The sequence below is a fragment of the Anomaloglossus baeobatrachus genome, chromosome 1, assembly GCF_048569485.1.
Source record: "Anomaloglossus baeobatrachus isolate aAnoBae1 chromosome 1, aAnoBae1.hap1, whole genome shotgun sequence".
In the NCBI taxonomy this organism is placed as follows: Eukaryota; Metazoa; Chordata; class Amphibia; order Anura; family Aromobatidae; genus Anomaloglossus; species Anomaloglossus baeobatrachus.
The window spans coordinates 640,214,067-641,367,499 of NC_134353.1; the positions used below are offsets into that span (position 1 = coordinate 640,214,067).

General features: G+C 46.4%; 5 protein-coding genes, 1 pseudogene and 2 gene segments (V, D, J or C); 3 read left to right on the forward strand and 5 right to left on the reverse strand.

Moving 5' to 3' along the window:
• Positions 1-5,306: 5,306 nt before the first annotated feature.
• On the reverse strand, positions 5,307-54,492 carry ABHD4 (abhydrolase domain containing 4, N-acyl phospholipase B). 2 transcript variants are annotated; one of them, XM_075319501.1, is made up of 8 exons: positions 54,357-54,454; positions 47,548-47,629; positions 43,452-43,540; positions 39,304-39,676; positions 36,081-36,235; positions 30,999-31,110; positions 30,730-30,916; positions 5,307-7,663 (listed from the first exon to the last, which is right to left on the reverse strand). In XM_075319501.1, the coding sequence occupies exons 3-8, from the start codon at positions 43,489-43,491 to the stop codon at positions 7,574-7,576; spliced, it is 957 nt and encodes a 318-aa protein (XP_075175616.1). In that variant the 5' UTR covers positions 43,492-43,540; positions 47,548-47,629; positions 54,357-54,454; the 3' UTR covers positions 5,307-7,573. The 2 variants fall into 2 exon arrangements, with proteins under 2 accessions (XP_075175616.1, XP_075175608.1); XM_075319493.1 differs by lacking the exon at positions 47,548-47,629 and having other exon boundaries at positions 54,357-54,492.
• Positions 54,493-90,263: 35,771 nt separating this feature from the next.
• DAD1 (defender against cell death 1) lies at positions 90,264-99,294 on the forward strand. The gene is made up of 3 exons (XM_075341031.1): positions 90,264-90,533; positions 92,141-92,297; positions 99,113-99,294. The coding sequence occupies exons 1-2, from the start codon at positions 90,323-90,325 to the stop codon at positions 92,269-92,271; spliced, it is 342 nt and encodes a 113-aa protein (XP_075197146.1). The 5' UTR covers positions 90,264-90,322; the 3' UTR covers positions 92,272-92,297; positions 99,113-99,294.
• A 22,481-nt stretch (positions 99,295-121,775) lies between these two features.
• On the reverse strand, positions 121,776-835,430 carry LOC142296919 (M1-specific T cell receptor alpha chain-like). Its single transcript, XM_075341045.1, has 7 exons — positions 835,370-835,430; positions 834,906-835,195; positions 157,290-157,353; positions 127,940-128,224; positions 127,541-127,594; positions 123,967-124,074; positions 121,776-122,123 (listed from the first exon to the last, which is right to left on the reverse strand). Exons 1-6 carry the CDS (start codon positions 835,428-835,430, stop codon positions 123,968-123,970), a joined length of 861 nt encoding a protein of 286 aa, XP_075197160.1. The 3' UTR covers positions 121,776-122,123; position 123,967.
• Positions 366,019-368,028, reverse strand: LOC142303425 (uncharacterized; annotated as a pseudogene).
• Positions 520,693-613,864, forward strand: LOC142303431 (BDNF/NT-3 growth factors receptor-like). Its single transcript, XM_075344773.1, has 11 exons — positions 520,693-520,901; positions 538,045-538,119; positions 541,923-541,994; positions 544,540-544,608; positions 548,645-548,796; positions 560,839-560,975; positions 561,065-561,197; positions 564,636-564,935; positions 604,481-604,519; positions 607,287-607,375; positions 613,654-613,864. Exons 1-11 carry the CDS (start codon positions 520,693-520,695, stop codon positions 613,744-613,746), a joined length of 1,368 nt encoding a protein of 455 aa, XP_075200888.1. The 3' UTR covers positions 613,747-613,864.
• Positions 835,431-1,007,492: 172,062 nt separating the features above from the next.
• On the forward strand, positions 1,007,493-1,034,895 carry LOC142296925 (uncharacterized). Its single transcript, XM_075341058.1, has 2 exons — positions 1,007,493-1,007,622; positions 1,033,818-1,034,895. Exons 1-2 carry the CDS (start codon positions 1,007,609-1,007,611, stop codon positions 1,034,776-1,034,778), a joined length of 975 nt encoding a protein of 324 aa, XP_075197173.1. The 5' UTR covers positions 1,007,493-1,007,608; the 3' UTR covers positions 1,034,779-1,034,895.
• A 20,562-nt stretch (positions 1,034,896-1,055,457) lies between these two features.
• Positions 1,055,458-1,056,065, reverse strand: LOC142243982 (T cell receptor alpha variable 26-2-like). The segment is given in 2 exon segments: positions 1,055,458-1,055,816; positions 1,056,005-1,056,065. Coding segments are annotated over 2 exon segments (420 nt in total).
• Positions 1,056,066-1,122,282: 66,217 nt separating this feature from the next.
• Positions 1,122,283-1,122,964, reverse strand: LOC142244064 (T cell receptor alpha variable 21-like). The segment is given in 2 exon segments: positions 1,122,283-1,122,608; positions 1,122,877-1,122,964. Coding segments are annotated over 2 exon segments (414 nt in total).
• Positions 1,122,965-1,153,433: the final 30,469 nt, after the last annotated feature.

Genomic DNA, 1,153,433 nt, shown 5'->3' on the forward strand with positions numbered 1-1,153,433 from the left:
CTTGAAAGTAAAAGGGAGTTCATATGGGCGCCCCAGCCCGTCTGACTGGCATCGGTTTTGAGCGTGACGGAGGGCGAACAGTCCCACAGAACGCCCAGTTGAAGATTTTTCCTGCACATCCACCATCTGAGACCTTGAATGACCTGAGGGGTCAAGGAAATCTTGCAATGGAGGGACCAGCAGGACCCCACAGTGTAAGACAGGATCAGCTTTTGGAGTGGCCTGGAGTGAAATTGACTCCAGCGAACACATTGGATGCAGGAAGTCATCATGCCCAGGATGCTCATGGCCTCTCTGACGGAGCACTGTTTTTTTTGGCCGAAGGTCCGGATTTTCGACCTGATGTCAACTACTTTTTGAGATGGCAAAAAGGATGTTCGCGCATCGGAGTCCAGAAGAATGCCCAGAAACACCTTTCTCGTCTCCGCCCTGAGATTGGACTTCTGATCGTTTATGATCCAGCCGAGGGACGTCAGCAGAGTCAAGGTGGTGGCGATCATCCGGGAGAGCTCCTCCGGGGAATCCGCCAACAGCAGAAGGTCGTCCAAGTAAGGGACGATGGACACGTTGGATCTTCGCAGGTGCGCCACAACTTCCATCATTATCTTCGTGAACACCCTGGGAGCAGAAGAGAGACCAAATGGAAGGCACCGGAAATGGAAATGGTACATTACTCCGTCCCTCTCTAACGCAAACCTCAGGTATTTCTGGTAGTGTGGGTGAATGGCTATGTGGTAGTATACGTTTTTCAGATCTACCGTGGCCATGACGGAATAAGTGTTGAGAAGAGGGATGGTGGATTTTATTGATTCCATCCGGAATCTTGTACCGGACCCACCGATTGAGGGGCTTCAAATTTATGATCTTCCGGAATTCTCCGGAGGGATTGGGAACAATGAATAGGGAAGAATAGTGGCCCTGGAACTGTTCTGAGATCGGAACCGGGAGGACTGCTCCGGTGTGTAGTAAGGTATCCACATCCGACCATAGGCGGTTGGCAAGGGACTGCGACTGCGGTTTCGTCAGGAGGAATCTGGTTGGGGGGTCCCTGAAATTTCTATCCGTAGACCTTCCCCCACCATTTGAAGGACCCATGGATTGGAGGTTATCTGTTGCCAGGTGCCCAAAAACTGGCTGAGCCCCCCCCGATAATGGCGTCAGGATCTATCCTGTTTCCTGCGGGGTTCGAAGTGGGGTTGCCTATGTGGGCCGCCCTTATGGAAACCCCACCTGCCCGTCTTACCTCTACCCTTATAGTCCTGCCTAGTGGGCCGGAACCTCCGGGAGGGAAGGGAAAGTGGGGGTCTAACCTCCGGGAAACCGCCCTTTTTATCGGAAGCCTTTTCTAAAAATTTCATCTAGAGCAGGACCGAACACCCGGGCACCTGAAAAAGGGAGGGAGCACAGCTTATATTTGGACGCTCCGTCACCAGACCAGGTTTTCAACCATATGGCCCTGCGGGCAGAATTAGTAAGGGCCTCATTCCTGGCAGAAAAACACACAGACTCAGCAGAAGCATCTGCCATGAATCCTGTTGCCAGCTTTAGCATAGGAAGGGATTCCAAGATGGCGTCTCTAGGGACATCATCCCGAACCTGAGTTTCCAGGTCCAATAACCAACGGGACATAGACCGAGCCACGGAAGTAGCGGCAATGTTGGCCTTAATGGTGGCTGCAGAAGCCTCCCAAGCTTTTTTAAGAAGGCCATCAGCCTTCCTATCCATGGGGTCCCGGAGACCCGAGGAGTCCTCAAACGGAATTGACGTCTTCCGTGCGACTTTTGCCACGGGAACATCAATTTTGGGAACATCCATTCCTTGATGTCGTCGGGTTCAAACGGCAGTCTGGCTTTGAAGTCCCTGGGAACAAGCAGTCTTTTCTCCGCCTCCTCCCACTCGGCCAGAATCATGGCACGCACATGGTGATTTACTGGAAAGACCCTGTGGCGCTGAGACCGGAGCCCCCCAAACATTTCATCCTGTATGGTCCGTGGCTTTTCCGTATCCTCCACCATCATAGTTCTCCGTACGGCACGGAGTAACTCATCCGTGTCGCCTGCGGAAAATAAGTAACGCTGCTCTTCTTCAGGCAGGGGACCCAGGACCTCATCTTCCCCTGGGGAGTCGGAGTTCCTGGACATCTCATCTTCCTCTGAGGACTCTAACAGATGGCGTGGGGCGTTTTTGTGCAGGAGGCGCCGGGGGCTCTGGTGGGGGGACGTGACTTGCAACGACAGCCTGAACCTCCTCCAGTATCATAGACCTCATGTCCGACAGGAGGGTAGTCTGCTCTTCAGAGATCAGTTTCGTAATACAGGTCTCGCAGAGCTTTTTAACACAGGTGTCAGGGAGTTTAACATCACACACCGCACAACGTTTAACTTTAGTGGTACATTTCTTTTTGGGGATGGTGCCAGAACCCACAGAAGAACCTCCACCCTGCAAAAAAGAACAAGGCTCAGACAAGTCTCTCGACTACAGGGCAATGAAACCCTGAAGGGCTGACACTTCCAGAGACCTGGGCATCCTTAGGGGTTTTAGTGTCCGATTCCTTTTCAGCCATCACAGGCAGTGCTGGAGTGCAGCCTAACTAAACACAATGTACCACACCCCTACCCTTCCAGGTTTTTATTACCTGAGTGAAGGGGCCAGGTCGCAGTCCTGCCGTCCGAGTTCCGTTTTGAAATTCGTGCCAATTTCCCGGGGCCGCACTAACCCGGAAACCGGAAGTGCGGCGTCCACGCATGCGCCGGCGTTCTCCACGCTGTGCCCGGAAGTCTCGCGTGGCTGGAGGCAGGAGGCAGAGTGCCCTCCCCTCGGAGGGAAGCGGCAGGTGCCGGGAGCTGCAGCTCGACCGGCGTGGCTGAGGGACCTCGGACACCGAGGTGTCGGTCTGGGGCGTCTTGACAGGCCAGAAGGAGAGAGAGCGGAGCCCCCCCTCGATCCACCTGGACCCCGTACATCCCGGTAAGTTCCTACGTCCGTCCTGTACAGGGACAGGAAAAACACTCGAGAGGTGGGGAGGGGTTTTTAACCTCTTGTGTTCCTGTCCCTGTAGAGGGCGGAGGAAGCAACTCCTATGGTGCGGTCATGTGCTCCTGGAAATGGGAAAGTTTTAAGTGGTATGTAGGAAATGAAATTTCTATAAAACTAACAAATATCACTTGACCACATAACATATAACCAAACACATAACCAAACCTTATGGTGTGCTGTTCCTTTTAAATAGAATTAGTTGCTTCTGTGGAAACAATTTATCCTTTCTATATATTTCTTAATAGTATCGTAAAGAGGAAAAATGTAGTCTCTTAAAATTTTGTGACAGGAGCTGTGTAATCATAAAATTAAATGTGAGAAGTTTCTGCCCCCCCCCCCCCCCCTAAACTGTGGAAAAATTCAATGGCACAATCCATGGAAATTCATCACAAGGTAGGTGCACAGGATAGTTCTCTCCATCCAAGAAAAAAAAAAAAGTCTAATTCTGCTGATCAGACTGAGGGGAAATCAGGGATAAAAGGGGACCCTCGGCTTTCTGACGTCACTCCCTGAGGACGCGTTAGTGAAACGCGCGTTGGAGTGCGTGATGGGGGAACAGGATCACACTCTGGCTCTAAACATGACAGCAGGTACCGTATTTTTCGGACTATAAGACGCACCGGACCATAAGACGTACCCTTGTTTTAGAGGAAGAAAATAGGAAAATAAAATTTTAAGCAAAAAATGTGGTCATGACACACTTATGGGGCGAGGATCTGCTGCCGACACGGTTATGGGGTAATGTCCTGCTCATATACTCCCCAGCCTGCTCATATACTCCCCATGCTGCTCATATACTCCCCAGCCTGCTCATATACTCCCCATGCTGCTCATATACTCCCCAGCCTGCTCATAATATACCCCTATCCTGCTCATATACTCCCATCATCCTGGTGTATGGCCGCATCCTGTGGCACATAAAAAAAAAAAATAAACGTTCATACTCACCTTACCTCACCTCATTCCCTGCAGCACCACTCCTCTTACCGTCTATGACAACGGCAGCGCCGCTGAGTGGAGCCGTCCCCATTCCCCTGCAGCAATCTCCTCCTGTCTGTGCCGGTGGCTGCGTGTGGACACATGCGCACAGCGATGACGTCATCGCTGTGCGCGCCGCTAGTCTCCACGCAAGTCAGCTGACCGGAGGAGATAGGAGGAGATCGTGATGCTGCAGGGGAACGGTGAGTAATGTGTACTGATTCACTGCCCCTCGCACTGATGATGATGTGCGGGGGGCAGTGAATAAAGCAGCACATGATCACTCCAAGCTGCAGTTGCCAGGGGTGATCATGCGGGCCGGCTGTTTATCCCTCGCCCATCACCCTGCCCACCTGTCAGTGCCGGCTTCAGCACTGAGAGATGATGGGCGGGAGGATGGGCGTGCATATTAAATGAGCGGGTCCACGTGGTCATGGCAGGCTGCTACAGCCTGCTCGTGCTCCCGATGACCCGCTCCACCGCAGTAACCTCATTCCCCGCAGTCCTACATTCAGACCATAAGACGCACCCCCCACTTTCCCCCAACATTTAGGGGGAAAAAAGTGCGTCTTATGGTCCGAAAAATACAGTAATTTCTAGGGATTCTCCTTTTACGGCCCCTGCCTTTTTACTTTGCAGTCTTAATAGTTCAGCAATATTGGCAGTGATTTTTGGACTGATGGCGGTATGTGGCTTTTTGTTGAGGAGATTTAAGATTTTTTAATCATATATTTTCTCCCTACTGCCTAAAGAATATATATTTATTGGGGTCATGAGTGTGACCTGTTGCTTTGCCATATGTTTTTATGGTTTTAACATGTCTTATGTGTAATTGTTTTTAAATTAATTTCTGGTGCTATCAATAATGTAATTTATATATTTATTGTTGTGCGTTTTCTGGGACTTTTTGGGTTAATCTGATCAGGGTGGGCTCAATTTTTCTCAGAGGTGGAGAAAAAAAAAATTCTCCATTATATCAGTCTGTGAAAAATCTGACTGTACTTGGATGTTATTAGGGTGCGGTCCGATGTTTCCCAAAGACCCGTAGACTTGCATTGCCAATTTTAATCCAACACACCCCAGATTTTTTTTTTCTTGGATCAATTGGTCTGATGAAAAAAAAAGAAACAAAAAAGTGCACAGCCCCATAGAATAACAAAGATACAAGTACCGTATGTGAAAATCCACAGATAGGAAGCTCAATACGGTTTATTCCCTATGTGAATAAATGCACACAAATCATTCCAGCAGTCATGTATCGTTTGTGTACTTATATTAAAGAACGCATTACATACAATTACAAGTACTTTATTGGAATACATATTAATAGAAAGTTAACAAAACTGTACAATGCACCATGAGAATTGTATTGTTATCACAAATGAGTAATACCAATAGCACATGTAGATTGTATCATGAGTAAAAGATCGCTTTACCACTGGCTTTGTACTGCGTACAGTAATACCAAAAACTGCAGTATATATCAAAATAGCAAAGTAATAGAAATTATTTACTTACAACCTATTAAGTGCTTATTTCAACTCTGATTAAAAGTTATCAACTAACTACTTATATATATTTCTTCTTAGTGGTTATCCATTTCGCAACCAGGCACAAATTCTGCAGGAAAACTGCCAAGATTTCTAGGGACAAGAATCAAGTCGATTGCTATTGGCTAATATTGTCCATAAGGGTGCTGCAACATGGCAAAAATACAGGTTTTGCTGGAAACAACTTTTAGGCTAATTTTGCACGTGTTTCGTGGTTCATACGGACTGGTCACAGGTCTCCTGAGCCAAACTTGAAGGCTTACTATATGAGGCTGTTGAGCTCAGGTGAGGAGACCCGCCACCAGTCTATGCATTGTGGTCCGTACTCTGACTACGGAAGTGTGAAACCGGACTTAAGTTCCAGAATTTCATCCACAGACTTGATTGCCCTTATAGGACAGATCCAAGGCATTTTATAAGAGATATCTATAGCTATTGCTCCCACCATGGCTTTATCATACATCTAATGGAACAAGGTCACTGACACATTCTGTCAGCTAATAAACCATACTAGTCGGAGAAAAGTGTCATAGCAAAGTACCTGTGCAGAAGTAGCAACAGCACTCAGCATTTTCAATATTCAAGGCACTTCGGAGTAATGCAATGCCCTGAGATGGTGAGACAGTATGGGCGCAAGATTGCTACATAATAGGAGGTAGGTAGGCCAAATGCTATGGCTAGGGGAACAATTTTATACACCCTTTTTGGGAATAAACTTTAACAGTAAATGATCAGTATAGCTATACATGTAAGGGTAAATATGGTCCCCATCAATGCAATAACACACGAGAGGTGATCACTTATGGACAAAACTATTGTATTAAAAGGAGTTATCCGGTTGTACTCGGAAAACCCCTATTTCACAACCCCCCTCCCTGTAAAATAATACTTTACTCACTTGCACCGCTGTTTCAACTGTGTTGGCATTGGCTCTCCCCAAAGCTTGTGGGGCATTATGGCACATGATCCCTATGGCCAATCAGCACTGGCATCACTCTCCCCTCCATCTTATGTAATAGCCATCTGGAGTAAATGAACACTGCAGGCTGTCCTTCACTTCCTCTAGCTGTCTGAATTAGTCTGAAAGAGGGGAACTCAAGCCCCTGCTGATAAGCCGCAGAGATCACATGACAATGTCACACAATCCCTGGGAGAACCAATGCTGACACTGTTTGAATGGCACTAGCACCACAGGTAAGTATAGGTGTCATATGTAGGGGGAAATCTAGGGATTAAAAAGGTGTTGTCTGAGAAGGGAACAAGCCTTTTAATTGAAATTACATTAGCTTCTGTTTTAAGATGTATAGCTAAACTAGTCAGGGCCCCGTCTGCAGCTGGAGGGCAATGGAAGGGGTTTGATTTTAGCTGGCGAACTTCAAAAGCTAAAGGAAAAGCAAGATTGGAAATTGCAAAAACTGGCATACTGAACTCACAAACACACACATTATACTTGGCAAACAGTGACAATAAATGGCACAATATCCATCTTTAACATTGATTTGTACAATTAATTATACCTAAAAAGAGGTAGTTCTATCAACATTCATGGCGAGACCCTCAGGTTAGGGAACAGCCTTTTACATACAGTACAAATCCTTCATTCGTGAGCCATTGTGCTTCATTTAGTAACTTGGTCAAAACTAGGATTATCTGCGAAAAATCAGCATCTTTAAAAACCATTACATTTAGTGCTTTAAGTGCAAAAAATGGCAAATAACAATAGCACTATATATTTTATCTTTTTGCCTTACATCAGTAGTGAGGATTTGGATTTCCATTCAGGAAGAAATTTTCAAAAAGACCAGCTCTCTTAAGACAAAATCGGACATAGAGTTTGGTGAATGTCACCAAAAATGGGTGCTGAAGGATAGGGGACATCACTATTGCACTGTAAGAAGACTCGTCTATCCATTCTGCCAGTCTCAAGCAGAGAGGTCAGCGTACGGTCTGTCTACATGGTACATGATTTTGTGCACACCAGACAGATTTCTTCTTTCATCAGAGTAATCTCAATCAACCGCATCACAAATCTCCTCAACCATGGTATTAAAGACTCCCGGCTGGTCTGCGTACACATGATGAGAGGCGCCTCTGATGGCCTAGGGAGAAGAGAGAATTACAGGGGAGTTAGAAAGAATTCAATGTGGAAGAAAGAATTAAGTGAAATGTATATATCACTCTTTATTAACACATTCTAGATCAGCCTAGCCTCATCCCCTACAAACGGCTATTATGCAATAGAATTATTACTAGGAGTTTCTAATGATAAGGTAGCGGGTACACAGACTTTCTGCCGCACCAATCGCCCATTTTACCCATCATGCTACAGTTGAAGACCATGTTATGAGGGCATATCCCAATAAATGAGCCATATGGTAGATACTCCGCCAGCACACTTGCGCTGGCGGAATATATGCACCACTCGTAGTAGAATACAACAAAGGAGAACAATCGAGTGTATATGCAAAAAAATAGTTTATTAAAGAAAAGACACACGCAAACAGTAGTGAGGCAAAAAATTAAAGTTAAAAACAACTACCACTGTGTCAAGGGGGGCATACAATATGATGAAAAGATACAATATCTAGGCCGCCAGTAGCCGTGGGAGAGGTGAACAAATGTAAAGTCCCCGATAGTCGTGGGAGAGTAGGCGGTCACAGGGGAATGGTATCATAACCAGCAAATTTGGTAATACATAGCCGTGGGAGAGAGGAATGCGAGTTATGATATCAGCCTCTTGTCGTGGGAGAGGAGAACTGATCAAATTTAATAGAAAGGATAATGATAATATTAATAGTAGCTCACCGGTCGGGGTAGGTATAGACCACCGGCACCTTATTCAACTGAAAATCCCATTGCGTGAATTATAACATATATGTTAGTCAGTGCGGGAGGAATCTAGTCGTGACCCAGGCGTAAAAATAAAAGCATTCACATCGTACCCAACAGCCACAAAACACCAAAAATGCCTGTACTGATCAATACTGTAAAAAAGGGATACCATACATCTTTTTTGTGAACATGATGTCCAACAAAGAAGAAAACCTGCGGTGCAGATGCATACTAGCGGTTTTCACAATATCATATCAAGTATGGTATAAGAATGTATATCCAAAAATAAGCTACTGGCATCAGGCATTGTGATACCAATGTGATATGACTGAAAGAATGTGTGATTAGATAGGAATCAAATCATAATCATAAGATAGGAGTGATCCCAGATATTATTTGATCCATCAATAATTCAGTATCAAAGAAGATGTCCTTTGGAGGGCCAAAATGATGACCAAGGAATACATGTCTTGAAGCAGTTGAAGATAAAGGAAGTAACATTTACAGTTCCACTTACAGGAAACTTGTGGTTAGCTTAAAGACAGTTTTAAGGATGAAATTTACGGCTCATTGCAATATTTCACTAACACTGGTCAAACTGTGGTCAGCCAGTTGTCAACTGGCAGGATGTGCAGGAAATGTGCAGGAAGCTGCCGTTACCTACAACATTTTGTGGTCAAGTTACATGAACATGACTCAGCTGTCACATGCTGGTGACCATTTAGACACAACCTACAATGTTTTCCTATAAAAAATACACCAGACTCACTTAATGGTAGGGAAATACCTTCCAGGACATTGAAGTGTACATACGCACTGTTCCTGTGATGCCATGCCATGTTGATTCCTTATCATTAACTCGAGTCCCTCCGATGTGAAAGGATTGCTACAACATAACGGTAATGTTGATGCATATTTCTGTTATTGTATAAGTTTCTATGACTATAGTTCTTATGCCTATGTACCATTGACTATATATATTCATGTGCAATTAAAATAAATAGTATCTTGCTATAAAGAATATTAGTATTCGTGCCTGATTAGGATATCAGTGAGCGCTTCGTAAGTACGGGCTTTCAAGCCCCCTTTTTAGTAGAATTTAGCAAGACATAAATTGGCGTAGTCGGCAGGATTACTTCTATAAGAAGTAATTAACGAATTTTTGTAATTTAGAAGTTAAAAACATATATTTGGCCAGATATTTTTTCAATCTTTTTGCATATAGTGTCAAAATGTTCAGAAAACGTAAGGATAATGTTAAGGAGATTGTTGTGGAGATCCCGAGCTGGATTGAGGCTGCCTACAATCTTATAGCACATGAATTGGTCAATTGTGGATTGGCAGAACAATGGCAGAATAAGCTTAAGGGTTGTGTACCTACTGATGTTGTGAATGTACTCAGTGGTGCCCCTGTGAAAACAGGTGATGTAGTGTCTTGTGGATTGGTAGAACAATGGCAGGACAAGCTTAAGGGTTGTGAAGCTACTGATGTTGTGAATGTACTCAGTGGTGCCCCTGTGAAAACAGGTGATGTAGTGTCTTGTGGATTGGCAGAACAATGGCAGGACAAGCTTAAGGGTAGTGAAGCTACTGATGTTGTGAATGTACTCAGTGGTGCCCCTGTGAAAGCAGGTGATGTAGTGTCTTGTGGATTGGCAGAACAATGGCAGGACAAGCTTATGGGTAGTGAAGCTACTGATGTTGTGAATGTATTCGGTAGTGTCCCTGTGAAAACAGGTGATGTAGTGTCTTTAGCACGGCGCAAACAATGGCAGGACAAGCTTATGGGTAGTGAAGCTACTGATGTTGTGAATGTATTCGGTAGTGTCCCTGTGAAAACAGGTGATGTAGTGTCTTTAGGACGGCGCATCTGGATTTTGGCAAGTGCATATAGTGTAATGCATGAGCGTAATCTAAAGATGCAGAAGAAAAGTTCCCAGATGGAACAAAAGATGATAGAATCAGGTTGCCTGAAAACAGTTCTGGAATGTAATACCAGACTGTTGAAGGATAAATTGGAACATTATCATAATGTGGCACAAAAAGCTGCCATAAAAATTGCTCAAAATAAGTACAAGAAAAGAAGAGGAAAAGTAAATAAAACCAAAGTACATAAAAGTATCGTCTCAGCTTCTATAAACTGGGATCCTGATACTTGGGATGGGGATGTGTGGGATTCATCTTCATCATCTGATGAGGAGGATTACCATAAAGGGAAGATTCAGGCTAATCCCGTAAGGAGGCGCCTAGAGAGGACAGAGAATGAGATCATCCGGGAACATGTCCGGGATGGTCAGGGGAATCTGCAATATGACGAAGATGGTAATGCCATCATAAATGAGAGAACGATTCCTCATGTAAAAAATCGAGTAACCATTGAAGATTACTCTCAAGGAGAAGTTGATAGCATTTTAACACAGTTTAGACAAAAACCAGGAGAAGGAGAAATTCCCTGGTTGGTTAGGGTGCACGATCTCGGAGGAGGTGGAGTGCACTTTGACGCTGGAGACTTGGCAAAATTTGTCACCATGTCTCAGGACCCAGTAATTCAGAGATCAATAAAAAATTATTTTGTTGATCATAATGAGCATGGTACTCAAAACTTAATCGTGATCTTAGCCCATGCTTTTCTGGACAAATATCCATCAGAAGCAGACTTTCCTATCAATGATAAACCTTGGTATACCTTAAAAGATGGTATGGAAAGGCTGAAGGAAGAAGCAATGAGGAATGCTCTTCCTCTTTTGGGAATGGATGATGATTATCTCCAGTACCCATTAACAGCCAGCATAAGAAATAGGCTGGTTAAACATGCTCCTCCAGCATACAAAACAGTTATTTTAACCTTAACTGTAGCGCTGACTGGAGAATCAATCGGTGTAGTTCTAGGGAGGATGAGGGAGTTACAGGATATGGGACAGTGGGATAAACCATCCCCTAGAGGCCATGTTGGTAACAGTAAGCTAAACAATCCTGATTGGAAAGCGAAATCAGTAGGGAAGGCCCCACGAGTGTCTCGCAAAAACATGTTCCAGGCTTTGCTTAAAGCCGGGATCAATAAGGAAAGGATTGATGGAAAGGAGACAGGAGAATTATGGAAGTTGTACAAACAGAAAGTTCTATCCACAAAGAAAGTGACCCCTACAAATGTGGAAGGGGGTTCAAAAACCCCCAAGGTAAAGAAATCAGAAGGAAAAGGGGAAAACCCCCCAAAGAAAGTGTCTTGGGAAGATTTTCAGTCAGTTTATCCATTGGAAGAACTGGCTGCAGCCGTGGCCACAAAGGTCACGGAAGGAAGGGCTAATACACAGACTGAAGTCTGTGTAAATGAAAGTTCAGAAGGAAGTGATTTACCATAGGTAGCCAGCCAAGCCCCCCTATTGATAAAAAGGGACGAACGTCCCTACGTCAATCTTAGCATACATGTTCAAAGAGTCCCAGCTTTGATTGACACGGGGGTGGAGGCTACTTTAATTCATGGAAACCCAGAAAAAATAAAAAGACCTAGAGTAAAAATTGCTGGACTAGGTGGTGAAGTGATCACTGGGGTTCAGACACAGGTAGCTTTGAAGATAGGTAATTTACCTATCAAGCAGTATACGGTGCTGGTAGTACCTATACCAGAATATATTTTGGGAATTGATGTCCTAAAATGGATGACTCTTAATCTAACCAAAGGAAAATTCTCATTTGGGGTTATGTCTTGTCATAAGGAAATGCAGATCTCACATTATATCAATGATATAATGATACAAGGACAGGATGAGCAAAGTGTGAAAGATCAATTGACAAAACTGGTTGCTCATATGAGGAGTAAAGGATGGGAAATCAATGATGCTAAGGTTCAAGGACCGTCTCAGGTGGTAACATGTCTAGGGATTCAGTGGAACAAGGGGCACAGAGAGACCTTGCCCAATGCCAGACAGAAAATTATTAATTTTCCAGTCCCTAAATCCAAACAGGAGACTCAGTCTTATATTGGATTGTTTGATTTTTGGAGACAACATATCCCTCATTTGGGACAAATGTTGGCTCATTTATACAAAGTAACGAGGAAAAAATATGAGTTCCACTGGGGAGAGGAACAGCAAAATGTGTTTGAGATGGTCAGGGAAGTGTGGCAAGACATTGAAGGGATTATTCAATCTACCAAGACCACTGTATTTCATGTCGATGCTCATGTCCCTACTAACTCACTTGAACGTTTGTTTAATTCAGAAGCAGATAAAGCAGCAGCCATCAGACAAGTCAGTCCAACAGTTGACAAGGCAAGGTACAGCTGTTTGGGCACACCAGAAAGAGCGACACCTTATTCAGCAGGTTTAGACCTCAGTACATTGGAAACTGTCGTGGTACCCCCAGGTAAGGTAAAACCAATTTCAACAGGATTGGGTTGCCAGATACCAAAGGATCATTATGGTCAAATAGCCACTCCTAGTTTAGTGTTAAAAGGAGCCATAGTGGTGGGAGGGGTAATAGAGGCAGATCATCAGGGAGAAATCAAGGTACTGATGCTAAATTTTGGAAATGAACCTTTGATATTGATGAAACACCAGAGGGTGGCTCAGATGTTGATTATCCCAATAAACTTGTCTGAAATAAGAGAAGGAACTACCCCAGCAGAATTAACAATACGGGGTACTAAAGGTTTTGGATCCTCTAATATTACAAATGTAGGAGCAAAAATATGGATTCAAAACCTCCAAGGACCGCCCTCAGAGGCAGAGGTAATAGCGGTCGGAAAAGATCGTACTCTCCTGATGAGACCAGGAGTGGAGAAGTGGGAATATCTCCCACAAGAAAAATGACAAGAATAATAGTGTATCTTTATTTGCAGATGGTGTTGTAAATAAGCGGAATCCATGGTATCGGTTACTGGGAAGAGCTCGATAGTGATGAGATGGAGAACTTCCTGTGTTTGATGTTTGCCTCTCTGGTCGTTGGATGAACAAGTCTACATCAGGAGGAACCTATGGCGAATAAATTTCTGATGCACCATCACATTTTCAACACACAGATTGCTGGATCTGTACACATTCTTCGGTTACACCCACCAGTATCCCTTATCTGGATGTCCCGGTATCGATGGAGGAAATCTTAAAGTAGAAAAGTTGTTCTGATCATCTTGCTGATAAAGACACTCGAAGTGTTCGTCTATAGAATACTACAGTACCCATTTCCATAGTGGGATGGATCAATCTTCCATGGTGGCAAGGCAATTTGAATGCAACAGTCACCAATTTGCAATATCTGGCTTTTAAGGGAGGAATTTGGGTACTAAGATATAAGACTGGACTGACTAACCTGGGATTCATCCCTATGGGGAATATAAAAATAAGTTTTGGGACAGCTATAAATATTGTAGATGCTTTTAAACCCAGCTTAGTGGAAAGGACAATTCATGATATGTTATGGCCTTATGCCAATATGTTCATAAATGGGACTAGTGAAACTTCTAGTAACATATCGGGAAATGTAATGTGTAATGATTCCTTTGAATATCGAGCAAATGCCAAAACACATGATGTTCAAGGGAGCTTTTCAGATAATATTGCTTTTAGTTTTAATATACTGTACAAAAGTAGTGAAAGTGATTATATTTGTGATTCAACGTTTATCCAAACAAACCAAGAAATCAAAATCTGTGGCAAAGTCAATGTTAGTGTCCTATTAAAAGTGATATTTCTTGGTCATGGTATGGTATATTCCGAGTGATCTTCTTCTAGTGGAATACTGATGATGGAAAATAATCCCTGGGATCAAGGACCGATTGTGATACCAATGTGATATGACTGAAAGAATGTCTGATTAGATAGGAATCAAATCATAATCATAAGATAGGAGTGATCCCAGATATTATTTGATCCATCAATAATTCAGTATCAAAGAAGATGTCCTTTGGAGGGCCAAAATGATGACCAAGGAATACATGTCTTGAAGCAGTTGAAGATAAAGGAAGTAACATTTACAGTTCCACTTACAGGAAACTTGTGGTTAGCTTAAAGACAGTTTTAAGGATGAAATTTACGGCTCATTGCAATATTTCACTAACACTGGTCAAACTGTGGTCAGCCAGTTGTCAACTGGCAGGATGTGCAGGAAATGTGCAGGAAGCTGCCGTTACCTACAACATTTTGTGGTCAAGTTACATGAACATGACTCAGCTGTCACATGCTGGTGACCATTTAGACACAACCTACAATGTTTTCCTATAAAAAATACACCAGACTCACTTAATGGTAGGGAAATACCTTCCAGGACATTGAAGTGTACATACGCACTGTTCCTGTGATGCCATGCCATGTTGATTCCTTATCATTAACTCGAGTCCCTCCGATGTGAAAGGATTGCTACAACATAACGGTAATGTTGATGCATATTTCTGTTATTGTATAAGTTTCTATGACTATAGTTCTTATGCCTATGTACCATTGACTATATATATTCATGTGCTATTAAAATAAATAGTATCTTGCTATAAAGAATATTAGTATTCGTGCCTGATTAGGATATCAGTGAGCGCTTCGTAAGTACGGGCTTTCAAGCCCCCTTTTTAGTAGAATTTAGCAAGACAGGCATATAAAAAATTCATCACATAATGCACATACCCAGATAAAGAGAGAAGGGGATCACCACCAACGCGCGTTTCGCGAGGTGTTGTTGCTTCTTCAAGGAGGAGACCCTACTGGCAATGTAAGCCTGCTGGATATAAATAGCCTAATAAAGGAGTCTAATCCCTGCCAGGTCTCGGTTCCCCAGAAAGGAAGTATGAGAGAGGGCGGGTCAAATGATCTATCTGTGATCTGATAGGTCCGTAGCCAACTACGGGCGGGTGTCAATCATACAGCAAGAGGAACGATCGATCTGTCCAGAACAAGTAAATCTCCACTAATTTCATCCATCTAGTGAATCAAAATGTGCACCTGCAATAGGAGTCATTCTAAGGGACATACCTCTATATATTCAAAAGGCAGAAACCACTGAAATGAAAGAGCGGTGTTATGCATGGAGATCCAGGAAGTCCCAGCACACGGAACGTCACGCCCACCAGCCTGACTGGAGACGGGCACGCGACGCCATGGACGCGTAACCATGGCGATCACGCGCTCCAACCCCGCCATAGGCTGATGGGGGAAAGGACGCCGCAGATGGGAACACCCCCGGAAATCCCGCCCAACAAACAACGCTGCATGATGACACACGCCACGTAAAGCCATGCCATTGGACACTTCGGTCAGATTGATTACAAAGCCATATATAATAATGGGGAAATTTATGGCCATGAATGAGTGTCACAATCAGAAGATATTAGTGAATGTTTATAGCCATAATGTAGAAACTTGATGGGCCGGGACTTGCGCGCACATGAGAAAAAAGGCGAGATACAAATATACGTCCCATGCCATCTGGCCGGTCCCAACACCCAACGCGACACACCATGGAGTACAGGTGCGTCGCCCCTGGCACGCGTAACCAGAGGGCAAAGCACAAGCATCCGCAGTGAGCCCCCCTGCGTCCCTTGTCCCTTTGCCCCGCTGTTGAAGACTTCACCAAATTGGTGACGGATGAGTTTAAACAAATTAATACCAGGAGATAGGGGGATAATTTAACTCATAAACAAAGATCTGCTCTTATTGAATTGAGTAATGACAAGAATATTGTTATTAAACCAGCGGACAAGGGGGGGAATATTGTGATCTGGGCAGTGGAGAATTACGAAAAGGAAGTCTTTCGTCAACTTCGTGATAAGAACACCTATTTGAAGTTGTCTTTCAACCCGTTGCAGCGATTTTCTTTGGAGCTTAATATAATCCTGGAGGCGGCATATGCGAGAAGGGCATTATTGATAAAAAAATGATGGAGGGGCTCTCCACTAAATATCCTAAGGTACCTACTTTTTATCTCCTACCTAAGATCCATAAAGATGCCCTCAGCCCCCCGGGACGTCCTATCATGTCCGGCATAGAGGGCTTATGTGACCCAATATGTAAATTTATTGACTACCATCTTAAAACTATTGTGGTAACCTTGCCCTCTTCTCTTCGTGACACGACGGATGTCCTGAGGAGAGTTGATGGCATCTTTATGGATGATGACATGCTGATTGTTACAGCAGATGTGGAGAGCCTCTACACATGTATATCACATTCTGATGGTCTAAGAGCGGTCCGCCTGTTTCTCGAGATGGGCGGTCGGGATGGCGAGTTGAACCTATTTATCCTTGAGCTGCTTCACTTTGCCCTTACACATAATTTTTTTATTTTTAAGGATGTTTTTTATTTACAGCAACGCGGCACTGCCATGGGGGCGGCCTGTGCCCCGGCGTATGCCAATCTCTTCCTCGGAATGTGGGAGAGGTTGGTGTTTGGCGACGGGGGCATCGGTGCCAGCTCCCATGTGCAGTGCTGGCTTCGATATGTTGATGATGTGTTGTTTTTTTGGCAGGGCACAGTGGAGCAGCTTGATGATTTTATGGGTCAACTAAATAAAAATGATTTGAACATCAGGCTGACGTACAAACACAGCAGCAGGTGCATTGACTTCCTTGACATCAATATTGAGGTGGACTCATCTTGTATTCAGACCAGCATGTATTGTAAGTCCACCTCGGTCAATGCCCTGCTGCATGCGTCTTCAGCCCATACTCCTGCTACTATATGCGCCATCCCGACCGGCCAATTCTTGAGGGTGAGGTGGATCTGCTCTACGGATCATTCTTTTGAAAAACAGGCCATGGAACTCAAACGCCGCTTCCAGGATCGCGGGTATAGTAACCGCTGCATCAAACGTGGTTACTTGCGTGCTAAAAAGACTCCTCGCACGGGATTGCTCCACTATAATAAAAAACAACAACAACCGCTGACTGACCTCCCCATTCGTTTTATAGGGACGTTTAATAATCAATGGCAAACGATGAGGGACATCCTTAGTAGACACTGGCTTGTGCTATGCACAGATCTCATCCTGACAGATATTCTCCCTTCAGGCCCCCTTATGACCGCCCGACGCTCCAAAAATCTCCGCGACATCCTGGTTAGGAGCCATCATGTACCTCCACTGTCCAATCCCTTTGGCTCCCGTGGTCCGACATGGATGTTTTCCTTGTGGACAATGTGTAGCAAGTCCAAACATCCTCCGTGCCACGACTTTTTCTTCATCTGATGGGACACGGACACTGAGCATACGGCATAATATCACATGTACCACCACACATGTGATTTATTATGCCACCTGTCCGTGCTCTCTGGTATACATAGGGCTCACCTCACGCGAGCTGCGTGTACGTTCCAGGGAGCACGTTCAGGATATCCGTGCCGCCTTGGGGGTTGATGACGTGAGTCTCCTGAAAACATTACCGCGGCATTTCAGGAGATTTCACGGTTGTGACCCCTCAGGACTCATGATTAGAGGCATTGATGTTGCCCGTGGGGGGTCCCGAGGTGGTGACCTAAAGAAAAGACTGGCTCAGGTGGAAGCTCGTTGGATCACCACTCTTGGGACTCTTACACCCCGCGGCTTAAATGAGAACATCAGCTTTGTCTCTTTCTTGTAGGGGCATAGATTCCATGTATATTTCTATTTTCCTTTTTATCATCTGGTCTTTTATTTATCTCTTGTTTTTAACCTTGTGGATTGATCTTATCTACCTCTAGTCAATTGGGTTTACCTGGCATGTACATTGCTTGTTTACCTGCTGGATTTCTTATATTGTGTTATTTATCTTTTTATTTAGCATTGTTCTTCACCTGTCCTGACATCTTATCGGTTCCCTGGATATGGAGTCCTTCTATAGTGATTTCATGTCATTTCAGCAATCAAGATCATTGGCCCTGAAAATCATGGACGTTTCTATTATGGACTATTATTTCATTTCATTTTGTATTATTATTATTTTTTTATTCTTTGAACCTTAGTATAAGTGTCATATATTGTGTATCATCTGGGTAGACTGATGGGTCTCAGCCTGCGTGCGCGTGTACCGAAATAATATCCCTGATTTCTCTATTTAGGGATGTTTGTGGTTATATCTATCATTCATTCATCGGATATTGGTACATATATTATGGGGACCCTTGCTTTCCATTAAGTGAATAGTTATTATCTAATTTCTTTTGCCAATGTGGCGTCCCTCTGCCCTTTGTTGGCTCACTGTGGATGCTTTGCCCTCTGGTTACGCGTGCCAGGGGCGACGCACCTGTACTCCATGGTGTGTCGCGTTGGGTGTTGGGACCGGCCAGCTGGCATGGGACGTATATTTGTATCTCGCCTTTTTTCTCATGTGCGCGCAAGTCGCGGCCCATCAAGTTTCTACATTATGGCTATAAACATTCACTAATACCTTCTGATTGTGACACTCATTCATGGCCATCAGATTTCCCCATTATTATATATTGCTTTGTAATCAATCTGACCGAAGTGTCCAATGGCATGGCTTTACGTGGCGTGTGTCATCATGCAGCGTTGTTTGTTGGGTGGGATTTCCAGGGGTGTTCCCATCCGCGGCGTCCTTGCCCCAGTCAGCCTATGGCGGGGGTTGGAGCGCGTGATCGCCATGGTTACGCGTCCATGGCGTCGCGTGCCCGTCTCCAGTCAGGCTGGGGGGGTGGGACGTTCCGTGTGCTGGGACTTCGTGCATAACACCGCTCTTTCATTTCAGTGGTTTCTGCCTTTTTAATATATAGAGGTATGTCCCTTAGAATGACTCCTATTGCAGGTGCACATTTTGATTCACTAGATGGATGAACTAGTGGAGATTTACTTGTTCTGGACAGATCGATCGTTCCTCTTGCTGTATGATTGACACACGCCCGTAGTTGGCTACGGACCTATCAGATCACAGATAGATCATTTGACTCGCCCTCTCACATACTTCCTCTCTGGGGAACCGAGACCTGGCAGGGATTAGACTCCTTTATTAGGCTATTTATATCCAGCAGGCTTACATTGCCAGTAGGGTCTCCTCCTTGAAGAAGCAACAACACCTCGCGAAACGCGCGTTGGTGGTGATCCCCTTCTCTCTTTATCTGGGTATGTGCATTATGTGATGATTTTTTTATATGCCTGATGCCAGTAGCTTATTTTTGGATATACGTTCTTATACCATACTTGATATGATATTGTGAAAACCGCGACTAGTATGCATCTGCACCGCAGGTTTTCTTCTTTGTTGGACATCATGTTCACAAAAAAGATGTATAGTATCCATTTTTTACAGTATTGATCAGTACAGGCATTTTTGGTGTTTTGTGGCTGTTGGGTACGATGTGAATGGTTTTATTTTTACGCCTGGGTCACGACTAGATTCCTCCCGGCACAGACTAACATATATGTTATAATTCACGCAATGGGATTTTCAGTTGAATAAGGTGCCGGTGGTCTATACCTACCCCGACCGGTGAGCTACTATTAATATTATCATTATCCTTTCTATTAAATTTGATCAGTTCTCCTCTCCCACGACTAGAGGATGATATAACTCGCATTCCTCTCTCCCATGGCTATATATTACCAAATTTGCTGGTTATGATACCATTCCCGTGACCGCCTACTCTCTCACGACTATCAGGGACTTTACATTTGTTCACCTCTCCCACGGCTACTGGCGGCCTAGATATTGTATCTTTTCATCATATTGTATGCCCCCCTTGACACAGTGGTAGTTGTTTTTAACTTTAATTTTTTGCCTCACTACTGTTTTGCGTGTGTCTTTTCTTTAATAAACTATTTTTTTGCATATACACTCGATTGTTCTCCTTTGTTGTACTGTTGAAGACCATAGCAATACACTGAGAGGCGTGCAACCTTTAGCATGCAAGGGGTGTGGGCGTCCTTGTTCCTTACCAGGAGGCAGCATTACATCATTGGTTCGGTAAATATTTCGCTACTATGTACACCTTTAATTGTACTCTGCCTTTTTTGAGGTGTTTTTCTCCACTTACTTCTGCCTCCTGCATTTAATGAAATCCATTGCGGTGGTCTGGGTGAACTGCACTGGCTATTACGGAGATAGGTATTTGTGCTTCTGCAGCCTGCTCTTAGCTGCAGTTTAGAGCTCTTTTGCCTCTAATCTTAGCATGTGTGTATATGTGATTTGAATAATATGTGCATACTTGTATTTGCATTATATATGCTATTGGATTGCAATATCTCCTGTTAGTTCACCCACGCCATGGTATGGTTTTACATGGTATTATACGACTATATGTGTGATTATGTTATTTTGTGACGCCCCTTTTTCAGTCACAGTGTGCCTTTTAAACATATATGTAATGTTCAAAAACTTTTTATAATACATGAATAAAAATTGTTTTTATGACCTGTTGTTCGGTTAATTTTCTTTGGTGATTTAACCTTTAGGGTATGTGCGCACGTTGCTTTTTACCTGCTTTTTACCTGCTTTTTTGCTGCTTTTTCTTCTGCGCTGTTTAATGCCAAAATGGATGTGTTCTTCTATTCAAGCAAAGTCTATGGGAATTTGGGTTTCTTGTTCACACTATGTTGTTCAAAATGCTGCCTTTTTGTGGCAGAACTTTGGTCAAAAACTCAGCTTTTCAAAGAAGCAACATGTCAATTGTTTTTGCCATTTGGGTTTTGCACTGCAAAGCTGAGTTTTTGACCAAAGTTCTGCCACAAAAAGGCAGCATTTTGAACAACATAGTGTGAACAAGAAACCCAAATTCCCATAGACTTTGCTTGAATAGAAGAACACATCCATTTTGGCATTAAACAGCGCAGAAGAAAAAGCAGCAAAAAAGCAGGTAAAAAGCAGGTAAAAAGCAACGTGCGCACATACCCTTAGCATGGCAGCTGATAAAAGCTGAAGTGTATTAATTTGCAAATTCAAAAACGCTTTTTATTTCTGCCTTTAAAATTTGAGATTTTTTTTTACAGTCTATGTTTCACTAAAACGTCATGAACATTTGCGCAAAAAATTCAGGCATGCAAAAAATAAATAAATAAATAAATAAAAAATAAATAATTTACTCCTGAGAAACTGGAGTGCATTTGCACAAAAAAAGTAGATTTTTTAAAAGTCGTGACTGATGAGATACGAAAAACCTCAAACCCTGCCCACAAAGATGAATATCATATTTAACATAAAAATATACACAAAAACATAAAACAGACACTTAAAGAGGTTAAAAGAAAAAAAAAAAAACAAAGCTGCCTGCATCATGTGATAGAGGAGAACTGATCTGGTAGAAGCATAAGTCAATTATTAACCCTTTCATGCCAGAGCCCATTTTCACCTTTCTGCCTAGTGTCCTGCACCTTCCTGCCCAGGTAAAGGTTACAATTCTGACCAGTGTATGTGGTAAGAACTCTGGAACGTTTCAATAATTCTCCACTTATTGGAGGTTGTTTTTTTCGTGACACATTGTACTTCATGTTAGTGGTATATTTTGGAGTATATAACTTGCGTTTATTTATAGAAAATATCGAACATGTGACAAAAAAAGTAAAAAAAGGTGAAAATATTGCAGTTTTCAAACTTTGGATTTTTATGCCCTTACACCAGAGTTATACCATACAAAAAAACATTTACCATTTCTACTTTACATTATCATCATTTTTTAAATAATTTTTTTTTATACCCAAAAGCGACACCATTCTAAAAACTGCACCCCTCAAACTGCTCAAAACCCCATCCAAGAAGTTAATTAATCCATTAGATGCCTGACAAAAACTAAAGCAATGTGGAAGGAAATAAATGAACATTTTAATTTTTCCCACAAAAATTACTTTCGCTCCAAATTTTTCATTTTAACAAGGGTAACAGGTGAAAATGCACCATACAATTTGTTGTACAATTTTTGCTGAGTACACAGATACCTTATATGTGGTGGAAAACTACTGTTTGGGCTTATAGCATGGCTCGGAAGGGAAAGAGCACTATTAGACTTTTGAAGCACAAAACTGTTTGGAATAGATAGTGATTGCCATGATGCATTTGCAGAGCCCCTGATGTTACTAAACAGTGGAACCCTCCCCCACAATTGACCCCATTTAGGAGACTAAACCCATTAAGGAATATATCTGGAGATGTGATGAGAGTCTTCAACCCACAGGTGCTTCACAGAATTTTATAACGTTGTGCCATGAAAATGAATTAATTTTTCACACAAAAGAAGGGAATTTTGTTTACTTACCGTAAATTCCTTTTCTTCTAGCTCCAATTGGGAGACCCAGACAGTGGGTGTATAGCTACTGCCCTCTGGAGGCCGCACAAAGAACTACACTTAAAAGTGTAAGGCCCCTCCCCTTCTGGCTATACACCCTCCCGTAGGAGTACAGATTCCTCAGTTTTAGTACCAAAGCAAGAAGGAGGAAAGCCAATAACAGTTTCAAAAACAAATTCAATCCGATAACATGATCGGAGAACTTAAGAAACAACATGAACAACATGTGCACCCGAAAAACGAAACCCTAAGAACAAATAGGGCGGGTGCTGGGTCTCCCAATTGGAGCTAGAAGAAAAGGAATTTACGGTAAGTAAACAAAATTCCCTTCTTTTTCGCTCCTAATTGGGAGACCCAGACAGTGGGACGTCCAAAAGCAGTCCCTGGGTGGGTAAAAAGATACCACATGAACGGGCTGTCAAACAGCCTCTTCCTACAGGTGGGCCACCGCCGCCTGAAGGACCTGTCTACCTAGGCTGGCATCTGCCGAAGCGTAGGTATGCACTTGATAGTGTTTGGTAAACGTGTGCAGACTCGACCAGGTAGCCGCTTGGCACACTTGCTGAGCCGTAGCCTGATGCCGCAATGCCCAGGACGCACCCACGGCTCTGGTAGAATGGGCCTTCAGTCCAGATGGAATCGGAAGCCCAGCAGAACGGTATGTGTGAAGAATTGGTTCCTTGATCCACCGCGCCAGGGTGGATTTGGAAGCTTGCGATCCCTTATGCTGACCAGCGACTAGGACAAAGAGCGCATCAGAACGGCGTAGAGCCGCCGTGCGAGAAATGTAAATCCTGAGTGCTCTCACCAGGTCCAACAGATGTAAACCCTTTTCAAATTGGTGAACTGGATGCGGACACAAAGATGGTAAAGTGATATCCTGATTGAGATGAAAGGAAGAAACCACCTTGGGAGAAAACTCTGGAATTGGACGCAGTACTACCTTGTCTTGGTGAAACACCAGGAAGGGAGATTTGCAAGATAACGCCGCTAGCTCGGACACTCTTCGAAGAGACGTGACCGCCACAAGAAAAACTACCTTTTGTGAAAGCCGAGAAAGGGGAACCTCTTTCAAAGGCTCGAAAGGCGGCTTCTGGAGAGCAATGAGAACCTTGTTCAGATCCCAGGGTTCCAATGGCCGTCTGTAAGGAGGAACGATATGACAAACTCCTTGGAGAAACGTGCGTACTTTAGAAAGCTGTGCCAAGCGCTTCTGAAAGAATACGGATAGCGCGGAGACTTGACCCTTAAGAGAGCTAAGCGACAAACCTTTTTCCAACCCAGACTGCAGGAAGGAAAGAAAAGTTGGCAATGCAAATGGCCAGGGAGAAAACCCTTGAGCCACGCACCACGCTAAGAATATCTTCCACGTTCTGTGATAGATCTTAGCTGAGGATGGTTTTCTAGCCTGTCTCATTGTGGCAACAACTTCATGAGATAAACCTGAGGCCGCTAGGATCCAGGACTCAATGGCCACACAGTCAGGTTCAGGGCCGCAGAATTCAGATGGAAAAACGGCCCTTGAGACAGCAAATCTGGACGGTCTGGTAGTGTCCACGGTTGGCCTACCGTGAGATGCCACAGATCCGGGTACCACGACCTTCTTGGCCAATCTGGAGCGACGAGTATGGCTCGATGGCAGTCGGACCTGATTTTCCGGAGAACTCTGGGTAACAATGCTAGAGGTGGGAACACATAGGGGAGTCGGAATTGCGACCAATCCTGAACCAAGGCGTCTGCCGCCAGTGCTCGGTGATCGTGAGACCGTGCCATGAAAACTGGGACCTTGTTGTTGTGTCGTGACGCCATCAGATCGACGTCCGGCGTCCCCCAGCGGCAACAGATCTGCTGAAACACGTCCGGGTGAAGGGACCATTCTCCTGCGTCCATGCCCTGGCGACTGAGAAAGTCTGCTTCCCAGTTTTCCACGCCTGGGATGTGAACTGCGGATATGGTGGACGCTCTGCTTTCCACCCACGTCAAAATCCGTTGGACTTCTTGAAAGGCTTGGCGACTGCGTGTTCCCCCTTGGTGGTTGATGTACGCCACCGCCGTGGAATTGTCCGACTGAATCCGAATCTGTTTGCCTTCCAGCCATTGTTGGAAGGCTCGCAGGGCAAGATAGATTGCTCTGATTTCCAGAACATTGATCTGCAGGGAGGACTCTTCCAGAGTCCACATCCCCTGAGCCCTGTGGTGGAGATACACCGCTCCCCACCCTGATAGGCTCGCATCCGTCGTGACCACTGCCCAGGACGGGGGAAGGAACGACTTTCCCTGTGACAATGAGGTGGGGAGAAGCCACCAACGCAGAGAGTCCTTGGCAGTCTGAGAGAGGGAGACAGTCCTGTCGAGGGACGTCGATTTCCCGTCCCATTGGCGTAGAATGTCCCATTGTAGAGAGCGCAGATGAAACTGCGCGAACGGGACTGCCTCCATTGCTGCTACCATCTTTCCTAGGAAATGCATGAGGCGCCTCAGTGAGTGCGACTGGCTCTGAAGGAGAGATTGCACTCCAGTCCGCAGCGAGCACTGCTTGTCCAGTGGAAGCTTCACTATCGCTGAGAGAGTATGAAACTCCATGCCAAGATAAGTCAGAGATTGGGTCGGGGTTAGATGAGACTTTGGAAAGTTGATAATCCACCCGAAACTCTGGAGGGTGTCTAGTGCCACCTTCAGACTGTGTTGGCATGCCTCTTGAGAGGGTGCCTTTATAAGCAGGTCGTCTAGATACGGGATGACCGAGTGACCCTGCGAGTGCAGAACAGCTACTACTGCTGCCATGACCTTGGTGAAGACCCGGGGGGCTGTTGCCAGACCGAAAGGTAACGCCACGAACTGCAGGTGTTCGTCGTGTATGACGAAGCGTAGGAAACGCTGATGCTCTGGTGCGATCGGCACGTGGAGATACGCATCTTTGATATCTATTGATGCTAGAAAATCTCCTTGAGACATTGAGGCTATGACGGAGCGTAGGGATTCCATCCGGAACCTCCTGACTTTTACGTGTCTGTTGAGCAACTTTAGATCCAGGATGGGCCGATACGATCCGTCCTTTTTTGGGACCACAAACAGATTGGAGTAAAAACCGTGACCTTGTTCCTGAAGAGGGACGGAGGTCACCACTCCTTCCGCTTTTAGAGCGGCCACCGCCTGCAACAGAGCATCGGCTCGGTCTGGTGGGGGAGAAGTTCTGAAGAAACGAGTTGGCGGACGAGAACTGAACTCTATCCTGTACCCGTGAGACAGAATATCCCTCACCCAACGGTCTTTGACGTGTGACAGCCAGATGTCGCCAAAGTGGGAAAGCCTCCCACCGACCGCGGGTGTGGGAATCGGAGACCTCAAGTCAGGAGGACGCCGTTTTGGCAACGGTTCCTCCGGCTGCCCTTTTTGGGCGTGACTGAGACCTCCAAGAATCTGAGCGTCTCTGGTCCTTTTGAGTCTTTTTTGACGATGCGAATTGGGACCTGCCCGGTCCTCGAAAGGACCGATAACCAGACTGACCCTTCCTCTGTTGGGGTCTGTTTTGTCTGTGTTGCGGTAAGGATGAGTCCTTACCCTTGGAGTGTTTGATGATTTCATCCAAACGCTCTCCAAACAATCGGTCACGAGAAAAAGGCAAATTGGTTAAGCACTTCTTGGAATGAGAATCTGCTTTCCAATGTCTCAACCACAGGGCCCTACGCAAAACAACGGAGTTGGCTGACGCCACTGCCGTGCGGCTTGTAGCGTCAAGAACAGCATTAATCGCGTACGACGCGAATGCCGCCATTTGCGAGGTCAATGGTGCTACCTGCGGGGCAAATGCACGTGTGACTGAGTCGACTCGCGCAAGCCCGGCTGAGATAGCTTGGAGTGCCCATACGGCCGCAAAAGAAGGCGCTAATGACGCTCCAATCGCTTCATAGATGGATTTCAGCCAGAGCTCCATCTGCCTGTCAGTGGCATCTTTAAGTGCCGCTCCATCTTCAACTGCAACCAAGGATCTAGCTGCAAGCCTGGAAATTGGAGGATCCACTTTTGGACACTGGGTCCAACCCTTGACCACCTCAGGGGGAAAAGGATAGCGTGTATCTTTAAGCCGTTTAGGAAAACGCCTTTCAGGATAAGCGTGGGGTTTCTGGATTGCGTCTCTAAAGTCAGCGTGGTCCAGAAAAGTGCTTAAAGTACGCTTAGGGTATCTGAAATGGATTCTCTCGTGCTGCGAAGCTGACTCCTCCACAAGAGGAGCTGGTGGGGAAATATTTAACATCTTATTGATGTTAAATATAAGATCATTAACTATGGCGTCACCCTCTGGTGTATCTAGATTGAGAGCGGTCCCAGGATCAGAATCCTGATCAGTTACGTCCGCCTCATCACCCATAGATTCATCTCGCTGGGATCCTGACCATTGAGATGAATGTGAAGGCCCGTCATAGCGAGCCCGCTTAGGCTGCCCGGGGCCATCGTCCGAGTCAGAGTCTTCACCCTGAGGTGTATATGCCCGTCCCGGAGCTTGGAGCTGAGGGGGACCAGGGGGCAATGATTGCACAGTGTCCGTGGCCTGAAGTACAGGCCTAGCTCGCAATGTGTCAAGAATTTGTGACATAGTGAGAGACATTCTGTCAGCAAAAGCTGCAAACTCAGTGCCTGTCACCTGGACAGCATTCACAGGTGGTACACCCTGGGTCACGTCCAGCAGAGGCCCCGGCTGTGCAAGCGCCGCAGGGGCCGAGCACTGCACACAATGGGGGTCCGTGGAGCCTGCCGGTAGAAAAGTCCCACATGCGGTGCAGGAAGCATATAATGTCTGTGCCTTGGCACCCTTGCGTTTTGCGGACGACATGCTGCTGGCTCTCTGAATGTGAGAGAGTCTATAGCCAAAGGGCGACCAGCGCTATGTAATACCAAGTATTTGTAGCAACAAAATACTAAGAATAATACTGGCACAAGAGGGGGCTTACCGCCCGCTGAAGAGCGGGTAAGAGGCTGCAGATTCCTTGTCTGGGTCTCCCCGGCTCCCCTCTGCAGCTCAGCGTGTCAGCAGGAATGGCTGCCGGCGTCTGTGGAGAGGGGCGGTCCGTGGGAGTTCCCAAACAAAAGTGCGGGAAACAGTGTCCCCTCTGTGCCTACTGTGAGGGCTGGAGTATGTAAAAACGACTCCAGCCCTCAGCGCTGATGCACTGGCCAGCGTCCCGCCCCTCTCCTGACTGGCAGGTCTGGGGGCGGGAACGAACGGGAGCAGGCCGCAAAAGCCGGGGACTCGAGTTATCAGCGCGGCCGCCGTAAAAGCGCGGGCCGCGCTGAAGTCCCCGGCGCACCACAAGTGCCAGCCGCGCCGCAGTCCCAGCGGCCGGCATGACCGATTTCTAGATGTGGCCAGCGTCCCGCCCCTCTCCTGACTGGCAGGTCCGGGGGCGGGAACGAACGGAAGCAGGCCGCAAAAGCCGGGGACTCGAGTTATCAGCGCGGCCGCCGTAAAAGCGCGGGCCGCGCTGAAGTCCCCGGCGCACCACAAGTGCCAGCCGCGCCGCAGTCCCAGCGGCCGGCGCGACCAATTCCTGGAAGTGTGCCTGCTTCAGCTAAGCTGAATGAGGCCATGGCACAAGCGCCGTAGCGCTGATGTCCCCCGGCGCACTACAACACCCAGCATGCTGCGGTGTGAGCGCCAAATGCACGGGGACACAGAGTACCTTGAGGATGCAGGGCCATGTCCCTGATGTACTCCGCTCCATCCAGCATCTTCTCCAGGGGCTGTAGATGGAGCCCGGTCTCAGTGCCTGGAGACCAGTAAATCCCACTTCACCCAGAGCCCTGTAAAAAGGGATGGGGAAGGAATCAGCATGTGGGCTCCTGCCGCCGTACCCGCAATGGGTACCTCAACCTTACAAACACCTCCGACATACAGTGGGGTGAGAAGGGAGCATGCTGGGAGCCCTGTTTATGGGCCCTCTTTTCTTCCATCCGACATAGTCAGCAGCTGCTGCTGACTAAAAACAATGGAGCTATGCGTGCGTGTCTGACCTCCTTGCGCACAAAGCTAAAACTGAGGAATCTGTACTCCTACGGGAGGGTGTATAGCCAGAAGGGGAGGGGCCTTACACTTTTAAGTGTAGTTCTTTGTGCGGCCTCCAGAGGGCAGTAGCTATACACCCACTGTCTGGGTCTCCCAATTAGGAGCGAAAAAGAAATATTCCTTTCCCCCAAATTTTTCATTTTCACAACGGTAACAGGAGAAAATGACTGTTACAATTTGTTGTGCAATTTCTCCTTAGTACGACAATGCACCATATGTGAGAAAACTACTGTTTGGGTACACAACAGGGCTTGGATGGGAAGGAATTTAGCAACACCACTTTGGCTTTAATAGTTTGTGAAAATCATGTCATTTGAAAAACCCCTGCGATGCCAAAACAGCAGAAACCCCCACAAGTGACCCCATTTTGTAAATGACACCTCTTGAGGAATTCTTCTAGAGGAGTATTTTTAACCCTCAGATGACAGAATTTTATAATTTTGGGCTGATTAATTTAAAATTATAATTTTTTCTTAAAAAATGTTGCTTTGGCCCCAAGTCTATAATTTTCAGAAAGAGTAATAGGAGAAATCAAACAATACAATTTGTTATGCAATTTCTCCTGAGTGTGATAATACTCCAAATGTGGTTGAAAACTATGTTTTAGGAACAGGGCGAAGCTCAGAAGGAGCACCATATTAGGGGTCAGACTTTCGTGGAATGGTTTGCAGGTGCCATGTCACATTGGCAGAGCCCCCGACATGCCAGAACAGCAGAGCGCCCTCATAAGTGACCCCATTTTACAAACTACACCACTCAATGAATTCATATAGGGTTGCAGTGTACAAATTAAAACCACAGGTGATTCACACAATTTTATACCATTGGGCAGGAAAGAAAGAATAATTACATTTTAACTAGTTTGTTGTGCAATTCCTCCAAAATACACCAGTACCCCACATGTGGTTAGAAATTGCTTTTCAGGCACAGTACTAAGCTCAGAAGTGAAAGAACGCCAAATTATAGTGCTTAAATGGGTAGCAGGTGCCATGTCACATTGGCATAGCCCCTGAGGTGCTTGTTTTGGATAAGATGGTGTTTTTAGCTATACCATTTCTCTTAACATTCCATTTTTCGATTACATTTTATTCCCTTTCTTTTGGGTTGTATGATCAAAAAACATAAGGTTTTCTGCCAAATTTTAATGTATTTTATTATGCTATTCACTGAAGCGGTTAAATAATATGACAGTTTTATGGATATGGTCGCCATACACATGGCAATATCAAATGTGTATTTTTTTTCTTTTTACATAATAGTGTTATATCAATAAATACATATTTTTCATTTTGTGATATATTTTTTAAATATATATTTACAATTTTTTTTTTTATTTTTTTCTATGGGACTTTAACTTTAATTATTCTGATGACTCAAACATTGCGATGAACAAGCATTGCAATGCATGTGACCTGTCAGCTTTACACTAGCAGAACACCTGTTAGACCTGGTTTCTGGTTGGGTCTAACAGGCCACCGTACCTGGCAGGCCCATAGGTCATCATTTGACCTCTGACTGCCATGACAATCCTCTGTTTATTGTGATCACCTTGTAAGGTTTCCGGAGGGGTGAGAGAAGGCGCAATCTTCTTACAAATGTCTAAATGATTGCTATTGATTGTGGTATCTAGAAGATAACAGCCAGGAATATCATCATCGGGATCTGAGACAATCAGATCTTAATGATGTTGCCTGTCAGAGTTAGCATGCTGCACTAGAATCCTGGTGCTCTCAGGATTCAGGGGGTCCTGAGCTCTACAAAACTGCTGACCATAAAGAAACGTCGGTGCGGCACAAAGCTCAGCAAACATAAGCGGTCAGGAACAGGTTAAGTTGACCCTTACCAAATTATTAAATGATATTGCCAAGTCATGTTTAAGAAACTAAATTATAACAAGTTGACCACATAAAAGAAGCAGATTTGTAACTGTGTACCAAAAAAACAAAACTCGTGTGACTTTTATTATTGAACCTCTAATGGTGAATATTCACCCACGGACAATCTACCAACTGCTATGAGCTCATTACTTCGTAACGCTTAAGTACAGCTTAAAACATGGGTGGATAACTTATCAGTTTCAAGTAACTCTTACCAAAGTGTTCACGTAGGAGTCTGGTCGGAGTATTTTGGCCTTTTCACCTGTATTTTGATCAATCCAGGTCTCCGCTCCATAGATAAATGTGATTGGAAGATCCTTTGGAATTAAGTGGAGACGGGACATCATTGGGCGCTTGGCCCAGCCAAACCTTTCCATCATGGTTTTAAAGGCACTCTCACCACTATCGGAAATATAAAGGGATGAGTTGAACAAAAGATACAATAGCAAGAAAGATTACTAAACCCATATGGTGACCACGATACCTTGGAGTTTGGGCATTGCAGTGGTAAATATATTCCATGATTGTGTCATCATCAAAAAACTCTTCAAATTTCCTCTTCAGATCTGGACGAAATCTCTGCACGAGTCTGGGGCCTAGTGGAACACAGATTTAAAGTTATTGCAACTTCAGCAAAAATAGAAACTGAACAACAAATCGCTTTGTTAGGCTGTGTGCGCACTAGAAAATGGACTTTTCTTAAGAAAAATCCGCACCCTCTGGCAGAATACCGACCTGTGGCAAAAACCGCGGTAAAACCACACCCACTTTTTTGCCACGGTTTTTCCGCGGGTTAATCCCTGAGTTTTTTTTATCATTATCTATGGCAAAAAAATGCAGGTACAGAAGTGACATGCTCATTAATTCCGCGGGTAAATCCGCACAGTGTGCGCACAGCATTTTTTTATACCCATAGGTTTTGCTGGGGAATGAGTGCAGAAATGTTAGACACATTTTCTGCAGCAAATCCGCTGTAAATCTGCAGCGTGCGCACATAGCCTTAAGGCATGAAGGTAGAAAAGTCTGAAATGCAATATGGTGCATTCATGACAAATACAAGGAAACCCCATCTCTTTGGCTGATGGGACGCCTGGGATCACCAAGTTCTCACAGCGCTGGAGACTGGAGGTGGTCACTTTGGATTCTCTTTCTTTTACAGAATTGTTCCCCACTGATTGCAGAAACAAGACCCTTAAAATGAGCCATCTCACTGGACAGAGAAGACAAGCAGAATGCCCCTTATTTCTTGTTATCTCACTCCCACCAATCATATGGCTTTGGCAAATACTGGAAATACATCACAGTTCATCTTTCAAGTCCTGCAGTTACAGTATCTAATATATAAAGCTGTGGCTGTGTGTGTGTGTGTGCGTGTGTGTGTGTGTGTGTGTGTGTGTGTGTGTGTGTGTGTGTGTGTGTGTGATTGGCATCTGCACCGTCACCGCTACAGCCACAAAATTTTGCACACTCACACGTCTGGACCCCGAGAGCGTCATAGGCTATGTTGTGAGGCGAAATTTTAACCCTGCGCGTTCCAATTTACCAATCAATTTGGCCCCTTGGTACATATTGGGGAAAAAGTGAAAAGAAAAAGTGTATCCGCACCGTCGCATTTACAATTACGAAATTTTGCACAGACACCTCATGTGACCCAGGGAATGTCGTAGACTATGTTTTTGACAGGAAAATTTAACCCCGCACTTTACAGTTACTCTCCAAAAAACATGCCTCCATTAAAGTAAATGGAGCCTGGAACTACAGGTTATTAGTAGGAGCTGTGATTGGTTGCTATAGGAACAAAAGACATTCATAGTATAAGAAGCTTATATGTGAGGTAATAAGATGTAGGTGGGGGGAAAGGGACAGAGACAGGCGGGGACAGAGACAGGCGGGGACACAGACAGGCGGGGACACAGACAGGCGGGGACACAGACAGGCGGGGACACAGACAGGCGGGGACACAGACAGGCGGGGACACAGACAGGCGGGGACACAGACAGGCGGGGACACAGACAGGCGGGGACACAGACAGGCGGGGACACAGACAGGCGGGGACACAGACAGGCGGGGACACAGACAGGCGGGGACACAGACAGGCGGGGACACAGACAGGCGGGGACACAGACAGGCGGGGACACAGACAGGCGGGGACACAGACAGGCGGGGACACAGACAGGCGGGGACACAGACAGGCGGGGACACAGACAGGCGGGGACACAGACAGGCGGGGACACAGACAGGCGGGGACACAGACAGGCGGGGACACAGACAGGCGGGGACACAGACAGGCGGGGACACAGACAGGCGGGGACACAGACAGGCGGGGACACAGACAGGCGGGGACACAGACAGGCGGGGACACAGACAGGCGGGGACACAGACAGGCGGGGACACAGACAGGCGGAGCACATTACTTGGCCAATTTAGTTAAATCTGTGTAATATCTGTGGTGTTGAAATATATGTTGTCAAATGCTTCTATTAGCTTAGTTTTTGCCTTTTAATAATTACATTTCTATCTGTTTTGTGTGCAGAATACATTTTTGTTAATACATTCTATTTTGTTAACAGCAGTTATTAACACGGGCGAAGCCGGGTAATACAGCTAGTATAAAATATAAGGATTAAGATCATGACCATGTATGTATATTTTTAACCAATCAACGCCCATCAGGGGTATAAGTGTGTGTCAATAGACTATCACTACAGTACATATAGTATATTCTTCTATCACACTTTTTTTTTTTTTTCTATGTACGTACGTACGTACATACATACATACATACATACATACATATATTGTGGAGATATCTATTTTAGCAGTCCTTTATTTGAATATTTATTGATCTATATTTATACTGTATTTATATAGTGACCTAGATACCGGTTTCATATTTAATTATCCTTAATCATACACTGTGTTTTATGTTGCGGTGTTGACCCCATCTTGGCGTTGTCATTTCTCTTTGCTATAAAAAATTGTTTTTAATCATGATCTAATAAAATATGTATTATTTATCTAATTTTGCTTTGGGTTATTACTTGTGTATCCATGTATGTATATGTAGTAGTTTTTTTTCTACAAAATGTACAGATTCTCCATATGGATTTTTGTTAGTAGGGAAACTTAAGGGCTATGCGCACATGTTGCATTTTCTTTGCAGTTCTTTTGATGTCTAAATGTAAAATTAAGCACATTTTTAAAGTCTTCATTAATTTTTTTTTTCTTCTTCCATGTGTCTGCAAGTCCATTACTTATGTAGCTGATTTACCAAATGTGAATCAATTAACTACTCACAGACCTCGCATCCATAAATCATAATTGTCTACGTATAAGGTGTGGATAGCCTCTTAGCCCCTTCATGCCTTTGACGTACATCAAATGTTGTGGTCCCTGCCTTTGGTGCAGGCTCGCATGCAGAGCCTGCATCTTTATCGGCACATGATGGCAGATTTAATCAGCGAACACGTGCCTTTAACTGTTGTGCGTAAAGCTGAGCTGTCTAAGGCTACTTTCACACATCCGGTTTGAGCACTGCGACTCAATCCGGCTGTGAAAACTATGCAACGGATGCGGCGAAAACACCGCATCCGTTGCATAAGTTTTTACATGCAGCCCGTCCGTTTTTTTCCGGTTGCGGCATGCTACTGAGCATGCGCAGTGGAAAAAACCGCATGCGGCGACCGGGTGCGGTTTTTTCCGCATCGTGCCACATCCGGCCTCCATAGGTATGCATTGAAAAATGCGCCGCAGCGGCCGGATGCGGCGCGATGCGGTGTTTTTTGCCGGAGCAAAAAACGTTGCAGGGAACGTTCGATCCGGCCGCGGCATCGGCTAAATCTGCCGCATGCGGCAAAAACCGGACCGAACGCAAGCCCCTGCGGCACAATACGGCACTAATGTAAGTCTATGCAAAAAAAAACGCAACCGGCGTTACAAAAGCCGGTTGCGGTTTTTCTGCAGAACGCCGTATTGTGCCGCAGAGCAAAAATCCGGATGTGTGAAAGTAGCCTAACACGGACATTTAATACAAGCCAACAGGAAGGCACATCATTACATGCACCCAACAGTGTGTGATGTGATCCCGGGGCGCCGATGGGTTGTCATGACAATGAGGGGTCTGCGAATGATTTTAGCTAAACATAGTAAAAGGGACTAACAAATACAGGAAAAAAAAAGAAGTTCAAATCACAACGCCTTTTGTCCCAAGAAAAAGAAAACAATCAAAAATTTCATATTTGGTATCGCTTTTGTAAAAATCCGATCTAACAAAATATAAAATAAAGAAAAAAAAAAAAGCCAGAATTATGGAGGTTTTTTTGCCAGCCGCAACATTGCAATAAAATACAGTAAGAGGTGATCAAAACATTGCATCTACCCAAAAATGGCATCAGTAAAAACGTTAGCTCAGGGTGCAAAAAATAAGCCCTTATACAGGACCATATCCTGAAAATGAAAACTGTTATGGGTCTCAAAAAATGCCTACAGAAGCAAAAAAAAAAAAAAACTATACGTTTGGTATCTCTGTAATTGTACTGACCTGGAGAGTTATACTGCAAAGTAAATTTTACAATATAGTGAAACATGGTAAGGCTAGTTTGGCACTTGCGTTGTGCGGCATCCGTCGCATTGCGTTGTGTGACGGATGTAACGAATGTGCCATGTAGTGGCACAACTGATGCGACGGATCCTGCAAAACAACGGAATCCGTTGTAGCTTTTTTTCCAGCAATTTACTCAACTGAGCATGCGCAGTTGTGTAAAGACGGATCAGTCACAGGAATCCGTCAAATGACGGATTCCGCCACTATAGGCTTCCATTATAAAAATGATGGACGCCGACTGAATCCAGCACATTGCGTTTTTTGATGCTCTGTGAAGCGCAGAAAAATGCTACATGCTGCGTTCTTTCCGCTCGGCGGATGCAACGCAGCTTCGGCCGGCAGATACAATGCAAGGCCATCCGTCGCAATGCGTCACCAATACAAGTCAATGGGAAATAGCGCACATCAGTTAACTGATTGAGCTGTTTCCCAAAGCGGCGGACTGTGATGGCTGTCAAACAACGCAAGTGTGAAAGTACCCTAAATAAAAACCCCTAAAAAACATTGTGGAATTGTACTTTTTTGCATTTTCAAAACACTTGGATTTATTTTTTTTCCTGGTTTCTGGTGCATCACACGATAAACAACTTGTCCTACAAAAAACAAGTCCTCATGCTAGTGAACGTTAATATAAAAGGAAAAAAAAAAAAAAGTTATAGCTCCTGGAAGAAGGAGAGGGAAAAACAAAAGCACAAAAACAGAAAATTGCTCTACTATGAGGGGGTTAATAATAATAATAATAATAAGCAAAATAGCTCCCCTCCAGAAGGAATAACTACTATTGTTAAGTTAATTTCAGATGCCAGCCCCAAAACCTACCTAAGATTACCAACAAAACCATTGTCTTAGCCATTGTCTTCGGACATGATACAAGACTACTTTGCAGTGTAACACAAGTTTCTTTTTAATTCTTATCAACATCTATTTTGGTCATCAGGAATATGAAACACAACGTGCACTCACCCCAAGGTCCGGCTGCTCTGACAACTGCCAAAGGATTGGATCGCCCAAGCACGGCTGCCAGAGCCTTCACCCAGGCTGGCGGAGAACGCACTTCATTGGGGTCTGTCGGTATATCAGGGAAGCCCCAGGGATCAACAAGAATCAGATGCTTCACTCTGAAGAATAATACAGACAGAATTAGTGCACTGGAAAGAAAGACGGTCGCATGGACGAACGTGACTAACACAATATTACTGTAGCGAACAATAAAAAAAAACAATTTATGCAATAGATGAAAGGAAATAATCAAGTAGACTTTCCTCCTTCAGGACAACTTAAAGGGGTTGTCAGGTACTTTAATACTGAAAGCCTATTCTTAGGATAGGTCATCAATACCTGAACGGTGGGTGGCATGACACCCGTCACCCCTGCCGATCAGCTGATCCCGAAGCTGGCCGGTGGGATCTGTTGCAGAGCTGCAGAGTTCCATCAATTGTATAGTAGCCACGGCCGGGTAGTGAGCATCTGCCCCACTTCAAGTAAATAGGAGTGGATCTGCAGTACCCCGCCACAGTCACTATTCAGTTGGCAGATCTATTCTTTACAGCTCCGTTGCTGATCACATCCAGCCGGCATTGGGAACAGCCGATCACCTGGTGTGCCAGGTATTGCACCCCCACCGATCTGGTATTGATCTAAGGATAGACCATCAATATTAGAGTACCGTTCAATCCCACTAATTTAGCACCATTTTATCAAGAGGTGCACAGAACTATCTGGTCCTGGTTGTTACACTTCCACTTTAACCAGCTTTTCTGTCACAGCAGATCAATAAATAAAGGGTCTCGTGAAGCTACCGATATGAACCCGTCTGACAGTTCAAGCACAGTTCTGGACACATGATGACACCGAAAACACCGACCAGTGTCAATCACAAGTCAGAAGCGGGGCTGCACTACCCGGGACTAGAGGGGTTAGCCATAGATTAGAGCACCTTTGATAATTCAGACATGCTAAGTAAAATAAAGTTATACCTTAGACATATTTAAGACCATTTTCCACTGGAAATCTAATTTTAATGTTATAAAACTATTTATAGAAAAACTTACAAATATATATATTTATATATACAGTACTTCCATAAAAATAATTAACCAAACAAGTATAGGAAATTATGAAAGCAAAAATTTACAAAGAGGGCAAAGCGCAGATACATAACTAATGGGTGAGGGGTGGGGGGGTCAGAACCCCCTTCAGACCCAAATCTCTCTCACTGATATCACCATAGGCATTCCAGTCTTCATTCCTATGAGGAAACATGCCGGAATATTTTTCTAGAGGTCTCAACACAATAAGTGGTAAGAAGCTGTCATAACAGACTGTCATAGGTAAAAGCAGACTCCTTGACACATTACTTAAAGAGTAATTGTTGGGTTTTTTTTTTCATAAATCAATAGTACAAATTGTAGAAAATAAGAAACTTTCTAATATATATCAGAGAAATTTCCTTTCTCCCCAGGAGTATTATTTAATTTGCTAAATTCCCAATTCAAGGATAAAATCGGTATTCAGTGAAGACAATTTTTTACATTACTTAGATAGGAGATGAAAGTTGGTGCTCATAAAGCTCTATGGAGAACTGTAATTGTTTCAGGAAAATGACTGCCTGTCTCTAGCTCCTCCCTCCTCCACTGAGTTTTAAAAGCACCAACTGTCATCTCTCTCAATAATGGGAAAGTCTGTCTTTACAAAATACAGATATTACCCCTAATCTGAGAGTGAAAATAACAATCCTGGAGGAGAGAGAAGCAGATTTGTCTTATAAAAATAAGGAACTTTGTATTATATCTTATGTGTAGTATTGATTTATGACTTTAGTTGATGAAAATTAACAATTTCAAATCAAACTGATAGTTGAAGTGAAATGTAAAAAATGAACAAACGTTTTGGCCTGCCGATCACAGACTGTAATAGCTTTATATTAGGCAGCGATATCTGAAGTTTTAATTGAAAACTCATACAAAAGATCTTTCTTCCATGAGCAACCTTTCACAAAAAGATATTCCTGAAAAATCATTATTAAATTGTCTTTGCTCATGTACGGCCAGGTAGAAGCACAACAGCAAATATGGCCTTACATGTGTATGGCTGTGTTCACCAGATGATTGTTAAGTGTATGAGCACCTATGGACCCAGCAGCTTGGTCACAAGACCTTCATACTGCTGATCATACTCAATCATCTGTGGGGGCATTACTCTTTATTACCATAAAAACTCAGTGCTATAGAATAAAAGCCCTTACTGGTGGTCAATAAAAGAGAGGGGGGGGGTTGTTCAAACATATTTAAGTTCCCTAAGGGGTACTTCACACACAGCGAGATCGCTACTGAGATCGCTGCTGAGTCATGTTTTTTGTGACCTCATTAGCGATCTCGCTGTGTGTGACACTGAGCAGCGATCTGGCCCCTGCTGTGAGATCGCTGCTCGTTACACACAGCCCTGGTTCGTTTTTTTATTGTTGCTCCCGCTGATAAGCACACATCGCTGTGTGTGACAGCGAGAGAGCAACAATCCTGAATGTGCAGGGATGCGTCTGACAGCCTGCGTCTGACAGGTGTGTCTGACAGCCTGCGGTAAGCTGTAACCAAGGTAAACATCGGGTAACCAAGGTGGTTACCCGATATTTACCTTCGTTACCAGCCTCCGCAGCTCTCACGCTGCCAGTGCCGGCTCCTGCTCCATGCACACGCTAAGTTAAGCGGTGTGAGCTGGTAACTAAGGTAAACATCGGGTAACCATACCCGATGTTTACCTTAGTTACCAGTGTCCGCAGCTTCCAGACGCCGGCTCTGTGCAAGCACAGCGTCGCTTGCACGTCGCTGCTGGCTGGAGGCTGGTCACTGGTCGCTGGTGAGATCTGCCTGTTTGACAGCTCACCAGCGACCATGTAGCGATGCAGCAGCGATCCTGACCAGGTCAGATCGCTGGTCGGATCGCTGCTGCATCGCTAAAGTGTGAAGGTACCCTTAGACTCACAACTAGAGATCACATGGACAATGCACAGAAGAACACTATTGCCAATAGGTTGTATTCACCCTCACTACAAATGTAAAACAGACAGACTTTAGCTTTGGTATCCCTATAAATACGGTTGGATTCCATTGACGTGTTGTGATCAATATGACCAATCTATAAAGCGTATAACTAGATTAGTATATTCAGCAATGACAAGTAGTTCTCTCACCTCTGAGGGTATTTCATGGAATAGGACGTAGCTAAGAATCCCCCTAAACTGTGACCCAGAAGAATCATGTCCTTGATCCCCATTTCCTGCCTCCATTGCTCAATGGAGAAAACAAATTGCTCTTCTGCTCCCTCTGGATCACCAGGAAAGCTTGGGCGGGAGCTGCGACCAAATCCCAACAAATCAAAAGCGTGAAGGGTTCGACCAGTACTCAGAGGGTCTATGTTCTGAATCCAGAGTCCCACTCCTCCACCAAATCCATGAACCATCACCAGTGGAGTCTTGTCACGGAGCTCAGGGCTTACAGTCAGCGTCCATATCTTATTCTGATCCGGCAGAGAGATATAGCGAGCAGAAAATCTGTTCCGGATACCTAAGTGAGAATAAGTACATGAATAGTGGATTTAAGAGTAAAAGAATCAAGGGCACCACTTTCCCAAATAGGTTTTCCCTTTACAGAAAGGCTGAGAAGAAGGTAAAGCAGTTAAAAGACCCTTTCAATCTCAGGATCTTGGGGCCAGGGTCAGACTGGGGTGTGAGGGGCCTACCAGGAAAATTGCCTCTAGGGGCCCACAATATAACTACTGTAAACGTTTTTATTACTTGATCATTTCTGGCTTCTGTCAGTATAACGTGAGCCTATTAGCAAACTGCACAGTGCGCAGAAGAGCCCTGTCCTGTGCCTGCAGATAGCACAGGGTTTCTTATAGCCTCTTATTTATTGTAGTTAATAATGGAATCTATTATTTACAATCAGTCGCAGTTTTTCTTACACACGGACAATTCCTTGTCCTAGGAAAACCCAGAGTCCATCAGCCAAATAATATTCAAAGAGAAGCAAAATGTTGTCCAGCATCTTCATATGGAAACGTTTACTAAAATTAATCCACCGATGCCGCTATCTATCCACCATATAGGGAAATCCCCTGTAAAGGTGAGTGCCCAGCCATCCCCGATCAGTGTTTGCAGCATGTTGGCTGTAGCATGGTTCAGCTGCATCCAAAACGCTGCGTTGTAAGTACAAGAACAGTGGAGGGATTTCTCGAAATCCCGTGCCCAATGTGATTCTTTTTTCCGCAGCAAACACTGACCTGCGGATCTTCTTTCTAGACCGCAGCATGTCAATTGTTTGCTGCGTAATCGCATGCTCCTCCACTTAGGGAGAACACAAGCGAAAGACCGCAGCACATTGAAGCCTGATTGTAGGTACTGACAGCTGCGGTCTCCTGCGGAGGAGACGCGCGGCCCCGCAGGTCAGGACCCGCTGCGGGGAGTCCTGATCGTGGGCACATACCCTAAGAGTCAGTATGTGGAGGTGGGAAGCATTACCACCCAATGCACTTTTCCATTTGGAGACTCTGGTGAATATGTCTTCACTATAGTTTCCAAACTACTGTTACATGTTGGATAAACCCTTCACTAGTCCTGTGTATTCTGACAATATTGCCCTATGGGCAGATCAGGCTTTTTTTTTTTTTTTTACATATACAGTATTTATACTGAAGCTCCTCCTGTACTATCATCACATATCGAGGCCCCCTGAAGAGTAATTACATATAGCCTAAGATAATGACACTGACACTGGGGGTACAGGATAATGACACTGGGGGGGTACAGGATAAACACACCGGGGGGGTACAGGATAATGACACTGGGGGTACAGGATAATGACACTGGGGGTACAGGATAATGACACTGGGGGTACAGGATAATGACACTGGGGGTACAGGATAATGACACTGGGGGTACAGGATAATGACACTGGGGGTACAGGATAATGACACTGGGGGTAGCAATGGGCCCCCCAGCCTTGTGTACTGTAGCAAAGGGCCCCCCAGCCTTGTGTACTGTAGCAAAGGGCCCCCCAGCCTTGTGTACTGTAGCAAAGGGCCCTCCAGCCTTGTGTACTGTAGCAAAGGGCCCTCCAGCCTTGTGTACTGTAGCAAAGGGCCCCCCAGCCTTGTGTACTGTAGCAAAGGGCCCCCCAGCCTTGTGTACTGTAGCAAAGGGCCCCCCAGCCTTGTGTACTGTAGCAAAGGGCCCCCCAGCCTTGTGTACTGTAGCAAAGGGCCTCCCTTCTTTTCCCTTATTATGCCATTGTTCACACACACACACACACACACACACACACACACACACACACACACAGTAATATAGCAATATACCAAGGTAGTCCACAGTAATCACAACAAATTAGCTGGACCAGTTAAGGAGCTTAGGAAAATTCATATATTTAAAACATAACTTTTAATTCATATAAGAGTAAAAGTGAACAGAAATTCACTAGTGAGAATTAAAACCAGAGGTGCCAATAGTCCGATCATTTGGACCATATCAGGCTAATAGGGCACATACATAGTCCCAGAAGTACGGTCTGCCTCAGCTTGCTCCAGGTGAAGTGAATTAAATCTGGCAATTTTGAAGTGGGTCTGGATACACGCCAAAGTGCGTGACCTGGGCATTGGTGGACTGTTGCGCTATGGTGACACCTAACAATAGCCCGTTCTGACACATCACTTGGACTCCCCTGATGATCTATATTTGAAACGTTGGGAGTGGGAATACCTATCTATATGCCTGATACGGGTTTCCTGGCATGTATGGGATCTGATGTGCTGATTGACAGCCACCCTCATGAGCAATTACCCTGCTTTTATGCCCGCTATTAATCTCTGGACCTGGTAAGACCGTTCCCATATGACGTGGGATTTATTTATGGTGTCATATAGGTACCAGTATAACTGCCTGTGACACACCGGTGAATACCTCCCCTCAAACGGGGCTTTGATTTGAATATATTTTTGGTGTGCACATTATTTCTACCTCAGCTGGCTGCACTGTAGAGAGTTTGAGTGATTTAATTCACTTCACCTGGAGCAAGCTGAGGCAGACCGTACTTCTGGGCCTATGTATGTGCCCTATTAGCCTGATATGGTCCAAATGATCGGACTATTGGCACACACACACACACACACACACACACACACACACACACACACACACACACACACACACACACACACACACACACACACACACACACACACACACACACACACACACACACACACACACTCCGTTCCTGCGCTGTCCTTACCTTACCAGTCCGCAAGCTCATGGACCCCTCCATGATCTCGTCCGGTGCACAGAGCCGCCGCCGCAGGATGCCATCGTGGATTTACTGCAGTTAAATGCTTTGCGGCACCGTAAAGCATTTACCTGCAGTAAAGCAATGAAGTCAGCCTGCAGCAGCGGCTTCGTGCACCGGACGGATCACCGAGGGGTCTGTGTCTTGCGGTCTGGAGCACCGCGGGAACAGAGGAGAACAGGTGAGAATGATTTTTGTTTTCCTTCGGCTCCTGAGCGCTTACCTGCAGACCTGCACGTCCTCTCCTCTACTGCTCCGGCGGCAGTGTGATGACGGCCGCTGTGTCGGTGCAGGGCTGAGCAGCTCCTCCGCCTCAGCCCTGACACCGGCTGCACTGTTCACATGTACGTGCGTCTGAAAGATGCACATACACTTGAATAGTGCGCAGTCTCCAGGTCTGTACACCGGATATGTACTGGCCTGGGACTTCCGCAGTGCAGGACCTACGGTGAGTCACATGACTGTCTGACGTCACCGCAGGTCCTTCTGCACCCGCAAAAACTGCAGCGACAGTACAGAACTTGTGCTATCACTGCAGTATGTGTTTGAAAGGCTGGGGGGCCCTCAGAGCGTAGTGGGGGGGGGGGCATCAGAGCGTGGGGGCCCTGCCCAGTCTGCCGCACATAACGCCGGCCCTGAAAAACCGGCGGCCCCGCGGCGCTGTACCCCGGCGGGCCAGACCGACCCTGCTTGGGGCCATCTCAGTCAGGATGTCACTTCATAATAAATGTGACATTTCATGCAAATTTTAACAAATGGTTTCATAATCTGATGATACCCGTTGATATGATGCCGTATGACGACCACCCAAAATTGCATTATAATGTCTTCTACAGATGAGGTCTTCCCCATCAATATGGTCAATATGATTATTATAAAGATGGAACAGGGAATCTGGTCTGGGTAAGAGTTGTCTCTCTTTTGGAGAGTTTTTACTGCATAAGCTTATCAGTTATTAACACTTTTAAGGGCATAAGTTCTACTGATATTTGCGCCTTACACTGAAGAATCCTGGACTCCACAGCTTTTAACTGAGACATGGAGGTGGGGCACCAAGATGGGATCCAGCCAGTCAACCAACTCTGAGACCTAAGACAAAAAATGGAAAATAAGACAAAGGTAGAACTTGTTAAAAAATTGGTTTTGCCGAAACAGATCAACAAGTACATTTCCTTTACATGATACATTCCTGATGGTAAATTCCAGGTGTGCACTAAAAAAAAAAAACAGCAAAAAATTATCCTACCTGTCGAGGTCCACATTCTTGTCCATAGTACCTTGTATTAAAGGGAATCAACCAGCGGGATTTTCATATATACAGCAAAGCCAGTGATATACTGGTACTAGGATGCTGAATGTAAGCATAGCTTTTGTGCAGAGAGTGGATGTTTTATTTCAGAAATATGTGCACGGAAAGTTCCAGCAATGCACTGCTATTTGATTGACAGGTGCAGGAATAGATAAATTCCTAACCCACATATTCCCGCCCCTGTTGCACCTGTCAGTCAAATAGCAGTGCATTGCTGGAAATTTACATTCACATATTTCTGAAATAAAACATCCAATTTCAGAAAAGCTATGCTTACATTCAGCATCCTAGTGCCAGTCCACCACTGTCTTTACTTTATATATGAAAATTCTGATGGTTGGTTCCCTTTGAGTCATTTATCATGATGGTATTTTAACCCTTAGCACTCTTCTTTTGAACCATCTTCCAAGCAGATTTATGGTTGAACTGTGATGTGGTCAGAAGATAGCTTGTATTGATGGTAATTTTGAAGTGTGATATGTGCGGAAATACAAAGTCTGTAGAAGTCAAACGTGCCAAGATTTTTAATGAATACCTATTGCAGAAATGATTTTTTGGAAAAAAACAAAAAAAAAAAAAAAAAAAAAAATAGGTGTATTTTCGTAAAAAGAATTGCCCTCAAAACCTCCACATTCTTTAAGCCATTTCACTAGTTAGAAGGGCTGCCCTTATATAAGGAAAATAAGGAATAATGGTTTCTCTTTGCTTCCAGAAACACAGCGAATCATGTCCACAGGCTCTGCCTGGCGCTTCAACTTGGCTGTAACCTGTAACCTATCCTAACTTGATTAAAGCTCATGACACCCTGCCTTTAATGTCTGGTGTTCACACACAATTTACCTTTCCATTCACTTAAAATGGCTACACACCTTAGACAGGTGTCGGCTAGTGTTGAGCAAGTAGTTAACTATTCGTACTCGCTATGCTGTTAGTGAGTACTGTCTGCAACTCGCATATTAGTTGCGAGTAGCGGGCGCAATGTAAGTCAATGGGAAATATTCACTAAGTAGCGAGTAACCCGAAAGCCATACTTTTTTGTGCGAATAGTATGGCTTTCGGGTTACTCGGTACTTAGCAAGTATTTCCCACTGACTTACAATGCGCCTGCTAGTCGTAAAAAAATGTGCGAATAGCAGACAGTACTCGCTAACAGAGAGTACGAATAGTTAACTACTCACTCAACACTACTCTCGGCTCATTTGGCCAACAACTATTTTTCCAAACCCGCATACACATGAACACTCATCTCAGTTGAGCATGCCTGTGTTCAGGGGGAATAAGAGGGGAATAAGCCTTTACTAGACACCTCTGGCAGCAAATTATCTCTCATAAGCAAAAAAAAGGACTGGGCATGTAGAAATACAGTATGCCTGGCCTTTCCTTCTCTCCACGGACAGAATTTATGTAATACCAGCTGTAGTACCCGGGCGTTGCCCGGGATAGTAACTGTCTCTCTGTCTCTCTCCCAGTCTGTCTGTGTGTCGCTGTCTGTCTGTTTCTATCTCTCTGTCTGTATTTGTATCAGTCTGCCCTTGTCTGTCTCTTTGCCCTTGTCTGTCTGTCTCTGTCTCTCTTTATCAGTCTCACCACTGACATCATATTACCTCACACATAAGCTTCTTATACTAACAGTTTATTTTGTTCCTATAGCAACCACTGACAGTTGCTATTAATAGCTTGTAGCTCCCACCTCCATTCAGTTTAATGGAAGCAGGATTTTGGAGAGTAACTGTAAATCACGGGGCTACATTTTCCCATCAAAACATAGTCTATGACGTTCCCTGAGTCACATGGGGCGTCTGTGCAAAATTTTGTGATTGTAAATGTGACGGTGCAGATTCCTTTAGCGGACATACAAACATACACTGAGCTTTATATATTAAACTAGAAGGTGGCCCGATTCTACGCATCGGGTATTCTAGAATTTACGTATTGTTTAGTTAATGTATGATTTTTGTTATATATATAGATGTTGTTGTGTGTAGTTACCAAGTGTTTGTGTAGGGCGCTGTACATGTTCTGGGTGTTGTCTGGGTGTGGCGGGGGGTGAGAGCGGTGTTGTTTGTGTGTTGCGTTGTGTGTGTTGCGTTGTTTGTGGAGCGCTGTGTGTCTGTAGCATTGTGTGTGTGTTGCGTGGTTTGTGTGTGTTTTGGGGGGAGGTATGTTTTGTGCAGTGTGTGTGTTGCGCGGAATGTGCGTATATTTATGTATGCCGCGGTGTTTGTGTGTTGGGTGTTGTGTGTGTGCAGCGTTGTCTGTGTGTGTGGGTGTCTGTGTAGGGCGGTGTTTGTGTTTCCCAGTGTGTGTGTGTTGTGCAGTGCGCGTGTGTGTGTGTGTTGGGGGGAGGTGTGCACCTCCCATCGTGCTCCATCCTCCATGCTGCGCACCCCCCATCGTGCTCCATCCCCCAAGCTGCGCACCCCCCATCGTGTTCCATCCCCTAAGCTGCGCACCCCCCATCGTGCTCCATCCCCCATGCTGCGCACCCCCCATCGTGCTCCATCCCCCATGCTGCGCATTCCCCATCGTGCTCCATCTCCCATGCTGCGCACTCCCAAACGTGCTCCATCCGCCATGCTGCGCACTCCCAAACAGTGCTCCATCCCCCATGCTGCGCACCCCCCATAGTGCTCTATCCCCCATGCTGGCCGCAGCATCAGCCTCTGTGCCCGCAGCATCAGCCTCTCTGCCCGCAGCATCAGCCTCTCTGCCCGCAGCATCAGCCTCTCTGCCCGCAGCATCAGCCTCTCTGCCCGCAGCATCAGCCTCTCTGCCCGCAGCATCAGCCTCTCTGCCCGCAGCATCAGCCTCTCTGCCCGCAGCATCAGCCTCTCTGCCCGCAGCATCAGCCTCTCTCCTCACAGCCTACCCCAGCCTCAGCCTCCCCCAACATCAGCCTCTCTTCTCTCAGCCTCCCCCCTCCCAGCCTTCCCCAGGATCAGCCTCTCTCCTCCCAGCCTCCTCCAGCACGCCGTGCTCCTCTGCCGCCACTCACAGATCCGATCGTATACACTCACACTCACCCACCCGATCGCATACACTCACGCATACACACATTGACGATATTACACATAGGCGCTCATACTCACAACATCCGGAGATACCACATGCTTCCGGCCATGTGATCCTCCGGCAGGTCCTGAAAGCTCACAGCACAGTACCGCCGCCGAGAAGCAAGCGATATCCCAGGATGTTGTGAGTGTGTGGATGTGATGTGTGTGTGAGGTGTGTGTGAGAGTGAGTGTGATCTGATGTGTGTGTGTGTACTCACCTGGGGCTCCGTGTCAGTTGGGGGAATGCGTGCGGGGGCGGGGACAGAGCGAGCGTGCATTGCGTGAGGGGGGCGGGGCCTGCAGAGAGCCGGGGCGAGAGGCCAATCCGTGTGGGGGGGCGGGGCCATGGCGAGCCCAGCGGCCAATCAGCTTTGTGTCACCGTAAGGACACAATTTTGGAGCAAGACAGACAGACAGACAGACAGACAGACAGACAGACAGACAGACAGACAGACAGACAGACAGACAGACAGACAGACAGACAGACAGACAGAATAAGGCAATTATATATATAGATATGAGGCCACTTTTACACAACCAAAGAAGATTGTATGCGGAGTGCTTGATCTCAAGGCTCTAGACCAGCGTGCACATCTCTGAATATTAATCCTAGGCCCTAGTGTGCACATCTCAAAAGAATCCTAGGCCCTAGATCAGCGTGCACATCTCAGAAATTAATCCTAGGCCCTAGATCAGCGTGCACATCCCAGAATATTAATCCTGCTATTAAGTACCTTGCTTTACCCAGCCCAACTGCACACAGATATTCAGGAAGTGAGAGAATAAGATTGATGCCATGAACCTAGTCAAAGGCACCTGAAAGAAAAGGAGAGGAAAGAAATGTGAATATAATGAAATTGTGAAAGTGATCCCATTACTTCCACCCCCAATTCATAGCAGCACGGTCAAAGAAAAAAGCTGGAGGAGCCACAGTGCTCAATGAAGCTTATACTATCCTTTATTATAGCAAACGATATGGTTGCATTCCCATTAAATATCTTTGTATAAATACCCCACTTCTTAATGTGGCCTATTGGTGAAATCCAAGGAAGAATTCAGAAGGAAATGTCTACGACTGACATTCAAAGGAATGGGGGCTACGAAATTACATTTACATTCTGCAGAAAAATAAAACTCATTCACATGTATGGGACAGATACAAAATCATATACACTGTATGTCGGTGGCTAACCAAAGTGTGTCAATTCACCCTTAGGCCTTATTCAGAAATCATATTTCCTCATTAGCATGCATACATGACTTGGTCATTCAAAAGTCCGTGTCCATCGGTCAGGACACGGACTTAAACTCACAGACTAACTGTGGCTCCTACGACCAAAGCGCGACAACTTCATATATTTCTATCAGGATGTTGTACTCATAGAAACGCTGTTCCCCACTTGTACAAATCTGACATTGCATCACCAGCACAGCCGCGCACACTTCTGACAGGAGCGTGCATGTATTTCTATGTACATGCACGCTCATACTCGGAGTGCGGCAGGCTGTGCTGGCTGATGTCATGTCAGACTCGCACGAGTCTGACATCGCATCACTGGTACAGCCACACACACTTCTGAAAGGAGCGTGGATGTGTTTCTATGTACATGCACGCTCATGTTCAGAGAGCAGCAGGCCGTGTCGGGTGATGTCATGCCAGACTTGTACGAGTCGGACATCGCATAACCGGCACAGCCGCCCACCCTGACAGGAGCGTGCATGTGTTTCTGTCTACATGCACGCTTACCATACTAACCCGCAGATACTTGCACTGCTTTCCCTGCCCTCCGGCCGTCCTGGCGCCTGTGATTGGTTGCAGTCAGCTGACAAGCTGCCCCTCAGGGTGGGGCGCGTCTAGCTGTGGTGGGCGGGCAAAACAGTGACTATTGAATTGTCAACTCTGGAAGGGAAAAGCGTGACTCGGAAGGAGTTTGCCTCCATGACACATCCTAGATGAGTATACTGCGCGCGCTCCTACCCCGTATCCCTTCCATCAACATTTTTAACCTCTGGATTCTGGTCCCCATCGATTTATATGGGCACCGAATTCCGGAGCGAATCGGTTTTTTTTTTTTAATTGATTTTTAATCCGCCAGTCCCAGTTTTTTGCCAATCCGATCAGCTCTAATTTTGAATAAGGAAGGCTATCACTCAATTTTGCAATGCCATGCCATACCCTGTGGACAGCGCTTGATTGGAGACAATTTCATCCTACAACAGGACAATGACCCAAAGCACACCTCCAAATTATGCATGAACTATTTAGGGAAGAAGCAGGCAGCTGGTATTCTATCTGTAATGGAGTGGCAGCCCAGTCACCAGATCTCAACCCTATTGAGCTGTTGTGGGAGCAGCTTGACCGTATGGTACACAAAAAGTGCCCATCAAGCCAATCCAACTTGTGGGAGGGGCTTCTGGAAGCATGGGGTGAAATATCTCCAGATTACCTCCGCAAATTAACAGCTAGAATGCCAAAGGTCTGCAAAGCTGTAACTGCTGCAAAGGAACATTCTGTGCCGAAAGCAAAGTTTGAAGGAGAAAATTATTATTTCAAGTAAAAATCATTATTTTTAACCTCGTCAATGTTTGGAATATATTTTCTATTCATTATGCAACTCCTTTGATAAATAAAAGTATGATTTTTCATGGAAAAGACAAAATTGTCTGGGTGACCCCAAACTTTTGAACTGTAGTGTAGGTAATCTAAATACTGCAATATCAAAAATTCAACACATACTCATCATGGGGAAGTAGCCTAAGGGTATGTGCCTACAATCAGGACCCACTGCATCCTGGATTCTCCTGTTCTCCTCCACAGGAGAACGCAACTGCCCGTGTTCACAATCAGGGTTCGGGGCGCTGCAGTCTCTCGCTTGTGTTCTTACTAAGGCCGTTTTCACACATTCGGCTTTTCTTCACTTTTTCGGATCCGGCGCGCTCCCGTACAGTGTATACAGTACAATGGCCGCGCTGCAATTTCCTGGTCACATGCTCCGATCACATGACTGCACGTGACCGGAGCTTGTTCCGCGGCCATTGTACTGTATACACTGTACGGAAGCGCGCCGGATCCGACAAAGTGAAGAAAGGCGGATGCTTGAAAGTGGCCTAATGAGGACGCTTGCGACTTTGCAGCAAAGAATTGACATGCTGCGGGCTCTTCACGCACAGTGGGCCCGGAATGTCTACAAATCAAATCCACTATGCTTGTACTGTACATCGCAGCGTTTTGGACGAAAACACTGCAAAAACTGATTGTGGGCACGCAGCCTCAGACAACGTATACACATTGAGTCTTTGGTGGGTTTTTTTACCTCAGTATTTGTACCAAAACCAGGAGTGGAAAAATCAGAGGAAAAGTATAATAGAAACACGGGCCCCACTGCTGTATTTATTACCCACTGCTAATTTTGACTTACAAATCCTGAGGTAAATAAAAGGGCTGTGGAAAAGAAAGTGCAATAGGGTCTTACCCAGGTGATGGAAAGGTGAAAACAAGTGTTACACTCACCTATAATTGTTGTGCCAGTCACAACCACTATGCACACATATAGGAATCCAAGTCCGGCAGCAGTCCCAAATTTGGCTGATAAAAGAGGATAAACGGGAAACGGGTTGTAAATCCGCACCAAGGACTCAGAAGATTCAACGGAGATTTATACTTCTTTTATTGGCATGCACATGTCTACGCGTTTCAGGAGTCACAGCTCCCTTCGTCAGGACAGCAAGCAAGGATGATGTTCCTTGCTTGCTGTCCTGACGAAGGGAGCTGTGACTCCTGAAACGCGTAGACATGTGCATGCCAATAAAAGAAGTATAAATCTCCGTTGAATCTTCTGAGTCCTTGGTGCGGATTTACAACCCGTTTCCCGTTTATCCTCAACAAATCCTGAGGTAAGAAACTCAAAAACACTTAGTGTGTGCATGTAGCCATAGGGTATTGAGAATTGCGGCCTACTACGATGTAAAATGGCACATTTTTATAATGGCTGGCTCAATGTTTGCACTCTGTGTGTGGATCTAACCAAAATAGCCAAAATAAAAAAAATGTTCATACATACAAAACATTGCAAATCCTTTGAAGAGTTGAATGCTTAACATAAAATGTGCTAAATTAAAGAGAATCTGTCACCAGGTCTTTGATTCCCTATCTGAGAGCAGCATAATACAGAGACAGAGATCCTGATTCCAGCGATGTGTCACTTTACTGAGCTACAGATGTAGCCATTATACAGAGTTCCTGAATATGCTGGACTACCTGGCAGCAGGCCAAGTAGTCCTCTACTGCTGATTAAACAGTGATTTTATCAAAACTACACTTATCAGCCCAGTTAATGACACACTGCTGGAATCAGGATCTCTCCCCTACGTCATGGTGCTCTCAGATTAGGGGGTAAAAACCTGGTGACAGATTCCTTTTAAAAACGGTCAATCATTTGCGGGGCGTGATCATAGCTGGAGCTTATTATGCACCGAGGGGGACTGAAGCCGGCCTCTGACTGAAAGCCTCGGGCTGGCAGGAGGAATAATGATAATTTCTTTCAATAGCACGACTTTCATTGCCGCAGAACACTATTCACCTGCAGAATAACCCAATTCTGCATGTTAATAGCATTTGCAGACACGATATTTTAAGAAAGAGTGCCAGGATAATTATTAGGGATAACTGAATACCTCAAATATTCGGCTTTGTGAATATTTGCAAAATAGGTCGCCGCTATTCGACTATTCGTGAATATTCGATGCGCTATGCAAGTCTATGGGAAACCCGATTAACAACTATTCGGGCTTCCCATAGACTTACATTGTGCATCGAATAATCGCATAGCAGCGACCTATTCGTCGGATATTTGCGAAGCCGAATATTTGAGGTATTTGATCACTCCAAAGACATACAGATAGGGACTCTAGATTGTGAGCCCCAATGGGGACAGTGTTGCCAATGTATGTAAAGCGCTGTGGAATTAATAGCGCTATATAAATGAATAAAATTATTATTATCATCCCTAATAATTATTTGTCCTTTGTGCCTAGTACTAGGTGTACTTACCCCAGTAACGCACTGGCTATATCCTGTTCCTTGATTATAATAACCAGTCACCTAGTATCAGCCGGTGACATGCTGAGTCACTAATAACATACTTGTGTAGTCGTCCTCCTAACCCCAGCACCTGCTCATAAGGAGAGCGCACATACTTGTCCTGTAATGCTTGCTTTATGGCTGTATTCATTATTGTTATATAACATTTTCTCAGCTGTCAAGGTTTTTTTTTTTAACTGTATTTGTTCTGATTCTTAAGGAATTGACTAATTGTCTGCTCTTTTTATAATGTTACTTTAATATGGATGAAAATAAAACCCATATGCACGTGTGCACAATGCAAACACAGAATCCATCCCACTGACTTCTATGGACTAAAACCAGTACTAATATCATGGAAACATGCTATCTATTGAAGGGAAAGGTCAAGGGCAAAAAAAGTGTGCATAAAGACAAAAATGGGAATAAATCTGATCTGTAGAGGTCCAACCGCTGTGGTCTCCCAGAAATCCTAAGAACAGGGGCTAACTAGAGGTGGTCAATCATGCGCACGTCCATTCCATTCACTCTTGATGAGAGCGCCGCACTCAGTCGGTCTTCGGCCCCCACATTAGAATAAAGAACAGCGCACATGAGCAACTTCCGCTCCATTAAGCCCAGGTTCCCGGGATCGCTGGGGACACAACAGTGAGTGAGCTTCTCCACCAAAAAATCAGCAGGCTTGCACTAATTTTGTCCTGTAAAAATAAGGATGCAGTGACAGACTTCATTATAATCAATGGGATTCATTGGCCGTTGCTTGTCTGTGATAGATCTGGTACTTTCATTCATATTTTTGTTCAGCTCCTATTGGTCGACTACATTTAGAAGTGAGGTATTTTGTGAAACTCAATCCAAATGAAGGTGCAACGCCGTAAGACTGCAACACCATATGGAACCACCCCAAATTATGTTGCAACGTTTGTCATTTATTCCCACATAATTGAGAATTAGGTCATACTGTCCAAACCTGACAGTTTAAAGGGGCCGTCCACATGGGACAATCTTGCTCTGATAGCAGGGTGCGGGACGTCTGCAGTGCCATCACATCCAGGGGCTGACAGAGTAAAAGGTTGACCACTTGGGACAATCTTGCTCTGATCGAAGGGTGCAGATCTGCAGTGCTATCACATCTCGGGGGTGACTGAGACTAAAGGGGCCGTCCCTTTGGACAATCTTGCTCTGATGGTGTTGCAGACAACCTGCATCCTGCTGTCAGAGCAAGATTGTCCAAAGTGGACAGCCCCTTTAATCTCAGTCAGCCCCGAGATGTGATGGCACTGCAGACCTGTACCCTTCGATCAGAGCAAGATTGTCCCAAGTGGTCAGCCCCTTTACTCTGTCACCCCTGGGATGTGATGGCGCTGCAGATGTCCCGCACCCTGCTATCACATATCAGAACTGACAGAGTAAAGGGGCCGTCCACTTGGAACAATCTTGGTCTGATAAGACAGCTGCAAGTCACCAGCAGCGCCATCATACAGTAAAGGGGTCATCCACTTGGGACAATTTTGCTCTAATTGCAGGGTGCAGATTGTCTGCAGCGCCATCACATCCTGAAGCGGTCCATGTAACCAGACACTGTTATGCTGTCCTCATAAGCAGTGCACTGTGGGGAAGAGTTGTCCTGGTAGTAACAATTCAAAAGCAAAAAGCACTATCCCCCTCCCCTAACCCTTCTTTGGAATTTTGTGCCCCAAAAGCATTTCTAGGGCTAAAGGTCCGTGACTCCATAGATCCTGTCATACAGCGGTGAGGATAGCAGGGTGGGGGCGACACTACCAGTGAGGATGGAGTGTCCGGAGGTGGCTCCCCTCCACCAGTGCCAGCCTATAGACTGACCAGTCAGCCTCCTATGCAGGGGGCACAATGCTGGCACTGCTCTGTGGGGAGGAGGATTGGGTCACTGGGATTAGGGGAGTAGTATCACTACTGGGCTAGGGGGCAGAATACTTGCCTCGCCCGGAGTGCTGGCACCCCACTGATTCCACTCTGGTTATTAGGTGGAATAGGGCATGGTGTAGTCCACCCTGGCGGATCCCTGCGGTGTGATTGTGCCAGGGGTGCTACACCAGGGAGTCCTCTGGACAGACAACTTATGCCAGTGTCAGAGATCTAAGGCCTGTGTGGTTCCTATTAACCCCATACTGCCCGGCTGCTATAGGTGCCGTGCTGAGGAGCTGTCAATCATTTCATGCCCTAAATAGGATTCTAGCAATCAGGAAAGATAGAGCGACCCAAGTCCATAATGCTGGCTGTAACCAGGGAGTGTACTGAAGGCCAGAACGGGCAGATCAAGCTGTCACCACAGCCCCGAGTGACGGCAGCCTCCCCTGTGCATGCTGGGAGTTGTAGTTTCCCAGCAATCAGACATCAGCCACCTGTAGCTGCTGCCATAATGAAGGCCCAGCCGTCCGGCCGTCTATGGTGGCGACCTCCGGCCTCCGTTACTGCAGCACTCACCGCTCCTCCAGCTGCTCGGCCATCACAGGCTCGTTCTCCTGAAGTCCGGGCATCATACGACCGCTCCTCACCGGAGACAAGGTTCTGACTGCGGAGGGCGGAACCTGAACGGCGGATGGCAGGACGGGGGCGGAGCTACCAGTGAGGATGGTGTGTCCCGGACGTGGCCCCGCCCACCCCATGGCAGGTTACCGTTGTCCGTATTGTAATGAGCAGGACTGGGCGGGGCCAACCCTGCCTGAGGAGGACCAGGGAGGAGAGAGTTACACAACTTGTCGGGGCGGTTGTGTTGTTTCTGCGCTTTGCGTCATTGCCCGATCCTGCTGTGTCATGGTGAGGGGGACCTTCTTTTTTGACCACCTGACGCATATTGGGCTTTGCGGCACTTGTTTTAGCGCTCAGCAGACCCTTGTGCACACATTTAGTATTTCGTCAGTTTTTACCTCAGTATCTGTAGCCAAAATCAGAGTGGCACAATCGGAGGAAAGTATAATAGAAACATGGACACCACTTCTGTATTTATCACCCACTCCTGGTTTTGCCTACACATTCTGAGGTAAAAAAAAACTCACCAAATACTCGTGAGCAGTGGCCTTACAGATACTGAGGTAAAAAACTCACCAAATACTCGTGAGCAGTGGCCTTACAGATCCTGAGGTAAAAAACTCACCAAATACTCGTGAGCAGTGGCCTTAGGCTGCTTTCACACATCCAATTTTTCCTGTGCGGCACAATCCAGCGCTTTGCAGAAAAACCGCAATCATTTTTTTTTGCCGCCGGTTGCGGGTTTTTTTGCATAGACTAACATTAGTGCCGTATTGTGCTGCATGGGCTTGCGTTCGGTCCGATTTAGCCGATGCGGCGGCCGGATGGAACGTTGCCTGGCATGTTTTTTTGTCCGGGAAAAAAAAAATCGCATTGCGCCGCATCCGGCCGATGCGGCGCGATTTGCAATGCATGCCTATGGATGCCGCATGCGGCGTCCTGCTGCAAACACCGCATCCGGCCGCCGCATGCGTTTTTTTTTCACTTCGTATGCTCAGTAGCCTGTGGCAAAAACCGGACGGGCCGCATGTCAAAAACTTATGCAAAGGATGCGGTTTTGTCGCCGCATCCGTTGCATAGGTTTTAGAGCCGGATTGGCCGGCTCTGCTAAAACCGGAGGTGTGAAAGCAACCTTAGGCTCTGTGCGCACTAGACCATTTTACCCGCGGATTTACCCGCGGAAATTTCTTGAGAAATGTCTGCAATCTTTGTGCAGACGTTTCCCAGCAATTTCTATGAAAAAAAAAAATAGCTGTGCGCACTTGTGCGGATTTTTCTCAAGAAATTTCCTTGAGAAGAATTTCTCAAGAAACTTTCTTGAGAAAATGAACATGTCCATTATTTCCGCAGGTACCCTGCGGATTTCGGCAGTACAGCCTGCAAAAATCTGCAGGGAACCACCCACGGGAAAATCGCGGCAAATCCGCATGCGGATTTGGTGCGGATTTTTTCCGGAGGTCCGGAAATCTTTCACTCCCAGAAGTTTCTCAAGAAATTTTCTTGAGAAACTTCACATTTCTAGTGCGCACATAGCCTTACAGATACTGAGGTAAAAAACTCACCAAATACTCGTGTGCACGTGGCCTTACAAATACTGAGGTAAAAAACGCACCAAAGACTGAATGTGTGCACGTGGCCTAGCCCCTTAACGGCTGCCAATACGCCTTTTTAACAGCAGCAGTTAAGGGGTCTTATTCCTCAGCGCCTCTTTTTAACGGCGCTCAGCAATAAGGGTATAGCGCTCCCCAGTGTCGGAAAATCTCTGGGGTTTCAGCTAGTGGGGGTAGTCGAGACTCTGGAGATCACGATCTGGGCCTTTTTTTTGGTCCGCCGATCACGTAATTGCCAATATTAAGTGAACATCGGCAATCACGATAACTAAGAAGTAAATCACCTTTTAAAACAATTTCTCTCATTTGCCATTATCAAACATGTCAGATGAGAGAGAAGTCCTCCCTTGGCTTCCCACCATCTCCTCTGTTCTAAATGGTGGGTGCATGTGCTGTGCACCCGCCGAAATCTGCCTCCTTCACTGAGCAATATCAGATACCAATCTCAATGGTTCCTGACATTTGATCACTGTGATAGACCCCATAGACCACTAGTGCTGCTAGTGAAAAACAGAAATCACTGTGTCACCCACCTAGTTAGAATATATTTTTTTATTTCATGTCTCCCTTTCTTGCTTAAGGTGGCTTTACACGCTACGATTTCACTACAGCGATCTCGTTGGGGTCACGGAATCTGTGACGCACATCCGGCCGCTGTAGCGATCTCGTTGTGTGTGACTCCTATGAACGATTTTGAATCATCGCAAAAACTTTCAAAATCGCTCATTGGTGACATGCCCCCCTCCTCCCAATTATCGTTGCTGATATTTGGGCGATGTAGTTCGCCGTTCTTGCGGCAGCACACATAGCTCCGTGTGACCCCGCAGGAATGAGGAACCTCACTTTACCTGCGGCCGCCAGCAATAAGGAAGGAAGGAGGTGGGCGGGATGTTACGTCCCGCTCATCTCCGCCCCTCCGCTTTGATTGGGCGGCCGCTTAGTGACATCGCTGTGACACCGAACGGACCGCCCCCTTAGAAAGGAGGCGGTTCGCCGGTCACAGCGACGTCGCTATGCAGGTAAGTACGTGTGATGGGGGTGCGCGATTTTGTGCGCGACAGGCAGCGATATGCCCGTCTCGCACAAACGATGGGGGCGGGTCGCACGCTAGCGATATCGGTACCGATATCGCAGCGTGTAAAGCCCGCTTTAGGCTAGGGTTAGGGCTTGGTCTAGTTTTAGGAATGGGGGCTGAAACAGAAAATATTTAAAAAAAAAAATAGTGTTAGCTTGGCTTTAGATTTTTTATTTAGATGGGAACATAAAGTATAATGGCAAATGACTCAGAGAATGTTCCCCACGGAGCAGGTGTACACTCAGCTTGCCTTCGGCAGTTTTGGGTCGGATATGGAATCAGTCTCTGAGATAGAACTGTTTCAGACAGCGATAGCTCGCCGTCATCCACGGGATCCCACAGCCCAACGGTAGCGGAGTCAGTCGTCACTGCTGAAACTTAAGCGGCAGGGCTAAGTACTACTGTTTCCCCTCCTCTCTGGTTTCCCGACCAATACTTTTCCCCTCAAATTACCCCATTTTTTAAGAATCCATGGTATAAACCTAGAATTCACCAATTTTAACCACTTTAAGTTTTTCCAAATTTTTGTTACCCCAGAAGTCCTTATTAGTCCAAACTAATTTATATAACCGTCAATTTATATCCCAAAATCCCACATCCATCCACTCCCAATTCTGAATCCCCATAAATGTCCCTAAAATAAGAACATTTATGAGCATTACCCTAAACATGGGTTAGTCAAAAAAGCCAGTCTCCGCTCCTACTAGGCAACAAAAACTGTTCACAGGATCCCTGTATTTGCAGCTGGCATAGGCCAATCCCGATATGAGACCCTTTTGAAATTCCTCCAATTTAGCGATAATTCCCAAGCCCCTTCCCCCCCAAGAAATGATCCAAACTATGATTGGATAAATAAATTGAGACCTAAGTTCCCTCCTAAAAGATTATTTTCTAAATTCCTATACAGTGGAACCTTGGTTTACGAGAACAATCTGTTCTGGGAGTGTGCTTGTAAACTAAGTTACTCGTCTAGCAAAGCAAAATTTCCCATAGGAAATAATGCAAGCTCAGACAATTCTTTCCACAACTTGTGCAATGTCCCATCCTGGTCCGCTACTGTGGCATTCCACACACGCACAAACACACACATTATTCTCACCTTACCTTCCGTTCCCTCACCGGCCTCCTGGTTCTTGTAGTCCGCCGGTACAGGATGTGTATCGGGTATCCATCGCGACCGATGCCGGAGCTTCCTCTGCCTCTGATTGGTCAGCGCGCTGCCTTTGAGATGCGGCTGACAGGAGACGTTCCTCCATCGTCGCGATGGTTACCCAATACACATCCTGTACTGGCGAACTACAAGAACAAGGAGGCCGGCGAGGGAACGGAAGGTAAGGTGAGAATAATGTGTGTGTGTGTGCGTGTCTTTGTGCGGACTGCAAGAGCGGGTCAGAGCGTGGTGAAAATACGGAATCGGAAGTGTGTGCGGTGAGAATTTGCTCGTACAGCAAAGCTTGCTCGTAAACTGAGTTTCAAATTTACAGCAAGCTTTGCTCGTATAGCAAAATACTCGCAAACCAAGTTACTCATTAACCGAGGTTCCACTGTATTCCTGAACAAAATGTTGCCGTTGACGAGTGTGAGTTTCAAGGGCCGTCTGTCATTTTGGCAATTTATCTCCTCCAAGTTCGCAACATATGGCATCAAATTATACAAAATGTGCGAATGCACAAGCGGGTACATATGCACCTTTCTCATTTATGAAGGTAGGGCCTGCCAAATCAACACTCCAAAATGGCCTCAGAATATTGACATCCCAGGTAAAATTGTCTGGGAGCTAATGATCCCATTTTTTAGAGAAGGTTTACCACATGTACATCGACAATTACTAATGAAGTATCCCCCTATACAAATTCTTTCACGCTGCAAATACAGTAAGAAAAAAAAAAACTAGTAGGTTTTCCATCACAATTCGTGTCAAGACATTTAGAGAAGGGAGCGTCAATCTCGCTGGCAAGTGACAAACTACTTGCAGTGAAGTGGAATGACAGGAAGGACGTCTAAATGCTGACTATTCTGCATGCGGGCACTAGCAAGATGGTAAGGGACAGGTACGCCACCAGGACCAGAAACTGCTCTGCCTAACAAACTACAATAAATTTATAGGTGGCATTGACCTGTCAGACCAGGTCCTTCAATCATATCTGCTAAAGTGTAAGACCAGGATCTGGTACAAAAAGGTAACAATCTACCTCCTACAGAGTGCTACCTATTTGTCCTGTTAAAAAATCCCAAGGAGCACTCACATTTCTCCATTAACAGAAGAAAATTGTTGAGTGCCTAATATTTGACTCAACGGCACAGGAGGCAGCCTTTGAGTCAGAGGATGTCCGGAGACTGAGCGCCATTTTATTTGCTCTGTCCCTCCTTCTCTTACCAAAAAGTATTCCCCAAAAAAATGCAATATTTGTAGGAAGCACAACAGGAGTGTTTCCCGCTACTATTGCACCATGTACCCATCCCAACCAGGCCTCTGTATCTCCCTGTTTTGAAACTTACCTCACATCTCACAATTATTAAATTGGCATGAATTACACCAAATTGTGTGGTAGGGTCTTTTATTTCTTTCCAATAATTTACTTTTATATCTTCTGTATAGTGGGCCCCAGTAGAGAGTACTTTTTATGGGACAAGTAAAAAAAGATATTTTCATCAGTAAAACACATTTTACCCCATTTCACAATTTCAGGACTTGATCACTCGCATACCAAACTATTATTATTCGGACAAATTCTCATCCACATGCCCTTGTTTGCACTCCAGAATTTAAACCCCACAAATGTTTTTGAAAGGTCTGATCTTTGGGCAATTTTCAAAAACTTAATCACTTACATAAAGTTTTGTCACCATTTTAGGCTATGTGCGCACGTCGCGTAAAAACATGCAGTTACGCTGTGCTTTGTAGCGCAGCGTAACTGCATGCGTCCTGCGTCCCCTGCACAGTCTATGGAGACTGTGCAGGGGCCGTGCGCACGTGGCGTTTAAGAGCGCAGCGCTTCGGCTACTGCCGAAGCGCTGCGCAAAAAGAAGTGACATGTCACTTCTTTCCTGCGCTTTGCCGGCAGCTCCTGCACGGTCTATGGCAGGAGCTGCAGGCAGAGCGCATGGAATCGGCGCTCACTACGGACATTTCTGCAGCGATCTAAAGCGCACATGTGCTCTTCAGATCGCTGCAGAAATTTCTGCAGGGCTTGTACGCAACGTGCGCACATAGCCTTACAGTTTAAACCAGAAGTTTACATACACTATTTAAAAAGATACATATGCATGTTTTTCTCACTATCGAACATGAAATCAGAATAAACCTATCCTGGCTTTGGTCAATTAAGATTACCAAAATTATTTATATTTGTCAAATGCCAGAACAGTGAGAGAGAATGTTTTAAGGCATTTTTATTACTTTTTGCAAAGTCAAAAGGTTACATACACTAAAGGGAGCTTTACACGTTGCGACATCGGTAACGATATATCGTCTGAGTCACGTCGTTAGTGACGCACATCTGGCGCCGTTGCCGACATCGCAGCGAGTAAATCCTAGAAGTGACAATCACCGATCGCAAAAACGTCAAAAATCGTTGATCGGTGACACGTCGCTACTTTCCATAATATCGTTACTGCTACAGGTACGATGTTGTTTGTCGTTCCTGCAGCACCACACATCTCTATGTGTGACACCGCAGGAACGACAAACAACTCCTTACCTGCGTCCACCGGCAATGTGGAAGGAAGCAGGTGGGCGGGATGTTATGTCCCACTCATCTCCGCTTCTATTGGCCGGCCGCTTAGTGACGTGTTGACGTCGCGGTGATGCCGAATGCACCTCCCCTTGAAGGAGGGATTGTTCGGCTGTCACAGCAACGTCGCCGACCAGGTATGTGTGTGTGAAGCTGCCGTAGCGATAATGTTCGCTACGGCAGCGTTCACCAGATATCGCATGTACGACGGGGGAGGGTGCTATCGCGCTCGACATCGCTAGCAATTGCTAGCGATGTCGCAGCGTGTAAAGCCCGCTTAAGAGTAGTATGCCTTTAAACAATATGGAACATATGATGATGTCATATCTTTGGAAGCTTCTGATATGTTTATTGGCAACATCTGAGTTAATTAGAGACACATCTGTAGATGTACGTTAGTGTTCAGGGCTCAAACTCAAACTTTTCATAGAAGTCCATGTGTGAGTTTTGAGTTCGGGTGCTGTTTAGAAGCTTGTTGAAAGGCTGTAGTGCAGCCAATCAACAACTTTTTTTGGCCTGTACGTCGCCATGAAAAAAGATCACCAAAGGACATAATCAAAAATAAATTCACAGAAAAAAACTTACCAGAAATAAAGCCACCAGCCAAAAAAATGGTCAAATAATGGCAAAAGCACATGCAAGATGCATACGGCCCCCCATGATAAAGGTTGGAATTTCACAGGTGCACAATGCCTATAATACAACCACCCACAGCCTAATATGTCAGTGTCCAGGCAAAGCCTATTGATCACGCCCTTCTATTAGATCAGGCGGGCTGCCCAGCACCTAAAAGGTGCACTAGCACAGTGGACAGAAATCCCAGGGGACCGGCTGCATCCTGCAGAATTGTGCGATAATAAAATGATAAAAATGATAATAATAGTGAGGTATTGGTCATATTTTGGCCAGAATATATAAGCTTGTAACCCATACGTCAAGGGTCCCCACGCTTACGAGTCCCTAACTACATCAAAAAAGCTCACCAATTGAACAATACCTCAGCTCTGGCAAAAGTTAAGAGACGACTGCACAGTTTTATACAAATCAGCTTCTCTACATGTCTGACAGCCATTCCATTCCAGTGTCAGTTGAATTCCAACCAGAGTACACCTGATTCTACTTAAAGAGAACCTGTCACTAGAATTTTCGCTATGAAACTAAGGCTATGTGAGCACGTTGCGTAAATACATGCAGTTACGCTGCGCTTTGTAGCACAGCGTAACTGCATGCGTCCTGCGTCCCCTGCACAGTCTATGGAGATTGTGCAGGGGCCGTGCGCACGTGGCGTCTTAGAGCGCAGCGCTTCGGCTGCTGCCCGAAGCGCTGCGTTCAAGAAGTGACATGTCACTTCTTCCGTGTGCTTTGCCGGCAGCTCCTGCTCTGTCTATGGCAGGAGCTGCAGGCAGAGCGCATGGAATCGGCTTTTTTTTTTTCTCTACGGACATTTTCTGCAGCGATTTGAAGCGCACGTGTGCTCTTCAGATCACTGCAGAAATTTCTGCAGGGCTAGCACGCAACGTGCACACATAGCCTAAAATAATCCCCTTCTGCAGCTCCTGGGCTGCATTCTAGAAAGGTTCATCTTGCTACTGGTCCCCCATTCAGACCTAAATAAACACTTTATAAAATCTTACCTTTTGCTATGCTAATGAGATTTCTAGACCACGGGGGCGAGTTGTATTGCGTCCGTTATTCCCTCTCCTGCCGTTGTTCGACGTCCCCCAGTGTTGATTGACATAGATGAGGCCGCCGTCCACATCTTCCACAGTGCTCCTGAAGTCTCGCGCATGCCCAGTGGCACTATCGCTGGACACCACTTTTCAAATCGCGAGCGTCGGTGATCTTATTGCGCATGTGCGAGATTATGGGTGGCTACTTGGATAACGCTAGTGATGACAATGTCATCACCAGCGTCATCCAAGTACCCGCCCATAATCTCGCGCCTGCGCAATAAGATCACCGGCGGTGGCGATTTGAACAGTGCTCAGTCCAGCGATAGTGACACTGGGCATGCGTGAGACTTCAGGAGCAGGGCCGGCTCCAGGTTTTTGTGGGCCCCGAGCGGAAGAGTCCCAGTGGGCCCCATTCACACACAGACACACACATACAGAGATACGTACTGTGAGACTGTGACCGGGGTTATCTATGACGGCCGGTATGTCTCGCCCCGGTTGTGCTCACTCCATGATAGGAAGTAACTCCATTCCAGGGTTAATGCTGTTTCCCTACAGGCTTAAGGAAGGGTTAAAAGGAAACAGGAACGAGGGCAGGTGTGCCGGGTGTGAGGGAGTGATCACATCTCCCTGAGTTCTCTGCCGGAAAGGCACATATGTACTATTGTGGACTTTTTTTCTTTGGATAATAAACCGTGTGCTGTGAACCTTGGTGCCTGGATCCCGTGTCTTCTGCAGCGCAGCCGACGACGCTACCTCACATATGGTGGAGAATCGGCGGGCATGACAGCCGGTGAGGTGTAGCATCCATCCCTGGTGACCCAGCTGCGCATGTCCTGGATTCGAGCGGCTATACTACAGCCCAAACCCGGCGACGCCATGGAGGACATACTAAAGCATTTGGCTCAGGCTAATGCACAGCAGCAACAGACCAATGCACACCTGCTCCAATCCTTGCAAGTGCAGGAAAAAAAACTCCAAGAACAGATGGATCAAGCCAATGCACGTCAGCAGCAATCCTTGCAAATGCAGGACAAAAGGCACCAAGAACAGATGGATCAGGCCAATGCACGTCAGCAGCAAGCCTTGCAATTGCAGGAAAAAAGGCACCAAGAACAGATGGTTCTCCTGGCCAAGTCGATCCGTGCCGGACCGGCAGCAACAACCCCGGAACCGGGTGACGACAGCAGCGTCCGGAAAGCGGTGAGACAAGCGTTGCAAAAGATGACCCCGGGTGATGATGTGGAAGCGTTCCTGGCGGTGTTTGAGCGGGTGGCCGAGCGGGAAAAGCTGCCGACCCCGCAGTGGGCTGAGGTGTTGTCGCCCTATCTGACGGGGGAACCCCAAAAAGCGTACCTGGACCTCTGTACCGAGGACGCTATTGACTATGTGACCCTGAAAGCCGAAATACTGGCTCGGTTGGGGGTGAATACCTATGTACGGGCTCAGCGGGTAAATCAGTGGTTCTATGAGGAAGCCAAACCCGTACGCTCCCAGGCCTATGACTTGTTGCATCTTGTAAAAAAGTGGTTGCAGCCTGACACTCTGAGCCCGGTGCAAATGGTGGAAAGGGTAGTAGGGGATCGTTTTGTGCGCACTTTACCCGTCACCGTTCAACGGTGGGTCGGACAGGGTGACCCGAGTACCCTGGACCAATTAGTGTCCCTGGTAGAGCGGCATGTGGCTACGCAGGACTTGATACGGGACACTGAGACTTTGCGTACCGCCCGTCGGTCCGGCCCCTCCAAGCCTAGGGCCAAGGACCCACCGCTGACACCGGTGCGGGAGTCCGCTACCGTCCCGTCTGAGGCCGCACCCTCCGTCCTTGAGGTCCGGAAAACTATGTACCCTAAACGACAACTCGTCAAGGGGGTGTCCTTCCCTATTAGATGTTGGCGGTGCCAGCGGGTGGGACATATGGAAGCCCAGTGTCCACTCACCACGGAGCCCATGGATTGTGGGGTTACCCGGCGGGGTTCAATGTATGCTCAGGTGGTGTGTACCGCTGACCTGGTCTACCCAGAGACTGAGCCCCACTTGTGCCAAATACAGGTGAATGGATGTCCGGTTACAGGCTTGTTGGATTCCGGAAGCTTAGTGACCTTTGTACGATCAACCCTAAGGGCTAAAGTAAAGGCCACAGGACGTACCGTGGGGGTGGTTTGCATACATGGGGACCGCCGAGACTATCCCACGGGGATAGTCACCATCACAGCACCTTGCGGTCAGGTGCAACATGAGGTGGGACTTATTAATACTCTTCCCTATGATGTGATCCTAGGAAGGGATCTGCCCTATTTTTGGACTTTATGGAAGGGACCTCCTAAGTCCCCTCAGATATTGGTCAGTCCGGGACCTGAGCCCTACAATCCTGAATCCGGGACGCCTGCCGTAGGGGTCCCCATGATAGGGACAGGATGTGAACCTGATAGGTCGCCCCTAGAGGTATTGGCAGGAGAGGCTGAGACGGTCGAGCCCATCCCGGAGTTGGAGGCGTCCCCGGATACGTTTGGGACAGCCCAACTCCAGGACCCTACATTAATACATGCCCGGAGTCGGGTGACAGTAGTTGACGGGGTGGCACAGCTGCCTGGTGCCCAGGTAAGATACCCCCATTTCGCTCTTAAGCAGGATTTACTCTACCGGGTAGATGAAATACGGGGCGTAGGGGTAGAGCAGTTGGTGGTGCCCCCGCCGTATCGCCGGTGGGTCCTCGACTTGGCTCATAAACACCTGATGAGTGGTCACCTAGGGGTCAAGAAAACGCAGGAGCGAATATTGCAAAGGTTCTATTGGCCCGGGGTCTTTGGGGAGGTAAAACGGTTCTGCGAAACCTGCCCGGAGTGTCAGCTTACCGCACCCCTGACCCACTTTCGCAGTCCGTTGGTACCGTTACCCATTATAGAAGTCCCTTTTGAACGGATAGGGATGGATCTGGTGGGGCCCCTCGTAAAGTCTGCTCGAGGGCACCAGCATATCCTAGTGATCGTTGACTATGCCACCCGGTATCCAGAGGCGATACCCCTCAGACATACTGCAGCAAAGCTTATAGCTCGGGAGTTGTTTGCGGTGTTCTGCCGGGTGGGGTTGCCCAAGGAGATCCTTACGGATCAGGGGACCCCATTCATGTCTAAAGTGACCAAAGAGCTATGCCGGCTACTCCAGATCAAGCAGTTGCGTACGTCTGTGTATCATCCTCAGACTGATGGTTTAGTGGAACGATTCAATAAAACCCTGAAAACCATGCTCAAAAGGGTGATTTCCAAAGACGGGAAAGACTGGGATATGATGCTTCCCTATTTGATGTTTGCCATACGAGAGGTGCCACAGGCATCCACGGGGTTTTCGCCTTTTGAATTGTTATACGGGCGACATCCCCGGGGATTGTTGGACCTGGCAAAAGAAACCTGGGAGCAGGAGCCCACCCCCCATAAAAGTGTGATTGAACACATTTTAGGAATGCAGAACCGCATAAGCGCGGTCATGCCAATTGTGAAGGAGCATTTACAGGAGGCTCAGGCCGCGCAAAGCGGCCGCTACAATAGACAAGCCACCGTGCGGACCTTTAAACCCGGGGATCGGGTGTTGGTATTGATCCCCACGGCGGAGAGTAAATTCCTGGCTCAGTGGCAAGGCCCCTACGAGATAAAGGAAAGAATCGGGGTGGTCAACTATAAGGTATTGCAGCCCGGTAGGCGGAAACCTGAACAAATATACCATGTTAACCTATTAAAACCTTGGCAGGAACGGGAAAGCCTGATGGTTGATTTTCCCCCATCTCCCTCCTCTTCGGGTCGTTCAAACCCGGCTCCAGCAACCTCCGGAGAGGACGAACCGGAAGTAAGGATTGGAGAAGCCCTCACCAAGCAACAGAGGCGAGAGGCCAGACGGCTGGTTCAGCAGAACCCCGATGTCTTCTCCGAGTTGCCGGGTAGGACCAGTCTGATACGACATGACATTGTCACCGAGCCTCACCTGAAGGTACGCCTGAAGTCATACCGGGTGCCGGAGGTTCGAAGACAAGCCATATCAGAGGAAGTGAAGACAATGCTACGCCTGGGGGTCATCGAAAAATCCCGGAGTGAATGGGCTAGTCCTATTGTCCTAATACCAAAACCCGATGGCTCCTTAAGGTTCTGCAATGACTTTAGGAGATTGAACGAAATATCCAAGTTCGATCTATACCCCATGCCCCGGGTGGATGAGCTGATTGATAGGCTGGGACAGGCGCGATATTTTACCACGCTCGACCTGACCAAGGGGTACTGGCAGGTGCCACTGACGGAGTCCGCCAAGGAGAAAACCGCTTTTGTTACGCCGGAGGGTCTCTTCCACTATGTTGTCTTGCCTTTTGGGTTACATGGCGCTCCGGCCACGTTCCAGAGGTTGATGGACTTAGTGCTGGAACCCCACCAGGCGTATGCATCAGCGTACCTTGATGACATCATTATTTACAGCTCCGATTGGCAGACCCACTTGGAACAGGTACAAGCGGTGGTGGACGCGCTTCGAACAGCCCGATTGACAGCCAATCCCAAGAAATGTGCGTTGGGACTCACGGAAGCCCGCTACTTGGGCTACGTAATAGGCCAAGGAGTGATTAAGCCCCAAATTAACAAGGTTGAGGCGATCCAGAAGTGGCCTAGACCCCTGACCACGAAGCAGGTTAGGGCCTTCCTGGGTATCGTGGGGTACTACAGGAGGTTTGTAAAGGATTTTGCGGGACTATCAGCCCCATTGACGGACCTTCTCAAAGGCAAGAAGTCCGTCATGGTGCGCTGGACTCCGCAGGCCGAGGACTCCTTCCGGGCCCTGAAGGGGGTCCTGTGCGGACAGCCCGTTCTTGTAAACCCTGATTTCCGGAAGGAGTTCATAGTACAGACTGACGCCTCGGAGGTCGGCCTGGGGGCAGTGCTGTCTCAGGTGGTTCAGGGGGAGGAACACCCCGTCACCTTCTTAAGTAGGAAGCTCACCCCTCCCGAGCGGAATTATAGCGTAGTGGAGAAGGAGTGCCTGGCGATTAAGTGGGCCTTGGAGTCCCTACGCTATTACCTGCTGGGACGTCAGTTTCGCTTGGTGACGGATCACTCTCCACTGGTCTGGATGAGGTCCGCCAAGGAACGGAATGCCCGGGTTACCCGGTGGTTCCTTTCTCTGCAGAACTTCCGGTTTACGGTTGAACACCGGGCCGGTAGGTTGCAGGGCAACGCCGATGCCTTGTCCCGCGGCCCGTGTTTGATGGCAGGAGTTCAACCCCGCTCGCTTGAACTGAGGGGGGGTATGTGAGACTGTGACCGGGGTTATCTATGACGGCCAGTATGTCTCGCCCCGGTTGTGCTCACTCCATGATAGGAAGTAACTCCATTCCAGGGTTAATGCTGTTTCCCTACAGGCTTAAGGAAGGGTTAAAAGGAAACAGGAACGAGGGCAGGTGTGCCGGGTGTGAGGGAGTGATCACATCTCCCTGAGTTCTCTGCCGGAAAGGCACATATGTACTATTGTGGACTTTTTTTCTTTGGATAATAAACCGTGTGCTGTGAACCTTGGTGCCTGGATCCCGTGTCTTCTGCAGCGCAGCCGACGACGCTACCTCACAGTACACATACATATTTAAAGACAAACTCACAAAAATACATATAACAGACAAATCTATAGTCATATACACTGACATATATATAGATACACATCATATATGCATAAAGACAGACACACACAGCTCTGCTGCATACATACAGACACACACAGCTCTGCTGCATACATACAGACACACACAGCTCTGCTGCATACAGACACACACACAGCTCTGCTGCATACAGACACACACACAGCTCTGCTGCATACAGAGACACACACTGCTCTGCTGCATACAGAGACACACACAGCTCTGCTGCATGCATACATACAGACACACACTGCTCTGCTGCATGCATACATACGGACTCACACTGCTCTGCTGCATACATACAGACACACACAGCTCTGCTGCATACATACAGACACACCAGCTCTGCTGCATGCATACATACATACACACACATCTCTGCTGCATACATACAGACACATACTGTTCTGCTGTATACATACAGACACACACACTGCTCTGCTGGATACATACAGACACATACTGCTCTGCTGCATACATACAGACACACAGCTCTGCTGCATATATACAGACACACACAGCTCTGCTACATACAGACACAAACAGCTCTGCTGCATGCATACACACACAGCTCTGCTGCATACATACAGACACATACTGCTCTGCTGTATACAGACAGACACACACACACTGCTGTGCTGGATACACATACATGCAGACACACACACACACACACACTGCTCTGCTGCATACATATAAACAGACACACACACTGCTCTGATGGATACATACAGACACACGCGCGGCTCTACGGGGCCTACACGCACGGCTCTGCGGGGCCCACACGTATATATCATATCATATGGAGTTACCATATTTGTAAGTCTTCAATATGCAAATCTGGAATTTTTGGTGGATACTGATATTTTCTGTGTTTTTCACAGCTTCCAGTAAAAATAAAATGGATTATAGAGCCCGTGAGAAAATGTGGCTCTCCAAGATGAAGTATTTAGTGACAAACCAACATTAAATGTAACCGAAGGCAATGGAGATATGCAAAATATGATCTATAGGCTCAAGGAGCTATTGCACAAGAGAACCAGGATATGGTGGAACAGAGCGTTCCTTGACAAATATCTGGAGAGAAGTTTGATTCCACGTGGTTTAAGAGGTTACAGGTATGTGTGCTCCATTATGGTTCTGCTTTTAACTTTATCTAGGAGGCCGCATGGCACATGAAATACATAATATAGGTTAGGACCCCCCTATTGAGATTTGCCGTGACGTTGGTAGGGGTGGCTCAAAGAATTGATCAATTATTTGCTAAAAATCTCAATTTATATTATAATACAGTTCAAATAAATCTATCAATTTGCACTTTTTATATGATGCATGCCATTTTCAGATCGTGCTGGCTCCTCTCTCTCTCTCTGTTTGGTTGTAGTTATGCTACAAATGTCTGGTGGCTGGTCACCACCATGCTATGCACGCCTGATCTTGGTTTGCAATGTATTCCTCCTGTTGGTAGCTGTTCACATTCAGTTGTCTCACCCTTTCCACAGGCATTGCTAATTAAGCACCATACTTGGATCTGGTCCGCCTTTATCAATGGTTGCTGTCTGGCACTGGGAGGGTCAGTTCTGATATAGTCCTGGTATGTGTAGAGCTTGCTCCACATGCTGGGACCTGGGCTGGCCTCTATCCACAATTGCCTCTTTTGCAACATAGAAGCGGTTATATACAGGTATGTGTGCTCCATTATGGTTCTGCTTTTAACTTTATCTAGGAGGCCGCATGGCACATGAAATACATAATATAGGTTAGGACCCCCCTATTGAGATTTGCCGTGACGTTGGCAGGGGTGGCTCAAAGAATTGATCAATTATTTGCTAAAAATCTCAATTTATATTATAGTACAGTTGGAATAAATCTGTGAATTTGCACTTTTTTATATGATGCATGCTATTTTCAGATCTTGCTGGCTCCCCTGTCAAATCTGGAATTTTTGGTGGATACTGATATTTTCTGTGTTTTTCACAGCTTCCAGTAAAAATAAAATGGATTATAGAGCCCGTGACAAAATGTGGCTCTCCAAGATGAATGAAGTATTTAGTGACGAACCAACATTAAATGTAACTGAAGGCAATGGAGATATGCAAAATATGATCTATAGGCTCAAGGAGCTATTGCATAAGAGAACCAGGATATGGTGGAACATAGCGTTCCTTGACAAATATCTGGAGAGAAGTTTGATACCACGTGGTTTAAGAGTGCAGGTATTCCCATCATTTGACGTCCCAGACGAGACATTTAGGAGCAAGTGGGAGGAAGCAGCAACCACCTGCTCAAAGAGCTTTTTAGAGTTATTAATTCAGTTGAACAAACATTAAGTGATATGGATACTGAGATAGAAGCATTACAAAACAATTTACAGGAAAATTTGTCCAGTGAAGCTCATACAAAAATGGATAATGAGATTGATGAGGAATTTCAAAAGTGGGAGGAGGTATGTGAGACCAAGACGAAGAAATTTCAGAGAGACATGACCGATCGAAATCAAAATAATATCTATAGGTGGCAGAGAAGACACAGAGGTGGAGGCAAGGATGCTAGATCCAGATCTAATTCCATGGCGTCTTCTGTTTCAACTGATGATACATCTGTTAGATATCCTGGTATGGGGAGTAGCATGAACCTCAGATCGACTGGGAGAAGGCAGAATTATCAAAATAAATCAACAACCTGGAAAGGGCACAGAAACAAAAATAGCTCTAATAAATTACAGGTAATTAATCTGCCTGGGCACCAACTAACATCAACTCAGAGGGAGCTATTGGAGAGGGGATTGACGTTCGCTCCCACTAATTCTTTTAATTTATTTTCAGTGATTAAAGACGTCAATCTCTTCTCAGGAAAACTGATTCTGAAAAAGCTCCATCAGAAGAAAAATGATGATCAGACAGATGCAGAAGACGCCTTGGAAAATGATGCATTGAGAAATCTCAATAATCTTTTGGATGAACAGGAAAGAATGCCACAAGGTAACTTTCCCAAGCATCTATATCCTAGGTTAACTACATTCCCTCCCTTAACATGCCCGGTAGTGGAGATTTTTACTGAAATGGTCATTAATGACCTTAAAGGCCATAATGACCACCCAGCGTAAAATAGATAACCTTACCAGGGCAGAACACAGTGCACTTACTGAACTGCAGTCATTTGATGATATCGTAATTAAACCAGCAGATAAGGGGGGAATGTAGTATTATGCCCTAAGGAAATATATGAGAGAGAAGCTTACAGAAAATTACGTGATAAAACAACATACAGTAAATTACCTAGAGATCCTAAAATATCCTTCTCAGCAGAATTAGATACCATTTTATATGATGCCTTCATGCAAGGAGTTATCCCTAAAAAAATTTATGACGGCTTGATTGTCAAGTTTCCTAAAACACCTACCATATACTTTACCCTGAAAATACATAAGAATGCTTCTGAGCCACCAGGTAGACCTATAGTGTCAGGATTGGAGGGCCTCAGTAACCCAGTCTGTAAGTTCATTGACTTTTATTTAAAACCTTTGGCTGAGGCTCTCCCATCTTACGTTAGAGACACTACTGATGTGTTAACCCGTATCGATAGAATCCATCTTGAACCAGATATGTACCTAGTAACCATAGACGTCGAGTCTCTATACACTTGCATTAATCATGCACAAGGTGTGGAGGCGGTCCGCTTTTTCCTCAGGTCGAGCAGTTGGGATGGCCAAATTTGTGAGTTAGTCATAGAGCTGCTGGAGTTCATCCTCACACAATTTTTTCGTCTTTAAGGAGCAGTACTATTTACAGAACCGAGGTACTGCAATGGGGGCAGCCTGTGCGCCTTCGTTTGCAAACCTATTCCTAGGGTACTGGGAAAGGGATTTGTGGGGGAGGAGGGTGCACAGGCTGCGGACCATATTCCCTTGTGGATAAGATATATTGACAACATACTTTTCATCTGGCAAGGGAGTGAGGATGACCTTCAGCAGTTCATGAAGCGACTTAATGGTAATGACTATAATATTAAACTCACATATGCATGCAGTCGGGAGGCTGTGGATTTCCTTGACATCAAGATAGAAGTGGATATGGACCATCAATTACAGAACTGATGTGTTTAGGAAGTCTCCTGCTGTTAATTCCCTTCTGCATGCAAAATCTAATCATCCTATGGCTACCATAAAAGCCATCCCAATGGGGCAGTTCCTGAGGGTGAAGCAGATCTGCTCCACTAGAGACAAATTTGAGAGCCAAGCAGATGACTTGAGGGGAAGATTCCAAGTGCGTGGATAAAGTAATAAATGCATAAAGAATGGTTACAATAGAGCCAAAAAATCCAAGCGGGAATCTCTTCTTCAACCATCCAGCAGACCAGATGATGTTGATTGTGGAGTCAGATTTATTACTACCTATAGTTCACAATCTGACGCTATTAGAAACATTTAAAACACTGGCCTGTCTTGAAAACTGAACCTATCATCAAAATATATCTCTCTGACCACCCTATGATCACCTATAAAAGAAGTAAAAATCTCAAGGACCTACTGGTTAGTAGTTTGTATACTCCAAAACCGAGCACACCATTTGGGAACTATACACCCGTGAGAGGGTGCTTCCCATGTGGTGAATGCCTATCATGTGCCAACATATGTAGGTCCAAAACTTTTAAGTCAGCTGGTGGAGTCAGAGAATATGATATTCGCCAGTATATCACCTGTTCCACCACACAGGTGGTATACCACGTGACATGTGCATGCGATCGCATCTATATTGGCCTGATGTCTTGGCAGTTGAGAATAAGAGTTAGGGAACATGTACGTGACATCATTGCAGCTAAGTCGGTTATGAATCTGGATGAGCTCAAGACTTTGCCCCGTCATTTTAAACTTAAACATGGGAGTGATCCTCGGACATTGAAAGTTAGGGGTATTGAGCACGTCCAGACTGGAATTCGTGGTAGCAATATTAAAAAAACTTTTGCTGCAGGGGGAATGTAGGTGGATTACCATGTTGGGGACAACAACTCCCCATGGACTTAACGAGGCTAACTCATTTGCATGTTTCTTATAGCTAATGTATTGAAGGACTCATTCCGTATTAAGACATAGTAGACATCCTGGTTCTCTATGTGCTCTGGCTTCCTTTTTAGTGCTCTATATATTAGATAAATTGTATAATTATTGATTACACTCCTTGCCTAAGGTTTTGGTTTTTAATCAGTTTTTTTGTCTTTTATTCTGTTTTTAGTGTTGCACTTTTTTATCACATTTCACGGTGTGTTATTCCTCATGAGAATGGACATCTCACCTGCTCAAGAATTGGACCCAGTATAACATATGATGCATCCTAGTTACTGTTATGTCATCTTCATATGAATTATGTATGTAATTGTCAGCACTGCTTACTGTGTTATGTCATCCCCATATGAATTATGTATGTAGTTGCTAGCATATGCAGTTCATTGCTGAATCCATCCTTAATGACTAATCTATGATGTATAGCTGTATTAATGCATACATAATGGATATTAGTATATATCTCAATATTATTTACTTATAAGATATGCACATTCTTACTGTTTTTCATATACCTTCTGATTATGCATTGCTTGGCACTAATACATATGGTGACCGTGCAGTGCGCCTGCTGCTGATCTCCGCTGCTGCTCTGGCCTGCACCGCTGTCTATGGGAGCCGCGCGTGTGTACTGGCTGTAACACGATGTTCAGCCACTGCGCATGCGCTCGCTTCAGTGACGAGCGGTGAGTCTGGGGCAGCGCTAGACGTCAGCGCGCATGCGCCGATGATACACGGCCACTGGAGCAACAGGGTGAAGGTGCAGATATATAAGGGGGTATTAAACTGATTACAACAGCCCCCCTGATGAAGCAGGAACAAGTGAAATACGCATAGGGGATAGGGCTGAATGATCTTATGTACAACTGTTTATGCCATGGGTAATTACTAAGATGATTATTTGATTCCTTCCTATAGTGGGGAGTCTGGGTCTATGATGACTATAATATTGTGAACGGCTGCTACACTGCCTTGCAATTTGCACTCATCTTGATGCACGTTATATGCACTTTACTTACCTAACTGCTGCTATTTGCATGATTTGCACAGGAATAAGATAATTTATTTAATTTAGCAAAGGGCTAGTGCAATAGCTATGATTTACTTCTATGGATAAGAGTGCTGCTTTTGTATTGCATATGACTGGTGGTTTTTAGTTGGTTACATAGAGTTGGTGCTATTTATGATCGAGATATATCCATTGTGAGGCAGTGACAGGGGTAATATTTGAAGACCGCTATGTGTCCCCCAGAATGTGTCTGGAAACCCTCTGAGTTTGCTATAGCTATTACTGGGAGTATAGCACAAAGGGTAACAGGGAGACAGATCCCTCCTCCCAGTCCAGGTTTTGTAGCAATCCTCATGTCCGGCATTTTCATTTAAACTCATGCAGAGCACAGCAGGGTGTGTCTCAGTTGAGAGCCAGGCTTGGTGAAGCTAACACATGCGGTGTGAGCTGGGCTGGCTCTGTGTGGAGTGAACACAGGCCAAGAGTGTCAGCCTAGGAGAACCTTATACAGATCCCTGCGGTTATCGGGGTCCTAAGGTAACAAGACTTTTTGATGCAAAGAATTTGTCTATATGCACCGGCTATGATCCGGAAGAGACTTTGACTGTGGGAAATTGGATCTATTTATGCTGCAACAATAAATAGACTGTTGGTGTGAACACGCTGCTGCCTCACTGCCTCACGTTTTTGCCCAAACAACGCTGCTACCTCACACCATTTGAATAAATAGTGATCCATTTATCACAAATGTGGGGAGAGATGGGAATTTTCCAATACAATATATTAAACTTTGGTCTGTCTATTTAGACGTATTGTGGATATAGGGTAGATAACCTTGAATATATATAGCTTTCAGCAGCTGTGACACTCAGGCATAATTAACATGCTCTGCATTTGGAAGTGCTGCAGTGTAAAGCACTAACTAGCTCAGTTCTACATACTCCTCACACTAAGTGGTGTTGTATAGATATAATAAGTCTGCACAATGGTACAACCGTTTGTACATGTCTATGATGCAGTATAATTTTTATATATCTTCATAAATTTATACAGACTAACATATGCATTTTTATCATGTATGTCATTCAGTCATACATGTTTTTTGTTTGTTCACTATCACAAATCACTTTTTTTTTTCTTTTTAAGATAATTAATAAAATGTAATTGTTTTATGCGCAATTGCGCCTTGTTCTTCTTGTAAGCTATATCATATATTATTAGTTATATCATATATATATTATTATATTAATATTATATTATATATATTATATTTAATATATATTATAATATATATTATATATAATATATTATATATATTATTAGCTATATCATATATATATTTGTAAGTGTTCAATATGCAAATCCTGAATTTTTGGTGGATTCTGCTGGATACATGCAGACAGACACTCACAGCTCTGCTGGATACATGCAGACAGACACACACACAGCTCTGCTGCATACATACAGACACACACAGCTCTGCTGCATACATACAGACAGACACAGCTCTGCTGCATACAAACACAGACACACACAGCTCTGCTGCATGCAACGACACACACAGCTCTGCTGCATGCATACATACACACACTGCTCTGTTGCATACATAAAGACAAACACACACAGCTCTGCTGCATACATACAGACAGACACACACAGCTCTGCTGCATACATACACACACAGCTCTGCTGCATACATAAAGACAGACACACACGGCTTTACTGCATACATACAGACACACAGCTCTGCTGCATACATACAGACACACACAGCTCTGCTGCATACAGACAGACACACACAGCTCTGCTGCATACATACAGACACACACAGCTCTGCTGCATACATACAGACACACACAGCTCTGCTGTATACATACAGACACACACAGCTCTGCTACATACATACAGACACACACAGCTCTGCTGCATACAGACAGGCACACATAGCTCTGGTGCATACATACAGACAGACACACACAGCTCTGCTGCATACATACAGACAGACACACACAGCTCTGCTGCATACATACAGACACATACTGCTCTGCTGTATACGTACATACACACTGCTCTGCTGGATACACATACATACATGCAGACACACACACACACTGCTCTGCTGCATACACATACATACAGGCACACACACACAGCTCTGCTGCATACATACAGACACATACTGCTCTGCTGTATGCATACAGACAGACACACACTGCTCTACTGGATACACATGCAGACACACACACACTGCTCTGCTGCATACATACAGACACATATTGCTCTGCTGCATACATATAGACAGACACACACACTGCTCTGCTGGATACATACATACAGACAGACACACACACGCGCGGCTCTGCAGGGGGGAATACATCTCAGTTGGGGGGAGCCCATACAGCTCACCGGGTCCCATAAATCAGGGGGCAGGGAGGGCACACACAGATCGGGGGGGTTGGGAGGGGTGTAGCACATACTGGTCGGTCACGGAGGAGAGAAGCCCTGGAGGGAAGTGCTGTGCTGGGGGTCACTGGATGGCACTGCGCCTCCTTCATCTATGGGACTGAGCAGGACGCCGGGCGGTAGCTCCGCCCACAGATGAAGTTCAAACTGGAAGACACAGCCAACGCTGTGGTCTGCACGCCTTAAAGGGACGTCAGCCACAGATTCCTGCCGAGGACTGCGGTCCCCGGAACTCGGCCCAGGGGCAGCAGAACTGACGAGGCCGAGTGGGCCCCAACGACTCTCCAGAGACCCGGCATTTGCCCGGGTATGCCGGGTGCTGACGCCGGCCGTGTTCAGGAGCACTGTGGAAGATGTGGGCGGCGGCCTCATCTATGTCAATCAACACTGGGGGACGGCGAACAGCGGCAGGAGAGGGAATAACGGACGCAATACAGCCCGCCCCCGTGGCCTGGAAATCTCATTAGCTTAGCAAAAGGTAAGATTTTATAAAGTGTTTTATTTAGGTCTGAAAGGGGGGGCCAGTAGGAAGATGAGCCTTTCTAGAATGCAGCCCAGGAGCTGCAGAAGGGGATTCTTTTAGTTTCATAGTGAAAATTCTAGTAACAGGTTCCCTTTAATGTGCTTCTGATTAGGTGATCACCTGAACCAAATCTTATTTAACGAGGGTAAGTATAAAAAACACTGCTGTGGTCTTCACAATCATCTTGCAATAGGACAGACTGGATGGCAAAACAAGTGCTAGTAATATCCCAAAAGTAATAGGAATGAAAAAATAACTTTTAACCATGCCAAATAAATTGAAAAGTCTTGAATGAGAAAAAGAAGGGCTCAATTCTGGCTTTACTAGCAGAGAGATACAGTGAGTGTCATGTTGCCTCCATACTTAAAATTTCTAAGACGGCAGCCCAATACAACAAGGTCAAGCAGCAGACATTGGGGACAACAAAGCTTCAGACCGGCAGAGTGCAAAAGCGACTCTCCACTGACCGGGATAACCATCATCTTATTCAAATGTCACTCAGCAACCGCAGGATGACATCAAGTGACCTACAAAAGGAATGGCAGCTGGGGTGAAGTGCATGGCAAGAACAGTTCATAACAAGCTCCTAGATGCAGGCCTCCAGTCATGTAAAGCTAAAAAAAAGCCTTTCATCAATGAGAGGCAAAGGAGAGCCAGGCTGAAGTTTGCCAAAGACCATAAGGATTGGACCATAGAGGACTGGAGTAAGGTAATGTTCTCTGATAAGTCTAATTTTCAGCTTTGCCCAACACCTGATCGTCTAATGATTAGACTGAGACCTGGAGAGGCATACAAGCCACAGTGTCTTGCACCCACTGTGAAATTTGGTGGAGGATCGGTGATGATCTCGGGATTCTTCAGCAAAGCTGTAATTGGGCAGATTAAACTTTGCAAAGTATGTATGAATCAAGCTGCTCACAAGCTTATCCTGGAAAAAAAGTTGCTTCCTTCTGCTCAGGCAATGTTCCCCAACTCTGAGGACTGTTTTTTACAGCAGGACAATGTGCCATGCCACACAGCTAGGTCAATCAATGTGTGAAGGACCACCACATCAAAACCCTGTCATGGCCAACCCAATCTCCAGACCTGAACCCCATTAAAAAATTCTGGAAAGTAATAAAGAGGAAGATGGATAGTCATAAGCCATGGAACAAAGAAGAACTGCTTACATTTTTGCACCAGGAGTAGCATAAGCTCGCCCAAAAGCAGTGTGAAAGACTGGTGAAAAGCATGCCAAGACACATGAAAGCTGTGATTAAAAATCATGGTTATTCCACAAAATATTGATTTCTGAACTCTTCCTGAGGTAAAACATTAGTATTGTTTCTAAATTATTATGAATTTGTTTTCTTTGCATTATTTGAGGTCTGAAAGCAATGCATTGTTTTATTTTGACCATTTCTCATTTTCAGAAAATAAATACAAAATGTATTGCTTGGAAATTCAGAGACGTTGTCAGAAGTTTATAGAATAAAAGAACAATTTACATTTTACTCAAAAATATACCCATAAAGAAAAAAATCAGAAAAACTGAAAATTTTGCAGTGTTCTCTTAATTTTTTTGCAAGAGCTGTATATCTTATACCATGGTTAAGGCTTTGGCCAAAATGTGTTGGTTTTTGTCCTCCCCTCATGATTTCATGTTTTCATGTCTAACTTCCTGGCGATTTTAACGGAGCGAATAAATGTGAAGTTTTACCATATACGTCTACATGGCCCATTTCAAGTTAGTGAAGAGAAGTTGTTCTCTCGCTGTGAGGACATAGGGATATATTCCGATCTATTAAGCCATATTCCAATAGCCGCCATCTTGTCAAGGTACAACCATATCTCGTTGTGTGTGACTGGGCCTTAAGGCCTAAGGAGGCTTCAAATCAGTATGCTAATTAAACTTGAAAAAATTGTCTGTGGTGTGACAAAAAACAAACTCCTATGAAATGGACATTAGATGAGCTGTTTAGGCCTGGGAACAGTAAGGGAAAGGAAGACCCCCCTCTGTGACGCTGCAGAGAAGTGACAAACTAATTAGAGGCGTCCTGTACAACTGAGACAGAGGGGAGCCAGGAATAAATGTTTAATATCTCATAAGCCGTGCTTCCTATAAACATGTCAAGCAGAAATATCGCATCCAGGCATCCCGATGATTCTAGCACATATTTTATATAGGTGTGGGACCTCTGTAAGTATCCCAAACTTGATATTGTCCAGTGGGGTACCAGCAGACTAATCATGTGTCCTATCATTGTGAAGATAAAATCATAACTGTAAATATGAAAGCATTGTCGTCCACCTACGACATTCCCAGGCAAAGTTATGGCCAATAATCACTTTGGGATATTGTTTCAGACCCAGGACAGGGGTGGGGCACTGCTCCCCTGCGAGGTCACTAGGTAGGAGGGGACATGGATGGTAGCCAGTTTGATAAAGACAGTGTGGACATTTTTGGCTTGTCTTTACTCGGGGGTCGTGTGTACTATACACATGGGAGAAAGTCCTGGTCGAATGGCACCCCCCTGTAGCCAGACGAATAAGGTAATTGATACAACTGAGATCTGTTTGTGACCCCGTCTTATCTGTAACTGTACTCTGACCTATACACATATATATACAGTTAGGTCCAGAAATATTTGGACAGTGACACAAGTTTTGTTATTTTAGCTGTTTACAAAAACATGTTCAGAAATACAATTATATATATAATATGGGCTGAAAGTGCACACTCCCAGCTGCAATATGAGAGTTTTCACATCCAAATCGGAGAAAGGGTTTAGGAATCACAGCTCTGTAATCCATAGCCTCCTCTTTTTCAAGAGACCAAAAGTAATTGGACAAGGGACTCTAAGGGCTGCAATTAACTCTGAAGGCATCTCCCTCGTTAACCTGTAATCAATGAAGTAGTTAAAAGGTCTGGGGTTGATTACAGGTGTGTGGTTTTGCATTTGGAAGTTGTTGCTGTGACCAGACAACATGCGGTCTAAGGAACTCTCAATTGAGGTGAAGCAGAACATCCTGAGGCTGAAAAAAAAGAAAAATTCCATCAGAGAGATAGCAGACATGCTTGGAGTAGCAAAATCAACAGTCGGGTACATTCTGAGATAAAAGGAATTGACTGGTGAGCTTGGGAACTCAAACAGGCCTGGGCGTCCACGGATGACAACAGTGGTGGATGATCGCCGCATACTTTCTTTGGTGAAGAAAAACCCGTTCACAACATCAACTGAAGTCCAGAACACTCTCAGTGAAGTAGGTGTATCTGTCTCTAAGTCAACAGTAAAGAGAAGACTCCATGAAAGTAAATACAAAGGGTTCACATCTAGATGCAAACCATTCATCAATTCCAAAAATAGACAGGCCAGAGTTAAATTTGCTGAAAAACACCTCATGAAGCCAGCTCAGTTCTGGAAAAGTATTCTATGGACAGATGAGACCAAGATCAACCTGTACCAGAATGATGGGAAGAAAAAAGTTTGGAGAAGAAAGGGAACGGCACATGATCCAAGGCACACCACATCCTCTGTAAAACATGGTGGAGGAAACGTGATGGCATGGGCATGCATGGCTTTCAATGGCACTGGGTCACTTGTGTTTATTGATGACATAACAGCAGACAAGAGTAGCCGGATGAATTCTGAAGTGTACCGGGATATACTTTCAGCCCAGATTCAGCCAAATGCCGCAAAGTTGATCGGACGGCGCTTCATAGTACAGATGGACAATGACCCCAAGCATACAGCCAAAGCTACCCAGGAGTTCATGAGTGCAAAAAAGTGGAACATTCTGCAATGGCCAAGTCAATCACCAGATCTTAACCCAATTGAGCATGCATTTCACTTGCTCAAATCCAGACTTAAGACGGAAAGATCCACAAACAAGCAAGACCTGAAGGCTGCGGCTGTAAAGGCCTGGCAAAGCATTAAGAAGGAGGAAACCCAGCGTTTGGTGATGTCCATGGGTTCCAGACTTAAGGCAGTGATTGCCTCCAAAGGATTCGCAACAAAATATTGAAAATAAAAATATTTTGTTTGGGTTTGGTTTATTTGTCCAATTACTTTTGACCTCCTAAAATGTGGAGTGTTTGTAAAGAAATGTGTACAATTCCTACAATTTCTATCAGATATTTTTGTTCAAACCTTCAAATTAAACGTTACAATCTGCACTTGAATTCTGTTGTAGAGATTTCATTTCAAATCCAATGTGGTGGCATGCAGAGCCCAACTCGCGAAAATTGTGTCACTGTCCAAATATTTCTGGACCTAACTGTATATATATATATATATATATATATATATATATATATATATATATTATATATATATATATATATATATATTTCTGTAAATTCCATATTGTATATATTGTAGTATCTAGTGCGCTTTTATGGCGATTAAAAATGTATAATTTAATCTTGGGCTGTTCTGTTATCTTGATCCTGAATCCCACGTCTGTGGGCTCGGCTTAATAGTTATTGTAATCGATTGGTGGCAGCGAGTTTATGCCAAGGATCATTGTGGGGCAACCAGTGAGATCTGGTAGGATTAGATATATTCCGCCCGCGGAGTCAGGGGAATATATACCTTACTCTCACTGGGAACCCTTCAATCATCGGCATAGTAGAATAGCGGCCTCTTTGCTTATTGTCGGGCAATTCCATAATCGGCCTGACTATAAGTGGGGCGCTAGAGAGCGAGTCACGTGCTCGGTCTGTCGGGTGGTGGAAAGGGGGGCTGTAACTTCCTCTCCCCCCCCCCTTTTCGTGACACTCGCCTTAAAATAATTAGGTCAGAGTATACTCTCACTGTGATTGGTGGTTTGTTTAGTGGAGTTATATATGAGCTCAGCTCCATCAGAAAAGTACTGATTCACCATTGTAGTTGGTGCTGTGTGTGTATATATATATATATATAATATATATATATATATACTAGAAGGTGGCCCGATTCTACGCATCGGGTATTCTAGAATTTACGTATTGTGTAGTTCATGTATGATTTTTGTTATATATATATATATATATAGAGATGTTGTTGTGTGTAGTTACCAAGTGTTTGTGTAGGCGCTGTACATGTTCTGGGTGTTGTCTGGGTGTGACGGGGGGTGAGAGCGGTGTTGTATGTGTGTTGCGTGTGTTGCGTTGTTTGTGGAGCGCTGTGTGTCTGTAGCGTTGTGTGTGTGTGTTGCGCGGTTTGTGTGTGTGTGTGGTGTGTTTTGGGGGGAGGTATGTTTTGTGCAATGTGTGTGTTGTGCGGTATGTGCGTATATTTGTGTGTGCTGCGGTGTTTGTGTGTTGCGTGTTGTGTGTGTGCAGCATTGTCTGTGTGTGTGGGTGTCTGTGTAGGGCAGTTGTTTGTGGTTCCCAGTGTGTGTGTGTGTGTGTGTGGTGTGTTGTGCAGTGCACGCGCGTGTGTGTGTGTGTGTGTGTGTGTGTGTGTGTGTGTGTGTGTGTGTGCATCAGCCTCTCTTCTCTCAGCCTACCTCTCCCAGCCTCCCTCCTCCCAGCCTCCCTCAGCATCAGCCTCCCTCTCCCAGCCTCCCCAAGCATCAGCCTCCACCAGCATCAGCCTCTCTCCTTCCAGCCTCCCCCAGCATCAGCCTCCGACAGCATCAGCCTCCCTCTCCCAGCCTTCCCCAGGATCAGCCTCTCTCCTCCCAGCCTCCGTCCTCCCAGCCTTCCCCAGCATCAGCTTTCCCCTCCCAGCCTCCCTCAGCATCAGCCTTCCCCAGCATTAGCCTCTCTCCTCCCAGCCTCAGCCTCTCTCCTTCCAGCCTCCCCCAGCATCAGCCTCTCTCCTTCCAGCTTCCCTCAGCATCAGCCTCCCCTTCCCAGCCTTCCCCAGGATCAGCCTCTCTCCTCCCAGCCTCCTTCCTCCCAGCCTCCCCCTCCCAGCCTCCCTCAGCATCAGCCTTCCGCTCCCAGTCTCCCCCAGCATCAGCCTCCCCATGCATCAGCCTCCACCAGCATCAGCCTCTCTCCTTCCAGCCTCCCCCAGCATCAGCCTCCCCTTCCCAGCCTTCCCCAGGATCAGCCTCTCTCCTCCCAGCCTCCTTCCTCCCAGCCTCCCTCAGCATCAGCCTTCCGCTCCCAGTCTCCCCCAGCATCAGCCTCCCCAAGCATCAGCCTCCACCAGCATCAGCCTCTCTCCTTCCATCCTCCCCCAGCATCAGCCTCTCTCCTTCCAGCCTCCCTCAGCATCAGCCTCCCGTTCCCAGCCTTCCCCAGGATCAGCCTCTCTCCTCCCAGCCTCCTTCCTCCCAGCCTCCCTCAGCATCATCCTTCCCCTCCCAGTCTCCCCCAGCATCAGCCTCCCCAAGCATCAGCCTCCACCAGCATTAGCCTCTCTCCTTCCAGCCTCCCCCAGCATCAGCCTCCCCAAGCATCAGCCTCCACCAGCATCAGCCTCCCTCGTCCCAGCCTCCCCCTCCCAGCCTCCCCCAGCATCAGCCTCTCTCCTCCCAGCCTTCCCCATGATCAGCCTCTCTGCTCCCAGCCTCTTCCAGCACGCCGTGCTCCTCTGCCGACACTCACACACCCGATCGCATCCACTCACACACACCCGATCGCATCCACTCACACACACCCGATCGCATACACTCACACACACCCGATCGCATACACTCACACACACAGACACTGACGATATCGCACATACGCGCTTATACTCACAACATCCGGGGATATCACATGCTTCTGGCCATGTGATCCTCCCGCAGGTCCTGGAAGCTCACAACAGCACAGTATCGCCGCCGAGAAGCAAGCGATATCCCAGGATGTTGTGAGTATGTGGATGCGATGTGTGTGTGAGAGTGAGTGTGATCTGATTTGTGTGTATGTGTGTGTGTGTGTGTGTGTGTGTGTGTGTATGTGTCTGTATTTTCCGCCGCTGCAGGACCTTGATGTGTGGATGCGATGTGATGTGTGTGTTAGGTGTGTATGAGAGTGAGTGTGAGCCGGTGTACACTGGTAACTATGATACACATCGGGTAACTAAGGGACCTTAGTTACCCGATGTGTATAATGGTTACCAGCTTTCACGGCCTCCGTCAAGATGCCAGCATCGCAAGGTTATGTGTGGCGCTGCTGGGATCCTGACGGAGCCGGTGTAGAAGCAAGCGATATCCCAGGATGTTGTGAGTGTGTGGATGTGATGTGTGAGAGTGAGTGTGAGAGTGAGTGTGATCTGATGTGTGTGTGTACTCACCTGGGAGTCGCGGCTCCGTGTCAGTTGGGCCAGAGCGAGCGTGCATTGCGTGAGGGGGGCGGGGCCTGCAGAGAGCCGGGGCGAGAGGCCAATCCGTGTGGGGGGGCGGGGCCATGGCGAGCCCAGCGGCCAATCAGCTTTGTGTCACCGTAAGGACACAATTTCGGAGCATGACAGACAGACAGACAGACAGACAGACAGACAGAATAAGGCAATTATATATATAGATATATATATATATTAGTATACACACACACATACATATATATATCTGAAAGAAAAAAGGTTTTGACCACTGTAAATTTATTACCTAAACATAAGTCATGTATGAGGGAGCGGAGTCAGGGAAATTGAAGAGTCAGAGTCAACACCTCCATTCTGGTCCCCTCAGCTCTGAGCTGTCCTATGGTGGAGCTGGATGAGGTAATCCTCCCTCCAGCACCTCCATTCTGGTCCCCTCAGCTCTGAACTGTCTATGGTGGAGCTGAACGGCGGGATTTTCCCTCCGGCACCTCTATTCTGGTCTCTTGAGCACTGAACTGTCTGGGGTGGAGCTGCGTTGGGAGATCCTTCCTCCCGAATCTTCATTCTGGTCCCCTCAGCTATCCTATGGTGGAGCTGTATGAGGAGATCCTCCCACCAGCACCTCCATTCTGGTCCCCTGAACTCTGAACTGTCTATGATGGAGCTGTATGGGGGGTTCTTCCCTCCAGCACCTCTATTCTGGTCCCCTCAGCTCTAAGCTGTCCTATTAGTGATGTGTCGTTCGCGAACGAGCCGATTCTTTGAGCCGGCTCTTTGAAGTGAACGATATGAGCCGAATCATCAAAGTGAACGAGCCATAAAGAGCCGCTTTTTTTTTTTTTTTCTCTGCTTCAGGGGGAAGCAGGAGATAAGGAGAAGAGTAAAGTAAACACAAGCTCTGGGCAGGAGCTGACACTTAAAGCTATACACACATAGTGGTTCTTCCTTAGTTCAGTGGGCACAATTGAGTACCAGGGAATGATGTGCTAGGGTTAAGTTTTCTGACCTCGGCTGGCACATATGGTAATGTGTAGGAGGAGAGGGGCTCAGCTTGTTTGCTGATAACAATGATCATCTTCTCTAGGTATTAGTCAGGGTTCAGGACCACTACAGTAAAGACCTGACCAGTTGTTGGGTAAGTAATAGCATTTTAGACCAAACATATGTAAAGAAGTGTATACAGCTTCAATCATTGTATAGAATTAGTAATAGAAGTCAGCACTTATTGTCCAGTGTGTGCACAGAACAGATGACCCCTGACATGTTCATTTAACCCTGTAAGGTTTTCTTTCTGGCATAAAAAAGAGAAAATCATTGATAATAAACCATGTCTCCATTCCTTCAATGTTTAGTGGAAGCTGCTGTGTGTGTGTGTGTGTCTGTGTGCGTATATGTGTGTGTGTGTCTGTGCATGTGTGTGTGTGTTATTTTTTTTGTGACCACAATTGATATTTTTTTACTAGTTTGGTGACTACATACAACATATTCATTAGCCTCTATATGCATGTGTCTGTGGCGTTGTGGTGTCACAATTCTCGCAGTTAAGACTTTTTTTCTATTTCTGTTAACAAATCCTGGTGTTTTTAGATGTAAATAGATCTGCCATCTGCACACAACCTCTATACATTTGTTTTATGTGCAATACTACCTCAATGACATTTATTGTTACTTAACTGGTAAAAAAGGTGGTATGTAACTAGTGTTGCATTGCCATATTGTGTTCCACTTGCTGGGATTTGTAGTGCTGTGCACCACCAGCAGAAGTTGTACCCATGCTATGTTAGCATTTAAACATTTCTGTTCCAGGTTGTGTTGAAATAAACTGATTTTGCTATTCAGTATCCTATGCTTCCATATGTTGGTGTGCGTACAGTATGTGTGTACAATGTGTGTGTGTATGTGTGTCCTTTGTGTTCAGTATGTACAGTGTGTGTGTTGCACATATAGTGACAGGCAGCACAGTAACTGCAACTCGCCTTTATTTTCAGGAATTATAATCTTTTGTAGGAGCGACACATATCAGAGCACTGACTAATGTAGAAAGGACATGTACAAAAAACACCACATAAAAGAGGAGCGAGGGCCCTGTCCAGAAGAGCTGACAATCTGAGGAAACGGAAACAATAATGCTAAAAACTGTTTTTACTGCTTCACTAGATACATACAAGGGTAGAATGAGGTTCCCAATGTACAGGGGAGGTTCTGTATCATCACAAGGTGTAGCAGAGGGGTTTTTTTTAAAAAAAGAGCCGTTTTTTGAGCCGAAAGAGCCGATTCTTTTTGGTGAGCCGAGCCGAATGAGCCGGCTCATCAAAAAGAGCCGGACTGCCCATCACTATGTCCTATGGTCGAGCTGTATGAGATGCTCCCTCCAGCACCTCTATTCTGCTTCCCTCAGCTCTGACCTGTCCTATGGGGAAGCTGTATATGGGAGATCCTCCCTCCAGCACATCCATTCTGGTCCCCTCATTGCACTGAGCTGTCCTATGGCGAAGCTGTATGGGGAGATTCTCCCTCCAGCACCTCTATTCTGGTTCCTTCAGCTCTGAGCTCTTCTATGGTGAAGCTGTATATGGCAGATCCTCCCTCCAGTATATGCATTCTGTTTCCCTCAGCTCTGAGCTGTCCTATGGTGAAGCTGTATATAGCAGATCCTTCCTCCAGCACCTCTATCTGGTTCCCTCAGCTCTGACCTGTCCTATAGTGGAGCTGTATGGGGAGATCCTCCCTCCAGCACCTCTATTCTGGTTCCTTCAGCTCTGAGCTCTTCTATGGTGAAGCTGTATATGGCAGATCCTCCCTCCAGTAAATGCATTCTGTTTCCCTCAGCTCTGAGCTGTCCTATGGTGAAGCTGTATATAGCAGATCCTTCCTCCAGCACCTCTATCTGGTTCCCTCAGCTCTGACCTGTGCTATGGTGGAGCTGTATGGGGAGATCCTCCCACCAGCACCTCCATTCTGGTCCCCTGAACTGTCTATGATGGAGCTGTATGGGGGGGTTCTTCCCTCCAGCACCTCTATTCTGGTCCCGTCAGCTCTAAGCTGTCCTATGGTCGAGCTGTATGAGATGCTCCCTCCAGCACCTCTATTCTGCTTCCCTCAGCTCTGACCTGTCCTATGGGGAAGCTGTATATGGCAGATCCTCCCACCAGCACCTCCATTCTGGTCCCCTCATTGCACTGAGCTGTCCTATGGCGGAGCAGTATGGGGAGATTCTCCCTCCAGCACCTCTATTCTGCTTCCCTCAGCTCTGACCTGTCCTATGGGGAAGCTGTATATGGCAGATCCTCCCTCCAGCACATCCATTCTGGTCCCCTCATTGCACTGAGCTGTCCTATGGCGGAGCAGTATGGGGAGATTCTCCCTCCAGCACCTCTATTCTGGTTCCTTCAGCTCTGAGCTCTTCTATGAAGCTGTATATGGCAGATCCTCCCTCCAGTATATGCATTCTGTTTCCCTCAGCTCTGAGCTGTCCTATGGTGAAGCTGTATATAGCAGATCCTTCCTCAAGCACCTCTATTTCGTTCCCTCAGCTCTGACCTGCCCTATAGTGGAGCTGTATGGGGAGATCCTCCCTCCAGCACCTCTATTCTGCTTCCCTCAGCTCTGAGCTCTTCTATGGTGAAGCTATATATGGCAGATCCTCCCTCTAGTATATGCATTCTGGTTCCCTCAGCTCTGAGCTGTCTATGGCGGAGCTGTATATGGCAGATCCTCCCTCCAGCACCTCTCATCTGCTGCCCTCAGCTCTGAGCTGTCTATGGTGGAGCTGTAAGGGGAGATCCTTCCTCCAGCACCTCTATTCTGGTTCCCTCAGCTCTGACCTGTCCTATGGCGGAGCTGTATATGGCAGATCCTCCCTTCAGCACCTCTATTCTGGTTCCATCAGCTCTGAGCTGTCCTATGGTGGAGCTGTATATGGCAGATCCTCCCTCCAGCACCTCTAATCTGGTGCCCTCAGCTCTGAGCTGTCCTAGGGTGGAGCTGTATGGGGAGATCGTCCCTCCAGCACCTCTATTCTGGTTCCCTCAGCTCTGAGCTGTCTATGGTGGAGCTGTAAGGGGAGATCCTTCCTCCAGCACCTCTATTCTGGTTCCCTCTGCTCTGAGCTGTCCTATGATGAAGCTGTATATAGCAGATCCTTCCTCCAGCACCTCTATTCTGGTTCCCTCAGCTCTGAGCTGTCCTATGGCGGAGCTGTATATGGCAGATCCTCCCACCAGCACCTCTATTCTGGTTCCCTCAGCTCTGAGCTGTCTATGGTGGAGCTGTAAGGGGAAGATCCTTCCTCCAGCACCTCTATTCTGGTTCCCTCAGCTCTGAGCTGTCCTATGGCGGAGCTGTATATGGCAGATCCTCCCTCCAGCACCTCTATTCTGGTTCCCTCAGCTCTGAGCTCTTCTATGGTGGAGCTGTATGGGTAGATCCTCCCTCCAGCACCTCTATACTGGTTCCCTCAGCTCTGAGCTGTCCTATGTTGGAGCTGTATGGGCAGATCCATCCTCCAGCACCTCTATTCTGGTTCCCTCAGCTCTGAGCTGTCTATGGTGGAGCTGTATATTGCAGATCCTGCCTCCAGCACCTCTATTCTGGTTCCCTCAGCTCTGAGCTGTGCTATGGCGGAGCTGTATATGGCAGATCCTCCCTCCAGCACCTCTATACTGGTTCCCTCAGCTCTGAGCTGTCCTATGTTGGAGCTGTATATGGCAGATCCTCCCTCCAGCACCTCTATTCTGGTTCCCTCAGCTCTGAGCTGTCCTATGTTGGAGCTGTATATGGCAGATCCTCCCTCCAGCACCTCTATTCTGGTTCCCTCAGCTCTGAGCTGTCATATGGCAGAGCTGTATATGGCAGATCCTCCCTCCAGCACCTCTATTCTGCTTCCCTCAGCTCTGAGCTGTCCTATGGCGGAGCTGTATGGGCAGATCCTCCCTCCAGCACATCCATTCTGGTTCCCTCAGCTCTGAGCTGTCTATGGTGGAGCTGTAAGGGGAGATCCTTCCTCCAGCACCTCTATTCTGGTTCCCTCAGCTCTGAGCTGTCCTATGGCGGAGCTGTATATGGCAGATCCTTCCTCCAGCACCTCTATTCTGGTTCCCTCAGCTCTGAGCTGTCCTATGGGGAAGCTGTATATGGCAGACCCTCCCTACAGCACCTCTATTCTGGTTCCCTCAGCTCTGAGCTGTCCTATGTTGGAGCTGTATATGGCAGATCCTCCCTCCAGCACCTCTATTCTGGTTCCCTCAGCTCTGAGCTGTCCTATGGGGAAGCTGTATATGGCAGACCCTCCCTACAGCACCTCTATTCTGGTTCCCTCAGCTCTGAGCTGTCCTATGGCAGAGCTGTATATGGCAGATCCTCCCTCCAGCACCTCTATTCTGCTTCCCTCAGCTCTGAGCTGTCCTATGGCGGAGCTGTATGGGGAGATCGTCCCTCCAGCACCTCTATTCTGGTTCCCTCAGCTCTGAGCTGTGCTATGGTGGAGCTGTATATGGCAGATCCATCCTCCAGCACCTCTATTCTGGTTCCCTCAGCTCTGAGCTGTCCTATGGTGGAGCTGTATATGGCAGATCCATCCTCCAGCACCTCTATTCTGGTTCCCTCAGCTCTGAGCTGTCCTATGGTGGAGCTGTATATGGCAGATCCATCCTCCAGCACCTCTATTCTGGTTCCCTCAGCTCTGAGCTGTCCTATGGTGGAGCTGTAAGGGAAATCCTGCCTCCAGACCCTCCACTCTAGACGGCGACGCAGGCCTGGTGTCACGTGTTTCCCTCACCTGACAGCTTGCTGCTCCCTCCCGGCCAGTAGTGATGACGTCACCCCCTCTGTCGCTCCGCCACGTCTCTTTGCAGCGCTGTTTCCGGCGGAAGCTTCCGGCTCCGTTGCTGCAGACATGTCGGTGTCGGTTGTGTCCGTGGTGTCCCGCTTCCTGGAGGAGTATGTCAGCTCCACTCCTCAGCGGCTCAAGCTGCTGGACGCCTACCTGCTGTACATCCTGCTGACCGGGGCCATGCAGTTCCTGTACTGCCTGCTGGTGGGCACCTTCCCCTTCAACTCCTTCCTGTCCGGCTTCACCTCCTGCGTGGGCTCCTTCATCCTAGGCGGTAAGAGTGTGCTGGGCAGTGTGCCCTCCATTCTCCCTATGGGGTCCTGCAGGTGTCTGATTTCCCATTGCAGGGGTGGTCGCAGTGTACGGGAGCGGTATATGACAGCTGTCTCATCCATTCCCTATGCTGGAGATGGGTGAGCGCTGTACTGCAGCCCTGGTGAGAATGAGCGGAGTGTGGTGCACTGCAGGACCTCCGCACCCTAGGTCTGGGGATCCATGGTGGTCACAGGGGTCAGACCCCCCCCAATCTTCGTGTTGGCACTGATCATACACTGAGGGGATGACCTCTCTCAGGGCTACCATATAGAAGGGATGAATCGCATGCAGAAAGGAGGACATACAAAGTAGCTCATTTATGGTGCTCCCTCCCTATGTACCCTGAGAAATGGCTCCAGGGTGGGGTGCGTGCTGTGCAGCCGTGTCAGGGACTCGTATGATGTTACATTGCAAAATGTTAGATGGGGTAGGCAGCAAATAAGGGGGTCCTGTAGAATCTCATACAACTCTTAACAGGGGTTTCTCATCTTCCGCAGTGCATTGCTCCTTTTTACTGGGGGGCGGTGTGCTCCTGAACATTGTGAGCTAGGGCCAGTAGTATGGTTGCACCACTGATTTGAACTGTGTGTGTTCCCTTACTGCAAGCAGAGGCAGCGTCACTGCTGCAGCATCAGAGGGGTGCTTGTTAGCACTGTTCTGCTCACTTTGAAGGACAGTCCCAGATTTTAGGCTGCAGATGTGGCTGGCTACCATTCATGAAGATAAGCCAACCATTATGATGAATAATGATAACTGAACACTACCATGCTTTGTTCTCGATATGAGCAGATTGGACGCTGCGACTAGTTCAACTCAAGTACCAAGTATAATGGAAGTCAATGGGAAACCGGAGCATTTTTCCTTAAAATCTTCCAGAAAAATGAGTTCCCCATTACCTTCCATTATACTCAAGTAGAACCCGTTTAAGTGTCCGACCTGCTCGTATCGAGTACCAAGCTTGGTAATGCTCGCTCCTCACTAATGAAGAGTCAAAGTACAGAGCAAAGGGAGTGCAGTGATTCTGATGTGGGGACTACAGTCTCCACTGGTGTATTGTGAGCAATCATAGACCTGTAAGGAAGATAAGATCACAGCCCAGGCCTTTACATGATAAGTCATTCTGTGTTCTCAATGTTTTCCTAAAAATACCTACAAAGGTGTTTTCTCATATGAATGAATAACAATGCCATAAACCGAGGAGGTACCACTGCTGTTTGCCCCTTGATTGGGTCCATTATCTGGATGAGCACAATCATTTACATCTTGTAGGCGTAGGGTAGGACAGGACACTGATGGTAAAGTCCTGGTACACCTCCAGGGCCACAGTTAGGTTTCATTAAATTCTATCCATCAGGGCCTATGTTTGGGTGTATGATGAAGACTGAATCCTTACAAAATTCAGAGCTCGCTGCATATTTGTAGATGCTTGTGTGGATTTTGTTCATGAATTTCAACCTATACAACGCTTTGTCGAAAATGTGTTGCAGAAATTTTCTGTGGCTTGTGAAAATAGCATGATGCATTTTACGGTATAATTTAGGTATTAATGTCTTGTTTTTCCTGCAGTGTGCTTAAGGATCCAGATCAACCCCCAGAATAAAGGAGACTTCCTGGGCATCTCTCCAGAAAGGGCTTTTGCAGACTTTCTTTTTGCAAACACCATCCTGCACCTAGTTGTCATTAACTTTGTTGGATGAGTTTCCTTTCTTCATTGTGTCTTGAGGTTGGTATATTGCATATATGCGCCTGACAATTATAATGCCTTTAATTCAACCACAATTCACTGACTACTTACCAATTTCAAATGTACTATCTGATTTAACCCCTTACCGGCCTATGATGTACATTTACGTCATATGCCGGTTGTTTGACTTTGATGTAGTGTTAGAAACAGAGCTGCATCTCTGCCAGCAGATGCTGGCTGATTAGCACAGCCATCATCTGCCTCTTACAGCCACATGAGGAGCAGAGCTGCACCTGTTGGCTGTCAACTGCTGATGTCAATCTCTAAAAATGACATTTACAGCACACTGGTGGGCATCCATTTGCAGGTTCACGGGGCGCTAATGAGTTGTCATGACAGATAGGAGTCTGCTGAAAACCCCATTGCCTGTCTTGACTGTACTCCTGTGAAAGACAGCCAATAGCTGGCGTTCATAGAAGACTGAGGTTTTTGCTATATACAGCAATACTGTGGTATTCCAGTGTATAGCACGAGAGATCAGACAGTCACAGGTTCAAGTACAGTAAGGGGGCAAACACAATAAAAAAATAAATACAAATCGCTCCACTTTTCCTCTATTAACCGCTTCACGACCGGCCGTTTTTTGTTTTTTTTTTTCGTTTTTTTTTAGCTTTTCGGGGTTTTTTTCGCCATTCGTCTTCCGAGAGACGTAACTTTTTTATTTTTCAGTCAATATGGTCATGTGAGGGCTCATTTTTTGAGCTGTAATTTTAAATAAAACCGTAAGTTTTACCTTATAGTGTACTGTAAAACTGCTAAGAAATTCCAAATGTGGAAAAATTGCAAAAAAAAGCGCGATAGCACTATTGTTTTTTAGATATTTTATTCACTGTGTTCACTATATGGTAAAACTGATGTGTGGGTGTGATGCATGGTCGGTGCGAGTTCATAGACGTCAAACATGTATAGGTTTACTTTTATATAAGGGGTTAAAAAAAAATCAGAAGTTTGTCCGAAAAAAGTAGTTCATGTTTTACGCCATATTCCGTGACTCATAGCGTTCTTATTTTTCGGGATGTATCGCTAAATGATGGCTTATTTTTTGCGTCTCAGGCTGCCGTTTTTAAGGGTACCATATTTGTGTAGATGCTACGTTTTGATCGCCTGTTATTGCATTTTGCACAAACTTTGTGGGGACCAAAATACGTAATTTTGTCGTTTGGAATTTTTTTGTCGCTACGCCGTTTACTGATCAAATTGATTTTATATTTTGATAGATCGGGCGTTTCTGAACGCGACGATACCAAATATATGTATTTTTTTTTTTTTTAACCCAAACGTGTTTTTTTTTTTTTATTTTAACACTTTAATTTTCAATGTGGCAAAAGGGGGGTGATTTGAACATTTGGCTTTTATTTTTTTAACTTTTTTTTTATTTTACTAGTCCCCCTAGGGGGCTATATGGATCAACAATCCGATCGCTTTGCCATATCTACTGATCACAGCTATACAGCTGTAATCAGCAGATATGCTTATTTTCTGCCTCACCCAGCTCTGGGCTGGGTGAAACCGAAAGTAATTCATGTGAGCTACAGAAGTCATCACATGACCCTGTGCTTCCATGACAACCACCGGAAGTCACGTGATCACGTCACGTGACTTCCGGTATCGGGCAGAAAGTAAATGTTTACCACAATCGCGATTATAATGGCACTGTCACATATTGACGGCGCCATTTAAGGGGTTAAACGGCACGAGCCTTTGACGTCAGCGCTCTGGGTGCGGCAGTTCCTCCCTTGTCGTCATGGTTAGCCGATACACAGCCCTTGCTAGGGAACAGCAAGTCTTAGGAGACCGGCGATGGAACGGAAGGTAAGGTGAGCATATAATGTGTGAGTTTGTGCATGTGTGGAATGGCACAACCGGGGACCAGGATGGGACATTTAACAAGTTGTGGAAGGAATTGTCTGCATTGCAATGATTTCCTATGGGAAATCTTGCTTTGCTGAACGAGTAACCTGGTTAACAAGCACATTCCCAGAACGGAGATAGATAGATATATAGATATAGATATATATATCTCTTTTTAATTTTTTTTTCACCACTTAGATAAAAGTAAACCTATATATATTTGGTGTCTATGAACTTGCACTGACCTGGGGCATCATACTGACACATCGGTTTTACAATATAGTTAGCACTATAAATAAAAGACACAAAAAAACATTGTGGAATTGCCTTTTCTTGCAAATTCGCTACATTTAGAATTTTTTTTCCAGTTTTCCAGTATAATATGTGGCAGATTGAATGATGTCTTTCAAAAGTACAACTTGTCCTGCAAATAACAAGCCCTCATACGTTAATATTGATGGGAAAAATAAAAAGGTTGTGGCTCGTGAAAGAAGGGTAGGGAAAAACGGAAAATCAGCAGGGGGTGAAGGGGCTAAAGGGAACTTGACACCTGCCCTAAGCCCCAAAAACTGGCACTGTGTATAGCAACCTTTCCCTGCATGCTAACAAGCCCCATTATGTGGCCTAGTGATTGCTGAATTAATATAGAATCATCTTTCAACTGCACTCGTGCTCTGCTAATTAGTGGTCGACTAGTTGGGATGGGAGGTGGATTTTTACTAATCTTCCCTTAATCATGTAAGCACACCCCTGTGGACGTGAGTGACATGACAATTGCAATCCCTCTGCAGATATTGCGCACACAGGCAATGCTCTCCCTCCCTGAAATGCCCAATGTGGCCGGGTGTCTGTCCCTGGCTTCATTAGTGCTCTGCACATGCCCACAGTGGCAGGATGTTTGCCGCACTCTCTGACAAGGCGGGAGAACATTCCATGCTTGCAGAGGGCTGGTGGTGACCACTTCACTCGGCCCACAGGGGTGGGCTTACCTAAGAGGGAGGATTAGGCCTGTGATATTATTGACCCCCTTACTATTCCAATACTGCATTGCGCAGTGTAAGCGCAGCTTCATAGTTAATTCTATATTAATTGAGCAAAGACTGAGCCACATAAAGGGGCTTGTTAGAATGCAGTAAATGGTGGCGGTTTGGGGAGCCTAGGGCTGCTTCAGGTTCCCTTTAAAGGGAACCTGTTACTAGATTTGGCCGCTATAAGCTGCAGCCACCACAAGTAAGCCCTTATACATAGAGTTGTAGAATACTTTATATAAAAACCGAGGTCTCTCTGGGAAAGGAGCACAATGGAGGACTCTGTATGACGTACAATGCCAGGTCAGTATAATAAAGCTGTTTTTTTTACATTATATACAGCGGCCTGGGCTCTTATTTACAGTATTCTAGAATGCTGTATATTAGATCTCACTGGTGGTGGCCGCAGCTTGTAGGGGACAAGTCTGGTGACAGGTTCCCTATAAGGTACGTGCACACGGGCTGTATACAACATGCATTACAGTAGTAGTGTCCTGTATGAGATCTTAAGGCACATGGCCTAATGTCTGAATCAAATGTCTTAGTTTTTTTAAGAGATGTTTTTCACACACTACAAACATGTTCATTATAATCTATGGAGCTGTTCATGTGTGTGTTTATTTTTTGTTTTTTTTCTTTGTGAATTCCCCCCCCCCTCCCCCCAAAAAAAACCAATCCCATGAAGACGTGTCTGTTGTTGGCCTAGTCACGTATCAAAATTAACCAAACAGTCCTATGGATCTTTGGAAATCACAGACCGCACAGATATAGAATATAGTCATCTAGTTGTAATTTCTTTTTACATGGTTATATTGGGCTGAAAAGAAACCCTGTAGATCTACCGAGTTCTATTTTTCTCCAGCAGTTATTGTCTATCACTAGATTATCTATAATCCATAATGCCACTTGTTGTGAGAAAAGTATCCAGCTGTTTTTTACACGCTGCTATAGTATCTGCCATTACTACCTCTCGCACCACAGTCTGACTGCTCTAACTGTAAAGAACCCTTTCTTATTTAGCTACCAGAATCACCTTGTTTCCACTCGCAGTGTATGTCCCCTGGTCCCTTGTAAAACCTTTGCAAGGAATAAGTCATATGCCAGGTTTTTCATATTTTATTTTACTCACTTGCTACTTTACAGACATGATCATTACTGTCCTCATTGGAGCTCACAATGTAAATTCCCTATCAATCTGACTTAGGGATAAACAGGAGAAGCAGGTGGAAGCCCACACAAACACAGGGAGAACATACAAACTCCTTGCAGATGTTGTCCTTAGTGGGATTTAAACTCAGGACACCAGTGCTGCGAGACTGAAGTGCTAACCACGAAGCCACCATGCCGGCATATAAATGAGAACTCGTATAAGGCTATGTTCACACACTGCGTTTTTTACCTGCGTTTCTGGTCCGTTTTTGCTGCAGAAATTTCTTGAGAAATTCTTGTAATCTTTCTGCAGACATTCCCCAGCAAAACCTATGGCAAAAAAAATTAGCTGTGCACACACTGCGTTTTTTTTTCTTAAGAAAATTCTTTCAGTAGATTTTCTTAAGAAAAAGAATGAGCATGTCACTTCTTTTCTGCAGCTAACTGCGTTATTTGCCATAGATAATTGGCACAATAACGCAGGGAGCAACCAGCGGAAAAAACGCACCGAAAACGCGGCAAAAACGCAGGTGCGTTTTTGGTGCGTTTTTTAACGCAGGTGCACTAATCCTTCACTCTTAAGAAATTTCTTAAGAATAATCATTTTTCTAGTGTGAACATAGCCTTACACTTCTTTTTCTAAGCTAAACAAGCCCAACTTTTTCAACCTCTCATCATATGGGAGGCCTCCATTCCTTGCAATAATATAGTTACCCGCCTTTGAACTGACTATAACGTCTGAATATCCTTTATAAATTGTGGAGCCCAAACATCCCATATTCTAGATGTGGACTTACAAGTGATTTATAGATGCGTAACAAAACGTTGGGATCACAGGATCTAATCTCTCTTTTTATACACCCTAAAATCTTCCTTACCTTTGCAGCTGCTCCCTGACATTGAGTGCTGCTGCTCAGCTTAGGCTATGTGCGCACATTGCGCAAATACATGCAGTTACGCTGCGCTTTGTAGCGCAGCGTAACTGCATGCGTCCTGCGTCCCCTGCAGTCTATGGAGATTGTGCAGGGGCCGTGCGCACGTGGCGTTTTAGAGCGCAGCGCTTCGGCTACTGCCGAAGCGCTGCGTTCTAAGAAGTGACATGTCACTTCTTCCGTGCGCTTTGCTGGCAGCTCCTGCTCTGTCTATGGGAGGAGCTGCAGGCAGAGCGCATGGAATCGGCTTCACTACGGACATTTCTGCAGCGATTTAAAGCGCACATGTGCTCTTCAGATCGCTGCAGAAATTTCTGCAGTGAACTGTACGCAATGTGCGCACATAGCCTTACTTGTAACCAGAATATCCAAGTCCCTCTGTTCTGTAATCCCGAGCTTCCATTTACGGTTTACTCCAGCCTGCTGCTGTACTAGATTTAGCCAGTAGAGGGCGACATTTCTCTACTTTGCAGTCCATGTTTGCCTTTTGAGCACAGCTCAGTGAAATAAACCTTCATCTCTCCAGCACTCTGCCTCCCAGATAACCTAGGACAATTTACAGAACAGTTTAACTAGCTACCAGGATTACTGTAGAGATAAAAATATAGCGCATATGAGAAGCACCCGTGGAGTGATTTCTGTATATTTATATTATAGAATTGCTCACCTGGTTAGGTTGTGCGCCCTCGCACAACCCCGGTGTTAGATGTATAATTCCTCTGGGGGATGAGAGACTGTCTCAGCTGGCGTTATCCATTGTTCTGCTGGGTGGATCCAGGTTTGTTGCCGCTGCTGGCTTCAGATTGACCGACTTTTTGAATCCTGGAGCTCTGTGCGGACCTGTGTCCTCCCGCTGTAAGTTCAAATGATCTGATGGATTCTATTACTCACAGCAGCTCTACCCGGATTCCCTTATGGGAGTAGGCATATAGAAAAAAGATTCCGGTCTTTGTGAGCGGTAGTAATAATCTTTGGTCTTTGATCTTTTAAGAAATTTGGCTTTATTATTAATAACATAAAGCTCTTGTATTAACACAACGCGTTTCAGCAAGATACACTTGCCATCCTCAGGTGTACACCTGAGGATGGCAAGTGTATCTTGCTGAAACACGTTGTGTTAATACAAGAGCTTTATGTTATTAATAATAAAGCCAAATTTCTTAAAAGATCAAAGACCAAAGATCTATTACTAGCGCCCACAAAGACCGGAATCTTTTTTTCTATATAGCTACCAGGATTGACCTTAAAGCGTTTGACTCTTGGTAACCAGCAGTGGCCACTACAGAAACGACAACACTGCTGTGTTCCAGCAGCAACCAAGAACTTCCACGTAGCACTGGTAACAGCTGATCAACCGGTGTGTCGGCTGTTGCTTCGATTTAGCAGATATTGATGGCCTATGCTAAGGGTAGACCATCAGTAAAACAAGTAAAGTACTGGAAAAAACCTTTTAAGGTGGCTACGCACATTGACTGCACCTGCCAGAATCGGCAGATGACCTAGTGTACATGGAGGCCACCTGACTCTACACATGACATCTGTAGGAAAGGTATAATTGAGCAGGTTGGTTTGTTTTTTTCCCCCCTTGTTCCCCATTGAAATAGACCAGCAACTGTGGCAGCTCCGGACATACATGTCTATCGGACGGTCAGGAAAAATAAATGTTTGCCAGCCAACAAGCGTTTGTTCTTTAGCTGTTAAATATTTTTGACCGCTTTTATTAAAGGGAATGGTACAAAATATTACGTGTTTTTCTGCAATGCCACAAAATAACAAAATGATGTTCTTTAACCCAGTGACATGTAACTCATCGTGATATTTTTTTATTTTCTAGATCTGTTGTCTCATCGGGATCAACACATTTTACACACTGCTGGACATTGGGATTATATTTTATTTTTTATTTTTTTGTGACCCCCCCACCCCCCCAATACTATGTTGCCTCCCCAAGAACATTACTTGGAGCCTCAGTCTGTGATTCTAAATGACATAGTCAATAAATCTGTGACTTTCTTACATTGTTGTCCTGTTTTTGCTACACTGTGTACATAGTCCTACAGCTGATGTGCGTTTGTACCTTGGCTACTGGTCGTCATTTCTTCTGAAAAGGAAAGGACATAGTCGTTTACTAGAATGCTTTATACAGTATGTCCACCCATATCCTGTCCACCGCCATTAACTTGAGAACGGCGGCAGCTATAGGCATAGAAGTGGTTTATAGGTATAGTAAAGTAGCCATGTGCTACGCAATGAAACCGCCTATAGCGCCACCTAGTTAGCATTTTTATCTCGCAAACGAGATGGAGAAAAAAAAGTGAATTAAAAAAAAGTCAGGATATGGGTGGACACACTGTATACTGCTTTGGATAACCCTAGAAATATTGGCTAATATATGTCCTCACTATGGTTAACAAAGCAGCAGCCTCCTGGCAAGGAAGTGGTCAGGCAAGTATATTGGATTTTTTACACTTTAAACCCATGTCCAGAACAATCTTGTATGATCTTACCGTATGACGTTACCACAGGCCTAAAGAGGGACACAGATCATGATTTTTTTTCTTTTGTATTTACATTTGAGGAAGATTAAAAAAACTTTTTTGTGTATTACTGCTGCACTGTACTATTGACTAGGATATGTACATTCAATAGGCACAATAAAACACACATTTCTTTGCAGAATATGTCACTCGAGAAAGTCAAATTGTGCATCTTACTCTGAGCCTTAGGTTATGTTCTCATTGACTTTTTTTTATAAAACCTCTCCAAATCCTCATTAAAAAAATCTTTGTTTTTACTCAAATAACTCAATAAAAATACCATGTTAATAACCCATAAAACCCCATTTCTATGTTTTGTTTTGGGGGTTTTCGGTACTTGAGTGACTTTTGGCATTTTCTCCAATTTCATCCGAAATGAAGTAGCTGGGACTAGTGTTGAGTGAGTAGTTAACTATTCGTACTCGCTCTACTGTTAGTGAGTACTGTCCACTCCTCGCATATCCATTACGAGTAGTGGGCGCAATTTAAGTCAATGGGAAGTACTTGCTAAGTAGCGAGTAACCTGAAAGCCGTACTTTTCGTGCAAGTAGCGAATAGTACGGCTTTCAGATTACTCACTACTTAGCGAGTATTTCCCATTGAGTTACATTGCGTCTGCTACTCGTAACAAATGAGTAGTAGACAGTGCTCGCTATCAGCATAGCGAGTACGAATAGTTAGCTACCCACTCAACACTAGCTGGGACGGGATGTGGCTAACGGGATGTGGCTACACCCACCTGACAAATTCTACAAAACTGCTGGTGGTAAGTGCTAGTCCATTCAGAAGCATGGCGCTGAGAAAATGCAGCAAATTCATTACCTGGTGTATGCCTGTTAAAGAACCATTCTAGCGTTTTGTTGTATTTCACCGCTGGCTGGAGTGGTGCCTTAAATCTAAGGCTCCTGACCCCCCCACCCCCCCTTCCCCCGGTCTTATACTTACCCTCCGGCAGCTTTATCTTTTTTCTGAATCGCTCCAGTTCCTTGGCGCCATCTTGTGCCCTTAACTTCTGGCTGGCCAGTCAGTTACGTAATGAGCTCTCAATGCAAGTTTTTGTAAGAGCCAGAACAAGGCTCTCATAGAGTTGTATTGAGTTGTGACCTCTGGCACGCGCCATGAAACACTGAAGACAGTTCAGAGCAATGGTTATAGAAGGTGAAGCCGGTGGAATGTAGGTAAGAGGCATGTCACAAAAGTTAGATTTAAAACACCACTTCTGTGCTGAAATAAAAAGAACATTCTGGAGTGCTGCATTAAAGATTTCTGCACATCATACTTCAAAGAGTGCTCCTACGTTAAGACTTGGGTGGACACTTATGGAGTAGAATGGATCTATTCACACATAAAAATCATGGATCCAAGAGTGAGATGCATGTGACTGAGCATTAACTATTCTGATATGATTTTCCAGTTGAGAATTGGCCATTAAAGTTTATTGGATTCCTGGCGACAGATACAAATCGGAGGTCCTCTTATTTGCTTTCATTTTCCATCCATGTCTCATGGCTCTGTTGCTTAGTGATAAACGTATGGATTCCTTAAGAGAAGAAAGCCTTGATGGATAGGTTATATCAGTTTACCATGGAGGTTAAAGGGAACCTGTCGTGGAGAAATGATATTAACCTGCAGATATGGGGTTATTCTGCACGTTACTGTCATTGTGAGCTGGCTTGCGTCTGCACATTGAGCTCCCTGCCAGGAGGAAATTAACTTTAATCCTCCCAGCAGCGTTCCGATTTCAGCCACAGGGGTGGCGCAGGTTCAGTCACCGCTCTGAGTATGGAGAGTGGTGTCTGTAACTGTGCCACCTGCGCTGACTGACAGCCTCCTCTGTCAGTCAATGCTGGGGGGAGTGGACACAGTCACAGCTCCCCATACACAGAGCGGTGACTGACTCCGTGCCGCCCCCATGACCGGAACACTACCGGGAGTATTCAAATTCATTTCTTCTCGGAACCGGGGTTTAATGTGCAGAGCAGTGTCAGAATGCTATTAACCTGCAGATTATATCTGCAGGTTAATAGCATTTTTCCATGTGACAGATTCCCTTTAAGGGAAGAGCCTACTTGGATCAGTACAACAAGGATCCTCAATAAGCCTGGGTGCATGGACCTCTAAAACGGCACCATACAGCTTTATTCAGAGGATCCTCCAAATGAGGCCAATTTCATGTGAGGATAGTACGAGTGCATGTCTGCTAATGCAGTACGGCTTCAAATTCCTGCCTTACAGGAGGTCGAATTTCTCAACTAGTACCATGGTTTCTTGTCAGACTATGAGTTTGGGTGATCAGACCATTGGTTGGGCTGGGACTTGCTGCCGCAAAATGGGCTCAGAAATTCAGCCGACACTAAAGGCTGCTTTACACCAGGCAATCTATCGTGCGATAGATTGTCGGGGTCACGGTTTTTGTGACGCACATCCGGCATCGCTGGCGATGCCGGCCTGTGTGACACCTCCTAGCGACGCAGTATCGCTCACAAATCGTGAGTCGGGTACTGCTCGTTAGGTTCCATAATATCGTTTACTTTAGTTGACCATCGTTTCTGTGGTAGCACACGTCACTCCGTGTGACACCACGGGAACGATGAGCAGCTCACCTGCCTCCCGCGGCCGCCGCCGTCTCTATGTGGAAGGAAGGAGGTGGGCGGGATGTTTACGTCCCGCTCATCTCCGCCCCTCCGCTTCTATTGGCCGGCGCCCGTGTGACGTCGCTGTGACGCCGAACATCTCTCCCACTCCAGGAAGTGGACGTTCGCCGCCCACAGCGAGGTCGCACGAGAGGTAAGTATGTGTGACGGGGTTTACTAACTTTGTGCGACACAGGCAGCGATTTGCCCGTGACGCAAAAAGGACGGGGGCGGGTACGATCGATTGTGAAATCGCACAATCGGTCGTACCGTGTAAAGCAGGCTTAATGGGTGATTTGGTCCATTCACACAAGTTTTTCTGTCCATGTGCTGCCAGTTTAGGATAGTGGAAACATTACTGATCCTGTCTTGAATGTGGTGGTGCGCATGTTCGATCTCCTCTCCATTGTCTATATAACTTCTAGCAAAAGCTGAGTACAGTCCTCCATTTCCCATATGGACAGTCCCAGAAAATGAGGGCGTTCCAGCATATGCCCCTTCTCTCTCTTCAAGTTGAAGATTTGCAGAACTGGACCCCCGGCAATCAGTAGATTATCCCCTTTGTAATGGCTAACTTGTATGGGTCTGCGTACTGTCCATTCTCTTAATTGCTGGTGGGGGTCCTTTATTCAAGGAGCAAGGATATCTGGATGTTCACAATTCATGAAATACTCGGTGCTTGTTCTGTTCTGATCCTTTTTGTAGCATCAGATTCTGTCCTTCAAGTGTACAGAAATGGGGGAAAAAAACTAGGAAAAATAATTCATCTGTGTACTAGCTGGTTTTCACAGATCCTTTTTTATGTGATACATAATTTCTAGAAACTAGCTAATAAATTCGAGTGGAATTGAATTCTGCTTGCATCTTACAAGAATCCACATTAACAAAAATCCGTTTTTTGTATTTTGCGTCCGTGCAGGTTCAGCAAAATGTCTGGATGTGTGAACCATAAAGGACTATTAAAATGTTGGAAAAAAAATCCTCGTATTTACCGGCCAGGGTTGCCAACCTAACGTTTTATTATGTTCTGGACAACTCATTAAAAAAAAAATCAGACACTACATTGGAATATCATAATAAATTATTCTGATTATAATAGATACACATCTAAAACCCATAAATCTGCCCATGCATTCACTGTGAACTGTAAAATGATAATTACATTAAAATAATATGTATAGGTGTCTTCATCCTCAAAAAAAATCACGCCTTAAATTTTTTTCTCCGAACACTGTCCTGGAATTTCTGGCCAATTAACAACCCAGTTGTATACATCGGTGCGGAGAGATGTGTGCTGCAATATAGATAGCCCTCTGACAGCCCCTGGCGATTGTGCTGTATATTAATATCGTCTCCTGATGAACAACAATTAACAAATGGGGAGAAACGCGTCGAGGCTTTGTTACTTTTTCTTATTTGGCTGAGGACCATGGTGAACCTGGGTATCATTATAAGAGAGAGAGAATACTACTGAAGAGCTCTTTTGACCCAAATACGTCTCAGATAAGTGATTTTTGTTTCCTCTAGTTTAAATGGTATATTAAGCCCTATAAGCCCTACTTGATAAGAAGGGAGGTCAGGGTTATCATAGAAGGGAAAGCCGCCGAGGAATGGGGGCACCACTTTACCTTTAGGGTGCGTGTAACGTATGTTATATCTCCATTGGTAGGTAAAGCGAGACTGAGGGTCATTTAGATATTGTCCCTTCGGTGATTTTGTCAAATTGATGCTCTGACAAAAAAAAATTAATACTTGTTGCCTTTGATAGAAATAACTTATTGTGGCTGTCCCATGGTCCAGGGATTTTTCTGTGTTATTGTTCACGATGTGGGATTTTTTAAATTTTAATAAGATTAAATAAATGTGTTTTTATGTATATTAATTGAGGTAGCTTTTGAGAGAAAAAACTGGATGTACTACCTTTTGTGAATTTGAATTCAAGTTTGGTTAACAATTAGTAACCCAGCCTTCTGCTCCTCAACCTGTCCTGTCACATTTTCAGATCCTCAGCGCAAGTACCGACATCCCCATCACACTAAACCAGGATGAGCCCAGGAGTGAAATCCCTATCTAGTGCAGAACCTTCTCGGGCCTTATCAGAGCCGGACGTCCCAGCCTAGTGTGAGAGGTAGCGCTAGAATATGCAGTGAGTACTGGATAGGTGGCGGTGAGGAGCAGAGCAGCTGGAGAGATGAATGTAAGGATTTACATTATTTTTTTTTTAACATTAATATTAATAATATATATATATTATTTTTTTTTTTACATTTTCCATTTCTTATGCTCTTGGGTCTAGAGACAGCATAACATAATAAGGGACATTACATTTCAGAGAGTAACTTCTGCGCAAACAGGCAAATTTGAACTTTGCATGATCCACACATCTTTAATAATTTCCTTTATTTCTAAAGGTGGTTGTGAAACTGAGATCCTGAAACAGAGTGCAAAAAAAAAAATAATGAAATGACAGCTCTCCAACCTAGATGCACACTTATGGCATTATGTAGGCTGATAAAACCCAATTTGTACTGTACTTTTCATCATGCAGTTCCCTTTCAGACGCATAGGTGGCAGTGTTGTCCACTACTTTTTTGCTCTGGCAGGTGTCCTTTACCATAAACCACAGCTTGAGAAAGCCAACAGCTAAAAATATTCCTTCCCTTAGTGTTAACCCTATCATCACCTTAGACAAAATGTAGCTTTATAATGTGACAGATTATGTCACGTGCAATGTCCGGGATCTCAGCACTTTCACCACAGGTCACCTTGTCCCTATGACTTTTTCATGCCTCCTGCTTACTGAAGATGCAGGTCTGACTGACTCGTTCAGCTCTCTACTTAAATGAATACATTAATTGCAGGTATATTCACCAGACGAGTCATCGTCATGGTGATTGTGGCGCATGTAACATTACAGTATAGCATTGTTTTAGGTTTTCACCTCATTATGCTCAGCCTAACCGCACATACGTCATGGCACACTTCTCAGCCCTTGTGGTTGCCCACCTGCCTCGTGTGCTCGCCTATGATGTTGCATCCTGTTGATCAGATCTGACTGTTTAGTCTGTATTTCTAAATCTGCAACTTTCAAGAGGATGTGGCCGACAAATTGAGAGAGGCTTCAAAGGCGGCCTAGTTTTGTCATGGAGCAGTTGCCTGAAAAATGGGTCGGTCTTGTGCACCTGCATAACGCCCCTACGAAACCGCCAATCTTGACCTATTTTATATTTTTAAGCAGTGGAAACTAGGAAGAGTCTAAGCGGAAAGTTCTACGTCATTGAGCGGACATGGGCGCTCAACGCACCGGATATCTATATGCAATGAGCTTCAAAAAACAAAGCTTATGTGTAAAAATGTTTTAACCACATTTAAGACTAAGGCTGAAACAATTGTATTCATAGGGTACAGCTCACAAATGTAAAATAATGCATTTCTTCCTTATACACATGGCCAATATGTCCTTTGTGTGCTGTTACAGTGCTTCATGCTATGACCTGTGTGTATTAGATGATGTTACCACATCTGATCACTTCATCCTTATTTGTTATTTTATACCATTATATGTCTTCACGGACCCTATGTTTAATGTTGGATTTACCCTTTAACTTATCATGCAGTTTGATAATTGTGAATGCCAGTAGACATTTCTAGCCTGCATACAATTAATGTGACTCACTGTAAAGGTGGCTTTACACACTGCAACATCGCAAACGACATCGCTGTAACGTCACCGGTTTTGTGACGTTATAGCGACCTCCCCAGCGACATTGCAGTGTGTGAAACACATCAGCGACCCGGCCCCTGCTGTGAAGTTGTGATCGCTACAAATCGTTCAGGACCATTCTTTGGTCCTTTCTTTCCCACTGTGCAGCAAAGTTTTAGTATGTAAAGGGAACTTTACAGCGACTTCGTTAGCGACTTCCCTTTCAAAAAGCTGCTTTACAACGTCCCCAATGACTAGCTAGGTCGTTCTGCAGGTCCGGATCGCTGTTGCGTCGTTGGCCAGGTTTGCCTGTTTGACAGCTCACCAGAGACTTTGTAGCGATCCCGGCCAGGTTGGGATCGCTGGTGGGATCGCTAGAAAGTTTCAGTGTGTAAAGGGGCCTTAAAGATCTAGCTACCTTCTCTCACGGATATAATTTCCTCATCCAACTTTGCCATCAAAACTGGTCTATTGGTACAAATATAGAATAGTCAATAAGCTCTAAACCAGTGGGGGTCCGGCCGCTGAAACCAGTTCTACAGCAAACCTATAGAGAATGAATAGGAAACACACTGATGGTTTGTGCACATGCTCCAGTCTGGCTATTGATGAAGGTCTCAGCTCTTGGACCTCTATCTTATGATTAGGTGATAATGCCTTTTAACCAGAAAACCCTTTTATCTAATGTTCGCAAAGTTCCTGTCATCCAGTTATCATCCCTATCCATATTGATACTGTATATAAGAACATTTCATCTTTACCAAAACATACTTTATGGATGTCCTGATTGCTATCCTTTTGTTAAATTAGTAGGAAACTCTTATATAAAATATTAACATGCTAATGAATACGCAACGTTACACGATGATCTCACTCACCTCTCCACTGCTATCGCGTCAGACGGGGTTTTCGGCTCAGTGCGCATGACCCCGGAGTTTCGGTCATGGATACTACTTCAGTTTGAAGCCTGAACACGTACACTTGGCTTCATAGTGCGCATGACCCAACTGCTCGTGGTTCTGGGTGCATATTTGACCTGACCGGTTCCCTTTAAGTTAGGCCAGCTCACATGTTCGTGTACAGTGCTTGGATCTCTATAATCATCCTATAACTTAGCTCAGATCAGGCGGTCCAGCTGGATATTGTAATCAGACCTATGAAGCCGGTCTAAGTCCAAATTCAGACGTTTGCATATCACGGACCAGGTAGAATGGACTTGCTGCTGGTCTACTGACTTCAACTAGTCAGGAGACACACAATTAGTGCGTACATCGCAGCCCATATTTAGACCATGATATACAAACATCTGAATTGGGCCTTAAACTTTGTTTAAAAAAAAAATTGTAATTTGTTGCAGTCCTTGTTCTTTTAGCTTACTAGACACTAGTACATTCCGTAGAGCTTACCAATCTAATGTGCGCATTACTAAATTGTTGGTTAACATAAAATGAAAATGTATTTCTATGGAAAAAAGAAAGGCCTCTCTCATCTTTTTAAGTGGGAGAACTTGCACAGTTGGTGGCTGACTAAATATTTTTTCCCCTCACTATATATATATATATATATATTTAGGTCCATAAATATTTGGACAGTGACACAAGTTTTGTTATTTTAGCTGTTTACAAAAACATGTTCAGAAATACAATTATATATATATATATATATATATATATATATATATATATATATATATATATATATATATAATATGGGCTGAAAGTGCACACTCCCAGCTGCAATATGAGAGTTTTCACATCCAAATCGGAGAAAGGGTTTAGGAATCATACCTCTGTAATGCATAGCCTCCTCTTTTTAAAGGGACCAAAAGTAATTGGACAAGGGACTCTAAGGGCTGCAATTAACTCTGAAGGCGTCTCCCTTGTTAACCTGTAATCAATGAAGTAGTTAAAAGGTCTGGGGTTGATTATAGGTGTGTGGTTTTGCATTTGGAAGCTGTTGCTGTGACCAGACAACATGCGGTCTAAGGAACTCTCGATTGAGGTGAAGCAGAACATCCTGAGGCTGAAAAAAAAGAAAAAATCCATCAGAGAGATAGCAGACATGCTTGGAGTAGCAAAATCAACAGCCGGGTACATTCTGAGAAAAAAGGAATTGACTGGTGAGCTTGGGAACTCAAAAAGGCCTGGGCGTCCACGGATGACAACAGTGGTGGATGATCGCCGCATACTTTCTTTGGTGAAGAAGAACCCGTTCACAACATCAACTGAAGTCCAGAACACTCTCAGTGAAGTAGGTGTATCTGTCTCTAAGACAACAGTAAAGAGAAGACTCCATGAAAGTAAAAACAAAGGGTTCACATCTAGATGCAAACCATTCATCAATTCCAAAAATAGACAGGCCAGAGTTAAATTTGCTGAAAAACACCTCATGAAGCCAGCTCAGTTCTGGAAAAGTATTCTATGGACAGATAAGACAAAGATCAACCTGTACCAGAATGATGGGAAGAAAAAAGTTTGGAGAAGAAAGGGAACGGCACATGATCCAAGGCACACCACATCCTCTGTAAAACATGGTGGAGGCAACGTGATGGCATGGGCATGCATGGCTTTCAATGGCACTGGGTCACTTGTATTTATTGATGACATAACAGCAGACAAGAGTAGCCGGATGAATTCTGAAGTGTACCGGGATATACTTTCAGCCCAGATTCAGCCAAATGCCGCAAAGTTGATCAGACGGCGCTTCATAGTACAGATGGACAATGACCCCAAGCATACAGCCAAAGCTACCCAGGAGTTCATGAGTGCAAAAAAGTGGAACATTCTGCAATGGCCAAGTCAATCACCAGATCTTAACCCAATTGAGCATGCATTTCACTTGCTCAAATCCAGACTTAAGACGGAAAGACCCACAAACAAGCAAGACCTGAAGGCTGCGGCTGTAAAGGCCTGGCAAAGCATTAAGAAGGAGGAAACCCAGCGTTTGGTGATGTCCATGGGTTCCAGACTTAAGGCAGTGATTGCCTCCAAAGGATTCGCAACAAAATATTGAAAATAATATTTTGTTTGGGTTTGGTTTATTTGTCCAATTACTTTTGACCTCCTAAAATGTGGAGTGTTTGTAAAGAAATGTGTACAATTCCTACAATTTCTATCAGATATTTTTGATCAAACCTTCAAATTAAACGTTACAATCTGCACTTGAATTCTGTTGTAGAGGTTTCATTTCAAATCTAATGTGGGGGCATGCAGAGCCCAACTCGCGAAAATTGTCACTGTCCAAATATTTCTGGACCTAACTGTATGTATATGTATATATATATATATATATATATATATATATATGTATATATATTCTCAATCACAGGAATGGCTGGGTGAATATACATCACAGGGGAGGGTTGGGAGGAATATGCATGACTGGCAAGGCTGGGGTGAATAGCCATCACAGTAGACATTGGGGGCATATACATCACTAGGGAATCTGGGGGCATAAACACCACTATATTTATCTCTGAAGGCAAAGACATAGTTGGGGAAGCATACTCATCGCTGGTGGTATATGCTGCACTGGGAGAGCACATACATCACTGGGGGTATACACATCTCAGGGAGGCACAGACACCCATTGGGAAGCTGGAAGGGCACAGGCAGCTCTGGGGCGGCTGAAAGAGCACAGGCAGTCCTGGGGACACTGGAGAGGCACAGGCAGTCCTGGGGATGCTGTAGAGGCACAGGCAGCCCTGGGGACACTGGAGGGGCACAGGCAGCCCTGGGGAAGCTGGACGGGCACAGGCAGCCCTGGGGTGGCTAGAGGGGAACAGGCAGCCTTGGATGGGCACAGCAGGCCTGGGGAGGCTGGAGGGGCACATACAGGCATGGGGAGGTTGGTGGGGCATATGTAGCACCCCTGAAGCCATTAGAAGCTACAAGGAAGTGCATCCTGTCAAGATGCAGGGCCTACCCCCTGGGACCCAGAAGACGAGTGCCAGTAACACCAAAACGTTAAATATAATCCCTATTCCTCCCCCCCCACAGAAACTGGTGATGGGCTAGGGTTGGACCCAATGGATGGCCATTTAGGGGTGGAACCGATCCAGTCCACTAGACGACAACCAGGGAGGCGGGGTCAGACAGTCAGTAAGTGGAAGTTAAAGGAGACGGACGTAAGAGTACTGACGGGTGAGTGTAACAGTGACCTGTCAGGCGAAGGTGTGTGGTTGCCAAGGGAGTACTCTCGGAACCATAGCATCGACGGGGTACAGAGCCCTAGGTCAGGAAAACGCTCCAGGCAGACCTCATAAAATCTGCACGGTGAGGGGACCATCCAGGACCTCACCGACCTAAGGCTGTGTCTGCACTTTCCTTTTTACCTGCTTTTTACCTGCTTTTTTGCTGCTTTTTCAACTGCAGCGTTTTAATGCCAAAATGGATGTGTTCTGCTTTTCAAGCAAAGTTTGGGCAAAAACTCTGCTTTGCAGTTCAAAACGCAAATGGCAAAAACAATTGACATGTTGCTTCTTTAAAAAGCAGAGTTTTTGCCCAAATTTCTGCCACAAAAAGGCAGCATTTTGAACAGCATAGTGCGGGCAAGAAACCCAAATTCCCATAGACTTTGCTTGAAAAGCAGACCACATCCATTTTGGCATTAAAACGCTGCAGTTGAAAAAGCAGCAAAAAAGCAGGTAAAAAGCAAAGTGGGGACACAGCCTAAGAGTTCGGGGCACAGTAACGACGGGAGTACCTGGGAACGATACAGAGATCTGGCCCAACAGGGTTTAAGTTACCTGCAATACGGACTAAAGGCGACTTTACACGCTACGATATCGTTAATGTTTTATCGTCGGGGTCACATTGTTAGTGACGCACATCTGGCGTCATTAACGATATTGCAGCGTATGATACTTACCAGCGACCTCAAAAATGGTGAAAATCGTTCACCATGGAGAGGTCGTCCCAAAACCAAAAATCGGTAATGGTTGATTATCGATGTGGTTCGTCGCTCCTGCGGCAGCACACATCGCTGTGTGTGACACCGCAGGAGCGAGGAACGTCTCCTTACCTGCCGCCGGCCGCAATGCGGAAGGAAGAGGGTGGGCGGGATGTTATGTCCCGCTCATCTCCGGCCCTCCGCTTTGATTGGCCGGCTGCTTAGTGACGTTGCGGTGACGTCGCTGTGATGCCGAACGTCCCTCCCCCTTGAGGGAGGGATTGTTCGGCAGTCACGGCGACGACGACGACCAGGTAAGTGCGTGTGACGCTGCCGTAGCGATAATGTTCGCTGCGGCACCGATCACACGAAATCGCATGCACGACGGGGGCGGGTGCTTTTGCGTACGGTATCACTAGCAATTGCTAGCATTATCGTAGCGTGTAAAGCCCGCTTAAGACTGAAAGACAACCAGGAGGGGACCCCCAGACGCTCCAAGCCACGGGGACCCACGAACCAGAGACAGGTGCAGGGGAAAGAAGATACCAGGTCACCACACCGGCACTGGAACTAAGGGGACCAGTGGTGAGGACCAGCTTTCGCCGGGTTGCCAGCCATAACAACGCTGTCAGTTAAGAAACCAGTTACACTGCAATCCCCTTGTGTGGCCTACCTTCGTTCCGTGCTTGAACCATCATCTATCCTCTGGGGCCTGGCCCTACTTGCAGAGAGATCAACATCCAGGCTGCCATTAACATCAGCCCCAGCAGCGAGAAACTGCATCGGCGCTCCATCTAAATAGCCGCAACCCGCAAGTGGCGTCACACCAAAAACTTTCTTATTATTCCCCTGTACATAACCCCTTTTAAGCGACCCCCAGGGTCATGGAACTGGGTAACGGCCACCCAGTGAACTGTCCCAGTAAATATACTGCCCGGGACCAAGTACCCTAAAGCCCTGGGGTACGTCACACACACAGGCTTGGGAACACTGGAGGGGTACAGGCAGGCCTGGGGAGGCTGGAGGGGCACAGGCAGGCCTGGGGAGGCTGGAGGGGCACAGGCAGCCCTGGAATGGCACAGACAGGCCTGCGGAGGCTGGAGGGGCACAGGCAGGCCTGGGGAGGCTGGAAGGGCACAGAAAGGCCTGGGGAGGCTGTAGGGGCACAGACAGGCCTGGGGAGGCTGTAGGGACACAGACAGGCCTGGGGAGGCTGTAGGGACACAGACAGGCCTGGGGAGGCTGTAGGGACACAGACAGGCCTGGGGAGGCTGTAGGGTCACAGACAGGCCTGGGGATGCTGTAGGGGCACAGGCAGGCCTGGGGATGCTGTAGGGGCACAGGCAGGCCTGGGGATGCTGTAGGGGCACAGGCAGGCCTGGGGATGCTGTAGGGGCACAGGCAGGCCTGGGGATGCTGTAGGGGCACAGGCAGGCCTGGGGATGCTGTAGGGGCACAGAAAGGCCTGGGGAAGCTGGAGGGGCACAGGTATCCCTTGTGATACTGGAGGTGCAAAGACAGGCCTGTGGAGGCTGGGAGGCACAGATAGCCTTGGAGATGCTGGAGGGGCATTCAGAGGCACAAACAAACCTGGGATATGCTGTGGTAGCCGCTCCTCTCCTTTGGGACAAGAGCGCATTGCGCGCTTACCCCCCCACAAAGTAGGTCCTTGCTCTGGCATTGGCCAGTGTGAGGACATAACCCTGTAAGGAGCACATACCTTCTAGGCTCAACCGTGTATGAATCGCAATGTGCGGTCCCACGGGCCAGAGGTTCTCCACCCCTGGATTAAAGTCTACCGAACCCACTGATGTTGGTGGGATAGGAGTAAAATATATTGTGCATGGAGGCAGTTTGAATTTAATACCCAGGAGCATAATGATCGATGTTGTAGAGGGCACAACCACCACCTTCAGCTGGATGTTCGTCTCACGCACAAGATTAAAACACTGATTTCACATTTCTGCTGGCAACTTTCCATCACCATTGGGTCAATTGTAAATCAGCCTTACATAATGAATGCAGCACTGCAATTAGTTAATAGGTTAATAGTAATAAATACTGCTGTCAGGTTCCCTTTAACATGTCTAACATCTTATTGGCTGTATCAAATCACGTGACCTCATCCCTACGTATGATGTGGTTTTCTATGGATGTATTCAAGATGTATGGAAAGCTGTGATTTTTTTTTTTGTTTTTGGTAATATATCGTATCGTGTTGTTTGATTTCTGCAGGTTTTTAAGCACTTTCATACTATTTTTCTATAGTTTTACTATAAGAAAGGTAAATACTTTTATTGTCAAAAATGACAAAATTATTCTAGGAATGATATTGGCTAACCAGAAAAATTATATTTGCAGGCTCTCAGAGCACAAATGCTCCTTTTTCAGGCAGGTTTACAAAATTTGTTACATTGGGGTATGTTCCATTTTTATGCTGTACAATACAAAATTATGTAGTGGTACCGAAAGAGCCTTTGTGCTATGAAAACCTGCAAATATAAATTTTCTGGTTAGCCAATAAAGGTATTATTTCTAGAATACTTTTGTTATTTTTTGGTCATAAAATCAATACCACCATATAATACCACCATATAATTTTATATTGTACATCAGTACTATGAGAGATAAAGTAATGAAGTAAGTTCTTGTCAGTTACCCCAGGATCACTAAGTTAATAGTATAGTTAGGTGGGAATTTCTACTATATATTGTACTAGCAAAATACCTGCAGCTTGGTTCGCGGAAAATGATATGTTAAACTGTTGGTTACGCTTGCTAAAGTTATGTTTTCAGTTTCACTCTGAAGTTGACATCTTCAGGCTTTAAAATGTGTTTCCTCAACTCTTATTTTTTGTTAGTTTGGCGTTATCAGTTGTATATTTTTACAAATTTGTTGTAACACTGAAGCGAGCAAAATATACTTTTTGAGCAAATTTTTATTAAACAATAAAATTTACTCTCTTTTCATAAACACATTAAAAAATTAAGAGAGAGACAGCATAGTGCAACCCTTCACCCCCCTACCCAGAGTGTAACCTGTGAGTGGTTAATGGACAGAAGAGTATGATTGGTTGTATGATTGAGTAAGGTAAACGTTTTTCATCAGGTGCATACATGAACAAGCAACATAAAGTTGACCATGTGAAAAATTTGGGCTATCCAAATAATGGCGACTACTTTAACCCCTTAACGACCGCGGGCAGTAACATGACATCCTAAATGTCATAATGTTACTGCCCGCGGTCCTCCGGCGGCAGCATGCCACGATGTAAAATGATTGAAATTAATACATCAAGTTGTCAAATATTTCATAGTAAGACATATACGTTCATAGTTCTGTTCATGTTGGAGGGCATAGGTTATTAATAAAGTTTATAAGGGATAAATATGCCCATATTGAATATACTTGAGTGATGAGCATGGAGGGATATATTTGAATCCTTCCCGAAGCTTTCCGAAGTTTCCAGAAGGTTACGTAATATGGAACTATATTCAACTGTGTTACACTAGAATGCCCTATATGGTCTGAACAGCTGGTATATAATGCACGATGGAGGGGGCTACTGGTCGCTCCCCACATTGCCTGCTGTGAGAAGACTCGAGGCTACAAAGATGAAGACACGCTAAGAGAAGACACCCCCTGCCTTGCCACTCAGGACCCAAAGAAAGATGGGTAAAGACTTCCCATTGATCATTATGGACTAAATGAACTCTTTGCGTAAGCTTTCAACGTATATTATTTTTCCTTTCTGTAACTGAACCCTGACAACCATTTTTAAATAGATAAAATACATTTATTTTTTACATTTTTGAGGTCTTTTCATTCATGCGCCTTTACGTATTTGAAGGAAAATATATTTAAGAGTATATTTTTTTAACACACGATCGGCGCACATCTCAGCTGATTTTCACAGCTGAGATGTGTGCCTGCTAGGCACGAGCAGAATTGTTATCTGCTCGTGCCGATTAACCCCTTAAATGGCGCTGTCAATATGTGACAGCGCCATTATAAGCGCGATCGCGGTAAACTTTTACTTACCGCCCGATACCGGAAGTCACGTGGCGCGATCACGTGACTTCCGATAGTTGTCATGGTAGCACAGTGTCATGTGATGACTCCTGTACTACACATGACTTGCATCACTTTCACTGTGCCCGCTGCACAGTGAAAAAGAAAGAGAGCGTATCTGCTGTTTACAGCTGTATAGCTGTGATCAGCAGATAATGCAGAGCGATCGGAATGCTGATCGCAATAGCCCCCTAGGGGGACTAGTAAAATAAAAAAAAAAAGTTAAAAAAAAGTTTTAAAAAGTTAAAAAAAAACAAAAAAACCTAAAAGTTCAACTCACCCCCCATTCGCCCCATTGAAAATTAAAGGGTTAAAAAAATAAAAAATATACACACTTTTGGTATCGCCGCGTTCAGAAACGCCCGATCTATCAAAATATAAAATCAGTTAATCTGGTCAGTATACGGCATAGCGGCAAAAAAATTCCAAACGCCAAAACAACGTTTTTGTGTCGCCACAACTTTTGCGCAAAATGCAATAAGAGGCTATCAAAACTATGCATCTGCGCAAAAATGGTACCGTTAAAAACGTCAGCTCGAGACGCAAAAAATAAGCAGTCACTGAGCCATAGATCCCGAAAAATGAGAACGCTACGGGTCACGGAATATGGCGTAAAACGTGTGCCACTTTTTCGTCCGATTTTTTTTTAACCCCTTATATAAAAGTACACCTTTACATGTTTGGTGTCTACGAACTCACACTGACCTGAGGCATCACACCCACACATCAGTTTTACCATATAGTGAACACAGTGAATAAAATATCTCAAAAAACATAGTGCTATCGAACTTTTTTGCAATTTTTCTGCATTTGGAATTTTTTTGCCGTTTTCCAGTACACTATATGGTAAAACTGATGGTTTCATTTAAAAGCTCGTTCCGCAAAAAATGAGCCCTCACATGACCATATTGACTGAAAAATAAAAAAGTTACGTCTCTCAGAAAAAGAATGGCGAAAAAAAAAACGGAAAGCGAAAAATCGGCCGGTCGTGAAAGGGTTAAGTGATTGACCTTGAGCTTTGTTTATAGGTATAGTAAGTGCAAGTTGGATTTGGATGTGCAGACCGGTACCAGCACGTCATAGGTGGTGTCTGTCCCTTTAATCAGAGCTCACGCAGCGAGCCTCCGAGTTTCCCCTCACATGTTGGCTGATCTGATCAGCTGACATGTACAGATAACAGGCCAGGTGTATCGGTGATCCTTCCACTCCTGTTAACTAGGTAAATCTTGCTGTCGATTTTTGACAAATGGATTTAATGAGCGCTGACGGCGGAACACACCATTCACCACCTCCATCGGTGGCCACATGACATGAAGGGTTGTCATAACAGCCAGGGGTCACCTAATGACCGCTGTCACTGTCATGACGAGTTCACAATAGATCAGCATTTCTGCTGGTCAGACGACATCAGCTTAAAGTTTCCTAAAGGTACTAGTAAAAACAATAAAAAGTGTAGAAAAAGTTTTAAAAAAATATGAAAAAAATAAAAAAAACAAAAGTTCTAATCAAATTCCTTCTGCGCCATTGAAAATAAAACAATTAAAAAAATACACATATTTGGTATCACTGCAGAGCTCGATCTATCAAAACATAAAATAAAGTAATCTTATCGGTAAAGGGCTTAACGAGAAAAAAATCAAAATGCCAGATGTAAGTTTTTTCGGTAGCAGCAACATTGCAATAAAAGGCAATCAAAACATGTCAGCTCAGGAAGCAAAAAATAAGCCATCACACAGCCCCAGATCTGGAAAAATGAGAACGTTACCAGTGTCAGAAAATGGTGACAAAACCTTAAATTTATAAAAAACTATATATGTGTGGAATCTATGAACTTGTACTGACCCGAGGAATCAGACTGCAAGGCAAATTTCACCATAAAGTCAACATAGTAAATACAAAACCTCAAAAACAATTGTGGAATAGCACTTTTTTTTTTACAATCACCACACTTGGAATTTTTTTCCTTTCTCCAGTACAATATGTGGCAGAATGAATGGAGTCATTCAAAAGTACAACTCGTCCCGAAAACCACAAACCGTCATTTAAACAGAGGTTGTACGGTCATCTGTCTGGGATGATTTAGTGAATCCTGCTTTGAGAAGGGGGTTGGACTAGATGACCCAGGAGGTCCATTCCAACTCTACCATTCTATGATTCTATTATTCATATGGGTATATTGATGGAAAATATAAAAAGTTGCAGTTCTTGAAAAATGGAAAATTGCTGGGTGGTGAAGGGGTTAAAGTGAGCCTATGTCATGGTATTACAAGAGGCTCCAAAGAATTCTGGAACTCCGATGGGTGCATTGCGGCTTGTTGACTATCTAAAGGTGGTGTCACACACAACGACAACGACGTCGCTGCTACGTCACCATTTTCTGTGACGTTGCAGCGACGTCCCGTCGCTATCGCTGTGTGTGACATCCAGCAACGAGCTGGCCCCTGCTGTGAGGTCGCCGCTCGTTGCTGAATGTCCAGCTTCATTTTTTGGTCGTCGCTCTCCCGCTGTGACGCACAGATCGCTGTGTGTGACAGCGAGAGAGCGACGAAATGAAGCGAGCTGGGAGCAGGAGCCGGCATCTGGCAGCTGCGGTAAGCTGTAACCAAGGTAAACATCGGGTAACCAAGGTGGTTACCCGATATTTACATTCGTTACCAGCCTCCGCCGCTCTCACGGTGCCAGTGCCGGCTCCTGCTCTCTGCACATGTAGCTGCAGTACACATCGTGTAATTAACCCGATGTGTACTGTAGCTAGGAGAGTAGGGAGCCAGCGCTAAGCAGTGTGCGCGGCTCCCTGCTCTCTGCACATGTAGCTGCAGGACACATCGTGTAATTAACCCGATGTGTACTGTAGCTAGGAGAGCAAGGAGCCAGCGCTCAGTGTGCGCGGCTCCCTGCTCTCTGCACATGTTGCAGCACTGTCGTTATGATCGCTGCTTCGGCTGCTGTTTGACAGCTAAGCAGCGATCATAACAGCGACTTACAAGGTCGCTGCTACGTCACAGAAAATGGTGACGTAACAGCCACGTCGTTGTCGCTGTCGTTTAGTGTGACCCCAGCTTAAGACTGAATGAATGAACATGTATGAGGTCACTGGAATGGGCAGTCTCCCCTGTGTTTATAGATTTATGGAGCTGACACTGTTGTTTTTTTTAGGCACTAGGATTGTGCTTTCACAAAGCCACTGATAGTTGTTAAAATCGTTATAAATAGGAAAACTTTGCTAATAACTTCCAGTACCGAGGACGTCATTTTGTAAAAGTCTTTCGGCACAGAAATTAAGACAGTAGTGGAACCTTTTGTTTCTGTGGCATAGTAGGTGGCTTGTAAATTTGTTCGCAGTAGTTTTTCACATCAAGTGAACTTGCATATTAATACTCAGAATTGGCTTCAGAATATGTCTCCATAGATAAGATTTTAAACAGACATTCAGCTCGTCTGCTGGTGTAAAGTACAATTGCCTTCATTAAGCGATTGGATCCCGCAGATCTTTCAAGGTGCAATCGTGGGCCTCAACCACTTTCTTGTGTCCCATAGTACATTCGTCCCAAACAATCCCTTGATTCAGCCTGTCTCATCTGATTCTCCCGAAGATGACCTTCCCAGGGTTCAGATGTTTCAGCTGCCTTTTCACCTCATCTCTAGAACAACTATTAAGAGGAGACTTTGTGCAGCAGGCCTTCTTGGTAAAATAGCTGCTAAGAAACCACTGCTAAGGAAAGACAACAAGCAGAAGAGACTTGTTTAGGCTAAAGAACACAAGGATTGGACATTAGACCAGTGGAAATCTGTGCTTTGGTCTATTGAGTCCAAATCTGAGATCTTTGGATCTAACCTCCGTGTCTTTGTAGAAAAGGTAAATGGATGGACTCTACATGCCTGGTTTCCACCGTGAAGCATGGAGGAGGAGGTGTGATGGTGTGGGGGTGCTTTGCTGCTGACACTGTTGGGGACTTATTCAAAATTGAAGGCATACAGAACCAGCATGCCGACCACAGCATCTTGCAGCAGCATGCTAGTCCATCCGGTTTCTGTTTAGTTGGACCATAATTTATTTTTCAACAGGACATTGACCCCAAACACACCTCCAGCCTGTGTAAGGGCTATTTGACTAAGAAGGAGAGTGATGGGGTGCTATGCCTGATGACCTGCTCTCCACAGTCATCAGACCTGAACCCACTCGAGATGGTTTGGGGTGAGCTGGACCGCAGAGTGAAGGCAAAAGGGCCAACAAGTACTAAGTATTTCTGGAAACTCCTTCAAGACTGTTGGAAAACCATTTCCGGTGACTACCTCTTGAAGCTCATCAAGAGAATGCCAAGACTGTGCAAAGTAGTAATGAAAGCAAAAGGTGGCTACTTTGAAGAACCTAGAATATAAGACATATTTTCAGTTGTTACACACATATTTAAGTATTTCATTCCACATGTTTTAATTCATAGTTTTGATGCCTTCAATGTGAATCTACAATTTTTAGAGTCATGCAAATAAATAAAACTCTTTGAATGAGGAGGTGTGTCCAAACGTTTGGTCTGTACTGTATATATATATATATATATATATATATATAGAGAGAGAGAGAGAGAGAGAGAGAGAGAAAGAGAGAGAGAGAAAGAGAGAGAGAGAGGAAAATGTGTGTCCTGAAGGATCTCAAATCTCAGTTATGAAGACTGCCTCACAGTCAGACTGTTCTAATTGTCCAAAACTGGTTTTGTATTCAACGGGCTACACACACATATTTTCTGCTTTTTGTATACTGTATATTGATTTATATTTTATCTGGAGAAGTTCTGAACATGTTTGATTTATGGTCAGCATGTATATGAATTGTGGATCAAATTAACCATGATTATAAACTTCTATTTTTATTTTTTTATTATGTTTTCTATACTCATTTGCTATAGTGCTATGGAATTGGACATTTATTTTCATACCTAGTATGCCCCAGAAAAAGTCAACACGTTTAAACCCGGGGTGAGGCTAGAGAGTTGTGTGTCGACTTTACACTAAGTGATTTGATGTTTTTACCTTTAAGCACCTTTAAAAACCTTTATTGATAATATAGCAGTCCGATGCTACTCTATGTGTTCTATATCTTCAAGGTAACCTGCTTAGGTCAACTGTATGTAAAATACATTTTTTTTTGTATAGTACAGTGGGGTTGTTTCTCCAGTATATATACACATCTTCAGACTCTTCATGAATTAGTTTCAGTACAAAATTTGGGAATTCCAGTGAGAGGCTGACTCAGTTATATATGTTCTCTGACCTCATTTACACTTATCATTTGATTAGTAATTTGTATGAAAAAAAAAACTTAAGCCAAAATCAGGAGTGGATTCAAGTAACTGTAAAGTATGTTTCTGTTATATTTTCTGTGTGTCTAGGATCCATTTCTGGCTTGGCCTTACAATAAAATATTAAACTGATCAAATATTGATTTGTTTTAGCAGTAAAGGAACCTGTCACTAGATTCATATTACCCATGTTTTGAACCTGGTGGCACGACTTGCTACAAACCCCCCCCCCCCCCCCCGACATTTCAGTGAAAGCATGAGAAGCCATCCAGGAGACTATAGGGAGAGATCTGACTAGTCCAGTATAAATATGGGAGAGAAATGTCAATCAATGACAGCAGGCTGGGAAGATGCCAGCCGGGGGAGACGCCATACTAGTCAGATATCTCCCTATTGTCCCCAGTCAGCGTTTCTGAATCCTCATGGCACTCTAGAGGGAATCATACCTGGCTTCAATTCCGTAGCCAGATGATTTTGCTGCCCATGTTGAGTAGCATAAATCTTGTCATAGGTTCCTCTTGGTATAAGAATTAAAATACTGATTAAAACATGGATAAACATGACATTAGTTAACTACCATTGTTTCGTATGTCATAAAAGGGTGTTGCAGCTATAACCTAGATGAATGGACACCCACCACTTGTCTTTAACTGTCTTCGTCAGAGTCATAGACTTTGAATACAGTGGTAGGGCACAACCACCACTCCATATGAACCCTTCTAGGAATGGTCTTGCAACTGGGAAAGAATATGGAATTTGATACCCACAATCAGTCAGGGTCCCTCTAATAGTTATCACTTATAGATAGAGATGCGCCAGCCAGTGAAAGCTCACCAGGTTCAACCGGGCTTTAGAAAAAGTTCATTTTGGGACCCCAACTTGACTTGAACTTGATCCCAGAGCCCAAACCCCTTTAGTAGTAACTAATTGGGCAGTTCGGCTCTCCACCCACATACAGCCAGCCACAAACAGAAGATTTCCCGAGAGGGAGTGCAGGGGGCTTTTTTTTTGTTATACGCAGCATCCAAAAACACAGTTTTTACCCCCAGTGAAATTCTTTCAGAGACTGCAAGCAGATCCCACTGGGCTGATCACCGAACATACCAGAGTACTCCGATGCTCTATCTAGTGGTTTACATACTTACAGTACCTGAACAGAAGTCGAACGCTGAGGTTTTTTTTTTAAAAGTCCATGTTCAGTACAAACCCCGAACTTTACAGTCCAGATTCACTCATCTATACCTATAAACCGGATCATTTGTAATATCCAGAATACCCTTTAGATCCATTTCTGTATCATAGAGTAAATAATATGTATGTGTACTTGAAGAATTGATAACACTTTCTTTTTCAATAAATTCTTTAATAAAAATTTTGTGATATAGTGTACATCATGTAGAAGCCACATTTATGATACAAGTGTACAGTATAGACATAACATTCATATGAAGACTAGAACATGGTAAGTACTGGTAACAGTGCATATATAGATAAGTAGTACATATATGAAGTTTAACTGAATATAGTGGGTTATATCATTTTTTCCTGTTTTAATAATTTCAAACCATCCTAAAATTCATGGTACAATATACAATCAGTAATGAGCACACTATAATTACATATATACATCTTCAGAGCGATAGTAAGGACTTAAATTCTTTCAAATATCCAAGGCTCAGATGATATTGTTGTTTTGAGCCCAGGTGATGAATTCCTGTGGATGGAGAATAAGAGATGATTAGTCGTGTGCTATTTCCCCACGTGTAGTACAGTTTGTAGTGTGAACATGGCTTTAAGCATTAGGAAAACTTGACCATTCTGCTTTTTTGGGCTTTAGAGATGTAAATCTGCACAACTTAAACCATTATTCTCATGGTAAAAAGAGATGGTAGATCCTAGCACGGCAGCTGTCATATGCCTTAGACCTGTTTCACACGTCAGTGATTCTGGTACGTTTGTGCTTTTTTTTAAAAGTACCAGAATCACTGACATACGCAGACCCATTAAAATGAATGGGTCTGCTCACACATCAGCGATTTTTCACTGCACGTGTCTCCATGCGGCGTACCCGCGTGTCCGTGATTGCCGCACGGAGACATGTCCATTTTTTTCTGGCATCACTGATGTCCCACGGACCACGCAGTGGTGTGGTCCGTGAAACACGTGCCAAAAAAAAACCGTGCTTTTAAAATAAAAATCATTTTTACTCACCCGGCTCCAGCGATGTCCTCTGCAGCCCGTGCAGCTTGTTGCTTCTGAGCCGGCTCATTACTGTCGCGCATATTCATGATGCACGACACAGCCGACCCGGAAGCAGCTGCTGCAGGGGTCAGCGCCGGCCGGATGCTGCACCGTGGGAGCGATCAGCACCAAGGAGAGCGGGAGCGCGCACAGGTGAGTTAATCTCTAAGTGCAATCACGGGCCACGGAGGGACATGTGCGTGTTTTTACGCCAGTGAAAAACTTCAGTGTTTTTCACTGACGTGTGAAACGGGCCTTAAGACTACTTTACACACTACGATATCGGTCCCGATATCGCTAGTGTGGGTACCCGCCCCCATCTGTTGCGCGACACGGGCATATCGCTGCCCGTGCCGCACATCATCGCCCACAGCCGTCACACATACTTACCTGTCCGGCGACGTCGCTGTGACCGGCGAACCGCCTCCTTTCTAAGGGGGCAGTCCGTGCGGCGTCACAGCGATGTCACTGAAACGTCACTGAACCGCCGCCCAATAGCAGCGGAGGGGCGGAGATGAGCGGGACGTAACATCCCGCCCACCTCCTTCCTTCCGCATAGCGGCCGGGAGGCAGGTAAGGGGAGCTTCCTCGTTCCTGCGGCGTCACACGCAGCGATGTGTGCTGCTGCAGGAACGAGGAACAACCTCGTTACTGCTGCAGTAACGAGATTTGAGAATGGACCCCCGTGTCGCCGATTAGCGATTTTGCACGTTTTTGCAACGATGCAAAATCGCTTATCGGTGTCACACGCAACGGCATCGCTAATGCGGCCAGATGTGCGTCACGAATTCCGTGACCCCAACGACTCCGCATTAACGATGTCGTAGCGTGTAAAGCCCGCTTTAGTGACAGTCAAGGTAAGATTTTCCCATCGAAAACTAGCTTTTGAAAACAAGCATATATGGCGGCCTAACAATCAGTTATTGATGCAGTAATTGGGTTCAGTTGAACCTGCTGCCTTAAAAATACTATTTTTTGTTATTAAAATTGCATTTAGTTGATAGATTCGTTTTACAGTAACTATTCATAGGTACTTGGAAAACAGATCCTTTCATTTCTTTTCTATGTTGAAGCCTTAGATTCGGTGCACACCAGTACAGTGTATACAATACAATGGCAGCGCTGCAACTTCCGGGTCACATGCTCCGGTCACATAACAGCATGTGACCGGCGTTTGTTGCGCTGCCATTGTACTGTTTACACTGTACTGACGTGCACCGAATGTGGCAAACCGGCGAAAAGCCGGACGTGTGAAATCGGCCTTAGAGGATAAGTAAAAAAAATATAGATTAGCAGCTTAAAGAAATGTCACCCACCTTATGAGGACCAAAGTCGCAAGGTTATTATTAGATTGACTATAACAGCTTTGGCAGTCAGCATCCTCAGCCCAAAGACTGACAGCGACAACATGTTCAATCCTGGGTCTGTGAAGAAGTAAAGCACAGATATTAGGAAAGCATTGTCAGTTACTTTTAATTATTTACAATCAGCCTAAAAAAAATACTGTATCTAAGATATTCTAATTACACGCATCTAAGATATTCTAATTACACGCTTAGTTGTACTCAATGCTGTAATAACTCCAGCAATGATATATTTGATATCTTTTGTGTAGTCATGCTTTATATTTACAAGAATATGACATCTAGATCATAGTTCACATTGGTGGCGTTGTCAGTTTAGCGGGAGCCATGATCGACAGGACAGATCCAGTGGCCTAACTAGAAACTCATTAGCCCCAATGCAAAATCTCTAATAGGACCCACAACCATCAAGGATCTGTTATAGTATTGGTCTTCACAATGGGTTAATGGGACCTGTTGAGTTTTCCCTAAGCTCCAGATTCAGGGTGCAACTGCAACCCCTACACCTTGGACAGATCCTATTGACTTTCTGTTTATGGTACTGCATACAATACTGGAGAATGCTGGGCAGAAAGAATACTGGAAGTTGTATAACAGGGAAAACCAAAGATGGGGGGCACCAGCTATGAAATAGGGATCAGCCATATGCATACCATGATAGCTATAACAAGGAGAGGGGGGCACCAGCTATGAAATAGGGGTCATCCATATGCATACCATGATATTTATAACAAGGAGAGGGGGGCACAAGCTATGAAATAGGGGTCAGCCATATGCATACCATGATAGCTATAAAAAGGAGAGGGGGGCACCAGCTATGAAATATTGGTTAGCCATATGCATACCATGATAGCTATAACAAGGAGAGGGGGGCACCAGCTATGAAATATTGGTTAGCAATATGCATACCATGATAGCTATAACAAGGAGAGGGGGGCACCAGCTATGAAATAGGGGTCAGCCATATGCATACCATGATAGCTATAACAAGGAGAGGGGGGCACCAGCTATGAAATAGGGGTCAGCCATATGCATACCATGATAGCTATAACAAGGAGAGGGGGGCACCAGCTATGAAATAGGGGTCAGCCATATGCATACCATGATAGCTATAACAAGGAGAGGGGGCCACCAGCTATGAAATAGGGGTCAGCCATATGCATACCATGATAGCTATAAGAAGGAGAGGGGGCCACCAGCTATGAAATGGGGGTCAGCCATATGCATACCATGATAGCTATAACAAGGAGAGGGGGCCACCAGCTATGAAATAGGGGTCAGCCATATGCATACCATGATAGCTATAAGGAGAGGGGGCCACCAGCTATGAAATGGGGGTCAGCCATATGCATACCATGATAGCTATAACAAGGAGAGGGGGGCACCAGCTATGAAATAGGGGTCAGCCATATGCATACCATGATAGCTATAACAAGGAGAGGGGGGCACCAGCTATGAAATAGGGGTCAGCCATATGCATACCATGATAGCTATAACAAGGAGAGGGGGGCACCAGCTATGAAATAGGGGTCAGCCATATGCATACCATGATAGCTATAACAAGGAGAGGGGGGCACCAGCTATGAAATAGGGGTCAGCCATATGCATACCATGATAGCTATAACAAGGAGAGGGGGGCACCAGCTATGAAATAGGGGTCGGCCATGTGCATACCATGATAGCTATAACAAGGAGAGGGGGGCACCAGCTATGAAATAGGGATCAGCCATGTGCATACCATGATAGCTATAAGAAGGAGAGGGGGCCACCAGCTATGAAATGGGGGTCAGCCATATGCATACCATGATAGCTATAACAAGGAGAGGGGGCACCAGCTATGAAATAGGGGTCAGCCATATGCATACCATGATAGCTATAACAAGGAGAGGGGGGCACCAGCTATGAAATAGGGGTCGGCCATGTGCATACCATGATAGCTATAACAAGGAGAGGGGGGCACCAGCTATGAAATAGGGGTCAGCCATATGCATACCATGATAGCTATAACAAGGAGAGGGGGCACCGGCAATGAAATAGGGTTCAGCCATATGCATACCATGATAGCTATAACAAGGAGAGGGGGCCACCAGCTATGAAATAGGGGTCAGCCATATGCATACCATGATAGCTATAACAAGGAGAGGGGGGCACCAGCTATGAAATAGGGGTCAGCCATATGCATACCATGATAGCTTTAACAAGGAGAGGGGGGCACCAACTATGAAATAGGGACCAGCCATATGCATACCATGATAGCTATAACAAGGAAAAAGAAAAGAGTATGCAAAAAAAGAGAGGATCACAAATTAAATAGAAAAAAAATAAATGCTTTAGCCAAAAATCATACAGAATGCAAAAAAATACAAAAAAATCGGGGATCATCAATTAAATACAAAAAAAGTTTATTAATGAAAACATACATAACATTTTATTAACAAGTTTATTAATGAAAACATACATAACGTTTTTTTGGCTGAAGCATTCATTAAAAAACTTTCTTGTATTTATTTAATTGGTGATCCCCTATTTTTTGCATTCTGTATTGTTTTTTGGGCTGAAGCATTCATTATTTTTTGTATTTCATTATTGGTGATCCCTTATTTTTCACATTCTCTTTTCTATTGCCTTGATATGGTTAGCCATGAGAACGCTCTGCAATGTGTGTACATGAGGACTAAAGACCCCGTCACACGCAATGACGTATTTAACGATATATTGCCGGTGTCACGGATTCCGTGACGCACATCCGGCATAGTTAGCGGCGGCGTTGCGTGTGACACCAACGAGCGACCGTTAACAATGGAAAATACTCACCAAATTGTCCATCGTTGACATGTCGTTCATTTTCAAAAAAACGTTGATTGTTAATGAGGACGCCGGTTGTTCGTCGTTCCCGAGGCAGCACACGTCACTATGTGTGACATTCCGGGAACGACGAACAACAGCTTACCTGCGGCCGCCGGCAATGAGGAAGGAAGGAGGTGGGCGGGATGTTACAGCCGCTCATCCCCGTTCCTCCGCTTCTATTGGGCGTCTGCTTAGTGACGCTGCTGTGACGCCGCACGAACCGCCCCCTTAGAAAGGAGGCGGTTCGCCGGCAACAGCGACGTCGCTAGGCAGATAAGTCCGTGTGACGGCTCCTAACAATTTTGTGCGCCACGGGCAGCGATTTGCCCGTGACGCACAAACGACGGGGGTGGGTGCTTTCACCAGCTATATTGCTAGCGATATCGCTGCGTGTCAAGCCCCCTTAACACTATTTCTGGCCATGTGATGACTTGTCTCCCGCATTTTTAGCAGTTTTCCCCTGGCTCTAGAAGTTTCAGCAGTTTCTTTGCTCCTTTCTGCTTTTTCTCCCTACAGCTTCCCTACTTCATACACTTCTATAGGGAGAAGGTGTAAATTGATGCCTCAGTGCTGACAAATTTATAGACACTTGTATTGTTAATTTTGGAAAAATATAAAAATGCAGCAATTATGTAAGTTAGTATGAAATGCAGCCACAGGATATTTGTTGGAAACTTACTTGTGCGGAAACGAGCACTGATTGTTAGAGATGAACAAGTAGTGTCTGTTTCATCTGAAAAATAAATGAGTAAATTGTGGTTACTAACGTAGTTATTCAAGAACTAAAATCATGTAAAAGTATATCTGTCCCTAATCATTAATATTATTATATGTGTAATAGAAGTAAGAAACCTACATTTATTTTATAACTGATGTAGCTATAGATGATTGATTCTAATGTTCGGTGCAGTCCTACTTTGTATGCTAAAGTGAAGGCCATAATAGGTTAATTATCAATATTACATACAACGGGATGGACTAAAATCATTCTCTAATCTGATTGATACATGTATTTATAAACAATAGATCAACATATGATAAATAGCAATTCTTTTATGTACAAACATATGTAATATACCTATTATGTTCTTTTCCTGCGGGACATCCTTCCCATTATACTTCACGTTACAGGACAGGTCCTTGGAGGGATTTTCATTGTCCCATATGACGGCGCTGTATCTCCACACATCATTGCTGGACTTATCCAGGGCAGATTTCTCATTCAGATTTATCAGCTTCTCATCTACAGACAATGTTCTGTTTGGTGTTGGGAAATCGGTGACCAGACAAACTGAGCTCGGGAGATCTGCGGCTGGATTGTCTGACTTCAGCTGATACACAGAAGGGATTGTGCGCTTTGTCCCTAAAAGAAAAAACAGGATAGAGGTTAATTGTTTATTCTGTGGTTACATGTACAAATATAATTTATATATTTGGTTGGTACAGTATCATGTTAATCAGTAAGTAAAACATCTCTCCACATATAATAGGAATTGAGACACTTGAGTACAGTACAGAAGAGGATTTTAACAGTCCTCAACATCTTTACATTGGAAATATATGTGGATGCTAAACTGTGTAGCTATTTTTGATCAGTGGAAAATTAATTGTATTATTATTACCCTGATAGAGAACGGTCCTAAATGGAGGAACCACTTTCTGTTAACTGGAAACAACCTATTGTACTTCACACAGTGTCTACAAGAATCAGACCTATTAATAACATACATAAATATATATTATATATTACACTATCTATTAATACAAAATATTTCTGCACCTATGAGTAACGGACAGACTTACTGAGACTGACGGACAGAAAAGTTCCTCTTCCAAATGTCAGTTTTCTGACACCATCATTATCACACTGGTGAACTTCCTTACACTATGGTTTGGCCACTGTGTAACATTTACGGATTGCTGAACAGCGCTTCACTACACAAGTAGCATTACATTATACAGGTCAATGGCTCAAAAAATATCTATATATCTATCCTTTAGACAAAACAAAAACCAGGAAAATTGTGGTTTACTCCGCTCTGCTGTACAAAGAATCACTCCAACTAATAAAAGCAATGGTGATTGTTTATTCTACGCGTTTCGAAGAGATATCCCCTCTTCTTCCTCAAGAAAATCCACCGATAAAAACTGTTTTTAAAAATTGTTTTTATCGGTGGATTTTCCTGAGGAAGAACAGGGGATATCTCTTCGAAACGCGTAGAATAAACCATTACCATTGCTTAAATTATTTGGAGTGATTCTTTGTACAGCAGCATGGAGTATACCCCAATTATCCTGGTTTTTGTTTTGCTTCTGCCTTTGGCACGTGGGATTGGCTGCAGCTGTTTTATGTCTCTATACTGGTTGTGAGTCTCACAACCTTTCCAGGTGAGCGGTTTTCCTATTAAAAAGTCACAATATTTTACACTGGTAAGACCCTATTGTGCTCCTTATATCCACAGCTTTTCCTATCCTTTGGACAGACTTTGCACTCTATTCCCCACCTTACCCATTAGCCTCATGTGATTTTTAACTTCCATGTCACTCACTGACGTTATATGAAGGATCCCAAACAGATGCAGTGTAGAGTAGGAGCCAGCAATTACAATGGCCATTCTAATATACCAAACGCCTCTAAAAAATGTTATGAGTCTTTTTTAGTTTGCCATTACAGTGTGCAACTATTATTCATTATGAACAAATACGCAGTTGTTCAGACTTCTGCAAGTGCTGCCAGTCTTTTTTTTATTTATCTATCTATCTATCTATCTATCTATCTATCTATCTATCTATCTATCTACGTATCCATCTATGTATCCATCTACACATCTATGTATCCATCCATCTATTTATCTATCTATCTATGTATCTATCTATATATCCATCTATCTATCTATGTATCCATCTACATATCTATCTATCTATCTATCTATCTATCTATCTATATATCCATCTACACATCTATGTATCCATCCACCTATTTATTTATCTATCTATCCATGTATCCATCGATATATCTATCTATCCATATACATATCCATCCATCTATTTATCTACGTATCCATCTACACATCTATGAATCCATCCATCTATTTATTTATCTATCTATCCATCTATATATCTATCTATCCATCTACATATCCATCTACTGTACATATCTATCCATCTATCTATCTATCCATTTTTCCAGCTATCCACCCATCCATCTATCCATCCATCTATCCATCCATCTGCCTCTATCTCTCCATCCGAATTTATATATGGCATATTTGTAAAAAAAAAAGTAATAATGTATATATATATATCCTACTTGCCAGGCTTATCCACATCTGTATAACAAGCTGTGTGCATTTGTCTTATTGTATTACCACCAATGATATTCCTTTTACTCTGTTTCCAAGGAAATATAATTTACTTAAAGGGGTTGTCTGGAAATTAAAATAAAAAACAGCTATAGGACAAATTTTGAAAAATCCCTGTCAATTCATTTAAGAAAACTAAAAGAAAAAAACTTCCCAAAATAATTTCAAGAATGTAAAAAAAATCTATTTTATTTTAAAATTGTCATGACTAATGTTGATGTTGCAGGGTCAAACTCACCAAGTGCCATCAATAGTCGTGTTCCTTGTCCAAATATGACTTTACCATAATTAGTATTTGCACTCTGGTTTACAGCTTGGCAAGAACACCCAGATATATGGATAGAGTAAATACCTTCAGATAATAATATGTACTGCTAGCTACAGAATGGTGAACAAGATTCTTTTCCTATTTCTAGTAAACTAATTTTTTCAGCCCTTCATTTGTTATGTATTCAATCAATTTTATCATTTGTGTTTAACCCATATCTACTTATACTAATGAAGCTTCATCAAAGCTATGTTCCTCGTTGAAACATTTAGTATTGGAGCAAAACAAGATTTTTCAATGAAAAATGAAGCTATGTGGACAAATGTGTTCCCATGGTAGCATATTATAAACAAACTGCCTAGTCAGATCTTATAATTCTATTGCCTTGCCTCATTGCCATTTTTGCTAAAGTATCCAAGAAAGTAGTGGAGATATTTCTAAGGTCTCCAATAGTTTATGGCCTTGTCTGGGATGTTTGAAGAATGAACTAACAGTTGGAATTGGTTTTCTTCCATACATATCCTGCTGTTAGCATGGGTTTTTTTAAGTAATCCAAACAAGGCCTTTCATAGAGTAAGTAAAAGTGAGTTGAAGTTTAGCTGAGCTATGTAATACATGTATTTTACAGAAAACATTCTCCACTACCATGTTGTTCCTCCACAGTTAGTGCATGCATAATCATACATGTACTCTATGGCTCCCGTACACCAATGGATGTGAACAGAGCGGAGTCCACGCATGCACTCTATCGTTCCAGGCACTTGGGACTTTGAGACCCCAGTTCTCAGGACCAGTGTCAATTCAAGAGGTTGGACCACACTGCTCATATATTTATCCCACATCCATTAGACAGGTAATACATTTTGTTTGATAACGTCTTATGGGTGAGAAAATCTGATTTATTGAAGTTAGCATTTTTCTTAATACTCATATTTTGTTAACTTATTATGAAATTTATCATCTGTCGATACATGTTTAATAAATGAAGAAGTCAAAATCTAGGGAAAAAAAATTAATAGTCAAAAATTTGAAGTAAAAAAAAATAACTTTCCATTTTTTGAGTATTACCTACTTATTGTGCAAATAATACTCCTTTTTATCTGAAGCACTCACCAGACTTAACCAAAACTTTTGTACCAGATCCAAAAATAAGTTTACCATATCCAACACCAGTATGCACAGTGGTAAACACGTGTGCAATAAGACATCCCCTGATAGTACAGTCAAGTAGCTCTATTTTCAAGATAACATACCGGATTGGAATTGAATTTTTGCTGCAGGTTCAAAATGGAGATTGTGGTTGAACTTGCAATATTTTTGTGCAAAATGTTGTGACTTATGATGTTTTTACACCTGTCTTAGCCAGCTCCACCAATTTTTTGACGTGTGGATGAAGCTCAGTTGGAACAAGATGCAACCAAATGAACCCAACAAATTCATCATCATTTACACATGGGGTCCCTAACCTTGAGAGCCACATTCAGCTCTGAGAGAGTGTCATGAGCCACATTCAGCTCTGAGAGAATGTTGCAAGACACATTCAGCTCTGAGAGAGAAATGCAAACAACATTCAGCTCGAGAGAAGGTTTCAAGCCACGTTCAGCTCTGAGAGAGTGTTTCAAGCCACATTCAGCTCTGAGAGAGGGTTTCAAGCCACATGCAGCTCTGAGAGAAGGTCGTGAGCTACATGCAGCTCTGAGAGAGGGTCACAAGCCACATTTAGCTCTTACCTCCATTCAGATCTGCACTTCTAAGCGGGGCCACTCACAAATGTTACCGTCTGGAGACCTGCTCTGCATAGCTGTTTACAAGACCTAGTGCAAATGCACATAGCTGACAGATATCCGCTAACTACACATCATGGGCCTGTAAGCTACATGTGGCTCCCGAGTCACAGGTTTTGTTTTGGACCCCTAATTACACATAAACAAGGCGTACATTCCGACAAAAATGTTTGTCAACCTCTGGTCAGCGTACATGTCTGGCTATGGTACATGGCAGATGAAAGATTCACCAAATTCATTAAAGAGCTCATGTCTCATATTAAATTTGCTTCATCTTCCATCATCTTCCTTAAAATAAATCGGGGCCTGATTGTCTAATGTGGTGATGGGATTTGGTTGTAGAAGAAAAATATATATTGAAAATATAAAAAATAAAAAATAAAAAGAGAAAAAAACATGGTTGGATTGTGTGGATTATTCTAATCAATCTTAATCTATTATTCTAATATTCTGTATTATCCTTAAAATATACAAACAAATTCACTGGTAAATTCTGGAGAGCAACTCACCTGGATTTACCCAAAGTTTAGTCCCTTTTCCAAATATAAGTTTGTCATTAACGTTATCACAGTGATGCACAGTACAGCAAGAATAGTTTATGTAGCCACATACAGTAGCGGTAACTTCAAAGGCCTCCATACGTACAACTACTGACTGATTGAGTTCTATTATTCTATGTATATATCAAGAGAATAATAATAGAACAATTCCATTTCCCCTGTAATTTTAGTCCTTTCAGCTCCATATTCAAAGTCAGTTTAATTAAAAAAAAAAGCCCACAGAAGTTCCACCTTCATTAAGATGTGTATAAATTGACTGTCTAAATGAATCAGGGCCTAAATATCTAATTAAATATAGTTATTGTGATTAATATGGTTGTAAAAGAATATATAGAAAGAATGTAGAAAAAATAGAAAACTGTTGGTTTAAGTTGTAGAGTATGTTCTAATCCTTCTGAAACTATTGTATTCATTTTCTGTATTGTCCTAAAAACATGCAAAATATAAATAATCATTGGGAAATACTAGAGGCCTCTCACCTGGATTTACCCAAAGTTTAGTCCCTTTTCCAAATATAAGTTTGTCATTCACATTATCACAGTGACTCGCAGTACAGCAAGAACGGTTTATGTACCACATGGTTGTCACTTCAGAAGCCAACATACACCTAGCTGTGATTGATTACCAATTATTTCTAATATTACAATTATTCATCATAAATTTCATAGTGCTTAAAAAAATATCCTTTCTTCCACTTTTATTTTGGGATTTATTTGTATCTTTTTATTCTAAATTAGTTTGCTCAGCTTCATATTTAAATCAGTTTAGTAAAAACAAAAAAAAGGAAACTAAAAAATTGTACTACTACCGACTGCACCACAAAAAGTGTAAAAAATATTTTGTGACGGTTTGTTTTTTGTGCAATGTGTTAAATGTGTTAAAACTTGATAAGATTTTTGGCTACATTTTGGGGCACATACAACATTTTCGTTCAATTCTTTTGTAAGACAAGATGAACAAAAAATGATGTAGGCATTTTTATGGCATTTCATGTGTGAGTGAAGTAACATCATTTTATTAATCAGGATGTCTTGCACCAAGTGAACTGGTGGACTCTTGTTGCCAGTTATTTGGCCGTGACATCACTATATTGTACTATTATTTATATTTGCAGAACTGGCTCACCTAATATGATGTGATAGTGCAGTGTTATAGTATAATGGTATTTTCCTACATATTTTAAATTCTCCATCAGACAGCATATATTAGACTGTGTTCTCCCTTAGAAAAGTTCAGTACTTCTAGGGAGTAGCTTACCAGGAAATTATCAAAATAACAACATGACTATACACAGTTCAGTTATATAAGTCTTATAATAGTCAAACATAATGTTTAACATTATATGTATTATATGTTTAAATATGGGCGTGTGTGTGTGTGTGTATATATACCGTATTTTTCGCTTTATAAGACGCACTTTTGTTCCCCCAAATTTTGGGGGAAAGTAGGGGGTGCGTCTTATAATCCGAATATACGGGGGGGGGTGTATATATATATATATACACACACTACAGAGTCCAGGGGAGGTGCGGGCAGCTCTGGAGCTCTGCTGGGGATCTTGTGAAAGCTGGGAGCAGCAGACTTTGATCTCCTGCACCCGCTCATATAATATGCACAGCTGCTGTCCACCACCATGGTGCTGAAAGTGCACCGCGGCGATAGGCTGGGGCAGCAGTGTATATTATATCTGCCTGCCCCTTCTTTGATTGCACATGCCCCCTCCCCCGTGTTAGCTATGTCCCCTATGCTGCTGCAAACAGTAAAATAATAAACTTTTTACTCACCTCCTCCAGCGTGTCTGCCAGGCCTCCCTCCTGCTGCTGTGATAAGGCACAAGAGATTTCACTCTGCCGTGCCGATCACATGACCGGCCGAGAACCAGGAAATGCAGGAGGCCGGAGATCAACCCCGAGGAGGGGGACACAGACAGGACAATGCTGGAGAAGGTAAGGAAAGTTTATTTTCCTAAAAGCAGCAGCATGGGGCGATATATAACACAGGGAGCTGTGTGCCAGCAATAGTGGGCCATGTGCCGCTACATGGGGCCGTGTGCCGCCACATGGGGCCATGTGCCAGCAATAGTGGGCCGTGTGCCGCCACATGGGGCCATGTGCCAGCAATAGTGGGCCGTGTGCAGCCACATGGGGCCGTGTGCCGCCACATGGGGCCGTGTGCCGCCACATGGGGCCGTGTGCCGCCACATGGGGCCGTGTGCCGCCACATGGGGCCATGTGCCAGCAATAGTGGGCTGTGTGCAGCCACATGGGGCCATGTGCCGCCACATGGGGCCATGTGCCAGCAATAGTGGGCTGTGTGCAGCCACATGGGGCCGTGTGCCACCACATGGGGCCATGTGCCGCCACATGGGGCCATGTGCCAGCAATAGTGGGCTGTGTGCAGCCACATGGGGCCGTGTGCAGCCACATGGGGCCGTGTGCCGCCACATGGGGCCGTGTGCCGCCACATGGGGCCGTGTGCCGCCACATGGGGCCGGGTGCCGCCACATGGGGCCGTGTGCCGCCACATGGGGCCGGGTGCCGCCACATGGGCCATGTGCCAGCAATAGTGGGCTGTGTGCAGCCACATGGGGCCGTGTGCCGCCACATGGGGCCATGTGCCAGCAATAGTGGGCCGTGTGCCGCCACATGGGGCCATGTGCCAGCAATAGTGGGCCGTGTGCAGCCACATGGGGCCGTGTGCCGCCACATGGGGCCGTGTGCCGCCACATGGGGCCGGGTGCCGCCACATGGGGCCATGTGCCAGCAATAGTGGGCTGTGTGCAGCCACATGGGGCCATGTGCCGCCACATGGGGCCATGTGCCAGCAATAGTGGGCTGTGTGCAGCCACATGGGGCCGTGTGCCACCACATGGGGCCATGTGCCGCCACATGGGGCCATGTGCCAGCAATAGTGGGCTGTGTGCAGCCACATGGGGCCGTGTGCAGCCACATGGGGCCGTGTGCCGCCACATGGGGCCGTGTGCCGCCACATGGGGCCGTGTGCCGCCACATGGGGCCGGGTGCCGCCACATGGGGCCATGTGCCAGCAATAGTGGGCTGTGTGCAGCCACATGGGGCCGTGTGCCGCCACATGGGGCCATGTGCCAGCAATAGTGGGCTGTGTGCAGCCACATGGGGCCGTGTGCAGCCACATGGGGCCGTGTGCAGCCACATGGGGCCATGTGCCAGCAATAGTGGGCCGTGTGCAGCCACATGAGGCCATGTGCCAGCAATAGTGGGCCATGTGCCGCCACATGGGGCCGTGTGCCGCCACATGGGGCCGTGTGCCGCCACATGGAGCCATGTGCCAGCAATAGTGGGCCGTGTGCAGCCACATGGGGCCGTGTGCCGCCACATGGGGCCGTGTGCCGCCACATGGGGCCATGTGCCAGCAATAGTGGGCCGTGTGCAGCCACATGGGGCCGTGTGCAGCCACATGGGGCCGTGTGCAGCCACATGGGGCCGTGTGCAGCCACATGGGGCCGTGTGCAGCCACATGGGGCCGTGTGCAGCCACATGGGGCCGTGTGCAGCCACATGGGGCCGTGTGCAGCCACATGGGGCCGTGTGCAGCCACATGGGGCCGTGTGCAGCCACATGGGGCCGTGTGCAGCCACATGGGGCCGTGTGCCGCCACAGTGGGCCGTGTGCCGCCACAGTGGGCCGTGTGCCGCCACAGTGGGCCGTGTGCCGCCACAGTGGGCCGTGTGCCAGCCACAGTGGGCTGTGTGCCAGCCATAGAGGATGTGTGCCAGGCATAGGGGACATGTGGCATCACTGGGCCATATCCAGATTCAGAGGGCTAATTTTAGGATGGGGGGGGCTATGAGGGACATATACCCTATATGATTTGTCAGACGGACACTGGCATTATAAGACGGACCCCATTTATTAAAAAATTCTCTATTCCTTCACCAAATTTGGGGGTGCGTCTTATAATCAGGTGCGTCTTATAAAGCGAAAAATACGGTATATATATATATATATATATATATATATATATATATATACACACACATGTATACATAGACTTATAGTACGGATATTCTATTGATTAAAAATTGACCACTTTTCCAGACATCCCAACTTACTTGGTGTGACCTTTAGTTGTGTTCCAGTAACAAATCTCAGCTTGGTACCTGCTTCCACACCAGTTCACACCATTGCAAATACAATTCAATAATCATACATGCAGTTGTTGGTATGTGTTTTTTTCAGCCAGGGCCCAAAGTGTCTTCAAATTAAATCGATTATACAATTATCACTCTGATCAACCATGATCAGAGTGTCAGCTTAGTGTGATCTGAATCTTTCAGGTGAGGAAAAGATGAAGAACAAAACTTCTTCATCCTCTCCATTCTGTGAGTTTGCGGAAATGTCATCCGATTGCAAGCCAATGATTTAGACTTGAATTGGTATGCGCCATCCGAAAAACACTGCCAATGACAGCATGTTGCCCTTTTTTCCCCATGTCAAATGGGTATGAGAAAAAAAGGGCTCATCGGCACTGGACTATAGTACAACATTGTAGAGTGTGCAATTCGATAAAATATCGCCCGATGTATACACTTGTGTGAACTAACCCTAAAGGAAAGTCTAATACTAGTCTTGTTGGTATCTACTACAACATAACGCTGTTTTAAACACTATACAAGGTTTGCTTTGCAGCAAGTTTGATGCCCACTTCATACTAGACAAACTGTAATGTCTAATCTGATCTTGATCTATAGTATTTATCAGTTGTAGTTAATAAGTATTTTTTGTGAAATTGTTAGAAAAAAAATAATTTTAATGGATTCTAATTTACATACACACATTGGTAGGGCTGTATTGTAATTCTATCAATGTGTGCTACACTTTTTCATTAATTTGATCTGTCATTAAAACAATAGCATAAATAATTCTAAAATTAAAAAATATCATATTTAATATAAATGATTTTGGGTCATACACTGTAATACTCACTAAGTAACACAGTTAGAGAAGTTCCATGTGCAAATATCAGTTTTCTACCAGCAAATTCACACAGTGATAGTTTCCCTTTCATTTTCTGTATACAGTTAAATGTTTCACTTAACAGATGGGTTGGCCAGTATCTAAGTATAGTCTATATTGGACTTACTAGCAGCAAATATTATCTTGTTTGATATTCCTCATTTGCCCTATAACCTTACATCATTGCAAAATTAAATGTTCTAATACATGATTTAAGACAAACATCATCCATAATTTTAAACTGCAAATTCTGTCTCCAAGACTTTTCCTGTGCTGCATCTGTTCTCTAGAATGCACTTCCCCAGATTATTCTGTTAATTCCCAATGTCTACAGTCTTATGCATCCCCTAAAATCACATTTTTTTAGACAGGCCTAACACTCCATTCTGCTAATCTAACTTTTCCCAGTTCCTCTCTTCCTACATTTCTCCTCAGAATTTCCTCCTTTCTTTCATCAGTTTTCTCCGCACTTCATGCACTCACTAGAACTTTATTTCTCTACATATACAAATACTGGCTGGGGATTGGTTTATGCACCTGTAAACGTGTAACCCTATTTATTATCCGATTGAATTTTGCTGCAGGTTTAAAATAACGACTGAGGCCCCAATTCATCAAGCAGTTTTTGCCAGAATTTTGACATAACACAGCTTGAAATGTTGATAAATTTGCGCAAACGTTTTGTAATTTTTGGTGTCTTGGCCAGCTCTACCTTCTTTTCTAAAAGTGGGTGGAGTTCAGATGGGATGTGCCATTGACAACTAATCCCAAAAAATATATAATAATTTACACAAATTTCATAAATTTACACAATTTGGTTGTAATTTACACAAAGTTTGATAAACGTGTACACCAGTTCTTGGCTGCTGTACATGCCTGATGGTAGATATAACAGGTGACAGACATGGCAGGTGATAGACATGCCAAGTTCATTAAAGATTTTATGAATTTGTGGCATCTTACACCGGCACTCCCTTCATTAATAGTGGTATACAAAACACCAGTCTTGATTCTGGGCCTGAATGTCTAATTAAACATAATTGTGGTGATGATATTTGGTTGTAGAAGAAAAACCTATAACTGAAAATGTACAAAAATATAGATAAAAGAGAAAAACGGTTCCTTGTAGGGTATAATCTAAACAACCTCAATCTAATATCTTAATATTCTGGGGGGTATTTAAAATATGCAAACACTTAACATTTCTACAGGCCAACTCTTCTTTTTAAGCACTAATTGCACTTTGCCCTTAGATGTGAGCACCTTTCATATCTGTTGTTAGGGCAAGGCAGGGCAGGTGAGGGACAGTCTTCGGAGAGTGGGGGCGCCATATCGTTTATTTTTAGGGTGCCGGCCTCTGCGTAAGGTACTGGACAGGAGGAAGATATATTCTTGGGGTGCGACCTTAACCCTCCTCCCTTTTGCTGTGCACTAGTCATTTGTGTGTATTTTTGGATGTTTTTAAAAAAATTTGATAGAATAAAGTTGATGATTTTAATAATTATTATAATATTTAGTTCATGCAACATTTCCCCTTGATTATAATTATTGGCCAACTCACCTGGATGTACCCAAAGTTTAGTCCCTCTTCCAAATATAAGTTTGTTAACATTATCACAGTGACGCGCTGTACAGCAAGAATACTTTATGTGGCCACATACAGTAGTGGTACTCTCAAAGGCCTCCATAATTACAACTATTTCTGAGTGATTATACATTATATCTATTATGGTGGTTATATATATTATCAAGAGTATAAAGAAAAAACTATAATTTTGTAATTATTTATCTTATTAGTCTTTCAGCTCCATATTCAAAATTAGTTTTATAAAAAAAATGTACTAAAATTGAAACATGCGCAAAATTAAAAGTGGCTCACACTTCTTAATACATTAGGCACTTTTATTTTAATGCTGGATTCATTAAGGCTGGCATGTAAAACTCCAGTCTAAATGAATAAGGACCTGAATGTCTAACTAAATTCTATTTCTACCAAGGTTTTCATTGTAGCGATAGATTCAGATGTAAAAAAAATATCTAACTGAAAATATGCAAAAATATATATAAATAGGGGTAATGTGCTTGGATTGCAGTGTGTATTCTTATCCTATCAATCTGAATCCACTATCTTAATATTCTGTATTACCCATAAAATATACAATTAAAAAAATTGGAAAATTCTAGACACCACTCACCTGGATTAACCCAAAGTTTAGTCCCTTTTCCAAATATTAGTTTGGCATTAAGATTATCACAGTGACTCGCAGTACAGCAAGAATGGTTTAAGGGCCACATACAGTAGTCGTAACACAGACCTCCATATTTATAGCTACTAATTTCCATAGTATATGAATAGTATAAAAATAGTTCTATCTTCCTGTTTGTTTGTTTTTTCAATCTTTTAATTAATTTATTTGTCGTTTTCACTCCATTTTTGCTTCATATTCAAATTTAGTTTAATAATAAAAAAAACAGCTGGACCATACAGTGCAAGCACTTTTTTAGCTTTTGTGTCCCCCTCACTTTCTTATAGATTATTAGCTTGGGATCAGGGTCCTCTCTCTTGTTTCAATTGAAGAATTAAGTGTTGCTGAGTAATGTCTGACATTGTTTGTACAAGTTCCCTCTGATTTGTAAAAGGCTGCAGAATATGTTGGAGCTAAAGAAGTGCAATTAATACTATTATTATTAGTAGTAGTAGTATTATTAGTATTATTATTATTACAATTATTATTATTATTATTGTGTTGACTAAATGTTTTCTACTTGCCAAAACTGATCTTCTATGACTACTAGTGATGAGCAAGCACTAACATGCTCGGGTGCTCGGTAATCGCAACAAGTAGTTGGATACTTTAATGGGCGCAACTCGTGTATCTAGTATAATGGGCGTCAATAGGGACCTCAAGCATTTTACCAGAAGATTTTGCTTGCGTTCCCCATTGACCTTCATTATACTCGATACACGAGTTGCACCCTTCTGAGCATCCAACTGCTTGTTACGAGTACTGCGCACCCAAGCATGATAGTGCTCGCTCATCATTAATAACTACAATTTACCAACATTGTAATTATTACTCATTTTTGACTTACTAAATGTATGATTGAGCACATTATGGAGCAATGAAATTAATGTGAATATGACCTATACAATTATTAACCTATATTGGGAGATCGTAATTTTAAATCAGGTACCCAAAAATAGCATTATCTCATATGTGTACTGTACATAAGAATCACATCATAATATTAATGTGCACTCACCAATATTCACTATTAACTTGGTTCCTTTTCCAAATATAAGTTTCCTACCAGTATCACACAGTGATACAACAGAGGTATAAAACATACACAGCTGAAACCTCAATTTCTTTTTTTTTTAATTTAAGTGTATATGAAATTGGATTATAAAGAACTCTGAAAGTGGCTAATCGAAACTCCATTTCTCCATTTTGCTTTAAGTAAAGGGATTTATTGGCTTTATCCCTGAAGGTGTTTTCCAATAAAGTGATGGTATATAACTAGACATGCCATCACTTACTGATCTGTGGGGGTCCTCAGAGGGAACAATCAAGATCATTGTCTCAAGACTGCTGCACCTTTCGATGTTTTTCTTGCACAGGGATACTACAGGTTACTCCTTGTCTAATTAACTAGGACACAACCCTATACACTTGAACAGAATAGCCATTCTCCTCCCATCATCCCTCTTTGTTTTGGAAATGATAGGTTTGACCCCGCCTAACTCTAGTGTAATGGAATTCTATCTGTCAAAGACGGCTTGATTATCAATTCAATTTCTTGGACTGTACGGCATTATACTATAAAAGCAAAGATAAACTAATTCCCAAGATTAAAAACATTTTCTGTAAATGTCTATGGGTTGTGTAATGTTATACTCACTGTGCAGCACAATTAGAGTTGTTCCAGACCCAAATATGAGTTTTCTTGCATTATAGTCACACAGTGATTTGTTCCCTTACATTGAACACTATATGAATAAAGGTTCACTATATACAGCTAGTACGTACCATAGCAGAATCTATAGCACACTTACTTTGTGTCACAAATAATTGTGTTCTGGTACCAAATATGAGCTTTTTGGATGCTCCCCAATTTACACAATAGTTTACACCTTTGCAAATATACATAACTAAAGGTGCCCACACATGTAACATGGCTGTAGGCTGAAAGCTCACTTAGCTGGCAGCTTTTTCTCTACATTATATGAACGTTTGGTTTGGGATTGAGGAGAAAGCTTCTGCCAGAAACCTATGGTGGTGGTTTATATCCCATAAGAACAATAACATCAGGCTACCTGGGCCTTCTCTCCCCGACATCATCTGTTTGAGGAGTCGTGAGGACTGTAATCACATTAGATGGTTGTCTTCTCACTACGAAATTGACAGGTATGGCCAACTTTAATCTGTGTGTTGGCCTTTACCTCTGACCAGTTGGTTTATAGCTGCCAAAATTGATATCAAACTACTTTTGCCAATAGGTTTTACTTTACTCTATTAAAACATTAATGAATATCTATTCCTAGTTATGGTTTGATGTCTTTTTATGTCTTTTGTCTTTTTTTACTATTAATTTGGTTCCAAATTTACCCTTTCTAAGATTATCAAAGGTGATATACCATATAAAAAACCTGGCTAAACATAGAATAGATCAGTATGCGTGAACTAATAAAGATATGAAGGAAAAATAAATATATTTAGTGCTAAGGAATGATCTCAATTAAACCAATAAAGTAAAACAACAGTATAATGCATTATAATTTGAGTTGTCCAAAGTTATAATCTCAATACAATTCTCTCTACTGTTTACACTTTATCTTCATTAAACTCTATAATCATTCTACAAGTTTTCTGATGCCTCAAAACGTGACTCATTATTGGGACTTATTCTTGGTTGCTGTTATTTCATGATCTTAAATGATCCTTATTTAAATTATTATTATTACTTATGTATTGATTTTATTGTTTGTAATCAAACAATAAAAGTATTTCTAAAAAAAGAAATGTAAAAAAAAACATGGCAAATTATCACTTATCATAAGAGAATATAATATTAGGTATAAGTATTAGTGTACACTTACCAATATTTACTATTAACTTAGTCCCTTTTCCAAAAGTCAGCTTGTTAAGATTATTACACAGTGATATAGTGCAGGGCAATAACAGACGCACTCACCATATGTATACACTCATACACACATATTTCTCCGAGGGAAAAAAGGACTTCAGTCAAAGTGAAAGCAGCACTCATCACTATAAATATATGAAACTGTTTAAAAATTAAATTTGATTTATTTTACTTTAGCTTTATCTATTTTTTTTACCTATTTATATATAATCTTATTATATCAGACGGGAACAGTGAGATAATCCCAAAGATCTCGGATTATATTGTCAGATAGGGGAGAACTCATTCTGTGGCTGATTATAGTGAACTATGAACTATGAGAACATTTAGATTTTTTTTCTTCAAATGGTTAAATTGATACTATTTGTCTAGTTTGTTTTACATATTTATATTCTGGAACAATCATTAAAATATATTACTTAATCCCATTTTTACACTTCGAATGACTAGTAGGGTTAGCAATGATTGACTTACTGGGAATGACATTCACTTTGTTTCCTGAGCCAAATGATATCTTCCAACCAGCAGTTTCTCACACTGAGAAGGCTCATTACATTAACCTTACATGACAGAACTAGAATGTGTAAAATATGCTATATACCTATACAAGGGAGTGGGAATAATTGAGCCCATTGCACTGCGTTAGCAATAATTATCACAATTTTTTGGGGTTTCATACACTGCGGACACAAATAGATAAGGGCCCTGATGCAAGAACAGTATATGGGCCCATAACTAATCAAAATGTACAATTCAACCTGTTTTGGTAGTAGAAATGGGCCCCCAACATCTTGTACCAATGACATGCCCAACCCTGGTTGCAAATATGGAGCCTGAGAATGGGCAGACGTTTTACTGCCCATGACTGTAAATGAGGTATCTTCATGGCATTGAACATTTTGTGTAATATTGTTCTATCTTAAGGCTACTTTCCCTTTCTCATATCTCATTTACTCTCAGACCCCATATATGCAACCTGAAAACTGTTATAAGTTTTGCTAAAGGGGTACAATGGGCTCCATATTTCCCATTCCCTTGAAACGACATAGGGATCAGCTTCATAATTTAGTAATTGGAATGTTTATTGTTTCCAGTTCTTTCATTCAATATAAAAACTTGCTATTACCCCACCTCTGGCCTGATTATCACCCATCATTTAGTATTAGTATGCATTTGATTATTCTTAGTAAAAAACATTCTAAAACCAAAACTAATTCATTATTATTTGCTTTTTCCACATATCACAATGTGTAATAACTGTGATACTTACTAGGTGACACAATTAGGGTAGTTCCTGATCCAAATAGAAGTTTACTGGTGCTATAGTCACACAATGATATGTTCCCTTTCAATAAACTACAGCTTTTCATTTGCAATATCTTATACCAGGACATCAGTAAAGTTAGATTAGGATCATTATTGACCTATTATACATGTGCATAATTGCAGCACATTCCTGATGGCTGGTGTGATCAGGAGGCAGTTTTACTGTAGACTTAAATTATAAGTCCATTATATCCATTTATTTATATGTAGTTAACCTCTGTCCATACTATGTTCTATTGATGGTCTTATAGAGCAAACACTAAACATTTCCTAAATGTAATGAATGTATTGTTCTTTATATTTATATGTATTGTATTCTTTATATTACTTTATATACAGTATATTATTGCTTTACTGTGTAATATTTATATAATTGCTATGTATGCATACTGTACATTCAAAACATATATGGCATTCCAAAAGCTTTAAATATATGTTAAATTTATAAAATATATGATATATATTTTATGTAAATGTGTGTGTGTATATATATATATATATATATATATCCACATACACGTGTGTGCTATATACTGTATGTATATGCATATATATATATATATATATATAAATATATATACACATTTTTATATATATATATATATATATATATGAAACACCACTTTGTGAGGGGGTATAATTAAAAACTAACCAAGCCGCTCGACCAGGGCTGGTAGTCCTGTCTTGGCTGAGAATTTACTATAAAATTATTAGCTTGGTGCCAGGCAGTCACATTCATGGTGTATGTACAGTAGACATGGCTGCCTGCATAGGATATAGTAGTAATCCTAATGTGTTTTTTTTTCAATGGTTTAATGAAGAAAAAAAAAACCACGTGTTTTCTTTGCATTCTGTTTGCAATATAATACTGTATTATATACTCACCTAATTTCACTACTAATTGGGTTCCATGACCAAATGTAAATTTCCCAGCATTATTATTACCACACTGATACACAATCTTACAAGAACATTAGATGCAGCCTGACTGACGAGCTTTATGGGGTACTCGCATTCATTAGACCTGGTCTCTTATAAGTTGATACTTTGAATCAATGTAAATTAATTTACCAATGCAATAAAACCATTTTCTCATGTCGCGTATACTAGTCACACAGAGATATAGATAGGATGATGCTGGATATCACAGCAATGGTTTTAGTTATATACGTATATATCACAACTTACTGGGTTTGACATTTAACTTGGTGCCTGATCCAAAAATCATCTTCTGTCCAAAGTTATTTGCACCATGACACATTTCATTACAACAACCCAGCGCCACATCCTGCACCCACATTCTCACAGTAGCCATATTACAAGTCATGCTCGCTTTGTTAGCCATAGAGATCACAGTTGTAATATGGACTCCTGCTGATGATCGATTTTGCTAAGTTCTTTATAATATTCTATTTTTCTAGAACATAAGTGTTACGGAGGTGGAAATCTAATAATGTGTCTTTGACTTATTCCCACATAGAGAGCCATTGAGGATGACTCCATATTATCGAGGAGCTTTAGCCATAGACTGGGGTCTATAATCTATAATATGAAAACTATCCTTGTCAACTGATGGAAATGTATCAGCTTTAAAAAAAAACACAGTAGAATATAGATGTCTGAGCCAAGTCTGACTGTGACCATATCGTATATATATATATATATATATATAATATTATCCTTCCTTAGCTTATAATATTCCTAATCAGAAACAAAAATACTCACTGGGCGTCACAGTCACAATGGTTCCCTTGCCGAATATCAGTTTATTACCAGCGAAATTAGCACACTGAAACATTTCCTGACGAAAACCTTTGTGTAAAGTTACATCCTGCAGATCATTTACACCTGTCAGGATTTATATTCTTCATTTATTGTATCAAACTATAAAGTACTGACTAAAAGTTTGGGTAGGGGAGGTATTTAATGGATATGTGCAGCATTATCTGAACAATTATCAGTTTTACAAATTGAGACCCTAGTGAACCCTAAAATAAGAGCGGGTCACTTGTCCGTTCATATCAGCTTCATTCAAGAGGAACATTTACCCTTCATTTCACTGATTGGCTGAGGGTCTCAGCATCTGGACCCCAAAGATACTGTATCCAGATATGTAAATAGGAAATTGGAACATTTAACTTAAAGTCAGGCTCCACACTTAAGGCATTTGCAACATTATATTAAGGAGATGAATTACCAGCAATTCCCTAAAAATATCTATTAAAGGAAAATGATATATTTTTCTATCATGGTAGCCAGGAGATTGAGAATTAATCTAATTTGAGAGTCCTCAGTTGTTGATACCTTTTAATAGCTAATTGAAAAGATGGTAAAAAATAGCAAGCTATATAACTAAATTTAATAACGATAAATTCAGGATACATGACTTAATCATATTTTTGGAATTCCCAAAATAATAAATTAGGAGAATAAATGCAAAGGTTAATGAGAAATGATTTATGAACAGATCAACATCACATTTATCACATCCTTATTATTTACTGTATGAGCAGAGCAAGTGCTTTAAGCCCTACTCCTACATGTTCATTGTAATGATAGATACTTTAGTGATTTGTTACTTACTGGGCAGCACAGTGATTTTAGTACCAGCTCCAAAGATAATTTTCCAGCCAGCATCATTCATACAACCAGTAACCTCTCTACATAAACTCAGGATCAGGATGCATGAACAGTGCACATGGTACGGGGGCTGCACCCATATCAAAAGCACAAAATCTATCTACACACAGTAAAAATGGCAGCACTCCAGGAATAGTCATTGGAATTGTTTATTCACCCATATTAATGTATTTTTATATGCATGAATAATTATCGCCACTATTCCCAGAGGGTCAATGTGTATGCACTAAGACCATTGATCAGGGTCATTTTTGCTGGCTGCTTGAACTGTTACTATTTGCCAAAGCATTGCTGCTTCCTATCTATCCTTCTGTATATCCATCCATCTACCCTTCTGTCTATCATCAATCCATCTATTCTTCTGTCCATCTATCTATCCTTCTGTCTATCCATCCATCTATCCATCTATACTCCTGTCTATTCATCCATCCTCCTGTCTATTCATCCATCCATCCATCTATCCTTCTGTCTATCCATCCATCTACCCTTCTGTTTATCCATTCATCTATCCTATCATCCATCCATCTATTCTTCTGTCCATCCATCCATCCATCTATTCTTCTGTCTATCCTTCCATCCATCTATCCTTCTGTCTATTCATCTATCGATTGATCCATCCATCCATCCAGCCATCCATCCATCCATCCATCCATCTATCCATCCATCCTTCTGTCTATCCGTCTATATATCCTTCTATCTATCTATCTTAGTAATCCATTCATCTATGGCAATAAAAAAATATGTAAAATATAATAATTTTAGTTATAATACAGCCAGAATTACAAATAAATCCAGGTATTAAAGTACTGAAGTACAAATGCACAATGCAACTAGTACTTTTCTTTTTTTATCCCAACTGTCTTCAACAACCTCTTAAAATGTGTGTAAATCATTACTGAAAACAGCCAGTTTTCTACTTTTTTTACTGTACACAATTGTTCTCTTTCTCATGAAAATGTTCAGTAGCAGTGTATTGCATGAGTACCACTTATACATAGTATATAGCACTGACCTAAAACAGGAGCGGTATATAGAAGAGCTAAATATTGTCATAGTGGATTAAGACTGTTTTCACTATTCATTACAGCCAAAGAGAGAGTTATATTTATTTTTTTACTGTTCTCATCTAACTACACTAAAGTTTTTTATACACTTTGATAGCTTGAAAACGGGTTGTGATATTCGTGTATTCCAGTAGAAATACTTTTATACTGTTATACATCCAATTGTCTGTGTGGGGACATTTTTAAGGATCCCATAAAACTAAATTCTGAATGTTTCTGTACTGTATATATTCTGCCCATTATAATGGTTACTTTTGGGTACTTGTAAAACACTTACCAGGATTAACCAAGAGTTTTGTACCAGAACCAAATACAAGTTTTCCATATCCTCCATCATCACAGTGGTGCACTGTCATACACTATGTACCCTATCTACCATACACTGTCATACACTATGTACCCTAGCTACCATACACTGTCATACAATATGTACCCTATCTAACATACACTGTCATATAATATGTGCCCTATCTACCATACACTGTCATACAATATGTGCCCTATCTACCATACACTGTCATACAATATGTGCCTTATCTACCATACACTGTCATACAATATGTGCCCTATGTACTATACACTGTCATACAATATGTGCCCTGTGTACCATACATTGTCATACATTATGTGTCCAGGAGAGGAATGACACTAGTATAAGGTCCAATCAAAGAAAGGCCACCTTGCTGCGGTTGATAGGCATACAAGAATTGGTCAATTATTGGGCAAAGAATTTTCATTTTTCTAACTATATTGCATATATCATTAATGCAGTTTAAACTTCATATATTCTATGTTTGCATATGCCTTGACCCTTTGTGTTTTGCATAGTTTTAGCAGTTAGCATTTGTTCACACTTGCTATATTTGGATATGCAGTTTGGATTTTTTTGCTTTAAATATGGCCATAGTTTTGTTGATATAATTAAATTACATTTACATTTTACATTTATAATTAAATTACATTTACTTGTCGCTAACTCCTCTGTAGATGAACATGGGATTTAGACCCCTTGACCAACATCAAATATTCACATTGATATTCTGTGTGTGTCATTTATGACTAATAGAAATCTGGTATGTGAGGATAGTCAATGGCATAATTAAATAGGGCTCATCAGGGCATGTGCCCTGGGTGCTAAGTGCCAGAGAGCAGAAACATGTCCATATATCTTGGCCCAGGGTGAATATATATGTCAGGCTAGGACAGAAAATCAAACTTTTGCGATGAGTGTAAAGGCCCCATGGATATTCGAATAATTTGGCAGAATTTCTAGAAGAGTATTAGACATAATCTTATAAGCAAAATACAGGTAACCAGTGGCCCTGGAAGTCTTCAGGGATTACTAGAATCTCTAGAAATAAATGCATTTTAGCACAGGTTCTACATACAAATTAATTATAGCTCTACATATAAATACTTCTTTAAAAATGTTACCAACAGAAGTAACTTGCAATTTTAATGGGAAATCTCTCGTTTCACATATCTGCATTATAGAGTGACTGCCGCATGGTAAGTTAAGAAAATTCCATGTAAATTAGTGCTAGTGTAAAAATCCATTTTCAAGCATTAATGATAGACTGCATATTATTGGCAGACTTTTACATTTATTGTAACATTTTTTTACTTACTAGGCAGGACAGTTAGTTTGGTTCCTTTGCCAAAGGTTAACTTCCAGCCGCCAGCATTAGCACAGTCAGACACACCACTACCTAAACCCCATTCTATTACTAGGACTTAACTTAGGTGGCATGTAGTTATGAGTGAGCACTACCATGCTCCGGTGCTAGGGTCTCATAACCAGCAGTCGACCTGTCGGATGGTCACGACTTGAGTAACTGAGTGTAATGGAAGTCAATGTGAAATGCCAGCATTCTTCTGGAAGATTTTTAGGAAAAATACTCAAGTTCCCCCATTGACTTCCATTATACTTGGTACACGAGTCAATCCATCCAAGCGTCCAACTACTCGTTACGAGACCATAGCATGGTAGTGCTCACACATCACTAGTGGCATGACCTTTCATCAATTACATTTTTCATTATATCACTGTACATAATTTGTTGAACATATATAGAGAAAGAGAGCAGACTAGTATTAATTGGCAGGTGAACACCTTAAGTGGAATAACAAAGACCCCATAAATAAATAACCAAGCAAAAAAGGAGGGCAGCGCTCCAATATTAATGTGCATGTGCAAAAGAGAAGGACTCTTTATTAGCCCATTAAGTGCAACTCAATGTTTCAGCTCATACTACACATTGAGCCTTATATTGTTTAAATCTATATATTCTTTTGTGTTTTTGTATGCAATAGGTATTCTATATAAAACAATATATTGGTGTGTGGATTTTTATGAAGATAATACTCCTATCTTATAGGTTAAGAATAGTAAAGTTGGGCAGAGTTATAATTCCTCATATGTTCACCATAATATAAAGACAATCACAATACAGATCTATACCTCAATAATACCATATAAAAAAAAATCACTTACTTGGCCGAACTATTAGCCGAGTCCCTCCTCCAAATATCAGTTTATCTAAGCCTCCGGTATAAGCACAGCCATACATACCAGTACACAAACCTGCTGCCTCCTGAGCTCCCTATACTATCTATGCCACCACCAGTCTAGATTTATATGTTTACTGATGGACAGTGGAATTATTTTATAGATATAAATTAAGTATATGTTATTTTTTTCATTATATCACTATATACCTAGTTATGGTTACTAGAATTTCCATTTTCTAGAAATTCAAGGGTCAATGAACATAGAGGAAGGAGGAAAATGGCTATTTAAAAGTAATTTCATTCAGTTTTGGAATAATTGCCAAAATTACAATAAACTATGGGTTCTAGATATGATATTATAAAACAGTGAGTAATATCAATACCAAAACGGCCACAACTTTATATAATAATGCCATTACAGAAATTGATTCAGCTATTACCCAACCTTGTTAGGGGTAATGAATGGTTAATGCTGATTTCAGACATCTGTCTTTCACAGTAAAGATTGACCGCCGGTCTCCTCACCCAAATTTAACAGCCTCAATATATATGAAGATGTTCAGTTTGGGTCAGGAGAACGGCGGCCAGTCTATATATTGTGGTCTGTACTTGGACCATGAAACATGGATGTGTGAATCCAGTCTGATTCCTATTATGGATTTTTAAACTATGAGAATGTTTCTGCCAATCTTGTGATTACAGTTGGTTAAATGGGTATGGTTATGGGTGAAGGTGTATTAAAGGTATTTTTAAAATGTGCCTAAAGTGTCTCATCTTTCTGCCAACAGCAGCTTAGAGTAAAATACAAGCTTAAAAACAGAACTAAAAAGCATCGCTATAAGGCCTGATTCAGCCGGTCATATTTCACAAGTCCGTGTATGGACCAGACTTCTCTTATCCCAAACTTATAGCCCTATATATGCCTATAAGGCTGTAAGTTGGGTCTGTCCATGCATTGTGGTTCATATATGGACTATATGGCCTCAAATGCTAAATAAAATCATGGATCCATCAATGTGCAACATTTCATCATTTTGTTGGAAAATAAACTCTAAAAACTACCAGAAAATAAGTCTGATACAGAAAAAGTTGACCATTTTAGATTTGAAGAAGGATGAAAGATTACCCCAATAACTGAATATTAGGATGAATATACCTATGTGTTATTCCTATGTATGGATAAAAAGTAATGATGCTATGAACTTACTGGGATTAACAATTACTTGTGTTCCTTTTCCAAATATGAGCTTCCTGCTGCCCCCAGTATAAGCACAATAATAAAGACCATTACACAAACCATAGTGATCCTGTGCCCCCAGCTTTCACTGGTGTGTCCTAAGCCTACACAAGGGTCCACACAGCTATTTCCCCTACAAATGCTTTCCATTAATCACTGTAAGCCTACAAAGTAGAAAAAAAGCTCTGTTTTTTAGAAAATATAGAAAAGCTTTATAATTTATTGTTCAAAATATTTAACACATATAGAAATAGGTGAGAGAAACTCAGACAAAACTTGAGCTACCCAAAGAACACTAATCTAAATCTAGAGTAATGTAGGTGTCAGATATCAAGAGATATACATCTGCACATGGAGTTCACATACAGTCACCATCTCCGATGAATAGTCCTATCTCCAATATAAAGTCTGTATTTTGGGAGATAGCAATCGTATATGAGCGCTAGTCCTTTTTGTAGGTTTATATTACTGTCATCAAGCACCACGTACCTACTTTAAACACATTATATGAAGAGAGCAATCACTGGAGAAGGACATCATGGTAGGAAGGATAGAAGGAACAAGGTGAAGAAGACCAGCAACCCGATGTCTTGATACAATCAAAATAATGGCGGAGAAAACCCTGGTGCACTTATCTATACTTACACAAGATCAATCTTCCTACAGAGCATTCATCCATCAAGTCATCATGGCTCGAGATCAAGCTGAAGGCCATTAAATAAGAATATGTACTTTAAGCTAATATACTTTACCCTAAGACCTCTTTATTGCTTATTGGCCACAAGGGTTAAAAATATGACAAATCCTAACAACCCTAGTCCTAAGGTCTATCTATGCTGCAGGATTATCATGAATGAGTTTTCCTAGGAGCCATAGTTTCATGATAGTCATGCAGTCTAGATAGGCTGCCGATTAATTGATGAAGGAGTAAAATGCTCATTTGTCGGGTAAAATTATCTTTTACGCTTGCAAAAGCTAATAGTTTTTTGGCAGATCATCAGGTGTAAACAGGACTCTCACTGGCAAGAGGAAAAGCAAGCTTTGGGGGCTGAGCCATCTATTTCACATCTACTACAGATCATTCAGTGCTCACCAGAGTTGCAGTCGGCCGGTATAAACAGGCAATTAAATGACCACTGATTAACAAACAAGTTGATGAGCTGTAGTCGATTAATGCCACATGTCAGCTAGTGTAAACAGGCACCACTCTCAACTGAGAGGAGTACGCCATGGTATCCAACTGCCTGGGATCCAAAATGATATAATGTAACAGTGTAGATAAAATGTAATAGAATTAGAAAGGTTAGTGCTGCTGATTATACTCTGAGAGGATTGTGTACAATCTCATATGTAGCAAATCTCAAGCTGTGAGATGCTTTAGATCTATACTAGATTTTAGCTCCGTTTTAATTAATTTACTGCAACCAGAGAAATTCTGCAATTATATAATTTAGTTACAAAAAAGGTAAGATAAAAAACTACCGTAATTTATATTTTAATAGCATAAATATACCCATAAATAATATTTGTAGACAATCACACTGTCCGCGGCTTCTGATACCCTGGCTTAAGATGAGTCGTTCAAGGACTCCTTAAGACTTACTTGGATGAACTGACAACCGTGTGCCTTGTCCAAAAATCAGCTTCCTGGCTCCAGTATCATCACAGTAATATACTCTACTACATATACCCCTGTACGACCTGCCTTCCTCCAGCACAATCCAGAACTGGAGGAACCGAATATGTGCAGAGTGCCCATGATAATAGAATCAATGCCTTTATGTGACCGGACTGTACAGTCTATAGATCATACCAGGGCTCATTATTCTGGAACTATCAACCACAATGCACTTTTTTGCCCATTATATTCTTATTCCAGTCTATGTTATAAAATGCAGAATACTTACTGGGATGAACAGACAGAACAGTGCCTTGTCCAAACACCAGTCTGTAACCTCCACCGCCAGAAGCACACCGTGAGGGGTCCTTTAACAAATACTGAACCTCTCCTACTGACTTGTAATGCCTGCATCAATACGTATATGTACAGTATATATATATATATATATATATATATATATATATATATATATATATATATATATACACTTACACGTACACTGTATGGTGAGCTCAATTTGTCATTAGGTTTCACAATAAAAACTGCACACATTACATATTAAATGAATTGCTTGGATCAGATGAGTTCTATAAAAATTAGCATTTTCATGGCTAATAGTATTTTAATATTACAACCATTATGACAAGTATTTATAAAGTAAGTACCCGAGTCTCATCAGGTGATTTAATAATGAATGTGTACAATTTGGGTTGTGAAATCTGGTGACAGATCCACATTAATGTCCATTCATTTACATTTATTTGGGAAAGTATTATAAAGCAATGTTGGTCTTACACATATGGCATAGTAAGGGCATTAGGGGTCATTTATAAAGATGGATGTACCCAACTGAAATGGGCTCTCACACACTAATTAGTGCCAGGGTTGCTGTAGTCTCTAACTTTTCATTCATAGTGTATTGGGGAATATATAGTATATCATATCACTTGTTATTGTTCATTGCCACTTATCTAAGAACAACATGTACAGATAACATTTAATAAATTAGCTGAAAAAGTAATTTGTGTCAGTAAATGTGTCAGTAAATCATCATATGTCGGATGGTCATATTGACAAATGTAGATGATAAGTATAGATATGTCAGGGCAGAGACATATTCCAAAGTGATAACTTATTATTGATAACTTATAATATTATAATGTATAATATTTGTATGATGTGATATAATGTAGCATACTCACTGGGATTGACAGTAAGAACGGTTCCTTGTCCAAAAATCATCTTATTCCCACTGCCATAATTACACAGTGCATAGCCCTTTAACAAATACTGCACTGCAGTCAGGAGCCACATTTACTCCGTATTAGTATTTTCACAGATTATTGGCTTGTAGGTATATAATAACAAAATGCTTCTCTTTATTTTCTAATGTAAAAAATATTGACTGCAATAGACCTTGTTTATTAATGCAATTATGAGTTTTCTGGTGTACGTCTACTAAAATGATTGCCATTCAGACTTAAAGGGTTTGTAGCAAGATTGGAAGTTATCCCCTAGCTATAAGATAATAGCCAACTTCCTGATCCCTGGAGGTCTGACCGATGGGCTATCTATGATGGTCTCACAGGAAATGAATGGAGCAGAAGTGCACATGCTCGACCTCCGATTCATTCAGATCAAGCTCTCCATAATGTTATCCCCTACTTATAGGATAAGAACCAACTTCCTAATCGTTGGGGGTCTGACCGATGGGCTATCTCCTATAGTCTCCATGAGAATGGATGGGGTGGAGGTGCGCATGCTCGACCTCAGCTTTATTCAGATTGAGCTCTCCATAACTTTATGCCCTTCCCAAAGGATAAAAGACAACTTCCTAATCGCTGGGTAGCTTACTGATGGGATATCTCTGATGGTCTCAGTGGGAATGAATGGGGCGAAGGTGCACATGGACGACCTCAGCTTCATTCAGATTGAGCTCTCCAAACTTTATGCCCTACCTATAGGATAAGAGCCAACTCCCTAATCACTGGGTAACTGACTGATGGGCTATCTCTGATGGTCTCACTGAGAATGGATGGGGTAGAGGTGCACATCCTCGACCTCAGCTTCATTCATAACTGAGGACCTGGAATCAATGGGGATGCAAGCATTCAGACCCCAAGTGATTAGAAAGTTATTCTTCATCCCGTGGATAGCGGATAACTTCCAATCTTGGAAGAATCCCTTTAGCTACTATTTCATATGAGGTTTATAAATAGTTTCTATTAGTTGTCACAAACATGTACAGTACATACACATGATTACTATATTGTGCATTATTTCAGCTTATAGGTCAGACCATGACATTAATTAATGGTTACATATGAAACAAATAACAAGTACAGCATGGAGGAGCTGAATTTGTTCTAAGTCCAACTATAAATACTCCATTTGTATGTTTAATTTTATGTTCTAGGGCATTTTACTATCTATTACATACACTCAAGCGCTGTATAATAAAATGTAGAATACGTACTGGGATTTACAGTGAGAATCGAGCCTTTTCCAAACACCAGTCTGTTTCCTGCACCACCATAATCACACAGTGTGTAGCCCTTTAACAAATACTGCTTATCCAGCACAAGTCCCAATAGTTATAATTAAGGGCTATTTAGTATTAATTCTCGGTCATACACATGAAACTGGGACAGCTTCTTTGGCCATTGCAAGTAATGCGATTCAGTCTGAAAGTCTTATGTATCGAGCTCATGTGACTATGATGTGCGGAGTGTTAATGACTGTGGAGAAGACTACACTGGAGACACATGGAAATGTATTTAACCTAAATTGCTTATATAAATGGCTACAAACTTTATATAGAACCAATGGTTGGCTGTGTCTTCTCCTTCTACGCATATGTCCAACATATGCCAACATGCTGTTATATAATGGATTGGGGTCTGTACGAACAAATATGTAATTCCTGTTTCTCCATGCAAAATCTGTAAGAAGTCTGCTTCATACCAAGACATCATCTTTCCCCTTGTCCCTGAATAAGATCTCATATGATAATACACATATTGGCAGGGAATCGCCTCCTCTAGATCTATTATTTGTAGCTCTGTAGTTAGTTCCCACATTATCCACATCACCTATTTTACGCTGCTCTGACCATATTGTATATATCTCTGCTCTTGGTTACTGTGTTATATACTGTGAAGTGGTAGGAAATTGTGCTGAATAAGTAATCAATAATAAAAATAATAATAATGATAATAATAATAATCTAATATAGATTCTGTTAACAGTATTTTTGCAAAAGAAAACTGCTACAATTGATGTAAATGAGACTTCACCTGGTTTAACTACTAATCTGGTTCCACTTCCGAAAACCAACTTGTTGCCAACATTACACCGTATTACAGCTGGGTACAAAAACATTCATTTGTAGGTGTCTACTAAGGCTCTGTGCACACATTAAGTATTTCATGTGGAAACTTTTCCATCTGCTGGCAGAAAAAGTGTTGCCTATAGGTGCTTTTCAATGCAATTTACAATGTTTTTGATGCGTTTTTAATGTGTTTTTGATGCAGATTTTTCCCCCATTTATTAGTATGGGACTAGGAAATCCTTCAGGTTTTGTGACAAATCTGCACTGTGTACACAGACCCTTTCTTAAGTCTCTATCCATTCACTAGCTCACCGTCCTAATATGTGACATTACATGGAATGTTGTAAAACAGTATGGTTTGTGCTGTTATAACTACTTTTTCTACCAATTTACAAGTGTCAAGTATATACATATAATAATATACCATTTATGTATATATAGTGCATTTCTTAATTATGGCTAACATAATGAAAACGATAACTGCAGCTGAATACAGCTATTTTTTACACGTATTCAGGAGTAAATAGGTTATATATATATATATATATATATATATTTATAAATAATTAATTAAATAACTTACGTGGAGTCACATGCACCTGAGTTCCGGAGCCAAACACAAGCTTTCCCCAGCCGGATCCACTAGTCTCACATCCTCAGATCCCTTTACATAAAACCCTATCATCGCTCTATATGGCTCCAGATGTCTGTGCTGTATCATGTACCACTGGTAGTTGTTAGCATATTGTGCTCTGTGAGCCTAAATTGAAGTTTTTATAATAATACTAGCTGTACTACCCGGCTTCGCCCGGGTTAATAACAGCTGTTAACAAAATAGAATGTATTAACAAAAATGTATTCTGCACACAAAAAACACAAAACAAATAGATATAAATATAATTATGTCTGTCTCCCCCTCTGCATATATCTCTCTGTCTCTCTCTCTATCTCTTTGTCTGTCTGTCTCTTTCCCTGTCTTTCTCTGTCTGTCTCTTTCTCCGTCTGTCTCAATCTCTTTCCCTGTCTGTCTATCTATCTCTATCACTTTCCCTGTTGGTCTCTTTCCCTGTCCCTCTGTTTCCCTGTCTGTCCCTTTCCCTCTCTTTCCCTGTCTGTCTCTTTCCCTCTGTCTCTTTCCCTGTGTCTGTCTCTTTACCTGTCTTTGTCTGTCTCTTACCCTTTCTGTCTCTTTCCCTCTCTTTCCCTGTCTGTCTCTTTCCCTGTCAGTCTGTCTCTTTGTCTGTGTCTGTCTCTTTGTGTCTGTCTCTTACCCTGTCTATGTCTGTTTCTTACCCTGTCTGTGTCTGCCTCTTTCCCTGTCTGTGTCTGTCTCTTTCCCTGGCTGCATTGTGACACGCCAACATTCCATTTAAGGGAGTGGCTGCGCATTCTTCTGAAGTTCTGGTTGCACTGTGGCTCCCAGCTCCATTCGCTTTAATGGAGGCAGTTTTTTTGGTGAATAACTGTAAAGCGCGGGGATTAAAATTTCCCCTCAAAACATAGCCTATGACGCTCTCGGGGTCCAAAAGTGTGAGTGTGCAAAATTTTGTGGCTGTAGCTGTGACGGTGCAGATGCCAATCCCGGACATACATACATACACACACATACACATACATACACACATTCAGCTTTATATATTAGATTTCCACTATTTCAAATAAAGTTCCAAGTGGAATACCTAATCACTTATACTGAACTGTATCATCTATAAATCTTGGGATCCAAAAATCACTGAATCAGAGATTAAATTCCCATTAAACTGAACCTTTACTTCAAATATTTAAAATAAGAGACAGATGAGGCTATAGTCCCACTGAGGACCTTTATATCCCATTCTCCTTCTTTATAGGACAAGCTTTTATAAATAAAATACCATGAGAACTGAATAAAAATCCCTCTCCAATCCCAGGGAACTGACTATACAATCAGAATGGCCACAATATACACTTAATAATGCAAATTTGATGGGTAAAAGCTGTATATGAACACCTTTAGGGGGACATACAGTATAGTGGTATAATATGATACTACATTCAATAAACAGCTATTGGTATATATCGGAGCTGAATATATCACTTGGTAAAGATAAAATGTAAAATTGCTGGAATTGTCATACCACTAAATGACAAACTCAGCTCTGTTTAAATATTCTTCATTAGAAAATTGCAGTAAAATGAATATATTAGTTTTAGATGTTATGTACAGGAACTCAATATCCAGATGGTAACTCAACACATAGTAAATGTATGGCCAGTTTCCTATAGCCGCTTTATAGGACCCATGTAACAACTGCAGCACTTAGGCACCTAGTGTGCTACTCATCAAAAATTGCTATATACAGAACCCCTATAGTAATTTAAGGGTTTGTGCATACAGCATCATCTTTCTCAGGTGAATTCTACCTGGAACCTATCTGTAAAAGTGCTAAAAACAACCAAAGAGGATGATCATATGCATAGAAATATCAGAGTGACTTGCTGTGCACATGTTCATTCTTTTGCAATGTAGAGATTGGACTACAATGCTCAAACTGGCCGGCAGGTCAGCTGCATAGAAATAGATGAAGCTGTCACAAACAGGAGGACAGCAGCCAGTCTAAGCATTGTGGTCTGGTCTCAGTTCGATTTACATGGTCTTCTGAATGCACCCTAAGATCGGACCACATAGCTCGGACTTGCCGGCGGGTCTCCCACCCCAACAGGCCAGCTACATAGTAATATCTGAAGCTGTTATACTTTGGTCCGGAGAGCCGCAGCCAGTCAATGTATTGCAGTCCAATCTCAGTCCAATTTATATGGTCGTCCGAATGTACCCGTAGTACAATGAAATGCAAAATTCATGTGTTTACCTTACAAAGTATAAAAAATTATCCCTCAAAAAAAAATTTTTTTTACAATACTTACTGGGCTGAACAGTCAGTCTGGTGCCTTCACCAAAGATGTATTTCCAGCTGCCAGTATTAGCACAGTCAGAAAAGCCACTACATAAACTGCTGAGAAAAACTGCTCACAATACAAGGGTGCAGGCCGACTGCAGTATCCTCGCTTTATTTTTTTTTAAAAAAGTAGAATTATATTACACACATAGGTGTATGATATTTCCAATAGTTGGCCAGGAGTACTCAGTAAAATCTACCCAAGGTGCTAAGACTTTGTAATATTTCCAAAGTAGCAAGACCCCAAGAGCAGAGCTCAGGATTTGGCCACTACAGGAGCCATAGTGTACGTTTCCACATATGGACCCATATGGTTCGATATCATGCATGATATCTGTTAAATAAGGGGGTTAAACTCATACCTAAAAAAGTGGGCTCTTATAAAACAAAAGTTCACTGCACATTTTATATATATATATATATATATATATATATATATATATATTTATATGTATATATATATATATATATATATATATCTACAGTATATCTATCTAGAGATAGATAGAGAGATAGATAGATACATAGATATGTACACACACATACATGTTATTTCTACATACAAACAACTTACTTGGCTGAACAGTTACTCTGGTCCCTGCACCAAATATCATCTTGTAGTTTCCTTGATAAGCACAGTGCTACATGTAACTACAAGATTGTATCTGCTGTCTTAGCTAAGTAATTGCATATGTATGTACAAAGAAAAAATGTTTTGGTACCGTGTTAGCCAGTTGAAAAATAATTGCTCTCAGTGAGAGAAACAAAAATATATATATTCTTGTAGTTGTGATACTTTTTAATGGCTAACTAAAATAAAATAAAATTTTGTTTCAAAGCAAGCTTTTGAGACTCCTTAGGTCTCTTCATCAGGCATGATATGACAAAATATCTGAAGAAACACACTTATATATACACAAACAGGGCAGAGGGATAGCATAATAAAAGGACATTTAAGTAAACAAACACTGAGCTTAGAGAGTGAATCCTTAATTAGCTTGGATTAGTGGTGTGGTGTGAAAGTTTTAGTGTCCCAATATCCATGTAGGATATTGGGACAACATTTTTGTGCTTCATGACACAACATAAACCACATGAAAGTTGTCATATTAAAAGGCAACTTCAGATCATAGTAGGGTCTGGGAATACAAATTAATTACAATGTTTAACTCTATTCACACAGGACTCATCTTGTCAGGAGGATTTATGACCCACTACAAAATCTGAGGGGTCGGCTTCAGAGACAATGAGGGCACAGGCCTCTGATCCTACATGGATATTGTGAGACTAAAGGCCCCGTCACACTAAGCAACATCGCTAGCAACATTGCTGCTAACGAACAACTTTTGTGACGTTGCTAGCGATGTTGCTGTGTGTGACATCCAGCAACAACCTGGCCCCTGCTGTGAGGTCGTTGGTTGTTGCTGAATGTCCTGGGCCATTTTTTAGTTGTTGCTGTCCCGCTGTGAAGCACAGATCGCTGTGTGTGACAGCGAGACAGCAACAACTAAATGTGCAGGCAGCAGGAGCCGGCTTCTGCGGAGGCTGGTAACCAATGTAAACATCGGGTAACCAAGAAGCCCTGTCCTTGGTTACCCGATATTTACCTTTGATACCAGCCTCCGCCGCTCTCACTGCCTGTGCTGCCGGCTCCTGCTCTGTGCACACATGTAGCTGCAGCACACATCGGGTTAATTAACCCGATGTGTGCTGTAACTAGGAGAGCAAGGAGCCAGCGCTAAGCAGTGTGCGCTGCTCCCTGCTCTGTGCACATTTAGCTGCAGCACACATCGGGAAATTAACCCCATGTGTGCTGTAACTAGGAGAGCAAGGAGCCAGCGCTAAGCGGTGTGCGCTGCTCCCTGCTCTGTGCACATGTAGCTACAGCACACATCGGGAAATTAACCCCATGTGTGCTGTAACTATAAGAGCAAGGAGCCAGCGCTAAGCAGTGTGCGCTGCTCCCTGCTCTGTGCACATGTAGCTGCAGCACACATCGTGTAATTAACCTGATGTGTGCTGTAACTACGAGAGCAGGGAGCCAGCGCTCAGTGTGCGCTGCTCCCTGCTCTCTGCACGTGTAGCTCCGTGCGGTGGTTACCAAGGTAAATATCGGGTTGGTTACCCGATATTTACCTTAGTTACCAAGCGCAGCAGCTTCCACGCGGCGCTGGGGGCTGGTCACTGGTTGCTGGTGAGCTCACCAGCAACTTGTGTAGCGACGCTCCAGCGATCCCTGCCAGGTCAGGTTGCTGGTGGGATCGCTGGAGCGTTGCAGTGTGACATCTCACCAGCAACCTCCTAGCAACTTACCAGCGATCCCTATCGTTGTTGGGATCGCTGGTAAGTTGCTTAGTGTGACTGGACCTTAAAACTTTCACACGACTAATCAAAGCTAATTAAGGAATCACTCTCTAAGCTCAGTGTTTGTTTATTTAAATGTCGTTTTATGATGCCATCCCTCTTCTCTGTTTGTGTATATATTTGTGTTTTTTCAGATATTTTATCATACCATGCCTGATGAAGAGACCTAAGGAGTCTTGGAAGCTTGCTTTGTAACACCATTTTATTTTATTTTAGTTAGCCATTGAAAGGTATCACAACTACAAAATTATAATTTTGTTTCTCTCACTGAGAGCAATCAATTATGTATGTATGTACACACACACACACACACACACACACACACATCTGGCTTGGTTAGGTAAATAAAGCTGTATTTGGCCATTTTAGGGACTCATCATAAATTTGGCAATGACTTTGGTTATGAAAAGCAAATGTCTGCTGACTGCTCATGTTGGATGTTCTCAGACGAGCAATGGCGGACATTATTTGGTTTGTATAGGTTCAGAGGTATATATTCACCACTCTGTAGCCTAAGCATTTTGCATGTTATACTATCTAGAGCCTTTGGAGCTTGATCCACAACTAAACAATCAGTAAATGGATAATATGTCGCGGTCTTAGATTTCTTCTTAAATATCTGAATGAATAATAATGAACTCCATGGACTCATATAACACACAGAAGGATAATTCATCAATGATGCTTATTATATTGGGAATACAGGGCTCGATTCAGTATTGCTTATACAATTGTGCCCATTTTTTTCTATTCTTTTTCTATTTTTTAATTTTCCAACAAATTCTTCTTCCGAGTTGAGCCTAGTTTGTAGTCTATTTTCTAGTTGTCTGTTTTTTCCTCTATTCACCATCATGGGCATGGATTTTTTATCCACACATGTATAGTAAAAAAATGCTTTAGCACATTGCATGCATATTGTCCACAGCGGACGTGCACCTGTTTAGTTATTTAGTACTGGAGGACTACGACTTTTTAATATTTTGGCTCTAATGTACTTCGGGTTGGAGGGATTTTGTCTATTCATCAGAATTGTTTGCTCAAATGTTACAGCTGCATGCGACATTTTACCGACTTTTATGCTATAAAACCATGCAAAAAATATATAAGACAAAAAAAAGAGCATTTTTATTTTGCGCCAAATTCATCACCCATTTTTGAAGAATTTTTCACTAACAACTGCAATAAACACCACTAGGCAAAAATGAAAATTGACTTAAACCCCCACAAAACACGAATCGGGCCTTAATGTTTTGTCTATAACTTTTTTCAATTATTAGTTGTTGGTCTGGGAAAATAATATATTTCTAATAGTTCTTATTTTCTGAAGCTTTGATAAGTGTGAAATAAGAAGTGTAACCATATTCTCAATTGATATTAATCTTATAGTTTCCATCCCCAGGCCACATCAGATTGACATATTACTATTCTTAGTCTTTATCAAGTGCGTTTTTGTTCCCTTTCAGTACTTGATGAGAATTATTGGTCCGTTAGAATAGTAATAATAATAATAATATTTTAAGGAACATTATTCATACATTATGTTGTACTTACTTGGGGTAACAATTAGTTTTGTCCCTTGTCCAAAGATAAGTTTCCCATAGCTGCCTCCAGTAGCACAATGACATGAGGCTTTACACTATACCACGGCCATTTCTATACTCAGTGATTTTATATCTGTTCTACAACCACAACCCAATATATGTATGGCCAAAAGACCTGACCCCTGATATCAGCTCATAGGGTTAAAATAAAAAAAAGTAAATATCCACTTATTGATCAAAATTTCCACTGTATATATTTCTATATATTCTTGTACAGGTATACATATGCAATAAAAATATATAAGGAGGAAGTTTTATTACCCATATGGTCCCAGCACTAAATAAATAATCCATTAATCATCCACTGAGCACTGGAGAACTTACTTGGCTGAACAGTTAATCTGGTCCCTACTCCAAAGATCAGCTTGTCGCTTCCTCCATAAGCACAGTGCTACATGTACCTACAAGAATATATTTGCGGATGCTCTAGGCCTTGGCCAAGTCAATTTACGATCAGCTAGAGATGGCTCTATACATATAACCACTGGGATGTATTCACATTGACTAAATTTAAGCAATTTAACAGGTAAAAAGTTTCTATACAATCTATCAAATTTATTTTTTTGTTATTTATTTAACCCAGTGACATAAGAATTATTGCGATAAAAATTAAATTATTACTGTTATTTAAAACTCATACTTTATGTAAAATAATATAGTAAAAATCTAATTAGGTCAACAATAAAGTGCAATGGACTGGAAGGAAACCTATTTTACTTTTTTGTCACATTGCTTAAAGTTAGTTGAAGAGCAAATCACAATTGTAAGCATGATACATACATATATATATATATATATATATATATATATATATATATATTTATATATTTTATATACACGTCACCATATTGTGTACAATATTGAATTTAGAATTGCCATGTACTCATGTACTATGACTTCCCTAATGCAGTAAATTAAATTATAAAGTCAGTAGAATTATTCGTTACAAAACTTACTTGGTCGCACATCAAGTTTGGTCCCTTTTCCAAATATCAGTTTATTGAAGCCAGTATTAGAACACTGTGCTTCATGGCATTACATAAAATCTAAAGGAAGGTGCCCACTACACAACTACACAGGAACTCAGTGCATTGAGCTCCACCATGAGAACATTAAACACTTAACATATACTCCATCTATCCATCTATCTATCTATCTATCTATCTATCTCTGTCTATCTATCTCTCTATACAGAACTACAAAGTTGAAACTAGATCATCGGCAGAACACAATCTCAAAGAGTTGGGATTGTACTGTTAGAAAAATGATATTTTCTACACTCCTGGATGAAATACATTGTAATTTGAATGCATTCATTCATTATGATGCTTTTATCTTTTTAGTTTTTTGTAGCTTATTTGATGATTTAGAAATTGGTTCTGCACAGACATCTTCTAAATAACTCATTGCCTATAATCTTCAATGACCCCACCACCTTGCGGAGCTGTCGCCCCACCACCGTGCGGAGCTGCCGCCCCACCACCTTGCGGAGCTGCTGCCCCACCACCCTGCGGAGCTGCCACCCCACCACCCTGCGGAGCTGCCGCCCCACCACCCTGCGGAGCTGCCTCCCCACCACCGTGCGGAGCTGCCAACCTACCTACACCCCACCTACTGTCTCCTCCCCAAAATCCTTTAGAATGTAAGCCCGCAAGGGCAGGGCCCTCTTCCCTCTGTACTAGTCTGTCTATTGTAACTTGTAGATGTACTCTGTATGTATCCCCCTCTCATGTACAGCACCATGGAATCAATGGTGCTCTATAAATAAATAATAATAATAATAATTAACTCTATAATAATTATGTGTCCTGACGTCCTAATGCAGTAATTAGTTCCTACTTTTCCTTTAATAACTCATATATGCAATGATCACTGTACACCAATAGGGTGAAAAATCGGAATCTGTCATTCTAACTGTTTTTTTTATATATATATCAATGTTGTTGGCAATCGATACTAAACCTCAGAGTAACTACTAACAGTAACAGTGTGTGGAGTGGACTATAGTGCAATAGTATTATTGTACTATTGTGTCATCACTCGTCTTCCCTTATATACATATTATTCAGTGCATTATGGGTCCTATAATAAAACACATGACCAGCTATGTAACTTCTATACTTACTTGGTGTAACTGTTAACCTTGTCCCACTTCCAAAAATGAGTTTGACATTATCGTTACACAGTGTTTCATCTCATAGCAAAAAGCTGTGATAGTACACAGGATACAGAGAAAGACATAACTAGTGTGAAATACCCGGGTACCATCTGTAAGATAACCCCAGTATTTATTATGCCCACATATAACCATATACCCATGTAATTAGGAATGATTTTATATAGCCTCATAAATGTCATATGTATAACATCACTATAAATGGTCCCATTGACATTCATCCATTCTTTATATGCGATAATAGATAGACTATAGATACATAGAAGCCTTATTTTCACTAGAAACTGCAGCAGATATGGAGATGCTGGGGATGGAAAATACATAGCAGAATTAATTTATGCTCCTCATTGTCTTCTCAGTCTTTGGATGTCATTTCTTCAAATCTCAGAAAACCTGGATGGAAAATGTGTTGTATATCTAACCTGTATCTAACCTTAAAGTGGTCTTTCCTACAAACAAAGTTGATTTTAATCAATAAATCTTATAATAATAATAATTTTCACAATTTCATGTGTTTAAAAAAATGATTCTGTGTTGAGATAATCTTATACTGTATGTATGCCCCTGTTATGTACTGTGTAATGGCCGTGTCTGACCGTACAGGAACATGGACTGATCATACCACATCTCCTGGGCAGGGGAGGAATCAAAAAGTATACAGACATTACAGCATGGAATCACAAATTATCCTTTCTTTGAGGTAAAACATTTTTAAAAACAGGCAGTGAAATGTTTTACCTCACAAAAAGAATACGCTGTGATCCTGTGCTGTAATATTTGTATACTATCTTTTTCTTCCTCCCCAGCTGAGGAGCTGTGGTATGATCAGACCATGTCTCTATACGGTCAGACACGGCCATTACACAGTACATAGCAGGAATATAGCACAGGAAAAAAAATGTAAACACATCCAATTGTGGAAATTATTCTTATTCCAAGATCTTTTGATTAAAATGAACTTTGTTTGTGGGAAAACCCCTTTAATTGAAAACTGTTTGGAATTCTGACTTCTCACGTGTCCAATATATAGCACAAGAGAGAGAGAGAGGAACTAGAAAATGAACAATCACAAGCTAGTACAAATACTAATTTGGTGCCGGAACACAGGTTGTTACCCAACAATCTATTCATTTATTTATATGGAAATATAAAAAAAAACAACCGCACTAAATGCTAAATTCCAAAGCCAAAGTGAATATTTATTGGCCAATGTGAACAGCGCTTCAATTGAACTGATAACTAACACTTAATAAAGGCTCATTTGAGCAAAGTGTTACCATCTATTCACATGGGACAATAAATATTCACCCTGTCTTTGACCCTAACTCTTTTACACATACAGCACAAACGCAGCGTGAGTTCTCCGTAGAGACTTGCCATGTACCCCTTAAAGTAGACTTACCACCGGTTAATAACCTTAGCTTTAAATGACCATTTATACTGCAATTTGGGTGGTCATCCGTAAGAATATGCACTGTATATATGGTTTGTGTGACATCTGCCCAACTCGGACGTCTTACTGTCATATAGTTTATACACATAACATAACTGAGAAAATATTTTAAATATCTTACGTGGCAAAACAGATAATTTGGTTCCTTGCCCGAATATGAGCTTGTAGTTGTTTGTATTACACATCGCTTCACCTCTTAACATAAACCCCTCAGTGCCCCAGATGACGTCCATGAGCAGTGTGCACTGAGGCCACATTTACTCCACACAGTACACACTTTTTATATGTCTGTAGTGACTACACCATAGAGAAATCATTGGATTATTGCAATGCTTCAAAAATACTTTACTAACATCTAATGGATATTGATTTTAAGCACAATAACTGGATACATTTGGTTTTCCAAGCATCTGCATTTATCACCTATACAAAAGAATGGAAAGGGGTCAACTGGGGTCTCCCCATCCAAAAAATGGCACATTTATGAGGTGTACATGTGGACATATTTTAAAGGATACGTCACAGTATGTTAAATATACCATAGTGTCATCTCTCCTTTCAGGTGGTAATCCACCACCAGGCATCTAATATGATCATCTACTGTTAGCAGTGTGCATAATTACGAGTTATAATTAACTAATATATTAGGAAATGGACTACATGGGCTCTGGGGCTTAGCTGGTCTCTAAAAAGCTAATATTGACTGAATTAGCACAAGGAGATAATGTTATTAATGTACAGTATATGTGCAGTAAATGTGCAGTCCACATTTTCCATATTTGTATAATGAAGATCTTTCATCAACATTATTGTGAAGAGATTTGTGACATAATTTCCATATAAAACTTTTGTACCAATGAAATCTTCGATATTTTCACTTACTTGGAAGAACATTCAATTTAGTTCCAGCACCAAATGTAAGCTTGTTATACCCCGTAGAAGCACAGTGTTATCTCACCAGTCAAAAACACTATCACCCTACCTGCTAAGACCAAAAGTAGGGTTTGGGAATGTAAATAACTCCAGTATCTAGGGTTTCAAAAACACAGTTCCAGAACCATGGTACACCTGGGTTGGGCTAAAAAAATTACATTTAAGGATTGCTACTCATGTCCAAAATAGATTTTTGGGAGGGTTGTACCTATCCATTGGATTTTGCCTCCTTCTGGCCAGGGTCCCCTAGGCAATGTCTTTATACTGAGAGCAATTTTTTTACCAACTTGATAACTTAGTGATCACTTTAGCTCCCACTGTGCCTTAAAATTGGGCTATGCTGAATCCAATATTACTAAAGCAGCGGTCAATTACTAGCAGCACCTCTCTATTCACTATAACCAAGTACACCTCTCAGATATGTCCAGATGACTCACGGCCAAGGAATAGAGAGGTAGTGTGCAAGCTCTCTTGGAATCTTTGAGGGTCCTAGTAGTTGGACCCCCAGTGATCAGCAAGTTATCAACTATCTTCTATACAGGTAATAATATAGTAATTTGGCATAAACCATCTAAATAATATTCTTAATCATTCCTGATACAAATTAAGGGAACCATTCTTATAAATGTATAAAGTAATTAGCATAATACAAGTGGTTAATTTTTTTACTGATAATACACATCAATCATCATCAAGGCTCTGGAGTAATGAGGTATGGAAAGGTTTTGAAGACTTACTTGGCATCACGTTAAGTTTGGTGCCTCTTCCAAATGTAAGTTTATCATATCCTGACCCTGCACAGTGATCAAAAGCTTTCCAAAAACTACAGAAAGTCAGAGCCACTATCATAGAAAACAAAGCTTCACACTCGGGGTCCTTCATATCACAGGTATTACCCAAGTACATTCACAATACTCATCTGTCCACAACAGAAACGCCCAATCTAAAGACTGATCAATTACTTTACTGGGATCTGTATAGGTGAGTGTATGAATAAATTACCCTTAGATGGTTTATAATACATACGTGGAGTTACTGTGAGTCGGGTTCCTGCTCCAAAGATCACCTTATTTGTATTTCCTAGACACAGTGACACATAGCCTTACAATAAAGAGACCGGAGGAGCCAACACTCATCATACAGATGGTCTGTGTGTCTGCAAGAGGACACCTAACATTTCTGACAATTCTTGTATAAAATAACACCCTTTTACCACCTACTATGCATTAGTAGAAAATGGACATGCATACTGAACTAGGACTTCTGCAGATAGTTATTATTGATCATTTCTTGGATTGGTTTTGATATTCGTATGACCAGAACTTTGTGAGATTCTGCTAGAACAGTGTTTCTCAACTCCAGTCCTCAAGACCCATCAACAGATCTGTTTTCAGGTTTTCCTCAATATTAGACAAGGAATAATTCCATCACCTGTGCAACATTAATGAAAGCCTGAAAACCTGATGGAGGGAAACCTGAAAACATGATCTGTTGGTGAGTCCTGAGGACTGGAGTTGAGAAACACTGTGCTAGAAGGACATATTCTGTGTCCTAAGAATTGAGATGTAGTTTTTACATATGAGCATAAACCTATGTTGAGAAGTCTATCTGTATGCATATATGTGTAGGGTTTTCATCATGATACATATGTGGGGTTACTACAACATTGCAAAATACTGACCCCAGACACCAAATCATTTACCAACTATTACTGGTAAGGGACCAGTTACTTTATAGTGATTCATTCTAAACATTGTAATCTTTATGTAAAACTTGCATATTACAAATGTCTAGCTATCTTATATCTATTAATTAAAAATGGTGACACTCCCACTTTAAAAAAGTGGAAAAAGTAGGATTTATTCAAAACCCCTGTACACAATGTCTCAGGTGTGGCGACAAGCCTTTTTCAAGTCTTTTTTTATTTTTCTTGAAAAGGCTTAGTGCCAGATCCGATAGATTGTGTTCATGGGCTTGGAATAAATACATTTTTTTTCCACTTTTCTAAAAGATAACTGCTGTCATGTTTTACTCTATAGATATAGTCCATTGGTCAAGACTCTGTGGCTCAGAGATGGACAGACCATTAGTGCAGCTGCATAGGGGCCCAGGAGGTAAGGGGAGAGGGGGGACCTCTAAGATCTAAGCATGAGAAATTGTACATTATGATGAGTTATTGGACTGCAAAGGGTTCATATATTGTTTCTGAACAGGGGCTCTATTCTGTCTGTGTTTATCACTGCCTCGGCTTGCACCTACACTTTATTTCATTGGTGCTGTTTTATCTTTTTTTGGACATCTATCTATTCATTCTTCCTATATTATATTGATCTATCTACCTACCTATCTAATATCTATCTAACTACTCATATATCTAAATTTATATTATATATTTGTCTGTCGGCAGAGAAGACCTTGGTGGATCTAACCAGGCTTGCACAAAACCGATCTTCCTACAGAGCGTTCTTCCATCAAGTAGCCATGGCTCGAGATCGAGTGGAAGGCTGTGAAATATATAATTTGACAGTCTACCCTAACTATCTACCTATTTATCTATGTATCTAATATCTATCCATCTGTCTATCTATCTATCCATCTATCTATGTATCAAATATGTATGTATCTATCTATGCATCTAATATCTATCTATATGTCTATCTATCTAATTGTATGAATTTAGATTAAAATGATACGTCCTACCTAGATATTGAAATAAAATAACTTTCTCTAGTAAATATTGTAGTATTTTTAAACACTTGTCCTATATCTAGGGCACATGAAACGTCAGACCTAAACCACTATATCTACAAAATCTTTTTGTTAGAAAACATAAAGACATTTTAAGGTGCACATTGCTTTTTACCTGATATTTTCTAGTGGATATAAGATAAAGAACTAAGATAGATACTTGTAGAAGTAAACCACGTCATCCACAAACTGTATAACACATAAACTTACATTGTACAACCTGCAGTTTTTATCCCACTCCCAAAATTGGACTAAGGCTAAGTTCACTTGTCCAGTAATCAATAATTAGAATGGATCAAGCTGCAATCGGTTGGCAAAAAACCTGTGCAAACACTCCCTTTATGTCTGTTTTTGAATAACTGATTTCACCTGGATCTGTTTTTTTTAACATTGGAGTCTATGGAAAACTGGTCAGTTAACGGATCACTATTTAGCCATCTGTTTTCCTTTCACTTGTAAAAGATCCGTTTGTTCCTCACTGAAATCCTGTAATAGATCAGTTTTCCATAGACTTCCATGTTAAAAAAACAGATCCTGCAAAAATTAATGTTTCAAAACGGACAAAAAAAAGTTGTGTTTGTAAAAATTATTTGACAACGGATTTCTGCTGGATCCATTATAATGGATGATTACTGGATTTGTGAACTCAGCCTTATATTGTCACTATGACATTATTTCATGCCCCACCAAAAGACTGATGGTATACAGCTTATTGTCACCGTGCTATCATTCATTAAATACACATGAAGTATAATATTCAGTGATGCTCAATTGTTATAGAAATGTTAGTACTTACTGGGTATGACAGACAGTAGCGTTCCAGAGCCGAATGTGAGCTTATATCCACTCCCACTACCCACAGTGATATCCTGATGGGCAAAAACTCTATACTATCTATCTAGATTTTTTTCCCCTGGATATATACAGAGTATCTAAGAAACTTGACAACAAGCTAGTTAGAAATATTGGTCATATCTATTATAAAAGCTTTGTCTTTATTCAGTGTTATTTCGTAAACAAAATTCTTTCTTTGTTTCTTAAGAAAGTTATCAGACTTAAATACTTACTAGGAATCACTGTCACTTGTGTGCCTGCTCCAAAGACGTACTTGTTGTAGTTATTATCACAGTAAAAGGAACCTCAGCAAAAACCTACAGCTGCCAAAGTATGTGGGTCGCCCATAATACTAGACAACAAGCACGGAGTAGATCTGTCCAAACTCACACTCTACACATCCGTCCATCCATCCATCCATCCATCCATCGAATATTCACACCAAGAATGAAATTACTAAATTGTTCTATTCTAACAGGATCCTAGCTGATAAATAGCAAATAATGATGTTTAAAGCAAATTGGGAGGAATATCTTGAGAGGAATTGTAAGGCAGATTTTCTGCTTTGCCATGATTTGCTTTAAATTAATCAAAATGTTGGAAGATGTTTAATAAATGTGATGCATCTTTACACAGAAATCTTGTCTTGAGATTTGTCTCCACATTTTTTGCCCATGATACAGGGAGAACTGTGACCTTACACTTCATTTATCTGGTTTATCCCTTGTAAAGCTAATTATGCTTAAAATCTGGGGCTTTAACAAATCAACCCTTTGTATTTACCCATCAGTAATCTACCAATAACAGTCTTACAAGAAACAGAGCCTCACTTACTTGGTGACACAGTGACCTTTGTTCCTGCCCCGAAAATCAGCTTATTGGCACCAGACATAGTCACAGTGCTCAGCGTCATTACAAAAAGTATCACACCTGTCCCTCAGCTGTGCTCCTCCATAGCACACAATGTCTTCTCTAGGAATTACCCATCTTATCTCTATTATAATAAGCTATTAATGCTTCCTATTACTAAACTTGTCACTTATCTCAGTATTATACAATTATTTATGGCCATGCAATGAGATGTGCTTCTAATATGGTAGAACATACACAGGGTCGGTAATAGTATTTTGTGCTGACTTTTACATGGTCTTAAGGCCCCGTCACACTAAGCAACATCGCTAGCAACATCGCTGCTAACGAACAACTTTTGTGACGTTGCTAGCGATGTTGCTGTGTGTGACATCCAGCAACAACCTGGCCCCTGCTGTGAGGTCGTTGGTTGTTGCTGAATGTCCTGGGCCATTTTTTAGTTGTTGCTGTCCCGCTGTGAAGCACAGATCGCTGTGTGTGACAGCGAGACAGCAACAACTAAATGTGCAGGCAGCAGGAGCCGGCTTCTGCGGAGGCTGGTAACCAATGTAAACATCGGGTAACCAAGAAGCCCTGTCCTTGGTTACCCGATATTTACCTTTGTTACCAGCCTCCACCGCTCTCACTGTCAGTGCCGGCTCCTGCTCTGTGCACATGTAGCTGCAGCACACATCGGGTTAATTAACCCGATGTGTGCTGTAACTAGGAGAGCAGGGAGCCAGCGCTAAGCATTGTGCGCTGCTCCCTGCTCTGTGCACATGTAGCTGCAGCACACATCGGGTTAATGAACCCGATGTGTGCTGTAACTAGGAGAGCAAGGAGCCAGCGCTAAGCATTGTGCGCTGCTCCCTGCTCTGTGCACATTTAGCTGCAGCACACATCGGGTTAATTAACCCGATGTGTGCTGTAACTAGGAGAGCAAGGAGCCAGCGCTAAGCATTGTGCGCTGCTCCCTGCTCTGTGCACATTTAGCTGGGAGCCAGCGCTCAGTGTGCGCTGCTCCCTGCTCTCTGCACGTGTAGCTGCGTGCGGTGGTAACCAAGGTAAATATCGGGTTGGTTACCCGATATTTACCTTAGTTACCAAGCGCAGCATCTTCCACGCGGCGCTGGGGGCATGTCACTGGTTGCTGGTGAGCTCACCAGCAACTTGTGTAGCGACGCTCCAGCGATCCCTGCCAGGTCAGGTTGCTGGTGGGATCGCTGGAGCGTTGCAGTGTGACATCTCACCAGCAACCTCCTAGCAACTTACCAGCGATCCCTATCGTTGTTGGGATCGCTGGTAAGTTGCTTAGTGTGACTGGACCTTAAGGCTGAAGGAATAATGATCAATCACTATTTGCATTTCCATTTTCTTTGGTGGACAGGTGTTATTAGTGCATAGTCTAGGAAAGCTGAGTGATCATAGGCAATAACCAGGACTTTGTATACATTTCTATACATTTCATTCAGTGTATTACCCATAGTAAAAGTGTAGTGGAAAAAAATGTTTTCTAGTGGATTAGTTCTCTGAAACATAGGGACATATACATATAAAAAAAATAGTTTTCTATCTATCTATCTACCTATCTATCATCTTTCTATCTATTCATCTATCTATATCTATCTATCCCTCTATATATCCCTCTATCTATCCATCTATCTAGCTCTCTCTCTATCTATCTATGCATCTATCTATCTATCTATCCTTCTATCTATCTATCTATCTATCTATCTACCTACCTATCTATCTATCTATCTATCCCTCTAGCTATCTATCTATCTACCTATCTATCTATCTATCTATCTATCTATCCCTCTATCTATCTATCTATCTATCTATCCCTCTATCTATCGATCTATCTATCTATCTATCTATCTATCTATCTATCTATTTATCTATCTATCTTATTAATCAAACATTTAAGGAATATTTATATGAAGAATAAGAAAATGTGTTTTTATATGCAAACAGAATCTAGATGCTAAAAATAATGAGCCTTTAGGCTATGTTCACAGAGTGCATTTTTAATTGCGTTTTTGGTGCGTTTTTGAGGTCACAAAGATGCTCCTAAATGCATGCGTTTCCTTCTCCCAGCAAAGTCTATGAAATTTCTATTATGTCTACACTGAGCATCTTTTTTTGGCTGCATCTTGGCTGCATTCTGAAAGATGCAGCATGTCAATTCTTTTTGCATTTTTCTAGTATTTTTGAGCCCTTCCAGTCAATAGATTTGACTTAAAAAAATGTATTAGGCAAAATGCGGTAAAAACGCGTCAAAAATGCAAGCAGTTTTGATGCATTTGTCTCGTGGGTGCATTTTTTGTGCGTTTTTGGGGCCAAAAATGCTGCATCTTTGTCGTTAGAAAAGATGCACTGTGTGAACATAGCCTAAGATAAATTATGGAGACTTTATCTTACAAGGAACTGCAGACGTCCGTTTTCCTTGTGGCTGCTTTGCTGTTATTTGCCCCAAGTTTATCAATATGGTGCAATATCTTTGATAAAACAGGGGCATCTTACATATAACACTTCTATCTAGAGATGTTTCTCCATCTTTTCTGCCCCCACTGGAGGGAGAACTGTGACCTGACACTTCATCAGCCTAATTACACAGCCAGCTATGCTCACAAAATCTGCACATTTTTGACAGGACCAAACAGCAAAATGTATTAATAAATTCATCCTTTGTAGTTTTACCATTATAGTCTACATATAACTACACAAGAAACAATGAGCTGCACTTACTTGGTGACACAATGACCTTTGTCCCTGTCCCGAATATCAGCTTAGTGGCACTAGATGTAGTCACAGTGCTGAGCGCCATTACAAAAACTGTCACACTCAGTTGCGCTCCTCCATAGCACACAATGTCTTCTCTAGGAATTGTCGATCTTACCACTATTATAAGCTATTACTGTTTCCTATTACTGTAGTTGTCACTGATCTCTGTATTCAGTATTAGATTCAGTAGAGGCTTTTCATGCAATGTTTAGATATAGTAATGGGGTAAAAACATACAGGGAGTGACAAAGCTGAGATCCTTCTCCGAATGTCAGCTTTCCCCAGTTACCAGAGGCTGTACATTATCTCCCAGCTTTACATTATCTTTCCCTTAAGGATTACTCTCATCTCTAAAGGCCCCGTCACACTAAGCAACATCGCTAGCAACATCGCTGGTAACGAACAACTTTTGTGACGTTGCTAGCGATGTTGCTGTGTGTGACATCCAGCAACAACCTGGCCCCTGCTGTGAGGTCGTTGGTTGTTGCTGAATGTCCTGGGCCATTTTTTAGTTGTTGCTGTCCCGCTGTGAAGCACAGATCGCTGTGTGTGACAGCGAGACAGCAACAACTAATGTGCAGTGTGCAGGGAGCCAGCTTCTGCTGAGGCTGGTAACCAATGTAAACATCGGGTAACCAAGAAGCCCTGTCCTTGGTTACCCGATATTTACCTTTGATACCAGCCTCCTCCGCTCTCACTGTCAGTGCCGGCTCCTGCTCTGTGCACATGTAGCTGCAGGACACATCAGGTAATTAACCCGATGTGTGCTGTAACTAGGAGAGCAAGGAGCCAGCACTAAGCAGTGTGCGCTGCTCCCTGCTCTGTGCACATTTAGCTGCAGCACACATCAGGTAATTAACCCGATGTGTGCTGTAACTAGGAGAGCAAGGAGCCAGCGCTAAGCATTGTGCGCTGCTCCCTGCTCTGTGCACATTTAGCTGCAGCACACATCGGGTTAATTAACCTGATGTGTGCTGTAACTAGGAGACTGGGGGCTGGTCACTGGTTGCTGGTGAGCTCACCAGCAACTCGTGTAGCCACGCTCCAGCGATCCCTGCCAGGTCAGGTTGCTGGTGGGATCGCTGGAGCGTCGCAGTGTGACAGCTCACCAGCAACCTCCTAGCAACTTACCAGCGATCCCTATCGTTGTTGGGATCGCTGGTAAGTTGCTTAGTGTGACTTGACCTTAAAGCTGGGGTCACACTAAACGACAGCGACAACGACGTCGCTGTTACGTCACCATTTTCTGTGACGTAGCAGCGACCTTGTAAGTCGCTGTTATGATCGCTGCTTAGCTGTCAAACACAGCAGCTGAAGCAGCGATCATGACACGCGTCGCTGTGCTGCAACATGTGCAGAGAGCAGGGAGCCGCGCACACTGAGCACTGGCTCCCTGCTCTCCTAGCTACAGTACACATTGGGTTAATTACACGATGTGTACTGCAGCTACATGTGCAGAGAGCAGGAGCCGGCGCTGGCAGCGTGAGAGCGGCGGAGGCTGGTAACGAAGGTAAATATCGGGTAACCACCTTGGTTACCCGATGTTTACCTTGGTTACAGCTTACCGCAGCTGCCAGATGCCGGCTCCTGCTCCCTGCTCGCTTCATTTTGTCGCTCTCTCGCTGTCACACACAACGATCTGTGCGTCACAGCGGGAGAGCGACGACCAAAAAATGAAGCTGGACGTTCAGCAACGAGCGGTGACCTCACAGCAGGGGCCAGCTCGTTGCTGGATGTCACACACAGCGACAGCGACGGGACGTCGCTGCAACGTCACAGAAAATGGTGACATAGCAGCGACGTCGTTGTCACTGTGTGTGACACCACCTTAAGATCCTATCCCAATATATAGTAGGTGTAATAATAATATATTAGCAAATACCTTCAATTAGAAATGTAGTAGAGTTCTCCTGATTCACTGTCTCTTACCTCATGTTCAAGGATTTGCAATACCTTAGGTAACCATGGTTATAACCACTAGCAACTAAGTGTCAAGTAGCCAAAAACTTTGATTAGGTCTGACCCTCAGCGTTAAACTCACAACTCAGCACTTGGGGTGCTGTAGCAGAAGGGCTGAAGATAACCATGTCCCCCAGTGGGGGTAGTAGTCTGGACGGTGTGAGTGGCAGCTGTACCCTGCATGGGAAAGTCAGAGCAGGGGATGACGGTTCCTCGAGGTGCTTCCTAAGACCCAGTTGCCAGGAGAGTGTGCGGCCAGAAAATTGCAAGAAGTAGCGAAAACTAAAGGGAACCCCACTCGAGTCAGAAGCGGCGCCCTCAGGGTGTGGGATAAAGATGATGTCGATGTAAAGAAGTTACCAAGTAAAGTTGCAAAGTTTAAAAAGAAACACCCTGTGTCCAAGTTTTTTATACTGGAGTGGTGACCGGGGCTCAAGGGGCTAATGTCCGGCTGTGCTGGGGCCTAGTAGTCTCTGTGAAGATGACTATCATGGCCACCTCTAGCCATCCCAACAGAATTGCAGGACCTTAGGTATACATGGTTATGACCACTAGCAACCAACTAACTGTGACTATATGCTTGGTCACAACCATTGATACCTAAGGTCCTCCAATTCCCTGAACATGAATAAGAAGAGCTATACTACATTTCTAATTGGAGATATTTGCTAATATTATTATTATTACACCTACTATATATTAGGATAGGATCTTGGAGATGGGAATACTCCTTGAACTCCATGTTTTATAAAGTTCACCGTTATAACTGCGGCTTCTTAAAAAGTCACATTTCATAGATCTGGCTTAAACTCTTTGCATAGTTAACCACACCAACTTTCCCGACTAATGTTTAAGAGTGTGATATACTAGCAAAAAGTCACACATTTTTGCACAAAAGTAAATGGTCTACAAAATTTGCAACTTTTTAATGTCCTAAAACTCGCACAAATTCATTAACATACCCTCTATTTATCTTTAAAGTCTACCAATATTAATCCTACAAGAAATAAATCCACTTACTTGGTGACACAATGACCTTTGTCCCTGCCCCAAATATCAGCTTATTGACACCAGAAGTAGTCACAGTGCTCGGCGTCATTACAAAAAGTGTCACACTGAGCTGTGCATAGCACACAATGGACTCTTTTGCCTATACCCATCTAACTGCTTTAATAATAAGCCAAGTACTTTTATCTCTTATTACCAGGGTAGTCACTAATCTCAGTACATATAGTCATTAATTACATTTATATTTCATGGAAGCTTTTCATGCTACATTCACATATATTAGCACTTACTGGGAGTAACATACAGCCGCGTGCCTGCTCCGAATGTCAGCTTTCCCCAGCTACCTGAAGTTGCACACTAGCTCATAGCTTTACAATATCTTTCACTCAACTCTATCATAAATGGAATATAGGCAACATTGTAATATATATATCCCATTGTATATAGCTACATGTCTTACACTGCGTATGGGGAAATACTTGCGCAGGTTTCTTAGTGTATTTACACAGTAATAAAGTTCATATTTTTTCCAGCTTTTGTTAAAAAAAAGGAGAGGAATAGTTCAGAAAGCACATAATTTGAGAAAAATCTGCCACTCTTTTCTACTATTATAGATGGTGGAAACAAACATAATCCAGCCGTGTCTGTGATTGCCAGACAGCTATAAATATGGCTACCGTAATAGCCACTCCAATTACCAGATCCCAGGGGTTGCCTGGCCTTTATGGTTTAACCCATGTACAGAGATCTGCATAGGAGCCCTGGGTTGGCATCATAAAGTAGACTGCTGGCCGGTGGTGCAAGCTGACGGGACATATCAAAACCAGAAGCGCAAACAAAGTACAAAATCAGAATACACAAAAAGAATAGATATTAAATGGGCTGAGGTCAGAACAAAAACTAGAAACAGGTTAAACAGAAGCTTAGAAGAAAAAGCAAACCAGAGCATGGACTAACTATATATGGGAGCTCCTAGTAGCTGGGAGTTTCAATAGGGTGTGGTACTGCCAATTGCCCAAAGCAGGGAGCTAATTACTCCAGCTGCCAGACTGGGCAGAAATACAGCTCCCAACAAATCTAGTCTCAGTGGCTGGATAAAGCCAGCGCCCACTATGGTTTTTGGAACTGACATCTTCTCCACCACCATCACCACCCGCAGAATGAATATAATGGCACCAGGTGACAAAAGCAGACTTTGAAGAAGCGGGTCCAGGAGGAGATGTGACACAATACTAATATTTTACAGTTGTAACTGATTCCTTACAAAAATACATGACATCTTAATGTCGGTTTATTGTTAATACATAACTAATACAAATCTTGCAGTTTTACTTACTCGGAGTAACAAGTATCTTAGTCCCGCTGCCAAATGTCAGTCTATAGCCACTATTAGTAGCACAGTGCTTCAAGGCTTTACCAATAGCTATGTATATGACATACAGTATGGGGACATGTCAGGAAACACCGAGGGTATGTCAGGTAAACTACAGAAGTATAGAAGATTGTCTGGAAGTGGAACGTTACCCTACTAATGATAATAATCCCCTTATAAAGCAAATGTCTGATATCAAGATCGTTTATTGGGATTTTTATATTTTCCACCAGAAAACATAATTAGAATAAGTAAAAAGTACTTTTTTTATATAATTTAGTCAAGGAATAAACAATTATTTATATTATACCATATAAATATGACATTCGCAAACAATTTTCAGACTTAAGGTCGTCACTATCAATGCCATGTAGACAGTAAGTTCTTCAAAGGTTTGTTTTTAGGTATTTTTTTCCCTAAAGCTTACTTACTGTATAGTAAAAAAAAAAATTCTAATGTTTATCTCAGTTTCTCACGATTTACAAGGTCTAAATTTACCGTCAGTGAATATAAACAATTCTGCTTTCCAGAGATATAATTCTGATGACTGTACACAGCAGGTAAAAAACTCATCTGCTGAATCCCCATTGTATGGCTAGCTACACTCGCAAAACTCGGCCACGAAAAGGCAAAATGCATTAAAAAAAATTAACCCTTTATGTTTTACCATTACAAGAAACAGTCAGATCCACTTACTTGGTGACACAATAACTTTTGTCCCTGTTCCGAATATCAGTTTCTTGGCACCAGACACAACCACAGTGCTCGGCGTCATTACAAAAAGTGTCACACCTGTCCCTCAGCCGCGCTCCTCCACAGCACACAACTATCTCTCTGGCAATTATCCATCTTACCAATATTAGAAAAAGACGGGTTTTGCTATTTTTTACTACTAGGGTTTTCACTACTCTGTACATTTGTTACATGAATTACTTTTATATTCAATGGAAGCTTTTCATGCTACATTTCAATACATTTCCAGAAAGACAAACTTATCGAGGGCATATAAGTCTGGGGCACGCTTTAATGTGAGACGATGCTGCTGGCTACTACTGGTTACCATTATATTTTGTGGAATTTTACAGCTGTTGCCAAGTCCTAATAAAAATAATTGATAAATCTAGGGTATGTGCACACAAAGTATTTGGTGCAGAAATGTATGCAGAATTTCTGTATCTCTTGGCAGAAAAAACGCAGCGGTAAAAACATACATTTTTCCGCGCTTTTGAAGAGTATGCAATCCATTTTCACCTCCCGTTTTTGGTGCAGATTTCCATTAATATGAGTAAACTCTGCAGCAAAACACTGAAATAATTGACATCCATAAGATTAAAATCTGGACCAAATCTGCAATGAGAAAATACTCAATGTGTGCATGAGACTTGAGGATTCTCATTCACTTTGCAGGGATCAGGAAACCCTTTAGGTTTTGTGACAAATCTGCACTGAAAAATGCATGAAAAAGTGACAAATCTCCAACGAGTGCACACGGCCTTAATGTCTGTTGTTATTACATATTTAGTACATTTCTGGTAGTTATACTTACTGGGAGTCACTAGTAACTTAGTCCCGCTGCCAAATGTCAGTTTGTAGCTACCAGTAGTAGTAGCACAGTGCTTCAAGGTTATACAAATAGCTATGTATGTGACATATAGTACGGGGACATGTAAGGATACAAACCAAGGGTACATCAGTGTAAATTACTGAACTATAGAAGAGTATGTACATTTACATTATCAATTATAAGAATCCCATTTTAGGGCGGATGTTAGATATCTAGCACATCCATTATTGGGATATTTCTATTTTCTACCAAAGAACAGTAGTATAATAATAGTCTCTATACCCTGGGTGCAAATATACAAAACAAAGGAATTCAAAGGGGTTCATGTAAAGTGTGGAAAACAAGTATTTGGTACGCTGCTGATTTTGCAAGTTTGCTCACCTACAAAGAATGGAGAGGTCTGTGATTTTTATCGTAGGTACACTTCAACTGTGACAGACAGAAGCCCCCCCCCCAAAAAAAAAAAATCCAGAAAATCACATTGTGTGATTTGAATATAATTATTTTGCATTTTATTGAATTAAATATTTGATACAATAGAAAAATAGAACTTAATATTTGGTACAGAAACCTTTGTTTGCAATTACAGAGGTCAGATGCTTCCTGTAGTTGTCGACCAAGTTTGCACACACTGCAGCAGGGATTTTGGTCCACTCCTCCATACAGATCTTCTCCAGATTTTTCAGTTTTTGGGGCTGTCACTGGGCAACATTGAGTTTCAACTCCCTACAAAGATTTTCTATTGGGTTCAGGTCTTGAGACTGGTTAGGCCACTTCAGAACCTTATAATGCTTCTAATGGAGCCAATCCTTAGTTGCCCTGGCTGTGTGTGTTTGGTCGTTGTTATGTTGGAAGACTCAGGCATGACCCATCTAATATGCTCTTACTGAGGGAAGGAATTTGTTGGCCAAAATACCGCGATACATGATCCCATCCATCCGTCCTTCAAGACAGTGAAGTCATTCTGTTCCCTTTACAAAAAAGCACCCCAAATGTATGATGTTCCCAACCCCATGCTTCACAGTTGGAACGGTGTTCTTGGGGTGCCTTCTTCTTCCTCCAAACATGGCGAGTGGAGTTGATACCAAAAAGTTCAATTTTTATCTCGTCTGACCACATGACCTTCTCACATACCTCCTCTGGATCATCCAGATGGTCATTGGTGAACTTCCAACAAGCCTGGACATGTTCTAGCGTGAGCGAGTAACCCTATGTGCCATGCAGGATTTTAATCCATGACAGCGTAGTGTGTTACTAACAGTAATCTTTGAGGTCTCTTCAGGTCATTGACCAGGTCTTCCAATGTAGTTCTGATCTGATTCCTGACCTTTCTCAGAATCATCCTTATCCCATAACATGAGATCTTGCATGGAGCCGCAGACCGAGCAAGATTTGCAAGTTTGACAGACATCTTGTGTTTTTCCATTTTCTCAACATTTATCAAAATGTTACAAGATCTTGATCTGATAAAGCCGGGGCATCTTACATATAACCCTTCTATCTAGAGATGTTTCTCCATCTTTTCTGCCCCCACTGGAGGGAGAACTGTGACCTGACACTTCATCAGCCTAATTATACAGCCAGCTTTGCTCACAAAATCTGCACATTTTTGACAGGACCAAACAGCAAAATGTATTAATAAATTCATCCTTTGTAGTTTTACCATTATAGTCTACATATAACTACACAAGAAACAATGAGCTGCACTTACTTGGTGACACAATGACCTTTGTCCCTGTCCCGAATATCAGCTTATTGACACTAGATGTAGTCACAGTGCTGAGCGCCATTACAAAAACTGTCACACCTGTCCCTCAGCCGTGCTCCTCCATAGCACATAATGTCTTCCCTAGCAATTACCCATGTTACTGCTGTTATAAAACTCCAGGTTTTTCTACTTTTTGTTACTTGGGTTTTCACTAATCTCAGAAAATACATTCCTTAATTACCTTTAAAGGGTTATTGCAATTCCCAAGATCCTATCGCAATATGTAGTAGGTGTAATGATAATTTTAGCAAATACCTCCAATTAGAAATGTAGTACTTTACTCCTGATTAGCTATGTCACTTACCTCATGAGCAGAGCATTACAGCTTAGGTATCCATGGTTATGATCATATAGTATATGGTCATATAGTTACAGTTAGTTAGTTGATTGTGGTCATAACCATGCATACTAAGCTGTAATGTCCTGCACATGAGGTAGGAGACATGGCTATATCAGGCAGGAGAACGACTACATTTGCTAATATTATTATTACACCTACTACATACTGGGATAGGATCATGGAGATGGGAGTAGCCATTTAATTTCAATAGAAAATAATTTTAATACGTTTACAGAAAGACAAACTTACCGGGAGTAACATAGAGCTGGGTTCCTCCTCCGAATGTCAGCTTTGCCCGGTTACCAGAATTACACATCATCTCACAGCTTTACAATATCCTTTAATCAACTCTGTCATAACTGGAAGATTTTATTTATTCAGCCCCATGAGTTTTCCACAAGCATTGTCCTATATATGCCACTGTACATAGCTGTGTCTTACACTATGTACGGGGCACACTAGGGCAGGTTTATTAATGTATTTATACAATAGTAATAAAGTCCCCATTGACTCTTTCCAACTTTTGTTAGAAAAAGCAAAAGGAGAGGGGTACATCAGAGGGCAAATGAATATGACATTTTTTTATGATGATAAATGGTGGAAACCAAAACTAGATTTTTTTTACTGTTTCAAAATTTATCAAGAAGGCATAAAAGTCTGGGGCACGCTTCACCGTGAGACGATGCCGCCGGCACTGCGCATACAATCCTGCAGTATCGGGGAACCTCACATATTGGGTTCTGGATATTATTATTATATTTTGGGGCAGTATTTTCTAACAAAAAACACATATTTTGATATTTTTAATGCCTGCTTTTTGATATTACATAAGGAGAACTTTTCTTACAGTTATACTTACTGGGAGTCACTAGTAACTTAGTCCCGCTGCCAAATGTCAGTCTGTAGCCACCACCGGTAGTAGCACAGTGCTTCAGGGCTTATCAAATAGCTATGTATGTGAGACATATGGTATGGGGACATGAAAGGAAGCACACCGAGGGTATTTCAGTGTAAGTTACAGAAGTATAGATTATCTACATTTGTATTATAAATGATGAGAATCCCATTTTAGGGCAGATATCAGATATCTAGTGCATCAATTATTGGCATATTTCTACTTTCTACCACAGAAGAAGTAAATGAAAACACATTTCTCATAATTTAGTAACCTATTGATAGAATCCTAAAAAGAAAATCCTATACCAGAAAAATATGCCATTTGCTATGAAATAATTTTTAGAATCACTAATAAATCCATATGGACAGCCAAACAGCCGACTATAAAACATGCTGCAATAAAATAAATATTCTCTACACCCAGGGTGCAAATACTGCAAAATGACTGCAAATATACAAAGATATTCTTAGACTAATATATATATATCTATATATATAATTGCCTTATTCTGTCTGTCTGTCTGTCTGTCTGTCTGTCTGTCTATCTGTCTGTCTATCTGTCTGTCTGTCATGCTCCGAAATTGTGTCCTTACGGTGACACAAAGCTGATTGGCCGCTGGGCTCGCCATGGCCCCGCCCCCCCACACGGATTGGCCTCTCGCCCCGGCTCTCTGCAGGCCCCGCCCCCTCACGCAATGCACGCTCGCTCTGGCCCAACTGACAGGGAGCTCCGATTCCCAGGTGAGTACACACACACATCAGATCACACTCACTCTCACACTCACTCTCACACATCACAACATGCTGGGATATCGCTTGCTTCTACACCGGCTCCGTCAGGATCCCGGCAGCGCCAGACATAACCTTGCGATGCTGGGATCTTGACGGAGGCCGTGAAAGCTGGTAACAATTATAAACATCGGGTAACTAAGGTCCCTTAGTTACCCGATGTGTATCATAGTTACCAGTGTACACCGGCTCACACTCACTCTCACACACACCTCACACACACATCGCATCCACACATCAAGGTCCTGCAGCTGCGGAACATACACACACATAACAGCACACACACACACACACACACACAAATCAGATCACACTCACACACACCTCACACATCACATCGCATCCACATACTCACAACATCCTGGGATATCGCTTGCTTCTCGGCGGCGATACTGTGCAGTTGTGAGCTTCCAGGACCTGCCGGGGGATCACATGGCCAGAAGCATGTGATATCCCCGGATGTTGTGAGTATCAGCGCGTATGTGCAATATCGTCAGTGTGTGTGTCTTTGTGTGTGAGTGTATGCGATCGGGTGTGTGTGAGTGGATGCGATCGGGTGTGTGTGAGTGGATGCGATCGGGTGTGTGTGAGTGGATGCGATCGGGTGTGTGTGAGTGGATGCGATCGGGTGTGTGTGAGTGGATGCGATCGGGTGTGTGTGAGTGGATGCGATCGGGTGGGTGTGTGTGGGTGTGTGTGAGTGGATGCGATCGGATCTGTGAGTGTCGGCAGAGGAGCACGGCGTGCTGGAGGAGGCTGAGAGGACAGAGGCTGATCCTGGGGAAGGCTGGGATGGGGAGGCTGATGCTGGAGACGGAGAGGCTGATGCTGGGGACAGAGAAGCTGATGCTGAGGACAGAGAGGCTGATGCTGGGGACAGAGAAGCTGATGCTGGAGACAGAGAGGCTGATGCTGCGGGAGGCTGATGCTGGGGACAGAGAGGCTGATGCTGGAGACAGAGAGGCTGATGCTGGGGACAGAGAAGCTGATGCTGGGGACAGAGAGGCTGATGCTGGGGACAGAGAGGCTGATGCTGGAGACAGAGAGGCTGATGCTGGGGACAGAGAGGCTGATGCTGGGGACAGAGAGGCTGATGCTGGGGACAGAGAGGCTGATGCTGGGGACAGAGAGGCTGATGCTGGGGACAGAGAGGCTGATGCTGGGGACAGAGAGGCTGATGCTGGCGACAGAGAGGCTGATGCTGGGGACAGAGAGGCTGATGCTGGGGACAGAGAGGCTGATGCTGGAGACAGAGAGGCTGATGCTGGAGACAGAGAGGCTGATGCTGGAGACAGAGAGGCTGATGCTGGGGACAGAGAGGCTGATGCTGGGAGGAGAGAGGCTGATGCTGCAGGTAGAGAGGCTGATGCTGGCGCAGCATGGCGGATGGAGCACCTTTGGGAGTGCGCAGCATGGCGGATGGAGCACGTTTGGGAGTGCGCAGCATGGCGGATGGAGCACGTTTGGGAGTGCGCAGCATGGCGGATGGAGCACGTTTGGGAGTGCGCAGCATGGCGGATGGAGCACGTTTGGGAGTGCGCAGCATGGCGGATGGAGCACGTTTGGAAATGCGCAGCATGGCGGATGGAGCACGTTTGGGAGTGCGCAGCATGGGGGATGCAGCACGATGGGGAGTGCGGAGTATGGCGGATGGAGCACGTTTGGGAGTGCGCAGCATGGAGGATGCAGCACGATGGGGAGTGCGGAGTATGGCGGATGGAGCACGTTTGGGAGTGCGCAGCATGGCGGATGGACCACGTTTGGGAGTGCGCAGCATGGCGGATGGAGCACGTTTGGGAGTGCGCAGCATGGGAGATGGAGCACGATGGGGAGTGCGCAGCATGGCGGATGGAGCACGTTTGGGAGTGCGCAGCATGGGGGATGGAGCACGATGGGGAGTGCGCAGCATGGCGGATGGAGCACGTTTGGGAGTGCGCAGCATGGCGGATGGAGCACGTTTGGGAGTGCGCAGCATGGCGAATGGAGCACGTTTGGGAGTGCGCAGGATGGGAGATGGAGCACGATGGGGGGTGCGCAGCATAGGGGATGGAGCACGTTTGGGAGTGCGCAGCATGGCGGATGGAGCACGTTTGGGAGTGCGCAGCATGGGGGATAGAGCACGTTTGGGAGTGCGCAGCATGGCGGATGGAGCACGTTTGGGAGTGCGCAGCATGGGAGATGGAGCACGATGGGGAGTGCGCAGCATGGCGGATGGAGCACGTTTGGGAGTGCGCAGCATGGGGGATGGAGCACGATGGGGAGTGCGCTGCATGGCGGATGGAGCACGTTTGGGAGTGCGCAGCATGGCGGATGGAGCACGTTTGGGAGTGCGCAGGATGGGAGATGGAGCACGATGGGGGGTGCGCAGCATACGGGATGGAGCACGATGGGGAGTGCGCTGCATGGGGGATGGAGCACGATGGGAAGTGCACACCTCCCCCCAACACACACACATGCGCGCGCGCACTGCACAACACACCACACCACACACACACACACTGGGAACCACAAACAACTGCCCTACACAGACACCCACACACACAGACAACGCTGCACACACAAATATACGCACATACCGCACAACACGCACATTGCACAAAACATACCTCCCCCCAAAACACACCACACACACACAAACCGCGCAACACACACACAACGCTACAGACACACAGCGCTCCACAAACAACGCAACACACAAACAACACCGCTCTCACCCCCCGCCACACCCAGACAACATCCAGAACATGTACAGCCCCTACACAAACACTTGGTAACTACACACAACATCTATATATATATATATATATATATATATATAACAAAAATCATACATGAACTACACAATACGTAAATTCTAGAATACCCGATGCGTAGAATCGGGCCACCTTCTAGTATATATATATATATATATATATATATGTATAGTTAGCTCTCATTGAATACTATAAAGTTCTACAACTTTGTAATAATATTCTATGCACAAGATCTATATTTCATGTCAGTGAATATAATCAATTCTGTTTTTATTAAGAGGTAAAAATACTTGTTTCATGAATGTACAGGATATTTCTAGATTACTTAGATTCTTATTGGTTTTCATTGTTATTCTGCTTGAAGTTAAAATAAAGAATCCACATTTTAAATGGATTATTTTAAAATTATTTTTGGCCGTTACTATTTTTGGTGGTACTAGTATGGTGGCTCGGTAATAGTAATTTGCGATGAATGTTACATGGCCTTAGGCTGGTAGATTAATGATCATTCACTATTTGTATTTCCATTGCCTATGACAAAAAGGTGTTAATAGTTCACCATGTTTTTTCTTTTTTTTGAGGAATATTCACACCAAGAATTAAATTACTGAGTTGTTCTACTCTAACAGAACCCTAGTTGATAAAAAAGAAATAATGAGACTTAAGAAGTCAGTTTTGATTGCGATTACTTTGCCGTTATTTGCTTCAAATTTATCAAAATGTTGCAAGAAGTTTGATAAATGTGATGCTGTATATATATATATATATATATATATATATGTATATATATATATATATGTCTATAAAAGTTTTTGCACCTTTGATGCCTTAACTAGATTGCGACTTGTGACCGTACACTTCATAAATCTAATTGTACAGCCTATTACTGTATGTTCACAAAATCTGAGAGTTTCTGATTGCAGAAAACTGGTAAAATGGATTAATAAATGGATAAATGAATTCAACCTTTGTAGTCATCATCAGTTCATCCATCAAGTCGCCATGGCTCGAGATTGGGCTAAAGGCCGTTAAAAAAAAATACAAAAAAAGTTACCGATATCTTACAAGAAACAAGCAGCTCCACTTACTTGGTGACACAATGACCTTTGTTCCATTCCCAAATACCAGCTTATTGGCACCATAGGCACAGTGCTCAGCGTCATTACAAAAAGTGTCACACCTGTCCCTCAACTGTGCTCCTCTGTAGCACACAACGTCTTCTCTAAAATGAAATGTCCATCTTACCACTATTATAAAAGTTAAATAGTACTATAATTGTCACTAATCTCAGTATTTACTATTCCCTATCAGATTCAGTGAAGGCTTTTCCTGTTACATTTACAAAATTCTTACAGAAATAAACTTACTGGGAGTGACATAAAGCTGGGATCCTCCGTAAGTCAACTTTCCCCAATTACTAGAGGACATCATCTCACAGCTCTACATTATCTTTCACTTAACTCTGTCATAATTGATCCAAGTACATGAGATTTCTACAGGCATTGTCATATACACCCTAATAGAATGTGCCTTGTATATAGCGATATGTGGTTACACTGTATATGGGACACACTGGGTCAAGTTAATTAATATATTTACTCAATAATAATAAAAAAGTCTTATGATTATTTCCAACTTTTCTAGAATGTTTATGAGCAGAACTTGAGAGTTTTACTGAGTGTAATTTATTCTGCCAATTTTTTCTATAAGAAATAGAGAAATTCGACACTGGATCCAATCTGCCTTCATTTTCTACCTGCAAATTATCAATAGGACATAACAGTTTGGTTTGAGCTTCACAGATAAAAGATGCTGGCACAGTGCTCATATGGTGCCGCAGCATTACGTTATCTCATATATTGTGTTTTGTATATTATTACTACATATTTAATATTTCTGAAAAATTTTACAGTTGTGTCTAATTCCTCACACAAATAAATGACATTTTAATGTCTGATTTCAATACATAAGTAGTAGTGATGAGCGAACACTACCATGCTAGGGTGCTCGGTACTGTTAACGAGCAGTTGGACGCTTGACCGGGCACAACTCGTGTACCGAGTATGATGGATGTCAATGGGTAACTCAAGCATTGTTCTGGAACATCTTCCAGAAAATTGCTTGAGTTCCCCATTGACTTCCTTTATACTTCCTCGGACTTGCTGTCCGAGTGTCGAAATGCTGGTCATGAGTAACGAACACCCGAGCATGGTAGTGCTCGCTCATCACTAATAACTAGTACTCTTCTTGCTGTTATACTTACTTGGAGAAACTAGTATCTTAGTTCCGCTGCCAAAAGTAAGTCTGTATGTACCAGTAGTATGCACAGTGCTTCAAGGCTTATCAAATAGCTATGTGTGAGACATACAGTATGGGGACATGTAAGAAAACAAACCAAGGGTATTTTATTTATCTATATCTATCTGATTGTCATTTTGAAAATATACAGTAGAATCACTTACTTGGGGTCACATCTACTTTGGTTCCCTTCCCAAATATGAGCTTGTCATATCCTGATGTAACACAGTGCTCTGAAGCTTTTCATAAACTCTCTCACAGAAAAGCTCATGTCTTCTCCACTTCACAATCCATGCACTATACTGACAAATACCCCTAGTTCTAAAATATTTCACTACAACTCATGAAAACAGGCCACGATATACAGTTACATTGGAAAACGTTTTATGTCCATAAAGTTAAAAACAGACATCAAGTTGAGAAAATATAGAATAAAGAATCTCAGTCCAGAGCAGTGTTTCCCCAATGGAGTCCTCAGGGCCCCCAACAGGTCACGTTTTCAGGATTTCTTTATATTGCACAGGTGAGGGAAAATGTGGCAATTTATGATGCCTTGATAATGATTCTATCACAATTTCAATGCTAAGGAAATCCTGAAGACATGACCTGTTGGGACCCCTGAGGACTGGAGTTTGGGAAACACTGATCCTCAGGATGGAAAAACAGAGCAAATTGTGCAGTATTAACCAATCTAGACATGTTACCGTAATTCCTTTTTGAAGTTAACCTGATATTTCCATTCTCTCTTTGTATCCCCAGGATCATGCTATGGATCTATTGGTGTATAAATGCTCTTTTTTATAGCTTAACTTTAGACCTGGATCCTCTAAAATGCTACTTACTAGGTGAGACAGATAAAGCTGTTCCTCTGCCAAATGTGAGCTTATTGCCAAATCCAGATGCACACAGTGAAATTTCCACTATCAAAAACCTCATCTCACAAAGAAACTATCACGAGCAAGAGCATGGAGTATGAAAACAATATTGTGATGTAAAAGGGATTAATAAATAATATACTGTCAAGTCTTAGAAAATAATTGTAATGAAACAAGATTCTCCTCTAATGTCTTAAATACAATTCAAAGAACATGTCTGTGTTACCACCACATCTGGCAGACATACCCAGTACACTAAACTAATGGACCTTAACCGGTCTCTTTCCATTGATTACACAACTACAACTCCCAGCAGATCGATAGGTTGGGGAACACTGCATTATACAATACCCAATAACAATTAGGCCTTATAGTCTTTTTTTTTTTTATTTGGATATTGTTGCAATTTTTTTCATTATACACATTATATAATACTACCAGAGAACACTGCCTATTATAAAGCATCTATGTTATAAAAAGAGAATACACAATACTATTGCTCCATTATAACTGTACCTGAGACTGTCTCAGGGTGGTAAAAATATACAATTTGGTTATAATATGTGATTGTTGGGCAAGATTTGTGTCAAGTTAAGCAGATTGGAATGGTATATAGGTAAAAGCCCACTGGACATTGGTCCATAAGGGTGCCACTGCCTACACAAACAGCATTCTTAGGAAAAACACCATTCTGGGTCTTCAGTTGTTCTAAATTATAGCTCCCAACATGTTCTACCAGATATTTAACGGTGAGAATCGTCATTTAGAAGGTGCTGGACACATACAAGGCAGAATATGCTGCTGCTTCCAGTACACAATCATACAAAGCATGTGTATATGGAATAAGCTCTTCTTTATAGACTGCATGAAATACAAATAAATGATAACAAGAGGATTGACACATAATGTGCACAGCAGGTCTCTATGTTACTGCTATCATATAGTATCAAACCAGTGTCATACACTTACTTGGAGAAACTTTGAGATTTGTTCCTTGACCAAAGATCACTTTACGAGCGTCATTACCACAGTGATTGAGGTCATTGCGAAAACGTAAACATTATGAGTATCATGTATATAAATGGGAAATCTACACTTAGGAATAAGCATGTATCTTAAAAGAGTTAACTAGTGCAGAAAAGACATTTCAAACTATCCTGTTAGAGTATTAGGAGAAAGATGGAATCACCAGTTGTAGATTTTAATATATTATCAGCAATAACTGAGCAGATGCAAAATACATTGTTTTGAAGACCTGGCAACTGTAAAATACCACTTTAGAGCTGTAGGATAAGTAACCATTTGTAGCCTTGCACCCCCCCCCCCCACAAGTTATAGCTGATCAGTAGAGGTCTGTTAACAAGAGGGAATTGTCCCAAGTGGACATCTTTTACATTAAATCAATACAAGTCTCCATTAGTTACTAACACTGAGTAACTCTCAGCTCAGAATACATTCACACACTGCACCAAGACATGAAAATCTACATGCAGTTGATCACCTATTCAATTTTTATTTTTTCTTACAGCATGTGTTTTGTGTTATGTTGATCATACCACATATTCTGGGCAGGGGAGGAAGGGAAAAGTATACAGACATTACAGCATGAGATGGCAAATAATTCTCTTTCTTTTTTTTTAAAATAGAACATTTTTTTAAAAATAGACAGGGAAATGTTTTACCTCACATAAAGAATCAGCTCTGATCCTGTGCAGTAATGTCTTTATACTCTTTTGCTTCCTCTCCTGCCCAGGAACTGTGGTATGATCAGATTGTGTACGGTCAGACGCAGTCATTACACAATATATAGCAGGGACACCTATATAAGATTATATTAGCACAGGGACATTTTTTTTTAAACATCCAATTTTGGAAATTATTATTTCGAGATCTATGGATTAAAACAATTTTTTTGTGGAAAAACCCCTTTAATAGCTAATATTTTGACCATGTTAAGGATTCTGTACTAATTATATAACCAAGAAGTTCTACAATTTTCTGTTATACATCAAGTAAGCGTTATATATAATATATATATATATAATATATATATATATATAATATATATATATATATATAATACCTCTTTTTTATATTTTTTTATGTTTATATTTCTTCTACATGTAAGAGAAATGCACAAAACAGTTTTATATTAAATTATAAAAACGCTATAACTTATAAGCACTGTGTCTATTTCTACTTGTAATACTTACTAGGTGTGACAGACAAGACTGTTCCTCCACCAAATGTTAGTTTATTGCCAGCTCCAAGTCCACACAGTGACATCTCCTGCACCAAAAACTACCTATCCCTCCACCTCATCTCACCTAGTGATTATTTACAGCATGAAATATAGACATCTATATACCCATATGGTAAAAAAAAATATATGAGTAAAATGATATACTTATTGGACATGACATTTACACGTAAAATGAAAATACAATTTTCTACTAAATTTTAGGTAATACCATGACAATAATAGCAGATATGTTTAACTTTATCTCTGGGCTGCTGATATGTAATTGTGATAGCCAAAATTACCAGACTCAGTAAAGTTATGGAGCAGAAAGATATACAGCGCCATTGCTTATAATACAGCACAGAAATGCAGTTATACTAAATATTCTGCAACCTAAATAACCACAAGGACATTTAATTATTCATGATATATATATATATATATATATATATATATATATATATATGTCATTGCATAACACACAAGTACTTACGAGGTATAACAGATACTCGAGTCCCTGATCCAAATATATACTTGTTGTTGTTATTATCACAGTGAAACAAACCATAGCAATAACCCCTCAGTGTGTGCAACATCAAAGGATAGTGTGCAAGCGGTGCCACTTAGCACCCATATACAACTGACTTGGGTGGGCATTTTACACTATTATTGGATATGTACTGCCTTGGACTTAGAACTTGTCCTCATTGAGACATTCTGATGCTCCAAATGGAAACATATAATTTGGTAGCAGTTGGCCATATCAAATGAGTAAGATACATCACTATCTGTTTTTTTTTTAAATATATAACGAACTATAAACAGAATTTTTAAAACTTTTATTTTGGAACCTCATCAGATATAACAATCTGGTGCTTTTGTCTCTGATAGACCAAGATAAGGCCAAGCCATCTCCATGTGTCTTGGAAAGTACAAAATTAATCAATAGTACTGCTATGGACACATAGGAATACCAACAGACGGAAAGGGAAACTCAATGTTTCTGCTGCCGCAAATGTTCCCCTGGTTCCTCTACAGATTAGTACTCCAACTGCTTAGACTTTAGTGGCCCTTGCACAGACTGGAATATCCCTTTCAGCAGGACCAGGAGTTGACAAGTCGGACCTTGTTTCCTGATCGGCCTTCGAGTTGTATCGTGTACCTCCTGAGGAACCCCAAGAATCACGATAGAGCAAGCAAACAGAAAAACAAAACTCAAAAGTGAGGTAACACAAAATATCTGCACAGGTGGAAGAAGATGAAATAATAAATACTAACAAAGAAGACTTCCAACAAACCTAACCAAATATGCTGAAGATTGAAGCAGGTAAGACAAAACAGATTGCTCAGTACACGTTCATACTGGTCTCTGTCCAACAGGTAAACCTTAGTAGTTGGGTTGAAACTCCTTATAGTATATATAGCAACACCCAAAAGGGATTGGGCAGAGACAATGAGCAATAGGACAAGTGATTATTGAGCACCATAAGAAAGAAGCAAATGTGAACGTAAATAAGAATTCAGCAGCCAGACAGGAATCGACAAAGCCATCACTGAACAAGGAGGGAATCAGATTACAGAGCAAAAAGGTGACTGGATCAAACCCCAAGTCATAACAAACACTAGTAGAACAAAGATTGACACTGCTAGAGTAAGGAGTGCTTTGTTTCTAAACCCTTCTATGAATACTGACTGACCATCTGAGTCCAACTAATAACTAGGGGGCGCGCACTGAGGTGGACAACCATATATTTTGAGGAACACTGCAGTAGAAAAAACAACTGTGTGGACTAGCGCTAAGACTATGCTCACATTTCCGCAAGAAGCTCCACTGAGTTCATGTACACAGTGATAGTTTACTTGTCAATATTACACACGCCATGCCAGAAGACCTACTATAAAAACTGTGGCTCCTGTTATTACATCTTCTTCATGGCTGCTCCTTGATTCAAACCAGTGACCTTTTTGCTTGGGAATCAATCTAATAACACACTGAGATATTAGGAAATGTGGGAACAGGTTGTAATTTGTAATATACCACCAGGAGAAAAACAATAATAATGCAGTGTCATGACAAGAATCTGCATAACTAATAAAGAGATAGATAGATAAATAGATACAGGGATAGATAGATAGATAGATAAATAGATAGAGGGATAGATAGATAGATAGATAGATACATAGATAGAGGGATAGAGGGAATAGATAGATTGAGGGATAGATAGATAGACAGATAGATAGAGGGATAGATAGATGATAGATAGAGGGATAGATAGATGATAGATAGATAGATACAAGATAGATTGATTTATTTACTCACTTGAATTCACAACAACTTTGGTTCCTTGCCCAAAGACGAGCTTTGCATAGTTGTTAGAGCACTGTGCTTCCCCCCTTTACATAAAGTTGACCTTTACATGTAGGAAAAAATGCCCATAATGCTATATCTGTATCACATTTAGCTTTACCTTTCTATACACTGGTAATGGTTATTACTTTGTATTATTGTGTGTCCTGGTAATTCTGTGACAAATGGTAGAACAGGTGTATGGCTTCCTTGACATCTGCATTTGTTATTTCCATTGTTCAGCTTTGTCATAGGAGCAGAACAAGTAAGATATTAGCATTGTCTGATTACATGATGAAAATCAGAGGTGTAAAACAGACTCCATGGATGAGAGAGATAGATAGATAGATGATAGATAGATGGATAGATAGATAGATAGAGGGATAGATAGAGGGATAGATAGATAGATAGAGGGATAGATAGATAGATAGATAGATAGAGGGATAGATGGATAGATAGATAGATAGATAGATAGATAGATAGATAGATAGATAAAAAGATAGATAGATACAGAGATAAATGGATAGAGAGATAGATGCATAGAGAGATAGATAGATAGATGGATAGAGAGCTAGATAGATAAACAGAGCCGTGATCCAATAAAGTCTACTTACTTGGTGTTACATATACTCTGGTCCCGCTCCCATATATAACTTTCTGTGCCGTACCATACACTGTGATATACTCGGTTACAATAACGTAGCCTAGACTAAATACCATTCTGCGGTGACACTTCTTACTAGATATTACATTACAATTTCAAAATTTCAAATTTGGTTATTGACATTTAACTCATCATTAGTTTTTGGGATACGTTTCTGTAGGATGACACTGTATATGTGCACCATTTGATTAGTTACTTGATTATTAATATTGACTGTGTCCTAACCTACTGTATATGTAAAAACACTTGTTAGCTTGTATCTTCAGACCTTGTGTGTCATTTTCACAGCTTTTAATTGTATTAGTTATTACTTATTAGTACTCTATTTTTTTTTTGTTTCATTCACTTCTACAATAAACTTAATATCACAATAATATCGCAACATCTCAAAAATGTATTTATTAATCTCATCTTATATAAGTGAATGAAATATTCCTGAAGTATCATTATCATAACCAGCGGTGTCCCCCTCCTGAATATGAGCTAGTTACAAATCTCATCCAACCAGTAACCTAATACAAAGGTAATTATTGCTATGACAGATTATTTCTCTTAAGGCCCCTTTTTAAAATTCATTCTATAAAATGTGAACTCAATCTCCACCCTTATAGTTGACACTTACTTGGGGCCACAGAGACTCTCGTCCCACTTCCAAATATTCGCTTCTCAGTAGACCCATACACAGTGATTTTCCTGCTTACAATAACCTAGCCTCATATAAAGTCATAGAAAGTTGCTTATGAGTAAGGACCTAATATTTGAGGTCCAAAACGCGTAAAGTTTCATGATCTCCTTATATTTTTAATGTTACCTTTTGGATTTTAATGGATTTTCAGTAAATTGATTTCTAATATTAAAAACGTTTTTCATGGTTGCAGGATTTCTACATGTTTCTTGTGATCACTTACTCAATATTCCATGGGAACTCTGCCCTGGAACCTTTCGGGCATCCTCCTATATGAGCTACCTTTTTGGCAATGTGATAAGCTGAAAGTTTTTTCCTTCTATTTGGTATCTCTACTATGGTTCCTTCATCATGGCTTTATATGTGACTCGGAGCTGTAATACAGCCTTGTGGAGGACTCCTATATGTGGGGATATTTCTCAATTTTACATTCCCAAATCAAGATTATGAGAAAAGAATTAAGTCTAGATGCAGATGATTGTGGAATTTTACAGTGTAAATATGACCATGTAACTTATTCATGTTCCAAATCTTTTTTCTATAGTTCATGTAAAAAATATATTTTGTATCAAAATATTAATTTTTGGTGTTGCAAAAAAAGGTAATGATAAAATGTGTTTTTTTCCACAGTGTAATATATAAGAGATACAGTAACCATTAATTAATTAATTAACTAATAAAAATGACCCGTGTTATTAATACTTTGATTATTTGGCTCAAAGTTATTCATTTGGAGTATAAACCCTTACTTACTATGTACAACTGTTAGCATTGTGCCTCCTCCAAAAATCAGCCTTCCTCCACTTCCATCATTCACAGTGAAATATCTCATCACAAAAACTACAATGACTTATTTTGGTTCAAGCTCAATTAAAAGTTAAATTACAATATATGACACTTACTGGGTCCAATAACTAAAAGAGATCCAATGCCATATATCAACCACCAAAACACCAAAAAAGCACCATAGTACAGAGAAATCGGACAAATAGAGCCCTAAATTTACGGTTGTTGCTTGGCTATTATATTATTTATTTTTATATATATATATATATATATATATATATATATATACATTATCATACACAAAGCCTATGAATATTATTGTTAGTATGCCACTGTATTATATTACTTCACACACAAATGGTGGTGACTTACTTGGTAATACAAATAGTCTAGTTCCAATTCCAAATATCAGTTTGTCAGCCCCACTATACACAGTGATTGGCCTTCATACAATAACACAGTCTACATTGTGTGACGTGTTGACTAGTAAAAGTATAAAAAAGCATGATCATTTATATACTCAGCATGATAAAGTGTAATCATTTGTCCTATGGCTAAAATAAAATGTATCCAGCAACACATATATATATATATATATATATATATATATATATATATATATATATATATATATATATATATATATATATAGTGGCATGAGATACTAATATATATTATATGTACGTATATACAGTGAGTACGGAAAGTATTCAATAATACCCCTTTAAATTTTTCACTCTTTGTTACATTGCAGCCATTTGGTGAATTCAAAAAGTTCATTTTTTTCCTCATTAATGTACACTCTACACCCCATCTTGACAGAAAAAAACAGAAATGTAGAAAATTTTGCAAATTTATTAAACAGGTAAAACTAAAATATCATAAGGTCATAAGTATTCAGACACTCATATTTAAGTCACATGTTGTCCATTTCCTTGTGATCCTCCTTGAGATGGTTGTACTCCTTTATTAGAGTCCAGCTGGGTTTAATTAAACGGATAGTATATGATTTTGGAAAGGCACACACCTGTCTATATAATACCTCACAGCTCAGTACATGTCAGACCAAATGAGAATCATGAGGTCAAAGGAACTGCCCAAGGAGCTCGGAGACAGAATTGTGGCAAGGTACAGATCTGGCCAAGGTTACAAAATAATTTCTGCAATACTCCAGGCTCCTAAGAGCACAGTGGCCTCCATAATCCTTACATGTGGCTAAATACTTTCTGTACCCACTGTATATAAATATATATACACATATATATTATGCACATATATGACATGGGTTACTATTACTAATATACAGTGTTGGACCGAGCTGCCAAGGGACGACCAGTAACAGTGACTCTGTGGGCCCAGCGTTCAGCTAGCCTCACTCACACATTTATAATGCACTGGGTAGTTTGTTGAGTGAAAAAGATACTGCTTATTTTCTATACATAGTGAATAATGTAATGGGGCCAAATGGCTCACTCCAGCACAGGAGCCCACCAGAGAATTCCCCTATGGGCCAGTCCAACACTGCTAATATATATATATATATATATATATATATATATATATATATATATATATATATATATATATAAAAATTGTCATGTGGTTATAGATATAGGTAACATATTTACAAGGCCTTCCTAGATGATACTTACTATATAATATCGTTAGTTTTGTTCCTTGGCCAAATATCAGCTTTCTATCATTCGTGCCATACACAATGATACATGCTACCACAAAAACTCCACTGGGGTTGGTCTGTTACCATTGCAATGGGCTCTACACTTGAGGGAGCACATAGTATACATTTATATGATACAGTTTGTGTAGCAGTAGTTTGGTCTTGAAACAGTAGGTTTAATAATCTGGGTAGTATTTTCTTACTGAAACATGTGTATCCCTCACAGACTATGCAGGATTATATATTGATGCTGTATGCTGTCCTTATAGTAGTCCTGCCCAACATCCCAGGCTCAAGACCACATTTCAGCTCTATGTACAACATGAAGTTTCTCCATTAAGGCTACCTATTTAATGTATGATGAGATTCTTGGTGCTTATCTCGGCATCCAGCTCACATATATGAGCCCACAGCCTATTTCCTACACAATGATTCAGTCCTGTTATAATATTAGGAGCACGTGCTGTAACACACGGCCTGGCTAATGCTTCTTATTACATCACTATGCATAGATACAATGACAGCCTCCAGAAACTGGGAATATAAAGTCTGCATGGAGCAATACGAATACTATAAGATGGTATCATTCATATGACTGTAGTAGTATTAGTAACCTCTTGGCTTGTTATTTATCCATACTGCATCTGATGGGCAGTTCTTTAGAATTTTCAAAAGACTATGTAATCCCCATGTAACCACTGGAATATATTTACTTGTACTATATAATTTTATATTTGACAATGTCACAAAAATAATGTTCAGCTATAGAATAGAGCGGGGAATAAAGACTGGGATGGCGTTATCCAAACTTGGCCTTACACATTTAACATCCATATGATATCTTTAGTATTTTCTGCTATAGTCTATCTCTGGCCTTTTTTCTATCATCTTTGCCAAGAAAAACTAATATTCCTAGTGAAAAGGACAATTTAACTGTTTAATTGTATAAAAGAAGAGAAGCATAGTTTAGTTGATCGCTGGCGTGAATACTTATAAATGTCCAGTAATGCACAGTAAAGTGTAACAAATAAAGCAAAATAAGACATTTAAAATGGGTTAAGAGTCAGACACCAGATGGATCAATCTCTAGCCACTATTTTGGCACTTGCAACTTATTTATGACAAATAACCATCGCAACCTTTTTCTTTCTATTTTTTTCCCATATTAGGCTATGTGCGCACTAGAAAATGGACTTTTCTTAAGAAAAATCAGCACCCTCTAGCACAATACCACATCCGTGTTTTTGCCGCGTTTTGACATGTTTTTGCCGCGGTTTTGCCGCGGGTTGGTCCCTGCGTATTTTTAACATTGTCTATGGCAAAAACCGCAGGTACCTGCAGAAAAGAAGTCACATGCACATTAATTCAGCAGCGGGAATTCTGTGGGTAAATTCACGGGTATAAAAAAATGCAGTGTGTGCACAGCATTTTTTTATACCCAAAGGTTTTGCTGGGGAATGACTGCAGAAATGTTAGACACATTTTCTGCAGAAAATCTGCAGTAAAATCCGTGGTAATATCCACAGCATGCGCACATAGCCTTATATTTGCTTGTGTATCTGTATAGCCACATTGCATACATGTTTAATAATGTTTGGTCTATTCCCATTATGTCTCGGTAGAACAAATAAAACCATTTCGCACTATCTGGCAATGGGCTGCAGCCAGTACAGTGTGGTATTATGTTACACTATATTCCTCAATCAGCATGTGCCATGTTGATGGATATATATGGTTACATACTGGCATAATAAGAAAACGTATAAATCTACTTGTTTAGTGTGATATATATATTACATGATGTTCAGACAGAACTTCTGCCCTCTCTATAAGATACTTAATATGCTACATCAATGGAAATCTTCAAGTGGAAGCTGGATAAACATATAGCTGGGATGATTTAAGAAAACTTCACTCATAGGGGGTTGGACCCGATGGCCCTTGAGGTCCCTTCCAACTCTACCATTCTATGATATTAGTATAAAATGCAAATAAAGTAACATTGTATGTATGGTCCCAATAATCACTCCTATACATACCTGATGACACTTCCACCAGATACTGATAACCTGATGTAACTCATGGCCAGAAGTGCATTACCCAGAGATCTTGTGTGATTATCCTACCTAGAGACTTTAATGGTCTCCAAGCAGTTAGTAAGCCCTGAATATTATGTATCACTATCTTAATAAAGCACTAAGAAACTTTATTTTTGTAGGTTAAATGCACTTCAATTGCTCTTACATAAACACTATAAAAAATATAGGATGCCATACATCTAAACCAGAAGTGACAGTAGCCATTATACGAACTTACTTGTTACGGTGATACTTACAGTCAGATCCATGAAGAACGTGTCATGCAGCTCACTGTGACAGCTCTCATCCAAATACAAAGTGCTTACGAAAGTTCGGTGCACAGGTGATTACCCACAGGCACATAAAAGGATATGACTGACCTATTTTCCCATTCCATAAATCTGGGACAGTAATACTCTATTTTCACCACCAGGGGGCGGGTAAATAGACTACAGCAGTAATTTCTAAAAGAATGACCTGAAACTACTGTATGTGTGCGCTTGTGGTCTGTTAGGAGTTTTTCCCTTGTGCTGAACCCCTTATTCCACCTCTGCATTCAAATGCCCAGTAAAATTGGATCAGATATTAGAATGATTTTTCTTATTCTGATGAATCTGGTACATAAAGTAATTTCAAATGTTATTAACCGTTTGTTTTTATGTTTAAGAAAATGTATCTCTTACATTATGACACCGAGCTTAGTGCTAGCTGGAGATAAGTGTTAACTACTGAAAAGTCATAGACATATTCTATACATTAAAAATCCTAAACAAGAAAACACACGAAAGCAGGATTGGAAAATGTAGATCCCTAAGGCTATGTGCCCACGCTGCGGATTTTGCGCGGATTTTGCCGCGGATTTGCCGCGGATTTACCGCGGATTTTCCGAAAATCTGCAGCAGCGGCACTTCCCAGCCATTTCTATTGCATTTTGGAAATGCTGTGTCCATGCTGCGGATTTTTCCGCGGCGGATTTGCCGCGGATTTTGATCCGGAAAAATCTGCAGCATGTCAATTATTGTTGCGGATTTTAGTGCGGATTTTGGCTTTAGAATTGGGAAAAAAAAAATCCGCACCAAAATCCGCGGTAAATCCGCGGCAAAAAAAGGTGCGGATTTGCCGCGAAAGTCGCGGATTTTCATGAAGAAAAATCCGCAGGTACATTCTACCGTGGACACATAGCCTAAGAATGCTGGAGTCGCTGTCAGCAGCAGGAACCGCTCCAGCATCACTGGCACCAGATGTTCGGACAATAGTACTAACAAATGCAGGTCACAATTGGCTTCCTTTATCTCTGGCAAGCGTATTATTGGGATGGAATAGGAGGACATTAGAGAATAAATGGCTCATCACTCATCTCAGTCACAACAGGATGATGTTACCTCTCTCAGTGACACCATTATTATTATTATTATTATTATTATTATTATTATAGCGCCATTTATTCCATGGCACTTTACAAGTGAAAGAGGGTATACGTACAACAATCATTAACAGTACAAAACAGACTAATATAGGAGGAGAGAGGACCCTGCCCGCGAGGGCTCACAGTCTACAGGGAGTGGGTGATGGTACAATAGGTGAGGACAGAGCTGGTTGCGCAGTGGTGTACTGGACTGAGGGTTATTGTAGGTTGTAGGCTTACACCATCAGTTTTATTCACTGTTCAGCAGAGAACAGTATGTGTGAAGAGGGATCATTTTTGCAGAGGTGTATCTAGGCTTTCCAGCACCTGGGGCAAGAATTCAGTTTGGCGCCCCCCCACCAAGCATTTTGGGTGGTCGTCATGTGACCAATCACTCATATGTGATTTGCACACTTACAGTCATGTGGTAATGAGCTTCTCTTAATAATAATATCAATGTTCAATGAGAAATGTAGAAAGAAAAGCTAATTGCCACATGCAAGTTTGAAAATCACATATGAGTGGAGTGGCCATATGGTGACCAGCGAGCAGAGCTGAATTGTGACAGTGGGTATATTACACGCTGTTAGAACTGAGGACACAACACTGGTTAATTTTATGATTAATGGAGTTGTCCAGATTTGAGATGAAAGTCTGCAGCGACTCTATTTGAGACTTCAGGCTTCTTAATTCTTGAAATGCATGCTCTGCACACTTTTAGGATTCTCCGGTGCCAGTGACAGAGTGGACGATCATGTGAGCACAAGTATGAGATTTGTATACTTCTGGCCACATTCTGATTTGATGTGTACGACCTCAGTCAATTCATTTTCATTGAGCATGTCTGTTCAGCACATGGCCAAGTCTATGTAAATCGCATACTTGAAGCTTCGCTTCGTAACCTCCCACTCTCACCAGTGGCACCAGAGAATCCTGACAGTGTGCAGTGTACGCATGGTGAGAATTCAGAATGCTGCAGTCACATAGAGAGACACACAGAGTGATTGCAGACTCATCACAAACTTTGAAAACTCCTTTAATGCTCCTAACAACATAACTAAAAACATAGTAACCCTTAACTTGTCAGATGGCACAAGACTTTATTAAAGAGATCGTCCACTACTTTAACATTGATTTCCTTTCCTTAGGGTAGGTCACATATGTCTGATTGGTCAGGGTCTGGCACCTGGCACCCCCACCAATTGCCTGTTCTAGGTGTTGTGCCGGTGGTGGCAGGTGGCCGGAAGTGATCAGTTCCGGAACTGCTCCGTCTTCTGATAGTAGCATAAGCCTTATATTAAAATCAATGAGGTGGATGTGCAGTACTCAGCTGCGGACACGATAAGAGGACAGAGCAGATCCAGAGATAAGCATTTCCAGCCACCTACACCAAGAACAGCTGATCAGCAGGGGTTCCATTGCGCTCAAATCAGAAGCAATGCACAAGTGGGACCAAGGCCTAATGATGGTACATAGTCAGTATCAAAAATAAACATTTCCATTCAGGTACCTTATAGATAACATTGTCTCTGAGTCGTTTATATTCTTGATCTTGTCCTGACGCCATGATGACTTTTCACATTTACTTCTCGTCTCTACATATTTCCATCTTCTCCAATCTTCTGCAGCACATCCCAGCACGATGCCCCTAAAAATAGCAAATACTTCTATTTAATATATAATATATGTGTGCTTTAATATGGTTCTGCTTTTAATTTAATTAGTTAGCCGTATAGCACTTTGAAAATATAAATATAGAGTAGGACCCCCCTATAGAGATTTGCCTTGAAGTTGGCAGGGGCGGCTCAAATTATTGATCAATCATTTGCTAAAAATCTCAATTTGCATTATAGTACAGTTGGAATAATTGTGAATTTGCACTAAAAAAATTTTTTTTTTGCATGCCATTCTCAAGCAGTGCTGGCTCTCCACCTCTTTGACGTACTTTTATTTAAAAATATCTTCCCTACACTGTGCCCCAGAATAAATAATAGCCCCTCACTGTATTTTCTGCACAAAATATGACGTACACACTGTCCCTCTTTTGCTACATGCCCTCCACACTCCCTCTCCTTCCTATACTGAGCCTACTCTTCACACTGTCCTTTACACTGTGTCACCTTATACTGCCCAGTCTTTATACTGTGCTCTCTCATCACACACCCCTCCTCGCTGTTGCCCCTGTGACGCCCTGGACATCCAGGGGTCACAGGTCACTACACACACTACATACACCCCCACCCCAGTAAGGTACCAAAAGTCAACCAAAGACCTGATTGCCTCCCTCAGAGTCAGACAGGCACACCAGGTGGGTGGAGTCAGGCGGATAGACACGCCCTCCGAGGAGTCTACTGGCCTGAGGCAGGAAAACACAAGGAGATCGAGATTGAGAGAAATCAAGTTAGGAGAGAGGAGTGAGTGGAGCATAGTTCTGCGCGGGGCCTGGGTTGGAGCCTAGGACCCCCGATCAGTCATGCATCCATTAGGTACGACAGTCCCGGGACCCTACCCGGCTCATCCCGAATTGCCCTGGTGCAGTGGCAATTGGGGTAATAACGGGATTAATCATGACAAGCGTCTCCCGAGACACCTTCCATGATTAACCTGTAAGTGAAAGTAAAGAAACACACATAACGAAAAATCCTTTATTTGGAATAAAAGACAAAAAACACCTCATTTACCTCTTTATTAATCCCCAAACAAAAATCCAAGTCCAAAGTAATCCACACGACACTGTCAGCTCTGCTACATGAAGATGACAGGAAGCACCATAGAACATGAGCGCTTTGTGTCCTCTCCACGCAGCACCTGAAGTGAGCCGCTCTGTCACCGGAGACTTCACTCTGCATTGCAGAGGTCAAGATAACCAAATCTTCCTATGTTTATCATTAGAGACAGTGGCTCAATGGTTAGAGCTACTGGCATGGGGAGCATTCCTTCACGAGTTTAAGTCCCGGCCGCCCCGGTAAAGAATTTAATTTATTTTTAATTTTATATTATAACTATTATTTATTTATAATTTCATTTAATTTAATTATGCACTGAGGGAAGGAGCCGGACATCAGCTGTGAGCCGCGGGCCACACCTCTAAAATCGGAGCAGTTCACAGAATGAGGCTGCATTGCTCTCTCCTCTCTCTCTTCTCTCTCTCTCCTCTCTCTCTTCTCTTGCTCTTCTCTCTCCCCTCTCTCTCATCTCTCTCTCTGTCTCTCTTTTTCTCTTTTTTTCTCTTTCTCTCTCTTTCTCTCTCTCTTTTTCTCTCTTTTTTTCTCTCTCTCTCTTTTTCTCTCTTTTTCTCTCTTTCTCCCTCTCTCTCATCTCTCTTCTGTCTCTTCTCTCTCTCTCCTCTCTCTTCTCTCTCTTCTCTCCTCTTCTCTCTCTCTTCTCTCTCCTCTCTCTCTTCTCTCCCTCTCCCCTCTCTTCTCTCTCTCTTCTTTCCTCTTCTCTCTCCTCTCTCTTCTCTCTCTTTTCTCTCTCTCTCCCTCTCTCTTCTCTCTCCTTTCTCTTCTCTCTCCTCTCTCTTCTCTCTCGTCTCTTTCTCTCTTCTCTCTCTCTTCTCTCTCTCTTCTCTATCTCTTCTCTCTCCTCTTCTCTCCTCTTCTCTCTCTCTTCTCTCTCCTCTCTCTCTCCTCTCTCTTCTCTCCTCTTCTCTCCTCTTCTCTCTCTTCTCTCTCCTCTCTCTCTCTTCTCTCTCTCTCCCTCTTTCTCTTCTCTTTTTTCTCTTTTCTCTCTCTTTTCTCTCTCCCTCTCTCTATTCTCTTTTCTCTCTCTCTTTTCTCTCTCTCAGACCTGGCGATGATCAGCTGATGCGGTCACCTGACGGAATCAGCTGACACTAAAAGTCGAGCGGTGAGGCCGGCTTTTTACTGCCCAGCCGGCTAAACTATCAGCTGCTGCTGTCAGACAGGAGTCTGCACAGAAGTGTGTTTTTACAATCAGCTGCAGTGTCATGTGATTCAGGCTCTTGAACCTGACATCATCTGATCGCTTTGCCTTCCAGCAAACCGATCAGATGATATTGGATCCGGATTGGACGGCGCGGGACCCTTGACCCAGGATTACTGCGGAGGGGGGTTCTTTATTTCAATAAAGATGGAGTCACTAATTGTGTTGTGTTTTATTTCTAATAAAAATATTTTTCTGTCTTGTGTTTTTTTTTTATCTCTACTAGAAATTCAAGGTGGCCATGTCTAATATTGGCTTGACACCATGAATTTCGGGCTTAGGGCCAGTTGATAATATACAGCAAGCCCTAACCCTATTATTAGCCAGCGAGCCACCCATCACCAGGGCAGCTGGAAGAGTTGGTTACAGCGCCAGAAGATGGCACTTCTATGAAAGCGCCATTTTTGGGTGCGGCTGCGGACTGCAATTCGCAGCAGGGGTGCCCAGAAAGCTTGGGCACCCTGAGCTGCGGATTCCAATCCCCAGCTGCCTAGTTGCACCTGGCTGGACACAAAAATTTGACGAAACCCATGGCATTTTTTTTTTTTAATTCATGAAATAATTAAAAAAAAAAGGGCTCCCCTATATTTTTGGTTCCCAGCCGGGTACAAATAGGCAGCTGGGGGTTGGGGGCAGCCTGTAGCTGCCTGCTGTACCTGGCTAGCATACAAAAACATGGCGAAGCCCACGTAATTTTTTGGGGGGGGCAAAAAACTCCTGCATACAGTCATGGATGGAGTATGCTGAGCCTTGTAGTTCTGCAGCTGCTGTCTGCTGTCTGTCTGTATGCAGGAGAGCAGATAGCAGCTGCAGGACTACAAGGCTCAGCATGCTGCATCCAGGACTGTATGCTGGAGGGAGAGACAGGGGGAGCAGAACTACAAGGCTCAGTATGCTCCATTCACTACTGTATGCAGGAGAGCAGACAGCAGCTGCAGAACTACAAGGCTCAGCATCCTCCATCCAGGACTGTATACAGGAGTTTTTTGCCCCCCCCAAAAAATGACGTGGGCTTCGCCATATTTTTGTATGCTAGCCAGGTACAGCAGGCAGGTACGGCTGCCCCCAACCCCCATCTGCCAATTTGTACCCGGCTGAGAACCAAAAATCTAAGGAAGCCCTTTTTTTTAATTATTTCACGAATCTCATGAAATGCAAAAAAAAACTACATGGGCTTCACCCCATTTTTGTGTCCAGCCAAGTACAACTAGGCAGCTGGGGATTGGAATCCGCAGCACAGATTGGCCCGAGCTTTCTGGGCCCCTCTGCTACGAATGGCAGTCCGCAGCCGCCCCAGAAAATGGCGCTTTCATAGAAGCGCCATCATCTGGCGCTGTATCCAACTCTTCCAGCTGCCCTGAAGCCGGGTGGCTCGCTGGGTAATAATGGGTTAATACTAGCTTTGTTTTACTAGCTAGTATTAAGCCAGATATTCTTAATGTCAGGCAAGTTTGACCCGGCTATTAAGAATCTCCAATAAAGGGTTAAAAAAAAGACACCACACAGAGAAAAAATGCTTTAATAAAAATAAATGCACAGACACATTAGAGACTCCATGTTTATTACTCCCTCTCAACCCTCCACGATCCTGGTCTTCTGTCTTCTTTCTCTTTCAACCCATGCAGCTCTGCTACATCAGACAGCATTGCATGGGAGGAAGAAGCTGCTGCTCCCGTGCAGTCTAATCACTCAGTGAGTGAGCAGAGACTGCGGGCTGTAAGCGATGACATCACCGCTGACAGGCGGGTTACTATAGCAACGGTGATCTCCATTATTCACCGGCTGTGGCATCGAGTCCTTGCATGTTGGCTGACTCTGTAAAGCATGTCGACATGCATGAACAGGGAGTCGACCATGTGCCAGAGCATTTCGCCGGTACACAGAGATGTTCAAACGAGCACCGTGTACCGGAGAGATGCACTGACAGGACCTAGCATGACGTCTAGCCATATGACCAGTATATAGCCAATGAGATAATAGACACGTGACTGGTCACATGCTATTTTGATGTCACGGAAGGTCCTATCATCAGTGCTGGTAACCCGGAGGGTGCAGCGATGATCGGAAGGGAAAGCGGAGGGAGACAGAGTGCAGGACGTGTCGCGGGGACCTATAAGTTTAATGACAATGTTTATTAACTGTATGTGTATATGTATAATGTGTTTTTATGTGTTTGTGTTTGCCTGCCATTGTTTTCAATGGGGTTCGAAGGGGATCGTTAAACGTTCGCCGAACAGAGCCGCCGTCTGACGAACCGAACCGAACTCGAACACTAGGCGGGTGGCTCAACACTATTCATGATCTGTAAACTATCATGGGCTGAACACAACATATGTTCTATCTAATTTGTGTTGTCTGCAGCTGCATTTCTTTTCCTAGTCCATAGCTAGCTAAAATCAGTAATTCAACGAGGAAGGAGGGGTACTGAGGGGAGGGGGGGGGGGGTCACATCCAAACGTCAAAAGATCACTACCCTCTATGGAAGAAAAAGACTTCAGACTTTGTCAAGGTAAATAGGAATACTGGTTCAAACATTTTCTACAGCTAAAAAAAATATATCACATTTTGTTTAGTTAGGAAATGCATTACAATACCAGAACACTCACTATGAATCAAGTCAAGACACTGTCTATACACATAACCATTCCTATAGACTACTAAATACACATACTGTATATGCACGCATGCAAAGAATCCCAGATAGTTTTAGCTTAAATATCTAAACTAACCTCCAAAACCTGAATGAGGAAAGGTTTCCTGAAAAAGGAGAGTACATGTAAGACAAAGACTTGCCTACCGCTGTTTCTTTGGACTCTCTATGTTCAAAAAATGTCTTCTTTTTTTCAGTTCTATTAGGATTTCTGAATATCCCATGGATGAGCTACCAAACTGTTGAAGTAATTCTTTCTCCTATTCCAATTTTCTTGAATTCATTGTACAGCGTCAGTGAGAAATATAGGCTTAGAGGATTGCAAATAGTAGAATAAATAACTGCATAGTAAGTAAAGACACTCCCAGCATCCACCAAGCTAAGCTACATCCCTTGAACAAGTCTTTGTTCCAAAAGTGAAATCCCATGCAGAACATTTTGGCTTGAAGACATTAACTCCTTCCTTACTTAACAGTTTCGTTCTGAGGATGTTCTCAGAACAAGACTCCATAGGTCACCCCTGGCCAGCAACAAGCCCGGAATATCTCACGCTCCATTCCTTGAGTTGCATAATTATTCTTTGAAAGTGGAAAGCACATTTATAAACACATTTATAAGCCATAACATAAATGACCCAGATGGGAGTAACTTTGGGTATAATTTATTTTCTAGCTTAAAATGTTTTTGCAATTGGGTTTCTTTAAAAATTTTGCATTATTTTTTCTGGGTTTGCATTATCTATTGCTGGCTGCAAAATGAGTTAATTGATAATCCATCAATCAGCTCGCTATGATGGTTTGACAGGGATTTTGTAATTCATATCTGTCTAATTGAGCTCTTCTCAGCTGATTTATGGCTATAGACCACATCAAAGTCTAATATGCCGGGAAACACTCTGTAAAAGGCAAATGGTGCGAAATGTTTAATGAAACCTAAGTGCAAAATGCTTTTTATCCAAAATTGCATGCATTTAAGTAAAAAAAGTGCCCCCAGGAATAGTCATTTGTTGTCATTGTGAATAAAAATTCAGCATCATAATCTAAAGCCATTTTAAACTAAAAATTAGGGACTTTCACTAAATTGCTTGAGGTTGGCAAAAGGAGAGAGGAAGCCTGTGCCGATGGGAATTGCAACTGTTGTTCTGCACTTTCTTTTCCCAATTAATTTATAGCAAAAAAGTGCAGACAGATTGCTTTTAAAAATATCCTTTATAGTGAAAGCAGCCAAACAAAATTCTAGAGATCAAAGTTTTCAGCAGTAACCGCATCAATGGTTTTCAAGAAAATTAAAAGTCAGCTCTACACATGGCAGTATTAATTAGTTAAGTGCTAGTGCCATCTTATGGTACATCCTGGTACCAGACTGGGAAATGTAGTAACTGTAATTAGTTATTGATTACACATACATAATATCACTGCATACATCTGATGTACATTTGTGTTTCATACAGGACATATTAGTAGAGCAAAATGCAACGTGTGTAGGTGGGAATCGACGTACAAATCCAATACATGACACTAATAATTTTGAACACATGAATTCATAAAATATTGTACAAACATTTCCATAAATACTGTGAAAAGAATATTTAATCAAATTAGGCACACAATTTTTTTTTGCTAATTACAATTATGTAATTTCTCCGTCTGTGAGTATGCACTCATTCCTATGCTCCAACTGCTTCTAAACTATTGGCTTGGAACACGATCAACCTTATTTAAGACATGAATTTCCACTTCTAGGTTTTGATCATCAAACCATTGACCAAGCAAGCAATCACCATTTGCGTAACACAATTTTCAAAAATTGAATGAGAAATTTTTTGCTTTCCTAAATTATTTCATACACAAGCATTTTTTACACAAAGTTCAGTTGCTCATTTGATTAAGATTACACAACTATTGTGAATGATAAATCATTATCATTATAAAATAACATATTATAGGTAAGTGTACATGTGTCTTCAATTAGAGGAAAAATGTCTGGCTGGATAACAGCTGATCATCAGGAGTACTTATAGACATTCACTAGTTATCTTAGTTCTATTATTTGATATCATATTGGGGACAACTTACATTTCTTATTACAGTATGTGCCCTAAAGTATTGGATGTTCTTTCCCAAATTCTGATCTTTCCAATCACTCAATCCCTCTCTATCATGAACAAGATATTCACTGTGTGACAATAAATATTCCAAGCAACATTTTTTTTAAATGGTTTTAGTTTATGTAAAATATAAAAGAAGCAATTCTCACCTGTCCGATCTCCTAACCCTCCTGTTCTAGACTGATTTCCTGCCAGTCTCTGTTTATGGCTGTAGCGAACATATCCCAGGAAAAGAACATGTGATCGCAACTACCAAACTATGGCTGAGGCAGGTCATTAGTGTGGTCAGTAATTGGCTTAGTAGTCATTTTTTTGTAATGCGACCAGTAAATATCGACAACTGAGGCACATGGCAACATCACAACCGAAAATGGGTATGTTATATATTTCTTCTCTCTTTTTTTTTTAATCCTATTGTAAGGAGATGGACATACTGCCCTGTTCCCACACCAATAACGTTATGGTTGTGTAATGTAATGTATAATGTGTAGTGTGAATTGTGTTATATGTTTTGTCAGACAATAGGGCAAGAGACAATTAAATGTTGGGACAGTGAGGAGGGACTAATGCAAAGGGACAGTGATGGTTCCCATAGAATGTTAGACATGGTCCAGCATGTGACAGATTAATGAAGGAATGGGCTAGCCCCGGGCTGCACATGGCTCATCATCCCTGCTGCCAGTCATCAACCAGTTTTGTTTACTTTTATTCTTCACACCATTCTGACAGCCATGGCCTTCCTTTTTCTCCTTTGTGGGTACTACTCTTTGTTCTGTCCCGCACTAATTCGAACCTCGTCCACAATACTACGGTTTCTGCACCTCCTCCCTAATAACGCACACCTTTGTCCACTTCTGGGCGCCAATGGAGAGACAACTCTCTAAGACCGCCAGGCTAGGCTCTGGATCTCCAGAGGTTATTTCAGAGTTACCTGACTGGCCCTAGCACCAGGTCACGTTGAACACACTTCTCGACTGACTTCCTTTGGCACACCCTCTCCTCACCATAAACCCTGTCATCTGTCACACCTTCCTTTTACTACTTTAACCCTATTTTATCTTATATCTCTTCTAAAATTCACTCAACCACCGTCTAGCCCAACTGCTAGATGTCAGCATTTGGGTAACCTGATAAACAGTTTTAACTCTGCTACATCCTAAACCTATTCTTCTCTAAAACACTTAAATATCAACACATACATTTATAATGTTCAACTGTAAATTGTAAATACATAAGAAATAGCACAGTTACATCATGGGTACATTGCCAACCTATTACACTAAGACCTAGTTCGTAAACAAGGCTGCATAACATGGGTGTCTCTGAAGTAGTGGAGACTGGAGCCATAGATATTGAGATTCTGAAGTACTGAGAGGTGACCGAGTTGCAGAGTTATTAATTGCAGGCGAGTCAGAGGAATGGCTGAAGACTAAGTGACTGAGTAGCTACGAGTCATAAGACGGCCTAGCATCATGGCCATAAGCAGCTTCAACTCTTAAAACTAATGGAATAGAACATGTGACGAAGTGGATGCCTCAAGCAGAATCTCCATAGACGTCAGCCATATTTGCACTATATACAAGGAAACAGGATGTGGAACCACAAGAGGAAAGGAATGACTTTCACGAACTGTACTGTGATGTTGCGCTGGGTGGTGGTGAAGCTAGCAGGACTAGTGAAGGCAGGTGTTAAATAAAGAAACAGTTTAAAGAACTGGTGGTCTCCTTCAGTGAACTGGTTAAAATCTGGTCCTGGGCAATTGTAGCCATCGGCATCATGCGGCATACAAAGACATATCACCTCTGTAGCATAAGTCCACACACCGAACCAGGACCCCCTCTTTCATGTAGCATGAGGGTGCTATAGACAACTACCTAGTGCACAGCTACCGCCCTGCACCAATTTACATTAAATTGAGCTATGTGTAAACATAAATTTTAAAAAAGTGTACTATTTATTTAAGATGTTTATCAGTGGGCACTGGAGGTTCTAAAGCAGAAGGTTACAAGGAATAAAAAATATAGATATTTTTTAAACCCTCTTTTCTGCCTCTCATTGGGCTTTATAGTAAAATGGGAGGAGGGTGTTTACAATGCGTTGCTTGCAGCGAGCAACATAGCAGGAAGAGAAACGGAAGGAACAAAAGAATATTACTCTTAGTGGCACTAATCCCACTTTTCAAATTCTTTTTTCAATACAGGATATGCAGGTAAAATGAATGGAATGATTCTACCAGCTGGCCAACATCATTTTGCATGTAAGCGCACTTTTTCAAGGTCTTGTGAAATTGAAAATGTTTGGACTATTGTTTGAGCTGAGCACTGTCACTATCCGTAGGGAGTTGCGCCACCTCAGTTCACCCTGGGTGGTTCTGTGAAATCTCAGCTCAAGACCTATGGCAGTCATGGCGAACCTTTTACAGGCCGAGTGCCCAAACTGTAGCCCTAAACCCAATTTTTTTTCCGAAGTGCCAACCAATCCTATTATATAAAGAATTGATTTTAATCTTACCTTTGCCGTCTTCTCTTCAGCAGGGGGCATCACGCTCATGCATGCTTACCACACATTGGAGCTGAACCCCTGCCCTTTCCAGACACAGCAGTTGGATTGATCTTTCTGGAAAAAATTGCAGCATATTAGACAGAGATTTTAGCATGGAATGCAATCAGATGTCACCCTGTAATCCACATCTACATTTCAAAGTCTGAACATCTTGAAATCCCATAAAGACGTCCGAGTGGCTCCCCTCCCCATCATTGTGTAGTTCTGCCCCCCTTCCTCGGCCACTTCCTGGTAAACCTGTCCCCGATCCTGATATATATTTCCTGCATTCTGGTATATTTGTCCCCATCACGGCCCCATCCTGGTAAATGTCCTCCATCCTGGTAAATGTTACCCATTCTGGCATGTTCCCCCATGCTGGTAAATGTACCCCATCCTGACATATTGCCCGTCCTTGTAAATGTTCCCCCATCCCGGCATGTACCCCATTCCTGGTAAATGTTCCCAAAACTGGTTAATTTACCCCATCCAGGTAAATGTACCCTATCGTGGCATGTTTCCTCCATCCTGGCATGCATGTTTCCTCCATCCTGGCATGCATGTTTCCTCCATCCTGGCATGTATGTTTCCTCCATCCTGGCATGTATGTTTCCTCCATTCTGGCATGCATGTTTCCTCCATCCTGGCATGCATGTTTCCCCATCCTGGCATGCATGTTTCCCCATCCTGGCATACATGTTTCCTCCATCCTGGCATGCATGTTTCCTCCATCCTGGCATGTATGTTTCCTCCATCCTGGCATGTATGTTTCCTCCATCCTGGCATGCATGTTTCCTCCATCCTGGCATGCATGTTTCCTCCCATCCTGGCATGCATGTTTCCCCCATCCTGGCATGCATGTTTCCCCATCCTGGCATGTATGTTTCCTCCATCCTGGCATGTATGTTTACTCCATCCTGGCATGCATGCTTCCTCCATCCTGGCATGCATGTTTCCTCCCATCCTGGCATGCATGTTTCCCCCATCCTGGCATGCATGTTTCCCCATCCTGGCATGCATGTTTCCCCCCCCATCCTGGCATGCATGTTTTCCCCATCCTGCCATGCATGTTTCCCCATCCTGGCATGCATGTTTCCTCCATCCTGGCATGTATTTTTCCCCATCCTGCCATGCATGTTTCCCCATCCTGCCATGCATGTTTCCCCATCCTGGCATGCATGTTTCCCCATCCTGCCATGCATGTTTCCCCATCCTGCCATGCATGTTTCCCCATCCTGGCATGCATGTTTCCCCATCCTGGCATGCATGTTTCCCCATCCTGGCATGCATGTTTCCCCCCCATCCTGGCATGCATGTTTTCCCCATCCTGGCATGCATGTTTCCCCATCCTGGCATGCATGTCCCCCCCCCATCCTGGCATGCATGTTCCCCCACCCCATGCTGCCATGTGCGTTCCCCCACCCCACGCTGGCATGTGCGTTCCCCCACCCCACGCTGCCATGTGCGTTCCCTCACCCACGCTGCCATGTGCGTTCCCCCACCCCCACCCCACGCTGCCATGTGCGTTCCCCCACCCCCACCACACGCTGCCATGTGGGTTCCCCCACCCCACGCTGCCATGTGCGTTCCCCCACCCCCACCCCACGCTGCCATGTGCGTTCCCCCTCTCCCACCCCACGCTGCCATGTGCGTTCCCCCTCTCCCACCCCACGCTGCCATGTGCGGTCCCCCTCTCCCACCCCACGCTGGCATGTGCGTTCCCCCTCTCCCACCCCACACTGCCATGTGCGTTCCCACTCTCCCACCCCACGCTTCCATATGCGTTCCCCACCCCATGCTGGCGCTGCTGCACATGAGTTATAAAAAAAAAAAAAAGCAACACACAACTTACCTTCCTGCACCCGCTCCACCGCTGCACGCTGCTCAGTTCCCACGCGGCCAGCAGACGGCGCTGGCGCCGCTCTCTGATGCTCCGTCTCCTAGGCAACACACCTGCAGCCTGGGGGAGGAGGAGTGTCAGAGCGGAGGAGAAATGTCTCCTCCGCTCCAACACAGATTTGATCTGCCGGTGCGACTGCACTAGCAGACCAAAACTGCAGGATCGGGCGACAGCACGCGTGCCAACAGAATGGGCTCAGCGTGCCCCTGGTGGCACGCGTGCCATAGGTTCGCCATCACTGACCTATGGGATAATTTACCAGACTTGCTCATAATCCAGGGAGTATGTGCCACCTAATCTCACTCCCTGCAGGGATAACTGCCAACCATGTACACTCGTTATATTGATAAGTGCCATTTCGGCTCATTCCCTAAGGAAGTTCATTGCCACTTCAGCCCGTTCCTTAGGGAAGTTTTTTTCCACCTCTGCCTGTACCCTATGGGAAAATGTACCAGCTCAGGGGGCACTTTATTTTTTATTTCACAATTCATATATAACCATTAAAATATACATACAGTACAGACCAAAAGTTTGGACACACCTCATCTCTAGAACAACTGTTAAGAGGAGACTTTGTGCAGCAGGCCTTCATGGTAAAATACCTGCTAGGAAACCACTGCTAAGCACAGGCAACAAGCAGAAGAGACTTGTTTGGGCTAAAGAACACAAGGAATGGACATTAGACCAGTTGAAATCTGTGCATTGGTCTGATGAGTCCAAATTTGAGATCTTTGGATCCAACCACCGTGTCTTTGTACAAAAGGTGAACAGATGGACTCTACATGGCTGGTTCCCACCGTGAAGCATGGAGGAGATGTGATGGTGTGCTTTGCTGGTGACACTGTTGGGGATTTATTCAAAATTGAAAGCATACAGAACCAGCATGCCTACCACAGCATCTTGCAGCGGCGTACTATTCCATCCGGTTTGCGTTTAGTTGGACCATCATTTATTTTTCAACAGGACAACAGGACAATGACCCCAAACACAGCTCCAGGCTGTGTAAGGGCTATTTGACTAAGAAGGAGAGTGATGGGGTGCTACGTCAGATGACCTGGTCTCCACATTCACCAGACCTGTACCCAATCGAGATCGTTTGGGGTGAGCTGGACCGCAGAGTGAAAACAAAAGGGCCAACAAGTGCTAATCATCTCTGGGAACTCCTTCAAGACTGTTGGAAAACCATTTCCGGTGACTACCTCTTGAAGCTCATCAAGAGCATGACAAGAATGTGGAAAGCAGTAATCAAAGCAAAAGGTGGCTACTTTGAAGAACCTAGAATATAAGACATATTTTCAGTTGTTTCACACTTTTTTAAGTATTTCATTCCACATGTTTTAATTCATAGTTTTGATGCCTTCAATGTGAATCTACGATTTTCAGAGTCCTGAAAATAAAGAAAAATCTTTGAATGAGAAGGTGTGTCCAAACTTTTGGTCTGTACTGTATATTCTATCCCTGTCTAGACACATTAATTAATTCACAGCTTTTATTGAAGTCATGTCCTCTACCATGGTAGGTTACAACCTCATGGAGATGACATCACTGAGCCATACCTGTAAAACCTGATGTAGAGCACAACAGAGAGCAACAGATTGAGGTGAAGAAAGACAAACCCTGAATACCCAGGGCAAGAGAGTAACAACATCGCTGTGATGAACAGACTGTCCTGACTTCCACTGAGAACACAGATGAAGTTGGGACATACCCTTGAACTTGTGGGAGAGTCCTGCTGGATTTGGGAAGTATGAGAGAATGGTGCATTTAATGAATACAAAAAAATCAGCACTTTTGAGTTGCATACAGGTTCAATTTAACAAGTGTTAATAAACTAGTTAACACAACTTAAATCATTAAATAGAGCAGAGTGTCAGAAAAATCATGAACAGTATTCACAGTCCAACAACAATCATTTATTACACAACCTGAATTGAATATATAGTGGCATGTAAAAGTTTTGGCACCCATCGTCAAAAAAACTGTTGTGAACAGTTAAGCAACTTGAAGATGCAGTGATCTCTAAAAGGTATAAAGTTAAAGATGAAACATTTCCTTTGTATTTTACGCAAAGAATAATATATTTTATATTTGAACATTTATAAAAAGGAAAATGGGTTGATGCAAAAGTTTGGCACTCTTGGAGATTTGTGTGCGCAGATAACTTTTATTCAATGATTATCGGATCAAAACGTGGAAGCTTTAGACAAAATGTTTTAGCTATATCATTCACACAGCCAGCCCATAAGTGGCACAACCATTAGATGTGCCAATCCTGGTGCTTTGCCTCGGCTCTTCCTATTGTCCTTTGGCAGTGGCAAATGGGGTAATATATGGGGTTGATGGCAGCTGTGAATTGCCAGCTGGCATCAAGCCCTGGTATTAGTAATGGGTAGGCATTTATCAGACACCCCCATTTCTAATCCAGTAGTTGTAAATGGTCAAAATTAAAAATTATACAGATGCATCTCAATAAATTAGAACATCATCAAAAAGTTAATTTACTTCAGTAATGCAATACAAAAAGGGAAACGCATATATTATATAGAGTCATTACAAACAGAGTGATCTATTTCAAGTGTTTATTTCTGTTAATGTTGATGATTATGGCTTACAGCCAATGAAAACCCAAAAGTCATTATCTCAGAAAATTAGAATAATTACCACAAAACACTTGCAAAGCCTTCCTCAGGGGCACTTTGCACACTGCGACATCGCAGGCCGATGCTGCGATGCCGAGTGCGATAGTCCCCGCCCCCGTCGCAGCAGCGATATGTGGTGATAGCTGGCGTAGCGAAAATTATCGCTACGCCAGCTTCACACACACACTCACCTGCCGTGCGACGTCCCTGTGGCCGGCGACCCGCCTCCTTGTTAAGGAGGCGGGTCGTGCGGCGTCACTGCGACGTCACACGGCAGGCGGCCAATCGGATCGGAGGGGCGGAGATGAGCAGGATGTAAACATCCTGCCCACCTCCTTCCTTCCGCATATCCTACGGAAGCCACGGTGACGCCGGTAGGAGATGTTCCTCGCTCCTGCGGCTTCACACACAGCGATGTGTGTTGCCGCAGGAGCGAGGAACAACATCGGACCGTCGCGTCAGCGTAATTATGAATTACGCCGACGCTGCACCGATGATACGATTACGACGCTTTTGCGCTCGTTAATCGTATCATCTAGGTTTTACACACTGCGATGTCGCATGCGATGCCGGATGTGCGTCACTTTCAATTTGACCCCACCGACATCGCACCTGCGATGTCGCAGTGTGCAAAGTGCCCCGAAGTGTTTAAAATGGTCCCTTAGAATGGTTCAGTATGCTACACAATCATGGGGAAGACTGCTGACTTGACAGATGTCCAGAAGGCAGTCATTGACACACTACACAAGGAGGATAAACCACAAAATGTAATTGCTAAAGAAGCTGGCTGTTCACAGAGTGAGCATATTAATGGAAAGCTGTGTTGAAGGAAAAAGTGTGGTAGAAAAAGGTGCACAAGCAACCGGGATAACAGCAGCCTTGATAGGATTGTTAAGAAAAGGCCATTCAAAAATTTGCAGGAGATTCACAAGAAGTGAACTGCTGCTGGAGTTAGTGCTTCAAGAGCCACCACACACAGACATATGCAGGACATGTGCTATAACTGTCGCAATCCTTGTGTCAAGCCACTCATGACCAATAGACAATGCAAGAAGCGTCGTACCTGGGCCAAGGAGAAAAAGAACTAGACTGTTACTCAGTGGTCCAAGGTGTTGTTTTCAGATGAAAGTAAGTTTTGCATTTCATTTGGAAATCAAAGTCCCAGAGTCTGGAGGAAGAGTGGAGAGGCCTCAATCCAAGCTGCTTGAGGTCTAGTGTGAAGTTTCCACAATCAGTGCTAGTTTGGGGAGCCATGTCATCTGCTGGTGTAGGCCCACTGTGTTTTATCAAGACCAAAGTCAGCACAGCTGTTTACCAGGAAATTTTAGAGAACTTTATGCTTCCCTCTGCCAACAAGCTTTTTAGAGATGGAAATTTCATTTTCCAGCAGGATTTGACACCTGTCCACACTGCCAAGGGTACCAATACCTGGTTTAATAGCCGCAGTATCAGTTTGTTTGATTGGCCAGGAAACCCGCCTAATGTAAACCCAATAGAGAATCTATAGAGAGATGTGATGCCCTGGACTAGCCAGGTAGTCACAAACATACCAACATACACACCCCCACCCTAGGCAGTTACAACAGTCAGACAAAAACCCTTGTTGCCTCCCTCCAGGGTCTGATGTCCACACCAGGTGGGGCGGAGCCAGGCGGTTGGCCCCACCCACTGAGGAGTTCACAGGCCTGGAGGCGGGAAAAGTGTCAGATAGAGTTTGGAGGTGAAAGTGAGAGGAGTAAACACTTGAGGTGTCTGGGTCGGAGCCCAGGCACTGACAGCAAGGTTGGCAGATGGTGGTGGCCATCTGCAGGAGTTGGTGGAACTCTACAGAGCCATAAGGACCGTGGTCGGGTGTCGGCCCGCCGGTACCGAACCGGGGAACGGAGTGAAGCTAAGCACACAGGCAGGGCCATCGGACCCTGACCAGACTTGGAGCCGCCGTCAATAGTCAAATCCGAAAGTGACAGGAACCCCCGGGGTTCCCTAACAACCAAGTCTCGATTGAAGGCAACCGCTCACACCGTGAGGATATACAGCCACCGCCACAGGGTAGAGATCCAAGGGCCAGCGCCTGCGGGCAAAACGGGCTCTTATGGCACCTATATACGCCGGGGAGCGGACTACCGGTGGGCAACCACAGGAGTCAGAACATTTCTAAAAGGTGCAGGGAAAGACAGCCACCATCAGCCGTCCAGGGAGAGCACAACATCAACACTGCAGCCGGCTGCGGGACCCGTCCATCCAGCCGTTTTGGTTTACCAGAGACTTTGTCAGTGATTGTCTGAGTGAGTACACCAGTGCCGTCCGGCACCGCGCTGCGCTGTCACTGCAACCCTGCACCCCAGCCATCCGGCCTCCCTTTTACACCACCGGGCCCCGGGATCACCAAACTCCCCTACCCACGGAGGGGACAACATCTCAGCTGCACCCCACCATCTTTCCCGGGATCCCCGTTACCAGCAGCGGTGGTGCCCTCATCACCACGTCCCGTGGGTGGCGTCATGAACAATCTCCCTAACCAAACCACCCCTTTTCACTCACGGGCGAGGAGCGCTGCTCGAGTCCCCGGGTCCGGTCCACCGCTCGAGCCACCGAGCAGCAGCAGCAGAAGCCCCGGACCCGAGCGTGGTGAGCGCGTCCCCTCCGCCCGCGACTAGAGACACCAGACCCAACAATGCAGATGAGCTGAAGGCTGCTATCAAAGCAACCTGGGCTTCCATAATGCCTCAGCAGTGCCACAGGCTGATAACATCCATGTCACGCTGCATTGATGCAGTAATTCATGCAAAAGGAGCCCTGACCAAGTATTGAGTGCATTTACTGAATATACTTAGGAAGCCAACATTTCTGAGTTTAAAATAATTTTTTTAGTTGGTCTTATATAATATTTTAATTTTCTGAGATATTGACTTTTGGGTTTTCATTAGCTGTAAGCCATAATCATCAACATTAACAGAAATAAACACTTGAAATAGATCACTGTGTGTAATGACCCTATATAATATGTGTATTTTGTATTGAATTACTGAAATAAATTAACTTTTTGATGATATAATTTATTGAAATGAACTTGTATATTTCATTGTTTTGCAGAGGTAAAATGAGCAGATGTGCTCTGCTCTATTGTTCAATATTGGTATGAGTGCAGTGCGATTTTTTTTTTTTACACAAATGTGTCTGAATTTCAAGATTCTATCTTTTTCTGAGATTTTTTTCATGTCTGGATGTACTTACCATTGCATATGCTACGACACATTATATATTACAGGTTGACATCTAACTAGTCAAAATTAAGAAAGTTATGCAGATGTGTGAATTTGGCATTAATCTTGTAGATGACCACTGTATATACTGTGTAGACATATAACCAGGGTTATGCCTATAGGGAGGGCAGGTATAGAATTTGCACATGTATCATGCTGCTCTGGGAGGCTCAAATGCCCTTCTGTCACACAGGGGTGGCGCCCCTGAGGCTTCAGTCACCACAGGGTACTGGATCTCACTTAAGGTGCAGTTCTTATCCCGAGTAATGAAGAGGTTAATCTCTGGTGTTTAGCACTTTTTAAACATTCACACAAACACCCAGTTAGTAAACCAGTCAGTTACACAACACAGGAAGTCAGCCAGCCTGGGAAATTCCCAGTTACCAGGGCAATGACCTGGGAGTTGGGGCAGCACTGGAGAAGTTACAGAACACACAGGAAATCACTTCAGAATTGTCTGGGACACAGAAGAACACTGTCGTTGGAGAGAGTTATTAAGAGCTTCTCCAGCTAGGACCAGCCCGACTGGAAAAGGCAGGAGACGTCCGGGTGAGCTGGAGAGACAGAGGAGAAACACGGTTGCTGACGGGAAAGCTTCATTGCTCCCTTGGCACTGGCACTAATCAGAGTGCAGAGCCATACGTCAGGTTGGACTACCATAATCTTTGGGACGGGGGTATTGTACATCTCCCTGGCCACTACAGTTCCTGGAGTACAGTGCTACATAGGGTCTGGAGTCGTGATATAAGTCCTGCGGCACTTGCATATGGGACAAGAGTTAATTTTACAAGAACTGTGTTCCCCAAGTAGCTTCAGGCCACGGGGATCCAACACCAAGCGCAAGGAGGAAGGTCTCTCAGTTCACAGCACCAGCATTAACCTTGGACTTACCCGGAATCGGCTGGGGCCCATCACGGCGGTGACCAGTGCTCTGGGTGCAGCACCAGAACTGTGAGTAAATAGATCTTGACCCGCACCTGCTGCCTCAGTCTATCATTACCATCGCCCTGCGCTCCCACGCCAACGGCCAACTATCATCCCCATCATCCTCCCCAGGCCCGCTCCACCTGTGGGGAGCAGAATCACCTTTACTGCGACATCCAACCGCCTTGGAGGACAGCGACAGAAGCGGTGGCTATTCCCTGGCCGCGTATCGGAGGTGGCGTCACAAGACAAACCCCCCTCCGTGGACATCTCAGGGTCACGAAACTGGGCAAGGCCACCCGTGATTTCCCCTGACCCTCACCAGCCCGGTGATGAGTATCTTCTCTGACCCCGTGGGGTGCCACACAGAATTGTACTGTTTTTGATAGCACACATATTCAACATATCAGCACCCCCTCACAAAGTATGATGCACACATTGTGATTCCCCAGAGTGCTCTCCCCCTTACCACACTATGATTCCCCCACAGTGCACAGCTCCAGTATAGCACCCCCCATGCCATCCTAACAGTGCACTGGGAAAATAAACAGAAAAACTCATTGTTGTGTAGCCTCACATAGGAGGCATGGTGAAGTGACATCATTGTGCCTGCTGAGACAACACTCGGATAAGCTGAATGGAGGCACAGCTCCCTGCTCCACTACTGTATTTCACTGTATCTGTGTATGCAAGTTGCATATATAGTTGAATTCAGGACATATTGATGACGTCCCTGAAGGGTGATAGAGCATACTAAATTCTGGAAATGTCCCAATGGATTTGTAAGAGTTGAGAGGTAGGGTCACCAAGCCTGTGACCCTCAAAATAGAGTAATGTCTGAACAGCGCTATTTCATGCCTAATTACGGCTGAAGCGCCCCCCCCATGGGGCAAGCATTATTTCCTGGACTATCACTCCCTGATTCAGTCACACTACAGGTGTAGATGCAGCAGTCTTATCTGGGTCTCCCAAAGTCTCCTCTGCCATATAAGAAGATGATAGTATTGTGACAGAATTTGCAGCATTTCTCAGTTTCCTTTTTTACAGATCTTTTTTTAATTTTGAATATTTTTGGCATATAGTTTTTATTTGAAATATATTAGTTATTTATTGTAAGATAAGGCGTTGTTCACATAATAATCAAGTTTTGGATTTCACATTTAGGCTGCGTTGACACTGGAATATAACATGGCTGAGTGCTATATGATGTTTCACCGGATTACTTTCGGCCCAGTGTCAGGTTATTATGGGGCCATGCCTATCAGTGCATTTTATTTCATGCTGATTCTGCATGAGAAAAATTTGCAGCATGTGTAGCACCCACAGGGCAGGTGGTTGAAATACTCATCCCCGGGCCGGTGATGTTGGGTCTGGGATGTCATGGGTGGCTCTGCCCGGCTTCGTGGCCCCGAGGCGTACAGTAAAAGGGGAATGGAGGAATGGTAGTATGGGATGATGGGGATAGTTGTTTGTCTCGTGACGCCACCTGTAGTCGCAGTAAGGGTTTGTTTACTCCCCACAGCTGGAGCAAGCCCCGGGGAGGATGATGAGCAGATGTAACAGCCGTTGTCGTCGAAGTGCAGGGCGACAGCTATGGCAATAAAAGGCTGAGACAGTTGCTGAAGGTCCAGGTCTTTTTACTCACAGTTCAAGTGCAGCCTCAGGGTACCGGTCTCTGCCGTGATGAGCCCCAGCTGATCCCGGATAATTTTGAGGTCACCACCGGTCTGTGTGTCCTTTCTGGTGGATGAAATGTGGAACAGGCTGCGGGTGTTTCCTGCACTTGCCGCAGGCCCTGGAATCCCGAGTAGCAGTAGAGAACCTGGGCTGAGCTGCCTGCTCCAAGCCATGGGTCCTGTGGTGCTCACAGAAGTAGGTAGAGGGAATATGCCTTGACCGAAGTCCCGATTATGCTACTCGCCCCAAGCTGTGCCTGGGGCTTACTGACTATGTTTGAAGATGCTCCTTCATTTTTACCAAGTGGTGCCCGCCCCCCAGGTGGTTGTCCTAGTGACCGCTAAAGTCCCATGTCTCGTTATGGCCAACCCCCTATCTACTCCAGGCCAACCCCCCGGTGGGAAAGCACCTGACTGTGTGTGGTTGTGAATGTGAGAAACACCAGCAATTAACCTCTTCCTTACCCAAGATGAGTACCGCACCTTAAGTGTAGTGCAGTACCCTGTGGTGACTGAAGCCTCAGGGGCGCCACATTCCCCCACGGCAAATGGCAGCACTCTCGGGCTGCAACCAAAGAAAGTTAATACACCACAATTTTTGGTAGGCATAAAGAAAAAAAACATATAACAATGTTCCTTTTATGGGAGATACCGGTACTTCAAACATTTCAAGTCAGCAGAATAATCAATTGCAACATATTTTTTAGAAACATCAACATTTGCATCAGGAAACAGTTACTCCTTCTTGGCTGCTGTACGGGTATCAAAAGTTTCCTTGAGTTTAGCCAAATTGTCCTTTGCCACTCTTTTATTGGTCTCCAGCCAGGACTTGACTTCTCACTGGGCTATCCCAGTCAATTGGCCGATAAGGACGCTGGCTTTCTGATCCTCTGTCATAGGGTACACCTGGAATAAACTGTACAGTCTTTCCTTAAAGTCAGCCAGGGTATATGCCTCGCAGGAATACTGTGATAGCCAGGTAGCTCCGGGAAGGTAAGGCACGGTAAATGGTAGCACTGGAGTTGGGGTTAATGCTCCAGCTCCAGCAACAGGGACGGTTTGATCTCTTTCCTAACTGGACATGCCTTGACCAGTGATTTCACACTCTGTATTAGAGGCACGGGGTGTCCTGCTCGTTTCCGGCAGTGGGGCTCTCCTTTGCGCTCTTTCTGGGCTCCACCCATGCTTTCACGCTCTTTTTGGGTTCCGCCCCTGATGGCATGCCCTTTCTTTTCCCATGTGGAATGGTTAATAGTGACTGTCCTTTCCAAGAAACAAGGTTCAACACAGTTAAGGCACACAGTACCCAATGTTGCGGGCACGTTATCCTGTTCGTGACGCCAGTTGGAGCACCCACGAGGCAGGGGGGTTGAAACACTCATCTCCGGGCCAGTGATGTCAGGTCTGGGGTGTCACGGGTGGCCCTCCTTGGCTTCATGGCCCCGAGGCGTATAATAAAAGGGGGAATGGAGGAATGGTAGTAGGGGATGATGAGGATAGTTGTTTGTCTCGAGACGCCATCTGTTGTATGTGGCCAGGGATTAGTCGCTGCTGCGGGTGATGTCCTCCGGGGCTGATGGTGTTGCAGCAAGGGTGGTTCTGTTCCCCACAGGTGGAGCGGGCCCCAGGGAGGATGATGATGGGATGTAACGGCCGTTGACGCCAAAGCGTGGGAGGCTGAAACAGCTGCTGCGGGTCTTTTTACTCACAGTTCAAGTGCAGCCTAAGGGTACCACTCTCTGCTGTGATGGGCCCCAGCCGATCCTGGATAATGTGGAGGTCACCGCCGGTGTTTCCATTGTGTGTCCTTTCTGGTCGGGGGTATTTCCTGCACTCGCCGCAGGCCGTGGAATCCCTGGCAGCTGTAGAGAACCCAGGCTGAGCTGCCTGCTCCAATCCGTGGGTCCTGTGGTGCTCCCAGAAGTGTGAAGGTAGAAAGAATATGCCTTGACCGAAGTCCCAACTGTGCTCCTCACCCCAATCTGTGCCCGGGGCTAACTGACTATGTGTGAAGATGCTCCTTCCTTTTCCCCAAGTGGTGCCCGCTCTCCAGGTGGTTGTCCTAGTGACCAGGAAAGTCCCATGTTTCGTGATGGCCACTCCCCTATCTGCCCCAGGCCAAACCCCCGATGGGAAAGCACCTGACTGTGTGTGGTTGTGAATGTGAGAAACACCAGCAATTAACTTCTTCCTTACCAGGAATGAGTACCGCACCTTAAGTGTGGTGCAGTACCCTGTGGCAACTGAAGCCTCAGGCGCGCCACACATGCTGTGAGTGGCAGCTTATATCATGGGCTCCCATTTAAGTCTATGGCCACTTGTAAAACAGACTGCACTCTGATGTTATTACACTGACACAGAAAATGGAGACAATGGAGAAATTAAGTTCTCTCTCTTCTCAGGACCTATAATACAATTATCTCATATGAGAGAGAATTGGATTACAGTAATCTGACACTCAGATCAAACTCTGATCAGAGTGTCATTACTATAATCAATCTGATTCTCTTAGAATAGAGAATGATCGCTTGTGCGAGTGGAAAACTCTAAAGCATGTGCCAAGCTGATTAATAATATGCCTCTTTGACGCCCCCGGACTAGTCAAGTCGTCACAGGGTACTGCACGCTCTTTATCTCCTGGTTCAGGACTCAAACCCCCATGGTTCTGGGTTCCCAACTTGCAGTACTGCCTCTACTAGCATCTAAAAATCCTAATCACACTTCGCACCACACCCTGTCAGGCACACCAGTGGGCTGCTAAGCTAGAATAGGGCCGCCTACCTAGGGGTCAGGCAGGGAGGTGGGAGGTGACAAGTCAGTTGAGTGGTAGCCCTCGAGCAGTGAGGAGCTCGAGGAAGCTGGGAGTTAGAGCTCCCAGGGGAAAAGCAGATTGGGGTTGCAGACGGTGGTCTGGCCCTAGGGGAGTTGGAGACCCGGTCACGGGATATGGGGACTGGGTGCTGGCTTAGTTGAGGAGGATGGTCGGCAGCTGCAGTCCAATAGCCGGTCTGGGGCCGAAAACACGTCGGGGTACTGGACCCTAGATCGGGGAGAGGCTTCAAGCAACCCGGCAATTAACCTGCGGAGGACAGGGCCTTGATGGATTGTTCCCACGAAGCTCAGAGATCGGGGGCACTAGCGCAATGAAGGGGATAGGGCTTTCCAAGCAAAGCAGCCCACTAAAATCCCAAGCGTGAGCTCTTGAGAGCAAGCTCCTCTGCTACCCATATTAGGGAGCGGGACCCGTAAAGCTCCAAGCTTACGGGCCACCTGGACACTCTAAAATTCTGTGCACGGAGGCAGGCCACGGATCACCAGGCAGTACTGCAGGGGACCGGCTCCGGACGAGCTCCCCCAAGAGGGCAGCGGTACCCAGAGACTTGGTTTACCACGTTGTCAGCGTCTACTTTCCTTTTGAGTGAGTACCTGATCAGCCCCTGCTACCAGTGAGCCTGCACTCCCCCTGCAATCCATCCCAGCATCCAGGGTCCCGGGGCCTTTCCCTACCTGTAAAGCGTAAAGTCAGCTAGCTACCCCACTCCATCACCCCGGGTACTCCCAACAGCAGCGGCGGTACTCCCTATTACCGCACACCACTGGCATCACAAACTATCTAACTCCCCTGTAAAAAACCCCCATCACATTTCGGAGTGACCCCAAGCCCCCGGGTCCGGAGACCCTCGATCCACAAGTAGTGACACCCGGATCCGAGCGGTTCGACCTCTTCTGGGGCGGGACTCGTCCGAGACACCTCCCACCTCCATGGTACTGTCGCGGGCGGAGGAGGGGACGCCGCTCTCTCCCACTGCTCGGGTCCGGCTGTCGCGGCTGCTGCGGCCTGCTGCTGCTCAGTGGCTCGAGCGATGGGCCGGATCCCGGGGACTCGAGCGGCGCTCCTCGCCCGTGAGTGAAAGGGGGTTGGTTTTTGGGATAGTTTATTGTCCGTGACGCCACCCACGGTTGTGGTGATTGTATGGACACCACCGCTGCTCTGTGTGGGAATCCCGGGAGCGGTGACAGGGAGCAGCAGAGTTGTTAGTTCTCCCCTCCGTGGGTAGGGGGTGGTTGTCCCGGGGCCCAGTGAAGAGGTGGGGGACGCTGGATGGCAGGGCTGGTGCAGGGCTTGGTGGGGTGCAGGGACGCGGGGGCAGCGCTGTGCCTTGCGGCACTGTGGTACTCACTCAGCCTGAGACAGGGACACAGTTCTCGGTAAAACACACGGCTGGAAAGACGGTTCCCACGGACGGCTGCAGTTGCTTTTCCCCAGTAGTTGACGGTGACGGTCCCTTTTCCTGCACCTAAGATGATGATGGTAGCGATGGGTTCCCACCGGTAACCCGCTCCCCGACTTGGTTATGGGCCGGAGGAGCCCTACTTTGCCCGCAGGCGCTGGCCCTGAGAAACTGGTGCCCTGGCGGTGGCGGTGTCTCTCTCTAACGGTTGGACTGTTGCCTTCAATCGGGACTTGGTTGTTGGGAGACACAGAGGTCCCCTTCACTGACGGATTTGGCAAATTCACGGCGACTCCTAGCCTTGCCGGGATCCGAAAGGCCCCTGCCAATGGTGCTGACTGCTCTTTGTATACCGCTCCGGTACCGCCGGGCCACCACCCGTCCACGGTCCTTCCGGCAACCTCCAAGCAGCCTCTCCTGCAGACAGTCACCGCCGTCTGCTGACCTTGCTGTTCTCAGTCCGGGGCACACACCCGGACCACTTCAGGCTTTCTTAACTGTTCCTTTTTCAGTCACTACTCTCACTTAGTCTTCCACTTTAACTCCTTTCTCATGCTCCTCTACCACTTCCTTCTCCTTCCTCCTCCCTAGCTGTTCTGCCTGGTTTCCCCGCCTCCAGGGCTGTGAACTCCTCGGTGGGCGGAGCCAACCGCCTGGCCCACCCCCTGGTGTGGACATCAGCCCCTGGAGGAAGGCAACAAGGATTTTTGGTTAGCTTTGATGTTCCTATCTGGGGTGTAGGGTGTGGTGGTGTTATGACCTGTGACCCCTGGCTTGCCCAGGGCGTCACATTCCCCCTTAGTAAAATGCAGACCGTCCGCGGGCTGCCCGTCCAACACCGGTTTTATTTTCTGAAAAGATATAAAACATGAACATGTAGAAAAACATCATCCCACATCGGGAGGTACGGTACTTAAACGTTACGGAACATTAAAACGGTTGCGGCTGCCGCTCTCTCCTATCCAAGTAACCTGGCCCTGATGCTGCCCCTAAAACCCAGGCAGCACCCCTTGACCCCAGTCCTGAACCAGTTACCCGAGCGGGATCTGTCCTTCCCCTCCAGAGGGTAGCCACCGGTTCCCGTGGTGGCTAGGCCCCAGCCTGCTCCACTGCGGGCCCTCCCTCCAACCTGCCTCTCCGGAGGCGGTAACGGTTAGCTGCAACAAACACATGTTATTTACAAGCCACTAAGTTTGTGGTTGCCCTGCAAGTTCACGGGCTTGTCCATAGAGAGTTCCCTATGCAACTTGATGGTCCCCACGGGGACAACGGTGCCGGCAACGGCCGGTTTCAATCACGGTAGACAATCAGGTTACTGTTCAGTAATCACTTATCATTTTCTCATAGCTTTCAACTTGTAAACACACAGACTGGTGGTCCCAACGGGGACGGTGCAACGGTGCTCCGCTGCCATTACTCAGATTCTTCTGCTGAGGCGGACCCATCCCCTGCCACCAGCATATCAAACATGCACTGACATGCCTGCTGTGACAGGGGTGCCCGGTATCCATTTCCACCGGTGCGTGGGGTGTAGAAAACCACTGGATCTCCTTCATAGCGGGCACGCTCACTTGCCCCCTCAAACTCAGCAGTGAACTCGTCGCCGGGGTCGGAGCCACCATCCACTATTCCTGCGTCAGGCGGGTTGCCGCCAGCTGCCGCAGCTTCCCGGCCTCCAGCATCCAGCACATCAGATTCTTCTGCAGTAGCACGGGGCAGCAGGTCAGGCGAGTTTACACTGAGGCGCCCCATAAGTAACGGCAAGGGTGATGCATAGGTCGAGACTAGGCCGGGCCCCTCAGCCGCAGCGGCCGGTCCTGGTAGGACATAGGGACGTGGGTCACCAGTCGGTTCGGTTACATCTGTTCCCCTCCCGTACATCGGGGCAGTTGCAATCAGCATCTCCACCTCGGTCCACTGTTCCATCATCCTGAAGATCTGATCCTGCTGACGTTGGTGGAATTGAATCACCCGGGCTTTCATCCATGCCACGGTCCTGAGCTCGGGGGCTGGCACAATCACTGCCGGAGCTTCTGGCACATTTTCATTAAAGGGCCGCGGTTCCAGCGGTTCCCCTGGGAACGATTCGGGGACGTCCTGAGTGTCTGCAGCCGGTTGGTCCGCCGGGGCGGATTGGCAAGGTATCGCTACCGGTTGGGTAGGTAATGGGCCTAGTGGTGGGGCAACAGCAGCTAACGCGGGAAGCGGGGCGAGAGGCAGGGTGAGCGGAGGCAGGCTGGGCCCCTCAGCTTCAATGGCCGATCCCTCAGGAATACAGGGGCGTGGGTCTCTTACCCGCTCCTCCAAATCCTCTTCCACCTCGCGTCTCCGCATAGCAGCCACCACGTCCGCCATGTCGGTCTCCCACTCCTCCAGGAGGAGTTGCATGTGGGCCTGCAGACGGTTACTCAGCGGGACGGTCCGGTCCCTCAACCACGTCGCCGTGCCGGGCGCGGGGGCTTCCTCGTTGGGAGTTGGGATGTACATCTTGGCAATCGTGCCTTCCAGGAACCCAGTATTGCTGCAGAGTCCTGGCATCTCTGCCTTTATAGCCGCAGCTACATGCGACCAGTCGCCATTTCGTCCCCCTTAGCCTCTTTCCGGCCCCTCCTCTATTGGGGCGGGGTTTTGGCCTTCGCGCCTCCGCTACTCGAGAAGACGCTCGAGCGGGAACTTTTCGCGCCAAAGATGGCGACTTCTGAAATTTTCCGGCCGGACACCTCCGGCGGTCACAAGGCGCACCTCTACCCAACGGTAGAGCGGTAAGATCCTGTTCGTGATGCCAAGTTGTCGCGGGCGGAGGAGGGGACGCCGCGCTCTCCCACTGCTCGGGTCCGGCTGCCGCGGCTGCTGCGGCCTGCTGCTGCTCGGTGGCTCGAGCGATGGGCCGGATCCCGGGGACTCGAGCGGCGCTCCTCGCCCGTGAGTGAAAGGGGGTTGGTTTTTGGGATAGTTTATTGTCCGTGACGCCACCCACGGTTGTGGTGATTGTATGGACACCACCGCTGCTGTGTGTGGGAATCCCGGGAGCGGTGACAGGGAGCAGCAGAGTTGTTAGTTCTCCCCTCCGTGGGTAGGGGGTGGTTGTCCCGGGGCCCAGTGATGAGGTGGGGGACGCTGGATGGCAGGGCTGGTGCAGGGCTTGGTGGGGTGCAGGGACGCGGGGGCAGCGCTGTGCCTTGCGGCACTCTGGTACTCACTCAGCCTGAGACAGGGACACAGTTCTCGGTAAAACACACGGCTGGAAAGACGGTTCCCACGGACGGCTGCAGTTGCTTTTCCCCAGTAGTTGACGGTGACGGTCCCTTTTCCTGCACCTAAGATGATGATGGTAGCGATGGGTTCCCACCGGTAACCCGCTCCCCGACTTGGTTTTAGGCCGGAGGAGCCCTACTTTGCCCGCAGGCGCTGGCCCTGAGAAACTGGTGCCCTGGCGGTGGCGGTGTCTCTCTCTAACGGTTGGACTGTTGCCTTCAATCGGGACTTGGTTGTTGGGAGACACAGAGGTCCCCTTCACTGACGGATTTGGCAAATTCACGGCGACTCCTAGCCTTGCCGAGATCCGAAAGGCCCCTGCCAATGGTGCTGACTGCTCTTTGTATACCGCTTCGGTACCGCCGGGCCACCACCCGTCCACGGTCCTTCCGGCAACCTCCAAGCAGCCTCTCCTGCAGACAGTCACCGCCGTCTGCTGACCTTGCTGTTCTCAGTCCGGGGCACACACCCGGACCACTTCAGGCTTTCTTAACTGTTCCTTTTTCAGTCACTACTCTCACTTAGTCTTCCACTTTAACTCCTTTCTCATGCTCCTCTACCACTTCCTTCTCCTTCCTCCTCCCTAGCTGTTCTGCCTGGTTTCCCCGCCTCCAGGGCTGTGAACTCCTCGGTGGGCGGAGCCAACCACCTGGCCCACCCCCTGGTGTGGACATCAGCCCCTGGAGGAAGGCAACAAGGATTTTTGGTTAGCTTTGATGTTCCTATCTGGGGTGTAGGGTGTGGTGGTGTTATGACCTGTGACCCCTGGCTTGCCCAGGGCGTCACATTCCCCCTGAGTAAAATGCAGACCGTCCGCGGGCTGCCCGTTTAACACCGGTTTTATTTTCTGAAAAGATATAAAACATGAACATGTAGAAAAACATCATCCCACATCGGGAGGTATGGTACTTAAACGTTACGGAACATTAAAACGGTTGCGGCTGCCGCTCTCTCCTATCCAAGTAACCTGGCCCTGATGCTGCCCCTAAAACCCAGGCAGCACCCCTTGACCCCAGTCCTGAACCAGTTACCCGAGCGGGATCTGTCCTTCCCCTCCAGAGGGTAGCCACCGGTTCCCGTGGTGGCTAGGCCCCAGCCTGCTCCACTGCGGGCCCTCCCTCCAACCTGCCTCTCCGGAGGCGGTAACGGTTAGCTGCAACAAACACATGTTATTTACAAGCCACTAAGTTTGTGGTTGCCCTGAAAGTTCACGGGCTTGTCTATAGAGAGTTCCCTATGCAACTTGATGGTCCCCACGGGGACAACGGTGCCGGCAACGGCCGGTTTCAATCACGGTAGACAATCAGGTTACTGTTCGGTAATCACTTATCATTTTCTCATAGCTTTCAACTTGTAAACACACAGACTGGTGGTCCCAACGGGGACGGTGCAACGGTGCTCCGCTGCCATTACTCAGATTCTTCTGCTGAGGCGGACCCATCCCCTGCCACCAGCATATCAAACATGCACTGACATGCCTGCTGTGACAGGGGTGCCCGGTATCCATTTCCACCGGTGCGTGGGGTGTAGAAAACCACTGGATCTCCTTCATAGCGGGCACGCTCACTTGCCCCCTCAAACTCAGCAGTGAACTCGTCGCCGGGGTCGGAGCCACCATCCACTATTCCTGCGTCAGGCGGGTTGCCGCCAGCTGCCGCAGCTTCCCGGCCTCCAGCATCCAGCACATCAGATTCTTCTGCAGTAGCACGGGGCAGCAGGTCAGGCGAGTTTACACTGAGGCGCCCCATAAGTAACGGCAAGGGTGATGCATAGGTCGAGACTAGGCCGGGCCCCTCAGCCGCAGCGGCCGGTCCTGGTAGGACATAGGGACGTGGGTCACCAGTCGGTTCGGTTACATCTGTTCCCCTCCCGTACATCGGGGCAGTTGCAATCAGCATCTCCACCTCGGTCCACTGTTCCATCATCCTGAAGATCTGATCCTGCTGACGTTGGTGGAATTGAATCACCCGGGCTTTCATCCATGCCACGGTCCCGAGCTCGGGGGCTGGCACAATCACTGCCGGAGCTTCTGGCACATTTTCATTAAAGGGCCGCGGTTCCAGCGGTTCTCCCGGGAACGATTCGTGGACGTCCTGAGTGTCTGCAGCCGGTTGGTCCGCCGGGGCGGATTGGCAAGGTATCGCTACCGGTTGGGTAGGTAGCGGGCCTAGTGGTGGGGCAGCAGCAGCTAACGCGGGAAGCGGGGCGAGAGGCAGGGTGAGCGGAGGCAGGCTGGGCCCCTCAGCTTCAATGGCCGATCCCTCAGGAATACAGGGGCGTGGGTCTCTTACCCGCTCCTCCAAATCCTCTTCCACCTCGCGTCTCCGCATAGCAGCCACCACGTCCGCCATGTCGGTCTCCCACTCCTCCAGGAGGAGTTGCATGTGGGCCTGCAGACGGTTACTCAGCGGGACGGTCCGGTCCCTCAACCACGTCGCCGTGCCGGGCGCGGGGGCTTCCTCGTTGGGAGTTGGGATGTACATCTTGGCAATCGTGCCTTCCAGGAACCCAGTATTGCTGCAGAGTCCTGGCGTCTCTGCCTTTATAGCCGCGGCTACATGCGACCAGTCGCCATTTCGTCCCCCTTAGCCTCTTTCCGGCCCCTCCTCTATCGGGGCGGGGTTTTGGCCTTCGTGCCTCCGCTACTCGAGAAGACGCTCGAGCGGGAACTTTTCGCGCCAAAGATGGCGACTTCTGAAATTTTCCGGCCGGACACCTCCGGCGGTCACAAGGCGCACCTCTACCCAACGGCAGAGCGGTAAGATCCTGTTCGTGATGCCAAGTTGTCGCAGGCGGAGGAGGGGACGCCGCGCTCTCCCACTGCTCGGGTCCGGCTGCCGCGGCTGCTGCGGCCTGCTGCTGCTCGGTGGCTCGAGCGATGGGCCGGATCCCGGGGACTCGAGCGGCGCTCCTCGCCCGTGAGTGAAAGGGGGTTGGTTTTTGGGATAGTTTATTGTCCGTGACGCCACTCACGGTTGTGGTGATTGTATGGACACCACCGCTGCTCTGTGTGGGAATCCCGGGAGCGGTGACAGGGAGCAGCAGAGTTGTTAGTTCTCCCCTCCGTGGGTAGGGGGTGGTTGTCCCGGGGCCCAGTGATGAGGTGGGGGACGCTGGATGGCATGGCTGGTGCAGGGCTTGGTGGGGTGCAGGGACGCGGGGGCAGCACTGTGCCTTGCGGCACTGTGGTACTCACTCAGCCTGAGACAGGGACACAGTTCTCGGTAAAACACACGGCTGGAAAGACGGTTCCCACGGACGGCTGCAGTTGCTTTTCCCCAGTAGTTGACGGTGACGGTCCCTTTTCCTGCACCTAAGATGATGATGGTAGCGATGGGTTCCCACCGGTAACCCGCTCCCCGACTTGGTTATGGGCCGGAGGAGCCCTACTTTGCCCGCAGGCGCTGGCCCTGAGAAACTGGTGCCCTGGCGGTGGCGGTGTCTCTCTCTAACGGTTGGACTGTTGCCTTCAATCGGGACTTGGTTGTTGGGAGACCCAGAGGTCCCCTTCACTGACGGATTTGGCAAATTCACGGCGACTCCTAGCCTTGCCGGGATCCGAAAGGCCCCTGCCAATGGTGCTGACTGCTCTTTGTATACCGCTTCGGTACCGCCGGGCCACCACCCGTCCACGGTCCTTCCGGCAACCTCCAAGCAGCCTCTCCTGCAGACAGTCACCGCCGTCTGCTGACCTTGCTGTTCTCAGTCCGGGGCACACACCCGGACCACTTCAGGCTTTCTTAACTGTTCCTTTTTCAGTCACTACTCTCACTTAGTCTTCCACTTTAACTCCTTTCTCAAGCTCCTCTACCACTTCCTTCTCCTTCATCCTCCCTAGCTGTTCTGCCTGGTTTCCCCGCCTCCAGGGCTGTGAACTCCTCGGTGGGCGGAGCCAACTGCCTTGCCCACCCCCTGGTGTGGACATCAGCCCCTGGAGGAAGGCAACAAGGATTTTTGGTTAGCTTTGATGTTCTTATCTGGGGTGTAGGGTGTGGTGGTGTTATGACCTGTGACCCCTGGCTTGCCCAGGGCGTCACAGTACAAGTGTGCATATGTGACGCCCCTGACTATCAGGTCGTCATAGGGTACTGCACAAACTGCCCTTCCGTGCTGTATTCCATCTCCCTCTTGGTTCTGGGTCCCTATCTTAATAGTGTTGCCTCCAGCAGCAAATCAAATCCTAGATAAACCCTGCACCACACTCACCAGGCACACCAGTGGTTGGCTTGAGTGGAATAGAGTCGCCCACCTGGGGGGTCAGGGAGAGCAGGTGAGGAGTGTCAGTCAGTCAGTAGAGGAGAGTGGAGTTGAGAGGGTGAGAGAGAGGAAGTCGAGAGTGGTGGTTCCTGGACAAGCTATCTAGGTTGCAGACGGTGGTCTGGGCCTAAAGGAGTTGGACCCCCGGTCGCAGGGGATTGTGGCAAGGTGCCTGGACCTGTCGAGGAGGACAGCCGGCAGCCTAGCACTGTCACTTGTCCAGGACTGAAGACACGACGGGGTACACGGACCCTAGGTCGGGGAGTAGCTTTGGGCAACCCAACAATTCACCTGAGGAGAACGAAGCCTTTATGATCTGTTCCCACCCGCTCCAGAATCGGGGCACTAACGCAACGAGGGGGATAGGACTTTCCAACCCAAAACGGTCCAGAAAATCCCAAGCGTGAGCCCTGAGAGCAAGCTCCCACACTTAGCCACAGTGGGAAGTGGGGCCCGGCAAGTTCCATACTACTGGGCCACCAAGTTGAAATTAAACTTAGTACCAGGAGGCAGGTCACGAATCACCAGGCAACACTATAGGGGACGGGACCCGGACGAGCTCCCCTCAGCGGCAGTGGTACCCAGAGAATTGGTTTACCCAGTTGTCAGTGTCTGCTTATGAACTAAGTGAGTATGAGAGTGACCCCTGCACCACACGGCACCCTACACCGAGTCCCGGGGCATCCCCCTACCCATGGAGGGCTACGACACCTTGCTGCCCCACTTCATCACCCCGGGTACTCCCAACAGCAGCGGCGGGACTCCCAAATTACCGTACACCACGGGTGGCGTCACAAACTATACCTCAACTCCCCTGTAAATACCCCCTTTCATTTGAGTGGCCGCACGACCCCGGGTCCGGAGACCCTCGAACAACAGCGAACCCAGATCCGAGCAGCTCGGCTGCTCCCACGGGGGCAGCACACATACATATTTTTGTTATAGCTCACAGCATAGGAAACTACGGTGACTATGCTCTTTGACATCCATTGGATCTGATGCATTCTCTGGATTAGTTCGGCATTTGTATGCAGCGAACATGTGCAATAAAGAGACATCCCAGCGTCTTACTAAGTGCGACACGGGTCAGTGGTAGTTTTATCATGAGCCTTAGGGGTACTTTGCACGCTGCGACATCGCAGGCCGATGCTGCGATGCCGAGCGCGATAGTACCCGCCCCCGTTGCAGCAGCGATATCATTGTGATAGCTGCCGTAGCGAACATTATCGCTACGGCAGCTTCACATGGACTCACCTGTCCTGCGACCGTCGCTCTGGCCGGCGACCCGCCTCCTTGTTTAGGGGGCGGGTCGTGCGGCGTCATAGCGACGTCACACGCCAGGCGGCCAATCGGAGCGGAGGGGCGGAGATGAGTGGGATGTAAACATCCCGCCCATCTCCTTCCTTCCGCATATCCTACGGAAGCCGCAGTGACGCCGGTAGGAGATGTTCCTCGCTCCTGCGGCTTCACACACAGCGATGTGTGCTGCCGCAGGAGCGAGGAACAACATCGGACTGTCGCGTCAGCGTAATCATGGATTACGCCGACGCTGCACCGATGATACGATTACGACGCTTTTGCGCTCGTTAATCGTATCATCGAGCCTTTACACACTACGATGTCGCATGCGATGCCGGAAGTGCGTCATTTTCAATTTGACCCCACCGACATCGCACCTGCGATGTCGTAGTGTGCAAAGCCCGCCTTAGACCTTAGACCTTCATGTGAGTTTTTTTTATAGAGTTTTTAAATACGGTGCTTCTAAAATCTCCTGCATTTTTTATATAAAAGATTTTGCAGGTTTTGTTTAAAGGTCTATTAAAATAGTGAATGTGCCTTCAGTAATCTTATCATAAAAACCCCAATGAAGTCCTACAAACAAAAAAACTTGTTGTAGGAATTCTCACAGCTTATTATAGGCTGTAAAATAAAATCTGGTGGAGATGTGGCCAAGCTCTGATTGAAAACAAGATGAAAGAAGGGCAGTGAGCCCCATAGGGGTGAATGGACCCCATGACGATCGGGAGGGTGCAAGGTTAGGAAAGGGTTAATAGGTTTGCATGGGATGGGGGATGTGTGGGAGTACAGGATTGGTAGTAGGGAGCTGTAAGGGGATTGGGGGGGAGCAAGGAAGGGGTGGGGTGTTGGGAGAGGTATAAGAGAGGGGGGTGTGCTGTTTACCTCCCCTTTCGTCGATAGATCTTTGTGTCCCAGGACGTAGTGCTGCTGCTGCTTCCTGCCATGGCTGCCCTTGCTGAACTCCTGGAGATGGTGCGGGGGGCATCCGAGGTCGTGGGAGTGGATGCCCTGAGGCAGCAGCTGGCAGCGGTCTGTGGGGCTGGAGCGGCGCCGCCTGCTGTTCCAGCGCCCGGGCCGTGGCTACGTGCTCGGCGGGCGCGACCGCCGGAGCGCTACTCCCCCAGCTGGAGGGGGAGAATCAGATCAAGGAGCCCCTGCGGGGACCCTCCGGAGCAGCGGCGGAGCCCTCCAACTAACCTAGGGGAGCAGCCGGCCACCGGGAGGAATCCGCGACGGAGATCCCGTGGGTCGGGGGTGGGCGGAGCCTCTGCGAGGCCCACTTCCGGTCCGCGGCCTGCGCAGCACCAGACCGGAGCATGGATGACGGCAGCCCCCAGTGATGTGCCGGCTGGGGGTGGCGCTCGGCGTGCCGGATTGCCGGAGGAGACTCCCTGCAGGCCGCAGGGGAGAGCAACAGGACGGGGGACGGGAGCGGATGTGAGCGGCGAGGTCAGGAGATCGGAGGAGGGGTACGGTGGCCCGCAGGCACAGAGGAGATCGGTAGTCACGGTCCCCCCCGGCGAGGAGCGTGCTGGGGGTGGGTCCCGGCGAGGAGCAAGCTGGGCACGGCCTTCCGGCAGTCGGCAGGGAGGGAGCCCACTGAGGACGACAGGAGAAGGGGCGGCGCAGCAGGATATCACGATTACAGCGGGAAGAGACGGCGGCAGGGCGCCACGGCGGGAGAAAAGGAAGAGGTCAAGCAGGAGTCGCCCGGACGAGCGGGGTGCGGTGACCGTGGGGGTCGACGGCCGCCAGGTGCGGGCTGTCCCCTCGCTGGTCCCCCCTGAGGATTTCGGCAGCGCATCGGACTCCAGCGAGGAAGAAGGAGCAGCGGCAGGTCGGACGGAGCGGCAGCTGGAAGATCGTGGCACGGCTGTTCCGGCGTCGACTCAACGGCAGCCTGGTGAGCAGACAACAGAAATGTTACATGCTGTGGGTAGCGCGGGCGAGGGCGGGGGTTCCGTCGCGGGACGCGTTGCGCTGGGGGCGAGTGCGGTCGGGCAGTCTGGTTTACCGGGTCCAGAGTTTTGGGGGCAGCTTTTGGGGGTGTTGCAGGGGTTGTCTGCGGAACGGGGTAGTCGGACTGGGCCTGGGGCTCCGGTGGGGGCGTGGGTGGGCCCCACGGAAGTGGTGCGGACAGAAGCGCCGGTGCGCGATGTTGCGGCGGGGGACACGACCTCGGCAGCAGGTACGGGACAGGAGGCTGGTGGGGCGGCTTCCGTGGGTGCGAGTAAGGAGGCGGAAAAGGAAAAAGAAAAGGAGGATGAGGTAGTGCGTTTGGATGATAGGGCACGGAGTGAAATTTATGTGTGCTTTGAAGGGCAGTTAGGGGTTCATTTAAAAAAGGAGGTGAGGGAAAAGATTTGGAAGGGGGAGTATGTGGAAATTTTTTCCCTGCTTCCCTTGGAAAAGTTTAATTTGGATAAGGTGAAACCTAGTGATACAAAAAAGGAGAAGGAGGATGAGGAAAAACGGCGGTATAGGTTGATCCCGAGGACGTTTACTAACTGGCTACAGGCCTTTGCTATCTTAGCCAGTGTGATCGGGGAAAAGGAGCCGGAGCATTGTTCCGCCCTATTTGGATATATGGACGCGATAGGGGAAGCGTATAGAGTATACGCCGGTTTGGGGTGGTTGAGATATGATGAGCAGTTCCGGCAGCGGAAGGCTCTGCGGCCGGGAGTCCAGTGGGGCCACAAGGATATTTCTTTGTGGATGCGGTTAATGACGGCGCCGGCTCAGCCCTTTCGAGGGGGTGCCGGGAGCCCGGGTGCGAGTGGCGGGTCCTCGGCTGGACAGAAAAAGGGAGCTTGTTGGCAGTATAACGAGGGACAGTGTAAGTTCGGGGCCTCTTGTCGGTTCAGACACGAGTGTTCCGGATGTGGAGGGTCCCACCCTCTGGCCAGGTGCTTCAAGAAAGGCAAAGGAAAGGCGGGGGAGGGGTCTGGAAAAAGGGAGGACGCCAGTGAGGGTAGAGGCGATGCTTCCCTATTTAAGTAGATACCCGGATGTGCGGGCGGCGGAGTTGTTGGAACGTGGTTTTACAGAGGGCTTTCGGATTCCGTTTGAATCTGAGGCGCCGGTGTTTCGCCCGGGAAACTTGCGGTCCGCAAAAGAACATCCGGCGGTGGTGAAGGAAAAGCTGCAGAAGGAGGTGGAGTTGGGGAGGATGGCGGGCCCATTCCAGGACCCGCCATTCTCTAATTTACGGATTTCCCCCCTTGGGGTGGTACCTAAGAAGGAGCCGAACAAATTTCGGCTCATTCATCATTTATCTTATCCGGCGGGATTGTCGGTGAATGATGGGATATCACCGGAATTGTCGGCGGTATGTTATGTATCGTTCGATAGGGCCTTGGAGCTGGTAAGGGTAGCGGGGCGGGGGGCCCTGATGGCAAAGGCGGATGTGGAAGCAGCTTTTCGTTTACTCCCGGTGCATCCAGAGAGCTTTCATCTCTTAGGGTGTATGTGGGATGGTGAATACTATGTGGATCGTTGCCTGCCGATGGGCTGTTCCATTTCGTGTGCTTATTTTGAGGCATTCAGTACGTTTGTGGAATGGGTAGTCAAGGAGGTGGCAGGAGTCCATTCGGTGATTCACTATTTGGATGATTTCTTCTTTTGGACTATTTGGACTATTTCTTCTTTTGCGTGGGTCCGGCGGGCTCTTCGGTTTGCTCCTTGTTGTTGTTTACGTTAGAGCGGATCGCGCGGAGCCTGGGTATTCCGTTGGCAAAAGACAAAACAGAAGGGCCGGTGACGGTATTATGTTTCTTAGGTATCGAAATTGATACACTGGCAATGGAATGCCGGTTGCCGGAGGGAAAGCTGTTGGATTTGAAGGCGTCGGTGCGGTTCTTGTCTCAGGCCAAGAAGGTGCGGTTGCGGGAGTTGCAGTCAGTGCTCGGAAAATTGAATTTCGCTTGTCGCATTATGCCGATGGGGCGGATATTTAATAGGAGACTGGCGAGCGCAACCGCAGGGGTAAAAGCTCCAAATCACTTTGTCAGAGTGACAAAAATGATGAAAGGGGATTTGTTGGTGTGGGAGGAGTTCTTGGACCGGTACAACGGTCGGACCCTTTGGATGAGCGAGGCGGTGTCCAATAGCCAGCTGGAATTGTACACGGATGCGGCTGGGGCGACAGGTTTTGGAGCAATTTTTCAAACGCGCTGGTGTGTGGGAAAGTGGCCGCGGCGGTGGGTGGAAGCAGGTTTGGTGAGGAATTTGGCGCTGTTGGAATTGTTTCCCATTATTGTGGCGGTGGAGTTGTGGGGCCCTGTTTTTGCTGGAAGAAGGGTTTGCATGCATTGTGACAACATGGCGGTGGTGCATTCCATCAACGCACTGTCGGCAAAATCCCCGCCGGTTGTGGGGTATTTAAGGCATCTAGTGTTGCGTTGTTTGGAGTTAAACATTTGCGTGGTGGCTCGGCATGTGCCTGGGATTCGCAACGAGGTGGCTGATGCGCTATCACGGTTTCAGTTTTGCAGGTTCAGGAAGCTGGTGCCGGAAGCGGACGCGGAGGGGGAACCTTGCCCGAACTGGCTGTGGGACCTGGCATCGGTGTAGCTTTTGAGGGAATTCGGAGATCGGTGTCTGAGGCTACTTGGTGCCGATATCAGGCGGTGTGGCAGGAATGGGCAGAGTTGGAAAGTAGGGAGTTCATGGAGTCGGGTTACCAGGGTCGAGTGTTGGGGGTACTGATGTTAATAAGTGGGGATTTTTCGGAAGGCAGGTCTGTTTCGGTGATTGGTTGCAAGTTGGCGGCGTTGGCCTTTTTGTTCCAGATGCAAGGGGTTCGGGACGCGACTAAGGATTTTCTGGTGCGACAGGCGATGAAGGGTTTTCGAAAAGGGGCTCAGTCGCGTGACTGTAGGCGGCCGGTGTCATTGCCATTGTTGGTGCGTTTGGTGGGGTGTTTAGGGGAGTTGTGTTCGTCTCCTTATGAGCGGGTGTTGTTCTCGGTAGCTTTTGTACTGGCGTTTTTTGGGGCCTTTCGTATTGGCGAATTGGTCAGCCCGACTAAGCAAGCGATGGGTGGTTTGCTGTTGGGTGATGTGATGCTGGGGGAGGATAGAGTGGAATGTCGGCTTCGTTTTTCTAAGACGGATCAGAGGGGCCGGGGGCGCTTAGTAGTGTTGTACGCTTTACCGGGGCACCAGTTGTGCCCAGTGTTACATGTGTCAGAGTTTTTAAAGGTGCGCGGCGGTTACCCTGGTGTTTTTCTTAGACATACGGACGGATTGGCTTTGTCGCGGTATCAATTCAATGCGGTGCTGAAGATGGCTCTAGCAAGGGTGGGGGAGGAGCCACGTGAGTACGGGTCTCACTCCTTCCGGATTGGGGCGGCAACGGAGGCCGCCAGGTGGGGTTTGAGTGAGGATTGTATCCGGCGGATTGGGAGGTGGGAGTCTTCCAGGTTCCGTTTGTACATTAGGCCTCACTTGGTCAGGTGATGGTCAGGGGTGGGGGATTCAAGGTTGGTGTTAGATGCCGATTTGTGGGCAATTTCTTGTGCTGTTGCTGTTTTTATTCGTGGTCTTTGTATTTTATAGGTCCATGCCTTGTGTGGATCCTCGGGCACTCCTATGTGTATTGGGGAGCGTTACGGGCGGATGTGCGGCGTGACGATCGGCAGCTCGGAGTGTCGGTGTCGGAAGCTCGAGTAAAGTGGCTCGGAATTCGGGGCATGACCTGGGGTAGGGTGCGCCCTGAGGTGGCTTATTATAGCCGTATGGATCGTGTCCCTGATGTGTTAATTTTGCATGTGGGAGGGAACGATTTGGGAGTAAGGTCGGCGAGGGAATTGAAAAGGGATATAAAGCTGGACCTGTTACATTTGTGGAGGGCGTTCCCGGGCATAGTTATCGTTTGGTCGGACATTATAGCTCGGACGCAGTGGCGTTTTGGGAGGTCGGTGGACCGTATTAATAGGGCTCGGAGCAAGCTGAACCGGGCTATTGGCAGGTTTGTGGCGAGAAATGGTGGGTTGGTGGTGCGGCATAGAGAATTGGAGGAGTCCACGGAGCAGTATCTAAGGAGAGATGGGGTTCACCTGACTGATGTGGGTCTGGATTTATGGATGTTGGGTTTGAGGGATGGCCTAGAGCAAGCACTGGGGGTGTGGGGGGCCCGGGCCAAGTAAGGGTGTCACTTGGCCGGCCTGTGGCGGGGTGATAGGTCCGTCTGAGAGGTTGGGAGTACCGACAGTCGGCTTGTTGGTACGAAGTCGCTCAAGGGGAGTGGCTTCGGAGTGGATGGGAACTTGTGGGCAGAGGTCCCGCAGGTTCTGGGTAGGGGTAATTAACGATGGAACGTTGTTACCCCTCACCTCGGGCCGGGTGGTCATGGCCGAGGTGGTCCTCTGGGCCGGTTTGGAGGTTACGGCCGGGGGGTTAGGAATGATGGTTTGCCTCTCGGACGGATCTATCGGTGTTTCTGGTTATACGGGTATATATGTATAAGGTTAAGTTTAACAATTGAGTGGCATGTTGGGCCACAAGTTTGGTATACATATATACGGTAAAATAAAACTGTGGCCATTCCTGCAATAAAGTCGTGGTTCTCGTCTTCATTTAGGTAGATATGGTACGGGGGGTGTGTTTTACAGGATAACCTGCTTATCCCTTATAGATGCGTCAAGAAGGGCAGTGAGCCCCATAGGGGTGAATGGACCCCATGACGATCGGGAGGGTGCAAGGTTAGGAAAGGGTTAATAGGTTTGCATGGGATGGGGGATGTGTGGGAGTACAGGATTGGTAGTAGGGAGCTGTAAGGGGATTGGGGGGGAGCAAGGAAGGGGTGGGGTGTTGGGAGAGGTATAAGAGAGGGGGGTGTGCTGTTTACCTCCCCTTTCGTCGATAGATCTTTGTGTCCCACCCGCCCGCCCTGATATATAATTATATGTATATGTTCAAAAAAAAAATGATAAAAAAAAAAAAATAATAAAAAAAAATAAAAAGGTGAAAAGGTGATGGTTTTCAAAAAAAAAAAAAAAAAAAAAAAAAAAAGAGGAATAAAGGAGAATACAAGGTTGAGTTGCTAATTTATTGTTGTCACAGCGGGGTGATAGGTCCGTCTGAGAGGTTGGGAGTACCGACAGTCGGCTTGTTGGTACGAAGTCGCTCAAGGGGAGTGGCTTCGGAGTGGATGGGAACTTGTGGGCGGAGGTCCCGCAGGTTCTGGGTAGGGGTAATTAACGATGGAACGTTGTTACCCCTCACCTCGGGCCGGGTGGTCACGGCCGAGGTGGTCCTCTGGGCCGGTTTGGAGGTTACGGCCGGGGGGTTAGGAATGATGGTTTGCCTCTCGGACGGATCTATCGGTGTTTCTGGTTATACTGGTATATATGTATAAGGTTAAGTTTAACAATTGAGTGGCATGTTGGGCCACAAGTTTGGTATACATATATACGGTAAAATAAAACTGTGGCCATTCCTGCAATAAAGTCGTGGTTCTCGTCTTCATTTAGGTAGATATGGTACGGGGGGTGTGTTTTACAGGATAACCTGCTTATCCCTTATAGATGCGTCAAGACACAGAATGAAAGTCTTATGAAAAAGATGCATCTCTCCAGATGAGAATGTATGCCATAAGATTTATGTTATCTCTGATCTTTTTATTTCGTGAGAATTGTATAGGAGAGGAAGCGTTACCGAGGAAGTGGTGGAGATATGTGACGGGGGAGCTGTTAGCGTCAGTCACTGTGTCACTGACAGCATGAAAGCTCTATAGATGTCTATCAGTTACTCCAGCAAGACGTACACTCTGGAGATTCTTTTTAAGGGTTAATTAATTTTATCAGATTTAAATATGTTATAAAATCCATAATCCTGAGAATAATGGCTTCTGGGTCCTGTTCTTTGTATTAGAGATGTATTAGTTGGTATGACCTTAGTCCACAGACCGTGGCTATATTCCATGGCCACCGGACGGGTGTCCCCAAAACTGCCTTTTATCTGCAGAATCCCTGGCATCTATTCTTATTTTTATGCCTGGAGCAGCAAAATTCATGTGTCATGCCACAATGATTATGTTGTATCAGAGTTACAAATCAGAAAAGGTATCGGGGATTCTGGCAGGTATAAGGCATATTGAGAGGCTTCTGTGACGCCCTGGCCTATCAGGTCGTCACAGGGTATTGTACAATCTGCCCTTCTGTACAATATCCACCTCCTGCTTGGTTACGGGTCCCTAACCTTTGGTGTTGCCAAGAACAATCAAAATCCTAGGAACACTCTGCACCACACCCACCAGATACACCAGTGGATGGCCTGAGTGGAATAGGGTCGCCCACTTGGGGGATTGGTTAAGGGGAGGTCAGGAATTTCAGGAGAAGGCCAGTGCAGTGTTGGAGTTGAAAGTGAGAGGAGGTTAGGAGCTGGGCTCCTTGCAACTACTAGGTGACAGACGTTGGTCTGGGCCTCGTAGGAGCTGGACCCTGGTCACAGGGGATCGTGACAAGGGGCATGGACTGTCGAGGAGGACAGCCTGCGGCCTTGTGCCATCACTGTGCAGGGGCCAGGGCACGACAGGGTACGTGGACATTAGGTCAGGGAGTAGCTTCAAGCGTGCTGACAATTTGCCTGATGAGGACGGAGCCTTCAAGATCCATTCTCCACCCGCTCCAAAATCGGGGTCCTAGCGCAACGAGGGGGATAGGACTTTCCCACTACACGGTCCAGAAAATCCCAAGCGTGAACCCTGAGAGCAAGCTCACCCATACTGGTGAGCTGGACCCGACCAGTTTTATACTCAAGGGACCAACCAGAAAACTAGGTGCCAAGGTAAAAGTCACAGACTAACAGGCAACACCAACGGGCATAGGATCCAGGCATGCTCCCTCCCAGCAGCAGCGGTGTCAAGAACTTTGGTTTACCACAGTTGTCGGTGTCAGCGTTACTGGACTGAGTGAGTACACAAGTGACCCTTATTGTCCCAACGGCACCTCCCCGTCACCATCACCGAGTCCTGGGGCATTCCCCCCTACCCGTGGTCTGTTCACAAAGGGTTCTTCAGAGCCCCATTTTTGGGATCAATGGAGGGCCCAAGAGTAAGACCCTCTGCGATTTGGAAGTTATCCCTATGCTGTAGATACCATAGACCTTCTAAACTTGGCCTTTAACTTCTTTAATATTCCATAGATTTTATTTAGTGGAAATCTTCTTGTGCAGCTCAATTCTTCATCATAATTATAGAGCAATAAATATAGGAGGTAGAAAATCTTACCCATGCAGCTCTAAGCCCCAGAGTAAAGCCCGCTTTACACGCTACAATATATCTTATGATGTATCGGCGGGGTCACGTCATAAGTGACGCACATCCGACATCGTAAGGTACATTGTAGTGTGTGACAGGTACGTGCGATTGCGATTGAACGTTAAAACGTTCATCGCATGCACATCGTTCAATTCCTAAAAATTGAATGTCAGATTGTTCATCGTACCCAGGGCAGCAAACATCGCTGTGTGTGACACCCCGGGAACGATGAACAGATCTTATTTGTGTCCTGCGGCTCCCGGCCAGCAATGCGGAAGGAAGGAGGTGGGCGGGATGCTTACGTCCCGCTCATCTCCGCCCCTCCGCTTCTATTGGCTGGCTGCCGCGTGACGTCGATGTGACGCCGAACGTCCCTCCCACTCCAGGAAGTGGACGTTCGCCGCCCACATCGAGGTCGTATGGACGGGTAAGTACGTGTGACGGGGGTTAATCGTTTGTTCGGCGCATTCAACAAATTGAACGTGCTGCACATACGATGGGGGCGGTTACGATCGCATACGATATCGTATGCGAAATCGTAACATGTAAAGCAGGCTTTAAGGCCCTGTCACACACACAGATAAATCTGTGGTAGATCTGTGGTAGATCTGTGGTAGATCTGTGGTAGATCTGTGGTAGATCTGTGGTAGATCTGTGGTAGATCTGTGGTAGATCTGTGGTAGATCTGTGGTAGATCTGTGGTAGATCTGTAGTTGCAGTGAAATTGTGGACAATCAGTGCCAGGTTTGTGGCTGTGTACAAATGGAACAATATGTCTATGATTTCACTGCAACCACAGATCTGCCAAAGATTTATCTCTGTGTGTGACGGGTCCTTTAGACTCATTGTTTGCCATTTATCTTTACAGTGAATCTGTCACCAGATTTAACTTTTTTTCACTAATTTTTTTTTTCAATAAATGGCCAATTAGTCCAATATTTAATATGGACCGGAAGCCCTTTATCTCCATTCAGCTGTCAGACATAATATTACAGCACAGTTCTGTCTGTTACCAGAGCACTCATAATCCATCGCTCTCTAGCAACAGGGGTCCAGCAGGAATCAGAACTTTCTTTGCTAAAGTACATTTAAAGAAATTGTCCACTACCAGGACAATCTCTTCTAACTCCCAGTGTTTCCACCATTTAAAATAAATAAGCCTATGCTTATCTCCTATGGTGGTGCCATTCTAGCAATATCTGGGCTCAATGAGTTAATCAACAGGATGTGAGAGCCGTAGCTGCTGTTCACCTCCTGTTGATTGTTCCTACCTCCGAAGACAGATGCTCATGATGATTGGGCACAGAGCTTGTGTGACATCACAACTAGAGTTGAGCGCGGTTCTAGGTTCGAGGTTCTCCAGCTCTAGGCTCGAGTGATTTTGGGGCCTGTTCTAGATCGAACTAGAACTCGAGCTTTTTCCAAAAGCTCGATAGTTCTAGAAACGTTCGACAATAGTTCTAGCAGCAAAAAAACAGCTAATTCCTAGCTGGCTTTCCGCTGTAATAGTGTAAGTCACTCTGTGACTCACACTATTATGAAATTTCAGTGTATAGTGGGCGTGAACAGCGCCTTCAGATCACTGCTGTTTGTATAATGGCGATCGCCATTTTTTTTTTTTTTCCTTGTCATCCTTCCCTAAGCGCGCGCGTCTTGTGGGGCGGGCCAGCATGTCAGCCAATCCCAGACACACACACAGCTAAGTGGACTTTTAGCCAGAGAAGCAACGGCATGTGTGATAGGATGTCCATGTCACATGTCCCTGCATTATAAAAACGGACATTTTCCTCCAGCACGCCATTATCTGCCTTCTGCGTCCTTGGTGTCAGACATCACTGGCGCAGCGCCGTCCTTTGTCCTATCGCCGATACTGCTGTATGCGCTCCATACACAGCGCTGGACAGCTTAGGGATAGCACTTTCTATAAGTCCTTTTAAGGGCTCGTACCGGCAGGGTCAGAGCCATAGGTGACAGGTCCTGAAAACAGAGACAGCGTCTGTGTAGCTAAGGTCAGGGATTTCGTCGCTGCATTTCCCCATTAGGAGGGAATAGAAAGGCAGGCTTCCATTCCTCTACCCAGAGCCCCACAACCCTGGCACTGTACCCTCCTGTCCTCTGCACACTCCAACTCATTATAACTAAGCCATTATACTAGCAAACACTGAGTGTACCTAGTGTCATCCTAAACGTGGCTATTGGACTTTTGTCTAGTCCCACTAGTGCAAAGACATTTGCAGCACGTCTGCCTGCAGTGCACACTCCAACTCATTATAACTAAGCCATTATACTAGCAAACACTCAGTGTACCTAGTAGCATCCTAAACGTGGCTATTGGACTTTTGTCTAGTCACACTAGTGCAAAGACATTTGCAGCACGTCTGCCTGCATTGCACACTCCCACTCTTTATAACTAATCCATTATACTAGCAAACACTCAGTGTACCTAGTGGCATCCTAAACGTGGCTATTGGACTTTTGTCTAGTCACACTAGTACAAAGACATTTGCAACACGTCTGTCTGCATTGCACACTCCAACTCATTATAACTAAGCCATTATACTAGCAAACACTCAGTGTACCTAGTGGCATCCTAAACGTGGCTATTGGACTTTTGCCTAGTCCCACTAGTGCCAAGACATTTGCAGCACGTCTGTCTGCATTGCACACTCCAACTCATTATAACTAAGCCATTATACTAGCAAACACTCAGTGTACCTAGTGGCATCCTAAACGTGGCTATTGGACTTTTGTCTAGTCACACTAGTGCAAAGACATTTGCTGCACGTCTGCCTGCATTGCACACTCCAACTCATTATAACTAAGCTATTATACTAGCAAACACTCAGTGTACCTAGTGGCATCCTAAACGTGGCTATTGGACTTTTGTCTAGTCCCACTAGTGCAAAGACATTTGCAGCACGTCTGCCTGCATTGCACACTCCAACTCATTATAACTAAGCCATTATACTAGCAAACACTCAGTGTACCTAGTGGCATCCTAAACGTGGCTATTGGACTTTTGTCTAGTCACACTAGTGCAAAGACATTTGCAGCACGTCTGCCTGCATTGCACACTCCAACTCATTATAACTAAGCCATTATACTAGCAAACACTCAGTGTACCTAGTGGCATCCTAAACGTGGCTATTGGACTTTTGTCTAGTCCCACTAGTGCAAAGATATTTGCAGCACCTCTGCCTGCATTGCACACTCCAACTCATTATAACTAAGCCATTATACTAGCAAACACTCAGTGTACCTAGTGGCATCCTAAACGTGGCTATTGGACTTTTGTCTAGTCCCACTAGTGCAAAGATATTTGCAGCACGTCTGCCTGCATTGCACACTCCAACTCATTATAACTAAGCCATTATACTAGCAAACACTCAGTGTACCTAGTGGCATCCTAAACGTGGCTATTGGACTTTTGTCTAGTCACACTAGTGCAAAGACATTTGCAGCACGTCTGCCTGCATTGCACACTCCAACTCATTATAACTAAGCCATTATACTAGCAATTTATGCTGCCAGTTTAAGGGCCATAGTTGCATTGTCAGGGATATTTATTCTTTATTATTCTGCTGTTAATAAAGCTAGACCACCGCTGCAATCTACACCACCTCTCAATTTTTACTACCACATTTTCAGTGCACAATCTTGTCGCAATCAACATGAGTGGCAAAATGACAGATGCTGGTGGAAAGGGGAAGAGGCGTGGTGGAAAAGGAAAAAAAGGTTTTGTCCGTGGGGAAGGTGGCAAAGCTCCATTATCATCTGCTGAAGATAGACCATCTACCAGCAAAAGTAAGATGTCTACTACTTACCGTGGACAATCCGATGTGCTCCCTTTTTTACGGACACGAACAACAGGAACAAAGGTAGATGATGGCCAAAAAAGGAAAATGCTTGAATGGATCTCAAGTGGTCCAACAAGTGCCCTCTCAGCCACTTCAAGTACCGCATCCAAAAAACACCAGTCCTCTGAGTTGTCATCCCAATCAAACTTGCTTTCTCCCAGCTCTGAAGTCTCCATCAGCCCTGCACAGTATGGTGGAACTGAGATGGCTGAGTCTGCAGAGCTGTTCAGTCACACTATAGCCTGGGAATCAGAGGTCTGCTCCCAAGCTACAGTGAGTACAGAACATGAAATGGTCTGCAGTGATGCCCAGAACCTTTGTGACTCTGATTCAGGCCGTGAGGACCAAGTTTCTGAGCATAATGTTGACCCTTTGTCACAAACTGTAACACCTGTGGTTATAGACAATGAGGAACATACTGATGAAGATGAGACACAGATACCCGATTGGGATGACAACTTAAATATTCGGTCAGGGCAAGAAGAGGCTCGGTCTGAGGGGGAGGGGAGTGCAAACACAACAATTGATGATGAAGTTCTAGATCCCACCTACTGTCAACCCACAGTCAGGCACTCGAGGAGGTCAACAGAGGTGGTGGAGGAGGATGCAACTGATGACGAAGTTACCTTCCGCCTTCCTGGACAGAGTCAGAGTACTGGTAGCACGTCTACAACTGCATCCTCAGCCACCACTCTGCCTCTGAGCACTAGTCGGGGTGGATCAACAGGTCGCATGGCCTCTAAGCCTTGCCTAGCCTGGTCCTTTTTTGACATAGCAAAAGATCGCCCAAATTATATGATCTGTAAAATTTATCATGGTTCTATTAGTAGAGGTCAAAACCTCAGCAGTTTGACAACTTCTTCCATGAATCGTCACATGAATAAATATCATATGTCCCGGTGGGAAGCTCACCTTGCTGCAATGCGGCCTAGCGGAGCGAACCATCCACCGCCTGGCCCTTCCAGTGCATCCGCGCGCTCTTCATCTTCTAGGACTGTGGGGACAGCTGTCACACCTGTTTTTCCACGCACAACTTCCACCACTGTAACCGCAACAGGCACTTTGCTTGGTAGGTCGTCAGTTGGTTTGGAAGGGGAAATAAGTGAGTGTGTACAGCTCTCTCAGACATCGATAGCACCAACGTTGGATGAAGGCAACATCATGTCTCCGCCTGCACTTTCCTCACAAACCTGCATTTTTCCAAGGACACCCTACTCAACACCGTCTACACACAGCAGCCAGATCTCTGTCCCTCAGATGTGGTCAAATAAAAGGCCACTTCCTGCGACCCATGACAAAGCTAAGAGGTTGACTCTATCCCTCTGTAAGCTCTTGGCTACCGAAATGCTGCCTTTCCGCCTGGTGGACACACAGGATTTTAGAGACCTTATGTCTGTCGCTGTGCCCCAGTACCAGATGCCTAGTCGCCACTACTTCTCTAAGAAAGGTGTGCCCGCGCTACACCAGCATGTCGCACACAACATCACCGTTTCCTTGAGAAACTCTGTGTGTGAACGGGTGCATTTCACCACCGATACTTGGACCAGTAGGCATGGACAGGGACGTTACATGTCGCTGACTGGGCACTGGGTAACTATGGTGATAGATGATGAAGGGTCTGCTGCACAAGTCTTGCCGTCCCCACGACTTGTGTGTCAATCCTCTGTCTGTCCAAGTTCCGCCACTGCTTCTGCCTCCTCCACCTCATCTGGGTCCTCCACCTCTGCCCCAAGCCTGCCTGGTCAGGCCACCAGCGTTCTCACTGCGCAGAAGGAATCAAGCACGCCTCATTTTTATGCTGGCAGCAGAGCGCAACGGCATCAGGCGGTCTTTAGCTTGACATGTCTTGGTAATAAGAGTCACACAGCTGAGGAGTTGTGGTCAGCTCTGCGGTCCGAGTTTAATAAATGGTTGTCTCCGCTCAACCTGCAGCCTGGTAAGGCCGTGTGCGACAATGCTGCAAACCTGGGTGCGGCCATTCGCCTGGGCAAGGTGACACACGTGCCTTGTATGGCTCACGTGTTGAACCTTGTTGTCCAGCAATTTTTAACACACTATCCCGGCCTAGATGGCCTTCTGAACAGGGCACGAAAACTGTCTGCTCACTTCCGCCGTTCAAGCGCCGCAGCTGAGCGACTTGCATCGCTCCAGAAGTCTTTCGGCCTGCCGGTTCATCGCCTGAAATGCGATGTGGCGACACGCTGGAATTCAACTCTCCATATGTTACAGCGACTGTGGCAGCACCGCCGAGCCCTGGTGCAACACGTCATGACGTATAGCCTGGGCCAACGAGATGCAGAGGTGGGGCAGATCACCCTGATGGAGTGGTCTCAGATCAAGGATCTATGCACCCTTCTGCACAGTTTCGACATGGCGACGAATATGTTTAGCGCTGACAATGCCATTATCAGCATGACATTTCCAGTCATTTACATGCTGGAGCACACGCTAAACACTATTCGGAGTCAGGGGGTGGGACAACAGGAAGGGGAGGAACTACAGGAGGATTCATATGCGCAAGGGACAACAACATTACCAAGGTCCAGACGCTCATCATCACCAACGCGGCAGGCATGGGACCATGGGGGACAGGGATCAACAAGGGCGCATGGTAGCAGGCTAAATGTTGAGGAAGGTGCAGGACAACATGAAGAAATGGAGGATGAACTGTCCATGGACATGGAAGACTCAGCGGATGAGGGAGACCTTGGTCAAATTTCTGTTGAAAGAGGTTGGGGGGAGATGTCAGAGGAAGAAAGAACGGTTAGCACCTCTATGCCACAAATACAGCGTGGACTTGGTCCGCATGGCTGCGCAAGACACATGAGTGCCTTCTTGTTGCACTACCTCCAACATAACCCTTGTATTGTCAAAATTAGAAGTGATGATGACTACTGGATTGCCACACTATTAGATCCCCGGTACAAGTCCAAATTTTGTGACATAATTCCAGCCATAGAAAGGGACGCACGTATGCAGGAGTATCAGCAGAAGCTGTTACTTGATCTTAGCTCGGCTTTTCCACCAAACAACCGTGCAGGTGCAGGGAGTGATTCTCCCAGTTGTAACTTGCCAAACATGGGACGGTCTCGTCATCTTCAACAGTCTACCCGTACCAGTAGCACCGTATCTGGTGCTGGTAACAGCAATTTTATGGAATCTTTTCATAATTTTTTTAGACCCTCCTTTGCAAGGCCACCAGAGACAACAAGTCTGACACATAGTCAACGGCTGGAGAGGATGATACAGGAGTATCTCCAAATGAACATCGATGCCATGACTTTGCAAATGGAGCCTTGCTCATTTTGGGCTTCAAATCTAGAAAAATGGCCACAGCTATCCAGTTACGCCTTGGAGATTTTGTCGTGTCCAGCTGCCAGCGTTGTCTCTGAACGTGTCTTCAGTGCTGCTGGGTGTGTGCTGACAGATAAGTGCACGTGTCTGTCCAGTGACAATGTGGACAGACTGACGTTCATCAAAATGAACAAGTCATGGATCCAGAAGGAATTTACTACCCCTGTGTCATCCTGGGGAGAGTAAATGCTTGTGGATTTGGAATGTGCTTGATGCAAATCAAAACATCCTGTTTGCAACTATGGCACAAGTGCTGCCACTGAATGGGTGGGTGTGTGTGGGGCACAATTTTTGGAAAAAAAGGGAGACTCCACTTGGAGTAACCCTTGCTTACATTGTTTTTTAAAAGGCGCCAAGATGAACAAGTCATGGTTCAGCAAAGACTTTGCTACCTACCCCGGTGTCATCCTGGGGACGGTTAAGTATGGCGTATTTTTGAATGTGCTTGATGCAAATCTAGCTGTGAAGTGTACAACTAGGGCACAAGTGCTGCCACTGAATGGGTGGGTGTGTGTGGGGCACAATTTTTGGAAAAAAGGGAGACTCCGCTTGGAGTAACCCTTGCTTACATTGTTTTTTAAAAGGAGCCAAGATGAACAAGTCATGGTTCTGCAAAGACTTTGCTACCTACCCCAGTGTCATCCTGGGGACGGTTAAGAATAGCGTATTTTTGAATGTGTTTGATGCAAATCAAAACATCCTGTTTGACACTAGGGCACAAGTGCTGCCACTGCATGGGTGGGTGTGTGTGGGGCACAATTTTTGGAAAAAAAGGGAGACTCCGCTTGGAGTAACCCTTGCTTGCTGTGTTTTTTAAAAATGATCCAAGATGAAAAGAGCTGGGATCAGGAAAGACTTTGCTACCTACCCCGGTGTCATCCTGGGGACAGTTAATTATGGCGTATTTTTGAATGTGCTTGATGCAAATCAAAACATCCTGTTTGCAACTATGGCACAAGTGCTGCCACTGAGTGGGTGGGTGTGTGTGGGGCACAATTTTTGGAAAAAAAGGGAGACTCCGCTTGGAGTAACCCTTGCTTACATTGTTTTTTAAAAGGAGCCAAGATGAACAAGTCATGGTTCAGCAAAGACTTTGCTACCTACCCCGGTGTCATCCTGGGGACGGTTTAGAATGGCGTATTTTTGAATGTGCTTGATGCAAATCAAAACATCCTGTTTGCAACTATGGCACAAGTGCTGCCACTGAATGGGTGGGTGTGTGTGGGGCACAATTTTTGGGAAAAAAGGGAGACTCCGCTTGGAGTAACCCTTCCTTGCTGTGTTTTTTAAAAGGAGCCAAGATGAACAAGTCATGGTTCAGCAAAGACTTTTACCTACCCCGGTGTCATCCTGGGGACAGTTAAGAATGGCGTATTTTTGAATGTGCTTGATCCAAATTAGCTGTGAAGTGTACAACTGGGGCACAACTGCTGCCACTGAAGGGGTGGGTGTGTGTGGGGCCCAATTTTTGGAAAAAAGGGAGACTCCGCTTGGAGTAACCCTTGCTTGATGTGTTTTTTAAAAGGAGCCAAGATGAACAGAGCTGGGATCAGGAAAGACTTTGCTACCTACCCCGGTGTCATCCTGGGGACGGTTAAGAATGGCGTATTTTTGAATGTGCTCGATGCAAATCTAGCTGTGAAGTGTACAACTGGGGCACAACTGCTGCCACTGAAGGGGTGGGTGTGTGTGGGGCCCAATTTTTGGAAAAAAGGGAGACTCCGCTTGGAGTAACCCTTGCTTGCTGTGTTTTTTAAAAGGAGCCAAGATGAACAGAGCTGGGATCAGGAAAGACTTTGCTACCTACCCCGGTGTCATCCTGGGGACGGTTAATTATGGCGTATTTTTGAATGTGCTTGATGCAAATCTAGCTGTGAAGTGTACAACTGGGGCACAACTGCTGCCACTGAAGGGGTGGGTGTGTGTGGGGCCCAATTTTTGGAAAAAAGGGAGACTCCGCTTGGAGTCACCTTGCGGTGTTTTACATGATTTTAGAAGGGCGTGCCATGCCTATATCTGTGTCTCCTCTTTTTCCTTGTCCTGCTCTTTTGTTTTCGCATGAGTATATGTCCTTGTCACTTTCCCATGTGTCTGTGTTGTGTTGTGAGTTGTTTGTCACCTTTTGGACACCTTTGAGGGTGTTTTCTAGGTGTTTTTTATGTGTTTGTGAATGCCTGCCATTGTTTCCTATGCAGTTCGAGTTCGGTTCGCCGAACGTTCGACGAACCGAACTCGAACGGGAGCTCCGTTCCGCGAACCGACCTCGAGCCGAACCGGGACCGGTTCGCTCATCTCTAATCACAACCTCATGTGAGCCCTGGGAATGCGAGCCCAAACATTGCTAAAACAGCGCCATCACTGGAGGTGAGTATAAGCTTTTTCATTTTAAATGGGGGAAACATTTGGAATAAGAAGGGAGATACTGCCCTAGTAGTGGACAACCAGTTTAATTAATTGGAGCCAAAATGGAGAGGGATAATTGATTCATGCTGCCTGAACTATGGACAGCATGACTCAGGGACCAGTTCCAGCATTATAATAGCCATGGTTTATGCTGAAATGTTTCAGAGAGAACATACTTTGAACAAGGAGTTGGGAACAAGGTGACTAAGTGGACTAGTCAGGGCAGTGGGTCCCTACAGTTATGCCCTATCCAGCTTTTCTTCACTTACAGGTGTCTCCCTATGTTTGTTGGTAACTCGTTTCATGCACCCTGTTCAAAATATGTTGTCTCCAAAATGCCACAGGATTTCAGGATCAGACGTCTCTATGCAGCAACCAGAAGACGACTGTCATACAACTGAAAATGAACCACAGAAACAGCACATTGCTCAATAGACATGAGTGAGAGTTATGGAAATAGATTTAGGTATGTATACAGTGTTCCTGTAATTTCATAATCACATGTATATAAGTCTTTTTGAGAGAGGTATATTATACTACCTTGAGGGTAGTGTTTCTGATTTTCCCAAGTCCCTAGCAATGGTCCTGTAAATGCCGTTATATCCTACCATCGGAACAAACTGATATATTGACTCTATTTTTAGTACAATACTTCAGCACTTGGGGCTTCAGTTTTGTCTCAGATCACCTTCTGCCTAAAACCAGTCCATTTTTCTTGCTCTTTGTATCAGTCAAATTAATGGAAATTACAGTCATATGAAAAAGTTTGGGCACCCCTATTAATGTTAACCTTTTTTCTTTATAACAATATGGGTTTTTGAAACAACTATTTCAGTTTCATATATCTAATAACTGATGGACTCAGTAATATTTCTGGATTGAAATGAGGTTTATTGTACTAACAGAAAATGTGCAATCCGCATTTAAACAAAATTTGATCGGTTCAAAAGTATGGGCACCTCAACATAAAAGTGACATTAATATTTTGTAGATCCTCCTTTTGCAAAAATAACAGCCTCTAGTCGCTTCCTGTAGCTTTTAATGAGTTCCTGGATCCTGGATGAAGGTATATTTGACCATTCCTGTTTACAAAACAATTTCAGTTCACTTAAGTTTGATGGTCGCCGAGCATAGACAGCACGCTTCAAATCATCCCACAGATGTTCAATGATATTCAGGTCTGGGGACTGGGATGGCCATTCCAGAACATTGTAATTGTTCCTCTGCATGAATGCCTGAGTACATTTGGAGCGGTGTTTTGGATCATTGTCTTGCTGAAATATCCATCCCCTGCGTAACTTCAACTTCGTCACTGATTCTTGCACATTCTTGTCAAGAATCTGCTGATACTGAGTTGAATCCATGTGACCCTCAACTTTAACAAGATTCCCTGTGCCGGCATTGGCCACACAGCCCCAAAGCATGATGGAACCTCCACCAAATTTTACTGTGGGTAGCAAGTGCTTTTCTTGGAATGCCGTGTTTTTTTGCCTCCATGCATAACGCCTTTTTGTATGACCAAACAACTCAATCTTTGTTTCATCAGTCCACAGGACCTTCTTCCAAAATGTAACTGGCTTGTCCAAATGTGCTTTTGCATACCTCAGGCGACTCTGTTTGTGGCGTGCTTGCAGAAACGGCTTCTTTCGCATCACTCTCCCATACAGCTACTCCATGTGTAAAGTGCGCTGTATTGTTGACCGTTGCACATTGACACCATCTGCAGCAAGCTGATGCTGCAGGTCTTTGGAGGTGGTCTGTGGATTGTCCTTGACTGTTCTCACCATTCTTCTTCTGTGCCTTTCTGATATTTTTCTTGGCCTGCCACTTCTGGGCTTAAAAAGAACTGTACCTGTGTTCTTCCATTTCCTTACTATGTTCCTCACAGTGGAAACTGACAATTTAAATCTCTGAGACAACTTTTTGTATCCTCCCCTGAACAACTATGTTGACTAATCTTTGTTTTCAGATCATTTGAGAGTTGTTTTGAGGAGCCCATGATGCCACTCTTCATAGGAGATTCAAATAGGAGACCAACTTGCAAGTGGCCACCTTAAATACCTTTTCTCATGATTGGATAAACCTGCTTATGAAGTTCAAAGCTCAATGAGGTTACAAAACCAATTTAGTGCTTAAGTAAGTCAGTAAAAAGTAGTTAGGAGTGTTGAAATCAAGAAATTGATAAGGGTGCCCATACTTTTGCACTGGTCAAATTTTGTTTAAATGCGGATTGCACATTTTCTGTTAGTACCATAAACCTCATTTCAATCCAGAAATATTACTCAGTCCATCAGTTATTAGATATATGAAACTGAAATAGCTGTTGCAAAAACCCAAATTGTTATAAAGAAAAAAGGTTAACATTAATAGGAGTGCCCAAACTTTTTCATATGACTGTATGTACCTTGTGAGCTAAAGCTAAAAATATGTCAATCTTTGTCAAATACAAACTGTTGTTTTAATTTTGTACTTTTTATATATTTTTTTTGTATATTTGTTTCCCATTCATTAGGAGATGTATGTACTCGGGAGCCTTTTTAATAGGAAAAGGTCAGTTAAAATATCTTCAATAAAAAAATAATGAGTTATAGTAAATCTCCAGAGCACATTGCAAAATAAATCATGTCAAAAAGTGTTACAATTTTATTCTGAATTTCTCTATAAAATAGGGTGAGATCTCATCCAGTTATGTGACAGGTGAGCTATGGGCTTTATTCACTGTGTCACTCACAGCACAGAAATATAGGGCAGAATCAGTCAGTTCAGCTTGAGTTTTCCTCATGTGGTACGATTCATCGCTTTTCTCATGTTTCGCTGTAAATCCATTGTGCTCTTCTCTTCCCAAAACTTGTAATAGAACAACCGGAGCTTTCCCAGGACGCTGCACGTACCAGAAAAGATTTGGGTAGCCAGAAACTTTATAAGTGCATTCCAGGAATACGGGATCTCCTTGAAGGACCAGCTGAGGAGCTGATGTCTGGTGTATGGACTGTGCATTATTTTTCACTGCTAATATAAAGAATGATTTAGTTTTTATCAGAAATTATATTTATAGAGAATAAGATAGGATAACATATATATATATCTATATAGATATATAGTCACAGTACCATTAATGAGTGTAACATTACAATATTCCTATAATTACATCTTGTTATACATTATATATTGTGCTGCTTATATTCCAGGTAATGTATAGAAAGGACCATACCCACGAGAAGTATCACGGAGAGGCTAAATTCAGTGGTGACCTCCATGCTTCAGTTATTTGATCTTCTACTGTGTTTTATGTCTATAGGTTTTGTAAGTGGAGCAGGTGAGGTTAGAGCTTTATCTGTGTTTTATGTATTCAGTATCACTTCCTGTCTTCTCCTCCTACCGACTAAAATGCTTAAGTCTAAAACTATGTACTATACTAAAAATGTGCAGTCTTACAATTCCTCTGATGGCACCAGAGGCGTATGATATTGGTAGCACCATCTAGGCCAATGCTGAAGGGGGGGGGGCCGTCGGTGCCGCTTTAAGCTGGATGTGCGTCTGAGGATATTACATTGGATATGTTACAATTGATCTACAGTACTGTGAAAATGAATCAAGACAAAGCAAAAAAACACATTTTTTAATATTTAATAATACAATGTTATAATACACTGCTACATACCAATTTTAGTAAGAAGTACCGTCTTTTTCGGACTATAAGATGCACTTTTTTCCCCCAAATGTTGGGGGAAAGTGGGGGGTGCATCTTATAGTCTGAATGTAGGGCTGCGGGGAATGAGGGTGGTGCAGTGGAGTGGAGCGGCACGAGCAGGCTGTAGCAGCGCCTGCTGTGACCACGTGGGCCCGCTCATTTCATATGCACGCCCATCTTCCTGCCCATCATCTCTCAGCGCTGAAGCCAGCGCCCACAGGTGGGCGGGATAATGGGCGGGGGGTGCATGTATAGTAAATAGCTGCCCTGCGTGATCATCCCTGGCAACTACAGCCTGGAGTGATCATGTGCGGCTGTATTCACTGCCCCCCACGTATCATCATCAGAGCGGGGGGCAGTGAATAAGTACGGTGTACTCACCCTGCAGCATCGCGATGTCCTCCTGACTGCCGGCCGCTGATATGTGTAGAGAGCAGTGAGCACAGCGATGACGTCATCCCTGTGCGCACCACTAGTTTCCACACACATCAGCGGGCCGGCAGACAGGAAGTCATCGCGATGCTGCAGGGGAACGGCTCCACACAGGTCAGCGGTGCTGCTGCAAACACAGAGAGGAAGATGATCGATGCTGCAGGGAGTGAGGAAAGGTGAGTATAAACATTTATTTTTTTTCTGTGCCATAGGATACAGGCCATATAGCAGGATGAGGGCATATACCAGGATGGGGGTATATTATGAGCAGTATGGGGGTATATAGCAGGATGGGGGTATATTATGAGCAGGATAGGTTATATAGCAGGATGAGGGCATATATTAGGATGGGGGCATATTATGAGTAGGATGGGGTATATAGCAGGATGGGGTACATTTTGAGCAGGATGGGGGTATACTATGAGAAGGATGGGGGTATATAGCAGGATGGGGGTTATATATCAGGATAAGGTATATAGCAGGCTGGAAGTATATAGCAGGATGGGGTATATAGCAGGATGGGGGTATTTAGCAGGATAAGGGTATATAGCAAGATGGGGGTATTTAGCAGGATAAGGGTATATAGCAGGATGGGGGTATATATCAGGATGGTGGAATATAACAGGATGGGGGCTATACCAGGATGGGAGTATTTATCAGGATGGGGGTATTTATCAGGATGGGAGCTATACCAGGATGAGGGACATATATACAAGCATGGGGATCATATACACGGCAGGAGGATCATTACCAGGATGGGGTATCTTAGTAGAGAATTTGGGGACATTACCCCCATAACAGTGTCAGCAGCAGATCCTCGCCCCATAAAAGTTTGTCATGACCACATGTTTTGCTAAAAATTTTATTTTCCTATTTTCCTCCTCTAAAACCAGGGTGCGTCTTATAGTCCGAAAAATACGGTATGTCCTACTTTAGCAGCTATGAGATTTTTCAATGTGTTTTGGCATTGATTCTACCAAGTTGTTGCATACATTCTTCAATTCTTCATCATGGAACCACACTTGTATGGCGCTGTTTATCATGCGTTCTTTGGCTGTACAGTCCATTTTGCCAAGACGTCTCTTCACAATGCTCCACAAATTTTCTATAGGATTTAAGTCTGGTGAATTGCCAGGCCAGTCCAGCACTTTTACTTTATATTCCTCCAGGAATTTCTTCACACACTTGGAATTGTGGCATGGAGCAAAATCTTGTTGGAATGTCCCTTCAAATTTACGCATGAATGGCACAATAAAACATTTTAAAACGTCTATGTATTTGGATGAATTCATCATACCATCAACAGGAAATAAGCTCCCTGTACCATCAGCTGTAAAAAAGCCCCAAAACATCTGTTTTTGAGGGTGTTTTACAGTTTGTTGAATATGATCAGCTAGCAATGGTTCATTTTTGCTTCTTCTAACAACACTTGCTTTGTACCCTTGAACAAAATGATATGTTTCATCACTGAAAATTACCTTTTTCCACTGGCTAGTTGTCCAAGATTTATATTTTTTTTGCCCATGCGAGTCGTTTTGCCTTCATTGGAGATGTTAGAAGTTGATTCTTTACTGGCTTTGTTGCCCTCCGACTAACTTCCAGAAGCCTGCGCCGTACAGTCAAATTGCTAATATCAATACCTGCAGCGAACAAGTCTCTTTGGAGGTCTTTACTTGTTTTTCTTGCATTAATTTTACTGTTTCTGATGTGTTTTATCAGTTCTTGGTGTCGTTTTCCTTTTTCTTCCATATTTCCCTTTTCAAAGGAGTTAAAACTGCTTTGAATCACTGACTGGTAACAAACTTACGATTTTACTTAAAAAATGCTTTGTTCCAATTAATTTGCACAGCACTGTAGTTTTTTATATCATAGGAAATACCTGTATTTGTGGAGATAAATGTTTTACATGATTGCAAGAAATGCACTGATTGTGTCCGCAACCGTAAAAGCCTGTACAGGAAAGCCAAGTTCCATTAATCTTTGATTTTTGGCTAGTAATCACACTAGGTGAGAGTATGTTAGAAAGGCTTAATGCCGGTTTGGCCACAAAATTAATTTGATACTTATTGAGGAATGTATTGAGAGTTTTATCCTGATATAGTAAAGGTAAATATTTTTTAATGATTTAAATTATTTCATTATATTGCGGAGAGAAAGTGGTAGTAAACGTAACATTATTGTGATTTTTATTTGTCTGTTTGTTTTTACATTCGAATAAATCCGCTCTGTTTATATTGTTGACTATTGTTTCTGCTCTATTGAGGCACCAGTCTGGGTAGCCTCTATGTTTTAATTTGATCAGTGTTTTTTTTAGATTCAAAAGGGAGTAGATTGGATCTGGAACAATTTTGTTTGACCCTAATTAGTTCTCCTAAAGGAATGTTTTTTACAGTATGTGGAGGATGACAGGAGTCAGCTTGTAAAATGGAATTACAATCTGTGTCTTTCTTATAAGGATGTATTTCTATATTGTTAGAAGTTCCTGTCAAAGTAACATCCAAATAATTAATTTTGTTAGGGTGGGTAAAAAAAGTGAATTTTAAGTTAAAAGAGTTTTGATTCAAATAATCCACAAAACGTTGCACCTGTTCAGAGTTACCCTTCCATATTAGAAGTAGATCGTCAATATACCGTGTAAAAAAAGATGATATTATCAGAAAAGACGTTATTGTGATTGAATATATAAAGCTCCTTAAAAATAGCTACTACAATGTTGCTAGCAAGGGGGAAAATTTACCCCAATACTAACACCACATCTCTGTAAGAACTATGCCTTATCGAATGAGAAATAATTATGGGTCAGCAGAAAGTTTACAGCAGAAATAATAAATTCTTGAATGTTCATAGGATAAGAACTGTGTCTCAAAAGGAATTGCTGAATACAGTCAATGGCCACGTAATGCGGTATTGAAGGAAAGAGACTGATGATTTCACACGTTATCCAAATGTAATCTTGTTGGCAAGTGATGAAATTTAAATTGTTGATGAGTGCTTTGGTATCTCTCAGAAATCCTTGAAGATCTTTAACCAGAGGCTGTAGAAAAAAAATCAATCCAGGCCCTTAATTTTTTGACTAGAGAGCTGATACCCAAGATGATTTGTCTGAAAGGGGGGGAGGAGTCCCTTTGGGGATTTTGGGGAGGGCATGATATATAGGTATGATGGGGTGAACCACCTTTAGATATTCGTATATTTGTTGTGTATATACCCCTTAAGTAAGACCTTCCTCCAAAAGTTTGTCAATTTTCTACTTAAAGAGACTAGTAGGATCCCCTTTCAGATGTATATAGGTATTTTTATATTCCAAGATTATTTTATTAATTTTAAAATACAATGAAGAATCCAAAATTACAATTCACACCCCTTTGTCAGCCTCTCTAATAACCAGGTCTGTATTTGACCTAAGATTTTTTTTAAAGCCATTATTTCTTGTGGACTAAAGCCTGCTTTACTCGGTACGATCTATCGTGCAATTTCACGATCGACCGCCCCCGCCCCGTCGTTTGTGCGTCCCGGGCAATTAGTTGCCCGTGGCGCACAAAGTCGTTAACCCCCGTCACACGCACTTACCTGCTGTGCGACGTCGCTGTGGGCGGTGAACATCCTCTTCCTAAAGGGGGAGGGACATTCTGAGTCACAGCGACGTCACACAGCGACCGGCCAATAGAAGCGGAGGGGCGGAGATGAGCGGGACATAAACATCCCGCCCACCTCCTTCCTTCCGCATAGCTGGCGGGTGCCGCGGGACGGAGGTAAGCTGCTGTTCATCGTTTCCGGGGTGTCACACGGAGCGGCGTGTGCTACCCCAGGAACGATGAGCAACCGGCGCCATTTTAATTAAACGAGATTATGAAACCGAGCAACGAGTTCACGACTCACGATTTTTGAGCGATACTGCGTCGCTCGGAGGTGTCACACATCCCGACATCGCAAGCGATGCTGGATGTGCGTCACAAAAACCGTGACCCCGACGATCTATCGCACGATAGATCATCTTGTGTAAAGCAGCCTTTAGATTATTTTGTTTCTCATTGTTTGCACTTTCCATGTGAATGAGTTCTGCTTCGATTTTTTTCTTGGCAAATATCCAGATTAGAGGGCCCGGAAAACAATATAAACACAGCAGATTTATTCAAATGTAAAAACAAACAGAAGTAAAAATCACAATAATGTTACGTTTACTACCACTTTCACTCTGCAATATAATGAAATAATTAAAATCATTAAAAAGTATTTACCTTTACTATATCAGGATAAAACTCTCAATACATTCCTCAATAAGTATCAAATTAATTTTGTGGCCAAATTAAGCCTTTCTAATATACTCTCGCCTAGTGTGATTACTAGCCAAAAATCTAAGATTAATGGGACTTGGCTTTCATGTACAGGCTTTTATGGTTGTGTCGCGGGCGGGGAGGAGGGTGTCAGCACACCGCGCTCACCCCTTCTGCTCGGGTCCGGCAGTTGCTCCTGGTGGCTCGAGCTGCGGGCCGGATCCCGGGGTGTCTCGAGCGACACTCCTCGCCCGTGAGTGAAAGGGGGGTGTTTGTTGGGATTATAGTTCGTGACGCCACCCACGGTTGTGGTGATGGCACCACCGCTGCTCAGTGTGGGGGTCCCGGGGATGGTGATTGGAGCAGCCAGGTGTTGTGTTGCCCCTCCGTGGGTAGGGGTTGGTGATCCCGGGGCCCGGTGAAGAGATGTAAAGTGTAGGGCCTGGAGGGCGCAGGGACGCGGGGGCAGCGCTGGATGCAGCGGTGGATGCAGCGGTGGCCGCGGGTAACCTCAGTGACAGCTCAGCTGATCGCTATACTCACCTCATTAGCTGCGTGGAGGTGACCGGAGCGGCGGTGTATTCTGCAGCTCCTGTCACCTGAATGTAGCAGAGCTGGACGCGACGCTGGAGGACCGTGGATTAGGCCGGACAAGGAAGGTTTGTCGGGGTTAATAAATTGGTAATGAGGGACTTTGTTAGTGTTTTTTATTTCTAATAAAGGATTTTTCGGGTGTGTGTTTTTTAACTGTAATTTACAGATTAATCATGGAAGGAATCTCGGGGAGACGCCTGACATGATTAATCTAGGATTTAGTGGCAGCTATGGGCTGCCATTAACTTATTATTACCCCGATTTGCCAACGCACTAGGGTAAATCGGGAAGAGCCGGGTACAGTCCCAGATCTGTCGCATATAATGTATGCGGCAATTCTGGGCGGCTGCTGACTGATATTGTTAGGGTGGGGGGCTCCCCATAATGTGGAGCTCCCCATCCTGAGAATACCAGCCTTCAGCCGTATGGCTTTATCTGGCTGGTATTAAAATTGGGGGGACCGCACGCCGGTTTTTTTAATTATTTATTTATTTATTTTACTGCACAGTATAGACACGCCCACCGGCTGCTGTGATTGGGTGCAGTGAGACACCTGTCACTCAGCGTGGGGGCGTGTCTCACTGCAACCAATCATAGGCGCCTGTGGGCGGGGATAGCAGGAAATATGAGATGGCTGTGTGCAGAGCACAGCGCGCCCGCCGGTATAAAGGCTCGGTCACGCTGTGCAGGCCGGCCAATCACTGCAATTCCACAACTAACAGGGCTGTGGCATTGCAGTGGTCTGCCAGCCAATCCCTGCATGAGGGCTGGCTCTCAAAAGAGCGCCAACATGCAGGGATGAAGACCACGAGTACAGCACGAGTATTGCAAAATTACTCGGTCCCCGCCGAGTAGCCCGAGTACAGTGATACTCGTGCGAGTACCGAGTAGTAACAAGCATACTCGCTCATCACTACCCAGCAGCAATCCAGTGGCTGACTTAAATAACTGGATATGGGGGGAGATAAAGAATATGAGCTCTACCCCAGGTCTTATTGATGTAAACCTGACCCTGCATAGGGAATTTCCACTATAGGAACCAACACTCATAACATTCATTAAAGTAGGACTAAGTAAAGGTTATTTGGGAGAAGTGTGTATTCGGGGACAGATGTCCTACTCCTGCACATATAATATCCTTTTCTAGTATATAGAAGAGAGTCTAAATTGACTTCTTCCCCAGTCGTTCTGGGACATCTAGAACATCATTATACTAGCCTACAAATATATACAGTCATATGAAAACGTTTGGGCACCCCTATTAACGTTAACCTTTTTTCTTTATAACAATTTGGGTTTTTGCAACAGCTATTTCAGTATCATATATCTAATAACTGATGGACTGAGTAATATTTCTGGATTGAAATGAGGTTTTTTGTACTAACAGAAAATGTGCAATCCGCATTTAAACAAAATTTGACCGGTACAAAAGTATGGCCACCCTTATCAATTTCTTTCTTGGCAGCGAGATGTAAGTGGTTAAAAGTTGCAGGTGGAAGCGATTCCACTCGTAACTTGCAGGCACATATGTCAGCTGATATGAGCACGGATCGCCGCAATCTGCCCACGGCAGGGGGCAGGGATTAACCTCACACGATCCATGACAGATATATCCATCATGGGTCGTGAAGGGGTTAAATTACTTTACTTTTGTGATTATAAAAATATATAAATACTAAAAAAATATATAAACACTCTTGCATATCAATTTAAAATACACAAAAACATATAAAAAATTATTGGTATATAGCTTGTGGTTTTCCACTAAGTTGGTTTCCATTTTCCTGAATAAAAGCAATCTTTTGGATAATTATCCTTGATATTGTAAAACATGTTTACAGTTTTGTAATGTTTGTGTAGTTTTTAGCAATATATCTCTGTCTTTTTATATTTTCTACCAGATTTTTCCTTGTGTACAACTTTGATTTTGCGTATACCCCTCATACAATTAACGCTAATTAGCACAAGTTTCCCTATGACATACTTTGCATTTGCTTTGAATAACCTCTATCTTGAGATATCATGCAATCCATGATTAAGACCGCAAGTTTGAAATGTGCAGGTAGTCCTCACGTTTTTTTTTGTGTGTTCCCCCTATGTGTGTTTCACTTTTTTACTGACTAAATAAAACTTCAAGATTTTAATATTAATAGTATCCTGTTATTCAAGAGTTGCTGGAATTTTTTTCTCTTTTGTCTTTGTTGATTTCCGCCCAGGCCAGGGCATATTCCAAGCGCTGGCGGTGGATCCAGGAGTAAGAGGGGTGAGCTGAAATATTCTTTTTACTGTTTATTATATATATACCAGGAAGGGGCCCAGGATGAGGGACATATATACCTGAAAGGGGTCCATGATGGGGCACATTAGTACAGGATGGGGAACATTTTATATAATGGGAGGTGCAACATATATTTTTATAGAATACAGAAAGGCCTATTCATCTGCTCTACATGCAGAGAGGGCCCATGAAACTCTAGTTATGCCACAGGATGGCACCAAAAGTTTTAGTCCAACTTCTTGTCAGTTATTTTTATACACTAAACCACTACAATTGGATGATAAATGGTGGTGACTAGTGATGAGCAAGCATACTTGACACTGCTCAATAATCAATCTAGCATCGGGGGCTTGGACACTCTCGTTATTAAGCTAAGTATCACTGGTGCTCAAGCGCCATGTGTGAGTACCTGCCCTGAATGTCTAGACATCCGCAAAACCCCACATAATTTTTTTTCATGTATTTATTAACAAGTACAGTATGCTACACATGCAAGGCAATAATTATATATCTTATGGATATATAGGTGCTATACTTCTTAATATCTAGGATATACTCGTTAATAAAAAAATAATTGAATGGAAAAAAATGACACCCCCCTATTTTGATGACAGGTAAAGCAGAAAGCTGCATGCTAGTATTATCAGGCTGGGAAGGCCCATGGTTATTTGGCCCTTTCCAGCCTGAAAAATCAGTCCACAGCCTCCCGAGAATTGGCACATCCATTAGATGCATCAATTCTGGCACTTTGCTAGGCTCTTTCTGATTTCACTGCGGCGGTTGCAATTGGGGTAATATTTAATGGGGTTGAACTCAGCTGTGTAATGTTAACTGGCATCAAACTCAGGGGTTAGTAATATAGGAGTGTTTATCAGTTACCACTAATAATAACCCAGTAATCCTCCCCCAAAAAAGACAAACACAAAAAAAATTATTTATTTCAATAAAGATTCCCCAACACTATATATTGTTCTCCAATTCCTTATAAAAAATGTTCCCACAAACGTCTGTCGTAGTCCACGACCCCAAAATGTGCCTCCGGCAACTGTGAATAGTCGTAATGTATAGTCATTCACAGTGATGATAATTCTCATCAGAGTCCCTGGCTCAATGCACTCTTCATATTCTGGTGGAGTTTTTTACAATGTTATTCTAAACATGATAATGTCAAGATTTCATCTAGTTATGTGACAGGTGAGCTATGGGCTTTATTCTCTGTGTCACTCACAGCACAGAAATATAGAGCAGAATCAGTCAGTTCAGCTTGAGTTTTCCTCATGTGGTACGATTCATCACTCTTCTCATGTTTTGCTGTAAATCCATTGTGCTCTTCTGTTCCCATGCCTAATAGAAGAACCGGAGCTTTACCAGGACGCTGCACGTACCAGAAAAGATAAGGATAGACAGAGACTTTATAAGTACATTCCAGGAATACAGGATCTCCTTGGAGGACCATTTGAGGAGCTGATGTCTGCTGTGTGGATTGTGCATTAATTTCAACTGTTAATAGAAAAGGTGAATTGTGTTATATTCTTACCAGATGATACATTTTATATACACTATATATATGTCTATATATCTATAGAGAGAGATTCATAGATAGGATTATATAAAATATATCGTTATTGCAACAAAATAATGATTAGAATAATGTTTAGAAAGGACCATACCTAGTAGAAGTATCACGGAGAGGATAAAAGCAGTGGGGACTTCCATGGTTTAGTATCTGATCAGGTGAGGTTAGAGATTTATCTGAGTTTTATGTATTCAGTATCTCTTCCTGTCTTCCCCTCCTACCAACCAAAATGCTCCACTTTTATTCTATACACTGTATAAGAGATGTACAAAGTCTTACAATACCTCTGGTGGCACCAAATGTTTTGAATAACCCCTTGCCAGTTATTTTTATGGAAAAAAAACACTGAAATACGATGATGAATTGTGGTGACCATGAGAAGAATGACACATAGGAATGAGATCATGGAGATGTAGTGTTTTGTAATTTACTGTGTAGTGCCCCAAAGTTGTGGATTACATTAATGTGTGGCTTTACAGTGAGTGAAATAAGTTTTGAACATGTCACCAATTATATTTCTAAAGGTGCTATTGACATGAATTTTTCACCAGATGTCGGTAACAATGCATCCAATCCACACAGGCAAAGAAATTAACATAGATGTCCATAAATCAAAGAGGTTTTCCGCTACTAATTTAACCTCTTATCATATGACCTAACTTTTCCTATTAATAATTTAAGTGTGACGCCCTGGACTAGCCAGGTAGTCACAGGTAGACCCCCTGCACAAACACCAGCCCCTAAAAAAGTGTCAGCAGCCAACCTACAAACCCTGAGTCACCCCTCTCAGGTCTTGACGTACACCAGGGGACGGAGCCAGGCGGTTGGCCATGCCCACCAAAGAGTTCGGATAGCCTGAGGCGGGAAAACAGAGCAGATTAGTTTTGGAGATTAAAGAGAGCAGAGTGTCCCGTTAGGAAGAGAGAGGAACAGTTGAGGATAGGAGTGAAAAAGGAGTAAACATCTACCAGGGGTCTGGGTCGGAGCCTGGACACCCCGAGACCAGGAGGCAGATGGTGGTGGCCGCCTGCAGGAGCCGGGAAGACGGCTGATGGAACCGTAAGGGACCGGGACAGGGTAGTGGCCTGCCAGTACCGACCCGGGGAACCAACTGGAAACCGGAGCACAAGGAGGGGTACTCAGACCCAGAACGAGGCCCAGAAGCCACTGGTCCACGTCGAATTCACTGATTGAGGTCTGGACCTTAGGTCCTTTCCCATCCCAAGACCCGAAAGATGGCACCAGCCCACTGAGGGGGATAGAAAGCTACCGCACAGGCAGAGAGATCCCACGGGCCACCACCTGCGGGCAAACGGGTTCCCCGATACACATCAAGCCGGGGAGCGGACTACCGTTGCTGAAGCATAGGCAGTCAAGTTCTACAAACAGGTGCAGGAGAAAGGCGGAAACCACCAACCCGAGTAAGGGGCAAAGCGCAGCTGGCTGCGGGCACCGACCACCATCCTTTTGGTTTACTAGAGACTCCGGTGTATCTGTCATAGTGAGTACAACAGTGCCCTCGGGCCACGCACCGCACCGCAGCAACACGCCCGCACCTCGCAACCACTGGGCCCCGGGACCATCACCCCCTGCCCACAGAGGGGTTAACACCAGGCTGCATAACACCGTCCCTGGGAGCCTAGTTAACGGCAGCGGTGGTGTCCACATTCACCACAACCCGTGGGTGGCGTCACAAACTTAAATCCCTAAAACACCACGGCCCCGGCCGTGAACCTCCCCACCGAAATCCCTACACGTAGCACCAACTACCCCCTTCAGAGTGACTTGACCCCCGGTTCTGGAGGCGCTCGAGCCTCCCACCAGAAACGAGCCAGGATCCTAGCGGTTCAGCAGGCAGCCGAGCGCGGGGCGGTACATAAGCCTATGTCTGTGTGGCTGCTTTACTACTCTGTTGTGATTCTGGCTCTGCTACGTCTAATCTGGTTACTGGAATTGGACACACTGAGCAGGGCACATCACTCGTAGGGATGGGTCTACCTCTCAGTGAGTGACAGCAGTCTGAGCACACATGCTCAGATTAGACGTCTCGCTTCTCTGCTTCCATCCTGTAGATGCTTTGGAGCGCTGTCGCTCCAGCTGTCAATGGGAATGTCAATTTGGTGGCCGTTACCCAGTTCCGTGCCCTGGGCCCTTTTTGTAAAGGGGAATATTTACAGGGGATTAGAATAATGTTCACACGTGACGCCACTTGCGCTGTTGCGCCTATGTAGATGGAGCCGCTGCTGCACAATGTCCACTACTGGGGCTGGTGTTAAAGGCAGCCTAGATGGTAGGCCCTCCACAAGCAGGGCCGGGCCCCAGAGGGTAGGTGATGTGACCGGTGTCGGAAGAAAGTAGTTCACACAAGAGTTCAATGCAACTGGGTTTTTACTCACTTTTACTGGTGGTAACTGGTTACCCGAGCCCGGCTGGTTTCACCTCCAAGTTCCCTTAGTCCCAGTGCCAGATTAGTAATCTGGTGCCTTTTTCCCCTGCACCTGTCTCTGGTTGGTGGGTCGCCGTGGCGTAGAGAAACTTGGGGTCCCCGTCCTTTGGTTTTTGCACTGCTGTTCGCCTCACGGTAGCGTGAACCCTGTGGGGTTGGAGTCTCTGGTCCTGTCCCCGGTTCTCCCGTTGCTACTGAGTCTTTGGATTTTTAGAGTCAGCAAGGTACTTGATGGTCCCCTCGCTGTGCAGGTGTTATCAGGTCTGCCTGAAGCTTATGCCTGCCTTAGGGTCCTGTACCCTGTCGGTGCGTAGTTCCGAGAGTTCTCCAGCGTACTCCGCCGGCAACTATGCTCCTGGGCACCAGGTTAATGCTCACTCCCGACAGTCCATCCCTTCACATCCACCTTCACTCCTAGACTCACTTTCCACTCTCTATCTCTCTCACTGTCTTCTCTTCATTTCCTCTGTCTCTGCTAGACTGACTACTGTCTTCCTCTGTCCACAGTCCGCCCCTCCCACCTGGTCATCTAGTGGACTGGACTGGCTCCACCTCTAGGTGGCCATCCATTGGTCTGACCCTAGCTCGGTACAATTGTATGGGGGATTGTTGGGAAAAACCTGGGATTTTGTGAAGTGTTTGTGTGATACCCGCACTTGGTTTCCGGGTCCCTAGGGGGTAGGCCCTGCATCCTGGTGAGGATGCAGAACCTTGTAGCTCCCTGATGGCTTCAGAGGCACTGCAAATGCTTTTCCAAAACTGTGCTGGCTTCTTTAGATGTTTTTAATCTGGCTTTTCTATTTTTAAGGCTGATTAATGGTTTTCACCTTGTGGTGAACCCTCTGTATTTGCTCTCATGAAGTCTTCTCTTTATGTAGACTTATATAGTTCCTCACCTACTTCTTTGAGAATGTTCTTCACTTGGGTGGATGTTGTGAAAGGGTTTTTCTTCACTATGGAAAGGATTCTGTGATCAATCACCACTGTTGTCTTCTGTGGACCTCCAGGACTTTTTAAAGTTCCAAAGTAGAGATGGGTCTAGCAGGAGAGCTGAAGTCTAAATCGGAGATGGAGACCCTTAGGGGACTTGAACATGACAACCACATTGTTATTAAACCCTCTGATCAGGGTGGCAATATAGTTGTCATGGATGTGGAGAACTATGTGGGGATGTGTTCGGACCTACTAAGTGACCGCACGGGGTATGAGAGACTTCAATCGAACCCACTAGGTGTGTACCATGAAGAACTAAGAAACATTCTGGATGAAGGCTATCAACTCAGGCGATCAATAAGGCTGAATAGGATTTTTTTGTATCAAAAAGATGCAGTTATGGACACTTTTTACTGCCTCCCTAAGGTACACAAGGGTCTACACACGCTGAGGCATCATAACGGAAATTGATAGTCTAACTGAAAACTGTGTGATTTATCTGGACAAAATCCTGAAACCTTTTGTGATAACTTTCCAATCATTCGTAAAGGATACACCTGATCTTCTTCGTAAATTAGACGGTTTGTCGGTGCAGACTGGGACGTTCTTGGGCAATATAGACGTGGAAGCCCTGTATTCATCCATACCACACTCCAAAGGTTTGGAAGCGGTGGAATATTTCTTGAAAACTCGGGGCCGATAATATCAGGAGCATAACAGATTTGTCCTAAAACTGTTGGACTTTTGCCTGAGGAGGAACACCTTTACTTTTGATGGTCGGGTCTACCACCAGCTCAGGGGCACAGCAATTGGGATCCCATGTGCTCCCGCATATGCTAATTTGCTCTTGGGCTGGTGGGACGAGGCACATCTTCAGGGGAGAAGTGGATGATGTTACATGTAAATTTGAGGTCTGGGCTCTGGGATAGAGTTGTCAGACTGTGGCAGGCCTTGATTGTAATGATATTGACCTTAAGTTTACTTATGTTATTGAGGAGAGGTTGTTACTAGGGATGAGCGAATGTATTCACCACTATTCGGTATCCGACGGATAATGGGGTATTCGATGTATTCGCTATCCGACGGCTAATATGGTATTCGCTCCGATACTTTAATTTTCATTTCTGCCTTCCTGGCACCTTTTTCCAGCCAATGAACACATCTGATGGTGCTTGCTCTCACAGTAACGCCGCAGCCATCTTTGTTGAGATGTTACTGAGATTGGCTTGGCCGCACAGCGTCATAGGGGCTATATAAGCCAGTGCCCATTTTGGTCAGTCGGTCTCTCCCTCTCTCTTTCTTACTCACTGATCACAGGCGCGGCGCTGCACGGCTGTCACACTGTGGCGGGTTTTCCAGCTTTTGAAAATGCCAGCCGCTCATTATTCCATCTTGTATTCCCTGCTTCCCCCGCCCACTGGCTCCTATGATTGGTTGCAGTCAGACACGCCCCCACGCTGAGTGACAGCTGTCTCACTGCAACCAATCACAGCCGCCGGTGGGCGGGTCAATATTGTGTAGTAAAATAAATAAATAAATAATTTAAAACAACGTGCGGCCCCCCCCAAATGATACCCAGCCGAGGTAAGCACACAGCAGCTGGCCGGTATTGTCAGGCTGGGGAGGGCGAGGGACATTTTACGGCCCCCTCTCACAGCCGAGAATATTAGCCTGCTGCTAAAGTGGGAATGTCGCATCTATTAGATGAGACAGTCCCAGTGTGTCACCGGCTCTTCCCGATTGCCGTGATGCGGTGGCAATCAGGGTAATAAGAAGTTAATAGCAACCCATAGCTGCCACTAAAGGCCTCTTTACTTGCTGCGATAGCGTTACCGATATTGCTAGCGTGCGTATCTGCCCCCATCGTTTGTGCGTCACGGGCACATTGCTGCCCGTGGTGCACAAAATCGCCCGCCACACTACTTACCTGACTAGCGACATTGCTGTGACCGGCGAACTGCCTCGTTTCTAAGGGGGCGGTTCATTCGGCATCACAGCGGCGTCACTAAGCGACCGCCCAGTAGAAGTGGAGGGGCTGAGATGAGTGGGACGTAACATCTCGCCCACCCCTTCCTTCCTCATTGCCGGCGGCCACAGGTAAGGTGAGGTTCCTCGTTCCTGCTGTGTCACACACAGCGATGTGTGCTGCCGCAGGAACGACGAACAACATTGTACAAGCAGCAGCAACGATAATTGGGAATAGGGGAGCATGTCAATGATTCACGATTTTGAACGATGGTGCAACCTTTTTCGATCGCATGAAAGTGTCATACGCAACGACATCGCTAAAGCGGCCGGATGTGCGTCACAAATTCCGTGACCCCATCGAGATCGCTTGAGCGATGTCATAGCGTGTAAAGCGGCCTTTAGTCCAAGATCAGTAATGGCAGCGTCTATGACATGCCATCACTAATCTGTAAGTAAAGTAAATAAACACAACACCGAAAAATCCTTTGTTTGAACTAAAACACCAAAAAGCCCCTCTGTCACCACTTTATTAACCCCCCCAAATATCCAGGTCCGGTATAATCCACACTCATTCAGCGATGTCTGTGAGCGAGTGCTTAATGCAGACTCACTCCAAGAACGATGCTGCAGGGGTAACTCCAGGTCATTTCTCACGGTCGGTGATGTCAATGCATTACCGCTCGCGAGAACTTCAGTGCTACCGTAAAGCACAACTCAGAGTGACGTCACTGACCGGCAGAGACCCTGCGAGAACTCAGATCCAAGCTCTCACAGGGTCACTGCACCATCACAAATACTGTTGGGGGGAAACACATACATCAAAAATAAAAGCTGTAATATCATCTATCTATATATCCATCTATCCATCTATCGGATGGAGAGAGGGATGGATGGAGGGAGGGATGGATGGAGAGAGGGAGGGATGGATGGAGAGAGGGAGGGATGGATGGATGGATGGAGAGTGGGATGATGGATGGAGAGAGGGATGGATGGAGAGAAGGATGGAGAGATGGATGGATGGATGGAGAGAGGGATGGATGGGTGGAGAGAGGGATGGAGAGAGGGATGGATGGAGAGAGGGATGGATGGATGGAAAGAGGGATGGATGGATGGAAAGAGGGATGGATGGATGGAGAGAGGGATGGATGGATGCATGGAGAGAGGGATGGATGGATGGATGGATGGAGAGAGGGATAGATGGAGAGAGGGATAGTGGATGGATGGAGAGAAGGATGGATGGATGAATGGATGGATGGATGGAGAGAGGGATGGATGGAGAGAGGGATGGATGGATGAATGGAGAGAGAGATGGGTGGATGGAGAGAGATGGATGGATGGAGAGAGAGAGAGATGGATGGAGAGAGAGATGCATGGATGGAGGGAGGAATGGATGGATGGAGAGAGGAATGGATGGATGGAGAGAGGGATGTATAAAAAGGATAGATGGATAGATAGATAGATAGATAGGCAGACTGATGTCAAACACATATATAATGTCCCACCTCCCTGCATATTCTAAGCTGGCACCCTTTAGTAACTTTCATGTGGCACTAAAGGGTGCTTAGCCTATTTAGCCAAAAAAATAAATAATTGAAAAAAAAAGCGACGTGGAGTCCCCCCCATTTTTGATAGCCAGCTAGAGTAAAGCAGATGGCTGCAGCCTGTAGACCACAGCTGGCAGCTTTATGTTGGTTGGGGATCCAATTTGGAGGGCGCCCAGGCTCTTTTTTATAATTATTTATAAATAAATAATTAAAAGAAAAATGTGGGATTCCCCCAATTGGTTCACTAGCCAAGGTAAAGCGGACAGCTGTGGTCTGGTATTCTCAGGGTGGGAAGGTCTATAGTTATTGGCCCATCCCAGCCTAAAAATAGCAGGCCGCAGCCGCCCCAGAAGTGGCGCATCCATTAGATGCACCAATCCTGGCGCTTCGCCCCAGCTCATCCCGTTGACCTGGTGCAGTGCGAATGGGGCAATAATCCGGGTCTATACCAGATGTGTAATGCCACCTGACATCAAGCCCAGCAGTTTGTGATGTCATGGTATCTATCAGATACCTGACATCACGAACTGTCAGTAATAAAAATAGAAAAAAAAATAGACAACAAAAAAAAAAATTTGAAAAATCACTCCCCAACACATTCCCTCTTTCACCAATTTATTGTAAAGAAAAAAAATCCCCTATAATCCATTTTGGAACTCCCACGACAACTCTGGACCTTCTAGAATATGGGGGGCATGCTCAGGGAATGTATCCCCCATTTTCTAGGAGTGCAGACCTTCCATGTGAGGAATGTGGGTGCAAAGAATCTGCACCTACTTTCCCCGGGTCCACATCAGCAGTGTCCCTGCAGCCAGCACAGCTCTCAATGAACACAGGAAGCTGAGCTCAGCTGACAGCCGCTCTCTGCGCATGCGCCCAGCGTTTATTGTGAAGGAGGAGGGAGCGCGGGGGATCAACGCTGCAAAAAGGTAAAGACACCGGGGGAACACGGGAAACACTGGGGAGTATAGTGGGTATCTTAGCTGGACCCGGGGAGGAGTTTTCTGTTGCATGTGTCATGGCACATGCGATAAAAATCAGAGGAAGATGGTAAATGCGGGCAATGCATTGGTGTGCGCCGTGGCATCTTGGATGAATCAGGAGGGGGCAGAAATGCAGTGAGGCACCTTCTACAGGCTGTGCCCATACTGTTTCTGCCTTTTCCCATCCATTTCTGCCTGTTCCTCAGTCACCACAGGTCACCGACAGGTCCAAAATGAAATTGTTCTGGTTTCCCATAGACTTACATTGGCAAAGCGAATAATAGGGTATTTGATCATCCCTAATGATGAAGTTTACGCACGTCAGGAGGAATTTTGATCCATTCTTCTTTGCAGATCATCTCTAAATAATTAAGATTTTGAGGCTGTTGCTTGGCAACTCGGAACTTCAGCTCCCTCCTTAAGTTTGGGATTAAGGTTTGGAGACTGGCTAGGCCACTCCATGACCTTAATGTGCTTCTTTTTGAGCCACTCCTTTGTTGCCTTGGCTGTATGTCTTGGGTCATTGTTGTGCTGGAAGACACAGCCATGATCAATTTTTAATGTCCTGGCAGAGGGAAGGAGGTTGTCACTCAGGCTTTTACGATACATGGCTCCATGCATTATCCCATTGATGCCATGAAGTAGTCCTGTGCCCTTAGCAGAGAAAAACTTAGGGTGTGGTGCTGATCATGGATCCAAAAGGTCGGTGCAGGTTTCATCATCCACAACCACATACACAAATGGGTTGCCCCTTCCCCACTGGGGACCGGGCTGGGGTTGAGTATAAAAGGGGTTTCCAACAGTGTGGCATTTACAGGATGTCATCACAACCGGGGCCCCAATCCACTAGCTCAGGACCTGGGAAAGGGGGAGGAGCGGCCACCAGGGGGAGTTAGGAGTCACACACACAGCTTACAGTTTTCAGGAAGGAGTTCTCCAGCAGGGACCAGCGCTGTTCAGGGTGCAGCACCCTAGGGAGGTGTTATTCCAGGCTGCATCACCAGATTCTGCTGGACTGAGAAGTTCCATGCTTCCAAAGCCAGGTGGCATATAGGACTCCCGGGCCTCGATCATGGTCAGACTCAAGGGGATCCCCCCTACTGGCATAGGGGAACAGTACTCTACCTAGTACAGAAGGGACTCTAAGTGCTTCAAGCCACAGGGACCCGCACTAAAAGTGCAAAGAGGAATGGCCACAGACTACCAGACCGGTTCTGACCTTCCGCGGATCCGGGATCGACTTGAGCCCATCACGGCAGTGACCAGTGTGAATGGGCTGGCAGCTAAAGTTGTGAGTAAACTACACCCTGAACCTGCAGAGACTGTGTTTGCTCATCTTTACTGGCGCCGCCGCCCAGCGCTTAGGCACAAACGATCATTATAACCCTCATCATCCACCCGGGGCCCGCTCTGCCTGTGGGGAGCAACAACATCCCGGCTGCCATAACACCTGCCATGGCAAGTGGCAGCTACTCCCTGGCCGCATACCACAGGTGGCGTCACAACAAATTTTTCCCAATACCCCGCTTCCCTCACCATTTACTGTACACCTCGGGGCAACGGAACTGGGCAAGGCCACCCTGCGACAACTCCTGACGCAACCCAAAACGGCCCGGCGACGAGTAGATTAACCACCTGCCCCGTGGGTTGCTACATTTACACCTCTGTGTTTTTACCCGGACCGTGTGTCCTCGTGAAACAACTGCATATCTGAGTCACATCGACACAAGTCAATTTTTTTCCAGCAGCATGGGTCAAATACAGACTAGAGATGAGCAAGCCTCTGAAGGCTCGAGTTCGGTTCAGTTTGTCGAACGGAGGCCCCGTTCGAGTTCGGTTCTCTCGAGCCCCATTGAAAACAATGGGAGGCAAACACATAAAACACATTATACATGTACACATACAGTTAATAAACATTGCCATAACACTTACAGGTCACCGCGACGCGTACTGCACTCTGTCTCCTGCCGCTTTTCCTTCCGATAATCGCTGCATCCTCCCGGCAACCAGCACTGATGATAGGACCTTCTGTGACGTCAAAATAGCCATGTGACCAGTCAGGTGTCTATTATCTCATTGGCTACAGACTGGTCACATGACTATGACGTCATGCCAGGTCCTGTCACTGCATCTCTCCGGTAAGGCTAGTTTCACACTTGCATTGTTTTGACGCAAACGGAATCCGTCACTAATGTAGTACAGTTCATTTATTTACATTTGAAGCGCGTTACTATGGCGCGAGTGTGTGTCATGCAGTACCCGCTTGTGTCCACACGATGTCGTACTTCCACGGTAAATAAATGAACTGTACTGTATTTGTAACGGAGCCCAAATCCGTTAAAATAGCGCAAATGTGAAACGGCCCTAAGCGGTGCTCGTTTGAGCATGTCCTTTTACCAGCGAGATGCTCTAGCACATGATTGGCTTCCCCGTCCATGGATGTCGGCACTCTTTACAGAGTCAGCCCACCTGCAGGGACTAGCTGTCACAGCCGGTAAAAAGCAGCACTGGGAATCACGTGATCGGAGCACCGTTGCTATGGTAACCCGTCTGTCAGCGGTGACGTCACCGCTTACAGCCGGCAGCCTCTGGTCACACACTGAGTGATTACTGCACGGAGCAGCAGCGTCTTCTTCCCATGCAGTGCTGTCTGATGTAGCAGAGCTGCATGAGTTTAAGGGGAAAGAAGACAGAAGAGCAGGATCGTGGAGAGGTGAGAGGGAGTAATAAACATGGAGTCTCTAATGTGTCTGTGTATTTATTTCTATTAAAGTATTTCTTCTCTATGTGGTGTATTTTTTTTAACCCTTGATTGGAGATTAATGGCCGGGTCAAACTTGCCTGACATTAAAGGGGGCTTTACATGCTGCGATCTCGCTAGCGAGATTGCAAGCGATGGTACCCGCGCCCGTCGGTTGAGCGACATGGGCATATCGCTGCCCGTGTCGCACAACCTCGCTTGCCCCCTTCACACAGACTTACCTGCCCAGCGAGGTTGCTCTGGCCGGCGACCCGCCTCCTTTCTAAAGGGGCGGGTCGTGCATCGTCACAGCGACATCACACGGCAGGCGGCCAATAGAAGCGGAGGGGCGGAGATGAGCGGGATATAAACATCCCGTCCACCCCCTTCCTTCCGCATAGCTGGTGAAGGCAGGTAAGGAGATGTTCCTCACTCCTGCGGAGTCACACATTGCGATGTGTGCTGCCGCAGGAACGAGGAACAACATCGCTAATGAGAGGTAAACGATTTTTTATTTTAGGACAACCTCTCCGCGGCAAATGATTTTTGCTGCTTTTGCGATCGTTTTAGGTTGCACATAACTGTTACACGCTACGATATCGTTAATGACGCCAGATGTGCGTCACAAACAACGTGACCCCGACGATAAAACATTAACGATATCGTAGTGTGTAAAGCCCCCTTAAGAATCTCTGACTTAATACTAGCTAGTAAAACAAAACTAGTATTAACCCTTATTACCCAGCAAGCCACCCGGCTTCAGGGCTGCTGGAAGAGTTGGTTACAGCGCCAGATGATGACGCTTCTATTAAAGCGCCATTTTCTGTGGCGGCTGTGGACTGCAATTCGCAGCAAAGGCACCCAGAAAGCTCGGGCTAACCTGTGCTGCGGATTCCAATCCCCAGCTGCCTAGTTGTACCCGGCTGGACACAAAAATGGGGCGAAGCCCACGTCGTTTTTTTTTTTTAATTATTTCATGAAATTCATGAAATAATTAAAAAAAGTTCTTCCCTATATTTTTAGTTCCCAGCCGGGTACAAATAGGCAGCTGGGGGTTGGGGGCAGCCCGTACCTGCCTGCTGTACATGGCTACCATACAAAAATATTGGGAAGCCGACGTCATTTTTTTTTTTTTTTTAGTTTTTTGGCAAAAAAAATAAAAATTGCTTCCCTGGATTTTCCATTGCCAGTGAAGGTAACACCATGCAATGGGGGGTTAGCAGCCAGTAGCTGCTTGGATTACCCTTAGCTAGCAATACAAAAAATGCAGCGGGAGCCCATATAAATTTTATTTTAATTATTTATTCAAATAACTAAAAAAATGGGCTTCCCTGTATTTTGATTGCCTGACATCACAGTACTGTAAAAATAAATCATTAAAAAAAATGACGTAGTGCTCCGCGGTATTTTTGATTCTCAGCGCAGATAAAGCAGACAGCTACGTTGCCACCCCCATCTGCCTGGCGATACCTTGGCTGGCAATCAAAATACAGGGAAGCCCATTAATTTTTTTTATTTAAAAAATACTTAAACAAAAAATGACGTGGGGTCCTCCCATTTTTGATAGCCAGCTAGGGTAAAGCAGATGGCTGTAGCCTGAAAACCACAGCTGGCATCTTTACCGTGGTTGGTGATCCAATGTGGAGGTCACCCCAGGCTCTTTTTTATAATTATTTTATAAATAATAATAATTACAAAAAAAAAGTAGGGTCCCCCCCAATTTGAATCACCAGCCAAGGTAAAGCGGACAGCTGTGGTCTGGTATTCTCAGGGTGGGAAGGTCCATAGTTATTGGCCCTTCACAGCCTAAAAATAGCAGGCCACAGGCGCCCCAGAAGTGGCGCATCCACTAGATGCGCCAATCCTGGTGCTTCACCCCAGCTCATCCTGTGCCCTGGTGCAGTGACAAACGGGGTAATAAATGGGGTTGATACTAGCTGTAAGGTCACCTGACATCAAGCCCAGCAGTTTGTGATGTCACGGCGTCTATCAGATACCTGACATCACAAACTGTCAGTACTAACAAAAAAAATAGACAAAAAAAAATTTATTTGAAAAAACACTCTCCAAAACATTCCCTCTTTCAACAATTTATTGTAAGGAAAAAAAAATAAGGGGGTCCCATGACGACTCTGGACCGTCTAGAATATGAGGGGACACGCTGAGGGAATGTATCCCCCATTTTCTAGGAGTGCAGACCCTCCATGTGAGGAGTGTGGGTGCAATAAATCTGCACCCACTCTCCCCGGATCCACAGCAGCAGAGTCCATGTCGTAACTGTTGCTACCAAAGCTGCAATGCCCTGCTCATGAGGTTAGGGCATGCCTAATCAGGAGAACTATTCTACATTTCCAAATATTGGTATTTGCTGATATTATTGCTATTCCACCTACTATATATTGGGGATAGATTCTTGGAGATGGAATACCCCTTTAAGTCCAGTTATCCAGCTGAATGAATACTAAACAACAGAGCTCGATATTTAGACATGTTTTCTTGTGGCGTATAACGGACCCTCATGTTTGTTAGTCGTTCAGCAGGGCAACTATAAAATCAAATACCTCCATTTGGAAATGTAGTAAAGCTCTCCTGATCAACTATGTTCCTTACCTCATAAGCAGGGCATTGCAGTAGCTTACAGATTCATGGTTACCGCCACTCACTGTGTCTGAACACAGGAAGCTGAGCCGACAGCCGCTCTGTGCATGCGGCAGGGTCTATTGTGAAGGAGGGTATATAGGTAAGGCTGGTTAACCTTAGTGAGATCAACAGCCAGCACTGAGGAGCACCATCACGTGTTTTCTCAACGCAGTGATTCTAGAGTAATGCCCCCTGGGAAATATACAAAACAAGGAAGCCGCCGAGACACCATCACATGTTTCTCAACGCTGGCAGGTAACTAGCCAGGTCTTTCACCGGGAAGGAACAACCACGGGAAGGGCAGTCTCCAGTCACGGAAACCACCTATGCCAAAACATGGTATCCATCCACAGACAGCTGTTTCGGGGTATTTGCCCCTCATCAGTGTGGAGTAGGAAACTGGCTAGTCTTCTACTAGGCATTGCTCCCACTAGCCAGTTTAATACTCCACACTGATGAGGGGCAAATACCCCGAAACAGCTGTCTGTGGATGGATACCATGTTTTGGCATAGGTGGTGTTCCTTCCCGGTGGAAGACCTGGCTAGTTACCTGCCAGCGTTGAGAAACATGTGATGGTGTCTTCGCGGCTTCCTTGTTATGCATATTGTGAAGGAGGGGGCCGCGGGGGATCAATGGTGCACAGGTACCGTGGGACAATGGGGAACACCGGTGGGGTTATAATGGGTGACTTGGCAGGGCCTGGGGAGGAGTTTTCTTTCGCATGTGTCATGGCACATGCTACAGAAATCAGAGAAATAGGGTGAATGCGGCTGGCGCGCTGCTGTGCGTGCGGCCATCTTGGATTTCCGGGAGGGGGTCGGGGGGGCACTTTGGCGACACCGGGGGACCGGGGAGGAGATTTGTCTCCCATCTGACATGCTTGTTCATGCCAGATGGGAGTTAAATAACTTTTTACCGACGCTGTCATTTACTGTAACGTGATCATCAGAATACGGTGTATACCGGTGATCACGTGAGCGGGGACAGGAAAAACCGGCCTGAATCATTATCTCCAGGGTCTCAGCTACCCCCTGAAACCCCGGAGATTTTCTGACGCTTGGGGGCGCTATTCACTTATTTCTGCCTGCTGTTTATAAACGGCAGATCAGAATAAAGCTACATTCACACGACCGATCCGTTTCTGCGGTCCGCAAAAAATGGTCCGTTTTTTTCATGGATGCATCCGTGTGGCATCCGTTTCTGTTCCATATACGGTCCGTATGTCATCCGTTTGTCATCCGTGTGCCTTCCATTTTTTTGCGTACTGCAAAAAAACTGAAGGAGGGAAAATACATAAATTTACCCAGGATCCATAGCTTCAACCTACATGAGGCGGTCACATGTTCACTCCAGTGCCATTTTCTACTGCTTTTCACAGCGTAGAGCGCTCTGGTGATTTTCCTGTGCTTGTACACTTCATATTAGTCTTTTCTGTCATTATAATGGCAGAAAGACACATAATGCAGAGGTGTATCTAGGCTTTCTGGCACCCGGGGCAAGAATCCTGTTTAGCACCCCCACCCCGCGGTTTAGGTAGTCGTCATGTGGCCGCTCATTCATATATGATTTGCACATTTAGTTATGTGCAGACGAGCTGCTCTTCCTAAGGCCTAGCATACACAGGGAGAAAAAAAAGCGGAGCGAGTGGAATGTGATAAAATCGCATTCTACTTGGACTAATATTACTGTATGTGCCCGCTCCCATAAGCAATTGTTTTCTCAGCCCTAATCAAACCGAGAAAACAGTCGCAGTATGCTGTGAGTGTAATGCGAGCCTGTTTCACTCGCACCCATACAAGTCTATGGGGCGAGAGAAACATCGCACTACAGTCGCGTTACACCAGTGTACCGCGACTACTGTGCGAATCTCACATCAGCCAGCAATAGAGGAGTGAGGGCGAAAAATTCCAGCACTCCCCTGCGCAGCGCTGGCCCTCCCCACTGCAGCTGTTGTCTGATAGCACGATCGGACCACAGTCGCATGACCCTCGGCTCCCGCTGTGCTGTGAGCGTAAGCCTAGTGTCATGCAAGGACTCGCAGTAATCCTCGGGTGGCTTCAGCTTAAAGGGTGCTTTACATGCTGTGACATCGCTAGCGATAATTAGCGATGTCGTGCGTGATAGCACCCGTCCACGTCGCTGTTTCGTCATGGGGGTGATCGCTGCCATAGCGAACAATATTGCTATGGCAGCGTCACACGCACATACCTGCTTAGCGACGTCGCTGGAGACACCAAACAATGTCTCCTTTAAGGGGGAGGTTCGTTCGGCGTCACAGCGGCGTCACTAACCCAATAGCAGATGAGGGGCGGAGCTGAGCAGCTGGAACATGCCGCCCACCTTCTTCCTTCCTTATTGCCGGTGGACGCAGGTAAGGAGATGTTCGTCATTCCTGCGGTGTCACACATAGCGATGTATGATGCCGCAGGAACGACAAACAACTAGCGGCATGCACCACCAACGATATTATGAAAAGGAGCGACGTGTCAACAATCAACGATTTTTGACGTTTTTGCGATCGTTGATCGTCGCTCCTTTTAGTCACACACAACGATATCGCTAACGTCGACGGATGTGCGTCACGAACATCGTGACCCCGACGATATATCGTTAGCAATATCGTTGTTTATAAAGTACCCTTTACTCTCTCAATCTTCACTGAAAAACAGAAGTAGAAAGAGACGCTAATTGTCACGTGACTAAATATGAGACTTGCATATGAGTGGTGCGGCAATGTGATGACTGCTGGAAACAGAGAGTGGAGCTGAATCCTGACAGTGGAGTATATTTAACGGTGTTAACATTGGGCTATAAAGCTTAATTTTAATATTTTATGATGAAAGTATGCAGTCACTCTAGGTGACTGCAGGCTTCTGAATCCTCACAAAGCATGCTCTGCACACTTTTAGGATTCTCCCATGCCAGTGGTAAGAGTGGAGGATCATGTGAGCACAATTATGCCAAGTACTGTGTAAGACCTGTTAACATTTAAATATATACCGTGTTTTTCCAAAAATAAGACCTCCCCCAAAAATAAGCCCTAGCAGGGATTTTCAGCATTTTCGGAGAAAGGCTTAAATATAAGCCCTCCCCCGAAAATAAGCCCTAGCCACGGATCAATAATGAAGTGTCCGTGCAGCTAAAAAAGATACAGATACTGCAGGACACTTCATTATACACAGCGGCACCCTGCAATCACTCACCCGACACTGAGAGGCAGGACCTGTAGCTATCACACACCCGCACACATCAACTCTCTCACACACATACACACACAATCAGATCTCACACACACAAACATCGGATCGCACAAACAGTCAGATCGCACACATAATCAGATCGCACACACAAACATCGGATCACACGTAAACATCAAATCACACACACACAAACATCGGATCACACACACATCGGATCGCATACACACTCACCTCATCCAGCGACACTGATCTCTTCTCGCCGCAGAATCCTGGGAGGCAGTGCAGTGGAGCGCAATGAACAGGACCTGCGGCCGGACATGTGACTTGCTCTCATTCCCTGCGGCCGTAAGTGCTGGATGTGATGTGATGTGATGTGTGTGTGTGTGTGTGTGTGTGTGTGATCTGCTGTGTGTCAGCAATCGGCTGTGTGTGTGTCTGCGATCGGCTGTGTTTTTCTGCGATCGGCTGTGTTTTTCTGCGATCGGCTGTGTGTGTCTGCGTTCGGCTGTGTGTATCTGTGATCGGCTGTGTGTGCCTGTGATCGGATGTGTGTATCTGTGATCGGCTGTGTGTGCCTGCGATCGGATGTGTGTATCTGTGATCGGCTGTGTGTGCCTGTGATCGGATGTGTGTATCTGTGATCAGCTGTGTGTGCCTGTGATCGGATGTGTGTATCTGTGATCGGCTGTGTGTGCCTGTGATCGGATGTGTGTAACTGTGATCGGCTGTGTGTGCCTGCGATCGAATGTGTTTATCTGTGATTGGCTGTGTGTGCCTGTGATCGGATGTGTGTATCTGTGATCGGCTGTGTGTGCCTGCGATCGAATGTGTTTATCTGTGAGCGGCTGTGTGTGCCTGCGATCGGATGTGTGTATCTGTGATCGGCTGTGTGTGCCTGTGATCGGATGTGTGTATCTGTGATCGGCTGTGTGTGCCTGCGATCGAATGTGTTTATCTGTGATCGGCTGTGTGTGCCTGCGATCGGATGTGTGTATCTGTGATAGGCTGTGTGTGCCTGCGATCGGATGTGTTTGATCTGCTGTGTGTGTGATCTGCTGTGTGTGTGATCTGCTGTGTGTGTGTGCCTATGACCGGATGTGTGTATCTGTGATCGGCTGTGTGTATCTGTGATCGGATGTGTGTATGTGTGATCGGATGTGTGTATCTGTGATCGGCTGTGTGTATCTGTGATCGGATGTGTGTATGTGTCATCGGCTGTGTGTGCCTGCGATCTGCTGTGTGTGATCTGCTGTGTATATCTGCGAACTGCTGTGTGTGTGATCTGCTGTGTGTGTGTGTGTGTTTGTGTGTGTGATCTGCTGTGTTTGTGTGTGTGATCTGCTGTGTGTGTCAGCTAGCAGCAGGGTAGGACGGCATGCAGCACCGACTGGAGATCACAGGGAGGACCTGGGGGCCACGCAGACGTCCTGGTCTGGTGAGTATGAGTCTCCTGGGAAGTGGGGGGGTCTGCTTTTTTGGGGGATAAACTTACCCCCAACTGTGTTTCTCTAAGAATAAGACATCCTCCAAAAATAAGCCCTAGTGCTTTTTTGGGGGGCAAAAAATATATAAGACAATGTCTTATTTTTGGAAAAACATGGTAGGTTAGAAGACTGTGGACTTTTCATTGTGTTATGCTGCCACCTGCTGTCAAAACAAAGAACAGCGGGCACAAAGCCCCTGATGCTCCGACTGACTTGGTACAGTCCTGGAGAAGGATGTGATGAAAGGAGGAGTGTGTCTACGTGGGGGCTGTTTGCTGAAAGGAGGGTGCTCGGCTGTGCTGTAAAATAGAAGGCCGCAGTCTGCCCTGCTTAACAAGGTCCAAGTACCTGAGAGTGTTGCGTGGCGTCTCCCCAAGACACAGATCCAAAGAGGCTGGATGCGGAGCGAGGAGCCAGACAGCATGGGCAAGTTACAGATCCGGGACAAAGACTGAACTTTAGAGATGTCTACCGGCGGAATACGGGCCCCAACGGTGACGAAGTATCCCACGCTAAAACTGGCAGTTAAGTGTGCACACTACTTTTAGTTTTAGCTTCGCACCCTTGACAAACTAGTCAAAGTAGTTGTATGTATATTACATTATATTTACTGCTGTGCACCTTCCCGCTTCTCTCCCCCTCCTTTCCCGCACTTTTCCCCCACTTGTGTTGTGCAATACGTTATTAAATTTGCATTGGTTAATCCCCGTGGTTCCGTGCAGTCCTTGCGTATCCCGTCACCTGCTGGTTATTACATTTGGCGTAGCCGGCAGGATACGCAGGCTGGTACGGAACAATGGATGGACAGGGGTTGTCGCTGATGGGGGTGTCGATGATGGAGGTGTTCTAATACAACCTGATGGGGGAATACCAGCAAGGCAACTGTCCCTGGGGGCTATGCTGACCCATATACCAAAATTTACTGGCAACAATGTACCTCTCCATGACTGGGCGCAGAGAGTGAGGGGCATGTTGAGAGTAGCAGGAGTGACTGCAGAAAATCAAGGGGAGATACTGTTGATTTCCCTTGAAGGCCATGCTCAAGAGACTATTTTATTGCGCCCTGAGAGTGAACGAAAGATGTTAGAGCAGGTGGTGAAGATTCTTGAGAGAGTGTTTGGTGGGAAACGAGAAGCAGGAGATTTACAGGTGCAACTGTTCTACAGGCTGCAGGGTGAAGAAGAAGGTCTGCCACAGTATGCAAATGCACTCCAGAGAATAATGAGACAAATGCTTAAAGCAGAGCCAGAGCTAGCACTAACCCCTGGTTACGCTGACCGTACCCTACGAGATCAATTCCTCCGTGAGTTACATAACCCCAAGATCAAAGGTGCCCTCCGTGAACGGCTCAGGGTAGAAAAAAAACTAACTTTCCAGGAAATATTGGAAGAAGCAGTCTCCCGCGCACAAACTGAAAATTGCGACCCGCAGAACGCCTGGGGAGAAGTTTGTACGCATAGGGTAGTCCCGGGTGAGAGAAACCAGGAACCGAGCCAACTTGAGGCTAAAGTGGATCAGTTACAAGAGACTGTTACTGCTCTACAAGAGTTGCTGAAGAATATGCAAGCCCCGGCGTCAGAAGTAAGAATGACAGCACCGCGGCCAAATACCCACACGCATTCCTATCGAGAAGAGAGGGGAGAGATCGAGCAGAGACGATCGAGACCCGCTGGGGAGTGCCAGTGTTGGAACTGTGGAAATCGGGACTATTTATTCCGACACTGTCCGGAGAGGAAGACGTCTCAAGAAAGACCGCCGTTAAACTAGTGCCTCCCTCCATAGGTGGGCACATGGCGGGGAGACCAACTGAGCTTAGAGAAAACCAACGCCCTGAAGATATAGCAGCCAGTATGCCAACGATCACGGCCGAATTTGAAGGGAAAGAAGTAAGATGACTGATGGATACTGGGTCCCAAGTGACCACCATGCAAGAACAGTTCTTCTACCAACATTTTGGACAAACTGTATTCACTGACTAAGGGGCACATATCAAACTGAGGGCTGCAAACAATTTTCCCATTACGGTTGTAGGGGTCGTGTGGATGAACATACGTGCCTGTGGCCAGAACTTAGGCAAAAAAGGGATTGTGTTAACGGAGGGCCGGTATGACAGAGAGGTGCCGGCTATCATGGGCATGAACGTCCTGAAAGAATTAGACCAGTTGCTCTTCAACAAGGAGAGCTGTGATTACTGGAAGACGACTGTTGCTAACAGGCCCGCCCAAAAGGTCTTCCAACACCTTATCCGTGCCCGAGGACTGTGGAGGAATGGTGGGAGCCGCTACCCTGTGGGGAGGGTTCGAGTCCCAAGACAGATAATTACTCTACCTCCAAATCGTGAGACAGTCCTCTCCTTGCCAGTCGGGGCCCACCGTACACTTGAGGGGATGGAGGTGTTGGTGGAGCCTTACCATGGTGAAGAGAACGGAGATGAACCGTTGGTGGCTCGCACTTTAGCAACAATAAGAAATGGAGGAGTCCCTTTCCATTGCGTGAACACCGGTGAACAGGCCTACACCTTGACCTCGGGAGTTGTTCTGGCCCATGTCTACCTGGCGCCTGAAGAGGTGGCGAACGCAGAATTGATTGAATTGCAGCCCATGGCAGGGGAAGCCTGGACTTGGGCTGCTTCTATGGAAAGAAAAGAGAAACCCACTGATCAGTGGAACAGTCGCGTCATTTTAAGGCAGATGGGAGTGGACCTGAGCCCCTTCGCTTCGGAGCAAGCCCAAGCCATAGAAGGCTTTATTTGGGAGAATCAAGCCATGTTCTCCCGTCACGCAGAAGATTTCGGCTGTACTGACAAGATTCAGCACGAAATACCCATGGGAGATGCCCCACCGATCAGGGAAAGGTACAGACAAATACACCCAAATACTACCAAAAGGTGAAAGAGCTTTTGCCGCAGATGCTGAAGAGTGGGGTGATAAAAGAAAGTCAGAGTCCATGGGCTGCCCCAATCGTGCTGGTCAAGAAAAAGGATGGGTCTACCCGCTTCTGTGTTGACTACCGCAAGCTTAATGGATGCACGGTTCGTGATTCCTACCCTCTGCCCTGGATAGAGGAGTCCCTGTCAGCGCTGGGAAAGGCACGTTACTTCTCCTCCCTCGATCTAGCCAGCAGATATTGGCAGGTCTCTGTGGCAGAGAAAGACAAGGTCAAGACCGCATTTTTTGTACCCATGGGACTCTTCGAGTTCAATCGCATGCTGTTTGGACTAAATAATGCCCCAGGAACTTTTCAGCGCCTCATGGAAAGTTGTCTTGGAGACATGAACTTCAAGGCCACGTTGATTTACCTGGACGACATAGTAGTGTATCCTGCAACCTTCGAGAAACATCTAGAAAACCTGGGCCAAGTGTTTCAGCAGTTACGGGCCCATGGGCTTAAACTGAAACCAAAAAAATGCCGGATCTTTCAGAAAGAGATTGAATATCTCGGACACAAGGTGTCGGAAGCCGGCGTACAGCCATCCGATGGGAAAGTGAGAGCAGTGCTACATTGCCCACACCCAGCACAGTGCGGGAGGTTCGAGCTTTCCAGGGAATAGCCGGATATTACCGTCGCTTTATCAAAGATTTCGCGAAGGAGGCAGAACCTTTGCACGAGCTGCTCCGAGGGACTGCGAAAGGACCAAAAGCACAGAAAATTTGCTGGGGACCAAGACAAGCAGAAGCCTTACATCGATTGAAAGATTGAAAGCGTCCTTGGTTAGCGCCCCTGTGCTTGCCTATGCAGACTATAACCTCCCCTTTCGGTTGTATACAGACGTGAGCCTCTACGGCCTGGGTGCAGTACTGGCCCAGGTACAGAACAGTACTGAACAGGTGATTGCATATGGAAGTCGGACGTTGCGAGAAGCCGAGCACAACCCTGAGAATTACAGTTCCTTTCGGCTGGAATTACTGGCACTAGTATGGGCAGTAACCGAAAGTTTCTCGGAATATCTCACGGGAGCTCAAATTGAAGTCTATACGGATAATAACCCCCTGGCTCACATCTCCACCGCCAAACTGGGAGCAATGGAACAAAGGTGGCTGGCACGACTCTCCAGATACAATTATCATGTGCAATACCGTTTCAAGCATGAAAATCAGAATGCGGATGCCCTTTCTCGTGTTACCACCAAAGCCGCAGTGGGGGAGAGAGATGAACAGTTGGAGGAAGACGAAATTCCGGACATCAGTAAATTCACCGCTCAAGTGGTAGAGGCTCATATGCAGGAAATTACGTCGGGCACGACATCACGCCTGTTTGGCCAAACCAGAGAGGAATGGATGAAAATCCAGTCATCTGACCCAGAACTGCTTCAAGTGAAAGAGTTGGTGATCCAGCAGCGCAAGCCTAGAAAGGAAATACGGCCCACGCTGTCGCACGTGGCCCTCCAGATTCTCAGCCAGTGGAATAAGCTGTCGGTGCAAGAAGGGATGCTGTATCGGAAGGTTCACCTAGCTACAGAGTTGGAAATAGGGTGGCAAGTAGTGATCCCCCAGAAGATGGCAGTACCATTGGCCCGAGAGGCGCATGAGAAGGGAGCCCATTTCGGACCAGACAAGACTTACCAGTGGTTGCAAAGAATAGTATACTGTCCTCAGATGCTTCGGACAGTAGAAAAGGCCTGTAAACTGTGCCGTTACTGTGAGTTAAGTAAGGCTCCCCCACAGCCAGCACCAGTACAGACTATTGTAACCAAAGAGCCGTTGGAAGCACTCATGATCGATTATCTGAAGATTGGCCACTCCCACCGGGGCTATCAGTTCTGCCTTGTGATGACAGATCACTTCTTCGAATTTGCGGTGGTGACGCCCACCAGAGATCAGACGGCTGAATCAGCTGCTCGAGCCATCAGTGATGACTTTATCCAGGTGTACGGCTGCCCCAAAAGAATACATTGCTGTAAAATAGAAGTCCGCTGTGTGCCCTGCTTAAAGAGGTCCAAGTACCTGAGAGTGTTGCGTAGCGTCTCCCCAAAACACAGATCCAAAGAGGCTGGGTGTGGAGCGAGGAGCCAGACAGCACGGGCAAGTTACAGATCCGGTACAAAGACTGAACTTTAGAGGTGTCTGCTGGCAGAATACGGGCCCCAACGGTGACGAGGTATCCCACACTAAAACCGGCAGTTAAGTGTGCACACTACTTTTAGTTAGGAACAGATAGGAAAAGACTCTGCACTGTGTTATACAAGTAAAGTAACAAGGACCCTGCGCTTTTTGCTTAATAAGGATTTTTGTGTTTTGCTTTTGGAGGACAATCTGAGGCTTCACACCCTTGACAAACTAGTCAAAGTAGTTGTATGTATATTACATTATATTTACTGCTGTGCACCTTCCCGCTTCTCTCCACCTCCTTTCCCGCGCTTTCCCCCCACTTGTGTTGAGCAATACGTTATTAAATTTGCATTGGTTAATCCCCGTGGTTCCGTGCAGTCCTTGCGTATCCCGTCACCTGCTGGTTATTACAACTGCACATCCACCTCATTGATTAGCATAGGAACAGATCTACAGTACCTGGCTGCGGCCACTATCAGAAGACAGAGCAGATCTGGAAGTGAGCCTTCTAGCCGTCTGCTACTGCCGTCGATATTTAAAGGGAACCTGTCAGGTGCGATATGCACCAGAACCACGGGCAGTTCTGGGTGCATATTGCTAATCCCTGCCTAACCGTCCCTGTAAACACTAGCATAGATGAAGGGATCAATAGAAAAAGTATTTCTAAAGATGTTTATCGTATGCGCACTTAGCCGAAATCCAGCGTTGGGCGGCAACAGCAGCGGAGAGGTGAGTGACATCATCCTCTAATGCTTTGTATTCATTAGCATGGTAGCACACCCACAGAGGCCCACAGGGGTGTATTAACATGCTAATGAGGCTGACTAGCAAGGGAAGTAACGTCCTTAGGAGTAGTCCACTCTCTCATTAGCATACAATATAAGATCTTTACAAATACGTTTGCTATAGATCTCTTTATCTATGCTAGTGTATAGAGATGAACGAACCGATCGCGGTTCGGCTCGAGCTCGGTTCACCGAACCAAGGTCTGGTTCGAGTTTGGTTCGGCGAACCACTCGAACCCATAGGAAACAATGGGAGGCAATCACAAACACATAAAAACGCATTATAAATGTACACATACAGTTAATAAACATTGCCATAACACTTACCTGTCCCCGGGATACGTCCTGCACTCTGTCTCCTGCCGCTATTCCTCCCGATAATCGCTGCGTTCTTCTGTTAACCAGCAGTGATACAGGACCTACGTGACATCATCAAAATAGCATGTGACCAGTCACGTGTCTGTTATCTCATTGGCTACAGACTGGTCACATGACTATGACGCCTCATGCTAGAACCTGTCATTGCATTTCTCTGTTACATGGTGCACGTTTGTGTATCGCCGTGTACCGGTGACATGCTCTAGCACACGGTCGACTCCACGCTCTGCTTCCCCGTTCCCTTAGGGTACCGTCACACTAAGGGACGCTCCAGCAATCCCACCAGCAACCTGACCTGGCAGGGATCGCTGGAACGTCGCTACACGGGTTGCTGGTGAGCTGTCACACAGGCAGATCTCCCCAGCAAGCAGTGACCAGCCCCCAGCCAGCAGCACGCGTGGAAGTGATGCTGCACTTGGTAACTAAGGTAAATATCGGGTAACCAACCCGATACCTACCTTGGTTACCAGCGCACACCGCTTAGCGCTGGCTCCCTGCACTCCTAGCCAGAGTACACATCGGGTTAATGTAACCCGATGTGTAGTCTGGCTATGTGTGCAGGGAGCAGGGAGCCGGCACTGACAGCATGAGAGCGGCGGACGCTGGTAACTACGGTAAACATCGGGTAACCAAGGAAAGGGCTTCTTGGTTACCTGATGTTTACCGTAGTTACCAGCGTCTGCAGAAGCCGGCTTCTGACCGGCTGACACAGCCGGTCAATAACGGAGATCACCGTTGCCATAGCAGTGACGGGGACGTCCCGCTACCAGCATGCAGCGGCACTGGAATCACGTAATCGGAGCAGCGTTGCTATGGCAACCCGTGCCACCGCTTACAGCCGGGAGCCTGTGGTCACTCTCACAAGAGTGATTTCTGCACGGAGCACAGCATCTTCCCCCATGCAGCTGTGCTGTCTGATGGAGCAGACAGAGCTGCATGTGTTGAAGGGGAAAGAAGACAGAAGAGCATGGATCGTGGAGGGGTGACAGAGGGTAATAAACATGGAGTCTCTAAGTGTGTCTGTGTATTTATTTCTATTAAAGTATTTTTTTTTCTGTGTGGTGTTTTTTTTTAACCCTTTATTGGAGATCCTTAATGGCCGGGTCAAACGTGCCTGACATTAAGAATCTCTGGCTTAATACTAGCTAGTAAAACAAAGCCAGTATTAGGTCATGATTACCCAACAAGCCACCCAGCTCCAGGGCTGTTGGAAAAGTTGGATACAGCGCCAGATGATGGCGCTTCTATGAGAGCACCATTTTCTGGGGCGGCTGCGGACTGCTATTCGCAGCAGAGGGGCCCAGAAACCTCGGGCTAACCTGTGCTGTGGATTCCAATCCCCAGCTGCCTAGTTGTACCCGGCTGGACACAAAAATGGGGCGAAGCCTAAGGCCTTTTTGGTTTTTTTTTTAATTATTTCATAAAATTCAAGAATTAAGTAAAAAATATTAAATTAAATTAAATAAATATATTTTTAGTTCCCAGCCGGGTACAAATAGGCAGCTGGGGGTTGGGGGCAGCCCGTACCTGCCTGCTGTACCTGGCTAGCATACAAAAATATGGCGAAGGGCACGTAATTTTTTTGTAGTTTTTTGGCATAAAAAATGCTTCCCTGCATTTTCCATTGCCAGTGAAGGTATCACCAAGCAGTGGGGGTTAGCAGCCAGTAGCTGCTTGGATTACCCTTAGCTAGCAATACAAAAAATGCAGCGGGAGCTCATATATATTTTTTTTAATTATTTATTTAAATAACTAAAAACAAAAAGCGCTTCCCTGTATTTTGATTGCCTGACATGACATTGCTATAAAAATAAATCTTTAAAAAAAATGACATAGCGCTCTGTGGTATTTTTGATTCTCAGCGCAGATAAAGCAGACAGCTACGGGTTGCCACCCCCATCTGCCTGGCGTTACCTTGGCTGGCAATCAAAATACAGGGAAGCCCATTAATTTTTTCTATTTAAAAAATAGTTAAAAAAAAATGACGTTGGGTCCCCGCATTTTGATAGCCAGCTAGGGTAAAGCAGACAGCTGTAGCCTGAAAACTACAGCTGGCAGCCCGTGGTTGAGGATCCAATGTGGAGGTCACCCCAGGCTCTTTTTTTATAATTATTTTATAAATATTAATAATTACAAATAAAAAGTAGGGTCCCCCCCAAATTGGATCACCAGCCAAGGTAAAGCGGACAGCTGTGGTCTGGTATTCTCAGGGTTTGAAGGTCCATAGTTATTGGGCCTACACAGCCTAAAAATAGCAGGCCGCAGGCACCCCAGACGTGGCGCATCCACTAGATGCGCCAATCCTGGCGCCTCATCCCAGCTCAACCCGTGCCCTGGTGCAGTGGCAAACGGGGTAATAAATGGGGTTGATACTAGCTGTAAAGTCACCTGACATCAAGCCCAGCAGTTTGTGATGTCATGGCGTCTATCAGATACTCGACATCATAAACTGTCAGTACTAACAAAAAAAATCGACAAAAAAAATTTATTTGAAAAAACACTCCCCAAAACATTCCCTCTTTCACCAATTTATTGTAAGAAAAAAAATAAGGGGGGTCCCACGATGACCGTCTAGAATATGGGGGGAGACACTCAGGGAACGTATCCCCCATTTTCTAGGAGTGCAGACCCTCCATGTGAGGAGTGTGGGTGCAATGAATCTGCACTCACTCTCCCCGGGTCAACAGCAGCAGACTCCCTGTCGTAACGGTTGCTACCAAAGCTGCAATGCCCTGCTCATGAAGTAAGGGCATGCCTAATCAGGAGAACTAATCTAAATTTCCAAATATTGGTATTTGCTGATATTATTGCTATTCCACCTACCATATATTGGGGATAGGATCTTGGAGATGGAATACCCCTTTAAGTCCAGTTATCCAGCTGAATGAATACTAAACTACAAAGCTCGCTATTTAGATGTGTTTTCTTGTGGTGTATAACGGACTCTCATGTTTGGTTCCGGTTTGGTTTGTTCCGGAAAAAACGGCCTAAATCATGATCTCCAGGGTCTCAGCTACCCCCTGAAAGCCCGGAGATTTTCTGATGCTGGGGGGCACTATTCACTTATTTCTGCCTGCTGTTTATAAACGGCAGATCAGAATAAGGCTACATTCACACGACCGATCTGTTTTTGCGGTCCTTAAAAAAATGGTTTGTTTTTTTTACGGGTGCATCCGTGTGGCATCCGTTTCTGTTCCATATACGGTCCGTATGTCATCCGTGTGCCTTCCGTTTGTTTGCAAAAAAACTGAAGGAGGGAAAATACATAAATTTACCCAGGATCTGTGATGCCCTGGACCCCCAGGGGTCACAGGTAACAACACACAACACCACACACACCCCCACTCCAGTGAGGCACCAGCAGCCAACAAGTCCTGACCGCCTCCCTCAGGTCTAGCCAGGCACACCAGGTGGGCGGAGCCAGGCAGATAGGCACGCCCTCCGAGAAGTCTGCTGGCCTGAGGCAGGGAAAGGACAAGTGAGTCGAGTGGGGAGAGGAGTAGTGAGAGGAGTAAAAGTGACGAGCTGAGAGTCAGGGGCCTAGGACGGAGCCTATGGTCAGGCAGGCAGATGGTGGTGGCCGTCTGCAGGAGTCCGGTCAGGGACTGAACTGTGGAACCGTAGGGATCGAGAAGAGGGTGGTGACCCTTCGGACCCGAACCGGGGAGCTAACAAGTCAACCGGACAACCAGGCAGGGTACTCAGACCTCGTTCTAGCCCAGATGCAACCGGGCTCAGACAAATCTACTGATTGCGGTCTGGACCTCAGGGGTTCATTTCCACCCAAAGTCCCGATAGACGGCAACAGCCCACCGATTCCGGATAAGAGCCAACGCCGAGGGCCAGAGATCCAAAGGGCCAGAGCCTGCGGGCAAAAGGGCTCCTCCGGTACCCAAAAGCCAGGGAGCGGACTACCGTTGCTGAAGCATAGGAGTCACTATAGCAAATTTAAAGGTGCAGGAGAAAGGCGACATCACCAACCTCACTGGGGACACACGCAGCCGGCTGCGGGCACCGATCTACACCGAACTTGGTTTACCATTGACTCTGTGTGGTTTAATCGTGAGTACACCAGTGCCATCAGGCACAGCGCCGCAAGTGAGCCCCTGCGTCCTGCAACCCCTCGCTCCTGCCACCTGCCACCTGGCCCCGGGACCAACAAACCCCCAACCCACGGAGGGGTCAACACCTAGCTGCGACCCACCACCGACCCCGGATGAGCCCCCGCACCCTCACCGCAGCGGTGGTGCCCATCACCTCACCACGACCTGTGGGTGGCGTCACGAACTGTTACCGGTCACCGCGGCTCTGGCCGTGAAACCGGTCCACCCCAAACCAAACAACCAAACCCCCCCCCTTTCCAGAGCGACGTGGCCCCCGGTCCGGAGGCGCTCGAGCCACCGACAACCCGAGCCCGGATCCGAGCGGCTCGGCGGAGAGCAGCCGAGCCCCCAGGGCGGTACAGATCCATAGCTTCAACCTACATGAGGCGGTCACATGTTCACTCCAGTGCCATTTTCTACTGCTTTTCACAGCGTAGAGTGCTCTGGTGATTTTCTTGTGCTTGTACACTTCATATCAGTCTTTTCTGTCATTATAATGGCAGAAAGACACATAATGTCCCACTCTCCTGCATTTTGTAATTTTGCACCCTTTGGTGCCTTTCATGTGGCACTAAGGGGTGCTTAGCCTTGTACTTAGCCAAAAAAATGAAAAAAAAATGATGTGGTGTTCCCCCTATTTTTGTAGCCATCTAGGGTAAAGCAGACGGCTGCAGCCTGCAGACCACAGCTGGCAGCTTCACCTTGGGTGGTAATCCAAAACTGAGGGCACCCCACGCTGTTATTTTAAATTAAATAAATAAATTTAAAAAAAAAACACGTGGGGGTCCCCCCAAAATTGGATCACCAGCCAAGGTAAAGCAGACAGCTGGGGTCTGATATTCTCAGACTAGGGAGGTCCATGGTTATTGGACTCTCCCCAGCCTAAAAATAGCAGGCCGCAGCCGCCCCAGAATTTGCGCATCCTTTAGATGCGCCAATCCTGGTGCTTCGCCCCAGCTCATGACGTGCCCTGCTGCGGTGGCAAACGGGGTAATATATGGGGTTAATACCAGATGTGTAACGTCACCTGGCATCAAGCCCTGGGATTAGTGATGTCACGTGTCTATCAGATACCCGACATCACTAACCCAGTCAGTAATAAAAAAAAATAGACGACAAACACATTTTTATTTGAAAAAACACTCCCCAACACATTCCCTCTTTAACCAATTTATTAGAAAGAAAAACAAATCCAGGTCTGCTGTAATCCAATCGGTTCCCATGACGATCCACACTGTCCCAGTCAATGAAGAGCAGGATGTTCCCCATTGGCTGGGAGAGCAATGCAGTGACCTGAGCTAACATCAATGGGTCAGCCCAGGTCACTGCAGGGGATGACAATTGCTGCTGTCAGGAATGAGGTACATTACCTGCGCTGATCTCCTGCACTGCTGACAGCACCTGTCACTGACTTCAATGACCTTCACAGCCAAGTATCGCGAGCGGCCTGTGACGTCACCACTAGTCACAGTCTCGGGTTGGAAGCGAGAGAAGGTGATGTGACAAGCGGCGGCCATGGAGGACAGTGACAGCGCTGAGGTCGGGAGAGCGGGACTTCATCACCGCAGGTAAGCCAAGCGGGGCAATGTGTACAGAGTGACAGGTGGGCGGAGCCTAGCGGGACCATGTGTGCAGAGTGTCAGGTGGGCGGAGCCTAGCAGGGTAATATGTGCAGAGTGCCAGGTGGGCGGAGCCTAGCGGGGCCATGTGTGCAGAGTGCCAGGTGGGCGGAGCCTAGCGGGGCCATGTGTGCTGGTGGCGGAGTGCAAAGTGGGTGGAGCCTAACGGGGCCATGTGTGCAGAGTGCCAGGTGGGCGGAGCCTAGCGGGGCCATGTGTGCGGGCGGCTGAGTGCGAAGTGGGTGGAGCCTAGCGGGGCCATGTGGTGCTGAGGACGTCAGTGTCGTGGACTGCATGGCTGGGGACAGGTGAGTGTGAGTGTCTGTGTGCGTGTGTGTGTACAAGCCGCGTGCAGGAGGGGGCGGAGCGAGCTGAGCGGGGAAGTGTCGGCTCCCTGCACACGTAACCAGGGTAAATATCGAGTTACTAACCAAAGCGCTTTGTTTGGATACCCGATGTTTATCTTGGTTACCAGCTTCTGGCAGCGATGGCTCCCTGCACACTGTAGCTGTAAAAAGCCCTGCTTTTGCTGCTAGAACTGTTCTCGAACGTAACTCGAACTGTCGAGCTTTTAGAAAAAAGCTCGAGTTCTAGTTCGATCTAGAACACCCTCCAAAATCACTCGAACCGCGAACTGGAGAACCGCGAACCGCACTCAACTCTACTAGTGTATACATGGAGGGATTAGCAATATGCACCCAGAACTGCTCGTGGTCCTGGATGCATATTGCACCTGACAGGTTCCCTTAAAAACAGCCAATTGGCAAAAGTGCCAGGTGCCGGACCCCGGCCGATCAGACACACTGGCCATATACCACACACAGCCATGATACACTGACTGTATACCGCACACAGCCTTGATACACTGACCGTATACTACACACAGCCATGATACACTGACCGTATACTACACACAGCCATGACACACTGACCGTATACTACACACAGCCATGACACACTGACCGTATACTACACACAGCCATGACACAGTGACCGTATACTGCACACAGTCTTGACACACTGGTCATATTGTATACTGCACACGACACACACTGGCCAAATACAGTACACATGCATTGGATATCCTGTATGCCATACACAGCACTCACACTGTGTACACAGCACTCACACACGCGACACGCTGTATACAGCACTCACACCCTGTACACAGCACTCACATGCGACATGCTGTATAAAGCACTCACATATCATATACAGCACTCATATATCGTATACAGCACTCACATATCGTATACAGCACTCACACACGCAACATGCTGTATACAGCACTAACATACTGTATACAGCACTCACACGCCGTACACAGCACACACACGTGACACGCTGTGTACAGCACTCACACCCTGTACAAATCACTCGCATGCAACACGCTGTATAGAGCACTCACATATCGTATACAGCACTTACATATCGTATACAGCACTCACACATGCGACATGCTGTATACAGCACTCACATACTGTATACAGCACTCACACGCCGTAAACAGCACTCACATGCGACACGCTGTATACAGCACTCACATACTGTATACAGCACTCACAACCGGTATACAGCATTCATACATGCCGTACACAGCACTCACATCCTGTATACAGCATTCACACACGCCATATACAGCACTCACACAAGCTATACACAGCACTCACATTCTGTATACAGCACTGACACCCCGTATACAGCACTCACACCTTCTATACAGCACTCACACCTTCTATACAGCACTCACACCTTCTATACAGCACTCACACCTTGTATACAGCACTCACACCTTGTATACAACACTCACACCTTCTATACAGCACTCACACCTTCTATACAGCACTCACACCTTTTATACAGCACTCACACCTTTTATACAGCACTCACACCTTCTATACAGCACTCACACTTTCTATACAGCACTCCCACACTGGACTTATACAGCACACATACACTGAACATTGAAGTCACTAATACAGTACATTAGATGCAGTCAGAGCCAGAAATATTTGGACAGTGACACAAGTTTTGTTATTTTAGCTGTTTACAAAAACATGTTCAGAAATACAATTATATATATACATATATATAATATGGGCTGAAAGTGCACACTCCCAGCTGCAATATGAGAGTTTTCACATCCAAGTCGGAGAAAGGGTTTAGGAATCATAACTCTGTAATGCATAGCCTCCTCTTTTTCAAGGGACCAAAAGTAATTGGACAAGGGACTCTAAGGGCTACAATTAACTCTGAAGGCGTCTCCCTCGTTAACCTGTAATCAATGAAGTAGTTAAAAGGTCTGGGGTTGATTACAGGTGTGTGGTTTTGTATTTGGAAGCTGTTGCTGTGACCAGACAACATGCGCTCTAAGGAACTCTCAATTGAGGTGAAGCAGAACATCCTGAGGCTGAAAAAAAAGAAAAAATCCATCAGAGAGATAGCAGACATGCTTGGAGTAGCAAAATAAACAGTCGGGTACATTCTGAGAAAAAAGGAATTGACTGGTGAGCTTGGGAACTCAAAAAGGCCTGGGCATCCACGGATGACAACAGTGGTGGATGATCGCCGCATACTTTCTTTGGTGAAGAAGAACCCGTTCACAACATCAACTGAAGTCCAGAACACTCTCAGTGAAGTAGGTGTATCTGTCTCTAAGTCAACAGTAAAGAGAAGACTCCATGAAAGTAAATACAAAGGGTTCACATCTAGATGCAAACCATTCATCAATTCCAAAAATAGACAGGCCAGAGTTAAATTTGCTGAAAAACACCTCAGGAAGCCAGCTCAGTTCTGGAAAAGTATTCTATGGACAGATGAGACAAAGATCAACCTGTACCAGAATGATGGGAAGAAAAAAGTTTGGAGAAGAAAGGGAACGGCACATGATCCAAGGCACACCACATCCTCTGTAAAACATGGTGGAGGCAACGTGATGGCATGGGCATGCATGGCTTTCAATGGCACTGGGTCACTTGTGTTTATTGATGACATAACAGCAGACAAGAGTAGCCGGATGAATTCTGAAGTGTACCGGGATATACTTTCAACCCAGATTCAGCCAAATGCCGCAAAGTTGATCGGACGGCGCTTCATAGTACAGATGGACAATGACCCCAAGCATACAGCCAAAGCTACCCAGGAGTTCATGAGTGCAAAAAAGTGGAACATTCTGCAATGGCCAAGTCAATCACCAGATCTTAACCCAATTAAGCATGCATTTCACTTGCTCTAATCCAGACTTAAGACGGAAAGACCCACAAACAAGCAAGACCTGAAGGCTGCGGCTGTAAAGGCCTGGCAAAGCATTAAGAAGGAGGAAACCCAGCATTTGGTGATGTCCATGGGTTCCAGACTTAAGGCAGTGATTGCCTCCAAAGGATTTGCAACAAAATATTGAAAATAAAAATATTTTGTTTGGGTTTGGTTTATTTGTCCAATTACTTTTGACCTCCTAAAATGTGGACTGTTTGTAAAGAAATGTGTACAATTCCTACAATTTCTATCAGATATTTTTGTTCAAACCTTCAAATTAAATGTTACAATCTGCACTTGAATTCTGTTGTAGAGGTTTCATTTCAAATCCAATGTGGTGGCATGCAGAGCCCAACTCGCGAAAATTGTGTCACTGTCCAAATATTTCTGGACCTAACTGTATATGGTGATATATATTAGACATAAACATACAGCTCAGATATAAATACCTGCTGCTTAGTTGCTCAGTGCAGCACAATTTCCTGCCTAACGCCCTCCTCCTGTAAGATGGAGGCAGCAGCCAGACACTAAGGGATTAATATGTGGCCAATCAGCGCTGGTTTCATTCTCCTCTTCTGTCTCCTCTGCGGTGCTAGAGCCGAGCACACAGGCCTGAGTGCACAGGACGGGAGGGTGAGAGGCTGTGCGCATGGTACTATGTAGCACTGACGTGCGGTCCCCTCCCCCATCACTCTGCAATCTGACAGGAGATGTGCAGGAGCCAGAAGCAGGGGGAGATCCCCCCTAGTGATGTCTGCCGACCGGCGCCCTGTGTCACTGCACAGGTTGCACGAAGCTACCGCTGCCAGCCATTCAAATGATCACAGGGACCCGCACGCCACACTTTCTGACTCCGGCTGTCAGCTTGACGGCTGGATTCAGAGAATAGCCGGGTCCCACTACAGAGGGCGGTAACACACAGCCGCCGGGGAGACTCCCGGAGCGCTGCATCAGGCAGCCTGACAACGCCCCCCTGACAGCTGCGCCTGGGGCAGATGCCCCGCCAGCCCCGCCTAGATACTCCTCTGCATAATGTCCCACTCTCCTGCATTTTGTAATTTTGCACCCTTTGGTGCCTTTCATGTGGCACTAAGGTATGCTTAGCCTTGTATTTAGCCAAAAAAATAAATACATTTAAAAAAAAAAATGACGTGGGGTTCCTCCTATTTTTGATAGCCAGCTAGGGTAAAGCAGACGGCTGCAGCCTTCAGACCACAGCTGGCAGCTTCACCAAAACTGAGGGCACCCCACGCTGTTATTTTAAATTATATAAATAATTAAAAAAAAAACCAACACGTGGGGGTCCCCCCAAAATTGGATCACCAGCCAAGGTAAAGCAGACAGTTGGGGTCTGATATTCTCAGACTAGGGAGGTCCATGGTTATTGGACTCTCTCCAGCCTAAAAATAGCAGGCCACAGCTATGCGCTAATCCTGGTGCTTCGCCCCAGCTCAGCCCGTTGCCCTGGTGCGGTGGCAAACAGGGTAATATATGGGGTTAATACCAGATGTGTAATGTCAAGTGACATCAAGCCCTGGGGTTCGTGATGTCAGGCGTCTATCAGATACCCGACATCACCAACCCAGTCAGTAGTAAAAAAAAAATAGACGACAAATACATTTTTATTTGAAAGAACACTCCCCAAAACATTCCCTCTTTCACCAATTTATTAGAAAGAAAAACAAATTCTGGTCTGGTGTAATCCAAGGGGGTCCCATGACGATCCATACCATAGTCAATGTCCCAGTCTATGAAGAACAGAATGTTCCATATTGGCTGGGAGAGCAATGCAGTGACCTGAGCTAACATCAATAGGTCAGCCCAGGTCACGGCAGGGCATGACAAATGCTGCTGTCAGGAGGTTAGCAAGGTACATTACCTGCAGTGATCGCTGCACTCCTGATAGCAGAGCTGTCACTGCAGGGCATGACAAGTGCTGCTGTCAGGAGGATAACGAGGTACATTACCTGCGGTGATCGCTGCACTCCTGATAACAGAGCTGTCACTGAGTTCAATGACCGCTGCCTTCACAACCAAGTATCGCGAGCGGCCGTGTCTCGGGTCGGCAGCGAGAGGATATGTGACAAGCGACGGCCATGGAGGACAGTGACAGCGCTGAAATCGGGAGGGCAGGACTTCATCACCGCAGGTGAGGAACTTCACTAACCTCCTGACGGCAGCGCTTGTCATCCCCGCGACTGCTGTCACTGCAGTGTGGGCAGCTGCGGACACCGTACAGTGCAGGCAGCTGTGGACACTGCAGTGCAGGCAGCTGCGGACAGGCGGACACTGCAGTGTGGGCAGCTGCGGACACCGTACAGTGCGGGCAGCTGGGGACACTGATGAGCGGGCAGCCGCGGGGCTGGGGCTGGAGCGGGACACAGACTGCAGCAGCATCCGACGGAAATCACACGGAAGTGCTTCTGTGTGGCTTTCGAGGATTTTTGCACACGTAGCCAGGGTAAACATCGGGTTACTAAGCAAAGCTCTTTGCTTGGATACCCGATATTTACCCTGGTTACCAGCTTACCGCAGGCTGCCAGCGATGGCTCCCTGCACACATAGCAGTAAAAAGCCATGCTTTTGGTGGTCGAACCGTTCTAGAATGTAACTCGAACTGTCGAGCTTTTAGCAAAAAGCTCGAGTTCGTCAAACGTCTCCAACACCCCCAAAATCACTCGAACATGAAATTGGCGAACCTCGAGCCTCGAACATCGCTCATCTCCAATACAGGCATCTCACATATGGCATCCATATGACACACATACTGGATGGAAAAAAATGAATATTACTGTAATAAATGTTTTTATGTGTAAAAGATATGTAAAGCTTGCAAAATGATAGATAGTTAGATTCTAGATAGAAGCTAACACACTACTGTGTGACTCACAGCAGTGATCTGGGCTGACCTCATGAGGTCATCTCAGTTCACTGCAGTGGTTCTCACAGCAGTGTGTGAGCCTGCAGTGGCTGTTTTCCCAGCCAATGAGGAACCATCTGTTTTTTTAATTATTTAATCACTTTCTCTTTTTATGTTTTTCAGGTTTGCTTTTGGGGAACATTGGGAGACATTGCTATGGATTATGGCTGCCTTTTTTAGTAGATAAATTGGTGAACGAAGGCTGTAGTGGGGGGGGGGTTTGTTCAAATATTTTTTTTTGCCATTTTACACTACTGGATTAGTAATGAGTTGTCTAATAGATGCCCACCCATTACTAATACCAGGGCTTGATGCTAGCTGGCAATTCACAGCTGGCATAAACCCCAAATATTACCCCCTTTTCCACCGGACCGGGGAAACAGGAAGAGCCGAGTACAGTGCCAGATTTGGAACCACCTCTGGGGTAACTGCTGGCTGATATTTTTAGGCTGGGAAAGGCCAAATAACTATGTCACTTCCCACCTTAAACATATCAGCCCCCAGTTGTCTGCTGTCCCTTGGCTGGTTTTAAAAATACAGTTAAGAAACAGCAAATAGTTGAGGGTTGCCACCTGTAGTTGCTATATCTGTGCTAGTTATAAAAATTAGGAGGAACCCCACTTTTGTTTTTTTGTTAATTATTTATTAAAGGCCGCTTTACACGCTACGACATCGCTAAAGCGATGTCGTTGGGGGTCATGGAATTTATGACGCACATCCAGCTGTGTTAGCGATGTCGTTGCGTGGGACACTTATGAGCGATTTTGAATCGTCACAAAAACGTTCAAAATCGCTAATCGGTGACATGCCCCCTATTCTCGATTATCGTTGCTGCTGCAGGTACGATGTTGTTCGTCGTTCCTGTGGCATCACACATCGCTATGTCTGACACCGCAGGAACGAGGAACCTCACCTTACCTGCGTCCACCGGCAATTAGGAAGTAAGGAGGTGGGCAGGATGTTATGCTCCTCTCATCTCCGCCCCTCCGCTTCTATTGGGCGGCCGCTTAGTGACGTTGCTATGACGCCAAACGAACCGCCCCCTTAGAAAGGAGGATGTTCGCCGGTCACAGTGACGTCGCAAGGCAGGTAAGTAGTGTAACGGGTCCGCGCGATTTTGTGCGCCACGGGCAGCGATTTGCCCGTGACGCACAAACGATGGGGGCGGGTACGCACGCTAGCGATATCGGTAACGATATCGCACCGTGTAAAGTGGCCTTTACTCTGCTAAATAGCTGTACAAGCTATCAAGCTATCTCTCTGTATATCTATTATCTATCTATCTAGCATTTATGTATCATTTTTGTGGATTTGCACATCTTTTTCACATAAATAAACATTAATTTCAGTATCATACATTTTTTTCCGGCATCAGTCACAAGAATGTCACACGGATCACAAATGGACGTTTCACATGGACATAGAGATGTCATATTGATGACACATGGAAGCACGGATGGCAGCATGTGCTTTTTTTTACACAGATGTGTGTAGGAGGCCTAAGACAGGTTTCCTTTTAAATTACTCATAATTTGTCATAAATTGACCAGTATCACAAAAGTAAATAACTAGATCAGTGGAATGTTTTGCATTTGAAGCTACCCACCGAGAACAGAAAACAAAGAGTGTAATCTATTTCAACTGCTCTAAAAAATAATGTGCAATATTTTTTAATAGACAGTAACAAAAAATCCCAAACATTTAAAAGAAAACAAGGCAAAAATTATTCATAAGCAAGCAAATATTTTCGGGGTGATTTTTTTCTAATCCAATCTGCATATCTCTATATAACAGGGCTATGTTACACATCCAGTTATGTGACAGGTGAGCTATGGGCTTTATTCACTGTGGCACTCACAGTACAGAAATATAGAGCAGAATCAGTCAGTTCAGCTTGACTTTTCCTCATGTGGTACGATTCATCACTTTTCTCATGTTTCGCTGTAAATCCATTGTGCTCTTCTCCTCCTAAACCTTGTAATAGAAGAACCGGAGCTTTCCCAGGATACTGCACGTACCAGAAAAGATACGGATAGCCAGAAACTTTATAAGTACATTCCAGGAATACAGGATCTCCTTGGAGGACCAGCTGAGGAGCTGATGTCTGGTGTATGGACTGTGCATTATTTTCTCCTGTAAATATAGAGGTTCCTTTAGATCAAACAATATTAGTAATGTATAACGAATGAGATATTGTGATAATAAGCATTAATGGCTTTGCTATTTATTCACATTTTCTGTTGTACTGCTTATGCTCGAGGTAGACAGGACCATACCTACTAGAAGTATCACGGAGAGGATAAATGCAGTGGTGACTTCCATGCTTCAGTTATCTGATCTTCTACTGTGTTTTATGTGTATAGTTTTTGCAAGTGGAGCAGGTGAGGTTAGAGATCTATCTGTGTTTTATGCATTCAGTATCACTTCCTATCTACCCCTCCTACCAACCAAAATGTTCCACTCCTATTTAGAGATATGATTGATGTTTAGTTTTGACTATAAACTATTGCCAAGTTTTTATTTTGACTTGACATTTGAAAAAAGCCTTGGGGATTTTATTTCCCTTTTTTGTCAATTTGGCAATCCGAGTTACATCTCAGAGGCCAAGTCTCTGAGGAGGGGCCCATAGCCAGATTGGCCCTATTATAATACAAAGAGATGGTGGTACCGCGGGATGAGGCAGGGGATGCAGGGATGACTTCCTACAGCCCAGATGGTGCCTCTGTGTGTGGTTGTTATCAGTGTGGGATGTGGTCTGTTGTCCTTGTGAGGCGTTTAATGTCGTATGTAGGGCAATACAAGGAAAAAAATTGTGCGGGACACTTTTTCTACTCTTTTTTTCTCATACACATACCTAATATAATATAATAATACCTAAACATAACTAATAGATTGTTTATCATGTGACCTGTCATATTACATGTAATCTCATGCCATCGTGTGGGGTAATAATTTTGCATATAACATGACCAGGGTGCACAATCTGGCTGAATTGCCCAGGGCCCTATGTAGCCATGGCTAGTATTCCCATTATTACCCCACATTTACTGTCACAGAGTTTCATTCCAGTTTAAATTGTTTCTGGTACAGATTTGTTGTACAATAAATTTACTAACAATGTTTAGAATTGTTTTAAAATCTATTGTATATTGTAGTGATTGGTAATTACAGGTTTTCCTTCACAATGACAAAAGAAAACATTATTTCAAACATTTTTGCGTGGTTTCATGATAAAAAGGTATGGCCCTAGGTGTCACACCCAAAAGAAGGCAGTTTTGTATTTCAGGACCCTCTCCATTAGATAGTCTTGTTGGCTTATCTAAAGGCTGCTTTACACACAACAATATCTCTAGTGATCTCGTTAGCGATGTGATGCCCAGATCGTTGTTACGATTTGCCGAGATTGCTCATAGGTCGTTTTGTAGTGGTCACCTGTACACATCTCACAAAGGACGCTACATCTTTCAGCGATATATTGTTTGATCAAGGCGGTCGTGTGGATGTTGTTCGTCGTTGGCAGGTGTCAAACGTAGCAATATGTCTGCTGCGTTCCAAACGACGAACAATATTTTGAAACTGAACGACGTGTCAACGATCAACGATTTTCACCCTATTTGCGATCGTTCAGAGTCGCACGTAGGTGTCACAAGCAAAGACGTCACTAACGATGACGGAAGTGCATCACGAAAACTGTGACCCCGACGACATATCGTCAGATAAATCGTAGCATGTAAAGCGGCCTTAAAGGGCGTTTTTATAGGCAGAGTCAGATGGGCAATATTTATGGCATATTTGGCACCAATCACCTGCTGAATAGTAATTCCTGTTGCAAAGAAGTTTAAAAATTGTAATAGATCTGAAGAGAGAGCTTGATGGAATGTCTGGAGGTAGTGGTGCCATTGATATATCCTCCAGATAGAGGGTTAGTAGAGAGCAAATCACTCTGAACCCCAAGGACCAGCCTGTAAGAGATACAGTACAATGACTGTGATAGGTACTCCTAAGGACCTGAGGTACAAAGTTACATTTTGATTATTAGAAACAAAGAGCAGTTAAGGAGTCACAACACTTATGATAGAAAGTCAAGAAGAGGAGGGAAAGCTAACACCATCTGTCCTGGCTCCATTGCAGACTCCCCCACTTGACTCCTGCTCTGGCTAAGCCCTTCTTCTCCTTTGCACATTTGAATATATAGTAACTAAGAACACACCTCTCAGGTCACTCTCCCAGAACTTAGGCTCCTTTCACATTGCGTTTCAGGGGCTCCATCGGGGCATCCGTCTGAAATCCCACCCCTCCCCCCACAAAACGTGTTCTGGGCGTATGCGCCAATAGGGCCTTTGAGTATAATGGAGCAGACAGAGCAAGCGTATGCTCTGTCTTGCACCATTTTCGGGTGTATATGCATTTGCAGGCGGACATCTGAACATAGTCTGCTACGTCTGGGCATCCGCCTGCAGAAAGATAGACCTGAAAATGGTGCAAGAGAGAGCATATGTGTCGCCCAGGGATAGGGGGTACTCAGATCCGGGCCAAGGGGTCACTTCTGTAGGTATCACGGTGGCGTGACCCGGTCTGTGATCCCAGGCTCCACAACCAAAAAGGGGGATTATGTACAGGGGAATTTGTAAGTCTATGATCCGTGACGCCACCCGTGGTGTGCGGTGAGGTAATGGAGCACCGCCACTGCCGGTCAAAGGATCCCGGGGATAGTGATGGGCAGCAAGCTGGTGATTTTCCCTCCACGGTAGGGTGTTGATGTCCTGGGACTCCGGTGTATTGGATTGGTGAGTGACAGGTGCAGTCCACGGCTTGGACCGGGTGGTGCAGGAGTACTCACAGTATAAGGCAATAACTGACATGAGTCCAGGAATTAACCAAGTTGCTGGTAACTATTGCCCATGGATGCTGTGAGGATGGGTCCCACACCCGTGTGTGTAATTCAGGTGCTCTTCTCCTGCCTGAGGTCTGTGTCTGCTTCATACACAGGTCCGGACTGGGTCCCGACAGTCGGCACCGGGGGAGCACTACCCTCTGCCGGTCCACTTTGGGTCCCACAAGTGGCGGGCCTATTCCTGGGGCCCTTACTGCCACTTTTCCTAGCTCCACACAGGAGCTGCTTCCAGACTTCTCTCCTCCTGCAGACTAACTTCAGCTCAAACTCTGCTCTGCCCTTCCTAAGCTCCTATCGCCCCCTGACATTTTCCTGGGGAGGGGATGAGTAGGGCCTGATTGGCTGGTGTGTATCTGTGTGGGAAACTTCCCAAGAGAGAGTGAGATCTGCACCAAAAAGATGGATGCAGACCTCTGTGACACCCTGGTTTTGCACACATACGCTTGCTCTGTCTGCTCCATTATACTCAATAGCCCTGTCGGCGCATACGTCCGAAACACGTTTTGTGGGGGGAGGGGCGGGATTTCGGATGTATGCCCCGACGGAGCCACTGAAACGCAATGTGAAAGGAGTTTTATACTGTATGTGGGCTCAGCCAGCATTATGCCTCCTGAGTATTCAGGTAGCTGGCATGCAAACCATCACTTCAAATAACTCCATTGCTATTCCACTTTGCCGAACATCATTATTGTTTGATTACCAGATTTACTCAACTCTTCTACATTACCAGGCTGTACTAGATGATTACTATTAGTCAGATGACATTGTCAGCTACATTATGGGACTCTTTTACATATTTACAGGAAGTCACCTGATATTCTTTACTGTACAACATAGCCAGGCTCACGTACTTTGCTACCATTAGGCACCTGACTCACACAATTTTACTGCATCAACATGCTCTGTTACATCATCTCAGTGAGTCTCCTAACCAACACAGCCCAATATTGCTGGCCAGTGCCATAGCGGCAATGTGACACTATCCAGGCACTAAGTCACCCTAGGGCTGTGCAGCAGTTAATGTAGTTTGTTTTAGGCTGAGGAAACCAGTCCATGTGTATGAAGCTATCACTGTTAAGCTGGGGTCACACATAACGACAACGACAACGACGTTGCTGCAACGTCACCATATTCTGTGACGTAGCAGCGACCATAGATGATCGTTAGTAAGCTGTCAAACATGTTATAAAAAGCAGCGACGGAGCAGCGATCATAGCGACGTCGACGGTCGTTGTGTGGTTTCAGACGTAGCGTAGCGTCCCTGCTGCGGTGTCAAACACAAGGATTATCAGCTTATCAGCATGGTGCAGCGGGATAGCAGCGATCAAAAAATGACCTGGAGCATTCAGGAGCGAGCAACGATTTCGCAGCAGGGGTCTGATCGTTGTTATGTGTCACACACAGCGACGTCGCTGTTGAGGTCGCTGCAACGTCACATAATATGGTGACGTTGCAGCGACGTCGTTGTCGTTGTCGTTATGTGTGACACCAGCTTTAGAATAGGGTAAAGATTAGAATTGGGCAGAAGAGAGCAGAGAACCACTCTACCATCAGGCGTTATTACGGGGCATGCCATTTCCATCCATAACCCCCTCATTTATAATCATAATGATACAGTAACTTTCAATTCCACACTATGTAAAATAGCTGCAGATGGTGTACCCAAATGTAAAGCCTGTTATAAAACAGCACATGAGACACAGTTATGTGCCAGGTGATGGCCAGGTTTTCTTCACTGTGTCACTTATCGCACAGGAATAGAGACCAGAGTCACTCAGTTTAGCTCGATCTTTTCTCAAGTGAAATGAAGCTGTCTTCTGTTCATACTCGGCTGAAAATCCGCTGTTCTCTTTCTGTCCCAAGTTATTTACAAGCAGTAGAGGACTTTTTCCTGGATGCTGGACGTACCAAAAAAGATACGGAGAGCCGGAATATGTGTATGTACATTCCAAGAATACAGGAGCTCCTCGGAGGACAAGCTGAGGAGCCGAAGTCTGGTTTACAGACTGTGCATTAATTTTCCCTGCAAAAATAAAGACTTCAATATAAAGAAAAAGAAAAATATGAGTGGCTAAATAATCATGGTTTTTTATTCACTTCAACTAGTGTACCTTTATTAAACCAGAAAATCTGCATAAATGGTATAATGAAATACATACCTATTACAAGTATACAAAGGAGAATTATTCTGAAGATAACATCCATGATCTGTTCCTTGACTAATCTTTATTGTCAAATGTAAAGTCAAACGTTCTGTATTTCAGGTCTTATCATCTGGGGCAATGATATCCTGTCTACTACGCCCTCCTCCTCCAAAAATTGTCACAATTTTAAAGTGCTCCTTTGTTAGATCTTAGCTAAGGTGACAGCATATAATGCATTTTCCAGTGCAGGCAAAACCATTATGTAAAAGCTACCCATGAGTTAATTATATTAATTTTACTGCAGTTTCTAGTGTTTGTATTCAAAAGATAAAATAATTTTTGAAAAATATAAAATAAATCAACAAATCGTTAAAGGGAATCTGTCACCAGATTGTTGCCACCTAATCTGACAGCAGCATAATGTAGGGGCAGAAATACTGATTCCAGTGATGTGTCACTTACTGGGCTGCTTAGTGTAGTTTTGATAAAATCACTGATTAGTCAACAGTAGATTATCATTAGAGGACTACTTGGCATGCTGCCAGGTAGTCCAGCATATTCATGAGCTCTGTATAACTGCTAGATCTGCAGCACAGAAAGCATTGATTTTATCAAAATGACAGCAAACAGCTCAGTAAGTGACACATCGCTGGAATTAGGGTCTCTGTTTCTAAATTTGCTGTTCTGACATGAGGCAGCAAAAGCCTGGTAACAGATTCCATTTAAGTGGACTTCAGTGCTATACTCAGCTAAGATGAGTAAGGCCAGATAAGGGCTAAAGGCCTAAAAGGAGGCTGCCATGCTCAAATCCTGAATAAGTGGTGCCGTGGTTAAGTAAAAGCGGGGTTAAAATAAAGAGTAAATTGATTTCTAGAGTTTCTAGAGGACGGGATTATAGTGATAAAAAGATGGGAAAATGAAGAGGGGGAAGCAATTTTATTTGGGCATTGAGTGCAAGACGTTTTTCCCACTCTCTGATAATGATGGGCCAATTCTAAACAGTGAATCGTGTTGTTGCAGTAGGAAGTTGTCTGAATGGTTGAGTAGACTGTGTCATGATGTGACTGTAGGATAGTGAGGGAAATGGGCTCCTATGCTGTCCCTCACGCTAGGGGTCTCTAGGCTATTCCTAACCTCATGGTTACCCATAATGGTGAAGAGGCCTAAGTCTTGTGCCTGGCTATGCTCCTGACCAGAACTAATCTGATTTTACACTCCCACCAATGAAGGAAGGGGCAGGAGTGAGATGGAAACACAGAAAAAGACAGACAGGGGAAAACCAAAACTCTGACACACTGCGAAGTCACAGGAACAAACAATGCGAGACTCAGGAGAAAATAAGAGCAGGAAGGTAACAACAAAAAAGACAACAAAGGTTAACTCCACAACTGCACACAGTAGCAAGTACTACAACCACCAGTTAGTCTGGATCACAATACCTCACCAGAACAGCTAAGATAAACTAAAGCTGGCATTGAAAGAAGGAAATAATCAGCATATATAGGAGGGGAGCAGCTCCCTTACAACATGTGATCAAAGGAGAATAACAAGCAGACCAGCAGCGATTAAATCTTGCTAAACTGAGTATGAACTACCAATCTGTTGGTCGACACTCAAGTCTGCCTGCGCTGATCATAGACATCAGAGAAGTTATCAGGCCGATTGTAAGAATTTTTGGTCTGAACAGATCTCGGCGCCGCCATGACAGTTGTCGATGTTTATAGAAGCCTACATGTGACAGACTCATAGAGGTTAATAATTGGCTTCAATGGATGTGTTGTATTACAGCTAAAAGTAGTAATTGTTAATAACAGCAACTTATGGCAGTTGAGTAGGGGTCCTGGGAATTTGTCAAAATGCATGATTTACTGTTTTGGTGTTTTATAAAGAGATCCTTTGAGTACTTAAACCCCTCGGATGTGGTAATCGACTTGGATCTGGCAGTAGTCTGCAGGATTGGTGTGACTTCAACCCAAAGTTGATTCCACCTAAGACCTGGGGTCCATGAACTACAGGTAAATTAATGGAAGGTTTGTCAGACTACTGCCAAGTCTATGTAGATCCAGGATCTCCCGCACTTGCCTCAGTTTATGTTGGAGGATATTTTACTATTGGGTTGTTGCGGCCTCATTTGGGTTGAGACTCTTAAGTTATGCAAATTGTTTAACAAATGGCTCTTATGGTCAATAAAATCCAGCCATGGTATGGTGCATTTATTGGGGACTGGTATTGTTTTGTTATATAACATGAGAAACCAGTTGATAATCTTCAAGTAATGCCTCTGACTAGTCAATTCTAACCTTTGTGTAGGCTGGTATTGTTGAAAAGAGTAATGTGGTATCCATTGCTCATGCTAAAGTCAAGTGAATGGCTCATGTAGATGTGACGCCCTGGGCAAGCCAGGGGTCACAGGTCACAACACCACCACACCCCACACTCCAGGTAGGCACATCACAGCTAAACTACAAATCCTTGTTGCCTTCCTCCAGAGGCTGATCATTCACACCAGGGGGTGGGCCAAGCGGTTGGCTCCGCCCACCAAGGAGATCACAGTTCTGGAGGCGGGAGAAACCAGGCAGTTAAGCCCAGGCAGGGCAAGAGTAAACAGCAAGTGAAAGTGAGGAAAGTAGAAAAGTGGAAAAGGAGGAAAGCAAGTGAGGTGACAAGAAGGAAGGAAAGCCTGAAGGGTCCAGCTTTGTGTAGGGCCAGAACAGCAAGGTCAGCGACGGCGGTGACTGTCTGGAGGGTGACCGTTTGGAAGTTCCTGGAAGGACCCCGTTGGCTGTGTGCCCGGTGGTCTGGAGCAGTGTTCCGAAGGACAGTCAGCACCAGGGCAGGGGCCTCTCGGACCCCGGCAAGGCTAGGAGTCGCCAAATTTGCCGAATCCGTCAGTGAAGGGGACGTAGATCCCCCAGCAACCAAGTCCCGATTGAAGGCAACAGCTCAACCTGAAGCAGAGAGACACCGCCACCGCCAAGGCACCAGTTTCTCAGGGCCAGTGCCTGCGGGCAAAGTGTAGAGCTCCTCCGGCCCAGATTGTAGTCGGGGAGCGGGTAACCGGAGGGAATCCACCGCTACCACAAGTCAACCATAGGTGCAAGGAAGAGGGACATCACCGTCAACTACCGGGAGTGCAGGTGCAGCCGTCTGTGGGACCGTCCTACCAGCCGTTTGGTTTACCGTACAAACTGTGTCCGTGTCTCAGGCTGAGTGAGTACCACAGTGCCGCAAGGCACAGCGCTGCCCCCGCGTCCCTGCGCCCACCAGGCCCCGCACCTCACAACCCATCACCGGGCCCCGGGATCACCAACCCCTACCCACGGAGGGGCAACACAACACCTGGCTGCTCCCCATCACCATCCCCGGGATCCCCATCCAGAGCAGCGGTGGTGCAATCACCACAACCGTGGGTGGCGTCACGAACTATAACAATCCCCACACCCAACAAACCCCTTTCACTCACGGGCGAGGAGTGCCGCTCGAGAAACCCCCGGGATCCGGCCTACGGCTCGAGCCACCACTGAGCAGCGGCCGCCGGACCCGAGCAGAAGGGGGCGAGCGCGGTGTGCTGACACCCTCCTCCCCGCCCGCGACAACTTGGCGTCACGAACAGGATCTTACCGCTCTGCCGTCTGGTAGAGGTGCGCCTTGTTACCGCCGGAGGTATCCGGCAGAAAAATTGCAGAAGCCGCCATCTTTGGCGCGAAAAGTTCCCGCTCGAGCGTCTTCTCGAGCAGTAGAGGCGCGAAGGCCAAGACCCCGCCCCGAGAGAGGAGGGGCCGGAAAGAGCTAAGGGGGACGCGATGGCGGCTGGCCGCATGTAGCTGCAGCTATAGAAGCAGGGACGCCAGGACCCTGCGGCCATTGACTGGTTCCTGGAAGAGGCCGCTGCTAAAGATGCTGAGTCCGACCAACAACACTGTGGTCCCCGCGCCCGGCATGGCGGCGTGGGTGGAAGTCCGGACCACCCAGCTAAGCAGCCGTCTGCAGGTCCGCATGCAGCTCCTCCTGGAGGAGTGGGAGGCCGACATGGTGGAAGCGGTGGCTGCTATGCGGAGATGCGAGGTGGAGGAAGATTTGGAGGAACGGGTAAGAGACCCACGTCCCTGTATTCCCGAGGGATCGGCCACTGCGGCTGAGGGGCCCGACCTACACCCGTTCACCCTGCTGCCTCTCCCGCTACCCGCGTTAGCTGCTGCTGCCCCGCCACTAGGCCCGCTACCACCACCACCGGTAGTGGTACCCTGCCAATCCGCCCCGGCGGACCGACCTGCAGCAGAAGCTCATGACCACCCTGAACCGCTTCTATGGAAGAAGCCAAAGGCTGAGCCCGTCAGCAAAGATGCACCGGAGGCACGGCGGGGATGCAGCTGCCAGGAGGCAGAGGAGGCCATGTCACAGCGGGGTCCCTCATTACTGAAGGTGCCGGTCGTAGCCGACACGGAGGGACTCTGGCTGGGTCCGTCCCCCGCACACGCTGAACCGGAGCAAACAGAAAGTACTCCCGGCTGGGAGCGGCGGCAACAGCAGCTGCGCAGGGAGATCGATGCCCGAGAGGGGTGTAGAGCGGATGTGCATGCCCGCATGAATATGGAAGAAGATCGCCTGCAGCGAGCTACCATTGGGGTCCAGAGCGGTGCACCGTGTGAAGGTGGCACTAGAGCCCCACGAGTGAGAATGGACTGTTAAGCCGCAAAAGGCAGCGGCACAGTCCCCGTTGGGACCACCACTTTGTTTGAAAGTTTGAAAGATGATAAGTGAAATTACCAAAGAAGTTACCTGATTTGCTTTGTGATTGAACCGGCTGGAGCCGGCACCGTTGTCCCCGTGGGGACCGTTTAAAAATGCATGGGAACTATCCATGGACAAGCCCGTGAACTTGCAGGGCAACCACAGACGTTAGTGGCTTGTAAATATGTTGGTTACCGTTACCGTTTTCCGCAATGCCGCCTCCGGAGAGGCAGGTTGGAGGAAGGGCCCTCAGCAGAGCAGGCTGGGGCCCAGCCACCAAAGGAACCGGTGGCTACCCTCTGGAGGGAAGGACAGATCCCGCTCGGGTGCCGTGTGCTGGACTGTGGGTCAAGGGGTGCTGCCTAGGTTTTAGGGGCAGCATCAGGGCCAGGTTACTTGGGTGGGAGAGAGCGGAAACCGTAACCGTAAACCGTTGCAACGTTTAAGAAATGTGCCTCCCGTCTTGGGAAGAGTTATTAAAAATGTTATATGTTGATTTTCCAAATGTTATCTTTTTCAGAAAAATAAAACCGGTGTAGGACGGCAGCCCGCGGACGGTCTGCATTTTGCTAAGGGGGAATGTGACGCCCTGGGCAAGCCAGGGGTCACAGGTCACAACACCACCACACCCCACACTCCAGGTAGGCACATCACAGCTAAACTACAAATCCTTGTTGCCTTCCTCCAGAGGCTGATGATTCACACCAGGGGGTGGGCCAGGCGGTTGGCTCCGCCCACCAAGGAGATCACAGTTCTGGAGGCGGGAGAAACCAGGCAGTTAAGCCCAGGCAGGGCAAGAGTAAACAGCAAGTGAAAGTGAGGAAAGTAGAAAAGTGGAAAAGGAGGAAAGCAAGTGAGGTGACAAGAAGGAAGGAAAGCCTGAAGGGTCCAGCTTTGTGTAGGGCCAGAACAGCAAGGTCAGCGACGGCGGTGACTGTCTGGAGGGGGACCGTTTGGAAGTTCCTGGAAGGACCCCGTTGGCTGTGTGCCCGGTGGTCTGGAGCAGTGTTCCAAAGGACAGTCAGCACCAGGGCAGGGGCCTCTCGGACCTCGGCAAGGCTAGGAGTCGCCAAATTTGCCGAATCCGTCAGTGAAGGGGACGTAGATCCCCCAGCAACCAAGTCCCGATTGAAGGCAACAGCTCAACCTGAAGCAGAGAGACACCGCCACCGCCAAGGCACCAGTTTCTCAGGGCCAGCGCCTGCGGGCAAAGTGTAGAGCTCCTCCGGCCCAGATTGTAGTTGGGGAGCGGGTAACCGGAGGGAATCCACCGCTACCACAAGTCAACCATAGGTGCAAGGAAGAGGGACATCACCGTCAACTACCGGGAGTGCAGGTGCAGCCGTCTGTGGGACCGTCCTACCAGCCGTTTGGTTTACCGTACAAACTGTGTCCGTGTCTCAGGCTGAGTGAGTACCACAGTGCCGCAAGGCACAGCGCTGCCCCCGCGTCCCTGCGCCCACCAGGCCCCGCACCTCACAACCCATCACCGGGCCCCGGGATCACCAACCCCTACCCACGGAGGGGCAACACAACACCTGGCTGCTCCCCATCACCATCCCCGGGATCCCCATCCAGAGCAGCGGTGGTGCAATCACCACAACCGTGGGTGGCGTCACGAACTATAACAATCCCCACACCCAACAAACTTCTTTCACTCACGGGCGAGGAGTGCCGCTCGAGAAACCCCCGGGATCCGGCCTACGGCTCGAGCCACCACTGAGCAGCGGCCGCCGGACCCGAGCAGAAGGGGGCGAGCGCGGTGTGCTGACACCCTCCTCCCCGCCCGCGACATAGATAACACTCAAATGTGTAAAGGTTGGTGGCCACAAGGATGCCAATTTTAAGGGTCATGTTGTTCATTAGTAGATGGCAGAAAAACACCACAGCACTGATATCATATCTGAAGTTTGGTGGACATTTGATAACACAAATACGTTAGTAGTAAGTTCTCTTTTATTTTTTAATTAGGACAATATCAAAGTATAGTTTTATTTACATTGAGAGCAATATTAAGCTTCTGGTCTTTGCATGAGTAATGTAACCACCAAACATTTTTGATTTTTGATTTTTCACTTGTTACTGTCTGTAATCCTTCCTTTTGACAAGAACACATTTACTCAACCACACTCTTTCATACTAAAGGATTGATAAACAAATAGCATTTAAGACATGATCCATTTTTAAAACCGTGACTTGCAGTCAGGAGAGATTTTTGTCTGTGTTAGGACAACTGGCAATCATCTTCAAATATTTCCCTGGATTAACACTGAAGTATCATACTTTGAGAATAATGTACTATGCTAACTTTTGGCTCTACAGTATAAGGTCTCTGTCTCAGCATTGAATTCACATGTAGAAGAAATTTCTGTGACTATCCCACAAATATGTAACTATTGAACTGTGTTAATTAGTAGATAACATTTTTTTAGATATTAGTAATCACTAGAGATGAGCGAATCTTTTGAAATTCAAAACAATCATTCAGTAGGATCAACCCTTCTAAGCCGTCTATATGAGCATGCAGGTCATAGGAAGCTGAATAAACTGATAACTGATCTCCTATCTGATGTCTTATTCCAGAGAAGTCCACATTTGTCTTAATATATAAATGAGCTGTTAATATCTATGGTTCCGACATAGATATCCCCGAGAATCTGCATCTAGAGCTTATTTTAAATGAAAGGGGGGTTACCAGTGTGAGACATGTAGTTCAAGAGAGCAAACTGTCAGTGATTACATGTCTCACCCGGTAATGCCCTTTTTCATTTAACATAAGCCCTGGAGGAAGATTCTCCGGGAGATCTATGTATGGTCCATAGATCTTGACAGCTCATTTACGTATTAAGAAAAATGGGGATAACTCTGGAATAATACATCGGATCACAGATATGGAAGGTATAATTTCATTCAACTTTCTATGACCTACATCAGAGGCATATCTGCAGGAGGCGGGGGGGGCAGTTTTCCCAGCTGCACCCAGCAACAGGATGTCATCAGCCTATCGAATATAGAGCTGTATCCACAGCAGCTGAATTTTATAGTCCTTGGCAGTGGGAGTCGATCATTCTCTGAGTCGTCTGTCAAGTTAACAGCTGGCCCAGAGAAATTGCAGCATGCTGGGACTCAGTGATCAATTGTACTTGAGACTTTCAGGTGAGAGTACAATTGAACCCCTGATCACCGACACACTGACATAGGTCAGGGCGATGTTAGCAGCATGATCAGGTCAACTGATCACACTGCTGACATCACTCCTTAGCACCGCACAGACAGCAGAAGTTTGGTGTGGTGCTCCAGTGGAGCTTAAGACATCAAGTATTTATTGTAATTAGGGGAAGAGGGGAGGACATTTGAGTGCACAGTATAGCGAGAGAGGGCGGTGGAAATCTATACGGACACAGTATGGTATGGGGAGTGAGGGGGAGTAGTGTATGTGGACACAGAATAGGGAGCAAATGAGGAGAAAAAATTGAGGACACAGTATGGGGAGTGAGGTTCAGATGCATGCGGACAAATTATGGGAAACTATATGCTCCGAACCTTTAAGAGGTTACCTCAGAGTTCCCTGACTGGCTCCTGACACTGTGCCACATCTTTACTCCTCAAACCCTTCTGCAGAACTGGTACCTCAGCTCTCTCTGTAACCATAAAGTGACTCCCTGCTCAACACTAGTTCCACCTCCAGTGAGCTGTACTTGGCATTTTCTTTTTCTGTTACTAACAAAGCCTGTCTACATAATATTCCTAAACTGTTACCTCATACTACAGCCTACTTACCATTCTCCACTCTTCTATATCTGTTAAAACCTATGTCCTACTCTAAATCTTATATAACTAACTAGAGTTGAGCGCGGTTCGTGGTTCGAGGTTCTCCAGTTCGCGGCTCGAGTGATTTTGGGGGCTGTTCTAGATAGAACTAGAACTCGAGCTTTTTGCTAAAGCTCGATAGTTCTAGATACGTTCGAAAACGGTTCTAGCAGCAAAAAGACCAGCTAATTCCTAGCTGGCTTTCCGCTGTAATAGTGTAAGTCACTCTGTGACTCACACTATTATGAAATTTCAGTGTATAGTGTGCGGGAACAGCGCATTCAGATCACTGCTGTATGGATAATGGCGATCGCCATTTTTTTTTTTTTTCTTTGTCTTCCTTCCCTAAGCGCGCGCGTGTAGTGGGGCGGGCCAGCATGTCAGCCAATCCCATACACACACACAGCTAAGTGGACTTTTAGCCAGAGAAGCAACGGCATGTGTGATAGGATGTCCATGTCACATGTCCCTGCATTATAAAACCGGACATTTTCCTCCAGCACGCCATTATCTGCCTTCTGCGTCCTTGGTGTCAGTCATCACTGGCGCAGCTCCTATCGCCGATACTGCTGTGTACGCTCCATACACAGCGCTGTACAGCATAGGGATAGCACTTTCTATCAGTCCTTTTAAGGGCTCATACCGGCAGGGTCAGAGCCATAGGTGACAGGTCCGTGAAAACAGAGTTTAACAGCTACACAAGATGACAGCGTCTGTGTAGCTAAGGTCAGGGATTTCCTCGCTGCATTTCCCCATTAGGAGGGATAGAAAGGCAGGCTTCCTTTCCTCTACCCAGAGACCCACAACCCTGCCACTGTACCCTCCTGCCCTTTGCACGCTCAAACTCATTGTTACTAAGCCATTATACTAGCAAACACTGAGTGAACTTAGTGGAATCCTAAACGTGGCTATTGGACTTCTGTATTGTCCCACAAGTGCAAAGATATTTGCAGCACCTCTGCCTGCATTGCACACTCAAACTCATTGTTACTAAGCCATTATACTAGCAAACACTGAGTGAACTTAGTGGCATCCTAAACGTGGCTATTGGACTTCTGTATAGTCCCACTAGTGCAAAGATATTTGCAGCACGTCTGCCTGCATTGCACACTCAAACTCATTGTTACTAAGCCATTATACTAGCAAAAACTGCTGCAACTTTGTGGCATACAAAAAGTGGCTGTTGTACTCCATTTGTGCCCCACAGGTGCCAAGCTATTTACAGCACCTCTGCATGACACCCTCCTGCTCTGTTTTTAAAAGCTATAATAATAGCAAAAACTGCTGCAACTTAGTGGCATACAAAAAGTGGATGTTGTACTCCATTTGTGCCTCACAGGTGCCAAGCTATTTACAGCACCTCTGCATGACACCCTCCTGCTCTGTTTTTAAAACCTATAATAATAGCAAAAACTGCTGCAACTTAGTGGCATACAAAAAGTGGCTGTTGTACTCCATTTGTGCCCCACAGGTGCCAAGCTATTTACAGCACCTCTGCATGACACCCTCCTGCTCTGTTTTTAAAAGCTATATTAATAGCAAAAACTGCTGCAACTTAGTGGCATACAAAAAGTGGCTGTTGTACTCCATTTGTGCCCCACAGGTGCCAAGCTATTTACAGCACCTCTGCATGACACCCTCCTGCTCTGTTTTTAAAAGCTATAATAATAGCAAAAACTGCTGCAACTTAGTGGCATACAAAAAGTGGCTGTTGTACTCCATTTGTGCCCCACAGGTGCCAAGCTATTTACAGCACCTCTGCATGACACCCTCCTGCTCTGTTTTTAAAAGCTATAATAATAGCAAAAACTGCTGCAACTTAGTGGCATACAAAAAGTGGCTGTTGTACTCCATTTGTGCCCCACAGGTGCCAAGCTATTTACAGCACCTCTGCATGACACCCTCCTGCTCTGTTTTTAAAAGCTATAATAATAGCAAAAACTGCTGCAACTTAGTGGCATACAAAAAGTGGCTGTTGTACTCCATTTGTGCCCCACAGGTGCCAACATCTGACTCCGAATAATGCATACAGTGTGCTCCATCTTGTAGATGACCAGAATTGTCACGCTGAGAATGGCATCGCCAGTGCTAAAGATATTCGTCGATATTTGTAAACTGTGTAGAAGGGTGCATAGGTCCTTGATCTGACACCACTCCAGCAGCGTGATCTGCACCACCTCTGGATCAAGTTAGCCCAGGGTATACGTCATACCGTATTTCAGCAGGGCTCTGCGGTGCTGCCACAGATGCTGAAACATGTGCAGATTCAAATTCCTGTGAGTCGGAACATCGCATTTCAGGCGTTTAACCGCCAGACCCTAAGACTTCAGGAGCGATGAAAGTTGTTGAGCTGCTGGGTGCGAAGGATGAAAGTGAGCACATAGCAGCGTGCACAAGGCCATGTAGGCCAGGATGGTATTTTAAAAATTGCTGGAGAATCAGATTCAACACGTGAGCCATACAAGGCACGTGTGTCACATTGCCCTGAAGAAGGGTCGCAGACTGGTTTGCATCATTGTCGCACCCGACCTTCCCTGGCTGCTGGTTGAGTGGAGACAACCATTGATGAAACTCGGTCTCACTCTCCAGAGCTAACCGTCCACAATTCCTCAGAGGTGTCTCACATTTCCCCTACATTTCAAAGTAAACATTTGAATGCCTGCTGCCAGCATAGCAAGGAGGTGTGTGGGATTCCTTGGGCGCAGTTACAAGGAAGGGTGGACTGACTACACAGGGTTTGGGCCGAGGTGGAGTACCCACACGAGGTTGAGGAGGCAGAAGCAGTGGAGGAACTTGTACATACAGAGGAAGGATTGACACACAAGTCGTGGGGACGGCAAGACTTGTACAGCAAACCCTTCTCCATCTCTCACCATAGTTACCCAGTGCCCAGTCAGCAACATGTAACTCCCCTGTCCATGGTTACTGGTCCAAGTATCGGTGGTGAAATGCACCCTGTCACACACAGAGTTTCTCAAGGAATCGGTGAGGTTGTGTGCGACCTGCTGTGGTAGCGCGGGCATGCCTTTCTTGGAGAAGGAGTGACGACTGGCCATCGGCTCTTGGGGCACTGCAATGGGCATAAGGTCTCGAAAATCCTCGGTCTCAAAAGGGTGTAAAGGCAGCCTTTCTGTTGCCAACAAGTTGCAGATGATGAAACTCAACCTCTTAGGCATGTCATGCCCTTTGAAAAATCATGTAAAACACAGCGAGGGGACTCCAACCACAGTCTCCCTCGTTGCCACTAATTGGGCCACACACACCCCACTTGACTGGCATCACTTGATCCCCCTTTTCAAAATGAAACAGATGCTTTGCATGAAGCATTCTCAAAAATACGCGTGCCTTTCGCCTCCCCTGGATGACCCAGGGGAAGAAAAGTCCTCTGAGAGCCATGATTTGTTCATTTTGGTTGTTTTAGAAACACAGCGAGGGGACTCCAACCACAGTCTCCCTCGTTTCCACTAATTGGGCCACACACACCCCACTTGACTGGCATCACTTGATCCCCCTTTTCAAAATGAAACAGATGCTTTGCATGAAGCACTCTCAAAAATACGCGTGCCTTTCGCCTCCCCTGGATGACCCAGGGGAAGAAAAGTCCTCTGAGAGCCATGACTTGTTCATCTTGGTTCTTTTTTCAAAAGCGAGGGGACTCCAACCACAGTCTCCCTCGTTTCCACTAATTGGGTCACACACACCCCACTTGACTGGCATCACTTGATCCCCCTTTTCAAAATGAAACAGATGCTTTGCATGAAGCACTCTCAAAAATACGCGTGCCTTTCGCCTCCCCTGGATGACCCAGGGGAAGAAAAGTCCTCTGAGAGCCATGACTTGTTCATCTTGGTTCTTTTTTCAAAAGTGAGGGGACTCCAACCACAGTCTCCCTCGTTTCCACTAATTGGGCCACACACACCCCACTTGACTGGCATCACTTGATCCCCCTTTTCAAAATGTAACAGATGCTTTGCATGAAGCACTCTCAAAAATACGCGTGCCTTTCACCTCCCCTGGATGACCCAGGGGAAGAAAAGTCCTCTGAGAGCCATGACTTTTTCATCTTGGTTCATTTTTCAAAAGCGAGGGGACTCCAACCACAGTCTCCCTCGTTTCAACTAATTGGGCCACACACACCCCACTTGACTGGCATCACTTGATCCCCCTTTTCAAAATGTAACAGATGCTTTGCATGAAGCACTCTCAAAAATACGCGTGCCTTTCGCCTCCCCTGGATGACCCAGGGGAAGAAAAGTCCTCTGAGAGCCATGATTTGTTCATTTTGGTTCTTTTAGAAACACAGCGAGGGGACTCCAACCACAGTCTCCCTCGTTTCCACTAATTGGGCCACACACACCCCACTTGACTGGCATCACTTGATCCCCCTTTCCAAAATGAAACAGATGCTTTGCATGAAGCACTCTCAAAAATACACGTGCCTTTCGCCTCCCCTGGATGACCCAGGGGAAGAAAAGTCCTCTGAGAGCCATGACTTGTTCATCTTGGTTCTTTTTTCAAAAGCGAGGGGACTCCAACCACAGTCTCCCTCGTTTCCACTAATTGGGTCACACACACCCCACTTGACTGGCATCACTTGATCCCCCTTTTCAAAATGAAACAGATGCTTTGCATGAAGCACTCTCAAAAATACGCATGCCTTTCGCCTCCCCTGGATGACCCAGGGGAAGAAAAGTCCTCTGAGAGCCATGACTTGTTCATCTTGGTTCTTTTTTCAAAAGCGAGGGGACTCCAACCACAGTCTCCCTCGTTTCCACTAATTGGGCCACACACACCCCACTTGACTGGCATCACTTGATCCCCCTTTTCAAAATGTAACAGATGCTTTGCATGAAGCACTCTCAAAAATACGCGTGCCTTTCGCCTCCCCTGGATGACCCAGGGGAAGAAAAGTCCTCTGAGAGCCATGACTTGTTCATCTTGGTTCTTTTTTCAAAAGCGAGGGGACTCCAACCACAGTCTCCCTCGTTTCAACTAATTGGGCCACACACACCCCACTTGACTGGCATCACTTGATCCCCCTTTTCAAAATGTAACAGATGCTTTGCATGAAGCACTCTCAAAAATACGCGTGCCTTTCGCCTCCCCTGGATGACCCAGGGGAAGAAAAGTCCTCTGAGAGCCATGATTTGTTCATTTTAGTTCTTTTAGAAACACAGCGAGGGGACTCCAACCACAGTCTCCCTCATTTCCACTAATTGGGCCACACACACCCCACTTGACTGGCATCACTTGATCCCCCTTTTCAAAATGAAACAGATGCTTTGCATGAAGCACTCTCAAAAATACGCGTGCCTTTCGCCTCCCCTGGATGACCCAGGGGAAGAAAAGTTCTCTGAGAGCCATGACTTGTTCATCTTGGTTCTTTTTTCAAAAGCGAGGGAACTCCAACCACAGTCTCCCTCGTTTCCACTAATTGGGCCACACACACCCCACTTGACTGGCATCACTTGATCCCCCTTTTCAAAATGTAACAGATGCTTTGCATGAAGCACTCTCAAAAATACGCGTGCCTTTCGCCTCCCCTGGTTGACCCAGGGGAAGAAAAGTCCTCTGAGAGCCATGTCCACATTGTCAGTGGACAGACACGTGTGCTTATCTGCCAGCAGACCCCCAGCAGCACTGAAGACAGGTTCCGAGAGAACGCTGGCTGCAGGACACGACAAGATCCCCAAGGCGTACGTGGCAAGCTCAGGCAATTTATCCTGATTGGAAGCCTAAAATGAGCAGGGCTCAAGTTGCACAATAATGGCATCGACGTTTCCTTGCATATACTCATATATCTGTGTGTCCTCCTCTTTTTCCTTGTCCAGCTCTTTTGTTTTCGCATGAGTATATGTCCTTGTCACTTTCCCATGTGTTTGTGTTGTGAGTTGTTTGTCACCTTTTGGACACCTTTGAGGGTGTTTTCTAGGTGTTTTTATGTGTTTGTGAATGCCTGCCATTGTTTTCTATGCGGTTCGAGCTCGGTTCGTCGAACATTCGACGAACCGAACTCGAACGAGACCTCCGTTCGACGAACCAAACTCGAGCCGAACCACGACCGGTTCGCTCATCTCTATAACTAACACACTTCACCATACATTGCTAAACACATTTACAGCAAATATATTATAATTTAAATACCCATACATTTTACATTGTAGGGGCTCGAACACCCCTAAAGTAGCATAAGTACACACTTAAATCTTAAGTGTGTAATATACTTAATGTCAGGATTCAGCTTAACTTGTTAGTTCCAGAAGTCATCATATGACTACTCAACTCATATCTGATTTTCAGCAGCAGTACTCAATGTCAAGCAGCAGCTGCAAAAGCAAACAAGATTTTAGGGTGCATAAAAAGAGAGATTAGATCCTGTGATCCCATTGTATTGCTACCCCTCTATAAATCACTTGTAAGGCCACATCTGGAACATGGGATCCAGTTTTGGGCTCCACATTTTAAAAAGGGCATTCAGAAGTTAGAGTCAGTTTAAAGGCAGGTAACTAGACTACTACAAGGAATGGAAGGCCTCCCATATGATGAGCGCTTGGAAAAGTTGGGCTTACTTGGCATAGAAAAAGAAATCTCAGAAAATATCTCACTTATATGTATAAATACATGTGTGGTCAATATAAAATAAATGGTACATGACTTATTCCTTCCAAAGACAATACTAAGGACCAGGACAACTTACTATGGGTGTAACTAAGGCGATTCCGGCAGCTAAATAGGAAAGGGTTCTATACGAATAGATCAGTCAGACTGTGGAATTTCCTACACAAGAGGTAGTAATGGCAGATACTATAACAGCTTTTATAAAAGGTCTGGATGATTTCCTCAGTACACATAAGATTGTGGGTTATAAATAATTTAGTGACAAAAATGTATCATGGTGAAGAAAGGTTGACCTTCATGGACCTAGGTCTTTTTTTCAACCTATGTAACTGTGTAACTATGATTGTCTTTGCAATATCTTAATTATGGGAAAACCCATTATGGGGAAACTCATCTGGCCATGCCCAGGTTCATGTGGGCCTTCTCTGAGTGTTGCAGTCTTCTGTAATGTGGAGAATTGCTGCAGTCGTGTTTGACGATTCATTCAAACCAAAACCCAAATTGTTCAAATTCAAGTCAAATAAATTTACTCACCTCCCGTCATCTTTTTTTCAGTTTGCCATTAAAATGCATTAACCACTGAAGACTCTCAACTTTTGTGACCATCTTATTCATTTGAGTGAGGTGTGCAGAAACCCATGTCACCAATATATCCTCATGCAGATGTTTGTAACAAATCTGACACATGTGAATTCACTCAAAAGATAGTTCAAAAGATATGATTTTATGTAATGTTCTTCAGTAGCATAAGGTAAAATAAGTGTGTAATTTTTTGTTCCTTAATTTATCACCAAGTTTAGTCTTGAAATCATCATATCTCATCTATTTTACTATTAATAGTATAATTCATAATCACCCAATAGGGCAATTAAGGGGTTATCTCAGTAAGACAACGCATATTAATAAGAGGACAACCAAGTGACCAGATCTTAAGCTGAAATTGTCAACAAAGGCACTGTTAAGGCTATGTGTCCACGTTGCTTTTTACCTACTTTTTACCTGCTTTTTTGCTGCTTTTTCAACTGCAGCGTTTAATGCCGAAATGGTTGTGTTATGCTTTTCAAGCAAAGTCTATGGGAATTTGGGTTTCTTGTCCGCACTATGCAGTTCAAACTGCAGCCTTTTTCTGGCAGAACTTTGGTCAAAAACTCAGCTTTGCAGTGCAAAACCCAAATGGCAAAAACAATTGACATGTCAATTGTTTTTGCCATTTGCATTTTGAACTGCAAAGCAGAGTTTTTGCCCAAATTTCTGCCAGAAAAAGGCTGCAGCTTGAACTGCATAGTGCGGACAAGAAACCCAAATTCCCATAGACTTTGCTTGAAAAGCAGAACACATCCATTTTGGCATTAAACGCTGCAGTTGAAAAAGCAGCAAAAAAGCAGGTAAAAAGCAGGTAAAAAGCAACGTGGACACATAGCCTAAAGGGGCGTTCAGCTGCAGCGCAGCCCGGTGTTCTTCCTCTGCACCCCATCCACCACTTTAGTACAATACAGTAACAAGTAGAGTTGAGCGCGGTTCGCAGTTCGAGGTTCTCCAGTTCGCGGCTCGAGTGATTTTGGGGCTGTTCTAGATCGAACTAGAACTCGAGCTTTTTTGCTAAAGCTCGATAGTTCTAGATACGTTCGAGAACGGTTCTAGCAGCAAAAAAAACAGCTAATTCCTAGCTGGCTTTCCGCTGTAATAGTGTAAGTCACTCTGTGACTCACACTATTATGACATTTCAGTGTATAGTGTGCGTGAACAGCGCCTTCAGATCACTGCTGTATGGATAATGGCGATCGCCATTTTTTTTTTTTTTTCCTTGTCTTCCTTCCCTAAGCGCGCGCGTGTAGTGGGGCGGGCCAGCATGTCAGCCAATCCCAGACACACAGACAGCTAAGTGGACTTTTAGCCAGAGAAGCAATGGCATGTGTGATAGGATGTCTATGTCACATGTCCCTGCATTATAAAACCGGACATTTTCCTCCAGCACGCCATTATCTGCCTTCTGCGTCCTTGGTGTCAGACATCACTGGCGCAGCTCCGTCCTGAGTCTTATCGCCGATACTGCTGTATACGCTCCATACACAGCGCTGGACAGCTTAGGGATAGCACTTTCTATCAGTCTTTTTAAGGGCTCATACCGGCAGGGTCAGAGCCATAGGTGACAGAGTTTAAAACAGAGTTTAACAGCTACACAAGATGACAGCGTCTGTGTAGCTAAGGTCAGGGATTTCCTCACTGCATTTCCCCATTAGGAGGGATAGAAAAGCAGGCTTCCTTTCCTCTACCCAGAGACCCAGAACCCTGCCACTGTACCCTCCTGCCCTTTGCACACTCAAACTCATTGTTACTAAGCCATTATACTAGCAAACACTGAGTGAACCTAGTGGCATCCTAAACGTGGCTGTTGGACTGCTGTATTGCCCCAGTAGTGCAAAGATATTTGCAGCACATCTGCCTGCATTGCACACTAAAACTCATTGTTACTAAGCCATTATACTAGCAAACACTGAGTGAACTCAGTGGCATCCTAATCGTGGCTGTTGGACTGCTGTATTGCCCCAGTAGTGCAAAGATATTTGCAGCACGTCTGCCTGCATTGCACACTCAAACTCATTGTTACTAAGCCATTATACTAGCAAACACTGAGTGAACTTAGTGGCATCCTAAACGTGGCTATTGGACTTCTGTATAGTCCCACTAGTGCAAAGATATTTGCAGTGTCGCGGGCGGAGGAGGGGACGCCGCGCTCTCCCACTGCTGCTCGGGTCTGGCTGCCGCGGCTGCTGCGGCCTGCTGCTGCTCGGTGGCTCGAGCGGTGGGCCGGATCCCGGGGACTCTAGCGGCGCTCTTCGCCTGTGAGTGAAAGGGGGTTGTTTTTGGGTGTGGGGGTTGTTTATTGTCCGTGACGCCACCCACGGTTGTGGTGATTTGTTAGCACCACCGCTGCTCCGTATGGGGTTCCCGGGAAGGATGGTATGGAGCAGCCAGTTGTTGTGTTGCCCCTCCGTGGGTAGGGGTTGGTGATCCCGGGGCCCAGTGAAGAGGTGGGGGATGCAGGGACGCGGAGGCAGCGCTGTGCCTTGCGGCACTGTGGTACTCACTCAGCCTGAGACATTGACACAGTTTTTCGGTAAACCACACGGCTGGAAAGACGGTTCCCACGGACGGCTGCACTTGCTTTCCCAGTAGGTGACGGTGATGTCCCTTTGACCTGCACCCTATGTTTTGTTGTTGGTAGCGATGGGTTCCCACCGGTAACCCGCTCCCCGACTTGGATATGTGCCGGAGGAGCCCTACTTTGCCCGCAGGCGCTGGCCCTGAGAGACTGGTGCCCTGGCAGTGGCGGTGTCTCTCCGTTATGGTCAGACTGTTGCCTTCAATCGGGACTTGGCTGTTTGGAGACAGACGTCCCCTTCACTGGCGGATTTGGCAAATTATGGCGACTCCTAGTCTTGCCGGGGTCCGAGAGGCCCCTGCCCTGGTGCTGACTGTTCTTCGTATACTGCTCCAGACCACCGGGCCACTACCCGTCCACGGTCCTTCCAGCAACCTCCGAGCAGTCCCCCTCCAGACTGTCACCGCCGTTGCTGACCTTGCTGACTCTGTCCTGCACACAGCTGGACTACTTCAGGCATTACTACTCTTACTCTCTCTCTTTTCTTCCTTGCTCCACTACTACTTCACTTTTACTTCACTTAGCTCCTCTACCACTCCACTGTTTACTCCTTCTTGTCCAAACCCTATCTGCCTGGTTTCTCCCACCTCCAGGGCTGTGTACTCCTCGGTGGGCAGAGCCAACCGCCTTGCCCACCCCCTGGTGTGAACATCAGCCCCTGGAGGAAGGCAACAAGGATTTTAGTAGCTTTGGTGTTCCTAACTGGGATGTAGGGTGTGGTGGTGTGATGACCTGTGACCCCTGGCTTGCCCAGGGCGTCACATTCCCCCTTAGCAAAATGCAGACCGTCCGCGGGCTGCCCGTCCAACACCGGTTTTATTTTCTGTAAAGTATAAAAAGGTAAACGGTAACATTTTAATGCATAACATCATCCCACAACGGGAGGCACATTTCTTAAACGTTACTAAACGGTTTTACGAGTACGGTTTCCGCTCTCTCCCACCCAAGCAACCTGGCCCTGATGCTGCCCCTAAAGCCCAGGCAGCACCCCTTGACCCAAGTCCAGCACAAGTTACCCAAGCGGGATCTGTCCTTCCCCTCCAGAGGGTAGCCACCGGTTCCTGTGGTGGCTGGGCCCCAGCCTGCTCTGCTGAGGGCCCTCCCTCCAACCTGCCTCTCCGGAGGCGGCAACTGCGGAAAACGGTACGGTAAAACAACATATTTACAAGCCACTTAACGTTTGTGGTTGCCCTGCAAGTTCACGGGCTTGTCCATGGATAGTTCCCATGCTAACGTTTCAAACGGTCCCCACGGGGACAACGGTGCCGGCAACGGCCGGTTCAATCACTGTTAATCAGGTGAAGTACACGGTAATCATTTTCCATTTTCATCTTCTGTAAACTTTTTGAACTTAAACTCACATACAACAACACTCTGGTGGTCCCAACGGGGACTGGACAACGGTGCTCCGCTGCCCTTACTCCGGACTTTCAGCTTCATCCGAGGGAGGGGGTGCAGGACTCACTCTGCTCTCCTGGCTGCCCCGTAGTTTGGCATCTAGGGCAAACCACCCCCTCTCTCCACAGTGCCGGGTATACGGCACAATATCCCCCGGCATTAGATCACGGCCGGGGTGCTCTTCAGGCAGGTGGGCATTCACATCCCGCCGGGCTACAAACACTTCGGCCTCCAGGCCCGGTTCATAAATAAACCCGTAGCCCCGGCGGACATCAAACCGCCTCACCTGCCCCTCGTACAGCGGACCCCGGACACGGAACGTGGCCTGGCGGAGATTCTCCTTCTCCCTTATCGCTCGGGCCACCAGCTCGGCCTTCTTCCTCTCTCTCTCTCCGATCTCCAGGTCCAGCGGTACCAGCTCCCTGTCCCAATACGGTGCTGCTGCGAGCTCCGGCGCACGGGTCGGGCCCCGCGGGACAACCTGGACGTTGCCCACTGTCAGGAATCTGGGAGGCGGGTCCCGCGGTGTCTTGGCCTTGGGCGCTGCCTTACAGCTACAACCCGGCGCTACCTCAGCCGAGGTGTGGGGGATGGGCACAGGGGCTTTCCGCGGCTTGGCCTTCAGCTCGGAACGGGTCATCAGCTCCGGCTCGGGGAACTTCTCAGGGGCTGCCTCCGGTGCAGACTTCGGGGCCTTCCACGGCAACACCTCCGGCTTGCTACGGGCTCCGGCTACAGGTCGGCCCGCCGGGGCGGGCATGCTGGGTATCGCTACCGGTTGCGGTGGCAGCGGGCCTAGTGGCGGGGTCACGGCCTCCGAGACGGGTGGCGAGGGAGGTAACGGGGGGAGAGGGCTTGGACCGGGTCCCTCAGCTGCAGCGACCGGTCCCTCAGGGACATAGGGGCGTGGGTCACTCACCCTCCCTTCCTCCGCCTCCTCCTCGCGTCTCCGCACGGTGGCTATAACGTCCGCCATGTCGGTCTCCCACTCCTCCATGAGGAGCTGCATCTTGACCTGCAGCCTTAGGTAGAGCTGCGCGGTCCGGATTTCCACCCACGCTGCGGTTCCCGGCACGGGGGCCACGGTGTTTCGGGACGGCATCCACATAGTGACTTCTTCCAGGAACGGGGTGACTGCAGAGTCCTGGCGTCCCTGCTTTTATAGCCGCTCTCACATGCAGCCAGCCGCCATCGCGTCCCCCTTAGCTTCTTTCCGGCCACTCCTCTTTTGGGGCAGAGTTTTGGCCTTCGCGCCTCTGCTACTCGAGAAGACGCTCGAGCGGGAACTTTTCGCGCCAAAGATGGCGACTTCTGGAAATTTTCAGCCGGATACCTCCGGCGGTCACAAGGCGCACCTCTACCCAACGGCAGAGCGGTAAGATCCTGTTCGTGACGCCAAGTTGTCGCGGGCGGAGGAGGGGATGCCGCGCTCTCCCACTGCTGCTCGGGTCCGGCTGCCGCGGCTGCTGCGACCTGCTGCTGCTCGGTGGCTCGAGCGGTGGGCCGGATCCCGGGGACTCTAGCAGCGCTCCTCGCCCGTGAGTGAAAGGGGGTTGTTTTTGGGTGTGGGGGTTGTTTATTGTCCGTGACGCCACCCACGGTTGTGGTGATTTGTTAGCACCACCGCTGCTCCGTATGGGGTTCCCGGGAAGGATGGTATGGAGCAGCCAGTTGTTGTGTTGCCCCTCCGTGGGTAGGGGTTGGTGATCCCGGGGCCCAGTGAAGAGGTGGGGGATGCAGGGACGCGGGGGCAGCGCTGTGCCTTGCGGCACTGTGGTACTCACTCAGCCTGAGACGTTGACACAGTTTTTCGGTAAACCACACGGCTGGAAAGACGGTTCCCACGGACGGCTGCACTTGCTTTCCCAGTAGGTGACGGTGATGTCCCTTTGACCTGCACCCTATGTTTTGTTGTTGGTAGCGATGGGTTCCCACCGGTAACCCGCTCCCCGACTTGGATATGTGCCGGAGGAGCCCTACTTTGCCCACAGGCGCTGGCCCTGAGAGACTGGTGCCCTGGCGGTGGCGGTGTCTCTCCGTTACGGTCGGACTGTTGCCTTCAATCGGGACTTGGCTGTTTGGAGACAGACGTCCCCTTCACTGGCGGATTTGGCAAATTATGGCGACTCCTAGTCTTGCCGGGGTCCGAGAGGCCCCTGCCCTGGTGCTGACTGTTCTTCGTATACTGCTCCAGACCGCCGGGCCACTACCCGTCCACGGTCCTTCCAGCAACCTCCGAGCAGTCCCCCTCCAGACTGTCACCGCCGTTGCTGACCTTGCTGACTCTGTCCTGCACACAGCTGGACTACTTCAGGCGTTACTACTCTTACTCTGTCTCTTTTCTTCCTTGCTCCACTACAACTTCACTTTTACTTCACTTAGCTCCTCTACCACTCCACTGTTTACTCCTTCTTGTCCAAACCCTATCTGCCTGGTTTCTCCCACCTCCAGGGCTGTGTACTCCTCGGTGGGCGGAGCCAACCACCTGGCCCACCCCCTGGTGTGAACATCAGCCCCTGGAGGAAGGCAACAAGGATTTTAGTAGCTTTGGTGTTCCTAACTGGGATGTAGGGTGTGGTGGTGTGATGACCTGTGACCCCTGGCTTGCCCAGGCCGTCACAGCAGCACCTCTCCCTGCATTGCACACTCAAACTCATTGTTACTAAGCCATTATACTAGCAAACACTGAGTGAACTTAGTGGCATCCTAAACGTGGCTATTGGACTTCTGTATAGTCCCACTAGTGCAAAGATATTTGCAGCACGTCTGCCTGCATTGCACACTCAAACTCATTTTTACTAAGCCATTATACTAGCAAACATTGAGTGAACTTAGTGGCATCCTAAACGTGGCTGTTGGACATCTGTATCGTCCCACAAGTGCAAAGATATTTGCAGCACCTCTGCCTGCATTGCACACTCAAACTCATTGTTACTAAGCCATTATACTAGCAAACACTGAGTGAACTTAGTGGCATCATAAAAGTGGCTGTTGGACTTCTATATCATCCCACAAGTGCAAAGATATTTGCAGCACCTCTGCCTGCATTGCACACTCAAACTCATTGTTACTAAGCCATTATACTAGCAAACACTGAGTGAACTTAGTGGCATCATAAAAGTGGCAGTTGGACTTCTGTATCGTCCCACAAGTGCAAAGATATTTCCAGCACCTCTGCCTGCATTGCACACTCAAACTCATTGTTACTAAACCATTATACTAGCAAACACTGAGTGAACTTAGTGGCATCCTAAACGTGGCTGTTGGACTTCTGTATCGTCTCACAAGTGCAAAGATATTTGCAGCACGTCTGCCTGAATTGCACACTCAAACTCATTGTTACTAAGCCAATTATACTACCAAACACTGAGTGAACTTAGTGGCATCATAAAAGTGGCTGTTGGACTTCTGTATCGTCCCACAAGTGCAAAGATATTTGCAGCACCTCTGCCTGCATTGCACACTCCAACTCATTGTTACTAAGCCATTATACTAGCAATTTATGCTGCCAGTTTAAAGGCCGTAGTTGCCTTGTCAGGGATAATTATTCTTTATTATTCTGCTGTTAATAAAGCTAGACCACTGCTGCAATCTACACCACCTCTCAATTTTTACTACCATATTTTAAGTGCACAATCTTGTCGCAATCAACATGAGTGGCAAAATGACAGATGCTGGTGGAAAGGGGAAGAGGCGTGTTGGAAAAGGAAAAAAAGGGTTTGTCCGTGGGGAAGGTGGCAAAGCTCCATTAACATCTGCTGAAGATAGACCATCTACCAGCAAAAGTAAGATGTCTACTACTTACTGTGGACAATCCGATGTGCTCCCTTTTTTACGGACACGAACAACAGGAACAAAGGTAGATGATGGTCAAAAAAGGAAAATGCTTGAATGGATCTCAAGTGGTCCAACAAGTGCCCTCTCAGCCACCTCAACTACCGCATCCAAAAAACACCAGTCCTCTGAGTTGTCATCCCAATCAAACTTGCTTTCTCCCAGCTCTGAAGTCTCCATCAGCCCTGCACAGTATGGTGGAAGTGAGATGGCTGAGTCTGCAGAGCTGTTCAGTCACACTATAGCCTGGGAATCAGAGGTCTGCTCCCAAGCTACAGTGAGTACAGAACAGGAAATGGTCTGCAGTGATGCCCAGAACCTTTGTGACTCTGATTCAGGCCATGAGGACCAAGTTTCTGAGCATAATGTTGACCCTTTGTCACAAACTGTAACACCTGTGGTTATAGACAATGAGGAACATACTGATGACGATGAGACGCAGATACCAGATTGGGATGACAACTTAAATATTCGGTCAGGGCAAGAAGAGGCTCGGTCTGAGGGTGAGGGGAGTGCAAACACAACAATTGATGAGGAAGTTCTAGATCCCACCTACTGTCAACCCACAGTCAGACACTCGAGGAGGTCAACGGAGGCGGTGGAGGAGGATGCAACTGACGACGAAGTTACCTTGCGCCTTCCTGGACAGAGTCGGAGCACTGGTAGCACGTCTAGAACTGCATCATCAGCCACCACTCTGCCTCTGAGCACTAGTCGGGGGGGCTCAGCAGGTTGCATGCCCTCTAAGCCTTGCCTAGCCTGGTCCTTTTTTGACATAGAAAAAGATCGCCTAATTTATGTGATGTGTAAAATTTGTCGAGATTCTGTTAGTAGAGGTCAAAACCTCAGCAGTTTGACAACTTCTTCCATGAATCGTCACATGAATAAATATCATAGGTCCCAGTGGGAAGCTCACCGTGCTGCAATGCGGCCTAGCGGAGCGAACCATCCACCGCCTGCCCCTTCCAGTGCATCCGCACGCTCTTCATCTTCTAGGACTGTGGGGACAGCTGTCACACCTGGTTTTCCACGCACAACTTCCACCACTGTAACCGCAACAGGCAGTTTGCTTGGTAGGTCGTCAGTTGGTTTGGAAGGGGAAACAAGTGCGTGTGTACAGCTCTCTCAGACATCGATAGCACCAACGTTGGATGAAGGCAACATCATGTCTCCGACTGCACTTTCCTCACAAAGCTGCATTTTTCCAGGGACACCCTACTCAACACCGTCTACACACAGCAGCCAGATCTCTGTCCCTCAGATGTGGACAAATAAAAGGCCATTTCCTGCGACCCATGACAAAGCTAAGAGGTTGACTTTATCCCTCTGTAAGCTCTTGGCTAACGAAACGCTGCCTTTCCGCCTGGTGGACACACAGGATTTTAGAGACCTTATGTCTGTCGCTGTGCCCCAGTACCAGATGCCCAGTCGCCACTACTTCTCTAAGAAAGGTGTGCCCGCGCTACACCAGCATGTCGCACACAACATCACCGCTTCCTTGAGAAACTCTGTGTGTGAACGGGTACATTTTACCACCGATACTTGGACCAGTAAGCATGGACAGGGACGTTACATGTCGCTGACTGGGCACTGGGTAACTATGGTGATAGATGGTGAAGGGTCTGCTGCACAAGTCTTGCCGTCCCCACGACTTGTGTGTCAATCCTCTGTCTGTCCAAGTTCCGCCACTGCTTCTGCCTCCTCCACCTCATCTGGGTCCTCCACCTCCGCCCCAAGCCTGCCTGGTCAGGCCACCAGCGTTCTCACTGCGCAGAAGGAATCACACACCCCTCATTACTATGCTGGCAGCAGAGCGCAACGTCATCAGGCGGTCTTTAGCTTGACATGTCTTGGGAATAAGAGTCACACAGCTGAGAAGTTGTGGTCAGCTCTGCGGTCCGAGTTTAATAAATGGTTGTCTCCACTCAACCTGCAGCGACAATGCTGCAAACCTGGGTGCGGCCCTTCGCCTGGGCAAGGTGACACACGTACCTTGTATGGCTCACTTGTTGAACCTTGTTGTCCAGCAATTTTTAACACACTATCCCGGCCTAGATGGCCTTCTGACCAGGGCACGAAAACTGTCTGCTCACTTCCGCCGTTCAAGCGCCGCAGCTGAGCGACTTGCATCGCTCCAGAAGTCTTTCGGCCTGCCGGTTCATCGCCTGAAATGCGATGTGCCGACACGCTGGAATTCGACTCTCCACATGTTACAGCGACTGTGGCAGCACCGCCGAGCCCTGGCGCAATACGTCATGACGTATAGCCTGGGCCAACGAGATGCAGAGGTGGGGCAGATCACCCTGATGGAGTGGTCACAGATCAAGGACCTATGCACCCTTCTGCACAGTTTCGACATGGCGACGAATATGTTTAGCGCTGACAATGCCATTATCAGCATGACAATTCCAGTCATTTACATGCTGGAGCACACGCTAAACACTATTCGGAGTCAGGGGGTGGGACAACAGGAAGGGGAGGAACTACAGGAGGATTCATATGTGCAAGAGACAACAACATCACCAAGGTGCAGACGTTCATCATCACCAAGGCGGCAGGCATGGGACCATGGGGGACAGGGATCAACAAGGGCGCATGGTAGCAGGCGAAATGTTGAGGAAGGTGCAGGAGAACATGAAGAAATGGAGGACGAACTGTCCATGGACATGGAAGACTCAGCGGATGAGGGAGACCTTGGTCAAATTTCAGTTGAAAGAGGTTGGGGGGAGATGTCAGAGGAAGAAAGAACGGTTAGCACCTCTATGCCACAAACACAGCGAGGACTTGGTCCGCATGGCTGCGCAAGACACATGAGTGCTTTCTTGCTGCACTACCTCCAACATGACCCTCGTATTGTCAAAATTAGAAGTGATGATGACTACTGGCTTGCCACACTATTAGATCCCCGGTACAAGTCCAAATTTTGTGACATAATTCCAGCCTTAGAAAGGGACGCACGTATGCAGGAGTATCAGCAGAAGCTTTTACTCGATCTTAGCTCGGCTTTTCCACCAAACAACCGTGCAGGTGCAGGGAGTGAATCTCCCAGTTGTAACTTGACAAACATGGGACGGTCTCGTCATCTTCAACAGTCTACCCGTACCAGTAGGACTGTATCTGGTGCTGGTAACAGCAATTTTATGGAATCTTTTCATATTTTTTTTAGACCCTCCTTTGCAAGGCCAACAGAGACAACAAGTCTAACACATAGTCAACGGCTGGAGAGGATGATACAGGAGTATCTCCAAATGAACATCGATGCCATTACTTTGCAAATGGAGCCTTGCTCATTTTGGGCTTCAAATCTTGAAAAATGGCCAGATCTCTCCACTTACACCTTGGAGATTTTGTCGTGTCCAGCTGCCAGCGTTGTCTCTGAACGTGTCTTCCGTGCTGCTGGGTGTGTGCTGACAGATAAGCGCACGCGTCTGTCCAGTGACAATGTGGACAGACTAACGTTCATCAAAATGAACAAGTCATGGATCCACAAGGAATTTACTACCCCTGTGTCATCCTGGGGAGAGTAAATGCTTGTGGATTTGGAATGTGCTTGATGCAAATCAAAACATCCTGTTTGCAACTAGGGCACAAGTGCTGCCACTGATGGGGTGTCTGTGTGGCCCAAATTTTTGAAAAAAGGGAGAGTCCACTTGGAGTAACCCTTGCTTGCTGTGTTTTTTCAAAATGATCCAAGATGAACAGAGCTGGGATCAGGAAAGACTTTGCAACCTACCCCGGAGTCATCCTGGGGACGGTTAAGAATGGCGTATTTTTGAATGTGCTTGATGCAAATCTAGCTGTGAAGTGTACAACTAGGGCACAAGTGCTGCCACTGAATGGGTGGGTGTGTGTGGGGCACAATTTTTGGAAAAAAAGGGAGACTCCGCTTGGAGTAACCCTTACTTGCATTGTTTTTAAAAATGATCCAAGATGAACAGAGCTGGGATCAGGAAAAACTTTGCTACCTACCCCGGTGTCATCCTGGGGACATTTAATTATGGCGTATTTTTGAATGTGCTTGATGTAAATCAAAACATCCTGTTTGCAACTAGGGCACAAGTGCTGCCACTGATGGGGTGTCTGTGTGGCCCAATTTTTTGAAAAAAGGGAGACTCCGCTTGGAGTAACCCTTGCTTGCTGTGTTTTTTAAAAATGATCCAAGATGAACAGAGCTGGGATCAGGAAAGACTTTGCTACCTACCCCGGTGTCATCCTGGGGACGGTTAAGAATGGCGTATTTTTGAATGTGCTTGATGCAAATCTAGCTGTGAAGTGTACAACTAGGGCACAAGTGCTGCCACTGAATGGGTGGGTGTGTGTGGGGCACAATTTTTGGAAAAAAAAGGGAGACTCCGCTTGGAGTAACCCTTGATTGCTGTGTTTTTTTAAAAGGAGCCAAGATGAACAAGTCATGGTTTAGCAAATACTTTGCTACCTACCCCGGTGTCATCCTGGGGACGGTTAAGTATGGCGTATTTTTGAATGTGCTTGATGCAAATCTAGCTGTGAAGTGTACACCTGGGGCACAAGTGCTGCCACTGAAGGGGTGGGTGTCTGTGTGGCCCAATTTTTGGAAAAAAGGGAGACTCCGCTTGGAGTCACCTTGCGGTGTTTTACATGATTTTAGATGGGCGTGCCATGCCTATATCTGTGTCTCGTCCTCTTTTTCCTCGTTACGCTCTTTTGTTTTCGCATGAGAATTTGTTCTTGTCACTTTCCCATGTGTTTGTGTTGTGTTGTGAGTTGTTTTTCACCTTTTGGACACCTTTGAGGGTGTTTTCTAGGTGTTTTTATGTGTTTGTGATTGCCTGCCATTGTTTCCTATGCGGTTCGAGTTCAGTTCGACGAACCGAACTCAAACGAGACCTCCGTTCGGCGAACCGACCTCGAGCCGAACCGCGACCGGTTCGCTCATCTCTAGTAACAAGCATTTTTTTTCTTCATGTGTCACAAGCACTGACACTGTTACAGGTTCTTTCAACCAAACATCTTTACTTGTCAACTTCAAAAACAGTTTTTGATCTCGCCTGAGGCAGGTCCCTGAAGGGGTTACCATTAGCAACGGATAATTCAAACATTTTGCCAGCCGACCACTTTCCTGGTGGGGGCTACACCATTATGGGGGTAGTTTTATATTGTGCCTTTCCATTTAGTTCACAGTTGACATAGTCCTGAGCCTTGGATACCCCCTTGGATGTCCTAATCAGGTATTCTTCCATTGTCATCGTGAAATCTTTACCAGGCAATATTAACTTCTTCTGTCGGTAAATAGTTATTATTAATAATATAAAAGTATTACAACTTACAAAGTTATTGACCTTTCCTTTCTTAGTCCATCCTAAGTGATATCATGACTTTGTGCTGTAGTCATGATATTAAGGGTGTAGACATGTCAATAAAGACCATGGCCGGCAGCCAAGAGACAGCACTGGTCTGGGAGGGAGGGGGAAGCTGATCTTGATATTGTTAAACAGAGCAAGCCTTTGGACTTTAAATAAGTTAAAGGAAGAAAAGCATTTACACCCCACCTGACAATAACTACAGGGAAATATAAGGTCAAAATGATCCCCTGGCGTGTCACAGATACTTGTGCTTACATTACATTTTTTTGATATTGCTCATAGTTTTAGCAATTAAATTCCTTATATTATGATGTTAAATTTAATTGTCAACGTAAAGATTGTATCAAGCTCTTTCTGCCATCCTGTGTTTGCTCAAAATATTACATCTCGTCGCAGTCACTAAGTCACCATTATCTGTATCAGAAAGCAGTGTGCCATCTGCTATCGTTGTGGTGTAGTCTTCCATTTATACATCTTGAGGAGTTTTTAATGTAGCAACTTAGTTTAGTGGCATTAAAGACACCTACATTTTTTAAATAATTGGCAGCATGACTTGGTTTAAGTATGATGAGCAATTCCTTCAAAAATATATGGATCACAAGAATTGGAAATGGGGTGATCAGGACGTTGACTTACCGCTTAGCCTTATCTTCACTAAGAGGTCACTGCCTTCTTTTAATCAGAGTACTTCATCTTCCAGTATTGGTGCTATATTTAAAGGTGTCTTCTTTGCATTTAATGAATCTTCTTGTAAGTGGCTAAAATTGTAGGTATAAGCATGACTGCTCCTTGTATTGCGATAATCACCCATTTTTTTGCATTTCTAAAATGGCTATCAGTTTTGGTCATCCTTAGCTAAGTTCTAGGGACTAAGTTAAAAAAATACCAGACGTCAGTGAAATGGCAAAGAATGTTGCCTTTTCTAAAAGCGTTCCCAGACAAGGAGATGTCAGAAGTGGTGTATAGGGGACTTTTTTAAAGGTTTTATATTCCTCCTCTTACAGAAGAAGGTTGTATTTCAGTAGAAATTTTGAAACGTTAAAGACGATCCAAAAGTTGTCTGAGATAAACTATTTAAGGGACTGGAAAACTGCAGGATTGCTGGTCCTTTTGATTGTCCACCTTTTGAGAATTTCAGGAGTAGTTCAAAGAAAGAAAGAGGTTCTTTTTAAAATGACAGTGTAGATAAGACTCTTGTTTTTTTGGTTTGCCTCTAGCTGATAAAAAAAAAAGTTTTCTTCTCTTCGTCTATTGAATTGAATTACTGGGTATCGAGATTGATTCTTTGGCCATAGAATTTAGTATTCCCATTACTAAACTTAGCATAGCTATCGACTGCCATGCTGAACTCATTGTGCCTGCCCTCGTTGGATTGCAGACGTTACTTAGTTTGAGGTATGGCAAGTACCAGCGTGAGAGGCTGGCTGGGAATTCCCGGTTCCATTGACCCTCTACTAAGCTTGACAGAATTTTAGTCTTGATTGGTACATTCATTTGGTTAGAGGCATATCTAGGGGGGGTCTGGTGGGGCATGTGCCCTGGGTGCAACTGTCAGGGGGCGCCGTCGAGCCACCTGATGTAATGCTCTGAGAGATTCCCCAGCGGCTGCACTCTGCCGCCCCTGTACTGAGAGCCAGCTATTCTCTGAGTTCGACTGTCAAGATGACAGCCGGACTCAGAGAAAGTGTGGCGCGCAGCTCCTTGTGATCAATTGTACTTGTGCCTTTCAGACGGGTGTACAATTAAATCCTGACCGACAGCACTTCCGGGTCAGGGCGACATCAGCAGTGTGACTAGGTCAGCTGATCACACTGCTGATGTCACTTATCAGCGCTGCAGAGATGGCAAGCAGCAGACAGACACCAAAGAAGAACAAGAGAGGGTGAGGGGGAAGTATATATGGACACAGTATGGGGGGAGGGTCAAGGAAGAAATGTATATGCGACCACAGTATAGTATAGGGGGAGGATGATGGAAGGAATGTATATGCGACCACAGTGTGGGAGGAGAGGGAGAGGAGTAATGTATATACGGCCACAGTATAAGGGGTGGGGGAGGGGAGGAATGTATATGCAACCACAGTATGGGGGGAGGAGAGGAATGTGTCAGAAGGTCTCCGAGCACATTCTGGGGGAAACAGCAACCTTAATATATGACACCTGTCACTGCCTCACAGTAATTTGAGGGAATTTCTTCTGTTCTAGCACTTAAGGGTTCTGCAAATGGAATCCACAAACTATTCTAGAAAAATTGTGCTCTAAAGATCAAATGGCGTTCATTCTCTCCTGAGTCCTGTGGTGCAGCCAAACAGTATTGTACATGTGGGGTATTGCAACTTTCAAAAAAAAATTGTGTAACACATAATTGCACTTTTCTTACCTATTCCCCTTGGGAAAATTGTAAATCTATGGTTAAAACAACATATTAATAATATAAATGTAATTATTTTTTGTTCACCGCCCAATACTATTACATTTTGTGACACAAAGTGTAGTGTTAATATGCTCACTGCACCCCCGATGAATTTATTGAGAGGTTTAAATTGTGAAATAAGGTCACTTTTGGGTGGTTTCTGCTATGACAACTCAGGGGCTCTGCCAATGTGACATTGCACAAGCAAACCATTCCAACTAAATGTGAACTCAAATTTGGTGCTCCATCCTGCTACACTTTGTACTGTGCCTCAAAAGTGGTTTTCGACCACATATGGGATATTGGCGAACTCAGTAGAAATTGCACAACAAATTGTATGGTTCATTATCACCTGTTACCCTATTAAATTTGAAAATTTGGGGTTAAAGCACCATTTTTGTGGTTAAAAATGTATTATTTCATTTTCACAGCTCAACGTTATAAAATTCTGTGAAGACCTGGGGGTTCAAGTTGCTCACCAAACATCTATATACATTCCTTGAGGGGTATAGTTTCCAAAATGGGGTTACTTTCGGGGGAGCTCCATTGTTTTGGCACCTCAGGGGCTTCATACGGCACCTGCAAACAATTCCAACTAAATCTAAACTCAAATATGGCAAATAAAAGATTTGGGATTAAAGCAACATTTTTGTGCTAACAAAAAATTATTCAGAAATAAAGAAAAAAGTTCAGCTCACCGAGTTGCTGTTCACCGCTGTCTTTGTGGACCTAGCGCAGGGAAAGCTTGGCAGCCAATTATACGATATAGGAAAGAATGGTGTATGCAATTATGGAGGGTGTGTGCCCCACCATTTAGGAAACCGACATTCTTTCCTCACTTGAACATGAGTAAGACTATGTGTCAAAACGCGTAGTTCTGTGCGGTCTCCATATCTGTATCCCTTGTATATTTTTCCTGACCGCTTTATACTCTATGGATTTTATTGGATTTCACAAATAAACATTGATGATTTTAAAGTCTACATTCTGAGGACTGCGCTGGACTTCTTTCCTATAACAAAAAATTATTGTTTCATTTTCACGGTTCGACGTTATCGAATTCTGTGAAGCACCTGGAGCTTGAAGGTGCTCACCAAACATCAAGATAAATTTCTTGAAGGGTCTTTTTTTCAAAATGCGGTCACTTGTAGGGGAGGTCCACTATCTGGGCACATTAGGGTCTTTCCAAACGTGACATGGCATTCGCTATCGATTCTAGCCAATTTAGAGTTAAAAAAGTCAAATGACGCTCCTTCCCTTCTAAGCTCTGCCGTGCACCCAAACAGTAGATTTCCAACACATATGAGACATCGTTGTACTCAGGAGAAATTATGCAGCACATTGTATGGTGCACTTTCACTGTTACCCTAGTGAGAATGGAAGATTTGAAGTTAAAGCAACATTTTTGTTTTAGTAATGTATTTTTTTATTTTCACGTCTCAACATTATAAGTTCTGTGAAGCACCTGGAGGTTCAAAGTTCTCACCAAACATCTAGATAAATTCCTTGAGGGGGTCTACTTTCCAAAATGGGGTCACTTTACCATTTAGGCCCATCAGGGACTTTTCAAATGCAACATGGCATCCACTAATGATTCCAGACAATTTTGCGTTCAAAAATTCAACTTACGCTCCTTCCCTTCCTAATCCTACCATGCTCTCAAACAGTAGATTTCCACCACATATGGGGTATCGTTGCACAACAATTTTTATGATATTTTTTTTCTGTTATCCTTGTAAAAATGAAAGATTTGGGGTTAAAGCAACATTTTTATGGTAAAAATGTATTTTTTATTTCTACGGCTCAACCTTATAAAATTCTGTGAAGCACCTCGGGGTTTAAGGTGCTCACCAAACATCTAGATGAATTCCTTGAGGGGTGGGGTCACTTTTGTGGAAGCTCCACTGTTTAGCTGTAACTCCCGTACTGGAGTCCCTGCACTGACCTGCCCCTCCCTCGCAGAGGCAACACTGGCACACTCAACTTCTCAGCCATGCTGCTCTGCCCCTGGGCCATGTTGCTGTCCGCCAGGGTCTGCACATGCCGCACAGGCCTTTAGGGTGTGCGTATGGACACGCCTTTTTCTTACAGAGCCAGTATGCTCTAACCTGGAAGCACCTCTCTGCCTATTACTGAAAGGCATCAAGTATTTACAGCACTTTCCCCTTAAAGTAGGTGCCTGGGTAATCTGTTCCTAGCATTGCTTGTTGTCAGGTCCCTTACTGGTGTTGCTGCTGTTTAGTATTGTGCTAATACTGTTCTGTGGTACAATACCTGATGTATCTGCCAATTCTGTTTATATTTTGTCTGCAAAGTCTGCTATACCGGCCGTTGTTGCATCATACCATATTGGTGTAGTCTGTAATACTGGCCGCTGCAGCATCTTACACTACTGTTAAGTCTGCTATACCGGCCGCTGTTGCACCAACCATAGCAGTGATTGTTCATGCCCAAAACCATGGGGCCAGCTGTCACAGCAGCAGCCTTCCCAAGGAGCACCTGGTCTCACACCTGCAATGCAACACTCTCACTATTAGAGGCTCTGGTGAAAACCTGGTGTGGTTCCTTAGATAAGGCCCTTTGGGTTTTCTGTGTGCTGTGTCCCAGTGGGTCTGCTACTTGATCACACTTGCAAGCATCACATTAGGCATAGGAGGGGCTCTCCCAAAGTGACATGGCGTCCACTATCTATTCCAATCAACTTTGCACTCTAAAATTTAAATGGCACTCCTTTCCTTTCGAGCCCTGCCGTACGCCCAAATAGTAGAGTTGCACCACATATGGGGTATTGATGTGATGCCCCTGGACTATAAGGTCGTCACAGGGTATTACACATATCTACCCTCCCGTGCAGTATCCACCTCCCTCTTGGTTATGGGTCCCTAACTATTGGTGTTGCCTCCAACAGCAAATCAAATCCTAGATACACCCTGCACCACACCCACCAGACACACCAGTGGACAGCTTGAGTGGAATAGCATTTCCCACCTAGGGGGTCAGGGAGGGGAGGTGAGGAGTGTGGTCAGTTAGTCAGTAGCCAGTAGAGAGTCTGGAAGTAGCCCTCGAGCTGTGTGGAGCTCTGAGGAGGTCGGGAGCTGTGACTCCTGTAAGAAAGCTGTCTAGGTTGCAAACGGTGGTCTGGGCCAAGAGGAGTCAGACCCCCGGTCACAGGGGATCGTGGCAAGGGGCTCGGATCTGTCGAGCAGGACAGCCGGCAGCCTTGCACCATCACCAGTCCGGACTGAGGCACGACTTGGACCCTAGGTCAGGGAGTAGCTTCAGGCAACCCGATAATTTACCCATGGAGAACGGAGCCTTCAAGATCTGTTCACAACCACTCCAGAATCAGGGCATTAGCGCAACAAGGGGGATAGGACTTTCCATTCAAAACAGTCAAGAACATCTCAAGCGTAAGCCCTGAGAGCAAGCTCCCACTCTTAGCCATAGTTGGGAGCAGGACCCAGCAGGTTTCACACTACTGGGACCACCAGAAAAGTAAACTTAGTGCCAGGAGGGAGGTCACGGATCACCAGGCAGCACCATTGGGGACGGGACCCGAACTAGCTCCCCTCAGCGGCCGGTTGTCGGTGTCTGCTTAATGGACTGAGGGAGTACGAAAGTGATCCCTGCATCCCACGGCCATACCCCACACCGAGTCCTGAGGCATTCTCTCCTACCCGTGGAGGGTTACAACACCTGGCTGCCCCCCGTCACCACCCCGGGTACTCCCCAATGGCAGCGGCGGTATTTTCCTCAGTTACCACGCACCACGGGTGGCGTCACAAACTCTATAATCCCCTGTAAATACCCGCTTTATTTGAGTGGCCGCACGACCCACGGGTCCAGAGACCCTCGAGCCACTGAGAACCCAGATCCGAGCAGCCCGGCTGCTTCCACGGGGGCGGCACATTGGCATACTCAGAAGGAATTACACAACAAATTGTAACCTGCAATTTCTCTTATTCTTGTGAAAAGGAAAAATTTGGGGCCAAAGTAACATTTTTGTGGGAAAAAGTAAAATTTAAATGTTTTTGTTCCACATTGCTTTAGTTACTGTGAAGCACCTAAAGGTATAATAAACTTCTTGGATGTGATTTTTGAGTACTTTAGTGGGGTCAGTTTTTAGAATGGTGTCACTTTTGGGTATTTTATGTCACCTAGACCTCTCAAAGTCACTTCACATGTGATGTGGTCCCTATAAAGAATGGTTTTGGAAATTTTGTTGGAGAAATGTGAAATTGCTGATAAACTTTGAACCCTTCTAACTTCCTAACAAAAAATGATGTTTAAAAAATTGTGCTGATGTAAAGTAGACATGTGGGAAATGTTATTTATTAACTGTTTTCTGTGACATAACTCTCTGGTTTAAGGTCATAAAAATTCAACGTTTGATTGCAAAATTTTCTTTATTTTCACAAATACAGGAAAATTATCATCCTATATTTACCACTATCACGAAGCACAATATGTCACGAAAATATTCTCAGAATCACTAAGATCCGTTGGACGGTTCCAGTGCTATTACATCAGAAAATGACACTGGTTAGAATTGAAAAAAATGACCTGGTCATGAAGGTGAAAACAGGCTGGGTGGTAAAAGGGTTAAACGTTTGCATGGGATTGCATGTACTTGACATTTAGTCGTTGTAAAGCAAAGTCATATGACAATGAAGTGGAAATCGTTATGTGCCAAGTGACAGGTGGAGCTTGTTCACTGTGTCTCTCACTGCACAGAAGTAGACACCACCGTCAGTGACTTCTACGTTCTCCTTCTTCAGGTGGAAACCTTTATTAACATTGTCTTCTATCACTGAAAATCCTTTGTGGGTTTTTTGTGTCAGGTCGTTGACCAGCATGAATGGAGCTTTTCCTGGGTGCTGCATATACCAGGCTGGATAAGCAGTGCCAGATACTTTATATGTACATTCCAGAAGTATTGACCGTCCGGAGTGGACAACCTGCTGTGCCGACATCTGGGTTACAGTTTGTGAATTACCTTTTCCTGTGGAGAGAATATCAGTATAACAATCATCTAAATAGTATTTTTCATATATTTACATTCTGAAAAATGCAAATTCAATATAAATAAAGTAGACATTATACAATATATGGCATACCGATAAGAAATGTCCCCGTAACAAAGATGACGACGGAGATATACATGGTTTCTCTGACTGCACATTTATACATCTTGTGTATATATGAGGGTAGGTGAAAGAACTGAGAAGAAATAATGAGAATGAGAAGAAATACTGTGAAGAGCTCTTATCACCTGAGCGAATCTATGTCATTTCCTGAACAAAGGAAGTGTCTGAACAAGACTATGATCTCACTCTCAGCATTTTCACAAAGCCTAATGTTTAGATAGCTGTCAGCTTTCTATTTTTATGTCTGAGGATATTAATACAGGATATCTACTAAATGGGCCAAACACAGGTTTATCTTTTAAAATTGCACTTTGTAGAATATAAGTGAACTCAGCTCCCATCCCTTTTTCCCCTGTACCCTGAATAAAGCTGGTCATTCCAATGAGATAGCTGTGTGCAATTCATTTAGCAGATAACTATTGTTCCTGACCCTGCCATACACATCAGCGCTTGGCTGAACATTCATATATTTTTAACGAAGAGAGAGAAGAAAGCAAAAGGATCGTTGCATTGAGGTTCTAAGTTCCTCTTCCTTCTCTCCTTTCTCCCACATAATCTGTAGGGGAAGAGTCAGGATTGGATTTGACCACCTTTCATCTAAAATGTATAGGGGCCAAATAGTATTTTTATAATATCATTGAAGGTATAAAGTGTCGGGGGCCAGCTTCCCCGTCTCGGGGGCTGCTCGGGCGCGCTCGGATCTGGTGCCTTCTCCTCGGTGGCTCGAGCGGGCCGGATCCGGGGCTCGAGCAGTGCTCCTCGCCCACGAGTGAAAAGGGGGTGGAATTTGGATTTGGGATATATATACAGAGTTCGTGACGCCACCCACAGGTTGTGGTGATGGTGGGCACTACCGAAGCTGGTGACGGGGTTCCCGGGAGCGATGGCGGGGAGCAGCTAGGTGTTAACCCCTCCGTGGGTAGGGCGGTTAATCCCGGGGCCCGGTAGGAGGTTTGGCTTCCCGTAGGATGGAGTTCGCAGGGTTGCAGTGCAGCGTAGCGTGGTGCCGGATGGCACTGGTGTACTCACTCAGACACAGATGGATAAAGTCTCTGGTAAACCAAACGGCTGGATGGACGGAAGCCCGAAGCCGGCTGCGGTGTTCTCCCTGGATGGATTGATGGTGGCTGTCGTTTCCCTGCACCCGTGTTTTGTGTCTTGACTCCAATGCCTGGGCACTGGGAGTCTGCTCCCTGACGTATACATGCCGGAGGAGCCCCTTTGCCCGCAGACACTGGTCCTTTGGATCTCTGGCCCTCGGCGGTGGCACTTATCCGGAATGATTGTGCTGTTGCCTTCAATCGGGACTTGGGTGGGAATGAACCCCTGAGGTCCAGACCGCAATCAGAAAATTTGACTAGAGGTTGGCTTTAAGCCTAGTCGGGGTCTGAGTACCCTGCCTGGTGCTTGGCTCCAATCGGCTCCCCGGTTCGGTACTGGCTGGCCACCGCCCGACCCTGGTCCTACGGTTCCGCTGACCTTCACCAACTCCTGCAGACGGCCACCACCGTCAGCCGACCTTGCTGGATGTGCCTGGGCTCCAACCCAGACACCCACAGTTTTCACTCCTCACTCACTCTACTGCCCACAACTGGGCTCTCTCACTGACTGCACTAAACTGTTGTGTTTTCCCGCCTCCAGGTCCGTGAACTCCTCGGTGGGCAGGGCCAACCAACCAACTCCGCCCCACCTGGTGTGGAAATCAACCCTGGAGGGTGGCAACAAGGGTTTCATGTGTGACTGGTGTGACCTGTCCAGGGAAGGAGGGGTGTATGATGTTGTGTAGTGACCTGTGACCCCTGGGGTCCAGGGCGTCACAAAAGCATCTTACCAGTTATTAAATAGTTTAAATGGAACTGTGGGGGTGAAGTGGTTAGTATTGCTAACGATTATTCATGTATTGCTTAATATCTTATATCCTTTGAGATCCTGATGGTTTAGCTGTCAATATTTAATCTCATATACTAACTATACAGTATATAATAATTCACATAAGGGCTAGGATGGTAAATGGGTTTAGGAAGATGGTGTAGGCCATGAATGTCCACCAATAATGTTATTTTATTTAGTCTTAATTAGAGATGAGCGATGTTCGAGGTTCGCCAATTTCATGTTCGAGTGATTTTGGGGGGTGCTCGATATCGAACTCGAACTCGAGCTTTTTGCTAAAAGCTCGATAGCTCGAGTTACGTTCGAGAATGGTTCGATCAGCAAAAAGCCTAGCTAGTTACTAGCTGTCTTTTCACTGTAATAGTGTGAGTCACTGTGATTCACACTATTATCAAATTTCAGCGTATAGTGTGCGGGGGGGACGCAAAGTGTCTGCTATACTAATTTTGTGTCCCACTAGTGCCAAGCAAGTTCCACCACCTCTGCATTCTACCCATCTGCCCATTTTTGACAAGCTATTTTTATAGCAAACAGTACTGAACATAAGTGGCATCCACAAAGTGTCTGCTATACTAATTTTGAGTCCCTCTAGTGCCAAGCAAGTTCCACCACCTCTGCATTCTACCCTCCAGCATATTTTGCTACAATATTTTTATAGCAAACAGTGCTGCCAGTTTTAGGGCCACAGCTGCATTGTCAGAGATAGTCAGTGTTGGTTCTTCAGCTGACAATAAAGCTAGACCACCTTTGCAATCTACACCATCTCTCAATTTTTGCTACCACATTTTAAGTGGCCAATCTTGTCGCTAACAAAATGAGTGGCAAAAAGACAGATGCTGGTGGAAAGGGGAACAGGCGTGTTGGAAAAGGAAAAAAAGTTTATGTCCTTGGGGAATGTGGGAAAGGTACATTAACATCTGCTGAAGATAGGCCATCTTTCAGCAAAAGTAAGATGTATACTACTTTCCGTGGACAATCCGATGTGCTCCCTTTTTTACGTAACAAAACATCTGGAACAAAGGTAGACGATGCACAAAAAAGGCACATGCTTGAATGGATCTCAAGTGCTCCAATGAGTGGCCTCTCCTCCAGCTCAACTTCAAAATCCAAAAAACAACATTCCTCTAAGTTGTCATCCCAATCGCATTTGCTTTCTCCCAGCTCTCAAGTCTCCACCCGCCCTGCAGAGTAGGGTGTAACAGAGATGGCTGAGTCTGCAGAGCTGTTCAGTCACACTATAGCCTGGGAATCAGAGGTCTGCTCCCAAGCTACAGTGAGTACAGACCAGGAAATGGTCTGCAGTGATGCTCAGAAGCTTTGTGAGTCAGATTCAGGCCCTGATGACCAAGTTTCTGAGCATAATGTAGAGCCTCATTCCCAAACTGTAACACCTGTTGGTGGAGACAATGAGGAACATACTGATGACGATGAGATGCAGATACCAGATTGGGATGACAACTTAACTGTTTAGTCAGGGCAGGAAGAGATTAGGTCTGAGGGTGAGGTGAGTGCAAACACAACGCTTGATGATGAAGTTCTAGATCCTACATACTGTTAACCCTCAGTCGGGCACTCGAGGAGGTCACCAGAGGCGGTGGAGGAGGATGCAACTGACGATGAAGTTACCTTGCGCCTTCCTGGACATAGTCAGAGTACTGGAAGCTTGTCAACAAGTGCATCCTCAGCTACCACTCTGCCTCTTAGCACAAGTCAGGGTGGCTCTCCAGGTCGCATGTACTCTAAGCCTTGCCTAGCCTGGTCCTTTTTTGACCTTGCAAAGGATCTCCCAAATCATGTGATCTGTAAAATTTGTCGCTAATCTATAAGTAGAGGCCAAAACCTCACCAGTTTGACAACTTCTTCCATGAATCGTTACATGAATAACAAGCATAAGTCCCAGTGGGAAGCTCACCATGGTGCAATGCGTCCTAGCGGAGCGGGCCATCCACCGCCTGCCATTCCAGTGCATCCGCGCGCTCTTCATCTTCTATGACTGTGGGGACAGCTGTCAGACCTGTTCTTCCACGCAGACCTTCCACTACTTTAACCTCAACAGGCAGTTTGCTTGGTAGGTCGTCAGTTGGTTTGGAAGGGGAAACAAGTGCTCGTGTACAGCTCTCTCAGACATCGAGAGCACCAACTTTGGATGAAGGCAACATCATGTCTCCGCCTGCTCTTTCCTCACAGACCTGCAGTTTTTCAGGGACACCCTACTCACCACCATCTCCACACAACAGCCAGATCTCGGTCCCTCAGATGTGGAGAAATAAAAAGCTATTTCCTCCGAGCCATGACAAAGCTAAGAGGTTTATGTACGGTAGAATCTGGCCAAACAGTATCAATCCGGGTGCCTCCGGGAAAAATAGAGTCAAATTCAGTAGATGAACCCGGGCACACTCAATCAAGAAAAGAGGATAAATGTCTTTAGATTTGCTTTTATTTCATGCAAAGTTATGGCAAAAAGATCATGTGCCGTGACGTTTCGGCCAAACACAGGCCTTTAACAAACAAATGATCTAGTGGCGTATGCAGGGAGTAAGGGTGGTGAACAACAAGTTCATAGGTTGAGAATTGAGAAACAGGGTATATACCTTTGCTAGTGCTCCAGACAGGAGCTGTCTCATAACATAGTCAGATACAATATTGTTAGATCACGACCAAAAAGGACACAGGTCGCTGGAAGATATGGAGTGGAACTCCAGGGGATGCCTTATAATGTGATTTGAACAAAGAAAAGGGTATTGGGACCCTATATATTCCCATACAGGAAAACACTGGTGAGCTATATGCCAAGGGGTTAGCCTCTAGTTCCTGGGTGGATTACAGTAGTGGTTCCCGTGGGGAGCAGAGGAGTCTGGTGAGTCCGGGTGTAGAGCGTGGTAGCAGACCACGTGGAGTACTATGTCACAGGACTCCACAGGACACAAGACTCCACGTGGTCTGATACCACGCTCTACACCCGGACTCACCGGACTCCTCTGCTCCCCACGGGAACCACCACTGTAATCCACCAAGGAACTAGAGGCTAACCCCTTGGCATTTAGCTCACCAGTGTTTTCCTGTATGGGAATATATAGGGTCCCAATACCCTTTTCTTTGTTCAAATCACATTATAAGGCATCCCCTGGAGTTCCACTCCATATCTTCCAGCGACCTGTGTCCTTTTTGGTCGTGATCTAACAATATTGTATCTGACTATGTTATGAAACAGCTCCTGTCTGGAGCACTAGCAAAGGTATATACCCTGTTTCTCAATTCTCAACCTATGAACTTGTTGTTCACCACCCTTACTTCCTGCATACGCCACTAGATCATTTGTTTGTTAAAGGCCTGTGTTTGGCCGAAACGTCACGGCATATGATCTTTTTGCCATAACTTTGCATGAAATAAAAGCAAATCTAAAGACATTTATCCTCTTTTCTTGATTGAGTGTGCCCAGGTTCATCTACTGAAAGCTAAGAGGTTGACTTTATCCCTCTGTAAGCTCTTGGCGACCGAAACACTGCCTTTCCGCCTGGTGGACACAGCGGATTTTCGAGACCTTATGTCCGTTGCAGTGCCCCAGTGCCAGATGCCCAGTCACCACTACTTCTCTAAGAAAGGTGTGCCTGCGCTACACCAGCATGTCGCACACAACATCACCGCTTCCTTTAGAAACTCTGTGTGTGACCGGGTGCATTTCACCACCGATACTTGGACCAGTAAGCATGGACAGGGGCATTACATGTCGCTGACTGGGCACTGGGTAACTATGGTGATAGATGGAGAAGGGTCTGCTCAACAAGTCTTGCCGTCCCCACGACTTGTGAGTCAATCCTCTGTATGTCGAAGTTCCTCCACTGCTTCTGCCTCCTCAACCTCGTCTGGGTCCTCCACCTCCGACCCAAGCCTGTCTGGTCAGGCCACCCACGTTGCAACTGCGCACAAGGAATCCTGCACACCTCCTTACTATGCTGGCAGCAGAGCTCAACGGCATCAAGTGGTCTTTAGCTTGAAATGTCTTGGAAATAAGAGTCACACAGCGGAGGAGTTGTGGGCAGCTCTGCAGTCCGAGTTTCATAAATGGTTGTCTCCACTCAACTTGCAGCCAGGGAAGGCCATGTGCAACAATGCTGCAAACCTGGGAGTGGCCCTTCACCGGGGCAAGGTGACAAACGTGCCTTGTATGACTCACGTGTTGAACCTTGTTGTCCAGCAATTTTTAACCCACTATCCCAGCCTAGATGGGCTTCTGCACAGGGCACGGTCACTCTCTGCTCACTTCCGCCATTCATCCGCCGCAGCTGACCGACTTGCATCGCTCCAGAAGTCATTCGGCCTGCCGGTTCAACGCCTGAAATGCGATGTGGTGACACGCTGGAATTCGACCCTCCACATGTTACAGCGACTGTGGCAGCACTGCCAAGCCCTGGTGCAATACGTTATGATGTATAGCCTGGACCAACAAGATGCAGAGGTGGGGAAGATCAAGCTGATGGAGTGGTCTCAGATCAAGGACCTATGCACCCTTCTGCACAGTTCGACATGGCGACGAATATGTTTAGCGCTGACAATGCCTTTATCAGCATGACAATTCCAGTCATTTACACGCTAAACACTATTCAAAATCAGGGGGAGGGACAAGAGGAAGGGGAGGAAGTACAGGAGGATTCATATGCGCAAGGGATACCAACATCTACAAGGTCCAGATGTTCATAATCACCAAGGTGGCAGGCATGGGACGGTGGGGGAGAGGGATTAACAAGGGCGCATGATAGCAGCCAAAATGTTGAGAAAGGTGCAGGAGACCATGAAGATATAGAGAACGAACTCTCAATGGACATGGAAGACTCAGCAGATGAGGGAGACCTTGGTCAAATTTCCGTTAAACGAGGTTGGGTGGAGATGTCAGAGGAAGAAGAAACGGTTAGCACCTCGCCACCACAAACACAGCGAGGACTTGGTCCTCCTGGATGCGCAAGACACATGAGCGCCTTCTTGTTGCACTACCTACATCATGACCCCCGGATTGTCAAAATTAGAAGTGATGATGACTACTGGGTTGCCACACTGTTAGATCCCCGGTACAAGTCCAACTTTTGTGACATAATTCCAGCCATAGAAAGCGACGCACGTATGCAGAAGTATCAGCAGAAGCTATTACTCAATCTTAGCTCGGCTTTTCCACCAAACAACAGTGGTGCACACAGTGAATCTCCCAGTTGTAACTTGACAAACATGGGACGGTCTCGTCATCAACAGTATAACTGTAACAGCAGCACCGTATCTGGTGCTGGTAACATCAATTTTATTGAATCGTTTCATAATTTTTTTAGACCATCCTTTGCAAGGCCACCAGAGACAAGAAGTCTGACACATAGTCAACGGCTGGAGAGGATGATACAGGAGTATCTCCAAATGAACATCGATGCCATGACTTTGCAACTGGAGCCGTGCTCATTTTGGGTTTCAAATCTTGAAAAATGGCCTGAGCTCGCCACTTACACCTTGGAGATCTTGTCGTGTCCAGCTGCCAGCGTTGTCTCTGAACGTGTCCTCAGTGCTGCTGGTTGTGTGCTGACAGATAAGCGCACGTGTCTATCCAGTGACAATGTGGACAGACTAACGTTCATCAAGATGAACAAGTCATGGATCCACAAGGACTTTACTACCCCTGTTTCATCCTGGGGAGAGTAAAGGCTTGTGGATTTGGAATGTGCTTGATGCAAATGTACCAGTCAAGTTTGCAACTAGGGCACAAGTGATGCCACTGAAGGGGTGTCTGTGTGGCCCAATTTTTGGAAAAAAGGGAGTCTCTGCTTGGAGTCTGCTTGCTTGCTGTGTTTTTAAAAATGAGCCAAGATGAACAGATCTGGGATCAGCAAAGACTTTGCTACCTACCCCGGTGTCATCCCAGGGACAGTTAAGGCTGGCGTATTTTGGAATGTGCTTGATGCATATCAACCTGTCCAGTTTGCAACTAGGGCACAAGTGATGCCACTGAAGTGGTGTCTGTGTGGCCCAATTTTTGGAAAAAAGGGAGACTCTGCTTGGAGTCCGTTTGCTGTGTTTTTAAAAATGATCCAAGATGTACAAGTCTTGGTTCAGCAAGGACTTTGCTACCTACCCCAGTGTCATCCCGGGGACAGTTAAGGCTGGCGTATTTTGGAATGTGCTTGATGCAAATCAACCTGTCCAGTTTGCAACTAGGGCACAAGTGATGCCACTGAAGTGGTGTCTGTGTGGCCCAATTTTTGGAAAAAAGGGAGACTCTGCTTGGAGTCCGCTTGCTTGCAGTGTTTTTAAAAATGATCCAAGATGAACAGATCTGGGATCAGCAAAGACTTTGCTACCTACCCCGGTGTCATCCTGGGGACAGTTAAGGCTGGCGTATTTTGGAATGTGCTTGATGCAAATCAACCTGTCCAGTTTGCAACTAGGGCACAAGTGATGCCACTGAAGGGGTGTCTGTGGTGCCCAATTTTTGGAAAAAGGGAGACTCTGCTTGGAGTCCCCTTGCTGTGTTTTACATGATTTTAGAAGGGCATGACATGCCTATATCTGTGTCTTCTCCTCTTTTTCCTCATCCAGCTGTTTTGTTTTCGCATGAGTATTTGTCCTTGTCACTTTCCCATGTGTTCGTGTTGTCTTGTGAGTTGTTTGTCACCTTTTGGACACCTTTGAAGGTGTTTTCTATGTGTTTTTATGTGTTTTTGATTGCCTCCCATTGTTTTCAATGGGGTTCGAGAGGTTCGTCGAACAGTTCGCCGAACCGAACTCGAACGCGGCCTCCGTTCGACAAACCGAACCGAACTCAAGCCTCTAGAGGTTCGCTCATCTCTAGTCTTAATAGATTTAGAGTTATTATAGAGGTTGAAGCTGTATTATCTGGCTCAGAGCTCCGGAGGACCATACTTGTCTTTATACAATGATTAAAGGGAACCTGCCATCAGGTTTTTATGCGCCAAACTAATACCATCTACGTAAGGGCACTGTAATACTGATTGATACAAACCTTTATTTTAGAAAACTGTTCGTGTTTCAGAGATTTTTATTTCTGAATAGTTATGCAAACAACTCACAAGTGAAATGGGTGGGCGCTGCACCTACTCCTCTGCTGCCAATCTTCTCAACTCTCCTCACCCGCCACTTGTGAGTGATTGACAGATCACTTTACTTTCAGTGACCTGTTTCCCCTGTTCTAAATATAGTGCAAACGCCATCATTTACCATGGTGGTGCATGCAGCACCTGGGGGGAGGAAGACGGTCATCTTTACTAAGATGTCCAGCAACGGATCTAGTAAACATTCTTCTTCACCCCTGCTGTTCACTCCTGTGCCAGTGTCTGACATGACCTGCAAACTATGCAGACACTGACCGTCTTTTTCACCAGTGCATTACCATCAAGGGTTGATAGCACTTGCACTAAATTGTGGAAGGGAGAGGCAGATCTCTGAAAGAAAAGTGACCTGTCAATCACTGACAGGAGACCGATGGCAGGCAGCAAGGTTAGGTGCGAGAAGCAGCAGAGCAGTAAGTGTCCACTATACTACACTTGAGGTTTATTTGCATAACATTTCAACAGTATATTTTTCAGTTTTTTTTAAAAAAAAACATAACTCCAGAATTCTAAAATAAAGGTATGGATGAAATCAGTTTTATAGTGCCCATGTAGAGATGAAATTAGATAATTATAGTAAAACCTTAATATAGGTTCCCCTTATGCTGAAACTTACTGCATATACACACACGTTTATATCCTTTTTGTGTATTGGAACAACAGAAAACAAAACTGAAAAAAAGGAAAATTGGCATTAATTTCAAATGAAACCACAAAAATGGGGCAGACAAAATTGTTAGCTCTTTTCCAAAATTGTGGGTAAAAAACGTTGTTTCAAGCATGTGATGCTCATTGAAACTCACCAGGGCAAGTGACCAGTGTGGGCTACATGAAAATCACACCTGAAACCAGATAAAAAGGGGAGAAGTTGACTTATTATTTACATTGTATGTCTGTGTGTGCCACACTAAGCATGGACAACAGAAAGAGAAGAGGATTTTCTGAGGACTTGAGAACCAAAATTGTTGAAAAATATCAACAACCTCAAGGTTACAAGTCAATCTGCAGAGATCTTCGTTTCTTTGTCCATGGTGCACAACAAAATCAATACGTTTACAACTCATGACACTGTAGCTAATCAAATTCCAAAGAAATTCAAACTGTCTTGCAAACTCAGAGTGCATCAGTGTCAGCAGGAGCTGTCCGTCAACATATGAATAACATGAAGCTATGGCAGGCGACCCAAGAGGACCCCACGGCTGACACAGAGACATAAAAAAACTAGACTGCAGTTTGCCAAAATGTACATGAGTAAGGCAAAATTCTTCTGGCAAAGCCTCTTCTAGACAGATGAGACCAGAGTAGAGTTTTTTGGTAAAGCAGATCATTCTACTATTTACCGAAAACGGAATGAGGCCTACAAAGAAAAGTACACAGTACCCACAGTCAAATATTGTGGAGATTCAAAGATGTTTTGGCTTCATTTTGCTGACTCTGGCACTGGGTGCCTTGTTTAGTGATGATTAAGAGCAATCCATCTGCTTGAAACGCGTAGACTTGTATGTCTGCACATGCCTCCATTAAACTGTTTCATGTTTTTTAACCTTTTTAATTAAAATAAAAATTTTATTAGATTTGACGATTGTTGGATTTTTCCACCACTTAATCTTCATGTGAACACCTGAATGCGGTCCAGATTTCTGAGCGCAGCACCCATATGCATTCTGTCTGGTGAGCTGTTACTTTCTCCTTATTATTGCCTTGTTTGTGTGCAAGGCATCATGAAATCTGAAGATTACCAAAGGATTTTAGATCGCAAGTAGTGTCCAGTATTAGAAAGCTGGGTTTACATCAAGAAGCCCCCAGAAATAGATAGATAAAAACCTTTGGAAAGTTCTGAAGTGGCAGCAATGAGATCAAATCTAAATCTCAAAATCCCATTGAACGCCTGTGGAGATCTGAAAATTGCTGTTGGGAAAAGGCACCATTTAAATATCAGAGACCTGGAGCAGTTTTACAAAAGAAGAATGGTCCAAAATTCCAGATGAGAGGTGTAAGAAGCTTGTTGATGGTTATAGGAAGGGAGTGATTGCAGTTATTTATTCCACAGGGTGTGCAACCAAATATTAAGTTGATTGTGCCAACAATTTTGTCTAGCCCATTATTGACGTTTTGTGTGAAATTATGTCCAATATACATTTTTTCTCAGTTTTTTGTGTTGTTCTAATACACACAATGGATTTAAACATAAGTATGACAAAACATGTGTAATTGCAATAATTTTCTTGTAGAAATACTTAATTTTCTGGAACAATTTCAAGGGTGCCAATACTTTCAGCCATGCCTGTATACGTACTGTATATACACTGCTCAAAAAAATAAAGGAAACGCTAAAATACCACATTGTAGATCTCAAATAATGAAATATTCCAGTTACAAATCTTTATTTATTACATAGTGAAATGAGCTGAGAACAAAAAAACATAAAAATGACTAATGTAAATCAAAATTAACATCCCATGGAGGTCTAAATTTAGAATGATACTCAAAATCAAAGTGGAAAATCCAGTTAAAGGCAAATCAAACTTCAGCAGAAAAGAATTGAGACGTGAAAATGAGGCTCAGTAGTGTGTGTTGCTTTCACATTCCTGTATGACTGCTCTACAATGCCCAGGCATGCTCTTGTTGAGGTGGCAGATGTTCTCCTGAGGAATATCTTCCCAGACCTGGATTAAAGCATCAGTCAACTCCTGGACAGTCTGTGGTGGATGGAACAAGGCATGATGTTCCAGATGTGCTCAACTGGATTCAGGGAACGGGCAGGCCAGTCCATAGCATCAATGCCTTCATCATGCAGGAACTGCAGACTCACTTCAACCATATGAGGTCTAGCATTGTCATGCATCAGAAGGAACCTGGGGCCCACTGCACTTGCATTTGGTCTCACAATGGGTCTGAGGATCTCATCCTGGGACCTAATGGCAGTCAGGGTACCTTTGGCTAGCACATTGAGGGCTGTGTGGCCCTCCAAAGAAATGCCTCCCCACACCATTACTAACCCACTGTCAAGCCAGTCATGCTTGAGGATGTTGGAAGCAGTAGAATGTTCTTCACGGTATCTTCAGACTCTGTCATGTCTGTCACATGTGCTCAGTGTGAACCTGCTCTCATCCTTGAGGAGCACAGGGGTCCAATGTCAAATCTGCCAATCTTAGTGTTCTCTGGCAAATGCCAATCGCACTGCATGGTGTTGGGCTGTAAGCACAACATCCACTTGTGGACTTTGGACGCTTATACCAACCTCATGGAGTCTGTTTCTGACAGTTTAGGCAGACACATGGATATTAGTGGCCTGCAGGGGGTCATTGTGCAGTGCTCTGGCACTGCTCCTCCTGTTCTTTCTTGCACAAAGGAGGAAGTAGCGGTCCTGCTGCTGGGTTATTGCCCTACTACGTCCTCCTTACGTCTTCTCCTGGTATCCTGGCCTGTCTCCTGCTATCTGCTCCATGCTCTGGACACTACACTGACAGACATAGCTAACCTTCTTGCCACAGCTCACATTGAGGTGACATCCTGGATGAGCTGCACTACCTCAGCTCTGTGGGCTGTAGACACCTCCTCAGGCTACCTCTAAGGCCATCTTCACACGTCCGTGAAAATACACGCACGTGTGTTACGGGCCATTTTTCGGGTCCGTGTCCCATTTTTGTGTCCGTTTTTAAGGTCCGTGTGGAATCTGTGGGAACTGCGTATGCTAGCCGTGTGTGCGTGTGTAATGTCCGTGTGTGCGTGTGAAACTTAACTGACGTGTGTGTGTGTTGTCCATGTGAAATGTCTGTGTGTGATGTAACATGTCATTAATGCATACCCGCTGACAGCAGACAGATTCACGCGCTGAGAATGAACTCGGGTGAACTTCACCCGACTTCATTGTCATACCGCGGCTCTGTCTGTGTCGCGTACTGATTAGCGGTCACCCGTGAAGGACTCACCGGTGACCGCTAATCCCCTGAGTGACTGTAGTGAGCAGCGCGATTAGCGCTGCCGTCACTCAGGTTACCCGTGGCTAGCTGGATCCTCCACTCGTGACCGCAACTCACCTGTGACTTCATCGCTGTCACTCGGGTCACTTGCTGTCACAGTTGGAGGATCCAGCGGTGGCCGCGAATAACCTCAGTGACAGCTCAGCTGATCGCGATACTCACCTCAGTTGCTGCGTGGAGGTGACAGGAGCGGCGGTGTTCTTCTGCAGCTCCTGTCACCTTCATGTAGCAGAGCTGGAAGCGACGAGAGACCTCCGTGGATTACGCTGGACCTGGAGGGGTTTTTGGGGCTTAATAAATTGGTGAACGCGGGATTTTTGTAGTGTTTATTTTTTCAAATAAAGGATTTTTTCACTGTGTGTTTATTTACTGTAACTTACAGATTAATGATTGGGGGTGTCTCATAGACTCCTGCAATGATTAATCTAGGACTTATTGGCAGCTATGGGCTGCCAATAACTCCTTATTACCCCAATTGCCAACGCACCAGGGCAATTTGGGAAGAGCTGGGTAGAGTCCCAGAACTATCGCATCTAATGCACGCGGCAATTCTGGGCGGCTGCTGGCTGATATTGTTAGGCTGGGGTGTTCCCCATAAAGTGGAGCTCCCCATCCTGAGAATACCAGCCTTCAGCTGTGTGGCTTTACCCTGGCTGGTATCAAAATGGGGGGGACCGCACATCGTTTTTTTTTAATTATTTATTTTTTTTTAATGCACAGTATAGACCCGCCCACTGGCTGCTGTGATTGGTTGCAGTGAGACAGCTGTCACTCAGCATGTAGGCGTGTCTAACTGCAACCAATCATAGATGCCGGTGGGCAGGAAAGCAGGGAATACGAGATTGTTTAATGAGCGGCCGGCTTTTTCAAAATAGTAAAAGCCGCCAGAGTTGTTTTTACAGCTGTGCAGCGTTGCGCCGGTGATCGAGGAACGGTAAGTATGAGAGAGGGGGAGACTGACCGACAGACTGTGAGAGAGGGACAGACAGAGAGAGAGAGACCTACCGACAGACAGACAGAGAGACCGACCGACGGACTGAGGGAGATTGACCGACATACACAGAAGTAGAAAGAATGACCGACTTCGCTAGAAAAAAACACCAAACGGACACGGACCATAGGGAGATGCATACATGTTTACTAACGTGTGCGAACATACCCATAGACTTTCATTGGGTCCATGTGTGAGTGCTCCGTGCAGAAAACAGACATGCTTCCGTTCAACACAGAAACACATACGGATCACGGACACGCACACACGGACATTATGAAATAACGCACGTGTGACCTCAAACATAGATTAACATTGGTGCATGTTTGTCTGTGTCTCCGGTATATACGGAAACGGAACAAACACGCATGTTTTTCACGGACGTGTGAAGGGGGCCTAAGAGTGAGAGCAATGACAAAATGCAAAAGTGACCAAAACAACAACCAAAAAGGATGAGAAAACTTGTCTTGCTCATTGCCTATCATTTCTACCTGTTCCCTGTTCCATTTCCACAACATCAGGAGAAATTGATTCACAATCAGCATTGCTTCAGAACTGGACAGGATGATTTCACAGAAGTGTGATTCACTTTGAGCTTCAGTCTATTTTTTAGAGCAGTGTATCTGTCAGGAACAGCCGGGGGAGGTCACACCAGAATCTCACCTGCTATTCACTGATTTGTCAAGAACATGACTACTCTCTAGCGCCCCCTTAGTGTCAGGTCAATTTTGGAACTGCCAGACAATAAGTAAATGAGGCTGCTGAGTTAATAATGCCAAATATTGGAGGTCTCACAGCAAGGCTAAATGTATGTATCACCGATTCCCGCTAATGGAATATATATATACCTTGCTACCCTTAATGATAGCACCCCAATAATTCTAAACAACAATAATTCTGCTGCCATCATCGAAACTTAGTATAGGAAGTTCGGAAACCCGTTACAGATAGCATAAGGCCCTTCGGGTTGTGGATTCATAAATATAGAGCATGAGGAAAGAAACTATTAAATTTTATATATTTAATCCAAAATAGAAGGCAGTGTTTATAAAAATATACAAGAATTTACAAAAGGAAACAATACAAATACAATATAGACAGTTACATAAAATAAAAAGGAGAAATGAAAGAGATTGCTACACCTGGTCACGGAATATGGCTCAGATATAGGGTAGGGGCACCCCCTTGGAAATGGACAATCCTATACACAGAATGTATATCCCCTGGGCATTGACACAGTGGCTACTAAGACACTGGCTTATATCAACCTCTGTCTCACCCGCAGCCCCCCCTCTGCTGACATCATGCAAGGGAGAGGGTTTTCCCCTCTTCCAACATTATGAAATCCTTATGGTCCTCATATCTTCGTGGGAGCAATCCACGCGGACAATATTACCTTCATATTTTATATTATGATTTTAGCAGAAGGTGGATACCACACAAGGGGGATCTGATATGTTCTGGGTGGCAGATATTAATTTGTGGCTCTTCCGTATGTCCTACGATTAAGCTGAAATATGTGAGATGTGCGTTATGGAATATTGAGATCAGTGGTATGCCCGTCATATGTCGGGGACATATGTATCGCAATATTAATACTTCCCCAACAGAGACAATACGGCTGCCCTGGCCCTTTGATCAGCAAAGCTATAGTCCTGCAGGAAACTTGTTCTCCGCCCCTGTGTATACAGATTGCAGTCGGAGCGTCTGTGGCTACGCAGAGGGTCTTTGAAGAGCTGGGGGGAAGTGTTGTAAGGTAATTGAAAGGTACATGTTAAATTCCCCAACAAGGAAATCATTTCCTGGCTGTTAATTTGGGTAGGGCTCTGGAGGGGGGGTGGGGGGATCACCCATAATCCAGAGACCATGAAAACATATCTGCTTATTATATTTTCATGACACCTCCCCGTTCTTGACTGCGCTATGGAGGCAGGACCTCTCGGTACTCCTCCAGGCGCAGCTCCACAGTCTCCTGCTTGGCTTAGGCCCAACAGGGTGTGCTCTTGGTTCTGCGAGTTGCCCTGGCTGCATGCAGCACTGAGGACCAGGCCCAACCTTCCCGGATCCCACGGTACTCTTTCAATTTTGGTCTCGGAGACAGGAGTCTCTGTGGGGGTCACTCGATAGCTCAAGATCGGCCTCTGCTGGCAGGGCAGTCCACACTCCCTGGCTAAGGATAGCCAGAAGTGGTGTTAAGGCCCCAACTCTACAGGAGCCCTCTTGGACCTGTCCTGGGTCAGCGATTGGTTCCTTTAGCCCGTTGCAGGCTGAAGTCCCAGAAGGCAGTGCACTGCCTGCATTCTGACTACCCAGTTGGTGGGTGACTGCAGCTACATAGGCTGTCTCCCCGGGGAATAAAGACACCTTCCCATCAGCCTGACTGGCTGGGGACCACAGTTTCCTGTCACCCTGACCGGTTTGGGTACAACTTTCCGATCACTCTACCAAGCTGTGGGCAACACGGGTGCCTCATCTTGGCAGTTCGTGGGAGATTCTTTCCCGCCCTGCTGACGGGGTGGGTACGTCTGTCCCATCCCTCTGACAGACAGTGGATCCAACTTTCCCATCATCTGGACAGGCAATGGGTACAACTTTCCCATCATCCTGGAGAGCTGGGGAAAAAACATTCTCACTACCTTGGCATGTTATGGCTTCTGCTTCCCCATCACATTGACAAGTAGGGAGCACAACTTTCATATCTCCCTGGCAAGTTGGGGGGGCTTTCTGCCCCTCCCCCTGACATGCAGTGAGCACCATCCTCTCATCCTCCATACAGGCGATGGGCACAGCTTTCCCATCATCCTGACTAGCTGTGAGAGACACTTTCGCACCATCATGACAGATTATGGGGTCGGCTTTCCATCACCCTGACAGGCAGCGAACACAACTTTCCCATCATCCGGGGAGGTCATGGATACGACTGTCCCATCACCCTGTCAAGCTGGGGAAAACATTTTCCTCTCATCATATCGCACCACAGAATTAGTGCTAATCATGGAGCAGCTACCACCGGCTATGTCACAGTCCATCGTGACACTGACAAGCTGCACACAACCACCTTCTTCATGGCTACCGTGCTTGTCTCCATCTCCCTTAGCAACGATTCTTACAGCTGTGAGGGGATCGTCAGCCACATCACCCCATAGTGTGACATGGCTGAGTTCTCCTGTACCATGAGACGCATCACTCTGTGATACCTCAGGGTCAGCGCTATTTATGGGGCAGCTACCACCTCCGCGTCACAGTCCGTCGTGACACTGACAAGCTGCATGTGACCACATTCCTCATGGTCTCCATGCCTGCCTCCATCTACCTTAGCACGGACACTCACTACCTTGGGGAAATCCTCAGCAGCGTCATCCCGCAGCGTGACGTGGTTGAAGTTCCCCGCACAATCATCCACTTTATTTTCATGCACAACATTAATAATCACCTTCTGATCATCAATATTCAGGTCACATGACTTAACAGGGCTTACATCACATAAGTTATCAACGGCGCTTGCATCACATGACTTATTAACAACATTTACATCACATAAGTTATCAACGGCGCTTGCATCACATGACTTATCAACATCATTTGTATCACATGACTTATCAGATTGGGGAAGATTGTCAGGGACGTATTGTGCCACTAACCGCACCAAATCGGTCCCCAATAAAACATTTGCTGGAAGGTCTCGGGACACCCCCACATCTTTCCATCCCCTCCCAGCAGCCCAGTCCAGAGAAACTCGGGCCATTGGGAGAGATTGGCGAACACCCCCAATCCCAATGACAGTCAGGGTCTTCTCCGGGATAAGTTCACCAGGCAACACAAATTCAGGGCGGATGAGAGTTCGTTCTGCACCAGTGTCCTTGAGGCCCTCAGTGATGGTGTCGCCCACGGTAACGGGCTGCCAGTTCTCACGGGCTCGTACACCTGTCTCACCCACAAACAGGGCATTAGCATGGGCCCTCGGGCCTCAGGTGTGGGGCTCCTCCTTTGCCTCTCGGGACAGGCGACGCTAATATGTCCTGGTTGGTCACAGGTGAAGCACCGGCGGGTATCAGATGTAGGCCGGGTGCTAGAAGATGGGGCAGAACCTCCAGGAGGTTGGCTGGCAGGGGCAGGGGTGTTAGTAATCATCTTACCTCCTTTCCAGCTGGCGGTAGAAGGCTTCCGCACCCCCGATGCATGGTTGGCCTCATAGGTGTAATCAATCTGTGCCGCTGTATTCGCATCCTTTGGTTCCCTGTCCATCACAAACTGTCCCATGTCCGCAGGACAAAAGTGTAGGAATTGGTCCTTTACCATCAGGTCTGTTATCTGCTCAGCAGTGGTGGTGGACAGTCCTTGGGCCCATTGGTTAAAGTTGGTCTGGAGCCCATCCACAACATCTCTGTTGCTGTCATGTGGTCCACGCTGGGGGGGTTCGGAACTTTTTGCGGTACATCTCTGGAGTCAGCTGATATTTCCGTATTAGGGCCTGCTTTATGGCCTCATAGTCTCCACTCTGCTCTTGAGGGAGACTGGCAAACGCGTCCAGGGCCTTTCCTTGCAGCCCTGGGGTTAAGTATCATGCCCATTGTGCTGAGGACAACTGGTACTGCAAGCAAGTCTTTTCAAATCCCCTCAGAAAGGTGTCCAAATCTCCATCCTTTTCCATCACAGGAAAGTGCTCCGGTCAGGGCTTAAAGCTGCTGGCATTATTGGACTCCCCGTTCAGTGAGGAAGGTGTCTGCTGCCGGGCTTGGAGGACCTTCAACTCATGGTCTCTCTCAGCCTCTTGCTCTGCTCTCTCAGCCTCTCGCTCTGCTCTCTCAGCCTCGGCCTGGCGCTCAGCTCTCTCAGCCTCTTGCTGGGCCTGGCACTCATCAAACTCACGCTTTGCTTGGCATTCTTGTAGCACAAACTGTAGCCGTGCTCGAGAGTCACATTCTCCCAGTTGCTGCAGAATCATCGGCAAGTAAGAGTCCCTTCCACTCCGGGAGGTGGGGTTGCTGCCAGACCCCTCAGAATCCGACAGTTCTGCGGACCGTCCTGGAGCTAGGTCCATGGCAAGGTCTCCTGGTGCTTCGCTGGTCCCATGCTCTTGGACCACATCGCTCTGGTCTTTGAGATCATCCTCCACCAAGGCACAGATTAGCATCTCTTTGGTGTAGTTGGACCCATCGAGGCCTCGCTCCTCACACATTTGGATCAGCACAGCTTTCTCATGCTTCTTATAAGCAGCTGCCATTCTAGCAGTCACTTGCCAAATAGAAGCTAGGATAGAAAAAGAAGAGAGAAGTGAGGGGGGTAACTGCTACAAGTACAGTATTGTTCCAGGTATATTTAAACACTGAGTTTGATTCTCAAAACTTTTGCAAGTTTTTAGTGAAAGGGATGATTGTTCAAACCAAATCACTAATGCTCTATATCCCACCGCTTGCCACCAATTTGTCATGAACAGCTGAGGAAGTCACTCAGATATCCAGCAGCTGTTCATGGATTTGTCAAGAACACGACTACTCTCTAGCGCCCCCTTAGTGTCAGGTCAATTTTGGAACTGCCTTACAATAAGTAAATGAGGCTGTTGAGTTAATAATGCCAAATATTGGAGGTCTCACAGCAAGGGTAAATGTATATATCACCGATTCCCGCTAATGGAATATATATATATACGTCGGTACCCTTAATGATAGCACCCCAATAATTGTACACAACAATAATTCTGCTGCCACCACCGAAACTTAGTACAGGAAGTTTGGACACCTGTTACAGATATATAAAAAAGGAAAATTGCGACAACAACGCCAATAATTGAAAGTGATGAACTTTATTAAACACAGGGTAGGTGAGTAGCGGCACAAACACAGGTGAGACTACAGGTCACAGTTAGTCCAGGGTCTATTTGTAAACATATTAGTATCAATAGAATGCTCAAAGAAATGAATAGATAAACATGATATCGTCCCTTAACCACAATTGATATAGGGGGCAGCACAACACACCAACCAGGAGAAGCTATATGTTCATCATGTGTCAAGGATGGGAGGCGGTATGCTGGTCAAGATGGCAGTATAATTGATTATTAATTATCAGGGGCTCATAAAGTATATGAAGACCACAAAGGACACAATTGAGCCACACCAGCCTCCACAAGAGTGTACATGTAAATGGACCATGAAACCTAGAGTTGCTTAGATGGTAACATACCTGGGAGGGAAAATCCTGGAGCACACTGGGACCTGCGTGTGCCCGACGGCCGTTTCGGCTGTCAAAGCCTTCGTCAGGGGGAGTGGTAATGTGTCTGGCCAATGGATCTCTATGAAAAAGAGGCTTATAGGCAGCTACGAGATAAGATCTGTTACAAAAAGCTGACCTTCAATCCGTTATCTACATTTACTGCTCAACTTCAAAAGATCCTTAAGGTGGCATTAGACAATGACATGATCACCAAAGGACCTGTCTTCTGTGCTCCATGTGGTTGAGCCCGTGATCCCCACACTATACCTCCTGCCAAAAATACACAAAGATGTAAATGTTCCACCCGGACGACCAATTGTATCAGGCAGAGGAAACTTCCTGGAAAACACCAACAGATGGATTGATGCTAAGCTCCAACCATTGGTTGAGGGCCTACCATCGTTCACCAAAGATACTGGGGAATTTCTTCGTAAGATTGACGGACTGTGTGTGGAGGAGGATACCTTACTGGTGACAGGCGACGTGGAATCCCTGTACACCAGTATAAGACATCATGATGGGCTTCGGGCCACTCGGTTTTTTCTAGAGGCGTCTAGTCTCCCCACGGATATTATTAATCTTGTCATGGAATTGTTGGAGTTAACACTAACACACAATTTTTTCGTGTTTAAGGGGTCCTTCTACTTGCAGCTCCAGGGAACAGCGATGGGGGCTTCCTTTGCCCCCTCTTATGCTAACTTGTTCCTGGGGTTGTGGGAGAGGGATCTCTTCCTGTCGGATCGGCTGCCGTCGATGGACCGTGTCCTCTTTTGGACACGGAACATCGACGACATCTTTTTGATCTGGCAGGGTACAGAGACTGAACTCCATGAGTTTATGAAGTCTCTCAATTCCAATGAACTTAATATTCGTATTACGTATAACCTCCATACACAGTCGGTCTCCTTCCTTGATGTCACAGTTACGAAAGATTCTTCTAATGTCATCTAAACTGACATCTTTCGGAAAGAGACAGCAGGCAACATGCTTTTACATGCAACTTCATCGCATCCGCAGTACATGATTCAATCTATCCCCATAGGACAATTTCTGCGCTTGCGCAGGATTTGCTCTATGGATTCGGATTTTGAGAGGAGAGCCATTGATCTCAAGCATCGGTTTTACGCCAGAGGTTATAGTAAACGATGTGTTAAGAGGGCCTACAATAGGGCCAAATATTCCACCCGACACTCTTTACTGTATGCCCCGAAAAAGTCACAATCACAGGAAGTGCTGAGATTTGTCACCAATTATCATGGCCAATTTTCAGCTATGCGCTTTTGTTTACAAAAATTCTGGCCAGTTTTGCAGGCTGTTTTGGCCCGCATAATTCCTAACAGACCCATGCTGAGCATCCGTAGGTCCAAAAATCTCCGTGACCATCTTGTCACTAGTCACTACGAATCTCTTGTTCAGCCCTCTCCTTTCGGCTTCCTAAATCCGCGTGTTGGATGTACACCTTGCGGCCACTGCGTGGCCTGTCCAAATGTCGATAGGACCAATTCCTTTACAGATTCTGCAGCAACCCACATTTTCCATATCAATAAATTCATTACTTGCACCACAACAGCTGTCATTTACTATGCCACATGCCCCTGTCCAAAAATCTATGTCGGTTTGACAACAAGACAATTTAAGGTGCGCATTAGAGAGCATGTGAATGGGATAGTGGCAGCTGCTGATTGCCTTGACATCACATCTCTTAAGACCATTCCCCGCCATTTTAAGCAACATCATGGATCTAATGCAGCACTGTTAAGAGTCAGGGGCATTGATCACCTTGATTCTAACATCCGTGGTGGCAAAATTAGCCAAAAGTTGGCGCGAATGGAAGCAAAGTGGATTTGGACCCTGAAAACCCTTCACCCCATGGGCCTCAATGAAAATATATCATATGCCTCATTTTTGTGATGGTCGTGGTTTAGGGGTGCTTGTTATTTTAATTGTTTTTTCTTTTTATTGTTTTTTCCTATTTTTTTTTCGATTTTAACCTTATATTTATATCCCACTTAGACATCAACCTCTCATCCTGTGCATCGTAATCCAGAATTCGTCATTCTACTTGCATGTCGAATCACTTTAGGACATCTATAAAATTAATCTTCGTAGAGGAGTGGATCTTTTTTCTTCAATCAATTTGATATCCGGATTTTGAGTAGGTCTACATTGGTTATCATATATGTATGTCTGCTACTATATTCTATTATGGCCAATGAATCTTTGCTGCAACTTATTAATAATTTATACGACATACGTAGGGATATGTATGTACTGTTCTTTCATTTTCCATGATGTAAATGATGTATTATATCTTGGAGAACTGTATTTATATTCCTATTTGGCACAATAGATATTCAAAATGAAGTTAGTTTCTATAATACTTTTGTGACCATCAAGTGCCTGTTTTATTCCCACATTTTAGGTCATATAGTTGCAGTAACTATGTATCTTATCTATACTAGTAGTATATCATAGGTTCGGACCCTGATTATGGCACATGTCCTATATTGAGTCTGTGCTGTTTGAGTTACAGACCTTTTTCCTCCCCTTTTTGCTGCACAGTTGTCTCCGCTGGGTGAGCACGCATGCGTGCTGCCAGCACCGTGATGTCATCGCGCGGCTGCGTCGATACAACTCTGTGTGTGACGACCGCTCACGTGACTGCCGCGCGGCTGTCATGTGACCGGAAGTGTCGGACATAGGGGCGACGCGGCTGGCGAGTGGCGTCCCTGGTTGCTGGGGTATCGCATGCGTCACAATTTCGCCCACCAGATATGATTGGTTGATGCTTCCTTTTAATGAGCACTTCCCCTCACATAACCACTCCCCCTGACGAAGGCTTTGACAGCCGAAACCGCCGTCGGGCAGACGCAGGTCCCAGTGTGCTCCAGGATTTTCCCTCCCAGGTATGTTACCATCTAAGCAACTCTAGGTTTCATGGTCCATTTACATGTACACTCTTGTGAAGGCTGGTGTGGCTCAATTGTGTCCTTTGTGGTCTTCATATACTTTATGATCCCCTGATAATTAATAATCAATTATACTGCCATCTTGACCAGCATACCGCCTCCCATCCTTGACACATGATGAACATATAGCTTCTCCTGGTTAGTGTGTTGTGCTGCCCCTATATCAATTGTGGTTAAGGGACGATATCATGTTTATCTATTCATTTCTTTGAGCATTCTATTGATACTTATATGTTTACAAATAGACCCTGGACTAACTGTGACCTGTAGTCTCACCTGTGTTTGTGCCGCTACTCACCTACCCTGTGTTTAATAAAGTTCATCCCTTTCAATTATTGGCGTTGTTGTTGCAATTTTCCTTTTTTATATGCCTTACATTAGCGACCTGCCAGGGTCCTTATCCCGCCATGTATGTCTATGATACTATTCTATACATAACATCTTGTTAAATCATGGTGTGGCTGTGGCTTTTGTGTAATACCTGTTACAGATAGCATAAGGCCTTTCGGGTTGTGGATTTATAAATATAGAGCATGAGGAAAGAAACTATTAAATTTTATATATTTAATCCAAAATAGAAGGCAGTGTTTATAAAAATATACAACAATTTACAAAAGGAAACAATGCAAATACAATATAGACAGTTACATAAAATAAAAAGGAGAAATGAAAGAGATTACTACACCTGGTCACGGAATATGGCTCAGATATAGGGTAGGGGCACCCCCTTGGAAATGGACAATCCTATACACAGAATGTATATCCCCTGGGCATTGACACAGTGGCTACTAAGACACTGGCTTATATCAACCTCTGTCTCACCCGCAGCCCCCACCTCTGCTGACATCATGCAAGGGAGGGGTTTTTCCTCTCTTCCAACATTATGAAATCCTCATGGTCCTCATATCTCCATGTGGGAGCAATCCACGCGGACGATATTACCCTTATATTTTATATTATGATTTTAGCAGAAGGTGGATACCACACAAGGGGGATCTGGTGTGTTCTGGGTGGCAGATATTAATTTGTGGCTCTTCCATATGTCCTACGATTAAGCTGAAATATGTGAGATGTGCGTTATGGAATTTTGAGATCAGTGGTATGCCCGCCATATCTGGGGGACATATGTACAGTGCCTACAAGTAGTATTCAACCCCCTGCAGATTTAGCAGGTTTACACATTCGGAATTAACTTGGCATTGTGACATTTGGACTGTAGATCAGCCTGAAAGTGTGAAATGCACTGCAGCAAAAAAGAATGTTATTTCTTTTTATTTTATTTTTTTAAATTGAGAAAAGTTTATTCAGAGGGTCATTTATTATTCAACCTCTCAAACCACCAGAATTCTGTTTGGTTCCCTTAAAGTATTAAGAAGTATTTCAGGCACAAAGAACAATGAGCTTCACATGTTTGGATTAATTATCTCTTTTTCCAGCCTTTTCTGACTAATTAAGACCCTCCCCAAACTTGTGAACAGCACTCATACATGGTCAACATGAGAAAGACAAAGGAGCATTCCAAGGCCATCAGAGACAAGATCGTGGAGGGTCACAAGGCTGGCAAGGGGTACAAAACCCTTTCCAAGGAGTTGGGCCTACCTGTCTCCACTTTTGGGAGCATCATCCGGAAGTGGAAGGCTTATGGAACTACTGTTAGCCTTCCACGGCCTGGACAGCCTTTGAAAGTTTCCTCCCGTGCCAAGGCCAGGTTTGTCCGAAGAGTCAAGGCTAACCCAAGGACAACAAGGAAGGATCTCATGGCAGTGGGGACATTGCTTTCAGTCAATACCATAAGTAACGTACTCCACCGCAATGGTCTCCGTTCCAGATGAGCCCGTAAGGTACCTTTACTTTCAAAGCGTCATGTCAAGGCTCGTCTACAGTTTGCTCATGATCACTTGGAGGACTCTGAGTCAGACTGGTTCAAGGTTCTCTGGTCTGATGAGACCAAGATCGAGATCTTTGGTGCCAACCACACACGTGATTTTTGGAGACTGGATGGCACTGCATACGACCCCAAGAATACCATCCCTACAGTCAAGCATGGTGGTGGCAGCATCATGCTGTGGGGCTGTTTCTCAGCCAAGGGGCCTGGCCATCTGGTCTGCATCCATGGGAAGATGGATAGCACGGCCTACCTGGAGATTTTGGCCAAGAACCTCCGCTCCTCCATCAAGGATCTTAAGATGGGTCGTCATTTCATCTTCCAACAAGACAACGACCCAAAGCACACAGCCAAGAAAACCAAGGCCTGGTTCAAGAGGGAAAAAATCAAGGTGTTGCAGTGGCCTAGTCAGTCTCCTGACCTTAACCCAATTGAAAACATGTGGAAGGAGCTCAAGATTAAAGTCCACATGAGACACCCAAAGAACCTAGATAACTTGGAGAAGATCTGCATGGAGGAGTGGGCCAAGATAACTCCAGAGACCTGTGCCGGCCTGATCAGGTCTTATAAAAGACGATTATTAGCTGTAATTACAAACAAGGGTTATGCCACAAAATATTAAACCTAGGGGTTGAATAATAATTGACCCACACTTTTATGTTGAAAATTTATTAAAATTTCACTGAGCAACATAACTGGTTGGTTTGTAAGATTTATGCATCTGTTAATAAATCCTGCTCTTGTTTGAAGTTTGCAGGCTCTAACTTATTTGCATCTTATCAAACCTGCTTAATCTGCAGGGGGTTGAATACTACTTGTAGGCACTGTATCTCGCAATGTTAATACTTCCCCAATGGAGACAATACGGCTGCCCTGGCCCTTTGATCAGATCAGCAAAGCTATAGTCCTACAGGAAACTTGTACTCCGCCCCTGTGTATACAGATTGTAGTTGGAGTGTCTCTGGCTACGCAGAGGGTCTTTGAAGAGCTGGGGGGAAGTGTTGCAAGGTAATTGAAAGGTACGTGTTAAATCCCCTATTAAGGAAATCTTTTCCTGGCTGTTAATTTGGGTGGGGGGTTCACCCCTGATCCAGAGACCATGAAAACATATCTGCTTATTATATTTTCTTGACAGTATTTATATATACAGTTAGGTCCAGAAATATTTGGACAGTGACACAATTTTCGCGAGTTGGGCTCTGCATGCCACCACATTGGATTTGAAATGAAACCTCTACAACAGAATTCAAGTGCAGATTGTAACGTTTAATTTGAAGGTTTGAACAAAAATATCTGATAGAAATTGTAGGAATTGTACACATTTCTTTACAAACACTCCACATTTTAGGAGGTCAAAAGTAATTGGACAAATAAACCAAACCCAAACAAAATATTTTTATTTTCAATATTTTGTTGCGAATCCTTTGGAGGCAATCACTGCCTTAAGTCTGGAACCCATGGACATCACCAAACGCTGGGTTTCCTCCTTCTTAATGCTTTGCCAGGCCTTTACAGCCGCAGCCTTCAGGTCTTGCTTGTTTGTGGGTCTTTCCGTCTTAAGTCTGGATTTGAGCAAGTGAAATGCATGCTCAATTGGGTTAAGATCTGGTGATTGACTTGGCCATTGCAGAATGTTCCACTTTTTTGCACTCATGAACTCCTGGGTAGCTTTGGCTGTATGCTTGGGGTCATTGTCCATCTGTACTATGAAGCGCCGTCCGATCAACTTTGCGGCATTTGGCTGAATCTGGGCTGAAAGTATATCCTGGTACACTTCAGAATTCATCCAGCTACTCTTGTCTGCTGTTATGTCATCAATAAACACAAGTGACCCAGTGCCATTGAAAGCCATGCATGCCCATGCCATCACGTTGCCTCCACCATGTTTTACAGAGGATGTGGTGTGCCTTGGATCATGTGCCGTTCCCTTTCTTCTCCAAACTTTTTTCTTCCCATCATTCTGGTACAGGTTGATCTTTGTCTCATCTGTCCATAGAATACTTTTCCAGAACTGAGCTGGCTTCATGAGGTGTTTTTCAGCAAATTTAACTCTGGCCTGTCTATTTTTGGAATTGATGAATGGTTTGCATCTAGATGTGAACCCTTTGTATTTACTTTCATGGAGTCTTCTCTTTACTGTTGACTTAGAGACAGATACACCTACTTCACTGAGAGTGTTCTGGACTTCAGTTGATGTTGTGAACGGGTTCTTCTTCACCAAAGAAAGTATGCGGCGATCATCCACCACTGTTGTCATCCGTGGACGTCCAGGCCTTTTTTGAGTTCCCAAGCTCACCAGTCAATTCCTTTTTTCTCAGAATGTACCCGACTGTTGATTTTGCTACTCCAAGCATGTCTGCTATCTCTCTGATGGATTTTTTCTTTTTTTTCAGCCTTAGGATGTTCTACTTCACCTCAATTGAGAGTTCCTTAGACCGCATGTTGTCTGGTCACAGCAACAGCTTCCAAATGCAAAACCACACACCTGTAATCAACCCCAGACCTTTTAACTACTTCATTGATTACAGGTTAACGAGGGAGATGCCTTCAGAGTTAATTGCAGCCCTTAGAGTCCCTTGTCCAATTACTTTTGGTCCCTTGAAAAAGAGGAGGCTATGCATTACAGAGCTATGATTCCTAAACCCTTTCTCCGATTTGGATGTGAAAACTCTCATATTGCAGCTGGGAGTGTGCACTTTCAGCCCATATTATATATATAATTGTATTTCTGAACATGTTTTTGTAAACAGCTAAAATAACAAAACTTGTGTCACTGTCCAAATATTTCTGGCCCTGACTGTACAACAGAGATGGAGTTGAAACAATATGATATTTTTTTCATGAAGCTATGGTTATGAAAATAGGAGAGATGTTATTAACATGTCAACTGGCAGCAAATGTAAACTAAAGAAAGTGACTGAAAAGATTATCTATCATGTAAAAGCAGCTTAATGAAGATCTGTTGCTCTTGGCGCCATCATGTGCCAGTTATTTGTACTGAATCTTCAAATCAGACTCCTCAGAAATAGATATAATGAATTCATCAGGTGATAAGTAGTTGAAAATGATCTAGAAGTTAATTTGAGTCATTGATACTGTTTTACCATTACCCTATAGCTTCAATTATCCATGCATTTGTTTCCTAAGGTAAAGTTATAAGCCACCGCCATTCACCTGTGTTTATTTCCTTTGTTGGCATGTCGACGTCCAACATGCACAGTTCCTCATTTCCCCGAACTACAGAAATACATGGACACTGTAAACATATTAGTTGGTCAATCTAATAGGAATTGGAGAGTCTGGTTTATATTACATGTAATGTATATAGTCACTTACAGAATTTGCTGCACCCTAATAATATGAAATCTGCTGATTTATTTACTTTGGCTTTACATGCAGATGTCCTTCATTAGCTCTTCTCTTGGTTAAAGGGGTTTTTCAGTTATGGAAAGCCCCTGTCCCCTAGTTTACTAAATCAAACTGTGCTAGACTCTCCCTGGGTCCAGCTCTCCCACTATATGTTATAGTTTGTAATACTGATGTCACGTCCATAGCGCTTACAGCCAATGACTTAGCACAACAGCTCTGCGAAAGTTGATTGCAGGAGATTGTTTTTTTAAAGTCTCTGTTAATCTCTATAAACCCATCCTGAAATGTGTGCTGCAACATGATTAGTAATGGTGAACGAGCATGATAATCACTGCTCGATACTCAATCGAGCATCGGGGCTCTCTGGCGCGCTGGTTACTTGATCGAGTATCTTGGGTGTTGAAGCGAAATACCTTGCTGTTAGCCAATAAACATGCGGGGATTATCTGACATACATGGTAATACCGTAGCCATGTTGGCTACTGGCATTACTTTGATTGGCTGGCCACATTGTGTCTTAAATGAAACCAAGGGTCGTGATGCTCAGCACACTGTCGCTCTGGAAGCAGTTGTGGGAGAGTTGATGTAGGAGTGAAAACCTAAATTAGAGCAGGGTTTGTACACTTGCACCCTTTCAAGTGACAGTAAAGGGTGTTTTTAGCCTTGTTTAATTTAACAAATAAATAAACAATAAACAGAGTTTCCCTTATTTTTGATAACCAGCTAAGGTAAAGCAGACAGCTGCAATCTGCAGCCCGCAGCTGTCTGCTTTACCTTGGCTGGTTATCAAAAATAGGGAGGATCATACAATAAATAAAAAACTTGTGTAGGGTGCACTCTATTTTTTAATAACCAACCAAGGAAAAGCAGACAGCTTCAGATATTATATTATGTATATGATATTATCAGGCTTGAAAGGCCCATGGTTATTTGTCCCTTCACAGCCTAAAAATAGCAGTTCGTATCAGTCCTAGAATTAGCATATATCTTACTGGTACCAATCTGGAGCTTAGTTCTTCTTGATTGTATTGGTGTGGTGGCAATCAGGCGACTGGTTAATGGGGTTGATGTCAGCTGTGAATTGTAAGCAGGTATCAATCCTAGGGATTGAATAATGGAGAAGCATCTATCAGACACCCCCATTACTAACCCGGCAAGTGTAAAATGAAAAAAAAAAACACACACAAAGAAAAAAAAGTTTATTTGAATAATGACTCCCCCACACTATCCCTCGTTCACCAATGTATTACTTTTTTAAAAAATCCATGAAGCTCCGACGTAATCCATGGTGTAGTGGTCTCTCAGAGTCCCCTGAATTATGACAATGAGGTTCCATAGGCCTCTACAGGTCAGGGCCTGATCTGTTATTTCTAACACACAGTGAAGTCACTGAGTTACTGACGTCACCATGAGTAAGAAAATCCGGGACTAAAGCTGACCGGGAATTAACTATGGAGCCTCATTCTCTTTATTCAAATATTTTTTCCTCTCTGTGTGTTTTTTTCACTTTACACTTAATGGGTTAGTAAGGGGATTTCCATTACTAAACTCTGGGCATGATGCCAGCTTTAAATTCACAGCTGACATCAACACCCAAAAAATATTATTACGATTGCCAACACACTAGGGCAAATTGGAAGACATGGGCGAAGTGGTAGAATTGGTGCATCTACAGTATATGGATACACGAATTCTGGAGCGGCTGTGGCCTGCTATTATTGGGCTGGGAAGGGCCTAATAACCATGGTCCTTACCAGTCTGATAATACCAGCACGGAAGCTGTATCATTCTGGGTTTCGTTATTTAAATGGATGTTTGCCTATATCTATTCTACTCTAATTTAAGTACAGACTACCTAATGCTACCTAGGCATTTCTGGGTGCTGAGGCACATTGTGCATAGGAGTTGCGAATGTTTTGCTGCCTTTAACTGCAAAGTTAAAAACTTCCATTGATATTACCATCAGAACTAAAGATGAGCGAACCTGAGGTTTGGTGTTTGGTGTTCGTACCAAAAACAGACTTTTCCCAAAAAGTTTGGGATCGGAGTTCTGGTGGTTTACATATGCAAACCACTCACTCGAGCATCGCTGTACTTGGGTATGCTCTTTGCTTAGCCCAGTGCAAGCTGCTTGCAGTGTTTGAACGGCTTGCAACAGCATGATCGGATGTAGTGTGCAGAAAAATAATGGAAAAACATTGCCAGCCCACCCCGGGAACTCATCTGTTTATGGCTGGCAACATGGGGGTAGAGACCCTAACTACCCAATTAGTGACTTACATTGGGGTTCAAGTGAAGTCTGGTTCCCAAACCAAACTATCTAAAGTCTGACTGCACCCACCAAACTGAACTTCCACGTGTTCACTCATCTGTAGTCAGAGCAAAATGTGCCCTGGGAACTTCATGTCATTAGATTTCCATTGCTGAGCAGTTATATGCAAGCCTTAAGGGGGCTTTACACGCTGCGACATCGCTAATGCGGAGTCGTTGGGGTCATGGAATTTGTGACGCACATCCGGCCGCATTAGCGATGTTGCTGCGTGTGACCCCGATGAGCGATTTTGCATCGTTGCAAAAACGTGCAAAATCGCTCATCGGTGACATGGGGGTCCATTCTCGATTATCGTTACTGCAGCAGTAACGATGTAGTTCATCGCTCCTGCGGCAGCACACATCGCTATGTGTGACGCCGCAGGAACGAGGAAGCTCTCCTTACCTGCCTCCCGGCCGCAATGCGGAAGGAAGGAGGTGGGCGGGATGTTACGTCCCGATCAGCTCCGCCCCTCCGCTGCTATTGGGTGGTCGCTCAGTGACGTCGCTGTGACGCCGCACGGACCATCCCCTTAGAAAGGAGGCGGTTCGCTGGTCACAGCGACGTCGCCGGGCAGGTAAGTATGTGTGATGGGTCTGCGCGATGTTGTGCGGCACGGGCAGCGATTTGCCCGTGACGCGCAACAGATGGGGGGTACCCACACTAGCGATATCGGGACCGATATCGCAGTGTGTAAAGTAGCCTTTAGTTCACCAAACACATTGTCAAATGTCTTACGAAGTGATGAAAAATACACCACCAATGGACCAGTAGAAATGTGTCAACTTGAATGACAAATCACTCAACTTTATCTGGCAGTCTGATGGACAAGTTAACCCCTTCACGACACATGATGTACTGGGCACGTCATGGATCATGTGAGGTTAATCCCCGCGGGCTGCCGTGGGCATTCTGCAGCGATCCACTCACATCTCAGCTGATTTCAACAGCTGACTTGTATGCCTGCCAGGCATGAGTGGAATCGTGTTCCTCCCACGCCTATTAACCCCTTACATCTCGCTGCCAAAATCTGACAGCGAGATGCATCAGCGCACCGCCATTAGCATAACTTACCCACCCCCATCAGAAGTCATGTGATCACGTAACTTCCGGTGGTTGCCATGGTAGTAGCACAGGGTCATGTGATGACTCCTGTATCTATCATGGGTCCCTTTCGCTCACTGCTGGCAGAGGGCAGTGTGTTAGAGTAAAGCAGTTTTTCTCCAGATCTCAGCTGTGTGGCTGTGATCTGAAGAAAAAAATGAGCGATCAGACTGCTGTTCATTATATTTCTCTAGGGGGTCCTAGTAAAATAAAAAAAAGTTAAAAAGATTTAAAAAAAAATAAAACCTAAAAGTTCAAATCACCCTCCCCATTTGGCCCATTGAAAATTAAAGGGTTAAAAAAAATAAAAAATATACACATAGGTAGTATCGGCGCATTCAGAAACGCCCAAGCGATCAAAATATAAAATAAATTAATCTGATTGGTAAACAGCGTAGCAGCAAAAAAGTTCCAAATGCCAAAATTACATTTTTTGATTGCTGCAAATTTTTCGCAAAATGCAATAACAGATGATCTAAATATAGCATCTGCGCAAACATGGTACCATTAAAAACGCCGGCTCGAGACGCAAAAAATAAGCCATCACTGAGCCATACATCATAAAAAAAGATTTACGATTTAAGATTTCTACGGGTTTCGGAAAATGGTGCTAAAAGCGCGCCACGTTTTTTGGACAAACGTGTGAATTTTTTTTAACCCCTTACATAGAAGTAAACCTATACATGTTTGGTGTCTACAAACTCGTACCGACTTGAGACATCACACCAACACATCCATTTTCTCATATAGTGAACATGGTGAACAAAATATCCCAAAAACTATTGTAAGCACAAAGAAAAGGAAAGCCGGGCACTGCAGCTATGAGCGCTGTTACGTGGAGCCATACTCACAGACTGTAATTGTAATCATCAGTGGACTTCCAGCAGCCCCAGGTGGTCCTCAGCCAGAATAGCAGTCGGTTATAAAATAAATCCAAAGAATAAGAAGAAAGCGGCACTTCACGATGGGATTCTGCGGTTTTAATAACTACCGTATGTCCAAACAGGTTATAGCATGTGGGGGAGAAGGGTGTGCGGGCACGTCGGACAATGGCCGTTTCACGCTGTGGCAAAGCGCTTCCATGGGTCCTGAATGGGGCTAGCTATTTGTAGACTAGGGAGGGCTCAATAACCATGGGTTTCCCAAGCCTGAGAATACGATAACCACATCTATCTATCTATCTATCTATCTATCTATCTGTACCGCCCCCGCGACAGCCGACGGGCTGCTCGGATCCGGATCCGCAGTGGCTCGAGGGGTCTCCGGACCCGAGGCGGGGTCGCGCGGCCTCTTGAAAATAAAAAAGGGGGTTTGAAAGGGTGGATTTGGATAATGCTTGTGACGCCACCCACAGTTGTGGTAAAAATGGGTACCACCGCTGCTGCGTATAGGGGAGAGGGGAGTACCCAGGAGCGAAGGAATAGCAGCTATAGCTGTTAACCCCTCCGTGCGCAGGGGAAGGTGTCCCGGGGCTCGGTGCTGGCAGGCTGGGGACCCGTGGGGAGCAAAGGGGCACCACGTACTCACACAGTCCAGAGATGCTGACATTGACACCAGGTAAACCAAAGTCTTGAACATCCTGCAGTCTTAATCTGATCACGTTGTGTCCATGCCCTTTTGGTGTTGCTGGTTGGTCTGAAGCCTTGTCCCTTGGCACCGTGTTTACACTTGATGGATCCCTTTCGCCTAGAACTACTCGAGTCCCGCTCACCTGCGTGGCTAGCAGGGTGAGCTTGCTCTCAGGGTTCATGAGTGAGATTTTCTGGATGGTTTTGGGAAGTCCTATCCCTCCATTGTGATAGTACCCCGATTTTGGAGCGGGTGGGGAGCGGTTCGTGAAGATTTCGTTCCCGTCGGGTGAATAACTGGGCTGCGTGAAGCTACTTTCCAGCCTAGGGTCCACGTACCCCGTTGTGCCCTGGCCCCTGCCCGGTTGTAGCACAAGGCCGCTAGTCTGCCCTTCGTGGCAGTACCGTGCCCCCTGTCACTACCCCCTGCAACCGGGGTTCCAGCTCCTTCCAGGCCAGACCAACGTCTGGCACCTGGGACTCTTACAGGAGCCCAGCTCCGCAGCATGACCTTTCCTGACACCGCTCACTGGCACTTCTCCACTACTCTCGCACTTCTCCACTACTCTCTTCTCGTCTCATGACACTTCTGGCCTTCCTACTTCCATCCCTCCATCTGGACGGCCCTATTCCCCTCAGGCTGCCCAATGGGTGTTTGGTGGGTGTGGTGCAGAGTGTTCCTCAGGATTTGTGTATACCTGCTCTTAGCAACACCAAAGGGACAGGACCCGTAACCAAGGAGGACCGGGTACCATGCAGAAGGGCAGATTGCACGGCACCCTTGTGATGACCTGATAGGCCAGGGCGTCACATATCTATATCTATTTATCCATCTATCTGTCTAGCTGGAAAATTGGAACAGCACATTAGAAAATAAGAGATGGGTGCAAGGCCTCCCAAAATACCATATATCCAAAGGTAGATAATATAATAGAAGTGCTGCCTGTTATTTTTTCTAATATCTATCTATTTATCTATCTATCTATCTATCCATTCATCTATCTATTTATATCTAACTTTGGACAGTATGTAAAACTCCGCATTTTTCTTATACTCATTGACTTGTATTAGTGAGCTATGCAGCCACTAGCAGCATGTTGAGATTTGCCTCACACGCCGAATTTTGTAGTTACAACTAACAGATGTGCTCTGCCCTATTGTTTAACATTAGGGCAAGTGCAATGCGATTTTTTTTATCACATTGCACTCACGGATTGTATACGTAGATGTGACTGCATCCTTAAATCAATAAAGAATGTAATAAAAATGTAACACTAAGGTGGTGTTCACATCTAATGTAAGTGCTGCGTTTTTTCCACTGCTTATTTTTTGCAGGTGTTCACAACATACAACGCAAAAACAATCTTCTATCATTATTGCGTGTTTGCTGAATTTATTTTATGGGTTTAAAAAAATGCATCTAAAACACTGCATTTACTTTTTTAAGCCCTTCCCCCCAGATTTTCTGTTTTTCATTTTTCCTCTACTTCCAAGAGCCATAATTTTTTTTTTGTCAATATAGGTATATGAGGGCTTATTTTTTTGCAGAATGAGTTGTAGTTTTGAATGACACCATTTATTTTATCATATGGTGTACTAGACGGGGAAAAAATTCCAACTTTGGTGAAATTGCAAAAAAAGGTACAATTCCGCAATAATTTTTTGTTTTTGTTATTTACGATGTTCACTATATGATAAAACTGACCTGGTATTATGATTTTCCATCTAGTATTCAGAAATTTGTCCCCCCAAAACTTTGCTTTTATCGCCATTTAAAAAAATGCAGCAAAACATGCAATAGCTGGAGAAGATTGTTATTGTTTAGTTTGGAGCGGACACCAGCAGAAAAAACCCCCCACAGGATTTATGCAACGTATGAACACGGCCTTATAGACACAAGAAGCCACATATAGTATAGTGAAGGTACATAAAGATGTGAAAGTACTAGCTGCTACGACTATGTATGAATGAATGAATGAATGAATGAATGAATGAACGAACAAAAGATGAATCCGTAGGTTCAACCTAGAGATTAGAAGGGTGCACAGATGACATTGCACCAGCCCTTACTAATCAAAAACCGTGCCAGGAATGCTGGAAGGTAAGAGATTCGTGGCCTCCCATTCATCCACCCGGTACCACTGACATGGACTCTGGACCAGAGTTCCATGAATTGATCCATTTATCTCTAGTCCCATCTATCCTGGATACACCGGAACAGTCCTGGATTTGAGTCTACACCCTCCAATGTCGGGTGTCTGCTGAATGTCCCTTCAGTGCCACCGCCCCTCTGATATCTCCTAATGCCAGGGTAGAAAGAAATGTCAATGTGTGAGGATTGTGGTGTAACTAGGGGTGTGGTCAAAATTTGCTGTGGTGCGCTATATCTGCCACATAATTTGTCTCTCTTCCTGCTTTTAAACTTGTGAGGAATGCAGTACTTGCCTGACTACATTGTGTCAACTGTAAATGTGGCGCTCCTGAAGCTTTAGTCACCACAGAGGTAGTGCACCTCATCCAGCAATGCCATTTTTTTATCGCATTCCACTCGCTCCATTTTACTTGCCGTGTGTCCTCACCTTTAGAGTATTTGTGCGTTTGAAATTATTTTATATTACATTTTGAAACAAAATTGTTAAATTTGTAGAATAATGTCTGCTCACTCTAAAAAATTGGGTGCTCGAAAAAAAGAAGTCAAATAAAGGTAGATTATTTTCGGCACACCATGGGAGAAATAATAGGAGTACAAAGAATAATGTTTGTAATATAAGTCCACTTTTTATTTTTCAAGCAGAAAAAAATATAAAAAAGAACAATACAGATGTTCAGAGACCAACGTTTTGGCCTTTTTGGGCCTTCATCAAGGTGCTTATCTACAGGTGATACAAAATATCAAATCAGAAAATAAAATACAGGCATAAAACCTAAGACTCATCACATCGTGATAGACAAAAATGTTGACAGTGGAATAATGTAACATTATATCAAATTTGATGAATAATGTCTGCTCACTCGAAGAAATTGGGTGCTGGAAAAAAGAAGTCATTATGTTACATGATTCCACTGTCAATCAAGCGGATTGTGACCACAAATAACCTGAGTAACGTCACCGCTCATCGCATGGTTTAGTCTCTGCCTGGAGCTCACAGTGGGAGGTCATTTTCTATGGTCGCCCTCTGTCACTTCAGATGTAGCAGAGCTGGAATCCTCGTGGGACCTCGAATGGACTATGTCAGACTTGGGTGTTTTGGGGTTTAATAAAAAGGTGAACGAGGATTTTTTTTTATTTTATTTCAAATAAAAGATTTTTTTTGGTGCTTATGCTTATTTCTTTTCACTTACAGATTAGTAATGGGGGGTCTGATAGATGCCTCGTATTACTAATCTAGAACTTAGTGGCAGCTGTGAACTGTCATTAACCCCTTATTACCTCGATAACCACTGCACCAGTGCAATCAGGATGAGTTGGGTAAAGTGACGGGATTGTTACATCTAATGGATGCGACAATTCTGGGTGGCTGCAGGCTGCTATTTTTAGGCTGGGGGGCCCGATAAGCATGGGTCTCCCTAGCCTGAGAATACCAGCCTCCAGTTATCATGGCTAGGCATCAAAATTTGGGGGGACTGCGTTGTTTTTTTTTTAAAAAAATAATATTTAAATAATTTAAAAAAAGCCGCGTTTGGTTCCTCTTATTTTGATACACAGCCAAGATAACCACATGGCTGGGGGCAGCAGCCTGTAGCCATATGCTTTATCTGTGCTGGATATTACAATAAGGGGGCACCCAACTACAATTTATTTATTTTTATATCATGATAGGGACCCGCATAAAGGGTCTGTGATTTGTTGCAGTCAAACATGCTGTCATACAAGCTGGCAAGCTGGGGTGTGTTGGACTCCAACCAATCACAGACGCCAAAACTGCTGGAGGGCGGGGGAAGCAGTGAATGTTTATGAGGCTAATAAGCAACACTAGAGACTTGGAAAATACAGCTCTCTTTATTTTTATTTTTTTTTTTTTTATTTCCTGAGTTGCTGGATCTGGTTCATTAGCTGGAGTTCCCTGAGAACTCTGGGCCCGGCACCCGGATACTTTTGAAACCATGTGGATCTGGATTGTTACAATCTGGGTCTACCCATCACTACTAATGAGTATACCATTATTTACAACAAAACACTGTGTAGATTGCGCTTGTGTTTAGCTATGGAGAATTTTTTATGATAGATAATTATATTTTTTTTATTTCTGCACATAAAGAATTCAAGTGTTTCTAAGGATAATATTACATTATGCACCTCAGACATTAGGATATTACCACTCATACACCAAAAGAGGCTCAGACTGGTCTACAGAGGAGCTGGTGAAACAACAGGGGCCTCAGCAGAACGGTGCTTGACATGGTACACTCGATGCACTATATGCACCCAAAGGCAACAGATAACATCTCATTTTACTATTTTAGGAATGAATAGGTAGAAATAACATGAAAAACATCAAACCACACAGTATTCTTTATCCCAAGGAAATAATATTTTAATGTGATTGAAGAGTGGGCCCCCATATACTTGTGGGCCCATGATACCCATGTCTGACCGAGCACCAAAATACTATATATTAGAAATGTTACCATGTTAACATTAAAATGTATATTAAGTTAGAGAAAACTACATTCTAAAACCCTCCATTTTACCTCAGTGATTATGGGCATACACCCTGATGGACACAGAGAGAAGAGGGCCCTGTGCAAGAAAAGTATATGGGCCCTTTGCAGTCCAAGGGCTTATGATTATGCACAATTCCACCTGCTGTGGAGAAGTAAGTGGGCCCCTTTACCTCTTCTGATTGCGGCAATGGTAAATCTGCCCCTGCATGCAGAGTTGTCAGGTGTCAGACACCACAGGTTATTGTGCATCCTGCTCATGCACTTTGCACAGTGTGGCACTGAACACACAGTAATAGGTCCCGGAGTCAGACATCCTGATCTTGGTGATAGTCAAAGGGAACTTTCTGTTTGTCTTGTCGGAATCGAAAAACACTCGACCTTTATATTCATCTTCCAGGTCTGAGTCTTTATTTAAACCATTGAGTAACACCTTCATAATATGGCCGGGCTTCTGGATGTACCAAAACAGATTATAGGCTGTCTGATCGTAGCTACAGCTCAATGTCACCTCCATTCCTTCCCTGATTAATACATTCAGGGGAGACTGGGTCACCGTCTGGCCCAAAGAAAAGTCTGAAAAATGTAATTAATGTTAGCAGAGATCAAATAGAAGAGTGATCATACAAGGCATAATTTTTCTGCAGTCAGAAGTTGGACCTGTCTGAAGAATCATTACTTACACATTAAAGATGATGATAGAAGACACAGAAACATTGAGCTGTGCATGTTTGCAGGCGCCGTCTGACACTGAGGACACGCAGAAAGAATATAGAAATACTGTGCCTCCCAGGAAATAACTACTTAGGGAAGGGGGAGGGGGTAACCCTAAAAACTATGCCACTAGAGCTGACACATAGGCTTTACTGATCTAAATAAAAGAGCTTAAAGGCAGCTCACAGTCATAATTAGAGATGAGCGAACCGGCCGTGGTTCGGCTCGAGTTCGGTTCGCCGTACGGAGGTCTCGTTCGAGTTCGGTTCGGCGAACGTTCTACGAACCGAACTCGAACCGCATAGGAAACAATAGGAGGCAATCACAATCACATAAAAACACATTATAAATGTACACATACAGTTAATAAACATTGCTATAACACTTACCGGTCCCCGCGATCCCTCCTGCACTCTGTCTCCTGCCGCTATTCCATCCGATGATCGTTGAATCCTCCCGGTAACCAGCACTGCCAGCAGTGATGCAGGACCTATCGTGACGTGAAAAATAGCCATGTGACCAGTCACGTGCCTGTTATCTCATTGGCTACAGACTGGTCACATGACTACGACGCGTCATGTAGGACCTGTCATTGCATCTCTCTGTTACACGGTGCACATTTGTGTATCGCCGTGTACCAGCGACATGCTCTAGTACACGGTCGACTCCCCGCTCTGCTTCCCCGTTCCCTTAAGGTACCGTCACACTAAGCAACGCTCCAGCGATCCCACCAGCAACCTGACCAGGCAGGGATCGCTGGAGCGTCGCTACACAGGTTGCTGGTGAGCTGTCACACAGGCAGATCTCACCAGCAACCAGTGACCACAGCCCCAAGCCAGCAGCACACGTGGAAGCGATGCTGCGATTGGTAACTAAGGTAAATATCGGGTAACCAACCCGATATTTACCTTGGTTACCAGCACACACCGCTTAGCGCTGGCTCCCTGCACTCCTAGCCACAGTACACATCGTGTTAATTTAACCCGATGAGTAGTCTGGCTATGTGTGCAGGGAGCTAGCACTGGCAGCGTGAGAGCAGCGGACTCTGGTAACTACGGTAAACATCGGGTAACCAAGGAAAGGGCTTCTTGGTTACCCGATGTTTACTGTAGTTACCAGCGTCCGCAGAAGCCGGCTCCTGACCGGCTGACACAGCCGGTCAATCACGGAGATCACCATTGCCATAGCAACGCGCTTGGTAGTGGTGACGGGGACGTCCTGCTACCAGCACGCAGCAGCACCGGAATCACATGATCGGAGCAGCGTTGCTATGGCAACCCGTGCCACCGCTTACAGCCGGGAGCCTGTGGTCACTCTCACAGAGTGATTTCTGCACAGAGCACAGCGTCTTCCCCCCCATGCAGCGCTGTCTGCTGGAGCAGACAGAGCTGCATTTGTTGAAGCGGAAAGAAGACAGAAGAGCAGGATCGTGGAGGGGTGACAAGAGGTAATAAAGATGGAGTCTCTAATGTGTCTGTGTATTTATTTCTATTAAAGTATTTTTTTTCTGTGTGGTGTTTTTTTTTAACCCTTTATTGGAGATTCTTAATGGCCGGGTCAAACGTGCCTGACATTAAGAATCTCTGGCTTAATACTGGCTAGTAAAACAAAGCCAGTATTAACCCATTATTACCCAACAAGCCACCCGGCTCCAGGGCTGTTGGAAGAGTTGGATACAGCGCCAGATGATGGCGCTTCTATAAGAGCGCCATTTTCTGGGGCGGCTGCGGACTGCAATTCGCAGCAGAGGGGCCCAGAAAACTCGGGCTAACCTGTGCTGTGGATTCCAATCCCCAGCTGCCTAGTTGTACCCGGCTGGACACAAAAATGGGGCGAAGCCCACGTCGTTTTTTTTTTTTAATTATTTCATAAAATTCATGAATTAATTAAAAAAAGAGCTTTCCCTATATTTGTAGTTCCCAGCCGGGTACAAATAGGCTGCTGGGGGTTACAGGAAGCCCGTACCTGCCTGCTGTACCTGGCTAGCATACAAAAATATGGCGAAGCCCACGTCATTTTTTTTGTAGTTTTTTGGCAAAAAAAATAAAAAATACTTCCCTGGATTTTCCATTGCCAGTGAAGGTAACACCAAGCAGTGGGGGTTAGCAGCCAGTAGCTCCTTGGATTACCCTTAGCTAGCAATACAAAAAATGCAGCGGGAGCCCATATATATTTTTTTAATTATTTATTTAAATAACTAAAAACAAAAAGGGCTTCCCTGTATTTTGATTGCCTGACATGACAGTGCTGTAAAAATAAATCTTTAAAAAAAATGACGTAGTGCTCTGCGGTATTTTTGATTCTCAGTGCAGATAAAGCAGACAGCTATGGGTTGCCACCCCCATCTGCCTGGCGTTACCTTGGCTGGCAATCAAAATACAGGGAAGCCCATTAATTTAAAAAATAGTTAAAAAAAAAATGATGTTGGGTCCCCCCATTTTTGATAGATAAAGCAGACGGCTGTAGCCTGAAAACCACAGCTGGCAGCTTTACCGTGGTTGGGGATCCAATGTGGAGGTCACCCTAGGCTCTTTTTTTATAATTATTTTATAATATTTTATAAATAATAATAATTACAAAAAAAAGTAGGGTCCCCCCCAAATTGGATCACCAGCCAAGGTAAAGCGGACAGCTGTGGTCTGGTATTCTCAGGGTGGGAAGGTCCATAGTTATTGGGCCTTCACAGCCTAAAAATAGCAGGCCACAGGCACCCCAGACGTGGCGCATCCACTAGATGCGCCAATCCTGGCTCTTCACCACAGCTCATCCCGTGCCCTGGTGCAGTGGCAAACGGGGTAATAAATGGGGTTGATACTAGTTGTAAAGTCACCTGACATCAAGCCCAGCAGTTTGTGATGTCATGGCGTCTATCAGATACCCGACATCACAAACTGTCAGTACTAACAAAAAAAATCGACAAAAAAAATTTATTTGAAAGAAAACTCCCCAAAACATTCCCTCTTTCACAAATTTATTGTAAGGAAAAAACGGGAACATATCCCCCATTTTCTAGGAGTGCAGACCCTCCATGTGAGGAGTGTGGGTGCAATGAATCTGCACCCACTCTCCCCGGGTCCACAGCAGCAGAGTCCATGTCGTAACGGTTGCTACCAAAGCTGCAATGCCCTGCTCATGAGGTAAAGGCATGCCTAATCAGGAGAACTATTCTACTTTTCCAAATATTGGTATTTGCTGATATTATTGCTATTCCACCTACTACATATTGGGGATAGGATCTTGGAGATGGAATACCCCTTTTAGTCCAGTTATCCAGCTGAATGAATACTAAACAACAGAGATCGCTATTTAGATGTGTTTTCTTGTGGCGTATAACGGATTCTCATGTTTGGTAGTCGTTCAGCAGGGCAACTATAAAATCAAATACCTCCATTTGGAAATGTAGTATATAGCTCTCCTGATCAACTATGTTCCTTACCTCATGAGCAGGGCATTGCAGTAATAATAATAATTTATTTATTTAGCGCTATTAATTCCATAGCGCTTTGCATACATTGGGAACACTGTCCCCATTGGGGCTCACAATCTAAATTCCCTATCTGTATGACCTTGGAGTGTGGGAGGAAACCAGAGTACTGTCAGGGCCAGGCGGTCGGGCAGACCCAGGAGGTGGATCCACTGGGCCGAACTCTAAGATGGTGGTAAGGAGTCCGGTAGCTGAAGCACTATGGGCAGTAGAACAGTCCGTGCCAGTGAGTGTAACGAAGGAGTCCCTGGGACCGCGGAGTCACAGATGGTAGTCCGGGTGACGTAGCTCAGGTTCGGAAGCCGAGGTGATGTCAGGCGGGGTCCGGAACCTTTGGAGCGAGATGACGGGTCACCGCAGGGATCCGAGATGGTACGGACTGTCAGATGGCAGACGGACAGCGTGCGGGGTTCGGGATTCAGCAGGACCGGATGGCGAGGCAGGATCAGCTCTAGAAGAGAGATACGTGAGTATGGCAAGACGACACAAGGAGACCTGACTCCTAGCTTGGAAAACACGAAGATCAGGCCCCGCCCTCTTGGACAATACACCCCTTTATACCCTGTACCTGTTTAGCCTCATTTCCTGTTAATGGACGCTGGCCCTTTAAGAAAGGGTCAGTGACCGCGCGCGCGCCCTAATGCGCATGCGCGCAGCCCGGGTGCCAGAAGCCAGGGAAGGAGGCTGAGAAGAGGACGCAGGGGAGCCGGCCAGGGCCTGGGAAGCCGTCGGGCGCCGCGATCGGAGACCAGGGGGCCTGGGAAGGACGGGCACCGGAGCCAAGGACCCGGGGAGCGTGGCAGGTGAGCCGGGGAGCGGGGCTGAGGACCCGGGGAGCGGAGCGGAGGACCCGGGGAGGGGAGCCAAGGACCCGGGGAGCGTGACAGTACCCCCCCCCCCACGCCCCCCTCCCCGCAACCGGGACATGAAGGCACGGATCAGAGGAGTGCCCACGTTCTCCCTGGGCTCCCAGGACCTATCCTCAGGACCATACCCCTCCCAGTCCACCAGGAAGAACTGTCGGCCTCGAACAGTCTTCATGGCCACGATATCCCTTACCGCATAGATGTCGTCATCGGCAATAGGTGGAGGAGCCGGACTGGCAGCAGCGGAGAAGGGACCAAGGACAACCGGCTTGAGCAGGGAGACGTGGAATGAGTTGGGTATCCTCATCGTGGCCGGGAGCTGTAGCTTGTAGGAGACCTCATTGATCTTGCAGAGGACCTTAAACGGCCCGATGTAGCGAGGGCCCAGCTTGTAGGAAGGTATCTTCAATCGGATGTACTGGGAAGCAAGCCAGACCAGGTCACCAGGAGAGAAACACGGAGGGTCCAGACGCCTCTTGTCAGCGTGTTTCTTCATCCGCTGGGAAGCGCGTCCAAGGGACGCCTTGACAGAGTCCCAAATGGTAGCGAAGTCACGGGCTACAGTATCAGCCGCAGGGACATCCGAAGAAGGGGATATAGGCAATGGAACGGAGGGCTGAAGTCCGTAAACGACATGGAAGGGAGATTTGGAGGACGACTCACTGATGTGGTGGTTATGTGAGAATTCAGCCCAAGGCAGAAGCGTGGACCAGTCGTCGTGATGGGTGTTGACATAGTGACGTAAGAAGGAGGTCAAGATCTGATTGACCCTCTCCACTTGGCCATTTGACTGAGGATGGTAAGCAGAAGAAAAGTCCAGAGTCACTCCCAGATGTTTGCAGAGCGCCCTCCAGAAGCGGGAGGTGAACTGAGTTCCTCTGTCGGACACGATGTGGGATGGAAAGCCATGCAAGCGGAAGATGTGATGGATATAGGCTTCCGCGAGTTCCTGAGCAGAGGGCAGTCCAGCCATGGGGATGAAGTGAGCCATTTTGGAGAACCGGTCCACCACGACCCATATGACTGTGTGTCCAGAGGATAATGGCAAGTCCGTAATAAAATCCATCGCTATGTGTTGCCACGGAACTGAGGGTATAGGCAGAGGCAGAAGACGGCCATAGGGCAGGTGTTTGGGCGTCTTGTTTCTGGCACAAGAGGAGCAGGCAGAGACAAAAGCAGCGACGTCCGTGCGAAGGGATGGCCACCAGTAATGGCGTACAATCGCACCCCATGTTCTCTTCTGGCCTGCATGACCGGCTGTTTTTGAGGCATGACCCCAGTGTAACACTTTTTGCCTGTCAGTCTCAGAGACATAGGTCTTTCCGGGCGGTATCTGGGCCAGGGTGACAGGGGCCACCGAAATGATCTTGCTAGGAGAGATGATGGGTTGGGTAGTCTCTTCCTCCTGCTCCATGGGCATGAAAGACCTAGACAAAGCATCAGCGCGTACGTTCTTGTCCGCGGGTCGGAAATGGAGCTGGAAGTCAAACCTGGCAAAGAATAGGGACCACCTGGCTTGCCGTGGGTTCAGTCGCTGAGCGGACCGCAGGTATTCCAGGTTCTTGTGGTCCGTGTAGATAATCACGGGGTACACTGCTCCTTCCAGGAGGTAGCGCCACTCCTCCAGAGCCAGTTTGACCGCCAATAGTTCTCGGTCACCGATGGTGTAATTACGTTCAGGCGCTGAGAAGCTCTTGGAGAAGAAACCGCACGTCACCATCTTGCCGGAGGAGGACTTCTGCATGAGCACTGCTCCGGCTCCCGAGGAGGAGGCATCCACCTCCAAGGTGAACTGGCGGTTTAACTCCGGACGGTGGAGTACAGGAGCGGAGGCAAATGCTCGCTTCAGCGAGCAAAACGCGGCGTCGGCCGCAGGTGACCAGTCCTTTGGATTAGCCTCCTTTTTGGTCAAAGCGGAGAGAGGAGCAGTCAGGGCAGAGAAGTGAGGGATAAACTGGCGGTAGTAGTTGGCGAATCCCAGGAACCGTTGGATTGCCTTCAGTCCAGAAGGGGGAGGCCAGTTGAGTATGGAGGAGACCTTCTTTGGATCCATCTGCAGTCCAGTGCCCGAGATGATGTATCCCAGGAAAGGGAGAGAAGACTGCTCAAAGACACACTTCTCATATTTGGCGTAGAGACGATTCTCTCTCAGTCTTTGTAAAACCAGCTGTACGTTCTCTCTGTGGGTCTGGAGGTCCGGAGAGAAGATAAGGATGTCATCCAGATAAACTACTACACAGATGTAGAGGAGGTCCCGGAATATGTCGTTCACCAATTCTTGGAAGACTGCTGGTGCGTTACACAGGCCGAAGGGCATCACGCAGTATTCATAATGCCCATCGCGAGTATTAAACGCGGTCTTCCATTCGTCCCCAGAGCGGATACGAACTAGGTTGTAGGCACCCCGAAGATCCAGCTTGGTGAACACACGGGCTCCTCTGAGCCGGTCGAACAATTCGGGGATGAGCGGCAGAGGGTACTTGTTTTTTACGGTGATCTGATTCAGACCCCGGTAGTCGATGCATGGGCGTAGGTCACCCTCTTTCTTCTTAACGAAGAAGAAGCCTGCTCCCGCAGGAGAGGAGGATCTCCGGATGAATCCCTTTGCCAGGCTTTCTGTGATGTAGGTGGACATGGCCCTGGTTTCGGCTGGAGACAACGGATATATCCGTCCTCGAGGCGGTGTTGTTCCTGGGAGCAGGTCGATGGCACAATCGTAGGGACGGTGTGGCGGAAGTACCTCAGACTCCTTCTTGTCAAAAACGTCTGCGAAGGACCAATAGGCCGAAGGCAGTTCCGGCAGGTTCTCTGGAACCGGAGGTCGTCGGATGGGTTGTATGGACTTCAGACACTTCTCATGACAAGCAGGACCCCATCGGGTGATTTCGCCAGTACCCCAGCTGACTGATGGTTCGTGTGTCCGCAACCAGGGAAGTCCCAGCAGGATTTGATGGGACATGTGTGGAAGGACGTAGAGAGCGATGTTCTCGGTGTGCAGGGCACCGATACGCAGTTCGACCGGACTGGTGACCCAGGAGATGGTATCAGAGAGGGGTCTCCCATCCACAGAGGCAATCACTAGGGGCTTCTCGAGTGGAGTAACAGGCAGCTGGTACTTGTCCACAGTGGCCTGCTGGATGAAATTGCCTGCTGCTCCAGAGTCGAGGTATGCCTCAGCCGTGAAGCGCGTCTCTCCCGTTGACACTTGCACAGTCCACATAACCGGGTCTGAGAGAGTCCCAGCACCTAGGGTGGCCTCTCCTACCAACCCTAGGCTTTGGAGTTTCCCGGCCTTTCCGGACAGGAGCGTAGGAGGTGTGTGTCCTCTCCGCAGTAAAAGCAGAGACCCTTGGCGAGCCGCTCTGCTCGACGTTGTTCAGACTGTCGTACTCGGTCGATCTGCATGGGCTCGTGGACGGGAATCCCAGCTGTTGATGACTGAGATACGGAGGGCTTCTGTGGAGGAGAGGAATGCCGTACCGGACGTCTCTCACGAGACAGCTCTTTGGAGCGCTCCTGAAAACGTATGTCCACTCGAGTTGCTAGGGCAATCAGGGCATCTAGGGTGGAGGGCACGTCACGACCCGCCAACTCATCTTTGATGCGACTCGAGAGTCCTTCCCAGAAGGCGGCTGTTAGGGCCTCATTATTCCACCCGAGTTCTGAAGCCAAAGTGCGGAAACGGATGGCGTATTGGCCCACCGTCAGTGTTCCTTGACGTAAGCGGAGGAGGGATGAAGCAGACGCAGAGGCGCGTCCCGGCTCGTCAAAGGTGCTGCGAAAGGCCTGCAGGAACTCTTGAAGATCCTTGGTCATAGGGTCCTCCTTCTCCCACAACGGGTTCATCCACGCCAGTGCCTCGCCCTCCAGGTGAGACATGATGAAGGCGACCTTGGCTTGGTCGGAGGCAAACAGATGTGGCAGCTGCGTGAAATGGAGGGAGCATTGGTTTATAAACCCCCTGCAGGACTTGGGATCTCCGGCGTACCGGGGTGGTGAGGCCAAACGCAGTCTGGAAGCATCCGAAGAAGCAGCCACGGGAGCGGGGGACGTGGCTTGACTAGTGGCGGCTTGGGATGTCGAAGACGTGACTGCCGCTTGTAGCGTGGTCAGGCGGGTGTCCACGGAAGTCATAAAGTTCAGCATGCGGGTCTGGACTTCACGCTGGCGTTGGAGTTCCTCTTGCAAGGCTGCTAGTGCTGCAGCGGGATCCATGGCCTGATCTTACTGTCAGGGCCAGGCGGTCGGGCAGACCCAGGAGGTGGATCCACTGGGCCGAACTCTAAGATGGTGGTAAGGAGTCCGGTAGCTGAAGCACTATGGGCAGTAGAACAGTCCGTGCCAGTGAGTGTAACGAAGGAGTCCCTGGGACCGCGGAGTCACAGATGGTAGTCCGGGTGACGTAGCTCAGGTTCGGAAGCCGAGGTGATGTCAGGCGGGGTCCGGAACCTTTGGAGCGAGATGACGGGTCACCGCAGGGATCCGAGATGGTACGGACTGTCAGATGGCAGACGGACAGCGTGCGGGGTTCGGGATTCAGCAGGACCGGATGGCGAGGCAGGATCAGCTCTAGAAGAGAGATACGTGAGTATGGCAAGACGACACAAGGAGACCTGACTCCTAGCTTGGAAAACACGAAGATCAGGCCCCGCCCTCTTGGACAATACACCCCTTTATACCCTGTACCTGTTTAGCCTCATTTCCTGTTAATGGACGCTGGCCCTTTAAGAAAGGGTCAGTGACCGCGCGCGCGCCCTAATGCGCATGCGCGCAGCCCGGGTGCCAGAAGCCAGGGAAGGAGGCTGAGAAGAGGACGCAGGGGAGCCGGCCAGGGCCTGGGAAGCCGTCGGGCGCCGCGATCGGAGACCAGGGGGCCTGGGAAGGACGGGCACCGGAGCCAAGGACCCGGGGAGCGTGGCAGGTGAGCCGGGGAGCGGGGCTGAGGACCCGGGGAGCGGAGCGGAGGACCCGGGGAGGGGAGCCAAGGACCCGGGGAGCGTGACAAGTACCTGGAGGAAACCCACGCAAACACAGGGAGAACATACAATCTCCTTGCAGATGGTGTCCTTGGTGGGAATTGAACCCAGGACTTCAGCGCTGCAAGACTGCAGTTCTAACCACTGAGCCACCCTGCCGCCCATTTAGCTTACAGATGCATAACCACCACTCACTGTGTCTGAACACAGGAACTTGAGCTGACAGCCGCTCTGTGCATGCGGCAGCGTCTATTGTGAAGGAGAGGGCCGCGGGGGATCAACGCTGCACAGGTACCGTGGGACACTGGGGAACACCGGTGGGGTTATAGGGGGCGACCTGGCAGGGCCTGGGGAGGAGTTTTCTGTCGCATGTGTCATGGCACATGCGACAGAAATCAGAGTAGGGTGAATGCGGCTGGCGCGCTGCTATGCGCGCGGCCATCTTGGATTTATGGGAGGGCATCACAGGGGGCACTTTGGTGACACCGGGGGACCGGAGGGAACCGGGTAGGAGATTTATCATGTTTGTTCATGCCAGATGGGAGATAAATAATTTTTTACCGACGCTGTCATTTACTGTAACGTGATCATCGGTGTACGGTGTATACCTGTGATCACGTGAGCGGGGACCGGAAAAACCGTCCTGAATCAGGATCTCCAGGGTCTCAGCTACGCCTGAAACCCCGGAGATTTTCTGACGCCGGGGGGCGCTATTTACTTATTTCTGCCTGCTGTTTATAAACGGCAGATCAGAATAAGGCTACATTAACACGACCGATCAATTTTTGCGGTCTGCAAAAAACAGTCCATGTTTTTTCACGGGTGCATCCGTGTGGCATCCGTTTCCGTTCCGTAGACGGTCCGTATGTCATCTGTTTGTCATCCGTGTGCCTTCTGTTTTTTTTGCGTACTGCAAAAAAACTGAAGGAGGGAAAATACATAAATTTACCCAGGATCCATAGCTTCAACCTACATGAGGCGGTCACATGTTCACTCCAGTGCCATTTTCTACTGCTTTTCACAGCGTAGAGCGCTCTGGTGATTTTACAGTGCTTGTACACTTCATATCAGTCTTTTCTGTCATTATAATGGCAGAAAGACACATAATGTCTTACTCTCCTGCATTTTGTAATTTTGCACCCTTTGGTGCCTTTCATGTGGCACTAAGGAGTGCTTAGCTTTGTATTTAGCCAAAAAATGAAAAAAAAAATGACTTAGGGTTCCCCCTATTTTTGTAGCGAGCTAGGGTAAAGCAGACGGCTGGAGCCTGCAGACCACATCTGGCAGCTTCACCTTGGCTGGTAATCCAAAACTGAGGCACCCCACACTGTTATTTTAAATTAAATAAATAATTACAAAAAAAAAACACGTAGAGGTCCCCCCAAAATTGGATCACCAGCCAAGGTAAAACAGACAGCTGGAGTCTGATATTCTCAGACTAGGGAGGTCCATGGTTATTGGACTCTCCCCAGCCTAAAAATTGCAGGCCGCAGCCGCCCCAGAAGTGGCGCATCCATTAGATGCGCCAATCCTGGTGCTTCACCCCAGCTCATCCCGCGCCCTGGTGCTGTGGCAAACGGGGTAATATATGGGGTTGATACCAGATGTGTAATGTCACCTGGCACCAAGCCCTGGGGTTGGTGAGGTCAGGCGTCTATCAGATACCCGACATCACAAACCCAGTCAGTAAGAAATAAAAAATAGACGACAAACACATTTTTATTTGAAAAAACACTCCCCAATACATTCCCTCTTTAACCAATTTATTAGAAAGAAAAACAAATCCAGGTCTGGTATAATCCAAGGGGTTCCCATGACGATCCACACTGTCCCAGTCAATGAAGAGCAGGATGTTCCCCATTGGTTGGGAGAGCAGTGCAGTGACCTGAGCTAACATCAATGGGTCAGCCCAGGTCACTGCAGGGCATGACAAGTGCTGCTGTCAGCGACGTACATTACCTGCGCTGATCTCCTGCACACTGACTTCAATCATCTTCACAGCCAAGTATCGCGAGCGGCCCGTGACGTCACCGCTAGTCAGTCTCGGGTCAGAAGCGAGAGAAGGTGATGTGACAAGCGGCGGCCATGGAGGACAGTGACAGCGCTGAGGTCGGGACTTCATCACCGCAGGTAAGCCGAGCGGGACCATGTGTGCAGAGTGCCAGGTGGGCGGAGCCTAGCGGGGTAATGTGTGCAGAGTGCCAGGTGGGCGAAACCTAGCGGGGTAATGTGTGCAGAGTGACAGGTGGCTGGAGCCTAGCAGTGCCATGTGTGCAGAGTGCCAGATGGGCGTAGCCTAGCGGGGTAATGTGTGCAGAGTGCCAGGTGGGCGGAGCCTAGCGGGGTAATGTGTGCAGAGTGACAGGTGGGTGGAGCCTAGCAGGGTAATGTGTGCAGAGTGACAAGTGGGTGGAGCCTAGCAGGGCAATGTATGCAGAGTGCCAGGTGGGTGGAGCCTAGCAGTGCCATGTGTGCAGAGTGCCAGGTGGGCGGAGCCTAGCGGGGTAATGTGTGCAGAGTGTCAGGTGGGCGGAGCCTAGCGGGACCATGTGTGCAGAGTGTCAGGTGGGCGGAGCCTAGCGGGACCATGTGTACAGAGTGTCAGGTGGGCGGAGCCTAGCGGGACCATGTGTGCAGAGTGTCAGGTGGGCGGAGCCTAGTGGGGTAATGTGTGCAGAGTGCCAGGTGGGCGGAGCCTAGCGGGACCATGTGTGCAGAGTGATAGGTGGGCGGAGCCTAGCGGGACCATGTGTGCAGAGTGCCAGGTGGGCGGAACCTAGCGGGGTAATGTGTGCAGAGTGCCAGGTGGGCGGAGCCTAGCAGGGTAATGTGTGCAGAGTGCCAGGTGGGCAGAGCCTAGCGGGATAATGTGTGCAGAGTGACAGGTGGGCGGAGCCTAGTGGGGTAATGTGTGCAGAGTGCCAGGTGGGCGGAGCCTAGCAGGGTAATGTGTGCAGAGTGCCAGGTAGGCAGAGCCTAGCGGGGTAATGTGTGCAGAGTGACAGGTGGGCGGAGCCTAGCAGCCAAGAGCCACTGTAATCCTCTTCCACCCTTAAATGATGACAATACAGAGCTGGTGAATGTTAGATACCTTGTGCTCCTCCACCTTCTGTTTGAAGATGCACCACAGATGATCCATAGGGTTAGGTCTGGAAACATGTTTGGCCAGTCCAGCACCTTTACCTTCAGTTTCTTTAGTAAGCAAGTGGTCATCCAGTGATCAGCTTGGAGGTGTGTTTGGGGTCGTTACCTTGTTGGAATAGTGCCTTGTGGCCCAGAGCTTGAAGGGAGGTTATCATGCTCTGCTTCAGTATATTATAGTACTAGTTGGCATTTATGGTTCCTTCAATGAACTGTAGCTCTCCACAGCCGGCAGCACTCATGCAGCCATAAACCATGACACTCCCACCACCATGGTTCACTGTAAGCAAGTAAGGGGTGCTTCACACACAGCGAGCTCGCTGCCGAGATCGCTGCTGAGTCACGCTTTTTGTGACGCAGCAGTGACCTCATTAGCGATCTCGCTGTGTGTGACACTGAGCAGCGATCTGGCCCCTGCTGCGAGATCGCTGCTCGTTACACACAGCCCTGGTTCGTTTTCTTCAAAGGCGCTCTCCCGCTGTGACACACAGATCGCTGTGTGTGACAGCGAGAGAGCGACAAATGAAGCGAGCAGGGAGCAGGAGCCGGCGTCTGACAGCTGAGGTAAGCTTGTAACCAAGATAAACATCGGGTAACCAAGGTGGTTACCCGATATTTACCTTAGTTACCAGCCTCCGCAGCTCTCACGCTGCCTGTGCTGCCGGCTCCGGCTCTCTGCACATGTAGCTGCTGTACACATCGGGTTAATTAACCCGATGTGTACAGCAGCTAGGAGAGCAAGGAGCCAGCGCTCAGTGTGCGCGGCTCCCTGCTCTCTGCACATGTAGCTGCATTACACATCGGGTTAATTAACCCGATGTGTACTGTAGCTAGGAGAGCAAGGAGCCAGCGCTCAGTGTGCGCGGCTCCCTGCTCCCTGCACACACAGCTAAGCGGTGTGCGCTGGTAACTAATGTAAACATCGGGTAACCATACCCGATGTTTACCTTAGTTACCAGTCTCCGCAGCTTCCAGACGGCGGCTCCGTGCAAGCGCAGCGTCGCTTGCACGTCGCTGCTGGCTGGGGGCTGTTCACTGGTCGCTGGTGAGATCTGCCTGTTTGACAGCTCACCAGCGACCATGTAGCGATGCAGCAGCGATCCTGACCAGGTCAGATCGCTGGTCGGATCGCTGCTGCATCGCTAAGTGTGAAGGTACCCTAACACACACTTGTCTTTATACTCATCACCTGGCTGCCGCATATATACATGCATCTAGTTTTGGAGCAGAAAGCAGTATGGCTGCTTTGTTAAGTGGTTATTTGAGTGTGTGTCACAAGGAGCACAATTATCTAACAATGTGACCGCTAGTGGGCTTATAACGTTGTCTTTTGTCAGAGACTGGCCTATAGTTTTCTGGGGCTATAGAAAATAGCGATCCCAGTGAGGGAATAGGTCCATACCTGGATTAGTATGAGAAACAGACGTACATCTCAAGTCCAGCAAGGTTGAGGTGAGGTACTGTTATGGGCTGGTATTATGTAAGATAAGCTAGATGGACCTTATCGTTTGAAGATGGACTCAAATTCTACGCCCAAAGCTACTACCAGTTTTTATAAGATAGGTTCCTCAAGCATTGTCTCAACAAGGTTGCATCAAGATTTTCCTGAATAGTACAATTTTATTATTTAGCTATTTAGTTATTTAGTTGACATTACATTTGTTAAGCATGTGCCCTAAAATCATAACTGTAAACTATTGTAATCATGATTGCATTATTAGACCTGATTTTTTTTATTAGACCTTTTCGCTGTGCTGTTCTTTGTATTACTTTTTTTTAAAGACATAAAAAGCTGTAGATCGCTATTAAACAATAAAATGGATAATAATGAGATCATGTTGAGATAGGATGTGTTGCTTCCATCTTGTGGTGGGAATCTGGAGCTGTACTTGACTGCAAATCGCAAATGAAAAGAAAGATGGGTGGGCAACACGCACAAATGTTAGTATTTTTTAAACAATAGATATTTTGAATTGAAAATTGTACAGCAATCCATCTCTGAAGTTTTAATCGTAAGTGCAATGCATTGCACTTCGAGCTGTCATACCTGTCTCCTGATTTCCCCATCGACCATCAGCCTTCAATCCGATAGGTCACTTTTATCTTTTTCCACTGCCCGAGATTCCACATAGGTGTGGATTTGTCTCATCAGTGTGGCGGCAACATGTAAATTGCCAGCAACAGGCAGCCTAATGATTTCCTCATGCGTTGCCTGTCTGATGAGATGACTCCTGGTATTGATGCTGCACAGGTGCCGATGCTTTGCTTGTGGTCATCTCAGCAGAGGAGGCATCGCATGGACAGACATTAGTGTGACGCCCCTGACCTATTCAGGGTGTCACAGAGGACTGCACCCCTGGCCTTTTGGTGCAGGGCTCAACCCCCATGGTTCTGGGATCCAAAACGTTGGTATTGCTCCATCAGCATTCAAATCCTAGTCACACCCCACACCACACCCTGTCAGGCACACCAGTGGGTGGTCTAGCTGGTACATGGCTACTCGCCTAGGGGTCAGGCAGACTGGTGGGAGGGAGGGAGTCAGTGAAAGGAAGTGGAGAGCAAAGCTTAGTCAGTTGAGTAGTAGCTCCCAAAGAGTGAGGAGCTGGGAGTTGGAGCTCCCTGGGGACTTTTGGCTAGGTCACAGACGGTGGTCTGGGACCGAAGGAGTTGGAGACCTGGTCGCAGGGTATTGCAGAAGGGTGCCCAGCTTAGCTTTGGAGAACGGTCGTCCCCGGAGTACCTAGTAACCGAACTGGTACCAAGCACAGCGAGGTACTGGACCCAAGATCAGGGAGTAGCTTCACGCTACTGATAATTCACCTGTGGAGGATAGTCTCTTTATGAACTTTCCCCAAGAGCTCAGAGATCGAAGGCATCAACACAAAGAGGGGGATAGGGCCTTCCAGCTTATGCAGCCCACTGAAATCCCAAGTGTCAGCCACCGAGAGCACAGGTCTCCTATTTAACAATATTGAGCGGGACCCCGACAGCTTCAAGCAGAGGGGTCACACAGAATATCTAAAATACAGTACATGGAGGCAAGGTACAGACCATCAGCAATACCAACGGGAGCGGACTCCCGGACGAGCTCCCCTGAAGTGGCAGCAGCATCCAGAGACTTGGTTTACTTCTGTGTCAGAGTCTGCTTTCTGGTCGCATCCATACCAACACGGCGTGAGTGAGTACGCTGTCCTCCACTGCTTCAAATCTGCACCACGCTCCCCTACACCCCCATCATCCAGAGCCCCAGGGCCTCCCCTACCCGTGGAGAGAACGTCATCTGGCTGCCCCACTCCATCTCCCCTGGGTACTTCCATCGGGAGCGGCGGTACTCTCCTTACCGTGAACCACGGGTGGCGTCACAAACTCTTAGTCCCCTGTAAATACCCCCTTTACATTTGAAGTGGCCGCTAGCCCCCGGGTCTGGAGACCCTCGAGCCACGGCAACACCCGGATCCGAGCGGTTCGACCGCTGCAGGGGCGGCACATTAGTTATTAGGAGTTTACTGTGCGTGTGCCAATCTGTCTGATGAGACAACTGTGCACAATCTGTATCAAGAGGACTGAAAACCTATGACTGAAGACCTATGGCCTGCAGGAAAATAAGGAGATACCCATGAGAGGTTAAATTAAATGACGTATTAGAAACCAAACAAGGGCGGAACGGTGCAGGGGGGAGACGGAAGGCAGAATGGACAGGCGCAGAATTTCTAACTGACGTTACAGGGACAATAAGGAAGACAAGGGCAGGAGAAATCTTGTGTTGGGCAGCGCTTTTTTTGTAAAAAAATATTTGCTGGTATGCATCTCTGAGGCGAGGAGCGGGGGGAAGGTGCTGTTAAGCGCCGGCGGTAGAGATTGAGGAGCGGGGACGGGGTGCTGTCGTGCTGTCGGGCGGCCGGGGGATCCTGTGCACGGTTTACCTGTCGAGGCACTGGGCAGGGGAAAACGACAGTCCCCATACAGCTCCGCCCCTCGTCGCATTGCCGCCCCCCTGAATATAGTGCCGCCTGAGCAAACTGCTCAACTCGTCCAATGGACAGTGCGGCCCTGTTTCTCATTATTCAGTTTTGTAGTCTGTACGCTAATTTCAATTAAAAACTATGTAATTCAGATTTCAAAAAAAAAATAAAAAATGACTAATACTGTATAATTGTTTTTTCTCACTTGCAAAATATGGTTTTCGACTTACCTAGGCTGTATTCTGTAAGAAAGGCCAAATTTCAACCAAATTTTCATCAGCCACAACGTCTCAAGTTTGTTCTTTACTGCTTCTGGCAATGGCTGATTGCCGACCTCGAAGTATCCATTTGTTTCTGTCCCCACGTCTGTGTAATACTACTGTATGTTCTGAGGATTTCGATAGCGTAGGGCAATGACAACAGAGACGAGTTCTTGGTACAAGATGTTATATAATATGTACACACGGTAGATACACAACGGGAATAAACACAGTAAAACAAACACACAAAACACTTTTACGCAACGGAGCGAAGGGGATTCCCGGGGCCACGCACCGGACTCCCCCAGGGAGACCACCAGAGCGAACCCCTGGACAGGGACTGTCCGGCAATCAACCCCGGAAGGCCTAAATGCGCAGCAGCCGGTACACAAGGGGCAAGTGGTATAGTCCAGGAGTGTCCGTACGGGAGGATTGTCCAGAGTGGTTACGAACCGGGCAGAGTGCTGATCAAGACGGCAGACGGAGTCCGGGCACAGCTTGACGCAAACCGGGTATGGTCCAGAGTCGGTCGGTAGATTTTCAGGAGAATCCAAGGCAATCAGGAAGTAGAAACAGCAAAGCAGGAGCACACTGCAAGCAGTATACTCAGGCACTGGACTGGGCTGAGAGGCGGCCTTTTAAGCAGCTGGACAGGAAGTAGGGCAACAGAACCTTAAACTCCATGTTAACTGAGGGCAAGCTCATTCAAAAGAGGACTGGAAAACCCGGAAACCTGACATTACTCCCCCCCCCAGAAAAGGCCTCAGGACGGGTCAGGGCCCGGCTTGTCCGGGTACCGTCGATGAAACTGAGCGATCTTCCGTGGTGCTCGAATGTTACCCACCGGTTCCCAGGAATCGTCCTCGGGGGCGTACCCCTGCCAACGTACCAGATACTGAAGCCGACGACGATGAAGCCGGGAGTCAATAATGTCCTCAACCACAAACTGCTCCTCGCCGTCGACCATCACAGGCGGAGGAGGAGGCACGACACGACCATGAAACGTATTGGGAGAGACGGATTTGAGGAGAGAAACATGAAAGACCGGGTGTACCTTTAGATGGTGCGGTAACCGCAGCCGACAGGCCACAGGGCTCACGATCCCGGTGATCTTGAACGGACCGATGAATTTTTGTCCCAGTTTCTGCGAAGGAACACCCAATCTCAGGTTCTTGGTGGACAACCATACAGAGTCCCCTACCTTATACATGGGTGCCGGTCTCCGGTGAGCGTCTGCCGACCTCTTGTAACGCTCCTGAGCTGTAGCCACAGTGTCCTTCAGAACCTCCAGATTTTGTCGTAGCTCTGTTAATCTGTCCTCCACCGCAGGCACTGAGACCGCAACCGGTGACCTAGGCAAAATAGTCGGATGGTAACCCAAGTTAGCAAAGAAGGGCGTTACCTTAGTGGAGCTGCTCTGAGTGTTGTTATATGAGAACTCCGCCAACGGAAGCATCTTCAACCAATCGTCCTGCAGATGGCTGACATAACAGCGAAGGTATTGTTCCAGTGTTTGATTGGTCCGTTCGGTTTGCCCATTTGTCTGAGGATGGTATGCAGAAGACAAACAGACATCAATCTGGAGTGCCGTACAAAACCCCTTCCAGAACCTAGACGTGAACTGCACGCCCCGGTCAGAGATGATCTCGTCTGGTACCCCATGCAATCGGAATACGTTCTGGATAACCAGATCCACTGTCTCTGCGGCTGAGGGAAGACCGGCACACGGAATAAAGTGAGCAGCTTTAGTCAACCGATCCACCACCACTAAAATGGTATTGTGACCGTCTGAGACTGGCAACTCCACAATAAAATCCATTGAGATAGACCCCCAAGGGCGAGATGGCACGGGTAACGGTTGGAGGAGTCCTGTAGGAGCCACACGAGGGACCTTGCACCGGGCACAAACCACACATGAGTGGACATAGTCCTTTACGTCCTTTAAACAGGTAGGCCACCAGAAAAAACGGTTCCGAAATTCCTGCGTCTTCTGTACCCCCCTATGACCAGCCAACACGGAGTCATGGACCAACTTGAGAACCCGAAGTCTTACGGCCTCCGGGACATAAATGCGTCGCTCTCTCAACCACACACCATTCCGAAGAACAAGAGTTACATCATTCGGGGGGGCAGCAAGAAATACGTCACCATCATAGGCCAGCTTGATGTCCTTCCACAAGTCCTGGTCCTGGATTACTCCAACGAAATTGGCATCCGATAACACGGTCTGAGACGGGGTTCCAGGCACGGAGTCCACGGCGTGGATTCGGGACAAGGCATCGGCTTTCCCATTACGTGAACCTGGACGGTATGTAACGACAAAATTGAACTGGTTAAGGAATAGGCTCCAACGGGCTTGCCGTGGAGACAGGCACCTGGCAGACTTAAGAAATTCCAGATTACGATGATCTGTGAGTACTATCACTTGCTGCGCGGCTCCCTGTAAGTGGTGTCTCCATTCCTTGAAAGCGGAAATAATCGCTAACAATTCCTTGTCCGCAATGTCATAGTTCCTTTCTGCAGGGGACAACCGGCGGGAAAAGAAAGCACACGGATGTAAGAGACTCTTGTCCCCAGTCCTTTGTGAAAGGATGGCCCCTAATGCGTAGTCGGAAGCGTCGACTTCCACGATAAAGGGAAGTGCGGGATTCGGATGTACCAATATAGGCGCTGAGGTAAAACAAACCTTGAGACGATGGAAAGCTTCCTGGGCCTGGGCGGACCACACAAACTTCTGTCCTTTCTTGGTTAACAGAGTGATGGGACGAACGATCTCTGAAAAATTACGGATAAAACGTCGGTAAAAGTTGGCAAAACCGACAAAGCGTTGTACCTCCTTGATGTTCCCCGGTTCCGGCCAGTCTAGAATTGCTTGTATCTTGCCAGACTCCATGTTCAGTCCCTGAGGAGAGATGACATAACCTAAGAATTGTATTTGTGAGCAGTGGAACTCGCATTTCTCCAGTTTGATGTACAGGTGGTTTTCCCTCAGCCGGGTAAGTACGGTCTTGACGTGTTCCTGGTGTTCCTGTAGGGAATCAGAAAAGATTAGGATATCGTCCAGATAAATCACCATGAATTGGTCCATGATATCCCTAAAAATATCGTTAACTAGATGTTGGAAAGTCGCGGGAGCGTTACAAAGTCCAAAAGGCATCACTAGGTACTCAAAATGTCCATACCGACATCGGAACGCGGTCTTCCACTCGTCTCCGGGACGTATGCGAAGTAGATTATATGCCCCACGGAGATCCAATTTAGTGAATATTTTTGCCTGTTGGACCCTCTCCAATAGCTCAGGAATCAACGGTAACGGATACCGGTTCCGGATGGTTATTTTATTCAGTTCCCGGTAGTCAATACAGGGTCTCAGAGTCCCCTCTTTCTTTTTCACGAAAAAGATGGGTGCCCCTGCTGGTGAGGTAGACGGGCGAATAAATCCCTTGGCTAGGCTCTCATCAATGTATTCTTTTAGTGCTTCTAGCTCAGGTGCCGCCAACGGGTAGACATGGCCGAACGGAATCTCCGCCCCTGGGAGTAAGTCTATGGGGCAATCATACGGTCTATGCGGGGGAAGCCGATCGGCTTTTCTTTTGTCGCATATGTCAGCAAAGTCATCATAAACCGGGGGTAGAACAGGTACCTGTACAGTGCCCTCCGCATTCGGTGTTACTGGAACCGGAATAGTTGGACTAATGGTCGGACCACTCTGCGGTGGGAATGAGATTTCCTTAGTTTCCCAATCGATGACCGGATTCGTAGACCGTAGCCACGGAATACCTAAAATAATCGGAAAATGAGGAGAGGAAATTATCATGAAAACAAGGGTCTCCTGCTGACCTGGCTTCATCACGCATTCTAGTGGTACTGTTTCCCGATCCACTGGTCCAGAGCTTAACGGAGATCCGTCTACCGTCTCCATGGTAACCGGTGAGGATCTTTGCTGAGTCCGGATACCGTGTTTCCTGGCAAAAGAGGAGTCCATGAAATTTCCCCCTGCCCCAGAATCTATCATTGCAGAGGTAGGTATTAGATGCCCCTCCCACTGGATCTGAATGGGGAGCGAGCAATGGGTATATTTCCCTTCTGAGTCCTTCGGTGAGGTTGACATTACAGTCAAGGGAAATACCGCATCCAAGTGCCCACTTGCCTCAGAGATATCGGACTCTGCGTCCGTGTTGTCACACTCTGCCATGGCTGCCAATACCTTATTTGGGCGATTGGGACGTTTCGGGCAGTCGATCAAGAAATGATCCGATTGACCGCAATAGAAACACAAACGCTCACGGAGCCGGTGTTCGCGACGTTCGTTGGTCTCTCGCTTTTGCAGAGAGTCCACTTGCATAGGAACGTCCTCGGCCTCCCGTGGTGTCCTGAGAGCGGGTTCTCTAGAAGGAAACGCAAAGTTGTTTACACGGTTTACAGCTGCCCATTTTTCCTGTCTACGCTCCGTCAAGCGGGTATCAATACGCACACAGTGCTGGAGAAACAGTTCAAAATCCCCTGGAGATTCGGAACGAGCTAACTCGTCCTTGATGGTACCGGACAAACCTTTTCTGAAAACAGACAATAATGCATTGTTTCCCCAATCGGTGTCTACCACTAACCTCTGGAACTCAGTGGCGTATTCAACGACAGAACGCTTTCCCTGACGTAAGGAAAGGAGAGCCGATTCAGCGGTAGCACGGCGATTCGGATCATCAAACATTTGCGCCATTGCGTTCAGAAAGTCATCCAGGTGATTTAAACGGATGTCCCGATTCTCTATCATAGGATTAGCCCAAGCCAGTGCTCGTGAGGTTAATAACATGATTATACATAACACTTTGGACCGGTCAGAACGGTAATAATCAGCATGTACATCAAAAAACAGTATACATTGGTTCACAAATCCACGAAACTGGCTACGATCACCATTGAAACGGAATGGGGGTAACCTAGGCATACCGGCAGCTGATACGGACGTAGTGGGGACGGCTTCCTGAGCCTCCACTCTGACTTGCAAATCCTGAATAGCCGGACCCAGTACCTGGTGATCATGGCCCAGCTGTGCCTCCACATCTCTGAGTTTAGTTTGCACCGCCTCCATCTCCTGCTGCAAGGAGTTGATCATGGAAAAGAGCTGATCTACTCGTGTCTCAGTCATTGCCCCAGCGAAATCCTCTTATGGCCTGAGTATAATGTAATACTACTGTATGTTCTGAGGATTTCGATAGCGTAGGGCAATGACAACAGAGACGAGTTCTTGGTACAAGATGTTATATAATATGTACACACGGTAGATACACAACGGGAATAAACACAGTAAAACAAACACACAAAACACTTTTACGCAACGGAGCGAAGGGGATTCCCGGGGCCACGCACCGGACTCCCCCAGGGAGACCACCAGAGCGAACCCCTGGACAGGGACTGTCCGGCAATCAACCCCGGAAGGCCTAAATGCGCAGCAGCCGGTACACAAGGGGCAAGTGGTATAGTCCAGGAGTGTCCGTACGGGAGGATTGTCCAGAGTGGTTACGAACCGGGCAGAGTGCTGATCAAGACGGCAGACGGAGTCCGGGCACAGCTTGACGCAAACCGGGTATGGTCCAGAGTCGGTCGGTAGATTTTCAGGAGAATCCAAGGCAATCAGGAAGTAGAAACAGCAAAGCAGGAGCACACTGCAAGCAGTATACTCAGGCACTGGACTGGGCTGAGAGGCGGCCTTTTAAGCAGCTGGACAGGAAGTAGGGCAACAGAACCTTAAACTCCATGTTAACTGAGGGCAAGCTCATTCAAAAGAGGACTGGAAAACCCGGAAACCTGACAGTCTGTTTGGGGTCTTTTGCATACCGGAGCCGCACCGACTGAGAAATAGTGAGTTATTTTATCCATCTAAGACAAGTTTGACGAAACAAAACTCAATGAACCTTGCTCCCTCCATTTTCCATCCCCCTGTTCCCTCCATCCTCCATCCCCCTGTTCCCTCCATCCTCCATCCCCCTGCTCTCTCCATTCTCCATCCCCCTGGTCTCTCCATCCTCCATCCACCTGCTCCTTCCATCCTCAATCCCCCTGATCTCTCCATCCTCCATCCCCCTCGTCTCTCAATTCTCCATACCCATGATCTCACTCTATACCCCCTGCCTCCTTCTTCCTCCTGCACAGCCTGCCGCCCTCTGCGCCCCTCTCTCACATACCCTGCACTCCTCCATCTTCTCCAGCTTCTTTCCCGCTGGGCAAAACTCCATGGCTCCGCCCACCCGAGTCACATGTACGTGACTTCATCGCAGGTTCTGCAGCTCCAGTAGCTGCTCTGCTTGTGCCTCTGCTCCACATATGGCTAATTTGTATAGTTTACAAATTAGCCATGTGGACAGAGCCAGAGGTGCTCGTACCGCCGCAAAAAAAGCACTGGTGGCTGGAGTTATTTGAGGTACTAAAGAGTACTGTTTTAGTGTCTCACAGCAAGTGCAGTAATAGGGCCACATGCGGAAGCACTAGGTGTGACAGTAGGATGAGTTTCTGCAGATTGGGAATAGATGGGGAATCGTAAGAAGATAAATGTGTCTTTGTTGTAATCTCTGCAAATGAGTCGTGACTGAAAGAAGTTGTCATGTCGGGCTGGGCCTGCTTTAAAAGGCATGAAAAGTGAATGACCCCATCAGAAAGAAATTCACCTGTAAATTAATAAAATCTAAAATTGCACTCTAATCTCATATATTCTGCAGACCTGGTATCACCCACCATATAGTCACCATATTATGGTAATATCAGGGTCAACTTCTGAGGTTCCCCTTACACCCACATCTAGGGGGACATAATTGTAAACGTGGTAAAGGGCCCACTCAGAAGTTTTGCTGCCCCTTCTCGAGCTGAACCCCTACCAATGCCTTTGACAGAGTGTTAATATACTGTACCTTTATTGTGAGGTGAATATTATGATGAATTATTGGCATAGATTCACAGGTTTCTGGTACACCGGAAATAGCACAAATTTAATGTTGAATAGAACTAAAGTTTAATAGCTTGTGCATATTTGTAAATGAGTTATTCATCACTGATTCCTTTTGTTAAAGTCATATTGTATCCCACATTCATTGCTGCTCAGGAACTCGCGGGTCTTTGCACACTGTTCTGGATGGAAAGACAAGAAATCGTTGCATGCAATCACTCACTTGTCCACTACTGGAATGGCAAGATGAGTAAACTTTATTTTATTATTTTACACAAATCTGTAGTTGTTTGTGTTTTAATTCAGAGGCAGATAACTTCTAGTCACCACATAGTTCAGTGCATCGGGAGAGCTGAGTGGATGATATGCATGGAACTTGCCCAGCAGTGTAATCCACTAGCCCTGTTGTAACTAAATGCCTCCTGTAGAACTCATGTAATGCAAGTGTTTTGTGTTTTTCAAATGCCAGAAAACTTCTCCCATTTTCCTATCATACGAAGGATTTAATATGACTGACTATTCACACCACTAAGTCTAGAAGGTAAGCATGCATCTAGCCTAGCCTGGTAGGTTGTCAGGTGTCAGACACTGGGTTAGGCTACTTTCATATCAGCATTTTTTTGCCTCTAGGCAACAAACCGCAAACCACATATGACCAGATTCTGTGGATTGAATATGCAACGCATGTAACCGTAATTGTTATTTTACCATATCCTTCTACTTTTACTTGCAATGGATGCAGCGGGACACAGAATTTAATCGGCTGGCACTGGAGTCACAGCCTACACACGTTGCGATGGATGCAGGTTAACAGCAGTCACTGCCTGCTGCCGATCACGTGTGACCGTGTGCGGGCTGTGTGGTCAGGAGTTCAGCTGAGTTCAGATCAGCTGATTCCAGTGTCGGCCAAACTCAGCTCACCTGAGAGCCTGCACATGCTGCGATGGATGCAAGGCGACACAGAACAAGTAATTGTCCGACACTGGAGTCAGCTAATTAGACTACTTGTTCTGCTGGCGGTGTGGTCAGGAGTAGGGATGAGTGAGCAGTAAAATGCTCGAGTGCTCGATGGGCAAAGCCCATGTCTATTTTTTTTTTTTTTAAATTCATTAAATAAAAAAAAAGCAAAAACAAAAACCCCCCAAACACATAACCCTAACCCTAGGGTTAGGGGTAAAAAAAAATGCGTGGGGATCCCACTGCATTTTCTATTGCTAAGGGTAACCCGAGCAGCTACTGGCTGCTAACCCCCACTGCTTGGTGTTACCTTCACTGGCAATGGAAAATCCAGGGAAGCCTTTTTTTTTTTAGGTTTTTTGCCCAAAAACTAAAAGAAAAAATGACGTGGGTTTCACCCTATTTTTGTATGCTAGCCAGGTACAGTAGGCACCTGCCTATTTGTACCCGGCTGGGAACCAAAAATATAGGGAAGCCCTTTTTTTTAATTAATTCATGACTTTCATGAAATAATTAAAAAAAAACAAAATCGGTTTTGCTCAATTTTTGTGTCCAGCCAGGTACAACTAGGCAGCTGGGGATTGGAATCCTCAGCGCAGTGTGGCCCAAGCTTTCTGGCCCCCCCGCTGAGAATTGCAGTCCGCAGCCACCCCAGAAAATGGTGCTTTCATAGAAGCGCCATCTTCTGGCGCTGCATTCAAGTCTTCCAGCGGCCCTGGTGCCGAGTGGCATGCTGGGTAATAAGGGGTTAATACCAGCTTTGTTTTTTCAGCTGGTATAAAGCCCGAGATTCGTAATGTCACGCCAAGCTTGACCCGGCCATTAAGAATCTCCAATAAAGGGTTAAAAAAAACATCACACAGAGAAAATATACTTTATTAGAAATAAATACACAGACACACTTAAGGACGCCATCTTTATTACTCCCTCTCACCCCTCCCTCTTTCTGTACTGACCAAGCCAGGCTGCTTTCTGGGTATGCTCAGTACAGAAAACAGGATCCTGTCTTTCAGGATCCGGCGACTTCCAGTACAGCAGGATCTGGCGCCCATTGAAATAGATTGCAGCTACCGCAGCAATCTAATGGATCCATTGACATGCAGTATTTTGCCTGAGGACAAAAACGCTGCAAGTAGTGTTTTTGAAAAAAGGTAAAATAACGCAAAGCAAGGGATCCAGTGTGTGCCGTTCACAACCGTATGTGACCGCATATTGCCGCAATTTCATTGCAAATGCATTGAAATGACATTTGTAAAGGATCCGGCTTTGCAGCAAAAAATCCATTCGTGCCACAATTAAAAAATCGCTGATGTGAAAGTAGCCTTATTGTGCATCCTGCTCATGTACTTTGCACAGTGTGGCACTGAACACACAGTAATAGGTACCGGTGTCAGACATCCTGATCTTGGTGATAGTCAGAGGGAACCTTCTATTTGTCTTATCCAAGGAATGAGACATACGTCCCATGTATCCTTCTTCCAGATCTGAGTCTTTATTAAAGCTGCTGAGTAACAGCTTAATAGCATGGCCGGGCTTCTGAATGTACCAAAACATAAAAGAAGCTGTTTGATCATAGCTACAGCTCAATGTCACCTCCATTCCTTCAGTGATTAATACATTCAGAGGCGACTGCGTCACCGTCTGGCCAAAAGCACAGTCTGGAAGAGAAAATAGTAGAAAATTGTTATAGTAGAAATGTCTACAAATGTAATAAACATCCAATGTACAATCTGGTATCAATAAAACTAATATAAGTTCCGTAAATGTAGGAAACGGAACATGCTGCCTGGACATTCAACGGTGATATGGAAAAACTTACATAGTAAAGAGGATAAAAGAAGAGGATATAGGAAACTAGAGCTGGACATGTTTTTTGGTGTCTTGAGTAATAATGAAGAAGCACAGAGAATTTATAAAAAGCTCTCAGTACAGGAAGTGGGTTTATGGGGGAGGGTGCTATGTACAAAGGATTTTACCATGAAATAGTTAGTGGCAAATATTACTGTTCCAGTTTACTATTGTTTAATCTAGCTTTACAAAAACAAAACAAAACACTAAAACTGTAAAAACTCCATTCAAATCTATATATTGCTGCAGAATCTAAAGTTCATGCCTGGGCAAAAGATCACCCAGCGTGCCACTCAACACAGACGGGAACACCAGGGGAGATGATAATGGAAGGTCCTTATGTTCGTGAGAGGGGGCGAGAGGTCACCTCCTAAAGGCTGCTTTACACGCTGCAACATCGCTAGCGATGTCGCTAGCGATCGCACTCACCCCTGTTGTGCGTGCGTCATGGGCAAATCGCTGCCCGTGGCGCATAATATTGGTAGTACGCATCACACATAGGTACCTTCCTAACGACGTCGCTGTGGCCGGCGAACAACCTCTTCTTTAAGGGAAAGGTTCGTACGGTGTCACAGCAACGTCTCACAGCAGGCCACCAATAGAAGCAGAGGGGCGGAGAGCAGCCGCATGAACGTCACTCCCACCTCGTTGCCGGAGGACTCAGGAACACTGTTGTTCGTCGTTCCCAGGGTGTGACACGTAGCGATGTGTGCTGCCTCAGGAACGACGAACAACCTGCGTCCTGAACGAGCAATGATATTTGGAAAATGAACGACGTGTCAACAATCAACGATTTTGTGAGTATTTCTGATCGTTAGCGGTCGCTCGTAGGTGTCACAAGCAACGACGTCGCTAACGACGTCGTATGTGCATCACAAATTCCGTGACCCCGACGACATATCGTTAGCAATGTCGTTGCGTGTAATGGGGCCTTAACACTCACCTGTGGCTGAGTACTGCGCTTCTCTAATGTCCCTATATCGGTCCTTTCCTCCATCACCGTCAAATGCCTAGGCCCTCGCTAGCTCTGAATTCACCCTGACTAGTGTATAGACCAACAAAACACTAGTCTTAGTACTACAATAAGAAAACATGAGACAAACAGATGGGAAAATACATATCAAACAACAATCTTCAGATGCTCCAGCAGGAAGTTTACTGTAGCAACAGCAACAAACTCCTAAGCTTCTCCAGACATGGACTCCTATAATTTCTCAGCCAGAAGGGAAAGAGTCCTTAACCCTTTCAGCACTAAAGGAAAGTAAAACCACTGCAAGACATGAAAATAATCAAGTGTGCAGCAACGATGACGTGACACATCTGTGACACTATATATCTATAATGAAAGATCAATGTAATAAATTAGGATTCTTTCTAATTAATACATTACATTTAACCTCCAGGTTAGTAAAACGTCTGATATTGCTAGTGATCAGTGAGCTGGTATCCTGTGGAAACAGGAAAAAAAACCTCAGTGCTTTCCCTGTTTAGAGTTGTCCATATATTTGACTATACAATGAAGCTCAATTCATGTCTTTAAGTGCCAGACCTAACCTAGATCTAGCTTAAAAAAGTAGAAATACCACTAAAACTCTAAATAGCATTAAAGTTCGTGCACTACTGAGGAATCTATATTTCTATTAAAAAAGTCAATTTAATAAAAGTGCTGGGAGCACATATATTTAAATGCCATGTGCATCTTAGGCTCATGGTATCACAAGCTCCATTCCTAAATGCCCAGAACATCCACAAAGAATAAAATGACACAGATCCCAAAATTGAACAGACCACGATGTTTATTCATGGGGTTACCCAATATATAACTGGAATAAATATATATCAATAACATTTTAATTAATAACTAGTAAGAATACCAAACCATGAAACAGTCACCAAATCCATCCAGCATAGCTGGGCGACATAACCCTCACAAGCCATACCACCAAAGAGACCCGGATCCCCCACCGTATCGCAGCCATCTCTCAATGATATTTTGCATACAGACATTGAAAATATAATTTCCCCCACCTGACAAATGAACTAAATTGAACTTATAGAGGCCACCCAAAAAGGTGTCTAAATCGACATGTCGATAGGAATAAATAAGGAATTAATTTCTCAACCGAACGACTGATTCTCTTCCCAATGCCTTTCAAAAAAGACGCTCCTTGTTGAACCATGCCAAGCGTGGCACAATTTCTGAAAAAAAGAACATACCATAAGATCTTTTCTTATGTCTCATAATAATTTGTGTTATCTTTCCTCAAATCATTACTGCTTATAAGTAAAATGAGGATATCTGGTATATGTAAAGTTTTTATTGTCAGAAAACACTTTCTTCCACTGCACACCTTTTATTGTATGCCAGAGAACTGGAAATTGATTTGGATTAAATGATAAATTCTCAGAATATGTTGTCTGAGATGCTTTCTTCTGTGGCCAAAAATATGAGTGGCCCAAAATCTAGATAATCAACTGTTTACCTAAAATATATTAGAATAAGCTAAATCGTTAAATCAGAACATACAATTTAAGGCTGCTGGATTCCCATAATCACGCTAGTATCTAGAACCAATCACGCCACTTTGGTAGCCGCTACAATCTGAAAAGAATTATTAGCGATACTACTGTCGCCCATCGCTAATAATATTAAGCATTTCTTCAAAACTGAACTGAAATTTAGTTGGAGGAAAACCATTAAGATGCATCATCAATTGGACACCTCCTTTAGGTCTTACCTTCAAACTTTCCTTCACATTAGATACCAGACAAATCACCAAAACCGTGTCTGCAAATTGGGATTCTGATCTGGCAGATGAATGGCGCCTGCCGCCGCGACACCCCCGAGCTTTCAGTATTGCCGACACCCCCTAATCCAAGCTTGCAGCATAGCTGACCCTGCCTCCTGTGACCTTCCTGAGCCACTCCGCCACTGCCGCTTCCGCCTCGTGAGATATTATGAGACGCACTAGAATTATAAGACATTTTATTTTAACATTTTAACAGTAAAAATTATATTTTCCTCCTCTAAATTTGGGGTCCATCTTATAATCCAGTGCGTCTTATAAAACGAAAAATACGGTACCTGGAAATTGAGGCTGGCAAAAGATATTATGCATTAAATCACAATTAACAAAGCTAAACTGATATCTATTTGCAATTAATACGCTCCATTAAGATTATAGTAAATAGTACATATTTGCAAAAATTACACATTTTAAGAATGTGCCCTAAAATATTATATGTAGACGCTTTTAAAAAAAAGTCCCATTATGCTTGGATTAGGAGAGCTGTTTTTTTCACTGTGTTTTTATAGTCTTTGGCAATAAAAGCTATAAATCACTCTTTTAAATAATAAAATGAATAATGAAGATCATTTTGAGAAAGAAGGTGTTGCTTCCATCTTGTGGTGAGAATCTGCAAATTGCAAATAGAAAGAAAGATGGGTGGGCCACATCCACAAAAGATAACCTGTCATGTCACCAAATGCTATTAACCTGCAGATATGGGGATAATCTGCAGGTTATTAGAATTCTGCATTAAATGCCTGGCTACTGGGAGGAAATGAACTTCCGGCTTTCAGTCACAGAGACGCAGCCAGAGCAGAGCGGCTTCAGTCAACACTCAGTACATACTGGGCAGCAGCTGTAACCATGTCCCGGCATTGACTGATACCCAACTCCGCAGCATATCAGTACTTAGCCAGAGGTTAATCTGTACCAGGGCATCGTTACGCTGAGTTCACATGTCCTGCAATCATCCGTTAGAACAGATCCTGCAGAGATGCGCTAAAAAAATTGTCTGCTAGATCTGCTTTTTTACTATTGGAATCTATGGAGAACGGATCTATGGAGATTGCTATTTATCTTCCATTTGAATCAGATCCTGTAAGAAAAAAAATGGATTAATTACAAATGCAAGTAAAACAGATGGCAATCCGTTAATGAATCCGTTCTCCATAGACTCCAATGTTAAAAAAATGAATCCGTCAGACGTCAGTGTTTTATCAAAGGACCAAAGAGTTGTGTTTGTGATACACCCAAGGGCTTTGGGGTACTCGGTCCCGGGCCTTGAACCACGGGGATGTATCACGGGTGGCCGGTCGTTGCCCGGTTCCGTGACCCTGGGGGTCGCTTAATAAAAAGGGGAAAAAAGGAAAATTAAAAATAGAGTGTTTTTTGTGATGCCACTTTCGGTAAGCGTGTGTACCGCCCCCGTGTCAGCGGCTGAGCTGCTCGGATCCGGAACCGCGGTGGCTCGAGGGGTCTCCGGACCCGGGAGGGGGGTCGCGCAGACACTCGAAGTGAAGAGGGGGATATGTACACGGGATTTGGAATTTCGTGACGACACCCACGGTGCATGGTAAGATGGAGTACCACCGCTGCTGTTGGGGAGCTGGTGGCGGTGGTATGGCAACAAGGTGTCTAACCCCTCCATGGGTAGGGGGTTGTGCCCCGGGCCCCGGTGATGGTAGCGAAGGGGTGCCGTTGGGAAAGGAAAGGGTCTCTGCGTACTCACTCAGTCCAAGAACACTGACATCGACAGCTTGTAAACCAGAATTCAGAGCACCGCTGCAGCAAGGAGGGAGCACGCTTGGATCCGTACCCTTGGTGTTGCTTGTTAGCCTGTGACCTTTTCTGTGGCACCTTCTTCACTGTTTGGACCCTATAGTGTGGAACTAATCGGGTCCCACTCACCCGTATGGCTAACAGAGTGAGCTTGCTCTCAAGGTTCACGCTTGGGATTTGGTGGACTGTGTTTTCGGAAAAGTCCTATCCCCTCGTTGCGCTAGTACCCCGATTTTGCAGCAGGTGAGGGATGAATCTTGAAGACTTCCCCCACATCGGGGAAGTTACCAGGATGCATGAAGCTACTTCCTGGCCTAGGGTCCACGTACCCCGTCGTGCCCTAGCCCCTGCCTAGAGATGGCTCAAGGCCGCCGGCTGCCCTCCTCGGCAAATCCGTTCCCCTTGACACAATCCCCTGCAATCGGGGTTCTAGCTCCTACCAGGCCCAGACCAACGTCTGCCACCTAGTAGTCTAGAGGAGCCCTGCTCCAACACGGTGACCTCTCCCCCTGAGAGTCACCACTCCACACTCCTACTCCTTCCACTCCTTTTTCACTTCTCCTGTCACTTTTCACTTTCCACTTACCAACCCCCCAAGTGGGTGGCCCTATTCCCTTCAGGTCCCCCAATGGTGTGTCTGGTGGGTGTGGTGCAAAGTGTTCCTAGGGTTTTGACTGGCTCTGATCTTAGCAACACCAAAGAACAGGGATCCAAAACCAAGGAGGATTCGGATACTATGCAGAAGGGCAGATTGCACAATACCCTGTGACGACCTGATAGGCCAGGACGTCACACGTCTATGTGGGGAAAGCCGTCACTGCAAAGTCTCTCACTGCTGGGGCTGGTGGTATTGAGCAGCTTGGATGTTAGGGCCCTCCGCAAGTAGAGCTAAGCCCCAGGGGAGAATGATGGTGGTTGTAGTATGGTGGAAGTTGGTGACGCAGAGGTGTAGGAAGAATTCAGACAACACAGGGGCTGCGGTTTAACTTGTTCTTTACTCACGGGTTCTGAGTAGCTGCAACCCGGCTGGTGCTGGTCTCTACCAATCTGCGCCTCAGCTAATCCGGTATTCCCTTGTTCCCAGTGCCGGTATGGTGACCTGGTGAGCTTTACTTCCATGCATCTGTCTGCAATTGGTGGGTCCTTAAGCGTTCTGGGGGCCCCTCCTGTTGTCAGTCCTGGTCCATATGACAGGCAGCTTGAACCTCTCTTGGGTCGGACCTCTGTCCCCGTTCCTGGGTTCCCTCTTTGCTGCTGTGCCCTGGACACTAACATTGGTAAGGAACCTTGATGATTCCCTCACCGGGCAGATTTATCAGGTGATCTTGAAGCATCTTCCTGAACTAGGGCTCTCCACCCCGCCGGTGCTCAGTCCAGTGAGTACTTACACCGTACTCTCCCTGCCGACCGTATGCCTTGAGCCAAGCAACCACTTTACACTTTCTGTCTGCACATCAACTTCTGACTGACTGACTGTCTGTCCGACTGTTCGTGTCTCTGACAAGATGTCCGTCTTCCATCAACTGTACTGACTAGCCCCTCCCCCTCTCGGGTTTCTGACTAGCAGATTGGATAAGTCCCGACCAATAGATGGAGCCACAATAACCACATATTGCTACCCATTAAACAACATCTCATGCATATATAGAACCACTAGTAACTCCTTAAAGGAAATTACTCAGATGCCATAACATCAAATAAAACAACCTTTTATTAAATATTTAATCATAAAACAAATCATGACAATATTCGCTCAGGAACAAGTAGGGCAATGAAAAATCACAAGTGCATCCCTCCTAACAGGAGGAGGGGTTGGTGCAGGCACACCAGTACTACCGGTACAGGTAAACAGATTTATTAATACAAAAGGCATATTACCAAAAGCATAACCCATTACAGACTATGATTTGTCCTTAATGATAATCTATCACCACAGTATACGCCAAAAAGGGGTCAATTTTTCATATGGGGGTAGACACAGTTTGACCCACCTGGTTTGCAGGGAAAGGGCTATAAATTATTTTATCAATAATATAGTAACATGTTCCAATTGGGAACACACAAAGTATTGCTCCCCACATCAAATGGCTCTTTTAGCTATAATTAACCCCATATAGTCGACCCCTCATCATAGGATAGTTTGGTGAAGTCAGCCTCCTAATATAACAAAGTCTGCATTTCAATCCTACCTGAGCTGTATGAAAATACCATGGAGATAGAACCCCATACAGAGCAAGGGAGCCCTATTCCAAACAAAAAACATCCAGAAAAAGGGCTCCTCCGCAATGAGGCAAGAGTGATTTCTAACCAAGTTCATATGCTCAGGTGAATTGACCCAAACGATGCATTCAGAATAAGCTATGGGCCAATCTGACCAAAATCATATTATACCATATACAGCAACACACATAGTAATGACTAAAGTCACAAACCTGACCAGTGTAAATACCGATGTGCCTGCAACCACTACGCCTCGACGCGTTTCACCTTCTGCTTCTTCGGGAGGCAAGAGACCAATAGATGGCCTTCCATTGGACCCATATCTAGCCTTTTACCCAGTCTGGGAAAAAGGGTATGTATGTGTGTTTTTGAATGGTATTTACTGGCACTTTTCTTCCAGGAAACCCGGGGTTAGCCCTGCTGTTACTGGATGCAATACCCTGTGACACCTGACACCTCAGGGGCACCACATTTGCACAACTTCTCTACAGGATCTTTTCTAATGGATGATTACAGGACATGTGAACTCAGCCTTACAGCCAAGTTGGAGTGCTTTGAAAAAAAACCTGTCATCAAGAAATTAGAACCCCAACAAAAGGCATGTTTGTAGTGGGCCTTTAATGCTTTTAAAATTCATACCTTTCTTGTAGGATATAGTTTGGGAATTGTAGATTAATACATCTCTGAAGTTGTAATTGCAAGTGCAGAGGGAAGACACTGCACTTCAATCTCTCATGCCTACCTGCTCATTTCCCTGCTCACAATTGGGCTTCAGTCTGACAGGTTACTTTTATTTGCTGCCCTGCCTGAGATTTTGAAGGTCTCTCTGATTGGTTGCCTTCACAGTAGCTGATTGTCTGCCCTAGTGAAGTGTAAAAATAAATAAATGTAAAAAAAGGCGTGTGACCTCCCGCATATTGATATCCAGCTTAGAAAAAGCTGATGACTACAGGCTACAGCCCTAGCTGTGCACATTATCTTGGCTGTGTGTCAAAATATTATGAGGGACTCAGTGCGTTTTTTTATAAATTACTTAAATAATTTTTTTAAATGGCGTGCTGTTCCCCCCAATTTTGATACTCAGCCAAGATAAAGCAGACAGCTGTAGGCTGGATTTCTCAGGCTGGAGAGCACCATGGTTATGGGCCCCCAGCCTATCATAGTAGCCCGCAGCTGCCCAGAATTGTTGCATCCATTATATGCAACAATTCCGGCACTATACCTGGCTCATCCCGATTGACCTGGGTCGGTGGCAATCAGGGTAATATAAGGGGTTAATGATAACTGTGATTTGTCAGCTGTTATCAACCCCTGAATTAATAATGGGAGGGGGTCTATGAGACACCCCGATTACTAATCCTTTAAGTCAAAAGAAATAAACACAAAACAGAGAAAAATCATTTATTTAAAGAAGAAAACACCCTCTTTCACCAATTTATTGACCCCCCCCAAAACACCCCTGCAGGTCCAACATAATCCACACAAGGTCCCATGGAGATCCCAGCCATGCTACATATGACGTTGCAGTGCTCAGTAATGTTAGGAAACGTGACCACCACTTGCTGCAGCAGTCAGGGACACACTGACTGAGCCGCAGCTGTGAGCGGTGATGTCACTGAGTTCACCTGATGTCACAGATGGAGGTTCTTACGATACAAAAAAAATAAAAATCACTCACCAGAAAAAGCCATTAGCCAAAAAGGGTCAAATAGCAAATGCACTTGCAGGATGCAGGAGGCTCCATATGATAAGCATGGGGGTAACACAGGTGCAGAATATCTATGAGACATCCACACACAGCCTGCCATTTCATGGAGAGGGTGGATTCTGGTATTCAAGATGCACACAAATTAGGTGCATTTGTGTGCATGTTTAATACCAGTAACCACCCCCTCCATGAAATGGTAGGCTGTGAGTGGTTGTCTCATCAGTATTCTGCACCTGTGTTACCCCCACCCTTATCATAGGTGGTCTACTGGTTCCCACGTTACCCCAGCTGTGACCTCAGGTGAGCTGACCTCCGGTGAAGTCATTGAACTCAATGCAGAATTACCGTATTAATCAATGTGTGCACATTAAATATTTGGTTGAAGATATTCCTGCACCAAATCTGCATCTCCTGGAAAAAAAAATCGCATCAATATTGCATCAAAACCGCATCAAGTTTAGATGTGTATTTTTGCCAGAAGATGAAGTTTTGATGCAGGAATTTGGTGTATAAATTTCAGCACAAAATCTGCATTTGTTGGCAAAATAACACACAAAAATGGTTGTGACGCCATGTCACTGCCGTTTTCTGCCACAAGATGAAAAATTTGGTACAGAAATCTGGTGCAGACATTTCAGCACTAAATTTGCAACTCCTGGCAGAAAACACATCTAAACGCGTGCTGAAATTTATACAGCATATTCCTGCATTAAATCGGCATCTTTTGGCAAAAAATCACATCTAAACCAGATATAGTTTTGATGAGGTATTGATGTGATTTTTTGGCTGGAGATGCAGATTTGCTGCAGGAATTTGGTGTATAAATTTCAGCACCAAATCTGCATCTCTTGGCAAAAAAAACACGGTTTTCTGCCAGAAGATGCAGGTCTGATTGAACTCAGTATACCTGAGGTGAGGTCACTGAGGTAAATCAGTTCACCTGAGGTAATTTTACCTGCAGTCACAGGTGGGGTACTATGGTAACTTCCAGCTGTCACCGCAAATAAACTCAGTGACGTTGTCGCTCACAGCTGCTGCTCAGTCTCTGCCTTAAGTCGCAGCAGGCAGTCATGTACTGTACCCGCACGCTACGACTTCAGGATGTAACCATGTTCAAAAAAGAAGTGACAATATAAATAGATTAAAAATGAATTTTTATTGAAATATAAATTAAAATCATACAAAATATACAATAGAAAAAAACAGCAAGAAAAAGTGCAAGATGATAAATACAGTACTAAGGATCATGGACTGAATATCATATTTAATTATACCATAAAAATTCCATGTATACACATTTCATAGGAATTTTTAAATAAATAAGTAATTTCCACCTATATTAGATATATATGGCAAGATAATATCAGGCAAGGATTGTCTCAAAGAAAATTTTTTTTCTCAAGACTAATGCAATTAAAGTGCCAATGTGCTAGGGGGAGGGGATATGAAAGCCACTAAAATAAATAGAGTAATAGAATAAATAAGTATATAAATAATTAGATGTTCATATCAAAATTCAAGCAATAATTTAAGCGGCCATCCTAAAAAAATATAACACTCCCAACCATAAGTATATACAGACACATAATGGCAATTTCCAGAGCAAAAATGTTAAAGACAATATATTTACCAAAATATATAGGTGGTATAAGAGACAGTCCACGGCCCCTCACTCCGACACGTGTTTCGCCCTGCTGCTTTATCAAGGAGCGCTCCTATATAGTGTTGTTTTTTTAAGATGGCCGCTTAAATTATTGCTTGAATTTTGATATGAACATCTAATTATTTATATACTTATTTATTCTATTACTCTATTTATTTTAGTGGCTTTCATATCCCCTCCCCCTAGCACATTGGCACTTTAATTGCATTAGTCTTGAGAAAATGTTTTTTCTTTGAGACAATCCTTGCCTGATATTATCTGGCCATATATATCTAATATAGGTGGAAATTACTTATTTATTTAAAAATTCCTATGAAATGTGTATACATGGAATTTTTATGGTATAATTAAATATGATATTCAGTCCATGATCCTTAGTACTGTATTTATCATCTTGCACTTTTTCTTGCTGTTTTTTTCTATTGTATATTTTGTATGATTTTAATTTATATTTCAATAAAAATTCATTTTTAATCTATTTATATTGTCACTTCTTTTTTGAACATGGATACATGTTCAAAGTTGTTGTTTACATTGCATTGAAGTGCTACTTTATTTTGGACTAAATGTTGAGAAGACTTCAGGATGTAGCAGAGGTGGGATGTCGTATAGATTATGTTGGACCTGGGTGTTTTAGGGGTTAATAAAGGGGTGAAAGACGGTGGGCTTTTTTGTATTTTATTTCCAAAACTTCATGTGATAAAAATTGCAGTATAGTCCATTTACTTCCATATTTCAGATAAGACTCACCTATTCAAGTCTATAGTTGCGCAAAAAAAATCAGATCCCATATGGAGCAACTGTATAGGATCTATTTTTACGGTACATTACAGTTTTTTAACATTTGGTCTTGTAAATTTTCAGAACTGTGGATGTATAAAAACGATTGCTAGATAGATGATATACAAATCAGAATACACATTAAAAATTGTTCATTTTTTATGGAAGTATTCCGGATGACTTACTCTTGACTGAACCCATCCTATGTGTTTACTGTATATTGCTTTGATTAACCCTCCGTCACATACAATAGGCCTGACAGGCACATCTCTTTTACTTTCATTTCTCCTTCCTCACCAGATTGTGAGGAAATCCCCTCCCTCCAGGTAGTCTCCTGCCTCTAGCAGCTCTGTGAAACCTCATACCACAGTTGGATTGCAGAGCTTCAGGAGGACAGATATAACTGCGCTAATCTCTCAGGCTCATTGTATGTGAACACGTCACACTCAATAAGGTTGGTATTTTTTGTTTTTATTCATCACATGCTCTGCAAGTGTAATTTTTCTGGGGAAACTTCAGGATCTAATTCTGATTGAATATGTGTTTAATAATACTTAAGGTACCTTAAAATTAAGTTTGTTTCCATAAATTTGCTTTGTAGAGTTTTTTGACAGAGTCGAACTGGGGACTATTTGGCGGGAGTTTTCAAATGTTTGTATTTCAGAGTTATTAGTGTTATGTTAAGTAAATGGTTTTTTTTGCACCTGATTATGTGTAGTCTCTTTTATTGCATCCCTATGAAGGTCTCTGATCACTTTTAGAGCACTGAAATTGCAAACATTAGATATTATAGGTATTTTTCTAGCCTGCGTCTGACAGTCACATTGTATGTGAACTCGTTAGAACCGATATTGTATGTGACGGAGGGTTAATGCTATACTTGGCACAAGAAGTCAGAGATAGCTTTGCCGAACTGAATGAGCATACCAGTGCTGAAACTCTAGCACCACTAACATGTCTTTTGATGGGTGGCACATACTCTTTTACAACATCACTTAGTTCCTAATAATAAGCTGCTGATTTTACCAGAGAATGATTATAATGTGAATAAAAAGCACATAACAACACAGCACATTATGCTAATGGTTTCAACAATTGAACATTTTTAGGTTTCCTGTTGGTGAAATGTGCAGGTTTGGACAGCAGAAGTAAGGTGAAAAAATTCCTAGTGACATCCATTCACGTTTTTTCTTTACCAAACATACGTATATCATATAAATCTATATAATCAGCATCAATCACACATTAGCAAGTTTCTCTGTACAGTTAATGAACCACCCATCTATAAAACATCTTAAAACTGATTTTCGGTCTTAAACTGTTAAAAAAAATATCTACTGAGTATGAATATACCCTTTTTGTGATGTGAATTATTGGCGCAGAGTCACAGATTACTGGTACATCAAAAATGACAGTTGATAGGTGGCGCTTGAGATCAAGTCCTCATCCTCTCCGAAGAGGCAATTTCAATAATTTCCCAGAACAGCATTGCATGGCATATAAGCCTCCTTACACTGCCATGTCAGTTAACACTCTATGAGAAGAAATATTACCCCTTAGACCCCAGTCAGAAGCCTCTCATACAGCCAAATCAGATGTCATGTTTTGCACTGAAGAGGGTAACACCACGAAACATGTCAGCAAATTAGGGATCTGGATTGGTTCCTATCTTAAGTCATGTGGGAAGGTTCCTTAAAGGGTCAATATTGACTTTTAGGATTACTACATCCAATATGTGATACTTTCTTAAGAGGGAATTTGCATATTTAATTTCCCAGAGGAGCATTGTATGTCTCTTAAGCCTCCTTACACTAGCATGTTAATTATGTAACTTTCCACAAAGAGAAACGTTACCCCTTAGACCATACAATAGGAAGATTTTTAAACAACTGACTATCCGGTGGTCCAGGGACTTTCACACCACTAAATCTAAAATGTAAGCATACATCTAGCCTAGCAGGTTTTTAGGTCTCAGGCACCACAGGTTATTGTGCATCCTGCTCATGTAGTTTGCACAGTGTGGCACTGAACACACAGTAATAGGTACCGGTGTCAGACAACCTGATCTTGGTGATAGTCAGAGGGAACCTTTTGTTTGTCTTATCGAAGAAATGAGACATACGTCCTCTGTATCCTTCTTCCAGATCTGAGTCTTTATTAAAACCACTGAGTAATAGCTTAATAGCATACCCGGGCTTCTGAACATACCAGAACATAGCATTAGCTGTCTGATCGTAGCTACAGCTCAATGCCACCTGCATTCCTTCCCTGATTAATACATTCAGGGGCGACTGCGTCACCGTCTGGCCAAAAGCACAGTCTGGAAGAGAAAATGTAGAAAATTATAAACTAAACACGTCTTCAAATGTAATAAACATCCAATGTACAATCTGGTATCAATTAAACTAATATAAGTTCTGTAAATGTAGGAAATAGACCATGCTGCCTGGACATTCAATGGTGATATAGACAAACTTACATAGTAAAGAGGATAAAAGAAGAGGATATAGGAAAGTAGAACTGGACATGTTTGCTGGTGTTTTGGGTAATGATGAAGAAACACAGAGAATTTATAGAAAGCCCTGAATGGAGGAAGTGGGTTATGGGGGAGGAGGCTATGTACAAAGGATTTTACCATGAAAGCGTAAGTGGGAAATATTCCTGTTCTAGCATTGTAATGTTAAATCTAGGGTTTTTTTTTTTTTTTAAAGAAAACACTTGACGCATCTATAAGGGATAAGCAGGTTACCATGTTAAACACCCCCCGTACCATATTTACTTAAATAAAGACGATAACCACGACTTTATTGCAGGAATGGCCACAGCTTTATTTTAACCGTATATATGTATACCAAACTCGTGGCTCAAACATGCCACCCATTGTTAAACATAACCTTATACATATATACCCCCTTATAACCAAAACCACCGATAGATCCATCCGAGAGGGAAACTATCATTCTTAACCCCCCGGCCGTAACCTCCAACCGGCCCAGAGGACCACCTCGGCCGTGACCAACCGGCCCGAGGTGAGGGGTAATAACGTTCCATCGTTAATTACCCCCACCCAGAACCTGCAGGACCTCCGCCCACAAGTTCCCATCCAATCCGAAGCCACTCCCCTTGAGCGACTTCGTACCAACAAACCGACTGTCGGTACTCCCAACCTCTCAGACGGACCTATCACCCCGCCACAGACCGGCCAAGTGACACCTTACTTGGCCCGGGCCCTCCACACCCCCAGCGCTTGCTCCAGACCATCCCTCAATCCCAACATCCACAAATCTAAACCCACGTCCATGAGATGGACCCCATCTCGCCTTAGATACTGTTCAGTGGACTCCTCCAGTTCTCTATGCCGCACCACCAAACCACCATTCCGCGCCACAAACTTGCCAATTGCCCGGTTTAATTTGCTCCGAGCCCTGTTAATACGGTCCACAGACCTACCAAAACGCCACTGCGTCCGAGCTATGATATCTGACCAAACAATAACAATGCCCGGAAACGCCCTCCACAAATGTAACAGATCCAGCTTTATGTCCCTTTTTAATTCTCTCGCCGACCTCATTCCCAAATCATTCCCTCCCACATGTAAAATCAACACATCCGGGTCACGATCCATACGGCTATAATAAGCCACCTCAGGGCGCACTCTACCCCAGGTCATGCCCCGAATTCCAAGCCACTTTACTCGGGCTTCCGTCACCGCCACTCCGAGCTGCCGACCGTCGCGACGAACATCCGCCCACAACGCTCCCCAATACACATAGGAGTGCCCGAGGATCCACATAAGGCATGGACCTACAAAATACAAAAAAACACAAATAAAGACAGCAACAGAACAAGAAAATATCGCATACCAGAATCAAAACGCCAACAAGGACTCCCCCACTTACGAACCATCACCTGACCAGGTGAGGCCTAATGTACAAGCGAAACCTGGAAGACTCCCACCTCTCAATCCGCCGGATCCAATCCTCACTCAAACCCCACCTAGCGGCTTCCATTGCCGCCCCAATCCAGAAGGAGTGAGACCCGTACTCCCTTGGCACCTCCCCCACCCGTGCTAAAGCCATCTTCAGCACCGCAATGAATTGGTAACGCGATAAAGCAGATCCGTCCATATGCCTAAGGAAAACGCCGGGGTAACCACCGCGCACCCTTAAAAACTCTGAAACCTGTACCACCGGGCATAACTGGTGCCCCGGTAATGCAAACAACACTACTAAGCGCCCCCGGCCCCTCTGATCCGTCTTTGAAAAACGAAGCCGACATTCCACCCTGTCCTCCCCCAGCATTACATCCTTCATCAGCAAACCACCCATCGCTTGCTTAGTCAGGCTGACCAATTCACCAATGCGAAAGGCCCCAAAAAACGCCAATACAAAAGCTACCGAAAACAACACCTGCTCATAAGGGGACGAACACAACTCCCTTAAACACCCCACTAAACGAACCAACAATGGCAATGACACCGGCCGCCTCATGTCACGCGACTTGGCCCCTTTACGAAAACACTTCATTGCCTGCCGCACCAGAAAATCCTTAGTCGCATCCCGAACCCCTTGCATCTGAAACAAGAAGGCCAACGCCGCCAACTTGTAACCAATCACCGAAACAGACCGACCTGCCGAAAAATCCCCACTAATTAACGTCAGGACCCACAACACTCGGCCCCTGTAACCTGGCTCCATGAAGTCTCCACTTTCCAACTCTGCCCATTCCTTCCAAACCGCCTGATATCGGCACCAAGTAGCCTCGGCCACCGATCTCCTAATTCCTTCAAATGCTATACCGATGCCAGGCCCCACAGCCATTCCGGGCAGGGTTCTCCATCCATGTCCGCTCCCGGCACCAGCCTCCTGAACCTGCAAAACTGAAACCGTGATAGCGCGTCAGCCACCTCGTTTTGAACCCCGGGCACATGCCGAGCAACCACGCAAATGTTTAACTCCAAGCAACGCAACACCAGATGCCTTAAATACCCCACAACCGGTGGGGATTTTGCCGACAGTGCATTGATGGAATGCACCACCACCATGTTGTCACAATGCATGCAAACCATTCTTCCGGAAAAGGCGGGGCCCCACAACTCCACCGCCACAATAATGGGAAACAGTTCCAGCAGCGCCAAATTCTTTACCATACCTTTTTCCACCCAAAGCCGTGGCCACTTTCCCACACACCAGCGCATCTGAAAAATTGCTCCAAAACCTGTCGCGCCAGCCGCATCAGTATACAATTCCAGCTGGCTATTGGACAATGCCTCACTCATCCAAAGGGTCCGACCGTTATACCGGTCCAAAAACTCCTCCCAAATCAACAAATCCCCCTTCATCACCTTGGTCACTCTGACAAAGTGATTTGGAGCTTTCACCCCCGCGGTTGCGCTCGCCAGTCTCCTATTAAATATCCGCCCCATTGGCATAATGCGACAAGCGAAATTCAATTTCCCGAGCACTGACTGCAAATCCCGCATCCGCACCTTCTTAGCCCGAGACAAAAACCGCACCGACGCCTTCAAATCCAGAAGCTTCCCCTCCGGCAACCGGCATTCCATCGCCAGTGTATAAATTTTGATACCTAAGAAACACAGAGCTGTCACCGGCCCTTCCGTTTTTTTCTTTCGCCAACGGAATACCTAGGCTCCGCGCGATCCGCTCTAACATAAATAACAACAAGGAGCAAACCGAAGAGCCCGCCAGACCAACGCAAAAGAAATCATCCAAATAGTGAATCACTGAATGGACTCCTGCCACATCCTTGACTACCCATTCCACAAAAGTACTGAATGCCTCAAAATAAACACACGGAAATGGAACAACCCATCGGCAGGCAGCGATCCACATAGTAATCACCATCCCACATACACCCTAAGAGATGAAGGCTCTCTGGATGCACCGGGAGTAAACGAAAAGCTGCTTCTACATCCGCCTTTGCCATCAGGGCCCCCCGCCCTGCAACCCTTACCAACTCCAAGGCCTTATCGAACGATACATAACATACCGCCGACAACTCTGGTGATATCCCATCATTCACCGACAGTCCCGCCGGATACGATAAATGATGAATGAGCCGAAATTTGTTTGGCTCCTTCTTAGGTACCACCCCAAGGGGGGAAATCCTTAAGTTGGAGAATGGCGGGTCCTGGAATGGGCCCGCCATCCTCCCCAACTCCACCTCCTTTTGCAGCTTTTCCTTCACCACCTCCGGATGTTCTTTTGCGGACCTCAAATTCCCCGGGCGAAACACCGGCACCTCAGATTCAAACGGAATCCGAAAACCCTCAGTAAAACCACTTGCCAACAATTCTGCCGCCCGAACATCCGGGTATCTATTTAAATAAGGAAGCATCGCCTCTACCCTCACTGGCGTCCTCCCTTTTTCCAGACCCATCCCCCGCCTTTCCTTTACCTTTCTTGAAGCACCTGGCCAAGGAGTGGGAACCTCCACATCCGGAACACTCATGTTTGAACCGACATGAGGCCCCGAACTTACACTGTCCCTCATTATATTGCCAACAAGCCCCCTTTTTCTGCCCAGCCGGGGACCCGCTGCTCGCACCCGGGCTCCCGGCACCCCCTCGAAAGGGCTGAGCCGGAGCTGTCATTAACCGTATCCACAAGGAAATATCCTTGTGACCCCACCGGACACCAGGCCGCAGAGCCTTCCGTTGCCGGAACTGCTCGTCATATCTTAACCACCCTAAACCTCCGTACACTCTATACGCCTCCCCTATCGCGTCCATATATCCAAATGGGGCGGAACAATGCTCCGGCTTCTTTTCCCCGATCACGCTGGCTAAGATCGCAAAGGCCTGTAGCCAGTTAGTAAACGTCCTCGGGATCAACCTATACCTTCGTTTTTCTTCGTCCTCTTTCTCCTTTTTTGAATAACTGGGCTTCACTTTATCCAAATTAAACTTCTCCAAGGGAAGCAGGGAAAAAATTTCCCACATACTCCCCTTTCCATATCTTTTCCCTCACCTCCTTTTTCAAATGGACCCCTAACGGACTTTCAAAACACACATAAATTTCACTCCGCGCCCTATCGTCCAACCGCACAACCTCATCCTCCTTTTCTTTTTCCTTTTCCGCCTCCTTACTCGCACCCACTTCAGCCGCCCCACCGACCGCCTGTCCAGCACCTACCGCCGAGGTAGGGTCCCGCGCCACAACTTCGCGCACCGGCGCCTCTGTCTGCACCACCTTCGTTCTTTTGGCGCGACGTGGCGCCTTACCGCTGTCCATCCCTGCCGGTCTCCTGTGTGACTGCTGCGCCGCCGCTGCATCCTCCCCGCTCAGTGGGCTCCCTCCCTGCCGACTGCAGGAAGGCCATCCTGCTCCTGACACACGCTGGGAACCCCCCTCAGCCCGATCCTCGCCGGGGGGGAACCGTAATCCGGGACCGCATCAGGCCCTCCGGGCCACCGTACTCCTCCCCCGCTCGTCTCTGGCTGCCGCTGCGCTCCACATCTGCTGCCCGTCCTGAGTTCCTCCCCTGCTGCCTGCAGGGAGTCTCCTCCGCTGATCCGGGACGCTGGGCTCCACCCCCGGCCCGCACATCACCGGGGGCTGCCGCTACTCTGGTCCGGGGCCTTGCAGGCCGCGGACCGGAAGTAGGCCTCGCCGAAGCTCCGCCCACCTCCGACCCGTGGGATCTCCGTCTAGGATTCCTTCCGGCGGCCGGCAGCTCCACAGAAGCAGATTCGGGGCTCCCTTGCCCCGGAGGGTCCCCGAAGGGGCTCCTTGATCTCCTGCTCCCCCTCCCGCTGGGGGAATAGCGCTCCGGCGGCCGCGCCCGCCGAGCACGTAGTATAGGCCCGGGCGCAGGGGCAGCAGGCATCACTGCTCCAGCACCGCAGACCGCCGCCAGCTGCTCCCGCAGCACGTCCACACCCAGGACCTCGGATGCCCCGCACACCAACTCCATCAAAGCGGCCAGGTCAGCCATCGCAGGGGGATGCAGCACGGACGTCCTGGGGCACAAAGTTCACGGCGACAAAAGGGAGGTAACATTTTTCTACCCCCCTTTTATACCTCCTACTACACCCCCACCCCTTCCTTGCTCTCCTCCAATCCCCCCTCCAGTACTATCCACCAATCCTATGCCCCCATATATCTCCCCCATCCTAACCAAACCCTTAACTCCTTACTACCCTGCACCCTACCGATCGTCATGGGCCTGTTCACCCCTATGGGGCTCTCTGCCCTTCTTAAACTGTAAACCCAAAATGAAAATCTGTATATTGCTGTTGAATCTTTTTTTCTATACAAAAATTAGGTCCATTTATAAATTAAGATTCTCTCTAATTAATAAATAGTAAATGACATAGTAACTCTGTGAAATTTATGAATATATATATATATATATATATATATATATATATATATAAAAAGCTGAGTGTATGTGTGTGTGTGTGTGTGTATGTCCTCCAAAGGAATCCACACCGTCGCATTTGCAACCACGAAATTTTGCGCAGACATCCCATGTGACTCAGGGACGTCATACACTATGTTTTAATGGGAAAATGTTACCCCGCACTTTGCAGTTACTCTCAAAAAATCCTGCCTCCATTACAGTCAATGGAGCTGCGAGCTACAGGTTATTAATAGGAGCTGTAATTGGTTGCTATAGGAACAAAATAAATTGTTAGTATAAGAAGCTTATGTGTGAGGTAATTAGATGTCGGTGGGGAGACGGATAGAGAGAGACAGAAAGAGACAGACAGACATAGGCACAGACAGAGTAAGAAGCAGACAGGGAAAGAGACAGATAGGGAAAGAGACAGATAGGCAGGAAAAGAGACAGGGAAAGAGATGGGGAAAGAGACAGAGACGGGGAAAGAGACAGAGACGGGAAAAAAGACTGACAGACAGACACAGAGATAGAGAGAGACAAACCGTCACAGAGATAGAGACAGACAGAGAGTCTGAAACAGAGACAGACAGAGAAATAGAAACAGACAGACAGACATGGGTAGAGACAGAGACACACATAGATAGAGACAGACACACAGACAGACAGACAGAGACAGACAGGGAAAGAGACAGACACAGAGACAGACACACGGAGACAGATAGGGAAAGAGACAGACAGAGAGACAGACAGACAGACAGAGACAGACACACAGAGACAGACAGAGACAGACACACAGAGACAGACAAAAAAAGACAGACACAGAGAGACAGACAGACAGACAGACAGAGACAGACATACAGAGAGAGACAGAGACTGGGAGAGAGACAGTTACTATCTCAGGAAACGCCCGGGTACTACAGCTAGTATATATATATATATATATATATATATATATATATATATATATTTATATATATAGTACAGACCAAAAGTTTGGACACACCTTCTTATTCAAAGAGTTTTCTTTATTTTCATGACTCTGAAATTTGTAGATTCACATTGAAGGCATCAAAACTATGAATTAACACATGTGGAATGAAATACTTAAGAAAAAAGTGTGAAACAACTGAAAATATGTCTTAGATTCTAGGTTCTTCAAAGTAGCCACCTTTTGCTTTGATTACTGCTTTGCACACTCTTGGCATTCTCTTGATGAGCTTCAAAAGGTAGTCACCGGAAATGGTTTTCACTTCACAGGTATGCCCTGTCAGGTTTAATAAGTGGGATATCTTGCCTTATAAATGGGGTTGGGACCATCAGTTGTTTTGTGCAGAAGTCTGGTGGATACACAGCTGATAGTCCAACTGAATAGACTGTTATACTTTGTATTATGGCAAGAAAAAAGCTGCTAAGTAAAAAAAAATGAGTGGCCATCATTACTTTAAGAAATGATGGTCAGTCAGTCCGAAAAATTGGGAAAACTTTGAAAGTGTTCCCAAGTGCAGTGGCAAAACCCATCAAATGCTACAAAGAAACTCGCTCACATGAGGACCGCCCCAGGAAAGAAAGACCAAGAGTCACCTCTGCTGCGGAGGATAAGTTTATCCGAGTCACCAGCCTCAGAAATCACAGGTTAACAGCAGCTCAGATTAGAGACCAGGTCAATGCCACACAGAGTTCTAGCAGCAGACACATCTCTAGAACAACTGTTAAGAGGAGACTTTGTGCAGCAGGCCTTCATGGTAAAATAGCTGCTAGGAAACCACTGCTAAGGACAGGCAATAAGCAGAAGAGACTTATTTGGGCTAAAGAACACAAGGAATGGACATTAGACCCGTGGAAATCTGTGCTTTGGTCTGATGAGTCCAAATTTGAGATCTTTGGATCCAACCACTGTCTTTGCGCGATGCAGAAAAGGTGAACGGATGTACTCTACATGCCTGGTTCTCACCATGAAGCATGGAGGAGGAGGTGTGATGGTGTGGGGGTGGGTGTGCTTTCCTGGTGACACTGTTGGGAATTTATTCAAAATTGAAGGCACACGGCACCAGCATGGCTACCACAGCATCTTGAAGCTGCATGCTATTCCATCCGGTCTGCGTTTAGTTGGACCATCATTTATTTTTCAACAGGACAATGAGCCCAAACACACCTCCAGGCTGTGAAAGGGCTATTTGACTAAGATGGAGAGTGATGAAGTGCTATGCCAGATGACCTGGCCTCCACAGTCACCAGACCTGAACCCAATCGAGATGGTTTGGGGTGAGCTGGACCACAGAGTGAAGGCAAAAGAGCCAACAAGTGCTAAGCATTTCTGGGAACTCCTTCAAGACTGTTGGAAGACCATTTCCGGTGACTACCTCTTGAAGCTCATCAAGAGAATGCCAGGAGTGTGCAAAGCAGTAATCAAAGCAAAAAGTGGTTACTTTGAAGAACCTAGAATATAAGACATATTTTCAGTTGTTTCACACTTTTTTGTTAAGTATTTCATTCCACATTCCATTCTATATGGAGGAATATAAAGGGAGCATAATACTATATGTAGGAATATAAGGGGTTCATAATACCATATGGAGGACTATAAGGGGTAGATAATACTATATGGAGAAATATGGGGATGCATAATATTATTTGGACAAATCTAAGGGGTGCATAATACTATATGGAGGACTATTGGGGCTGCATAAAACTATATGGGGACTGCAAAATAATATATGAAGGAATATAAGGGCTGCATACTACTATGTGGGTGCTGCATAATGCTATATGGGGGCTGCATAATACTATATGGTGGAATATGGGGCTGCATACTACTGTAAGGAGGAATATGGGGTCTGCAAAATACTATATGGAGGAATATGTGGGCTGCATTACATTATATGGAGGAATATGGGGCATGCATTATAATATATGGATAACTATGGGAGTGCATTATAATATATGAAGGACTATGGGGTGCATTATAATATATGGAGGACTATGAGGTGCATTAGATGATATGGAGGCCTATGTGGGGGCCCATTATACTTTATGGAGGACTATGGGGGAGCTCATTACTCTGTGGTTGACTATGTGTGGCCCATTATACTATATGTAAGGCTTTGTGGGGACCATTATATTATTTAGAGGGCTATGAGACTTTATACTTTATCTACACTTATCTGAGGGCCATAATACTGTACGCAAGCATATATACAGTGTGAAGGTTTGTGTGGGCTCTATCATACTGTGCGGAGGGCTGTGTGGGGGCCATAATATTTTGTGGAGGGCTGTGTGGAAGCCATTATACTATGTGGAGAGCTGTGTGAAGGCCATTATACTATTTGGAGGGATAATAGGGGCCATTATACTATATGTAGGCCCATTATACTGTATGGAGCGCTGTGGAGGGGTCACAGTTGGGGATCTTACTGTGTCGGGGTCGCCATTCATTGCCAGGATAGTTGAAGAGGGGGAACAGTAGGGTCCTCATACTGTGCATGTGGAGGATACTGTGGAGGAATTTACTATGGGGTATCATACAGTGTTTGTGGGACACTGTTGTTGCCATCATACTTTATGGCTGCAATGAAAGGGGAATATATCGGCTTCAGTAGGAGGAAAATTACTTTGTAATAAGGGCTGTAAAGCTGTGAAGTATGCACTTCTGTGTCTCAGCCAAATAATAATATTATTCGTATTTTTTGGGGGGGGTGAGCCCAATTAGAATATCTACTATGGGGCCCCATGATTTCTATATGCACTCCTGCATAGAGTAGAGCATGCATAGTAAAGTCCTGATGAAATAGATGATCCGTGTGTGGCACAGTAATGTGGTGTCTGCATAGTTTGCAGATCACCTCAGATGCTGACTGTTGTCTTCACTCATGCTGCTCGATCTTAGGGTAGTCATCATTGTGAAGAAGACAGACAGTGCCTGGTGTGATCTGCAAATCCTTTAGATTGTGCCAGGCACTAACAGTCTTCTTCATCAGGACCTTACTGGAACATGCACTAGATCTCGGGCAGGAGAGGCAGGTCACTGAAAGTAGAGAGACCTGTCAATCACTGACGGGAGACAGACACCTGGGGTGCAATAGAAAAGAAAGGTGAAAGAGCTGTAAGTGCAGCGCCCGCCCAGTGCACTTGTGGCTCATTTGCATAAAAATGCAACAATAAATTTCTCTAAAACATAAACCCAATTTCTGAAATCAAGGTATGGATGTAATCAGCATTGCTGTGCCTTTACACAGTGGCATTAGTTTGAGGTATAAAAACCTAAATTATAGGTTCTCTTTAATGATTTTAATGTTACTGCAGCTTGATTAATCAACCTCTTAATTTCTACATATGTGTAGATGCAGAGATTAAAAAACAAAAGTTTCACCAGTTCTTATGTGCATTTTGAATGAAATTCCGTCTAAGGGCTCATGCGCACGTTGCGTACTCGCATTAATTTACACTGCGTATTGCACTGCAGTGTAAATGCATGCTCCCTGCGTCCCCTGCACAATCTATGAAGATTGTGCATGATACGTGTGCATGATGCTTTTATGAACGCAGCGATTTGGGTGCTAAAATTTTGACCCAAATCCGTGCGTTCATAAAATGAGCATGTCAATTATTCCGTGCGCTATGGATGCAGCTCCCGCTCTGTCTATGGTGGGGGCAGCAGCCAGAGCGCATGAAATCAGCTTCTGTTCTACAGAAAAACTGCATCCATTATGCAGTGTTTCTGCAGCAATTTGAAGCGCTCACGTGCTGTCAAATCGCTGCAGAATATTCTGCAGTTACGTGTGCATGAGCCCTAAGTCTGGAGTTTATTTAGGAGTTTGGCATATTATGTACCAATAAGTGCGTTTTATATTCTTAGAATGCATGTCCTTATACACATTTTACTAATTATGTATTGGATATAAATGCAATAAAGAAACATTGAAAAAAATATAATATATGTATGGTGCTGCCATCCTGTGGTAGAAATATGGTATTGTGTATGATGAAGAGTGTTAAAAGCATTTCTGAGAATCTTAAAGGCCAAACGGAGACGCCCATTAGGCCCAACTCCACCGGAGAGCGACCGTTAGGTAAGTATTATAAAATGTTTTTTTATGTTGTCACAGCAGCCTTGGCTCTTATATACAGCATGTTATAATGCTGTATATAAGAGCCCGGTGGTGGTGGCCGCAGCATATAGTCCAAAAAAATGGTGACAGGTTCCCTTTAAAGAGCTTTTTACCCCCACTAAACTGCTACCACTGCATTGTAATAATTGTAATATAGGCAATAATTATTTTAAACATTTCCTTACTCAAATGTTGTGTTTTAGCTGCATGTTAATAACTGTGTAAGGTCTCGCTCACACGAGCGTATAAATCAGACGAGTGCAAAGCGAGAAAATGTCATATTGCACCCGGACCAATTTTAGTGAAAGATGTATTTCAGATCTGTGAGTTTTTTCTCAGTTCTAATTGGACTAAGGCAAAAAATGACAGCATGCTATAATTGCCAGCATATGTCGGATCACTCGTACTCAAACAAATCTATGGGCGCATGTGAAAAATCCCATTGTACATCAGGAGTGGGTAATCTTTTTACTGCTGGGGGCCATTTGGAATTTTCTACCAAACTTCGGGGGCCGCACCAAATTATCAACTTGAAAATTACCCTGCTATATTTGGTGACACAATTAATTTACTCACTGGCATTGTGGTGGCTGGAGCTGCTACTCCTTCGTGCTACTGTGATGTTCAGTGATATTGATCATGTTGTCTCTCACAACTGCTTTTCCAGGTTTGTCTTGGTCTGGAGAGGCTGGGGGCATACACATCCCAGGATAAGCTGGGGCATGTACATCCCAGGAGAGGCTGGAGCATATACATACCCGAAGAGGCTGGGGCATATACAGCAAGGAGGGGCTAGGGCATGTACATCCCAGGAAAGGCTGGGGCATGCACATCCCAGGAGAGGCTGGGTCATGTAGATCCCATGAGAGGCTGGGACATGTACATCTCAGGAGAGGCTGAGGCATTAACATCCCAGGAGAGGCTGGAGCATGTACATCACGGGAGAGGCTGGAGCATGTACATCACGGGAGGGGCTGGGGCATGTACATCACGGGAGAGGCTGGGGCATGTACATCGTGGGAGAGGCTAGGGCATGTACATAATGGGAGAGGATAAGGCTTATACATCAAAGGAGAGGCTCGGGCATATAGAGCACAGGAGCAGTTGGGGCATAAACAGGACAGGAGAGACTGGGGCATACACATCACAGGAGAGGCTGCAGCATGTACATCCCAGGAGAGGCTGGGGCATGTACATCATAGAAGAGGCTGGGGCATGTACATCACAGGAGAGGCTGGAGCATGTACATCACAGGAGTGCCTGGGGCATGTACATCACAGGAGGGCCTGGGGCATGTACATCACAGGAGGGCCTTGGGGCAGATACAACACAGGAAGGGCGTATACATCACAGGACATGCTGAGTCACAGATAGCATTGGCGGTGGCATGGACAGCACTAGGAGAGCAAGAACAGCACTGGTGGTGGCACGGAGAGCACTGGGAGAGCACGGACAGCACTGGCGGTGGCACAGACAAAACTGGCGGTGGCACAGATAGCACTGGCGGGGACACGGAAAGCACTGGCGGTGGCACGGACAGGACTGAGGACAAGGACAGCACTGGCGGCAGCAAAGATAGCACTGGCAGCAGTACAGACAGCACTTGCAGGGGCACAGTCAGCACTTGCAGCGGAACATACAGCATTAGTGGCGGCATAGACAGCACTAGCGGTGGCATAAAGAGCACTATGTAGCAGCACGGACATCACTAGGTGGCAGCACGGGCAGCACTAGGTGGTAGCACGAATAGCACTAGGTGGCAGCATGGACAGCACTAGGTGGCAGCACAGATAGCACTAGGAGGCACAATGGAAAGCACCAGGAGCCAGCACGGACAGCACTAGGTGGCAGCATGGACAGCTCTAGGTGGCAGCATGGAGAGCACTAGGACTCGGAGGCAGCATAGAGAGTGTGACGCCCTGGACTAGCCAGGTAATCACAAATAGGCCCTTGTCCAAACACCCGTCCTCTAACAAATTAACAGCAGCCAACCTAAAAACCCTGAGTCACCCCTCTCAGGTCTTGACGTTCACACCAGGGGGCGGAGCCAGGCGGTTGGCAACACCCACTGAGGAGTTCGGATGGCCTGAGGCGGGAAAACCAGAGAGCGGTTGAGGAGAGACCCCGTTAGGAGGGAGAGGAGAGTAGAGGAGATAAAAAAAGGAGAGAACGTCTGTCAGGAAACTGGGTCGTAGCCTGGATATCCTGTTGCCAGGAGGCAGACGGTGGTTTCCGCCTGCAGGAGTCGGGAAGATGGCTGGTGGAACCGTAAGGGACCGGGACAGGGTAGTGGCCCGCCGGTACCAAACCGGGGAACCAACTGAAAACCGGAGCACCAGGAGGGGTACTCAGACCCAGAATGAGGTCCAGAAGCCACTGATTGAGGTCTGGACCTTAGGTCCTTTCCCATCCCAAGACCCAAAAGACAGCAACAGCCCACCGATGGGGATAGAAAGCAACCGCACAGGCAGAGAGATCCCACAGGCCAGCACCTGCAGGCAAATGGGTTCCCCGACACACACACAGCCGGGGAGCGGACTACCGTCGCTGAAGCATAGGCAGTCAAAATCTACAAAACGAGGTGCAGGTGAAAGGCGGGAACCACCGATCCGGGTGGGGGACCAAGCGCAGCCGGCTGCGGGCACCGACCACCATCCTTTTTACCAGAGACTCCAGTGTATCTGTCATAGTGAGTACAACAGTGCCCTCGGGCCGCGCACCACGCCGCACCAACACGCTCGCACCTCGCAACCACCGGGCCCCGGGACCATCACCCCCTGCTCACGGAGGGGTCAACACCAGGCTGCACAACACCGTCCCCGGGAGCCTAGTTAACGGCAGCGGTGGTGTCCACACTCACAACAACCCGTGGGTGGCGTCACGAACTTAAATCCCTAAATACCACGGCCCCGGCCGTGAACCTCCGCACCGAAGATTACCCTCATTCACGTAGCGCCAGCTTCCCTTCAGAGCGATGTGACCCCCGGGTGCCGGAGGCGCTCAAGCCACCCACCAAACGAGCCCGGACCCGACACATCGACTCTTCTGGCCCTGTGAACAGGATCGAACCCATCCACTTACCGGTGTAAGTGCACCTTGAAGTAGAAGTCAGCGGTGACCCGTTGAAAAATATCAGAATCCGCCATCTTGTCACTATCCCTTGGCGCCAAGTTTCCCGCCAGACCCGTCTTCCCCACAAAAAGAGCGTGAGAGTTGAAGCCCTGCCCCCTGGGAACAGAGTGGTGCAGGAAAGCGCACGGCTAAAAAGTGAAGCTGAGCAGAAAGAGCGCCGAGTGCCGCGAAAAGACCAAGGGGGAGCGGATGGAGGATGTCTGCTCCTAAACCCGATGCCGGCCACACACCAACTGCAGGAGCGGGCGGCGCCCACAGAGATTGCCGCCGGCGAGGAGGAGGCTACAGCTCCTGCTCCGGACGCAGGAGTGATGGGCCCAGAGGTACCGGTGGTGACTGCCCGTGCAGCAGCTGGCGGTGACCCGCCTGCCGCAGGAGGAAGGATGTCGGCTCCAGCAGTCCTCCCGGCTGCGATGGGAATGGTGCCCGATTCGGAGGCCCCCCAGATCGTCAGCTCAGAGCCGGAGGCAACGGATAGCAGCAACTCAGGGGATGACACGGAGTCCGTTTCCGGAGATGAGGCCCCGCTCGTCATCGGCTTCTTTGGGAACACGATGATGGCGATCTGCAGGTACTGTCGGCAGCTAGGGCACTTCGCAGGCATGTGCCCTGAGAACGGCCGTCCATAAGGAGCTGCACTGCCAGTTAACCCTTGAAGTTCCAACGTTTTACAGTTACATGTTTAAAGTTTTAAAGGACCCGCTCCTGCAGTAAACCTCCTGCCTTTGTTGAACGTCCCCATGTTCCCGGGAGACACCATCCAGCATACGGGTGGAAGGAGGAGGACCCTGCTCGACTTGTTGAACGCCACTGCGGTTGGAGTCCCAGAAGGCGCCATCAGGGGTCGGAGCCCCTAGTGGAGGACGGCAGGGAGTTAAAGTAGTGAGGACAGTTCCCGTTCCAGAGTCCGGTTCACCGTACCCGCACTGCAGGCAGTGGAAGACGGGGTCTTTATGGACAGTGTCACCGTGAGTGAGTGTGGCATTGGGGACCCTTGCTGCCCTGTGGTGGACTGTGGGAAAGTGGCTGGAGAAGGCTGCATCGGCAGCAAAGTCCTGTTTGTAAATAATTCCTGGACCACCCTTTCGGTCCCACAGCCTCCGGAGAGGCAGACTGGAGGAAGCGACTGCGGGAATGTGATGGCCGAGGCCCTGTCACCAATGGAACCGGTGAAAATCCTCCGGGTCAGGGGTCCCCTGTACGTGGGGCCTCTGAGAGAATGCCGGGTAAGGAACTTTTTACCCGGCCCGTTTGGGCAACACCTGGACCCGTTCCTGTTCCTGGACTGGGGAAAAGGGGTGCTGCCTGTTTCTTAGAGGCAGCATCAATGCTAGGTTTGCTTGGGTGGGCAACTTGAAGGACCCGGTCCTGTTTCCCGTTAATAAAAAGGTTTTATCTATGTGCAACGTACAAGAGTATGCCTCCCGTAAGGGATGATTTCAAAATCTGCTTAAAATGTAAAAAGTTTAGTATACTTGTACCTGTTTTTCCCGTTTATCTTCTATAGCAAACAAAAATAAACCGGTGGTGGTCGAGCAGCCCGCGGACAGTCTGCATTAAACCAAGGGGGAATGTGACGCCCTGGACTAGCCAGGTAGTCACAGGTAGGCCCTTGCACAAACTCCCGTCCCCTAACAAGGTAACAGCAGCCAACCTAAAAACCTTGAGTCACCCCTCTCAGGTCTTGACGTTCACACCAGGGGGCGGAGCCAGGTTGTTGGCAACACCCACCGAGGAGTTCGGATAGCCTGAGGCGGTAAAAACAGAGAGCGGTTGAGGAGGGACCTCGTTAGGAGGGAGAGGAGAGTAGAGGAGTTAAAAAAAGGAGAGAACGTCTGTCAGGGATCTGGGTAGTAGCCCGGATACCCTGTGGCCAGGAGGCAGATGGTAGTTTCCGCCTGCAGGAGCCGGGAAGACGGCTGGTGGAACCGTAAGGGACCGGGAAAGGGTAGTAGCCCGTCGGTACCGAATCGGGGAACCAACTGGAAAGCGGAGAACCAGGAGGGGTACTCAGACCCAGAACGAGGTCCAGAAGCCACTGGACCCCGTCGAATTTACTGATTGATGTCTGGACCTTAGGTCTTTTCCCGTCCCAAGACCCAAAAGATGGCAACAGCCCACCGAGGGGGATAGAAAGCCACCGCACAGGCAGAGAGATCCCACGGGCCAGCGCCTGTGGGCAAACGGGTTCCCCGACACACACACAGCCGGGGAGCGGACTACCGTCGTTGAAGCATAGGCAGTCAAAATCTACAAAACGAGGTGCAGGAGAAAGGCGGGAACCACTGAACCGGGTGGGGGACCAAGCGCAGCCGGCTGCGGGTACCGACCACCATCCTTTTGGACAACAGTAGGTGGTAGCATGGACAGCACTAGGTGGCAGCACAGACAGCACTAGGTGGCAGTACAGAAATCACTAGAAGGCAGCACAAGCAGCACGGAGAGCACTAGGTGGTAGCACGGAGAGCACTTGGTGGCAGCACGGACAGCACTGGGAGGCAGCTCGGAAAGCACTAGGGGTCAGCACACAGAGCACTAGGAGGCAGCACAGAGAGCACTAGGAGGCAGGACAGAGAGCTCTAGGAGGGTGCACGGAGAGCACTAGGGAGCAGCACGAAGACCACTAGAAGGGAGCATGGAGAGCACTAGGGGGCAGCACGGAGAGCACTAGGGGGCAGCATGGACAGCAGTGGGGGTTACACAGCAGAGAGGGGGTACACACAGTACTAGTGGGTACACAGCACTGGACGAGGGGCAGCTGTGGGTTGTGGACTCACAGTACTGGGGGGGTGAAAAGTCCCACAGTACAGGTCCGGGAGGCATGTACAGCAGCGAGGCTGGTAAATCTGCTGCGTCTTTTCTTCTGTGGCAGGAGTGCAATGCACTGCTTGCACCTCCCACAAGGTAAGCCATGAGCACGCTAGTAGAGGCCAGGGTTGAGCCTAGAATGTATGGGCTCCAGTCAGATCCTGGAAGAAGCCAGTACATTCTAGTGTCTTCACAAGTAAGTCTGTTACAATGTACAGGCTACAATCAGGATCTGGAAGGAGCCTGTACATTTTAGCATATACCCACAGGCCGGAGTACGTGCGCTTCCTTGCATCACACAGTGGAATTTAAAGGGCCGGCGGCCAACAAAAGCTCGCCTGCCGCTTGAGCACTGCGGTTCCCGGGAATGTGTCCAGGGACCGGGAAAAATTTCATCACAGGTCGCAAACGATCCTGCTATACACAAATGTCATCCGTGTGCAGTCTGACATACGCAGAGATACACTATGATGAAGATGGAGTGATTAATTTCTCCTTCTCCTCGCCTGTACACGGATGATTGTAGGTGAGTGAATCAAATTTTAGTTGCATGACTTTAGTTGCATGACACTTGGCTCACGCTCACAGCAGAGATTGAGCCCAGTGTCATTAGCATATTGCATCCATTGCTTTCACATCTCGGTACACACTTATGAAATCCCGGCCTAAGAGTCATGGGGGAGATTCCTCTGTACTGAACAGTCTTCTTGACCATCCAAAAGACTATGATTGGTATGTGTGCTATCTGTTGAAAACATGGCTAGAAAATGTATGACAATAACACATGTCTGTCAAGGCATCTTGACAGGATATTTCTGAAATCTCTAAAAAATGTGTTTCCCAATCATTGTTTTAATGTTTAAGCTCTTCCTCCTTTGTAACATCTATCCATAATGGAGGGAGCGTTTGCATGTGAGGCAGGTTGCACTATGCCCACTCCACATAGGGCAGGTCTCTCTGTTAGCAGTGGATGCCGCACAGCTGTATTGCTCTGCCACAGCTTTCTATCTGCAATTTGTACTGATCCGGTCCGGGTCCGAGGGGAACTGAAATATATATATTTTGGATTGCAAGCACTTTATTAACCCCTTCACCCCCGGGCATGAAAACACCCTTCTGACAGGGCAATTTTTTAAAATTCTTACCATTATCACTTTATGAGGTTATTATAACTCTGGAACGCTTTAATGAATCCTGATGATTCTGAAACTATTTTTTTCGTGACATATTGCACTTAATGATAGTTTTAAATTTAGGCAGATATTTTTTGTGTTTATTTGTGAAAAAGAAATTTGGTGAAAATGTTGAAAATTTCACAATTTTCAAACTTTGAAATGTTATGCCCATATAGCCAATAGTTATATTACACAAAATAGTCACTAAATAACATTTCCTACATGTCTACTTTACATCAGGGACATTTTTGAAACATAATTTTTTTTTGTTAGAAAGGTTCAAAGTTCATCAGCAATTTCTCATTTTTCCAACAAAATTTACAAAACCACTTTTTTTAGGGACCACATCACATTTGAAGGGACTTTAAGAGGCCTAGGTGACAGAAAATACCCAAAAGTGACACCATTCTAAAAACTGCACTCCTCTCACTGCTCAAAACCACATCAAAGAAGTTTATTAGCCCTTCAGGTCATTCATAGCAATGTGGAAGGAAAAAAAAATAAAATTTTACTTTTTTAACACAAAAATGTTACTTTAGCCATAACATTTTGCATTTTCACAAGGGTATCAGGAAAAAATACACCATAAAATTTATTTTTCAATTTCTCCTGAGTAAATCAATACCTCATGTGTGGTGGAAATCAATTGATTGGGCGCACAGCAGGGCTTGGAAGGGAAGGAGCGCCATTCCAATTTTTGAAAGCAAAATTAGCTGGAATTATTAGCAGATGCCATGAGATCCCCTGAGGTGCCTAAACAGTGAAGCTCCCCCACAAGTGACCCCATTTTATAATCTAGACCCCTCAAGCAATTTATCTAGATGTTTGATGAGCACTTTGAGAAAAGAAAGAGAATGACTCCAGTCAGAGACAATGTCATCTAAGGTACCTGGATGCAAATGTGTATTTGTGATACTAAGTTGACGGCAGAAGCTATTGGATGCAGTAGTGATGTGTGCTGAAGTCATGATATGGCTGCTGCAACCAGTACAGAGACCTGAGCAGTAAAGGAGAGCTGTATTTATAATTCCACTTTATCAAAACATTTCCATCAATTTTACATTATTAAATGCTTGTGCTAGATCTTTGGCAGTGTTTTTTTTTAACTAATAGTTTTTTTTTATTTTACAACATAGATATGATATTTACATCTCCACATCATTTTTTGTTCTACATTTCTGAAAGGTTCCAATTTTCTTAACCCTACAACCAAATCTTTCAAATGCCCCTATCACTTCCCCCATATCATGCATTTGTTACCCTATGGCTTCTGTGCATAAGATCAAGAAAACCTCCCTCAAGAAGCAGTCTGTGACTTTTTCATCTTCTTCCTTTAGATTGGCACTGGAGCCAGTCCTTGCCTGTGTGTCTAATACTTGTAGTTTCCCTAGTCTGCCACTGCTGTCTTCTAATACCGTGTTTTTCCAAAAATAAGACACTGTCTTTTATTTTTTTTGCTCCCCAAAAAAGCACTAGGGCTTATTTTTGGAGGAGGTCTTATTCTTGGAGAAACACGGTTGGGGGTAAGTTTACCCCCCAAAAAAGCAGACCTCCCCCATTTCCCAGGAGACTCATACTCACCAGACCAGGACGTCTGCGTGGTTCCAAGGTCCTCCTGTGATCTCTGGTCAGTGCTGCACGCCGTTCTCCCCTGCTGCTAGCTGACACACACAGAAGATCCCAGACACACACAGAAGATCACACACACAGCAGATCTCACACACACACACACACACACAGCAGATCACAGATACACACAGCCGATCACAGATACATACAGCCGATCACAGGCACATACACACAGCAGATCGCAGATATACACAGCAGATCACACACAGCAGATCGCAGACACACACAGCCGATCACAGATACACACATCCGATCGCAGGCACACACAGCCGATTACAGATACACACAGCCGATCACAGATACACACATCCGATCGCAGGCACACACAGCCGATCACAGATACACACATCCTATCACAGGCACACACAGCCGATCAGATACACACATCCTATCACAGGCACACACAGCCGATCAGATACACACATCCTATCACAGGCACACACAGCCGGTCAGATACACACATCCTATCACAGGCACACACAGCCGATCACAGATACACACATCCTATCACAGGTGCACACAGCCGATCACAGGCACACACAGCCGAACGCACACACACACAGCCGATTTCAGACACACACAGCAGATCACACACACACACACACACATCACATCCAGCACTTACGGCAGCAGGGAATGAGAGCAAGTCACGTGTCCGGCCTTAGGTCCTGTTCGTCGCGCTGCACCACACTGCCTGTCAGGATTCTCCCGGCGAGAAGAGATCGGTGTCGCTGGATGAGGTGAGTGTGTATGCGATCCCATGTGTGTGCGATCCGATTTGTGTGCGATCCGATGTTTGTGTGTGTGTGATTTGATGTTTGCGTGTGATCCGATGTTTGTGTTTGTGATCTGATTATGTGTGCGATCCGATGTTTGTGTGTGAGATCTGGTGTGTGTGTGTGAGATCTGATATTGTTTGTGTGTGTGTGTGTGAGCTGATGAGTGCGGGTGTGTGATCACTGCAGGTCCTGCTGCTCGGCGTCTGGTGAGTGATTGCCGGGTGCCGCTGTCAATAATGAAGTGTCCTACAGTATCTGTAACTTTTTTAGCTGCACAGACACTTCATTATTGATCCGGGACTAGGGCTTATTTTCGGAGGAGGGCTTATATTTAAGCCTTTCTCCGAAAATGCTGAAAATCCCTGCTAGGGCTTATTTTTGGGGGAGGTCTTATTTTTGGAAAAACACGGTAGGTACTACTCTGTTGATATAAAGGGTTTAATGAATTTGGCTGTTTCAGCATCCGAGTAATAGTCTAGCAAGAATGCTTTCCACTTTACTATGATCGGCTTTATTCCCTTTTTCTTGTTATATTCTGTTTCCAGCCACTCTAAAGTAAGTAGAGTTTTGGTTTGGTTTATTATCTCACCCATGCTTGGTGCCGAGTCATGTAGCTTGTTAACTTTTTGACTATTAGGCAAATGGAATGGAATAAAACCGGAAGATGCAGTTTACCCTCTGTCTGCCTCCCATATACCCCCTCCTGAAAATGGAATAAGTATGTAAAAGGTTCAAGGGTAGATTTCGCTTCAATAATCTGTTCACCATCGGCCCTGTGTTTTCCCATAATTTTCTCACCTTCGGGCATCCCCAGAACCCAAATAACAGGTCTGCGTCTTAATTACATAGTTACATAAATTGAAAAAAGACCTAGGTCCATCTAGTTCAACCTTCGTCCACCATTTATCTATTTTATCACTAAGTAATTTATACCCAATAATGTTGTGTGCACTGAGGAAATCATCCAGCCCTTTTTAAAAGTTGTTATTGTGTCAGCCAGTACTACCTCTTGTTGTAGGGCATTCCACAATCTTACTAATCTAACTGTAAAGAACCCTTTCCTATTTAGCTGCCGGAATTGCCTTACTTCCACTTGCAGTAAGTGGCCCCTGGTCCTTAGTATAAGTCATGTGTCAGTCCTTTGTATTGACTACACATGTATTAATACAGATGATATCTCCTCTGAGAGCTAAACAAATCCAAATTTTTCAACCTCTCATCATATGGGAGGCCTTCCATTCCTTGTAATAATCTCGTTGCCCATCTTTGAACTAACTCTAACTTCTTAATATCCTTTTTAAAGTGTGGAGCGCATAAGTGAATCCCTTATTCCAGATGTGGTGATTATATTATAAGTGATTTATAGAGGAGTACCAGTAAGCTCACAGGATCTAATCTCTCTTTTTATACACCCTAAAATCTTGTTTGCTTTAGCAGCTGCTGCCTGACATTGAGTGCTGCTGCTCAGCTTATTTGCAATGAGAATACCCAAGTCCATCTCCTGTTCTGTAGTCCCGAGTTTACTTCCATTTAATGTATATGCAGCAATAGGATTACTCTGTCCTAGGTGCATTACTTTACATTAATCAACATTAAATTTCATTTGTCAAGTATCTGCCCATTCCGACATCTTAACCAGATCGTTTTATAATATTGTACTATCAAGGTCCATTTTTAATATCCTACATAGTTTGGTGTCGTCAACAAAGACTGAGAATTTATTATCAATCCATCCATATGGTCATTAATAAAAAGATTAAAAAGAAAGAGTTCTAGCACAGATCCCTACAGTACCCCACTGCTGAATATAGCCCAATTAGAGAATGTACCATTTATGACTACTCTTTATTTCTTATCTTTTATCCAATTCCTTACCCAGTTGCATATAGTTTCCCCCTAGTCCTTGCTTCTGGAGCTTCATTACAAGTTTATTATGTGGCACAGTATCAAATGCCTTTGGAAAGTCCAAATAAATCACTTCAGCTGCCTTACCAATATCCAAATTTGCACTTACCTCCTCATAGACACCCAACATGTTGGTTAGACATGACTTATCTTTCATGAATACATGCTAAAGGCCGCTTTACAGGCAGCGACATCGACGGGCTAGCGATGTCGCTCGTGAAAGCACCCGCCCCCGTCGTTTGTGCGTCACGGGCAAATCGCTGCCCGTGGCGCACAATATCGCTTGGAAGCATCACACTCTTTTTTAAGGTGGAGGTTCGTGCGCTGTCACAGCGACGTCACACAGCAGCCCGCCAATAAAAGCGGAGGGGAGGAGACCAGCCACATTAATGACACTCCCACCTTTTTGCCGGAGGACGCAGGTACGTTGTTGCTTGTCGTTCCCGGGGTGTCACACGTAGCGATGTGTGCTGACTCAGGAATGACGAACAACCTGCATCCAGAACAAGGAACGATATTTGGGAAATGAACGATGTGTCAACGATCAACGATTAGGTGAGTATTTCTGATTGTTAACACTCGCTCATAGATGTCACATGCAACGACGTCGCTAACGACGCCGGATGTGCGTCACGAATTTGGTGACCCCAACGACATATCATTAGCGATATCGTTGTGTGTTAAGCCCCCTTTAGTATCAGTTAGTATATTGTTTTCTCTAATATATCATCCCATATCATCTCTTAAAATGCTGTCAAATATCTTGCATAGCAAATAAGTCAGACTTACCGTACAGTAGTTGCCTGGATCCACCCTCTTACCTTTCTTAAATATCAGTACCACATCAGCCATTCTCCAATCCTGAGGTACCAACCCTGCTACAAGAGAGTCTAAAGCGGGCTTTACACGCTATGATCATACGATATGTCGTCGGGGTCACGTTGTAAGTGACACACATCCGGCATCATTTGACATATCGTAGCGTGTAACAGCTACGAGCGAGTGTGAATGAGCAAAAATACTCACCTTATCGTTGCTTGTTGACACATCGCTCATTTTCAAAATCTCGAACGTCTTTCTGCGTGACGGTTGTTCATTGTTCCCGAGGCAGCACACATCGCTCCGTGTGACACCCTGTGAACGATCAACTGCAGCTTACCTGCGTCCCGCTGGCAATGCGGAAGGAAGGAGGTGGGCGGGATGTTTACATTCCGCTCATCTCCGCCCCTCCACTTCTATTGGCCGGCCGCTGTATGACGACGCTGTGACGCTGAACGTCCCTCCCCCTTCAGGAAGTGGATGTTCGCCGACCGCAGCGAGGTCGTTTGGAAGGTAAGTACATGTGACGGGGGGTTACAACATTGTGCGACACGGGCAACAAATTGCCTGTGCCGCACAAACGATGGGGGCGGGTGCGATCGCACGATTAATTGCAGTGTGTAAAGCAGGCTTATAAAGACAACGGTCTGTCAATTACTGACCTCAATTCCCTCAATATCCATGGATAAATGCCATCTTGCCCAGGAGATTTGTCACTTATAAATTTACTCACACTCAGGCGTACCTCTTCCTGTGTTAAATTAGTTATTTCATGAGGGAGACTTTGATTTTTTCCTTGCTGAATAATTTCTGGACCAGTCAGTTCCTTGGTGATCACGGATGAAAAGTCCTTTTGTCCTCTATAATTATCCTGTTATAATCTTTTATGGGGCTGCCCTATACCATCCTTTTTTTTCCTTTTGGCATTGATGTATTTATAAACAATTTTGGGGGTTATTTTAATGTCTTTGGCGATTTTTATTTTTGTAGCTAATTTTGCTTACTTGATTTCTATTTTACATTTCCTATTGAGAATTTTATACTCCTGCAATGCTATTTCTGTTTTCTCAGCCTTCAAGATTTTGAATGCCCTTTGTTCTTGTTTTATTATATTTTGTACTGTCTTGTTTATCCATAGTGGTTTCTTTTTATTCCTGGACATTTTATTACAAGAGGGTATACATTTTTTACAGGACTCTAGTAGAGTATCCTTAAACTTGAACCACTTATGATCAGTATCCCCATTTACCATGATATTGTCCCAATCTACGCGATTCAGCTCTTCCCTTAATTTGTTGAAATCAGCTTTCCTAAAACGCCAGGTTTTAGTATTTCCCCTTCAAATGTTCTATTGAATATTACATTGAAATTTACCATATTATGGTCACTGCTGCTCCTGGACCTGTATATCTGAAATTATATCTGGTCTATTTGACAAGACCAAATCCAGCAAATTATCTCCCCTGGTCAGTTCATCTACCAACTGAGAGAGGAAATTGTCTTGAATTGTACATAGGAGCTTGCAGCTTTTAGCACAGTTTGCATTTTGGGCAATGAGTCATGCAGTCTCTCATTGATGCAGAATGCAGATATTGGGATGTTGAATGTTATAACTGTTCTGTGCATGATTCTAAATTGTGAGTCTCTCCACACTTCATTCAAGATGTTTTTTTCTCAGAGCTGTTTGGATAATATTGTTTGGATAATATTTCCTCTTTTTTCAGCCATCTTTCTCTCATATACCAAATGCTCTACCTTGCAAATCCCTTTCCTTTTAAACTCCTGCAATAGGCTATTTTCCCTTTGATTTGGAAAGATAGGGTTCCCCCACAGTGGTAGATCTTTGGAAGCTCTCCAGGATAGGTTCAACTTTCCCCTAACTTCCTTCCACGTGGCTATTGTGTCTCTAAATACGACTGTCTGATTTTTGTTGGGAGGTGGCACTGTGGTGCATGTAGAAGTACGGTTCTGTCCCACAGGTGGGCATACACTTTTTCTAGTTCTATGTCTCAATACCAGTTACAGCCTTTAAGCCAATCTATTATGTATCTGGATACGCACGCTAAGTTATACTCTCTTATGTCTGGCATATTTGTACCTCCTTTTCTGGACATCATGAGTCTTTGTAGCTTTATGCAGGGGTGCTATCCTTTCCAAATAAACTTTCTAATGGCAGTGGTAAAGGGAACCCGTCACCAGATTTGGCCCCTATAAGCTGCGGCCAGCACCAGTGAGCTCTTATATACAAAATTCCAGAATACAGTATATAAGAGCCCAGGCCGCTCTGTATAACGTAAAAAAGACCTTTTATTCTACTCAGCTAGGGGGTGGTCGGGTCCAATGGGTGTGGTTGCTCTCAGTTCCAGCACCTCCTTTCTTCCATCCATCACCGTCTTTCTTCTCAGCTCTATGTGGATGACATGTCCTACATCATCCACACAGAGGCCTAAATGGCGATCCTAAGAAAGCGCACTTTGATCTGCCTTGCTTAGGGCAAATCAACGTATTGCAGTGCACATGTGCGGGCAGTCTTTGACCTTTCCCCACTCCAATGGATGCCTTTGTGGATGACATAGGATGTGTCTTCCACATGGGGCTGGGAAGAAGGACAGTGATGGAAGGAAGAGAGGAGGCGCCGGACCTGAGACTAGAGTCCCCCATAAGACCCAAGCGCCCCCCATGTGAATATAATAAAAGATGTTTTTTATGTCATACAGAACTGCCTAGGCGCTTATATACAGTAATCTAGAATACTCTATATAGTATTATATATATTACTTTTATATATTAAATACGTATTAATACGGTCACAAGGATTTTCCCTCATAACCTACGGCCAACAGGAGTAAGCTCTCCTATAGTAATATACTAATAAAATCCTTGTGACCGGTTCCCTTAAATTATTTTGATATCAACATGCTTTAATAGCATTGGGGTTGTTTGCACCGGATACGTTAAGTTAGAAATGTTCATCATTTTTAATAAGTATATTCTTCTCGGAGAGTTAAGGGTAGGCTCTGCCATCTTTCTAATTACGCCTGTGTTTTACAGTTGTGCTCAAAAGTTTACATACCTCCGCAGATTTTTTGCTTTCTTGTCCTTTTTTCAGAGAATATGAATGATAACGCAAAAACTTTTTTTCCACTCATGGTTAGTGATTGGGTGAAGCCATTTATTGTCAAACTACTGTGTTTTCTCTTTTTAAATCAGTATGACAACCAAAAACATCCAAATGATCCTGATCAAAAGTTTACATTATCCCAGTTCCGTGTATTGCCCCCTCTAACTTTAATGACAGCTTCAAGTCTTTTGTGGTAGTTGTGGATGAGGCTCTTTATTTTCCCAGATGGTAAATCTGCCCATTCTTCTTGGCAAAAAAACTCCAGTTTCTGTAAATCCCTGGGCTTTCTTGCATGAACTGCGCGCTTGAGTTCTCCGCAGAGTGGCTCAATGATATTGAGCTCAGGAGACTGAGATGGCCACTCCAGAACCTTCACTTTGTTCTGTTGTAGCCAATGACAGGTCGACTTGGCCTTGTGTTTTGGATCATTGTCATGTTGGAACGTACAAGTATGTCCCACGCACAACTTCTGGGCTGATAAGTGCAAATTTGCCTCCAATATTTGCTGATAACAAGCTGCATTCATCTTTCCTTTAACTTTGACCAAGTTTCCTGTGCCTTTGTAGCTTACACATCCCCACATTATCAGCGATCCACCTCCATGCTTTCCAGGAATGGTGTTCCTTTCATCATAGGCTTTGTTGACACCTCTCCAAATCTAACTTTATGGCTGTGGCCAAAAAGTTTGATTTTGGTCTCATCACTCAAAATTACCTTGTTCCAGACATTTTGAGGCTTGTCTCTGTGCTGTTTGGCATATTGTAGGCAAGATACTTTGTGGCATTTGTGTAGTAATGGCTTTCTTCTGGCGACTCGACCATGCAGATCATTTTTCTTCAAGTGCCTCCGTATTGTGCATCTTGAAACAGCCACACCGCTAGTTTTTCTGTATTTCAGCTGATGTTATTTGTGGGTTTTTCTTTGCATCCTGAATAATTTTCCTGGCAGTTATAGCCGATATTATTGGTGGTCTATGTGATCGAGGTTTGGTTTTTACAGAGCCCCTGATTTTCTAATTGTTAATCACAGCTTGAACACTGCTGACTGGCATTATTAATTCCCTGGATATCTTTTTGAATCCCTTTCCTGTTTTATACAGTTCAACTATCTTTTCCTGTAGATCCGTTGACAATTCTTTTGCTTTCCCCATGACTCATAATCCAGAAACGTCAGTGGCTGAATGAAAGATGGATGCAAGGGTTTGTTTGGATCCCGGGAACTCAGTCAGCTTTTATGCACACACACTGATTACAAGCAAACAGGTCACAGGTGAGGATGTTATCTTTATTAGCCATTCAAACTTATTTGTGTCAATTTCTGTGCATGTTATCAGGCCAAAATCACTAGGGTATGTGAACTTTTGATCAGGGTCATTTGGATATTTTTGGTTGTCATTATGATATAAAAAGATAAAACACAGTAGTTTGACAATAAATGGCTTCACCCAACCACTAACCATGAATGAAAAAAAATAATTTTGTGTTATCATTCATATTCTCTGAAAAAAAGACCAAGAAAGCAAAAAATCTGCCGGGGCATGTAAACTTTTGAGCACAACTATAGATATAACAGGTGGAAAGTTTAAATTATAAACCAAATGTATTTTCCTTCCTAGCTTGTTTCCCAGATATTTTATGTTTCTTTTGGCTAGGGTATCCCCCCAGGCTTCCTCCCTTTTTTTTTTGGTCTGTCCTTTTGTCTGAGATACAGGATTTTACACAGTCTTATTTAATATGAATCCTGAGAATTTACTATAATCTTCAAACAAGTTCAATTCTTTGGTAGGTCCCTATCTACTTCATCCATATATAGTATAATATCGTCTGCAAAATATGCCGCTTTCAGATTTTTGTCCGCTAATGTGGCAGTGTTTTTAAGCTCTATTAATTTGTGTTCACCTTTTTTTTGTGCTGCTTATTGGAGCCTCAGTAACTTCTACACATATTGTACAAGCTGGAAGGATGTTTGTAGCCGTGTGTCACTCTGGGCGCACAGATACGCTGCACTGTCTTCAGGGTTGACATCCCGTATATTGAGGTCACTGTACTTTCTTCCTTCACCAAAGATCAATCTTATTTCAAAGTTTGGTTGAGTGTCCGAGTAGCCACTTATTAGGAAGACTGGTCCCCGACCAGGAAATATTCTATACCAGTGGATGTAGTCAGAGGTAGGAAGTGAAGGATGGTCACATCTGAGTACCAAGTCTTCTCCGGCCAAGGCCTCCACTTTGGACGCCTGAATTATATTGGAGTTGCAAGGAGAACCTTGAAAAGAATAAAAAAAATAAGTTAAGGTTTTCAGATCTGTTTTGAAAGAATAGTAAGAAGAAACGCATCATAATATGGAGATTGTAAGAATTAAGTTATCTTCACAGATATATCTACTCACAGAAAAGGGAAAGGAAAATGGCACTGAAAAGAAGCATCTTTAATTCAATGATCACTATTTTAAAGCATAACCAAGACTCAAATCCATACAAACATGTGTGAACAGATCTTAGACATTGCCTTTATAACCACACATTTCCTCTGTAACTTTTCCTTTTCACGTTTTAGAATATAGCTACGCCTTACTAACAAAAAAAAAAAAAAGCCAATTAAATTAATTTAGCATTGAAGTCATGGTGCCACCTAGTGAAATATAGCTGAAATCACAAATAAGAAATGATGTTAAAGGGCTGGTGCGAATTCAAGCTAAACTTCATACTAAATCCCTATTTATTTAGCTTAAGCTATTTTCTAATATAGAAAGCAGATGCTGTCACTGTGCATATTGCACAGTGCACAGTCCACAGGGATGGATAAAGCAGGTATACGGTAGGGACAAGCACAGCCCTTGAAAAGAGCATCACTCGCTTCATTTTAGGGAGAGGACAAGGGCTATGACAGTGACGGCAGCCTCTGTCCCCTGCACTTATGATGATTCGTTTGAGTATCCCAGCGTGCACTGGGATTCTCGAACGAAGCATCATCAGACTAGAAATAGGAAAAATTAGAAAAGCAGTTTGATATTGTAGATAGCGAACAACAGAGAATTTGTAATACAAATATGTAGCGCCCCTGACTATATCAGGGTGCTACAGGGAACTGCATCTTGTCTCCCAGGGTGCAGGACTCAACCCCCATGGTTCCAGGTTCCCAATAACCGGTGTCACCTCCATCAGCACCACAAATACCAACCACACCTCACATCATGCATGTCAGACACACCATTGGGATGGTCAAGTTGGAGCAGGGCCACCCACCTAGCGGTCAGGAAGACTGGTGGGAGGGAGAACGTGGAGAGCAGAGCAAACAGTGAGCGCCATCAAAGAGTGAGGAGCTGGGAGTAGTAGCTCCCGGGGAGCGAGACCTTGGTCAGGTCGCAGACGGTGGTCCGGGACCACAGGAGTCGGGGACTGGTAGCAGGGACATTGGAAAGGGGTGCTATGTACATAGTCTTGGAGGACAGTCGGCACCAGCAAGCCCAATAACTGTATTGGTACCGATCAAGACGGGGTACAGGACACTAGGTCAGGAACCGATTCAACGTCCTGATAATTAACCTGGGAGGGAGAGTAACTTCACGAATTTCCCTAAGAGCTCAGAGATTGAAGGCATCAACACAACACAACAGAAAAAACAACCCACTGTAATCCCAAGTGCAAGCCATCAAGAGCACAGCTACACTTCACATAGGCAGCGGCGCCCTAACAGCTTCAAGCCAAGGGGCCACAACAGACAACTAAAATTGTGCAAGGAGGCAGGGTCCGGATTACGAAGTGACACCGGTGGGAGCGGACACCTGCATGGCTCCCCGCAGTCGCAGCGGTGCACAGAGACTTTGGTTTACCACCGTGTGTGCGTCTACTTTGTAATCCTCATCCAGCACCACGACTACCACAGTGATTACCCTTCTCCCTGCACCCTGTCCTCCCAACTAACCACCGCAACTACCAAAAACCCTGAGTCCGGGGCCTTCCCTACCTGCGGAGGGACTGACACCTTGCTGCCCCCATATCATCTGCCCCGGTACTCCCTCCGGCAGTGGCGGTACTCCCATTACCACAACCCACAAGTGGCATCACAAACTTCTCCCCTGTAAATACCCCCTTTATAAAGATCAAAGTGTCCGCCAAGCCGGGTCCGGAACCCCACTCGAGCCACGATCCCCGATCTGAGCGTCCTGACCAACACCGGGGTGGTACAAATATATTAGAAAATAGCCAAAATTATGGCACTAAATAGATTGGGATCTGGAGTGAAATTTAGTTGGACTTTGGACCACTAATTTAAATGTATAGAAATCCAAGCAGGAACTCTATTTAGAACCTATCTATTCAGTTTCAAATAATCTACCATATTTTTCATTTTATATGATGTATCAGATTATAAGATGCACCCCAAATTTAGAGATAAAATATAAAATACGGTGCTGTCTTACCAGGAAGGTGGGGCATCAGCGGTGGTGGAGCAGGTTCACAGGAGGCAGGGACGGTGCTGGAGTACAACGATGTTGCGAGCGGTGCAGAGTGGGGCCCAGATACTCACTGCGGACTGCAGTGCTGGGCTGGGCCAGCCGGCACTGCCCTGTGCTGGGCCAGCTGGCGCTGATCTGTGGTAGGCTAGCCGACGCTGCTCTATACTGGTGCTCACTGCGAGCGGTGAGGCACTGGCCATTCTGAACATGTTAGCAGTGCGGGCTTCAAAGGAATAGCGGCCAGAGATAGCACGTGTTCAGATGAGAGCTTCATCTGCATATGTTCCGACTCGGGGTTCCATTATTTGAATCCCTTACTGCCGACATCATCAGAATGGCTCGTGCCTCACAGCCCATCACACAGAACCACGCCGCCTGCTGCACAGACCCATAACACCCGCCTCACAGAGCCTCGCCGCCTGCCGTACAGAGCCGTGTCACCCGCCAGCCGCACAAAGCAGCACCAGCTGCCACACAGAGCCGACCAGAGCAGCGCTGCAGAGAGTAGCACAGCATTACCCTGCCTCCTGTGACCCCTCTCCACCCCTTCCCCAGTAAGCTACATTCGGATTTTAATACGCACCCCTCATTTTCTTCCCAATTTTTTGTGAAGAAAAGTGCGTGTTATAATCCGAAAAATATGGTATTCTAATATACTAAGAAATATTATTAGTAAAACTGATCTACTCACTTTGTGGGATAAATATTAATATAGTTTATAGTAGGGTCTTTAAGAACATGGAAATACTAATTATATGCTATTTTTTGTAAATAGAATAGGTTTGTATTGTCAAAACTGAAATTTTGTAAATTTTTAGTTTTTTACTTTTAAAAACATTTTATTTTTACATATTTATTTGTCCCACAAGTGGACTTGCACATGTAATCCATTGATCACATTGATGCTGCATTATTTCTAAAGTGTAATGTACTATCCAGCCTGTCAGTGTTTGCCTATTAGATCCCGACTCTGGTGAGATCTAATAGAATGTATTATATGGCAGACTGAAGGCCATCCTCTGATTGTCATATCAATCCATCAGTACCCCAAAACCTGTGGGTATGCTAATGGACTAACCGAAAGAGCATTCTTGGTCAAACTTTTCACATACCGCTGTCACTAATGAAGATAAATCGTGTAGCCTTTTCAAACTATGTTTTACTAAGATGCTGCTGCAGCATTTCAGAGAAGGACATACAGTACAGATAAAAGATCTATACACCCCTGTTAAAATACCAGGTTTTTGTAATGTAAAAAAAACTTACCATGAAGAATAATTTCAGTACTTTTTCTACCTTTAATGTCACCCATAATCTGAACAATTCAATTGAAAAACAAACTGAAATGTTTTCAGGTGGGAAAAGAGAAATCAAGAACTAAAATACTGTGGTTGCATAAATATGCGCACCATTAAAGTAATACTTTGTTAAAGTACCCTTTAAATTTATTTTTGGATAGGAATCTATCAGCATGGCGCATCTAGGTTTGGCAATCTTTTCCCTCTCTTCCTTGCAAAAGTCCTCGAAATCTGTCAGATTTCGAGGGCATCTCCTGTGTACAGCCCTCTTTAGGTCAATTCATACATTTTCAATTGGATTTAGACTCTGGCCTGGAAACACAAGACGATGACCCAGTAGTTAACCTGGTTAAAGAGCTGCTAACCCAACCAGGCTCATGCCTTAGCATACTCGAAGCACAACACCTATGTAAAGAGAGGAGCAGGCTGTTCATCTATCAAGGCAGGCTGTGTAGAAGTGTTACCAACCCAAAAACCCACGAGATGGTGTGGGAAGTGGTAGTACCAAATAAAAATGTCCCGATGGTGCTGGAGGCATACCATGATGGAGCAGAACACTTCGGATGGAAAAAGTTGGAGACACTGCTATGTGAAAGATTCTATTGGGTTGGCATGAGAACCACCATAGAGAGATGGTGTAGAGATTTTGGTCCCTGCAACCTAAGAAGAAAAGGCCGTGATAGCCAAAGGGCACCGCTGCAACCACTTGTCACCAAGCAGTCATTAGAACTTGTAGCTCTGGACCATGTAAAATTGACACCCAGCAGAAAAGACTATACATATGCACTGACAATGGTGGACCACTATTCCAGATTCCTAGTGGTAGTTCCAGTAAAAGACTTGACAGCACAAACTTCAGCAAGAACCTTCCAAGCCTTCTTTTGTAGACTACATGGATACCCAGAACAAGTATTAACAGATCAAGGTCCTGCATTTGAAGCTGAAGTATTTCAAGAGTTTTACAACTTATATGGATGCAAGAAAATTCGTACCACGCCTTATCATCCACAGACCAACGGCATGTGTGAGAAAATGAACCAAGTGGTTATTGACCTGTTGAAAACCTTGCCATTGGAAGAAAGAAATATGTGGCCAGTAAAGTTACCTGACTTAGTGGACATGTATAACAACATTCCTGTGAGCTCCACAAACTGTACACCAGCATACCTAATGAGTGCAAGACCTCTAAGATTACCAGTTTACTTAGAGATGGGAATTGTAGTTCCTGAAATCAATTCACCAGATGCTGATTGGGACTCTAATCGCGAAGCACAATATAGAAAAGTACAAGAATGTGTAGAGAGAAGTTTAAACCAATGCAGAGAAAAACAGGAAAAGGACTACAACAAAAATGCACAAGCTGTTTCCTTAATACCTGGAGAGATAGTTCTAAAGAGAAAGAGAAGAGTTCATAAACTTGATGATCTGTGGGAAGCAGAACCTTACACTGTACTATCCTCCAATTTTGATAATAAGAAGACTTGCGTGATAAGTAAAGATGAAGGAAAAACATCAGCAACAGTCTCTAGAGATCATCTAAAGAAATGTCCAGAACAATGGAAATCTAAAGAAGAAATTCCCTGTATACAAGTACAAGAAAAGAAAGAGAAGGTGATACATACAGTACTTGGAGATTTTCCTGAAAATTTGCCTCAGTACAATGGAGCCATCATAGTACAAGTACTTACTTTCCCACAACCAGCAGAAGTACAGGAAAGAACAGAAGAACCCGTTCAAGTTCCAGATGAACTACATATTGTGGCAGAACCAGAGAAGCCTGCAATCAGTAAACCTGTTAATCCTACAGTGAGACTTAGGGGCACTTTGCACACTATGACATCGCAAGCCGATGCTTGCGATGCCGAGCGCGATAGTCCCCGCCCCCGTTGCAGCTGCGATATCATGATGATAGCTGGCGTAGTGAACATAATTGCTACGCCAGCTTCACATGCACTCACCTGCCCTGCGACGTTGCTCTGGCCGGTGACCCGCCTCCTTATTAAGGGGGCGGGTCGTGCGGCGTCATAGTGACGTTACAAGGCAGGAGGCCAATAGAAGCGGAGGGGCGGAGATGAGCGGGATGTAAGCATCCCACCCACCTCCTTCCTTCCGCATAGCTGGCGTGAGCCCCAGGACGCAGGTAGGAGATGTTCCTCGCTCCTGTGGCTTCACACACAGCGATGTGTGATGCCGCTGGAACGAGGAACATCATAACATCGGTCATTTCCAAATAATGGAAATGTCCGACGCTACACTGATGATACGATTATGACGATTTTGCACTCGTTAATCGTATCAAAAAGGCTTTACACACTACGATATCACCTGCGACGCCAGATGTGCGACACTTTCAATTTGACCCCACCGACATCGCACCTGCGATGTCGTAGTGTGCAAAGTGCCGCTAAGGAGTAGCAGACAATTACCCAGTCTACCTATAACACATAGGTCTATCCAGAGTACAGACAGCAGAGCACAACAGGGACAAGCTGAGACACTTGAGTTACGTAGGTCAAGTCGTAGCAACTTTGGTCAGCCCCCGCTCAGATACAGAGAGTAGGTGTCAAAATAAGAAAAAGCATAAAAAGGGTATCCTGATGTGTTAATCAAGATGTGACAATAACAATACTGCACTCCCTATAAAGCACACAGACTGGAAGAGACGTGTGTGAGCACCTCATGTATCTATAGGGTAGGGGGAAAAGGTAGATCGCACATAGTGCCAGATAAATAGTTTTTTAATGATGTATATAATATATATCTAGTTCATTGTTTGAATACCTCTTATAAATACAAATATATAAATATATCTATATATGTCTTTCACCAAAATACCACCCTCTCTGTAAGTTTAGTTTTCCCCTTCTCACCCCCCCCTTTTCTTTGTCTTCTCCCACTCCCATTTGCACTCCCCAGTAAAATCTATTTCATGCCCTTGTCATTTTATCCTTGAGTCTAAAGCGGGCTTTACATGCAACAACATCGCTAACGAGATGTCGTTGGGGGTCACGGAATTCGTGACGCACATCCGGCCTCGTTAGCGATGTCATTAAGTGCGAAATGCACAAACGACCGTTAAACGATCAAAATTACTCATCTAATCGTTGATCGTTGACCGGTCGTTCTAATCCCGATTATCGTTGCTGTTGCAGGACGCAGGTTGTTGGTCGTTCCTGCGGCAGCACACATTGCTATGTGTGACACCGCAGGAACGAGGAACATCACCGTCCCTGCAGCCACCCGTAATGAGGAAGGAAGGAGGTGGTGGAGATGTTCGGCCCGCTCATCTCCACCCCTCTGCTTCTATTGGTCAGCCGCTTAGTGACGCCGCTGTGACGCCGAATGAACCTCCCCCTTAGAAAGGAGGCGGTTCGCCAGCCACAGCGACGTAGCTAGGCAGGTAAGTCCGTGTGACGGGTGTTAGCGATGTTGTGCGCCACGGCCAGCGATTTGCCCGTGACGCACAACCAACGGGGGCGAGTGCTTTCACCAGCGACATCGCTAGCTATGTCGCTGTGTGTAAAGCCCGCTTTAGTTTAATAAATACTCAATTTGTCCATAGAGTAAGGTCAGCCTTTTGCAGCAGGCTCCATCCAGCATCTAGAGTATTTAAACCAGCTACGGTCCTATATACAGACATTCCCTGAGGAATAAGGATAACCCTTTGCAACGTGTCGGAGGTTTGAGTCTGTTAGGCCACCGTAGCATCCCTGTCATGTCACACGCTGAAGTTACCTTGAATCAACAGCGCTTGTCTGAGACAATGCTGCTGGCCGGAGCTTCCTCATTCCCTGCAGAGGACATCGAGTATATCAGACACAGGATCCTTGATCTGCACTGAATCTTGTATTTGCGGACCATTCCTCTCCAGGCAGCCATGGGTTAAGCCACAATACTTTACATCGGAACTGTAAGGCTATGTGCCCACGGGGACAGTGTCCTGCGGATATATCCGCAAGACATTCCGCAGGTGCTCCCAGGAAACAGCACCACAACTTTTGTCTGTTTCCATGCTGCGGAATGTCGGGCGGATATGGTGCGGGCTTTCTGCATTGAGGATACAGTACCATGGCTTTGGCACTGCATCCTCAATGCAGAACAAGTGCTGCAGTGATCGGGGTGCTAATACTTACACCCCGGCCGCGGATTTTCCAGAAATCTGCAGCACAGCTACTCCCCAGTCATTTCTATGGCATTTGGGAAATGCTGTGCCCACGCTGCGGATTTTTCAGCAAGCGGAAATCGTGCGGATTTCCGTGCGGAAAAATCTGCAGCATGTCAATTATTGTTGCGGATTTCTCCGCAGGGTCCCATATACTTACCTGCCTCACCGGAGTCACTTTCTCCGTCCGGTGTACAGGAGCGCGGTGAATCCAGGTCAGGAAGGAAAAGGTGGGCGGAGCCTGCACGAGCTCCGGTCATGTGACAGCTGGAGCTAGTTCAGGCCCGCCCACCTTCTTCTGCAGACGCTGAGAGAGTGACCCGGCTGCCGGAAAGCGAGGTGCTGCATGATGGAGGTAAGTATGAGCACCCCGATCACTGCAGCACTTGTTCTGCATTGAGGATGCAGTGCCGAAGCCATGGTACTGTATCCTCAATGCAGAATGCCCGCAGCATATCCGCACGACATTCCGCAGCATGGAAACAGACAAAAGTTGTGGTGCTGTTTCCTGGGAGCACCTGCGGAATGTCTTGCGGATATATCCGCAGGACACTGTCCCCGTGGGCACATAGCCTTAATGCTCCCTAGCGGAGCTCTGAATCACCCTCCACCCCAACTGTAGAAAATTAACTCTTTCAACCTGGCAGTGCAGGCCACTACTAACCAAAGTTTTAAGGACTTCCTGTATGGTTTTTAATCTATGTAGACAAAATATTGCTGTTGCCATTGTTTTTATATCTTCCCTATCTTTAAAAAAAAAAACCAAAACATTAAAACACAATTTTTTTAATTTACATAAGGTCTATTTTTATCTGGCACTATGTGCAATCTACCTTTTCTCCCTACCCTATAGGCACATGAGGGGCTCTCACACGTCTCCTCCAGTCTGTGTGCTTTTTAGGTGGCGCGGAATTGTTTTCTCTATATCCTAGATGTCAATTCAATTATAGTTTCTCTCTGTAATTTCCACTCCTTGTTTTGGCATACAAACACTGATGTTAAAATACTGACAAATACTGAAGTGTGAATATGGGCTTATTCAGGCTTTAATATATATTGAGACTGTCCTTCACCATGGAGCGCTCTTTGTCTTGATTATTCACAGATCGTCCTAAACTTGTTGATTACTTTGTACACTTGAAGCTACATCGCATCTGCCATAATTCTCAAGTTTTATCATTAATCCTATCAGCATACATTGCATATGCTCACATATTGTACAGGCAGGAAATACATGTATATCTCTGTGCGCGTCTGAACACAAAGATATACTCCACTCTCTTCAGGTTTAACCTTTTGTATTCTGAGGAAGCTGTGCTTGTTTTCATTACCAAAGTTAATTGTCAACCTCTTGTCCTCTGGCTTGGCATTCTGGTAGCCAGTGATGAGGAACACTGGTCCTTTACCAGGTAATACCCTGTACCATTGAATAACATAGGCACTGGTAAAAGATGGATGATCACACCTAAGAATAGCGTCTTCTCCTTCTACTGTTTCCATTTTAGGTGTCTGGATTATATCTGAGTTGCTGGTAGAGTCTGAAGAAAGAATGAGAAGAACATGTAATTGTTACTGTACACAGGGAAAAGTACAGAGAAATATGCTATAATTCAGGATTTCTACTCACATAAAGTGAAGATGAATACAGCTGTGAGCAGAAGCATCTTGCATGTACATCAGACAGTAACTAATGCATTATGTTCACACTTAGAAGCCTTTGTATGTGTGAGGGAGAGTTTAATCCTGCCCATAAGAGTCATTTGCCTGTATCAAAAGGGTAAGAATATAACGTACCCTGCCATCTAGTGCCACATGAGGAAAATGCTCTTCTACAAAAAGTACATTGTTATTTAATTTTGCTTTTTACACATGAACTATTTTGTGCTTATTGTGTTCAATTCCCCCAATTGTGTTCAATTCCCCCAAACCATCAATATTCTGCACTTGGTAATTTTTACTATAAAATAAGCAGTGTCTTAGAAATCATATTGATCTGGACACCAGTTAAAGAGATCCAGTCATCATAAAAATGCAGTCCAATCTGCAGACATCATGTTATAGAGCAGAGGGAGCGACAAACACTATTATATAGTTTTAAGTTGTTGTAAGTGTCCTCAGTGGCGTAACTAGAGTTCAATGGGCCCCAATGAAAAATCTGGACATGGGCCGCCATACACTGACACACGAGGTACTAGATAAATACATCGATACTTGAGGTATAGGATAATTACACCGACACCCAGGGTACTGGATAATCACGCCGACACTCGGCTCTTTCTCTCAGCACCCAGCTTTCTCATGCTCTCAAATCCCTCTTTCTAGCAGCACCCAGCTTTCATATGTTATGATATTTATCTTGTCCTCGGCACCCTGCTTTCCAATGCTTTGATATATATCTTTCCCTCAGCACCAAACTTTCCCATGCTCTGCTGTAAATATTTACCTCAGCACCCAGCTTTCTCATGCTTTGCTATACATCTTTACCTCAGCACCCAGCTTTCCCATGCTCTGCTATACATCTTTACCTCAGTACACAGATTTCCCATGCTCTGCTATACATATTTACCTCATCACTTAGTTTTCCAATGATATAAGAGCATGGGAAAACTGGATGCTGAAGGAAAGATGTTTAGCAGAGCATGGAAAAGCTGTGTGGTGAGGGAAAGAGCCTTGTTTACCAAGCTTTCCCATCCCATGCTTGAATCTTTGTCCCCCATCCTTGTATATATGTCCCCATCCTGGTACATATGATATCCATCACACCGCACACTTTAAAAAAAAGTAACATTTATACTCACCTTCCCTCTCCTGCGCCGGTGCGTGGTGTTCTCTTCTGATACAGTTTTTCCACATGCACTCACATACCCCTACAGAGAAACACACGCTGTATACTGTACATATACTATTAAAAGCATAGTATACTGTGCACAATATTACATTTAATGTATACCATATACACATTTACAGTGGGCATGACAGACAAAACAAAATGAGAAAACAAATCCAGAAAATCACCTTGGCTGATTTGGCAAGATTTTTTTTGCAAAACATGGTGGAAGATAAGTATTTGGTCAATAACAAAAGTTCAACTCAATATTTTGTAATTATCCTTTGTTGGCAATAACAGAGGTGAAACGTTTTCTCTAAGTCTACATAAGGTTAGCACACACTGTTGGTGGTATGTTGGCCCATTCCTCCACGCAGATCTCCTCTAGAGCAGTGATGTTTTGTGCCAGTCGCTGGGCAACACGGACTTTCAACTCACTTCAAAGGTTTTCTATGGGGTTGAGATCTGGAGACTGACTAGGCCACTCTAGAACCTTCATATGCTTCTTACAAAGCCAGTCCTTCATTGCCCTGGCGATGTGCTTGGAATCATTATTATGCTGAAAGACCAAGCCTGTTTGATATTCAGTGCCCTTGCTGATGGAAGGAGGTTTGCACTCAAAATCTCATGATACTTGGCCCCATTCATTCTTTCATGTATACGGATCAGTTGTCCTGGTCCCTTTGCAGAGAAATAGCCCCAAAGCATGATGTTGCCACCCCAATGCTCCACAGTAGGTATGGTGTGCTTTGGATCCAGCTCAGCATTCTGTCTCCTCCAAACACAACGAATTGTGTTTCTACCAAACAATTCTACTTTGGTTTCATCAGACCATATGACATTCTCCCAATACTCTTCTGGATAAGGCAAGTTTCACGCTTGCATTTTTTTCCTTCAGTCGCAATCCGCCGTTTTGGAAAACAGCGGAATCCGTTAACGGATTCCACTGCTTCCCATAGACTTCTATGGACGACTTGATTGCGACTGATGGACCTGCGTTGCTTTCGCTGGCCGACGCTGCATTGCTTCCGCCGGACAGAAGGAACGCAGCATGTAACGTTTTTTGAGCGTCGGAATCCTTTATTTTTTCACTGCGCATGCTCATCTTTTTTTTTTTTTAATCACAGAAACTTTATTTTGTCTCTCGGTGGTCGAACGATCAGCTGATCGCCCGTCAGCCGGCTTTTAAGAGTGATCAGCTGATCGCCCGGCAGCCGGTTTTTGAGAGCGCTCAGCTGATCGCCCAGCAGCCGGCTTTTGAGAGTGATCAGCTGATCGCCCGGCAGCCGGCTTTTGAAAGCGCTCAGCTGATCGCCCAGCGGCCGGCTTTTGAGATCGATCAGCTGATCGCCCGGCTTTTGAGAGCGCTCAGCTGATCGCCCGGTGGCTGGGTGATCAGCTGATCGTTCACAATGGTCTGCGGCCGGTAAAACTGTAAAAAAAATAAATAAATAAAGCAGATTCCGTTGTTTTGTACGATCAGTTGCATCCGTTGTGCCACTATATGCAACGCATCCATTGCATCCGTCACACAACGCAATGCAACGGATGCTGTTCAACGCAAGTGTGAAGCCCGGATATGTACTGGTTTAAGCAAAGGAACATGTCTTGCACTGCAGGATCTGAGTCACTGGCAGCTACTGATGGTAGCCTTTGTTACATTGGTCACAACTCTATGCAGGTCATTCACTAGGTCCCCCCTTGTGATTCTGGGACTTTTGCTCTCCGTTCTTGTGATCATTTTGATTCCTCTGGGTGAGATCTTGTGTGGAGCCCCAGATCGAGTGAGATTATCAGTGGAGATTATCTTATTATTGCTCCCACAGTTGATTTCATCACACCAAACTGCTTGCCTATTTGCAGATTCAGTCTTTCCAGCCTGGTGCAGGGCTACAATTTTGTTTCTGGTGTCCTTTGAAAGCTCTTTGGTTTTCACCATAGTGGAGTTTGCATTGTGACTGTTTGAGGTTGTGGCCAGGTGTCTTTTATACTGATAACAAGTTCAAACAGGTGCAATTACTACAGGTAATGAGTGGAGGACAGAGGAGCCTCTTATAAAAAGAAGTTGCAGTTCTGTGAGAGCCAGAAATCTTGCATGTTTTTAGGTGACTAAATACTTATTTTCCATCATAATTTGCAAACAAAATCTTGCCAAATCACACAAGGTGATTTTCTGGATTTTTTTCCTCATTTTGTTTCTCATAGTTGTAATCTAACTATGATGTCAATTACAGGCCTCTTATCTTTATAAGTGGGAGAACTTGCACAATTGATGGCTAGTTAAATACGTTTTTTTCCCCACTGTATACAGTCCCTGACTGAAGTTCTGTCGGTTATCCATGTTATGTAAATAAAAGCTTATAACCTGACTTCAAATTCATCCATTGGTTTCATAAATTACTCTTTTGAAAGCTGAAACCCTCCCAAATTTGGTTTAGGTTATGAAAATAAAGTTGCTGCAAAGCTGAAATATTGATTATTTAATGAACACAGAAAGGTCGGATTTTGGCAAGACAAAAGGTTTGTCGCCTTGTCATATAATGCACCCAATCCTAGTTTACATCCTCACCTGTGCTCACTAAATGATCGGTTAATTGGTGGGTGTGTATAAAAAGAAACCTAGCACCCCAGACCTTCACTTGAACTGCAACTTGATCTCTGACTACATGCCAAAAATCCACCCTGTGACCAAAGCCTTAATTGTCAAGAGGCTGAAGACGAGATCCACTGCAGAGGTGGCTGGCACCTTTAATGTGTCTCAGCGTTAAGTACAAAGAATTAAAAAAAGATTTGAAGAGACTGGAGATGTTTTTGACAATCCCAGGTCCAGCAGACACGCAAGACAACTGCTCAGGAGGAACGTTTGTTGGTTAGAAAATTCAAAGCCAGCCCCTCTTCCACTGCAGCAGAGCTCCAAAAGGCCTGATCACCTCAAGTCCATGTGTCAACTAGAACTGTTTGTAGGATTCTGTCTCGAAATGGCCTCCATGGTCGAATCAGTGCCCAGAAGCCAGCATTAAATAAAAGGTAATTAAAAAATCGTGTGGCATTTGCCAAGTCCCACAGCTTGCTAAACAGATCGACGCTGGAAAAGTGTCAGAAGGTGGATTTCTCTGATGGATCTTCAGTTGAATTACACCACAGCCACTGTAAATACTGCAGGAGACATACTGGAGCCCGTATGGATTCAGAAAACAATTAAGTTTGGTGGGGGAAAGATCATGGTCTGGGGTTACATTCAGTATGGGGGTGTGCATAACATTTGCAAGATGGAAGGCAATATCAATAGCCTAAAATATCAAGACGTATTAGCTTCCTCTTACATTCCCAATCATAAAAGGGGTCAAATTCTGCAGCAGAACGGTGCTCCATCTCATATATCCATCTCTACAACAAAGTTCCTCCTGGCAAAGAAGATCAAGGTGCTCAAGGACTGGCCAGCCCAGTTACCAGGCATGAACATCATTGAGCATGTTTGGGGTAGGACGAAAGAGGAAGCTTGGAAGACAAAACCAAAGAGTCTAGATGAACTCTGGGAGGCATGTAGGACTGCATTCTTTGCTATTCCTGATGACTTCATCAATACATTTTATCAATCATTGTTGAACCGCATGGATGCAGTCCTTCAAGCTCATGGAAGTCACACAAAATATTAAATATGGCTCTAATAGCACCACAACTTCATTCACCATTGTTATACAACATATCTTTGTATTAGAAGTTAATTATTTGTTTGAATTTCACATCACTTTCTGTGGGCGACAAAACTTTTGTGTTGCCAAAATCTGACCTTTCTGTGTTCATTAAATGATCAATATTTCAGCTTTGCAGCAACTTTATTTTCATAACCTAAACCAAATTTGGGAGGGTTTCATCTTTCAAAAGAGTAGTTTATAAAACCAATGGATGAACTCAAAGTCAGGTTATAAGCTTTTATTTACATAACATGGATAAACAACAAAACTTCTGTCAGGGACTGTATACAATACAAACTATTATATACATTATATGCCAACTTCAATACACTATATACTACCTACATACACACTATATACTACCTGCATACACACTCATATGCACTACATACTACCCATATACACCCTGATATACACTATATACTACCCACATACACACTCATACACACTCATACACACTATATACTACCCAAATACACACTGATATACACTATACACTATATACTACCCACATACACACTGAAATACACTTTATACTACCCACATACACACTCATATACACCATATATTACTCACATGCACACTGACATACCCTATATACTACCCACATACACACTGATATACACCATATACTGCATACCCACTATTACATGTATTTACCTATGGTGAAATCAGTCACCAGGAACAGCGGGGCTTTCTTATCCCTGCCCCATCATAGGGCAGCAGCCATGACCAGTGAAGTCTCTGGTATGCAGGAAATGGAGGGCACAGCACAGAGCAGGACTGGGAGCTGAGTTGTCCCTGTCACAAATTTTGCTGCTACAGCTGCCATGTTCTCCTTCCTCTCCCTCTGCTCTCAGTCTTGACTGCTTCAAGTAAGAAGAGGGAGGGAGAGGAAGAGGCTGCACTGAGCATTAGGTTCCCTACAGCTCACGATAATAGCAGTACCACACTCCACACACTGTAGAAGACGGCAACGCGGCAGGGCCAGTAAGCCTGAGGTCAAAGGCAGGAAGAGGGTGGAGGGGCGGTGCCAAGCACTGACCAACCACTTATATTACAACTAGTACAGGAACAGCGCAGCTCCATTCTCACTGAGTGGAGCAGGCTGGGTGCCGGGCCCCTAACCTGCCAGGCCCAGTTGCAGTCGTGACCACTGCAACTGCGGTTGTTATGCCCCTGAGTGTCCTTATTATATTAATTAGTACTATGGCTCTTCATAACATAACATAGACCACAAGGAGACACATACAGTATAAATGAGCCTCAAAAAGAAGAGAACTATAAATAGTGATATAAACAAATTGTATTAATATAATTAATGCCTCACTAAGGGGGTGACAGCACCAAGTACATAAGGTAATACGCAGAGTATATATATATATATATATATATATATATATGTATAAATTACTCAATAAAGTACAATATAAATAAAATAAAAAATAAATTTGTGCAGCTTATAACATGACAAACTAAAAGATCCAGTGCTATGTAAATAAAGGCCAGAAACTCCAAGTATAAACTACTGTTAACTTGGTCAAATAAATGAAAGAACAGCCTATAGCACAACTGTCTATAGGAAAGTGGTTAAATAGTAAAGACAGTGTAATAGAGTAATTCTAAAAATGAATCAATAGTACCTGACTATATAGATATGGTAATCAAGTCTCTCCAATGTATGTTTAATGACTCACCACCATAAATAAAGTGCCTTGTGCCATAGCCCTCTGCTCGACATGCGTTTCACCTGTATGCTTCTTCTGGGGGTCTCCTTTCTGAGATTTTTGGTATTGTGGGCAGTCCTATTAGTTATTGACAGCTATGTCTGTATGCACACTTATACAGAAAGTGCAGTCATTCATTGATAAGACTGCAAACAAGACCAAAAATCCCAGAACAAACAAATGATTAAATAATGAAAACACAGGTTACACTGAATATTCCACAAAACTACATATCAAACCACAAAGCACCCCCTTCTCTATCACATGGTTCCGGCATATTGGACTGCATTTCCTTGGTCACCGGTTTTCTTTAATACCTAAAGCTGAGTATATGCTAAGGATATTATTGTCTGAATTGTAAAGTTGGATGGGTCCTAGAAATGAAGGAATTCATTTGAGTGGAATTTAATTCTTCTCAAACTCTAGAAAAATTCCAATTCTCCAGAATTTTTTACAATTCACTTTGCATGAATTCAGCAATATGGTGACCAGTTACATATGCTAAATCATAGAGAGTTAGCAAAAGGTTAAAAAAAAACCTCACCACTTACCTATCTCATTTCCCGCAGCACGAAGACTGACTCTCAGCATCTCTTTTTTTCAGCTTCCACCATTATGTGCATCCTTTTTCATCTGCTGTACTCTATGTCAGGACTTCTGGCACCAACAAGGCCTTGGACATCACAACATGCATTGCCCCAGGACTAGTCAGCGCCTTACCTAGCCAATAGATGCTTCATTGTCGTAACATCTGCAATTGGATAAAGCAAGCCAAGTGGTATGTGCACGGTAGGGAAAGGCAGAACCAAGAGGCACAGAGGACCAGACGGCAAGCTACGGCACTGTCAGGTGAGATGAGTGTTGTTTTTTTACATCGTACGTTTATTATGTTCTTGGGTTTGTAAAAACACCAAAACATAATAGGGAACTTATATTTTGCAGAGGATAATTTTGATGCAAATTGAATTTCCTTGTAAAAATCACTGTGATTTGCCAAATTTGAATTTTGGCAGATTTGTGCTCTAAGGATGAGCAAATCTCTTGCAATTAGGGCAGCACGGTGGCTCAGTGGTTAGCACTGTAATCTTGTAACACTAGGGTTCTGGGCTCAAATCCCACTAAGGACAACATTTGCGAGGCATTTCTATGTTCTCCCTGTGTTTGCGTGAGTTTCCTCCCATGCTCCAAAGACATACTATATAGATGGGGACAGTGTTGTTGATGTATATAAAGTGCTATGGAATTAAAGGTGCTATGATTATTATTATATACTGTATAAGCTACAATCTGCAGAGTCTCTCAAATTTAGCAGTAATATTTAACTCTCAGTAAATTGATATGCTCCAAATCAAAAGTATTCCAAAGCCTCCAATTGCCCTGAAAAGAAGTGTATGACAAAAGGAGGTGTCCTATGACTCTATCCCACCCATTTCAAGCTCTTTCTATTAAAAGTAACTTCAGCACTTTAACATATATTACTATGAATAAATGGATGGCAACTAGTGGTAACCTACAGCCTGTTTAACCCCTGTTTAACTTGTACATCATATGTTGGATCACATTCTTTGATGTGGGCTCAGGAACTGAGCCGACATCTTTGCCGGCAGATGATTGCTATGCTTTATTGACACCATGTGCCTCTAACATCCTAAGGATCTGGACAGGAGCTGCAGCAAGCCTGAAGAAACAATAATAGTCAATCAAAATATCGTATCTACCTCAAAACTGTATCAATAAAAAGGTCAGCTCAGGGGGTAAAACAAAAGCCCTCACACAGTTTAATTTACTGAAAAATGAAAATGTTAATAAATAAATTTAAATCCTCATTCATCCCTATGCAATGAAGGCCTTTGAGAGGAAGACCTAGGTATAGAGCACTAGGACTCTTGATAGCAGGATGAAGAGTCTGAGAGGATGGAGATTTCCACCTGGTATTCAGTATAAGACCCCCTTCACACGTCAGTGAAAATCACGCATGTGTTTCATGGACGTGTCAAAGGTGCGTTTTCCCCTCCGTGTGCCGTGTTTATGGCACTACGTGTGTTCTCAGTGTGTTATCCATGATAACACACGGAGAACGGGAATTTTCAACTCACCTGTCCCTGGCGTCACTGTCCGTGGTGCTGATCTTCGGTCTCCGGTCCTGCCGACTCCCCGCTGCTGCTGCTTCCGGCTGCAGTGAAGTGAATATTAAATGAGCATAATGAGCGGCGGTCGGCAGCAAGTGACAGCAGCGGCAGAGACAGGAGGGCTGGAGAAGGTGAGTAAAGATTTGTTATTTTTTTCTCTGACACATGTGTTTCTCCGGCGCGTGTCACACGGGACCGCATCCACACTACATCCGTGTGGTACGTATTCGGGCCGCGTGACACCTGTGCTGCCGTAGAAAAACGGACATGCATCCATGTGGAGCACACGGGCTCACGTCTGCTCCACACTGAGGCACGGGCCAATGACTACACACGTGCGTTCACATAAACCCATTGATTTTAATGGGTTTTCGTGTGCCTATGTCTCCGGTACATGCGGGCATGGACCTAGCATGTACCGGAGACACGTGCGTGTGAAGGGGGCCTAAGGTGGATCTGAATGTGACTCGGTTCAGTATTTTATTCTCCTTAGTTATAGGTGTCCATGCTCACTGAAAATTGAGTCAAAGAGAGGTACTGCTTGAAAATAGCAAATCTGAACATTACTTATCTGTGGTACCCCAGAGTTGGGTACTATGAAAGTGTTATATAGTTTTAACAGTAGTTTACATGAGGTATGCAACGTACATGGGTACATCAGGAATTAGGCTATGTGCCCACAGTGCTTTTTGTCAGCACAAAAAAAGCATGCCTTGGCAGGAAAAAAGCTGCTGAAAAATGCATTTTTTCATGCTTTTGTGCTTTTTTACATGTTTTTTTTACATGCTTTTTTCATGTGCTTTATTTTATGCCTTTTCATGCTTTTTTCATGCTTTTTTTCATGCTTTGTGCTTTTTTTCATGCATTTTAACATGCTTTATTACATATTTTTTTTCTGTGCTTTTTTCGTTATGGCAATCGCGAGGGTTCAAGGGTTCAGGTGCTGTACCTCCGCGATTGCCGCCAGGTCTCCAGCTGATGATACAGCTGAGACCCGGCTCTCACTGCTTGGAGTGGTGTTCGCGCTGCTCTCAGCAATTTAACCCCCTGAATGCTTTGATCAGTGGGATCGCTGAAAGCAGGGAGAGAGATCTCTTACCTCTCCATGGCGATCAGGTCCCTGGAAAGTGATTACGGGGGTCGGTCGCTGCCATAGTATCTCTGTGTCATCACCATGACGACCCAGGCTTAGTGAGCTACCGATCGCCTCACAGACCAGACTTCCCTCTCGCAAAGTCCTGTGGTAAAACCCGCGAGGCCTAGATGCAGGGAACCCTGGTGACATTCATGCTGGTGGATCTGCAGGAAACCCCGTGCATCCGCCGGCATGAACGCGATTCACCTTGTGACGTCACTCAGGTTACCTGCGGTCACACGTGAACATGCAGCTGTGACCGTCAATAACCTGAGTGACATCACCACTAATTTCGGCTTACTCTCTGCCTGCAGTTACAGCGTTCGGTCAATGTTCCATGATCGTATGCTGTAATTTCTGATGTAGCAGAGCTGAATCGCCGTGGGACCTCATGTGGATTACATCGGACCTTCAGGGGTGTTTTGGCGTTAATAAAGTGGTGAAAATAGGTGTTTTTTTTCTTTTATTTCAAATAAAGAATTTTTCCAGTGTTTCTGTTTATTTACTTTTACTTCCAGATTAATGATGGGGGTGTCATAGACACCTGCCATCACTAATCTAGAGCTTAGTGACAGCTGCGGGCTGTTATTAACCTCTTGTATTACCCCTATTGCCACCACACCAGGGCAATCGGGAAGAGACGGTAAAGCGCCAGGCTTGTCACATCTAATGGCGGCTGCAGGTTACTATGCTTAGCCTGGGAGGAGGCCTAATAAACTTAGGACTCCCCAGGCTGATAATACCAGCCCCCAGCTGTTGGGCTTTATCATGGCTGGGTATCAAAATTAGGGGGGACCGTACGCTGTTTTTTTTAAATTATTTATTTATATAATAAAAAAGCCGCATGCGGTTCCTCTTATTATGATACACAGCCAAGATAAGCGCATGGCTTAGGGCTGCAGCCTGTAGCCAGCTTTATCTGTGCTGGTATCAATATGGAGGGGAACCTTACCCAAATTTTTTATTTATTTTATTTAATACCACGCTATAGACCCTGAGACAGCTCCTGTGATGACAACCAATCCACAGACGCTATCTGGGGGTGGGGACTGACTGCAGCCAATCAGATACTCTGGTGGGCTGGGGAAGCAGTGAATATTCAATAGAGATAATTGTCGGGTCCAAAAGTAGCGCTGCAGCCACAGGTACTGTAAGTATGTGCTGCCTTAACCCTTTTGCTTCCTTTTTTTTTACAGTGGCCAATAACAGCCATGCCAATACTTGACATGGCTGTGATGGGCAGGGAGAGGATGTTTTTTGCCATCCAATCATTTACCAATCCTTGGCAACATCTTTTGCTGTAAATGATCAGATGTTTGATCCTGATCGACAAAGAGATCGTACGATTTTTGCCAATCAGGATGGCTCATCTCTATTATTGCAGGGAACCACAGTGATATCAAAAAGCAAATAACCAAGCACACAAAAAAAAACAATGTGGGCATTACACATGCGGATTTTTCTGCATTTTTCCCTGACTCCATTGTAGTCAATTTGAGAAAAAAGCATGAAAAAAACACAAAAACAATTGACATGCTGCTTCTGAAAAGCAACTGAAAAAGAAGCAAAGTGGGCACAGCAAGTCACGATTCTCATAGACCTTGCTGGGATGTTTTTCCTTGAATTTATTGATTAAAAAAAGCAAGGAAAAATGCTAGAAAAAACAAAAATGCCCTTTGGGCACAAAGTCTTAAACTTCCTACAGGCCTTGTTACTTGGCAGAATAGCCTGTTGGGCGGAGTTTTAGTGTGAGTGCAGTTGGAGCTCAGCGAGTGCATATGCCAGAAACATGAAGGGGGATGCTAACCCTCACTTTTATGGGCTTTAGAGGAACAGACTGACGTGAAACCACAAGTAGGACCTCTTAGGATTTGTACCTCTTTAGGCAGATGGAATGACATGCTCTGCACAGAGTCTTAGCATACTCAAAACTTAAAGCTGTAGAGTATGGACCTGGAGGTCATAAAGAAAATGGGTACACAGGAGAGTCTACGATACATGAAGATCAGAGGGAACAGGAACTCTTGGGTCTGCTGGGGAACAACACCACATTAGGATAGAGGAAGCCACCTCTGTTGTGTCAGCTTGGTCAACAAGATAGGCTCTGTTCTCACCTGCTGTCACCATGCCTCATATGTGACTGTGTGAGAATACAATATATTTTTCTATGTGCTTTTCTACTGTGAGAATACAAACATTTTTCTATATGCCTTTTCTATAACTACGATTTCTTTTCCATATAAGTAAAAAGATACTGTAAGCTTGTGTACACCAAGGTCAGCAGCTGATGTTGTGAGACAAGGAAACAAGAAAACTCTGGAATTTCTCCTTAACAGATGGTGCCATTACTCGGATTGCTCCAGGAAGCAACGGACACTTAAGAGACCAACACCGGACGTCCCTGTGGTGACTGCAGGCTGCCCAACCCTTTGGAGCCTGAGGAACTCCAAACAGACTATGGTAAAGGCCCAGTCACACTACACAACTTACCAGCGATCCCAACAACGATCCAACCTGATAGGGATCGCTGGTAAGTTGCTAGGAGGTTGCTGGTGAGATGTCACACTAGCGACACTCCAGCGATCCCACCAGCAACCTGACCTGGCAGGGATCGCTGGAGCATCGCTACACTGGTTGCTGGTGAACTCACCAGCAACCAGAGACCAGCCCGGGTAACCAACCCGATATTTACCTTAGTTACCAGTGCACACCGCTTAGCGCTGGCTCCCTGCACACCTAGCCACCGTACACATCGGGTTAATTACCCGATGTGTACTCTGATACGTGTGCAGGCAGCAGGGAGCCGGCTTCTGCGGACGCTGGTAACCACGGTAAACATCGGGTAACCAAAAAGCCCTTACCTTGGTTACCCGATATTTACCTTCGTTACCAGCGTCCACCGCTTTCACACTGCCAGTGCCGGCTCCCTGTTCCCTGCACTCCTAGCCACAGTACACATCGGGTTAATTAGCCGATGTGTACTCCAGCTACGTGTACAGGGAGCCAGCACTGACAGCTGAGAGCGGCGGACGCTGGTAACGAAGGTAAATATCGGGTAACCAAGGAAAGGGCTTCTTGGTTACCCGATATTTACATTTGTTACCAGCGTCCACAGAAGCCGGCTCCCTGCTCACTGCACATTTAGTTGTTGCTCTGTCGTTGTCACACACAGCGATCTGTGCTTCACAGCGGGAGAGCAACAACTAAAAAATGGTCCAGGACATCCAGCAACAACCAACGACCTCACAGCAGGGGCCGGGTTGTTGCTGGATGTCACACAGAGCAACATCGCTAGCAACATCGCTGCTACGTCACAAAAGCTGTTCGTTAGCAGCGATGTTGCTAGCGATGTTGCTTAGTGTGACGTGGCCTTAAGAGTTTTTATTTATAATCATTCTCTTATCTGTGTCCTTAGGCAGCACTCATTAGCCTGGGGCAGTCTTGTCAGTCATGTGAGTTTTTCTACAACCGGATTCTCTTCCTCCTGGGTGACCTTAAAGAACCGGAAAAGGTTGTAAGTGTCTGTCTGCTGAAACTGTTCTCAAGGATATGTCTAGCTTGTGGAGTTTTCTGACACTGGATTTTCAGTGTGTTTTGTATTTTGTAGACCAGGTACAATTGAATGGTAGTAGTGGCAGACTTAAATGTCATAAGGCCTGTTCAAGGTATATGCTCTTGCTACAGATTTTGGACTAGCCGTCTTCTAAGTAGTGGGAAAATGCCAATCAAGGTTCTGGTTGGGTGTCCCCCTGAATGGACACAGGTGTCCCCCTGAGTGAGCATGGTGTTAGGTGCTGTCTCAGGGATCACAACTGGTCAGAAAATTCCACAACAAATGGACGCCTTTAAGTCCATTTTTAAGTCCAATCGTGGCTTAACCCCCGGACACATGAAAGCTCGTGATTTGGTTACCCACCGAAAAAGCAAGAAACATGAGAGAAAGAAGGAAAAAAAAATAAAAATGAAGAAGTTGATGCTAATTTGCAGTATGTCAGAATGTGGTCGATTACAACATGAACAATGGAATAAGGAATTGAAAGAACAGAAGGGAACTTTGGAAGATGCAGGATTATTTGGAACAGCCTAAGCTTGGTATGGAGTACCCTGCGCAATTGTAAAAGAAAGTTATGTAGAAGAAGTACGTGATAAGAAAGACAATGTATCGTGTTATGCTTACAAGTCTTTGCCAAAACCACCGCCCTATAAATGGTGCCGAGGGTCCACATTGTCCTATCTGCCCACACAGTGCCCAGCAAAAACCCTCCCACTGCCATGTACCGTGCTTCCTGTGGGGCGGCCCAACCCTCACCCACACCAGCCTGTATTTCTATACCCTCCGCCCCCTCTGATGTCTCCCTGCCTCAACTCAGTGACGCAATTACCCATGTGACAAGCTTCTCCGCAGACAGCCATCTTGGTACACCCAATATGCCGAGTAAACCCAGTCCCAGCCCTGGTTCCCTATATCCATTACTGGCAGTTGATGGAAGTTACTACATTCCTCCAGAACTTGTAGCAGCCCTGTTGAGAGAGGGAAAAAAGGAAAGATGAGAAAGAAACCAGATATTATCTTAGGTCACCTTGTCACTATCTTTGCCCCACATGATTTCAAGGCTATTTTAGAACAAAGTCAACAGAAGAATATCTCTTCACAAAGGCATACAAGACTATAGTGCGCTTCGCTCTTACCCTCCAATATTGCGCTCCGGCACTGTACTGCTTTCAGACTTTCTTCTTTTTTTTTCTCTTTCAAGGGGGGAATACTTTTTTATATACAATATCTCCTCCAGCCCTATAGACATTAGCTATGAAGACCCGGACACCCAAGAACATGATTGCTTTGAACTTATGTGATCTGATGCTCCCACCTGCCCACTGCTCCCACCTGCCCACAGTTACAGAGACACTATTGTCAGATGCTGATCTGACCTTCTTTACGGATGGCTCGTGCTATGCAGATAAGACAGGACGGTTTCACACAAGTTACTCTGTTGTGGCACCTCCGGATATAGTTATTGCGGAACCATTGCCTCCACACAAGTCAGCACAGGAAGCTGAACTTATGGCTCTCACTAAAGCCTGTGAACTGGCAGAAGAAAAGGCCCAAAATCTACACCGACTCCAGATACACGTCTCTATGGGCACTACAAGGCTACAAAACAACCAGTGGAGCATTCATAAAGAACTCTGAAGCTGTTGAAGAATTGATCACAGCTCTCAAACTTTCAATGGCCGTGGCAGTCATAAAAACTAAAGTATACGGGAAACTAAGCTCAGAGGAAGCTGGAGGGAATCAAATACAAAAATATTTTAGGGGGGACTGTGAGAATACAATATATTTTTCTCTGTGCTTTTCTACTGTGAGAATACAATACACTTTTCTATATGCCTTTTCTATAACTAAGCTTTCTTTTCTATATAAGTAACAAGATACTGTGAGCTTGTGTACACCAAAGTCAGCAGCTGATGTTGTGAGACAAGGGAACAGAATGAAGAGCAATGACTGGTTATCTGCGCAAGTCTAAATTTATGACTGTGAGGTATGTGACAAAGACTTTGCAAGTTATGGAGTTGGAACACAGGAGGGGCTGGAGGGGAAGTCCTAAAAAATTGATAAACATCACAGGCTTTCTGCATATGCATTTAATATAGCCAATTGCATACTTAGGAATTTTACTAAGAGATTAACCCACTTTTGCTCTATAAAAAGGCTTGTAAAATAAAGCACATCACTCATGTGCACCTTCATTGAGAAGGAATTTATACCAGCTAGTCTGTGTGGTCTGAATTTCTCCACCGACTCTCAGCAACCTTCAGTTCGAGATTACAGCAGACATTCACTGTTAAGAAGAAGATATCCCGAAAACTATGGCATTTCTCCTTAACAACTGTATCCTTGCATCCATTCGCTATCTGCCTGTCAGTGTAGCCATATCATCTGAGTATGTTATCACCATCATGACTCTCTACTTTCATGAATTTTGAATAAGTTAGCCATCTCTTTTACTGTTGAACATGTAACTCCTGACTCTCCTGTTTTTCCTGCATCAACATCAAGGGACACACCATTGACCATCTAGCTGATCGGGAAAATAGTAATAACGGCATAACCCCTGGCACGCCCACAACCTCGTGTTTTTAGCTGTCACCAGATTGCAAGGACACAGCCACCAACACCCGTGACACATGTTAGAGGATCTGACCAGTGCCCTTCGTCTTGGGTACATTGCACTCTGTGTGTCACATATATGCTGAAGTCCCTGTCACCCTAGCACCACCTTTCTAAAGTTCCCCACCAGTCTTTTTTTTTTTTTTTTTTTCAAATATTCACCTTTAAAGTTTAGAACACTAAGAAATAACTCTACCTACTGTTTATACCTCTATATTGAACCCAAAACAATTGCATTGTTCATTTGAGGGTTATAACCAGTAAATGTATAGTGCCAATAGAAGTGAAAAAACTATGAAAGGAATCTGTCACTCGGGTTTTCTACCTCATCTGAGAGCAACATAACATAGGGGCAGAAACACTGATTCCAGCAATGTATTGCTTACTTTACTGGGCTGCTTGCTGCAGTTTTGATTAAAAACATTTTTAGCTGCTGCAGATCTACCAGTTCTCTGAATGTTGAGCTCTGCTCGTAACTCCGCCTCCAATGATTGGCAGATTTCTGTGCACACTGTGCACAGGATGAAAGCTGCCTCTAAGTGGTAGGGAAAGGGTTATATAGAACTCATGAATACAGAGGACTACATGGCAAAAGGTTTCCTAGTCCTCTAATAATAATCTCTTGTTGATAAAACAGTGATTTTATAAAAATTACAGAAAGCAGCATAGTATAGTAAGTCACACATCAATGGAATCAGGGTTTCTGCCCCTACATTATTCTGCTCTGAGATTGGGCAGCAAAAACCTGGTGACAGATTCCCTTTAGGCTATGGTTCCACTGTATGTGCAGTCCAAATCAGTAAAGTCAAACTGTTTGAACTTTAGGTGTTGTCATAAACTAATCTCAATTTGTTGGTCCTGGATGATTCCTTAACCTCTTTTAAAGGGGAACCCATCAAGAGAAACACACCTTTCAACTACTGGGTTTCCTCAAACATAAGACAGGGTCTTATATTATTTTTGGCTCCAAAAGATGCACTAGGGCTCACTTTCAGGGGATGTCTTACATTTTGTATTGGCATCAGTGATTGGGTTGCCCATTAATGGAAAATTAATATTCACTCCCTTCCCCTGCCCACCCCTCTATGCCAGTGTAAGTGATGTGATTGAAATGTGAGTTAATTGCAAACTAATATTCACCCCCTTCCCCCACCCATAATGCCACCTACCCCTCTGTGCTGGCATCAGTGATTGTAATGTGTGTTAATTGAAAACTAATATTCCCCCCCCCACCCATAATCTCACCTTCCCTTCTGTGCTGGCATCAGTGATTGTAACGTGCGTTAATTGAAAATGAATATTCACCCACTTACCCCACCCATGATCCCACCAACCCCTCTGTGCTGGCATGAGTAATTGTATCGTGTGTTAATTGCAAACTAATATTCACCCCCTTCCCCCACCCATAATGCCACCTACCCCTCTGTGCTGGCATCAGTGATTGTAATGTGTGTTAATTAAAAACTAATATTCCCCCCCCCAACCATAATCTCACCTTACCTTCTGTGCTGGCATCAGTGATTGTAACGTGTGTTAATTGAAAATGAATATTCACCCACTTACCCCACCCATGATCCCACCAACCCCTCTGTGCTGGCATGAGTAATTGTATCGTGTGTTAATTGCAAACTAATATTCACCCCCTTCCCCCACCCATAATGCCACCTACCCCTCTGTGCTGGCATCAGTGATTGTAATGTGTGTTAATTGCAAACTAATATTTACCCCCTTCCCCCACCCATAATCCCACCTACCCCTCTGTGCTGACATCAGTAATTGTAACATGCGTTAATTGAAAATGAATATTCACCCCCTTCCCCCACCCATAATCCCACCTACCCCTCTGTGCTGGCATCAGTGATTGTAATGTGTGTTAATTGCAAACTAATATTCACCCCCCCACCCATAATCCCACCTACCCTTCTGTGCTGGCATCAGTGATTGTAACGTGCATTAATTGAAAATGAATATTCACCCCCTTACCCCACCCATGATCCCACCTACCCCTCTGTGCTTGCAAGAGTGATTGTATCGTGTGTTAATTGCAAACTAATATTCACCCCCTTCCCCCACCCATAATCCCACCTACCCCTCTGTGCTGGCATCAGTGATTGTAACGTGCACTAATTGTAAATGAATATTCATCCCCTCCCCCGCCCATTATCTAGCAGAGGGATAGGCGGGGAAAAGGGTGAATATTCATTTTCCAATAACTAGCTAACATGTGACTATAAACTTCTGGGGCTCACAGCAACACAATGGGAAAACGTGCATCAATAAATATTACATATCCTGAAAGGGCTGCCCAAGCCCTATTTCAGGATCAGGATACTATTATAGTATGGTACGCAACTAGGGCTTATTTTTGTAGTAAGGCTTATATTATAAGCATACTCCAAAAGGTCAGAAAAATCCTGCTAGGGCTTATTTGCAAGGTAAGCCTTTTTTTGGGGAAACAAGGCATGCATAGTAACATATTGTACAGGCAGGAAATACATTTATATCTCTGTGGCACTGTGAGCACAATAGTACACTGCGGTCTCATCAGGTTTGACATTTTGTATTCGTAGGAAACTGTATTTCTTTTCTTCACCAAAGGTTATTGTGAACTTGACTTCCAAAGCATTACTATTCTGGTAGCCACTGATAAGGAACACTGGTCCAGTACCAGGTAATCCCCTATACCAGTGGATAGGATAAGCGCCAGTGAAGGAAGGATGATCGCACTTAAGCATAATGAGTTCTCCTTCGAATACTTCCATTTCAGGTGTTTGGACAATATTCGAGGAGCTGGCAGGGTCTGCAAAGGAATAGGAAGAGCCATTAATTGCTAATGCATGGAGGAGAATATAGAAAGTATTGACTTATTTCTACTCACATACAGAGATGATGACAAATGTAGCTTTTAGCAGCAGCATCTTTCATATGCAACAGGCAGTAACTAATGGAGAGCTGTCTCTACGTGAAGACTAGAGGCATTTCCTTTGTGTTTAGAAGAGTGCAATCCCGCCCACTGCAATATAATCTGTATGTAAAAGTACATATAAAGTATATAGGATACTGCCATCTAGTGAACAAAATCTCAATATGTGGGCAATATACAAGTATATATATATATATATATATATATATATATACATTTTTTATTTTATTTCTTAGCTGTAATACAATGTATGGTATTAAATCCCTGCCATATACAGTCAGGGCCAGAAATATTTGGACAGTGACACAAGTTTTGTTATTTTAGCTGTTTACAAAAACATGTTCAGAAATACAATTATATATATAATATGGGCTGAAAGTGCACGCTCCCAGCTGCAATATGAGAGTTTTCACATCCAAATCGGAGAAAGGGTTTAGGAATCATAGCTCTGTAATGCATAGCCTCCTCTTTTTCAAGGGACCAAAAGTAATTGGACAAGGGACTCTAAGGGCTGCAATTAACTCTGAAGGCGTCTCCCTCGTTAACCTGTAATCAATTAAGTAGTTAAAAGGTCTGGGGTTGATTACAGGTGTGTGGTTTTGCATTTGGAAGCTGTTGCTGTGACCAGACAACATGCGGTCTAAGGAACTCTCAATTGAGGTGAAGCAGAACATCCTGAGGCTGAAAAAAAAGAAAAAATCCATCAGAGAGATAGCAGACATGCTTGGAGTAGCAAAATCAACAGTCGGGTACATTCTGAGAAAAAAGGAATTGACTGGTGAGCTTGGGAACTCAAAAAGGCCTGGGCGTCCACGGATGACAACAGTGGTGGATGATCGCCGCATACTTTCTTTGGTGAAGAAGAACCCGTTCACAACATCAACTGAAGTCCAGAACACTCTCAGTGAAGTAGGTGTATCTGTCTCTAAGTCAACAGCAAAGAGAAGACTCCATGAAAGTAAATACAAAGGGTTCACATCTAGATGCAAACCATTCATCAATTCCAAAAATAGACAGGTCAACCAAGAGAAATGACAAATGGGGTATTACATCTATTAAAACCCAACAAAGAACCCCATAAAATCCAATATTTTATTAATCAAAACCAAAACAAAGTGCAAATTAAAACCAATATCATTCGGATTGCATATTGAGGTCACAGGGATGATTCTGGGCAAATCCCTACTCTCTCCCTTCCTGACCGCGGGGGTTGGCACCCTATTATAATATACGCAATGGCGCCCCCGCTCGACGTGGACTGACCCTACAGGCCCTGACCTGGCAGTCTTATAAAGTGCTGCTGAACACTGTGGGCCTCAGTATCTTATCTCAGTGAGAATCTCATACATCCATTCAGACACTCTTAAGAGCCCTAAGTTAGATAGATATTCCAGGTTTTACCCTTATCTATACTTGAATTCACTGTTATAAACAGCACATAATCAGATTTTTAGCCTAGAGACACAGTCCATGTCGCCTATGCATCAGAATTAATAGATGTCAATCAAAAATGATGTAGCCAGATGACCACTGCTTCGCTCCTATGCGTAGCTCACTGCCCGACGCGTTTCTCCTCCCGGACCATGGATCGACCGGAGGTTCATCAGGGGCTGTCCATAGCGTAATCGCATCGATGGCAAAAATTACTATTATGCCACAAAATTGATCCTCCAATGAGGTGCAGTACTCGGAAATTTCACTGTCCACATGTATACATCTTATTAGTGTCACAGAATGTAGAACGGATCCTTCAGATAACGTGCTGTAATCAGTCAGATGTCTTCACAGGCAGGACGCATGCCAATGGTATGGAGTATAAGATGTATACATGTGGACAGTGAAATTTCCGAGTACTGCACCTCATTGGAGGATCAATTTTGTGGCATAATAGTAATTTTTGCCATCGATGCGATTACGCTATGGACAGCCCCTGATGAACCTCCGGTCGATCCATGGTCCGGGAGGAGAAACGCGTCGGGCAGTGAGCTACGCATAGGAGCGAAGCAGTGGTCATCTGGCTACATCATTTTTGATTGACATCTATTAATTCTGATGCATAGGCGACATGGACTGTGTCTCTAGGCTAAAAATCTGATTATGTGCTGTTTATAACAGTGAATTCAAGTATAGATAAGGGTAAAACCTGGAATATCTATCTAACTTAGGGCTCTTAAGAGTGTCTGAATGGATGTATGAGATTCTCACTGAGATAAGATACTGAGGCCCACAGTGTTCAGCAGCACTTTATAAGACTGCCAGGTCAGGGCCTGTAGGGTCCGTCCATGTCGAGCGGGGGCGCCATTGCGTATATTATAATAGGGTGCCAACCCCCGCGGTCAGGAAGGGAGAGAGTAGGGATTTGCCCAGAATCATCCCTGTGACCTCAATATGCAATCCGAATGATATTGGTTTTAATTTGCACTTTGTTTTGGTTTTGATTAATAAAATATTGGATTTTATGGGGTTCTTTGTTGGGTTTTAACAAAAATAGACAGGCCAGAGTTAAATTTGCTGAAAAACACCTCATGAAGCCAGCTCAGTTCTGGAAAAGTATTCTATGGACAGATGAGACAAAGATCAACCTGTACCAGAATGATGGGAAGAAAAAAGTTTGGAGAAGAAAGGGAACGGCACATGATCCAAGGCACACCACATCCTCTGTAAAACATGGTGGAGGCAACGTGATGGCATGGGCATGCATGGCTTTCAATAGCACTGGGTCACTTGTGTTTATTGATGACATAACAGCAGACAAGAGTAGCCGGATGAATTCTGAAGTGTACCGGGATATACTTTCAGCCCAGATTCAGCCAAATGCCGCAAAGTTGATCGGACGGCGCTTCATAGTACAGATGGACAATGACCCCAAGCATACAGCCAAAGCTACCCAGGAGTTCATGAGTGCAAAAAAGTGGAACATTCTGCAATGGCCAAGTCAATCACCAGATCTTAACCCAATTGAGCATGCATTTCACTTGCTCAAATCCAGACTTAAGACGGAAAGACCCACAAACAAGCAAGACCTGAAGGCTGCGGCTGTAAAGGCCTGGCAAAGCATTAAGAAGAAGGAAACCCAGCGTTTGGTGATGTCCATGGGTTCCAGACTTAAGGCAGTGATTGCCTCCAAAGGATTCGCAACAAAATATTGAAAATAAAAATATTTTGTTTGGGTTTGGTTTATTTGTCCAATTACTTTTGACCTCCTAAAATGTGGAGTGTTTGTAAAGAAATGTGTACAATTCCTACAATTTCTATCAGATATTATTGTTCAAACCTTCAAATTAAACGTTACAATCTGCACTTGAATTCTGTTGTAGAGGTTTCATTTCAAATCCAATGTGGTGGCATGCAGAGCCCAACTCGCGAAAATTGTGTCACTGTCCAAATATTTCTGGACCTAACTGTATTGTCTTTTTGGTGGTTAGTGGCTACTTATACCTGCGAAAAGAACATGCTGGTTAACATCTGTACTACATACTGTAGAAAGTGTCTCGAGATATAGTCCTCACCATACATAGTGCTGTTGGTGCCGGAAAAGACTGATTTGGACCATACACTGTCTAGTCAAGAACTTGATGTAAATTGATGAAGTTAATAGTGTCTTCTCAGATGTCATATTTTAATGACTGAATGGCATTAATGTACAGTCAACATTATTGTTGATTCTTCATATATATTTATTTTTTTACACAATCTTTAAAATGGAACAAACAACAAACAAATGGAAAATTTCAGAATAATCGGCTTTCTAAGTTTAACCCTCGGCTTTCTAAGTTTAACTCTTTCATGCTAGAGCCTGTTTTTGCCCTTGTGACCAGCCCATTTTTTTCATTTCTGACCAGTGCCACTTTGACAAGTTATAACTCTGGAACGCTTCAACGGATCCCGGTCATTCTGAGTTTATTTTTTTCGTGACATATTGTTCTTCTGGATAGGGGTAAAATTAAGACAATATCTGCATTTATTTATGAAAATTTCGGACATTTGGAGAAAATTTTGCAATTTTAAAACTTAATTTTTATGCCCTTAAATCAGAGGATTATGTCACACAAAATAGTTACTAAATAACATTTCCCACATGTCCACATGTTAGAAAGTTAGAACGGTTCAAAGTTCATCAGCAATTTCTCATTTTTCCAACAAAAATTACAAAGCCATTTTTATAGGGACCACATCACATTTGAAGTGACTTTGAGAGGCCTAGGTGACAGAAAATACCCAAAAGTGACACCATTCTAAAAACTACACACCTCACTCTGCTCAAAACCACATTCAAAAAGTTTGTTAACCCTAAATGAAAATATTACGTTTCCCACAAAAATGTTACTTTAGCCTCAAATTTTGCATTTTCACAAGGGTGTCAGGAAAATTTTTCTGAGTATGCTGATGTACCACCCCCATGTCAGCGGTCTGAGCTGCTCGGATCCGGAACTGCAGTGGCTCGAGGGGTCTCCGGACCCGGGAGGGGATCGTGCGGACACTCGAAGTGAAGAGGGGAGAAATGTACAGGGGATTTGGAAGTTCGTGACGTCACCCACGGTGCGTGATAAGATGGAGTACCACCGCTGCTGTTGGGGAGCCCGGTGGCGGTGGTATGGCATCAAGGTGTTTATCCCCTCTGTGGGTAGGGGGTTTTGCCCCGGGGGCCCGGTGATGGCAGTGAAGGGGGTGCTGTTGGGGAGGAAAGGGTTTTCTGCGTACTCACTCAATCCAAGAATACTGACACCAACAGTTTGTAAACCAGAATTCTGAGCACCGCTGCAGCAAGGAGGGAGCACGCTTGGATCCATGCCCTTGGTGTTGCTTGCTAGCCTGTGGCCTTTTCCATGGCACCTTGTTCACTGTGTGGGCCCTATAGTGTGGAACTAATCGGGTCCCGCTCACCCGTATGGCTAACGGAGTGAGCTTGCTCTCAGGGTTCACGCTTGGGATTTTCTGGACTATGTGTGGGAAAGTCCTATCCCATTGCCAACCAAATCCTAGTCACCCCCCCTAGGGTAAGAAAGGCACACCAGTGGGCCGGACCAGGCAGATGAGAAATGCCCACCTAGGGGTCTAGAGAACCCGGGGCAGTAAAACAGTCAGTTGAAGTTAGAGTCTGAGTTCTAGTGCAGTGGAGTTAAGTCAAGGTGGAGCAGCAGGAGAAAGGCTTAGCTCAAGTTCACTGGTGCTGGGGTTGGAGCCCCGGCGTTGGCTAGGTGGCAGACGGTGGTCCGTGTCTGACAGGAGACGGGAAGATGGCAGCCGGAGATCCGAGGTGGACCGGGGCAGGGTTGGAGCCTGCCAGTACCAACACCGGAGACCCAAACCGGAAACCGTGCACAGAGGGGGTCCTTGGACCCTGAAGCCAGGACCGGAACCAACGGCCTAGCTAATTAACCAATTGAGGGCAGGTTTATAGGTCCTGTCCCAACCAAAGTCCCAAAAGTACACAACCACCCACAGAGAGGGATAGGGCATCCGCCAGGGCCCAGGAGACCCCACGGGTCAGCGTCAGCGGGCACGGCTCCCGACCAAAGATATCGGGAGCGGACTCCCATGTTCCACATCGGGAAGTCCCTTTTACAAAACACAGTGCAAAGTGACCAGACCATCATCCCGGGTGGGGGACCCGAGTACACCCGGCCACGGCGGCCGGCCACTAGCACCTTGGTTAACCATTGGACTTGTCTGATTTCTTTAAGCGTGAGTAAACTGATACTCCCTGGTCTGATCAGGCGCGCCGGCCCCTGCCATCACCGTCCCCTGCACTGAGTCACTAGGCCCCGGGGCAACCATCCCTACCCACAGAGGAGTTAACATCCAGCTGCCATCCCATCGCCCCCGGGTGCCCCACAACTGCAGCGGTTGTGTCCCACTTCACCACAGACCGTGGGTGGCGTCACAGACTGACTAGGGCAAATCCCGTACAAACACATCCTTTTCATTTGAGGTGTCTCGCCGAATAAATGGCTCGGTGCAGGGGATAGCGACCGCAGGGAGTGTTGGTGTACTCACTGTTAATAAATCACACAAGTCTATGGTAAACCAAGGTGATGGTGGCCGGTGCCACGGCCGGTTGCATTCGGGTCCCCCACCCGGCTGGTGGTCTCTATCCTTTTTTTCTGCACTGTTTGTGTAAGGTGGACTTTCCTAGTGGGAAACTCAGGAGTCTGCTCCCGACTGGATGTGGCCTAAGGAGCCATGCCCGTAGACGCTGGCCCGTGGGATTTATGGGCCCTGGCGGTGACCTCTTATCCCTATCGGTGGACTGTTGTCTTCTGTCTTCTCCCCGTGTTGGTACCGGCGGGCTACAACCCTGTCCCGGTCCACCTCGGTTCTGCCGAGCCGTCTTCCCATCTCCTGCTGACGGAGACCACTGTCTGCCTCCTAGCCAGTGGCACCATGGCTCCAACCCTGGTACCGTTCAACTTGAATTTTCCTGTTGGAGCTACACTTAGCTCCAGCCCACACTCCTCTCTAAATTGAACTTCAAACTACTCTGCTTGTTTTCCTGCCCCGGGCTGTCTGGACCCCTGGGTGGGCATGTCCCAACCGCCTGGTCACGCACACTGGTGTGTCTATTTTTCCCTAAGGGGGGTGACTAGGGATTTCTGGTTGGCTGTATGTTTCCTAGTGAGGGAACGGTGTAATGCAGGGGCCTATTTGTGACTACCTGATTTTGCCAGGGCGTCACATTCCCCCTTGGTTAAATACAGACCGTCCGCCGGCTGTCCGACCACCACCATTTATTTAACTGGAAAAGATAAAAAGATGAACAGTTTACAAGTATAATAACATATTTACAATCAAGCATATTTTGTTTTCTTCCCTTACGGGAGGCATGTTACTTTAACGTTGTACATTTAAAACCGGGACGGGACGGACTGGGTTCTTCTCACCTCACCCACCCAAAACAACCTAGCCCTGATGCCACCTCTAAAACACAGGTTGGTACCCCTTGCCCAAGTCCAGGGTAGGTTCGGGTGTTGCCCAAACGGGCCGGGTAAAAAGTTCCTTACCCGGCAGTCGTTTTTCAAGGGCCCCACGTCCAGGGGACCCCTGACCCGGAGGGTAGTCACCGGTTTTGCTGGTGACAAGCCCTCGGCCGACACTACCGCTGGCCCATCCTCCAACCAGCCTCTCCAGAGACTGCGGCATGGTGAGAAGGTTGGTCGGGGGCTTTTTACAAAACCCAAAGGCTTATGGGGTGGCTCGCAAGTTCTAAGCCATTGTCTTTGTTTTAACTAATATACAGAAACAATAGACGGTCCCAACGGGGACTTTGCAGGGGAGGTAGCCAGGAACCACTACCACTGCTGCATGGGGCCGTATGGCTCACTTGGCCCCCGGGGGTCAGCATTCTGGGACCAGCTGCAATACATCCCGGAGCTTTGAACTTCCATCGGGAACGGAGGTGGTATAGCAGGTGATGCCGCTGCTCCTGGGAGCAGTGCCGGCCGGCACTCTCTCATCACATAGGAAACAGGCTCCAGCTCCGGGCAGGTCAGCGAGGACGAGATGGTTTGGGTACCTTTCTCCCATCATGACACTGTGCGGGTAGCTCGGCTCTCGCGGGCCCACACCACGGCCACCATTCTCTGGACCTCCACTTTCCACTCCAGCACCTGTTGCAGGGATTGTGACCGCACCCGGACACAAAATCTCGCCAGCTCCCTCTCCAGCCAGGCAGTGGTCCCTATCGGAAAGCGACCTGACTCACGTTCCTCCACAGGGATCTTCGCTCCGTTCTGGGGCGCCGCCACTCCAGCGGTCGGCGCGGGGCCGGCACGAGGTTTAGGAGCAGACATCTTCCCGCTGCTCCCTCTTGGTCTTTTGCCGGCACTTCTTTCTGCGGCCTGTTAGTTTAGTTTTTCGACTTCCGACTCGCTTTCCGGCCGCGTTCCCAAGGGGCGGGGCTTCGACTTTCGCGCCCTTTTCTCAGGGAGAAAGACGCTGGGCTGTGGTTTTCGCATCCAAAATGGCGGCTAGATGGCGACTTTTGAAAATTTTTGCAACGGATCACCGCTGACTGTCCAATACAAGGCGCACTTCCAAAAGGTAAGTGGATGGGTAAGTATCCTGTTCGTGACGCCAAGTTTCGGGGTGTGCCGCCCCCATGCCAGCAGCCGGCGCTGCTCGGATCGGGGCCTTCAGGGGTGGTGGCTCGAGGGTCTCCGGACCCGGGGATCTCGCCGACACGCCGAATAAATGGGGGGGGGGACGTAGATGTATGGGCTAGGCCATAGTAAGTTCGTGACACCACCCTCGATGTGTGGTGAGGTGGGACACCACCGCTGCTGTTATGGGGCACCCGGGGGAGATGTTGTGCAGCAAGTTGTTAACCCCTCCGTGAACAGGGATGGTGGCCCCCGGTGGCTCGGTGCAGGGGATAGCGACCGCAGGGAGTGTTGGTGTACTCACTGTTAATAAATCACACAAGTCTCTGGTAAACCAAGGTGATGGTGGCCGCTGCCGTGGCCGGTTGCATTCGGGTCCCCCACCCGGCTGGTGGTCTCTATCCTTTTCCTCTGCACTGTTTGTGTAAGGTCGACTTTCCTAGTGTGAAACTCAGGAGTCCGCTCCCGACTGGATGTGGCCTAAGGAGCCATGCCCGTAGACGCTGGCCCGTGGGATCTATGGGCCCTGGCGGTGACCTCTTATCCCTATCGGTGGGCTGTTGTCTTCTGTGAGGGACTTTGGGTGGAACCATCTTCCCGTCTCCTGTTGACGGAGAGCACCGTCTGCCTCCTAGCCAGTGGCACCAGGGCTCCAACCCTGGTACCGTTCAACTTGAATTTTCCTGCTGGAGCTACACTTAGCTCCAGCCCACACTCCTCTCCAAACTGAACTTCAAACTACTCTGCTTGTTTTCCCGCCCCGGGCTGTCTGGACCCCTGGGTGGGCGTGTCCCAACCACTTGGTCACGCCCACTGGTGTGTCTATCTTTCCCTAAGGTGGGGTGACTAGGGTTTTCTGGTTGGCTGTATGTTTCCTAGTGAGGGAACGGTGTAATGCGGGGGGCTATTTGTTACTACCTGGTTTTGCCGGGGTGTCACACGAGCGCCGAGTGATTGATTTCCCCGGCGATTGCAGTCCAGTTCATGATAGCTGTGGACAGGCCGGGCTCATATGCGGAGTTCAGGTGACAGCACCGGAGATCAGCCCGGCCTGTCTGCAGCTGTCATGAACTGAACCGCAATCGCTGGGAAAATCAATCACTCGACGCTTGCGGTTTAGTCTAGGCTGCACTCCGGAGCTCAGGTGAGATCTCTTGAGAGCAATGCAGGTAACTGAATCCAGGCCTGGCATTACTGGAGATTCCAACGGTAGCCATCCAGCGGTACAGAGTGCATCCGTTAGGTTATACCTGCAAGGAGCCCATACATTCTAGCATCTACCCCGGCCGCAGGGATGGGAGGAAGTCACGTGTCCCAGGTCCTTGCGCTCCACCGCACAGCTTCTCAGGATCGGTATCGCTGGATGTGGTGAGTGTCTGTGAGCGATCTGAAGGGTGATTATGTGTGTGATGTGATGTGTGATTGTGTGTGTGATGTGATGTGTGAGTGTGTGTGAGATCTGATGTGTGTGGGTGTGCGATCGCTACAGGTCCTGCCTCTCAGCATCTGGTCAGTGTGATTGCAGGGTGCCCGCTTTCTATAATGAAGTCCTGCAGTATCTGTAACATTTTTAGCTGCACGGACACTTCAGTATTGAACCGCGACTAGGGCTTATTTTCGGAGGAGAGCTTTTATTTAAGCCTTGCTCCGAAAATGCTTAAAATCCCTGCTAAGGCTTATTTTTGGGGGAGGTCTTATCTTAGGGAAAACACAGTATATACATCTTTGTGGGAAAGGGGTAGTTAAGGGATATAGGCTATGTGCGCACGTTGCGTACTGGCCCTGCAGAAATTTCTGCAGCGATTTGAACAGCATACGTGCGCTTCAAATCGCTGCAGAAAGAGTCCGTAGTGAAAAAAAAAGCCGATTCCATGCGCACTGAGTGCAGCCCCTCCCATAGACAGAGTGGGAGCTGCAGGCAAAGCACAGGAAAGAAGTGACATGTCACTTTAGAACACGCGCTTCGGGCAGCAGCCGAAGCACTGCGCTCTAATACGCCACGTGCGCACGTCTCCTGCATAATCTTCATAGATTATGCTGGGGACGCAGGACGAATGCAGTTACGCTGCGGTGCAGATCGGAGCGTAACTGCATGCAAATCGCAACTTGCGCAAAGAGCCATAGGGTCTAGGAAACAGGAGTAATCTGAATAGATGCCCAGAAGAACTAGCATCTCATGACATACGTAGCCCAAGCCTATGATAAACAGAGGGGAGTTGTGAAAGATATAGCTAGGAAAAGACCATTTTATCTGTAGCAACAATATTTTCATTATGTGCTACTCTTCTTCTGTTATGAGCTTTGTACACCCATTAACTTGTTTTATGGTTGAACTTTATAACTTCTTTTTGTGGATCGCTATGAAGAAACAGATGGTTTCTGTCAAGAGTGGGAGATTTCCAGACACATGACCATTTCTGGAAATTGTTTCTTACAAATGTTTCTCTTCATTATTCTTATCTGTCAATTGGAATAAATATTATTTGTCCTTGAAAGGGTAACAAAGGCTCTTACAAGCGTCATATGGTCAAGGTCTATGTTCGATCTGTCATATATGATCCACTATATTTAGCCAATATTCTGTCATAGTAATATTCCATTAACTTTGTGAAATTTTTAACCAATCCAAAAGTTGCTATATAAGGTACAGTCACATGAACAATAAGCAGAAGATACTTAGACAAGATACTCGAGTGTGTGTCTTTACTTTTCGTCTCAACCACGGTATACCTGTGCCAATCCTTGACTCTACCTAAGTGAGAAAACTTCTCATCTTTAACAAAATTCTATATATATTTATTTACATTATAGAGGCTTCTGCGTGTGTGTGTGTGTGTCTGTGCGTGTGTGTGTGTGTTACGGGGGGCTGTCTGATAATAACTTAAAGGAGTATCAGACAGTCAGGGTCCACCGTGCAAAGACTCTGCTGCAGACTATGGCAGAGTGCAATACCTCTGTTAACTCACAGAAGGATATAATAAGTAAGTAAAGCAATTCCTCCCTTACTTGGAGGGTGTGTGGAATGATCTCTGTTAATAATCACAGAGTCAAAGGCAATGTGTGCGAAATGGCACCTACCTAGGTCCACTCTTCTAGTGGTGCAAAAGAGACGAACAGCAGCGTAAGCCGCACAAAGCTCCTACCTCTGTTCGCTCCCCTAGTGTGCGAGGATACGAACAACTGCCAGACGCAGTATAAGGAACGTTACCCTAGCGGCAACGTCCACCTACGAGTCGAACCACAAGGCCCAGCCAGACCATGTGCCTCAGGCACCTGCCTATGTCTGCTCCCCTAAGAGGTAAGGATACGGACAGCAGCCGAAGCTGTAAGGTATAAGAACGCTACCCTGCCGGTAGCGCTCACCTAGCATAGACAGAGGAATGCCTAGAGGAACGCGCACAGAGCGTCTACTCTTATGCATGAACCAAGAGGACTGGGCGCCATGCGGCATGTGTCAGGGTCTTATATAGACTCTGTGCCTCATCCAAGATGGAGGACACCAGAGCCAATCCGCTGCCAGAACGACAGGAGTGACGTCATGCTGGCCTATCACCGAGCAAGGCATCACAAGCACATGACCAGCGACCAATCGGCATAGAAGGTGTCAGAGACATGTGACCTCGTGTCAGCGATGATGTCACCTGCACATGTGCAATGGCTCCAAGATAGGACTTAGTCTCCAGCGCTCGCACATGTGCAGTAGCAAGAAATCTGGACTTAGTCTCCAGCGCTCGCACATGTGCAGTAGCAAGAAATCTGGACATAGTCTCCAGTGCTCGCAGCAACCGTAACAGTACCTCCCCCTCAAGGGCCCCCCTCCCGGCGACGCAGGTAATCGGCAACTAAGTCGGGAGCATGGACAGCCTCCTCAGGCTCCCAAGAGCGATGTTCCGGGCCGTAACCCTCCCAATCTATCAAGAAGAACCTGCGCCCTCTAACCATCTTAGTACCAACTATGGCTCGTACCTCATAGCTAGAGCGAGAGGAATCAGAGGCACGAGAGTGCACTTCACGAGCGTGAGGTAAAATAGCCGGCTTTAGCAGTGAGACATGGAATTTGTCATGAATCCTAAGGCTATGTGCGCACGTTGCGTAAATTCATGCAGTTACGCTGCGCTTTGCAGCGCAGCGTAACTGCATGCGTCCTGCGTCCCCTGCACAGTCTATGGAGATTGTGCAGGGGCCGTGCGCACGTGGCGTCTCAGAGCGCAGCGCTTCGGCTACTGCCGAAGCGCTGCGCAAAAAGAAGTGACATGTCACTTCTTTCCTGCGCTTTGCCGGCAGCTCCTGCTCTGTCTATGGGAGGAGCTGCAGGCAGAGCGCATGGAATCGGCGCTCACTACGGACATTTCTGCAGCGATCTAAAGCGCACATGTGCTCTTCAGATCGCTGCAGAAATTTCTGCAGTGAAGTACGCAACGTGCGCACATAGCCTAAGATGGACGGGTAACTTCAATTGGTAGACTACAGGATTTACCTGCCGAAGAACCTCATAAGGACCCAGGAAGCGAGGAGCAAATTTGACAGAGCTCACTCTAAGTCTCACGTGTTTTGCAGAGAGCCACACAAAGTCCCCTGGAGAAAAGACAGGAGCCGGGCGACGAAACCGATCGGACACCGTCTTCATACGGTCCTTAGCTGCTTGGATCGACTCTTGAGTCCGATCCCAAACCTCTCTGGCATTAGTTGCCCAGTCGGCCACAAGATGAGGGGGTGCAGCAGCAAGAAACGGTACCGGTACCCTAGGGTGTTGCCCATTATTGAGTACGAACGGTGTCTGCCCAGTGGCCTCAGCCAGCGAATTGTTAAGGGCAAATTCTGCCCAGGGTAGGAGGGAGGACCAGTTATCGTGGTTCTCAGCAACAAAGTGTCGAAGGTATATAATCATAGATTGATTGGTACGCTCAACCAAATCATTGGTCTCCGGATGGTATGCCGAAGAGAGATTCAACTCAATTTGCAGAAGGCTACAAAGATCTCGCCAGAAACGGGAAGTAAATTGCGGGCCTCTATCACAAATGATACGATCTGGCATCCCGTGAAGCCTAAAGACATGCTTGAGGAATAGTTTGGCTAGTACCCTGGAAGATGGGATTCTCGATAACGGTACGAGATGAACCATCCGGGAGAAATGGTCCGTAATGACCCACACAAATCTATGTCCCTGTGAACATGGAAGATCACCCACAAAGTCCATGCCTACCACCTCCCATGGTCTATCTGGCACTGGTAAAGGATGCAAGAGTCCAGCCGGTCTCTGCCGTAATGGACGGTTGCGAGCACACGAGTAGCAGGAACCGACATATCTCTTGACGTGGCTGGCTAAGTGTGGCCACCAATACCACCTCTCCAGTAACTCTCGTGTCCGCCTAATACCAAAATGCCCACCCACCTTTGAGGTGTGGGCCCATGACAGTATATCATTCTGTCGATCAGGCGGAACAAAGGTCTTGTCCGGTGGGATTTGGTCTAACGTCACAGGGGAGAGCGTATGAAAAACCCTGGAGGGAAGGATAAGACGAGGTTCGTCAATCTCCTCCTGGGTAGAAAGCATAGAGCGAGACAGGGCGTCTGCCTTGTTATTCTTACTCCCAGACAGATAGTTGATGGAGAAGTGAAAGCGGGAGAAAAACAAGGACCAGCGGGCTTGGCGAGGATTCAGACGCTGAGCGGTTTGTAAGTACGTCAGATTCTTATGGTCTGTATAGACCTGGAAAGGATGTTTCGCTCCTTCCAGCAAGTGACGCCACTCCTCCAAGGCTAATCTCAAGGCGAGCAGTTCCCTATCCCCAATGGTATAGTTTCTCTCTGCTGGTGAAAATGTTTTCGCAAAGAAGAAACACGGCCTTTTTCTACCTGCACCGTTCTTTTGATACAAGACCGCACCAGCACCCACTGAAGAGGCATCAACCTCTAAGAGGAAGGGCTTACTCTCATCGGGTCTTTGAAGAACGGGAGCAGTTGAAAAGTGTCTTTTTACTGCCTCAAAAGCCTGAGATGTCTCAGTAGACCAGGCTTTGGGATTAGCACCTTTCTTAGTCAAGGCCACCAAAGGGGCCACCAAAGTAGAAAAATGGGGTATGAGCTGCCTGTAATAATTTATGAATCCTAAGAAGCGTTGCACCGCCTTCAAGGAATGAGGTTCGGACCATTGCAGGACAGCAGAGAGCTTCGCAGGATCCATAGCCAGGCCCTCTTGTGAGATAATGTAACCCAAAAAAGGCAATGAGGACTGCTCGAATACACATTTCTCGAGTTTAGCAAACAATGAGTGCTCCCTTAAACAGGAAAGGACACGAACGACATCCTGACGATGAGTCTCCAGATCAGGAGAAAAAATCAGGATGTCGTCCAGATACACCACTACTGAGGATAACAGTAAATCCCTGAACACATCGTTTACGAAGTCCTGAAATACTGCGGGTGCATTGCATAACCCAAAAGGCATGACGAGGTATTCATAGTGACCGTCTCGGGTGTTAAAAGCGGTCTTCCATTCGTCACCCTTTCGAATTCGTACCAAGTTATACGCACCCCGCAGATCCAACTTCGTAAAAACTTGAGCTCCTCTCAGTCTGTCAAAGAGCTCCGAAATTAAAGGTAATGGGTATTTGTTCTTTATTGTGATTGCGTTGAGACCCCTGTAATCTATGCAGGGACGCAAAACACCCTCTTTCTTCCGAACAAAGAAAAACCCAGCTCCCGCGGGAGAGACAGACTTACGAATGAATCCCTTCTCTAAACTCTCTCTTATATAGGTCGACATGGCCTCCGACTCAGGTATCGACAGGGGGTAAACCCTGCCTTTAGGTGGAACCGAACCTGGGATAAGGTCTATGGCACAGTCATACGGCCTATGGGGTGGAAGAACCTCAGCACCCTGTTTGGAGAACACGTCAGCGAAATCCAGATAGGGTGTAGGTATGGGAGAGAGATCAGTAGATGCAACCGCAATGACCTTAGGTGGTAAGGGAAGACATCGGGACTGACATTTCGAACCCCAACTAATAATGCTGTCAGACTCCCAGTCAATGTGAGGAGCATGAGTACGAAGCCATGGGAGACCCAGAAGGACGTCGTCTATACCCTCAGGCAAAACAAGAAAAGAAATCTCCTCTATGTGACCCTGAGACAGGGAAAGGCGCAAGGGAACTGTCCTCAATGTAATGGAGTCAGACAACATAGTTCCATTAACAACACGGACAGGAATAGGCGCCTCTAACATGATAGAGGGAATATTGTGTCCCTTTACAAATCCTGAGGACACAAAAGTCCCGTCAGCTCCGGAATCCACAAAAGCCATAATAGGCCATGTATTCTCAGATAACGAGAGCTGACCTGGGATACAACACTTAGAGGGTGCAGAAGACGTCTCTAGTAACCCCCCTCTAATGGTTACTAGGCCAGGGAGTTTCCCTGACGACTAGGACACTTGTTGGCATAGTGCCCAGCCTGACGACATACGTAACATATAGGAGGACCAGACTTGCGTAGTCTGGAAGACGTATGACCTAACTCCATAGGAGTGGGAGATGTTTCAGATGCTGAGGAAGATGGTAGTGGACCCTCAACAACTGGAATAGCCCGATGCTTAGGGCGTGAGGAAGAGACCTCGAGTCTACATTCCTTATGGCGTACATCGATCCTCGTTGCTACTGTGATCAAGTCCTCCAGAGAAGCAGGGACCTCACGAGTAGCAAGAGCATCCTTGACATAGCCTGCCAACCCTCTCCAGAAGATAGGAATCAACACCTTCTCTGGCCAATCTAGTTCTGCCACCAGAGTTCTAAAAGCAATGGCATAAGAACTAGTGGATAACGAACCCTGAGATAGATCTAACAGTCTCAGGGCCGCATCATGGGTAACCTGCGGACCCATGAATACCGCCTTAAGAGCATCAAGAAAGTCTTGATGTCTCAGAGTAACCACATCAGAGCGCTCCCATAGGGGAGTCGCCCATTCTAAGGCTTTGTCCTGAAGTAAGGAGATGATAAAGCCTACTCTGGACCTCTCCGTAGAGAAGCGAGAAGAGTTGACCTCTAGGTGTATCTGACACTGACTAATGAAACCACGACATGATCTGGCATCGCCAGAATATCTGTTTGGCAGAGCAAGTCGAGGATCATGTGCAGATGTCACCATGGTCTGAGGTTTATCCTCTATACTCTTGAGCCGTGACTCAAGTACTTGTATGTAACGGTGTAACTGCTGATATTCTGCCATAACTGCCAGACCCTTGGCTCAGTCCTAATGTTACGGGGGGCTGTCTGATAATAACTTAAAGGAGTATCAGACAGTCAGGGTCCACCGTGCAAAGGCTCTGCTGCAGACTATGGCAGAGTGCAATACCTCTGTTAACTCACAGAAGGATATAATAAGTAAGTAAAGCAATTCCTCCCTTACTTGGAGGGTGTGTGGAATGATCTCTGTTAATAATCACAGAGACAAAGGCAATGTGTGCGAAATGGCACCTACCTAGGTCCGCTCTTCTAGTGGTGCAAAAGAGACGAACAGCAGCGTAAGCCGCACAAAGCTCCTACCTCTGTTTGCTCCCCTAGTGTGCGAGGATACGAACAACTGCCAGACGCAGTATAAGGAACGTTACCCTAGCGGCAACGTCCACCTACGAGTCGAACCACAAGGCCCAGCCAGACCATGTGCCTCAGGCACCTGCCTATGTCCGCTCCCCTAAGAGGTAAGGATACGGACAGCAGCCGAAGCTGTAAGGTATAAGAACGCTACCCTGCCGGTAGCGCTCACCTAGCATAGACAGAGGAATGCCTAGAGGAACGCGCACAGAGCGTCTACTCTTATGCATGAACCAAGAGGACTGAGCGCCATGCGGCGTGTGTCAGGGTCTTATATAGACTCTGTGCCTCATCCAAGATGGAGGACACCAGAGCCAATCCGCTGCCAGAACGACAGGAGTGACGTCATGCTGGCCTATCACCGAGCAAGGCATCACAAGCACATGACCAGCGACCAATCGGCATAGAAGGTGTCAGAGACATGTGACCTTGTGTCAGCGATGATGTCACCCGCACATGTGCAATGGCTCCAAGATAGGACTTAGTCTCCGGCGCTCGCACATGTGCAGTAGCAAGAAATCTGGACTTAGTCTCCAGCGCTCGCACATGTGCAGTAGCAAGAAATCTGGACATAGTCTCCAGTGCTCGCAGCAACCGTAACAGTGTGTCTATGTGTGTGTGTGTGTGTGTGTGTGTTTATCATCTATGAGTCAAATGAGGAGGCTGTGCTAAATTTCGTGATTGTAAATGCGACAGTGTGGTTTCCTTTAGCAGGCATACACACATATATACATATACATAAACACATACATACATTCAGCTCTCTATATTATATATGTATTATAGAGGCTGCTTGTTGTACATACATGTGTATATATATATATATATATATATATATATATATATACTGTGTATATATATATATAGATATATACATATATAGATATATACATATATATACATATTATATACATACAGTGCCTTGCGAAAGTATTCGGCTCCCTTGAATTTTTCAACCTTTTCCCACAATTCAGGCTTCAATCATAAAGATAAAAATGTTAATGTTATGGTGAAGAATCAACAAGTGGGACACAATTGTGAAGTTGAACGAATTGTATTGCTTATTTTAAACTTTTTAAAAAAATAAATAACTGAAAAGTGGGGCGTGCAATATTATTCATCCCCTTTACTTTCAGTGCAGCAAACTCACTCCAGAAGTTCATTGAGGATCTCTGAATGATCCAATGTTGTCCTAATTGTTACATATAAGCCACCTGTGTGTAATCAAGTCTCCGTATAAATGCAGCTGTGTTCTGTGATAGTCTCAGTGTTCTGTTTAAAGTGCAGATAGCATCATGAAGACCAAGGAACACAACAGGCAGGTCTGTGATAATGTTGTGGAGAAGTTTAAAGCTGGATTTGGTTACAAAAAGATTTCTAAAACTTTAAACATCCCAAAGTGCACTGTGCAAGCGATCATATTGAAATGGAAGGAGTATCATACAACTGCAAATCTACCAAGACCCGGCCGTCCATCCAAACTTTCAACTCAAACAAGGAGAAGACTAATCAGAGATGCAGCCAAGAGGCTCATGATCACTCTGGATGAACTGCAGAGATCTACAGCTGAGGTGGGAGAGTCTGTCCATAGGACAACAATCAGTCGTATGCTGCATAAATCTGGCCTTTATGGAAGAGTGGCAAGGAGAAAGCATTCTCTTGATTAGCTTCAAGAGGTAGTAAACAGAAGAGTTGATCCAGCTGATCTCAGCTAGATCAATTCTTCTGTTTATTGCTGTGCGGCCAGGGCAGGGCTAGTGTCCGAGACTGAGGAACGGTGGGGTCAGGTGGCGGTGAGCTAGATTATTTCAAGTTTCTAGAGGTAGCACCGGAAATGGTTTTCAGCGGGGACGTCACTGAGGTAATGCCTGCGTGTGTGTGAGGATGATGATGGGGGCGGTAGTGCCTGCGTGTTTGTGAGGATGATGAGTGCCATAGTGCCTGCGTGTGTGCGGTGATGAGTGTGATAGTGCCGGTGTTTGCCCTCCCATCCATCCATCCCTCCATCCCTCCCTCCATCCATTCATCCCTCCCTCCATCTCTCCATCCATTCATACCTCCCTTCATCCCTCCATCCATCCCTCTATCCATCCATCCCTCCATCCATCCATCCCTCCATCCATCCCTCCGTCCATTTATCCATCCATCCATCCCTCCATCCATAACTCTATCCCTCCATCCATCCCTCCATCCATCCATCCTTCCATCCATCCCTCCATCCCTCCATCCATCCCTCCATCCCTCCATCCATCCCTCTCTCCATCCATCCATCCCTCCATCCATCCATCCTTGCATCCATCCCTCCATCCATTCATCCATCCCTCCATCCATCCATCCATCCATCCATCCTTGTAGCTGAATAATCTACTTCTGGATTCTCAAGTGCAATACAGAGGTCAAGATTACCAAATCTTCCTATACTTTTCATTAGAGGCAGTGGCTCAATGGATAGAGCTACTGCCTAAGGAGAATTTAATTTATTTTTAATTTTAAATTATAATTATTATTTATTTATAATTATAATTTAATTTAATTATGTACTGAAGGGAGGAGCCGGACATCAGCTCTGAGCTGCAGGACACACCTCTAAAATCAGAGCAGTTCATGGAATGAGGCAGCATTGCTCTCTCCTCTCTCTCCTCTCTCTCTTCTCACCCCCTCTCTCTCTTCTCACTCTTCTCTCTCACTCCTCTCTCTTCTCTCTCTCCTCTCTTCTCTCTTCTCTCTCTCTTCTCTCTCTCTTCTCTCTCTCCCTCTCTCTCTCCTCTCTTCTCTCTCTCTTCTCTCTCCTCTCTTCTCTCTCTCTTCTCTCTATCCCTCTCTCTTTTCTCTCTCTTCTCTCTCCTCTCTTCTCTCTCTCTTCTCTCTATCCCTCTCTCTTTTCTCTCTCTATTTTTTCTCTCTTTTCTCTCTCTTTTCTCTCTCTCAGACCTGGCGATGATCAGCTGATGCGGTCACGTGACAGCATCAGCTGACACTATAAGTCGAGTGGTGAGGCCGGCTTATACCGCCCAGCCAGCTGAACTATCAGCTGCTGCTGTCGGACAGGAGTCTGCACAGAAGTGTATAGTTTTTTGGGGGTTTTTTTGCACTGATGCATCAGCTGATTGTATAAAAGCCGTTTATACAATCAGCTGCTATGTCATGTGATTCAGGCCCTTGAACCTGACATATCATCTGATCGCTTTGCCTTCCAGCAAACCGATCAGATGATATTGGATCCGGATTGGATGGCGCGGGACCCTTGACCCAGGATTACTGTGGAGGGGAGGTTCTTTATTTCAATAAAGATGGAGTCACTAATTGTGTTGTGTTTTATTTCTAATAAAAATATTTTTCTGTGTGCTGTGTTTTTTTTTATCTGTACTAGAAATTCATGGTGGCCATGTCTAATATTGGTGTGACACCATGAATTTTGGGCTTAGGGCCAGTTGATAATATACAGCTAGCCCTAACCCCATTATTACCTAGCGAGCCACCCATCACCAGGGCAGCTGGAAGAGTTGGATACAGCGCCAGAAGATGGCGCTTCTATGAAAGAGCCATTTTCTGGGGCGGCTGTGGACTGCAATTCGCAGCAGGGGTGCCCAGAAAGCTTGGGCACCCTGCGCTGCGGATTCCAACTCCCAGCTGCCTAGTTGCACCTGGCTGGACACAAAAATTGGGCGAAGCCCACATCATTTTTTTTTCTTTAATTATTTCATGAAATTCAAGAAATAATTAAAAAAAAAAAAGGGCTTCCCTATATTTTTGGTTCCCAGCCGGGAACAAATAGGCAGCTGGGGGTTGGGGGCAGCCCGTAGCTGCCTGCTGTACCTGGCTAGCATAGAAAAACATGGCGAAGCCCACATAATTTTTTTGGGGGGCAAAAAACTCCTGCATACAGTCCTGGATGGAGAAAAAACAAAAAGCCAGCACCAAATGTGCACTACAGCACTAAACATTCCAAACTGTACTTATTTTAAAAATTTTTGAGATTTTTGGCAAAAAATTGCAATTTCTTGAGCTGCTTCGCCACGTCACGGCAAATCTCATTTGAAGCAGTCCTACACTAAAATATTTTTATAAAATGTGCCATACGGCCTCACATATGAATAGTAGAACTGCTCTTAGCAGCACTCACCTGGTCTATTTCAATCCCGTACCCATGACTGAGTCATGGCTGTGGGCGGGACAGGTCCAAGCAAATGCTGCATGAAGTAAATAGCCTGTGGACAAAGCCTGATGACTTAATGTGAACAGTCACCAACCGCCAAAATCTAGACAGATGGAATACATCCCAAATTGGGGTGCAAAGCAAGGTGGAGGTCAACCACCGACCAATTCAATGAAGAAAAAACAAAAAGCCAGCACCAAATGTGCACTACAGCACTAAACATTCCAAACTGTACTTATTTAAAAAATTTTTGAGATTTTTGGCAAAAAATTGCAATTTCTTGAGCTGCTTCGCCACGTCACGGCAAATCTCATTTGAAGCAGTCCTACACTAAAATATTTTTATAAAATGTGCCATACGGCCTCACATATGAATAGTAGAACTGCTCTTAGCAGCACTCACCTGGTCTATTTCAATCCCGTACCCATGACTGAGTCATGGCTGTGGGCGGGACAGGTCCAAGCAAATGCTGCATGAAGTAAATAGCCTGTGGACAAAGCCTGATGACTTAATGTGAACAGTCACCAACCGCCAAAATCTAGACAGATGGAATACATCCCAAATTGGGGTGCAAAGCAAGGTGGAGGTCAACCACCGACCAATTCAATGAAGAAAAAACAAAAAGCCAGCACCAAATGTGCACTACAGCACTAAACATTCCAAACTGTACTTATTTTAAAAATTTTTGAGATTTTTGGCAAAAAATTGCAATTTCTTGAGCTGCTTCGCCACGTCACGGCAAATCTCATTTGAAGCAGTCCTACACTAAAATATTTTTATAAAATGTGCCATACGGCCTCACATATGAATAGTAGAACTGCTCTTAGCAGCACTCACCTGGTCTATTTCAATCCCGTACCCATGACTGAGTCATGGCTGTGGGCGGGACAGGTCCAAGCAAATGCTGCATGAAGTAAATAGCCTGTGGACAAAGCCTGATGACTTAATGTGAACAGTCACCAACCGCCAAAATCTAGACAGATGGAATACATCCCAAATTGGGGTGCAAAGCAAGGTGGAGGTCAACCACCGACCAATTCAATGAAGAAAAAACAAAAAGCCAGCACCAAATGTGCACTACAGCACTAAACATTCCAAACTGTACTTATTTTAAAAATTTTTGAGATTTTTGGCAAAAAATTGCAATTTCTTGAGCTGCTTCGCCACGTCACGGCAAATCTCATTTGAAGCAGTCCTACACTAAAATATTTTTATAAAATGTGCCATACGGCCTCACATATGAATAGTAGAACTGCTCTTAGCAGCACTCACCTGGTCTATTTCAATCCCGTACCCATGACTGAGTCATGGCTGTGGGCGGGACAGGTCCAAGCAAATACTGCATGAAGTAAATAGCCTGTGGACAAAGCCTGATGACTTAATGTGAACAGTCACCAACTGTAAGTGGTGTCTTTATATGGTCCTGCGCATTATATGAGACCTTATGGTACATAATCATTTATAATATAGCGTTAGGGACCCCCCTATAGAGATTTGCCGTGACGGGGCAGGGGGGCTCAAATCATTGATCAATCATTTGCAAAAAATCTCATTGAATTGTTACAGGAATGAATTTGTGAATATTACACTTTTTATTTCATCATTGTTGCAAGCCATTCACAAGCAGTGCTGGCTCCCCTCCTTCTTTGTCTACTGGTCAGGTGGTCGACCGCCACCATGCCGTGCACGCCCAGTGTGGTTTTGCAAATTCCTTCTGTCGCCATTAAAATTCAGTCTGGTGCTTGTTCACACACAGTCACCCCCTCCTGCTCCAAGGCATCATTATTTAAACACCACCTGCCTGAACCTTGTTCCGCCCTCATCCATGTTTTCTGGTCTGGCACTGTGAGGGCCAGTCCTGACATTGTGCTGGTGTGTGTGGTTCTGCCACACACACTGGCACCTGGGCTGCCTTTATTCGCGGTTGTCAGTCCTAGTAGCATGGGAGCGGTTCAGACATGTCTCAGGTAAGTGGTGTCTTTATATGGTCCTGCGCATTATATGAGACCTTATGGTACATAATCATTTATAATATAGCGTTAGGGACCCCCCTATAGAGATTTGCCGTGACGGGGCATGGGGGCTCAAATCATTGATCAATCATTTGCAAAAAATCTCATTGAATTGTTACAGTAGGAATGAATTTGTGAATATTACACTTTTTATTTCATCATTGTTGCAAGCCATTCACAAGCAGTGCTGGCTCCCCTCCTTCTTTGTCTACTGGTCAGGTGGTCGACCGCCACCATGCCGTGCACGCCCAGTGTGGTTTTGCAAATTCCTTCTGTCGCCATTAAAATTCAGTCTGGTGCTTGTTCACACACAGTCACCCCCTCCTGCTCCAAGGCATCATTATTTAAACACCACCTGCCTGAACCTTGTTCCGCCCTCATCCATGTTTGCTGGTCTGGCACTGTGAGGGCCAGTCCTGACATTGTGCTGGTGTGTGTGGTTCTGCCACACACACTGGCACCTGGGCTGCCTTTATTCGCGGTTGTCAGTCCTAGTAGCATGGGAGCGGTTCAGACATGTCTCAGGTAAGTGGTGTCTTTATATGGTCCTGCGCATTATATGAGACCTTATGGTACATAATCATTTATAATATAGCGTTAGGGACCCCCCTATAGAGATTTGCCGTGACGGGGCAGGGGGGCTCAAATCATTGATCAATCATTTGCAAAAAATCTCATTGAATTGTTACAGTAGGAATGAATTTGTGAATATTACACTTTTTATTTCATCATTGTTGCAAGCCATTCACAAGCAGTGCTGGCTCCCCTCCTTCTTAGTCCTGGATGGAGTATGCTGAACCTTGTAGTTCTGCAGCTGCTGTCTGCTGTCTGTCTGTATGGAGGAGAGCAGACAGCAGCTGCAGAACTACAAGGCTCAGCATCCTCCATCCAGGACTGTATGCTGGAGGGAGAGGCAGGGGGAGCAGAACTGCAAGGCTCAGCATACTTCATCCACTAGTGTATGCAGGAGAGCAGACAGCAGCTGCAGAACTACAAGGCTCAGCATACTCCATCCAAGACTTTATGCAAGAGTTTTTTGCCCACCAAAAAAATGACGTGGGCTTCGCCATATTTTTGTATGCTAGCCAGGTACAGCAGGCAGGTACGGCTGCCCCCAACCCCCAGCTGCCAATTTGTACCTGGTTGGGAACTAAAAACTAATGGAAGCCCTTTTTTTTAATTATTTCATGAAATAATTAAAAAAAAAAAACGACATGGGCTTCACCCCATTTTTGTGTCCAACCAGGTACAACTAGGCAGCTGGGGATTGGAATCCGCAGCACAGGTTAGCCCGAGCTTTCTGGGCCCCTCTGCTGCAAATTGCAGTCTGCAGCCGCCTCGGAATATGGCGCTTTCATAGAAGCGCCATCATCTGGCACTGTATCTAACTCTTCCAGCTGCCCTGGTGACGGGTGGCTCGCTGGGTAATAATGGGTTAATACTAGCTTTGTTTTACTAGCTAGTATTAAGCCAGAGATTCTTAATGTTAGGCAAGTTTGACCCTGCCATTAAGAATCTCCAATAAAGGGTTAAAAAAAAGACACCACACAGAGAAAAAATACTTTAATAGAAATAAATACACAGACACACTTAGAGACTCCATGTTTATTACTCCCTCTCACTCCTCCACGATCCTGGTCTTCTCTCTTCTTTCTCCTTCAACCCATGCAGCTCTGCTACATCAGACAGCACTGCATGGGAGGAGAACGCTGCTGCTCCCATGCAGTCTAATCACTTAGTGAGTGAGCAGAGACTGCGGGTTGTAAGCGGTGACATCACCGCTGCCACCGTTAAAATAGTAATCTGACAGGCGAGTTACTATAGGAACGGTGATCTCCGTTATTCACCGCCTGTGGCATCCAGTCTTTGCATGTGGGCTGACTCTGTAAAGAGTACCGACATGCATGGATGGGGAGTCGACCATGTTCCAGAGCATCTCGCCGGTACACGGAGATGCTCAAACGAGCACTGTGTACCGGAGAGATGCACTGACAAGACCTAGCATGACGTCTAGCCATGTGACTAGTCTGTAGCCAATTAGATAATAGACACGTGACTGGTCACATGCTATGACGACGTCACGGAAGGTCCTATCATCAGTGCTGGTTACCGGGAGGGGGCAGCAATGATCGGAAGGAAAAGCTACGGGAGACAGAGTGCAGGACACGTCGCGGGGACCTGTAAGCGTAATGGCAATGTTTATTAACTGTATGTATGTATGTATAATGTGTTTTTATGTGTTTGTGTTTGCCTGCCATTGTTTTCAATGGGGTTCGAAGGTTTTTGGCGAACGTTCGTCGAACGTTCGCCGAACTGAGCTGCCGTTCGACGAACCGAACCCGAACACTAGGGGGGTGGCTCATCTCTAGTCCTGATGGTCCAATTGGTATTACTCTGGAAGGCACACTTGGTGCAACTATATACAAGAACACGCAAGTTTGTGTTGGCTGCTGCCAGTCCTGCAGCCATGGTCCATATTTTAACTTTAACTCTTTAACGCAGGGCAATCAGGTAACTGTTCCAGTTGATTCCACATTTTCAAACTTTTTTATTAGTAAGCATTTTTCAAACATTTTTTAATAACATTTTTAGCAGAAATAATAACATTTAACATTTGCACACAATATCAACTTTTTAACTCTGGAACTCCTGGGGTAGCCTGGTGCCGCTACCACAGCGTTGAGGACCTTGCAAATGGTGGGGGAACAGGAGGGATTGGCTCGGACAGATTACGGATCTTTTGGACATCAAGGGCATACCAGCCCCTCTCTCTATGATGCCTGGTGTATGTGACCACATCAGCGTTTGGGGGCCCCGACTGCGAGCAGTGCCGACCCTGCATGGTAGTAAGTGTCCGAACCCCAATCCTAGTTTACTGCTGATGCCCCCGGATTATTTGGTTTGGTGAAGTCCGTGAAGGTTTGCACACCGTGCAGGTATTTGCCAAGAAGTGTAAAACTTGCTCTTGACCTAGGGCCCTGTGCCCTGTTCGTGCTCCGGTCCCAGCGGTATCTCTGGTACCCGTCCTGGCGACCTCTCTCCCGTGCCCCCGGGGTCACCATTACACGGACCCAGTGCAGGTAAGTTCGCTCACCTCTCCATGTGCTCTCAGACTCTCTTCCTCTGACTGAGTAAAGCCTGCTTTACACGTTGCAATTTCGCATACGCTATCGTATGCGATTTGCAACGCCCCCATCGTATGTGCAGCACGTTCAATATGTTGAACGTGCCGCACAAACGATTAACCCCCGTTACATGTACTTACCTTCTGTACGACCTCGATGTGGGCGGCGAACGTCCACTTCCTGGAGTGGGAGGGACGTTCGGCATCACAGTGACGTCACGCAGCAGCCGGCCAATAGAAGCGGAGGGGAGGAGCTGAGCGGGACGTAAACATCCCGCCCACCTCCTTCCTTCTGCATTGTGGGTCGGGAGCTGCAGGACGCAGGTAAGATCTGTTCATCGTTCCCGGGGTGTCACACAGTGCGATGTGCGCTACCATGGGTACGATGAACAATCTGACATGCAATTGTAGAGAAATGAACGATGTGCGTGCGATGAACGTTTTAACGTTCAATTGAAATCGCACGTACCTGACACACACTGCAATGTAACTTACAATGCCGGATGTGCGTCACTTACGACGTGACCCCGCCGACACATTGTAAGATACATTGCAGCGTGTAAAGCAGGCTTAACTCCTCAGACCAGGCTGGCTAAACCCTTTTGTTAACCCTCTAGGCCCGGAGTGGAGTGTTCACTAGGATTTCATTGTATTTTGATGTTAAATGGCACTGTTACTCCAGGTACCAGGGGGTAGGTCCTGCATCCCCTTGTAGTGCCCTGATGTACTCAGGGGTGCTACAGTTGCAGCCCGAGCTACTGTCTGCCAAGGCTGCAATCAGGGCATACTGCTCCTACTAATGTATGGGGCCCAGGCAGCCCAATACCCCACTAGCGTCGGGTCTCGGGGCCTCGGATAAACAGGGGGGCCACTTTGCTGGCTGCTGACCTATTAAATGCACACTTGCAGTGCAAGCCCACCTAAGCAGCATTCATTGCTGAGCACTGTATGCATTGAAGGAAGGAGTATTCAGTCCCCCCAGTAATGTAATGTGTATGCCCCGTCAGAAGAAGAGGGACATTGAGGAGAGACGATCCTCGAATCTATGGGCACTCCAGTCCTTTAACTGGGTGCCTTTGACTGCTGTGACCAGCATTGATGGGGTTAATTCCGTCCCATGCAAGCTCTCCTCCCCCTTGCTTAATGTGGTCCAATGGGATTCTCCCCCCCACCTTTCCTCCTCCTTATATTCCCAGTGTCCAGCTTGTCCGGTCTTTCCTTGCTGTTGCAAGACCCGGAGGCAGCTGTGTCGCTGTGCACCTGGAGAGAGTGAGTAATGGCAGACGATCTAACTGCTGCCATCCTTGAGAGCATCAGGAGGGAAGGGGATGCATGACTGTCATCTCTTGTTGTTAGCCAGCGTCCCGTCCTTCCTGATAATACAGCTCCTGCCCCTGTGTCCATCCCTGCCAGCAGGCGGTCAGCGCGGCGCGCTCGCCCCCCTGTGCGCTTAAGCCCTGATCATGCACCCCAGCGCCGTGCTCAGCGTGCCCGGTCCCCAGGTTCCCTTAGCCCCCCTTCACAAACTCGGCGTTCATACCGTACTGTCGCGTCCCCTGCAGCCCCAGTCGCGCCCCCTGCAGCCCCAGTCGCGCCCCCTCCAGCCCCTGTACCGCCTACCTGTCAGTTAAGGAGCGCGGTAGCCGCGCCCCCAGCTCACGCTGCCAGCCCTGCTCTCCTGCTTCAACAGCCGCAGCGCTGTGAACGCCCGCCCACTTACCCGGCCACGCCTACACAGCAGTCACGTGGTATGCGACCCACTCTTTTTCAAACTTCACAGTTTCCCCAAGCACTAGTATCCCCTCCCACCTGCCAGTCTTTAAGCGCGGTGGCCGCGCCCCCTGTTTGTCACACTGACAGAGCGGCGCAGCCATCTTACAGTATCGCTGGCCCCAGCACTTCTATTAACCCCCTCACTGCCCAAGCCCTTTTGCACTATCCTCCTCCATTGCCAGCTGCTATAATGGGAGCAGAAGCCAGTTCTAGTGGATCCTCCAGTGAGGTCCCTGTTTCTCAGCCTCAGCCAGTTGCTGAGGCTGTTACTATAAACCCCCCTATTTTTAATGCAGCCATTGCTCCTGCCCCTGCTATCATTAACCCCCCCACCCCCCTCCCCCTGTTGGGCTGCTTAGATGCTGCTCCTTTACTATCCCTACCCCCTCACCCCCTTTATTAACCCCTTGTATGCCGGCGCTGCCCCCTGCTGGTACGGCTGCTACCATCCAAACCCCGAGCCACTGATCCCGAACGAGCGGGTGCTGGATCCCCGTCATGCCGTCATCGCCATCATGGTTGTGGTACCCGCTCCGCACGATCCTCCTCTGCTTCTTCCTCGCTCTCTCGCACCGCTGGCCGGCGTCGCCCGCGTAGCCGGGTTCATGGTAGTCGGAGCAGCTGTTCGCGACGTCACAGGGCTTCAGGCAGGAGCCATCATTCAAGATCTTCACGGTGGCGCTTGCCTTCTTCTTCTGACAATTTGTCATGGTCATCAGAGAGTCCACGCCGTAGCGCGGGTCATAGGTCTCATCGGTCGTCTCGCCATAATCGAGCTGAAGTGGACCTGCCGATGTCACCCGCTGCCACCCAGCCTCTCCCGGTTCCTCAAGGAAGTGGTGAGTACTCTTATTCTGGGGCTTGGGGGAATAATCCTTCTATCATCCCTATTTTAAAAGCCTTAACCACTCAGGTTCAACCCCCTGGGCCTAAGAAGGTTCACATTAACCCCTTACATTTCAATCAAATTACTCAAAACCCCCCTCCGGTGCGTGCTGACATACACAAGGATGCATTCTTCTGTTGTGTTTCTCCCCTTGGCTCTCACTTAGACCAGGAAACAATAGACAAAATTTGGGCTAACGACTATGTAGATATTTGGTCCCTGGTGTCTACTGATCAGCATGCGGTCGATAAGGAACGCAGAGCGGGCGATAAGCCTTTTGAACGTAGACCGAAGGTTGCCCGTACCATGAATAATTGGCTTCAGGCCTTTGCGGTTCTAGGCTGTGTCATGGGGCAGAAACATCCTGAGCGATGTTCTGAGTAATTCATTTACTTAGACTCCATTTATAATTCATGTAAAGCCCATGGTGGTTCGGCCTGGTGGAAGTATGATGAGGAGTTTCGCAGGCGCCTGGCACTCCAACCACACTTAGGTTGGGGTGTGAAGGCGACTGATTCGTGGCTTCGCCTTATGTTAGCTCAAAAACATACAACCCCCTTTCACACAGCGGCCCCTGGCCATACAGCCGGATCAGGGCCAGCGGCCGTTCGCAGGCCCGGCTGCTGCTGGTTATACAATGAAGGTCACTGCAGATTTTTCGGTCTCTGTAAGTACAAACATGAGTGCTCTGCCTACGGAGGTTCCCATGCTGCAGTCAAATGCAATCGCCCCTCCTCAAAACTGCCGTCAAAATCTTCGCAACAATCCGAAGCCAAGAATCCCGGTGAGCGTAGCCGCGATGGGGCCTTGGCTCGACCGTTACCCCAATAAAGACGCAGGTTCTCAATTGCGTTTCGGTTTCACTTTTGTTTTTTTCATCCCCTTTAATTTTTCTAAGAGCCCTGTTTTTGCAAACAATTTGAAATCCGCAAAGGTCGCACCTCTTGTGCTGCAAGAAAAGCTGCAGCACGACATTTTAATGGGCCGAATCATTGACACCCCCTTTTATAATTTGCGTGTTTCTTCTTTGGGCGTTGTCCCAAAAAAAGAAGCGGCCAAGTTTCGCTTAATCCACCATTTATCTCACCCAAAGGGTTCTTCTGTGAATGATGGGATTTCTGAAGCGGATGCATCTGTCTCGTATGTTTCTTTTGACAGAGCTGTCACCCTACTGAAGGAGGCGGGGCCAAGGGCGTTGATGGCCAAGTCTCACATTGAGTCGGCCTTTCGCCTGCTGCCAGTGCATCCGGATTGTTACCACCTTCTAGGGCTTTCCGTGGACGGTTTTTACTATTATGACACCTGCCTCCCCATGGGTTGTTCTATCTCTTGCCATTACTTTGAACTTTTCAGCTCCTTCCTAGAATGGGTCCTCAGGTTTGAAACAGGAATTCGATCTGTCATTCACTACCTCGACGATTTTTTGTTTGTTGGCCCTCGGGATTCCCAGGTCTGCTTGACCCTTTTGGATTCTTTTCGTTCACTTATGTCCTTTTTCGGTGTTCCCCTTTCTGCCGATAAAACTATTGGTCCTGTGACCTCTCTGTCCTTTCTCGGAATTGAAATTGATTCCATCGGTATGTTTTTTCGCCTCCCACAGGAGAAGGTTGCTAAGCTCCTTGAGCTCATTCAAGGCTTTTGTTCTGTTCGCAGCGTTACGCTGCGGCAAATGCAGTCTTTGCTTGGGCTCTTAGTTTTTGCTTGCCGTGTCATGCCCATGGGCAGGATTTTCTCTAGGCGTTTGTCCCTTTCCACCAAGGGTATTCGCCTTCCACATCACAGGATTCGTATAACGCCCCCCCTTCGTTCAGATCTAATGGTTTGGAGAGAATTCCTACTGTCCTATAACTGCCAGACCTACTTCCAGACACCAGAGGTGTTTAATGACGATTTACCCCTTTTTTCTGATGCGGTTGCATCCTCTGGTTTTGGGGTTATTTTTGGTGACCAGTGGTGTGCGGAGCCATGGCCTGCATGCTGGCACATCTCCGCAGTCACAAGTAATGATACTCTCCTTGAGCTTTTCCCATTGTGACGGCTGTCGCCATTTGGGGCCCTGAGCTCCGCGATAAAAAAAATATGTTTCTGCTCCGATAATTTCAGTGTTGTCCATGCTATTAATTACTTGACATCTTCTTCCCTCCCGGTTATTAGGCTTATCAAATTTCTGGTATTAAAATGTTTGTTTTTAAATATCTTACTGCGTGCCCGCCATGTTCCCGGCGTTCATAATGCTTGTGCTAACTCGCTTTCTCGCTTTCAGTGGCAGACATTCAGAGAGCTATCCCCTTCAGCCCAGTTGGAGGGTCTTCCGTGCCCATCGTACCTGTGGGATCTAGTGAAGCTCAATTGATGCCGTTAATGAGATCTTCGGTGACACAATCAACCTGGCAAGCCTACGGTACAAACTCGGTGGTCTGCATATTGGGCCACTCTTATGTTTTTGGGGCGTCTCAGCGTGCGGAGCAGCGCCCCGGTGGAAGATGCCTTGGCCTTCGTGGACTGGATGTGTTCTGGAAGGGGATTCGGGGCCTTACATGGCCTCAGGTGTTGCCAGAAGTGGTTTCGTTGTCCCGCACTGTTACACCCCCGCTAATCCTCATTATTCATGCTGGTGGAAATGACCTTTGCTCTTTCCGCTTCGCCGAGCTGTGGACCATGATGCGCTCCGACATTGAAAAATTCCACGGATTTTTCTCGGAGCTTATCCTGGTCTGGCGGAGCTCATTCCGCGGGCCGTGTGGCAGGGTGTTCGGAATGCAGAAGCGGTTGAGCGTTCCAGACGCAACCTTAACGCCAGAATGACGTGCCTAGTTCGATTTAGAGGTGGCCTCGCCATTCGGCACAGACAGCTTGAGGGTAACAATGCGTCCCTCATGTTGCCTGATGGGGTGCACCTTAGCGACATAGGCCTTGATATTTTCCTTTCCGACCTACAGGATGGAATTGAGCAAGCCCTTCTCTTTTTGGGTGGGGGTCGGAGCACAGTATAAATACTCTGCTCCTCCTTGGCGGTCATGTTAATGTTTACAATGTTGATTTGCTGCTCTTCCACCGGGAGTCCGGCTGGTGCTTAATATTTGCACTGAGATGTGCATTGGCCTTCGGCCCGTTATGAGAGTTTTTATAATGTTTACAATTTTATGGCTGTGACCGACCTCCATCCATTAAAGGAGTGTTTTGTTAAAATTTTGGTGTGGTCTTTTCCTTGCATGGGACTGAGGGGTTTAGTTAAGAGGTTTATGGTTCGCAGCAGTCACCGCCCAGCAGATGGGAGGAAGAAGCACTACTTATTATTAGCATTGGAGAGACTGTGTGAAAAGCTCAGGCTGGATCCTCTGCACAACAGCAATCTCCCGTCTGCTGAAATCACTGCAGGTAGGAGCTTCCTCCATACTTTGCTCTCCTCATCTTTGCTCAGAAGTGTTGGGCAAGTCCAGATCTGCAGGCAGCAGCTAGTGGATGATTGATCAGATAGTGCCTGGCAGGGCTGTAGGTACTGACATAACCATGGATAGAAGCAGCAGATGAGTGATGCCATGGAGTAGCTGGGAAAAATGGTGACACTGGACCAGAGAATGATGATACTTTCATCTGATGATCATCTATACAGGAGATTGCCTATGTGTATGGGGGAAGGAGTTAGATTTGGCAGCTTCCCCTGATTCGTGTGTACAGGAGGTATGTGGCCAGTATGTTGGTGCCAGGAGCTAATTCTAGTTGGGTATATATATCTAGCATGTGTTTTAGCCAGCTGCTTGTTGTCTGCTGATGGCTGGGTATTTGAGGGTGTACCACCCCAGCGTCAGCAGCCGGGCTGCTCGGATCCGAATCCACTGTGGCTCGAGAGGGCTCCGGACCCAGGGGTTGTGCGGCTCCTCAAACAAAGGGGGGTTATGTACAGGGGATGGTGTGGAAAGTTCGTGACGCCACCCGTGGTGCGTGGTAAGGTGGACTACCACCGCTGCGGCTGGGAGTACCCAGTGGTGATGGTGTGGGCAGCCAGGTGTTTAACCCCTCTACGGGTAGGGGGATGCCCCGGGACTCGGTGATGGTGGCGGGGATGTGCCGTTGGGACAGTAAGGGTCACTTGCGTACTCACTCAGTCCGATAACGCTGACACCAACAACTGTAGTAAGCCAAAGTTGTGGACACTGCTGCCGCTGAGGGGGAGCATGCCTGGGTCTCGTTTCTATTGGTGTTGCCTGTTAGTCTGTGACCTTTTCCTGTGGCACCTTGTCTTCTAGTTGGTCCCTTTAGTCTGAAACTAATCGGGTCCCGCTCCCCAGTGTGGCTAACTGAGGGAGCTTGCTCTCAGGCTTCACGCTTGGGATTTTCTGGACCATGTAGTGGAAAGTCCTATCCCCCTCGTTGCGCTAGTGCCCCGATTTTGGAGTTGGTGGAGAATGGATCTTGAAGGCTCCGTCCTTGTCGGGTAAATTGTCAGGATGCCTAAAGCTACTCCCTGACCTAGGGTCCACGTACCCCGTCATGCCCTGGCCCCTGCCCGGTGATGGCACAAGGCCGCCGGCTGTCCTCCTCGACAGTCCGTGCCCCTTTTCACGATCCCCTGTGACTGGGGTCCAGCTCCTACCAGCCCAGACCAACGTCTGCAACCTAGTAGTTCCAAGGAGCCCAGCTCCTGACCTCCTCTCTCTCTCCTCCAACTGACTGACTCCTGTCTCCTGACACTCCTGACCCCCTCTTAACCAACCCCCCACGTGGGCGACCCTATTCCACTCAGGCCGTCCACTGGTGTGTCTGGTGGGTGTGGTGCAGAGTGTTCCTAGGGTTTTGATTAGCTGTTCTTGGCAACACCAATGGTCAGGGACCCGTAACCAAGGAGAAGGTGGATATTGCACAGAAGGGCAGATTGCACAATACCCTGTGACGACCTGATAGGCCAGGGCGTCACAGAAAGCTATTGTGATAGATGTGTATACCTAGACCAGATTGTATCTTTATGCTGATGTGGATGTAGGAAAGTCCACTGTATTGGAGAGACCTGGAAGGGTTAGGGATGGGACACTGCCCTCTGCTGGCCAATGGAAGATGACCAACAGACCAGGAAAAAAAAATCACTTAGGCTATGTGCGCACGTGTGCGCTCTGCACTGCACACCGTTCTAATACGCCACGAGCGCACGTCTCATGCACAATCTTCATAGATTGTGCTGGGAACGCAGGACGCATGCAGTTACGCTGCGGTGCAGAACGCAGCGTAACTGCATGCAATACGCACACATGTGCACATAGCCTTAGTTTGTTTCCAGTGGGAAGCATTTCAGGGACGTAAATGTTCAGCAGCAGACAAGGTTATAGGAAGAGAGGTGGAGAGCTCAGGAGCCGACCGGAAAGGCAGTTCTGGCGTGAAGGAGAAGCAGCACGAGGATGTGCAGGCTGAAGAGCAGAAGGCGGTCTCCCCTGCAGAAGATTTGAGCGACAGAATAACAACTCCAGAGGTTACTGGATCAGGTAGTCAACAAGTCCCTCACCCTTGCACCATCCAGCAAGATTCCCAAGACTTGCACCATCCAACAAGATCTCCAAAACCCCTGCACCGTCCAGCAAGATCCCCAAGTCCCCCGCACCATCCAGCAAGATCCCCAGTACCCCCACACTGTCCAGAAAGACCCCTGCACCATCCATCAAGACCCCCGCACCGTCCAACAATACCCTCCAGACCCCTGCGACCCCCTCTATGCCTGTAAAGACCTTCAAGACCCCCACTACGCCTGTCAAGACCCACAAGACCCTTCTACGCCTGTCAAAACCATGACAATGGCTGTCAAGACCCCCAGACCGGACTACGTGGGCAAGCTGCAGATGTTGCCAGTCAAAACAGACACCCGTGGGTGACCAGACTTCGCCAGGCTGTTGCTTCCTGTCTGGCCATGCGGTACTTAATGCAGGGACTGTATTGATTGTGGTTGGCGCTTAGCATACTGTGCAATTCAGTGAATGTAACCCATAGAGATCGGAAGTGTAGGGTCTGGAGACTATGGACTGAGGCCCTGACCTTTCTATACTGTTTCCCACGAGAATTAATGTATTTATCTCTTGCCCCTGTAAGGCTATGTGCGCACGTTGCGTATTTGCATGCAGTTACGCTGCGATCTGCACCGCAGCGTAACTGCATACGTCCTGCGTCCCCAGCATAATCTATTGAGATTGTGCAGGAGACGTGCGCACGTGGCATATTAGAGCGCAGCGATTTGGCTGCTGCCCGAAGCGCGCGTTCTAAGAAGTGACATGTCACTTCTTTTGTGCGCTCTGCATGCATCCTCCGCTCTGTCTATGGGAGGAGCTGCAGTCAGAGCACATGAAATCGGCATTTTTTTTTTCATTATGGACTTTCTGCAGCGATTTGAAGCGCACGTGTGCTGTTCAAATCGCTGGAGAAATTTCTGCAGGGACAGAACGTGTCACGCTCCCCGGGTCCTCGGTTCCGCTCCCCGGGTCCTCACCCCCGCTCCCCGGCTCACCTGCCACGCTCCCCGCTCTCCAGCCTCCGGTGCCCGTCCTTCCCAGGTCCCCTGGTCTCCGATCCCGGCGCCCGACGGCTTCCCAGGCCCTGGCCGGCTCCCCTGCGTCCTCCTCTCAGCTTCCTTCCCTGGCTTCTGGCACCCGGGCGGCGCGCATGCGCATTAGGGCGCGCGCGCGGTCACTGACCCTTTCTTAAAGGGCCAGCGTCCATTAACAGGAAATGAGGCTAAACAGGTACAGGGTATAAAGGGGGTTATTGTCCAAGGGGGCGGGGCCTGATCTTCGTGTTTCCTAAGCTAGGAGTCAGGTCTCCTGGTGTCTCTGTGCATATACTCACCTATCTCTCTTGTAGAGCCGTGCCTGCCTCGCCATCCAGTCCTGCCGTATCCTGAACCCCGAACGCTGTCCATCTGCCATCCTGACAGTCCGCACCATCTCGGATCCCTGCGGTGACCCGTCATCTCGCTCCAAAGGTTCCGGACCCCGCCTGACATCATCTCGGCTTCCGAACCTGAGCTGCGTCACCCGGACTACCACCCGTGACTCCGGGGTCCCAGGGACTTCTCCGCTATACTCGTGTGCACGGACTGTTCTGCTGTTTATAGTGTTCCAGCTACCGGACTCTTTACTACCATCTAGGAGTTCGGCCCAGTGGATCCACCTCCTGGGTCTGCCCGTCCACCTGGCCGTGACAGAACGCTACGTGCGCACATAGCCTTAAGCTGAGCTACATGAGCTACTGTGTTGTTACTTTCTAGTGTAACCAGAAATTGAACTGCTTTTCCTTGTGATAACCTCCCCTTGCCTTCTGTTTCCCCATCCCTGTCAGCAAATTAAGAAATTGAGTTACCGCTTTTCCTCCTTCTCTGTGTGCTGCATTGTGACCCTGCTCTGGCTTGTTAGTGGATGGCAGCAGATCAGATGTGTCTATCCTCATCTGTGTCTTTTTCTTCCAGAGGGAGCCATAGAAAAGGCTTCAGAAGAGCATCAGCAGCCTCATCTATATTGTGCCATCACCATTGAAGAAGCAGCCTCACCTCTAGTCACCATCAGGTCCTGCCCACCATTACCATCCAGCACTAATAATGCTTTACATCAACTAACACCAAGTCTACTGCTGAGGATAATGACCCAAAACACCCTCTAAAGACTGTGCATTACCAGGAGCTCCTGCATCCAGCACTGGGGGTACAGGGAATCTTCCTGCTCTTCTGCAGGGTATAGGGAGCTGGAAGCAATCATGGGCCTCTGCAAAGAGAGGCATGGACCCATCCTGATGCCAATAGGGTGCTACACCTGCTGGATTGTTCTTGGCTTATTTTGGAGAGCACTGGCCTGTCCTGATCCCTGCACTTGTGATCCAACTAGGATCTCCTGTCTTAAGGCGCCTGGGATTAGAGCTTTCCCAGTGCTGAAGAACATCTCCCATGCTGCCAACATCACTGAAATGTTTGTACCTCCTCACCTAGTATACAGTATAAATGTGCAAAGTTTCTATTGCTATGCTGTATTATGTGTCCCTCTTTTGCTGAGATAGATTATCCGTGGGTGGGGGTGGGTGCAGGTGGGATGGTGGGAAGTTTTAAGAGGCTGTCTGAGATTTCATTTGACTTGACTCCTCACAGACAGGGCTTTATGCCCATTTACATAATAAATCTCAATTGCTCCATAGTACAATTCCCCAGGGAGAGATCTGTTGACATCTTGTGCTGCTCCTCCAGCACAGACCACTCTACTTTTAGGGACTGACCTGTTGCTCCTTCTATTTAGGCTTCACTTCTATTTCACCTGCTCTGATCACATGTAACATACGTACCTTATGGGCTATACAGTATATTATTGTTCAGGGATTCACAATAGGACCTGGCTAGTCAGCACTACTGTATTATACCATTCATGGGACCAATCACTGGAGAAATGTATTTACGCTTCATATTTCCTAAAATTTCTATGTGGAACTATGTGAGGCAGCTGTCATTCCATGTATGCCCTATCAGAACAATTCTATAAACAGTAGAACTTTCAGGAATAAATTACTAAATTTAGGGTGAATATTATATATTGCATTGTTAAAGTTGGACCTAGAAGTAACCCAGGACAATTATATTTATTCACTAGCTGTCGTACCCAGCGTTGCCCGGGATAGTAACTGTCTCTCGCTCAGTGTCTGTCTGTCTGCCTTTCTCTCTGTCTCTTTCTGTCTGTCTCTGTCTGTCTGCCTGTCTCTTTCTGTCTGCCTGTCACTTTCTGTCTGTCTGTCTCTCTCTGTCTGCCTGTCTCTGTCTGTCTACCTGTCTATGTCTGTCTGCCTGTGTGACGCCCTGGACTAGCCAGGTAGTCACAAGCACAGCATCGCACACACCCCCTCCCCTGGATAGTTAACAACAGTCAAACAAAATCCTTGTTGCCTCCTCCAGGGTCTGATGTCCACACCAGGTGGGGCGGAGCCAGGCGGTTGGCCCCACCCACCGAGGAGTTCACAGGCGGGAAAAAGCAGTTAGTTCAGTTTGGAGTGGAGTGGAGTTCAGTTTGGAGTTCAGTTTTAGGAGTTGAGAAGTGGAGGAGAGAAACTGTTAGTGTCTGGGTAGGAGCCCAGGCACTGTCAGCAAGGTCGGCAGATAGTGGTGGCCGTCTGCAGTGTCATTATTGACTCCTGGCTCAGCTGGAGCTGAGCCTTTTTTTAGTTTCACTTCTGGTGCTGGTCACGTTAGGGGTTAATCCTTCCTGCCTCGTTCTGGAGGTCAGGCTGCTTTATTAGGGCACTGTTTCTCTTGGACTTTGCCAGTGATACTTCTGGCTCTGCTGTGTTCTGCTCTTGAGTGACCTGTTGTCTGCCCTGCCCCCTCCTGACCTCCGTGTTCACCTGACCTGTTAACCTCCTCTGTTGTCTATTTCCATCAGTGTCTCTCCTGCTGTCTCCCTGTTTGTTCCTTATCTGTTTACCTTTATTATGTCTTGTCTTCCCACTCCCCCTCGCTTCTAGGCTCTGATTTCCCGGCTACTGACTATTTGCTTCCCTCTGACTACGTTTAGACTTTGCCCTTGTGTACTTACAAGACCTCATGTTGTGACACGGCTTTCTGACGATTCTACTGCCATCTGGTGGGCTTGACTAGTATTACCTCTGCTAGGGAATTCCCTACTCATAGGTTTCCTCCACTTTTATGCCCCCTAGTGGTTTACCAGCTTACTACCTTCCCAGATAGTTTCAGGAATCCTCTCAGTCCCACATTACTGCGCTGTACTGCTATTGTACATCTTAGAGTACAGCGTGACATGCAGGAGGTGGTGCAAGTCAGCGGAACCGTAGGACCGGGGACGGGCGGAGGCCCGCCGGTACCGAGCCGGGGAGCATATCTGCACCAAGCACAAAGGCAGGGCCATCAGACCCGACCAGGCTAGGAGCCGCCGACAACAGTCAAATCAGATAGTGACCGGGACCTCAGGGGTTCCCTAACACCCAAGACCCGACAGAAGGCAACCGTCCACACAGTGAGGATAAAAAGCCACCGCCATAGGCTAGAAATCCAAGGGCCAGCGCCTGCGGGCAAAACGGGCTCCTTCGGTACATACACACAGGGGAGCGGACTACCAGTGGAAAACCATCGGAGTCAATTCATACACAGCGGTGCAGGGAAAGCCAGCCACCATCAACCTATCCGGGGAGAGCAAAGACACTGCAGCCAGCTGCGGGACCCGTCCATCCAGCCGTTTGGTTTACCAGAGACTCTGTGAATTTGTGCCTGAGTGAGTACAACAGTGCCATCCGACACTGCGCCACGCTGCCTCCGCTTTCCTGCACCACAGCTTCCTGCCTCCCTGTATCACTCCCGGGCCCCGGGATCACCAACCCCTACCCACGGAGGGGGAACCAACATCCTAGTTGCTCCCTGCCATTGCTCCCGGGATCCCCGTCACCAGCAGCGGTGGTGCCCATTATCACCTCGACCCGTGGGTGGCGTCACGGACTAAATCTCATTTTTTCAATAGTACAGCTTGGAATGTTGGTACTGTGCACACTTTGCAATACATAATATTTTTGAGTGGAGGTTGTTTTTATGCTGTTTATTCTTGTTATATAGGTTCCCAGTTGGTTCTTATCTTGCAGTGCACCTCATGTTTATCTTTCCATCTGTCCTGATTTTTGGCGGTTGGTGGCTGTTCACACTTGCCATCCAACCCCGTCCACTGGCTATTTATTCTAAGCAGCATGTGCTCGGGCCTGTCCCGCCCACAACCATGAATCAGTCATGGAGACGGTGACTGAAAAGCACTAGGTACGTGCTGTGCAGTCCTATTTTTACATATGTGAGGCCACATGGCACACTTTAAATAAAAATATTTTAGTGTTAGGACTGCCCCAGGAGATTTGCCGTGACGTTGGCGGGGTGGCTCGAAAAATTGCAATTTTTTGCCAAAAATCTCATTTTTTCAATAGTACAGCTTGGAATGTTGGTACTGTGCACACTTTGCAATACATAATATTTTTGAGTGGAGGTTGTTTTTATGCTGTTTATTCTTGTTATATAGGTTCCCAGTTGACTAGTATTACCTCTGCTAGGGAATTCCCTACTCATAGGTTTCCTCCACTTTTATGCCCCCTAGTGGTTTACCAGCTTACTACCTTCCCAGACAGTTTCAGGAATCCTCTCAGTCCCACATTACTGCGCTGTACTGCTATTGTACATCTTAGAGTACAGCGTGACATGCAGGAGGTGGTGCAAGTCAGCGGAACCGTAGGACCGGGGACGGGCGGAGGCCCGCCGGTACCGAGCCGGGGAGCATATCTGCACCAAGCACAAAGGCAGGGCCATCAGACCCGACCAGGCTAGGAGCCGCTGACAACAGTCAAATCAGATAGTGACCGGGACCTCAGGGGTTCCCTAACACCCAAGACCCGACAGAAGGCAACCGTCCACACAGTGAGGATAAAAAGCCACCGCCATAGGCTAGAAATCCAAGGGCCAGCGCCTGCGGGCAAAACGGGCTCCTTCGGTACATACACACAGGGGAGCGGACTACCAGTGGAAAACCATCGGAGTCAATTCATACACAGCGGTGCAGGGAAAGCCAGCCACCATCAACCTATCCGGGGAGAGCAAAGACACTGCAGCCAGCTGCGGGACCCGTCCATCCAGCCGTTTGGTTTACCAGAGACTCTGTGAATTTGTGCCTGAGTGAGTACAACAGTGCCATCCGACACTGCGCCACGCTGCCTCCACTTTCCTGCACCACAGCTTCCTGCCTCCCTGTATCACTCCCGGGCCCCGGGATCACCAACCCCTACCCACGGAGGGGGAACCAACATCCTAGTTGCTCCCTGCCATTGCTCCCGGGATCCCCGTCACCAGCAGCGGTGGTGCCCATTATCACCTCGACCCGTGGGTGGCGTCACGGACTATTCCCCCAAACAAACCACCCCTTTTCATTCGTAGGCGAGGAGCGCTGCTCGAGTCCCCGGGTCCGGCCCACCGCTCGAGCCACCAAGCAGCAGCAGCCCCGGACCCGAGCGTAGCTAGCGCGGCCCCTCCGCCCGTGATACCTGTCTCTGTGTCTGTCTGTCTCTGTCTCTTTCTGTCTGTCTGCCTGTCTATGTCTGTCTGCCTGTCTTTGTGTCTGTCTGTCTCTGTCTCTTTCTGTCTGTCTCTGTCTGTCTCTGTCCCTGTGTTTCTGTCTCTCTCTTTCCCTGCTTGTCTTTGTGTGTCTGTTTCTCTGTCTGTTTCCCTGTCTGTCTGCGTCTGTCTCTATCCATGTGTGTCTCTGTCTCTATCCGTGTCTGTCTGTCGATCTCTCTGTCTGTCTCTGTATCAGTACCTCTGTCTGTCTCTCTCTTTCTCTGTGTCTGTGTCTATCTGTCTCTATCTCTGTGTCTGTCTGTCTCTCCCTATCTTTGTGTCTGTCTGTCAGTCTCTTTCCCCGTCTGTCTCTTTCTCCGTCTATCTCTTTCCCCGTCTGTCTCTGTCTCTTTCCCCGTCTGTCTCTGTCTCTTTCCCCGTCTGTCTCTGTCTCTTTCCCCGTCTGTCTCTGTCTCTTTCCCAGTCTGTCTCTGTCTGTCTCCCTGTCTCTGTCTATTTCCCTGTCTCTGTCTCTTTCCCTGTCTCTGTCTCTTTCCCTGTCTTTTTCCCTGTTTTTGTCTGTCTCCCTGTCTGTCTCCCTGTCTGTCTGTCCCTTGCCCTGTCTGCCTCTTACTCGGTCTTTGCCTATGTTTGTCTCTCTCTTTCTGTCTCTCTCTATCCGTCTCCCCACAGACATCGTATTACCTCACACATAAGCTTCTTATACTAACAATTTATTTTGTTCCTATAGCAACCAATCACAGCTCCTATTAATAACCTGGGAAAACCAGGAGAGACAGGAGTAGTTTTCAAAAGAGGTAAAAACAGCTTTATTTATCATAAATGTTAAAAACAGTATCAAACACAGGTGCAAGTTTCCAACACATAATAAAAGCTGCAAGTATATGGTGACACATAAGGAGAGATGGAAGAAGCCTAGGCCAGTGCCAGAGATACACCAAATGACTGCTCCCAAAGTAACCTCCTGGCTATGGGGTCATCCCAGTGGAGGGCAATGAATTCCAGCAGGAGGGAGGGAGAGGGACCGAGAGGTCTATGATTACCAACTCCCAAAATAACCTCCTAGTGCACGGATCAGCCCAGTGGCGAACAATAAATCCCAGCAGGAGGGAGGAAAAAGGCCGGAAGGTCTATGGTTACCGGCTCCCAAAGTGACCTCCTAACAATCGGATCAATCCAGTGGCAATAGTTCCCATCCGGAGGGAGGGAGAGAGACCAAGAGGTCAATAATTACCAGTCAGGTGTGACACTGGAACAGGCGGGCGGTGGATGAGGGAAACCCCCAGGACATCCGACGTACGTTTCGCTATACTTGCTTACTCATGGATGATATAGTGATATAATGGCAGGGCCCTTTTATGGGCATATAGGCGGTCACATGACCGGCGCTCGCGACCAATGTGTCTTTAATGTGCGGCGCATGCGTGGTTGCGTCGCCCATCACACACACCGCCGTCAGCGTCAAGGCCCACGTGGGCGTCCAGTTACCCCAGCAACCAGGACGCACATGCAGGCCCATAGGACGCCGCGGCGGGGGTGGGAGGAGGCGACGAGACCAGGCATGCGCACATCCGACACAACCAAGTCACAGATATATAAGAAAAGTAAATACATAAATATTTTATATGAAAATATGAAACAGATGTGACAGTTTACAGAGTAGTATATAATCCATAATAAAATGGAACAGATTCTTGGCAACGTCCATATAGGGAATCCATTCCCATGGAAATGAGTGGGTCGAAGCAGGAAGGAGGTGGCAAAAATCCAAGTCCTCTGAAGTAAAAGGCACTGCCATAAATAAAAAGTGAAAAATAAATACACTGAAAAAATGCCGAATAAAAACAATTAAAAACAAGGGAAAGTTTCCAAAGTGTAAACATATATATAAACCTGGATGTGCACAAAAATCTCATGTGCATATCCATGTGTGACCGCCAATATACGGGAGATGGCATAAGGACTCTACAAAAAGGAAGAGAAGCTTAGATTCTCATTTAGGCCTTTAGGACTCAAAGTATCAAGCATGACGATCCATCTAGCTTCCCTTTGGGCCAACACTTTCCTTGTGTTGCCCCCTCTGATGCCTCCGTGTACCAGATCAATACCACGTACCCTCAGAGACCCAGCGTCACAGTTATGGTATTGACGAAAGTGTCTCGGTAAAGTCTTCAAGGAAGTGACATCCACTGCCACCCTCGCCGCAGCAATGTCTCTCACATGTTCCCTAACCCTCACCCGAAGTTCACGCGAGGTGAGTCCAACGTATATTTTGGAGCACCCACATGTGGCGTAATACACCACATGGGAGCTCCCACATGAAATATAATGATCAATATTGAATTCACGTGTTCCATCGCTTGATGTAAATGTGGAACAGCGAGAGACATTGCTGCAAGCGAGACAGTGGCCACATGGATATGACCCCTTGATCGGACGATTATGTCCAAATAGCCCTTTCGATTTAGGTGCATAATGGCTATGGACGAGTAGGTCTCTGAGGTTTCTGGCACGTCTGGGGGTCATCAAAGGTCGTTCGGGAAGACAAAGTGACAGACCAGGTTCTGTCTGCAGAATGGGCCAGTATTTAGTCAAAATACCACGCATGGTGTCCCATTCAGAGTTGAAAGTAGAAATAAATCGGATGGGTTGAGTACCCTGATCAGAGGAATTAATCTTAGAATTCCATAGGAGCTGACTGCGGGGAGTGTACTTAGCCCGATTGTAGCCCCGCTTGACTGACTTATGGCTGTAGCCTCTTTGTAAAAACCTATTACGTAAGTCACTGGCCTGTCCCTCAAACCTCTCCTCCGTGGAGCAGATCCGCCTCGCCCTAAGGTATTGACCAACCGGGATGGCCTGTATTGTGGATGTACTATGTGCTGACGTAGCGTACAGTAAAGAATTCACAGCTGTTTCTTTCCTATGGATGTCAGTCTGAAGCAGACCAGTGTGGTCAACCTCAAAACTGACATCCAAGAAATCAATGTTACGTGAACTGATCTTATATGTAAGCTTGATGTTTTTAGTATTACTGTTAAGTGAATCCATAAATGATCTGAGGTCCTCCATTGTGCCCTGCCAAATAATAAACAAATCATCAATATAGCGGAGCCACATTTGCACATGGTCTGAGGCCCACGTGGGCCTTGACGCTGACGGCGGTGTGTGTGATGGGCGACGCAACCACGCATGCGCCGCACATTAAAGACACATTGGTCGCGAGCGCCGGTCATGTGACCGCCTATATGCCCATAAAAGGGCCCTGCCATTATATCACTATATCATCCATGAGTAAGCAAGTATAGCGAAACGTACGTCGGATGTCCTGGGGGTTTCCCTCATCCACCGCCCGCCTGTTCCAGTGTCACACCTGACTGGTAATTATTGACCTCTTGGTCTCTCTCCCTCCCTCCGGATGGGAACTATTGCCACTGGATTGATCCGATTGTTAGGAGGTCACTTTGGGAGCCGGTAACCATAGACCTTCCGGCCTTTTTCCTCCCTCCTGCTGGGATTTATTGTTCGCCACTGGGCTGATCCGTGCACTAGGAGGTTATTTTGGGAGTTGGTAATCATAGACCTCTCGGTCCCTCTCCCTCCCTCCTGCTGGAATTCATTGCCCTCCACTGGGATGACCCCATAGCCAGGAGGTTACTTTGGGAGCAGTCATTTGGTGTATCTCTGGCACTGGCCTAGGCTTCTTCCATCTCTCCTTATGTGTCACCATATACTTGCAGCTTTTATTATGTGTTGGAAACTTGCACCTGTGTTTGATACTGTTTTTAACATTTATGATAAATAAAGCTGTTTTTACCTCTTTTGAAAACTACTCCTGTCTCTCCTGGTTTTCCTAAAATTAATGGAGTAAACAGTGAGCCTTTTGCTCTCATGGTATTGCAGGGCCACTGTCACTGTGCATAATGTGCCATAAGTTTTTTGTTGTATTAATTTCCTATTAATAACCTGTAGCTCGCAGCTCCAGTTACTTTAATGTAGGCAGGTTTTTTGAAGAGTAACTGTAAATGGCGGGGTTAAATTTTCCTGTCAAAACATAGTCTATGACATTCCCTGAGTCACATGGGGTGTCTGTGCAAAATTTTGTTATTGTAAATGCGACGGTGGGGATTCCTTTAGCGGACATACACACATACACATACATACATACGTACACTCAGCTTTATATATTAGATTTATTTAGCTCCTATATAACGCTATAGTACATTACAGAAATCATTATCACTGTCCCCATTGGGGCTCACTAAGCGTGACGCCCCTGGACTATCAGGTCGTAACAGGGTACTGCACAAACTGCCCTTCCGTGCAGTATTCCAAGTCCCTCATGGTTCTGGGTCCCTATCTTATTGGTGTTACCTACAATAGCAAATCAAATTCTACATACACACTGCACCACACCAACCAGGCACACCAGTGGACGGCTTCAGTGGAATATAGTCGCCCACCTGGGGGGTCAGGGAGGGGAGGTGAGTAGTGTAGTCATTGAGTAGTCTGGAGTCGAGAGTGAGAGGAGGTTGGGAGTGGTGGCTCCCAGGAGCAGCTGTCTAGGTTGTAGACGGTGGTCTGGACCTAGAGGAGTTGGACCCCTGGTCGCAGGGGATTGCGGCTAGGTGCCTGGACCTGTCAAGGAGGACGGTCAGCAGCCTGGCACTATCACCGGTCCGGGATCGAAGGCACGATGGGGTACACGGACCTTAGGTCGGGAATAAGCTTCAGGCAACTCGGCAATTAACCTGAGGAGAACGGAGCCTTTAGGATCTGTTCCCACCCGCTCCAGAATCGGGGCACAAGTGCAACGAGGGGGATAGGGCGTTCCAAACAAACGGTCCAGAAAATCCCAAGCGTGAGCCATGAGAGCAGGCACCCGCACTTAGCCACAGTGGGGAGCGGGGCTCGGCAAGTTTCAGACTACTGGACTGTGACGCCCTTGCCTATCAGGTCATCACAGGGTATTGTGCAATCTGCCCTTCTGTGCAATATCCACCTCCTCCTTGGTTAGGGGTCCCTAACCAATGGTGTTGCCAAAACCAGCTAATCAAAATCCTAGGAACACTCTGCACTACACCCCCTAGACACACCATTGGACGGCCTGTGTGGAATAGGGTTGCCCACTTGGGGGGTTGGTTAAGCGGAGGTCAGGAGTGTCAGGGGTAAGTTCAGTTTTAGTTTGGAGTTTGAGAGTAGAGGTAAAGGAGAGAGGAGGTCAGGAGCCGGGCTCCTTGGAAGTACTAGGTAGCAGACGTTGGTCTGGGCCTGGTAGGAGCTGGAACCCCGGTCGCAGGAGATTGTGACAAGGGACACGGCATTATCGTGGAGGACACCCGGCGGCCTTGTACCATCACCGGGCAGAGGCCAGAGATGACGGGGTATGTGGACCCTAGGTCAGGGAGTAGCTTCAGGCAACCTGATAATTCACCCGATGAGGATGGAGCCTTCAAGATCCGCTCTCCACCCGCTCCAAAATTGGGGTACTAGTGCAACGAGGGGGATAGGACTTTCCACTAAAACGGTCCAAGAAATCCCAAGCATGAAGTTGTCGGTGTCAGCTTTATGGACTGAGTGAGTACGCAAGTGACCCCTACCTACCCAACGGCACGTCGCCCAACATCACCTAGTCCTGGGGCATCTCCCCTACCCGTGGAGGGGTTAAACACCTGGCTGCCTACTACATCGCCACCTGCAGCGGTGGTATGCCACCTTACCACACACCACGGGTGGCGTCACAAACTATTCAATACACCATCCCCTGTAAATACCCCCCTTCTTTTATTCGAGTGGCCGCATGACCCCCGGGTCCGGACGCCCCTCGAGCCACTGTGGGTCCAGATCCGATCAGCCCTGGCTGCTGACGTGGGGGTGGTACACCTCGAAACATTGGCGTCACGAACAGGATAAGTGCAGGACTTACCTACCTGGGTGACATGCGCCTTAGAAGTGGAAACCGCGAGTCAAGATCCCGTTTCCCGCCAATTCCAACATCTTCCGCTATCTTTTCGTGCCAAAATGCCATCTTCCCCGAGAAAGAGAGCAAAGCAGAAGCCCCGCCCTTCGTCCTGAGTGTGAGGCCGGAACCGGAATTCCCAGAGGGCCACAGCATCGAGAATAGTGCTGAGTGAAAACCGAGGGGGCATGACGGCATGTAACTACAGCGGAGGAGAAGCAGGGACTCCAGGACTCTGCCATAATGTTCCTGGACAGCACAGAGTAAAGATGTCAGAGAGGCGCGGCTGCTCAGCAGAGGGTACAGCTCCCGGAGCAGCGTCACAAATGGAGACGCGGAGGATGGCCGCGGCGGTGCAAACCCGTGAGATTGGAGTCCCACGAGAGGCGGTCACCCAGTCCCAGTTGATTCCACTAATCCGGCACATGCGGCTGTGGGATCCGGTCCGCCCCCACTCACGGCAAGCACTCGTCCGCTGTCGCCTCCGCCCCCTGCCATGGCTGACCCCGAGGCGCTGCCAACAACACCAGCAGCGGATCCGTCAACTCCTGAGAGAGATGATGAGTCCGCGGCCTCTGACCAAATTGACCCGGTTACCATGGACTCAGAACCGGAGGTGATGGAAGAAGGCGATTCAGGTTCCAGTACCCCGGAAGCTGCATGGGTGCCACGTTATAGATGATACTGTCGTCACGGGCACAGATGTCATTGGAGATAATGGAGATGGAAGCAGAGTCCACTTCGGATGAGGAATTCCCAGTTGATGCCGTGGAAGTAGTGTCTATCTGCCGTCGCTGTGGTTTAGCAGGGCACTTTTCAAGAGTGTGTCCAGGGGTTGCCCAATGCTAAAGGAACCGGAACCTGCATGTTTTAAAGTTTTATAAGGAAGGTCACCTTTGTTGAACATTCTCCAGTGTTCAAAATGGAGGAGAAGGAGAGTAAGGGCGGCTTTGCACACTACGACATCGCAGGTGCGATGTCGGTGAGGTCAAATTGAAAGTGACGCACATCCGGCATCGCATGCGACATCATAGTGTGTAAAGCCTAGATGATACGATTTACGAGCGCAAAATCGTCGTAATCGTATCATCGCTGCAGCGTCGGCTTAATCCATAATTACGCTGACGCGACGGTCCGATGTTGTTCCTCGCTCCTGCGGCAGCACACATCGCTGTGTGTGAAGCCGCAGGAGCGAGGAACATCTCCTACCGGCGTCAACGCGGCTTCCGTAGGATATGCGGAAGGACGGAGGTGGGCAGGATTTTTACATCCTGCTCATCTCCGCCCCTCCGCCGCTATTGGTCGCCTGCTGTGTGACGTCGCTATGACGCTGCACGACCCGCCCCCTTAGGAAGGAGGCGGGGCGACGGCCAGAGCGACGGTCGCAGGGCGGGTGAGTGCGTGTGAAGCTGGCGTAGCGATAATTTTTGCTACGCCAGCTATCACACGATATCGTACCTGCGACGGGGGCGGGGACTATCGCGTGCGACATCGCAGCATCGGCTTGCGATGTCGCAACGTGCAAAGCCCGCCTAACTCCGGCACACTGTTATATCTCCCAAAAAAATGAATAAAGTCTGATTTTTCTCAATTTTTTTATTTAAGAAAAAGGGGAAATGATACAATTGCAGAAGGTCTGCCTAAAACGTTTCGGCCTTCATCTGGTCGGACAGACTGACTATTGATAGGGATGGAAGATTTCCAGTTGTGGATCAATGATGTGATCTCATCTATATTTGTGGTTTTGTCTGTAGGACTTCTTTGCTTATGTGTACACTAAGTACAGCTCAATCAGAGCTGGATTGCCAATCCGTATGTAGATGGCAAGATGGCAAAAAAACTTTCAGGTCAGGGTGCTGTAAAGCTGGTTGAGAGATGAGTGAAAATGGTGCATATGGCACATACTGGGGATTACTTAATACACTTGCATATGGCTAGGTAGTATGGTATGTTAGGATTATAGCCAGAATTTCATATAGTCTGGGGCTCTGTATATAGGAGAGCTAAAATGTCCAGGAACATGAGCTACGTAGGGAGCTTGTGGATATAGCGGTTGCTGGGTAAAACGTAACCTAAGTATAGGCAGACCTGAAGAGGTGAACCGTGTGTTAGAACCATCTCAAGGAGGATCACAAGGAAATGGACAGCATGTGACTTAAATATGAGTGTCTGAGCAAAGGGTCTGAATACTTCTGACCATGTGATATTTCAGCTTTTCTTGTTTAATAAATTTGCAAAAATGTCTGCATTTCTGTTTTTTTCCTGTCAGGATGGGGTGCAGAGTGTACATTAATGAGAAAAAAAACAAACGTTTTTGAATTTACCAAATGGCTGCAATGAAACAAAGAGTAAAACATTTGAAGGGGTCTGAATACTTTCCGTACCCACTGTATATACAGTACAGACCAAACGTTTGGACACACCTTCTCATTCAAAGCGTTTTCTTTATTTTCAGGACTCTGAAAATTGTAGATTCACATTGAAGGCATCAAAACTATGAATTAAAACATGTGAAATGAAATACTTAAAAAAGTGTGAAACAACAGAAAATATGTCTTATATTCTAGGTTCTTCAAAGTATCCACCTTTTGCTTTGATTACTGCTTTGCACACTCTTGGCATTCTCTTTATGAGCTTCAAGAGGTAGTTACCGGAAATGGTTTTCCAACAGTCTTGAAGGAGTTCCCAGAGATGCTTAGCACTTGTTGGCCCTTTTGCCTTCACTCTGCCTTCCAGCTCACCCCAAACCATCTCGATTGGGTTCAGGTCTGGTGACTGTGGAGGCCAGGTCATCTGGTGTAGCACCCCATCACTCTCCTTCTTAGTCAAATAGCCCTTACACAGCCTGGAGGTGTGTTTTGGGTCATTGTCCTGTTGAAAAATAAATGATGGTCCAACTAAACGCAAACCGGATGGAATAGCACGCCGCTGCAAGATGCTGTGGTCGGCATGCTGGTTCTGTATGCCTTCAATTTTGAATAAATCCCCAACGGTGTCACCAGCAAAGCACCCCCACACCATCACACCTCCTCTTCCATGCTTCACGGTGGGAACCAGTCATGTAGAGTCCATCCGTTCACCTTTTCTACAAAGACACGGTGGTTGGATCCAAAGATCTCAAATTTGGACTCATCAGACCAAAGCACAGATTTCCACTGGTCTAATGTCCATTCCTTGTGTTCTTTAGCCCAAACAAGTCTCTTCTGCTTGTTGCCTGTCCTTAGCAGTGGTTTCCAAGCAGCTATTTTACCATGAAGACCTGCTGCACAAAGTCTCCTCTTAACAGTTGTTCAAGAGATGAGAAGGTGTGTCCAAACGTTTGGTCTGTACTGTACACGTAATTAGTCGTTAAGGGTTTAATTAAATTACTCTATATGGGGCAGTCACACTGATTCTGGAACAGTTTTTCTTAACTTATGTGTCCCTCTGTTCAAAAGCTCCATCACCAGAAAAAAAGTTTTATAGTTTCCCTTCAACCAGCTAGGCGTGTACCACAGAACTTCTCTGTGGGCGCCTGCTTTTTCTGCACTGATGCTGGCCATTAAAACCTTAGCCGCGCTCGCAGAAGTTCTGTGGTTTACACCAAATTGATTGAAGGGAAAATGTGCACCTTTATTACTGGGAGCAATAACTTTGGAACGGAGGGGAAAAGAAGAAAAAGACTTTTCCAGAAGAAAAAGAAACTGTTACAAAATCAGTGGAAGATTGATTGCTCTCAGTGAGAGAAACAAAATTAAAATGTTGTAGTTGTGATACCTTTTAATGGTTAACAAATAAAATAAAATGGTGTTACAAAGCAAGCTTTCAAGACATTTCAGGTCTCTTCAACAGGGATGGTATGACAAAATATCTGAAGAAACACAAATATGTACACAAACAAGGCAGAGGGATATTTTGTCATACTTTGCCTGATGAAGAAACCTGAGATGCTTCGAAAGCTTGCTTTATGCCATCATCATATTTTTTTTATTTTAGTTTGCCATGAAAAGGTATCACAACTACAAAATTTTAATTTTGTTTCTCTCACTGAGAGCAATCAATAATTTTTCAACTGGCTAACACGGTACCAAAACCTTTTTCTTTTAACTAAAATCAGTGGAGCATCACCAATTATAGGAGGTACTCAGTGTAAAAAAAAAATCTTATGAAAGGTCTTCTTTAAATGTCACAATTCAGTAAAGGCCACTTTACACGCTACGACATCGCTAAAGCGATGTCGTTGGGGTCACGGATTTTGTGACGCACATCCAGCCGTGTTAGCAACGTAGTTGCGTGTGACACCTATTAGCGATTTTGAATCGTTGCAAAAACGTTCAAAATCGCTAATCAGTGACATCCCCCCCCTAATCTCAATTATCGTTGCTGCTGCAGGTACGATGTTGTTCGTCGTTCCTGCGGCAGCACACCTCGCTACGTGTGACACCGCAGGAACGAGGAACCTCACCTTACCTGCATCGCGCCAGCAATGAGGAAGGAAGGAGGTGGGCGGGATGTTTGTCCCACTCATCTCCGCCCCTCTGCTTTGATTGGGTGGCCGCTTAGTGACGTCGCTGTGACGCCGAACGAATTGCCCCCTTTCAAAGGAGGCGGTTCACCGGTCACAGCGACATCGCTATGCAGGTATGTTTGTGTGACGGCTCCGCGCGATTTTGTGCGCCACAGGCAGCGATATTCCCGTGATGCACAAACGATGGGGGTGGGTACGCTAGTGAGATCGCAGCGTGTAAAGCGGCCTTTAGTCATTAAATGGAAGAAATTGAACTCCAACCTCTTCTTATAATCAACATTCTAAAATAATACCAAAAACCTTGTATATTGTGTTATACAAGCACAATGTCTAGCCTAGGTTTTGTGTCCTGTTCCTTTAAATATTATTCCTAAGCTCTCTTTAATGATGTTATTAACACCAGTAAACTTGGTTGACATTGAAATGTTGATTTTGTAGGAAATTTACTGAAATGGTGAGCTTAGGTATTTATGTGGCTCTTAATGGATATCTCATGCTGCATTCCAGTTAAATGATAAAAATAGCTTAAAAGAATGTGCGCCCAACCTCTCTACCATGACTGCATTATTTATTATTTTGGGAAATTTGTGGCCACCTCTTCGGGAATTTTTAGCCAGCTCCTCAGGAATTTGTGGTCAGCTCTTCGAGAATTTGTGGCTAGCTTTTGGGGAATTTGTGGCCAACTGTTCAGGAATTTGGGCCATCTCTTCAAGAATTTGTGGCCAGCTTTTGAAAGACAATAACATGTGTTTATCATTTTTGTTTCTTCTTGTCTTCAGTGACCACCTTTGCTCCCCTCTTTACCTTTTCACTATATTTTCTCTGATTATATAATGATGGACTTTCTATACTTTTTTTGACCAAGTAAAATTTCAACTTTTGGGATGACAAATGAAAAGGTCAATTTTTTTTTTGCAATTATTTAGCTGCTTTACTCTTTGTAATATTCATTATCCATGACTGTCCATGACTATGAAAAGTGGACCATTCCCCGACAAAATATATTAAATATGCCCAGTTGAGATGGTGTCGTATTTGCCAAATATTAAACATACTGGCAAAATCCACTTACTGAATAATAGGTCTCAGACCTTCTTTGCATTGCATATTTCTGGTAGCTCTCCTTTCTTGTTTCTTCTGTTATTCAGCGTTGGAAGATTTATTCAGTATTGTTGTAATATTACAACATATTTCAAAGTAAATGAGTACAGGTTTTACAGATATTTTCATCTTTTTTGCTAATAGCATTACATAGAAAACAGCTATAAGGAAGAATGCTGAATATTAGTGATCAGCAAGCTCTACTATGCTCAGGTGCTCGTAATGACCAGTCGGACACTCGGACGAGCTCAACTCGTATACAGAGTATATTGTAAGTCAATGGTCAACTCGATCATTTCTCAGGAAGATCTTACTTTAAAGCTGCTCAAGATCCCCGTTGACTCCCATTATACTCGGCACACGAGTCGCACCCATCTGAGCATCTGACTCCTCTTTATAAGACCCAACCACCCGTGCATAGAAGTACTCGCTCATCAATACTGTGTAAAGGATGCACTGCTTATTAACCATGTTTTTATTCCTATGATTTTAAGGTCTCGTTGGCACCAGGTACTGTATTTTTCTTTACTACAAATATTGCACGTTGGTAACAGTTTGTCATAGTGAGTTATGGAATCCCCCAACTAAGTACACTTCACTAATGCCCTAATTGCCTATACTTGATCACAAAAATAGAAAGCAAAAACCATATTAGTAGTCGGATTAGAACGGATCCGTTGGGAAACTGATTTCTGCCGGATCCCTTTTTTAACATGGGAGTCTATGGATAACGGATCTCTTAACAGATTGCTATTTAGCCCTCCATTGTACTTGCATTTGTAACAGATCCGTTGTTTTCTTAAAAGATCCGTTATAGATTAAATGGATGATAAATAGAAATATGTTAACGGATCCATTGTCCATAGACTCCACATCTTAAAAGGGGATCCGACCTCCATTATTGAACAACAGACAAAAAACCTTTTTGCAAACAAATCTTTAACGGATGGTTACAGGACGTGTGAACCCAGCCTTGCATTGCATCAGTGTCATATCTTCAGGGTTGTCCCATGAAAAGATATAATAAAATATTTACAAAAATGTGATGGGTGTACTCACTTTTGTGATATTATTATTATTATTATTATTATTTATTATTATAGCGCCATTTATTCCATGGCGCTTTACAAGTGAAAGAGGGTATACATACAACAATCATTAACAGTACAAAACAGACTGGTATAGGAGGAGAGAGGACCCTGCCCGCGAGGGCTCACAGTCTACAGGGAATGGGTGATGGTACAATAGGTGAGGAATATATATATATTGTATATGGTGTATGTTTTAATAATCAGGTATATCCCTTCCCTATAATAATTCTGTGATTTTTTTTTCTTCTGTTCTGGTTATGACTGATATTGGTAATAATAGTAATGAATGAGTATGACTGCGATTGTTTATATAGATAAAGACTCAGTCAATGAACTTGTTTCTCTTTTTTATTGTTAGTTACATTGCAAATCAGCGATTATTTGCCTCAATCAGTGAAGATGATGTTCTGATCTATACTGGCCTTAGAAAACTGTAAGTATAGACTTTCTCCTCTGACCATTAGCGTGGAGTGAACATGTAGCTGGCCGAGTGTATGAGGGATTAATGGGACCTTTATTCTGCGGCTTCCTGCTGAACTTTGGGAAGATGATTTGTCTCAATTACGTGCAGGAAATTTCAAAGATATAAGACTGTTTCATTTTGGGGTCATTTTAAGTACAGATAGTTATTTACAGTATATTAATAATCTGCTCATAATAACAACCTATTATTTCATTACCACCGATGCAGATCCAATGTAATCTTCTTTTATGTGATTAGTGTGTATTGCATTTACATACTAATATACTAACTTACCTAATAAGGCTCCATTCACATGAGAATTTTGATTTTCTTCTTATTTTCTTTTGGAAAGGAACATATCTATTTCATTTAGGTTTATAGAAACCTAATGATTCATTTTGAATAATCATAGAAATAGATAAATTGATAATACATACAGTATAGACCAAAGGTTTGGACACACCTTCTCATTCAAAGAGTTTTTTTTATTTTCATGACTCTGAAAATTATAGATTCACATTGAAGGCATCAAAACTATGAATTAACACATGTGGAATGAAATACTTAACAAAAAAGTGTGAAACAACTGAAAATATGTCTAATATTCTAGGTTCTTAAAAGTAGCCACCTTTTGTTTTGATTACTGCTTTGCACACTCTTGGCATTCTCTTGATTAGCTTCAAGAGGTAGTCACCAGAAATGGTTTTCACTTCACAGGTGTGCCTTGTCAGGTTTAATAAGTGGGATTTCTTGCCTTATAAATGGGGTTGGGACCATTAGTTGTGTTGTGCAGAAATCTGGTGGATACACAGCTGATTGTCCTACTGAATAGACTGTTAGAATTTGTATTATGGCAAGAAAAAAGCAGCTAAGTAAAGAAAAATCATCATTACTTTAAGAAATAAGGGTCAGTCAGTCTGAAAAATTGGGACAACTTTGAAAGTGTCCCCAAGTGCAGTGGCAAAAACCATCAAACGCTACAAAGAAACTGGCTCACATGAGGACTGGACCAGGAATGGAAGACCAAGAGTCACCTCTGCTGCGGAGGATAAGTTTATCCGAGTCACCAGCCTCATCAGAAATCGCAGGTTAACAGCAGCTCAGATTAGAGACCAGGTCAATGCCACACAGAGTTCTAGCAGCAGACACATCTCTAGAACAACTGTTAAGAGGAGACTTTGTGCAGCAGGTCTTCATGGTAAAATAGCTGCTAGGAAACCACTGCTAAGGACAGGCAACAAGCAGAAGAGACTTGTTTGGGCTAAAGAAAACAAGGAATGGACATTAGTCCAGGGGAAATCTGTGCTTTGGTCTGATGAGACCAAATTTGAGATCTTTGGATCCAACCACAGTGTCTTTGTGCGACGCAGAAAAGGTGAACGGATAGACTCTACATGCCTTGTTACCACCGTGAAGCATAAAGGAGGGGGTGTGATGGTGTGGGGGTGCTTTGCTGGTTACACTGTTGGGGATTTATTGAAAATTTAAGGCATACTGAACCAGCATGGCTACCACAGCATCTTGCAGCGGCATGCTATTCCATCCGGTTTGCGTTTAGTTGGACCATCATTTATTTTTCAACAGGACAATGACCCTAATCACACCTCCAGGCTGTGTAAGGGCTATTTGACTAAGAAGGAGAGTGATGGGGTGCTACACCAGATGACCTGGCCTCCACAGTCACCAGACCTGAACCCAATCGAGATTATTTGGGGTGAGCTGGACCGCAGAGTGAAGGCAAAAGGGCCAACTAGTGGTAATCATCTCTGGGAACTCCTTCAAGACTGTTGGAAGACTATTTCCGGTGACTACTTCTTGAAGCTCATCAAGAGAATGCCAAGAGCGTGCAAAGCGGTAATCAAAGCAAAAGGTGGCTACTTTGAAGAACCTAGAATATAAGATACATTTTCAGTTGTTTCACACTTTTTTGTTAATTATTTCATTCCACATGTGTTAATTCATAGTTTTGATGCCTTCAATGTGAATCTACAATTTTCAGAGTCATGAAAACAAAGAAAACTCTTTGAATGAGGTGTGTCCAAACTTTTGGTCTGTACTGTATATACATATACAGAGCAAAAATATAAACTCAACACTTGTTTTTGCTCCCATTATTGATGAGCTGAACTTCAAGAGCTAAGACTTTTTCTATGGACACAAAAGGTCTTTTTCTCTCAAATATTGTTCAGAAATGTGTATAAATCTGTGTTAGTGGGAACTTCTTTGCGGATATAATCCATCCACCTCACAGGTGTGGCATATCAATTTACTCATTAGACAGCATGATTATTGCACAGGTGTGCCTTAGGCTGGATACAATAACAGGCCACTCTAAAATGTGCAGTTTTATCACACAACACAATGCCACAGATGTCGCAAGTTTTGAGGGAGTATACAATTGGCATGGTGACTGCAGGGATGTCCACCAGAGCTGTTGCTAGTGAATTGAATGTTAATTTCTCTACCATAAGCCGTCTCCAAAGATGTTTTAGAGAATTTGACAGTACATCCAGCTGCCCACATTACCACAGACCATGTAGCCACACCAGCCCAGGACCTCCACATCCAGCATTTTCACCTCCAATCATCTGAGACCAGCCACCCCGACAGCTGCTGCAACAATCAGTTTGAATAACCAAAGAATTTATGCACCCACTGTCAGAAACCGTCTCAGGGAAGCTCATATGCATGATGGTCATCGTCATCGGGGTGTCCACATGACTGCAGTTCATTGTCATGATTGACTTGAGTGTGCAAATTCTTACATTCACTGGCATCTAACACATTGGAAAGGTGTTCTCTTCGTGGATGAATCCTGGTTTAACCTGTACAGGACATGTGGTAGACAGGCAAATAGTGTTCATACCAAATACTGACGGGTGTTCTGACCCCCAGACACCCCAATATTGTAAAACTGCACATTTTAGAGTGGCCTTTTATTGTGGCCAGCCTAAGGCACACCTGTACAATAATCATTCTGTCTAATCAGCATCTTGATATGCCACACCTGTGAGGTGGATGGATTATCTCATCAAAAGGAGAAGTTGTCACTAACACAGATTTAGACAAATTTGTGAACAATATTGAGATAAAAGCCTACATATAACAAACAAAAGAAAGCAATATATCTTTGAGATCAGATCATGAAAAATGTGAGCAAAAACTAAAGTGTTGCCTTTATACTTTTGTTCAGTGTAGATACATATCAAAATGACCTTTCTATACTTTGCTAGTCGATCTGAATAGATAGGCCCCAATTTCTCAAGGTTTATTTACTAAAATACTGGCATAAAACATCATCATCATTAGTTGTAAAATTTTTGAGCAATACGAAAATGAACAAAAATATTGCAACTTCTCATGCTAGTTTCGGCCAACATCACCAAGGTGGGCTGAGTTGTCTCGTGACTTGCGCCAGAAATGTTACTCCTGTCTGTTGAGTAACATTTCTGGTGAGGTACTTGGAGACACACCCTAGTGACAGTATTAAGTGGTGTGCGCCTCTTAATGAATTAGGCTCATTTAACTCCAGCAGGCCACTCATTAGGGCTGGCCTGCACAACACCCATACTAATGAATCAGACCCAGGGTTTTCATTTTACAAAGTGTAATTTAATATATACATATTTATGCAAATTTCTTGATGAAGAAAGAAAAATCTATTTTGTCCGTGATCCACGTTGAGCAAAGATTCTCATCTAGTCTCGGGATATCAAATCTTGGCAGCGCACATAGTTTTTTTGTGGACCTCTGAATTGAATGCTTTATTTCAGAACTGTGGTGGACTCGGGACTGAAAGTGGTGTCTCGCCAGGCATTCCGCAACAACCTCAATCTTACTTACATGTAAGAATTTTATTTCTTACTTTTGCAAATGCTTCTGTACAGGCAAAGATGATAATCCTCTCCACATATATATATTATTCTACTTACTTGGCTCTTTACAGCTTATTATGTGGGAGTCAGGCAGTAATGTGGTATAGCGGACGCAAAGGTAGCAGTCATACCATGGATAGGTTCTAGTGTCTCGGGGGAAAGGAGCAATAGTACATGGTAGGTGGGAACTTTATTACAGATTTTGCATGGTACAAAAGATTTGAAAAGCATCTGTCAGCAGGATTTGTTATGTAAGCTGAGGTCAGCATGCTGTAATAGTTAAAAAACAAAAAGCAACTGTGCTTCTCTTATCTGTGTGCTAATGCTTACCTAAACTAAAGGGTTTATTAACCTGTGATTAACATTGCAGGACTAGAAATTCACATGCAGTCCGACATGTCCCCTGCTGTGATTGACATCCCAGTCAATGTACAATCTCTATTGAGAGCCTCATGTGGGTGGGAAAAGCTCTCTCAGCTCTGCTGCATGCTTAAAATGTAGTTCTTTGATAATATCAGAACAGCTGTACTCAGTAAATTATATGGCACAGTGTTAGACTCAGAATCTCCTTGTTTACGTTATGTTGCTGTCAGATGAGACAGCAAAAACCTGCTGACAGATTCCCTTTAAGTTATATCTCTAGAACCAGACACATGCATAAACATTAGGCTCTTTTACCTTAGGGGACATATACAATTTCAATTTAGCATTAAAATTTCCAACGTGGGTGCAAAAAACCCCAAAGATTTCAATATGTCATAGATCTATGAGTTCTGCACTCATTCATTGCTAGCTTATAAGGACTGTTAAAATTTGGGTTTCCAATAAGTCAGGGTATGGTTTGTGTTTTTTTGCTGCAAGGGTTTTTTGGAGAGTAATTGAACTCACAATTTCACAATCAACTTATTAAAGGGGTTCTCCAGGAATAGAAAAAAAATATTGTTATTATAAATACATTTTAAAAACCTTTAACTATCACATTATATTTTCTATGTCTATAAGGTAATCACTGTAGTAGATTAAAACAGCTGCTCTCTTGTTACGCAAACAGAAACATTACCTACAGTGTTAAGTCAGTTGCCTGTGAGCTTGGGCAAGTTCTACTGCTGTGACATGGAGATAACCTGAGCCATAGTGTGTCAAGATATCTGCAGGGAACAGCTGCCACTCAGTGTTCAGAAAGACAGGGTGGACAGCAGTGTGAGCAGCTTCATTTTATCTCAGCAACCCAGTATCTCCAGTATTGGATCAGAAGGATAGGGTGAATAGCAGTATGAGCAGCCACTTCTTATCCCAGCACTCCTGGTTTCTCCGGTATTTGCCACACATTGACTACCTGGGTTCTGCCAGGTACTAGGAACCCCCGGCGAGTGCTGCAACACACAGGGTACACGATACAATGGTGGTCCCTGATGCTAGGGAAATAGGAGCAGGGTCACATCCTAAATTTACCTGAGGCTGATCTCCGCACTCCCTAACATCCCTATATGGGTTCTCTCACTCTGTCGCCAATCACATGCCTATCTCCATCTTTCCCTAGACTCAGCCCTGTATAGTGCGCAGGCCAGCGGGAACACTAGTCCTGTTCTAGATTAAATACACAGAGAGGATTAGGGAGACAGGGGTAAAATAAACAGCAATCATACAATTCACTCCAAACAAAAAGAGGTAATAATGAGGAATGGTTCAGAAGGGAAAAAAGATAAAGGACAAAAGAAGGGAAAAACTCAACACAGCTTTCACATAGCAAATGTTCTCTGAATGGCTCACTAGTCCTCAGCTCACTGGTTGCCTCTTGAAGCAAGTATAACTATCACCAGCAATTACCTGGACTAGGACGGAAGTCTTTATAGCAGAGATAATTAGCAATAGAGAACATCTGCCAGATCTTTCATCCAGAGTTTTAGGAATCAGAGGATCTACTTAACCCTAGCAGTGGTGGGTAAAGGAGAACCTGCACAGCCACAAGTAGTAACCTGAGGAAATGTGTATGAAGCCCTGCGCTGTGATCGCCTGACACCAGAAATCGGAAGGACCACTTTCTGTCGTGGTATCCTCGTGACAGTAATATATCAGAAAGAGAGGGTTGAAAGTAGTATAAGCAGCCTCTTAGTACCTCAACATCCTTGGTATTAGCAATATTAAATCAAAAAGACCAAGTGGACAGCAGCGTGAGCAGCCTCCTCTTATCTCAGCACTCTTGGTATCTCTAGTGTTAGATCAGAAGCTCCACTGGGAGCATATCTCCTTACACATTAAGGGATTCCTACTGCACATGCTCACAACTAAGGTATCTGTCCCTACAACAAGATGGCAGCTGTTTTAAAGTTTTATTGTGATAACCGCCCCTAAACAAACCAAGTGTAATTTCCTACTTAACGGTATTTAGGAACTTATTTAAAACTTTATTTATTTATTTTATTCCCAGTCAGTCATGTTTCTTTATTACATTTTGGGTGTCTCTGTTGTTTTTACCAGAAAACAATTAATATTTGTGTGTATTTTTTTTTTTCAGAGACCTCCACAAAAATAAGTTATCAACGTTAAGCAGAAAACTATTTTGCCACCTCTCCTTGACTCACCTGTAAGTTATAATTATTACATGGCACAGTTATTGTATAAATTATATTGTCCCATCACTAATCCTTCATTTCAACCATGTCGAGTACTATTTTCATTTTCATGTACAGTATGTGTAATTGATACATTTTTATACTCTAGTCATTTAATATGTATGGTATATCATTGACGTAGAGCAGGGACTTGACTTACAAGTCTTTCTAACAAATGAAGACGTTTCCTACAGCAACCAATAAGGTTGCAATTAATCTAATCTTTTTTTTCTATGCAGGATTAATAAATAAAAAGTCTGTTTGAATTGGGCAACTTCAGCTAACTTTTTGTTTTTATACATATGATCCTGGCCATTTTGCCAAAAGGTCATAATACTTGACCGTAGGATATAAATTGATATAAATATGTTTCATACACAACATGTGGAAACCGTCTTCAATTGTGTTTTCTAAAATTTACACAGCATTCTACATTCCCAGCGAATTCTCATTTTAGGATGGGTCAAAATGTGTCCAGAGAGCAGTTACATTTTGATGTTACCCTTGCACAGCCAAAGTCCGCACTTTTAGATATTGTTGTGTAATAATCTATTGCAATGGGTATTGTATATCCCATGACATACTGAGCTGTGAGATATGTTAATTTCCATTCTGCATTATATTTCCTTAACTTCTTGAACTGTTGGGACAAATTAGTCCATAACGTTCCGGAATTTATGTTGTAGTGTGCCAAAAAATAGACAATTCTACCCTTCAGTGCAACTTGTTAACTCCCTGAGTAATTTCAATGCTTCCTCCCAGGAGGCTAGATTGTGATTGAAGAATGTTTTTAAATTCAGATGCTGAATACATATTGATGTTTAGATATTGTTAAAATATAGGCTGACACTTTGCATAAATTTACTATACTTAATTGTACTAATTATAATAAAGATGTTACATATTCGGTACAGAGACTGGGGATTGCAAGGGGAAAGGATTTGTCTTTATGTTCACTGTTCCTGGATGTCTCATCTTTTTTTCCGGAAAATATGACCTACCCCATAAATAAGCCCTATTAGGATTTTTGGGGCTTTGAGTATACTTACAATATTAGTGTAACGCCCTGGCACCACCAGGTGTCGCACACAGAGTAGGCCCCTGCATAACACCTTTGCCACAAAGGGTTACACCAAAGCCAAACAAATCCTAGTCACCCCCCCAGGGTAGGACAGGCACACCAGTGGGCGGGACCAGGCGGATGGAGAACGCCCACCTAGGGGTCTAGAGAACCCGGGGCGGGAAAAGTAGTCGGAGAGTGTTTTTGAGTTGAAGTTCAGTGAAGGTGGAAGTTGGAGTTGAAGTTGGAGTTGAAGGAGGAGAGGAGTGAAGTCTGTGACAGTGACAGTCTGTTAAGTGGAAGTAACAGCAGAAAGGCGCCGGGGACGGAGCCCCGGCGTATTGGCTAGGTGGCAGACGGTGGTCCGTGTCTGACAAGAGACGGGAAGACGGCTGCAGGAGATCTGAGGTGGACCGGGGCAGGGTTGGAGCCCGCCGGCACCTAGACTGGAGAACCGAACCGGAAACCGTGCATAGAGGAGGTACTTGGACCCTGAAGTCAGGATCGGAACCAACGGCCTAGCTAATTAACCAATTGAGAGCAGGATTATAGGTCCTGTTCCAACCAAAGTCCAAAAAGCAGACAACCACCCACCGAGGGGGATAGGGCATCCACCAGGGCCCGTAGATCCCAAGGGTCAGCGTCAGTGGGCACAGCTCCCAACCAAAAGTACCGGGAGCGGACTCCCATGTTCCACACCGGTAAGTCCATACACCACAAAACACAGTGCAGAGGAAAAGTGACGCAGAACACCAGCCCGGGTGTGGGACCAGAATACACTCGGCCGCGGCGGCCGGCCACCAACACCTTGGTTTACCGATTAGACTTGTGTGAAGTTTTTGCAATCGTAAATACATTGACATTCCCCGGTGCGTCCGGGCGCGCCAGCCCCTGCAGCCACCATCCTCAGCACAGAGACACTGAGTACCGGGGCATCCATCCCTACCCACGGAGGGGTTAACATCCAGCTGCCAGCCCATCACCCCAGGGTGCTCCCCAACAGCAGCGGTGATGCTACATTTCACCACACACCGTGGGTGGCGTCACGAAATCCCGGTACATAAACGTCCCCTTTTCATTCGAAGTGTCTACGAGACCCCCGGGTCCGGAGACCCCTCGAGCCACACTGCAGATCCGGATCCAAGCAGCTTGGCTGCTGGCGTGGGGGTGGCACATTAGCCCTACTCGAAAAATAAGCCCTAGTTGTGGTTCCATAAGGAAGTGTCCAAACAGCTAAAAAAGTTGAAGAATACAGCAGGACTCTTTATCATACGAAATCAGACACCCCAAAAGGAAAGCAAACACCGTCCGCCCTGCCAAAAAAAAATTACAATCACCAGATTTACCCCCCCCCCCAAACAATTACAGTTGGCAAGTGTCGATTGTGATGGGCTATCACACAGAGATCTGCATTGCTGTCAGGTCCCTTGTGGTTCCAGCTACTTTGCACTGCAGCTCTCACAAACAGATTGGATACCAGTATCACTCTGAGCGAGTAATGCTGCTTTCAGTCACAAAGGGGAGCCAACCGCTTTTAAATGCAGGGAACCTGAAAGCAACGCAGATTTGTATGTGAGAGCCCATTCACTTACCAACTTTAATTGTTTGGGGTCTGGTTAGTGTGATTCTATTAGGGAGTGTCTGCTTTCTTTTGAGGGTAAACGTAGCAGTACATACAAAATAATAAATTTAAGCAGGCAATTTAAACCATTGTAAATATGGTATGTAGCCACCACTATAGAACAGGTTCTGCACCATGAGAACAGCAGATTAGATAAAAAAAAAATGTGCATCTGAACCAGTAAAATATATTCTTTTAATGCACACCAATCACCAGGATTTTCCTATATAACCTAAAGCCAGTGCAATACTGGCACTATCAGGCTGATTCTATACATACCTTTAGTTGACAGCTCGGATGTTTGGGTTTTGAAATGCAAGCAAGTAAAGTTTGTAAAATGAACATCTTTTTGAATGACAGCAGCTCAGCTGATAGCTGGGGTGGGTATTCATAGTGATTCCCCACCCCCCTGCCTTTCCATCCTCCCCCTGTTATGTATGCTAATTCTATTATAGAATTTTTTTACTATCTGACTGGAAGGACCTGTGCTGATGTCATACCCATGTGACCAGATTGGGTGGAGCCTCAGCCAACAGGAAAATAATGTTGCTTCCTGGTAATAGCTATGTTGGCTGAGGTGGGTATGACATCAGCACAGGTCCTTCTAGTAAGTAAAACACTTCTATAATAGAATTAGCATAAATAACAGGGGGAGGACGGACAGGCAGGGGGGCAGGATTCACTATGAATACCCACCCCAGCTATCAGCTGATCGACAGCTGCTGTCATTCAAAAAGATGCTCATTTTACAAACTTTACTTGTTTGTATTTCAAAACCTATACATCCAGATGACCACTAAAGGTATGTATAGAATCAGCCAGATATACAGTATATAACACTGGCTTTAGGTTATATACAAAAATCCTGGTGATTTGTGCGCTTTAAAGTATGTTGATTGCCTACCATATTCCTTAAATACATACTAAATATTATGTAAAAATATTGAAATCTAAAATCAAATTTAAAGATGACTTAATATTTATGAATGATAGCATTATATTATCAGTGGTAGTTGGTGTTATTTTTACTTTACCCACTGCTATATGTTGTGTATACATCCTTTAGTGCGGTTGTGTAGTCCTTTATCTCCTAGTCCTTTATCTCCTACATCATTTTCTGGGAAAGGTTGGATGAAAAATAGTATAGTTGCCATGATGGCTTCCAGAGGGCATGTTTTATAGCTTTTGTGGAATATTAAGTGACATGTCTGCCCATGCAGGACCGTTCCATAACGTTGCATGTATCTCCTTATAGGTATAAGAAGCCATTTTATTTGGTAAAATGTATTTTGAGGAAATGCTGATTTAGAGTTGTTTGTTCTTCAAGAACTCTAGGTAACAATCCATTCCAGTGTTCATGCGACATAATGTGGATCAAAGTATTGATAGAAAAAAGCATCATAGACAAAGACAACATGATCTGCATCAATGGATACTACAAGAGGATACCTCTGAACAACATGCACATCCCTAACTGTGGTAAGAGGCTTTTGTTAGTGATTTTGTACTATCCTATTACTACCTATAGACTATGGTATTACATTAGGTTCAGAAGGAACTAGTTACTTAACTGTTAGACCATGCTCACATTTGGCAGATTGTCTATTTATCTGAATGGAGTTTGCAGGAATCCATGCACATGCTACAGAAACAGCCCCATTCAGATGTATTGGATTGATGGTGTGAACATCCATAAGCAAATCTCCAATTGTATTTGTTCTTACATGTAGATATTTGTTTTTTTAGGTGAGTAACTTTTGTTGTTAATCCTATATTTCATATGGGAAGAAAACAAAAGGTACACTTTTGTCAACATTTATATGGCAAAAAATATGGCCATTATCAAAGCAGCTAAAGGTATTGTCATCCTGCTTAGCCAGACTTCTAACAACTGCCCAGTTATCAGTGATACATAGCCAACTCCTGCTTTTCAGCTGGCAATGCTTTGTGCTTATAAAACCTATTTTGAAATATTCTGATCAGGTGTAAGGTGTGGAACTACAGTTAGGTCCAGAAATATTTGGACAGTGACACAAGTTTTGTTATTTTAGCTGTTTACAAAAACATGTTCAGAAATACAATTATATATATAATATGGGCTGAAAGTGCACATTCCCAGCTGCAATATGAGAGTTTTCACATCGAAATCGGAGAAAGGGTTTAGGAATCATAGCTCTCTAATGCATAGCCTCCTCTTTTTCAAGGGACCAAAACTAATTGGACAAGGGACTCTAAGGGCTGCAATTAACTCTGAAGGCGTCTCCCTCGTTAACCTGTAATCAATGAAGTAGTTAAAAGATCTGGGGTTGATTAAAGGTGTGTGGTTTTGCATTTGGAAGCTGTTGCTGTGACCAGACAACATACGGTCTAAGGAACTCTCAATTGAGGTGAAGCAGAACATCCTGAGGCTGAAAAAAAAGAAAAAATCCATCAAAGAGATAGCAGACATGCTTGGAGTAGCAAAATCAACAGTCGGGTACATTCTGAGAAAAAAGGAATTGACTGGTGAGCTTGGGAACTCAAAAAGGCCTGGGCGTCCACGGATGACAACAGTGGTGGATGATCGCCGCATACTTTCTTTGGTGAAGAAGAACCCGTTCACAACATCAACTGAAGTCCAGAACACTCTCAGTGAAGTAGGTGTATCTGTCTCTAAGTCAACAGTAAAGAGAAGACTCCATGAAAGTAAATACAAAGGGTTCACATCTAGATGCAAACCATTCATCAATTCCAAAAATAGACAGGCCAGAGTTACATTTGCTGAAAAACACCTCATGAAGCCAGCTCAGTTCTGGAAAAGTATTCTATGGACAGATGAGACAAAGATAAACCTGTACCAGAATGATGGGAAGAAAAAAGTTTGGAGAAGAAAGGGAACGGCACATGATCCAAGGCACACCACATCCTCTGTAAAACATGGTGGAGGCAACGTGATGGCATGGGCATGCATGGCTTTCAATGGCACTGGGTCACTTGTGTTTATTGATGACATAACAGCAGACAAGAGTAGCCGGATGAATTCTGAAGTGTACCGGGATATACTTTCAGCCCAGATTCAGCCAAATGCTGCAAAGTTGATCGGTCGGCGCTTCATAGTACAGATGGACAATGACCCCATGCATACAGCCAAAGCTACCCAGGAGTTCATGAGTGCAAAAAAGTGGAACATTCTGCAATGGCCAAGTCAATCACCAGATCTTAACCCAATTGAGCATGCATTTCACTTGCTCAAATCCAGACTTAAGATGGAAAGACCCACAAACAAGCAAGACCTGAAGGCTGCGGCTGTAAAGGCCTGGCAAAGCATTAAGAAGGAGGAAACCCAGCGTTTGGTGATGTCCATGGGTTCCAGACTTAAGGCAGTGATTGCCTCCAAAGGATTCGCAACAAAATATTGAAAATAAAAATATTTTGTTTGGGTTTGGTTTATTTGTCCAATTACTTTTGACCTCCTAAAATGTGGAGTGTTTGTAAAGAAATGTGTACAATTCCTACAATTTCTATCAGATATTTTTGTTCAAACCTTCAAATTAAACGTTACAATCTGCACTTGAATTCTGTTGTAGAGATTTCATTTCAAATCCAATGTGGTGGCATGCAGAGCCCAACTCGCGAAAATTGTGTCACTGTCCAAATATTTCTGGACCTAACTGTATTTACCAAAGTGACGTCACATCAAAGTAATCAAACGTAGCTATGATAAATCACTGTCAGAAGATTGTAATGAACATTGGAAAGCTCTGTAAACACTATTAATGTAGAGGAAAGGCGTGCAATTGGATTTTCTGGAGGTACCTTCTATATAATGTAATGCCATAAATGTATGTTCCTTTTCTACATACTGTATATTAGCCTACTGAAGGACAGACCACAGTGCAAATATTATATCATTATATGTAGTGTTGACAAAAATTCTAATTTTGGCCTGGATTATGGATTCACTTTGCATTTATTCAATGTAAATTCAATGTTCCTTAATATTATCTATGGTGTCTGTAGGGGTTAAAAAAGAAAAGACTAGCAATCTCACCCTGTCATTCACCTGTCCCGCCAATGCAACTCCCTTTTGGTCCTCTATTGGCTTCTTGAAATCACAATATCATAGCATGCATCGCTCAAGTCCAACTCAGTGTAAGAGGTGCCAGTGCAAAGAGGAAGAAGACCAGTAGAGGTGAGATGGTTGAGCGGCAATGTGAATAAATTGTGGACCCGATTCATCAAAGCTTTTACGCCAGTTTTGTGACGTAAAAATCTTTGAATAGTTGCATAGTTTTGGCACACCTTGCGGCTGTGCTCATATTATGTGACCTTTGGTGTTCTCACATAATTTTTGCCTAGTTCTTCCACAGTTGACAGAGTTTATTTGGGTCGAGGACGACCGCTGCTTGTCAAATCATGATGATTGGCGGCGTTGACTACCTCACAAATCTTACTCCTGCAGGGACTGGTAGAGGCATATACCTCTGTATGAATCAGGAGCATCTAACTCCACCTATCTCCTCCTCAAGAACGTTGTGAACAATCCCGGTCTTCATGTAACAAGATGAATGTTTATATCTTTTATACCCTTTTCTAGCCTTCTTCAATAAAGCAAAACAGCAAAAAAAATAATTTGGGCTATTACAATTTTTTTGCTAAATTCGAGACAAATTTGATTTGCTTTGAATGATTTGCTAATACAATGAAATTATGGTGCTTCTGGTAAGAACCATCTTTAAATACCTATATTTGCATCAATCAGAGGAAAATGAAATCTATGTGCTCAATCCTCAGAGAAATATGATACTGATTTGCTAAATGCTGAGAAGCAATTTCAATTGTATATTATTTTTTGTGTTTAATAATGATAGATAATTATATATGAAGCTGACTGATTTTCATTATTAATTAATTACTGCAAATAGGGGTACTTTACACGCTGCGACATCGCATCCGAAATATCATCAGGGTCACGTCGTTAGTGACGCACATCTGGCGCCAGAAACGACATCGCAATGTGTAAATCCTAGATGCGCCTATAAACGATCGCAAAAACGTCGAAAATAGATGATTTGTATAGTGTCGGTCATTTTCATAATGTCGGGTTGACCGCAGGTACGATGTTGTTTGTCATTCCTGCAGGTCCACACATCGCTGTGTGTAAACCCATAGGAGCGACAAACGTCTCCTTACCTGCGTCCCGACGGCAATGCAGAAGGGAGAAGGTGGGCGGGATGTTATGTCCCGCTCATCTCCGACCCTATGCTTCTATTGGCTGGCCGATTAGTGACGTCACTGTGACACCGCACGCACCTCCCCCTTGAAGGAAGGATAGTTCGGCAGTCACACCAACGTCGCCAGGTATGTGCGTGTGAAGCTGCCGTAGCGATAATGTTCACTACGGCAGCAATCACCACATATTGCTTGTGCGACGGGGCGGGTACTATGGCGCTGGACATCGCTAGCCGATGCTAGTGATGTCGCAACGTGCAAAGTACCCCTTAGATTGCAATGAATTAATTTATGCTGAACGTACTATTCCCCCTTTCTTTGACTACCCTGTCTATTCAATGTTAGAATCGTATATTGTAAATTTTTCTGTGTGTGGATACAATTAATGTGGATCAGTTCAGGTTTCACCTTTTTCTATGTATTCAGTATTTATTTATTTACTAAGCATTTGGCACTTTATGCACGTCTATTAGACCAAATTTTTCAAGAAAAAATAACTTATTGTAATTAACCTGACCTACTCCATATTACTCCCCACCATTTACATTCTGTTGGCATTCTATATATTGACCTTTTATATACCTTATTGTCACTTTTGTAACTCATATCAGGTGACCACTCCAGGGTTATTGTTTCACTGTGTATTTTTCTCCAATCCTTCTTATTTTCCTCGTTTTATTTTAAAAACTTTTTTCTTCAATAATAAAAATTATTGCTTTTACAATATGTGTTTCAGTATCTTCTTTGTAAACTACATTAAAGGTACAATAAACACAGAAAATCCACAAAAATATATATTTTTTCCCAGCATTTCCTTCTTTTTCATCTTATCTTGTCTTTTGTTACAATTAAAACAGATGAAATTATAAAAAAAATAATCACTCTGTGTGACTGTAGACTTCTGAAACCTCACACCGCTGTCAGGATTTTCCAGTAGCAGTGCTGGGAGTAGGCAGTCACGTGGCAGCATGTATTTGATTTGCATACATGCGGTCACTTGCAGACATGTGAATTGAGCAAGGCTGGAAATGTCTAGTGAGACTGTGGCTATGAGTATTCAAATCGCATGCTTGCGGTCGGATGACCACCTACTCCCGGTGCCAGCACTGGAGAGTCCTTACAGCATGCAGTGTGTGCACTGTTAGTTTCCACAAACCTGCAGTCACACCGAGTGTCTGGAGTCATTAAGCACAAGCATGGACAACCTCTTTATGTCAGCCATCAGCTGAAAATAGAACTGATGAGCAGGTGTTTAAGACTTTGATAGGTTCAGGGTTTCTACAAGACTGACTGACATTTGGCAGTATTGTCTGCATGATCCTGAAATAAACAGTGAGCTGAACTTGGTCAGTTTAAACGTTCATTTTTAGGCTTATAGTCCTTTAAACAATTATGGTAGGGCATTCTTATTACATACGGTAAGTTCTTCATAGAACATGTTTCGGTGTTCAAAAAGCACCACAATGCAAGTAGAAGATGACCACATCTTTATCTGATACTTAAACTGGCATTGGTATAAAGATTTTCGTTTTAGAGTTTTCACTGTAATAAAGTTTCAGATCTTTTTGAGACTGAAAGGTAACAGAGGTAGACTATACAACAAAAAGATTACACACGTGTGAAACAATTTCAGATGCCATTTACTAAGTTAGGAAGGTATGTAAAGTATAGGTCCTTTCAAGGGGAGGATTATGGGGTGACTGGGGTGGAGAAAGGGAGGGATCTCGATCTGTCCATGGAGTTGTTAATAGGGGAGAAAGCTTGGGCACCCTGTTGTACCTAGATTAATGGCATTAAAGAAACACTTAAAAGGGCTGTCCCCTTTCAGAAAATCTTGGTCCCCAGGTGCATTTAAAAAAACAAAACAAAAAAAACCCAAACAATTTTTACTCACCATTCTTCAGTCCAGTCCAGAGTTTCTATGTATAATATCTTATTCCAAGGCTTATAAATGGCAATATTCTTTTTGAAAGCAATTTCTATGAATCAATCTATTGGAACAGTTTAAAAAACAAACTACATCGGGCATCATTCAATTTCTTTACAAGCTCTGGCTAAAAGGAGTTGTACTCTTTGAGAACATCTTAGTCCCCGGGGGCAGTTAATTATAAAAACAATCAAACTGCATATTACTTACAATCCCTGGGTCGAGTACGTGCTCTCAGCCCTTGCTCCCGCTGTCCAATTTTGTCTGCAGTGCTTGTGTATCGCCCCTGTGGTTAGGTGCTACAGGGGAATACAGCACCTTAACATCAAGGTGCAGTGCCCTTTGGTCACAGGTGAAAGAGAGAGGAAATGCAGAGTCTTATATTATATTATTATATATTATATAGTCTTATATTATATTGAGTAACATTGACTCAGCAGCCCCTACCTTCATATTCCTGGGACTGTTTATATAGTAGGTCCATAGGGGGGTGGAGCCTAGCTGAGCGTGAGACACGACGTGGTTGCCAGGACGACTGGGTGACAGTTAGGGAGTTAACAGTCAGTCAGTAAGGAGTGACAAGAAGAGATGAGAGTAAATTGATGACTGAAAGAAGGGCTAGAAATAACATAGGCCTGACGTCCTGAGCGAGGGTACCCCAAAAGAAAAAAGAGACACTGGAAAAGGGGTAACCCAGACGGAAATGGGAAGCTTTAGGTCTGGCGAGAGCCGGCTGAAGAGTTCAGGTCGACACCGGTATAACGGGACCGAGGAGGTTTGTCAGGTTTATCCCCAAAACCATTGACCGTTAACCTGGGATCCTAAATAAGAGGAGTCCCGGTACCCTTCAAGAGTCTGACTACTAGCCCCAAGCCGAGTTCACTACGCTGTTGCGGGATAGATAAAGAAATCGTGCAGCATCAGACCCCTGGGAAAACCAGTGATGAGACTAATGAGTGGGTTAAAGAGGGAGTCACAGAGCCCTCAAAGCAGAGACCGAGAAAGAAACAAAGAAAGGTTACCTCAGAGAGAGACTCTGTCATCAAATCTCCTCCGAAACTTGTGACCATTGGCCTTCTGGTAACTGAACTGTTGCTGCTGTGAACTTTGCAAAACAAACCAGATGCCAGTAAAAAGGACTTGTTTAAGCTGATGTGGACTCGGTGTGTCGTCTCTCCGCTGTTCGACAGGACCCTGCGATGTCAGAGAAGAAGGCAGCCATCACCGCTCGGTCGCTTCCCTCCTGGTCAGCGCCACCTTGAGGTAAGAAATCTCCACCTGTGGGGAGCTGAGAGATCTTAAGCTGCCGTCACCATCACCTCAGAGTTCGGCCGCGGGCAGCGCTGGTATATCCCGCTTACCAAACACCACAGGTGGCGTCACGTATATCCCCAAAATCATCCCTGAACCCCATTCCACAGCCGCAGAGTGAGCGCCCAGGGCACGAAGCCGGGACCGACCACCTGTGATAACGCCATCGAGAGTAAAGTATCCGCAGTCCCGGCGCCAGAGTACCCTGACCGAAAACCCTGATGGTCGACTCACTTGCGTTATGTCAACAGCGCAGCAACCAATCAGTGACTTTAATGGCTCTAAGCATGGCAGTTCGTCTACACTAATTCTCTGCTGCACTGTCAGTGCGACGTCAGCACTGCAGCCAATACCAGACATCGGGAGCAGTGTCAGACAGATAGCGATGGACCCAGGGAATGTAAGTTAAACGTAGTTTGTTTGTTTTTATAATACACTGCCCCTGGAGACTAAATTAATTTCAATGAGGACAACTTTTAAGCCATTGCTTGTGAAGAGTGAGGCCCAATACAGTTAATTTTTTAAACTGTTACTATAGTTTTATTCATAGCCAAGAAAACAAAGAGTTTCCCATGGGTCTTTCACCCAATTTATGCCAAATTGACTGAATTCACACATCTATGCGATTTCATGCTCTATCACTCATGTTACGTCATTCATTGGCGTGTGAGCTTTGCCGGACCCAACTCAGACATATCTGCTTCTGTGTTGTGGATCATCGGTCTGCAAAAGAAAAAGGATAGGTGAATCCAGCCATATGCTGTAAGGTATGGTAAAATTAAAAAAAAAAAATCACTTCTGAGAAAAACACTTAATGTGGTAGAAGTTTTAGTTATATGAAATACTCTAAAAAATCGTCTCTTCTAAATGAGATACCAACCATGCCAAGGGATAACAGCATCTGAATGGTATCTGAAGCCCTGTGCTCAGATCTGGTCAGGATTTTGCATGTTAAACAATTTCGCCGATTTGCTACATTGTAAAATTCATTGGGAGAATCAATTCCCTTTTTTACTTATGAATTTGCCATAAGCAAAGTACAAATGTGTTAAATTGTTTCGCCAATGTACAGTGAATTGGCAAAAAGAAAATCATGAAAAGTTTTTCCTCACCTCAGACAATGAGCCTGAACTTTACTCATACAAAATATTGATATTTAGAAGCCTTAAGGGGGCTTTACACGGTAGCGATATCGGTACCGATATCGCTATCGTGCGTACCCGCCCCCATCGTTTGTGCGACACGGGCATATCGCTGCCCTTCACGCACAAAATTGCGCTCCCCCGTCACACGGCTTACCTGCCCTGCGACGTTGCTCTGGCAGCCGATCCGCCTCCTTTCTAAGGGGGCGGGTCGTTCGGCGTCACAGCGACGTCACACGGCAGGCGTCCAATAGAAGCGGAGGGGCGGAGATGAGCGGGACATGAACATCCCGCCCACCCCCTTCCTTCCGCATAGCCGGTGGAGGCAGGTAAGGACATGTTCCTCGTTCCTGCGGTGTCACACACAGTGATGTGTGCTGCCGCAGGAGCGACGAACAACATCGCTAATGAGAAATAAACGATTTTTGGTTTTAGGATGAGCTCTCCACAGCAAACGATTTTTGCCACTTTTGTGATCGTTTTAGATCGCACAAAACTATTACATGCTACGATATCTTTAATGACGCCGGATGTGCGTCACAAACAACGTGACCCCGACGATAAAACATTAACAATATCGTAGTGTGTAAAGCCCCCTTAAGAATAAGATTTCCCTTTGTATTAAACATCTTAGATAAAGAAGAGAACACATCTGTTTCTAAAGAATGAATCTGCAAAGGGAGGACATGGTTGTTTCTAAAGGGTTAATCTAGAAGAGAAAATAGCTGCTTGTAAAGGGGAAGGGCGGCTTTGCATGTTGCGACATCGCAAGCCGATGCTGCTATGTTGCACGTGATAGTCCCCGCCCCCGTCGCAGGTACAATATCGTGTGATAGCTGGCGTAGCGAACATTATCGCTACGCCAGCTTCACATGCACTCACCTGCCCTGCGACCGTCGCTCTGGCCGGCGACCCGCCTCCTTCCTAAGGGGGCGGGTCGTGCGGCATCATAGCGATGTCACACGGCAGGCGGCCAATAGCAGCGGAGGGGCGGAGATGAGCAGGATGTAAACATCCCGTCCACCTCCTTCCTTCCGCATATCCTACGGAAGCCGCGGTGACGCCGGTAGGAGATGTTCCTCGCTCCTGCAACTTCACACACAGTGATGTGTTCTGCCGCAGGAGCGAGGAACAACATCGGGCCGTCGCGTCAGCGTAATTATGGATTACGCCGACGCTGCACTGACGATACGATTACGACGATTTTGCGCTCGTTAATCGTATCATCTAGGCTTTACACACTACGATGTCGCATGCGATGCCGGATGTGCGTCACTTTCAATTTGACCCCACCGACATCGCACCTGCGATGTCGTAGAGTGCAAAGCCCGCCTTACTCTAATAGGAAACTACTTCTGAAGAGCTTATCTGATTCTCATTAGAAACAAGCTAGATACACTCTTTCTTCTAGTCCTCTCCTCCCTCCTGCTGCTTCATTATACTCAGGATGTTATCTTACATTGTTGCATCATATATATATATATATATATATATATATATATATATATATATATATGTAGTAGGATGAAGGATAGGCAGCAAAGATGTCCCCTCAGTTTAGATAGTCTCCCCATACAAAGTAGTATCTTCCAACTCAAAGGCATGAAGTCTCACAATCTCTTAAGACAGACAGTGGAGAACCCAACTTCAGCCAGATTCTGCTTCCTACTCTTAAATGCCCAGAGCTTTATTACTGAATTAGGAAATATTTTTCTTTTCCTAAATATAAATATTTGATAAAGAGAAAATATAGGTTTTCTTTGACTTTATGGAATTTCCCAGAAGGTGAGTGGTCTCCTTTAATGTATTTTTAAGCTGCTGCTATATTTTACTTGGTAGCCAGGAAGACAGTAGGAATGAGTGTAAAGAAACCATGAATTTGATTTACTTTTGGACAGGTCCTCCAGGTATGACCATGTGCCCAAAGGTTTGACACCTATGAGACTAATTAGGTGAATAACTTGAGAACTTTTCCAGCCATCCGGAAAGAAATTAGATACCAGCACATTACCTTTTTTTATTGCTTGCTTTGATTAAAACAGTATTTAGGAGGGAGTCAGAGGCAGTAGAAACTTAGGGTAACGGGAAATCGAGTAAAATAGAGTTGTTAACTTAATCCTCAACAAAATACCCAATTTCTGAAGTGACGTTATAGGACATGCAGTATGTTCATTTTTAAGATATTAAGTAAAAGGAATCTCAATGTAATAGAATTTTAGAAAAGTGTAAATGAATCCAGCCATATTCATAAAGTATATAGTATAATCTATTCTAAAAACATAGAGAACACTGTATGTGTGGTTCTTACTGTATATAGGTTATAAACCTAAGATTACTAATGTAAGGATCCAAATAGACCAAAAAAATGGAAAAAAAATCCCTAAAATTTCTTTAAGTTCTGTTAAAATAATCAGACATGTCAAATAAGTGTACCCTATTGCATTTAAAAAGAGGAGGTAGACATGATATGGATAGAAATGGGTAACGCAGATATCTATATGGTAGTTGTTAGACCAAGTAATGTTACAACCCCAAATTCAAAGAGGAGTAGGTGTTCTCTCCCTCAACACATGGCCCTTACCTAGCAGCAGAGGTTTAACACCCTAGTTTCTTTGGTGCCCCTGCTCCATGTCAGCTGTCCCTATATACAGCTCTGGCAAAAATTAAGAGACCAATGCAAAATTGTCAATTTTTCTGATTTTTTTTCTTTATATGTATATTTTTGAGTAAAATGTAAATTGTTCTTTTATTCTATAAACTACTGACAACGTCTATGAATTTCCAAGCAATAAATTTTGTATTTATTTTCTGAAAATGAGATGGTCAAAATAACAAAACAATGCATTGCTTTCAGACCTCAAATAATGCAAAGAAAATAAGTTCATAATCCTTTAGAAACAACAATACTAATATTTTACCTCAGGAAGAGTTCAGAAATCAATATTTTGTGGAATAACCATGATTTTTACTCACAGCTTTCATGCGTCTTGGCATGCTTTCACACTGCTTTTGGGTGACCTTATGCCACTCCTGGTGCAAAAATGTAAGCAGTTCTTTGTTTGATGGCTTGTGACTATCCATCTTCATCTTGATTACTTTCCAGAGGTTTTCAATGGGGTTCAGGTCTGGAGAGTGGGCTGGCCATGACAGGGTTTTGATGTGGTGGTCCTTCTTCCACACATTGATTGACCTAGCTGTGTAGCATGGTGCATTGTCCTGCTGAAAAAACAGTCCTCACAGTTGGGGTACATTGCCTGAGCAGAAGGAAGCAACTGTTTTTCCAGGATAACCTTGTATGCGGCTTGATTCATACGTCCTTCGCAAAGTTTTATCTGCCCAATTCGTGCCTTGCTGAAGCATCCTCAGATCATCACTGATCCTCCACCAAATTTCACAGTGGGTGCAAGACACTGCGGCTTGTACGCCTCTCCAGGTCTCCGTCTAACCATTAGGTGACCAGGTGTTGGGCAAAGCTGAAAATTAGACTCATCAGAGAATATTAGCTTACTCCAGTCCTCTATGATCCAATTGGGCAGATTAAATTTTGCGAAGTACATATGAGTCAAGCCGCATACAAGGTTATCCTGGAAAATGACCAATAGATATAGGATCTTTGTAAAATATTTACTCTGTGCAATTTTCTTGCCACCTTCTTCTTACAGTGCTGATTTAATTGAACATATTTCTTCTCTCTTGATCTGCAGTAAAGACTTTATTGCAGATCCTCTAGAATATAAAGTGACATAATTTCACCAAATATAATTGTTTGAAATGTGAAACTGCTGAAATATTATAGCATTACATTTATAACTGTATGTCAGAAGTATAGATGTTAATGATAAGCTCCCTTGTAATATGTTGAATTGTAGTTTCTTGTTTATAACTACTAGCCTTGGTTCTGAACTCGTAGACCTGTTTTGTCTTCCTCAGTTGTGCCTAAAGTTAATACAAGTGTAGAAGAACTAACAGTCCTGGCTGGTACCAGTTCCATAGTGTACTGTGAAGCCACCGGACTACCGGAACCCAATGTTTCCTGGGATATTTCTCAGATTAAGTCTAATACTTCGGTAAGCACTAGCAACAAAGACACATAGTCTTGTACATTCTATCAAGCTGTGCAAAAATGTCATTATTATTATTCTTGTATCTTTTTCAGCTACAGACTGTAAAGCATGGCGCTTACCTCACATTGAAGAATGTGACATCACTCGACAACACAAAAACTCTTGTTTGTTTGGCTGAAAATGTAGTGGGTGAAGAGAAAGTATTTGTGGAGCTCAATGTACATTGTAAGTAAGGGCTTGTTAGAGACCAGTCACCAGGTTTTTGCTGCTTTATCTGAGAGCAGCATGATGTATGGCCAGAGACTTTGACTCCAGCGATTATGGATGATCGAATACCTCAAATATTCAGCAACGCCTATATTTGCCGAATAGGTCACCGCTATTTGACTATTTGCGAATATTCAATGCACAATGTAACTCTATGGGAAACTTGAATAGTTGCCGAATAGCAACTATTCCGGCTTCCCATAGACTTACATTGCGCATCGAATATTCACATAGCGGCAAACTATTCAACGGAATAGTGCAGAATATTTGTGATATTCGATCATCCCTACCAGCGATGTATCTTTTACTGGGCTGCTTGCTGTCGGTTTAACAAAGTCACTGATTTATTTACTGCAGATCTAGCAGTTCTCTGAATGTTGAGCTCTGTATAACCTTACCACCATCACTGATTGGCAGTTTTATGTCCATATAAAGAGTACACAAAAAGCTGTTATCAGTTTTGGAGGTGGGGTTATACAGAGCTAATAAATAGGGAAGACTACCTAGCAGCAGGTTTACTATTCCTTTACTGATAATCTCTTGTTGATAAAATAGTGATTTTATCAAAACTACAACAAGCAGCCCAGTAAGGGCACATTGCTGGAATAAGGATCTCTGTCTCTACATCATGCTGCTCTTATATTAGGAGGAAAAAAACTGGTTTCAAATTCTCATTAATGTTTTCATGTGAAATTCTGAGTAGAAATACAGTCATATGAAAAAGTTTGGGCACCCCTATTAATGTTAACCTTTTTTCTTTATAACAATTTGGGTTTTTGCAACAGCTATTTCAGTTTCATATATCTAATAACTGATGGACTGAGTAATATTTCTGGATTGAAATGAGGTTTATTGTACTAACAGAAAATGTGCAATCCACAATTAAACAAAATTTGACTGCTGCAAAAGTATGGGCACCTCAACATAAAAGGGACATTAATATTTTGTAGCTCCTCCTTTTGCAAAAATAACAGCCTCTAGTCGCTTCCTGTAACTTTTAATGAGTTTCTGGATCCTGGATGAAGATATATTTGACCATTCCTGTTTACAAAACAATTCCAGTTCAGTTAAGTTTGATGGTCACTGAGCATGGACCGCACGCTTCAAATCATCCCACAGATATTCAATGATATTCAGGTCTGGGGACTGGGATGGCCATTCCAGAACATTGTAATTGTTACTCTGCATGAATGCCTGAGTAGATTTCGATCGGTGTTTTGGATCATTGTCTTGCTGAAATATCCATCCCCTGTGTAACTTCAACTTCGTCACTGATTCTTGCAGATTATTGTCAAGAATCTGCTGACATTGAGTTGAATCCATGCGACCCTCAACTTTAACAAGATTCCCGGTGCCGGCATTGGCCACACAGCCCCAAAGCATGATGGAACCTCCACCAAATTTTACTGTGGATAGCAAGTGCTTTTCTTGGAATGCCGTGTTTTTTTTGCCTCCATGCATAACGCCTTTTTGTATGACCAAACAACTCAATCTTTGTTTCATCAGTCCACAGGACCTTCTTCCAAAATGTAACTGGCTTGTCTAAATGTGCTTTTGCATACCTCAGGCAACTCTGTTTGTGGCGTGCTTGCAAAAACGGCTTCTTTCGCATCACTCTCGCATACAGCTTCTCCTTGTGCAACGTGTGCTGTATTGTTGATCGATGCCCATTGACACCATCTGCAACAAGATGATGCCGCAGGTCTTTGGAGGTGGTCTGTGGATTGTCCTTGACTGTTCTCACCATTCTTCTTCTCTGCCTTTCTGATATTTTTCTTGGCCTGCCACTTCTGGGCTTAACAAGAACTGTACCTGTGTTCTTCCATTTCCTTACTATGTTCCTCACAGTGGAAACTGGCAGTTTAAATCTCTGAGACAACTTTTTGTATCCTTCCCCTGAACAACTATGTTGAATAATCTTTGTTTTCAGATCATTTGAGAGTTGTTTTGAGTAGCCCATGATGCCACTCTTCATAGGAGATTCAAATAGGAGAACAACTTGCAAGTGGCCACCTTAAATACCTTTTCTCATGATTGGATACACCTGCCTATGAAGTTCAAAGCTCAATGAGGTTACAAAACCAATTTAGTGGTCTAGTAAGTCAGTAAAAAGTAGTTAGGAGTGTTCAAATCAAGAAATTGATAAGGGTGCCCATACTTTTGCACCAGTCAAATTTTGTTCAAATGCGGATTGCACATTTTCTGTTAGTACAATAAACCTCATTTCAATCCAGAAATATTACTCAGTCCATCAGTTATTAGATATATGAAACTGAAATAGCTGTTGCAAAAACCCAAATTGTTATAAAGAAAAAAGTTTAACATTAATAGGGGTGCCCAAACATTTTCATATGACTGTATATATTTCTTCTGAAGACATTTTTACTGAATATACAGTATGAGTATGACCATTACACAACATAACAGAGGTTCTTAAGTCTTTCTCTATGCTTTAGCTATACATTTTACACTACTTTCAACAAATGTTTATGGTACATGACATAAGCCATTGTCAGATATCATTTGATGGATTCTAGATATTAAAAGCATAAAAAGTTAAATCCAAGATATGGCACCTACCTTAAAATTAGCTGTCTGTGATGTGGTTTTGATACTTGTTCCAAACATCTAAATGGTTGTGAACACATTTGATTGACCTACAAGGTCTCATTACTAAATGGTTGTGGACACATTTGATTTACCCACAAGGTCTCATTACTGAATGGTTGTCTGCACATTCAATAGACCCACAAGGTCTCATTACCGAATGGTTGTGGACACATTCTATAGACCCACAAAGTCTCATTACCAAATGTGTTGTGGAGAAATTTCATAGACATCCAAGGTCTCATTATCAAATAGTTGTGGATATATTTGATAGACCCACAAGGTCTCATTACCGAATGGTTGTGGACACATTCTATAGACCCACAAGATCTCATTACCAAATGGGTTGTAGAGAAATTCGATAGGCATACAATGTCTCATTATCGAATAGTTGTGGACACATTTCATAGACCCACAAGGTCTCATTGATGCTCAGCTTATATGCTACTGTTTAGAGGAGAAGATGTTCAGTGTTTGCTACAATTGCACCTATTCAATACATCATTATATAATGTGATATATTTTTCATTTTTGTCGTGGTGTGATTGGCATTTTAGTGCTTTATGGTGACAATTGAAATCTTACAACTTTCCTATACTACGAAGCAGCTGTCCTGCTCATATTGATCAGGATGGCTGTCAAAGAACAGCTTTGATCTAAGTAGATGAAAGGCACGTGCAATTTTCAAAAACTAAAAATGTTTCTGCTTTGCCTGTTATTTTTTACTATATGTGAGTGTTATGTTGTGCAATTACAAGCAACAAAGACAAATGCGGCTGTTTATTTCAGTTCCTCCAAAGATCACGCTACTCGACTACCCTATTTTGGACCACTTCTGGAGTATTCCTTTCAGCGTGAGAGGTAACCCAGTTCCCAAGCTACGGTGGTTTTATGACGGATATGTTCTAAATGATAGAGATTTGACTAAAATTCATTGGTCAAACAACATCTTGAGTGAACAGTATGGCAGTCTTCAACTTCATAGTTCAATATATCTGAACAATGGGAATTATACTTTACAAGCACAAAATGAATATGGGAAGGATGAGCGCACAATTAAGGCAAAGTTTCCGGAAAATCCTGGTGATGGTAAGTACATTTGCCTTTTATTTTTGTGATCTTTCAGTCTTAGATACCTGCCTAATGTTTATGACATAGCACACACAATATGTTAGAAAAAAGTTTACTCTTTTTGGCAAATCAAAATGTAACTTGAAATACACAAATTTCAAACTATCAAATAAAACATTAATAATATTAATGGCCTGTTTATTTAAACATCTGCAAATATTCTTAGAAAAATTTCAGAATTTTAACTTCTTATTGTAACGGCAATACAGTCATATGAAAAAGTTTGGGCACCCCTATTAATGTTAACCTTTTTTCTTTATAATAATTTGGGGTTTTGCAACAGCTATTTCAGTTTCATATATCTAATAACTGATGGACTGAGTAATATTTCTGAATTAAAATGAGGTTTATTGTACTAACAGAAAATGTGCAATCCGCATTTAAACAAAATTTGACCGCTGCAAAAGTATGGGCACCTCAACATAAAAGTGACATTAATATTTTGTAGCTCCTCCTATTGCAAAAATAACAACCTCTAGTCGCTTCCTGTAACTTTTAATGAGTTCCTGGATGAAGGTATATTTGACCATTCCTGTTTACAAAACAATTCCAGTTCAGTTAAGTTTGATGGTCGCCGAGCATGGACAGCACGCTTCAAATCATCCCACAGATTTTCAATGATATTCAGGTCTGAGGACTAGGATGGCCAGCCCTGCTCACTTAGTATGCGTCATGCACGCCGGTTTCAGAAGAAGGAGGACAAAGATGGCTGAAAGAGGAGGCACCGGTCCCGGAGAACGGCGCCACACATCTGACCAATTTGCTTTGCACCAACCCCCTAGGTGAGTATTATAAAGTGTTTTTTATGTTCTACAAAGCGACTTGGGCTCTGATATACAGCATGTTAAAATGCTGTATATAAGAGCCCACTGGTGGTGGCCGCAGCTTATAGTCACCAAATCTGGGGCAAGGTTCCCTTTAAAATGTACTTTTTATTTTATTTATTTCTTCTCTCCATTACGAAGTTTTGAATAGGTATTACCAAAGATTTCTCTCTTTGGGCAAGTACTTCTTCCACTGCATGAGGTTGTCCAATCATAAGCAATCGCAAAACACAAGGAGGATAAGAGAACACACTCTCCCATCCTCATAGATCTCCACAATTACTATGTAAAGATAAAGCAGAACTTAGTTATGTATCATTACATTATTTCCTATGTGTGTTTCTGCCTGCTTATGCCTGGCCAACCTTATGCAGGAGAAGAAGTACATGTGTTTCAACGCTCTCCGCACGCCTTCTCTCTTTGCACAATTGTACAAAATTGCACTAAAGGCCGCTTAACACGCAAAGACATCGCTAGCGAGATGTCGTTGGGGTCACGGAATTCGTGATGCACATCCAGCCTCGTTAGCAACGTTGTTGCGTGTGAAACGCACGAACGACCGTTAATGATCAAAATGACTAACCTAATCGTGATTGTTAACACATCGTTCCTTTCCTGATTATCGTTGCTGTTGCAGGACGCAGGGTGTTCGTTGTTCCTGCGGCAGCACACATCGCTACGTGTGACACCGCAGGAACGAGGAACATCACCGTACCTGCGGCTGCCTGCAATGAGGAAGGAAGGAGGTGGGCGGGATGTTCGGCCCGTTCATCTCCGCGCCTCCGCTTCTATTGGACGGCCGCTTAGTAACGCTGCTATGACGCCGCACGAACCGCCCTCTTAGAAAGGATGCGGTTCGCCGGCCACAGTGACGTCGCTAGGCAAGTAAGTATGTGTGACGGGTGTAAGCGATGTTGTGCACCACGGGCAGCGATTTGCCCATGACGCACAAACGACAGGGGCGGGTACGCTCACTAGCGATATCGATACCGATATCGCTGCATGTAAAGTGGCCTCTAGCTGTGCTCTCTGGAATGGTATTTTAAAATTTGCAAAAATAAAGTACATTTTAATATATTTTTTCGACTATGAGAAAATTAACTGTTTCTGATGGGTTTTGGTCTGTTGGCTTTTCTATGTTATATTATTTTTTGGGCCGAAAAATGCATTACCGCTTATTTTCAGGAGATGTCATATTTTTCCATGAACAACAATGTACCATTTTTTATTTTAACAAAATTTCAGCATTTATTCACAAATGAGGTATAGCCATGAATAAATTATAAGTATTATTCTTGTTTTTAAAGTTTTGTGATATTTGATGAGTCTCTATCTCTTTCTCTGTCCATGTCGGTTTCTCCCTCCCACCCCCTCTCTCATACTCACTGATCCACGATCACCGGCGCGGCGCTACATGGCATTCACACTGTGGCGGCTTCTTCTCTTTTGAAAATGCCGTCCGCTCATTAATCCAATACGTATTCCCTGCTTCCCCCGCCCTCCGGCGCCTATGATTGGTTGCAGTCAGACACGCCCCCACGCTGAGTGACAGCTGTCTCACTGCAACCAATAACAGCCGCCGGTGGGCATGTCTATATCAAGCAGTAAACAAAATAAATAAGTAATTGAAAAAAAAACGACGTGCGGTCCCCCCAATTTGGATACCAGCCAGGGTAAAGCCAAACGGCTGAAGGCTGGTATTCTCAGGATGGGGAGCCCCACGTTATGGGAAGCCCCCCAGCCTAACAATATCAGCCAGCAGCCGCCTGTAATTGCCGCATCCATTAGATGCAACAGTCCCGGGACTTTACCCGGCTCATCCCGAAATGCCCAGGTGCGGCAAATGGGATAATAAGGAGTTAATGGCAGCAGCCCATAGCTGCCACTAAGTCCTAGGTTAATCATGGCAGGCGTATCCCTGAGATACCTTCCATGATTAACCTGTAAGTTAAAGAAAATAAACACACACATCCAAAAAATCCTTTATTTGGAATGATAGACAAAAAAACACCCTGTTTCACCACGTTAATAAACCCTCAAAAAAACCTCCAGGTCCGACGTAATCCACGCAAGGTCCCACGACGCTTTCAGCTCTGCTACATCGGAAGCTGCCAGGAGCGGCAGTAGAACACCGCCGCTCCTGTCAGCTCCATGCAGCAACTGAAGCGAGTAGTGCGATCAGCTGTGCTGTCACTGTGGTTACTCACGGCCACTGCTCTCAGGTGGAGGACTGCAGCTGTGGCCGCGAGTAACCTGAGTGAAAGCACAGTTGATCACCCGCCTCACTGCAGTCACTCAGGGGATTTGCGATCACAGGTAAGTCCTTCACGTGTGACCTCAAATCAAGCTGCGGCACACTGTGCAGGTGCCGCGGCATGATTTAGGACTCGCCTATGATCGCAAATCCCCTGAGTGACTGCAGTGAGCCGGGCGATCAGCTGTGCTTTTACTCAGGTTACTCGCGGCCACAGCTGATCACTTCAGTTGCTACATGGAGCTGACAGGAGCGGCGGTGTTCTTCTGGAACATGGAGCTGACAGGAGCGGCAGAAGAACACCGCCGCTCCTGTCAGCTTCCAATGTAGTCGTGCAATCACAATAAAGTTCATCCGAGTTCATTCTGATCGCGCGGCACTGTCTCGCAGCCAACCATGCTCTTTTTGACAGTGCGGTCCCACTCAGCTCTGCTGCAAGTCTATGGGGATGCAGTAGAGCCGAATGGGACCACACTGTGAAAAATGTGCATTCTGGATGCTTTTCCCACTCTGTCTATGGCAGAGAAAGCATCCAGAACGCATGAATTCTCCAGAAATGTGCACACGTTGCGTTCTGCCGAATGCGTCTCAGAACGCAGCTTTTTCGGCTGCGCTCTGAGACGCACATGCAGTGACTTACACACTGAAGAATTGGATGCAAAGTGCGCACATAGCCCTAGACATCCTTGGCATACTCCCAAGCAACTTCATCAGGTAGTCACTTGGAATAGTTTCCATCAACCTGCCATCAGAAAGTGTTTGTGACCAGAAGCAATGTTTGTACACAATACCATATGGTGCTGAGCTCTATTCCGTAACTGTTCCAAAACAGTATGTAGTAAGGACCACTAATTAAAGAGAGTTGCAGTCTATCATTATTTTAACCCCTTCACCCCCGGGCGATTTTCTATTTTTCGTTTTTGTTTTTAGCTCCCCTTCTTCCGAAAGCTGTAAAAATCCTGCCATATGAAGGCTTGATTTTTGCAGGACTAATTGTACTTTTAAATGAATCCATGACTATTACCATATAGTGTACTGGAAAATGGGGAAAAAAATCCAAATGCGGAAAAATAGCAAAAAAAAGTGCAATTGCACAATTGTTTTTGGGGTATTTTATTCACCGTGTTCACTATATGGTAAAACTGATGTGTCAGTGTGATGCCTCAGGTTGGTGCAAGTTGATGGGTACCAAACATATATAGGTTTACTTTTATGTAAGGGGTTAACTAAAATTCTGAAGTTGTCCAAAAAGAGTGGCGCACTCTTTGCATCATTTTCCGTGACCCATAGCGTTCTCATTTTTTGGGATATGGGACTCAGTAATGGCTTATTGTTTTACATCTCGAGTTGACATTTTTAATGTTACCATTTTTGAGCAGATGTTATGTTTTGATCGCCTGCTATTGCATTTAGCATTATATTTTTGATTACCAAAAAAGTAATTTTGGCGTTTTGAATTTTTTTCCTGCTACACCGTTAATTTTCAATGGGGCGATTTGGATATTTAGGTTTTTTTCATTTTTAAAATTTGTTTTTACTTTTTCTTAATTTTACTAGTTCCCTAAGGGACGATAAGGATCAGCAGTCTGAATGCTCATTCATATCTGTTGATCAGAGCAGCATACAGTTAGGTCCAGAAATATTTGGACAGTGACACAAGTTTTGTTATTTTAGCTGTTTACAAAAACATGTTCAGAAATACAATTATATATATAATATGGGCTGAAAGTGCACACTCCCAGCTGCAATATGAGAGTTTTCACATCCAAATCGGAGAAAGGGTTTAGGAATCATAGCTCTGTAATGCATAGCCTCCTCTTTTTCAAGGGACCAAAAGTAATTGGACAAGGGACTCTAAGGGCTGCAATTAACTCTGAAGGCGTCTCCCTCGTTAACCTGTAATCAATGAAGTAGTTAAAAGGTCTGGGGTTGATTACAGGTGTGTGGTTTTGCATTTGGAAGCTGTTGCTGTGACCAGACAACATGCGGTCTAAGGAACTCTCAATTGAGGTGAAGCAGACATGCTTGGAGTAGCAAAATCAACAGTCGGGTACATTCTGAGAAAAAAGGAATTGACTGGTGAGCTTGGGAACTCAAAAAGGCCTGGGCGTCCACGGATGACAACAGTGGTGGATGATCGCCGCATACTTTCTTTGGTGAAGAAGAACCCGTTCACAACATCAACTGAAGTCCAGAACACTCTCAGTGAAGTAGGTGTATCTGTCTCTAAGTCAACAGTAAAGAGAAGACTCCATGAAAGTAAATACAAATGGTTCACATCTAGATGCAAACCATTCATCAATTCCAAAAATAGACAGGCCAGAGTTAAATTTGCTGAAAAACACCTCATGAAGCCAGCTCAGTTCTGGAAAAGTATTCTATGGACAGATGAGACAAAGATCAACCTGTACCAGAATGATGGGAAGAAAAAAGTTTGGAGAAGAAAGGGAACGGCACATGATCCAAGGCACACCACATCCTCTGTAAAACATGGTGGAGGCAACGTGATGGCATGGGCATGCATGGCTTTCAATGGCACTGGGTCACTTGTGTTTATTGATGACATAACAGCAGACAAGAGTAGCCGGATGAATTCTGAAGTGTACCGGGATATACTTTCAGCCCAGATTCAGCCAAATGCCGCAAAGTTGATCGGACGGCGCTTCATAGTACAGATGGACAATGACCCCAAGCATACAGCCAAAGCTACCCAGGAGTTCATGAGTGCAAAAAAGTGGAACATTCTGCAATGGCCAAGTCAATCACCAGATCTTAACCCAATTGAGCATGCATTTCACTTGCTCAAATCCAGACTTAAGACGGAAAGACCCACAAACAAGCAAGACCTGAAGGCTGTGGCTGTAAAGGCCTGACAAAGCATTAAGAAGGAGGAAACCCAGCGTTTGGTGATGTCCATGGGTTCCAGACTTAAGGCAGTGATTGCCTCCAAAGGATTCGCAACAAAATATTGAAAATAAAAATATTTTGTTTGGGTTTGGTTTATTTGTCCAATTACTTTTGACCTACTAAAATGTGGAGTGTTTGTAAAGAAATGTGTACAATTCCTACAATTTCTATCAGATATTTTTGTTCAAACCTTCAAATTAAACGTTACAATCTGCACTTGAATTCTGTTGTAGAGATTTCATTTCAAATCCAATGTGGTGGCATGCAGAGCCCAACTCGCGAAAATTGTGTCACTGTCCAAATATTTCTGGACCTAACTGTAGCTCTCATCAGCAGAAATGCTGCATTCTTGTTACACCCGCTACTCTGCCAGCTGTAGCAGGAACTACGTCACGATAGTGACAAGAATCATCACATGACCCATTGCTACCATGGTAACCATCGGCTCCCCGTGATCACGTCATGGGGCCTCCAATGGTGCCAGGAAAAGGTGATTTCCTCGCTGCGGCCATTTAAATCACACTGTCATATTTTGACAGCACGATCTAAGGGGTTAACAGGCACGGGTGGATCACAAATATGCTTATTGGGTGAGCTCTCTTTAGTTCGCTTATTGGGTCAGCTCTCTCTCTAATGTGTTTATTGAGTCATCTCTTTCTATCTCATGCGCTTATTAGGTCAGCTCTCTGTCTCTTTCTAATGTGATTATTGGGAAAAAAACCCCCGTATAAAAAAAGAAAAAACTTACCAAAGGTGCCACACCAGATGATGTATGCACAAACAGAATATGGTAAACCTTCCTCTTGAAGGCGGCCGTAGCCCAGGTGCAAGATGCTGATGTCACAGCCACTCAAACCTCCAAGCTAAGGGGAGGGGCTGCTGCTCAGCAAAAAACTTTCCCACTGATAAGGCTTGCACTGGGAGGATATCATATAGATAGGTGTGATGCCCAGTGTCTGAACTGTAACCTATAGATGATGCCAGAAACCTAGGTCAGGTGGGCTAATCAGCACTATATATATATATATTGGTGAGCCTGTCAAGTGTGATGCACTTTTATAGTGCTACCTAACCCGCCTGGCCTAGTGTTGTGCGTCATTTAGGCTGCTTTCACACATCCGGTTTTTGCTGTGCGGCACAATCTGTCTCTTTGCAGAAAAAACACAACTGGTTTTTTTTTTGCCGCCGGTTGCGTTTTTTCCGCATAGACTTTCATTAGTGCCAGATTGTGCCGCATGGCCTTGCGTTCGGTCCGGTTTTTGCCGGATGCGGCATATTTAGCTCAATCGGCGGCCGGATGGAACGTTGCCTGGCACGTTTCTTTGTCCGGCGAAAAAAAAACGCATCGTGCCGCATCCGGCCGATGCGGCGCTTTTTCTAATGCATGCCTATGGACGCCGGATGCGGCGCAATTCGGAAAAAAACGCATCCGGCCGCCGCATGTGGTTTTTTGCACTGTGCATGCTCAGTAGCGTGCCGCAACCGGCAAAAACAGGATGGGCCGCATGTAAAAACTTATGCAAAGGATGTGGTTTTTTCGCCGCATCCGTTGCATAGGTTTTAGAGCTGGGTTTAGCTGCACTGCTAAAACCGGATGTGTGAAAGTAGCCTTATAGGCCACAATTCAGACGCTGTGCATCTCGCTTATCTGTGTGCGATGCACTTATATAGTGCTGATTAGCCCACCTGGAGTCATTTATAGGTTACAGTTCAGACACTACATCACACCTATCTATATGATGTGCTCCCAGTGCAGGCCTTATCAGTGTGCAAGTTTTTTGCTATGCAGCTACTCCTCCCCTTAAGGTCCAGTCACACTAAGCAACTTACCAGCGATCCCAACAACGATAGGGATCGCTGGTAAGTTGCTAGGAGGTTGCTGGTGAGATGTCACACTGCGACGCTCCAGCGATCCCACCAGCAACCTGACCTGGCAGGGATCGCTGGAGCGTCGCTACACAAGTTGCTGGTGAGCTCACCAGCAACCAGTGACCAGCCCCCAGCGCCGCGTGGAAGATGCTGCGCTTGGTAACTAAGGTAAATATCGGGTAACCAACCCGATATTTACCTTGGTTACCACCGCACGGAGCTACACGTGCAGAGAGCAGGGAGCAGCGCACACTGAGCGCTGGCTCCTTGCTCTCCTAGTTACAGCACACATTGGGTTAATAACCTGATGTGTGCTGCAGCTAAATGTGCACAGAGCAGGGAGTAGCGCACACTGCTTAGCGCTGGCTCCCTGCTCTCCTAGTTACAGCACACATCGGGTTAATTAACCCGATGTGTGCTGCAGCTAAATGTGCACAGAGCAGGGAGCAGCGCACACTGCTTAGCGCTGGCTCCTTGCTCTCCTAGTTACAGCACACATCGGGTTAATTAACCCGATGTGTGCTGCAGCTACATGTGCACAGAGCAGGAGCCGGCACTGACAGTGAGAGCGGAGGAGGCTGGTAACAAAGGTAAATATCGGGTAACCAAGGACAGGGCTTCTTGGTTACCCAATGTTTACATTGGTTACCAGCCTCCGCAGAAGCCGGCTTCTGCTGCCTGCACATTTATTTGTTGCTGTCTCGCTGTCACACACAGCGATCTGTGCTTCACAGCGGGACAGCAACAACTAAAAAATGGCCCAGGACATTCAGCAACAACCAACGACCTCACAGCAGGGGCCAGGTTGTTGCTGGATGTCACACACAGCGACATCGCTAGCAACGTCACAAAAGTTGTTCGTTAGCAGCGATGTTGCTTAGTGTGACGGGGCCTTTAGCTTGGAGGGTTGAGTGGCTGTGACATCAGCTCTTGAACCTGGGCTGCGGCCGCCTTCAAGAGGAAAGTCTAGCACATTCTGTTTGTGCATACATCATCTGGTCTGGCACCTTTGGTAGGTTTTTTTCTAATGTTCTTATTGGGTCAGCTCTCTTTCTCATGTGCTTATTGGGTCAGCTCTCTCATATACTTATTGGGTCAGCTCTCTTTCTCTCTCTAATGTGCTTATTAGGTCATCTCTCTCTCATATACTTATTGGGTCAGCTCTCTGTAATGTGCTTATTGGGTCAGCTCTCTCATATACTTATTGGGTCAGCTCTCTTTCTCTCTCTAATGTGCTTATTGGGTCAGCTCTCTCTCATATACTTATTGGGTCAGCTCTCTGTAATGTGCTTATTGGGTCAGCTCTCTCTCTCTCATATACGTATTGGGTCAGCTCTCTATCTCTCTAATGTGCTTTTTGGGTCAGCTCTCATGTACTTATTGGGTCAACTCTCTGTCTCTCTCTAATGTGCTTATTAGGTCAGCTCTCTCTCCCTCTCATGTGCTTACTGGGTCAGCTCTCTGTCTCTCTCTAATGTGCTCATTGGGTCAGCTCTCTCTCATGTGCTTATTGGGTCAGCTCTCTCTCTCTCTAATGTGCTCATTGGGTCAGCTCTCTCTCTCTCATGTGCTTATTGGGTCAGCTTACTCTCTTATGCTCTAATTGGGTCAGCTCTCTCTTTAATGCACTTATTGGGTCATCTCTCTCTCTCTCATGTGCTTATTGGGTCAGCTCTCTGTCTCTCTCTAATGTGCTCATTGGGTCAGCTCTCTCTCTCTCATGTGCTTATTGGGTCAGCTCTTTGTCTCTCTCTAATGTGCTCATTGGGTCAGCTCTCTCTCTCTCATGTGCTTATTGGGTCAGCTCTCTCTCTCTCATGTGCTTATTGGGTCAGCTTACTCTCTTATGCTCTAATTGGGTCAGCTCTCTCTTTAATGCACTTATTGGGTCAGCTCTCTGTCTCTCTCTAATTTGCTTATTGGATCTGCTCTCTCTCTCTCTAATGCACTTATTGGGTCAGCTCTCTCTCTCGCCAACTTTGAGTTTCATGCAAATTTATTTGTTGCAAATCTAATTTTTTGGGAACATTTGGTGAATTTGAATTTCAAAAGATCCACTCATCTCTAGCCATTATTAAAGTGCACTATGCTTAGTACATGACACAGTTCTGTAAGAATGATCAGTTTATTTTTCTGAACGGCGTCTCTTTTAATGAAATAAAATAATTAAAAAAAGTATCACATGAAGATTTCCCCAAAATTTCTTTCACTGTAAATTACTGCAATTTATTGGAAATAGTGACTGAATTTATGTTACCCCAAAAGAAAGGTGATAAAGATACAATTTCTATCTCATTATACATCTAAATTAAATAAACTGGGTTATCGAAGGTTTGTGTTTATGTTCTCCATAGGGCTAAGAACTTACCTTCAGGTACTTGCTAACAATCTGCCTCTGCTGCAATGCGACTGTCTCTCCATGGACTTGTGCTTTCTGTGATATCACATCAACAGAGTATTTTTCACTTCTTCTCTGCTCTGTTGATGGGGTACCACTGCCTATATGCTGATGACAGTGGGGAACAATCTGTCAATCAGCATGATGTCCGCAGTGACAGCCAATCAACAGAGCAGAGGGGAAAAAAAAAAGTGAGGTCTAAGGAAGTAAGAGAATTGTCGCCTGAGCCTTGAAAGATCGTCGCAGGGCAGAACAGACAGGTTGCTAGCAACCACCTAAGGCTATGTTCACACAGGGCATTTTTGGTGTGTCTTTTTCCTGACCTAAACCTGACCTTGTGGCAGAAGTCTCTTGGGGTCTCCTGGTGGTTTCTGCATTTTTGGTATGATTTTTGGCCAGGCTTTTGATATAATTTTTATGCCGCCTTTACAGCATTTTTTACTGTCGTTATTTGCACTTCTGTGATGGTCAGACCAAGTCCAGCCCCACGGGGGTTCAAAAGTACTCGAATGCCGGGCCGGGATCGACTTGGACACTCGGGTAATTAAAAAAAAAAAAAAAAAAAAGGAAAAAAATAAAGCAAGTGTGACGCCCCAGGGCTGTGGGGTACTCGGTCCCAGGCTTGCGGTGCGCAGTGGGGTTAGTCGTGGTCACGGTACCGTGGCCCTCGAGGGGGTTTTGTGGTGAAATAAAAGTAAAAGTAAAAATAAAAATAATAAAGGAGTTTTCGACTACGCCACTTGCGGTTTGCGGCCAAGTTATTGGGGCCACCGCTGCAGGGTACTTCTGGGGCTGATGGAGTGGTGCAGCTTTGATGTTTGGAGCCCTCTGCAAGCAGGGACAGGCCCCAGCAGTGAATGATGGGGGTTGTAGAGGGGAACCGTCTGTGTGAGTGCACAGAGCGATAATAAACAGTCCACACCAGTATTGCAATTTCAACTTGCATTGCTTTTTCTTGTAGTACTTAGACCCGCTGGTGCCGGTTCCAGGTGTTCCAGCTCCCCTTGTTCTCCATGCAAGCTGTGAACTGGGATGGCTGTCTTCCATGCACACTTGTTGTGGTTGGACTCCCGTGGCCTGGAGCTACTTGAGAGTCCCTTCTCTTCATTCTTGGCCCTAATGCAGGCAGCCTGGATTATATAAGGGGTTCAGTCCCTGGTCCCCTCTTTGCTGCTTGTGCTTCAGGCTTTTTGGGTTGGCGATGGACCCTGGAGATCTTCTCACCTGGCAGAGTTAACAGCTGACCATAAAGTGTCCCGCTGTCCAAGGGTCTGCACCCTGTCTTGTACTGAGTCCTGTGAGCCTAGGTCCTGGACTTCCACAGGCGTCCCGCGGTTCCTGTAGTCTGACGCTTCCACAGGTAACCCATGGTGCCTGGAGTCCTGGTTCCATACTCCACAGTCTCTCACTACTTTTATAGCACTCCGGTGTCTCTTCAGGTCGTTTTCTGGACTTGGCACTTTCTATTCCTTTAACTACTACGCTCAACTCCTCTCTCCTTCACTTCCTCCTCTCTACTCCTCTGAACACTATCTCCCACCAACTTCCCAACTGACCATTGGCCCCTCCCCCTCGCTGGGTCTCTCCCTACTGATTGGGTGGCGACTATCCAGTCAGTGCCCATCCCTGTTACCTTTTGCTAGGTAGTCTCCTAGTTTGGTGTTGGGGTTGTGTATGTGGCCTGAAGGTGCTGGTGTACCTCCTGGCACGGGTATTCTGGGGTTTGGGTTTTAACAGTTTACATTTGTGGCACCTGGTACCACAGGGGTGCTACACAAGCGCTTTATACTTTACAAGTCTCCAGCATTGTTGTACCTGCTACTCCTTTTACTTCTTGGGCCACTCATTAACCTCATGCATATTCACTGCTTTTCCCATCAACCAGCTTCTGGGATTGGTTGCAGTCAGATGTTCCCCCAGCTTGTGTGACATTGTCTGACTGCAACCAATCAGACTCGGTCTGTGGGTCTAGAGTACAGTAAAAGTAAATATATAAATAAAAAAAATTGGATCCCCTCATATAATGATACCAGCACAGATACAGTCTATGGCTACAGGCTGCAGCCCCCAGCTGTGTGCTTATCTTGGCAGAGTATCAAAATAAGAGCCACCTCATGCTGTTTTTTTTTTTTTTTTAAATATTTAAATAAATAATTTTAAAAAACAGCATGCGGTCTTCCCGAATTTAGATACCCAGCCAAGATAAAGCCCAACAGCTGGCGGCTGGTATTCTTTGGTTGGGGAGACCCATGTTTTTTGGGGCCCCCCATCCTAATATGTTTAGCCTGCAGCCGCCCAGGATTGTCACATCCATTAGATGCGACAATCCCAGCACTTTACCCGGCTCTTCCTGATTGCCCTGATAAAGTGACAATTATGGTAATAAGGAGTTAATGTCAGCCCACCCCTGCCACTAAGGCCTAGATTAGTAATGGGGAGGATCTTTGAGACACCCTCCATTACTAATCTGTAAGTGAAAAGAAACAAACACAAACACCCAAAAAATCCTTTATTTGAAATAAAATACAAAAAAACCCTCTTTCACTACGTAATTAACCCTCAAAACACCCCTTCAGGTCCGACATAATCAACACGAGGTTCCACGACGATTTTAGCTCTGCTACATCTGAAGCTCACAGCAAGCGCTATATTACATGACTGCCCGCTGTGAGCTTCAGGCAGAGAATGAATGACCGCTATCAGTGGTGATGTCAATCAGGCTATTTGCGGTCTTGGCACCCTTAGCATCGCAAAACACTTAATTACACCTTTTCACGTATTTGTTTTCCTCCTTTTATTTGATTGAAACCATGGATTTGCAGGAAATACAGTTGAAGCCAGAAGTTTATATACACTATCTAAAAAGACACATTTGCATGTTTTTCTCAGTATCTGACATAAAATCTGAATAAATCTTTCCTGTTTTAGGTCAATTCGCAACCAAAATTATTTATATTGCCACATGCCAGAATAATGAGAGAAAGAGAGAGAGAGAGAGAATGTTTTAAGGCATGTTTATTACTTTCTGCAAAGTCAAATGTTTATATACATTTCAATAGTATTTGGTACTATTGCCCTTAAACTGTATGACTTGGTTCAAATGTTTTGGATATCCTTCCACAAGCTTCTCACAATAGTTGGTAGAAATTTGGCCCATTCCTCCTGACAGAACTGGTGTAACTGAGCCATGTTTGTAGGTCGCCTTGCTCGTACCTGCCTTTTTAGCTTTGCCCATAAATTTTCAACAGGATTGAAATCAGGGCTTTGTGATGGCCACTCCAAAACATTGACTTTTATATCCTTAAGCCACTTTGTAACTAGTTTGACAGTATTCTTCTGTCATTGTCCATTTGGAAGACCCATTTCCTCCAAAGCTTTAAGTTCCTGGCTGATGTCTTCAGGTGTTGCTTCAGTATTGCCACATAATCTTCTTTCCTCATGATACCATCTATTTTGTGAAGTGCACTAGTCCCACCTGCAGCAAAACAACCCCACAACATGATGCTGCCACCCCAGTGTTTCACAGTTGCCTTCAAAACATCTGCCTTTTTCCTCCAAATGTAACAATGCTCATTATGGCCAAACAATTCAATTTTAGTTTTGTCAGACTACAGGACATGTCTTCAGAAATTAAGGTCTTTGGTCCTGTGTGAATTTGCAATCATTAATCTGGCATTTTTATGTTTCATTTGGAGTAATGACTTCTTCCTGGCAGATTGGCTTTTCAGGCCATGTTGATACAGTACTCGTTTCACTCTGGATAATGACACAATCTTACCAGCTTCTGCCAGCATATTCACAAGGTCTATTGCTTTTGTTCTTGTGTTAATATGCACATGTCTGACCAAAGCACATTCATCTTTGGTACACAAACCCGTCTCCTTCCAGAGCAGTATGATGGATGGATGGACGTTTCCATTATATTTGTACTTGTATATAATTGATTGTACAGATGAACGAGGCACCTTCAGGTATCTGGAAATTGCACCTAAGGATGAACTAGGCTTGTGTAAGTCCACAATTCTCTTCCTGAGATATTGGCTGATTTCTTTGACTTTCCTATGATGCTACACAAACAAGCAGTGTGTTTCAGGTGTGCATTAAAATACATCAACGGGTGTGTTTCTAATTAACTCAGATGTTGCCAATAAACCTATCAAAAGCTCCCAAAGACATGACATCATCATATGGGCTATCCCATATTGTGCAAAGGCATAGTACTCTTAGTGTACGTAAACTTTTCACTTTGCAGAAAGTAATAAAAATGTCTTAAAACATTCTCTCTCTCATTATTCTGACATTTGGCAAATATAAATAATTTTGGTTGCTAATTGACCTAAAACGGGGAAAGGTTTAGGCTATTTCCGCACATCTGCGTTTTGGCTTGACACCTAAACTGCAGCGTTTTAACAAAGGTAAACACCGAGTTTGACAAAAAAATGTGGTAAAAATGCACGCATTTTTTATGCTTTTTTGACGCAATGCGTTTTGAGATTGAGAAGTCAATAGGTAGAAAATGCAACCAAAACGCAATGAAGAAGTGACATGCTGCTTTTTTTAGGCAACTATTTTGAGATATATTTGTCAAACAAAACGCTGCCTAAAAAAAAGCAACGTGTGGATGGAATGTCTGATTTCTCATGGACTTTGCTGGGGAAGCAAAACGCATGCCTTTTTTTCATTGACACAGTGCAGTTTAAAAAGCGGCCAAAAAGCAAGAAAAAAGCAAACGTGCGCACAGGGCCTTCAGGCTTGTGCGCACATTGCATATTTGCATGCATTTTCGCTGCGTATTACACTCCAGCGTAAATGCATGCGTCTTGCGTTCCCTGCACAATCTGTGTAGATTGTGCGCACAATGCTTTTATGAAAGCAGCGATTTGGGTGCTAAAATTTTTAATTTTCCGTGCGTTCATAAAAGCAGCATGTCAATTATTCCGTGCGCTATGGATGCAGCTCCCACTCTGTCTATAGAGGGGGCAGCAGCCATAGCGCATGAGATTGGCTTTTTTGTACAAAAAAAAAAACTGCATTCATTATGCAGTGTTTCTGTAGCGATTTGACGCACACATGTGCTGTCAAATCGTTGTAGAGTATTCAGCAGTTACGTGCGCATGAGCCCTTATTGTAATTTCATGTCAGATAGAGATAAAATCATACATATGTGTCTATTTAGATAGTGTATGTAAACTTCTGGTTTCAACTGTGAGTCAGAAATAGATAAGAAGTAGGTGGGAAGTTGTACTGTAACGTTTGGGGACTCAAAGTGTGCACTATGCGCCTCTTTTTGACTTGAACAGTCATGTGTGCTGATATACTCTCTACCAGAGGCGTATCTGGGGGGACTGGCGTGGTATCTGCCCCGGGCGCAACAGTCAGGGGGGCGCTGTCGTACTGGCTCATGCGGGGCTGTGAAAGTCTCCCCGGAGGTTGCATTTGTCGCCCAGTAGTGGGAGCCACCATTCTCTGAGCGCAGCTGTCAAGCTGACAGCCGCACTCATAGAAACTGCAGCTCGCGGCTCCACTGATCATTTGTCCTTGTATCTTTCAGATGCGAGGACTATTGAAGCAGTGACAGCCGGCCCTGAGTTCCGGGTCAGATCAGGTCAGCTGATCACACTGCTGACCCGGAAGTCAGGGCCGCATCTCAGAGGCAGCAGAGAATGCTGATAAGTGCTCCTATGGAGCTGAAGACAGTGACACGCAAAAGGAACAGTATGGGGTGAGGGGGAGGTAGCTATGGACACAGAATGGTGGGGAGAGGGAACTATCTGTGGACACAGTATGAGGGGACAGAGGGTGGGGAGGGGGCAGTATTTATAGTTACACAGTATGGAGGAGAGAGGGTGGGGAGAGAGAACTATCTGTGAGCACACTATGGGGGACAGAGGATGGAGAGGGAGCAGTATCTATATACAAAGAAGAGGGAACTATCTGTGAACACAGTATGGTGGGAAGAGAGCATGGTGAGGGGGAAGTATCTTTGGACACAGAATGGGGGAGAGAGGGTGGGGAGAGGGAACTATCTTTGAACACAGTATGGTGGGAAGAGAGAATGGGGAGGGGGAAGTATCTTTGGACACAGTATGGGGAAAGAGAGGATGAGGGGTGATGTATGGGGAGAGAGAGGATGAGTTGTGATGTATGGGGAGAGAGAGGATGAGGGGTGATGTATGGGGAGAGAGGATGAGGGGTGATGTATGGGGAGAGAGGATGAGGGGTGATGTATGGGGAGAGAGGATGAGGGGTGATGTATGGGGAGAGAGAGTATGAGGGGTGATGTATGAGGAGAGAGAGGGTGAGGGGTGATGTATGGTGATAGAAAGGATGAGGGTGATGTATGGGGAGAGAGAGCATGTGGGATGATGTATGGGGAGAGCAAGGATGAGGGGTGATGTATGGGGAGAGAGAGGATGAGGGGTGATGTATGGGGAGAGAAGATGAGGAGTGATGTATGGGGAGAGAGGATGAGGGCTGATGTATGGGGAGAGAGAGGATGAGGGGTGATGTATGGGGAGAGAGAGGGTGAGGGGTGATGTATGGTGATAGAGAGGATGAGGGGTGATGTATGGGGAGAGATAGGATGAAAGATGATGTATGGGAAGAGAGAGGATGAAGGGTGATATATGGGGAGAGAAAGGATGAGGTGTGATGTATACAGACAGACATAGTATAGGGAAAGAGGTTGAGGGGTGATGTATACAGACATAGTATAGGGAATGAGGGGTGATGTATGGGGAGAGAGAGTGAGAGGTGCTTTATACAAATATAGTATAGGGAGCGAGGGTGAGTGGGGGAATGTATACAGACATAGTATGTGAAGCGATTGGGGGAATATATATGGACATAGTATGGGGAGCAAATGGGAAAGAAATTTTGAGGACACGGAATAAAGAGTGACATGATATGAGGAGCAAGTGGACAGGATGGGGAGCGAGGGGGAAAAGTTTATAGACACACAGGAGGTAGTGAGGGGACAGTAAGGGATAAGAAAAATGTGAGGGGGCACAGAATAGAGACTGGGTAGTGGAGTGGGGTGGTATGGAGAGGAGGGAGAATGGGAGGCCAGTGTGAGGCCATAGCGAGGAGGGGGGTATGATGAGAGAGCACATTATAAAGACTGGGCAGTCTAAAAGACAGTGTGACCAGTAGGCTTAGTATGGAAAGGAGAGGTTAGTGTGTGGGGCATGTACCATTAGTGGGACAGTGTGTGGGTCATATTTTGTGCAGAGAACACAGCGAGAGGCCATTATTTATTCTGGTGCATAGCGTAGGGCAGATTTTTTTAAATAGAAGTATTAGAATCATTTTGCTATTTTTAGGGGCATCGTGCCGGGATGTGCTGCAGAGAATCGGAGAAGATGGAAATCCGCAAAGACGAGATGTGAATGTGAAAAGTCATCATGACGTCAGGACAAGGAGAAGAATAGAAAGAAACGACTCAGAGAAAACATCATCTATAAGGTACATGAATGTAAATATTTATTTGTGATACTGACTATGTCTCATCATTAGGCCTCGGGCCCACTTGCGCATTGCTTCTGATGTGAGTGAAATGGGACTTCCACTGATCAGCTGTTCTTGGTGCAGGTGGCCGGAAATGCTTATTTCTGGATTTGCTCTGTCCTCTGATAGTGTCCGCAGCCCGGTACTGCATATCCACCTCATTGATTTTAACAGGAGGCTGATGCCAATATCAGAAGACAGAGCAGATCCAGAACTGAGCCCTTCCGGCCACCTGCCACCACCAGCACAGCATCTAGAACTGGCGATTGGTGGGGGTGCCAGGTGCCAGACCCCGACTAATCAGACATTGGTGACCTATCCAAAGGAAAGGCCATCAATGTTAAAGTAGTGGACAATCTCTTTAATAAAGTTCTGTATCGTCTGACAAGTTAAGGGTTACTATGTTTTTATTTATGTTGTTAGGAGCATTACAGGAGTTGTCAAAATTTGTGATGAGTCTGCAATCACTCTTTGTGTCTCTCTTCTATGTGACTGCAGACTTCTGAATTCTCACAGTTCCCACACTGCACGCTATCAGAATTCTCTTTTGTCGGCGGTGAGAGTGTGAGGTTACGAAGCTACGAAGTATGCGAAGTTACAAAGTATGTGATTTACATAGATGTGGTAACATGTTGAACAGACATGCATGTGTTGCTGGCGGGGGCTGCTGCCGCTTCTGGGGCCGCTCGGATCTGGGTTCGCTGCTGCGGCTCGAGTGATGACCGGATCCGGGCTCGCACGGCCTGCCGTCCTCACATCTGTCGGAAGGGGATATTTACAAGGGGTTTGATGTGTCTGTGATGCCACCCGTGGGTTGCGGGGAGAGATGGTGACACAGCCGCTACTTGGTAACGGGACGCCCGGGGCTGATGGAGCGGGGCAGCAAGATGGGATCCCCTCCACGGGTAGGGGAGGTGTAGTCCCGGGGCCTGGTTTCGGTACACGGGAGCAGGGCCGTATTTGCCATTAGGCACTTGAGGGCACGTGCCTGGGGCGGCGCCTTCCAGGGGGGCGGTGCCCAAACCAAAATTTAAAAAATAAATAAATAAATAAATACATTTTTTTTAAATCTTCCTCCCTCCTCCAAACTCTTTATTAAATCCGGCGCCTTTTTGGAGGAGGGAGGGGGCGCCACAGTCATTTATAGTCGCATCTATAACACGCGACTATAAATGAAACTGTGAGCGTGCCGGCACTTCCGGGGTCAGAGGAGCTGTAAATCAGCTCCCCGCCCCAACGTGCTGCCGTGCACTCACTGTGCAGAGGTCACAGGAGCGTGAGGCAGCGCCGCGCAGAGGAGGACGGGACATGGAGCCGCCGCCGAGGAAGATGAGATGATGATCCTGCCACCGCCACCACCACCACCACCGCGGACAACGGGAGGTGCAGCCGCCGGAGATGCCGCCTGGAGCAGGTAAGCGCTTTACAGCCGAAGACAGCGCCGAACAAGCAACCCGGGGGGGGAGGGGGGAGGGGGGATGCCGGAGGATGTGGGGGCGCAACATGGAGGATGGGGGGATGGAACATGATATGGGGGCGCAATATGGAGGATGGGGGGATGGAACATGATATGGGGGCGCAACATGGAGGATGGGGGGATGGAACATGATATGGGGGCGCAACATGGAGGATGGGGGGATGGAACATGATATGGGGGCGCAACATGGAGGATGGGGGGATGGAACATGATATGGGGGTGCAACATGGAGGATGGGGGATGGAACATGATATGGGGGCGCAACATGGAGGATGGGGGGATGGAACATGATATGGGGGCGCAACATGGAGGATGGGGGGATGGAACATGATATGGGGGCGCAACATGGAGGATGGGGGGATGGAACATGATATGGGGGCGCAACATGGAGGATGGGGGGATGGAACATGATATGGGGGCGCAACATGGAGGATGGAGGGATGGAACATGATATGGGGGCGCAACATGGAGGATGGGGGGATGGAACATGATATGGGGGCGCAACATGGAGGATGGGGGATGGAACATGATATGGGGGTGCAACATGGAGGATGGGGGGATGGAACATGATATGGGGGCGCAACATGGAGTATGGGGGGATGGAACATGATATGGGGGCGCAACATGGAGGATGGGGGGATGGAACATGATATGGGGGCGCAACATGGAGGATGGGGGGATGGAACATGATATGGGGGCGCAACATGGAGGATGGGGGTATGGAACATGATATGGGGGCGCAACATGGAGGATGGGGGGATGGAACATGATATGGGGGCGCAACATGGAGGATGGGGGGATGGAACATGATATGGGGGCGCAACATGGAGGATGGGGGGATGGAACATGATATGGGGGCGCAACATGGAGGATGGGGGGATGGAACATGATATGGGGGCGCAATATGGAGGATGGGGGGGATGGAACATGATGTGGGGGTGCAACATGGAGGATGGGGGGGATGCAGCATGATGTGGGGGTGCAACATGGAGGATGGGGGGGATGCAGCATGATGTGGGGGTGCAACATGGAGGATGGGGGGGATGCAGCATGATGTGGGGGCGCAACATGGAGGCTGGGGGGGATGCCGCATGATGTGGGGGCGCAACATGGAGGATGTGGGGGCGCAACATGGAGGATAGGGGGGATGCAGCATGATGTGGGGGCGCAACATGGAGGATGGGGGGGATGCAGCATGATGTGGGGGCGCAACATGGAGGCTGGGGGGGATGCCGCATGATGTGGGGGCGCAACATGGAGGATGTGGGGGCGCAACATGGAGGATGGGGGGATGCAGCATGATGTGGGGGCGCAACATGGAGGATAGGGGGGATGCAGCATGATGTGGAGGCGCAACATGGAGGATGGGGGGGATGCAGCATGATGTGGGGGCGCAACATGGAGGATGGGGGGATGCAGCATGATGTGGGGGCGCAACATAGAGGATGGGGGGGATGAAGCATGATGTGGGGGTGCAACATGGAGGATGGGGGGGATGAAGCATGATGTGGGGGCGCAACATGGAGGATGGGGGGATGAAGCATGATGTGGGGGCGCAACATGGAGGATGGGGGGGATGAAGCATGATGTGGGGGCGCAACATGGAGGATGGGGGGATGGAACATGATATGGGGGCGCAACATGGAGGATGGGGGGATGGAACATGATATGGGGGCGCAACATGGAGGATGGGGGATGGAACATGATATGGGGGTGCAACATGGAGGATGGGGGGATGGAACATGATATGGGGGCGCAACATGGAGTATGGGGGGATGGAACATGATATGGGGGCGCAACATGGAGGATGGGGGGATGGAACATGATATGGGGGCGCAACATGGAGGATGGGGGTATGGAACATGATATGGGGGCGCAACATGGAGGATGGGGGGATGGAACATGATATGGGGGCGCAACATGGAGGATGGGGGGATGGAACATGATATGGGGGCGCAACATGGAGGATGGGGGGATGGAACATGATATGGGGGCGCAACATGGAGGATGGGGGGATGGAACATGATATGGGGGCGCAATATGGAGGATGGGGGGGATGGAACATGATGTGGGGGTGCAACATGGAGGATGGGGGGGATGCAGCATGATGTGGGGGTGCAACATGGAGGATGGGGGGGATGCAGCATGATGTGGGGGTGCAACATGGAGGATGGAGAGGATGCAGCATGATGTGGGGGCGCAACATGGAGGCTGGGGGGGATGCCGCATGATGTGGGGGCGCAACATGGAGGATGTGGGGGCGCAACATGGAGGATAGGGGGGATGCAGCATGATGTGGGGGCGCAACATGGAGGATGGGGGGGATGCAGCATGATGTGGGGGCGCAACATGGAGGCTGGGGGGGGATGCCGCATGATGTGGGGGCGCAACATGGAGGATGTGGGGGCGCAACATGGAGGATGGGGGGATGCAGCATGATGTGGGGGCGCAACATGGAGGATAGGGGGGATGCAGCATGATGTGGGGGCGCAACATGGAGGATGGGGGGGATGCAGCATGATGTGGGGGCGCAACATGGAGGATGGGGGGATGCAGCATGATGTGGGGGCGCAACATAGAGGATGGGGGGGATGAAGCATGATGTGGGGGTGCAACATGGAGGATGGGGGGGATGAAGCATGATGTGGGGGCGCAACATGGAGGATGGGGGGATGAAGCATGATGTGGGGGCGCAACATGGAGGATGGGGGGGATGAAGCAAGATGTGGGGGCGCAACATGGAGGATGGGGGGGATGAAGCATGATGTGGGGGCGCAACATGGAGGATGGGGGGGCGCAGCATGGGGGATAGAGCAGAATGGGAAAATGGGGGGGGGAGGGAAAATGAGGGAGGGTGGTGGACAGTATAGCGAATGGGAGTTACAGTATGGAGAATGAGAGGCATGGTATGGTGAATGGGGTAGCACGGGGGGAGGCATGGTATGGTGAATGGGGTAGCACGGGGGGAGGCATGGTATGGAGAATGGGGTAGCATGGGGGGAGGCATGGTATGGAGAATGGGGTAGCACGGGGGGAGGCATGGTATGGTGAATGGGGTAGCATGGGGGGAGGCATGGTATGGTGAATGGGGTAGCATGGGGGGAGGCATGGTATGGTGAATGGGGTAGCATGGGGGGAGGCATGGTATGGAGAATGGGGTAGCACGGGGGGAGGCATGGTATGGAGAATGGGGTAGCACGGGGGGAGGCATGGTATGGTGAATGGGGTAGCATGGGGGGAGGCATGGTATGGTGAATGGGGTAGCATGGGGGGAGGCATGGTATGGTGAATGGGGTAGCACGGGGGGAGGCATGGTATGGAGAATGGGGTAGCACGGGGGGAGGCATGGTATGGAGAATGGGGTAGCACGGGGGGAGGCATGGTATGGTGAATGGGGTAGCACGGGGGGAGGCATGGTATGGTGAATTGGGTAGCACGGGGGGAGGCATGGTATGGAGAATGGGGTAGCACGGGGGGAGGCATGGTATGGAGAATGGGGTAGCACGGGGGGAGGCATGGTATGGAGAATGGAGTAGCACGGGGGGAGGCATGGTATGGTGAATGGGGTAGCACGGGGGGAGGCATGGTATGGAGAATGGGAAAGCATGGGGGGTACTCTGTATGGAAGGGGAACCATGGTGGGCTTGGTATGGAGGGGGCTTGATATGGAGAAGGGGCAGCATGGGGAGCGCTCAGTTAGGAGCCTGGGAGGGCTTGGTATACAGAATGCGAAGCATAAGGCTCATTATAGAGTGGGGACATCATGAGGGGGACAGTGAAGTGGGGGCTGCATGGAGAGGTGGGGACAGTGGAGGTCATAGTTCATAAGTGAGGAAGGTCTGGAGGGTATAATTCAGTGGGGAGGACAGTGGGGGTTTTCATTTGAGGGGGCAGTGTAGTGGAAATGTTATAGGAGATAATGTGGAGGCTGTATAGTATAAGTGACACGGTGTGGGGACATTCTTTGTGCTGTGAGCTCAGTGATGGGCAATTATTTATTCTTGGGCACAGCCTTGGCTTACTTAGGGTGGTTACTCTTTAGTGAGAATTATGAGTCTGTCACCAGATTTTTGCCACCTAATTTGAGAGCAGCATACTGTAGGGGCAGAGATCCTGATTCCAGTGTTTTCACTTACTGGGCTGCTTAGTGTAGTTTTGATAACATCACTGTTTAATCAGCAGTAGTTATCATTACAGGACTACTTGGTGTGCCGCAGGTAGTCCAGTATATTCATGAGCTCTGTATAACTGCGAGATCTGCAGCAGAGAAAATGACAGCAAACAGCTCAGTAAGTGACACATTGCTGGAATCAGGGGCTCTGTCTCTACATTATGCTGCTCTCAGATGGGGGAGCAAAACCTATACGGGCACCATTGCAGTATGTGCTGCAGCAGACCAAATAAGAGGGAAGTCTTGGGAGACGCAGGACAATGTGTTGCTAAGAGCGATGACATTTTACTTTTACTCCCAAAATGCCAATTAATCTGCAGACACATTTATATAGGAGACGTCGCTCTGGCATATACAGTTTTTTAACTTAATATTTTATTATATATATGCAGACTGTTCTGTCCCCCCTGGTGCGGCCGATGTCTTGGTGCAGATGTGCACCGTCCTATTTGCATATTAAAGACAGTCCCTCGCCCTTAGGTGAGTCAGTGCTGTCTAAAATCACTTAGCATTTCTGCACGTGTCCTGACACTGGAGGAGCAGAGTAGCACTCCAAGTGTCAGTGTGGGTGCGCATGCAATGTGACTGCAGTGTCCGCGTGGGTGCGCCTGCAATGTGACTGCAGTGTCCGCGTGGGTGCGCCTGCAATGTGACTGCAGTGTCCGCGTGGGTGCGCCTGCAATGTGACTGCAGTGTCCTCGTGGGTGCGCATGCAATGTGACTGCAGTGTCCACGTGGGTGCGCATGCAATGTGACTGCAGTGTCCGCGTGGGTGCGCATGCAATGTGACTGCAGTGTCTGCGTGTGTGTGCATGCAATGTGAATGCAGTGTCCGCATGCAATGTGACTGCAGTGTCTGCGTGGGTGTGCATGCAATGTGACTGCAGTGTCCGCATGCAATGTGACTGCAGTGTCCGCATGCAATGTGACTGCAGTGTCCGCATGCAATGTGACTGCAGTGTCCGCATGCAATGTGACTGCAGTGTCCGCATGCAATGTGACTGCAGTGTCCGCGTGGGTGTGCATGCAATGTGACTGCAGTGTCCGCATGCAATGTGACTGCAGTGTCCACATGCAATGTGACTGCAGTGTCCGCATGCAATGTGACTGCAGTGTCCGCATGCAATGTGACTGCAGTGTCCGCATGCAATGTGACTGCAGTGTTCGCATGCAATGTGACTGCAGTGTCCGCATGCAGTGTGACTGCAGTGTGACTGCAATGTCCGCGTGGGTGCGCCTGCAGTGTGACTGCAGTGTCCGCGTGGGTGCGCCTGCAGTGTGACTGAAGTGTCCGCGTGGGTGCGCCTGCAGTGTGACTGCAGTGTCCGCGTGGGTGCACCTGCAGTGTGACTGCAGTGTCCGCGTGGGTGCGCCTGCAGTGTGACTGCAGAGTCCGCGTGGGTGCGCCTGCAGTGTGACTGCAGTGTCCGCGTGGGTGCGCCTGCAGTGTGACTGCAGGCACGTTCTGACACCTGGATGCTGCCTGTATTTGACTGCCGATTCAATGAGGAAGGTTGTTGAAGTGAGCAGACAGCACATCACAGCGCCGTGTCCCCCTCCTCACTGTGCTCCTCCTGTGTTGGATGCACACATGCACTGACGCTTGGCGTGTGCCGCTGTGCTCCTCCTGTGTTGTGTGCACACCCGCACTGACGCTTGGAGTGTGCCGCTGTGCTCCTCCTGTGTTGGATGCTCATATGCACTGACGCTTGGAGTGTGCCGCTGTGCTCCTCCTGTGTTGGATGCACACATGCACTGACACTTGGAGTGTGCCGCTGTACTCCTCCTGTGTTGGATGCACATATGCACTGACGCTTGGAGTGTGCCGCTGTGCTCCTCCTGTGTTGTGTGCACACCCGCACTGACGCTTGGAGTGTGCCGCAGTGTTGGGTGCGGTGCAGACAGGAGATCTGGTGTTACGGTGCTCACTCTCACCAATGGATCACTATTAATCAAGACACAGGCCTGGCTAGTATTTTCCTATATTAGGTGGTAATTGTGCACCAGGCTTAGGCCGCGCAGAAATGTCCTCATTTTCATATCAAATGTGGCTTTTTCAGTGAACATTAAAGGGAACCTGTTACACCCTTTTTCAATTTTTAACTGCCCCCAATGTCTTGTTAGTGACGCAATGTAAGTGATGCACATTTTCTGACTAACAAGACAATGGAGCAGTTTAATATTAAAGGTTGTGACCAGTTCCTTTTTAAGCTGAACTCTATATGAGTGGGATTATTTCTCCACAGATCATGTCCCCCATATAAATATTTCCGCAGTCTAGGTGTCATTTTGGGGTGACAGGTTCCCTTTAAGTCAGCTTAAAAATCATCTCACCTGACGAATGAAAGTTTTTTGCTCGTGCATCGGGTGATGGACACTGTTTAGATAAATCAGTTTCCCATCTTTGGCTGCAGTGTTAATGCTGCTTTAAAGGGGTTTTCTCACATTGGGAACTTGCCCCCTATCCTTGGGATGGGGAATAACTTTCCAATCGCTGGGGGTCCGACTACCGTGGCCCCGAGTGTTTCCCAGAACCAGAACATGCAGACAGAATGGATTCCGGGAGTAAAATTTCATAGTCCTGTCTCCTGAGCTGTGAACTTAAGAGGTCTTTTGAGCAATTGGTGGGGGTCTCAAGTCCCACCCCATGATGCCCCTTCTCCCTACTGAGCCCACCTCTGCCCTACTAATCTCCTCAGAATTAATGGACCTAAACCTATAAGATCTCGTCCAAAAGTTAAGTCTACTGCCTGGGACTAATCAGTATTGTGGTTCTTATATGGTCCACAGTCTAATGATGGCTAGTAACAACTACCAGCATCTCCTTACCATTGTTAAGGACATACTGAGAGTTGTACGTTAATGCAATACATAGATGTATATGGGTCTAACCTGACACTGCACTTGATTGCTGTGTGAAGTTGGCAATGTATTCATGTACTGATGGTGGTTTTGGCAATGTATTGTCTTCAGGGTGGGTTTGGTGATGTATTATTGTATTTAGGGTGGTTTTGGTGATATTACTGTATTGACAGTAGTTCTGTTGATGTATTACTGTACTAACTGTGGTTTTGGTTACGTATTCTTGTATTTAGTGTGGTTTTAGTTATGTATTACTGTACTGATGGTGGTTCTGGTGATAGTCATGTGGCTGTTGTAATCTTTACCTTATCAGTCTTGATCCTAAAACATAGGGTCAGTGTGCTGGACTAAAAATACAGCTATCTGCATGTCTGTCAGCCGAATAAGTAATAGACTAAAGCCCCCATACACTATAGTCTCATTTTTAGGCCGGCAGCTATCTTGCTCGGCTCTCCCATATACAGGAGCACTCATTCTGCCAATTGTTTCTGTGTTCTTTATTAGAGCCGCTGCTGGACATCTCGGACAGCAGCTTATCATTTAGAGGATAATAGGATCTACACTCCGTAATCGGACATGCTGGATCCTTATTCCCCTGACAATCAGAATTGAGAGCCCCCATACACATTGGGCTGTCAGCAGAACCTGTCGATATTGGCGGGTTTAGACCACTTTAGGTTAATGTGTATGCAGGTGTTAACTACTATCTGAAGGCTCTGGGCTCTATCAGGGCATATGCACACGTCTTGTAGATGTCTGTGAACCCCCGGAATTATTCAGACAGAATACGCTTCAGGACAGTCATCATTTTATCCTGAAGCAAATATTTTTTTTTTTTGCTGTGGCTTCTTGGTTGTTTTTTCCAACATCTTTTAGCTACTGGATTTTACTTATTTTTTAAATGAACTAGTAAGCGGCATCCAAGCAGAAGCCGCTATATAATGGCCGGTCACAACTACGGTAGTAAGCGGCATCCAAGCAGCAGCCGCCATATAATGGACCGGTCACTGTCAGCCGCTTCATGTCTGAGGAAACCTGACGCACTTAAAAAAACTCCAAAGACTGAACATATGGACAGCAAGTCGTTTTACATTGCAGTGTATGAGTTCATTTCTTTAATATTTAGAGTTTGGGTTTTTTGGGCGGGTTATAGGGCGGATCTGTCTGAAAAAAAAAAAAAAGCTGTGTGCACATACCCGTAATCTGACTGATCAGAAGGGGGCGCCACCTCTGACAGTGCCTAGGGCAGCAAAAACCCCAAATACGGCCCTGCACGGGAGTAATGGCTGTGTGGTGGGGGCATGCCGGTGGGACCGGGGATCAATGGTGTACTCACAGTTCAGTAATCACACACAGGTCCAGTGGTAAACCAAGTTGCTAGAGACCGGCTGCCTTTGGTGGGTGTATTCGGGTCCCACACCCGGGTGTAGTAAACAGTGGTCCCTTCCTCCTGCACGCTGTGTTTCTGTCTTCTCTGGGACAACTCCGTATGGAATGGGGAAGTGCACTCCCAGTACTGTGTATGTTGGGAGCTGTGGCCCGCGGAATCTGACCCTTGGGATTTCTGTGGGTTCTGATGGACACCCTATCCCCCTCGTTGGGCTTCCGTTTCGCTCTCTGGGCTTCTGGAGAACAAGGCCTGAAACCTCGTCCTCTGCTGGCTGATTAACAAAGGGCATGCCACCTTCCTCATCCTAAGGTCCAGGCACCCCGTCTGGGCATGGCCTCCGGACCGGATTCCCGCTTTTAGCACCGGCGAGCTACAACCCTGCCCCAGTCCACTTTAAGTCTCCCGCGACCGGATATCCGTCGCCTGTGACCCTGTTTACTGTCTGCCACCTAGCCAGTTAGTCCAGGGGCCCCTACCCCTGACTCCACTTCTCTATCTCCACTGTAAACTATCAGCTTCAACTCTCCAACTTGTCTCTCCTTGAACTGTCGTGTTCCCGCCCCTGACACCTCAGGACCCCTAGGTGGGCGTTCTCATCCACCTGATCCCGCCCACTGGTGTGCTCTTATTATCATGAGGGGGTGGCTAGGCTTTAATGGCTGTGTGTTGTACCTGGGTGTGGGTTTTTGGTGGTAAAAAGGAGGGTGGACTACTTCTGTGACTACCTAGTTTTGCCAGGGTGTCACACATGGCCTCGCTCAATGAAAATTAATTGACTGAGGCCGGACACATCAAATCAGAATGTGGCCAGAAGTATACAAATCTCATATTTGTGCTCACATGACAGTCCACTTTCATCACTGACACCGGAGAATCCTAAAAGTGTGCAGAGCATGCACTGTAAGAATTCAGAAGCCTTAAGTCGCTGCAGACTTTCATCTCAAACCTGGACAATCCCTTTAATTATAAAATTAAGCAGTATAGTATCCTCAGTTCTAACAGCGTGTAATATACCCACAGTCACAATTCAGCTCTGCTTGCTGGTTCCATGTAATTTTCATACTTCCATCTGACAATTAGCTTTTTGTCATACGATTCTCATTGAACATTGAGAGAATTATGAAGAGAAGCTCGTCATCACGTGACTCTAAGTGTGCAAATCACATTTGAGTGATTGGTCACATGACGACCACCCAAACTGCTGGGGGGTGGGGGGTGGGGGCGTCAAACTTAATTCTTGCCTCGGGTGCTGGAAAGCCTAGATACACCTCTGCTCTCTACACTAGCATTATGGAGCCAAGTACAACTACAGCTGTCACTCAAGAGCAAAATGAACGCGTAATGGAGCCATTAAAGCATTGAGCCAAGAACACTTGAGCCTTACAAATTGCCTTCAAAGCAATTATGGGAAAGACATGTACAAGAGTAAAACTTCACTTTCTAATTTATCATGGTTTGAAAAGCCTATAAAAAGTAATGATTCAAGGGGTATATTCATCACCAAGATCCTATCTCAATATGTAATAGGTGTTATAATAATATTAGTAAATGCCTCCAATTAGAAATGTAGTATAGTTCTCCTGAAATAGCCATGTCTTACCTCATGTGCAGATCATTGTGTACGTATCCATGGTTACCACCTCGAGCAATTAACTGTCAGTATGAGTGGTCGCAACCATGGGTACCGAAGCTGCAATCCCCTGCACATGAGGTAAGAGAAATGGCTACATCAGGAGAACTATAGTACATTTGCAATTGTAGATATTTTCTGCTAATAATGATAATAATAATATTATTATTATTATTATTATTACACCTACTACATATTTGGATAGGATCTTGAAGATGGGATTTTAAGCATCTTTATAGGTCTCCTATGAAGCATTGTCAGCAGTTTTGCAGGCTCGAGTCTCATGTTTTGCTTTAAAGGGTTATTCCCATCTCCAACATCATATCCCAATATATAGTAGGTATAATAATATTAATAGCAAATACCTCCAATTAGAAATGTTTTAAAGTTCTTCTGATTCACTATATCGCTTACCTCATGTGCAGGGCATTGCAGGACCATAGGTATCCATAGTTATGACCACGCAAATAGAGTGTTATGAGTAAAGCCATTTTGACAAATACACGTACCCACGGAATGCCTCCAGTCACTGTCAGTAACCTCATTGTGATGTTATACTAGGTTTTGTTTCTAGATTGACTAAAGATCTTTTTATTTTTTGGAGAGACACATGTCAGATTTATTAGCCTCTAAAATATGAATCAATTACTCATTTTTGTGCTGCTCTTATTTAGAAAGTCAGAAATAAATGCGGAAAACATAATGCTGTGAAAGTGAAAATAACAATAGTAAAGATTAGTATACTGATACAGATATGAGTGTGCCGCCCCTGGAGCAGATCGAACTGCTCGGATCTGTGGGTGGTGATCTGTGGCGCCCTGGACAAGCCAGGGGCCACAGATAACAACACTAACACACCGCACACTCCCGGTCAGGCACACCTAAGTCAGACAAAACCCTTGTTGCCTTCCTCCAGGGGCTGATGTTCACACCAGGGGGTGGGCCAGGTGGTTGGCCCCGCCCACCGAGGAGTTCAAAGTCCTGGAGGCGGGAAAAAGAAGCAGATTAGTTTTGGGAAGTGGTAAAGGAGGAGAGAGAAGTTGGTCCGGGTGTGTGGCCCGCACGGAACAGCAAGGTTGGCGGTGACCGTCTGCAGGAGTGGCCTATTGGAGCTAACCGTAAGGACCGTGGACGGGCGGTGGCCCGGCGGTACCGGAGCGGTACGCAAAGAGAAGCCAGCACCATCCGGCAGGGGCTTACGGACCCCGGCAAGGCTAGAAGTCGCCGTGAATTTGCAAAATCCGTTAGCGAAGGGAACCTCCTGGGTTTCCCAGCAGCCAAGTCCCGACAGAAGGCAACAGTCCAACCGAGAGAGGGAAACACAGTCACCGCCAAGGCTAAAGTTGCCAGGGCCAGAGCCTGCGGGCAAAAAGGGCTCTTTCGGCAACCTTCAAGCTGGAGAGCGGGTTACCGGTGGAAACCCATTGGAACCGTTACACTACACAGGTGCAGGGAAAGGCAGTCACCATCAACCTGTCGGGAGGAGAAACACCGCAGCCGTCTGTGGGACCCGTCCATCCAGCCGTTTGTTTTACCGGAGACTCTGTGTACATCATTGGCTGAGTGAGTACCACCGTGCCGTGCGGCACAGCGCTGCCCCCGCGACCCTGCACCTCGCCAGGCCCCGTAACCCGCCTGCCAACCATCCCTACCCCATCACCGGGCCCCGGGACAACCAACCCCCTACCCATGGAGGGGAGAACTAACATCCAGGCTGCTCCCTGTCATCGCTCTCGGGATCCCGTCCAGAGCAGCGGTGGTGTCACCAATCTCACCACAACCGTGGGTGGCGTCACGGACAATACCAAATTCCCCACACTCAATTCCCAGTTTCACTCACGGGCGAGGAACGCCGCTCGAGTCCCCGGATTCCGGCCCACCGCTCGAGCCACCACCGAGCAGCAGCAGCCGGACCCGAGCAGTGGGAGAGCGCAGCGTCCCCTCCTCTGCCCGCGACAACTTGGCGTCACGAACAGGATCTTACAGCTCTGCCGTCTGGTAGAGGTGCGCCTTGTGACCGCCGGAGGTGTCCGGCCGAAAAATTTGTGAAGCCGCCATCTTTGGCGCGAAAGATTCCCGCTCGAGCATCTCCTCGAGCAGTAGAGGCGCGAAGGCCAAAACCCCGCCCCTGTACAGGAGGAGCCGGAAAGAGACTAAGGGGGACGGAAACAAGATGTCTGCGCCCGACGGAGCCGCTGGAGGAGCGGCGGTCGCAGTCGCGGGGGCACCCGTAGATGGGAATGGGCCTGCCCAGGTCCCGGCCGTGCTGGCGGGGAGCGCCACGGCCCCAGCTCTCGCTCAGGTGATGCCGTTCTACTTGCCCTATGTGCCCGGAGCTGCCTGGCTACCGCAGTACGATGGGAAACCTGATGCCTTGCAGGTTTTCTGGAAGAAGCTTAGTCCGCTACTAGAACTGTACCCCCTGACTGACAAGCAACGTGCAGCGCTAGTGCTGGGGCAGCTAACCGGCGCGGCTGAGCAGGAGGTGGAGACCTGGGCCGAGGGGGACCGGTCCTCTGTAGCCACCATCTTTGAGAAGCTGCAGACTGCCTTTGAGACCCGTACTGAGGCAGAGTTGCGGATGCAGTTCTATCAATGCCGGCAATGGCCCGCAGATAGCATTCGGGACTATGCCTTGCGCCTGAAAACCGCACTCCGCACACTGAAGCGGGTGGACACCATCAACAGTGCGGACAGTAACAAAATGTTAAGTGAGCAGTTTGTGCCGGGGATGAGGTCCTCCGAGGACCGCAAACAACGTCGGCTGTGGGCCCTAGAATACCCTGATGTGGACTTTGCCGTGTTAAAGGAACGGGCCATCAAAGCTCTGCAACCCCCCGCATCTGAGGCCCCTGAGACAGCCCCATGGCCGGTTGAGACTGCTCCCGTCGTGGTGGCTCCTACCCCACCAGCACCTCCAGTACCTGCAGCCCCAAGTGGAAGGATGGAAGAACTCGCTGCTCAGGTTCGCCTCATGGATGGGGACCTCGCTAAGATCCTCGCCGCACTCCAGCCTCCAACCAGACCCCAGGCCCCGGTGAAGATGCAGCTCGCCGACTGTCCTGAGGACGTCCCCTGGATGCAGCGGAGAAGGGCCAACGACTCACGGCATGGACCCCCGATCTGTTACAGGTGCAGCAAACCCGGCCACTACTCCCGACGGTGTCCGTTAAACGAGCAACCCCTGGGGCCACGGGCCAATTCTCAGGAGTAGAACCCCATGGCCCCCCAGACTGGCGGGACCGGTACATCGGGGCCCGGCCCATCATCCCTGTGGCCGTGGACGGCATACCGGTGATGGCTCTCCTGGACACTGGATCACAGGTAACCACTATACCATACACACTGTATCAACGGTATTCGGGAAAAGACGAGCTGGCTCCCCCAGATGCCAGTATGACACTGATTGCTCCTGATGGACTCCCATTGACCCAAGTGGGGTACAAACAGGTGGCCATGACTGTGAGATGAGCTGAGCTGCAACACCAGGGTATGATTGTGATAATGAATGAACCCAGTGATCATAACCCGAAGGTAGTGCTAGGGACTAATGTGATGGAGCACTGTATGAGTGACGTGCTGACCCTACTGCAGCAGCTGGCCGCCACGGCGGCGGGGAGCCGACAGAGAGCTGTGCAGCGTGAGATCAGAGCCCTGATGTACTGCCAACATGTGAACTCGACAGGAGGAGAGATTGATGGGGTGAGAGTGATGGATGTTGCCCCTTTGATTGTACCTCCCAGGAGCGAGATGATGATTTGGTGTAGGGCAGCAGTAGGGCCCCAGGGGCGTGATTACCCTGCTATGACAGAACCCATGCCCTCTGAACACTGGCCCACAGTAATGGCCGCCCGAGGGGTGGTAGACGTAAAGAAGGGGAGAGTGCCCATGAGGGTGCTGAACTGCGGGGAGGAAGAAGTCAGGCCTCCCCGGTATGCTACCCTTGCCAAGTTGCTCACTCTAGATCCCCACACCATCCGCGAGGCCATTCCCCCAACCTCACCACCTACTGCCAGCACTCACCCATCCCAAGGGGAGTTAGACGAGTGGTGCCGACAGCTACACGTGGGCACTGATGATACCCCTACACATCACAAAGAAGGGGTATACCGGGTGGTACGGGAGTACGAGCGAGTTTTTAGCAAACATCCCCTAGACTTTGGGCAGATTAAAGGGGTCCAACACCATATCCCCACCGGTGAGCACCCCCCTATCAAAGAGAGGTACAGGCCTATTCCCCCTGCACACTACCAATGTGCCAAGGACATGTTGAGGAACATGAAGGAGGCAGGGGTTATAAGGGACAGCTGCAGTCCCTGGGCCACCCCGTTGGTACTGGTTAAGAAGAAGGATGGCACTATGCGGATGTGTGTGGATTATCGGAAAATTAACCAGATAACGCATAAGGACGCTTACACTCTGCCCCGCATTGAGGAGTCCCTGGCTGCGCTGAGAACCGCTAACTACTTTTCCACCCTTGACCTCACCAGTGGGTACTGGCAGGTGGCTGTGGTGCCAGAAGACCGGGAGAAGACTGCATTTGCCACCCCTATGGGACTTTGCGAATTTAATAGCATGCCGTTCGGGCTGTGCAATGCCCCTGGGACCTTCCAACGGCTGATGGAATGCTGTCTGGGGCATCTAAATTTCGAGACCGTCTTGGTGTACCTGGATGATGTGATTGTGTACTCCCAGACATATGAAGCCCACCTGGAGCACCTAGCCGAAGTGTTCGCGTCCCTTGCTAAATATGGGATGAAGTTGAAGCCCTCAAAGTGTCATCTGCTGAAACCCAGAGTGCAGTACCTAGGGCATGTGGTTGGTGCAGAAGGTGTCGCCCCTGACCCCGAGAAGATCACCGCCATCCAGAACTGGCCGAGGCCGACCACGGTGAGGGAAGTGAGGCAGTTCCTGGGCCTGGTGGGGTATTACCGTCGCTTCATCAAGGGGTACACGAAGATGGCTGCCCCCATGCAAGACCTCCTCGTGGGACAGACCAAAGGTGGTAGACCCCTAGGAGCCCCACTGGTGTGGGAAGAAAGGCATGAGGAATCCTTCCGCCAGCTGAAAGCGGCCCTGACCGGGGAAGAAATCCTAGCGTACCCTGACTACAGCCACCCCTTCATCCTCTACACCGATGCCAGCAATGTGGGCTTGGGGGCAGTCCTATCCCAGGTCCAAGACGGAAAGGAAAAAGTGATTGCTTATGCTAGCTGAAAACTCCGACCGACTGAGAGGAACCCTGAGAACTACAGCTCTTTCAAGCTTGAGCTCCTGGCACTAGTGTGGGCTATCACCGAGCGGTTCCGCCATTACCTGGCAGCAGCTAAGTTCACCGTTTTCACGGATAATAACCCGCTGACCCACCTGGACACAGCCAAGCTGGGCGCGTTGAAGCAGCGGTGGGTGGCCAGGCTAGCTACCTACGATTTCACCATCAAGTACAGGGCCGGCCGTGCCAACGTTAATGCCGATGCACTCTCTCGGATGCCCCACCTGTTGGAAGAAGGGCCCGAGGATGACGACCTCGAAGAGATTGAGTTGCCCGCATTTCATCAGCCGCTAACTGAGAAGGTGCATGTCAATCAACAACGGGTAAACCTGGACCCTCTGCCCGGCCAGGAGTCGCAAGAAGCTCAGGACCAAGCACCCGCTGTCCGCCTAGTCAAGATCCTAGTGGAACAAGGCGCTACTGGGATAGACCCTGCCGCCCCAGCCGAAGCCCAACGCCTGTGGCGGGAACGGACCCGGCTGTATCTACACCAGGGGAAGTTGTACCGTGAACTGATTAACCCAAAGGCCCATGAGAAGATCCGCCAGTTGGTGATTCCCCATGCTAACGTGCCCACCATCTTGCAAGCATACCATGATGGTGCTGGACACTTCGGATGGAAGAAACTAGAGATGCTGTTGAGAGAGCGGTTCTATTGGAGTGGAATGCGGGAATCTGTAGAGGCCTGGTGCCGAGAATGTGGCCCTTGCACACTGAGAAGGAAGGACGAGGCCACCCAGAAGGCGCCCCTACACCCGATCGTTACACATCAACCGCTGGAGCTGGTTGCCCTGGACCATGTAAAGCTCACCCCCAGCCGAAGTGGGTACACCTACGCTCTAACCATGGTAGACCACTATTCAAGGTTCATGGTGGTTGTCCCAGTCAAAGACCTAACCGGCCGTACCACTGCTAGAGCGTTCCAGGCTTATTTCTGCCGACCACATGGATACCCCGAGAAGGTGCTTACTGACCAAGGCCCGGCCTTTGAGGCAGAGGTGTTCCAAGAATTTTGCCAGTTGTACGGCTGCAAGAAAATCCGGACCACGCCTTACCATGCCCAAACCAACGGCATGTGTGAAAAGATGAACCACCTGGTCCTGGGCCTCCTTAAGACGTTGCCGCTAGAAGAACGGAACCTGTGGCCGGAGAAGCTACCTGACCTGGTCGATATGTACAACAATATCCCTTCAAGCTCGACGAAGTGCACCCCAGCATACCTGATGAGGGCTCGCCCCGGCCGGCTACCGGTGGATCTGGACATGGAATTGGAAGCCCCGGAAGCACTCCTTTCGACAGCTGAATGGGACACTCGGCGGAGGGTTCAGTACCGACAAATCCAGGAGTATGTTGAACAGAACTTGAGTCGGAGTCGGGAACAGCAGGAACAGCGCTTCAACCAGAAGGCGTCTGCTGGTCCTTTCCAGCCTGGAGATGTGGTGCTGAAGCGAAAAAGGAGGACCCACAAGCTGGATGATCAATGGGAGCAAACCCCGTATGTCATACAGCCCACAGGATGGGAAAATGGGAAGGCCTACCAGGTCAGTCGTGACCAGGGGGGGGAACCTTGGCCACGGTTTCCCGGGACCATCTAAAGAGGTGCCCACCAGCACTGAGGGCAGCGGCTGAAGCTCCGGTTCTCAGACCAGCGGAGAAGGCAGAAGAGGTAATCCACACCATGATGGGTGATTTTCCAGCAGACTGGCCTACACAGAACGGCGCGGTGATTCTTCCAGTGATACTGTTCCCACAACCCGTGGATGAGGAAGTGATGGAAGTAGTCAACCATGAGCCAGTACCCAGGGATGAACCTGTACCCAGCTCCCCTATGCCTCCGCCTGCCCCACACGATAGCAGGGGAGAGGAACCGATGGTTCCCTCTGCCCCTCTGCCTGTCACCACTGACACCGGACCCCGGAGGTCCACTCTTCCCAACCTAGGTAGACCCCCGCTTAGGTTTAGGGAGACTACACTTTAAAAGGGGAGTTTTGTGTGTTGAAAGTAACCGTTTAAAAGTTTTGAAAGTCTGATTGATAAGAATGAGTACCGAAGATTCATCTGATTTGCAAAGTGATTGAAACCGGTCGTTGCCGGCACCGTTGTCCCCGTGGGGACTGTTTGAAAAGTTTTGCGTAGAGACTACTACGGACAAGCCCGAGAACTGGCAGGGCAACCACGAACTTGTGGTATGTAAATAAAAATATGTCTTGATGGCTTTACCGTGACCGCCTCCAGAGAGGCAGATTGGAGGAAGGGCCCGCAGTGGAGTAGGCTGGGGCCCAGCCACCACCGGAACCGGTGGCGATCCTCTGGTGGTTTCAGGGGTTCCCCATGGATGTGGGTCCCCTGAAAAGGACAGAACCCGCTCGGGCAACTTGGTGCAGGACTGGGGTCAAGGGGTGCTGCCCATTTGCTTAGGGGCAGCATCAGGGCCAGGTTGCTTGGGTGGGAGAGAGCGGAAGCCGAAACCGTTAGCAACATTAAGTAAAGTACCTCCCGATGTGGGAAGATGTTATTATAAATGTAATCTGTTTTACCGTTTATCTTTTCCAGTTTGTGAAAATAAAACCGGTGATGGACGGGCAGCCCGCGGATGGTCTGCATTTAACTAAGGGGGAATGTGGCGCCCTGGACAAGCCAGGGGCCACAGATAACAACACTAACACACCCCACACTCCCGGTCAGGCACACCTAAGTCAGACAAAACCCTTGTTGCCTTCCTCCAGAGGCTGATGTTCACACCAGGGGGTGGGCCAGGTGGTTGGCCCCGCCCACCGAGGAGTTCACAGTCCTGGAGGCGGGAAAAAGAAGCAGATTAGTTTTGGGAAGTGGTAAAGGCGGAGAGAGAAGTTGGTCCCGGTGTGTGGCTCGGACGGAACAGCAAGGTTGTCAGACGGTGGTGACAGTCTGCAGGAGTGGCCTATTGGAGCTAACCGTAAGGACCGTGGACGGGTGGTGGCCCGGCGGTACCGGACTGGTACGCAAAGAGAAGCCAGCACCATCCGGCAGGGGCTTACGGACCCCGGCAAGGCTAGGAGTCGCCGTGAATTTGCCAAATCCGTTAGCGAAGGGAACCTTCTGGGTTTCCCAGCAGCCAAGTCCCGACAGAAGGCAACAGTCCAACCGAGAGAGGGAAACACAGTCACCGCCAAGGCTAAAGTTCCCAGGGCCAGAGCCTGCGGGCAAAAAGGGCTCCTTCGGCAACCTTCAAGCTGGGGAGCGGGTTACCGGTGGGAACCCATTGGAACAGTTACACTACACAGGTGCAGGGAAAGGCAGTCACCATCAACCTGCCGGGAGGAGAAACACCGCAGCCGTCTATGGGACCCGTCCATCCAGCCGTTTGTTTTACCGGAGACTCTGTGTACATCATTGGCTGAGTGAGTACCACCGTGCCGTGCGGCACAGCGCTGCCCCCGCGACCCTGCACCTCGCCAGGCCCCGTAACCCGCCTGCCAACCATCCCTACCCCATCACCGGGCCCCGGGACAACCAACCCCCTACCCATGGAGGGGAGAACTAACATCCAGGCTGCTCCCTGTCATCGCTCCCGGGCTCCCCGTCCAGAGCAGCGGTGGTGTCACCAATCTCACCACAACCGTGGGTGACGTCACGGACAATACCAAATTCCCCACAATCAATTCCCCCTTTCACTCACGGGCGAGGAACGCCGCTCGAGTTCCGGGATCCGGCCCACCGCTCGAGCCACCACCGAGCAGCAGCAGCCGGACCCGGGCAGTGGGAGAGCGCAGCGTCCCCTCCTCCGCCCGCGACAGATCGTTTGTGGATCGAGGGTCTCTGGACCCGGGGGTTTAGGGGCCACACTCAAATGAAAAGGGAGTATTTACAGGGGATTTGGTACAGTTCGTCACGCCACCTGTGGTGTACGGTAATTGGAAGTACCGCCTCTGCCATTGGGAGTACCCGGGGTGATGGAGTGGAGCAGCTAGATGACGTCCCCCTCCATGGGTAGGGGGTAGGCCCCGGATCTCTGGTTGAAAATGCGGGGGCGCAGTGCAGGGGCCAGTCGGGTACTCACTCAGCAATTAAGAAGACGTTGACAACAGGGTAAACCAAGTCTCTGAACGTCGTTGCCTCTCGAGGGAAGCTCAGCCGGGTCCTGTCCCCTGCAGTATTGCCGGTGGTCCGTAACCTGCCTCCTGGCAGAAAAGTTTGAAAGTGTCCGTTTTGGCCCGGTAGCTTGGAGCTGTCCGGGCCCCGCTCCCCACTCTGGCTAAGTGAGGGGGCCTGCTCTCAGGAGCTCATGCTTGGGATTTCAGTGGGCTGCTTGATAGGAAAGCCCTATCCCCCTCATTGTGCTAGTGCCCCCGATCTCTGAGCGGGTGGAAACAGTCCATAAAGGACCTGTCCTCTGCAGGTTAATTGTCGGGTTGTCTGAAGCTTCTCCCCGACCTTGGGTCCATGTACCCCGACATGCCTTCGGGCCCGGACCGGTGATAGGACCAGGCTGCGGGCAGTCCTCCTCGACAGGTTCCAGGCACCTAGTCTCAATCCCCTGCGACCGGGGGTCCGACTCCTCTAGGTCCAGACCACCGTCTGCGACCTAGTTGACTTCTCCCCTGGGAGCTACAACTCCCAGCTTCCTCAGAGCTCCTCACAGCTCGAGGGCAGCCACTGAACTGACTTGACACCTCCCACCTCCCTGCCTGACCCCTAGGTGGGCGGCCCTATTCCTGCTTAAGAAGCCCACTGGTGTGCCTGACAGGTGTGGTGCAAGGTGTATCTAGGATTTGTGAATGCTGGTGGAGGCAGTACTGCAGGATAGAGACCCAGAACCATGGGGGTTTGAATACTGCACGGGGAGGGCAGTTTGTGCAGTACCCTGTGACGACCTGAATAGTCCAGAGCGTCACATGAGTATACTGGAACCTGTGATAATACTCGCACATTTTCTTTTACTTTCTATTTGTTTTCTGTTTTAGGTAACATTATTCATCCATATGATGGCAAAGGATATTATGGTAAATATTATTTATTTTCTTCTTAGTAGTTTGGTTAAATGGGATTGAGCACATAATATATACATCAATGTGATCATTTGACATATACTTACTAATGGAGCCTACCAGACGAGCATATCAGCTAAACTAAGGAAATATTAGTTTTTTGTTGCCTTTAATTTTATGATGAACTAGCTCTAGTACCTGGCGTTGCTCGGGATGGTAACTGCCTCTCTGTCTCTTTCCCACTTTCCCTCTTTGTCTGTCTGTCTCTGTCTGCCTCTCTCTGTCTGTCTCCCTCACTGTCTCTGTCTCGCGCTCTCTTTCTGTGTCTTTCTCTCTCTCTCTGTCTGTCACATCTCCACCGGAGTCGACTTCTGCTTCAATCACCAGACGCCACCGCGTCACCACTGTGGGCGGTGCTGGGGATGAGGGAGCAGTCAGTGGGTATGCTGGACGCAGGCTCAGCACATCTATTAGGCTGGTTTTCACTAGGACCTGCAGTACCACTGGTTGACTGTGGTGGTGTCTACCTTTCAGCTGGGGCCAATGGGAAGGCACCACACCTCTCTTATGCTTTCTCCCTTCTGCTGGCAGGTGCCAGATATAGTCCTGTAATTCCCTGCTAGACTCTGGTTTCTTGCTGTTTGTTTGTATTCCCGCATTTTGACCATAGCTTGACTATCTGACCACTCTTCTGCCTGCCGTTCCTGTACTTTGCCGCTAGTTTCGGTTTTGAATTTTAGCCTATCTGACCACTCTCCCGCCTGACAATTTTTGTCCCTGTTCTACCTTCTGGATTTGACCGTGCCTGGTTACTGCTCTTCTCAGGACCGCAGTCTTCCGCGGGCAGTGATCACCTGGGCCCTGTCATAATTCCAAATCCATGTATAGAGGTTAAAGGGTTGCGGGGTCCAGGTTCTTGCTTTGTGGGCGGTTGCCTCTATTCACCTGTTTCACCGATCCTGAGTCCGTCGCTCCAGGCAGGCGTCACATTATAGCTGGCCCACTAAATAAAAAACACCAAGAAAAAAAAAAAATGGATCCACTTCAAACTGTGATGGATCAGGTGCAGAACCTGTCCAATCTTGTCCAAGTACTTGCAGAGCAGGTGCAGCTCAAGCCTGGGTAGATACAAGTAATGAGTAACGAGATGCAAGTAACGAGTAACCTGTACTATTTGCGAATAGTATGGCATGAAGGTTACTTGTTACTTTGCGAGTTTTTCCTCATTGACTTGCATTGCACACACTATTCGGAATCAATACACGAATATTAGACAGTACTCGTTATGAGTATAGCGAGTACGAATAGCTAGGTACTCGCTCAACTCTACTAATAGGTAAAGTGAAATTGGATCGAAAAAACTGTCATTGAGACCGCTACTCTGAATGGTCTCCGATTATAGGAGGTTTACCCTAATGTTCAGTGCAGGGTCCGCTATTACCGGATTCAACTTATTTATTAATTATATAGAAGATGGATTTGAATAGCGTTGTTTCTATATTTAAAATTAAAAATGACACTAAGCTACATAGTATAGTGCAATCTATGGAAGATATTCATCAGTTACAATTTTGACTGGACAAACTGGGTGTTTCAGCATCCACTTGGCGTATGAGGTTAAATGGGAAAAAATGTAAAGTTATTTATATGGGCATTAGTAATATTTGGGCACTATATTTTCTAGGGAGTAATAAAACTAGAAGAGTTACTTTAGAGAAAAATTGGGGTGCATGTGTAGATCACTAACTAAATAACTGCAAGCAATGTCAGCAGCTTCTAAGGCCAGCAGGATGTTGTCATGTATTAATCCCTTAACCCCTTGGATGTACTGGTATGTCCTAGGTCGTGTCTCTAAGGCTGCTTTCACACATCCGTTTTTTGCTGTGGGGCACAATCCGGCTCTTTGCAGAAAAAATGCAACCGTTTTTTTTTTTGCCGCCGGTTGCATTTTTCCGCATAGATTTTCATTAGTGCCGGATTGTGCCGCATGGCCTTGCGTTCGGTCCGTTTTTTGCCGGATGCGGCATATTTAACCCATGCGGCGGCCGGATGGAATGTTGCCTGGCACGTTTTTTTGTCCGGCGAAAAAAAATGCATCGTGCCGCATCTGGCCGATGCGGCACTTTTTCCAATGCATGCCTATGAACGCCGGATGTGGCGCGATGTGGCAAAAACCGCATCCGGCCGCCGCATGCATTTTTTTGCACTGCGCATGCTCAGTAGCGTGCCGCAATCGGCAAAAACCGGACGGGCCGCATGTAAAAACTTATGCAAAGGATACGTTTTTTTCTCCGCATCCATTGCATAGGTTTTAGAGCCGGATTTAGCCTCACTGTTAAAACCGGATGTGTGAAAGCAGCCTAACTTTGATGCAGGCTCGCACACCAAGCCCGCACCTTTCCCTGCACATGACTTCTGAATTATTCAGCCATCAAGTGCCTCTAACAGACCCGGGTAGATCATTGTAACCAGTTAAATCCTGCTGTCAATCTCTGACAGCGGGATTTAATACGTGCCGTCGGTGAGCGCGCCATTCCTCACTTCCATTGGCGGCCTTGTGACATGATTGCGAGGCACCAATTGGTTCTCATGATGACATCCATGGGTCAGCTGATGATCCCCATCTGTCATCACACAATCTGCTCCCCAGCATTTGAATAAAGATAACTGCCTGTACTATATCTTGCAACAAAATTTAGAACAAGTAGTTTGTATGAAATCTTTACTATACTAATAGCCTTTTTATACCTGTGAATAATGTGGTAATTCTCTTCTTTTCAAGATTCTGAGTCTACTCCTACTAGCATTGGTGGAGATAGCACGGTGACTGCTACAGGTGTTTCCAATGGAGGGAATGAAGACAGCATTACGGTAGCTATGATATTTGTATTCATAATATATAATATTTGGTTCTGATGCCTGAAAGACATGTTGTCAATCTTACACTTTAACAGATGCATCTGTAATGCGGGATGATAGGACAAGACTCGCTGCATGCTAGCAAGCGCAGTGTGTCGGTCACACATGACGCAAGCCGTCGCACTGCCGCACACCCTTAAGAGTTGAAGATATCCTTCACCCGCCTGCCGGTCCTGGCAAGGGGGGACTGTAACAGACCCCTTCCCAGGCAGCAAACAACACGGCGGCTGGCGACCGGGCACACAGTGACAGGTGGTATAAGCACATCAAGAAAATAACTAAACAGAAAAGGAAAAAAAAACCTAAGGCTGATACTACAGCAAAAAACAAAAGGGAGCTGAACCCAGCTGAAAACAAAGATAACCTGCAACCTACAGCAGGAGATGAAAGAAGAAAACCTCAGAGAACCAGCAGAGAGGAGACCATCCAAACCACCCCACACAACTGAGTTAATCAGCAACTAAGGAAGGCAGATGCAGGTTTATATCTGCCTCCCTGAGCTCATGTGACTCTCTGAGGCAATGCCCATCCCCCACCCTCTGTCCACAGAACATCAGAAGGAGAGGAGGAGACTGGAATGTGTCAGATGATAAAGTGTCCCGTATCAGCTGGAAACAGCTCACACCAGGGCACCCCTGAGTGACATCATCGCTGGAAGCAGGGGTTTTCTGCCTCCCAGAAACCCCTGGGCATGGGCTGCTCAGTCAGAGCGGACACTCGTGCAAACTCTGCCCCTGACAGTAATACCCCACCCCTCGTGGCCAGCGAAAGCGACAAGTGACCCATTGGGGAGCCAGAGAACACGTAGGAGTGCAACAGACGACAGACTCGCTCAGATGCAGAACCACCAGACCTGACAACAGCACTGTCTTAATTGTGCGGCATGGATTAGTCCTGCATTCCTACCACTGATTGCTGGCCTTCCCTCCTTTACTGCGCATTGGTAAAAAAGCTGTGAATGTCTATAGTTAAGCCATAAATTCTGAGAACTGCACGATGCATGTGTGACGCCCTGGCCAGGCCAGATAGTCACAAATAGGCCCCTGCATTACACCTGTCCCTCATAGGTAACAGCAGCAGCACATTGTAAACCTAGTCACCACCCCCAGGGCCTGATAGACACACCAGGGGGTGGAACCATGCGGTTGGAAGACGCCCACCAAGGAGTCTAGACAGCCTGGGGCGGGAAAAGTTCAGTAAGTGTTCAGTTTGAGTTCAAGGTCAGAGGAGTGGAGTGAAGTCAGGCCTGTGTGTCAGGCCTGAAGCAAACTGACAGGTGCCAGGGTAGGAGCCCTGGTGCCACTGGCTAGGAGGCAGACGGCAGTCTCCGTCTGTAGGAGTCGGGAAGACGGCTCTGTGGAACCGAGGTGGACCGGGACAGGGTAGTGGCCCACCCGTACTGACCCAGGGAACCAACTCAGAAACTGGAGCACCAGAGGGGGTACTCAGACCCTGAAACTAGGCCCAAAAGCTACTGGTACTAGTTAATTAACTGATTGTGGCCAGGACTAAAGGTCCTGTCCCACCCAAAGTCCCGACTGAAGACAACAGCCCACTGAGGGGAATAATAGGTCACCGCCAAGGCTCAGAGATCCCACGGGCCAGCGTTTGCGGGCAAGGGCTCCTTAGGCCACATACAGCCGGGAGCGGACTCCTGAAGTTGCAAGCACAGGCAGTCCACCATCACACAAAGGTGCAGGAGAAAGACAGAGACCACCAGCCGGGTGAGGGAACCAGAACGCAGCCGGCTGCGGGCACCGACCACCATCACCTTGGTTTACCAGAGACTCGAGTGTTTCATTCTAATAGTGAGTACACCAGTACCCTCTGCGGTCGCCCATCTCCCTGCACCAAAGCCCAACGGGTCCTTGGGCCACCATCCATGCCCACAGAGGGGTTAACAACTTGCTGCACAACATCTCCCCCAGGTGCCCTGTAACAGCAGCGGTGGTGTCCAACCTCACCACACACCGTGGGTGGCGTCACGAACTGTATACGGCTCAGCCCGTAAATATACGTCCCTACACCAACCCCCTTTTATTCGGAGTGTCCGTAGGACCCCCAGGTGCGGAGGCCCTCGAGCCACCCACCGGAAGGCCCGGACCCGAGCAGAGGCAGGCTGCTGGGCACAGGGGTGGCACACATGTACTGCATTGACTTGGATCTTTTGTCGCAAGCTCACTATTACTGTACAAGTTTCTCTACAGTCATCTGTATAGACAGTAAATGGAACAGTAGTGTTTCTGCTTGACCTGGTGATATATCTTGCTCATGGGCCAACACTTTGGGCCCTAGTCATCAAATCTTTTACGCCTAATAAAAATTTTGGCATTTTCACGCCAGTTTCGACCAGCTATACCAAAATGGTCAGAGCCAGGTCATGCCAACGATGTGACGCCACAGCTCGTCTAATTCATGTCAAGCAGTGGAGTTGCCTACACCAGAAATCTCACTCTAAGGGGTACTTTGCACGTTGCGATATCGTCGGGGTCAAATCTAAAGTGACGCACATCCGGCCAGGTAACGACGTCGCAACGTGTAAAGCCTAGATTCGCCGATAAACGATGGCAAAAGTGTCGAAAATCGGTGATCTGTGTAGCGTCGGTCATTTCCATAATGTCGCAACAATAGGAGATACGATGTTGTTCCTTGTTCCTGCGGCAGCACACATCGCTGTGTGTGAAGCCGCAGGAGCGAGAAACATCTCCTTACCTGCCTCCACCGGCTATGCGGAAGAGAGAAGGTGGACGTCCCGCTCATCTCCGCCCCTCCGCTTCTATTGGCCGCCTGCCGTGTGACGTCGCTGTGACGCCGCATGACCCGCCCCCTTAGGAAGAAGGCGGGTCGCTGGCCAGAGCGACGTCGCACGGCAGGCAAGTGCGTGTGAAGCTGCCGTAGCGATAATGTTCGCTACGGCAGCTATTACAAGATATCGCATGTGCGACGGAGGCGGGTACTATCGCGCTCAGCATCGCTATCATCGGCTAGCGATGTCGCAGCTTGCAAAGTACCCATAAGTCCTGACTAAAGTGATACTTCTGATGTGGTTCACGGAAGCGCACGCCACTTGTCAGACGCTCCAGATTTATGAAGAATCAGGAGTATCTGACTCCACCACATTCCCTCATCAAGACTAACAAGAAAATTGCTTGTCTGGATGAATTGGAGCCCCTAAAGCCTGCTTTACACGAGACGACCGATTGTGCGATAGCACGATCGATTGTACCCACCCCCGTCGTTTTTGCGTCACAGGCAATTAGTTGCCCGTGGTGCACAAACGCGTTTAACCCCCGTCACACGTACTTACCTTCCGGACGACCTCGCTGTGGGCGACGAACGTCCACTTCCTGGAGTGGAAGGGATGTTCGGCGTCACAGCGACGTCACGCGGCAGGCGGCCAATAGAAGCGGAGGGGCGGAGATGAGCGGGATGTAAACATCCCGCCCACCTCCTTCTTTCCATTAAGCCGTCGGGTGCCGCGGGAGGCAGGTAAGCTGCTGTTCATCGTTCTCATGGTGTCACACGGAGCAACATGTGATGCCACGGAAATGATGAACAACCGCCGCCATTTTAATTAAACAATTTTATGAAACCTAGTGACGAGTACACGACTCATGATTTGTGAGCGATACTGCGTCGCTAGGAGGTGTTAAACGAGACGACGTCATGTACGATGCCAGATGTGCGTCACGAAAACCGTGACCCCGACGATGCATCGCACGATCAGTCGTCTCGTGTAAAGCCCGCATAAGTTGAATATATGAGAAAGCTTTCAGACACATTGGTAGATTTAGAATAAGAGGAATTGCTGACGTCAGTATTGCTGTATTGCTAATTTGCTCCAAGTTTACTAAATATTTCATACATTTGGGCTTCTTTACACATACCACTTCTGCTACAGATGTATTTTCCCATTTTCCAATTTGTCCCCTATATGCACAATTGCAAGTTCGTAAATATCTGCTATTCATCAATCTGGCTTAAAGTTTAATTGCATAGCTTATAGGCACCAAAGTGGCTGAGTGGTTAGCACTAGAGATGGATGAACGTGCAGGTATTTGGGTTTGCCGAGTCCAACCAAACTTAAAATAAACACTAAGGGGTACTTTGTACGCTACGACATTGCTAGCCGATGATAGCGATGCCGAGCGCGATAGTACCCGTCCCCGTCGCACATGCGGTATCCTGTGATAGCTGCGGTAGCGACCATTATCGATACGGCAGCTTCACACGGGACTTACCTGCCCTGCGACGTCGCTCTGGCCGGCGACCCGCCTCCTTCCTAAGGGGCGGGTCGTGCAGCGTCACAGCGACATCACACGGCAGGTGGCCAATAGAAGTGGAGGGGCGGAGATGAGTGGGATGTAAACATCCCGCCCACCTTCTCCCTTCCGCATAGCTGCTAGAGGCAGGTAAGATGTTCCTCGCTCCTGCGGCTTCATACACAGCGATGTGTGCTGCCGCAGGAATGAGGAACAACATCGTACCTGTCGCTGCAGCGAAATTATGGAAATGACTGACAATGCACAGATCACCGATTTACGACGCTTTTGCGATTCTTTATCGGTGCATCTAGACTTTACACGTTGCGACATCGTTACCGGCGCCGGATGTGCGTCACTTTTGATTTGACCCCGACGATATCGCAGTAGCGATGTCGCAACATACAAAGTACCCTTAGTATCAGCCTCTGTGTTCAAAAAACTAGTGTGGCCTTACTAAATTTTCCCCAGAATGTTTAGGGACAGTAGTATTAGTAGTACAAAAATATTTTTCCCCTTGGCATTCTACCAGAAAACCTGTAATATTACTGATTTTTGAGGGTTTGCATCAGTTCAAGTAAAGAACATGCCTACAACTGTAAACATTTGATTTTCTTTTTATTGTTAAGCAAACATATAGGAAACATTAACTGAAAACATCAGTGTGCATAACTATTCACCCCCCTAAATCATTGCTTTGTAGAGCCTCCTTTTTGGCAATTACAGCTTGTCACTGGGAATTTTACCCATTCCTCATGGAAAACTGCTCTAGCTCTTTTAAGTTAAGGGGGCTTTACATGCTACGATATATCTAACGAGATGTCGGCGGGGTCACGTCGTAAGTGATGCACATCCGGCATCATTAGTGATATTGTAGCATATGACAGCTATGGACGAGCAGAAATACTCACCTTCTCGTTCATCGCTGACACGTTGCTCATTTTCTAAAAATCGCACATCCTGTTGTTCATCGTTCCCGGGGCAGCACACATTGCTCCGTATGACACCCCGGGAACAATGAACACAGCTTACCTGCGTCCCGCTGGCAATGCTGAAGGAAGGAAGTGGGGGGGATGTTTACGTCCCGCTCATCTCCGCCCCTCCGCTTCTATTGGCCGGCTGCTGTGTGACGTCCCTGTGACGCCAAACGTCCCTCCCCCTTCAGGAAGTGGATGTTCGTCACCCACAGCGAGGTCGTTTGGAAGGTAAGTACGTGTGACGGGGTTACAACATTGTGCGACACGGGCAAGAAATTGCCTGTGCCGCAGAAACAATGGGGGCGGGTGCGATCGCAAATGCGATCGCACGAGAAATTTTAAGGTGTAAAGCAGCCTTTAGATGTTTTCCTCTGGCAAACAGCAATTTCCAAGTCTGACTACAGATTCTCAATTGGATTAAGGTCTGGGCTTTGACTAGGCCACTCCAATACATTTAGACATTTCCCCTTAAACCACTCATGTGTTCCTTTAGCAGTATGCTTTGGGTCATTGTCTTGTTGAAAGGTGAACCTCCATCCCAGTCTCAAATCACTGACAGACTGAAACAGGTTTTGCTCAAAATTATTGCTTTATTTCTCATCCTCCATCTTCCCCTCGACTTGGAAAATTTCCACTATGCTTGCTGTTGAAAAACATCCTCACAGCATGATGTTTCCACCACCATGTTTTACTGTGGGGATGGTGTTCTCGGGGTGATGAGCTGTGTTGGTTTGGCGCCAGACAAAGAGGGTGAATACATATGCACATGGAAATTTTTATGTATTTTATTTATCCCATAAATTTAATTGTTTCCTATATTTTTCTTGCTTCACTTCCCCAACTATAGTGCTGATGCATCATGCACAAATCAGACTACAAAAATATTTAACACGGTGTAATATAACAAAATAGGTAAAAAACCAATGGGGGTGAATACTTTCATGAGGCACAGTAAATAATCTTTTCTTGTGTTTTGTTTTTTTTCTTGCAGATCTATGTTGTTGTTGGTATTGCAGCCTTGGTCTTTACTGGGATGGTGATAACGTTAATCATCCTAAAGTTTGGAAGACACTCCAAGTTTTAACTGATAGATGGGAAACTGATATTTTACTACTTTATTCTTAGCATATACCTAGACATTTTAATTGATATATTTAGGTGTTCCATCCTTTGTGTATAAAATCAACTCTGTTCTAGTTATTTCTCTTGTATCTTCTTGTATTTTAATTAATTATTGCTATTATTATGTAATCATTTTTACATGATTACATTTATCAAAGTACATGATAAAACTGCTTGTTAAGATTGAACTCTCACTTTTGAAGAATACTTTGTGATGAACTTTGATGAGCAACTTAAATATTTGGATATTTTATTATAAGTATGCCCCTGAAGCAAGTAACTCATATCTCAGCTGTCAGTGGTCAATTACAGAGTATTGTACAGTATATATATTTAGAGTGAACTGTATACTCACAGTCCCGATAGACAGCTACTTATATCACAGCCATCATTGTCAAAGATGTGTTTTTCTATGCTGGTTAGGTATGACTTTAGATATATTACCCATAAATAGTTCTAATATATAACACCACTCTTATACTTCTACAGTCAATAATATTATTCACTCATTTTGCTGCTGGATTTTTATTGAATTGCACTCGCTGTTTTTAATCGCAGTGGGAGCAAGGTCTTAAAGTGCCTTTATCTACCGTACATGCCGTTATTTTGGGGTCTAAAACTCTGATGAAAGGTTCTATTTAAGAAAAATGTAAAAATAAAAATCATAAAATTGCAGTTTTAATAATAAGAATCTGTTTGTTTTGTTTTTTTCTATTTCTGTAAAAAAAAAAACAACCCGACAAAAATCATATTTGGTATCTGCATCATCAGACCCATGCTATACATCTATATCAATTTTCATACAATAAAATGCATACCATTAAGAAAAAATAATGGAAAACCTATGCCATAATCAGCTTTATTAGATCGTTACCTGCGCCACAGTATACTTCAGTTGAATGGCAGAAATAATTTGCTGGTGTCCGAGGGTGCTCTCCATCTTTGGGTTTTGCTGCAGCTGCACTGGCAGTATGTCTGCCCTTGTAAAAAACATTTTGTAACCTATTCTGAACCTATTGTGACAGGACCTGTGAATGCCCGTATGGTTTTTAATCATCAATATATGGAAATCTTTTTATTTTTTCAAAATTTTGAATTAATATAAAAGATTATATACTGTATATATACAGTAAGTACTTCATAGAACATCTTTCGGTGTTCAAAAAGGACCACAATGGAAGTAGAAGATGAATACATCTTTGTCTGATGGTCAAACTGGCATTGGTATAAAGACTTTAGTTTTAGATTAGTTTTCACTGTAACAAAGTATATATATATATATATATATATATATATATATATATATATATATATATATCTATTTATATATATATATATATATATACAGTTAGGTCCAGAAATAATTGGACAGTGACACAATTTTCGCGAGTTGGGCTCTACATGCCACCACATTGGATTTGAAATGAAACCTCTACAACAGAATTCAAGTGCAGATTGTAACGTTTAATTTGAAGGTTTGAACAAAAATATCTGATAGAAATTGTAGGAATTGTACACATTTCTTTACAAACACTCCACATTTTAGGAGGTCAAAAGTAATTGGACAAATAAACCAAACCCAAACAAAATATTTTTATTTTCAATATTTTGTTGCGAATTCTTTGGAGGCAATCACTGCCTTAAGTCTGGAACCCATGGACATCACCAAACGCTGGGTTTCCTCCTTCTTAATACTTTGCCAGGCCTTTACAGCCGCAGCCTTCAGGTCTTGCTTGTTTGTGGGTCTTTCCGTCTTAAGTCTGGATTTGAGCAAGTGAAATGCATGCTCAATTGGGTTAAGATCTGGTGATTGACTTGGCTATTGCAGAATGTTCCACTTTTTTGCACTCATGAACTCCTGGGTAGCTTTGGCTGTATGCTTGGGGTCATTGTCCATCTGTACTATGAAGCGCTGTCTGATCAACTTTGCGGCATTTGGCTGAATCTGGGCTGAAAGTATATCCCGGTACACTTCAGAATTCATCCGGCTACTCTTATCTGCTGTTATGTCATCAATAAACACAAGTGACCCAGTGCCATTGAAAGCCATGCATGCTCATGCCATCACGTTGCCTCCACCATGTTTTACAGAGGATGTGGTGTGCCTTGGATCATGTGCCGTTCCCTTTCTTCTCCAAACTTTTTTCTTCCCATCATTCTGGTACAGGTTGATCTTTGTCTCATCTGTCCATAGAATACTTTTCCAGAACTGAGCTGGCTTCATGAGGTGTTTTTCAGCAAATTTAACTCTGGCCTGTCTATTTTTGGAATTGATGAATGGTTTGCATCTAGATGTGAACCCTTTGTATTTACTTTCATGGAGTCTTCTCTTTACTGTTGACTTAGAGACAGATACACCTACTTCACTGAGAGTGTTCTGGACTTCAGTTGATGTTGTGAACGGGTTCTTCTTCACCAAAGAAAGTATGCGGCGATCATCCACCACTGTTGTCATCCGTGGACGCCCAGGCCTTTTTGAGTTCCAAAGCTCACCAGTCAATTCCTTTTTTCTCAGAATGTACCCGACTGTTGATTTTGCTACTCCAAGCATGTCTGCTATCTCTCTGATGGATTTTTTCTTTTTTTTCAGCCTCAGGATGTTCTGCTTCACCTCAATTGAGAGTTCCTTAGACCGCATGTTGTCTGGTCACAGCAACAGCTTCCAAATGCAAAACCACACACCTGTAATCAACCCCAGACCTTTTAACTACTTCATTGATTACAGGTTAACAAGGGAGACGCCTTCAGAGTTAATTGCAGCCCTTAGAGTCCCTTGTCCAATTACTTTTGGTCCCTTTAAAAAGAGGAGGCTATGCATTACAGAGCTATGATTCCTAAACCCTTTCTCCGATTTGGATGTGAAAACTCTCATATTGCAGCTGGGAGTGTGCACTTTCAGCCCATATTATATATATAATTGTATTTCTGAACATGTTTTTGTAAACAGCTAAAATAACAAAACTTGTGTCACTGTCCAAATATTTCTGGACCTAACTGTATATATATGTGTATATATATATATATATATATATATATATATATATATATATATGTATATATATATATATATATATATATATATATATATATATGTATATATATATATATATATATATATATATATACACTGTGTGTACATATATATATATATATATATATTCTACAGTTGAAAAGTTTAGGGTCACTTAGATATTTCCTTATTTTTGAAAGAATAGCACATTTTTTTTCAATGGAGCTAACATTAAATTAAACAGAAATACACTATATATATATATATATATATATACACATATATATATATATATATATATATATATATATATATATATAGTATATATCATGTACTGCTTCCTTACTTTTTCCATGTAGGTTCTATATTGTTGTTTTTTGGCTATTATTTGCAGGTGTTTTTAGGTTGGAGCAATTGTCCATTCCAGGTTGTAGCAATGATAGTCTGAGGGTTCGTACGTTGCATTACATGGATATTATGAATTTCTGTATTGTGAATAGGATAGTGTGGCCGCTATGCACATGAGACATTTTACTAATTGACCTACAGATATTGAGGGACAGTAGTAGAGGCCCCCAATGTAGAGTTATGGATATCATGTATGTATTACTCCATTGAAAAATACACATAATATAGCTTATATCAACTAGACAGACAAAGTACTGTACTTTCTCAGAGCGTTTGCCAGTGAAATATTGTACAGGCAGGATATAGGAGTGTAGCTCTGTGTCACTGCGACCACACAGATACACAGCGCTGTCTTCAGGCTTCACATCCCGTATATAGAGGACACTGGACTCTTTATCTTTACTGAAGATCATTTTATACCTATTTTCTGGTAGGTCATGGTCTTTTAAAGCACGAATAAGGAATACTGGACCTTGACCAGGCAATATCCTGTACCAAAGGACGTATTCAGTTGAGAGAGAAGCATGGGAACATGTGAGATTTAGGTCTTCTCCTGTAATACTCTCAAGTCTGGGTATCTGTAGAATATTAGATGTGCAGAAAGAGCCTGAAAAATAATAGTACACGTCAAACAAACATATCATCTCCTTAAGTAGAAAGCAGTTAGGGTCCTCACTTACATATTAAGATGACGAGAGCAGCTCTTAACCAAGACATCTTCTATGTGATAAATGAGCTACTATGACTTGCAGCATTAGGTATTTTTGTCTTCTATATGGCACAAACCTACCCCCTAAAAAAACAAACCCATACTGGAAACAATATGTGAACTACAGTGCCACCTAGTGATTTGCTCAGTGTACTAAGGTAAAATAATCTAAAATAACATGAACTGTTTGATCAGAGACCACAAAGCAAAGTCTGAAACTAGTTTAATCCCTTTATAGCATGGTGATTTTGCATTTTTGCCTATTTGTTTTTTTATCCCCTTTTATTGCAACAGCTACACATTTTTTTTATTTTTCTGTAGACATATTGTAATACCCCAAAGTTGTTGTGTATGCACATTTAAGTTGTACCAGATTTTAATGCTGTCTTATTATGTTTGAACTAGAGATGAGCGATCCCAAACTGTAAAGTTCGGCGTTCGTACTGGACACCTGGTGTCCAGGGCTTGAATACAAACTTTTCACAGATGCTCATGTCCGAGTTTGGGTGCTGTTTGTATGCTAATGAAGTAAACTGAAAGGCTGCAGTGCAGGCCATCAACAACCTTTTCGGCATGGGGAGGATGTCTGTACAGTGCTGTGAACAAAACAGAAAAAAAAATGACTTGATGTTCCCCCCTATTGTTGATATCCAGTGCAGGTAAAGCATACAGCTGTGGGCTTCAACCCTTAGCTGTCTGCTTTACTTTGCCTGGTTATCAAGAATAGGGGCGACCCCATGTCGTTTTTTAAATTATTTACATAAATAATTTTTAAAAACAGTCTGGCGTCCACCCTACTTTTAATAATCATCCAAGGTAAAGCAGACAGCTGGGCGCTGGTATTATCAGGCTGAGAAGTTCCATGGCTATTTGGCCCTTCCCATCTTAAAAATAGCCCAGCTCTTCCAGATTGGCCTAGTGCAGGGTATTACTATTCGGGTTGATATCAGCTGTGAATTGACAACTGGCATCAAGCCCCGGGACTAGTAATGTATAGGCATTTATGAGACACCCCCATTTCTAACCCGGTAAGTGTACAGTTAAAAAACACATTCACTGGAAAAAATAGGTTTTTTGAATAAAGACTCCCCCACACTCCCTCGTACATCAATTTATTAACTAAAAAGAAAACCTTGAAGTTCTGACGTAATCCAATGGTGTAATGTCACACGACACCCATTGAATCCTAATGAGTATTTATTCTGAGAACATTCTCATAACAAGGCTCCCAGTCAGCGGCAGAACCAGAATTGATCACAAATATTCGCAGTAGTTGGCAATGTGATATATTAGAGAGAATAAAGTAATGATGATGAGGAGGAGGAGTTAAGTAGTCTGTGAGGAGAGTTCAGTGAAAGAAGAACTCGAATAGTTTGGTGTGTGAGCTGGGAGCTGAGCCTGATCGCTGAGCCCAGGAAAACACAGTCCACAGCGAGGCAAAGAGGAGAAGAAGATTGGGGAGTGGAGCGCAGCCAGCTCACCCCAACGTCATCGCTAAATAAACCGAATACCGGAGTTCGGGGCCACTCGAGTACTCGAGTACCGGTGGTCGCATCCGGAGGACGAGAGCACTGCAGGTCTCCGTCCACCCCACACCCGGAGGCGCAGCTGTAGAGCCAGGACTAGGAGCCAGGATAAAACGAGCGGCACCTGTGACAGTCCAAGCAGCCCGCCATACGGGGGAGGTAGTAAATTACCTCAGAGAGCAACAGAACGGGTCTCAGCATTGCTGAAGCAGCGAGATCCCGCGTACTCAGACAGAGCGTAGGGAGTAGGCCTCATTACTCACCTGGCCAGTGTGAGCCCCCTGACTGCTTCCAGGCTACCGGATCGCCATCACCACCTGTGACAGGCTCCCAGGACTTCACTGGTTGTTAAGGACAAGTAAAGGAGAAGGTAAAAGAATTCATTGTCTGTCCGTTCCTTTATACTTCTCTGTCGGCCCTGCACCTCATTCACAAACACCATAGACTTTACCAAGCACTAAAGGTTACCCCGGGGTACCCACTCTACCTGTGGAGAGCAAGAAACACCTCAGCTGCCCTAACATCAGCCCCGGAGGTCCCTTCCAGCAGCTGCGGCTCCATAGCTGCAAATTACCACAGATGGTCACGAACATATTATAAACTTTATTATCCTCTACCCCCATACCGCCTTTTTAATTGACTCCGCCAGGGTCATGGAATCGGGCCCCACCACCGCTGACTACCCCAGACTAGTCCGGCCCGACACCGAGTCGCCTAAGGCCCTGGGGCCGGCAAGTCAAATGATCCCAATCATATACAGCCAAGGAAAACTCAACTGGTTTCAGAGAAAGAAAATAAAGCTGCTGCAATGGCCCAGCCAATTATCTGATCTCAATGAAATAGAATATTTTTTGGAAGGAATTAAAGCTCAGAATTCATAGAAGGAGCCAATGGAATTGTAGGATTTGTAGAATGTCTGTGTACAAAAATAAGCCAAAATCACACCTGAGCAATGCATGTGACTAGTTTTTCCATACAGGTGGCATTTTGAAGCTGTCATCACCAACAAAGGCTTTTAGACAAAATATTAAATACATTTCAGTAAGTATGTTCAATACTTTTTTCTTGTGTAATTTCTCATTATTACAGATCAATAATTTTATGGACATCTATGGTTTGATTTCTTTGCCTGTGTGGATTGGATCGGTAGTTACTGACATCTGGTTAAAAATTCATATCAATAGCACATTTATAAATATATTTACTTAAAATTGGTGACATATTCAATACTTATTTCACATGCTGTGTTTATATACAGTATACATACACACCTACAGAAGTATATATCTCAACTGTATTTTCAGTAGTTATGTATCAAGAAAAAATTGAACTTAAAGACAATGACTCGCCCACCCCAGGGCTATGGGACACCCGGTGCCGGGCCGGACTAGTCCGGTGGTAGTCAGTGGTGGCTGGGCCCGGCTCCGTGGCCCTGGTGGGTGTCAGTTGAATATGTGGCTGATGACTTTAATGTTTGTGTTCGTGACGCCACCTGTGGTATGCGGCTATTAAGCCGCCGCTGCGGTGTGAGGCCACCGGGATGATGTTATGGCAGCAATGTTGGTACTGCTCCCCACAGGTGGAGCAATGCCCGGGGCACAGTTGGTGCTTGTGGAAGTCTATGGTGCTGCGTGACTAACACGGTGCAGGGCCGACAAGCAATGAAAGAAACAGGCACAAACAGTAGTCTCTTTACCTTCTCCTCTTTTACTCGGCAGAAACTTAGTCCAGGGAGACCGTCACAGATGGTACAGATGATCCGGCCGGCCTGGAAGTGCCTGGGGTGATCTTTGGCCAGTTGAGTATGAGGCCTACTCCTTAATCTTTCTCTGCTGTTTTAGGACACTGCACTTTGGGTTCGCAATTGCCCTCTTGCTGCTGGGACTTGTTGTTCGTCCCCTCTTCTGTGTGGTAGTCTGCGCAGGCCCTCTCTGGTGCTTCTCTGCTGGAGCCCACACCAGGCCCTTGGGATGCAGTTGTACCTTCAGATTGCTTCTGGGGCAGGGGGCTTACAGCTCTCCTGCCCTCCGGATTCAGCTACCAGGGATGGATTTTATGCCCTGGCAACTACAGACTCCGATGTCCGAGTCTCTGCTGTGCCTCTCTGCTCCCCTTGCTTCACTGGGCCAAGCTATCCCAGCTCTAGGCCCCAGTTTACAAGGCAGCACTACTCTGCGTCTGCACTCTTTCACTCCTGTCTCCCGACTAACTAACACTTCCTCCTTCCAGCCAGACTTAAGGAATGCTCCCTGAAGTTCCAGGTTCAGAGCTCCCCCTGCTGGCCGGAGGGAGAACTGTGTTGAGTGTTAACTTACTGGCCAATAGATCTCCCAATTACCTCCAGGCTCAGCATTAACCCTTTTGGGAGGGCAATGCTGTTGTGGCGACCAGGTCCTGGGGCGCCACAACAACTATAGACCTTTAAAACACCACTCCATCGATTATTTTTTTTTTATTATTTCACCTCTGTAGTGATGCTTTAAATTTAAGTTCCTTGCGCACTGTCTTATATTCATGTTTTATTATAACTCACGACAAGTCTATGACAGTCTCTTTCTGGCTCTCATAGAGTTGCATTGAGCACTTGTGATATAACTTGTGACTTCCAGGCACCACAAGACCAGAGCGGTGAAAAAAAAGTGGTGATTTGAAAAATGCTGAGAGTATTCATTTTCTCCATAATGTTTTCCACAATGTAAATGTTTTATCCCTTTGCCTCCACAGCCTAGTTTAATTTTTATGCATGCATTTTTTCCACTTTCTCCAAGAGCCATAACATTTTTATTTTTCAACATAGTTGTAAGAGAGCTTGATTTTTTAGGGTAAGTTGTAGTTTTGAATGACTCCATTGTTTCACCTTACAATGTACTAAAAAATGTGGAAAAAAATCCAAGTGGGATAAAATGGGAAAAAATGCAATTATACCATTGTTTTGGGGGTTTTGATTTTGGAATTAATTTGTTTTTGAAAAAAGTTTTAAATAACACTTTCTTTTGCATAATGATTTTATTTTTCCATTGATGCAGCTCTGTCAGGGTTTGCGGTGGTGTGCTGCCAATTTTACTATTAGACATTTGGTGTATATATGATGATATTCTGACTTTTGGGGGTTTTTTTATTGCATTTCTTTTAAGGTGTGGTGGTAAAAAAGCACTACTGTTGTATTATGATTTTTTTTTTCTTCATGACATTTACTTTATTGAATATTGCAATTAATATCTTCACATACCAAACTTTTATGGATTTTGCAATGCCAAATTGGTCCATTTAGACAACTTGAACGTACAATCCTTTGATAGCTTATATTACAGTATATATTGCAGTACCCCAATTTTGCAGGACATAGTGAAAATTGCTGTCTCCTATGGAGCAGCCTGTAGCTGGACTTCACAGGAATACCGACATGGTAGGGACCGGGGCATTCATGAAGCCCCAGCTGACAAGGTAACCCATTGGTGCCGAGTGATCGATAGAAAGACTGACAGCGGCATCTAAATGGTTAAGAACAACAATTGGAGCTCAACTCCATTTGCTGCTGTTATTGACAGATCTGGCTATGTAACATACTGGCATCTGCCCTATCTGGATGGGGCTCAGCTACTAAACCCCTCCACACCCTGTGACTCCAGTGCTGACTTACATGTACGTGATTTATTGCTAAGTGTGGCTTCACTGGCTTCCCATTGCTCAAGGACTCCACTTCAAAACACTAACCATGACCTACAAAGCCATCCACAACTTGTCTCCTTCCTACATCTGTGACCTAGTCTCCCGATACTTACCTGCACGTAACCTTCCATCCTCACAAGATCTCCTTCTCTACTCCCCTGTCATCTCCTCTTCCCACCATCGCATCCAAGATTTCTCTTGTGCCTCCCCCATACTCTGGAATTCTCTGCCTGAACACATCAGACTCTCCCTTAGGCCGGCTTCACACTTGCGATTAACTCGCATGAGTGAAATGCGAGAAATTCTCGCATTGCACTCAGACCCATGTTAATCAATCAGGCAGCTCCCATCTGCTATTTTTTTCTCAGTCCAAATCTGACTGCGAAAAAAATCGCAGCATGCTGCGTTTTGGTGAGTTTCTTGCGCATGTCTCCCCAATGAAACTCTATGGGTGCATGAGAAAAAACGGATGTCACACGGACGGCACACACACCATCCTAGTGACATGCGTTTTTCTAAATACTTTTATCGCATGTTTCAGAAAGCACTGGAAATGAGTGAGGTCTGTCAATGTCGGTCAATCTCTATCTCAGTAAGTCGGTCTCTCCCTCTCGGTCTCTATTCTCTCTCGGTTGGTCTGTCGGACGGTCTCTCTCTCTGTCTCTATCTCTCTCTGTCCATGTTGGTCTCTCCCTCCTACCCCCTCTCTCATACGCGCCAATCCATGATCACCGGAGCGGTGCTGCACGGCGTTCACACTGTGGCGGCTTCTCTTTTGAAAAAGCCGGCCGCACATTATTCCATCACGTATTCACTGCTTTCCCATCCACGGGTGCCTATGATTGGTTGCAGTCAGACACGCCCCCACGATGAGTTACAGATGTCTCTCTGCAACCAATCACAGCTGCCAGTGGGCGGGTCTACATCGTGCAGTAAAATAAATAAAAAAAACGCCCCCCCCCCACAATTTTGATACCAGCCAAGGTAAAACCATACAGCTGGAGGCTGGTATTGTCAGGATGGGGAGCCCCACGTTATGGGCAGCCCCCCAGCCTAACAATATCAGCCAGCAGCCGCCCGGAATTGGATTCATTAGATGCGACGGTACTGTACCCGGCTCATCCCGAATTGCCCTGGTGCGGTGGCAATCGAGGTAATAAGGAGTTAATGGCAGCAGCCCATAGCTGCCACTAAGTCCTAGGTTAATCATGGCAGGCGTCTCCCCGAGATACCTGCCATGATTAACCTGTAAGTTAAAGGAAATAAATACAAACACCCAAAAATCCTTTATTTGAAATAAATGACCAAAAAACATTCACCACTTTATTAAAGTCCCCAAATACCCCTCCAGGTCCGACGTAATCCACAGAGGTCCCACGACGCTTTCAGCTCTGCTTCATCGGAAGCTGACAGAGAGCGGCACAGACCAGACTGCTCTCTGTGAGCTCCCTGCAGCAACTGAAATGAGTCGCGCTATCAGCGATCACGTCACTCAGGTTACCCGCAGCCAAAGATCTCAGGTGGAGGACTTCAGCTATGGCCGCGGGTAACCTCAGTGACGGCACCGCTGATCACGCAGATCACTTCTGTCACTCAGGGGTAAATCAGGCCACCACACACAGACAGAGCCGCAGGATGACAATGAAGTTCGGTGAAGTTCATACGAGGTCATTCTGATCATGCGGCTCTGTCTGTGTCTGCTGCCAGCGACCATTTAGCAGAGCTGAATGGCAGATGACATAGTTGCTGAGAATAAAAGCGGATCAAACACGGATTGCACACGGACTACAATCAAGAGAAAAATCACAGAATCGCATTGCAGTTGCATTGCACACTAATCAACACTTGGACAGAGCTCATGCTACTTTCTAGCATGAGACTCGGTCCGATTTTATACTCGCAAGTGTGATTCCAGCCTTACCTTGAAAAGCTTCAAAAGGAACCTGAAGACCCACCTGAAGACCCATCTTTTCCGACAAACCTACAACCTGCAATAACCCTCAGGCTGATATAGCACCACACGACAATCTCTACCCTCACCTACTATATCCTCACCCATCCCTTGTAGACTGTGAGCCCTCGCGGGCAGGGACCTCTCTCCTCCTGTACCTGTCTATACCTTGTTTTGTTTATGATTATACTTGTCCCTCTTATGTACACCCCTTTCCACATGTAAAACGCCATGGAATAAATGACACTATAATAATAATTATTAATAATAATAATAATAATAATAAAAAAAGTGTTCTCATGTAGAAGACACAGCGCAAACACAATCTGGCCAAAATCTGTACAGACATGCACTTTCCCCACAAACAGCATAGCTTTCAAATTGATCGCCAATGTAATTTTTGTGGCCGAATCTGTTATTTTCCTAATGAAATATGCAGCCATTAACAATTAATTTGAAAACTGCAACATTTTGTGTTAAAACTGTAAGAAAATGCAGCCAATGTTTCCTTCCAAATGTATGAAGAATGTATTAGGTGGAAATATGTGCACAAGGATCAGGTAATATTTTCAAGTAGCTGAAGATTGGTACCCATAATCAATGTTACTGGTGGGTCCCTAACTCACCAGACCATCACTGATCCTACTATATCTACTAACCTTCAAGCACTATTCCAACATTTTGTTTTTATTTCGGTGCTGGAGTGGTGCTTTAAACCAAAGTCCCCTGTCCTCTGTATTATACAAAACCTTTGGAGTTTCATCCACTTTGGCACCGCTCCTGTCCCACAGTGCTATCTTGTGCTCTTAAATTCTGAGTGGCCAGAAGTGAGAAATTATGACACAATCACTCAATAAAACTCTGTGGGAGCCAGAATAAGGCTCCCATAGACTTGTATTGAGTTGTGACCTCCACCTCCTTCCATGAAACACTGGAGCAGCCAGCAGGTCACAACTCAAAATAGACCAATTAGAGCGAATCTTGCAACAGATAAAAAAGCGGACAGGTGAGTGTAAAGGTACTGTCCCACTAAGCAACATCGCTAGCAACATCGCTGCTGAGGCACAACTTGCTAGCGATGTCGCTGTGTGTGACATCCAGCAACAATCTGGCCCCTGCTGTGAGGTCGTTGGTTGTTGCTGAATGTCCTGGACCATTTTTTAGTTGTTGCTCTCCCGCTGTGAAGCACACATCGCTGTGTATGACAGCGACAAAGCAACAACTAAATGTGCAGTGAGCAGGGAGCCGGCTTCTGCGGACGCTGGTAACAAAATGTAAATATTGGGTAACCAAGAAGCCCTTTCCTTGGTTACCCGATATTTACCTTGGTTACCAGTGTCCGCCGCTCTCAGCTGTCAGTGCCGGCTCCCTGCTCCCTGCATACGTAGCTGGAGTACACATCGGGTAATTAACCCGATGTGTACTGTGGCTAGGAGTGCAGGGAACAGGCAGCCGGCACTGGTAGTGTGAGAGCGGTGGACGCTGGTAACGAAGGTAAATATTGGGTAACCAAGGTAAGGGCTTCTTGGTTACCCGATGTTTACCGTGGTTACCAGCATCCGCAGAAGCCGGCTCCCTGCTGCCTGCACACGTAGCAGAGTACACATCGGGTAATTAACCCGATGTGTACTGTGGCTAGGTGTGCAGGGAGCCAGCGCTAAGCGGTGTGCGCTGGTAACTAAGGTAAATATCGGGTTGGTTACCCGATATTTACCTTAGTTACCAAGCGCAGCTTGCTTCCACGTGTAGCAACGCTCCAGCGATCCCTGCCAGGTCAGGTTGCTGGTGGGATCGCTGGAGCGTCGCTTAGTGTGACATCTCACCAGCGACCTCCTAGCAACTTACCAGCGATCCCTATCAGGTTGTATCGTTGTTGGGATCGCTGGTAAGTTGTTTAGTGTGACTGGGCCTTAAGACAGGAGGCAGGGGACTTACATTAAAAGCACCACTCCAGCGGTGAAATAAAAAAGAACACTAGAGTGGTGCTTTAAGTCATCATAGTCAATAGATAATCCTCTGCTTTAGCCCTAAACCACACGGCATGTAAATCGGTGCGAGTGGATTGCGATAAAAAAATCACATTCCACTCGAACCAATATTAGCCTATGTGTCAGCACCCATGAGCGATTATTTTCTCAGCACTAATCAGACCAAGCAAACAATCGCAGCATGCTGCGACTGTAATGCGATCCTGTTTTCTTGCGCACCCATTCAAGTGTATGGGGCGAGAGAAAAATCGCACTGCACTCGCGGTACACCGGTGTACTGCGAGTGCAGAGCGAGAATAGCAATAGCTGGCTACGGAGGAGAAAGGGAGATAAATCCCTCCCCTTCGCAGCACCGGCCCGCCCCTCCGCAGCACCGTCTGCCCCTCCTGAGTGCCGGCCCACCCCCCGAACCTTAGTCGCAGGGACACTCGCATGACACTCGGCTCTGCTGTACTGCCAGCGTGAGCAGAGTGTCATGCAAGGGGATCGCAGTAATCCCTGTGTGGCCCCGGCCTTATGGTATTACACTCAGCAGCAGGGGATTTTTCCTATTTGTCTATTTCCATAAGTGTTACAGTACATGCCAATATACCTGCTGCGTGCATGTGTCAGACATTTTATAGTTATAATATTTTGAGGCAAAATGCCATGTAAACTATGTTATTTAACACTCTTCCTCAGCCATATTGCACGCTGTTGTACTGTATTGTGTCAGTGTAACATTTTGTACAGGAAGGAAATCTGTCTGTACTTGTGTGTCACCCTGCGCACATAGATACACTGCGCCGTCTCCTGGATTTACATGGTTAATATACAGCTCGCTGTACTTTCTGTCGTTGCTGAAGATTATATTGAACTTGTTTTCTGGTACGTCGGTGCTCTTGAAGCCATTGACTAAGAAGGCTAGTCCTTGGCCAGGAAACATTCTGTACCAATAAGTGTAGTAACTTGTAGTATAAAACTCATGTTGGCAGGTAAGGGTACAGGATTCTCCAAATACACATTCTTGTTTGGGTGTCTGTAGTATCTCAGAGATGGCGAAAGAATCTGGAAGCAAGAGCAGAGATCAAAGAGAGATTCTTTATAGACACATGTAGAAACATATGTCAGTGCTTTACTCACAGAGGAAGAAGAAAATTGAAGCTCTGAGCCAGCACATCATGTATGTACCGTGTACAGGGACAGCAATGAGTGTGAGAGCAAATTCATACACTACAAATGTAGTACAAAATCACTCCCACTATAAAAAAAAGGGGTGTTACAGAGTTATCATGTTTTAAATCCATGGCTGCCTTTACTATATAACCCACAGTGCCATCTAGTGAACAGTTAACTCAATAAGGAAATGTATTATAAAGACTAAAACAACACAATTATATAATAAAATGAAAATAGTAAAAAAGGTGGAAAAAATGAAAAAAAAACACAACAAAAAATAATACCATATAGATCGATTATGTCAAAAAGAGGCATAACGAGTAAACAGATTGAATAAAAGCCATATTAAGGCTCACAGTAAGTCAAATTAGGATCCAGCACCTCTACTTCATTGTCATTGAACCATTTCTTCGCCAATCTCGACATATGCCTCGGGTCATTCTCCTGCTGGAACACTATGACGTCCTTTTCATACCCATTGTACTCGAGTGTACGAAGTAACTCATCTTGTAGGATACTCACATATAGCCCAACAATGAGACTACCATAGATACTTGTCAAGTATGCATTGACTTTGGCTGTGAAACAACCCGATATCATTAAGTTTCCTCCACCAATCTTGACAGTTCCTTCTATCAGTCCCTTTCCCCCTTGTTTCTTCCAGACCTATTTGCACATATCAGAGCCTAATCTATTGATTTTCATCTCATCACTCCAAATTACCAGTAGCAAATCTTCTACTGTCCACATTTCGTACATTTTTGCAAACTCATGGCAATGTTTCTTATGATGATATTGAAGTTAAGGCGTCTTCATCTTTTTTTGGACCTCCATTCCAGACTCATGTAACATGTGTTGCATGGTACTTGCATGGCCATCTGCGATCTCACTATCATGAAACATACTAGCTGCCTCCACTGCTATTTTTGTCACACCACAACTGATAGATCTTGTGATGAGCCATCTTGTTGACTCCGATATTTTGCCTGGAGGTCTAGCACTTGGATTTTGAATACATGGATGGACTTCATTGTATATTCTTCCAACTCTCATGGCACTCACAGGATGCAGTTTGTCAATTTTCTTGGCTGAGAGATGGCTATCGATTAGCTGGATGATGCTGTTTCTCCTTTGTTGGGATATCTTCATGGCTGCTCCTCGATCTGAATTGTACCGCCCCCGTGCCAGCGGCCGAGCCGCTCGGATCTGGAACCACGGTGGCTCGAGGGGTCTCCGGACCCGGTGGTTCGCGCGGACACTCGAGTTCAAAAAGAGGGGGGGATAGTATGTACAGGGGATGTGTAAGTTCGTGACATCACCCAAGGTGCGTGGTAATGTAGGAGACCACCGCTGCTGTTGGGGAGCACGGTGGCAATGGTGGAGCAGCAGGATGTTTAACCTCTCCGTGGGTAGGGGGTTTGTGCCCCAGGGTCCATTGGATATTGGTGAAGGAGGGTGCCGTTGGAGATAGGGAGAAGGGGCTTTTTCAGCGTACTCACTCAGTGCAGGAATAATCACACCGACAGCTTATAAACCAGAATTCTGAGCACCGCTGCAGCATGGAGGGATCACGCGTGGATCTGTGCCCTTGGTGTTGCTGTTAGCCTGTGGCCTTCTCCGTGGCACCTTCTCACTAGTTGGACCCTCAAGCTTGACACTTTTCGGGTCCCGCTCACCCGTATGGCTAACGGAGTGAGCTTGCTCTCAGGATTCACGCATAAGATTTCTTTGGACTGTATTTGGGAAAGTCCTATCCCATCGGTGTGCTAGTACCCCGATTTTGGAGCGGGTTGGGGATGAATCTTGAAGTCTTCACCCCCGTCGGGTAAATTATCGGGATGCGTGAAGCTACTTCCCGGCCTAGAGTCCAGTACCCCGTCGTGCCCTGGACCCTGCCTGGTAATGGCTCAAGGCCACCAGCCACCCTCCTCGGCAGTCCGTGCCCCTTGACGCGATCCCCTGCGACCAGAGTTCCAGCTCCTACCAGGCCCAGACCAACGTCTGCCACCTAGTAAACTCCAGGAGCCCTGCTCTGGACCGGTGACCTCTCTCTCCCAGAGAGTCACCTTCCACTTCCTACTCCTTTCACTCCTGTTTCACTTCTCTGTCACTTTTCCACTTTCCCCTGCCAACCCCCCATGTGGGCGGCCCTATTCCCTTCAGGCCCCCCAATGGTGTGTCTGATGGGTATGGTGCAAAGTGTTCCTAGGAATTTGACTGGCTAAGCTGTTAGCAACACCAAAGGACCAGGATGCGTATTCAAGGAGGAGTGGATACTGTGCAGAAGGGCAGATTGCACAATACCCTGTGACGACCTGATGGTCTAGGGCGTCACAGAATCAGTGACCTTTCACTTGGGAATCAACCTAAAAAACACTGAGCTATTAGGGAATGTGAGAACAGGTTATAATTAGTGATGGGTGAACACTAAAATGTTTGGGTGCTTGGTACTCAAGTCGAGCAATTTGTAATGCTCGAGTGCTCATCTTGAGTAATGAGCATAATGGAAGTCAAAGGGAAACTCAAGCACCAGGAGACCCCCTCAAAAGGTCTGGGGGGGGGAACTGAAAGTAATTTAAATAGATGGAACGATGAAATTAAGAAAAACAGCATGGAGAAGACACCTGGACACAATTCTGACTCCCAAGTCGCTGCTGGTAACAATGTTACACCACTTCAACAGACCTACAATTAAACATTCCAAACCAAAGATAACATGGATTTAACAGAATTTTTACCATTCTGTCCTGTATAATATCTTGTATATAAGGCAGATTTAACTAGAAGGAAAAAAACGGCTCCTCTACCCTTTAGGTTATATTCATATGTAGCGTTTTTGCACTCTCATTGGTGAAAAAATACTGCAAAAACAGCAAAAATGCTAAAAGCATTGACATGCTTCTTTTTTCAAAACGTTCACTGTAATGAGGCAGATGGAGTCACTTTGATCTCCCGTCTAGCATGTGGTCCAGGCGATGTCCATCTTTCTTTTCTGATGTGCACAAAAGTGCAGTCAACAACAGATTTGTGCACCTTGTAAAAAACAGACAGCGCTGGAGAAAGGTAAAATACTAGTCCAGAGTAATTCTGCTACCTCCTTATAGTGTATGGATTTGTCGCGGGTTTCATCTGATTCATGTATTTTGGAGATTCTAGATGGAAACCTCTATGTAAGTGTTCTGGATAGAGCACAGGAAAACTGTGAACTGATCCAAAATCTTCTGTACCAAAATCGTCACCAAATAGCATTCAACTCAACCCATAAAAACAAGTCCTCACTCAGGTCCGCCAGCTGTTAACAGAAATATAGGGGGCTTCCACGTTACTGGTAGCACAAAGGCTCTAGAAAAAACACTATGACTGTCTCCTAAAAAGCAATGCAGTAAAATCTGCACTCCCAAATCCAAATCCCCCCTTATGAGCACCACAATATGTGTGTAATTTTCACTTCTGGCAAAGGCAGCGAGTGGGAGGAGAACCCACTGGACCACAGAGGAAACCCAGGCTTACCCTTTAGTGGGAGGGGCTTGACTAAGTGCCTGGTGCGAGGCAGAACACCAGGTGTCACTCCCAGGGCACTAACCGAGACAGTGGCAGCTGAGCGGATAAGGCAGACAGCAGTACACGGACATGGTCACAGACAAGAAGGGAAAGAATGGGCAGGACAAACAAGGCAGAAACAGGAATCACAGTCTGGATGGGGAAGAGGCAGGATGGGTACATACAGATACAGAACTTTTGGCATGGGACATCAGGCTCAGGTCACCAGGTATGGGACATCAGGCCCAGGTCATCAGGCATGGAACTCCACTTAACAAGGTGCAGGTCAACAGGCATGGATCACAAGGTATGAGACATCAGGCCCAGGACATTGGTCACAGATGCAGCTGGGACAGAACATTTGCAGGAACTCCGGTTATCAGGTCCAGGTCATCCGGCATGGAACTTTGGTCATCAGAGTCCAGGTCAACAGTCATGGATCACCAGGCATGGGACAATAGGCACAGGACATTTGACAAAGGTGCAGCAGAGGTAGACAGGTGCAGGCAGGTACAGACACAGGAAGGTATGGGTGTCGCGGGCGGAGGAGGGGACGCTGCGCTCACCCACTGTTGGGGTCCGGCTGCTGCTGCTGCTCGGTGGTGGCTCGAGCGGTGGGCCGGATCCCGGGGACTCGAGCGGCGTTCCTCGCCCGTGAGTGAAAGGGGGTGGTTTGGGTTTAGGGATATTGTCCGTGACGCCACCCACGGTTGTGGTGAGATTGGTGACACCACCGCTGCTCTGGACGGGGACCCCGGGAGCGATGACGGGGAGCAGCTTGGATGTTGGTTCTCCCCTCCGTGGGTAGGGGGTTGGTTGTCCCGGGGCCCGGTGAGGGAGGTAGGGATGTATGGCAGGTGGGTTATGGGGCCTGGTGAGGTGCAGGGTCGCGGGGGTAGCGCTGTGCCGCACGGCACGGTGGTACTCACTCAGCCAATGACGAATGCAAAGTCTCCGGTAAAACAAACGGCTGGATGAACGGGTCCCACAGACGGCTGCGGTGTTTCTCCTCCCGGCAGGTTGATGGTGACTGCCTTTCCCTGCACCTGTATTGTGTTACGGTTGCAATGGCTTCCCACCGGTAACCCGCTCCCCAGCTTGGATGGAAGCTGAGGGAGCCCCGTTTGCCCGCAGGCTCTGACCCTGGGAACTGTAGCCTTGGCGGTGACTGTGTTTCCCTCTACGGTGTGAGCTGTTGCCTTCAATTGGGTCTTGACTGCTGGAAAACCCCGGAGGTTCCCCTCGCTAATGGATTTGACAAATTCAACGGCGACTCCTAGCCTTGTCAGGGTCCGTAAGCCTTGCCGGATGGTGCTGGCTTCGCTTTACTCTCCAATCCGGTACCGCCGGGCCACCGCCCATCCACGGTCCATACGGTTTGCTCCAATTAGCCTCTCCTGCAGACGGTCACCACCGTCTGCCAACCTTGCTGTACCGTCCGGGCCACACACCCGGACCACCTTCAGACTGCTCATCTACCACTTTACTTCCTCTCACTTCAACTCCTCTCAAAAACTGATCTGCTTCCTTTTCCCGCCTCCAGGACTGTGAACTCCTTGGTGGGCGGGACCAACCGCCTGGCCCACCCCCTGGTGTGGACATCAGCCCCTGGAGGAAGGCAACAAGGATTTTGTGTTTGGCTTCGGTGTGCCTAACCGGGGTGTGGGGTGTGTTGGTGTAGTTCTGCGACGACCTTGGCTTGTCCAGGGCGCAACATGGGCACAGGTGCAGGATAAAAGCAGGTATGGACACAGATGCAGGTTACAATCTGGTACCAAGGAACAGAAAGGACAGGTCCAAGGAGATAAACAGGACAGACACAGCAGAGCAGAACTGGTTGCATGCAGGACTGCTGCTGGATGCTGAGAGACCAGAGAAGACAGACAAGACCAAAACGCAGCATGACCAGGAGGGATGCTAGGCACTGTGTCAGCATAGGGTTAATGGGGAAAATGCAGTTTAGTACTAGAATTACAGGGTGGAGTTGTAGGGTCATTTAGGGCAAAGAGAGTCTGGATTGGTCCTGGACACTCAGGGGGGGATGGGATCCTATATAGGTCGGGTCAGGGGTGATGAATGGTCCTTTCTTACCTGGACAGCGTCCTGAATCGTCCTCTTCATTGGGATCCCGAAGATTGCCAGGATGGAGGGCCTCATAGAAGAAATGAAGAGGATGGCCGAGCAGCGGGGACAGCGATGGCTGCAGGAGCAGCTACAGCAATGGTCCGTGGACGGCGGCGGTATTAAGAATCCTGCGATCACCCTGCCTCCCAAGTGGCAGAGAAGATCCAGACCACCCGAACGCTTCAGCCTGGAGTCAACATCCAGGAGCCGTCAGCGGAACCGGAGCGGCAGGATACCATCGGCTGCAGCGGAAGATCCTGGAGTGACGGCATCCGGAAGCAGACTACAGAGGCCAGGCTGCAGGCAGCAGGGCCCACGTACGGTGAGTAACACTGCTCTCCCCTCCACTGCCAGGTTGCGTGGCGAGCCTGTGACGCGTTCGTCTCGGCAGCGTGACCCGGTGGCGCGATCACGTGGTCTGGCGAAGCGGTCATGTGACTCTGCGTCAGCTGACCCGAAAGTGGCATTGCGGAGTTCCGGCCCGTCCTCGGGTGAACCGGAAGTGGCGTCACGGAGTCCCGGGATGTCCTCTAGTGACCCGGAAGTGATGTCACAGAGTCCCGGGATGTCATCTAGTGAACCAGAAGTGACGTCGCGGGGCTCCAACGCGTCCTTCGGTGAACCGGAAGTGACGTTACGGGATCCTAGATCATCCTACGGGGACCAGGGGGTGGCGTCATGGGACCCCGGGGCGTTCTTCAGGGACCCACAGATGGGGAAGTTGGCCTCATCCCAGGCCTTGCGGCCTGTGTGGTGTCACCGGGCTGCAGCGGTGGTAACACAGAAGCGGCCTGCGTCGGCAGGGCCTGGACACCGGAGAAAGCGGAGCGGACGGAGACATGATAGCATTGGGGCAGGAGGATCTAGCGGGGATGCTGCCCGGCATGCCCCCTGCAGTTGCTCGGCATCACAACAAGCGGAGAAAGGACCAAGGAATAGGCCGACTCGAATGTCACTGGGACATAAAGTAGTGGGCGGACCAGGTCGCAGGTTCAGCTGGCAGAACGGCGGGCTCCCTAGTCCTGGGTCCTGTCTGGAGAGCGACATCAATGACGACGATTCCGGTGGGGAGGAACCGACTAGAGCGCGACGCGAGGAGTACGTAACGGCTGTTCTGGGACCTTGTCGGAGTCAGCCTGGTAAGAACACAGTTTCCCCTTTCACTAACTCTACTCGTACAGACGTGGAAGCTGTAAGTGGCATGTCTGGTGGTATGAGTGGCATGAAGGGTGAGATTACGGTTCCAGGTGAGGGCAGTGTTGCGTCCGAATTATTGCGATTGGTCAGGAGTCTGATTGCCCCGGTGGGGTGCCCTAGTACGGTATGGCAGAATACATCTGGGGGAGAGTCTGGCGTGGCAGGGCAGGGTGTCTGGTGTCATGGTGTGTCGGGTGGCGTGTCGCTATCTAGCGATAACGTGACCAGTGCGCCGGTTGTGGCGGCACCAATTCCAACTTCGGCGTCCGCAGTGGATGCCGTTCGGCTGGATGACAAGGCGAGAGGAGAGGTTTATGTCTGTTTTGAGGGGCCGTTAGGGGCGCACTTGAAGCAGGAGGTTAGAGAAAAAATATGGAAAGACGATTATGTGGAGATTTTTTCTTTGCTCCCGCTCGAGAAGTTTAACCTGGATCGAGTTAAACCCAATGTGTAAGAAAGATGAGGAAGAATGGCGCCGTTATCGACTCATTCCTCGCACATTTCAAAACTGGCTGCAAGCCTTTGTGATCTTGGCTAGCGTGGTAGGGGAAAAGGCCCCTGACAACTGTTCGGCGCTTTTTTGTTATCTAGATTCAATAAGTGAGGCATACAGGACTTATGGGGGGACAGCGTGGCTACACTATGACGAACAGTTTAGTCAGCGGAAGGCAGTTAGGACTAGTCTGAGCTGGGATCACAAGGACATTAGTTTGTGGATGCGGCTGATGTCTGTGCCGAAGTCAGCCATGCAGTCCTTTCCCGGGAATTCCGGCGGGGGGCCATCTGTCGCCTCGCCGGGACCCAAACAAAGGAAGGGCCGCAGAGTCTTTCTCAAAAAGGGAGGACCCCGGTGAGGGTAGATTGGATGGTGCCATTTTTAAATAGATACCCCGACCAGGAGGCGGCGTTGTTGCGGGAAGGTTTTAGTTTCGGTTTTAAAATTTCGTCGCTTGTTCAACCTGGCGAGATCCGTTTAAAAAATTTACAGTCAACCCGCTCACATAAAGAAATAATTTCAGAGAAGTTAAGAAAAGAAGTAGAACTAGGGCGTATGGCTAGGCCATTTGATGACTTTTCGTTGCCCAACTTGGTAGTTTCCCCATTGGGTCTTGTCCCAAAAAAGGAAGCTAATAAGTTTCGTCTGATTCACCATTTGTCCTATCCGTCCGGGAATTCGGTTAATGACGGTATTGACCATGAGCTTGTGTCGGTATTATATGTCCATTTTGACAGGGCAGTGGAATGGCTGAGGAAGCTGGGCCGGGGTTCACTCCAGGCAAAAACGGACATTGAGGCCGCTTTTCGCCTTCTGCCAGTACATCCAGAGAGTTTTTACCTGTTAGGATGTTGGTGGGAAGACAAGTTTTATGTAGATTGCTGCTTGCCTATGGGATGTTCCATTCCCTGTTATTACTTCGAAAAGTTCAGTTGTTTCTTGGAATGGGTGTCATACATAAAGGCGTTATGCATGGAGGCAAAAAAACACGGCATTCCAAGAAAAGCACTTGCTACCCACAGTAAAATTTGGTGGAGGTTCCATCATGCTTTGGGGCTGTGTGTCCAATGCCGGCACCGGGAATCTTGTTAAAGTTGAGGGTCGCATGGATTCAACTCAGTATCAGCAGATTCTTGACAATAATGTGCAAGAATCAGTGACGAAGTTGAAGTTAGCAGGGGATGGAAATTTCAGCAAGACAATGATCCAAAACACCGCTCCAAATCTACTCAGGCATTCATGCAGAGGAACAATTACAATGTTCTGGAATGGCCATCCCAGTCCCCAGACCTGAATATTATTTAAAATCTGTGGGATGATTTGAAGCGTGCTGTCCATGCTCGGCGACCATCAAACTTAACTGAACTGGAATTGTTTTGTAAACAGGAATGGTCAAATATACCTTCATCCAGGATCCAGGAATTCATTAAAAGCTACAGGAAGCGACTAGAGGCTGTGATTTTTGCAAAAGGAGGATCTACAAGATATTAATGTCCCTTTTATGTTGAGGTACCCATACTTTTGCACTGGTCAAATTTTGTTAAAATGCGGATTGCACATTTTCTGTTAGTACAATAAACCTAATTTCAATCCATTAATAGGATGATGAAGCTGCTAGTCAGCGTAACGCGTGGGGATTTCCCCACAGCCTCTCTCACGGCATACCTTGCTTTTTTGCTCCTTGATATTCTCCCTATATCTTTTTGCATGCAGTTCTACTTATACACCGGGCCCGGTTGTTAATTATACTTCTCTGATGAGACTTTCTCGGTCCTTTTCGACCATGTGTGTATATTTGGTATTTTTGGGTGATTTATATCTGGTGTTTATGCAGCCAGCAGGTATCTAGGCAGTTAGGTGGCAGCTCCTTAGTATTGCATTAATAACTTTCTGCTGGTCATACCATCACCCTTATAGAGTGCTGTTTTCTAGAGCTTAATACCGATGGTTTCTCAGAGATTATTTACTTAGCAATCGCTGGTATTATTTTTTATATACAAACTCTATATATTTGATAAGCACTCGTATGATTAATTCACACTAATTACTAATTACTATTATTAATTATTAATTAATTGCCAATTAACTGTTCCTGGTATTGGTTATACCTCCATTGTCTTTTGATATGGTCATTTATAAGACAGTACATATATGATAGTGTCATACTTCGTATCTATATATATATATATATATACATATATATATATATATATATATATATATATATACAACTCAGAAGGAAGCTAAGAAAAGGGGAGCAAAACTTCTTTCCTGCATGCTGACCAATGCAAGAAGCCTGACCAATAAGATGGAGGAACTGGAGCTGGTAATGTATGAGGAGAAATACGACATAGTAGGAATAACTGAGACATGGTTAGATGATAGTTATGACTGGGCGGCTAACCTGCAAGGATATGAATTGTTTAGGAGGGATCGTAAAAAAAGGAAAGGGGGTGGAGTCTGTCTATATATAAAGTCCAGTTTAAAGCCCAGACTAAGAGAAGATATTCAAGAGGGAAATGAAGAGGTGGAGTCTCTATGGGTGGAGATACAAGGAGGGAAAACTAATAAAATCCTCATAGGGGTTTGTTATAAGCCACCAAATATAACAGAAACCACTGAAAATGTATTATTGAAACAAATAGACAAAGCAGCAAATCACAATGAGGTGATTATTATGGGGGACTTCAACTACCCCGATATAGACTGGGAAACTGAAACCTGCGTATCTCAGAAAGGAAACCGGTTTCTGTCAGTAACTAAGGATAATTATCTGTCCCAACTTGTGCCGGGCCCAACTAGAGGGGCAGCCCTTCTGGACTTAATTTTAAGCAACAGGCCAGATAGAATAACAGACGTACGAGTGGATGGGCACCTAGGGAATAGTGACCACAATATAATACAATTCCACTTGTCCTTTAGTAAGGTGCCTTGGAGGGGGGTTACAAAAACGCTGAATTTCAGGAAAGCAAAGTTTGATCAACTTAGAGAAGACCTTCGCCAAATTGATTGGGACAATTTCCTCAAAAATGGGAGTACAGAAAATAAGTGGGAAATTTTTAAATCGGTATTAAACACCCACTGCGAGCTAGCCATACCATACAGAAATAAAAGGGCTAGGAACAGGAGAAAACCAATGTGGCTAAATAAGGATGTAAAAGGGGCAATGAATAATAAGAAAAAGGCATTTAAAAAGCTAAAACAAGAAGGCAGCGAGGAAGCATTAAAAATATATAGAGAAAAAAATAAAATGTGTAAAAAACAAATATATTTAGCAAAAGTAGAAACTGAGAGACTCATTGCTAAGGAAAGCAAAGCAAATCCCAAACTATTCTTTAATTATATAAACAGAAAAAAGATTAAAATTGATGGTGTTGGCCCTTTAAAGAATAATGAGGGTAAAATCATAGAAAGCGATGTGGGAAAAGCAAATGTTTTAAATACTTTTTTCTCAACTGTGTTCACACAGGAAAAGCATATGCCAGGGGAAATGCAGAGTGATCATGTAGATGCCCCATTAAGTATGACCTGCCTAACCCAGGAAGAAGTGCAGAACCGACTTAGTAACATTAAAATTGACAAATCACCAGGCCCTGATGGCATTCACCCTCGGGTATTAAGGGAGTTAAGTAATGTGATAGACAGGCCTCTATTCCTTTTATTTAAAGACTCTATAGAAACTGGGTCTGTTCCACTGGATTGGCGGCTAGCAAATGTGGTACCAATATTCAAAAAAGGGTGCAAAAGGGAACCTGGAAACTATAGGCCGGTAAGCTTAACATCTGTTGTGGGTAAAATGTTTGAAGGGTTTTTAAGGGATACTATTATGGAATGTCTCAATGTTAATAACTGTTTAACTCCATATCAACATGGATTTATGAAGGATCGCTCCTGTCAAACTAACCTGATCAGCTTCTATGAGGATGTAAGCTCTCACATGGACCGAGGAGAATCATTGGATGTCATTTATCTCGACTTCGGTAAAGCATTTGACACTGTCCCACATAAAAGACTGCTAAGTAAAATGAGAAAGCTTGGGCTCGGGGAAAATGTGTGTAGATGGGTAGGTAGCTGGCTTAGTGGTAGAAAACAAAGAGTGGTTATTAATGGTGCATACTCAGATTGGGCCAGGGTTACTAGTGGGGTGCCACAGGGGTCTGTATTGGGCCCCCTACTTTTTAATATATTTATTAATGATCTGGTGGATGGTTTACAGAGTAAAATATCAGTATTTGCAGATGATACAAAACTATGTAAGGTAGTTAACACAAAGGAGGACAGTTTGCAACTACAGATGGATTTGAGTAAATTGGAGAATTGGGCTGAAAAATGGCAAATGAGGTTTAACACAGATAAGTGTAAGGTTATGCACATGGGAAGGAGAAACAGATGCTACGATTACTTACTAAATGGGAAACTGCTGGGGAAATCAGACATGGAAAAAGACTTAGGCATCTTAGTGAATAAGAATCTAAATTGGAGTGCCCAGTGTCAGGCAGCAGCCACCAAAGCAAATAGGGTGATGGGATGCATTAGAAGAGGTCTGGGGGCACGAGATGAAAACATCATTCTCCCTCTGTACAAATCACTAGTCAGACCACACTTGGAGTATTGTGTGCAATTTTGGGCGCCGGTGCTGAAGAAAGACATTACCGAACTTGAAAGGGTTCAGAGGCGGGCTACTAAAATAATAAATGGAATGGGTGCATTACAATACACGGAAAGGTTATCAAAGTTAGGTCTATTTACTCTAGAAAAGAGAAGACTTAGGGGAGACCTAATAAATATGTACAAATATATCAGAGGGCCATATAGAGATCTCTCCCATGATCTGTTTGTACCAAGGACTATGACAAGAACAAGGGGGCATTCTTTTCGATTGGAGGAAAGAAAATTCCTACATCAGCATAGAAGAGGGTTCTTCACGGTAAGAGCAGTGAGGCTCTGGAACTCTCTTCCTGAGGAAGTGGTGATGGCCAACTCACTGAATGAATTTAAGAGAGGAATGGATGCATTTCTTGTTAGCAAAAGTATAGAAGGTTATAAATAGCATAATCTTACAGGTAGATAGAAGAGCGACCTAGATTATTAGAGGAATGGGGGGGGCTGCAATACCAAGACAGGTTATTAAACTTGGGGTTAGTTAGTTAGGAAAAACAAAGGCTTAGGGGGATCTAATCACAATGTATAAATATATGAGGGGATAGTACAGAGACCTTTCCAAAGATCTCTTTACACCTAGGCCTGCGACTGGAACACGGGGGCATCCGCTACGTCTTGAGGAAAGAATGTTTAATCATAATCACAGATGAGGATTCTTTACTGTACGAGCAGTGAGACTATGGAGCTCTCTGCCGTATGATGTTGTAATGAGGGATTCACTAGTAAAATTTAAGCAGAGCCTGAACGCATTTCTTGAAAAATTTAATATTACCAGTTATGTATATTAGATTTTATGACAGGGTGTTGATCCAGGGAACTAGTCTGATTGCCGTATGTGGAGTCAGGAAGGAATTTTTTTCCCCATTGGAGCTTATTTGACACATTGGGTTTTTTTTGCCTTCCTCTGGATCAACATGTTAGGCTACGGGTTGAACTAGATGGACTAAGGGGCACTTTGCACACTGCGACATCGCAGGCCGATGCTGCGATGCCGAGTGCGATAGTGCCCGCCCCCGTCGCAGCAGCGATATGTGGTGATAGCTGGCGTAGCGAAAGTTATCGCTACGCCAGCTTCACACACACACTCACCTGCCGTGCGACGTCCCTGTGGCCGGCGACCCGCCTCCTTGTTAAGGGGGCGGGTCGTGCGGCGTCACTGCGACGTCACACGGCAGGCGGCCAATCAGAGCGGAGGGGCGGAGATGAGCAGGATGTAAACATCCTGCCCACCTCCTTCCTTCCGCATATCCTACGGAAGCCGCAGTGAGGCCGGTAGGAGACGTTCCTCGCTCCTGCGACTTCACACACAGCGATGTGTGCAGCCGCAGGAGCGAGGAACAACATCGGACCGTCGCGTCAGCGTAATCATGGATTACGCCGACGCTACACCGATGATACGATTACGACGCTTTTGCGCTCGTTAATCGTATCATCCAGCCTTTACACACTGCGATGTCGCATGCGATGCCGGAAGTGCGTCATTTTCAATTTGACCCCACCGACATCGCACCTGCGATGTCGCAGTGTGCAAAGTGCCCCTTAGAGTCTCCCTTCAACCTTAAAAACTATGAAAACTATGAAACTATGAAACTGTCAGCCTATTTTCTGCATGCAACTAATCACTATTTACCTTAGATCTGTGGTTTGGAGAATCAATTGATGTACAATTTTGATAATATTATATCTGTCTTATATTGACTAGGTTTATTATCCCAGAGTCACTTTATAGAGGTCATGTCTTGTATTGTATGGCTTTAAATGATTTTATTGTGTGTGTTTTTCATGGACCCAATAACTGTTTTTTCTCATAAAAATAAAAAATATATATGATTACAATATTCTTTGATGTGCGCCTGAATCATGTGTGCTCTTTTTCTCCTCTGTGCATTGTTATTTTGCACACATTAGGCAGTACTCATTGTGTTACTATAGGCTGTGCAACCCTTCATTTCGTTTACACTGTTGGTAATCTCGACAACGAAATCTGAAGAAGAAGACTTGGTTATTTCGTCGCAACAGCAGTGGAAAGGAGGGGGGTATCTGAAGGTGGCGTCTGCACAAAAGAGAGGAGGGTACCAAGTGGAGGAGTGGGTTACTCCTGGTGGTGCAAGTAATTGGTGATTCGGGTCCTTGCTGGGTTGAGTCTCAGCGAGACATTGGGTGGGCAACATTTGGTTAGGTGCCCTCGAACCGGTGTGGTGCGGCTGAGGGTAGGTGGTGGAGCCGGTGTTGCATCGTATGGTTTTGTCAACCTTCACTTACTCCCCCCTCCTTTTGGATATTCTTCAATGGATGTTTGAAGTGTTTGAAATATTTGTATATTGTTTAATTTTGGTATTAATAAACGGGGGCTGTTGAGGCCTTTTTTATCTGTCACGCAGTCTTCGTGTTCATTTTTAGGTAGAACCCCTGGTGGATGGGGGGATGGTGGGTTGGTCAAAGGAAGGCCTATAGTCAGCCTTTTCGAAGTCATGCATTGCTCTGGGCCCTCCCAACAGTGTAGGGAGTTTTATGTACCTAGTGCTTCCCAGTGATAGGCTGGGGAAACCTTTGCTAGGTGTGCCTGCTTCCTCTAAAAGGGATAGGAAGCACACACGGAGGGAAAAAGGGGGGATGAGGACCATGCAACTTAAGTATGCCCATTGGAAGTGCCAAGGACCACACTACAAGTGGGACGCCATGTAGGTAAGCAGAGGACCATGCAGCACAATGATGGTCATGCAAGTAAGTGGAGAGTGCAGGAGCACAGTGCTAGGATGCCATGGCGTGCCGATGCACTAGTAAAACGGTGCTACAGTGTCTAAACCACAGTTAATTTCCATATGTTTGGCATTGTTGTAGGAGGAAAGACCACTTTGCTGGGTGTGTGTCTCCAGAAGCTCGAGCTGGGCACAATCTATGGGCACTGCAATGTACTGGGCATTAAAAGTGCTTATTTGTAATTTCTAATTCTGCAACCTTCACTGTGTTTAACTTCACGGGTTTTTGCCAGAGGCTAAATCATCACTACAGCATTAGATGAACTCCCAGAGGGGTATACGTTCCAAAATTTGGTCACTTGAGGGGGTTTCTCCTGTTTTTGCACTCAAAGGCTTTGCATATGAGTCCTCTAGCTATTCTAGGAAAATCTGTGCTCCAAAAGTCAAATGGCGCTCCTTCCCTCCTGAGCCCTGCCGTGATGCCAAACAGCACTATAAAGTCACATGTGGGGTATTACAGGAGAAATTGTGTAACATATTATGGAGTCTTTTTACCTATTACACTTGTGAAAATTGGAAATATTGTGTTGAAATTACATTTAAGTGTAAAAATGTTTTGTTTTTTTTTTTAATTCACTGCCCAATAGTATAACATTTTATGACATACCTGTACTGTCAATATGCTCACTACACCTCTAGATGACTTCATTGAGGGGTGTAGTTTATAAAATAGGATCACTTGTGGGGGGTTTCTGCTGTTCTGGCACCTCAGGGGCTCTGCAAATGTGACATGGCATCCACAAACCATTCCAAATAAATCTTCACTCCAATATGAGCCTTTTCCCCTCCCTGCTTATATTTCTCACTGACCTTATACTTATATTCTGCTACTGTGAAGAGGCTGAGGGGTACAGCAGAAACTATGGGCTGTCAAAAAACAAGACAGATGATTAAGTGTGCTGTCTAGTCTATATAAAAGGCAGTGGCACAGCCAACTATGTGAAGGCATTGCTTAGATCAGCTAAATGGCAGAAATCTTTTAATGACAATTACTTAGAAAGCTACTTAATTTTTCATTTAGGAAGCAAATTAATTAAAAAAAGCAAAGTGGTGTATAGCTTTTAAAGGGGATTTGTCACCAGGTATTTGCCGCCTAATCTGAGAGCAGCATAATATAGGGGCAGAGATCCTGATTCCAGTGGTGTGTCACCTACTGGGCTGCTTAATGTAGTTTTGATAAAATCAGTGTTTAATCAGCAGGATATTATCATTAGAGGACTACTGACGTGTTGCTAGGTAGTCCAGCATATTCATGAGCTCTGTATAACTGCTAGATTTGCAGCAGAGAAAACGTTGATTTTATCAAAATGACAGCAAAAAGCTCAGTAAGTGACACATGGCTGGAATCAGGGTCTCTGTCTCTACATTATGCTGCTCGCAGATGGGAGAGAAAAACCTGGTGACAGATTGTCCTTAAGTCCTCTACCAATACTTTTAATTACAGTCTATATCATAGTGATCTTGGTCCTAGCAGATCTGCTAGCTTTATGTCATAGTAGTAGGTAGTGCGTTACGACACTGCACTTAGCAGCAGGTTTCTTTTACATATTTGTCTATGTAGTCCACTATTGCTGCGATACAGTACGTGACCGTTTACCTGCATGATTAGGTACAGTGGTACCTTGCATTAAGAGTAACTTGGTTTGAGAGTATTTTGCAAGACAAGCAAAGCTTTCTAAAAATTTGTAACTTGGTTTAAGAGCAATGATTTGCAATAAGAGCAAATACTCACCGTGCACACGTCTGGTTCTGTCCTTTCACCGAGCTCTGACCTACGCTGGAGGTAACTTTCTGTACATATGTACTGTATACAGTATATCATTGTACAGCACAGTATATACTATATAGCCTGTATATCAATTTGCATTTATGGATACAATATTGTACCTTCTTTCTGCTAACCAGTACAGCACATTGCTTATCCTGTAATCTGCCTGTGCAGTATTCCTACCCCACATTTGGCTTAGTCCTGCTCTTATTTTGGGGACAATAGATTTGGGGTGTGGTTTTTTGGGTATGGTACTGTAAGGGGTAGTCGGACCCCTGGTAGTGAAGGAGCGGTTTTTCCCCCCTGAAAACGCCACAGTAGTATGGTGGCAAATTGTAAATGTTGATGGTAAAATGTTACCTGTCATGAACTGTTTCCCCACTAGGTGCCAGTGTAGAGCAGTGGTTCCCCTGGTAACAGTGGCAGGGAAGGAAGGGGCAGGGCAGCCTAGGTGAGGAAGGAAGGGTTCTGAATGCAGAGTCCAGTGTGCAGTGAGATGTGAGAGGCGAGCAAGCTCGGTCTGAGGTGACGGGGCAGAGTGTGGGAGTGAGATGAGGCAGTCAGCCTGAGTGAGTACTCTTGGCTAGAAAGCAGACGAAACCCATGAGAAACGGTGGAAGAGTTGGGACTAGTCCGGAGCCAGTGGTGTGTACTAGAGTGGAGTGCAGCTATCAGGGGGATAACAAGTGGCCCCTGCAGGCGAAGGTTAGTGCCCTGACAAAGAAGTGGAGAGGTGAGAACTTATCCAGAGCCGGTAGTGTGTGCTGGATCTGCCCTACAGTAAATCCGGGTTAGAGCGCAGCTACTAGGGGGTTAACGTATGTCCCCTGCAGGCAAAGGAAAGTGCCCGTAGAGAAAAGGAAACCGTTTTTGTAGAAAAGGACCTGTAACTTGTAACGTACTAAAGTAAACCTGCTGCAAACAAAAAGATGGAAGCTTTGTTTAATAAATCGGTGTTTGGTTTATCTGCTGCCTGCAATTGTCTCTTTCCTGAAAGTGAAGAAGGAGCTGGAGAGCACAGAAAGAACGCTGTCATGAATGGACCCCATGCATCCACACTCTGCCCCAACAAGACACCTGTTTTGCAAGTGACGGCCGGGCCGGGGTTCAGCCTGCGGCCCACAAGGCGAGGGGACCCGACTACACCCCCTCAGGCACCCCCTGCCCCCGTTACATTTTGACGTAGTCGGCAGGATCAAGCCCGCAGAAGAGAAACCCCGAGCAGAGACCAAGTGGTGCCTGATGTACTGAACAGGCCAGAAGATGGCGGCAAGATGGCGGCCGTCCTCATGGATTTAGTGAAGGCACGAAAAGTGGGCGCCAAACGAAAAGCGCTGGGCTGGCCTGTAAGGAAGAAGCCCGGAGTGCACCGCCCAAAGAGGGGAGGTGCTTGCCCCGAGATACTGCAGAGGTCTAGAGACGTGGGCGGCGCCGCAAGAAAGAAGAGGCGTCGCAAACGCTATGCCGACCTGGTGGGTGAGGCCGGGGGCAGAGTATGGGCAAAAGCGGGAAAAGAAGAACCGCCTCCACCTTCCCCGGCGCGATTGCAACCCCGGCAGTGGAAGAAGAAGCAAACTCCAATACCTGGACGAAGCAGAATGGAGAACAGAGCGTGGCGCGCTCAGCATAAGCAAGCGCTCGCTGAAGCCTGTGGGCTGAAGAGTACCCCGACAGTCGCGCCAAAAGCGGCCGCCGAACCTACGGCTGGAGACAAGCCAAGAGAAGCATCGGCATTACTGGTGATACATCAGAGTATGGTGTCGCACCCGGTAGTTGTTGTCGGCAGCCCACTGCGGTCCCGTCCAGCTACCCCCTCACCCCCGCAGGAGGCTGAAGGGCCTGAACCAGAGAAGGAAGTACCGGAGCCATCGGGTTATGAGCCGTTTCGTAGGCTACCCCGCTTACCTGGACAGTCCCTCTCCGACCATGTGAGGGCCCAGCGGGCCGAATGTCTGCGTGCATACCACCCAGCGTGAAGAGGTGGTCATCCGGAAGAGACGTCTGTTTGCTGTTAGGAGCCAGCGAATGTTACAGCTCAAGCAACGTTAAAAGTACTGAACCCGGGAGGAGCTTAATGCAGAACTGTGCGTGGACTCCTTCCGTGACTGTTAAGAAGGAATCTTGTTGTCCTGTTGTTTTCTGCCCACCCAAAGACCGGGAGCGCTTGGAAATAGCCTCCGGGCAGAAGGTCAGCTAAGACCGGGAGCGCCTGAGGAGTAGAGTTGAGCGCGGTTCGCGGTTCTCCAGTTCTAGGCTCAAGTGATTTTGGGGGCTGTTCGAGATCGAACTAGAACTCGAGCTTTTTGCAAAAGCTCGATAGTTCTACATACGTTCGAGAACGCTTCTAGCAGCAAAAAGCAGGGCTTTTTACAGCTACAGTGTGCAGGAGCCATCGCTGGTAGCCTGCCAGAAGCTGGTAATCAAGATAAACATCGGGTATCCAACCAAAGCGCTTTGGTTAGTAACCCGATGTTTATCCTAGTTACGTGCAGGAAGCCCACACTTCCCCGCTCAGCTCGCTCCGCCCCCTCCTGCCCGCGGCATGTACACATACACACACACACACACGCACACACACACACACACACACACACACACACACACACACACATGGTCCCGCTCGGCTTACCTGCGGTGATGAAGTCCCGCCATCCCAACCTCAGCACTGTCACTGTCCTCCATGGCCGCCGCTTGTCACATCACCTCTCGCTTCCGACCCGAGACTGACTAGCGGTGACGTCACGGGCCTCTCGCGATACTTGGTGTGAAGGCGCCGGTCATTGAACTCAGTGACAGGGGCTGTCAGTGTGCTGGAGATCAGCGCAGGTAATGTACCTCGCTGACAGCAGCACTTGTCATCCCCTGCAGTGACCTAGGCTGACCCATTGATGTTAGCTCAGGTCACTGCACTGCTCTTACAGCCAATGGGGAACATCCTGCTCTTCATTGACTGGGACAGTGTGGATCGTCATGGCAACCCCTTGGATTACACCAGACCTGGATTTGTTTTTCTTTCTAATAAATTGGTTAAAAAGGGAATGTTTTGTGGAGTGTTTTTTCAAATAAAAATGTGTTTGTCGTCTATTTTTTTTTATTACTGACTGGGTTGGTGATGTCGGGTATCTGATAGACGCCTGACCTCCCGAACCCCAGGGCTTGATGCCAGGTGACATTACACATCTGGTATTAACCCCATATATTACCCCGTTTGCCACCGCACCAGGGCGCGGGATGAGCTGGGGCGAAGCACCAGGATTGGCGCATCTAATGGATGCGCCACTTCTGGGGCGGCTGCGGCCTGCTATTTTTAGGCTGGGGAGAGTCCAATAACCATGGACCTCCTTAGTCTGAGAATATCAGACCCTAGCTGTCTGCTTTACCTTGGCTGGTGATCCAATTTTGGGGGGACCCCTACTTGTTTTTTTTTTTTAATTATTTATTTAATTTAAAATAACAGCGTGGGGTGCCCTCAGTTTTGGATTACCAGCCAAGGTGAGGTTGCCAGCTGTGGTCTGCAGGCTGCAGCCGTCTGCTTTACCCTAGCTGGCTACAAAAATAGGGGGAACCCTACGTAATTTTTTTTTTTTCATTTTTTTGGCTAAATACAAAGCTAAGCACCCCTTAGTGCCACATGAAAGGCACATTATGTGTCTTTCTGCCATTATAATGACAGAAAAGACTGATATGAAGTGCACAAGCACAAGAAAATCACCAGAGCGCTCTACGCTGTGAAAAGCAGTAGAAAATGGCACTGGAGTGAACATGTGACCGCCTCATGTAGGATGAAGCTATGGATCCTGGGTAAATTTCTGCATTTACCCTCATTCAGTTTTTTTGCAGTACACAAAAATAACGGAAGGCACACGGATGACAAACAGATGACATACGGACCGTCTACGGAACGAAAACGGATGCCACACGGATGCACCCGTGAAAAAAAACGGACTGTTTTTTGCAGACCACAAAAATGGATCGGTCGTGTTAATGTAGCCTTATTCTAATCTGCCGTTTATAAACAGCAGGCAGAAATAAGTGAATAACGCTCCCCAGCGTCAGAAAATCTCCGGGGTTTCAGGGCTAGCTGAGACCCTGGAGATCATGATTCAGGACGGTTTTTCCGGTCCCCGCTCACGTGATCACCGGTATACACCGTACACCGATGATCACGTTACAGTAAATGACAGCGCCGGTAAAAAATTATTTATCTCCCATCTGGCATGAACAAACACTTCTCCACTTCTTCTCCACTTCTTCTCCACTTCTTCTCCACTTTTTCTCCACTTTTTCTCCACTTTTTCTCCACTTTTTCTACATTTTTTCTCCACTTTTTCTCCATTTTTTCTCCATTTTTTCTCCACTTTTTCTCCACTTTTTCTCCACTTTTTCTCCACTTTTTTCTCCACTTTTTTTCCACTTTTTCTCCACTTTTTCTCCACTTTTTCTCCACTTTTTCTCCACTTTTTCTCCATTTTCTCTCCACTTTTTCTCCATTTTTTCTCCACTTTTTCTCCACTTTTTCTCCACTTTTTCTCCACTTTTTCTACATTTTTTTCTCCACTTTTTCTCCGTTCTTTTTCTATGGTCGGTCTACCCATTAGCTCTGCCATGCATAGTGCAGCTCTACACCTACTGCACATGTTACTTTATGATTGACATCTCTTTCGTACCAGAGCTGTCTAAGCCTACTCTGACCCCATATTTGTCATTACTATATTGTACTTGTACTGTATTATGACATTTGTATCATGTGTGTCATTTCTTGCTGTGTTGCAATTTTTTTGCTGCATCCCAATTGTACCTCCACATTGTTCGAGTTTATGTTATTGTTCTCTCACTCTTATGTGATACTGATTATTGTCATTTTTCATGATTACATGCAGATAAGTCCAATCTGACGAAGGCTCAGGCCGAAACGTCATTTGTAACTTGTTTTGGACAAAAACATATATGCTTATGAAAAATTTTTTTTTCTTAATACGGACCAATAAAGAGTGATTTTGCATTACTATCCGTTGTGACTTACTGACTTAGTCTGGGAGATTTAGAGTGCCGAGGTTACTCACTAATTTTATCTATTATTACCTCTGAGCACCTATATACCAGTGAGCAGAGCTTCCTCTACAGTAGTTCTCCTGATTAGGCATGCCCTTACCTCATGAGCAGGACATTGCAGCTTTGGTAGCAACCATTACGACATGGACTCTGCTGCTGTGGACCCGGGGAGAGTGAGCGCAGATTCATTGCACCCACACTCCTCACATGAAGGGTCCGCACTCCTAGAAAATGGGGGATACGTTCCCTGAGTGTCTCCCCCCATATTCTAGACGGTCCAGAGTCGTCGTGGGACCCCTTTATTTTTTTTCTTACAATAAAGTGGTGAAAGAGGAAATGTTTTGGGGACTGTTTATTCAAATAAATTTCTTTGGTCGATTTTTTGTTTTTGTTAGTATTGACAGTTTATGATGTTGGGTATCTAATAGACGCTATGACATCACAAACTGCTGGGCTTGATCTCAGGTGACTTTACAGCTAGTATCAACCCGATTTATTACCCCGTTTGCCACTGCACCAGGGCACGGGATGAGCTGGGGTGAAGCGCCAGGATTGGCGCATCTAGTGGATGCGCCACGTCTAGGGTGCCTGAGGCCTGCTATTTTTAGGCTGTGAAGGCCCAATAACTATGGACCTTCCCACCCTGAGAATACCAGACCACAGCTGTCCGCATTACCTTGGCTGGTGATCCAATTTGGAGGGGACCCTACTTTTTTTGTGTAATTATTAATATTTATAAAATAATTATAAAAAAAGAGCCTGGGGGACCTCCACATTGGATCCCCAACCACGGTAAAGCTGCCAGCTGTGGTTTTCAGGCTACAGACGTCTGCTTTACCCTAGCTGGCTATCAAAAATTTTAAACTATTTTTTAAATAGAAAAAATTAATGGGCTTCCCTGTATTTTGATTGCCAACCAAGGTAACGACAGGCAGATGGGGGTGGCAACCCATAGCTGTCTGCTTTATCTGCGCTGAGAATCAAAAATACCGCGGAGCGCTATGTCATTTTTTTTAAAGATTTCTTTTTACAGCACTGTGATGTCCAGCAATCAAAATACAGGGAAGCCCATTTTGTTTTTAGTTATTTAAATAAATAATTAAAAAAAATATATATGGGCTCCCGCTGCATTTTTTGTATTGCTAGCTAAGGGTAATCCAAGCAGCTACTGGCTGCTAACCCCCACTGCTTGGTGTTACCTTCACTGGCAATGGAAAATCCAGGGAAGCATTTTTTAATTTTTTGGCCAAAAAAACTACAAAAAAAGGACGTGAGCTTCGCCATATTTTTGCATGCTAGCCAGGTATAGCAGGCAGGTGCTGGAAGAGTTGGATACAGCGCCAGAAGATGGCGCTTCTATGAAAGTGCCATTTTCTGAGGCGGCTGCAGACTGCAATTCGCAGCAGTGGGGCCCAGAAAGCTCAGGCCAACCTGTGCTGCATATTCCAATCCCCAGCTGCCTAGATGTACCTGGCTGGACACAAAAATGGAGCGAAGCCTACGTCATTTGTTTTCTAATTATTTCATGAAATTCATGAAATAATAAAAAAAGGGCTGCCCTTTATTTTTGGTTCCCAGCCGGGTACAAATAGGCAACTGGGGGTTGGGGGCAGCCGTACCTGCCTGCTGTACCTGGCTAGCATACAAAAATATGGCGAAGCCCACATAATTTTTTCAGCAAAAAACTTCTGCATACAGTCCTGGATGGAGTATGCTGAGTATGCTGAGCCTTGCAGTTCTGCAGCTGCTGTGTGTCTGTATGGAGAAGAGCAGACAGCAGCTGCAGAACTACAAGGCTCAGCATACTCCATCCAGGACTGTATGCAGAAGTTTTTTGCCCACCAAAAAAATGACGTGGGCTTCGCCATATTTTTGTATGCTAGCCAGGTACAGCATGCAGCCACGAGCTGCCTCCAACCCCCAGTTGCCTATTTGTACCCGGCTGGGAACCAAAAATATAGGGAAGCCCTTTTTTTTTTTTAATTATTTCACTTATTTCATGAAATAATTAAAAAACAAATGACGTGGGCTTCGCCCCATTTTTGTGTCCAGCCGGGTACAACTAGGCAGCTGGGGATTGGAATCCACAGCACAGGTTAGCCCGAGGTTTCTGGGCGCCTCTGCTGCGAATTTCAGTCTGCAGCCGTCCCAGAAAATGGCGCTCTCATAGAAGCGCCATCATCTGGCGCTGTATCCAACTCTTCCAACAGCCCTGGAGCTGGGTGGCTTGTTGGGTAATCATGAGTTAATACTGGCTTTGTTTTACTAGCCAGTATTAAGCCAGAGATTCTTAATGTCAGGCACGTTTGACCCGGCCATTAAGAATCTCCAATAAAGGGTTAAAAAAAAGACACCACACAGAGAAAAAATACTTTAATAGAAATAAATACACAGACACATTAGATACTCCATCTTTATTACCCCCTGTCAGCCCAATAAATCCCCAATAAACCAGCGCTGATAAGAGGTTTTTAATAGAGGCTTAAATTATAAGCAGCAATTTCAGCGTTCCAAGTGCCTTTAAATGAATTTGAAGAAACTGCACTTCAGGATTGTAGTGAGGATTGTAGTGAGGATGAGGTGCCCCAGCCCATTACTTGATGGGCTGGGGCACCTCATCCTCACTACAATCCTCACTAGTGTAGTAGTAGTGACGATTGTAGTGAGGATGAGGTGCACCAGCCCATCATGGGCTGGTGCACCTCATCCTCACTACAATCCTCACTACAATCGGGAAGCAGCGTGCAGCCTTCACTCCGTGAGTGATCAGTGCTGCTAGCGGTAACAGCGGTAACGCTGACAGACGCGTTACCATAGCAACGGTGCTCCCGGAGCCGCGGTTAGCGGTGACGTCACCGCTAACTGCGTTGCTATGGCAACGGTGATCTCCGTTAATGACCGGCTGTGTCAGCCGGTCCCTAACGGAACGGGGAGTCGACCGTGGGCTAGAGCATATCGCCGGTACACGGCGATACACAAATGTGCACCGTGTACCAGAGAGATGCACTCGCAGGTCCTACATGACGTGTCATAGTCATGTGACCAGTCTGTAGCCAATGAGATAATAGCCACGTGACTGGTCACATGGCTATTTTGATGTCACGATAGGTCCTGCTTCTCTGCTGGCAGTGCCGGTCACCGGGAGGATTCAGCGATCATCGGATGGAATTGCGGCAGAAGACAGAGTGCAGGAGGGATCGCGGGGACCGGTAAGTGTTATGGCAATGTTTATTAACTGTTTGTGTAAATTTATCATGCATTTTTATGTGTTTTTGATTGCCTCCAATTATAGCCTATTGGTTCTAGTTCGGTTTGTCGAATGTTCGACGAACCGAACTCGAACGGGACCCCCGTTCAGCGAACCGACCTCGAGCCGAACCGCGACCGGTTCGCTCATCTCTACTGAGGAGGGCCTCCGGGCAGATGTGCGACTAAGACCGGGAGCTTCCCTGGAGGGACTCCGGGCAACAAACTTGTGTGCCAGTCTGTGTGTTTTAAGTATTGTGTTTTCCTACATGTGTTGTTTTGCAGGTACGAACCTCGCCAGGAGGCTGAGGTTAAAGAGGGGAGGAATGTAAGGGGTAGTCGGACCCCTGGTAGTGAAGGAGCAGTTTTTCCCCCCTGAAAACGCCACAGTAGTATGGTGGCAAATTGTAAATGTTGATGGTAAAATGTTACCTGTCATAAACTGTTTCCCCACTAGGTGCCAGTGTAGAGCAGTGGTTCCCCTGGTAACAGTGGCAGGGAAGGAAGGGGCAGGGCAGCCTAGGTGGGGAAGGAAGGGTTCTGAATGCAGAGTCCAGTGTGAAGTGAGATGTGAGAGGCGAGCAAGCTCGGTCTGAGGTGACGGGGCAGAGTGTGGGAGTGAGATGAGGCAGTCAGCCTGAGTGAGTACTCTTGGCTAGAAAGCAGACGAAACCCATGAGAAACGGTGGAAGAGTTGGGACTAGTCCGGAGCCGGTGGTGTGTACTAGAGTGGAGTGCAGCTATCAGGGGGATAACAAGTGGCCCCTGCAGGCGAAGGTTAGTGCCCTGACAAAGAAGTGGAGAGGTGAGAACTTATCCAGAGCCGGTAGTGTGTGCTGGATCTGCCCTACAGTAAATCCTGGTTAGAGCGCAGCTAACGTATGTCCCCTGCAGGCAAAGGAAAGTGCCCGTAGAGAAAAGGAAACCGTTTTTGTAGAAAAGGACCTGTAACTTGTAACGTACTAAAGTAAACCTGCTGCAAACAAAAAGATGGAAGCTTTGTTTAATAAATCGGTGTTTGGTTTATCTGCTGCCTGCAATTGTCTCTTTCCTGAAAGTGAAGAAGGAGCTGGAGAGCACAGAAAGAACGCTGTCATGAATGGACCCCATAAATCCACACTCTGCCCCAACAAGACACCTGTTTTGCAAGTGACGGCCGGGCCGGGGTTCAGCCTGCGGCCCACAAGGCGAGGGGACCCGACTACACCCCCTGAGGCACCCCCTGCCCCCGTTACAGTACTAGAATAAAGGTTGTCATATTTATACATCGTTTTCTTCTCTCTATAGTACCTCCCACATACCAACAATTCTATTGTAAGCTAAATTGCAGTTTAATTTGTTTTATATGTTTTCACTCTACTGTACAGTATTTTGTATTAGTGTACTGCAATAATTTTATATGAATACAGTACATTTTGCATTACTGTAATAAGTTTGTATAAATACAGTAAATAGTTTTGGGCTGTGGAACGAATTGTCTGCATTTCAATTATTTCCTATGGGAAAATTTGCTTTGATATAAGAGTAACTTGGTTTAAGAGCACAGTCCTGGAACAAATTATGCTCGTAATCCAAGGTTCCACTGTAATTGCATTTGGTTGTATCATTCAGTAATATTGTAATTACAGTATTTTGAAACAAAAAAGCAAATAAGTTATATCATATAACACGCAGCTATTTCAGTTGCAGTACAAATTTCACATGATTAATGTATCTGTAACATATTCTGTATTGTGTCAGTGTAACATTTTGTACAGGAAGGAAATCTGTCTGTACTTATGTGTCACTCTGCGCACAGAGATACACTGCGCCGTCTCCTGGATTTACATGGTTAATATACAGCTCGCTGTACTTTCTGTCGTTGCTGAAGATTATATTGAACTTGTTTCCTGGTAGGTCGGTGCTCTTGAAGCCATTGACTAAGAAGGCTAGTCCTTGGCCAGGAACCATTCTGTACCAATAAGTGTAGTAGTTTGTAGTAAGAAACTCATGATGGCAGGTAATGGTACAGGCATCTCCAGATAAACATTCCTGTTTGGGTGTCTGTAGTATCTCAGAGGTGCCGAAAGAACCTGGAAGCAAGAGCAGAGATCAAAAAGAGATTCCCTATATACATGTACATTACATACATAAATATATATAGTTACCGTATATCTGTTTTGCTACTCACAGAGAAAGAAGATAATAAAAGCTCTGAGCCAGCACATCATGTATGTACCGTGTACAGTGGCAGCAATGAGTGTGAGTATATTCATACACTACAAATGTCTGCACAGATCTCATCACTCTGCTGAGTACAAAATCACTCCCACTATAAATAAAGGGTTGTTAGTAAAGGCAGTCATGGTTTAGAAAGCCGATAAATCTCTTTGTAACCCAGAGTGCCATCTAGTGTAAAAGTTCACTTAAGTAGTAAATGTATCAAAAAGAATAATGCACACAATTCTATGAAGAAAAAACAAAAAGCCAGCACCAAATGTGCACTACAGCACTAAACATTCCAAACTGTACTTATTATAAAAATTTTTTGAGATTTTTGGCAAAAAATTGCAATTTCTTGAGCTGCTTCGCCACGTCACGGCAAATCTCATTTGAAGCAGTCCTACACTAAAATATTTTTATAAAATGTGCCATACGGCCTCACATATGAATGGTAGAACTGCTCTTAGCAGCACTCACCTGGTCCATTTCAATCCCGTACCCATGACTGAGTCATGGCTGTGGGCGGGACAGGTCTAAGCAAATGCTGCATGAAGTAAATAGCCTGTGGACAAAGCCTGATGGCTGAATGTGAACAGTCACCAACCGCCAAAATCTAGACAGATGGAATACATCCCAAATTGGGGTGCATAGCAAGGTGGAGGTCAACCACCGACCAATTCAATGAAGAAAAAACAAAAAGCCAGCACCAAATGTGCACTACAGCACTAAACATTCCAAACTGTACTTATTATAAAAAAAATTTTGAGATTTTTGGCAAAAAATTGCAATTTCTTGAGCTGCTTCGCCACGTCACGGCAAATCTCATTTGAAGCAGTCCTACACTAAAATATTTTTATAAAATGTGCCATACGGCCTCACATATGAATGGTAGAACTGCTCTTAGCAGCACTCACCTGGTCCATTTCAATCCCGTACCCATGACTGAGTCATGGCTGTGGGCGGGACAGGTCCAAGCAAATGCTGCATGAAGTAAATAGCCTGTGGACAAAGCCTGATGACTTAATGTGAACAGTCAACAACCGCCAAAATCGGTACGGGATTGAAATAGACCAGGTGAGTGCTGCTAAGAGCAGTTCTACTATTCATATGTGAGGCCGTATGGCACATTTTATAAAAATATTTTAGTGTAGGACTGCTTCAAATGAGATTTGCCGTGACGTGGCGAAGCAGCTCAAGAAATTGCAATTTTTTGCCAAAAATCTCAAAATTTTTAAAATAAGTACAGTTTGGAATGTTTAGTGCTGTAGTGCACACTTGGTGCTGCTTTTTTGTTTTTTCTTACACAATTCTATGAGGCTACTTTCACACTTGTGTTGTGTGACGCATGTGACGGATGCATTGTAGATAGTGTGATAATATAGGCAACAGATTCCTGGGAAATAACGTTTTGCGTTCTTTTAGTTTTCTTTAGCTGAGAGAGAGAGAGCCCCATCATCAATGCACACACCCCGGCACTACTGCACTCATCATCACCGCACACACCCCGGCACTACTGCCCCCATCATCACTGCACACACTGGCACTACTGCCCCATCATCACTGCGCACACGCAGGCACTACCGCCCCCATCATCACCGCACACACGCAGGCACTATCGCCCCCATCATCACCGCACACACGCAGGCACTACCGCCCCCATCATCACCGCACACACGCAAGGCACTACTGCACCCATCATCACCGCACACACACAGGCACTACCGCCCCCATCATCACAACACACACACAGGCACTACCGCCCCCATCATCACCGCACACATGCAGGTACTACCACCTCCATCATCACTGCACACACCCAGGCACTACCGCCCCCATCATCATCGCACACACGCAGGCACTACAGCCCCCATCATCACCGCACACATGCAGGCACTACCACCCCTACCGCACTACCTCAGTGACGTCCCCGCTGACAGCGCGATTCACTTCAGTTTCTGCATGGAGCTCACAGAGAGTGAAGGTGTTCTACGGCCGCTCCTGTCAGCTTCCGATGTAGCAGAGCTGAAAACGTCGTGGGACCTCGTCTGCATTACGTTGGACCTGGAGGGGTATTTGGGGATTAATAAAGTGGTGAAAGAGGGGCTTTTTTGTCTTTTATTCCAAATAAAGGATTTTTTTGGGTGTATGTGTTTATTTACTTTCACTTACAGGTTAATCATTGGGGATGTTGCATATGGGCTGCCATTAACTCCTTATTACCCCGATTGCCACCGCACCAGGGCAATTCGGGATTAGCCAGGTAGAGTCCTGGGACTGTCGCATCTAATGGATGTGGCAATTCCAGGTGGTTGCTGGCTGATATTTTTAGGCTGCGCAGCTCCCCATAACATGGGGCTCCCCATCCTGAGAATACCAGCCATCAGCCATGTGGCTTTATCTTGGCTGATATCAAAATTGGGGGGACCACACGCTGTTTTTTTTAATTATTTATTTATTTATTGTACTGCATGATATAGACCCGCCCACTGGTGGCTGTGATTGGTTGCAGTCAGACGTGCCCCCAAGCTGTCTCACTGCAACCAATCATAGTCACCGGTGAGTGGGGGAGCAGTGAATACGAGATGGAATAAAGAGCAGCCGGCATTTTTAAAAGCAGGAGAAGCTGCCAGAGCAGTGTGACAGCTGTGCAGCGCCGTGCCGGTGATCGGTGAGTATGAGAGAGGGGCTGAAAGGGACAGACCGACTGACAGAGAGATACAGACCAAGCGAGAGAGACCCATCGACAGAGAGAGATAGACACAGAGAGAGAGAAACCAAGCAAAAGACCGACCGACAGACAGAGTGAGAGAATGACCCGCAGAGAGAGAGAGACCGACCGACAGAGAGAGAGAAACCAGGAGTGATTTTAAATGATTTAGAACGTTCTGCTGGACATGCTGAGCATGCTCAGCAGAACGTGACGGAATCCAGCACCATAGACATTCATTATGCCTCTTAATGGATCCCGACGGAATCCTGCGGAGTGCGTTTTTTTACAGTATCAAAAAACGCTACATTCTGCGCTTCATCTGCCCGGCGCTCAGTCAAAATAACAACACAGTGTCGGCCGGCGGATGCAACATAGACAAGTGCGTTGCAGTGCATCGTCAATACAAGTCTATGGGAAACAGCGCAAGTGTGAAACTAGCCTAATAGAGAAGTGTTAAGCTGTTTATTACAGACTTTTTCCTAGATCCAAATACAATTAATTTTTTAATAGCATCTTGGAGTATGTGCTTTGGAGAAAATATTGATTTAAAACTGTATCAAACAGGGATAGTGTCTCTTTAGGCTTTACATAGGTACTGCCACTCTTAGATATGCAGATATACATCAAGGTTCCCATGAAAGCTCATCTGAGTTTCTTATACAGCATTTTTGCTAATTTTGCATAATATCTAAAGTTGAAATGTGTGTCATGTTAGCATTCAACATGCCTAGTCAATTGACTATATTTATATGGTAACTGGTGATCACTCCGAAAAATGTATGTATGATTAATGTTACTCTAGGTATGAGGACTGTCACGGGGTTCTTCTCCCACCTTACACAATCAACAGAGCAAGAGATGGCTGTACAATCCAAAGAGCATTTATTCCAAGCAAATCAAATGGTCCATAACATAATCCACAAAACGGAGGGTAAAATTGTCCAGTAGTGGCATAAATGTCCCCGTCTCTCTGAGAAGTCCCAGCTTCTATTAGAGGATCAATCTTTCTTCCTTCAAGTTCTCAAACAGACTGCCTGAATCTCCCAGGTAAGCAAAGGGTTTACAGTTGGCTGGACTGTAGACCCACCTCCCCCTACACCCAGGGACGGAAGCGCCTCAAGAGTTTATAACCTTGCACTATAGGGGGTGATTACTTACAAACAATACAATGTACACAGAAGCAGTACAAATAAGACAGTAAACCAAGCTTGAAATAGGAATCTGTACAGCAAGATACACCTCCCCCCATATCCCACCATCACAACCTCTCCCTCCTTCTGAATAAGTGAGTATGCCATGAGGTCTACACAGACCTCTGACCATCTCACTTAAGTCCATGTTGCTCATCTCTTTTAAGTTTATGGTTCTTCTTGCTGAGAAAGTCCATCAGTATTCTGGTGTTGGCTTCCACGCTTATATTGGATGGAGAAGCTGTAGGTAGTCCCTTGTACAGCGATAGGGTTGGAAGGACAAGCTTCCCTTTGTGTCCTCCTTCACTCAAACTGTGTTTCCTGCACCCACAAATCGGCATTGTAGATCTCCCACATCATTTCCTAGGAGAATATCAGCAGGCAGGCCGCTCATCACCCCAACCAAACATTGCTTAACTCCAAAGCCAAAGTCCAGATTCACTGTCGCCTTTGTGATATTCCTTTTTTGTCCTCCAGCCAATTCAATAAGAATCCCTGGTGCATGATGTATCACCTCTGGCTGAACCACCCGGGGATCAGCTATTGTGAGAAATGCCCCAGAATCACAAAATCCAATGACTCTCTGTCCATCCAGCGCAACCTCCTGCAAGTGCTTGCTTTGATGGTAAGAGGAACTCTGGGCTGTGGCTCGCACCCCATAAACCCCTAGTGGCCGACCATGAGTGTCTGAATCATTATGCAAGTCAACTTGAAGGGGTGAGACCTCTTCCCCCATTGTATTCGGCTGTAGAGAATGAACAGGTCGATTTGGTGCAAGGTCATTCCTCAATCGACCAACAGTGCAAGTGTTTTGCAAATGCCCAGGCTGTCCACGTCGATAATATCTCCTCTGCGTCATACTCCTTCCAGTGTGCATTCTGGAGAAGGCAGTAGGAGAACCTGGTGACAAAGGCCGGAGGCCATACACTCCAACAGAGGCATCTATGGTGCAGGGGTCAGTGGTACACTCCAGTAGAGGTGGTGGTAACTCTTCCTCAGGCAGGATGGAATGCACAAAATGCACCGGATGAGATAGAAGTGCGTGGGGGTCCCTCTGAATCCTTGCGGGACAACTGGATTGCAGGTGCCCAGGTTGTCCACACCCATAACACCTCCTGTCTGTGATCCCCCAGGGCGTGGTGCATGGGAGGTCTCGAAAATGTGCCCGAAGTGAGTCTGGGGTGATGGCATGGTAATCCAAGATAGTCCGCTTTACAATGTTGTAATCCCGGTTCTGCTGTGAGTCAATGGTGCTATAAGCCTCTGCCAGGCTTCCATTCAGGAGTCCCACTAAGAAACGCACCCAGCCAGAGTGGGGAACCTCCATCATGACACACTGCAGCTCAAAGTCCTTGAAGAACCCTTCCACATCTCCGGAAGCCTCATCAAATGGCTTGAATTCCGCACAGGTGATCCGTACAGGCTCCCGGATCGCTGGATGTACACTCCAATTCACATTACTCCCTCTGTTGGACTCCATTGCTTCTTGTCTCCTCTATGCTCAGCGAGCAGCTTGCTCCTTACATTCCTGAGATACACCGGGGCCAAGAGCTGCCATCTCTTCTTCGAACCACACCACCCACTGGCTATTTGAGGCAGGGAACCCCGTCCCCAGTGTTTGTCCGTCAGACATCTGGGAGGAGGTGGACTAGCTCTCACCCACAAGTAGATCAATTAAGCCTTCTTTACTCAGTCCCTGGTAGCTCAGGCCCAGATCTTTGTTTCTCTCCTTTAGACTGGAAGCACTCCACTTTCTGTACTCACTCTGTTGGTGGATCTCCATTAGGCTGCGCTCTGTTGATCCCACCACTGCCACCAAACGTCACGGGGTTCTTCTCCCATATCACACAATCAACAGAGCGAGAGATGGCTGAACAATCCAAAGAGCATTTATTCCAAGCAAATCAAATGGTCCATAACATAATCCACAAAACAGAGGGTACAATTGTCCAGTAGTGTTACGTCACCGCCGGAGTCTGCTCCAGCGACTTCTGCTCCAATCGCCAGGCGACGCCGTGTTCCTGCCGTGGATGGTGCTGGTGATGGGAGAGGAGTCGATGCCAGCAGCACCGGTGGGCGCAGGCTCCAATCATCCACTGGGCTGGGCTATCTTGGGATCTGCAGTACCGCTGGCTGACTGTGGGTGGCATGTGTCTTCCAGCTGAAGTTGCCAGCGTTCAGCTACAGCCAATGGGAAGACACCACACCCATCTTATTCCCCCTCCTGTCCCATGACCACTGCCAGAGATAGTTCTGATTTTCCTGGCTCCTGTTACGTCCTATTCTGTTTGGTGATTCCTGTGTGCTGACTTCTGCGTGTTTTCTGACTACCCTCCTGCCTACTGGTTTTGTACCTCGCTGCCCGATCCGGATTTGACCTCTGCTACGTTTGCTGACTACGTCATTGCCTGTCAGTTCTGTCCCTGTTCCGCAAATCCCTATATAGGGGTTAAAGGGTTTCAGGGTTTTGGGGGTCCTGCTTGGTGAGTGGTTTCCCTCTAGCCTCCCCATTACAGCCCATCTGAGTCTGTAGATCCAGGCAGGTGTTACAAGTAGTGGCATAAATGTCCCAGTCTCTCTGAGAAGTCCCAACTTCTCTCAGAGGATCAATCCTTTTTCCTTCAAGTTCTCAAAGATGGCTGGACTCTAGGCCCACCTCCCCCTACACCCAGGGATGGAAGCGCCTCAAGAGGCTATAACCTTGCACTATAGGGGGTGATTACTTACAAACAATGCAATGTACATAGAAGAAGTACAAATAAGACAGTAAACCAAGCTTGAAATAGGAATCTGTACAGCAAGATACACCTCCCCCATATCCCACCATCACAGGGATGTTCCATGTGTACGGCGAGAGGGAAAGGTAATGGGGAGATGGTGACCCCTGACCAAACCTTACACTGCCCCTGGCTTCTCTGACCACCCTAGCAAGGTTCTGCACTTATGCACCGTGCAAGATACCTGGCCATGGCTGACCCTGAACTGGGCCCTAGGGATGAATGGCATGAGCACTTAGTTAAACCCACTAAGCTCTAAAGAAGACACAGAGAGCACAAACGGAGTGAACAAATAACTTCTGAGAGTCTTCTGAGAGGAATAGCAACAAACAGCAATATTTCTTCAGAAGCATACAAGCCAACTGCTTGCATCCAAGGCCTGTATAGGAATATAACTCTATCCACAGCAAACACCAAGGGGAAATGTTGGTATTTAATGACACAAGGGGAAGGGATTATGATTATGATTAACAACTGAAAGGTGAGGATATCGTCAGGGTTCAAAATATATACTGTATATTATATACTGTATGTATATTATCCCTACATATGCTCTACACCCACTCTGGCCGCAGCTGCAGGGCACACTGACATCATGTCTCAGGCTTCCCCTGATGTCATTAAGCCTACCAGGGGCACACAGCTGCAGAGCAAGTGCAGAAGAGGGAACCAGTAGCCATCTGCTTCTCAATAGTGTTCAATAGGGATGAGTGATCAGTAAAATGCTCGGGTGCTCGATGCTCGGATCGAGCATATTGAAATGCTCGGATGCTCGACTCGAGCACCGAGCACAATGTTAACCTAAGAGAAACTCAAGCATTTTTCTGGCGGCATCCTCGGTGATCTGCAGAAAACCTAAAAATGTCACCAATGTATAAGAACAGTGCTCAAATGACATGGGAACAGCATGGGTAAGACTCTTGTAAGCATTTCTGACTCCCAGGTCACTGTTGTGAACAATGTTGTCTGAGTGTTAGGGGCAGGAAGAATCCTGTGTTCCTCCTCCCATGTGACATGTGTGACATGCACTTTCCCTTAGTAGCGTATGTGCGGCAGCTTCTCTCTGCCTGCACATTTGCTGCTAAGCGAAATCAAAAGTGAACAGTAGAAAAAAAATAGCATACTCACCTCTCTGCAGACTCCCAGGACATGTCTGATCGGCTCCAGAACCTCTCGGTAATCAGCATCATCTGATTGTTTAAATCTGGTCAAAAGCCGGCTTTTTACCACCCAGCCGGTTTAAACGATCAGCTGACAGCATGTGTCATACAGCCAGTCCCCCAGGGCCTCCATGTGTCATGCAGCCAGGCCCCCCCCAAAGGCCTCCATGTGTCATGCAGCCAGCCTCCCCAGGGCCTCCATGTGTCATGCAGCCAGCCCCCCCAAAGGCCTCCATGTGTCATGCAGCCAGCCCCCCCAAGGCCTCCATGTGTCATGCAGCCAACCACCCCAAGGCCTCCATGTGTCCTGCAGCCAGCCCCCCCCCAAGGCCTCCATGTGTCATGCAGCCAACCACCCCAAGGCCTCCATGTGTCCTGCAGCCAGCCTCCCTGATTTCTAAAAAAAATAAAACAACAAGTACTCACCTTTCTTCTCCTTCCACGGCTGCTCTGTCCTCACCTCTGTCCTCGTTCCCATGTAGCTCCGATCAGCGTCCTCCCATCCTGCGCTCTGTACTCTCACAATACCCGGCAGTCGCACAGGAGTGACGTCACCATGCAGGCATGGGGGAAGAATGATGATGCATAGAGCGGCGCCGGCCGCTCTATGCAATATCATAGCAGTGTGCGATGACGAGAGCCCGGAGCCGCCGCTGACACCTGTTAGGGGGGCCCGGTGTCAGTGGCGGCGACCGGATCATATAGCGGCCGCGTGGTCTGCGGCAGAACAGCGCAGCTCCTCTTTCACAGAGAGGAGCTGGCTGCTGATCGGCCGGGCGGCCGTGGGCCCCTAACCTCCCAGGCCCAATCACAATGGTGACCGCTGCAACTGCGGTAGTTACGCCCCTGGGCGTCAGTAATTGTGTTAATATTGGCATGACATCATGAATTTTGGGTTTAGGGCCAGCTGATAATACACAGCTGGCCCTAACCCCATTATTACCCAATGAGTTACCCGGCACCAGTGCTGCTGAAAGAGTTGGATACAATGCCAGAAGATGGGCTTTACCATATTTTTGTATGCTAGCCAGGTACAGCAGGCAGATACGGGCTTCCCCAACCCCCAGCTGCCTATTTGTACCCGGCTGGGAACCAAAAATATAGGGAAGCCCTTTTTTTTAATTAGTTCATGAATTTCATGAAATAATTAAAAAAAACGACATGTGCTTTGCCCATTTTTTGTGTCCAGCCAGGTACAACTAGGCAGCTGGGGACTGCAATCCGCAGCTTGCGGTGGCCCAAGCTTTCTGGGTTATAAGGGGTTTATGCCAGCTTTGTTTTACCAGCTGGTATTAAGCCCAAGATTCTTAATTTCAGACCAAGTTTGACCTGGCCATTTAGAATCTCCAATAAATGGTTAAAAAAATACACCACAGAGAGAAAAAAATACTTTATTGGAAATGAGAACAACTCAGAAACTAGTCTCCTCAATCAGGAAACACAACAGTGGTTCATGTTAAAAAATTAAATTTTATTACATTAAGTTAAAAAACATTAATAAACATTAAAAAACAGAGATATCCTGCAAGGGACCGATTTATACTCAGATGTCACTATCATTGATAGCCAGGAGGCTCAAATTATCCAAAGCAAAATATCCTACTATAGCTATTCTGGACAAAAACACTTGGACAGGTGCTGCTGGTAAACGCCTATACAGACACCATATAAACCAATGCTGATTGTGCCATGACCATAGAACTCCTAATGGCTAGGTATTAACATGCTATACAAATAATCAGCAACCTAGGAAGAAGCCATGCCCCCGGAAGAAGCTAGGGCGAAACGGCGTTGGGGTGGAGGGACCGTTCACTCAGATCCTGGATCAGTACTATACTTTCAGGTAATTACTGTTTATTGCCATCTAGGTTGCTGATTATTTGTACCCCGTCGTGCCCAGGCCCCTGCCAAGTGATCGCTCAAGGCCACCGGCCGCCCTCCTCGGCAGTCCATGCCCCTTGACACTGTGCCCTGCGACCGGGGTTCCTGCTCCTACCAGGCTCAAACCAACATCTGCCACCTAGTACACAGGAGCTCTCATCCGTGGCCTCTCCTCACGAGAACCACCACTACATCTCCTCTCCTTTCACTCTCTCTTGACTCCCTTCACGCGACTGTCACTTTCCTCACTTTCGCCTCACCAACTCCCCATGTGGGTGGCCCTATTCCGTTCAGGCCCCCCAATGGTGTGTGTGGTAGGTTAAAGTGGGATGTTTTCCTAGGATTTTGATTGGCTAAGCTGTTAGCAACACCAAAGGACCAGGATCCGTAACCAAGGAGGGTGGATAGTGTGCAGAAGGGAAGATTGCACAATACCCTGTGACGACCTGATAGACCAGGGCATCACATTCCCCCTTGGTTAAACGTAGCTCATCTGCGAGCTAAAAGACGTCAGACGTTTATTTTTGTTTTGCTTGAACTAGGAAAAGAAAAACATAAATTAACATATTTTTTATTCAACGAGTTCATCCCACACAGGGGAGGTAATGCACTTAACGTTACTAAAATTATTGAGAGTTTGTCGCCCAACCGTGGGACGCTACCGGTTTTTATGGTAACGGAGGCTCAACCTTCCCCATTGCAGCCCCTTCCTGCGACAGTCCAGTCCCAATGTCCCAGATCCCAGTAACCCACCACCCAAACAACCTGTTCCTCCTGGAAACCTAAGGTGGGTCCTTGACCGGGTTAACGTCCTAAGTATTGTAATTTTGATGACTTCTGGTTGGCACAGGAGGTGCAACTATTTTACAAGACACAAGTTTGTGTTGGTCACGCCAGTCCTGTGACCGTGGCCCATTTTCACTTAATATGCACATAAAAACTCTTAACGGAGTTCATGTACAAGTTGTACACTTTTTGACAATCTGCAGGCAAATCTGGTAATTTTTACTCTTTTCATTAAAACTGGTTGATTAGTCACTTATTCACTAACATTTTCTATATGAAAAATAATAAACTATGAAAAATAATAAACAAAAACACCGATAACTAACATTCTACGGCATCGCAACTACTGGTTCTGTAACATTTTTCAACTTATTCACGCTCACTGGTAGGCAGGTAATCAACAGCGGCGGCTGGTACTACTCGCTCGTCAACTATAGAGAGCCACTTTTCATCTAAGTCGTACAAGCCCCGTTTACCCCAATGGCGGGTGTAGCTGACTACTTCTCCGGCCTCGAGGTTACGACCTGGGTGGCCGCTGGGGAGATGCTGCTCGACATCTCGGCGGGTGACAAACACTTCCTCTGAGAGGTTTGCTTCCCACAGAAAACCGCATCCCTTCTCGGGGTGAAACCGCCGGACGTACCCTATGTGCTGTGGCCCACGGACACGGAAAGTGGCCTTCCTCAGGTACTCTTTCTCTTTCCAGGTTCGGGCAAGGAGCTCCTGCTGTTGTCGCTCTTGCGTGGTCATCACTGGCATCATCTGTTGCTGGTATAGTTGTCGTTCCCAGTAGGGAGCATCAGCGTCCGACCTCAGCTCCCTATCTGGCTCTGGCTTTATCTGAACTCTGGCGGCCCCAACAGCCATCGGGATACCGCGCGGTAACGGAACAGGCAGACATCTTGGTTCCGCTCCTGCTGGTGTAGACTGATGAACCGACTGCTCCGCAGCCGGTGTTGCAGGGCTTGGATACTCCGCCTCTGAGGACGGGCCCGGCGATGCAGCTGGGTCTGGTCTGGCCGGTGTCTGGGTGACCGCTGCCGTGGCTGGAATAAGAGCCTTGCTCTGGATCTCTGCAGCCGAAGACTCTGATAGACATAATGAAGGTTCCGCTGCCGGGGTTGGTGGCGGCAGCTCGACATCCGCTGAGGACGGGGTAGTTGGTAGTGGAGCGCTCACTGTGACCACCGCGGGGACGGTCCGGATCCCTCAGCCACTTTGGCCGGATTTGCGCAGTCAGCAGGGACTGGGTAACCGCTTACCCTCTCTTCTCGTGGGATTTCAATCTCACGGGCTCGCACCACCACCGCCAGCCTCCTCATCTCTTCCCTCCAGTGGTTCAGAATAAAGAGGAATTGCGTCCGCATCCTCCGGCACAGCTGCTCTGTTTCTTCCTCTATCCATGCTGCGGACCCAGGGACAGCACGTTCTGGGGACCACTCTCGCTCCGCCATCTTGCCACTGCGTCTTCCAGGAACGTTGTGACAGAGTCCTGGTGTCCCTACTCCACTTCCGCTTATAACACATTCTGGCCCGCCCCCTCGGTCTCGGTTTCGCAGTACTATCTTGCTGACCGTGGCCCTCTGGGAACTTCCGGATCCGGCCTCTTCAGGAAGACGAGGGGCGGAGCTTAATCTTTGCGCGCTTTCTCGGAGAAGACGGGGTTTTGTCGTGAAAAAATGGCGGAAAATGGAGGAATTGGTAGGAAACAGAATCTTGACTCGCGGTCTTCGGCTTTCAAGGCGTACTTCAACCAGGTAAGTGGGTCGTGCTCGTATCCTGTTTGTGATGCCAGGGAATTCGAGGTGTGCCGCCCCCGTGCCAGCAGCCGGGCTGCTGCTCAGATCGGATCCGCGGTGGCTCGAGGGGGTCTCCGGACCCGGGGATCGCGTGGCCACTCGAATGAAAGGGGGGCTATATACAGGGGGGGGTTGGAAAGTTCGTGACGCCACCCACGGTGCGTGGTAATGTGAAGGACCACCGCTGCGGTTGGGGGGAGCCCGGTGATGATGTTGTGGCTGCCTGTTGTTTAACCCCTCAGTTTGTAGGGGGTTTGTGTCCCTGGGCCTGTTGATGGTGGTATGGTATTTGAGTGCCGTTGCGGATACTAACAGGGGTTTTCAATGTACTCACTCAGTCCTGGAATAACTACACCGACAGCTTGTAAACCGGAATTCTGAGCGCCACTGTAGCTTGTAGGGAGCATGCTTGAGTCCGTGCCCTTGGTGTTGCTGTTAGCCTGTGGCCCTGTTCTTGGCACCTTCATCTCTGTTGGACCCGTGGGTATAAAACTCTTCGGGTGCCGCTCACCCATATGGCTAACGGAGTGAGCTTTCTCTCAGGGTTCATGCATAGGATTTCTTTGGACTCTAGTGGGAAAGTCTTATCCCATCGGTGCACTAGTACCCCGATTTTGCAGCGGGTTGGGGATGACACTTGAAGTCTTCAACCCCGTCGGGTAAATTACCAGAACGTGTGAAGCTACTTTCCGGCCTGGGGTCCACGTACCCCGTCGTGCCCTGGCCCATGCCCGGTGATAGCTCAAGGCCGCCGGCCGCCCTCCTCGGCGGTCCGTGCCCCTTGACACAGGAGCTCTCCTCCGTGGCCTCTCCTCACGAGAGCCTCCACTACACCTCCTCTCCTTTCACTCTCTCTACTCAACTCCCTTCACTTGACTGTCACTTTCCTCACTTTCCCCTCACCAACCCCCTATGTGGGCAGCCCTATTCCATTCAGGCCCCCCAATGGTGTGTCTGGTAGGTTAAAGTGGGAAGTGTTCATAGGATTTTGATTGGCTAAGCTGTTGGCAGCACCAAAGGACCAGGATCCGTGACCAAAGAAGGTCGATACTCTGCAGAAGGGCAGATTGCACAATACCCTGTGACGACCTGATAGGCCAGGGTGTCACATTCCCCCTTGGTTAAACGTAGCTCATCCGCGAGCTACAGGACACCAGAGGTTTATTTTTGTTTTGATTAAACTGTGGAAAAGGGAAATATACTGGTTAACACATTTTTATTAACGGGTCCATCCCAAACAGCGATTCTGTATATCTATATATAGATGAACATGTCTTTTTGTATTTTTCTATATAATGACTCATTGGTGATCTCTGTTGAGTATATTCTTGGTAAGCGGTGACGTCACCGCTGTTATCGTTGCCGTAGTAATCTAACGACGAGCCGGTGAACAGCAGCACCAGTATACAGGGATAATAGAAAGAAAGATAGATACATAGATAATATATAGATAGAAGGATTGAATTGGTCGGTGGCTGACCCCCACCCTGCTATGCACCCCAATTTGGGATGTATTCCATCTGTCTAGGATTTTGGCGGTTGGTGACTGTTCACATTCAGTCATCAGGCCTTGTCCACAGGCTATTTACTTCATGCAGCATTTGCTCGGACCTGTCCCGCCCACAGCCATGACTCAGTCATGGGTACGGGATTGAAATAGACCAGGCGAGTGCTGCTAAGAGCAGTTCTACTATTCATATGTGAGGCCGCATGGCACATTTTATAAAAATATTTTAGTGTAGGACTGCCTCAAATGAGATTTGCCGTGACGTGGCGGGGTGGCTCAAGAAATTGCAATTTTTTGCCAAAAATCTCAAAATTTTTACAAGTAGTTTGGAATTTTTAGTGCTGAAGTGCACATTTAGTGCTGGCTTTTTGTTTTTTCTTCATAGATATAAGGATATATAGATAATAAAGGGATAGATAGATAGATAAATAATAGATGATAGATAGGAATGAGCGAGTAGTGAAATACTCGGACTCGCTATACTCATAACGAGTAGGTCCTAATACTCGGGTACTCGTTACGAGTAGCGAGTCCAATGCAAGTCAATGGGAAATGCAAGTAATTGTCTGCTGGATCCTACAAAGCTGTCTGGGGGCTGAGTGAAAGGCTGAAATGGATGCATGATTGTTTAAACTCTGGGCGGTAAAAAGCCGCCAGCTTTTTTAAGCAATCAGCTGATGCCTGCTCCCCGCCCGGGTTCTTTGCTCCCCGGTGCTGCACTCACTGGCCGGTCCTAACTTAGGGTCGGCCGAGTTGGGGGCAAGGGAGCGAAGCAGTGTGGAGGGAAGCACCAGGCGTTGGTGCGAGGCAGCGGGGAGGGAGGCATCGGACAGGAAAGCTGTCGGTGAAGTCTCTCTCTGTCTGTCTCTCTCTGTCGTTCTCTGTCAGTCTCTGTCGGTCTCTCTGTCTGTTACGGGAGCTGTCTGATTATAAAAACCAAAGGGATATCAGACAGTCAGGGTCCACCGTGCAAAGTCTCTGCTGCAGACTATGGCAGAGGATAAGGGGTATCTTGTACTACGGAAGCAGTACTGACACTGATACGTCTCAGTGACACTAGAGCCAATCACGGCGTGTACTGTTAAAGTCACAGCGACTACCGTATTTAGCATTAACGTAAAAGGGATAGGTTAATGTGTGAGGAAGAGTATATAAGTGTGCCACTGTAAATAGTAGTAGCACAAGTGCAGAGTGCAATACCTCTGTTAAACTCACAGAGGCATACAGTTAGGAAATAAAGCAATTCCTCCCTTACTTGGAGGGTGTGTGGTATGGCCTCTGTTAATGATCACAGAGACAAAAGCAGTGAGTGTGAAATAGCACCTACCTAGGTCCGTTCCTCTAGTGGTGCCAGGAGATGGACATCAGCGTAAGCCGCACAAAGCTCCTACCTGCGTTCGCTCCACTAGTGTGCGAGGATACGAACCACTAGATATGACACCTGCCTAGGTCCGCTCTACTAGTGGTGCATAAGAGACGGACACCACCACAAGCCGCACAAAGCTCCTACCTATGTTCGCTCCCCTAATGTGAGAGAATACGAACAACTGCCAGACGCAGTATAAGGAACGTTACCCTAGCGGCAACATCCACCTACGAGTAGAATCACAAGGCCCAGCCGGACCATGTGCCTCAGGCACCTGCCTATGTCTCCTCCACTAAGATGTAAGGATACGGACCGCAGCCGAAGCTGTAAGGTACAAGAACGCTACCCTGCCGGTAGCGCTCACCTAGCATAGACAGAGAAATGCCTAGAGGGACATGCACAGAGTGTCTACTCTCATGCATGAACCAAGAGGACTGAGCGCCGGGCGGCGTGCGTCAGGGTCTTATATAGACTCTGTGCCTCATCCAAGATGGAGGACACCAGAGCCAATCCGCTGCCAGAACGACAGCAATGACGTCACGCTGGCCTATCACCGAGCAAAGCGTCACAAGCACATGACCAGCGACCAATCGGCATAGAAGGTGTCAGAGACATGTGACCACGTGTCACAAGCACATGACCAGCGGCCAATCAGCTTAGAAGGTGTCAGAGACATGTGACCACGTGTCAGCGATGATGTCACCCGCACATGTGCAATGGCTCCAAGATAGGACTTCGGCTATGTGCGCACTTGGAAATGGAATTTTCTTGAGAAAATTCTGCATGCTCTCAAAGATTACCGCACCCGCGGTAAAAAACCGCGGCAAACCGCACCCGAAAACCGCATGCGGTTTGCCGCGGTTTGCTGCGGTTTCATCGCGGTATTGTTCGCGGTTTTGACGCGTGCGGGTTGGGATGTGCTTTATTGCATTCAATGCAATAAAGCACATTGAAAAAAAAAAAAAAAAAAAAGTAATTTAATTCTGAGATAGTAGATAGATAGACAGAAGAATAAATAGAGGGATAGATAGATAGACAGACAGATAGAGGGATAGATAGAGGACAGATCGCTACATTTCCCACGGTCGGCAGTGAGTTCACATTACCGGCCGTGGGAAATGACCGGTAATTACCTCTGCTGTCTGCTGCTTTCATTCAGCGCTGTGACAGTCGCGGCTGGATGTAAGCAGCGCAGGACGCCGGAGCTGTGGATTATGCTGGAGCTGTGGATTACGCCGGAGCTTTGGTGCGGGAGGGGTTAATAAAATGGTGAATGAGGCTTGTTTGTTTAATTTAAAATAAAGGATTTTTCGGTGTCTGTGTTTTATTCACTTTACTTACGGGTTGATCATGTCAGCTGTCTCATAGACGCTGCCATGATCAAGCCTGGAGTTAATGGCGGTGATCCACCACCATTAACCCCTTGTATTACCCTGCTGCCACTGCTACACGGCGGCAGGAAGAGCCGGGGACACTCCGGTAGTGCCGCATAATGCATGCGACAGTGCCGGGGCAGCTGCGGCTGATATTCTCGGCTGCCGGAGGGGGAGTGAGGCGGGGGACATTAACCCTGCCCCTCTTCCTCCCCAGCCTGAGAATACCGGGCCGCCGCTGTGTGCTTACCTCGGCTGGACGGTAAATATACAGCGGAGCCCACGTTCTTTTTTTTCTATATTTCCGTTTTCTTTCTATGTGTGTTCTATGTGTCTGTGTCTGTGATGTCTGTGATGTCTGTGTCTGTGATCTGTGTGTGTGTTTACTCTCTGCACGGCTTCCTCTTCCTGTAATGACATCACTTCCCTGCAAAACCGCAGACAAGCGATGTACATTACCGGAGGTAAACCGCGAAATACCGCAGGGAATAACGCAGGAAAACGCAGTGAACCGCACAGAATTTGCTGCCTGCGTTATTCCCTGCGGGATTTCACGATTAACATTGGAGTCAATGGAGTGAAATCCCGCAGCGATGTGCGGAAAAGAATTGACATGCAATTGTTTTTGCTGCGGGAATCCCGCAGCAAAACATGCAGCTGTCAAATTCCGCCTAGTGCGCACAGGATTTTTTTTGCCCATAGGTTTTGCTGGTGATTCACTGCAGAGATGTTATGAACATTTTCTGCAGCGAAACATGCAGCAAAACCGCAAAAAATCCGCGGCAAAATCCGGTAAGTGCGCACATAGCCTTAGTCTCCAGCGCTTGCACATGTGCAGTAGCAAGAAATCCGAACATAGTCTCCAGTGCTCGCACATGTGCAGTAGCAAGAAATCCGAACATAGTCTCCAGTGCCACAGCAACCGTAACACTGTCTCTCTGTCTCTCTGTGTCGGTCTCTCTCTGTCGGCCTCTCTCTCTCTCTCTCTCTCTCTGTCGGTCTCTTTCTATCGGTCTCTCTCTCTCTGTCGGTCTCTCACTCCCTCTATCTGTCAGTCTCTCTCGCTCTCTCTGTCGGTCTCTCTCTGTCGGTCTCTCTCTCTCTCTGTCGGTCTCTCTCTCTCTCTGTCGGTCTCTCTCTCTGTCGGTCTCTCTCTCTATCTGTCAGTCTCTCTCGCTCTCTCTGTCGGTCTCTCTCTGTCGGTCTCTCTCTCTCTCTGTTGGTCTCTCTTTCTCTCTGTCGGTCTCTCTCTCCCTCTCCCCCCTCTCTCATACTCCCAGAACACCGGCATGGCAATGCACGGCTGTCACACCTCTCTGGCGGCTTCTCCTGGTTTTTAAAATGCCGACCGCTCATTATTCTATCTTGTATTCACTCCTTCCCCCAACCACTGATGCCTATGATTGGTTGCAGTCAGACATGCCCCCATGCTGAGTGACAGCTGTCTCACTGGAACCAATCATAGCCGCTGGTGGGCGGGTCTATATCATGCAGTACAATAAATAAATAAATAATTTAAAAAAAAGGCAAGCGGTCCCCCCCAATTTTGATAGTCAGCCAAGATAAAACAAACAGCTAGAGGTTGGTATTCTCCCCCTGGGGGGGACACATAGTTATTGCCCTCCCAGGGTAAGAATAGCAACCGACTTCACTGACCCGTCCGATGCCTCTCTTCCCCGCCTGGTGCTTCCCTCCCCGCTGCCCGGTGCTTCGCTCCCCCGCTACCTCCCCGCCCGATCCTAAGTTAGGAACGGGCAGGGAGCGCAGCACCAGGGAGTGGGGAGGGAAGCACCGGGCAGCGGAGAGCGCAGTACCAGGGAGCGAAGGACCCGAGCGGGGAGCGTGCATCAGCTGATTGCTTAAAAAAGCCGGCAGCTTTTTACTGCCCGGCTTTTAAACAATCATACATCCATTTCAGCCTTTTATTCAGCCCACAGACTGCTTTGTAGGGTCCAGCAGACAATTACTCACATTTCCCATTGACTTACATTGGACTCGCTACTGCTAACGAGTAATTACAAGGATACTCGCAGAGTAATGAGAAGCCTGAATACTGTACTACTCGGCGAGTACCGAGTAGTAACGAGTATACTCGCTCATCCCTAATGATGGCTAGAAAGATAGATAATAGATATGGGGATAGATAATAGCTATAGGGATAGATGATAGATAGATAGATAGATAAAATGGATGTATAGACACAGACAGACAGATGATAGATACGATGGATGTACAGATAGTCAGACAGACAGCTAGATATTGCACAGTATACAGGACACACACACTTCTTATAGATAACACATACAGACAGCACATAATACATGACTAGAGTTGAGCGCGGTTCGTGGTTCGAGGTTCTCCAGTTCTAGGCTCGAGTGATTTTGGGGCCTGTTCTAGATCGAACTAGAACTCGAGCTTTTTGCAAAAGCTCGATAGTTCTAGAAACGTTCGAGAACGGTTCTAGCAGCAAAAAAACAGCTAAATCCTAGCTTGGTTTCTGCTGTAATAGTGTAAGTCACTCTGTGAATCACACTATTATGACATTTCAGTGTATAGTGTGCGTGAACAGCGCCTTCAGATCACTGCTGTTTCCATTTTTTTTTTTTTTTTTTCCTTGTCTTCCTTCCCTAAGCGCGCGCGTGTAGTGGGGCGGGCCAGCATGTCAGCCAATCCCAGACACACACACAGCTAAGTGGACTTTTAGCCAGAGAAGCAACGGCATGTGTGATAGGATGTCCATGTCACATGTCCCTGCATTATAAACCGGACATTTTCCTCCAGGACGCCATTATCTCTTCTGCGTCTTTGGTGTCAGACATCCCTGTCGCAGCTCCGTCCTCCTGAGTCCTATCGCCGATACAGCTGTATGCGCTCCATACACAGCGTTAGACAGCTTAGGGAGAGCACTTTCTATCAGTCCTTTTAAGGGCTCAAACCGGCAGGGTCAGAGAGCCATAGGTGACAGGTCCTGAAAACAGCGACAGCGTCTGTGTAGCCAAGGTCAGGGATTTCGTCGCTGCATTTCACCATTAGGAGGGAATAGAAAGGCAGGCTTCCATTCCTCTACCCATACCCACAATCCTGGCACTGTACCCTCCTGTCCTCTGCACACTCCAACTCATTATAACTAAGCCATTATACTAGCAAACACTCAGTGTACCTAGTGGCATCCTAAACGTGGCTTTTGGACTTTGCTATAGTCCCACTAGTGCAAAGACATTTGCAGAGGACGTCTGCCTGCATTGCACACTCCAACTCTTTTTAACTAAGCCATTATACTAGCAAACAGTCAGTGTACCTAGTGGCATCCTAAACGTGGCTATTGGACTTTGCTATAGTCCCACTAGTGCAAAGACATTTGCAGAGCACGTCTGCCTGCATTGCACACTCCAACTCCTTTTAACTAAGCCATTATACTAGCAAACAGTCAGTGTACCTAGTGGCATCCTAAACGTGGCTATTGGACTTTGCTATAGTCCCACTAGTGCAAAGACATTTGCAGAGCACGTCTGCCTGCATTGCACAATCCAACTCTTTTTAACTAAGCCATTATACTAGCAAACAGTCAGTGTACCTAGTAGCATCCTAAACGTGGCTATTGTACTTTTGTCTATTCACACTATTCTAAAGATATTTGCAGCACGTCTGCCTGCATTGCACACTCCAACTCATTATAACTAAGCCATTATACTAGCAAACACTCAGTGTACCTAGTGGCATCCTAAACGTGGCTATTGTACTTTTGTCTATTCACACTATTGTAAAGATATTTGCAGCATGTCTGCCTGCATTGCACACTCCAACTTTTTTAAACTAAGCCATTATACTTGCAAACAGTCAGTGTACCTAGTGGCATCCTAAACGTGGCTATTGTACTTTTGTCTATTCACACTATTGTAAAGATATTTGCAGCATGTCTGCCTGCATTGCACACTCCAACTCCTTTTAACTAAGCCATTATACTAGCAAACAGTCAGTGTACCTAGTGGCATCCTAAACGTGGCTATTGGACTTTGCTATAGTCCCACTAGTGCAAAGACATTTGCAGAGCACGTCTGCCTGCATTGCACACTCCAACTCTTTTTAACTAAGCCATTATACTAGCAAACAGTCAGTGTACCTAGTGGCATCCTAAACGTGGCTATTGGACTTTGCTATAGTCCCACTAGTGCAAAGACATTTGCAGATCACGTCTGCCTGCATTGCACACTCCAACTCTTTTTAACTAAGCCATTATACTAGCAAACAGTCAGTGTACCTAGTGGCATCCTAAACGTGGCTATTGTACTTTTGTCTATTCACACTATTGTAAAGATATTTGCAGCACGTCTGCCTGCATTGCACACTCCAACTTTTTTTAACTAAGCCATTATACTAGCAAACAGTCAGTATACCTAGTGGCATCCTAAACGTGGATATTGGACTTTGCTATAGTCCCACTAGTGCAAAGACATTTGCAGAGCACGTCTGCCTGCATTGCACACTCCAACTCTTTTTAACTAAGCCATTATACTAGCAAACAGTCAGTGTACCTAGTGGCATCCTAAACGTGGCTACTGTACTTTTGTCTATTCACACTATTGTAAAGATATTTGCAGCACGTCTGCCTGCATTGCACACTCCAACTTTTTTAAACTAAGCCATTATACTAGCAAACAGTCAGTGTACCTAGTGGCATCCTAAACGTGGCTATTGGACTTTTGTCTATTCACACTATTGTAAAGATATTTGCAGCACGTCTGCCTGCATTGCACACTCCAACTCATTATAACTAAGCCATTATACTAGCAAACACTCAGTGTACCTAGTGGCATCCTAAACGTGGCTATGGTACTTTTGTCTATTCACACTATTGTAAAGATATTTGCAGCACGTCTGCCTGCATTGCACACTCCAACTCATTATAACTAAGCCATTATACTAGCAAACAGTCAGTTTACCTAGTGGCATCCTAAACGTGGCTATTGTACTTTTGTCTATTCACACTATTGTAAAGATATTTGCAGCACCTCTGCCTGCATTGCACACTCCAACTTTTTTTAACTAAGCCATTATACTAGCAAACAGTCAGTGTACTTAGTGGCATCCTAAACGTGGCTATTGGACTTTTGTCTATTCAAACTATTGTAAAGATATTTGCAGCACGTCTGCCTGCATTGCACACTCCAACTCATTATAACTAAGCCATTATACTAGCAGTCAGTGTACCTAGTGGCATCCTAAACGTGGCTATTGTACTTTTGTCTATTCACACTATTGTAAAGATATTTGCAGCATGTCTGCCTGCATTGCACACTCCAATTTTTTTAAACTAAGCCATTATACTTGCAAACAGTCAGTGTACCGAGTGGCATCCTAAACGTGGCTATTGTACTTTTGTCTATTCACACTATTGTAAAGATATTTGCAGCATGTCTGCCTGCATTGCACACTCCAACTTTTTTTAACTAAGCCATTATACTAGCAAACAGTCAGTGTACCTAGTGGCATCCTAAACGTGGCTATTGGACTTTTGTCTATTCACACTATTGTAAAGATATTTGCAGCACGTCTGCCTGCATTGCACACTCCAACTCATTATAACTAAGCCATTATACTAGCAAACACTCAGTGTACCTAGTGGCATCCGAAACGTGGCTATTGTACTTTTGTCTATTCACACTATTGTAAAGATATTTGCAGCATGTCTGCCTGCATTGCACACTCCAACTCTTTTTAACTAAGCCATTATACTAGCAAACAGTCAGTGTAACTAGTGGCATCCTAAACGTGGCTATTGGACTTTGCTATAGTCCCACTAGTGCAAAGACATTTGCAGAGCACGTCTGCCTGCATTGCACACTCCAACTCTTTTTAACTAAGCCATTATACTAGCAAACAGTCAGTGTACCTAGTGGCATCCTAAACGTGGCTATTGGACTTTGCTGTAGTCCCACTAGTGAAAAGACATTTGCAGAGCACGTCTGCCTGCATTGCACACTCCAACTCTTTTTAACTAAGCCATTATACTAGCAAACAGTCAGTGTACCTAGTGGCATCCTAAACGTGGCTATTGTACTTTTGTCTATTCACACTATTGTAAAGATATTTGCAGCACGTCTGCCTGCATTGCACACTCCAACTTTTTTTAACTAAGCCATTATACTAGCAAACAGTCAGTGTACCTAGTGGCATCCTAAACGTGGCTATTGGACTTTTGTCTTTTCACACTATTGTAAAGATATTTTCAGCATGTCTGCCTGCATTGCACACGCCAACTTTTTTAAACTAAGCCATTATACTTGCAAACAGTCAGTGTACCTAGTGGCATCCTAAACGTGGCTATTGTACTTTTGTCTATTCACACTATTGTAAAGATATTTGCAGCATGTCTGCCTGCATTGCACACTCCAACTCTTTTTAACTAAGCCATTATACTAGCAAACAATCAGTGTAACTAGTGGCATCCTAAACGTGGCTATTGGACTTTGCTATAGTCCCACTAGTGCAAAGACATTTGCAGAGCACGTCTGCCTGCATTGCACACTCCAACTCTTTTTAACTAAGCCATTATACTAGCAAACAGTCAGTGTACCTAGTGGCATCCTAAACGTGGCTATTGGACTTTGCTGTAGTCCCACTAGTGAAAAGACATTTGCAGAGCACGTCTGCCTGCATTGCACACTCCAACTTTTTTTAACTAAGCCATTATACTAGCAAACAGTCAGTGTACCTAGTGGCATCCTAAACGTGGCTATTGGACTTTTGTCTATTCACACTATTGTAAAGATATTTGCAGCACGTCTGCCTGCATTGCACACTCCAACTCATTATAACTAAGCCATTATACTAGCAAACACTCAGTGTACCTAGTGGCATCCTAAACGTGGCTATTGTACTTTTGTCTATTCACACTATTGTAAAGATATTTGCAGCATGTCTGCCTGCATTGCACACTCCAACTTTTTTAAACTAAGCCATTATACTTGCAAACAGTCAGTGTACCTAGTGGCATCCTAAACGTGGCTATTGTACTTTTGTCTATTCACACTATTGTAAAGATATTTGCAGCATGTCTACCTGCATTGCACACTCCAACTTTTTTTAACTAAGCCATTATACTAGCAAACAGTCAGTGTACCTAGTGGCATCCTAAACGTGGCTATTGTACTTTTGTCTATTCACACTATTGTAAAGATATTTGCAGCACGTCTGCCTGCATTGCACACTCCAACTCATTATAACTAAGCCATTATACTAGCAAACACTCAGTGTACCTAGTGGCATCCTAAACGTCGCTATTGTACTTTTGTCTATTCACACTATTGTAAAGATATTTGCAGCATGTCTGCCTGCATTGCACACTCCAACTTTTTTAAACTAAGCCATTATACTTGCAAACAGTCAGTGTACCTAGTGGCATCCTAAATGTGGCTATTGTATTTTTGTCTATTCGCACTATTGTAAAGATATTTGCAGCATGTCTGCCTGCATTGCACACTCCAACTTTTTTTAACTAAGCCATTATACTAGCAAACAGTCAGTGTACCTAGTGGCATCCTAAACGTGGCTATTGGACTTTGCTATAGTCCCACTAGTGCAAAGACATTTGCAGAGCACGTCTGCCTGCATTGCACACTCCAACTCTTTTTAACTAAGCCATTATACTAGCAAACAGTCAGTGTACCTAGTGGCATCCTAAACGTGGCTATTGTACTTTTGTCTATTCCCACTATTGTAAAGATATTTGCAGCACGTCTGCCTGCATTGCACACTCCAACTTTTTTAAACTAAGCCATTATACTAGCAAACAGTCAGTGTACCTAGTGGCATCCTAAACGTGGCTATTGGACTTTTGTCTATTCACACTATTGTAAAGATATTTGCAGCACGTCTGCCTGCATTGCACACTCCAACTCATTATAACTAAGCCATTATACTAGCAAACACTCAGTGTACCTAGTGGCATCCTAAACGTGGCTATTGTACTTTTGTCTATTCACACTATTGTAAAGATATTTGCAGCACGTCTGCCTGCATTGCACACTCCAACTTTTTTTAACTAAGCCATTATACTAGCAAACAGTCAGTGTACCTAGTGGCATCCTAAACGTGGCTATTGTACTTTTGTCTATTCACACTATTGTAAAGATATTTGCAGCATGTCTGCCTGCATTGCACACTCCAACTTTTTTTAACTAAGCCATTTTACTAGCAAACAGTCAGTGTACCTAGTGGCATCCTAAACGTGGCTATTGGACTTTGCTATAGTCCCACTAGTGCAAAGACATTTGCAAAGCACGTCTGCCTGCATTGCACACTCCAACTCTTTTTAACTAAGCCATTATACTAGCAAACAGTCAGTGTACCTAGTGGCATCCTAAACGTGGCTATTGTACTTTTGTCTATTCACACTATTGTAAAGATATTTGCAGCACGTCTGCCTGCATTGCACACTCCAACTTTTTTTAACTAAGCCATTATACTAGCAAACAGTCAGTGTACCTAGTGGCATCCTAAACGTGGCTATTGGACTTTTGTCTATTCACACTATTGTAAAGATATTTGCAGCACGTCTGCCTGCATTGCACACTCCAACTCATTATAAGTAAGCCATTATACTAGCAAACAGTCAGTGTACCTAGTGGCATCCTAAACGTGGCTATTGTATTTTTGTCTAGTCACACTACTGCAAATCTATGTGCAGCACCTCTGCATGACACCCTCCTGCTCTGTTTTTAATAAGCTATAATGATAGCACAAAATACTGCCATTTAGTGGCATCATAGAACTGGCTGTTGTATTCCATTAGTGCCCCACTGGTGACAAGCTATTTCTAGCACCTCTGCATGACACCCTCCTGCTCTGTTTTTAATAAGCTATAATGATAGCAAAAAATACTGCCATTTAGTGGCATCATAGAACTGGCTGTTGTATTCCATTAGTGCCCCACTGGTGACAAGCTATTTCTAGCACCTCTGCATGACACCCTCCTGCTCTGTTTTTAATAAGCTATAATGATAGCAAAAAATACTGCCATTTAGTGGCATCATAGAACTGGCTGTTGTATTCCATTAGTGCTCCACTGGTGACAAGCTATTTCTAGCACCTCTGCATGACACCCTCCTGCTCTGTTTTTAATAAGCTATAATGATAGCACAAAATACTGCCATTTAGTGGCATCATAGAACTGGCTGTTGTATTCCATTAGTGCACCACTGGTGACAAGCTATTTATAGCACCTCTACATGACACCCTCATGCACATTTTGCTACGCTAATGTTATAGCAAACTCATGGAATTCATTGCTGCATTTCATAATTCGGAGGGATAGAAAGTCAGGCTTCCTTTAGCTTTTCCTTCTGTTCATAGACAGCATCTCCAAGAGCAATTTCCCCTCCACGTCTAAGTGTGGAGAGGCAGCTAGTGCGCATGCGTGTGCCGATGTACCCCAGCTGCAGCATAATTACAGTGTTTCGCCTAGTGAGTATGCTCAGCCTGACTGTGTTATTCCTGATGCTAAGTCTTCATTTCAGGATACAGCGCATGCTCCCACACTAAGTGTGAAAAGCCTCTTTGCACAGGTGCTTGCATTCCGTGCCGGGTCTAACTCCTGTTTTGTGCCTAGACACCATGCTAAAGCTGATAGTCTTTTTTCAGAGACTGTATTTCATGCTACTGAGCATGCTCAGGCACTTCCTGCATCAGAGACTAGGTCCGGTAATGAACTCTTTGGCCCTGCCCCTGATGTGGTGGTCCCATATAGACCACAGGGCATCAGGTGTCCTCCCAAATGGCTTGCAGAGGCCCACCCCTATGACTTGTCACCGCATTATTGATGGTCAGACGATGACTGGTAAGGTGTTTGGGTCATGGCAGCCATGAGGTCATCATTGAAGTTGCGGTTCCAAATAGGACGCTAGTTATGCCACTCATTACGTGTCACTCTACTTTTGTCTCCAGGAGGTGCATTGTGGTTCACCCTGGTTTGGGGCGGACCCAGGTTATAAAAGGGGCTGGAGCCAACAAGGAGGTGCGCAGTCTTCTATTATGCTCCGAAAGAGCACACCTCCATGTGTTGAACCCATTGCGGCTTTAGGCCAGAGGTAGGCAGGGATAGGGTGTCGATGCAGGCCACCACCACAGTTGGTAACGCAGAACGGTTAAGACCAGCTCCTGTCCTACCAGTCCTGCTTGTGCAGCCCAGTGGCATTAACAGGCCTGCTGCTGCTGATGCGCCTGCTGTCCACAGGTGTGCCCCTACGCACACGGTCAGCGTACTCAATGGCCCCTGTGTTGTTAACAGGGAGTTCCTGGGCTGGGTGGGCATGTGGACCCTGTGACGCTAACAGGGCTCACAGTCTCCAGATCCGAATGGCGTCTAACTCAGTTCAGGCTACTATTAGTTTCATAGCCACACAGCTCTGTATCCTCCACCAAACCTTCCAGTTGCCAACCTCTCCTTTTCCAACTGGGAGCACGGTGGACACTGACTGCTGATGGGGATATATACCTTTCTCTTTCTTTTCTTATTAATTTTCGTTATATAGCGGTAACATAGTATATACCACTTTATCCAAATCTGCCAGTCCCACTGTAACAGATGGTGTTTCTTCAGCAAATGTTACAGTTGCTTAACCACCAAATCCACGGACCAAAACTTTTTTCCCCTTTCCAACACACCTGTTCCCCTTTCCACCAGCATCTGTCCTTTTTCAACTCATTTTGGTATATGACCAAAAGTGCAACTCTGCAGGGACACCGTACTCAACGCCATCTCAGCACAGCAGCCATCCCTCGGTCCCTCCGATGTGGACAAGTAAAAGACCATTTCCTCCTATCCATGACAAAGCGTTGAGATTCACTCTGTGCAGCACTGGTGTTTAGTGGAAAAGTAGATCTAAGATTGCGTACCACATTCTGCAGATACTCCTGTATACGTGCGTCCATTTCTATGGCAGGAATTAGTTCGCCAAATTTTGTCTTGTACCGGGGATCTAACAGTGTGGCAACCCAGTAGTCAGGATTACTTCGAATTCATAAAATCCGAGGGTCATGTAGGTAGTGCAGCAAGAAGGCGCTCATGTGTCTTGTGCATCCAGGAGGACCAAGTCCTTGGTGTGTTGGTGGCAGAGAGGTGAGAATCGTGCATCCTTCCTCTGCCCTCTCCCCACAACCTCGCACAACCGAAATGTGAGCAAGCTCTCACTCATCTGCTGAGTCTTCCATGCCCATCGCCAGTTCGTCCTCCATTTCTTCATGGGCTCCTGCACTTTCATCAACACTTTTTGCTGATACTATGCGCCCTTGTTAATCCCTCTCCCTCACCATGAATGCCGCATAGGTGCCGCTGACCATCTGGACCTCGTAGATCTTGTTATCCCTTCCGCATATGACTCCTCCTGTACTTCCTCCCCTTCCTCTTGTCCCAACACCTGACTCCGAATAATAATTACAGTGTGCTCCATCATGTAGATGACCAGAATTGTCACGCTGAGAATGACATTGCCAGTGCTAAACATATTCGTCGACATTTGTAAACTGTGTAGCAGGGTGCATAGGTCCTTGATCTGACACCACTCCAGCAGCGTGATCTGCACCACCTCTTGATCAAGTTATCCCAGGCTATATGTCATATCGTATTTCAGCAGGGCTCTGCGGTGCTGCCACACACGCTGCAACATGTGCAGATTCCAATTCCTGCGTGTCGGAACATCGCATTTCCGGCGTTTAACTGCCAGACCCTAAGGCGGGCTTTGTACACTACGACATCGCAGGCCGATGCTGCGATGCCGAGTGCGATAGTGCCCGCCCCCGTCGCAGCAGCGATATGTGGTGATAGCTGGCGTAGCGAAAATTATCGCTACGCCAGCTTCACACACACACTCACCTGCCGTGCGACGTGCCTGTGGCCGGCGACCCGCCTCCTTGTTAAGGGGGCGGGTCGTGCGGCGTCACTGCGACGTCACATGGCAGGCGGCCAATCGGAGCGGAGGGCCTGAGATGAGCAGGATGTAAACATCCTGCCCATCTACTTCCTTCCGCATATCCTACGGAAGCCGCGCCGCAGTGACGCCAGTAGGAGATGTTCCTCGCTCCTGCGGCTTCACATACAGCGATGTGTGCTGCCGCAGGAACGAGGAACAACATCGGACCGTCGCGTCAGCGTAATTATGGATTACGCCGACGCTGTACCGATGATACGATTACGACGCTTTTGCGCTCGTTAATCGTATCATCCAGGCTTTACACACTGCGATGTCGCATGCGATGCCGGATGTGCGTCACTTTCAATTTGACCCCACCGACATCGCACCTGCGATGTCGCAGTGTGCAAAGCCCGCCTAAGACTTCCGGAGTGATGAAAGTTGTTGAGCTGCTGTGTGCGCACGATGGAAGTGAGCACATAGCGAGCGTGCCCGCTGCACAAGGCCATGTAGGCCGGGATGGTGTTTTAAAAATTGCTGGAGAATTCGGTTCAACACGTGAGCCATACAAGGCACGTGTGTCACATTGCCCTGAGGATGGCCCGCAGTCAGGTTTGCATCATTGCCGCACACGGCTGTTAAGTCACCAATGGAGTCCGCTCCGTCAATTTGTACTCCGGTCGCCAGGTGACAACGTGTTCCTTTCATGAATAGTGCTGATGGGAGAGGAGTCGATGCCAGCGGCGCAGGTGGACGCAGGTTATGCTCACCCACTGGGCTGCATTACCTTGACAGATGCAGAATCTCTGGCTGAATGTAGCTGGTGGGTATCTCACAGATGAAATACCATCATTCAGCTACAACCAATGGGAAGACACCACACCCTTTTTTATGCCCATCCTGTCTGCAGACCACTGCCAGACAAAGCTATGACCTCTGGTTACTTTTACCCCCAGTTCAGTTTTATGATTTTGTGTGCTTGTTACCTGACTACTTTTCCTGCTTGCTGTTTATGTACCTTGTTGGCCGATCCGCATTTCACCTCTGCTTGTTTTCTGATTAAGTCCTGGCCGTCCCATTCTGTTCCTGTTCCTCAATTAATGTTTTGACCCTGCCTGACTACTATTCTCTGGAACTGCAGCCTTCCACAGGTATTAATCACCTTGGGCCCTGTGCAATTCCTAATCCCTTTATAGGGGTTAAAGGGTTTCAGGGTTCTAGGGGTCCTGCTTCGTGAGTGGCTTCCCTCTAGCCTATCATTAACAGCCCATCTGAGTGTGTGGATCAAGGAAGGCGTTACACCGTGCTCTCTGCAGAAGGCCATGTGGTCCAGGATAGTGCTTTAAAAATTGCTGGACAACCAGGTTCAACACGTGAACTACACAAGCCATGTGTGTCACATTGTCACAGCGAAGGGCCGCACCCATGTTTGCATCATTGTCGCACTCGGCCTTCCCTGGCTGCTGGTTGAGTGGAGACAACCATTGATGAAACTCGGTATCCAGAGCTAACCGTCCACAACTTCTCAGCGGTGTGACTCACATTTCCCATACATTTCAAAGTAAAACTTTGACCGCCTGATGGCATTGAGCTCTGCTGCCAGCAAAGTAAGGAGGTGTGTGGTAGTGCTTGTGCGCAGTTACAAGGAAGGGTGGCCTGACCACACAGGGTTTGCGCCAAGGTGGAGGACCCACACGAGGTTGAAGAGGCAGAAGCAGTGTATTAACTTCTACATACAGAAGAAGGATTGAAACAACTCGTGGGGACGGCAAGACTTGGACAGCAGACCCTTCTCCATCTCTCACCATAGTTTGCCAGTGCCCAGTCAGTGACATGTAATGACCCTGTCTATGCTTACTGGTCCAAGTATCTGTGTTGAAATGCACCCTGTCGCACACAGAGTTTCTCAAGGAAGTGGTGATGTTGTGTGCGACATGCTGGTGTAGCGCGGGCATGCTGTTCTTGGAGAAGCAGTGGTGATTGGGCATCTTGTACTGGATCACAGCGACAGACATAAGGTCTCTAAAATCCTGTGTGTCCACTAGGCGGAAAGGCAGCATTTCGGTAGCCAACAGCTTACAGAGGGATAGAGTCAACCTCTTCGCTTTGTCATGGGTCGCAGGAAGTGGCCTTTTATTTGACCACATCTGAGGGACAGAGATCTGGCTGCTGTGTGTAGACGGTGTTGAGTAGGGTGTCCCTGGAAAAATGCAGGTTTGTGAGGAAAGTGCATGCGGAGACATGATGTTGCCTTCATCCAACGTTGGTGCTATCGATGTCTGAGAGAGCTGTACACACTCACTTGTTTCCCCTTCCAAACCAACTGACGACCTACCAAGCAAACTGACTGTTGCGGTTACAGTGGTGGAAGTTGTGGGTGGAAAAACAGGTGTGACAGCTGTCCCCACAGTCCTAGAAGATGACGAGCGCGCGGATGCACTGGAAGGGGCAGGCGGTGGATGGTTCGCTCCGCTAGGCCGCATTGCAGCACGGTGAGCTTCCCACCGGGCCATATCATATTTATTCATGTGACGATTCATGGAAGAAGTTGTCAAACTGCTGAGGTTTTGACCTCTACTAAGAGAACCATGACAAATTTTACAGATCACATAATTTGGGCGATCTTTTTCTATGTCAAAAAAGGACCAGGCTAGGCAAGGCTTAGAGGCCATGCGACCTGTTGATCCACCCCGAATAATGCTCAGAGGCAGAGTGGTGGCTGAGGATGCAGTTGTAGACGTGCTACCAGTGCTCCGACTCTGTCCAGGAAGGCGCAAGGTAACTTCGTCGTCGGTTGCATCCTCCTCCACCGCCTCTGTTGACCTCCTCGAGTGTCTGACTGTGGGTTGACAGTAGGTGGGATCTAGAACTTCATCATCAATTGTTGTGTTTGCACTCCCCTCCCCCTCAGAAAGAGCCTCTTCTTGCCCTGACCGAATATTTAAGTTGTCATCCCAATCGGGTATCTGCGTCTCATCTTCATCAGTATGTTCCTCATTGTCTATAACCACAGGTGTTGGAAAGGCAGCATTTTGGTAGCCAACAGTTTTCAGATGCTGAAAGTCAACCTCCAAGCCATGTCATGCCCTTCTAAAAGCATGTAAAACACAGCGTGGGGACTCCAACCATAGTCTCCCTCGTTTACACTAACTGTGCCACACACACCCCACTTGACTGGCATCGGTTGACCCCCCTTTTGAAAAAGAAAAAGATGCTTTGCATGAAGCACTCTCAAAAATACGCGTGCCTTTCCCGTCCCCTGGCTGACCCAGGGGAAGAAAAGTCCTCTGAGAGCCATGACTTGTTCATCTTGGTTCTTTTAGAAACACAGCGAGGGGACTCCAACCACAGTCTCCCTCGTTTACACTAACTGTGCCACACACACCCCACTTGACTGGCATCGGTTGACCCCCCTTTTGAAAAAGAAAAAGATGCTTTGCATGAAGCACTCTCAAAAATACGCGTGCCTTTCCCGTCCTCTGGCTGACCCAGGGGAAGAAAAGTCCTCTGAGAGCCATGACTTGTTCATCTTGGTTCTTTTAGAAACACAGCGAGGGGACTCCAACCACAGTCTCCCTCATTGACACTAATTGGGCCACACACACCCCACTTGACTGGCATCAGTTGACCCCCATTTTCAAGATGAAAAAGATGCTTTGCATGAAGCACTCTCAAAAATACGCGTGCCTTTCCCGTCCCCTGGCTGACCCAGGGGAAGAAAAGTCCTCTGAGAGCCATGACTTGTTCATCTTGGTTCTTTTAGAAACACAGCGAGGGGACTCCAACCACAGTCTCCCACGTTTACACTAACTGTGCCACACACACCCCACTTGACTGGCATCGGTTGACCCCCCTTTTGAAAAAGAAAAAGATGCTTTGCATGAAGCATTCTCAAAAATACGCATGCCTTTCCCGTCCCCTGGCTGACCCAGGGGAAGAAAAGTCCTCTGAGAGCCATGACTTGTTCATCTTGGTTCTTTTAGAAACACAGCGAGGGGACTCCAACCACAGTCTCCCTCGTTGACACTAACTGTGCCACACACACCCCACTTGACTGGCATCGGTTGACCCCCCTTTTGAAAAAGAAAAAGATGCTTTGCATGAAGCACTCTCAAAAATACGTGTGCCTTTCCCATCCCCTGGCTGACCCAGGGGAAGAAAAGTCCTCTGAGAGCCATGACTTGTTCATCTTGGTTCTTTTAGAAACACAGCGAGGGGACTCCAACCACAGTCTCCCTCGTTTACACTAACTGTGCCACACACACCCCCCTTGACTGGCATCGGTTGACCCCCCTTTTGAAAAAGAAAAAGATGCTTTGCATGAAGCACTCTCAAAAATACGCGTGCCTTTCCCGTCCCCTGGCTGACCCAGGGGAAGAAAAGTCCTCTGAGAGCCATGACTTGTTCATCTTGGTTCTTTTAGAAACACAGCGAGGGGACTCCAACCACAGTCTCCCTCGTTGACACTAATTGGGCCACACACACCCCACTTGACTGGCATCAGTTGACCCCCATTTTCAAGATGAAAAAGATGCTTTGCATGAAGCACTCTCAAAAATACGCGTCCCTTTCCCGTCCCCTGCCTGACCCAGGGGAAGAAAAGTCCTCTGAGAGCCATGACTTGTTCATCTTGGTTCTTTTAGAAACACAGCGAGGGGACTCCAACCACAGTCTCCCTCGTTGACACTAACTGTGCCACACACACCCCACTTGACTGGCATCGGTTGACCCCCCTTTTGAAAAAGAAAAAGATGCTTTGCATGAAGCACTCTCAAAAATACGTGTGCCTTTCCCGTCCCCTGGCTGACCCAGGGGAAGAAAAGTCCTCTGAGAGCCATGACTTGTTCATCTTGGTTCTTTTAGAAACACAGCGAGGGGACTCCAACCACAGTCTCCCTCGTTTACACTAACTGTGCCACACACACCCCACTTGACTGGCATCGGTTGACCCCCCTTTTGAAAAAGAAAAAGATGCTTTGCATGAAGCACTCTCAAAAATACGCGTGCCTTTCCCGTCCCCTGGCTGACCCAGGGGAAGAAAAGTCCTCTGAGAGCCATGACTTGTTAATCTTGGTTCTTTTAGAAACACAGCGAGGGGACTCCAACCACAGTCTCCCTCGTTGACACTAACTGTGCCACACACACCCCCCTTGACTGGCATCGGTTGACCCCCCTTTTGAAAAAGAAAAAGATGCTTTGCATGAAGCACTCTCAAAAATACGCGTGCCTTTCCCGTCCCCTGGCTGACCCAGGGGAAGAAAAGTCCTCTGAGAGCCATGACTTGTTCATCTTGGTTCTTTTAGAAACACAGCGAGGGGACTCCAACCACAGTCTCCCTCGTTGACACTAATTGGGCCACACACACCCCACTTGACTGGCATCAGTTGACCCCCATTTTCAAGATGAAAAAGATGCTTTGCATGAAGCACTCTCAAAAATACGCGTGCCTTTCCCGTCCCCTGGCTGACCCAGGGGAAGAAAAGTCCTCTGAGAGCCATGACTTGTTCATCTTGGTTCTTTTAGAAACACAGCGAGGGGACTCCAACCACAGTCTCCCTCGTTTACACTAACTGTGCCACACACACCCCACTTGACTGGCATCGGTTGACCCCCCTTTTGAAAAAGAAAAAGATGCTTTGCATGAAGCACTCTCAAAAATACGCGTGCCTTTCCCGTCCCCTGGCTGACCCAGGGGAAGAAAAGTCCTCTGAGAGCCATGACTTGTTCATCTTGGTTCTTTTAGAAACACAGCGAGGGGACTGCAACCACAGTCTCCCTCGTTGACACTAATTGGGCCACACACACCCCACTTGACTGGCATCAGTTGACCCCCATTTTCAAGATGAAAAAGATGCTTTGCATGAAGCACTCTCAAAAATACGCGTGCCTTTCCCGTCCCATGGCTGACCCAGGGGAAGAAAAGTCCTCTTAGAGCCATGACTTGTTCATCTTGGTTCTTTTAGAAACACAGCGAGGGGACTCCAACCACAGTCTACCTCGTTTACACTAACTGTGCCACACACACCCCACTTGACTGCCATCGGTTGACCCCCCTTTTGAAAAAGAAAAAGATGCTTTGCATGAAGCACTCTCAAAAATACGCGTGCCTTTCCCGTCCCCTGGCTGACCCAGGGGAAGAAAAGTCCTCTGAGAGCCATGACTTGTTCATCTTGGTTCTTTTAGAAACACAGCGAGGGGACTCTTACCACAGTCTCCCTCGTTGACACTAACTGTGCCACACACACCCCCCTTGACTGGCATCGGTTGACCCCCCTTTTGAAAAAGAAAAGATGCTTTGCATAAAGCACTCTCAAAAATACGCGTGCCGTTCCCGTCCCCTGGCTGACCCAGGGGAAGAAAAGTCCTCTGAGAGCCATGACTTGTTCATCTTGGTTCTTTTAGAAACACAGCGAGGGGACTCCAACCACAGTCTCCCTCGTTTACACTAACTGTGCCACACACACCCCACTTGACTGGCATCGGTTGACCCCCCTTTTGAAAAAGAAAAAGATGCTTTGCATGAAGCACTCTCAAAAATACGCGTGCCTTTCCCGTCCCCTGGCTGACCCAGGGGAAGAAAAGTCCTCTGAGAGCCATGACTTGTTCATCTTGGTTCTTTTAGAAACACAGCGAGGGGACTCCAACCACAGTCTCCCTCGTTGACACTAATTGGGCCACACACACCCCACTTGACTGGCATCAGTTGACCCCCATTTTCAAGATGAAAAAGATGCTTTGCATGAAGCACTCTCAAAAATACGCGTGCCTTTCCCGTCCCCTGGCTGACCCAGGGGAAGAAAAGTCCTCTGAGAGCCATGACTTGTTCATCTTGGTTCTTTTAGAAACACAGCGAGGGGACTCCAACCACAGTCTCCCTCGTTTACACTAACTGTGCCACACACACCCCACTTGACTGGCATCGGTTGACCCCCCTTTTGAAAAAGAAAAAGATGCTTTGCATGAAGCACTCTCAAAAATACGCGTGCCTTTCCCGTCCCCTGGCTGACCCAGGGGAAGAAAAGTCCTCTGAGAGCCATGACTTGTTCATCTTGGTTCTTTTAGAAACACAGCAAGGGGACTCCAACCACATTCTCCCTCGTTGACACTAACTGTGCCACACACACCCCACTTGACTGGCATCGGTTGACCCCCCTTTTGAAAAAGAAAAAGATGCTTTGCATGAAGCACTCTCAAAAATACGTGTGCCTTTCCCGTCCCCTGGCTGACCCAGGGGAAGAAAAGTCCTCTGAGAGCCATGACTTGTTCATCTTGGTTCTTTTAGAAACACAGCGAGGGGACTCCAACCACAGTCTCCCTCGTTGACACTAATTGGGCCACACACACCCCACTTGACTGGCATCGGTTGACCCCCCTTTTGAAAAAGAAAAAGATGCTTTGCATGAAGCACTCTCAAAAATACGCGTGCCTTTCCCGTCCCCTGGCTGACCCAGGGGAAGAAAAGTCCTCTGAGAGCCATGACTTGTTCATCTTGGTTCTTTTAGAAACACAGCGAGGGGACTCCAACCACAGTCTCCCTCGTTGACACTAACTGTGCCACACACACCCCACTTGACTGGCATCGGTTGACCCCCCTTTTGAAAAAGAAAAAGATGCTTTGCATGAAGCACTCTCAAAAATACGCGTGCCTTTCCCGTCCCCTGGCTGACCCAGGGGAAGAAAAGTCCTCTGAGAGCCATGACTTGTTCATCTTGGTTCTTTTAGAAACACAGCGAGGGGACTCCAACCACAGTCTCCCTCGTTTACACTAACTGTGCCACACACACCCCACTTGACTGGCATCGGTTGACCCCCCTTTTGAAAAAGAAAAAGATGCTTTGCATGAAGCACTCTCAAAAATACGCGTACCTTTCCCGTCCCCTGGCTGACCCAGGGGAAGAAAAGTCCTCTGAGAGCCATGACTTGTTCATCTTGGTTCTTTTAGAAACACAGCGAGGAGACTCCAACCACAGTCTCCCTCGTTGACACTAACTGTGCCACACACACCCCACTTGACTGGCATCGGTTGACCCCCCTTTTGAAAAAGAAAAAGATGCTTTGCATGAAGCACTCTCAAAAATACGCGTGCCTTTCCCGTCCCCTGGCTGACCCAGGGGAAGAAAAGTCCTCTGAGAGCCATGACTTGTTCATCTTGGTTCTTTTAGAAACACAGCGAGGGGACTCCAACCACAGTCTCCCTCGTTGACACTAACTGTGCCACACACACCCCCCTTGACTGGCATCGGTTGACCCCCCTTTTGAAAAAGAAAAAGATGCTTTGCATGAAGCACTCTCAAAAATACGCGTGCCTTTCCCATCCCCTGGCTGACCCAGGGGAAGAAAAGTCCTCTGAGAGCCATGACTTGTTCATCTTGGTTCTTTTAGAAACACAGCGAGGGGACTCCAACCACAGTCTCCCTCGTTGACACTAATTGGGCCACACACACCCCACTTGACTGGCATCAGTTGACCCCCATTTTCAAGATGAAAAAGATGCTTTGCATGAAGCACTCTCAAAAATACGCGTGCCTTTCCCGTCCCCTGGCTGACCCAGGGGAAGAAAAGTCCTCTGAGAGCCATGACTTGTTCATCTTGGTTCTTTTAGAAACACAGCGAGGGGACTCCAACCACAGTCTCCCTCGTTTACACTAACTGTGCCACACACACCCCACTTGACTGGCATCGGTTGACCCCCCTTTTGAAAAAGAAAAAGATGCTTTGCATGAAGCACTCTCAAAAATACGCGTGCCTTTCCCGTCCCCTGGCTGACCCAGGGGAAGAAAAGTCCTCTGAGAGCCATGACTTGTTCATCTTGGTTCCTTTAGAAACACAGCGAGGGGACTCCAACCACAGTCTCCCTCGTTGACACTAATTGGGCCACACACACCCCACTTGACTGGCATCAGTTGACCCCCATTTTGAAAAAGAAAAAGATGCTTTGCATGAAGCACTCTCAAAAATACGCGTGCCTTTCCCGTCCCCTGGCTGACCCAGGGGAAGAAAAGTCCTCTGAGAGCCATGACTTGTTCATCTTGGTTCTTTTAGAAACACAGCGAGGGGACTCCAACCACAGTCTCCCTCGTTTACACTAACTGTGCCACACACACCCCACTTGACTGGCATCGGTTGACCCCCCTTTTGAAAAAGAAAAAGATGCTTTGCATGAAGCACTCTCAAAAATACGCGTGCCTTTCCCGTCCCCTGGCTGACCCAGGGGAAGAAAAGTCCTCTGAGAGCCATGACTTGTTCATCTTGGTTCTTTTAGAAACACAGCGAGGGGACTCCAACCACAGTCTCCCTCGTTGACACTAACTGTGCCACACACACCCCCCTTGACTGGCATCGGTTGACCCCCCCTTTTGAAAAAGAAAAAGATGCTTTGCATAAAGCACTCTCAAAAATACGCGTGCCTTTCCCGTCCCCTGGCTGACCCAGGGGAAGAAAAGTCCTCTGAGAGCCATGACTTGTTCATCTTGGTTCTTTTAGAAACACAGCGAGGGGACTCCAACCACAGTCTCCCTCGTTTACACTAACTGTGCCACACACACCCCACTTGACTGGCATCGGTTGACCCCCCTTTTGAAAAAGAAAAAGATGCTTTGCATGAAGCACTCTCAAAAATACGCGTGCCTTTCCCGTCCCCTTGCTGACCCAGGGGAAGAAAAGTCCTCTGAGAGCCATGACTTGTTCATCTTGGTTCTTTTAGAAACACAGCGAGGGGACTCCAACCACAGTCTCCCTCGTTTACACTAACTGTGCCACACACACCCCACTTGACTGGCATCGGTTGACCCCCCTTTTGAAAAAGAAAAAGATGCTTTGCATGAAGCACTCTCAAAAATACGCGTGCCTTTCCCGTCCCCTGGCTGACCCAGGGGAAGAAAAGTCCTCTGAGAGCCATGACTTGTTCATCTTGGTTCTTTTAGAAACACAGCGAGGGGACTCCAACCACATTCTCCCTCGTTGACACTAACTGTGCCACACACACCCCACTTGACTGGCATCGGTTGACCCCCCTTTTGAAAAAGAAAAAGATGCTTTGCATGAAGCACTCTCAAAAATACGCGTGCCTTTCCCGTCCCCTGGCTGACCCAGGGGAAGAAAAGTCCTCTGACAGCCATGACTTGTTCATCTTGGTTCTTTTAGAAACACAGCGAGGGGACTCCAACCACAGTCTCCCTCGTTGACACTAATTGGGCCACACACACCCCACTTGACTGGCATCGGTTGACCCCCCTTTTGAAAAAGAAAAAGATGCTTTGCATGAAGCACTCTCAAAAATACGCGTGCCTTTCCCGTCCCCTGGCTGACCCAGGGGAAGAAAAGTCCTCTGAGAGCCATGACTTGTTCATCTTGGTTCTTTTAGAAACACAGCGAGGGGACTCCAACCACAGTCTCCCTCGTTTACACTAACTGTGCCACACACACCCCACTTGACTGGCATCGGTTGACCCCCCTTTTGAAAAAGAAAAAGATGCTTTGCATGAAGCACTCTCAAAAATACGCGTGCCTTTCCCGTCCCCTGGCTGACCCAGGGGAAGAAAAGTCCTCTGAGAGCCATGACTTGTTCATCTTGGTTCTTTTAGAAACACAGCGAGGGGACTCCAACCACAGTCTCCCTCGTTGACACTAATTGGGCCACACACACCCCACTTGACTGGCATCAGTTGACCCCCATTTTCAAGATGAAAAAGATGCTTTGCATGAAGCACTCTCAAAAATACGCGTGCCTTTCCCGTCCCCTGGCTGACCCAGGGGAAGAAAAGTCCTCTGAGAGCCATGACTTGTTCATCTTGGTTCTTTTAGAAACACAGCGAGGGGACTCCAACCACAGTCTCCCTCGTTGACACTAACTGTGCCACACACACCCCACTTGACTGGCATCGGTTGACCCCCCTTTTGAAAAAGAAAAAGATGCTTTGCATGAAGCACTCTCAAAAATACGTGTGCCTTTCCCGTCCCCTGGCTGACCCAGGGGAAGAAAAGTCCTCTGAGAGCCATGACTTGTTCATCTTGGTTCTTTTAGAAACACAGCGAGGGGACTCCAACCACAGTCTCCCTCGTTTACACTAACTGTGCCACACACACCCCACTTGACTGGCATCGGTTGACCCCCCTTTTGAAAAAGAAAAAGATGCTTTGCATGAAGCACTCTCAAAAATACGCGTGCCTTTCCCGTCCCCTGGCTGACCCAGGGGAAGAAAAGTCCTCTGAGAGCCATGACTTGTTAATCTTGGTTCTTTTAGAAACACAGCGAGGGGACTCCAACCACAGTCTCCCTCGTTGACACTAACTGTGCCACACACACCCCCCTTGACTGGCATCGGTTGACCCCCCTTTTGAAAAAGAAAAAGATGCTTTGCATGAAGCACTCTCAAAAATACGCGTGCCTTTCCCGTCCCCTGGCTGACCCAGGGGAAGAAAAGTCCTCTGAGAGCCATGACTTGTTCATCTTGGTTCTTTTAGAAACACAGCGAGGGGACTCCAACCACAGTCTCCCTCGTTGACACTAATTGGGCCACACACACCCCACTTGACTGGCATCAGTTGACCCCCATTTTCAAGATGAAAAAGATGCTTTGCATGAAGCACTCTCAAAAATACGCGTGCCTTTCCCGTCCCCTGGCTGACCCAGGGGAAGAAAAGTCCTCTGAGAGCCATGACTTGTTCATCTTGGTTCTTTTAGAAACACAGCGAGGGGACTCCAACCACAGTCTCCCTCGTTTACACTAACTGTGCCACACACACCCCACTTGACTGGCATCGGTTGACCCCCCTTTTGAAAAAGAAAAAGATGCTTTGCATGAAGCACTCTCAAAAATACGCGTGCCTTTCCCGTCCCCTGGCTGACCCAGGGGAAGAAAAGTCCTCTGAGAGCCATGACTTGTTCATCTTGGTTCTTTTAGAAACACAGCGAGGGGACTGCAACCACAGTCTCCCTCGTTGACACTAATTGGGCCACACACACCCCACTTGACTGGCATCAGTTGACCCCCATTTTCAAGATGAAAAAGATGCTTTGCATGAAGCACTCTCAAAAATACGCGTGCCTTTCCCGTCCCATGGCTGACCCAGGGGAAGAAAAGTCCTCTTAGAGCCATGACTTGTTCATCTTGGTTCTTTTAGAAACACAGCGAGGGGACTCCAACCACAGTCTACCTCGTTTACACTAACTGTGCCACACACACCCCACTTGACTGCCATCGGTTGACCCCCCTTTTGAAAAAGAAAAAGATGCTTTGCATGAAGCACTCTCAAAAATACGCGTGCCTTTCCCGTCCCCTGGCTGACCCAGGGGAAGAAAAGTCCTCTGAGAGCCATGACTTGTTCATCTTGGTTCTTTTAGAAACACAGCGAGGGGACTCTTACCACAGTCTCCCTCGTTGACACTAACTGTGCCACACACACCCCCCTTGACTGGCATCGGTTGACCCCCCTTTTGAAAAAGAAAAGATGCTTTGCATAAAGCACTCTCAAAAATACGCGTGCCGTTCCCGTCCCCTGGCTGACCCAGGGGAAGAAAAGTCCTCTGAGAGCCATGACTTGTTCATCTTGGTTCTTTTAGAAACACAGCGAGGGGACTCCAACCACAGTCTCCCTCGTTTACACTAACTGTGCCACACACACCCCACTTGACTGGCATCGGTTGACCCCCCTTTTGAAAAAGAAAAAGATGCTTTGCATGAAGCACTCTCAAAAATACGCGTGCCTTTCCCGTCCCCTGGCTGACCCAGGGGAAGAAAAGTCCTCTGAGAGCCATGACTTGTTCATCTTGGTTCTTTTAGAAACACAGCGAGGGGACTCCAACCACAGTCTCCCTCGTTGACACTAATTGGGCCACACACACCCCACTTGACTGGCATCAGTTGACCCCCATTTTCAAGATGAAAAAGATGCTTTGCATGAAGCACTCTCAAAAATACGCGTGCCTTTCCCGTCCCCTGGCTGACCCAGGGGAAGAAAAGTCCTCTGAGAGCCATGACTTGTTCATCTTGGTTCTTTTAGAAACACAGCGAGGGGACTCCAACCACAGTCTCCCTCGTTTACACTAACTGTGCCACACACACCCCACTTGACTGGCATCGGTTGACCCCCCTTTTGAAAAAGAAAAAGATGCTTTGCATGAAGCACTCTCAAAAATACGCGTGCCTTTCCCGTCCCCTGGCTGACCCAGGGGAAGAAAAGTCCTCTGAGAGCCATGACTTGTTCATCTTGGTTCTTTTAGAAACACAGCGAGGGGACTCCAACCACATTCTCCCTCGTTGACACTAACTGTGCCACACACACCCCACTTGACTGGCATCGGTTGACCCCCCTTTTGAAAAAGAAAAAGATGCTTTGCATGAAGCACTCTCAAAAATACGTGTGCCTTTCCCGTCCCCTGGCTGACCCAGGGGAAGAAAAGTCCTCTGAGAGCCATGACTTGTTCATCTTGGTTCTTTTAGAAACACAGCGAGGGGACTCCAACCACAGTCTCCCTCGTTGACACTAATTGGGCCACACACACCCCACTTGACTGGCATCGGTTGACCCCCCTTTTGAAAAAGAAAAAGATGCTTTGCATGAAGCACTCTCAAAAATACGCGTGACTTTCCCGTCCCCTGGCTGACCCAGGGGAAGAAAAGTCCTCTGAGAGCCATGACTTGTTCATCTTGGTTCTTTTAGAAACACAGCGAGGGGACTCCAACCACAGTCTCCCTCGTTGACACTAACTGTGCCACACACACCCCACTTGACTGGCATCGGTTGACCCCCCTTTTGAAAAAGAAAAAGATGCTTTGCATGAAGCACTCTCAAAAATACGCGTGCCTTTCCCGTCCCCTGGCTGACCCAGGGGAAGAAAAGTCCTCTGAGAGCCATGACTTGTTCATCTTGGTTCTTTTAGAAACACAGCGAGGGGACTCCAACCACAGTCTCCCTCGTTTACACTAACTGTGCCACACACACCCCACTTGACTGGCATCGGTTGACCCCCCTTTTGAAAAAGAAAAAGATGCTTTGCATGAAGCACTCTCAAAAATACGCGTACCTTTCCCGTCCCCTGGCTGACCCAGGGGAAGAAAAGTCCTCTGAGAGCCATGACTTGTTCATCTTGGTTCTTTTAGAAACACAGCGAGGAGACTCCAACCACAGTCTCCCTCGTTGACACTAACTGTGCCACACACACCCCACTTGACTGGCATCGGTTGACCCCCCTTTTGAAAAAGAAAAAGATGCTTTGCATGAAGCACTCTCAAAAATACGCGTGCCTTTCCCGTCCCCTGGCTGACCCAGGGGAAGAAAAGTCCTCTGAGAGCCATGACTTGTTCATCTTGGTTCTTTTAGAAACACAGCGAGGGGACTCCAACCACAGTCTCCCTCGTTGACACTAACTGTGCCACACACACCCCCCTTGACTGGCATCGGTTGACCCCCCTTTTGAAAAAGAAAAAGATGCTTTGCATGAAGCACTCTCAAAAATACGCGTGCCTTTCCCATCCCCTGGCTGACCCAGGGGAAGAAAAGTCCTCTGAGAGCCATGACTTGTTCATCTTGGTTCTTTTAGAAACACAGCGAGGGGACTCCAACCACAGTCTCCCTCGTTGACACTAATTGGGCCACACACACCCCACTTGACTGGCATCAGTTGACCCCCATTTTCAAGATGAAAAAGATGCTTTGCATGAAGCACTCTCAAAAATACGCGTGCCTTTCCCGTCCCCTGGCTGACCCAGGGGAAGAAAAGTCCTCTGAGAGCCATGACTTGTTCATCTTGGTTCTTTTAGAAACACAGCGAGGGGACTCCAACCACAGTCTCCCTCGTTTACACTAACTGTGCCACACACACCCCACTTGACTGGCATCGGTTGACCCCCCTTTTGAAAAAGAAAAAGATGCTTTGCATGAAGCACTCTCAAAAATACGCGTGCCTTTCCCGTCCCCTGGCTGACCCAGGGGAAGAAAAGTCCTCTGAGAGCCATGACTTGTTCATCTTGGTTCTTTTAGAAACACAGCGAGGGGACTCCAACCACAGTCTCCCTCGTTGACACTAATTGGGCCACACACACCCCACTTGACTGGCATCAGTTGACCCCCATTTTGAAAAAGAAAAAGATGCTTTGCATGAAGCACTCTCAAAAATACGCGTGCCTTTCCCGTCCCCTGGCTGACCCAGGGGAAGAATAGTCCTCTGAGAGCCATGATTTGTTCATCTTGGTTCTTTTAGAAACACAGCGAGGGGACTCCAACCACAGTCTCCCTCGTTTACACTAACTGTGCCACACACACCCCACTTGACTGGCATCGGTTGACCCCCCTTTTGAAAAAGAAAAAGATGCTTTGCATGAAGCACTCTCAAAAATACGCGTGCCTTTCCCGTCCCCTGGCTGACCCAGGGGAAGAAAAGTCCTCTGAGAGCCATGACTTGTTCATCTTGGTTCTTTTAGAAACACAGCGAGGGGACTCCAACCACAGTCTCCCTCGTTTACACTAACTGTGCCACACACACCCCACTTGACTGGCATCGGTTGACCCCCCTTTTGAAAAAGAAAAAGATGCTTTGCATGAAGCACTCTCAAAAATACGCGTGCCTTTCCCGTCCCCTGGCTGACCCAGGGGAAGAAAAGTCCTCTGAGAGCCATGACTTGTTCATCTTGGTTCTTTTAGAAACACAGCGAGGGGACTCCAACCACAGTCTCCCTCGTTTACACTAACTGTGCCACACACACCCCACTTGACTGGCATCGGTTGACCCCCCTTTTGATAAAGAAAAAGATGCTTTGCATGAAGCACTCTCAAAAATACGCGTGCCTTTCCCGTCCCCTTGCTGACCCAGGGGAAGAAAAGTCCTCTGAGAGCCATGACTTGTTCATCTTGGTTCTTTTAGAAACACAGCGAGGGGACTCCAACCACAGTCTCCCTCGTTTACACTAACTGTGCCACACACACCCCACTTGACTGGCATCGGTTGACCCCCCTTTTGAAAAAGAAAAAGATGCTTTGCATGAAGCACTCTCAAAAATACGCGTGCCTTTCCCGTCCCCTGGCTGACCCAGGGGAAGAAAAGTCCTCTGAGAGCCATGACTTGTTCATCTTGGTTCTTTTAGAAACACAGCGAGGGGACTCCAACCACATTCTCCCTCGTTGACACTAACTGTGCCACACACACCCCACTTGACTGGCATCGGTTGACCCCCCTTTTGAAAAAGAAAAAGATGCTTTGCATGAAGCACTCTCAAAAATACGCGTGCCTTTCCCGTCCCCTGGCTGACCCAGGGGAAGAAAAGTCCTCTGACAGCCATGACTTGTTCATCTTGGTTCTTTTAGAAACACAGCGAGGGGACTCCAACCACAGTCTCCCTCGTTGACACTAATTGGGCCACACACACCCCACTTGACTGGCATCGGTTGACCCCCCTTTTGAAAAAGAAAAAGATGCTTTGCATGAAGCACTCTCAAAAATACGCGTGCCTTTCCCGTCCCCTGGCTGACCCAGGGGAAGAAAAGTCCTCTGAGAGCCATGACTTGTTCATCTTGGTTCTTTTAGAAACACAGCGAGGGGACTCCAACCACAGTCTCCCTCGTTTACACTAACTGTGCCACACACACCCCACTTGACTGGCATCGGTTGACCCCCCTTTTGAAAAAGAAAAAGATGCTTTGCATGAAGCACTCTCAAAAATACGCGTGCCTTTCCCGTCCCCTGGCTGACCCAGGGGAAGAAAAGTCCTCTGAGAGCCATGACTTGTTCATCTTGGTTCTTTTAGAAACACAGCGAGGGGACTCCAACCACATTCTCCCTCGTTGACACTAACTGTGCCACACACACCCCACTTGACTGGCATCGGTTGACCCCCCTTTTGAAAAAGAAAAAGATGCTTTGCATGAAGCACTCTCAAAAATACGCGTGCCTTTCCCGTCCCCTGGCTGACCCAGTGGAAGAAAAGTCCTCTGAGAGCCATGACTTGTTCATCTTGGTTCTTTTAGAAACACAGCGAGGGGACTCCAACCACAGTCTCCCTCGTTGACACTAATTGGAATACACACACACCCCACTTGACTGGCATCGGTTGACCCCCCTTTTGAAAAAGAAAAAGATGCTTTGCATGAAGCACTCTCAAAAATATGCGTGCCTTTCCCGTCCCCTGGCTGACCCAGGGGAAGAAAAGTCCTCTGAGAGCCATGACTTGTTCATCTTGGTTCTTTTAGAAACACAGCGAGGGGACTCCAACCACAGTCTCCCTCGTTTACACTAACTGTGCCACACACACCCCACTTGACTGGCATCGGTTGACCCCCCTTTTGAAAAAGAAAAAGATGCTTTGCATGAAGCACTCTAAAAAATACGCGTGCCTTTCCCGTCCCCTGGCTGACCCAGGGGAAGAAAAGTCCTCTGAGAGCCATGACTTGTTCATCTTGGTTCTTTTAGAAACACAGCGAGGGGACTCCAACCACATTCTCCCTCGTTGACACTAACTGTGCCACACACACCCCACTTGACTGGCATCGGTTGACCCCCCTTTTGAAAAAGAAAAAGATGCTTTGCATGAAGCACTCTCAAAAATACGCGTGCCTTTCCCGTCCCCTGGCTGACCCAGGGGAAGAAAAGTCTTCTGAGAGCCATGACTTGTTCATCTTGGTTCTTTTAGAAACACAGCGAGGGGACTCCAACCACAGTCTCCCTCGTTGACACTAATTGGGCCACACACACCCCACTTGACTGGCATCGGTTGACCCCCCTTTTGAAAAAGAAAAAGATGCTTTGCATGAAGCACTCTCAAAAATACGCGTGCCTTTCCCGTCCCCTGGCTGACCCAGGGGAAGAAAAGTCCTCTGAGAGCCATGACTTGTTCATCTTGGTTCTTTTAGAAACACAGCGAGGGGACTCCAACCACAGTCTCCCTCGTTGGCACTAACTGTGCCACACACACCCCCCTTGACTGGCATCGGTTGACCTCCCTTTTGAAAAAGAAAAAGATGCTTTGCATAAAGCACTCTCAAAAATACGCGTGCCTTTCCCGTCCCCTGGCTGACCCAGGGGAAGAAAAGTCCTCTGAGAGCCATGACTTGTTCATCTTGGTTCTTTTAGAAACACAGCGAGGGGACTCCAACCACAGTCTCCCTCGTTTACACTAACTGTGCCACACACACCCCACTTGACTGGCATCGGTTGACCCCCCTTTTGAAAAAGAAAAAGATGCTTTGCATGAAGCACTCTCAAAAATACGCGTGCCTTTCCCGTCCCCTGGCTGACCCAGGGGAAGAAAAGTCCTCTGAGAGCCATGACTTGTTCATCTTGGTTCTTTTAGAAACACAGCGAGGGGACTCCAACCACAGTCTCCCTCGTTGACACTAATTGGGCCACACACACCCCACTTGACTGGCATCGGTTGACCCCCCTTTTGAAAAAGAAAACGATGCTTTGCATGAAGCACTCTCAAAAATACGCGTGCCTTTCCCGTCCCCTGGCTGACCCAGGGGAAGAAAAGTCCTCTGAGAGCCATGACTTGTTCATCTTGGTTCTTTTAGAAACACAGCGAGGGGACTCCAACCACAGTCTCCCTCGTTGACACTAATTGGGCCACACACACCCCACTTGACTGGCATCAGTTGACCCCCATTTTCAAGATGAAAAAGATGCTTTGCATGAAGCACTCTCAAAAATACGCGTGCCTTTCCCGTCCCCTGGCTGACCCAGGGGAAGAAAAGTCCTCTGAGAGCCATGACTTGTTCATCTTGGTTCTTTTAGAAACACAGCGAGGGGACTCCAACCACACTCTCCCTCGTTTACACTAACTGTGCCACATACACCCCACTTGACTGGCATCGGTTGACCCCCCTTTTGAAAAAGAAAAAGATGCTTTGCATGAAGCACTCTCAAAAATACGCGTGCCTTTCCCGTCCCCTGGCTGACCCAGGGGAAGAAAAGTCCTCTGAGAGCCATGACTTGTTCATCTTGGTTCTTTTAGAAACACAGCGAGGGGACTCCAACCACAGTCTCCCTCGTTGACACTAATTGGGCCACACACACCCCACTTGACTGGCATCGGTTGACCCCCCTTTTGAAAAAGAAAACGATGCTTTGCATGAAGCACTCTCAAAAATACGCGTGCCTTTCCCGTCCCCTGGCTGACCCAGGGGAAGAAAAGTCCTCTGAGAGCCATGACTTGTTCATCTTGGTTCTTTTAGAAACACAGCGAGGGGACTCCAACCACAGTCTTCCTCGTTGACACTAACTGTGCCACACACACCCCACTTGACTGGCATCGGTTGACCCCCCTTTTGAAAAAGAAAAAGATGCTTTGCATGAAGCACTCTCAAAAATACGCGTGCCTTTCCCGTCCCCTGGCTGACCCAGGGGAAGAAAAGTCCTCTGAGAGCCATGACTTGTTCATCTTGGTTCTTTTAGAAACACAGCGAGGGGACTCCAACCACAGTCTCCCTCGTTGACACTAACTGTGCCACACACACCCCCCTTGACTGGCATCGGTTGACCCCCCTTTTGAAAAAGAAAAAGATGCTTTGCATAAAGCACTCTCAAAAATATGCGTGCCTTTCCCGTCCCCTGGCTGACCCAGGGGAAGAAAAGTCCTCTGAGAGCCATGACTTGTTCATCTTGGTTCTTTTAGAAACACAGCGAGGGGACTCCAACCACAGTCTCCCTCGTTGACACTAACTGTGCCACACACACCCCACTTGACTGGCATCGGTTGACCCCCCTTTTGAAAAAGAAAAAGATGCTTTGCATGAAGCACTCTCAAAAATACGCGTGCCTTTCCCGTCCCCTGGCTGACCCAGGGGAAGAAAAGTCCTCTGAGAGCCATGACTTGTTCATTTTGGTTATTTTAGAAACACAGCGAGGGGACTCCAACCACAGTCTCCCTCGTTGACACTAATTGGGCCACACACACCCCACTTGACTGGCATCAGTTGACCCCCATTTTCAAGATGAAAAAGATGCTTTGCATGAAGCACTCTCAAAAATACGCGTGCCTTTCCCGTCCCCTGGCTGACCCAGGGGAAGAAAAGTCCTTTGAGAGCCATGACTTGTTCTTCTTGGTTCTGTTGTAGCTGTTCTGTTTTGTCACAAGTCAGCTTATGGGATCACCAGTGAGGTCCTCTGAATTAGGCCTCTTCAGACCTAATCAAGAGCGAGCGCTCGGAGAAAAAGACCTGCATCATTCATGTGAGCATGATCAATTCTTCTGTTTATTTAACGTACAGTTTATTTATACCATTTACAGATCAATGTGATATTGCAAATAAAGCTTCTAGCTGGAAATTTACAAGTTGCTCATATGACCTTTAAGTTTCAGCAAAACAGAAATGTAGAGTCATGCATATGAGATAAGAAGAAGATAAGAAGAACATTTAGAAACAATAATAATCCTTGATCTTGTCTCTTATTCCGAAGGCTCTGACTATGAACTACTTACTAATGAAATAAAATATCTTTAATAAAGAAATAGAGAAACCATTTAACCCTTCTATATCAATTCTTTTAGAAACACAGCGAGGGGACTCCAACCACACTCTCCCTCGTTTACACTAACTGTGCCACACACACCCCACTTGACTGGCATCGGTTGACCCCCCTTTTGAAAAAGAAAAAGATGCTTTGCATGAAGCACTCTCAAAAATACGCGTGCCTTTCCCGTCCCCTGGCTGACCCAGGGGAAGAAAAGTCCTCTGAGAGCCATGACTTGTTCATCTTGGTTCTTTTAGAAACACAGAGAGGGGACTCCAACCACATTCTCCCTCGTTGACACTAACTGTGCCACACACACCCCACTTGACTGGCATCGGTTGACCCCCCTTTTGAAAAAGAAAAAGATGCTTTGCATGAAGCACTCTCAAAAATACGCGTGCCTTTCCCGTCCCCTGGCTGACCCAGGGGAAGAAAAGTCCTCTGAGAGCCATGACTTGTTCATCTTGGTTCTTTTAGAAACACAGCGAGGGGACTCCAACCACAGTCTCCCTCGTTGACACTAACTGTGCCACACACACCCCACTTGACTGGCATCGGTTGACCCCCCTTTTGAAAAAGAAAAAGATGCTTTGCATGAAGCACTCTCAAAAATACGCGTGCCTTTCCCGTCCCCTGGCTGACCCAGGGGAAGAAAAGTCCTCTGAGAGCCATGACTTGTTCATCTTGGTTCTTTTAGAAACACAGCGAGGAGACTCCAACCACAGTCTCCCTCGTTGACACTAACTGTGCCACACACACCCCACTTGACTGGCATCGGTTGACCCCCCTTTTGAAAAAGAAAAAGATGCTTTGCATGAAGCACTCTCAAAAATACGCGTGCCTTTCCCGTCCCCTGGCTGACCCAGGGGAAGAAAAGTCCTCTGAGAGCCATGACTTGTTCATCTTGGTTCTTTTAGAAACACAGCGAGGGGACTCCAACCACAGTCTCCCTCGTTGACACTAACTGTGCCACACACACCCCCCTTGACTGGCATCGGTTGACCCCCCTTTTGAAAAAGAAAAAGATGCTTTGCATGAAGCACTCTCAAAAATACGCGTGCCTTTCCCGTCCCCTGGCTGACCCAGGGGAAGAAAAGTCCTCTGAGAGCCATGACTTGTTCATCTTGGTTCTTTTAGAAACACAGCGAGGGGACTCCAACCACAGTCTCCCTCGTTGACACTAATTGGGCCACACACACCCCACTTGACTGGCATCGGTTGACCCCCCTTTTGAAAAAGAAAAAGATGCTTTGCATGAAGCACTCTCAAAAATACGCGTGCCTTTCCCGTCCCCTGGCTGACCCAGGGGAAGAAAAGTCCTCTGAGAGCCATGACTTGTTCATCTTGGTTCTTTTAGAAACACAGCGAGGGGACTCCAACCACAGTCTCCCTCGTTTACACTAACTGTGCCACACACACCCCACTTGACTGGCATTGGTTGACCCCCCTTTTGAAAAAGAAAAAGATGCTTTGCATGAAGCACTCTCAAAAATACGCGTGCCTTTCCCGTCCCCTGGCTGACCCAGGGGAAGAAAAGTCCTCTGAGAGCCATGACTTGTTCATCTTGGTTCTTTTAGAAACACAGCGAGGGGACTCCAACCACAGTCTCCCTCGTTGACACTAATTGGGCCACACACACCCCACTTGACTGGCATCAGTTGACCCCCATTTTCAAGATGAAAAAGATGCTTTGCATGAAGCACTCTCAAAAATACGCGTGCCTTTCCCGTCCCCTGGCTGACCCAGGGGAAGAAAAGTCCTCTGAGAGCCATGACTTGTTCATCTTGGTTCTTTTAGAAACACAGCGAGGGGACTCCAACCACAGTCTCCCTCGTTTACACTAACTGTGCCACACACACCCCACTTGACTGGCATCGGTTGACCCCCCTTTTGAAAAAGAAAAAGATGCTTTGCATGAAGCACTCTCAAAAATACGCGTGCCTTTCCCGTCCCCTGGCTGACCCAGGGGAAGAAAAGTCCTCTGAGAGCCATGACTTGTTCATCTTGGTTCTTTTAGAAACACAGCGAGGGGACTCTAACCACATTCTCCCTCGTTGACACTAACTGTGCCACACACACCCCACTTGACTGGCATCGGTTGACCCCCCTTTTGAAAAAGAAAAAGATGCTTTGCATGAAGCACTCTCAAAAATACGCGTGCCTTTCCCGTCCCCTGGCTGACCCAGGGGAAGAAAAGTCCTCTGAGAGCCATGACTTGTTCATCTTGGTTCTTTTAGAAACACAGCGAGGGGACTCCAACCACAGTCTCCCTCGTTGACACTAATTGGGCCACACACACCCCACTTGACTGGCATCGGTTGACCCCCCTTTTGAAAAAGAAAAAGATGCTTTGCATGAAGCACTCTCAAAAATACGCGTGCCTTTCCCGTCCCCTGGCTGACCCAGGGGAAGAAAAGTCCTCTGAGAGCCATGACTTGTTCATCTTGGTTCTTTTAGAAACACAGCGAGGGGACTCCAACCACAGTCTCCCTCGTTTACACTAACTGTGCCACACACACCCCACTTGACTGGCATCGGTTGACCCCCCTTTTGAAAAAGAAAAAGATGCTTTGCATGAAGCACTCTCAAAAATACGCGTGCCTTTCCCATCCCCTGGCTGACCCAGGGGAAGAAAAGTCCTCTGAGAGCCATGACTTGTTCATCTTGGTTCTTTTAGAAACACAGCGAGGAGACTCCAACCACAGTCTCCCTCGTTGACACTAACTGTGCCACACACACCCCACTTGACTGGCATCGGTTGACCCCCCTTTTGAAAAAGAAAAAGATGCTTTGCATGAAGCACTCTCAAAAATACGCGTGCCTTTCCCATCCCCTGGCTGACCCAGGGGAAGAAAAGTCCTCTGAGAGCCATGACTTGTTCATCTTGGTTCTTTTAGAAACACAGCGAGGGGACTCCAACCACAGTCTCCCTCGTTGACACTAATTGGGCCACACACACCCCACTTGACTGGCATCAGTTTACCCCCTTTTTCAAGATGAAAAAGATGCTTTGCATGAAGCACTCTCAAAAATACGCGTGCCTTTCCCGTCCCCTGGCTGACCCAGGGGAAGAAAAGTCCTCTGAGAGCCATGACTTGTTCATCTTGGTTCTTTTAGAAACACAGCGAGGGGACTCCAACCACAGTCTCCCTCGTTTACACTAACTGTGCCACACACACCCCACTTGACTTGCATCGGTTGACCCCCCTTTTGAAAAAGAAAAAGATGCTTTGCATGAAGCACTCTCAAAAATACGCGTGCCTTTCCCGTCCCCTGGCTGACCCAGGGGAAGAAAAGTCCTCTGAGAGACATGACTTGTTCATCTTGGTTCTTTTAGAAACACAGCGAGGGGACTCCAACCACAGTCTCCCTCGTTGACACTAACTGTGCCACACACACCCCACTTGACTGGCATCGGTTGACCCCCCTTTTGAAAAAGAAAAAGATGCTTTGCATGAAGCACTCTCAAAAATACGCGTGCCTTTCCCGTCCCCTGGCTGACCCAGGGGAAGAAAAGTCCTCTGAGAGCCATGACTTGTTCATCTTGGTTCTTTTAGAAACACAGCGAGGGGACTCCAACCACAGTCTCCCTCGTTGACACTAATTGGGCCACACACACCCCACTTGACTGGCATCGGTTGACCCCCCTTTTGAAAAAGAAAAAGATGCTTTGCATGAAGCACTCTCAAAAATACGCGTGCCTTTGCCGTCCCCTGGCTGACCCAGGGGAAGAAAAGTCCTCTGAGAGCCATGACTTGTTCATCTTGGTTCTTTTAGAAACACCGCGAGGTGACTCCAACCACAGTCTCCCTCGTTTACACTAACTGTGCCACACACACCCCACTTGACTGGCATCGGTTGACCCCCCTTTTGAAAAAGAAAAAGATGCTTTGCATGAAGCACTCTCAAAAATACGCGTGCCTTTCCCGTCCCCTGGCTGACCCAGGGGAAGAAAAGTCCTCTGATAGCCATGACTTGTTCATCTTGGTTCTTTTAGAAACACAGCGAGGGGACTCCAACCACAGTCTCCCTCGTTGACACTAACTGTGCCACACACACCCCACTTGACTGGCATCGGTTGACCCCCCTTTTGAAAAAGAAAAAGATGCTTTGCATGAAGCACTCTCAAAAATACGCGTGCCTTTCCCGTCCCCTGGCTGACCCAGGGGAAGAAAAGTCCTCTGAGAGCCATGACTTGTTCATCTTGGTTCTTTTAGAAACACAGCGAGGGGACTCCAACCACAGTCTCACTCGTTGACACTAATTGGGCCACACACACCCCACTTGACTGGCATCGGTTGACCCCCCTTTTGAAAAAGAAAAAGATGCTTTGCATGAAGCACTCTCAAAAATACGCGTGCCTTTCCCGTCCCCTGGCTGACCCAGGGGAAGAAAAGTCCTCTGAGAGCCATGACTTGTTCATCTTGGTTCTTTTAGAAACACAGCGAGGGGACTCCAACCACAGTCTCCCTCGTTTACACTAACTGTGCCACACACACCCCACTTGACTGGCATCGGTTGACCCCCCTTTTGAAAAAGAAAAAGATGCTTTGCATGAAGCACTCTCAAAAATACGCGTGCCTTTCCCGTCCCCTGGCTGACCCAGGGGAAGAAAAGTCCTCTGAGAGCCATGACTTGTTCATCTTGGTTCTTTTAGAAACACAGCGAGGGGACTCCAACCACAGTCTCCCTCGTTTACACTAACTGTGCCACACACACCCCACTTGACTGGCATCGGTTGACCCCCTTTTTGAAAAAGAAAAAGATGCTTTGCATGAAGCACTCTCAAAAATACGCGTGCCTTTCCCGTCCCCTGGCTGACCCAGGGGAAGAAAAGTCCTCTGAGAGCCATGACTTGTTCATCTTGGTTCTTTTAGAAACACAGCGAGGGGACTCCAACCACAGTCTCCCTCGTTGACACTAACTGTGCCACACACACCCCACTTGACTGGCATCAGTTGACCCCCATTTTCAAGATGAAAAAGATGCTTTGCATGAAGCACTCTCAAAAATACGCGTGCCTTTCCCGTCCCCTGGCTGACCCAGGGGAAGAAAAGTCCTCTGAGAGCCATGACTTGTTCATCTTGGTTCTTTTAGAAACACAGCGAGGGGACTCCAACCACAGTCTCCCTCGTTGACACTAATTGGGCCACACACACCCCACGTGACTGGCATCAGTTGACCCCCATTTTCAAGATGAAAAAGATGCTTTGCATGAAGCACTCTCAAAAATACGCGTGCCTTTCCCGTCCCCTGGCTGACCCAGGGGAAGAAAAGTCCTCTGAGAGCCATGACTTGTTCATCTTGGTTCTTTTAGAAACACAGCGAGGGGACTCCAACCACAGTCTCCCTCGTTTACACTAACTGTGCCACACACACCCCACTTGACTGGCATCGGTTGACCCCCCTTTTGAAAAAGAAAAAGATGCTTTGCATGAAGCACTCTCAAAAATACGCGTGCCTTTCCCGTCCCCTGGCTGACCCAGGGGAAGAAAAGTCCTCTGAGAGCCATGACTTGTTCATCTTGGTTCTTTTAGAAACACAGCGAGGGGACTCCAACCACAGTCTCCCTCGTTGCCACTAACTGGGCCACACACACCCCACTTGACTGGCATCGGTTGACCCCCCCTTTTGAAAAAGAAAAAGATGCTTGGCATGAAGCACTCTCAAAAATACGCGTGCCTTTCCCGTCCCCTGGCTGACCCATTGGAAGAAAAGTCCTCTGAGAGCCATGTCCACATTGTCAGTGGACAGACACGTGTGCTTATCTGCCAGCAGACCCCCAGCAGCACTGAAGACAGGTTCCGAGAGAACGCTGGCTGCAGGACACGACAAGATCCCCAAGGCGTACGTGTCGAGCTCAGGCAATTTATCCAGATTGGAAGCCTAAAATGAGCAGGGCTCAAGTTGCACAATAATGGAATCGATGTTTCCTTGCATATACTCATATATCTGTGTGTCTTCCTCTTTTTCCTTGTCCAGCTGTTTTGTTTTCGCATGAGTATATGTCCTTGTCACTTTCCCATGTGTTTGAGTTGTTTGTCACCTTTTGGACACCTTTGAGGGTGTTTTCTAGGTGTTTTTCTGTGTTTGTGATTGCCTGCCATTGTTTCCTATGCAGTTCGAGTTCGGTTCGTCGAACGTTCGACGAGCCGAACTCGAACGGGACCTCCGTTCGGCGAACCGGCCTCAAGCCGAACCGGAACCGGTTCGCTCATCTCTATACATGACATATATGACACACAGCACATTATACCTTGGCCTCCAAAAGAACAATGGATGTTTGCAGCAGCTTCTCCAGCTGCAGAAGTGTAGGTGCCCCTCCGCCCACTCTCTGGTGAAGATGGGAGCAGACAGGACGCAGAGCACACAGGAGTTGAGGGCGCCCTCTGCACCACAGGAGCAGCAAGTGAAAGTGAACTGCTTCTCCCTGCAGCCCCCCATCTGATGTCTGAAGAAAAAACAAAAAGCAGCACCAAATGTGCACTACAGCACTAAACATTCCAAACTGTACTTATTTTAAAAATTTTGAGAATTTTGGCAAAAAATTGCAATTTCTTGAGCTGCTTCGCCACGTCACGGCAAATCTCATTTGAAGCAGTCCTACACTAAAATATTTTTATAAAATGTGCCATACGGCCTCACATATGAATAGTAGAACTGCTCTTAGCAGCACTCACCTGGTCTATTTCAATCCCGTACCCATGACTGAGTCATGGCTGTGGGCGGGACAGGTCCAAGCAAATGCTGCATGAAGTAAATAGCCTGTGGACAAAGCCTGATGACTTAATGTGAACAGTCACCAACCGCCAAAATCTAGACAGATGGAATACATCCCAAATTGGGGTGCAAAGCAAGGTGGAGGTCAACCACCGACCAATTCAATGAAGAAAAAACAAAAAGCAGCACCAAATGTGCACTACAGCACTAAACATTCCAAACTGTACTTATTTTAAAAAATTTGAGATTTTTGGCAAAAAATTGCAATTTCTTGAGCTGCTTCGCCACGTCACGGCAAATCTCATTTGAAGCAGTCCTACACTAAAATATTTTTATAAAATGTGCCATACGGCCTCACATATGAATAGTAGAACTGCTCTTAGCAGCACTCACCTGGTCTATTTCAATCCCGTACCCATGACTGAGTCATGGCTGTGGGCGGGACAGGTCCAAGCAAATGCTGCATGAAGTAAATAGCCTGTGGACAAAGCCTGATGACTTAATGTGAACAGTCACCAACCGCCAAAATCTAGACAGATGGAATACATCCCAAATTGGGGTGCAAAGCAAGGTGGAGGTCAACCACCGACCAATTCAATGAAGAAAAAACAAAAAGCAGCACCAAATGTGCACTACAGCACTAAACATTCCAAACTGTACTTATTTTAAAAATTTTGAGATTTTTGGCAAAAAATTGCAATTTCTTGAGCTGCTTCGCCACGTCACGGCAAATCTCATTTGAAGCAGTCCTACACTAAAATATTTTTATAAAATGTGCCATACGGCCTCACATATGAATAGTAGAACTGCTCTTAGCAGCACTCACCTGGTCTATTTCAATCCCGTACCCATGACTGAGTCATGGCTGTGGGCGGGACAGGTCCAAGCAAATGCTGCATGAAGTAAATAGCCTGTGGACAAAGCCTGATGACTTAATGTGAACAGTCACCAACCGCCAAAATCCAGACAGATGCAATACATCCCAAATTGGGGTGCATAGCAAGGTGGAGGTCAACCACCGACCAATTCAATGAAGAAAAAACAAAAAGCAGCACCAAATGTGCACTACAGCACTAAACATTCCAAACTGTACTTATTTTAAAAATTTTGAGATTTTTGGCAAAAAATTGCAATTTCTTGAGCTGCTTCGCCACGTCACGGCAAATCTCATTTGAAGCAGTCCTACACTAAAATATTTTTATAAAATGTGCCATACGGCCTCACATATGAATAGTAGAACTGCTCTTAGCAGCACTCACCTGGTCTATTTCAATCCCGTACCCATGACTGAGTCATGGCTGTGGGCGGGACAGGTCCAAGCAAATGCTGCATGAAGTAAATAGCCTGTGGACAAAGCCTGATGACTTAATGTGAACAGTCACCAACCGCCAAAATCCAGACAGATGGAATACATCCCAAATTGGGGTGCATAGCAAGGTGGAGGTCAACCACCGACCAATTCAATGAAGAAAAAACAAAAAGCAGCACCAAATGTGCACTACAGCACTAAACATTCCAAACTGTACTTATTTTAAAAATTTTGAGATTTTTGGCAAAAAATTGCAATTTCTTGAGCTGCTTCGCCACGTCACGGCAAATCTCATTTGAAGCAGTCCTACACTAAAATATTTTTATAAAATGTGCCATACGGCCTCACATATGAATAGTAGAACTGCTCTTAGCAGCACTCACCTGGTCTATTTCAATCCCGTACCCATGACTGAGTCATGGCTGTGGGCGGGACAGGTCCAAGCAAATGCTGCATGAAGTAAATAGCCTGTGGACAAAGCCTGATGACTTAATGTGAACAGTCACCAACCGCCAAAATCTAGACAGATGGAATACATCCCAAATTGGGGTGCAAAGCAAGGTGGAGGTCAACCACCGACCAATTCAATGAAGAAAAAAACAAAAAGCAGCGTGGCGAAGCAGCTCAAGAAATTGCAATTTTTTGCCAAAAATCTCAAAAAAATTTTTTTATAATAAGTATAGTTTGGAATGTTTAGTGCTGTAGTGCACATTTGGTGCTGGCTTTTTGTTTTTTCCCCATCTGATGTCTGCCTGCCTGCGCCCTGTGTGACTGCAGCAGTCACACATAGCTAAAGCTGGCCATGCTTGAGCTTCACTTTCTCCAACGTGCACACAATAGCTTGTAGAAAACAGAGACAGGCACATATGAAAGTGATACCAGGGGGTTAGGGGATTGTTCACCTATTTGGAGTTGTGGCATACACTACCCAATAAAAGCCCATAGATTATTCAACTGCAGTAACATCTGCAGATAAAATAAAATCTTCTACACGTTCATTGAGGAAACTTAGAAGATTGACGTACTGGAACACCGTGCTGCTGTAAAAGAGGAGTAGTTCTACGTGTGGTAAAATTTCAAGTAGCAGTTATTATGCTTTTCATATGAGCATCAATACAACAATGAAGGATTTAAATACATAAAAGGGGCATCAGTATTCAAAGAAACCCCCACCTGGGCGTGAATGAGGTGTGGTTTATAGAAAAGCCAGTAATAACAGGAAATAACAGAATAGACTTGAAAACATATGGTCATTGATGCCATGCTTAATGCATCATAGAAAACAAATTACCTTTAAAATGAATTAAAAACTGATAAAAACTGTTTATAAATGCCTACCGTATTTTTTAGACTATAAGATGTATCAGATCATAAGATGCACCTAGAGTTTGGAGGCTGAAAAAAAACATTTAAAGCAAACAATTTTGTCATGATGCACTGTAATCGAGGAATCTGTTCCTGACACTATTATAGGGTTAATATCCCCAAATGTTGTACTAATGTCTCCCATCCTGGATCCCCTCCAGGTATATATGTCTGTGCCGCCCCTGTGCCAGCAGCGGGCCGCTGCTTGGATCCGGATCCGCGGTGGCTCGAGAGGTCTCCGGACCCGGGGGTCGCGCGGCCACTTGAATGAAAGGGGGGCTATATACAGGGGGTTTGGAAAGTTCGTGACGCCACCCACGGTGCGTGGTAATGTGAGGGACCACAGCTGCGGTTGGGGGGGAGCCCGGTGACGATAGTGTGGCAGCCTGATGTTTAACCCCTCCATGGGTAGGGGGTTTGTGTCACGGGTCCGTCGGATGGTTGGTGAATGTGTGTCGCTGGGGTAGGACCAGGGGGTATTTCAGTGTACTCACTGAGTCCAGGAATAACAACACCTACAGCTTGTAAACCAGAATTCTGAGCTCCACTGCACCTTGTAGGGCGCACGCTTGGGTCCGTGCCCTTAGCCTGTGGCCCCGTCCTTGGCACCTCTGTCTCTGTTGGACCCGTGGGTATAAAACTCTTCGGGTCCCGCTCACCCATATGGCTAATGGAGTGAGCTTGCTCTCAGGGTTCACGCGTAGGATTTCTTTGGACTGTATTGGGAAAGTCCTATCCCATCGGTGCGCTAATACCCCAATTTTGAAGCGGGTTGGGGATGACACTTGAAGTCTTCACCCCCATCGGATAAATTACCGGAACGCGTGAAGCTACTTTCCGGCCTAGGGTCCACGTACCCCGTCGTGCCCTGGCCCCTGCCCGGTGATAGCTAAAGGCCCCCGGCCGCACTCCTCGCAAGTCCGTGACCCTTGACATTGTCCCCTGCGACTGGGATTCAAGCTCCTACCAGGCCCAGACCAACGTCTGCCACCTAGTGCACAGGAGCTCTCCTCCGTGACCTCTCCTCACGAAAGCAACCACTCCACCTCCTCTCTCCTAGCTCAACTCTCTTCTCTCTCTTCTGCTCAACTGTCACTTTCCTTACTTTTCCTCATCAACCCCCCATGTGGGCAGCCCTATTCCCTTCAGGCCCCCCAATGGTGTGTCTGGTAGGTTAAAGTGGGAAGTGTTCATAGGATTTTGATTGGCTAAGCTGTTGGCAGCACCAAAGGACCAGGATCCGTAACCAAGGAGGGTCGATACTATGCAGAAGGGCAGATTGCACAATACCCTGTGACGACCTGATAGGCCAGGGTGTCACATTCCCCCTTGGTTAAACGTAGCTCATCCGCGAGCTACAGGACACCAGAGGTTTATTTTTGTTTTGCTTAAACTGTGGAAAAGGGAAATATACTGGTTAAGACATTTTTATTAACGGGTCCATCCCAAACAGGGGAGGCAATGCACTTAAACGTTACTAAAATTCTATTATGCTAAGAGTTTGTCGCCCAATGGTGGGACACTATAGGTTTCCATGGTAACAGAGGATCAACCTACTCCGTTGCAGCTCCTTCCTGCGACAGTCCAGTCCCAACGTCCCGGATCCCAATAACCCGCCACCCAAAAAAACTGTTTCCCCTGGAAACCTAAGGTGGGTCCATGACCGGGTTAAGGTCCCGGGTGTTGTATTTTAGACCACTCTGGTTGGCACAGGAGGTGACCGTGGTTTTTTTACTTAATATATATAAAAACTTTTAACGGAGTCCATGTACCGTGGTACACATTTTGACAATCTTCTAGCAAATCAGGTATCTTTCACCCTTTTCATTAAAACCGGTTGATTAGGCACTTATTCACTAACATTTTCTATTTGAAAAATAATAAACTATGGAAAATAACAAACGAAAACACGGATACCTAACATGCTATGGCATCGCAACTGCTGGTACTGTATATTTTTTTAACTTATTCGCGCTCACTGGGATGCAAGTAATCAACAGTAGCAGCTGGTACTACTCGCTCATCGACTAAAGTGAGCCGCTTTACATCTAAGGCGTACCAGCCCTGTTCACCCCAATGGCGGGTGTAGCTGACCACTTCTCCAGTCTCCAGGTTATGACACGGGTGACTACTGGGGAGATGCTGCTCAACATCTCGGCGGGTGACAAACACTTCCTCTGAGAGGTTTGCTTCCCACAGAAAACCCCATCCCTTCTCGGGGTGAAACCGCCGGACGTACCCTATGTGCTGTGGCCCACGGACACGGAAGGTGGCCTTGCTCAGGTACTCTTTCTCTTTCCAGGTGCGGGCAAGCATCTCTTGCTGTTGTTGCTCTTGCATGGTCGTTACTGGCATGATCAGTCGTTGCTGTGGTTGTTGTTCCCAGTAGGGAGCATCAGCGTCCGACCTCCACTCCCTATCTGGCTCTGGCATTACTTGAGCTCTGGCAGCCCCAACAGCTGTCAGGATGCCGCGCGGTAACGGAACAGGCAGACATCTTGGTTCCGCTCCCGCTAGTGTAGACTGATGAACCGACTGTTCTGCAGCCAGGGTTGCAGAGCCCGGGTACTCCGTCTCTTCAGAGGGGACCGGTGACACGGCCGGGTCTGGTCTGGCCGGTGTCTGGGTGACCGCTGCCGTGGGTGGAATGAGGGCCTTGCTCTGGATCTCTGCAGCCGGAGACTCTGATAGACATACTGAAGGTTTCGCTGCCGGGGTCGGTGGGGGTAGCTCAGCGTCCGCCGAGGATGGGGTAGTCGGTAGTGGAGCGTTCACCACGAGCGGGGACGGTCCGGATTCCTCAGCCACCTTGGTCGGATTTGTGCAATTAGCAGGGACTGGGTAACCGCTTACCCTCTCTTCACGTGGGATTTCAATCTTATGGGCTCGCACCGCCACTGCCAGGCTCCTCATATCTTCCCCTGGAAACCTAAGGTGGGTCCATGACCGGGTTAAGGTCCCGGGTGTTGTATTTTAGACCACTCTGGTTGGCACAGGAGGTGACCGTGGTTTTTTTACTTAATATATATAAAAACTTTTAACGGAGTCCATGTACCGTGGTACACATTTTGACAATCTTCTAGCAAATCAGGTATCTTTCACCCTTTTCATTAAAACCGGTTGATTAGGCACTTATTCACTAACATTTTCTATTTGAAAAATAATAAACTATGGAAAATAACAAACGAAAACACGGATACCTAACATGCTATGGCATCGCAACTGCTGGTACTGTATATTTTTTTAACTTATTCGCGCTCACTGGGATGCAAGTAATCAACAGTAGCAGCTGGTACTACTCGCTCATCGACTAAAGTGAGCCGCTTTACATCTAAGGCGTACCAGCCCTGTTCACCCCAATGGCGGGTGTAGCTGACCACTTCTCCAGTCTCCAGGTTATGACACGGGTGACTACTGGGGAGATGCTGCTCAACATCTCGGCGGGTGACAAACACTTCCTCTGAGAGGTTTGCTTCCCACAGAAAACCCCATCCCTTCTCGGGGTGAAACCGCTGGACGTACCCTATGTGCTGTGGCCCACGGACACGGAAGGTGGCCTTGCTCAGGTACTCTTTCTCTTTCCAGGTGCGGGCAAGCATCTCTTGCTGTTGTTGCTCTTGCATGGTCGTTACTGGCATGATAAGTCGTTGCTGTGGTTGTTGTTCCCAGTAGGGAGCATCAGCGTCCGACCTCCACTCCCTATCTGGCTCTGGCATTACTTGAGCTCTGGCAGCCCCAACAGCTGTCAGGATGCCGCGCGGTAACGGAACAGGCAGACATCTTGGTTCCGCTCCCGCTAGTGTAGACTGATGAACCGACTGTTCTGCAGCCAGGGTTGCAGAGCCCGGGTACTCCGTCTCTGCAGAGGGGACCGGTGACACGGCCGGGTCTGGTCTGGCCGGTGTCTGGGTGACCGCTGCCGTGGGTGGAATGAGGGCCTTGCTCTGGATCTCTGCAGCCGGAGACTCTGATAGACATACTGAAGGTTTCGCTGCTGGAGTCGGTGGGGGTAGCTCAGCGTCCGCCGAGGATGGGGTAGTCGGTAGTGGAGCGTTCACCACGAGCGGGGATGGTCCGGATCCCTCAGCCACCTTGGTCGGATTTGTGCAATTAGCAGGGACTGGGTAACCGCTTACCCTCTCTTCACGTGGGATTTCAATCTTATGGGCTCGCACCGCCACTGCCAGGCTCCTCATATCTTCCCTCCAGTGGTTCAGATTGAAGAGGAATTGCGTCTGCATCCTCCGGCACAGCTGCTCTGTTTCCTCCTCTATCCATGCCGTGGTCCCAGGAACAGCACGCTCTGGGACCAGTCTCGCTCCGCCATCTTGCCACTGCGTCTTCCAGGAATGTTGTGACAGAGTCCTGGCGTCCCTGCTTCACTTCTGCTGTTAACACATTCTGGCCTGCCCCCTCGGTCTTTTCACAGCACTCTCTCGCTGACCGTGGCTCTCTGGGAACTTCCGGTTCCGGCCTCTTCAGGAAGATGAGGGGCGGGGCTTAATCTTTGCATGCTCTCTCGGAGAAGACGGGGTTTTGGAGCGAAAAAATGGCGTAAAATGGCGGAATTGGTGGGAAACAGAATCTTGACTCGCGGTCTTCGGTTTTCAAGGCGCACGTCACCCAAGTAAGTGGGTCCTGCTCGTATCCTGTTTGTGACACCAGGTTTTTTCGAGGTGTGCCGCCCCCGTGCCAGCAGCCGGCTCGCTGCTCGGATCCAGATCCGGAGTGGCTCGAGGGGTCTCCGGACCCGGGGGTCGCACGGCCACTTGAATGAAAGAGGGGCTATATACAGGAGGTTTGGAAAGTTTGTGACACCACCCACGGTGCGTGGTAATGTGAGGGACCACCGCTGCGGTTGGAGGGGAGCCCGGTCACGATGGTGTGGCAGCCTGATGTTTAACCCCTCCATGGGTAGGGCGTTTGTGTCCCGGAGCCCATTGGATGGTTGGTGAATGGGTGCCGTTGGGGTAGGACCAGGGGGTATTTTCGTGTACTCACTCAGTCCAGGAATAACAACACCGACAGCTTGTAAACCAGAATTCTGAGCACTACTGCAGCTTGTAGTGCGCACGCTTGGGTCCGTGCCCTTGGTGTTGCTGTTAGCCTGTGGCCCTGTCCTTGGCACCTCTGTCGCTGTTGGACCCATGGGTATAAAACTCTTCGGGTCCCGCTCACCCGTATGGCTAACTGAGTGAGCTTGCTCTCAGGGTTCACGCGTAGGATTTCTTTGGACTGTATTGGGAAAATCCTATCCCATTGGTGCGCTAGTACCCCGATTTTAGAGCGGATTGGGGATGACACTTGAAGTCTTCACCCCCGTCGGGTAAATTACCGGAATGCGTGAAGCTAGGGTCCACGTACCCCGTCGTGCCCTGGCCCCTGCCCGGTGATAGCTCAAGGCCGCCAGCCACCCTCCTCGCAAGTCCGTGACCCTTGACATTGTCCCCTGCGACTGGGATTCAAGCTCCTACCAGGCCCAGACCAACGTCTGCCACCTAGTGCACAGGAGCTCTCCTCCGTGACCTCTCCTCACGAAAGCAACCACTCCACCTCCTCTCTCCTAGCTCAACTCTCTTCTCTCTCTTCTGCTCAACTGTCACTTTCCTTACTTTTCCTCATCAACCCCCCATGTGGGCAGCCCTATTCCCTTCAGGCCCCCCAATGGTGTGTCTGGTAGGTTAAAGTGGGAAGTGTTCCTAGGATTTTGATTGGCTAAGCTGTAGCAACACCAAAGGACCAGGATCCGTAACCAAGGAGGGTGGATACTGTGCGGAAGGGCAGATTGCACAATACCCTGTAACGACTTGATAGGCCAGGGCGTCACATGTCCCCCATCCTGGTATATACTGTATGATCCTCATCCTTTGCCTATCCTCGTATATATGATTCCCATCATGGACCCATCCTAGTTAATATGTCCCCCCATCATGGGCCCCATCCTGGTATATATGTCTCTAATCCTGGTATATATGTCCCACATCATGGTTTATACTGTATGTTCTCCATCCGGGTATACAGTAAATTATATGCAATACAAATCAAATTATTCCGCTGCAGCATTTCTAACCATATCTAGACTGGCCAAGCAGGTCTCCAGACATAAACCCTATTGAGCATCTGTGGGCCATACTCAAATGGCAGGTGAAGGAGCACAAGGTCTCTAACATCCACCAGCTCTCTGATGTTGTCATGAAAGGGTGGAAGAGGATTTGCAATGGCACCTGTGGAGCTCAAGTGAACTCCATGCCAAGAGAGTTAAGCAGTGCTTGAATATAATGATGGCCACACAAAATACTGACACATTGGGCACAATTTGCACATTATCCTTAGACGTGTACTCACTTTTGTTGATAGCAGTATTGATACTAATGTCTGTGTGTTGAGTTATTTAGAGGGTGCACCAATCTTACACGGTTATACAAACTGCACATTGACTACTTTACATTGTATCAAAGTATCAGATCTTCAGTGTTGTCCCATGAAAAGATATAAACTATTTTCAAAAATATGAGGGGTGTACTCACTTTTGTGGTATACTGTACATGTGCAATAACATGTGGGCAGTGAGATACAATTGTAGTATATAGGCAGAATAATTATCAGTAAATAGTAATACCATTCACAAATCCATGGAAAGAGTCCTTTCCCACTGGAGTGATGTCGTCCCCTACGCATGTTTCGGTGATGAGCCTTCATCTGAGCCTTCTGTACATACTGACATCACCATCATCACTCACATGTTGTGTGAAATGATCATTGCAGTCGTCAATAAATAAAGTGATCCTCTGAAATTGAGACCAATTTTTAAGTGGCTGGAATCAGCCCAACATTTACATAATGTAACAAAATATTGTTTCTATACATTCATCAGACAGTGATTTATAATTTGATATCTTGAATGTAAATTCCACATATTTATCTCATACACTGATGGACCGTCTGCATAAGAGTTTTTTCTCCTATTACACTGTTCTTCAGTGTCACTGTACTCATATACTGTTATATTGTACAGGCAGGATATATGAGTGTAGCTCTGTGTCACCCTGCGCGCACAGATACACAGCGCTGTCTTCAGGCTTCACATCCCGTATATAGAGGACACTGGACTTTCTGTCTTTACTAAAGGTTAATTTAAACCTATTTTCTTCCTTTTCCTTTTCTTCCTTGTTCTTGTAGCCACTGATTATAAATATTGGTGCTTGACCAGGAATCATCCAGTACCAGTGGATGTAGTCATTAGTAGTTATAGCAGCATGGTCACATTGGAGATTACAATGTTCTCCTGATACAATGTCTTCTCTGTCTTTCTGTAAAATGTTACAGAAGCAGAAAGAACCTAAAAATATATATGAGATTAGTAAGTAATAAATTGATGATTTAGCTATAAAATACATATATCTACCATCTATAGATCTCCAGCCATTGCCGAACTACAATTCCCATCTTCAGCTGTCAGGGCATACTGGTAGTTATAGTTCTGTAATACCTGGAGATCATCAGGTGACCAGTGACAGAAGCACACTATTTTAAGAAATCTAAATGACAATCATATATATATATATATATATATATATATATATATATATATATATATATATATAAAAAATATATATATATATACATATATATATACATATATATATATACACACACAGTATATATGTATATATATATATGTATATACATATATATATATATATATATTATATATATATATATATATATATATATATATATATATACAATCAGAAATATACTTACATATAACTAATATTACTGTAACCATGAAGGGAAACGTATTCCATGTAGGCATTTTCTGAAAAATAGATACTTTGACATGCGTGTATATATGTGACTGATGTATGTGAGTAAATGTGAGGGGATTCTTCCTTGTCTTCAATTATGATATGTCTGATGATCCCACCCACGGATCTTCATATACTCAGTCCTGACACTATAGTGCCGCCTAGTGCAGTTTATATGATTAGATCTGTACAGAATAAGATATCCTCTTGAATTGAATGACTCCTCTTGTTAATAGAACCAAACTAGTTTTACCAATGATGTTGAAGTAAGCTTGGCTTTAGAAATAAATGCATGGCTCCTAGTAGGAATATGTTCACAAGCCATTTTCCTCAGGTGGCTTGTGTCTGAAGGGATGCATTGAACTCTGCCCTGTCCAGTCTGTTTCGACATGGGGTTAAGAAAGTAAATGGAATCATCGCCATGTGGTAGGAAGGCTAAAGGCCGCTTTACACACTGCAATCTCGCTAGCGTGCGTAACCGCCCCCATCGTTTGTGCATCACGGGCAAATCGCTGCCCGTGGCGCACAAAATCGCGCAGACCCATCAAACTACTTACCTGCCTAGCGATGTCGCTGTGACCGGTGAACCGCCTCCTTTTTAAGCGGCCACCCAATCAAAGCGGAGGGGCGGAGATGAGCGCCCACCTCCTTCCTTCCTCATTGCCGGCAGCTGCAGGTAAGGTGAGGTTCCTCATTCCTGCGGTGTCACACATAGTGATGTGTGCTGCCGCAGGAACGACGAACAACATCGTACCTGCAGCAGCAACGATAATTGGAAATAGGGGGCATGTCACCGATTAGTGATTTTGCACATTTTTGCGACAATTTAAAATCGCTCATAGGTGTTACACGCAATGACATCGCTAACGCGGCCGAATGTGCATCACAATTTCCGTGAACCCAACGACATCGCTTTAGCGATGTCGTAGTGTGTAAAGCGGCCTTAAGGCCCCTTTCACACATCATTTTTTTCCATCAGTCACAATCCGTTGGCTCGACGGATCCATCGCAGATTGTGTAAAAACTGATGCGACAGATCCATTTTTCAATAGATCCGTCGAGAAAACGGATCCATCGCATTAGTTTTTTCATCCGTTTCTTCTGTTTTTTGACACATCCGTTTTTTTAAAATGCCCAATGGGAGGCTCCCAAACATTATTGGCTACTGAAAACCTATATATACAGTGTTTTTACAATACAGTTTTTTGTACAGTTCAATAAATAAATCATTTAAAAAAACAGCGTGCGGTCACCCCCCACTTTTGATACCAGCCAAGATAAAGTCTCACAGTTTCTGGCTGGTATTTTCAGACTGGGGAGACCCACTTCATTGGGAGCCCCCCACCCTAAAAATATCAGCCAGCAGCCGGCCGGAATTGCAGCATCCATTAGATGCGACAGTCCCAGGACTTTACCCAGCTCATCCCGTTGCCCTGGTGCGGTGGCAAATGGGGTAATATATGGGATTGATACCATATGTGTAATGTCACCTGGTATCAAGCCCTGGGGTGTGATGTCACGACTTCTATCAGATACCTGACATCACTAACTCAGTCAGTAATAAAAAAAAATAGACGACAAACAAATTTTTATTTGAAAAAAATCTCGCCAACACATTCACCAATTTATTGGAAATAAAAAACAAATCCGGGTCCGGCATAATCCAATATGGGGGTCCCATGACGATCCTTACTCACTGTCCCAGTCAATGAAGAACAGTATGTTCCCCATTGACCTGGAGAGCAGTAGAGTGACTTGAACTAACATTAATAGGTCAGCCCAGGTCACTGCAGGGCATGACCAGTGCTGAATTCAGGAGGTTAGCTGGGTACATTACCTGCAGTTATGTAAGCCACTGCACTCCTGACGTCAGCGCTGCTCACTGAGATAAATAAATGCCGCATTCACAAACGAGGTATCGCAAGCGGGCCGTGACATCACCGTTAGTCACATTCTCGGGCTGCCCGCGAGAGGATGCGGCGGGCATAGAAGTCAGTGATGAACGCTGATGTCAGGAGTTCAGGAATTCATCACCGCAGGTAATAAACTTTACTAACCTCCTGACAGCAACGCTCATCATCCCTGCGGCTGCTTGCACACTGCTGTCTGGGCATCTGCTGACACACTGCAGTGCAGGCATCTGCTGACATTTCAATGCGGGCAGATGCTGTCACACTGCAGTGCGAGCAGCTGCAAGGTTGGCGCGGGACTTGTATTGAGACACGGTCCGTTATTATAGAACAGAATAGGACATGTTCCATAATAACAGAACGGACATACGGCATCCGATGTGTTATTTTGTAGGATTGGATGCACACAGAAGTGCTTCTATGTGCCATCCGATCCTACACAAAAACCATTGAAAATATGGTCCTGTCAGTAGGTCCGCAAGAAACCAAGGAACAGAACAGGACAGATGGAACGGTCATCTGAATGAGCCTTAAAAAATAAATTGGAGCATGCTCACATAAAAAAGATGGAATCCATCGCCAGATTCCTTCATTTGATGGATTACGACGGATCCTGCGCCCATTCGCTTCCATTCTACCAAACAATGGACGGAGACGGATCTGTCACTGTCCGATGTTCAACGTAGGCAAAAAACGTTGCTTTGTCCGTCATCTCCGTCCACCGGATAAACAATTTTCGATGGATCTGTTGAACGACGGATGAAACGTGAGGCCATCCGTCGCAATCCGTCGTAATACAAGTCGATGAGAAAAAAAACGGATCCAGCAGCATCAGTCGACAAATCCGGTTTTTTCAAAATTCGACGGATTTTGACTGACGGTGAAAGGGGCCAGTGAGAATTCAGAGATTAATGAGCCTAAAGGGTGCTTTACACCCTGCAACATCGCTAACGATATATCGTCGGGGTCACGGTGTTTGTGACGCACAACCGGCGTCGTTAGCAACATCGCAGCGTGTGACAGCTAGGAGCGACGATCAACGATCGCAAAAACATCAAAAATCGTTGATCGTCGACATGTCGCTCCTTTTCATAATATCATTGGTGGTGCATGCCGCTGGTTGTTCATCGTTCCTGCGGCATCACACATCGCTATGTGTGACACCGCAGGAACGACGAACATCTCCTTACCTGCGTCCACCGGCAATGAGGAAGGAAGGAGGTGGGTGGGATATTCCACCCGCTCATCTCCGCCCCTCCGCTTATATTGGATGGCTGCCAAGTGACGTCGCTGTGACGCTGCACGAACCGCCTCCATAGAAAGGAGGCGGTTCGCCGGCCACAGCAATGTCGCAGGGATAGTAAGTACGTGTGGCGGGTGTTAGCGATGTTGTGCGCTACGGGCAGCGATTTGCCCGTGTCACACAACCGACAGGGGCGGGTACCCTCGCTAGTGATATTGATATCGCAGCGTGTAAAGTGCCCTTAAGGCCTCATGAACTTGACAGAGATAATCAGAAAAGGCACTCTAGTAATGACATTTTCTATATGATTGTTGTTAAATATGTTGAAAAAAAGACCTAGGTCCATCTAGTTCAATCTTCCTCCACCAATTCTACATTTTGTCACTAAGTCACTTATAACCAACAATGTTATGTGTACCGAGGAAATCATCCAGCCCTTTTTTAAAAGCTGTTATAGTGTCTGCCATTACTACTTCTTATGGTAGGGCATTACACAATCTGACTACTCTAACTGTAAAGAACCCTTTCCTATTTAGCTGCCGGAATCGCCTTTCTTCCCCTCGCAGTGAGTGCCCCCTGGTCCTTAGTATTGTATTTGGAGTTGGTTACTCATTCAACTTGATTCTCAGTTGCATAAAGGTAGGTACAGGAAACACTTTGTTAATAAAGTAACCTGGACATTTTATACAATCTATAAAGCATGCCATCAATACAGAAAATAAACAGCCTTTCAATGCAGGAAAAACATTATACATTTCCAACAGTAGCATTTTAGTGACAATACACAAGTCCCAGCATGAAGACTTTTCACAGGAGGCCTTTTTACGTCCACACAGTGACCCCGGTCAGTACACACAACCTCTCTCAGAGGTTCCTCCCTGGAGACAGCAGAATCCACACACTCACCATGTGACAAACAACCAGTCTTAACACGAGACAAACCCATGGACTGACGTATGTGGATAGCAAGACCCACCGACTTTCCAGCTATCCGTAAAACCTGTTCCTGGAACACATTAACAAGACTCTCATGGCACCTCAAGTACTAGAGCAGACATCCAGGTTCACACTACTTCCGTGAGAAATGCCTGCTGCCATGTTACAATGTGTGTTATTGAAGGGAAGGTGTCGTAAAAAAAAAATTCAATAACTGAAAAAATGTAAAGTATTAATGTTTTAATGGTTTGTTTAAATATTATTTTTTATTTTTAATTGAGCATATAATTTAATAATTTTTTTTTAAAGTTTGATATTTTCCATTCTTAAACACTAGAGGGAGCAGCTTCTGAAATCTTACGGTAGAACTAGCTCACATTACAACTGCAGTAAAAGTGGGCAGAATCTCTAAAAGAGGGAAGAATAAGAAACATTTAAGCAAATCAGGATGGATGAACACAGAACTTAAACACATGACAAAAAGGAAGAAAGAAATGTTTATTAAATGGAAAGAGGGAGGCATATTTAAAGAAGAATGTAACACAGTCTGCAAAACCCTCAGGGCATGCATCAGATTGGCCAAAGCTGATAATGAAATAAGGCTTGCAAGAGATGTCAAAAGCAATAAAAAAGGATTTTGGAGTTATGTCAAAAATAAAAGAAAAGTCAAAGATGTTACAGGAATTTTACAGGATGAAAATGGTGAAGTTATAAAAAATGATGTTGAGAAGGCCAAACTTTTAAATTCTTATTTTGCATCTGTTTTCTCTGAAAAAGTAAATGTAAAATCAACTGATCTTCACTGTTCTTTTGTAGGATTAGAATAATCCAGGCCATCAATAAACAAAGAGATAGTGAGGGAATACTTAGCTAACATTAATTAATTCAAGTCCCCAGGTCCAGATGAATTACACCCCTGAGTACTGAAGGAGATAGCAGAGGAAATATTAGAACCACTCTTCATAATTTCTGAAAATTCTTGGAGAACAGGAGAAGTTCCAGAAGACTGGAGAAGTGCAAGTGTTGTCCCTATCTTCAAAAAGGGGAAGAAGGTGGACCCAGGGAACTACAGGTCTGTGAGCCTGACTTCCATACCAGGAAAGATCTTTGAACAAATTATTAAACAACATTTATGCAAGCACCTGGATGAGAATGAAGAATGAAGTGATTAACCAGAGCCACTGGACCCGTGGAAGCTAAGTTCTAGCAAAACGGCACGCCGTCGTCCGGCGCTGTATGGCTTGTCTCACCCTCCCCACCGCTTGTACCTTCATGTCTCCCCTGCAATAAAGACGGAGTGATATGGTGATCATCTGGAGTGCGACTTTCTTTCTCCTTTGGATTTATATATATATATATATATATATATATATACATATTACAGACCAAAAGTTTGGACACACCTCCTCATTCAAAGTGTTTTCTTTATTTTCATGACTCTAAAAATTGTACATTCACATTGATGGCATCAAAACTATGAAACATGTGGAATGAAATATTTAAAAAAGTGTGAAACAACTGAAAGTATGTCTTATATTCCAGGTTCTTCAAAGTAGTCACCTTTTGCTTTCATTAATAGTTTGCACACTCTTGGCATTCTCTTGATGAGCTTCAAGAGGTAATCACAGGAAATTGTCTTCAAACAGTCTTGAAGGAGTTCCCAGAGATGCTTAGCACTTGTTGGCCCTTTTGCCTTCACTCTGCTTTCCAGCTCACCCCAAACCATCTCGATTGGGTTCAGGTCTGGTGACTGTGGAGGCCAGGTCATCTGGCATAGCACCCCATCACTCTTCTTCTTAGTCAAATAACCCTTACACAGCCTGGAGGTGTGTTTGGGGTCATTGCCCTGTTGAATAATAAATGATGGCCCAACTAAACACAAACCGGATGGAATAGCATGCCGCTGCAAGATGCTGTAGTAGCCACGCTGGTTCAGTATGCCTTCAATTTTGAATAAATCCCCAACATTGTCACCAGCAAAGCACCCCCACACCATCACACCTCCTCCTCCATGCTTCACAGTGGGAACCAGGCATGTAGAGTCCATCCGTTAACCTTTTCTACAAAGACACGGTGATTGGATCCAAAGATCTCAAATTTGGACTCATCAGACCAAAGCACAGATTTCCACTGGTCTAATGTCCATTCCTTGTGTTCTTTAGCCCAAACAAGTCTCTTCTGCTGTTGCCTGTTGTTGTTGCCTGTCTTTAGCAGTGGTTTCCTAGCAGCTATTTTACCATGAAGGCCTGCTGCACAAAGTCCCCTCTTAACAGTTGTTCTAGAGTTGAGGTGTGTCCAAACTTTTGGTCTGTATACATATTTTATTTTACAGTATACATATATATATATATATATATATATATATATATATATATACATGTATACTGTATGTGTATATATATATATATATATATATATATATATATATATTTATACATACAGTATGTCCACACATATCCTGTTCACCGCCATTAATTCGAGAACGGCGGCAGCTATAGGCATAGAAGTGGTGACTAGGTATAGTAAAGTAGCCATGCGCTACGCAATGAAACCACTCATAGCGCCACCTGGTGGAAAACAACGGAATTAGCATTTTTATTTCGAAAATGGAACGAGATAGAGAAAAAAAGTGAATTCCAAAGTTGTAGGGCATCATCAATTCCATACGAATCGAAACCTTGCACCTCACAGCCTATTTTGGAAAATACACTACTGGCAGAAATAATCTGCGAATGCAGTGACTATATTGACTTTTTTTTTTTTTTCAGAAAAAAAGCATGCAATTGGTGTTGCAAAAGGAAAAATTTGAAAAACCAAAATTGCAAATATACCAGCTTGGTGCCCATACATTGTGCATCTGGAGACAAGCACCTGTAAATTGTTGTTGATTCTTCCCACTACCGCAAAGTCACACATGAGGACGTTAAATGCAGTTTAGGTACACTGAAGAGCATAGAAGGGAGGGGGCAGTTTGTTATGGGAGTGCAAATTTCTCTCGATTTTATTTCTTGGGTCGGTACGGCTTAGTATTACACAAAACTTTGAGACACTTATGACATAAAAAACACCTATATTTTCATCGACAGAAGATGAACCTGAGTAAGGATTTGTTTTCTTTGGAATGAGTTGAAGTTTTTATTACTAGCATTTTGGTGTACACAACATTTTATGATCACTTTTAAGGCTAGTTTTACATTTATCCTGTATTCTACACTGACCACTTACATCAGAATTTCCATCAAAACCTCCATAAAATGATACAATGGAACCATTCACTATAAAGAGGCAGATGGAGTCACTTTCAACTTCATTTGGCCTATTTTCTAGCAGAGTGTTATCGTTTTAGGCATACACACAACTGAGGTCAACCAAACTTCTGTGCACTAAAAAGATGCTTACTAAGTAGAGCTGGGCGAACTCAAAGAAAACTGGGACCAGCGGGTCCCTGTTACCTTTTTTTTAAAACCCGGTTCCGATCCAGAATCCGATCTCCATATAAGTCTATGGGGATCAGAAACCAGAGATTAAAAATGTTGGTAAAAGGGATAGGGAGATAGGAGCGGGCGCGCTATACTCACCCATGCTATGTCATGGCGGAAAAGCTGCTTCCAGGTCGTACATTCACTTTCGAACCAGCCTTGTTTGAATATACACTGCTTTCCTCGTCCACCAGTGCCTGTGATTGGTTGCAGTCAGCTGTGCACCCACACTGAGTGTCAGTATGTCAGCTTACTGCTTCCATTCACACGCGCTATGCTCGTCAATACCGTAGGTTGGAGTCACACTAGCTTATGGCATCTGATGCGACAGCATCGGATGCGACATGCTAATGACCATTGGCTCATTCTCTCCTGCCAGTGTGGTCCGAGTGTCATGTGACTGTGACCCAATCCTGCCACCTGCTCCATTGTGAGCCTGTGCAGTCCGATGTTATTTTCACACCCATAGACTTGTATGGGTGCGAGTGATAGGAGACTCGCATACAGGCCGGTGTTACACTTGTGTGTGACTCTTGCGAATATTGAGTCGCATCACTCAGCAAGGCCTGCTGCTCTCTGGACAGAAGCGTGTATCTGCATGTATTTCTATGCAGCTGCATGCTTGTGTCCGGAGAATGGCAGGCTGGATGATACGACTTAAAGGGAACCTGTCACCAGATTTTTCCCTATGAAACTAAAAGAATCACCTTCTGCAGCTCCTAGACGGCATTCTAGGAAGGTTCATCTTGGCCCTGACTCCCCTTTTAGACCCCAAAAATAACTTTATAGAACTTGGCCCTTAGGTACAGTTAGGTCCAGAAATATTTGGACAGTGACACAATTTTCGCGAGTTGGGCTCTGCATGCCACCGCATTGGATTTGAAATGAAACCTCTACAACAGAATTCAAGTGCAGATTGTAACGTTTAATTTGAAGGTTTGAACAAAAATATCTAATAGAAATTGTAGGAATTGTACACATTTCTTTACAAACACTCCACATTTTAGGAGGTCAAAAGTAATTGGACAAATAAACCAAACCCAAACAAAATATTTTTATTTTCAATATTTTGTTGCGAATCCTTTGGAGGCAATCACTGCCTTAAGTCTGGAACCCATGGACATCACCAAACGCTGGGTTTCCTCCTTCTTAATGCTTTGCCAAGCCTTTACAGCCGCAGCCTTCAGGTCTTGCTTGTTTGTGGGTCTTTCCATCTTAAGTCTGGATTTGAGCAAGTGAAATGCATGCTCAATTGGGTTAAGATCTGGTGATTGACTTGGCCATTGCAGAATGTTCCACTTTTTTGCACTCATGAACTCCTGGGTAGCTTTGGCTGTATGCTTGGGGTCATTGTCCATCTGTACTATGAAGCGCCGTCCGATCAACTTTGCGGCATTTGGCTGAATCTGGGCTGAAAGTATATCCCTGTACACTTCAGAATTCATCCGCCTACTCTTGTCTGCTGTTATATCATCAATAAACACAAGTGACCCAGTGCCATTGAAAGCCATGCATGCCCATGCCATCACGTTGCCTCCACCATGTTTTACAGAGGATGTGGTATGCCTTGGATCATGTGCCGTTCCCTTTCTTCTCCAAACTTTTTTCTTCCCATCATTCTGGTACAGGTTGATCTTGGTCTCATCTGTCCATAGAATACTTTTCCAGAACTGAGCTGGCTTCATGAGGTGTTTTTCAGCAAATTTAACTCTGGCCTGTCTATTTTTGGAATTGATGAATGGTTTGCATCTAGATGTGAACCCTTTGTATTTACTTTCATGGAGTCTTCTCTTTACTGTTGACTTAGAGACAGATACACCTACTTCACTGAGAGTGTTCTGGACTTCAGTTGATGTTGTGAACGGGTTCTTCTTCACCAAAGAAAGTATGCGGCGATCATCCACCACTGTTGTCATCCGTGGACGCCCAGGCCTTTATGAGTTCCCAAGCTCACCAGTCAATTCCTTTTTTCTCAGAATGTACCCGACTGTTGATTTTGCTACTCCAAGCATGTCTGCTATCTCTCTGATGGATTTTTTCTTTTTTTTCAGCCTCAGGATGTTCTGCTTCACCTCAATTGAGAGTTTTTTAGACTGCATGTTGTCTGGTCACAGCAACAGCTTCCAAATGCAAAACCACACACCTGTAATCAACCCCAGACCTTTTAACTACTTCATTGATTACAGGTTAACGAGGGAGACGCCTTCAGAGTTAATTGCAGCCCTTAGAGTCCCTTGTCCAATTACTTTTGGTCCCTTGAAAAAGAGGAGGCTATGCATTACAGAGCTATGATTCCTAAACCCTTTCTCCGATTTGGATGTGAAAACTCTCATATTGCAGCTGGCAGTGTGCACTTTCAGCCCATATTATATATATAATTGTATTTCTGAACATGTTTTTGTAAACAGCTAAAATTACAAAACTTGTGTCACTGTCCAAATATTTCTGGACCTAACTGTATGCTAATTAACTTGGTGGGCCACAGGGGTGGGCTCATTTTCTGCTCCGTTCCCCCCTCCTGCCGCTAATCGCCGGCCTCCTTCCTTGATTGACGGGATGACGCCCTCTGTCATCCTCCTCGTTGCATTTTCAAATCTCGCGCCATAGGTCTGCTTGCGTAGGCGCAGTTCACTCTGCCATATCTCGGGCAGAGCGCCGGTGAGCTAAATCGGGAGCGATGACAGGGAGCAGCGGTGTTGGTAATTCTCCCCTCCGTAGGTAGGGGGTTGGTTGTCCCGGGGCCCGGTGATGGGGTAGGTAGGGATGGATGGCAGGCGGGTTACGGGGCCTGGTGAGGTGAAGGGTCGCGGGGGCAGCGCTGTGCCGCACGGCACGGTGGTACTCACTCAGCCAATGATGAAGACACAGTTCTCGGTAAAACACACGGCTGGATAGACGGGTCCCACAGACGGCTGCGGTTGTTGCTCCCGGCAGGTTGATGGTGACTGCCTTTCCCTGCACCTGTGTACTGTTTGGTTCTGATGGGTTCCCACCGGTAACCCGCTCCCCGACTTGGATATGGGCCGAAGGAACCCCTTTTGCCCGCAGACGCTGGCCCTGAGAAACGGTAGCTTTGGCGGTGCTGTGTTTCCCTTTCACGGTTGGACTGTTGCCTTCTTTCGGGACTTGGTTACTGGGAAACCCAGGAGGTTCCCTTCGCTAACGGCTTTGGCAAATTCACGGCGACTCCTAGCCTTGCCGGGGTCCGAAATCCCCTGCCAGATGGTGCTGACCTCTCTTCGTGTACCGGTCCGGTACCGCCGGGCCACCGCCCGTCCACGGCCCTTTCGGTAACTCCGACAGGCCACTCCTGCAGACGGTCACCACCGTCTGCCAACCTTGCTGATCCGTCCGGGCCACACACTTGGATCAAGTTCAGGCTGCTCTACTACAACTTCCCTCCTTCCACTTTCCCTTCCTAAACTCATCTGCCTCCCTTTTCCCGCCTCCAGGACTGTGAACTCCTCGGCGGGCGGGGACCAGCCGCCTGGCCACACCCCCTGGTGTGATCATCAGCCCCTGGAGGAAGGCAACAAGGATTTTTGTCTGACTTCGGTGTGCCTGACTGGGAGTGTGGGGTGTGTTGTGTTATTCTCTGTGGACCCTGGCTTGTCCAGGGCGCCACATAAATATCGGGTAACCAAGCAAAGTGCTTTGCTTAGTTACCAGATATTTACCCTGGTTACCAGCGTACACCGCTTACACAGAGTCGGTGCTCGTTCGTTGGTCTCCCGCCGTCAAACATACCGATGCGTGCTGCACAGCGGGAGACCAAAACATTAACCAGAACAGTGTGTAACGATCAGCAATTTCACAGCAGGGGCCAGGTCGCTGCTTAGTGTCACTCACAGCGAGATCGCTGATGAGGTCACTGTTGCGTCACAAAACCTGTGACTCAGCAGCGATCTCGCTAGCGATCTCACTATGTAAGAAGTACCCCTTACAGTCTGGATCTGCCAATCTCTATTACTAAAGCCTGCTTTACACCTTTCAATTTCGCATACGATATCATATGCGATGTGACCCACCCCCATCGTATGTGCGGCACATTAAATTTTTTGACCGTGCACAATCAAATAAAAGCTTTCACATGTACTTACCCGTCCATACGACCTCGCTGTGGGCGTTTAACATCCACTTCCTGGAGTGGGAGGGACGTTTGGTGTCACAGCGACGTCACGAGGCAGCCGGTCAATAGAAGCGGAGGGGCGGAGATGAGCGGGACGTAAACATCCCGCCCACCTCCTTCCTTCCGCATTGTCGGCAGGAGCCGCCGGACGGAGGTAAGCTGTCGTTCAATGTTCCCGGGGTGTCACACACTGCGATGTGTGCTGCCTCGAGAACATTGCACAACTGAACGTTCAGTTTTTGAGAAATGAACGACGTGCATGCGATGAATGGATTTTCGTTCAATCGCAATTGCACGGAGGTTTTACACGCTACAATCATATTTACGATGCCAGATGTGCGTCACTTACGACGTGACCCCGCCGACACATCGTAAGATTTATTGTAGCATGTAAAGCGCCCTTAAGATGTGACACCGCTAGAACAGAGTCCCTGCAGAGTCCAAAGTGATTCCATCGGCATCACTATACTGAATGGTTTTCATGGGGTTTCGTTTTAGTCAGATGTTTTTGGGATTAGATTAAGTGCTAAATAAAATAAAAATAGTTTTTTGTTGCCATTCTGTAAGCCATAAGTGGTTATCTTTTTGCCTAATAAAGCTGTGTGAGGGCTTGTGTTTTTCAGTTGAAGTTTTTATTTCTCCCATTTTGTTGTATGTAACTTTTTTAATCAGTTTTTATTGACTTTTTTTGACACAGGATGAATACATACTATAGATATTGATATCTCCATGCATCAACGGCGTGCTGGTACAGCACATTGGGGACCGGTGGATCATCAGCCCAGGATACCTCTAGTATTACTCTGTACTTTACATGCAAAGTTCTCGTAGAGGGTTATATTGTACAGGCAGGAAATATGAGTGTAGCTCTGTGTCCCTCTGCGCACACAGATACACAGCGCTGTCTTCAGGCTTCACATCCCGTATATAGAGGACACTGGACTTTCTGTCTTTACCAAAGGTTAATTTATACCTATTTTCTTCTTTGTCTCCGTAGCCACTGATTATAAATACTGGTGCTTGACCGGGAACCATCCTGTACCAGTGGATGTAGTCACCACTTGTTATAGTGGCGTGGTCACATTGGAGATTACATTGTTCTCCTGATAGTACGTCTTCTCTGTCTTTCTGTATAACATTACAGGAACATAAAAAACCTAAAGAACATACAAGAGATTAGTAACTAATTAATTACTGATATAACAACTATAGTATAAAGCAGCGTCTACCATCTGGTGATCTCTGGCTACTGAAGAACTAGTGGATCATCTGCAGCTGTCAGGGCATGCCGGTCATTTTAGTTCTGCAATATCTAGAGAGATCCAGGATGGAGACAACTGAAAGATTACAGTGCGTACCAAAGCTAGTTTATGATTTAGTTACCTTGAATATGCTATTTCAGTGAAAACGACCTATAGTCTTTGGTAAAACATCCACATAGTAGGAATCCTACAAAAGACATATACTTACATAAAGAGTAAATTAATGTGGCCTTGAAGAAAAACGTATTCCTTGACATTTTCCAAAAGTAGCTACTTTGAAATGACTGTATGTGACTGATGGGTGAGTATGTGTGAGGGGTTTCTTCCTCTCCTTCAGTTTTGATATATATGATGATCCCACCCACTAGTCTTCAGTGAGCTCATGATCTACACTTATATTCTGTACTAACACTATAGTGCCACCTAGTGATGATTAGTTCACTAAGTCTGTACAGAACAATATCATCAGATGGTAAAAGATTATTTCCCTTGTTTGCAAAACTTTGACTTGTATATACAAAATGGTAAAAATATTCATTTTGTAATCTGAAAGGATAATTACATAAAAATGTTATTTATTATTCATTAAAACAATTACATTTTCAGTAGTACAATTATGATGAAATTATAAGGACAACTCAAACAAACAGTTTAAAGGGATTGTGCCATTAATAAATATTAGATAACACAAAGCCAAATAAATAAATATTTAAAAAAAAAATCGATGTGGGGGTGATGTCAGCTGTGTACTGTAAACTGGCATTAGCTTTGTTGTTAGCAATGGAGAAGCGTCTATCAGACACCCCATTACTAACACTGTAAGTAAAAAGAGCAAAAAACACACACAAACATATTTTATTTTAAAAAACAGTCCCCGACACTTTCCTGATTCTCCAGTTTATTAAAAAAAAATCCATGCGAATTGGAAGGGGCCCACTAAATCCGATTTAGTCCCCAAATAGAACCTGAAAAACACAAATTTAGAGTGAAGCAATACAAAAAAAAAGACAGTCCCTTGTTCACCAATTTATTATAAAAATAAATAAATCCAAGCAGGGGTTTACAGTGCTCATCAAACATCTACATAAATTCCTTTGGGGGTCTAGCTTTAAAAATGGGTCACTTGTGGGGAAGCTCCACTGTTTATTTATCTCAGGGGCTTTTTCAATGTGACACGGCACTGGCAAACTATTCCAACTAACTCTGAACTCAAATATAGCTCGCCTTCCTGTCTCTACTTTGTACTGTGCCTCAAAAGTAGTTTTGACCACATATGGGGTATTGGCGTACTCAGGATAAATTGCACAACAAATACTACAGTCCATTATCTTCTTAATCTTAGTGAATTTGAAAATTTGGGATTAAAGCAACATTTTAGTGGTTAAAAATGTATTTTTTCATTTTCATGGCTCAATGTTATAAAATTCCATGAAGCACCTGGGGGTTCAAGGTGCTCACCAAACATCTAGATAAATTCCTTGAGGGGGGGTCTAATTTCCAAAATGGGGTCACTAATGGGGGTGCACCACTATTTAGGCACATCAAGGGCTCGCCAAACATGACATGGCGTCCACTAACGATTCCAGACAATTTTACAGTCAAATAGCGCTCCTTCCCTTCCGACTCTTGCCGTGCGCCCAAACAGTAGATTTCCACCACAATTGATGTATTGTCATACTCAATAGAAATTGAACAACGAATTTTATGGTGCACTTCCTCCTGTTACCCTTGTAAAAATAAAATATTTGAGGTGAAAGCCACAATTTTGGGGTTAAAAATGTATTTTTTTATTTTCACAGCTCAACATCATAAAATTCTGTGAAGCACCTTGGGGTTGAAGGTGCTCACCAAACATGTAGATAAATTCCATGAGGGGTCTAATTTTCCAAATGGGGTCACTTCTGTTGGAGCTCCAATGTTTAGGCACCTCAGGGGCTCTCTAAACACAATATGACGTCTGTTAAGGATTTCAGCTAATTTTGAGCTCAAAAAGTCAAATGGTGCTCCTTTCTTTCTGAGCCATGCCATGCACCCAACAGTTGATTTCCACCATGTATAAGGTATCAGCGTACTCAAAAAGATTGCACAACAAACTGTATGTTGCATTTTCTTCTGTTACCCTTGTGAAAATAAAATATTTGGGGTTGAAGCAACAATTTTGTTGTAAAAATGTTTTTTTTTTTATTTTCATGGCTCAATGTTATAAAATTCTGTGATAGACCTGGTGGTTCAATGTGTTCACTAAACATCTAGATAAATTCCTTGAGGCATCTAGTTTCCAAAATGGGGTAACCTGTGTGGAGCTTCTCTGTTTAGGCATCAGGGGCAATCCAAACACAACATGGCGTCCCCTAATGGTTCCAGCCAATTTAGCAGTCAAATGGCACTCCTTCCCTTCCAAGCCCTTTTGTGCACCCAAACAATTGATGTCCATCAAATGTCAGGTATCAGCGTACTCAGGAGAATATGCCCCAAGCAATTTGTGTTGCAATATATCCTGTTACGCTTGTGAAAATAAATGATTTGGGGTTGAAGCAACAATTTTGTGGTAAAAAGGTACCATATATACTCAAGTATAAGCCGACCCGAGTATCAGCCAAGGTGCCTAATTTTACCACAAAAAACTGGGAAAACATATTGACTCAAGTATAATCCTAGGGTCGGAAATGCAGCAGCTACTGGTAAATTTCAAAAATAAAAATAGATACCAATAAAATGTAATATGCCCCATCCTTGTCTCCTGTAGCAATGTGCCCATTCTCGTGCCCCATCCTGTGCTATTGTGCTTTATCCTGTACTATTGTGCCTATCTTGTAGTAATGTGCCCCATTCTGCATTAATGTGCCCATTCTTGTGCCCCATCCTGTAGTAATGTGCCCATTCTTGTGCCCCTTCCTGTAGTAATTTACCCAATACTGTAGTAATGTGCCCATCCTGTATTAATGTGTCCATCCTTGTGCCCCACCCTGTAGTAATGTACCCCGTCCTTGTGCCCTCATTCTGTTGTAATGTGCCCCATCCATATGTCCTGTATTAATGTGCCCATCGTTTAGTAATGTCCTCATTATGGTCCCATTTTTGTCCCCAATTATGCCATTGTTCACATACACATACAAAAAAAATTCTCGTCTGTCCTCCGTTCTTGAGGTAGGTATCCTCTTACCTGCTTCTTACAGACCACACATAGACCCCTCCATGATAGCGTCTGGTGCACGGAGCCACTGCTGCTGTCATCACATTACTTCAGTGTAATGCTTTGCCCCAGACTCGACTGCGATCATCTAGGGGTGTTTCTTTCAGACCACAGGCACATAGACCACCTCCATGATCCCGTCTAGTGCACGGGGTTGCCACTGCTGTCTGCCTTCATTGCATTACTGCAATTGAATGCTTTGCGCCACCGCAAAGCATTCAACTGAAGTAAAGTGATCACAGCGGGCGTGTGCATCGGATATGATCATGGAGGGTTCTATGTGCGGTCTGCAAGAAGCAGATAACAGGGAACCACAGGAACGAAGAACAGGTGAGAATAATATTTTGTGGGAATTTCACTCGAGGATAAGCCATGGGGTTATACTCGAGTATGTACGGTATTTTTTACTTTCTCAGCTCAATGTTCAGTATTCAAGTTACTCACCAAACATCTAGATAAGTTCCTTGAGGGGTCTAGTTTCCAAAATGGGGTCATTTTTGGGGGAGTTCTACTATTTAGGCACCTATTTTGCTCTCTAAAATTCAAATGTAGCTCCTTCCCTTCTGAGTTCTGCCGTGTTCCCAAACAGTAGATTTCCACCACATGTGGAGTCTTGGCGTACTCAAGAGAAATTGAACAACAAATTGCATGGTGAATTTTCGCTTCTTACCCTTGTTAAAATGAAAAATTTGGGGCTAAAATAACATTTTTATGGGAAAAAGTAAAATTTTCATTTTTTCTTCCTGATTTTGAATACTTTGAGGGGTGCAGTTTATATAATGGTGTCACTTTTGTGTACTTTCTGTCACCTAGACACCTCCAATACACTTCAAATGTGATGCGGTCCCTAAAATTAGTTTTGTTAATTTTGTAGGAAAAATGAAAAACTGCTGATAAACTTAGAACCCTTTTAACTTCCTAACAAAATAATTATTTTTCAAAAATTGTACTGATGTAAAGTAGACATGGGGAAAATGTTAGTTAATTAACTATTTTGTGTGACATAACGCTCTGGTTTAGGCCTCTGCCACACTCACGTGTAAAAAACGTACGTTTGCTGTAGTCCGTTTTTTGTGTCCGTGTTCCGTATTTGCAGTCCGTTTTTCCCCTCCGTGTAGTGTCCGTATGCATATCGTGTGTCATACGTGTGTACGTGTGTGCGTTTTCCTGTGCGTGAAATACGTCAGTGTGTGTTCCGTGTGCAGTCCGTTTTTTGTGCGTGTTTAACATGTTTCACACATTGAGATAATGGTGATTACTTGGAATTAAATGACACATAGGTGTATGTGATTAGGACATAAATATAAGTTAACTATAAACTGTTTCCTGCTTGTATTTTGCCTTGGAGCACCTATGTGTTGTGACAAAATTTTCGCAATGCCATTATCCACGGAGGCCTTAGTGTTTTTATGTTGGATTATATCTCGTCGTTTTGGCGTTAGACGGCACATGTTGCAATATGATAATGTAAGAAGAACCAGATTGTGGGTGCATCCACTAATGATGATGCGGCCTATGCATGGTCATTTCCATACTTTATTTTTTGAGTTACGGAATTTCCCAGATAAGTTTTTTTCATACTGCCGTTTGTCAGTTGAGAGTTTTGATTACTTACTAAATATTTTACGACCTCATTTGCAACATCAGGACACTTGGATGCGGCTTTCCATTTCCCCAGAGGAGAGATTTATGGTGACTCTCAGGTATTTTTTTTTTTTATAAGTTTTTGTAAATGTGTTATTTTTCACATTGAAATGTGTAATTGATCTTTATTGATGTAATATCTGTTTTGAATCAATGTTTGTGTTTTCTTTTGATTGCTTTAATTTAAAATAACATATTGTTAATTGTAAATCATTGTTTGTCTTGTTTTCATAGATTCTTGGCGACTGGTCAATCTTTTAGTGCTTTACATTTTGATTTTTTGTTGGGGAGATCAACCATTGCCGTTATAGTACGTCACACATGCGACATGATATGGCAACATTTAAAAGAACAAATGATGCCTCAGCCAAACAGAGAAGATTGGTTGAAAATCTCTAAGGGCTTCAAGGACTCTGTTGACTTTCCTAACTGCATAGGAGCTTTGGATGGCAAGCATTTCAGAGTTAAAAAGCCACCAAACTCTGGGTCACGTTATTTCAATTTTCATAAGTTTTTTTCCGTTGTTATTTTGGCATTGGTTGACACAGAATACCGTTTTATTTATGCAGACATTGGGGCCTATGGTAGTGCCTCAGATGCCCGTATTTTCTGTTCATCAAGATTAGCCCAACGCCTGCAAGAAAATGCATTATTGATCCCCCCACCAGTTGCCCTACCTGGTACATCTGGACCGTTGGCACCATATGTGATGGTAGCAGATGCAGGATTTGCATTATCCAAACATGTTATGCGACCATATCCAAGGAGATCCATTGATGACAGGAAACAGTACTTTAATAATCGGCTAACTAAAGCAAGACGTTATGTGGAGTGTGCATTTGGTATTTTAGCTAATAAATGGCGCATTTATCAGACAACTATTCAGTTGCAGCCAAACTTTGTCACATCTGTCCTCAAGGCTACCATAGTGCTTCACAATTTCTGTCGGATACATGAAGGAGGAACTTATGTGGATGATGAATTTCAGATAAACCATGTTGTTAATCCAACAGGTGAACCTATGTCTCATAATTCCGTGACATCTGGTTTACAAATTAGAAATTTATTTACTGATTACTTTAATTGTTTTGATGATAATAATAATAGTGATGTTTGTTAAGATTGGCATGGATTTATTTCGATAAAAATTTATTATTTTTTCTTATACGAAAATGTGTAATTTTTTCAAAACATCTAAGAGCTTAAATCTTACTTGTATTAAAGTGAAAATGCGTTAATCATCAACTGACATTTCTGTTAACAACATGGATTTCTGAATGTTGTATGTATGTTTTTGTAAATTTCTGTGTTACTATCATGTTTGTTTTGTTATTTTAAACTTACAACATTAATAATGTTAAACGTCTATTGAAAAAATGCAATATTATTTATATATTTAAATAATAAACATGATAGTTTTTTTCACAAACATATTTTTTTATTAATAATAAGCATATTAATCCATAAAGTAATGCTGTTATTTTTTCACATCAAAATAAACAATGAACATATTGTTCATCTTCTGTAAAAGTTTACAAAAAGTAAATTTTTATGGTATTCTTTCTAAAATTAAAAAATATACTTTACTTACAAGAGTACATTTTCAAAAATGTGTGCATTGCTTACAATGTTGTAAAATTGTCAACCAATTAAGTTGGTCTCATGTTGGACATTGACATAGACATAATAAATGTAAACTGTGTTTTGAGAATATAAGAAGTAATCTAACCATCAAATTGGTTGGGTACAAATGTGTTCCTAAAATAAAAAAAAAAAACCATGCCATCAAACATATATGTGATCCGTCACTAAATATAATCACACATGTTTTTTTTTTTTTTTTTAAACTCAGAGTTTACACATTTTTGGAAATCCCTCTTTTTTTACATTTTGACACATTCATCATATTTGTTGTTTGAATGTAAAGATTACCAAAAATGTGTATCATAAGTCAACAAGATCTTCTAGTGAAGTAACCTGAGTGTTGCTGAGTATGTTGTTTTGTGTGGCCTCAGAAATGGTATTTTCAGGAATGGAAGCAGTTGTTTGCTGAACAACATTCCTATTACTAACTACAGTAGTGTGTGGAACAGTCTGTTGCATGCTTGTTTGTCCCAACACATTGCCTGTTGTTGAGTACACCTGTGGATCTACATGGGTAATTGGGTATTGTGTGTGTGTATGTTGTTGACCTTGAGGATAGTTGACTGATGTTTGTAAGTGTGGTGTAGGTAACATAGTTGAGATTGGATAATGAGGCATCATGAATGATTGTGGGTATGTTGAACCAGGAAACAAGTTAGGTAAACCACCAATATTTGTGGGTTGAGTAAAGTAACTAGTACTTGGAGTGGGTTGTAAATTCAAATAGTTTATGGGTTGCTGTGAGGTAGCACTTTGTACAGTGCTTAAGGCACCAGTATTGGTTGCAACATACCCTTGTCTAATTGGTGTTGTGAATAACGTACTTGAAGCAATTGAAGGTTGACCAGATTGTTGTAATACTGGATTATTGACTATAACAGTTGCCATTGTTGTTTGTGTTGAAATTGTATTTTGATTGTCTGTTGTGTTTGGGACTGTATGTTGTTGCATAATGGTACGCCAATTTTCTATGGCCTCATACACTCTCACTGGTTCCTGTTCTGCCTGACTAGCTGACAGTAGGGTAAGCATAGCAGCACGTACACGTTCCTGCCTATCGGATGGAATTTTGGTTAAGCTAGAAGATAAAGACCGACAAAAGCGCTCTGCATCTGTTTCTGGAATTAGAGTGTTCATTATGTGAATAATGCGTGTGTCAATTATTTCCGGTAAGGATCTCATTTCCTCAGGTCTGCGGATTCTTCTTGCACGTAGAGGTTGTGGTGCAAAACGTGGAAGTACATTTGTTTGTGTTGATTGTGTAGCTGGTGTGGTTGTTTGTTGTGTGGATGAGCCTTGGGTGTTGGTTTGTGCACTCTCTGTCCCACCCTCATGTGATTCAGTTGCTGCATCTTGTTGAATCTCTGGATTTTCACTGTCTTCTCTGCCAGGTTCTTGTTCTGATGCTGAGGTGGCTGTAGCAGAGGGACCTGCTGTTGGTTGATCATCTGAATCGTCTAGATTATCCTCCGTTCTATACGAAATGAGACAACATATTACAATCTTAACATTTATATTTGTACAATTATCTTCATGAAGTAAATGAATGTAGTTTTTTTTTTTTTTTCTTCAAAAAAAAAAAAAAAAACTTACTGTGTTACTTCTAAGATGGGTGCTAGGAAGCTTATTTGTTCATAATAAACATATCTGCGTTTGCGGCCTTGGCTGGATGAGGATGGTATAGGGTTGTACTCCCTTCGGTACTGATCACGTGCTGAACGCCAACGCCTTTTGACCAAGTCAACTGTGTAATTTTAAAAAATATGTCACTTGCAACATTCACCATAAATCTGCACACATTAATTAAAATAATGTTTGCTAAATGTAATATACAATTTAACAAAATAATGTTGGCCAAATACTTTTGAGGAAAAAACATTTTTTTATATATTCTTCATTCAAAAGCATTTTTAGACATTCACACATAACAAAATAATATTTCTGATAAATTATCTTTGAAGTAATTGTCATATATATTTAAATTTTCCTTTATTTTTTTTTAGCAATATCATTTGGCAATAAATTAATAGAAATATTATTTTATTCATGTAGGTCATGATATTGAAATGTTATTTAACTAAATTAAAAAAAAATATTAAAAATAAAAAAACATGAATTGAAATTGTGATACTAAAATTAGACTAATAAAACAGGGAATTTAAAAACACATGACAGTTTAATCAGTTAATTAATTAACTTCATGAAGAATTTAAAGTCAGATTACAAAAATAAGTATACTTTGATTTTTGTAAGTTATGAAATGTTTGGTTAACTTTTAAAAAATTTAACATGAACTCAATATATAGAGTAGTACATATACCAATTCTTCACAAAGATTTTTTAACTAAAAGACAACATAACTATAACAAAACATTCACAGTTTGTAATTATTTGAAAAATCCTAATATATATATTAAATAAATAAATATAAAAACATACAACAACTTACCATATTTAGCACGCTTTGCAGGCGAACATCTAGCCCATGCATTATTGGGGTACACTTCCTCAGCTACTTGATTCCAATGGCGGTCAACTGTCAGTCGGTCATGGTAACCATCAACACGTGTATCCCATAATGGTGGGTGAGTCTCGACAGCTGTTATAAGTTTCTCCGTGTCCACCCGTGGTGCCATTATTATCTTTCGAAGCCGAAATTTTGCTCAAAATATATCTTTCTATACACAGAACTACAACTGCTTGCTTGCTCACTCCTTCTGCAAATGCATAGTTAGTTTTGTGCAAAAAAAATATGTTAGATACGCCACCTGAAAGTATTTGAGATTGTAACAACCTTTCTAATTAAAACACGGACACGGACCACACGGATAGCATATGGAGGCCATCCGTATCACGTACGTGTAAACACGGACCCATAGGATTTAATGGATCCGTGAGGACGTTATGCCGGTGGAAAACGGACATGTCAGCGCTTTTTCGGCACGCTCAAACGTACGCACGGAACGGACACACGCTCCGTGCGCAAACACTGACGTGAGGCTTTTTATATTAAAAATACTGTGTCAACATCAGCACGTGTCTCCGGTACGTGTAAAAAATGCCAAAAACGTACCGGAGGCACGGATGTGTGGCTCAGGCCTTAAGAGCATAAAAATTCAAAGCTTGAAAATTGTGAAATTTTTGCAAAATGTCCAATATTTTCACAAATAAACGGAAAAATAATTGTCCTATATTTACCACTATCATGTATATCAGAATCACTGGAATCCGTTGAATTGTTCCAGAGTTATAACCTCATAAAGTGACACTGATCAGAATTGAAAAAAAAATGACCTGGTCTTGAAGGTGAAAACAGGTTTGGGGGTGAAGGGGTTAAAATTAATAAAAAAGAACAATGGGCTGATGAAAAAAGTTTGGGCATTCTGCATGGTTAGTACCTACTAGCACCCCCTTTGGCAAGTATCACACTTTGTAAATGCTTTTTGTAGCCAGCCATGTTTCTTTCAGTTTTTCTTTGAGCGATTTTCATCTATTCTGCCTTAGAAAAGTCTTCCAGTTCTGTGAGATTCCTGGGTCGTCTTGCATGCACTGCTCTTTTGAGGTCTAGTCATAGATTTTCACTGATATTTAGATCAGGGGACTGTGAAGGACATTGTAAAACCTTCAGCTTGAGCCTTTTGAGATAGTCTATTATGGATTTTGATGTGTGTGTTTAGAATTATGATCCATTTGTAGAAATCATCCTCTTTTCAACGTCAGCTTTTTTACAGCAAAGTTTCCGTGAGAGCTACTCATAGGATTGCTAGAGAGTAGTGATGGGTGATCCCCCCAGATGGTCGGGATCGGGAGCCTCACCCGATCGTTTTATAAAGATTGAGATCAGGATCGAGATAATGCAAACTTGTGTCCGATCACCAAACTCAGGCTTTACAGTTATGGGATGGGGTGGGGTGGCGGTAATATAAAGAATATAGTTAATAATTAACTGACTATAGTTAATAATTAACTGAACTTTGACTGTCACCTTGTGAGTATCGCATTGCATCATTGATAGGAGCGGTCGGATGCATGTATTTCCAGGACCTTTGATGACATCATAGTCATGTGACCAGTCTGTAAGCCAGTGTCTGTACAACATTCACACCAGACTATTCACACGGCTATGACGTCATTGAAGGTCCTGTAAGTCAATGCTGGTTACCGGGCGGCACAGCAATGATCGGACGCAGAAGCAGAAGCGGCCGGGAGACAATCTGCAGGACGTGTCGTGGGACCTGTAAGTATGATCATAATGTTTTTTAATAATGTGCTTTTTTTACAGCAACAGGAAAGCTCGTGATCGGGATCGTGTACATGATCACTATGTGATTGGTACGATCCCCAAACTTTGCAGTTTGGGATCGCCCATCTCTACTAAAGAGGCAAATCAGAACCCCCTGTTTGACTGCAAAAGACCTTCAGGAAGATTTAGCGGACTCTGGAGTTGTGGTATATTGTTTTAGTATTCATAGACACCTGAACAAATATGGCCTTTATAGAAGAGTCATCAGAAGAAAACCTCTCCTGAGTCCTCATCATAAAATTCAGCATCAGAAGTATGCAAAAGAATATCTCAACAAGGTAATGCATTTTGGAAACAAGTCTGTTTGACTAATAGTGTTACAATAGAACTCTTTGAGCTCAATGAGCAAAAAATATGTGTGGATAAAAAAAAGGGTACATAATTTCAAGAACTGTTGACTTAAGGCCACTTTACACGCAACAACATCACTAACGAGATGTCATTGGGGGTCACGGAATTCGTGACGCACATCCGGCCTCGTTAGCGACTTCGTTGCATGTGAAATGCAGGAACGACCGTTAACGATCAAAATCACTCACCTTATCGTTGATAGTTGACGCGTCGTTCCTTTCCCGAATATCGTTGCTGTTGCAGGACGCAGATTGTTCGTCGTTCCTGAGGCAGCACACATCGCTATGTCTGACACCGCAGGAACGAGGAACTACATCGTACCTGTGGCTGCCGGCAATGAGGAAGGAAGGAGGTGGGCGGGATATTCCGCCCGCTGATCTCCACCCTTCCACTTCTATTGGACGCTTGCCGTGTGACGTCGCTGTGACGACGCACGAACTGCCCCCTTAGAATGGATTCGCCAGCCACAGAAACGTCGCAGGGAAGGCAAGTCCGTGTGACGGGTGTAAGCGATGTTGTGCGCCATGGGCAGCGATTTGCCCGTGACACACAACCGACGGGAGCGGGTACGCTCACTAGCGATATTGATACCGATATTGCAGCGTGTAAAGTGGCTTTAACTGTTCACAATAACAATAAGTTTGACCAGGAATGCACAAACCTTTGCATGCCACTATATGTTAGTAAGATATGTGTATGTAATAGTGTGTTGTGGTGTATGTGTAAAATATTTGTATACTTAAACCTGCTTTACATGTTACGATTCTGCATACGATATCGTATGCGATCGTAACCGCCCCCATCGTATGTGTGGCACGTTCAATTTTGTTGAATGTGCCGCACAAACGATTAACCTCCGTCACACGTACTTACCCGTCCATACGACCTCGATGTGGGCGGCGAACGTCCACTTCCTGGAGTGGGAGGGACGTTCAGCGTCACATCGACGTCACGTGGCAGCCGGCCAATAGAAGCGGAGGGGCGGAGATGAGCGGGACGTAAACCTCCCGCCCACCTACTTCCTTCCACATTGCCGGCCGGGAGCCGCAGGACGCAGGTAAAATCTGTTCATCGTTCCCAGAGTGTCACACACTGCTATGTGTGCTACCCCAGGTACGATGAACAATCTGACGTTCAATTCATGAGGAATGAACGACGTGCATGTGATGAACGTTTTAACATTCAATTGCAATCGCACGTACCTGTCACACACTACAATGTACCTTACGATGTCGGATGTGCGTCACTTACGACGTGACCCCGCCGACACATTGTAAGATATATTGCAGTGTGTAAAGCAGGCTTTAGGGAACATTTACTGAATCTATAAGGACTCATTGACATACACTACTCACAAAATGTAAGGGATATTTCCTGTGAAAATTCTGGATGATCCTAAAATACACTCTAAACTTTTCAGGTGAACCTAATGTGATTTTCTCTAAACTTTTGAATGCCCATGTCCAACTGTTTAATGTTTCAGTATTATTTGTACAACTTTCTGTTCTCTAACAAGGCGCTAAATTACAAATTTCACAACAGGTGTTTGATTCAATAAATTTCTGGGTTCAATTAGAAATGGTATTTAAACAATCTTTCTCATCATTCTATTCACATTTTCACATCATGAGACCAAGATGACACCTAACAACTGATCAACTGTACTTCACCATTGTGTGGCTTCAAGCAGGATGTTCTCAGTCAGAAGTGGTTACAGCGTGTCATCAGCATGTTGCAACAGAGCTATAGAGATACTGGAAGAGTCACAGAAAGGCATAGAAGTTGAAGTTCCTTAGCCACAACCCACATTAATGACCACTTCATTGTGAATAATGCCCATCTGAACCTGTTGATTAATGCCATACAACTCCAAGCACATTTAAGGGAGGTGAGAGGCACCCAAGACTCATGTCAGACCATTCAAAATCATTTACTTCAGCATAGTCCATGTGCTAGATGACTTTCAGGCACAGGTGTTGTCGCGGGCGGAGGAGGGGACGCTGCGCTCTCCCGCTGCTCGGGTCCGGCTGCTGCTGCCGCTGCTCTGTGGTGGCTCGAGCGGTGGGCCGGATCCTGGGGACTCGAGCGGCATTCCTCGCCCGTGAGTGAAAAGGGAGATTATTTGGATGCTGGGGGATTTGATGATTGTCCGTGACTCCACCCACGGTTGTGGTGATGTTGGTGACACCACCGCTGCTCTGGACGGGGATCCCGGGAGCGATGACAGGGAGCAGCCTGGTTGTTAGTTCTCCCCTCCGTGGGAAGGGGGTTGGTTGTCCCGGGGCCCGTAGATGGGGTAGGGATGGATGGCAGGCAAGTTACAGGGCCTGGTGAGGTGCAGGGTCATGGGAGCAGCGCTGTGCTGCATGGCACGGTGGTACTCACTCAGCCAATGATGAGGACACAGTTCTCGGTAAAACACACGGCTGGATGGACGGGTCCCACAGTGTTGTTTCTCCCGGCAGGTTTGTGGTGACTTCCTTTCCCTGCACCTATGTACGGTAAATGGTTCCAATGGGTTCCCACCGGTAACCCGCTCCCCAGCTGGGATATGGGCCGGAGGAGCCCCTTTTGCCCGCAGGCTCTGGCCCTGGGAACGGTAGCCTTGGCGGTGGCTGTGTTTCCCTCTCACGGTTGGACTGTTGCCTTCTGTCGGGACTTGGCTGCTGGGAAACCCAAGAGGTTCCCTTCGCTGACAGATTTGGCAAATTCACGGTGACTCCTAGCCTTGCCGGGGTCCGTAAGCCCCTGCCAGATGGTGCTGACTTCTCTTTGTGTACCGGTCCGGTACCACCGGGCAACCGCCCATCCACGGTCCTTACGGTAGACTCCGATAGGCCACTCCTGCAGACGGTCACCACCGTCTGCCAACCTTGCTGATCTGTCTGGGCCACACACCCGGACCAACTTCAGTCTGTTCCACTACTACTTTCCTTCCTCTCACTTCCACTCTCAAACTGAAACTGTCTGCTTTTCCCGCCTCCAGGACTGTGAACGCCTCGGTGGGTGGGGCCAACCGCCTGGCCCACCCCCTGGTGTGGACATCAGGAAGGCAACAAGGGTTTTGTGTCTGACTTCGGTGTGCCTGACCGGGAGTGTGGGGTGTGTGGGTGTTGTTCTCTGTGGCCCCTGGCTTGTCCAGGGCGCCACATTCCCCCTTAGTTAAATGCAGACCGTCCGTGGGCTGCCCGTCCATCACCGGTTTTATTTTCACAACTGAAAGATAGAAAAACGGTAACACATTACAAGTAAAATAACATCTTCCCACATCGGGAGGTACTCTTACTTAAACATTGCGTAACGGTTACGGCTTCCGCTCTCTCCCACCCAAGCAACCTAGCCGTGATGCTGCCCCTAAGCAAACAGGCAGAACCCCTTGACCCCAGTCCAGCACAAGTTGCCCGAGCGGGTTCTGTCCTTTTCAGGGGACCCACGTCCATGGGGAACCCCTGAAAGCCCCAGAGGATCGCCACCGGTTCCGGTGGTAGCTGGGCCCCAGCCTGCTCCACTGCAGGCCCTTCTTCCAATCTGCCTCTCTGGAGGCAGTAACGGTGAAAGCCATAACAACACTATTTACATGCCACAAGTTTGTGGCTGCCCTGCTAGTTCTCGGGCTTGTCCGTAGTAGTTTCTACGCATTATTTGAAAGGGGGGGTCCCAACGGGACCAGTTGCCGGCAACGACCGGTTTCAATCAAGCAGTAAATCAGATGACTCTCAGTTGATTATTCTCATCATTCATTTTCAAACGGTACTTTAGTGGTCCCAACGGGGGACAACTTGCAGCGGGGCTCCGCTGACTTTGGAGCGGCTACCACCGCAGGGGGTCGGCCCACTTGGGGACCGGTCGGTACATCGGGTTCTCCTTCCACAGGCAGTTCAGTCCAGAACCACTGACGGCCGTTAAGAACAGTGGCGGGGGCAGCGGGGTCGGAACCCCCTCCTCCATCAGCGACATCCTCTCTGGACCTCCGGCTGCGGTGCCGGCCCCCGGCTCCCATGCAATCAGGGCTGGTTCTGGCGTTTGGGTGGACTGATCGCGACGCGGCATGGCCGCAGCGGCCCCTGGCTCACGGGCCCCCACCACGGCAACCATCCTGCGCATCTCCGCCTTCCAGTCCAGCAGCTGCTGCAGACTCTGTGCCCTCACCTTCAAGCAGAACCAGCCCAGCTCCCGTTCCAGCCACGCAGCGGTCCCGGCGGGGACCTCACCCGGGCCGCAGTCTTCAAAGGCTACTCCTCCTCAGTTCCCCCAGAGCTTAGATGCTCCGGTAGCGGGTACTCCCGCGCTCCAATTCGAGGACGCCGCCATTCTTCCATCCGCGTCCCCCTTAGTCTCTTTCCGGCTCCTCTTCTACAGGGGCGGGGTTTTGGCCTTCGCGCCTCCACTACTCGAGGAGACGCTCGAGCGGGAATTCTTCGCGCCCAAGATGGCGGCTTCACAAATTTTTCGGCCGGACACCTCCGGCGGTCACACAAGGCGCACTTCCACCAGTTGGTAGAACGGTAGGATCCTGTTCGTGACGCCAAGTTGTCGCAGGCGGAGGAGGGGACGCTGCGCTCTCCCACTGCTCGGGTCCGGCTGCTGCTGCCGCTGCTCTGTGGTGACTCGAGCGGCGTTCCTCGCCCGTGAGTGAAAAGGGAGATTGTTTGGATGGTGGGGGATTTGGCGATTGTCCGTGATGCCACCCACGGTTGTGGTGATGTTGGTGACATCACCGCTGCTCTGGACGGGGATCCCGGGAGCGATGACAGGGAGCAGCCTGGTTGTTAGTTCTCCCCTCCGTGGGTAGGGGGTTGGTTGTCCCGGGGCCCAGTAATGGGGTAGAGATGGATGGCAGGCGGGTTACGGGGCCTGGTGAGGTGCAGGGTCGCGGGGGCAGCGCTGTGCCACACGGCACGGTGGTACTTACTCAGCCAATGATGAGGACACAGTTCTCGGTAAAACACACGGCTGGATGGACGGGTCCCACAAACGGCTGCGGTGTTGTTTCTCCCGGCAGGTTGGTGGTGACTGCCTTTCTCTGCACCTATGTACGGTAAATGGTTCCAATGGGTTCCCACCGGTAACCCGCTCCCCAGCTTGGATATGGGCCGGAGGAGCCCTTTTTGCCTGCAGGCTCTGGCCCTGGGAACGGTAGCCTTGGCGGTGGCTGTGTTTCCCTCTCACGGTTGGACTGTTGCCTTCTGTCGGGACGTGGCTGCTGGGAAACCCAGGAGGTTCCCTTCGCTGACAAATTTGGCAAATTCACGGCGACTCCTAGCCTTGCCGGGGTCCGTAAGCCCCTGCCAGATGGTGCTGACTTCTCTTTGTGTACCGGTCCGGTACCGCCGGGCCACCGCCCGTCCACGGTCCTTACGGTAGACTCCGATAGGCCACTCCTGCAGACGGTCACCACCACCACCGTCTGCCAACCTTGCTGATCTGTCCGGGCCACACACCCGGACCAACTTCAGTCTGCTCCACTACTACTTTCCTTCCTCTCACTTCCACTCTCAAACTGAAACTGTCTGCTTTTCCCGCCTCCAGGACTGTGAACTCCTCGGTGGGCGGGGCCAACCGCCTGGCCCACCCCCTGGTGTGGACATCAGCCCCTGGAGGAAGGCAACAAGGGTTTTGTGTCTGACTTCGGTGTGCCTGACCGGGAGTGTGGGGTGTGTGGGTGTTGTTCTCTGTGGCCCCTGGCTTGTCCAGGGCGCCACAGTGTCATTGTCTTGCATGGGCCATGGTGCATCTATGCTGACAAGTGACCATTGGGCCTCAGTGCTGTTCCCTGATGAAAGTCAATTTACGCTGAGCATAAATGATGGCCACCAATTTTGTTCAAGATGTGAAGGTGAGCACTATGCATCAGCCACTGTTGTCAACAGACAAGCCTTCGGTGGTGGTTGCGTTACAATGTTGTGTAGTCAGGTGTGTGTAGTCAATAAAGATCTGCCCTACACTTTGTGAATGGTACAGTGACAAGCCCCTACTAATGATTAACATCATTAATGCAGTCATTTTTCCTTTGCATGAACAACACAGGCCTGAACGGGAACGGCTGCTGGAGTCCTGCATTGGGGGTCCACCCTCCCCGTCACCCCCGGATTTATCTGCATGCCCATTTGTATTACATCGTTCATACAGGTCCGCAGGTTGGTTTTCATGTAATGGACACATGCATAAGTGTTTTCCCCCTTGTCTGATCTTTCTAATTTTAATTAACCTTTGGTTCCTTTTACTTCTACATTTGGAGCGCATGGTGCATGTGTTCTAACATTACTGCCTGCTTGTGATGGTACTACTCCTGACATGGCTCACATTCATTAAAAGTTGTATATGTTGATACTATATAAGCCATTTTGATACCCCTATTTCCTTACCTTTTTTGATACATGTGGCCTATGTGTGGGGGTTAGAGATTGAGTTTTTGGAAATGCAGATTTCCGGTTCCCATTGCCCCTTTTTTCAATCTTGTCCCCTCCTGTGCCCTATTATTGCCATGGTCTTCTGACCATGTATTTTCTATTTTTACGATTTTTGTACCAATAAATTGACGATTTGAAGCTTTTCTACTCTCAGTTCTCTGTTCTTACTTTGTGAATGGTACAGTGACAAGCCCCTACTAATGATTAACATCATTAATGCAGTCATTTTTCCTTTGCATGAACAACACAGGCCTGAACGGGAACGGCTGCTGGAGATTTGGGTACCCCAAATGGAGTGTCCTGCACTTTCTCCAGACCTGAATCCCATAGAAAGCCTACCTATGATTCAGCGTTTTCCTCTGGTGTCACACGAACAGAGCAGTGGCTTCATTTCATCTTTGCTCTGTTGACACGAGTGACTGGCAATGTCATGCTGATTGACAGCCGACTCTCCATTGCTTAACTAGGGGAGCCAGCTGTCCCTCAGCATGATGTTGAACTCGATAGGAGAGAAAATCAGGTATATGCCGCGCTAACACCACGAAATCCGAAATTAATATAATTCCTTTATTGTTTGTACAGGTCTACGCATTTCAGAGACATCCTTCTCCTTCATCAGAACGTCAAAAAGAAACTTCACTGTTCCTTTTTGATGTCCTGATGAAGGAGACGGATGGCTCTGAAATTCGTCAACCTGTACAAACAATAAAGGAATTGTAAAAATTTCGGATTGCGTGGTATTAGCACGGCATATACCCAATTTCCTCTCCTATCGAGTAGTACCTTGGGTCTGCGGCTGATACCATCATTACACATGTATAAATGGGTTGTGACTGTCACAACCTGAATAGATGAGTGCGCCTAATTATTTATCTATTAATTCTCCAACCAGGTAAGACCCAATAGTGCTTCTTTGCTCAACAGTTTTACTATCTCAGCATGATGTTGGTGGCCTCAAACAGAGCAGTGAGGAAAAGAAGGCGCCGCTCTGTTAACATGAGGTCAGCAGAATCGGCAGAATGACAGGCAGAAGTAGACAGTGACTGCTCTGTGCCAGTGAGTAAAGGTGCTGGTCGCAACAGACAGGTGGGTAGCAACTACCAGTCTGTTAGTGCTTAGGCACATTTTTTTTCCAAGTCTCAGATATCCCCTTTAAGTTTTTAAAAGCACTAGTCAGTAGAAACAGTCAGACCCATGGAAGTTCAGTTCGTCGGGTTCAGCCGGACGTTAAATAAAATTCAGTTTGGGACCCGGACCTGACCTGAAGCCCATTGGAAGGCTATAATTGGGCAGTTCAGGTCTCTACCCACATACAGCCAGCCATAAACAGATCACTTCTGAGGGAGGGTGAGTGACATTTTTCCATTTCTTTTTTTGGGGATACACACTGCATCCGATCACGCGGTTGCTACCACTAGGGGATGCTGATCAAACACTGTAAGCGACTCGCACTGGGCAGAGCACTGAGCGTACCCAACCACAGAAATGATCACGTGTGTGGTTTTCAGACATAAAGCACACAGACCCTGAACCTGAATTCTGCTATTTTTAGAAGTCTGTGTTTGATACAAACACCAAACACTGAACCTCGGGTTCGCTCATCTCTCCTTATCAGTCACTGACAGAGGCAATTAGTACGATAGCAGGTGGATGTACTCATCAGCTCCCATCAGCCCCACTGTGACACATTTGTGATTTGCTGATGGCTTGCCATGTGTTGCTGCCATTTTTATCATCTTATTAATCCCAGCCAGAGGCTGGAGCACGTAAGAAGATGTTACAAGTGCCTGGAAGTTATTACAGCATCCTCACTTTGTAGTGAGTGTGACTGAACAGCTCCTAAACTGCCACTATGACTGAAAGCGAGTGTCGGCATTGAAAATAAAATGTTATTTTCTCCAGGTAGTAAACACTTTTCCTGTAAGCTGAATAACTAGGCTTTAAAAGCTATTAACCTGCAGATTAACCTTAAACCTGCTTTTAAATAGCATTTCTCAAGGTGATAGTTTCCATTTAAAAGGGTGTCTAGAACAATCAAAGAATTTCATTCTGAATCTTACCATTGTGTAATGTACTGTTTTGATTCATCTGTTTTTACACTCTGCACCACCCGTCATATCAACACTCCATATGAAATTGTTATACAGACAAACTCTTGCCCAGCACTTTCTCTTCTTTCATTGTTTCTGTCACGGGCGGGGAGAATGCCGCCGCTGCTGGTCGCTCGCCAACGCTCGGGTCTGGCGCTGCTGCGGCTGCTCGGTGGCTCGAGCGGTGGGCCGGATCCGGGAACTCGAGCGGCGCTCCTCGCCCGTGAGTGAAAAGGGAGTGGTTGGTTTAGGGGATTTAGTCCGTGACGCCACCCACGGGTTGTGGTGAAGATGGGCACCACCGCTGCTGGTGACGGGGATCCCGGGAGCGATGGTAGGGAGCAGCTGGGATGTTGTTTTCCCCCTCCGTGGGCAGGGGTTGGTGGTCCCAGGGCCCGGTGGTGTGACGGGGAGGCAGGGTCGGTGAGGTGCAGGGTTGCAGGGACAGCGCAGCGCGGTGCCGGATGGCACGGGTGTACTCACTCAGCAATAGATGCACAAAGTCTCCGGTAAACCAAACGGCTGGATGGACGGGTCCCGCAGCCGGCTGCTGTGTCTCTCCCTAGACAGGTGATGGTGGCTGTCTCTCCTGCACCTTTGTGTACTTGTCGCGGGCGGAGGAGGGGACACTGCGCTCTCCCTTCTGCTCGGGTCCGGTGGGCACTGCGGCCTGCTGCTGCCGCTGCTCGGTGGCTCGAGCGATGGGCCGGATCCCGGGGACTCGAGCGGCGCTCCTCGCCCGTGAGTGAAAGGGGGTTGTTGGATGTGGGGATTGTTTATTGTTCGTGACGCTACCCACGGTTGTGGTGATTTGTAGCACCACCGCTGCTCGATATGGGGATCCCCGGAGTGGTGAGGCGGAGCAGCCAGGTGTTGTGTTGCCCCTCCGTGGGTAGGGGTTGGTGATCCCAGGGCCCAGTGATGGTGAGGGAGGTGCAGGGCCTGGTGGGCGCAGGGACGCGGGGGCAGGGCTGTGCCTTGCGGCACTGTGGTACTCACTCAGCCTGAGACGTTGACACAGTTTTACGGTAAACCACATGGCTGGAAAGACGGTTCCCACGGACGGCTGCACTTGCTCTCCCAGCAGGTAACGGTGATGTCCCTCTGACCTGCACCTGATGTTTCTAAGTTGGTAGCGATGGGTTCCCACCGGTAACCCGCTCCCCGGCTTGGATATGAGCCGGAGGAGCCCTACTTTGCCCGCAGACGCTGGCCCTGAGGAGCTGGTGTCCTGGCGGTGGTGGTGTTCCTCACTAATGGTTGGACGGTTGTCTTCAATCGGGACTTGGTTGTTGGGGGATCGACGTCCCCTTCACTGACGGATTCGGCAAATTATGGCGACTCCTAGCCTTGCCGGGGTCCGAGAGGCCCCTGCCCTGGTGCTGACTGTCCTTCGTATACTGCTCCAGACCGCCGGGCCACTACTCGACCGCGGTCCTTCCAGCAACCTCCGAGCAGTCCCCCTCCAGACGATCACCGCTGTTGCTGACCTTGCTGACCTGTCCTGCACTTAGCTGGACTCACTTCAGGCCTTTCTACGCTCCCTTTTGTTACTTTTCTTCTTTGCTCCACTACCACTTCACTTTCACTTAGCTGTTTTCTCCTTCCTCACTCTAGCTCTTCCCTGAGCTGACTTCCACTCCTTCCACTTCCTCCTCCAAACTCTATCTGCCTGGTTCTTCCCGCCTCCAGGGCTGTGAACTCCTCGGTGGGCGGAGCCCACCGCCTGGCCCACCCCCTGGTGTGAACATCAGCCCCTGGAGGAAGGCAACAAGGATTTTGGTAGCTTTGGTGTTCCTAACTGGGATGTAGGGTGTGGTGGTGTGATGACCTGTGACCCCTGGCTTGCCCAGGGCGTCACATACTTGTTTGACTACTATGGATCCCCAACGGTAGTCCGCTCCCCGGTGTATGGATGCCAGAGGAGCCCGCTTGCCCGCAGGCGCTGGCCCTTGGGTCTCTAGCTTTAGGCGGTAGCTGTATACCCTCACGGTGTGGGCGGTTGCCTTCTATCGGGTCTTTGGCTGTTAGGAAACCCCTGGGGTTCCGGTCACACTCGGATTTGACTATTGTCGGCGGCTCCAAGCCTGGTCGGGGTCCGATGGCCCTGCCTGTGTGTGCTGGCTTCACTTCGCTGCCCGGTCGGTACCGGCGGGCCAACGCCCGACCCCGGTCCTACGGTTCCGCGTTGCTTCACCACTCCTGCAGACGGCCACCACCGTCTGCCAACCTTGCTGTCAGTGCCTGGGCCACAAACCCAGACACCCAAGTGTTTACTCCTCACTCTTCAAACTCCAACTCATTCTGTCACTTTTCCCGCCTCCAGGCCTGTGAACTATATAGTAAGTAGAGATGAGCGAACCGGTCCCGGTTCGGCTCGAGGTCGGTTCGCCGAACGGAGGTCCCGTTCGAGTTCGGTTCGTCGAACGTTCGACGAACCGAACTCGAACCGCATAGGAAACAATGGAAGGCATTCACAAACACATAAAAACACCTAGAAAACACCCTCAAAGGTGTCCAAAAGGTGACAAACAACTCACAACACAACACAAACACATGGGAAAGTGACAAGGACATATACTCATGCGAAAACAAAAGAGCTGGACAAGGAAAAAGAGGAGGACACACAGATATATGAGTATATGCAAGGAAACATCGATGCCATTATTGTGCAACTTGAGCCCTGCTCATTTTAGGCTTCCAATCTGGATAAATTGCCTGAGCTCGCCACGTACGCCTTGGGGATCTTGTCGTGTCCTGCAGCCAGCGTTCTCTCGGAACCTGTCTTCAGTGCTGCTGGGGGTCTGCTGGCAGATAAGCACACGTGTCTGTCCACTGACAATGTGGACATGGCTCTCAGAGGACTTTTCTTCCCCTGGGTCAGCCAGGGGAGGCGAAAGGCACGCGTATTTTTGAGAGTGCTTCATGCAAAGCATCTTTTTCTTTTTCAAAAGGGGGGTCAACTGATGCCAGTCAAGTGGGGTGTGTGTGGCCCAATTAGTGGCAACGAGAGAGACTGTGGTTGTAGTCCCCTCTCTGTGTTTCTAAAAGAACCAAGATGAACAAGTCATGGCTCTCAGAGGACTTTTCTTTCCCTGGGTCATCCAGGGGACGGGAAAGGCACGCATATTTTTGACGGTGCTTCATGCCAAGCATCTTTTTCTTTTTCAAAAGGGGGGTCAACTGATGCCAGTCAAGTGGGGTGTGTGTGGCCCAATTAGTGGCAATGAGGGAGACTATGGTTGGAGTCCCCTCGCTGTGTTTTCGAAAAGAACCAAGATGAACAAGTCATGGCTCTCAGAGGACTTTTCTTCCCCTGGGTCAGCCAGGGGACGGGAAAGGCACGCGTATTTTTGAGAGTGCTTCATGCAAAGCATCTTTTTCTTTTTCAAAAGGGGGTCAACTGATGCCAGTCAAGTGGGGTGTGTGTGTCCCAATTAGTGGCAATGAGGGAGACTGTGGTTGGAGTCCCCTCGCTGTGTTTCCGAAAAGAACCAAGATGAACAAGTCATGGCTCTCAGAGGACTTTTCTTCCCCTGGGTCATCCAGGGGACGGGAAAGGCACGCGTATTTTTGAGAGTGCTTCATGCCAAGCATCTTTTTCTTTTTCAAAAGGGGGGGTCAACTGATGCCAGTCAAGTGAGGTGTGTGTGGCCCAATTAGTGGCAACGAGGGAGACTGTGGTTGGAGTCCCCTCGCTGTGTTTCTAAAAGAACCAAGATGAACAAGTCATGGCTCTCAGAGGACTTTTCTTCCCCTGGGTCAGCCAGGGGACGGGAAAGGCACGCGTATTTTTGAGAGTGCTTCATGCAAAGCATCTTTTTCTTTTTCAAAAGGGGGGTCAACTGATGCCAGTCAAGTGGGGTGTGTGTGGCCCAATTAGTGGCAATGAGGGAGACTGTGGTTGGAGTCCCCTCGCTGTGTTTCCGAAAAGAACCAAGATGAACAAGTCATGGCTCTCAGAGGACTTTTCTTCCCCTGGGTCAGCCACGGGACGGGAAAGGCACGTGTATTTTTGAGAGTGCTTCATGCAAAGCATCTTTTTCTTTTTAAAAAGGGGGGTCAACTGATGCCAGTCAAGTGGGGTGTGTGTGGCCCAATTAGTGGCAATGAGGGAGACTGTGGTTGGAGTCCCCTCGCTGTGTTTCTGAAAAGAACCAAGATGAACAAGTCATGGCTCTCAGAGGACTTTTCTTCCCCTGGGTCAGCCAGGGGACGGGAAAGGCACGCGTATTTTTGAGAGTGCTTCATGCAAAGCATCTTTTTCTTTTTCAAAAGGGGGGTCAACTGATGCCAGTCAAGTGGGGTGTGTGTGGCCCAATTAGTGGCAATGAGGGAGACTGTGGTTGGAGTCCCCTCGCTGTGTTTCCGAAAAGAACCAAGATGAACAAGTCATGGCTCTCAGAGGACTTTTCTTCCCCTGGGTCAGCCAGGGGACGGGAAAGGCACGCGTATTTTTGAGAGTGCTTCATGCAAAGCATCTTTTTCTTTTTCAAAAGGGGGGTCAACTGATGCCAGTCAAGTGGGGTGTGTGTGGCCCAATTAGTGGCAATGAGGGAGACTGTGGTTGGAGTCCCCTCGCTGTGTTTCCGAAAAGAACCAAGATGAACAAGTCATGGCTCTCAGAGGACTTTTCTTCCCCTGGGTCAGCCAGGGGACGGGAAAGGCATGCGTATTTTTGAGAGTGCTTCATGCAAAGCATCTTTTTCTTTTTCAAAAAGGGGGTCAACTGATGCCAGTCAAATGGGGTGTGTGTGGCCCAATTAGTGGCAACGAGAGAGACTGTGGTTGGAGTCCCCTCGCTGTGTTTCCGAAAAGAACCAAGATGAACAAGTCATGGCTCTCAGAGGGCTTTTCTTCCCCTGGTCATCCAGGGGACGGGAAAGGCACGCGTATTTTTGAGAGTGCTTCATGCCAAGCATCTTTATCTTTTTCAAAAGGGGGGGTCAACTGATGCCAGTCAAGTGGGGTGTGTGTGGCCCAATTAGTGGCAACGAGGGAGACTGTGGTTGGAGTCCCCTTGCTATGTTTTACATGATTTTCGAAGGGCATGACATGCCTAAGAGGTTGAGTTTCATCATCTGCAACTTGTTGGCAACAGAAAGGCTGCCTTTACACCCTTTTGAGACCGAGGATTTTCGAGACCTTATGCCCATTGCAGTGCCCCAAGAGCCGATGGCCAGTCGTCACTCCTTCTCCAAGAAAGGCGTGCCCGCGCTACCACAGTAGGTCGCACACAACCTCACCAATTCCTTGAGAAACTCTGTGTGTGACAGGGTGCATTTCAACACAGATACTTGGACCAGTAAGCATGGACAGTGGAGTTACATGTTGCTGACTGGGCACTGGGTAACTATGGTGAGAGATGGAGAAGGGTTTGCTGTACAAGTCTTGCCGTCCCCACGACTTGTGTGTCAATCCTTCCTCTGTATGTACAAGTTCCTCCACTGCTTCTGCCTCCTCAACCTCATGTGGGTCCTCCACCTCGGCCCAAACCCTGTGTGGTCAGGCCACCCTTCCTTGTAACTGCGCCCAAGGAATCCCACACACCTCCTTACTTTGCTGGCAGCAGAGCTCAAGGCCATCAGGCGGTCAAATGTTTACTTTGAAATGTAGGGGAAATGTGAGACACCGCTGAGGAATTGTGGACGGTTAGCTCTGGAGAGTGAGACCGAGTTTCATCAATGGTTGTCTACAGTCAACCAGCAGTTAGGGAAGGTCGGGTGCGACAATGATGCAAACCAGTCTGCGACCCTTCTTCAGGGCAATGTGACACACGTGCCTTGTATGGCTCACGTGTTGAACCTGGTTGTCCAGCAATTTTTAAAATACCATCCTGGCCTACATGGCCTTGTGCAGCGGGCACGCTGCTGTGTGCTCACTTTCATCCTTCGCACCCAGCAGCTCAACAACTGTCATCGCTCCGGAAGTCTTAGGGTCTGGCGGTTAAACGCCGGAAATGCGATGTTCCGACACGCAGGAATTGGAATCTGCACATGTTGCAGCGTGTGTGGCAGCACCGCAGAGCCCTGCTGAAATACGGTATGACGTACACCCTGGGCTAACTTGATCCAGAGGTGGTGCAGATCACGCTGCTGGAGTGGTGTCAGATCAAGGACCTATGCACCCTTCTACACAGTTTCCAAATGTCGACGAAGATGTTTAGCACTGGCAATGCCATTCTCAGCGTGACAATTCTGGTCATCTACATGATGGAGCACACTGTAAGCATTATTCGGAGTCAGGTATTGGTCCAAGAGGAAGGTGAGGAAGTACAGGAGGAGTCATATGCAGAAGGGATAATAAGATCTACAAGGTCCATACGGTAAGCGGCACCTAGGCAGCAGTTATGGTGGGGGATAGGGATTAACAAGGGCGCATAGTATCAGCAAAAATTGTTGAGGAAGGTGCAGGAGCCATGAAGAAATGGAGGACGAACTTGCGATGGGCATGGAAGACTCAGCAGATGAGTGAGAGCTTGCTCACATTTCGGTTGTGCGAGGTTGGGGGGAGAGGGCAGAGGAAGGAGGCACAATTCTCACCTCTCTGCCACCAACACACCAAGGACTTGGTCCTCCTGGATGCACAAGACACATGAGCGTCTTCTTGCTGCACTACCTACAACATGACCCTCGGATTGTAGGAATTCGAAGTAATGCTAACTACTGGGTTGCCACACTGTTAGATCCCCGGTACAAGACAAAATTTGGCGAAATAATTCCTGCCATATAAAGGGACGCACGTGTACAGGAGTATCTTCAGAAGGTGTTACGCAATCTTCGATCTGCTTTTCCACTAAACACCAGTGCTGCACAGAGTGAATCTCAACGGTTTGTCATGGATAGGAGGAAATGGTCTTTTACTTGTCCACATCTGAGGGACCGAGGGCTGGCTGTTGTGCTGAGATGCCATTGAGTACGGTGTCCCTGCAGAGTTGCACTTTTGGTCATATACAAAATGAGTTGAAAAAGGACAGATGCGGGTGAAAAGGGGAACAGGTGTGTTGGAAAGGGGAAAAAAGTTTTGGTCCGTGGGTTTGGTGGTTAAGCAAAAGTAACATTTGATGAAGAAACACCATCTGTTACGGTGGGACTGGCAGATTTGGATAAGGTGGTATATACTATGTTACCGCTATATAACTAAAATTAATAAGAAAAGAAAGAGAAAGGTATATATCCCCATCAGCAGTCAGTGTCCACCGTGCTCCCAGATGGAAAAGGAGAGGTTGGCAACTGGAAGGTTAGGTGGAGGATACAGAGCTGTGTGGCTATGAAACTAATAGTAGCCTGAACCAAGTTAGACGCCACTCGGATCTTGAGACTGGGAGCCCTGTTAGCGTAACAGGGTCCACACGCCCACCCAGCCCAGGAACTCCCTGTTAACATCACAGGGGCCATTCAGGACGCTGACCGTGTGCATTGGGGCCACACCTGTGAACAGCAGGCGCATCAACAGCAGCAGGCCTGTTAATGCCACTGGGCTGCACAAGCAGGACTTGTAGGACAGGAGCTGGTCTTAACCGTTCTGCGTTACCAACTGTGGTGGCGGCCTGTATCGACGCCCTATCCCTGCCTACCTCTGGCCTAAAGCCGCAATGGGTTCAACACATGGAGGTGTGCTCTTTCGGAGCATAATAGAAGACTGCGCACCTCCTTGTTGTCTCCAGCCCCTTTTATAACCTGGGTCCGCCACAAACCAGGGTGGACCACAATGCACCTCCTGGAGACAAAAGCAGAGTGATACGTCATGAGTGGCATAACTAGCGTCCTATTTGGAACCGCAACTTCAATGATGACCTCATGGCTGTCATGACCCAAACACCTCACCAGTCATCGTCTGACCATCAATAATGAGGTGACAAGTCATAGGGGCGGGCCTCTGCAAGCCATTTGGGAGTGGCCTGGCCACATCGTCAGGACACCTGATGCCCTGTGGTCTAAATGGGCCCCCCACATCAGGGGCAGGGCCAAAGAGTTCATTACCGGACCTAGTTTCTGATGCAGTAAGTGCCTGACCATGGTCAGTTGCATGAAATACAGTCTCTGAGAAAAGACTATCAGCTTTAGCATGGTGTCTATGCACAACACAGGACTTAGACCCGGCACGGAGTGCAAGTACCTGTGCAAAGAGGCTTTTCGCACTAAGTGTGGGAGCATGCGCTGTAGCCCGAAATGAAGACTTAGCCTCAGGAATGGCACAGTCAGGCTGAGCATACTCACTAGGCGAAACACTGGAGTTAGGCTGCGGCTGGGGTAAATCGGCGTGCGCACTAGCTGCCTCTCCACACTTAGACGTGGAGGAGAAAGCAGCCAGCTGGACAACCCGAGGCACAGGCCTAAATGGCAGCTGATGCCTGGGCGCAACTGAAACCGCAGCAGGCTGCTTGCGTTTAAGGCGTCACCGTTTTGTAACAACAAATAACATCAAAAAGAACAGGTGTACTTCTTCCCATGGATAATCTGATATGATCCCTTTTTTCATGGACACGACCATCGCTAACAAATGTAGATGAGGCCAAATCAGCAGCTGCTTCAATGGATCTGAATTGCTCCATAAAGTGGCCTCTCCTCCACCCCAATTTCAAGATCCCAAATACTCCATTCCTCTGTGGTGTCAATCCAATCGCACTTGCTTCCTAACAGCTCTCAAGTTTCCACCAGCCCTGCTGAGTATGGGGTGACAGAGATGGTTGAGTTTGCATAGCTGTTCAGTCGCACTATAGCCTGGGAATCAGAGGTCTGCTCCAAAGCTGCAATGAGTACAGAGAAGGAAGTTATTATTATTTTTATTATTACTGATTTATAGAGCACCATTGATTCCATGGTGCTGTACATGAGAAGGGGGTTACATACAGAATACATATACAAGTAACTATAGACAGACTGGTACAGAGGGAAGAGGGCCCTGCCCTTGCGAGATTACATTCTAAAGGATTTTTGGGAGGAGACAGTAGGAGTTGTTTAGGTTGAGCGTCAAGTACGTATGGTGGTGGTGTCATTGAAGGTTATAGTCATTTCTGAACAGATGAGTTTTCAGATTCAGTTTGAAGCTTGCGTGTGTAGCATATAATCTAACGTGTTGAGGTAGCGAGTTCCATGAGACAGGGGAAATGATCTGCGCAGATAGCCTGAAGCTTTGTGACTGGGATCCAGGCCCCGATGAAGAAGGTGCTGTGCCTAATCTACACCCTAATTTCCAAAAATTAAAGCCTCCTGGTGGAGACAATGGGGAACATGATGAGGAGTACAGATACCTGATTGGAAGGACAACTTTACTATTCGGTCAGGGCAGGAAGAGGTTGTCTCGGAGGACTCAGGACGAGGGGAATGAAAACACACAGGGTTATTGATGAGGTTGGAGACAACACTTACTGTCAACCCAAAGTCAGCCAGTCGATGAGGTCAGCAGAGGAGGTGGAGGAGGATGCTACTGACGACGAGGTTACGTTGCGTCTTCCTGGCCAGAGACAAAGTACTGGAAGCACGTCAACAACTGAATCCTGGACCACAACTTTGACTCTGAGCAGATGTCGTGTTGGCTATGCAGGTCGCATGGGCTGTAAGCCTTTCCTAGCCTGTGAATTTTTGGACATCGCAAAGGATCACCAAAGTCATGTAATCTGTAAGATTTGTCAACAATCTGTAAGTAGAAGGCAAAAACTCACACTTTTGAGTACTTCCTCCATGAGGTATCACATGGATATTAGTGATGAGCGAGCATGCTTGTAACTACTCGGTACTCGCACGAGTATCGCTGTACTCGGGCTGCTCGGCGGGGACCGAGTAATCTCGCGATACTCGTGCTGTACTCGTGGTCTTCATTTCTGCATGTTGGCGCTCTTTTGAGAGCCAGCCCTCATGCAGGGATTGGCTGGCAGACCACTGCAATGCCACAGCCCTGTTAGTTGTGGAATTGCAGTGATTGGCCGGCCTGCACAGCGTGACCGAGCCTTTATATCGGCCGGCGCGCTGTGCTCTGCTCACAGCTATCCAGACAGTGAGTGCAGGGAGAGTGTCGCTGATTCAGGGAAAGCTTTGCGGCCCTTTATAGCTTTTTCAGTTGCAGGGCTGCAAACAGTGTGACCAAAAGTCCTTCTCAGGACTATTCTAGTTGTATACAGGCAGGCAGGGTATAGCCAGGTCGGAGTACAGTAGCAGAGTCCTTCTCGGGACTATTGTTGCTATATACAGGCAGGGTATAGCCAGGTCTGAATACAGGCTAGTGACCAAAAGAGTCCTTGTCAGGACTATTGTACCAGTATACAGGCAGGCAGGCAGGCAGGAAGGGTAGTGGTGACCGTATACCAGCCTTCATCATATCTGGGGCTGGTGTACACAGTGTAAAACAGTCCAGATAGTGTCTGACTTGTCTGTAATTGTCGCTCCCCAAAAAAACCTGTTAGGTTCTTATTGCGTCCGTGCTTGGTTTTTAAAACCGCACGTGTGTGCCTGTTGGTGGCAGCGTACAGGTGCACTTGTGTGCAATTTCCAGAAACTTTGATATAACGCACAAGTAGTGAATATACACGTCAGCAGTGCACAGCATTGCAAAATGCGCAAGGGCATTGGCAAGGAACAAGGAAGTGGACGTGATGGTGGTGCAGGCAGAGGCCGAGGTCGTGGGCAAGCTCTAATTTCGCCACAACAAAGGGCCACATCTAGTCGCTCGCACGTCCTGTCCCAAATTCTTGGGGACCGCAGCAGTACACCGCTCTTGAACCAAGACCAGTGTCAACAGGTTGTTAGTTGGATAGCAGATAATGCTTCCAGTCAGATTGGCACCACCACAAACACTCTGTCTTCCACACGGTCAAGTGTCAGTAGCCGTGATACTGCACCGCACATTTCTGAACCTGATCCTCCTTCCTACCACCAGGCTGAGTACACGTCCTCCTCGGACATTAATGATCCCACACTTGGACACTCGGAAGAGCTGTTCACGTTTCCATTCACACATTCTGGCCTCTCGCCAGCTCATATTGAAGTGGGTCATGAGGAGATCGTCTGTACAGATGGCCAAATATTTGAGCAGCCACGTTCTCACGAAGTTGGCAACGTGTCTCAACAAGTGGTGGACGATGATGAGACACAATTGTCAGGAAGTCAGGAGGAGGAGCAGGGTGCGGAAGAGGAAGACGACGTGGTGGATGATCCAGTAACTGACCCAACCTGGCAGGAGGATATGCAGAGCGAGGACAGCAGTGCACAGGGGGAGGGAGGCGTAGCATCACAACAGGCAGTAAGAAGCAGGGTGGTGGCCCCAGGCAGAAGTCAGGCAACCGTTCCCCGGAAGAACACGACGACACAAGGTGCCTGTACAAATGTTAGGTCTTCCCGAGTCTGGCAGTTTTTTAAGTTGGATCCAGATGATTCAAAAAAGGCCATTTGCAACACCTGCCGTGCCAGCATCAGCAGGGGTACCAAAACTAGCAGCCTGACCACCACCAGCATGATCAGGCACATGTCAGCCAAGCACCCGACTTTGTGGGAAGTACAACAGAGTCGAGGAGCAGTGCTTGCTGATGTCACTGCTACGTCTTCGCTGGTTGTGCATGCGAGCCAATCCCCTGTCCATGCTGCCTGCGAACAAGCCTCCTCCACTCCTACACCTGCAGTTGCCTACGCAGAAAGAACACCATCATCAAGCACGTCCTTGTCCCAGCGCAGCGTTCAGTTATCCATTCAGCAAACCTTTGAACGCAGGCGCAAATACACTGCCAACACCCCACATGCCACAGTTCTAAATGCTAACATTTCGCGACTGCTTGCGCTGGAAATGTTGCCTTTTAGGCTGGTGGAGACAGAAGCATTCCGTGACCTGATGGCGGCAGCTGTCCCACGTTACTCGGTCCCCAGCCGCCACTATTTCTCCCGGTGTGCCGTCCCCGCGTTGCATAACCACGTGTCACAAAACATCACACATGCCCTGAACAACGCTGTTTCACCCAAGGTCCACCTAACCACACACACGTGGACAAGTGCTTGTGGGCAAGGCCGCTACATCTCGTTGACGGCACACTGGGTTAATATTGTGGAAGCTGGGACCCAGTCTGAGCGAGGGACGGAACACGTCCTTCCCACACCAAGGTTTGCAGGCCCTACCTCAGTCAGTGTTTCACCCACACTCTACAGCTCCGGAATGTCATGCTCTTCAGCCTCCTCCTCCTCCTGCGCATCCTCATCCACTGTACCCTCCACACCAGTCACAAGCTGGAAGCACTGCAGCACTGCCTCGGCGAAGCGGCAACAGGCTGTGCTGAAGCTAATCTGCATAGGTGACAAACCCCACAATGCAGAAGAGCTGTGGACAGCTCTGAAACAGCAGGCAGATCACTGGCTCACACCTCTGAACCTAAAGCCAGGAAAGGTCGTGTGTGACAATGGCCGGAACCTGGTGGCGGCTTTGAGGCGAGGCCAGCTGACACATGTTCCATGCGTGGCCCATGTGCTCAACCTCGTGGTTCAGCGGTTTCTAAAGTCATACCCAGAGCTGTCTGATCTGCTGGTAAAAGTTCGCCGCCTGTCTGCACATTTTCGAAAGTCACCTACTGCTTCAGCCGGCCTTGCCGGCTTTCAGCGCCGTTTGCATCTTCCGGCTCACAGACTGGTGTGTGATGTCCCCACGCGTTGGAATTCAACTCTGCACATGTTGGTCAGGATATGTGAGCAGAAGAGGGCAGTTGTTGAGTACCTGCATCACCTAAGCCGTCGGGAAATGGGTCAAACTCCACACATAACACCTGAGGAGTGGAGATGGATGTCAGACCTATGTACCATCCTCCAAAACTTTGAGGACTCCACCAAGATGGTGAGTGGTGATGACGCCATTATTAGCGTCACCATACCGCTACTCTGCCTTCTAAAACGGTCTCTGCTGAAAAACAAACATGATGCATTGCAGGCGGAGCGCGATGAGTTGCAGCAAGAAACAGTAGTGGGTGTGGGTGATAACACACAGCCCAGCCTCGTCTCATCACAACGTGCAGTGGAGGACTATGACGAGGAGGAGGATGAAGACATGGAGCAACTCTCCGGCCAAATTGAGGATATGACATGCACACCAGTCATATCCTCGGTTCAGCGTGGCTGGCCAGAGGACAGGGTAGATGAGGAGGAGGAGGAGGAGGAGGAGGACAGCATGTTCAGTCATCTTGTTGGTCAGGCTACTGAAGTCCTGGCTGTTAAGAGTCTGGCGCACATGGCTGACTTTATGGTAAGCTGCCTGTCTCGTGACCCTCGCGTTAAGAACATCTTGGCCGACAATCATTACTGGTTGGTAACTAGAGATGAGCGAACCGGTCCCGGTTCGGCTCGAGGCGGTTCGCCGAACGGGGGGTCTGGCTCGAGTTCGGCTCGTCGAACGTTCGACGAACCGAACTCGAGCCCATAGGAAACAATGGCAGGCAATCACAAACACAGTAAAACACCTAGAAAACACCCTGAAAGGTGTCCAAAAGGTGACAAACAACTCACAACATAACACAAACACATGGGAAAGTGACAAGGACATATACTCATGTGAAAACAAAACAGCTGGACAAGGAAAAAGAGGGAGACACACAGATATATGAGTATATGCAAAGAAACATCGATTCCATTATTGTGCAACTTGAGCCCTGCTCATTTTAGGCTTCCAATCTGGATAAATTGCCTGAGCTCGCCACGTACGCCTTGAGGATCTTGTCGTGTCCTGCAGCCAGCGTTCTCTCGGAACCTGTCTTCAGTGCTGCTGGGGGTCTGCTGGCAGATAAGCACACGTGTCTGTCCACTGACAATGTGGACCTGGCTCTCAGAGGACTTTTCTTCCCCTGGGTCAGCCAGGGGAGGCGAAAGGCACGCGTATTTTTGAGAGTGCTTCATGCAAAGCATCTTTTTCTTTGTCAAAAGGGGGGCTCAACCGATGCCAGTCAAGTGGGGTGTGTGTGGCCCAGTTAGTGGCAACGAGGGAGACTGTGGTTGGAGTCCCCTCGCTGTGTCTCTAAAAGAACCAAGATGAACAAGTCATGGCTCTCAGAGGACTTTTCTTCCCCTGGGTCAGCCAGGGGACGGGAAAGGCACGCGTATTTTTGAGAGTGCTTCATGCAAAGCATCTTTTTCTTTTTCAAAAGGGGGCTCAACCGATGCCAGTCAAGTGGGGTGTGTGTGGCCCAGTTAGTGGCAACGAGGGAGACTGTGGTTGGAGTCCCCTCGCTGTGTCTCTAAAAGAACCAAGATGAACAAGTCATGGCTCTCAGAGGACTTTTCTTCCCCTGGGTCAGCCAGGGGACGGGAAAGGCACGCGTATTTTTGAGAGTGCTTCATGCAAAGCATCTTTTTCTTTTTCAAAAGGGGGCTCAACCGATGCCAGTCAAGTGGGGTGTGTGTGGCCCAGTTAGTGGCAACGAGGGAGACTGTGGTTGGAGTCCCCTCGCTGTGTCTCTAAAAGAACCAAGATGAACAAGTCATGGCTCTCAGAGGACTTTTCTTCCCCTGGGTCAGCCAGGGGACGGGAAAGGCACGCGTATTTTTGAGAGTGCTTCATGCAAAGCATCTTTTTCTTTGTCAAAAGGGGGGGTCAACCGATGCCAGTCAAGTGGGGTGTGTGTGGCCCAGTTAGTGGCAACGAGGGAGACTGTGGTTGGAGTCCCCTCGCTGTGTCTCTAAAAGAACCAAGATGAACAAGTCATGGCTCTCAGAGGACTTTTCTTCCCCTGGGTCAGCCAGGGGACGGGAAAGGCACGCGTATTTTTGAGAGTGCTTCATGCAAAGCATCTTTTTCTTTGTCAAAAGGGGGGGTCAACCGATGCCAGTCAAGTGGGGTGTGTGTGGCCCAGTTAGTGGCAACGAGGGAGACTGTGGTTGGAGTCCCCTCGCTGTGTCTCTAAAAGAACCAAGATGAACAAGTCATGGCTCTCAGAGGACTTTTCTTCCCCTGGGTCAGCCAGGGGACGGGAAAGGCACGCGTATTTTTGAGAGTGCTTCATGCAAAGCATCTTTTTCTTTTTCAAAAGGGGGCTCAACCGATGCCAGTCAAGTGGGGTGTGTGTGGCCCAGTTAGTGGCAACGAGGGAGACTGTGGTTGGAGTCCCCTCGCTGTGTCTCTAAAAGAACCAAGATGAACAAGTCATGGCTCTCAGAGGACTTTTCTTCCCCTGGGTCAGCCAGGGGACGGGAAAGGCACGCGTATTTTTGAGAGTGCTTCATGCAAAGCATCTTTTTCTTTGTCAAAAGGGGGGGTCAACCGATGCCAGTCAAGTGGGGTGTGTGTGGCCCAGTTAGTGGCAACGAGGGAGACTGTGGTTGGAGTCCCCTCGCTGTGTCTCTAAAAGAACCAAGATGAACAAGTCATGGCTCTCAGAGGACTTTTCTTCCCCTGGGTCAGCCAGGGGACGGGAAAGGCACGCGTATTTTTGAGAGTGCTTCATGCAAAGCATCTTTTTCTTTGTCAAAAGGGGGGGTCAACCGATGCCAGTCAAGTGGGGTGTGTGTGGCCCAGTTAGTGGCAACGAGGGAGACTGTGGTTGGAGTCCCCTCGCTGTGTCTCTAAAAGAACCAAGATGAACAAGTCATGGCTCTCAGAGGACTTTTCTTCCCCTGGGTCAGCCAGGGGACGGGAAAGGCACGCGTATTTTTGAGAGTGCTTCATGCAAAGCATCTTTTTCTTTGTCAAAAGGGGGGGTCAACCGATGCCAGTCAAGTGGGGTGTGTGTGGCCCAGTTAGTGGCAACGAGGGAGACTGTGGTTGGAGTCCCCTCGCTGTGTCTCTAAAAGAACCAAGATGAACAAGTCATGGCTCTCAGAGGACTTTTCTTCCCCTGGGTCAGCCAGGGGACGGGAAAGGCACGCGTATTTTTGAGAGTGCTTCATGCAAAGCATCTTTTTCTTTTTCAAAAGGGGGCTCAACCGATGCCAGTCAAGTGGGGTGTGTGTGGCCCAGTTAGTGGCAACGAGGGAGACTGTGGTTGGAGTCCCCTCGCTGTGTCTCTAAAAGAACCAAGATGAACAAGTCATGGCTCTCAGAGGACTTTTCTTCCCCTGGGTCAGCCAGGGGACGGGAAAGGCACGCGTATTTTTGAGAGTGCTTCATGCAAAGCATCTTTTTCTTTTTCAAAAGGGGGCTCAACCGATGCCAGTCAAGTGGGGTGTGTGTGGCCCAGTTAGTGGCAACGAGGGAGACTGTGGTTGGAGTCCCCTCGCTGTGTCTCTAAAAGAACCAAGATGAACAAGTCATGGCTCTCAGAGGACTTTTCTTCCCCTGGGTCAGCCAGGGGACGGGAAAGGCACGCGTATTTTTGAGAGTGCTTCATGCAAAGCATCTTTTTCTTTTTCAAAAGGGGGCTCAACCGATGCCAGTCAAGTGGGGTGTGTGTGGCCCAGTTAGTGGCAACGAGGGAGACTGTGGTTGGAGTCCCCTCGCTGTGTCTCTAAAAGAACCAAGATGAACAAGTCATGGCTCTCAGAGGACTTTTCTTCCCCTGGGTCAGCCAGGGGACGGGAAAGGCACGCGTATTTTTGAGAGTGCTTCATGCAAAGCATCTTTTTCTTTGTCAAAAGGGGGGGTCAACCGATGCCAGTCAAGTGGGGTGTGTGTGGCCCAGTTAGTGGCAACGAGGGAGACTGTGGTTGGAGTCCCCTCGCTGTGTCTCTAAAAGAACCAAGATGAACAAGTCATGGCTCTCAGAGGACTTTTCTTCCCCTGGGTCAGCCAGGGGACGGGAAAGGCACGCGTATTTTTGAGAGTGCTTCATGCAAAGCATCTTTTTCTTTTTCAAAAGGGGGCTCAACCGATGCCAGTCAAGTGGGGTGTGTGTGGCCCAGTTAGTGGCAACGAGGGAGACTGTGGTTGGAGTCCCCTCGCTGTGTCTCTAAAAGAACCAAGATGAACAAGTCATGGCTCTCAGAGGACTTTTCTTCCCCTGGGTCAGCCAGGGGACGGGAAAGGCACGCGTATTTTTGAGAGTGCTTCATGCAAAGCATCTTTTTCTTTTTCAAAAGGGGGCTCAACCGATGCCAGTCAAGTGGGGTGTGTGTGGCCCAGTTAGTGGCAACGAGGGAGACTGTGGTTGGAGTCCCCTCGCTGTGTTTTACATGCTTTTAGAAGGGCATGAAATGGCTTGGAGGTTGACTTTCATCATATGCAAACTGTTGGCTACCAAAATGCTGCCTTTCCAACAACTGTGGTTATAGGCAATGAGGAACATACTGATGAAGATGAGACGCAGATACCCGATTGGGATGACAACTTAAATATTCGGTCAGGGCAAGAAGAAACTCGGTCTGAGGGGTAGGGGAGTGCAAACACAACAATTGATGATTAAGTTCTAGATCACACCTACTGTCAACCCACAGTCAGACACTCGAGGAGGTCAACAGAGGCGGTGGAGGAGGATGCAACCGACGTCGAAGTAACCTGGCGCCTTCCTGGACACAGTCGGAGCACTGGTAGCACGTCTACAACTGCATCCTCAGCCACCACTCTGCCTCTGAGCATTATTCGGGGTGGATCAACAGGTCGCATGGCCTCTAAGCCTTGCCTAGCCAGGTCCTTTTTTGACATAGAAAAAGATCGCCCAAATTATGTGATCTGTAAAATTTGTCATGGTTCTCTTAGTAGAGGTCAAAACCTCAGCAGTTTGACAACTTCTTCCATGAATCGTCACATGAATAAATATCATATGGCCCGATGGGAAGCTCACCGTGCTGCAATGCGGCCTAGCGGAGCGAACCATCCACCGCCTGCCCCTTCCAGTGCATCCGCGCGCTCGTCATCTTCTAGGACTGTGGGGACAGCTGTCACACCTGTTTTTCCACCCACAACTTCCACCACTGTAACCGCAACAGGCAGTTTGCTTGGTAGGTCGTCAGTTGGTTTGGAAGGGGAAACAAGTGAGTGTGTACAGCTCTCTCAGACATCGATAGCACCAACTTTGGATGAAGGCAACATCATGTCTCCGCCTGCACTTTCCTCACAAAGCTGCATTTTTCCAGGGACACCCGACTCAACACCGTCTACACACAGCAGCCAGATCTCTGTCCCTCAGATGTGGTCAAATAAAAGGCCACTTCCTGCGACCCATGACAAAGCGAAGAGGTTGACTCTATCCCTCTGTAAGCTGTTGACTACAGAAATGCTGCCTTTCCGCCTAGTGGACACACAGGATTTTAGAGACCTTATGTCTGTCGCTGTGCCCCAGTACCAGATGCCTAGTCGCCACTACTTCTCTAAGAAAGGTGTGCCCGCGCTACACCAGCATGTCGCACACAACATCACCGCTTCCTTGAGAAACTCTGTGTGTGAACGGGTGCATTTCACCACCGATACTTGGACCAGTAAGCATGGACAGGGACGTTACATGTCGCTGACTGGCCACTGGGTAACTATGGTGATAGATGGTGAAGGGTCTGCTGCACAAGTCTTGCCGTCCCCACGACTTGTGTGTCAATCCTCTGTCTGTCCAAGTTCCGCCACTGCTTCTGCATCCTCCACCTCATCTGGGTCCTCCACCTCCGCCCCAAGCCTGCCTGGTCAGGCCACCAGCGTTCTCACTGCGCAGAAGGAATCACGCACCCCTCATTACTATGCTGGTAGCAGAGCGCAACGGCATCAGGCGGTCTTTAGCTTGACATGTCTTTGAAATAGGAGTCACACAGCGACTGAGTTGTGGGCAGCTCTGGAGACTGATTTTGATAAATGGTTGTCTCCACTCAACCTGCAGCCTGGTAAGGCCGTGTGCGACAATGCTGCAAACCTGGGTGCGGCCCTTCGCCTGGGCAAGGTGACACACGTGCCTTGTATGGCTCACGTGTTTAACCTTGTTGTCCAGCAATTTTTAACACACTATCCCGGCCTAGATGGCCTTCTGACCAGGGCACGGAAACTGTCTGCAGTGCTCACTTCCGCCGTTCAACCGCCGCACCTGAGCGACTTGCATCGCTCCAGAAGTCTTTCGGCCTGCCGGTTCATCGCCTGAAATGCGATGTGGCGACACGCTGGAATTCAACTCTCCACATGTTACAGCGACTGTGGCAGCACCGGCGAGCCCTGGTGCAATACGTCATGATGTATAGCCTGGGCCAACGAGATGCAGAAGTGGGGCAGATCACCCTGATGGAGTGATCTCAGATCAAGGACCTATGCACCCTTCTGCACAGTTTCGACATGGCGACGAATATGTTTAGCGCTGACAATGCCATTATCAGCATGACGATTACAGTCATTTACATGCTGGAGCACACGCTAAACACTATTCGTAGTCAGGGGGTGGGACAACAGGAAGGGGAGGAACTACAGGAGGATTCATATGCGCAAGACACAACAACATCACCAAGGTCCAGACGTTCATCATCACCAACGCGGCAGGCATGGGACCATGGGGGACAGGGATCAACAAGGGCGCATGGTAGCAGGTGAGATGTTGAGGAAGGTGCAGGAGGACATGAAGATATGGAGGACGAACTGTCCATGGACATGGAAGACTCAGCAGATGAGGGGGACCTTGGTCAAATTTCAGTTGAAAGAGGTTGGGGGGAGATGACAGAGGAAGAAAGAACGGTTAGCACCTCTATGCCACAAACACAGCGTGGACTTGGTGCGCATGGCTGCGCAAGACACATGAGTGCCTTCTTGTTGCACTACCTCCAACATGACCCTCGTATTGTCAAAATTAGAAGTGATGATGACTACTGGCTTGCCACACTATTAGATCCCCGGGACAAGTCCAAATTTTGTGACATAATTCCACCCATAGAAAGGGACGCACGTATGCAGGAGTATCAGCAGAAGCTGTTACTCGATCTTAGCTCGGCTTTTCCACCAAACAACCGTGCAGGTGAAGGGAGTGATTCTCCCAGTTGTAACTTGACAAACATGGGACGGCCTCGTCATCTTCAACAGTCTACCCGTACCAGTAGGACCGTATCTGGTGCTGGTAACAGCAATTTTATGGAATCTTTTCATAATTTTTTTAGACCCTCCTTTGCAAGGCCACCAGAGACAACAAGTCTGACACATAGTCAACGGATGGAGAGGATGATACAGGAGTATCTCCAAATGAACATCGATGCAATGACTTTGCAAATGGAGCCTTGCTCCTTTTGTGCTTCAAATCTAGAAAAATGTCAAGAGCTCTCCAGTTACGCCTCGAAGATTTTGTCGTGTCCAGCTGCCAGCGTTGTCTCTGAACGTGTCTTCAGTGCTGCTGGGTGTGTGCTGACAGATAAGCGCACGCGTCTGTCCAGTGACAATGTGGACAGACTGACGTTCATCAAAATGAACAAGTCATGGATCCAGAAGGAATTTACTACCCCTGTGTCATCCTGGGGAGAGTAAATGCTTGTGGATTTGGAATGTGCTTGATGCAAATCAAAACATCCTGTTTGCAACTAGGGCACAAGTGCTGCCACTGATAAGGTGTCTGTGTGGGGCCCAATTTTTGGAAAAAAAGGGAGACTCCGCTTGGAGTAACCCTTGCTTGCTGTGTTTTTTAAAAATGATACAAGATGAACAGATCTGAAGGCAAGATGAAGCCAACATCATGTCTCCGCCTGCACTTTTCTCACAAACCTGCATTTTTCCAGGGACACCCTACTCAACACCGTCTACAGACAGCAGCCAGATCTCTGTCCCTCAGATGTGGTCAAATAAAAGGCCACTTACTGCGACCCATGACAAAGCTAAGTGGTTGACTCTATCCCTCTGTAAGCTGTTGGCTACCGAAATGCTGCCTTTACGCGTAGTGGACACACAGGATTTTACAGACCTTATGTCTGTCGCTGTGCCCCAGTACCAGATGCCCAATCACCACTGCTTCTCCAAGAAAAGCATGCCCGCGCTACACCGGCATGTCGCACACAACATCACCACTTCCTTGAGAAAATCTGTGTGCGACAGGGTGCATTTCAACACAGATACTTGGACCAGTAAGCATAGACAGGGTCATTACATGTCACTGACTGGGCACTGGCAAACTATGGTGAGAGATGGAGAAGGGTCTGCTGTACAAGTCTTGCCGTCCCCACGAGTTGTTTCAATCCTTGTTCTGTATGTAGAAGTTAATACACTGCTTCTGCCTCTTCAACCTCGTGTGGGTCCTCTACCTTTGCGCAAACCCTGTGTGGTCAGGCCACCCTTCCTTGCAACTGCGCACAAGGACTACCACACACCTCCTTACTATGCTGGCAGCAGAGCTCAATGCCATCAGGCGGTCAAAGTTTTACTTTGAAATGTATGGGAAATGTGAGTCACACCGCTATTACAGAGAATAGTAGTCAGGCAGGGTCAAAACATTAATTGAGGAACAGGAACAGAATGGGACGGCCAGGACTTAATCAGAAAACAAGCAGAGGTGAAATGCGTATCGGCCAACAAGGTACATAAACAGCAAGCAGGAAAAGTAGTCAGGTAACAAGCACACAAAATCATAAAACTGAACTGGGGGTAAAATTAACCAGAGGTTCATAGCTATGTCTGGCAGTGGTCTGCAGACAGGATGGGCATAAAAAAGGGTGTGGTGTCTTCCCATTGGTTGTAGCTGAATGATGGTATTTCATCTGTGAGATACCCACCAGCTACATTCAGCCAGAGATTCTGCATCTGTCAAGGTAATGCAGCCCAGTGGGTGAGCATAACCTGCGTCCACCTGCGCCGCTGGCATCGACTACTCTCCCATCATCAGCACTATTCATGAAAGGAACACGTTGTCACCTGGCGACCGGAGTACAAATTGACGGAGCGGACTCCGTTGGTGACTTAACAGCCGTGTGCGGCAATGATGCAAACCTGGCTGCGGGCCATCCTCAGGGCAATGTGACACACGTGCCTTTTATGGCTCACGTGTTGATCCGAATTCTCCAGCAATTTTTAAAACACCATCACGGCCTACATGGCCTTGTGCAGCGGGCACGCTCGCTATGTGCTCACTTCCATCGTGCGCACACAGCAGCTCAACAACTTTCATCACTCCGGAAGTCTTAGGGTCTGGCAGTTAAACGCCGGAAATGTGATGTTCCGACACGCAGGAATTGGAATCTGCACATGTTGCAGCGTGTGTGGCAGCACCGCAGAGCCCTGCTGAAATACGGTAAGACATATAGCCTGGGATAAGTTGATCCAGAGGTGGTGCAGATCACGCTGCTGGAGTGGTGTCAGATCAAGGACCTATGCACCCTGCTACACAGTTTTGAAATGTCGACGAAGATGTTTAGCACTGGCAATGTCATTCTCAGCGTGACAATTCTGGTCATCTACATGATGGAGCACACTGTAATTATTATTCGGAGTCAGGTGTTGGGACAAGAGGAAGGGGAGGAAGTACAGGAGGAGTCATATGCGGAAGGGATAACAAGATCTACGAGGTCCAGATGGTCAGCGGCACCTATGCGGCAGTCATGGTGAGGGAGAGGGATTAACAAGGGCGCATAGTATCAGCAAAAAGTGTTGATGAAAGTGCAGGAGCCCATGAAGAAATGGAGGACGAACTGGCGATGGGCATGGAAGACTCAGCAGATGAGTGAGAGCTTGCTCACATTTCGGTTGTGCGAGGTTGTGGGTAGAGGGCAGAGGAAGGATGCACGATTCTCACCTCTCTGCCACCAACACACCAAGGACTTGGTCCTCCTGGATGCACAAGACACATGAGCGCCTTCTTGCTGCACTACCTACATGACCCTCGGATTGTATGAATTTGAAGTAATCCTGAATACTGGGTTGCCACACTGTTAGATCCCCGGTACAAGACAAAATTTGGCGAACTAATTCCTGCCATAGAAATAGACGCACGTATACAGGAGTATCTGCAGAATGTGGTACGCAATCTTAGATCTACTTTTCCACTAAACACCAGTGCTGCACAGAGTGAATCTCAACACTTTGTCATGGATAGGAGGAAATGGTCTTTTACTTGTCCACATCGGAGGGACCGAGGGATGGCTGCTGTGCTGAGATGGCGTTGAGTACGGTGTCCCTGCACAGTTGCACTTTTGGTCATATCCCAAAATGAGTTGAAAAAGGACAGATGCTGTTGGAAAGGGGAACAGGTGTGTTGGAAAGGGGAAAAAAATTTTGGTCCGTGGATTTGGTGGTTAAACAACTGTAACATTTGCTGAAGAAACAACATCTGTTACAGTGGGACTGGCAGATTTGGATAAAGTGGTATATAATCTGTGACCGCTATATAACAAAAATTAATAAGAAAAGAAAGAGAAAGGTATATATCACCTTCAGCAGTCAGTGTCCACCGTGCTCCCAGTTGGAAAAGGAGAGGTTGGCAACTTGAAGGTTTGGTGGAGGATACAGAGCTGTGTGGCTATGAAACTAATAGTAGCCTGAACCGAGTTAGACGCCATTCGGATCTGGAGACTGTGAGCCCTGTTAGCGTCACAGGGTCCACATGCCCACCCAGCCCAGGAACTCCCTGTTAACAACACAGGGGCCATTGAGTACGCTGACCGTGTGCGTAGGGGCCACACCTGTGGACAGCAGGCGCATCAGCAGCAGCAGGCCTGTTAATGCCACTGGGCTGCACAAGCAGGACTGTTAGGACAGGAGCTGGTCTTAACCGTTCTGCGTTACCAACTGTGGTGGTGGCCTGCATCCACCACCCTATCCCTGCCTACCTCTGGCCTAAAGCCGCAATGGGTTCAACACATGGAGGTGTGCTCTTTCGGAGCATAATAGAAGACTGCGCACCTCCTTGTTGGCTCCAGCCCCTTTTATAACCTGGGTCCGCCCCAAACCAGGGTGAACCACAATGCACCTCCTGGAGACAAAAGCAGAGTGACACGTCATGAGTGGCATAACTAGCGTCCTATTTGGAAACGCAACTTCAATGATGACCTCATGGCTGCCATGACCCAAACACCTCACCAGTCATCGTCTGACCATCAATAATGCGGTGACAAGTCATAGGTGTGGGCCTCTGCAAGCCATTTGGGAGGACACCTGATGCCCTGTGGTCTATATGGGACCCCCACATCAGGGCCAGGGCCAAAGAGTTCATTACCGGACCTAGTCTCTGATGCAGGAAGTGCCTGAGCATGCTCAGTAGCATGAAATACAGTCTCTGAAAAAAGACTATCAGCTTTAGCATGGTGTCTAGGCACAAAACAGGACTTAGACCCGGCACAGAATGCAAGCACCTGTGCAAAGAGGCTTTTCACACTTAGTGTGGGAGCATGCGCTGTATCCCGAAATGAAGACTTAGCGTCAGGAATGGCACAGTCAGGCTGAGCATACTCACTAGGCGAAACACTGTAATTATGCTGCAGCTGGGGTACATCGGCACACGCATGCGCACTAGCTGCCTCTCCACACTTAGACGTGGAGGGGAAATTTGTCTTGGAGATGCTGTCTATGAACAGAAGGAAAAGCTAAAGGAAGCCTGACTTTCTATCCCTCCGAATTATGAAATGCAGCAATGAATTCCATGAGTTTGCTATAACATTAGCGTAGCTAAATGTGCATGAGGGTGTGATGTAGAGGTGCTAGAAATAGCTTGTCACCAGTGGGGCACTAATGGAATACAACAGCCAGTTCTATGATGCCACAAAATGGCAGTATTTTGTGCTATCATTATAGCTTATTAAAAACAGAGCACGAGGTTGTCATGCAGAGGTGCTGCACATAGATTTGCAGTAGTGTGAATAGACAAAAGTACAATAGCCACGTTTAGGATACAACTAGGTACAGTGAGTGTTTGCTAGTATAATGGCTGAGTTTAAAAAAGTTTGAGTGTGCAATGCAGGCAGACGTGCTGCAAATAACGTTCCAATACTGTGAATTGACAAAAGTACAATAGCCACGTTTAGGATACAACTAGGTACAGTGAGTGTTTGCTAGTATAATGGCTGAGTTTAAAAAAGTTTGAGTGTGCAATGCAGGCAGACGTGCTGCAAATAACGTTCCAATACTGTGAATTGACAAAAGTACAATAGCCACGTTTAGGATACAACTAGGTACAGTGAGTGTTTGCTAGTATAATGGCTGAGTTTAAAAAAGTTTGAGTGTGCAATGCAGGCAGACGTGCTGCAAATAACGTTCCAATACTGTGAATTGACAAAAGTACAATAGCCACGTTTAGGATACAACTAGGTACAGTGAGTGTTTGCTAGTATAATGGCTGAGTTTAAAAAAGTTTGAGTGTGCAATGCAGGCAGACGTGCTGCAAATAACGTTCCAATACTGTGAATTGACAAAAGTACAATAGCCACGTTTAGGATACAACTAGGTACAGTGAGTGTTTGCTACTATAAATGGCTGAGTTTAAAAAAGTTAGAGTGTGCAATGCAGGCAGACGTGCTGCAAATATCGTTCCAATACTGTGAATAGACAAAAGTAAAATAGCCACGTTTAGGATACAACTAGGTACACTGAGTGTTTGCTAGTATAATGGCTGAGTTTAAAAAAGTTAGAGTGTGCAATGCAGGCAGACGTGCTGCAAATATCGTTCCAATACTGTGAATAGACAAAAGTAAAATAGCCACGTTTAGGATACAACTAGGTACACTGAGTGTTTGCTAGTATAATGGCTGAGTTTAAAAAAGTTAGAGTGTGCAATGCAGGCAGACGTGCTGCAAATAACGTTCCAATACTGTGAATAGACAAAAGTACAATAGCCACGTTTAGGATACAACTAGGTACACTGAGTGTTTGCTACTATAAATGGCTGAGTTTAAAAAAGTTTGAGTGTGCAATGCAGGCAGACGTGCTGCAAATAACGTTCCAATACTGTGAATTGACAAAAGTACAATAGCCACGTTTAGGATACAACTAGGTACACTGAGTGTTTGCTACTATAAATGGCTGAGTTTAAAAAAGTTTGAGTGTGCAATGCAGGCAGACGTGCTGCAAATAACGTTCCAATACTGTGAATTGACAAAAGTACAATAGCCACGTTTAGGATACAACTAGGTACACTGAGTGTTTGCTAGTATAATGGCTGAGTTTAAAAAAGTTAGAGTGTGCAATGCAGGCAGACGTGCTGCAAATAACGTTCCAATACTGTGAATTGACAAAAGTACAATAGCCACGTTTAGGATACAACTAGGTACAGTGAGTGTTTGCTAGTATAATGGCTGAGTTTAAAAAAGTTTGAGTGTGCAATGCAGGCAGACGTGCTGCAAATAACGTTCCAATACTGTGAATTGACAAAAGTACAATAGCCACGTTTAGGATACAACTAGGTACAGTGAGTGTTTGCTAGTATAATGGCTGAGTTTAAAAAAGTTAGAGTGTGCAATGCAGGCAGACGTGCTGCAAATATCGTTCCAATACTGTGAATAGACAAAAGTAAAATAGCCACGTTTAGGATACAACTAGGTACACTGAGTGTTTGCTAGTATAATGGCTGAGTTTAAAAAAGTTAGAGTGTGCAATGCAGGCAGACGTGCTGCAAATAACGTTCCAATACTGTGAATAGACAAAAGTACAATAGCCACGTTTAGGATACAACTAGGTACACTGAGTGTTTGCTACTATAAATGGCTGAGTTTAAAAAAGTTTGAGTGTGCAATGCAGGCAGACGTGCTGCAAATAACGTTCCAATACTGTGAATTGACAAAAGTACAATAGCCACGTTTAGGATACAACTAGGTACACTGAGTGTTTGCTACTATAAATGGCTGAGTTTAAAAAAGTTTGAGTGTGCAATGCAGGCAGACGTGCTGCAAATAACGTTCCAATACTGTGAATTGACAAAAGTACAATAGCCACGTTTAGGATACAACTAGGTACACTGAGTGTTTGCTAGTATAATGGCTGAGTTTAAAAAAGTTAGAGTGTGCAATGCAGGCAGACGTGCTGCAAATATCGTTCCAATACTGTGAATAGACAAAAGTACAATAGCCACGTTTAGGATACAACTAGGTACACTGAGTGTTTGCTACTATAAATGGCTGAGTTTAAAAAAGTTAGAGTGTGCAATGCAGGCAGACGTGCTGCAAATATCGTTCCAATACTGTGAATAGACAAAAGTACAATAGCCACGTTTAGGATACAACTAGGTACACTGAGTGTTTGCTACTATAAATGGCTGAGTTTAAAAAAGTTTGAGTGTGCAATGCAGGCAGACGTGCTGCAAATAACGTTCCAATACTGTGAATTGACAAAAGTACAATAGCCACGTTTAGGATACAACTAGGTACACTGAGTGTTTGCTACTATAAATGGCTGAGTTTAAAAAAGTTTGAGTGTGCAATGCAGGCAGACGTGCTGCAAATAACGTTCCAATACTGTGAATTGACAAAAGTACAATAGCCACGTTTAGGATACAACTAGGTACACTGAGTGTTTGCTAGTATAATGGCTGAGTTTAAAAAAGTTAGAGTGTGCAATGCAGGCAGACGTGCTGCAAATAACGTTCCAATACTGTGAATAGACAAAAGTACAATAGCCACGTTTAGGATACAACTAGGTACACTGAGTGTTTGCTACTATAAATGGCTGAGTTTAAAAAAGTTTGAGTGTGCAATGCAGGCAGACGTGCTGCAAATAACGTTCCAATACTGTGAATTGACAAAAGTACAATAGCCACGTTTAGGATACAACTAGGTACAGTGAGTGTTTGCTAGTATAATGGCTGAGTTTAAAAAAGTTAGAGTGTGCAATGCAGGCAGACGTGCTGCAAATATCGTTCCAATACTGTGAATAGACAAAAGTAAAATAGCCACGTTTAGGATACAACTAGGTACACTGAGTGTTTGCTAGTATAATGGCTGAGTTTAAAAAAGTTAGAGTGTGCAATGCAGGCAGACGTGCTGCAAATAACGTTCCAATACTGTGAATAGACAAAAGTACAATAGCCACGTTTAGGATACAACTAGGTACACTGAGTGTTTGCTACTATAAATGGCTGAGTTTAAAAAAGTTTGAGTGTGCAATGCAGGCAGACGTGCTGCAAATAACGTTCCAATACTGTGAATTGACAAAAGTACAATAGCCACGTTTAGGATACAACTAGGTACACTGAGTGTTTGCTACTATAAATGGCTGAGTTTAAAAAAGTTTGAGTGTGCAATGCAGGCAGACGTGCTGCAAATAACGTTCCAATACTGTGAATTGACAAAAGTACAATAGCCACGTTTAGGATACAACTAGGTACACTGAGTGTTTGCTAGTATAATGGCTGAGTTTAAAAAAGTTAGAGTGTGCAATGCAGGCAGACGTGCTGCAAATATCGTTCCAATACTGTGAATAGACAAAAGTACAATAGCCACGTTTAGGATACAACTAGGTACACTGAGTGTTTGCTACTATAAATGGCTGAGTTTAAAAAAGTTTGAGTGTGCAATGCAGGCAGACGTGCTGCAAATAACGTTCCAATACTGTGAATTGACAAAAGTACAATAGCCACGTTTAGGATACAACTAGGTACACTGAGTGTTTGCTAGTATAATGGCTTAGTAACAATGAGTTGTAGTGTGCAATGCAGGCAGACGTGCTCTGCAAATGTCTTTGCACTAGTGGGACTATAGCAAAGTCCAATAGCCACGTATAGGATGCCACTAGGTACACTGAGTGTTTGCTAGTAAAATTGCTTAGTTTAAAAAAGTTGGAGTGTGCAATGCAGGCAGATGTGCTCTGCTAATATCTTTGCACTAGTGGGACTATAGCAAAGTCCAATAGCCACGTATAGGATGCCACTAGGTACACTGAGTGTTTGCTAGTATAATGGCTTAGTTAAAATGAGTTTGAGTGTGCAATGCAGGCAGACGCGCTATGCAAATGTCTTTGCACTAGTGGGACTATAGCAAAGTCCAATAGCCACGTATAGGATGCCACTAGGTACACTGAGTGTTTGCTAGTATAATGGCTTGGTTTTAATGAGTTGGAGTGTGCAATGCAGGCAGACGCGCTCTGCAAATGTCTTTGCACTAGTGGGACTATAGCAAAGTCCAATAGCCACGTATAGGATGCCACTAGGTACACTGAGTGTTTGCTAGTATAATGGCTTGGTTAGAATGAGTTGTAGTGTGCAATGCAGGCAGATGTGCTCTGCTAATGTCTTTGCACTAGTGGGACTATAGCAAAGTCCAATAGCCACGTATAGGATGCCACTAGGTACACTGAGTGTTTGCTAGTATAATGGCTTAGTTAAAATGAGTTTGAGTGTGCAATGCAGGCAGACGCGCTATGCAAATGTCTTTGCACTAGTGGGACTATAGCAAAGTCCAATAGCCACGTATAGGATGCCACTAGGTACACTGAGTGTTTGCTAGTATAATGGCTTGGTTAGAATGAGTTGTAGTGTGCAATGCAGGCAGATGTGCTCTGCTAATGTCTTTGCACTAGTGGGACTATAGCAAAGTCCAATAGCCACGTATAGGATGCCACTAGGTACACTGAGTGTTTGCTAGTATAATGGCTTAGTTAAAATGAGTTTGAGTGTGCAATGCCGGCAGACGCGCTATGCAAATGTCTTTGCACTAGTGGGACTATAGCAAAGTCCAATAGCCACGTATAGGATGCCACTAGGTACACTGAGTGTTTGCTAGTATAATGGCTTGGTTTTAATGAGTTGGAGTGTGCAATGCAGGCAGACGCGCTCTGCAAATGTCTTTGCACTAGTGGGACTATAGCAAAGTCCAATAGCCACGTATAGGATGCCACTAGGTACACTGAGTGTTTGCTAGTATAATGGCTTGGTTAGAATGAGTTGTAGTGTGCAATGCAGGCAGACGCGCTCTGCAAATGTCTTTGCACTAGTGGGACTATAGCAAAGTCCAATAGCCACGTATAGGATGCCACTAGGTACACTGAGTGTTTGCTAGTATAATGGCTTGGTTAGAATGAGTTGTAGTGTGCAATGCAGGCAGACGCGCTCTGCAAATGTCTTTGCACTAGTGGGACTATAGCAAAGTCCAATAGCCACGTATAGGATGCCACTAGGTACACTGAGTGTTTGCTAGTATAATGGCTTAGTTATCAGTTGGAGTGTGCAGAGGACAAGAGGGTACAGTGGCAGGATTGTGGTGCTCTGGGTAGAGGAATGGAAGCCTGCCTTTCTATTCCCTCCTAATGGTGAAATGCAGGTAGGAAATCCCTGACCTGGGCTACACAGACGCTGTTGCTGTTTGCAGGACCTGTCACCTATGGCTCTCTGACCCTGCCGGTTGGAGCCCTTAAAAGGACTGCTATAAAGTGCTCTCCCTAAGCTGTCTAACGCTGTGTATGCAGCGCATACAGCTGTATCGGCTATAGGACTCAGGAAGACGGAGCTGCGACCGTGATGTCTGACACCAAAGACGCAGAAGGCAGATAATGGCGTCCGTGAAGAAAATGTCCGGTTTTATAATGCAGGGACATGTGACATGCAGATCCTATCACACATGCCGTTGCTTCTCTGGCTCAAAGTCCACTTAGCTGTGTGTGTGTCTGGGATTGGCTGACATGCTGGCCCGCCCCACAAGACGCGCGCGCTTAGGGAAGGAAGACAAGAAAAAAAAAAAAAAAAAATGGCGATCGCCATTATAGAAACAGCAGTGATCTGAAGGCGCTGTTCACGCACACTATACACTGAAATGTGATAATAGTTTGATTCACAGAGTGACTTACACTATTACAGCAGAAACCAAGCTATGATTTAGCTGTTTTTTGGCTGCTAGAACCGTTCTCGAACGTTTCTAGAACTACCGAGCTTTTGCAAAAAGCTCGAGTTCTAGTTCGATCTAGAACATGCCCCAAAATCACTCGAGCCGCGAACTGGAGAACCACGAACCACGAACCGCGCTCAACTCTATTGGTAACACTGTTAGACCCACGCTACAAGGAGAACTTTTTGTCTCTTATTCCCGTGGAGGAGAGGTCAACCAAAATGCAGCAGTTCCGGAAGGCCATAGTCACGGAAGTAGGCAAAGCATTCCCCTCACAAAACGCTAGCGGCATAGGTCAGGAATCAGTGGACAACCGAGGCGTACAGCCGAGAGAGGCACAAGTACAATCCGCCAGAGGTAGGGGAACAGTCTTTAAGATGTGGGACAGTTTTCTCAGCCCCTCACGTACCACAGCCCCTGAGGTGCGGGGTAGTGCCACAAGAAATCCTAAGTTTGCCCAGATGCTGAAGGAGTACCTTGCAGATCGAACAACTGTACTCCGACATTCCTCTGTGCCTTACAATTATTGGGTATCCAAGCTGGACACGTGGCATGAATTGGCTCTCTACGCCTTGGAAGTCCTGGCCTGCCCTGCTGCTAGCGTTTTGTCAGAGCGTGTTTTTAGTGCCGCAGGTGGAATCATTACAGATAAACGCACCCGCCTGTCAACTGAAAATGCTGACAGGCTGACTCTGATCAAGATGAACAAGGGTTGGATTGGGCCAGACTTCACCACACCACCAGCAAATGAGAGCGGAATTTAAAGTTTGCCATGTACCTTCACTCACCCATGGGTACACACTTCTGGACTTTGGATAATCGCTGGACTGCTCCTCCTTCTCCTCATGCGCCACCATGATGATGACCGTTACAAATTGCAATACTTAGGCCTTTGTTTCAGGTATACCCCCAGTGGTAAATTTTTTCACCCATTCTTTGCAGAATGGACATTACAACGACAGGAGACCCGCTCCTTTGCAATGGGAACAATGTTTTGAGGCCCTCATGCACGTCTCTACCCAGGGACAACGTGGAGCCTCCCAATTTTTGGCTGCCCTGCCTAAGGGCTATACTATAATACACCCACTTCCTGACAATGGACACTTAATGTTTTGAGGCCCTCATGCACGTCTCTACCCAGGGACAACGTGGAGCCTCCCAATTTTTGGCTGCCCTGCCTAAGGGCTATACTACAATAGACCCACTTCCTGACAATGGGCACTTCAGGTTTACAGGCCCTCATGCACGTCTCTACCCAGGGACAACGTGGAGCCTCCCAATTTTTGGCTGCCCTGCCTAAGGGCTATACTACAATAGACCCACTTCCTTACAATGGGCACTTCAGGTTTACAGGCCCTCATGCACGTCTGTATGCAGGGGCATTGGTGAAACTCACAATTTTGGACTGCCCTGGCAAAGGAAAATACTACAAAGACTCACTTCCTCAAAATGGGCACATTAGACTCAAGAGGCCTTCATGTACGTCTCTTCTCAGGGACATCGGAGTGCCACACAATGTTTTCACGTAAAATCTTTCATGTATTAATCTCAAAAAGTAACATACACCAGCTCTATCTCACTATTGGGTATGTGCCCTTAACATTTCTGCCATGAAAAATCATTTTGGGGTCATTTTGGAAGGTTTTCTGGTGAGTCCGTAAAAATGGCGTGAAACGCGGACAAAATTGTTCACAGCTGTGACTTTTGAGTGATAAATGCTTCAAGGGGTCTTCCCCATGCTGTTGCCATGTCATTTGAGCACTCTTCTGAGACTTTTGTGACATTTTTAGGGTTTCTCCATGCTGCCGGGGGGTCATTTCACAAAAATACTCGGGTCTCCCATAGGATAACATTGGGCTCGTTGCTCGGCCCGAGTACACGAGTATCTTGGGAGGCTCGGCCCGAGCTTCGAGCACCCGAGCTTTTTAGTACTCGCTCATCACTAATGGATATGAATTGAAAGCGTGAAGGTGTATTGCTCAGCTTTAGCAACTGTCAACGCAATATGCTTATTTGCCGTTCATTGCATGCATTGTTGCAGACTACACACAAGGGGCTGCTGTTTTTTTGGATCTGCCTTTGGTCACTATAGCAATATAAAATTGCTCTTCGGGTGTGGACTTGGAGATGCGGTCTATGAACAGAAGGAAAAGCTAAAGGTGTGTGTTACAGCAAGGAGCCACCGCGGAAACACTTCGTTCAATTGTGAGGGGAGTAGTGTTGTACTTTGATGATGAGCACTGTAACATCAGTGAGCAGCATCCTGTGCCACAGACCAACATTCTTACGGTGCTGTCTATACTGTTTACCGTGAGAGGAGCGTAAAGTCTGTATTTCTGGCAACTGGACATCACAGTACCCGGGTACGGTAGGCTGTGCCCAGACAATAATGCGGGCACGCAACACTTTGTTTTATTAGCAAAACACATATCTGTTCTGGGTAGGCCGACTATATAGACAATAAGACTTGCTGCCTCTGCACTGTCAAATTGTCACGTACAGTTTAAATCATAGAGGGACAGCAACACATGTTTGCATTGACTGTTGCTTTTCAAGATTTCCATGACTGTGTTGCAGAGCTGTGTGGTTTGCATTCACACTGTTATCATCTGCATTATCTGTGAGGCTTCAGCTAACAAGGGTATTCAGGGGGGGTCATGTGTTTTGTCTATGTTTAGGTAGATAACTTGTAAACTCTTGTGATGCGCCACTGGTAAGTCGTGTTCGCACACACACACACACACACACACACGCACAAACACACAATTACTGCTACACAGAGGGATTAGCAGGTAGTAGGCAACAGAATAGATTGTTCAATTATTTTAATTGTATGCATGGTTCTTATTGTTTGTTTTGGTAAAGTTAAACAATCATTTATCAACCCAACTGCCTAGAGTCCTTTTCCTTTTGCCTGGTTTTGCTGCATACTGGGGAGCCCACCCTGTACACGACTTCAAATGAAGCATAAGTCGCAATGTAAATTTCACTGTGCTACAATGCAGCCTAGCGTGCCTGTGCAACCACCGCCTGGCCCATCAAGTGCATCTGCGTGCTCTTCATCCTCTGTGACTGTGGGGACAGCAGTCACACATGGTTTTTCACACTGAACTTCCACTCCTTAACCCGCAACAGGGAGTGTGATTGGCAGGTCATCACTTGTGTTGGAAGTGGAAACAGAACGTATTGTTGAGCTGTCAGACATCGAGAGAACCATCATTGGATGCAGGCTACATTATATCCACGCCTGCACCTTCGTCACAGATTGCCTGGACTACCTGCAGTTAATAATTGCATTCCAGAAATGGAAAGGAGTGCAGAATGCACATGTGTTGTACCTTGCTTGGCAGCAAAGGAACACTAACTTAGTATTCCAGACAATTTTAGGAAGGCAGAAAAAGAGTCAGCTCTTTGTGCAAATTAAATAGCGTGGCAAAAGTGGACAGATGGGTACAGTGGCCGTGTTCTGTGGGTACCAGGACAGTAAAAGAAGCCTCACTTTCTATCCCTCCTAATGATCAAATGCAGCAAGGAATTCCCTGAGTTTGCTATAAAATTAGCATAGCTAAATGTGCAGGAGGGTGTCATGCAGAGGTGCTAGAAATAGCTTGGCACCCGTGGGCCACTAATGGAATACAACAGCCAGTTCTATGATGCCACTAAATGGCAGTATTTTTTGCTATCATTATAGCTTATTAAAAACAGAGCAGGAGGGTGTCATGCAGAGGTGCTAGAAATAGCTTGCCACCAGTGGGCCACTAATGGAATACAACAGCCAGTTCTATGATGCCACTAAATGGCAGTATTTTTTGCTATCATTATAGCTTATTAAAAACAGAGCAGGAGGGTGTCATGCAGAGGTGCTAGAAATAGCTTGGCACCAGTGGGCCACTAATGGAATACAACAGCCAGTTCTATGATGCCACTAAATAGCAGTATTTTTTGCTATCATTATAGCTTATTAAAAACAGAGCAGGAGGGTGTCATGCAGAGGTGCTAGAAATAGCTTGGCACCAGTGGGGCACTAATGGAATACAACAGCCAGTTCTATGATGCCACTAAATGGCAGTATTTTTTGCTATCATTATAGCTTATTAAAAACAGAGCAGGAGGGTGTCATGCAGAGGTGCTAGAAATAGCTTGGCACCAGTGGGGCACTAATGGAATACAACAGCCAGTTCTATGATGCCACTAAATGGCAGTATTTTTTGCTATCATTATAGCTTATTAAAAACAGAGCAGGAGGGTGTCATGCAGAGGTGCTAGAAATAGCTTGGCACCAGTGGGCCACTAATGGAATACAACAGCCAGTTCTATGATGCCACTAAATGGCAGTATTTTTTGCTATCATTATAGCTTATTAAAAACAGAGCAGGAGGGTGTCATGCAGAGGTGCTAGAAATAGCTTGGCACCAGTGGGGCACTAATGGAATACAACAGCCAGTTCTATGATGCCACTAAATGGCAGTATTTTTTGCTATCATTATAGCTTATTAAAAACAGAGCAGGAGGGTGTCATGCAGAGGTGCTAGAAATAGCTTGGCACCAGTGGGCCACTAATGGAATACAACAGCCAGTTCTATGATGCCACTAAATGGCAGTATTTTTTGCTATCATTATAGCTTATTAAAAACAGAGCAGGAGGGTGTCATGCAGAGGTGCTAGAAATAGCTTGGCACCAGTGGGGCACTAATGGAATACAACAGCCACTTCTTGTATGCCACTAGGTACACTGAGTGTTTGCTAGTATAATGGCTTAGTTATAATGAGTTGGAGTGTGCAATGCAGGCAGAGGTGCTGCAAATATCTTTGCACTAGTGGGACTATAGCAAAGTCCAATAGCCACGTTCAGGATTCCACTAGGTACACTGAGTGTTTGCTAGTATAATGGCTTAGTTATAATGAGTTGGAGTGTGCAATGCAGGCAGAGGTGCTGCAAATATCTTTGCACTAGTGGGACTATAGCAAAGTCCAATAGCCACGTTTAGGATGCCACTAGGTACACTGAGTGTTTGCTTGTATAATGGCTTAGTTATAATGAGTTGGAGTGTGCAATGCAGGCAGAGGTGCTGCAGATATCTTTGCACTAGTGGGACTAGACAAAAGTCCAATAGCCACGTTTAGAATGCCACTAGGTACACTGAGTGTTTGCTAGTATAATGGCTTAGTAACAATGAGTTTGAGTGTGCAATGCAGGCAGAGGTGCTGCAAATATCTTTGCACTAGTGGGACTAGACAAAAGTCCAATAGCCATGTTTAGAATGCCACTAGGTACACTGAGTGTTTGCTAGTATAATGGCTTAGTAACAATGAGTTTGAGTGTGCAATGCAGGCAGACGTGCTGCAAATATCTTTGCACTAGTGGGACTAGACAAAAGTCCAATAGCCACGTTTAGGATGCCACTAGGTACACTGAGTGTTTGCTAGTATAATGGCTTAGTTATAATGAGTTGGAGTGTGCAATGCAGGCAGAGGTGCTGCAAATATCTTTGCACTAGTGGGACTATAGCAAAGTCCAATAGCCACGTTTAGGATGCCACTAGGTACACTGAGTGTTTGCTAGTATAATGGCTTAGTTATAATTAGTTGGAGTGTGCAATGCAGGCAGAGGTGCTGCAAATATCTTTGCGCTAGTGGGACTAGACAAAAGTCCAATAGCCACGTTTAGAATGCCACTAGGTACACTGAGTGTTTGCTAGTATAATGGCTTAGTAACAATGAGTTTGAGAGTGCAATGCAGGCAGAGGTGCTGCAAATATCTTTGCACTAGTGGGACTAGACAAATGTCCAATAGCCACGTTTAGAATGCCACTAGGTACACTGAGTGTTTGCTAGTATAATGGCTTAGTAACAATGAGTTTGAGTGTGCAATGCAGGCAGACGTGCTGCAAATATCTTTACACTAGTGGGACTAGACAAAAGTCCAATAGCCACGTTTAGGATGCCACTAGGTACACTGAGTGTTTGCTAGTATAATGGCTTAGTTATAATGAGTTGGAGTGTGCAATGCAGGCAGAGGTGCTGCAAATATCTTTGCACTAGTGGGACTATAGCAAAGTCCAATAGCCACGTTTAGGATGCCACTAGGTACACTGAGTGTTTGCTAGTATAATGGCTTAGTAACAATGAGTTTGAGTGTGCAATGCAGGCAGACGTGCTGCAAATATCTTTGCGCTAGTGGGACTAGACAAAAGTCCAATAGCCACGTTTAGGATGCCACTAGGTACACTGAGTGTTTGCTAGTATAATGGCTTAGTTATAATGAGTTGGAGTGTGCAATGCAGGCAGAGGTGCTGCAAATATCTTTGCACTAGTGGGACTATAGCAAAGTCCAATAGCCACGTTTAGGATGCCACTAGGTACACTGAGTGTTTGCTAGTATAATGGCTTAGTTATAATGAGTTGGAGTGTGCAATGCAGGCAGAGGTGCTGCAAATATCTTTGCACTAGTGGGACTAGACAAAAGTCCAATAGCCACGTTTAGAATGCCACTAGTTACACTGAGTGTTTGCTAGTATAATGGCTTAGTAACAATGAGTTGGAGTGTGCAATGCAGGCAGAGGTGCTGCAAATATCTTTGCACTAGTGGGACTATAGCAAAGTCCAATAGCCACGTTTAGGATGCCACTAGGTACACTGAGTGTTTGCTAGTATAATGGCTTAGTTATAATGAGTTGGAGTGTGCAATGCAGGCAGAGGTGCTGCAAATATCTTTGCACTAGTGGGACTATAGCAAAGTCCAATAGCCACGTTTAGGATGCCACTAGGTACACTGAGTGTTTGCTAGTATAATGGCTTAGTTATAATGAGTTGGAGTGTGCAGAGGACAGGAGGGTACAGTGCCAGGATTGTGGGGCTCTGGGTAGAGGAATGGAAGCCTGCCTTTCTATTCCCTCCTAATGGGGAAATGCAGGGAGGAAATCCCTGACCTTGGCTACACAGACGCTGTCTCTGTTTTCAGGACCTGTCACCTATGGCTCTGACCCTGCCGGTACGAGCCCTTAAAAGGACTGATAGAAAGTGCTCTCCCTAAGCTGTCCAGCGCTGTGGATGGAGCGCATACAGCTGTATCGGCGATAGGATTTAGGACGGAGCTGCGCCAGTGATGTCTGACACCAAGGACGCAGAAGGCAGATAATGGCGTGCTGGAGGAAAATGTCCGGTTTTATAATGCAGGGACATGTGACATGGACATCCTATCACACATGCCGTTGCTCCTCTGGCTAAAAGTCCACTTAGCTGTGTGTGTGTCTGGGATTGACTGACATAATGGCCCTCCCCACTACACGCGCGCTTAGGGAAGGAAGACAAGGAAAAAAAAAAAAATGGCGATCACCATTATACAAACAGCAGTGATCTGAATGCGCTGTTCCCGCACACTATACACTGAAATTTCATAATAGTGTGAGTCACAGAGTGACTTACACTATTACAGCGGAAAGCCAGCTAGGAATTAGCTGTTTTTTTGCTGCTAGAACCGTTCTCAAACGTTTCTAGAACTATCGAGCTTTTGCAAAAAGCTCGAGTTCTAGTTCGATCTAGAACAGGCCCCAAAATCACTCGAGCCTAGAACTGGAGAACCTCGAACCGCGCTCAACTCTAATAGTAAGCTCAGTTTTAATACCCTATCTAAATAGTAAGCTTAGTTCTGGTACCATATCTATGCAGTAAGCTTGGCTCTGTTACAGTATATATGTAGCAATCTGCATTCTAGAACCATATGCATGCAGTAAGCTTGGTTCTCTACCCATATCTATGTAGGAGACTTTGTTCTGTTGGTAAATTTATGTAGTAGACTTAGTAAGCGCAATTCTGTTAGCTTAGTGATATAGTAAGCTCGGTTCTGTTTGTCAAGTTTGTTCTGTTCCAATATCTCTGTAGTAATCTTGGTTCTGCTCCCTTATCTCTGTAGTAAGTGTCGCGGGCGGAGGGGACGCGCTCCCCACGCTCAGGTCCGGGGCTTCTGCTGTTGCTGCTCGGTGGCTCGAACGGTGAACTGGACCCGGGGACTCGAGCGGCGCTCCTCGCCCGTGAGTGAAAAGGGGGTGGTTTATTTGGGGATTTAGTCCGTGACGCCACCCACGGGTTGTGGTGAAGATGGGCACCACCGCTGCTGGTAACGGGGATCCCGAGAGCGATGGTAGGGAGCAGCTGGGATGTTGTTTTCCCCCTCCGTGGGTAGGGGTTGGTGGTCCCGGGGCCCGGTGGTGTGACGGGGAGGCAGGGTCGGTGAGGTGCAGGGTTGCAGGGACAGTGCGGCGCGGTGCCGGATGGCACGGGTGTACTCACTCAGCAATAGATGCACAAAGTCTCCGGTAAACCAAACGGCTGGATGGACGGGTCCCGCAGCCGGCTGCTGTGTCTCTCCCCAGACAGGTGATGGTGGCTGTCTCTCCCTGCACCTTTGTGTACTATGTTGACTCCAATGGCTTCCCAACGGTAGTCCGCTCCCCGGTGTATAGATACCGGAGGAGCCCGTTTTGCCCGCAGGTGCTGGCCCTTGGACTTTTAGCCAGTGGCGGTGGCTGTATGTCCTCACGGTGTGAGCAGTTGCCTTCAATCGGGACTTGGTTGTTAGGGAACCCTGGGGGTTCCTGTCACATTCGGATTTGACTATTGACGACGGCTCCAAGCCTGGTCGGGGTCCGATGGCCCTGCCTGGGTGTGCTTAGCTTCACTCCATTCCCCGGTCCGGTACCGGTGGGCCACCGCCCAGCCCTGGTCCTTACGGCTCTGCGGAGTTCCACTAACTCCTGCAGACGGCCACCACCGTCTGCCAACCTTGCTGTCAGTGCCTGGGCTCCGACCCAGACACCTCAAGTACATGACCTCTCTCTTTCACTTCCAAGACTAATCTGTCACTTTTCCCGCCTCCAGGCCTGTGAACTCCTCGGTGGGTGGGGCCAACCGCCTGGCTCCGCCCCACCTGGTGTGGACATCAGACCCTGGAGGGAGGCAACAAGGGTTTTGTGTCTGACTAATGTAACTGTCCGGGGGTGGGGGTGTGTGAGTGTTTCGTCTGTGGCTATCTGGCTAGTCCAGGGCGCCACATAAGCTCAGGTCTACTTCCCTATCTATGTGGTAAACTCCTTTTATTTCCTGTATCTACAGTATGTAGGAATCCTAGTTACATTCTCATGTCAATGTAGTCAGTTCTGTTGCAGTATCTATGTACGCAGTAAGCTCGGTTCTGTTCCCATGTCTATGTACCAGCATATTTTTAAAGCCTGTTACCTCTGCTGTTTTAATGCAGTGGCCAGAGATAAGCTGGTTAAACATGAGCAGCCGGAACTCGAGGGCCACTGACAAATGATTGCCCCACGCCCTGAAATATACCGGCCAGCCCCTGCCTATAGGGAACCAGTGGATCATCAGCACAGGAGTACATCTAGTATGACTGTACTTTAAGTGCAAAGTTCTTGTAGAGGTTTTTTTTTGTACAGGCAGGATATAGGAGTGTAGCTCTGTGTCACCCAGAGCACACAGATACACAGCGCTGTCTTCAGGCTTCACATCCCGTATATAGAGGACACTGGACTTTCTGTCTTTACTGAAGGTTAATTTAAACCTATTTTCTTCCTTGTTCTGGTAGTCTTTAATTATTAATACCAGTGCTTGACCAGGAACCATTCTGTACCAGTGGATGTAGTCACCAGTCGTTATTGTGGCGTGGTCACATTGGAGATTACAATGTTCTCCTGATAGAACATCTTCTCTGTCTTTCTGTATAACATTACAGAAACATAAAAAACCTAAAAAAAAATAAAATAGATTATTAAATAATTGATTATGCAACTACAGAATATAGTATAGCGTAAGGCAGCGTCTACCATCTGCAGTTCTCCTGCCCTTGTAGAACTATAAATTCCATCTGCAGCTTTCAGGGAATACTGCTAGATATAGGTTGGAGACCACCAGTGCCTACATAAGATTATTTGTCATTTAGTTGCCTTGAATGTGATATTCCAGCAAATCTAATTGACATAAAACCTTTAGTAAATAATCCATATAATATAAATAAATCCATCTGAGACATATACTTACATAAAGAGAAAAATAATGTGGCTTTGAAGAAAAAGATATTCCATCTTGACATTTTCAAAAATTAGCTATTTTGAAATAACTGTATAAATATGACTGATGGGTGAGTATGTGTGAGGGGTTTCTTCCTCTCCTTCAGTTCTGATATATGTGATGATCCCACCCATTAGTCTTCAGCGCGTTCACGATCTAGACTTATACTCTGTACTGACACTATAGCGCCACCTAGTGATGTTCAGTACACTAAGTCTGTACAGATCAATTTAATCGTGAAAAAAAAATTGCAAAAAAAAGAAGCTTTCATTTGCTAATCCGCTTTAATTTTCAAGCTACAGGGCTGGTTATTTATGACATCCATTGATGGAACTTAAAAGATAGATTGCATCTTCATTATTGCATCCTCAGTATTACAGCAGTCTATTGAGGGCATCAGTATTGCATCATCTTAGGCGGGCTTTGCACGTTGCGACATCGCAAGCCGATGCTGCGATGTCGGACGCGATAGTCCCCGTCCCCGTCGCAGGTACGATATTGTGTGATAGCTGGCGTAGTGAAAATTATCTCTACGCCGGCTTCACATGCACTCACCTGCCCTGCGACCGTCGCTCTGGCCGGCGACCCGCCTACTTCCTAAGGGGGCGGGTCGTGCGGCGTCATAGCGACATCACACGGCAGGCGGCCAATAGCGGCGGAGGGGCGGAGATGAGCAGGATGTAAACATCCCGCCCACCTCCTTCCTTCCGCATATCCTACGGAAGCCGCGGTGACGCCGGTAGGAGATGTTCCTCGCTCCTGCGACTTCACACACAGAGATGTGTGCTGCCGCAGGAACGAGGAACAACATCGGACCGTCGCATCAGCGTAATTATGGATTACGCCGACACTGCACAGATGATACGATTACGACGATTTTGCGCTCGTTAATCGTATCATCTAGGCTTTACACACTACGATGTTGCATGCGATGCCGGATGTGCGCCACTTTCAATTTGACCCCACCGACATCGCACCTGCGATGTCGTAGAGTGCAAAGCCCAAAAGAGAACCTGCACTCAGCTTTATAAATCCTTCTGGTCACGCAATTGTATTTGTTTGCCTTTTGGCTTATTTCTATGGCAACAAATTAAGAGTGGTCTTTGGCTTACATTGACAAAGCAGATCATTTCTGCTATACACAGTGCTCAACGTAAAAGAGTACCCCTGTAGGAGGTGGACTTCCCCCTGTACTGGTTATGCTATGTATTCTAAGGTGTACTTTGCACGTTGCGACATCGCTACTGCAATCTCGTCGGGGTCAAATCGAAAGTGACGCACATTTAGCGCCGGTAACGACGTCGCAACGTGTAAAGCCTAGAAGCTTTAAACCAATAAACGATCGCAAAAGCGTCGAAAATCGGTGATCTGTGTAGTGTCGGTCATTTCCATAATTTCGCTGCAGCGACAGGTACGATGTTTTTCCTCGTTCCTGCGGCAGCACACATCGCTGTGTATGAAGCCAGAGGAGCGAGGAACATCTCCTTACCTGCGTCCTGCTGCAATGAGGAAGGAAGGAGGTGGGCGGGATGCTTACGTCCCGCTCATCTCCGCCCCTCCGCTTCTATTGGCCGCCTGCCGTGTGACGTCGCTGTGACACCGCACGACCCACCCCCTTAGGAAGGAGGTGGGTCGCCGGCCAGAGCGACGTCGCAGGGTAGGTAAGTGCGTGTGAAGCTGCGGCAGCTATCACAAGAGATTGCATCTGCGACGGGGGCGGGGACTATCACGCTCGGCATCGCTACAATCGGCTAGCGATGTCCCAGCGAGCAAAGTACCCCTAACTGTTATATCAATTGTATATGTTAATATGTAATGCTGGTAGCTAGATGCAGGTTTCAAATGCAGTAGAGTATAGGGTTCACATGAGAGAAGATGTGGCCTCAGTGCTAGGGATGATGAAGGAACCCTGAGGTACCCTGTAGAGGTCCGGAGTCTATGGCTCACCCTGAGGGGCTTAGTCAGTTGTTTGTCTACAGAGCCGTCAAGGCGCAGCATCGGACGCAGGTGTGAAGAAGAGGGGAGAAAGGAGACACAGACCCTGGAGCTTGAGGATGAGGTACAAGATAGTGAGGAACAGGTCGAGGAACAGTGTCCCATACTAAGTAAAAGAAAGAGAAAGATGGTCATGTCTGTCATAATGGTGTGAAAAACAAAAATGAATACATCTGGTTGGCCAAGTGAACTCTAGTGTTCTGAGTGTTGCTAACTGTCCAGAACGACGATATCCAGCCGGGTGATGGACACTGACCTGAAAGAGCCAGTAAGTGTCAGGCACCCCACCCAAAGTCACATCCGCTCACAGGGTCTCCATGGCAAAGGAGTTTGGCGCATGAGCGACCCAGCACCGCCCCTCCTTCAAGTGGCACTGTAAGCAGGGTTGTTTCCCACACAACCTGATAAAGAAGGCTGCAGGGAAGATGCCTAAGATTAGAAGACTACTGGCCATGAAGACAAAGATGGCAGGAAACGTGCCCCATCAATTGTGAGTGGTACAGTGGAAACAAAAGTGCAAAGCTGGACTTTTTTTGCTGAAAGTCTGGGAATTAAGAATCGCCCTAAAGAAAATAAGCAGCTCTAAAGAAACATGCGGAAAAGCCAGAAGAGGCCCCACCCTGGAGGATGCGGTCTGGAAAATAGAGATTTCCCCAACAAGGTTGGTTGGCTACATTTCTGTGGACAAGTTAGAGCGAGATAGACTGAGATGGAAAGATGGTGCTGTTCTTGTTAGAGAACAGCCTCTGGTATGGGCTGGGTTGCCCAAATAAAAACTGAATTTATTAAAAACCAAACTCCCTGTATTTCCGACCTCTATTCACCTACCTAAGCGCAATATTGCCATTTCCATGTTTTTTTACTGTAACTCCCAAGCAGAATGGCCACTATCTTGGGGTTTTACTGTTTGTGACTCAGATCTTTACAGAACATTGCACTGGTCTACCACCTAACCTGTAGACCCTATTTGTGCTAATTTTGTCTTTCCACTTTATTGCTTCCCAATACAACTTTATGACAGCCAGAATGAGGTCCTCATAGAGTTGTATTAATTTGTGACCTTCAGCATGCTCCATGATACACTAAACTTGCTGATGGGTCACAAATTGCCAGAGACCGCCTGGAGAGGCAGTGATAGAAAAGGAATCCCCTTCAGGTTGAGTATAAGTAAGGGGGTAGGGGACTTAGATGTAAAGCTCCACACACAAAAGAGAAGAATCCAATAGAAATCTCAGGCAAGAATATACAGTGTGTCCACCCATATCCTGTCCACCGCCATTAACTTGAGAATGGCAACAGCTATAGGCATAGAAGTGGTGTCTAGGTATAGTAAAGTAGCCATGCGCTATGCAATGAAACCACCTATAGCGCCACCTGGTGGAAAACAATGGAGTTAGCATTTTTATTTTGAAAACGGAATGAGATAGAGAAAAAAAGTGAATTACATAGTTGTAGGGCATCATCAATTCAATACGAATCGACACCTTGCATACAGAAATGCTATGATTAGAACATGTAAAACTCACAAGGCTGAGGACGGGAAGCGATACCTCATGGAGACCTTCCTACAAGTCATTGGGTATGGTGACTGCGTGGAGTGGCCTCCACGCTCACCTGACCTGACCCAATTGGACTTCTTTCTGTGAGGTCACATCAAGCAGCAGGTGTATGTGACCCCTCCACCAACACTGCAGGACCTTCGCCGACGTATCACAGATTCTTGTGCAAACATGTCACCTATCATATTGCACAACGTGCAGCAAAATACAGTATGCTGTCCAGAGTCCAGATGTGCATTGCAGCTGACGGTAGCACTTTGAGCATCAAAGTTAAATGAGCGCCTTATGAGTGACCAGCATTCAATGTTTTGGGAGAGTCATGGGTTTCATATCATAGCATTTCTATATGTAAGGTGTCAATTCGTATTGAATTGATGATGCCCTACAACTTCGTAATTCACTTTTTTTCTCTCTCGTTCCGTTTTCGAAATAAAAATGCTAACACTGTTGTTTTCCACCAGGTGGCGCTATAGGTGGTTTCATTGCGTAGCACATGGCTACTTTACTATACCTAGACACCACTTCTATGCCTATAGCTGCCGCCGTTCTCAAGTTAATGGCGGTGGACAGGATATGGGTGGACACACTGTATAAAAAGACTTTTTTATTGAAAAGGCTAAAATAATGCCGCATAGATAATGGCACCAAAACACCCCTAGAGGATCAAAATCCGACATAAAAAAATGTCTCAATCTTCCTTCTTCACTTTTGTGTGTGGAAATTCTGCAGCCCTGTCCGGTGTGTGGTCCCTGCGGACTCTGTGACTCATTCCTGGATCTACTTACATGGCGAGCTGGCTATTTCTTTTTGTTTTTGCTTGTATGTAAAGCTCCACTCCAGTGAGGCAATAAAAAAAACACTGGAGTAGTGCTTTAATAAATACCTCCATGCATTGGTGACATGTTAGTATAGCACATCATCAATGCACTCGTGCAAATATAGAGCCATTGGAGACCGGTGGATCATCAGCCCAGGAGTACCTCTAGAATCACTCTGTACTTTACATGCAAAGTTCTCGTAGAGGGTTATATTGTACAGGCAGGAAATATGAGTGTAGCTCTGTGTCCCTCTGCGCACACAGATACGCAGCGCTGTCTTCAGGCTTCACATCCCGTATATAGAGGACACTGGACTTTCTGTCTTCACTAAACATTAATTTAAACCTATTTTCTTCCTTGTACTGGAAGCCATGGATTAGTAATACTGGTGCTTGACCGGGAACCATCCTGTACCAGTGGATGTAGTCACCACTTGTTATAGTGGCGTGGTCACATTGGAGATTACATTGTTCTCCTGATAGAACGTCTTCTCTGTCTTTCTGTATAACATTACAGGAACATAAAAAACCTAAAGAACATACAAGAGATTAGTAACTAATTCATTACTGATATAACAACTATAGTATAAAGCAGCGTCTACCATCTGGTGATCTCTCTGCTACTGAAGAACTAGTGGATCATCTGCAGCTGTCAGGGCATGCCGGTCATTTTAGTTCTGCGATATCTAGAGAGATCCAGGATGGAGACCACTGAAAGATTACATTGAGTACCAAAGATTGTTTTAGTTGCCTTGAATGTGACATTACAGCAAATCTAAACAACAAAAACATCTTTGGTAAAGCATAAATCCTATACAAGACATATACTTACACAAACAGAAAATTAATGTGGCCTTGAAGAAAAAGATATTGCATCTTGACATTTTAAAAAAGTAGCTACTATGAAATGACAGTATCTGACTGATGGGTGAGTATAACTGATGGGTTTCTTCCTCTTCTTCAGTTTTGATATACGTGATGATCCCACCCACTAATCTTCAGCGAGCTCATGATCTACACTTATATTCTGTGCTAACACTATAGCGCCACCTAGTGATGATTACTTCATTGAGTCTGTACATAACAATATAATCACATGGTAAAAAATGATTCCTCTTGTTTGCAAAAGTTTGACTTGTATGTAAAAAAGGGCTAAAAATATTATTGTGCAATCTAAGTGAAAACCTACAGTAGAAAACTCAATTATTATACAATACAAATTTTAGATTTCAGCAACAAAATTAATTAATATGATTAAATATTTACTGCAAATCAAATCCACAGTATAAAGAAATTGTGCCATTAATAAATATTAGATAACACAAAGCCAAAATATTTTTGGTTGGAATTATTTTTGCCTCGTGTGTCTAGTTATTAGGCCTAAGCCACACGGTGAGAAAATCGTTGCGAGTGGAGTGCGATAAAACATCGCATTCCACTCGGACCAATTCTAGCCTGTGTGTCAGCGCACATGAGCAATTGTTTTCTCAGCCCTAATCGGACCGAGAAAACAATCGCACTGTACTCGCGGTACTCCGGTGTACCGCGCGTGCAGAGCGAGAATCGCAATAGCCGGCAACGGAGGAGAGAGGGAGAGAAATCCCTCCCTCCCCTCCTCTGTGCCAGCCCATGCCTCCGCTGGACCGCCCCTCCTCAGCACCGGCCCACTCCTCGCAGCTGAGGTCCGCTCCCACAGTCGGACCTCAGACTCAGGCAAACTCGCATGACACTCGGCTCCTGCTGTGCTGCCAGCGTGAGCCGAGTGTCATGCGAGCATCGCAGTAGTGCCCCGTGTGGCCCCGGCCTTACTGTTGCATTTTTCTATGATGCACCCTGGTGTTCCTTTCATTCCTTTTCCAATTATGCATGTAATGTGTTCAGTGCTGCGGTCATACATGCGAAGTAAGTCGGCCCAACTGTCTATTCTATTCTCCATGGGCCCCAGAGGGATTTGTACCTTTGTATAGACCAGCCAGTAACAATTAGGGCATTGAAAGTATCTACTTTCCCAGCAATGGACACTGGACTGATAACACTGGTCTACAGCTACATTGGCTCAGTGAAAGAAATAGTTGAACTTTGGTAATAGGCTATAATTTTCAAGATACAGGGCTGATTATTTTTAGCAACAAAGCATGTACAGCTGCTTAAAATGCTAACAATGAATAAGGGAACTCTGGTATTGCATTACTGCTATAAGAATATTTGAAAAAAAGAGAAATTTCGCATATATATTGGCCAATGTATGTGAGCCCGGTCACCACGGCAAGGTATATCTCTATATACCCGGGAATCTAACATGAATGCCACTATCTAGGTTAAAAACCTACATATCTGGGCAGCTATACTCCAGCTATAAAGGGGAATGAACACAGCCTGGTTACTGGGCGGAGTGCTTAAAGGGAACCTGTCAGCAGAAATGTCCCCTAAAACCTAACAGATTCCCCCTCTGCAGCTCCTGGGCTGCATTCTATAAAGGTCCCTGTTATGATTGTGCCCACTTTCTGACCGAAAAAAAGTGTTTATAAAGTTGTACCTTTTTGGCTTCTGATTCTGTAAATCCGTCACGGGGGCGGGCTGCCTGATGGCCGTTATTCTGCCCCCTGGTCCTGTATGCCGCCCCCATCGCTGATTTCAATACTTCTGGACGCCGCCCACTGCTCCAGCCATCCCCGCGCATGCCCAGTGCCCATCTCTCGGGGATGAGCACTGTGCCCAGCGTCACGTGCACGCAGGGTTAAGATTATGGGCGGTGCTGTGATGTTTATTCCTAAGCAACCGCCCATAATCGCGGGACCGCGCTTTCGGTGTAGTCACTGCTCCGCGCTCTTCCCATCTATTTCCTGCCTCGGGGCAAGATGGGAAGGAGGCGAAGTGAGGTCAGCAGCAGCGCGCTTGCGCAGAAAGAAGCAGGCCGAGGGGGAAAGCGCGGTCCCGCGATTATGGGCGGTTGCTTAGGAATAAACATCACAGCACCGCCCATAATCTTAACCCTGCGTGCACGTCACCAGCGGTGACGCTGGGCACAGTGCTCATCCCCGAGAGATGGGCACTGGGCATGCGCGGGGATGGCTGGAGCAGTGGGCGGTGTCCAGAAGTATTGAAATCAGCGATGGGGGCGGCATACAGGACCAGGGGGCAGAATAACGGCCATCAGGCAGCCCGCCCCCGTGACGGATTTACAGAATCAGAAGCCAAAAAGGTACAACTTTATAAACACTTTTTTTCGGTCAGAAAGTGGGCACAATCATAACAGGGACCTTTATAGAATGCAGCCCAGGAGCTGCAGAGGGGGAATCTGTTAGGTTTTAGGGGACATTTCTGCTGACAGGTTCCCTTTAATCAGAAAGGAATGTGCTACTATCAAGACAAAAACAACAAAACTGAACAAAGTATATGGCCAAAATAATGATTATATTTATTACATAGAATACAATAAAAATACAATTAAAAAAGTGGTCAGACAGGTGTAGAGGACCAACTAGACCCGATAATGCATACAATATTGGTGAATTGCTGCCCAATTAGTATAAGAAATAAACTATAGACCAAATGGCAATATATAAAGGGCAAAAATTAGTGACAGTGAAATAGCAGCCTACTATGTTGAAAGGGCACAAAATATATATAAAATATATATAAATTGGATAATACACTGAATTGCACTATAAAATTATTATAAAGATGAATTATAAAATATGAATTATAATTTTTTATGAAATATAGTAATTTAGTGCTAGTGACAAAATTAATTTGATTCAGCAAGGAATGAATACAAAATAATTTTATGAAGTGCAACATGCTAATCACATTGGAGAATCAATTGGAACCTTTTTTAGTAAAGGAAAAAGGAAGAAAAAAAAAGTGCTGAGTGCAAAGCATGTAGTATCCAAAAGTGCAATGTGCCAATTTAGTCTTATTAAGAGTACATAGGATACACATAAAACTATAAGGCTGTAAGTAGCGGTTCAAATAACCCAAAGACAAAGTATTGAGAAGGCTAAAATTAGAACGTCACTTACAAGGGTAGGTATGGACCTGACACTCTGACGTACGTTTCATATATAACTTCTTCAGGGAGCGCACGTTGGAGAGGCAGGAACTGGTTCATAAAGGAATAAAAACCAATCAGTACCGGTAGCGGTAATTGTTCATTACGTGCAGGCTGTGTGCAGGTCCGAAGGTGGCACATGCGTCATTTGCATCGGCATGAACAGGACATCCATCAACTCTGACTGTAGAGCAGCGACGCACATAGCCATCATAGAGACGGCGCATACGCAGATGCCCCTGGTGCCGAGAGCCGAAAGTCCCACGCCGACGCATCAGACGATGCGCACAGACCTACTACTATCAAGACGTTTACATCCGATGGCACTGTAGCTACTCTCCTTGGACGTGGATGGCAGAGAAAAATTTATGAAAATTTGCAATGCAGGAGAGTTCGGATGGTGGATAAGCAGCCCCAATCAAGTTTCAAAGAAATTCAAGCTGCCCGGCAGGCTCAGGGTACATTAGTGTCTGATCAAACTATCCATCAATATTTGAATTAAATTAAACACTGAGGCAAAAGATCCAGGAGAACCCCATGGCGACAAATACATATAAAGGCTAGACTGCAATTTTCCAAAATGTACAAGAGTAAGCCAAAATCCTTCTGGGAAAGCGTCTTGTGGACAGATGACAACAAGAGCTTTAAGGTAAAGTACAACACTGTTTATCGAAAATGAAATTAGTCCTACAAAGAAAAGAACACAGTACTTACAGTCAAATATAGTGGAGGTCCAAAGATGTTATTGGGGTTGTTTTGCTGCCTCTTGCACTGGGTGCTTTGACTGTGCAAGACATCATGAAATCTGAAGATTACCAAAGGATTTTGGGTTGCCATGTAATGCCCAGTGTCAGAAAGCTGGGTTTTGGTCCTAGCTCATGGGTCTTCAAGCAGGACAATGACCCCAAACAAACGTCAAGAAGCATCCAGAAATTAATGGAGAGAAAGCGCTGGAGAGTTTTAAAGAGGCTAACAATGGGTTTGGATTTAAATCACAATGAACAAAATCTTAAAATTGCGGTGGCAAAATCTTAAAATTGCTGTTGGGAGAAGGTAGCCATCAAATATGAGACACATGGAGCAGTTTGCAAAGGAAGAGTGGTCCAAAATTCCACATAAGAGGTGTAAGGAGCTTGTTGATAGTTATCAGAAGTGATTGATTGCAGTTATTTATTCCAAAGGTTGTGCAACCAAATATTAAGTTGAAAGTGCCCACTTAATCTTCTTTCTATGCCAGCTATAGGTTATACTGTGTTGATCTATGTGTTTTTTGGTGTCCCAGACTATCTGGAAAGTATTGCTTTTTCCTTGGAGTGATTATGGAGTTTACCTGTCATATTGTTGTTTCCTCCCTGCTCTTGTTTTCCTCCTTATCTTTTATTATCTTATACCTCTGTGAATGTGTGCTGTGTGAGAGAGTTTTGGTTTCCCCTGTCTGTCTATTTTTGTGGATTTAATCTCACTCCTGCCGACTCCTCCCTCAGGGAGGGGGTATCAGATTAGTGCTGCTCAGGAGCAGCACCAGGAAGGAAAATCCGGCATCCCCACCTTTAGGAGTATCCCTGAGACTAGGGATCATATAGGGCCCCCTAGCCTGAGGGTCAGCTTAAAAGCCCTAGTCTCCTGCTATGCCCTTAGTCATCGTTAGAAGCACTGAGGCCATGTCTTCTCTCACTTGAACCCTATACTGGACTGTACACTCTCGAGACCTCCCTACTATCCTTCTTGCATTTGTCACTTCCTCTTTAACCCTGTATCTTCTCCTGCTAAACCAGCCCAACCAGTAGATGGCAATTGGTGGGACCAGTCCCACTCTACTGCATCTCAAACCTGCGCCTAGCTAGCAGCATTACAAATTAACATATACAATACGATTGGTATAACACATAGCATATAGCATAATCAGTACAGGGGCAAGTCTTTCTCCTTCAAATTTACATAGCAAAAACCTGCTAACAGATTCCCTTTAAATTGATAAAGCAGATAGTTTCTGCTATGACAAAAGTGAAACTTGACTGTCTTGGTTAGGAAAGTTTACAACATGTATCTTGGCTACCGAAAAAGAAATCAGGGCAAGAGTGGGGCTCTGAACTTCCGTAGTAATAGGCTTGTATCACATCTAATGCAATGTTAGAATACAGTCCCTGACAGAAGTTCTGTCGCTTATCCATGTTATGTAAATAAAAGCTTATAACCTGACTTTAAATTCATCCATTGGTTTCATAAATTACTCTTTTGAAAGCTGAAACCCTCCCAAATTTGGTTGAGGTTAAGAAAATAAAGTTGCTGCAAAGCTGAAATATGGATCATTTAATGAACACAGAAAGGTCAGATTTTGGCAAGACAAAAGTTGTGTCGCCTTGTCATATAATGCACCCAATCCTAGTTTACATCTTCACCTGTGCTCACTAAATGATCAGTTAATTAGTGGGTGTGTATAAAAAGAAACCCAGCCCACCAGACCTTAACTTAAACTGCAACTTGACCTCTGACAACATGCCAAAAATCCACCCTGTGACCAAAGCCTTGATTATCAAGCTGCTGAAGACCAGATCCACTGCAGAGGTGGCTAGCACCTTTAATGTGTCTCAGCATCAAGTACAAAGAATTAAAAAAAGATTTGAAGAGACTGGAGATGTTTTTGACAAGCCCAGGTCTGGCAGACACCGCAAGACAACTGCTTAGGAGGAACGTTTGTTGGTTAGAAAATCCAGAGCCAGCCCCTCTTCCACTGCAGCAGAGCTCCAAAAGGCCTGGTCACCTCAAGTACCTGTGTCAACTAGAACAGTTTGTAGGATTCTGTCTCGAAATGGCCTACATGGTCGAATCAGTGCCCAGAAGCCAGCACTAAACAAAAGGCAATTAAAAAACCACGTGGCATTTGCCAAGTCCCACAGAATGCTAAACAGATGGATGCTGGAAAAGTATCAGAAGGTGGATTTCTGTGATGAATCTTCAGTTGAATTACACCACAGCCACCACAAATACTGCAGGAGACCTACCGGAGCCCGTATGGATCCAGAAAACAGTTACGTTTGGTGGTGGAAAGATCATGGTCTGGGGTTACATTCATGTGCGAAACATTTGCAAGGTGGAAGGCAATATCAATAGCCTAAAATATCAAGAAGTATTAGCTACCTCTGACATTCCCAATCATAAAAGGGGTCAAATTCTGCAGCAGGATGGTGCTCCAACTCATACATCCATCTCTACAACAAAGTTCCTCCTGGCAAAGAAGATCAAGGTGCTTAAGAACTGGCCAGCCCAGTCACCAGACATGACCATCATTAAGCATGTTTGGGGTAGGATGAAAGAGGAAGCTTGGAAGACAAAACCAAAGAATCTAGATGAACTCTGGGAGGCATTCTTTGCTATTCCTGATGACTTCATCAAAAAATTGTATGAATCATTGTTGAACTGCATGGATGCAGTCCTTCCAGCTCATGGAAGTCAGACAAAATATTAAATATGGTTCTAATAGCACAACAACTTCATTCACCAATGTTATGCAAGATATCTTTGTATTAGAAGTTAATTACTTGTTTGAATTTCACATTACTTTCTGTGGGCGACAAAACTCTTGTCTTGCCAAAATCTGACTTTCTGTGTTCATTAAATGATCAATATTTCAGCTTTGCAGCAACTTTATTTTCATAACCTAAATCAAATTTGGGAGGATTTCAGCTTTCAAAAGAGTAATTTATGATACCAATGGATGAATTTAAAGTCAGGTTATAAGCTTTTATTTACATAACATGGATAAGCGACAGAATGTCTGTCAGGGAATGTAGGAAAAGGCAATTTATGCTTTTTGCAGTTTCAGCGTCCTGGAGGGAGCCAACTACTCGCAGTGCCAAATATTAATGCAAGGTGCATTCCATAAGGCCACTTTACACACAGAGACATCGCTAGCAATGTCGCTGGTGAATGTACCCGCCCTCGTTGGTTGTGCGTCATGGGCAAATCGCTGCCCATGGCGCACAACATCGCTTACACTCGTCACACATACTTACCTGCCTCGCGACGTCACTGTGGCCGCCGAACCGCCTCCTTAAGGGAGCGGTTCGTGCGACGTCACAGCGGTGTCACTAAGCGGCCGCCCAATAGAAGCGGAGGGGCGGAGATGAGCGGGCGGAACATCCCGCCCACCTCCTTCCTTCCTCATTGCGGGCGGCTGCAGGTACGATATTGTTCCTCGTTCCTGCAGTGTCACACATAGCGATGTGTGCTGCCGCAGGAACGACGAACCACCTGCGTCCTGCAACAGCAATGATAATTGGGATTAGAACGACATGTCAACGATCAACGATAAGGTAAGTCATTTTGATCGTTAACGGTCGTTCCTGCGTTTCACATGCAACAACGTCGCTAATGAGTAGAGTCAAGCGCGGTTCGAGGTTCGCCAGTTCGCAGTTCGAGTGATTTTGGGGGGTGTTCTAGATCGAACTCGAACTCGAGCTTTTTGCTAAAAGCTCGACAGTTCGAGTTATGTTCGAGAACGGTTCTATAAGCAAAAAGCAGGGCTTTTTACAGCTACAGTGTGCAGGGAGCCATCGCTGGCAGCCTGCCAGAAGCTGGTAACCAAGATAAACATCGGGAATCCAAGCAAAGCGTTTTGGTTAGTAACACGATATTTATCCTGGTTACGTGTGCAGGGAGCCGACACTTCCTCGCTAGGCTCCGCTCCCTCCTGCACTCGGCATGTACACACACACTCACCTGTCCCCAGCCACGCAGTGTCCGACACTGACGTCCTCAGTGCCACATGGCCCCGCTAGGCTCCAACCACTTCGCACTCTGCCGCCCGCACATATGGCACCGCTAGGCTCCGCCCACGTTGCACCGAACACATGGCCCCGCTAGGCTCCGCCCACCTCTCACCGCACACATTACCTTGCTAGGCTCCGCCCACCTCCCACCGCACACATATCCCGCTAGCCCCGCTAGGCTCCGCCCATCTCTCACCGCACACATTACCTCGCTAGGCTCCGCCCACCTCGCACCGCACACATAGCCCCGCTAGGCTCCACCCACCTCTCACCGCCCACATTACCTCGCTAGGCTCCGCCCACCTCTCACCACACGCATTACCTCGCTAGGCTTTGCCCACCTCTCACCGCACACATAGCCCCGCTAGGCTCCGCTCACCTATCACCGCACACATTACCTCGCTAGGCTCTGCCCACCTGGCACTCTGCACACATGGCCCCGCTAGGCTCCACCCACCTATCACCGCACACATTACCTTGCTAGGCTCCGCCCACTTGGCACTCTGCACACATGACCCCACTAGGCTCCGCCCACCTGGCACTCTGCACACATGGCCCCGCTAGGCTCCGCCCACCTGGCACTCTGCACACATTACCCCGCTAGGCTCCGCCCACCTCGCACTCCACACGTATTACCCCGCTAGGCTCCGCCCACCTCGCACTCCGCACGTATTACCCCGCTCGGCTTACCTGCGGTGATGAAGTCCCGACCTCAGCGCTGACACTGTCTTCCATGGCCGCCGCTTCACATCTCTCACTGCGGCCCGAGACTGTCACTAGCGGTGACGTCACAGGCTCTCGCGATACTTGGCTGTGAAGGTCATTGAACTCAGTGACAGGGGCTGTCAGCAGTGCTGGAGATCAGCGCAGGTAATGTACCTCGCTGACAGCAGCACTTGTCATCCCCTGCAGTGACCTGGGCTGACCTATTGATGTTAGCATAGGTCACTGCACTGCTCTCCCAGCCAATGGGGAACATTCTGTTCTTCATTAACTGGGACAGTGACTATGGTATGGATCGTCATGGTAACCGCTTGGATTACAGCAGACCTGGATTTGTTTTTCCTTCTAATAAATTCATGAAAGAGGGAATGTGTTGGGAAGAGAGAAGAGTTCTGCCCAGCGCAAGAAGGAGAGATATGCCAGTAAATTTCCAGATGCTTTATTCTGCTTGGTTTCCAGTAAAAACGATCATATAAACATATGAACAGTTAAGACAATGTCCTCCATGGATAGTGACACAACAGCGACGCGTTTCGGCTACAGGAGTGTAGCCTTTGTCAAGTGGCTTTACTATGTAAACTGAGTCCTCTTTATACCCATACATGAAAAAGTCCTCTAAAACAAAGAGGTGTAGATTCTTGCTGAGATCCTCAGAATTAACTCTTGATCCACTGGCTTCGAATATATCACAGCACATTGCAGGTACATGGGTTAAAATACAATATGAGGAAAACAAACGATATGCACATTATATGACATTACTTCCATATCAAAATACATTGCTTGTAAATTACATGATAATATTCATACAATAAAAATTATTACATGAAAAGTACATGAATGTATGACAAACATAGTGATATGAATCTTTGCCCAGAGGAGTGTATCACCGTACAGATGCATTGTTATAATTGCCCTATTTCTTAGGAATGATGCAATAGCTTATGTAGCAAATACCCAATGATCTGTGCACAAATACAATTTAATCCAGAGAGAGGAAAGAAGGAAAAAAAAAAAAAAAAAAAAAAAGGGTTTTGGTGGGTTTATGTACCTTGTCTGTATCACCAGAGCAAGAACTATAATTGCATAAAAAAATTTTTTCTTATCAACAAACACTACTTGAATGCTATATCATAAAGCTCCCATAATGGAAATGACCTAAAAAATGCATATGCAAATGCATAACAATCAGAGTGATGTGAACTGTTACCAAAAGGGAGTGTGCCACAATAAGCATACGTTGTGTTAATTGCCCTGTCAACAGATATGATTGGATGACATATATAGTAAATATCTCATACCCCACATTCAATGCACTAGTGAGGAAAAAAAAAAAAAAAAAAAAAAGGGGGGGGGGAGAGGTTCTGGTGGGTATATATACACTTTTTCTGTATCTCCAAAGCAAGAACTACAATTGCATAACAATTCTCTCGTATCCAAAAACACTACTTGAATGCTATATCATAAAGCTCCCATAATGGAAGTGACCTAAAAAATATATGCAAATGCATAACAATCAGAGTAATGTGAACTATTATCAAAGAGAATGTATCACAAAATGCATACGTTATGTTGATTGCCCTGTTAACAGATATGACATGATAACATATATAGTAAATATCTCACACCCAACAGTCAATGCAGGAAAAAAAAAAAAAAAAAATTTCTTTCCAAATGTCAATCAGTTGTATTGCAAAATCAGATCTTTGCGTATATTCAAACCATTTGGCTGCCTAGTTCCTAATTTAAAAATCCAAAAAGACTCTCGATTCAAGATTTTACGTCTATAGCATCCCCCTCTGATAGGTTTCTGAACCCTTTCTATGCCACAAAAGCTGAAACTACTGTTATCACCTCCATGTACCTCAGAAAAGTGTTTTGATACCATTGACGTACCAATTTTATTTGTTCCTGAGGCATCAGATAAGTGTCTCCTTATTCGTTTCTTGAGGGGACCAATGGTGCACCCTACATATTGAATTCGACATAGGGTGCATGTTATTAAATAAATTACTCCAGTGGTATTACAGTTGATGAATCTATTAATGTCATAAGTATGACCATTAGCTATAGATGTAAATGTATTCGTCCTATCAGCATGAGAACAGGAAATACAAATATTGTGATGACATTTAAAAAAACCCTTAAGGTCCAACCACGTAGAGCCCTTTTGCGGTGGAGATTTTAAAAAACTAGGGGATACCATATTACCAATTGTGGGAGCTCTTTTTGGAATGAATCTAATATCACATTTGGTCAATATTTCTCTGGTTGTCAAATCACTATTCAGAATGGGAATATATTTTCTCACAATTCTAACAATGTCATTAAAATCCTCACTATAAGTAGTGACAAAGTTTATAACATTGCTGTCATTACTACTTGGTGTTTTTACCCTATCTATTAGCAGTGACCCCCGTTTCATCTGAGAGACCTCCTCATATGTCCTAGCTAACAGGTTTTTGGGGTAGCCCCTATCTCTTAGATCCTTACACTTGTTTCTTAACGCTTCTTCCACATATCTACTATCTGAGCAATTCCGTTTAATTCGGATTAACTCCCCTTTAGGAATGTTAGAAGTCACATGTCTAGGATGACATGAGCCATATCTCAAGATGGTATTCTCGCTTATCTCCTTACGATAAGGAGTAAAAAGCACATCAGGCGTACCTCCGCCGGCCTGCAGGGTGATGTCCAGGAAGTTTATTTGGCTTTGATGATAGTTAGAAGTAAAACGCAGATTAAAATCATTGCAGTTGATATACTCTATGAACAAACCAATTTCTTCCTGGGTACCACTCCACACCAACAGGAGGTCATCTATATACCTTCCGTACCACATTATTTGCCGTTGCCATGGGTTACCATCATTCATCAAGAAAATCTCTTCCCAGAGACCCATAACGAGGTTAGCAAGGGAGGGTGAATATTTCCCTCCCATGCTAACACCCTGCTTCTGGATGTAAAAAGTTCCATTAAAGAGAAAGTAGTTTTTATTCAAAAGATATTTGGTAACGTCAAGTATAAAAGTCTGCATGTGACTGTCATAATCGCTATATTTGCATAAAAAATGTCTAAGTGATGTCATGATGACCCCATAGGAGATAGAGGGATAAAGAGCTACTACGTCCGCTGTTAACCATGTAAATTGATCCTCCCATTGAAAGTTTTCAAAGGCACAAAGGACACTTTTAGTGTCCCTTATGTACCCAGGTAAAGATTTGACTAACGGCTGCAGGGCATGGTCTAGCCAGGCCCCTATTCTTTCTGATAGAGACCCTATAGCAGACACGATAGGTCTAAATTTAGGGGGGAATCCACCCTTATGCACCTTGGGGAGGGAGTGGTAGATGGGGATAACAGGATTATCCACATATAAAAAATCCATTAATTTTTGCGTGATAATACCCATCTCCACTCCATCCCGTAGTACTGACAGTAGTTCCTTTTGAAAAAGTGAGGTGGGGTCTCCTGCCAAAATCCCATAGGTGTCACTATTGCTGAGAAGTTCTACATTGCATTTAATATACAGATCCGTGTCCAAAATCGTGATTGCGCCCCCTTTGTCTGCCCTTTTCACTGTGATATGCCAATCATTTTTTATTTCTTGTAAAGCTGCTTTTTCTAATTTAGTAAGATTAGATCTAATATTCCTATGTGAAGAGTGCAATTTTACTAAATCTTCCTCAATGAGGTCTTGGAATCTATCAAAAATCAAGGGTCTGGAATTAATGGGGTAGTAATCCCTATTGTGTGTATGAAAAGAATTCATGTTTGCTTTGATAAAACCACCACTTTCTGCTTCCAATTGTCTCAAAGAGGTAATACCACACAGTTCAGAAAAACTGGGAATTAAAGTAGTAGTAGCAAAACTAGTCTCTTCCATACTATCAATATTAGTACCAACATTATCTCCTTCATTACCCAAAAAATGACATTTCAATGTTAAATTGCGTGTAAACTTATTAATGTCTAACAACGTAGAAAACAAATTAAAGCGTGTTTTAGGAGCAAACCCCAAACCTTTAGAAAGTGCAGACAAATGTTCAGGTTGAAAGATTCTGGTGGTAAGATTCCAAACGGTGTTCATGTTTTCTTTTTCTTGGTAGATTGCCTTGTTTGTATTATGCTTTCTACCGGCTCTCCGTCCCCGTTTTTTGACTGCAGTGGACCTAAGTCATCCTGGCTGTCACTGTGATCCAACTTCTCAGATGAGGAGTAAGTAAGGGATTCCCCTGATGTCTCTGGATAGGAAAAACTCACACGTCTTCTGCTTTTATTCTTTTTAAATGCAGATTTAAATCCACTTCTATGTTTTTTCCACGTGTACACTTGATTTTTTAAGTAATCCTCATTATCTCGTTCCCATTAACCTCTTTTGATGTCCACAATTTTCTTTTCTAAATTTTCTATGTTACTAGATAGTTTCTTCATTAGATTATCGTAATTGTCAGGTTTGACCACATCTGATATTTTTCCTTCTATTTCAGTAATGGTTTGTTGTATTTTCACTAATTCCAATCGCTCATATTTAATAATGCAGTTCATCAAACTCAATGAGCAGGTAGACAAAATATCATTCCAATCCGAAAAAAATTGATCTGGGTAGGGATAAGTGCAGTCCTTAGTGATTCTCAAACCTCTTGGCACCATTTTTTTATCCACATAATTACTGAGGAATTCAGCATCCAGCCATAATTTTGTTTCTTTTGTTTTTTTTGCTATTAGTTGTTTGTATAGGTTTTTAAAGTCCTCTTTAGCAATATCCTCTGGAGGAGTTGCTTGATTCTTGTTCAAGAAAACGTTTTGTACCAAGCGCTTGCGTCTGTCCTGGACTGACATTACGGGTTCTTGTCCGGTGTCCATATTATACAAAAATCACCAAAGACTAAAAAACCGTGTCCCACGGTACCTCTGCAGCGTTGATCCCCCCACGGCCCCCTCCTTCACAATAGACGCTGCCACATGCACAGAGCGGCTGTCAGCTCAGCTTCCTGTGTTCAGACACAGTGAGTGGTGGTAACCATGCATCTGTAAGCTACTGCAATGCCCTGCTCATGAGGTAAGGAACATAGTTGATCAGGAGAGCTATACTACATTTACAAATGGAGGGATTTGCTATTTCTGTTGCCCTGCTGAACGACTACCAAACATGAGAGTCCGTTATACGCCACAAGAAAACATGTCTAAATAGCGAGCTCTGTTGTTTAGTATTCATTCAGCTGGATAACTGGACTTAAGGGGGTATTCCATCTCCAAGATCCTATCCCCAATATATAGTAGGTGGAATAGCAATAATATCAGCAAATACCAATATTTGGAAATGTAGAATAGTTCTCCTGATTAGGCATCCCTGACCTCATGAGCAGGACATTGCAGCTCTGGTAGCAACAGTTACGACATGGACTCTGCTGCTGTGGACTCCACTCCTAGAAAATGCGTTCCCTGAGCGTGTCCCCCCATATTCTAGACGGTCCAGAGTCATCGTGGGACCCTCCTATTTTTTTTCCTTACAATAAATTGGTGAAAGAGGGAATGTTTTGGGGAGTGTTTTTTCAAATACATTTTTTTTCGTCTATTTGTTTTGTTAGTGCTGACAGTTTGTGATGTCGGGTATCTGATAGACGCCATAACATCACAAACTGCTGGGCTTGATGTCAGGTGACCTTACAGCTAGTATCAACCCCATTTATTACCCCGTTTGCCACCGCACCAGGGCACGGGATGAGCTGGGGTGAAGCGCCAGGATTGGCGCATCTAGTGGATGCACCAATTCTGGGGCGCCTGCGGCCTGTTATTTTAAGGCAGTGAAGGACCAATAACTATGGACCTTCCCACCCTGAGAATACCAGACCATAGCTGTCCGCTTTACCTTGGCTGGTGATCCAATTTGGGGGGGACCCTACTTTTTTTTGTAATTATTAATATTTATAAAATAATTATAAAAAAAGAGCCTGGGATGACCTCCACATTGGATCTCCAACCATGGCAAAGCTGCCAGCTGTGGTTTTCAGGCTACAGCCGTCTGCTTTACCCTAGCTGGCTATCAAAAATGGGGGGACCCAACGTCATTTTTTTTTTAACTATTTTTTAAATAAAAAAAAATTAATGGGCTTCCCTGTATTTTGATTGCCAGCCAAGGTGGGGGTGGCAACCCGTAGCTGTCTGCTTTATCTGCACTGAGAATCAAAAATACCGCGGAGCGCTACGTCTTTTTTTTAAAGAATTATTTTTACAGCACTGTTATGTCAGGCAATCAAAATACAGGGAAGCCCTTTTTGTTTTTAGTTATTTAAATAAATAATTAAAAAAAATATATATGGGCTCCCGCTGCATTTTTTGTATTGCTAGCTAAGGGTAATCCAAGCAGCTACTGGCTGCTAACCCCCACTGCTTGGTGTTACCTTCACAGGCAATGGAAAATCCTGGGAAGCATTTTTTATTTTTATTGCCAAAAAACTACAAAAAAATGACGTGTGCTTCGCCATATTTTTGTATGCTAGCCAGGTACAGCAGGCAGGTACGGCTGCCCCCAACCCCCAGCTGCCTATTTGTACCCGGCTGGGAACTACAAATATAGGGAAGCCCTTTTTTTACTTAATTCATGAATTTTTGAAATAATTTAAAAGAAAAAAACGACGCGGGCTTTGCCCCATTTTTTTATCCAGCCGGGTACAGCTAGGCAGCTGGGGATTGGATCCGCAGCACAGGTTAGCCCGAGGTTTCTGGGCACCTCTGCTGTGAATTGCAGCCCACAGCCGCCCCAGAAAATGGTGCTCTCATAGAAGCGCCATCATCTGGCGCTGTATCCAACTCTTCCAGCAGCCCTGAAGCCGGGAGGCTTGCTGGGTAATAATGAGTTAATACTGGCTTTTTTTTACTAGCTAGTATTAAGCCAGAGATTCTTAATGTCAGGCACGTTTGACCCGGCCATTAAGAATCTCCAATAAAGGGTTAAAAAAAAACACCACACAGAGAAAAAATACTTTAATAGAAATAAATACACAGACACACTTAGAGACTCAATCTTCATTACCCCCTCTCAGCCCTCCACGATCCTGCTCTTCTGTCTTCTTTCTCCTTCACCATCTTTATTACCCCCTCTCAGCCCTCCATGATCCTGCTCTTCTGTCTTCTTTCTCCATCAACACATGCAGCTCTGTCTGCTCCATCAGACTGCATGGGAGAAAGGACGCTGTGCTCCTTGCAGAAATCACTCTGTGAGAGTGACCACAGGCTCCCGGCTGTAAGCGACGGGTTGCCATAGCAACGCTGCTCCGATCACGTTATTCTGGAGCCGGTGCGTGCTGGTAGCGGGACGTCACAGTCACCGCTACCAAGCGCGTTGCTATGGCAACGGTGATCTCCTTTATTGACTGACTGTGTCAGCCGGTCAGGAGCCGGCTTCTGCGGATGCTGGTAACTACGGTAAACATCGGGTAACCAAGAAGCTCTTCCCTTGGTTACCCGATATTTACCTTCGTTACCAGCTTCCCCCGCTCTCACGCTGCCAGTGCCGGCTCCTGCTCCCTGCACACATAGCCAGACTACACATCGGGTAAAATGAACCCGATGTGTACTGTGCCTAGGAGTGCAGGGAGCCAGCGCTAAGCGGTATGCGCTGGGAACCAAAGTAAATATCGGGTTGGTTACCCGATATTTACCTTAGTTACCATGCGCAGCATCGCTTCCACGCGTGCTGCTGGCTGGGGGCTGGTCACTGGTTGCTGGTGAGATCTGCCTGTGTGACAGCTCACCAGTGTAGCGACGCTCCAGCGATCCCTGCCAGGTCAGGTTGCTGGTGGGATCGCTGGAGCGTCGCTTATTGTGACGGTACCTTAAGGGAGCGGGGAAGCAGAGCGGGGAGTCAACCGTGTGCTAGAGCATGTCGCCGGTACACGGCGATACACAAACGTGTAACAGAGAGATGCAATGACAGGTCCTAGCATGACACTTCATAGTCATGTGACCAGTCTGTAGCCAATGAGATAATAGATACGTGACTGGTCACATGGCTATTCTGACGTCACGATAGGTCCTGCATCACTGCTGGTGTTCCCGGAGGACGCAGCGATTACCGATGGAAAAGCCGCAGGAGACAGAGTGCAGGACACATCCTGGGGACAGGTAAGTGTTATAGCAATGTTTATTAACTGTATGTGTACATTTATAATGCGTTTTTATGTGTTTGTGATTGCCTCCCATTGTTTCCTATGGGGTTCGAGTGGTTCGCCGAACTGGTTCACCGAACCGAACTCGAACCAGACCTCCGTTCGGCGAACCGAACTCGAACCGAACCGCGACCGGTTCGCTCATCTCTACTAACGAGGCCAGATGTGCGTCACGAATTCCGAGACCCCAACGACATCTCGTTAGCGATGTCGTTGCATGTAAAGTGGCCTTAATTCTTACTAGTGTTTCGATATGTGATACTAAATTTGGCAACAACTACATTGCCTCTTTGTGCATCTTTCTGTTTGCCAATTAATAACATTTAAATGTAATAATTACATTTCCATACATTATCTACATAATTCACTTAGTAATAAAACAATAGCTCTTCCATAGCAAATATGCAAGAGTCAATTTCCAGTTTTCATTATGATATTTGAACTTATCAGTAGTGATGAGCGAGCAATAAAATGCTCGGTGCTCGTTAGTTGTTACTCAACTAACGAGTACAACCCCTGGTTTAAAATTATGGAATCACCTGGCTCTGAGGATGTTCATTCAGTGGTTTAGTTTTGTTTAATAAAAGCAGATTACAGACATGGCACAAAACTAAAGTCATTTCAAAGGTCAACTTTCTGGCTTTAAGAAACACTAAACAAATCCTTGAAAATATAATGTGCTAGCCAGTAACGGTTACTTTTCAAGACCAAACAGGGGGACAAATTATGTAATCACTCAATTCTTAAGAAAAAATGATGGAATCATGAAAAACAAACAAACAAAAGAACACTCCAATACATCACTAGTATTTTGTTGCACCACCTCTGGCTTTTATAACAGCTTGCAGTCTCTGAGGCATGGACTTAATGAATGACAAACAGTACTCTTCATCAATCTTGCTCCAACTTTCTCTGATTGCTGTTGCCAGATCAGCTTTGCAGGTTAAAGCCTTGTCATGGACCATTTTCTTTAACTTCCACCAAAGATTTTCAATTGGATTGAGATCCGGACTATTTGCAGGCAATGTCATTGACCTTATGTGTCTTCTTTCAAGGAATGTTTTCACAGTTTTTGCTCTATGGCAAAATGCATTATTATCTTGATAAATGATTTAATCATCCCAAACATCCTTTCAATTGATGGGATAAGAGAAGTGTCCAAATTTTCAATGTAAACTTGGGCATTTATTGAAGATGTAATGACAGCCATCTCCTCAGTGACTTTACCTGACATGCAGCCCCATATCATCAATAACTGTGGAAATTTACATGTTCTCTTTAGGCCGTCATCTTTATATTGTTTACCTTTTCTGTATGTAAATAAATATCATTTCCTTTAGGCGGTTTCTTACAGTTTGGTCACAGACATTGACTCTAGTTTCCTCCCTTTTGTTCCTCATTCGTTAACTTGTGCATTTCCTGTTTTGGAGACATATTGCTTTAAGTTTCCTGTCTTGACGCTTTGATGTCTTCCTTGGTCTACCAGTATGTTTGCCTTTAACAACCTTCACATGTTGTTTGTATTTGGTCCATATTTTAGACACAGCTGACAGTGAACATCCAACATCTTTTGCAACATTGCGTGATGATTTACCCTCTTTTAAGATTTTGATAATCCTCTCCTTTGCTTCAATTGACATCTCTCCTGTTGGAGCCATGATTCATGTTAGTCCACTTGGTGCAACAGCTCTCCAAGGTGTGATAACTCCTTTTTGGATGCAGACTTACGAGCAGATCTTATTTGATGCAAGTGTTAGTTTTGGGAATGAAAATTTACGGAGTTATTCCATAATTTTTCCTCATAATTGAGTGATTTCATAATTTTTCTCCCCCCGTTTGGTCTTCAAAAGAAACCGTTACTGGCTAGCACAATATGTGTTCATGATTTTTTTTAGGTTTCTTAAAGCCAGAAAGTTGCCATTTGAAATGACTTTAGTTTTATGCCATGTCTGTGATCTGCTTTTTTTTTAAACAATAGTAAACAACTGAATGAACATCCTCAGAGCCAGGTAAGTCCATAATTTTTGCCACTTACTCAACACGGAATACTGTCTCAGGCCCACAGCTCTGTACTAATCTTTAGACAGAACACAGGCTTCCTCAGTCCAGAGAACAGCCCTCCCCTCAGGAAACTGGAGCTCCTTTCTCTCACTCAACGCATCCAATTCCTTCAGCACCGCTCCTGGTTCTTTTGTGAGGAAAAGAAAAAGGAAAAAAAATAAATAAATCTCCAACAGTCACTCTGATCTATTTCTCTTTACAGGCTCTTTTAGCCCACAGTCACACAACTGTCTCCTTCAGTCAGCCAGGTCTCAGCAGTCTCCCTCTGAGGTAACACCTGCAGCTACAGGGTCTCTGACCCAAAACCCTGCTGATCAGTGCAGGCAGGCAGAACTCACAGGGTCCTACTGCACTGCTGATTCAATCACATTTCAGACTCACAGATTTGCCACACTTTTTGCTGCAGAAAAGGTGCAGTTATTGTTCATAACCTTCCTGCACTCCTTCCCCAGCAAAATCTATGAGAAATTCAAAATGCTGTGCGTACACTGCGTTATTATCCCTACAGGTTTTGCAGTAAAAAGAAGTAGCATGTCACTTCTTTTCCGCAGGTACCTGCAGTTTTGCCATTAAATAATGGTTAAAAAAACGCAGGGACACAACCGCGGAAAATCTGCACAAAAACCGCGGTAAAACCACAGCAAAACCACAACAAATCGCGGTAAAACCACATGCAGATTTTGGGTGCGTTTGTGGTGTGTTTTTTTGCTGCTGGTGCGAAATTCTACCAGAGGGGGCATATTAAACTTAAGAAACACATTTTCCCAGTGCGCACAGACACTAAGTTAGGAAAAAAAACCTGTTGTGTTAGGAAATCTCATAACTTTGTTGTGACTGTAAAAATCAGTTTTTCTATTGTATAAAACTTATTAAAATTCTGCAAAAAAAAACAAAAAAAACAACAAAACCTCAGCAACAAAATGTGTGACCCTCAGTCATACATTTAGAGGGCCATCCGGCGGCTCTCATTCATAATTTGTATTATCCAGGGGGTTGAGCCAAATCACTTCCCCCATCACTGCTTAAGTTGTCTTTGGGTTTTAGTGCCACCTGGGGCATAATAAGTGATAGGTGCATCCACTTGGCAACTGAAAATGCTGACATGCTGACTATTCTCAAAATGAACAATGCCTGGATTGGGCCAGACTTCTCAACCCCACTGGACGACAGCAGCCGAACATAAAGCCAAATCAAATGTTCCTTATTTTCTGGTGTATTACCATGCATCCTTTCCCACCCAAAAAAGGGTGTACGGTTTATGGTTTCTTCCTTATCTTGTCAGGCGGACCTCACTTATACATTTCAGAGAGCCATCAGGTAGCCCTCACTCAAACATTTTGGATGGCCATCATGTGGCACTAACTCATACATTTTGGAGCCCCATCAGGTAGCCCTCTCACATCAGTTTTGGAAGGCCATCAGGCTGCCCTCACCCCAAATTTATTTTTTCAGGACTGCAAATTTTCTTGTAAAAAAATAAAACAAAATTTTTTTTGCTGCTCGACAAATGTAAAAAAGGTCTAGGTCTGCTCTCGCTCTTCTGGCTTCCACACACGTTTACGTTGCAGACCGGTAAATTTGGCAAGGTACATTTATAAATGAGAGGTTTCTGGTTACACCCACATTCCATGCTTTACCAAAGGTCCATAAGGGGGTATCCTCCCTTAAAGGAAGACCAATTGTAGAGATCTGCAATTACAGGGCGATGTACGCCAGGGGTAAGCGGTCCGGCTGTGCGAGCACTGTCACTTTAACTGCAGACCTGATGAATTGATAGACTCCGCTGCTGCGCTCGGCATGCAGGCATGCTCCGTGTAACATGTGGTTAGCTCAGCGATCAGCCCTGCTGGACTGAGGAGACTCCGCGATGGCACAGATCCAGGCTCGGTTCTTTACCAGGAATAAGAAGTATGAAATTGACGACTTTCCTTTCTCCATTCCGGCATCATCTGAAATTGCAGATCTCAGTAATATCATCAACAAGGTGCTTGAAACCAAAAATGGAGACCAATTTTAGCAGGTATCAACTCGCTATCACAGAACGTGGGTGTATATCTCGATACTATTCTCAGACCCTATGTAGTGTCCCTATCCTCTTATCTGCGTGATACAAGTGATCTTCTTACAAAAATGAATGGTGTCATGATTGATAATGAGACCATTTTTGCCTCAATAGATGTAGAGGCGCTATATAGTTCAATAACCCACAGTCTGGGCCTTCAAGCAATAAGATACTTTCTTGGCATGAGAGGGACACATTTGATAAACATAATGGATTTGTTATCAAATTAATGGAATACATCTTGACCCACAATTTTTTTGTTTTCAATAAAACATACTACCACTAGCTCAGGGGCACCGCGATGAGGTGTTCTTGTGCCCCATCTTATGCAAATTTGTTCCTGGGCTGGTCGGAAGACACCGTAGTATTTCATCATGAGCCATGTTACAAGTGGGCGGAGCATATAACATATTGGGGCCGCTATATAGATGATGTCCTGGTCTTATGGACTGGGAATGTCAGTTATTTTCATGATTTTGCTAAGTATCTGAATATCAACAATATTGGTTTATCCTTCACACGTGAAGTTGGTATTGATAGACTGGCATTCCTGGACGTTTTACTTACAAGAGGGACCATGGGACAGATTGAGACCCAGGTCTATAGAAAGAGTATGGCAACGAATAACCTTTTACACTGGACCAGTCATCATCCCGAACCCCTAAAGAGAGGGATACCAAGGGGGCAATATTTAAGGTTATCAATGACGTTGGTAGGGCGGGACCAGGCAACCACGTTTTTAGTCATGTGATGCCGCTTAGCCGACGTCTCTCCACATTTCATGTGAAGCAGTATATGTTGCCACATAAACAAGACGGGTATCCATAGAGATGGGGCAGACCACACACAGGTGGATTACATCATGTCATTATCAACATATATAAGAACCACTGGGTATGGCGTGACTGTGTCTGTCACATGCACCATCCTGGAGGGACATATGCTGCCATATGTGCGGTTGAACATCACAATGGTATGTAGAGATCTGTGGGACCCATTTTTCTGACCATAGTACTTTTAGGACAGGGTTTCTTAATTGAAATATCTATTCCATAGGCGATTGGGCCTTAACTCTTGATGAACTCCTGATGAAGTGGGGGGAAACACATCGAGTTTCTTTTTGGACTCTTTGTGGATAGTGTTTATTGAAAGCCTGGGTATGATCGTATACCAATGAAAACAATTTGGAGAGGCTGCCGTGAATATATTTAGGATAACTGACCATTGTGAATTATTGTCTATTAATCTAATCTACCCGAATATATTTTTAGTGAAGGAGATTAGGGGCAGCTTTCAAGGGATAGCCGCAGCAGACTGGGGGCACCACTTAAACCTTAGGGTGCGTGTAACGTAAGTTATATCTCCATTGATAGGTAGAGGACAAATTTGGTATAGAGTGCATATGTGCTGCCCCCATGCCTGTAGCAGCTGGGTTGTTCAGATCTGGACCCGCTGTGTGGCTCGAGGGATCCTCCGGACCCGGGGGTCACGGGGACACGCCAAATGAAAAGGGGGACGTAGTTGTACGGGCTTGGCCGTACTCAGTTCGTGACGCCAACTACGGTGTGTGGTGAAAGGTGGCACCACCGCTGCTGTTGTGGGACACCCCAGGGGAGATGTAATGGCAGCTGGATGTTAACCCCTCCGTGGGTAGGGATGGTTGCCCCGGGGCCCAGTGGCTCTGTATAGGAAATGGCGATGGCAGGGGCCTGCGTGCCTGGACGTACCAGGGGTTGTTTGGTTACTCACAGTTGAATAAATCATACCAGTCTTTTGGTAAACCAAGGTGCTGGTGGCCGGCCGCTGCGGCCGGTTGTACTCTGGTCCCCCACCCGGGCTGGTGGTCGCCATCTTTTCCCTCTGCACTGTTTTTGCTTGTGTTGGACTTCCCAGTATGGAACACGGGAGTCCGCTCCCAGCTTGTTGTGTACCTGAGGAGCCATGCCCGCTGACGCTGACCCATGGGATCTACCAGGCCCTGGCGGTTGCCCTATCCCTGTCTGTGGGTGGTTGTCTGCCTTAGGGACTTTTGTTCGGACAGGATCTAAAATCCTAACCTCAATTGGTTAATTAGCTAGGCCGTTGGTTCCAGTCCTGGCTTCAAGGTCCAAGTACCCCCTCTGTGTACGGTTTCCGGGTAGGTTCTCCGGCGTCGATACCAGCGGGCTCCAACCCTGTCCCGGTCCACCTCGAATCTACGTCTGCCGTCTTCCCGTCGCCTGCTGACGGGGACCACCGTCTGCCACCTAGCCAAGGCACCAGGGCTCCGACCCTAGCACCTGTCAACTTGAGCTTCACCTCTGCTGGAGCTACACCTAGCCTCAGCCTCCACTCCTCTCAACTTGAACTTAGATCAGCTCTGTCGCTTTTCCCGCCCCGGGCTGTCTAGACCCCTAGGTGGGCGTTTCCTAACCACCTGGTCCCGCCCACTGGTGTGCCTGTCTTGCCCTGAGGGGGTTGGCTAGGGTTTCAGGTCGGCTGTATGTAACCTTGGTGAGGGAAGGTGTTATGCGGGGGCCTATGTGTGACTACCTGGTTTTGCCAGGGCATCACACATATAGACTATCTGCCCCGTTACAGACACATAATACCAAAAAATCAATAGTGACACTGTCAAAAAAGAAAGAGTCATTCATTGTGGCCTTATAGAGTCCAAGTTTTTGTTGTTGTTTTGCTTGTGTGTATTGTAGGATAGTTTTGTGATTTTAAAGTATCTATATTAAAGGAATTGTTTTAGAATTTAATTAAGGTAGATTTGGTGTTAAATATTGATATACTGCCTTGAAAAATTATTTTTACGTCTGTATTAATTACATAGCGGATGCATCAAGCTTCTTCTGACCTGACACAGGCTCAGTGCCTTGTCTCCCTCCACTGACAACACCACTCCCATGTCCATGTCCCTGTCCCTTAACAACTGCCTTTTTGTCATTTTGGGTTTTGGTGACATATTTGCAGGTGTTGATGACCCAAGCCAAGCAAACTTTGCAACAAAGATATTGTGGAAAAAGTACAAGTGAGTACTTTGTACCAGGCAGCACAAAATGGTAGAGTCCTGCTTTGTATTTGCAAAGGACACCAGCAACGTATTAATGTGGCTGATGTGGATGGACGGCACAAGTCAGGCTGGGAACTCCTAAATATTGTGGAAACAAGAAGGGTGCGTTTAGTATATCAGGCAGCATTAAATAGTAGAGTCCTGCTTTGTATCTGCAAAGGTCACTAGCAACGTATTAATGTGGCTGATGTAGATGGACAGCAGAAGTCAGGCTGTGAACCCCAAAATATTGGTTAAAAAGTACCAGTGAGTATTTTGTAAAGGCTACTACCAACGAATTAATGTAGCTGATGTGGACGCTGCACACCAGGCTGTGAACCTCTAAATATTGTGGAAACAGGTCCCAATTTCCTGCCTAATCTACAATCTCTCCCTCCCTGCTGTGACCTTGTTTAGTGGTTTCAACTCTTAAAAGAGCTATTGTATTCTGGACAGTACTATGGAGTTAGGGACACGCTGCTTTAAACTGTCCCTGTACCGCCCTGAGAGGGGCTCGGCCGTTCCCTTGCCGGGCCGAGCCGCTCGAGGTTCAGGCTCGGGTTGTTGGTGGCTCAAGCGCCTCCGGCCCGGGGGCCACGTTGCTCTGTTAAGGGGAGGCAGTGGGGTGGTGGTGTGGGACGAGGTTCGCAGCCGGGGGCCGCGTTGTTGTTGTACGGGTCGTGACGCCATCCACCGGTCGTGGTGACAGGATGCACCACCGCTGCGGCTGGAGTGAAGGGGGCTCCCGAGATCGGTGTTGAAAGCGCAGCCTGGATGTTAGCCCCTCCGTGGGTAGGGTGGGTGTGTCCCGGGGCCCGATGGGACGGGCGATGATGTCGGGGTGCAAGGTGCCGTACTGCGGTGCGATGTCGTGCCCGGATGGCACTGGTGTACTCAGTATTAATTCACACTCGGAGTCACTGGTAAACCAAAGTTCGGGTATGGATGGGTCCCGCAGCCGGCGGCTTGTGTCCCTTGTGAGGCTGATGGTGGCCCCTTTCCCTTGCACCTCTTGTTTTGACTTTTAGCTCCCCTGCCTGAGCAGTGGTAGCCCGCTCCCCAGCGTTTAGCTGCCGGAAGAGCCCTTGGTTGCCCGCAGGTGCTGGTCCGTCGGATGTTTGGCCCTTGGCAATGGCTCTCACCCGGTATCGGTGGGCTGTTGCCTTCTTTCGGGACTTTGGGTGAGGATGAACCCGTGAGGTCCAGACTGCAATCAGTGAATTTGCCTAAACTCAGTGGCTTCCAAGCTAGGACGGGGTCTGAGTACACAGTTACTGGTGCTCCGATTAGCTGTTGACTCCCCGGTTCAGGTCCGGCGGGCTCCAACCCTGACCCGGTCCCTACGGTTCCGCCGGTCGCTATACCGGTACTCCTGCAGGCGGCCACCACCGTCTGCCTGCCTGACGTTATGGGTTCCCAGGCTCCTACCCCGGTCCCTGACAGCTCTGCTCCTCTACACCTCCTGTCACTGTCACTCTACAACTCAAACTCCTTTTGTATTTCCTGCCTCAGGACAGTAGTCTCCTCGGTGGGCGTGTCTTTCCGCCTGACTCCGCCCACCTGGTGTGCCCTACTCGCCCTGAGGGAGGCATCAGGTCTCCCTTTAGGGTGACGGGTGTGTCCTCACAAGGGATGGGGGTGTGTGTGTTGTGTGGTGGGTGTTGTTACTTGTGACCCCTGGTGTCCAGGGCGTCACATCCCTGCTCCAAAATTAGTCTCTCCATAAGATACACTGACCTATACACTGCAGGTAGCCCTAAAAAGGGCTTTTTGTGTTATTAATAGGCCTACACTCCCCCTAGCAGTTGCTCGCTCTATCCCTACACTCATGCAATGCTGGCTCTGGATGCAATGTTCGCAAAATGGCGGTAGAAGGGCTTTTATAGACCCTGTGACGCTACACGGCCAGCAAATCACAGGAATACCACAAACAAGATGGCTGCAGAATTATAGTGATTAGTTAAGAAGCCCAGCATGTTTAGTGGGTGCAATCAGATGCCAAAACGGCTGGGCGGGACATCCGAATATAGCGAGGCAAATACACAAAAACTCGCAATATAACGAATACCCTGAATACCAGTGGCGTAAATAGAGTTTGATGGTCCCCGGTGCAAAGTTCGGACCTGCCCCCACCCACCCTCCACGTACACCGACACTTGGGGTACGGGACACTGACACTGACACTCGGGGTACGGGAGAATGACGCTGCCACTTGGCTCTTACCCTCAGCACCCAGATTTTTGATGATCTGAAATCCCTCTATCAGCACCCAGCTTTCCTATGTTCTGATATCCATCTTGTCCTCAGCACCCAGCTTCCCCATATCAGAGCATGGGAAAGCTGGGTGCTGAGCGATGTATAGCAGAGCATGGGAAAGCTGGGTGCTGAGGGAAAGAGCCCTTTTCCCTCAGCACAAAACGTTCCCATCCCATGCTTGTATCTTTGTCCCCCTTGTATATAGTTCTCCAAATACAATAATGTCCCCCGCATAGCCTTCCATATAGTAAACCATGTATAATGCAGCCAGCCCATGCTCCATGTATAATGCAAGCAGCCCCCCCATGCTCCATGTATAATGCAGGCAGCCCCCCCATGCTCCATGTATAATGCAGCCAGCCAATGCTCAATCTATAATGCAGCATGCCCCCATGCTCCATGTATAATGCAGCCAGTCCCCTATGCTCCATGTATAATGCAGCCAGCCCCCCATGCTCCATGTATAATGCAGCCAGCACCCCATGCTCCAAGTATAATGCAGCCAGCCCCCCCATGCTTCATTTATAATGCAGGCAGCCCCCTATGCTCTATGTATAATGCAGCCAGTCCATGCTCCATGTATAATGCAGCCAGCCCCCCATGCTCCATTTAGAATGCAGCCAGCCCCCCATGCTCCATTTATAATGCACACAGCCCCCCATGCTTCATTTATAATGCAGCCAGCCCCCCATGCTTCATTTATAATGTAGCCAGCCCCCCATGCTCCATGTATAATGCAGCCAGCCCATGCTCCATTTATAATGCAGCCAGCTCCCCATGCTCCATTTATAATGCATCAGCCCCCCATGCTCCATGTATAATGTAGCCAGCCCCCCATGTTCTATGTATAATGCAGGCAGCCCCCCATGCTCCATGTATAATGCAGCCAGCCCATGCTCCAGGTATAATGCAGCCGGCCCCCATGCTCCATTTAGAATGCAGGCAGCCCCCCATGCTCCATGTATAATGCAGCCAGCCCATGCTCCATGTATAATGCAGCCAGCCCCCCATGCTCCATTTATAATGCAGCCAGCCCCCATGCTCCATGTATAATTCAGCCAGCCCATGCTCCATGTATAATGCAGCCAGCCTCCCATGCTCCATGTAAAATGCAGCCAGCCCCCTGTGCTCTATGTATAATGCAGGCAGCCCCCCCATGCTCCATGTATAATGCAGCCAGCCCATGCTCCATATATAATGCAACCAGTCCCCCATGGTCCATTTATAATGCAGGCAGCCCCCTATGCTCTATGTATAATGCAGCCAGTCCATGCTCCATGTATAATGCAGCCAGCCCCCCATGCTCCATTTATAATGCAGCCAGCCCCCCATGCTCCATTTATAATGCAGCCAGCCCCCCATGCTTCATTTATAATGTAGCCAGCCCCCCATGCTCCATGTATAATGCAGCCAGCCCATGCTCCATTTATAATGCAGCCAGCCCCCCATGCTCCATTTATAATGTAGCCCCCCATGGCCTCTGGCCACCGTGTACACACTAATTTAAAAAAAATAAATAAATAAACAAGTTCTTACCGCTCTCTTCGTTACAGCACTGCTCCGTCCTCACCTCTCCTGCTGCCGTCGGCATCCTCCCGCCCTGCGCTCTGTGCTCTGAGCACAGCCGTCACACAGAAATGACGTCACCGCTCAGGCACAGAGGGAGAATGATGAAGTGTGAACAGGCACTGGCCGCTCCACACTTCATTGTTGCTGTGCGCGATGACAGGGGAGGGGGCTCCGGTGCCGCCGCTGACACCGGGCAGGGGGGCCCAGTGTCAGCAGCGGCGGCACCAGGTCGTACAGCGGCCGCGTTGCCTGCGCCAGATCAGCGCAGCGCCTATCACAAAAAAGAGCTGGCTGCTGATCTGGAGAGCAGTCCCTTAAGCTCCTGGGCCCGGTCACAGTTGCGACCTCTGCGACCGCAGTAGTTACTCCCCTGCTGAATACTGTACTATTCCTGCGAGTAGTAAATAGTAATGATTACACTCGCTCATAACTAGTCATTGGCTCAGAAAATTTGAATATTACATAAGACCAAATGAAACAATGATTTTAAACTCAGAAATGTTGGCCTACTGAAAGTATGTACAGTAAATGCACTCAATACTTGGTCCGGGCTCCTTTTGCATGGATTACAGCATCAATGCGGTGTGGCATGGAGGCGATCAGCCTCTGGCACTGCTGAGGTGTTATGGAAGCCCAGGTTGCTTTGATAGCAGCCTTCAGCTCATCTGCATTGTTCAGTCTGTGGTCTCTCATCTTCCTCTTGACAATACCCCATAGATTCTCTATGGGGTTTAGATCAGGCAAGTTTTCAGGCTAATCAAGCACAGTTATTAAACCAGGTATTGGTACATTTGGCAGTGTGGACAGGTGCCAAGTCCTGCTGGGAAATTAAATTTCCATCTCCAAAAAGCTTGTCGGCAGAGGGAATCATGAATTGCTCTAAAATTTCCTGCTAGACGGCTACGCTGACTTTGGTCTTGATAAAACACAGTGGACCTACACCAGCAGATGACATGGCTCCCCAAACCATCATTGATTGTGGAAACTTCACACTAGACCTCAAACAGCTTGGATTGTGTGCCTCTCCACTCTTCCTCCAGAAGCTGGGATCTTGATTTCCAAATGAAATGCAAACTTTGCTTTCATTTTATAACATCACTTTGGACCACTGAGCAACAGTCCATTTCTTTTTCTCCTTGGCCCAGGTAAGACGCTTCTGGCATTGTCTATTGGTCATGAGTGGCTTCACACAAGGAAAGCGACAGTTGTTGCACATGTCCTGGATACATCTGTATGTGGTGGCTCTTGAAGCACTGACTCCAGCAGTAGTCCACTCCTTGTGAATCTACCTCAAATTTTTGAATGGCCTTTTCTTAACACTACTATCAATGTTGCGGTTATCCCGATTGCTTGTGAACCTTTTTCTACCACACTTTTTCCTTCCACTCAACCTTCTAATACTGTGCTTGGATATAGCACTCTGTGAACAGCTAGATTCTTTAGCAATGACGTTTTGTGGCTTACCCTCTTTGTGGACTGTGTCAATGACGGCTTCCTGGACATCTGTCAAGTCAGCAGTCTTCCCCATGATTGTTCAGCCTACTGAACACGACTAAGGGACGATTTTAAATGCTTACAAAGCCTTTACAGGTATTGTGTGGTAATTATTCTAATATTCTGAGATAATGACTTTTGGGTTTTCATTGGCTGTAAGTGTGACGCCCTGGCCTATTAGGTCATCACAGGGTATTGTGCAATCTGTCCTTCTACACAGTATCCACCCTCCTTGGTTATGGGTCCTGGTCCTTTGGTGTTGCTAACAGCTGAGCCAATCAAAATCCTAGGAACACTTTACACTGTACCCACCAGACACACCATTGGGGGGCCTGAAGGGAATAGGGCCGCCCACATGGGGGGTTGGTGAGGGAAAGTGAAGAAAGTGACAGTTGAGCTGGAGTTGAGCAAGGGAGAGGAGTGTGAGGAGGTGACTCTCTGAGAGGGAGAGGTCACCAGAAAGGAGCAGGGCTCCTAAGTACTAGGTGGCAGACATTGGTCTGGGCCTGGTAGGAGCTGGAACCCCGGTCACAGGGGATAGTGTCAAGGGGCACGGACTGCCAAGGAGGGCGGCCTTGAGCTATCATCGGGCAGGGGCAAGGGCACGACGGGGTACGTGGACTCCAGGCCGGAAAGTAGCTTCACGCGTTCCCTTAATTTACCCGGGGAGGTGAAGACTTCAAGTGTCATCCCCAACCTGCTCCAAAATCGGGGTACTAGCGCACCGATGGGATAGGACTTTCCCAATACAGTGCAAAAAAATCCTATGCGTGAACCCTGAGAGCAAGCTCACTCCATTAGCCATACGGGTGAGCGGGACCCGAAGAGTTTTTTACCCACGGGTCCAACAGAGACAAAAGTGCCAAGGACAGGGCCGCAGGCTAACAGCAACACCAAGGGCACGGACCCAAGCGTGCTCCCTACAATCTGCAGTGGTGCTCAGAATTCTGGTTTACAAGCTGTCGGTGTTGTTATTCCTGGACTGAGTGAGTACACTGAAAAACCCTGTTCCTACCCCCAGCGGCACTCAAACACCAACCATCCAACGAGCCCCGGGACACAAACCCCCTACCCACGGAGGGGTTAAACATCAGGCTGCCACACCATTGTCACCAGGCTCCCCAACGGCAGCGGTGGTCTCTCACATTACCATGCACCATGGGTGGCGTCACAAACTTTCTCATCCCCCTGTACATAGCCCCCCTTCCATCGAGTGGCCGCGCGGCTCCCGGGTCCGGAGACCCCCTCAAGCCACCGCGGATCTGGATCCGAGCAGCCCGGCTGCTCGCACGGGGTCGGCACATAAGCCATAATCATCAACATTAACAGAAATAAACACTTGACATAGATCACTCTGTTTGTAATGATTATATATACAGTTAGGTCCAGAAATATTTGGACAGTGACACAAGTTTTGTTATTTTAGCTGTTTACAAAAACATGTTCAGAAATACAATTATATATATATAATATGGGCTGAAAGTGCACACTCCCAGCTGCAATATGAGAGTTTTCACATCCAAATCGGAGAAAGGGTTTAGGAATCATAGCTGTGTAATGCATAGCCTCCTCTTTTTCAAGGGAACAAAAGTAATTGGACAAGGGACTCTAAGGGCTGCAATTAACTCTGAAGGCGTCTCCCTCGTTAACCTGTAATCAATGAAGTAGTTAAAAGGTCTGGGGTTGATTACAGGTGTGTGGTTTTGCATTTGGAAGCTGTTGCTGTGACCAGACAACATGCGGTCTAAGGAACTCTCAATTGAGGTGAAGCAGAACATCCTGAGGCTGAAAAAAAAGAAAAAATCCATCAGAGAGATAGCAGACATGCTTGGAGTAGCAAAATCAACAGTCGGTTACATTCTGAGAAAAAAGGAATTGACTGGTGAGCTTGGGAACTCAAAAAGGCCTGGGCATCCACGGATGACAACAGTGGTGGATGATCGCCGCATACTTTCTTTGGTGAAGAAGAACCCGTTCACAACATCAACTGAAGTCCAGAACACTCTCAGTGAAGTAGGTGTATCTGTCTCTAAGTCAACAGTAAAGAGAAGACTCCATGAAAGTAAATACAAAGGGTTCACATCTAGATGCAAACCATTCATCAATTCCAAAAATAGACAGGCCAGAGTTAAATTTGCTGAAAAACACCTCATGAAGCCAGCTCAGTTCTGGAAAAGTATTCTATGGACAGATGAGACAAAGATCAACCTGTACCAGAATGATGTGAAGAAAAAAGTTTGGAGAAGAAAGGGAACGGCACATGATCCAAGGCACACCACATCCTCTGTAAAACATGGTGGAGGCAACGTGATGGCATGGGCATGCATGGCTTTCAATGGCACTGGGTCACTTGTGTTTATTGATGACATAACAGCAGACAAGAGTAGCCGGATGAATTCTGAAGTGTACCGGGATATACTTTCAGCCCAGATTCAGCCAAATGCCGCAAAGTTGATCGGTCGGCGCTTCATAGTACAGATGGACAATGACCCCAAGCATACAGCCTGTAATACTATTGTATGTTTTGAGGATTTCGATAGCGTTAGGGCAATGACAACCAGAGACGAGTTTGTGGTACAAGATGTTTATGATATGTAACCACGGTAGATACACAACGGAAATACACAGTATAACAAACACATGAAAATACCTTTCCGAAACGGAGCGAAGGGGATTCCCGGGGCCACGCACCGGACTCCCCCAGGGAGACCACCAGAGCGAACCCCTATACAGGGACTGTCCGGCAATCAACCCCGGAAGGCCTAAATGCGCCGCAGCCGGGACACAAGGGGCAAGCGGTAAAGTCCAGAAGTGTCCGTACGGGATGAAAGTCCAAAATGGTGATGAACCGGAAGAAACCGGGCAGACGTGCTGACCAAAGACGGCAGACGGAGTCCGGGCACAGTTTGAAGAAACCGGGTATGGTCCAGAGTCGGTCGGTAGATTTTCAGGAGGATCCAAAGGTAATCAAGCAGCAGCAGCAGCAAAGCAGGAGCACACAGCAAGCAGTATACTCAGGCACTGGACTAGGCTTAGAGGCGGCCTTTTAAGCAGCTGGACAGGAAGTAGGGCAACAGAACATAAAACTCCATGTTAACCGAGGGCAAGCTCTTTCAAAAGAGGACTGGAAAACCCGGAAACCTGACACAGCCAAAGCTACCCAGGAGTTCATGAGTGCAAAAAAGTGGAACATTCTGCAATGGCCAAGTCAATCACCAGATCTTAACCCAATTGAGCATGCATTTCACTTGCTCAAATCCAGACTTAAGACGGAAAGACCCACAAACAAGCAAGACCTGAAGGCTACGGCTGTAAAGGCCTGGCAAAGCATTAAGAAGGAGGAAACCCAGCGGTTGGTGATGTCCATGGGTTCCAGACTTAAGGCAGTGATTGCCTCCAAAGGATTTGCAACAAAATATTGAAAATAAAAATATTTTGTTTGGATTTGGTTTATTTGTCCAATTACTTTTGACCTCCTAAAATGTGGAGTGTTTGTAAAGAAATGTGTACAATTCCTACAATTTCTATCAGATATTTTTATTCAAACCTTCAAATTAAACGTTACAATCTGCACTTGAATTCTGTTGTAGAGATTTCATTTCAAATCCAATGTGGTGGCATGCGGAGCCCAACTCGCGAAAATTGTGTCACTGTCCAAATATTTCTGGACCTAACTGTATGTATATATATATATATATATATATATATATATATGTTTCCCTTTTTGTATTGAATGACTGAAATAAATTAACTTTTTGATGATATCCTAATTTATTGAGATGCACCTGTATGTTGGAGAATCTGTACAAGTAGCAAAGATTGGTGTCAGACCATATCACGAAGCATGCAAACTGGATCTATGAAATCAACCATTGGCAGCTGATGAGGAACACGTATCATCTATTCAGGATCTTCAAAGAGGCTATAAAATTCGTCATTAGGAACGGCAGATAAATCAATGATGTTATCCTCATGTTTTGTATTTGAAAAAAACACTTAGCAGAATATATCTAGGAATAAATGGAGTACAGCAACTTTTATAGAAACATTACCATGCTATGGCTGTTAGGGACCTTCAGCCCATGTGTGGCGCCCCTGAGGCTCTGGTCGCCACAGGGTACTGCACCTCAGTTGAGGTGTGATGCCCATCTTAAGTAAGGGGGGAGTTAATTACCAGTGTTCCACTTTCACACTTTACATACAGCTTAGGAGCCTTCTCACAGGGGGTGATATCTCAGGGTAGGCAGGGGGGTGGCCATCACAAGTCATGGGACTTCCCTGGTCACTGAAGCCAGTTACCTGGGGAGCGGGTTCCACTTGAGGGTAGAGGTAGGTGCAACACACTCATACAGATAGATGAGTCGGGACCTAAGTTCTGACAAGACACCTCTGGAACTCTTGAACTTCACTAGGCCCGGGGCTTGGAGCGGGAGCTCAGCCCGGGTTTCTAACTGCTGAGGGGGACATCCTAGGAAAAGGACACTTTCTCTTTTTCTCACTTCAATCACCGGTGGTGGCCCCTTACTTGCTTTGGATTCACCAGAGCCTACGACGGCATAGACCAGCACCTGGGTGCAGTTTTAAAGCACTGAGTAAAAGAACCTGGAACCGCAGTTGCTGACTGAGACTCTGTTTAGTGACGCATTCGCTTTGCCCTTCGGCACTTCCAAGGGACCGCCAACCCCCATTATCTTACCCAGGGCCCGCTCCGCCTGTGGGTAACAACACCATCCCGGCTGCCATAACACTTGTCCCGGTGAGGAATTCTGCAGCGACGGCTACTCCCTGGCTGAATACCACAGGTGGCATCACGACATACTTTCACCAATCACCCGCTTTCCCTTCCTGTTGTTGCACGCCTCGGGCGACAGAGCCAGCCGTGACATCTCCTGACCCGACCCGCAATAGCCGGGCAACAAGTAGGTTAACTACCTGCCCTGTGAGGCGCTGCACATACAGCAGGGTGTGAAGGAGGGGGAGAATAGAATTAGCAGAAACAACAACCGATAAATGTGCGCAAAGGTATTGAGTTATCTCAGGCACAGACTCGTGATAAAGCTTAGAGTTAGTGTAAAACTGATGATGACGATAACAATGATGCAGACTATAATGCTCAACCATCACAGCAGAGGTGAAAAGTGAACCATTTGGGTCCTACGTTATGCTGGCGAGCAGTGTCGGACTGGCTACTGGAGAAACCGCCAGTAATAACAGGCCTGGCTGCGGTTACCTGCATTGAACTTTGGAGCACTCACCTGAGCTCCGGAGTGCAGCCTGGACTGAACCCAGGGTTTGCAGGACTGAACCGCGAGCGTCGACTGATTCGCCGGCAATTGCGGTTAAGTTCATGACAGCTGCGGACAGGCCGGGCTGAACTACACAGCTCAGGTGAGAGCTCCGCAGTTCAATGCAGGTAACCACAGCCAGGCCTGGTATTACTGGCGGTAGCCAGTCCGACACTGCTGGCGAGCATGGCAAGCTACTTGCTTAATTACCTGTGGGTTTCTAATCATATCGTTAGTATCAAGTAAAGTGATGACTAGTATATAGCCATGCCTTTAGACCCCAGATGAAAGCAAATGGGGCAGTTTTTTTCAGTCTTATGAAAGGAAGCAAAAATTGGTGCATTACCAGGACAAGATTTGTGTCCTGCTTGGTGAAGCCTCACATATTTGCACAGCAGATTTTTGCTTCTTTGTACTAAGTGTACAGTATATTGGCAGGCTGATTCTTGTACAGGGCTGCGGTGTGTCAGTGTCACTGTGTCTCTCCCTGCACAGTAATACACAGCTGTGTCTTCCCCCTTCACTCCCGTTAAATGAAGCTCGGTGGTGAGAGTCGCTCTGTTCATGGTCATTGAGTATCTTGGGATCAGGTCAGAGACTGTGGCCACACCATAAGCACAAATCTCTAAGCCGAGTCCTGGGATGTGCTTGTACCATATTAGTATGTCATAATTTGGCATTTTATGAATACATTTCAGGGTGACATCTTGGTTTTCTGTAGCGAGAAGATCAGGATCCTGCGACACCTGAGAATCTGACTGCACATCTGGTAAGAGAATATATATTAAAGTGTAAATTAAATGTTTGTCAATTTTTGAGTTTTATGTAATTGTGAGAACTAATTATATATAGGATTTAATATAATAAATACATCATTTACTATCAGGCAATATATCAAAGATTAACATTACCAGTAAATAATATATAAAATCCTCCTCACCTATAATAAGAGAGACCAGTATTAGGCCTGGAAGGATCGTTCTTCTCTTCATCCACATCATCTTGTGCTGTGTGTTCTGCACGTTGTATCATCAGGTGTCGGAGGAGACGTTACATATAGCACAGACCACACCACAGTCTTTCCTGTCATGTCACATGGCAGATGCCTCAAATATTGTCATGTATGTGATATGCTATAGAAAAAAAGTATAGTTTTCTGGTCACATTTCTTTTCATCCGTTGTCATAGAAAAGTGTAGTTATTAATAGACTAGATGGATGAACTTAACCCCTTCACCCCCAGGCGTCTTTGCGTTTTGGGTTTTTTTCTCTCTTTCTTCCGAGAGCCATAACTTATTTTTATTTTTCCGTCAATCTTCCCATATGAGGGCTTGTTTTTTGCAGAACGAGCAGTACTTTTAAATGAAACCATATGTTTTACCATATAGTGTACTTGAAAACAGCAAAAAAAAATTCCAAGTGTTGAAAAACTGCAAAAAGTTTGCTCACACAATAGTTTTTGGGATATTTTATTCACCATATTCACAACATGGTAAAACTGATGTTTTGCTGTGATGCCTGAGGCTGGTGCAAGTTTGTAGACACAAAACATGTGTAGGGTTGCTTGTATCTAAGGGGTTAAAAAAAATCACAAGTTTGTCTAAAAAAAGTGGCACACTTTTTGCGCCATTTTCCGAAACCCGTAGAATTCTCATTTTTCTGGCTCTATGGATCAGATATAGCTTATTTTTGTGTCTCAAGCTGACGTTTTTAATGTTACCATTTTTGCGCAGATGCTACGTTTTGTTATTACATTTTGCGCAAAATTGTGGCGACCAAAAAACGTAATTTAGTAATTCATTTGGAATTTATTTTGCCGCTACGCCGTTTACCGATCAGATTAATTGATTTTACATTTTGATAGATCGGGCATTTTGAAAGCAGCGATACTAAATATATGTATATTTTTTATTTTTTTAACCCTTAAACTTTCAATGGGGCAAATTGGGGGTGATTTGAACTTTTATTTTTTTATTTTTTTTTAATTTTTAAATTTTTTATTTTATTTTACTAGGTCCCTTAGGGGACTATAACCATCAGCAATCTGATCGCTCTTCCATTTCTCCAAATCACAGCTACACAGCTGAGATCTGCAGATATGGTGCTTTACTCTCACTGACGGCGCTCTGCCGGCCTTGAGAGTGACTCATGATAGCTACAGGCATCGACACAGGACCCTGTGTTACCATGGCAACCACCAGAAGTCACGTGAACACGTCACCTGACTTCCGATGGGAGCGGGTAAGTCATTGTTATGGCTGCGCGCATATACATCTCGCTGCCAGATTTTGGCAGCGAGATGTAAGGGGTTAATAATCGCGGGTGGAACGCGATTCCACTCGCAACTAGCAGGCACACATGTTAGCTGTTGAAATCAGCTGATATGTGTGTGGATCACCGCAGTCTGCCCACGGCAGCCCGCAGGGATTAATCTCACACGATCCAAGATGTACCCAGTACGTCATGGGTCGTAAAGAGGTTAAAGAAAACCTGTTAGCAGGATTTAGCACTATAAAGTCATGGCCATAATGGCACTGTGATACTGATTAAATTGATACCTGCTGTGAAGAAATTGATTTGTGATTGTTGAATAATCATCCTCTAAAGTTTTCATCCAATCACTATTGATGAACGAACCTGAATTGTAGTATTTCATATCTCGTGAGGAATTGTAAGGGGTGGGCAGACTCCTTACCAGGAAGCACAGTTTACCCGAATGTCGTTGTTATTAATAAAAATGTTTTTATTGTTATTATATTGTGTTAGTGGGTCCCCCTAGTGGCCGGGTGGGACGGCTGCCCCACCAAGACGTCTCCTGTCCCGATAGTGATGGCGGAACCAGGGGTAAGCCTGATAGAAGGGGCCACGACTACAACCCCCGAGGCCCCCCTGGCACCCCGTTACATGTGGCGTAGTCGGCAGGATGCGGATTCTATGCAAGGGGTCCCGACCCAAGAAGACGGAGACCAAATGGTGCCTAGGGCACAGGATCCGGATTATTGGAGAAGAGTCCCGATCCCTTGGTGGGAAGAAGAAGTAGTGCCTGAGGCGTTGGACCGGGCACAAGATGGCGGCAAGATGGCCGTTGTCTTCAAGGACACAGAAAGCGCGCGAAAAGTTGGCGCCAAAAGAAGAGCCTGGGGCTGGCCGGTGCCGAAAAAGAAGTTCGGAGTACTCCGCCCAAAGAGGGGAGGTGCTGGTCCCAGGGCACAGATGAAGATATGTGACATGGGCGGTGTTCCAGAGAAAAAGAAGAACCGCCGCGGAGGGGTCGACCTGATGTGTGAGACTGGGGGTGGAGTATACCCAAGAGTGGGAAAAGTAAGCCCGCCTCCACTTCCTCCAGCTTCTCCACCGACCCTGATGCCTTTACTAGTGACTCGTACTGCAGGCAAAATGGAAAACCCCGAGGGACAACACGATGCGTTGGTCGCGCCTGGTCTGGACCGAAGCCAGCAGAAGCAGATTGCGGCTGCGTCTGCGGAGGGATTTCCCTCTCACTTGCCGGCTGTACCCGGAGGACCGGGACGGGCCACAAAAGTGACCTGGGTGACGACGTGGGACGCGGTAACCGGAGAGACCACGACCGAGGTCCGAGCGACGTACACCGCTCAGCTGCCAGCAGGGAACCGGCTCCTGGGAACCCCGTACCTGGAGACACCCCCGCCAGTCGCGGTGGGACCCGCGACACCTGTTCCAGTTCCGGCTCCGGAAGAAATACACGCCCGGAAGCTGGAAAGGGACAATTGGGGCTTCTTTTGGGACCCAGTACAGCCGTCACCCCTGCCTCAACGGAAGTCCCCGTCCCCAGAACTGGACCCGGTACAGGAGAGGCTGCTGGCCGAGACCGTGGCCCGGGAAATGATGGCTGGTCCCCGGAGTGCGGAGTTCGAGCAGCAGTGTACCACAGGAACGGTGGTAAAGTTTAATCAGAAGGAGGGGTATGGCTTTATCGAAGATGAGGAAACCGGCGACCACTACTTTTATAACAGAGTGAACCTGGACATTGAAGGCCTGCCGCAACGTTTGCACACGTTATATCCGGGAGAAAAGGTCCGGTTTATGCGAGAGGTGGGATGCCGAGGCCTCTTTGCAGTCGGAGTAACCCGGATGCCTACTACTCAAGAGGCTGCTCAATGGCAGCAAGAACTGGAGTGGGAGGAATGCCAGTATCGGCGGCGGGCACAACAAAGACCGGTACTAGCCGAGCTCTCCCACCCGAGATGCACACTGGCCATAGCCCCGGAAGTCCTGCCCGGACCGATCGCTGACCCGGAGAAGGGAACCCCGGCGGTGCTGGCTATTCACCAAAACCTAACCACGCATCCGGTAATTGTCATGGGCAGCCCCCAGACGTCCCGTGCAGCGACCCCCTCACCCCCGTCGGGGGTAGAAGAAACAAAGCCGGAGACGGAGACAGCGGAGCAACCCGCCAATTACGAGCCCTTCCGTAGGCTGCGCCGGTTGCCCGGGCAGTCCCTGTCGGAGTACGTGAAGGCCCAACGAGCCGAATGGCAACGTGCCTATCATCCGGAGTGACTTTTCAAGACCGGAAGATGGCGGGCCTGTTTTTGTTAGACACCGGCGTTGTTTTGAACCGGAAGAAGTGTGCTGTTTGGGACTGTTCAAGTTGCTAAGCCCGGAGAGAGCCTGCTGCTGGACTGAGCCAGGGGCTCCCTCCGCGTCGTTAAGAAGAAGATTTTTGCTGCGTTGTGTTCCTGCCGTTTAACATCTAAGACCGGGAGTGCTGCAAAAGCCTCCGGGCGGAAACTCCACTAAGACCGGGAGTGCCTGCCGACGGCCTCCGGGCACGACTAAGACCGGGAGCTGGACTGAGGAACTCCGGGCGCTGGACTGGTGTGCCCATTGCGGGTGCACTAAGGTGAAAAAGTTCATAGCTTTATTAAAATGTCTTTGTTCCGTTTTTAACTGCAATTGTAGATTTATGCCTTGCCGGGAGGCTTAGGCTTCAAGAGGGGAGGTGTGTAAGGGGTGGGCAGACTCCTTACTAGGAAGCACAGTTTACCCGAATGTCGTTGTTATTAATAAAAATGTTTTTATTGTTATTATATTGTGTTAGTGGGTCCCCCTAGTGGCCGGGTGGGACAGCTGCCCCACCAAGACGTCTCCTGTCCCGATAGTGACGGCGGAACCAGGGGTAAGCCTGATAGAAGGGGCCACGACTACAACCCCCGAGGCCCCCCTGGCACCCCGTTACAGAATGATCACTTAAACCAGGTTTCATAGCTTTTATTAGAGAATCACCGCACATTGTGGGATTGCTATTCGCATTGGATTATGTGGGACTTTCAGGATTTATTTGAGGAGCTAATAAAGTGTTCAACAAGGGACTGTGTCTTGTTTTTATTTATTTAATAATATTTCTTAAAGGTTTTATCTTATTACGTCTTCTGTGCATCGGTGTATATTGGGGTGTGATATGGGGTTGGGGGTCTTCTTCTGTTACTCCGCCTCTCCTCCTTCCTCTTCTGTTTCTTTTACAAGTGACTGATTATGACCTGCCCCCTTTTTGAAATTTCACACCACCACCACCACCATCTTTGGAGTGGTAGGCGCATGTGCAGTATGATTCCACAAATGTTTCTCAATAAAACATGTGTGACGCCCTGGACCCCCAGGGGTCACAGGTAACAACATCTACCACATTTCACACACACCCCCATCCCTTGTGAGGACACATCAGTCACCCGAAAGGGAGACCTGATGCCTCCCTCAGGGCCAGTAGGGCACACCAGGTGGGCGGAGTCAGACGGAAAGGCACGCCCACCGAGGAGACTACTGTCCTGAGGCTGGAAATACAAAGAGTTAAGTTCTAGTCAGGGAGTTGACAGCAGGTGTAGAGGAGCAGAGCTGTCAGGGACCCGGGTTGGAGCCTGGGATCCCCGTAACGTCAGGCAGGCAGACGGTGGTGGCCGCCTGCAGGAGTACTGGTACAGCAACCGGCGGAACCGTAGGGACCGGGCCAGGGTTTGAGCCCACCGGCCCTGAACCGGGGAGTCAACCATTTACCGGAGCACCAGAAACCGGGTACTCAGACCCCGTCTTAGCTTAGAAGCCACTGAGTATAGGCAAATTAACTGATTGCAGTCTGGACCTCACAGGTTCATCCTCACCCAAAGTCCTGAAACAAGGCAAAAGCCCATCGATACCGGGTGAGAGCCACCGCCAAGGGCCAAACATCCGACGGGCCAGCGCCTGCAGGCAACCGAGGGCTCCTCCGGTAACTAAACGCCGGGGAGCGGGCTACCGCTGTCCAGGCAGGGGAGCCAACAGTCAAACAAGAGGTGCAAGGGAAAGGGGCCACCATCAGCCTCACAAGGGATACAAGCAGCCGGCTACGGGACCCGACCAGACCCGAACTTTGGTTTACCAGTGATACTGAGTGTGAATTAATCGTGAGTATGTCGCGGGCGGGGAGGGGACGCTGCGCTCACCACGCTCGGGTCCGGCACTGCTTCTGCTTCGCTTGCTGCTCGGTGGCTCGAGCGGTGGGCCGGATCCGGTGACTCGAGCGGCGCTCCTCGCCCATGAGTGAAAAGGGGAATGGTTTTGGGGATTTATTGTCCGTGACGCCACCCACGGTTGTGGTGAGGTTGTGACACCACCGCTGCTCTGGACGGGGATCCCGGGAGCGATGACAGGGAGCAGCTTAGATGTTGTTTTGCCCCTCCGTGGGTAGGGGGGTTGGTTGTCCCGGGGCCCGGTGAGGGAGGAATGTCAGGTGAGTTACGGGGCCTGGTGAGGTGCAGGGTCGCGGGGGCAGCGCGGTGCCGTATGGCACGGTGGTACTCACTCAGCCAATGATGAATGCAAAGTCTCCGGTAAAACAAACGGCTGGATGGACGGGTCCCAATGACGGCTGTGGTGGTTCTTCTCCCGGTAGGTTGGCGGTGACTGCCTTTCCCTGCACCTGTGTTATGTTCTCGGTTCCGATGGCTTCCCACCGGTAACCCGCTCCCCAGCTTGGATGGATGCCGAGGGAGCCCCTTTTGCCCGCATGTTCTGGCCCTGGGAACTGTAGCCTTGGCGGTGACTGTATTTCCCTTCATGATTTGAGCGGTTGCCTTCAATCAGGTCTTGACTGCTGGGAAACCCCGGAGGTTCCCTTCGCTAACGGATTTGACTGGTTTTACGGCGACTCCAAGCCTGGTCGGGGTCCGTAAGCCCTGCCGAATGGTGCTGGCTTCTCTTCGCTCCCTGATCCGGTACCGGCGGGCCACCACCCGTCCCCGGTCCTTACGGTTCACGTCAATCAGCCTCTCCTGCAGACGGTCACCACCGTACGCCAACCTTGCTGTATGTGCCTGGGCTATGCACCCAGATACGGTCAGTCTGCTCCACTACCACTTCACTCAACTCCTCAACTCTCTACTCCTCTCCACTACTCCTCTCTACCACACTCTGACTTCCTTTTCCCGCCTCCAGGACTGTGTACTCCTCGGTGGGTGGGGCCAACCACCTGGCTCCACCCCCTGGTGTGGACATCAGCCCCTGGAGGGAGGCAACAAGGATTTTTGTCTGACTTCGATGTGCCTAGCCGGGGTGTGGGGTGTGTTGTTGCAGTACCTGTGACGTCCTGGCTTGTCCAGGGCGCCACATTCCCCCTTAGTAAAATGCAGACAGTCTGCGGGCTGCGCGTCCATCACCGGTTTTATTTTTTTATTTTTTTATGAACTGCAAAAGATAAAAAACGGTAAAAACATGTAAAAATCACAAACATTTTACAACGGTACGGCTTCCGCTCTTCTCCCACCCAAACAACCTGGCCCTAATGCTGCCCCTGTGAGCAGCACCCCTTGCCCCAGTCCATCACCAGGCTGCCCGAGCGGGTACGGTCTCTTTCAGGGGACCCGCGTCCATGGGGACCCCTGAACCCCCGGAGGATCGCCACCGGTTACGGTAGTGGCGGGCCTGGGCCATCCCTTTCCTCCAGGCCCATCCTCAAAATCAGCCTCTCCGGAGGCGGTAATGGTATCAAGCCAAATATCCTTATCTACATCCCACAAGTCTGTGGTTGCTCTGCAAGTTCTCGGGCTTGTCCGCAAGAAGTTCCCCACGCAACGGTTGCAGGAAGTCCCCACGGGGACTAGTTGCCGGCAACGGCCGGTTCAATCACGGTTCCAATCAGATAACTTCTTCTAGTGATTCAATCTTATCATTACAACTTTTATCTATACTGGTGGTCCCAACGGGGACAACTGCCGGCAACGGTGGACCGCTGGCTCACTTCAAATCCACGGTGTCGGCCGTAGGAGGGGGTTGGGCTGGTCCTCGGGCCTCTTGACTGCCCCTCAGCTTAGCGTCCAGAGCAAACCAACCCCTCTCCCCGCAATGCCTAGTGTACTGGACCAAATCCCCCGGCATCAGGTTGCGGCCTGAGTGGTCCTCCGGCAGGTGGGCATTGACGTCCCGTCGGGCTATAACAACTTCAGCCTCCAGGCCCGGCTCATATATGAATCCGTACCACTGACGGATGTCAAACCTCCTCACCTGCCCCTCATAGATCGGGCCCCGTGCGCGGAAGGTGGCCTGGCAGAGGCTCTCTTTCTCTCTAATCGTGCGGGCGACCAGCTCCGCCTTCCTCCTCTCCCTCTCCGCGATTTCCTGGCCCAGCGGGGTCTGTTCCCTGTCCCAGTAAGGGGCTACGGTGGGCCCCTGCGCACGGATCGGGCCCCGTGAGACCTCCTTCACACTGCCCACTGCGAGTGTTCTGGGCAGCTGGTCCCGCGATGTCATGGCCTGTAGTGCTGCCTTACTGCGGCAACCCGGCGCGGCCTCAGCCGAGGCATGGGGAACGGGTACAGGGGACCTCTCCCGCTGAGCCTCCGCCTCCTCCTGCACGAGACGGGCTGCCTGAGGCGGTACTGGGCCAGGCACGGTCACAGGTGCTTCCGGTGGATCTTCGCTGACGGGCTCAGCCTTCGGCTTCTTCCATGGAAGCGGTTCAGGGCGGTCACGGGCTTCTGCTGCAGATCGGTCCGCCGGGGCGGATTGGCAGGGTACCGCTACCGATTGTGGTGGCAGCGGGCCTAGTGACGGGGCAGCAGCGGTCAACAAGGGTAGCGGGGGAGGTAGCAGTGCGAGTGGGTGTAGACTGGGCCCCTCGGCCGCGATGACCGACCCGCTAGGGGTACAGGGGCGTGGGTCACTTACCCACTTTTCCAAAACTCCCTCCACCTCGCGTCTCCGTATGGCCGCCACCACCTCCGCCATGTCAGCCTCCCACTCCTCTACGAGGATCTGCACATGGATCTGCAGCCGTTGTTGTAGCTGAGCGGTCTGGACCTCCAACCACGCCGTGGTCCCGGGTGCGGGGGCTATGGTGCTGCGGGACGGTTGGTGCATCGCTGCGGTGGCCTCTTCCAGGAACCAAAAGATGGCCGCAGGGTCCTGGCGTCCCTGCTTTTATAGCCGCGGGCTACATGCGGCCAGACGCCATCCGTCCCCCTTAATCTTTTTCCGGCTCCTCCTCTACAGGGGCGAGGTTTCGGCTTTCGCGCCTCCACTGCTCGAGGAGATGCTCGAGCAGGGGCTTTTCGCGCCCAAAATGGCGGCTTCTCAAAATTTTCGGCTGGACGCCTCCGGCGGTCACAAGGCACACCTCTTCAGTAAGATCCTGTTTGTGATGCCAAGTTGTCGCGGGCGGGGAGGGGGCGCTGCGCTCACCTGCTGCTCGCTTGCTGCTCGGTGGCTCGAGCGGTGGGCCGGATCCAGGGACTCGAGCGGCGCTCCTCACCCGTGATTGAAAAGGGGGATGGTTTTGGGGATTTATTGTCCGTGACGCCACCCACGGTTGTTGTGAGGTTGTGACACCACCGCTGCTCTGGACGGGGATCCCGGTAGCGATGACAGGGAGCAGCTTGGATGTTATTTTCCCCTCCGTGGGTAGGGGGGTTGGCTGTCCCGGGGCCCGGTGAGGGATGAATGGCAGGTGGGTTATGGGGCCTGGTGAGGTGCAGGGTCGCGGGGGCAGCGCGGTGCCGCACGGCACGGTGGTACTCACTCAGCCAATGATGAATGCAAAGTCTCCGGTAAAACAAACGGCTGGATGGACGGGTCCCACAGATGGCTGCGGTGGTTCTTCTCCCGGTAGGTTGGCAGTGACTGCCTTTCCCTGCACCTTTTACAGCGACTCCAAGCCTGGTCGTGGTCCGTAGGCCCTGCCGAATGGTGCTGGCTTCTCTTCGCTCCCTGATCCAGTACCAGCGGGCCACCGCCCGTCCTCGATCCTTACGGTTCACGTCAATCAGCCTCTCCTGCAGACGGTCACCACTGTCCGCCAACCTTGCTGTATGTGCCCGGGCCACGCACCCGGACACGGTCAGTCTGCTCCACCATAACTTCACTCCTCAACTCTCTACTCCTCTCCACTACTCCTCTCTACCATACTCTGACTTCCTTTTCACGCCTCCAGGACTGTGTACTCCTCGGTGGGTGGGGCCAACCGCCTGGCTCCACCCCCTGGTGTGGACATCAGCCCCTGGAGGGAGGCAACAAGGATTTTTTTCTGACTTCGATGTGCCTAGCCGGGGTGTGGGGTGTGTTGTTGCAGTACCTGTGACGTCCTGGCTTGTCCAGGGCACCACAAGTACACCAGTGCCATCCGGGCACGACACTGCACCACAGCACGGCACCCTGCACCCCAACAACACCGTTGCCAGTCCCCACCGGGCCCCGGGACACACCTCCCCTATCCACGGAGGGGCTAACATCTAGGCTGCGGCCACAACACCGATCCCGGACGAGCCCCCTTCACTCCAGCCGAAGCGGTGGTGCATCCTGTCACCACGACCCGTGGGTGGCGTCACAACCCGTCCGATGACAACGTGGCCCCCCCGGCTGCGCACCTTGTCCCACACCACCACCCCACTGCCTCCCCTTAACAGAGAGACGTGGCCCCCGGTCCGGAGGCGCTCGTACCACCGACAACCCGAGCCCGAACCTCGAGCGGCTCGGCCCGAGCAGTGGAGCGGCCGGGCCCCTCTCAGAGCGGTACACATGCGCAGATCGAGAGTTCAGCATAATAAAGAAATCATTGAGATGAAATCTTGATCCACATATGCGCCAAGTGCAATTTTATTGAAGAGCTGCACACTGACTGACTGGATAGAGTCACACAGCACATGAGCCACCCACCCTAATGATGATGGCGGCGGCGTAGAATTTAAAAAAGAAGGAAAGTCACTGAATAATTAGTGAATAGGATAACTGAAGTGAGCACTAATATATATATATTATGAGTGCAAGCCAAAAAATACATACTATACAAGAATAAGGCTGCACATCAAACATAGATAATGGTATAATGCCTCAAGCATATGGAAAAATATTGAAATATACAATGAAAAATGCTACTTGCTAATTTGAACATGTGAATAATGAATTGCATACCTGCCATGAATATTAGGAAAAAGGAGATATTTAGCAATCGCATTGATCAATGTAACTGAGCCACAAGACCTCGTCAAGGTATATCTCTATATTGGGGTCCCTAGCTCTGTGACCCTAACTGTGTGTCATCTCATTGCAATTAAAAACTGCTGTGGGTGGAGAGGGGTAACTAAGGACTTTCTTATATAGGAGATGGAAAAAACATGGCCGAAAGGGGCGGAGCTGTGTTCACATTCAGAAAAAAACTACATATAACTGAATAGGATAACTGAAGTGAGCACTAATATATATATATGAGTGCAAGCCAAAAATACATACTATATATAAGAATAAGGCTGCACATCAAACTTAGATAATGGTATAATGCCTCAAGCATATGGAAAAATATTGGAATATACAATGAAAAATGCTACTTGCTAATTTGAACATGTGAATAATGAATTGCATACCTGCCATGAATATTAGGAAAAAGGAGATATTTAGCAATCGCATTGATCAATGTAACTGAGCCCCAAGACCTCGTCAAGGTATATCTCTATATTGGGGTCCCTAGTTCTGTGACCCTAACTGTGTGTCATCTCATTGCAATTAAAAACTGCTGTGGGTGTGGAGAAGCAAAAGAAGACTCTACCCCCAAGTGCCACCCTAAGGCTGGAGTCACACTTGCGATTAACTCGCCCAAGTGCAATGCGAGAAAATCTCGCATTGCACTCGGACCAATCTTAAGCCCGCTTTACACGCTGCAATATATCTTACAATGTGCCTGCGGGGTCACGTCGTAAGTGACGCACATCCGGCATCGTAAGGTAAATTGTAGTATGTAACAGCTACGTGTGATTGCGATTGAACGTTAAAACGTTCATCGCATGCACATCGTTCATTTCCCTAGAATTGAACGTCAGATTGTTCAACGTTCCCGGGGTAGCGCACATCGCAGTGTGTGACACCCCAGGAAATATGAACAGATCTTACCTGCGTCCTGCGGCTCCCGGCCCACAATGCGGAAGGAAAGAAGTGGGCGGGATGTTTACGTCCCGCTCAGCTCCGCCCCTCTGCTTCTATTGGCCGGCTGCCGCGTGACGTCGATGTGACGCCGAACGTCCCTCCCTCCAGGAAGTGAACGTTCGCCGCCCACATCGAGGTCGTATGGAAGGTAAGTACGTGTGACAGGGGTTAATCGTTTGTGCGACACATTCAACAAATTGAACGTGCTGCACATACGATGGGGGCGTTGCAAATTGCATACGATATCGTATGCGAAATTGCAATGTGTAAAGCAGGCTTTAATCAATGAGGCAGCTCTGATCTGCTATTTTTTTCTCAATCCAAATCGGACTGAGAAAAAAATTGCAGCATGCTGCGTTTTGGTGAGTTTCTCGCGTGAGTCTCTTCAATGCAAGTCTGTGGGTGCATGAAAAAAAACGGATGTCACACAGACGGCACACAGACCATCCTAGTAACATGCATTTTTCACAATAGATTTCCAGCAAGTAGCAGAGAATAATGTAAATGCTCCTGTACATAACAGTACATGAGTAGCAGCTGCTTAGGGTAAAAACTGATTGCACACTGACAGCATACTGACAGCACACTGATGAAAGGTGAACTAAAATCATCCGACTTTCTGGCATGAGAATCGGACCGATGTTAGGGTATGTCCGCACTTTGCGTCGATGTAGTTGCAGTTCTAAACGCATCCTCTGGTAGAAATTGCTTTTGCCAAAGTTGCCGTTGACCATCAAAACGCTATAAATGCGTGTGTGTATTTACCACGTTTTAGCCGCGCTTTTTACATAAAATAAAGTTTTTATTATTAAATAAAGTTTTATAAAAAATGGAGAAAGAGGGTGGACTTAGGAAATTAAAAATATTAACTTTTATTGATAACAAGTTTAAAAGGTAAACATGATTATGACACAGTTAAAAAGCATAGAAAAAATGGACCAACTATGCAAACATACACAGAAGACAGAACATACAGAGTAATGGCAAAATCCTGTTAGTTTACAAATGTATATAAGGGTGATAAAACACTCCTCTTGGATTACAAAGTAGAAAAAAATCAATACAAAGATGGCAAAATCCTAATAAAACACATATATAAATTAAAGGCTGAATTGCCTGTTAAAGATTGTCAGCTTAGGAGCCATATAGAGAAAACATCAGTCAGCCCCCTGCAGGGCAAAGTAGAATTGCGCTGGCTAAAGCATAAATATAAAGGCAGTAAAGACATTCTGTTATCAGGTTAATTATCATACAAACCGGTTCAATGAAGTAAACCTGCAGGGGGGGACTGCTGAGGGCCACCCAACGCGCATTTGACGTGTCTTAAGGGGTGCTTCACACATAGCGACAGCGACAACGACGTCGCTGTTATGTCACCATTTTATGTGACGTAACAGCGACCTGGTAAGTCGCTGTTATGATCGCTGCTTAGCTGCATGCGCACCACGCCATGAAGCCGTCTATTACATCTACGGCGTCAGAAAGCCGCGCGCACACCCGGCAAACAGGACGCGTCACCAAGGTTAACAGGCATGCACGCTAGCACAAAATGACGCCAGGGAAGCAAAGGAGGGACGTTCACAGCGGTGTGTACATGCGCACTCCCACTGAAGTGAAGGCACCATATAATAGTTGTAAACAGCCCAATAGACAACATAATAATCGTTTCAATGGTGCCATATCCAGAGCAGCTTGGGAGGAATAAGATCTTCAAATCCCACTGTAGGTACATAGTATGAAAATTATTTTCTTTTCTTGTTGTGATGCAGAGGATGTACAGAGAATACATCAAAAAATAGGATGCTGCCAATACAGAAAATAAGAAAAATCAATAAACATATATATTAAATAATTAATGCTCCAATATAAAGCATTATCAGTTGTTTACAATCCATAGTGTAATGTATGCAAATATATTTAAATTGATGTCAAGGGCCGGAGAACAGAGACTACACAGGGAAACCAATCACAAAAAGGGTTACAAAAAAGGGGTGAAATTTAAAGTTTCATTCAGTCCATTTTGTACCTGGGTCCCCAGGGTAACTATCCAATACGCCTCCCTTTGGGGAAGGATTTTTTTGAGATTACCACCTCTAATGCCTCATTTAATTAAATCAATGCCTCTTATGTTAAGGGAGTTGGCGTCACAATTATGGTGGTCCTTTAAGTGACGAGGTAAAGTTTTCAAGGTCGCTGCGCCAATATCCCGCACGTGTTCCCGAATTCCTACTTTGAGTTCTCTGGATGTTAATCCAATGTAAATCTTGAAACAATCACATGTGGCATAGTACACCACATGTGTACTTTTACATGTGATGTAATCTTTAATAGAGAAAACACGTGTGCCATCTGCTGTATGGAATGAATTGGAACGCAGGATATTGGCGCAGGCCAGGCATTGACCATAAGGATAGCAACCCTGCAGAGGATTCCTGGGACCAAATGGACTGACAATTTTAGGTATATAGTGACTCTGAGTCAAAAAATCCCCCAAGTTTTTACTCCTTCTCGAAGTCATTAAGGGTCTATCTGACAAGTGGGACTGTAAAGAAGGTTCCATTTTGAGGATCGACCAATGTCTGCTCAGAATCGTTCTAATTGTGGACCATTCATGGTTGAATGTAGATATAAATCTGATGTTCTCATTAGGCTTTTTCTGAGGGGGAGGTTTTAATAAATTATTCCTAGACGTCCTTTTGGCCCGTCTATACCCATCCTTTACACTTCGCCTATATACCCTCTTTGTAGGAATCTTGTTTCTAATACTGGCATGACACGGTACGATATATCGGGCGATATGTCATCGGGGTCACGTCGATAGTGACGCACATGCGGCATTGTTCGAGATATCGTACCGTGTGACACCTCCGAACGACTGTGAACGAGCATAAATACTCACCTTATCATTGCTCGTTGACACGTCATTCATTTTCAAAATGTCGGTCCTCCTTCTGTGCTCTGGTTGTTCATTGTTCCTGAGGCAGCACACGGCGCTCCATCTGACACCCCGGGATCAATGAACTGCAGCTTACCTGCATCCCGCCGGCAATGCAGGAGGAAAGAGGTGGGCGGGATGTTACGTCCTGCTCATCTCCGCCCCTCTGCTTCGATTGGCCGGCCGCTGTGTGACGTCGCTGTGACGCCGAACATCCCTCCCCCTTCAGGAAGAGGATGTTCGCCGCCCACAGCGAGGTCGTCCGGGAGGTAAGTCCGTGAGATGGAGGTTACCAACTTTGTGCGCCATGGGCAACTAATTGCCCGTGACACACAAACGATGGGGGCGGGTGCGATCGCTCATGTGATCGCACGATAAATCGTCCCATGTGACGCCGGTATTAGTCACGGGCTTGAACCTCGAATCTCTCATTGGTGGAACAGATCCGTCTCATCCTCAAAAATTGACCAACCGGGACAGCTTTAATGGTTGAATATTGGTGAGATGAAGAAGCATGTAAAAGGAAGTTGACAGATGTTGTTTTTTGAAATACATCTGTCTGAATTTCTCCCTGTGGATCGACTATCATTTGAACATCTAAGAAGTCAATTTATTGTTTGTCATACTTATATGTAAGTCTAATATTTATAACATTATGATTGAGGGATGACATGAATTCCTTGAGCTGCTCGACCGGGCCCTGCCACAAAATGAAAATATCATCTATAAACCTTGTCCAGCACTGAATATGGGACATGGCCTGCGGGCCCCCATCACCAAACAAACCCCACTCCCAGTGACCCAGGAAGAGGTTTGCGTACTAGTGCTCACAGGCCGCACCCATAGCAGTGCCGCGACATTGGAGGTAATAATTATCCTTAAAAACAAAAAAATTGTGGTGCAGGACAAAGTCAAGCAGCTCAAGAATCAGGTCACCGAAATGGCTGTCCCGGTTGGTGCCTCTGAGGAAGAAACAGACCGCCTGCAGACCATCGGAGTGATCTATACAGGTATAGAGAGATTCGACGTCAGCCGTGACCAGAATTGTGTCTTGGTCCAGAAAGATCCCGTCAACTCTCCACAGGACGTCCGTGGTGTCCCTGATGCAGGAGGGAAGTGTCTCCATCAAAGGTTTAAGGTAATAGTCTATGAACTTGCACACAGGTTCACATAGACCTCCAATTCCTGAGACTATAGGACGTCCTGGGGGGTTAAGGGGATCTTTGTGGATTTTTGGCAATATGTAAAGGGTGGGAATCTTAGGATATACAACTGTTAACCCCTCCATCACCTTCTTGGTGATGAGACCCTCCTCAAAAGCCTTGATGAGAATTTCCTGTAATTGGTGAGGAAAAAGTTGAGAGAGGACAAAAATGTAATTTAGAATAGGTTTTAGTGTCTCTTAATTGTCTATACACTTCCTTTTCGTATAGTATTTTCGGCCAGATCACTATGTTTCCCCCCTTGCCCGCATTTTTAAATACAACATCGTCCATGGCTCGCTTTTGGTTTAGAGCCGCCCGTTGTGCGTGTGTCAAATTATCAAACCGACGTCTGGTTTGTATTTTTCTAAGATCTTCAGTTACCATTTTGGTGAATATTTCGATCGGGGGGCTTAAAGACGGGGGGGGGGAATCTAGTTGATCTCGGCAAAATGTGGGTTGGAAACATACCTTGCTGCTCTATAGTTTGTTCGCGTAATAGTTCCTCCAATATTGAGCCTCCCTTTCTGTCTCACTAGTAAATGGTGAATCTTCCACTGATCTATTGTGGAGGTTCTTTAGTAGAAGCTTCCTTGAAAAGATGTGGAGGTCTTTGAGTGCTATAAAAAAATCAAAACCATTAGTTGGGGAGAAGGTCATGCCCATAGAGAGCACACTCAGTTGTGCCTCAGAGAGCACTTGTGATGATAGGTTAACACTAGAACTACTGGACTCGTGACACCTATATAGAAATACATGGTGCAAAGTAGTCAAAATGACTACCTCAGTAGTTCTAGTGTTAATCATCTGTAGTGTGGATTCAATAGCTTTACTCTGCTGTCTGGTGATCATTTGATTCTCTTTTTCTGCCTTACCACGTTTATGGGGTGGTTGTTGTGGTATACCCCCAGTAGCTTCTTTAGCTTGAGCGTAACTCCCATCCCTTAGGTCTTCAGACGATGTAAAGAATCTAAATGAATTTGATCTGGATCGAGACATTGAACTGGATCTAGAAGGGGGTCTTGATCTAGTAATATGAGATTTCCATCTATAGGCTCTATTGGATGTGAAATCTTCTGTATCTCTTTGAAATTTTTTTATTTTTATATGCTTAATTTCACGCTCACATTTAAGGTACTCTGCATCTATTTCTTCATTCAGCCCAAATGGCAAAAACAATTGACATGCTGCTTCTTTGAACGCAGAGGTTTTGCCCAAAAATATGCAAATTAAACGCAGCGTTTAGAACTGCAAAGTGCGCACAAGAAATCCCCATTTCCCATAGACTTTGCTGGAAAATCAAAACACATGCCTTTTGGCATGAAAACACTGCAGTTCAAAACGCAGCTGAAAAGCAGCTGAAACACAGGTGAAAACGCAAAGTGCGGACACAGCCTTAGACTCGCAAGTGTGAATGCACACCAATGCACAGAAGTCCTCATTGGAAGGGAAAAGTGGACCCATAGATGTTCGGGTTCACTAGATTTGACCGGACTTTAGTCCAAAGTTTTGACCGGGTACCTGGACTTTACCTGGACTCAAACACGGACCCGAACCCTATATAAGTCAATGGGGACCTGAAATTAAGTGCTGTAAAATTATGGTTGAAAGGAGTAGGGTGCTGCAAAAGAACAAGGTAACAATTATACAGTACATACCCAAAGATAAATTGACCATCAGACTACTTATTCTTCCAATGTTTAAACAAAATGCATATTCATTGCTTCCGTATCCCACCCTCTGTGCCAACATCTGTGTTTGGTTGCACCCAGGCTGCTACACAACATTCCCCGCTGTTTAAACAAGATGATTATTCACTGCTTCCCCCGTCCACCCTCTATGCTGGTATCTGTGATTGGGTTGCAGTCAATCTTCTATCCTGCATTTTTAAAATAAATAAATAATTTAAAAAAATTATGTTGAGCCCCCCCTATTTTCCTAACCAGCCAAAGCTAAAGCAACAACTGCAGGCTGATATCAGACTGGGAAGGGGCCAATATCCATTCCCTTCTCGCCGTGATAATAGCAGTCCCTAGTTGTCAGATTTACCGTGGATATTTAAGAAAAACAGAGAGGACCCCATATCTCAAATAAATAAGTAACTGAAAAAAATAATAGCAAAGCGAACAGTAGGGCATTGGTATTATCAGGGTGTGAAAAGCCATGGATATTTGGCCTTTCTCAGCCTAAATATACCAGCCCGCATTGCCTCAGAAGTGGCGCATCCTGTCCAGCCAGGGAACAGTGTATATGGAGTAGGAGAAACAGGAACTGTGTTCACAGCAGGGTGGCACCCAAAGCAGCTCATGGGCATCACTGGAGCATGGCTTGGGGGATACAAAGGACACAGATGATATACTTTCCACCAAGCACAGCTTGACATTGTACCTGGACAGCCTGACACACAAGCCAAAACACATAACTCCCAACCGTCCCAGATACAGAGGGACTATCACGATTTGCATTGTTTGTCCCGTTGCCCCGGGCGGGAGGTCCATATCCCGTGGCTCCGCCCACCCACTCTCTCCCCGCCTCGCTGCTTTTCCCTCCTACCATCCTAACACGTGACGTGAGCATAACAGAGTGGAGCGCACTACCCGAAACTTGTCTCTGTCTGCTCTGTGGTCTGTGCTGCTGTTAAGGTATGAAAACTGAATCTCCCCAGCGTGAGATCCTCTAGCTGTTTCTCTGACTCCCGTGTGTCCTTATCTATCGTGTGTGCCTGCCCTGCAGCATTGACAATCAAACAGTGTTTGCTTCTCAATGCTGCAGGCACACCACGGTAGATCAGGACATTGGGGAGAAGACAGTGTGTACTTACCACTTGTGTCCTCTTCTGCAGGTGCACAGCACTGGCCGGTAATATGCAAAGATAGAAGCATTGCAAATGCTTCTATCAGCTACCGACCACATGATCCCCTGCCTGGCAGAGCTGCTGTTCACACATCAGTTTTTTCCAATCAGGCACAATCTGGTTTGTGCCTTATGGAACGGATCCGTCTCAGATTGTGAAAAAACTGATGCAACGGATCCGTTTTTTTATTTTATGCTGAGAGAGAGAGACCCTACACTCACAAACGCAGGCACTACCTCGCACGCATCATCACTGCACACGCCGGCACTACCCAGCACGCATCATCACCGCACACGCAGACACTACTCAGCACGCATCATCACCGCACACGCCGGCACTACCCAGCACGCATCATCACCGCACACGCAGGCACTACCTCGCACGCATCATCACTGCACACCCCTGCACTACTGCACGCATCATCACTGCACACGCAGGCACTACCCAGCACGTATCATCACCGCACACCCCTGCACTACCCAGCACGCATCATCACCGCACACCCCTGCACTACCGCACGCATCATCACCGCACACCCCTGCACTACCGCACGCATCATCACCGCACACCCCTGCACTACCCAGCATGCATCATCACCGCACATCCCTGCACTACCGCACACATCATCTCCGCACACCCCTGCACTACCCAGCACACATCATCACCGCACACCCCTGCACTACCGCACGCATCATCACCGCACACGCAGGCACTACCCAGCACACATCATCACCGCACAAGCAGGCACTACCCAGCACGCATCATCACCGCACACGCAGGCACTACCCAGCACGCATCATCACCTCACACGCAGGCACTACCCAGCACGCATCATCACCACACACCCCTGCACTACCCAGCACGCATCATCACCGCACACCCCTGCACTACCCAGCACACATCATCACCGCACACGCAAGCACTACCCAGCATGCATCATCACCGCACACAACCCGGCATTACCTCAGTGACGTCACCGCTGACAGCGCGACTCCCTTCAGTTGCTGCGTGGAGCTAATAGAGAGAGGAGGTGTTCTACTGCCGTTCCTGTCAGCTTCATGTAGTAGAGCTGAGAGCGTCGCAGGACCTCTGTGGATTACGTCGGACCTGGAGGGGTATTTGGGGATTTTAGTAAAATGGTGAAAGAAGGTTTTTTTTGTCTTTTATTCCAAATAAAGGATTTTTTTGGGTGTATGTGTTTATTTACTTTCACTTACAGGTTAATCATTGGGGGTGTCTCATAGACGCCTGCCATGATTAACCCCTTATTACCCCGATTGCCACCGCACCAGGGCAATTCAGGAGGAGCCGGGTAGAGTCCTGGGACTGTCGCATCTAATGGATGCAGCAATTCCGGACGGCTGCTGGCTGATATTTTTAGGCTGGGGGGCTCCCCATAATGTAGAGCTCCCCATCCTGAGAATACCAGCCTTCAGCCGTGTGGCTTTATCTTGGCTGGTATCAAAATTGGGGTGGGGACCGCACGTTGTTTTTCTTTTAGTTATTTATTTATTTTACTGCACAATATAGACCCGCCCAACCGGCAGCTGTGATTGGTTGCAGTGAGACAGCTGTCACTCAGCGTCGGGGTGTGTCTGACTGCAACTAATCATAGGCGCCGGTGTGAATACGAGATTGAATAATGGGCGGCCGGCATTTTCAAATCAGGAGAAGCCGCCGGAGCAGTGTGACAGCCGTGCAGCCCCGCGCCGGTGATCGGTGAGTGGGTGAGAGTGAGTGAATGAGTCAGTCAGTGAGTGAGAGAGTTTGAGAGAGAGTGAGTGATTGATTTTCTGACAAGCAATGAATTTATATCACTTCTGGGCATGCTCAGAAGTAAAAATCGGATACGGTACATGCTTCCGGCGTTTGAAGCATGACACCGTATCCGGCTCGCATAGACTTTCATTATAAACCATGCCGCACAGCGCCGCACCTGGCGCTATGCATTTTTTTGCCTCTGGCAAAAAACGTTCCCCTCTGCATCCTGTGCGGCCGCCGGAGTGACGATTTTTGCCGCATCCGGCAAAAACCGGATCAAACGTAAGTACATGCGGCACAATCCGGTGCTAATAAAAGGCTATGAGGAAAAACCGCACCTGGCGGCAAAAAAAACCCCAGATGCGTTTTTCCCGCAAAATGTGTGAACATACCCTTAGCTGCACACCATGTTCAGCCCTCCTCCTGGGTCCTAGCTGCCTGCACACCCTGTTCAGCTCTCCTCCTGGGTCCTAGCTGCCTGCACACCCTGTTCAGCTCTCCTCCTGGGTCCTAGCTGCCTGCACACCCTGTTCAGCTCTCCTCCTGGGTCCTAGCTGCCTGCACACCCTGTTCAGCTCTTCTCCTAAGTCCTAGCTGCCTGCACACCCTGTTCAGGTCTTCTCCTGGGTCCTAGCTGCCTGCACACCCTGTTCAGCTCTCCTCCTGGGTCCTTGCCGCCTGCACACCCTGTAGTTAACTCCCTGCCTGTTCTGCACATTGCTGATCTGTGGCGGCTCAGAGCGATCATGGACAACTTCTGCAGTTTCAGTTTGCTGGATGGGTGTAGATGGGGAGTGGATATGGGTGTGGCCGTTTGTAAAACGGGTGTGGTTAGGGGGTGTGGCCTAAAAATTGCCGCGACGCGCGTTGCGCGCCGCAAACTTTGTCCCTCTTTCCCTTCTTTAAAAGTTGGGAGGTATGCAAAACATGCTGCAGTGCCTTAGCAATGACTGCCGAGTTGCACATATTCTTACCAGTGCTGATATTACTGGGTGGTCACCCTGCTGGATCTTCACTAGAAGGAGAATGTGCAATCCGTACTTCCATCACTGGGGTGTTTACATCACACAGGAATGCTGCAGTGGAACCACAAGGAGGACATCATCAATACAGCTAGGGCACCGACACTACATCGGAATGGATGGTTAGCCTTGCTGAAAGGTGGGAAAAATTCTTCAGCATGCCACAACACCCAGCAGCACCATCTAATACGCTCCATAGTAGAAGGAGGCAGTGTACCGCCCCCATGCCAGCGGCTGAGCCGCTCGGATCCGGAACCGCTGTGGCTCGAGGGGTCTCCGGACCCGCGGGTCGCACAGACACTCGAATTTTAAAAGGGGGATTATGTACAGGGGATTATGAAGTTCATGACGCCACCCACGGTGCATGGTAAGAGGAAGTACCACCGCTGCTGTTGGGGAGCCCGGTGGCGGTGGTACGGCAGCAAGGTGTCTAACCCCTCCATGGGTAGAGGGTTATGCCCCGAGGCCCAGTGTTGGTGCAGGAGTGGGGTGCCGTTGGGAAAATGAAGGGTTTCTGCGTACTCACTCAGTCCAACAATACTGACACCGACAGCTTGTAAACCAGAATTCTGAGCACCGCTACAGCAAGGAGGGAGCATGCTTGGCTCTGTGCCCTTGGTGTTGCTTGTTAGCCTGTGGCCTTTTCCGTGGCACCTTGTTCACTGTTTGGACCCAATAGTGTGGAACTAATCGGATCCTGCTCACCCGTATGGCTAACGGTGTGAGCTTGCTCTCAGGGGTCACGCTTGGGATTTGATGGACTGTGTTTGTAGGGAAAATCCTATCCCATCGGTGCGCTAGTACCCCAATTTTGGATCGGGTGAGGGATGAATCTTGAAGGCTTCACCCCCGTCGGGTAAATTACCAGGACGCTTGAAGCTACTTCCCGGCCTAGGGTCCACGTAGTCCGTCGTGCCCTGGACCCTGCCCGGAGATGGCTCAAGGCCACCGGCTGCCCTCCTCGGCAGTCCATGCCCCTTGACACGATCCCCTGTGACCGGGGTTCCAGCTCCTACCAGGCCCAGACCAACATCTGCCACCTAGTAGACTCAAGGAGCCCTGCTCCTGACCTGTGACCTCTCCCTTCGAGAGTCACCACTCAACCTCCTACTCCTTCCACTCCTTTTCAGTTCTCTTTTCCCTTTTTCACTTTCCTCTTCCAACCCCCCAAATGGGCGGCCCTATTCCCATCAGGCCCCCCATTGGTGTGTCTGGTGGGTGTGGTGCAAAGTGTTCCTAGGGTTTTTACTGGCTAAGTTCTTAGCAACACCAAAGGACAAGGATCCATAACCAAGGAGTATTGGATACTGTGCATAAGGGCAGATTGCTCAATACCCTGTGATGACCTGATAGACCAGGGCGTCACAGCAGCATTTCAGAAACATGGTGGAAGAGTATGTGTCCACACGCCTCCATGTGCTGAGTGATAGATCTGACCCATTTCACTTCTGGGTCTCCAAATTGGACACATGGCCTGAGCTTTCCCTTTACACCTTAGATGTGCTAGCCTGCCTTGCGGCAAGTGCAGACATTTAGAAATGAACTAGGCATGGATCCCGAAGGACTGAACCTTTGGCTGAGTAGAGATTACAGAACTACACTGTGTGCAGATTTATTAGGCAAGTTGTATTTTAGAGGATTTTTTTTTATTATTGATCAACAACTATGTTCTCAATTAACCCAAAAGACTCATAAATATCAAACCTTAATATTTTTGGAAGTTGGAGTGTTTGTTTTTATTAGATTTGGCTATCTTAGGGGGATGTTTGTGCAAGTATCTATTACTGTGCAGAATTATTAGGCAACTTAATAAAAAACAAATATATTCCCATCCCACTTGTTTATTTTCACCAGGTAAGCTAATATAACTGCACAAAATTTAGAAATAAACATTTCTGACATGCAGAAACAAACCCCCAAAAAATTAGTGACCAATATAGACACCTTTCTTTATGATGACACTCAACAGCCTACCATCCATAGATTCTGTCAGTTGCTTGATCTGTTTACGATCAACATTGCATGCAGCAGCCACCACAGCCTCCCAGACACTGTTCCGAGAGGTGTACTGTTTTCCTTTCCTTTAGATCTTACATTTTATGAGGTTCTTTATGGGGTTCAGATCAGGTGAACAAGGGGGCCATGTCATTATTTTTTCATCTTTTAAACCTTTACTGGCCAGCCACGCTGTGTAGTTGAGTGCATGTGATGGAGCATTGTCCTGCATGAAAATCATGTTTTTCTTGAACGATACCAACTTCTTCCTGTACCACTGCTTGAAGAAGTTGTCTTCCAGAATCTGGCAGTAGGTCTGGGAGTTGAGCTTCACTCCATCCTCAACCCGAAAAGGTCCCACTAGTTCATCTTTGATAATACCAGCCCATACCAGTACCTCACCTCCACCTTGCTGGCGTCTGAGTCGGAGTGGAGCTCTCTGCTCTTTACTGATCCAGCCTCTGGCCCATACATCTGGCACATCGAGTCACTTTCATTTCATCAGTCCATAATACCTTTGAAAAATTAGTCTTAAGATATTTCTTGGCCCAGTCTTGACGTTTAATCTTATGTTTCTTGTTCAAAGGTGGTCGTTTTTCAGCCTTCCTTACCTTGGCCATGTCCCTGAGTATGGCACACCTTGTGCTTTTGATACTCCAGTAACATTGCAGCTCTGAAATATGTCCAAACTGGTGGCAAATGGCATCTTGGCAGCTTCACGTTTGATTTTCCTCAATTCATGGCCAGTTATTTTGCGCCTTTTTTGCCCAACAAGCTTTTTGTGACCCTGTTGGCTATTTGCCATGAAACGCTTGCTTGTTCGGTGATCACGCTTCAAAAGTTTGGCAATTTCAAGACTGCTGCATCCCTCTGCAAGACATCTCACAATTTTGGACTTTTCAGAGCCCGTCAAATCTCTCTTCTGACCCATTTTGCCAAAGGAAAGGAAGTTGCCTAATAATTAAGCACACCTTATATAAGGTGTTGATGTCATTACACCACACCCCTCCTCATTGCAGAGATGCACATCACCTGATTTAGTTAATTGGTAGTTGGCTCTCAAGCCTATACAGCTTGGAGTAGGACAACATGTGTAAAAATGATCATGTGATCAAAATACTCATTTGCCTAATAATTCTGCACACAGTGTATAATAGCCGAACCCAGCCATTGTTATACTCCACTGCTGTTTGTCACTTGTATTTGCAATTCCCAATATTTAGTGTGTTTCCCAAATGTAGTAATAATAATAATAATAATAATAAAAATATAATAAGATATAATAAAAAAAATAACATAGCAAATAACAATGTTGTTCTACACCGTCCACATCTGCCTCCTGGTTCAAAATTATTGTTTTGTAATTTATCTTTCTTCAATGTTACTTTAAGTAATTTTTCCTTTCCTCATTTGTTTGCTGGAATATTGTCCTGCTCTCCCCCATTTTGCATTCCCCTAGCCCTTATTAGCTGTCTTAAATCCATAATGCCATTTAAAAAAAAAACATGAGTTTACCCCCTATTTTTTATTACAAGCCAAGGTAAAGCAAAGAGCTGGGGCTTGAATTTTTAGGCTGGGGAGGGGACAATATCAATAGCTTTTCACACCCTGATAATTCCATTCCCCAGTTGTCAACTTTACCTTAGTTGTTTAACAAAAATAAAAGGGATCTTAAATAAATAATTCAATAAAAGGCACGGTGTCTCCCCTGTATTTTATAACCAGGCAGGGTAAAACAGACAACTGGGAAATGGTATTATCAGGGTGGTAACGGACATAGTTATTTGGCCCTTCCCAGCCTGAAAATAGTAACCCACAGCCACCCCAGAAGTAGCGCTTCACTTCGGCTCTTTCCGATTGCCCTGGTGCAGTGGTAATACTTTTGGGGTTGATGTCAGCTGTGTAATGTCAGCTGGCATCAAGCTCAGGAGATAGTAATGGACAGGCATCCAACAGACACCCTCATTACTAATCTCGTAAGTCTAAAGTTAAAAAAATTACACACATAGTAAAAAATATGTTATTTAAAAAAACACTCCACGACTTCCTCGTTCACCAATTTATTATAAAAAAAAACATAACAAAAAAACCCAATGAAGATCAGATGTAGTCCATGGAATTAGAAAGAGTTCAATAATGGGAACCTCAAAGTCATAAAAAGAGATAGGTTAAATAAATAAAACAAGACACAGTGACTCATTCACCACTTTATTAGCTCCCTAAAAAAGTTCCATAGGTCCCACGTAATGCAATCGTTTGGGTCCATTCATCACTAGTCATTAGATGAAATCTTTAGAGAATGATTATGTTGAGGATAAAGAATTGAGTATCCAAAAATACTTAATTCAGCCATTTCATAGACTCAGTTATATAGTTCAGTAGATGTGAACTAACACACATATTTGTGAATGCTTTTGTTTCTTACTAACATGTATATATGTATATTGCATATTCAGTGTATTTTCCTTAGACACAGTATATACCACCACATGTGATTGTAAAGATGGCCACCATTTCCTGTTCTCCACCCAAGACAAATCGACAAAGAAATTCCTGGATCCTAGACTGACCAATCAACGGAGAATATGCAGATCTCTCTACGTCATGAAGCCCTGACTTACGATACTTGATTGGACTAAAACTTTTGTTCACACCCCTTTACTGTTTGGTCTAGAGTCTCTTTCAAACAATAAAGAACACACTTGGTTAAGAGCCAGTCATGGAGATAGATGTAACTGACTTGCTGTGCAGTTATTTTTCATTCTCGTGTGCACCCATGACATTTTAATTAGAAGCAGCAGCCGGATATCAAGAGATCCTTTGAGTCTCATCATCATCGTCATTCTGACCTTGACAACTGGCGACCACGAAGGGACTACCGTAAAGGGTGAGTCAGAGCTTCCATTGTCCGGACGTCTGGGTCTACTCCACAAGTATCCAGGTGTCGCTTGATAGGATTGATCACCCTTCATTTCGCAGGTAACCATCATATACATTGTGTGTGCTGTTTTACCTGTGGATCGAGAGACGCCTGGCGAAAGTGGGTGGTCACTAGTCCGGAGAATGGTAGTGCACCGGAGACCTAACGGTGTGACTGTCACCCACCGGTGGGCTAGAAGGACCCAGCTCCCATAGGGGCTAGGGGTAGGTTGTAAAGTATCCGGCTGTCTGTAATTAGAAATGGGGTGTTTTCTTGAGTAGCTGTTTTTATCTGTATATAGGTGTATGGTTAATCAAGCTTGTGATTTCTCTGTTTGGTTCTCGGAGAGTTAATTGCCTGTAGTTTTTTTCTTCTTCGCTGTGAACAAAGGGAGAAGGGGGGTCTGGTTAAGCCCAGGGATATCCATGACAGTCTTTCTATTGAGAACAAGGAATGCGAGAGGGGGGAGCACATCCTTACATTCTTACACTCAGAGGAAGCAAAAAGGTGGGGGCTATATGTCCACCAGCTGCTTGAGGCAGAGCGGAGATCAAGTTACACAGCTCGGTCTCTGCTGTCTCTTAGCTAAGAAACAGGGGGGTGGAGGGTGAAGAGGCAGACACCGGGTGTTAAAACAGCGCAGCTCTTTGGAGAGAGGAGGGGTCAATGGGCTGCAGCCTTTGTATCGTAAAGCAAGCAGAGTTGTAATGATTTGAAAGAAAAACAAGTGTTATTTTAGTTTGGATTTGAGAGGAATTAACTAGTTTATGCGTTTTTCAGCATTTTGTAATTGTTGGTTTGTTTTTGGAACAGAGAGATAAGGGAATTGGCGTGTCCCCCAGTGTTTTATTTATATATATATATATATATAAAATACATCGATTCTTGTGTTAATAGCCGGAAATAGGAACACGTGGAGAACGGTATTAGTATCCACGTGTTGGACGCTGAAAAAGTGCGTCCGCTTACACGGGAAAGAGGGGGAGGGATTCCGGTGGTGGAGAAAAGTGTTTTGAACCAGCGTATTCCCCTGAGTATTAACTCATGCACTGCTATGTGAGACGCCGGAAAAATAGGAACGTACGAGGAACGGTATTGTATTCGTACGTTGGACGTCGCAGTATGTCCTTATTGCATAGTAGGGAAGCGGGAAGAGGGTTCAGTTGGATGTGGCCAATCCAGCTAGAGCACTGTATACTCTGTTCGAGAAGAGATTGTTTTTTAGTAGGAGCTGAGAACGCTGTCGCCCTAGTTACAAAAAACGGAAAAAATATAAAAGATTGCAAAAAGTTGTGTAATATCGTTGGACTACCACTAGATGGCAGGCTGCAACCCATGTATTGAAGTTCAGATTAATCTGTAGTGAGTTTATAATGAAGAACAAAGACCTCATTCACTGTCTGTTGCTGTTTGTAGAATCACTAAATGTGTTTCTCTAGCGGTAAACTCATTGTTCTGCTCTAGAAGTCATTATATCTGGTGCTAATCAAATCTCTCCTTTGTATGCTGGAATGCAAATTTACAGGCACTAAAGTATCCCTGGTTTACTACGTAGTTCCAGCCACTCCCAGTACACCCAGGGAGTCACAACATGGATGCTGCACCCGGAAGTCAGGTGCATGGAACTTCCTGTGGCAGCCGTCTTGCTACACCCACTGATGGCAGTACACCTCATAAGCCACACCCCTCGCAATGGCTCTTTGTTCAAAGCTCTCCACCCATCCCCGGTGGGAGGTGTTCTCTGGTATATATGACTAACACATTTGAATAAGTATAAATTGTATATTTGTTTACTCAGCTATCTCATAAGTGCAAGTCAAAGATAAGTAAGTGAAACTTTTACAGAATTTTCTGTTCACATAAAATCAATTGGTATTTTAGAAGTCCTGCAGTATTATATCATAAAATAAAATAGAGGAAGGTAAATATATATATATATATATATATATATATATCTTTGTACTGTGTTAGTTAATTTAAAACAAAAATTGTAAACGACTTACCCCTACTGATGTCAAAATGTATCAAATCCATTTGTAAAAAAGGAATTAGGAAAAATGTATAATGCATTCTATGTAGATATGGGTAATGAATGTGTTCACTGCTACGTCTTTGTTATAACAAAGGATGAGTTTTTTTCTTCTTCCTGTCTCGCTTTTAAGAGACAGGGATGGAATGTGTCTTGATGGAATGTGTCTTTCTCCAATAGTGACGTGAGTTTGGTTTAACCCTTAGAGTTCAGGATTTCACATTTTTAGTTTGCTGTTTATACCTGAATAGGGAATATTAAATTTTATGGGATGTGCGATATAATTTGTGTTGTTTTGTGTTTAATGGCGATTTATTTGAACAATATATTTTTATTTTGTGACTCTATCACCTTTTCTGTTTTTACGATTATTTCTAAACCATTCATATATTTTTTGTCAGTTAGTCGCCCAGTCACAGCTGTCATTTCATCATGTCTCAGTCGTTTCTACTATGAAAGGTTTTTCTTTTCTTTATGGATACAGTGTTGTTTATTGTAAAGTTTTTAAAATTTCCCAGTAATGTATAGTGTTGTGAGATATACGTTATTTTCAGTGTTTGTTCTTTTTAGGTTTTAGTATGTGGCTAATTTATTACCTGCTGTTTTATCTTTTCTTTTAGGGAATACCAGTATAAAAATGCTGAATTTTGCCATATTGGTAAATAAACAATTAAACAAGGGGGGAATAAGGTATTAATTATATTCTCCAGTTTCTTGGAGGGCGCAGCAGGCATATTAGATAGGTTTTGAAGTTGACCTTGGTTTTGAAGCTGACCTGTTTCCCATAGGTTATGTTTATTAGATTACTATGGGGTATATCTGTTAACTGAAATAGGAAAGTCTTGTCTTATATGTTTATTTGTTTATTTATTTGTTTGTTTATTTATTTAGTATTCTCAGTCATGTGAGGTATAGATGACCACTAACTGTATTATGATCAGAGATGAAGTTATAAGAATGATCTAATGTATATTTTTAAGTTTTTGTTTTTATAGATGAAACCAGATGGTGGTCGATTCTGCACTGGATATGTTGCTGTTTACACCACATGAGGTAGATCTAAATTCGACCACTCCCTCCGATCCTATTGATACAGGAGACAGTGATGCATTAATGCCTCTCTTGATGGGTAGAACAGGAGTGGGTAAGAGTCTTTAGAGGTGTATGTAGGTTGTAGATTTTTTCCTGTTGTCAAATGAATTAGGTATGCCGAAAAGAAAGTCTAGATCTGAGCTGATGGATTCGGATGGAGATCCTTGCACAGGTGCAGCTGACCAAGAAGCAGTGAACGGGCCTAGAGTTGAGAGTCTTTCACCAATACCGACCATGCCTTGGTGACATTGGTCACGTCAGTGACTTCTGTTACTCCTTGTGTTCTTACATCCCTACAGGAACAAGCGATACAACAAGGAATGGAGTGTGACATGCAGGGAGCCAGCTGAATGAGGAAGGTCTGTGGACAAAGGGTGGTAAGCTTTCTCTGCCATGAGAGCTCTTCTTAATGATGGCCCAGGTAACATCTGTGAAAGACAATTGTCAGCGTGTGCTTTGGTGACACCGGGTTCAGTACCCAGGTGGGCAGATTCACCCAGTCTTGTGAGACAAGTGCCTAGAACGAAGTGAGAAAAAAACTGTAAAGAGTCCGTAGAAACACCCTGCACCTGCTCTACCCATTCTTAGAGACTGCAAACTGATTATAGATGTATATCATGAGCACGTTGTATGCAAGTCTGTGCGTGTTGTGTAAATTTCTTTCCAGGTTTGGTCAGAGGTATTCCAGTGCAGAAAACGACATTATTGTTGAGAAGCACATGAAGGTGGTATGTAAAGGAAAATGTGTTTACAAAAAGTGTATATTTTATAGAAAAGTGGAAACTAGTAAATGGTGTATAAAATGTATATGTTCTGTTTTCTTTTTGCAATAAGCAGGTCTTTATGTAAGATGTTTTTTGGTTTAGCATAGGCATGTATATTTTTATATAATTGACTGAATAGTGTGATAAACAGGTGTATTCTCCAATTCCAGATCTTAAATCAGAGCTATTAGCATATGGTCTCCAGTCAGGAGACTGATTGATCCTAAAGGACAAGCGAGAAAGAGCCATGAGTCAACACTAGAGGAGCTGATCCAACCACAGAAAATCTATGGATCCACACCTCGCATTGTAGAAGGGTTAATCAACCAGAGCTGCACTGAGCGTTCTGCTCATACTTATCCTTTTCAGAAAACCCTGTACAGTTTTAGACCAGCATTGCCAGAACAGTTAGAAGAGAGGACTTAGAGAACCTTGAGACATGGGAAAGTCCAACTACAAAGGGTGAGGACTCGCCTAGGAGTCCTTGGTCTCAAACTGGTGAAGAAAACCCCTTTCCCCTTTCCGCCCATGTTTCAACGTTCAGTTAGGCAGGTTTTTCAACAGATCTTTCTACCTCTCTTCCTAAGGGAACACAGTACCCTTAGTTTTTAGAAATGGCAGAAGTAAGTCTTTAGGGGGGACTGTTGAGGATAAAGAATTGAGTATCCAAAAATACTTAATTCAGCCATTTCATAGACTCAGTTATATAGTTCAGTAGATGTGAACTAACACACATATTTGTGAATGCTTTTGTTTCTTACTAACATGTATATATGTATATTGCATATTCAGTGTATTTTCCTTAGACACAGTATATACCACCACATGTGATTGTAAAGATGGCCACCATTTCCTGTTCTCCACCCAAGACAAATCGACAAAGAAATTCCTGGATCCTAGACTGACCAATCAACAGAGAATATGCAGATCTCTCTACGTCATGAAGCCCTGACTTACGATACTTGATTGGACTAAAACTTTTGTTCACACCCCTTACTGTTTGGTCTAGAGTCTCTTTCAAACAATAAAGAACACACTTGGTTAAGAGCCAGTCATGGAGATAGATGTAACTGACTTGCTGTGCAGTTATTTTTCATTCTCGTGTGCACCCATGACATTTTAATTAGAAGCAGCAGCCGGATATCAAGAGATCCTTTGAGTCTCATCATCATCGTCATTCTGACCTTGACAATTATTTAACAAAAGGGCCACAGTATTTACCTGCCCAGAACACAGAATCTAATGCACTAATGTGGTGCCCCTGGGCTTCAGGCGCCACAGGGTATTATACCACTTTTCAGGGGTAATATCTATCCCAGGTCAAGAGGGGGTTTACCTGCCGGTGCCTTCACAAAACACACACAAACAACAGCAGGTGCTTACTCACAGGGGGTTGGACTGGGGTAGATGGGTCAGCCAGCCATCACGAAGCATGGGACTTCCCCAGTCACTAGGACAACCACTGGAGGAAGTCACCACATGGGGTAGAAGTAATCATAACCATCACACATGAGACAGAACCTTCCTGGGCACAACTTGGGATAACACCTAGCACTGACAACTGGAGTTAAGACTACTTTACACACTGCGATATCGGTCCCGATATCGCTAGTGTGGGTACCCGCCCCCATCTGTTGCGCGACACGGGCAAATCGCTGCCCGTGCCGCACAATAGCCGTCACACATACTTACCTGTCCGGCGACGTCGTTGTGACGGGCGAACCGCCTCCTTTCTAAGGGGGCGGTCCGTGCGGCATCACAGCGACGTCACTGAAGCGTCACTGAACCGCCGCCCAATAGCAGCGGAGGGGCGGAGATGAGCGGGACGTAACATCCCGCCCACCTCCTTCCTTCCTCATAGCGGCCGGGAGGCAGGTAAGGGGAGCTTCCTCGTTCCTGCGGCGTCACACGCAGCGATGTGTGCTGCCGCAGGAACGAGGAACAACTTCGTTACTGCTGCAGTAACGATTTTTAAGAATGGACCCCCATGTCGCCGATTAGCGATTTTGCACGTTTTTGCAACGATGCAAAATCGCTTATCGGTGTCACATGCAACGGCATCGCTAATGCGGCCGGATGTGCGTCACAAAATCCGTGACCCCAACGACTCCGCATTAGCGATGTCGCAGCGTGTAAAGCCCGCTTTAGTGTTTCTCTCTCTTCATGGGCCCGTGGCTTGGAGCAGGAGGCTCGGCCCGGGTTCCAGACAGCAACCGAGAGACACTTCACTAACAGACTTTACGGGCACAGCCGGTGACCGCCGACGGATCTGGGATCAGCTGGAGCCCTTCATAGCAGAGAACAGTACTGGGGCACCGCTTGAACAACCTGTGAGTAAAAAAACTTGGAACTGCAACCCTTGTCTCTGCCCCTCCTTAACCGACGCCGTCGCACAGCGCTGCGGCGCCAACGGGGACTACCACTACCCCCGCCATGCTCCCGGGGTAATCCCGCTCCGCCTGTGGGGAGCGACACCATTCCGGCTGCACCCATCATCTGCCCTGGTGAGAGACCCTGCAGCGGCGGCCCCATCCCTGGTCGCGTACCACAGGTGGCATCACGATCCTAATAGACTTTCCTAATCCCCCAACTACCACCTCCATCCTCCCTGCCACCCTCCTATTCTTCCTTCTGTACGCCTCGGGGCAACGGAATCGGGTCAAGCCACCCAATGACGACACAGAGGATCTGCACCCTCGGCCCGGCAACGAGAAGGTTAAAACACCTGCCTCGTGAGGTGCTACACCCTCATATACAGTTCTTGAACAGTGGCCTTTATGTCTTCGTACTGAGTGTATTTTGGCAGGTTAATTCTTGTACAGAGCTGTGGTGTGTCAGTGTCACTGTGTCTATCACTGCACAGTAATACACAGCTGTGTCTTCCCCCTTCACACCCGTTATATGAAGCTCGGTGGTGAGCGTCGCTCTGTTCATGGTCATTGAGTATCTTGGGTTCAGGTTAGAACCTGTGGACAAACCATAATCACAAATCTCTAAGCCGAGTCCTGGGATGTGCTTGTACCAGATTAGGAAATCATAATTTGATATTTTATGAGTACATTTCAGAATGAGATCTTGGTTTTCTGTAGCGAGAAGATCAGGATCCTGCGACACCTGAGAATCTGACTGCACATCTGGAAATGACAGGAAAAAAATATAATTGTTTTATCTATTTTTATTACATTTGTATAACTTCATGGTGATTTTTTTTTTACTTTAGAAAACATATTAAACATGGAATAATTGATCATATTTTGAAATTATTATTAAATAGTTATAAAATCCTCCTCACCCATAATAACAATAACCAGTAAGAGCCCTGGAAGGATGGCTCTGTTCTTCATCCACATCATCTTGTGCTGTGTGTTCTGCACGTTGTGTCATCAGGTGTCAGAGGAGACATTACATATAGCACAGACCACACCACAGTCTTTCTAGTCACGTCACATGGCAGAAGCCACAACTCTTCATATATCTGATATTCTATAGAGAAAAACATAGTTTTCTAGTCATATTTCTTTTCATCCGTTGTTACAGTAAAGTGTAGTTATTATTAGACTAGATGGATGAAACTTAAGAGAACATGTCAGTGTTGCGGGAGGGTGACAGACCACAGCAGGGGGGCCACTCGAGACGCTCGGATCCAGGGTCGTTGCTGTGGCTCGAGTGGCAGCCGGACCCGGGCTCGTGCAGCAGTCCGTCGCCCACAATTGAATAGGGGGGTTATTTACAGGGGAGAGTTTGTCAGTGACGCCACCCGTGGGTTGCGGTGATTGTTGGTGCCACCGCTGCTGCCTTGGTATGGGGTGCCCGGAGCTAATGGAACGGGGCAGCAGGATGGTATCCCCAGGGCCGGCGTCAGCACCCGGCAAACCCGGGCAAATGCCGGGGCCCTGGAGAGCCAAGGGGGCCCACTCGGCCTCGTCAGTTCTCCTGTCCCTTGGCCAGGGCCCACTCGCCTTTACAGTTCTGCTGCCCCCGGCCGAGTTCCGGGGACCGCAGTCCTCGGCAGCAATCTGCGGCGCCGTCACTTTAAGGCGCGCAGACATCCTGGTTTGAATTTCATCTGTGGGCGGAGCTACCGCCTTCTCAGTCCCACAGATGAAGGAGGCGAGCTTCTGTCCGGCGCTGTGTGGGCCCCCTCTCCACCGTGACCTAATCGGGTAAGTGCCCTCCCCGCCTCCCCATTATGGGGTTGATGTCAGCTGTGTAATGTCAGCTGGCATCAAGCTCAGGAGATAGTAATGGACAGGCATCCAACAGACACCCTCATTACTAATCTCGTAAGTCTAAAGTTAAAAAAATTACACACATAGTAAAAAATATGTTATTTAAAAAAACACTCCACGACTTCCTAGTTCACCAATTTATTATAAAAAAAAACATAACAAAAAAACCCAATGAAGATCAGATGTAGTCCATGGAATTAGAAAGAGTTCAATAATGGAAACCTCAAAGTCATAAAAAGAGATAGGTTAAATAAATAAAACAAGACACAGTGACTCATTCACCACTTTATTAGCTCCCTAAAAAAGTTCCATAGGTCCCACGTAATGCAATCGTTTGGGTCCATTCATCACTAGTCATTAGATGAAATCTTTAGAGAATGATTATTTAACAAAAGGGCCACAGTATTTACCTGCCCAGAACACAGAATCTAATGCACTAATGTGGTGCCCCTGTGCTTCAGGCGCCACAGGGTATTATACCACTTTTCAGGGGTAATATCTATCCCAGGTCAAGAGGGGGTTAACCTGCCGGTGCCTTCACAAAACACACACAAACAACAGCAGGTGCTTACTCACAGGGGGTTGGACTGGGGTAGATGGGTCAGCCAGCCATCACGAAGCATGGGACTTCCCCAGTCACTAGGACAACCACTGGAGGAAGTCACCACATGGGGTAGAAGTAATCATAACCATCACACATGAGACAGAACCTTCCTGGGCACAGCTTGGGATAACACCTAGCACTGACAACTGGAGTTAAGACTACTTTACACACTGCGATATCGGTCCCGATATCGCTAGTGTGGGTACCCGCCCCCATCTGTTGCGCGACACGGGCAAATCGCTGCCCGTGCCGCACAATAGCCGTCACACATACTTACCTGTCCGGCGACGTCGCTGTGACGGGCGAACCGCCTCCTTTCTAAGGGGGCGGTCCGTGCGGCATCACAGCGACGTCACTGAAGCGTCACTGAACCGCCACCCAATAGCAGCGGAGGGGCGGAGATGAGCGGGACGTAACATCCCGCCCACCTCCTTCCTTGCTCATAGCGGCCGGGAGGCAGGTAAGGGGAGCTTCCTCGTTCCTGCGGCGTCACACGCAGCGATGTGTGCTGCCGCAGGAACGAGGAACAACTTCGTTACTGCTGCAGTAACGATTTTTAAGAATGGACCCCCATGTCGCCGATTAGCGATTTTGCACGTTTTTGCAACGATGCAAAATCGCTTATCGGTGTCACACGCAACGGCATCGCTAATGCGGCCGGATGTGCGTCACAAAATCCGTGACCCCAACGACTCCGCATTAGCGATGTCGCAGCGTGTAAAGCCCGCTTTAGTGTTTCTCTCTCTTCATGGGCCCGTGGCTTGGAGCAGGAGGCTCGGCCCGGGTTCCAGACAGCAACCGAGAGACACTTCACTAACAGACTTTACGGGCACAGCCGGTGACCGCCGACGGATCTGGGATCAGCTGGAGCCCTTCATAGCAGAGAACAGTACTGGGGCACCGCTTGAACAACCTGTGAGTAAAAAAACTTGGAACTGCAACCCTTGTCTCTGCCCCTCCTTAACCGACGCCGTCGCACAGCGCTGCGGCGCCAACGGGGACTACCACTACCCCCGCCATGCTCCCGGGGTAATCCCGCTCCGCCTGTGGGGAGCGACACCATTCCGGCTGCACCCATCATCTGCCCTGGTGAGAGACCCTGCAGCGGCGGCCCCATCCCTGGTCGCGTACCACAGGTGGCATCACGATCCTAATAGACTTTCCTAATCCCCCAACTACCACCTCCATCCTCCCTGCTACCCTCCTATTCTTCCTTCTGTATGCCTCGGGGCAACGGAATCGGGTCAAGCCACCCAATGACGACACAGAGGATCTGCACCCTCGGCCCGGCAACGAGAAGGTTAAAACACCTGCCTTGTGAGGTGCTACACCCTCATATACAGTTCTTGAACAGTGGCCTTTATGTCTTCGTACTGAGTGTATTTTGGCAGGTTGATTCTTGTACAGAGCTGCGGTGTGTCAGTGTTACTGTGTCTCTCATTGCACAGTAATACACAGCTGTGTCTTCCCCCTTCACACCCGTTATATGAAGCTCGGTGGTGAGCGTCAGTCTATTCATGGTCATTGAGTATCTTGGGTTCAGGTTAGAACCTGTGGACAAACCATAATCACAAATCTCTAAGCCGAGTCCTGGGATGTGCTTGTACCAGATTAGGAAATCATAATTTGATATTTTATGAGTACATTTCAGAATGAGATCTTGGTTTTCTGTAGCGAGAAGATCAGGATCCTGCGACACCTGAGAATCTGACTGCACATCTGGAAATGACAGGAAAAAAATATAATTGTTTTATCTATTTTTATTACATTCGTATAACTTCATGGTCATTTTTTTTTACTTTAGAAAACATATTAAACATGGAATATTTGATCATATTTTGAAATTATTATTAAATAGTTCTAAAATCCTCCTCACCCATAATAACAATAACCAGTAAGAGCCCTGGAAGGATCGTTCTGTTCTTCATCCACATCATCTTGTGCTGTGTGTTCTGCACGTTGTGTCATCAGGTGTCAGAGGAGACATTACATATAGCACAGACCACACCACAGTCTTTCTAGTCACGTCACATGGCAGAAGCCACAACTCTTCATATATCTGATATTCTATAGAGAAAAACATAGTTTTCTAGTCATATTTCTTTCACATTTTTAGCACATAGTATGGTAAAATTGATTGTGTCATTAAAAACTGCAAGTCATTCTACATAAAGAAAGCCTTCATACCAGCCATGTCGATGGATAATTACAAAGAGTCATAGCTCTTAAAAGAATGGGAGGGTTAAAATACTAATATAAAACTGAGTGCAGAGGCAACGGGTTGTAAACAAGGAATGAAGAAATGTGTGAAACAAGCCAGTATATGTGTTGAATAGAGATGAGGGAACCCAAACTGTAAAGTTCGGGGTTTGTACTGACACCAGGTGTCCGGGTTCCTGACCAGAACACAGCTTTTTATGTGTATGTCCAGTTCATACACATACACTTGGGGTTCAGTCACTACGATAAGAAAAAAAAAATCCTTCTGGTATATATGTCCCCATCCTGGGCCCTTGCTGGTATGTCCCCCCTCCTTGTATATATGTCCGCCTCCTGGGCCCATTCTAGTATAAATGTCCCCATTCTGGTTTATTTGTCCCCTTCCTAGCATGTATGTCCTCCTCCTGGTATATATGTCACCATACTGGGCCCCTACTGGTGTATATGGTATATATGTCCCCTTCTTTTTTTACTTGTCCCCATCCTGGTATATATGTATAAATGTCCCACCGTGGCCCCTCTTGGTGTATACACAGTATATCCCCCTCCTGCGCACATTTTGGTATATATGTTCCCATCCTAGTTTCTGTCCCCTTCCTGGCATATGCCCTCCTCCTGGTATATATGTCCCCTTCCTGGGCCTCTGCTAGTATACTTGTCTGCTGCAAAAAGAAAAAAAAACTCTCTGAACAGTGATGCATTTCAGCTGGATTTATGCATTTCAACCCCCCCAGGTGATCATTGCGATCCTGTCTTCAGCTCATGCAGTGCCTACCTTTCTCCACCGGTGGCAGTGTCTTCGCCACTTTCACGGCTCTGCGTTGCTTGTAGCAGTGTGAAGAGGTCGCAGAGTGATGACCTCATCACGCTGCTGCACTCTAGGCCATGGGATGATGTGCTGGCACCCTGCTCTGCCCCACTGACCTGGCCCCTCTGCTGCGACTGTGACTGGGGCCTGGTGAAGAGGGGGGCCTGGTCTGGGGCTTAATGAAGCTAAGTAATTAAGTGCCACCCCCGTGCCAGCAGCCGGGCTGCTCGGATCCGGATCCGCGGTGGCTCGAGGGGTGTCCGGACCCGGGGGTCGTGCGGCCACTCAATGAATGGGGGACTACATACAGGGGAATTAGAAGTTTGTGATACCACCCATGGTGCGTGGTAAGATGGTGTACCACAGCTGCTGTTGTTGGGGGAGACCGGTGGTGGTGGTATAGCAGCAAGGTGTTTGACCCCTCCGTGGGTAGGGGGTTGTGCCCCGGGGCCCGGTGATGGTGGAGAAGGGGAGCCATGGGCTGTAGGCCTGGGAGACAGGGAGCAGAGAAACTTCCAGTGGTTATCGTGGTGCTGGATGAGGCTGTGCTGATTTGTGAGGTCAATGAACACACAGGCACTGATTCAACCAAATGTCCTGCAGTATCGCTGCCGCTGAGGGGGAGCACGTCCAGGTGACCGTTCCCAGTGATGTTACTAGTGTGCTTTGGTCTAGTCCGACCCCCCGGGAGCCTCCACTTCCACAGCCCCTCACTCTCTGAGGCCACTCTCTCACGCTGTCTGGGAGCTCCAACTCCCCAGCCTGCTCTCCTCACTGAGAGCTACTTGAGAGCCGTCTGCTCTATTTGTTCCCCTGCCGATGACTACACAGTCACCTCCCACCCAGTCTGCCTGACTCTAAGGCGGGCGGCCCCTTCTCTTTTGGACCTCCCCACTGGTGTGTGTGTGACTGAGATCTGCATGCTGGTCTTAGCACATCACTGGGTGACACATGGAACCAAAGAAGAGATGAATGCTTCACGGAAAGGAAAATTGTGCAACACCCTGTGTCGACCTGACAGGCCAGGGCGTCACATTCCCCCTTGGTTAAACGTAGCTCAACCCCGAGCTACAGAACACATCAGGTTTTATTTAAAATTGCTCCTGTAAGGAGGAAAAAAGGGATAACATGCTATAAACAGTTTCCATCCCTCACATGGGAAGCACACTTCCCAACACTGCAAAAATACTCAGAGTCCACACTCCCAATGTCCCGGATCCCATTAACCCACCACCCAAACAACCTGACCCTCTGCATACCTGTGGTGGGTCCGTGACCAGGTTAAGATCCCAGGTGTTGTAACAGATGACTCTGGTACAGTAACAGTCCTGAGCAACCTGGGAGCCATTGCCCCTTCCGCCAACCCCCACCGGGGCCTCCTGGTGCCGTCTACCAGCACTGCGCCGTCCAAGGCCCTGGCAGTCTTTTTCTGTAACAATGGGTGGAAAAAGGTTCAACAAGGAGGGCGCAGTCTACTTGTAAAAAAACTTGTCTGTCACCTTCCATCAGGAACCCGTCAGCCGGTCCCTGACAGCCTCCTCCATTTGAACATTGGAGAATGTTCAACAAAGGTGACAGTCCATATACAACTTTTAAAACTTTTTATGAACTTGCAGGTAGATGAACCGACTGCTCCGCTTTCGGGGTTGCAGGGCCCGGGTGATCCGCCTCTGAGGACGGGCCCGGTGATGCGGCCGGGTCTGGTCTGGCCAGTGTCTGGGCGACCGCTGCTGTGGCTGGAACGAGGGCCTTGGTCTGGATCTCTGCAGCCAGAGATTCTGACAAATAGACTAAAGGTTCCGCTGCCAGGGTTGGTGGGGGCAGCTAGGCGTCCACCAAGGACGGGGTAGTCGGTAGTGGAGCGCTCACCGCGAGCGGGGACGGTCCGGATCCCTCAGCCACTATGGCCGGATTTGTGCAATCAATAGGGACTAGGTAACCACTTACCCTCTCTTCACGTGGGATTTTGATCTCACGGGCTCGCACCGACACCGCCAGGCTCCTCATCTCTTCCCTCTAGTGGTTCAGAATGAAGAGGAACTGCGTCCGCATCCTCTGGCACAGCTGCTTTGCTTCTTCCTCTATCCATGCCGCAGTCCCAGGGACAGGACGCTCTGGGGACCAGTCTCACTCCGCCATCTTGCCACTGCGTCTTCCAGGAATGTTGTCGCAGAGTCCTGGCGTCCCTGCTCCACTTCTGCTAGTAACACATTCTGGCCCGCCCCCTCGGTGTTTTCGCAGCCCTCTCTTGCTTACCGTGGCCCTCTGGGAACTTACTGTTCTGGCCTCACTAGGAAGACGAGGGGCAGGGCTTAGGCTTTGCGCACTTTCTCGGAGAAGACGGTATTTTGGCGCGAAAAAATGGCGGAAAATAGCGGACCTGGCGGAAAACAGAATCTTGACTCACGATCTTTGGTTTTCAAGGCGCACGTCACCCAGGTAAGTGGGTCCTGCTCGTATCCTGTTCATGACACCAGAAATTGAGGTGTGCTTCCCCCGTGCCAGCAGCCGGGCTGCTCGGATCTGGATCCGCGGTGGATCGAGGGGTCTCCGGACCCGGGGGTCATGCAGCCACTCAATGAAAGGGGGACTATATATAGGGGGATTAGAAGTTTGTGACGCCACCCACGGTGCGTGGTAAGATGGTGTACCACCGCTGCTGTTGGTGGGGGAGACCGGTGGCAGTGGTATAGCAGCAAGGTGTTTAACCCCTCCGTGGGTAGGGGGTTGTGCCCCGGGGCCCGGAGATGGTGGAGAAGGGGAGCCATGGGCTGTAGGCCTGGGAGACAGGGAGCAGAGAAACTTCCAGTGGTTATCGTGGTGCTGGATGAGGCTGTGCTGATTTGTGAGGTCAATGAACACACAGGCACTGATTCAACCAAATGTCCTGCAGTACCGCTGCCGCTGAGGGGGAGCACGTCCAGGTGACCATTCCTAGTGATGTTACTAGTGTGCTTTGGTCTAGTCTGACCCTCTGGGAGCCTCCACTTCCACAGCCCCTCACTCTCTGAGGCCACTCTCTCACGCTGTCTGGGAGCTTCAACTCCCCAGCCTGCTCTCCTCACTGAGAGCTACTTGAGAGTCCTCTGCTCTGTTTGCTCCCCTGCCGACAACTACTCAGTCACCTCCCACCCAGTCTGCCTGATGTTAATTTGGGCGGTCCCTTCTATCTTGGACCTCCCCACTGGTGTGTGTGTGAGTGAGATCTGCATGCTGGTCTTAGCATATCACTGGGTGACACCTGGAACCAAGTGAGAGATGGATGCTGCACGGAAAGGAAAATTGTGCAACACCCTGTGAAGACCTGATAGGCCAGGGCATCACAATTACTCCAGTCCTCCCTCTTCATCGGACCCTATACACCAGTCATGGTTGTCATGCCCTGATGGTGGCCCTGTCTGTTAGCATCTCTTCCAGCTCACTACCTCCCTAAATTATATTTATATGTTACTGTGACACCCTGTCAAAACCAGGTAGTCACACATATAGGCCCCCGCATAACACCTTCCCTCACAGGGTTACACACAGCCGACCTGAAACCCTAGTCACCTCCCCCAGGGAAAGACAGGCACACCAGTGGGTGGGACCAGGCGGATGAAGAACGCCCACCTAGGGGTCTGGAGAGCCCGGGGTGGGAAAAGCAGTGGTTCAAGTTTAGAGCTCAAGTGGAGTGGAGGAGGAGAACAGCCTGTAGCTCAAGTGGAGTCCAGACCTGTGTCAAGGTCTGGGACTCAAGTAGACAGGCGCCCTGGCTCCGGGGTTGGATCCCTGGTGCATTGGCTGGGTGGCAGATGGTGGTCCGTGTCCAGCAGGAGACGGGAAGATGGCAGCCGGAGATCCGAGGTGGACCGGGGCAGGGTTGGAGCCCGCCGGTACCGACACTGGAGAACGACATGGAAACCATGCACAGAGGGGGTACTTGGACCCTGAAGCCAGGACCGGAACCAATGGCCTAGCTAATTAACCAATTGAGGGCAGGATTATAGGTCCTGTCCCAACCTAAGCCCCGAAAAGTAGACAACCACCCACAGAGAGGGATAGGGCTTCCGCCAGGGCCCGGTAGATCCCACGGGTCAGCGTCTAACGGGCACGGCTCCCAACAATAGTCCCTGGAGCGTACTCCCTCATTCCACTCCGGGAAGTCCACCACATCACAACACAGTGCAGAGGAAAGTGACACAGACCACCAGCCCGGGTGGGGTGCCCAGAGTACACCCGGCCGCGGCGGCCCGGCCACCACCACCTTGGTTAATCACTGGACTTGTTTGATTTCTTTAACCGTGAGTAAGCTGAGACTCCATGGTCTGACCAGGCGCGCTGGCCCCTGCCATCACCGTCCCCTGCACCAAGTCACCGGGTACCGGGGCAACCATCCCTACCCACGGAGGGGCTAACAACCAGCTGCCATCCCATCGCCCCGGGTGGCCCACAGCAGCAGCGGTGGTGCCATACTTCACCACACACCGTGGGTGGCGTCACAGACTGACTACGGCAAGCCCCGTACAAATACGTCCCCTTTTCATTCGGAGTGTCCGCGTGACCCCCGGGTCCGGAGAATCCCTTGAGCCACACTGCGGGTCCGGATCCGAGCAGCCCGGCTGCTACTGACGTGGGGGCGGCACATTACTATTTGGTATAAATTTTATATTTTATTGTTTTGCCCAAAGGTATCTGTATAATTCAAGCCATAGCAGCATAAATGATGTTCATGTGAAACTGCATACTGACTCGGTACTTTGCATATCCCAGTGGGACCATTAGATAAGTTTTTTGTTTGTTTTAGTTACATATGAGGAAAGTTGTGACCGATTTCCATCCAACATTTGGTGTGATGTTGTGATTTATATATATGGTGTCAAGTTATAATTTTGGGTTATATCTACACAGTCTTGGGTAGATGTCATAGCTACAGTGCTTGTGAACACTGCGGCCAATCACTGGGGTCAGCAGATCTGCCCATGCAATAAGCACAAACCACTCAGCTTAGAGATTGGTTCAAGCAATGTTAATGTGAGACCATTACTGCAACTGACAAGCAAAGACAGGAGCTTAGGTGGAATGAGAGTGAAATAAAATTTCAATTTGTTATTTTTTAAGTCAGGGGACCTATGGACTAAATAAAATTTGAAACCACCTTCACATAGGTAAAAAAATAAAAAAAACTCACCAGAAAAAAGCCATCAGCTAACTCAGGTCAAAATGGCAAATTAACTCGCAGGATGCAGCCGGCCCACCATCATAAAGGTATAGGTAACTCAGGTGTGGAATACCGATGGAACAGCCACTCTCAACCTACCAAATCATGGAGGGGGTGGCTGCTGGTATTGAACATGCACACTAATAGGGTTTTACATAGGGCACCAGTCACACAGATATATGCAATGCACAGTGTCCGATTCACAGCCTATTGATCACACCCTTCTATTAGATCAGGCGGGCTGCCCAGCACTATTTGAGTGCACTAGCACACAGGACTGACACCCTGGAGGGCCTGGCTGCAACCTGCGAAAAATTGTGCAATGATAATGATATACAGTAAAAAGATAATAAATGTGAGGTATTGGTCCATATTTTGGCCAAAATACATAAGCTCGTAACCCAAACGTCAAGGGTCCCCACGCTTACGAGTCCTTACACTGTATTCACCTTCACATAGGTATATCAGTTTTTTCCATTAGTGAAGACCTTTAAATTAGTTACATTTGTAGAACTTGTGTTTAAGGGAAAAATCTCCTTGAATGCCTCAAGCAAGTCAAATTAGTAACAACTCTAATCCCATTTCTTTTAAACCCAGTGATTAAAAAAAATTCGCATGCGTTACATTTCCATTATGTATAAGGAGTATAGCGCCCTCTAGTGCTTTCATGTCTTTCTTCAGAAAAGACTACAAAAAGATAGGTATACTATACATGTGCATCTCAATAAATTAGAATATCATCAAAAAGTTAATTTACTTCAGTAATTCAATACAAAAAGTGAAACGCATATATTGTGTAGAGTCATTACACACAGAGTCATCTATTTCAAGTGTTTATTTCTGTTAATGTTGATTTTGGCTTACAGCCAATGAAAACCCAAAAGTCATTATCTCAGAAAATTAGAATATTATCTAAGACCAACTGAAAAAAGGATTTTAACCTCAGAAATGTTGGCACCTACTGAAAAGAATGTACAGTAAATGCACTCAATACTTGGTCAGGGCTCCTTTTGCATGAATTACTGCATCAATGCAGCGTTTGCTGGGCATTCAAGCACAGTTATACTGTGGTTATTAAACCAGGTATTGGTACTTTTGGAGGTGTGGACAGGTGCCAAGTCCTGCTGGAAAATTAAATTGCCATCTCCAAAAAGCTTGTCGGCAGAGAGAAGCATAAAGTGCTCTAAAATTTCTTGGTAATCTGCAGTGTAGGAGAGGAGAGGTGGGGTTAATGCAGCACTGTCACCAAAAAGGAGGAAAATGTTGATTTACCAAATAAAAGTATTGTATTTCATAGGTCGACGCATTTCAGGGATTGAGTTCCCTTTTACAATGACCAAAAAGGAAAAAATCAACAATATTTTTGATTGTTGATTTTTCCTTTTTGGTTCTGAAGAAAGGGACTCTATCCCTGAAACGCATCGACCTATGAAATAAAATACTTTTATTTAGTAAATCAACATTTTCCTCCTTTTTGGCGACAGTGCAGCATTAACCCCACCTTTCCTCTCCTACACTGAAGATCTCTACACGTGGGGCTGTGGCAGTCGCCATTATCTTTATGACTGCATAGGGGTTAAGACTTTCACAACCCCAAAAGGTGAGTGTAATATCTTGCACACTGCATTTTTTATATCTGGTAAGACCATATTTGTGATCATTGTCCTCAGCTTTTACAAAATTTCCTGATAGACGACTGCGCTGACCTTGGTCTAAAACACAGTGGACCTACACCAGCAGATGATGGCTCCCCTAATCATCATTGATTCTGGAAACTTCACATTAGACCTCAAGCAGCTTGGATTGTGGCCTCTCCACTCTTCCTCCAGATTCTGTGACCTTGATTTCCAAATGATGCAAAATTTACTTTCATCTGAAAACAACACCTTGGACCATTGAGGAACAGTCCATTTCTTTTTCTCTTTGGCCCAGGTTAGATGCTTCTGGCATTGTCTATTGGTCATGAGTGACTTGACACAAGGAATGCGACAGTTGTAGCCCTTGTCCTAGATACGTCTGTGTGTGGTGGCTCTTGAAGCACTGACTCCAGCAACAGTCCACTCCTTGTGAGTCTCCCCCAAATTTTTGAATGGCCTTTTATTAACAATCTTATCAAGGCTTTGGTTTTCCTGGTTGCTTGTGCACCTTTTTCTCCCACACTTTTTCCTTCCACTCAACTTTTCATTAATATGCTTGGATACAGCACTCTGTGTACAGCCAGCTTTTTTAGCAATGATCTTTTGTGGCTTACACTACTTGTGGATTGTGTTAATGACTGCCTTCTCGTCATCTGTCAAGTCAACAGTCTTCCCCATGATTGCATAGCCTACTAAACCAGACTAATGCGGGCGTCACACGAGATGATCTGTCGTGCGATATGTCGTTGGGGGTCACGGTTTTCGTGACGCACATCCAGCATCGTTTGCGACGTCGTCACTTGTGACACATACGAGCGTCTGTAAACAATCGCAAATCGGTTACGAATCGCGAATTGTTTACACGTTGCTCATTTTTAAAAAAATCGTTTATTCTACTTTGCTCTGGTTGTTCATCGTATCCGGAGTAGCATACATCGCTCCGTGTGACACCCCGGGAACGATGAAAACAGCTTACAGCTTACCTGCATCCCGGCGGCAATGCGGAAGGAAGGAGGTGGGCGGGATGTTTACGTCCCGCTCATCTCCGCCCCTCCGCTTCTATTGGCAGGCTGCTGTGTGACGTCGCTGTGATGCCGAACGTCCCTCCCCCTTCAGGAAGTGGACGTTCGCCGCCCACAGCGAGGTCGTCCGGGAGGTAAGTGCGTGTGACGGGGGTTTAACGACTTTGTGTGCCACGGGCAACTAATTGCCCATGACGCACAAACGACGGGGGCGGGTACCATCGCTCGTGCAATCGCACGATAGATCGTACCGTTTGACGCCCACATAAGGGGCCATTTTTAATGCTTAGGAAGCCTCTGCAGGTGTTTTGTGGTAATTATTCTAATTTTCTTAATTACTTTTGGGATTTCAATGCCTGTAAGCCATAATCAACAACATTAACAGAGATAAACAGGTGAAATATATCACTCTGTAATGACTCTATATAATATACAGTATGTGTTTCCCTTTTTGTATTAAATGACTGAAATAAATTACATTTTTGAGGATATTCTAATTTATTGAGAAGCACCTTTACATGGTAAATGATACACAATTATACTTGTGCTGTGTCCCTTAATATGAACATAATGAAAATTAAATATATTCCCACATTATAATTAGAGTCTTGATTTTTTTATTCTTTTAGTGTGCACATCCTTTCCCTAGTTACAGTAGAAATTTGCGTTATAAATTTTATTCTGTAGATTATAACTTGGGGTGGTTCAACCAGAGTAATCCATGAATGGTATACAGAGCAGCTTTTGGTCAACAAATCGTACAACTTGTGTACAAAGGATGGTGACATAAAATACTAGATAGCACAAAGTAAGAAAAACATTAAAAGGAATCCAAGAAAAACTTTTGTCCCAAGTCATCTGGATTATCATTTTGTATGCCTAGTTATCCAGCTTTGTGCTGAAAGTAAGAGAGGAGCTGGAACGGGGACGCAGACATAGTGGAAGACCTGACATGACAAGGGTTTGTAAGCAAAATGCTTGGATAGGGTTAATAGGGAGTTGGGCAATAAAGGGTTAACAGTAGCATCGGCGCATTCTCTCAAGAAGTCAAGGGAGAAGGAATTTTAGGATTTTAAACTGGGAGGTCACATTGTTGGGAACTGTTTCAGGATTGTTGGGGAGATTAAAGGAAGTGGCATGCAAGTGTTAATACCTTTTAAGAAGAGGAATAATTGTTGGAGGTGTACCGCCCCTGTGGAAGCAGCCGAGCTGCTCGGATCCGGGTTCACGGTGGCTCGAGGGTCACCGGACCCGTGGGTCGTGCGGCCACTCGAATTAAAAATGGGGGTATTTACAGAGGAGTTATAGTTTGTGATGCCACCCGTGGTCTTTGGTAATTTGGAGTACCACCGCTGCTGTTGGAAGTACCCAGGGGTGATGGAACGGGGAAGCAAGGTGTTGGAACCCTCCACGGGTAGGGGATGCCCCGAGACTTGGTGAAGGGCTGGTAGTGCTGTGGGTATGAAGGGGTCACTCTCATACTCACTCAGTTCATAAGCAGACACCGACAACCGGGTAAACCAAGTCTTTGGGTACCGCTGCCGCTGAGGGGAGCTCGTCCGGGTCCCATCTCCAAGTGGTGCTGCCTGGTGGTCCGTGACCTGTCTCCTGGCACTTAGTTTAGACTTCAACTTGATGGTCCGGTAGCTTGGAACTAGCCAGGCCCCGCTCCCTACTATGGCTAAGTATGGGAGCTTGCTCTCAGGGCTCAAGCTTGGGATTTTCTGGACCATTTTGGTGGGAAAGTCCTATCCCCCTCGTTGCGCTAATGCCCCCATTCTGGAGCAGGTGGGAACAGATCGTTAAGGCTCCGTTCTCCTCACGTCAATTTTTGGGTTGCCTGAAGCTACTCCCCGACCTAGGGTCCATGTACACCATCGTGCCTTCGGTCCTGGACCGGTGATAGGGCCAGGCTGCCGGTCGTCCTCCTCAACGGGTCCGAGCACCTTGCCACGATCCCCTGCGACAGGGGGTCTGACTCCTCTAGGCCCAGACCACCATCTGCAACCTACGCAGTTACTTTGGGAATCCCCACTCCCAACTTCCTCTGAGCTCCTCTCAACTCCACTTCACTAACTCAACTCACTACACTTCCTCACCTCACCTTCCTGACCCCCCAGGTGGGTGACTCTTTTCCTCTCAAGCCGTCCACTGGTGTGTCAGGTGGGTGTGATGCAGGGTGTCTCTAGGATTTTTATTTGCTGGTAGAGGCAACACCACTTAAGTAGGGACCCAGTACCAAGAGGGAGGCAGAATACTGCACGGAATGGCAGCTTGTGCAGTACCATGTGACGACCTGATAGTCCAAGGGCGTCACATTCCCCCTTGGTTAAACGTAGCTCATCCTCGAGCTACAGGAGATCCAGAGATTTATTTGCATAACTGTAAGAAAAATTGAAACATATTTATTTACACGATTTTTCATCCCACATTAGGGAGGCACATTTCTTAACTGTTACTAACAGTTAGAGTTCATCATTTCAACTATGGAACGCTACCGGTTATGTTAATCTGCCTATCTTTCTGGCCGCTCATACAGTGTATCATTTGCTGGCTACAAATATTCTCCTCTTCCTCTCACTAGTGGGGTCGCCCAAGGTTCAGTCCTTGGCCCTCTTCCCTTCTCCCTCTACACTGCCCCATTTGAAATGACCATCAGCAGATTTGGCTTTCAGTACATCTTTATGCTGATGACACACAGCTATACACCTCATCCCCTGAGCTCACCCCCGCTGTACTACAGAACACAAGTGACTACCTGACTGCAGTTTGCAACATCATGTTTGCTCTCTATCTGAAACATAACCTTTCCAAAACTGAACTTCTTCTTTTCCCTCCGTCTTCCAACCTTCCTAAACCTGACATCTCCCCCTCTGTGTGTGGCAAAACGATAAGTCCTAGGCAGCAGGCCCGCTGTCTGGGTGTTATAATTGACACTGATCTTTCCTTCACCTCCCACATACAATCTCTTCCCCGCTCCTGCCGCTTGCACCTCAAGTACATCTCTAGAATCCGCCCCTTCTCACAATGGAAAAGACAAAAACTCTCACCGTGGCCCTGATCCACTCTCACCTTGACTACTGTAACTCTCTATTAATTGGTTTCCCTCTAACTAGATTCTCTCGTCTACAGTCCATCCTTAATGCAGCAGCCAGGGTCACCTATCTGGCTAACTGCTACTCGGATGTCTCTGCTCTGTGCCAGTCATTGCACTGGCTGCATATATTACAGTATCCAATTGAAACTGCTTGTTCTCACCCACAAAGCTCTCCACAGTGTGGCACCTCCCTACATCTCCGCCCTCGTCTCAGTCTATTACCCCACACGTTCTCTACGCTCTGCAAATGACTTTCGACTAACATCCACACTAATTCGAAGCTCCCACTCACGGATCCAAGACTTCTCCCAACTGTACCAATCCTCTGGAACGCTCTACCCCAAGAAGTTAGGACAAATTATAACTTACTCAGCTTCAGACGCACCCTAAAAACGCATCTTTCTAGGGTGGCCTATTCACATTCCCTAGCCAAACTAAATTCACAAAGTCCTTCCACAACTTATCAGAATATAACTCCACGTCAAATTCCATGGTACCCAAATGCATCTCAAGTTTCTGGCCAACTGGTCCAGGAAGCCATTATCTATCCCCCATTTCCTTGAGACGGTTGGATTGTCATTGTAAATAAGCACTTGTACCTTGCCCCTCCATCTCATTGTAGATATTAAGCTCTCACGAGCAGGGCTATCTCTTTTTCTCCCTCTAAATATTGTATTTACTATAACTGTTACTTGTTTGTATATGATCCTCCTGAATTGTAAAGCGCTGCGGAAAATGTTGGCACTATAGAAATAAAGATTATTATTATTATTATTATTATTATTATTAACTCAGACAACACAGGTGCTGCGGGTTAACTTGTGCTTTACTCACTGCTTTGGAGTTGCTGCCACCCGGTTTGTGCTGGTCTTTACCAATCCGGTATTCCCTTTGTGCCAGTGCCAGTGTAGTGAACTGGTGAGCTTTACCTACATGCACCGTGTAGTAGTAGTCGGTGGCTTGGGGCGTTTTTGGGGATCTCCTCCTGTTGTCTCCGTCTGGACCCATACAGCAGGTAGCTTGAACCTCTCTTGGGTCTGACCTCTGTCACCAATCCCAGGTTCCATCTCTGCTGCTGCTGTGCCCCGGACACTAACGTCAGTGAGGTCCTTGATGGTCCTCTCGCCAGGCAGATTGTTATCAGGTGAGCCTTAAGCATCTTCCTGAACCAGGGTTTTGTACCCCGTCGGTGCTCGATCCAGTGAGTACTTCCCCGTACTCTCCCTGGCAACTGTACTCCTTTTTACTCAGTAAGTCACTTCACACTTTCTGGTCAGCGCGTCAACTTCTGACTGACTTGATGTCTGGTTACTTTCTATCTGACAATATGTCCGTCGTCCATCCACTCCACTGGCTAGCCCCTTCTCCTCCCAGGTTTCTGACTAATGGATTGGATGCGTCCAAGCCTATAGGTGACCACTCATCAAGACCATGTACAGCCTGTTACCTAGTCTGGGGGCGAAAAGGGCATGGTTTTATGTGTGGGTTGTGGGATTTACCAGCACTCGTCTTCTAGGAATCCGGGGTTGGATGTAGTACCCTGTGGCACCTGACAGTCAGGGGCGCCACATTTACAGAGACTTTGAAGATTTAGGCCAGAAAGGGAGAGATCCATCCTCCCAGAGGAAGGACATGGAACAGGGAGATTTAACAGGATTCTACAGGTGAACAACTGGTAACATCGATGGTGATGTTATCAACATTTTGGTTATCTTGAAAATGGAGAGAATTACCTGCATGATAGACTCCTTGCTAGAGATGGGTTGCAACTTACAAAAACAGGAAAACACATATTTGGTAGACACCGTGCTACATTTATCAGGAGAGCTTTAAACCAGAGCAATATGGGATGGGAAATATACGGTTAGGAAAAAGTATGCAGCTAATCAATTCTTTTGAGAACCCTGCTATTAGAAGTGGAAATAAAGAACAAAGACAACAAATTATGAATGAAAATAAAGGAGCAAGAGAAGCTAACTACATACTAAAATGTGTCCATACAAATGCACAGGCATAGTTAACAAACATGGAGAATTGGAGCTGCTAGCACAGGAAAAGGGATATGATTTCATAGGCACCACTGAAACTTGGTGGGGTGATACACAAGATTGGAATCCAAGACTTGAATGCTATAATTTATTTATAAGAAGGAGGCTTAAAAGAGGGAAGAAAGTGTTGAATTGTATGTTAGGAAACAAAATATGTCCCCAGAAATCCAAGCTTCAGAGATTGGTAGCTGTAGAAATTATCTGTTTAAGAATATAAGGCGAGAAAAACAGAAAGGACATTCTTGTAGGTGTCTATTATAGGCCATATGGAGAGACTGAAGATAGGCATGAACTCTTTTACATCAGATGTCTTTGTTCTTAAGGCCTCCAACACACATCCGTGCCACCGGTACGTGTTTGCCATTTTTTGCACGTACCGGCGGCACGGAGACACGTTCAGCAATGCTACCCTATTGTAGCAGGCACACACACGTAAAACCACACGGAACGTGTGTCCGTGTGCATTTGTACGTGTGTGCGTTTTTCTACACGCTGACATGTCCACGTTTTCTCCGGCAGCACGGGTGTCACACGGCCCGCACCCGTACCACACGGGTGTAGTGTGGATGTGGTCCCGTGTGACACGCGCCGGAGAAAACACACGTGTCAGAGGAAAAAAAAAACCTTAACTCACCTTCTCCAGCCCTCCTGTCTCTGCCGCTGCTGCCTCTTGCTGCCGACCGCCGCTCATTATTCTCATTTAATATTCACTTCATTGCGGCTGGAAGCAGCAGCAGCGTTGAGACGGCAGGGCTGGAGACCGAAGATCAGCACCACGGACAGCAGCGCGGACCACGTGAGTATGTAAATAACCTGTTCTCCGTATGTTATCACGGATAGCATGCGGAGAACACACGTGGCCCGTATGTACCAGAGACACGTACTTACCTGCACGCAACACGCAGGGAAAATACGTGTCTCTCGGCACGTGCGTGTTTTTCACGTGAGTGTGTCGGAGGCCTAAAACATAGTGATTATGAGAAATTTTAACTATCCAGATAATTGCTGGGAATCCCTCTTAGGGGTACTTCTCACATAGCGAGATCGCTAGCCAGATCGCTGCTGAGTCACAGGTTTTGTGACGCACCAGTGACCTCATCAGCGATCTCGCTGTGTGTGACACTGAGCAGCGATCTGGCCCCTGCTGTGAAATCGCTGCTCGTTAAACACAGCCCTGGTTCATTTTTTGCTCGTTGCTCTCCCGCTGTGAAGCACACATCGCTGTGTTTGACAGCGACAGAGCAACGATCTGAATGTACAGGGAGCAGGGAGCCGGCTTCTGCGGACGCTGGTAAGCAAGGTACACATCGGTTATCCAAGCAAAGGCTTTGCTTGGTTACCTGATAATTACCTTGGTTACCAGGGTCCGTAGCTGCTAGAAGCCGGCTGCCTGCTCCCTGCACACGTAGCCAGAGTACACATCGGGTAACTAAGCGAAGCGCTTTGCTTAGCAACCCGATGTGTACCCTGGCGACGAGTGCAGGGAGCCAGCGCTAAGCGGTGTGCGTAACCAGTGCAAATATCGGGTAACCAAGCAAAGCATTTTGCTTAGTTACCCGATATTTACCTTGGTTTACCAAGTGCAGCATCGTTTCCACGAGTCGCTGCTGTCTGGTGGCTGGTCACTAGTCGCTGGTGAGATCTGCCTGATTGACAGCTCACCAGCGACCATGCAGTGACGCACCAGCGATCCTGACCAGGTCATATCGTGGTCGGAATTGCTGGTACGTCGTTTAGTGAGATGGTACCCTTGGGCAAAAGTAATGGGTCCAGAAAATTCTTATCTTCTTTCTCTGACAACGTTATCTTTCAAAAGATAGAGGTAGAAGAGAGAACAATAAGATTTGCCATCTTGGACATAATTCTTATCAAGAAGGAGGAAATGATTGAGGAAGTAAAGGCCCAGTCACACACAACGACTTACCAGCGATCCCGAAAACGATGCGACCTGATAGGGATTGCAGGTAAGTCGCTGGGAGGTCGCAGGTGAGATGTCACACAGTCAGATCTTACCAACGATGCAGGAACAATACAGGTCACAGTAGCGACCTGTATAACTATCTCAGCAGTCACTGTGACTCTGTCACACAGTGTCAAACACAGCGATGTGTCCTGCACAGCAGGACATCACCTTTGAAGAAAATGGCCTGGACCATTCTGCAATGACTAGAGATCTCACAGCAAAGGCCTGATCGCTGGTAGGTGTCACACATAACAAGATCGCTAACGGGATCGCTACTGCGTCACGGAAACCGTGACTCAGCTGCGATCTCGCTAGCGGTCTCGTTATGTGTGACGGTACCTTAAGGTGGCAGGGAATTTAGGAGACCCTGATCATACTATCCTCGAATTTTGGATTGGAAAAGGAGGAAGACCTGAGAGGACTCAGACTTTAAGATTGTACTTCAAAGAGGCAGACTTTAATTAACTCAAAAAGAACGTAGGAAAGGTCCAATGGTTAGATGGTCTAAAGGACAGAAATGTCTAAAGCCTGCTTTACACGTTGCAATTTCACATACGATATCGTATGTGATTTGCAATGCCCCCATCGTATGTGTGGCACGTTCAATTTGTTGAACGTGCCGCACAAACGACTAACCCCCGTCACACGTACTTACCCGTCCATACGACCTCGATGTGTGCGCCGAACGTCCACTTCCTGGAGTGGGAGGGATGTTCGGCGTCACATCGACGTGACGCGGCAGCTGGCCAATAGAAGCGGAGGGGCGGAGATGAGCAGTCGTAAACATCCCGCCCACCTCTTTCCTTCCACATTGCTGGCTGGAGCCGCGGGAGGCAGGTAAGATCTGTTCAATGTTCCCGGGGTGTCACACACTGCGATGTGTGCTGCCTCGGGAACATTGAACAACCCGACGTGCAAGTCGTCAGGATTCAACGACGTGTATGCGATGAACGTTTTATCGTTCATTCGCAATCGCACATACTTTCACACACTACAATGTACCTTACGATGCCGAATGTGCGTCACTTATGACATGACCCCGCCGACACATCGTAAGATATATTGTAGCGTGTAAAGCGGGATTAAGGATGGGAGATTTTACTAAATGAAATTCTCACTGCACAATCAGTAACAGTCACTAAAAGATGAATGAATTTGAAGCATATTGAAGCATATTAAGAGACCAGGATGGATGAAAACCGAACTTAAATGCTTGCTACAAAGGAAAAAATAAATATATATGAAATAGAAAGGGGGGGCAAATTGTCAGAGATTTTTACAAATTTCACCAACTGCCATGGCGGTGTTGGGTTCTGTTCACACTACAGATTCTAATATTCCACCCGAAAACTTCTCTGGTGTCTGTGATCAACACAGGCAGACTCGGGAATCAATCTGCAGAGTGATTAATAGGCTAGCAAGAGTTAAACCTCTGGTACTCTGCTTGTTAGTCTCCTTTGATGTTATGGGGAAGCCAATCACATCTATACATCTTATATATGCTGGCTAGATCCTTCCACCTATGCCAGCTATAGTTTATATTAGCTGGTCTGTTGAGGTGTTGTGATCCAGACTATCTAGTATTTGTTATACTTGTTGCTGAGTTTGGTTGTGGAGTTAAGCCTTGTTGCCTTCTTGTTGTTACATTCCTGCATTTTCTTTTCTCCTGAGTTTCTAATTGTCTATTCTGTTTGTGCAGTGTGTCAGAGTTTTGGTTTTGCCTTGACTGTCTTTATCTTTTTTCAATCACACTCCTGCCACGTATTTCCCTGGTGGGAGAGGAGTATCAGAGTATTGCTGGTCAGGAACATAGCCAAGAATGGGACTCAGACATCTTCACCATCAGGAGTAACCTTGAGGTTAGCAATAGCTTAGGATCCCTTAGCATGAAGGGCAGCATAGTAGACCCTGTCCCCCACTATCCTAACAGTCACTTTGTGACATATATCTAAAAAAGCTTTTTGCAGGGACTGTAGGGCAAGCGTTAGAATAGCTAAAGCCAGCACTGAAGTGAGGCTTGCAAGGGAGACCAAAAGCAATAAAAAACGTTTTGGGAGGTATGTCATAAGAAAAGTCAAAGATGCTATAGGACTTTTAAAGGATGAAAAGGGTGAACTGGTCAAGAATTATGCTGAGAAGGCTGAACATTTAAATTCCTTTTTTGCATCTGTGTTCTCTAAGAAATAAAATGCAACATCAACTGCTCTTCACTGTACTATCAATGGAATTAAAGAATCAACACTCTCTATAAACAGAGAGATGGTGAGGGAACACTTAGCTAACTTAAAAGAATTTAAATCTCCTGGTCCAGATGAATTACATCCTAGAGTACTGAAAGATATAGAGGAAATTGCAGAACCCCTAGCCAGAATCTTTGAAAATTCCTTGAGAACAGGATAAACCTCAGAAGATTGGAGAAGGGTAAATGTTGTCCCCAGCTCCAAAAAAGGAAAGGATATGGAGCCAGGAAGTTACAAGCCAGTGAGCCAGGAAAGATCTTTGACAAAATTATTAAACAGCATATATGTAAGTGCTTGAATAAGAATACAATAATTAACGAGAGCCAGCATTGGTTTGTAGCAAACAAGTCATGCCAGACTAATCTAATTTCATTCTATGATGAAGTCACTTACTTGGTGGATCAGGGAAATGCGGCAGATATAGTATATCTTGACTTTAGCAAAGAATTTGATAATGATCTTTTACTATCCTCATTTAAAAAATGACCAATTATGTGATTGACAAAGCCGCAGGGAAGGTTGGTAAGTATAACTGTTCTGCTATATTTCTTATTTTCTCTCTTTTGCAGCCCCTCTAGCATTTACTATCACCATATTATTACACAAAAGTTCGGGTCCGTTAGACTTATATGGGGTTCGGTGTCCAAAGTCAAGTACAGCTGCCGAACCTGAAGTTTTATTTTTTGGTCCATTCTGGTGTGCAAAACCCAAATATCCATGGGTTCATTCATCACTATTCTCCTTCAATGGAAGTCTTCAAACAGAGGCTGGACACACATCTGTCTGAGATGGTGTATTGAATCCTGTATTGAGCAGGGAGTTGGATACAATGACCCTGGAGGTCCCATCAAACTATAACATTCTATAATTCTTTGTTAGTGTCTGTGCAACAAAATAAAAAAGAAAGGAATCTAGCTCTTGAACCCCAATAAATCTTCTTTATTGAATCAAAATGGGAATTGTATTCCATGTAAATTTTCAAACACGGAGATACTTAACCTCCAGACAAAATATTAACGCATAAGTGGCGTGTCCATCTCTCAACCCATTTCAAGTGCATATAGCACTCTTGATCATGTATCCATGTGTGACAATTTACCTGCAATGCAATTTATTTTGATTCAATAAAGAAGATTTATCAAGTGTTCAAGAGCTGGATTCCTTTCTTTTTTCTTAGGATTGATGACCTTGGGTTGAATCCTGGGCTCCACCACGATTTGGGACTTTTGAGCGGTGACCTGGGCTCTGCATACAACTCTCTGTACATATATCCATTATTAGCTTTCTATTAGAGGTGCTGGTATTTTCAATTGCACAAATAGAGCAGTAAATTCATTAGAACATGTACTACTTTTTCTGTATTAGTTCATGTATGAAGGTGAATCGTGATGTGTACAGTAAGGGCTGCTTTGCACGTTGCAACATCGCACGTGCGATGTTGGTGGGGTCAAATCGGAAGTGACGCACATCCGGCGTCACTTTCGACATCGTAGTGTGTAAATCCTAGATGATACGATTAACAAGCGCAAAAGCGTCGTTATCGTATCATCGGTGCAGGCTCCGACTTTTTCAAAATTATGCTGCAGCGTCAGGTACGATGTTGTTCCTTGTTCCTGCAGCAGCACACATCACTGTGTGTGAAGCCGCAGGAGCGAGGAACATCACCTTACCTGCCGCCGGCGGCTATACGGAAGGAAGAAGGTGGGTGGGATGTTTACATCCTGCTCATCTCCGCCCCTCCGCTTTGATTGGCCGCCTGCCGTGTGACGTCACTGTGACTTTGTACGACCCGCCCCCTTAGAAAGGAGGTGGGTCGCCGGCCAGAGCGATGTCTCAGGACAGTTGAGTGCATGTGAAGCTGGCGTAGCGATAATGTTCGCTACGCCAGGAATCACAAGATATCACTGCTGCAACGGGGGCGGGGACTATCGCGTGAGACATCGCAGCATCGGCTTGCGATGTCGCAACGTGCAAAGCCTGCCTAAGTCTTATATTAAAGGAAGTTGGCAGCACAGAATGAAAGTTCAAATCTAGTATAAGCGCTCGGTGCACATTTGCCGTGGCCAAACAGTTCAGTGCACGTTCACACCTTTTTGTTTTCTATCTAATCCACCCATCTCTGAATCTTTAAAGTCAGAGCTGTCAATTAAAATAGAGGAGGGCAGACATAGATGAAAAACAAGTAGGTAGGAAATTGCACTGAACTGTTTGGCCATACCAAGGGTGCACCGAGTGCTTTTACTAGGTCTGAACAGTCATTCTGTGATGACAGAGTCCTTTTAATCGGTATAACACAAACTTAGAGCTATAGTAAAAGAAAATCCAACTTCATTATAAACAGGGCTATCAATGGACTGTGAAGTTTGTTGCAGAGAAGCAAATGGCCTCACATACTGTTCTTGCATGGCAACCTCTACCTTATACTGTTTGTATATTGGCAGGCTGATTCTTGTACAGAGCTGCGGTGTGTCAGTGTCACTGTGTCAGTCAATGCACAGTAATACACAGCTGTGTCTTCCCCCTTCACTCCCGTTATATGAAGCTCGGTGGTGAGAGTCGCTCTGTTCATGGTCATTGAGTATCTTGGGATTAGGCTATAGACAGTGGCCACACCATAAGCACAAATCTCTAAGCCGAGTCCTGGGATGTGCTTGTACCAGATCAAAATACTATAATTTGGCATTTTGTGAGTACATTTCAGGGTGACATCTTGGTTTTCTGTAACGAGAAGATCTGGATCCTGCGACACCTGAGAATCTGACTGCACACCTGGAAAAGAGAAGAAATAATATGATGTACAATTCAATAAATGTATAATTGATGCCTATTTATATATTTGTGAGGAATAATTCTATGCAGAATTTCGGCTAAATATATAATTTACTATCTAGCCATATATAACTGTTATATATACATTATATATATCAACTAGTTAACATTCCCAATATATATTAATAAAAATCCTCCTCACCTATAATAAGAGAGACCAGTATTAGACCTGGAAGGATGGCTCTGCTCTTCATCCACATCATCTTGTGCTGTGTGTTCTGCACGTTGTATCCTCAGGTGTCGGAGGAGACGTTACATATAGCACAGACCACACCGCAGTCTTTCCTGTCATGTCACATGGGAGATGCCACAAGTCTTCTTATAAATGTTATATATAGCTAAATGAATGGTTTTCTGGTCACATTTCTATATATCTGTCCTTGCACTAAGAATTAAAGGGGTTTTGCAACGAGCAAAGTACATTTTAATTAATCGATCTTGTAATACAAATAATTTCCACAATTAGATGTGTTAAATATTTGTTCCTATGCTGAATTACTCATATATATGTGTCCCTGCTATGTACTGTGTAATGGATGTGTCTGACCATACAGGGACATGGTCTGATCATACCACAGCTCCTGAGCAGGGAAGGAAATAAAAGAGACATAACAGCATGGGATCACAGCTCCAGTTTTACTGTGAGGTAAAATATGTTTAAAAACAAGCAGAGAAATATTTCATCTCAAAGAAGGAATAATTTATGATAGAATGTTGTTCTATCTGTACACTCTTTTTTGTTTCCTCCCATGGCCAGGAGTTGTGGTATGATCAGACATGTCCCTGTACAGTCAGACACAGCCATTACACAGTACATAGCAGAGGCACATTTATAAGATTATCTCAGTAAAGAATTTTTTTTGTAAACGTCCAATTGTAAAAACTTATTTTTACATAAAGATCAATTGATTAAAATGTACTTTTTCGTGGGACAACCCCTATGATATTATTAACATTCATATCTGTATTCTACATTTTATAGAGCTAATATTAGTGGTTAGTATGTTTATCAATGAATATATGGAATGTTCTATAACTGCCTGAATTATTAAAGTTAAAGAACCTGTCATTATGAATCAGACACTGCGCGATTGTAGCCAGGTATTTTTTTACTCTGTAACACTCTGGCTTTTCAGAATTAGCATAATATGAAATAGTGACCAGGGACTATGTGTCTCAGCTAACTATTTCCTTGCTGGCTTCTTCAGGCATCTTGTTTTAATAGTAACCATTATTTTTTTCATATATTAATACTACACATACAAATAAACTTTGTAATATATCTTATTAGAGAAATCTGCTTCTTTCTCATTTTGGACTGATCCTTCATTCTCTAAATTCTCAATTCCCAGGTAAATCTGTATTCAGTGAATATAGATTTTCCTATAACTGAGATGTAGATGACACTTGCTGCTTGTAATGTTCTATGGAGAACTGTAACTGTCATTTCAAGAGAACTTGCAGTAGAGTGCCTGTGTCTGCCTCTAGTTCCTCCATCCTCAACCTCATAGAATTTTAAAAGCACCATCTGTCATTTGTATCTCAGTAATGGGAAAATCTGCGTTCACTGAAAACAGATTTTATCCATGAAGTGAGAGTGAAAGATCAATCCTGATGGAGAAAGAATATATCTGACAAGATATATTATAAAATATTCTTATTTTAATGGATATGATTGATTTATGATTTAAAAATTAAAACAATGTTTACTGTTTAATGAGTACCCCAATTATCTATTGTATACATGACAACTTGCATAAATCGTTCCCTATAAAAATACAATTTTTATCAAAGATGTTTAAAACCAACACCGTGAATAGACCAAATAAACTTAAATGCACAGGAAAGAAGATGGATGACCCTAATACAACAGACCCTCCTGTGCACTACCTAACAGTGGGGGTCAGCACCCTGGATGTCGCTGTGGCACCCCCACTCACCGTCGACTCTCCCTCACTGTCCCTTTAAATCACTGCCAGAAAAAAGTGCCAGTGTCTAAATAATGTGAAAAAACAATTGGCAGGTGGACAAGTGAAGGGATCAAAAATTACTTATCTCAGCTTATGTTTTTGAGACCATGCCTGATGCCTTGCGCTTAAAGCCACAATGCATTTCCCCCATGAACGAGTTCCTCAGGAGGCAAATAGAATGGTATATTTTAGATTAATGATGACTTGGATAACAACATTGGTGGCTTGTTCTTTTTGGCACAATGGCTGATATATAAGGAATTGCCTGTCTAGGCAGACATGATAATGAAATCAGTCAAATGGTAATGCTAAAATTAGCCCAGACTATCAGTCTGTAATCCCCCCAACATAAGGAATCTTGCTAACAAAACCTCAATTACCTGGTGTTGATAACACACTAAACAGCGTGCATAATGTCCAGGTGATGGCTTCCGGTATTGTGAGATCACGCTGTATTATGCTGCATGCGTGCTCTAAATGTCAAGTCTCGCGCTCTGATAGGCTGATGTAGTTCGTGCATGCACCCAGCGTATGACCAAATTTTATGCGCGCAAACATCATGGAGTCTGCATGGGATCTTTTAATTATCCCAAGATTTGAACACAACCATGCATGCATCCGGCACCAGGCCATATCCCAGCCCGTCAACATGGCGCATGCGCGATGGCGCACGCGTTCCTGTAGGTGTGTCCAAATTATATGTGCGCAGACATAATAGCGTCTTCCCGGGATCTCAAAATTATCGCAAGGCTTAGTCTAACCCGCGCATGTGCCTGGCATGAGACCGGGTCCCGGCCTGTCGCCATGGCGCATTCGCAATGGTACACACAGTGTTGGAACACAAATCAATAACATTAGCGTGCGCATAAACAAAAGGCGTAGAAAGATCATCTCTCTGTGGGAAATTTACTACTCGCAAAATGTACATTAGCGTGCGCATAAACAAAAGGCGTAGAAAGATCATATCTCTGTGGGAAATTTACTACTCGCAAAATGTAATCTAGCCACCCCTTGCGCCCATGGGCCAACCCAAACCTGTTTTCATGGCGCATGCGCGGCGGTGTATCTATACAAGCAAAAGTGCAGGCCACCAACTTCTAAGTAAAACAGTGCATCAATCGCACTGGCACATCCAGCAATTGCGTATAGTGTAAAAACAATAAGCATTACGTATGCCCTAAACTGCGCTCCAAAGTGAAAGGCACAATAATAGAGAACGCGTGCAGCAAAAACCTACATCAATAATAATTTTTACCATACAAAAACCATTCTAAAAATGATGTACAGAACTTTATGCTAAAATATGAGGGAAGGTTGAGCAAAAAAGATTATTTTGGTACTGTGTAATATCCCAAGCAACAATACAGCAGTAACATAATAATATTATATGCTAATGAGACCCCAAATGATATATAGATTTCAGAACTGGGGTATAACCTAGCAACTAAGATTAATGCAACCAAAATAAATATAGTACACCACTTATCAAATGTAGCATAGGTAGAGGGGGGGTACTTTACGGGAAACCATTGATATAAAGTTATGAAAGTCTAAATAACATAAGACGAAATAGAATCTCAGGAACCTACTGCATGGACTTAATAGACTACAGCTCAATGCAAGCACGCAAAGGACAAATGCTCATTGAACGCCTTGGAGTTCATGGACTCCATTCTATACATCCACTCAAATTTCCTTTGAAGTAGTTGTTTATTGTGATCCCCTCCTCTAATTTTAATTTTGACAACCTCAATGATACTGAAAGAAAGCTGGTGGATATTACCCCGATGAATTGAGTTCATATGTCTCGCCCTCTCTTCTCCTAAATTCATGTTTTGTCTTACCAACGTAATTGAGTGGGCAGCTACACTTGGCAACTTAGATAATGGTGAAATTAGCAACAATTGGCGAAATTCCTAACAAAGAATTGCTTCTTATTGGCCACGCTAGTTACAGACTTCCCAGGTTTTATAGCATCACAAAAACTACAATTTCCACATCGGAAAAAAACACAGAGTCTGTGGTCAAGCCTGGTGTTTTATAAATGCTATGTACCAAGTACCAACATGTCCCTAAGGGACGGACCCCTGCGATACGTGATGCTAGGTCTCTCAGATATTGAGTCTCGTAAGTCAGGATCCACCAATAAAATATCCCAATATTTTTTGATGACTTGATATATCCTTTAATTTTGACCATCATACTGTTTGTGCCTATAAGTCTAATAGGGCTATTGCCATTACCTATTGATGATCTGGGATTGAGAAGTGCAGTTCTATCACTTGATAATGCATGTCTGTAGGCATCAACCCCAATCTTACGGGGATAACCCCTGTCAAAAAACCTTTCAGACATTTCGGCCGCTTTTAGTTGAAACTCCGAGATGGTGGTACAATTCCTACAAAGCCTAAGGAACTGTCCTTTGGGTATACCCCATTTTAATGACAGTGGATGATGACTATTCCAATGTAAAAGATTGTTGACATTGGTTTGCGATAGGTCTTAGTTCCAATAGTGCCATCGGATCTCTTTTGAATTACAACATCCAAGAATGCCAACTCTGTTTTATTGATCTCAGAAGTGAAACTAAGACCTATGGAATTTTGATTCAAGTAAATGATGAACTTATTGAAATCTGCCTCACTCCCAGACCATAAAAAAAGGATGTCATCAATATAGCGTGACCATGAGATAATATAAGGTTTCTAACCATGGTCCTCCTCTGCAAATACAATTGTCTCCTCCCACCAGCCCAGGAACAGATTAGCATAAGTGGGAGCACATGGGCTTCCCTGTTGTGAATACATTTTCCAGTTTGGGGCTCCCTCTTGTGGTCAGTGCTGATGGTGCAGTTAACTTGTGGAATGAGATCTACACACCTGTAGAGGAGTGGCAATCAGGCTTTTAGATTGGGACTATATAACTGAGTAGTTTTCTCCTATTACTTGCTGGTGCTCAATTGATTTCCTGTGTGTTAAGGACATTCTGAAACCAGTCCTGCTCTCTACCAGAACTCTCCTCTAGATAAGTTGGTCTCTGTACCCTGCTTATTGTTTCCACTTTCTTGTTGTTTTTTCTGTTTTGATACTATGGCTTGATTTCTATTTTTGCCTGTGTGGAGTTCCTTGTAGAATTGGATCATTCCCTGCTGGGAGTGTCTGTATATTTAGCTCCATGATTCTGCAATGTACTATGTTTTGTCATGCTTGGTATTAAATTCAGTCCCTTATCTATATTAGTGTTTTTGGATCCCAGTAACATCAGAGTACTGATATAGTGGGGGAGAGGCCGGCGTGCTGAGATTTTTTACGGTTTTTACGGCTGCAGACAGTGCTCTTTCCTATCCTTTCCTATAAAGATAGTTTGGGCCTCATCTTTGCTGACACCTGTTTTCTAGCTTTGTATTGTGTTTTTCTATATCACCGTAGTCTTTACATGTGGGGGGCTATCTATATATTTGGGGATTGTGCCGAGGCAGATTAGCTTTTTTTATATTTATAATAATAATAATAATTGTATTCATTTATATAGCGCTATTAATGCCACAGCGCTTTACATACATTGGCAACACTTTCCCCATTGGGGCTCACAATCTAGAGTCCCTATCTGTGTGTCTTTGGAGTGTGGGAGGAAACCGGAGAACCCGGAGGAAACCCTTGCAAACACGGGGAGAACATACAAACTCCTTGCAGATGGTGTCCTTGGTGGGATTTGAACCCAGGACCCCAGCGCTGCAAGACTGCAATGCTAACCACTGAGCCACCGTGCCGCCCTGTCTATCTGTAAGAATATTTAGTTCTCCGGCTGTGTCAAGACAACTAGGTCATCGTAGGCTCATCCCACGGCTACTTCTAGTTGTTTGTTAGGATTAGGTCTGCAGTCTGTTAAGGTTCCAGCCACTCTGGTTACTTTTTGCGTTTCCACATTGTTTGATCCTCCTCGGTCCCTGAATCATAACACTCCCCATTGCTGTGCCCCTGAGTTGGTGGAGGTATCTATAATTAAATAGAAAGGTGTTATGGGTGAGCAGGAATCCCAAAAGGTCTATTACAAAATTATTAAGTGCCACACAGTGCTTTGTTCTGGTGGTAAGATAAAACTCAACTGCTCTAAAACCCTTATCATGCGGTATACTACTGAACAATTACTCTACATCGATTGAGGCAATAAAGATGTGATCATCCAGTGTTATACCCTCTAATTTCTTAAGGAGTTCCATGTTGTCCCTTGTGTAGGATGGGAGAGAATTCACAAATGGGTGTAAAATATGGTCAGTGTAAATACAGATGTTCTGAGTTAGTGAGTCATTAACAGAAACGGCCTCTCAGTTTCTCAAGTCCCTTATGTACTTTCGGTAAGGCATGGAAGGTCGACATAGTAGGGTATGGTGGCTTAAGAAAATTGTATTAGTTATGAGAAATAAGGTCATCATTCCTAGCTCTAAGATCTCACACAATTGTGCGAAATAATCAGGAGTGGGATCTGTGTTTAAGATTTCTTAAGTAGTAGTGTCCTTAACATTTCAAGATATTGCGAATGATCAAGAAGGACTAGATTGCCTCCCTTGTCTGAAGGTTTTATTATGAGTCTATCATTTTCTTCTAATTCCTTTAGGACTATTCTTTCTCTTTCAGTAAGATTTTGATTGAAACCATTGGTACTTGAAATCCTGCACAGATCTCTCTCTACCAATCTGAGAAAAATATCAATGCTTGTGGTATCACTTGTTGCAGGCATTTTTGAGCTTTTATTTCTCAAATTAGTGAATGGATTCTTACCACTACTGTTGTCATTTTCTTGCTCTTGCATGAGGCCCAAGAGTGTTTGATAGCTAACCACATCATCATCCGAGAGACCTGCTTTTCAACATTGTTCCCTATCGTTATTTAAAAGGTATTTTTTCCACCTAAGCTTCCTCCCAAATAAGTTCAGGTCTTTAATCCACATAAAATAGTTGTAGTTGTTGGTGGGTACAAATGATAGTCCCTTCTTCAAAATGTGGTATTCCACATTAGATAGGGAATGACTAGATAAATTGATAATTTGGCTATGATTTAGTTTGCCACTTGACTCCTTAATGATTATTGTCTGTTCATGTCCCTTTCTAAAAAAGATGAAGAGGAGGAAGGGCAAGAGGAGGAGCCAGGTAGATTGGAAGATCCTGTTGGTGATGGTGAATCGGTGTGTCTGTTTGTAAATGCACCTCTCCCCCCTCTTAACCCTGACATCTTCTATTGGATCTGCCCCTTCTATGATTTCTGCCCCTACTGTTAGTCCCTGTTCTTTCTGTGTTTGAGGTTTCTAAATCTGAAGATGATATTTCTGATTGTTTATTAATCCCAAATTGATATGCATGTTTATTGTTAAACTCCCTCAGGTCACGTTGGAACTGAAGGTGCTTCCTTTCTTTTAGGATACTTTGATATTTTTCAACTGACGTTTGTAAGATGTTCTCACGTCTGTTGAAATCGTTTCAAAATTACTTCAATGTTTTTATTGAGTTTCTGGGTGGCTAATTGAAACAATTTTTTCTCTTCACTGAGTAAGATGGACATAAATCTCAGAGAAAAGTCGACAGATTCCTTTAGCCAATCTTCCAGAAGCTCGGGACTACAAGAGCAGGATGAGGATAAGATTAATACGCAAACCCTTAGGGACCAACTTATTTTTTATATAATTGTCCAATGTTTGGATTTCCCAACATGACCTGATATGTTCTTAATAACTAGAGTATAGATCATTGAAGAGGGTTTTTTTGGAAAGTGAGCTGGTTTGCCCACCAGGGGTCACTTGTGTGCAAAATGCTTGATTAGCGTCTTCTAACCATGTTTCAGTATTGACAGGTCCTCAGAGAAAACTGGTCATATTACAAAATGGAAAAAATTGGGTATAAGAATACTGTTGGGATAGTGAGAAACTACAAAATGCATAAATCTTTCCCTATAAAAATACAATTTTTATTAAAAATGTTTAAAACCAACACCGTGATTAGACCGAATGAACTTAAGTGCACAGGAAAGAAGATGGCTGCCCCTAATACAACAGACCCTCCTGTGCACAATCCAGGGTTGGACTGGGCCACCGGAGTGCCTGGGAATCCCCTGGTAGGCCCTGGGTCATTAGCGGTCCCCCTTCCCCCATACTTCACATAGGGCCCCAGGCTGGTAACCACTAGCAGGGCTAGGGCCTCCAGGTGGCTCCACCAGCGGCAGTGTCGGGGCTCCGGGCTGGTGTGCCAGCGGCACTGTCGGGGCCCCAGGCACCTGTGCCAGTGGCAGTGGGCCCCGGGCGGCTGTGCCAGCGGCAGTGGGTCCCGAGTGGCTGTGCCAGCAGCAGTGTCGGGTCCCCAGGTGGCTCCACCAGCGGCAGTGTCGGGGCTCCGGGCTGGTGTGCCAGCGGCACTGTCGGGGCCCCAGGCACCTGTGCCAGTGGCAGTGGGCCCCGGGCGGCTGTGCCAGCGGCAGTGGGTCCCGAGTGGCTGTGCCAGCAGCAGTGTCGGGTCCCCAGGCGGCTGTGCCAGCGGCAGTGTCGGGGCCCCAGGCAGCTGTGCCAGCAGCAGTTGGCCCTGGGCGACTGTGCAAGTGGCAGTGTCAGAGCACCATGGCTGTGCCCCGGCCATGTCACGGTTAATAGATGCTGCCGCGTCTGCTAACTGTGGCGTCACACATCGCGCCCTGCACTCAGCACTGCTGCTTCTCGCCGGAGACGATCATCAATGGAGCCTGCAGGCTGGACCAGAGACAAGCCAGGGGAAGGTAAGAACTGCTCTATTGTGTTTGTGTGTGTGTGTGCGCGTGTGTAGTATAACAAGTATAGTCTATGGGTGTGTTCGTGTGTGTGTGTGTGTACATTAGTGCAGTTCCTTACTGCGATCTTCTGCATGTCTGTGCATGCGTGTGCTTGTATGCCTATGTATTTGTGCTTGTCTGTGCATGGGCCTGACTGTATTCTGTGTGCATGTATGTGCCTACGTGTGTGTGCATGCTTGTGTCAGTGTTTGTGTTCATTCTTGTGCATGTGTCTGCATGTCTACATGTATGTGTCTGCGTGCATGCAGGTGCTTGGCTGCCTTTTTCTGCATCTCTGTATGTGTGCGGCCGTCTGCCTTTTTATATATGTGTGCATGTCTGCGTTCATGTGCGTGTCTGTATGAACATGTGCATGTGTCTGACTACGTGCACCTGTCTGCATGTGTGTACTTTTTTTCTGTGTGTCCAGTGCATGTCTATGTGTCTGCCTATATGTACGTGTGCGTGTCTGTGTGTGTGTCAGCAAGTCTGTGTGTGTACATTGGTCTTTGTGTCTACGTATGTAAGTGTGCATGTGTGCATACATTTCTGTGTCTACATATTTGTGCCTGTCTTCATGTCTGTGTGCAAGTCTTCATGTTTATGCCTGTGTGTTTACTTACATATGAGTGTGTGTTCTTATCTGCATGAGTGCGCCTTTCTGCAGGTATTTATCTGAGTGTCTGCATATGTCTATGTATATGTGTGTTTGCATGTACGTGTGTCTACATACGTGTGCATGTCAATGAATCTGCATATGTGTGCATGTGTCAGTGTGTGTGCATGTTTGTGTGCCTCACATCTTTTAACATGACTGCTATGTGCCGCGCTCTGACGTCTGTGCATGGCCTCAGATGGGTAGGGTGGACATTTGACCGCGCCGGATATGAAGCTACAAGAGGACGCCAGGGGAGCGCAGGAAGGTGAAAAAAACTTTTTGCTCCTCCCTCCTTGAATGGATAGGGCAGTTTAGGGGTATGGGATGGAGGAACATAGGGGCCAAGATGTGGAAACATAGGGGGCTAGGATGGAAGACATTATTCAATAAAGGGGGCCTGGATGGGAGACATTATTAAATAAAGGCTTCCAGGATGGGACAAATAATTACTATATTGGGCCAGAACAAGGAACATACATTATTGGTTTATGTTGGCAAATAGTAGAGATAATTACTATTATCTACTATAACAACTTTTATCCCCATTACACTGTAGGGGCAAATTAGGGGACATTATTACTGATGAAATATAATTTAATTTTGGGGATACAGTCTTCCATGGGAGAACAAAAGTCTAACATAGTGTAAAAATTGGGAAAAAAGTGTGGACTGTGCTCTGAGAGTGATCGGCTATAGGTGACTGTTTGTTATTTTCTGTAGAGTCGCGTCATGGCAGGAAGAAGTGATGGCGATCAGCCCCAGATGAAGAGGAAAAGCGAAGATGAATAATTTCAACTAGAGACGTCACTGGTACGTCCGTGTATTACATGTACACACACACTACACTATATACAGAGCTCCTGTGTATAATGTCGCTGGTGATCACTGCATTACCTATATACTGTATACAGAGCTGCTGTGTACAATATCGCTGGTGATCACTGTATTACCTATACACTATATACAGAGCTCCTGTGTATAATATCGCTTGTGATCACTGTATTACCTATATACTATATACAGAGCTCCTGTGTATAATGGCAGTGATGGTAATATTATTGTTATTAGTATTGTGGTTTTTATTCATGATTATTATTGTAGTTTTCGGGAACTATGTTATCTGGTCATGGAGTGTTGGTATTTGACCCTTGTGTGTGGTTGTATTCAATCACCATGTGGTGTTAAAGGGAACCTGTCATCAGAAATTTCGCCCAAAAGCTAAAAGATTCCCCCTCTGCAGCTCCTGGGCTGCATTCTAGGAAGGTCCCTGTTATTATTGTGCCCCATGTGAGACCAAAATAAAGCCTTTATAAAGTTCTACCTTTTTGTATGCAGCTTCTGTAAATCTGACACGGGGGCGGGCTCTCTGCCGTCCGTTATTTTGCCCCCTGGTCCTGTATGCCGCCCCCATCGCTCCCTTCCATATCTGATGCACCGCCCACTGCTCCAGCCATCCCCGCGCATGCCCAGTCTCACAGGACTGAGCAGTGTGACCGCTGGTGACGTGTGCGCAGGCAAGTGATTATGGGCGGGACTGTGACTGTTATCAGCAAGTACCCGCCCATAATCTCGTGAGCGCGCAAACCTCTCCAGCGGTCACACTGAGCTCAGTGTAGATGCTAGACTGTATGGGCTGCTTCCAGGGATGACGTACCCTTTGTCATGTGATAGGGGCGTGTTCAAAATACTATCACATGACAAAGGGACTATTCAGTCACTATGTGGTCTTGTCATGGTGTGGCGGCATTTCTCCCTCGTATGTAGTTTTATTGGTCATGGAATGGAATAGTGGATTGTGTAGTGTATGAAGGTCAATTTTACTCTCTGATATCAATACCGGGAAGATTCTTTATTTCCAATAGAGATTAAATACTTGAACATTTAACCTCTCCCTGTCCTGTGATTATTACACAGCAGCAAATATTTACTTAGAGAGGTTCTCCAGTGAAAACAGGTAATCAGCTTAATTGAAATAATTAGAAAACAAATGACGTAGGCTTCACCCCATTTTTGTGTCCAGCCAGGTACAACTAGGCAGCTGGGGATTGGAATCCGCAGCACAGGTTGGCCTGAGCTTTCTGGGCCCCACTGCTGCGAATTGCAGTCTGCAGCCGCCTCCGAAAATGGCACTTTCATAGAAGCGCCATCTTCTGGCGCTGTATCCAACTCTTCCAGCACCTGCCTGCTATACCTGGCTAGCATACAAAAATATGGCGAAGCTCACTCTGCTTGGATTACCCTTAGCTAGCAATACAAAAAATGCAGCGGGAGCCCATATATTTTTTTTTAAATTATTTATTTAAATAACTAAAAACAAAATGTGCTTCCCTGTATTTTGATTGCTGGACATCACAGTGCTGTAAAAATAAATCTTTAAAAAAAATGACGTAGCGCTCCGCGGTATTTTTGATTCTCAGCGCAGATAAAGCAGAGAGCTATGGGTTGCCACCCCCATCTGCCTGCCGTTACCTTGGTTGGCAATCAAAATACAGGGAAGCCCATTAATTTTCTCTATTTAAAAAATAGTTAAAAAAAAAATGACATTTGTTCCCCCCATTTTTGATAGCCAGCTAGGGTAAAGCAGACGGCTGTAGCCTGAAAACCACAGCTGGCAGCTTTACTGTGGTTGGGGAACCAATGTGGAGTTCCGCCCGGGCTCTTTTTTTTATAATTATTTTATAAATATTAATAATTACACAAAAAAAGTAGGGTCCCCCCCAAATTGGATCACCAGCCAAGGTAAAGCGGACAGCTGTGGTCTGGTATTCTCAGGGTGGGAAGGTCCATAGTTATTGGGCCTTCACAGACTAAAAATAGCAGGCCGCAGGCACCCCAGACGTGGCGCATCCACTAGATGCGCCAATCCTGGCGCTTCACCCCAGCTCATCCCGTGCCCTGGTGCAGTGGCAAACGGGGTAATAAATCGGGTTGATACTAGCTGTAAGGTCATCTGACATCAAGCCTAGCAGTTTGTGATGTCATGGCGTCTATTAGATACCCAACATCATAAACTGTCAGTACTAACAAAAAAAAAATCGACAATTTATTTGAAAAAACAGTCCCCAAAACATTTCCTCTTTCACCAATTTCTTGTAAGAAAAAAAATAAAGGGGTCCCACGATGACTCTGGACAGTCTAGAATATGGGGGGGGAGACACTCAGGGAACGTATCCCCCATTTTCTAGGAGTGCAGACCCTTCATGTGAGGAGTGTGGGTGCAATGAATCTGCACTCACTCTCCCCGGGTCCACAGCAGCAGAGTCCATGTCGTAATGGTTCCTACCAAAGCTGCAATGCCCTGCTCATGAGGTAAGGGCATGCCTAATCAGGAGAACTATTCTACATTTCCAAATATTGGTATTTGCTGATATTATTGCTATTCCACCTACTATATATTGGGGATAGGATCTTGGAGATGGAATACCCCTTTAAGTCCAGTTATCCAGCTGAATGAATAGTTAACAACAGAGCTCGCTATTTAGATGTGTTTTCTTGTGGCGTATAACGGACTCTCATGTTTGGTAGTCGTTCAGCAGGGAAACTATAAAAGCAAATCCCTCCATTTGGAAATGTAGTATATAGCTCTCCTGATCAATTATGCTCCTTACCTCATGACCAGGGCATTGCAGTAATAATAATAATTTATTCATTTATATAGCATTATTAATTCCATAGCGCTGCATGTCTTTGGAGTGTGGGAGGAAACCAGAGTACTCGGAGGAAACCCACGCAAACACGGGGAGAACATACAAACTCCTTGCAGATGGTGTCCTTGGTGAGAATTGAACCCAGAACCTCAGCGCTGCAAAACTGCAGTACTAACCACTGAGCCACCGTGCCACCCATTCAGCTAACAGATGCATAACCACCACTCACTGTGTCTGAACACAGGAAGCTGAGCTGACAGCCGCTCTGTGCATGCGGCAGCGTCTATTGTGAAGGAGAGGGCCGTGGGGGGGATCAACGCTGCACAGGTACCGTGGGACACCGGGGAACACCGGTGGGGTTATAGGCGGTGACCTGGCAGGGCCTGGGGAGGAGTTTTCTGTCGCATGTGTCATGGCACATGCGACAGAAATCAGAGGAGTAGGGTGAATGCGGCCGGCGCGCTGCTGTGCGCGCGGCCATCTTGGATTTCTGGGAGGGCATCAGGGGGGGCACTTTGGTGACACCAGTGGACCGGAGGGGACCGGGGAGGAGATTTATCATGTTTGTTCATGCCAGATGGGAGATAAATAATTTTTTACCGGCGCTGTCATTTACTGTAACGTGATCATTGGTGTACGGTGTATACCTGTGATCACGTGAGCGGGGACCGGAAAAACCGTCCTGAATCATGATCTCCAGGGTCTCAGCTAGCCCTGAAACCCCGGAGATTTTCTGACGCTGGGGGGCGTTATTCACTTATTTCTGCCTGCTGTTTATAAACGGCAGATCAGAATAAGGCTACATTAACACGACCGATCCATTTTTGCGGTCTGCAAAAAACAGTCCGTTTTTTTTCACGGGTGCATCCGTGTGGCATCCGTTTCCGTTCCGTAGACGGTCCGTATGTCATCTGTTTGTCATCCGTGTGCCTTCCGTTTTTTTTGTGTACTGCAAAAAAACTAAAGGAGGGTAAATGCATAAATTTACCCAGGATCCATAGCTTCATCCTACATGAGGCGGTCACATGTTCACTCCAGTGCCATTTTCTACTGCTTTTCACAGCGTAGAGCGCTCTGGTGATTTTCTTGTGCTTGTGCACTTCATATCAGTCTTTTCTGTCATTATAATGGCAGAAAGACACATAATGTCCCACTCTCCTGCATTTTGTAATTTTGCACCCTTTGGTGCCTTTCATGTGGCACTAAGGGGTGCTTAGCTTTGTATTTAGCCAAAAAAATGAAAAAAAAAAAATTGACGTACGGTTCCCCCTATTTTTGTAGCCAGCTAGGGTAAAGCAGACGGCTGCAGCCTGCAGACCACAGCTGGCAACCTCACCTTGGCTGGTAATCCAAAACTGAGGGCACCCCATGCTGTTATTTTAAATTAAATAAATAATTTAAAAAAAAAACACGTAGGGGTCCCCCCAAAATTGGATCACCAGCCAAGGTAAAGCAGACAGCTAGGGTCTGATATTCTCAGACTAGGGAGGTCCATGGTTATTGGACTCTCCCCAGCCTAAAAATAGCAGGCTGCAGCCGCCCCAGAAGTGGCGCATCCATTAGATGTGCCAATCCTGGTGCTTCGCCCCAGCTCATCCCGCGCCCTGGTGCGGTGGCAATCGGGGTAATATATGGGGTTAATACCAGATGTCTAATGTCACCTGGCACCAAGCCCTGGGGTTGGTGAGGTCAGGCGTCTATCAGATACCCGACATCACCAACCCAGTCAGTAATAAAACAAAATAGACGACAAACACATTTTTATTTGAAAAAATACTCCCCGATACATTCCCTCTTTAACCAATTTAATAGAAAGACAAACAAATCCAGGTCTGGTGTAATCCAAGGGGTTGCCATGTCGATCCACACTGTCTCAGTCAATGAAGAGCAGGATGTTCCCCATTGGCTGGGAGAGCAGTGCAGTGACCTGAGCTAACATCAATGGGTCAGCCCAGGTCACTGCAGGGGATGACAAGTGCTGCTGTCAGCGAGGTACATTACCTGCGCTGATCTCCTGCACTGCCGATAGCACCTGTCACTGAGTTCAATGACCGCCGCCTTCACAGCCAAGTATCGCGAGAGGCCCGTGACGTCACCGCTAGTCAGCCTCGGGTCGGAAGCGAGAGAAGGTGATGTGACAAGCGGCGGCCATGGAGGACAGTGACAGCACTGAGGTCGGGACTTCATCACCGCAGGTAAGCCGAGCGGGACCATGTGTGCAGAGTGCCAGGAGGACGTCAGTGTCGTGGACTGCATGGCTGGGGACGTGTGTGTGTGTGTGTGTGTGTGTATGTATGTGTACATGCCGCGTGCAGGAGGGGGCGGAGCGAGCTGAGCGAGCTGAGCGGGGAAGTGTGGGCTTCCTGCACGTAACTAGGATAAACATCGGGTTACTAACCAAAGCGCTTTGCTTGGATACCCGATGTTTATCTTGGTTACCAGCTTCTGGCAGGCTGCCAGCGATGGCTCCTGCACACTGTAGCTGTAAAAAGCCCTGCTTTTTGCTGCTAGAACCGTTCTCGAATGTATCTAGAACTATCGAGCTTTAGCAAAAAGCTCGAGTTCTAGTTCTATCTAAAACAGCCCCCAAAATCACTCGAACCGCGAACTGGAGAACCTCGAACCGCGAACCGCGCTCAACTCTACTCAGGAGGCCAATAGAATGGTATATTTCAGATTAATGATAACTTGGATAACAGCATTGGTGGCTTGGTATATCCCTCTTTTTGGCACAATGGCTGTTATATGAGGAATTGCCTGTCTAGGCAGACATGATAACGAAATCAGTCAAATGGTAAAGGTCCAGTCACACTAAGCAACTTACCAGCGATCCCAACAACGATAGGGATCGCTGGTAAGTTGCTAGGAGGTTGCTGGTGAGATGTCACACTGCGACGCTCCAGCGATCCCACCAGCAACCTGACCTGGCAGGGATCGCTGGAGCGGCGCTACACAAGTTGCTGGTGAGCTCACCAGCAACCAGTGACAAGCCCCCAGCGCCGCGTGGAAGATGCTGCGCTTGGTAACTAAGGTAAATATCGGGTAACCAACCCGATATTTACCTTGGTTACCACCGCACGGAGCTACACGTGCAGAGAGCAGGGAGCAGCGCACACTGAGCGCTGGCTCCCTGCTCTCCTAGCTACAGCACACATCGGGTTAATTACCCGATGTGTGCTGCAGCTACATGTGCACAGAGCAGGGAGCAGCGCACAATTCTTAGCGCTGGCTCCCTGCTCTCCTAGTTACAGCACACATCGGGTTAATTACCCGATGTGTGCTGCAGCTAAATGTGCACAGAGCAGGAGCAGCGCACACCGCTAAGCGCTGGCTCCTTGCTCTCCTAGCTACAGCACACATCGGGTTAATTAACCCGGTGTGTGCTGCAGCTAAATGTGCACAGAGCAGGGAGCAGCGCACAGTGCTTAGCGCTGGCTCCTTGCTCTCCTAGTTACAGCACACCTCGGGTTAATTAACCCGATGTGTGCTGCAGCTAAATGTGCAGGGAGCAGCGCACACTGCTTAGCGCTGGCTCCTTGCTCTCCTAGTTACAGCACACATCGGGTTAATTAACCCGATGTGTGCTGCAGCTAAATGTGCACAGAGCAGGGAGCAGCGCACAATGCTTAGCGCTGGCTCCTTGCTCTACTAGTTACAGCACACATCGGGTTAATTAACCCGATGTGTGCTGCAGTTACATGTGCACAGAGCAGGAGCCGGCACTGACAGTGAGAGCGGCGGAGGCTGGTAACAAAGGTAAATATCGGGTAACCAAGGACAGGGCTTCTTGGTTACCCGATGTTTACATTGGTTACCAGCCTCCGCAGAAGCCGGCTCCTGCTGCCTGCACATTTAGTTGTTGCTGTCACACACAGCGATCTGTGCTTCACAGCGGGACAGCAACAACTAAAAATGGCCCAGGACATTCAGCAACAACCAACGACCTCACAGCAGGGGCCAGGTTGTTGCTGGATGTCACACACAGCAACATCGCTAGCAACGTCACAAAAGTTGTTCGTTAGCAGCGATGTTGCTAGCGATGTTGCTTAGTGTGACGGGGCCTTAATGCTAAAATTAGCCCAGGCTATCAGTCTGTAATCCCCCCAACAAAAGGAATCTTGCTAACAAAACATCAATTACCTGATGTTGATAACACACTAAAAAGCGTGCATAATGTCCAGGCGATGACTTTCGGTAGCGTGAGACCACGCTGTATTATGCTGCATGCGTGCTCTAAAGGCCCTGTCACACACAGAGATAAATCTGCGGCAGATCTGTGGTTGCAGTGAAATTGTGGACAATCAGTGCCAGGTTTGTGGCCGTGTACACATAGAACAATATGTTCATGATTTCACTGCAACCACGGATCTGCCAAAGATTTATCTCTGTGTGTGACGGGGCCTTAAGGCCCCGTCACACTAAGCAACATCGCTAGCAATATCGCTGGTAACGAACAACTTTTGTGACGTTGCTAGCGATGTTGCTGTGTGTGACATCCAGCAACAACCTGGCCCCTGCTGTGAGGTCGTTGGTTGTTGCTGAATGTCCTGGGCCATTTTTTAGTTGTTGCTGTCCCGCTGTGAAGCACAGATCGCTGTGTGTGACAGCGAGACAGCAACAACTAATGTGCAGGCAGCAGGAGCCGGCTTCTGCGGAGGCTGGTATCCACAGTAAACATCGGGTAACCAAGAAGCCCTGTCCTTGGTTACCCGATATTTACCTTCGATACCAGCCTCCGCCGCTCTCACTGTCAGTGCCGGCTCCTGCTCTGTGCACATGTAGCTGCAGGACACATCGGGTTAATTAACCCGATGTGTGCTGTAGCTTGGAGAGCAGGGAGCCAGCGTTAAGCAGTGTGCGCTGCTCCCTGCTCTGTGCACATGTAGCTGCAGCACACATCGGGTAATTAACCCGATGTGTGCTGTAACTAGGAGAGCAGGGAGCCAGCGCTCAGTGTGCGCTGCTCCCTGCTCTCTGCACGTGTAGCTCCGTGCGGTGGTAACCAAGGTAAATATCGGGTTGGTTACCCGATATTTACCTTAGTTACCAAGCGCAGCATCTTCCACGCGGCGCTGCGGGCTGGTCACTGGTTGCTGGTGAGCTCACCAGCAACTCGTGTAGCCACGCTCCAGCGATCCCTGCCAGGTCAGGTTGCTGGTGGGATCGCTGGAGCGTCGCTAGTGTGACATCTCACCAGCAACCTCCTAGCAACTTACCAGCGATCCCTATCGTTGTTGGGATCGCTGGTAAGTTGCTTAGTGTGACGGTACCTTTAAATGTCAAGTCTCGCGCCCTGATAGGCTGATGTAGTTCACGCATGCGCCCAACGTATGACCAAATCATGAAGTCTGTGCGGGATCTTTTAATTATCCCGAGACTTGAAGACAGCAGCGCATGCATCTGGCGCAAGGTTTCTTTCCTGTGCACTTAAGCTTATTTGGTCTAATCATTGTGTTCGTTAAAACATCTTTAATAAAAATTGTATTTTTATAGGGAAAGATTTAAGCATTTTGTATTTTCTCACTATCCCGACAGTATTCTTATACCCCATTTTTTACACATGACAACTTTGTAAGAAATCTTATCAGAGAGATCTGCTTCTTTCTCCTCCTGGACTGATCGTTCATTTTCAAAGTTAAATTACTGTAAGGCTATGTGCGCACGTTGCGTACAGTCACTGCAGAAGTTTCTGCAGCGATCTGAAGAGCACATGTGCGCTTCAAATCGCTGCAGAAAATGTCCATAGAGAAAAAAAAAAAAAGCCGATTCCATGCGCTCTGCCTGCAGCTCCTGCCATAGACAGAGCAGGAGCTGCCGGCAAAGCGCACGGAAGAAGTGACATGTCACTTCTAGAACGCAGCGCTTCAGGCAGCAGCCGAAGCGCTGCACTCTAAGACGCCACGTGCGCACGGCCCCTGCACAATCTCCATAGACTGTGCAGGGGACGCAGGACACATGCAGTTACGCTGCGCTACAAAGCGCAGCGTAACTGCATGAATTACGCACACGTGCGCACATAGCCTAAGAAGAAATAGGTTGGTGCTCATAAAGTTCTGGAGAGAGGAGAGAGGGGAGGAGGAGGTTGATTCTAGCTCTCCTCTTTCTTCCTCTCTTCCATTTCCATTGAGTTTATCAGTAACAACTACCATCTCCTATATCGGTAATGTAAAAATCTATCTTCTTCACTGAACACAGATTTTACTTATAAAATGAAAAAAGAATTGGTAGTGATTTCAGCTCATTGGACATTTTTTTTTTATGGTGACAGGTTTTTTCTAAGATTTTCAAAAGTGTGTACTTAAAGTGCAGTAAGATGGCCATACAATATGGAGAACAATCACATCACACTGCTCGGACTAGCCGATGACTCCCCAGACCGGAGCGTGACAGCTGCATAGGATATACATGCTGTCACGCTCGGGCTAAAAAAGCCACCGACCAGGACTAACATCAAAACTCCCAAATTTCAAAGAAGTGAAAGGGGGACAAAGTCTGCGGCATGCGTAGCACACTGCGGCAATTTTAGGCCAGGCCCCTAACCACACCCATTTTACAACCAGTCACACACATATCCACTTCCCATACACACCCATTCAGCACTGCCGATAACATTGTTTTATAAACAATAATTATAAACAGAAAAAAATAATTTATTTGCAAGTAATGAATTATATTCTTAATGAAAACGTGTAAGTACAGTGAAACCTTGGTTTACGAGCATAATTGGTTCCAGGTGTGTGCTCTTAAACCAAGTTAAGACCACTTTACACACAGAGATAAATCTTTGGCAGATCTGTGGTTGCGGTGAAATCATGGACATATTGTTCCATTTGTACACAGCCACAAACCTGGCACTAATTGTCCACAATTTCACTGCAACCACAGATCTACCACAGATCTACCACAGATCTACCACAGATCTACCACAGATCTACCACAGATCTACCACAGATCTACCACAGATCTACCACAGATCTACCACAGATCTACCACAGATCTACCACAGATCTACCACAGATCTATCTCTGTGAGAAAGCCATGGAACCCATAGTGTGGAGGGGCGACATGACTAGAGGGAAGGGAAGGAGTGATGGGGTTAATGGGAACAGGAATGGTTGTTTATAAGGCAGAATAAAGGGATTGGTGGGTAGGAGGAGTTCTCTGGAGGAAGAGGTGGGACAGTTGAGGGGTGTAAGTAAAGGACCTTGTCTTACCCCCTCTCTCTTGACTTCCGGATATGGAACGATCCGGACGTGTGACAGGATGGCTGCTATCCAGGACCAGCGGCTTCAACATGGCAGTGCACGGGCCCCTGGCAGCGCGGTCCCGCGTCTTGGCTGCCGGGGGGTCACCCGTTGGTACTTTCCCCTCGCTCCCCTGTCAGCAGCGGGCGGCGTCCCCCCCTCATCTTTCAGGTACTTGTCCTGTGCGGGGGGGAGCGAGGAGGAGACGTGAGAGCCCCTTCGGGGACCCTCCGCGGCGGTGGCGTGGACAGCGACGGCATTCAGCTGCTGCTCCGGCCATGGGAGGAATCTCCATCCGGGCCGCGGCAGCCGGGAGGGGGGCGTGGCTAGTCTGCGGCCTACTTCCGGTTTCATGCCGCGGCCTGGATTGCTGGATGCGACGGCTCCTGGACGGGGAGAGCGCCCGGCGGTGGATGGAGGCCAGCTTTACCCCCCCCGGTGGGGGGGCCGCGGAGCTGCAGCCAGTGGTGGGTCCGGCACCAGGGCAGGCGAGCCTGGTGCGACGGGTGCCCAGGAGGCGGCGGTATGTGGGGGTGACGGCAGTGGCCCTGTGGTCCCTGCCTGGTCACCCAGATTAGGCCGGCAGCGGCGGTCCCAGGGGGGAGGGCCCAGCTGACAGAGGCTTTCATGGGCCCGGGAGGGCTGGATGCGGCGGCTCCTGGCCAGGAGAGCGCCCGGCATGGACGGAGGCCAGCTTTACCCCCAGGCTTTACAGGGCAGGATGCGGCGGCTCTGGATTGGAGTCTGCTGGCAGCGGGTCGGGCCACAGGTACCCCCCCCTTTGCAGGCAGCAGGTGGGGGTCGGGCCAGAAGATGATGAGGCCTGCGGTGGCAGCCCATGGGACGGGACAGTTTCCAGGGTTGTCGCCGCGGGACAGAAGATGGAGCCTGGAGGTCGGTGCCCACGCGGCGTACCAGGAGGACGGCCGTGGTGGTGGCGGCGCTTCGGCGGCGTCCGCGTTACATGAGCCAGAGGCGGTCGGCTCCAGCGAGGAGGAGGAGGGAGCAGCGACATTGGAAGAATCAGATGTCCGGATGGTGGAAGAAGGCGGGACTTCTATTACAAGATACGCCGGGTCGCGGTCGGGTGAGACAGCCGTGGATTCGGCGGGATTGGGGCACTGTTGGAGGTGCAAGAGGGTAGTATTGCGGAAGGCGGCTGCGGACACGGCAGCGCTGCGGGGGTTTGTGATTTTGGCCAGGTTTGGGGTTTTATTGCAGGGGATGGTGTATACGGTTGCGGGGAGTGTGCATGCGCCGCCGGCGGCATAGACGGGATCGGCGGTAGTAGGCACAGGTACGGCAGGCAGAGTGAGGGCGCTTGAGGCGGCAGGGGAGCATTATCGGCCGAGGTGACAAGGGCTGTGACAGAAAAAGTGGTGAGGAAAGATGAGGGGTATGAGATGGTGCGTCTGGATGACAGAGGCCAAGGGTGAGAGGTATGTGTGCTTCGAAGGCCCACTGGGGGGGGGTTCACCTGCTGGAGGATGTGAGGGATAAGATTTGAAAGGGGAGGGTGTAGAAATAATTTCGTTGCCCCCCCCGGAACAGTTTCACCTGGATTAGGTTAAGTCAAGTGACTCCAGGAAGGATAAGTAGAGGGAGGGGAGTGCCGGTGGAGGCTCACCCCTCATACATTTGCAACGTGGCTGCGGGCATTTGCGTTTTTGGCGAGTGTATCGGGGGAAGGAATTGGGTAATGGTTCGGCATGGTTTGGTTATCCATGGATCCATTTGGGGTGGCTTGTTAGGTCATATGGCGGTTTAGTCTGGCTTCTGTACGCCGAGTAATTTCAGCAGGGGAAGGTGTTGCGTGCCAGTATGCGGTAGGATCATACGGGCACATCCTTATGGCTGCAGTGGATGGCGGCTCCTAGTCAGCCCCTTTTGGGGGGCAGTTGGGTGTTTGGGACTTGGAACCCCAGCGACCCGGACGATGAGGGTTTTTGGGGGCAATAGAATGATGGGTGGTGCAGACTTGGCGCAGCCGGTTGTCTTAAGCATAAGTGTTCGGGTTGTGGTAAGGAACATAGTAATTCTGCGTCTTTCTATTTGTATTGGTGGATCTTCGCCTCCTTATTGGAAATTTGCGCTGGGCTAGGGGACACCTGGATGTTGTCAGTGGAAAGAGGGGTCAGGAAGTGGTTTGGGGCAGGATGGGTGGGCCATTCGGGGCCCTCCTTGTCATGATTGGGTTTCTCTGTTGGGGGTAGTGCTGGAAAGGAGCCGTATATATATTTCGGCTTGTTCAAAACTTATCTTATCTGGAAGAGTCATCGGTGTAGGCCTGCTTGGCTCCAGAATTGTCGGCGGTTTATTATGTGTCGTTTGACAGAGTGTGGGATTTGTTAAAGGCCGGATTTGGAGGCGGCATTTAGGTTGTTACTGGTCCACCCTGCTAGCTAGCAGTTCTGGTGCTGCGGTGGGGAGGGGAGTTATTATTATGTTGATCGGTGGGTGCTGATGGGTTTTTTGTTCCATTTTATGTTCCTTTGGAGGCGGTTATTTCTTTGTGGAGTGGTTTGTGCGTGGTGTGTCCAAGCTTACACCACTCATTCATTATAGGTTGATTCTCTTTTACATCGGGTTGGCGGGTTGATGATTCGTGTGGGTTGATTGTTTCATTGCAGATGGTGGCGGATACTCTTTTGGCATCCTGTTGGCGCAGGCGAAGACTGAGGGTCCAACGCCAGTGATACGGTTTGTGGGGGATAAAGTTTGATGTTATGGTCATGGAGGTAGGCTTTGTGGGTAATGGTGTGGTCCTATGGTCTGCGATAGAGGCAGTTAGGTCAGCTAAGACGGTGCGGTTTCAGGTGGTGCAGTCTTTGCTGGGGCGGTCGAACCGCGAGTGCAGAGTTACGCCGCTGGGGCGCGTGTCTGCTGGACGGCTGGCGATGGCTGCGCCAAGGGTGCAGCCATCGGATCATTTGTGTGGGGTCACGAGGGAGATCAATAATGATCTGATGGTGTAGGAGGTTTTTTCTTACGGCGATTCAGTGGCCGCGGATTGTGGCTGGGTAAGGTGGTACCTGATGGAACGTTGCTGCTGTACTCGGCTGCAGCGGGACCAGTTGTTTTCTGGTTGGGCATTGTGGGTAGCAATTGGTGGTAGTGGTCGAGTTGTGGAGGTTGGCAGTTTTTTCCGAGAGGAAGGTGTGCTGTCATTCTGACTATGAGTTGGTGGTGTATTTGATTAATAGTTGGTTTGATAATTCTGGGCCAAGGGTGGCGTACTTGCGGCATTTGGTTTCTCAATTGTATGCGGAAAATAAAAAAAATGTTATGCGTGGCGCAACCCGTACCGGGGGTTCGCCAAGGGAATAGCTGATGCTTTGTTTCCTTCCAGTTCTGCAGGTCTCGGGAGTTGAGGCCGGGTAGCAGACGAGGTGGGAACGGTGTGTCCGGAGGGCTTGTGGAGTCTGGTGAGGCTGTGTTTGGGAGCGGCTCGGAGCTCAGTGACTGAGGTTATTTGGTGCTGATATCCAGAAGTGTGGGTGGCATGGATAACGTTGTTTGGGGCCATGTTTCTGGAGGGCCCGGTGGAGTATTTGGTGGTGGCGTTGGCAGTGGTGAGTAACGGTTTTCAGGTTGCTAGGCCGGCGTCAGCAGTGGAGCAGAGGGTGGCGGCTGTGGCTGTCTAGTTGAGGATTAGATGTGGAGAGATGTTTTCGCAGGATCTTAGTGCGCGGCAGGCCTTGAAGGGTTTGTTGTAAGGGTGTGAGAGAGCGGGACACAAGGGTCCATCTCCGGTGTTTTGTTGCAGCGTTTGGTGAGTGATTTGTGGTTGCTATGTTCATCTGAACACGAGCGGGTTTTGTTTCCTCTTGTCCAAAACTGTTTGTGTTAGCCTTGTATGGGGCTTTGAGATTGTGGGGTTGGTCAGCCCATCTACGGTTAAGAGCAGAGGTTGGATGTTGGAGGATGTGTCCGCGGTGGTGCAGTGGGTTGAGCGCCGGCTTCGTCGCTCACTGAATCATATTAGGCGGGTTGTGAAGGTTGGTGTTGTTATACGTGGTCCCGGGTGCGGAATTATGTGGTGAGGACACCCTTGCTCATTATTGTGTCACGTTTGTTAAGGTACCATTTTGTGGCAGTGCTGCAGACTTGATTGCAAGTGGCGGGGGTGGGCGCCCGGAATACTACGGGTCGTATTCCTTTTGGATTGGGGCTGTCACGGAGGCCCCTTGGCGTGGTCTCAGGAAAGAGGTTGTGAGACGTATTGGGAGGTAGGAGCCCTCTTGTTTTCGGCGTTACGTTCGGCCTCAGTTGTTATCGTGTTAAGGCCAATGGGGGGAGTTTGAGTCTTTTGGCAGTGGAATATGTTGCCGTAACCGGTTGGTTGTATCTGTGGGTTTATGACCTCTGGGTTTTGTGGTGAGGGTGTGCCTCATTTGGCTATTTGGGCATTTGTTGGTTCTCGGGGCCTCAACGGTCTGAGGCTCGCCCGAATTTTTTGCCAGCTGGGTCTGGACTGGTCGAGGGTACTGGTCCTGTAAGTGGCAGGCAGCGATTTGGTGGCCCGGGCATCTCGAAGTTATTTATGAATGTTTAAAAAAAAAAAAAAAATTTTTTTGGTTTGTTGCGTTGTGGAAGACATACCCGGGCTTAATCGTGGGGTGGTTTTGGATAGTGTGGCCAGGTTGGAATGGAGTGGGACTCGTGCGGTAGGCAGTATCAATCGAGCCTTATTGGGGGGCGGCGCCAAAAGTTGGTGTCGCTGAACTGGTGGTTTCGGAGATGCGATGGGGGTGCATCTTAACGTTCTTGGTGCTGTTTTGTGGACGCTGGGATTGCGTGGAGGTGTGGAACAAGCTTTTGGTGTGTGGCGGGTCCAGGCCACGTAAGGAGTCACGTGCCCTGTCCTGTGGCGGGGGGGTAGGTCTGGTCCAGAGGCGGTTGAAGGCAAAGGTAACTGGACAGAGAGACACCATCTTGGTATGGTGGCTCCAGGTTCCGGGATGTTGCAGGCACGGGGTTCTGCAAAGTTGGGGGTATTAATCCGTTGGTGATTAATACCTCATCTCTGGGTCGGTGTGTTGCGGCCAGGGATATTGGGGTGAGAAGTGGTTCCTGGACTGGGCCTACTCAGGGTTGTATATTTACTGTATTGGTTACTGTGTTACCTATTGTTATTTGTTGGGGTCGCCCGTTGGACGGCGCCCCCTTGTGTTAGTATGTAAATAATAGGTAATAAAGGCTGCTGTGGCCAATTTTAAACCAAGTCACATGCAGTTCGTGTATTATTTACAGATGGTATTGGTGGGTAACACACACACAGCACGACTGGAGAATCCTTCCTCAATGGTCAAGAAAGCCATGAAACCCATAGGGTGGAGGGGCGACATGACTAGAGGGAAGGGAAGGAGTGATGGGGTTAATGGGAACAGGAATGGTTGTTTATAAGGCAGAATAAAGGGATTGGTGGGTAGGAGGAGTTCTCTGGAGGAAGAGGTGGGACAGTTTAGGGGTGTAAGTAAAGGACCTTGTCTTACCCCCTCTCTCTTGACTTCCGGATATGGAACGATCCCCGCCCACCCTCCCTTGTGTTTAATACCGAGGGGAATTTTGTCTGGGTTGTTTCTTTGTCACAGCAGCGGGGGGTAGGTCTGGTCCAGAGGCGGTTGAAGGCAATGGTAACTGGACAGAGAGACACCATCTTGGTATGGTGGCTCCAGGTTCCGGGATGTTGCAGGCACGGGGTTCTGTAAAGTTGGGGGTATTAATCCGTTGGTGATTAATACCTCATCTCTGGGTCGGTGTGTTGCGGCCAGGATTATTGGGGTGAGAAGTGGTTCCTGGACTGGGCCTACTCAGGGTTGTATATTTACTGTATTGGTTACTGTGTTACCTATTGTTATTTGTTGGGGTCGCCCGTTGGACGGCGCCCCCTTGTGTTAGTATGTAAATAATAGGTAATAAAGGCTGCTGTGGCCAATTTTAAACCAAGTCACATGCAGTCCGTGTATTATTTACAGATGGTATTGGTGGGTAACACACACACAGCACGACTGGAGAATCCTTCCTCAATGGTCATGTAAAGTGGCCTTTACTCCTATATCAAATTTTCCCATAGGAAATAATTGAAACGCAGACAATTAGTTCCACAACCCAAAATATTTACTGTATTTATACAAACTTATTACACTAATATAAAATAATGTATTGTATTCATAATAAATGATTACAGTACACTAATAGAAAATACTGTACAGTAGAGTAAAAATAACCATAAAACAAATTAAACTGCACATTAGCTTACAATAGAATTGATGGCGTGTGAGAGGTACAGTATAAGCAATGTGCTGTACTGGTTAGCAGAAAGAAAGTACAATACTGTATCCACAAACTCATATTGATAGACATGCTGTATAATATGTACGTATATACTGTACTGTACAATGGTATACTGTATACAGTATACAGTACATATGTATAGAAAGTTACCTCCAGAGCAGGTCAGAGCGTGGTGAAAGGATGGAACCAGAAATGTGCACCGTGAGTATTTGCTCTTCTTCCAAATCATTGCTCTTAAACCAAGTTACAAATTTTTAGAAAGTTTTGCTTGTCTTGCAAAACACTCTCAAACCAAGTTAATCCAAGGTTGCACTGTATTTCTTTTAATTTAGAATATTTTAATCTATAAAATTCTATTTTAAAGCAGATCTGACACATAAATCTACACTATGTAAAAGCTGCAAAAACACCGTCTGTGACCGCTCCGAGCCACCAAAGATCAGCACTGCGCAGAACAGGCAGGTAGTTAACTACTTTTCTGTGAATTCTAACCCCTTCACCCCCGGGCAATTTTCCGTTTTTCCGTTTTTTTTTTACACTCCCCTTCTTCCGAGAGCCATAACCTTTTTATTTGTCTGTTAATCTTGCCATATGAGGACTTGTTTCTTGCGGGATGAGTTCTACTTTTAAACTAAACCATAAGTTTTACTATATAGTGTACTGGAAAATGTCAAAAAAATTCCAAGTGCAAAAAAATTGCAAAAAAAGTGTGATTGCATGATTGTTTTTGGGATAATTTATTCAGTGTTCATTATATGGTAAAACTGATGTGTCGGCATGATGCCTCAGATCGGTACAAGTTCGTAGATATTAAACATGTATAGGTTTACTTTTATCTAAGGGGTTAAAAAAAAATCAGAAGTTTGTAAAAAAAAATAATGGTGAACTTTTTGCGTCATTTTCCGTGATCCATAACGTTCTTACTTTTTGGGATCTTTAGCTCAGTGATGGCTTCTTTTATGTGTCTTGAACTGATGTTTTTAACAGTACCATTTTTGATTACCTGTTATCGGATTTTGTGCAAAATTTGTGGCGAACAAAAATCGTAATTTTGGCATTTGGAATTTTTTTTGCTGCTACGCTGTTTATCAATCAGATTAATTGATTTTATATTTTGATAGATCAGGCATTTCTGAAGGTGTGGAAATACCAAATATGTATATATTTTTTTAACCCTTTAATTTTCAATGGGGTGAATGGTGGGTGATTTCAATTTGTTTTTTTTTATTTTTTTTTAATTTTGTAAAACTTTTTTTAACTTTTTTCTTTTATTTTACTAGACCCCATCGGGAACTATAACGATCAGCAGTCGGATCATTCGTTCTTTCTTGTAGATCAGAGCAGCATGCACCGTGCCACCATGGAAACCATCAGATCCACCTGATCATATCACGTGACTTCCGATGAAGCTGGGTAAGTGAATGCTTACAGCGGCCTGCTGTTACATCGCGCTGTGACATTTTCACAGCACGCTGTAAGGAGTCAATAGGCGCGAGTCTGTAGCAAATCTACTCGTGATTGATAGCCACACATGTCAGCTGTTTGAATCAGCTGACATGTGCAGCGATCACTGTCTGTTGCCGGCGGCAGCAGGCAGGGATTAACCTGACAGGATCCATGACGTACCCAGTACGAAATGTGTCATGAAGAGGTTAAGAAAAAAATACAAAAGTCCTGGATGGATAACCCTAATTAACCAACATCACATTATTATTTATGCTATTATTGGGGAGATAATACCTGTCACTTTAAGGCTAAGTTCATATCGTGTTTTCACCAAATGTCAGTTGATCCGACAGGGCCTCCTATCTGAAACCATGGAAAAAAATGTTAGCACAACCTGTGAAGCTGCTATTGACTTTAGAAAAGCAGGACCCAGCAGAGCTGAACTGGTTGGGTAGCCAGGACCTAGGAGAGCTGAACTGATTGGGCTGTCAGGACCCAGCAGAGCTAAACTGGTTGGGCAGCCAGGACGCAGCAGAGCTTCCTGCTTTTTTTTTTTCTCCTGAGTCTCTCATTGTTTATTCTGTGTGTGTGCAGTGTGTCAGAGTTTTTTTTTTCCCTTGTCGATCTTTATCTGTTTTCCAGCACACTCCTGCCCCATCCTTCTCAGGTGGTGGAGGAGTATCAAAGTAGTGCTGGTCAGGAGCATAGTCAGGAACTCAGACATGTTCTCCACCATCAGGAGTAACCCTGAAGTTAGCAATAGCTTATGGTTCCCTAGCATGAGGGACAGCATAGAAGACTTCTCCCCCGCTATCCTACAAGTCACTAAAGGTCCCGGGGGAACTGACACAGTATCCTCCTCAGCAACCGTTAAACTCCTATGTCCCACAGGAGCTACTGGGAAAGACATCTGCTCACTGTCACTCCTGCTGGAGAACTCCTTGATTTAGTAAACTATGTGTGTGACACCTAACTCCCCCTGGTGGCCGCTCCTCCCCCTTCCCAGGTCCTAAGCTAGTGGATTGGGGTTCCTGTTGTGATGGCATCCTGTAAATGCCACACACTGTTGGAAACCCCTTTATACCCAACTCTAGCCCACTCCCCAGTGGGGATAGGGCAACCCATGTGTTTATGTTGTTATGGATGATGAAACTGGTACCGACCTCCTTTTGGATCCATGATCAGCACCACACCCTGAGTGGGGTGCTGTACCCTGTGGTGACCTGAGCCTCAGGGGTGCCACATTTGTATTTTGGCAGGCTGATTCTTGTACAGAGCTGCGATGTGTCACTATCACTGTGTCTCTCCCTGCACAGTAATACACAGCTGTGTCTTCCCCCTTCACTCCCGTTATATGAAGCTCAGTGGTGAGAGTTGGTCTGTTGATAGTCATTGAGTATCTTGGGATGAGGTTATTGACTGTGGACACACCATAAGCACAAATCTCTAAGCCAAGTCCTGGGATGTGCTTGTACCAGATCAAAATATTATAATTTGATATTTTGTGAGTACATTTCAGGGTGACATCTTGGTTTTCTGTTGCGAGAAGATCAGGATCCTGCGATACCTGAGAGTCAGACCGCACATCTGGAAATGAGAAGAAAGATTATGATGTATAATTCAACAAATGTATAATTGATGGGTATTTATATAATTGTGCGGAATAATTCTATGCAACATTTCAGCTAAATATATAATTGACTATCCAGCCATATATAAATGTAATATGTACTTTATATATTATCAACTATTTACATTCCCAAAATCCTCCTCACCTATAATAAGAGTGACCAGTATTAGACCTGGAAGGATGGCTCTGCTCTTAGTCCACATCATCTTGTGCTGTGTGTTCTGCACCTTGTATCATCAGGTGTCGGAGGAGACATTACATATAGCACAGACCACACCACAGTCTTTCCTGTCATGTCACATGGGAGATGCCACAAGTCTTCTTATAAATGTTATATATAGCTAAATGAATGGTTTTCTGGTCACATTTCTATATATATGTCCTTACACTAGGAATTAAAGGGGTTTTCCCACGAACAAAGTACATTTCAATTAATAGATCTTGGAATATAAATAATTTCCACAATTAGATGTGTTAAATATTTGTTCTTATGCTGTATTATTCTTATAAAGGTGCCCCTGCAATGTACTGTGTAATGGCTGTGTCTGACCATACAGAGACATGGTCTGATCATAAAACGGCTACTGGGCAGGGAAGGAAATAAAAGAGATATAAAAGCATGGGATCACAGCTCCAGTTTTATTGTGAGGTAAAACATGTTTAAAAACGAGCAGAGAAAGGTTTAATCTCAGATAAAGAACAATTTATGATCGAATGCTGTTCTACCTGTATACTCTTTTTTTTTTCCTCCCTTGGCTAGGAGTTGTGGTATGATCAGACATGTCCCTGTACAGTCAGACACAGCTATTACACAGTAAATATCAGGGACACATTTTATATATATATATATATATATATATATATATATATATATATATATATTTGAGATGATCATCAGTAATTTTATTTTATTTTTAAACTTTCTATTTTTAAAACTTATTTTTACATAAAGATCAATTGATTAAAGCGTACTTTTTGTGGGACAACCCCTCTAATATTAATATTCATATCTGTATTCTATATTTTACAGATCTAATATTAGTGGTTAGTATGTTTATCGATACAATTTTCTGTATGCTGAATATATGCAATGTTCTATACCTGTCATATTGTGTCTAAATTTCTAAAGTTAAAGAACCTGTGATTATATCCATGCTATGAGCAGCTCTGCGCGGTTGTAGCCAGGTATTTTTTTACTCTGTAACGCTGTAGCCTTTTAGAATAAGCGTACTTTGAAAATTTGACCAGGGACTATGTGTCTTGGCTAACTAGTCTATTGCTGGCTTCTCCCGGCTTTCTATTTAAATATTAACCGTTTTTTTCATATATCAATACTAGACGTACAAATAATAAACTTTGTAATATATCTTTTTAGAGAAATCTGCTTCTTTCTCCTCCTGGACTGACCCTTCGTTCTCTAAATTCTCAATTCCCAGGTAAATCTGTATTCAGTGACTATAAATTTTCCTAAAACAGAGATACGTAGATGACAGTTGCTGCTTATAATGTTCAATGGAGAACTGTAACTGTCATTTCAAAAGAACTTGCAGTAGAATGCCTGTGTCTGCCTCTAGTTCCTCCATCCTCAACCTCATAGAATTTTAAAAGCACCATCTGTCATTTGTATCCCAGTAACGGGAAAATCTGCGTTCACTGAAAACAGATTTTATCCATGAAGTGAGAGTGAAAGATCAATCCTGATGGAGAATGTAATAAATCTTGTCAGAGATATATTCTAAGATTCTTATTTTAATGGGTACGATTGATTTATGACTTAAAAATTTAAACAATGTTTACTGTTTAAAGAGTACCCCAATTATCTATTGTACACTTAACAACTTTGTAAGAAATCTTATCAGAGAAATCTGCTTCTTTCTCCTCCTACACTGAGAATTCATTTTCAAAGTTCTCAATTCACTTAGGGGTGCTTCACACACAGCGAGATCGCTGCTGAGATCGCTGCTGAGTCACGGTTTTTGTGATGCAGCAGTGACCTCATTAGCGATCTCGCAGTGTGTGACACTGAGCAGCGATCTGGCCCCTGCTGTGAGATCGCTGCTCGTTACACACAGCCCTGGTTCGTTTTCTTCAAAGACGCTCTCCCGCTGTGACGCACAGATCGCTGTGTGTGACAGCGAGAGAGCGACGAAATGAAGCAGGAGCCGGCATCTGGCAGCTGCAGTAAGCTGTAACCAGGGTAAACATCGGGTAACCAAGGTGGTTACCCGATATTTACCTTCGTTACCAGCCTTCGCCGCTCTCACGCTGTCTGTGCTGCCGGCTCCTGCTCTCTGCACATGTAGCTGCAGTACACATCAGGTTAATTAACCCGATGTGTACTGTAGCTAGGAGTGCAGGGAGCCAGCGCTAAGCAGTGTGCGCGGCTCCTGCTCTCTGCACATGTAGCTGCAGTACACATCAGGTTAATTAACCCGATGTGTACTGTAGCTAGGAGTGCAGGGAGCCAGCGCTAAGCAGTGTGCGCGGCTCCCTGCTCTCTGCACATGTAGCGACGTTATGATCGCTCCTGCGTCTGCTATGTTTGACAGCTAAGCAGCGATCATAACAGCGACTTACTAGGTCGCTGTTACGTCACAGAAAATGGTGACATAACAGCGACGTCGTTGTCGCTGTCGCTATGTGTGAACCCAGCATTACTGTCATAAGAGATAACAGTTGGTGCTCATAAAGTTCTGTAGAGAGGTGAGGAGGAGAGAGGAACGTTGATTCTAGCTCACCTTACTACCTGTCTTCCATCCCCACAGAACTTATTAGTAACAAGTGCCATCTCCTATCTCGGGAACGTAAAAATCTATCTTCTTCACTGGTAGTGATTCCAGCTCATTGGACATTTTTTTATGGTAACTGGTTTTCTTTAAGTTTTTCAAAAGTATGTACTGGGAATGTGCCTTAAGCTGCAGCAAGATGGCCATATAGTACGGACAATGATCACATTGCAATGCTTGCACTAGCCGGTGGCTCTCCTGCTCGGAGCATGACAGCTGCATAGGAATACATGCTGTCACACTTGGGTTAGGAAAGCCACCGACCAGTCCTAACATTAAGATGTCATTGTTGTCTGATTTAAACTGACGTCTGACTGTAGTTTTATAGGAAATGTCTGAGTTTTGAAAACCTATTTCTGAAAACTTCCAGACCCTATTGTGTAGACAAAGCAAAGAGTTCCTGCAAACAGCTCCTCACTCTGGAGAACCTATATTGTCACTACCTATCCCTAATAAAAACCTGTCAGTTGAGACATTCAGCTGAAGCATCCAGGCAAAGATGAAGATTACTCTGCCATGGCAGGTTTCCTTAGAAGGAAACACAAAGATATTTGTGCACATTTTTGCAGGAATAGCTGGCATGCTGTAGTGTAGTGTGGCGCTTGGTAGTAGTTGAGGGCGAAGGATTGACTCTGGATGCCTCTTCATGCTACATGGATGTGTGGACTTGTATCATGTAGACTGGGAACCTCTGCAGGCCACATACTACCATTGATATCGTCTGGCCTACACCTGATGATGACTTGTACTCACAAGGAGACAAATAGTTTGTTTCAAACATCAACGCTTTACTCAATGGTTCAACCTCTGCCTCAGCTTTCTACTTCAGATAGTGAGCACATATCTTCCAGCATTTTACAGTTCTACAAGACATATTCAAGTAAAAAAGTGAACCCCAGCACACTGTACAGTTTCCCAAAAAAGCGGACACAAGTTCAATTGTCTTGATCTATTTTTTTCTTTTATTGTGAATAAGTGAAAAAATGTGCTGTACAATAGTAGAAAGTCCACCTCGACGTTTCGGCTTCAAGCCTTCATCTGGTCGGACAATCTGACCATCTAAACTCGCATCCGGCAAGATAGAGATTGTAGCATGTATTGTGAAAATCGAGAATATTTAATAGAGGATATCAGCTAGATAATAGGGCCTGGGAGAATTACCCTGGTGAAGTGGCTACAGGACCTGCCACCAGTAATCCTGTATGTAGGGTTACAAAAGGTCTGTCAGCGTGTATAAGGGCTTTAAGAGTATCCACTCTAGAACCCTGTATATACAGTTACAGGAGAAGATCTGTCAGCTTATATAGTGGTAGGCACAGGTAATACATAAATGACTGTGGTCATATCAGACTCGTTATATAGTGTTACCAGGATTAATATGTCCGTTAATACAATGGTGGGCACAGGTAATGTGACAATGGCTCTAGTAATATCAATATCTCAATATAAGGGCATACTGTGTCTCAGGATGAAAAGGTCATGTCTAATAACGCCCTCAATGGCATGGGTAAGTCATCATATGCAGGAGACTAGATTGGAGTCAGGATCTGGCTATGGGAGCCTGAGGTATGGACAAGTCCGTGTAAACAGAGTGGCCCTCCGTGTGTTGGTGGTCGTGAGCGCTGTGCGTCCAGTCACAATACATACTACAATCTCTATCTTGCCGGATGCGAGTTTAGATGGTCAGATTGTCCGACCAGATGAAGGCTTGAAGCCGAAACGTCGAGGTGGACTTTCTACTATTGTACTGCACATTTTTTCACTTATTCACAATAAAAGAAAAAAATAGATCAAGACAATTTAACTTGTGTCCGCTTTTTTGGGAAACTGTACAGTGTGCCGGGGTTCACTTTTTTTTTACTTGTCTGCATTTATTACCCCAGAGCACCTGTCTAAGGTGATGCTAGGTCCTATCCTCTTTGCTACAAGACATATTCAGACACAGTCTTAGTTCCCTCTGGGTTGCTTTAGATCTTACTGGTCTTGTAAGTTCCAGGACAACCCAGCTCAGTATTGCAGTACACCTTGTGGTGGTCACTTTCCCTTGCAGCGGCTCCATCTCTAGTCTCCTTACATGGGTTAGGATCAGGGGTCCCATCAACACGGTCAGAGTAGAGCTTTGCACTGCCAAATGCTTATGGAGAATCCGCTTGGCAAAGAAAACTTCAGTCACAAGCCAGTTAGAATAAACCCCTAAGCTTTACGGCTAATAGACCTGGCTACTACACCATGTTCTAAATTATTTTTGATTTATGATTTTCCTAAATGGTCAGTGCAAATGACAGTCAGTCTAATAAAAGTCATCACCCGTTAGAGTATACATCTAATTTTATTGAAGAAACCTCCCAATAACAGTATAATCTTCATAATTAAAAAAAATCTCAAAATGCACTGTTCCAAAATATTAGGCACAGTAGAGTTTCTAAACATTTTATATGTTTTAAAGAACTGAAAATGCTCATTTGTGGAATTTGCAGCATTAGGAGGTCACATTCATTGAAATAAAAAGTTATTTAAATCCAAAACATCCTAACAGGCCAAGTTACATGTTAACATAGGAACCCTTCTTTGATATCACCTTCACAATTCTTGCATCCATTGAACTTGTGAGTTTTTGGAGAGTTTCTGATTGAATTTCTTTGCAGGATGTCAGAATAGCCTCCCAGAGCTGCTGTTTAGATGTGAACTGCCTCCCGCCCTCATAGATCTTTTGCTTGATGATACTCCAAAGGTTCTCTATAGGATTGAGGTCAGGGGAAGATGGTGGCCACACCATGAGTTTATCTCCTGCCCATAGCAGCCAATGGCACAGAGGTATTCTTTGCAGCATTAGATGGTGCATTGTCATGAATGAAGATGCTTTTGCTTCTGAAGGCACGTTTCTGCTTTTTGTACCATGGAAGAAAGTTGTCAGTCAGAAATGCTATATACTTTGAAGAGGTCATTTTCACACCTTCGGGAACCCTAAAGGGGCCTACCAGATGTCTCCCCATGATTCTGGCCCAAAACATGACTCCTCCACCTCCTTGCCGACGTTGCAGCCATGTTGGGACATGGTGGCTATCCACCCACCATCTACTACTCCATCCATCTGGATCATCCAGGGTTGCTCGACACTCACCAGTAAACAAGATTATTTGAAAATTAGTCTTCATGTACGTCTGGGCCCACTGCACTGTTTCTGCTTGTGAGCACTGGTTAGGGTTGGCCGAATAGTAGGTTTATGCACCACAGCAAGCCTTTGAAGGATCCTACACCTTGAGGTTCGAGGGACTCCAGCGGCACCAGCAGCTTCAAATATCTGTTTGCTGGTTTGTTATGGCTTTTTAGCAGCTGATCTCTTAATCTGATGGACTTGCCTAGCAGAAACCTTCCTCATTTTGCCTTTATCAGCACAAACAAAAATGTGCTCAGAATCAGCCACTAATCTCTTCACAGTACGATGATCACGCTTAAGTTTTCGTGAACTAACTAATGTTTTCATCCCTTGTCCAAGGCATTGCACTATTTGATGCTTTTCGGCAGCATAGAGATGCTTTTTCTTTCCCATGTTACACGAAAACTGTGGCCTGCTTAATATTGTGGAACATCCAGTTTTCCTTTTATTGGGCTCACCTGGCATACTAATTATCACAGGTATCTGATATTGATTTCAGTGATCCAAAGAACCCTGAGACACAATAACATCAATGAGTTTCATTGAAAAAAAAAAATAATCCTATGACACTTAAATCCAATTTGCATAATAATTTGGAACATGGTGTAGAGTCCTGTCTTCCAGCACCGATTGTCTGGTGCCATTCCGTTCGAGGATTCATCTCTCATTTCAACACACTCTGTGTTTCAGTCAACATTTAAGGTTCACTATTTTGTCTTCAGTCTCCTTTCTTCCTGTTACTGCCCTTTGCAACCTACAGACTATCCATCCATAACAGTCACTGTCTAGAGCTTCACTCTCCAAACTCAAATGACTCTTCTAGAGTGAACCATCTCTTGTCAATTAACCCCTCCCATTGTGGCCTGGTCTCAACCCTTAACTGTTGAATACCCTATGTTTGATAACTTCCTACACCAGTGCTACGCCATACACCACATTACACATTATCAACACTACATATCACAGGTTACACTATACATTACACAGTAACACAATATAATCTACACCAGGGCTGGCCTTAGTCTGAATGGTTCCCTGTGCAAAACTGCCCTTTGGTGCCCCCACCCTACAAATTTTTTTACCCAGTTTCCCAGGAAACAAACGAGGACAGGAGGCCATTTTTTTATATCCTAAGAAAATTGGTCTCTTCAAATGTACAATAAAGTCCTCCAGATTTGTGCTGGAGAATCTGCATCTCAAATCCACATTAATTCCACCACGTCTGACCTCACTCTTATAGGAGTCTTCTGATCTTAACCATTTATGCAGTATCCCTGGATATTATATTATGGATGGTACATGTGGATCTCACCAATGGGGCCACATGTATCTGGAAAATGAGGCGCTGCCGCTCTTCATGGAGAGATGGTATAAATACCTGTACATTTGGATGGGAGTTCTGCGTGTCTGGGCTGAGAGCCGCACATGTTGTGGCCCCATTGGTGGGATCAGCATCTACTCTACAAATCCAGTGGATAAATGTACCAGATGAAACCAGACAAGGCACCATGAAGCCGGCGGCTGATGCTGCGTGTACTCTGGACCAAAAAGTCCAAAATACAGATGTTAAAGGGGAATGTAAGAAATTAGAAAAAAATCTCTGCTTTCTACGTAATAAAGAGTTCTCAGGTTATATATGTTGATACCTCTCGGCTCCATTGACCTGAACAGAGTGAGGTTCAGCACCACATACACACCATAAGAACGGGGAGCGCTGGGACCCACAGCTGCAGAGCAAGGGCGAAACAGGGAGCCAGTGGCCATCTGCTCACTAATAGTGTTCAACCATGCATCCAAGGAAATAGCAATGGCCACCATCACGCACAGGCCCAGTCACTGCCACTGCATAAGTTACACCATATAGATGAAATGGGCTGACACGGTACAAAGATATATTTTACCATATAGATGACACACACATAGATAGTATATAAAAGATAAATGCATGCTGGGTCGAACTGGGGTGTCTGGGGTCCACAAGAGTTAAATCTAGAGGCACACTGCAACTATATGCAAATACGTGTAGGAGCCCCCACACAGGCTCCTATGCACAGCAGGAGCCCCCACACAGCCTCCTATGTACAGCAGGAGCCCCCCACACAGCACGTACACAGCAGGAGCCCCCACACAGCCTCCTATGCACAGCAGGAGCTCCCACACAGCCTCTTATGCACAGCAGGAGCCCACACACAAAGCATCCTATGGACAGGAGGAGCAACCACAAAGCCTCCTAAATGTGACGCCATGGACCCCAGGGGTCACAGAATAACACCACATACACACACACCCCCTCTCCTGATAGGAAACACCTGTCAAACAAAAACCCTTGTTGCCTCCTCCAGGGTCTGATGTCTACACCAGGTGGGGCGAAGCCAGGCGGTTAGCCCCACCCACCGAGGAGTTCACAGGCCTGGAGGCGGGAAAAGACAGTTAGAGTTTGGAGTTCAAGTGCAGTGGAGTTGGAGGTGGAAGTGGAGAGACAGTGTGTGTCTGGGTCGGAGCCCAGGCACAGTCAGCAAGGTCGGCAGATGGTGGTGGCCATCTGCAGAAGTTAGTGGACGTCCGAGGAACCGTAGGACCAGGGTCGGGCGGTGGCCCGCCGGTACCGAACCAGGGAACGGAGGGAAGCTAAGCACCAAGGCAGGGTACTCAGACCCCGACTAGGCTCGGAAGCCACCATAACGGTCAAATTCTCTGATTGCGGTCTGGACCTCAGAGGTTCATTTCCACCCAAGTCCCATCAGAAGGCAACAGCCCAACCCGTCCGGATAAGAGCCACCGCCAATGGCCAGAGATCCAAGGGCCAGCGCCTGCGGGCAAAACGGGCTCTCCCGACTAGAGTTGAGCGCGGTTCGTGGTTCGTGGTTCTCCAGTTCTAGGCTTGAGTGATTTTGGGGCATGTTCTAGATCGAACTAGAACTCGAGCTTTTTGCAAAAGCTCGATAGTTCTAGAAACGTTCGAGAACGGTTCTAGCAGCCAAAAAACAGCTAAATCATAGCTTGGTTTCTGCTGTAATAGTGTAAGTCACTCTGTGAATCAAACTATTATCACATTTCAGTGTATAGTGTGCGTGAACAGCGCCTTCAGATCACTGCTGTTTCTATAATGGCGATCGCCATTTTTTTTTTTTTTTCTTGTCTTCCTTCCCTAAGCGCGCGCGTCTTGTGGGGCGGGCCAGCATGTCAGCCAATTACAGACACACACACAGCTAAGTGGACTTTGAGCCAGAGAAGCAACGGCATGTGTGATAGGATCTGCATGTCACATGTCCCTGCATTATAAAACCGGACATTTTCTTCACGGACGCCATTATCTGCCTTCTGCGTCTTTGGTGTCAGACATCACTGTCGCAGCTCCGTCATCCTGAGTCCTATCGCCGATACAGCTGTATGCGCTGCATACACAGCGTTAGACAGCATAGGGAGAGCACTTTATAGCAGTCCTTTTAAGGGCTCAAACCGGCAGGGTCAGAGTTAAGGTGACAGGTCCTGAAAACAGCGCCAGCGTCTGTGCAGCCAAGGTCAGGGATTTCCTCCCTGCATTTCACCATTAGGAGGGAATAGAAAGGCAGGCTTCCATTCCTCTACCCAGAGCACCACAATCCTGCCACTGTACCCTCTTGTCCTCTGCACACTCCAACTCATAACTAAGCCATTATACTAGCAAACACTCAGTGTACCTAGTGGCATCCTATCTGTGGCTATTGGACTTTGCTTTAGTCCCACTAGTGCCAAGACATTTGCAGAGCACGTCTGCCTGCATTGCACACTCCAACTAATTATAACGAAGCCATTATACTAGCAAACACTCAGTGTACCTAGTGGCATCCTATACGTGGCTATTGGACTTTGCTATAGTCCCACTAGTGCCAAGACATTTGCAGAGCGCATCTGCCTGCATTGCACACTCCAACTAATTATAACGAAGCCATTATACTAGCAAACACTCAGTGTACCTAGTGGCATCCTATACGTGGCTATTGGACTTTGCTATAGTCCCACTAGTGCCAAGACATTTGCAGAGCGCATCTGCCTGCGTTGCACACTCCAACTAATTATAACTAAGCCATTATACTAGCAAACACTCAGTGTACCTAGTGGCATCCTATACGTGGCTATTGGACTTTGCTATAGTCCCACTAGTGCCAAGACATTTGCAGCACGTCTGCCTGCGTTGCACACTCCAACTAATTATAACTAAAGCGGGCTTTACACACTGCGATATCGCCCGAGCTTTGTCGTTGGGGTCACGGTTTTAGTGACGCACTTCCGCAATCGTTAGCGATATAGCTTTGTGTAACAGCGTTCAGCGATGTAAAATCGTCGCAAAAGCGTGATTTATCGCTAATCGGCTACACGGGTCCTAATTCCTAAAAATCGTTGTTATTTCTTTGTAACTATCGTTGCTCGTTCCTTTCAACATACTTTTCGTTACGTGTGACACTACTAAAGCGACTTAAAAAATTGTTGCCTCTAGCGTCATCATCGATACGGGCGTGTATGGTGTTTTAAATGTTCAATACGCCTACTTGTTTCCTATTTGCTAACGCATCTGCTCCATGATTGGACCATAATATATGTAATACGCTAACATCCTTTTAGCGTTTATCCATTTGGTGGGTTCATTTCCTAGGTTAATTTCGTAGGTTTTGGACGTGTCCTGCTGCCTCCGTGTCCGGCGTATAGTTTGGCGTCATTCGTCCGTGAGATAAACTTCGCATGTGAGTTTGTTTGTTTTGTTTTTTTTTTTTTTTTCTTTTTTTTTTTTCAATAATTGTTGTATATTTTTCCTCTTTTTTTTTGGTTTTTGTCTTCCTTTGTATTATACCATTTAAATATGTTAGTATTTTTAAATTGGGTTTATCATAATTTAGTAAATAGCCTATATTATGACTGTATTTGTGTTTCTTCAATACATGACAGTTATATATATTATATTAACCATTATTGTATGTTAATCAAGATTGCAGGCATCCAAACTTTAAAGTTTAAAAGCCGTCAAACATTACTGTGACCAATAAGAATATGATTCATATCTGTTAAAGGTTTTTATTGTGAGACTCAAAAAAAATGGTGTATTATTTTAAACATAAAAAAAAAAAAACACAAAAATTACTATATTATTCTCTGTTATACAGGCTAAATATGCGTAGTGAGCCTGAAAATGCCGTCATAGCTGCCATGCTTGTAGCCGGAGGAGCCCTTGCACTTGCCGAGGATCATGACATGCGAAGCAGAACTAGAAAAAGACGAATTTGGGCACGCAAATGGCTACTAGAGAGACAACGCTATACACACATGCACCTTGTAAGAGACCTACAAGAGCATAACCCACATGACTTTCGAAACTACTTACGCATGTCTGAAAGCTCGTTCTCATACCTTTTAGAGAAAGTCCGCCCTTATATCATGCGCAATAATACAGTAATGCGTCAGGCAGTACCTGTAGACGAGCGTTTGGGGGTGACTCTTCGATTCTTGGCTACAGGACGCAGTTTGACTGACCTTCAATATTCATCAGCAGTGTCCCGCTCTCTACTTAGCTCATTAATTCCAGAGACATGTTTGGCAATAGCACATGCTTTACATGACTACATGCATTTGCCAAATAGTCCAAGTGATTGGGAAAATATTTCAAATACATTCAACCTATTATGGCAATTCCCGAATTGTGGTGGCGCAATTGACGGCAAACACATAAGGATAATGCAGCCACATAATTCTGGCTCATATTATTACAACTACAAGGGCTACCACAGCATTATCCTTATGGCGGTTGTCAACGCCACTTATGATTTTCTGTACATTGATATCGGCATGAATGGGCGAGTTTCTGATGGGGGGGTATTTGAACATACGGAGTTTGCATTACGGCTAAAACAAAATCAACTACAATTACCCACCAACCAAAATACCATTGGAAATTTAAATTTTGTTTTTTTGGCGGACGAGGCCTTTCCATTACAACGTCATTTGTTACGCCCATATCCACTTACAGGCTTGAATGTAGAAAGACGCATTTTTAATTATCGTCTATGCAGAGCTAGAAGAGTTGTCGAGAATGCTTTTGGCATCTTAAGCAGTAGATTTCGTATCTTTTCCATGCCAATCAACTTAAAACTGTAATCCATTGACAATGTTGTGCTTGCATGCTGTTATTTGCATAATTTTCTCAGAAAAAGAGATGGCCTTGAATATGTTCCACCTGGCTTTGTTGATGTAGAAAATCAAAGTAATGGTGTTGTTGAGCTTGGGGCATGGCGTCAGCAAGTTAACCCACTGGATAATCTTTTGCCACAGCCACCCCTGACACGTAGTATGATGGATGCAATGGAAAACAGAACCAATTATTGTAATTTTTTTAATGGCCCAGGGGCTGTGTCATGGCAGCATGTTTCTAATTAATTAATGAGTTAAGGTGATCATTAAACATGAGATTGCATGTTTGTGTTAAAATAATGTAAGTAATATTTTTGAAAATGTTATTATTTTTTAAAAAATTGCCTTAAGGGTGTAAAGAATATGATTTTGAAGGGAAAAATGTTTATTCTGTTATGAAAGTAAATTTTTTATTTTTACTTAATACAACATTGGGAATATGGTTTTTTTTTTATGGTCAAAACATTTGTAATCATCACAAAATAATGTATGATTGTAAACCAAATATTTATTCTGGCAAACATATTAATTTAAAAAGGAACAAAAAACAATAAATAACTAATTAAGCATTACAAGCATTCTGTCAATCATTTATCTCGTATGATAATTTTGATTTAATAATATTTTTGATTTTTACATGACATAAACCATTATGATTTCCAAAATATACGCCACATTTCCTTTACTAAAATATAAATCACATACAAATTTTTTTATAAATTAAACAACAAAGTGTTAAAAAAACAACGCATTTGCGGATACAAAAATGAGCACATAAGTCTTATTAATGTACATTACGGCGTAATACAATGTTCAGTTTGTTAACATGTAAATAAAGAAACGTCATGACGTCCAAACGTCTAAAGGACCATGTGACACGCCACACTGTGTACCTGCTGATCTTAAGCGAAACTGAAAGGGAAAATGGCAACCAACAAACGTGCAAAGGTCTGGGGCCAAGGGGAGGTCCAATACTTGGTGAAAAGGATGGATGCACTGGACTATATATGTGCAAAGACATATCAACGTCCTATGGGACATAAAAGAAGTGTTGTTAAAAAAATAAGCAGGGGCCTGTACCGTAAATTTCATATCAGACGCACATCAACGCAGGTACTGAAGAAATGGGCTGATTTAAAGTACAGGGATAAGGAGAGAATAGAAGAAATTCGAAGTAACCTGGTAGTGATAGCTGGTAAGATATTTTTTCATCCTTACATAATATATATTTTTGATTTATAATATCAAAACATTACAGTTGTTGTTGTTAAAATCATTTAAGGTCTGCTGTGATTTTTTCTATCAAATAATCACAACATATTTTTTTTTTTTTGGTTTAATGAAATTTTTTTTTATTTAATGTTAACAGATGTAAATTCATTGAATAATGAGTCAAGCCAGCCCACTAACAATAATGAAGAAAATGTGGTTCAGCAGCTGGCTCCAAGCATGGATTCCAACCGTGAAAATAGCCTACCCATTTTAAATGAGGAAGCAGACAGCCTTGATTATGATGTTATTTCACCATCATCAGGACATGCTGATGCTGATGTAATGTCTGAAGAGAATATGGAGGACAATGGTGCTGATGTGGTTTGGCAAAGTTAGTTCAGTGGTAAATATTTTGCTAGATGGATAAAACTCTAACAAAATTAACTTATGTTGAAATTAGGTGGGAAAGGATCAGGTTGGGACATGAGCGCATCATCCGGAGATGAACGTGAAGAACAAGTTGTCAGTAATGGTAAGTTTCATGATTGTACAACATAATGGTCAATGTAAAAATTTTTTTATTTTATTTTTTATTTTTTTTTAAAACCAAACGCTAAAATATTGACCAAATAATGACATTTGTTTTTGATTCTTTTCAGAAATAATTACACTATATGATATTTATGTGTCTGCTAACCGACTAAAAGAAGCCTCTGCGGCGCATGATGCCCTAATCCATAAATATATTAATCAACGTCATAAATAAATGATGTTTGTTTTGTATTTTTCTATGTTTAACATGTATGTAGAAAGGTTTTTACATGAATAATTAAACAAAAAAATATTTTAAAAATATTAAAAATTTATACAAGTTCATAAATGAATCTAAATTAAAATAAAAAATGTTCAAGTTTTTAAAAAAAATGTGCGTAATTGATTAAAACAACACATTATTTCATATACCAGGTTTATTCTCTAGGGAAATTGGTATAGTTACAAATTTGTTTTTTGTCACAAATATGCACTAAATATCATGCAACAGAAAGAATACAATAATAAAAAAAAAAAAAAAAAAAAAAAATCGAAGAACAAAAAAAAAAAAAAATTACAAACTACTTCTTTTTGCGTTTGTTAACCAAACTCATGCGTGACCTACGGCCACGCACACCACCCTTTGGAAGTGGTTGTATTGATGGCTCTGCTGCAGCTTGAGGATTTTCAGGGGCATCAACAGGATCAACAGGATCAACAGTATCAACAGGATCAACAGGATCAACAGGATCAACAGGATCAACAGGATGAGAAACCTCGCCAATGGCAACATAGGATGACTCTGTTAGTTTTTTAGCTCTTGCCAAACGTAAGACATCCTGGATTAAACATTGGGCAATGTATTTTTGGTCTGGGGTAAGTTCACGCATTTCATCATCCACGAACATAGCAATACCAGAAAGGGGTGGTCTGTTGTGCTGGTCTAGGATGTTTTGTGCCACTCCCATCAGTTTGGTTACAGCTGTAGTAGTGTTTGCAGGGATGGGTTTTTTTTTCCTTTGCCAACTTTGTGTGTATAACACATTGGATGGGCCTGCCTCAACCAAATCAACATTGGTTAATTGGCTAGCAGGAGTTTCCATTAGGTGTTCAGATGATGATTGTTGACTTGTTGTTGGCTCCTGCAATACAAAAATAACATAAATAAATAAACTTGTCATTTAAAAATATTTTTTAAAAACAAAATTTGAATACTTTTACATATATTGAAAAGTATACAAATATTCATTTCATCATAATTAAAAACAACACACATTGTTTATGACAAATTATGACAATAATAAAAATTATACCTCAGATATAATCACTTCATTGTTAGCATCTGGGGGAATATCACCACCAATATTGAGGCTACTGGTTGATGGCCTGTGAAGCTCCTGGTCCCTTGTGAAATTCAATAAATCAAAATACCAGAGCGTTGGGACGTAGACATCACCAGTGCCAGCACCAGAACGTTTGGATTCCTCTATTTTGTTCAGTTCTTTCTTATAAACTGTGCGTATTGCCTGTATTTTTCTTTTCACGAGATCCTCGGTACCTTTTTGATTAGGATGGTATTTGTCATATATTACAATCATTTTAAGGTACGCATCCTTTTTAAGTTGCCTATTGCTGTACTCGGGGGATTTTATTTTCCATAAGGGTGTTTGCGTCTGGTACACCTCTATGAATTCACGTAGGAATTCCTCCTTATTAGTACACATCTGGAAAACATTAAATTGGAGATAAATCAGTACAAACACTGATTTAAAAAATTTAAAAAAAAAAAAAAAATAAAAAAAAACAAAACAAAACACATATTGAGTAAAAACTATAACACATACCTTGCAGCAAAGATTCGCAAGTCCAGATTACAGTTGTTTTCAAAATTCACTTGTGCGAGGACAAACGCTGATGGGTAGACAAAAGCTGCAAGAATGAACACGCATCTGCGCACATTTATACTACCAACATCCAATGAAAATCAATAGCGCTGATTAAACAAATGAGTCGAGGCAAGAAGGGGTGTAGCGAGTTTACAATTCTACTACATCAAGATGCACTTTGTGTGGGGAACCAACGCCCATATCGCCATGACAATTTGAAATCCATGCGGTGAGACCGCTACACAACGATGCTAATGTTCCTCATTACATCGGGAAACGAGATAGCTTGGAAGGTGACTATAAAAGAGATTGTGACATGTGACCGTAAGCACACGACTAAAACATGGACACACAGCGATGAACACACATCGCACTAACGAACAGGGCGTGCCGCACATACAACGATATCGCGCCCGATATCGCAGTGTGTAAAGTAGCCTTAAGCCATTATACTAGCAAACACTCAGTGTACCTAGTAGCATCCTATACGTGGCTATTGGACTTTGCTATAGTCCCACTAGTGCCAAGACATTTGCAGAGCGCATCTGCCTGCGTTGCACACTCCAACTCATTATAACTAAGCCATTATACTAGCAAACACTCAGTGTACCTAGTGGCATCCTATACGTGGCTATTGGACTTTGCTATAGTCCCACTAGTGCAAAGACATTAGCAGAGCACATCTGCCTGCGTTGCACACTCCAACTAATTATAACTAAGCCATTATACTAGCAAACACTCAGTGTACCTAGTGGCATCCTATACGTGGCTATTGGACTTTGCTATAGTCCCACTAGTGCCAAGACATTTGCAGAGCGCATCTGCCTGCGTTGCACACTCCAACTAATTATAACTAAGCCATTATACTAGCAAACACTCAGTGTACCTAGTGGCATCCTATACGTGGCTATTGGACTTTGCTATAGTCCCACTAGTGCCAAGACATTTGCAGAGCGCATCTGCCTGCGTTGCACACTCCAACTAATTATAACTAAGCCATTATACTAGCAAACACTCAGTGTACCTAGTGGCATCCTATACGTGGCTATTGGACTTTGCTATAGTCCCACTAGTGCCAAGACATTTGCAGAGCGCATCTGCCTGCGTTGCACACTCCAACTAATTATAACTAAGCCATTATACTAGCAAACACTCAGTGTACCTAGTGGCATCCTATACGTGGCTATTGGACTTTGCTATAGTCCCACTAGTGCCAAGACATTTGCAGCACGTCTGCCTGCGTTGCACACTCCAACTAATTATAACTAAGCCATTATACTAGCAAACACTCAGTGTACCTAGTGGCATCCTATACGTGGCTATTGGACTTTGCTATAGTCCCACTAGTGCCAAGACATTTGCAGAGCGCATCTGCCTGCGTTGCACACTCCAACTAATTATAACTAAGCCATTATACTAGCAAACACTCAGTGTACCTAGTGGCATCCTATACGTGGCTATTGGACTTTGCTATAGTCCCACTAGTGCCAAGACATTTGCAGAGCGCATCTGCCTGCGTTGCACACTCCAACTAATTATAACTAAGCCATTATACTAGCAAACACTCAGTGTACCTAGTGGCATCCTATACGTGGCTATTGGACTTTGCTATAGTCCCACTAGTGCCAAGACATTTGCAGAGCGCATCTGCCTGCGTTGCACACTCCAACTAATTATAACTAAGCCATTATACTAGCAAACACTCAGTGTACCTAGTGGCATCCTATACGTGGCTATTGGACTTTGCTATAGTCCCACTAGTGCCAAGACATTTGCAGAGCGCATCTGCCTGCGTTGCACACTCCAACTAATTATAACTAAGCCATTATACTAGCAAACACTCAGTGTACCTAGTGGCATCCTATACGTGGCTATTGGACTTTGCTATAGTCCCACTAGTGCCAAGACATTTGCAGAGCGCATCTGCCTGCGTTGCACACTCCAACTAATTATAACTAAGCCATTATACTAGCAAACACTCAGTGTACCTAGTGGCATCCTATACGTGGCTATTGGACTTTGCTATAGTCCCACTAGTGCCAAGACATTTGCAGCACGTCTGCCTGCGTTGCACACTCCAACTAATTATAACTAAGCCATTATACTAGCAAACACTCAGTGTACCTAGTAGCATCCTATACGTGGCTATTGGACTTTGCTATAGTCCCACTAGTGCCAAGACATTTGCAGCACGTCTGCCTGCGTTCAGTGTACCTAGTGGCATCCTATACGTGGCTATTGGACTTTGCTATAGTCCCACTAGTGCCAAGACATTTGCAGAGCGCATCTGCCTGCGTTGCACACTCCAACTAATTATAACTAAGTTACATTGTCAGGGATATTTATTCTTTATTATTCTGCTGTTAATAAAGCTAGACCACCACTGCAATCTTCACCACCTCTCAATTTTTACTACCACATTTTCAGTCCACAATCTTGTCGCAATCAACATGAGTGGCAAAATGACAGATGCTGGTGGAAAGGGGAAGAGGCGTGGTGGAAAAGGCAAAAAAGGTTTTGTCCGTGGGGAAGTTGGCAAAGCTCCATTATCATCTGCTGAAGATAGACCATCTACCAGCAAAAGTAAGATGTCTACTACTTACCGTGGACAATCCGATGTGCTCCCTTTTTTACGGACACGAACAACAGGAAGAAAGGTAGATGATGGGCAAAAAAGGAAAATGCTTGAATGGATCTCAAGTGGTCCAACAAGTGCCCTCTCAGCCACTTCAAGTACCGCATCCAAAAAACACCAGTCCTCTGAGTTGTCATCCCAATCACACTTGATTTCTCCTAGCTCTGAAGTCTCCATCAGCCCTGCACAGTATGGTGGAACTGAGATGGCTGAGTCTGCAGAGCTGTTCAGTCACACTATAGCCTGGGAATCAGAGGTCTGCTCCCAAGCTACAGTGAGTACAGAACAGGAAATGGTCTGCAGTGATGCCCAGAACCTTTGTGACTCTGATTCAGGCCGTGAGGACCAAGTTTCTGAGCATAATGTTGACCCTTTGTCACAAACTGTAACACCTGTGGTTATAGACAATGAGGAACATACTGATGAAGATGAGACGCAGATACCCGATTGGGATGACAACTTAAATATTCGGTCAGGGCAAGAAGAGGCTCGGTCTGAGGGGGAGGGGAGTGCAAACACAACAATTGATGATGACGTTCTAGATCGCACCTACTGTCAACCCCCAGTCAGGCACTCGAGGAGGTCAACAGAGGCGGTGGAGGAGGATGCAACCGACGACGAAGTTACCTTGCGCCTTCCTGGACAGAGTCGGAGCACTGGTAGCACGTCTACAACTGCATCCTCAGCCACCACTCTGCCTATGAGCATTATTCGGGGTGGATCAACAGGTCGCATGGCCTCTAAGCCTTGCCTAGCCTGGTCCTTTTTTGACATCGAAAAAGATCGCCCAAATCATGTGATATGTAACATTTGTCATGATTCTCTTAGTAGAGGTCAAAACCTCAGCAGTTTGACAACTTCTTCCATGAATCGTCACATGAATAAATATCATAAGTCCCGGTGGGAAGCTCACCGTGCTGCAATGCGGCCTAGCGGAGCGAACCATCCACCGCCCGCCCCTTCCAGTGCATCCGCGCGCTCTTCATCTTCTAGGACTGTGGGGACAGCTGTCACACCTGTTTTTCCACGCAAAACTTCCACCACTGTAACCGCAACAGGCAGTTTGCTTGTAAGGTCGTCAGTTGGTTTGGAAGGGGAAACAAGTGAGTGTGTACAGCTCTCTCAGACATCGATAGCACCAACGTTGGATCAAGGCAACATCATGTCTCCGCCTGCACTTTCCTCACAAACCTGAATTTTTCCAGGGACACCCTACTCAACACCGTCTACACACAGCAGCCAGATCTCTGTCCCTCAGATGTGGTCAAATAAAAGGCCACTTCCTCCGACCCATGACAAAGCTAAGAGGTTGACTCTATCCCTCTGTAAGCTGTTGGCTACCGAAATGCTGCCTTTCCGCCTAGTGGACACACAGGATTTTAGAGACCTTATGTCTGTCGCTGTGCCCCAGTACCAGATGCCTAGTCGCCACTACTTCTCTAAGAAAGGTGTGCCCGCGCTACACCAGCATGTCGCACACAACATCACCGCTTCCTTGAGAAACTCTGTGTGTGAACGGGTGCATTTCACCACCGATACTTGGACCAGTAAGCATGGACAGGGACGTTACATGTCGCTGACTGGGCACTGGGTAACTATGGTGATAGATGGTGAAGGGTCTGCTGCACAAGTCTTGCCGTCCCCACGACTTGTGTGTCAATCCTATGTCTGTCCAAGTTCCGCCACAGCTTCTGCATCCTCCACCTCATCTGGGTCCTCCACCTCCGCCCCAAGCCTGCCTGGTCAGGCCACCAGCGTTCTCACTGCGCAGAAGGAATCACGCACCCCTCATTACTATGCTGGCAGCAGAGCGCAACGGCATCAGGCGGTCTTTAGCTTGACATGTCTTGGGAATAAGAGTCACACAGCTGAGGAGTTGTGGTCAGCTCTGCGGTCCGAGTTTAATAAATGGTTGTCTCCACTCAACCTGCAGCCTGGTAAGGCCGTGTGCGACAATGCTGCAAACCTGGGTGCGGCACTTCGCCTGGGCAAGGTGACACACGTACCTTGTATGGCTCACGTGTTGAACCTTGTCGTCCAGCAATTTTTAACACACTATCCCGGCCTAGATGGCCTTCTGAACAGGGCACGAAAACTGTCAGCTCACTTCCGCCGTTCAAGCGCCGCAGCAGAGCGACTTGCATCGCTCCAGAAGTCTTTCGGCCTGCCGGTTCATCGCCTGAAATGCGATGTGGCGACACGCTGGAATTCAACTCTCCACATGTTACAGCGACTGTGGCAGCACCGCAGAGCCCTGGCGCAATACGTCATGACGTATAGCCTGGGCCAACGAGATGCAGAGGTGGGGCAGATCACCCTGATGGAGTGGTCTCAGATCAAGGACCTATGCACCCTTGTGCACAGTTTCGACATGGCGACGAATATGTTTAGCTCTGACAATGCCATTATCAGCATGACGATTCCAGTCATTTACATGCTGGAGCACACGCTAAACACTATTCGGAGTCAGGGGGTGGGACAACATGAAGGGGAGGAACTACAGGAGGATTCATATGCGCAAGGGACAACAACATCACCAAGGTCCAGACGTTCATCATCACCAACGCAGCAGGCATGGGACCATGGGGGACAGGGATCGACAAGGGCGCATAGTAGCAGGCGAAATGTTGAGCAAGGTGCAGGAGAACATGAAGAAATGGAGGACGAACTGTCCATGGACATGGAAGACTCAGCGGATGAGGGAGACCTTGGTCAAATTTCAGTTGAAAGAGGTTGGGGGGAGATGTCAGAGGAAGAAAGAACGGGTAGCACCTCTATGCCACAAACACAGCGTGGACTTGGTCCGCATGGCTGCGCAAGACACATGAGTGCCTTTTTGTTGCACTACCTCCAACATGACAGTCGTATTGTCAAAATTAGAAGTGATGATGACTACTGGATTGCCACACTATTAGATCCCCGGTACAAGTCCAAATTTTGTGACATAATTCCAGCCATAGAAAGGGACGCACGTATGCAGGAGTATCAGCAGAAGCTGTTACTCGATCTTAGCTCGGCTTTTCCACCAAACAACCGTGCAGGTGCAGGGAGGGAATCTCCCAGTTGTAACTTGACAAACATGGGACGGTCTCGTCATCTTCAACAGTCTACCCGTACCAGTAGGACCGTATCTGGTGCCGGTAACAGCAATTTTATGGAATCTTTTCATAATTTTTTTAGACCCTCTTTTGCAAGGCCACCAGAGACAACAAGTCTGACACATAGTCAACGGCTGGAGAGGATGATACAGGAGTATCTCCAAATGAACATCGATGCCATGACTGTGCAACTGGAGCCTTGCTCCTTTTGGGCTTCAAACCTAGAAAAATGGCCAGAGCTCGCAACTTACGCCTTGGATTTTTTTGACGTGTCCAGCTGCCAGCGTTGTCTCTGAACGTGTATTCAGTGCTGCTGGGTGTGTGCTGACAGATAAGCGCACGCGTCTGTCCAGTGACAATGTGGACAGACTGACGTTCATCAAAATGAACAAGTCATGGATCCAGAAGGAATTTACTACCCCTGTGTCATCCTGGGGAGAGTAAATGCTTGTTGATTTGGAATGTGCTTGATGCAAATCAAAACATCCTGTTTGCAACTAGGGCACAAGTGCTGCCACTGATAAGGTGTCTGTGTGGGGCCCAATTTTTGGAAAAAAGGGAGACTCCGCTTGGAGTAACCCTTGCTTACATTGTTTTTAAAAGAAGCCAAGATGAACAGAGCTGGGATCAGGAAAGACTTTGCTACCTACCCCGGTGTCATGCTGGGGACGGTTAATTATGGCGTATTTTTGAATGTGCTTGATGCAAATGTAGCTGTGAAGTGTACAACTAGGGCACAAGTGCAGCCACTGAATGGGTGGGTGTGTGGGGCCCAATTTTTGGAAAAAAAGGGAGACTCCGCTTGGAGTAACCCTTGCTTGCTGTGTTTTTAAAAGAAGCCAAGATGAACAGAGCTGGGATCAGGAAAGACTTTGCTACCTACCCCGGTGTCATCCTGGGGACGGATAAGAATGGCGTATTTTTGAATGTGCTTGATGCAAATGTAGCTGTGAAGTGTACAACTAGGGCACAAGTGCTGCCACTGAATGGGTGGGTGTGTGTGGGGCACAATTTTTGGAAAAAAAGGGAGACTCCGCTTGGAGTAACCCTTGCTTACATTGTTTTTAAAAGAAGCCAAGATGAACAAGTCATGGGTCAGCAAAGACTTTATCTACCTACCCCGGTGTCATCCTGGGGACGGATAAGAATGGCGTATTTTGGAATGTGCTTGATGCAAATCTAGCTGTGAAGTGTACAACTAGGGCACAAGTGCTGCCACTGAATGGGTGGGTGTGTGTGGGGCCCAATTTTTGGAAAAAAAGGGAGACTCCGCTTGGAGTAACCCTTGCTTGCTGTGTTTTTAAAAGAAGCCAAGATGAACAGAGCTGGGATCAGGAAAGACTTTGCTACCTACCCCGGTGTCATCCTGGGGACGGATAAGAATGGCGTATTTTGGAATGTGCTTGATGCAAATGTAGCTGTGAAGTGTACAACTAGGGCACAAGTGCTGCCACTGAATGGGTGGGTGTGTGTGGGGCACAATTTTTGGAAAAAAAGGGAGACTCCGCTTGGAGTAACCCTTGCTTACATTGTTTTTAAAAGAAGCCAAGATGAACAAGTCATGGGTCAGCAAAGACTTTATCTACCTACCCCGGTGTCATCCTGGGGACGGATAAGAATGGCGTATTTTGGAATGTGCTTGATGCAAATCTAGCTGTGAAGTGTACAACTAGGGCACAAGTGCTGCCACTGAATGGGTGGGTGTGTGTGGGGCCCAATTTTTGGAAAAAAAGGGAGACTCCGCTTGGAGTAACCCTTGCTTGCTGTGTTTTTAAAAGAAGCCAAGATGAACAGAGCTGGGATCAGGAAAGACTTTGCTACCTACCCCGGTGTCATGCTGGGGACGGTTAATTATGGCGTATTTTGGAATGTGCTTGATGCAAATCTAGCTGTGAAGTGTACAACTAGGGCACAAGTGCTGCCACTGAATGGGTGGGTGTGTGTGGGGCCCAATTTTTGGAAAAAAAGGGAGACTCCGCTTGGAGTAACCCTTGCTTGCTGTGTTTTTAAAAGAAGCCAAGATGAACAGAGCTGGGATCAGGAAAGACTTTGCTACCTACCCCGGTGTCATGCTGGGGACGGTTAATTATGGCGTATTTTGGAATGTGCTTGATGCAAATCTAGCTGTGAAGTGTACAACTAGGGCACAAGTGCTGCCACTGAATGGGTGGGTGTGTGTGGGGCACAATTTTTGGAAAAAAAGGGAGACTCCGCTTGGAGTAACCCTTGCTTACATTGTTTTTAAAAGAAGCCAAGATGAACAAGTCATGGGTCAGCAAAGACTTTATCTACCTACCCCGGTGTCATGCTGGGGACGGTTAATTATGGCGTATTTTTGAATGTGCTTGATGCAAATGTAGCTGTGAAGTGTACAACTAGGGCACAAGTGCTGCCACTGAATGGGTGGGTGTGTGGGGCCCAATTTTTGGAAAAAAAGGGAGACTCCGCTTGGAGTAACCCTTGCTTGCTGTGTTTTTAAAAGAAGCCAAGATGAACAGAGCTGGGATCAGGAAAGACTTTGCTACCTACCCCGGTGTCATCCTGGGGACGGATAAGAATGGCGTATTTTTGAATGTGCTTGATGCAAATGTAGCTGTGAAGTGTACAACTAGGGCACAAGTGCTGCCACTGAATGGGTGGGTGTGTGTGGGGCACAATTTTTGGAAAAAAAGGGAGACTCCGCTTGGAGTAACCCTTGCTTACATTGTTTTTAAAAGAAGCCAAGATGAACAAGTCATGGGTCAGCAAAGACTTTATCTACCTACCCCGGTGTCATCCTGGGGACGGATAAGAATGGCGTATTTTTGAATGTGCTTGATGCAAATCTAGCTGTGAAGTGTACAACTAGGGCACAAGTGCTGCCACTGAATGGGTGGGTGTGTGTGGGGCCCAATTTTTGGAAAAAAAGGGAGACTCCGTTTGGAGTAACCCTTGCTTGCTGTGTTTTTAAAAGAAGCCAAGATGAACAGAGCTGGGATCAGGAAAGACTTTGCTACCTACCCCGGTGTCATCCTGGGGACGGATAAGAATGGCGTATTTTTGAATGTGCTTGCTGCAAATCTAGCTGTGAATTGTACAACTGGGGCCCAACTGCTGCCACTGAATGGGTGGGTGGGTGTGGGGCCCAATTTTTGGAAAAAAAGGGAGACTATGCTTGGAGTCACCTTGCGGTGTTTTACATGATTTTAGAATGGCGTGCCATGCCTATATCTGTGTGTCCTCCTCTTTTTCCTTGTCCAGCTGTTTTGTTTTCGCATGAGTATATGTCCTTGTCACTTTCCAATGTGTTTGAGTTGTTTATCACCTTTTGGACACCTTTGAGGGTGTTTTCTAGGTGTTTTACTGTGTTTGTGATTGCCTGCCATTGTTTCCTATTGGCTCGAGTTCGGTTCGTCGAACGTTCGACGAGCCGAACTCGAACGGGAGGTCCGTTCGGCGAACCGACCTCGAGCCGAACCGAGACCGGTTCGCTCATCTCTACTCCCGACACGTACAAGCCGGGGAGCGGACCACCCGTGGGAATCCATAGGGGTCAAACACTTACACACAGGTGCAGGGAAAGACAGCCGCCACCAACCCGTCCGGGGAGAGTGAAGAAGCCGCAGTCGACTGTGGGCCCCGTCCATCCAGCCGTTTGGTTTACCAGAGACTCTGTCATTGACTATCTGAGTGAGTACACCAGTGCCATTCGGCACAGCGCTGCACCGCTGCCCCGCATCCGCGCTGCCTCCCCGCATTGGCACCTGCACCTATCCCCTACTCACTAATAACCCCCCCCAACTGGGGCCCTGGGAACAACAGCCCCTACCCACGGAGGGGCCAACACCTCAGCTGCTCTCCACCATCGCTCCCGGGAACCCCCGTCACCAGCAGCGGTGGTGCCCACCATCACCACAACCCCGTGGGTGGCGTCACAACCGACATCCCACCACCAAACCTCCCCCTTTTCACTCGTGGGTGAGGAGGCGCTGCTCGAGTCCCCGGGTCCGGCCCCGTGCTCGAGCCACCGAGGAGCAGAAGCAGCGGACTCGAGCGCCAGAGATCCCCCAGGCGAGCGGCGTTCCCCCAAAAAAAAACCTCTCCGCCCGTGACACTATACACAGCAGGAGCCCCCACAAAGCATCATATACACAGCAGGAGCCCCACACAGCCTCTTATGCACAGCAGGAGCCCCCACACAGTGTTCTATACACAGTAGGAGCCCCCACAAAGCCTTCTATACACAGCAGGAGCCTCGACACAGGCTCCTATACATATTAGTGGACTGCACATAGCCTCCTATATACAGCAGGGGGCCCCACATAGCCTCCTGTATACAGCAGGGGCCTCAATATAGCCTCTTATATACAACAGGAACCTCCACAGATCTCATATAGCTATAAAAAAGGCAGTGGTCTCCACAGTGCCTTCTAGATTCAGCAGGGCCCCCCACATTGCCTCCTATATACAGCAGGGACCCCCCACATAGCCTCTTATACATAACAGGAGCCCTCACAGATCCCATATAAACATTAAAAAAAATATTATACTCACCTAATCCTGATTCCCAGCACCGCAGCCTCCGTCTTCTCTTCTATGACAGGCTGCGGAGGCAGCGTGATGCAATGATGTCACTGCACTGCCCTCCTGGGCATACGGTCTCCTAAGCCACAGGCTTGTAGCGATCTGTGGCTTAGGAAACGGGCAGTGATAAAGCATGAAGCTCTAGCTCCTTGCTCTATCACAGGATTGAACTATATCAGGGCAACGCAATGCCGACACAGTTCAGTACAGTGGTTGCAGAAGATTCCAGGCTTTGGGCACGAAATTTTGGGCTGGAGCCCCAGATCTTTGATGCCAGCGGTGCCCCCTGCCGGTGGGTTCCCTCTATGTCCAGTTGGAGAGCCCACCGAGGCATTCACCAGTGTCTTAGTGAGCCAGACCGACGCTGGATAGATGATTGACAAATACATATCAGACAGACAGATCGATAGATAGATAATAGATAGAGGGATAGACATACAGATAGATAGATAGATAGATAGATAGATAGATAATAGATCGATATATGGATAGACAGATAAATAATGGAGATATATAATTGAGAAATAGATTGATAAGACAGATAGATTAAATAGATAATAGATAGATACAGACAGATCATAGATATATAATTGAGATACATACCGTAGATAGATAGATAGATAGATCTAGACAGATATATAATAGAAATATAGCTAGACAGACAGACAGATAGATAGATAGATAGATAGATAGATAGATAGATAGGTAGATAGATAATAGATATACATAGACAGACACACAGCCAGAATGGATGTATACACAGACAGACAGCTAGATATTGCACAGTATACAGGACACACACCCGCACAGAGGAAGGGGGGGTGCTCCCTGCCGGATCCTGTGCACCGAAGGAGCAGCAAAGTGAAAGTGAATTGCTGCTCCCTGGGCACCCCCTGTGTTGTCTGCCGGCAGGCTCCCTGTGTGACCGCACCATTCGCACATAGGTAAAGCCGGCCATGATCTACACATTATCATCACAGTTCACATAACATATTTTACACAAAAATGCAAGACATTATTCACACTACACAATGCCATTGGTGTCCACAGTTCTTACATAGGATTAAAATCTATAACTTTGGTCAATTTACACTATGGATTTTCTCTGCTGAACAAAGAAAAAATGTTGATTAATGTCACCCACAATGCTAGTACTATAATATGCAAAATCATGTATGGAAAATCCTCTGTATATACTGTACATCAAGGTCCTGTGGGAACATAACTTTAATGTGAAGCTGAAGAAATCATTTTATTCATGTCTATGAGAATTAAAAAAAAGAAAACTTATTTGAATCCCAACCTGTGGTGCGCCCCTGCTTCTTGCACAGTTAGATATATGACAAATACAGAGAATATCTCATATGTGCTAGCAAAGACACCTTTAAAATACAGTAATACAGTAGGCTCTCATTAGTGTAGAAGATTAGATTACTTCTATTTTTAAAACATGCTCATCTATTAAAAAAGTGATGATTGCTTCTGAAAGTTTTAAGTGAGTTAAATTAAAGTAACAATTATTCCATTTCTTTTAATCTCAGCGATTATAAAGGTGATTAAAAAAGGTAGCATGCATGACACTAAATAAGTTGTGTAGCGCCCTCTAGTGCTTTTGATGCCTATGCACAGGAATGTCTACGGAAAGCTGTAAATATATGGTATACACATAACAAATAATGCCATTTATGCTGAATCCATTAATATAAATGAAAAAATGAACAATAATTGTATCCCACAGATTATACTGTTTACATGTTATTCTCTGATTCCTCCATTCTCTTAGTGTGCGCATCATTTCATTGCTCAGAGCAGAAGTTTGCATTAGAAATGTTATTACTGTAGATTGTATCTCCGGGTGATGGGCTGAACCAAGGTTATGCATTCTGAATGCTATAGAGCGGTTGTATTTAAGCAACAAATCGGACAACCTGTACCCAAGGCATAGAAAACATTCCACCATTGACCAGTAATCTAAGTAAAAGAGTAGGTTTCATCCTGAAAAGTAGGGCGATTTGTTTCTCACTTGCTAGCCATATGCAATCTGTTTTTTTGTTTGTTTGGTTTTTTTTTTACGGCAGCAGTCATTTATGAACAAGCCCATATTATGTGAACAAGCCCAAACTGTGTCTATGGGGTATCCATGTGGTATCCAAATTAAAATATTCCAACAAGTAACCTAATAACACTTTTCAAATGTCAATCGTTAGAGCTCATTCACGCATCTGTTTTTGACGTACTAGTGCTATCCATTTTTTTTCGTACCTATGACAGTCAATATGAAATTGAAAAAAAGTCCAGCGGATCACAGGCACGGTAAAATACTTACATCTTTATTTTCGCAGTTTTAAAATCCACTTCGCAGGTGGTATCCACAGATACAGTAAATAAAAATCAATTCATCCAACGCGTTTCGACATGCAAAATAGTCATAAGATCTTATTCACGGATGCTTTCCAAATACTCAGATACCTCTATATAACACACCTAGGATCCCCATCATGCAACAGGTCTGGGTTCTAGTAAATTACCCCACAGCTGAAACATACACCTGTGCATAGGAACAATTAAATGGAGTCCATGGTGTTTGTTAATAGAACATATCTATAGATATGTAAAATGCACATATTTACAAAATAAAATAAAACAATGATTATCATGAATAAACAGATATTAATTGTATTGGACTATCATGTCCTGGCGAATATTAAGCCCATGTGGAATTCTCGTATTAAGCTTTAACATCCAAAAGGATTCTCTGTTTAAAATCTTCCGCTGAAAGTCTCCCCCTCTAACCATTTTATTCACATTTTCAATGGCTCAGAACTTAAAGCCGGTCACATTCCCACCATGATATGTAGAGAAGTCCTTGATACTGCTGAAGAACCGTATAAATGTGACTTACCAACATCTGAAAGATGGCGTCTAATGCGGTTCTTCAGAGGTCCAACTGTGCAACCCACATACTGCTTCTGACACAGGTTACAATCTACAAGGTACGTATATCACACCTTCACTGTTACAGTTTAGGTGTCTATTTAATTTATATTGTATACCGGTGGAAAAAGAAGTAAACTTATCTCCTCTTGTTACATATTGGCATACTTTACAAGGAGAAAGAAGGGCAGTGAGCCCCATAGGGGTGAATGGACCCCATGACGATCGGGAGGGTGCAAGGTTAGGAAAGGGTTAATAGGTTTGCATGGGATGGGGGATGTGTGGGAGTACAGGATTGGTAGTAGGGAGCTGTAAGGGGATTGGGGGGGAGCAAGGAAGGGGTGGGGTGTTGGGAGAGGTATAAGAGAGGGGGGTGTGCTGTTTACCTCCCCTTTCGTCGATAGATCTTTGTGTCCCAGGACGTAGTGCTGCTGCTGCTTCCTGCCATGGCTGCCCTTGCTGAACTCCTGGAGATGGTGCGGGGAGCATCCGAGGTCGTGGGAGTGGATGCCCTGAGGCAGCAGCTGGCAGCGGTCTGTGGGGCTGGAGCGGCGCCGCCTGCTGTTCCAGCGCCCGGGCCGTGGCTACGTGCTCGGCGGGCGCGACCGCCGGAGCGCTACTCCCCCAGCTGGAGGGGGAGAATCAGATCAAGGAGCCCCTGCGGGGACCCTCCGGAGCAGCGGCGGAGCCCTCCAACTAACCTAGGGGAGCAGCCGGCCACCGGGAGGAATCCGCGACGGAGATCCCGTGGGTCGGGGGTGGGCGGAGCCTCTGCGAGGCCCACTTCCGGTCCGCGGCCTGCGCAGCACCAGACCGGAGCATGGATGACGGCAGCCCCCAGTGATGTGCCGGCTGGGGGTGGCGCTCGGCGTGCCGGATTGCTGGAGGAGACTCCCTGCAGGCCGCAGGGGAGAGCAACAGGACGGGGGACGGGATCGGATGTGAGCGGCGAGGTCAGGAGATCGGAGGAGGGGTACGGTGGCCCACAGGCACAGAGGAGATCGGTAGTCACGGTCCCCCCCGGCGAGGAGCGTGCTGGGGGTGGGTCCCGGCGAGGAGCAAGCTCGGCACGGCCTTCCGGCAGTCGGCAGGGAGGGAGCCCACTGAGGACGACAGGAGAAGGGGCGGCGCAGCAGGATATCACGATTACAGCGGGAAGAGACGGCGGCAGGGCGCCACGGCGGGAGAAAAGGAAGAGGTCAAGCAGGAGTCGCACGGACGAGCGGGGTGCGGTGACCGTGGGGGTCGACGGCCGCCAGGTGCGGGCTGTCCCCTCGCTGGTCCCCCCTGAGGATTTCAGCAGCGCATCGGACTCCAGCGAGGAAGAAGGAGCAGCGGCAGGTCGGACGGAGCGGCAGCTGGAAGATCGTGGCACGGCTGTTCCGGCGTCGACTCAACGGCAGCCTGGTGAGCAGACAACAGAAATGTTACATGCTGTGGGTAGCGCGGGCGAGGGCGGGGGTTCCGTCGCGGGACGCGTTGCGCTGGGGGCGAGTGCGGTCGGGCAGTCTGGTTTACCGGGTCCAGAGTTTTGGGGGCAGCTTTTGGGGGTGTTGCAGGGGTTGTCTGCGGAACGGGGTAGTCGGACTGGGCCTGGGGCTCCGGTGGGGGCGTGGGTAGGCCCCACGGAAGTGGTGCGGACAGAAGCGCCGGTGCGCGATGTTGCGGCGGGGGACACGACCTCGGCGGCAGGTACGGGACAGGAGGCTGGTGGGGCGGCTTCCGTGGGTGCGAGTAAGGAGGCGGAAAAGGAAAAAGAAAAGGAGGATGAGGTAGTGCGTTTGGATGATAGGGCACGGAGTGAAATTTATGTGTGTTTTGAAGGTCAGTTAGGGGTTCATTTAAAAAAGGAGGTGAGGGAAAAAATTTGGAAGGGGGAGTATGTGGAAATTTTTTCCCTGCTTCCCTTGGAAAAGTTTAATTTGGATAAGGTGAAACCTAGTGATACAAAAAAGGAGAAGGAGGATGAGGAAAAACGGCGGTATAGGTTGATCCCGAGGACGTTTACTAACTGGCTACAGGCCTTTGCTATCTTAGCCAGTGTGATCGGGGAAAAGGAGCCGGAGCATTGTTCCGCCCTATTTGGATATATGGACGCGATAGGGGAAGCGTATAGAGTATACGGCGGTTTGGGGTGGTTGAGATATGATGAGCAGTTCCGGCAGCGGAAGGCTCTGCGGCCGGGAGTCCAGTGGGGCCACAAGGATATTTCTTTGTGGATGCGGTTAATGATGGCGCCGGCTCAGCCCTTTCGAGGGGGTGCCGGGAGCCCGGGTGCGAGTGGCGGGTCCTCGGCTGGACAGAAAAAGGGAGCTTGTTGGCAGTATAACGAGGGACAGTGTAAGTTCGGGGCCTCTTGTCGGTTCAGACACGAGTGTTCCGGATGTGGAGGGTCCCACCCTCTGGCCAGGTGCTTCAAGAAAGGCAAAGGAAAGGCGGGGGAGGGGTCTGGAAAAAGGGAGGACGCCAGTGAGGGTAGAGGCGATGCTTCCCTATTTAAGTAGATATCCGGATGTGCGGGCGGCGGAGTTGTTGGAACGTGGTTTTACAGAGGGCTTTCGGATTCCGTTTGAATCTGAGGCGCCGGTGTTTCGCCCGGGAAACTTGCGGTCCGCAAAAGAACATCCGGCGGTGGTGAAGGAAAAGCTGCAGAAGGAGGTGGAGTTGGGGAGGATGGCGGGCCCATTCCAGGACCCGCCATTCTCTAATTTACGGATTTCCCCCCTTTGGGTGGTACCTAAGAAGGAGCCAAACAAATTTCGGCTCATTCATCATTTATCTTATCCGGCGGGATTGTCGGTGAATGATGGGATATCACCGGAATTGTCGGCGGTATGTTATGTATCGTTCGATAGGGCCTTGGAGCTGGTAAGGGTAGCGGGGCGGGGGGCCCTGATGGCAAAGGCGGATGTGGAAGCAGCTTTTCGTTTACTCCCGGTGCATCCAGAGAGCTTTCATCTCTTAGGGTGTATGTGGGATGGTGAATACTATGTGGATCGTTGCCTGCCGATGGGCTGTTCCATTTCGTGTGCTTATTTTGAGGCATTCAGTACGTTTGTGGAATGGGTGGTCAAGGAGGTGGCAGGAGTCCATTCGGTGATTCACTATTTGGATGACTTCTTTTGCGTGGGTCCGGCGGGCTCTTCGGTTTGCTCCTTGTTGTTGTTTACGTTAGAGCGGATCGCGCGGAGCCTGGGTATTCCGTTGGCAAAAGACAAAACAGAAGGGCCGGTGACGGTATTATGTTTCTTAGGTATCGAAATTGATACACTGGCAATGGAATGCCGGTTGCCGGAGGGAAAGCTGTTGGATTTGAAGGCGTCGGTGCGGTTCTTGTCTCAGGCCAAGAAGGTGCGGTTGCGGGAGTTGCAGTCAGTGCTCGGAAAATTGAATTTCGCTTGTCGCATTATGCCGATGGGGCGGATATTTAATAGGAGACTGGCGAGCGCAACTGCAGGGGTAAAAGCTCCAAATCACTTTGTCAGAGTGACAAAAATGATGAAAGGGGATTTGTTGGTGTGGGAGGAGTTCTTGGACCGGTACAACGGTCGGACCCTTTGGATGAGCGAGGCGGTGTCCAATAGCCAGCTGGAATTGTACACGGATGCGGCTGGGGCGACAGGTTTTGGAGCAATTTTTCAAACGCGCTGGTGTGTGGGAAAGTGGCCGCGGCGGTGGGTGGAAACAGGTTTGGTGAGGAATTTGGCGCTGTTGGAATTGTTTCCCATTATTGTGGCGGTGGAGTTGTGGGGCCCTGTTTTTGCTGGAAGAAGGGTTTGCATGCATTGTGACAACATGGCGGTGGTGCATTCCAACAACGCACTGTCGGCAAAATCCCCGCCGGTTGTGGGGTATTTAAGGCATCTAGTGTTGCGTTGTTTGGAGTTAAACATTTGCGTGGTGGCTCGGCATGTGCCTGGGATTCGCAACGAGGTGGCTGATGCGCTATCACGGTTTCAGTTTTGCAGGTTCAGGAAGCTGGTGCCGGAAGCGGACGCGGAGGGGGAACCTTGCCCGAACTGGCTGTGGGACCTGGCATCGGTGTAGCTTTTGAGGGAATTCGGAGATCGGTGTCTGAGGCTACTTGGTGCCGATATCAGGCGGTGTGGCAGGAATGGGCAGAGTTGGAAAGTAGGGAGTTCATGGAGTCGGGTTACCAGGGTCGAGTGTTGGGGGTACTGATGTTAATAAGTGGGGATTTTTCGGAAGTCAGGTCTGTTTCGGTGATTGGTTGCAAGTTGGCGGCGTTGGCCTTTTTGTTCCAGATGCAAGGGGTTCGGGACGCGACTAAGGATTTTCTGGTGCGACAGGCGATGAAGGGTTTTCGAAAAGGGGCTCAGTCGCGTGACTGTAGGCGACCGGTGTCATTGCCATTGTTGGTGCGTTTGGTGGGGTGTTTAGGGGAGTTGTGTTCGTCTCCTTATGAGCGGGTGTTGTTCTCGGTAGCTTTTGTACTGGCGTTTTTTGGGGCCTTTCGTATTGGCGAATTGGTCAGCCCGACTAAGCAAGCGATGGGTGGTTTGCTGTTGGGTGATGTGATGCTGGGGGAGGATAGAGTGGAATGTCGGCTTCATTTTTCTAAGACGGATCAGAGGGGCCGGGGGCGCTTAGTAGTGTTGTACGCTTTACCGGGGCACCAGTTGTGCCCAGTGTTACATGTGTCAGAGTTTTTAAAGGTGCGCGGCGGTTACCCTGGTGTTTTTCTTAGACATACGGACGGATTGGCTTTGTCGCGGTATCAATTCAATGCGGTGCTGAAGATGGCTCTAGCAAGGGTGGGGGAGGAGCCACGTGAGTACGGGTCTCACTCATTCCGGATTGGGGCGGCAACGGAGGCCGCCAGGTGGGGTTTGAGTGAGGATTGTATCCGGCGGATTGGGAGGTGGGAGTCTTCCAGGTTCCGTTTGTACATTAGGCCTCACTTGGTCAGGTGATGGTCAGGGGTGGGGGATTCAAGGTTGGTGTTAGATGCCGGTTTGTGGGCAATTTCTTGTGCTGTTGCTGTTTTTATTCGTGGTCTTTGTATTTTATAGGTCCATGCCTTGTGTGGATCCTCGGGCACTCCTATGTGTATTGGGGAGCGTTACGGGCGGATGTGCGGCGTGACGGTCGGCAGCTTGGAGTGTCGGTGTCGGAAGCCCGAGTAAAGTGGCTCGGAATTCGGGGCATGACTTGGGGTAGAGTGCGCCCAGAGGTGGCTTATAATAGCCGTATGGATCGTGTCCCTGATGTGTTAATTTTGCATGTGGGAGGGAACGATTTGGGAGTAAGGTCGGCGAGGGAATTGAAAAGGGATATAAAGCTGGACCTGTTACATTTGTGGAGGGCGTTCCCGGGCATAGTTATCGTTTGGTCGGACATTATAGCTCGGACGCAGTGGCGTTTTGGGAGGTCGGTGGACCGTATTAATAGGGCTCGGAGCAAGCTGAACCGGGCTATTGGCAGGTTTGTGGCGAGAAATGGGGGGTTGGTGGTGCGGCATAGAGAATTGGAGGAGTCCACGGAGCAGTATCTAAGGAGAGATGGGGTTCACCTGACTGATGTGGGTCTGGATTTATGGATGTTGGGTTTGAGGGATGGCCTAGAGCAAGCACTGGGGGTGTGGGGGGCCCGGGCCAAGTAAGGGTGTCACTTGGCCGGCCTGTGGCGGGGTGATAGGTCCGTCTGAGAGGTTGGGAGTACCGACAGTCGGCTTGTTGGTACGAAGTCGCTCAAGGGGAGTGGCTTCGGAGTGGATGGGAACTTGTGGGCGGAGGTCCCGCAGGTTCTGGGTAGGGGTAATTAACGATGGAACGTTGTTACCCCTCACCTCGGGCCGGGTGGTCACGGCCGAGGTGGTCCTCTGGGCCGGTTTGGAGGTTACGGCCGGGGGGTTAGGAATGATGGTTTGCCTCTCGGACGGATCTATCGGTGTTTCTGGTTATACGGGTATATATGTATAAGGTTAAGTTTAACAATTGAGTGGCATGTTGGGCCACAAGTTTGGTATACATATATACGGTAAAATAAAACTGTGGCCATTCCTGCAATAAAGTCGTGGTTCTCGTCTTCATTTAGGTAGATATGGTACGGGGGGTGTGTTTTACAGGATAACCTGATTATCCCTTATAGATGCGTCATGTCCACACCTGTAAAAACCATTATAGAATAGCCATGCACTATCTTTTTTGATGGTTTTACATGAAAAGAAGCTAGGGGAAAGAATATTTCCCAATGTGGTAGCACGTTTTGATACATTGACAGTCAATGTTCACATATCCGTGATTTTTCACTCACCAAGTGGTCCATGCAAAATCAGGGAGACATGTCCGATGTTCATCCGAATGTCAGATCAATTGTAGCCATTTCACGACAACAAATCTGAGAACACACAGATGCCATCCGTGTGATGTCATTCACTGGTAGAGCGGTAAAGTTGCAGAAACTTTTCTTTCTCATCAGTGAGAAAAAAATGATAAATCTTTGACCAAACTAATAGAACTCTGATGAAAATCTGATGAAACTGTGATTAAAATCACCGATGAAACCAGGTCTGTTTTTCTCATAAATCAAAGCACTGATGTCTGAATGAGGCCTTATTCATAGCTAACTGTGACCAAGGCTTTACATCCAATTAGCAGACTGACATAGGGTGATGGTTGCATAATACTAGACTGTTTTAATATACTTTATTAATAGCAATATAAGAGTGTAAGGCTGTTTTCACACCTCCGGTTTTAGCAGAGCCGGCCAATCCAGCTCTAAAATCTATGCAACGGATGCGGCGACAAAACCGCATCCTTTGCATACAATTTTTTACATGCGGCCCGTCCGGTTTTTGCTGCTTGCGGCAGGCTACTGAGCATGCGCAGTGGAAAAAAATGCATGCAGCGGCAGGATGCGTTTTTTGCCGCAGGACGCCGCATGCGGCGTCCATAGGCATGCATTGCAAATCTCGCCGCATCGACCGGAAGCGGCGCAATGCGTTTTTTTTTTGCTGGACAAAAAAACGTGCCAGGCAACATTCCATCCGGCCGCCGCATCTGCTAAATCTGCCGCATGCGGCAAAAACGGACAGAACACGAGCCCATGCGGCACAATACGGCACTAATGTAAGTATATGCAAAAAAACTGCAACCGGCGGAAAAAAAAACCTGTTGCGTTTTTTCTGCAAAGCGCCGGATTGTGCCGCACAGGAAAAACCGGATGTGTGAAAGCAGCCTTACAGTGAAGCAGCATAAAAAAACCTTTATCCAAGACCTGGACAAAGTCCTGCCCATGGACCACATGTAACCTTTTGGCTGTTTTGGTGTGCCCTGTGGACTGGGTCAATGAAAGGGCATGATAGAGTGGCAACCCAGTCAGTACTTGTGTGGGGAAAATATGGGTGCTATCCTGCTGTGTAAGGGACTGTGGGGTCATAATATTATTTGAGGTGCTGTGGGGCCACAATACAGTGTGACAGGCCATGGGGCCATTAGACTGGGTGAGAGGCTGTGGGACTATAATATTATGTGAGGTGCTATGGGAACATAATATTGTGTGGGAGGCTATGGGCCCATTATACTGTGTGAGAGGCTGTGGGACTATAATATTATGTGAGGTGCTATGGGAACATAATATTGTGTGGGAGGCTATGGGCCCATTATACTGTGTGAGAGGCTGTGGGACTATAATACTTTGTGGGATGGTTTGGGAACATAATATTGGGTGATAGGCTGTGGGAACATAATACTGTGTGAGAGGCTGTGGGAACATTACAAGTGCATCTCAATAAATTAGAATAACCTCAAAAAGTTAATTTATTTCAATAATTCAATACAAAAAGGGAAACACATATATTATATAGAGTCATTACAAACAGAGGGATCTATTTCAAGTGTTTATTTCTGTTAATGTTGATGATTATGGCTTACAGTCAATGAAAACCCAAAATTCATTATCTCAGAAAATTAGAATATTATATAAAACCAACTGAAAAAATAATTTTAAACTCAGAAGTATTGACCTACTAAAAACTCTGTACAGTAAATTAACTCAATACTTGGTCGGGGCTCCTTTTGCATGATTTACTGCATCAATGTGGCGTGGCATGAAAGCAATCAGCCTATGGCACTGCTGAGGTTTTATTGTTAAGCCCCACAGGTGTTGTGTAGGTGCTTTACCTTCAGGGACTCCACGTGGATGGAACAGTCTGGTCACAGGTAGGGAACCTTCTTTTAGGATTTTCGTGACGCCACTCTCGGTATTGCGGTCAGGGTGACCGCCAGGGCAGATTAAGGGGTGCCTGGGGCTGATGGTGGGTGCAGTCAGTTTTAGTGGCCTCCCGAGAGTGAGGCAAGCCCCAGGGCCCTGTGTAAGTGTGTGGAACCACAACGCACAGAATGACTCAAACACAGAAGCAGAATGTCTTTCAGGGGTTTTACTCACATTAGGTGGCAGAGTGAGTAACCTGGGCGTAGCTGGGATGAACCAGGCTGGAACCAGGTATCCTTCCGGCTGGCTGATGAGGGTGACTACCAACTCGCCTTCCTTAGCCCTTTGTGTTTTTGTGGTGACCCCGACATGAAGTCCCTACGGGGGTCACCCAGGGAAGTTGCTGCTGCCTGTTCTCCCCTCGTTTCGGCCCGTTTGCTTGTAGCCTGGACCAGGTCACTCCGGCTGCTTGCCTCCTGTGAACTATGGGCACTCTCTTTGCTACGTGGCTGCGGACTCTGTGGTGTTGTCTTGGAGGTCTGAAGTGCCCCCTAGGGCAGGTTTGGCAGAAGAAAGGTGAATCTATCTCTGCACTGGGACCTGTTACCCTTGTGTGCCTGGTACCTGTCTGGCAGTCCCCTTACTCTGCCACCCCTTTGCTTTCTTTAGCCTTGGGTGGATTTCGGGTGGTACTACCAGGTGACCGATCTCCCCCATCGGTAGTCACTGCGCGGACGCTGTTAGACTGCAACAGCTCCAGGGTCTGCTCCTCACGTCTGCTCTCCCTGAGCTGCACAATAAACTGGCTCACTCGTGGGTCCTGCATGTCTGACTGGTATGCGCCTGTGTAGTCACACGTCGGTCAGCCTTCTGGATTACTTGTATTGTACTGCCCCCAGCATGGGTGCAGTAGTCAGTGGTGCCTGACCAGGTCAGGGGTGCCACATTATGGCAGCCTAGGTTGCTTTGATATCAGCCTTCAGCTCGTCTGCATTGTTGGGTCTGATGTCTCTCATTTTCCTCTTGAGGTCAGAAGAGTTTGCTGGCGAATCAAGCACAGTGATATTGTGGTTATTACACCAGGTATTGGTACTTTTGGCAGTGTGGACATGTCCCAAGTCCTGCTGGAAAATGAAATTGCCATCTCCAAAAAGCTTGTCGGCAGAGGGAAACATGAAGTGCTCTAAAATTTCCTGGTAGACGGCTGCATTGACTTTGGTCTTGATAAAACACAGTGGACCTAGACCAACAGATGACGAGGCTCCCCACACCATCACTGCTTGTGGAAACTTCACACTCCACTTTTCCTCCAAACTCTGGGACCTTGATTTCCAAATGAAATGCAACATATAATTTTATCTGAAAACAACACCTTGCACCCTCAACTTTCCATTAATATGCTTGGATACAGCACTCTATGAACAGCCAGCTTCTTTAGAAATGACCTTTTGTGGCTTACCCTCCTTGTGGAGTGTGTCAATGACTGCCTTCTGGACATCTGTCATGTCAGCAGTAGAGATGAGCGAACCGGTCCCGGTTCGGCTCGAGGCCGGTTCGCCGAACGGGGGTCCCGTTCGAGTTCGGTTCGTCGAACGTTCGACGAACCGAACTAGAACCAATAGGCTATAATGGGAGGCAATCACAAACACATAAAAATGCATTATAAATGTACACAAACAGTTAATAAACATTGCCATAACACTTACCGGTCCTCGCGATCCCTTCTGCACTCTGTCTCCTGCCGCTATTCCATCCGATGATCGCTGAATCCTCCCGGTGACCTGCACTGCCAGCAGAGAAGCAGGACCTATCGTGACGTCAAAATAGCCATGTGACCAGTCACGTGGCTATTATCTCATTGGCTACAGACTGGTCACATGACTATGACACGTCATGTAGGACCTGCGAGTGCATCTCTCCGGTACACGGTGCACATATGTGTATCGCCGTGTACCGGCGACATGCTCTAGCACACGGTCGACTCCCCGTTCCGTTAGGGACCGGCTGACACAGCCGGTCATTAACGGAGATCACCGTTGCCATAGCAACGCAGTTAGCGGTGACGTCACCGCTAACCGCGGCTCCGGGAGCACCGTTGCTGTGGTAACGCGTCTGTCAGCGTTACCGCTGTTACCGCTAGCAGCCAGCAGTGATCACTCACGGAGTGAAGGCTGCACGCTGCTTCCCGATTGTAGTGAGCATTGTAGTTAGGATGGAGGTTCCCCAGCCCCAAGTGATGCCCCTCACTACAATCGTCACTACTACTACACTAGAAAGAAAGAAGACAGAAGAGCAGGATCGTGGAGGGCTGACAGGGGTAATAAAGATGGAGTCTCTAATGTGTCTGTGTATTTATTTCTATTAAAGTATTTTTTCTCTGTGTGGTGTCTTTTTTTAACCCTTTATTGGAGATTCTTAATGGCCGGGTCAAACGTGCCTGACATTAAGAATCTCTGGCTTAATACTGGCTGGTAAAACAAAGCCAGTATTAACTCATGATTACCCAACAAGCCACCCGGCTCCAGGGCTGTTGGAAGAGTTGGATACAGCGCCAGATGATGGCGCTTCTATGAGAGCGCCATTTTCTGGGACGGCTGCGGACTGAAATCCGCAGCAGAGGCGCCCACAAACCTCGGGCTAACCTGTGCTGCGGATTCCAATCCCCAGCTGCCTAGTTGTACCCGGCTGGACACAAAAATAGGGCGAAGCCCACGTCATTTGTTTTTTAATTATTTCATGAAATAAGTGAAATAATTAAAAAAAACGGGCTTCCCTATATTTTTGGTTCCCAGCCGGGTACAAATAGGCAACTGGGGGTTGGAGGCAGCCCGTGGCTGCCAGCTGTACCTGGCTAGCATACAAAAATATGGCGAAGCCCACGTCATTTTTTTGGTGGGCAAAAAACTTCTGCATGCAGTCCTGGATGGAGTATGCTGAGCCTTGTAGTTCTGCAGCTGCTGTCTGCTCTTCTCCATACAGACAGACAGCAGCTGCAGAACTACAAGGCTCAGCATACTCCATCCAGGACTGTATGCAGAAGTTTTTTGCCCCCTGAAAAAATTATGTGGCTTCGCCATATTTTTGTATGCTAGCCAGGTACAGCAGGCAGGTACGGCTGCCCCCAACCCCCAGTTGCCTATTTGTACCCGGCTGGGAACCAAAAATAAAGGGAAGCCCTTTTTTTATTATTTCATGAATTTCATGAAATAATTAGAAAACAAATGACGTAGGCTTTGCCCCATTTTTGTGTCCAGCCAGGTACTACTAGGCAGCTGGGATTGGAATCCGCACCACCGGTTGGCCTGAGCTTTCTGGGCCCCACTGCTGCGAATTGCAGTCTGCAGCCACCTCAGAAAATGGCATTTTCATAGAAGCGCCATCTTCTGGCGCTGTATCCAACTCTTCCAGCACCTGCCTGCTATACCTGGCTAGCATACAAAAATATGGCGAAGCTCACGTCCTTTTTTTGTAGCTTTTTGGCAAAAAAAAAAAAAAATGCTTCCCTGGATTTTCCATTGCCAGTGAAGGTAACACCAAGCAGTGGGGGTTAGCAGCCAGTAGCTGCTTGGATTACCCTTAGCTAGCAATACAAAAAATGCAGTGGGAGCTAACATATATTTTTTTTAATTATTTATTTAAATAACTAAAAATAAAATGGGCTTCCCTGTATTTTGATTGCTGGACATCACAGTGCTGTAAAAATAAATCTTTAAAAAAATGACGTAGCGCTCCGCGGTATTTTTGATTCTCAGCTCAGATAAAGCAGACAGCTATGGGTTGCCACCCCCATCTGCCTGCCGTTACCTTGGTTGGCAATCAAAATACAGGGAAGCCCATTAATTTTTTCTATTTAAAAAATAGTTAAAAAAAAAAATTACGTTGGGTCCCCCCATTTTTGATAGCCAGCTAGGGTAAAGCAGACGGCTGTAGCCTGAAAACCACAGCTGGCAGCTTTACCGTGGTTGGGGATCCAATGTGAAGGTCCCCTCAGGCTCTTTTTTATAATTATTTTTTAAATATTAATAATTACACAATAAAAGTAGGGGACCCCCCAAATTGGATCACCAGCCAAGGTAAAGCGGACAGCTGTGGTCTGGTATTCTCAGGGTGGGAAGGTCCATAGTTATTGGGCCTTCACAGCCTAAAAATAGCAGGCCGCAGGCACCCCAGACGTGGCGCATCCACTAGATGCGCCAATCCTGGCGCTTCACCCCAGCTCATCCCGTGCCCTGGTGCAGTGGCAAACGGGGTAATAAATCGGGTTGATACTAGCTGTAAAGTCACCTGAGATCAAGCCCAGCAGTTTGTGATGTCATGGCGTCTATTAGATACCCAACATCATAAACTGTCAGTACTAACAAAAACAAAAAATCGACAAAAGAAATTTATTTGAAAAAACAGTCCCCAAAACATTTCCTCTTTCACCAATTTATTGTAAGAAAAAAAATAAAGGGGTCCCACGACGACTCTGGACCGTCTAGAATATGGGGGGGAGACACTCAGGGAACGTATCCCCCATTTTCTAGGAGTGCGGACCCTTCATGTGAGGAGTGTGGGTGCAATGAATCTGCACTCACTCTCCCCGGGTCCACAGCAGCAGAGTCCATGTCGTAATGGTTGCTACCAAAGCTGCAATGCCCTGCTCATGAGGTAAGGGCATGCCTAATCAGGAGAACTACTGTAGAGGAAGCTCTGCTCACTGGTATATAGGTGCTCAGAGGTAATAATACATAAAATTAGTGAGTAACCTCGGCACTCTATATCTCCCAGACTAAGTCAGTAAGTCACAACGGATAGTAATGCAAAATCACTCTTTATTGGTCCGTATTAAGAAAATTTTTTTTTCATAAGCATATATGTTTTTGTCCAAAACAAGTTACAAATGACGTTTCGGCCTGAGCCTTCGTGAGATTGGACTTATCTGCATGTAATCATGAAAAATGACAATAATCAGTATCACATAAGAGTGAGAGAACAATAACATAAACTCGAACAATGTAGAGGTACAATTGGGATGCAGCAAAAAAATTGCAACACAGCAAGAAATGAAACACATGATACAAATGTCATAATACAGTACAAGGACAATATAGTAATGACAAATATGGGGTCAGAGTAGACTTAGACAGCTCTGGTACGAAAGAGATGTCAATCATAAAGTAACATGTGCAGTAGGTGTAGAGCTACACTATGCATGGCAGAGCTAATGGGTAGACCGACCATAGAAAAAGTAGAGAAAAAGTGGAGAAAAAGTGGAGAATAAGTGGAACATAAGAGGAGAAAAAGTGGAGAAAAAGTGGAGAAAAAAGTGGAGAAAAAGTGGAGAAAAAGTGGAGAAAAAGTGGAGAAAAAGTGGAGATTAAGAGGAGAAAAAGTGGAGAAAAAAGTGGAGAAAAAGTGGAGAAAAAGTGGAGCATAAGTGGAGAAAAAGTGGAGAAAAAGTGGAGAAAAAGTGGAGCATAAGAGGAGAAAAAGTGGAGAAAAAAGTGGAGAAAAAGTGGAGAAAAAGTGGAGCATAAGAGGAGAAAAAGTGGAGAAAAAGTGGAGAAAAAGTGGAGCATAAGAGGAGAAAAAGTGGAGAAAAAGTGGAGAAAAAGTGGAGCATAAGAGGAGAAAAAGTGGAGATTAAGAGGAGAAAAAGTGGAGAAAAAGTGGAGCATAAGAGGAGAAAAAGTGGAGAAAAAGTGGAGAAAAAGTGGAGAAAAAGTGGAGCATAAGAGGAGAAAAAGTGGAGATTAAGAGGAGAAAAAGTGGAGAAAAAGTGGAGAAAAAGTGGAGAAAAAGTGGAGCATAAGAGGAGAAAAAGTGGAGAAAAAAGTGGAGAAAAAGTGGAGAAAAAGTGGAGAAAAAGTGGAGATTAAGAGGAGAAAAAGTGGAGCATAAGAGGAGAAAAAGTGGAGAAAAAAGTGGAGAAAAAGTGGAGAAAGTGGAGAAAAAAATGGAGAAAAAGTGGAGAAAAAGTGGAGAAAAAGTGGAGAATAAGAGGAGAAAAAGTGGAGAAAAAGTGGAGAAAAAGTGGAGAATAAGAGGAGAAAAAGTGGAGAATAAGTGGAGAAAAAAATGGAGAAAAAGTGGAGAAAAAGTGGAGAAAAAGTGGAGCATAAGAGGAGAAAAAGTGGAGAAAAAGTGGAGAAAAAGTGGAGCATAAGAGGAGAAAAAGTGGAGAAAAAGTGGAGAAAAAGTGGAGAATAAGAGGAGAAAAAGTGGAGAATAAGTGGAGAAAAAAATGGAGAAAAAGTGGAGAAAAAGTGGAGAAAAAGTGGAGCATAAGAGGAGAAAAAGTGGAGAAAAAGTGGAGAAAAAGTGGAGAAAAAGTGGAGCATAAGAGGAGAAAAAGTGGAGAAAAAAGTGGAGAAAAAGTGGAGAAAAAGTGGAGCATAAGAGGAGAAAAAGTGGAGAAAAAGTGGAGAAAAAGTGGAGCATAAGAGGAGAAAAAGTGGAGAAAAAGTGGAGAAAAAGTGGAGAAAAAGTGGAGCATAAGAGGAGAAAAAGTGGAGAAAAAAGTGGAGAAAACGTGGAGAAAACGTGGAGAAAAAGTGGAGAAAAAGTGGAGAAAAAGTGGAGAAAAAGTGGAGCATAAGAGGAGAAAAAGTGGAGAAAAAAGTGGAGAAAACGTGGAGAAAAAGTGGAGAAAAAGTGGAGAAAAAGTGGAGCATAAGAGGAGAAAAAGTGGAGATTAAGAGGAGAAAAAGTGGAGAAAAAGTGGAGAAAAAGTGGAGAAAAAGTGGAGAAAAAGTGGAGCATAAGAGGAGAAAAAGTGGAGAAAAAAGTGGAGAAAAAGTGGAGAAAAAGTGGAGAAAAAGTGGAGAAAAAGTGGAGATTAAGAGGAGAAAAAGTGGAGCATAAGAGGAGAAAAAGTGGAGAAAAAAGTGGAGAAAAAGTGGAGAAAGTGGAGAAAAAAATGGAGAAAAAGTGGAGAAAAAGTGGAGAAAAAGTGGAGAATAAGAGGAGAAAAAGTGGAGAAAAAGTGGAGAAAAAGTGGAGAATAAGAGGAGAAAAAGTGGAGAATAAGTGGAGAAAAAAATGGAGAAAAAGTGGAGAAAAAGTGGAGAGAAAGTGGAGAAAAAAATGGAGAAAAAGTGGAACACCCTTTGGTACCTTTCATGTGGCACTAAGGGGTGCTTAGCTTTGTATTTAGCCAAAAAAATGAAAAAAAAATGACATAGGGTTCCCCCTAGTTTTGTAGCCAGCTAGGGTAAAGCAGACGGCTGCAGCCTGCAGACCACAGCTGGCAACCTCACCTTGGCTGGTAATCCAAAACTGAGGGCACCCCACGCTGTTATTTTAAATTAAATAAATAATTAAAAAAAAAAAACACGTAGGGGTCCCCCAAAATTGGATCACCAGCCAAGGTAAAGCAGACAGCTGGGGCCTGATATTCTCAGACTAGGGAGGTCCATGGTTATTGGAATCTCCCCAGCCTAAAAATAGCAGGCCGCAGCCGCCCCAGAAGTGGCGCATCCATTAGATGCGCCAATCCTGGTGCTTCGCCCCAGCTCATCCCGCGCCCTGGTGCGGTGGCAAACGGGGTAATATTTGGGGTTAATACCAGATGTGTAATGTCACCTGGCATCAAGCCCTGGGGTTGGTGAGGTCAGGCGTCTATCAGATACCCGACATCACCAACCCAGTCAGTAATAAAAAAAAAATACACGACAAACACATTTTTATTTGAAAAAACACTCCCCAAAACATTCCCTCTTTAACCAATTTATTAGATTGAAAAACAAATCCAGGTCTGGTGAAATCCAAGGGGTTGCCATGACGATGCACACTGTCCCAGTCAATGAAGAGCAGGATGTTCCCCATTGGCTGGGAGAGCAGTGCAGTGACCTGAGCTAACATCAATGGGTCAGCCCAGGTCACTGCAGGGGATGACAAGTGCTGCTGTCAGCGAGGTACATTACCTGCGCTGATCTCCAGCACACTGACCGCCCCTGTCACTGAGGTCAATGACCGGCGCCTTCACATCAAGTATCGCGAGAGGTCCGTGACGTCACCGCCAGTGTCAGTCTCGGGTCGGAAGCGATAGGTGATGTGACAAGCGGCGGCCATGGAGGACAGTGACAGCGCTGAGGTCGGGATGGCGGGACTTCATCACCGCAGGTAAGCCGAGCGAGCGAGCGAGCGAGCGAGCGAGCGGGCGGGCGGGCGGGCGGGCGGGGGGGGGGTGGATGTGTGTGTGTGTGTGTTTGTGTATGTGTATGTATGTGTACATGCCGCGGGCAGGAGGGGGTGGAGCGAGCTGAGCGGGAAAGTGTGGGCTTCCTGCACGTAACTAAGATAAACATCGGGTTACTAACCAAAGCGCTTTGCTTGGATACCCGATGTTTATCTTGGTTACCAGCTTGTGGCAGGCTGCCAGCGATGGCTCCTGCTCACTGTAGCTGTAAAAAGCCCTGCTTTTTGCTGCTAGAACCGTTCTCGAACGTATCTAGAACTATCGAGCTTTTAGCAAAAAGCTCGAGTTCTAGTTCGATCTCGAACAGCCCAAAAATCACTCGAGCCGCGAACTGGAGAACCACGAACCACGAACCGCGCTCAACTCTAGTCAGCAGTAGTGATGAGCGAGCATGCTTGTAAGTACTCGGTACTCGCACGAGTATCGCTGTACTCGGGCTGCTCGGCGGGGACCGAGTAATCTCGCGATACTCGTGCTGTACTCGTGGTCTTCATCCCTGCATGTTGGCGCTCTTTTGAGAGCCAGCCCTCATGCAGGGATTGGCTGGCAGACCACTGCAATGCCACAGCCCTGTTAGTTGTGGAATTGCAGTGATTGGCCGGCCTGCACAGCGTGACCGAGCCTTTATACCGGCCGGCGCGCTGTGCTCTGCTCACAGCTATCCAGACAGTCAGTGCAGGGAGAGTGTCGCTGATTCAGGGAAAGCTTTGCGGCCCTTTATAGTTAGTTCCGGAGCAGGGCTGCAAACAGTGTGACCAGAAGTCCTTCTCAGGACTATTCTAGTTGTATACAGGCAGGCAGGGTATAGCCAGGTCGGAGTACAGTAGCAGAGTCCTTCTCAGGACTATTGTTGCTATATACAGGCAGGGTATAGCCAGGTCTGAATACAGGCTAGTGACCAGAAGAGTCCTTGTCAGGACTATTGTAGCAGTATACAGGCAGGCAGGCAGGCAGGGTATATAGCCATTCCTAGTGGTGACCGTATACCAGCCTTCATCATATCTGGGGCTGGTGTACACAGTCTAAAACAGTCCAGATAGTGTCAGACTTCTCAGTAATTGTCGCTCCTAAAAACCAGTTAGGTTCTTATTGCGTCCGTGCTTGCATTTAAAAACAGCACGTGTGTGTCTGTCGGTGGCAGCGTACAGGTGCACGTTTTGCACAAACTATTATATAACGCACAAGTCTAGTGTATAATACACGTCAGTCAGCAGTGGCTGATAGTGTCAGACTTCTCAGTATTTGTCGCTCCTAAAAACCAGTTAGGTTCTTATTGCGTCCGTGCTTGCATTTAAAAACAGCACGTGTGTGTCTGTCGGTGGCAGCGTACAGGTGCACGTTTTGCACAAACTATTATATAACGCACAAGTCTAGTGTATAATACACGTCAGTCAGCAGTGGCTGATAGTGTCAGACTTCTCAGTAATTGTCGCTCCTAAAAACCAGTTAGGTTCTTATTGCGTCCGTGCTTGCATTTAAAAACAGCACGTGTGTGTCTGTCGGTGGCAGCGTACAGGTGCACGTTTTGCACAAACTATTATATAACGCACAAGTCTAGTGAATAATACACGTCAGTCAGCAGTGTCTGATAATGTCAGACTTCTCAGTAATTGTCGCTCCTAAAAACCAGTTAGGTTCTTATTGCGTCCGTGCTTGCATTTAAAAACAGCACGTGTGTGTCTGTCGGTGGCAGCGTACAGGTGCACGTTTTGCACAAACTATTATATAACGCACAAGTCTAGTGTATAATACACGTCAGTCAGCAGTGGCTGATAGTGTCAGACTTCTCAGTAATTGTCGCTCCTAAAAACCAGTTAGGTTCTTATTGCGTCCGTGCTTGCATTTAAAAACAGCACGTGTGTGTCTGTCGGTGGCAGCGTACAGGTGCACGTTTTGCACAAACTATTATATAACGCACAAGTCTAGTGTATAATACACGTCAGTCAGCAGTAGCTGATAGTGTCAGACTTCTCAGTATTTGTCGCTCCTAAAAACCAGTTAGGTTCTTATTGCGTCCGTGCTTGCATTTAAAAACAGCATGTGTGTGTCTGTCGGTGGCAGCGTACAGGTGCACGTTTTGCACAAACTATTATATAACGCACAAGTCTAGTGTATAATACACGTCAGTCAGCAGTGGCTGATAGTGTCAGACTTCTCAGTATTTGTCGCTCCTAAAAACCAGTTAGGTTCTTATTGCGTCCGTGCTTGCATTTAAAAACCGCACGTGTGTGTTGTAGTCGGTGGCAGCGTCAGGCTCCACATTGTCCCTGGATAGAGATGTGCATAAGGGCCTCAAAACATTGTTCCCATTGCAAAGGAGCGGGTCGCCTGTCGTTGTAATGTCCATTCTGAAAGAATGGTCGAAAAAATTTACCACTGGGGGTATACCTGAAACAACGGCCTAACTATTGTAACGGTCATCATGATGGCGAATGAGGAGAAGGAGGAGCAGTCCAGCGATTAGCCAAAGTCCAGAAGTGTGTACCCATGGGTGAGTGTAGGTACATGGCAAACTTTAAATTACGCTCTCATTTGCTGGTGGTGTGGTGAAGTCTGGCCCAATCCAACCCTTGTTCATCTTGATCAGAGTCAGCCTGTCAACATTTACAGTTGACAGGCAGGTGCGTTTATCTGTAATGATTCCACCTGCGGCACTAAAAACACGCTCTGACAAAACGCTAGCGGCAGGGCATGCCAGGACTTCGAAGGCGTAGAGAGCCAATTCATGCCACGTGTCCAGCTTGGATACCCATTAATTGTAAGGCACAGAGGAATGTCGGAGTACAGTTGTTTGATCTGCAAGGTACTCCTTGAGCATCTGGGCAAACTTAGGATTTTTTGTGGCACTACCCCGCACCTCAGGGGCTGTGGTATGTGAGGGCCTGAGAAAACTGTCCCACATCTTAAAGACTGTTCCCCTACCTCTGGCGTATTGGACTTCTGCCCCTCTCGGCTGTACGCCTTGGTTGTCCACTGATTCCTGACCTATGCCGCTAGCGTTTTGTGAGGGGAATGCTTTGCCTACTTCCGTGACTATGGCCTTCTGGAACTGCTGCATTTTGCCTGACCTCTTCGCCTCGGGAATAAGAGACATAAAGTTCTCCTTGTAGCGTGGGTGTAACAGTGTTACCAACCAGTAATGATTGTCGGCAAAGATGTTCTTAACGCGAGGGTCATGAGACAGGCAGCTTACCATAAAGTCAGCCATGTGTGCCAGACTCTTAACAGCCATCACTTCAGTATCCTGACCAACACGATGACTGAACATGCTGTCCTCCTCCTCCTCCTCCTCCTCCTCCTCATCTACCCTGTCCTCTGGCCAGCCACGCTGAACCGAGGATATGACTGCATGTCATATCTTCAATTTGGCCAGAGAGTTGCTCCATGTCTTCATCCTCCTCCTCGTCATAGTCCTCCACTGCACGTTGTGATGAGACGAGGCTGGGCTGTGTGTTATCACCCACACCCACTACTGTTTCTTGCTCAAACTCATCGCGCTCCGCCTGAAATGCATCATGGTTGTTTTTTGAGCAGAGACCATTTTAGAAGGCAGAGAAGCGGTATGGTGACGCTAATAATGTCGTCATCGCCGCTCACCATCTTGGTGGAGTCCTCAAAGTTTTGGCGGATGGTACATAGGTCGGACATCCATCTCCACTCCTCAGGTGTTATGTGTGGAGTTTGACCCATTTCCCTACGGCTTAGGTGATGCAGGTACTCAACAACTGCCCTCTTCTGCTCACATATCCTGACCAACATGTGCAGAGTTGAATTCCAACGCGTGGGGACATCACACACCAGTCTGTGAGCCGGAAGATGCAAAAGGCGCTGAAAGCCGGCAAGGCTGGCTGAAGCAGTAGGTGACTTTCGAAAATGTACAGACAGGCGGCGAACTTTTACCAGCAGATCAGACAGCTCTGGGTATGACTTTAGAAACCGCTGAACCACGAGGTTGAGCACATGGGCCACGCATGGAACATGTGTCAGCTGGCCTCGCCTCAAAGCCGCCACCAGGTTTCGGCCATTGTCACACACAACCTTTCCTGGCTTTAGGTTCAGAGGTGTGAGCCAGTGATCTGCCTGCTGTTTCAGAGCTGTACACACCTCTTCTGCATTGTGGGGTTTGTCACCTATGCAGATTAGCTTCAGCACAGCCTGTTGCCGCTTCGCCGAGGCAGTGCTGCAGTGCTTCTGTGTCGCCCTGGACAAGCCAGGGGCCACAGAGCACAACACTTACACACCCCACACTCCCTGCAGGCATATCATAGTCAAAACACAAAATCCTTGTTGCCTTCCCCAGGGGCTGTTGTCCACACCAGGGGGTGGAGCCAGGCGGTTGGTCTCCACTCACCAAGGAGGAGGGAAAACACAGGCAGTGAGAGTTAAGCTAAGGAAGTGGAAGGAGGAAAGTAGTAGAGAGGAGAAAAGTGACAGCAAAGAGCCTGAAGTTGGTCCGGGTGTGTGGCCCGGACAGGACAGCAAGGTTGGCAGGATGTGGTGACCGTCTGCAGTGGAGGCCGATTGGAGTCTGCCGTAAGGACCGTGGACGGGTGGTGACCCGGCCGTACCGGACCGGTATACAAAGAGAAGACAGCACCATTGGCAGGGGCCTTTCGGATCCCGGCAAGGCTTGGTGTCGCCGTGAATTTGCCAAATCCGTTAGTGAAGGGGACCTCAGGGTTTCCAAACAGCCAAGTCACGATAGAAGGCAAACGTCCAACCGTGAAGGGGAGACACCGCCACCGCCAAGGGCAACCGTCTCCCAGGGCCAGCGCCTGTGGGCAAAAGGTTCTCCTCCGGCCCATATCCAGGTCGGGGAGCGGGTTACCGGTGGGAAACCATCACTACCAACACTGAACTTAGGTGCAGGGAGAGACAGTCATCACTAACCTGCAGGGAGGAACAACCGCAGCCGTCCGAGGGACCCGTCCATCCAGCCACTTGTTTTACCGTGAACTGTGTCATCATCATTGGGCTGAGTGAGTACCTCCGTGCCGTGCGGCACAGCGCTGCCCCTGCGACCCTGCACCTCATCAGGCCCCGCTACCCGCCTGTCATCCATCTCTACCCCATCACCGGGCCCCGGGACAACCAACCCCCCTACCCACGGAGGGGAGAAATAACAACAAAGCTGCTCCCTGTCACAGGCTCCCGGGATATCCATCCAGAGCAGCGGTGGTGTCCACACAATCACCACAACCGTGGGTGGCGTCACGGACAATATCCCCAAAACCCAAACCACCCCTTTTCACTCACGGGCGAGGAGCGCCGCTCGAGCCTCCGGGATCCGGCCATCGCTCGAGCCACCGAGCAGCAGCAGCCGTAGAGCAGCGGTAGCCGGACCCGAGCAGTGGGAGAGCGCAGTGTCCCCTCCTCCGCCCGCGACAATTCCAGCTTGGGACTGGTGTGGAGGGTAAAGTGGATGAGGATGCGCAGGAGGAGGAGGAGGCTGAGGAGCATCACATTCCGGAGCTGTAGAGTGTGGGTGAAACACTGACTGAGGTAGGGCCTGCAAACCTTGGTGTGGGAAGGACGTGTTACGTCCCTTGCTCAGACTGGGTCCCAGCTTCCACAATATTAACCCAGTGTGACGTCAACGAGATGTAGCGGCCTTGCCCACATGCACTTGTCCACGTGCCTGTGGTTAGGTGGACTTTGGGTGAAACAGCGTTGTTCAGGGCACGTGTGATGTTTTGTGACACGTGGTTATGCAATGCGGGGACGGCACACCGGGAGAAATAGTGGCGGCTGGGGACCGAGTAACGTGGGACAGCTGCCACCATCAGGTCGCGGAATGCTTCTGTCTCAACCAGCCTAAAAGGCAACATTTCCAGCGCAAGCAGTCGCGAAATGTTAGCATTTAGAAGTGTGGCATGTGGGGCGTTGTCAGTGTATTTGCGCCTGCGTTCAAAGGTTTGCTGAATGGATAACTGAACGCTGCGCTGGGACAAGGACGTGCTTGATGATGGTGTTATTTCTGCGTGGGCAACGCAGAGGTGCAGGGCCGGAGGAGGCTTGTTCGCGGGCAGCATGGACAGGGGATTGGCTCGCATGCACAACAAGCGAAGATGTAGCAGTGACATCAGCAAGCACTGCTCCTCGACTCTGTTGTACATCCCACAAAGTCGGGTGCTTGGCTGACATGTGCCTGATCATTCTGGTGGTGGTCAGGCTGCTAGTTTTGGTACCCCTGCTGATGCTGGCATGGCAGGTGTTGCAAATGGCCTTTTTAGAATCATCTGGAGCCAACTTAAAAAACTGCCAGACTCGGGAAGACCTAACATTTGTACAGGCACCTTGTGTCGTGTTGTTCCGGGGAACAGTTGCCTGACGTCTGCCTGGGGCCACCACCCTGCTTCTTACTGCCTGTTGGGATGCTACGCCTCCCTCCCCCTGTGCACTGCTGTCCTCGCTCTGCATATCCTCCTGCCAGGTTGGGTCAGTTACTGGATCAGCCACCACGTCGTCTTCGTCTTCCGCACCCTGCTCCTCCTGACTTCCTGACAATTGTGTCTCATCATCGTCCACCCCTTGTTTAGACACGTTGCCAACTTCGTGAGAAAATGGCTGCTGAAATATTTGGGCATCTGTACATACGATCTCCTCATGACCCACTTCAACAGGAGCTGGCGAGAGGCCAGAATGTGTGAATGGAAACGTGAACGAACAGCTCTTCCGAGTGTCCAAGTGTGGGATCAGTAATGTCCGTGGACGTGTATTCGGCCTGGTGGTAGGAAGGAGGATCAGGTTCCAAAATGTGCGGTGCAGTATCACGGCTACTGACACTTGACCGCGTGGAAGACAGAGTGTTTGTGGTGGTGCCAATCTGACTGGAAGCATTATCCGCTATCCAACTAACAACCTGTTGACACTGGTCTTGGTTCAAGAGCGGTGTACTGCTGCGGTCCCCAAGAATTTGGGACAGGACGTGCGAGCGAGTAGATGTGGCCCTTTGTTGTGGCGAAATTAGAGCTTGCACACGACCTCGGTCTCTGCCTGCACCACCATCACGTCCACTTCCTTGTTCGTTGACAACGCCCTTGCGCATTTTGCAATGCTGTGCTGATGTGTATTCACTAGACTTGTGCGTTATATCCAAGTTTTTGCAAAATGCACACAAGTGCAGCGGAAAGCTGCCACAAACAGGCACACACGTGCGGTTTTTAAATGCAAGCACGGAGGCACTAAGAACCTAACAGGTCTCTATCCAGGGACAATGTGGAGCCTCCCAATTTTTGGCTGCCCTGCCTAAGGGCTATACTACAATAGACCCACTTCCTTCCAATGGGCACTTCAGGTTTACAGGCCCTCATGCACGTCTCTATCCAGGGACAACGTGGAGCCTCCCAATTTTTGGCTGCCCTGCCTAAGGGCTATACTACAATAGACCCACTTCCTTCCAATGGGCACTTCAGGTTTACAGGCCCTCATGCACGTCTCTATCCAGGGACAACGTGGAGCCTCCCAATTTTTGGCTGCCCTGCCAAAGGGCTATACTACAATAGACCCACTTCCTTCCAATGGGCACTTCAGGTTTACAGGCCCTCATGCACGTCTCTATGCAGGGGCATTGGTGAACCTCACAATTTTGGACTGCCCTGCCAAAGGGCTATACTACAATAGACCCACTTCCTTCCAATGGGCACTTCAGGTTTACAGGCCCTCATGCACGTCTCTATGCAGGGGCATTGGTGAACCTCACAATTTTGGACTGCCCTGCCAAAGGGCTATACTACAATAGACCCACTTCCTTACAATGGGCACTTCAAGTTTACAGGCCCTCATGCACGTCTCTACCCAGGGACAACGTGGAGCCTCCCAATTTTTGGCTGCCTTGCCAAAGGGCTATACTATAATACACCCACTTCCTTCCAATGGGCACTTCAGGTTTACAGGCCCTCATGCACGTCTCTATGCAGGGGCATTGGTGAACCTCACAATTTTGGACTGCCCTGGCAAAGGAAAATACTACAAAGACTCACTTCCTCAAAATGGGCACATTAGACTCAAGAGGCCTTCATGTACGTCTCTTCTCAGGGACATCGGAGTGCCACACAATGTTTTCACGTAAAATCTTTCATGTATCAATCTCAAAAAGTAACATACACCAGCTCTATCTCACTATTGGGTATGTGCCCTTAACATTTCTGCCATGAAAAATCATTTTGGGGTCATTTTGGAAGGTTTTCTGGTGAGTCCGTAAAAATGGCGTGAAACGCGGACAAAATTGTTCACAGCTGTGACTTTTGAGTGATAAATGCTTCAAGGGGTCTTCCCCATGCTGTTGCCATGTCATTTGAGCACTCTTCTGAGACTTTTGTGACATTTTTAGGGTTTCTCCATGCTGCCGGGGGGTCATTTCACAAAAATACTCGGGTCTCCCATAGGATAACATTGGGCTCGTTGCTTGGCCCGAGTACACGAGTATCTTGGGATGCTCGGCCCGAGCTTCGAGCACCCGAGCTTTTTAGTACTCGCTCATCACTAGTCAGCAGTCTTCCCCAACATCAGATTAAAATATATTTATTCTTTATTGATGAAAAGAAAAAAATCCTTTTATAAAAAGAGAAACAAAAATACATGTAAAAACAGGGAAAAGTCGATTAACAATAAATGCAATTCATATACACGGCAGGAAAATATTAAAAAAAATCAAAGAAGATTAATAAATATGCCCAAAAGTCATAAAAAGATATATATAAAAAACTAGGTAAATATGTGTAAAAATAGATACTACATATGCAATGTGTGCAAAAAGGTGCCAAATGTCACTTGTAAAGCGGGCTTAATACGCAACGACATCACTAACGAGAGGTCGTTGGGGTCACGGAATTTGTGACGCACATCCGGCCTCATTAGTGACGAAAGTTGCGTGTGAAATGCAGGAACGACCTGTTAACGATCAAAATTACTTACCAAATTGTTGATCGTTGTCCAGTCATTTCTATCCCGATTATCGTTGCTGCTGCAGGACGCAGGTTGTTCATCGTTCCTGCGGCAGCACACATCGCTATGTGTGACACCGCAGAAACGAGCAACATCACCGTACCTGCGGCCGCCTGTAATGAGGAAGGAAGGAGTTAGGCGGGATGTTCGACCCGCTCATCTCTGCCCCTCCGCTTCTATTAGGCGGCCGCTTAGTGACGTTGCTGTGACACCGAACAAACCGCCCCCTTAGAAAGGAGGCGGTTCGCCGGCCACAGCGACGTCGCTAGGCAGGTAAGTATATGTCGCGGGCGGCGGGGCGCTGCGCTCGCTAACGCTCGGGTCCGGCGCTGCTTCTGCTGCTCGGGGGCTCGAGCGGTGGGCCGGATCCTGGGACTCGAGCGGCGCTCCTCGCCCGTGAGTGAAAGGGGGTAGTTTGGTTTGGGGATTTGGTCCGTGACACCACCCACGGGTTGTGGTGAGGTTGGGCATCACCGCTGCTGGTAACGGGGATCCCGGGAGAGATGGCAGGGAGCAGCTGGGATGTTGTTCTCCCCCTCCGTGGGTAGAGGTTGGTGGTCCCGGGGCCCGGTGAGGTGACGGGGAGGCAGGGTCGGGAAGGTGCAGGGTCGCTTGGACTGCACGGCGCGGTGCCGGATGGCACGGTAGTACTCACTCAGCCACAAATGTACACAAAGTCTCTGGTAAACCAAACGGCTAGATGGACGGGTCCCGCAGCCGGCTGCTGTGGCTTCTCCCGGACGGTTGGTGGTGGCTGCCTTTCCCTGCACCTGTGTGTATGTTCGGTTCCGATGGATTCCCACCGGTAACCCGCTCCCCAGCGTGTATATGTGCCGGAGGATCCCTTTTGCTCGCAGGCTCTGGCCCTTGGAACTCTAGCTGTGGAAGTAGCTGTATTTCCTTTTTGCTGGTTGGACGGTTGCCTTCAATCGGGTCTTGGCTGTTAGGAAACCCCTGGGGTTCCGGTCACTGACAGATTTGACCTCTAATGGCGGCTCCAAGCCTGGTCGGGGTCCGTAGGCCCTGCCTGTGTGTGCTGGCTTCACTTCGCTCCCCGGTTCGGTACCGGCGGGCCACCGTTCGACCCCAGTCCTATGGTTCCGCGTTGATCTGCCTCTCCTGCAGACAGCCACCACCGTCTGCCAACCTTGCTCTCGGTGCCCGGGCCACACACCCGGACACGGTCAGTTTGCTCCTCTCTTACCACTTCACTCTTCCACTTCCCTAACTGATCTGCCTTCCTTTTCCCGCCTCCAGGACTGTGAACTCCTCAGTGGGTGGGGCCAACCGCCTGGCTCCACCCCACCTGGTGTGGACATCAGCCCCTGGAGGGAGGTAACAAGGATTTTGTGTCTGGCTGATGTGCCTGTCTCGGGGTGGGGGTGTATGTTGTAGTCCCTGTGACGACCTGGCTAGTCCAGGGCGCCACATATGTTTGACTGTTCCTAGCAATGTAGTGCGCCACGAGCAGGTATTTTCCCGTGACGCACAACCGACGGGGGCGGGTGCTTTCACCAGCGACATCGCTAGCGATGTCGCTGTGTGTAAAGCCCGCTTAAAAGCAGCGTTCTTATAGTTCAGCACATAAAAACAAGTGTGAATATACTGTACTTGACAAACACTAGGCATAACCTAAATCTGGTGTCCATGTGTGCGCGAGACTCGTTACTCTTCCTCCTGATTCCCATCTCTTGCTTTGCCCTGACTCAGAGTACCACTTAGTTCCTTGATGCCTGGAAAAAACTGTAGACGCAAAAGAATTGAAGATATGGTCTTTTCTAAGATAGATTAGCAACACTAATGGAGTAGGCTCACCTTTAATAGTTGTGAAAGCATGTTAAATACCTTCTCTCCATATATTGCGTATATAATGTGACCTCTGCTGGTCTGACGCCACACCCCCTGAAGAAGGCTTTCATGCCGAAACACGTGTGGGGACGGACGCCAGCAGGAGGAGATACCACTTGGTAATTAATTTGATCTTTTGGATTTGGTTTACTGATACACTTCTATATATCACTTTATATTCTTTTGTTGACTGTACCTTACTGTGACTTTGCTTGCTCTTATCCTATTGGAATTTTGATGCACACATATTCTTTATAATTATCATTGCTAACCCCTGGTAGCATGGAGCAGTGTTATTTATAGTTCTGTACTGTCACAGCTTTTATTATCCTTCTCTCTCCCCCTTCTGCTTTTGTTGGTGTCTCTCAGTCACTTTGTTTACACCTTGTTTTAATTTACTCTAATAAAATTAACATTTTAATTGGCTATTTGTATTGTATTTTCTGGTGATTGTAATTCTTGTTTAGTACATAGCCTGGGCTATTTTGCCTTTGTATACCATGTATGGGACTTATTGATATTTTTACATTCCTTTGAATTATTTCCCTTTGTGTTTGGCACTTTTGGTCATTTGTACATTTGGGAACTGGTACAGAGCTCATGTGAAGGACTAAGTAGGCCTGAGTGTGCCAATACTGCTTTTCAACTATGTGTAAGGGAGGACAAAAAAATTACCCCATAGAGGATCTGATACAAACTGGACAAGATAGTAAGGAGTGGCACTCCTGGATTGGTAGAGCCAATGCACTGTGTGCACGGCTGGACATAAAATGTACCCCTGGGGGCTCTGATACAGACTGGAAGAGCAGGGTAGACCAGTACCTCTAAGGCGTACAAGGATAGTTCTTGCCATGCTTGAACACCACATGTGTTAAATTGCACTGAGGAATCACAGAGGATGCTGGTATGGTCGCCTAGGTACTCCTTCACTATCTTCGTCAACTTCTCCCACCTTATCACAGCACCACAGTACCCCGCACAGCATTTCCTTGATGCTCAGACAGTTTTAGAAAAAGTTCCATGATCGTGTACAATGTGCCCCCACCTGTGTTGCCCTTGCCTGTGTTGCCCCTGCTCTGCATGTCCCTCCTCTCCTCTGTAATCCTTGGCTGGCCAAAGAAAAAGGAGCTCTTCAGCCAGTGTTATCTGGTTCTAGGTTCTCCAGCAAGAACCACAGATCGGTCTAGTTTTTTAGACCTTTCCACAGCTCTGCTGTGGAGCGGGGTTTAGCGCCTAAAGAGATGAGTTTCAGCAGAGCCTGTTGCAGCTTCACCAAGGTGGTGCTGCAGTGCTCCCAACTTGTGACTGATTGGAAGAATAATTTAACCGAGGATGAGGAGGGTGTATATGAACTACCGTACGAAAAGAGCAAAACCATAATAGAACCTGGGCGGCATACTATTCTATGCTTCGGAAGCAGGTGTGGTGTCCCAGGGTCCAACTCCGTCCTGATCTCCACCAGGTTCACCCAGTGTACCATCAAGGAAATGTAGCGTCCCTGTCTTCAAGCACTTGTCCACGTTTGTGTGGTTAAGAGGACTTTCTCAGTAACTGCATTGGTGAGAGCACAGGTAATGTTATTGGACACCTGGTTATGTAAGATGGACACGGCACACTGGGAGAAATAGTGACGGATGGGGACTGAGTATCGAAGGACAGCTGCCGCCAAAAGTCTGCGGAAAGACTCAGTTTCCACAAGCCTAAATGGCAACACTTACATGGTGAGCATTCTGGAAATGTGGCTAGTTAGTGTTTGGGCCTGTGGGTGGCTGAGTATTTCCGATTTAATTCCAAAGTCTGGGGTCGGGACAACTGAACACTGGACTGGAACAAGAAAGTGGAAGTGGTTGGCGATGTTAGTTGTGTATGTGCTACAACAGGTTCAGGGGAGGAGGCATCCACACCTATTTCCTGGACAGCGGATTGAGAATCACATAGTCCAGGAGATGTAGTAATGGTTTCACCTTCAGAAACTGGTTGCTTGGCTGACATGTTCATGAGCATGCTGGTGGTGTTCAGGTTGCTTGTGGTCTTTCCTCTGTTCAGCTTAGTATGGCAGATGCTGCAGAAAATAAAAAATAGCCAGACAGGGGAACATTGAACTTTTGGCCTTTGAGCCGTGTGGGGGTGTTCTGGGGTACAATTGACTGCCTCGTCCCTCTGGTCAACCCACTGCCTCTTCCTGCCTGTTGCGGTGTTATTGATACCTCTGCCTCAGCGCTGCTGTACTAACTACTATGCATGCAACCTTGCAAGGTTGGGTTAATGGCTTTATCATCCCACAATTTGTCTTCCGCGCCCTCAATCTTATCCACCTCTTGAGTTGTTCTCTTAACTTAACCTGATGACAGCTATGTCTCGTCATCATTCACCTCTTCAGACAGTAATTGCTGTTACCCACCATCGGCTTCTTCTGATCATGGCTGATCGAATATTTGTGAATCAGTGCCCACAACCTCCTCAAGTCACTTTTGAAATGTGCACAGTTAGAGTCCATAAGCAACCAAGAATGGAAAAGTAAAGAGCTCCTCGGAGTTTCCAAGTGTGGGCTGACTTATCTCCTGGGACTCGTCATGGTGGGAGAAAGGAGGATCAGGGTGAGGATTATGTGGACCAGCCTCTTGGAACAGACGGGAAGCATTTTCTGCCATCCAGCCCACAAAGGTCTCACACTGTTCTGGCTTCAACAGTGGTGTACCAGGCCCCCTACAAATTGGGACAGGAACCTAGAACGAGATGAGGTTTGGGGTTCTCCAGCAGAAGCAGGCACAGTTTGCCCTGTCACGCAACCACTACTACAACGTCCACCAACATCAGCAGCATGTCCACTTCCCCGTCCCTTAACGCATGACTTGCACATTCTTAATTAGGTACGCAGCTAAGTGTACACTTACTAGAGAATAGAATGTCTTGGCATTATCCCTTTAAGGGACTGATTGGCATTGCAGCAATTTTAGAATTCTCCCTTTTTTGAACAACACTGTCGACCTTATTCGTTTAAACTATATAAGCAGTAGCAAGGAATGAAAGTAGCAGATTTAGAATTCTCCCTTTGAAATGGTGTTTAGGTGGGGGCAGCACAAGGTAATTGAACGCAATCAAGCCTGCCTAAATGTTTTATTTTCTTAACTCACTATAGCCCTTACTCCATTAACCCCTTTACGACCAAGGACGTATTGGTACATCCTTGGTTGCCTCCCCCGGTTACCGCTGGCTCCAGCGGTGAACCAGCGGTAATCCCTATACATCTCTGCTGATCTGAACAGCAGGAATGTGTGGCTAACAGGCGCAAGTGGATCGGAGATTCACCCGCACCTATTAAACCCCATAGATTGCTCTGTCAAACACTGACAGCACGATTTAAATGGCTGCGGCGAGGATCACGCTGTTCACTGCTGCCATCGGCGCCCCCATGACGTCATGTTACCATGGTAGCGTGGGGTTAACTGATGACTCCTCACGATGCCATGATGAACTTCCTGTATGAGCCAACAGAGCAGTGGCACTCACAGGAACGCTGCATATCTTCTGATCAAAACGATGCTGGTCCGATCAACACAAATGACCAAGCGATCGCAGTGTGCAGTGATAAAGTCCTCTAGGGGGACTAGTAAAATAAATAACAAAAAGGTAAAAAAAAAGGTTTTTAAAAATGTGAAAAAAGGAAAAAACCTAAAAGTTCAAATCACCCCCTTTTCTACAAATTGCAAATAAAACAGTTAAAAAAATATCTATATACACATATTTGGTATCTCCAAGTAAAGAAAGCAGCAGAAATGCCTGCTATATCAAAATTTAAAATAAATTAATCTGAATGTTTTTTTAAAATGCAATAACACGTGATCAAAACGGAGCTTCTGAACAAAAATTATACTGTATAGTTAAAAACATCAGCTTGAGATGCAAAAATTAGCCATCACTGAGCCCCAGATCCTGAAAAATGAGAACGCTACGGGTCTCGGAAAATGGCGACAAAACTGCTATTCTTTTTTGGACAAACTATTGAATTTTTTTTAATCCCTAAGGGCTCACTCACACTTGCGCTATTTTGACGCAAACGGAATCCGTCACTAATGTAGTACAGTTCATTTATTTACAGTGGAAGCGCGACATCGTGTGTACACAAGCGGGTACTGCATGACACACACACGCGCCATAGTAACGCGCTTCCACTGTAAATAAATGAACTGTACTACATTAGTGACGGATTCCATTTGCGTCAAAATAGCGCAAGTGTGAGTGAGCCCTTAGATAAAGGTAAAAGTATACATGTTTGGTATCTACAAATTTGTACCTACGGGAGGCATCATACAGACACATCAGTTTTACTATATAGTGAACACTGTGAATAAAAGACCCCAAATACTATTATGCAATTGCAATATTATTGAAATTTCACTGCCCTTGGAATTTTTTTTCCCGTTTTCCAGTACACTATATGGTAAAACAAATTACTTCATTCAAAAATACAACTTGTCTCGCAAAAAAAAGCCCTCATATGGCAATATTGATGAAAAAATAAAAAAGTTATGGCTCTCAGAAAAAGGGGAGAAAAAAAACGAAAATGAAGAACGGAAAATCACCCCGGGGTGAAGGGGTTAAACTTATTAGTACTAACCAAATCAGATAGCAGATTTTTTAGAATTCCACATTTAAATCGCATTTTGTTTGGGGCAGCAGGTAATTTTACGCAATCAACCCTCTGTAAATACTTTATTAAACACACTGTAGCCTATTCAGATATGTCACACTAAGAAGCTCTTATAGCAACGGTTATGGAATAATCCCATTAATATGGCATCTTCTTTGTAGCAGCAGTAGATCATTAAAAACAATCAACCCTCCCTAAATACCTTTTTAAACACACTGGACCATAATGTGGTGTATTACCCTCACTAACAATCTCTTATATCACTGTTTATAGAATACTCCCTTTAAAATGGCGTCTTCTTTGTAGCAGCATTAGGTCATTTAACACTAGAACTACTGAGGTAGTCATTTTGACTACTTTGCACCATGTATTTCTATATAGGTGTCACGAGTCCAGTAGTTCTAGTGTTAAATAAAATCAACCCTGCCTAAATGACTTTTTACGAAAACTGTATTCTACTCAGATATATTACCATTCACTATACTTAACTTCCAGCGGTCTTGTGATTTAGCTCTGAAAAGGGCTATTGGTTGAATCATCAAGCAGGTCCTGCAATGGACTAACATTGTCCCTTCAGTAGCAGCTGCCCCTACGCTCACTCCAGATGAAATGCACCTAAGATGGTGTTGGGGGGTCTTATATAGATCAAATGATATGATGTGGCCAGCCAATCACAGTAATGCCAGTAGTAAAGATGGCTATGTCATTACTGTGATTGGCAAGAAATTCCAGCATGTTTAATGGCTAAAAATTATCAACCAAAAATGCTGGGAAGGGACTTGACTCCCGCGAGGCGAGGACCAAAATGCTTGTCGGGTTACGGATATCGCGAATACAGTAGTTTTAGGCCTAGGACACATGTTGAGAAAAACAGTGCGAGTGAAATGCGATAAAAAAATCACATTCCACTCAGACCAATATTACTCTATGGGGCAGCTCTCATGAGTGATTATTTTCTCAGCTCTAATCAGACCGAGAAAACAGTCGCATCATGGTGCAAGTGGAATGCGATCCTGTTCCAGTCGCACCCATGCAAGTCTATGGGGCGAGACAAATATTGCATTGCTCTCGCGTTTCACTGGTGTAATGCGAGAGAAGTGCAATTCTCGCATCAGCCGGCAATGGAGGAGATAGGGAGATAAATCCCTACCTCTCCTACACAGCGCTGGCCCTCCCCTACACAGCGCCGTCCCCCCTCCGCAACTGTGGTCTGATCGCATGATCGGACCACAGTTGCATGACACTTGCATGACACTCGGCTGCCGCTGTGCTACGAGCATGTGCTGAGTGTAATGCGAGCACTCGCACAAATCCCTGTGTGGCCTCGGCCTTAGTACGAGTAACAAATAGTGCAGAGTATATTTGCTTATCGTTACTGGTAAGCCTTCATTTTTTTATTACTGACTTTGTATCCATTGATTCTTGTACAGAGCTGCGGTGTGTCAGTGTCACTGTGTCTCTCACTGCACAGTAATACACAGCTGTGTCTTCCCCCTTCACACCCGTTATATGAAGCTCGGTGGTGAGAGCCGCTCTGTTGACAGTCATTGAGTATCTTGGAATTAGGTTAGAACCAGTGGACACACCATAAGCACAAATCTCTAAGCCAAGTCCTGGGATGTGCTTGTACCAGACGAGAAGCTCATAATTTGGCATTTTATGAGCACATTTCAGGGTGACATCTTGGCTTTCTGTAACGAGAAGATCAGGATCCTGCGACACCTGAGAATCTGACTGCACATCTGGAAAAGAGAAGAAAGATTATGGTGTATAATTCAATTTATGTGGGTTCTTAGTTTTTTATATTTTTATTGGGACTAATTCTATGTGGGATTTGATAAAAATACATTATTTTGTACCAAAGTTCCCAATGTATATTAATACAAATCTTTCTCACCCATAATAAGAGTAACCAGCAAGAGACCTGGAAGGATCGTTCTTCTCTTCATCCACATCTTGTGCTGTGTGTTCTGCACGTTGTGTCATCAAGTGTTTGAGGAGACGTGACATATAGAACAGACCACACCGCAGTGTTTCCTGTTATGTCACGTGGCAGAAGCCACAACTCTTTTCATGTATCTGATATTCTATAGTTATGAATTGTTTTCTGATAAAATGTATATTTATTGTTACTTTAAAGAGCTATTATTATTATTATTATTATTATTATTATTATTGTCATCATTGTACTTTATTTCATGTCTCTATTAGTTCTACGTTTTGAAAGTATTCTTGAATGCCAAGCTAATGTTTTCAGCCAGTGCAACTATTCATATACATATTTTACTACATGCTGAATGTTTTATCATTATATTATTGGCTCTAAAACAAGGTTAAAGCAATTTTTTTTTCTTCTTAAATACTTATAATAGTGATGAGCGGACTTGTGGATATTTAGGTTTGGCCGGATTTTAGCTAAAAGTTTGGTCTGGTCCTCAAACTTGACCGTGAACCCCGTAACCCATACTAGTCAATGGAAACCCAAAGTTCTGTGCTGTAAAATGGCTGTAAAATGGTTGTAGTAGGCGCTACAGGGCATCAAAAGAAAGTAAAATAGGGGTAAGAGCAGGACAGTTACCCTGCAAAGAAATGTGGATAGGGAAATTACTAAAAGGCTTTCTTTCACCATAGCAATCATAGTTACATAGGAAGTAAATTAATAAATTAAAAATTTAAACAGAGCTCCACAGAGACTGATTTCAGAGTTCTCCCACAGAACAATTTTTAAAAGGCCCCTACATAGCAATAGCCTGTTTTCAGAGTTGACCTACACAGTCGAGATTAGCAGAGTTCCCCCACAGAGTAACAATTCTCAAAAACTCCCCTTGACAGCCTGTTTTTAGAATTAACGCACACAGCCAAGAATGTTAGAGTTCCTCCACAGAGCAACAGTTCTCAAAAAGACCCCATGCAGAGCTTGTTTTCTCAGTTGCCCCACACAGCCAAGATTGTTAGAGTTCCCGCACAGAGCAACAATTCTCAAAAAGGCCCCATACAGAGCCTGTTTTCCCAGTTGACTCACACAGCCAAGAATGGAAGAGTTCCCCCACAATGCAACAATTCTCAAAAAGACCCCTACAGACCCTATTTTCATTGTTGACCTACACAGCTAAAATTGTCAAAGGTTCCCCACAGAGCAACAATTTTCAAAAAGGCCCTTACAGAGCCTATTTTCCAGTTGACCCACACAGCCAACATTGTTTGAGTTCCCTTACACAACAATAATTCTTAAAGAGCCGGTTTTACAAGTTTTCACACACATCTGAAATCTGTGGAAAATTTCACTCACAGAACAATAATTCTCAAAAAGACCCCTACAGAGTTCCCCGTACAAAGCCTAAATTTCAACTCCAGTAACATACACTATAGCAGCTTCAGCTGCAAAGCTTGTAGTTGGCTTTGGGATTAAGCTAACGCAGCACCAGCTAGCGATGTGTCACGCTCCCCGGGTCCCCTGCGCTGTCCCCCGGCTCACCTGTCACGCGTCCTGGCTCCCCTGCCTCGCTTCCCGGTTCCTTGGTCCGGTCACCGCCGCTCCCCGCTCTCCAGCGTCCATTACCAGCCCGTCCCCGGCGTCCTGGTCCCCGCTCCCGGCGCCTGTCGGCTTCTCAGCCCCAGCCCAGCCCTGCTGCTTCCTCCTCGCAGCTTCCTGCCCTGGCTTCTGGCACTCGGGCCGCGCGCATGCGCATTAGGGCGCGCGCGCGGTCATTGACCCTTTCTTAAAGGGCCAGCGTCCATTAACAGGAAATGATGCAAACAGGTACAGGGTATAAAGGGGTTTAATGTCCAAGGGGGCGGGGCCTGATCTTCGTGTTTCCCAAGCTAGGAGTCAGGTCTCCTGGTGTCTATATGATATACTCACCTATCTCTCTTGTAGAGCCGTGCCTGCCTCGCCATCCGGTCCTGCCGAATCCCGAACCCCGAACGCTGTCCATCTGCCATCCTGACAGTCCGTACCATCTCGGATCCCTGCGGTGACCCGTCATCTCGCTCCGAAGGTTCCGGACCCCGCCTGACATCTTCTCGGCTTCCGAACCTGAGCTACGTCACCCGGACTACCTACAGTGACTCCGTGGTCCCAGGGACTTCTCCGTTGAACTCATATGCACGGACTGTTCTGCTGCCTATAGTGCTCCAGCTACCGGACCCCTTACCACCATCTAGGAGTTCGGCCCAGTGGATCCACCTCCTGGGTCTGCCCGTCCACCTGGCCCTGACAGTAAGATCAGGCCATGGATCCCGCTGCAGCACTAGCAGCCGTACAGGAGGAACTCCAACGCCAGCGTGAGACTCAGACCCGCATGCTGCAATTCATGTCTTCTGTGGACGCCCGCCTGAACACGCTACAAGCAGCAGTTGCGTCTTCAACATCCCGGGCTTCCACTAGTCAAGCCACGGCTCCAGCTCCCGTGGCGACTTCTTCAGATACATCCAGACTTCGTTTGGCCTCACCACCCCGGTACGCCGGAGACCCCAAGACCTGCAGGGGATTCTTAAACCAATGCTCCCTCCATTTCACGCAGCTGCCGCATTTGTTTGCCTCCGACCAAGCCAAGGTCGCCTTCATCATGTCCTATCTAGAGGGTGAGGCACTGGCGTGGATGAACCCCTTGTGGGAGAAGGGGGATCCTGTGACCATGAACATCCAAGAGTTCCTGCAGGCATTCCGTGGCACCTTTGATGAGCCCGGACGCGCCTCCGTGTCTGCTTCGTCTCTTCTCCGGTTGCGTCAGGGGACTCTGACGGTGGGTCAGTACGCAGTCCGGTTTCGCACCCTGGCTTCGGAACTCGGCTGGAACAACGAGGCCCTAACCGCCGCCTTCTGGGAAGGACTCTCGGGGCGAATTAAAGATGAGCTGGCGGGTCGTGACGTACCGACCACCCTGGATGCCCTGATTGCCCTAGCGACACGAGTAGACATTCGCTTTCAGGAGCGAGCCAAGGAAGTGTCCCGTGAGAGACGTCCGGTACGGCATTCCTCTCCTCCGCAGAAGCCCTCCGTACTTCAGTCATCGACAGCTGGGGTCCCCGTCCACGAGCCCATGCAGATCGACCGAGTGCGGCAATCTGAACAACGTCGAGCAGAGCGGCTCGCCAAGGGTCTCTGCTTTTACTGCGGAGAGGGCACACACCTGCTACGCTCCTGTCCAGAGAGGCCGGGAAACTCCAAAGCCTAGGGTTGGTAGGAGAGGCCACCGTAGGTGCTGGGACTCTCTCAGACCCGGTTACGTGGACTGTGCAAGTGACAACGGGAGAGACGCGGTTCACGGCTGAAGCATACCTCGATTCCGGGGCAGCAGGCAATTTCATCCAGCAGGCCACGGTGGACAAGTACCAGGTGCCTGTTACTCCACTCGACAAGCCCCTAGTGATTGCCTCTGTGGATGGGAGACCCCTCTCTGACACCATCTCCTGGGTCACCAGGCCGGTCGAACTGCGTATCGGTGCCCTGCACACCGAGAACATCGCTCTCTATGTCCTTCCACGCATGTCCCATCAGATCCTGCTGAGACTTCCCTGGTTGCGGACACACGAACCATCAGTCAGCTGGGGCACTGGCGAAATCACCCGATGGGGCTCTTCGTGCCATGAGAAGTGTCTGAAGTCCATACAACCCATCCGACGGCCTCCGGTTCCAGAGAACCTACCGGGACTGCCCTCGGCCTATTGGTCCTTCGCAGACGTCTTTGATAAAAAGGAGTCTGAGGTACTTCCGCCACATCGTCCTTACGATTGTGCCATTGACCTGCTCCCAGGAACAACACCACCTCGAGGACGGATATATCCATTGTCTCCAGCCGAAACAAGGGCCATGTCTACTTGCATCACAGAGAGCCTGGCAAGGGGATTCATTCGGAGATCCTCCTCTCCTGCTGGAGCAGGCTTCTTCTTCGTGAAGAAGAAAGAGGGCGACCTACGCCCATGTATAGACTACCGGGGATTGAACCAGATCACCGTGAAAAACAAGTACCCTCTGCCACTCATCCCCGAATTGTTTGACCGGCTTAGGGGAGCTCGTGTGTTCACCAAGCTGGATCTTCGGGGTGCTTACAATCTGGTACGCATCCGCTCTGGGGACGAATGGAAGACTGCGTTCAATACTCGCGATGGGCACTATGAATACTGCGTGATGCCCTTCGGCCTGTGTAATGCCCCAGCCGTCTTCCAAGAACTGGTGAACGACGTTTTCCGGGACCTTCTCTACGTCTGTGTGGTAGTGTATCTGGATGACATCCTTGTCTTCTCTCCGGACCTCCAGACCCACAGAGAGAACGTGCAGCTGGTTCTACAAAGACTGAGAGAGAATCGTCTGTACGCCAAGTACGAGAAGTGTGTCTTTGAGCAGTCCTCTCTCCCCTTCCTGGGGTACATCATCTCTGATACCGGACTGCAGATGGATCCAAAGAAGGTCTCCTCCATTCTCAACTGGCCTCCTCCTTCTGGACTGAAGGCAATCCAACGTTTCCTGGGATTTGCCAACTACTACCGCCAGTTTATCCCTCACTTCTCTGCTCTGACTGCTCCTCTCTCCGCTTTGACCAAGAAGGAGGCTAATCCAAAGGACTGGTCACCTGCGGCCGATGCCGCGTTTTGCTCTCTGAAGCGGGCATTTGCCTCCTCTCCTGTACTCCACCGTCCGGAGTTAAACCGCCAGTTCACCTTGGAGGTGGATGCCTCCTCCTCGGGAGCCGGAGCAGTCCTCATGCAGAAGTCCTCCTCCGGGAAGATGGTGACTTGCGGTTTCTTCTCCAAGAGCTTCTCAGCACCTGAACGCAACTACACCATCGGTGACCGAGAGCTCTTGGCAGTCAAACTGGCTCTGGAGGAATGGCGCTACCTTCTGGAAGGAGCAGTGTACCCCGTGATTATTTACACGGACCACAAGAACCTGGAATACCTGCGGTCCGCTCAGCGACTGAACCCACGGCAAGCCAGGTGGTCCTTATTCTTTGCCAGGTTTGATTTCCAGCTCCATTTCCGACCTGCGGACAAGAATGTACGTGCTGATGCCTTGTCCAGGTCTTTCATGCCCATGGAGCAGGAGGAGGAGACTACCCAACCCATCATCTGTCCTAGCAAAATCATTCCGGTGGCCCCTGTCACCCTGGCCCAGATACCGCCCGGGAAGACCTATGTCTCTGAGACTGACAGGCAAAAAGTGTTACACTGGGGCCATGCCTCGAAAACAGCCGGTCATGCTGGTCAGAAGAGAACATGGAGCACGATTGTACGTCACTACTGGTGGCCATCTCTTCGCACGGACGTCGCTGCTTTTGTCTCTGCCTGCTCCTCTTGTGCCAGGAACAAGACGCCCAAACACCTGCCATATGGCCGTCTTCTGCCTCTGCCGATACCCTCAGTTCCATGGCAACACATAGCGATGGACTTTATTACGGACTTGCCATTGTCCTCCGGACACACAGTCATATGGGTCGTGGTGGATCGGTTCTCTAAAATGGTACATTTCGTCCCTATGACTGGACTGCCCTCTGCTCAGGAACTCGCGGACGCCTATATACATCACATCTTCCGCTTGCATGGCTTTCCATCACACATCGTATCCGACAGAGGAACTCAGTTCACCTCCCGCTTCTGGAGGGCGCTCTGCAAACATCTGGGAGTGACCCTGGACTTTTCTTCAGCTTACCATCCTCAGTCTAATGGCCAAGTGGAGAGGGTCAATCAAATCTTGACCTCCTTCTTACGTCATTATGTCAACGCCCATCACGACGACTGGTCCACGCTTCTTCCTTGGGCGGAATTCTCCCATAACCACCACATCAGTGAGTCGTCCTCCAGCTCTCCCTTCCATGTCGTTTACGGACTTCAGCCCTCCGTCCCATTGCCTGTATCCCCTTCTTCGGATGTCCCTGCTGCCGATACTGTAGCCCGTGACTTTGCAACCATTTGGGACTCTGTCAAGGCGTCCCTTGGGCGTGCTTCCCTACGGATGAAGAGACACGCAGACAAGAGACGTCTGGACCCTCCGTGTTTCTCTCCTGGAGATCTACTCTGGCTTGCTTCCAAGTATGTCCGATTGAAGATACCATCCTACAAGCTGGGTCCTCGCTACATCGGGCCGTTTAAAGTCCTCAACAAGATCAATGAGGTCTCCTACAAGCTACAGCTCCCGGCCACGATGAGGATACCCAATTCCTTCCATGTCTCCCTGCTCAAGCCGGTTGTCCTTGGTCCCTTCTCCGCTGCTGCCAGTTCGGCTCCTCCTCCTATTGCCGATGACGACATCTATGCGGTAAGGGATATCGTGGCCATGAAAACCGTCCGAGGTCGACAGTTCTTCCTGGTGGACTGGGCAGGGTATGGTCCTGAGGATAGGTCCTGGGAGCCCCGGGAGAATGTGGGTACTCCGCTGATCCGTGCCTTCCTGTCCCGGTTGCGGGGAGGGGGGCGTGGGGGGGGGTACTGTCACGCTCCCCGGGTCCCCTGCGCTGTCCCCCGGCTCACCTGTCATGCGTCCCGGCTCCCCTGCCTCGCTTCCCGGTTCCTTGGTCCGGTCACCGCCGCTCCCCGCTCTCCAGCGTCCATTACCAGCCCGTCCCCGGCGTCCTGGTCCCCGCTCCCGGCGCCCGTCGGCTTCTCAGCCCCAGCCCAGCCCTGCTGCTTCCTCCTCGCAGCTTCCTGCCCTGGCTTCTGGCACTCGGGCCGCGCGCATGCGCATTAGGGCGCGCGCGCGGTCATTGACCCTTTCTTAAAGGGCCAGCGTCCATTAACAGGAAATGATACAAACAGGTACAGGGTATAAAGGGGTTTAATGTCCAAGGGGGCGGGGCCTGATCTTCGTGTTTCCCAAGCTAGGAGTTAGGTCTCCTGGTGTCTATATGATATACTCACCTATCTCTCTTGTAGAGCCGTGCCTGCCTCGCCATCCGGTCCTGCCGAATCCCGAACCCCGAACGCTGTCCATCTGCCATCCTGACAGTCCGTACCATCTCGGATCCCTGCGGTGACCCGTCATCTCGCTCCGAAGGTTCCGGACCTCGCCTGACATCTTCTCGGCTTCCGAACCTGAGCTACGTCACCCGGACTACCTACAGTGACTCCGTGGTCCCAGGGACTTCTCCGTTGAACTCATATGCACGGACTGTTCTGCTGCCTATAGTGCTCCAGCTACCGGACCCCTTACCACCATCTAGGAGTTCGGCCCAGTGGATCCACCTCCTGGGTCTGCCCGTCCACCTGGCCCTGACACGATGCTACCACAAATCCTAGCCGCTGTGCCTTTAAGCTCCTAGCTAATGCCTACTGAGTGTACGAGGGGCCCGAAGTGTTGAGTTTGAAAAAAATATTGTTCAAAGCAAGCAGCCACAGCTAAATACTGCAGCTAGGAATAATGGAATTTGTTTCTATTTTGATTGTTGTTAATTAAGCGAGAAGCTGAAGCAAAGAAGTGTAACTAAATGTGGAAGATATAACTCAGTACATGGAGACATGTGGATGTGACGCCCCTGACCTATTCAGGGTGTCACAGAGGACTGCACCCCTGCCCTTATGGTGCAGGACTCAACCCTCCATGTTTCTGGGATCCTAACTTTTGGTATTGCTCCATCAGCATTCAAACCTTAGTCACACCTCACACCACACCCTGTCAGGCACACCACTGGGTGGTCTAGCTGGAACAGGGCCACTCACTTAGGGGTCAGGCAGACTGGTGGGAGGGATGAAGTCAGTGAGAGGAAGTGGAGAGCAAAGCTGAGTCAGAAGAGTAGTAGCTCCCAAAGAGTGAGGAGCTGAGAGTTGGAGCTCCCTGGGGACGTTTGACTAGGTCGCGGACGGTGGTCTGGGACCGAAGGAGTCGGAGACCCAGTCACAGAGTACTGAAGAAAGGTGTCAGGCTTAGTTTTGAGGAACGGCAGGCACCGGAGTATTTAGTAACTGAACCGGGACCAAGCACGGCAGCAGTGTACTGGACCAGGGAGTAACTACACGCAACCTGATAATTAACCTGTGGAGGATAGTTTTTTTATGGACTTTCCCCAAGAGCTCAGAGATTGAAGGCATCAACACAAAGAGGGGGATAGGGCTTTCCAGCTTATGCGGCCCACTGAAATCCCAAGTGTCAGCTATCGAGAGCACAGCTTCACTACTTAACAGTGGGGAGCGGGACCCGACAGTTTTAAGCAGAGGGGTCACACAGAACATCTAAAATACAGTACACGGAGGCAAGGTAGAGATCATCAGCAATACCAAAGGGAGCAGACTCCCGGACGGGCTCCCCTGAAGTGGCAGCAGCACCCAGAGACTTGGTTTATCTTTGTGTCAGAGTCTGCTTTGCGGTCGCATCACTACCAACACTGCCTGAGTGAGTACCTGATCACCCCCTGCTTTCAGCGAGCTTGCGCTCCCCTGCAACCCCCCACCATCCAGAGTCCCTGGGCCCTCCCTACCCGTGGAGGTTAACGTCATCTGGCTGTCCCCATTCCATCACCCTGGGTACTCCCATCGGCAGCGACGGTACTCCCCGTTACAGCACACCACGGGTGGCGTCACGAACTATCTAATACCCTGTATATAATCCCCGATCACATTTTAGAGTGACCCTGAGCCTCCGGGTCCGGAGACCCTGGAGCCACGAGTAGCGACACCCGGATCATGAGCGGTTCGACCAGTGCTAGGGTGGTACACGTCCAAAATTACTTGGCATCACGAACAGGATACGGACTGGATCCACTAACTTGGGTGACATGCGCCTTAGAATCCAAGCTGCGGTGTCGAAATCCCGTTCCCGCCATTTTCCGCCATCCTCCCGACCAAAAGCGCGCAAAGCTGAGGCCCCGCCCTTCGTCCTGAGAGTGCGGCCAAAACCGGATGTTTCCAGGGTTCCCCAGTGTGAAAGTGAGTGGCTGGTGAAAACCAAGGGGGCGTGACGGGATGTAGCAGCGAGCAAGCTGGCGGCAGCAAGGGACTGGTCACCGGAGCGCGCTGCTGATGGGACCGCGACCTGGATTGAACAAGAGACCGAGCAGCTCTGCAGGAGGATGCGGACGCAGTTTCTCTACATCCTGGACCATAGTAAGTCAGTAGAAAGTAGTTAGGAGTATTTAAATCAAGAAATTGATAAGGGTGCCCATACTTTTGCACCGGTCAAATTTTGTTTAAATGCGGATTGTACTTTTTCTGTTAGTACAATAAACCTCATTTCAATCCAGAAATATTACTCAGTCCATCAGTTATTAGATATATGAAACTGAAATAGCTGTTGCAAAAACCCAAATTGTTATAAAGAAAAAAGGTTAACATTAATAGGGGTGCCCAAACTTTTTCATATGACTGTATGTGATGGTTGATGAAAAGATCCTGCCAGCCTCTGTGGCACGTGACCACAAGGAGTCGTGGTTGCGGAACCCGGCTATCTATTTCTAATGTTGTGTTTTCTTTTGTTACTTTTCTAAGTTTGTTATTTTCCTGAAAATAAGTAACATTTGAAAAATGCTAAAAATATTGATTATCCGGGAAAGTCACCTGATTTTCTGCCAAATTATTTAACAGTTAGAGATGGACCATGGCTGTGGGACTGGCAGCGGCCAGAGCAAACTTGTGCTTTTGTGTACAGTTGCGCCCAGTGCGCCCACCAGAGTCGTCTTTTGAGCCTCTAGGACTGCAACCCTGTCACGGAACCAAGTAGGAAGCAGTGGGTTAGGTTGTTTGGGTGGCGGGTTGAAGGGAGAGGGACAATGGGAATGGACTGTTGCAGGAAGGGGCTGCAGTAGAGTAGTCTGAGCCATCGACTACGTCTAAAATCGGGAGCGTTCCCATGGTTCTTATAAATGTGAACTCTGAGAGTTTTTATGCAACGTTTAAGTGATGTGCCTCCTCTGTGCGGGATGAGAAATTGTTAAATTAAAAATGTTATCTTTTTCTTTCAGTTAAAACAAAAATAAACCTCTGGGTGTCCTGTAGCTCGGGGAAGAGCTACGTTTAACCAAGGGGGTATGTGACGCTCCTGACCTATTCAGGGTGTCACAGAGGACTGTACCCCTGCCCTTATCATGCAGGACACAACCCTCTATGGTTCTGGGATCCTAACTTTTGGTATTGCTCCATCAGCATTCAAACCCTAGTCACACCTCACACCACACCCTGTCAGGCACACCAGTGGGTGGTATTAAATATAGGGACCCCCATACAGCAGTATGAACAGTCATGCTGGGCAGATTCTAGCCCAGATTGGTCAATGGGACCATTGCACTGACTCAAACTGACATATATATAAAAAGTGCCAAAAAAGTTAATATAATTTTACAACAAGTAAATAATAAAATTATATTCACTTTTTTGGCACTTTTTGACTCCCGTTCTCCTATTTATATATACAGCAGTGGATGGTCTAGCTGGAACAGGGCCACTCACTTAGGGGTCAGGCAGACTGGTGGGAGGGAGGAAGTCTGTGAGAGGAAGTGGAGAGCAAAGCTGAGTCAGAAGAGTAGTAGCTCCCAAAGAGTGAGGAGCTGAGAGTTGGAACTCCCTGGGGACTTTTGGCTAGGTCGCAGACAGTAGTCTGGGACCGAAGGAGTCGGAGACCGGGTTGCAGGGTACTGGAGAAAGGTGCCAGGCTTAGTTTTGGGGAACAGCGGGCACCGGAGTACTTAGTAACCGAACCGGGACCGAGTACGATGACAGGGTACTGGACCCTAGATCATGGAGTAGCTTCATGCAACCTGATAATTAACCTGTGGAGGACAGATGATTTATGGACTTTCCCCAAGAGCTGAGAGATCGAAGGCATCAACGCAAAGAGGGGGATAGGGCTTTCCAGCTTATGCGGCCCACTGAAATCCCAAGTGGCAGCCATCGAGAGCACAGCTTCACTACTTAACAGTGGGGAGCGGGACCCCGACAGCTTCAAGCGGAGAGGTCACACAGAACATCTAAAATACAGTGCATGGAGGCAAGGTACAGATCATCAGCAATACCTGTAACAGCGTGTACCTCCCCCGCTTGTGCTCATGGTGTAATAGTCTGTCCCTCCTTTGTACTGCTTCTGCTGGGAGATTGCTTGTTCTTCTCAGCATGGGACTCCTCCAATCCACAACTTGGTAGACAGAACAGAGCCAGGACATCTAAAGTCCATTCATGTATCAAATGTCCAGGGGGAGGTGGGCCCACCTTAGGGGCTGATCCCAGGAGAGAAGAACAAGGAGACCCATGTTAGTTCAGTTAGTTGGATCTCGGCTGGAGAAGGACTAGTATTTATAGCTGAGGCTAGATCGTAGAGCCTATGTATGGACTGTCACAGATTGGAGATCAGTGGCCATGTGGGATTGTGTTTTGTTGTTCACCCTGTTGGACTCAAGGAACTCATATAAGGACCAATGACATATTTTCCCTGGCGTTGGAATACCAGGAGGCGCCCCTGGATCTTTTGTTTTGTTCTGGACTACTTGCAGCCTTTAAGGATTTATATTTATGTTTGGTGCTTTATCTTTGTGGTTCCAATAAAGCCCTTTGGATTGTTCCTTGGCCTGGCGTCCCTTACTGCTCTGTCGCATACCCACAAACTGGCTGGCAGCGGCGGGATCAGAGCAGAAGAAATGGAGGACAACGGCCCATCAACGTCTGAAACCAGAACCTCAGGATACAGGAACTGGACTATTTCAAACCTCAAAACAAAGGCCCGTGAATTAGGAGTCGGCTACAAAGAACTCTCTAAGGAGCAACTAATTGAGGCGTTGGAAAATGCTTGCCTGCAAGATGGCACCGAGGAACTATTTCCACAGCAAGGGGAGGAAAGATGGGAGCTGGAGGTAAATACCCAAAAAAGTCAATGGTTGTGTGGTATGAGGAGGAGATAGCACTGCTTGGAGATGAGGTCACGATTGAATATAAGATGGATGCCATTCCAGAGCTAAAGAGAGGGCATTGCTGGAGAGGAGGTTTGCTGTGGAAGCAGCTAGAGGCTCCAGACAAACTGTAACCACAGCACCCACTATGAGGGAATTCTCCAGAGTGTCCCAAAAGGACTTTAAGCCATTTAATGAAGCTGCAGGCGACATTGAGGGCTTCTTCCAGGACTTTGAGCATCAGTGCCGATTAATGGAAGTCCCAGAAAGAGACCGAGTTAGACACCTGGTGGGTCTCTTGGAGGGTGGAGCTGCCGACGCCTATAGAGCTATGGACCCTCAGTGGAATTGTGAGCATAGGGAGATAAAACAGACCATTCTAGAACATCATGCTCTGACCCCAGATACTTATAGGACTCAGTTCCGTACATTAGCCTGTGATGGGGAAGTGTCTTTCAAGATGTATGCCCACAGACTGAAACAAGTATGCCATCGCTGGCTGGAGGGAGAGGGGGCCTTAACTTAGGAGACATTCATCCAGGTCATCCTAAAAGAACAGTTTTATGCAAAGTGCCCTACTGAGATCCGGGAATGGGTGCGCGAGAGGAGACGAGAGACAGTGGAACAAGCTGCTGCTCTAGCTGATGAGGTGCTCACTATCAAACCTCAGTGGAAGAAGCTGCTAGCAGAGGGAGCAAAAATGACCAGCTCCCCAACACCAGAGGTTCCTTGTCCTTCAATGCCCAATGTTCCTCAACCTCCTAGATCACCATCTCATGTGGATACCCGTGTGTATGTGCCTCCAGTTGTTTCTACCACATTTTCTGGAATGCGACAAGGAAAGAAAGTAGAAGAACAAAGATGTTATAGCTGTGGGCATCCCAGGCATCTGCGGGCCACATGCCCATCTATCCCGTGGAGTCATCCTCCAAATCGACAACCACCTCTAGCACCTGCACCTCCCTATCAGTCACCAAGGTCTCCTACCTACTTCCCCAGAAGGCAAACTGGAAGGAGTGTGACGCAGCGCAGATGTTATTGATGTGGGCAGCCTGGTCATCTGCAAGCTCATTGTCCAGGTGTTCGGAGGCAGAACAGCTGCAGACCACCTTTGCCTGTCCATTATCTACAGACACCCTCAGCAGGAGAAGAGCTGGATTCAGGCCCTGATGATTTGCCAAGTGACTCTGATATGTTGACTTCCCTACCAGGAGTCTATGGGGTGCGAGCCACAGCCACCCGTTCTTATGATCTTCAGCATAACTATCTACAGGAGGTTGTGCTGGATGGCCAAAAAGTTGTTGGCTTTCATGACACTGGCACTGGAGCTTTTCTCACCATAGCAGATCGCCGAGTAATTCAACCAGAAGCAATTCAAAAGGGACCAGGAATTGCCATTGAATTGGCTGGAGGTACTCAGAGATATATTCCAAGAGCAAGTGTAACCCTGGATTATGGCTTTGGGGAAAAACAATGCATAATTGGTGTGATGAGCGGCCTTCCTGCAGACATTCTCCTAGGCAATGATGTGGGAGATATACAATGCCAGTTTGTGGGTGCAGGAAGCAGAGTTTAAGTGAAGGAGGACACAAACTGGAGCCGAACATTCAACCCTACATCTTCACCATACACTAAAGAACCTGGAGCCAACACCCAAAATGCAGACGGATTGTCCAGGCAAGAGGAGCCCTGAGTCAGGGTTGGCATGTTTTTATGTGTACTTGACAAGCGACCTGTTGAGGTCACTAGTCCGTACACAAATTGAGGGGGGAAGGGGTTGTAACAGCGTGTCCCTCCCCCGCTTGTGCTCATGGTGTAATAGTCTGTCCCTCCTTTGTACTGCTTCGGCTGGGAGATTGTTTGTTCTTCTCAGTATGGGACTCCTCCAATCCACAACTTGGTAGACAGAACAGAGCCAGGACATCTAAAGTTCATGTATCAAATGTCCAGGGGGAGGTGGGCCCACTTTAGGGGCTGATCCCAGGAGAGAAGAATGAGACCCATGTTAGTTCAGTTAGTTTGGATCTCGGCTGGAGAAGGACTAGGATTTATAGCGGAGACTGGATCCTAGAGCCTGTGTATGGACTGTCACAGATTGGAGATCAGTGGCCATGTGGGATTTTGTTTTGTTGTTCACCCTGTTGGACTCAAGATACTCATATAAGGACCATTGCCATATTTTCCCTGGCGTTGGAATACCAGGAGGCGCTCCTGGATCTTTTGTTTTGTTCTGGACTCCTTGCAGCCTTTAAGGATTTATATTTATGTTTGGTGCTTTATCTTTGTGGTTCCAATAAAGCCCTTTGGATTGTTCCTTGGCCTGGTGTCCCTTACTGCTCTGTCGCATACCCACAAACTGGCTGGCAGCGGCGGAATCAGAGCAGAAGAAATGGAGGACAACGGCCCATCAACGTCTGAAACCAGAACCGCAGGATACAGGATCTGGCCTATTTCAAACTTCAAAACAAAGGCCCGTGAATTAGGAGTCGGCTACAAAGAACTCTCTAAAAAGCAACAAATTGAGGCGTTGGAAAACGCTTGCCTGCAAGATGGCACCGAGGAACAATTTCCACAGCAAGGGGAGGAAAGATGGGAGCTGGAGGTAAATACTGAAAAAAGTCAATGGGTTGTGTGGTATGAGGAGGAGATGGCACTGCTTGGAGATGAGGTCACCATTGAATATACAGTGCCTACAAGTAGTATTCAACCCACTGCAGATTTAGCTGGTTTACAGATTTGGAATTAACTTGGCATTGTGACATTTGGACTGTAGATCAGCCTGGAAGTGTGAAATGCACTGCAGCAAAAAATATTTTTTTTTTTTTTTTTAAATTGTGAAAAGTTTATTCAGAGGGTCATTTATTATTCAACCCCTCAAACCACCAAAATTCTGTTTGGTTCCCCTAAAGTATTAAGAAGTTTTTCAGGCACAAATAACAATGAGCTTCACATGTTTGGATTAATTATCTCTTTTTCCAGCCTTTTCTGACTAATTAAGACCCTCCCCAAACTTGTGAACAGCACTCATACTTGGTCAACATGGGAAAGACAAAGGAGCATTCCAAGACCATCAGAGACAAGATCGTGGAGAGTGACAAGGCTGGCAAGGGGTACAAAAACCTTTCCAAGGAGTTGGGCCTACCTGTCTCCACTGTTGAGAGCATCATCCGGAAGTGGAAGGCTTATGGAACTACTGTTAGCCTTCCACGGCCTGGACAGCCTTTGAAAGTTTCCACCCGTGCCGAGGCCAGGCTTGTCCAAAGAGTCAAGGCTAACCCAAGGACAACAAGGAAGGAGCTCCGGGAAGATCTCATGGCAGTGGGGACATTGGTTTCAGTCAATACCATAAGTAACGTACTCCACCGCAATGGTCTCCGTTCCAGACGAGCCCGTAAGGTACCTTTACTTTCAAAGCGTCATGTCAAGGCTCGTCTACAGTTTGCTCATGATCACTTGGAGGACTCTGAGACAGACTGGTTCAAGGTTCTCTGGTCTGATGAGACCAAGATCGAGATCTTTGGTGCCAACTACACACATGACGTTTGGAGACTGGATGGCACTGCATACGACCCCAAGAATACCATCCCTACAGTCAAGCATGGTGGTGGCAGCATCATGCTGTGGGGCTGTTTCTCAGCCAAGGGGCCTGGCCATCTGGTCTGCATCCATGGGAAGATGGATAGCACAGCCTACCTGGAGATTTTGGCCAAGAACCTCCGCTCCTCCATCAAGGATCTTAAGATGGGTCGTCATTTCATCTTCCAACAAGACAACGACCCAAAGCACACAGCCAAGAAAACCAAGGCCTGGTTCCAGAAGGAAAAAATCAAGGTGTTGCAATAGCCTAGTCAGTCTCCTGACCTTAACCCAATTGAAAACTTGTGGAAGGAGCTCAAGATTAAAGTCCACATGAGACACCCAAAAAACCTAGATAACTTGGAGAAGATCTGCATGGAGGAGTGGGCCAAGATAACTCCAGAGACCTGTGCCGGCCTGATCAGGTCTTATAAAAGACGATTATTAGCTGTAATTGCAAACAAGGGTTATTCCACAAAATATTAAACCTAGGGGTTGAATAATAATTAACCCACACTTTTATGTTGAAAATTTATTAAAATTTAACTGAGCAACATAACCTGTTGGTTTGTAAGATTTATGCATCTGTTAATAAATCCTGCTCTTGTTTGAAGTTTGCAGGCTCTAACTTATTTGCATCTTATCAAACCTGCTAAATCTGCAGGGGGTTGAATACTACTTGTAGGCACTGTAAGATGGATGCCATTCGCAGAGCTCAAGAGAGGGCATTGCAGGAGAGAAGGTTTGCTGTGGAAGCAGCTAGAGGCTCCAGACAAACTGTAACCACAGCACCCACTATGAGGGAATTCTCCAGAGTGTCCCGAAAGGACTTTAAGCCATTTAATGAAGCTGCAGGCGACATTGAGGGCTTCTTCCAGGACTTTGAGCATCAGTGCCGATTAATGGAAGTCCCAGAAAGAGAGAGAGTTAGACACCTGGTGGGTCTCTTAGAGGGTGGAGCTGCCGACGCCTATAGAGCTATGGACCCTCAGTGGAATTGTGAGCATAGGGAGATAAAACAGACCATTCTAGAACATTATGCTGTGACCCCAGATACTTATAGGACTCAGTTCCGTACGTTAGCCTGTGATGGGGAAGTGTCTTTCAAGATGTATGCCCACAGACTGAAACAAGTATGCCATCACTGGATGGAGGGAGAGGGGGCCTTAACTTAGGAGACGTTCATCCAGGTCATCCTAAAAGAACAGTTCTATGCAAAGTGCCCTACTGAGATCCGGGAATGGGTGCGTGAGAGGAGACGAGAGACAGTGGAACAAGCTGCTGCTCTAGCTGATGAGGTGCTCACTATCAAACCTCAGTGGCAGAAGCTGCTAGCAGAGGGAGCAAAAATGACCAGCTCCCCAACACCAGAGGTTCCTTGTCCTTCAGTGCCCAATGTTCCTCAACCTCCTAGATCACCACCTCATGTGGATACCCATGTGTATGTGCCTCCAGTTGTTTCTACCACATTTTCTGGAATGCGACAAGGAGAGAAAGTAGAAGAACGAAGATGTTATAGCTGTGGACATCCAAGGCATCTGCGGCCACATGCCCATCTATCCCGTGGATTCATCCTCCAAATCGACAACCACCTCTAGCACCTGCACCTCCCTATCAGTCACCAAGGTCTCCTACCTACTTCTCCAGAAGGCAAACTGGAAGGAGTGTGACGCAGCGCAGATGTTATTGATGTGGGCAGCCTGGTCATCTGCAAGCTCATTGTCCAGGTGTTCGGAGGCAGAACAGCTGCAGACCACCTTTGCCTGTCCATTATCTACAGACACCCTCAGCAGGAGAAGAGCTGGATTCAGACATCTGATGATTTGCCAAGTGACGCTGATATGTTGACTTCCCTACCAGGAGTCTATGGGGTGCGAGCCACAGCCACCCGTTCTTATGATCTTCAACATAACTATCTACAGGAGGTTGTGCTGGATGGCCAAAAAGTTGTTGGCTTTCATGACACTGGCACTGGAGCTTTTCTCACTATAGCAGATCGCCGAGTAATTCAACCAGAAGCAATTCAAAAGGGACCAGGAATTGCCATTGAATTGGCTGGAGGTACTCAGAGATATATTCCAAGAGCAAGTGTAACCCTGGATTATGGCTTTGGGGAAAAACAATGCATAATTGGTGTGATGAGCGGCCTTCCTGCAGACATTCTCCTAGGCAATGATGTGGGAGATATACAATGCCAATTTGTGGGTGCAGGAAGCAGAGTTTAAGTGAAGGAGGACACAAACTGGAGCCGAACATTCAACCCTACATCTTCACCATACACTAAAGAACCTGGAGCCAACACCCAAAATGCAGACGGATTGTCCAGGCAAGAGGAGCCCTGAGTCAGGGTTGGCATGTTTACGTGTACTTGACAAGCGACCTGTTGAGGTCACGAGTCCGTACACACATTGAGGTGGGAAGGGGTTGTAACAGCATGTCCCTCCCCCGCTTGTGCTCATAGTGTAATAGTCTGTCCCTCCTTTGTACTGCTTTGGCTGGGAGATTGTTTGTTCTTCTCAGCATGGGACTCCTCCAATCCACAACTTGGTAGACAGAACAGAGCCAGGACATCTAAAGTCCATTCATGTATCAAATGTCCAGGGGGAGGTGGGCCCACCTTAGGGGTTGATCCCAGGAGAGAAGAATGAGACCCATGTTAGGTCAGTTAGTTGGATCTCGGCTGGAGAAGGACTAGGATTTATAGCTGAGACTGGATCCTAGAGCCTGTGTATGGACTGTCACAGATTGGAGATCAGTGGCCATGTGGGATTTTGTTTTGTTGTTCACCCTGTTGGACTCAAGGAACTCATATAAGGACCATTGCCATATTTTTCCCTGGCGTTGGAATACCGGGAGGCGCCCCTGGATCTTTTGTTTAGTTCTGGACTCCTTGCAGCTTTTAAGGATTTATATTTATGTTTGGTGCTTTATCTTTGTGGTTCCAATAAAGCCCTTTGGATTGTTCCTTGGCTTGGCGTCTCTTACTGCTCTGTCGCATACCCCGTCACAATAACAAAGGGAGCAGACTCCCGGACGGGCTCCCCTGAAGTGGCAGCGGCACCCAGAGACTTGGTTTACCTTTGTGTCAGAGTCTGCTTTGCAGTCGCATCATTACCAATACTGCCTGAGTGAGTATGCTGTCCTCCCATGCCTCCAATCTGCACCACGCTCCCCTGCACCTCATCATCCAGAGTCCCGGGGCCTCCCCTACCCGTGGAGGGAACATCATCTGTCTGTCCCACTCCATCTCCCCTGGGTACTTCCATTGGCAGCGGCTGTATTCCCCTTACCAGACTAGTTTTATCTCCTGTGATCTGAACTATTTACATGCAAAGTCCTGGTCACCTATAGTCCAGTGACCCAGTTGTCCATTCAACTCAAATACTATGCATTATCAAAAGAAAACATAATCAACTTAATTGGCAGCCTCCTGGTTAAAGGCACACTCTTGTGCATCTTCTGGACGGCCAGGGGAGCCGGTCGCTTCCACCCTGCGCTCAAGGTTGCTGCTCACCATGATGTGCCCAAAGTCTGTCTGCACAGTTTTCCCATGCCCTTTTACTTCCTGGGGAGGTGGGACTTCTGGACCCTTGGGTAAGTTTTGTTTTTGGTGCTGCAGGGGGGAGGCACGGCTTTTCGCACCATACCACTACCCAGCCCACAAAGGGCGGATACTCCTAAGCTATATGGTTGTACATGGCGTTTGTTCTTTTTCAATGGCCGCCTATGCATAATCTTTTCACACAATCTGTTAAGGCGCACTGTACCTGCTGTTGCGGCAGGACAATCCTGTTTGTGATGCACTTTTTTTTTTGCTTGCCTTTTTTTGAGGTTCCACAATGAAGCCTATAACGAAAAAAACACACTAAAACTGCTCAGTTCACCAGCGTCTTTAAGATGCTCAGTGGGCGGAAATTTCATAACATCACATCCACTTTGCTTGGACATTTAGTCCGTGTTCACATGTAGTGTAAATGCTGCATTTTTTTCTGCTGTTTTTTTGCACATAAATTCTGCTGTGTGTAAATGTCCAAGCACAGTGGATGTGATTCCATGAAAAATTGTCGCTGAAATCTGCAGTTTTTGTGCTTGTTTTCTCTACAGGTTTCTATGTAAAGTTTAAAAAAAGTATGGAAAAAACTAGTTACTTTTTTAAGTGCAGAATCCAAGCTTTTCTGTATAATAAAAACACTAAAAAAAAGCAGATTCCCATCTGCACCAAAAACTCAAGAAATAATGGGGAAAAGGCATAAAAAATGCAACAACAACGCAACAAATAGAGAAGATTGTTATTGTATAACTTGGTGCAGGCAGCGTCTGAAAACAAAAAAACACAGGATATATGCAACAGTATTGCTGAGTTCAGAAAAATCAGATCTATCATAATATAAAAACAATAGATCCAATCAATAAACACTGTAAACAAAAGAAAAGTTGCGTTTTTTGCAAACTTCCGCTTTTTTTCACTATTAAAATAAAAAAAAAATAAAATAAGAAATGTTATTGTTATTACTTTAATCATACTGATGAGGAGAATCATACTGCGAGGGCACAAAATGAAAATTGTATATTCAATTCCAAAAGAAAAAAAATCTGTCAAAAATGTTTTTTTTTTCACAATTTCTCCCCATTTGGAAATTTTTCCCGTTTCCCAGGACACTATGTGGTAAAATGAATGCTGTCGTTCAAAAGTACAACTCGTCCCACAAATAACAAGCCCTCATATGGCTATATTAATAGAAAAATAAAAAAAATTATGGCTCTTGGAAGAACGGGAGGAAAAAGCTAATACTCAAAAATGAAAATTGTCCTTGTTGTGAAGCCTATTTATTTTTTCTACGCCTGTTCACATTCATTATATAATATTTTCCCTTTTTATCCCCTTGTTTTCTGTGAGGGGCCATCATTTGACACTTATGCAGTTTGGTCTCACATATCACATTTTATTCTTGTGTATTTTTTAGTTTTGTGAACAGGTAAGAATTCGTAGACGTGATAATAGGCACGCTGCCCGATGGGGAACGTGAATGCAGATGACCATGGAGCATGTCGCTTTGTCAGCAGCTCTCACACTTACACTTTTTTTTTTCTATTGTGAAGCAGGTTAACCCTTTGGTTAGAGCCAGTGCATTTCTGCTTCTTGGTAGGATTTGTAGTCTATTATTGTTGGTCAATTTCTATAACCAAATTTGCTATATATTCCCACTGTATCTATTGTATCCATCTACTTTTGACGCTAAATCATATGCTCTGTGATGTCACTCAGGTCCTGTAGCTAGCCTACTAAATGCCAGCAATTCGTATTCAGATCCTGTTTTCTGACCTCCACTTGCGATCATGTGATCTGTGACATCACACAGGTTCCAGCAGCAGGTTGTTTTCATGCTTCCTCATTGGTTCCTTACCATATAAATAGCAGTCTCTTTTACTATGTCTGCACTCCCTGATGAAGCAATGGTGAAACAGCTGGTGGGTTGACTGAGCAGGCCTGGACTACTGCAAGTGGGGTTTTTTGGTTTTTTTTTGCCCTCATATGGATGCATCAGGATGGGCTTGTGTATTACATGCTTATAAGGGAGATCTAGTAAATTTTGTCATAGTATGCAGCATATTACATGTAGCATTCCTTTTGAACTCTGCAGTCCTTTTTTTGCACACTTCTTATTGTATATTACTGGCTATTTGTATATAGTCATTATTAGGGATGATGGACTACCGCAAATATTTGGCAACGCCCATATTTGCAGAATAGGTTGCCACTATTTGACGATTTGCGAATATTCGATGCGCAATGTAAGTCTATGGGAAACCGGAATACCAACTATTTGGACTTCCCTTAGACTTACATTGCACATTGGTTCGCCGCTAGGCGAATATTCATTCGTCAGATATTCGCGAAGCCGAATTTTGCTGAATATTTGTGATATTCTATTATCCCTAGTCATTATCAATGATATTTTTATGAATTACCATTCTTATGCACTTTTTTTTCCTCTACATATCCACCTGTTAGTGGTATTGTAGATTGCATTTATATAGTCGGAACACTTAGTAGTATATTTGGGGAAGCACTCCTACCTCCCCCTATTCTGCCATCATCTACTTTGCTGCCATCATCTACTTTGCTCCATAACCAATCATTTGCTGTACTTTTGAGCCATTTTGTAGGTAATTTGAATTAAAAATTTTTTTTTTTTTTTTTTTTTTTGCTGATGGAAGACTTTTTTTTTTTGTACATGTCTGACATTTTATAATGACTCTTCTTCTTGTAGGTTTAATGTATTTTTTTGGTTTACCTTTCGTCAAATTCTGCAGGATTTTTAATGATTGATTTGCAAAATGTTTTCACAGGTTACTTGGTGAACTGATGCTCTGCAAGGGACTAATTCTGGTGAGATCAGTCTTCTGCCCTCGTCTACCTGCGCATAAGGAAGCATTGGTGATATCTGTACTGGAATTTGGAATCTCTGACCTGTCATGGCACATAACCAGTAAGTTGTTATGGATAATAGTAGTTACAGTACTATACCCAAAGTTTTTTTTTTTTGTTTTTTTTTTATGGGATTAGTTCAAGAACAAACAGTTAAATAGATGGGTAGAGTGCTCAAAAAGGGACTAATGTAATCTCAACCCTATTTTAAAATGTGCAATTTTTATTAATCATTTAAATTTACCCACAAACATATAAGAGTGGATCCCGTTATCCTTGTAACTAACCAAGGAGTTTTATATACACACACTCACTTTAGGAAAGGGAAGGGAAACTAATATAGCCCTATAAGGGTAGTGTATCCCTACCTAACAACGGAGGGTATGACACCATAAGTTACCGGGCGCCCCCGTTCCATGTCGGCTCTCCCTCTACCTGACCCTGATATAGGGATGGGATGGAAAGCCCTATAGTGGTGCTTGCACAGTACAATATGAGTTCCCAATTGGTAATACTCCTCCTTAGGCTATGTGCGTTTTTCGCGGCGTTTTTGCGCATTTATCAGGTGCGGTTTTGGTCTCAAAACTGCATGACTTTGCTTCCCCAGCAAAGTCTGAGTTTTCATTTTTGCTGTCTGCACTTTTTTTTTTTTTTTAAGCTGCGTTTTTGAGCTTGAAAAAAATGGACACGTCAGTTCTTTTCTGCGTTTTCCGCCCGTGCAATGCATTGAAAAAAACTCAGCAAAACGCAGAGATCAAAAACGCACCAAATCGAGGTAAAAACGCATGCGTTTTTTGATGCGTTTTTTTGACGCAGGTGCGTTTTTGTGCGTTTTTATCGGCCTAAAACGCAGCGTGCGCATATAGCCTTATGTTGTTTTTCTTAGACCAAGAAGGTATCAATTTACTGATCTATAACCAGAAATTCTTATTCATGATACTAGCACTGTACAAGACGTATAGACTTCTATTCCTAATTATCTTTATGCAAGGTAGTGATCCAGAAGAGTTATTTACAACCACATATGTTACAGGGTGGTATACCCCAAAAGTACATTAGTCACCTAGAGTCATATCACAAGGGGCTCAGATAATCTCCCCATTATACCCCAGGAGCTGAAAGAAAAATGGGATACAAACACCCCTGCAAATTACTGCAAAATAGAAAAGGTTGCTCCAATCATATTCTATATAATATAGTATAACAGGGAGAAAAGATGAATTACTTCCCTGAGAAGCAGGAATCCAGGCGTAGTATTACCAATTGGGAACTCGTATATATTGTACTGTGCAAGCATCACTATAGGGCTTTGCATCCCATCCCTATATCAGGGTCAGGGAGAGGGAGAGCCGACGTGGAACGGGAGCGCCCGGTAACTTATGGTGTCATACCCTCCGTTGTTAGGTAGGGATACACTACCCTTATAGGGCTATATTAGTTTCCCTTCCCTTTCCTAAAGTGAGTGTGTGTATATAAAACTCCTTGGTTATTTACAAGGATAACGTGATCCATTCTCTTTTATGTTTGTGTGTCTGTTGGTGGGTACATTTTAATGAATATTAATAAAAATTGCACATTTTAAAATAGGGTTGAGATTACATGTTAGTCCCGTATTTAATAGTTCCCATAGGGGACTTGCTGTGAATATCTGATCACCTGTGCCATACAGGGCAGTGCTTCAGTACTGCTCTGTATAGAAAAACACAATCTCCTATGAATGTCAGCTCACAGCCAGTGTTCACAGGAAGATTTTGAAGACAAGCTTGTGTGAGGGTTATCAGCTGACCCCGGCTTTCATGACACCCAGTCTGTGCCCTGTGATCATGTTATGGAGGTGCTGATGGGCAGGATTAGTAATGTACTTCCTGTCGTTGCATGTGAAATGCTGCTTCCATAGAAACAGCTGCATTTTACTGGATCAGCTTCAGCTGGATCTGACGCAGCAGCTGTTAGAGGCAATTGATGGCTGAATAAATCGGCTGTCAAGTGCCAGTGTAACAGGCCAGATTTAAGCTACATGCGCACACTGCGTTTTTTTGGTGCAGTTTTGTTGTCAGAACTTTCGGACATTTGACTTCCCAGCAAAGTTTATGAGAAGTCAGATTTGTCATGCGCACATTACAGTTTATTTGTCAGCGTTTTATTTGTCAAATGTTTGTGCCAAAAAAAATGCATGTTCATTCTTCCTGCGTTTTTGTCAACATTTGTCACAAAAATGCAGCAAAAACGCATTTGGTGAAAAACGCACCAAAAACTCACCTACAATTTCAAGCATTTTTGTGACATTTCAGGCTCTCTGACAATGTGCAGTTTGGCTGCAGTTTGTGAACACAAAGATGCAATGTGCGGATGTAGCCTAACCCCCTGCTGAGACTATACCAGGTTTAGTTACCTAGGCCAGATTATACACTGGGTATATTGGGGCCTAGGCCCTAGGCCAAACTATAACCCAGGGCATGAATTGGCCTAGGCTAGATCATAATCCTCCTGGCCAGAATATACCCCATGAGGTGTAAAGTAGCCTAGGCTAGACTATACCTTTTCAGGCCAGAATATTGGTGTTTGTGCTGCTGTAGATCAGATTTTTCTCTAATGCTAAAGTGTATATATGTATGCATGTGGCGCCCCAGTGGTCTGGTTGCCACAATAGTGTTGTCCCACAAAGGTCAATACTAAGCCTGGAAGTCCCTTGGCCAGTAATTACCTACAAACAATGCAGTTCTTACTCAGGTCAGCAGGAGGAGCTCTGACCTAGGCGAGGAGTAGTGAGGAGAATCAGTTAGAACCAGCCAGGTCTTGTCAGAGAAAAGTGACAGTTGAAAGGAGTCTAGTCCAGTCAGAAGTAGAAAGCAGACGGCTTAGGAGAGAGGAGTTTGAGTGAGGAACCGGAGTAGTGCAGACATGCGAGCTGGGGTCTGGGGCTAAGATGGCTCAGCCCAGAAAAGCAAGGTCTGCAGAGAGGCACAGGAGGAAGATTCTGGGGAGAGCGGAGCTGAAGCAGCACGCCTCAGAAGAAAACGTTAAAAATCGGACATCGGATTTGGTTACCGGGACTCAAGCACCCTGGCAACCACTGACTCCGAAGGGCAGGAGGACTGCAGGTCTCCTGGCCCCAAAACAACCCGAAGGTACAGCCGCACTTTAGGGGCCCGGTGTTGTCTCCAGCAGAGTGGCATTAGTGAAGGCCCGAGCAGCCTACCATACGGGAACGGGAAGTACCAAAAGTCCCAGCAGAGAGGGCCTCCTACAGGACCCCGCTGCAGTGGCTCAACGAAGAGAAGAAAGTGTAGGGAGAAGGCCTCAATACTCACCTGGCCAGGGAGTTAACCCCCCCCCCCCCCAACTGCTTCCAGGACAACCAGATCGCTACCACAATCTGTACCGGCCTCCCAGGACTTCACTGGGTGTTGCAGAGTAAAAGGAAGGAGGTAAAGAAACTGCTGTGCTGGTCTGTTAATATCCATATCCTGGCCCCACACCCTGAAGTCCACCAGGCTCCCAAAATAGACTTTGATACTATGCACTGGGGCAAGAGATTACCTCAGCTGCGCCATTACCATCTGCCCCGGGGAACCTGAAGCGCAGCCTCATAGCCACAAAATACCACAGGTGACATCACAGTTCTCACTTAATATTAACTAGAACTCCCATCATAATCTCCCCCTTCATTATTTAAAGACACTGCCAGGGTCACGGAGCCTGCGATTCCTGCGTTCCGCTGCCTACATTGTGCGGCGCTGCAGGATCCCTCCCTGCCCAGCACGCAGCGTGTGATGAGGGCAATCTGACCCCCGGCCGCCTGGAGCTCTGGAAAAAAGGTCAGATTGCCCTCATCACTGATCGGCCAGCAAGGACGCCCTGAGCCAGGCGGGCTGGTCAGAGTAGGTGGGCCGGATGTGGCCCGCGGGCCGCCTCTTGACTGCCTCTTGACTGACAAAGAAGGAAAGACACTGCAAATACCTGAGTTGTAAGAACAGCCACTCAGAGAAGGAAAGTAGCTGTGGAGTGAGAGCAAACCCCAAGGACAGTGACCCTGTGGGGTGGACATCACAGCACTTTGCACGCAAGGGATGCAGATCCTCAGAACTGACACTGACTTCAAGCCTTCTGTTAACTCTGCCAGGCGGGTGGGTTTCCAGGACTCATCTGCCACTCTTTAACGTCCGAGGCATCAGCAGCAAAGTGGTGGCTGGGACATTTCCCTTACATAGTCCAAGCTGCCTGTGGCAGGACCCAGACACCAGGAGGACCTCCAAGTGCTCCACGCCAGGGAGGACCCACATACATGGGAGTGCACAGGTGGAGAGTGGCACCAGGTTGGCAGCCACAGCCATCAGGACACAGGCGCACCTGGAATCCAGTACGTCTCAGGGCGTCAAACCAGTGAGTAAACACAATCAAACTTCCCTTTGTCTGGACTGCCTAATTGCTGTGCACCTCCACATTAATCCTTCACGTACTCCTGGGGAAAAGCCCTGATCGCGGAGGGCTCCACCATCCACGCTGCCCCATCCATCATCCTCAGTGGGAACCTGCAGCAGCGGCCCTATCATCCCTGGCCGTAAACAGCGAGTGGTGTAGTCAGACTTTTTTAATTTTATTTTTCCGGGACCCCTCGAACCACAGACCACCCGGATCCGAGCAGCTCGGCTGCCCCGGGGTGTGACATTGAATTTATCTGAGAAGGGAGGAATTCTCCTCTGTTCCTGTCAGCATCTAGCTCAGACCTGGGCAAGGGGCGGGCCACATCCGGCCCGCCTACTCTGTGACCAGCCCGCCCGTCTTCAGCCGGTGCAGTGGAGCCGGGCTGCAGCGTGCCGGGCAGGGAGAGATCCTGCAGGTCCGCACAGTCAGTGCAGGCAGCGGAACGCAGGAATCTCTCCTCTGTTCCCTGCCGGCACTTTCTCTGTGACGCACGCTGGGATGTTATCAGTACTGCGCGCGCGTGTGTAATTTCAAAAGTTCCCGCCCAGCCGGCAGGAGAAGAGCGGCACAGCAGGGGCCTTATCAGAGAGGCAGCGGTGGGGGCCCCTCGGAGAAGAGCATCAGCGCAGCCAGGGCCCGTACAACAGAAGGAGCAGCTCAGTGGGGGGCCTGTACGGAGGTGCCTGAGGACTGTCATAATAACAAGGGAGAAGTAAGTAGTAATTGATAAGCTGAGGAGGGGACAATGGGGGAGGGGGGGACTGACTAATACTGGGGGTGTAGTGGTATAGTTTTACAGGTGTGGTGTGTGTGTGTGTGTGTGTGTGTGTGTGTGTGTGTGGGTATATAGTGGTGTAGTACATGGGGGTGTAGTGATCTAGTTTTATTACAGGTGTTGTATATGGGGGTGTACTATATGGAGGTGTAGTATAATTCAGGTGTATTATATGGGGTTGTAGTACTACAGGTGTATTATATGGGGTTGTAGTATATTACAGGTGTACTATATGGGGGTATAGTATATTACTGGTGTAGTATAGGGGGTGTAGTGATGTAGTATATTGGGTAGAACGGAGTTAATTATTAGTCCGACCCTCTAAACTAATCCCAATTTCTCATGCGGCCCCATGGGAAATTTAATTGCCCACCCCTGATCTAGCTGATGGGCCAGAAGTAACAATTCCCATCACCACCTAGTTTTATATGTATGCTGTAATTGTCCAAGGACTCTTGTGCATCCATAGTACATGGTGGGTTGGAAGTCTTGGTTTGTTTGTGTGGTACTGTCACTGGGACATCAGGGGACTGGGGCGGTAGAGAATTTTTTTTTTTTTTTTTTTTTTTTTTTTTTTTTGGTCATCCTGGTAAATCTTAAGGTTGCTGGCATGGAAGATGTTGCCCAGTGTATTGTCACTTAAGTTTTTACTCGTTCCTTGGTCAAGGATTCCCCCAACTAAATGGGGTCCAACCCAGCATGATTCCATTTTTGAACCCATACGATTAATATGGCATTGATTCTTGCTATAAACATGACTTGGGAAAGTCTGACTGACGGCCCTAACTTGCCGTTCTGTCCCAAACCAGTTATCCACCTTTCACCACTTTTCCACTCAAAATAAGACACGGACTGCGTGACATTGGATGTAAAAGGCCACAGCAGCCTCGTTTATTAACACCAAAATAATCAATAACATTTATTCATAAATATAGTAAATAACTCCAAAAACATAACCACCAGCAAAGGAGGGGGGGTAAGTGAAGAGTCCCTTTGTACATGATTGCAACACCAGCTCCACCATGTGCCCTCAGCCGCACCACACCGACTCGAGGACACCCAGCACATCAACATGCCCTGCTGTGACCCAGCACAGCAGGGTCCCACCAACCATACCATTGCACACCAGGGGTAACCCGCTCCTGCACTGGGTTCCCCCCTGCTCTTTGTGCAATCCACCGACTTCAAATACCCCCTCCTTTCCGCCACAGCGAGCATGTATGACACCTTGTACGTGCGAGCCCCACCACCAAAAACCCCGACCCGAGCAGACTCCTCGGGTCGAGCAACCAATACTGCGGGACCAATGCCAAGCGAGCAAAATAACCCCCAATAGACCTCACGATGCCAACCAGCACCAAGCCACCAGTACAACAAGGTCAGCTGCCCCCAAGACCTGCAACTAGCCGACATCATCGTCCGATCCTATGTACCGCCTGTGCGACCAGTCCCCAACGAGCCACCAGAGCCGCCGCCTACATCTCCATGGATTAAGGGGCAAGCTCTGCCTCGTTGAGACAGCTACACTGCAGGCGCCTCCTAAAATTACCCATCAACTGGTAATTCAACAAAGCCAACCCTTATAGTTGGAAACAAAACAACCTTCACTGTTTCCCCAACCTCTGACAGATTCCTAAAACATACCCAGTAATAAAACCACTAGGCAGTCATGCCCCTGTGAACAACGGCACGAGCACGGCACCCAGGCAAGAAGAAATGGCCCGGGGCAATCAGGCCCGATGTCACGAATCAAGCACCTCGGATGCCTCAGCGACCGCGTCTCCTCCACCCATGTGCCGTACCAAAACGCTGCCGTTCCCGTAAACTGTGTTTGATCGCACCGATCCTGAAACACCACCCAGCCCAATAGCCAAAACCATTCCACCCTGAAGTCACAACAACCCGGAACCGAAAACAGTCAAACCGACCACCAGCCTGACGAAAAGACCTTAACTATGTACCAATGTGTAACGATACTCCCAACACCAGACTATTTCCCAAAACTAAGTCAGAATACACCCTTCTGACCACCACATATTGCTCAAAGCCCCGGAAAAGGGGCACATGACCGCAGTTATTCATTGGTATCACCGTGCACTTCTCATCAAAGCCAACTGCACACCACGCCCAATCCCCGCTAAACTGCAGACTCAAAACTACTCACAAAATGAGAGAACAGCAACTCCCACTAAACCCGTAGTCCAGGAAAACTCAAACACCACATTTCTCCGAAATTGCAGGCACCATAAGCCAGGGCCAACTGTCAAACGTTGCCCCGACAGGTGCCTGGTGCTTGTCTGCCACTCAGCCTTAAAGCGCCACAAAACACCCCCCCCCCCCCCCCCCTCCCAAACAGGGCACCGCCCCAGACGATTACCAGGTCCTTAAACCATAAGAGTCAGTGCACACCGCACTGGCTGCCCCTGCCATCCAGCCTGACATTAAGGGAGGTAATGGCATAGTTGCGACCTACTCGCTCACTACTTCGATACCTCACCCACAGCTGCGCCGCACAACTGTGTGCCCGCAATACCTGCCGGTCCCAACAAATACGTAAGACCAATGTAACCACTTGGCAATGTAATGTCGGGAGGGGCTATACCACCGCCTGACAATCGGCAAACCCACAACATGCCCCACGATCTATCAGCATAACCAACAAATGGAACAACCCGCCATCAGCACTAGCTAGCTGGAAAATCCCACAAGTCGCCAATCGGAGGCCCCCCGACACCAATAATCCACACACTGGATCACCCAACCCCAATGTCACTTATTCCTCACACCGCCACATTACCCGAGCCCCCTATCCGGGGGCACCAGGAAGAAACACTCTAAGACGAGCCATATATCCATAAGGCAAAGCCAAGCCAGCTGTACCCGAAAGAAACCCCAAGCCCATCGTAAACGAGAGCCACCTAATCTTATAATAAACTCCTGCGGAGCTACTATCAACTGCCATAACTAATGCCGCCCGATACAGTCTGCCAACGTTAAGCCGGCAACCCTACTAAGAACCGCATACCAGTCCACGCGCATAAAACTTGTTAAAACTGCCCCTGTGCAGACACTGCTAGCAGACTCCCGTAATCTCCCCATGAACCCGCAGATCCTGCAAAGGCCCCCAAACGGCACGTAGACACACGGAGGCAATAAGCCAAACTTGACCACAAAACAGTAGCACGACATACACTGGAGCCTGATAATGGCCCGTGACCTGACCTCAGACATAGGGCCCTACCTAGATGAACCAAACACATCGACTTATCAAACACATGCTAACTCCGCAGGTACACCCTGGGCATGAAGAAACGGCGTAGCAGTCCCAGGTTGTCCCAGAAACAGAAAATAAACACTCGACCATCCTGAATATTGGATAATCCCCCAACCGAACTCGGACCATGGACCACAATAACCAGACATTGAGCAACCATAAAACTTCCGCTCCACACAATATTTGTCCGAAAGACATCGTAAACAAACACTGAAAACCCGATTACAGACAAAGGCAACAATTTTTTTTTTTTTTTTTTTTTTTTTATTTTTACATCGCCTATTACTCTTGTTAATAGACGGCTAGACTGGGCAACGCATACAGGTGAACAGTCAATTTCAAGACCCCCAGGGAGGTGTCGTCAACCGCCGCAAGGGAGGACAGATCTCCAAAGAACTGCTGTCCCAATCATAACTACCTTAACATCTGGCCGCAACAAAACATGCCGCGCCCAATAAACCTGAAACCCCCACCCGGTACTCTCACAACCCCCGTCGGAGGACCGGACTCAGGCCGATGCCTATAGAATATAAAGCACCCCCTCGTGAAACGCAACCACCTTCCCCTTCACCTCCCACCAGCAATGGCACACACCCCATGCAACGCTCAAGAGTAAGCCGCCAAATGCAAATGCACCCCCACAGAACGGGCCACCATGTCTGTGGACTACCATCGAACCCTTATCAAATACTATGAACCGCAATAAACCTTCAGCTAAAAGACTCCCATAACATTACATAAACCATGGAATTGCCGTGAACTCTGCTATCCAACACCCCTTTGAAAGTATTCGTATACCTGCCTCAAACTCCGCCCCACCGCCGACTTACACCTGAATTAGTCGCGAACCACCAGGAAATCACCCAATCATACAAAATCACCCAAAATATGCAAGCGCAATTAGGCCAACCAGAATAAACAATGGCGTCACCTAGAGATAAACACCCTATCATGAAAAACCCCAACGCTCATGAAGTGCATAGCAAGGCATCCGGGAGCACAGAGCAACCACTCCCGTACAAAATTCAACACTGTAACAGGGCCCCCAACCTCCTGCCGAAACCCGCTGACAAACAAACTACCGCCCTATTGCACCCGAAATCGTACATATCGACACCCTTACTACCCACCCTAATCCAAGCAGTAATACAAGGTTATAAGTGAGCCTTAATTTACTAGGCTGACTCCATGGAATCCCACGGAACAGCCGTCGCATGTCCTCCGCCATCATTTCCACAGGTAGACGCAGGATGCAGCCCTCCTGGGCCGCACTGAAAGCGCCCGGACTAAACAGCCATCCGGGGACGCTTGGCGAAAGGTCACCGGCTCGAAGCCACAGCTTGGGGGGGGGGGGAGGGGGGTGCGCTCCTGCTGCCTGTGGGAATCCATATCCATAGTTGGATCCGCTACAATAACCGTGCTGGGCGCAGCTCCTGAATCTTGCACCAGATGCCAGGGGCACGCGACGGCAACACCGGACCACGTGACCGGGTCACGCAGACGCGCCACCCAGGTTGTCACGCCAAATCCCCGCGCCGTAGCTCTCCGATGTTGCCCCATCACGTGCTACCGCTGGACTGCTGGCCGGGCCCTACGCGGCTGCACAGGCCGCACCTTCCGGAATATGCAGCCGATCGCATGACCGCCCCCTGTTGGGCAACGTGACCTCAACGCTGGGGGGAGGGGCACCTAAATGCAATGCCTGACCCCATAACTGCGCCTCGGGTCATGAGGCCGCACCGCCCAGTCGCTACGGTGACCCCCGCGCTGCAATCTGGATAGCGGGTGGAATCAGGGGTATCACTCACCCACTCCGCTGGACGACTTCTGCCGTGAACCCCCTGCTGGCCAGGCCCTGCACGGATGTGCCGGCCGCCTTCCTTGCTGCTGATGGCTAGTTGACACGTCACTGAGCCGTGTGACCGTGCCATCAGAGGGCCTCGCACCGACGTGCAGGCCGCGCCTCCTGGATGATGCCGGGCACATGACCGCCCAGCGAGCCATGTGGACGTGACCGCGCCGGCTCCACGTGACCGCGCCGGCCCCACATGACCGCTGCGCATCGGGTGAGCCCAGCCGGTCGGGTGACCGCGCTGGGTCACGCCCCCGCAACGCGCACGTCACCACTGACCACTGCGACCCGGAAGTGAAGGGGAGCCGGCTACAGCACTCACCGCCTTGCAGCCTGTGCCCGACTTCTGGCCCAGGCCCCGCGATGTCCCGTCTCCTGGGTCCGCCGCCACCGCTGCCGTGGGTCCTCCGCTGGGGCTCCTCTCCCGTTGCCGGCTCCTTGCAGTCGTCTCCAGGCTGAGGCGCTCAGTAGTTGCTGCCGCTTCGGAGGCAGAGTGGTCCCATCTTCAGCGCCGCCGACGTCCCCGGACCATCGCTGCAGCTGCTTCTCCATCCACTGCTGGACGTGCTGGGCCTCTTCATCTGTGCCACGATTCCCACCATCTCCAGGATCCAAACAATTCCAGACGTCTTCAGGTAATGAATGACCTCCCACCTCCTAATCCAGCTATATATATATATATATATATATATATATAATATATACTCCCCTACACTAGCAACCCCCTGACCAATTACATGGCCCCACAGCCCTATAACTCCACCTCCCACTTTTCCCGCACAAAATACCCTGCACATTAACCCCTTGCTAATCCTCAGGCCTAGCATCCCTCCTCAGTCATGTTGCCCTCCCTTGAGCCCTTTCAGGGCAGGCGTCCGGGCTTTTTCTATAGTACCAGCAGATATTTCTTTGTTGCTATTGTCAGTAATCAATCACACACTTTTGGTGTTCCTGAGCAGAGTGGATGTTGGTACTGATAGTTGAGTAGAGCTTTTGAAGAATGGATGCGTGTACTTGGCACATCAGGGTTGGCATCATCTGAAAGGGACAGGAAGGAGTGTCATTTTCTGATGGATTGAGCTCCATAGTAAGCTTAGCCTTCTGTACATACATGACCTCAAATGAAGTGCACTTGGTGCTTGCATGGACTGATGTGTGGAGAGCATACAAAACACTAGGGATGAACTGGTACCAGTTATTTCCTTGGTCATTGACAAGCTTACTAAGATTCTTTTGAGTCTTCGCTTGTTACGTTCCCACTGGCCATTTGTGGGTGGTAGGCAGATGGAATGCGGTGATCTGTTTTGAAAATGCTCCAAGGTTAATAAAGTTTACAAACTATTTTCACTGGTTGCTAATCAGTGTCCATACATCCAAGGCAGAAAATAATGGTGTAAAAATTTTGCTACAGACATGGCACTTCTTGTCTGGAACAGCTGTTGCTTCAGTCCACTTGGAGAAATGATCAGTGGCAGCAACTATAAATTTGTTGCAATTTGTTTCCTGAAGAGGACAAATCATATCAATTCAGACTAGGCTCCAGACTCTTCCAGGTACTGATACTGTGGAGTGGTGGCATTTTCTTGCTGCCTTAAGCCTGCTTTACCCATTGCAATTTGCATACAATATCGTATGCGATTTTGCAACGCCCCCATCGTATGTGTGGCACGTTCAATTTGTCGAACGTGCCGCACATACGATTACCCCCGTCCGTACTTATTCAACCATATGACTTCGTTGTGGGCGGCAAACGTCCACTTCCTGGAGTGGGAGGGGCGTTCGGTGTCACAGCGACGTCACACGGCAGCCGGCCAATAGAAGCGGGACGTAAACATCCCGCCCACCTCCCTTCCACAGTGCATGTCGGGAGCTGCAGGAGGCAGGTAAGATCTGTTCAATGTTCCCGTGGTGTCACACGCTGCGATGTGTGCTGCTCCCGGAACATTGAACAATCCGACGTGTAAAATTTATAGAAAGGTACGATATATGTATGCGATGAACAGTTCAACGTGCAATCGCACGTACCTGTCACAAACTACAATGTACCTTACGATGCCGGATGTGCGTCACTTACGACGTGACCCCGCCGAAACATCGTAAAATATATTTTAGCGTGTGAAGCAGGCTTTATAGAACTTGACAACATCTTGACATGCTAGTGAAAATCCTTTTCCATTCCCTTCTAGTAAGAAGTCAGATTTTGGCTAATTTGTTTTTTTTTTTTTTTTTTTTTTCTCTGCCAAAATGGCCACCAAAAAACTGGGTTGTCATGTCAGTCCTTGAGGATATTTAGCAGTCGGGTTTTAGTGAGAACCTCCTTTCCCCTCTAGTAAATAATCCCTCCATCCGCTCCAATATGGCTTAGAGAGGTTTCTTTAAACAGGGACTTGGCATTTGCACATTTCCCTGGAGGTAGATCCATTGGGGTACTTTTCTTGTGTTGCAGTGTAGAATATCAAAAGCTGGTCATACAGTTGATTTCATAGTTGTCAAAATTAGGAAAACTTATTCTGGTGTTGGACATGTACCAAGTTCACTTTATACATCGGGATAGAATAGGAACTCTCTGGACAAATTAAAGTGCATATGTAGTGCCCCTGAATACATCAGGGAACTGCATCCTGTCACCCAAAAAAAGGTTCCAGGTTCCCAACAGTGTCACTAACATCTGCACTACCAATCCCACACTTCACACCATGACCTGTACACACACCAGTGGGTTGGTTACGTTGGAGCATGGCTGCCCACCCAGGAGTCAGGCAGACTGGTGGGAGGGGAGACAAACAGTTCAGTAGTAGACCTCAAAGAGTGAAGAGCTGGGGAGTTGGAGCTCCCAGGGAGGCGACAGGTTGGGTCGCAGATGGTGGTCCAGGACTACAGGAGTCGGGGACCGGTATCAGCAACACTGGACAGGAGTTAAACGGACGCTGTCTAGGAGGACTGTCTGCACCAGAAAGCCCAATTATCTTACAGGTACAGAGCATAGGTGTGGTACAGAACCCTAGATCAGGGAAGAGCTTCAGGCACCTTGATGATTAACCTGTGGAGGATAGTCTCTTTATGAATTTTCCCCAAGAGCTCAGATTGAAGGCATCAGCACAACACAGGGGATGGGGTTCTCCAAAGCACACAACCCACTAAAATCCCAAGTGCTAGTCATCAAAAGCACAGCTGCCATACACACGGGTAGCGGGGCCCCAAAAGCTTCAAGCCGAGGGGCCACAAAGGTCAATCAATTTGTGCACGGAGGCAGGGCTCCAAACTTACCAAGTGACACCAGTGGGAGTGGGACCTGGACAGGCTCCCCCCACCCCCTAGAGACTCTGCTTTACCACGTGTGAGTGTCTGCTTATTCCACCTAATCTAGCACCAAGACTACCAGTGAGTAACTCGACCCCTGATTTTCTAAGGCCAAGCCGCAACCCACTCACCATACACTGTCCGGGGCCTTCCCTACCTGCGGAGGGACTGGCACCTTGCTGCCCCCACACAATCAGCCCCGGTAGTCCTATCAGCAGCGGCAGTACTCCCCTTACCGCAATGCGCAGGTGGCATCACGAATATTTATCCCCTGTAAATACTTCCTTTTCATTCGAGTGGCTGCAAACCCCCGGGGCCAGAGACCCTCAAGCCACAGTAACCCCAGATCCAAGCAGTTCGACTGCTGCAGGGGTGGCACACCTAATGGAGACAAAACATGCATAACATTAACTATGCACTGATGGGACGGCGCCATCTACTGTCAGTTCAATGTAACTCCTCCAGCACATACTGTAAAGGGTGCTTTATACGCTGTGACATCGCTAACAATATATCGTCGGGGTCACAGTGTTTGTGACGCACATCCGGTGTAGTTGGCGTCATCGCAGCATGTGACAGCTAGGAGCGACTATCAACGATCACAAAAATCGTTGTTCATTGACACGTCGCTCCTTTTCATAACGGTGATTGTGCATGCCGCTGGTTGTTCGTCGTTCCTGTGGCATCACACATCGCTATGTGTGACACCGCAGGAGCGACTAACATCTCCTTACCTGCGTCCACCGGCAATGAGGGAGGTGGGCGGCATGTTCCGGCCGCTCATCTCCGCCCCTCTTCTATTGGCCGCCTGTTTTGTGATGTCGCTGTGACACTGAACGCATCTCCCACTCGAAGGAGGGATTGTTCGGCGGCCACAGCGACATCGCAGAACGGGTATGTGCGTGTGACTCTGCCAAAACGATGTTCGCTATGGCAGCGATGACCACATCTCACCAACTACGGGGGCGAGTGCTATCACTCGAGACTTCGCTAGCGATGTCGTAACATGTAAAGAACCCTTAAGTCTAACCCTGCCTTCAGGTACATTCCCATGTACCAGACTTGTTACTGGTTTTCCATAGGGGAAAAGTCAGCATCAAAATCTGCATCCCAATGATGTAGCTTTTTTAAAAAAATTTTTTTTATATTTTTTTTTTTTTGTACAGAATTGCAGCAGATTTTACCATGTCATGTGAAATCTGCTGTAGACAAAGTCAAAATTTTATGAGGCTTAACGTAAGGCACAGAACACCTTTAGGGTAAGGTCAAACTTCCAAAACTGCAAAATACATTTTACAGTCCAGCACCACTGTTTTGACCTAGCCATTAGCTTCCTAGGCTATTGACAGAAGAAATGGGTGGATGACAGGTGTAGGGCTGGTGCTCCCAAACCCCTGCCTGTACAGACCAGACACAACTTGGAGACCTACCGTATGTAGTAGTCTAGACATTAAAAATCCTTCCAGGGGTACAGTAGCATAATTTGCACCCCTCCCGATTAACAGCAAGGAGGTACAGTCCATGCAACACAGGCCTATGGTCCAGCATTAGAAATGGAAAAAGGAAGACATGCTACAGTGAACTGTCTAGGCCTTTACCTCCCAGAATCATGACACTACCCACAATGCATAAATTTAACACCTATTTTGTAGTATTGACATTCTAAATCCTTTCAAGCATGTAGCAGTCCAGTACCAACAATTTCACCCTCGCCACAGGGCGTTAAAACGGCAGGGAGGTACAGTCTATGCAACACACAGGCTATGGGCCGGTATTTTAATTTGAAAAATCAAGACCTGCTCAAGGTTCAGGTGTTTGTGTGCTACCCCTGCAGCAGTCGAACTGCTCGGATCCAGGGTTGCTGTGGCTCGAGGGTCTCCGGACCAGGGGGCTTGCGGCCACTCAAATGTAAGGGGGTATTTACAGAGGGTAAATGTTCATGATGCCACCTGTGGGTTGCGGTAAGGGGGAGTACCACCACTGCCGACGGGAGTACCGGGGCACATGGTGTGGGGCAGCAAGGTGTCAGTCCCTCCGCAGGTAGGGAATGCCCTGGACAGTGTGGGGGTGGGGGGGATGTATAGTGTGTGGGTTTCGACTTGGCCTTGGGAAAGCAGGGTGCAGGGGTCGAGTTACTCGGTAGTCTTGGTGCTGGATTAGGTGGAATAAGCAGACATTCACAGATGGTAAACCAAAGTCTCTAGGCACCGCATTTTCTGCGGAGGGAGCCAATCCAGGTCCCACTCCCACCAGTGTCACTTGGTACGTACAGAACCCTGCCTCCATGGACATATTGCTTGACCATTGTGGCCCCTCGGTTTGAAGCTTTCAAGGCCCTGCTACCCGTGTGTACGGCAGCTGTGCTCTTGATGGCTGGCACTTGGGATTTTATTGGGTTGTGTACGCTGGTGAACCATATCCCCCGCATTGTGTTGATGCCTTCAATCTCTGAGCTCTTGGGGGAAAGTTCATAAAGAGACTATCCTCCACGTAAATTATCAAGGCGCTTGAAGCTCTTCCCTGATCTAGGGTCCTGTACCCCGCCGTGCTCAGTACCGGTCAGTCCCTTTTGGGGTCTTGATGCCGACAGTCTTCCTAGTCTGTCCGTCGCACCCTCTCCAATATCACTGCCACCGGTCCCCCGACTCCTGTGGTCCCGGACCACAATCTGCGATTCAACCTGTCGTCTCCCTGGGAGCTACAGCATTCAGGGACACTAAATTTGCCTCTTGCTCACAGAAGCCTGGCATGACACAATTGCATAGTGTGGGACTAGGATGGCAGACACCGGATATCCACAACTTGTTCATCTTGATAAACGTTAAGCAGTCTACACTTTCAAGGGATCATCACTATCTAAAACTTGAAAATGTGGTGCTATTGTCCACTAATGCAGAATGTTGTGTAAAGATTACACATTTTTGGCAGGCCAAAATTCTTGGTGAAACCTCACTAATGACAAGCTACTTGGCTTGTGAAGTGTTGATTGTCGCGGGCGGGGAGGAGGGTGTCAGCACACCATGCTCACCCCTTCTGCTCGGGTCCGGCAGCTGCTCAGTGGTGGCTCGAGCGGTGGGCCGGATCCCGGGGTTTCTCGAGCGACACTCCTCGCCCGTGAGTGAAAGGGGGGTTGTTGGGTGTGGGGATTGTTATAGTTCGTGACGCCACCCACGGTTGTGGTGATTTCACCACCGCTGCTCAATATGGGGCTCCCGGGGATGGTGATACGGAGCAGCCAGGTGTTGTGTTGCCCCTCCGTGGGTAGGGGTTGGTGATCCCGGGGCCCGGTGATGAGATGTAAAGTGTAGGGCCTGGAGGGCGCAGGGACGCGAGGGCAGCGCTGTGCCTTGCGGCACTATGGTACTCACTCAGCCTGACACACGGACACAGTTTGTACGGTAAACCAACGGCTGGTAGGACAGTCCCACAGACGGCTGCACCTGCACTCCCGGTAGGTGACGGTGATGTCCCTCTTCCTTGCACCTGTGTTGACTGATGGTAGCGGTGGATTCCCTCCGGTTACCCGCTCCCCGACTGCAATCTGGGCCGGAGGAGCTCTACACTTTGCCCGCAGGCGCTGGCCCTGAGAAACTGGTGCCGTGGCGGTGGCGGTGTCTCTCCAATACGGGTTGGGCTGTTGCCTTCAATCGGGACTTGGTTGTTGGGGGATCTGCGTCCCCGTCACTGACGGATTTGGCAAATCTGGCGACTCCTAGCCTTGCCGGGGTCCGAGAGGCCCCTGCCCTGGTGCTGACTGTCCTTCGGAACACTGCTCCAGACCACCGGGCACACAGCCAACGGGGTCCTTCCAGGAACTTCCAAACGGTCCCCCTCCAGACAGCCACCGCCGTTGCTGACCTTGCTGTTCTGGCCCTCACAAAGCTGGACCCTTCAGGCTGTCTTTCTCTTCTGTCACTTTACTTGCTTTTCTCCTTTACTACTTTCCTTCCTTCACTTTCACTTAGTTGTTTACTTTAGCCCTGTCTAGACTACTCCTTCACTCCTTCCACTTCCTCCTCCCTGACTAGACTGCACTCAAGCCCTGCCTGGGCTAATCTGCTGTTCACTCAAGCTCGTCCCTGAGCTGACTGCCTGGTTACTTCCTGCCTCCAGAGCTGTGAGCTCCTTGGTGGGCGCAGCCAACCGCCTGGCCCACCCCCTGGTGTGCATCATCAGACTCCTGGAGGAAGGCAACAAGGATTTGTGGTTAGCTGTGATGTGCCTACCTGGAGTGTGGGGTGTGGTGGTGTGTGACCCGTGTCCCCTGGCTTGCCCAGGGCGACACATTGATCACAGGAGAAGAAGGCAACAGACGCAGTTTGATTTGGTAGTTGGGTAGGCCTGGTAGTCAGCATTTTAGTGCAGTGAGATTTTAACAGTAATGCATGTTGGTTGCGCATGTGCCTGCTCATGCATGTAGTAGTCAAATTTGAATTATTACCTCCACTTAGTCATTGTCTACAATGTTGGCAGATAATGAAAGTTGAGTCATCCTTTGTCTCAATAAAAGCCAAGGCTAGGCAACTCTTCCTACATACATGCAGGAATCTCTAATGTAACAGCCTCACCTTCTTCCTCATCTGCTGACATATACAGCTGCATGCCTCTGGGTTCACATTAGGTGGAATAAACTGCATCAGGCTCTGTTGTCCCACTCCTCCGCTTCCTGAGATCACAGGACAGTATATGTGCACCTCAGGTATGAGTCTTATCGCCCCCGCCCCGTCCTCTTGCAGCTGCCAAAGAAATCAAGTGGAGTAGGCTGTCCAGTAAGGGTATGTACACACATCAGGTTTTTGCTGTGCGGCACAATCCGGCGCTTTGCGGGGATAAACATATATATATATATATTTTTTTTTTTTTTTTTGCCACCAGGTGTGTTTTTTTTCCTCAGACTTTTATTAGCGCCGGATTGCGCCGCTTTACTGCCGTTTGATCCAGTTTTTTTCTGGCTGCGGCAAAAATAATCACTCTGGCAGCCGCACAGGATGCAGAGAGGAACTTTTTTGCTAGCTGCAAAAAACTACATAGCGCCCTGTGCAGCATGGTGCATAATGAATGTCTCTGCACACCGGATCCGGTGGCATGCGTCAAATGCCAGAAGCATGTACTGGATCCAGTTTTTACTTCTGAGCATGTGTCGCGGGCGGAGGAGGGGACGCTGCGCTCTCCCACTGCTCGGGTCCGGCTGCCGCTGCTGCTGCGGCCTGCTGCTGCTCGGTGGCTCGAGCGATGGGCCGGATCCCAGGGACTCGAGCGGCGCTCCTCGCCCGTGAGTGAAAGGGGTTTGTTTTTGGGATACTTTATTGTCCGTGACGCCACCCACGGTTGTGGTGATTGTATGGACACCACCGCTGCTCTGTATGGGGATCCCGGGAGCGGTGACAGGGAGCAGCAAAGTTGTTAGTTCTCCCCTCCGTGGGTAGGGGGTGGTTTGCCCAGGGATGAGGTGGGGGATGCTGGATGGCAGGGCCGGTGCAGGGCTTGGTGGGGTGCAGGGACGTGGGGGCAGCACTGTGCCTCACGGCACTGTGGTACTCACTCAGCCTGAGACAGTGACACAGTTCTCGGTAAAACACACGGCTGGAAAGCTGGTTCCCACGGACGGCTGCTGTTGCTTTTCCCCGGTAGTTGACAGTGACTATCTCTGTCCCTGCACCTAATGAAATGTTGGTAGCGATGGGTTCCCACCGGTAACCCGCTCCCCGGCTTGGATATGTGCCGGAGGAGCCCCTCTTTGCCCGCAGGCGCTGGCCCTGAGAAACTGGTGCCGTGGCGGTGTCTCTCTAACGGTTGGACTGTTGCCTTCAATCGGGACTTGGTTGTTGGGAGACCCAGAGGTCCCCCTTCACTGACGGATTTGGCAAATTCATGGCAACTCCTAGCCTTGCCGGGATCCGAAAGGCCCCTGCCAATGGTGCTGGCTTCTCTTCGTATACCGCTCCGGTACCGCTGGGCCACCACCCGTCCACGGTCCTTTCGGCAACCTCCAAGCAGCCTCTCCTGCAGACGGTCACCGCCGTCTGCTAACCTTGCTGTTCTCAGTCCGGGGCACAGACCCAGACCAACTTCAGGCTTCCTCAACTGTCACTTTCTCTTCCACTTTTACTCCTCTCTTGCTCCTCTACCACTTCACTCTTAACTCTCCTCTCCCTAAACTGATCTCTCACTGTTCTCTCCCTGTTCTGCCTGGTTTTCCCGCCTCCAGGGCTGTGAACTCCTCCTCGGTGGGCGGAGCCAACCGCCTGGCCTGCCCCCTGGTGTGGACATCAGCCCCTGGAGGAAGGCAACAAGGATTTTTGTGTAGCTTTGGTGTACCTATCCGGGGTGTAGGGTGTGGTGGTGTCATGACCTGTGACCCCTGGCTTGCCCAGGGCGTCACACATGCCCAGAAGTGATATAAATTCACTCACTCACCGATCACGGGCACTGCATGGCTGTCACAAAGCTGTGGCGGATTCTCCTGATTTGAAAATGCCAGCCGCCCATTATTCAATCTCGTATTCACTGCTTCCTCCGCCCACCAGCATCAATGATTGGTTGCAGTCAGACACGCCCCCACGCTGAGTGGTTGCAGTGAGACAGCTGTCAATCACAGCCACCAGTGGGCGGGTCTATATCTTGCAGTAAAATAAATTTTATTAAAAAAAACTGCATGCGGTCCCTCCCCAATTTTGATACCAGTCAAGATAAAGCCACACTGCTGAAGGGTGGTATTCTGGAGGGGGAGCTCCACGTTATGGGGAGCCCCCAGCCTAACAATATCAGCCAGCAGCCGCCTGGAATTGCCACTTCCATTAGATGTGACAGTCCCAGGACTCTACCCGGCTCATCCCGAATTGCCCTGGTGCGGTGGCAATCGGGGTAATAAGGGGTTAATCATGGCAGGTGTCTGAGACACCCCCAATGATTAACCTGTAAGTGAAAGTAAATAAACATACACCCAAAAGAATACTTTATTTGACTAAAAGACAAAAAAAATCCCCTTTCACCATTTTATTAAAATCCCCTAAATACCCCTGCAGGTCCGACGTAATCCAGAGGTCCCATGACTATTTCAGCTCTGCTACATGAAGCTGACTGGAGCGTCAATAGAACACTGCCACTCCTGGGAGCTCCACGCAGCAACTGAAGTGACTTGCGCTGTCAGCGGGGATGTCACTGAGGTAATGCCTGTGTGTGGTGATGATGGGAGGGGGGGGGGGGGCTGCATGTGCAGTGATGATGGGTGGGGGGGGGGGGTGTAGTGCTTGTGTGCCGGGGGGGGGTTGCTGTAATGGCCGCTTTATGCATCAGACTGACCCCCGGCCCGGCCGTCACTTAGAACAGGGGTGTTGTTTGTGGGGCAGAGTGTGGATGGCAGGGGCATTTCGCCAGACTCAGGTAAACACCGCAGACATGAATCTGGTGAATCAAAAGGCATTTTATTGCACATAACTTCTATACAGTTTCGGTACACAAATCTTCCAGCTTCCAAATCACAATTCTTGCCGGGGGACTGCTCCTATTTCTCTTCAGCGGGCGTTACCCGGCTACTCTTGATTCTCTTCAACTATGCTCGTACTCCGGCTACTACAGGCTTTGCCCATAAATTTCTGCTTCTGTCTATGCTTCTGCGGTTCTTACCCGTACACTGCTGGTTCTTGATCGAGGCACTTTTCCTTTTCTCTTTGGCTATCTGCCATGGTCGCTCCCACACTCTGCCCCGTTGCTTCTTCTCTCTGCACCAACACTCACTCACTACAACTCTCACTCTGCTACAAAGCCCTCTAACCCTCCCCCTAGGCTGTCCTGCTCCTCCTTTCTACTATACTGCTCCCATGGGGACCACTGTTCCACCCTGACACCTAGTGGGGAAACCCGTTATTGCTGTAAAACACAAATAACATCACATCAACATCTTTAACATCTCTGGCTACCCCAGCGTGAGGCATCTTCAGGGGGGGAAACTGCTTCTTCGTTCTAGGGGTCCGTCCACCCCTTACGTCTGCGGTGATGGGGGGGGGGGGGGGCTGTAGTGCCTGCGTGTGCGGTGGTGATGCGTGCGGTAGTGCCTGTGTGCCACCCCCACACCAGCCAGCAGGCTGCTCGGATCTGTTGTGTGGCTCGAGGGATTCTACCGGACCCGGGGGTCGTGCGATCACTTCAACTAAAGGGGACTTTTTTTGTATGGGGTGTGTAGTAGGTTGTCTTTGCCACCCACGGTGTATTGTGATATGTAGCACCACCGCTGCTGTTGTGGGAGCTCCCGGGGCGATGGTATGGCAGCTTGGTGTTAACCCCTCCGTGGGTAGGGATGGATGTCCTGGGGCCCAATGTCTCTATGCTGAGGAGGGTGATTGCAGGGGCCGGTGAATCTGGCCAAGCCGGGGATGTTACGGTCGGAATAAAGTACACGAGTCCTGAGGTGATGGTGGCCGGTTCCACAGACAGGTGTATCCTGATCCCACACCCAGGCTGGTAACTATAGTATTTCTCCTCTGCACTGTTTTGTAGAAACATGGACTTCTCGGTCTGGAACGCAGGAGTCTGCTCCCGGTAATATTGTTGGAAGCCGTGCCCATCTGACACTGACCCATGGGATCTACAGGCCTTGCCTGTGGCCCTATGCCTATCGGTTGGTGGTTGTCTACTTTTTGGAACTTGAGGGCAGGATTACAGGTCCTGTCCCACCCAATTGGTTAATTAGCTAGGCCGTCTGTGACGGTCCTGGCTTCAGGGTCAGAGTACCCCCTCTGTGCATACGGTTTCCAGTTGGGTCCCCGGTGTTGGTTCCAGCGGGCTCCTACCCTGTCCTGGTCCACCTCGGTTCTGCTGCACTGTCTTACCGTCTCCTGCCAACTACGGCTACCGTCTGCCACCTAGCCGGGACGTGAGGGCCCCTTACCCTGACGCCTATCAGTCAGCCTGACCTGCTATTTCAAACTTCTGTCTTAATCTAACTTTTTTTTTTTTTTTTTTCTTCCCTCCACCCTGGGCTCTCCAGACCCCTAGGTGGGTGTTCCCAACTGCCTGGTCCCGCCCACTGGTGTGTCCATCCTGCCCTGAGGGGGGTGGCTAGGGTTTCAGGTCAGCTGATGTAACCCTTTGTGGGACCGGTGTTGTGCGGGGGCCTGTATGTACCTATACCTGGTTCTCCAGGGCGCTACACTTGCATGTGCGGTGATGATGCGTGCGGGAGTGCCGGTGTTTGTGCAGTGATGATGGGGTCCCCCCCCCCAAAAAACTAGAAAAAAAGTGTGTGTGTGTGTGTAAAAAATCGTAAGTTCTCACTTCTGTTGGAATAGGATGAGCCAGGGTTGGTCTGGGAAGCCCTCCCCAACATGTTGTCTGCAGTATGCACTGGCTGGTACTTGTAGTACCACGCTGCTGATGCCACTGCTCCCACTAGTATTGCGCTCCCACGATGGCCCCTGCCACGATCTCTACTCTCTCCCTCGCCAATGTTCCCTACCTGCCTCCACTGGGTTGTCCAAGGTCTTCACTGGCCCGATCACATCTGCCTCAATCGCTGGGTCCTTCCTGGGTCTTCTGAGCTGTCCAACTTCATGCCTGCTGCTCCTGTAAGAAGCTGTCCACTTTCTGCCTTCTATTCCTCCTGCCGTTCCTCTGGTCAGGGATCCTCCTAATCTTCTGGGTACTGAGTATAAATTTTTTTTTTTTTTAATCCCCTGTCCATTTCTACACTTTCTGTCCGAGCGTCCCGACGAGCAGTGATCAGTGATGCAGATAACTTATCTGCATCCATGGTCAATTTTCGACTTTTTTTTTTTTTTTCTTTTCACGTCTCAATGTTATAAACTTCTGTGACACCCCTAGGGTTTCAAAGTGCTCACCAAACATCTAGAAAAAATATTTGAGGGCTCTAGTTTACAAAATGGGGTCACTTGTGGGGGAGCTCCATTGTTTAGGCAGGCACCTCAGGGGGTCTTCAAATCAGACATGGCGTCAACTACTGAGTGCAGCTAATTTTGCGTTCAAAAATTCAAATGGCGCGACTTCCCTTCCAAGGTCTGCCGTGCGCCAAAACAATTGATGTTGTGTTTTTTTTTTTTTTTTTTTTTTGTTTTTTTTTTTACTACCACATATGGGGTATCAGTGTACTCGTGAGAAATTGCACAATAAATTGGTGCATTTTCTCTTTTCTACCTTGTGAAAATGCAAAACTTTATGGCTAAACTAACATTTTTGTGTTTTTAAAGCAAAATTTTCATATTTTTTACTTTTACATTGCTTTTGGTTCCTGTGAAACACCTGAAGCATTAATAAACTTCTTGGATGAGGTTTTGAGCAGTGTGAGGGGTGCAGTTTTTTAGAATGGGGTCACTTTTCCGTATTTTCTGTCGCCTAGGCCTCTCAAAGTCACCTCAAATGTGATGTGGGCCCTAAAAAAAAAAAAAAATAATTTTGTAAATTTTTGTTGGAAAAATGAGAAATTGCTGATTTAACTTTGAACCCTTCTAACTTCCTAATGAGATTGTTTTGAAAACTGCGCTGATGTAAAGTAGACGTGGGAAATTTTATTTAGCAACTATTTTGTGTGACATAATTCTCGGATTTATGGCAATAAATTTTCAAAGTTTGAAAATTGATACCTTTTCGCAAAATTTCCGAAATTTTCACAAACCTAAATATCTGCCTAAATTTATTACTTTCATGTACAATGTCAGGAAAAACAATGTCATAATCACCGGGATCCGTTTAAGTGTTCCAGAGTTATAGCACTGAACCCATAGCTAAGCCCTCCTACAAGCACCTCCCTATTGTAGACTACTGCTTTCCTATCTATCTGAACTAGCTAGAATATTTCCCCTAGCTAAGCTGCCTAGCCGCCTCAGTGACTGCTTCCCTAACATCTCACATTCACAAAACAGCGCTGAGCCAACATGTCCGCAATTGTCACATGTGACTTAAGCAGCGAATCACATTAGCCCTTCTGTCTAAACCTTGTGGATGTTTGCTGCACTTTGGCTCCAGCAACATCCAGATAGTTATGAAAAAAAAACATGGTACCGCATGCCAGAAGACTTGTCCCAGCCTCGTCCACTGATTTTAACCCACCCCCCACCAAACAGCACCACAATCGTATCCTAAAGCAGAAAATGCTATTAAAGCATTTTTAGAAACCTGTTCGGTGGGTCGAAAATAACTAATGTTACCAACTTGTGGGTGAAGGGCTCAGGTTTGCTGAGCCTGAAGGAAGCTCAGGCTCGTACCAAATTTCAAATTGGCAAGCCTTTTATTAAACAGGTTTGCTCATCACTACTCCTTTCATCACACCTCACATCTTCAAACTTCAATTGTTTTAATAAATGTAACTTCTTTGGTGGTATGTGGGTAAAATCACAATTTAGCTACATACGTAAACCAGTTCATGGGCCTGATGGTTGGATTACAACTATTTGGGCTATGATCTGTTTTTCTGAAAATTGCAAACTGTTTCTAGGAAATATTCTCATTTATCATTTTGTATGGCTCCTGAACCACTTGGCACTACTAGGTACTGCATCCTCACCAGGATGCAGGGCATACCCCCAGGGACCTGGAACACTAGTACACACCAAAATCCCAGGCTCTACTCCACACCAGGGGTGATTGGCTAGTCAGACACCAAATCGATGGCCACCTAGAGGGCGGAGCAAGTCCAGGGGACTAGATATCCTGGTGGGAGGGAACAAAGAGGAGAGTTGTGTAGAGATGTGCCTAGAGCTGGGCCATGTAATGGTAACCTAGGGGCACAGAGTGGTTGCCAGGGTAGGTACACCCAAGTACCACTGGGACCAGAGCACCGACAGGGCACAGAGCCCTAGGTCAGGCATCAGCTTCACGCAGCCTGGCAAATACCTGTCCAGTCAGGCGACCTTCACTGATCCACAGATCCAGGGGCATCAGCAGTAACGGGAGGATCAGGGCTCGGGACACGGACCAGCCCTACAGGGTCCACACTGCCTGCTGTACAGATGAGACTGCCAAAAGGGTACCCAACCAGAGGGTGCCGGGGACAGAGCAACAGTCATCAAACTGGGACTGGAAATACAGGGACCTGAACTAGCCATTTAAGAGCCCAACTGTTTGTAAAGACTGTTAACTTAAAACCACGGTTTGCCTCCCTTCGGCGAAAGTCTACACCATTCATACCCCGGGGCTCAGCCCTACCTGCGGAGGGCCTACCACCACAGCTGCCATTACTACCAGCCCTAGGGATAACAAACTCTGCAGCGGTGTTTCCACCATCTTAACCGCAACCCGCAGGTTGCATTACACCAATGACTTTAATCTCTCCTGTAAATACTCCCTATTAGCGTCCCCAGTGTCACGGAACCGGGTAATGGCCAGCAGTCACCTATGGCACCGCATCCCCTTAAATATAATGATCCGGGACAGAGTACCCGATAGCCCTGAGTGACACATACAGTATTTAGTTGACTCTGAAATGTTCCCTTGAAATGCCTTTCGTAAGATTTTAAGTAATATATTTTCAGAAGCTGGAGACCACAGCTTGGAAATCATGATAGTTTGTGCATTTGCTGTACTATTATTTTTTTTTTTTTTTTTTTTTTGTCTGTCTGTCTTCAAGGCTGAACTTTGTTTTGTGACCCTTTCTTATACCCACATTGCATTTCATTATAGGACTAATAACGTAACAGAATCGGATTACTCTGCTTCAGCGGGATCCTCAACCCCAATGAACCCAGCGTCAGAAGGTGGTCCACATATAGTACAACATCCCAACCTGCAATCTGAGCCACATCAGCAATCATACTCAGCTGAGGACACCATTCAACAAGCAGTGGTGACCAGCCAGCCAGCACACCAACTAGCTTCAGAAGCAGCACCACCCCAAAAGCTGCTTGCTACGCACACTCTTGGGCATATTCGTAGAAGACTGAGCAGGCGTCGTGAAGACACTGCTTTATTGCCAGAGCTAATAGATGCCAGAATTGTGCATATACTGAATACGCTGACTTTGGAAACAGATGTGGAACGATTTTGTCGGTCCCTTACTCCTCATCTAGCTACAGTTCCACGCCAGTATCAAGTTCGGGTCAGGGCAGCAATTCTTATGTTAATTGATGCAAGCCAAGATGACAGAGACCCCAGCCAAGTGCTTTCTGTCATTGAGCACTGGAGAACTGGCCAGCAGGCAATGCAACAGCCACCTGCTGCCCCCACACTGCATTGCCACCATGTGCCTCCAGGAACCTCAATGAATGCTGATGTACATAGGTTTGGCCAGCATCTTCAGGCTAGTTCTGTGGCAGAAAGTCAAGAGCCACCTGCTGCATCCAGATATGGGCAGGTTTTTCCAGTTGCACCAAACCACCCTACACATGCTGCACAAATATATAGATGCATTTCAGGCCAGCAAAGCCAACAGCCACCTGATGTACAATATACAGAGGAGCCACCTACATGCAATTACCCACATCTCCCACCTCACCAGCACTCCTGTCTCCCCTTTGGAGCAGTACCTTTATCCCCATGCTGCTCCACAATTTTGCCACAGTTTGCCCCACACACACAATCAAACCCACCCAATCCATGTAGAAATAACACCCACTCAACTGTGCACACAGCCTTCAATTCCTGAAAGTGACAGCTCCCACCTTAGCAACACAATCACTACTTGGTCAGGGGAATACACTAAATTTTAACTTGTACTCCACCCATCCTTCTTGGCTGGCAATTGGCACATACCTTGTTTACTGTTTGGATGTTTGGCTTATACACAATAAAAGTTGATGTAAATGAAGGTGCGTGTTTAACAATGTTACATATTTTTGTTCCAAACACAAACTCTTGACTTCAGTCTTGTATGTAGTGTGGCGCCCTGGACTATCCAGGTAGCCACAGACAGAACACCCCCTCCCCCCCCCCCACCCCCAGACAGTTACATTAGGCAGACACAAAACCCTTGTTGCCTCCCTCCAGGGTCTGATGTCCACACCAGGTGGGGCGGAGCCAGGCTGTTGGCCCCACCCACCAAGGAGTTCACAGGCCTGGAGGCGGGAAAAGTGAGAGTTGAGTCTTGGAGGTGAAAGTGAGAGGAGTAAACACTTGAGGTGTCTGGGTCGGAGCCCAGACACTGACAGCAAGGTTGGCACATGGTGGTGGCCGTCTGCAGGTGTGGTGGATCAACGCGGAACCGTAGGACCGGGGTCGGGCGGTGGCCCGACGGTACCGAACCGGGGAGCGAAGTGCTCCCAGCACACACAGGCAGGGCCATCGGACCCCCGACTAGGCTTGGAGCTGCCGTTAACAGTCAAATCCGAGAGTGACAGGAACCCCAGGGGTTTCCTAACTACCCAAGTCCCGTCAGAAGGCAAGTCTGCACCGTGAGGGTATACAGCCACCGCCGAAGGCTAGAGACCCAAGGGCCAGCGCCTGCGGGCAAAACTGGCTCCTCCGGCATCCATACACCGGGGAGCGGACTACCGTTGGGAACCCATCGTAGTCAAGACAGTACACAAAGGTACAGGGAAAGACAGCCACCATCACCTGTCTGGGGAGACACTGCAGCCAACTGCGGGACCCGTCCATCCAGCCGTTTGGCTTACCGGAGACTTTGTGCATCAAAAAAATTACGTGGGCTTCGCCATATTTTTGTATGCTAGCCAGGTACAGCAGGCAGCCACGGGCTGCCTCCAACCCCCAGTTGCCTGTTTGTACCCGGCTGGGAACCAAAAATATAGGGAAGCCCGTTTTTTTTTTTTAATTATTTCATGAAATAATTAAACAAATGACGTAGGCTTCGCCCCATTTTTGTGTCCAGCCAGGTACAACTAGGCAGCTGGGGATTGGAATCCGCAGCACAGGTTGGCCTGAGCTTTCTGGGCCCCACTGCTGCAAATTGCAGTCTGCAGCCGCCTCAGAAAATGGCATTTCATAGAAGCGCCATCTTCTGGCGCTGTATCCAACTCTTCCAGCACCTGCCTGCTATACCTGGCTAGCATAGAAAAATATGGCGAAGCTCACGTCTTTTTTGTAGTTTTTTTGGCAAAAAAAATAAATGCTTCCCTGGATTTTCCATTGCCAGTGAAGGTAACACCAAGCAGTGGGGGTTAGCAGCCAGTAGCTGCTTGGATTACCCTTAGCTAGCAATACAAAAAATGCAGCGGGAGCCCATATATATTTTTTTAATTATTTATATAACTAAAAACAAAATGGGCTTCCCTGTATTTTGATTGCTGGACATCACAGTGCTGTAAAAATAAATCTTTAAAAAAAAATGACGTAGCGCTCCACGGTATTTTTGATTCTCAGCGCAGATAAAGCAGACAGCTATGGGTTGCCACCCCCATTTGCCTGCCGTTACCTTGGTTGGCAATCAAAATACAGGGAAGCCCATTAATTTTTTCTATTTAAAAAATAGTTAAAAAAAAAAAAAATGCCGTTGGGTCCCCCCATTTTTGATAGCCAGCTAGGGTAAAGCAGACGGCTGTAGCCTGAAAACCACAGCTGGCAGCTTTACCGTGGTTGGGGATCCAATGTGGAGGTCCCCTCAGGCTCTTTTTTTATAAATATTAATAATTACACAAGTAGGGTCCCCCCCCAAATTGGATCACCAGCCAAGGTAAAGCGGACAGCTGTGGTCTGGTATTCTCAGGGTGGGAAGGTCCATAGTTATTGGGCCTTCACAGCCTAAAAATAGCAGGCCGCAGGCACCCCAGACGTGGCGCATCCACTAGATACCCAACATCATAAACTGTCAGTACTAACAAAAAAAAAAATCGACAAAAATTTATTTGAAAAAACAGTCCCCAAAACATTTCCTCTTTCACCAATTTATTGTAAGAAAAAAAATAAAGGGGTCCCACGACTTTTCTGGACCGTCTAGAATATGGGGGGGGAGACACTCGGGGAACGTATCCCCCATTTTCTAGGAGTGCGGACCCTTCATGTGAGGAGTGTGGGTGCAATGAATCTGCACTCACTCTCCCCGGGTCCACAGCAGCAGAGTCCATGTCGTAATGGTTGCTACCAAAGCTGCAATGCCCTGATCATGAGGTAAGGGCATGCCTAATCAGGAGAACTACTGTAGAGTAAGCTCTGCTCACTGGTATATAGGTGCTCAGAGGTAATAATAGATAAAATTAGTGAGTAACCTCGGCACTCTAAATCTCCCAGACTAAGTCAGTAAGTCACAACAGATAGTAATGCAAAATCACTCTTTATTGGTCCGTTTCAAGAAAAACATTTTTTTCATAAGCATGTGTTTTTGTCCAAAACAAGTTACAAATGACGTTTCGGCCTGAGCCTTCGTCAGATTGGACTTATCTGCATGTAATCATGAAAAATGACAATAATCAGTATCACATAAGAGTGAGAGAACAATAACAAACTCGAACAATGTAGAGGTACAATTGGGATGCAGCAAAAAAATTGCAACACAGCAAGAAATGAAACACATGAAACAAATGTCATAATACAGTACAAGGACAATATAGTAATGACAAATATGGGGTCAGAGTAGGCTTAGACAGTTCTGGTACGAAAGAGATGTCAATCATAAAGTAACATGTGCAGTAGGTGTAGAGCTACACTATGCATGGCAGAGCTAATGGGTAGACTGACCATAGAAAAAGAACGGAGAAAAGGTGGAGAAGAAGTGTTTGTTCATGCCATATGAGAGATAAATAATTTTTTACCGGCGCTGTCATTTACTGTAACGTGATCATCGGTGTACGATGTATACCTGTGATCACGTGAGCGGGGACCGGAAAAATCGTCCTGAATCATGATCTCCAGGGTCTCAGCTAGCCTTGAAACCGCGGAGATTTTCTGACGCTGGGGGGCGTTATTCACTTATTTCTGCCTGCTGTTTATAAACGGCAGATCAGAATAAGGCTACATTAACACGACCGATCCATTTTTGCGGTCTGCAAAAAACAGTCCGTTTTTTTTCACGGGTGCATCCGTGTGGCATCCGTTTCCGTTCCGTAGACGGTCCGTATGTCATCTGTTTGTCATCCGTGTGCCTTCCGTTTTTTTTGTGTACTGCAAAAAAACTGGAGGGTAAATGCATAAATTTACCCAGGATCCATAGCTTCATCCTACATGAGGCGGTCACATGTTCCCTCCAGTGCCATTTTCTACTGCTTTTCACAGCGTAGAGCGCTCTGGTGATTTTCCTGTGCTTGTGCACTTCATATCAGTCTTTTCTGTCATTATAATGGCAGAAAGACACATAATGTCCCACTCTCCTGCATTTTGTAATTTTGCACCCTTTGGTGCCTTTCATGTAGCACTAAGGGGTGCTTGGCTTTGTATTTAGCCAAAAAAATGAAAAAAAAAAAATGACTTGGGGTTCCCCCTAGTTTTGTAGCCAGCTAGGGTAAAGCAGACTGCTGCAGCCTGCAGACCACAGCTGGCAACCTCACCTTGGCTGGTAATCCAAAACTGAGGGCACCCCACGCTGTTATTTTAAATTAAATAAATAATTAAAAAAAACACGTAGGGGTCCCCCCAAAATTGGATCACCAGCCAAGGTAAAGCAGACAGCTAGGGCCTGATATTCTCAGACTAGGGAGGTCCATGGTTATTGGACTCTCCCCAGCCTAAAAATAGCAGGCCGCAGCCGCCCCAGAAGTGGCGCATCCATTAGATGCGCCAATCCTGGTGCTTCGCCCCAGCTCATCCCGCGCCCTGGTGCGGTGGCAAACGGGGTAATATATGGGGTTAATACCAGATGTGTAATGTCACCTGGCATCAAGCCCTGGGGTTGGTGAGGTCAGGCGTCTATCAGATACCCGACATCACCAACCCAGTCAGTAATAATAAAAAAAGACGATAAACACATTTTTATTTGAAAAAACACTCCCCAAAACATTCCCTCTTTAACCAATTTATTAGAAAAACAAATCCAGGTCTCGTGTAATCCAAGGGGTTGCCATGACGATCCACACTGTCCCAGTCAATGAAGAGCAGAATGTTCCCCATTGGCTGGGAGAGCAGTGCAGTGACCTGAGCTAACATCAATAGGTCAGCCCAGGTCACTGCAGGACATGACAAGTGCTGCTGTCAGCGAGGTACATTACCTGCGCTGATCTCCTGCACTGCCGACAGCACCTGTCACTGCGTTCAATGACCGCCGCCTTCACAGCCAAGTATCGCGAGAGGCCCGTGACGTCACCGCTAGTCAGTCTGGGGTCGGAAGCGAGAGAAGGTGATGTGACAAGTGGCGGCCATGGAGGACAGTGACAGCGCTGAGGTCGGGATGGCGGGACTTCATCACTGCAGGTAAGACGAGCGGGGCCATGTGTTCAGAGTGTCTGTGTGTGTGTGTGTGTGTCTGTGTGTGTGTGTGTGTGTGTGTGTGTGTGTGTACGTGTGTACATGCCGCGGGCAGGAGGGGGTGGAGCGAGCTGAGCGGGGAAGTGTGGGCTTCCTGCACGTAACTAGGATAAACATCGGGTTACTAACCAAAGCGCTTTGGTTGGATACCCGATGTTTATCTTGGTTACCAGCTTCTGGCAGGCTGCCAGCGATGGCTCCTGCACACTGTAGCTGTAAAAAGCCCTGCTTTTTGCTGCTAGAACCGTTCTCGAACGTATCTAGAACTATCGAGCTTTTGCAAAAAAGCTCAAGTTCTGGTTCGATCTAGAACAGCCCCCAAAATCACTCGAGCCGCGAACTGGAGAACCACGAACCGCGAACCGCGCTCAACTCTAGTCATGACACTGTTATGGGGTGAGGATCTGCTGCTGACTCTGTTATGGGGGTAATGACCCCAAATTCTCTACTAAGGTACCCCAGCCTGGTAATGATCCTCCTGCCTTGTATATGATCCCGATCCTTGTATATATGTCCCTCATCCTGATAAATACCCCCATCTTGGTATAGCCCTCATCCTGTTATATACCCCCATTCTGCTTATAATATACCCCCATCCTGCTATATACCCCTATCCTGCTCATAATATACCCCCATCCTGCTATATACCCCCATCCTGCTCATAATGTAAACCCATCCTCCTGTATACCCCCATCATGCTCATAATATACCCCCATCCTGATATATACCCCATCCTACTATTTACCCCAGCCTGCTATATGGCCTGTATCCTATGGCACAGAAAAACAATAAACGTTTATACTCACCTTTCCTCACTCCCTGCAGCATCGATCATCTTCCTCTCTGTCAGTAGCAGCACCGCTGACCTGTGTGGAGCCGTTCCCTTGCAGCATCATGATGTCCTCCTCTCTGCCGGCTCGCTGATGTGTGTAGAGAGCGGGGCGCACAGCGATAATGTCATCGCTGTGCGCCCCGCTCTCTACACAGATCAGCTGGCAGGCAGAAAGGAGGACATCGTGATGCTGCAGGGGAACAGTGATGGGTGAGCATACCGTACTTATTCACTGCCCCCATGCAGATGATGCTCGGGGGGCAGTGAATATAGCCGCACATAATCACTCCAGGCTGTAGTTGCCAGGGGTGATCATGCAGGCCGGCTCTTTACTATGTGTGCACCCCCCCCGCCCATTATCCCGCCCACCTGTCAGCGCCAGCTTCAGTGTTGAGAGATGATGGGTGGGAGGATGCATATGAAATGAGCGGGCCAAGTGGTCACGGCAGGCGCTGCTACAGCCTGCTTGTGCCACCGATGACCTGCTCCACCACAGTACCCTCATTTCCTGCAGCCCTACATTCAGACTATAAGATGCACCTCCGACTTTCCCCCAACATTTGGGGGGAAAAAATGCATCTTATAGTCCGAAAAATACGGTATATACAGTGGTGTGAAAAAGTGTTTGCCCCTTCCTGATTTCTTATTCTTTTGCCTGTTTGACACACTTAAATGTTTCAGATCATCAAACAAATTAAAATATTAGACAAAGATAACACAAGTAAATATAATATTCAGTTTATAAATTAAAGGATTTTATTATGAAAGGACAAAGAAATACAAAGCTACTGGGACCCTGTGTGAAAAAGTGAGTGCTTGCCCTCTTAAAATATAAATTAATTGTGGTTTATAACATCATTGGGAAGCTGTGTTCAATTTCCCTAGCTCCACCCAGGCCTGATTACTGTGATTACTGCCACACCTGTTCTCAATCCTGTGTGAAGAAAGTGTTTGCCCCCTAAACCTAATAACTGGTTGGGCCACCCTTAGCAGCAACAACTGCAATCACACGTTTGCCATAACTGGCAATGAGTCTGTGTCGCCCACCTGTAGCGGTTGCCTCAGGGACGTCACTCCACCTTCTGAGACGCCACAGGGGCTCCACTTGATTACCACTGGCAACAGGTATGTCAGGTTTATTTACATGGGAGTCGTGACGCCACTCACTGTTTGCGGTCAGGGTTATTGGTGACCGCCACTGCAGGTTTAACGAGCGTCTGGGGCTGATGGGGTCTGCAGTCGGGTGGTATGGCCTCCCATGAGTGAGGCTGGTCCCAGGGACTCAGGTGTGTGGAACAACAGGTCACAGAATAACTCAGTCGCAGTCCAGAAAGTCTTTCAACTTGTTTACTCACTTTTAGTTGGTTTGTGAGGTACCAGGGCAATGCTGTGATTAAACCAGGTGGAACCAGGAACTCCTTCAGGCCGTTCTGAGGGCAACTATTAACTCGCCTTCCTTGCCCTTCTTGTTTCGGATAATCCCTGACTTGCAGTATCGTGGGATTCATCCAGGGAAGTCGCTACTGCCTTTTCTCCCCTTTCTGGCCTGTTTGCCGGCAGCGTGGACTAGGTGAGATGGCTTCTGGCCCTATCTCCTTGTGGGTCCCCCTGTTGCTGCTGAGGCTCGAACTTTGTATATTTGGTGAGGAACCTCTAGTCCTCTCACCAGCAGGTTTAGCAGATCAGTAAATGGATGTCCGCTCTAAGGACCTATTCCCTGTGCATGCTTAGTTACCAGAAGTCCCCATACTCGACTGCCTCTCTTCAGCTATCTTTCAGACTGACTTTCGGGTCACTGTACTCCCCTCGCTAACAGCTACCACACCTGCAGGGTCTGACTAGCGTGGCTGTACGTCTTCTTCCTTCAGCAACTTCTGTACTCTGCTCTCGGACTGGCTTGCTCCTCCTACTTTCCTTACAGCCTCTGCCGCTTAGCTTCCAGCCCCTCCCCTCCACCGTTGACAAGAATTGAAAGCCAGCCTCTTTCAGAGGCTACCCAAGGGTCCCATTTAATGGTGTGGGAGACCTGGTTGCTATGTGTCGGTGCGTACACACCTCATTCCAGCCTTTGGAATTACCTGGAAGCACGGTCTCCAGCATGGGTGCAGTACTCAGTGGTGCCTGACCAGGTCAGGGGCGCCACAAGTTTTTTACAACGCTCTTGAGGAATTTTAGCCCACTCATCTTTGCAAAATTGTTGTAATTCAGCCACATTGAAGGGTTTCTGAGCTTCAACCACATTTTTAAGGTCATGCCACAGCATCTCGTTAGTCCACAGAATATTCTCTCAAACATCTTAGGGATAATAAAGATGATTTCTGGGAAAACTGAGATGAGCCTTTATGTTCCTTTTGTTCAGCAGTAGTTTTCATCTTGGAATTCTGCTTTGCATGCCATTTTTGCCCAGTCTTTTCTTATGGTGGAGTCATCATACATTGGCAATCAGGCAGATCTCCACAGCGACGAGCCATCAGCCACCAGAGACCCATGTAACGACTGTTCCCTGCACACTCAGAACCTGCGTTGGTTGGTCTCCCGCCGCCAAACCAGCTGATGCGTGCTGCACAGCTGGAGACCAACGAGCAAAAAATGGTCTTAATCGTATTGTCACGATCAGGGACTTTGCAGCATGGGCCTGCTTGCTTCTGTTTGTCAGACACAGCGATATCACTGGCGAGGTCGCTGATGCGTCAAGAAACCTGTGACATTTCAGCGATCTTGCTAGCGATCCCCCTCTGTGTGATGGGGGCTTAAGCGTGGTTGTACTAGTGACTTGTATAGAAGTAAAACTATATTCTTCTCATGAGCATCTATGCCTCTTTTAATGCATCCCATTATTTTATTATTCTTGGCAGCAGCTGCCTGACACTGGTCGGTAAAGTTGAATTTGCCATCCACTCATATACACAAGCCTTCGTCAGTGAATGTTTTACCCAGTGTTTTACAGTAAAGTACATAATTATAATTTTTATTTCTTCTGCCCAAGTGCACTTATCCACATTAAACTTCAATTGCCATTCCTCAGTCCAAGAGTTTAGTATCATCTGCAAAAATGTAATTTATACTCTGTATGTCCCCTACAAGGTCATTAATAAATATGTTAAAAAGAGGGCCCAATACTGACCCTTGTGGTTCCTCACTGTTAACTGAAACTCAGTCCGAGTATGTTCCACTAATGACCACTCTTTGTTTCCTATCACTCAGCCAGACCTTAACCCACTTACACATATTTTCCCCTATTCCCATTAGTCTCATTTTATGTATTAACCTTTTGTGTGGCACTGTATCAAACATCTTTGAAAAGTCCATGTAAACAAAATCCACTGCATTGCTCTTGTCCAAATTCAATTAGTTTGACAGAACCAATCCCTCATAAACCCATGTGTATTTTCCTCCTGTTTCTAGCTTATAAATGTGTCCCATTTGCTTTGTGTACTTTTATTTCTCAGGAAATTGTCCCAGTTTATGGCACTAAATTCATCTCTTATAAGTTGGAAATTCACTTTCCTGAAGTTTAGTGTCCTTGTAGCCCCTTTACCATACATCTTATTAAAGGATACATGAAAACGTATTTTCTTGTGACCCCCCCCCCAGCCCGTATATTTGATATGCAGTCAGGTCTATGGATAATATTAGGTCTAGCAGTGCCCCCCTTCTTCTTGGGTCCTGCATCAGTTGTGTAAGGTAATTGTCTTTCAATGTTGTCAAGAACCTGTTTCCTTTGCTGGATCTGCAGGTTTCTGTTCCTCAAATTATTTCAGGGTAGTTGAAATCCCCCCCTAATCAGCGTCGGACTGGCTACTGGAGGAATCCCCAGTTATACGAGTCCGGGCCACAGTTACGTGCACTGAACTCTGGAGCTCTCACCTGAGCTCTGGAGTGCAGCCTGGACTGAACCACGAGAGCCGAGTGATTGATTCCCCGGCGATTGCAGTTCAGTTCATGACAGCTGCAGATAGGCCGGGCTGATCTCCGGAGCTGTCACCTGATCTCCGGATTGCAGCCCGGCCTGTCTGCAGCTGTCATTAACTGAACAGCAGTGGCCGGGGAATCAATCATTCGGCGCTCGCGGCTCAGTCCTGCAAACCCCGAGATTAGTCTAGGCTTCACTCCGGAGCTCAGGTAAGAGCTCCGGAGTTCAGTGCAGGTAACCACAGCCAGGCCTGGCATTACTGGAGATCCCTGATGACTTCTCCCTAATTCCCTGCCTCTATTGGCTTTATGAGGATATTTTCTGCCACTATTCTTCCATTATATTTGGAGACTTATAGAAAACCTCTATCAGTTAACTTGCTCATTTGCATCTGTTACAAAAGTTATTTTTTATGGGAAAACCCCTTGAAAATCTCAAGAATGTCCAATTAAAATCAATGTTATAATCACATTTCTTTTAAGTTTGTTGATTAAAAAAAATTGCCTGCATGACATATTTAAGTGGAATAGGGCCCTCTAGTGATTTTAATGTCTATGTTCAGGAAAAGCTATGGAAAGTTACAAATGTATGGTATACACATAAGTAAAGCTTCTTCTTCTATATTTATTAATATTAAAGATCAGTGAATCTTTTGATATTCGAATGCACTGCATAGACATGGGGGAGAGAAGAGAGAACCTCGCTGACCATAAGAGCTTACACTCTACAGAAGAAAGAAAATTGCCCAACGACTCTGAAGATGGAAAACAACTTTTCTGTACAGTTTGTTCTATATTGTGACCTGTTGATCTGTGATGGGCCACGTACTGACCATCCCTGCGCAAGGTATGATAATCCGCTAGATATAGCTGCAGGCAATGTGGGTATGCCCGAGCGGTGATGTAACATATTAGCCTGATCTCTGATACTTCAGTTTTGGGGTTTTTTGCAAACCGTTAATAGAATCTCAGAATTTAATTTGCGTGACACTACGAATTTCGACTCGACTCGCCCTCAATACTCCGAGGATGGATCAGCTCATCTCTGCTTAATGTTAAATGTATTACTCCAAAAACATTCTGATGTTGAATTAAGATTGTTAGACCCAATAGAGACGGTGATTATAATGTCTTCTTTAAAGAGCTGTGGACTATGATGTTGCTGTATAGGTAAGCAAAATAATTTTAAATCTCCACACATTACACAATTTACTTGTGGCCCGAAATCTTCCATTTTCTTGGCATTGCACATCCTTCAACTGGTTAGTGTAGAAATTTATGTTATAGATTTTATTCTATGGATTGTAACTTGAGGGCGATGGAGTCATCCATCTTGAATATTATACAGAGCTGCCTTTGAGCAACTAATTGTACAAAGTATACAAAACAGGGGCATATAAAACATTAAAGTGCGCAAAAGTAGAAAAATGTCATCTCTAAAAAGGATTTCAATTAAAATTGTGTCTATATGTTATCCAGATTAATATATTCCAACTAAAAAGCTGCTTTCACGTTTCAAATGTTATTCCTTAATCATAGCCACCTATGACCTAGGGTATACAGTGCCTTGCCAATGTATTCACCCTCCTTGATGTTTTGCTACCTCACAACCTGGAATTTTGGTTGGTTAGGGGAGGTCAGGAGTGTCAGGAGGAGAAGTGTGTTGGAAGTGAAGGAGAAAGGATGTCAGCAGCAGGGCTCCTAGGAAGCCATCTAGGTAGCAGACGGTGGTCTTGGCCTAGAGGAGCTGGACCCCCGGTCGCAGGGGATCGTGGAAAGGGGCACGGAACTGTCGAGGAGGACAGCCGGCGGCCTTGCACCATCACCGGGCTGGGACCAGGGTACGACGGGGTACGTGGACCCTAGGTCAGGGAGTAGCTTTAGGCACCCTGACAATTTACCCGACGAGAACGGAGCCTTCAAGATCCACTCTCCACCCGCTCCAAAATCTGGGTACTAGCGCAATGAGGGGGATAGGACTTTCCACTCAAACGGTCCAGGAAATCCCAAGCGTGAACCCTGAGAGCAAGCTTCCACACTTAGCCATAGTGGGGAGCGGGACCCAACTAGTTCCATACTACCGGGACCAATAGAGAAGAAAACTTGGTGCCAGGAGGCAGGTCACGGATCACCCAGCAGCACCACTGCGGACGGGACCAGAACTAGCTTCCCTCAGCGGCAGCGGTATACAGAACTTCAGTTTATCCAGTTGTCGGTGTCAGCTTAATGGACTCAGTGAGTACGTAAATGACCCCTTCGCTCCCCATGGCACTCCCCGAACACCATCACCGAGTCACGGGGCATCCCCCCTACCCGTGGAGGGTTCTAACACCTGGCTGCCCCATATCATCACCCTGGGTACTCCCAACTGTAGCGGTGGTACTCCAACTTACCACATACCACGGGTGGCGTCATGAACTCTAACACAATACCCCCCTCATTTGAGTGGCCGCATGACCCCCGGGTCCAGACACCCCTCGAGCCACCGCAGATCCGGATCTGAGCAGCCCGGCTGCTGACATGGGGGCGGCACACTGTATATAAGAGCCCAGGCTGCTGTGAAGAACATAAAAATCACTTTATAATACTCACCTAAAGGGCGGTGCAGTGCAGACTGGTCGAATGGGTGTTTCCATTCTCCGGTAGCGGCACCTCTCTTTCGGCCATCTTTATGCTCCTTCTTCTGAAGCCTGGGTGCATAATATGTCCTACGTCATCCAGCCAGCCAGCATTGAGGTTCTATGCAGGCGCACTACAATACTTTGATTTGCCCTGCTCAGGGCAGATTAAAGTATTGATTTTTGCCTGCACAGGTTGGTGGTTGCCGCAGCTTACAGTCGCCAAATCTGTTGACAGGTTCCATTTACAGTATTTTTCAGACTATAAGACGCACTTTTTTCCCCCAAATATTGGGGGAAAGTGGGGGGTGCGTCTTATAGTCTGAATATGGCTGTGGGGAATGAGGGTGCTGATGTGGAGCAGGTCATCTGTGGCATGAGCAGGCTGTAGCAGCCTGCCATGACCACGTGCGCCCACTCATTTCATATGCACACCTATCCTCCCGCCCATCATCCCTCAGCGCTGAAGCCAGCGCTGACAGGTGGGCGGGGGATGCGCACATAGTAAAGAGCCGGCCCGTATGATCAACCCTGACAACTACAGCCTGGAGTGATCATGTGCGGCTGTATTCACCGCTCCCCGCGAATCATCATCAGCGCGGGGTGCAGTGAATCAGTATACTCACCCGTCACCGTTCCCCTGCAGCATCGCAATGTCCTCCTGTCTGCCGGCCAGTTGATCTGTGTAGAAGCGGTGAGCACCGCAATGACGTCATCACTGTGCACACCGCTAGTCTCCGCAGGTCAGCTGACAGGCAGACAGGAGTAGATTGCGATGCTGCAGGGGAACGGTGATGGCTCCACACTCCAGCGGCGCTGCTGCCGGCACTGACAGAAGGAGGAACGATGCTGCATGGAGCGAGGAAAGGTGAGTATGAACGTTTATTTTTGTTTTTGTGTGCCACATGTAACGGATCATATAGCATGATGGATGGGGGTATATAGTAGGATGGGGGTACATAGCAGGATGGCAGTATATAGCAGGATGGGGGTATATAGCATGATGAGAGCATATACCAGGATGGGGATATATAGCAGGATGGCAGTATATAGCAGGATAAGGGCATATACCAGAATGGCGCTATGTAGGATGGGAAAATATACCAGGATGGAGTACATATATACAAGGATGGGGATCATATTTAAGGCAGGAGAATCATTATCAGGATGAGGTACCTTATTAGAGAATTTGGGGACATTACCCCCATAACCGTGTCAGCAGCAGATCCACGCCCCATAAGTGTGTCATGACCACATTCTTTGCTTAAAATTTTATTTTCCGATTTTCCTCCTCTAAAACCAGGGTGTGTCTTATGGTCGGTGCGTCTTATAGTCCGAAAAATATGGTAAAGGTAAGGTCTTGCGTTTTTTTTATTTTTTTTTTTTAAAATAGGGATTATGAAATCAAGTATTTTTAATACAAAATTAAGTTCACTGTTTAGCTTTTAATTAGTTCTAGTTTTACTGACACACTGGGCACTGCCATCTTGGATTTTCTGTGTGTAACTACAGTTACTCACCTCCTTTATGGCAACGCTCAGGGCATTGGGTCTGATAGACGGGATCCGACCCTATACTTAATAGACAAACAGAGTCTGCTGTGAAATGGACGCGCCCCCTGGGCTGTCCAGATCACAGCAGAGGGAGGAGATCACCCCCATCTTAATCGTATGTAGTGTGATCCACTTTCTGTCACCCGCCGGGATCATGGGATGAATACCGGCGCCGGGCAACGGTGATTGCACCGTAACCGATCCTGCCGCACCCCCACGTACTCTGCCGCGCCCCCCCACCACACTCTGCCGCGCCCCCCCACCACACTCTGCCGCGCCCCCCCACCACACTCTGCCGCACCCCCCCACCACACTCTGCCGCGCCCCCCCCCACCACACTCTGCCGCGCCCCCCCCACCACACTCTGCCGTGCATCCACCCCATTCCGCTCACCCCCCCGCTCACCTTGGGCCTCCGTTGCTCGTACTGTGATCGCTGACAGGACAGGTTGCCGGGGGTGCAGGTCTGAGATGAGTGCATGTGGCTGGGAGCGGTGAGTGCGGCATGACATCCGTAGTGCAGTGCCGCTCAGGCTGCAGATCACCCCTTCTCACCGCATGTCACCTTGTCCCTCCGATCCTGGCTGGCAGCACAGTATACGGAGGCGTGGGAAACAGCCAGCGGGGCATAGGGCAACAGCCAGCGGGGCATAGGGCAACAGCCAGCGGGGCATAGGGCAACAGCCAGCGGGGCATAGGGCAACAGCCTGCGGGGCATAGGGCAACAGCAAGACATAAGGAAACAGCCAACGGGGCATAGGGAAACAGTCAGTAAGGTATAGGGAAACAGAAAACGAAGCATTGGAAAACAGCCAGAAAGACATAGGGAAACAGCCAGCAAGGCATAGGGATACAGCCAGCGGAGCATTGGGATACAGCCAGCGGGGCATTGGGATACAGCCAGCAAGGCATTGGGATACAATGCGGCTCGGAATACAGTGGAGCACTATGCAGCTGGCCTTAGTGACACTTTACACAGATTAGGATCACTCTGTGGCCACCAACAAAATGGCTCCACACTTTGATCCTAAACTTCATCTTCCCTTATCCTTATGGAAACACCCAGATTGGGAGGGGGAGGTGACATTGAGTCGCCCACCACAGCGCTGCAGCGGTTGCCTGCGGGACACTGCGGGGACTTCTCAGTAAGTACCCTTCTGGCAACAGGTATGTCAGGTTCACTTGCATAGGAGTCATGACGCCACTCTCGGTTTTGCGGTAAGCATGAGGAGTGACCGCCACTGCAGTTTAACGAGCGTCTGGGGCTGATGGTATCTGCAGTCTGGTGTTATGGCTTCCCGAGAGTGAGGCTGGCCCCAGGGGCTCGGGTATATGCGTGTGGAACCACAGGTCGCAGAATAACTCAAACACAGTCCAGAAAGTCTTTCAACATGTTTACTCACTTTTGGATGGTTGGTGAGAAACCCGGGCGATGCTGAGATTACACCAGGTGGAACCAGGAATTCCAGGGGCGCCACAACATCACACACAGGAGAGCAGATTCTGCCCACTTTTACTGCAGCTTTAATGTGAGCTAGTTCTACCATAGGATTTCTGTAAGATTTCAGCAGCTGCTCACCCTAGTGCTTAAGAGTGGAAAATATCAAACTTTTATTTTTTTTATTTATATTTTTCTCAATTAAAAACAAATAGTTTTATTGAAACAAAATTAAACATTAATACTTTTTATATTTTTTCAGTTCTTGAAAACAATTTCTTTTTGACGACACCTTCTCTTTAAGGCTTTCACTGTGCTGGAAAAATGATCAGAAATAATCATTTTGTGTGATCACTAAACTTGGATTTTTTTTTTTCAAATTGAGGAGTGAACAAAGACATTCAGAAATCTGTGAAAAAAATGTCGCCATTTTCTCACATTGTAATAGTTTGACTTTTCTGTCAGAAGAGCTGGATGAGGGTTGAAGATTTTTGACAAGTGAAGTTAGATTTTTTTCATACCAGTCTGATGTATACATGACCACGTTGAGTTTTTTTCTTTTTTTTTTTTTTTTTTTTTAAAGAAGGTACACAATTCTTGTTTATCCATGTAAAGCATATACCATACATGTTAATTATATATTTTGATAGATCAAATTTAGGCTGGGTCACAGCACTGTATTTTCTCTCGTCTGAGCGAATTGGCTTGATCATGCAAATGGCATTGATAAAACTCTAATCAGCGTGAGGGTAGTGTATTCTGATTCTCTCGAAATGAGAAGATGGAGAAATAAAATCGGACATGTGCACACAGACTAACTTTGGTCCGAGTGCAAGCTGATGGTTTGTCGTATTGCACTCGGACCTAAAATACATGGTGATACCAATTATATTGATATTTTATTTACTTTTTAAGATGAAAAGGCAGATGATTATGATATATATAAAAAAACAACTTTTTTTATTCTTCTGTCTCTCTGATCATTTAATAGCTTCTATTTCTGCAATAATATTGTGTTGCAGTAAATAGTCAAAATGACACTAACCTAGGAAGCACATTTTTTGCCGTGTTGAATGACTAATGACCAGTATGAGAATGTGTGAGCAATAACACCAAATTTAGCACACCTGCTCCGTATTCACACCTGAGACCTGGTAACCCTAATGAGTCACATGGCTGGGAAACTGGTTAATTGGACACAATTTGGCCATTTTCACTTAGCGGTGTACTCACTTTTGTTGCTAGTGGTTTAGGCATTAATGGCTGTGTGTTGAGTTATTTAAAGGGCACACTAAATTTACACAGTTAAGGGTACTTTACACGCTGCGATATCGGTACCGATATTGCTAGTGAGCATACCCACCCATGTCGGTTGTGCATCACGGGCAAATCTCTGCCCGTGACGCACAACATCGCTAACACCCGTCACACGTACTTACCTTCCCTGCGACGTTGCTCTGGCCGGCGAACCACCTCCTTTCTAAGGGGGCGGTTCGTGCGACGTCACAGCGATGTCACATGTCAGCCGTCCAATAGCAGAGGAGCGGCGTAGATGAGCAGCCGGAACATGCCGTCCACCTCCTTCCTTCCACATTGCCGGTGGACGCAGGTAAGGAGATGTTTGTCGTTCCTGCGGCATCACACATAGTGATGTGTGCTGCCGCAGGAACAACATCGTTCCTGCAGTAGCAATGCTATTTGGAAAATGAGCGACGAGTCAACGAGGAACAATTTTTCACGTTTTTGCACTCGTTGATCGTCGCTCCTTGGTGTCACACGCTGCGATGTCGCTAACTGCACCGTATGTGCAGCACTAACGACGTGACCCCGACGATATATCGTTAGCAATGTTGCAGCGTGTAAAGCACCCTTTATACAAGCTGTACACTGACTACTTTTCATTGTATCAAAGGGCCATGTCTTCGGTGTAGTCCCATGAAAAGATATAATAAAATATTTACAAATATGTGAGGGGTGTACTCACGTTTGTGCTAAACTTTAAATACTAGTGAAAGGAGGCCCCAGGGTAAGGGGTGATGTCTCTAGAGATTAGGAGAAGGAGAAAAAAAGAGAAAAAGCAGGGGATTCAATGATCTATGGGAGCATTTTGTGCGGTGAAAGTGGATTGAGAAATGTCAATAGTGCCTGAGTATTGAACATAGGAGAGGGGAGAAAAGAAGGATTGGTGTGGAGCGAGCACAGAATATGTTATAGAGTGCTGGATGTGCATGAAAGCAGAAGAGAGCACATAAAGTAAACAAAAAGATATGGAAAATAAATAATGTAGTACAACTGAACAAAAAAAGTTTGCTTGAATACATTAGATAGCTTACCTGTCACCTGTTCTGTCCAGCTGCCATGTTTAACTGCATGTATTTCTACAAAATTGCACATAGAAAGATATGGCACACGTGCTTCACAGCATACATCACAAATTCACAAATGTAGTGCTTTATATATAAAGAAATTATGCTACAATCACTCCATGCCATTTGTAAATAGGCACTTTTCCAACTTGACAATTATCTAAAACACATATTTAAAGCCAATGTTGTATTTCATATATTACTATCTGATAATGTCTGAATATAACCACTATCCTTTTACTGAGCAAAACCTACTATACTAATATTAATGTTAATAATTAATAATGTCCCCCAATTCTGGCCCCCATCAATTAATACTGCTCCCCCATGTGAACCCATAGTTATAATGTCTTCCAATCGTGACTCAATAAATTAATAATGCATCCCTATATGACCCTCATATAGCAAGCATGTTTGTAAATGTTGGATCCCCATAAACTACATGTCTCCTATGTGGCCAATATTGTAATAATTTATTTTAATTCTGGCACCAAAAAAATTATGATCTCTTACCCAGCCAACAATTTGTAACAATGCCCCCCCATTCTGGCACCCATATTAGAAAAATGTCCCCCAATTCTGGTCCAATAAATTATAACATCCCCCTATGTAGGTCACATATAGTAATAATGTCACCCAATTCTGGACATTAGAAATTAATAATGCCCCCTATGTGGTCCACATATTATTATTATTATTATTATTATTATTATTATTATTATTATTATTATAATATCCGATTCTGTCTTCCATATTGTAATAATTTCCTTAAATTCTGCCCCCCCCATAAATTAATAATGCCTCCTATGTGGCCTCAATATAGTAATAATATCCCCAAATTCTGACCCCCATATACTAATAATGTTCAATTTTTTGGCTTCCATAAATTATGTCTGACTAGGTGGCCCTCATATTGTAATAATTGGAGATGGGTGAATAGTGAAATATTTGGGTTCAGATTCGAGTCAAATTTCTATTTGTGCATTCGTCATGAATCACAAACCCAATGCAAGTCAGTGGGAAACTCGAATAATTTTCAGGAGGACTTTGGAAGTCAGTCTGGGACGGCTGTAAATATGCGGAAGTAGGTGGAAAAGTGTTGAAACTGAAGGGGAACAATATGGGGAAGATGCCAGGATGTATTTGACTCACATTTGTTTTCTGAGAATAAAATTGTCTGAGTATTACTAAAAGCATGAAAATAACACTTACAGAGATTCCCAACAGCTGTCACACTAGGTCCGAGTCCACTTATTAGATCTGATACACTGCTTCCCCCACCCACCCTCTCTGCTGGCTTCTGTGATTGGTGTAGTGTAAAAGTAAAAAAATAATTGGAAAAAATTACACGGGGTCCACTGTATACGAATACCCAGCACAGATAAAGCAGACAGCTACAGGCTGCAGGCCACCAGTTGTGTTCAATATCTTGGCTATGTATCAACGTAAGAGGGACCCCATGCAGCATTTTTTGAATTGTATAAAAAAACATATGCCCCCCCACCCCCAATTTTAATACCCAGCCATGATAAAGCCGACTGCTAGGGGCTGGTATTCTTAGGCTGAAGAGGCCCGTGGTTATTGGACCCCCAGCCTAAAAATAGCAGCCCGCAGCTGCCAGAAATGTCACATCCATTAAATGCAATAATTCTGGCCCGTTACCCAGCTCATCCCAATTGCCAAAAAAAATCACAGCTGCCACCAAGCTCTGGATTGTTATTGGGGAGGCGTCTTTGAGACCCCCCTCATTGCTAATCTTGTAAGTCCAAAAGGAAAAAAAATCAAACATAAAAATCCTTTATTTCAAGTTAAAAAACCACACCCTCTTTCACAAGTTTATTAACTCTCAAAACAGAACCAGCAGGTCCAATGTAATACACACGAGGTCCCACGATGATCTCGGCTCTGCAACATCCAGAGTCTGCAGTGACCGATAACATGACCGATCTCTGCAGACTCCAGAAAAGACTTACGGCAGTGGGGGACCAGGCTGTGAGAAGTGGTGACGCCAGTCAAATGATCGGATGTTATATGATCCCCACTGCTCTCAGTTAAAGGGAAACCCTCTGGTGGATTGCCATGTGGCCATGTCCAGAAATCCAGCAGTGGGTTCCACTTTCACTGAGGCTAGAAGGGAGCCCAGTGTTACCATCAGTGACCTGACCGCCAGATTGTCAGATTGATGTTGTACCATGTCCCGCAATCTGACAGTCTCTCAATCTGGCAGCTGTGAGGCCTGGAAACCTTAAAGGTGCCTATAAGAGAGCCTTTAAGTTTTTTGGAGTTCTCAGCTGTTGGGACACCTGGAGGCTGTGCACCCTGGTAACAGATCACAGCCTCCAGGTGTCCCAACAGCTGGGAAATCAAAGAAACTTAAAGGCTCTCTAAAAGGCTCTTTTAAAGCTTCTGAGCCACATAGCTGCTGGGAGACCCCAGTGGCTGTGAGTTCTGGTAACCTTTAGGTTATCAAAGCTCACAGCCACCTGGTCTCCCAGCAGCTGTCAATCCAGTGACTTTAAGGGAACCTTTAAGAGAGCCTTTAACATTCCTTGAGTTCCCAGCTGCTGGGACATCTGAAGGCTGTGAACCGTTACCAGAGTTCACAGTCTCCACTTGCCCTAAAACCTGGGAACTCTGAGAACCTTAAAGGCTGCTTTTAAGGTTTACAGGCCTCACAGCTACTGACCAGTTGGACTGCTATGTTGCTGTGTCCCGCAGTCCGAGAGTCAGGTGCTCGGGGCCCGCCGCTACTCTGAGTGAACTTATTTGAACCCGCTGCCAGTTTGACAGATTAGGCAATGTGCACATGTTAAGCATTTGTTGCAGACGTTCATGCACAAAATCTGCATCTACCGGAGAAAAATGCACTAAAATCGCACCAAAAACGCAATAAAGTTTCTATGCAGTTTTTCTGCCAGGAGATGCAGTTTTGGTGCAGAAATATCTGCAGCTGCAGCCAAATGCTTAGTGTACGAATATTGCCTAATCCAGTAATACAGCATTGAGTTCACCTGAGGTGGTCACTGAGTTCAATGATTTCACCTGACGTCATAGTTGGAGGCTCCCACGGTATCCCAGCTGTGATCTCAGGTGAACTTTGTTTCTTTTGCTAGGGGATGCAGAGTTGGTGCAGATATGTTTGCACCCAAATACCCAATGTGCACACATTTCATAAAGTGACCACAGAATAGTTATGTGGTCGATGGATTAGTCAATATATCTGAAAACTAGAGTTGTATTGCTCTTTCACAGTGACCTTTACGTCTTCGTGCTGAATATACCTTGGCAGGCTGATTCTTGTACAGAGCTGCGGTGTGTCAGTGTTACTGTGTCTCTCACTGCACAGTAATACACAGCTGTGTCTTCCCCCTTCACACCAGTTATATGAAGCTCGGTGGTGAGAGTCGGTCTGTTGACAGTCATTGAGTATCTTGGGTTCAGGTTAGCACCTGTGGACAAACCATAATCACAAATCTCTAAACCGAGTCCTGGGATGTGCTTGTACCAGATCAGAAACTGGTAATTTGATATTTTATGAGCACATTTCAGGGTGACATCTTGGTTTTCTGTTGCGGGAAGATCAGGATCCTGTGACACCTGAGAATCTGACTGCACATCTGGAAAAGAGAAGAAAGATTATGGTGTAAGATTCAATTTATATACTGTAGGTCCTTAGTTTTTATACCATTATTTGGATTAATTCTATGTAGGATTTGGTAACATGCATCATTTAGTGTCTGCTTCAATGAATATTTTGTACCAAAGTTTAACATTCCCAATATATATTAAACATAATCCTCCTTACCTATAATTAGAATAACGAGTATAAGACCTTGAAGGATGGCTCTGCTCTTCATCCACATCATCTTGTGCTGCGTGTTCTGCACCTTGTATCATCAGGTGTCGGAGGAGATGTGACATATAGCACAGACCACACCACAGTCTTTCCTGTCATGTCACATAGCAGAAGCCACAACTCTTTTCATGTATGTGATATATATAGAAATGGATGGATTTCTAGTCATATTTCTATTTGTTGTTATACTAAAGAATTATTAATATTATTGTATTTTAAGGGTGTTTTTTTTATCAGTTCCATGTTTTGAAAGTGCTCTTGAATGCCAGGCTAATATTGGTAGCTAGTTCAACTATTCATATACTGTACATATTTTACTAAATGCAGAATGTTTAATGATTATTATTTTGGCTCTGAATTTGCAGCGCAGAAGTAAATTGATTCTTCAGTTCACATACCGATGACCTACTTATATGCAGAATTGTTCTGTTTCAGCTATTCAGATTGGTGGGAGACCTGGGTGTCAGATCCTCTCTGATCTGGTATTGATGGCTTAAAGTGAGCCATCAATATCTAAGTGGTGGAAAAACCTTTTAAATGGAACTAGAAAATGAATGCAGCTCTAACTTTATATTGATATCTTATCGCCATGCAATGGAATTAAAACTGATGAAATAAACGGAGCATACAGTTAATATAAAAACATTGATACAACCTTCTGAGTTTAGAAAATGTAACCTTGTAATAATTATTTCCATGTACATTGTCCCCACAAAGAACACCTCACTATTAAAATCCTATCATGTTACTACCAATCGAAAAATAAATCTACTATTTAAAGGGGCTCTTCGAGAATAACATAAACTGGTGTCCCTGATAATTCAAACTGCAGCCCATCCTAGTCACATGTTAACATGGGCTGCAGACTAAAGAAATACAGCTCTTGAGACCTGTGTGTCAACTCACAAGAGCTGTATAATCCATACCTCAGTTGGTAGGGAGCAGAGCTATCATATGTGAAGAAAAATATCTCTTCCTGGGGTTTAATTATTTTCCAGTTGGGTGCAGTCAGTAAATGTGTCCTACTGAAAAGCTGTCTGACTGACAGAGTAGGATGAAGCGGAACATGTCCTCATCAAGCACAATGTGGGTTAAAACATATCCCTTCACACATCACAGCCCTGCTTCTGCCCATTGACTGAAGTATGTGTGATACAGCTCTTGTTAGTTTAAACACAGGTGTCGGGAGCTTTAAGTCGTCAGTCTGCAGCCTGTACTGATACGTGACTAGGACAGACTACAGAATTATATCAGGGACTCCTTTTAATTTGATTCTTTGCGCACTTCAAGTCAATGTGCTACAGCATCCAGCAAAAAAAAAAAAATTAAGGGTGCTCTGCAAATAGAACAAACTTTATGAAGACCATATAGTGTAAATGTGGTTGGTATTCTGCACATTTGCCCAGTGATATCTGCAGCCTAGATTGGCATGCTGCTGATTTGGAAATCCATAGCATCTGGATCTCAAGTCTGCAGTGCTGATTAATTTACACAGCAGATAATAATAATAATAAAGTTTATTTATATAGCGCCAACATATTCCGTAGCACTTTACAATCAGGTGGGGGCTTGTACAGACAAAAACAAAACAAAATGGCACATAATTCAGCAGCTACAGTAGGGATGAGGGCCCTGCCCGAAAGCTTACAATCTATGGGGAAAGAGGTTGACACAAAAGGTGAAGCACACTTGTAGTATCAGGTCCAGCCATCGTTATACTAGTTTATTGGTTACATATAAAGATGAATGATCTGGTCATTAGACAGTAACCTTTTAGATGCCCTTACGTGCTATTGGTTGTATGTAGGATGTGAAGACAGAAATAGGAGAGAAAAGGTTATGAATAGAATTTAGAAGGTGGGACAGGGGAGAGTTGGGTTAGTAAATTATGATAAGCTTGTCTGAAGAGATGTGCCTTTAATGAACGCTTAAAAACTTGGGGGCTGGATTAGTTGCATTCTTTGGGGTAGTGCATTCCAGAAAACTGGCGCCACATATGTGCAGATAACATTCAGGAAATCCCATCCACAATGGCACGGATTTTCAGTGCTTAGTTCCACCATAGAAAATTTGCTGGCTATGTTGCACTTGGAACAATTGGCACAGACTTTAAATATCGTGTTGGAGACTTTCTCTGCGCATTCCATGATTAAGACCTCCATAGGTTGAAACGCGTAGGAAATTGCTCCTCTGTCTCATTTACCTCCATATTTTTGCCTCGTATTGATGGAAGATTTTAACCATTAAAAAAGAAATTGATTTTAATCCATTATTCTCCTGGAGTTGCTGGAAAATTCTTCTATTCCTTCACGTGATTTCCACCTGGGTCAGGGTGTTTCCATGCACTGGAGGTAAGATCAGGAGTGAAGAGGGGTGAGCTGAATTTCTCCATTTTTTGGTGATGTGCTTTATAGTTCCATTTAAGTTTATGGGAGCTACAAAACCAGCTCAGCCAAATTCAAACTACAGTGGAACCTTGGAATACGAGCATCATTGGTTCCGGGACTGTGCTCTTAAACCAAGTTACTCTTAAATCAAAGCAAATTTTCCCATAGGAAATAATTGAAATGCAGACAATTCGTTCCACAACCCAAAAATATTTACTGTATGTATACAAACTAATTACAGCAATAAAAAATAATGTGCTGTATTCATAGAAAATAATTACAGTACACTAATACAAAATATTGTACAGTAAAAAATATATAAAGCAAATTAAACTGCCCTTTAGCTTACAATAAAATTGTTGGTGTGCGAGAGATACAGTACAAGCAATGTGCTGCACTGGTTAGAAGAAAGTACAATACTAAAGCCACAAATGCAAATTGATAGACATGCTATATAGTATGTACGTATATACTGTACTGTACAATGGTATACTATATACAGTATACAGTACATATGTACAGAAAGTTACCTTCAGAGCGTGGTGAAAGGACAGAACCAGACGTGTGCACGGTGAGTGTTTGCTCTTCTTGCAAATCATTGCTCTTAAACCAAGTTACAAATTTGTAAAAAGCTTTGCTTGTCTTGCAAAACGCACTCTCAAACCAAGTTACTCTTAATCCAAGGTTCCACTGTATATGTGTTCATTTATTGCTGGCATATTTATGATATCAACTCTGCATGTACTGTATGTATATGAAGGGAACCCATTCCTTAGAACAGGGATCCCCAACTTATGGCTCATGGGCCTGTGATGTGAATCCTGAGATGGTAATTGCACTAGATATATTAATTAAAAAAAATATCCTGAGATTGTAAGCACAGTAGATGTGCGACCATACTTGTAGTGTGCAGGGTGGGAGCTGGATGTGGTTCTCTAGGTCAGATAGGTTGCGGACCCCTTCTTTAGACTTGACCTCCAGAAACAGATCAGAATTTTTCATTAGTAGGAAAGTTTAATTACTTATATTTGTAAAGCTAGTAAAGCTATCATTACTTTTGAGAAAATCTGACCGTTGTAACCAAGTCAAATTAAAGTTAAAGTCATAGTTATAATCCCATTATTAAAGAGGACCAGTCAGCATCATTTTACAAGTTAAAGTAAAGGCATGGTTATAATGGGGCTGATGTAAAGATTAAACTGATACTTTTGGTGAAGAAATCTGCCTTATTGTTCTTGCTTAATCAGCATTTGATTAATCCGGTAATGAGATTTCAGTGCACAGGGATGGGATTGTACATCAGGTGTTCTCCTTCCCTGCCCTGTCCACCTGCTTCCAATGAGTGACAGGTCACTGCTTTTTCAGTCAACCGTTTCCTGGTTGATATTTCTTACCAGCACTATCATTGCTGCTGCAGTGTGTGTGCAGTATGATTTCGTGGCTGGTCTTCAATAACATGGCGCTTAGAGCAGCGCATGCGCAGATTGAGATCTCCGCTCAATGAGATCTTTTAGACACAAAAAGAAGTGAGGAGCCAGGCGGAGAAGCCAGGGTAGGAAGACAAGCCCAGTGTAGTCTGGCCCCGTGCACCGAAACCTCATTACAGAAAACATCAAGTGCTTATTAAAGAAGAACTACAAACAGGTTTCTTCACCAAAGGTATCAACTTAATCAGTGTCATTACAGCTATGTCTACTTTAACTTGCAAAATCATCTTGACTGGTTTTCTTTACGTGGAATGAAAGAATTGTGCATGCGTGACTTTTATATTTCAGTGGTAGAGCGCCCTCTAGTGCTAATTTAAGCAATTCTTACTTGTGCTGTATCTCTATGTAAATTGATACAATGAACATTCCATATATGTGACCATATACATTTCACCTGTATATGCTGTATAAATCTTTGTTTTCTTCTAGTGTGTATGTAGCGCCCCACGGGCGCAGGTGCTTATTAACCTTCTCGTCGCTGGGCCGTCAACTGTCGCGATCACGGGTGGCCTAGCCGGGCTCCGTTGCCCCGAGGTGTACAGAAGATGGCAGGGGAGAGATGTTGGGGGTAGTTGTGAGGTGAATGTTTGTCATGACGCCATCTGTGGTTTGCTGTCCTCCGGGGCAGATGGTTTTAGCAGCCAGGGATGGTATCGCTCTCCACAGGTACAGCGGGCTGTGGGGAGGATGATTAGGGGAGTAGTAATGGCGGCTGGCGTCGGGGAGCAGCAATGCGGGTAATAAAGAGTCAGAGTCTATGGCTGTGGTTCCAGGTTGTTTTACTCACTTTTGTACGATGCCGCTCACCCAGGTAATACCGGTCACTTGCTATGATGGGCTCTGTTGAACCAGAATCCCTTTAGAGGTCAGCCCAGTTTGGTGTTCGGTGGGTTTCTCCTTGTAACACTGTCTGTGGATTCCCTGGCTTGAAGCTACGAGGGGACCTGGGGTTTCACAAGATGTACTCTTGTCCCTATTTGCAGGTGCCGCGGTTCCGATGTGGGGTCCAGCTTGAAGCAAGGCCCTGGATCCTATATGGCACTGTGCTATCGGGCGCTGTGTGGTCAAGGAAGCTTGAAGCCGTCCAGCAATTAGTTGCCCGTGTCGCACAAAGTCTTTAAACCCCCGTCACATGCACTTACCTCCCGGATGACCTCGCTGTGGGCGGCGAACGTCCACTTCCTGAAGGGGGAGGGACGTTCGGCGTCACAGCGATGTCACACAGCAGCCGGCCAATAGAAGCGGAGGGGCAGAGATGAGCGGGACGTAACATCCCGCCCACCTCCTTCCTTCCGCATTGCCGAAGGACGCAGGTAAGGAGATGTTCGTCGCTTCTGCGGTGTCACACACAGCGATGTGTGCTGCCGCAGGAATGACAAACAACCTCGTTACTCACCAGACAATGATATTTGGTGTTTGGACGACCTCTCCAAAACCAACGATTTTTACCACTTTTGCGATCGTTGTAGGTTGCTCGTACGTGTTACACGCTGCGATGTCGCTAACGACTCCGGATGTGTGTCACAAACACCGTGACCCCGACAATAAATCGTTAGTGATGTCGCAGCGTGTAATGCCCCCTTAATACTTACTAAACTGTTGCTTCTGCTGTTATTTGGACATGTACCCAGCAGAGTCAAATATTGTAATAAAAAAATCCAGACCTATACCTAGGACTATCTACTTCACAAACTACTTATTTTTGCACACAATCTGATGGCAATTTTGTACACATGATAGAAGGCACATTTCTTCTCAGATGTTTCAGATACAATACTGAGTAACTCCAGACATATTCCTTTAATGTGTTCAATCTTACATGTTCTTCTCCTCTCACATACACCCTAACAATTCATCACCAGCTCAACTTGACATCACAGTCCTTAAGATTCATCTGATCCTTTCCGCGGTTCCGTTTCTTTTCCTTCTTGAAATGAAAGCTGGGCAAGACTCATTGCTTTCAAATGCTTTGTAACTCCCGCCGGGGGCATTCTTCAGGTCTTTCATACTGTTACATCTGGGCCTGTCATCTCTTGAGCTATGTTACTAAGGACCATACTGGTGAGCGTTCTCTTTAGAGACCAGTCTCAGTCACTCACTTTCTCAGTAGATCCAGACTTGACTTTAGTCACACTGTTGTGGCTCTGTCTCCTTTTTTCCTCAATATACTGACTCGCCCACCCCAGGGCTATGGGACACCCGGTGCCGGGCCGGACTAGTCCGGGGGACGTCAGTGGTGGCGGGGCCCGACTCCGTGGCCCTGGTGGGTGTCAGTTTTAATAGGGCTGGTGACTTGGGAGCAATTAAAGTATATGTTTCATGACGCCACCTGTGGTCTGCGGCTATTAAGCCGCCGCTGCTGTGTGAGGCCTCCGGGGTGATGTTATGGCAGCAATGGTGGTACTGCTCCCCACAGGTGGAGCGGAACCCCGGGAACACTGTTAGTGCTCGTGAAAGTCTATGGTGTTGTGTGGCTAACACGGTGCAGGGCCGACAGGCAATGAAAGAACCAGGCACAAACAACAGTCTCTTTACCTTCTCCTCTTTTACTTTAGGAACAGTCTAGTCCTGGGAGACCGTCACAGGTGGTGAAGGGGATCCGGTCGGCCTGGAAGTACTTGGGGTGATCTTTCTGGCCAGCTGAGTATGAGGCCTACTCCTGTTCTTTTCTTTGTTATGATAGGACCCTGCTTCTCTGAATCCAGCAATGGCCCTCTTTGCTGCTGGGACCGGTGGTACGTCCCTTTCCCTCTGTAGTAGGCTGCGCAGGCCCTCTCTGGTGCTTCTCTGCTGGAGTCCACACCGGGCCCTGATGCTGCAGCTGTACCTTCAGGCTGTTTATGGGCCAGGTGCTTGCAGCTCTCCTGCCCTTCGGATTCGGCTACCAGGGAGTATTTTAAGCCCTGGTGGCCACAGACTCCGATGTCTGAGTCTCTTCGCTGCCTCTCTGCTACTCCTGCTTCCCTGGGCCAAGCTGATCTAGCTCTAGGCCCCAGATCCACAGGACAGCACACTCTGCGTCTGCTCGTTATCACTTCTCTCTACAGACTGAACACTACTTCCTCCCTCAGGTCAGACTTGAGGAAGGCTCCCTGGAATTCCAGGTTCAGAGCTCCCCCTGCTGGCCGGAAGGAGAACTGCGTTGGATGTTAAACTTGCTGGCCAATGGACCTCCCAATTACCTCCAGGCTCAGCATTAACCCTTTGGAAGGGCAATGCTGTTGTGGCGACCAGGTCCTGGGGCGCCACAATAACACATCCTGTGGCATGGTACACTAAGTAGACCTTAGGTCTAGACTAGTTGCCCATCACTCTGCAGGGTAATCAATACAGAGGAGGATAATTTTATATTACAGGGTGATTTATGTAAATTGGAGAATTGGGCTGAGAAGTGGCAATTGAAGTTTAATGTAGATAAATGTAAGGTCATGCACTTGGGTAGAGGAAATAAAATGTATGATTATGTACTTAATTGTAGAACACTGGGTAAAACAGACACAGAAAAAGACTTGGGTGTATGGGTGGATGGTAAACTTCACTTTAGTGGACAGTGTCAGGCAACTGCTGCCAGGGCTAATAAAATAATGGGATGTATTAAAAGAGGTATAAGTGTTCATGAAAAAATATAGTTCTACCTCTGTACAAGTCACTAGTGCGACCGCACTTAGAATACTGTGTACAATTCTGGTCACCGATATATAAGAAGGACATAGCTGAACTGGAGAGGGTGCAGAGAAGAGCGACCAAGATTATTAGAGGAATGGGTGGGCTGCAATACCAAGACAGGTTATTAAACTTGGGGTTATTTAGTCTGGAAAAACGAAGGCTTAGGGGGGATCTAATCACAATGTATAAATATATGAGGGGACAGTACAGAGACCTTTCCAAAGATCTTTTTACACCTAGGCCTGCGACTGGAACACGGGGGCATCCGCTACGTCTTGAGGAAAGAAGGTTTAATCATAATCACAGACGAGGATTCTTTACTGTACGAGCAGTGAGACTATGGAACTCTCTGCCGCATGATGTTGTAATGAGTGATTCACTACTAACATTTAAGCAGAGCCTGGACGCCTTTCTTGAAAAATTTAATATTACCAGTTATGTATATTAGATTTTATGACAGGGTGTTGATCCAGGGAACTAGTCTGATTGCCAGATGTGGAGTCAGGAAGGAAATGTTATCCCCATTGGAACTTGTTTGTCACATCGGGGTTTTTTTTTTTTTTTTTTGCCTTCCTCTGGATCAACATGTTAGGCTATGGGTTGAACTAGATGGACTTAGAGTCTCCCTTCAACCTTAAAAACTATGATACTATGATACTATGATCACACTCTATCTGATGTTTAACAGGAAACCCCAGTCCTTTTTTTTCCACTAGCCCCCTACCCTATTGGCTAGACTTCCAACTTTAATTGTCTTTGACCCTACACACCATTTGTTCCTGGCAAAATCCAATTCCCTAAAAGGAAATGCACAACAATATACAGAAACATTACTAAATATCACGGTTCACAGGGCATATAATTTACAATGTCTCAGGACATAATATACACTACATAACATCCTTACAGTAGCTGTCTTTTTTTCAGTCAATGATCTCCACAATCCTCCTTCTTTGCTACCAATGGTGTAACTTAAGACTCATGGACCCAATGCAAAAGTTCCAACAAGGCCCTGTCACTCATAGCGGCCAAAATACTGGGAGTGCATAGTAATCAGGTCTCCCACATCTACCTTTTGATAGGGACCCCTGGGGAATCCAGGAGGGGGTGTGGCCTCCATGTCCACTCAAGAGGTGTGGTAGAGAGTCTGGTTGCTAAGTTGCATAGGCAGGCACAGTGGGGAGGGAGAAGTGAGCCAGTTAATGAGTGCAGCTCAGGGAGAGGAGATGCAGGAAGCAAACCCTGGAGCCTGGCACAATCTGACAACACACGTGCAGTGGCTACCGACGGGGGAGATCGGTCACCTGGTAGTGCCACCCAAAATCCACCCAAGGCTAGAAAGAGCAGAGGGGTGGCTGAGTATGAGGACTGCCAGGAAGGTACCAGGCCCGTAAGGGTTACAGGTCCCAGTGCAGAGATGCATTCAGTTTTCCCTGCCAAACCTGCCGGAGGGGGCATTTCAGACCCTCACCATAACACCAGAGTCCGCAGCCACGTAGCAGAGAGAGGGCCCATAGCTCACAGGAGGCAAACAGCCGGAGTGACCTGGTCCAGGCTACAAGCAAACAGGCCAAAACGAGGGGAGAATAGGCAACAGGAACTTCCCTGGGTGACCCCAGCAGGACTACAAGTCGGGGTCACCCCAAAAACGCCAGGGCTAGGAGGGTGAGTCGGTAGTCATCCTCAAAAGTCAGCCTGACGGAGTGCCTGGTTTCCTCTGGTTCATCCCAGCTATGCCCGGGTACTCACCCTGCCATCATTTGTGAATAAAAACCCTGAAAGACTGTCTGGACTGTGCCTGAGTCATTCTGCTACTTGTGGTTCCACACACACTCCAACCGGACCTTGGGGGCTGCCTCACTCTCGGGAGGCCACGACACCCAGCTGCACACAACACCAGCCCCAGGCGTCCCCTAACCTGCAGCGGCGGTCCCCTGACCGTAATACCGAGAATGGCGTCATGAAAATCCAAAGAAGATAACTTACCTGTGATCAGACCATCCCACGTGGAGTTCCTGAAGGTAATGCTACACAACACCTGTGGGGCTTCACAGTAGCTGAGGTGCTAGTGGTAAACTGAGTCACGGTAAATCTAGATGTGGGAATCATGGGAATCAGGAGGAGGACCAAAGAGCCTAGGACATTTCTTACACTAAGACAACAGCCAACTGGGTCAGGAATGATGATAATATTTGTGTGGCGGGCATGACCGGGGAACCAAAAAGGAGTGACAAGGAGACCTTTTCACCAGAGAAGTAAGGTAACTGCAAAGGGAATAAGGAACAGAGAAAACATCTGGCTAAAACATTTTCTGGGTGCAGATCTGATTTTTCTATGGTCAGTTTGGGAGCAGGTGATGCTGCAACTGATGTTGGTGTCATTGGCTCAACAATACCTGAAAACTCTGTTTTCATGATGGTGGGCCCAAGATTTAAGTGCTAGCATCTTCAGTGTGGGAATGCTTTTACTCATTACCAGCATCTGGCATGGCACATATGTGGGGGGGGGACGACAACATGATGAGGATATGAGGAGATGATGAGGATATGATAATGATGATATGATGATGAGGATATGAGGAGATGATGAGGATATGATGATGATGATATGAAGATGATGATGATGATGATCAAGATCAAGTGGCACAGTGGGGTTAGGAAGTGAATCAACAGGTATCTCAGTTGTGCTGGGCATTGAAAGCTGCTTGCTTAATTGCTTGTGGGTAGAGATGAGCGAACCGGTCCCGGTTCGGCTCGAGGTCGGTTCGCCGAACGGAGGTCCCGTTCGAGTTCGGTTCGTCGAACGTTCGACGAACTGAACTCGAACCGCATAGGAAACAATGGCAGGAAATCACAAACACATAAAAACACCTAGAAAACACCCTCAAAGGTGTCCAAAAGGTGACAAACAACTCACAACACAACACAAACACATGGGAAAGTGACAAGGACATATACTCATGCGAAAACAAAACAGCTGGACAAGGAAAAAGAGGAGGACACACAGATATATGAGTATATGCAAGGAAACATCGATTCCATTATTGTGCAACTTGAGCCCTGCTCATTTTAGGCTTCCAATCTGGATAAATTGCCTGAGCTCGCCACGTACGCCTTGGGGATCTTGTCATGTCCTGCAGCCAGCGTTCTCTCGGAACCTGTCTTCAGTGCTGCTGGTGGTCTGCTGGCAGATAAGCACACGCGTCTGTCCACTGACAATGTGGACATGGCTCTCAGAGGACTTTTCTTCCCCTGGGTCAGCCAGGGGACGGGAAAGGCACGCGTATTTTTGAGAGTGCTTCATGCAAAGCATCTTTTTCTTTTTCAAAAGGGGGCTCAACCGATGCCAGTCAAGTGGGGTGTGTGTGGCCCAATTAGTGGCAACGAGGGAGACTGTGGTTGGAGTCCCCTCGCTGTGTTTCTAAAAGAACCAAGATGAACAAGTCATGGCTCTCAGAGGACTTTTCTTCCCCTGGGTCAGCCAGGGGACGGGAAAGGCACGCGTATTTTTGAGAGTGCTTCATGCAAAGCATCTTTTTCTTTTTCAAAAGGGGGGGTCAACCGATGCCAGTCAAGTGGGGTGTGTGTGGCCCAGTTAGTGGCAACGAGGGAGACTGTGGTTGGAGTCCCCTCGCTGTGTTTCTAAAAGAACCAAGATGAACAAGTCATGGCTCTCAGAGGACTTTTCTTCCCCTGGGTCAACTAGGGGACGGGAAAGACACGCGTATTTTTGAGAGTGCTTCATGCAAAGCATCTTTTTCTTTTTCAAAAGGGGGGTCAACTGATGCCAGTCAAGTGGGGTGTGTGTGGCCCACTTAGTGGCAACGAGGGAGACTGTGGTTGGAGTCCCCTCGCTGTGTTTTACATGCTTTTAGAAGGGCATGACATGGCTTGGAGGTTGACTTTCAGCATCTGCAAACTGTTGGCTACCAAAATGCTGCCTTTCCAACACCTGTGGTTATAGACAATGAGAAACATACTGATGAAGATGAGACGCAGATACCCGATTGGGATGACAACTGAAATATTCGGTCAGGGCAAGAAGAGGCTCGGTCTGAGGGGGAGGGGAGTGCAAACACAACAATTGATGATGAAGTTCTAGATCCCACCTACTGTCAACCCACAGTCAGACACTCGAGGAGGTCAACAGAGGCGGTGGAGGAGGATGCAACCGACGACGAAGTTACCTTGCGCCTTCCTGGACAGAGTCGGAGCACTGGTAGCACGTCTACAACTGCATCCTCAGCCACCACTCTGCCTCTGAGCTTTATTCGGGGTGGATCAACAGGTCGCATGGCCTCTAAGCCTTGCCTAGCCTGGTCCTTTTTTGACATAGAAAAAGATCGCCCAAATTATGTGATCTGTAAAATTTGTCATGGTTCTCTTAGTAGAGGTCAAAACCTCAGCAGTTTGACAACTTCTTCCATGAATCGTCACATGAATAAATATCATATGGCCCGGTGGGAAGCTCACCGTGCTGCAATGCGGCCTAGCGGAGCGAACCATCCACCGCCTGCCCCTTCCAGTGCATCCGCGCGCTCGTCATCTTCTAGGACTGTGGGGACAGCTGTCACACCTGTTTTTCCACCCACAACTTCCACCACTGTAACCGCAACAGGCAGTTTGCTTGGTAGGTCGTCAGTTGGTTTGGAAGGGGAAACAAGTACGTGTGTACAGCTCTCTCAGACATTGATAGCACCAACGTTGGATGAAGGCAACATCATGTCTCCGCCTGCACTTTCCTCACAAACCTGCATTTTTCCAGGGACACCCTACTCAACACCGTCTACACACAGCAGCCAGATCTCTGTCCCTCAGATGTGGTCAAATAAAAGGCCACTTCCTGCGACCCATGACAAAGCTAAGAGGTTGACTCTATCCCTCTGTAAGCTGTTGGCTACCGAAATGCTGCCTTCCCGCCTAGTGGACACACAGGATTTTAGAGACCTTATGTCTGTCGCTGTGATCCAGTACAAGATGCCCAATCACCACTGCTTCTCCAAGAACAGCATGCCCGCGCTACACCAGCATGTCGCACACAACATCACCACTTCCTTGAGAAACTCTGTGTGCGACAGGGTGTATTTCAACACAGATACTTGGACCAGTAAGCATAGACAGGGTCATTACATGTCACTGACTGGGCACTGGCAAACTATGGTGAGAGATGGAGAAGGGTCTGCTGTACAAGTCTTGCCGTCCCCACGAGTTGTTTCAATCCTTCTTCTGTATGTAGAAGTTAATACACTGCTTCTGCCTCTTCAACCTCGTGTGGGTCCTCCACCTTGGCGCAAACCCTGTGTGGTCAGGCCACCCTTCCTTGTAACTGCGCACAAGGAATACCACACACCTCCTTACTATGCTGGCAGCAGAGCTCAATGCCATCAGGCGGTCAAAGGTTTACTTTGAAATGTATGGGAAATGTGAGTCACACCGCTGAGAAGTTGTGGACGGTTAGCTCTGGAGACCGAGTTTCATCAATGGTTGTCTCCACTCAACCAGCAGCCAGGGAAGGCCGGGTGCGACAATGATGCAAACATGGGTGCGGCCCTTCGCTGTGACAATGTGACACACATGGCTTGTGTGGTTCACGTGTTGAACCTGGTTGTCCAGCAATTTTTAAAGCACTATCCTGGCCCACATGGCCTTCTGCAGAGAGCACGGTGTAACGCCTTCCTTGATCCACACACTCAGATGGGCTGTTAATGATAGGCTAGAGGGAAGCCACTCACCAAGTAGGACCCCCAGAACCCTGAAACCCTTTAACCCCTATACAGGGATTAGGAATTACACAGGGCCCAAGGTGATTAACACCTGTGGAAGGCTGCATTTCCAGAGAATAGTAGTCAGGCAGGGTCAAAACATTAATTGAGGAACAGGAACAGAATGGGACAGGCAGGACTTAATCAGAAAACAAGCAGAGGTGAAATGCGGATCGGCCAACAAGGTACATAAACAGCAAGCAGGAAAAGTAGTCAGGTAACAAGCACACAAAATCATAAAACTGAACTGGGGGTAAAATTAACCAGAGGTTCATAGCTATGTCTGGCAGTGGTCTGCAGACAGGATGGGCATAAAAAAGGGTGTGGTGTCTTCCCATTGGTTGTAGCTGTATGATGGTATTTCATCTGTGAGATACCCACCAGCTACATTCAGCCAGAGATTCTGCATCTGTCAAGGTAATGCAGCCCAGTGTGTGAGCATAACCTGCGTCCACCTGCGCCGCTGGCATCGACTCCTCTCCCATCATCAGCACTATTCATGAAAGGAACACGTTGTCACCTGGCGACCAGAGTACAAATTGACGGAGCGGACTCCGTTGGTGACTTAACAGCCGTGTGCGGCAATGATGCAAACCTGGCTGCGGGCCATCGTCAGGGCAATGTGACACACGTGCCTTGTATGGCTCACGTGTTGAACCTAATTCTCCATCAATTTTTAAAACACCATCATGGCCTACATGGCCTTGTGCAGCGTGCACGCTCGCTATGTGCTCACTTCCATCGTGCGCACACAGCAGCTCAACAACTTTCGTCGCAACAGAAGTCTTTAGGTCTGCTGGTTAAACGCCTGAAATGCGATGTGCCCACACGCAGGAATTTGAATCTGCACATGTTGCAGCGTTTGTGGCAGCACCGCCGAACCCTGCTGCAATACGTTATGACATATAGCCTGGCCTAACTTGATCCAGAGGTGGTGCAGATCACGCTGCTGGAGTGGTGTCAGATCAAGGACCTATGCACCCTGCTACACAGTTTACAAATGTCGACGAAGATGTTTAGCACTGGCAATGTCATTCTCAGCGTGACAATTCTGGTCATCTACATGATGGAGCGCACTGTAATTATTATTCGGAGTCAGGTGTTGGGACAAGAGGAAGGGGAGGAAGTACAGGAGGAGTCATATGCGGAAGGGATAACAAGATCTACGAGGTCCAGATGGTCAGCGGCACCTAGGCGGCAGTCATGGTGAGGGAGAGTGATTAACAAGGGTGCATAGTATCAGCAAAAAGTGTTGAGGAAGGAGCAGGAGCCAATGAAGAAATGGAGGACGAACTTGCGATGGGCATGGAAGACTCAGCAGATGAGTGAGAGCTTGCTCACATTTCGGTTGTGCGAGGTTGTGGTGAGAGGGCAGAGGAAGGAGGCACGATTCTCACCTCTCTGCCACCAACACACCAAGGACTTGGTCCTCTTGGATGCACAAGACACATCAGCGGCTTCTTGCTGCACTACCTACAACATGACCCTCGGATTGTACGAATTCAAAGTGATCCAGAATACTGGGTTGCCACACTGTTACATCCCCGGTACAAGACAAAATTTGGCAAAATAATTCGTGCCATAGAAATGGACGCACGTATACAGGAGTATCTGCAGAATGTGGTACGCAATCTTAGATCTACTTTCCCACTAAACACCAGTGCTGCACAGAGTGAATCTCAACGCTTTGTCATGGATAGGAGGAAATGGTCTTTTACTTGTCCACATCTGAGGGACCGAGGGCTGGCTGCTGTGCTGAGATGGCGTTGAGTACGGTGTCCCTGCAGAGTTGCACTTTTGGTCATATACCAAAATGAGTTGAAAAAGGACAGATGCTGGTGGAAAGGGGAACAGGTGTGTTGGAAAGGGGAAATAAGTTTTGGTCCGTGGATTTGGTGGTTAAGCAACAGTAACATTTGCTGAAGAAACACCATCTGTTACAGTGGGACTGGCAGATTTGGATAAAGTGGTATATACTATGTTACCGCTATATAACGTAAATTAATAAGAAAAGAAAGAGAAAGGTATATATCACCTTCAGCAGTCAGTGTCCACCGTGCTCCCAGTTGGAAAAGGAGAGTTTGGCAACTGGAAGGTTTGGTGGAGGATACAGAGCTGTGTGGCTATGAAACTAATAGTATCCTGAACCGAGTTAGACGCCATTCGGATCTGGAGACTGGGAGCCCTGTTAGCGTCACAGGGTCCACATGCCCACCCAGCCCAGGAACTCCCTGTTAACCACACAGGGGCCATTGAGTACGCTGACCGTGTGCGTAGGGGCCACACCTGTGGACAGCAGGCGCATCAGCAGCAGCAGGTCTGTTAATGCCACTGGGCTGCACAAGCAGGACTGGTAGGACAGGAGCTGGTCTTAACCGTTCTGCGTTACCAACTGTGGTGGTGGCCTGCATCCACCACCCTATCCCTGCCTACCTCTGGCCTAAAGCCGCAATGGGTTCAACACATGGAGGTGTGCTCTTTCGTAGCATAATAGAAGACTGCGCACCTCCTTGTTGGCTCCAGCCCCTTTTATAACCTGGGTCCGCCCCAAACCAGGGTGAACCACAATGCACCTCCTGGAGACAAAAGTAAAGTGACACGTCATGAGTGGCATAAGTAGCGTCCTATTTGGAATCGCAACTTCAATGATGACCTCATGGCTGCCATGACCCAAACACCTCACCAGTCATCGTCTGACCATCAATAATGCGGTGACAAGTCATAGGGGTGGGCCTCTGCAAGCCATTTGGGAGGACAGCTGATGCCCTGTGGTCTATATGGGACCCCCACATCAGGGGCAGGGCCCAAGAGTTCATTACCGTACCTAGTCTCTGATGCAGTAAGTTCCTGAGCATGCTCAGTAGCATGAAATACAGTCTCTGAAAAAAGACTCAGCTTTAGCATGGTGTCTAGGCACAAAACAGGACTTAGACCCGGCACGGAATGCAAGCACCTGTGCAAAGAGGCTTTTCACACTTAGTGTGGGAGCATGCGCTGTATCCCGAAATGAAGACTTAGCGTCAGGAATAACACAGTCAGGCTGAGCATACTCACTAGGCGAAACACTGTAATTAGGCTGCAGCTGGGGTAAATCGGCACACGCATGCGCACTAGCTGCCTCTCCACACTTAGACGTGGAGGGGAAATTGCTCTTGGAGATGCTGTCTATGAACAGAAGGAAAAGCTAAAGGAAGCCTGACTTTCTATCCCTCCGAATTATGAAATGCAGCAATGAATTCCATGAGTTTGCTATAACATTAGCGTAGCAAAATGTGCATGAGGGTGTCATGTAGAGGTGCTATAAATAGCTTGTCACCAGTGGGGCACTAATGGAATACAACAGCCAGTTCTATGATGCCACAAAATGGCAGTATTTTTTGCTTTCATTATAGCTCATTAAAAACAGAGCAGGAGGGTGTCATGCAGAGGTGCTGCACATAGATTTGCACTAGTGGGACTATACAGAAGTCCAATAGCCATGTTTAGGATGCCACTAGGTACACTGACTGTTTGCTAGTATAATGGCTTAGTTATAATGAGTTGGAGTGTGCAATGCAGGCAGACATGCTGCAAATATCTTTCCACTAGTTTGAGTAGACAAAAGTCCAATAGCCACGTTTAGGATGCCACTAGGTACACTGACTGTTTGCTAGTATAATGGCTTAGTTAAAAAAAGGTGTAGTGTGCAATGCAGGCAGACGTGCTGCAAATATCTTTACAATAGTGTGAATAGACAAAAGTCCAATAGCCACGTTTAGGATGCCACTAGGTACACTGACTGTTTGCTAGTATAATGGCTTAGTTAAAAAAAGGTGGAGTGTGCAATGCAGGCAGACGTGTCTGCAAATATCTTTACAATAGTGTGAATAGACAAAAGTCCAATAGCCACGTTTAGGATGCCACTAGGTACACTGACTGTTTGCTAGTATAATGGCTTAGTTAAAAAAGGTGGAGTGTGCAATGCAGGCAGACGTGCTGCAAATATCTTTCCACTAGTTTGAGTAGACAAAAGTCCAATAGCCACGTTTAGGATGCCACTAGGTACACTGAGTGTTTGCTAGTATAATGGCTTAGTTATAATGAGTTGGAGTGTGCAATGCAGGCAGACATGCTGCAAATATCTTTCCACTAGTTTGAGTAGACAAAAGTCCAATAGCCACGTTTAGGATGCCACTAGGTACACTGAGTGTTTGCTAGTATAATGGCTTAGTTAAAAAAAGGTGGAGTGTGCAATGCAGGCAGACGTGCTGCAAATATCTTTACAATAGTGTGAATAGACAAAAGTCCAATAGCCACGTTTAGGATGCCACTAGGTGCACTGAGTGTTTGCTAGTATAATGGCTTAGTTAAAAAAAGGTGGAGTGTGCAATGCAGGCAGACGTGCTGCAAATATCTTTCCACTAGTTTGAGTAGACAAAAGTCCAATAGCCACGTTTAGGATGCCACTAGGTACACTGAGTGTTTGCTAGTATAATGGCTTAGTTAAAAAAAGGTGGAGTGTGCAATGCAGGCAGACGTGCTGCAAATATCTTTACAATAGTGTGAATAGACAAAAGTCCAATAGCCACGTTTAGGATGCCACTAGGTACACTGAGTGTTTGCTAGTATAATGGCTGAGTTAAAAAAAGGTGGAGTGTGCAATGCAGGCAGACGTGCTGCAAATATCTTTACAATAGTGTGAATAGACAAAAGTCCAATAGCCACGTTTAGGATGCCACTAGGTACACTGAGTGTTTGCTAGTATAATGGCTTAGTTATAATGAGTTGGAGTGTGCAATGCAGGCAGACGTGCTGCAAATATCTTTCCACTAGTTTGAGTAGACAAAAGTCCAATAGCCACGTTTAGGATGCCACTAGGTGCACTGAGTGTTTGCTAGTATAATGGCTTAGTTAAAAAAAGGTGGAGTGTGCAATGCAGGCAGACGTGCTGCAAATATCTTTACAATAGTGTGAATAGACAAAAGTCCAATAGCCACGTTTAGGATGCCACTAGGTACACTGAGTGTTTGCTAGTATAATGGCTTAGTTATAATGAGTTGGAGTGTGCAATGCAGGCAGACATGCTGCAAATATCTTTCCACTAGTTTGAGTAGACAAAAGTCCAATAGCCACGTTTAGGATGCCACTAGGTACACTGAGTGTTTGCTAGTATAATGGCTTAGTTAAAAAAAGGTGGAGTGTGCAATGCAGGCAGACGTGCTGCAAATATCTTTCCACTAGTTTGAGTAGACAAAAGTCCAATAGCCACGTTTAGGATGCCACTAGGTGCACTGAGTGTTTGCTAGTATAATGGCTTAGTTAAAAAAAGGTGGAGTGTGCAATGCAGGCAGACGTGCTGCAAATATCTTTACAATAGTGTGAATAGACAAAAGTCCAATAGCCACGTTTAGGATGCCACTAGGTACACTGACTGTTTGCTAGTATAATGGCTTAGTTAAAAAAAGGTGGAGTGTGCAATGCAGGCAGACGTGCTGCAAATATCTTTCCACTAGTTTGAGTAGACAAAAGTCCAATAGCCACGTTTAGGATGCCACTAGGTACACTGAGTGTTTGCTAGTATAATGGCTTAGTTAAAAAAAGGTGGAGTGTGCAATGCAGGCAGACGTGCTGCAAATATCTTTACAATAGTGTGAATAGACAAAAGTCCAATAGCCACGTTTAGGATGCCACTAGGTACACTGACTGTTTGCTAGTATAATGGCTTAGTTAAAAAAAGGTGGAGTGTGCAATGCAGGCAGACGTGCTGCAAATATCTTTCCACTAGTTTGAGTAGACAAAAGTCCAATAGCCACGTTTAGGATGCCACTAGGTACACTGAGTGTTTGCTAGTATAATGGCTTAGTTAAAAAAAGGTGGAGTGTGCAATGCAGGCAGACGTGCTGCAAATATCTTTACAATAGTGTGAATAGACAAAAGTCCAATAGCCACGTTTAGGATGCCACTAGGTACACTGACTGTTTGCTAGTATAATGGCTTAGTTATAATGAGTTGGAGTGTGCAATGCAGGCAGACGTGCTGCAAATATATTTCCACTAGTTTGAGTAGACAAAAGTCCAATAGCCACGTTTAGGATGCCACTAGGTACACTGACTGTTTGCTAGTATAATGGCTTAGTTAAAAAAAGGTGGAGTGTGCAATGCAGGCAGACGTGCTGCAAATATCTTTCCACTAGTTTGAGTAGACAAAAGTCCAATAGCCACGTTTAGGATGCCACTAGGTACACTGAGTGTTTGCTAGTATAATGGCTTAGTTATAATGAGTTGGAGTGTGCAATGCAGGCAGACATGCTGCAAATATCTTTCCACTAGTTTGAGTAGACAAAAGTCCAATAGCCACGTTTAGGATGCCACTAGGTACACTGAGTGTTTGCTAGTATAATGGCTTAGTTAAAAAAAGGTGGAGTGTGCAATGCAGGCAGACGTGCTGCAAATATCTTTACAATAGTGTGAATAGACAAAAGTCCAATAGCCACGTTTAGGATGCCACTAGGTACAATGACTGTTTGCTAGTATAATGGCTTAGTTATAATGAGTTGGAGTGTGCAATGCAGGCAGACATGCTGCAAATATCTTTCCACTAGTTTGAGTAGACAAAAGTCCAATAGCCACGTTTAGGATGCCACTAGGTACACTGAGTGTTTGCTAGTATAATGGCTTAGTTAAAAAAAGGTGGAGTGTGCAATGCAGGCAGACGTGCTGCAAATATCTTTACAATAGTGTGAATAGACAAAAGTCCAATAGCCACGTTTAGGATGCCACTAGGTACACTGAGTGTTTGCTAGTATAATGGCTTAGTTATAATGAGTTGGAGTGTGCAATGCAGGCAGACATGCTGCAAATATCTTTCCACTAGTTTGAGTAGACAAAAGTCCAATAGCCACGTTTAGGATGCCACTAGGTACACTGAGTGTTTGCTAGTATAATGGCTTAGTTAAAAAAAGGTGGAGTGTGCAATGCAGGCAGACGTGCTGCAAATATCTTTACAATAGTGTGAATAGACAAAAGTCCAATAGCCACGTTTAGGATGCCACTAGGTACACTGACTGTTTGCTAGTATAATGGCTTAGTTATAATGAGTTGGAGTGTGCAATGCAGGTAGAGGTGCTGCAAATGTCTTTGCACTAGTGTGACTATAGCAAAGTCCAATAGCTACGTATAGGATGCCACTAGGTACACTGAGTGTTTGCTAGTATAATGGCTTAGTTATGAGTTGGAGTGTGCAATGCAGGCAGACGCGCTCTGCAAATGTCTTTGCACTAGTGGGACTATAGCAAAGTCCAATAGCCACGTATAGGATGCCACTAGGTACACTGAGTGTTTGCTAGTATAATGGCTTAGTTATGAGTTGGAGTGTGCAATGCAGGCAGACGCGCTCTGCAAATGTCTTTGCACTAGTGGGACTATAGCAAAGTCCAATAGCCACGAATAGGATGCCACTAGGTACACTGACTGTTTGCTAGTATAATGGCTTAGTTATGAGTTTGAGTGTGCAGAGGACAGGAGGGTACAGTGCCAGGATTTTGGGGCTCTGGATAGAGGAATGGAAGCCTGCCTTTCTATCCCTCCTAATAGGGAAATGCAGGGAGGAAATCCCTGACCTTGGCTACACAGACGCTGGCGCTGTTTTCAGGACCTGTCACCTTAACTCTGACCCTGCCGGTTTGAGCCCTTAAAAGGACTGCTAGAAAGTGCTCTCCCTAAGCTGTCCAGCGCTGTGTATGGAGCGCATACAGCTGTATCAGCGATAGGACTCAAGACGGAGCTGCGACAGTGATGTCTGACACCAAAGACGCAGAAGAGATAATAGCGTGCTGGAGGAAAATGTCCGGTTTTATAATGCAGGGACATGTGACATGGACATCCTATCACACATGCCGTAGCTTCTCTGGCTAAAAGTCCACTTAGCTGTGTGTGTGTCTGGGATTGGCTGACATGCTGGCCCGCCCCACAAGACGCGCGCGCTTAGGGAAGGAAGACAAGGAAAAAAAAAATGGCGATCGCCATTATAGAAACAGCAGTGATCTGAAGGCGCTGTTCACGCACACTATACACTGAAATGTCATAATAGTGTGATTCACAGAGTGACTTACACTATTACAGCAGAAACCAAGCTAGGATTTAGCTGTTTTTTTGCTGCTAGAACCGTTCTCGAACGTTTCTAGAACTATCGAGCTTTTGCAAAAAGCTCGAGTTCTAGTTCGATCTAGAACATGCCCCAAAATCACTCGAGCCTAGAACTGGAGAACCACGAACCACGAACCGCGCTCAACTCTACTTGTGGGCCAACAGGTGTATTGTTAGCAGATAGCAAAAGCATGAATATTGAATAGCCATGGTGTTAGATCCAAGCTATAACAGAAAAATAGGATTTTTATTTTTACAAGATGTATCTCTGCTGAGTCCCAGTCATGATATGCTTCTATCTGGGATGAAAGCCCGCCATTTTATGGGCAGACAGGTGCCTGATAAAATGAAAACTGCCTAAAGTCAGTGGTAGGAGTGCTCAATCAGCAGTAATGAACTGCAATGAGACATAAAAAGTTGACCCGTAACTGACAAATGTGAACAGATGCAACCCATAAACACAATAAACTAAAAAAAATAGGCAGCTACAGTCTATAGCACTAAAGTATGCAAAAATTAAATAAAGGAATTATGGACCTAGATTACTACTATTGAAAAGAGAAAAATGCAAATACAGTGACAAGAAAAAGGGTAACAGTTTTCAACTTTTGATTTTCAGGCTCCATATTTCACCATCCACTACAGAGTTGAGTGTGAAACTACCTTTATTTTATAGACAATCCTCTTGGCTATCTCATATATAATTTTGACTGTAGGGGCCAATCCATCACCTCTACTTCATTGTCATTAAACCAATTGTTCGCTAATCTAGACATATGATTCGGGTCATTGTCCAACTGGAACACTATGTTGTCCTTCTCATATCCATAGTACTCGAGTGTATGAAGTACAGTGCCTTGAGAAAGTAATTGCCCCCCTTGAATTTTTCAACCTTTTCCCACATTTCAGGCTTCATATATAAAAATAAAAATTTTAATGTTATGGTGAAGAACCAACAACAAGTGGGACACAATTGTGAAGTTGAACGAAATTTATTGCTTATTTTAAATTTTTGTACAAAATAAACTAAAAATTGGGGCGTTCAATATTATTCGTCCCCTTTAAGTTAATACTTTGTAGCGCCACCTTTTGCTGCGATTACAGCTGCAAGTCGCTTGGGGTATGTGTCTATCAGTTTTGCACATCAAGAGACTGAAATTCTTGCCCATTCTTCTTTTGCAAACAGCTTGAGCTCAGTGAGGTTGGATGGAGAGCGTTTGTGAACAGCAGTTTTCAGCTCTTTCCACAGATTCTCAATTGGATTCAGGTCTGGACTTTGACTTGGCCATTCTAACACCTGGATACATTTATTTGTGAACCATTCCATTGTAGATTTGGCTTTATGTTTGGAATCATTGTCTTGTTGGAAGAAAAATCTCCGTCCCAGTCTCAGGTCTTTTGCAGACTCCAACAGGTTTTCTTCAAGAATGGTCCTGTATTTGGCTCCATCCATTTTCCCATCAATTTTAACCATCTTCCCTGTCTCTGCTGAAGAACAGCAGGCCCAAACCATGATGCTGCCACCACCATGTGCCACCACCATGTTTGACACTGGGGATAGTGTGTTCAGGGTGATGAGCTGTGTGCTTTTACGCCAAATATATCGTTTGCCATTGTGCTCAAAGAGTTCAATTTTGGTTTCATCTGACCAGAGCACCTTCTTCCACATGTTTGGTGTGTCTCCCAGGTGGCTTGTGGCAAACTATAAACAACACTTTTTATGGATATCTTTTAGAAATGGCTTTCTCCTTGCCACTCTTCCATAGAGGCCAGACTTGTGCAGTGTATGATTGCTGTCCTATGGACAGACTCTCCCACCTCAGCTGCAGATCTCTGCAGTTCATCCAAAGTGATGATGGGTCTCTTGGCTGCATCTCTGATCAGTCTCCTCCTTGCTTGAGATGAAAGTTTGGATGGTCGGCCGGGTCTTGGTAGATTTGCAGTGGTATGATACTCCTTCCATTTGAAAAGGTTGAAAAATTCATGGGGGCCGAATACTTTCGCAAGGCACTGTAAGTCGTCTTGTAGGATACTCACATATAGCTCGGCAAGAAGACTACCATTGATCTTAGTGAAATATCCAACACCTTTGGCGTTGAGATAATCCCATATCATCAAGCTTCCTCCTCTGAACTTGTCAGTTTCTCCAATTTCTCAATCCATTAGCCCTATTTTTCCTTGTTCCTTCCAAACTCATTTGCACCATTCACAGCCTAGCTTATTGACTTTCATCACATTGCTCAAAATCATCCATTTCTAATCTTCTACAGTCCATTTTTTGTACTTCTTTGCAAGCTTGAGCCAAAGCTTTTTATAATGATATTGAAGTCAGGGCGTCTTCACTTTTTCTCAGGTCACCATACCAGACTTGTATAATGTGTGTCGCACGGTGCTTGTGTGCTGCCGCCCCGTCAGTAGCAGCCGGGCTGCTCGGATCCGGATGCGCAGTGTGGCTTGAGGGACTCTCCGGACCCGGGGATCATGCGGGCACTCCAAATAAAAGGGGACGTATTTGTACGGGATTTGCCGTAATCAGTCTGTGACGCCACCCACGGTGTGTGGTGAAGTGTGGCACCACCGCTGCTGCTGTGGGGCACCCGGGGGGCGATGGGATGGCAGCTGGTTGTTAACCTCTCCATGGGTAGGGATGGTTGCCCCGGGGCCCGGTGACTCGATGCAGGGGACGGTGATGGCAGGGGCCGGCACGCCTGGTCAGACCAGGGAGTCTCAGCTGACTCACGCTTAAATAAATCAGACAAGTCCAGTGGTTAACCAAGGTGCTGGTGGCCGGCCGCCGTGGCCGGGTGTACTCTGGTCCCCCACCCGGGCTGGTGGTCTGTGTCACTTTCCTCTGCACTGTGTTGTGATGTGGTGGACTTCCCGTTGTGGAACGCGGGAGTCCGCTCCCGGTACTTCTGTTGGGAGCTGTGACCGCTGACGCTGACCCGTGGGATCTACCGGGCCCTGCCAGATGCCCTATCCCTCTCTGTTGGTGGTTGTCTGCTTTTGGGACTTTGGTTGGGTCAGGACCTATAATCCTGCCCTCAATTGTTTAATTAGCTAGGCCATTGGTTCCGGTCCTGGCTTCAGGGTCCAAGTTCCCCATCTGTGCACGGTTTCCGGGTCGGTTCTCCGGTGTCAGTACCAGCGTGCTCCAACCCTGCCCCGGTCCACCTCGGATCTCTTGCTGCCGTCTTCCCATCTCCTGTCAGACACAGACCACCGTCTGCCACCTAGCCAATGCATCGGGGCTCCAACCTCGGTGCCTCTGCTCTAAGTACTTGATCTTCACCTTCAATTGTAATTGTAATTTGTTGTATACAGGAAGAAAAATAATTTTTAAACACCAGGAGCAAAACAGTAACATGACAAGAATCTGCATACCTAATCATATGCAAAATAAGCTGCAAGCCAAATTTATGTATGAGATAGCCAAGATAATTGTCTATAAAATAATGGTAGTCTCATGCTCAAACATGTATTGTACGGTGAGATATGGATCCTGAAATTTAAAAGATCAAAATATTGTTACACTTGTTACTGTATTTAGCGCATAAAGGGGCCAGTTTATGAGAGTTCAGCATCCAGTGACAAGGCATATCTCTATGTAGGTCCCTATCATTCATGATATGCTTCAATTTGTGCTGAAAGGCTGCGATTTTATGGGAAGAACCTGCTAAATTGAAAGCTGGTGGGAGGAGCTGTTTATTTGGACACTTTATCATTGGAGGCAGGCAACCGGGTAAATAGAAGGTGGTGGCCAGGTATAGTAATCAAAATAAAAAATAATTAAATAGGAAAAAAAGATATCTTTGTACCAAGTGTGCCAGTAAAGTGAAAATAAAGAAATGAAGAAAAACAATAAAAAGTGAAATAAAAATGAATCAAGTTAGCAGACTTGAGATCATAATAGTAATAATAATTAATAATAAAATAATATTAATAGTAGTAAAATCTTCATAACTGAGGATTTACATTTGTTCATACACAAGTTCTGATCACTTACTTCATACAGCAGATACTTTTGCAGTGCTGAATATAAGCATTGTGTGGTTGAGTTCTCCAGTGACGTCTAGATTCTTGTACAGAGCTGTGGTGTGTCAGTGTCACTGTGTCAGTCAATGCACAGTAATACACAGCTGTGTCTTCCCCCTTCACTCCTGTTATATGAAGCTCGGTGGTGAGAGTCGCTCTGTTCATAGTCATTGAGTATCTTTGATTTGGAAGACTGGCTTGGCCATATCCGTAATTACAAATCTCCAGGCTGAGTCCTGGGATGTGCTTGTACCATATCAGGAGCTGGTAGTTTGATATTTTATGAATACATTTCAGGGTGACATCTTGGTTTTCTGTAACGAGAAGATGAGGATCCTGCGACACCTGAGAATCTGACTGCACATCTGGCAATGACAGAAAAGCATCATTATTTTTATTTATTTTCACAACATCAGTATAACTTTATATTCGGTTATATGATCCTCACACAATCACATTGTGAATACTCTTCCCGGGGAGATGGCTACAATAGGAATAATTTATAAACAGAGTTTAGAATGATAATCCAAACACAAAAAGGAGCTACACGTATTCAAATAAAATCATTTCTTAGCAACATCTATAAAATGAATTGCTGCATTTTAAAGGTTGCATATTTTATGGATTTTGCTAATAAATATTACGATTTTATTTGAATACGTGTAGCTCCTTTTTGTGTTTGGATTATCATTCCAAACTCTGTTTATTACTCAGTATAACCTTGTGAATAAATCTTTTTACGCTTTAGGAAAAAATGTGACTTTTTATTTAAAAAGCAATGTTTTACTAAATCTTGCATTATTATTATGATTAGTCATAAAAATCCTCCTCACCTATAATAAGAGAGACCAGTATTAGACCTGGAAGGATGGCTCTGCTCTTCATCCACATCATCTTGTGCTGTGTGTTCTGCACGTTGTATCCTCAGGTGTCGGAGGAGACGTTACATATAGCACAGACCACACCGCAGTCTTTCCTGTCATGTTACAGGACATATGTAAATTTACAGCACATGAGCTGCCAAATGAAATGTTTCCTTATCGTATTATGTCATACAGGAGCTGTATGTAGCAAATCAATCACTTGTGTGCCTCTATTCTGACAGACTATACGACTTGGAAAGAAATAGATTAATTGTCGTTGAGTCTTGCCAGCTAACAGGAGATTTTATATATATATATATATATATATATATATATATATATATATATATATAAGAGTATATGTTACAGGCAATGTATGAAAACCCGGCATTCTATAGAATACCTAGGCAGTGTATACAATCCCTGTCATTTTCAGGCAAGTTATGAAATATCTGCGTTGTTCTATACTTTTCCTAGGCATTACATTAAATGTCTAGGTATTATAAAGAATGACAAGAACTGCTCAGTAGAGATGAGCGAGGTTCGCCAATTTCATGTTTGAGTGATTTTGGGGGGGGTTCGAGTCGTTCGACGAACTCGAGCGATTTGCTAAAAGTTTGGCAATTCGAGTTACATTCGAGAAAGGTTCGAGCACCAAAAGCGTGTCTTTTCACAGTAAGTATGTGCGCACCTTTGATATCTGCATGCGTCCTGCGTCCCCAGTACAATCCCTCTCTTTCCTACTCACCGATCACGGGCGCGACGCTGCACAGCTGTCACAAATCTGCGGCGTCTTTTCCTCTTTTGAAAATGGCTGCCGCTTCATTATTCAATTAGTTATTCCATGCTTTCCCTGCCCACCAGCGCCTATCATTGGTTGCAGTCAGACACGCCCCCACGATGAGTGACAGCTGTCTCACGGCAACCAATCACAGCCGCCGGGCGGCTCTATATCATGCAGTAAAATAAATAAATAAATAGAAAAAAAAAATGCGTTTCCCCCCCATATTTGATAGCAACCAGGATCAGGATAAAGCCACACGGCTGGAGGCTGGTATTGTCAGGATGGAGAGCGCCACGTTATGGTGAGCCCACCACCCTAACTATATCAGCAGTCAGCCGCCCAGAATTGCCGCATCCATTAGATGCGGCAGTCCCGGGACTCTACTCAGCTCATCCCGAATTGCCTGGTGCCGTGGCAATCTGGGTAATAAGGAGTTAATCATGCCAGGCGTCTCCCCGAGATACCTTCCATGATTAAACTGTAAGTGAAAGTAAAGACACACACACAACGAAAAATCCTTTATTTGGAATATTAGACAAAAAAACACCTCATTTACCTTTTTATTAATCCCCAAAGAACAATCCAGGTCCGAAGTAATCCACACGACACTGTCAGCTCTGCTACATGAAGATGACAGGGAGCAATCTGTGTCCTCTCCACGTAGCACCTGAAGTGAGCCGCGCTGTCACCAGACTTCACTCTGCAATGTAGACGTCAAGATTACCAAATTTGCCTATGTTTCTCATTAGAGCCAGTGGCTCAATGGATAGAGCTCCCGTCTAAGAAGTATTAGTTCATGAGTTCAAGTTCCGGCCGTCCTGGTAAAAAATGTAATTTGTTTTTAATTTTAAATTATAATTTATTTATAATTAGAATTTAATTTAATTATGCACTGAGGGGAGGAGCCGGATATCAGCTGTGAGCCGTGGGACACACCTCTAAAATCGGAGCAGTTCACGGAATGAGGCTGCATTTCTCTCCCTCTCTTTCTCTTTCTTTCTCTTTCTCTCTCTCTCTCTCTCTAGTCTGTCTTTTCTTTATCTTCTCTCTCTCTTCTTTCTCTCTCTCACACCTGGCGATGATCAGCTGATGCGGTCACCTGACGGAAACAGCTGACACTATAAGTCGAGCGGTGAGGCCGGCTTTTTTACCGCCCGGCCGGCTAAACTATCAGCTGATGCCAGGGCCGGATTATAGGCGGGGCAGGCGGGGCTGGAGCCCAGGGGCCCCCACCAAAAGAGCTTCTAAGGGGGCCCCCACCATACTTGGCACTAGGCACCTGTCAGCATTTTTTTTTTCACACCCTCTCCCCCTCCGTAAAGACAGTCTAATAAATCAGCTGTGTTTTCGGGGGGGGGGGGGGGGCACCGCTATTTATTTGCATCTGCGTCTTTAAGACGCAGAAACAAACTGCGGGCACAGGACGCTGATTGACCTCGGAAGTACCAGCGGCCGCTTGAACTTCCGGGGTCAGAGGTGTGCTAATGCTCCCTGCTATGTGCTGCGGCCGTACCTAGAAGCAGGGGCACGGTGTGGTGGGCCGCTGTCTGCTGTCCCCGCTGCGCTCCTTACATGCCAGGCACACTAGCAGGAGCAGGAGGCAGCGCTGTGTGCCGGCTCTGCTGTGTGCCGGCTCTGCTGTGTGCCGGCTCTGCTGTGTGCCGGCTCTGCTGTGTGCTGGCTCTGCTGTGTGCCGGCTCTGCTGTGCGCCGGCTCTGCTGTGTGCCGGCTCTGCTGTGTGCCGGCATGTACACTGCAGAGGAGCGCAGCAGAGCCGATGACCGCAGCTTCCTGTTTCCGTTCCTATTCAAATGTATTTGCGTCTTTCAGACGTAAATACATTTGAACAGCGCGCCGGGACCCGGCCCCGCCCCCGACGTGCAGCAACGTGATGAGATCAGCACCTTGCTGACGTTATCACAGTGCTGCCGGCGCCACACTGGGGACATGAGGAAGCGAGCGCTCCATGAAGGAGCTGAAGACACAAGTGTAATTAATGGGGATGAGTGAGGAGGGGCAGAGGACACAACGGGGAACATTTGTGAAGGAACATAGCTCTGTGACAGGCAGAGGAGGAGCACTGTATTCCGAGGGAGGGAGGGAGGCAGGAGTGTGTAGGGATGGAGCAGTGTAATTTGTGTGTGTAGGGGGTGATGAGGGTTGTATTGTGTGTGGGGGGAGGGGTAATGGAGGGTGCATTGTATTGTGTGTGGGGGGAGGGGTAATGGAGGGTGCATTGTATTGTGTGTGGAGGGAGGGGTAATGGAGGGTGCACTGTATTGTGTGTGGGGGGGAGGGGTAATGGAGGGTGTATTGTGTGTGGGGGGAGAGGTCATGAGGGGTGCATTGTATTGTGTGTGTGTGGGGAGAGGGGTAATGGGTGCATTGTATTGTGTGTGGGGAGAGGGGTAATGGGGGGTGCATTGTATTGTGTGTGGGGAGAGGGGTAATGGGGGGTGCATTGTATTGTGTGTGGGGAGAGGGGTAATGGGGGGTGCATTGTATTGTGTGTGTGGGGAGAGGGGTAATGGGGGGTGCATTGTATTGTGTGTGTGGGGAGAGGGGTAATGGGGGGTGCATTGTATTGTGTGTGGGGAGAGGGGTAATGTGTGTGGGGGGAGGGGTAATGAGGGTGCATTGTAATTGTGTGTTTAGGGGGAGGGGTAATGGGGGTGTATTGTAGTGTGTGTGTGTGTGTGTGTGTGTGTGTGGGGAGGGGTAATGGGGGTGCATTGTATTGTGTGTGGGGAGGGGTAATGGGGGGTGCATTGTATTGTGTGTGTGGGGAGGGGTAATGGGGGGTGCATTGTATTGTGTGTGGGGAGGGGTAATGGGGGGTGCATTGTATTGTGTGTGGGGAGGGGTAATGGGGGGTGCATTGTATTGTGTGTGTGTGTGTGTGTGTGTGTGGGGGGGGGGTAATGGAGGGTGCATTGTATTATGTGTGTGTGTGTGTAGGGGTAATGGGGGGTGTATTGTGTGTGTGTGTGTATAGGGGTAATGGGGGGTGTATTGTGTGTGTGTGTAGGGGTAATGGGGGGTGTATTGTGTGTGTGTGTGTGTGTGTGTGTGTAGGGGTAATGGGGGTTGTATTGTGTGTGCGTGTGTGCGTAGGGGTAATGGGGGGTGCATTGTATTGTGTGCGCGTGTGTGTGTAGGGGTAATGGGGGGTGCATTGTATTGTGTGCGCGTGTGTGTGTAGGGGTAATGGGGGGTGCATTGTGTGTGGGGAGAGGGGTAATGGGGGGTGCATTGTGTGTGGGGGGAGGGGTAATGGGGGGTGCATTGTGTGTGGGGGGAGGGGTAATGGGGGTGCATTGTATTGTGTGTGTGTGTGTGTGTGTGTGTGTAGGGGGAGGGGTAATGGGGGGTGCATTGTATTGTGTGTGTGTGTGTGTGTGTGGGGGGGGGTGCATTGTATTGTGTGTGGGGAGGGGTAATGGGGGGTGCATTGTATTGTGTGTGGGGAGGGGTAATGGGGGGTGCATTGTATTGTGTGTGGGGAGGGGTAATGGGGGGTGCATTGTATTGTGTGTGTGTGTGGGGGTAATGGGGGGTGCATTGTATTGTGTGTGTGTGGGGGTAATGGGGGGTGCATTGTATTGTGTGTGTGTGTGTGTGTAGGGGTAATGGGGGGTGCATTGTATTGTGTGTGTGTGTGTAGGGGTAATGGGGGGTGCATTGTATTGTGTGTGCGTGTGTGTGTAAGGGTAATGGGGGGTGCATTGTATTGTGTGTGCGTGTGTGTGTAGGGGTAATGGGGGGTGCATTGTATTGTGTGTGCGTGTGTGTGTAGGGGTAATGGGGGGTGCATTGTATTGTGCGTGTGTGTGTAGGGGTAATGGGGGGTGCATTGTATTGTGTGTGTGTGTGTGTGTGTGTGTGTGTGTAGGGGGTGATGGGGGGTGCATTGTAGTGTGTGTGTGTGTGTGTGTGTGTGTCAGAGATGTGTGTAAGAAGCAGTACTGTGTGTGTATATATGAATTAGAGCAGTCTGTGCGTCCCCCCCCAGAACTATATGGGTTCCCCAGAGCGCTATGTCACCCATCGCAGTGATGAGTACACCACCAGAGCTGTTTGCCACTCCAGTAACGTCTATGCCCCCTGCCCCTCCTGTAATGTATATATTGTAGCCCCCAGCCCCTCTTGTGATGTATATACAGCAGTGCTGTCAGTGTGCAGTCATGTGTGTTAGTGACAGCCATCGTGAAACAGCCACATGTCCTGAAGGAGTTGGACAGAAACAAGCAGGAGAGGTGAGTGAGGCTGCTGGCGACTTTCCCATATTAATACCTGTAAGGGCTCATGCGCACGTAACTGCTGAATATTCTGCAGCGATTTGACAGCACATGTGCGCGTCAAATCGCTGCAGAAACACTGCATAATGGATGCAGTTTTTCTGTACAAAAAAAGCCGATTTCATGCGCTCTGGCTGCTGCCCCCACCATAGACAGAGCGGGAGCTGCATCCAGAACGCACGGAATAATTGACATGCTCATTTTATGAACGCACGGATTTGGGTCAACATTTTAGCATCCAAATCGCTGCGTTCATAAAAGCAATGGGTGCACGTATCATGCACAATCTACATAGATTGTATAGGGGACGCAAGACGCATGCATTTACACTGCAGTGCTATACGCAGCGTAAATGCATGGAATTACACAACGTGCGCACGAGCCCTAATGCGTCTGTGTCTGCATGTATGTCAGTGTATATAACTGTGCATATATTTGTCTGTTTATATGTATTTTTCTGAATTTGTCTTCAAATATGTATATATACGCATGCCTGTATGTGTGTGTGCGTGTCTGTGTGTGGATGGGGCCCACTGAGACTCACCCGGAGGCCACAAAACCCTGGAGCTGGCCCTGGCTGCCTTAACATTGGGATCAATAAAAAATATGTGACAAAAGCGGGCTTTACACGCTACAATATATCTAACGATGTCTCGGCGGGGTCACGTCGTAAGTGACGCACATCCGGCATCGTTAGTGATATTGTAGTGTGTGACAGCTACGTGCGACCCTGATTGTGCGTTAAAACGTTGATTGCTGACACGTCGTTCATTTTCTAAAAATTGAACGTCTTTGTTCATCGTTCTTGAGGCAGCACACATCGCTCCATGTGACACCCCGGGAATGATGAACACAGCTTACCTGTGTCCCGCCGGCAATGTGGAAGGAAGGAGGTGGGCGGGATGTTTACGTCCCGCTCATCTCCGCCCCTCCGCTTCTATTGGCCGGCCGCTGTGTGACGTCCCTTTCACTTCAGGAAGTGGATGTTCGCCGCCCACAGCGAGGTCATTTGGAAGGTAAGTACGTGTGACGGGGGTTAATCGTTTATGCGACACGGGCAACAAATTGCCTGTTCCGCACATACGATGGGGGCGTGTGCGATCGCATACGAGATCGAAATGTGTAAAGCAGCCTTAACTCTACTTTCTGTGTGTAAGTGGACAGCTGTGATTTATCCTGGACTGTGTCTGTATTGTAGTACTGTAAATCTGAATGTGGCAGAACAGGATAAGATAAATGTTCATTGGATTTATATCTAAATGCTACGGTTCGTGCTCTACTGTTATGGCTAAAAATGTTAACGTTATGGGGCCCCCACCAGATTTTCTGCCCAGGGGCCCCCACCAACCTTAATCTGGCCCTGGCTGATGCTGTCGGACAGGAGTCTGCACAGAAGTGTGTAGTTTTTTGCACTGATGCATCAGCTGATTGTATAAACGGCTTTTATACAATCAGCTGCTATGTCATGTGATTCAGGCCTTTGAACCTGACACATCATCTGATCGCTTTGCCTTCCAGCAAACCGATCAGATGATATTGGATCCGGATTGGATGGCGCGGGACCCTTGACCCAGGATTACTGCGGAGGGGGGCTCTTTATTTCAATAAAGATGGAGTCACTAATTGTGTTGTGTTTAATTTCTAATAAAAATATTTCTCTATGTGTTGTGGTTTTTTTTTATCTGTACTAGAAATTCATGCATTCAGCTGCCTAGTTGTACCTGGCTGGACACAAAAATAGGGCGAAGCCCACGTCATTTTTTTTTTAATTATTTCATGAAATTCATGAAATAATAAAAAAAAAAAGGGCTTCCCTATATTTTTGGTTCCCAGCCAGGTACAAATAGGCAGCTGGGGGTTGGGGGCAGCCCGTAGCTGCCTGCTGTACCTGGCTAGCACACAAAAACATGGCGAAGCCCATGTAATTATTTGGTGGCAAAATACTCTGGCATACAGTCCTGGATGGAGTATGCTGAGCCTTGTAGTTCTGCAGCTGCTGTCTGCTGTCTGTCTGTATGGAGGAGAGCAGACAGCAGCTGCAGAACTACAAGGCTCAGCATACTCCATTCACTCGTGTATGCAGGACAGCAGCTGCAGAACTACAAGGCTCAGCATCCTCCATCCAGGACTGTATGCAGGAGTCTTTTGCCCCCCAAAAATTGACGTGGGCTTTGCCTTATTTTTGTATGCTAGTCAGGTACAGCAGGCAGGTATGGCTGCCCCCAACCCCCAGCTGCCTATTTGTACCCGGCTGGGAACTAAAAAAATAGGGAAGCCCTTTTTTTAATTATTTCATGAAATAATTTAAAAAAAAAATCGACATAGGCTTCGCCCTATTTTTGTGTCCAGCCAGGTAGAACTAGGCAGCTGTGGATTGGAATCCGCAGCACAGGTTGGTCCGAGCTTTCTGGACGCCTCTGTTGCGATTTGCAGTCCGCAGCTGCCCCAGAAAATGGCGCTTTCATAGAAGCACCATCATCTGGCGCCGTATCCAACTCTTCCAGCAGCCCTGAAGCTGGGTGGCTTGCTGGGTAATAATGAGTTAATACTAGCTTTGTTTTACTAGCTAGTATTAAGCCAGAGATTCTTAATGTCAGGCAAGTTTGACCCGGCCATTATTGGAGATTCTTAAAGGGTTAGAAAAAAAGACACCACCACAGAAAAAATACTTTAATAGAAATAAATACACAGACACACTTAGAGACTCCATGTTTATTACTCCCTGTCAGCCCTCCACGATCCTGATCTTCTGTTTTCTTTCTCCTTCAACCCATGCAGCTCTGCTACATCAGACAGCACTGCTTGGGAGGAAGAATGCTGCTGCTCCTGTGTAGTCTATTCACTCAGTGAGTGAGCAGCAGCTGCATGCTGTAAGCGGTGACGTCACCGCTGACAGGCGGGTTACCATAGCAACGGGGCTCCTGTACTGCCCTGCGCTCGGCTGCAGCCGAGCCGCTCGGATCCGGGCTCGTCGGTGGGTGGCTCGAGCGCCTCCGGACCCGGGGTCACGTCGCTCTGAAAGAATGCTGGCGCTACGTAGGGGGTTGGTAGGTAGGTTTACAGCCGGGGCCGTGGTTTGGGTTAAGTTTGTGACAACAACCACGGGTTATGGTGAATATAGACACCACCGCTGCTGTTTACTAGGCCCCCGGGGACGGTGTTGTGCAGCCAGGTGTTGACCCCTCCGTGGGTAGGGGGTTGATGGTCCCAGGGCCCGGTGGTGAGGGTGCGGACGGATTGGTGTTGTTTGGGGCGGTGCGCGGCCCGAGGGCACAGTTGTACTCACTCTGACAGATACACCGGAGTCTCTGGTAAACCAAAAGGATGGTGGTCGGTGCCCACAGCCGGCTGTGTCTGGTCCCTCACCCGGTTTGGTGGTCCCCGCCTTTCTCCTGCACCTTGTTTTGTAGCTGTGGACTGCCTGCGCTTCAGCGATGGGAGTCCGCTCCCCGGCTGTGGGTGTGTCGGGAGAGCCCGTTTGCCCGCAGATGCTGGCCCATGGGATCTCTGCCTGAGCGGTGGCTTTCTATCCCCCTCGTTGGGCTGTTGTCTTCAGTCGGGACTTGGTTGGGACAGGATCTAAAGTCCAGACCTCAACCAGTGAATTAACTTAGTCTGGTAGATTCGGGACCTTGTTTCAGGGTCTGAGTACCCCCCTCTGTGCTCCGGTTTCCAGTCGGTTCCCTGGTTCGGTACCGGCGGGCCACTACCCTGTCCCGGTCCCTTACGGTTCCACCAGGCCATCTTCCCGGCAACTGCAGGCGGCGACCACCGTCTGCCTCTTGGCCAAAGGGTGTCCAGGCTACGACCCAGACCCCTGTCAGACGTTTACTCCTCTCAACTCCTCTCTCTTTCACCTCCAAAACTAATCTCTCTTGACTACTGAACTTGACTGACTTTCACTTCCTGCCTCAGGCCCTCTGAACTCCTCGGTGGGCGTGGCCAACCACCTGGTTCCGCCCCCTTGGTGTGTCCATTACGCTCTGAGGGAGGTGAGCAAAGTTTTTAGGTTGGCTGCTGTTACCTTTTTAGGGGACGGGTGTTTGTGCAAGGGCCTGTCTGTGACTACCTGACTAGTCCAGGGCGTCACAGTCTGATCACGTAATTCTCGGTGCCGCAATTCACCGGCTGTGGCATCTAGTCCTTGCATGTGGGTTGACTCTGTAAAGAGCGCCCATATGCATGGACGGGGAAGCCAACCATGTGCCAGAGCATTTCGCCGGTACACGGAGATGCTGGAACGATCACTGCGTACCGGAGAGATGCACTGACAGGACCTAGCATGACGTCTAGCCATGTGACCAGTCTGTCGCCAATGAGATAATAGACGCGTGACTGGTCACATTCTATTTTGACGTCACGATAGGTCCTATCATCAGTGCTGGTTACCTGGAGGACGCAGTGATTATCATAAGGAAAAGTGACGGGAGACAGAGTGCAGGACGCGTCGCGGGGACCTGTAAGTGTTATGGCAATGTTTATTAACTGTATGTGTACATGTATAATGTGTTTTTATGTGTTTGTGTTTGCCTCCCATTGTTTCCAATGGGATTCAAGTGGTTCGTCGAACGGTTCGTCGAACATTCGTCGAACGGAGCCTCTGTTCGACGAACCGAACCGAACTCAAACGCTAGTGGGGTGGCTTATCTCTACTGCTTAGGCAAAGTCTGATATAATGCCCAGATTAGAAAAGCTAGCCATTACATAAACTGTCTAGGGGCCGGATTGGAGGAGTCTTTAGCCACAAACAGTCAAAAAACTAATTAAAGAAGAAATCCTAAATGAACAACAGGATATCTTTACTGGGAAAAATACAAAGAAACAGAAGTGTCATTCCTGACTATTAAGGGGGCTTTACACGCTACGATATCGTTACTGTTTTGTCGGCGGGGTCAAGTTGTTAGTGACGCACATCCGGCGTTATTAACGATATTGCAGCGTGTGACACTGACCAGCGACCTTAAGCGACCTCAAAAATGGTGAAAATCATTCACCATGGAGAGGTCGTCCCAAACTCAAAAATCGGTAAGGGTTGTTTCTCCAGGTGGTTCATCGCTCATGCGGCAGCACACATCGCTATATGTGACACCGCAGGAGCGAGGAACATCTCCTTACCTGCCGCCGGCCACAATGCGGAAGGAAGAAGGTGGGCGGGATGTTACATCCTGCTCATCTCCGCCCCTCCGCTTTGATTGGCCGGCCGCTTAGTGACGTTGCGGTGACGTCGCTGTGATGCCGAACGTCCCTCCCCCTTGAAGGAGGGATTGTTCGGCAGTCACAGCGACGCCGCCAACCAGGTAAGTATGTGTGACGCTACCGTAGCGATAATGTTCACTACGGCAGCGATCACAAACAATCGCATGTGCGACGGGGGCGGGTAGTTACACGCTCGCTATCGCTACAAATTGCTAGAGATATCGCTACCGTGTAAAGCCCCCTTTAGTCTTTAGTAACACAGTCAAAAACATGAAAGGAGAAATGCAAAATGTACAACAGGATATCTTTGCTGGGGAAAAAAAAGGAATTAGAAGTGTCCTTCCTGATTATTTGTTGCAGCACGTGAAGTTTGATTGGCATTTTGAATTGCACTTCATTTCAGTTGCCCTTAGCAAGCAATCAGATTCCACTTTTCAGCCCTTAGCAACCAATCAGATTCCACTTTTCATTCCTCATAGACTCTTTGGAAAATGAAAGGTGGAATCTGATTGGTTTTTAATGCTAAGGGCAACTGAGCCAGTTTCACAGACCTGCTGCTGCCTGTCTTTCCACCTGCTTTTGGATGGACCACCCCTGTAGTATGCTACACTCCAACTGTTTGTCATTTAGGTATTCTATAGAATGATTAGGAAATGTATGAACATCTGATGTGTTTCATACTTTGCTGACCCATTTCCGGCATTGGACATATTGCCTAGGTATTCTATAGAATGCCTGTTTTTACACATTGCCGGTAACATATTGTATACTAAGTAGGGATAGCAATGATCTTAACTTATTCTGGACTGTCCATAGCCTATAATCTTCTTGGAAGTCCATATTTTACTCTGCTATGACTTTCTAAGATTGTGCAGCTATGGGGGTGGGAAACAGGTTGTAAGACACAGCCAGACTCCTCACAAGGGAAATAAGCAAGGTTTATTACTATGTTTCCCTACTCAATCTTTGTACACACAGCACTAAACCAGTACTTTTGGATGCAGATGACAAATTACTGACATTGCTTCCCCATCCAGAACCAATGATCATGTAATCAGTGGGTGTAGGGAAGGAACAGGAGCTTCTTGTTCCTAGAAGACCCATTCAGCTCTGCTGTGTAGGTGGGAGCCTGAAAATCCTCTCTAATTTGGGCTTATATACTAAAAGTACATCTCAATACATTAATGGCTTTTGGATTTTCATTGGCTGTAAGCCATAACCATCAACATTACCAGAAAAAAACACTTGAAATAGATCTCTCTGTAATGACTATATAATGTGTTTCCCTTTTTGTATTGAATTACTGAAATAAATTAACTTTTTGATATTCTTATTTATTGAAATGCACTTGTAGCTCTGGTTAAAGGGAAAATAAGCAATAATAAGAAAGTATTATAAGCCTTTATAGCAGATATGGTGTGTAAAATAACTAAAAATATAAGTAAAGCAAAAATAAAATGTAGAAAATGATTAATAAAACAATACTAAAAAAAGAGATAGTACCAGTCCGAATTGCTGTTTCTAGACCCTCCCCCATGAAAAAAATCTGACCAATATATAGATAATGTCTACAGAAAGGAAACAAAATTTAAAATGTTTTTAGCAGTCTTTTGCAATAGTAAAAAAATAACAAAAAATAATAAAAATAAACACAAATCACTTTTATTTTACACTTGCCTCTTACATCAGCAAAAAAAAAAAGGAATGTAAAAATGACATAAAAATTAAGTCCATGAAAACCATTATTTGAAAATCCAAACAAGTAAACATTTGAAGCCACTAAAAGCACATGTATGAAAAAAATCGCAAATGTGCCTGATCAGAAACAGTGGAAAATTGCCCGCTTCTAAACTAGTAATAATAATATAAACAACATTCTGAACCTAACAATAGAACATATCACTTGTAGATGAGATTTATCATTTTTGTTATTTTCTAAATGATATGGGCTGTGTGTGCAAAGGTTTAAAAAAGATGGTCACACTTTATTTTTATTTCATAAACTATACTACATATGAAAATAAACAACTTTGTAATATATCTTAACAAACAAGTTTTCGTCTTTTTCCTCCTGGACTGATCTTTCATTCTCAAAATTCTCATTTCCCGGGTAAAATCTATCTTCAGTGAATACAGATTTTTATATTACTGAGATAGGAGATGTCAGTTAGTTTCTGTAATATTATATCCAGAAGGGAGGGGGGGGGGGGGGGAAGGAGAAGCTCTGCCTCTAGCACCAACTGCCATCTCCTATCTCGGTAATATAAAAATCTGTGTTCACTGAAGACTGATTTTAACCAGGAATTGAGAATTTTGAGAATGTATGATGATCAGTCCAGGAGGAAAAAAAAGCAAATTTGTCTGATAAGATATATCTTACAAAGTTGCTTATTTTCCTGAGTACTATTGATTTATTAAATAAATATTAAAATGATGGTTACACTTTAAAGCATAGGTCATTATTCATTTAATGGAATCTGTCACTAGGTTTGTGCTATGGAATGTGAGAGCAGCCTAATGTAGTGACTGAGAGCCTGATTCCAGCGATGTGTCACTTACTGGACTGCTTGGTGCAGTTTTGCTAGAATCCTTGCTTTCTCTGTTGTACATGTAGAAGTGCTCAAATTGCTGAGCTGTGTATAAGCCCGACCACATCACTGATTGGCAGCTTCCTGCATACAGTGTGCAATGTTAGTAATCTGATAATCAGTGGTGGGAGTAGGGTAAGACAGAGTAGTTGGTCTGGCATGCATGAGAGACCCAGTCCTGTAGTGATACTCTCCTGCTGATAAAACGCAGAATGTATTGAAGCACACAGCCTAATAAGTGATGAATTTCTGGAATCAGGATCTCTGTTTCTACATCATGCTGCTCTCAGATTAAATAGCAAAAACCTGGTGACAGATTCCCTTTAAGAGAAAACATGGTCTTTTTTGAATAATGTTGTATAACGGGTTATATCATAATACTAAAGTCACATCTCTTTGCACAGATGTAGATGCATTTGATAAACATAAAAACAAGATGATCTACAGATTACAGCATGGTCTAACTGCGCTTGTAGATGTCAGAACACTCAATGGAGGCATCCGTTTTAGTGGACAATCTACTATTGGTCATTAACTGAAAAATTCATGAAATCCAAGCAAAATCTGCTTCTTCATAGAAATGAAAAAATATTTGCCAGCTTATTTTTTTTGCAATTCTATATAATGTTTGAATATTCAGAATATACTTAAAATATTATAATTTTAATATATTTCTTTCATTATTTTATGTGGAAGACTGCCATCTAGTGTTTGTAATGTGTTAATTAGATTACACCTGAAGAAAAAAAGGTCATTGGCACCTTCTAAAATGTTATATACAGTCATATGAAAAAGTTTGGGTACCCCTAATAATGTTAACCTTTTTTCTTTATAACAATTTGGGTTTTTGCAACAGCTATTTCAGTTTCATATATCTAATAACTGATGGACTCAGTAATATTTCTGGATTGAAATGAGGTTTATTGTACTAACAGAAAATGTGCAATCCGCATTTAAACAAAACAATACAGTTAACATTAATAGGGGTGCCCAAACTAGAAGTTAGCACTAGTGATGGGCAAACCCCCTGATGTTCGTGTTCGGGAGACTCGCCCGAGCTTTTTGCATAGTTCGAGTTCGGGTTCAGCGATAACGGAACCTTGTGTCCGAACCCCGAACTTGGACTTTACAGTTATGGGATAAGGCAGGGGTGGCTGTAAAATAAAAGATATAGTTAATAATAAATATTGTCATTATACTTACCGCTCCTGTGACGTGTCCTGTAGACCCGCTCAGCGGCTTCTGCTTCCGGGTCCGATCATTAACTTCCGGTAGTATTCACTGCACTGCTCGTCACTGGGCAGTCTTATAAGCCATGGACTCGGGTAAACCCTGACATCACAACAAACATGGCCGAAAACAGCTGAAGACTGCCAAGTGACGAGCAGTGCAGTGAATACCAATTGAACTTTGACTGTCACTGTTAGCCTGTTTCTCGTTCTGTAGAGACTGTCTGTACAGAGCGATGAAGCAGAGCAGACATTGCTGTTCCTGTGGACTACATCAGACAAAAGATTTTTTTAATAATAAAGATGGAGTCTCTGAATGTTTGTTTTTTGGTTTTTTTTATTTCTAATAAAAGCATTTTTTTCTATGTGTTGTTTTTCTTTTTACTGTTTACTAGAAATTCATGGTGGCCATGTTTAATTTGGCGTGACACCATGACTTTCGGGCATAGTACCAGCTGAGGATACAAAGCTGGTATTAACTCCTTTATTACCTAGCGTGCCACCGCCATCAGGGCCGCTGGATGAGCCGGGTAAAGTGTCTGGAAATGGCGCTAAGAAACAGTGCGCCATTTCAAGGGGCGGCGCTTGCGCAGATTGAGCTCTTGGGTCAATGGCAATCTGAGAGCTCCATCTGCGCATGCGCCGACTCCTGGCATTATTTGAAGATTGCACCGCCGATAGAGCATTCCACCTGCCACACTGCCTTGCTCCACTCAGAGCCCACCGCAGCCAGCATAGCCCCACACTGCCGACAGAGCAACTCGCCCGCCACCGCCAATACAGCCCTGCACAGCGCCCACCGCAGCAGCACAGTATCCATTCTCCACCTCCCGGTAAGCTGCATTCAGATTTTCAGATGCACCCCTCATTTCGGGAGGAAAAGTGCGTCTTATAATCCAAAAAATATGGTACTTCATTTTCTGAAACAATTTCATGGGTGCCAACACTGTAGTTTCCCCTAGTTGCTGCTACTGTAGATTATGTATTAGGCTGTTGTGTGGTACAGTATCAAATGTCCTTGTAGAGTCCAGATAATAAAAATGTCGACAGTTTATTCAACACTAATATGAAATACCGAAATAGTACTCCATACTAATACACAATCACCTCACAATTACCGAATAATATTTCCTACCCACGTTAGCTAAAACACACACAATATGTCAATCCTCCCCAACTTACAATAACTGTCCCTAGAGATCAAGGGCTTAATGGCAGTGCAGAGAACTAGAGGGTTATCAGAAGAGAAAGATAGGAGAGTTGTAGGATGGGATAATAGCCCTTGCAGGAAAGGATTAATGCAGGGGAATAAATCTTGGGGGTAAGAAAAGTAGAGGAATAAGAGTAATCATGGGGTATGTGGATACTCAGCTCAGTATGCTCATCATGATGCCAATGGAGAGGGAGAGGGAGCATGTGAGCTCTTGGCTTTTTATACCCAGCAGGAGGGACGTGTTCAGTCCCAGGTGAGGGGGATGAAGTCAACAGTCATTTGTATTTTTTTTCCACCAACACATCCCCAATCCTGGATGAGGGCTAAGATGGCTATCGGGTTGCTTGTATTGCCAGGTGTCTGGGGTGCTATGATGTACGTGTGTAATTAAAACAACTGGTTATTACTGTGGACAATCGTCCATCTGCTTTTTACTGTATAATCCTTTGTTCAAGGCAAAATCCTCCCCCAGCCTTTGGTGGAGAGAAGCTACTGATGATATATATATACACAAACATACACAGATATACAAGTGCATCTCAATAAATTAGAATTTCATCAAAAAGTTAATTTATTTCAGTAATTCAATACAAAAAGGGGAATGCGTATATTATATAGAGTCATTACACACAGACTGATCTATTTCAAGTGTTTATGTTAAATAGGTTGAAAAAAGACCTAGGTCCATCTAGTTCAACCTTCCTCCGCTAATTATACATTTTTGTCACTACGTCGTTTATACCCAACAATGTTTTGTGTACTGAGGAAATCATCCAGCCCTTTTTAAAAACTGTTAGGCTATGTGCCCACGGGGACAGTGTCCTGCGGATATATCCGCAAGACATTCCGCATGTGCTCCCAGGAAACCGCACCACAACTTTTGTCTGTTTCCATGCTGCGGAATGTCGTGCGGATATGGTGCGGGCTTTCTGCATTGAGGATACAGTACCATGGCTTCAGCACTGCATCCTCAATGCAGAACAAGTGCTGCAGTGATCGGGGGAGTTCATACTTACCTCCATCATGCAGCACCTCGCTTTCCGGCAGCCGGGTCACTCTCTCAGCGTCTTCAGGAGAAGGTGGGCGGGCCTGAACTAGCTCCGGCTGTCACATGACCGGAGCTCGTGCAGGCTCCTCCCACCTCTTCCTTCCTGACCTGGATTCACCGCGCTCCTGTACACCGGACGTAGAAAGTGACTCCGGTGAGGCAGGTAAGTATATGGGACCCTGCGGAGAAATCCGCAACAATAATTGACATGCTGCAGATTTTTCCGCACGGAAATCCGCACGATTTCCGCTGCGGAAAAATCCGCAGCGTGGGCACAGCATTTCCCAAATGCCATAGAAATGGCTGGGGAGTAGCTGTGCTGCAGATTTCTGGAAAATCTGCGGCTTTTCCGCGAGAAATCCGCGGCAAAATCCGCGCATTTTCCGCAGCGAGGGCACATAGCCTTATAGTATCTGCCATTACTACCTCTTGTGGTAGGGCATTCCACAGTCTGACTGCTCTAACTGTAAAGAACCCTTTCCTATTTAGCTGCCAGAATCTCTTTTCTTTCACTCGAAGTGAATGCCCCCTGTTCCTTAGTATATATAAGAAAATAGATCCGGCACTTGTAAGGAACCAGCTTGAAGTAGTTCATATAAAATATCTGAGGTTATTTAGAAAAGTTGAAAATAAAAAAAAACAGGACAGTCATTACTACACCTTGTAAGACTAGTCACTGGGGACAACACGTTTTTGCCAATTGGCCTTAATCATGTACCATTCTATACTGACCAAAAAAACAGATATAGTAGATACTGAAACTCTAATGAAAAGCATCTGAAAAAACTTTAATAATTAATATTATTAACAAGTGAAACCTGTGAAGCTAGTCCTTAGTATTCTCTTTCGAGGGAATAAGTCATGTGCCAGTCCTTTATATTGACCACTCATGTATTTATACTTATAAATGAGATCTCCTCTGAGACGTCTTTTTTTTCTAAGCTAAACATATCTAACTTTTTCAACCTGTCATCATATGGGAGGCCTTCCATTCCTTGTAGTAGTCTAGTTACCTGCCTTTGAACTGACTCTAACTTCTGAATGACATTTTTAAAATGTGGAGCCCAAAACTGGATCCCATATTCCAGATGTGGCCTTACAAGTGATTTATAGAGGGGCAACAATACGTTGGGATCACTGGATCTAATCTCTTTTTATACACCCTAAAATCTAGTTTGCTTTAGCAGCTGCTGCCTGACATTGAGTGCTGCTGCTCAGCTTATTTGTAATGAGAATACCCAAGTCCTTCTCCTGTTCTGTAGTCCCGAGTTTACTTCCATTTAATGTATATGCAGCTATAGGATTACTCCGTTCTAGGTGCATTACTTTACATTTTTCAATATTAAATCTCATTTGCCAAGTATGTGCCCATTCTGACATCTTATCCAGATCGTTTTGTAATATTGTACTATCAAGGTCAGTTTTTAATATCCTACAAAGTTTGGTGTCATCAGTAAAAACTGACACTTTACTATCATTCCCATCCACAAGTTCATTAATAAAGAGATTAAAAAGAATTGGTCCTAGCACAGATCCCTGCGGCACCCCACTGCTGACTATAGCCCATTTAGAGAATGTACCATTTATGACTACTCTTTGTTTCCTATCTTTTAGCCAATTCCTTGCCAAGTTGCATATAGTTTCCCCTAGTCCTTGCTTCTGGAGCTTTAGTATAAGGCTATTATGTGGTACAGTATCAAATGCCTTTGCAAAGTTGTGATAAATCACATCAGCTGCATTACCAATATCCAGATTTACACTTACCTCCTCATAGAACCTCAACAGGTTGGTTAGACACGACTTATCTTTCATGAATCCATGCTGTTTGTCAGTTATTATATTATTTTCTGCAATAAATTTGTGCATGTCATTCCTTAAAATTCCCTCAAAAACTTTGCATACTACTGATGTCAGGCTTACTGGACTGTAGTTGCCTGCATTCACCCTGTTACCTTTCTTAAATATCGGTACCACATCAGCAATCCTCCAATCCTGAGGCACCAATCATGTTACAAGCAAGTCTAAAAGATGAGATACAATGGTCTCTCGATTACTGAGCTCAATTCCCTCAATATTCGTGGATGTGGATGATAATGTTGTTGATTATGGCTTACAACCAATGAAAACCCAAAAGTCATTATCTTGGAAAATTAGAATAGTTACCACAAAACACCTCTAAAAGTTTGCTAAGCATTTAAAATGGTCCCTTAGTCTGGTTCAGTAGGCTACACAATCATGGGGAAGACTGCTGATTTGACAGATGTCCAGAAAGCAATCATTGACACACTCCACAAGGAGGGTAGCCACAAAAGGTCATTGCTAAAGAAGCGGACTGTTCAGAGTGCTATAGCCAAGCATATTAATGAAATGTTTAGTGGAAGGAAAAAGTGTGGTAGGAAAAGGTGCAAAAGCAATCGGAATAACAGCAGCTTTCATAAGATTGTTAATAAAAGGACATTCAAAAATTTGGAGGAGATTCACAAGGAGTGGACTGCTGCTGGTGTCCGTGCTTCAAGAGTTAACACACAGACATGTATAGGACATGGGCTACAACTGTCACAATCCTTTTGTCAAGCCAATCATGACCAATAGACAATGCCAGAAGCATCTTTCCTGGACCAAGAAGGAGAGAACTGGACTGTTGCTCAGTGATCTAAGGTGTTGTTTTTCAGATGAAAGTAAATTTTGCATTTAATTTAGAAATCAAGGTCCCAGAGTCTGGGGGAAGAGTGGAGAGGCCACAATCCAAGCTGCTTCAGGTCTAGTGTGAAGTTTCCACAATCAGTGATGGTTTGGGGAGCCATGTCATCTGCTAGGTCTACTGTGTTTTATCAAGACCAAAGTCAGCCCAGCCGTCTACCAGGAAATTTTAGATCACTTCAAGCTTCCCTCTGCCGACAAGCTTTTTGGAGATGGAAATTTCATTTTCCAGTAGGACTTGGCACCTGTCCACACTGCCAAAAGTACCAATACCTGGTTTAATAACCACAGTATCACTGTGCTTGATTGGCCAGCAAACCCACCTGACCTTAACCCCATAGACAATCTGTGGTTTTGTCAAGAGGAAGATGAGACACCAGACCCAACAATGGAGATGAGCTGAAGGCTGCTATCAAAGCAACCTGGGCTTCCATAACAATTCATCAGTGCCACAGGCTGATCGCCTTCATGCCACACTGCATTGATGCAGTAAGTCATACAAAAGGAGCCCCGACCAAGTATTTAGTGTGTTTACTGTACAGATTTTTCAGTAGGCGCCAACATTTCTGAGTTTAAAATCATTTTACAGTTGGTCTTAATAATAAGTTTTATTTCTATAGCGCCAACATATTCCGCAGCGCTTTACAATTCAGTGGGGACATGTACAGACAATGAGACAATACAAAATAAAAAAATTAAGATACCAGGAGGAGTGAGGGCCCTGCTCGTAAGCTTACAGTCTATGAGGAAATAGAGAAGGCACAAAAGGTGAATGGTGGGGGAAAAAGCTTGTTATACATGGTCTTATCTAATATTCTAATTTTCTGAGCTAATTACTTTTTTGTTTTCATTGGCTGTAAGCCATAATCATCAACATTAACAGAAATAAACTCTTGAAATAGATCACTCTGTTTGTAATGACTCTATATAATATATGCGTTTCCCTTTTTGTATTGAATTACTGAAATAAATTAACGTTTTGATGATACTCTAATTTATTGAGATGTACCTGTACATATTCAAAACTTCCCCTCTACATATCCTCCTGTTGTTCAGAATGTGATAATTCAATTTGAAGGAAGTCCTGTGTTGCGATATATTTCTCTACTCAATCCTAATTATTCAGATAGATCGACAGTACAGACAATAGCAGAAGAATAATGAAAAATTACCATATTTTTTGGACTATAAGACGCACCGGACCATAAGACGCACCCTGGTTTTAGAGAAGGAAAATAGGAAAATAAAATTTTAAGAAAAAATGTGGTCATGACACACTGTTATGGGGCGAGGATCTGCTGCTGACACTATTATGGGGGTAATATCCCCACATTCTCTACTAAGGTACCCCATCCTGGTAATGATTCTCCTGCCTTGTGTATATATTTTTGTCCCTCATCCTGGTATGTGCTCCCATCCTGCTATATATGCCATCATCCTGCTCATATACGCGATCATCCTGCTCATATACCCCCATCATCCTGCTCATATACCCCCATCATCCTGCTCATATACCCCCATCATCCTGCTCATATACCCCCATCATCTGCTCATATACCCCCATCATCTGCTCATATACCCCCATCATCTGCTCATATAACCCCATCATCCTGCTCATATAGCTCATTAACCTGCTCATATACCCCCATTATCCTTCTCATATACCTCCATTATCCTGCTCATATACCCCCATCATCCTGCTCATATACCCCCATTATCCTGCTCATATACCCCCATCATCTGCTCATATACCCCATCATCCTGCTCATATACCCCATCATCCTGCTCATATACCCCATTTTCCTGCTCATATACCCCCATCATCCTGCTCATATACCCCATTATCTTGCTCATATACCCCCATCCTGCGGCACACACAAAAAATAAATAAACTTTTACACTCGCCTTTCCTCATTCCACGCAGCGTCGCTCCTCCTCCTGTCTGTGCCGGCAGCGCTGTGTTGAGCCGGCCACGTTCCCTGCAGCACCGCGATGTCCTCCAGTCTGCCGACGCGGCTGTGAGGACACACGTGCACACAGCGATGACGTCATCGCTGTGAGCACCGCTAGTTTCCAGTCCACACAGAGCGGCCGGCAAACTGGAGGACATCGCGATGCTGCAGGGGAACGGTGAGTACATTGATTCACTGCACCCCGCGCTGATGATGATGCGCGGGGGGCAGTGAATACAGCCGCACATGATCACTCCAGGCTATAGTTGCCAGGGGTGATCACGGCCGTCTGTTAATTATGCGCATGTGCCCGCCCTTCACCCCGCCCACACGTCAGTGCCAGCTTCAGCGCTGAGAGATGGGCGGGAGGATGGGCATGCATATGTAATTAGCGGGCTTACATGGTCACGGCAGGCGCTGATGCAGCCTGCTCGTGCGCCCGATGACTCACTCCACCGCAGCACCCTCATTCCCCGCAGCCATGCCCTACATTCAGACCATAAGACACACCCCCCACTTTCCCCCAACATTTAGGGGAAAAAAAAGTGCGTCTTATGGTCCGAAAAATACGGTAGATAATAAAAACACCAAAGCGTAGTTTACTAAACTCTCATGTTAAACTATGATGTTGTGTTTACGTCTGCAACTCTTGCACTTTAACCCCTTCACCACCCGTCGATTTTCCATTTTTCGATTTTGTTTTTTCCACCTTTTTTCCAAGAGTCATAACTTTTTTATTTTTCAGTCAATATACCCATATGAGGGCTTGTTTTTTGTGGGACAAGTTGCATTTTTAAACGACCCCATTAATTCTGCCCATATTGTACTGGAAAACGGAGAAAAATTACCAAGTGCTGTGAAATTGCAAAAAAAGGCCACTGCATGGTTTACTATATGGTAAAACTGACTTAGCAATATGATTCCCCTTATAAGTACAAGTTTCTAGATACTAAACACATATAGCTTTACTTTTATCTAAGTGTGGAAAAAAAAATCAGAAATTTGACAGAAAAAAGAATTGCGCTTTTTTCGCCATTTTTAGAGACCTATAGCGTTCTTATTTTTCGGGATTTGGGGCTGTGTGATAGCTTGGCTTTTGAGTCTTGAGCAGTTGTTTTTAATTATATAATTTTTGGGAGGATGCAATGATGTGATCCCCTGTTATTGCATTTTATTGCAATGTTGTTGTGACCAAAAAAACGTAATTCTGGTGTTTTGATTTTATTTCTCGCTAAGCCATTTACCAATCAGATTTATTTATTTTATATTTTGACAGACCGTGCATTTCTGAATGCAAAAATACTACATATGTGGGGGGATTTCATTGTTTTATTTTCAATGAGGCAAAAGGGGAGTGATTTGAACTATTGTGGGGGTTTTTTTCATATTTTTAAAAACTTTTTTTAATTTTACTAGTCCCCTTAGGGAATTTGAAGCAGGACTATCCAATCGCTTGTGCTATTCAGAGCGATACTTCACCATCCCTCTGAACAGCAGAAATACTGATGATCTATGAATATCAGCGTATGATGGTGGAATATGGGGGGGTTGTGTATGATGTTGTGTAAGTTCATATTTTAGCCGTGGTTCACTGTCCATTCTTTATTCCTTGTGTGTCCTGTTTGCAGGTTTAATCCCTCCCCTGCCGGGCTTTTGCTCCTAAGTCTGGGGGAGGGGGCCTGGGATTCACCTAAATTCTCTGCTTACCTGAAGAAATGGTCAGTCAGACTGGCAACGACAAGAGAAGAAGCAAGATTGATCCTCTGAGGGGGAAGTTGACACCCCAGGGAGACAGTGAGAAACCCTGATTTCCCTGGAAAAAGGACTGCTGTAGGATTGTGACTGATCCCCCGGGACATTTATGCTATTACTGGACTATTTTACCCTCTGTGTGGTGGATTATTTGATGGTCATTCTGTATTGCATGGAATAGATATGCTTTGGATTGTTCATCCATCTCTCGCTCTGTTGATTGTGTGATATCGGAGAAGGACCCCGTGACACAGCTCTCAGCCAGGTTCGAGGAAGGACCCTAGGGCAAGGAAGGTTTCAAACCCTTTGTCAATTAGCCAGCTGAGGACAAGATTCAACGTCTTGTCCCACCAGCAAGCCCAGAGAGCGAAACGGAAGCCCAATGCGGGGGATAGGGTTTCCGCCAGAACCTACAGAGATCCCATGGGTCAGATTTCTCGGGCCACAGCTCCCAATATACAAAGTTACCGGGAGTGGACTTCCCCGTTTCAAGCGGAGTTGTCCTGTTGAAGACACAAACACTGAGTGCAGGAGGAAGGGACCACTGTTGGCTGTACCAGGGTGTGGGACCCAAATACACCCACCAGAGGTTACCGGTCACTGGAAATTTGGTTTACCACTGGACTCTGTGTGAATTTCTTTGGAACTGTGAGTACACCATTCTGGCCCAGTCCAGCCCCGCATGACACTCTCTGCAGCATCCTTTCCCATATACCTGGGCCCCGGGACAACACCTCCCCTACCCGTGGAGGCGATACCATCCTGCTTCCCCACTCCATCATCTCCGGGCATTCCATATCTAGGCAGCGGCGGTGCTACCAACCTCACCGCAACCCACGGGTGGCGTCACTGGCAAATGTTTCCCCTGTAAATACACCCTTTCTACGGTTGTGAGGACGGACGGCCGCACGAGCCTGGGTCCGGCTACCACTCGAGCCACAGTAACGAACCCGTATCTGAGCAGCCCCCTGCAGTGGTCTGGCCCCCGTCCTCAAGAACCCGAAATTGGCGTCACGAACAGGATACTTACCCCATCCACTAACCTGGTGAAGTGCGCCTTTCCTGGACTGTTAAACCGCAAAACGCTAAAATTTTTGGACTGACGCCATTTTGCCCGCCATTTTTGGCATCAAAAACAACAACTTCACCATCTTCTTCCCTGAAAATGGTGCAAATCTGAGGCCCCACCCCCTAAGAACGCGGGCGGAACCCGGTGATCCCCAGAGCAGGAAGTTGCAAAGGACAGTGGGTCTCGCGAGACTGCTGTCGAAAACAAAGAGGGAAGCACCGGAAAGATGTCGGCGCCTGATGGCGATGGGGGAGCCGCGGCTTCCACAGCAGTGCAGGATGACTGATAAGCAGCGGGTCCCACTCCGAGAGTGGTGGACCCTGCGGTCCTGGTGGTCACGCAAGTTATGCTGATTATTTTGCCTTACGTGCCCGGTGCCGCCTGGCTGCCCCAGTATGATGGCCGACCTGATTCCCTGCAGGTATTTAAGAAAAAGATATGCACTGTTCTCGATATGTATGCAATGACTGGCAAGCAGCGCGCATCTGTGGTGCTCGGGCAACTGACAGGCGCAGCCGAGCAGGAGGTAGAGACATGGACTGATGAGGATCGGGCCTCGGTACCCGCCATATTTGATAAACTGCAAATCACCTTTGAAACCCACACGGAGGCGGAGTTAAGGATGCAATTTTACAACTGCCGGCAAATCACCTTTGAAACCCACACGGAGGCGGAGTTAAGGATGCAATTTTACAACTGCCGGCAGCGTCCCCAGGACAGCATTAGAGGCTATGCCCTGAGGCTACAAACTGCTCTGCGCACTTTAAGGCTAGTAGACCCTATCAGTGAGCCGGAGAGCAACAAAATGCTTGTGGAGCAGTTCCTGCAGGGGCTGGGGTCAGCAAAGGACTGCAAGCAGCTGCGGCTGTGTGCCCTGGAGCATCCGGACTTAAACTTTGCTGTCCTAAAGGACCGGGCCATAAAGTCTTTACAAACCTCTGAGGCTAGTGACTCTGTACCATCATCCTGGCCAGCTGATACCTCCCACCTGCTGGTGAAACCTCCTCTATTAGCCTCACCAGCACCTGCAGGGCCAACAGCACCCCCTGGAGCTCCCGGTGATCTGTCATCCCAAGTTCAATGCATGAGGGCTGGCTTTCAAAAGAGCGCCAACATGCAGGGATGAAGACCACAAGTACAGCACGAGTATCGCGAGATTACTCGGTCCCCGCCGAGTAGCCCGAGTACAGTGATACTCGTGCGAGTACCGAGTAGTAACAAGCATACTCGCTCATCACTATTGTTTTTCTTTTACACACAGCATCCGACAATCTTATTGATACCCCCAGTGCGAGCTATTCAGAGACTGCAAGCATCTCTCACAGGGCTGAGCACCGAGCATACTGGAGCACACCGATGCTCAAACAAGTGGTTAGAATATGAAGAGCGACAAAACTTGGGCGCAGACTTTTTTTAAAAGATCGGGTTTGGTTTATAGTCCCGGACACCCAGAGTTTGTCCATCTCTATTCCTTATTATATTCATCTCCATGAGTGTTAGATCAACATTAGTTTGAATTGTCAGGTGCAAATAGGTATCCCATAACATCACCCCCTATCAAGCACTTTAGATGGGTTTATATTTTATACTGAGCACACAGAATGCTAAGTGTTCTAACTCCCATATAGTTTTCAGTACAAAAACCACTGTACGAATATTCGTTATTAGCATTCTACAAGCAGATAAGTGCACAAGGCCTTAGTCATTGCTCTACCCCACTGTCACTACATGACTAGCAGGATTCCATCAAATACCAAGGAACCCACATCGAACACCACCACACACAAGGTACTCTGGGGACACTTTAACAATGATGGGCTCTGCTGCTACAGAGAGGGGTGAGGGGACACCTCTTGAACTCACCTGAGCTGTTATCTGAACTCCCTAGCTTACCTATACAGGTTCTTTCATCCGGATGCCGAGCAGGAAACTTAATCCCTTGCTAACCCGGCGCTCACCCTCACTAGTGAGATGACTAGCGAGAGATGCTAGTCCCGCAGCTGCACTAATACAACATAAGGGAAGGTCATCAAGCAGTTGAATCAACAAAATGATACAACACCAAACTTCACTGCTGCAGCCAGACACCAAGGCTGCAACCAGGGATGTTTCTAACAACAGGACTAAAAAAAACAAGGGCTTCAGCTGCGGCTACCTTCCTCCTCCTAGGTTAGTATCAGAGGGTGAATTCTGTATGAGCGGCACCATCTGCGATAAAAGTGATGAGTGTGATCACAACCGGATGCACATGAGGAGAGGTAATCACAAGCTTCTAGCAAGGAAAACTGACATTAACGTTTTGGGGCTCCAAAATACAGGAAAACACATTTAATCTCTTGAGGTTTCAAAAGGCTAAGTGAGGCTCTGGGCTCAAACCAATCACAAGTCTCCTAACAATGGGAAACATCACATCTGTGATAGTACCCCCTATCTATGAGGGGCCTCAGGACCTTCAAAATGGGACTTATCCGAAAAACATATACAGAAGGGACACACCAACCTACCTGTGTTCACATCCGATGTCACCTGACCTTATTAATTACGCAAACCAGTGACTGTGGTAAAAATGTTGGCTCTAGAGACACAACACCTTTCCTGAGCCTGTGAAAAACCTGTGGGGTGGCTCCAGCTGAACAGCAACTTCAACAGAAATAGCTTCAGTTTTAATGACCTTTACGAAACGTATGGTTTTGTTAACTTTTTTCAATTAATTAATGCAATTCCAATACAATCTTGAATATTTATTGTTAATAATTTATAACTATATGTATTCATGAGCAAACATGCAGAGATTTGTCAACATTTTTATATGTACATCGGTTATATTATATATGTATTATACAGTTTTATGGCTAATTCCACTGTACATCATGTTGTTTTGTGATTGATAGAAAACTGTTTTTGATTACATAAATTTGCTTTAAGATTGTATTTATAGATCTAGGAATTGAAAATGTCATAAAGGAAACAAAGGGTTAAATGAGGGTACCTGGGAGGATTACTGAAGAGTTACACCTGCTTCATCTGGAGTTTGGAGTCTTAAACTGAATCTTCTTGACTATAGACTTTACTTTACAAAGACTACACCAGCTAGCCGAAACGCGTTGTCGTTGTCAATTTTTTTTCCTCTGTATGGAGATTGTCTGACCCACAATGTAAATCTTGTAATTTGCGCACAAAGTGATAATAAACTTGGAAATCTTATTTGATTGGCCTGTTCACACCGGAATGCTGCACAACTTTTTTTTTTTTTTTGTACTTCATTGCAGACAGGTGTCTGTGCCTGCTAGATCGTGCAGCAGAAAGAGTCGAATTACACAGCAAGTGGGTGAGCTGAACAAAATAACTATAAACTTTGTGTTTATATTCAGGAATAGGACACTCAGTAGTGATGACCTCCTTACCTCCACCATCTCTATTGGGGGACCCTGACACCTATAATGATCTGAATAGTGGGAAGGATATCTCCTCTTTGTCCTGGAAGCACATTAGCTGGAAAAGGGAGAAAAATGGAAGAAATGTACACACCCAGGTTACCTTTCTTATGGTGTAACCTGTTTTGGTTTAGATGGTTAAACCCCAATGAAATGGCCTTTAAGGCTACAGTAGAAACATGCCTCCATCCCATGGCAAAGCACAAGAGACCTAGACTGGGGGGATGCACCCCCAAACTGCATGGGTTTGCTAAACTGCAAACTGGGGGATTTCCTCTTTAGGGAGGATTTCACGGGCGGGGGACAGATCACAACCGGGGGCCGCTTGAGGCACTTGGACCCGGGCAGTGGCTGTGGCTCGAGTGGCAGTCGGATCCGGGGCTTGCACAGCCGTCCATCACCCACGAGTGAAAAGGGGTTATTTACAAGGGAAAATTTCTGTGACGCCACCCATGGGTTGCGGTGATGGATGGTGACACCGCCGCTGCCTTGTATGTGGGTCTCCGGGGCTGATGGGGCGGGGCAGCAAGGTGGGATCCCCTCCACGGGTAGGGGAGGTGTAGTCCCGGGGCCCAGTTGGGAGTTGTTGTGGTGGCAGGGATAGCACAGCGGAATGCTGTCCGCAGAATTGGACAGGAGGGGACTGGTGTACTCACTCTGAGGATGACGCAGTAAGTTCACACAAGTCCATGAGGTAAACCAGAAATTGCCGGTATCCATGAGCCTTTGGTGTGTGGTGCTCGGATCCCATACACGGTACAATGGAGCAGGGCCCTCCCTGCACTACAGTTGAAAGTCACTTTAACTCCTCTGCTTGGAACGGGGGAAGTCCACTTCCCTGCACTAGTCCGGATTCCCGCTTACAATACCGACGGGCCACTACCCTGCCCCGGTTCACTTTGGGTTCCTTCTTACAGCTCAACTTGCTCCAACAGTCCCGGAGCTCACTTCCACTTTTCACTTCAGTTCCCTGAGCTTACTCCTCACATCAGCTCCTGGAACTTGGCTTGCACTTCACTCTTCCACAGCAGCCCAGGAGCTCCAACCCCTGTCTGCCCTTTTCTGCCTCCCTCCTCCAACTGCTTGTTTCCTCCCCAGACACTTCATACCCCTCAGTGGGCGTCCCTACTGTTCTGGGGGAAGGGTGTGTGGCTGTTTGATTGTACCAGTGTGGGATGTGGTGTTAAATCCCAAGGAGGAGGCGATTCCTGTACCCTGGGAGGGGGTACAGTCCTCTGTGACTACCTGGTTTTTCCAGGGCGTTACAAGGACAACATGGGGCAGGGTCTTCGTAGACGTCTCCCTGTGAACATCTATCCACCCTAATAGCAAGGGCCATGGTGGCTTCCAACAACTTTGGAGCAGAATATTGAGCCACAGAATTCCTAAGCTTGCCTGACAACAACCCCTGGCAGAAATTAATCCTAAGTGCAGGATCATTCCATTGGGTGTCAGTTGCCCATCCCTGGAACTCCAAGCAGTATTCCTCAGCTGGCCCCTGCTGGAGTTAACGGAGCTTTGACTCTGGAAGGGAGACGCCATCAGGGTCACCATACACGAGAGCCAAAGCCACAAAACACTCGTCCACTGATGTAACAACTAAGAGATAGCCGGCAGAGAGAAGTCCCGGGACTTGGGATCTGCCTGTAACAAGGAGGTTATAATCCCCACTCGTTGTTTCTCACTCCCTGAAGAACTAAGGCAGCGCTTGAAATATAACTTACAAGCCTCCTGAAACCTCTGAATTTATCCCTCCCACCAGAAAACCTATCTGGGGTTTAGGCTGTGTCTGAGCGTGAGCTGAGACCAGCAGCCCTGTGACATTTTTAAGTTGTTGCACCACCTAAGATCGCAGATCCAACACCTTTTGTGACAGACTCTGCACCAGGTAAAGTGATGGGAATGTGGAATCTAATGAATTAGGCAATTCCGGGCGGCTGCAGGCTGCTATTTTTAGACTGGGGGAGCAATAACCATGGGTCGCCCCAGTCTAAAGCTGGTGTCACAATAAACGACAGCGACAACGACGTCGCTGTTACGTCACCATTTTCGGGGACGTAACAGCGACCTTGTAAGTCGCTGTTATGATCGCTGCTTAGCTGTCAAACACAGCAGAAGCAGCGATCATAAGGTCGCTGTGCTACATGTTCAGAGAGCAGGGAGCCGCGCTTAGCGCTGGCTCCTTGCTCTCCTGCAGCACACATCGGGTTAATTAACCCGATGTGTGCTGCAGCTACATGTCACAGTTCAGAGAGCAGGGAGCCGCGCTTAGCGCTGGCTCCTTGCTCTCCTGCAGCACACATCGGGTTAATTACCCGATGCGTACTGCAGCCACATGTCACAGTGCAGGAGCCGGCACTGGCAGCAAGAGCGGAGGCTGGTAACCAGCGTAAACATCGGGTAACCAGGGAAAGGTCTTCCCTTGGTTACCCGATGTTTACGCTGGTTACAGCTTACCGCAGCTGCCAGTGCCGGCTCCTGATCGCTTCATTTCGTCGCTCTCTCGCTGTCACACACAGCGATGTGTGTGTCACAGCGGGAGAGTGACGACCAAAAAATGAAGCTGGACATTCAGCAACGACCGGCGACCTCACAGCAGGGGCCAGGTCGTTGCTGGATGTCACACACAGCGACAGCGACGGGACGTCGCTGCAACGTCACAGAAAATGGTGACGTAGCAGCGACGTCGTTGTCGTCGTCGTTATGTGTGACACCAGCTTAAGAATACCACTTCCCAGCTGTCGGGCGTTATCTTGGCTGGGTATCAACACAGCCAAGATAAGCACATGGCTAGGTGTTGAAACCTGTAGTCGTTTGCTTTATCTGTGCTGAGTATCATAATATGGGGGGACCATATGTCAATTTTTTTTTATTTATTTATTTTTACAGTACGATATAGACACACATAGCGTCTGTGATTGGAAGCAGTCAGACATGCTGCCACTCAGGGTAAGAGTGCTGTCTGACTGCAACCAATCACAGAAGCTCGTAGGCGGAGGAAAGCAGTGAATATGTATAAGGCTAATGAGTGGTCCTGGAAATAAAATAAGAGGCCGTGGGAGCTGTTACAGCTACACCGGGAACTCTGTAAGTATAACACGCTTGCTCCTATTCCTACCACCATTTTTAAGCTTCGGATTCTGGTCTCCTTAGACTTATATGAAGACTGGCTCCAGCCAGATACCCGGGATCAATTCCGGGCTCAGACCCATTTTTGTTTTTTTTTTAAACCCGGTTAGCCTCACCAACCCCGGGTATCTGTGAGTCCGCCCATCACTATATATAACTCGAACCAGAATGTGATATGACAAACCACAACAAGGAAATCAGAGGCACCTGGTGTGGATCAAACCAAGAAGTAAAAACCAAAAAAGATAATAAAGACCAACAGAATTTGGACAGGGAAGAAAAGGCAATAGCCTAGCAGACAAAGGAAATTGATCACGCAAAGGTCACTGGATTGAATCCACAAACCAAGGCATCACAATATGTGAACAAAATTAAATTCAAGGACTCACAGGACTGGTATACAAACTGCGTAATTCACATTCCCTATCTTTTCTATTTGCCCAAGCCATTAATTTGCATACAATTCTGCCGGACATGATTTACCATTTAGGTTGGTTATCAAAAATAAGAGGGGTTTTGATGTCATTTTTTAAAAATGATTTAAATAAATAATTTCAAAAAACATTATGGAGTTCGACTTATTTTTAATAACCAGCTATGGTAAAGCTGACAGCTGGGAGCTGGTATTATTAGGCAGGCAGGGCGAACGGTTATTTGGCCCTTCCCAGCCTAAAAATAGCAGCCCGCATACGGCCAAGAATGGAAGCATCCATAGGATGAACCATTTCTGAAACTTTGGCCAGCTCATCACGATTGCCCTGGTGCAGTGTCAATCGGTGTAATACTTATGGGGTAGATGTCAGCTGTAAATTGACAGCTTGCATCAAGACCATCAAGAGGCATCTATCAGACACTCCCATTACTCACCCAGTAAGTATAGAGATAAAAAACACACACAGATGAAAACTAAATTTATTTGAATACACACTCCCAGACACACCCTCGTTTATCAATTTATTGTTTCAAAAGAATTCCTGGAAGTTCTGATGTAATCCAATGGAATAATGTCCCACTATGCCTATCGATTCCCATGGAGCTTTGTTCTGAGAAATTTCTGAGAATGCGGCTTCATCGATCACTGTCAGTCAGTGGCAGCCTGGAATTTCTCATGAGTTGTGACTTCAGTAACTCAGTGAAAGTGTTCTCAGAATGAAGCTCCATAGAAATCTATAGATGTGGTAGGAGATTACTCTTTGAATTATGTCTGAACTCCCAGGATTTCTTTTGAATTAATAAATTGGTGAACATGGGAGTGTGGAGAACTGTTTAGTGCACAATAGGATTACATCAGAACAAAGGGGGAGAATTTTTTTAATTCAATAAATTGGTGAATGAGGGCATGTCTTTTTTTTTTTTTTTATTCAAATAAACTTGTTTTACTGTGTGTATTTTTTTTACTCTATACTTACTGGATTAGTAATGGGGGCGGCTGATAGGCGACGATCCAGTACTAACCCCTGGGTTTGATGCAGCTGGAAACTCACAACTGAAATCAACCCAAAAGTATCACCCTGATTGTCACTGCACCAGGACCATTGGGAAGAGCCAAGCAAAGCGCCAGAATTGGTGCATCCAATTGATGTGCCGCTTCCGGGGCAGCAGCGGGCTGCTATTTTCAGGCTGGGAGGGGCCAAATAACTATGGGCCCTCCTGAAAATACCATAGGCACAGCTGTTTGCTTTACCTAGGCTGATCATCAAAAATAAGGCAAAGACCACACTTTTTTTTTAATTATTTATTTAAATAATTTTAAAAAAGGACTTGTAATTCCCTCTATGTTTGATACGCAGCCAAGGTAAAGCTGATCACTGAGGTTTGCAGCCAGCAGTTGTCTGCTTTACCTTCACTGGTTATCAAAAATGGATGGAACTCACTTCTGTTTTTTAAATGTACTACTTATCCACATTTGTTGGCAACGCAGTTTCCCCATGTTGCTTCCTTTTGCAACCCCCTAGCCCTTACTATGACCATTTTAAAGCAATTTAATAGCACAGAAGTTCAAGTCTCCATTGACTTATATGGTGTTCGGGGTCCACAGCCAAGTTCTGGTCAAGTCTGGATCCCAAACTGAACTTTAAAGCAAAGTCCGGTGGAACCACAGAAGTGGTCATTGATCTCTGCTGCTGGCACTCCAGAAATCTTTGGCTTATGTGACATTTGGGAAAAGCAAGCCCTGTTTACCGATACAATAAGGTGCTTTTTTCATACTCTTTAACTGTTAAGATTAAAGGGGTTGTCCATGTTTGTCCCAAAAGTCTGCAGTTAATCTAAGTGACTTCAGACTTGTGAATCCTCACATTTGTGCTTTCAAGGTTCTCTGATGCAGTGAGACTGAGCAGTCATGTGATCAAAAGTTTGCAATATGGATACATTCAGCCACATTCTGACTAGACCTGCACAGATTTGTTCTACACAGGTCAATTGAAAACTAATAGTTCTCCTGTGGATAGATTCTCCCACCTAAGCTGTGGATCTCTGCTCCTCTGCCAGTGTCATCAAAGGCCTCTTGGCTGTTTCTCTAATTAGTTGTCTCGTTACTTGGGATGTCAATTTAGGTGGACGGCCATGTTTTGGTCAATTTGCGCCATACTTCCGTTTTTGGATGATGGATTGAACAGTGCTCCATCAGATGTTCAGAGCTTGGGCTATTTTCTTTTTGTAACCTAACCATACTTACATTATCCCACAACTTTATCCCTGACCTGTCTGGTGTGTTTCTTGTTATTTGGGCTCCTGTTTGATCCCTAATGTTCTAAAAAAAAAAAAAAAAAAAGCCTTTGAAGCCTTCACAAAACAGTTGTACTTATACTAAGAATACATGATACACAGATGGACTCAATTTACCAAATATGTGACTTCTGGAGGCAATTGGTCTCCCAGGATTTTATTTAGGGGTATCAGACTACAGGGGGCTGAATACAAATGCATATCACAATTTCCAGATTTATATATTTAAAATATTTTGAAAACCATGTATAATTTCCTTTACACACACACTTTCAACTTTGCATTGCCTGTCACAAAAATACCAATAAAATACATGTGGAAAAGTTGAAAAGTAGGAATACTTTTTCAATGCGCTCTATACTTAAATTCTTTTAATTGCAGTCTCACCTTTTGCAGAATAAATTATAATTCTCGGAATTTCCAGAGATTAAAATGAAGGTAGGAATCTTAGTTAATTCTGGGCATAATCTTGGGCAGAATATCTTGCCTTGAAAATATTCATTCTTTTTACATTTACAAAAGAATGCATTCCATTTTCCCTCTGGGATTTACACTTAGGGGTACTTTGCACACTGCGACATCACTACTGCGATATAGTCGGGGTCAAATCGAAAGTGACGCACATCCGGCGGCAGTAACGATGTCGCAGCGTGTAAAGCCTAGATGCGCAGATTTACGATTGCAAAAGCGTCGTAAATTGGCAATCTGTGTAGCGTCGGTTATTTCCATAATTTCGGGATGACCGATGTTACGATGTTGTTCCTCACTTCCAGCACACACTGGCTATGCGGAAGGAAGGAGGTGGGCGAGATGTTAACATCCCAATCATCTCCGCCCCTCCGCTTCTATTGGCTGCCTGCCGTGTGACATCGCTATGACGCCGCACTACCCGCCCCCTTAGGAAGGAGGCGGGTCGCCGGCCAGGGCGACGTCGCAGGGCAGGTAAGTGCATGTGAAGCTGCCGTAGCGATAATATTCGCTACGGCAGCTATCACAAGATATCGCAGCTGCGACGGGGGCGGGGACCATCACGCTTGGCATCGCAAGCATCGGCTTGCGATGTTGTAGTGTGCAAAGTACCCCTTAGACTGGTAAAGTTTCAAGTTCTTAATGTTTCTTTCTATAATGTTTCTTTTACGAGTTCAAGTTTTCTGTTCTCATAATAACAAAATACAAATAAAAAAACCCTATCTGCATGTGTGAACCGAGCGGTACTTTGCCCTATGCCCTGGAACAAACTTCTAAAATGGCATAACTAACAAGTACAGTAGGTGTAAGTGAGGCAGGTAAATTAAATTGTTACTTTAAGTTCCTAAAAAAATGTTGTTACAATTTAGATATAGAAGAAATATTTTGTATCAACACAGCACTTTATCATTTCCCTGTGTTCTATTTCTGACAACCATTGACCTTGGCTATCCAGAAATCTGCACAAAAAGTTATTCATAACTAATTATATGCAAATATATGGTGTTTTCTATGGAGGTTGTTGGCTTACTTATGGCACTCATCACAAACTGATTCTTCATGTGAAATACTCGTCATATCTATGCAGTCTCCGGCTGTGAGGAGGATGTATTGCTGTTGCACCTACTATAAAATTGTGAATCTTTTTTCCTATTCTTATATAAAATTATGTAGTGTCTTAATATGGCGCCCCTGAGGCTCTGGTAGCCACAGGGTACTGCGCCTCAGTTAAGGTGCGGTATCCATCTCAGGTAAGGAGGGGTTAATCACCACCGGTGTTACACATTCACACTTGACATACAGCTTAGGAGCCTTCACAGGATTAGGACACTCTCTCTCCTTCTCTCTTCAAGCACCGGTGGTGGCCCCTTTACTTGCCTGGGATTGACCGGAGCAAATGACGGCAGAGACCAGTACCAGTGAGTAAAAGAATCTTGAATGGCATTTGCCGTCTCCAACTCTGATTAGTGACGCCGTCGCCCCGCGCTCCCAAGGGACTGCCATCCTCCCCTTATCCACCTGGGGCCCGCTCCACCTGTGGGGAGTGACACCATCCCGGCTGTCGTAACACCGGCCCCGGCAAGGAATTCTGTAGCGGCGGCTACTAATGGTCGCATACCACAGGTGGTGTCACGACAAACTCTCCCAACCACCCTGTTTTCCCCTCAGTTGCTGTACGCCTCGGTGCAACGGAATCGGGCAAGGCCACCCATGACATTGCCTGACTCGACCCGCGACTGCCCGGTGATGAGTAGGTTAACCACCTGCACGTGGGGTGCTACATTAACATTTTAATGGCCCCTTAGAGACAGCCATCTAATATTTTTAGCATTAAGAGGGCATATTCTGAAATGCCAACTTTTTATGCTCCACTATTCAACTGTACTTCATAAGAAGTGTATAGTAATATTCCATGGGCATCAGGCAATGATAGTTAATCTCTGATATTTGAACCCATTTATGACATAATCTATGCGAACTGTGGCATCTAAAGCATTTAAAAGGAATATTTCACAAGGTTTTTGCTATGTAATCTGACAGCAGGATGATGTAGTGGCAGAGCCGTTGATTCCAACGTTGAATCACCTACTGTGATTGTTCCATGAGTTTTGAGAAAATCAATGTTTTCTCTCCTGCAGTTCTAGCGGTTCTCTGAAAGCTGACTTCTGTATAACCTCTCTCTACACTGATTGGCAGCTTTCACAGTACACTGTACTTTGGCAGAAAGCTGCTAATTAGTGATGAGTGCAGGGTTACACACAGCAGGAAGACTACATGGCACAAGACAAATAGTCTTCAAGTGATATTCTTCTGCACATTGTTTTTTTGTAGCCCAGTAAGTGACACCTCACTGGAATCAACAAGAGAGACCATAAATGATTCAGCAATCCAGTGAAAAGCAAGGTGGACTATCATTGTGTTGTGGGCACTGTGCTGGCATCATTCTGTGTGAGGGACCTGTGGTGGCATCATAATGTGAGTGTGGGAGGACTTTGGTGGAATGATACTGTCACGGGCGGAGGGGTGGGAACGCCGCTCGTCTGCAATCGCTGGCGATCGGATCCGGTGCTTCTGCTCCTCGGTAGCTCGAGCACGGGGCCGGACCCGGGGCTCGAGCAGCACCTCCTCGCCCACGAGTGAAAAGGGGAGGTTTTTAGTGGGTATTTGGGATGTCGGTCGTGATGCCACTCACGGGTTGTGGTGATGGTGGGCACCACCGCTGCTGGTGATGGGGGATCCCGGGAGCGATGGCGGAGAGCAGCTGAGGTGTTGACCCCTCCGTGGGTAGGGGCTGTTGGTCCCGGGGCCCCGGTTGTGGAGTAGGTAATGGTGCAGGTGCTGAGGCGGGGAGGCAGCATGGGCGCGAGTGCAACGTTGTGGTGCAGCGCGGTGCGGTGCCGGATGGCAGTGTTGTACTCACTCAGACACAGAAGGACAGAGTCTCTGGTAAACCAAACGGCTGGATGGACGGGGCCCACAGCTGGCTGCGGTGTTCTCACTCTCCCCGGATGGGTTGATGGTGGCTGTCGTTTTCCTTCACCTGTATAAATGTATTTGACTCCTATGCCTTCCCACGGGTAGTCCGCTCCCCGGCATGTACGTGTCGGGAGAGCCCGTTTGCCCGCAGGTGCTGGCCCTTGGATCTCTGGCCCTTGGCGGTGGCACTTATCCGGACAGGTTGGGCTGTTGCCTTCTGACAGGACTTAGGTGGGAATGAACCCCTGAGGTCCAGACCGCAATCAAATAATTTGACCTTTACGGCGGCGGCTCCTAGCCTAGTCAGGGTCTGAGTACCCTGCCTTGGTGCTTGACTTCAATCTGCTCCCCGGTTCGGTACCGGTGGGCTACCGCCCGACCCCGGTCCTACGGTTCCACTGACCTACACCAACTCCTGCAGATGGCCACCACCGTCTGCCGACCTTGCTGAACGTGCCTGGGCTCCAACCCAGACACCAACGGTTTTCACTCCTCTCACTTTCACTGTCTACCACAAACTCACTGTCTTTTCCCGCCTCCAGGCCTGTGAACTCCTCGGTGGGTGGGGTCAACCACCTGGCTCCACCCCACCTGGTGTGGACATCAAGCCTGGAGGGTGGCAACAAGGATTTGATTGACTTGTGTCACCTAACCAGGGGAGGGGGTGTGTGTGATGTTAGTGTACTGTGACCCCTGGTGGTCCAGGGCGTCACAATACTTTGTAGTCAGGAAGAATAAAAGTCCAGCGCAGTCCTCAAGTTGCAATTAAAAAAAATGTTTTCTTTTATTTGATAAATCCGTTAAAAATAAGTGGTGTACAAAGCGGTCAGCTAGAAGAGTATAGGGGACATAGAGAGGAACCCCACAGAACTACGCGTTTCGACACATAGTCTTAATCATGAACATGACTGCGCTGGACTTTTTTTCATCCTGAATATGAGACTGGCAGCCTAGCCTTCCATGCGCGGATCCACATATACAGCGGATTACAGCAACTCGGTGAGCTGATTTTCTCATTTAATACTTTGTAGTAGGACTTTCTGAGGATCATATTATGTTGGGGGACTGAAGGCTTATTGTTTGAAGGGGAATGTAGGGGCATCATCATGTGCAAGTGGGACTGTGTGGATATCATACTATGTGTGTGGGTACTGTGATGTGCATAATACTTTGTGGGGAAGACCATCAGAGGCATAATACTGTGTTGTTGGCACTTTGGAGGTAGCATTCTGTGTGAAGAGCACTGTGGGATATCAAACTGTGTGTCGGGGGACTAGTGAACACGATTCTATGGATATTAGAGCTACAGTGTAGGGAAACTTACTGTGGGACAACATAGTGTGTTGTGGTCACTGTTTGTATTAAACTTTTATCAAGTGCATCATACTTTGTAGTGGGGAAAAGCTGTGGGGGTATTATACTGTTAGGTTAAGATGTGGGGACCTTAAACTATATGTGGGGAAACTGTGGGAGCATCCAACTGTACAAGGCAAAATGTACTATGAGACCTTCAGACTGGACTAGGTGAAGAGGAATGTACAGTAGGGGTATCAAATTGTGTGTGGCAGAGCTATGAGGAAATCATACAATGACGGGGGTGCTGTCATTGCATCATAGTGTGTGTGAGAATATACAGTGGGGCATCATACTGTTTGAGATTGATCAGGGGAGCAGCATATGTGTGAGGGTTAATGTATTGTGGTGAGGTATCATACAGTGTATAGGGGTGCTGTGGCAGCAGCATATTGTGTTTGCGAGCGCTATTGGGACATCATATTATCTTGTAGAAATATATATTTGGGAGAATTACACTGTGTGTGTGAGCATTATATTGTAAGTTGGGGAATGCATAATTTGCTTGGGCATAATAATCATACTGTGTGTAGGAAAATGCAGTGCATCAAGAGATGTTGGGAAATCAGTTGGTGGTTGCTGTGAAGACATTATAATGTGCATTATGGATTCCATGGTGGGAGCATTACACAGTGTGTGGGGGACTTTGGGGCCTTCATAATGTTTGTAACGGGATGCTTTGGGTCCATCACAATGTTTACTACTCTGAGGAGTATTGTATTGGGGGGCATCATACTGTGTGAGGGGGACTGTGGAGCCAGCATAGTATGTGGGGAGAATGTACTTTTGGGAGCATCATATTGTGTACAAGAGAATGTACGGTAGGTGCATTTGTTGCGGGCGAGGGCCACTGCCGCTTCTCTAGGCCCGCTCGGATCCAGGGTTAGCTGCTGCGGCACGAGTGGTGACCGGACCCGGACTCGCACGGCCGTCCGTCCTCACAACCGCCGGAAAGGGGGAGAGTATTTACAGGGGGTTTGTTTTTGTCGGTGACGCCACCCGTGGGTTGTGGTGAGGGATGGTGACACCGCCGCTGCCTGGTGATGGGGCGCCCCAGGGGCTGATGGAGCGGGGCAGCAAGATGGGATCCCCTCCACGGGTAGGGGAGGTGTAGTCCCGGGTTGTCTCTCCTGTTGGACGACTTCGCATGGAACAGAGAAGTCCACTCCCGGTTCTGTGTGTATTTGTGAGCTGTGGCCCACGAAATCTGACCCTTGGGATCTCTGTGGGTTCTGGTGGACACCCTATCCCCCGCATTGGGCTTCCGTTTCACTCTCTGGGTTTCGGGAGAACTAGGCCTGAAACCTCGTCCTCTGCTGGTTAATTAACAAGGGGGCATGCAACCTTTCTCGTCCTAGGGTACAGGCACCCTATGCACGGCCTCCGGACCGGATTCCTGCTGTCAGCACCGGTGGGCTACGACCCTGCCCCGGTCCACTTAAGGTTTCCCGCGACCGGATCTCCATCGCCTGTGGCCCTGTTCGCTGTCTGCCACCTAGCTGGGTAGTCCAGGGGCCCCTACCCCTGGCTACACTTCTCTGTCAGCTCCACTACCAAACTCCACTCCAACTGTCAGCTTCAATTGTCAGTACTCTTGTCAAGACTGTTCAAACTCCAAACTTCATCTACTGTGTTCCCGCCCCTGACATCTCAGGACCCCTAGGTGGGCGTTCTCATCTGCCTGATCCCGCCCACTGGAGTGTCCTTATTATCATGAGGGGGCGGCTAGGCTTTAATGGCTGTGTGTTGTACCTGGGTGTGGGATTTTGGTGGTAACAAGGAGGATTGACACTTTTGTGACTACCTGGTTTTGCCAGGGCATCACACATTATACTGTGCGGGGGGGCAATCTACTGTATGGGGGCATTATACTGTGTGTGGAGGGAGCTGTTGGGCATCATACTGTGTGTGGAGACCATTGTAGGGGGCCATAAAAGTGTAAGAACACTAATGAGCTTTACCAGGAACAATAAATAAAAGTGATAACGTTTAGGTTTTTGCACAGTCATCAGCTGCTTTCTGTGACTGTGCCTCATGCCCACACCAGTAGACGGCTGAGTCTTCTGCTTCCAGATTCATGATAAACATGGTACTGAACTTCTTGTCTTTCTTCAAGGTGAATAAATATCGATCTTCAGTAACATTCTGATTATCTGTTCTCAGAATTTGTATTAAAATCAAACCCTTTCCTGTAACTTGCTTGAACCACTGAAGACTGTAGAAAGCACTGTCAGTATATTCACAGCTCATAGCAGCGGTCTGTCCTTGCTCGGTGAGGAGTACGGGAGGCATCTGAGTTACATCTGAAGTCCCATCTGAGAGAACGTTGAAAGAAAAGTCATGATGAGATGATATTATGTACAGAAGGTAATGCTTGTCTCGCTAAACTTCATTAAGTTACTAGACACATTAGATTGACGCTTTCCACACCAAGACAAGACAATAACTGAATGGTGGTGGAGGAGATGTTCACATCAAATATTGAAAAGTTTATAATCTATTATTACATAATACAGTGTATCAATAAGTGAATATATTCTATTCTACACATTATGAGCAAAGGTTTTCCATATAGCAACTCACATTGGGGATATACAATACAGATGAGCATCACTTGAATTAGTAGCATTGTTCTCCACTCCTTGTTGATGAAGTATTGTCGCAGCACCATCTCTACACAACATGAACTGAAGATCTACAGTAGACTGTCTTATACCAACTGGCTCAACCCACAAAGCCACATAAGACAGTCTAAAGCATTTTTCTGTTTCCTGTACTTCCTGTACTTTTTTTTTAAATACGGCAACTTATAGGGACAAATAATGATATCAAGGAAAAAGTGCACAAACAGAAGTTTGTAAAAAATAAAAAATGTCAATGTACTTATCATGATATACAAGGCACCTCAAATACTTAAAGGGAATCTGTTATGTAAACAAAAGAAAAAAGAAAACGCTATTAACCTGCAGATATGGGGTTATTCTACAGGTTACTAGTGTTCTAAATCCGTAGAATTACTGAAAGCCTGGCTATCGAGAGGCAATGAACTTAACTTCTCCCAGCAGCCTCCGGCTTTCAGTCATAGAGGTGCAGATTGTGTGGCTTCAGTCACAACTCAATACATAGTGAGTGGCAGCTGTAATCACACCCCCGGCACTGGCTGACAGCTGTCTTAGCCATGAAGCCATTAAGCACTGTTGAACGGCTGTCCATCAGTACTGGATGTGGTTACAGCAGCCAGTCACCATGTACTGAGTTGTGACTGAAGCCACGCAATTCACTTCTTAATGACTGAAAGCCATAAGTGGTGGGAAGGAATAAAGTCCATTTCCTCCTAGCAGTCGATGCAGTGCAGAGCACTGGTCGGGCAGCTATAGAACACTATTAACATACTGATTATTCCAATATTTGCAAGGTAATAGTGTTTTAGGACAAGATAGGTTCCATTTAACATCTAGTCTCTCCCTCTCCAGCTCCCCTATGTCTCTTTCTCCCTCTCCATCTCTCTCTTTCGCTCATTGAATACAGGGACTGATGTGAATGGTGTCAATCTTTGTACAGTAGTGTTAAATATACTAAGAATAGATAAGGAATCAATAATACTGTACAGCTGTAAGAGTGGGAAAAGAGAAAAAACCTCCAGAAGATCTGATGTGTTATATTGCTACATTTCCCTTATAGGTGAGTGTACTCAGCACTGCTCGGTACTCGTTTGAGAATAACTGTGCTCGAGATACTCAATACTAGATTGAGTACTCTGTAGAGATGAGCAATCCTGATTGCAAAGATTGGAAAATGTTAAAATCATACGATCTTTGGCCGGATTGGATCGGGATCGAACATCCGAAAATTTACCGCAAATATTTATCGGCCATCTTGCCAATGATCAGTAAATATTCAGATAGCAAAAACCATCCTCTGCCTGCCCATCACAGCCATGTCAAGTATTGGCATGGCTGTGATTGGCCACTGCAAAAAAAGGAAGCCAAAGTGTTAAAGCAGTACATACTTACCAAGTCTCCCCTAGGCTGCAGTGCTACTTCCAGGGCCGATAATTTTCCCTGATATACAGTATATTCACTGCTTTCCCCACCCACCGGTGTCTCTGACTGGCTGCAGTCTGACAGCGCCCACACCCTTTCTAACAGTGTTATACTGCTGGTGTAAAATAAATAAATAACTAAAAAAAAAGCCATATGGTGCCCCCTATATATTGATACCAGGACAGATAAAGCATACGGCTATAGCTTGCAGCCCCCATCCATGCTCTTTTCTTGGCTTTGTATTCAAAATAAGAGGAACCACATGAGGCTTTTTTTAAAAAATATTTAAATAATTTAATAAAAACGACATGTGTTCCCCCAAATAAATGATAAACCCTGACATCTAGGGTCTGCTATTCTCAGGCTGGGAAGGCCCATGGTTATTGCATCCCCCAGCCGAAAAAATAGCAGCTTGCAGCCGCCCAGGATTGTTGCATCCATTAGATGTTACAAACCCGGAATGATACCTGGCTCTTCCCGAATGCCCTGGTGCAATGGCAATCGCGGTAATTATGGGTTAATGGCAGCTCCCAGCTGCCACTAAGCCCTAGATTAGCAATGGTACAGGTCTATGAGACCCCCATTACTAAAATATGAGTGAAAATAAATAAACACAAACACCAAAAAAAATCCTTTATTTGAAATAAAATAGAAAAAAAACCCCACCTTTTTTCACCAGTTTTTTAATCTTCAAAAGACTCACTCAGGTCCGAAAAAATCCACATGAGCTCCCACATTGATTCCAGCTATGCTACATCTGAACTGACAGCGTGAGGCCATAGAAGATGACCGCCTGCTGTGAGATTCAGGCACAAACTGAGCCTCAGCAATCAGTGGTGACGTCACTCAGGTAAGTTGCAGTCACAGCTGGAGGTTCCCACGACCTTCCACCTGTGACCACAGGTAACCTGACCTCAGGGGACCTTCTGAGGTGAGATCAGAGTTTTTTGAGGTTCCCTGAGGTCAGGTTAACTGCGGTCACAGGTGGAGGGCCTTGGTAACCTCCAGCTGTGACCACAACTAACCTGAGTGACGTCACCGCTCATCACATGGCTCAGTCTTAGCCTGAAGCTCACAAAGGGAGGTCATTGTTCTATGACCGCACGCTATGCCTTCAGACCTAGCTGTGGTGGAATCACTTTGGGACCTTGTAGTATGGATTACGTTGGACGTGGGTGTTTATGGGGTTAATAAATTAGTGATCATTTTTTTTTTTTTAAATTAACAATTTTTAGGAGTGATTGTGTTTTTCTTTTTACTTATAGACCCCTACCCATTACAAATCCAGGGCTTAGTGACAGCTCACATCTGTCATTAACCCCTTATTACCCCCAATTGCCACCGCACCAGGGCAATCGGGCTGAGCCTTATAAATTGCAGAGATCATCGCATTTAATAGATGTGGCAATCCTGGGCAACTGCAGTCTGTTATTTTTAGGTTGGGGGAGGCCAAAAAGCATGGGTCTCCCCAGCTTGAGAATTCCAGCCCCCAGCTGTTGGGCTTCATCTAAGCTGGGTATCAAAATTAGGGGCAACCGCACCACTGTTTATTAAAATGATTTATTTAAACAAAAAAAAAAAGCCGCACGCGTTTCCTCTTATTTTGTTTGACAGCCACGAGAAGTGTATGGCTGGGGGCTGAAACCTGTAGCTGTGGCTTTATCTGTGCTGGTATCAATACAGGGGGACCCTACAACATTTTTTATTTATTTATTTATTTATGTATTTATTTGTCACCAGAATAAGGACACAGACAGCATTTGTAATTCAAACCAATCACAGACGCTATCTCAAAGGGTGGCGGCGTAATTCAACGGCAGCCAATCAGAGACACCAATGGAAAGCAGTGAATATATTTGAGCAGACTCAGAAGTAGTGCTGCGGCCACAGGGAGACTCTGTAAGTATGAACTGGTTTAAACATTTTTTATTTTCTGTCTTTTACAGCACCCCTACACCATTTCACAATACATCACTTTAGCCTCCCTATGAATTTAATGAGTTTGGCTAGGACCTAACGGCGATCTCAGGCGGGTTCGGCGATCCTGAACCGATTCGATCCTTAGCAGAATCGCTCATCTTTAGTCTAGCCTGCACGTGACCCCGTATGTGCAACTGGGTGCATGATTTTGTGTCTGTGGGGGAAGTTGTGAGGACATCATACTATCATAGTATTTGAAGAAATACGGTGGTACGAAAAGTATTCAGACCCCTTTTAATTTTTTCACTCTTTGTTTCATTGCAGCCATTTGGTAAATTCCAAAAAGTTCATTTTTTTCTCATTAAAGTACACTCTGCACCCCATCTTGACACAAAACAGAAATGTAGAAATGTTTGCAAATGTTTTAAACAAGAAAAACTGTAATATCACATGGTCATAAGTATTCAGACCCTTTGCTCAGTATTGAGTAGAAGCACCCTTTTGAGCTAGTACAGCCATGAGTCTTCTTGGGAATGATACAAGTTTTTCACACCTGGATTTGGGGATCCTTTGCCATTCTTCCTTGCAGATCCTCTCCAGTTCCGTCAAGTTGGATGGTGAACGTTGGTGGACATCCATTTTCAGGTCTCTACAGAGATACTCAGTTGGGCTTAGGTCAGGGCTCTGGCTGGGCCAGTCAAAAATGGTCACAGAGTTGTTCTGAAGCCACTCCTTTGTTATTTTAGCTGTGTGCTTAGGCTCATTGTCTTGTTGCTGTCAGGGCCAGGTGGACGGGCAGACCCAGGAGGTGGATCCACTGGGCCGAACTCCTAGATGGTGGTAAGGGGTCCGGTAGCTGGAGCACTATAGGCAGCAGAACAGTCCGTGCACAGGAGTATAACGGAGAAGTCCCTGGGACTACGGAGTCACTGGTGGTAGTCCGGGTGACGCAGCTCAGGTTCGGAAGCCGAGAAGATGTCAGGCGGGGTCCGGAACCTTTGGAGCGAGATGACAGGTCACCGCAGGGATCCGAGATGGTACGGACTGTCAGGATGGCAGATGGACTGCGTTCGGGGTTCGGGATTCGGTCTGGACCGGATGGCGAGGCAGGCACGGCTCTACAAGAGAGATAGGTGAGTATATACACATATACACCAGGAGACCTGACTCCTAGCTTAAGAAACACGAAGATCAGGCCCCGCCCCCTTGGACATAAACCCCCTTTATACCCTGTACCTGTTTTGCATCATTTCCTGTTAATGGACGCTGGCCCTTTAAGAAAGGGTCAATGACCGCGCGCGCGCCCTAATGCGCATGCGCGCGGCCCGAGTGCCAGAAGCCAGAGCAGGAAGCTGCGAGGAGGAAGCAGCAGGGCCAGGATGGGGCTGTGAAGCCGACGGACGCCGGGTGCGGGGACCAGGACGCTGGGGACGCGCTGGCAAGGGGTGCTGGAGAGCGGGGAGCGGCGGTGACCGGACCAAGGAACCGGGAAGCGAGACGGGGGACCCGGGGAGCGTGACAGGTGAGCCGGAAGGCAGCACAGGGGACCCGGGGAGCGTGACAGTACCCCCCCCCCCCACGCCCCCCTCCTCGCAACCGGGACAGGAAGGCACGGATCAGCGGAGTACCCACATTCTCCCGGGGCTCCCAGGACCTATCCTCAGGACCATACCCTGCCCAGTCCACCAGGAAGAACTGTCGACCTCGTACGGTCTTCATGGCCACGATATCCCTTACCGCATAGATGTCGTCATCGGCAATAGGCGGAGGAGCCGAACTGGCAGCAGCGGAGAAGGGACCCAGGACAACCGGCTTGAGCAGGGAGACGTGGAATGAGTTGGGTATCCTCATCGTGGCCGGGAGCTGTAGCTTGTAGGAGACCTCATTGATCTTGTTGAGGACTTTAAACGGCCCGATGTAGCGAGGACCCAGCTTGTAGGATGGTATCTTCAATCGGACGTACTTGGATGCAAGCCAGACTAGATCTCCAGGAGAGAAACACGGAGGGTCCAGACGTCTCTTGTCTGCGTGTCTTTTCATCCGCAGGGAAGCACGCCCAAGGGACGCCTTGACAGAGTCCCAAATGGTTGCAAAGTCACGGGCTACAGTATCAGCAGCAGGGACATCCGAAGAAGGGGATACAGGCAATGGGACGGAGGGCTGAAGTCCGTAAACGACATGGAAGGGAGAGCTAGAGGACGACTCACTGATGTGGTGGTTATGGGAGAATTCAGCCCAAGGAAGAAGCGTGGACCAGTCGTCGTGATGGGCGTTGACATAGTGACGTAAGAAAGAGGTCAATATTTCATTGACCCTCTCCACTTGGCCATTAGACTGAGGATGGTATGCAGATGAAAAGTCCAGAGTCACTCCCAGATGGTTGCAGAGAGCCCTCCAGAAGCGGGAGGTGAACTGAGTTCCTCTATCGGATACGATGTGAGATGGAAAGCCATGCAAGCGGAAGATGTGATGTATGTAGGCGTCCGCGAGTTCCTGAGCAGAGGGCAATCCCGCCATAGGGACAAAATGAGCCATTTTAGAGAATCGATCCACCACGACCCATATGACTGTGTGTCCGGAGGACAATGGCAAGTCTGTAATAAAGTCCATCGCTATGTGTTGCCACGGAACTGAAGGTATCGGCAGAGGCAGAAGACGGCCATATGGCAGGTGTTTGGGCGTCTTGTTCCTGGCACAAGAGGAGCAGGCAGAGACAAAAGCAGCGACGTCCGTGCGAAGGGATGGCCACCAGTAATGGCGTACAATCGCACCCCATGTTCTCTTCTGACCAGCATGACCGGCTGTTTTCGAGGCATGACCCCAGTGTAACACTTTTTGCCTGTCTGTCTCAGAGACATAGGTCTTCCCGGGTGGTATCTGGGCCAGGGTGACAGGGGCCACCGGAATGATTTTGCTAGGACAGATGATGGGTTGGGTAGTCTCCTCCTCCTGCTCCATGGGCATGAAAGACCTGGACAAGGCATCAGCGCGTACATTCTTGTCCGCGGGTCGGAAATGGAGCTGGAAATCAAACCTGGCAAAGAATAAGGACCACCTGGCTTGCCGTGGGTTCAGTCGCTGAGCAGACCGCAGGTATTCCAGGTTCTTGTGGTCCGTGTAAATGATAACGGGGTACACTGCTCCTTCCAGAAGGTAGCGCCATTCCTCCAGAGCCAGTTTGACTGCCAAGAGCTCTCGGTCACCGATGGTGTAGTTGCGTTCAGGCGCTGAGAAGCTCTTGGAGAAGAATCCGCAAGTCACCATCTTCCCGGAGGAGGACTTCTGCATGAGCACTGCTCCGGCTCCTGAGGAGGAGGCATCCACCTCCAAGGTGAACTGGCGGTTCAACTCCGGATGGTAAAGTACAGGAGAGGAGGCAAATGCCCGCTTCAGCGAGCCAAACGCGGCGTCGGCCGCAGGTGACCAGTCCTTTGGATTAGCCTCCTTCTTGGTCAAAGCGGAGAGAGGAGCAGTCAGAGCCGAGAAGTGAGGGATGAACTGGCGGTAGTAGTTGGCGAATCCCAGGAAGCGTTGGATTGCCTTCAGTCCAGAAGGAGGAGGCCAGTTGAGAATGGAGGAGACCTTCTTTGGATCCATCTGCAGTCCGGTATCAGAGATGATGTACCCCAGGAAGGGGAGAGAAGACTGCTCAAAGACACACTTCTCATACTTCGCGTACAGACGATTCTCTCTCAGTCTTTGTAGAACCAGCTGCACGTTCTCTCTGTGGGTCTGGAGGTCCGGAGAGAAGACAAGGATGTCATCCAGACATACTACCACACAGACGTAAAGAAGGTCCCGGAAAACGTCGTTCACCAGTTCTTGAAAGACGGCTGGGGCGTTACACAGGCCGAAGGGCATCACGCAGTATTCATAGTGCCCATCGCGCGTATTGAACGCGGTCTTCCATTCGTCCCCAGAGCGGATGCGTACCAGATTGTAAGCACCCCGAAGATCCAGCTTGGTGAACACACGAGCTCCTCTAAGCCGGTCAAACAATTCAGGGATGAGCGGCAGAGGGTACTTGTTTTTTACGGTGATTTGATTCAAACCCCGGTAGTCTATGCATGGGCGTAAGTCGCCCTCTTTCTTCTTGACAAAGAAGAAACCTGATCCAGCAGGAGAGGAGGATCTCCGGATGAATCCCCTTGCCAGGCTCTCGGTGATGTAAGTAGACATGGCCCTTGTTTCGGCTGGAGACAATGGATATATCCGTCCTCGAGGTGGTGTAGTTCCAGGGAGCAGGTCGATGGCACAATCGTAAGGACGATGTGGCGGAAGTACCTCGGATTCCTTTTTATCAAAGACGTCTGCAAAGGACCAACAGGCCGAGGGCAGCCCCGGTAGGTTCTCTGGAACCGGAGGTCGTCGGATGGGTTGTATGGTCTTCAGGCACTTCTCATGGCACGAAGAGCCCCATCGGGTGATTTCGCCAGTGCCCCAGCTGACTGATGGTTCGTGTGTCCGCAACCAGGGAAGTCCCAGCAGGATTTGATGGGACATGTGTGGGAGGACGTAGAGAGCGATGTTCTCGGTGTGCAGGGCACCGATACGCAGTTCCACCGGCTTGGTGATCCAGGAGATGGTGTCAGAGAGGGGTCTCCCATCCACAGAGGCAATCACGAGGGGCTTGTCGAGTGGAGTAACAGGCACCTGGTACTTGTCCACCGTGGCCTGCTGGATGAAATTGCCTGCTGCCCCGGAATCGAGGTATGCCTCAGCCGTGAACCGCGTCTCTCCCGTTGTCACTTGCACAGTCCACGTAACCGGGTCTGAGAGAGTCCCAGCACCTAGGGTGGCCTCTCCTACCAACCCTAGGCTTTGGAGTTTCCCGGCCTCTCAGGACAGAAGCGTAGCAGGTGTGTGTCCTCTCCGCAGTAAAAGCAGAGGCCCTTGGCGAGCCGCTCAGCTCTACGTTGTTCAGACTGCCGCACTCTGTCGATCTGCATGGGCTCGTGGACGGGGACCCCAGCTGTCGAAGACTGAAGTACGGCGGGCTTCTGCGGAGGAGAGGAATGCCATACCGGTCGTCTCTCACGGGACACTTCCTTGGATCGCTCCTGAAAGCGGATGTCCACTCGAGTCGCTAGGGCGATCAGGGCATCCAGGGTGGTCGGTACGTCACGACCCGCCAGCTCATCTTTAATTCGCCCCGAGAGTCCTTCCCAGAAGGCGGCGGTTAGGGCCTCGTTGTTCCACCCGAGTTCCGAAGCCAAGGTGCGAAACCGGATTGCGTATTGGCCCACCGTCAGAGTCCCCTGACGCAGCCGGAGAAGAGACGAAGCAGACGCGGAGGCGCGTCCGGGCTCATCAAAGGTACCACGGAATGCCTGCAGGAAGTCCTGGATGTTCGTGGTCACAGGATCCCCCTTCTCCCACAAGGGGTTCATCCACGCCAGTGCCTCACCCTCTAGATGGGACATGATGAAGGCGACCTTGGCTTGATCAGAGGCAAACAAATGCGGCAGCTGCGTGAAATGGAGGGAGCATTGGTTTAAGAATCCCCTGCAGGTCTTGGGGTCTCCGGCGTACCGGGGTGGTGAGGCCAAACGAAGTCTGGAAGTATCTGAAGAAGTCGCCACGGGAGCTGAAGCCGTGGCTTGACTAGTGGAGGCCCGGGATGCTGAAGACGTGACTGCCGCTTGTAGCGTGTTCAGGCGGGCGTCCACAGAAGACATAAATTGCAGCATGCGGGTCTGAGTCTCACGCTGGCGTGTGAGTTCCTCCTGTACGGCTGCTAGTGCTGCAGCGGGATCCATGGCCTGATCTTACTGTCAGGGCCAGGTGGACGGGCAGACCCAGGAGGTGGATCCACTGGGCCGAACTCCTAGATGGTGGTAAGGGGTCCGGTAGCTGGAGCACTATAGACAGCAGAACAGTCCGTGCACAGGAGTATAACGGAGAAGTCCCTGGGACTACGGAGTCACTGGTGGTAGTCCGGGTGACGCAGCTCAGGTTCGGAAGCCGAGAAGATGTCAGGCGGGGTCCGGAACCTTTGGAGCGAGATGACAGGTCACCGCAGGGATCCGAGATGGTACGGACTGTCAGGATGGCAGATGGACTGCGTTCGGGGTTCGGGATTCGGTCTGGACCGGATGGCGAGGCAGGCACGGCTCTACAAGAGAGATAGGTGAGTATATACACATATACACCAGGAGACCTGACTCCTAGCTTAAGAAACACGAAGATCAGGCCCCGCCCCCTTGGACATAAACCCCCTTTATACCCTGTACCTGTTTTGCATCATTTCCTGTTAATGGACGCTGGCCCTTTAAGAAAGGGTCAATGACCGCGCGCGCGCCCTAATGCGCATGCGCGCGGCCCGAGTGCCAGAAGCCAGAGCAGGAAGCTGCGAGGAGGAAGCAGCAGGGCCAGGATGGGGCTGTGAAGCCGACGGACGCCGGGTGCGGGGACCAGGACGCTGGGGACGCGCTGGCAAGGGGTGCTGGAGAGCGGGGAGCGGCGGTGACCGGACCAAGGAACAGGGAAGCGAGACGGGGGACCCGGGGAGCGTGACAGGTGAGCCGGAGGGCAGCACAGGGGACCCGGGGAGCGTGACAGTTGCTAGCTAAATCTTTGGCCAAGTCTGAGGTCCACAGCACTCTGAAAGAAGTTTTCTTCCAGGATATTTTTGTACTTGGCCGCATTCATCTTTAATTCAATTGCAACAAGTCCTCCTGTTTCTGCAGCTGAAAAACACACCCATAGCGTGATGCTGCCATCACCATGTTTCACTGTTGGGATTATATTGGGTAGATGATGAGCAGTGTCTGGTGTTCTCCACGCATACCGCTTAGAATTATCACCAAAAAGTTCTATCTTCCTCTCATCAGACCAGAGAATCTTATTTCTCATAATCTGAGAGTCCAGTGTTTTTTTTCTAACTCTATGCGGGTTTTCATATGTCTTGCACTGAGGAGAGGCTTCTGTCGGCCACTCTGCTATAAAGGCCCTACTGGTGGACAGCTGCAGTGATAGTTGACTTTGTGGAACTTTCTCCCATCTCCCTACTGCATCTCAGGAGATCAGCCACCGTGATCGTGGGGTTCTTCTTTATCTGTCTCACCAAGTCTCTTCTCCCACGATTGCTCAGTTTGGCTGGACGGCCAGGTCTAGGAAGAGTTTCGGTGGTCCCAAACTTCTTCCATTTAAGGATTATGCAGGCCACTGTGCTCTTTAAGAACCTTGAGTACTGCAGAAATTCTTTGTAACCTTGGCCAGATCTGTGCCTTGCCACAATTACATCTCTGAGCTTCTTGAGCAGTTCCTTTGACCTCATGATTCTCATTGGTCTGACATGCTTTGTGAGGTCTTATATAGACAGGTGTGTGTCTTTCCAAATCAAGTACTACCAGTTCAATTAAACACAGCTGGACTCCAATGAAGTAGTACAACCATCTCAAGGAGGATCACAAGGAAATGGACAGCATGTTACTTAAATATGAGTGTCTGAGAAAAGGGTCTGAATACTCATGACCATGTGATATTTCAGTTTTTCTTGCTTAATAAATGAGCAAAAATGTCTACATTTCTGGGTTTTTTTCAGACACGATGGGGTGCAGAGTGTACATTAATGAGAAAAAAATGAACTTTTTTGAATTTACCAAATAGCTGCAATGAAACAAAGAGTGAAACATTTAAAGGGGTCTGAATACTTTACGCACCCATTGTATATTTTGGAGTATCAAACTGTGTATGTGGAAGCTGTGGGGGCATGTTGTCATGTGTGGAACAATATGCTATGTTGGGGGCATCATAACCATACTGTGTGTAAAAGGATCTAGTATGTGAGAAGTAGTGTGGAAATTAAACAGTGTTTGTGTAGGAGGTTGTCAGATTACCCCACTCCTATGGTTTACATATAATATGTTGTATTGTGTTTGTCTAGGTGCTGCTGCTGCTGGAGTATATGGTCTGGCAATGTTGCAGAGTCAGAGCAGTGCAGCGGTGGGCACCAGCTAGCGGCTGAAAGTGTAAAGTATTTTGCATTTTATTATAACTGTGTGTTTTATAGTAATGGAAAGTATAACCCTTTTATAAGTAATTAATGTGTTAACTGTGTAGTGAAAAGCCTAGGAATGGTAATTAGGAATGTTAGCTAGATAGGTATTAGAGTAAGAAAAGGTATGTATGTACAGTATAATAGATACTTCCTGGTTGCCAAGTAACTGAGAGCCAGGATGGGAGGAGTGTTAGAGAGCATTGGGTTGGTTAGTGAGACCGGCCAGGAAGAGAGTTAGTTCTGCAGGTAGGTTCCAGGTGTGCGGACAGGTTTGGTAACTTGGGCCCATTAGGGAACCGGTACGTATGCTAGGTTGTGTCAAGTGCCTTTGGCTCACCTCAGGATGCGCATAGTGTAGCCATCATAGGCAGCGATTGGATATGTGAAGCCGCAGAGACAAGAAACGGGGAAGAGTAGAAATGTAGACTCGACTGCTGGAAGGCTAATACCCAGGGTGAGAGCTAGACAGATGAAGTACCCTAGAGAACAGTGGCAGCAGAACGTGATTATTATGGCCATGTCTGTAAAGAAGGTTGAAAAACTAATAAACCAGCTGTTGTTTTGTAGAGAGACTCTCTGTGTGATGCTTTGATCTGCCATGTCTATGACTGTGACTGGCTGTGGGGAGGTGAAGGCACCCCTGAAAATCAAAATAAGTGTAGCACCCCCCCATCCAGGGTAGAACAGACACACAGGTTCAGTTTGTTAAAGTAGAGCGGAGCCCTTTTGTCCAAGCGTTTGCTCACATCTACAAATGGCGCTGCAAGCAGGATCATTCCTTGCACAACTTGTCAAGACGGACTGCGGTGAAGACGCCTGGAGAAATCAAGTTATGAACCATAGAAGACAAATTGACAAGACATGGCCAGGACCCGAGCGTGGAAAATGTCCATTGTTGGTGTACCAGAAGAAAAAGAGTGCAAATCTCTGTCCGATGTACTCGGAAGCTTGGATTAAGAAACACCTTATGTGCAGTGGAGCCCGTCCTTGGCAAGTTCAAAATTGAGAGAGGAAAAGAGTGCTGTTTTCAGTGGTGCCTGCCTCAAGATGGCGCACTCAAGTGAGAGAGTCTGCCCCTCCCAAGATGCTGATGAGGAATGGGTGGTGGCCCTGAAGAACTGGGAAGCAGAACTGGAAGAAGCCCCACCCTGGAGGGTGCGGTCTGGAAGATTGAGACTTTCCAAACTTTGTTGACTGTCGCCATTAAGAGTGCAAACACTGGAAAGTGCCAATTGGACCATGGCGGAGGCAGCACCAATGGAAGAGACAGCTGGAAATGTACCGGCCAACCAGGAGAATCCCAACCAGAGGGTCAAGATACAGCATGATTTGGCAGGTCGCAGTCGTGCAGAGGTGGAACATCACTGGACCCGGCAGGAGTGGGACTCGGAGTCAATACAGTCACCCACGAATAGATACCAGGAACTGGACACCGTGGGAGAGGTGGCCTCCTAAAACTCCTGGCACAGCTGTAGGTACATCTTGGAGGACAGGACTCAAGATTGGGTTCTCGTCGAGGCGGTGGCTTGTAGCCATTTGATCTGGAGCAATACCCACTTCACAGCGGGACTCTGAGTAGTGTCATTGAAAGTGGAAAGTCTCTAAGGCACCTATGTAGCCTGTGTTAAGCAATCAGAGTTCCTGTTTGAAGGTAAGATATACAGTTTCCATAGCCAGCGAATGGATGGTGGCAAATTTGGCGGCGGAAGGAGAAGAGCCAGATCCGGACTGCTACCCCAATTACATCTGTTGCACCATGAAACAAGACTGTTCTGCAGGTCTAGAGATCTGGCCCCTGAAGATGGCCTAAGCGGTTAAAAGGTACTTTTTGTTTGTTTCTTCCTCCTAATTATCTTTTGTTGCCATGTTGCGCTCCCCTCTGCTGTAATGTCAAATGGCAAAGCGGGGGATTAACATTTTTGCCCCTGCTCCTTGGACACTGCTCTTTGTCCTATGGACCTTGCTTTTGTCGCGAGCGGAGGAGGGGACGCTGCGCTCACCCACTGCTCGGGTCTGGCTGTTGCTGCTGCTCGGTGGTGGCTCGGATCTCGGGGACTCGAGCGGCGCTCCTCGCCCGTGAGTGAAAGGGGTGGTCGTTTGTGGTTTAGGGATATTATCCGTAACATCACCCACGGTTGTTGTGAGGTTGTGACACCACCGCTGCTCTGGACGGGGATCCCGGGAGCGATGACAGGGAGCAGCTTGGATGTTGGTTCTCCCCTCCGTGGGTAGGGGGTTGGTTGTCCCGGGGCCCGGTGAGGGTTAGGGATGATGGCAGGCGGGTTACGGGGCCTGGTGAGGTGCATGGTTGCGGGGGCAGCGCTGTGCCGCACGGCACGGTGGTACTCACTCAGCCAGTAATTCACACGGAGTCTCTGGTCAAACAAACGGCTGGATGGACGGGTCCCACAGACGGCTGCGGTTGTTCTCCTCCTGGTAGGTTGATGGTGACTGCCTTTCCCTGCACCTGTGTTGTGTGTACGGTTCCAATGGCTTCCCACTGGTAACCCGCTCCCCAGCTTGGATGGGTGCTGAAGGAGCCCCTTTTGCCCGCAGGCTCTGGCCCTGGGAACTGTAGCCTTGGCGGTGACTGTGTTTCCCATTACGGTGTGAGCTGTTGCCTTCAATCGGGTCTTGACTGCTGGGAAACCCCAGAGGTTCCCTTCGCTAACGGATTTGACCAATTTTACGGCGACTCCTAGCCTGGTCGGGGTCCGTAACCCCTGCCGGATGGTGCTGGCTTCTCTTTGCTCTCTGATCCGGTACCGCCGGCCCACCGCCCGTCCACGGTCCTTACGGTTCGCTCTAATCAGCCTCTCCTGCAGATGGTCACCACCGTCTGCCAACCTTGCTGTTCCGTCCGGGCCACACACCCGGACGCCTTCAGTCTTCTCTGCTACCACTTCACTCCACTCCTCCTCAACTCCTCTCCAAAACTAAACTGACTCCTTTTCCCGCCTCCAGGACTGTGAACTCCTCAGTGGGCGGGGCCAATCGCCTGGCCCACCCCCTGGTGTGGACATCAGCCCCTGGAAGGAGGCAACAAGGATTTGTGTTTGGCTTCGGTGTGCCTAGCCGGGGTGTGGGGTGTGTTGGTGTAGTACCTGTGACGACCTGGCTTGTCCAGGGCGCCACACTTTCCCCATGGACTTAGCCCCTTGGCCCGAGGACATTGCCTCTTTGTCCCAAAGACTTTACCCTTTTTTTCCCTAAGGACTTTTTCCTATGGGACTTTTATCTAGCCTTGGTGCTTGAGGACAGTCTTGTTCACCCTGCCCTGGCATGCGCACAGAGTGAAGGAGGTGGAGGGGACTTGTGGACCCTAAGGAGTGGGTCCAGGACTGTCGCACTTCCCTGCTGGAAATGACAGGAGCGCAGAAATAAGCCGTTGTTGACGAATAAGAGACTGTTACCTACAGGCAACCTGTGTATCAATATGTGTGTCCCCGTCTAGTACCTGAATGGAGAAAAAATGGACTCTGGTCTATGGCCATATAGACACTAAAGTAAAAACACATTTATTGCAAAGCAAAATCCTTTCCAAGGATGGCGTGAAGGACTTTGAAGGGAGGCATATAGGAGGTGACCACATTACCCCCTCCTACGCTGTACATATAGTGTGTTGTATTGGGTCTAACCAAGTGCTGCCGCTGCTGGAGAATATGGTCTGGCAATGTAGCAGAGTCAGAGCAGTCTAGCATCATCTAGAGGCCAAAAGTTAAGTATTTAATTGCATCTTATCATAACTGTACTTTTTATAGTAATGTAAAGTATAACCTGCAATGAGTAATTAATGTGTTAACTATTTAGCGAAAAGCATTGGAATGTTAAGTAGGAATGTTAGCAAGATAGGTATTTGAGTAAGGGCTCATTCAGATGACTGTTCCGTTTGTCCTGGTTAGTTCCTTCTTTTTTGCACACCTATTGACAAGACCATCTTTTCAATGTTTTTTGTGTAGGATCGGATGGCACATGGAAGTACTTCCATGTGCCATCAGTTCGTACAAAAAAACACATCGGAGTCCGTATGTCCGTTCTGGAACATGTCCTATACAGTTCTGTAATTTCGGACCGTGACTCAATACAAGTCAATGGGTGCGCAATATTCCTGGAAGCTACATGGAAGCACTTTCATGTGGCTTCCGTCGGGTGCCCTGTCCCACTCCTGCACCAGCCCCCACATCTGCTCGCAGAAAAGTGTGTCAGCAACTTCTCGCACAGCAGTGTGAGCAGCTGGGGGGAAGATGAGCGCCGACATCAGGACGTTAGCTAAGTTCATTACCTGCGGTGATGATCTCCGCTGTACTCCTGACGTCAGCGCTCATCACTAACTTCCATGCACTCAGCGATATCACCTCAAAGTTTCTCAGGAGCTCGTGATGTCACTGCTAGTCTCAGTCTCGGGCCGCCCGCAAGACTTGCGGTGAGATTGCGGTGGTCATTTAATTCAGTGACGAGCACTGATGTCACGAGTTCAGTGGTGATCATCACTGCAGATAATGCACCTAGCTAACTTCATGACATCGGCACTCATCATGCCCTGCAGCGACCTGGCCTGACCTAATGATGTTAGCTCAGGTCACCACACTGGTCTCCCAGCTAATGGGGAACATTCTGTTCTTCATTGACTGGGCTAGTGAGTATGGTATGGATTGTCGTGGGACCCCCTTATTGGATTACGCCGGACCCGGATTTGTTTTTTCTTTTCAATAAATTGGTGAAAGAGGGAATGTGTTCGGGAGCGTTTTTAGCAAATATTTTTTTTTTTGTGTGTTTACTTTTTTGTATTACTGACTGGGTTAGTGATGTCGGGTATTTGATAGATGCCGTGACATCACTAACCCCAGGGCTTGAGGCCAGGTCACATTACACAGCCTGTATCAACCCCATATATTACTCCATTTGCCACCACACCAGTAAAACGGGATGAGCTGGTTGTGAAGCGCCAGGATTGGCACATCTAATAGTTGCACCACTTCTGGGGTGACTGCGGCCTGCTATTTTTAGACTGTGGATGGTCCAATAACTGTGGACCTCCCTAGTCTGAGAATACCAGACCATAGCTGTCCACTTTACCTTGACTGGTGTTCCAATTTTAGGGGAAATCCACATTTTTTTATTTTAAATTATTAATTTAATTTAAAATAACAGTGTGGGGTGCTGTCTGTTTTGGATTACCAGCCAAGGTGAAGCTGCCACCGGCAGTCTGAAGGCTACCGCTGTTTCCTTCACCTTAGCTGGCTACAAAAATAGGGGGGGGCCTCACGTCATTTTTTTAAATTTATTTATTTTTTGGCTAAGTACAATGCGAAACACCCTTTAGTGCCATATGAAAGGTACTAAACTGTGCAAGATTACAAAATGCAGGGGTGTGGGACATTATATATGACTTTCTAATTTATCTATCTACACTGTGTGCAGAATTATTAGGCAAATGAGTATTTTGATCACATGATACTTTTTATACATGTTGTCCTACTCCAAGCTGTATAGGCTTGAGAGTCAACTACCAATTAAGTAAATCAGGTGATGTGCATCTCTATAATGAGGAGGGGTGTGGTGTAATGACATCAACACCCTATTTAAGGTGTGCTTAATTATTAGGCAACTTTCTTTCCTTTGGTAAAATGGGTCAGAAGAGAGAGCTCTTAAAAGTCCAATATTGTGAGATGTCTTTGTGGCGCCCCTGAGGCTTCCGTCGCCACAGGTCATTGCACCCCATCCAGCGGTGTGATGCCCCATTCTGAGTGAGGAAGAGAGTGAACTCCGGTCCCCTGGTAAATCCACACTACACCCATTGTTAGGTACATACTGGGACCAGGGAAAGTGGCAGTTACCCCCCCATGCTGCATGCTGGGAGGAGACATAAGACCCATCCCTGCTCCCATAGGGTGGTAGCTTAGCAACTGGGGAGGTGGGAGGAGCCACAAGAGAGCAGAGACAGATAGGAAGGTCTAGTGAAGGCAGTTTACCTCAGAGAGTGGGAGAGTGAGGAGCCAGCATGTAGCTGTGAAAGAGAAAGGAGCTCTGTGAGCTCAGAGCGTCCGCACAGAGAAAGCAACAGAAGTCTGAGAGAGTGCGGAAGGAGAAGGAGGCCTGCTGGAGGCAGGCAAGGAGGAGAAGAGAAAGGAAAGAAAGCTCCAAGTCAGTCAGGAGCTGAAAGGAAAGAAGGAGACGCTTCCTGGTGAAGATCCTGGGACCCAGAGGTCCAGGTGACACCACGTAGAAGACAGAAGGAGTCGCAGGGCCACGGGTAGTCTGTATAGCTGTCGGGGCAGTTTAGAGCTACGGTGGCCTGTTCCACAATAACATCGGTGGAGGGATCAAGCTGCAACAGGGGACGGTCCCTAGAGACTGGAGGAGTGCAAAATCATCTCCAAACGGTAAAAACCGAGGCCCAGGGAAGGTTGTAAACTCCCCGGGCCAGAACCCATAGCAGACTTCCAGAAAAGGGGCAATCAGCCGACAGGTGACCCCCCAGCCTGGAGGCTGTAGTGGAGGCCAAGCCAGGTCCATCCTAACAAAGGCAAGGCTAAGGAAGACAGCAGAAGAAAGAGACACTAAGAGAAGGGTACCGGCTTTCACTCTCAGAATCACCCAGAAACGGCGGAGGTCCCTGACAGTGGTTCCAGCAGTCCAAGGGTTCCCGCCGGCCTTGACAAGAATTGTGAGTAAAGAACTTGAACTGCACCCTTGGAGTGGTCTCTGTTATTTTAGCTGCTTAAACTTCCACTACATCATAGACTCTCACGAGCACCAACTGTGCCCCGGGCATTGCTCCACCTGTGGGGAGCAGTACCACCATTGCTGCCAGCACATCATCCCGGTGGCCTCACACAGCAGCGGTGGCTTAATAGCCGCATACCACAGGTGGCGTCACGAACACAAACTTTATTTATCAAGCCACATATTTTACTGACACCCACCAGGGCCACGGAGCCGGGCCCAGCCACCACTGACCACCACCGGACTAGTCCGGCCCGGCACCGGGTGTCCCACAGCCCTGGGGTGGGCGAGTCAACTTTGGCGTCACGAACAGGATTACGTGCCCGGTTCCACCGGGTACTGTGCGCCTGAAGAATTGTGAAATAGCCTGCGCTTCATTGTGAAAACTGCCGCCATTAGCGCTGCAAAGAGCGAGAAGAAGGGGGGCGTGCCAGAAGAAAGGGCGCAAAGAGAAGCCCCGCCCCCTTGGTCTTGGCAAAAAGAGCGCGAAGCGGTGCCCGCCATGGAAGGCGGAGGAAGAAGCAATGGCGACTAGACAAGCTGGCCGGCTGGCAGAAAGAGTTTAAAGGCCAGACCAGCAGATAAAGAAAATGTACCTTATCGCAAGTGGAGTGATGCCGGCCGTGATGGGCTGGGCGCCAGTCTGGCGCCAGATACTAGTGCAGCCTCCGACCCAGCCTCCGAGAAGGGAAAGGGAGCAGCCGAGTGGCGTGGTCGAGCACCCGAGCAGTGATCCAGCAAGCGTTCCCCAGGTCGGCAGCATGGCAGAGAGGCTGCAGGAGTGTACCCCAGGGACCGGGAAGATGGATCCCGAGCTGGACCTGCTCCGGGAGGAAATGCGAATCCTGGCTCGGAGACTGCGTAACCTGCAAGCAGAGGTGGACCGGCGGAGTGAAACACCGATGGTGCCGGACAGTGTGGGCCACAGGATGGAGGCCGCGGAGCAGCGACCGGGTGAGCAATGTGAAGCCCCGACCCGTCCGGACCCACTGACCCACCAAGCGCCACCGCCCTGTCCCTCTACTGTCCCGCAGGCCTTCCCCGCCAGCCCCGCTGATGCCCGGTGGGGCACCGGAGGCCTGCCTGAGACCCCCACAGACGAAGCTTGGGGAGGGGAGGACCCCGAACAGCTAGCGGGCCCCCTGCCGAGTCCCCCTGTGAACCTCCTGGGAATGGCATCCGCGGGAGTGAATTGGGACGCAGCGCCCATCGAAAGCGGGGGATTGCAGCGGCCGCTGCGCCACAAGGAGACTCCCCTGGCATCCGAGCTGACTTGCCGGAGACTGGTGGTAGAGTACCAGAGGGAGCGGGAACTCCGGGAGGAGAAGCGGAGGGCCAGAGAAGCCGCCAATCTGGCCTCCAAGGAAGAGGTCAGGAAGGCCCTGAAGGGATCCGAGGGCCCAGTGAGACGGGGCACTGTAGTCGATTTTCGGCAGAAAGGTGGCTGGGGCTTCATCAGGGAGCCCGGTCTGGGCAAGGACGTATTTGTGGCCCGACGAGACATCGAGGAGCACCTGCCCAGAGGCCACCCAGGGAGAGATGCGAAGCTGGGTGATGTGGTAGAGTACACACGGCTGATGGGGAACCGTGGGTGGTACGCGCTGCATGTGCGAATCCTGAAGGAAGAAACAGCCCTAGAAGAACCAGAGTGGCGCCGCACGATGCAAGCGCGCAGCCTCTCCCCTAGCAGCAGCAGCACTACCTCAAGGCAGACCCAGGCCACCGAACTGAGCAGAGGTCCTGCGACAGCCACGCAAGAAACGCAGACCCGAATCTCCATGGCTTGTGTGATGCAAGGTGCGCGGCCAAAGCAGGACACCAAAGATCACAGTAACAGCCCCCTGCAGACGAGCAGCCCTTTGCAGCAACGCCGTATGGCACCGGCAAGCAGCCCCACTCCAATCCAGGCTGCAGAGCAGCGCCGAAGGTCAGGGACCAGCGCCCAGGGAACCCAGACGATGACCTCGTCGGCATACCTGCTGCCAGGAGCAATGCCGGAGTGGGACCCCCGCGTCTACCCTCGTGAGTGAGATGAAGAGATGCTGAACTGTATATAGCCCCTGTCTGCCCCTCATTCTTTTTGAAGATATCCCTTCTGTTCTGCCCTAATGTTCTTTTCGAAGACGACACCCTTTCCTGCTGTACTGTCCCTTATGCTTTTCGAAGATGTCACCCCCATGTTTATATGTACCGGGCCACGGAACTGGAATGTGGGCCCCGGTGGAAGTGTATGTGTCTTATGTAACCAGGCCATTGGACTTAATGGCTGGTTGATTTTGTCCCATTGTTGATTGAAAGAAACGAACTGTCGGGCTACTGGACTTGTTGTAGCCAAAATGTAATTAGTTGCACCCGTTGTGCCCCCTACCAGAATTAAGGGGGATGTGCCCAAACCGTGCAATGAACTGTAAGTGCACACATAGTTTTCTTTATAATAAGTTTGCAACGTTCAAGAATTTGTGCCTCCCATAAAGGGAAGAAATGTTTATTGTTTTATGTTATTCATAACAAAAATGTTTTGCAGTTCTTCCACATGTTTTTGTTGTTTTTCAGCCCGAGGACGTGCTGGGATTTGCTGTGGGGGAGTGTGGCGCCCCTGAGGCTTCCGTCGCCACAGGTCATTGCACCCCATCCAGTGGTGTGATGCCCCATTCTGAGTGAGGAAGAGAGTGAACTCCGGTCCCCTGATAAATCCACACTACACCCATTGTTAGGTACATACTGGGACCAGAGAAAGTGGCAGTTACCCCCCCATGCTGCATGCTGGGAGGAGACATAAGACCCATCCCTGCTCCCATAGGGTGGTAGCTTAGCAACTGGGGAGGTGGGAGGAGCCACAAGAGAGCAGAGACAGATAGGAAGGTCTAGTGAAGGCAGTTTACCTCAGAGAGTGGGAGAGTGAGGAGCCAGCATGTAGCTGTGAAAGAGAAAGGAGCTCTGTGAGCTCAGAGCGTCCGCACAGAGAAAGCAACAGAAGTCTGAGAGAGAGTGCGGAAGGAGAAGGAGGCCTGCTGGAGGCAGGCAAGGAGGAGAAGAGAAAGGAAAGAAAGCTCCAAGTCAGTCAGGAGCTGAAAGGAAAGAAGGAGACGCTTCCTGGTGAAGATCCTGGGACCCAGAGGTCCAGGTGACACCACGTAGAAGACAGAAGGAGTCGCAGGGCCACGGGTAGTCTGTATAGCTGTCGGGGCAGTTTAGAGCTACGGTGGCCTGTTCCACAATAACATCGGTGGAGGGATCAAGCTGCAACAGGGTACGGTCCCTAGAGACTGGAGGAGTGCAAAATCATCTCCAAACGGTAAAAACCGAGGCCCAGGGAAGGTTGTAAACTCCCCGGGCCAGAACCCATAGCAGACTTCCAGAAAAGGGGCAATCAGCCGACAGGTGACCCCCCAGCCTGGAGGCTGTAGTGGAGGCCAAGCCAGGTCCATCCTAACAAAGGCAAGGCTAAGGAAGACAGCAGAAGAAAGAGACACTAAGAGAAGGGTACCGGCTTTCACTCTCAGAATCACCCAGAAACGGCGGAGGTCCCTGACAGTGGTCCCAGCAGTCCAAGGGTTCCCGCCGGCCTTGACAAGAATTGTGAGTAAAGAACTTGAACTGCACCCTTGGAGTGGTCTCTGTTATTTTAGCTGCTTAAACTTCCACTACATCATAGACTCTCACGAGCACCAACTGTGCCCCGGGCATTGCTCCACCTGTGGGGAGCAGTACCACCATTGCTGCCAGCACATCATCCCGGTGGCCTCACACAGCAGCGGCAGCTTAATAGCCGCATACCACAGGTGGCGTCACGAACACAAACTTTATTTATCAAGCCACATATTTTACTGACAACAACCAGGGCCACGGAGCCGGGCCCAGCCACCACTGACCACCACCGGACTAGTCCGGCCCGGCACCGGGTGTCCCACAGCCCTGGGGTGGCCGAGTCATCTTGCAGAGGGATGCAGCAGTCTTGAAATTGCCAAACTTTTGAAGCGTGTTCACCGAACAATCAAGCGTTTCATGGCAAATAGCAAACAGGGTCGCAATAAGCGTGTTAGGCAAAAAAGGCGCAAAATAACTGCCCATGAATTAAGGAAAATCAAGCATGCCATTTGCCACCAGTTTGGCCATATTTCAAAGCTGCAACATTACTGGAGTATCAAAAATCACAAGATGTGCCATACTCAGGGACATGGCCAAGGTAAGGAAGGCTGAAAAATGACCACCTTTGAACATGAAACATAAGATAAAACGTCAAGACTTGGCCAAGAAATATCTTAAGACTGAATTTTCAAAGGTTTTATAGACTGATGAAATGAGAGTGACTCTTGATGGGCCAGATGGATGGGCCAGAGGCTGGATCCGTAAAGGGCAGAGAGCTCCACTCAGACTCAGACGCCAGCAAGGTGGAGGTGGGATACTGGTATGGGCTGGTATCATCAAAGATTAACTTGTGGGACCTTTTTGGGTTGAGGATGGAGTGAAGCTCAACTCCCAGACAACCTCTTTAAGCAGTTGCACAGGAAGAAGTTGGTGTAGTCCAAGAAAAACATGATTTTCATGCAGGCCAATGCTCCATCACATCCAACTACTGCACAGCGTGGCTGACCAGTAAAGGTCTAAAAGATGAAAAAATAATGACATGGCCCCCTTGCTCACCTGATCTGAACCTCATAGAGAACCTGTGGTCTCTCATAAAATGTGAGATCTACAGGGAGGGAAAACAGAACACCTCTCGGAACAGTGTCTGGGAGGCTGTGGTGGCTGTTGCACGCAATGTTGATCGTAAACAAATCAAGCAACTGACAGAATCTATGGATGGTAGGCTGTTGAGTGTCATCATAAAGAAAGGTGGCTATATTGGTCACTAATTTTTTGGGGTTTTGTTTTTTGCATGTCAGAAATGTTTATTTCTAAATGGTGTGCAGTTATATTGGTTTACCTGGTGAAAATAACCAAGTGAGCTGGAAATATATTTGGTTTTTATTAAGTTGCCTAATAATTTTGCACAGTAATTGTTACCTGCACAAACAGATATCCTTCTAAAATAGCCAACTCTAACAAAAACCCACTCAAGGTTCCAAAAATATTAAGCTTTGAAATTTATGAGTCTTTAGGAGTGATTGAGAACATAGTTGTTGATCAATAATAAAAAAAATCCTCTAAAATACAACTTGCCTAATAATTCTGCACACGGTGTATATCTATCTATTTTTCTATCTAGCTATCTATGACTCTATCTATTTATCTATTTTTCTAGCTTTTGACTGTATGTAACACTCCTTCCATTTTTTTGTGGTCTGCAAAAAAACAGAAGGCACACGGATGACACATGGATGATACACTGAAAGTACACGAACAGATCGGATACGGATGTATCCATTAAAAAACAGGACCATTTTTTGCAGACTGCGAAATTGGGACAGTCGTGTGAATGTATCCTAAGAGAAGGTTTTAATATGTACAGTGTGATAGATGCTTCCTCATTGCCAAGTAACTGAGAGCCAGGATAGAAGCAGTGTTAGAGTGCAGAGGGTTGGTTAGTGAGACAGACCAGGATGAGAATTAAACCTATATAAAATAAATTTTATTTTATTTAAAAACAATTGAAATAGAAAAGGAGGTCACTCATAATAAAACCAAATGGTTGTATGGTGCACAAAAAAATATATAAATCCATATGTGATAAACAGTCACTGTATCAATGAAAATGGCTCACTGGGGAAGACAAAAACATTAATTCAACACAAGATGGCGATAGATTTCACATACAGTACTTATAAAAAATCCACAGATCAATTCAAAAGTAGTTTGAAGGACTCTCAATACATGAACACATGCTAGAAAAAGCTATAAATTCATCTGACATGGAGAAAGTCTGAATAAAGATAATGTAGTGATTCACAATAATGACCCATAAGGTGATGATATACTAAGTAGTAAAGTTATCGGAGTCTAAGCACATAATGACTGCATATAAATATACTGAAACCGATGAAGAAAGAATGCTGATATATTAGATTAATGATAATGAGCCTTGGTAAGTGAAGAACCAGGGAAAAAGACAGAAAAAAGCCAAAGAGCGAGTCCCAAAAGGGAAGCCTAAAATAGAGTACAGGACAAAAAAATGTACAAACAGCCTAGGGTCTGATGATCCCCAACGCGAGTTTTACGTACTGTTTCTCCCAGGAAGAACCACCATACAACCGTTTGGGCATATTATGAGTGACCTTTTATTTTCATTGTTTTTAAATGTTGAAATAAATAATTTAATTAATTTTTTATATATGGAATTTAGGTTTGTCTATCTAACCCATAGATTCTATGAGTAGAGCCCTTATTTAGCCCAGGCTTCTACAGGATTTCTTTCAGGAAGAGAGTTAATTTTGCAAAGAGGTTGCAGGTGTGCAGGTGGGTTTGGTAACTTGGGCTCCATGAGGGAACCGGGAGGTATCCTCCGTTGTCTCCGGAGCCTACAGTTCACCTCAGGATGGGCATAGTGCAGCCAACCGAGGCAGCGATTAGGCATGGGAAGTCACAGAGACAAGAAATGGAGAAGAGTAGAGGTTTAGACTCGGCTGCTGAAAGTCTAATACACAGGGCAAGGATTAGATAGAAGAATTACCACAGAGAACTGTGGAAGCAGAATGAGATTGTAATGGCCATGTTTGTCAAGAAGATTGAAGAATGAATAAATCAATTATTGTTCTTTTGTAAAGCGACTCTATGTGTGACGTGTTGCCCTGCCATGTCTACGACGGTGACCAGCTGTGTAGAGGTAGAAGCACATCCAAGTAAGTATTACACCGTCGTCAAGGGCGGAACACACACACACACACACACACACACACACACACACACACACACACACACACAGGTTCAGTCTGTTGAAGTAGAGTGGATCCCTGTTGGCCTGGCATTTGCTTGCATCTACATGTGGATGTTATGGAAACATTAATGTGTGTGATGAAATGCACTATGTGGGCATTATAATGTATTTGGGGGCATCATACTGTGTGTGAGAGAAAGAAGTGAGGCATCATACTGCTCATAAATCATACTGTTTGTGGTAGAATGTATGGTGTGGGGCATAGTACTGTGTGGAAGGGAGCTCTGGGGATATCATACTGTGGGTAAGGGAATCTACTATGAGGTGGCAGCATACAGAGTGTGGTGGAACATGGGTAGGCTGTGGGGACATTGTACTATGTGCTATGGATTGCACTGTGAGGCTATTATACTAGAAATAGGCCCAATGCTATCACATCGGGAGTGCGGTGAAATGAACATCTGTCTACGCTTAGTGGTGCTGACAGGAGCAGTGGACATGTGTCACAATGTTTGCGCTTTCCAATATATTTGTTGTATGTAATCCCTCTGCATTTGTGTATTGTATGTGTTGCGTCATTTCACCTCTTTCACCCCTGTGCACTGTCTCTTCTTTGTTGTGTGCTGTATATTGGTATCTGGTGTTGTGTTTCTTGAGCTGTGTTCACTATGTGGTGTCTCCCCTGTGTGCTGTGTGTGTGTTTACACTATATGGTCTCTTGTAAGCTGTTGTGACTATAATTAGAGGTAGTACATTGTTTTGTATAGTTTGATGTGTGTGTGATTTTCCGTTCCCAAAGTGGACACAAAAACACAAAGGAAGGAGATGAAATGTCTATTGTGGCAGCATTTTTTATGGCGAATAGCCAATTTAATAGCTTTAGAGCGAGGTGACTCCTGAGCGAGACGTCTACGTTTATATGCATTGTCTTTGTCCAGACGATGGCGTTTTTGTTTTTGTTCCGGAGTCTCATTAGTGCGGCGAGCCTTATTGTTTTCATGTTGTTGTTTATTTATATTTTTTCAGAGGAGTCATGTTGGCACTGCTGCGGGAGTCCAGGAGCAGTGATATGCTCTGAAATGTACAGGCGGGTATGTGGGCCTGTTAGGAGAAGTGAGGAAGCTTTCTTGTGTCTTGTGTGTAAAACCTGCACTTCAGTAAGTGGCACTGCTATTAGATTCCTGAGTGACCTTAGGCAAGCTTAGTGATGTTTGCGGGCTGACTCAGGAACTCTCGCGGTACTCACGATCTCCTACGACACTTCATAAGTGAGAGGGGTGCCAGCAGTGAGGGTATCTGAGGTCAGACTCCAGGGCTTCCACGATCACTTTCTCCCGGTTGTGTGACAGCGGGTGGGGAGGCCCCTGGAGTGACCTTAGTTAACCTTATACATAGCAGCAGGCTGACTCGGGAACTCTCGCGGTTCTCCCTCTCTTCAAAAGGTTGTAGCAGATCATGGCTCTGGATTATCCACGGATATTATTTTGGGGCTCATTAAATGTGTTAAAGGCCTCTCTCACACTCACGTGAAAATCACGTACCTGCCGCGAGACACGTATTTTCCCTGCGTGTTGCGTGTAGGTAAGTACGTGTCTCTGGTACGTGCAGGCCACGTGTGTTCCCCATGTGCTATGTGCTATCCGTGATAACATACTGAGAACAGGTAATTTACATACTCACGTGGTCCTTTCTGCTGTCCGTTGTGCTGATCTTTGGTCTCGTCCTTCCGACTCCCCGCTGCTGCCGGCCGCAGTGAAGTGAATATTAAATGAGAATAATGAGCGGCGGTCGGCAGAAAGTGACAGCAGCGGCAGAGACAGGAGGGCTGGAGAAGGTAGAAGGTGAGTAAAGGTTTTTATTTTTTTTTCTCTGACGTGTATTTTCTCCGGCGCGTGTCACACGGGACCACATCCACACTACATCCGTGTGGTACGTATGCGGCCCGTGTGACACCCGTGATGCCGGAGAAAAACTGACATGTCAGTGTGTCGCCCTGGGCAAGCCAGGGGACACGGGTCACACACCATCACACCCTACATCCCAGGTAGGAACACCAAAGCTGAACCAAAAATCCTTGTTGCCTTCCTCCAGAGTCTGATGATTCAGACCAGGGGGTGGGCCAGGCGGTGGCTCCGCCCACCGAGGAGATCACAGCTCTGGAGGCGGGAAGAACCAGGCAGAAGGAGTGAGGAGTTAGAGCCCAGGCAGGGCAAGAGTGAAGTCTAGCTGAGGGCTAGAAAGGAGTAAACAACTAAGTGAAAGTGAAGGAAGAAAAGTAGTAAAAGAGGACAGCAAGAGTGGTGACAGAACAGAAGGAGTGTGCAAAAGCCTGAGGTAGTCCAGCTGTGTGCAGGACAGGTCAGCAAGGTCAGCAACGGCGGTGACTGTCTGGAGGGGGACCGTTTGGAAGTTCCTGGAAGGACCCCGTAGGCTGTGTGCCCGGTGGTCTGGAGCAGTGTTCCGAAGGACAGTCAGCACCAGGGCAGGGGCCTCTCGGACCCCGGCAAGGCTAGGAGTCGCCAAATTTGCCGAATCCGTCAGTGAAGGGGACGTAAATCCCCCAACAACCAAGTCCCGATTGAAGGCAACAGCCCAACCTGTACAGCAGAGACACCGCCACTGCCAGGGCACCAGTTTCTGAGGGCCAGCGCCTGCGGGCAAAGAGTAGAGCTCCTCCGGTCCAGCTTGAAACCGGGGAGCGGGTTACCGGTGGGGACCCATCGCAACCAACAAGTACACAAAGGTGCAAGGAAGAGGGACATCACCGTCACCTACTGGGAGAGCAATTGCAGCCGTCCGTGGGACCGTCTTGCCAGCCGTTTGGTTTACCGTAAAAACTGTGTCAACGTCTCAGGCTGAGTGAGTACCACCGTGCCGCAAGGCACAGCGCTGCCCCCGCGTCCCCGCGCCCACCAGGCCCTGCACCTCCCAAGCCATCACCGGGCCCCGGGATCACCAACCCCTACCCACGGAGGGGCAACACAACACCTGGCTGCTCCGCATCACCATCCCCGGGAGCCCCATATTGAGCAGCGGTGGTGAAATCACCACAACCGTGGGTGGCGTCACGGACAATAAACAATCCCCTCACCCAACAACCCCCTTTGACTCACGGGCGAGGAGTGCCGCTCGAGAAACCCCCGGGATCCGGCCCACCGCTCGAGCCACCACTGAGCAGCAGCTGCCGGACCCGAGCAGAAGGGGTGAGCGTAGTGTGCTGACACCCTCCTCCCCGCCCGCGACAACTTGACATCACGAACAGGACCTTACCGCTCTGCCGTCAGGTAGAGGTGCGCCTTGTTACCGCCGGAGGTATCCGGCAGGAAAATTTCAGAAGCCGCCATCTTTGGCGTGAAAAGTTCCCGCTCGAGCGTCTTCTCGAGTAGTAGAGGCGCGAAGGCCAAAACCCCGCCCCGAGAAAGGAGGGGCCGAAAAGAGCTAAGGGGGACGCGATGGCGGCTGGACGCATGTAGCTGCAGCTATAAAAGCAGGGACGCCAGGACTCTGCAGCATACCGTTCCTGGAAAAGAAGCCATCATGTGGATGCCGTCCCGCGACACCGTAGCCCCCGCGCCTGGAACCGCGGCGTGGGTGAAAATCCGAGCTGCGCAGCTCTACCAAAGGCTGCAGGCGAAGATGCAGCTCCTCATGGAGGAGTGGGAGGCCGACATGGCGGACGTTGTAGCCACCGTGCGGAGACGCGAGGAGGAGGCGGAGAAAGGGAGGGTGAGTGACCCACGTCCCGATGCCCTTGAAGGGCCGGTCATCGCGGCTGTGGGGCCCGGTCCAAGCCCTCTCCCCCCGTTGCCTCCCTCGCCACCCGTCCCGGAGGCCGTGACCCCGCCACTAGGCCTGCTACCACCGCAACCGGTAGCAGTACTCAGCGTCCCCGCCCAGGCGGGCCAACCTGTAGCCGGAGCCCGTAGAAAACCGGAGGTGTTGCCGTAGAAGACTCCGAAGGTTGAACCGGAGGCATCCCCAGAAAAATTCCCCGAGCCGGAGCCGATAGCCCATTCCGAGCCGAAGGCCCAGCAGCGGAAAGCCCCTATGCCCATCCCCCACACCTCGGCTGAGGTAGCGCCGGGTTGCTGCTGCAAGGCAGCGCCCAAGGCCAAGACACCGCGGGACATGCCGCCCAGATTCCTGACAGTGGGCAACGTCCAGGATGTCCCGCGGGGCCCGACCCGTGCGCCGGCGCTGGCGGCAGCGCCGTATTGGGATAGGGAGCCGGTACCGCTGGGCCCGGAGATTGCCGAGAGGGAGCGGAAGAAGGCCGAGCTGGTAGCCAGAGCTATCCGGGAGAAAGAAAACCTCCGGCAAGCAACCGCCCGTGTCCGGGGACCGTTGTACGAGGGGCAGGTGAGGCGGTTTGATGTCCGCCGGGGCTACGGGTTCATCTACGAACCGGGCCTGGAGGCCGAAGTGTTCATAGCCCGGCGGGATGTGAATACCCACCTGCCTGAGGAGCATCCCGGCCGCAATCTGATGCCGGGCGACATCGTACAATACACCCGGTACTTTGGGGAGCGGGGGTGGTTCGCGCTGGACGCTAAACTCAGGAGGGGCCCGGAGGCCCGAGCGAGCGCAGACCTCCCTCCCTTGGCAGCGGCACCAGAGCTTGAGCAACCGGAGTAGGGCAGCGAATGCCCGCAGCAACGTCCCCGTTGGGACCACCATTTTGTTTGTTTGAAAAGTTTTTAAAAGTTTGAATGATAAGAAGAAAATGATCCGAAGTTCACCTGATTTGCCTTGTGATTGAACCGGCCGGAGCCGGCACCGTTGTCCCCGTGGGGACCGTTTCAAAGTTTGGCATGGGAACTATCCATGGACAAGCCCGTGAACTTGCAGGGCAACCACAGACGTTAGTGGCTTGTAAATATGTTGTTTACCGTTACCGTTTTCCGCAGGCCGCCTCCGGAGAGGCAGGTTGGAGGGAGGGCCCTGAGCAGAGCAGGCTAGGGCCCAGCCACCAAAGGAACCGGTGGCTACCCTCTGGAGGGAAAGGACGGATCCCGCTCGGGTACCGTGTGCTGGACTGTGGGTCAAGGGGTGCTGCCTGGGCTTTAGGGGCAGCATCAGGGCCAGGTTACTTGGGTGGGAGAGAGCGGAAACCGTAACCGTAAACCGTTATGCAACGTTTAAGAAATGTACCTCCCGTTAAGGGAAGAGTTATTAAAAATGTATTTTTGTTTGAATTACCATGTTATCTTTTACAGAAAAATAAAACCGGTGTTGGACGGCAGCCCGCGGATGGTCTGCGTTTTGCTAAGGGGGAATGTGTCGCCCTGGGCAAGCCAGGGGACACGGGTCACACACCATCACACCCTACATCCCAGGTAGGAACACCAAAGCTGAACCAAAAATCCTTGTTGCCTTCCTCCAGAGGCTGATGATTCACACCAGGGGGTGGGCCAGGCGGTTGGCTCCGCCCACCGAGGAGATCATAGCTCTGGAGGCGGGAAGAACCAAGCAGAAGGAGTGAGGAGTTAGAGCCCAGGCAGGGCAAGAGTGAAGTCTAGCTGAGGGCTAGAAAGGAGTAAACAACTAAGTGAAAGTGAAGGAAGAAAAGTAGTAGAAGAGGACAGCAAGAGTGGTGACAGAACAGAAGGAGTGTGCAAAAGCCTGAGGTAGTCCA

What these genes read in the sequence shown, in the direction of transcription:
- LOC142303431 (XM_075344773.1), top strand. Translation starts at nt 520,693, where the DNA reads ATGGGCCTCTGCAAAGAGAGGCATGGACCCATCCTGATGCCAATAGGG. An exon ending in CACCTCTCCTTGACTCACCT is followed by an intron (nt 544,609 to 548,644) that starts GTAAGTTATAAT and finishes TTGTTCTTCAAG; the next exon opens with AACTCTAGGTAACAATCCAT. An exon ending in TCCGGAAAATCCTGGTGATG is followed by an intron (nt 564,936 to 604,480) that starts GTAAGTACATTT and finishes TTTCTGTTTTAG; the next exon opens with GTAACATTATTCATCCATAT.
- DAD1 (XM_075341031.1), top strand. Translation starts at nt 90,323, where the DNA reads ATGTCGGTGTCGGTTGTGTCCGTGGTGTCCCGCTTCCTGGAGGAGTAT. An exon ending in GGGCTCCTTCATCCTAGGCG is followed by an intron (nt 90,534 to 92,140) that starts GTAAGAGTGTGC and finishes TTTTTCCTGCAG; the next exon opens with TGTGCTTAAGGATCCAGATC.
- ABHD4 (XM_075319493.1), bottom strand. Translation starts at nt 54,412, where the DNA reads ATGATGCCCGGACTTCAGGAGAACGAGCCTGTGATGGCCGAGCAGCTG. An exon ending in GGAGTCCAGGATTCTTCAGT is followed by an intron (nt 39,677 to 43,451) that starts GTAAGGCGCAAA and finishes ATTCTCACTTAG; the next exon opens with GTATCCGGAACAGATTTTCT. An exon ending in CAGAGCAGCCGGACCTTGGG is followed by an intron (nt 31,111 to 36,080) that starts GTGAGTGCACGT and finishes GTGTTCCACTAG; the next exon opens with GCCCCAGACTCGTGCAGAGA.
- LOC142296919 (XM_075341045.1), bottom strand. Translation starts at nt 835,430, where the DNA reads ATGATGTGGATGAAGAGAAGAACGATCCTTCCAGGCCTAATACTGGTC. An exon ending in ACTGGTCTCTCTTATTATAG is followed by an intron (nt 835,196 to 835,369) that starts GTGAGGAGGATT and finishes TTCTCTTACCAG; the next exon opens with ATGTGCAGTCAGATTCTCAG. An exon ending in GCAGGAAAAGAACATAATAG is followed by an intron (nt 127,595 to 127,939) that starts GTATATTACATA and finishes TTTATTTTTCAG; the next exon opens with ATGAAACAGACACTACTTGT.